The sequence below is a fragment of the Phacochoerus africanus genome, chromosome 10, assembly GCF_016906955.1.
Source record: "Phacochoerus africanus isolate WHEZ1 chromosome 10, ROS_Pafr_v1, whole genome shotgun sequence".
Lineage (NCBI taxonomy): Eukaryota > Metazoa > Chordata > Mammalia > Artiodactyla > Suidae > Phacochoerus > Phacochoerus africanus.
Genome location: NC_062553.1, coordinates 131,965,517 through 132,805,703, shown reverse-complemented (window position 1 = coordinate 132,805,703; position 840,187 = coordinate 131,965,517). Strand labels below are relative to the sequence as shown.

Here is an 840,187-nt window from a genome sequence, read left to right as displayed (position 1 = left end):
TCGTGGCCAGGGATCGAACCCGCAACCTCATGGTTCCTAGTCGGATTCATTAACCACTGCGACACGACGGGAACTCCTCACCCCATCTCTCGATGAAAGCGTTGCACCCAGGCCCTTATGTTCTGGTGTCTCTCCTCCGCCTTCCTTTGCAGACTGCCCTCTCTAGGTCAGCCTCTGACCCTATCGCTTTGCGTGTAAGATGTACGTGCCCTTCACGCAGCACATTCAACTCTAACCTGCAGTTTCATTCTCATCCCCCACCTCTCCCTCCCCCACACAGCTGCTTTGCCATTTCATGCCTCTGGAAGCTTCCGCCTTCTATTGCTGTGACCACCTGGCACACACGCCAGCACTTTTTTTTTTTTTTTGCTAAATCAAATGTCAGCTCCCCGATGACGCTTCCTAGGATCTCAATGCCAGTGAGTTCCCTTTCGTGCTCTCGGTTGTGCGCATCTCTTTTAACCTTCCCCAGATTTGATTATTTCCTTCGCCAAATAAGAGGCACTTTAGGAAGTAGCCCGGGGGAATAGTAATTGCAGGAAACTGAGAGCCGGACAGACTGAGATATGCATGTAACATGCCTTAGGCAAGACACAAGGCCAGGACAAGTCACTGAACCTCCCGGGAGCCTCAGTTTTCCATCTGTAAAGGGGAGATAATAACTCCTACAGAGTAAGGGGGTTGTATACTTAAAGGTGGTAGGTAATGTGTTCATGCCAGTGCCTGCCCCTTAGCTCCATGGAGAGCTCTGTTGGTAAACGGAGCTTCTTATGACACCAGAATATTATCTTTTTGATCTTAACTCCCTCCCTCTCCACCATCATTAGGCCACAAAGCACCAGTCCTAAGAGTGAGCAATAAATGTGGCCTTTGATTTATGAGGGATCATGTGATTGATTTTGATTCTAACTCTCCGTGATGACGACCTCCCATCAGTGCTCCACGAATAGCTTATCCGTCTGGGTTTCTGTTGCTTCGTATATTCATGCAGCTGGAAGCCTAGGAAACAGTCAACTGCAAGTTGGCATAAGAATAAATTGGAACTAAGTAGGTAGTATCAGGAGTTCATTTGCCATGTCTTGCATACACTTTAAAACTCTTTAGGCAACTGCAAAGAGTTTAAATGATGAGCGCAGGAGAAAAGATTCGCCTCCAAGTGCTGAGTTTATAATATTGGCTTCCCTCGTCCAACTATATGGCTGGGTCTTCTTTAGAGAACATTTAAAATAGAAATGCCCATGACATCAGGCCAATGAAAGTGCAGATTTTACGTGTAACTTCATTATGAAATGACTAAAAACTCCAGGTGGAATTGAAACAATGTCGTTCCTATTTACTTAGTTTTTTGGCTGTGCCGGCATGTGGCAGAACCCACGCCACAGCAGCCACCCACGCCGCTGCGGTGACAATGCAGGATCCTTAACGTGCTACATCCCAAGAGAACTCCCCTATTTATTTTTATTGATTGACAAGCTGAGGCTTCCTTTAAAAAAAAAAAAAGTAGATCATTCCCAGGTAGGATGGTTTAAATGACTGATATAAATGTCTCCCCTTGGAAATTCAGGAGTACTCAAGAGTTGGGAGCAGGCCACAAGCCCCCGTGTTCTTACATTGCAGGTCTGTGGCCTGCTTAGAGTAGCACCAGAGAAAAGAATGTGCATGAACTTTTGGATTCAGAGACCTGGATCCAAACCCTAGCTCTGCCACTCAGTGGTTACACCAACTGAAGAAAAGCTACAGGATGTTCGCAAGCCTAAATTTGCTTTTCTGTAAAATAGGGATGGTCATAGCGTCCCTTCCTCATTAGGTTTGAGAAATGAGTAAGGGATAACACAGGACCTGAAATATAGTAAATGTTCAATAAATGGTAGCTGTCAGGCCTCAAATTACTGCTATTGAAAGGGTGCTTCAGCTTCTGGAGAACATAACGAGAGTCTGGCCTTAGGAAACTGACCAGCAATGAAATGCTAGCAGGTGCAGCACAAGCTGGTCTAATTGTGTTCCTGTCCCAGACACAAATTTTACCTTTTCCTAGATAAGGTGCCAGAGACAGATGGCAAGGAAGAGGCAACCCAAAGCAACCTTTCTGGTCCGAGATAATATAATTACACCCACGGTCTGGGAATAATGCCTAAGGGACAACCTGTAACTCTCTTGCAGCCACTCAATGTGGACCCTGAAGACACCGTTGGGCATTAAAGATTTGGGATAAAAATACAATGAACGTGCTAAGGATGTGGGCCAGTGAGCATGCCTACGTTCACCTCAGCCTCAGTGAATACTGATCCAAGGCCTCGACTTGCCAGGCCAGTACCTGGCCAGGTGCTCTGGGACACCAAGCTCAAAATAATTCTCACGTGTGATGATGCGTTGGGAACGTAGATCACAGACGTGAGGCTGGACAAGGCGTTTCAGAGCGGGGACTGTGACGTGAGCCCTGAAGGATGAGCAGGAAGTTAGCAGACCCGGGGACAGTGGGGGGCAGAGACCTCTGTGGAGCAGCACGTACAACACTGCCTGTAATACAGATGCTAGGGAGCCTTTTCAGTGACACAAAATGACACATGAGACCTGCGCCATTGAGGTGGCATTGTGCACGGAAAACCCCCACACCCACGAGACCTGAAAACATACTTAGGACTCAAGTGGCTTGTACTCTTCTCTTTTTTTCCTTTTTCTTTTAACATCTGCACCTGCCGCATATGAAAGTTCCCAGGCTAGGGGTCGAACTGGAGCTGCTACCACCGGCCTACAACCACAGTCACAGCAATGCTGGATCCAAGCCGCATCTGGGACCTATGCCACAGCTCACGGCAGCGCTGGATCCTTAACCCGCTGAGCCACAGCAGGCATTCCACGTCTACTCTTTTATTCAAAGAAAGCAGGCAGAGCTGGACACATTTTGCCTGGTTTGAATTCACAAACCTCAGGGAAAGTGCTGCATCTGTGGCTCCCGAAGGTCTAGTTCATTACTTTCTTAATGGCACAACTGGGGGATGAGCTGAGTGTTCAAACTGCCCAGCTGAAGGGCCTCTTGTTGCAAAGTGACTTGGAAAACTAACAGCTCCCCAGGCAGCCGAAATTTACGGAAGCTACTGTAGTGCTTCAAGGAGAAGGTTGAGCTGATGAAAAGTGTGTTTCTTAACGCACCATTTGGGGCTCGGGTCCAGGGTTAAATGACACTATTTATGAACAATGCGTAGCTGCTCCCATCGTGGCCCCTCAAGGCCAAGCCCAATGAGACCAGCCTGTAAAGGTAGCCGTGGCCTTTTTTTTTTGCCTTTTCTTGAGCCACTCCTGCGGCATATGGAGGGTCCCAGGCTAGGGGTCCAATCGGAGCTGTAGCCGCCGGCCTACACCACAGCCACAGCAAGGCAGGATCCAAGCCACGTCTGCAACCTACACCACAGCTCAGGGATCGAACCCGCAACTTCGTGGTTCCTACTCAGATTCGTTAACCACTGCGCCATGACGGGAACTCCAGCGGTGGCTTTCTTCACTAGACAGGACAGGGATGATACTCAATTGTTTGAGTAAGTCAAATTGGCACGACTCGCCTTGAGCAAATGTAACTCTGAGAGAAGCCCTTGCACACTTGCCCGTTCTTGTGAAAACACCACGTCCATCCCAGTCCTCTCCTCTCAACACACTTCACTGGAATTGATTATGTACCACACACCAAAGTAACCCCCGGGGCTGGGCCATTGCACGGCCCCTCTGTCACCATCCTGCTGCTGCGACCACTCCATCACTGAGTAGCTCACCCCCTGTGTCCTTGCCTTCCCTCCGTGCTCGTGCCCACATTGCCCAGCACGGTCTTTGATTTCCTTCGCATTCTCATCCCTCGTCCTCTCCTCCAACCTTTCCATTCCACCTTCGAGATGGAAAAGCTGCCAGCTTCCTCCCATCTTCTCTGAAGCATCGTTCCCTCCTGAAGACACCGCTCTCCGGCAGCCTTCTCAGAAATGGCTTTTTTCCTTCCCGCAACCTGCGTATCACTCGCCTGAAGGGATGTAGGTCTCGCTTTGAGCTTCGCTGCTACATTCAGACCTTCAATGCTCTCTCCTCCCTAAGAGCCCCTTTGGAAGCACATGACACATGAAAGAATATTTTAGCACCTAATCGGCTGGGTTTTTTTCCTCCCACCCCTATTCATACGCCATCCACCAACCTGGCCACGCAGCTCCTGGACCTGCTCGCTTCTGAAATCCTGTTCTCCCCCGTCCAGACACCCGCCACCTGTGCCCACGGTTGACCTTACGCTGTGTCATTACCAATAACTGCACGGTCACCAACATACTATCCGAAGCATCCTCCCTCTGGGCATCCCTCTTCTCCTTCCAGGCCACTCCCTCTGGCACCATCACTCCGACAATGGTGGGTTACTCCCGAGTATCTCTAATCCATGGACTTGATACATTTGCATGGATTATTATCCCCGCACGTCATTTCTTCCTTCCTTGACCAAGCGAGCCTCTGTGCTTCCCCATCGTATTTATTCTCTTGTCTCCATCCTCAAATCCCTTCATCTTCTCAGGCTTAGGTTTCAGCCCAACGTTTCCCCTTAACTGCAGCCTCAGAGATACTCTGGCTGCCTCACCTGAATATCTAATAAACATCCTCAACTGACATGCCAACAATAATTATGATTTTCTTCCCAAATACGCTCCTAACCCATCATACTCGGTCAACGGCAACATTATTTACATTGTGGTTAAATTTCGTAATACATATAGATCTATCTATCTGCCTACGCACATACTGTCTGCTCCTGTAGCATGTGGAAGGTCCCCGGCCAGGGTCTGAACCCACACCACAGTAGTGACAACACCAGGTCCTTAACTGCTAGGCCACCAGGGAACTCCAGTATATCCTTAGTCAGATCCTGAATCCAACCCCTCCTCAGCATCAGCACTTTCTAGTCCAAGCCCCATCATGGCTCCAGATGACCGCTACAGCCTACCATGGACCCTTTGTTTCCATTTTTATCTGTCCTCTTAACCTCCTCTCTCTACTCAGCAGCCAGAGGGATCCTTTTAAAGAGAGAAATCAGATTATACCATTTCCAAGCTCAGATCTTTCACCATTTTCCCATATTTAAAATAAAACCCTGGGAGTTCCCGTTGTGGCTCAGCAGTAATCCAACTAGTATCCATGAGGACACGGGTTCGATCCCTGGCCTGGGTTAAGGATCCGGTGTTGTGGTGAGCTGTGGTGTAGGTCACAGGTGCAGCTGGGATCTGGCATGGCTGTGGCTGTGGTGTAGGCCGGCAGCTACAGCTCTGATATGACCCCTAGCCTGGGAACCTCCGTATGCCCCAGGTGCAGTCCTACAAAAAATAAAAATAAAATAAAATACATAAATAAAACCCCAGGACCTTGCCATGCTCTGACCCTGCCTACCTTTCTAATTCCATTTACTATCACACCCCTCTGGTCCATTCCGCTTTAGCCACAGGACGCTGCCGGCTCTTAGACACACGTGCAAGCTCTTCCTCCAGGGCCTTTGCACTGGCTTTGCCCACATGGCTCATTCTCTCACTTTATTCAGGTCTCTGTTCAAATATCATCTCTCCTGAGAGGCCTGCCCTGACCACCTCTTCTGAATGGCGCCTCTAATGATGCTTTCTTCTTTTAACCTGCTTTGTCCGTCTTCTTGGTGCTTCTCACCGCCGTACTCCCCCATTAAAATAAAAACGACATGAAGGCAGGAAGTCTGCCTGAATCGATCACAACTCCGTGTGCCCAGAAAGTCCTCCAGAAAATGAAAGTATCAATCGATGTTTGTGACATGAGTCAAGGAGTGAACGTTCAGAGTTCAATGTCAAATTTCTGGTTCACATATTCTGGGATGTCCTGAGTTGGAGTTTCCAGTAGCAAATAATAAGCAATTAAATGCTACACAAGTTATTTTAGGGCTCCAATCGTCAGTCACAGACGGAACAAATTCGATGCCAGAAATATGAGCCTCAAGCTCAGCATCCAGGCCCAATAGCTCTCAGAGGAAACATGTATTAAAATAAACTTTATCTAATGTAGAAAAAAGCATCCATGCTATTTTTTGTTACTGCTATTTTTTTATCTATTTTTTTTTTCTGGAATACAAATGTCACAAGTCATTCGCAAGGTCACAATATGTCCTCACACTTCCCCCTTTACCTGGACACTGACATTTGTTTAAAAGCAGTAAACTTTTTAATTATAAAAAAAAAGAGAGTAAAGATACACATCTCCTCATTGAGTTAATGCAGGTCTACTGGCATTTTTCATCTCTGTGCTCCCCTTTTAAAAATAAATTGTAAAAATGTTTTCATTTCTTACAGTGTCATTGAAAATATCCAAAATTTGCTTATGTGAATTCATTAAGTGTGCTTACATACAATGAGACAAAATGATAACATTGAAAGAAGCAGATTTCTTGTTTCATTGCTTGAAGGGAATAATAAAAATGGAATCATTCAAGTCACGCCACAAATTTGAACACATTATTTTAAAAGGAAGTAAATGAGATAAAGATGTTTTGCTTTAACCACTTATTTTTAAACCAAAATATGTATTTACTCTGAAGTTTTGAACATAAGGTCCATGCTGTATTTGCCTCCTATGGAGGATACATAGATTGATGTTTGATAAATGTTTTTGGAGTGAATGAATGTACTAGCTAATAATATAGCTCAGAAATGAAACTAGAAATTAAGAGCCATCTTCTTAGGGAGTTCCCTTCATGGCTCAGTGGTTAATGAACCCGACTAGGAACCATGAGGATGTTGGTTCGATCCTTGGCCTTGCTCAGTGGGTTAAGGATCTGACGTTGCTGTGGCTGTGGTGTAGACCGGCAGCTGTAGGTCTGATTGGACCCTAACCTGGGAACTTCCACATGCCGTGGGTGTGGCCCTAAAAAGCAAAAAAACAAAACAAAACAAAAAACCAAACACAATCTTCTTAGAGCTGGATTTACACAAAGTCCAAGTTTGGAATATATTAATATTAAAGAAGCAGCAATGCTTTTTGAAAGTGTTCCTTTTATAAAAGAAGTGCTTTAATATTATGAGTTCCCTTAGTTCATGTAAAACATTTATTGGGGCTCTAAAAATTGATTTTGTGTACAATCGTTCATAGACAATATTCTCAGCAATGTGAATATTAAAGTGTTGGTGGAAGGCAAACTATGAGTGACATACTTTGCTAAGCAGAGTGTGGACAGTTTTTAACTTGAATATTTTGCACCTGCTTTTGAATTGCAAACAACATGAACTGTTGGGTAAACAGAAGGATTCCAGACAAGATTGGGGAAGGACAGTGCCAAAAGGTCAGTGACAAGGAAGTGAAGCCAACTACTCCAGGAAGTGAAACTTGAATCCTCTAAATTGCATTTCAGTTTCATTCTAGGATAACCATTTTTTTTTATTTCTTTCTCTCTCTTTTTTTTTTTTTTTGTCTTTTTTGCCATTTCTTGGGCTGCTCTTGTAGCATATGGATGTTCTCAGGCTAGGGGTCTAATTGGAGCCATACCGGCCAGCCTACGCCAGAGCCACAGCCACTCGGGATCTGAGCCACGTCTGCAAACTACACCACAGCTCGCAGCAATGCGGGATCCTTAACCCGCTGAGCAAGGCCAGGGATCGAACCCGCAACCTCATGGTTCCTGGTCAGATTCGTTAACCACTGGGCCACAACGGGAACTCCCCCTTTTCATTTCTTTTTTGGCTGCATTTGTGGCATGTGGAAGGTCCTGGGCCAGGGATCAAACCCACGCCACAGGTGAAACCTGCGCCACAGCTGCAGCAACGCTAGATCCCTAACCCTCTGTGCTCCATGGGAATGTCCGTCTTTTAAAGGAAGAAAGAGATGGCCTAGAGAGGATGGGAAATTCCAATGGGGTGTTTGACTCTTATTTGTGTAGGTGTCATCACTCTCCATGTGCTTAAGAACTGTGCATTTCTATAGCGCGTTTTAGTAACTAAAATTGAACACGCTGATCTGAAAGGCTGAGTGGATGGAATTCAGTCTGGAGCTGATGGGGATGACTTGCCACGTTCGGTGGTCCCTGATATAAACTGTTCTGAGGCAGGGGGATTTTGAGTGTGTTTTACGGCTTGCAAATGTCTGCCAGGTATGCCTTTTGAAATGCTTGGGGTGGGGCACGAGACAAGTACAAAACATGGTTCTGATAAGTCAGCAAGGTTGCAAACCTCTACCTTGGGTACAAACCGGTGCAACTACTGAGCAAACAGCATCCTTCCAGGTTGGTAGTTTCCAAGACACCTTTTCCCTGCAAACTGGGTCAAATATTTGGTAACCTTTCGAGGTACCTAGTACACAACAGCAACTCCTGACCGTTTCTCTCCATCAGCAATCCTGTGGAATGCAACTTCCCTTCTTAATGCTGTGGGTGTTTTCAGGGACCTATACTTGGCCACTTTTCAACTTGTTAAGAGAGCAAAGATCTGTGGTTTAAATTACAATTAGAAGCTATGCCAGAGGAAACAAAAGGCTTTCTGTTTCTATTTTGTTTATAAATAAAAAGAAACTGTGTTAACTACAGAGAATAGGTATGTTTATCTTCCAGATTTTCTAACAGTTAACTGGTTCAATTAAATGTTTTCTTTACAGAAATATACCGGCCATTCCTTGCCTTTGTCAAACACTTCCAGATTAATTAGCATGGGTTCAGTGACCTGATCAAGCCACAAAATCATATATATATATATATATGATATATAAAATATATATATATATATATATATTTTATTTACAAAATCATATTTTTAAAAACTCACCAAGGAGTTTGAGATATTAAGGTTGAATACCATGTAGACAAAAACAACCAAAACCAAAACCAAACAAAAAACTCTTTACTTTCTCTCTCAAGTAATAATTCAACTGATTGGGAATTCTGATAAATTAACCGAAGTAAAATATTTAACCCTGTCTTATTCACCTAGTGCTCCCAGAAAATAATTTTTTTCCTTTTCACAGTTTTTTTTTTTTTTGTCTTTTTGCTATTTCTTGGGCCGCTCCCGCGGCATATGGAGGTTCCCAGGCTAGGGGTCGAATCGGAGCTGTAGCCACCGGCCCAGGCCAGAGCCACAGCAACGCTGGATCGTTAACCCACTGAGCAAGGGCAGGGACCGAACCAGCAACCTCAGGGTTCCTATTCGGATTCGTTAACCACTGCGCCACGACGGGAACTCCCTTTTCACAGATTTTATACCTTAAGGGAAACTTACCAAATTGCTGATGTACAATAAGTATCCTCAGACAGAACTAGAGGTCATTTTTTTTTTGTCTTTTTGCCTTTTCTAGGGCTGCACCCACGGCATGTGGAGGTTCCCAGGCTAGGGGTCGAATCGGTGCTGTAGCCACCGGCCTACACCAGAGCCACAGCAATGCCAGATCCAAGCCGTGTCTGAGACCTACACCACAGCTCACGGCAACGCCAGATCCTTAACCCACTGAGCAAGGCCAGGGATCGAACCCGCAACCTCATGGTTCCTAGTCGGATTCGTTAACCACTGAGCCACAACGGGAACTCCTGAAGGTCATTTTTAGAAGAAACCAACCTCAAAGGAAAGCACAGCCTTCCGCACAGTCACGTACATGTAACACACTCATTACCCACAGGGAGAAAGCAGGTGGTTCCTCATTTCTTATTTATTCCCTCTCACAGTCAGACCACACAGTGAAATCACGTGAGGTGCTTCAGAGCTACCGTCAGGACATGAAACCCAAGGCAACAAGCAGCACGACAACCACTGGCAACAGGCAAACTCCAACAAAGTCTGGGTTTGGATTTGGTTTTATGTCACGGGAAGCAGATTTGCTCTGGTTTTAATAATTCATAAGAAACAGAAATCACAACGTATCGATTCAGTATCCACCCACAAAGAGATCAGAAAAGCCAAAGTTCTCCCCCATTTGCCTTCTTGTTCCATCAACATTTTCAAAACAAAGGGGGGAAAAGAAATGCGAAAGAGAGCGAGAGAGAGAACACAGAAATGATTTAAATAATTTCAAATCCTCATTAAACATCACTGAAGTGCATTCGATCCATCAGGCTGACTTTGAGTTCTCACCACTAAGGCCCTTGCAAAGCCACTGGACGTGCATTGTTGTGCCTTCCAGGGTTGATCTCGAACCGCAAGGGTGAGGTGTGAATGAATGTGTGTGCGTCTTAAGTCCATTTGGTAAACACGGACACAGGACAATGCTCATCATTTGTAATAGTCTTTGGAATCCAATCATGCAGAATAACAGGCAGGTGCAAGTTAGGTCCTGTTGCAAGACAGACATGGCAAGGTGAACAGTTTAATGCTAGCTAGGGGAGGGAGATTTGTGTCCACTGGAATATACTGGCCATTGGTCCCACATAATCAAAAGTTAGATGCACAGGAGTCCATATACAGGCAAAGGCCTTCCATTTCAGCTTGCTGACCAAAGAAATGGGTCAAAGCGAGCCATTTCAGACAGTGAAAGAACTGTCCAAGTGCTAAAAGAAATAACAAAATCTTATAATCTCATGGAAAATAATCATTATAACTATTTACACTGTAACTTGGTTGCTGTTCTTACAGAAAGGAGTTTCTATATTTGGTTCAGTGACATCTGTGGAAAGTGACCTCAAAATGCATGTGAGGTATTCTGAGTGGGCTGGGGATTCCTCTTCAGACCCAAAGTGGTTGGGATTCAAGATTCCTAGGGTAATTTAATTCCTTACTCTGAGCTATAGAAGATACATTTTTCTGCAAAGCTGGCTGAGAGCATTGTTTACAGAGCATAATGCTTTTAAGATTTAGATTATAATATGTTAAGAGAATGAAATAGAAATAGATATTGCATAATTTAGAGTTTGCAATGACTATTTAAAATTTTAAGAGTTTTGCTAATCCCCCCCACTCAGCAGGTCATAAAAGGATGTATGTAATTTCACCTATTCTACTATTGCATTTGTTAAGACTTATTTCTGATTTACCAGTCAGCTGCCATCAGCATCCTTAGGAAATATTTTTCTGACAAAGGTGATAGATTAACAGATATCCAGCTCCTCGGCTCTCAATTAAATAGTTTAATTGGAGGGAAGTGACCAGGCCCTGGTCTATCTGAGAGTACGTTCCCCCAAAGCTCGGTCATCGGATTCTTGAAGATGCAAGATTATTATCAGCTTTTATTCCTTAAGAAGAAATTGCATTATAAGGCCAATGCTTCTCTTTTTAACACATTGGCCCACAAATACATATAAAAATATCACAGTGGGAGCAGGGCTTTTGTGAAGCTCTCCCAGCAATCTGCTTCCTCCTGCACGTGGGCACATATTCATCCTTCCTACAAAATACTACAAAACGTCTCTTTAAGGATCACTGTGAAACTACGTGCCACATAGGCAGTGACAGGGGGTTAGGCTTCTCGGACTGTCAACTTCCCATTCTGAAAGGAACCCCAACCACAGGCAGGACCTTCACTTTTTTCCAAGAATATATAGTCCAGGGGACTTGGCAATTCCCTTGGAAGTAACAGGTGACTATAGAGAAAACCATTTGTTGTTGCTGTTGCTTTTTAAGAAAAAAAGACTCAGTGCAAAACACACTATACTCTGCAAACCTGGTAAATCACAGACACTATGGTAAAAGGCCCCAGGATAGTGAGGCTCTTGGTGGGCTTTTGAAATGACGATTCTCCTTGTTGGCCCATCACCTAGCTTGCTTTGATAACCTCGCAAAATCAATCCTATAAGCAGTCAAGAAGCGAACCCTTAGTTCAATTTGTACATAATAGTTCAATCCGTGGAGGATTTGCTCAATCTTTTTTCTTGCCCATCGGGGAGGTCTGACTCCAGAGAGCCATGCGACAGGAGAGATCAGGCTGGTAGAGTTTCGGGGAGGTAGCCATAGCAGGGGAGGGGCACTGGCTAGTTCCTGCCTGGTCTCATCTGAGTGGGGAAAAAAAAAAATCCCTTCCGCACATGTGAGAGAGTCTACCTGTCAAGCACGTCTAAGAGGCTGGCTGGAGATGTTCTTCTATCTTCTGATGTCATTTTATGGCGGATGAAATTCCCTTGCGACTCACTCTCTTTCAATAGCTGCCTGCTCTCTGCACTTGATCCCATGTGGCTAAAGAGCTGGGAGTGGAGGGGCCACAGGAAGAGCAAGAGAAGAGCACAGAGAAAGGAGTGAAGATGCAGGAATACAGAGGAGAGCTGCTTTAAAAAAAAAAAAACAGGAAGGGAGGAACACTGGGGGGAGTAAAAGTGGGCGTGTGTGAATGGGGAAGCATCTTAAAACTCAGGCTGTTGGCAATAATAGCCAAAAACAATGGCAGCGAGATGGAAACACGGGGCCACTTCTATTCCAGAGACAGGCTGCACCGTCTAATGATTTTTCCCTCCACTTGAAACAAGGGACCTCTGGCCAGGACTCCTACTGTGTGAGGCACTCCCACGGCGAGGGTGGGGACCGGCTATCGCTGGGCGAGACACAGCTTCCCCACGGCTGGGTTTCAGGCAGTGTTCAGCGCCCTGGCGTTCCCACCGGCTGGGTTTTCAAGGGGGTTCCATTTGCCAGTCATCTCACACGCCTCGGCCGCCCCTCCACGGGGTCCCCCCCTTCTTCTTCAGGGGGCACATCAGCCCTCTGATGAGCCCCAGAACCGCCAGAGGGCAGAGAGCTGTGCTGGATGCTTCACCAGACTGAGGAAGAGGAGAAGCCCTGACCCGGCCCCGATGTTTGCTGAGCAGTCACCCTGGTGTCCCCTGGCATACACCTCAGGATGCATCACAGTGTCTCCTTAAGTGCTCAGCAAAGCTAAACTGGGGAGATGTCGCACACCTCTGACGGAAATGCTTCCTGGCTTTTAAGACACTCGTATTGCTAAAGCAGTGTATTGAGCATCAGTAACTCCGGGGCAGAGTTGTTGCTGTCACATCAGTTGTGGTACAAAACTCGGAGGATCAGCCCTCCTTGGATGGTTGAAATTTATGGACATGAATAAACAAACATGAACCGCCAGCCACACTACGGAGTTGGGGGAACCCCTGAGCAATGTCTGGGGCAAATGTTTTCAGATGCTGACCTGAGGCTCGCCCTGGGCTTCGGGTATTTTTAAAATGAATTGTTATTGTTTTTAAACACCAGCAGAGGGAAGTAATAGTTCCTCCCAAAAGAAAACCCTGGCAAGGTATACACCTGGAAAGTGGCACACTCATGGAAAATACGCCCCACAATCTGAAAATAGCCCAGGGAGGCTCCTTTTCTGTTCAGGATACCAGAGGAAGGCAAGCCCACTCTGTTTCAGGGAGGGACCCTTACCCCCAGATATGTACACAACCCTGCCTCACCGCCTGTCACTCTCTGTCCGGTTGTGACACGTAATTGGTCAATGACAGATGGGGTCTCCTTTCCAGAGTACCAGTGTCACTGTCCCCTAGTCTCTGAGTAATAATCTCCTGTAGGTTTTCCTCCACACGGCAACTCTACCCTCCAGCCTCGTCTACCCACTCGCTATCAGAGAAAAGACCCTCAGCTTTTATCCCTACCTTCCTCCTAAAGGTCAAGCCATTTAGTGCCTGGAAACTGTAACCCCCTCCCACCCCACACTGTACATAAGCATCACATATGTTCTTTCTCCGAATTGGTATACAGGTGCCATTTAATCAGTTCAAATTTGGAAGCTACATCTTCAAGGGTCCAAGAGAGCTCACTCCCCCCATAATCCCCCCTTTACAGGATTTCTTATAAGACATACAGCTTAATCAATTAACAAACTAAATAGCTTATATACTGGCAATATATTACAGATGGGCTTATGTCAGAGTAATAGATCACATGAAATGGACCATGTGGTACCCCAGTGCCTGACGTCTTGGTAGAGCCCTGAGGACGCTGACAGCAGCATCTCTAAGTGAGTGGTGCCGTGTGAATACAGACACATGCGGATCTGTATCTACATCCATCTGACTAGGCCAAGAGGAGCAGGTAGATGCAAGATAGAGACACACACATGCTGGAGGAGGCCACTGCAAACCTTGTCATGCCATTTGAAAGGGCAGTTACGGGCCGCTGGTTCTGCAGCCATCAAAATTACACTTTATGGAAAAGGCTTCTCTAATTGTGTTGGATTTGCCTTCTGTAGTAAAAGCATCATTGGAAGAAGACCAAAGCAAAGAGCAACTAGAAGTTAAATAGACGTTTGGCTTAGCTGCAACACAGAACTCTGGAGAAGAAGCAGGCTGAAAGATTCGTTTCAATTTTTAGGCTTGGATTCTCTCCCTGGCCATTTTCTTGTCGTGGCGTGTCTGTGTGTGTGTGTGTGTGTGTGTGTGTGTGTGTGTGTGTGTGTGTGTTTGTGTGTGTGTTCCACCACATCATCTCCTGAAGAACGCTGGGTTTCGCAGGCAGGCGGCTAGTCACCTGCAACAACCCAGGGGTCCCGCCGAGGCTTCCAGGCTGCTGTCAGTGTCGGATGCCAGGGTCTGGTCGGTGGACATGGAGGAGATGTCGTTGACAGAAGAGGAAGGAGGGAGGCTCTCACTGCTGTTCACTGCTGCACCTGCGCTAAGAAAATGAAGACCAACATGACTCAATCTGGAACTAGACTCAGCTGGATGTCACTCAGGAGGCAGGCTGGGCAAGGGCGGCAGGGGACGTCTGCTCCCTCCCTCATCTGACCAGCCTTCATGGAACAACGAATACAGAGCGCTATACTAGGTGGTGAAAATCAAGATAACAAGGCAGCATTTCAGGGCACAAGTTATTCACAGGCTAAATGGGAAGTGTCCAATCTCACTTCACTCGTAATGCTCTGGAAAGAAAATAAAAAATAACTCCCCCCCAAACACACTAAAGCCCCCAGTCACCACTTGCATTTGCATTGCTGTAATGCAATTGGCCTTGGGTGGAGCCAAGGCACATGCATTTTTTAAGAACTCGGCAGAGACTGCGGAGTCAAAGACGGAAGGCCACTCTTCAATGGAGAAGGCAAAGGAGCAGGACCCTTTAAAGTACTTGTCTGAACCTGGATGCTTTTAACTCAGGGAGCTTTTGAAACAAACACATGTAAGGCTCCTATCCCAGAAATATGGGCTGAGGCGAAGGCAGAAATCGGAATTATTTGGAGGCCACAGCTCTAGAGACAGGAAGGTATATTAAGTAAATATTATTACATACTCATTATTTGACATTGAACTTAAAATCCATATCAAAAAGCCAAGTTGGACTGTGGCTGAAAGTTACCACAGACCAAAAAAGGAATGAGAGCCAGAGCACAACTGTGTCTACTTTCCAGCAGGCTTGCTTACCTGGGACTGTCCAAATAAGAACTCTGAATTATTCATTTAGATTAACATGAAAAATTAAAAAAAAAAAAGCGTATCTGCTATGTGGAGACATAAAGATTTTGAAACTCTGAGAAGAAACTTGCTCATGGTAAATCACTCAGTAAAGACGTGCAGAACTGCAGCAGCTTTGAGGACCACAAAGGAAAGATGAGTCAGCAGCACCATAAAACAGAACTGCCAGAGCATCCTGGAAAGGGTCCATGCGATTCTTTTCTTTGTCGATGGTTTAGACTCAAGCAATATGAGTGGTGAAATGCATGTTTTGTGAAATAGCTTGCTATGAAAATATCTAGTAAAATAGGAGATAAAGAATTCTCACTAAATCATAACTTGAGTAGCTACGGTGTGCAAAATATACTTGGTGAAAATTATAAGTTAGAGCAGTATTATCACGTAGATCTAACTAATCAGAAAAAACCTAATGAAGTGGAGAAGTTTACACAATCTCCTTCTTCCTGGGCGAGACATTTCTTGCCTGTGGGGAAAAATGTGATTAAAATGTGACAGTATCTGGAGAGGATCCACGCACCTCAACTAAGACAGATCATACATACCATATACACTTGCAAAGTTTTTGTTTGTTGATTATAACTATTTTTGTATAAATTATGTGAAAAATATAAAATAATATTGATTTAAGATAATATTGATAAGAGATAACAATATGCCCTGATCCTTATATCAATGATAAGAACTATTAAACCCTTGGAATATTTCGTTCTTGCCTTTTTGCTGGGAAGTTTCTCTGTGATTATTTAATGTTTACCATGATATTTTCACGTTCCAGAGCCTTAGGCATTTTTCATGTTACTTAAACATATCAGTACCTCCTACTCTTAAATGTCTCTAGATTTTTTAAATCTGTCTTGTTAACATCTTCCTGTAAATAATTTTGCTCTCATTCTTTGAACAAGATATAAAGTTATCTGGCTTCAGTTTATTCCAACTTGAATTATATCCTTTACAGAGACGCCACAGACCTAGTTCACTTCCTCTCATGACGTATGCAAACAGATTTCACGCGCTGCCAGACAACCCTTGGTTACACAGCCCGAATGCCCAGCTCTCTTTTACCCCTCGATTCTGGATTAAATTCTGCCAACATCCTCATGTTCTCCCATCAGCTTTGATCTCTAGCAATGGGGCATCACTGTGATTCTCAGAATCATCTTTAATTTTCTAAATCATTATTCAAGGGCAGAGAAGAAAGCTATAACAGGATTCTAACGAAGGCTCGACTAATGGTTTTGCCAACAGAATGAAACTACTATCCATTTATCTGCTGGACAATGTACGCCTATTCTACAGATGGCTTTCAAATCATGCTACTAGGGTTTAGACTTTGGTTTGACTTGAAATATAAAATGTTGCTCATATGCCTTTGAGCAATGGCTTCACTGGGATATAATTCATAAATGTAATTTGCACAAGTCACTGTTTTTTGGTTTTTTGGTTTTTTTGTCTTTTTATTTTTTTGTCTTTTTGCTATTTCTTTGGGCCGCTCCCGCGGCACATGGAGGTTCCCAGGCTAGGGGTCTAATTGGAGCCGTAGCCACCGGCCTGCACCAGAGTCACAGCCACGCGGGATCCGAGCCGCATCTGCAACCTACACCATAGCTCACGGCAGCACCGGCTCGTTAACCCACTGAGCAAGGCCAGGGACCGAACCTGCAACCTCATGGTTCCTAGTCGGATTCGTCAACCACTGTGCCACGACCAGAACTCCCCACAAGTCACTGTTTTTTAGGATAGTCACAAAGTTGTACAAGCATCACGACAACCAATTTTGTAATGTTTTCATCACCCCAAAAGGAAATGCTATGCTCCATCTTTTCCCACCCAACCCTAGGCAATGACTAACCTGCTTTCTGTGTCCACACAATAGCCTCTGGCGGACACATTAGACAAATGGAATCATAGCATATGTCATCTTCCTTTCACATGGCATCATGTGGTCAAGGGTCGTGTACGCAATACTTCATTCCTTTTATGCCTGAATGATACTCCCCTGTATGAATACATCACTTTCGTTTCTTTATTTATTAGTTTCTGGTCTTCTGACGGGCGTTTAGGTTGTTTCTACTTTTTGGCTATCGTGAATAATGGTGTCATGAACATTCATGTACACGTTTTAATTTCTCTTGGGTAAATAGCTCAGAGTAGAACTGCTGGGTCGTAGAATAACTACGTTTAATACTCGAGGAGCTGCCAAACTGTGTTTCAGAGTGGCTGCACCAGTTACATTCCTACCAGCAGTGTATGCATGCTCCAATTCCCCGCTCTCCTCTCCATCACTTCTTATTATCTGTCTTTTTGAGGACAGACATCCTAATGTATGGGCAATGGTATCTCACTGTGGTTTCTTTGCATCTGCTTTAATGAATAGGACACTTAATAGATCAAACGGTGACATACACATCTCGAGTATTATAATTAAACATCTGTGTCAGCAGGGAAGTTTTGCTCTTGTGCTTTATCTAAATTACGACAAAATAACCAGATTGAAAGTTTTAAAATAAAGTTTTGGCATAATGCAGACAAAAAACTATCTTAAAATAGTCCTGGTATTCTCCTGAAATAGGCTTTTTCTCCTTTCCTGGTTGGAACTGATTATTGGAACATGTTCTAATTGTTGTATTAAAGCTGAGTACGGATTCAAACAAGGGGAGATAAGACGTAGCTGAACAATACAGACGTGCTACTGTATAAAACAGATGATTAACAAGAACCTACTGTGTAGCACAAGAAAATCTACTCAACAGTGCGTAATAACCTATATGGGAAAAAAAGCATGGTTGTATTTACATGTACGATTGATTCACTTTGCTGTACCCCTGAAACCAATACAACATTGTATTGGAAATTAGGCTCCCTCATAAAAACTATGTTTATAAATAAACCCTCAACAATGGCAGCTAGAGAAATGACAGAAAAACTATTAAGGAAATTTCTCCAGTAAAATGCCAACCGTATCACATCTATAAATAATTCTGGATGAAGGCAGCAAAAGCCAGAGAAGCCTTTTTTTTTTGTCTTTTTTTGTCTTTTTAGGTCTGCACCTAGGGCATACAGAAGTTCCCAGGCCATGGGTCAAATTGGAGCTGTAGCTGCCTGCCTATGCAACAGTCACAGCAACACCAGAGCCGAGCTAAGTCTGCGACCTACACTTACAGCTCACGGCAACACCAGATCCTTAACCCACTGAGCAAGGCCAAGGATTGAACCCAAGTCAGGCTCATTATCGCTGAGCCACGATGGGAATTCCTTTTTTTAAAACATTTTTAAAAATTTTTTTCAGAGAAGCTTTTAATAAACTCTTCAAATACAGGAGATCGCACTGGAGGTTATGCTTATGAAATACACTGCATTCCTCCTGCCCCAATTTATTTATTTATTTCCTTCCTTTTTTATTTAATGGCCACCCCTGCAGCCTATGGACATTCCCAGGCCAGGGATCGAACCTGAGCTGCAGCTTTGGCAACACGGAATCCTTTAACTCACTGGGCTCAGCCGGGAATGGAACATGTGTCTCAGCAGTGACTCAAGCCCCTGCAGTAGGGTTCTTAACCCACTGTGCCACAGTGAGAACTCAAGCACCTATTTTATAATCAGCATATTTTCAACACATTTTGGAATCATTCTCAGTGTCAGGGCATACGCAGAGTTTTGTCAGATAATTATTTCATGTCTGTGTTTCCCTTGCTTTTTCTACTTCTTTCATTATCTTTCTCTGTTTCTCCTCTCTCCTTCAATTTCAATTCTTGAGGGCAGAAAAGTACTCAGTTTAACAAAGTTTGGAGTCACTTTTGTGTGTACTCTCCCAAAGTGGTTGGGTGAAAGGAAAGCAAATCTCTCCCTGCTATGAAACTGCTGAAACTGGGAAAAGCCTTTGGGCTCTAAGGGAAATCACTTTATTGTAGTTGTCTTTCTTCTCCTTTCATTCACCTGCTGCCCTTCTTTCTATGAGGCCCATCTCCCATGTCAGAATGACCCTGCCATTTGTTTTGTCAATGCTCAATGCAAATTATGGTGGGTATTCACCTATTCCAAGTTCAGAATCTAAACTGTGCTTCCAGGGTTCCATAGATTATTGTTTCTGACTTTTTTTTTTTTTTGCAAACAACACACATTTATTGAAAAGAGGTCCCCTCTTCTAATGCTTCCCCTATAAAGTCCCTGCTTCAGTCCCTTGTTGTACAGGAAGGCTTCTCTACATAGAGCTATGGTGGGAGCGAAATGCGTACTGTCTGGCAGTGTGGTCAAGTGGCTTTTCGTGGCTTCTGAGTTAACTACTAGCATTTCATCCCAACTCTGCCTTCATTGATGTCAGGTCAGTAGCTTGAAATTGGTCACAGTGAGAATATTTACACCATAGAAATTATTAAATGCTATAATCAGTCCTTTAAAAAAAAAAAAGAGAGAGAGAGATGCTAAACATTAAGAAATCCCCCACTATAACATAAAAAAAAAAAAAAACCTTTGCTTCTGTATGACTTTTTCTATTGCACTGTAACATATGCTTCCTTTCTTTGGCCACACCCATGGCATGTAGAAGTTCCTGGGCCAGGGATGAAATCTGCACCGCAGCTATTACCAGAGTCACAGCAGTGACGACACTGGATCCTTAACCGGCTTAGCCACGGGGGAACCCCAACATATGCCTCCTTGACTGCAGAATATGGAGAGGGAGGGGCTCTATATTAAAATCACCCAAAGAGCCTTATCTTCCATTTAGACATTCCTAAACTCTCCACCCGTTCTGATGCTAAGCATCCTTATCTCAAGTGAGTCCCTGTTATTTCTGGGAGGTTTCCTTGTAGAAAGAATGGGGGTGGGTGCATGGGAGAGTTTTTGTATTAGATGATCTCCTAGTTTGTTCTAGCTCTAACATTCTATAATAAATGCTTTTAGAAGAACATTAATTTCTATTCATGGACTGCTTTTCCCTCAGCCGTCTTTACAAATCACTTCAGAAAGCAAGCAGCCATGCTATTCTTGAAAATAAATCACTATGCAAGTGAAATCATACAGCTGAGGGGAGTACAATTATTTATTTAGAAATGTATCTGAAGCTCAGAATTATTTCTTATTGATATACAACAATTCCATCAATAAATTTCAAACCTATGTATTATTCTGCAAATGCACATTTAACTTCCTATTTACATTTTTAAAGCATCACTAAAACATGAGAATTTTGTCACTGAGAAACTGCTTTAACTTATTCCCTTGCTGCTGGGCTCCCAGTATTGCCATGACTGAATATTAAGGGAGTCTATGTTGTAATATTACTTCATTCTGGCTATTTACAAGATAAAATGTGATATGCAACATTCATGAGAAAAAGTAAACATAATAAAGAATGCAAAAAAAGTTGACTTTTCAAAAGTTTTCTTAATAATTGCTTTTATGGTTTACTGCATATATACATACCATGCACGCACACGCACACACACACACACACACAGAGGTGTGCTAATAAAAATTTAGCAACTGGGAAGACTGGCTTGATTTATAGTCAGCCAATTTCTATGTCTTAAATCCTTAAATCCTGCATGGTGGGTTTCAAGCTACCAACATGAGGTCAACAAACTCATAGCTGGGTGCACACAAGTGACTCTCATGAGTTGGTAGAGTCACCCAGCACGTGGCTGTCCCATGTCTCTATATGATGCATACAAATGTATCATACATAAATATGTCACATGATATATATTATACATGTGACTTCTCAAACTTAAGCCGGAATATTTTCCTTTAAAATCATGTAGTAAAAGATTGAATCCACAATCATTTCACCTATACATTGTGTAAGCCAGATAACTATAGTTTAGAGCATGTGTAGAAGATACATAATTTAGTATTGTTACCGGTAGTTGGAATGGGTAAAAAATAATCTGGCCTTCTCACACACATGTAGAGCTTAAGCAGCATATTTTAGAATTAATCCTTAACATATTAAGCTGAATAGGTCTGCAAAAAATATTCAGGAATATACATTTCTCCAAAATGAATACATCAAACAATCACCTGAAAGCAGCGAACCTTTATCTGAAGCATCAGCAAATGCCAAACACAACTTTCCGTGCACTTGGCTCATTTATTTCCATGATGATTAGTAGGGCAAATAAACATTCACTGGCATAAAAATGCACTAAATTGCCTACTGTCTTGAAGCTATAATCCTGTCTTGAATTCTGTCTTTGGAATAGCACCAAGAAACATGTTGAGAGAGGGCCTGAGCAGCAATTTTCAGATTCATCAACGTTTATTGAGCCACTATTATGTGTAAGGCATAGCACTCAGGCACTGCTTGGTGCCCAAGGATGAACGCGTACAAGCTTTCTTCTCGGGGATTCACAATCAGCAAGGGCAACAAAACAAAGGCTGTATTCTCTGGGAAGATACGAAAAATCGTTGGGAACAGACATTGTAGGGAAAAAACGGGGCACTGGAGGATGGTTATGTGCCAGCTCGCCCCTGAGTCCCTGGGATGGGCTTCTCAGGGGAAAGAATTCAAGAGCGAGCCATAGTAAAGTGAGCAGGAAGACTGAGAGATACACACGCCATAGGCAGAGTGGGGCCATCTCAGAAGGCAGGAGCAGCCTGAGGCATGTGGCTGGTTAGTTTTTATGAGCTGGGTAATTTCATAGGCCAAGTGGGAGGAATATTCTAACTACTTAGGAGAAGGGGCGGGGATTGTCAGGAATTGAGGCATCGGCCAGTTTTTGACCTTTTATAGTTGGACTCTGAACTGCCATGGTACTCGGGGTCATTTAGCTGCTTACGATGTGTAATGAGGCTCCAGATCCACCGGAAGTCAAATCTTCCACCATCTTGGGTCTAATGGGTTCTACACGGTTTTTGTAGTGTCCTGTCCTTAACAGTTGCGTCACTCTTTTGTTCCTAATGGTCATGTCACCCTTTTTTTCTTTTTCTTTCTTTTTTTTTTGCTTTTCGGGATATGGAAGTTCCCAGGCTGGGGGATGAATCAGAGCTACAGTTGCCACCCACAGCTACAGCCGCAGCAACTTGGGATCCAAGCCGCATCCGCGACCTACACCACAGCTCACAGCAACTCCAGATCCCTAACCACTAAGTGAGGCCAGGGATTGAACCCGCATCCTTATGGATTCTAGTCGGGGTCATTAACTGCTGAGCCATGAAGGAAACTCCGGGTTGTGTCATTTCTTTTAATAGCTGTGCCCTGCCCCCTTCCTTCCTGTTTCAATATGAAAAATATTGGGGGACAAGGCGGTATTCGATGAGAGAACATTGCTGAATGGGCAGTCTTCCAAAAGGTAGGGATCCAGTCAAGCAAGATAGTGGTAATTAAGAAGGGCCCTTGACTGGGTGTAGTGTGAGGGTGGAAAAGTGTGGCATATATTACGGGCAGCCATCATGCCAGGGAGAGCTTGCTAGGCTTAAAGTATAAATGATGCAAAGCCATTGGAGGCATTGATCAGTAAAATTCTTTTTTTCTTTTTTTTTCTTTTTAATGGCCATACCCATGGTTTATGGAAGTTCCCAGGCTAGGAACTAAATCCAAGTCACAGCTGCAACCTATGCCAGATCCTTCAACCCACTGCACCAGGCTAGGGATGGAACCCACACCTCCACAGTGAGCCGCTGCAGTCAGGTTCTTAACCCACTGTGCCACAGCAGGAACTCCCATGGAATTCTTGATCCATCTACAGTTTTAAAAGATCAACTTAGGTGGAGACGGAAGCTTGGAAAATGATTTCAGGAAAGCTTTAATCATAGTGGTGGTAACACAAAGGGACAGTAGTGATCAGATGTAAGATATTTTGCAAGAAAAACTTTTAGGATGCAGAGAGTGATTCTTAGGCACGAGGTGAGTATGGAGTAAAACATCAGCCAGGGGTTTCAGGCTGGAAGGCTGAGAAAACAGAGCTGCCATTAATAGAAATGGGAAGGATTTCCCTGGTGGCAAATGGGTTAAGGATCTGGTGTTGTCACAGCTGTGGCACAGATTCAATTTCTGGCCTGCGAACTTTTGCATGCTACAGGTGGAGCCAAAAAAAAGAAAAAAGAAAAAAGAAAAAAATTTTATGCTGAGTGAGTAAATCCAAAGAGGGAGGATGTGTTTGATTTTCAACAAATTCAACCTGAATTGGCAGCAGTCTCATGCATCTTGGCCCAGTATTCCAACTTCTCTATGACTAAGTTATATTCACCATTAAGTCATTTAGGGGAATTCATTTATTTTCCAGTCCCTCCAGAAATAGAAAACTGCTATATGAACTAGTCTTTGGCTTTTTTCACTTGAAATATATTTCTTGCAAAGCTAGAAGGGTTTACTTGATCAAGACTTGAGTCCATCTATTCAAAGCATATAGAAAATAAACGTCAATAATCTTGGATACTATTCAGGAAAATTATCCAACACCTGGGACTAGTGCAAAAAAAAAAAAATGACCATGTAAACCTTTCATATCATGCTTGAGCTTTTTTTTTTTCTTTCTAAGGCTGCATCTGCCACACATAGAAGTTCCCAGGCTAGGGGTTGAATTGGGCTTGGCCCACGCCACAGCCACAACCACACCAGATGCAAACCCTATCTGGGACCTATGCCACAGCTTGTGGCAACACTGGATCCTTCAACCACTGAGTGAGGCCAGGGATCAAACCCGCATTCTCACAGCCACTATGCCGGGTCCTTAACCTGCTGAGCCACAAGGGGAACTCCTTAAGCATTTTTTAATAATCCTTCCTAAGGGACATCTGACTATTCTGTGGAATATTACTTGACTTAATATTCTCAGTTAGCATCCAGATAGTTTGCAACACTGCAAACCTGTAGAAAATTGATCAAATAAAACTCTTTTTTTTTTTTTTTTCTGTCTGGTAGGAAAGATAACCACAAAGATAGGTTTGGTTGTCCTATAAGACATTTACAGGTTTTAGTTTAATTTAGTAATCTTATTTCAGTATTCTTTTTTCCACGGACTACATAAATCCTGATTTTTCATATCTTCATGGAACTAATTTTGTCATTTTGCCATTGACCTTATTAATGAGTTGAAAGAAACTTGTGCAGTCAATCATTTTCTTTTTGCATACGAAATACAGTTTTAATCATGAAAGTACTAAGCTTTGATAATACACAAACTTTGTTCCCTTACCAAATATTGAAACCTTTCTTTACCTGGAAGACCACGCCTCCCATCCTTTTAAAGATCATTTGATCTCACTTTGCCCTCCTTGAGCTGCACAGTTTGCATTAAATGTATCACGGGAATAAGGAGATTTTTATAGAAGTGTTGTGGAAGGATTGATAGAGAATTACAGATTTTCATGTCATCACAGCTTAACTACTGTGGAGACCTGACTGGAACAGAGGGGAAAGTGGCCGGGGTGGGGTGTCCTGGAGCGGGTGGCATGATTCTGAGCTCTCTGAAAGAAGGAAAGGAGATGAACTGATGATAATTTAACCTGAAGCTGAATAGAAAAAACTCTACTAAAACTGCCCAGTCCCAGGCGGAGATGTGAGGTCACCCTTCCCTGCATCCTGGTATTTCACCTTCTTAATGATTATAGGAAAACACGTTCGGGTCATTACGGGAATTCTTAAGACAAGGAGTCTTTCTGCCTTAGCAGGTGGCATCTTGAGGCTGTTGGATTCAGTCTTTGGGTTCTTTAATCAGGAGCAGATAGGACACGCAGGTAAGTTAGAAACAGCTTCTACAGACTTGTGTCAATACGGATGCTAAGCTGAATAGACTGGGTGGGCGGACAACCAGCCCCAACAATTCCTTCACCCTTCGTGCGGAAAGGAAAGACCGGACATAGAATTGGACATTTTACCAAGTCTGAGGAAAGCATGTCATATCTAAATTGCATCCGTTTGGGTGTCAGAGTGGTTGCGGTGCAAACTAGTTAAAGAGGGATATCAATATGAGGAATTGATTAATTCTTCCGATTTTGTTTCCTGAAACAACTGATGTGCATAGGAAAAAATAGGTACATCAAAGGTAGAACACCAAATCAATTTTCCTCTAAACTAGTAATTTGCAGTCTACGTTTTTGCCAGCATAATCTGAGTGTTGTTTAAAGCTGAAGACAAGCCACGTTTTCTGAAACTATTTCTATACTCTGCTTATATTCAGGAAACAGGTCTTAGGAAAAACAAAGTTATGTAAATTATCTCAAGTAATCCTGCAGGACCTTAGTAGGATCTGAAAAATAAGTCTATGGACAAATGTGCATTATGTTCTGCAGAATGCAAACTGAAAGACTTTCCCTGCTGACTTGAACTGGATCCCGTCTTGGTTAAGGCTTCAACTACCGTCACGCCACCATTAGCAAGAATGCCACCAGTAGAGTGAAATGAAGGAAAAGGCTTTGGCTGGAGGGATTCCTGACTTCTACCATGACTTGGTGGTCAAGAGGGCAGGGTGGCTCTGAATTTCGCTGAGAAGCAGTTACCCTTTAACCAGCCCATGCTAACATTTCTCCAAGATCCCGTATTGTCTCACCATACTTCCTGGAAGAACCCTTGTGCTGGGTAATTATCCAGAATAACTGGCACGAATGCCACACTTAAATATCAAAAGGAATAAAATTAAAACCACTCGAGAGAAACGGACACGTGCTATTTGCTCACATGCTCCGTAAGCAATGCTACTGACTGCAGTTCCTCCTTAGGGCCGAGTTAAATACGTACAGGTCCCTGGGTTAGTCCCTGGGAGTGAGTACCTGAGGGAGAGGGCTGGCCTTTCACGACACCGTTCTTCGTCTTCTCTTCCGAAAGCATCACCTCCTTGTAGATGAGTTCTGTAAGAAACAGCCATCAGGGTGGTAACAATCATTTTCTCCTGATCCCGAGGGGAAACTCAGGAGCGAATGACAGGTAATAAGAATACTGTGATGGGGGTGAGCAAGTTACACAGCAAATGGGATTCCTCTACTCTCTATTTCCACACGTTACTGTTTTCTGCATTATTCGGGGATGTCTGGGAGAGTTCATGTTATCTTTTAAGAATTTTAATGGCTCAGGTTTAATGCTGTCTTTTAAGAATTTCAATGGCTCAGGTTTTTTGTTTGTTTGTTTTTGTCTTTTGTCTTTTTAGGGCCGGAACCTGTGGCATAGGGAGGTTCCCAGGCTAGGGGTCTGATTGGAGCTGCAGCTGCCGGCCTGCGCCAGAGCCACAGCAACGTGGGATCCCAGCCACGTCTGCGACCTGCACCACAGCTCAGGGCCAGGCCGGATCCTTCACCCACTGAGCGAGGTTAAGAGCTCAGTGTTGAACACTGGTTTTCCTTTTTATTCACTCCTTGAGAGATGCACAGTCTCACAGCTCGAAGCTGTTACTTTTTACCAATTTTCCAACTCTCTATCTTTTTTCCAGACTCAAATCTTGGATTCGTAAAGCTAAATGTGCCCCAAATCTGACATTAAAAAATTATTATATTTACTCCCAAACTGGCATCTATTTCAGGCTTTTTGATTGCTAGAGTTAAAATTCTGTATATCTTCACTTCTTTTCACTTTCTCCCATTCGGCTAAAAGTTATTCTGCATCATTCATTCTTGCTTTTCAGTGGCTTACACTTTATATAATCATCATCCTTTACAGGTATTTATTTCGCCGGTTTTTGACGATTTAGTCTATGTCCATTCTCCTCAAGTCATATCCTATCGCTTATCTAATCATGACCCCCTGAGTACCTGGTCTTTATTTAGACCAAATGAAGTCTTTTTCAATCATTATCAACTTTTTTTTTTTTACTTGATCTACTGTTGGTGTGGGCTTATTTTTCCAAACTCTGCAACGTGACTCTTGAGCAGTGGAGTCTTTTTACCACCTTTACAACACACTTTGCTCATTCCTACCCTTTGGTTCCCTTTTATATCTTCATTCTGGTATTTTCTTCTCTTTCTTCTTTTCCCAGCTTAAATTTACTAATGCCTTTACTGGCAGTGCAAACGTTCCTTCCCTTCAGACCTCCCTTTTACGGTTCTCTTCATTTTGTCCTAGTTATCAGTTGTAATCTGCATTTGCTTTTCTCGTATTTATTCTACTTTATAGTTATTTATACTAGTTTTAACAAGTCTTCTCTGCTTTGCTTCACACTGAGTGTGATCTTGTTCATGTAGCATGTGTTTGGAAAAGTTTTGCTGAAAAAAATTAATTGATGTATTCATTCATTCTGTTCTTACTTTGATGGAGATACAAGCTACTCAGATACATATATTTTCTACTTAAGTTCTCCAAGTCCTAAAACTCAAGTGAATGAATTCATATATTCACTGTCTTTTATTTTCTAATCCCTAAAACCATCTTAGGCATAATTTTATCCACTCTATGTGATAATTTTATGTACAAACACAAAATGCTGATTTCTAAAAATCTGAACTGAAGCTTGCCCTCCCACAGACTTGGACAATCAGTATTATTTTTTAAGTATCAGTAATTAATGCCTTTCATTCTTGAGTAAGTGCAATACTGCTATTAGTACAAAGATATAGATGAAGTTTTAAAAGCTTTGAAAATGGTCTAAGAAGATAGTGCTTGGAAAATCATCTGTTAACAAACTGTTTTAAAAGGAAAATCCTTAAAGATACTTTCTGAGTTTCAATAAAGCAAAAAGTATATGTTTGTAGGTCGTGGAGTCACCTTTCCATTCTTCGATGGTGTGTTCTCTCTCATCCAGCTGTTTGTCATATATCTGAGGCGGAGGCTGCAGATAAAAACAAACAAAAAACCTTCTATAATTAACTAAAAATAACTGAAGTCTTACAATGCAGGAGAATGTCTTGCTATTCATTGATTTTAGTGGTGATCAGAATCTCATATAAATTGTGGAGAAATGGCAATGGTGCCAAAGTTAAAACCCTGCCACAAACTTATAAAGGAATCAAGTATATGTCAATGTTTGCTGCTACTCAATAAGGCAGCAGACTCCAAACCCTGAGAGCTCACTTCCCAAAGCCTTGTGATTCAGAACTCGTGTCGGCGATTAATATCCAGTCTTTAAAAAGGAAACAGGAGGAGTTCCTGTTGTGGCTCAGTGGTTAACGAACCCGACTAGTATCCATAAGGACATGAGTTCGACCCCTGGCCTCGCTCAGTGGGTTAAGGACCTGGGGCTGCCGTGAGCTGTGATGTAGGTGGCAGACGCGGCTGGGATCTGGCGTTGCTGTGGCTGTGATGCAGTCTGGCGGCTACAGCTCCGATTTGACCCCTAGCCTGGAGACCTCCACATGCTGCTGGTTGGGCCCTAAACTGACAAAAGCCAAAAAAAAAAAAAAAAAAAAAAAAAAAAAGGGAAACAAGACACTTGATTCTAAGGACCCAGAAGCTGCTGTTTTCTCCATTCGTTTGCTGCATAACAGAACCCTACAAAGATGATCCCAGATTGCTAAGATTTTGTTGCATTTTTCTACCCTCACGAAGAAGACTGTTGGAAGTTCCCTTGTGGCGCAGCAGGTTAAGGCCCTGGCGTTGCTGCAGCTGTGGCAAAGGTCGCAACGGCGGTGCAGGTTTCATCCCTGGCCCAGGAACTTCCACATACCGCTCAATCGACCACAGTGCTAGTCCCCAGTATAAATATTATAACATAAACATACTGTAAAGAAATATTCAGATCTAATCAACTTTTTATTTTTCGTGACGTATCATAAGACATCTTATATGTAGCCGTGCGCCCTGTATTTAAATGACTTAAGATATTCTCCCCCACCTCAGGCAGAAGCATCTGCCAGTTGTCCAGAGAGGCAGGTCACCGTGGACCCCTGAGTGACCCCTCTCTGGGAGAAATGATGCGACAGGGCCTTTAGTCTGGCTTATGGAGTCAGCATTCCACCTGCCGTGAGGAATTAGGAGATGGACATGGAGGAATCTTCATAAATCCAGGTGCCTTCCAGGAAGGTGGGGCTCAGGTAGATGCCCTGACCTCTTTTCTCCACGTTTGGACCTGAGGAATCTATCTTGGTGACCCAGGCTGGCTCCAGCTCAGGCAAGGGACATGGAAAGAAAAAAAAATCTCAGAGTTCCCATTGTGGCTCAGTGGGATAGGAATCCAACATTGTGTCCATGAGGATTTGGGTTTGATCCCTGGCCTCGCTCAGAGGGTTAAGGATCTGGCATTGCCACAAGCTGCAGTGTAAGCCGGAGTTGCTGCTCCGATTCGACCCCTAGCCCAGGAACTTCCATCTGCTGCCGGTGTGGCCGTGAAAAGAAAACCAAAAATCTCTTGGAAAAATAAAGAGATAGAGAGAGAGATAGAGAAGGAGCTGGGAAGCTATACGGGTCAACAGTGGCTTCAGTGGAAAGAAGAGCTGCAAAATGTCTGGTGCCATAACACCGAGGCCCCAGAATTCATCCTGTCCAATGCTCCAAAAGCGGCAGTTTTTGTAAAAAACAAACAGTTACTCAGTAAAGGGACTCAGGTCGATGAGGGCGTCATCTCCCCGAAATGGCTGTTTCCGGAAGACTTTGGACGAGATCTTCAGAGACAGCTTCTGGCTTCTGTAGGAGGTTCTCTGGTCCACGGACAGCACCGCAGTACCACAGCGGCCCTTCTGTACTGCATGCAGGCTCTCTGCAGCCTGAATCATGGCAGACCTGAATGTGCATCCTCACCCCACACCCACGACAGATGTACTTGGACATGAAAATGGAAGACTTGCATCAGCTGTGGCGGGACCCCTTTACATAGCACTGAATTGTGGAGAAACACCTACGGGTGAGGCCAGATACTCCTTTAAAACCTGTGATTACTTCCGAGGCAGAAGGTTTTAAACCAGCTTCTGTGATTCAGACATGGTCGGCCGAGCACCCTTTACTGAAAGAACTAAACAGAACAAGACCCGATCCTATCCCGTGACCCTGGTGAGGACACAGACACTGACTGGAGAAAGTTAAGAGGATGGGATGATCAGACACCGCCTTTGGGATCTGACTGAGGGAGGACTTTCCCACCCAAATTCTAAAGAACCCCCTCATTATGACAATATGACAATTTAATGAGTGAATGAGTAAAAAGAAGTTGTTTCTGAAATTCTGGAAAACTCTCATCTAAGAAAGCTAATGCAAAGCCAAACTCTGGTTAGGTGAAGACACTTTGCCAGATGGCAGGTTTTCTTCTTTGGCTCTTCTTGAGCAAGTGCAAAGCTGTGGCGAGGTCCTGGTCTAAGCGAGCCTGTAGAAGAAGGTACGTATCTTTGGCATTCTCTTGAGTTCTTACTGCCAGGCACGACTGCCTGCTGAGGAGATCTTTTGAATCAGTACCTATTCAAATTCCTAACTGATTCTCCCCAAGGTACAAGCTGCTCTCTTTTGTGACTTCATTCTAAATCATAGATGTAAGTGATACTTTTCCATTGAGGAAAATGTATGAATTTACCATTTCCTCCATCTTCAAGACAATCTTGTTTTCAACAGCATCACAAAACGTTAGCGATGGAGGAGAATGGAGAGGTTACCTAGAGCTACCCTTGCTCAACCTGCAAGTGAGAATATGAAAACTCAAGGATCATGAGAGATGTGTCCCCGGCCACAGAGTTAATCAGCGGCACTCGGGGATAAAATGTATCATCTCTTGTGAGAAGAAAAGTGGAATGAAGGCATTCTTAGGGCTGAAGAAATGTTAAGCTGAATAATTCAACACTTGCAAAGGATTTGCATTAATGACAAAAGTTGAGCCTGCCACTCTGAGTTCTGTCCCAATTTTCTGTCAGGCTACAGATGTGGCTAGATCTGGCAAGGATCGCTCAAGTCGTCAACTCTTCTATTCCAAAATGCCTTTTGTTAAAAATATCTTGGACAACATCAGGACCCCTACACACATGAGTCTTCAAAGAGATGAGAACCAGATATGAGAAATCTAAACGGTACCACGTTGTTCCTTTTATTCATCTTTGAGCCTTGAATTAACATTTTTTTCCCTATCAGTCATGTTCTGACCGTATGACAATCATCCAGATGTTGGTGTTTGTGGTCTGCTTCTTTGATCCTAATTAAGCACACAGTATGGTTTTGTTCTATTTTTTTCTCTCTGGGTTTGCTGTCTTGTTGAAAATGCCCGTGGAACCTTTAATAGCATTGTCTTTCCGCATATGCATTCTCTATTAAAATGCAGTGGCTGTTTCAAAGAAACTGATATTATGTTGTAGTGAAATATGCTTTGTTTTCTCTTATTAACGTTTGAAATCTGTAGACTGCCAAAAGATTTATGATAAGGCTTCAACCAAGAAGAGCAAATTTTAGTAAAAACTAAATAGGAAAATCCATTTAAAGAAATGTGCAAACTTTGATGATGATGATTATTATTTTTTGGCTGTACCCACAGCATGTGGGAATTCCTGGGCCAGGGACTGAACCCCTGCCACAGCAGCAGCTCAAGCCGCAGCAGTGACAATGTCAGATCCTTAACCCCCTGAGCCACAAAGGGACTCCAAAATTTGCTTTTAAGTTTCCTTGACTCTATATGTATTGAATAAATTTTCCAGATATACTTAAAATTTTTGATAAAGAGGACTTAAAATTTTAACACCCTCGTTGGAAGAAAACATTTACATAGAACTTTAATATAGCACTCAATAATATGTACTTTTATTTATTTATTCACTTGGCTAATGATGCCATTGGGTATGTTCTATTTTTCTTCTAAAACTTTACAGTCCTTGCGGCATCAAGAGCAGTTTATTATCCACGATGAGACTCCTTGTTTGTCTAACAGTCTTACCGACAATCTGCCAAATTAATGAAACTGTAACAGCGGTAGGCACAATTATCAAAATAGTTGACTAAATGCAATTATTTCTGGAGTTCTATTTCTCGAGTTTGTGACCCGACGGTGCAGTAAACACCGACTTGGTTTCCAACTGCCAAAACTTTGCTGCCTCTAAAAACAGACAAGTGGCAACTTGTAATACGTATCAGTTGAGTTTTTAAAAGTTGCTTAAATGAGACTCTTGCACATCAATGAAACAATCTAACTCTAGAGATGAGATACATGCCCTTTCAAAGTGTGATGCTTGGGAAGTGCCCCACATGGAGGATAAGAGTTTAATAAGTTTGAGGGGTGGGGGGATGTGCTTGGGTTGCGGGATGGAAATCCTATAAAATTGGATTGTGATGATCATTGTACAACCACAAATGTAATATATTCATTGATAAAAAAAAGAGTTTAATAAAATCTGTCCCTAGAAACGAATCTGATTAATTCTTCTTTCCTGAGTTTTCTTGCACTGGGTCCCCCAGGACAGCAGGTGACCACGTGAAGAAGGGCCCTTGCGGCATCCCTAAGGGAGGGAAGGAGGACGGGGAGGGAAGCACAAAGGGCAGAGCGGAGGGAGTGACCTCACCACGCCCTGTTCTGGCGCAGCAGTCAGACTGGCCTGTGTGGAAGAGGAGGTGTGAGGTAAGAAACCAAGACTTGAGACTGAGTGACACCCCGGGGAGTCTTTGGAGGGGGTGGTGAAGAACTGAGAAGCTTCGAGCATCTCGATTTGAGGGCAGCTGGGGGAGGCGTGCAGAATGACTCCTGGGGATGTGGCTCAATCACCCGGGCGGAAAGTAGTGCCACAGATTGAAAGCTGAGGTGTCAGGATGGAGGAGGGGTCCGTTTGGGGGGACGGGAGATACGTCCTCAAAATTCAATGTGTTACGTTTGAGATGCCAATCTAAATGCCAGTGAATGTTAGATGTAAAGCTCTGGAACTCGGGACGGCCATGTCGCAATGCACAGCTTGAAAGTCACTTGTGGTACTGAAAGTTAAGGCTGTAGTCAAAACTACCAAAGATTCCCAGGGAGGAAAGAAATTAGGGCAATAGGAGAAGACTCTGAGGAGCCCCAATTTTTTTCTTTTCTTTCTTTCTTTTTTTTTTTGTCTTTTTATGGCCACACCTGTGGCATATGGAGGTTCCCAGGCTAGGGGTCCAATCGGACCTGTAGCTGCCAGCCTACACCACAGCCAGATCCAAGCCATGTCTGTGACCTACATCTCAGCTCACAGCAACACCAGTTCCTTAACCCACTGAGGGAGGCCAGGGATCGAACCTACATCCTCATGGATACTAGTCAGATTCGTTTCTGCTGAGCCATGATGGGAACTCCGGATCCCCAATTTTAAGGGAAGAGAAAACATGCAGACAGCAATGGAGGCTGGAGAAAAGAATGATGTCACCACCGTAATCAGGGGTTGGGGGGATGCGTCAGGAAGGAGGGTGCTGTCTGCCTATCAAATGGCAATGACACACGAGATGCCCATTCTTTCGGACTTGGCATTTAGGAAGCCAGCGGTGATCTCAGCGAAAGCAATCTCAAGATTTGAAAAGCTGAACAGTCGTTGTGAGTGAGCAGTCGCATTTTTTTATAGAAAGTTGGCTATAAAGGTGAAGGCACTTCCACTGACAATGGTGTAGTAAAAAGCCAATAGCACTGAGATTTCCCTGGTGGCCTAATGGTTAAGGACCCAGTGTTGTCACTGCTCTGGCGTGGGTTTGAGCCCTGGCCCGGGAATTTTTGAATGCCGTGCCCGCAGCGGAAAATATAAATGAATAAAATAATGGCTTTGGTTTTTTTTGTACTCTGAAATGAAGGCAGCTAAAGAATGTTTATTTGATAATCACTGGTGGAAACCGAGAGTCAGGACACACACAGGAAAGAAGAGCCCTACATGAATAAAAGACCATATATGGAAAAGTACTGGACTCTGGGACTTTCTGCACTGTGTGTAACTGACTCTATCACAGCCTCATCACTCCCATCCTCAACATCGTGACCGTCCTAGCACCGTTCATACAAAGTTGATTTTCATTTGTTGTCTCACTTAGTCCTATAACAACCCTCCTCTTCCAAGGCATACAACTGAAGCATGAGGCGATTCGATAACCGACTGGTAAATGGAACAGGCAGTATTTAAACCCAAATCTATCTGAATGCAAAATCCAAGTTCTTTGCATTTTTCCATCCAACTGTAGCTTATAATATAGTTCCTGCTAATTTAACCTGTTGAAATACATGTTTAAAAGTTTCCTTAACCAACCAAAGGAACACAGAACAACAGGAAAAGAGTCAATGCTGTCTCTAGTTGGAAGAACCCTCAAAACACTATTAATGAGCAATATGGATACAAATTTCTATGTCAACTCAATAAAGGCGCTGGTATGTGCACTGTATTGTGATGCCGCCACCTTGTGGTTGGAAAAAAAAAGCAAACATAAAAGTTAAGTAAAAATGTTTGCGTGTGAGCTCATCATTTTAATCAAATTGCTTTCGCCCAGGGGCTCTCAACTTTGGCCGCACACTGAAATCATCTGGGAGCTTTAAAAATGCTGATGCCTGAAACTCACCCCCAGAGAGTTTTATTTAATTGGTCTGGAATGAGATCTGGGCATCAGGATATTTTCAAGTTCCCTGGGTAATTCTAATGGGCAGCCAAGATTGAGACTTCTGTTCGAAGTACTTACATAGCAATCAAAGCAGGTTTTGTCATCCACCTAAATATGCTTAATTTGTATAGATGCAAGAAAAAATATTCACCAGAAAGTGATTTTCTCTCAGTCTTCAATGATATCTATTTCTTGGGGGAAAAAAAATGCTTTATGAACAGAAATCATCACGGGCTATAGTTCTGAAGAAGAGAAACAGAGAGACTTGTGTGTCATAATCAAAGCAGACATGCGCTTTGTATCTCCCAATCAGATTCAGTCTTTGCCAAAAGAGGGCAAGGAGAATCTCTGAGCTTCTTGAATGAGTTACCAAACTCCTCACAGGGGTAGTGGAAAGAGGACTGCAGTCAGAGCGCCCTCGACTTTGACTCTAAGAAGACAAGTGACTGTGGGTGAGCCTTAATTATCAGCAAAGAGTTTCGTATATGGTTTTATTGAAAAAGAAACAAATTTCAGATGTACAATACATCTCTCTTAAGAACCTGCAATAGGCAAAGCACTGTATTATCATTTGTTACATAGGGAAAGCACTGCAGTTTGGAGACATGACGGCACTAAGTGATCAAAGGAAACTTTAAAAGCTAGGAATGCCAATTATAATTTAATGTGAACTGAGTGTAATTTAAAAACCTAATTAAATAATGTTGTAGTAGCTTGACAAAGAATTTAAATTGGTTTCTCTATTTTTCATTCTGTTCTATAGCTTTCTGAAATGTTGGGTCACAAACTTATTAGCTTTATACCACCAAAAAGTTTAATCATGTCGTGAAAAATGGAAATTCTCTTCACTTTTCCTTGGACATTGACTTTTTCCATGATTCTTTAGTTGAAAAAGCTGAGTAATTGCACCATCAATCACCCAATATCCAAGTCCTTGCAAGACCTTCCAAAGGCAAAAGATCATATTAGCCTCAATCACATGTTAGGGACAAAAATAAGCTATAAAGGAGCTAGAAAAATGTTCTAGGTGAAAAGCCAATGCACAGAACACAAATATTGCTGAGTCGGCCCATTAAGGCCACATGTCATTGGCGCCTCTGCCCTCCAGCCACAAAGCAGAAGCAAAAGGAATGAGGGAAAAAAGATCACCAGCACTCCTATGTCAGTAACGCGACTCAATGACAATTCATGCTGGACGTACTAACCAGAGAGAGCCATCCTCCTCTAGAGTAACTGAGCAGAGTAGCCCCAGGACAGAGTCCACAATGACCAGAGGGACACAGTTACAGAATTACAAACTCTATTAAGGAAAACTGATTTGCCTATTATATTGTATTATATTATTTCACTGCCTTTATAGAAATACTATTGTAAATTCCAAAACACTTTCATTCATTTTAAAGTATACATGGTTTTCATAAGTTTTTACTTTTTTCTCTCCCAGCACTCATCTCTCTGAAAAATTTTAGAGCATGATATAAAGATTTTGGATTAATCAATCAGATGTAAAGAGTTCTGCTAATCTAGTAATTACTGCCCCTTCTACCTACATAGATTCAATACTCTTGGAACATTATGTAAGTGAACGTTCATGGACCGCTTTGAGATGTACATCCAGAGAAGTAGCAAATATGATTGTAAATTCATTACATTATAAATTTCGGCAATGCGTAAATTATTAAAGGACGTCCTTTGTGAAGGACACTGTGATAATGCAACGTGCCCTGGCTCAGAGCCAGGGCTTTTAGCTGTGGGTTGTTGTGTAAAAATCACTTTTAAATTTTGTAAAATGGGAACAATGGCACTCCGAAGTAGTGGCAGGGGTTCTCTGTGCTGGGATAATGCAAAATAAGAACATGGATGGGAAGGTTACATAAAGTAGTTAATTACGAATGATTAAACCAGTTCCTTAGTTCAATTAATTCCGAGAACCTGCAGTGCGCTCGGAACAAGTAATTACAGAGATGATGCAAATGACTGAAATAAAACCCTGTCCTCAAGTTGTTCCTAGAGCAATAATTTCTAAGGTATATGCGCTGAGAACAGGGTACGGGGGCCGGGGGTGGGGGTGGGTGGTCAGAATCACCTGACAATGAAGGATTATTTCTGATTAAGAATTTGCCTGCAAGATTCTACTCCCCCTACACAGCCCATCACCTAATGAGTGCTGACGCACAGATGACCACAGGGAGCTGGGGACGGCGCTTCTCAGGTACACTGTGGATGATAAAGGTTGGGAATCACGGGTTTCCTCGTCACAAGTACAGTCACGGAGAACTACCTACTGATGATGTGAGGCATTATGAGCGTCCCAATTTTTCCACTTAATACATTTCATGGAGTGGATTTTCTTTCTTTCTTTTTTTTTTCTTAAAGCATGCCTTTTCATTCAGTAATGAAATAGTCCAAAGACTAAATTTTAAAAGAAAATGGTCCAATTGAGCTTTTTGTTAAAAAAATAGAAATAAATGGCACTTTGATTTCCCTTATGTCATATAGGTTCAAACCATCAGGTTGAAACCATTTCAACCACACTCACAAACTCAAAAGTCCCTCTTTCGTAGTATCTAGTGTTTTCAAAGTTTATTGACCATTTTCCCATATACTATCTTATCTCTTAAAACACGGGTGGGTAGGACACTTCATAAATGAAGATGAGTTGTGACAATTAAACCACCAAACCCATCTCAGAATGTTTTCATGCCCAGGGCCACTAAAGTTCATTTTATCATCATCTATCTCAACTACTTCATCAGCTTCCTAACCGGTCCTTCTGCCGAGGTCATCACCCCATCGGTCAGAAAGAACGGTCTACCTAATACGGCCGTTTCTATAAATATTCCTGCAGGCACACGCCTCCTGCCCGCCGTGTGGGCGCTCCCTGACCTGGTCTCTTCCTTGGCCACAGTGCATCTCCTTTCACACAGTCCCTCAGATGAACTGCAAGACGATCTCCTGGCCTTTGCACCCGTGGCTTCCGCTGAGTGGAAGACCCTCTGCTTCAATCTCCATTTCATTGCACGAACTCTTGCAGATCCTTCGTGTCCCACCTAAGACTCTTCTTCCTCCTGAAAGCCTCATGTGTCCACGAAAAGATGGGTAATACATTATTATTTGGCTTCTGAGCACCTTGTTCTTCCTTTTCACAAAATTTAGTGGAGTGGTCAAAATGCCTCATTTACTTGTCTGTCAACCCTACTATAAGCAACCAGATAATAGGAACTAGGCAGTTTGTTATTACAATGAATAAATCTTCAATGGGCACGTGTAATTGAAACTTAATAAACATTTAGGGAATGAAAGACGTGGACCCACCCAGGGCAGGATGAGGTCTTGAGTTCAGGTCCAAGTGTGGATGCTGAATGGTTTCCACTGCACTCTGGTATCCCCTATATCATGACTTTGGTCTCCACACTTTAGCTCTGTGTCTTCTCCCATTGCCTAGAACCCCTGGTTTTGAAGAAGCTAAGTTATACGCCACAATTATAAATTAACCCACTGCAAGTCAAATATTTTGCGTAGATAGTGACTAAGCCTTCTATTTGTGAGGGAGCTACTCGTTACTCAAGAACTTCTCCGTTGAGTGTATGTGGAAGAATTCCGGCCGGGAATAAATTTTTCTTTGTGACTAAACAGGAGTCACAAGGCAGTGGAACAGGGAACGTGAGCAGGCCTGCTTCAGAAAAAGAAGTGGTGACAGATTGCTGTACCGTGATAACAGCATTCTGGTGCGTATGTCATGAAGCAGAGTCACCCAAAATGCTTTCTGCTGGACTTAGGCCAAAATAATAAACATCTTAGAGAAGACGTTTTCAGGAAAAATGCCTGAGGCATAGGTATTTTATCCCTCACTTCTTTCGGAGGGACATGAAAAGACCTCAGTCTGCAAAAAGCACATAGAGATGGAAATCAGATCCTCCCCAGAATTAGAAACTTTGGGGAATTTCTTTGGCTTATCAATTAAAACCATTTTCATAAACAGTGATTTTCATTCTTTTATCAGATACAATATTCCAAAAAGGAGCCTGTGAGTCCCAAATGAAACCTGCAGCAAGTTACAGGAGTGGTTTTTATCAGTCTTACGACTGTCTTGCCATTAGAAAGGCACATAATGATTTTATTATAGCACATACTCTGTGAAAGACCATCAACTTTTAATAGACTTATAAAAAGGGAGTGTAACCCTTTCAATATTCTGTCTCATCGCTGGATAAATCTGCTCTACTGTCCCCTCACATAACAGATGCCCGAGGGCCTAGGCAATGCGTCCGTTCTTGGGAAGATGTCCAAATCCTGCCTCTTCCCTGAATCTGAAGATTACTATGGCTTAGCACTCAAGAACGCTTCCTCGCCACCCTTTTCCTGATTCTGAAATTCCTCGGACGTCCATAGACTTCTGGTCCTAGCATAGTTCTGATGACATGCTGCCTTCATCTCTAGGGTTTTCAGTCGAGGTCAAAAAAAAAAAAAAAAAACAAAATGTCAAAATAAACATAACTTTTCACATCATCACACATTCATTTTCAGCATCACTAAGGATTATACTTTCTAATTATTTTCCCTCTATCCTAGAATGTGAAACTCTTCAGTTTACCTCTGAATCTCAATAGCATAACCCACTCTAAGCATGACCTCAGACGGCGATTAACGTGACCCGATGGTCCTCCCCACACAGTGGAGAAATTGGGCCTTTTTATGTGTTTTTGACATTCATTTGTTTCACTTCTATGTTGCAATAAGCAACATCTCCACTTCCTTAGAACATGGGCCAAGAAACAAAGATCTTTGGAGACAAACACGGCAGAGAAAGATGGACAGTGCATAATTATTAGGAGGAACAAAACGGAAGCAAGACACGGCAGAGAAAGATGGGCGGTGCATAATCAGGAGGAACAAAATGGAAGCAAGATATGAGAAAGGCTGGACCAGTCATTGTCATGAAATCTGTTCCTCGGGCAGAACAATGCCGTCATAAAACTATAAGCCAACCTGTCAACCAAACCCTTGAAAATTTCACAGCACAAGAAAAGAGCTAGCTACTTGACAAGTAGACACTGGCTATTAATTTCTGCTTCTTAAAGGAGTGCCATTTTTAGCATGCCTGGGATCACAGGAATTTTTTTCATAGTTTCATTGTTTAAAATTTTTATTATAGTTGATTTACAATGTTCTGTCAATTTCTGCTATTCAGCGGAGTGACCCAGTTATATATAAATACACATTCTTTTTCTCATATTATCTTCCATCATGTTCCACCACAAATGATTGGATATAGTTCCCTGTGCTATACAGCAGGACCTCATTGCTAACCCACTTCAAATGCAGAAGTTTTCATCTACTAACCCCAAACTCCTAGTCCATTCCACTCCCTCCACCTCCCCCTTGGCAACCACAAGTCTGTTCTCCATGTGCATGAATTTGTGGATTTTTTTTCATATTTTCAATAAATTAAAAAAGTCATAATGAGGTGTTCCCGCTGTGGCACAATGGCATTGGCGGCGTCTTGAGAGCACTGGGACACAGGTTCTATCCCTAGTCCAGGAACTCCACATGCTGCAGGGTGGTCAAAAAAGAAAAAAAAAAATTACAAATTAAATAATAAATAATAGTAATGAAAATTGAAATCATAGTGCTTTAAATTTACCTGTCCCTCCCCACTCTACCCCATACCTAAAAAAAGTAGAATCTTTACAGATGAAAGGTACATACAAACACAAAATGATCTGAGATTTTCTAAGAAGTACATTAACTCTTTTCGTTATGTCAGAGTCAAGAGCCAACTCTAACAGTAAATTACACATTTTTTTTGTAGTCCCCTCATCCTGAACTTTCTGTATCAGACTAGAGCTTTTTTTAAAATATCGAGAATCAAATTTGGAAGTAAACGCTCTGAAAATCTCATAGAGCCCACAAACTGTATCCCTAGGAAGATATACGCACATTACTATAGGTGTGTAATTTCAGTATGTTTTTCATAAGCTCTGAGGCCCATCTAAGGAATCTCCAGGGGTAAATGAATGACAAGATAGGTCAGTGCTAGATCAAGAGTTATGCAGGGCAGGGAAGTGTTTTCCTTGTTTGTGCATCTTTAGCTCTGGAACAGTGCTCAACAGAGTACACAGAAGAAATAAGAATTTGTTACACTGAATTGTGCAGGTTAGGCATGTGTATGTTTGTTTTTGTTTTTTAAAGAGAATATACTTTTTAAAAGTTCATCATACAATTAAATCTCATTGAATCTGGTTGAGATAGGACAAAGGAAAACATTTTTATTTTATGGGGGGTTTTTTGGGCCACACCCACGGCATGCAGAAGTTCCCGTCAGGGATCAAAGCCGTACCACAACAGTGACAATGCTGGATCCTAAACTACTAGGTCACCAGGGAACTCCCAAGAGAAACATTTTAAGGAGCAAACCAGAATAGATTTAGAAACTTGAACAGGTCTACCCACCAAATAAGCATTACTGCTGGGAAGAGAACAGAGGCGTCCTTTAAATCACAAGGTTTGCATGTAAGAATTAATGTGTGGGACTTGTAGAAAATTGTCATTGCCTCTGTAAAGCAGTAGCTGTTTCCTTATCAATAAAGGTCCTATATTGAAACACTCAGTGACACGAGGGTGGACAGGAATGCCTCCGGGCTGTCCTTGAGCTTATACATACAGTAGTTTAGAGAGATTCTTGCATGACAGGCGAAAAGTGTGGAGAGGGAACAGTCTAGTTCGATGATTTTAGCAACACTGCAGGTAGGCAGACAAGGCAGGAATGCAGATCACCAAGTAAGTTCTGTTTCCTACAGATTAGCCATGTTCATGACCTACTTATCTCAAGGCAAAGCTGTCTAACGGATTCTCTCTTCTGACCAACCTCTCTTCTCCTCTTCACTACAAAATTTGGTAAGGTTTTATTGACAGAAAACCTTACCAGTTCCGATATTGACTTCTTTGCTTATCTCTTAGAAGCAGCTCTAAAAGGGGAAAGCATCACTTGGGGGTTTTTTCTCGCACAGTTTATGGATTACACTACTTTGGGGCATCCTAGACAGAAGCCACAATTGAATAATCTCTTTCTTTCCAGGATGAAAATACTAAGAAAATAAAATGCACTCTCAAAAACGTCTACTCCCTTGAGTTAAATGGGTGGATCTCACAATACCTGAGAAGTCATCTAGGTGAGAAGAAAAAAAATCATGGGTTTGGGAGAACCTGACAGGATATCATAGCTCAGGCTTTCAGAGAGCACCAGCTGTGGAATGTTCTAGAAAAATAATTTCTGATCCCTTCCCATGTTTTAAAAAGAAATCTCCTTCATAGGTCTATTTAAGAGATTAACAATAGTCACTGCCTAAAGGGCTCAAGGCAATACATGAAAAGAAAAGCCTGATCACAAACTCCGCTAGTCATCAACACAGGTGTCTTCAGAGAATGAACTATTCAGCTACCCCAGTTTTGACACTTGAGAACCATATATGTTTAGTGGATTCTGAATATCCCAAGGATTTGAAATCAAGAATGTTTTTCTTCAGTAGAACAACTGGCTAAAATTAGAGACACATGAATTGATGTTTGAGCAAAGTATATGTTCTTCTTGTAAGTCTCATAGGGAGAGGGGCCACCAAAAGCAGGTGGCTAAATCTATCAACAACAAACATTTTGACAAGCTCCCACCAACAGAATATATGGCATCAAAACAATCTCAATGTGATTCAAAAGATATCTTCACTTCAACAGCTGAGGCACTGGGCATACGAACTGGAATGTAAGTTATATTTTCTCTAGAAGGCAATTAGTAAATTGCTCACATTGTGCTGTTGAAAAGAATACATCGGCATGAACAGATGGAAATTTAGAATTCCACAAACGGCAGATATTAGGAATTAGAGATGTTGATTTAACTTTCAGCAAGCAAATGAGAATCCAAAAAATATGAATTGTTCATTCTATAAACACATAATTGCATTACATCAAATTCACGTGCATCGTAGCTCATGTTTCTTCCTACTTCCTTCTAAATTTATATACATTGTGAGCATAAAAAACCTACTTAGAGTTCAGCTCCACACTAAAAGGGTCTTCTGTGACAGAGAGATGCCACTAAACGATTTCTCAAATTAAGCCTGCCAGGGTGTCGCACGAGCTTTTTCACAGCATGATGCATGCTGCAATAATAAGAAATCACAAGACTCAAAGAGGTGGTCCTTGCGTCGGGACAGATGGAGAGAACAGCTGAGGGAGGGATTCAGCCAATTTATTAACTCCGTGTGAGTAGAATAAATCATATTGGAAAGAACTCACAGGAATATTTAGTCCGAAAAAAGAATTTCAATGATGGCAATTTTAGAATGGAGAGAATATAATAATAGTATTTCACCTTACAGCATCATTTAGTAACCTTTCAGTCTTTCCAGCTCCTAACAGCAAAAGGTCATTGGTGACCTGCACCCTGATTATAGAGCAGACTAATGATGAACATTTGGGAAACATTTAGACTGACTGTCAAATTTAAAATACATAATGAATGCTATAACCTGTGGAATCACTGACATTAAATATTTAAGGTACCATTGTTAACTGTTCTTTTTCTTAGTCTGAATTGGGTCAGTTTGTCCTACTTGTGAAAATATTTAGAGAATTTATTATAATTCTTGATATTCCTAAAATGCTAGAAATAATCTGACAAATCTTTTTGAGAATAATTTCCTTTATACAAGTTCCATATAGGGACTTCCTCAGAAAACTCAATTTATTGGCTTTATGACATATAGTGATATGTCAAGTTGCAAATATGAAAAGAAAAAAATCCTTTGTAAGTTTTCCAAATTTTAACCCAAGGGAAAAAGCCATGATTGAAAGGATCCAAAGAAAAGTAGACAGATTTTTTTTTCTTACTAAAATGACCATACCTAACTAACATCAAGCAGCAACTTAGTAATAAGATCGCTAGTAAAATCCCAGGTCATTCTCAGAGTCATAGCACCATATAGTCTTTCTTGTTTTAAAGAAAAGCAAGAGAGGCTTTTCACCCATTAAATCACAAGAGAAACTAGTTTTCTTATGAATTGGTTGAAATAGACTTTTTATTCTCCAATAAAAATTTCAGGTTACTCCCTCAGAATTCTTAAATAACTTAAATGCTGGAGGTTATGTTTATTTAAATATTTAAAAGTTCTTCTTTACAGTAGAGAGTTTCAATTAAATTTTATATAATAAACTTTATCTCCAAACTGGCTTCCTTCTCAGGCACACTGAGGGCAAGCAAAAATAACATCTATTAATCCTTTAAGTCTATGTCTATATCCCCTAGGGGAAATCAGGAAACAAACAGTCGTTTCTAAATTTCAGAATGATGACTTATTCAGAAGCTGTCTTGAGGACATGGCCTAACCTTTTGATATTACTCACCAAAGAGAAATGTCAATTACAGAAATTTTAATCCCTTTTCCCCTCAATGGGAGAGATACAGCCTATACAGAGAGCGTTTTCATTTATAACTCACTTAAATCATCTCTCCTAGATACTTTATCTTTAATGGTGTTTGACTCACCAATTTAATAAAGAGATTATAAAACGTGTGAAGTCAGCACATGCACATTTTATTCGGTGGTTTATCACCACAACGTGAACTCGTGAGGGACTGTTTGAACCTTAGATGCATCAAATTCATATTCATGGCAGCTCATATTTTCCTCCTTCGTAAAGGTACATACATTCTGAGTCTAGCAAAGTGTATTTAATATATTTATAGTTGAATATATTTATTAGCCTATTCTTTACCACATTGTTTTAAGAACTTATTAAGGACTCAAGAGAATTCAGTGGAAGAGAACTGCTAAACCACTGTTCGTGAAGATAAAGGTAATACCAACAGTAACTCATTCATGGAGTAGGGAATAAAGCAACATATAATATTCATAATCAAGTGATATGAGCTTGTACTATAAAAATACATTCAAGAGAATCAGAAGTAGAGAATGAGAATAACTTCCCACCATCACCCTCAATCACTGAATTTTGTTTGAAGGCCCCATATAGTCAATATATTTATTGAAAAATGTTTAAACTACACATGAAGTCTGTCCTTTACTCAGTATGCCAGCTTCAGGATTCTTTGATTATTCAATAATAATCTATGCATTTAAGTTGCTAAAACAAGGTCAGGATATTGATTTATATTCAAAGCCAAATAGTTTAATGGCATAGCTAGAGGTAAATTATCATAATTTGATAAATACATTTCAAAGCAATCAATGCACATTTGGTTAGGGATAAGAAGATAATCACTGAAATTTAGTTATAACTGATTAATACCAGGAGAAACAATTATTACATATCCTTCTTACATTCAGAATATTATATACTAAATGAGTTAAGTAGTCCAGTAGGATACATAATCCATGTTTGGAGGAATTAGTGTCCAGAGATGGTAAGTTATAAGATTCCCAATCAAGAAAAATTTCCACTAGCTATTAACTAAATAAATATATTCAAGAGAATTAGAAGGTCAGTAAGAGCAGGGACCTTGTTTTTCATTTTAAATTCATTGCTGAATCACCAGCACCTAGGTCAGGGTGAAGCACACAGTTTGGCTTCAATAAATATTTACAGAGTGGATGAATAATGACTAAAATGTTAATAAATAATCAAAATCTATGTAAACAGCTCTGTAGGAGCTAAATAAAGAGCTAACTTACTTCAAGTAAGTCAGAAAGAGAAAGACAAATACCATATGATATCGCTTATATCTGGAATCTAATATACAAAGAGCTAACTTTGTAAGTCAGAAAAGAGAAAGACAAATACCATATGATATCGCTTATTCTGGAATCTAATATACGGCACAAATGAACCCTTCCACAGAAAAGAAAATCATGGACTTGGAGAACAGACTTGTGGTTGCCAAGGGGGAGGGGAAGGGAATGGGGTGGACTGGGAGTCTGGGGTTAATAGATGCAAACTATTGCCTTTGGAATGGATGAGCAATGGGATCCTGCTGTGTAGCACTGGGAACTCTGTCTAGTCACTTATGATGGAGCCTGCTAATGGGAGAAAATAGAATGTGTACATGTATGTGTAACTGGGTCACCATGCTGCACAGTTGAAAAAAAAATTGTATTAGGGAAATAACAATTAAAAATAAATAAATAATCAATCTAAAAAAAAAAAGAGCTAAGAAGAAAAGGAAAGACAAAGAAGGAAGAAATAACAAAGAGGTGAGTTAGAAGAAAGAATGACAGGTCTTTTTTCGTGCGTTTTACCTGCTTGGCAGCAGCAGAGTAGAGTGAAAGCAATCTCAAGGAAAACAGATGGCTGCATCCTTCCCCCCTTCTCCCCCCTGCACATGTTGTCCAACTCTGGCTCAACAAGCTGTAGGCTCCTCATCAACCATCTAACAAACAACTGAAAAAGCGACACCAACATGAGAAAGGAAGGAAGTACACATATTCAACTGAAACCCACTGAGAAGCACTCTTGTCCCAGGATTATCAGGTTGCATAGTACTTGGGATTTATTGAAATCACAAGATACTAGAGGAAATGAAATCACTCTTAAGAGTTTCCAGAGGTAATATTTACTTTACTTCTACCCAGTAAGACCCCTGAGTACCCATCTGTCCCAGCCCCCAAAGTCTCGTCTCCAGATCAAGTGTGCCTAACTACTGGTTACTTTAACTTTACTTGAGGGTTTCAGAGCTGAAGTAAGGAAAGAATGAACAGCTCCCTGGGCCCACTGGCCCGCAGACACAGTCCTCATTTTTCCTTTATTTGCTCTGTGTCTCAGGAGCCCGGTCCCTGCAGGCTGCATTTCCTAGGCTGCTGGTGTAGGCTGGTCTCAGCCAAGAGGAGGGAGTGGGGAGAAGCCAGGCATTTCTCCCCATTCTCTTGCCAGAAGCATCTTTATCTCCTCTGTGCCTGTAGCCCTGCTCCCCCTGGACAGGCCGTCATTACCCATCCCTGGGCTCCAGTAAACGGTCACCGTGCTCTAGGTTTCCTGTGGTTGCTAATATCTGAATTGTTCCCAGAGTACCTGCTCTTGGCTTTTGCACTGCAATCAGAAAACATCCTTAGCTGTGCCATTTAAATGCCCTTTAGGTGCTCAGACCTCTGACTTTAGACTACACGTCTCTCCTGAACCGATCTTATCTGCCTGCCCCATGTAATCTGTCCGCATCTCAGGAGCAGCCCTCACTCTGGTTGCTCAGACCAAGCTCTGGAACCTCAGCTACTTGGACCACAGCCTTCTGATTCTCTTCTCAATGCCTTCTGACTCCAAGCCTAGCACTACTCTCCTCTCCTCATCATGTTTTCTGAACCTGTGTCCCTGCTGCGGTTCACAATTGTTAAGCTGATATTCAGAATGTTGATATTGGCTGAATTGCAGAACGAAACCATTCCCCAAGGATCTTTCAGCTCCCATTTGAGGTTTACTTTGAACAGATTTCCAGGCACACACAGCATTAAAATGCACATATCGGTGTCACAAGAAGATTGAAAACAGTGCATGTTTCCTGCATGGCTGGTCCCTGCTTCCATGTGCTTGCTTTGGTGATGACCAGCAAGATACAAAGGCAGACGAGAAGATGGCTCAAATAATGGCAGAGAGTAACTCCGCCCCGAGGGCATGAAATCTATGATAGTCTTGCAATAAAAGAGCTTAATACAGTCAGGTTAGCTTGTTCCTATAAATTCTCTCACTGTCAGCAAAAAAGAACATAATCTCTAAAGGAATGAAGTAGTAAATGTTAATAACATAAAACATGGAAGGCTCTATGAATTAATTTTTGTTATAAACAGACAGCAAATGTGTGACATTATCGACGATTCCGGGCTTCCGTTTTCTGAGTGTTTATTTTAACCGAACTTCGGCGCAAATACACGCAAGTGTTACTCTATTTCCTAGGTTATTCTCTCGCTGGGGAGCTGAAGCCCAGGTTGTTTAACTCAAGATCTGTACCAGTCGATTAAATTCCCACCCAGCTTTGTTCTGATTCCCAAATTAGTCTTGAATTTAGGTAAGAAGTAATAAACAAGCTCAGCACTGGCCTTGCTTCCCTAAACATTCCCTCCAAACTGACTGGGTTAGTCACAGTTTTCCCGTGGTCTCTACAGAGATGGCACGTGTACTTGTATTCCCAAGCTCTCTCTCCAGTCTGTCCTCTGTTGTAGCCTGTGTTCCAAGCCTGTCTTCTAGCATTCTCTCCTGTAACTCTGACTCAGTCACCATTCAGAAGGCCCTGTGTGGCCTGCCACCCCTCCTCTGTGCTCTCAGGACCGGGGGATTGTCTGGGGAACAGAATTTTCAGATACCAGCTGCCTGACCAGTTCACCTGCCCCTCTGCCCAGACCCCCGGAGTAATGTGTTGACCACTTAGGACTCAATCAGGGCATCTCTGAGACGGGGCTTTCCAGCAGGGGCCCTGCTCACTGCTGGTTGTGAGCCTGGCTCCCAGCACGGGTCCCACCTTAGACAATGGTTCTAGTGTCAAGTCTGGATCCTTTTTCTCATGAATTGAGACATAAAGAAATGTCCCTCTCTAACTCCTTAAGTTTTTAACTGACTTCTTTATGATGACTACTTCGAGTTCTGATGTCTTGGATTTGGCGACTGAGCCCATGTCCCCACCTCTCTCCTCCCTCCCCAACTTCCTCCCCCACCCCTAGAAATGCAGAACAACCTCCAAAGCTATCAGCAAGACCCCTGCACTCAGCAGCTTTCACAGGGTGCTCGGGAATTTCTGAAAGAAATAAAGCTGTGTTTTTAAAAAATGGTCACATGTCATGTTCTTAAGTGCCCTTTTTACATGCCCCGAGATAGTTAATCAACTCTTCCTTAGCTTGTAGTTCACAAAAATACTCCTAAAGTCCATCCATATCCCTGCTCCCAGGGGTTGCAGGGTGAGAGCCACTCTTTATCCCAGCAGAGCCTCTAAATTCAAAAACCTGCTAAGAAACAAGGCAACTTGTCCTCGCTGTTTATGGATTTCCATCCATGGAGCACAGAGAAAACGTTCAATTGGATTCCCTCAAAGAGTCTTGGTTTCTTAAAGACAGTTACAATGAGGATTTGTAATCCATATAATGTGTCTTTACTTTGGTTTAAATAATGGCACTGGGTTCTCTTCTACTTGGCCAGGTAGAGATGGGTGTACATGGGCAAAAAAAAGGAAGAAAGAGAAAAGCCAACGTCTTACAATCTTGTAAGAACTAGATAACCATCAGTGGCTTTTTCTTTTAATGTAGAGCATTTCTGCAGTTTCTTGCCCCACTGGTCTTTTTCACCAAATATATCTATTCTTCCTAACATCAAAAGGTAGGAAAAGTCTGCAGGTAAAAAGCGTAAGAGTCATGATGATGAGCATAGTAATTTGTGTGATCTCTACGGCTGCCAAGTGCTGTATGTACATTAACTCCTTAAATTCTCAGAACGCTACGCGGTATGTATGATTCTTGCCGATTCTTAGTTAAGAACACAGAGCTAAGGAAAGGTTGAGAAATGCGACCAAGGCCAGCTAGTAAGTGGCAGAGCTTAAACTGAAACCTAACCCATCTTTCCACACCTGTGACAATGCGTACAACCCAGTAAACTGCATTTTTGTAGGATGCTTTTGTCCTGCTGATAAATACTGAAACAGGGTTAGAATGCCTTCCAATTGTGTCATGAGAAAGCACTGACGTGAAATGCGGCCCTTGTGTTGCAGTCACATACTTCCATTGCTCTAAAAAGAACTGCTAATAATTCAGGCAGTTGTAACTTCAGAATCTTGATGTACTACTGTGCAAAGAGATCAGCATGAATCCTGACATTTTTTACATTTTCAATTTCACTGATGCGTGAATCATTTCTTCTCTTTGAGTTCAGACAGCATTTACATGTTCTTCTCTATTCATTCTGGTACTTCGGCACCTCTGGAAACACAGTAGCTTCTAGGATGATTAACAGGTTAGAACACATTTCATTTCTCTACTTTCTTTTTTTTCCTGAAGACACTGCATGCTCTTGCAGTTTCTCCTTGTATCTCTCTCCACTTGCCTCTAGTTTCTTCCAAAGAAACTTATTTTGACAATATTGAAATGGTTGAGTAAAAGGTTCCAACCGTATCAGTAACCTAAATTTTATCTTTCTATCCTTCGAAAGAATTTTTCATAAAATGTTCGATACTATTTATTAATATGGTGTTACAAATCCTAAGCAACTGTCTCTTTTATAGGCAACATAATTACAAGTGAATTACAAGTGCAGGCTTTATGACTTCAATTAAACTCTAGGCCACAATCCATTAAAAATAGATTATACACATTACATTAGATTTAAGGAAAAATAAGTACACCGCATGATTTGAACTATCAAAATAAATGAGGAGGAATAATTTCAGATCGTTTGTTTGTCTAAAATTTTTATCAACATAACCTAAAACGTTTTCTCGGAAATCATCAGAGAAAAAATTCTTATACTTAATTTTCACACGTGTAAACCTCATACTTTCTCTCATTTATTTCATTATTTCATTCTACCCCAAGAACATCTTTGAAGTATTTCCCAAGAGTGAGATACTGGGAGTTCCCATCGTGGCTCAGCAGAAAGGAATCTGACTAGCATCCATGAGGATGTAAGTTCATTCCCTAGCCTCGCTCAGTTGGTTAAGGATCTGGCATTGCTGTGACTCTGGCGCAGGCCAGCAGCTATAGCACTGATTCGACCCCTAGCCTGGGAGCCTCCATATGCCATGGGTGCAGCCCTAAAAAGCCAAAAAATAAAAATTAAAAAAAAAAGAGTGAGACACTGGAAGAAACTCTAGTTTCTAGTTGTAAGAATATTAGTTTTTTAGTGTTAAGATCATTAGAAAATAATTAATTTTAGGGATTTTATAAGAATCAAATCAAGTGACTAAAAATTAATCTGATTAATTTCAGCATCATTGTAAAACCACTTAGAAGAACAGATCTTAAAAAAATGTTATGAAGGATTGTCACTCCTCAATTTTCACACTGAGATTTTGGAATGCTTAAGGATGGGGTTACCATGAAAATATGCTTTTTTAATATTCTGCCTAAAAGTTTGATTCTGCCTGATTCTCACTCCCAGACTCTAGTGAAAAATGAAGGGATGAGAATTAATGTCAGCTTGAATCCAGCAAGGATGCAGAGGAAAAGGAGCCAAAACAAAGCAAAAATATGCTGGGCCAAGAATGCCTTGGGGTGCAGAGAAGTTCACAAGAAAACAAACAGAGTATTTCAAATAGAAGATTAAGGACCAAGGCAAACAACATAATTTGCAGGCATTATGTAAAAGAAAATGAGATCACTCAGCACAGGCTTTCGAAGAATTTGAGGGCATTTTGATGTTTCTGCAAGAAGTTAACACTGGCGACAGCAGCATTTAAAAGAGGGACAAAGGACATTCCTATTAGAGGACTGGGCAATGACAATACCCTGTGCCCCAAGCAGCCCTGACTCCACACGGAGAAAAGGAAGAAGGCGGAGATATAAGAAAGTGACTGGAGAGAAGATATCAAGTGGTTAAAAATAATTTAAAAATAAAAAGAGTATGCTTTGCAAAGATTCTTAGCCTATGTCTGAGGTATATCTTACTGTGGTAGTCAGCTTAGAACCAACTTGAAATAGTGTCCTTACTGGAAGGTCCGATCTTTCTCATCTAATTTATGCAAGACTTCACAAAGGCACCAATGGCCTGGTAGGAGTTTTATATAATCTAAATCTTCATAGTACCACACTTTATTAACGGCAGGCATCTTACCAAGGGAATGGAGACAAAGCGACTTAGCCTCTATTGCATCGTTACATTACTAATATCTTCTGTTGCTTAGTTTGTATCAGGGGAGGCTGATAATTAAACATAAAGGATCAACCGATAATGGTGACAATTTAACAAAAACAAGTGGAAGTGTTTCGTGGACAGCCAAGGTTTGATGGACTAAACCACTGCCTTTCACAGGAAATCTTGAAAAAGAAAGGCAACTTAAAATGCAGGGAGAAGAAAACAATTTACAACTTAGAAATTTTATGAAGGCCCTTGAAGTGTTTAATGGATTCTAATTCTCATTCAGTTTCCATCATGGAGTGCCCAGTTACCATAATGCGTTTGCGGAAGGAAAATAAAATGAGCCTAAAGCTTACCGCCTCCACTTCAGCAGGGTCGTACCAGACATTGATATACGGATGCTGTAAGGCGTCATCCACTGATATCCTTTTTGCTGGGTCAATCACTAGCATCTTTGACAACAGGTCCCTGGCTTGGCTGGCTGAAAGAAGGAATGAGAAAAAAAATTAGCAAAATTTTGACTTTGGCAAGGAAGATTTTTGGAGGGAGAAAAAAAAAAACCCAAACAAAGATCAACTATTACCTTCCTTCCAAACATCAGGTAACTTCACCAAGTGATTAGGGAAACAATGAAACAATGACATAATCTTTTATCCATCAAAATTGCCAAAAATAAAAGGTGGCATCGTATCCACTGACACAAGGTAATTTCATTCATGTACCTTGATAGAGTTTTCTTAGATTTTTACAGATTCTTCCAAATTTGGCTGTATCTATTAAACTTTTAAATGTGAACACCTTAGAGCCCAACGGTGCCACTTTTAGGTTCATAGACTAGAGAAACAATCACACATGTTCATGAAAAGCCTACAGAAAGGATGTTCACTGTGGCATTGGTCAAGGGTAAGAACATTTTAAACGTCTGAATTTCCACCTGTGGAGCGTCCAAATGGCTATGGTACAAGCTACCACTGACTTGCATTTGGCAGTTTAAAGGAAAGAGATAGATGTGTAAGTACTCACTTGGACATGGTGTTAAGTGCAAAAGAAATTTACAGACTGATCTCCAGGTCTTGGTGCCAACTGTATAAATGTGTTCCTTGCCAATAAAAGAACAAACATTTCCCACTCTCCCCATTTATGTGCATAAAAAAGGTCTGCAAGAATAATCAACAAACTGAAAATCACAGTTACCTCTGAGGAGAAGAGAATAGGTACGTACACCGCCTGCACAACTAACAATAAATTGAAAAGAATCAAGTTTTTAAAAAGGAAACAAAATGAGTGTATACCACTCATTTAAAATGTTTCTGTTGTGACGCAGTGGAAATGAACCCGACTAGTATCCATGAGGATGCAGGTTCGATCCCTGGCCTTGCTCAGTGGGTTAAGGGTACTGCATTGCCATGAGTTATGGTGTAGGTCGCAGAAGCGGCTCGGATCTGGCATTGCTGTGGCTGTGGCATAGCCTGGGAACTTCCATGTGCCGAAGGTACAGTCCTAAAAAAAAAAAAAATCAAAAAATTAATTAATTAATAAGACTCTTCTGAGCTGGGAAATGCGATAAAGGAGTGTTTTGAGAGAGACAAGGAGGCTGGGGTGATCTGTGAGGATGGGAGACATGACGAGCCTTTAACGGGAGCAGAAGCTTTGAGGACCGAGAGGAGGGGACAGATGTGGGGGAAAAGACTTCACAAGGCCTAGGAACCAAGCTGATGTGGGGGATGTAGTTTGGTTTCCAAAATACACATTGTGTGCCAGGTACAGTGAGAGATGCTAGGGATACAGAAAAATCACCAGGGGATAATCAGCAGGTGCTTTTCCTTAACACTGCCAAAAGAACCTCAGCTTTTAATGTCTAGAAAGACATAAAATTTTACAGAAAATACAGACTCAAACTGACTTGGAAGTTCTCGTGGTGAAAATACTCAATTTATTCTAAACATATGGTAAAACTTCAAATTAAGGAAAGCAAAATCTAAACTGGTTTGCTCAATGAGCAAAAAAGGAAATGTGTTTGAATCCATGGATATGGACCAATTTTAATGATCAATTTTTCTGATTATTACAGAAATATGTGTTAATTAGTTTAAAAATTTGGAAATTGCACAACACATAAAATCCAGAAAAACCAACCTTCCCTCCATCTAGAGGCAATCACTCTCATTATTGATGTATTCTCTTCTGGCCTTATGTATTTTTTTCAGAATTTTGATTACACTGTAGTTAAAATGTAGCAATCTATTTTTTCACATGTGTATGACATAGTATTTCTTGCACTGTTACATGTTAATAAAAATGCTTTTACGTTTCTATATAATATACCTATTTGAAAATCACTAGTTAAATTAGAGTGAAAGTTTCTTTATTTCTATTAGTCCTTCTTCTGGGAATCTCAATTCAGAGATTTAAATTCTGCTACTTCCAAACAGACATGCTGAAGCCCACAAGAGTCACAAAAGTACAGAAATGTACATTAATTGTCAGTATTTAATCTTTTGTTAACTATTCTGTTGTAACCTAGCTTGGCTGTTTTTGTTTAGTTCATTAATTCAAAGATCTCTTTGATTTGTAGCTAATTTTGGACCCAGACTTACACACTCCTGCAGGTTCTCCCATCAAACTCACCCACATTTCTGCTCTTAGAAAGGATGGGGTTGGGATGTGTTCTTCCTCAACAGGGGCATGCAGGATGCAGGTTCGATCCCTGCATGTCTGCAGTAACACCACATCATCTCACTAAGAAACAATGACCTGCTTGTAGGGAACAAAGTGAGGACGAGGAAAAGTTTTCAGTTCCTAATCTTATGGTCTATCATTTACAAGTCACATGTCTCACACTCTTTAACAAGAGAAGTCTTCCCTTTGATTATCTGTATAATTATTTATATTTTGCTACTTTATATTAAAATTATAATTTAAAAATTGAACATACGTAAACTAGTATTTTAATTTTGTATTTTAAAACATGACATAATTTTAAAAGGTGACTTTCCATTTACGGTTATTACAAATTATTGACCATAGTCCCCATGTTCTGCAATACATCCTTGAGCCTATCTCACACCCAAATAGTTTGCACCTTCTACCCCCTCACTGCCATGTTGCCCCCTCCTACTGGTAACCACTAGTTGGTGCTCTATACCTGTGAGTCCATTTCTTTTTGTTATATTCAAAGTTTGTTGTACTTTTTAGAGTCTACCTATAGAATCATACAGTATTTATGAAATCATACAGTATTTATCTTTCTCTGTCTGACTTATTTCACTTAGTATAATGCTCTTCAAGTCCATCCATGTTGCTGCAAATGGCAAAATGTCCTTCTTTATGGCTGAATAGTAATCCATTGTATAAGTTTATTGTTTGCAAAAATAACATAATTGTTCTAGTCAATTATTTGCAAAAATCTAGTTTATTATTTGAAAAAATTATATAAGAAAATGTTATGAGGGACTGTTATACCTCAGTTTTCACATCTTCTAGTTTATTATTTGCAGAAATAATACAATTGTAGAGGAATTAATTAAAAAGCAAAAAAATAAACTCAGAAAAGTTGGAATTACATCATGAAGCATAGTATTTTACTTAATAGTTTCTCTACAAGTGCTGTCATTACCTCAAGTAATTTAATCAAGGCTTTGTGGTCTCCATTTTGTTACACTACAGGTGTCTTAATAAGAAGGGGTTACCTTTGCCTGACATATCAGTTAGCATCATAAAAACATAAACTCCTCAAAATCTCCACTTGGGGCATCAGGGCTTCTTCAATCCGTGTATAGGCAATGTTGATGTTAAAAGCAGTAAATTGAGTAATAATTCAGTCTGTTGTCACCCTGGAGCCCACAGAGGTAACTGAAGGAGGAAACCCAACTGTGCAACAGAAGTGTCGTGGACACAGAAACAATGCCGTACATTTGAAACCCACCAGAGGAACGATTGGAGCAGATGATAAAAGACCCTGAAAAGTTGGAGCCCACATTTCCATTTCTCTGTCTCCTTTAAGTCTATATTAGCTATAAATTATGTCTGTAAGTTAAATCTGTAGCTAATTAATTGTCCATTGAATATTTGGGGTAAAACTTCAAAAGCAGGTATCCTTTGTTTTTTTGGATAATGTCTAGATAAATCTAAAATAATAATTACTTTATTATTAATAAAGGTGTATATACGCACCTGTCTTTTGTATCTAATAGTTACTGAGAATTTACTGTGAGTCAGGCACTGTTCTAAGTGCTTGACAAACTACTTAGTCAACTAATTCTCCCAATGACTCTATAAGGAAGACGCTTTCTATCTTTTGTCAAAGGAGGTGCGGAAAGATGAGATAACTGGCCCAGTTCACACAGATTTTAAGAGATAGGATTTAAGTCCGGGCAGAGGGAAAAATCAATTTGCTTTGAAATCACATTCTCTGAAGGGTCCTAAATTAAAAGAAGAACATATATATTACATTTTTTACATCGTCAAATGTATTCCACGTCTTCAGTCCCGTAACAGAGGCATTGTGATCCCCATTTTGTGGGTTAAGAAATTAAGACCTGTTACAAAGTTCCCAACAGCAGACACAGTATTTTTATACTACTTATTAGTGAAAGTGTTTATACTGAACACAAAACATGTAGGTAAAAATCTCATTTGTCACCTAAAGTGAAAAAATGGTGGTTAAGCCTTCTATAAAATACAAATGAAAGAAAATGCAAACATATATATAGCTCCAAGATTTTATAACTAAAAACTTGTGTTGAAAATACCTTCCAGTTAATAAAAAGAGTTGGAATAATTATTTCAATGTATATTACATTGGTCTTTCAGAGTTAACACCGCAAAATAATTTTAAGATTCTAAATATGTCCAAGACACAGTTAACCCGCATCTCTGCCACACACTTTATTACTCTCCTTCTCTCTGAACAGCCAGACAATTTTAAAAACCCTGGCTACTCTCCATTGGTAGCAAAGACCTCTTAAAAATACCTCTCCTTAAATTGAGGGAGTTCAGGTTTTCTACGAGAAGTGTCTCTACGGTTTGGTTTGTTGAGCCCATGACACACACAGTCGTGAACTTGACCTGAAAGGCTTACCTTTGAGTTTATTGTGCTCGGAGTCCGCTGGGAAGAGGGAATCTGGGAAGAGCTTGGGGAAGGTGAGTCCTGCGTACTTGGGTCGATTCTCCACATAGTTTCTTACCGTGGGTTGTAATTTCTTCATGAATTCTGGACATGGCGTTCCCAGCTGCTCAATTACCTTGTTCCACTGGTCAATATCTGAGAATTGAATAGTTAAGGACAAAAGAAGTGCAGGCCACTAGCTCTTGCCTTTCCCTAGTTGGGAGACTAACTGCTTCTCAGAATCCTGGGCACACAGAGGGGGTTTAATAAACAGCAAAGGACAAAAATATAAAATTGGATCTTCAGGCAGTGAATCTTGGAATTTTAAATTCGCTTTTGGAACATACACACTTTTGGAGAACTAGCATTACTTAAAAAAATAGGATATCATGAAATAGCATTCAGGTTGTAAAGATGAAAAGGTATTTAAACAACACAAGAAGAACTTCTTACCTTGAGCTAAACCTCTACATAACTATGTGACTTAGAAGAAATATAATGGCACATAATAATGTTAGGGTGAAATTACCTCAATTGTTTATTTTCTAAAAAATGACAAATGAACAAATATTTTATGATTCGTTTACATTTTTCTTAAATTCCTTTTAGGATTTTATTTCTTCCTTTATCAAATAGGAAATTTCATCATCTGTTAATGGTCTTTACTCATAGGCATTACACATGGGATCTAAGCAATTTCTGATAATAAAATAATCCACTAATTTTTCACCAAGACTTAAAAAATTCTATTTATCAATGTAGTTGCAGTTTCATACCTATTTTCTTACTTCTGATAATAGGTAGCCTGCATTTCTGAATATTATATTCAATGACATGTGAGGGTAAACATAGGATCTTCAATTTAAGACAACATATTTCATCCAAGTGCATGTGCTTCAAAAGTATGTTAAGCATAGGGACTTCCACAAGAAAAATATTACCTTTCTATGAAAACTAATACTTTCCAAAACTGGGGACATCTTTGACAGACATACCCACTAATTGAGATTTTCTTTTTCATCTGTCATTGACATTTGATCTGTCAGAGCCTTGAGAATGATAAATACCCACCCATGAAAACACTGAAGAGCCAACTAAAAGAAGCTGATTTCAAACAGATTACCTGGCCATGTGTCAATGAATAACAAAGGCCTTAGAAATTCTTTTTTTTTTTTTTTTTGGTCTTTTTGCCATTTCTTGGACCACTCCTGCGGCATATGGAGGTTCCCAGGCTAGGGGTCCAATCAGAGCTGTAGCCACCAGCATACGCCAGAGCCACAGCATCGTGGGATCCGAGCCACGTCTGCAGCCTACACCACAGCTCACGGCAACGCCAGATCCTTTAACCCACTGAGAAAGGCCAGGGACCGAACCCGCAACCTCATGGTTCCTAGTCGGATTCGTTAACCACTGCGCCACGACGGGAACTCCAGAAATTCTTAAATCCAAATCCACAGGCAGTGTTTTCTCCTATGCTGCTATTCTTCCGCAACCCCATCTTCGGTGTAAAGCCAATTAATTCATTTCTGCTAATGTAATTTGTAAGTTCAGGGGAATTTACCATCATATTACGTAACTGAGATTTGCAAAATCTTTACCCCACCTATTCGATAGGGCTGGGCTAAAAAAGATGGGCTGTCCTGACAAAAGATAAAATTAACTGTATTTAGCAAAAATAAATACACAATGCAAACAATGCAGACTAGTGATTAAACAAAGATAAAATCAAGCTAATTTGCAAATTATCTTCCAGTTCCCTTATAATCTGGCTGAATAAAATTTAAAGTATTGCATGTCCTCTCAATTATTGGGATGAAAAAATATATGATGATGTAGTATCGGAAAATGAGGTGAGGTTGGGGAAAACCAAAGAACATTCCTTTACAAAATGATAGGAATAATTAAACAAGACATGTTTCAGTAAAAATTTATCTAAATTGCTATGTGCATAAGAATATAGCAGTAAGTGAAATTAGAAAGAAAGAAACTAAAAATGTTAGAAATAAAGAAACTAAAAAAATTACAAAAGATTAGAGTTAAAGGTTAACTTGTAGACAAAAACTTTTGTTAGTATTATGGCTACAAGTAAGCTAGAATTACCTAGAGACATTTAAATAGAAAATCATTAATACAGTCAAATAAATCTCAATGCTTACATTGTAAATTATGAAAAGAGATCTACTCTCTGATAAACTTATCATGCTCTAACGAGCCATCATTTAATCATTGGTCAAACTTCTCCAGACTTTTAGAGACTTGATGTCAAACTAAAAATAAGGGCAAAGAATATGTCCTATTTGTAAAGGAGTCTTTTAACAAAGTTGGCAAAATACTCTCAACATACTATTATATAGTAGTTAACATTTAGCTAGCATTTTACAGCTATTTAGTTAAAACATGAGTTGCTTTTAAAGTAACATTCCCAAAACAATTACATGGTACTTTTATAGCAAAGCTGAAGGAGAGTCAAATATTCAGGAATTAAACAAGAACTATTAAAATGTTCCTTATTATAAGTTATAATTATATTCTATAGAAGCACTCAGTACACCTTCAGGTAAAACACTACTGTGGTCCTTGATGGAATGGTTTACAAAAACAAGGGAGGAGAGAATCTTTATTATTGTCAGTGAAATAGTTGGATGCTCTTACTGAAAATACATGATACAGTCATCTTGAAAATTGTGTGCCTTTATTTTGACCAATGCATTTCAAGTTCTTTCTTCCTACAAACATGACTAGTATATTGAAGTGGTAAGTACTTGTTTTCCAGATGGTCACAGGATTGTATCATAAACAAGTACATCCAATATATTTACTTAACCACATGGTTTTTCTTTGTAATCACAATTAATCAAATATAAGCCAACACTGGAAGTAATATCTCCAGGGTCCAAATCCATTGCTTATTATGAGGATTCCAGGAAGAATAAGAGCAAGTTTGGAACTGATGTGGTAAAAATTGCTTTAATTTGGCCATAAAATTGATGGTATGTTTGTCACAGGCAATTTCTCCTTAAGAATGCCTCTGAAACTGCCTCCCTAGCCTATTAGGTCAACATACTCACATAAAACAATTAATTTTAGTAGTATTCTAAATGGAAAATAAGGTGATATTTTTAAAAGAAATTTGTAAATCATATTCCACAATAATTATATTTTTTAAAAATACATAAAATATTAACTATATTTTGTGATTATGTGTTGTCAACATAGTAAATATTTTTTAAAACAATGGCAAACATTATTTTTTGTAAAAGGATTTCTTTGCTTTAGAACATTAATAAGTCATCATTTTCTATTATGTGAATAAGAATGTAAGAATATTTACAGATTCCAGCCTGTGTAGTTATCAAAAGAGCAATAAATATATATTTTTAATATTTTTATTTACTATTTCAGAAATTATAGAATTATCAAAAATATTTAATGAGGAGCTCCCGTTGTGGCGCAGTGGTTAACGAATCCAACTAGGAACCATGAGGTTGTGGGTTGGGTCCGTGACCTTGCTCAGTGGGTTAATGATCCGGTGTTGCCGTGAGCTGTGGTGTAGGTTGCAGACGCGGCTCGGATCCTGCGTGGCTGTGACTCTGGCGCAGGCCGGTGGCTACGGCTCCAATTAGACCCCTAGCCTGGGAACCTCCATATGCCGAGGGAGCGGCCCAAAGAAATAGCAAAAAGACAAAAAAAAATTTAATGAGAATTGAAAAATATCATTTAATAGGAATTATTTGACAATTTCCTCATCTAATTCTAAATTCACTATATAAAAGACAGCCATATTACAAAATGTTTGACTTTACTTTTTAATTTTTTTCTTTTTGGCTATGCCCATGGAACGTGGAAGTTCCCAGGGCAGGGACTAAACTTGCACTGCAGGTGCGACCTGTGCCACAGAGGCGGCAACACTGGATCCTTAACCTGCTGTACCACATGGGAGTTTTCCAAAAGTTTGGTTTTATAAACAGAGGAGGACGATAAGACAAAGTGCAGATATTGGCTATTATTCATGTCTTCAAAATATTTTAAAAGATGAATAAAACAAAGGAAGCATGGATTACAAAAATGATTATCTGAAATCCTAAGATTGAAAATTATTCCAGCTAATTTTCGTCAATTAGCTAAGAACTTAATACTTAATGTTCTTCCTTTATGTTAACTTCCTTGGTTGAACAACTTTCTAAAATATATAACAAACTGCTTTGAGCCTAATATATGAAAAAATGCCTTATTATGTTCTGATTATTTGGGGTCATAATTTATACTATATATGTTTAAGCCTTCAGGAGCTACTGAATGGAAACACAAGGAGTTGTTCAATGACCTCCTTCTATTATGCCCTTTGAATTACTATATCTTCTTGTTATGTTTTTTCCATCATTGATTACTGTTTATGATAAATATGGTTTCCAGGATTGACAGCTTCATGAATTCAGCCTTGCTTTCTATTTTTGCTCTAAGCCTTATGTTCAATATTTTGAGTAAAAATTTTCTGGCATCTACTTGCAACTTAAAGAATATCACTGTTTTTCGCCAAATTCTTAACTATGTTTTTAGAGATAATATTATCTAAGAGCACTGACTGTATAGAAGAGTTCCAGAGAGGCTATTTTCTCTTTCCAAGACAGCCAGCTGCCTGGTCGGCACTGTGCTGAGTAGTCTTGTGTGGCTTAGTGTTGGCCCTCTAGGAAAGAATGCTTCAATCAGTTAGTTATGTCTGCAGCAAACGTGTAAAAAGGAAGGGGAGGTTCTCATGACACGTTAGGCATCATGATAAAAAAGCGTGGTTCCCAAATCGAATACTCACAACATAGGGAACTTACAAAAATACAGATCACCCCTCTCCACAGTGATCTGCACGATTCTGAGTCCACACACCGGGGGCAACTATCACGAAGAAACACCAATGGTAACTGCAACCCAGGAGACCCCTGGACTACATTTGAGAAACACTAACAGGGAGTTTCCGTTGTGGCTCAGTGGTTAACGAATCTGACGAGGAGCCATGAGGTTGCGGGTTCGATCCCTGGCCTCGCTCAGCGGGTTAAGGATCCGGTGTTGCTGTGAGCTGTGGTGTGGGTTGCAGATGCGGCTTGGATTCCACATTGCTGTGGCTGTGGTTTAGGCCGGCGGCTATGGCTCCGATTTGCCCCCTAGCCTGGGAATCTCCACATGCTGCTGGAGTGGCCCTAGAAAAGACAAAAAAAAAAAAAAGACGAAAAGCCAAAAAGCCAAAAAGACAAAAAAAAAAAAGAGAAACACTAACAATCACGTGAATTACTCAGTCCTGATTTAAGAATAAAGTAGTAACATGTTTCAGTTTCACCACACAAGTTAGAACAGGGTCCGCTTCCCCAAAAGATTATTCTACACCTCTTTGCTACGGAAAACTTCAGGGTAGCTTACTTGGAAATATTTCAGGGAAAGAAAAATCCTAATATTTGTGTCTTTGCCCCATGTCACTTTCCTGAAAAGACCATGGGAAATTATGACAAGTGGTCCATGCAGACTCCAGGAAGGGAAAGAGGGAGTGAGTGAAATTAAATGTTGCTATCATATATATGATATATATATCACATATTACATGGGGTGCTACTTATGGGAAGTACAAAAGCTGCTCAACAGAAAGTTCCAAATATTTGACATTTTCCAGTAATTACTCCATATATCTCTATGACAAAATTTGTTCTCAAAAGAACTGTCACTTCTGAGGACAGTGTAAGATTATGATAGAAATACACACACACACACACACACACACACACACACACGCACACACACACACACATGCACACAAGGGTCTGGATCTAGATTTTCATGGTTATGTACTGGGTTGTTTTGTTACTTTTTAATTTTTTTTTTTTTGTCTTTTTGCCATTTCTAAGGCCGCTTCCATGGCATATGGAGGTTCCCAAGCTAGGGGTCTAATTGGAGCTGTAGCCACCAGCCTATGCCAGAGCCACAGCCACGCGGGATCCGAGCCACGTCTGCAACCTACACCACAGCTCACAGCAATGCCGGATCCTTAACCCACTGAGCAAGGCCAGGGATCGAACCTGCAACCTCATGGTTCCTAGTCAGATTCGTTAACCACTGAGCCACGATAGGAACTCCGGTTGTTTTGTTACTTTAAAAATACTTCTACCCTTTTTCTTTCATTTGAAAATGTTCTTTTTGGAGTTCCCGTCATAGCGCAGTGGAAATGAATCTGACTAGGAACATGAGGTTGCAGGTTCGAACCCTGGCCCTGCTCAGTGGGTTATGGATCTGATGTTGCCGTGAGATATGGTGTAGGTCACAGTCGTGGCCCAGATCTGGCATTGCTGTGGCTGTGGCTGTGGTGTAGGCTGACGGCTATAGCTCCAATAAGACCCCTTGCCTGGGAACCTCTATATGCTGTGGGTGCAGCCCTCAAAAAACAAAAGACAAAGAAAAGAAAAGGACAAGAAAGGAAAGGAAAAGAAAATGTTCTTTTCCTCTCAAAATCCCCCTCAAATTCTAGTAACATGAAATATAAATAAATGACTTAGTGCACAATCGTAACTAACATCTGTTTTCATTACAAATGAGCACAGGAAGAGGAAATACTACAAGGCAAAACACATTAAAAAACTCAGACCTGACAATATGAGTAAAAGACTATTTGCTCACTGGCAGCAGATTGCAAATGGAATACTGTAAAACATGGAATGTCCAAAGGCTGATATTTGAAGCATGATGCATATGCATTTCAGTATAATCAGTTTATATAAGGTCAAGAAAACATGCTACATGAGGCATACTGGACAAAGTCTTTTGTTTCAATTCAAAAAGGAAGGAGCAATTCCTGCCCCTCGTCCTAGCACTTTGAGCCCTCTTATCCCCCTTCACTGTCCTAATACACCATGCCTTTTGTTTTAAATTTAAACAATGACACGGATTTTTATCAGTTTTGTAACTTATATATCCCTAGAGACAATAAGTGCCCACCACAGAGTAGGTGCTCAAAGATATTTGTTGGATAAGTGAATTTCTACTTCATGTCTAATTAGAGTTTGTTTTTTTTTTCATGGAGATAATGCAAAGAATAGGGGAGAAAAAATATTTAAAACAAAACGAAACAAAATGAAACAAAACAAAACAAAAAAACCTAAAGCTGAGAAATTCCAGGAATTGGAGATAGCTTGGAATTCAGGGAACACAGTGAATCCCAAGAGAAATAAAAAGAAATCCACACCTAGTCACATGGGAGAAAAATAGCAGAAAACCAAAGACCAAGGAAAAAGAATCCTACATGAAAGCAGAGAAAAGGGACGGACTATGGCCAAAGATGACTATGATACTGACAGCAAATTATTCACCAGCAATATTGGGAACAAAAAGCCAGTGGAATAACACTATTTTTCTTGTTTTCTTAGGGCCACACCTACTGTATATGGAGGTTCCCAGGCTAGGGGTCCAATCGGAGCTGTAGCCTCTGGCCTATGCAACAGCAACAGCAGTGTGAGATCTGAGCCACATCTGAGACCTACACACCAGCTCACAGCTACACTGGAGCCTTAACTCACCGAGCAAGGCCAGGGATCAAACCTGCATCCTCATGGATCCTAGTCAGATTTGTTTCCACTGAGCCACAATGGAAACTTCCCTAACACTTTGAAAATGCTGGAAAAAAAAACAGCTGTCAATCTAACACTATATATTCAACAAAGCTATCTTTCGAGTAAGGGAACTCCAATCAAAAAGCCGAGTTTTATCATCAAGGACACCCATTAAAGAACTTCTAAAGGACGTCCTTCAGAAGGAAAGAAAAAAATCGCAAAATAAAGAGCCAAACTGCCAAAAACAGTGGTAAGCCAAGAAAGTGATAATCGTGAGGGTGACAAACTGCCCCTGTGGGCAGTCAAATGATAACACTGTCCCCTTATCAGGCTAAAAGAAGAGAACGAACATACTGGAGATATATAGCATATTTAAATTGGTAGCATTGCTAAGGTCCTTGTATTGTCTGGAGAGAGATAAAAATTGTCTGAATTAAAATTCTCCACAAATTGAACTAGAGGTTCAATACAATTCCAATATAAATACCAATAGGGTTTATTTTATACAAGTCAGCAAGCCAATTCTAAAATATTGACTGAAGAGCAGTGGTTCACTAATAGCTAAGATACTTCTGAAGAAGACAAAAAAGGTGTACATTTGCCCTACCTGATCTAAGGGTACACCCATTAAGAAAGGGTGGTAATGGTATAGAGATAGACAAATTCGTGAAACAGGGTATAGAGCCCAGAATGTAATATCCCTGCCCCCAAATGTGAGAATTTATGGAAAAAAAACCCATCATTATAGATTAAAGAAGAAAGAATACGCTGCTCAGTAAATGGAACTGAAATCCTTCTTTCACACTATACACAAAAATCATTTCCAGGTGAACTAAAGGCTCACGTATAAAAGATTAAACTTTAAAACATTCACAGTAAGGGATTTCCCTTGTGGTGCAGTGGGTAAAGTATCTGATGGCGTCATTGCAGCAGCTAGGGTTGCTGCCGTGGCGCAAGTTTGATCCCTGGCCTGGGAACTTCCGTATGCTCCCCTCCCCCAAAGAAACGAAAACAAAACAAAACAAAAAAATTTTCGCAGTACAATTACAAAAGAATATAAAGGCATCAAAGGATCATTAAACAAGACATAAAAATACATGAACTATAAAAAATTAAATAAAAAGAGATTGCCAGGAGTTCCTGTTGAGGCTCAGCAGAAATGAATCTGACTAGTATCCATGAGGACACAGGTTTGATCCCTGGCCTCCCTCAGTAGGTTAATGATCACTTGTTGCTGTGGCTGTGGTGTAGGCCAGCAGCTATAGCTCTGATTCAAGCCCTAGCCTGGGAACCTCCATATGCTGCGGGTGCAGCCCTAAAAAAAAAAAGACACACACACACACACAAACACACACACACACACATGCACACGCACACACACAGATTGCCAAATTCCAAAATCACTACAAAAGAAAATGGGAAAAGAATCTAAATATAGGGAGCAGATATTTGTAACACATAAACTAACTAAGATTAGGTACTAGAATAAATAAATAACTCCTACTAATTTGTTTTTAAAAAAATAATAAAAAATGTTTAAAAAAAACCAAAAGACATATTACCAAGGGGAAAATACTAATGGCTAATAGATAGGAAAAGATGCTTAATTTCCATTGTAAAGAAAATTTAAATAAAAGCTACAGTGAAATAGGATTTTATATTCAAGAAATTAGTGACAAATTTAAAAACTAATCTGACGATACCAAGAGTTGGTAAGGATGTGGCGTAGACAGTTACATTTATGTACTGTCACTCTGGAAATCAATCTGATGTCACACAGTCAAGTTTAAAATATGCACACCTATGAGCCAACACATTTATTATAAAGCACTTTGTCCATGTGTGTCATATATTCATAGCATCATTTTTATAACAGCAAAAGAAAACACCTCAATGTATTCCAAAGTTTATTTATAGGAGAAGGGATTTATTGTAGAATATTCATAGACTATAATGCCATAAGCTGTGAAAAATGAATGAACTATTTCTGGAGCATCAACACGGATAAATCTTAAAAATATAATGTTAACTTAAACAAAGCAAGTCACAAAATAATGATAGTTCGACATGTAAACCACATAAAACTAAACCATATGCTGTGTAGGAATAAGTATGCACGTGGTGAAAATAGAAGCAAAGTCAAGGAGATTCTAACACACGCCCTCAGGACCACGAGGACCTCTGCGGAAGAGAAATGGCGTGGCTGAGGAGGAGCACTAAAACCTCAAAGGTATTGTAACGTTCTATTTTTTAACCTGAGTGGTGTATGTGTGTTCACTTTATTGATCTTCAAAAGCTACATATTGAATATTATTTCATGTGTATACCATAAAATATTTTGTAATTTTTACAGTAAAAGTGGGAGTTCCCATCATGGGTTAGTGGATTAAGAGCCCAGCTAGCATCCATGAGGACACGGGTTTGAGCCTTGGTCTTGCTCAGTGGGTTAAGGATCCGGTGCTGTCACCAGCTGTGGTGTAGGTCGCAGACCTGACTCAAATCTGGTGTTGCTGTGGCTGTGGTGTAGGCCAGCAGCTGCAGCTCTGATTCGACCCCTACCTAGCCTGGGAACTTCCATATGCCGTGAGTGAGGCCCTAAAAAGGCAAAAATATTAAATAAAGTAAAAGTGTCTGCCAGGATGAAATTAGGAGATCTCCCCAAAGTATATCAATAGTTGAATCCTGATTCTTCTGTAGAAGTTAAAAACATTTGACTTGAATAAAATTTAACTGATATGTATTTAAAAATACATCTACTAATAAAGAAGCATATAAATATATAAAATTTTAAGAAATGCTCTTGGCTATCTAAATTTCTCAGTGCTAAAAATAATGTGTTGAATTTGTTTAGGCATAAAAGATAAAGAGTAATAACCTTATTAATATTTCAAGTTTTCCTGTTGAGTTATTGCATATATTAAGAAGATATGCGTAGCTCGCATTACAAGAACTTCTATGAATTATTTATTTTGAGAATGTCTTCATATAAATGAGGATAGGTTGAATAAAAATAATTAGTCCCTATGACGTATGTATAGATGTAGACGATACATATTGTATATCTAATAGATTTAGATATAATTTTATTGCTGCTTTCAGACGTCCTTCTTAATAACAGGGAATTCTTTTTAAAAATAACTAATCTGTCTCGCATTTTAAGAGTTTAACATTATAATATTCGATGTTCATAATTTTTTTGCTTGAAAAATACTGATTTAAACTTACCAACATGTTTGAAATCATGAGAAGACCATATCCTACACTCAAGGACACCCTTCAGAAAACAGTTCCCATTTGCCCTTCAAAAAATTGACAAAGGTATCCCTACACGAGAGCTTCAGAAATAACCCCATATAAAAACATCAAGCTCAGGTACTGAGAGGACATTTAATATGAGACTTTTTAACAGCAGCAGCAATCCAAAGTCTTACTTACAAGGCATTTTGATACCCGAGTTAAGAAATGATAACCAAGCAACTTCTCCCAAAACATGGATTCTAAGGAATGTTATCTGTATTTAACAACTCAGCTGAGGAAATCTGATGTGATTTTCTTTAATAGGATGTGTAAGAAAAGTAATGAAAGTCAAACATTTTAATTTACAGGTAACAAATAATCACTTTAGTGATCAATTTCAAACACAGTGAACTTCTGAAAAAATCATAGTATAGAATGGACAGAGTCTACTTTCACCAAATGTCTAAAATTAGCCAAAGCTAAACTGTTTCATGTTCACGTCCAAAACCAAACTCAAGTTTATAAAACATTGGGATCAAGGAAATCCATTTTTCAAAAACCTGAAGGAATTTAGTTTTTATCAAGTCAACATACTCTTTAAAGAGCATTAACGTAAACACGAATGTAGTATATTTATAGACGTTATTTAATAAAATGTATATGTATATATAGGAGACAAAACTGCACTGCAGACATAACATTTTTAGAAATAAATGTGTATCATATATAAGACTAGAAAAAAAGTTTCTGGTAAGAATAGAATCAAAAGTAGTATAGCATTATTTAACTAAATAAAACATTTCCAGCTTAATTTTTCTTTTAGTATAACAAAAACTGAGTGCCTAACTCAGTTGTTTCATAAACTGGTCCTTTAATACATACAGAGAGTATATGTATGAAACTATATATATGTAATGTATTAATCTCCAAAGCAAATGGATAACTATAATATAGTTAGGCTACAATATTAGCAATTAAATTTAATTATACATTAAAACCTCACTATTTTAGGCTAGATTTTGGTTTTGAATTATGATCACTTAAGCAAGAGCTTTTAGTTTTAGGATGATGAGCATATAATACTTTCATAAGTGACTAAAAGTAGGATATTTAGCTAAAGAAAATAAGCCATCATATACCCATATAGAAAATCACACACTATCTATATCTTTTTATTACTACAGAGCCTCTAGAATCCTTACTTGCTATTAGCTACTTAAGAGAGGTTCACTTTTACTTATCCAAGTGATATTTCACATAATCATTATTAATTAATGAAGTTTTAATTATGCACTTGTTAATAATGTGGACAAAATAAGAAGTGGAGCTATTATTCCTAGAAATTAAGTAAATGAGAAAAAGAATTTTAGAAGATCAATTTTAAAATGAAATTCACATGCATGCTCTCTGAATATGTGTTAATAATAAGCCTATTGTATATGTGAGTGCACATAAATCTGACAAAAGAGTTCCATGCCAAGTGAACATTTCTTAGGATGTAAAAGCATATGTCTTCAACCTTGAACTGAAAGACTTTGTCATTTATTATATAGTTATGAATATAACTTAATTTTAAAACTTCTTTCACAAAAAAAGTAAAAAAGTCTATTGCTGTGACTAGCTGCAGAGGACTGATTTAAGGCAGACCTTTTGATATCATGTTGAATGTTTCATATTTGATTCTGTATTATCCACATAAGATCTTGCTAGGAGGCAAGGTTACCCTACCATAATGCCAGCTGGTAAATATCTGACATTGCAGTCTCACTGCAAAGCCCCTTGAAGGACAGTGAATATATACCATCAGCAATATTGTATTGGAGACCAAAAGGAATGGATAGAGAAGGACACCCATAGATTCCACTGGCTGCGAAGGATACGATCAGTGCCAGGAAACAGCACTGCACCTTTTATCATTTCTCCCATGATGCACCCTACTGACCACATGTCAACTGAAAACAAAAATGAAATGAAGATAAACAAGAAGACAGGAATAGACCAGCAAATAAATGAAAACACTTAGCTAGCTATGCCATAGAGCAATGGTCCAACCTTTTACTGACTGGCTAAGAGGCCAGTATGAAACAGTGCTTTAAAACTGGGATGGTGAGAACACTAGACCATCAGGGCCCTTTCTGCTATGCAACTGAACAAACAATGCCTCTCAATGCTACCTAATGTATGATAATATTACTTTGCAATTATAATTCAATGATTAATTTAGTTTCTGATTTAAAAGGTCTAATTTGCATTCATCTACTAGAATCCTACTGATTTGTATTGTAAATTATTCTAGATTGTGTTAATATGGGAAACATGCAAATCGGTTTCTCTTTCATTCTTTTGTATACCATACTTGGAGGGAAAAAGGAAAAGAAAAGCTGAGCTGCCAGCAACCTCGGAAGAAAGGGTTTCTTTTATAAAATACACCTACTCTTATTTATAAATATGAATAAATTTCCGGAAGTGAAATGCCAATTCAAGAACGCGTGTTCTGGAATATGCTGGTTCAATCTCATTGACTCCCACCGAAGGGAGCATGTTTCAAAACAGGAAGCCCTGTCTCATTCTCATAAACATGGTTGCTTTGTAAAAATTAAGAAGTGCTGGCTTACAAAACAGAATGGTTCAACATGAAATAAACAGCATAACTTAAAGAGGTGACATTTCTTCTGAGACTGTGAATCAAAAGAAACCTGGAATTCAAGGTGAAATTACAGCGGTCTCTCTGTTATGGCCAGTTATCATCCAGAACTTAAACCAGGAAGCTAGGGCAGCAGGTACCCAGGAAGGGGCAAGATGGGGAAAGTCAAAGTGACATCTCTCTCTTTAACTATACTTGGTGACTCACGCGTTCCTAGTAAGAACTCAGAAAAAAAGATAGGTCATTCTTATGGGGAAAATAACCTAGAAGAATAAGGGAAGTTGAGAGAGGAATAAACAGGGAAAGGCATTCAGGCAGCAGCATCCTACAATTTTGTTCCACTTACTCTTCAAATTACATCTTGTAATTTGGCAGTGACCTTAAAGAACTCCTTGTGAGATTCCTTCCAATGTGAAAATCTCACTCAAGTTAAACCCAAAGTTTCCAAAGTTTGACTTAACACCTAAACAGAGTGATCACTGCAAAGAAATGGTTACAGCTTTGGAGGTGATAAGCATACCCAGAGAAGCAAATCTGTTTTGCTTCCACTTTAGGAAAGCAAGTGACATGCAAAAATATCAGGGAAAGATAGAGCAAACAGTTGTGCATCCCTTTATTATTAATGCATTTATAATTCCAGATAATATCTGTCTCACAAGAGGTTGCTTTGTGAGTACTTTGATCAAAGGGGGAAAAAAAGATCTCCAAAAATGGATTTGTTTTTGAATTGCAAATTTTCTTATCATACTGTACCAAGTGACCAGTCTAAGTTGTTATTTATTATATATTTATTTTTATAGCTATCAGGGGAGAGATAGATAATTATAGAGCTAATAACTCAATCAACAAGGTTTTCTCTTGCCTGTATTCATTCAAGCATTTGGGAAAACTATCTATCTAGAAGTCAGGGAACTATCTATCTATAGAAGTCTGTTTCTATATTAAAAAAAAAAACCTCTTCTATGTTATCTCTGGCAGATAATCACCTTTTTCCTGCTACAGAAGCAACTTCATTGCCTTCTAACTGTATAACCTTGGCCAAGTTACTTCATCTCTCTTTCCATCCTCTAAAATGTGGATGATAGTATTTATTTTTTAAAAAAAGTTAAGCTTAAAAGGATTATGCCTGATAAAGATCCTTCCACACTGCCAGGTACATAGTAAGTTCTCCATAAATGTTAGCTGTGTATCATCATGTATTATATACACTATATCTTATATACTGGAATTAAATAGATATAGGAAAGGTTTATTTTGTTTGTATTTAATATTATATTATATCCTATATTTATATACATAATTAAGAAATATTTCCAATAAGAGAAGCTCACTACTACCTAAGCAATCCTTTGAACTGTTGAAACCACTTGGAAAGTAATTCTACACCCAGCATCTCAGTTAACTCTATGGAACTTCTCTCCATTATCTAAACAGGAATTATCCTGTTCCCTAATCCAAATAATAATCTTAAAATGTGTGAATGTAATCTATGATCCCAACCATTCTTCTCCGTAAACTGACAAATTTTCACCTTTCAGATTAAAATGCCTTGATTTTCACTCTCCCTTTCATATGCCTTTAAACAACAGCAACAACAATAACAACAGATGACCTGAGTGGAATCTTAGTCCCTGTGTTGCTTCAATCTCAATTGGCTCTAGACAGTTGTTGGTTTAATAACTGGTATATCTCCTAGTTCTTATTTGTGTGACTGCTGGATACAGATATTCCAAAGTAAAAGGAGAACATTTTTGGAAATGTATCTTCTTCACATCAGAACCTCCAATAGCCTTTATAGATCAAAGGCTTTTGCATTGACATAATGTAGAGAGATATAAACTCAAAATCTGAACTACTGATGAATATATTCAATTCCATTTTCTTTATTCAATGTATATTTTCTGGGCAATAATACCCTGAAAACATCTCCAACTTCTTTCTCCTTTTTTTTCTTTTTAGGGCTTCACCCACGGCATATGGAGTTTCCCAGGCTAAGGGTCAAAGAGGAGCCACAGTTGCTGGCCTACACCACAGCCATAGCAATGCTGAATCCAAGCCTCGTCTGCGACCTACACCGCAGCTCATGGCAATGCCGGATCCTTAGCCCACTAAGCGAGGCCGGGGATAGAACCTGTGTCCTCACGGATGCTAGTCAGGGTCGTTTCTGCTGAGCCACGAGGGGAACTCCCCAATGTCCAGTTTCCATATAACTTTCATCATGATTCACTATTCCTACAGACTATCCATGCTTATGCCGCCTAAGTGCTAAGCCTAGTGCCTGAAAATGATAAGCTCTATCATTATGAATTACAACAGTGGAGTATATGTACATGGATTCATACAGATTTTTAGTACTCAAGACAGGATTAAGAAAACCACTGCATCAAATTTTATGAATTAGTCATCACAATTAAAAACAGTTAATAGGTAATAAAAGAATTTGATACTAAATCTTGTTGGGACAAAGGGTAGTAGTAAGCCTTCTCTCAACTAATACGTATAGCTACACGTAAAGGTGAAACTGGATTATTTTGTGAAATTTTCAAGATATTCTAACAAATACAGACTGTGCAGAGAACTTAGAAGAAACCAGGCAAAGTCAATCAGAGTTGGAAACTGGATTTTGACGCTTTCTGAGATGGTCTGAAATGGTAGTTGGGTTTCTCGTTAAGAGTTGTGTACACGCATGCTAACCAGGTAGAATTCTGGCTGCTTTTATGATTCTGATTCTTTACATTTCCTTCCCATCATCAGTATCCCCACAGGCAGAAAATAGATTCATTTGCAACTGTGACGCTCAGAAACTGAGTCACTTTCCTCAGAAAGAATGTTAAGTAAGTTTTGGTGTTACTAAAATATGGTTATCAATGTTCTAAGTGAGAAAATCTCAAATGTCATATAATTTGTCAGGCATTAAATTATACTAAATTATCTTTTTTCTACTCTAGCCAAGAGACAGAAATGATATGATATAGGCCCTGGCAGATTAAATCTAAATACTTTACTGCTACTTCCACACTCTAATGGCCTGGAGTGCAATCTATGATGAAATGCTTTTTAGGTGATGTGAGCTTTTATCCAGCAACCAGGCAAATGTTTCCTGTCTAGGAGATTATGTGGCTCTGGTAACATAATTGTGAGACAACACTGCTTTTCTCCTTAACCTAATTATATCTTCATTAATAGGATTAATGAATCGCATAGGATTCAGACAATGGGCTTTGATAAATTTTCTTTCAACAAATACCTCAAAGTACAATAGCGAGAAGATTTAATATAGGTTTCTAAAATCAGTACACCATTTCTTTGAAAAAGTTGTTTTAAAAGTTATAAATTGAATTAGATACTTAACAAAAGCACATGGTTTTAAACTTCAGTGCAATGATGGAATTATAAAATATATGCATAAATAAACTGCCAATGTTCCTATTTTGCCCTTGTTAATCGAAGTAAGAAAAATGAAAAACATTCATGGAGGAGTTCCCGTTGCAGCTCAGCAAAAATGAATCCAACTAGAATCCATGAGGATGTGGGTTTGATCCCTGGCCTGATGAAGTGGGTCGGGGATCCGGGGTTGTCAGTGTAGGTCACAGATGAGGCTCGGATCCCACCTTGCTGTGGCTGTGGTGTAGGCTGGCAGCTACAGTTCCAATTGCACCCCTACCCTGAGAACTTCCATTTTGTCATGGGTGTGACCCTTAAAAAAAAAAAACAACAAATATTCATGGAACACAATGCTAAATATTCTAATTCCAGGAAACAGAGGAAGATTTTCTTCTTGAGTCTTGATTTTCTTTCTTTATAACTCCTACGGCATCCTACTACTTTTAACTTGTATTTTATAGATCTTATATCATTGATTTGCTTTTTTAACCAAATAGAAAAAAACCCGCTGAAAGTTACAGAAAGGAGAAAATCTTTAACTATATGTTGTTATCAGTAAAACTCTAAACTAATGGATTTGCAAAATATTCTCCATAAAAAGACAAATAATTTTTTTTTATTGCAGCCAAAATATTTTATTTTTAAAATCTATGAAATTCTGCAGTGTATATAAAGAATTTAAAGAAATCCTGGAGTTCCCGTCGTGGCGCAGTGGTTAACGAATCCGACTAGGAACCATGAGGTTGCGGGTTCGGTCCCTGCCCTTGCTCAGTGGGTTAATGATCCGGCGTTGCCGTGAGCTGTGGTGTCGGTTGCAGACGCGGCTTGGATTCCGCGTTGCTGTGGCTCTGGCGTAGGCCGGTGGCTACAGCACCGATTCGACCCCTAGCCTGGGAACCTCCATATGCCGCGGGATCGGCCCAAGAAATAGCAACAACAACAACAACAACAACAAAAGGCAAAAAAAAAAAAGAAATCCTGATGTTGGAAAAATGGTTTTTTTCTTTAAACTTTTCATGTTCTGATAAACAAATAGTCAATTCTGGCTTTGAATCTCTCACATTATCACCAAATTAAATACAAGCTCCCTGAAGATTCAGGTAATTATCCTCACTTCATTCTGGACATCAACTTGCAGAAGTGCTTTAGTAAGTGAAAACTATTCATTATCTTTCCTTCTACTGTCTAATTCACATATAATTTTGGTTTCTCATCATTTGAGAATTTTTTTTATTCTGGGTGATTTTTTTTTTTTTTGTCTTTTCTAGAGCCGCACCGGCGGCATATGGAAACTCCCAGGCTAGGGGTCGAATAGGAGCTACAGCCGCAGGCCTACACCACAGCCACAGCAACGCTGGATCCTTGACCCAATGACCGAGGCCATGGATCGAACCTGCAACCTCATGGTTCCTAGTCGGATTCGTTAACCACTGAGCCACGACTCCTAAACTCTAATGTCGTTTTTTGTTTTTGTCTTTTTAAGGCCACACCCATGGCATATGGAGATTCCCAGGCTAGGGGTCCAATCGGAGCTGCAGCTGCCAGCCTTCACCACAGCCACAGCAACGTGGGATCCGAGCTGTGTCTATGACCTACACCACAGCTCATGGCAATGACAGATCCTTAACCCACTAAGTGAGGCCAGGGATTGAACCCGAATCCTCATGGATACTAGTCGGGTTTGTTAACTACTGAGCCACGATGGGAACCCCCAGGTGATCTTTTAGTTACTTTTTTATTTTCTGCACCCCTGGCATATGGAAGTTCCCCACCAGGGATTAAATCTGAGCCACAGCTGCAACCTATGCCATAGCTGCAGCAATGTCGGGTTCTCAACCCATCATGCCTCAGTGGGAACTCCTAGTTATTTCTATTTTTATAGGTTATCTAATTCAATTTGAAGGTTATTTGAGCTGGAGTGCCCCCTGGCTAACTTCATACCACAAAAACTGGAGTTCCTTACCTTTAGGTATTTACAGACATGTGTGTGTTTGTAAACATCTAATGTTTACGTGCATCAGACAACGATCAGAGCAGCCCTGTAAGGTGGTGTTTTACAAAGTCAACGAAAGCTGGTGGGCAATGTCACATGACTAAGTGAAGAGGACCAGAAGCCAGCTCTTGAGCCCCGTGGACTGGAGACTCATGGACCGCTGGAGGTCCCACGATAGGTATCACTGCTGATGAACTTTGTTCCAAGAGTCCATCAGGCCAAGAGCAGTTGAATGGAATATCACAGAAACGTGTTTTGTGATTTGTTCTTCTCCCCCCTCAAACAGTTCACTTTATTTTTAAAGATCGTTCAGTACTCTGTGTACAGAACTGTAGAGGGATAAGGAAAAATAGTAAGAAACCTTTCTTACCCATTTCGGGGAGACAGGGTAGCCCTGGGGGACCCAGCAGTCCAGGTGGAGCTTTTTGCCTGGTCCTCTCCAAAGCATCAAGGAGTCAAGGTCCAGCCACTGCATTTCCTGCCTTCTGCTCCACCCCTCTGTGTCTTCCTCACTTTCTGTCCTCTTGCTGTTTCTCCCTATGAACTCTCCATACCACCTCTCTGCCTGATCCTGTCCTCCAGTATACTCTGGCCTCCTCGAAATGTCTTGGGAGAGGGATTTTCCTCTTATAACTCTGCTGTCCTTCCATCTTTTCAGATCGCCTCAGAATCTCTAGCTCCCTCTCTAATGATTCCTGTCTCACTCATATTTTCTCAATGTAATAATAAGAGAGAAGAGTATTAGCAAATGCATGGTGAAAATATAGTCTCTTAAGCAAAGGAAAATAAACTGTCTTTTTATTTCCAGTGTTTGTGATTATTGGCAATTTGCTTATGGGTGTGAAAGAATGACTACTGATTTTGTACATCCCGATTTTATTTAAATTCATAATTGCATAGTGTTTGAAATAATGCTGTATTGCCCTAATATTAGACATTAAGACTATCAGACTATAGCAATGTATTAGCTGCAAAAGTTTATTAGGAAGTAAGCACAGTTATTCCAAAGAGAGAAGGATTAAGAATATCTATTTGTACTAGATATATATAATAATCCACAACATCCAATTTTTGCTCACCTTACTTTGATTATTCCTAACTTTCACTTGCTCAAGCATAGATGAGCTATGACGTTCAGTTAATCGGAGGATGCTTGCTTTATTTATTCAAATATATTTTTGGCAAATCATTTACTTCTTCCTTAATATCTTGGCTTCTCAGAAAGATTACATGGATATCCTTTTCTTTCTAACTGAAATTTTTCATGTCCTCAGAGGGAAAGGCAGGAGGCAGTGTTTTAGCAGTCTGTCAGCTTTAATTGGAGATGATATGCTTCAGGTCCAGAAGTTCCAAATGAATGTGGTATGCCTATTTTTAACATTCCCCAGATCCAGCAAACTCTGGCCATAACTCAAAGGAACATCACAGGCCTTGCTCAAAAGAGATGCTACCATTTGAAGTAGAATAGAAAAAATAAGGTAGAAAGAATATAGCTAAAAGAAGCACTGGTATTATATGAAAACTATATTGGTATTGCATGAGACTTTGTGATCAAGAATACAGCATGCCCTGGTCGCATTGCAGGGTGGGTGGAAGGAGTTGGTGACTAGACAGTCCTTAAAAAAAGATTTCTAAGAGTATTATAAAACAGCTTTACTATAAGTTATTATTAAAGAAATAAAATATTAATAAAATGCAAAGTCACTGATGCCTTTTATATGATTCACAGATTAGGTTAAGGACGATAAATGGACCTGGCATATTTATTGTTTTCTGACTTGAAGTTCATCATGAGCCTCAGAATTATCAGTGATATTATATATTATGTCAACATATATGCTATGAAATAGATTTTAATCATAAAACCATAATGAAAATTGAGTGTATAATAGTCTATGCTGGTATAATTAAGAAACTCTTTACATGATTAAAACGCTTTATAACTGCTCCTTTGGATATTAAAAAAGTTAGTGAACTAATGAATGGAAAGTAAATATGTATGTATGTATTTTGCCAGCACCTTAATTTAGTAGTCAAGAAACTAACTTGTGATATCATCTGGATCATATCAATAGTCACGAAACCCACCCGGAGTTTCTCAAAAGGCAAAGACAATTTTAACAGGGGAAAATAGCTAAAACTTCAGTCATCAATGAAAATTTCATAGGACTTCCCAGTTTGTCAAGGTGTTTTACTACTTTTGCTTAGGGTCCAGATTTGAAAAGGGAACATTGAAAAGTGCTGTCCAGACAGAGGAATAATGTTGATTAGGATGATAGAGTATTACATCATTTTTCAGCCTCAGGGAAGTTCAACAGAGATTATTCTGAATAATCCTGAGTGAAGTATTCACCTAGATTCTTTTTAAAGTCCTGAAGAATCTAAGTAGTCAAGGTATAAATTAGCATATACTAAACTTTGATATTATTCCCAGTAAATGCTGGAATCACTTCAATACGCTAAAATATTGGTACGATTCTTCTCCCCATAAATAACTTCCATCAGCCCCAAAACTTGCGTCTGATCATCATAGTTACTTCAATGCCCTGATCCCTTTAATACTGGTAGTAAGTTCTAATCACAAAATGATAATAACCTCAGATAAAAATTAATGAAGCAATTCTACTCAAAAACACAGAGTGCATGTCGTCCACTATTTAATAGGGATGTCTATGGCTTAGTTTAATTTTTAAATACGGTCATGACTAAGACATTAAAATGTAAGTTTAATTACAGGCAAAAATTTAAATCCAGTGGAGACATTTTCAATGAGACGGCACTTCTTCCAATGCATTTCATCTGGATATTTAAGTAAAATTTAATTTAAGCGCGACATTTTCCTCTGAATGTCTTTAGGTAACTTCTCTACTGATTTTTAGGTCTGCAGGTAGGTTCATTACCATAAATGGCACTAGGCTATCAAACACCTATATTTTACATAATCATCACAGGAGACAAAAGACTCTGCGAATCCTTATCACAATCTATATTCTGTGTATTGGGGTTTATTCAATTTCCAGGATCATATTTACCAAGGATAGATATATTTAATGTATTGATTTTTGCACAATTTACTTTTAGTGCCAAATATTTTTCTAAAACAGAAACTAGGATATAAGAGAAGAAAAAGACCTCCATGAGAACAATTTCTGGAAGAATGTAGAATTATCAATATGGTGTTATTATCTTTGCTTATCTGAAGGGTATTTTGGGTTGAAAAAGTTTTGATTTTTTTAATTGTATTGCCTTTTAAATTTAATACTGCTAAAATAAAAGAAAAGAAACCCCAATAAGTACCTGAATAGCTAAATTAGATCTCAGAGGAACAATGCTACATGGGAATCAGATGACCTGTAACAACAATGTCACATGGAAATGAGATATTTTGTGACTTTTGTCTTCCATTAATTAGTGCATATAAAGATGTAGCTGTGCAACTTTGAGAATTGATTGAGAAGCTCCAGGATTTTTTTTTTTTACCTGAAATATACTATATCCCAAAGACAAAAATACAGACACACAAATTCCTACCACTATTGTATGAAATCAATACAATTAAATTTAAATGTGAATTATAATATCGCTCAAACCAACTACATTGATTTGTATGTAATTGATCCTCAAAATACAAATAGCAATTTAAAAAACTGAAATGAAAGTAAAATGAAATATCATTTCAATACATAATCAATATAAAATTACGGAGATATTTTATGTTTTCTTTATATCTTCAAAATCTAGCATGCATTTGGCACAAATAGCCCCTCTCAATTCAGACTACTTATAATTCAAGAGCTACATGTGGCTAGTGGCTACCTATTGTATAGTATAGTTCTAGACGATGTCATTATTCTTACATTACTATTGAAATTTAGAGAATATCTTACGAATACCCAGCAGAATAAATAAATGCCAAACATAAATGCATTATCATTGCTAAAGCTGTCAACGGTTAGACTTAGGTTTGTACAACTGTGTATAAGCAGGGTATTTCCATATTTATAAACATATATTTTCTATTCATATGCAGAGTTTATTACTGATAAACAAACACAAATATGTGCCTTTGTTACAGCGTGAACTTTTGGTCCTTTCAGAAATATCCCAGCTCATTTAATAATTCCAAATCAGAGATAACCTGTCCAAGAAATTTCTGATGGAATCTGGTAGAATATAGTGGTAGAATACAAATCAACACTGCTTTTTTTTAATTGACTATATTTCCCATATTGTACATTTCATTTTTTAAGCTCTAAATTTCACTGGAAATGCAATTATCTATGTCTAAGTCACTTTTCCAAGTCAAATGAGGAAAACTTATTTTAAATCTGCCTGATCTCCAACCGTCTGAATAGCAGGGATGATTTTTAAATGTGGAAGTGCATGTTTTAAGGAAGATGTGCAATAGTAGCCTATTTAAGACAGAATATAGTATCAAGAGTAATTCAAGTCAATAAAGGTATGGACAGAAGCTTAGGATGTCAGCAAAAAGAGAAATTATTATGCCTCAATTTGAAGAAGCATAACATGGTTTTAGAAAGGAGAGGAATCATACTTGCAAATAGTGACTTCTTTTGCTAATTATAAATATATTTTAATCATTTGAGATTTGTTGGCCTCCCCTACTTGTGAAAAATAACACTGCTATTTTTGAGTTACAGATAAGAAAATAATTTAAGAAGAAAAATAAACCCATTGAAAATGTAATTAAAACAAACCATTGTGGTAGGTAATCTTCAGCACTGGTCAGATTATAGAAATAGTCATTTTTTTAAAAAAATCACAATTACTCCACTTACCCAACTTTTTGCTTCTATCTTTACTCTCCTGGTAAAATCATTATGTATTTAAAGGGAGAGAACAAAACGGGTAAAGCTGCAGCAAAAGGTACAAGGATACAGTCCCTTCCTGGAAAGAGGATTTTGTGACGAACCATTTCTCCCATAATGCATCCCACAGACCATATATCCACTAGAACAGGAGAGAGGGAAGTGAAGAAAAGGGAGGAAAGTAAAGTTAACTAAGATAATTGATCTCTGAAGGAGGAGGAAAAAGAACAGTTTGATTAGAAGGTACAATTTTTGTCTTCCACCAAAAGTTGGCCAAAAAAATGAATTAAAACCAGCACTATAATATTACATAAACAATGTCCAGTATAAGAACTCAAAAGAATCATTAAAAATTACTTTATGAGTGCCTTAGATTTTCCCTTTCAGTGCCATAAGTGGTTAACATGGAAAAGCAGCAGCTTAACCAAAAGTATCTCCATGGCAGGTGATGGCTAAAAGCCACCAAAGGGTTTTTGATGTCATTTGCTGGATGCAGAGAAAATAATCTCAATAGCCTTTAGGGATAGCTGTTTCCATTTGTGATTCTATTTAGTTACAAGGAATGGGGCATCTAAAGGCCCCCTTTTCTATGGTCCAAAACAAGGTACATGCAACCAGGTCCCGGAAACTAGGAAATGGCTGGAACCATGGTTTAAAGGCAGAAGTACTGGAATCCCTGGTATTCAGGGCTTAGTTTTTCCTTCAGAAGTTATTCTTGTAAGTGAATATCAGTTTCAGTTTCTATATGAAATACTTCAGGAAAAAAGATATGTAATTAATTAGTACATGGATAAAGGAGTCATGAAGTAAATAAAGTATTAACGGTGTTGAGAAGTTGTGATACACATATATTTGTTTCTCAATCATCATACGTGTTAGCCAAACATGCTTCACCTTCTCTTACCAATCTTTACCCTCTTCCAACTCGCTTTTTAGTAAGGACACAGGGAACTTAGGGGCAAAAACATTAGGCTAAAATGCTTCTTGGGGAAGAAGGCAGGGTTAGGTGCACAGGATAGCTGGGCATGCCTGATGTGGCAGCAAGCAGGTTTTCTGCAGGATACACTTCATCCCATATGGATGTGAGAGCAGCACGAGGGTGCTAGGTATGCTTTCTCCACGGATCTAGAGAAGCCAAAACACTGAGGCAGCAACTTGCAATCTTTCTAGTAAGGGAAGGACTAGGAATGAGATTCACATATGCCATCTTTGCAGCAAAGATCTGAAAATCCAAATTCAGACACTGCCCTGCCACCCCAGATTCCTGTATTTCTTGAAGTTTTTTAATTGGTTCCCCTTTTGATATTTTAAAGATAACTTATGAAGAACATACACACATATTTTCTTTTCCAGATAAGTTAGATGTGGTATTGCCTTGGGAAGAGGACTAGATCATCCTCTTCCAAGTCAAAAGGGGACAGAATTCTGCCACTGTCCCCAAAGAAAACCTGCCCTTCCTAGAAACATTTCCCTCCCTCTGCACAATGGACAAAGGTATTGGCTCTCTTCTAATCTGGAAGAACACAAAGAAAAATTTTAAAACCTTGGTAGCCAGAGAACTGTCATAAAAGTACTCTGTAGCACCTTCACATAAAAATACAACAATTATTTCTATAGAACTTATAGATTGCTAGGAATCAAACAGAATAGAATATAAAAAAAGTGTAGAAGGTACCCTGAGTGTGTATATGTCATTCTAATTTAAAATGATTTTAATTCCCAAGTATATTGTATATGTTTTTAATATACACATTACTTTTAAGGGTATTCTTTTCAAAATAATATATTGCAATGTTTTCTAATAAGTATTTTATAAATCCTTCATTTCAGTAAAATCAAATTGGAATACATTTTGAAAATCCTTTCTTCCTTTGCTTTTAAAGTGTTCATGAATGCTATATTTCCCTTATGAAATCAATAGTACAAAATTTAATATTTTTCTCTCTCTATGGTTTTGGAATTTATAAAAACGTACTAGGTTATTGCTGCCTTAACTATTACTTACGGAACAGTTTAAAGTATTAAAGAAACTCTTATCCAACTTGAACAGTTTGGATTACTCTAAATTGATTATGCATTGAGCATCTGTAAAGATTCTTGCTCCAAAGATTTGTGATATCTTTTTGTCTTTTCCTAGGACTAGGGCCATTAATCTAAGATGTGACATAAAGCCAAATGGTTAAATGCAGTAGACAGATGTCTTCCTGTTGATACTCACTTTGAGCTGAGCTGCCACCTAAACAGCAATTTTTCTCAATACCTATATAGCATGTATGCCAATCAGTATCCACTTGACTCTTTAATCAGACTTCACTTACAATTCTTTTGAGCTATAACATTTCAGTGTTCTTCTAGCATAGCTTATTTCTCAGAAACATCCTTCATATTTTTAATAAGTGATTCTTCCTAGCAGTATTTTTTAAAAACCTCTGAACATGAAAGCTGGCAGCCCCATTTAACGCTTCACATACATGAGAATGGTACCCTTGGCCATCTAACACATCTTCACAGTTTCTGTGGCTGCTACTCAGAAGCATCCTTACCATTTTCCTTGTAGCCCATTCCTAGAATGACCTCGGGGGCCCTGTAATAACGTGTCACCACATAAGGAGTCATCATGAAGCTTGTGCCTGCTGTCCTGGCCAGGCCAAAGTCCAGGATTTTCAGTGTACAATCAGACTTGACTACAATGTTACTTGGTTTTAAATCCTGATAATAGGAACAAGAGAAGAAATTAAGAGCCAGAATAAAAGTGGAACACATGATTCCCAGCTACTCAATCAACATGACCATCTTGCAGCAGCACTGATGCTCACCCCTTGACCGTAGAGCCCTATAAAAGAGCACTGCCCCCGAGAAGTTTACAATTAGTTTTTGGACTTTTTGTTTTAATATCCTCAGAAACTTTTTAAAAACCAGAATAGAATTGTAACATTTTTGCAATTTAGCCTCATCTAGGGAAGAGGTTTTAGAAAGAAAAAAAAAAACCATCATTTACTGTCATCTGTTAGGTTTCTCTATATGGCAACATAAATCTCTCAGCTTGTATTTCATTTCTAGGCCTTACAGGAGAGCAGATCAGGGCAGCTGTCTTTATGGGACCAGAAACAGAGAGTAGAGATGAACTGTCTTGTTTCAGCTGCACAGAGAAAAAGAATGTGTATATATTCTTGACCTCTGCCAATCATGGGGCTAGAAAACAAGAGGCTTCTCAGAAGCTGACTCTCCTTCAGCTGAAGCCAACTGTTAAACAAAATCAACTAGAGTGTGCTGAAGTTTCCTCCTACGCGTTAGTGGCCTATGTGCTAACTCTACAGTAAGATAAATGAGGAAGCACCTGACATTTAACCAGGATCCCCTACACACAGAAAATAATCAACAGGTGCTCTCTCTCTTCTTCACAATCATCTTAAGTATAATTCTGTAGTACGCAGTCTTACCCTGTGAATAATTCCAGCAGAGTGAAGGTGCTTGATGCCACATAACATTTGGTATAGCAGGTAAGACATTCGCTCATGGTCTAACTCCATCTGAATCACCTGACACAAGTTAGCATCCATCAGCTCCATCACTAAGTAACTGCAAGGTAGATCCACGTTGTTTTAGTTCCAAATCACAAGACCTGCGAAGTCCCTCGAACAAACCAGAAACCTCTCCCAAATCTGTGAGTCTTCCTAACTTCCTAGCGCAAACTCTGACTGGACTAAGAACACGAAAAACTTCCAAGGACTGCAGGCGTGTTAGCCGTAGTAACTCGACTACAAGGACGCTAATAGAAGTACCAATTATGGGTAGTTCCCACTGTGGCTCAATGGAAACAAATCGGACTAGTAACCGTGAGGTTGTGGGATCAATTCCTGACCTCGCTCAGCAAGTTAAGATCTGGATTTGCCATGAGCTGTAATGTAGGTCACAGATGCAGCTTGGATCCTGCCTGGCTGTGGCTGTGGCGTAGGCCAGCAGCTGTATGTAGCTCGATTCGACCCCTAGCCTGGGAACCTCCGTACATTTATTAGTGTGTAGTTCCTGTTTGTATGTTTTCTACCTTCGTCTTGTTCTCACTTTACCCTGAATTCTCTGAACTCTTTCCCAGATACTATGATTGCAAATAAGAAAAAAATTCAGACTAGCATCTTCCATTAAATGCAGTGTGTCTGTGTTAAACAAGACAGTGTGTGAGGACCCATTTCTTCACCTCTGCTTATTGTCACTACGTTTCGAGTAGGGCTTTTTGCTGCTGTTGTTGTTGTTTTTTTTTTTTTTTTGCCCAAAATCAAAAGCACCAAAAATAAAGAAATGAAGATTACAGGTAATTTTTTTTTTTTTTACCATGTCCATCATTAACATTTCTCCAAGTGAACTAACTCATTCTAGAAAGCTCATCAACAAATTAAAAATAATTTGAAAATACAGACTAGGTAATAAACCTTCCCTGATTCTGTCTGAACCAAGAACATAGTACAAAAAATACAAGGAGCCAGAAGGCCAGAAAGTAGCAGAAGTATCTTTCCGGAAGTAACACCAGAAACAGAACCCTCCGTCCTACCACTGGGGCCCTTTCAGTTGTTGCCAGTTCTTACCTCCCTCTGATCTTTAAAGGGATTTCATTCATTTTATTTTTGTCAATATCACGAGTTATTTGGAAGCTATGCTCCCCTCTTCCTGCATGAGTTTTATTACTTACACATCTTGAAACTCCTCCAGCGTCTTCTGGGGTGTGAAGACATTTAATAAACTAATAATCTGGGGAAGGGACAGTGGAAGGGACAGAAGAAGGTAAGAAAGAAAATTAATTATTTTAAAAGTATAAAATTAAACAAGTATTTATCCCAACTCAAAGTCACTTGCCAGTGCTATGATGGAAATACAAAAGTCAGAAAACGTTTCTAGAACTGTCTCACAGAACATTAAAAAAAGGCACTCAGAAAGGACATGCGATCTGTCTTCAGGTTAAAATGCAATTACAAAGCTCAAATTCTGAGGCAGGAAAAAAAAAGAGTCAGAGAAGATATATAATTGTTATACTGCTTTAGTGTGTGGTTCTCCTTGGTAAAGATAGGATTGAAATGTAAATAAAGAAAAAAGACAAAAAGCCTTGTAAGAAAAGTAAGGCAGTAGTGAAATGCCCAGCAAGACTTAGCAAGGCTACGTCTTCCTCCAAGGGAAAAAGGCAGTGGTCTAAGTCAGGGAGGTATTCTAAGCAAAGGGTTTTTTGTGCTGTTACTTTAATTTCTTTTGCTGCTATTTCACACTTGAATTATGTAAACTAATACTCCAATTGTATGTGTTGGGAAAGGTATATCTTGAATGATATCAATGAAGAATTTAATGGAAAATATATTTGAAAAGTTATCAAAATGCTTCTCATACCAAGTGAAGTAAGCCAGAAAGAGAAAGACAAATATCATATCCTATCACTTATATATGGAATCTAAAATGTGGCACAAATGAACCTATCTATAGAAAAGAAACAAACTCATGGACATGGAAGACAGACTTGTGGTTGCCAACGGGCAGGGGGAGGGAGTGACGTGGACTGGGAATTTGGGGTTAGTTGATGCAAACTATTACATCTGGAGTAGAGAAGCAATGAGAGCCCTGCTGTGTATAGCATGGGGAACCATATCCACTCATTTGTGATGGAACATGATGGAAGATAATTAGAGAAAAAGAATGTGTATATATCTATGACTGGGTCACTTTGCTGTACAGCAGAAATTGACAGAACACTGCAAATCAACTATAATAAAAATGTAAAAAATGCAAAAAAATAAAATAAAATTTTAAAAAAGTTACCAAAATTTGTTTCTTAAACTTTTCTGTGTCCTGCTTTAGTTGTTTTATATATTAGGTAGTAAAGAAGTTTACCTTCTAGCATAAGTAAATTTTAAAAAGAAAAAACCTTTTTTATGCAAATAGATTGCACACATAAATAATTCAAAATTTTCTTTCAGCTCAATATTCTATACTAAAGTGCCTGTGGGAAACAAAAATAAAAAATATAGATAACAATCCTCTATTCATAGGATAGATGCAACCATTTCTCAAAAACAAATTTAAGATTTACAGATCTTTAAAACATGAACTAATAAATTTCAGTAAAGTTCATAAATGGTATAGAAACAGGAACTAGTAAAAAAAAAGACCAATTTTCAGCATCTGAGAAGTGCAATCAATTCTAGGGAATGCTTTATGCCTTTAGCAGTTTGAAATTACTGAGAAAAAAATCACGATACCATCTAATACTTATGTGTGTTTGTGAATGTGTGTGTGTATACATGGCAATTATTATAACATGTCAAAAAACCCAAGATTAAACTCAAAAGTTTCTGCACAGCAAAGGAAACCATAAACAAAACAAAAAGACAATCCACAGAATGGGAGAGAATATTTGCAAATGAAGCAATTGACATGGGATTAATCTCCAAAATTTATAAGCACCTCCTGCAGCTCAATACCAAAAAAATAACCCTGTCTGAAAATGTGCAGAGGATTTGAACAATTTTCCAAATAAGACATATAGATGGCCAAAAAACATATGAAAAGATGTTCACCATCACTAATTATTAGAGAAATGCAAATCAAAACCACTGTGAGGTATCACCTCATAATGGCCAGAACTGCCATCATCAAAAAGTCAACAAACAATAAATACTTGAGAGGGTGTGGATAAAAGAGAACCCTATTACAATGTTGGTGGGAATGTAAATTGGTGCAATCACTGTGGGAAACAGCATGGAGATTCCTCAGAAAACTAAAAATAGATTACCATTTGATCCAGCAATTCCACTTCTAGGCATCTATCCAGAGAAAACCATGACTCAAAAAGATACATGCACTCTAATGTTCATTGCAGCACTATATACAATAGACAAGACATGGAAGCAACCTAAATGTCCATTGACAGAGGAGTAGATAAAAGAAGATGTGGTACATATACACAATGGAATATTACTCAGCCATTAAAAGGAAAGAAATAATAGCATTTGCAGCAACATGGATGGACCTAAAAATTATCATGCTAAGTGAAGTCAGTGAGACAGTGAGATACCCATCATATACCATCACTTACATGTGGAATCTCAAAAAAGGACACAATGAACCTCTTTGCAGAACAGATACTGACTCACAAACTTTGAAAAACTTATGGTTTCCAAAGGAGACAGATTGGGGGGTAAGAAGAATGGGCTGGGGGGTTTGGGATGGAAATGCTATAAAATTGGATTGTGATGATTGTTGTACAACTATAAATGTAATAAAATTCATTGAGTAATTAAAAAAAAACAAGATTATCTCTTCTGAAGTAACCTTGCAATATGGAACATATGCATAGAAATAAAATTGCTTCAAAATATTTTAAAATATGTGATTAAACTATTTTGTTATTCTGTATACTTAGTTATGGTATGAGTTGAAAATGTCTACAGCTCTCAATGGACCACACATGGCGAACCTGTTTGTATAGTACTTCCTCAATCTTGGAAAGTAATTCATTTTGATATTTGTTCAAACAAAAACATCAGAGACTGTGTGTAGGACACACACACACACACACACGCAAACACACACACCACGAACAACCCTTAAAAATGGAACAATGCTAATCCAGATTACCTGGTAAGTAATCTAGGTAATCAAAATTAATCTGGAAAATAGAACTACAATTTTAAATAAGTCAGGGTTTATTCTTTTAAAAGGTAAATTTCCCACTATATAGTCTAATATTTCCTTTTATTATGCCCTTGTTTTATCACCTTCATCATCTTTGATTTTCCCTTTGAGGATTTCTATTCTTTTTTTGGTCCTTATAAATCCTAGTTCCTACTAATAACCAATTTAAAATCTTATTTTTGTTTTTTTTAATTATTATTATTTTTTATTTTTTTCCCACTGTACAGCATGGGGATCAAGTTATTCTTACATGTATACATTTTTCCCCCACCCTTTGTTCTGTTGCAACATGAGTATCTAGACATAGTTCTCAATGCTACTCAGCAAGATCTCCTTGTAAATCTATTCTAAGTTGCATCTGATAACCCCATACTCCCGATCCGTCCCACTCCCTCCCTCTCCTGTCAGGCAGCCACAAGTCTATTCTCCAAGTCCATGATTTTCTTTTCTGTAGAGATATTCATTTGTGCTGGATATTAGATTCCAGTTATAAGTGATATCATATGGTATTTGTCTTTGTCTTTCTGGCTCATTTCACTCAGTATGAGAGTCTCTAGTTTCATCCATGTTGCAGCAAATGGCATTATGTCATTCTTTTTTCTGGCTGAGGAGTATTCCATTGTGTATATACACTACATCTTCCTAATCCAATCCTCTGCTGATGGGCATTTGGGTTGTTTCCATGTTGTGGCTATTGTGAATAGTGCTGCAATAAACATGTGGGTGCATGTGTCTCTTTTAAAAAATCTTATTCTTAGAAGCATATCATCATAGGTATTTGCATTTCAGTTCAACAGTTTCCAGGCAGGAATCTTATTCAGTTCCTTTTCATCCCAGCATCTTAAAATGCACAGCTGTGAATCAATGTGTCTCATGGCCCAACAATCATACCAGCTATCACTTCCTAGAACTGTGTTCATTTCCTAAATGGATTGTCTTCTCTATTATTAAAAATTTAATAGGGGGATTGCTTCACTCTTTTACTCTGCTTTCCATAGCATTAGCATAGTTTTGAATTCTGACTGTTTTTACTTAGTCTTACAAGAACGAATGTGAAACTTACATTTGGTTGTAAGTGAACTTCTCTGTTAACAAATTCCATAAATTTATTTCCATAGACTTATATACATGCATGCATACAAACATGTGTATGTACACACGGAAAAGGGTAGCAGGAAGGGTGCCATTTACAAATTATCATTTCAATTTGGAAATCCTTTTTAGGTATAAATGTGAACCCCCATATTCCAGTCAAGGATGGGGAGTATTACTCCCTCAAACTGGCCAAGTAAGTGGGGATTTCTTCACAAATGTATTTAGTGCATTATAGGGGATACAAGGGGGATTAGGGAAATATAAATATATGAAAACAAGAACTGTCAAAACGTCCCAACAGTTGCTTCAATGCTTGTAACCATCCATCTTCCATTTTTTGCCTGTGGTCTTTATCGTCCTCTTTGTTACCATAAAAACCGATTGCAGTGGCCATGGGGTTTATCTCTCTCCTGCCCTTACTGAACATACTGAAAGAATACACTGCTTTAGCAGAAAGATTCTGCTTAGGAATCATCCTGCTTATCCTTTCTCCATTCCTTTCTAGAAGTATCATGTTCCTTACATGGCCAAATTAGAGATGAGCGCACACTTCATAAAATTTCTCTTTCTGGGTAAGGCCTTTCCTGTTCAGCCTGTTTAAAAGACTAACCAGAATTTTTTATCTTCCTTCTTTGCTTTGTTTTAGTTGACAGCGTGTATTGCTGTCTGGCATCCCAGACACTGACCTGCCTGTCCTGTGGACCGCCTTTCTCTCCCCAGTAGAACATGAGCATCACATGAACAGGGATTTGTCTCCCTTACTTTCACTGCTGCATCTTAGCAGCTGAAGCAGCTAAGTCTACACCTGGCACATGTTATACATTTAACAAGTATCTGTCAAATGAACTGAACCAAAAGCACTGGAGTGGAGTAATGGAGGAAAAAAGGAACGCTGTCACTGGGCCCAAATCCACGTATTTGTATTTCAAATATCTTTCAACTAAACACTCCAACATTTGCTTCTACTTAGAGCCACTGATAGATGGTTAGCCTTATGACAAATCCACTTGTTTATAAAACTGATAATTTCATATATTCTGTGATTTCCAGACTCAAGAAAAACTAGAGGGAGTTATTACTATGGTTTTATAATAATAACACACCGTTAAATGTATATGTGTAGTAAATTTTATGGACTAGACTTATGATAATTTCCTTTGTCTTTTTAAAATGAGAATTACCTCCCATTTATTCTTGCGGAAAAGAATGGAAGTGCACAGAGAACCCCAGAGGTCTTCGCCAGTGGTTGGGGAGGATCATCCTCTGAGGGGAGGAAAGCTCGGTGACGGTGTCCCTGCTGAGTCCCAGTGAGAAATGTACGTGACAAGACTGTTCTGAAGTGTTTTGCAAATATGTCCCTGCGCACTTGCCCAACCCCACAAAAAGCAAGATGCCAAAGCACAGTGTGTACCCAGAACAGTCAGAGGCCACTGCCAGACCACAGCTAAAAGAAAGAGGAGCTAAAAATCTTCACTCGTTAATAATTAAATTTAAATTATAACGAAATAAAGCACCTTTTTCTGAGATGTTTTTGAGTTTTGTTTTTGTTTGTTTTATTTTGGAAAAGCACGAAGCTCTCTGGTTAATTTAAAGTAGACAACCAAATACAGTCAATTTCTTAACAGGGAAAATATCTATCAGATTCGTCACCTCCACACCATGTGGTCTTCAGAGGATTTTGAGCAGAGAGCTACCGTGAGGACAACGAAAGCAGACGTAGCATATGCACAGGATAAACAATCTTGAGGGGCAGCAATTGCAAAGTCAAGAAAGCCTTTCTTACTCAAGCTGGCACACGGATTTTCCTGCCCCAATCTCACCTCCTCCCACTGCCAGAGTTAAAGTAAAAACTCACGTTTTTATGGTTCACACATTTCATGAGGACCAGCTCCCGGTAAGCTCTCTTGGCATGAGTTTGGTTCTGAAAGGGTCTGCTGAGCTTCTTAATGGCCACATTTCTGTCAAGAACAGCGTCATAGGCAGCACTGCAGAGACCCAAGAGCAATGCAACATTAAGAACAAGGAACCCTAAGAACTCCTGCCTGCAGAACTGTAAACGTGGATGAGGAAAACACAAGTTTAGACTCTGACTCAAATACCTGTTCCTCAAGTCATGTAGCAATCAAGCCGTTAATAAGGACAGAATGTTGACTAGCACGGCAACAATCTACTTGCTAGGAAGAGAAAAAGCATCTTGCCCAGAAAATGGCATATGACTGCATCAGTGAGTAGGGGACCCAAGTAGAAAGAAAAAAGCTCAACCTTCTCACGAACCATGTGACTGCGGAAAGTCATTTAATCTCTCTGGGCTTACATTTCTCATCTATTCATACCTGATAGTTGCCTGTAAAACTATCATTCTTTGCTTATTTTAGGTGGACATTCATTCTTTCCCCAGTCACAGGAACCAGTTTTTAAGGAGTGACGTTAACTGCCATGAATGCTCAGGTGGGCTGATGCTCAAAGTACACCTGTTAACAATAACCAAGCTTGACATGAGGACTGTGATCAGAGAGGATTTCAGAAGCATAGACAACTACATTTAAACACAAAGACGGAAATGAATGCTACTAAGAAGCTTCCAAACTATTTGAGAATGATAATGTACCATGCTTGGAAAAGCAATCAATACAGGGTATTGTTTCTCCCACATTCAGAATACAGGGGTCTGGGGAGCAAATGAGGAAGTGAGTCTCTTCTTGCTATTATACCGAATGAACCATTAACAATTTTTCCCATCCCTGAAAATTCGGTTGTGCTGGCTTTTGTCTTAGGTGCCATGAAGGAAGGTAGCAAACCGGTATCCTATTGATCTACTGAATTGGAAATGACATTTACCATTTACGGCTCTGGCCACTAAACTAAAAGATAAAGAAAGGGATTGCCATATTGCAAGATAATGATACTCATAGGATGAGACTGGACAAAGTCTTAGATTTCGTCTTGTCCATGCCTCCAATTAATACTTATTCCTCTCCCAAATATCTCCATCAAATTTTGATCAGTCTCTGCTTGAACATTTTCAAAAACCTGGGCCCCTTTATATCATAATCTGCTGTTGGACAGCTCGAGAGTTAGAAATGTCATCATTCGAATAAACAGAGTTGTTTCTTTGTTATTTCTATCGACTACTGTCAGCCCTGTCTCCCAGAGCAACTCAAAATAAAGTATTCCCTTTCCATTATGATAGACCCACAATGTGTGAAATCCATTCAAGAACCTTATACAATGTCTGGTTTACTCCATAAGCTCTCAGTAAATACTAAATAACTCCTAGCTTCTCTTATTTTGCACCTAAGTCTTTTCTTTCTTAAGCTAAATATCACCAGCATCCTACCACCATTTGTCAGAGTATGATTTCAAGTCCTATTACCATCTGGTCAGTGTCCTCTGAATGTATTCCCGGCTGTCGATATCCTCTGAGAATGATGTGGTTACTCCCAGCATGGAGTATCAGTGAAGACTACGGAAAGGCTATCAGCGCCTTCACTCACTCACCTGCTCATCCATTCTGTTGACACAGGTAATACAGCTAAGTCTGTCCCAGTTTCTTTGATAAATACATCACACACGACTAACTCACAGGGAGCCTACTTTAATTAAAAATACTATCTTTTTAAAAAAGAGTGCTGCTGTTCAACTCTGTATGTCAGCACTGGTACTTCTGCTCTTGTGTTTGTTCTTATTAACCTGCCAATGGCAGCACGAGAAAAAGAAAGAGTCAAATGGCCTACATTTAATAGATAGTGTACAGGAACAACAGTGAATTTGGAAATACAGGAATTAAACTCGCTTTCTGAAGTCAGGAAACTGTATCAGAAGGAAATTGATCAGAACGGTCACCTTAAAGAGAAAGACTAAATTTAAGCAAAACCACTTTAGGTAAGTCCTTACAATATATAAGGAAGGAATAGCATGTTTGTCGCAGCACTATTCACCATAGCCAAGACACGGAGACCACCTAATGTCCATCGACAGACGACTGGATTAGCAAGACGTGGTATATATGCTCAATGGACCATTACTCAGCCACAAAGGAGAACAAGATAATGCCATTTGCAGCAACATGGATGGAACTAGAGACTCTTATACGAAGTGAAGTAAGTCAGAAAGAGAAAGACAAATACCATATGGTACCACTTATATCTCTAATCTAATATACAGCACAAATGAACCTACCTACAGAAAAGAAACAAACTAGCTCTGCTGCTGACCCAAAGTGGAGCTCTGACCATTACACTTTCCGGCATCAGTTTCCTTGTACTTAAAAGCAGCGATGGCAACAATCTGACAAGACTGTCGTAGGAGCCAGTGGGAAGGAATGTACCTACAGTACCTCACCTAGAGGGAGCACTCCATAAACCGGGACTATTACTATTTTTAAAGTCCATGCCCTTACTGGAATCATTGTGAAATGCAGGGCAGGGTTTAAAAAAATACATTTTTTATATTTTTATGCACTACAATTGGACATGTATCTACTAATCAGCAATTTTTAACCTTTCTACTAATTACGAACCCATTCAACTATACACGCTATCTTGACTACACTTCACAAGTTTGTTCCACGATATAAAATTCTGGGGCAAAAGGTTTGTTAAAATTCAGATACGTTACAGCCATACTGTCCCAACTCTACTGCTTAAATAAGCTACCCGGTGTGATTTGGGTTTTTTTGTTTGTTTTCTTGTTTGTTTGTTTCCATTTTTTTAATTGCTAAATGAATTTATCACATCTGCAGTTGTATAATGATCATCACAATCCATTTTCGGTGTGATTTGTTTTTAATGAACCCTGTATTTCCGGTGATCACATCTTTCCTTGATGACACACAGGGTATCTTTTCTAACCAACACTGCAACCAATCAGTGTCAAGTGCAGCAGGTATTCCGTATAACCTCTCTCTTCCTCTAAAGAAATAAGAACATTTTCCTATCTACAGTTGTATGGGATGCTGTGGTTTGGTTCACTGAACTTCCGTTTACTCCCTTGTATCACGCGTTCCTTCACTGAAGACTTGAAAGACACACATGCAATTCCAAGATGCCTCTGCAGCTAGGACTTAGGGCCCTGGATTCCACTTCGGTCCTGCCGTGCAGATGCAGCCAGGAGAGATCTGTGAGGGCGCTCATCTTTAGCATTTCTTGGCTGGCAGGCAAGGTCTCATGAGAATGTTAGAGTGTCTTCTGAAGCAGTGCCCCATGTCATTCTCCAGATTCCTAGGTGAGAAGAGGGTGTGAAGCAGAGGCAGCAGGGGTCTCAGATTCCAGGACCCAGTCCCCAGCACGATGGGGGAGTGATGATGGCCATAATGAGTGAACAGTTCCAGCTCTGTGATTCCCAAAGCTTGATTTCAGCCGTGCATTCTGAAAGTTTGGTTTTTCTAGGATGCTCTCAGAGGCTGGAGCTCCCCTGGTGATCGAGCTCTCTCATGTCTGGGCATCATTCCAGGAGGCCCAGACTAGAGCCCACTTCTCCAGGGCTTCCAGCGACCCTGCAAGTACTTAGCACTTTCCCGTATTAAGTCTTTGCCTACGTACGATGCTTCTGTCTCCTGTGATGAACCCTGGCTGACACTGCGATCTTCCTTGTTTTCTGTAATTCCTCAGTGATTACTGGCAGCAGCTTAGCAAATTCATCTGCAAATTGGAATCCATCACTGGTGCTGCATAGTCACATATTAATGTCTGAAAATTTTCCAATACCCTTAAGTCATTTTTTTTTTGAATCTGGGTCTATGGAATCTTACTTTTTTTTTTTTTTCCAATAGTTTTTCTTTTTTCTTCAGGTTAAAAAAAAAAGATAAATCTTTACAATGATTTTCCAGCAATTTCTAGCAACTTTTCAGCAATTCTGCTGCAAATTTTCTAGAAATTTCTTGACATACAATACTAATTCACCTCCACTTCTACCAGGGTTTTTTCATAAAAGAAAAATATAGTCTTCCATTGTTATATTCCTGTCATTTAATCCAGTTTTATGATGCAACAAAGCTATGTTTACTTCCTTGAATATATCTATACAAACACACACATCCCTGTAGGCAAGTTTCATTCTCAACACAAAATCATTTTTTTTTCCTCTGGCAATTGCAGACAACCTCTTGTTTCTTCTTCCTAGGTCACAATTATTTACTTGATAATTTCTCTTGTTCCCCTTCCCTATCACATTTAAAATGTTCTTGATCAAAATTAACATGTTTCAGGGCAAAAACAAAGACAAACCCCTAGGCTTTATAAGTCGAACTCTATGTATTAAAAATAAAAATTAAAAAACCTTATCCTATGTCATTGGAGCACCTTCAACATCTTAAGCCATAGCTGGGCAGCCAAATTCCATCCCAGAATGTACACTCATCCTTCACTGCCCTTTTCCCGTGTCCCCATGTTCTCACTTTTCCAGAGGCATAGACTTTCATTGAAAACTGCTGGAGTTCCCGTCGTGGCTCAGTGGAAACAAATCTGACTAGCATCCAAGAGGACACAGGTTCAATTCCTGGCCTTGCTCCGTGGGTTGAGGATCCAGCATTGCTGTGAGCTGTGGTGTAGGTGGTAAACTCAGCTCACATCCGGTGTTGCTGTGGCTGTGCCGTAGGTCAGTGGCTATAGCTCTGATTCGACCCCTAGCCTGGGAACCTTCATATGCCGTGGGTGCAGCCCTAAAATAAAAAGATGAAAACAAAAAAGAGAAAACTATCAAAAAAAAAAAAAAAAAAAAAACCTCTACCCTGGGCCCTCAGATATCTCATTTTCATGCTCAAACATGACAGTCCTTAGACATACTCTCAGAACATTGATTCTCCCATGGAGAAGTATGTTGGCCAACCTGCAAAATCACTTCTGCCTCAGGGCTTCTGCGTTGGTCCTTCTGCCAGGAATGCTCTTCCCCACAGCCCTCCGTCCTGTAATTCAGGTTTCAGCTTCTCTCACCTCCTCAGAAGAGGCCTGCCCTAGTCCTCTCATCATAACTCTCCTCATATGTCAACAGTTAGTTTTTTGATTTGCTAGTTTGTCATTGAATTACCTGCCCATGTCAATTTGCTTGTATGTTCTTAGAGATGATTTTTTTGTTTAAGGGTCGCACATGCGGCATATGGAAGATCCCCAGGCTAGGGGTCAAATCAGAGCTGCAGCTACCACACTGAAACGGGGGATCCCAGCCACGTCTGCAACCTACACCACAGCTCATGGAAATGCTGGATCCTAAACCCACTGAGTGAGGGCAGGGATTGAATCCGCACCCTCTTAGATACTAGTCAGGTTCGTTACTTCTGAGCCACAACAGGAACTCCCGAGACACTTTAATTACAAGTCATACAATTATGATGAATCGTAACGTCACTAATAAATACATGCATTATATTTTGTAACAGAAAGTCCAGAAGTAGGCATATCCGAGTTTCAGGGATACATTATAAATCTCACAGGCCCTACACATGTTTGGCTTCGGATTTTCTGAGAATTGTTCGGGAAAAAAAAGGCAATATCAGAAATGCATTAGAGCATCAAAGGAAAGTGTGGGTGCTCAGTGCTGCACAGCCACAATTCCCCTTCAGGAACAAAGGGCTTTTTCTCCCAGCTGCTGGGAATCCTGCTGGCAAACAACCGCTCACCTTTCGGTCCCCTTTGCTTATAAGCTCTGCTGATTAATACATTTCAGACTATGAAAACCTGGCCACCTTTCCCCAACTTAGAGCAGCAAATCTACAAACAAGTTAGATGAGGATCAGAGACTGGGTGACGTCAGAGTGCGCTAAGGAATGGAAGTTTATTGAGCACCTCGTCTTGACTTGCGCAAGTAACTCTACTCTGAACAGACAACTTGCAAATTGGCCTTGCAGTAAAAGGTGCTATGTCTAAAGACCCTAGGATGTTCCTTTGGCCCAGAGGTTGGTACCAGCCGAGGACTGAACCTCTGTCCTGACTCTCCAGAGACACTGCTAATCCCACTGTGCCACCCTGGGAACTTCACTTTTAAATATTTTTGAAGTCATATGCTTTATCTTTAAAATTCATGTAAAATGTGTATTTTAATCCCATATACATCCATATTTATTTTAACATAAAATTTCACTTCCTCTTGAGTCTTCACATGACATCTGAGTTCCAGAAAGACCTGCAATCTTCATCATGGGGCTCTGAGTGTTCCGGACACACTGCAACCAGCACCCTGCCCTGCCTGAAGCACAAAGACTGAGAAACGGGAGAGGAGCAGATAGGTTGTTTTCTTCTCACCAAAATTGTATCAGCATTTCTAGACAACAATAATGTGACTTCTACCAGTAAATGTCTTCCTGGTATCAAATAACTTACCATATCTGCTTTAGGAAAGATCAGCTGGGTTCATCCTCACACCCATAGCTACTGACGTGCAGTCAAAACGTGAAGATGATAGAATTGCTAACCCGAGGTGACAAAAAGACTGAGCATACAGGCAATTTTGATTTTAGTGTGGTGTTATTATAGCAACTGAGATTGGGTTTCTTCCAACAAAAAGTTTTATTAGTCACATAGCACAGGCTGTCATTAACTTAGGCAGGAAAAACCCTGGGTTCCTAAGTTTTATGACTGTAATAATTTTATAAGATAGGCACTCGTTATCCCCATTGTTCAGGTGACAACACTGAAACGTAATAATAATGACCAGTACTTACTTGTTCCAAGAAGTTTTTCTTCTAATTCACTTGCTTCAAAAGTTTTTAACATTTTCTACGCACTAACTCATTTGATCCTCGCCAAAATCATATCAGCATTATTATGATCTTGTTATAGCTATTTTTACTATTTTTGTATTTCTTCCATGAGTTTAAAATTATTTCAAAAGTTTGACATTTCATTATAAATATATAGAAGGAGAGCACACATTTGAAAAATTAAAATGTAACATATCATATAGCTCCGACATTGTGAGATCTCTTAATCTTCCCCTAGTTTTATTATTAGAATTTTCTATGTGTTCTTTACTATCCCCATTATTCAAGCCCAAAGGACAAATATTTGCAAGTCATCCCACTAACATGGCAGCCTTTCTGCTTCTTATTTCACAGTTAATTCATTCTTCATTCATTTCTACATTTGGTCAACAAGTAGTTCAATAATATTTATTTAGATAATTGAAAGAGTTGATACTAGAAAAATCACTTCATGATAATAGCTAAAATTTTCATTTATTGTCTGGACAGATACCAGTGAACCTGTATTTTTACAGAAAATTGGCAAACTGGAGAGCTAAGGAAACTGAGGCATGGAGGGGTTTTAAAGAGCTTGCTCGTGGGAGTTCCCACCCCAACTCAGCGGTAATGAAGCCGACTAGTGGTCCATAAGGATGTGGGTTCGATCCCTGGCCTTGCTCAGTGAGTTAAGAATCTGGTGTTGCCGTGAGCTGTGGTATAGGTCACAGACACAGCTCAGATCCTGCATTGCTCTGGCTGTGGTGTAGGCCAGCAGCTGCAGCTCTGATTCGACCCCTAGCCTGGGAACTTCCAATCCACTCGCCACATGTGCGGCTCTAAAAAAGCCAAAAAAAAAAAAAAAAGTTAAATAACTTGCTCATGAAACAATTAGTATATGAGTGATCTGGGAATAGAATCCTCTCTTGTTTGAAGCTTTACTCCTTGTATTTATAAAAGAAACAAAAATTGAGCTTCCAGGAAGTACCAAATACCAGCATTTTTTTTATTACAAAATATTAGATTAATTTCTTTGAGAAACATGGTGAAACCAGATAAATGTCTGGCAAATCCTGCAGATGTTAGTTTTTTGTTTGTTTTAAACAATACAAAGATTGTTCAGCAAAGATTTGGTCTATATAGTATTTTTCTTCAAAACCTATCTCCCTAAGAACTTTAAGCCGTGATGGAAAATGGGCACTTGAAACGATACATCGGGATTTCTTTGCACAACTGTCAAAAGCATCATACCCATCAAATACGAGTACTGATTTTCCTCTTCAACGCCTGCCCCCTCTGGTGCTCTGCACCTTCTTCCGGCTGGCTAGTGTCATTAACAGCCCCTTTACTGGCCCCAAATGCATTTCCTGACTAGCTGGTATTAATGGCCCTCCCACTGCATCCTGCTTTTTGTGGCTTTCTGTGTGCTCAGTTTAGGAACCCAAGGCATCCAACACTCATAAGCACCAAAATGGAAAGGAGATTTATTTATGTACTCTTTTGTGATGCAGACTGAATTTAGAGAGAGGTCAGAATGCATAATACTCACTTTAAGAAGGACAGAAATTCTCTTATCACAAAGGTTCTTCCTGTGTCACTGGTAAAAATTAAAGCAGTGTGTATGTATGCACGCAAGCGCGTGTGTGTACACATGTACAAACATTTTGTATTTTTATTAATCATTTATTCTAGGACACCATAATTAACATATAGAAGAAACTCTGAGCTCAAATTCTTTGTCCACTAGGATTATAAAAATAATACCTCTCTCTGTCTTTTGGTTAAGCTCTATTAGGAAACGGAATTTCATTGTAACATTTCTTTTCAATTTGAACCAATACTCAGTTTTGAAAATCAAGTTAAGACTGCTGCGTGGCACTCTATTTACTCAATGAAAATTTACTGATCTTCCACCATGTCTCATTTTTACTCATAGGATATTTTTATTTGGATAAAATTAAAAACTTCATATAAGTGGTTAAATGTTATTAGATCGTGTCATAAGCTTCAAAATTAAGCAAAAACTTGCTACTCTTTATTGTGACAGATATGAAAAAATACAAGTTCAGTTTCTAGTACTCAAAGAACTATAATATATTGGGGAATACCTAAATAACATATTGGAGAATACCTAACACAGGAATAAAATACAAACTGAAGACATCAGGTTAAAAAAGAGAGAAGAAAATACCAGATGCTAATGGAAAAGTCTAGTTTTAAGGAAATCTGCAGGATGGCAAAGAGGATAATTGCTGGAGGTGGTAAAATGGACAGGGACCTCGCTGCAAGTGCAGAGATTAGCTTCTACAGGATAAAACACTGCACAGCATCAGTGCAGTGTTTCGATGCTGGTACGGAGAGAGATGCTGGTGCTGGAGAACTTGCGGATCTAAGTTTCTGTTGGCTTTTAGTTTTGCAGTGAAACAGAAAGCAAGGTCAGCAGCTGAGAGAAAGGGTGCAGGAAAGGTGTTCAGAGTTTTGAGGGTAGAATGAAGGGACGCAATTGTCACCTATGATAGTAGACATGTAATGTACTAGAGATTCTGGGCAGTAATGGCAGTCCACTTAATCTTTCGGTCTTGAATTTAGAGAAAGCAGTCAACATGACCAAGCTTTTTTCTCCAGCCATATGTACCTTAGTGAGGAGGATTACGTTTACACATTACTTGAGTTTTGCCAGGAAGGAAGAGAGAAGAAGATAGGTGAGAATTTACATATGGAATAGATTATGAGGCACAACAGCTAAGCTGTGTATGGAGGAAAATGAGTACAGGAGGGGGGTCTGGAATAGAGAAATGATGGCAGGTCTTTGCAGGACTGGAAATAGGGTGCTAATATCAAGTCAAAGGCACCACTCCTTCTAGAAACAAAATTTCAACTGAGATAGTTAATTTAGCTTCCCTTTGATAATTAAAAACATAAATAAACAATATCCTGAGAGTATTTTTGCTTATTTTGTTTTTGTTACCTAGCTAACAGGGATACAAAAAGTTTAAGAGTCAAGAAGAAATACGGAAAATAATAAACATGGAGAATTATCACTGTAGAATGTGGCATTGAATTTGAGGATTTAATAAAAACCCAAACTGTATGTCAAAATTATCATATCAATTTGGAAAAGCACAGTTAGGGAAATATCTACTGAGCTAGGGATTTATCTTAGCATCTGTACTAGCTGTATTTTTTAAAATAGGAACTATAATTTTCCCCTAGTTTATATCATAAATTATAGCTGTATTGCAATTTCAAGATAGAAAATGAGAAGGAAAAAAAAGAGATCTCATGAGTTTATGATCAATTACTGACAGTATGTTGTGCCAAAAATGCAATTAGTCAATTGTTTCCGCGTAAATCCTATTTGTAACAGATGTAAAATGTTAATGTTAAAAAATGTTCTGCTAGTCTCTAAATACTTTACAGTCACGTTATTTATGACACAATGCGAATATCATCTCACAGGAATGCTGACACTGATTATCAAAATGCCACAGTTAAACTACAAAAGACGAGTGTGAAACACCAACTTGGAAAACACAGCCAATGATATTCGATAAGAGTAATGAAATAAATTGATGGGTACCAGATTAGAAAGGGTTTATCAAATATGAATTCAATGGAATACCAACCTAGAACTTAATTCCAATGGTCACCTCATTTTCCTTTTGTCTTTTTGTCTTTTTAGGGCCTCACCTGCGGCATATGGAGGTTCCCAGGTTGGGGGTCGAATCGGCGCTACAGCTGCTGGCCTATGCCACAGCTACAGCAATGCAGAATCCATGTCTGCAACCTACACCACAGCTCACGGCAATGCCGGATTCTTAACCCACTGAGCAAGGCCAGGGATTGAACCCACAACCTCATGGTTCCTAGTCAGATTCGTTTCTGCTGTGCCACGATGGGAACTCCTGGTCACCTCATTTTTATTCTGCCTTTTTCAGAAGATAAGATACTAGTCTAGTCCATAAAGGTCTCAAATAATGAATTAAAAAGCAACTCAAGTGATCCTTTTTACTTAAAGATAAAACTTGGCTATAATTCTTTAATTTTATTGTTGATGCATGTTGAGTTAAAATATTGAAAAGTACAGGCAGTTATTTTTGTAGTGATTTTATACTGCCTTCAGTTGACTGCTGAAAACTCAAACAGCACACATTTTGTATTGGGAAATGCGTCTAGCCAAATACATTTATATTACCGAAGACTCATAACTAGTATGACTTTTCAAACTACTGATTGACTATGACAGTCATAAAAAATACCTATTCAAGACTATGAAGTCAAACTGATTTAATTCTGACATGGACTTCAACAAAAATTTGCCTCGAATATTTCTGATTTCAATCTTAACTCCAATTCCTTTAAACTTACAAATAATATGTTCTAAAAGAGCAATTCACATGCTGTTTATACTTAAATTTTCTCAGGTTAAAACCACTGCCTCTTTTTACTCCAGTTTCTCTTTCATCAACTTTTCCTTCTATCGGGTAGAAGTGGAGTGGCTGCAGGCATTTTGGGGACCTGGCTAAGGGGAAATTAAGTTAGGAATATATTTATATTTTGGTTCAGTGCGTTATTATGTGCTTCACAGTAATTATATTTCAATTACTGAAGCTTAAAAGGGGGGTAGGCTTTCATGCTAAGAATACTTCAGCCCTGGGTACACTCACCTGGTGTTGTGATAGAAAGTGACCGGGCCAGAAATTATCTCACACTGTGAAATGCCTGACACTGGAAGTATGCAGGTATGTAGGCAATGGTGGAGAAACAAGGTTTGAAATATATGAAGCCAGAAGATAGTCTGTGAACAACTTTTTCAGCAGTAACAGTCCATACATAAAAGAAACTAAGGTTTACCTAATCTTGACAACAATTCTAAACATGTGTATGACATTATTAGTAATGAATTGTGAAGCTGAAAAGTATTTTCTAAACTTTCAATAATAAAACATAAGTTTTGAAGATATTTGAAAATGACATATCTGATGAAAGGTTAATATTCAAAATAGGAAAGAACCCATACAACTTAACATCCAAAAAAAAAAAAACAACGAAAAAGTGGTCAGAGAACTTGAATAGACATTTTTCCAAATAGGACATACAGATGGCTGCTAGACACATGAAAAGATGTTTAATAATACTAATCATCAGCGAAATGCAAGTCAAGACCACAATATCACCTCACACCTGTCAGAACAACTATTATGAAAAAGACAACAAATAACACCCATGCACTGTTGGTGCTAAGTAAATTATAAATTGGTGTCACCACTATGGAAAACAGTATGGAGGTTCCACGAAAAATTAAAAGTAGACCTGCCGTAGGATCCAGCATTTCTCTTTATGGGTATTATTTCTAAAGCAAACAAAAAATTATATGCACCCCTATGTGCATTGCAGCATTACTCCTAGAAATGAGATATAGAAGCAACCTAAATGTCCATCAATAGATGAATGGATAAAGAATCTTGACATTTAAACCTAGAAATAAACCTAGAGAGTATTATGCTAAGTGAAATAAGTCAGAGAAAGACAAATATTGTATGATATCTCCTTTTATGTGGAATCTAAAAAATACAACAAAGTAGTGATAATAGCAAAAAAGAAGCAGAACAAACCACTGTTTACCAGTGAGGAGGGAGAAGGGAGGTGGTAGGTATACAGGTGAGAGAGCGGTATGGGATCAAGAGACCAAAACTGTGCATAAAATAAATAAGCAACAAGGATATACTATACAGCACTGAGAAATACAGCCATTATTTTATAATATCTTTAAATGGAGTATAATCTATAAAAATGTTGAATCATTATGTGGTACACCTGAAATTAATATAATATTGTAAATCAACTATATTTCAATAAAAAGAGAGAGATTCATCCCGTCAGCTTTGCTTAAAAACCAATTGCTTACACTTTCACTAGGAAAAGAAAGCACTGCTGAATGGTTCTGACTCTGATAAAGTTCTTTCTTAAATCCAACCAAATCCATCTCCTAAAAATCCTATGTGTGTCCTCTGGAGCCAAATGGAGCACACTTACTCATTTACTGACAGGTGTCTTCAACTATTTGAAGACATCTTCCATCTCCCTGAAGAGTCAACCTCTCTCCAAACTAAGTATCCCCAGCTCTAAATCCAACAACCATACCCTTCCCATGTCTATGATCAAGTGTAACCATGCATTCACAGACCACTAATTTCCCCAGCCACAGAGCCATATATTTACACCACTGCATGGAAAAGGACCTTTGTCAGATAAATTTTAAAGTTCAAAGTGACTAGTAATCAAATCTTGCAAAACAACATCAGTCTCCACCCCATTCCCTCTATCCCACTGCTATCTCACACACACACACACACACACTCTCTCTCTCTCTCTCTCTCTTCAGTCTATTACTTCTATTTGATCTGTGAGCTGATAATAACATTCAGATGTTTCAGATTTTTCAAAGAAACAGAAGCCAATAAAACGGAAAAAAATATTACCCTTGGCAGTAAAAATTATATATTCCCCACATCACTCAAATGAAAGGAAATTTATGTACACATTCAGATTCCAACTGGCTGCAGTTTATACACACATGTGGGCATGAGTGTGTGCAGACAGGTATACACGCACACACACACAGACACACTTCCCTGGCTCCCAAGCCATACTTCCTACCAGATGCACAGTAAATACTTTGCTAAGTGCTGAAAATACTGTTGCTTGACAGCAGCAATTTTCAAAAAGGAAGAAAAATCATATTGTGCATTTCCATAAATAGAAAATGGGCTACATATCAAGACTTTGAATTTTTAGCTAGAAATACTTCTAATCACTGAACCAAGACACTCATTTATACAAGAAGAAATTGAGGCCTAAGGCTGGCAACTGACTTACCCAAGGCCACACAGCTTATTTGTAACCCAGATTCTACAAGACTCTGTCCTGTGTTCTAAAGAGTACAGCTACACTACAATGTACAAGTCACATAAGCTCAGCATGGTGACTGACCAAGATTTACTGGAAAGAATCATGAAACCATCTTACAAAAAGGATATTATTTACTAAAAATGATGCCAAAAAATATAAAAAAATATAAAGCTATATTTCCATGGTGAACATGAGGTACCTGACCATTGAACAAGATACTGAGAGGGACGGTACACACCTCAGATGTAGTGACACAAGATAATCAATCCCTGATCTGGAGAAAATTGCATCATAAGGCCCATATGTTTGTTGGGGGTAACTGAAAGGGGGCAATCCTGTGTTCAATATTAAAAAAAAAACAAAGTTCTGTAGAATTTACTGATACAGATTAGACTTTTTAAAATGCCCCTGAGCAATCTACAAGGATAATTCTAAAGAAAATAATCTTTTGATAAATTGATATAATAAAAAATATAAGTATTATTCACATTTAGTAAGACAAAAAGAAATACTGAGACAAGACCAGAATAGAAAATAATGCAGATCAAAGAATTTTCACCAACTCTTTTACATGTCTGTGGGTATGGCTATGCATACATGTTTGTGATTGTGTATGTGTTGTTTTGAAATCTACATATGTTTAATGTTAAAGCCTATGAGCATTCAGTTGAGGAGAAAGAGGATGTTTGAATAAAATTTCATTGCGTATTCTTTATGATTTGTACTTCACTGGATACTATAGTATCTACCTTTTTATTTTTTCATAGTGTAGATTCATTCTCATTTAATTGTATACAACCTTTAGAGTACCCCACTTCAAAATGTCTAGATACTGTTACATCTAAATATCTTCACTGAGCAGAACCCCCTAGTAGTTATAGGAAGAGCAAAACCAGGCATATGACAATCTTTGGAAAATTCTGTCTGACCAGGCTTATTTCTGTTTCAGTATGCTCTACGTTAAGAAGGGACCCTCCCTTAATCCATAAGGTGTATATTTATGTAAAACAGGTGTTGAATTTCCTGATTGCAGCAAAGTTCAACAACGTGAAACATACCTCCAGTGCTAACAAGTTAGTGATTCAGTAGCCATTAGACATAACTTGTCTAAAATCCTCCAGACATGGGAATGTTAGTGCGTTTGACACATTTCCAAGATCCCGTTCTTAAAAAAAAAAAATCTCATCCACTTATCAGGATTAACTGAAGAAGCCTGAGGAGGGCAAATGAGGTGACCCTGCACTAGTTTTCCAGGCTACATAATAAATTACCCTGAATTTAGGTGTTTAAACTAATGAACACTATGACGTCAGGGGTTTTGTGGGTCAGGTGTCCATGCATGCACAGCCTAGCTGAATTCTTTGCCCAAGGTCTCACAAGGCTTCAGTCAAGGTGCTGGCAAGCTGAAGGAACTTTCTGGAGCTCAAGGTGCTCTTTTGAGTTTTCAGTTGTTAGAAGAATTCAGCCCCTGTGGTGCCAGGATCGATGTCCCTATTTTCTTGCAAGCTGTCAGCCAGGGGCTCCTATCAGCTGCTGGAGGCCACCTCCAGGTCAGAGATTTGTGGCCCACTTACACAGGGTAGCTTTATCCTGCAAAGCCAGCAAAGGATTCTCTCATTCAGTCTCCTAAGATGGAGTCATATAACCTAACCAAGGAAGTGATTATCCTAACACCTTTGTCATACGTTGTTGACTGAAAGTAAGACACCGGTTCCATCTGTACCCAAGGGGAGAGGGTTATGCAAGGGTTTGACTCCTGGGGGTTTACCTAAGGGTGTATCCCCCACAGACCTGCTATGAACTGAATGTCTGTATGCCTTGCAAAGCAATTATGTTGAAAGCCTACCCCCTAACGTGATGGTATTAAAAAGTGGGGTCTTTGGGATGTACCAGGATTAGATGAGATCATGAGGGTGGAGCCCTCGCAAATGAGACTAGTGTCCTCACAAGAGTTCTGGGACTTGCAGGAGGGCTTGCTTCCTCTCTCACCACGTAGGAACACAGCGAGGGGATCTCTGTGCACTTGGAAACAGGCTCTCATCGGACACGGAACCTGACCAATGCAGACAACCCGATCGTGGACTTCCGGCCTCCAGAACTTAAGAAATAAGTTTATGTTGTTTATAAGCCACCCAGTTTCTTTTCTTTCTTTTTTTTTTTTTTGTCTTTTTGCTATTTCTTTGAGCCGCTCCTGCGGCATATGGAGGTTCGATTCTAGGGGTCGAATCGGAGCTGTACCCCCGGCCTACACCACAGCCACAGCCACGCGGGATCCGAGCCCTGTCTGCAGCCTACACCCCGGCTCACGGCAACGCCGGATCGTTAACCCACTGAGCAAGGGCAGGGACCGAACCCGCAACCTCATGGTTCCTAGTCGGATTCATTAACCACTGCGCCACAATGGGAACTCCGCCACCCAGTTTCTGATACTTTGTTTTGGCAGCCTGAGCTGACCGAGACAGATTTCAGGTCAAAAAGTCTCCGCACTGAGTTTAGTCATCCCCGTCTCCTTGCTCATTAGCAAGTTTTCACTTCCTTCTCAATTAATTGCATTTCCTGACATGGAACAAGGACAAAGGGAAGCCATCCATCTGGATTTTAACTGTTTCACGGGAAAAACAAAACTCAATCAAGAAGGGATGACAAGCGAGCCACAAGGAAATAATACAAATTGCATCCCTTTGGACGACCCAGAAAATTTAGCTGCATCATCTGCTTTGCTCCTTTGTTTGAGGACTCACAATTAAGTCACTATGTTGCAGCATCAATTCATGGACCTAAATATCAATACAAACTGCCAGACTGGGCAATTCAGTTGCTTCCAGAGAGTCAGTATCCAATCTTGCCCTTTTAGAGCCCAAATATAGGTCAATCCTAAAATATACTACTAGAAGGTTGGGTTTTTTTCCTTCCATTTCAATTAACAAAAACATTAGAGTCCAACCAAAAAAATTCATGATAAATGGAATACCTGTTATTATTTTATCCTTATTTCATTGAGTAGCACTCTTTCCTCAAAATTATCTGTAGGATTTTAATTTTTCTGTGAGAAAACAAGGAAAAATATTGCTAGTTTCTTTAGTTTACTGGAAGAGGTCCATTTATTTCTCACAATTTCTGCCATAGATAAGGAGAGGATTTTTAGGAGTTAACCATACAGCCAAAGATTGTGCTGGGCACTCTCTATGCTCCTCTACTGACACCAAAAACAAGGGTCGGAGATTGTAAGCAACTAACCTACATCACTCAGCTAATAAATGTGGTGATGGTTATGCCGACCTCACAGATTTTAAAACCAGATTCCTCTGGTATTTACCAAAAACAAGGATCAGAGATTGTAAGCAACTAACCTACATCACTCAGCTAATAAATGTGGTGATGGTTATGCCGACCCGCACAGATTTTAAAACCAGATTCCTCTGGTATTTGCTGTTTAATCTACAAACTGCAATGCAAAAAGAAGGGAACTTCATGCGGGTGATAAACTTAATTCAGCAGTTCCCTTTGTGGCTCAGTGGTTAACAAACCCGACTAGTGTCCGTGAGGATGGCCTCGCTCAGTGGGTTAAGGATCCGGCGTTGCCGTGAGCTGTGGCGTAGGTCGCAGACGCGGCTCGGATCCCACATTGCTGTTGCTGTGGCTGTGGTGTAGGCCGGCAGCCGTAGCTCCAATTGGACCCCTAACCTGGGAATTTCCATATGCCATGGGTGTGGCCCTCAAAAAAACCCGCCAAAAATAACAATAAAATTAATTCAAATTGAGATGATAAAGAAATGCGTGATTTTGAAAAGAATAAGTTTTTTATCACCAAAACTTTACAGAAACTTACAAAAAGTAAACATGTAAGACTATAACCAGCCCCTAGATGTATATTTTTGCTTACACAATGTTAAAATAATTGAAGCAGTTACAAAATTTCAATATTAGATTTCAGACACACACACAAACATATATACGCACATGTATCAGATATACATATCCTGCTTCTCTAGAAAAATTCTGCTTCTAGAGTTCCTGTTGTGGCTCAGAGGTAATGAACCCGACTGGTATCCATGAGGACGCCGGTTCAATCTCTGGCTTTGCTAGTTGGTTAAGGGTCGGCACTGCCAGGAGCTGTGGTGACGGTTGCAGACTCACCTTGGATCTGGCTGTGGCTGTGGTGTAGGCTAGCAGCTGCAGCTCCAGTTCAACCCCTAGCCCAGGAACTTCCATATGCCACGGGTGATTCTCTAATAAAACAGTCTCCAGAGTTTCCTGTTAGCAATAAACAATCACCCTCTTCAGGCAAATTTTTAGGAGGCGATATTTATTCAGGATTCACTCTCTCCAAAAGTAAAAGCAAAAAGTGGCAAAAGGGAAAGTGTTTTAAAGTTTCACCATCTATACTCTACATACTCCGGTGTCTTTATGTATCAGTAACTGAGGAGAGACACATCAACTGGTCCCCTAGTCATCTGGGAATGAGGGACTACAGCATTCAGAGCATTTTTTTCAGAGTCAAGTCTCCCCTTATTTGAAGTGACTGGGAAATTTCTGGCTGTACAGACTCAAGGACATGCTCAGGATGAAGCCCATCAAAGAAAGGGTCACGCAGCAATTCTCAAACAGAACCCTCTACAAGAAACATCAGCTGTGAAGGTTACACACTGTCTCAACCAGACCACTCACCAAGTTCTGCAAATAGCAAAAGCAATGGAGACAGATTACTTAAAGAATGCTGACAATTTTTGGTGGCAAAACATTGTCTTGCATATATCAGCAATACGAAAAGAAGGCTGCTAAAACTCAGTGCAGCATCTTAAGGATCACATTACAAGTAGAGGAAATTTGAAACCAGTTCATGGTGCAAAAACCTCTGCCTTTCAAGTGTCAAATACTCTTATCTTCCAAACCTCTCAGTGAATATCGCACAGTGCGCTTTGTAAAAACAGCGCTTTAGAAAATACATGGTCATTGGAGTTAGACAATGTGCTAAAAATCTCATCCCTGCCAATGTCTGACTATGGGGGTGCGGGTGCTGGGCAAATTAACCTTGATAAGCCTTAGTTCCTCATGTACAAAATACAGATAATGATAACAATTTTGCTAGACTATCGTGATGATTGAGACTAGATACATATAGTATCCAGCGCAGAGAATGGCATATTGTAGGCATTCAATAATTGGTAGCTTTGGTGTTGGCTGGCTATACCAAATAATGGCTTAATATATGCTGTGTGCCGACCTGTCAAGACAGGATATGGCTCTGAAACTTGAGTGAGCAATGGAATCCCCGGGAGGCCTTGTTAAAACTCACACTGCTGGGCTGTAGCCTCAGAGTTTCTGGGTTCCTGGGTCTGGGGTGGAAGAAAAAAATTTGCATTTCAAATAAGTTCCCAGGAGAGTCCAGGTGCTGAGGCTGCAGCCGAAGAGTGACATTTGAGAAGTACTGAGGAAGGAGAAGGGGCACTGGGGTAGAGGCAGCTGATCTGCGTATAAGCCTCAGATCTATCAGCTGTCTACCAGCCCTTACGAGTTCAGAATCAATGGATAGATGTGATATTAAAACGAACAATGAGGATTTCCCTGGTGGCCTAGTGGGTTAAGGATCCAGTGTTGTAACTGCTATGGCACAAGTTCGATCCCTGGCCCAGGAACTTCCGTATGCCATAGGTGTGGCCAAATCAATAAATAGAAAATTAAAAAAAAAAAAAAACCCAATGAACTGAAACTCAAAGGATCTAATACGAATAATTTATATGACAACTGGTAAACACTTCTCTATCGAGGCCGCAGTTTTCTATCTGTAAAATAGGCAGTTAGATAGCATGTGTTCTTATCTATAACTGCACATATTTTAAGTGTATGATTGTCCTCAAATATCTTGAATAGTTATTAGAACAGAAGACAGAAGAACTGCAGGCAATAACTCTTATCCTAAACTTTCAGATCCAGGCTAAAAGCCCTCTGCCTGTTTCTTCCCCTGTCTTCGATAATGGGGTTTACAGACCCGAACAACAACAAGTTGGAGCCACCACTACAATACATGGCACTCATCTGTTCATTAGTCACTCAGTGAAGATTTTGTTCAGTGCCTCTTGTGTTCTAGACAGTGTGGAAGAATTTGGGAAAACAGAGTGAAGGAGACAGGGTGATTACAGCAGACCCGTGCCCACTTATTTATCCTATACCTTATGCTACATCATGGCTTCTTGAGAATCAGTTGGTCCTCACCCACATAATTCAGCTGGCTGGGACACATTTAGAGGGATTGCGAACTAAAATCCACGCTGATTTGAAGCAGGGCCCACGAGTCAAAGTCGGAGGAACGAGAGGAGGAACTGGCAAAATCCATTATCAGACCCAGAAACCGAAGACGTGCTGTTTCAGAGCCTGATGGTCCCCCAAGATCCATCCTCTTCCTCTCATGTTAGAAGAACCCCCCTCCCCGAGACAGGCCCCGGCACTCAGCTTCCCCCGCAGCCAGTCTAACCCTGTGATGAGGTGCGGGAGGACGGATGGGAACAGAGTGAAATTCTCAATTTCTGGGTCATAGCCATATAGACAGGCCGCCCACTTGCCACTCGATAGAAAGCACGTTCCCACAAACTGGAACATGATCCTAGTGGCTCTGGCCATGTGGGCAAGAAAGACATGGTCAGGATTAATGTGTTTCAGGATCACCTTGTAAAACGGAATTTCCCTATTCCCTGGAACCATTTAGCCGCTCTGACTTTTATGGGGGAGAGGTGTTTAAGCCACTGTGTGTTATTAGAGCATTCTGAGGTACATGCTATCTAATACCTAAATCTAGAACTGGATCCTATGTACTAGACAACCATTTGGAAATATCCACTTTTGCTCATGACAGTAGGTCCAGCATCCAGCATGGTGCCTGGAACACATTAGGTGTCATATAAAATTTTTCAAAAAGTGAAATAGAATAAAAGACATGTGGGCCCTGACCTTAAGTCAAATCATTACACTATGAAGAAATACACATGGAAACAAAAGCAAAGGACAGCTTTCTTTTCAGTCTTATTAATGCATATTCTTCCCATTCTCCAAAGACGTATTTCACATTTTAAAAGTTCACACATAGACAAAAGTTTAAGTGCCTCTGACGTGCTTTTTGATAGCCAAGAAAAATAGCTATCAGTTACTAATCTTGTAAAATTGGATGAAAATAGCTTTGACTCTCTACTGTATTGTTTGTGCTATTATTGTGTTCCAAAGTCAATTACTAATAAATATTTTTGAGTACATAGAACAGGAGTTAGCAATATAGCTATAAAGAAGTACCAAATCACAGGTCCCTTTTCTGCTGGGGTGTGTGTAAAGGAGGGAGTATTTTTATTTATGCATACAAAATAATAGCTACACCATGTGCACTTATAAATTAATTAAAGTAGAAAAAAAATCTTACATTCTAGGTAAACGAGCATTATAAAGAAGGCATGTTTTTGATGACCAAACAATTACTTTAAAATTATTTTTAAATAACAATTCTACCAAGTTACTTGATTCCAGAAATGTTATTTATTTACAAAACTGGAATTTCATATTATTGATGTAAATAACAGTAGTGTGTCGCTCACGGAGGAATGTTAATGTTTCTGCACTATTAGGGCTTTCGGAGCAAAGAAAAGTGCAACCTGGTTAAAATACAAATCTTGGAAATTAGAGAGTGAATAAATAGAGACTTCTAGAGAGAAACGTGTTGCTGTTTCAAAGCAAATGAAATTCAGAGCCATCCTTTTACTTTCCAAAGGACTGTAAAACAGGGACCTTTCCTCTCTCTTCGCAGAGATTTGTTCATATTGCAGATATTGAATTGATCTCTCTTCCCCTCTCCCTCTCTAGCTGTCCTTCTCCACCGCTCAGAAGGAGATGGCAGCTATGTAGCATTTCCGATATAAATTCTGGCGTTTGGCGTTCCCATTGTGGCACAGCGGAAATGAATCTGACTAGTATCCATGAGGATGTGGGTTCGATTCCTGGCCTCGATCAGGGGGTTAAGGAGCCTGCGTGGCCACGAGCTATGGTGTAGGTCGAAGACGAGGCTCGGATCCAGCATTGCTGTGGTGTAGGTGTAGGCTAGCAGCTGTAGTTCCCATTCAGTCCTTAGCCTGGGAACTTCCATATGCCACTGGTGCAGCCCCTAAAAAAACAAAAAAAACAAACAAACAAAACAAAAACAAACAAACAATTCTGGGATTCCTAATTTCTTCTTCCTGACAGTGCAAAAAACCCTTTGCATGTACAGGATAACACTTGGCTTTTGCAGCACAGCTCTGAAAGGGGAGAATGGGTAATGAATGCAGGTACTGCTGTACATAACAATACTCTGCCTCTGATCTAGAAACTTCATGTTTGCATTTAGGACAAAACAAATAAATACAGATATTAAAAACTTAGAATGAGCTATAAAAGAAACAGAGCTATGAACTCCTCTAAATATGTTGTATGCTATGGACATGGTAGCTGAGTCTACCTATCTATTCCACACCTGTTACCATACTTATCAAAAGAAAAGCTATCAATGCTAAGACACTTAAACCAATAAGATTCATCCTCCTCAAAGCGCAAAGAAACAGAGGAGGGGCAATGTTTTAAAACTGCTCTGTGACTAATGCTATTCTCTTTTGTCCTACTTTTCCTTTCAATTGCCTTTTCAGATGTAGCTGCACGGTCAAAAGACTTCTTTGTCCATTCAAATCTCTACCTCTATTTGAGAGTAAAGCAACGTTATGAAGAAATGTTACACAATATATCAAACATGGCTCACTGTAAACAAAAGAAAGAAAAAGAATTTTTCTCAATTTTGCTCTTTCATGAAGAATTATTGCCTCTGTTCAAAGCTAATCCCATTAGCATCTTCCTGCTTCCTCAGAAATTGTTCTCTAACAAATACGCCTTCACTTTCTGGCACTTCAGTCTCTCTCTCCCTCTGTCTCTCTCTGTTATCTGGGTGTCTCTCAGCCACCTGCTTTGGTGTCTGTCCCTCCACCGCCTCTCTTCCTCTCCCTTTTGTGCATCTGTCATCTATTCCTCTTTCCCATGTCTATCTGCTTCTACATCTTTGTCTCCATCCTCTTCTTTTACTTTCTAGACCTCTCTCTCTTTAGCTCACTTTTCCTCTCCACACACCCGACCTCTAGCACCCAGCATTTCTTCTCTGATGGGGTACACAGACGTTTTCTGTTTTTAAAGGTATATTCCTTCCTTTATCTGTAAGGTTGCAAGCTCTTAAAACCCAAGAGCTCTCCTTCGCAAGCCAATTTTACAGAAAAGAAGTCCACCTGAGAACAGGGAAGGTAAAGCTGAAAAACTCAGAGGTAAGCCTTAAACAAGAGAGTACCAACATGAAGTGGCAACTGCCCAACCAAAGAAGAGAGAGACCCAAGTTGCCTGCCATCTTTGGCATTTGGTTACTGGTAACTTAGCCACAGCAGTTCCCACAGAGTGGTGTGCACAGAAGTGGACTCTGGTAAGCTGGGCGGTGAGAGGAGATGAAGAAGAGAAACAGGGGGGTTTAACAGCAATAAATATTTATTAGGTGCCTACTTGGATCCAGGAGCTCTTCTAAGATTTAGAAACACCATTGGAAGCAAGCCTGAAAGTCTCTGCCGGTGTCCTACTGGGAAATGGGACACCACAGAGAATCTATACAACAACAGTCTGGTGATGATCTGACCCCTAGCCTGAGACCTTCCGTATGCTACAGGTGCAGCCCTAAAAAGAAAAAGAAAAGGGTGACATGGAAGCATGCCAGAGAGGCAGTGACGCCTGATTCAGGGGGCAACAGACATTAAATAGGGCAAAAACTGTAAATCCTAGTTTTCCTCCTCTTCTTGGCTCATGGCTAGATGACATTTCCAGCCTCCTAAACAGTGGGGGGGGGCGGGGGGGGGGCGATGTAACAGCACCATAGCCAGTAGATTGCAAACAGAGGAAAGCCCACCACTTCTGGGCCCGTTCAATAAAAGTTCCTCCATGTTTTACCCCCTTCTGCTGTCTGGAGACCTTAGATGCCACAAGATAAATACGGCAAAGCCTTCATCAGCCTGGCTCCTCAGATCACCGAATAGCTGACCTACATTTTTCACTAGAGTTATCATATGGGTCTGCATATTCGAAAGTTGCTAAGAGAGTAGATCCTAAAAGTTCTCATTACAAGAAAAAAAATTTTATAACTACGTATGGTGACAGATGTTAACTAGACTTATTGTGATGATCATTTTGCAATATGTATAAATATAGAATTATTATGCTGTATACCTGAAACTAGTATGCTGCTGTATGGCAATTATACCTCCATAAAAATGTATATTTGAAAAAAGACCATTGAAGTATATCTGACATTAATAAAAAAGAGATAAGGTGCAGCCAGACTGATAAAATGTGGAAGACGCTAGGCAATGAACTGAGAAGGGAAGTGAGAAGCTAAAGGAGGAAGAAGATTTAAAACATACAAATATTTGAAGAGTAGAGAAAGATGACCGATAAAAGAGACAGATGTTCTTGGCTAGGGAAGTAGGAAGGAAGCAGGAAACGGCTGGTTCCAACCCACTTTAACGTCAGTCCCACTCACCCGCAGCCAATATCAGTCATGACACTTATCTTAGATTCATCCCGTTGTTCCTCAGTTTCTCCCACTTTGATCCCGTTCTCTATTGGTTCTTGGCATTTGCCTCCATCGCTCATTTAGAATCTCCCTCTTGCTAGGATTTAGAATGGGGACTCGCCTTTCCCACCCATTTCGCTCTGGCTCCTGATTCCAATCTTGGCTTCAGGAGCACTGGATGGGACTCTTTTACTGTCTTTCTGGGTATTAGAACTATATGAAACAGTCCTCCAGCTAGCTAGTGCCTTGGAAACTGGCCATGACCCAGGCCAACTATCACTAATGAAAACCAACATGTACTGACTACTTACAAAGGCCCTGTATTAGCTGATTTAGTTTCTTTAACAACAAGTCTGCACATATTTCTACTCGCCCATCTTCAGATGAAGTAACTGAGGTCACACACAGGTTAGGGTGAGCCTGGATCCCCACCAGGCAGTCTGGCTCCAGAGTCTGCATTCTTAATCACTGCGTTACACTGCCCTTCTCGCGCTGGTCAGTTCATCCAGCTCCAATCAAAAGGCAGACTTTGAAAATTCCCAGCTTGAACATCAAAGGAAGGTGACCTTCAAGAAGAACTCAATGAATATTAGTCTTTCCAAACATTACAGAGAAGTAAAACATGGGAGCTGAAAAAGAAGTCAGTGGCTTACAGACTATTTAGGGGTCAGTGGAAGCCTTCTCCACAGCCTCCTACTTCATCAGAGGGGTGACGGTAATAGAACTGGGACTGTCTGTGAAATGAGAATTTAAATAACACGTGGAGGCACTAAATTCAGATTACTTTAGCCAGAAATCTGATGATGAAGGAAAGAGAGGCAAAGATAGGCAAACTTGAGGGGCAAGCACATTCCAAATGAGCTTTTTGGTGCATGAGAACTGGGGAGGAGGTCTCCTACAATCGGGGCGAAAGAAGCCACTGGAGGTGAGACAGTTGGTGCAAGACAGAGGACGACTGACAGACCCAGGGGCAGGGGATGGAATTAAGAACACCCGTGGGCGCCAGCCTCCAGGAGCTCCTCTTGGAGGAACGAAGTGGGGAAGGCGGACTGCAGAGTTAGGAGACAGAGGCGAAAGTAGGAGCTCACATGCCTGAGGCCATCTGTTTCTCCAGGAAGTAGGAGGCCTGCCTTCTGCAAAGAACAGGGTGGGTGAGGTAGAACAGGAGCTCGAAATGAAAGTTGTAAAAGGATTGTAACAGCCACCACGGGAAATGCCATGGGGGCTGACGAGACACTAAGTAAAAGGATTGCTAAGTGGCAAGGAGGGCCCAGCTGAGGATGAAGCTCATAAACTTATAATGGAGGAAATCAGCCTGTTGATGGGATTTCTCCAGCTGAGCTCAGGCTTCGGCAGGAGCAGGGAAAACAGCCAGTTGGGCTGATCTGGATGGGGGGTTGGAAAACAGAGCTGCGGAAGACGGAGAGGTCAGAAAATAGCATCTGAGACTGTCTTGGAGGTCATTTTCATGATTCCAGGCTACACAGAAAATGTTAATCCAGCAGGGGAATGACAGGCTCAGAGAACAGGGAAGGCTTGAAAGACTCAAGTCTGTAAGGAGCAAAAAGGAGAGAAAGGAGGTGAGAGAAGAGAGCGTCAACGTGTGACAATTTGGCTTATAATTTTCTCCTGCTCCCTGTTCCTCTCCATTTTCTTCAATCCCTGTGCCAGTGAATTATTGGACATCCTAAATTCACTAGATTCTCACTATATACTAGTTATTGTCTAATTTATATTGTCACTAGGTACATTGAGTTCCGCTCATGGGTCTAAAGTTCACTCATTCAATATCAGCTTAGGTGTGGTGTTGTGACTTAGGAAAAGGCAGCTCCTCTGGGTAAAGGGGACCCCAGGGCACACTGCTGGACAGGGGAGGGGCAGCCTGGGTTTCAGCCCCTAGACGCTCCCTCATCCATGTGCCTTTGGGCAGGTCACATCTTCCCCAGCCATGTTTTCCAGTTCCAGATGAGCCCAAAGGGAAAAAAAAAAATTAAATATACTTGACATTGTACCCCCCTAGATTGGGAGTTAAAATCTTGGTTTTATAAATGAATACATTAAAATCCTCTGTGGGAAGCATTTTTCATAAAAACAAATAAAGGTGAATATAGACAAAGAAGAGCATAGCTAAGGAGACTCTGAAGTATGTGTCTTTAAATAAAAGAAACCTCATGTCAAATGAAGCGGCTAAATTCCCTTTCTGATGGTGATTGACTCGCCCATCACACAGAAACACTTAAATGCAAGGGTTCGATGCTGCATTCATAACGCTGGATGTGTAAAGTGAAATTCACTTGACAAGGTCAAATATTTTAAATGAATGTAACGAATCCGGGAACAGGGAGCCGGAACCGGGGAATGACAGGGCTGTCACTCGAACTTCTAAAAGATGTCTTCCTTTGTCCTCAGCTTCCACATTCAAACCCATGATGAGCAAGACAGCTCAGACTCCATAAACAGGATGTGATGTGTAACGGGCCAGGAGCATGACTCTGTAGAGAGAGGGGCCAAGTACCCTCTCTGAGCTTTATGAAAAGCTCCTCCAAGCCTTGGTATTTTTAGTTAAAATATTTATAACACCTACCTGCTTTTTTTTTTTTTTTAAGTCACTTTAATCTACAGATAGAATGGACAGGTCTCGATGAGCAGTGAATGAGAATGATTTCTGGAATCTGAGGAACAGCAATTGCCATCTGTTATTTGGCATAATGTACTCTAACTGAAGACATGGACTCCTTTCTGTGAGGGGTTTATCTTTTCCAAGACCCAAGTAGTGTAGGATTAATTTATATTGTCAGGTATTTATATTTGGGTTATAAGTTTGTTTTTTTTTCTAATATAACCACGAATGCACTTTAATCCTCGCAATCAGAACTTGTGCACCTGACAGAAGGGTACATAAACCATAAACTAATTTTATTTTTGCAATGAAAATACCTATTGATGCCCAGAAGACAGATCCTAAAAGAAATAAGAATCAGTGTCACTTAATCATTAAATCTTTGGGATTGAAGGAGAAATTGAAAAGATTAAAAAAAAATAAGTATCTTAAAAAAAAGAGAACACAAATTAAAATCAGGAAAAAATTTAAAAAAAGAAATTGAAAAGATCATTTGTTTACTAATGATTTTTCCTGATAAGGCTACTGGCATTTATATGAGCAACTGATTTACAGAGCGGATTCAGTCAACTACAAGTGAATAGTTACCTATGGAATTTAAATGACTATTTTTCCCTTCTACCAAGGAAAATGCTTCCAGGCTACAAACTCCTGCTATCAATTTTAAGTACAGGAAGCTACATTAATTACACACTTACTGAAGAAAGATAGAATTCAGAATAAATGTCCATAATTCACTGTAAAATCAAATATAGGTGTTAAGATTATACACTACCAACTCCTTCAGCATCAGTTACTGCCCTGGCAATTCCGTATTTACATGTATGAATGCAAACATACTTTATGGTTATCACCCAGAAGTATGGACTTTATATGATATTTCTCCTGTAAGCATACTGCTACTAAACTCCTATCCATGGATTTTCAAAGTCTACATTTTCTCCATGAAGGAAAAAGGTAATATTTACACATCTTAATCATCAATCCGGAAATAACGGCAAGTAAATATCTGGGGCTTGTGCTATGCAGCAGGGCACAAATAACAGGTGTGGAAGAAGAATACAGTGGAGTATATTCTGCATTATTGCACTGGACCCTTACAACCTCAACTGTCTGAACAATACAAAAGGCAACATTTGAAGCTCAAGGCTCCATGTGTCAAGAAGCTTGCAATGAAGGGTTTAAATTGTAAAATTAATGGAAAATAACAGGGATACAAAATGAGCTGACATTCCAGATGAGGATCAGAAGGAAATCATGTCCACTGGTCAGGAGCCAAATGGAAATGTGTGGCTACAGCTGCATCATTTAGTGTAATGGCTCACTAAGAATCCTAAGAAGAGAAATGTGCCCCAGGACCATGAGGGATGCTTCCAGAAACAAAACAAAATCATCACTCAAGAAGCGATGATCAGGTCTCTCTGTGTTATTCAGGAAGTATGAGCACCCTCTGGATGATTTTACCCACCTCTCTTCATACCACTAACCTCATTATCATAAATACTTCCACCCAAATTCTGTGCTTAAAGATAATAAGCTGGGTCAGTGTGTTGAAAATTGAAGAACTAATAATTAAAACTTGTATAAACATTGTAAATATCCTTGGTTAACTGAAACTCAGATTGAAAAATAGGAATGGAAAGGTTCAGGTGCTTCTCTTCTAGACTCACTTATGGAGCATGAGTTAAGTCATGTTCTCAACTGCAATATGCAAACAATATGCACTGTCTGGAGATTAAGCAACTTTTACAATCAGCCATCTTCTTGCATTAGATATGCTGACCTTTTGCAATTTTCCATTGATAGAAAAGAGTAACGGGAAGTCTACCTTTCTTGAATCTATTAAAATTCATGACAATATCAGATTTATAAGGCAATTTCCTATATCTAGTTTGTTTTATACTTTTTGAGCCCTGTGAGATATGGATATTATATCTATTTTACAGATGAATAAACCAAGGTTCTGAGAGACTGAACATTAAATATTATCATTAATAAGGCATTAAATATTATCATTAATGAGGCATAAGGGGAAAGTCAATTATTATGAGGTACAAATGTATTTATAACTGTAATGACTGAACATAAGGTATCTTAAAATATATATAATTGAATCAATATTATCTAAATGTGCAAATATTTTACAAAAATCATGTAATTTACTTCATTTCCCTCTTAATCTTAACCAGCAATAAGCAGACATTGAATATCTTTCTCTCATGTACCCCAACACTGCTAAGGTTCAATCTCTTCTGTTTTGATGTATGTCTACAGATATCCCCAACCTTTGCCAGTCATTTTGTAAATGTGCACCATTTGTTCAAGAGTGATTAAACCAGAGTCTAGATGGAATAGCTCCAATTCATTATCAAGACGAGAAAAGATGCTAAAAGCATCAGTGAGTCAATAATATCTTTTTTTTAAATAAAAATGAGCACATTAGAAGGGAGAACTTTCCATAAACCATTTTTTTACAGTACACAGAAGCCATTCTTATTTGAAGAAGACTCCGGGATGATGACTGCTCTACTTAGGTGACTTGATGTGGCCCTATTACCAGCAATTATTTTGAGCATTTGAGTAAGTTCTGAGATTTGAAAGGGTTGGTTCTTGGTTCTGTTGGTTTTTTTTTTGGGGGGGGGGGGGGCGGGGGTGTTGGCCATGCCAAAGCAGTAACCCAAGCTGCTGCAGTGACAACACTGGATCCTTAACCCGCTGTGCCACAAGAAAACTCTGGTTTGGTTTTTGTTGAGTTCTGGCCTACCCACAATTCTACTTACTAGTACCATATGGAAATAGGAAAGTGAAATTCAAACTATGTTCCCACAATTTAAAAAACAAAAGCAAAACAAACCACAAAGAAAACCTCTTTTCCCTCTACCCCTACTAAGGCACGGGCTAGGGTTGAGGAGGGGGAGGTGTCTTGACAAAGAGAACAAGCCCAAGAAAGAACGAATATGGTTTTACTTCCTGCCATTTAAAACTCCACAATCAGCTCTTTGCAGTGAAGGAGGAGACCAAACTTGGCAAGTCGTCTCTCCTAAACTTGGTTGGTGAATTTTGCCACCACTTCACTGTCAGCTCGAGTCATCTTTGGAGGAAGGATTTGAGGAAATAGAACTGTGTCTTGCCTTGGCGAGAGAAGACAATAAACTCCCTGCTGTTGATTTTGTCCTACATTCCCTTTCTGTTCTGGAGCTGGTAATAGAAACAAAGCTAATGAGATCTTCTTCTGGTGATTGGGAAATATTCTGAAATGATGTGTTCATCTAGCTCCTGGCTACTATTGCTAAAAACGCATTTTACAGATTACTTTACAATTCCCCACCTAGGAAGCTACAGAAGACTTCCTTGCTCACATGGAGAAGGGCAATGAATAATCATTGTTTCTTTCTGTTTCAGTGGATAATCTTTTTCTCCCCTCAGTGGTAGAAGGAAATTCTTCATTTATTCAGAAACATTTCATACTAAATTGTGTCTAATGACTCTCAATAATGACATATTTGGTGTCATTCATGGTGAATAAAAAAATAGCATGCTCATGGTGAATTCCTTTTAATGATATTTTAGTATTGCCCATCTGTTTTCCTGATAGGAAGTGAGCAATGAAGAAATCCAAAGACAGGAAAGAAAGTATAACAGACCCATAACAAGTTTAAAGCAACTGGAGGGCGGAGCAAGACGGCAGAGGAGTAAGAGGTCGCCTCACCTTCTCCCACAAACACATCAAAAACCACATCTACACGTAAAAAGACTCACATGGAACATCAACGGAACACTGGCAGGAGAAAAAGGGCAAGAAGCTCCTGACATAACTGGGCAGGACAAGAGGAGATCAATCAGGATGGGACTAGCATTCCTGAGAGGGAGCTGTGAAGGAGAAAAGGAACCCATGTCCTGGGAAGCCACCTAACTGACAGAAAGGTCAGCCAAGTAGGAGGGACCTCAAAGTCACCGAGAAAAGTGCAACAGCTGTACTGAGAACGGCAAAGCAGAGTGAGAGCCACACACATCACCTGAACCACCAACCTGGACACCAGAGCCTGAGATGTCCAGGGGTGGGGGGGCGGCCACTGGGTGCTGAGACTTGGGCTCCAGAGGTCAGTCCCATGGAGAGGACTGGGGCTGGTGGTTTGAGGACAGTCTGAGGGGCTAAGGAGCTTTGCTCCACAGGCAGGGGAGCAGTACGCCACAGGCTCAGGAGGGGAATGCCAAGGCAGAGGGAACTAGGAGGAGGTCTGGACCAGCAGGAGAGGCAAGGCACCATTGTTGGGGAGGGCGAGAGGAGGGGGACAGACTGCCATAGGAAACTCCCTGCCCAGAGCATGTGTGCACGCCCATAGGCTCTCAAAGGGTGGGGCAGCGAGGCAGCGAGGAGCCTCTTGCTCATTTAGGGGAGACTGGGCACTTCTTGTGCAGGCTACTGGTGGCCAGGCACCTCTTGTGGGGGTCAAGGGCATCAGGGGGCTAAGTGAGATGTGGTGCCTCTTGCACAATCTACAGGGGGCAGGGAGAGACCATGGCGGTCGTCTCAGAGGCCAGAGCGAGGCATGGCTCGCCACCACTGGGGGTCTGTGAGTGGGCTCCACCTGCGACCCCAGTCACCTCAGGGGTTGGCAAAAAGAAAAAAAGAGGGCACTGCAACCGAGCACCATATGCTGTTGCTTTCACTCCCCTGGGAACACACCCACCCTGCAGCTTCCACTGCCAAATGCTCTGGGCAGTGCCCAGACACTAGGTCACTGTCCCTTCCCAAAACCTACAACTAGGAACAGCTGGTGCAGCACCTCCTTCATGGCTAAGTGGGACAGGGTGCTTCTTGAATGGTCTGCAGGTGGCAGGGGCAAACCACCACAGTTACCTCTGATTCCAGAGGTGGGCGTGGCCCACTGCCACTGGGGATACCTGAACAAAAATCACCTGCAGCCCCAACCATCTCAGAGGGCACTGCAGAGGACATTGCTACAGACCACCTGTTGTAGCTCTCACCCCCTTGGGAGTACACCCGCCCTGCTGATGCCACTGTCAAATGCTCTGGGCAGTGCCCAGATGCTTGATCACTACTATCACTTCCCAGGAACCTGCAACTAGGAGCAGCTTGTGCAGCACCTCTTGTGGGAGCTAAGCAGGACAAGGTGCTTCTTGCATGGTCTACAGGAGGTACAGGAGCTAATCACCACAGTTATCTCTGGCTCCAGAAGTGGGAGTGACTCACCACCACTTGCAGCCACACTAACCTCAAGGGCACCACGGAGGAGGGCATTGTGACCGAAAACCACCTGTTGGTGCTCTCGCACCCCTGGGAACACACCCTCCCTGCTGCTGCCGCTGCCAAATACCTCAGGCAATACCCACATACCTGATCTCTGTCACTTCCCAGGATGCTGCAACTAGGAGCAGCCTGTACAGCACCTTGTATGTGTGATAAGTGAGACAGGTTGCTTCATGCAAGGTCTACAGGTGGCTGGGGCAAACCAGGGCAGTTACCTCTGACTCCAGAGGCAGTCATGGCCCGCTACCATTAGGGGTCCCTAAACAGGTCTCTGTTCACCTCAGAGGAGGGCATTGCAATCGAACACTAGCTGTTGTTGCTCTCACTCCCCTGGGAACTCACACATGTGCTGCTGCTACTTCCAAATTCTTTGGTCACCTTGTAGATCTGCCTGGAGCTCATTACCACTTCCCAGGGCTCTGCAACTAGGAGTAGCCTCTACCACCTTCCTGCAGGTCCTTGCTGCTGTTGAGAGCCCGACGACCAGGCACTGACTGCTGGCCCTGTCCATTGCCTCCTTCGCCCTGAAAGCACACTGAGCATCCTGGGAACAACAGCCTGCTCACACTGAAGAAAGAGACAGCAAATTTTCAAACTCTCACACCAAAAATAAATAGTAACCCCCCCCAAAAATACAAAGGGTTATTCTTGCATAGAAGTAGCCTTACAAGGCTACGGTTTGGCTTTCCCAAACTCACAGAAAAAGAAAAACACAAGCAAGATGAAGAACAGAAACCATTCCCAGTTAAAGGAACAGGAGAATTCAACTAAAACAGTCAACAATGAAACAGACCTCTGCAGTCTGACAGACATTGAGTTCAAAAGGGAGGTAATGAAAATACTGAAGGAATTAAGAGAGGTTATGAAGAGTAATGCAGATTCCTTTAGAAAGGAACTAGAAAATATAAGGAGGAGCCAAAAAAGAAAAAACTAGAAAATTCATTTGCAGAGATACAAACTGAGCTAAAGGCAATAAAGAGCAGAATGAATAATTCAGAGGAACAAATTAGTGACATGGAAGATAAAATAATGGAAATCACCCAATCAGGACAGCAGACACAAAACCAAGTGAAAAAAACATGAAAGCAATATAAGAGACCTATGGGATAATATAAAGCGGGCCAATCTTCACAAAATAGGAATTCCAGAAGGAGAAAAAAAAGAAACAGGGATTGAAAATATATTTGAAGAAATTATGGCTGAAAACTGTCCAAACCTAAAGGAAACTGATATCAAGATACCGGAAGTACAGAGGGCCTCAAACAAGTTCAACCCAAACAGGCCAACTCTAAGACATATTTTAATAAAAATGGAAAAAGTTAAAGATAAAGAGAGGATTCTAAAGGCAGCAAGAGAAAAGCAAAGCATTAATTATAAGGGAACCCCCATAAGGCTAGCAGCTGATTTCTCTACAGAAACACTACAGGCTAGAAGGGAGTGGCAAGATATATTTAAAGCGCTGAAAGGAAAAAATTTGCAACCCAGAATACTCTATCCAGCAAGAATATCATTTAAAATAAAAGGGGAAATAAAGAATTTCTTCAACAAACAAAAGCTAAAAGATTACAGCAATACTAAACCCATTCTAAAAGAAATACTGAAAGGGCTTCTCTAAATTAAAAAGAAGTAAGAAGAATTAGGATGGATAAAACCACAATTGGAAAGCAAACACTTAAATAAGCCAGCATACAGATCTAAACATGAAGATGTTCAAAAAAAAAAAAAAAGACATCAAAATCAAACAATGTGGGAAAGGAAAATAAGAAAATATGGATTCTTTTTTTATTTTAATGATGTGTTTGAGCCTGTAGACTATCAGGCTAAAGCAAGCAGATACAGGAAGGGGTTAACATACTTAAAAAACAGGGCAACCACAAATCAAAACCAAACATTACATTCACAAAAACTGAAAAGTATGCAAGCATAAAATAAATGGAAACCATCCAACCAAAAAAAAAAGAAAAGAAAAAAGAAAGAAAGGAAGAAAAGAAAAACATAGAATCAACTGGAAAACAAGGTTTAAAATGGCAATAAATACATATCTATCAATAACCACCTTAAATGTCAATGGACTGAGTGCTCCAATCAAAAGACACAGAATGGCAGATTGGATAAAAAAGCAAAAACCTTCAATTTGCTGTCTATAAGAGATTCACTTTAGGGCAAAGGATACATATGGATTGAAAGTGAGGGGATGGGAAAAGATATTTCATGCCAATGGACAAGACAGGAAAGTAGGAGTTGCAATACTCATATCAGATAACATAGACTTTAAAGTGGAGGCCATAAAAAAAGACAAAGAAGGACACTATTTAATGGTTAAAGGATCCATTCAAGAGGATATTACAATCATCAATATATATGTCCCTAATATAGAAGCACCCAGAGACGTACAACAAATACTAACAGACGCAAAAGGAGAAATTGATAGGAATACAATCATAGTAGGAGACTTTAACACCCCACTTACATCAATGGACAGCTCCTCTAGACAGAAAATCAATAAGGCAACAGAGATCCTAAAGGACACAATAGAAAAGTTAGACTTAATCAACATTTTCGGTACATTACATCCAAAAAAAATCAGAATACACATTCTTCTCAAGTGCACATGGAACATTCTCAAGAATTGATCACATACTAGGGTACAAAGCTAACCTCAACAAATTTAAGAGTATAGAAATTATTTCAAGTATCTTCTCTGACCACTATGGCATGAAACTGGAAATCAACCACAGGAAAAGAAATGAGAAAAAACTTACTACATGGAGACTAAACAACATACTACTGAAAAACCCATGGGTCAATGAGGAAATAAAGAAGGAAATTAAAAAATACCTCAAGACAAATGATAATGAAGACACAACCACTCAATATCTATGGGATGCTGCAAAAGCAGTGCTCAGAGGGAAATTCATGGCAATACAGGCTTTCCTCAAAAAAGAGATAAAATCTCAAGTCAACAACTTCATCCATCACCTAAATGAATTGTAAAAGAAGAACAAACAAAACCTAAAGTTAGCAGAAGGAAGGAAATCATAAAGATGAGAGAGGAAATCAATAAAATAGAGATTTTAAAAAAAGAAAAAAATCAATAAACCCAAGAGCTGGTTCTTTGCAAAGGTAAACAAAATTGAAAAACCTCTGGCTAGACTCACCAAGAAGAGGAGAGAAAAAACCCACATAAAATGAGAAATGAAAAAGGAGAAGTCACAATGGATACTACAGAAATGCAAAAAACAATGAGAGAATACTATGAACAATTGTATGCTAACAAATTTGACAACCTAGAAGAAATGGACAACTTTCTAGAGACTTACAACCTGCCAAAACTCAATCAAGAAGAAAGAGATCAACTGAACAGACCAATCACTAGAAATGAAATTGAATATGTCATAAAAACACTCCCTACAAATAAAAGTACAGGACCAGATGGCTTCACAGGTGAATTCTACCAAACATACAAAGAAGAACTTATACTCCTCCTCCTTAAACTTTTTCAAAAGGTTGAAGAAGAAGGAACACTCCCAAAGACATTCTATGATGCCACCATCACCCTAATTCCAAAATCAAAGATACCACCAAAAAAGAAAACTACAGGCCAGTATCTCTGATGAATATAGACACAAAAATTCTCAACAAAATTTTGGCCAACCGAATCCAACAACATATAAAAAAGATCATACAGCACAACCTGGTGGGATTCATCCCAAGTTCACAAGGATGTTTCAATATATGCAAATCAATCAACATCATACACATCATTAACAAAAAAAAAGTCAAAAACCACATGATCATCTTAATAGACACAGAAAAAGCATTTGACAAGTCCACCATCCATTCATGATAAAAACTCTTACCAAAGTGGGTATAGAGGGAACATACCTTAACATAATCAAAGCCATTTACAACAAAGCCACAGCAAACATAATACTCAATGGAGAAAAGCTGAAAGCCTTCCCACTAAAATCTGGAACAAGACAAGGATGTCCACTCTCACCACTGTTATTCAACATAGTATTGGAAGTCCTAACTACAGCAATCAGACAAACAAAAGAAATAAAAGGCATCCATATAGGAAGAGAAGAGGTAAAACTGTCACTGTATGCACGTGACACGATACTTTATATAGAAAACCCCAAGGACTCAACCCAAAAATTACATGAACTGATCAACAAATTCAGCAAAGGAGCAAGATATAAGATTAACATTCAGAAATCAGTCACATTTCTGTATACTAACAATGAAATATTAGAAAAGGAAGACAAAAATACTTTTAAAATTGCACCCCCAAAAATCAAATACCTGGGAATACACCTGACCAAGGAGGTAAAGGACTTATATGCTGAGAACTATAAAACATTAATCAAGGAAAATAAAGATGTAAAGAAATGGAAAGATATTCCATGCTGCTGGGTTGGAAAAATTAATATTGTAAAAATGGCCATACTACCCAAAGCAATCTACAGATTAAATGCAATCCCTATCAAATTCCCCATGACATTTTTCACAGAACTAGAACGAACAATCCAAAAATGTATGTGGAACCACAAAAGACCCAGAATTGCCAAAGCAATTCCAAGGAAGAAAAACCAAGCAGGAGGCATAACTCTTCCAGTCTTCAGGCAATATTACAAAGCTGCAGTAATCAAGACAGTGTGGGACTGGTACCAAAACAGACATGCAGACCAATGAAACAGAATAGAGAACCCAGAAGTAAACCCAGACACCTGTGGTCAATAAATCTTTGACAAAGGAGGCAAGAACATAAAATGGGAAAAAGACAGTCTTTTCAGCAAGAATTGCTGGGAAACCTGGGCGGCTGCATGCAAAGCAATGAAACTAGAACACACCCTCACACCATGCACAAAAATAAACTCAAAATGGCTTAAAGTCTTAAACCTAAGAAAGGACACCATCAAACTCCTGAAAGAGAACATAGGCAAAACATTCTCTGACATCAACCTCATGAATATTTTCTCAGGTCAGTCTCCCAAAGTGACAAAAATAAAAAAAAATAAACCAGTGGGACCTAACCAAACTGACGAGCTTTTGCGTGGCAAAGAAAGCCAAAAAGAAACCAAAAAGACAACTTACAGAATGGGAGAAAATAGTTTCAAATGATGCAACCGACAAGGCTTAATCTCTAGAATATATAAGCAACATACACAACTCAACAGCAAAAAAGCCAACAACCCAATGGAAAAATGGGCAAAAGACCTGAATAGACATTTCTCCAAAGACGATATACAGATGGCCAACAAGCACATGAAACAATGCTCAACATCACTGATTATTGGAGGAATGCAAATCAAAACTACCATGAGATACCACCTCACACCAGTCAGAATGGCCATCATTAAGAAGTCCACAAATAACAAATGCTGGAGGGGGTGTGGAGAAAAGGGAACCCTCCTGCACTGTTGGTGGGAACGTAATCTGGTACAACCACTATGGAAAACAGTATGGCTGTACCTTAGAAAACTATACATAGAACTACCATATGACCCAGCAATCCCACTCTTGGGCATATATCCAAACAAAGCTTTCCTTGAAAAAGACACATGCACCCTCATGTTCACTGCAGCACTATTCACAATAGCCAAAGACCTGGAAACAACCCAAAGATGTCCATCGACAGATGATTGGATTAGGAAGATGTGGTATATATACACAATGGAATACTACTCAGCCAGAAAAAAGAACAAAATAATGCCATTTGCAGCAACATGGATGGAACTAGAGACTCTCATCCTGAGTGAAGTAAGTCAGAAAGAGAAAGACAAATACCATATGATATCACTTATATCTGGAATCTAATATATAGCACAAATGAACCCTTCCACAGAAAAGAAAATTATGGCGTTGGAGAATAGACTTGTGGTTGCCAAGGGGGAGGGTGGGGAGAGTGGGGTGGATGGAGTGCTTGGGGTTAACAGATGCAGACTATTGCCTTTGGACTGGATTAGCAATGAGATCCTGCTGTGTAGCACTGGGAACTATGTCTGGTGACTTAGGATGGAGCATGATAATGGGAGAAAAAAGAATGTATACATGTCAGTGTAACTGGGTCATCATGCTGTGCAGTACAAAACTGACAGAACACTGTAAACCAGCTATAATGGAAAAAAATAAAAATCATCATAAAAAATAAATTAAAAAATAAAAATAATTAAGTAACGAACAGGAGAAATGAAAATCTGTTTTAAACAAGTTAGGAGAAGGGTAATTTTGTGAATAAGTACCAGTACATTAACGATTACACTTGAAAAGCAAAATCCTTCTTACACAGGCACAGAGAATTTTATAGTGGTGCATATACCAAAATTTTTAAAAAATGATGATGAACATCCCTTTTGGAATTGGTTCTTCCATGTCTCATTCCTGCTCTGAAGAAACTAAAGCAAAATAAATGAATCATCTGTTTCAGACTGTCTGCCCTCAACCTCCTTCTGGGGACTCCAGGTACTCCCAGTTTCCAGTTTCTCCCAGTTCCTATACTCAGGATTAGTACATTCAAATACCAATACATTCCAAAATATGCAAATCTGAGTGTTCATGAAGAGAGTAAAGGTGTGGAGTTTAGAAGCATGTTGAGGAATGGACGTGTGTTCGCTGGAGAGAAGTAGATGAACTCCCCACTGCCAATAGAAAGGAAATTAAGTTAAAGACAGGTGAATAAAGAGGACAACTTCGTCCACAAATAGAGCTTCGAGAAAAACAGCCCATTACCAACCCGAGTTAGGTTAAGGAAACAAGGACAACTCGAAGCGAGGTTATGGAGGAGGGACAGGAAGAGAAAACTGTGTGCATGTCCAGAAAGGAATATGCTAAAATTGTGCTCCTGTGCAGGAGGAGGAGTGGCAGCCTGAAGACGAGGGAGAGGAACGGGCCATCCCACCTCTGCCTTTGCTAGTTCTGTTTTCCTCAGCTGCAGACCACACGACCAGTAATAGTCCCAGGAGACTGCGAGACTGACATTTCGGAATTCGGGTGCCTTTTACTGACAAATTTGCTGATAAATCTGCAGTAAGACTGGAATAAAAGTTTTACTCAAGCACATTTTATTTACTGAAATTGATGTCAGCTACTATACGTAAGATATTGGATGATTTCCACCCTGCACAAGGAGAAACAGAGGCCCAATGTGCCCTATACAAATACTTCAAAATTATTAGTCCTGGCAGATCTTCAAATCTTTCTGGAACAATCTGTTAACATCCTGAGCAAAATGCTGCTTTGGGTCTATTTTTCAGTCATTAAAAGTCTATCGACTTCCTTTTACTAGCAATCCTCATTTTCTGTGGCAGTTTTATTTGAAAGGAAATGAAGCAATTCTAATGAGTATCGATGAGTATTGACGCATCCAAACTGAGGAGCTTAGGGAATCACTTTGTCATTTCTACAATTTTCCCTTTTAAAAAGGCAGCCAGGAGTCACTCTGCTTTCTCCATCTGCTATCCTTCCTCCTTCATGAGAGCTTTCAGTTCGGTTTTATTTTCTATTTCGCTTTGAAAGTTCTTCAAGAATGGGACTCCCACTCTCCGAGGAGCATACAAGCCATCCAGTTGAATGCAGAAGAAAATAAAACATACATTGCAATCCAGAAGAGAAGTTAAACCTTACTAATAATTAATGCTGGTCCCTCCCAAACGCATCCTCTCTTCCTAGCACTGGTCACATATTACCTAGGGTAAAAGATGCGACTTGAATGGAAAAAGGGAATTTCAGTTCGGGGAGAGTTGACAGAGGCACCCTGAATGCTTTCTTTTGACGATATCATAGGTCAGTGTGCCTGCTTTTAATAGATGTATAGCAATTATCTCAAGAGGAGAATCTTTCCTACCCTGTGTGTATTAGTATTACTGCCACAAAACAAGATCACAGACTTGGCTGCTGAAACAACATAAATTTATTCTCTTACGGTTCTTTAGGTCAGAGGTCCTACATGAGGCTCACTGGGCTAAAGGCAAGATGTCGGCAGGCTGAGTTCCTTTCTGAAGGTGCTAGAGGAAAACCTGTTGCCTTGTTCCTTCGGGGTTTTTGGCAAATTTTAGTTCCCCGCGGCTGTATGACTACCGTCTCCATTTTCCTGCTGGTGGTCAACTGAGCACCATTCTCAGCTTCCAGAAGCCTCTCCTTTCTTTGGCTCAGACTTTCTCTGTCTCCAAAGCCAGCAACACGTAGGCAAGTCCCTCTCATGTTTTGAATCTCTTATCTTATCTCTCTAATTGCATCTCTCTGTCCCACTCTTCTGCCCTCCCTTTCTCTTTTAAGAATTCATGTGATTAGGATGGAACTAGAGACTCTCATCCTGAGTGGAGTAAGTCAGACAGAGAAAGACAAGTACCATATGATATCACTTATATCTGGAATCTAATATACGGCACAAATGAACCTTTCCACAGAAAAGAAAATCATGCACATGGAGAGCAGACTTGGCGGTTGCCAAGGGGGAGGGGAAGGGAGTGGGGTGGACGGGGAGCTTGGGGTTGACAGAGGCAGACTATTGCCTTTGGATGGATGAGCAATGAGATCCTGCTGTGCAGCACTGGGAACTTTGGTCACTTAGGAGGGAGCCTGCTCATGTGAGAAAATAGAGTGTGTGCATGTGTATGTAGCTGGGTCACCATGCTGTACAGTAGAAAAAAAAAATTGTATTGGGGAAATAACAATTAAAAATAAATTAATTTTTAAAAGTAAATTAAAAAGGAATTCATGTGATTAGATTGATCCCATCTGGATAGTCACGGGTAGTCTCCCCCATTTTGAGGGCCTTCATGTTAATCACATCTGCTGAGTTCCTTTTCCATATGAAATAACACATCAAGGATTCTCGGGATTATGGTCTGGGCATCTCTGAGGGACGATTGTTTGGTCCGCCACACCTTGAAATTGTTCTGTGTCACAAAGAGGTTCACCTGCATCCTCGCGCCATAATAAATAAATGAATAAGCACTGAAAAAAAATGTTGCTTAGCTGTTTAAATATCTACAAAAGGAAAGAGTTGGCTTCTTATTTTAAAATTTTAAAATGTTCCATCTTTCAAATTGCAAAAACAACTACTGATTGACATCAGGAAAGACTGAAATTTACTAGATGAAATTCAATAAAAGCTTTGGTATATTTGATAAATGAGTTTTAGGTGCTAGTAAATGATTTAGCAGTGCACCAGCCATGCATTTCTGTCATTTGCGTTGACTAAAGCATTGAAAAAGAACTTAAAATGTCAACATGAAGTGAACCTTTAAAACTTACGTCCACACAAAACCTACACACAGATGCTTAAAGCAGCTTTACTAAAATTGCCAAAACTAAGACGTAACCAAGATGTCCTATAGTAGGTGAGTGGGTAAATACACTGTAGTGCATCCAGACAATGGGACATTATTCAGCGCTAAAAAGAAATGACCGTTCAATCCATGGAAAGGCATGGTAGCCAGTGGGTAATCAATTTCTAACAATGCTCACAATTTAATTTTTTTGCGATAGAATGGATTCTTCCCCCTCAAGTCGTGCTACTTACTTGTGTTTGTGTATTTGTGGCTAGTCAACACACACAGCAGGTTCCCTTTAAAAGTAGAACTTAAATCCATTCGACTTACCAAACTATTCCCTGAGCCCCAGAGCCAATCGGCTTTAGATTCTGGTAGCGCTTGAGAACTGTGAAGGTTGAGTCTCCCACTTCCACACTGTAGAACTGGTTGTCAACTTTGCTTTTGCTCATGTTGTAATGTTTGGCAATATATGACACATCCACTTGTTTATCGAATCCCTGTGAAAAAGAACAACAAAAACATGAGACAAGCGAAACACCAGAATGACAATGAGACACAGCGAAGCCTGTTCTTTTGATTATTCCTGATACTTTCTCATCTGTGATCATTATATTTCACACTCAGAAAAAAATCTATCAGTGCATGTAAGACAGCATGGACTAAAAGACCTTAGAAAAATGCAAAGAAAATTGTGTTTTCAATATTAAAACTATTTATGATAAAATGTTATTAGATTAGAGCTGCATCATCTTTTATGAAATGCTTCATTAAAACCATTTATTTATGCAGCGAACATCTACAGAACATGTACTGGCCCCAGAGACTTTGTTAGATACTTCAGAAGTGATCCCTGATCATCTATTACAAGAGCGACATGGGAAAGAATAAAAGGATGTAGCTACATCCTTTTCTCAAAAAGAACTGAGATAGAAAATAACCATTTTAATTTTTTAACTAGGCGAATTTGAATTAATAGTGTTGACTTTATGTGTTCTCAATAACACCAAAAATGTTACTATCCTGCATTAAAGATAGAAAAACTTTAGTGACTAACACTATTCTAAAATGCCACGACTGCTTTTTTATTCATTGAAAGCTTAGATTTTAAATGTCTCAATCATCATATATTTCGTTATCATTAAGAGTTCTTCTATCTCTTGATTATACTTAGCAATTGAAGAAATTTCTATTTTGAATCATGATTTGTGAATATACATAATGTAAATAGCCATTATCCATGATTATTGCTTACCCATAAATGATCACATGCTGCTTCTGACATTAAGTAGTCTGAACTCTAGGGAGAAGGAACCCCACAGAACATCATCTAGCCCTTTCCTGGTGGCACACGCTGCTGGATGGCAACCCAATAGGCTCTCCTTTCCTTCTTGCTGATTCTGCTCAGGTTTTGAACACTCATATGTCCTATGGGTTCCTTCTCAGTCCCAGCACCTGAAGATGGAATAGTCTAAACCAGTGGTTCTCTCTAGAGGTGGTGCTAACTCTCAGGGGGAATGTAGGTGTGCCACAATGACAGGAGAAGTGCCTTATTGACCAGTGCTGGCTGTCCTGCAGGGAGTGGGTCATGCCCACACAAGGCATCATTTCCTACATACCTCACAATGCTGAGTATGCCATAGCTTTAATTACTCACAATACGAAACTGGCTTTAATGTTCTGAGCCTAGAATCGAAACTAAAGGACTTTGCATGGTTTTAACATACACTGGCTTTCGAAAATCTAATTCTCACATACTTTGAAAGAAGATTTAAACTTCCTTAGGCTCGGAACCTCTAGTTGGTCATAAAGCCATTTCCTTAGACATTTTTGGCATTTCATTTCTAATTAAAAATCGAAATGGAAGTACAAACTAATGTGTCCCTGAATGCTCTCTGACAGGAAAGCAGGCAGCTTCTCTAATGTAATGAGGAAAACACAGTGCTGTATGGACGTGAGTGGCAAAAGCTGCACATCTGGTGCAAGAACCTTACGACCCCAGACAGGTTTGAGAGCAGAATCCTCATGACAGGCACCAGCCTATGGTTGGGAGAGATATGCTGGCAGCGAGACAGGACAAATGCACAGAGACCTCAAAGAACAGAGTGGACTAGAGGTTAGGAATCTAGCTAGTTTGGACAGAGACGGAAAATTCAGATGATTTACAAATGCTATCATGAAATCCAGGAGGCAGTCTATGCAGCATAGAACAGGAAATTAAACAAGACTGTTAAGAATCAGCGCATTGTAAGCGCATCTACGGACTGGCCAAACACCGTCTAGAATTTAGATGATGGGTGTGGACAATAGCAGAAACAAGAACATCAGTGTTTAAACAATCCTTTACTTCGACTATGTTTTGGGAGTTGTTCTCCATACCACAGTCCATTTCTTCTCCAGATCTTTTTGGTATATCAGTAAACTCACCCTACTAAAGTCATTTCTTCTTGGCTAGGAAAGAGGAAAAGGCAATGGGAGCTAGTCCAATAAATGAATTCATCTGTCAAGATTAAATTGGGACGAAATGCCTGACGTGCTATTTGTCATATTCTGACCCTTCTCTACATCCTTTACCATTCTGGTTTCCGACTACCCACAGAAGTCTGAGAACAAACCAGTCTCAAAAAACCTAGGTAATTACTTCCCTTTCCCCCGAGTATTCTCTTCACTATTGAAATGTTGCTTATTCCAACTGCACTGCATGTATGTAGTAATCATATGTAATGACCTTTTTGTTTGAGACCTCTGGCACTGGAGACACAACAAAAAGATAAGATCCCCACCTAGAGGGAGGCAGTCGAGTAAGCAAGTAATTAAAACATGGATGACTTATTTTATAGCAGAACAAAGAAAAGATACTGGGTACAAACAAGTAATAACAACTAATTGTCTGCATTCATTCATTAAGTCATTCAACTACTATGTATAAAACAACTATAGACGCCAAGCCACGGTATGAAATTGGTAACACTGGAAAGGAGATTTGATTTGTGTTTTCTATGGCTAACTATATTCCCAGTCTTCTCCTCTAACTTGGTCTCAGATGTAAATGTGCCTCTGGACCACTTTGGGGGCTTGATAAAACACAAATCACTGACATACACCTTGGAGACTTGAATTCAAGCCGTCAGCCTAGGTCCTGGGAATCTGGAGATTACTAGGCAGTCCAGGTGGTTGCGATATGAGGACTGAGGATCTGACTTTGAGAAAGACAGCATTAGAAAATCATTGTCACAGTGTGCTCCTGGAGCATCAATCTCAGCATCACCTGGAGACTTGACAGAAAAGTGACCGCTCACTCCCACAGCACACCTATTGAATCAGGACCTCATGGTGGGGGAAGGGGGAGACAATCTATTTTAATAAGCTCTCTAAGTATTCCGATGCACATTGAGAATCACACACTGGAGTGGAAGGACTGCCTAAAGCCTGTGAAACAGGTCACAAAAGTCTTCCTAAGATATTTGGAAAGTGAAACACCTATTATACACAGAAGTAGCATTTCTGCATCTGCATCAGGGACCACACTTTGGGATTTTATGAATTGCCAAACTCCACTGTGCATGACAAACACAAACTGGAAACCAGAGTCCAAGTTAGGACAAGGATTACCCTATATCTCAGATTCAAGTATATGAAAGACACTGCCCCAGATTCAAGGGCTAACAAGGTCTTGGTACTCAGAGAAGTCACCAGCTAGCCAAGTGCTATAATGGAGTGCATCATTTCATCCTAGCAATTGTTCACAGACCTGAGAGATACCCTGTAATTTTTCCCAGTGCATACCTAGAGCAGAAATTTCATAAGATGGGGAAGTTACATATGGACTTGGTGGGATTATGGCAAAATGGTTAAAACAAGAATAGAGCTTAGACTAAGAGCAAAATTTTAGCAACCAAAGTATTCTCAGTCAAAAAGAAACAGACAAAAGATATTCAAATGAAATACCTAATGCCCTGACACATGTTCTAAAATAAAAATTACTCAGTATTTTTTATCAATTTCAGAGCATGTAATTTCTCATAAGACTGACAATCATCAAGTTTGTGAATTTACACACACACACACACACACTATTTCCTTCCTCAATTTCCATGCAGTCTTTCTTGTCATGACTATAAAGTTCAGATATAAACTTTTCTCTAAAAATGTGCCTGTGAAAATATGCCATTGAGCACACTATGGAAAAAGATTATTGGTGCTGAAAAGATTTTTCACCAGTGATGTTTTAGTGTATCCTTAGTTCTGATCACAGAACTGATGACTGGAACCCAAGAAGAGAAGAACCAAAAATTCCTATGGGGAAGGCATGACTGGTCAAGCCTCTGAGGCAGACGTTCTGAAGTTTTAGTATAGATCAGCTCCCTCAGGAGCTTGTAAAACACATTGCTGAAACCACTGAAAAGTTTCTGATTCAGTGAGACTATGATAAGGCCAAGAGTTTGTATTTCTAACAAGCTCCACACTTGAAGAACCATTATTAGAGAAGAGTAGATGTGAGAGATGGAACCACTCAAAAAGCACTGGTTGAAGTGACAAAAACCAAACACATGTCAAACCAAGTAAACAAAGGATGTAGGAGTTAAAAATAACGCTACGTTGGCTTTCCTTGGTATCAGCATCTCTTTGGCAAGCCTAGATGTCATATTCCCAGGGATGTGTTTTCTTATCTCACAGGTACAATATATTGCCCAGTCAATTTTCTCTCAATTAGATACTGAAAATAAAACATTCTATCATCTATTTGTATTAAATGTATCCTAAAACACTTAGAAGGAATTATGAAACTCGGAGGTATTCATAAATGCTCATCAAAATGGAAAATCTCTCTACAGAACAAATTATGTTAAGTTCCTTACAAATAAGAAATATATCAAAAAATTATAAATATCACAGTGGTAACTTTTTGGAGATTGATTTGGCTCAAAATAACTACAAGTTTAAAACAGTCTATTCTTTTTCTTCCTTTTCTTTTTATGGCCGCACTGAGCAGCATGTGGAAGTTCCCAGGCTAGGGGCTGAATCAGAGCTATAGCTGAAGCCTACACCACAGCAACAGCAAAGCCAGATCCGAGCCACATCTGCCATCTATGCTGCAATTTACAGCAACGCCTGATCCTTAACCCACTGAGTGAGACCAGGGATCAAACCCGCATCCTCAGGGATTCTATGTCAGGTTCTTAACATGTTGAGCCACAATGGGAACTCCTTATTCTGTTATTGATTCAATTTTTTTTTTGTCTTTTTGCTATTTCTTGAGCCGCTCCCGCAGCATATGGAGGTTCCCAGGCTAACGATCTAGTCGAAGCTGTAGCTGTTGGCCTACGCCAGAGCCACAGCAATGGGGGATCCGAGCCATGTCTGCAACCTACACCATAGCTCACAGCAACGCCGGATCATTAACCCACTGAGCAGGGGCAGGGATCGAACCCACAACCTCATGGTTCCTAGTTGGATTCGTTAACCACTGTGCCACAACGACGAGAACTCCTGATTCAAATTATTTTTAAAAGTAACCCATTCCTCCTCTGAATATTTGTATTTAAATGACTCAACAATTTATACAGACATAATGAAATATTCTTTGCAAAAATTCAAACCAGATCATTTCTTCCCTGTCCTACATCTGCCAAAAAAACTTTAAGCTAAGTTAAAAGAAGACTTTATTGCTGCTGGCAGTTAGGTAGGCAGAGAGGAAATCTGAATATAATGTGTTCTGTGAAAAGACTGCATTTTATGCAGACCTACAGGAAAGAGCCTTGTGTGATGATTCCCTAGCATCAGTTCTGTTGCTAGCCCATAGTTATGGAGTTTTCAAAGAAAAATGTCCAACGTTACTGATCTTATCCTGCAGGTGTCCAAAGCTTTGATGACATTTTTCTTAAATTTAATAACCCCTATTGCACAAGCACTTCCTCCCCATTTCCGTCTGTGTCTGACTGGCCTGTGTTACTGCTAGTCAGTTCCCAGGAAGGAAACATTACAGTTTAAGAATTTTGAGATGTTAAGTTTCTCTTGAATGACACAGCTGAAAAGAGGACCAAGCCTGGATTAGTTTTGTACTTAATACCTATGAAACCAAGTCATTTTATTCTTTCATTCATTTATTATTTATATTCTGTGTTGTTTCAAAAAGGATTTGTGCAGCTCACCATAAAAGATACAGAAACAATAAAGCCATTAAATCCAGTTTTAAAAACAAATGTAAAATAAAGAAGGCTGGGAGATGACAGTTTTTCCAGAAGCCTTAAGTTATGCACATCTGTTGCCTTGAGCACAAAAGTTAGTGTCATGCTTCCAGCAAGCCAAAGGGAAAATATGACAACAACAAAACCACAGGAAGTGGCAAGTTTTGATTTGTTAATCTCATAAAGTATGGCACACCATACTTCATAGGAAAGGTAAGTTTTCTCCAACACTTAATCCCAGGAAAGAAACACCTGATAGTTCTTCACATAATAACTCTGGAATCAAAGAGGCAGTAGATACAATATTTTAACATCAAAGACAGAAATATGTTCCAAATGACTTATATCAACTCCCAATAAGACAATGGGGAGAAACAAAGGTGAACCAGCATTAACTGCTTACCTACTAAAGGTGAACGTTGTTATTCTGTTAAATACTATATTTAACACTAATAACAGGTGAGCTGCGAACTGACTCAAAGTCTTGGAACTATTAACTACTGGTACTAATTAATATGAATTCAAGTTTGTCCAACTCTCAAATATGTGCTCTTCTTTTATTAAACCACTCACTAGTTCAGTTAAAATACTTAGAATCGTGATGTGGTTTTCCTCTAATAAGGTGAGATGTTAAGAAAAGAGCTTAAGAGAAATGAATGAATAAACACATCCTTCCCCTTCATTTCACTTGTTTTGGCCTGGAGTTTGAACTTAACATTAAACAATTCAGAGTTGAAGTAGACCATCTTGTGTTGGTGATGGAAAGCCAGATTTTCAGAGCTGCCCAGAAATTTATTTTTTATATGTTTACTGAGCACCTACTGTGTGTGAGGCACTACTGAAGATACTATGGATGAAACCTGTCAATCTCAACAGGAGAGTCAAGATGAATTTGCAACAAAATGCATCTCAGATAACTGGTTAATCTGTTGGATATTATTGTAGTATTGTCATTTGGATAGTGAAAAGTATCGGCCAAAAAGTGGTGATTCCGCTTTTGACACAAATGATAATGAGCACTTCAGTCTCACAGTGAGGACCAGCACATTGAGTTGCTCATGATGCGCCAAGGCTGTTACGTAAAATCAGCAGAAACAATGCCTGCTATTCTGTCTGTGACGGCAGAGAGGCACGTGTTGAACCCACTTTAAATGAGAATCAAATTATCTACATATGGATTTTGAAGGGGTAGACTTGAGACAATCCTTAATGACATTAAGGACTGGATTTTGTTCTGCCCAGAGCATATTTTCGCCATGCAACTTCTTGAAGCGTTACTCTCTAAGGAGCATCACAGTCTGGATCCTATATCACTTTTATACTGTTTGGCCCAGAGGTGGTTACTCAGTGGAATCAATGGCTTATTACAAATCAGTAATTCAATAAAAACTCTTAGGACATAAAGTGTGCTTAATACTATTTTTAATTATGTGAAAAAGAATAGTATAGTAACCAATAAGAGAGTAGGCACGTTCTTTATATAGAAAGAGAGGCAACTAGCACTGCTTGAGTGCTTCCTATGCACCAAGCTGGTAGCAGGACCAGACACTGGGCTAGGTGTCTAATAAATCATTTCATGAGAGACTTGGTATTCTCATTTTTCACTTGAAAGATCCAGCAAAGCATAAAAATCCACTTTCATCGAAGAATCCTTACTGTGAAGCCTTGGGCAAGCTTTTTGCAATTAGTCCTAGGGTCTTTATTTATGGTTTGAGGGCAATATATGCATATATTGGATATACTGTGAGTTCTGTTCCAGAGCACCACAATAAAGAGAGCACACAAATTTTTTGGTTTTTCAGTACACATAAAAATTATGTTTAGGAGTTTCCTTGTGACGCAGCAGGTTAAGGATCCAGTGTTATTGCTGTGGTGGCATGGATTGCTGCTGTAGCACAGGGTTGGTCCCTGGCCTAGGAACTTTCACGTGACACAGACATGGCCAATAAAAAAAAAAGTTATATTTACATTTTACTAGGTGTGCAATAATTATTGTCTAAAAAATACAAACCCTAAGTTTAAAATATTTTATTGCTTAAAAATGCTAACCACCATGGGCCATCCGAGAGTCATGATCTCTGCTTGAAGAAACCTGTGTCGACGTTGACGGCTGCTGACTGATCAGAGTGGCTATTGCTGCAGGGTGACGTGGCTGTGGAAACGCCTCAAAATAAGACAACAACGAAGTATGTCACATCGATTGACTTCCTTTCACGAACTACTTTTCTGTAGGATGCAAAACAGTTTAACAGCACTTTACCCACAGTGGAACGTCTTTCAAAATGGGAGTCAATCCTCTCAAATCCTGCTGCTCCTCTATCAACTAAGTTTATGTAATATTCTAAAGACTTTGTTGTCATTTCAACAAACTTCACAGCATCTTTACCAGGAGTAGATTCCATCTCACTTTCTTTGCTCATCCGTAAGAAGTAACTCCTCATCTGCTCAAGTTTCATCATGAGATGGCAGCAATTCAGTTACATCTTCAGTCTCCACTTCTAATTCCAGTTCTCTTATTATTTCCACCACATCTGCTGTTACTTCCTCTGCTGAAGCCTTGAACCCTTTGAAATTATCCATAACGGCTAGAGTCAACTTCTTCCAAACTCCTGTTACATTAATATTTGACCTCTTCCCACGAATCACCAATGTTCTTAATGACATATAGAACAGTGGATCCATTCCAAGAGGTTTTCAATTTGCTTTGCCCAGATCCATCAGAGGACTCATTATGAAATGTCTTAAATAATAAGACTTGAAAGTCAAAATTGCTCCTTGATCCATGGGCTGCAGAATGAATGCTGTTTTAGCAGGCATGAAAACAACATTAATCTCACTATACATGTCCATCGGAGTTCTTGGTGACCATATGCATTGTCGATGAGCAGTAATATTCCAGAAGGAGTCTTTTTTCTGGGCTGTAGGTCTCAACAGCGCGCTTAAATTATTCAGTATATTTTAAATGTACGTGCTGTCATCCAGATTTTGTTGTTCCATTTCTAGAGCACAGGCAGAGTAGATTTAGCATCATTCTTAAGGGACCTGGATTTTCAGAATGGTAAATAAGCACTGACATCAACTCAAAGTCAATTAGCCCCCAACAAGAGAGTTGCCCTGTCCTTCGAAGCTTTGAAGCCAGGCATTGACTTCTCCTTTCTAGCTATGAGAATCCTAAATGGCATCCCCTTCCCAAAGAAGGCTGTCTCATCTACGTTGAAAATGTGTTGTTCAGTGTCACCGCCTCATTAACTACTAGCTGAGGCTGGAGCTTCTGGATAACTTGCTGCAGCTTCTGCATCAGCACTTGCCACTTCACCTTCCACTTTCATGTTACGGAGATGACTTCCTTCATGAGACCTCATGAATCAACCTCTGCTGGCTTAAAACCTTTCTTCTGCAGCTTTCTCCCCTCTCTCAGCTTTCACGGAATTGAGAGGCGTTGGGGCCTTGCTCTGGATTAGACTCTGACTTAAGGGAAGGTTGCGGCTGGTGTGATCTTCTATCCAGACCACCAAAACTTTCTCCACATCAGCAACAGGATGTTTCCTTTTCTCATCATCCATGCGTTTACTGGAGTGGCACTTTTAATTTCCTTCAAGAACCTTGGCTAACTGTTTGGCACAGGAAGCCTGGCTTTTGGCTTATCTCCGCTTCTGACATCACTTCCTCAGTAGGCTTATTTCTAGAAGTGACAAATGAGGGACTCTTCCTTTCACTGCAATACTTAGAGGCCACTGTAAGATTATTAACTGGCCTAACTTCAATACTTTTGTGTTTCAGGGAGTAAGGAGGCACAAGGAGAGGGAGAAAGACAGGGGAACAGCTGATCAGTGGCGCAGTCAGAACACACATTTTATCAATTAAGTTCCCACCTTATAAGGGTGCCGTTCATCATGCCCCCAAACAACTACAACAGCGACACCAAATATCACTGATCACAGGATGCCACAACAAATATAACAGCAATGGAAATGTTTAAACAAGTTTATCATAACAAGTATAAAAGTAATGAAATACTGTGAGAATTACCAAAATGTGACATGGGGACACAAGGTGAGCAAATGCTATTGGAAAAATGGCGCTAATAAAGTTGCTCAAGGAAGGGCTGCCACAAACCTTCAATTTGTAGAAAACACAGTATCCACAAAGTACAAGAAAGTGAGGTATGCCTGTAATCTACTTCTTTAGATTAGTGGGAAGCTTAAATGTGATGACTTATGTAAAGCTTTTAGCATGGTATAGGCTTACAGGAAACTCTCAACGAAATTGATATTATTATTATTACTATAGTTATCATTACTATTGAGAAGTTAGACAATATTTAAAGACATAAATAATCCATACTTTTAGAATGTTTTTAACCAAAAGTTGGCCTGACCCCTGGTGCCATCCCAAGACCCTATGATACTGCTATAGAATCAATACATAACCAACGGAGTTGAGAATGGCTAGGTAATAAAATATTTTTCCGTGTTCTCATTTGGGGTGGAGACAGCTGTTCCATGGATATCCATGTGATCCACTGCATTTCCCAGCCTCCTGTGCAGTTCTGTTGGGGCCAAGTGACTAATCTGGCCAACGGACTATAAGCAGGAGGGGCAGGTGTCGCTGAAGTGCAGGGGCCCATAGGGGGCGTGCCTCCCAGTCCATCTCTTTCCACACTCTGATGTCTGAAGCGGACTTCACGAGACGCCTGTCCTGAGGCACCAGAGAGAGGAGAGTCCTTACTACGGGCCCTTGACTTGGTATAACAGGAAATAGTCCTAGATTTGGTATAATAGGAAATAAATTTGTTCTGATATGTTACTGAGATTTGAAGTCTATCCTCCACTGAAGTGTGTCTTTCATTCAATGAATATTTATTCTGGTCTTAAAACATGGCAAGCAATATTCTAAGAACTGTGAATACAAAGCTCCTGCCATTATGGAGTTTAATATTAAATTGTGGAGTTCCCGTCGTGGCGCAGTGGTTAACGAATCTGACTAGGAACCCTGAGGTTGCGGGTTCGGTCCCTGCCCTTGCTCAGTGGGTTAACGATCCGGCGTTGCCGTGAGCTGTGGTGTAGGTTGCAGATGCGGCTCAGATCCTGCGTTGCTGTGGCTCTGGCGGGTGGCTACAGCTCCGATTGGACCCCTAGCCTGGGAACCTCCATATGCCGCGGGAGCAGCCCAAGAAATAGCAAAAAGACAAAAAAAAAATTAAATTGTCCCTTACAGGATCAAACTTGGAATGCCAGCTTCATTACCACAATGATCTAACCACTGAACTGACTACCCTGAATTCTACACATTTGATAATTCTGGGATATTTTACAGCACAATTATTTTGACAGATATAAGCAATAACTTCATTTAATTTGATTAAAATCTCAACCATAATTAAACTCATAATATAAGCTAGATTTACATTCAGGTTAAGATCATTCAACAAGAAGTCAAATCCAAACATTTTGCGCTTTGAGCAAACCAAACATATTCTCACATAAACCAATACAGAGAAGTTCATCATTATAGACCAAATCTTGGGTAGGACCTTTACATTTTTTGTTAGATAATCTTCAGTATAATAACTGAATCTATTTATTAACTAGGATAATTACTTAATAACTCTTTAGAAAAAAAACTGCCCAAGGTATAAGACATAAATATAACACTAAATTTACTCCCTTGAAATTCGCTTAAGAGACAAATTTTCATTTATTTAGAACAGCCATCATCTGTGGCTAGGAAAATTATTGCATATATACACAAAGAGCTTTTGTTATCCAGATAATTAAATTATTAACTAGTTATCTAGTAACATTTTACATCTATTAAGAAAAAGGCTGCTTTAACTAGAAAAAATTCAACATGCTCAGTCTTGGCTAGCACATCTCACAAGGTGCTATACGAAAAAAACAGAACTCAAAAGATATGGAAGAACAATTTTGACCATAAGAACTCCACAAAAAGACTGCTATTTCTGTCATATCCCCGGTAATATTTTAGACCTTATGTATCACAATTATTCTCAGAATTTATGTAAATGTTTTTTTATCTACTGGTGACTAATAGACTCTTAGGCTTCTTTGCATTTAGTCATAGTATTTTGGTTTTTATTTATGTTTTGTTGCTACTCACTTGAGTCAAAACACTGCACAACCGATAGATGATTTCAAGTTCATAATGGGACCAGAGAAAGACCTTCAAGTACAGTGGCTGAGATCTCCAACTCCAGGATAAAACATAATTGGATTCTGTCTTGATAACTAATGGTGTTATAAAGATTAAATGAGCTAAAATCTTAATGAAGTCTTCATGCATGGTAAGAATTTGGTAGGTACTGGGGTGTTCTTTTTTCTGACTCTTTATTGTGTAGCCCACAGTTATCACTGAGTGATTTCAACTCAGAGGGAAATAGGTTTTCTTTCTGTTTATAAGCCTGGACACTCTCTACTGTGCTTTCGACCAGACAGTGTGTTCTTCAAGGAGAGTAACCACTGTATTCACCCTGTATGCCTAGTTTCTGCGAGTTTCAGACACATATACAGGTGTCCAGTAAAGATGTGCTGAATAAAAGAATGATGGAACCAATCAACCATCAGGCGATTGTGGATATCTCTTTATATAGAAAATGTAAGATGGGATGAAGTATTTCTGTGTCATAGAGAAAAAGAAGAGCACTGAGCTCAGTCCCTTTATTTCTAGCATTACTTAAACTCATAATTGTTGATTCATGAACTTGAACCCTCTGTGTCTCAGGCTTTCTGCGAGTAAAGAAATCATTTAAAATAATTCATAACCAACTCAATCATCAGTAAAAATTTAGAGAAGACAATGCTACTGACTTTTCAGATAAATGCTAGGTTAACATTAATTTGTGACAGCAAATTAACCAAAATGTAATTAAATAAATTTATAAACACAAGTCGTTAAGATGCTGAGAAATCGATTTGATTGTGAAAGGTGAGCAAATTTCTATTCAAGTCCTAGTGTTTTTCTGAGTTTGTACTTACCCTTTTTTATTCAAAAGGCATTTATTGAACACTTACTGAATTAAGATAGGATTCTGGGCTTGGAAGAAAAGGATAAGGAGGCCCTGGACCTGCCACAGAGGCAGTCACCATTGAGCAGGGAAAACACAAACCCACACAACCAATGATGACCCACATATTAGGATCTGGTAAAGACTGTAGATACCAGTGAGTGTGCATGTGGCTTCCAACACACTATCTCTCTGTGTATATATTCCTTGGTTAAAACCCTGACTCATCTACTGAGCACTGTAGAGTTCCAAAAATAGGACTTTTTGCAGACTTTTTTTTCAATTCATAGAGTGAAATTGAACAGCTCTGCACTTCTTCAATTGAGGAAAGAAGGCTTACCTCTTTCTCAGGAGGATCAAGAATTTTTGCACTTTCAATTCTCTGTTAGTCCATATTTTTGTAAAGGATTCATGCAAGTGCAAACTAAAGATTTTTTTTATTCTCTAAGAAAAATTTCTCCCCAGAATATAACAAGAGACATTTTGCCTGCAAAAGTTGCTTGATGCCTTTTTTTGAAAGAAAAAGACAACAACAAAATAGGAGTAACTAAAAAATTCAATGAATCCCATGTTCTTCAAATAATGCAACTAAGAAATAAAGTTAATACCACTACAGATAATGTTCATATTTACTACTGATAAATAGCTACCTGGGCAGTTATATTTTATATATGTATTTTGATATTCATTATAAGCCCTTTTCTTTTTTTAACTTATTTGTTTTTATTTTTATTTATTTATCCATGCTCATGGTATATGGAAGTTCCTGGGCCATGGATCAAACCTGAGCCACAGCCGTGACAACAAATCACAGCAGTGATAATCCTGAACTCTTAACTGCTAGGCCACCAGGGAACACCTTATTTTATATATTTCCTGTGATTTCTTACTGACACCAGTGAAAAAAATAGAAATATGACATGATTTTTAAGCCACAGATTAAGACTTAAGAGACCTGGATTCTGGATACACTTGATCACTGATTGTTAGCAAGTAACTTACAGGTCTTAGTGTATTGTCCGTGTGGCAAGAAGCTGGAAGCCACCCAACCCTGCTGGAGATGGTGTTAAACTGCATAGCATCTCAAGGAAACATCAGATGTCTCATGAAATGAGGAGCTTCTAAAGCACATAGTTTGAAAGCAAAGCCAAGTAGAAAATTCTGCCTCTAAAAATAAATACACTATTTGCTTTAAATTGCTAGAACAGTAAATGGGGCATGAAGCTACAGGAAGAAAAATAAAACACTGTTACCCAATAAATATTCTACAGGGAAAGTAAATAAAATGGTCTGAGCCACAGCTAGACATATTCTGCTTGCTATGATATTTTTAATTTTTTTAAGTTAGAGAACATACAGGTATATTTTCTAGGTATTGAAAGTTCATAGTAAGAAGAAAAACAAATCAGAGTCATTAAGAAAGTTCATGCTTCATTTATTCTCTTTATTCCTTTGCTTTAAAAGGACTCTTCCTAGAAACAGACAGTGTACATCTGTACCCAAATTTTGGGAGCTGATTTTAAAATAGCTTCAACCTACATAAAAACTCCCTGGAATAAAAAGAACTGGCTAAAGTTTTAAAATTTTTTGGAAAAAAACCAAAAATCATTATTTGAAAAAAAAAAGATTTTTTGGATAGTTTTGAAGTTCAGATTTAATCTGGAAGTACATAAACTTTATCTTTTTGTTTGTCTGTAGTTTGTTTCTTAAGTGTTGGCACTCACGGTAAATGGCTAGGATTGTGGACACTAAGGAAATGGCTCATAGTCATACAGCTTACAAATGGTAGACCCAGATATTCTAACCGGAAATCCAGACCTGCTTCATTTTCACCAGAGATGATCACAGCTGCAACTGCCTCCATTAACCAAACTTACGCTATTCATTCCTTCATTCGGCAAGCATCTGGTGAGAGCCCATCCAATGCTAACTATCGTCAGCACTACAGCACTGCTGGTACACAAAGGACAAAGTCCCAACCATGTACTGGTAATTGTTCAACAGCTAGCTGGGGGCGACGGAGGCAGGAGAATTTATCCGTAGCAACTGTTTATTTATATCATGCACATATTCCTATCCTAACAGAGTTCAATGTACCGACCTGACGTCGCTGAACTTAGAGCTGGGAAGAGGTGTACACAGTCAGCACTCATGAACTTGGTGAGCCTGTGAGAGGTGGCTCCAGCACAGCTCTGCAAAAATCCCTGCCCAAGTGAAAAATGCATTCCAGCGGCGAGAGAGAGAGAAAGGGGAGGACAACATACTAAGTTACATACCTAGTGGGTCACATACCCCAAAGTGCCTGGAGGGAAAAGTAAAGAAAGGCGAGGAAGCTGGGAGGCAGTGGCCCTTAGGAAGGGGCAGCTTTAAATGCGGTAGTCAGGAAGGACTCCCTGAAAAATGACATTTGCGCCAAGTCTTGAAAATGCTGAAGGAGTGGGCAAAGTGGATAATGAGGGAAGAACATTTCAGAGAGGGGTGTCCAAGTGGCTACATGGCAAAGGCTGAGGTATTTACGAATTTTTACCATAAGGGTGATGGGAAAATATTTCACTTGGATAAACATTTTTTCTGTTTTGTTTTGTTTTGTTTTAACCAAGCAGTCATGATGTCACTTTATATTTTTCAAATATCTCTCTTGATGATGTTCTGAGAGTAAACCATGTGGGGGTGAGCAAAGGTGTGGTGTAAGCCCTTGCAGGAAAGCAGGCAAGAGGTGACGGTAGTTTGGATCAGGATGGTAGCGAGGGAAATGGTGAGAAGTGCGAACCAGATATATTTTTAATGTAGAGCCAACAGAATTTTCTGACAGATTGGGTGCAAAGTGTTTCCTAAAAGATGATTCTGATGATTTTATTCTAAGCAGCCAGAAAGATGAATTTAGCATTTACTGAATTAGAGCACAACAATTTTGGAGGAAAGATCAAGGGTTTTGTTTGGTATATGCATCCTTAGCCATGTAGAGTTATTTTCTAAACTTTATTTCAAGGGATGCACGTCATTCTCTGTTTACAGCCCATCTCAATGAGAAGATACAATGAAAATCATTACAGGAAAATGGAAGTACTGTCTGCTTGGGGTGTGTATAGAGTTACCATATAATTTACTGGCCAAATAACAATTCCTGAGAGTAAATTAAGCACTATAATTATGCCATGACAACAGGCTTAAGTTAGAACTACTTAAACATACTTATAGTAAGTACAGGTGTCCCAGGGAGCCCCTTTAAGAATAAAAGTTGTATGGGAGTTCCCATTGTGCTTCAGCAGTTATGAATCTGACTAATATCCAGGAGGATTCAGGTTTAATCCCTGACTGTGCTCAGTGGGTTAAGGATCTGGTGTTGCCAGGAGCTGTGGTGTAGGTTGCAGATGCGGCTTGGATCCCATGTTGCTGTAACTGTGGTGTAAGCCAGCAGTTGCAGCTCTGATTTGACCCCTAGCCTAGGCACTTTCATATGCTTCAGGTGTGGCCCTAAAAAGCAAAATAAAAATAAAAACATAATAAAATAGAGTTCGTAGGAACACAAGGGTACAGACTCTCATCTGGTCTATTACGCACACACTGTCTTCTTACTAGAGTTCGGTGAGGTTAAAGATACCTTTATTTGTCATTATGGTTATTCAGCCTTTTGACCAACAACTGGTTAGAACTGAGCATCAAAAAATAGACTGAGCACCACCTGCTTATTATCATATTTGGGTGCTGAAAATACTCATCAGTCCTTGGGTGAAAAATAACATCATAGACTTCAGCTATTTTGATGATTAAAATCACATCTTAAGATCTGAAAAAGACATGTTAATGATGTTAAATCTAGTTAGAAATCACTTTATACAGTGATTAAATACTATATTTATAGTTATCAAAAATTCCTCAACATCACTGATTATTAGAGGAATGCAAATCAAAACTACCAGGAGATACCACCTCACACCAGTCAGAATGGCCATCATTAAGAAGTCCACAAATAACAAATGCTGGAGGGGGTGTGGAGAAAAGCGAACCCTCCTGCACTGTTGGTGGGAACGTAATCTGGTACAACCACTATGGAAAACAGTATGGCTGTACCTTAGAAAACTATACATAGAACTACCATATGACCCAGCAATCCCACTCTTGGGCATATATCCAAACAAAGCTTTCCTTGAAAAAGACACATGCACCCTCATGTTCACTGCAGCACTATTCACAATAGCCAAAGACCTGGAAACAACCCAAAGATGTCCATCGACAGATGAATGGATTAGGAAGATGTGGTATATATACACAATGGAATACTACTCAGCCATAAAAAAGAACAAAATAATGCCATTTGCAGCAACATGGATGGAACTAGAGACTCTCATCCTGAGTGAAGTAAGTCAGAAAGAGAAAGACAAATACCATATGATATCACTTATATCTGGAATCTAATATACAGCACAAATGAACCCTTCCACAGAAAAGAAAATTATAGCATTGGAGAATAGACTTGTGGTTGCCAAGGGGGAGGGTGGGGAGAGTGGGGTGGATAGAGTGCTTGGGGTTAACAGATGTAGACTATTGCCTTTGGACTGGATTAGCAATGAGATCCTGCTGTGTAGCACTGGGAACTATGTCTGGTGACTTAGGATGGAGCATGATAATGGGAGAAAAAAGAATGTATACATGTAAGTGTAACTGGGTCACCATGCTGTGCAGTAGAAAATTGACAGAACACTGTAAACCAGCTATAATGGAAAAAAATAAAAATCATTATATTAAAAAAAATTCTCTTTATTTCCACTCTAATGTAAATAAACTGAACAAGAAAAACCACCTAGGTACCCATTTCTACTTCCTAAGCTACTTTTAATATTACATAAACACTAACTTTAGTGTGGAACAAGTACAAGATGAGATGGTAAAATGGAAATACAAGGGAATATACTGTACCTTGTTTTACCTGTAAGGAACACACACCTGACAAAAGGCAATTTTCACATCCAAGGTTGGTTCACTGCAGTAGTACAATAAATGGAGGCTCATAAATACCTACAGAAAAAAAAGGGAGGACGATGAATTTCCAAATTATCTAATTATTCCTTATTTAATAGTGTAACATTTAGTATAATTTTAATTATACACAAGGTATCATGCACAATATATATTCAACATAATCCAGACCAGCAAGAGATACTCTTCACAAACTATAAGTACTAAACAATAAGGTATAAAAGTCCTATCTTCAATAATGATCAATGTCATCACAACTATAAAGACTAGATATAAAAAACTGGATATATCTAATGCATTAAAGTTAAGTATATCCTATTATAGAACAGTTTCAGTTCTCAACTATATGCTCAAAAGGCTATACAGATATATATGAATGTTTATTGTAGAATAAAGGGGCTACTAAATAAGATTTAATTTATAATCAAATTATAGACGAGACGGAATAATTGAATTAGAGTTTAAGGTATCAGCATAGATAAATATTTCAAACATGATTTTTAGTGGGGGAAAAAAAGCAGCTTTCAAAAAGTATGAATAGCACTGTATTATTAATGCAAAAATGTAAAGTGCACAAAATAATATACATTGCTTCATTATCTAACAGTATTAACCATTGACTAAAGAAAATAAGAAACTCTATTAACATGTGTTTAATCTTGGTGATAAGTACAAAGATTTCAACTACATTATCTTCTGTATGTTTGAAGTATGTTTTAACTTTGTAAAGTTTTAAGGAGAGGGTAAAATCATTTAATGGTGTAAGTATCAAATTACACACTGGGTTATCTGGCAATGATGAAGGAGAATCAGAAAAACCCAACCAAAATTCTATTCAGTTCAAGTAAGTATTTTTTGTTGAATGTTCACTGTATAAAAGACAGAATTCCGTGAGATTAAATAATTTTAAAACCACTACTGGCACAAGATTCTTTTTTTTTCTGGCAATATGAACCATTAGATATTCTAAAAATCGCTTTTGGTACAAAACTCATAAAAAGGTTCGATGAAATATACAAAATGTCTTTTAAAACTGCATAGCTGAGCTGCACCCCACAAAAGGCAACAAAAATTCCGAGAGGCTGAAAACAACGTGAAAGGATCCATGCAGAGAAGAAAATGAACTGAACCTGTCACTTGTCCCCAGACCATCTGCTGATGTCTGAAGACCAGGACATTTGCTTTTAAAGGACAGCATGCAGAGCATAGGAACCAAAGCTTGGAGCCCTTCTCTGGTATGGCAGGAAGTCACACTGGGGACACCTACCTAAAGTTTACTGCAGGAAGTTTTAAGCAAAATCCTGGAGCAAGCAAAACAATCCCAAGAAGGAAGGTCTGAGTGGCAACAAAAAAACATTTCACATTGGAACTTGTGTAGGTTTTTAAATATACAGAAGAATGAAACGCCAAGAGTACATGATGTTTCTGAAGAACAAGGTATTTGTGAGGTTTAGGGAGAGAATTACTCTACCAGAGAGCCAGATTTATTATAAAGCTGTAGTAAGTTAAGGTCTGTGGAGATGATGCAGAGATAAGCTACGAATTAACAGAACAGAGAGCCTAGAAACAGACGCATACATGTATGAAAACCTGATGTTATATTATATTAATATAGACATTTAAACCCGATTATATTAAAGATATCTGGGGAAAGAAGAAACTACGCATTAAACCATGCAGAGACAACTGGTCCTAAATACTGAAGCCAGGGGAGGCAGGAATCACATCCCTGTTAAGAGACAATTCTCTACAGACCTCTCATATTTCTCACACCTTACCAGCAGAAGCACCGGCTACTTTTTATTCCTGACCATCTTCTCAAGGATGGTTATAGAGCAAACAGCCTTGGAGGAGAAAGACATACCTCCCCCCAGAGCAAGGGGCAGGTTTGATTACTCTCCAGTATAATATGGATAAGGAGTCCTTCTGGGGCAAAGGTCAGCCAGGCTAACCACCCACTCAAAAAGATTTGGGTTCCATAAGCTTGGGGTTCCTCGTCTATAACACAGTTCACTCCATGTGCAGTAGTCACCTGACCTTCTTTGAGTCACTATATGGAAAAGGGGGCCTGAGGAACTAGAATGAATTCTGACTCTCCAGCTCCTCCTGTTAATGTAATAAAGAACTTTGATCTGACCCAGATATCGTGTGTCTTGCACCAGCATCCATGAAACTGTGGCAAGCTACTTTGTTAGCCTGCAAGCAGAGTAGTATCTCATATTCTTCAAATTTCTTGACAATGCCTACCTCACATTGTATACAAAACACAATTCCAGATGGAGTAAAAAATTTAGGAGAGGCCAAACTTTAAATAATATACTAAGTGAAGTAAGTCAGAAGGAGAAAGACAAATACCATATGACTTCACTTATATCTGGAATCTAATATAGGGGACAAATGAACCTTTCCACAGAAAATACAATCATGGACTTGGAGAAGAGACTTGTGGTTGCCAAGAGGGAGGGGGAGGGAATAGGAGGGACTGGGAATTTGGGGTTAATAGATGTAAACTATAGCCTTTGGAATGGATTAGCAATGGGATCCTGCTGTACAGCACTGGGAACTATGTCTGGTCACTTGTGATGGAGCAGGATAATGTGAGAAAAAAGAACGCATACATGTATATGTGACTGGGTCACCTTGTTGTGCAGCAGAAAACTGACAGAACACTGTAAATCAGCTATAATGGAAAAAATAAAAATCACTATAAAATAAATAAATAATATAGAAGGAAATGTAATTGAATGTCAGAAATATATCATAAACAACATAAATAAGTCATAGAAGAAATTATTGATAGACTATTTAAAATGAATCATTTCTGTTTAGGAAAAAATGTGATTGAATAAGTAGGCCACAAATTTAGAAAAGACATTTGAAATACATATAATCAGAGGAAGATTTATCCAGAATCTATAAAGAGCTCCTAAAATATAAGAAGAAAAAGACAAAGAACCCAATAAAGGAATGAGCAAAAAAATATGGGATACATTTCATAGAAAAAGAAATATAGGGAGTTTCCATTGTGGCTCAGCGGTAATGAACCCAACTAGTATCCATGAGGATGCCGGTTCAACCCCTGGCCCCACTCAGTGGGTTAAGGATCTGGCATCACAGTGAGCTGTAGTGTAGGTCACAGATGCAGCTCGGATCCAGCATTTCTATGGCTGTGGCGTGGGCTCCAATTCAATCCCTTGTCCAGAAACTTCCATATGCTACAGGCGTGGCCATAAAAAGAAAAAAAAGAGAGAGAGAGAAAGAAACAAGAAAAAAAAAGAAAAAGAAATAAATATAAAAGGGACCATAAATATATGTGTAATTTAAAATAACACAGATACTTCTTTATACCTATCAAATTGATTTTTTAAAACTGACAAATATAATACTCAGTTTTTGCAAAGAGGCTGATCAGATGGAAATATTTATATTCCACTAATAGTTTTGGGAACTGGAACAACCACATTTAAGAGGAAAACAATATTATACAGTAAACCTGTGCATAGCCTAAAATGCAACAATTCTACTTCTACACATATTTCCAGAGAAATCCTCATGTTTTGCTACCAGGATACATATGAAAGGCAGTTCATTAGAATACTTTTCTAAGAGTAAAACAAATTAGTACTAAAAATTAATACTGGAAAAAGCAAATAGCCACAGAGAGAATATGAATGAATAAACACACTACAGTACATTCAGTGGAATACTATATAGCAATGAAATGGCTTCATAAAGAAACAAAAATCAATGTGACAAAATATCATAAACATGTTAATAAGCAAATGAAAAGAAGTCATGGTTAACCACATTTATGAAAGTTACAAAATGTGCACAATTAAACAATATATTATTTAAGAGCACTTTTTTACTATGTTAAAACTATAAGGAAAAGAAAAAGAATAAAAAATGCAAAATTTAAGAGCTTGGTTAGCTCTCCTGGGGAAGGGAAGAATCCCCCTGGGAAGGGGAAAACAGGGGTTTTCCATGTTGTTCATTGTGCTTACTTTGAGCTGAGCGGTGATGTCATGTAAAATTGTTTCATTATTATTCTTTAAACCCTACATGTATAAAATATGTTATTTGATATGTCTGTGATATTTCATAATAGAAAAAAGTTCAAGCGACACAAGGAACTTTATGGTCCTTCATTCTTTCCCTGGGCACTGTATCTATGCGTGGATGCCAGAGCCAAAATACGCATTACAGCCACTAGCAGGAAATCTTGAGAAGAGATGCTGAGCAGTGTCAAGCAGGACAACAGAAAGAACTGTGTTCTTGATGACACCATTAAACTACTGAATTAAGCAATCCCGGGCCTTTTTTACTTCTAGACTTTCTGTTACACGAGAAACTAAATCCTCTACAGGCAAAAAATTACTAAATTACAGTCACAAAATAAATAAAAGTAAAGCAAAACAACTAAGGAAACGATTTCATCCTCACTCTTCAGGCTGTGACATTATTTTACTGCATTTCCATGAGATTTGTGTATAATTTTTGCCAGATAGTTACCTCTACTTCTCATTTTTAATTTTTTTAAATTGAGTTTTGGGAGTTCCCATTGTGCCTCAGTGGTTAACGAATCCAACTAGGAACCATGAGGTTGTGGGTTTGATCCCTGGCCTTGCTCAGTGGGTTAAGGATCCGGCATTGCCATGAGCTGTGGTGTAGGTCACAGACGAGGCTCAGATCCCGTGTTGCTGTGGCTCTGGTGTAGGCTGCAGGCTACAGCTCTGATTCAACCTCTAGCTTGGGAACCTCCATATGCCGTGGGTGTGGCCCTAAAAAGACTAAAAGACAAAAAATAAAATTAAGAAATTAAATTTAGTTTTGATCAGGTATAATTTACACACAGTAAAATGAACGGCTCTTAAGTATACCGGCTGGCAGATTTTGACAAATGCATATATGTCCATGTAACTCCCATTCCAATGAAGATAGAGAAGAGGCTGAAAGCCCTGTACCCTGTTCTTGACAATAGGCCCCATCCCCCAACAATGTTCTAACTTCTTTCACTATAGATTAGTTTTTCTTATCCTAGAACTCATCTAAATGAAATTATATAGTAAGTACTCTTCTTTGTTGGGTTTCTTTTGCTCAGAATAATGCTTTTAGAAGGTATCTATATTGGCATAAGAATCAATAGTTCTTTTTGTGGCTGAGTAAAATGTAGCAGTTTATCTACTGATTTTAAACATTTGAAGTGTTTCCATTTTTCGATTATCAGTAATGCTGCATGAACACTTATGCACATGTACTTTTGTACAAATATGTCTTCATTTCTTTTGGGGAAAATACCTAAAGAAGGAATATGTTTAATTTATGAAAAACTTCCAGACACATTGTCTACCCTGCAGCAAAGGCGTAAAAATGCGGTTGCTTCACATCCTTGGTGTTAGCAGTTTTCTAAATTTTAATAACTCCATTGAGTGCTCAGTAGCATTTCATTCTGGTTTTATTTTTTATTTTCCTGATGAAATCATCGACAACTTTTTCCGTGTGTTTATTGGCCATTTATTTATCTTATTTGGTGAAGTGCCTTTTCAAGTACTTTGCCCGTCTGGCGGTGGACTTTGGTGGGAGACGGGAGTTGTGTGTCTCTCTATACAAACTGTGTATGTTCTCAAGTTCAGATAATGGCCTTCTGTCAGTTACGTGTATGATGAATATCTTATTTCAGTTTGTAGCTTGCATACTCGGATTATTAATGAAGTCTTTTACTGATGAACATTTAATTTTATGAAATTTATTTTCTGATTTATTTTCCTTTTATTACTAGTGCTTTCTTGCTTTTGTCAAGGGATGTTTGCCCACCTCGAATTCTTGCACATTTTCTTCATGAAGCTCTACACTGTTAATTTTACTTTTAGGCCTAGGATACCTCTCCAACTAATTTTAGTTCATGGTGTAACGCAGATGTTGAAGTTCATTTTTTTCTCTTAAGGATACCCAGTTGTTCAAGCATTCTTGGTGAAAAGACTTTTCATATTGAGCTGCCTTGCTGCCTTAGCTAAAAAATCAAGAGTGTACAAGTGTCTATTTTAGGGCTCTGTTCTACTCTGTTGTCTATCTTTAACCCACTAGCAGCCTATCTTGATTACTGGAGCTTTACAATAGTCTTGAAATTAGGTACGTCCTCCAAGTTTTTATTCGTCTTTTTTTTTTTTTTTAATATTTGGGGCACGCTTCTAGGTCTCCGAATTTCCAGAGAAATTTAAAAATCAGCCAGATGTTTCAAAGTGAAATGAAAACCTTCTGGATTTTCATTGGGATTGCATAAGAACTAGAGATCACATTGGTAAGAACAGATAACTTATTATTGGGTGTTCTATCCAATAATATGTGTTATATACAATCGTAGCATATTTGTTTATTTTTAGGAGTGCAGATGCAGCATATGGAAGTTCCCATGCTAGGAGTCAAACTGGAGCTAGAGCTGCTGGCTGACACCACAGCCACAGCAAGGCCAGATGCAAGCAATGTCTACAACCTACACCGCACCCTGAGGCAATGCCGAATCCTTAACCCACTGAGTGGGGCCAGGAATCAAACCAGGAACCTCAAGGATACTAGTTGGGTTCATTTCCACCGAGCCACAACGGGAACTCCTATTTATCCGTTTATTTAAGGAATGTTTTGTAGTTTACAGTATATAGACAGATCTTATATGTTATTTAATTTTGTTCTTTTGCATTTCTACTTTGATGCAACTATTCCACTTCACACATACAGTCTGAGAAACTTAACAACAGCACATATACTCTAACTTCACCTCTAGTCCTTGTTGTCATATATTTTACTACTACCTATTTTATAAACCCCATAACCCACTGCTATTATTTTTGCTTTGAATAAGCCCCTTTAAAGAAATTAAGAATTTACAAAGAAAAGTATTTTATCTTTACTCACATATTTTATGTGTATAGTTCCTTCATGCCATTAAGTTTATTCTTTAGCCCTTATTTTGATATTACTGTGACATTTTATTTTAATCCCATTTTCCAAATGCTAATTTCCAGCATTTAAACTACGTTGTTCCATCACTGTTCCATTACCGTGTGGCATGCATCAACGGGAGGTGTTCTCCCAGCCACCCTTCAGTCCTTCCTTGCTCTTCTCGCTGCACTTTGTTCATACTTTTAGTATGAGCATCTTATAATATTGCAACCGTTTGTTCGTATGGCTATTCCACACTACATTATCACCTTCCTGGGGAAAGGGATTATGTTTTATTCATGTTCACAACCCCAGGGCCCAGCACTGTTCTTAGTATATAGCTAATTTGAGTAAATGTTTATTGAATAAAGAGAATCAAAGGAAAAAAACTTTCCTTCTCTACCACAAATCTAAGCATTTTCATTATCTTCTCATATTGAGACCTATGAATTTTCAATAAATTTGATGCAAACAAATTAGAAATGAGGAGTTTGCAGTGAAAGTGTGAAAGAATCCAGCAAAGATGACCTCAGAAATGCTACAAAGCAGGGCTGTTATAGTTCTCTGCTGCTGAAATGGGCATGTGGGAAATCATAACATCCAGCTCACCACCTGAAATGAATAATCTATTTTAATTTTTAATGAATGAATAATCTTGCTATGAAAAGCGAGCATCCTGACCTTTCCTGGTTTGCATTATACAGTCACTAAGTCACTGCAGAACCTTCTTGTTCCACAAGGGATATTAAAGGAAAAAGAATGTGCAGTAGGATAATCCCAGTGAATTATAGAAAACTAGTTTGGTAATTATATTTCCTGATAGCATGGCAGAGAGCACTTGGCACCACTGCATAGAAGCAACATAAATGGCCAGGGCACAATCTTGGTATTACTCTAAAGTGAAATTGGTACAATATAGGACTCAAGAGTAGCTTGAAAAGGGAGGGCATGATAATTTGGGGAGTTTAGTGCTTTCAATTACCAGTTGTTCTTTTGAGAAACCCCAATATGTTCACTCCTTGCTATTTACTCTACTGAGTTTCTCCTTATTACATACCTACAGGAGTTAATGGCTATTCTGAGCAAAGCAGTAGGCCAAGTTGTATGAATGAGACACACTGGAGAATTTATTAGATTGAACTAGTTCACAGCAATTGCTATAAAAGAATGTAAGTATGATGTGCTTTCATAGCTTAGATCAATACTTAAATTCTTTTGTGAGATGTGCCAACTAAATCACAGGAAGTTTGAGAAAACCTCACAGATGCAAAAAATCAGATTGTTCTGAGCAGCTCCAGGCTCCCACGATTATCTCTGAAATGCAACATGTGTAAGAGAAAACCAAATGAACTATTGATTCCCAAAATAGTTTAAGGTCTAGCAGTTTCCAAGTTGAACTGGTATACAACAAACTCATTATCAATAAAAAAAATGTATTTATTACTGTCAGATTTATTATAAATGACTCTTTAACAACCTGCAAGCATATGTACAATATTAAAATACAAACTCATTGTTAATTACAAAAAACCCTGCTCTGTCTCTTCTATACCCAAAAGGATTCTTTCAACTATGGGCAAGAAAAAAAAAAGTAATTATATCTTAAAAGCAGTAATTATCTTTTCAAGTGCTGATAGAGAAAATTAAATTTAATTTTCTATTAACAACCATACATATGCTCACTTTAAAATATTATTAAATCTTTAGGCCCATGAACTATCTTTTAGAGCAGGGTTCAGCAAGCGGTAGCCCACAGATCAAATTCAATTCACTACCTCCTTGTAAATAAAGTTTTATTGGAACAGAGCCATCTATTAGTTTCTGTATTTATCTATGGCTGTTTTCACACTATAATGGCAGAACCGAGTAACTGGGAGAGAGGCTGTATGGCCTACAAAGTCAAACATTTTACTCTCTGCCCGTTTATAGACAAAGGTTGCCAACCTCTGAGTTATTTAAAGCATTCTCCCCATAAACATCCAAGAATACCTCAATAGTTTTCAGGAGACATGCTCTCCTCTTCCAAGGAATCTGCTCTTGTCTACCTCTAAAAGCTCAGTATCTCTTAAAGTACTGTTTATGTAACAAGATGATTGCTTCCACAGAAATCCTTTGATAAGCTTATTTAGCAGGAATAAAGCGAGAGAGAGAGAGAGAGATCAGAATGGGGAGGGTATGAAGCAAATGCATAAGAAATAGGATGCAGTATTAAGAGAAAGGACATATGAAATAAGAGAGGTGGAAATGGAGAAATTCACCAATTCAAGAATTACAATGCATACAAATATTTTTAAGCTTTCTTTTTTTTGTCTTTTTTTGCTATTTCTTGGGCTGCTCCTGCAGCATATGGAGGTTCCCAGGCTAGGGGTCGAATCGGAGCTGTAGCCACCGGCCTACGCCAGAGCCACAGCAACGCGGGATCCGAGCCGCGTCTGCAACCTACACCACAGCTCACGGCAACGCCAGATCCTTAACCCACTGAGCAAGGGCAGGGACCGAACCCGCAACCTCATGGTTCCTAGTCGGATTCGTTAACCACTGCGCCACGACGGGAACTCCTTTAAGCTTTCTTAATTTTGAGCGTATAGCATTGCTCCTGGTCCTGGAAGCCCGGTAGAGTTAGTTAATGGGAACTCTTACGCTGCAAAACTGTACGTGCACTGGTAAACTATAACAAAAATTAATGGACAGTAGAATTTACATTAAGAAAGGAAAATTGCCATTGGTGGTTTTTTTTGTTTGTTTGTTTTTGCTTTTTAGAGTTGCACCAGTGGCATATGGAGGTTCCCAGGTTAGGGGTCGAATTGGAGCTGTTGCTGCCGGCCTACACCACAGCCACGGCAACGCCAGATCCGAGCCGCGTCTGTGACCTACACCACAGCTCATAGCAATGCTGGATCCTTAACCCACTGAGCAAGGCTAGGGATCGAACCCACAACCTCATGGTTCCTAGTCGGATTCGTTAACCACTGTGCCACGACGGGAACTCCGTCACTGGCGTTCTGAAGTTGGCTCCTACAATCAGCTTACAAAGCCTGCGTGTGCACACCTCTTCCAGCTCCATGCTTAATGGCATCACTTAAGTAGTTTAAAATTGGCTGTGGTGGGAATACGCTACAAACCTAAGCAATTTTTCTCGGAGAACTGGTAATTAAACATTTACTAGGACACCACTGGAAGTTACCAGCTACCAGAAATGAAAAAAAAAAAAAAAAAAACCTGAAAGATGAATCACAAATTTCTATAAATATCACAAAGAAAAGTAAACACCACAAGTGAGAATCATCAGATACTATAAAAGAAGTATTACAACCACAAGAACGTTAGATATGAAGAAAAAGAATTGGAAAGACCATATGTAGCACTGAGTGAAATAACTGGTCAGGATAAAGAATAAATGCCACGAGAAATAAGCCATCACTACAATAAGAGGGAAAATGGATAGGAAAAAGTTGTGGGGAAAGCAGGTTTTAAATGAAAAGCCTAATAGGTTAAACGGGTTAAATAGAAACAGTTGAGCGAATGAACTGGAAGGAAATTTAAAAATTTTGTGACAGAATAATAGAGATGAAAAATATGAAAGACTGCGAAACATACACATTACAATAACAAAGTCCAAAATAAATACATTGGGAGGTTCCAGAAGGAACAAAGCAGATAAATGGAAAGATCAAGGGGCAATACAAGTAATAATGACGGCTGATTCTCCTAAAAAGCTGACAAGCACAATGAAGTCCTTAGCAGGATAGATAAGAATAAATCCATGCCCAGAAATGTTATGCATAACTACAAGACAGCCAACATAGTGATGAAATACTAGAGCAACTAGAGATAAAATCAGAATCCCCATAAAACAAAGTTGGACTGATGAGTATAAAATAAGGAAGTAAAGTAGGGAAAAAGTGCTTTAGAAAGAGAGATGTTTAACCATAATGCTTTAGAACCAATATAAGGAGAGCAATAAAACAGAGAATCAAAAAACATCAGGAGTACCCGTCGTGGCGCAGTGGTTAACGAATCCGACTAGGAACCACAAGGTTGTGGGTTCGGTCCCTGGCCTTGCTCAGTGGGTTAGGGATCCGGTGTGGCCATGAACTGTGGTGTAGGTTGCAAATGTGGCTCGGATCCCATGTTGCTGTGGCTCTGGCGCAGGCCGGTGGCTACAGTTCCGATTCGACTCCAAGCCTGGGAACCTCCATATGCCACAGGAAGCGGCCCTAGAAAAGGCAAAAAGACAAAAAAAAAGACAAAAAAAAATCAATATATCACCAACATATAATGGAAAGTAAAGTTCTCCAATTTTGATAAGAAAAATTATAGTTTTGATGACAAAAACACAGCATGATTTGCAGCCAGTTGGAAGAGAACTAATTAACATCAGAATTCTCCTACACCAAAGACACAGGCAAGGTAGTCAGCCCAAAGAATGTCCCAATAGAAAATGGCTATCCAAGTAATTTATAAAAGGATTTTGATCCTAATAGAAAGAAATCAAAATAATATTTTATTTATCAAATTGTGGAAGGTTTCGATGATTAACATTCAATGCAAAGAAACAGTCCTACCCTGCTCGCCTCCTCTCAGATGTCTCATTCTCTCTATACTTCATTCATGTTTTCCTAGTATAAAGTAAGCACTAAATAAATATTTTGTTGAATGAATCAATAGATATTGCAAATAAATATTCATTCAGCATTGGAAGTAGCTTGACAACAAGGTATTCAGTTGCTAAAAATGCATTTAAGATTTAAATAAGTCTATACCTCGGAATTTATGCTAAAAATATAATGAAATATCTGTACAACAATTAAGCTATAAAATTGTTCACCACAGCATTATTCATAGTAAAACAATTGGAAAACTAAATGTTCAATTAAAATGGATTAATAAATTCATTATTATAAAAGCACATAATTCCATTTAATAATTTTTAAATTATAACATGGATAAATGTTCATAATATATTGTAAAGTAGAAAAACAACTAAAATATATTACAATATGCCCCCAATCTTTTAAAAACTAAATAGATATGAGTACAGTTTTACAAGTAGAAATGTGCCCTTATTTATCTCTTTGTGCTTTATGTATTTTCCATTTTCCAAAGAAGACTACATCTTTTTAAAAAGGAAAAACATAACAGATGCAAAGTTTTTGAACTGAAAGAAAATACAGCAAACATCTAGGCAACTTCTTTTCACAGATGAGAAACTTGAGGCTTAATGGTAAATGGTTAGGAAACTTTCCAAATTCATGTATCTCATCAGCAAGGTAATAAGGACTCTAATGCAAATGTCCCAAATGCAATGCAGTAAACACAGATTAGATTTCTCAAGATGTTGGCAGCAAACATTTTAGATATATTAGCAAAGGCCTGTCAGGAACTGATTTTTTTTCTCTTCTAATTGCTCCTAAAATTTACCTACATGGCTCCTGCACCTAGACACAAACGTTTTACTTATTTTTTTCAAATATCCTGTACACAATTACACAGAGAAACGGAATTTTTTCATCACACTTATAACTTTCAAAACTAATAAAATATTTCTGGAATAGGTTCTGATGTGTTTAACAGACACTGTTGCTTCAGATCTCATTCTCCATCACAAAAGGTATTTTGTGCAAATGAGGTGTATAAACCACCATTCTTTCCTAGTTATGATCTTTTTCTTCAGCATTTCTCGTGACATTTTTCCATCTAAATACCCAGAGGTACAAAACTCAGCTCCTTGGTTACCGCAAGAAACCCTATGTACCTTCCACCACCACACCAGCATCCTACACCCAGAACACTCAGTATCTAACAGCTGCATGCGCCACACACCCACTGAATGTCTAGGTTTGTGTGTGTGTACACGTGTGAGTCACATATGGTCTTTTTTTTCTAAATAGTTTACCTGACGGAAAAGATGGTACTTTTTCCTAAATGACTTCATAGTAATAAGATAGTATTTGTAAAGCACGGAGTATAGTGCCTTTTAATAGCAAATGCTAACTATGTTTCTCCATATATACAATTCGATAGCTAAGTAAACATTTCACACCATGGGGATAAAAACATACAAGTTCCAAAGAGTAAAAGCAGAAATAGTGTCTGTATTTTTGTTTTGATTTTTAGTCAGAATTACCTATGATATGCACAACCATTTTAAAGTTAACTGTATTTTAAAAAGAAAATTCATATTCTCATCACATGAAGTCAATGAAAAATATATGGATATATCCAGTATCCAGTATACGTCAGGTGCTATAGCGGGGACTCCAGTATAAAAGTGAACAATTCAATGATAAAAGGTCAAAATTAGTACCGTTAAGGAATTACCATTAAATTAAAATACTGTACATACATACGGGTTTATTTTTAAATCCTCAAGGTCCAAATTTTTCTATTAGAGTAACTTTTCAGTGTTTCAAAGGATGGACTTATAAAAATATGTTTATTTTAACATAGACGAGCATAATAATAAGCCAGAAAAAGCAATAAACCTCTGGGAAATGACTTTAAGAGGCAAAATGAAATCTTAATTCCACTGAACACGTAGCATTATTGCTTTAATTATGCGTCCCCAGAATAACTAGGCCAATAGGGGCTATTAATTAGGTGAGATGTCAACTTGAATCCTTGAGAGGTGTTGAACTTACAAGGAACAAATCCATCCCTTAAGTGATGCAGAAAAATCTAACAATATAATGAGAAGAATACATTCAGAGGTCACTTTATCTTCCAGTCACTTAGCAACGAAATTGGAGTGAAGAGGGCAAGAGGGAAATGATTTGTAAAAATAATTAGCCATAAACTCTGAAGAAGAGATAAGTACAGAGGAGGCTGTACATGGAAGCAGCTTTTTCCAGGGCTTCAAGCCAACGCTTCTTGTAGGGACCTGTTGTTCACTAGACAAGCTCCAGATACGAGGTTTACCACCCTGTCTTCTTCATCCATCTTTCAGTCCCCTCCACGTTCCTCTTGCTACTCTTGTACTTGACAAGCACACATGTAAAACTACAGCCATTCTCAGTGTCTCCTTCACCAGCTTCTTCCCACCTCCTGGTTTGCAGGACAGATTTCTCTGACGAGCCCCTCACTTCATATGCATAATTAGCACACATCCTTTTTAAACGCTAAAGTAAAGCAGAAACTGAAGGAATCACAAATGTAAACAGGTACTCACTTCATTTAGCAGCATAAAGGTTTCTTTATATTAGTCAACACTTGACAGACCGAAGGAAAAAAAGGATATCTGGAATACTGCCAACCCAAACTCCTATCATGACTCAGTGCTTCTAGAAGAAAAAGCCATAAATTCATATAAAGGCAAATGTTCCCTCAATGTATTCTTTTACCCTAGTTGCAGTGGATATTTTAAACGAATATTTCCTATAAGAATAATGTGTCCAATATATTTCCAATTATGTTAGGAAATATAGAGTTACTATGGTTTTGTGGTTATTAAAAAAGCTTGCAGCATGTTTAACCAAGTAATCCTTAGCCTTTTAGAAGAAGGTCATTTCTTTAATGATAACTAAATCAATAGACAATTTGAAGATGTTTTTCTTCAGGTAATTATTTTATAGAAAAAATACTACCTATTCATCAAGTAGAATATTAATATTCTTGCATTCAAATTATTTTAATTTCCTGCTAGTGTAAACTAAAGCAAACTGTGGATTATGAAATGAAGTGAGGAGAAAGCAATAAACATCTATGGAAAATTATCTACAGGCAAAGCTCTCTGATAAGTGCTTTTCATAATTAATATTTTTTTAGAAAAATGTATATGAACAACAATGTATCACCTAATTCTACAACATAAAACTGCACACACTTTTGCAAAGCTTATGTTTAGAAATTTTATCCACATTCAATCTAAGTAAATTATGACATCCTAAATTGCACTTAGAAACCTATTTTAAAACATGTGCTACAGAAATGTCAATAAAACTGCTGTTAAAAAAGTGTGTATGTGGAGTTCCCATCGTGGCGCAGTGGTTAACGAATCCGACTAGGAACCATGAGGTTGCGGGTTCGGTCCCTGCCCTTGCTCAGTGGGTTAACGATCCGGCGTTGCCGTGAGCTGTGGTGTAGGTTGCAGACGTGGCTCGGATCCCACATTGCTGTGGCTCTGGCGTAGGCTGGCAGCTACAGCTCCGATTCGACCCCTAGCCTGGGAAACTCCATATGCTGCGGGAGCAGCCCAAGAAATAGCAAAGACAAAAAAAAAAAAAAAAAAAAGTGTGTATGTGTGACTGGGTCATCTTGCGGTACAGTAGAAAACTGACAGAACACTGTAAACCAGCTATAATGGAAAAAAATAAAAATCATTTAAAATTTAAAATAATGTGCAAACAAATCAAAAGGCATTTCAATATGACGCTTGACAAAATAAAATGTTATGCCATATAAATTTAGCTTGGTTTAATTTCATCTATGATATTTCATGATCAGGTGAATATTAAAACAACAACAAAAAATCAAGTTCAACAAAAGCCATTAGAAAGCTGACCTGTATTTCGGCATCACTTATAAGAGCTACTTATACCAAATGATTCATCCACAGTAAATAAAACAAAAACAAAAAAGCAAAGTGGAACTTCTTTGTTTTTTTTTTATTTTATTACTCAAATGAATTTCTCACATCTGTAGTTATATAATGATCATAACAATCCAATTTTACAGGATTTCCATCCCATAACCCAAGCATATCACCCCCCACAAATGGTCTCCTCTGGAGACCATAAGTTTTTCAATGTCTGTGAGTCAGCATCTGTTCTGCAAAGAAGTTCAGTCTGTCCTTTTTTCAGATTCCACACATCAGTGAAAGCATTGGATGTTGGTGTCTCATTGTATGGCTGACTTCACTTAGTATGATAATTTCTAGGTCCATCCATGTTGCTAAAAATGCTGGTATTTCGTTCCTTTTAATGGCTGAGTAATATTCCATTGTGTATATGTACCACATCTTCTGGATCCACTCCTCTGTCAATGGACATTTAGGTTGTTTCCACGTTTTGGCCATTGCAAATAGTGCTGCAATGAACATCGGAACTTCTATGTTTTTTAATTAAATAATGGGTAACGTGGAAACATATAAGACCATTACAGGCGTAATATGATTTCAAAGGAAAGTAAGAATAATGAATCATATTCAACTCTTTTTGAAAATAATAACAGCTCTTACTTTTGATAAGTGGACTGGCAGAGGCAGCAGAGAAGGGGCAGTGATGTCAGGCATCTTCTTTACACTCTATTTGGTATTAACATACGAAAGGTGGCAGAGGAATAGTTTCTTTTCTTCCTTTACATACACTGTTCACATAATTTAGAAAGTAATATGTATGTATATATTGAACTCTATTTGTGTTTAGAGTTAGAAAAGCAAGTTCAAAATGTTACAGTCATTTCTTAAGGTTTTTTCAAGTGACATTTTCAACCTAATATACTGTGTTGGTTATGATATTTCTATCTAGCATTTTAATATTTGGATTAGGGCAAACATCTCGCTTCTTGTTTATTTTACCCAATTTATGTCCGTCTCAATCTCCAGGCTCTCTATAACCTTTCGATATGCTCAGTAGATTCGGTTGGGTCTTAATTGTCTCACAACATGAGGGACTTCAGAAGGCAAGGCTTGAGAACGCCTGAGGATTAGCACTGTTATTTTTCGTATCACTTTCCTCTCTGATGAACATGTTTGGGGAACTTCTCCCTTTCCTCCACTGGAAAGCGGACTTCAGCTAGCTCGGCCGGGAGCTACCAATGAGAGAAAGGGACTGGGAAATGTCAACTGGCTGCAACAGTCAGAGTTCAAACTCCAGGACAAGTCTCTAAATGTAGAAAATCCAGTTTGAAGCAGTGAGGCAAAATCAAGATGTGGTAACAAGTTGGGATTAAACTAAACGGGAGTGTGCAGATATAAATCCTGAGAAATTACTTCAAGAAAATGCCATCCAACATGTCACTGGATTTTACAGGTCAGTGGCTTGATAGGAATAGTTCGAAATGAAGAGAAAAGCCACTCTGCTAATTTATCTTATGGTGCAAACAAGGCAGTAAAAAGTTGCAGTCACCGACCATATGCATAGATAATAAAATAGGCACATTTCTCATTTACAGTGGATGCCGTGTTGCAGTGCCCAGCTTCCACCTTCAGGACGGAGCCACTCATTCTCCAGCTACTGGGAGTTTTGCCTGCTGAGAGCACAACAGCTGAGCTCCTGGCCAAGAAGGACCACTGTGAAAGGAAGCTGTTTGCCCAATGTTACACCCTTTCCCAATGAATCGGCTTGCACCCCCCCCCACCCCCCGCCACCTGCCAACACACACCCCCTTTGTCCTAACTTGAGACATCTCTGTATGGCATCCCAACTTCACAGCCATCCATAGAATCAGCTGAAGCCTCTGCTGCCACCACACTGGAGTTGGGCTTCAGCTCTGCCCAAGCTGTTTTCCCCACTTCCTTCCACCTGTCTTCCTAAAAGCATCTCCCCAACAAATCAACCTCTGGCTCAGAATATGTTTCCCAGGAATTCAACCTAGAAAAGTTGATACCAGGAATGGTTCAGGAAGCCAATCTTAAAATGGGAATTTAGACCTGGATAACCTGTCCAAAAAGGATGATCCCATCACTAGTAATAAGCTAGTGCAGAACAAGCAGTATAACTTTCACAGGTGGCGACCATGGATGGAAAGCACTAGCAGGTGCAGAATCTCAGACACTGGCGAGGTTGATGGGACATCATAATTAAAAGTCCTAGGAGTAAGGGAATGCCAAAAGGGTGCAAGAGCCAAGCTGAAAAAGCTCCCAATGGCCAGATGTGAAACAAGCAATAAAATAAATAATCTAATATTGGATTATAACACAAAATATAAAAACTATTTGAGTCCATACGGATATAAATACATTATTAAATAAATAAATAGGAAAGAAGAATCTCTCTATGTAAATGTTCCAAATAACTTATGTTTATATTCCCCCATCTAGGAAATTAAACTTAACTTCCACTCCACCATCTCACTCCCTATTTTCCTCCCAACAGGACAAGCGCCCTTAGTGAATTATACCCAGAAAGTACAGAGGAAGAGGGAGGAAAAAAGATAACTTTACAGTGGAGAGAACTGGCCAACACTACCTCAAAGAAGTGATGGAGATTAAATCATTCGTGAGAAGTCATGTGGACTGCATACGCCTTTTATACAGTGTGACAGGAATCGCACTTCAACTTTGTGATCTTCTCCCAAAAGCCTCTGACTCCTGTCTAACCGTGAGAGAAGCACTGGACAAACCCAAATTGAAGACATTCTGGGGGAAAAAAAAAAAAAAACTTGACCAGCATACCTCAAAAATATCAAGGACTGAGGATAAGGCAAGTCTAAGAAACTAGTCATAAACCGGTGACGCCTAGGAAGACATAGTGACTACACATGACGAACACATCATGGGGATGTACACTGCTGACAAGCAGAGTGAACCGAGTCCGAGGGCGGCAGGGACTCTCTGAGCTATCTCTGCGGCCATTCTGTAAATCTAAAGCGCTTCTAAAATAAAACGTTGGCGGAATTTTTTTTAAAGTACTATGGAATCATAAGACTAACACTAGGGAGCATCAGTGCACCTGAGAAAAACAATGAAAAGCTGAGAGTGATCACTCATCGGGCAACAAAAGTCAGAGGACCACCTTCCCAGCATATAAAAGGATTCTCATTTCCTACAGCTAGAGGACAAAAAAGGGAAGGATCAGACTTAGGAATTAATCAGAAGCGTAATCCAATGCCTGGTACAGAGTAAATGATCAGTCACTGTTATGCTCAACTCTTATGTTTCTTTTTGAGATATAGAGTTATGTTAGAGAGCAAAGGTAATTTTCACTAAAAATACAGATAATAGTAGGTATTATTATTTAGAAAAAGCTGCAAAAGAATCTGACCTACATATTTAGTGACAGTGATGATACAGAACATCAATGACAGTCCATTGCTACACGTGGATAACGAGACACTATTATTTCTCCCAAAGGACTTGCATTCATTTCAGATAAATTTAAAGAATTTGTAGACAGTTCACTTTATCTGAACTATCCCATGAGCCAAGTTTAAAAGACAGGGTAGAAAAGATAGAGGAATTTAGCCAAAATGACTTGCCAATACATCACTCCAAATTCAACTACATGAGCCCATCCTTGTTAGTAACTCAATGGGAGATACTTTGAAGCTTGCCTTAACTACACTCATTCAGAAAAAAAAAATGGGTATTAAATGTATAAACCTGATATGCATGTTGCTCTGTTCACTCATTCTTATCTACTAATTTTAGCACAAGATTTACACTTTTTAGAACTGTGATGCCTCCCTAATACCACCCATTAGGACCAGGAGTCTTAATATCCAAAGTAGCCAATAAGAATGAAGCTCACATAATATCACCCTGTTAATAAGTTACCAGGAAACTCCTTCAAGAGTGACTTGACAAGAGATGAACCATTAGGAAAATCTCCCCTATCATTTAAGTTTTTGCCCCGGCTCTTCCCTCTTCCTGGAACTCTCTTCCTATGATTTCATACAATTCTCTCTTTCTCCTTATTCAGATCTTTCCTTCAAGAAGTGCAACTCCACTCTCCCCAATACACTTCCCACCTTACCCTTATATACTTTCCTCTCTTGTGTAAATATAAAGCTAAATGAAATTACATTTTAATTTGTTTAATTATTCATTGTCTCACCACCAGGAAGTATCCCCAACATCTAGAAGGAAAATTAGCACATCATATATAATTATTTTTGAATGAATGAATTTGATCAATTTCCTGAGAACACATTGGAAGAATAAGGGGCAATAATCACTGCTCTCTGGTCTCATCCTCTAAGATTAAGTTACTTTCAGTTAAACAGAGAGCCACAAAAGTGAGAACCCTCTTTAGGTTTAAAAATAATGGAAGACAGGAGTTCCCGTCATGGCTCAGTGATTAACGAATCCGACTAGGAACCATGAGGTTAAGGGTTCGATCCCTGGCCTTGCTCAGTGGGTTAAGGATCCAGAATTGCCGTAAGCTATGATGTAGGTCGCAGACGCGGCTTAGAAGCCGCGTTGCTGTGGCTGTGATGTAAGCCAGTGGCTACAGCTCCGATTCGACCCCTAGCCTGGGAACCTACATATGCCGCAGGTGTGGCCCTAGAAAAAGACAAAAAAATTAAAAAAAAAAATAATGGAAGACAGAAGAATGAGAGTTGTTACCTAAATTCTGGGAATATCTTAATATACTTGCTTCTCTGGGTTCTCTTGGTTATTTTAAGAAAATGAAGAACGAGAAATTATCGGTTCAGTAATTTTTACCTCATTGAAAGCTTTTATTAAAGTGGGATAATTTTTCTTCTTGCTTTACTGACATCTTAGCAGAATTCAAGGGTATGCTAAAGAATTTCTTTCATTAGGAAGAAATTTTCAAATGGAAACTTTTATCTGTACTTTTGATTTACTAGAAGAGAATATTTCAGATACACACACACACACATATACATATATATGGTTTTTTTTTTTTCAGACTTCTAGATATTCAGAGTGCCAAGTTTGAGAAATACCATTCAATTTACATTCTGAAAAACACAACTTAGGGTCCTTTTTCTAATGCCTTGGATACAAATGGAATGAGGACAGCTGCATTCCATTTCATCGGGAAGCATGAGGCCTCCAGTTTTATTGTTCTTTTTCTCAAGATTTCTTTGGTTATCCAGAATCTTTGTTGTTCCATATGAGTGCCAGGATTGTCTTTTTTGGACAGCTGTTATTTTAACAGATTAATTCAATATTCAAATGGCAATTTGTATGTTAAAATTTTTCATTCATTATGCAATGAACAAATATTTATTGGGTTGTATCTCTGTGCCAATCCTTGTGCTGAGCACTGAGGATGAGCAGTTAAGTCTAACCTAGTTGTGTACTTTGCAGAGCTCTAGGTTAACATAAGCCAATCTATAAGAATCTACATGGTAATAAAACTACTTTTAAGTAAAAATATATCATGATTCTATGGTTGCAATACCCTTTGAAAAGTACTTTAACTCAACTTATTAGTTTTTAGTTGCTGGGTTCCATAAGTTGAAGAGAAGCTATCCTTCAATAAGATTCAAATTTCCACCGATTCCTCATACCAAGAAATGCAAAGACATATAGTATATAAATGCATGAGTTTATTTTTATTCTATTTAAAATTAGTTCCCATGATTTTTATGTGCATTCCAAGGAGAAAGAATGTCTTTCCCACTGAAATGTTCCTTCTCACTCTTCTTAGAAGACCAAATACAGCTTCCAGGTTTAGTAGGTTTAACTACAGCATTAAAAAGCCATTTAGGACGAATTAATAAGGAAAATTCAGCACTCAAAAATCATGCCCTAATCAAGCAAAGTATGTGCCATTGCCTGTTGCCTAAGCAAAGACTAAGGCTTCATAAGGTGGTACAGCTCACATTTGTAGCTTTGGCAGACCAGTAAGAAAAACCCTTCACTTTGTGAGGAATCCCAGCATAGGCGGGAATCAGGGTCCAGCCTTCTCCTACTAAAGTGGAAAGAGGAAGAATATTCCCTTTCTCTGCCTTCTGTACAACAGAATGTGGTCAATGACCTAAGCACAGTCAGCCAGATGTGACTGCCCAAGACTTCTCCATCTTGAGGAAGTAATTTAAAACTACGGGTCAGGTGGAGATGACTGCTTGGCAGCAATGGGTAATGGGAGTGGGCAGCAGTAGCAAGTAACCAGAGGCATCAGAGTCCAAAGTCATTTCTTTCTTTGGGCTCTTGCCTATGCTTATCACCCTTGGTTCTTGACTGGTCCTCCGATCGGTCATCCAGAAGATCTATGAACTACCTAATGCCCTCTAAATTCCTTTCTGCTTAACCTAACAAGAGCAAGAAAGATCTTCGCAGAGCAGAGATTGTGCAGAACAAAAGCTATGTGGTACCCAGGAAAGGTACAACCAGATCCAACACAAAGACTTTACCAGGTCAATGGTTAAAAATTATCAATGGCTCCTTAATAGGGCAGAACTGGAGATTACTAGCGGAACCCGTTACTTCCTTGTTATTCAATTATATGTTGATCTCATTAGGAAAATTGGTTTGATATTCTCAACAAATTTTCTCATTATTTTCATAACATCCTGAGTTAAAGACGACTGTTAGGTGTTTTTTCACACACATGTATCTGGACTGGATAATTAAAATCAGCAATATAGTATCCAGATGAATAAAACTAGTAAAGCATACAAAAAGATATTCTTTACTTGCTCTGAGAAAATTTTAATCCAAAATAAAGTAGATAGGCCTAATACTAAGGACTGTTAGACTAAGCTACACATATAAGGAAATATGCAGCTACAAAGTGCAAACAATAAAATTGCCCTCGAAATGCATTTCATCACGAACCCATCAGTTAAAGACAAAAACGTTAGCCTGACCTGGCAAAGCAAATCTGATATATCTATACCCCGTTTATCTTAAGCCACATTTAATCCTTTTCTATTTTGCTTTTTATTTGTTAAAATCTGTATGTCAGTGAATTCGTTTTATAAAATAAAAGTATTTCCAATTAAGTTTCAAATAACCACTACTAGTATACATACTATGTCAATTTTGAAATACTTTAAAAAATCAAATGGATTAAGTATTCCCAAATGTGGGGAAAACACATAAGCAAACACAATTTTTTAAAGTAAACCAACTGTACAAATAGATTTTACATCATTGACTTATTATAATTTCCATTAAAAAAAAGGTTTAACCGATATGACATAGTATTTGCTTGTAGATCCAGACAATTATTTAAAAGCGAGCAGTGCACATGCATGTGTATTTGTACTAGGTCCAATTGTGTATGTGCTCCTGAATGACAGACATTGGTCCTTGGGCCCATAGCCCCAACCGTCTAAGCAGCCAAACTGTGTGCCTTCTGAGCCACCCTCCACCACCACGGCTGATTGGACTGGGCTGACCCAGGACAGAGAGCTACATAAAATCTCCTGTGTTCTGGCTCACAGCTGTGATCTGAGTCAACTCCAGATTTTTTCTTGAAAATTTGGAATTGGGAAATTAAGAGATGATATAGGTTACGTGAAGGAATAAATTGTGTTTTAAAATGAGGCTACAGAAGAAGAAAGCACGTGCTACTATAACAATATATTTCAGTTATCACCAAAATTGAGTAACTGCTAAATTTTACTGAATGCTTATCCTATGTGCCCCAAACTTTGCTAACTATAATGCATTATCTCCTTCACTTCTCACAATAACCCTGAGATAGATACTCCTTTTAGTCACAATATACAGATCAGAAGTCAGAGAAGGTAAGTAACTGTCCAAAGGCACATATTTGTGTCAAACTAGAATTCAACCTCGACAATCTGAATCCATATTCTTTATTCTTAGCTGCTGCACAATACTTCAAATTATATGAGAAAATGGAAACTAAGAAACCATTAAGAATCAACTATAATAAAAAAAATTTTTTTAAAGAAACCATTAAGAAGAGCATGCCATTCCCTGAAAAGAGAATCTAACGTAAGAATCTTACATATTTAGTTCCCTTGAAGACTGACTATATATAACACACATCCCGGCTTCGGGCTCATATGAGATTTCTATATCCTTAAAAACATGCGCAATAAACATAATTAACAAATGTGCTTCTAGAAGCTCAACAAATTGCTTTACCTATGATTCCTTCTGACCTGTCTTAATGTATTTAAATTTGAACAAGCACCCCCCAAAAGTACTTTCCATGAATTATCTTCTGAAAAATCACCACAGTACTCCGTGTTTGAGGGATACCATGATTCTCAAATTGAAATCAAGCTTATAATTACCAAAATTACAGTTAACTATTTTTATTTATCATAGAGGCAAAAAGTACTTTGTATCAAGGAACTCAGTTACAAGTATTTATTCAGTAGCTATTATTGCATTGTTCTAGGTACTGGGGATACAGCAATATACTAAACAACAACAAGAACTCCTGCCTTCATCGAATTTACATCCTATGTGTACAAGATAATTTAAAATAATAAATTCAATGTGATATAATACAAGATCCATGCCAGTAGACAACTTCTGGGAGAATGATGCCAAACCACACCTTGAAATAGAAGGCCAGAGCTGGCCCGGTTCATCCCCGTAATTGAAAAAGAGAACACTCATGAGAATCCTCACTAAATGGCCCCCTGGCTGAGTTTTACATTTGACCTTTTAATAACTATTTACATATTGTGGTCATAGATAAGCCATAAATTATAATGACTGTCCCAAATGAGAAGCTCATTTGCTCATGCCCATTCTGGTTAACTAACTTCCTAGATGAATTCTGTATGAGAACACAATAAGATTCAGATGGGATTCATGAGTCTGAACTGGACTTATTTTATACAGTAGTAATTAAAGTCTGCAAGGCTAATAATAGACCTAGTAAATCAGTATTATTCAATTTCTATATCAGATAACATAAAACGAGGATTAAAAAAAGAGAGCAAGATAGGTTTTTAATGCAAATGAAAGCATTTACATAAAAATGAGACACCCAACATTTCCTTATAAACAAGCATAGCTCAAATACTGAAACAGATCACTCAAATACACATGCAGCTCTTTCCTATGCTCTTGTGATACAGAGTCTGATTCCATTTTTGATGTGTTTTGTTGTTGTTTTCTTTTTTGGCCACCCCGTGGCAAATGGAGTTCCCTGGTCAGGGATCAGATCCCAGCTGCAGTTGTGACCTGCAGTGGATCTTTGATCGAACCTGCATCCCAGCACACCCAAGACACCGCTGATCCTGTTGCGCCATAGCATGAACTCACATTTTTGATGCTCTGATGTTGATGACAGTTTTTCAGCAACCCCCTCAACCCCCACCCCCCACGCCCCCGCCCGGCCTCCTGCCCCACATCTGGGAAAGCTGGTAAGAAAGCTCAGATGCTCCCCCTCTTGGTGATATCAAAACACTCAAGCTCTGACCCATGCACACAGAGACTCTCATCCAAGCCCCACTCCGAACCATAACAAAATCCCAGCTCATTCTCCTTTCCCTGCTCTCTCAACCCATCTTTGAGCTGCTTAGAAATCTGTCTGCTGCCCCAAGATGGCCACGTTACATGAGTGATAAGCCTTTTCATACCTTTTTGGATCAAGTGATGTATATGCCATGGCAACCAAAACAACAAACAAACCAAAAACTTCATACCTGAAGCAAAAATTGGCTGGGGGCTCTCATCTCTCCTCTTCGGGGTGACCATAACAACTGGCACAGCAAACACGTCTAGATGACAACCACCACCCCGGGGGGTCTCTTCTCTCTTGCTTCGGCTTGCTAACTAGCCCCGCTGCCTGCTGGCTAAACGGTGCTTTGGGCTGTGCTACTCCGTGCTGCAATTGCCAAGTCCTCTCTCGAGCTTCTGTTATGGATTTAACTAACCTACATCAGAAGTTGCACTATTTGACATTTAGGACAGGGGTATGGACTTGGAGCCCTCCCTCAAAGGGCCATAAGTCACGTGTCTTGACCTGGACCCATCTGCAAGTCACATGTCTTCATTCCTCCATATACTGCTGCTGACACTGGGCCCCGGGTGCGGGGCTCAGTGAGGCCCTGGCCCTTTCTGAGCAGTGCTTAGGAGAAAGACTGATATCCTTTGCAACATGAAGAGCTGGGTGACCTCTTGGGTGGAGGAAAGCCGTTACTATGCGGCATGCCTAGGCCACACTCTTGAAAGGAGACGGCTAAAACCTGGATACTATAAACTGCCTTTGCTAATGCTCCTGCCTATTTCTCTGTCAACAACAAAGCTCTTTACCCTTAGGATTACAGAAAAAATACCTATGCCCCGCCCCCTCCATGACACAGCCAAGGAGTTAACTCAAACCCAGCATCAACCTGGTTTCCTTAAACCATATAAAGCAATCACTGACTTGGAAGAGAACCTAATCTTTAAGGTACTCACTTGAGGCGTCTGAAAGAAGGAATATGAGTGGCATGGAGCGGACCTTCTTCCCACTGAGGTATACCCAATGGCAACACCAACAACAAACAAATAAAAAACTGATAGAGGAGATGGAAACAAAACCTGAAACAGAGGTCCACGCTTTGACTAACTGGAAACCCAAGTTTTACTAAAAGAATTTACACAGCAAAAAGATAAAAGGAAACTGATTGACTTTCATGGCTCTATGATGTAGGTTTTGAATTAATTTTAAAATATATTGAAATGCACTGATTGCCAAACTTTCATGAGCTCAATCAATTCTGGACTCAGATTACAGTTAAACTAGGGGATCCTAGTAAATTTAAACAAAGCACTTTCTTCAGTCATAAAAGAGTTGCAAAATATGAAACAGAAGTATCTGTGCTTCACCTTAAACACCAGAACTACTACTGCCTTGCCTAAATTTCCCATTGCCACAGTGTCCGCTGCCGTAAAATATCCTATAGTGCCATGGATACACTGACCCAAAGAGTAATAAAGTAAAATTAAATTAAGTCTTCCGTACATGCAATTAACTTGGAAAAAAGGGACTCCATGGACTTTCCCCTTTAAGGATTGTTAAAAACCTATTTAGAAAAAGGGTGATAATGGCCACTGTACCTCTATTAACAGCCAAATTTGACCTTTTCCTAGAAGAATGAATGGCATCTCACAGTAGATTACTGTAACCTGAACACTGTGGTTAGGTGAGGTCTCTGAACTCAATATTATTAAAATGATTGACTCCATCCAACTGGCCCTTTGGTATACATTTTGCTGTTACAGATTTGGTTAATGAGTTCTCTTCAGTGCCTATTTCAACAGCCTCTCAGGCACAGTTTTCCGTTTGCCTTCACCTTTGAAGGACACAATACATCCTCACCTGGCTACCCATGGTTGAGTCCTTCAAAGCCTTGCCATCACACACGATTTTCGCAGCAAGGTCTAAACTTCATCCAGCTTCCTCCAGGAGCAAGCATTACATCGCACTGTGACATCTTCCTCCAAGGAGAGTCAGCTGACACACTTAGTCAAGTGCAAACATTCACAAACAAGCTCACAGCAGAGGGATGGGCATTGCCCCAGACATAGTACGAGAACCCGCCCCCTCAGGTAAATTCCAGAAAATGACTCGGTAAGACAAGGATCACTCCATCCCTGACACTATCAAGAAGTAGTTGCTAACCCTCAGCATTCACAGTGTTAAAACAAACCCAGCATCTTTCAGGCCTTTCTGGATTCAGAAGGCAACGTATTCCTTGCTGACAAATTTTACTGAAGCCTATTTATGTTGCTACTTACAAATCAGCCCACCTTGAATGGGACCTTCTATAACAAAAGGCTCTAGAGTCTGTCCAAATTGCAAAACAAAAGGCTCTCCCACTACTGCCCCCTGCCTCCTTGAGCCTTCTTCACTGTAAAGGCTTTAGAAACTTTCTTCATGTTTCCTGGAATCTCTGGACCTTGCATAATGGACATCAATTGCCCATTTATGAACTGTGATGCAAGAAAATTCCCTCCTCAGTCCCACACAATCAGAAGGGCATTTGCTGGATGCATTCTGCACTCTCCTGAAAAGAGAAGCTTTCACAGAGCTCGAAACAAAGATCCTGTCTTGGGTCATGGAAACACACTTTGCAAGGTCAGCATGGCCGCTGCAGCCTCCTTGCTACAGGACAGAGTCAAACCCGCACCCCTGGCAAATCCCACCTGCAGGAGGAAGTGGCCTCCCCTAGTCCAACCTCTCCCCTCCCCCCTTTCCACTTCTGCCCCACTTCTTGGAAAACTGATAGGAAAGCCTCGGATGCTCCCTGCGTTCCACCAGCAGGACCTGCCAATCACACAAGCCCTGCACCCTTCATAAACAAACTCTCGCCCTGGTCCCACCCCTTAACCATAATAAAATCCTAAGCCAGTCTCTTTTCCCTGCTTTCTCAGGCCGTCTTGGACCTGCTTAGGAACATGCCCTGCTCTCCCCAAAAGCTCCACTATATTAGCAATAATAAGCCTTTTCATACCTTCTTGGTGCACACATGGCACCATTAGTTTCAAGATCCAAACCAAATGTGGGGCGGGTATTCACCCTCCCTCTGCAGGGGGAGCACGACACCCCTCTACATTAAAGAGTTAAACACACCACAGTGTTTGTTTTAAATCTTTTTTGAGCTATGCCTTAGTTACCATTCTTTAATACCCAAAATTCCGTATGTGGGAGTTAGATCCATATCTCAGTTCTGATGATCTGAGGACATTCACAAAGGAAACTTCTCCAAGGTTTTCATGTAACAAACATTTACTGAACACATACTACAGGCCTGGAATTCTTCTACACACTAAGGACACAACGGAGCTTCCAAAGTAATGAGAAAAACAGGTATTAACCAAGACCATCTCAAGAAATGGCAATTTTCAGCCACGAAAAGTTCCAGGGAAGAAAAGTATATTTTGCTATGTGGGCCTATCTATTCCAATGGGATCCATCCTAGACAGACTGGAAGATGACAGAACTGATAGAGGGGCCAAAAGCTGAAGAGTGAGTAGAAGTGAACACGATAGAAAGGGAATTGAGAATTCCCGGCAGGACAAGCCTAAGACAGAGGGAGCACGGAGCGAGGTGAGGGACTGGAAGCCGGAGCAATCGCTGCCACTGAATGGCTTCAGGGTAAGCGTGACATGGTTGGACTTGTTTTTTCAAACGACTGCCCTGGGTGAGTACGAAGAACGAATTGAAGAAGGCTGAATAGTTGAGTATCGAGGGTCAATAACCCAGTATCGGGACTATCGATTTAAATTACGAACATATGTACGTCTTTCCTTTTTTCACTCCCCAAACTTCAAAGAACACAGTCACCACATAGGACTGTATTTACCTCGGTTTGGATTTTCCCCCCAGGTTAGGAAATAAGCTCAAAGAACCTCGTCTTCTGAAATGAAAGTTTTAGAAAATTACCCCAAATTCATCAGATTCACCATTTATAGAAATAATATCTCAAATACAATTATCTACTGCAATGAAAATTAAACCTCATTTAGTTTGCAGTCATATAAAGCTTACAGACAGCAGACGTTTCGCTGGCCTGAGGACACCTTGTCTACCTGTTCCCAATTAGTGTGGAAATTCAACTGCTAAAGAACTGAACACCATAGAGGGGAGAAGAGTTTCAATGCCCATGTAAGAATCTAAATAGTTTAATATATTTGGTTTTCTGTGCAGAAAGTCAATAGCAGGACTGAGACTCCTGTCCTTCAAAAGGCCTGCTTGAAAGTCTGCCCACTGGCTGGACTTTGGAAACTTGGATTTGAGGCGTGTTCCCACCACTGCCAGAACTGATAAGAATGTAAAACTGTGCCAAAAAAATGTACTTTATGCTGAACACCTGCTTTCCTTCTGAGACTCTCAAATCTTGGCATATACCAGGCAAAAGGGCCTATGCGACTAGACTCCACTAAAAGTCCTGGGCAGTGAGTCTCTAGCCAGCTTCCCTGGAGCCACGTTGTCACAGTTTGTTTCTGGAGGAGTGAGGCGTGTCCTCTGAGACCTTGCTGGGAGAGGACTCTGGGAAGCTTGTATCTGTTTTCCTTCAGACTTGACCCCATGCGCCTGTTCCTTTTGCTGACTGTGCTTTGTATCCTCTCACTGTAATAAATCCGAGCTGTGAGCATGACGATATTCTGAGTCCTGGGAGTCTCCCAGCCGGTCTCCCAACCTGGCAGCAGTCTTGGTCACCCTGACACAGCTTCCATATTTTATCAGTAAAATAACAGGAAAGGGTGAAGAGCGTACCATTTAGTCCAATTTTTAAATTCCTACATCTAATTATTATTAATAAAACATAAACATATGTGATTTTCCTCATCATATTTAAAATCAATAGGGAATGTTTCCAAAAGGCACTGTATTCTTGATGCCAAAGGATTCAGGCTTCATTGCCAAGTTTCCCTCCTATATATTCTCTATAAATTTTTCACAGATATTTACCCTGCTAGATATATAGACACAAATATAGATGAGACATAGGCATATATATCAAGATACATTTCAAAAGAGAAAAAATAGAGATGGAGTCTTCCCTTTTTATTTTATTTTTTCTTTCGTTACAGCTGCACTTGCAGCATATGGAAGTTCCCAGGCCAGGGGTTGAATCAGAGCCTCAGTTGCTGGCCTATACCACAGCCCCAGCAACGTGGATCCAAACCGCATCTGTGACCTATGACACAGCTTGCGGCAATGCTGGACCCTTGACCCACTGAGCAAGGCCAGGGATCAAACCCAAACCCTCACAGAGACAGCACTGTGTCCTTCACCTGCTGGGCCGCAGCAGGAACTCCCAACAGAGACCTGATGGCAGATTTCTCTGAGAGAAGATCGAGAAAAACCTTTTGATTACGACGGCATCATGCAAGCGGTCCTTGTTATCCCAGGAATTAAATATGGAATTTCATTTTTTAACAGTTAAATATTGTTTTCATTACATAGGGCTTTCTGGCTTTCGGCGTGTGCTCACAGACTTGATTGTCATTGAGGTGAACTTGCTGGCATGGTTTTAGGACAAAGAATTGAAGTCTGTAGGGGTTCACGGGACACCAAACAGGCAAGCTTCTCAACTGTCACTTGGGTGTCAGAATATCCAGTGTTTACTTGCCATTTACAGCCCAACTTTACCAGACTTTCAGTGAGAAGTTATGTTTCAAGATCACAGTGCATTTTAGGATCCTGAGATGGTGCCAAATATAATGGGGGGTAATTAACCTTAAAATAGAAGAAAAACAGTGTATTATTATTAGCGACAAAAAAGATTGTTTCGGTGTCCGTGATTATAAGGTATTATGCCAGAATTTTACAATATTTTGAAATTTTCTTTATAGGACACAAGTTAATATTGCAAAGAACATCAAACCTTGAATATATTTCCGTCTAACATTTTAATCCAACACTGTGAGTTGCACATGATTTCAACCGGTTTCTGAATGAGCTACCCTACAATGTAAGAATTCAGGAGGCAGCTATCACTTTAGTTTCTCCTCAAGAGTCTCAAAGGTAGCTCCAGAAAATAAGAAATGATAGATGTGCCAGGAGTTTAATTTTCTATTCCATGTTAGGACAATATACTGAAACATTCTGCAGTCCACACTACAAGTTTAACTGAAGACTATTTCCATAGTGAGAATGAATTCCTTAAGAGTCTGACACGGCTGTCCCTGAATATTTACCAATCCCACATCAAACGATTGTAGGTCCTGCACGTGAGGAATGTACACTCCCAAGGTTCCGTGAATCCAATTTACCTGGCTTTACTTGGTAGCGTGTTTTCCATGGACTTGATGGATCACTTTATCCGATTTCTTAAAAAACCATTTTATGTCCAATGATAACACTTTGTGAATGCCACCATGTGTCTTGTCATTCGTGGTGACGTGAAGCCTGGGATAACCAGCGATGAGAAGGGGGCTTTCTCACACTGTTCTTCACACACGTGTTCTCCGGGGGGCGGGGGCAGAATGTAAATATCTTTTTTGCAGAAGATTAAAAACTATTTGAAAAAAAGACATATAGGTAATACTATTCTCAGGCCTTTAAGATTATTTTTTCATCTGTCAGCAAAATCGATTGCAAAATAGGGTTTGTCCTACAAGATGTTTAGATCAGCCTTGGGGATTGTGTATGGCCGAACTAAAAATCTTCAGAGATTCTCAATGAATGTTATTCTCCCACAGGAGGGAAAAAAGGAAACGTGGAACAATATTGATATGGCTCTTGCTGCCTTGGGCAAGTGTCTCTGGCCATCACGAGCGGTTGGCTACCTGCCTCCCTCTACAACCCCACTTCCTTCCAGTCCTTGCCTCACGTTCTGTTTTCACAGCTTTAAAGTGCTCCTTATCCCACAGTGTCGTGTTCGGGCTCCTTCCCCTCTCCTCATGCAATTTCTTCTACCGAAAATCTTTCTCCCACATACTTCTACTTTTGAACCTATTTTTACACTTTAAGTTTCACTGAAGATATAAATTCATCTTCGAAGCTCATCAGACCACTCCTGCCAGGTCCAGACCTGGGAAACGGCTGCTCCAGACTGTTTCCAGACTTCTGTCCCTCTCTCTGCCTCACAATTGCAGACGCCTGTCACCCTCTGTGCAACGGAGCTCTTGAGGAAGGGAACCCTCTTCCTCCCGTTCGCATCCCCAGCAGCTTGCACAGCACCCGGCGCAAGGGGCGGCATCTAGTACATAGACGCTGAGTGAAGGGATGCCAAGCGCCAGGTAAGGTGTGGTTTCAGGCAACCTAACTTTATGTCTTAATCTGAGTCCTTCATGAATTACAATGACTACAAAATACAGGTTAAGTCCACGTTTCAACTATACGTATTCAGAAACAAGAATATGCTTAGTTCTAAACATACCAACACTCAAGTATAGTTCCCTAAGACCTCTAAATTTGCTCTTTGAGAGAAACATCAAAAATTTGAATAAACCTTCCACGTATTGATTTTGCAACCTCCATTATGAGTTTATAAGGTAACTAAAAGTTCCTCCTAACACCCCACTGAACTTCTGTAAAATTTAAACATAAAGATCCCAGTTCAATCCCAACAGGAAAAGCAAAATCACATTCCAAGACCCATGTGAAGTTTAATTTCTTCGCATCGACTGCCTACACTCCCAGTTACATCAATGACACACCATCAAAATACTTTCAATGAAATAAAATTTGGTTATCATAAAATAATAAAGTAACCATTATAAAAATACCATGTGGCAGCAATATGCATGCAGCGCCATTAAGCTGAATCTACACTGTGCCCCCACCTGAACTGAGAAGCTCTATTACATTAGTCAGCGTTAATCAAGCTTTAATCACAGAAATTATTTACAAAACTCTGTAAGAATCTGGGCTCTCTTTTCTCTAGCATCTGTCTTTGTGTGTAAATACTATCCACTTTATAGTAGGAGAAACTGTTATTTTGTTATGAAGGAAATTATTCACATTTTGATGTTCACTAAAAATGCAGGGAAACAACTAGCTTTTCATTGTGGGCCAGACTAAAACATGAAGCATAGAAGAACACTCTTACTTTGTGCCTTCTAAGAGGATAAATACAACTCTTCGGGATTCTATTTTACGAAAAACCACATGCGTAATTTTCAGATGAAAATTAGAATGACATGTTCACAGAATAATTCTGAATTGTCAGAACTGAAAATAATTAGTCATGGTTTGGGAAAGAGTGTGTCTCAGTTCTTATCTTTAAATGACTATAGAAAAACTAAATGAATATAGTTTAATTGATCACAAGACATACTTCCTATTAAGAATTGTATTTCTTTTTGACAGGTTATTTGAAATTGATAATCGTTAATTTATTTTTTCTTTTTTTCTTTCTTTGTCTTTTGTCTTTTCAGGGCCACACCCGAGGCATATGGAGGTTCCCAGGCTAGGAGTCTAATCAGAGCTATAGCTGCCGGCCTCCACCACAACCACAGCAACACCAGATCTGAGCCGCATCTGCGACCTACACCACAGCTCATGGCCATGCCGGATCCTTAACCCACGCTGGATCGAACCTGCAACCTCATGGTTCCTAGTTGGATTCGTTTCTGCTGCACCACAACGGGAACTCCCCATTAATTTCTTTTTTAAATGGGAGATTAAGCATGTGAACTGTCAATGTATGGAATTACCATACAATTTTAAACTGTACCACTTCAAAGAAAATAGCACATAAAGAGAGTTTGGCTTGTTCATCTCTAAGAAAATATTCAAGAAGAGTGCAAAGTACCTGTGCCTATAGCCTGATAACCTACTGCCACTCATTTTTAAAACAGACTAGCTCAGATAACCGATAAGGACCTACAGTACAGCCCGGGGAACTATACTCAATATTCTATAATGACCTATAAGGGACAATAATCTGAAACAGAATAGATGCATATGTATAACTGAATCACTTTGCTGTACACCTGAAACTAACGCAACACCGTAAATCAACTATACTTCAATTTAAAAAAATAAATATAAAGAAAGAAATAAAAATAGATTATCTCTACTAATTTTATCTCAGGATTATTTTTGTAAAAAATCATTCTGCTTACTATGTAAGTGAGGAAACATGAAGACTTTTGAAATTGTTGTTTTATATCACTCTCAGTCGAATACTTAAATATATTGAAATTAGTACATTACTTCTGTACTAAGGAAACGGTACTCACACAAGTTCACCTTACTAATTTCCTTACTATAGAAGTAATTTATAAATTATTTCTTTGAAACCACCTTTATTTTTGCGATTTATTCACCTTTATTTTTGTGCAATTTAAATTTCAATAAAATATGACTACTTCAATGATTTTAATCCTAAAATACTGTATAGCATCTAGCCAACATTTTTATCACCTCTAGTTTTACTGGCAATTCTAAAGTCTCTGCACTTTTAAATACTTGCTCAACCTACTTTCTGTTTTATTAATGACCTTTTTTATCTACTCAGATAGGAATGGCAATTTAACAGCCCAGGGAAAAGTGGTTTAAAAGTCTAGAGCAGAGATAACTAGAAAAGGCATGTTGAAGGAGTATCACAATTTTAGTTCCATATGAACATTTTATCAGAAAAGATGAATTGATAAGCTTTAGAATCTTCGACTAAGACCAATGCTAGCAAAATGGAAAAAAAATTCAAAAGTCAAAATGCAAAGAGGGGATTTTTTAATACCCTAATGAATTACCCTAGTTATTAAAATGATTTCTATAGTATGTCTTATAATTGCACTGTAGATATTTAAGATACATATACATTATCACCCCTAAAGAGCTTGTTACCAGCTGTGTAGAAGCAGAGCTGCCAGATAAAATATATGCAATCTTCGAGATGCAGTTACCCTAAAAAGTTACTTGTTGCTTATTTAAAATTCTCATTTAACTGGGCATCCGTATTTTCATTTTCTAAATCTTGAAACTTCTGTAGAAGCATAATTAGAGCGATACTAATCATCTTCCCTCACATTTAAAGTGAACACGCTCTTGATCTTAATGTTACAGGAAGACATATTCTTAGACAGGACGAGCTACGTAACATGCAAGGCCCCGCGTAAAACGCAAACACAAGGCCCTTTTTGAACAATTATTATTTCAGGATGGTAGTGGGAGAGGATTAAGCCAGGTGCCCACGAGAAGTTTAGAATACAGGACATTAGGTTAGGTGGGAATCAAATGCCCTTAACATTAGGAACATAAATGGATTCACTTTTAACTAACACAACACCGTCTACACCAGGAGTCACGACACTTTGTCTGTAAAGGCCCACATGGTAAATATTTTAGGCTTTGAGGGCTATATAGTCTCTGTTGCGATCATTAACTCTGCTATACCTACACAAAAGAGCATAGGCTGGGTTCCAGCAAAATGTTTTTTTCCATGCAGCTGGTGGACCATATTCGACCCAGGGCCTAGAGTTTGCTGACTCTTGGACTATGCTATAAACAGGAGCAATGCCAGTTAGATTTGTGTAGATTCTTCACTAATGCAGCCACCAAGACAGAAATTTGAATTATACTCATTTCCCAGAAGATTAAAACACTTTTGCAAAAATATACAACAGAATTATGTATTTATATCTTTACACTAAATTCAACCATTTAGCTTAATCATACACTGCCCCAATCTTCTAGACCCTTTCAAAGTATATAGCAGGGAATGTATAATGAGAAATGTAATAAATACTCCTTTTATCTTCCTCTATTTAATTTTTATTTACTTTCACATTCTGTTTTGCCGGTGAAAAAAAAAACCAAAACTTCAGGTAGTTCCCTGGTGGCCTGGAAGTTAAGGACTCGGCCATGTTACTGCTGTGGCTCAAATCACTGCTATGGTGCAGGTTCGATCACCGGCACGGGAACTTCTGCATGCCTCGTGCGCAGCGTTAATCATGAAACAGGCAGTGTCCCTGTGTAGCAGTGAGTCGAAAGTCATGCCACTGTGGCACTGATGACCTTCCAGTGGGTCCAGGAGGAGGCTGGGGACGTAGGAGAGAACAGACGGTAAACAAGCACATAAATGGTGAGTTGACAGAGAACAGAGCTAGGAACGCCCCAGATCCTCCCAGCAGTCTATCGGGCGAGGCACTCGGCACCCGCTGAAGGTGTTGTCACTCTTCCTTGCCTCACCTGCTCCCGTCCAGGCACATGGGCCCGGCAGCTCTTCAGAAACCGCAGGAGCACCCCCCCCTCAGCGCCTCTGGACATACCCCCCCTCCACCTGGAAACGCTCTTCTCCCGGATCCCCACCTACCCACCCCTGCCCCGGCTGCCTCAGGTCCTGAACGGCACACCCCCAGGGACACACTCCCTGAGCACCTAGTTAAAACCGCTACCAGCCCCAGAACTCCGAGTCCATTTCTCGCTTGACTCCGTCCATAGCTCTGTTCTCTGCCAACTCACCATTTATGTGCTTGTTTACCGTCTGTTCCTCCTGGACCCACTGGAAGGTCATCAGTGCCACAATGGCATGACTTTCGACTCACTGCTACACAGGGACACTGCCTGTCGGAGAGCAGCCAATCAATAAGTATTTGTTTCATGATTAGCGCTGGAGCTCATGGAAGAAGACCGAGTGGAAGCACTGATTTAAGAGCCACATAAGCACATCCACAGTGCCACACAGGTACACACTTTTCTACATGTTTTTATAACTCTTAGGTTACAACTAATGAAGCATAAAGCTAAGGGAGAAAGTCTGTGTGTAAAATATTTAAGTACTTAAAACACTTAGAAAGACAACGCCAACCATTTTGTGCTTCTTAATAATTTGTGAAATTATAACACATCCACACAAAACCATTTTTAATGAATAATAACATGAAATCAGAGAATACACTAAATGGTGCATAACCTATGCAACAAAGATTACAGGAAAAGTAAAATTTCTTGCCACTGAAATACCTACAATTTCCAAAATAGATTTTTAAATACAACACTTCTCATCAACACTTACTTGATCTTAGGTCTCTGTTTAACTATGCATCAAACAAAAAGCCAGTTCTAGGGGTCCAATTCGCAACAGTTCTTAATAGCATCTTTCAGCAAGAATCAGTGAAGTGCCAGCTGAGAAACAACCCTAATAAAAACAGTGTCCTGTAGAAACTGTAAAGTGGCCTGTGATGCTTCCAGTGAACACTGGGGAGGGACCACGAGGGACACGGAGTGTGTGTGTGCATTTCGTGATTCCTGGGAGACATGGTGGTAAGGCAATAAAAGGTCAGCACCCAATGTAAAGGCAGCTCTGAGAGGGACACTCAAAGGGCTGAGCTCCTTAGTGTCCCAGCCTTTTCCATTTTGAATCATATACTGGGACCTCCAGCCTGAGAAATCTTCTTTTTAAACTTAACACCGGGAGATTTGGAAAGCTCTAGATTGCTTCCTGATGCCTGAATACTGACACAGTATTTTCTACATAACATTTTCTAATATCTAATATTTAGGAATTTTATCCACTAGGTGCCTAGATGTGCATTTTTCCTCCTTACAATCATTACCACCGCTTTCTCCAGGAAATCTACCTGACATCCTATATGTCATTATATACATCTAAAGTTTCAAGTTAGTATTTTCAAACAATTTCCTGAAAAATACGACTTAAATAATTTATACCCAGTAGCCTGCATAGCCTATGTCTTCTTTGTGATAACTTTTCCTTTTTTATTTTATTTTTTAAGATTTTTATTTTTTCCACGATGGTTGATTTACAGTGTTCTGGCAATTTCTACTGTACAGCAAAGTGACCCAGTATACACATATATATTCTTTTTCTCACATTATCCTCCATCATGTTCCATTGCAAACGACTAGATATAGTTCCCTGTGCTATATAGCAGGATCTCATTGCTTATCCATTCCAAAGGCAATAGTTTGCATCTATTTACCCCAAACTCCCAATCCATCCCACTCCCTCCCCCTCAGCAAACCCAAGTCTGTTCTCCAGGTCCATTTGTTTCTTCTCTGTAGAAAGCTTCATTTATGCTGCATTTTAGATTCCAGATATAAGTGATATCATATGGCATTTGTCTTTCTCTAAAAAATTAAATATCTAAGAATAAACCTGACCAAGGACGTGATAGATTTATAAGCTGAGAACTATAAAACATTAATCAAGGAAATTAAAGAGGATTCAAAGAAATGGAAAAATATTCCATGCTCTGGGGTTGGAAAAATTAATATCATAAAAATGACCACACTACCCAAAGCAATCTGCAGATTCAGTGCAATCCCTATCAAATTACCCATGACATTTTTCACAAAACTAGAACAAACAATCCAAAAATGTATATGGAACTCTAAAAGACCCAGAATTGCCAAAGCACTCCTGAGGGGAAAAAAAACAAGCAGAAGGCATAACTCTTCCAGACTTCAGGCAATATTACAAAGCTACGGTAATCAAGACAGTGTGGAACTGGTGCCAAAACAGACATACAGACCAATGGAACAAAATAGAGAACCTAGAAATAAACTCAGACACGTACAGTCAATTAATCTTCAACAAAGGAGGTAAGAACATAAAATGGGAAAAAGACAGTCTTTTCAGCAAGAATTGCTGGGAAACCTGGATGGCTGCATGCAAAACATCGAAACTAGAACACACCCTCACACCATGCACAAAAATAAACTCAAAATGGCTTAAAGACTTAAACCTAAGACAAGACACCACCAAAGAGAACATAGGCAAAACTTTCTCTGATATCAACCTTACAAACGTTTTCTTAGGTCAGTCTCCCCAGGCAACAGAAATAAAAGCAAAAATAAACCAATGGGACCTAATTAAACTGACAAGCTTTTGCACAACAAAGGAAGACATTTAAAAAAAAAAAAAAAAGACAACCTACAGAATGGGAGAAAATAGTTTCAAACAATGCAACTGACACGGGCTTAATCTCTAAAATATACAAGCAATTTACATAATTCAACAGCAAAAAAATCATCAACCCAGTTAAAAAAATGGGCAAAAGACCTGAATAGACATTTCTTCAAGGAAGATATACAGATGGCCCACAAGCACATGAAAAAAAATGCTCAATATCACTAATTATTAGAGAATTGTTAAGCAAAACTACTATGAGGTACCATCTCACACCAGGCAGAATGGCCATCATTAATAAATCCGCAAATAACAAATGCTGGAGGGAGTGTGGAGAAAAGGGAACCTTCCTGCATCATTGGTGGGAATATAAGCTGGTACAGCCACTATGGAGAACAGTATGGAGGTACCTCAGAAAACTAAATATAGAACTACCATATGACCCAGCAATCCCACTTTTGGGCATCTATCTGGACAAAACTTTCCTTGAAAAAGACACATGCACCCGTATGTTCATTGCAGCTCTATTCACAATAGTAAAGACCTGGAAACAACTTAAATGTCCATTGACAAATGAATGGATTTAGAAGATGTGGTATGTATACACAATGGAATACTTCTCAGCCATAAAAAGAACAAAATAATGCCGTTTGCAGCAACATGGATGGAACTAGAGACTCTCATACTAAATGAATGACGTCAGAAAAAGACAAATACCAAAGCCTATGTCTTTTAATACTGTGTATGCGTAATACTAACTTAAGAGCTCTTTATACAGTTTATATGCAAGTTGCTTTGAAGACACTGATTTGCTGAGTCAAAATGTATACATGGCTCTATACTACAAATTACAAAACACACACTGGCACAAGTGCAATTCTTAAATAAGAGGACCATATCTCTAGGTTTAATTACTTAGGACTGTGGGTCTAGCATTCAAGAGGACGTTATATGGACCAATAAAACAATACATGAGTCCCGTCTAAATCACTTCTGCAACAAACTGTATAATCTTGGGCAAATTCACTTAATTCCTTGTAGTCTAAATTTCATTTGAAGAATGAAAGGGTAAAGTAGGTGATGTCTAAGAATGTGACTAAGCCCTAAGAATACATTTGTCTAAATCATTTTTAGGTATTTTGCCTATAGTTCACTTATATGCTCATGAGATTGGCAGAATATATACTTTTAGAATAAACAGGCAGATATTCTGTCTTACTTTCCAGACATGGTTAATAGACAGTTAAGCATATACTTTTCTGTGTGATTATCCTTCTATTTAAATTTTTTAACTTTTTATTATAGTTGATTTACAGTGTTCTATCTCCCTTCATTTAAATTTGAAACTCATCATTACATAGTGATAAATATTCAAAAATAAACTTGATAATCCTAAAGTCAAATTCTTAAAGCAAACAAAAATTTCTGTAATGAACATGGTTGCCTGCCTACATAAAATCAATTTTCTGCTTTTGCCTTTTTAATACAGCACCAATTTTTGTTAAATAATCAAAAAATGAGATCTAACACTCTAATAGTGCCTCCCCTGTTGCTTAATAATTTACATCTAATAATTCACTAAATGTCACAGTAACTTTAGAAAGCACTGTTACCATTCCTAGTAACAAGGAAGAAACTGAGTTAGAATTAGCTTGCTCTAATTCACAGAGCAGGTCAACAGAAGAGGTATGATTTGAGTGCAGGCAGTGGGGCTGTCTGTGCTCTTAACCATAACACCCTTCCCACACTCAGCCTGCTTGGTTGGGGAAGTTAATTCCCTACAACTTCAGGCCGGGCCTCCTGACTAGTAAGCCAGTTCCAATCGTCCCAACTATCTTACCAATCACTAACTGGCATTCCTTGACAGCCATGATAGCTCCGACCAGTGCACAGCCTAAGTTGGGACAACTGGACAGCAGGGGAGAATGTTTATTCCATGGTGGAAAGTGAAGACTACCCTAGAGCAAGGATGTGTGTCATTGCCAATGCTTCTGGCAGCCACTGGCCAATCATAAAGGAAGCCAGCCTGAGGTCAAAGCCCAGATAAAGGAAGACGGAGGAGCCAAAAGAATCATGAAGCCAGGAAGCTGGAGCCCCCGTTTTAAGGTACTCTCAGCCTCATCTGCCTCTGTACTTTCTTTTGTTTGGACAATAAATTCCCTTATCATTTAAGCCAACTTGAATCAAGGTGTCTCTTTCTTATACCTGAAGGCATCTGACAAATACTGGCATAATTAAGCACCTGATATACAAATTCCAACTGTCTGCATTCACCGATTAATATAACCTGTGTTTTCCCTCTGCCTTGATCCGGAGACCTGTTGCAACACAGCATTTATGTTAACGCCACTGAATCTTACTGCTGAGTCATTCCCTTTCCAGGACACTCATTTACTCGACAGAGATTTATTGAGTACTTACTCTGTCTCAGGCATTGTGAGGTCCTGGTTTAGGGAGATAAATGAGTCACAGCCCATACCCTCACAGAATGAATGTCTAGGAAGAGGGAAAGACATATAAATCAACAAATTACCATAATACATGATGGTATTAGAATACATAAACTCTGCGTGTGTGTGTGTGAGAGTGTGTGTGTGTGTGTGTGTGTGCTCTGAGAGCACGGAGAATAGAATCTCTAAGACATTTGGAAGCACTTTATGAAGACTTCACAGAAGAGTTAACATTTTTAATTCCTTTTTCTTCCTTGACTAGGAATCTTACAGTAAAGAAAAGGACAAGCCGCATGGAACTACAAAAGTGTTGGGAATGTTTGAGAAGGGCAAAAAGTTCCAAGTGATGATGTGCTCCAAAAAAGTAAGAAGAGGGACAAGTTCGAGGACTCCAGGCCCCGCTCGTCTCAAAAGTCTTTCTAGTTTTTTATTTCCACACTTCAAGCAGCTTTACTCTTTTCTTCACTCAGCCACTACTGCCCTCTCTTGAGTTAACAGAGCTGAATAAAGGGTCAAGGCTGTGTGTGTCTGGCTTTTCTAGATCTCCTTCTAAACCCAGAGACAAAAAGCTCAAGAGATGAATTTAATTATGATGATGGGATTTGTGGACCCTGATATTGGTAAAACCCTCTCATGACTTTCTTGACAATCATGATTTGTCAGGGATCCACTGAGGCTTTAGGAGTTGTTCTAAGCTTTTCTTCCACAATTAGTTTTTAAGCGTTCTTTGCAATTTTCTGGTTATTTTAATTACAGTGTTAAATTAATTTACTAAATTTTTCCTATAAAGCCAATTCACAACCTTATATTAGATACAAACTGTATTCTAACCTGGTCAAGAGAACAGAACAAGAGAACTCTTTTCTCAAACTGTCATCTCCAATTGTCACTTAACATTAAACGATATATCTTTACTGAGCACCTACTATATACATGATAAACACTGGGCATTTTATGCAAATGTGGCCTAGAACTAAGTCCATATGGAATGACTAAATAATAAAATCTCACATGGCTGCACCACAGTAGAAATTTCATAGAGCTCATGACTGTATCACGTGACTCTCCTTTCCTACCTAAACTGAGGACCGGGACACAAGATCTCCCTTCATTGTAATGCAGGGCCAACCATAAAGATTCACTCTCCCAGAGACAGGCAAGAGTGGAGCAGACTGGAGACCTCCCCCGCCAAAAGCAGTGATGCCATTATTTCTAGACTAAAGAGCAGCTGAATTGGTAACATTAAATATTTCAAAGAACAAGCCATGCATTTCAGTATTGTGATGGTGAAAAGATTTAAAATGCTGTCAACAAATAAAGATACTATTGGAAATCTATATTTTGAACGAATTGAGAAAGACTCAGAAGGCTCAGAAATTGTTTTTAAAAGTAGAATTTAGAAGTTCCCGTCGTGGCTCAGTAGTTAAGGAATCCAACTAGGAACCATGAGATTGCGGGTTTGATCCCTGGCCTTGCTCAGTGGGTTAAGGATCTGGCATTGCCGTGACCTGTGGCGTAGGTCACAGATGCGGCTCGGATCTGGCATTGCTGTGGCTCTGGCATAGGCCAGCAGCTACGGCTCTGATTAGACCCCTAGCCTGGGAACCTCCATATGCTGCGGGAGTGGCCCTAGAAAAGGCAAAAAAAAGACATAAAATAAAATAAAATAAAATAATTTAGTACAGGCAATTGTGAAACTACCTTGAATCAGCAAACCAAAATAACAAAAGAGAAGGACTCTAACTAGGTCTAAGAAAATTATCTTGGCCATTTCAACCCCCTGCTTCTTAACAAATCCCTAGTGAGGATAAACTGGTAGCTAAAACCAGAATTTTATTTATCTATACATTACATATATACCTATACCTTATGCTTTCAGATACATGTAATGAAACAGTGGGTAAATTAGATAGAAATGCATTTTTGTCACTTAAAAAGACATCTGGACGTGGGTGGCGGCTGGTATTGATTTGGTGGCTCAGTTACGTAAGGCCAGTTTCTGTGATTTCCTTGTGAACGCCCTTCAGCATCACAAGGTGGTGATGCTATAACTCTGGGCTCATCCTTGTTAGCTGCTCAAAGAACTAGGGATGGACCAGTGCCTACCAAATAAATCTTTATTAATAGAAAGTGAAATTTTCTGAGTCACTGTCTCAGCAGACTTCCAACTGGCAGAACCATGTCCCATGGTCACCTCTTTTAGCAAAAGAGCCTGGAAAGAAAATTTTCAAAAACGGTTCCCAGCCTTTATAGTGAAAGAAGAAAGCCGGCGAGGAGAGAGGTTGAAAACAACTTGAGGTCAGGCAGAACCAGGTTAGCCTGCAAATGCAGGCTGCAGGAACTGTTCTGTATAACCAGATACAGGTTTTTTTGTCCACACAGTGGGTTTGATAAATGCCAACAAGTTTTTGCTGTCTTGTATCTCATATTAAACAGCCTTTTCAAATATTTACAAGACAGACTTAACCAGGTGGGCACCCTAATGACAATTTCAGCCCAAAGGCTCAGACCTAAGGGAGCAAACTGGAAAAACTTCATGATTATACAACGAAGCCTTAACAAACTCATCCCTGACTGTAGAGCCTACACATGATTGAACCATAATGCGAATGTTAAATAAAGATGTTAAGTGACTGTACTACAAAAAGCCTCCTGTCTACAAGGGGGGAAATCACATGAAGTGAAGGTAGAACAAGTACACAAAAATAGGGCAGCTAAAAATAACATCTGTGACTATTTCTCGTAACCCGTGTTTGTCCAAAAGCAGGAAGATTGACTAAATGACCTTGTAAGGTCTTTGCATAGTAAATTGCCTGGCTAGACTCGCAGGAATGATGATCTTTACAGACTTTTGCAAGTTTAACAAAGCCACGAAGCTGTGATCATTGATTAACTGCATTTTTGGGGCTAGCCTACAGAGCTTTGAAACAAACATTTCTCTCCAGCAATTACAGAGGCAAGCGGCTGATTTCACGGTGATCCTTGTGCTATAACTTGTGGTCAACTCAAGTACCCACATCAGAGGTTTTAAAACATCGCAGACAGACAGGATGTTTCTATTTTAAACAACATTAACAGCAGCAGATCATACAGCCTCAAGATAAGTGTTTCATAAAGAGAGCTGTTACTCCTGTCGACCTATGTTTCTGCTATTAAAACTGACTAAAAGCTGAGAGACTTTTAGAGTGAAAAGAATTACAAAGAGGTAACATTTACCCAATTCTGAAGTAAGGAATCAATCTATTCCTGAAATTTCTCATTAAATGTAGCCTAAGTTTTATACAGGAGTCATTTGATATTCCCTGTCTTTAACTTTCTGGATTACAGAATAGAGAAAGTATCAAAGAAAGAAGACAAAAGTAAATTATGCACTTTTTGGAAACATAGCCATTGCTATAAACAAGTCAGAGACAAGCTTCCTGGGGCTTTAACAATGTACTCGTGTCCAGGAAACACATTTTCAAAGAGCCAAGCTGATTAATTTCACCAGTGGTCATGAGCCACAACACAGCCAGAGGACATGGCAGATTGACTGTTGGAGAAAACTATTATTTTTCCTCTGTGACCAACACTATAACTGTTGAAATCATAGCTTGGAAGAAGCAAACTCAATCATGCAGTTAAAGCGTTGTTTTGAACAAACTGACCAATAATTTTCTCACTGAAATAAAACTTCAGGGAGCAACCCTCATAAGTGAAGGAATCACCCATCACAACAGATAACTGCGCCCCCATTAAAAGTCTTAAAAAAATTCTGGTTCTCCAAATCATTAAGCAAAGATAGCAGTCCACAGTTCTCGATGCTGAATTAAACACCTTTTTCAAATGCCTTAAAACAAAGTGTGCTCTTGTAAATATTCTCCAAAAGTATCAAAACACTTAGGATATTTTTGTGTATGGTGTTAGGGAGTGTTCTAATGTCATTCTTTTCCATGTGGCTGTCCAGTTCTCCTAGCACCACTTATTGAACAAGCTGTCCTTTCTCCATTGTATATTCTTGCCTCTTTTGTCATAGAGTAGTTGGCTGTAGGTGTGTGGGTTTAATTCTGGGCTTTCTATCCTGTTCCACTGATCTATATTTCTCTTTGTGCCAGTACCATGCAGTTTTGATGACTGCTGCTTTGTAGTATAGTCTGAAGTCTGGGAACCTGATTCCTCCAGCCCCATTTTTCTTTTTCAGGATGGCTTTGGCTATTCTGGGTCTTTGTGCTTCCAAACAAACTTTAAAATATTTTGTTTGAGTTCTGTGAAAAATGTCCTTGGTAATTTGATAAAGATTGCATTGAATCTGTAAATTGCCTTAGGTAGTATAGTCATTTTGATAATATTAACTCTTCCAATCCACGAGCATGGTATATCTTTCCATCTATTTGTGTCATCTTTGATTTCTTTCATCAGTGGGTTGTAGTTTTCAGAGTCTTTTTGTTTCTTTAGGTAGGTTTACTCCTAGGTATTTGATTCTTTTGGATGCGATGGTAAACGGGATTGCTTCCCTAATTTCCTTTTCTGCTTTTTCATTGTTAGTACATAAAAACGCTGTTGATTTCTGTGTATTGATTTTGTATCCTGCGACTTTGCCAAATTCGTGGATGAGCTCTAACAGTTTTCTGGTAGAGTCTTTAGAATTCTCTAGGTATAGTATCATGTCATCTGCAAACAGTGATAGTTTTACTTCTTCCTTTGCAGTTTGGACTCCTTTTATTTCTTTTACTTCTTTGATTGCCGTGGCTAGGACTTCCAAAACTATGTTGAAGAGTAGTGGCGAGAGGGGACATCCATGTCTTGTTCCTGATCTCAGTGGGAATTCTTTCAGCTTTTCACCATTGAGAATGATGTTCGCTATGGGTTTGTCATATATGGCCTTTACCATGTTGCGGTAGGTTCCCTCTATGGCACTTGCTGAAGGGTTTTTATCAGAAATCGGTGTTGGATTTTGTCAAAGGCTTTTTCTGCGTCTATTAAGAGGATCATATGGTTTTTATTCTTCAGTTTGTTAATGTGGTGTATCACACTGATGGATTTGCAGATATTGAAGAACCCTTGCATTCCTGGGATAAATCCCACTTGATCATGATGTACAATCCTTTTAATGTATTGTTGGATGCAGTTTGCTAGTATTTTGTTGAGGATTTTTGCATCGATGTTCATCAGTGAAATTGGCCTATAGTTTTTTTTTGCTTTTTTTTTGGGGGGGGGGAGTCTTTGTCTGGTTTTGGTACCAGGGTGATGGTGGCCTCATAGAATGAGTTTGGGAGTATCCCTTCCTCTGCAATTTTTGGAAATAGTTTCAGGAGGAGCGGTGTTAGCTCTTCTCTAAATGGTTGATAGAATTCACCTGTGAAGCCATCTGGCCCTGGACTTTTGTTTGTTGGAAGTTTTTTAATCACAGTTTCAATTTCAGTTCTTGTGATGGGTCCATTCATCTTTTATGTTTCATCTTGGTTTAGTCTTGGGAGATTGTACTTTTCTAAGAATTTGTCCATTTCTTCTAGGTTTTCCATTTTATTGGTGTATAGTTGCATATAGTAGTCTCTTACGATCCTTCGTATTTCTGTGATGTCCATTGTTACTTCTCCTTTTTCATTTCTAATTTTATTGATTTCAGTCCTCTCTCTTTTTTTCTTGAGAAGTCTGGCTAGGGGTTTATCAATTTTGTTGATCTTTTCAAAGAACCAGCTTTTCGTTTCATTGATCTTTTCTATGGTTTTCTTTGTTTCTATTTCATTGATTTCTGCTCTGATCTTTATGATTTCTTTCCTTCTACTAACTTTAGGTCTTGTCTGTTCTCTCTCTAGCTGCTTTAGATGTAAAGTTAGCTTGTTATTTGGGCTTTTTCTTGTTTCCTGAGGTGGGCTTGTATTGCTATAAACTTTCCTCTTAGAACGGCTTTTGCTGCATCTCATAGGTTTTGGAGTGTTGTATCTTCGTTGTCATCTGCTTCTAGATATTTTTAAATTTCCTCTTTGATTTCTTCAGTGATCCATTGGTTGTTTAGTAGCATGTTGTTGAGTCTCCACGTGTTTGTGTTTTTTGCAGTTTTTTTCTTGTTGTTGATTTCCAGTCGTATAGCATTGTGGTCGGAAAAGATACTTGATATGATTTCAATTTTTTAAAGTTACCATGGTTTGACTTGTAGGCCAGGACGTGATCAATCTTAGAGAATGTTCCATGTGCACTTGAGAAGAATGTGTATTCTGCTGCTTTTGGATGAAATGTCCTATAAATATCTATTAAGTCCATCTGGTTTAATGCTTCATTCAGGGCCTATGTTTCCTTATTGATTTTCTGTCTGGTTGATCTGTCCATTGCTGTAAGTGGGGTGTTAAAGTCCCCCACTATGATTGTATTATTGTCAATTTCTCCTTTTAAGGTTGTTAGCAGTTGCCTTATATATTGTGGTGAACCTGTGTTGGGTGTGTAGATATTTAAAATTGTTATATCATCTTCTTGGATTGATCCTTTGATCATTATGTAATGTCCTTCTTTGTCCCTTAAAATATTCTTCATTTTAAAGTCTATTTTGTCTGATATGAGTATTGCTACTCCAGCTTTCTTTTGATCCCCCTTTGCATGAAATATTTAAATACCTAGATATAAGGCCAGACACTATCAAACTCCTAGAGGAAAACATTGGCCAAACACTCTCTGACATAAATGACAGCAACATCTTCTCAGATCCACCTATCAGAGTATTGACAATAAAAATAAAAATAAACAAATGGGACCTACTCAAACTTCAAAGTTTCTGCACAGCAAAGGAAACCCTAAACAACACAAAAAGACAACCCACAGAATGGGAGAAAATCTTTGCAAGTGAATCGACTGACAAAGGATTAATCTCCAAAATTTATAAACAACTTCTGCAGCTCCATACCAAGAAAACAAACAACCCCATCAATATAATGGGCAGAAGATCTAAACAGACAGTTCTCCAAAGAAGACATACAGATGGCCAAGAAACACATGAAAAGATGTTCAACATCACTCATTAGTAGAGACATGCAAATCAAAACCACGATGAGGCATCACCTTACACCAGCCAGAATGGCCATCCTCCAAAAGTCTACAAGCAATAAGTGCTGGAGAGGGGGTGGAGAAAAAGGAACACTAGTACACTGTGGGTGGGATTGTCAATTGGTGCAACCACTGTGGAAAGCAGTATGGAGATTCCTCAGAAAACTAAACAGAGAACTACCATTTCATCCAGCAATCCCACTCCTGGGCATCTATCCAGAGAAAACCACGACTCGCAAAGACACATGTACTCCGATGTTCATTGCAGCACTATTTACAATAGCCAAGACATGGAAACAACCTAAATGTCCATCGACAGAGGACAATGGAATATTACTCAGCCATTAAAAAGAACAAAATACCAGCATTTTTTACAACATGGATGGACCTAGAAACTATCATGCTAAGTGAAGTCAGCCATACAATGAGACACCAACATCCAATGTTTTCACTGACGTGTGAAATCTGAAAAAAGGACAGACTGAACTTCTTTGCAGAACAGATGCTGATTCACAGATATTGAATAATTTATGGTCTCTGGAGGAGACAGTTTGGGGGGTGGGAGGATGTGCCTGGGCTGTGGGATGGAAATCCTGTGAAATCAGATTGTTATGATCATTATACAACTACAGATGTGATAAATTCATTTGAGTAATAAAAAAAAATGAAAAAAATAAACCTTTTATATGAAAAAAAAACACTTAGGATAATGCTTATTTTTCAAAAGAAGATAAACTAAAATCCAAATGCAGTTCCTTTGCAAAGACAAAACATATGAGTAACATCCCCGAGGTGACCAGTCTGCTTAAGCAGAGTTAACATATTCTCAGAACCCTATTTTCTGAAGAAAAACAATGACAAAGAGATGCTCATTTTTCAATAAAGAAAAGAGTAAAAAGGAGGCCTGGGTAGGATAGAGGCTGTGCTGGGGGTGGAGTTAGGAGAGAGGGAAGCCTTTCTTATTTAGTTTTGCCTGTGATTATTGCTATGCTCCAGTTTTCAGCTGGGTAGCAATGCACTGTGGGTTCCAAAAAGAAATGACCTGCTTTTTTTAATGTATAGAAATTTTCTGCAATGCATTTCCTGTTGTCAGTGAATGAAGAACATGAATGGCATTTGTTGTGGAGGTTTTTAGTCAACAACATCTCCCACCTTTGCTGATTTCTTCCTCAATGCATGTGACATTTTTAGATAGGATGCTGTGGCAGAGGGGGACATTTTCAGGCGGAAGAGCTTCAATCCTTTCTCAACACATATATGTCATCCTGATAATACACTTTCCCTTCCATCTGCTCTGATGAGAACCAGATAGGGGACTTTGGAGATGCCCCTACGGATCTAATTCAAACTACAATTGTGTCCTTAATGACAGCTTTGACATCGATATTGGATATTTTAGAAATCATGATTCTCGCTAATTTTTTTTCTGATTGAAAAATGTTTAGAAAAGTTTATCACAACTGAATTTCCTTCCTCTGGGGGAAGAGAGGTGAGGGTTGTCTCTGCTTTGCTAAATCCCTAAACATAAAGTCTGCTTCCTGAGTAGCCCAGCATGACCTTGGGATTTAGAAACTCTGTGTGTGTCATCTTAGATATTTCCTTTTCTTAATTTTCTCTCCCGTGAAGCTTAAGGTTAAGGATGGACAGGACACTTCCCTATGTATCCATGGCACCAACAGCACCGGGCATGTACTTAGCACTTAATGTATAATTATTCAATGAAAAAGTTGTCAGAGTATGCGAAGAAAGAGAATAGGGGAGACAAATGGAAAGGAAGGAGGGCAGGCATCAGACAGGTGCAATACAGCTGAATTATACCTTCATAGGCTCTGGACAAAGGGGTCTACATTTAGGAACCTCACGTAGAGCAAGCACACCAGAACCAAGATATTTTCCCCATTCTTTCATACAAGTCATTTTTATTGCATTTTGCTTAACAACATTATCCATGGCTTTCATCTCTATGATAAACTAATCTCCCCATGTTTAGAGATAAACTGAACCAGTGCCTTAACCATATCATGAATGTCAATAGCTCACACATCCTCTACAAAGAATGGAAATGTACCTTTAACTAAAATCCGCCTATTTATTTTAATTGCGCACAGTAAAAAACTTACGGAGTTGGTTACAAGCAGCTAATCATAGCCCTGAAGTCGTGTTATAAAAGCTTCCATTCCTTAAATGTTCCTGTTTTGAAATTGGCCAAAATTAAATTATGTTTCCGTTTTGCTTACTCTGAGAACTGAGATTTCCACTAAAATTACAGAAAATTTTCCTTTTTAGACTTTCATAGAAATCAGATGTATACTGCAAAATGAACAAATATTTCAATTGATTTAATAAGTACCTATATTTTTTCTGAGCAAACAACCACATCACAGTAAACAAAAAATCACATTCTTTTCATTGGGTATCTGAAATATTATGTACCATAATACCTTTTTAATGATTGCCCTCGGTCTTTATAACAGGTGATAGCTTTTCTCTCATTTCCTCTGCCTTTATTCCAAATGTTATTTCTCACTGTAGTACTTTAAAGGATTATAGGAAATATAGGACACTGGCAGTAATATATTCTTGACTAGGAGTTACCATCATGGCGCAGTGGAAACAAATCTGACTAGGAACCATGAGTTTGCAAGTTCGATTCCTGGCCTTGCTCAGTGGCTTAAGGATCCCGCGTTGCTGTGGCTGTGGCATAGGCCGGTGGCTACAGCTCCGATTGGACCCCCTAGCCTGGGAACCTCCATGTGCCACGGGTGCAGCCCTAAAAAGACAAAAATATATATATTTATATATATATATAAAGACTATATATATATATAAATATATATATTATAAAATTTTTAAACATATATTACATATATATAAAAGACAAAATATATATATTCTTGACTATACATGACCAATACATTGGTATTTTTATTAATCCCTAAGAATAATTTATTTCCTTGTGATTTGCTCTTACCCAAAAAGGTGAAAGAAGCAAAGCCCAATTAATTGAGGAATCATTTTAGGTTGGCTTTGGTTATGATAAATTGAAGCTTAATTGCTATTAAAAAGGGCAGATACTGAATCTGTATACCTATCCAAGGAGAGTGAATTTCCTGGGCCGTCTTCCTCAGTCTCGCAGAATGCCTTAAGACATCATGAACGTTTCCTGTGGGACTCAGGTGAGCCACGCAGTGCCTTCCTCTTTCTTCCTCATTACAGTCTCCCCTGATTCAGCAGGAGCTTCATAAGGGTTCACAGCCTGCCTCTTAATCCCTGCCATTATCCTGGGTGAATGCAATCCCCACTTTGCTGACCAGTCCAATAGTCTTGCCTCACAGTTCTTTGTCCGCCTCAGTTGCATTTAGTACCTACCCCCACTTCACTTAAGGCATCTTCATCTTAGGATTTAAATCAGCCAGAATTGCCCCATTTCTGAAATGTTCAACTCCAATGTCAAATTCATTGAACACAGCATCTTAGAGCTACAGTTCCTCTTCTCCTCTGCCCTTTAATCTCTCCATTTGGTCCTAATTCATCAGCCCACTCCTATTTAATCTCTCCCCTTTTCTATGAGTAACCTAAGTATCATTTTAAATACACTTTCACCAAACCTCTTAACTCCCATTCTCCCTGTCAATTCATCACGCGTACAAGGCAAAACCTCAGTCCTGGATCAATTCAGCTGTCTATTCGTTCCTCTTCTATGCCTAGCCTGATAAGGCTTCCTAGAGAAAAGACAGAATGCACAATCAGGAAGATGAATGGCATGAAAAATTCATAGATTCCAGCTTCAGCTGTACCCTCAAAATTATTCTGCAGTCCTAGTCACTTTCTTATTCCTTGTCCCACAGTAGCTATGTGAAATCATCCCGGCCTTCTACCCTCATTACCTACTTTATCATTTTTAACAAATAGCAGCAATTCCTTACTTCATAAAAAAAAATCATCATTTGCCGCTTCTCAACACTCTGTCATATAAGCAACTCGACGTTTCCTTATTCGTTTTTGTCCCAGTGGAGCAGCTCTTCCTCCTGTGCATCCATTCTCTCGCTCTCATTTCCCACGTCCTCAGGTACCTTTTCCTATAAATTCACATCCTCCTGCCCAGCTGGATTGTTAACCCCTTCTATACTGGCTTCACCCCCTCTTTGTCTATAATTATGTTCATGTCTTACTTTACCTAGGAATAAAAGGGAACAAAAATCTTTATTAAACAAAATCTTTATTAATCTAGACTTCCCCTTCATAATCATACTGGAAGGAAGAGAGGTCCATGTGTGCTGTCTTTTCTTCTTCACCTCATATTTATTCTGCTAGTGCAATCTGCTGTCTACCCTCTCCCCCGGCTTCCAAATTTCCTTTTGTCCAGGGTTAATATTGACTTCAAATCTCAAAAATCAAATGGAAACTTTTTGACTAACGTCTTACCTAACCCTTCTGAAACATATAGACTACTACATCCTTTATGAAAGTATTTCTCTCTCCCTTAACCTCCTTCAAGACTTTACTCAAATGCCACCTTTCTTGTCTAGCTACCCAGGCTGTCTGATTTTAAACTGCCACACCCACCCTTGCACTCTCATTCAACCCTACATTGCTTTATTATATTTTATTGAATGTTCATCTTTTAACAAAATATAGAATTTACCCATTTATTATACTTTCATCTCTCTCTCCCCAGCAGCAAATACGTTTACCTGCTGTGCCCATTGATTTATTTCAACATCTCACACAAAGTGTTAGCTCAAAAAATATTTGTCAAAAGAATAGGTCTCTTGGTTTCCAGGACAAAAGTCTCTCTCAGCTTTTCTATGGAGTCTTGAATTTTTCTTTCTTTGTCTCCTCGGCAACCTCCTCTACACATCCCTTAACTTCTAGACTTCCCCAGGTTTCCCTCCCTGGACTCTCTTCATATTCTCCCTGAGAGATCTCAGCCACTATCATGGTTTGAACTGCCTCCTTTACGTTAGATATCAAACATCTCGAGTTCAACTCTTTCTCCTGAATTGCAGACTCATATAGCTACACTTAGAGGCCCCACAGGGAACTCAAATTCAATATAAATCCAAACTCCTGACTAGCATCCATGAGGAGGCGAGTTCAATCCCTGACCTCGCTCAGTGGGTTAAGGATCTGCCATGAGCTGTGGTGTAGATTGTAGACACAGCTCAGATCCCGAGCTGCTGTGGCTGTGACATAGGCTGGAAGCTATAGCTCCGACTCAACCCCTAGCCTGGGAACTTCCATATGTCATGGGTGCAGCCCTGAAAAGACCAAAAAAAAAAAAAAATCCAAACTCCAACCTACTACAGCCACCGTTCACTATGTATGTATTTATATGTCTCCCTGAAAGTACCATTTCTAAGTACAGTATTCTACCGAGCGCCTCAGGGTGGAGGTGACCAACACTGTGGATGTGAAACTGAATCTATGTTTTATGCAACCAGGAAGCATCCAAACCACATCAAGAGATTTACAGTCCTAATAGTGTGAAAATGAAATGTTTATGGGTAAATCAAGAAAGCCTTTGCACTCGGCCCTCGGTTAACTTTTTTCCTATAACTTTGATACTCATTAGGCAATTAATGAGTTCGCATACTGAATTTTCTGTTGTAAATATACAGAGATAAAAATCTTAAAACATTGCCCTCCAAGCTATTTGCATCTACAAATGAAAGCCATCAACCAGGAACCATTAACTAATAAATTTAACCAAGATGATCACATTTCAGGGGCAAAACACCTGATTATAACAAGCAGAACAATCTCCTAACAACAGAGAAAGTGCGACATGGGCAAAATAAACACCATTCTAAATAAATTTTCAATAAATAATACACATACACTATGGACTAGTGGAAAGAACACTGAGGCTGAAAAACAACAACCTACTTCCACTTACTGTCTGGCTTCAAGCCAGTTAATAAGCATGAACACACATGGAGCATATCTACCATCTGCCATTTACTTTCCTAATAGTTCCACATTGTGCAATTTTCATGGCAACCCTGTGAAACAGGCACCATCATATTCCTCAGTCTGTAGGTGAAGAAACCATGGATTGTACAAGTAATTTATTCAAAATTACAGTTTGTAGCTGGCTGTCATGTTTCAAACCCAGAGCCTGCATTGTGTTTTAAGGATTTGCCGTTTATAAAACCGGGGCTTCATATCTAAAATAGAGGCTTAATTAAGTTAGCAGGTGAAAATATCTTTTTATAGATTTTAAAGCTCTATCACATGTAAGATATAAAATTATTAGTCTAGAAAATCCATAAACTCCAAGAAGTGGCTTCTTTAGTGAGGATTTGTACTGTGAAACTCCCTAAATGGATTTAAGAGGCTGTTTCCTTGTTCTAGTGGATTCTCTGAATTGAATTTCCTTGTTGGGTCTTAAGAATTACTCTGCAGGGACGTTGAAGATAACATTAAAAGTCCATTGAAATGCTTAGGCATCTTGGCAAATGTTTTTACAGTAGTCTGCTGTAGGAAAATATACCACAACTCAAAACCTGTCTGTATTCTACACCATGTAATAGATCAATCTTCATCTGCCATCCTTAAAAGGAAGCACAGGTGACTGGCTCTCTGTGGAAAAAAATGCAATTCTAGGAAAGTCAAGTTTTAATGTCATTTAACAAAGTTACTTACTCCTAAGAAAAATTCTGTCCAAAGTTCGAATCCACTATAGCACGCCTTGCAGCCACATTCTTTCATTTATTCATTCATCCATTCAACAAATTTTACTGTGTACTTACTATGCGGGCCACTGCATTAGATGCTGCAGATGCAATGTTGAGACAGACGTGGTTACTGTCCTCACAGAGTTTACTGTCCAGTGGGGAGAATTTTTTCCACACACACACAAAAAAATACAGCATGATAAAAGAAGTATAGTGGGCTACAGGAGGACATGCGAGAGGCAATGAGATACGTTTCATATGATATATATGAAAGGCCATACTAACACTTTTTTGTGACACAGAAAAACAGGCCATCTTTATAATATTCTTCTGCCTTGCAAACTAAGTATTAAGATATCAGCTAATTCCAGGGGCTGCCTGAATGTAGAACTAGTCGTAGCTCATTGTTCTTCATATAGTTTAAAGAACTATTCATCATGTTATTATGAACCATCTTTTTGGAAGATCCTGCTGGCTCACCGACTATTTAAAATCATGTGCTGTTCTTAAAAAAAAAAATGTGGGCTTTATTTTTTGGAACAGGAGCTGAATTTGTCTTTTGATGGTTCAAACCCTAGCTCAGTAAGGAACTTTATCCCCTGCCCTTTTCATGTCTTTCTCTGGTTCTATTTGATCCAGCAAACACTAATTAGGAGCATACTAGGTGTGGGCAAAGGGTTAACAAATTCTTTTCCCTTTCTCCCTTAGAATTTGACATTCAATTCACGTTCTAGATCTGTTCCCTTGGCAACCTGATAGAGGAGGTACACCGACTAAGTTACTAGGTAGCACTGCTTATGGCAAAAAAGACTCTGCCTGGTGACTTGCACCTGGAGTGGGAAAAACTATAAAGGAACGATAAATACCTGACAGGGATATCATCCTTTTAGATTCTCGTAACTAGGCATGTCTTTTGTAAAGCCCACAGACGCCCTGCCTAGGGAGTTATCACAAGAGATAGTGTCTCCTGTGGAATAGAGGGCTTTAAAGCCAGGTCGACCTTCATACCTGCTCCACCTGAGAATCACTCTTTCAAACCCGCCATGTCACCTGGGAGACAAAAGAGTATAGCTCTTGGACCGCTGTACAGACTTCATGGACTGCTGCGAGGGCTAATCTCACGGAAGAGCAATACCTGGCATTGCCCTGCTGGCCAACAGGGGTTCCTGTCCCATGTCCTAAGTGCGTTTGATGCCATGTGCAACTTATGGTCATCTTGTGAATCTGATTCTTTAATAGAACCTAAGAAGACCCCCTGGCCTTGCCCTTAGAGTTTAGGTATCAGTAAATAATAGAACAACGCATAAATTTAATAAACACATCAGGGAGATGTTTCGGATTGCCTTTTTAACACTCCCCATGACGGGACTGCACCTAATATGATAACCACATGCCTGGCATATAAAAGACAGTGAAGAGCGTTTTGTTGAATAAACGAATGAATGAGTGGGGGAATTAACAATTCACACCAATGCGGTGAAGGAAAGAACTGGGAGCCTCAGCCCTCGGGTCCCCTGTGATCCTAAGCCAGCTTGCCAGTCGCCCCAGTTCTGCTCTCTCTTGGATTTTGAATCAGGTGATTGATCTTCTCCTGACGTCCTGTGCTGGGTAACTTCTACCTGCACCGGTATTTCTCCCCTCAGCCCTGCATCCAGGAGGCAGACTGGCATGCAGCTGGTTATCTGCCTTGCCCTGCAGCTTCCTGCTGAGCTCCCGAGGAGCACCACAGATTAGACAGAGGGTAACCCAAGAGGCTGGGGGATTTGTTCCTCCGGCTCCCTCCATAAGGAAGCCGTCGTCATGGCCATCGTCATCGGGTGGCTGTAAAGGTCACAGCTACTCGGAAGCGACTACTGTAAAGGCACATCTCCAGGTTTCGGGAACATCCCTTTAGGCTTGTGGATGGTAAAAGCACCCTGTTGTTACTTTCCTAGGAGATCACACTATTCCCTGTTATTTCCCTACATGCTGTCTGCATCTTAAATTAGTCCCTTTATTAAATATCCCTCAAATTACAGAGTATGCTGTTTCTCGCAGGATTCTGACTGAATCACCAGTGCTTCTGCTACTTTTCAGATCTCTCCTAATATATTTTCCTGCTTTTAACGTGTCCACCTGCCATAACCTACGTTGAGTCCTCCGATTCTTCCAGACTTGGTCTAATCTAGCTGGAATCACCTCTAATCCTTAATGTTTACTCACCCAATACTCCCAAACCTAATATATTTTTCCTGATCCAAACTAACTGCCCAGGCCATTACAGCCACTGCCACTTATGTACTGGCATGACGAACAGTCAGGGATTAATTTTCCTTTGACGACGTAGCTGAATGTAACTGAAAGAGCAAAGGCTTTAGGTCTGGATCAATGAAGGTTTTCATTTTAATTTTTTTGGAAAATAGAACAAGACCTGTCAGGTTTTAATAAACACTAAAGATGATGTACATTGATGTGTGAATACAATCACACTAAAAAAAGTGGTAGATTATGTTATTATGACAATACAGTTATAACTCAGGAACTCTTTTTTTGTTTTTTTTTGTGGGGTTTTTTTTGTTTGTTTTTTCGTTTTTGCTTTTTTTAAGGGCCGAACCTGCAGCCAGCCTACGCCACAGACACAGCAACAAGGGATCCGAGCCTCATCTGTTACCTACACCACAGTTCACAGCAATGCCAGATCCTTAACCCACTGGACAAGGCCAGGGATCGAACCCATATCCTCATGGATCCTAGTTGGCTGAGCCACAAAGGGAACTCCAACCCAGGAACTCTTTCAAAGCACAATCCAACAAAGGGATCATCCCCAAAGGTCCATTCGGAGAGAGTTTAAGATTCTGTTTAGCTGCAGAAATCTTTCACTGCTTATTTCTCCCACATAAATTCACAATATCGAATGATCACAATTATTGATTATGATTACCGGTTAAAGGTAAATCCGCTATTGTTTCTAGTTGCTCTAAACATAAACAGCAGAAAAGTTAATGTGTTCAAGACTTCCACTTCTTGATGTGATAAGATGTGTTTTAATTTCAAAATTTGAAGTTAACAGGAAATGCCATGTTAATTCCATTTCTCCCCTACCATGGCAACATATTATGACAGCCTTCATAGTGTATGATTTTCCTTTAACACTAAAGCTATTTTTTTGTGAAGTTGCCAAGATCTTTGGCATAGTTGCCAGTCCAAATTAAGAATATGGTCTTTCAAAGTGCAAACATTCAAAGAGTAAAAAGCTTTCTAGGCCAAACGAGTTTCACACAACATAAGAACACGTGGAGACAAGATACCTCTGTCCGGCTTCTTGGTGTGCATTAGAGAAATCTTTAAATAGCCGCCCCCCTCCCCCCCAATCAATCTTAAAGTCAGAAGAGCTGGTAGGTTGTAAATTGCAATTTTTAGGCTGCCGCAAGGATTTTTTAAATCCTCTGCCCTTCATTCTAATCCCCTTCAATGACGTCTGAAACTCCTTTGGTAATAAAGAAGTCAGCCTGTCCTCTCAGAGTAAGAAATACATTTAAAATGCAAAAAGTTAATAAGCTTAAATCTATAGCTGTATTGGCTTTTATTTATTTATTTTTCTGGACTCAGGTAAAGAGCTACAGAAAGGAAGGAATGGAGGCTGGGAGCACTGAAGAGCATCATCTAATTCGCATTTGTGCCCAAGGGTGGCCCTGCGCCCAGTTCTTCAAAATTTGAGTAGGATTCCTTAAAATGCTTCTTTCTTCTAAAATATGTTCCCTTCTCTTAGTTTTTGATGGATGCAGTATTTATACAGATTTTGAACCTCTTCAGAAGAATTCCTCTGCCCAACAGCCTAAAAACAATGTGTTACAAAGTCTGCAAATTCAAACTCCTCACTTAGCCCAAAGGTGTCTTACCAGGCTATGGAAGGAACTCGGGGGGGTACCGCCTTGAGTGGCCGCTGATACAACCTGAAAAATGCACTGGCTCTGGCGACGAAGAAAGGAACATGTACGGGTGATTATTTCGTTTGTTTTGTTTCTGGTGCAGGAGCGACGAAAGAGAACAGATGTAAATAGATGGAGAGGATGCTTGAGTTCTCATTCAACCCCTTAGGATGTCTGGAACGCAAACTGAGAGACGCATTAGAAGCAGAAGCTGCAGAAACTATTTCTAAGAGGCTTTTGTTTGTTTGTTTGTTTAAAATGCTGTCCACAAGCAGTGCTGTCAGTGTCAAGGTGACAGCATGCCACCCACAGTTGGGTTAAGGTTCATTACCCCTTCTGCATGAATGCCAGGCTTGCTCTGACCTTAGGACTGATGACTTCAGGAGCAGCAAAGGACAGCACCTTTATTTTATTTTTTATTTATTTATTTATTTATTTTTGTCTTTTTGTCTTTTTGTCTTTTTGCCATTTCTTGGGCCGCTCCCATGGCATATGGAGGTTCCCAGGCTAGGGGTCCAATCGGAGCTGTAGCCACTGGCCTACACCAGAGCCACAGCAACAGGATCTGAGCCACATCTGCAACCTACACCACAGCTCACAGCAATGCAAAACCCGCCGGATTCCTAACCCACTGAGCAAGGCCAGGGATCAAACCCACAACCTCATCGTTCCTAGTCGGATTCATTAACCACTGAGCCACGACGGGAACTCCAGGACAGCACCTTTAACTCACCATTTTCATGTCTGACAACAGGGCTGCTTCATAGGTAGAAAGATGGGTAAAGGAAGGTAGGTGTAAATTAAAATAAAAAAAAAAGAACAATTGGCAGAAATGCTACCAGAAGGTTGGCAGATTAGTTCAAGAGAACTAATCTGGAGGAACGTTTCAGAATTTCCCTTTAACCCTGGCGAGGCATATAAAACCCTTAAGGAAAAGAGGGGGGTGTCTGGGAAATGGAAGATGGTTCTAGGCTGAGAACTGCCATGACGTGTGAAATAACACAGCACTCTAATAAGACTGCAGGCTCTGGAGTCATGCCTGGGTTCCCATGCTGGCCTGCCACTTCGCTGTACGACCTCGGGCAAGATATTTCATAGTCAGTGCTTCAGTTTCCTCATCTGTGAAATGGATGTAATCATAATCCCTACCTCACAGCACTGCTGTGAGATTTCAAGGGTTCCTACACCCAGATGGGTAGAATAGTTACACCATTAATGACAAATATTTGAGTGTTTGAACTTGGTCCCATTTGTACTCACAGGCTAATGATTTCAGAGACAACTGAAAACAGAGCTTCAGTAGCATCCTCTAAGCCAGACAGACACTGTCCTGCTTTCTTCACCACCCTAAATCAATTAAGGTAGCAATTGGTACATATCACATAAATATCCATTCAAATCATGTAAAAAAAATAACAAATGAGGCTTATGTATTTGATTCGTGATTAGCATATATAAATAATATACAGTAAATCCTAACTGAACCAGGATTTTGAGAAACTTCATTCTGTTTGCACCTCTGAAATTTCACTTAATTATCTTGAGGGGTTTTTTTATTCTTTGTCTTTTTAGGGACACACCCACAGCATATGGAGGTTCCCAGGTTAGGGGTCGAATCAGAGTTGTAGCTGCTGACTACGCCACAGCCACAGCAATGCAGGATCCAAGCCGAGTCTGCAACCTACACCATAGCTCATGGCAACGCCAGATCCCTAACCCACTAAGCAATGCCAGGGATCGAACCTACGTCTTCATGGATGCTAGTCAGATTCATTTCCACTGAGCCACTATGGGAACTCTGATCCTCTTGAGTTTTCAACTGATTACTATGTCTGCATCTATACAATCAAACCTACATAATGCAAAATAGTAAAAAGACAATAATGTAAAACGCAGTATGTCCCCCCCAAATTATAACATTTTTGATTTCAACCTCAGTCAAAGCCATCTTTGGAGGTGTGGGTATGTATTTACGTACGTCCTTGTCTTCACATCGGAGGGTGGGTTTATCTGAGGAACCAAGTCGTTTGGACCATTTTGGCCTCATGCCCAAGCTCCTGTGCTGAGTATTAGATGAAACAGATTAGCAGGTGTGTAATTCAAATGTAAATGGATGCGATCATTTAGAAATGAATTTCTAGCTACAAAATAAATGCTGTCCTGAATGAAAAACTCACAGGAGTTACTATTTTAATACAAATTTTTCCCTCAAACATGGTAATTTGCTTCTGCAAAAATAAAATTGTCCCCCTTTGATTTTTAGATAGGAAGACAAAAGAAAAATTAACAAAGCCTCTGAATCAAAAGCTATACAAATCTAATTATTCCCATTGTATCCTCTTCCTGCTTCCTGATGTCTCCACTGTCCTAAGACCTTCCTTCTCTGAGTATTCCTATGAGCTACTTCTTCCCCTCGACATATGATGTGCTCAGGAAATATTTACTGAAATTAATTCAGTGAAATAACAACCTAGCCAAAATAGAACCATTCACACACACACACACACACACACACACACACACACATACACACACACACACACACCCCACACACACCCCCCACACGCACACACACTACTCCCTTCATCAACTTTTTGCCCTTCTCTACATAGCTCCACTGTCCCACCCAACTGTGCAAGTGGAAAACCTATGTTGTCTTCCTTGGCCCTGTCTTCCCCTCCTACCCCACATACAATTCTTCAAAAAATCCAGCCACTTAACTATAAAATCGGTCCCATGTCAGGCCACTTTCTCACCATCTTTTCTGCCACAATTCTACCCCACGCCTTTCGGAACTTCCATCTGAGCTACTACAGCAGCTTCCTGCCCCAGTCTTGATGGTCACGCAGCAGCCAAAGCAATCGTTCTAAAGCATAAATCAGAGCACATCACTTCCTCTCCAGCTTCCCACGGTGACTGGGGTAAGCTCTCAAGTCCCTGCCACAGCCCACTGGCCCTGCATGAATGGCCTGGGCTGCCTCTCAGGCCTCGAGCCTCTCCACCCTCTACTTCACACTGCGCTCCAGTCATGCTGTCCTTCCTTCTCTCCCTTGAGCAAGCAAGGCTCAGGCCCACCTTTGCTTATTTACTTTTGATGTTCCTTTTCTTTTTTCTTTTCTTTTCTTTTTTTTTTGTCTTTTTGCCTTTTTCTAGGGCCGCTCCTGCAGCATATGGGGGTTCCTGGGCTAGGGGTCGAATCAGAGCTGTAGCCACTGGCCTACACCAGGGCCATAGCCACGCGGGATCCGAGCCACATCTGTGGCCTACACCACAGCTCATGGCAACACCGGATCCTTAACCCACTGAGCAAGGGCAGGGATGGAACCCTCAACCTCATGGTTCCTAGTCAGATTCATTAACCACTGCACCACGACGGGAACTCCTTGATGTTCCTTCTTGAAATACTCTTTCCTTAGGTCTGCATTGTGGCTGCCTCCATCTCACCACTCAGGTCTTGTCTAAAATATCACATCCTCCCACAGGCCTTTCCTGCCAACTCCAGCCAGAGTTACCGACTCATCCATTCCATTTGCTAGAATTACCCAATTTTTTAATGCTTTACAGAATTTACCAGCATGTGAATGAATGGATTACATATCATGGTCTCCTCTACTCTCTGAGCCCCAGTGGAATGTAAACTCTTTGAGAGATGTGACTACTTTTACGTTGTTCTCTATCATATTTGCAGGATCTTTTTTTTTTTTTTTGTCTTTTTAGGGCCGCTCCCATGGCATATGGAGGTTCCCAGGCTAGAGGTCGAATCAGAACTATAGCCGCTGGCCTACACCCCAGCCACAACAAGGTGGGATCCGAGCTGCATCTGTGACTTACACCACAGCTCACAGCAATGCTGGATTCTTAACCCACTGAGCGAGACCAGGGATCGAACCTGCGTCCTCATGGATACTAGCCAGATTCGTTTCCACTGAGCCATGAGAGGAACTCCATAGTTGCAGTGTCTTGACTAGCACACGGTATGTGGTATTACACACACAATAATGATTTAATTACTCACTTTGTAATGTCTACCAACATTTATGAAATGACTAAAATGCACCTTTCTCTGTTCAAAATATGGAGCCTATACAAAAGCGAAAGTAATAAAATGCCTATACTCTGAGACAAAAAGATAAGCAAACAAATTTCTGCAATGTAATGTGACATCCTCTACATTTCTCACCACACTCCCTAAACAAAAACTCCATCAATGACTGGAACCCACTAGTCTACCCGAGTGAGCTATTACTGGGTGGTGAGTGCATGGCCCTGTCATTATGACGTATGCCTGAACTCCTTAAGGCTCTTGGTTCCTGTCATTCTGACAAATTCAAATTTCTCTTTGCTAGTCTCAATGCTCAAATCTCGTCTTCCAGTTAATTCAAATTCCATCTTCTAAAATCTTCCCTTTTTATCACCATGACTACCTCCCTGCAATCCTTAAGCTCTTCCTCTGACTTCCTAGGTCTTAATAATTCCATTCAGAAAGTGCCTGAGTGCCTACGAGCACACCGAGTCTGTATACTTTTTCTCAGCACTCAAGGCCCTGTATCTCTGCACCTGTCCTTACTCTACGCAGCCCATGTATTCATTCACATTCGTCTTCCTCCGCATGTCCACCTCATTCAGCGAGGACTCTTCCACTGCAAGTGCCACAGACTTAGCTACCACTTGCTTAGCCTAACCCAGCCTCAGTTTGATTAATAATAAAACTCTAAATAACAAAATACGGATTAAAAGAAAGCAATTAAACCTCATTTTAATACAAGTTGTTATGACACAAAGGAAATTTAATATCTTGCATCCTTAAGGTCATATCATAACCAGGTTCCTGTATAGTAGTAGGAAAGATATTTAATAGGAAAACTCTAATTAGGGAGTTCCCTCTGTGGCGCAGCAGGTTGACGTTCTGGGATTGTCTCTGAGGCGGCACAGATTTGTTTTCTGGCGTAGTACAGTGGGCATGTGTCATAGCTGCGGCTTGGCTTCAAGGTCCATTCCCTGTCCCAGGAATTTCTATATGTAATGAGTGTGGCCAAAATACAAAGAACTCTCCAGTTAAAAGCTATTTCTACAGGAGTTCCCACTGTCACACAGTGGGTTAAGGACCTGACTGCAACATCTTGTGTTGCTGCAGAGGTGGAGGCTTGATCCCCAGCCCTGCGTAGTGGGTCAGGGATCCAGCATTGGTTGTAGCTGTGGCTCAAACTCAATCCCTGGCCCACGAACTTCCAAATGCCACAGGTGTGGCTATAAAAAAGAGAGAAAAGGAAAAGAAAAAAAGCTGTATCTGTAGTAAGCTAACCTAAATTTTCAATTTATAAAGTAAAACATGTTTCTCAAAGAATTGCATATTATAATTGCATAATATGCATAATTGCATATTTCTCAAATATGTTTCTCTGAAGAATTGCATATCATAATTCAAAAATCATAAAAATATTATGACAATATTATATCAACTTATATGAGAAAGTTTATAATTTTAAATAAGAAAAATGAAGATATGACAAAATATCATTCATCTGTTGATGGACATTTAGGTTTTTGTTTTGAGAAAATCAAAATATTTTAAAAAGCATTACATGGACCAATTTTCATAGTATCCATGTAGGCACAGAAATGGAATACGAACTTTTAATATGTTCTAATTCCAACTGGAATTATCTATTCAGCTGTTCTTCCTGTTCAAAAGTTGCTCAGTATTCTTCAGCATAAAACAAAGTGATGATTTTGACTTTGGATAGTCAACAATATTTTAGTATATTTCTTAGGAGGTAATTTTTATTTACTTTTGGCCTAAAACAAGAAAGAATGAAGGAAAGCCGGAGATGAACAAACATGAGAGAGCACTGCCGCGAGAGGCAGAAAATGCCACTGTAAACTACGTAGTTTTAATTAAAATGTAGGTAAGCAGAATGTTGTGTGCAGAAGAATATGGAAACATTAATTTAAAACTTCTAGACTTCAGATAGTTGTAAAATACATGAAATTGAGGGGGGAAAGCTAGGTCCTAAAAAGTCCCAAAGGCTTATGGTCCTTGATTCAATAGAAGATAAACAATAGAAGATAAATCAAATGCCTTTTATGTACCTTTGACCTAAGACCACGATGTTATTCATGCTCACTCCTTTTACTCATTTTCCTGCACCATTTAGGAAGTACTATAATAAAGAGCTGTAATCTTAATTAAGATGAAAATGATAGTGAAGTGCATAAACCTTAAGCGCATAATTTGGTGATTTCTGACACACAGTTACACCCTACAACCACCATTCCAATAAAAATGCAGAGCATCTCTGCCATTCCGTAAAGTTCCTCTCGTCACGTCCAGACCATCCCGCACCTGATCAGCAAGCACTGTTTTGAATTCTATCACAATGGATTCATTTTGCCTGTTTTTACACTTCACCAAACGGAAACACGTACCGTATAATCTTTCGTGCCTGGCTGATATGTCTCAGAATTATGTTTTAGGATGCATGCATGTTGGGATATGCCTCCACAGTCGGTCCTTCTTTTATTAATGATAACAGTCGTCTGGATGAACACACCACAGTTTGTTTCTCTATTCAGCTGCTGTTGACATTCCTGGGCCACTTCCAGTTTGGAGCAATTATAAATAAAGCTGCTTTGAACATCCCAGTACAAGTCTTTCGGTGGAAAAATTCTTTCATGTTTCTTGGGTAAATAAATATCCAGGAGTGGAACTGCTGGTTAAAGGTCGATGTGTGTTAACTTTTTAAGAAACTTCCAAGCTGCTTTCCAAAGTAGCTCTACCATTTTGTCCTCCCATCGGCAGCAGCTGAGCATTCCAGCTGCTCCCCGTATCCTGCATATTCAGTGTAGTCAGCTTGCCAAAGGGAGGCAGTCCAGTGGGCATAATATGGCATTTCATTGTCATCCTAATTTGCACATCCCCAATAACTAACAATGTTGACACCTTTATTTCAAGCACTTTTTTTTTCTGGTCTCTTTTTAGGGCTGCACCCATCGGCATATGGAAGTTCCCAGTCGAACTGGACCTACAACTGCCAGCCTACACCAGAGCCACAGCAATGCAGAATCTGAGCTGCATCTGTGACGTACACCGCAGCTCACGGCAACGGCAATGTCGGATCTTTAACCCACTGAGCGAGGCCAGGGATCAAACCTGCATTCTCATGGATATTAGTCAGGTTCTTTACTGATGAATCTCAGTGGGAACTCTTCGAGTGCTTTTTGGCCCTTCCGATAGCTTCTTTTGGGAAGTGTCTATTCAAATCTTTGCCCATTTTCTTCAACTGGCTTACCATTTTCTTATTGATTCACAGGAATTTTTAAAATATATATTCTGGGAACAAGCCTTTTGTCAGATTTCATATTGCCAATAGTTCCTCCCAGCATATGGCTTACTCACCTTTTCATTTTCCTAGCAATTGTCTTTGGACAAGCAGAATTTCCTGCCTTATTTTTATCACACTTTTATTTTATAATTAACGCTTTCTGGTAGCTGTCTAAGACGTTTATCCCAAAGTGTAAAATATATTTAAAAATTTTTTTCCTAAAGTTTCATGGCTTCAGGTTACAGGTTTAAGTCTATAATTCATCTCAAAATAATTTCTGTATGATGTGAAATCCCAGAGCTTGAGATTTATTTTTGCCATATATTTATATTCGTTAATAATTTTAAGTTAAAGGTTTTGGGTGAAAAACATAAAAACACAATATAGCTAACATCAGCACTTAATTTTTTTTTCTTTTACATTTTGCTGGCCTTCGTTTTATTGTTGTTGTTGTTGCTTTTCATGTAGCTTATGTCTGTAGAAGAACAGTCCCAAAGAGAAGTGAGCTAAACCGGCTCATGGGTCTAGGGAGGACACACTGCTTCTGCCATTTGCTTCTGGCCAAAGTTTACCCTTTCTGAGGATGTCTGCTGGATAGCTCAAGCTTAGGAGATGTCTTAGGAGGTCTCACACATCCTGGGGTCGACATGCACATCGAGCAAACTGCATCATCTGCTGCTCCTAAAAAATGCGCTAACATTGACAAACGATTTGGTCTTCTACCCAGAAATCCATTTTAGCAGCCCTCGGCACAACTTGCAGTTGCCTCCTGAATAGTGAGTCCACAACAGCTGCCAGCCCTCTTTTTAAAAAATATAACACAATGTGGAGTTCCCGTTGTGGCTCAGCAGAAACGAACCTGACTAGCATCGATGAGGATGCTGGTTCAATCCCTGGACTTGCTCAGTGGGTTGAGGATCCAGGGTTGCCATGAGCTGGAGTGTAGGTCACAGATGCAGCTTAGATCTGGCGTGGATGTGGCTGTGGTGTAGGCCAGAAGCTACAGCTCCATTTAGACCCCTAACCTGGGAACCTCCATATGCTGCAGGTGCAGCCCTAAAAAGAAAAAGAAAAAAAAAAAAAAGGTAACACAATGCTATTTTGCAGGGGCAAGTAAAAACCAAGTAAATAAATAAAGTAACCAAGTAAAATAACCAGGTGAAAACTAATACTTTGACATATATAATTACGGAATCTCCTTAATTTACTAACATATTTTTAAATCTACCATTTCTATATACTATAAGGTACATAGCAGCATTCTCACCTTAGGAAAAACCCCATCTCTACTGTAATATAAAGAAAATAAATACTATGAGTGCAGAATTTTATCTTGCCCAAGGCCCAACAAAAGAAAGACAATTGCTCTGAGGAGTTAACAAAGCCAAAATACAAGCTGCACCTATTAGCAAAGTCCAAAAAGTTCTCAGAATAATAGCTTACATTTTACCCATTTCTAAAATTCCTTTAATAAAGTCAACCAACACAAAATAGTTAACACATTTCACCTGTACTTTTACGGCACAGCTATGAACTGGTTCATGGTCATGAAGTTGATAAAATATTTTAGAAGAAACTAATGCAATTTTGCAGTGGTGTCCATGACATCCAGAGAATTTAAACTCAGACCCAAGAGTCACCAAGTCTGACTCTCTGAGCAATCAGATAATAACATTGTATACAAGATTTTTCCAGGGAGTTCCCATTGTGACGCATCAAAAATGAATCCAACTAGTATCATGATGATACGGAGTTGATCCCTGGCCTCACTCAGTGGATCAGAGATCTAGCATTGCTGTGAGCCATGCGTGGTACAGGTCACAGACAAGCTAAGATCCCACGTTGCTGTGGCTGTGGTGTAGACCGGCAGCTGCAGCTCCGATTCAACCCTTAGCCAAGGAACTTCCATGTGCTGAGAATGAGGCCCTAAAAAGAAAAAAAAAAAAGTTTCTTCCAGAGTTTTCATTGTGGTTCAGTGGGTTAAGGACCCAACGCTGCTTCTGCGGGGATCTGGGTTCAATCCGTGGCCTCGCTCAAAGGCTCATGTGGCATAGGTAGAAGCATCTGGGATCCAGTGGTGCCGTGGCTGTGGTGTAGGCTGGCAGCTGTAGCTCCAATTTGACCCCTTCCCCGGGAATTTCCATTTGCTGCCAGTATGGCCTTAAAAAAAAAATTAAAAAAAATTTCTTTCATCATATTTGATTTGGATATGGCACTAAACTAAAGTATTTCAAAAGAGGCAGCTAATTTATAATTTCTGTGGTTTTTAACGTAGATTCCAAATACCTGGTACAAAGTGTCATAGTCAAAGAAAGAAACGGTAGCAACCACGAGTAATTAAAAGGAATTTCAATTCTTAGTTGGACTTCTTGAAAACTGTTAAAGGAGATCCAATTTATAATCCATTGCTTTAAAATCTTCTTTTTTCCTTATTCCTGCTGAGTTCCAATTTTCCCCTCCTTAGCTCTCCTGCGCTCACAGTCTGCTGTCCTCCCTACAGCACCTTCCCCACCTTCGTCTCTGGATAGGACTGGCCTTTCCCTTCCCTTTTCCTTGGTATCCCCTGCTCTTCTCTGATTCTCATGAGACAGTATCTTCATGCAAGTACCCACCCCCAGCTCCACTGTTCAGCCTCTGAAGATTATGCAGAGCTGCTTAGTAAACTGGTTGGGCAGGGGACAGAGAAGAGCGTGTTTTCTCCTATATCGACATGCTCCGTCCCTGTCACAAACACATCTCCTCTCTTCAGGAAGTCTCAAGGTATTTTCAGGTACTCAGCATTCCAGTGCACCTCCAGCTAGGAGTTATCTGTCAATCAAACTTGACAGAAAGACAGAGGTTAAGCAATTTTCTCAATTAGATTGAGGATAATAAGGAATGTGGCTTAGGGCTCTGGCTCCCAAATTAAAACATTTTCCCAGGGTAGACCAAGTCTCTCTCAGGCTTTACATGTACAAACACATCTTAATCACCTTCCAAACTGCTTTTACTGGCATTATAAATTTTCTCCCCTTTTCCAAAACAAAGGATCTTGATTGAAACAAAGAAAATTAAACCTATGGAAATCATTTTGTGTAGTGACGAGATGAACATGCACCAATTTTTTTCACAAAATAAATGTAAAATCCTGATCATGATGGATTCTTAAAGAAATCACTTCCAATTAAATGAACAAAAATATGAAAATCCTTATCTCCATATTTATTTAGGGAATAAGATTCTAGCAAATTTTGTGTAAAACATAGAGCTGCTGGGTGTTCCCTTACTAGAATATAAAGAAGCTCCCAGCTTAAAGTATTCTATATAATTTTTCAGATAAGATAAAAGTGAGGCCTATTATAAGGAAATGATACAGTCTACTTTTTTGTTTGTTTGTTTATTGTTTTTTAGAGCCCCACCTACAGCATATGGAAGTTCCCAGGCTAGGGGTTAAATTGGAGTTGCAGCTGCTAGCCTATGCCACAGGCACAGCAATGTGGGATCCAAGCCACAACTGATCGACACCATAGCTCACAGCAACTCCAGATCCTTAACCCACTGAGCAAGGTCAGGGATCGAACCCACGTCTTCATGGCTACTAGCAGGATTCCCACTGAGCCACAACGGGAACTCCAAGAGAGTCTACTTCTAAAGAGCATACTTAATTCTACAAATTCCACACTGGGAACATCACACTTAAAATCACATTTTATCAGATATGGAAGACAGAAAGGACAGTAAATACCAGAGAAAGTTTCAACATCTTATGAAAGACTACTACAGGGCTACATCTGCCCAGGGCTGAAAGATCCAAAAGTCATTTACGATTTTGCTATCTCTAGAAAAGATGTATGAGAGTAGAAGGGTAGAATTAGTAATATGTGCTCTAGTTTTCAAGATGTAATGATATACGAATTTTGAGTTTTAACTAAAAAGCCATCTCCTTCAGGAAACGTCCATGACAAGGCTAAAGCATTTTCCACTTTTACTTAATTTCAACTCTCCTAATACTGTATTGATATTTGGTTTGGTATTTAAATATAGCTGGTACTTTCTTCAATATCAAGTAAGCCTACCAGCTATAGGTGTATAGGTTGTTCACTGAGTATTGTAACACTGAAAATACACTTTTGATCTTTATTTTCATGAAATATTTTTAAGTGTAAGTCTGAGGAGTAAATCTTTTAAGGGCAAATCTGGTAGAAATTTTGTGATCTATATTAAAATTCTTTCTAAGAGCTTTTCCCTATTTTGTTGAGCTTAGTTATTTCATATTTTTCCATTCTCAGTAGTCTTCCAATTACTCATGATTTCATGTAATGCTTCTATATTTTCTTAGTACCTGTCTCTATTATTCCATCCCTGACTCATTAGCTATTTCAAACTGCTTTTGTTCTTTTCAAACCTCATGCCTTCTTCTACCATACTTAATTCGTAGAAAATAATGTCATCACCTCATTCACAGAGAGTATAGAATATGTCTGTACAACAGTACAAGCTGCTGTAACAAGGGAGCCCCCTAAATCCATTACTTCGATAAAGTAAATGCTTGTTTGCTTCTGACGTGACATGCAAAGGTAGACGGGGAAGCGGTCTAGGTTTTGCTCAGGAGACAGCCAGGATCCTAAATCTTGGCTCACGCTCTCACGTGATGAAAACATGTTTTCATCTGTGTCCATGACTGACTTGCATTTTAGTTATTCCCAGTCAAGGGAGTGGAAGGGGCAACCAGGGCAAACCCCCTTCTCTCTCCCAGAAGATACACCCATTGTTCCATGCACAGCCCATTGGCCCAAACATGATCACAGAGCCACACTTAGCTGCAAGGGAGACCTTGTGCCTAGCCAAAATCAGGGGTTCTGCTACTAATAAGAATAAAAAGAAAATTAATACCAGAGGAAATCTAGTATACATCAAACCAATAGATAGTAATCATTTAAATTATCTCCAAAAACCTAACTCTAATCCTAACCATAAATCACAAGAAAATGTACCTGGATCCACACCCATTCCTTCAGATTCCCTTTGGTTAGTGGAGGATCTCATCATCCTCCCTTCATCTTGAATCTATCTTATTTCATTTTCCAGGAGCCTTCCTCTATCATTTATCCTCTTCTGCAACTTCCAATATGCTGTGTCTGCTGGCTCTTTCCCATCAGAATTACACGTTTAGATCCCTTCTGTTTTCATTCTTCAATTTCCTTGAGCTATTTTCTTCTATAACCCCTTTCATAAACTTAAATTCTTGAAAGATTCTTCTAAAGTGGAGCGACATGCTGTTTTGTGAACTGACTTCACAGAATCACCTTGGGAACAGTCTGAAAATTCAGCTACCTACGTCTTATCTTGGGGGAGGTCAATTCAGTAAACCTAGCATGACAGAATCTATATTTTTAAAGCCCCCAGATAAGCACAAGTGCGCCCCATTTGGAAACTCCTAGCATTCTCTTTATCTGCACTTCCTTACCTCCTGTTCACACCCCATTTCTGTTTCCATCTTTACTAGTCCACTCAGGAGATTAAGAAAATCACATCTATATCTACCTGTGTGGACAGGCTAGAAAACCGCAAGTCAGTCTTAAGCAGTCTTTATCCTTTTGCCATCTACCATCATACAAATCATTACCAGTATTTCCTCTCTTGTTAAAGATAGCATTGAAGACAGTATTTATCAGGTGAAGTACCTCATGTGTATTGACTCTGCTATTCCTTTTAATATCCCTAAGTGTCTGGTACTATCATTATCACCAATTTCTTTTTGAGACACAAACCCAGAGAGACGAGGACAGCCCAGCATCACAGTGATCATTAAGGGGAAAGCACCAGCATTTGGACTGTAAGTCTGGTTCTTCATCTATGTCTTAACCATACCCCTTAATTATCTCTCCAAATTGCTCAAATCTCACGCATACAGTCTGGACCCATGATCTCTTCCCTGGTTTAATAGCAAACTAGTCTTTAAGCCTCAACTCTGTCTTCTGCAACCAGAGATGCGCTTGCATCACATCACTGGAGAACTTGCTTGTATCATCTCCTTAGAGCAAACTATGTCCATGCCTTCTCGTCTTCACATTCAGTGACATCATACTGGAAGCTTTCAAATAAGCACAGTGGAAACATGCACCACAGAAATGGATAAACATCACAAATCGGGGGTTTTGCTCACTTAAAGAGATGGTTTTTAAACATTTGTTAGCATACCACTGTCTGCAGTCTACGTTCACGTACCAAAGACACCGCAATCACTGGGCTAATTATGATCATGTGATCAACTTCTTGAGCTTCATAAATCTGGGCTAGTTGGTTCTTGTATGTGCTCGTAGACAGCCTTGAACTTCATCAAACTGTACTTATCACACTGTATTGCAAGGGTGTGTTTATGTTATTCCCCAACTAGAGTGTTTCTTTCACTGTGTTCCTAGGACCCAAGACAATGCCAGACACATAATGAGTTCTTAAAAACTATTTGTGGGATACCAAGTCCATGAGTTTCTTTTCTGTGGAAAGGTTCATTTGTGCCTGTATTAGGCCTGTGCAGCAGAAATTGACAGAACACTGTAAACCAACTCTAATGGAAAAAATAAAAATCATTTAAAAAACTATTTGTGGCATGAATGAATGAAATAACAAATGAAAGATCTTTCCCCAAATATTTGCAATGCTCACACTATTCCTCTTAAGCAACAGCCTTGTTACCCTTTACTCTCAGTTTCTGAACTGGACATTCTAGGGCTTTATGGGTTACAGACAGCCTACCCATCTTCAGATCACAGATTTTAAAAGTCAGCAATAAACCTGACTAGACTCTTAAATATTAGAACTAGCTACCATCACCAAAGTCACTGAAAAATGCTCTTTTGCATTTTATTTGCTCGTATTATACAAAGTTTGGCTTGTAATAGAACTGCAGCCTCAGCTTCCACCTTACAAAAGTCTTCCGGGAAAGAAAATAGTTCTTGACAGCTAGCTTCTGTAGCTGGAGAAATGCCACAAAAAATTTGAATATGTTGCTGTTCCTTAAAATAAAACCCTCTCTCATTCATGTAATTAGTGTTGCTCTGGAAGCATTATTTCCATGGATAAGTACAGCATAATTAATGCAATGTACAAATCTCATCTCTAACTAGAATTTTAATATAATCTACTCCCTAGTTCTATCCCCAAAGAAACTTAACCAAAGTTAAATATTTTTAATTTATATAAATAATACTCAAAAACAACTGTGTTTTGTTTAGGATAGCTTATCTCATCATTTTAGGGCCTCTTTTTTTCAAGTGACAAAGCTTTGACTAACTTCATTTTTTTTTTTTTTTCCCGGTCATGCCCATGGCATGCGGAAGTTCCTAGGCCACGGATTGAACTTGAGCCACGGGAGTGACAATGCTGAATCCTTAACCACAAGGCCACGGGGAATTCTCCGACTTGCTTCATTTTATCTCGTATTCAAATATTACTTTAACTATCTCCCAACCTCTATCTTAAGTTAGATGCCTTTTACTGCTATAGTCTGTTCAAATCTTAAAAAGCTTTTCAAAAACAAAAACGTACTGGTCATCTACGGTGTGCTCAGCCCTGTTTTAGACATTGAAAAATCAGAAATAAAAAGATCACAGGTGATTCCTCCCCTCAGGTAGGGTAGCTAATAGTGCAGTAAGGGGGAAAGACAGTACACAAACATACTCCATACTTTCAGAGGGCAGTGTGACGACGAAAAGAGAGCCAGGGTGATGGAACGGCAAACGTGCCAAGCCAAGGAGTGGGCAGGACAGGGTGAGTGCTTTTAGGACAATCAGACAACGTCTTCCTAAAGGGATGATGTATTAATTGAGGTGAGAAAAGAGTTGTCCAAGAGTACGTTGGAGGAAAAAGGACTCCAGGCAGAAGGAACACAACAGCAAATTCAAACACCCTGCGAAAGATAAGAGTGCAGCATGCTTGATTGGTGGGGGAAAAAATCAATAATAATAGGAGAATAGTGATTTTAAATCACATGCTTTCCAACATATTTAATTTTAAGAAAGTCACAATTCCTGTTACGGGTCTGCAGGTTAAGACCCCGATATAGTATCCATGAGGATGCGGGTTCAATCCCTGGCCTCGCTCAGTGGGTTAAGGATCTGGCGTTGCCGCAAGCTACAGGCTAGGTCACAGATGCAGCCTGGATCTGGTGTTGCTGTGGCTGTGGCGTAGGCCGGCAGCTGCAGCTCTGATTCAACCTCTAGCCTGGGAACTTCCATATGCTACAGGTGCAGCCAAAAAAAAAAAATAATAAGAAGAAAGAAAGAAAAAGAGAAAGAAAATACATACTCATAATGTTAATCATAAGTGTATCAAGCTACCAGTCTGAACTCCCTGTACACAGAGCTGTGTGCAGCTGGGCAGTGACACACCTTCACAGAGTATTTCAACAGCCAAATAACCTTAAGAACACAGATAACATAGCAACAGTAAAGTGAAATGTTAAAAACTAGGAAATGATGTCTTGAGTTTTTACTTTGTTTTTAATAGTACTTATTTGTGGGTTATACAATTTAAATTTTAATGTGGATAGTGTTTAATAACTGGGTGATGAAACTCCTTAGAATTTAATGACTGGTTCTTGGAAGCTGGTACAAGTCAGCTCAGCACCACTGCTGCATGCTCTCTCTGAGTGAGAGCTCATTAATCTATCCAGGAACCAGAAATGATCTACAGGGATATTTAACTTTGTGTCCAGCTCCCTGCTGCCAAATGTCTTTTCCCACTTCCCAATCACCCATCTTAAAAATAAATAAAAAAGAATATATATAGATATATCATTTGTGGCATATCCTGGGAAATAAATTGAGAGTTGCTTTATTTTTAGGATTTCTCACATATTAATGTTAAGATTGAAAGTCAAATTTCCAGGATTCTATACTAACTGTTGGCAGTAATAAACTCATACAATTATTTAAAAGGAATCATATAACTTAAATTTAATACTAAGATGACTAACATGCTTTTCAAAGTACCTAAGCATTCAGATAAAGCTAATGATTATGTGACTAGATAGCTAAGTAGTGTGCTATATTTTAATGTGCTAATTTTGGAGTTTCTGTCATGGCTCAGGGGAATCGAATCTGGCTAGCATCCAGGAGCACATAGGTTTGATCCCTGGCCTCATTCAGTGGGTTAAGGATCCGGCGTTGCAGACACAGCTCAGATCCTGAGGTGCTGTGGCTGTGGCATAGGCCGGCAGCTGTAGCTCCAACTGGACCCCTGGCCTGGGAACCTCCATGTGCCAGGAGTGTGGCTCTAAAAAAAAGAAAAAAGAAAAAGTGCTTTTTTTTTTTTTTTCCAAGAGCAAAGTACACCAGAATGGAATGCTGAATAACCAATATTACCATGTTCTGAGTTGATAAATAGATGAGCAATGCTAGAGCCATAGCATACTAAATACTGCTTTATAAAGAGTATATAACTTTTGCAACTTTTTTTTTACCTTTGGCCACATTTACACACTTTTTTTGTAACATTTGGTTTACCAAACATTAAAAATGTTCACTGTCTGTTGGAAACCTGGAGCAGATGTTACCATTATTTTGAAGACGAAACAAACACACACAAACAACATGTAATAATACTACTCGAAGTTCGCAAAAAATTAGAGGTTACAGACTGGTTCTTTAACATAAGAAAAATTTATATATATAAAATACAAAAATATAAAATTATGATGGTTTTTAAATAGGTATTTCAATTATGAGCAAAACACACATTTCAAAAAATCATGGGCTGACAACAGGGATGACAAAAAAATGAGTTTTGTAAGGAATAATTTGTCTGCATCACTATTTTGGCACATGTTTTATTCATAACAAAGGACAAATTAAAATTTTATGTATGGAGTATTATTTTAAATGAGCTGTACATAGTATCATAAAACCTAGGCTAATAGCCCAATTGGCCTGAAGGCCTAACTAACAAACGTAGCTTTCAAGTACAGCAAAAGAAATGGCCTGGACACTCATTAAATGGACAGAATTGACTACAATTCACTAACTCCCTAGTATGGTACTATATTTTGTCTCAGAATAAAGACTGCCTTTGGCTACGGTGTCGACTCCAAAATACGGACACAGTGGACTGCTCATCTTTCACTTAGCTTATTACACATCAGATGGAGCGTTTAGTTATGTATGGTTTCAGGAACAGATTATGTTCTAAATCACAGAAATGGACACTGAAAGGCAAGAATGAGTTATATATGACCCAGGAATCCACATGTGTTAGAGGTCTTGCAATATAACAAACTTGATGATAAAAAATAAATAAAATTTACCAGATGTTGAAAATGTTAATCCAACCAAAAATTTCAAGCAAAAACAAGTTAATTTAGCAATTTATTGAAAGAGAAGAAAAATTGTAATTAAAACATCAAACGTGTCCCCTTTAGTGATTGATGTTAACGTCACTAGTAATGTAACATACTAACGTCACATACCTCCTGACAGAATGCGCTACAAGTGGCGTTCTTCTTCCAAATTCATAATCTGAAATTACTCACAAGAAAATACAGAAGCGCCAACTAAAGAATGTTCTATGAAATACCTGACCCTTATTCACCTAAAGTACCAAAGTCACAAGAGACAAAGAACGAAAAGAAAAGGAAGGAGAGAAAGAGAAAGAAAGAAAGAAAGAAAGAAAGAAAGAAAGAAAGAAAAGGAAAGAAAGAAAGAAAGAACAGGAAAGAAAGAAAGAGAGAGAGAGGGAGAAAGAAGGAAGAAAGGAAGGAAGGAAGGAAGGAAGGAAGGAAAGAAAGAAAGAAAGAAAGAGAGAGAGAGAAAGAAAGAAAGAAAGAAAGAAAGAAAGAGAGAGAGAGAGGGAGAAAGAAGGAAGAAAGGAAGGAAGGAAGGAAGGAAAGAAAGAAAGAAAGAAAGAAAGAGAGAGAGAGAGAGAGAGGGAGAAAGAAGGAAGAAAGGAAGGAAGGAAGGAAGGAAGGAAGGAAGGAAGGAAGGAAGGAAGGAAGGAAGGAAGGAAGGAGGAAAGAAAGAAAGAAAGAAAGAAAGAGGGAGGGAGGGAAGAAGAAAAACAGAAAAAGGAACTGGTGCAGCTTGGAGGTGATGAAAGAGACATGGTAAGTAAATGCTATGAAGGGTCCTGGAGTGGATCTTGGAACAAAGAAGCATTAGTGAAAAAACAGGGAATAGAATTAAGGTCTATATTTGGGGTTTTTTTAACCATTTTTTAAATTTAAGTACAGTAAATTTACAATGTTGTGTTTGTTTCAGGTGCACGGCAAAGTGGTATATACACATATATGCTTTACCAGATTCTTTTCCCATATAGGTTATTACAAGATAATGAATATAGTTCCCTGTGCTAGACAGTAGGTCCTTGCTGTTTGACCATTTTATATACAGCAGTGTGTATCTGTCAATCCCAAACTCCTAATTTATCTCTCTCCCCAACAAGTCTGAAGTTTGTTAATAGCGATGCATCACTGTTAATTCTTTTGCTTTGCTCATTGTACCATGGTTATATGAAGTGTTAACTTCAAGAAAGTGGAGTAAAGACTGTATTTGGGAACTGGCTGTACCATCTTTACGAATCTCCTGTAAATCTAACACTACATCAAAATTACAAGTTTAAAGAGATACTTGAATTTACAATATATAAAATAGAGCTACAGAAATCACATATTTTATCAAACAAAAGAAACGTCTGATTGTTGTGGGGGTTTTTTTGATTGCTGATTTATCACTTTCTCTTTTTCTGTGTCTTTTTATTTTTTTAATACTAAGTCTCTGAACACTCGTCTTAGGCCAGGCTGAGCAACAAGGAGAAGGACATACATCTGAAGCCTGAGTGCCCAGCTTCAGACTGTATCTCTACCACTCATCTGGGTTAGGGCAAATCAGTTAAGTGCCTGTGCCCAGCTTCTTGGCTATATAGACGGGAAGCATAATATCTGCCAAATAAAGTTGTTGTAAGAATAAATGAATTAATATACACAAAACACTTGGAACAGTGTGTGCAAAAGTGAGCACCATTTGTCAGAAAAATCCAAACAATCTGGGGGCAGTGATGCTTCCTGCTCTAGAAAGTGAAGGGGTTCAGAAGGAGCCTCCCCAAAATGTACCACCTGGGCATGTAGACTATTTTGAGCTAAAGGCGGTCCAAAACCTGCAGGCTCAAGAGAAACTTACGTCGCTTCCTTCACTACCTAGAAGAATTGAAATTGGAGGTCTTTCCCAGAGTGAAAATTATCAGAGATAAATTTTATCTGAGCAGCCCATCTACATGGCAGAGCAACACCCAATTACCAAACATCTGCTCTTTTCCTTAATGTCCTGTGCCCTCCCCTCCTTCCAGCTGAAGCCCCGATCCCATTCTCATTCCTAGCTCAAGACAACATATGTACTTCACTTTACCCTGCCCTTGAATCCCTCAGGTAAGTGGCATTCCGGTACATACAAAATTTACTTTGTTTTTCTCTGTTAATCTGTCTCACGTCAATTTGATTACGAAACCAGCCAAGAGAACCCTTGAAGAGTAGAAGGAAAGTCTTTCTCCGAAACAAAAGCAAAATGGAGTAACTCCATCCCTCCCTTACTCCTTTGCTGCAACAGAGCTGACATTACTAAAAGTTGGCTCATCCAATCAAATACTTCTGACAGGAATTTTGACCCCAAAAAGGATAACATGTCAAGGGGCAGAAAGTTACAAGCCCTGAGCATTCTAACCAAACTCTCCCCAGGTGGAAGTCAGGCTACGCTCTCCACTGCCTGGCTTTTTGGTTTCCTGGCCATCTTCCCACCCTGGATCTCTGATGCTCCTGCTGCTCTGGGAACCACCACATGCCCTTCCAACAATGTCCCCTGCTGCTCAAGGTGATAAAAGTTGATTTCTTTTTTTTTTCCCCATTTTTTTAATTACTCAAATGAATTTATCACATCTATAGTTGTATAATGATCATAACAATCTGATTTCACAGGATTTCCATCCCACAGCCCAGGCACATCCCCCACCCCCCAAACTGTCTCCTCCGGAGACCATAAGTTTTTCAATGTCTGTGAGTCAGCATCTGTTCTGCAAAGAAGTTCCGTCTGTCCTTTTTTCAGATTCCACACGTCAGTGAAAGCATTGGATGTTGGTGTCTCATTGTATGGCTGACTTCACTTAGCATGATAGTTTCTAGGTCCACCCATGTTGTCAAAAATGCTGGTATTTCGTTCTTTTTAATGGCTGAGTAATATTCCATTGTGTATAGGTACCACATCTTCTGGATCCACTCCTCTGTCAATGGACATTTAGGTTGTTTCCATGTCTTGGCTATTGCAAATAGTGCTGCAATGAACATCGGAGTACATGTGTCTTTGCGAGTCGTGGTTTTCTCTGGATAGATGCCCAGGAGTGGGATTGCTGGATGAAATGGTAGTTCTCTGTTTAGTTTTCTGAGGAATCTCCATACTGCTTTCCACAGTGGTTGCACCAATTGACAATCCCACCCACAGTGTCATAGGGTTCCTTTTTCTCCACACCCTCTCCAGCACTTATTGCTTGTAGACTTTTGGATGATGGCCATTCTGGCTGGTGTAAGGTGGTACCTCATCGTGGTTTTGATGTGCATTTCTCTAATAATGAGTGATGTTGAACATCTTTTCATGTGTTTCTTGGCCATCTGTATGTCTTCTTTGGAGAACTGTCTGTTTAGATCTTCTGCCCATTATATTGACGGGGTTGTTTGTTTTTCTTGGTATGGAGCTGCAGAAGTTGTTTATAAATTTTGGAGATTAATCCTTTGTCAGTCGATTCACTTGCAAAGATTTTCTCCCATTCTGTGGGTTGTCGATTTCTATTATTTGCAGTCAACCCACAAACATGCTGTCTGTGTGCCCTCATACTCATATCCAATGACCCAACTCCTAAAGTCCTAGAGGAAAGATGCTCCTAAGCCCTGCTTCTGAAAATACCCTCAAATCATCAAATTTTTGTAATGGCCGAATCTGAAGCATATGGAAACTCCCAGGACAGGGACTGAATCTGAGCTGCAGCTGTGACCTACACCGCAACTTCAGCAGCACTGGGATTCTTTAACCCCCTGCACTGGGCTGGAGATCAAACTCATGCCTCTGCAGCAACCTGAGCCACTGCAGCCGGATTCCTAACCCACTGTGCCATAGCAGGAACTCCTCAAATCACACTTTGACTGAAAAGAAATGAAGTGTGTTGAGTCAGTGTTTGAGACAAGTTAAAAGGAAAGGAAATTCTATTACACATCGGCTCCCTGATGAAAGGCACAGTCTCTCATTCAGGCCCCAGTGGCCTATCGTGCAAACTAGGTGCAGTACATGTATCAGTACAGACAGTAAACTAATCCCTATTAGCCAAGGGGATTTAACTGACTGTTACAACACCACAACTATTGATTGGACTAATACCAAAAAGTGGCCCATAGTTTGGGTTTGTTTTCAAGACAATTCGCTGTACACTAAACACAAAAAGTTCAATCTGTACCCTTCGATGGGTGCCTCATAAGAAGACTTTGATACTAGAAAATGGCCATGGGTATCTCTGTATTTTCCGAGTGGGAAAAATTATTTGAAAAGATGGAATAATTGCTGAAGGGTAGTTCAGTGTTACTTTTGGACTGATAAGAACTCAAAATAAATGTATTGGCCTTACAAGAAAAAAAAAAAAATGGGAGTCCCCTTGTGTCACAGCCGGTTAAGGATCTGGCACTGTCCCTGGATTAATTAAAAATTTAGACTATCAAATTAGAGTTAAATTACTCCTTAGGTTCAGAGCAGTTAAGATTTCACAAGAAACTACAAGATAACAGTTAGTTAATCCTTTGAAAGGACAAAGTCTCCACAACAGTTTGTGGATTTAATGTATAATAAGAATGTTATACATTACTAATCAAGAATCAGGAAGTCTAATCAAGAATCATAGCATTAGTATGATATATTTAAAGACATTTTCTCAAGATGAATACTGTATTCATTTTTTAATTCATCTTATTGTAATTCTGATCATTGTTGGTTTGGTATTTTACCGTACCCTTGCTGAATTTTAAACAACTGCAAACCACTCAGAAAAAAAGTAAAGACAGTAATGCAGATCATCTGAAAGCTGGAGTGAAATTATAAAATAGTAACAAAAATGGAAAACTGCAATGGTAAATACAGATCCAAAATTTCCCCACCGCCAAAAAGGAAAAGCACTCTTCCCCCTCCTTTAGCATTTCCTTTAGAAAACTTGAAATTGGACCTGCTTTCTCTGTCTTCTTGAGATGTATATAAATCTCTTTAAAAGCTTAATAAGCATCATGTCAGTTCTGCATCCCAGGAATGTATTTCTTAGAGGCCTTAGAGTCACTCACATCTTCGAAATGTGAACTTCGAGGCGGATGAATGGCTCTTGTCTCCCTGTCTCCACGGGAATTTAAGCTTAGGTGTTGCCTTCATGTTCTTATTTCCTGCTTGTAAAGGTAAAGATTCAAGAAGTTTGGGCTGTGCTTTTGATAAAGACAATTAACATGTATGTAATGGATTGCACCTGCCTAGCTATGCAACAGGGTGAGAGTTCTTTCTCCCTCTGCAGCCTCCTTAGCAAATTGCCTGTGATGTGCATCTCAGCCTGATTTAACGTTTATTCAGTAATAATGCTTTTTCCTTCTTTTCTACATAGAGAAGATTCACTGGAAAGATAGAAGATTTCAGTTCTAATTATAATTTCCCTACCCAGATTAGTAGTAATGGGGTACAGTGGGAATAATTCCTATAGAATCTAATCAACTCCTTTCCTGAATAAACTCATGCCCAGTTGTGGAAAGCCATGGAGGATATCGCCATCAGCTACAGAAACATTAAATCAAACACAAATTGATCAGTATAAGCTGCTAGCAGTTCTGGAGGGAGAAAATAAAATCTAACTTCCGAATAATTTTTATGTTAATACCAAAGACGAGTACACTAGGGAAACATAATTCCAGTACCCAAGAGAATAGTGTCCTTATGACATGTTAGCACACAATGAACCACAACACTTTGAGGGAATATAATACGGTAAAATAAGTCTCCAGATTGGAGATGGCTGGAGCCATGCTCACTTTTAACTCACGTTTTACAACGTTCTGTAAATGCGCTGAGAAGACTTTTGACGTTAAAGGCGATGACACCGAGGAGAGTGAATGCGGCGAAGGTTCGAGCGCCTAGACATGCCGTTTGTACAGTGAAGAAAGAGGGTGTTCCTGGTGCTGCGTGAAGCCAAGAAGGCTTTGATGGCTTGTTGTTTGCGATGCAGGTGATCAATGACAGACACTTCCACGTCTGTTGTTCTATTCTTCTGTACGATGTGCGAAATAAAGGAAATTTTCTAGTCTGTGGTCTGTTTAACACGAACATCCCACAAGACATTATTTATACTCCATGAGAAAAAAACGGGAGGAGGAAGAATTTCTGCGGTCAAATTTGACTCCCCCCTTTAATTTTTACAGGATGGGTCTAAGCACATTAAAGGCGATGAGGAGACATGAAGTAAACACCCAGCTGATGAGGACTCTCAAAACTATTCGGCCCTGATTCTCCTTCCTTTCATTTTCACCCATTCAATGCTGACGATGGTGATTACATGAGCTTTCACTTCCTGGGGACCCACTGTGTGTCACGAGTTTTATGTCCCATACACGGAAGACTCACCTCGTCCTCACGAGAAGCCTGTGAGGAACACGCTACATCACTGTCACCTCCAGTTTACACGGGAGGAAACAAGCTGAGAAGGGTTAGGTAACAGGCGCAAGGCCACCCCGCTGCGGTCGAGGAAGAACTGAATCTAGAAAGCCCGCCTCCAACCACGCTGCTCAGCTGCCGCTCCTTCATCAGCAGGCCCGGTGCATTTACTACCCGAGAAAGGTTACTGTTTTCATTTTGGCTCTTCTCACTAACTCCTCCGAGTGACTTCTACTCTACGGTTGGTTGGAGTTTCGCTGCCTGGTTTCCACGTCTCTCCGTTGTGCTGTCGTCATTTCGCTGTCCCTTTCCTCTGCATTTTGGAAATGCAGCATTCTGTGCCTCTGTTTCCTCATCTAGGTGATAGGAACAGGGCCACCTGCCTCACAGGTTATTGTAAGGAGTAAACAGAGACCTGGAGTGAAAAATCTCTTGAACAGCCGTCTGCACGTAGCAAGAGCTCGGTGAATACGAATGGTCACCACCATCACCTGCGGTGTCCCTGCTGCTGTCCTCCTCACTGACTTAGACACAGAGTCAGCTTCTGTGCCCATGGAGCACAATAATGGGTAACAGATGGGTGACAGCATTCAGCTGCCTAGGGCAGGACGTGCCAAAGAAACAAAGGGTCTTCATACCTACTTTCAGAAGAGCAAGCTTTTTTTTTTCTTGTAATGGAAACAATCCATTCCTTTTTTTTCCGTCTAGTTTCTACAGCCTTGCCAAGAGTGGAGAGCCCCTTGAATTCTAGAAAAACTCAACATCTTTTTTTTTTTTCCTGTTGTGACTTTTCAGGTTATCCTCTTTTTATAGACATTTAAGTTAAAAGATGGGAATGAATGTATTATAGAAAGCAAGGGAGATACATTTTTAACCAAAATCATGGAGTTTTGCTTTTAAAAGATATACTTCAACAAAATTTGCATCTTCTAAAAACACTGAGATTTCTTTCCAGTTTTTTTACTTGAAACTCAAGGAAATTTTCCTGTTTGAAGAGAGCAGTTATGTAAGTTCAGTGTCATTTCATTCATGAATTTTAGGAACGCCTAACATCTGCATAGTTACATGGACTTTTAAAGAACTGTATGAGCCCACAAGTCAAATCACTGCCAGCTGTCAGTGGGCATCCATGGATCTACACAGCAGTAGATCCTAACTGGACTGCTTCCTACTCTTTGGAGCTGAAGCTGACTTGCCCAGTGCCAGGCAGAATTGGCCTTCCAGCCTAGAGCAGTGTCTCTCAACAGGGCTTTGGTAGTGTGGTTTTACCACCTCATCCCGTAGAGCTTCTGTTATGGCTCTCTCCCATCACTACCTGGAGAGGCAGTATTACTGACAAGTGGTTAAGTAACAATTATAGCTAACACTTGTAGTGCTTACTTTGTACCAGGCACTGTTCTAAGCTCTTCATATATACATATATAAACTCACTTAATATCATTCTCATAGCAATCATCTGCATAGGTCTATTACTACCCCATTTTACAGACAGGAAACTGAGGCCAAGGGAAGTGAAGAAATTTGACCAAAGTTACACAGCTATGAGGCAGGGCTCATAAATGGTACAACAGAGATTCAAATCCAGGCAGCCTGGCTCCAGAACTCTTGCTCTTAATCTCAAGGCTGTGCTGAAGGAGGGTGGTGTGGAAGTCCTTGGGTACATGAGAGATGGGGTAGGGAGGAAGGCTGTCATCTCTAAGCTTCCTCCCATTTCCAGCTACCCACCTAAGAGTAGCCTTAGGCAGAGTAACTCGGTTGGTTTGTTGATGATACTTTTCGGTGTAAGACGAATGGAAAGAAATTTAAAGGCTGAACCAATAGAATTTGGAAACTGACAGATGGGGAACGAGTTAGAGCCTGTTTGGTAGAATGGTTAACGGAGACAGAGAATTAGACCTGCCTTCAGGGACCTTCGCTGCATTCAGGAAAGACCAGAGTATAATCACACCATTCCGATTCAATGAGGAAAAGCAGTATGATTTGCTCCAGGTGTTGGAGGAGAGAAAGGAAGAGCACTCACCCATCTGGGTGAGGGAAGAGGATCCTATAGGAAAGCTTAAAATAGCAAAATCCATTTTCTATCATTATAGACTATTAAATCCAGTATTTCCCCTTTATAATCAATCAGCAAAAAACATTTTTAAAATGTCTTCGCTTATCATAGTTAAACAGAAACACTGCTAATTGTATTAGAGCGATTCCAGTTTTCAGCTTTCTAAGCATCTATTAATTATGAACTATTTCTATCAAAATGCCTTATCCACAAACTTTTTGGTTTTTGCTTTGTGTTGTTTTGTGGGTTTGGGTTTGAGGTTTCTTTTTTAGCAAAAATGGGCCATGTGAAATATACATGCTATCTAAATATATTTCTTGCCCTTTTCCATATGGTAATCTTAAGACTATTCATCACCAGAGAGGAAACACAGCTGCCATCCTTTTAGAAAAGAATCATGAGTAATGGTTTATTCTACATTTCTAAACATCAGGTGTTCCAAAAATCAAGCAAGTTATTTTTATTATCCCTAAATGTTCTAGGCATAATGCAACTTTCATTGTTTAAATGCTTACATTAAAACTACCCCCCAGATTGTCAAACTTGTTGCCGTATAGTTGTTCATAGTATTCTCTTATGGTTTTTTGTATTTCTGCTGTATCCGTTGTGATTTCTCCTTTTTCATTTATAATTTTGGTTATTTGGGTTCTTTCTCTCCTCTTTTTAATGAGTCTGGCCAGGGATTTGTCAATTTTGTTTACCTTTTCAAAGAACCAGCTCTTGGTTTTATTAATTTTCTCTATTGTTTTTTGAGTCTCTATTTTATTGATTTCTTCTTTGATCTTTATAATTTCCTTCCTTCTGCTGACTTTAGGTCTTTTTTGTTCTTCTTTATCTAATTCATTTAGGCGGAGGGTTAAGTTGTCCATTTGGGATCTTTCTTCTTTTTTGAGAAAGGCCTGTATTGCTATAAATTTCCCTCTGAGCACTGCTTTCGCAGCATCCCATAGATTTTGAGAGGTTGTGCCTTCATTATCATTTGTTTCAAGGTAGTTTTTAATTTCCTTCTTGATTTCCTCATCGACCTATTGGTTTTTTGGTAGCATGTTGTTTAGTCTCCATGTAGTAGGTTTTTTCTCTTTCCTTTTCCCATGGTTGATTTCTAATTTCATGGCATTGTGGTCAGAGAAGATACTTGAGATAATTTCTATGCTCCTAAATTTATTGAGGTTAGCTTTGTGTCCCAATATGTGGTCGATTCTTGAGAATGTTCCATGAGCATTTGAGAAGAATGTGTATTCTGATTTTTTTGGATGTAGTGTCCTGAAGATATCAATTAAGTCTAACTTTTCTATTGTTTCCTTTAGATACCACCTCACACCAGTCAGAATGGCCATCATTAATAAATCCACAAATAACAAGGGCTGGAGGGGCTGTGGAGAAAAGGGAACCCTCCTACACTGTTGGTGGGAATGTAAACTGGTACAGCCACTAGGGAGAACAGTTTGGAGATACCTTAGAAATCTATACATAGAACTTCCATATGACCCCGCAATCCCACTCTTGGGCATCTATCCGGACAAAACTCTACTTAAAAGAGACACGTGCACCCGCATGTTCATGGCAGCACTATTCACAATAGCCAGGACATGGAAACAACCCAAATGTCCATCGACAGATGATTGGATTTGGAAGATGTGGTATTTATACACAGTGGAATACTACTCAGCCATAAAAAAGAATGACATAATGCCATTTGCAGCAACATGGATGGAACTAGAGAATCTCATCCTGAGTGAAATGAGCCAGAAAGACAAAGACAAATACCATATGATATCACTTATAACTGGAATCTAATATCCAGCACAAATGAACATCTCCTCAGAAAAGAAAATCATGGACTTGGAGAAAAGACTTGTGGCTGCCTGATGGGAGGGGGAGGGAGTGGGAGGGATCGGGAGCTTGGGCTTCTCAGACACAACTTAGAATAGATTTACAAGGAGATCCTGCTGAGTAGCATTGAGAACTTTGTCTAGATACTCATGTTGCAACAGAAGAAAGGGTGGGGAAAAAATGTAATTGTAATGTATACATGTAAGGATAACTTGATCCCCTTGCTGTACAGTGGGAAAATTAAAAAAAAAACTACCCCCATTAATTCATAAATTGCACACTGCCATATAAATCCACCTAACCCCTTTTTCAAAGAAACAAATTACTAACAGAAACAATTCAAGTTAAGAATGGTCTTCAATAACGCTGATGATATCTAGAATCAAGTTATAACTTGGAATTTATCTAAAAAATCAGACCTATGTATCTGCACTGTTGATACTCTTGTGATTAAAAACAAAAGTATAACTCACTGAGGTTTCTATATATAAGGAAAAGAAAATCTAATATGATAGAACACAATAGAATGGAGAGGTTGGACATATACAGGCCTCTGAGGTCCCCACTGGAGATACGGGCACCCGAATGAAGGACACCGAGGATGGCAGAATGGCACAGTGAGAAAAGAACTGGACTGCGATGCTTTAGTTTTGTCGCCTCCTGAGTTCTGGCCCTTGGCTTCATCATGCATAAAAGAAGGCACTGGACTAGATGGTCACCAATGTCAAATTCTACAAAATCTAAGATTTTGAACTCAACATTTGCTATCTTAATGTTGTCAAACTCTGCCGTTTTTGTCCTGTAGGAAATTGCATGCTTTTACAAATTATGATGTAAAATTTCATATGGTTCCAGAATATCATTCAACCATTTTCTAAACCAGAAATGGACTGCACTTTTCTCAGTGCAAAACGTTTGATCATAACAATGCCATTAGCCTAATGTTTTGCCGAAACCCCAAAGAGTCTCTGAATTGCTTCTTTAGGAAACAATGAGACCAAGTAATCATTAATTCATTAATTCATTCAATTCACTTTTATGAAGCACCCCCTTCGCTCCCAGGCCTTTCCTGAACATTGTTAAATCAGAGATGAATGTTAATGGTCTCTTCCTTCCAGGGGCTTACAGTCCAATGAATGAGAAAAATTAGTTCCAATTAAGATACAGTTTGTTAAGTGCTATGATAGGGCTGTATACAGGGGCTATGGAAGCCCAAATGAGAGATTTGCACTCATTCATTCTACAAATATTTAATGAGGACCATTCTAAGTGCCAGGCCCCATTCTAAGTACTATGTTACACAGCATTGAAAAATAAAAGAAAAAACACCCTGCCCTAGTGACACAACAGAAAAGAAAGCCCCAAATTCAAATAAATACATACTATATTGCCATGTGGTGATGAAGGCTATAATGAAAAATAAAGACGGACATGGGAATATAGACTGGTGGAGCATTACCTTTTAGTCTGGGATGGCCTCTGTGCTGACAAAACATTTAGGCAGATGTGAATGAAGCGAAGGAGCACTGAAGCCATTCAAGTGACTGTTCCAGGCAAAGATAGCATCCACAGAAAGAGCCCCAACGTAGGGCCCCGCTTGGTGTGAGAGTGGAAAGAGACAGGGAAGGCTAGAGAGGTGGAAGGCAGCTAAGGACGAGATTACGTAGGGCCTGTCGGATGTAATAAGGAGGCTGGACATGTTTCTGGGAGGATGGAAAGACAATGAAGGTTTTTGAGCCTAAGAATGACGCAACCACATTTTTAGTTTCAAAGGATGATCCTAAAAACTGAATGAAGAATCAACTATGAAGAGGCAGAGGCAGAGAACAAGAGGTAAAGCAGAGAGAAAAAAATTAGAAGATAATTTTTACATTTATATTATATATATGTATGCTTATATAATTATATGATCAGTTACATCAATATATAATATATAATTAATATATTTCCATATTTATAAGTTATGTAAATCACATATATACCATAATATATTAATAGAAATAAAGCATTTTATTAATTAACTAAAATATAATAATACAAATAAAACATTTCTATATTCCAAGAGAATCATTAATATAAATGTATTTTATTTGAATTATATATATAATACATGTTATTTAGTTATACTGTTCTATTTTTTTTATTTTCCTAGAAAAAGATGATGACTTGGAGTAGGAAAGTAGCTGTAAAGGCAGAGAGAAGTATTCATTTGTGGGAAATAGTTTGAGCTAGATCCCACTGGACTTGCCAATAGATTTTCTGTGAGACGTGAGAAAAAGGGCTTGTGGAAGATGCCTGTGTTTTAGCTTGAGCAACTAGAGGAGTAATGATGCCATTTACTGAGATGGCAAAGAAAAGGTGAAGAAGGCTTTAGAAGTGGGGCTGAGAATCAAGTTTGATTTGGGATGGATTACATTTGGGATGAATATAGATGAGATGTCAAGTAAGTAATTAGAGGTACAGACCTGGATAGAGTGGTGAGAGAAGTCGGGGTCAGAAAAACAATTTTAGGTGTTATGTGTATGTGGTAAGCCACAGTAGTGGATGAGTTGATATAGGAAGTGGAGAGAAAAGAAAAGAATTATGATGATTAAGCTACAGAGTATTCCAACATTTCAAAATCATGAGAAGGAGAGAAGCTGCTAAGGTAAAGTCACATGAGAACTAAACCACTGGCTGGATTTAACATGCTCTTCCTTCTTTCCGGAATGCTATTCCAGATGTCCACATTGCTTGCAATCTCTTTCTTCAGATCTTTACCCAAAAGTTGGCTTCTTGATGATGCTGGCAATGGCCCCCCTATCAAAAATGCCAACACACTCTCCCAGTTGCCTGTATCCCCTTTCCCAGCTTTATTTCTTTTTTAGCACTTTATCACTATGTAATAAACTGAATGTTTTATTTGCTGTCTATTTCCTTCATTAGAATTTTAAAAACAGACCCAAAATGGAGTCACTTATGCCAAGTCCCACACCACTAAACTGAGACTGGATTTAATTATAGTTCCAGCATTTCCCAGAAATAAAATCTCAAACCAGTCAATCAGAAAGTGCCTAATTAGCACTAGTGAGATAATCTTCCTGACAGGTCCCCACCATCCCCTAAAGGAAAGTAACCTTGCAAAAACCAAACACCATCCCCTAAAGGAAAGTAACCTTGCAAAAACCAAACACCATCCCCTAAAGGAAAGTAACCTTGCCATAACCAACCACTTTTTTGCCCAGTATAACTTCTCTGTTCCCATTCCCTTCTGCTGATAAAATCTTTCATCACGCACAGCTCCCTGGAGCTCCTTTCTACCTGCGATATTGGATGCGGCCCAATTAGAATTGATTTTTGCTCAAATAAACTCTTGAAATTTTTAATATGTTTTTGTTTATCTTTTAATAAGAATAAGTCCATAAAGACAGGGATTGGGGTCTGTTTTATTCATTGCTGTTTTCTCAACACATAGAACAGTATCTGGCACCCCACTGGCACTCAGCACTCAATAAATACTGACTGAATGAATGAACAAATCCATCAGTCACCACATCACATCTAGGAGCTCTACAAAGGTGGCCTTTTTTCTTTCTTTTTTAATCAAAGCTTATCTTTGGGCATAGACTCATCTTCCTCTAGTGAAAAGCAAATGTGTAGATGGAAGAGATATTTACATATTTCTTGAAAGTACTGAAAGACTCTCTTGCTAAATGTTTACCAGATATTATGTAAAACATTGGGTATACTTTGACGATGGAAAGATATATAAAGCAGGGTGGCCACTCTCAAGGGACATTCAGTCCAGTGGTGAATGAAGACTTGTAAATAGGAAAAGTATGAGCAATAATAACACAGTAAGTGAGAACATAGGTAAAACCACTGGAGCCCTAATCAAAGCAAAGTGGACCCAGGCAGCTAGAGAACGGGAGTCAGACTTCACCTGCGCATGATGGGGACCACACATCAGAAAAAGTCTGGGACTGAAGTCATTTGATCACAGAACATTTATTGACATCTCAGCACTCTTAAGTACTGGGGATAAAATAAGCAAAAGAAACACAACCACTTCCACTTCCCTTATAGAATTCAATCTAGTAGGGCTTATGATCTATCTGTGTGAAAGCAGGACTTCAAAAAAGCAGCTATTGAAATACTTTAAAGGTCCTTAGTCAGCCAGTTCTAGGTAGCTGCATGCCTTATCTCACCAGCCTGCACTAGAGCAGAATGCGATGTGCTAATGAATGGTTCTCACTGAAAACATCCGAGTACACCTCACCACTGGCCCCGTAGTTACAGAAAAAGTACACAGTTTTATCTGAGCAAAGTCAGTCAACTGTGCTATTCACACTTTTTTTTAAGAAATGCATTTAGCTTTGGCATTTTGAAGTGAGACATGGCAATGAAAGGCTAGATACTGGGATGAAAAATTGTAAATTATAACATTTCAGCATAAAATTTTAGTTTTTCAGATAATTTATTTCTAAGTACTGGCTATCTTCTTTATGATATTCCATTGCACCAATACTTGCCAACTTCCAAACTGCAAGGATTCCAAGGAGCCAAATGCCTTTGAGGCAAAGGAGAAGAAGGAAAAACAAATTAATTTTCAAGGGTTAATGCTACAAATTAATATAACATAAAATTGTTAGAAGGAAAAAGCAAATAAGTGTATGGATATTCATATAACTTTTTCCATAGTAATTTATATAAATGTTTATATTTTCAGTGAAGAAAACTTCAGGTAATCATGCCTCCCTCAGGGAAGACCACCGTTACATCAGACTGTTTCTCGAATCTTTCTAAGCCATTGTGTCATTTCACTAATACTTCTCAGATTTTATAGTGTAGCTGATTCTGCAGAATATTTATAGGGAAGTTGACTAATTAAACAGGAACTTTGCAAGGTTTTCAATATTTTCTAATGATTAAAGTTAGAATTCTTTCTTTTTAATGGTGTCTGGTATTCTATTTCTTTTGTTTTGTCTTGTTTTTTGTTTTTCTTTTAGTCACATCTGCAGCATGTGGAAGTTCCCAGGCCAGGGCTCAACAGTATTCTATTTCTAATAAAAAAAAGTTTAGAAGAATACACATAAATATGTGCAGCTGAGTAGTATCCAAAAAAGTTTAATATGATTCCACGATCATTAAGAAAAATATAATCCTTCCTTCCACATCTGTACCATAATTCCTAAAATGTCAAAGCATATTTCTCATTCAATTTTGTCAACAACATATTAGAAGAAAAAGCATTTGGGTAAATAAATGAAGAGATCATTAAATCTCTTCAACTGTTTGTGGTATAGCGATGATAACGTGTGTTTGGAACAGTGCTGACAGGTGGGGGCCACTTCAGCAAAGGTGATGATTGCAGGGTGGGAACAGCAATGAAACCACTTCAGAGAAGGCTGTGGTGTCTGTAATCTCATAACTATTTTTGCGTAACTCACTAGTATCGTGCCCCTGCCCAGGCTGTCATAAGGCATTCCCTCTCTAATGAGAAAGGTACAAATGCATAAAAATAAGTTGCATGAGATGTCTCGTCAAGAAAGCCACTACCAAGGTAACTGTCTGTCCTAAATTTCCTTCTCTCCACATCTACAAAGGCAACTGTGTCCATGATTTTAGTGCAAAGCATTAAATAAAATTACCGATTCTCCAACAAAACCTAAAATCTATTTCATGTCTGCTATTTAAGAAGGCAATGAAACGTATGGACATACGTCTATAAAAAATTAATGTGTCAAGGAGGTCCCACCACAGCACACAGAAACGAGTTTGACTAGTATCCATGAGGATGCAGATTCAATACCCAGCCTCACTCACTGGGTGAAGGATCTGGCATTGCCGTGAGCTGTGGTGTAGGTCGCAGCCATGGCTCTGATCCCATGTTGGTGTGGCTGTGGTATAGGCTGGAGACTAAAGCTCCAATTCAACCCCTAGCCTGGGAACCTCCAAATGCCATGTATGTGGCCCTAAAATAAATAAATAAATAGTCAAAATGTCATTATCTAAAGGGTCAAAGTTTCCAGGAAGTATCAAATATATAGAATTATTCATTCTTTGTGAGTTAGATGTTCACTGTACTTTTGAGAAGTAAGTTTGGTACTTGGTGCACTTTTGAGAAATAAAATCTTAGAGAACATTCTCTAATTACTATAAAAAGAAGAGAAGATTGACAGAAGCCTATATCTGTTAGGTCACCTCTATTCAGTTTGCCGGGTTGAAAGAAGAGCACTTCTGCCTTCGAATGAGTTTGGCTTGCAACTTTTTCTGGTGCCAGCAACATTACTGGTACCCCGCTGACATTCCCTTGGCTTCCCCTCCACTGCACGCAGGCTGCTCCCTGTGCACACCTGAAGCTCTCTGCCTGACGGCGCTCTCTGGCTAAAGGAATGAGCTCAGCCTGCATGGAGAACAGTCCAGATGTGCAGAGTCAACACCCACAGAAGCAGCCCGCAACAAATGATGGATGAGGAGTGAAGAGATACCTACCCAGCTTCCTTCCTCCCCAGTTGCGATGGCTCTGCATTGTACTAAATCTATCCCACCTCCCCGAGGTCCCCTGCAGGACTGAGCCTCTGCTACCAGCAGTGAGTGAGTTGTCCTCTTTCCCCTCCCGCACTCCTCCATTGTGTTTCTTGGGATCACATCCCAAATGAGCTACTCTGCACATAAATCACTGTCTCCAGGATTACTCTGAGATAAGCCAGTCCCGAACACCTGGACAGAATTTATGCTTCCCCTGTATATAGGTTTTTAAGTGTGGGCCAGCGTGCACATATAAATCTTAACAGGTTAGGCTCTGAGACATTTTTAATTAGCTCATGTGTTTGGCAATCAGAAGTTACACTAGGACTTCTGCTTCTCCCCATGGGGGATTAACAGCCAAGAGTATTGCTCTCCTACTTGAAAAAAATACATTTATATGTGAAAGTAAGTATTTTCTGACAATGGACCACAGCCAGTGCAAGACTGTGACCCATGAGGGAAGAAAAAGAAAGAAAGTGATCTTTACAAGGCAGCTTTAAAGCCACAGGAAGGAGAAGCCCAAGGAAGCTCAGGGTCTCGGTCTTCCGCAGGTGAGAGGATGAGAGTTCAGGGAGGCTGAGGCGGCTAGAGCCCTGGGGGCAGAGTACCAGGAAGGGCTGCTGCCCAGACAGCTCCTGGAATCTGAAGACAAAGCCCTTCGAGGCTTTGCCGGGTGCTGATCAGCACACATGTGGGTTAACACCCCACACAACCGAGAAAGGGCCCTCACTTCTCATGAGGCGGGACAGGAAGGAAAGCTTCACTCTTCCGATAAAATGGAACCAAAAAGAACCAGGTAGGAATTCCCCTATGAGGTGAGGGTTTTTGTTTTGTTTGTTTTGTTTTTTGTTTTGTTCTGTTTTTAATGAGAAAAGCTAAAGAGCAGCACTGACTGGTGAACACAGAACTGGAATGCAAGTGTAATTTTCTTTGCCTACAATCTGTTAAATGGCACTAGAAACCTCTTGCCAGAGACTTGGATGAGATAAAGCACCTAATCCACTCTAAGAAGAAAAGCACAATCAAACTCTCATTAAAGTTAGAATTTTTAACAGTTTCTACCATCATTTTTTCTTCAATAATGAAAATTTCCTGTATTTTAGTCCTTTGATGACCTTCAATGTGCATTTCTGATTATTCCTTAAAACATTTTTGGTAAAGTCTATTTCTAAGACCTCTGCCTTTGGAAAAAATTGACTTCTTGCAGCCTTGGTCTTGGAAGAAACGCATCTCAACCTGCCAAGGCAGGGGTTCTCAGTCTTCAGTATGCCTGGGAATCCCCTAGAGAGCTTGTGAAACAGACTGAAGGTGGTTCTCAGAGGTTCTGATTCATAGGCCTGAGATCAGGCCTCAGCATTGCATTTCTAACAAACTCCTAGGTGATACTGATGCTACCTAGTTCAGGTACCACTGACTACAGTATGGTATTTAACTTTTAAAGGGTTATAACCATTTCTGGTTTCCATTACCTGCTCTGCCTCTCTTGTACAATTTGCATCCCTAGTTGCTGGCTCAGGGCAAGCACTCAATAAATATTTATTGAAAGAATGAGTTAAGTTTGTTTCTAAAGTCACATGAAAGCAATCAGATACCATAGTAGCCATACTGAATTTTTACCACCTATAAAGACAAAACTTCCACATTATGAACATATTTTGTAAATAAAAAAGATGTTTGTAGAATAAGGCTTAGTTTTTTGTATTAAGTAGTAAGATGAGAATTTTATTTTATACCATAAAAAACATAGATGTTAAAATGCCTTCTTTAATGATCCTTAGCTAATGGAAAAGTTGAACTGATATATAAATCATTAACTCAAGTCAACGAAAGGTTAAATGAGTTTGTGGTACCAAGCCAAATTCACAATAGCTCAAAAACAAAAAAAAAGGAAGGAGATGCAAAGACTTGAGGCATCACATCACATACACAATATAATAAATATTCAAAGTAGAAAAACCTGGGCTAGATCATCACCATACATTTGTTCTAAGCTAATGTTTTTACACAGATGCCATATTTGTATGCCATGGTTGGTTAACAGTAAGAATATGCAGTGAAGAATAACATTTAATATGGTTAACTTTTCAGTACTACACTTTTGATGCACTCGTACATTTTTGGGTGATCAAAATAAGAAACTGTCATTTAAAACTAATTTGTTTCTAAAAGAGGAAAAAGAAACCAATAACTACAATGACGACTCAAATGATGGTGTGCCATGTGCAAAGAATTCAGCAAATGAGTGAAATATAAATTTAAAAAATCTTTTTGTCTTAAAACTTAATACAAGGGATTTATTTTCAGCAAAACCACATGATCTAGCATGTTAATGTAATGCTAGTCATTTGTGCTTTATTATTTTTTAACTTTTTGGTATTTAACTTGTAAATCTGTTGGCTTTATACTTACATAAAAACTCTAGGTACAAAGATGTGACACAATGTTTTATGTGTACACACTTAAATAATTTTATTCCTAAAAAGTTTACTGATGAGAATTTTGTCCCTGTAATTGGTTCCATAGACATTACCCAATGTCATCATTGCCTTCAACGTCTTTCCTATTTCTAATCTTGCCTCCACTCCTTTCCCGACATTGCAGCCAGAGTGATAGATGTAAAATGTAAATCCTGTAATAACCTTCCTTCTGGACACTTTTCAATGGCCCTCTCTTTTTGTTTGGATAAACTCTAAGTTTGCTCAGATGACACAGAGGGTCCTTCATGGTCCAGTCCCCTCTTTTCTCTCCAGACTCACGGCTGGCATCTCCTCCCCTCCACTCCTGTCACTTGGACCGCTAGTGATTCTCTATGTTTGTTCTCATTTGTGTCAAAGCCTTTGTCTGACCTGTTCTATCTGCCCCAAATGCTATCCCCATAATCTCACTGGACTTGCTTAACTCCATGTTTTTTGCAAGACTCAGTCTGAATGTTAATTCCTCCGTAAGTCTGGGCTAACCCCTTCCTTCCAGAGCACTCCAGATTACTCATAACAATATTTGTCACACTCGAGTATCATTTTCTGTTTTCTTATTTGTGTTCCCCAAGAGTTTGTGGATGTTTCTAGAGCAGGGGATGTATTAATATTATTGAATTCCTCCCCAAATCTTGGCAAACAAAATGCACTCAGCAAATTTTTAAAAATAGAAGAATGAAACTCCATGGTAGAATAAATGGATCTGAATTTCCTACCGTTTCGTTTAAGTAAACCAGGCCACTGTCACATCAACCACCACTGAGACTCTCCTCTAACCATCAGGAGGACTGGACTCTGAGGTGTAGTAAATACCCAGAGCCCTTCCCCAGTGATGGGAAGGGCTTCAGGTATTTACTCTTTGCAGTCCAGTCCTCCTGGTGGTTAGAGGAGACACTAAATATCCAGGTGCTTGAACTAAGAACTGCTCCTGTGTCCCACTGCGTCCCCGAGCCAAGCTTATGGTTACTGACAAGCCTTATCTCTGGCCATCAGTGCCTGATCAAACTTAATGCTTAGCCAACTGAATATTTGTTCCAGAACTCTCAATGGCTCACCCAAATATACTTTTACTTCCCAGTATCTTCCCCTTTTTGTTTTCTTCTTCCTTGTTCTCAACTTCCAAAAACTTACAGCAGAGATGGGCAGAGTGGGTTCTGATTTAGTTCTCTGTTTTTCTTTACGGAGAGAAGAGGTGGGAAAGATGAGAAAAGGATTTGGGGAGATGGGCACAGGAAAAGTTGAAAGACATTATTCTGCCCTGCCCCCATGAAGCCAATATTAATCGTCAGTGCTAACGTAACCTCTAAATTTCTATTTATAAAAGAAGAAACCTGAACGGTCTACCAATTATGTGAATGCTTGTGAGATTTGACCTCTTTGTTATGTGTCTATAATTTGAGTCAATTTAGTAGTGCAATAAATAGGAATCAGCCTAAAATAAGAAAACTAACTTTTCAGATAAAAGTAGTAATAATAATGGTACCTCACTCATTTTGCAACTTTAAATATACAGAATACCCATGAAAGGAAACTTTTAAAGTACTTTAAATAAAAGCTAAAGGGAAAGGAGATTACAGACTTAATTTTGGCAACAGAGAGACATGATTTACTGTAACATTAATAGTAATTGATCTCAGTGCTTTGTAATTTATTATCCAGATTTCCTTTCTCTTACACTCTCAAGACCAGTTGGTTAAAGTCAAAGACTAAAAATTACTATGTAATGCTATTTACAAAGAAAGCATCTGAGAAGGGGATGTAATTACAGTATTTGAGAGCAGAAACACTACCCTTAATCACTGTTTATGAATTTTCTAAACTGGAATATTACATGGTAAACAGTGTTCAAATCTTTCAAAAGACATGGCATACATTTCTTATTATAAGAGGGTTATGAACATTAATTAGTTAATGTTTGTAAAGAATTTAAGATTAAACGCTTCTCTCCCTTCAGTTGTCACTGAAATCAGTTAACACGTGACAATCAAGACTCCCTTCTTAAAGTTTTGGAAAGGTCTATTTGGTGCTGTGCAATTATCTAACTTTTCCATGTTAGAACCAAAATTTAAGCCCCATAGCCATAAATAACAATGTTCAGTTCCTTTTTTTTAAAATACCTGTAATATCATTCAGATCAATTTAGAGTTTTCAAAGGCAAAAAAAAAAAAAAGCCCATCCTAAAAATGACATTATTAGGATTATTGATCTACATTTGCATTCCAAAATTTGATATAATACTCTAAGACCCAATTTAAAATTTCTCTATGAGAAAAACTTTAGAACAATACAAAATATTTCTTATTTATAGAGTAGCTTTGAAACCCCATGTGGTGTATTTGTAGAGGTTTTTTTTTTTTTATGTCTCTCTTAAAAGCAATGGGCTATTCAGAATTGATTACTCCTAGTGCTGAATTTTCGTATTTGCCTTTCTACTGTCTGGAATTTGGGGCAAAACAACCATGTCTTCAAGTTCAGACTCTGGTCCCAACGAGTGAGAATCTTTCTCTCTGTGGCAACATCTTGAGGTAAAGAAAGCAGATTTTTGAAGCATAGGAAACAAGCCAAATCTCAGGGGAAAGGGGGTGGGGTGGAGATGGGAAGGCAGAGGGTCATGCTGAAGGGTCCGAACGAGTTCCACGAAAGAACCTGAAGCACAAGAGCAGGGTTTCTCAACCTTGGCTCTGCTGGTATTTTGTGCCAAAAAGGTCTTTGCTGGGAGGGCTGTCTTGTGCATTCTGCGGCCCCCACTTAGCAGATGCTGATAGCCCCTCCATCTCACCCTACCTCTTGCAAGGCTGTAACAGCCAAAAAATGACTCCAGATATTGCCAGATGTCCCCAGGTCAGTGGGGCAGCGGCAGCTGGGAGAAAGGAAGCAGACAAAGCCGTCTCCAGTTGAGAACTAAGGACGGCATTTGGCACAGGGAGAGGGACAGCACTGGAAGTGCCTGCACAAAACCACCACAAGAGCTTTGGGACCAGGTAGACAGGGTGGCCAGTCAAAGAGACAGAAATGGCAAATGCTGCCACCAAAAGCTATGATTAATTGGATCCACTAGCTGGGAAAAAATGCTGATGCTAAGAGCCGCCCCTGCGTGGTGCCTGCTGGGAACAGACACTTTGGCCACACTGCCTGCGGAAGCTCCAAGTCACAGAGCAGTAAGGGCCACGGCAGTTGATATGCTCTTTAAGGAAAGGAAGAATCTAACAGCTTCTTCCAGGAAACGGGATGGGCTTAAATACCAGAAACTTCTTGCAGGGGATTCACTGAGTTTCATTTAACTCATTAAATATTTATCGAGCTCTCCGTGTGTGTCAGGCCTTGCGCTGGCTGTCAGGATTGCAGAAACAGTCTACCTTCAAGGAACTTACACGCTGGCGAGAAATATAATTACAACAAATCTGGTCTTCAGACTCCTGGTATAGGGTGTGACCCAGTCAAAGAGGATCCCAATTCTCTACACTGATAACCACCACACAACTAAAACTTTACCATCATAAGACGCTTCGTTTTTAAAGAGCAAAAACTGCTTAGCTTGTTTCTCTATTCAAACGCTCTTATTTTTCCCCCCTCTCATTTTAAATTTCTCAGCCATTTCACTGGCATTTCAGGCAGCTGCTTTTTCTCCATTTCAGGGCAATCAATGTATGAACACTTTAAACAGCAAAAAAGCACTTCAGCTGCAAATGCATTTTTCTGCTGGCAACCACGTGCACAACCGTTTGGATTTACATGACGATGCTGCCCAGCCCAAGTCAGCAAGCCTCCTGAAAATGCACTTGACTCCACGATGACCGATGCACTGCCATTTCTCATTTAGGCCCAGCTGCCTAATAATAGCAAGGTACATTATTAATAAATTACTAGCATAGCTAGTTAGGGAATGCATAATCCAATTATGTATGGTTTTTAATGTACTACAGGCAAAAAAAAGCTCACTACTTTTCCAGGCCCATCTTCAGGGAAATTGAACCACACGGCCTTTGTAAGCCAGTCATTAGTATTCAGAATAAGAAACAATTGCTTGGAACAGGAAACACAGAAACCAGACATGTGGCAGCATCACACAGAGTTCACTGCTGAAGTCAACCTTCAAAGAGACTCTAGGCTGACAGTAACTCCACGCTGACGGTAACTAGCCTCTGTTGCCATGGAAACAGCAGAGAGCCTTGTTAGTAAACAGTTTGGCTTTTCTCACCTGCCAGCACATAAATTCAGAATTTACTGCTGATTTTTAACTCTACTATTTGTAAGTGACTTAGTATTTATGGAGTAAATACTGGAAATCACTCTGCACCAGAAGAAATAGGCAAACATTAGTGAAAAAAAATCTGAATCTTAAAGTTTCCAAACATAATTCAATTTAATTGTGCAAAATATCTGACAAAAAAAAGTCTATCTCTTCATTCTAATGATTGCTTCTTTTGCCAAAGACTAGTGCCTAAAAATACATAAATAAAAATAAAAACGGTAAGGATGTGAGGATAACCCCAAAAACTTGCCCAAATTCCAAATTCAGAGTAAGCAGTCTAATTGCCTTTTAATTTTATTCAAGCCATAGTTGTATATTTCAAATTGTAAAAAGGACATGTTTATTTTAAATTTCTCTCATTCTCACCCATAGCCAAATGAGCGACGTAAGGCTGCCTCCCGCCCACTTTTGACTCAAACATCCCCTTACAGGAATTACTCTGTCTGATAATTACAATAATTATTATCCCTAGTTCACAGATACATAAACTATGATAGAAGAAAAATGTCTCAACTACAGCAATTCAGGGAAAAAAAAGCCATAATGCAAGACTCTAAATCTCAGCTCTCTTAATCCATATCTCTTCTAGGTCTGATATTCATTCTGGCTTCATTAAGTGTCTTCTTTCAACTTTTTTCAATTTCATACTAAATTAGATTTTCCCAGAAAGTCTACAAGTAAAAAAGTGATTCTGGGTTCTGCCTGAGAAACCTACTTCTCCTTATCAACAAGCGTGAAAACATGCTCATCTCCCTCTTCTGTAATTTCTACTTTCATTCATCAATAAGCATTTACCAAGCAAATATCTATACGTCATGTGCTATATATGCTTGGCAAAGGAACACATGATAAAAAGATGAATAAAACATATTTTCTGCTTTTGAAGAGCTACTCTAGTGGGAAAAACAGAAATATAGACAGATTTCTATAATTTCCCAAAGACCTGCAATAGAAGCAGATGAAAAGTACAGTGGGAACATTATACATCAAAAACCTCATTTTTGCTAATGGAAATAGAAAACAGTCCCACTGAGCAGGTGGTATTTTCACCATAAATTAAAGAATAAATAAATCTTTTTTTTTCTTTTTTTCAGCCACACCCATGGCATATGGACGTTCCCAGGCCAGGGATAGAATCCGAGCTGCAGCTGTGACCTGCCCCACAGCTGTGGCAACACTAGATCCTAAACCCACTGCACCAGGGCGGGGATCAAACCTGCGCCACCGCAGAGACAATGCCAGATCCCTAACCCACTGAGCCACAGTGGGAACTCCCAAATAGGAGTTTACACATGGTAGTTGTAGAGGCAAGTACTAAAATATGACTTTCAAAATGTTAAAAACATTACCCTTACTCACATATAAAATGAGCACGTGTCACATATTTTATTTGACTCACAGAGATGTATATCCTCTACTGGACAAAATTCCTTTGCACTGCCATGAACAGGAATTGTTTGTATTGCAATGGATGAGAATCCTTTGAATTGCTATCAGTTTTCTACACCTTAACTTCTACCACTGAAGCTGTGAAACAGTCAAGTCAGAAGACACACCAAACAACCCTGCACACCCTGGGGAGTCAGCAATCCCCAGGGGATCCTCTAGATAATACCCACTCCTAAGCCTACGTCTTGAACAAGTTTTCCAGACGAAGGAAAGAGGAATTCCGCACTTGGGGGGAAATCTGTTAAAAACAAAGAGACAGGGAAAAGTGAAGTACTTGGCTATGACTGAAGATGAGGCGATGCGGAGAGAGAGGCATCAGTGCAGTCATGGAAAGAGGCTGAGATTGTGCTGGAATCCGGGGCTTGGCATCCATGGCTGTGCTCAAGAGTTTGGACTTTGCCCCAGAGCAGCGGGAAGCTGCTGAAGGATTCTGAACTTTAAAGGGTCAAAAGCTAAAAGATGTTTTCTGTTTCCTCACTCCTGATTCTGAATTTGTTCAAACCTGCAATTTCTACCTATATGTTTGTTTTGGAGTATTTATTAATCCAGTATTGAATTTCTTCCTGTTTTATAACTTTCAAAAATGTCTCTATTTCTGGAGTTCTTTGGTGGCTCTGTGGGTTAAGGATCTGGCATAGCTGCTGCTGTGACGTCGGACTGACCCCCGGCCCAGGAATCATGCCACAGGCACGGCCAAAAAAAGGTCTCTATTTCTATCCATATTTCCATCCATAAATGCAACCCTAGGGAAAAGGCCAGGTGGTCTCTGGAACTCAAGCAATTATCACTGGATTGTTTTAAGACTATTCCCTTGAGAAAGCTTATGTTTCCATTATGTAAGAATATAAAAATCATTTTCAGTAACTAAATGATAGTTACTCATATAGTAAAATTAAAACAATTAAAAATAAAAGAAAATGTAATTCTGAAATATAATGATAGAGCAGGAGAATAGATACATCACTTTATTGTTTAAGTTTCAATAAAAATTAAAACAAAATCCAAACTGACATTGTCATTTTCGTTTTAAGACAGGTAGGAGTCTCCACTGATACCCATTAATATTTTTTTTCTTTTTCTTTTTTTTAGGGCCACACCTGCAGCATATGGCATAGGCTAAAGGTGGAATCGGAGCCACAGCCACAGCAACTGGAATCAAAACTGCATCTGCGACCCAAATCGCAGCTTGTGGCAATGTCAGATCCTTAACCCACTGAACGAGGCCAGAGACTGAACCTGCATCTTCGTGGATACTAGTCAGGTTCTTAACCCACTGAGCTACACTGGGAACTCTGATACTCATTATTTTTAAAAACTCAAGGAAATGAAGTCAATTTTCATACCTAATATCATCACAACGTAAAATACATTTGCCCCTTTAACAACATGGGGTTAGGGTCGCCCACCTTCAGTGTAGTGGAAAATCCACATATCACTTCACAGTCAGCCCTCCATATCCACAGTTCTGCATCTGTGGATTCAGATCTCACATTATCGTATTGAAGAAAACCCACATGGAAGTGAACCCACGCAGTTCAAACCCATTTTGTTCAAAAGTCAACTGTAATACAGTTATCGCACACAAAAATCCAGGTAATCTGTTCGATAATGTTGGACTTTATTTTATATACATGAATGCAATAATTATCAAACTTTTTTCTCCGGTCCTCTTAAAAATAATTGAGAACTCCAAAGAGCTTCTGCTTACAATCATTAGATCTATCAGATTCACCATTTTAGGAACTTAAGCTAATAAACATTTTAAATGTCTATTCAAATAACTATAATGAACCCATTAAATATTAACATAAATAATCCATTCTCATAAGATAACTGTATTTTCCCCCCAAATGCATGAAGAGAATGGCCATGTTTTATATTTTTGCAAAGCTATTTAATAGCTGGCTTAATAGGCAATAGCTAGATTCTCATATTTGTTTTTGCATTCAATCTGTTATGGTATCACATATCATGTAGCCTCTGGAAAACTTTACTGTAAATTACTGAAAGACTGAGTGCGGGAAAAGGCAATGGTATTTTGACAGTGTTATGAAATGATTTTTAGCCCTGCAGATTTCCTGCAAGGATCTCGGGAATTCCCAGGGATCCACAGATCATTCCTTGAGAACTACCGAATTAACGTATCCACTCAGAACTCCTTTCTAGTCTTGCCGTAAGCAAACTGGTCACATCAGCTTTAGAATCTCAAAGATACTGCTACAATTCATCTTATCACTGTAAATATGATGCTGTGTGCTCAGAATCTTTATAGAAGACAAAATATTCACTATGATAGATTGGAATGTTCTCCTCAGACATTTCAAGATAAAAAAATAAATGTTCTTGAGGGAGAACCAAGGAGAAGTTGTGGCATGTATTTGCTGTTTACTCTTGGAAAATTTCAGCAATTAAAAAAAAAAAACATTTAACATTTTCTCCAACAGTCTTTACCCACTGAATGAAAATCTTGCCATGAAGCCAAGAGCTGTTGTGATAACTATTCACTATGTGTGCCCACAGGTATATGGAGGTTTTATGGGGGGAAATTTTTACTTTGAATTCTAGATATTTCTAAATTGCTAAGTAAACTTATAGAGTCTATAATTCAAGCATGGATCTAATAATCTTCTGAATCTGTGCAGTCATTCCACTTGTAAACCATGTACCATAAGGAGGGCCAGAAGAGAAAATGAAGCATAACTAGTGTCATTTACCAGAGTAAAAAAAAAAAGCTTTAGCTGACTTACAATGGTATAAATCAAGCCAAATTTCCAGAAAAAAGCCCAACAGGTCCATTAATTGGAAAATAAATAAATCCTTACATTGCCTACCTTGTGATAGAGGGAGTCCCTGGGTTCACACTGCACAAAGTTTCAGACTGTGTGTTTAACAGGCTAAGTGCAGAGCTTCGAGACTTTTCAATGTGCGACAGAATTGCCCAGGGTGATGGAACCCCAGTTCCATTCAACTGGCCTAACGTTTTTTACAAGGAACTCTTCCATGTGCGTGTGTGTGTGGACCCAGGGAGCTGTAAGAGTGTTGGAAGATGTTACACTGATTATAATATAAGGAACCTTCAAAGAAGTACAGAGGGCTTTGGAGATTCATAGAGAGAAGGGGGCACACTAGGTTGGGATAAGGAGAGTCAGAAGCGAGAGACACAGAGATGCACAAGCAAATATGATTTTGAAAGGTAGAGACGGAAAGCAAGGTTAACCCAGGAAAAGGAAATGGCTTTAAAAGAGTATAAAGACAGGAACGCGAAACACGAGCCATGTAGCCATGTTCGGGAAACGGTGCAGAGTCTGGTTTGGCTGGAGCACAGCGGGTTGGGCAAATAGGGAACATTAAATAGGAATAATGAACAAAGCAGCATTGCTATAAAGATCCTTGAATTCCTGGGTGAAAATCTGTACTTCATTCTGAGGCAAGAGGGAATAATTAAAGATTTCTGAGTAGTAATCTGAGAGTCTTGCATCAGGCAAATTAGAGAAGAGAGGTAGGATACCAGGAAGCAGCTATTATCCTAGTCGCGGTGAGAAGCAATGGACAACCGAGTCCTGAACTGGAGCTCTAGCCCCGGATTACAGACGCAAGGGTCATTTTCCAGGTAGACTCTCTGAAATGCACCAGTAGGTGAATATGATGATTAATAGAGAGATACCTCTCAAAAATGACCCAGATGCTAAGCATAGCCCATTACGGAAATGGTGACATCATTAATATTAATAGGAAAGTATAAAAGAAGAAATAAATTGATTTGAAAGAAAAATAGTTGTTGAACAAGGTGAATTTCAGATTGGAGGTCAAGTAGGCATTAGAATAGGGTTTAAGTCTCATCTATTTGTGATCTTTAGCCACCTCTTTATTTTATTTTATTTTTTGGCTGAGCCTGCAGCATGTGGAAGTTCCTAGGCCAAGGATCAAACCCACACCACAGCAGAGACCCGAGCCACCTCAGTGATGATGCCAGGTCCTTAACCTGCTGCACCACAAGAGAACTCCTAGATATCTCTTTAATACCTAAAACCTCAAGGGGAAAAAATAAGCATGAGTTTCTTATAGAAAAAAAAAAGATTGATTATATCATGACATTTTATTCCAAAAAGATGAAACATCTGATATTATTATCCTGTATTTCTGCATAGAGCTTAAAATGAGTAGTCTTCTTTTTGCTGAATTGCTATCTTGACTTGAAGATTATACAGAGACAAGGAAAAAGGGGGGGGGGGAGAAAGTAAACTTGTCAGAGGGCATGGTAATGTAATGCCTCTGTGCTTCTATTCTTAAATGAATTCCTACAGCTCATCCTCCTTTTTGCAAGTGAGGGTGTCTCATGGCATGATTTAGTTAAACTACAAATAGCCTATTTAGGTGCCTTTATCCAAGAATAATGCCCACAAGCTACTCACCTGATGAGTCATCAAGCTTTTAGCTTAGTTTAGAACAGACTGGGGGACAATGAACCTGCTCTACTGACCAAGGAAAAAGGAGATTTTTCAAAGCTGTCTGGGATTTTCATTTAAGAAATGAAAAAGTAGCTGCTTTTCCTGCTAATTTTGCCAACAGAACTGCCTTGTTAAAGTGGAAAGAAAAGGAATCCCTTTAAATTCAAAGTCTTCTAGGTGCTCTTTGCCGGCACTGGAATCTGGCCCCGATTTTAGTGCTGTTGTTGTTATTTATTTTGTAACTTGCTTCCTTATTTGAAAACTCTGTAACTCAAATGAGAACGAATTAAGGCGCGAATGCAGTCTCACATTTTGCACGGATGCTGTTCAATACCCACACGTCCACTGTTGCCACGGCTAAGTCATGATCAGGTACACAAAGAACGGATGAGCCCTGACTCGCAGAGCCTTTGACGCCTCTATGCACACACTGCATCCCTGTAATAAGTGAAGTGACTTATGCTCAGGAAGCAAAGACCAAGGGCCACGCTGCCTTCAGACGCCTGCCACCTGCATTCAACAATCTGCTGGATGGGAGTTCCTTGATGGTTCAGCAGGTTCAGGATCCACCATTATCACTGCTATGTCATGAGTTCGATCCCTGGCCCAGGAACTTCCACATGCCATGGGTGCGGCCAAAAAAAAAAAAAAAAAAATCTGCTGGACGACTTTGTAAAGATGCTTCTAGCGATACTAATACAAATACAACCTCGACCACTGGGACTTTCCCTTTCCTGGCCATAAGCTGGGAATCCTGGGCCCAGAAACAGTCGGTCTTGATTCAAATCCCAGTACTTTCCAAGTGTGTGGCCTTGGGCAAGTTACTCACCTCTCTCTTCCCCAGTGACCATGTCCTAATATAGGGACAGTGACAGGATTTTCTTCACTGAACTGATAAGACGTGAAGAGAGGACAGCGGTGCTTGGCACACACTGAGTGCCTACTAAATGCAACCTACGCTAGCGCGGATGTGTGCCAGGCCGTGCGCAGGCCTGAGGGTCTGGTGCTGCACACTCCCCTGGGAACTGCTGGACTGTGTTAGCAACGGCCTCACAGCAAAGGCCTAATACCCTCTGCTTGGGTCTCTATTCAAAAGCACAGAGAGTGTACTCATCAAACAAGGGCCTCCATTTAGGTACCAGGTAATACCTGCCTAAGGGATTCGATGCAGGAGAAGGTTTCTGATACACACGCCTAGTGCATCAGCTCCTCCGTTGTCACTTCCTCCACGAGCAACATGAATATGATACCAAGGGAGAAGTTGATTCTAACATTGCTGGCAACCTGAAAATCCACTGAAATGCTTTCGCCTCCCTAAGCTTGAGTGCTGTTTCTAAAATAATACTGTTCACTTCCTTGAGGCACTATTTATGATGGCTTGCTCTCTGTCGGTATTTTTTCCCTAATTTCTCACTGTGTGATTTAGTGGTTTTTCTTCTCAAGGATGATTGGTTATTCCTTTCCTGCTGTGGAATGCTTTTCACCAAGGCAGCTTTAATTATTCACTCCATGCCTCCTCCTGGGGCACAGGTCACATCACTTTTAAGATGGGCTGTTGTGCAGGTTTCTAGTGAGAGTCAGAGTCAGAAACAGACACAATGTATGAGGAAGCCACATTCCCAAGCACTACATGATACACTGTTTTAAGTTGCACGCGTACACACGTACAATCATGAGCACGGCACATATCTTTTTTTTTTTTGCTTTTTAGGACCACACCTCAGCATGTGGAAGTTCCCAGGCTAGGGGTTCTAATAGCAGCTACAGCTGCCGGCCTACACCACAGCCACAGCAATGCAGGATCCGAGCCGTGTCTGCAACCTAAACCTCAGCTCATGGCAACACCGGATCCTTAACCCACTGAGCGAGGCCAGGGATCGAACTGCAACCTCATGGTTCCTAATCGAATTTGTTTCTACTGTGCCACAATGGGAACTCCAACACTGCACATATGCGTCCTCAAAAACAAATATCTCGGCTAACATGATAACAAGCGTAACACATTTATATTTTTTGAATAGTGTAAATGTGTTAAAAACAACCAAAATGGCAACATTGACAAAGAAGCTTAAGGATAAAATAGTATTAAGCAGACAAAAGTTATAAAATGGAAACCCTAGGCTCTTATTATCATTCATTAGTTTTATGGATAATCCCACAGGTGCATCTCTGGCTCTTCTATGATCACATACATTCTTTCAATGACTGACCTTATTACGGGGAACCTTCGGGATAATTCCTGCCTAAAGTTTGCCAACCTCCATCCCCAAAATTGCTGCTAAGAAGAATTTGCTTTTTATCTTGCAGAGAACAAATGAGACTTTAAAAGACTGACTACATTTCCTCACCAAATAATGCCAACTTCTCCCTCCCCCTTTGAGAAAGACCGGGTGGTTCAGAGTTCCTGCCGCACATACCACAGCTGACACGGTGAGGCTCTTGACTTCCTCAGAATTGTTGTTATTATAAATTACACTGAATAAATATCCTTGTGTAGTCTTTGATTATGCACACACATTCTAGCAGTGGAATGACTAAACCCAACAGTGGAAACATTTTGCCATTCACTTGCTAAATACTGCATTGTCAAATTACCATCCAAGAATGTGGTACCAGAATAGTTTTGCCTGTTAACTCTACTTAGGTGTATATATAAAGTTGCTCTTTAAGGTACATAAGAAGACTTGTCTAACTTTGGTAGAGGTGTAAATTTTTGATACTGAGACAGCTATATCTAAAAGCTAGATTAAGCGTACAGAAATCACTCAGAGGGCTGCACCTGCGGCATACGGAAGTTCCCAGGCCAGGGGTTGAATCGGAGCTGCAGCTGCCAGCATATGCCACAGCCACAGCAACGCCAGCTCCAAGCTGTATCTGTGACCCACACCACAATTTGTGGCAACGCCGGATCCTTGACCCACTGAACAAGGCCAGGGATCGAACCCATGTCCTTGTGGATACTAGTCAGGTTCTTAACCTGCTAAGCCACAACGGAACCTCGTCTAGAGTGTCTTCTGGATGTACCACTAAGACGATGGGAGCTGGACACCGAATGAACAAAAGGCTCCATTATTTCTGGGAGAGGAATTAACAGCCAATAGGCTGGTGGGGATTTCAGCCTAAGAAATGGCCTAAGCTCAGTAAAGGGAAAAATAAAGCCAGGTGTCCATGTGTAAAAAAAGAAAGAAGAAAAAAAAAGAAATCACTCAATATTAAGCGAGGATTTGCATTAAAATTTCTTCACCTAAACTTATTGAAAAAAATTAATAACTTTAGTAGTAAGTTAACTTCCATATTTTTCCATACAGAAAAACAAAATAAAGTGTCTCTTTCCCAAAGCAATAAAAGTTGCATAAATAAGACTTTGTGTAAGTAAATCTCTACACCTATTCTTAAATGATACTTGTTTTATAAATTTGCCTTAAAAAGACCCCATTGCTAGAGTGATCTCTTCTTCAGAAGTGCTTCTGTATCTCAATAAAACTAGAAAAAGAAAAGAAATACTTCTGTAGCCAAAGACTGGTGCTTCTCCTTATCTAAAGTTGCCTTTACACTAAGGCTTTCAGGAGCAACCCAAGTCGCATAAAACCAACACCACACTACACAACAACAACAACAAAAAACAGAGTGATAACAAGAAGCAGCATATTGGCACAGCTGATCCTTAGCAACACACATATAAATAGATGACCTGACTACCACATGCACCAAAACATTTAAATCTGAAAAAAAATTTGCAGTCAGGTGAAACCTGGTATTTATATAGTTTTCTCTATTTCTAACCAAACAACTTAAAACCAACTTTTTATCAAGGACAGATAGAAAGAAAATTGACATGCAAATATAAATCTGAATTGTTCATATGACTAATATCTACATAAGAATTATCTTTTCCAGTGAAATCTCATAATAAATCCCATAAGATAAAATCTGTGTGTGTGCGTGTCTCACTCTGTTCGTCTCTGTCTCCCTCTCTCTCACGCATGCACAAAAGAATCATAAGATGATGTGATTCCATCACAACTAAGAAAACAGTCATGGACTTAAAAAGCAGGAGCAGCAGGCGGAGATCATACAGTCCAGGGCTTGTAAGTTCAAATGCGGCCAGGGGCCGTGAAGTACCACAGACTTGGCTTACAGAAACAGAAATGTGTTCTCTCGGAGTACTGGAGGGCCCAGATCAGAAATCAAGTTGGGGCAAGACCATGCTGCCTCTGAAGAGTCTCAGGAAGGATCCTGCCTTTTGCCTCCTCTAGCTTCTAAGGGTTCCAGAGGCTTAGCTTTCCTCAACTCACAGAGGCATCGCTCGGATTTCCATCTCTGTGGTCCCCCGGCCTCCACCCTGGGTGACTACATCTCTGTGTCCAAATTTCCCTCTTATTAACAGGACACCAGTGATAATGGATTTAAGGCCCATCCAAACCCAGGGACAGCTCACCTTAACTCAATTACACCTGCAAAGACTCTAATGGTGTTACATCCACAGGTTCCAGGATGACACTGCTCAACCCAATATAGCGTCTCACCGACTCAGGGTTGACTTTATGAAGCATCTGAACTATCACTAGAGAATAAATAAGATTCTAAAACAGATCAAATGAGCGTTCCTTTTTCTTACATTTTCTTCTAGGATTATATTTAACGTGGGGTACACAGAGAAAACCACTACCAACACAACTACAAAAATCAGAGAAAATGAATAATTATAAAAATGCGTGCTGACTTTAAGCTGTCTTGCCCTATGAATCCCAAATTACCCATAGATTTTAATGCTTCAGTAATCCATAAGATACTCCATAATCAGGCAGTATAAATAGGGAGGAAGAATAAATGATACAATGGCCTTCTCTCTCATGTCCTTGCATCACCTGAAGGGCTTCATCTGATCTCCAACTGTAGGTAATGAGTTATCTATTCCTGTGCCCATTAAAAAAAAAAAAAAAAAGATCTATTCCCAGCCATGAGAAGCTGGCAGTTTGCAATAATCACATTAATTAATCCTTTATTCTAGGCTGGCAGTACGACAGACAGAAAAAAAAATCCCTGAATGTCGGGATCCCACAGCTTTGTCATTATTAGTTGTAGGACATGAGCAGGTTGCTCTATGCATCACTTCTTCACCTGACAAGTGAATGGGACAGCACAGATTGTCTCTAAAGTTCCTTCCAACTCTAAGTGAAAAGAGGAAATGTCTACACTTATTAAGCCTGTGCGTTCGAGTGTTCCAGATGGTATTTGTCTCTTTCTGACTTACTTAACTTGGCATGATAATCTCTAGGTCTATCCATATTGCTGCAAATGGCATTATTTCATTTTTAATGGCTGCATAGTATTCCATTGTGTGTACATACACCACATTTCCTCTGTCATTGGTCATTTACATTGTTTTCAGAAGCTGAATAGCAGAAGGGACAATCAACAGTACAGAGTTTCAAAAGACTAGAATTCTAGCTGTATTCCAATACATCACTTCAACTGATGTACAGAAGGCAAGTAAAACTTGGGTCAGAAAACAGAAAATGTATTGTGAGAGGAAGATGGGTGAGGTAGATCCGGCAGATGAGAACAAGGCAGGGGTAAGGAAGTTTAAGCTAAGGGGTGTAGCCAGTGGAGATAAGTGGGAAGTAGCCAGGGAAAGTTAGCTGAAAATGATAAAAGGAGGAAGCAGGGCAAGGACCAGAAGTGAACAAGAACGGAATGTGAATTACACAGAGAATATCCTGAAAAATAATTCCAAGGTTTCAGAGACTAAGCACTCCTTGCACAGAGATGATTCCTCCATTTTAGGAAATTCATGTAAAAATAACAGGATAAATACTCTTTACTGAAGCAAGGAAGGTCCTGAATCACCCCACAGGGAAATGGGAAGCCATGCCATCACACAGTACCGTGGGAAACTGGGACGCAGAGGCAGCAGCCCCGCCGGGGCCTCTCTGTCCACTCATCTCTGACTTTCCGGCCGCAGTTGCAGTGGACAGTCCCAAATATGCTCAGACTTACTTTGACAGCATCCTAACTCAAGCAGGCACCATACCTCTTTCTACTTTACTGCCCAAGCCTCTTCCAACTCCAAGAAAGGCTGCTCAGCCCCCCAAGGGAGCTCTTCCTGAAAGTGCTGAAGGGGTTAATGCCCCCGAGGGCAATCCGCAGCCAATAAGGAGCTGCAGCCACTGCTCCCATGTGCTTCTGACTCAGTCCTTAAGGAGACAACCCTGGGACACCTAACGTCTGCCTCTCAGCAAGCCTTGACCAAATCAAGCCCTTACTGCCCAGGGCAGAGATCTCTCCCTCCCTTCCCCTCGCTCCCTCTCTCCTGCCTCTGCAACGACCTCTGAAATATACCACTTACACCCAGGTCCCACTCAGTCTCTGCTGCAGAGTTTGGGGAAATTATTGGTCTCTTTAAAGGAAATCCTTGAAAATAATTTTTCAGTAGTCAAATCTAAAAAACAGCAGTGGTTAGGAGAGAGATGTGTCTAGCTTGTTACCAAGCAGCTATATGACCCTGGACAAGTCTTTAATTTGTCTAATGTGTGGTTCTCATGCAAGCGTCAAACTAGACATCTTACGCTATTCCAGTGAACATGGTCTTTGATTCAAAAATCTATCTACCAATCCATAGTTTAGAAGTAAGGAGACCAAATAGATGAGACTCCTCTATACCTCGTTTGTTGAAATGTGATTTCTCTATGGTCTATTATATAGAGAGCCTGCAGTGATTTAATCGATTCACATTTCAAGACTGACGCTTACTCCTATTTCAAGTTCCCAAATAGTCTAATAACAAATGAATATCTACATTTATTGCCAGGAAGAATAGTATCAGTGTCACAGAGTTTTGGATAATAAAGAATCTACATAGCATTGAGAACTATGTCTAGATACTCATGTTGCAACAGAACAAAGGGTGGGGAAAAAAGAAATGTAATGTATACATGTAAGGATAACTTGATCCCCTTGCTGTACAATGGGAAAAAAAAAAGAATCTATATGGGTTGATTTACTAAACATCCTAATTATGAACCTGTCTGTAACTCTAAGACAGGTATGTACTAGCTCATTTGTAATATATCTCCTTTGCAAATGGAGCTCTGTAAAGAATTACGGATAAATTTTAAATCTTACTGTAAGTCAAGTGTTCATAATTCCATAAAATCACGTCTTTCTCTATAATAACCAAAATATAGCCCCAAATTAATGCACGTGTTTCAATAACACTATAGCATGTTTTGAGTCAAGAGAAACTATTTAAAGAATAGTTTCTGATCATTTTGTTTACAGATCAGAAAAGCAGCAGAAAAATTTGCATTTGTTTGTCCTTGAAATTTCTTTTCTGCGTCAGCTTCACACTTCTCAGGAGAATGCATCCCTTATATGGGAAATATTTTAGAACATGATCTAGTCAGCTACCGCACATTCTGCAGAGCTTCTATTTATGGAACTCAGAGAACAAGGCAGCTCCAGAAAAGGAGATGTGAAGTTATGAATTCTAACATAAATTGGTTGGCAGGGAGGAAGTAAACCAACCTGAATAACCAAGCCGCCTAAACAAGAACCCCAAGAGCTTCCTACTCAAGGCTGACCTCCCTGCAGAGCTTAAAAGGGAAGACAAGGCAGTGGGAGGCACTTCAACGGCAGAACGCAAGCCCACACTGGTTCATGTGACTAACTGCCCTATTCTGATGTCAGAAGCTATAGCAGAGGTTTGCTGCTTGTTCCAGAAGGTTCGTATCAGATAAGAATTATTCCCTATGCTATCGCAGCACCTTTTTAAGGACCCACCCTTGGGCCCAGAGAAACCCCATTCTCTTTACTGTGGAATTTAAAGTCACTAATTACAGCTTAGATGCTCACCAAGGTCATTCAAAATTTGAAATATTCAGGTAAGGAAGGGGGGAGATCTTACTTCTCAGATTTCAGAGGGAAAAAAAGGACTTCATTTTGGAAACAGCATTTATTACAGCAGGAGATAGAGCAGCGATCCACCGCACATGCTGGGACTGAAAGGCAAAGCTTCTCTCTGCTCTCCTCCTCATGGTCCCTCGGGAGGAAATCTGCGTAATCTCCGAATCTCTCCATGTGGTCTCACATTTCATTTTTTTATTATAAATTCATGGCAGGCCAGGCAAGGCACGAAGCCGAAATAAATTAGAAACAGTGTTTGCTAACTCTGTGCCAGAGATTAAACTAAGTGTTTTACGTATGAAGTCACATTTAAACCTCACCAAATCATCCCAAGTGCCCTAGAAATTAACTTGTCCGAGATTATACAACAAGCAAGTGTCCGAATCAAAGTCTAAACCAGATCTACCAGATTTTACAATGATAATCTCTCCTACAACCATTTAAACAAAAGCTGAAAATTCTAGAGAGAAGATAAGCACAACAGGAAAGAATTACACTAATGACATAACAGTTCCCTGTCAGAGTCTCTGTGGCATCAGTGCCTGGTCAGAAGATTTTATACAATAGGATTATCAAAAATTAATTTACCTCTACATTCAATAGCATATTATTTATTATGCATAGGATGCATACGTTGATTTGGGGATAATCAAGAGAGTCAAACCACCAAAGACCACACACACTGAAAAAAATCGGTGTAAAAATAATGCCTACCCTAATCTAAAGACAAATAATCCCCCTTCCAAGAGAGTCAAGTCTTGTTACAGGAATATTTCTCTGCCATAACTAGATTGCAGGCTTGAACTATCACTTAATCTGGTATAAGATTAATCTGACCAATTCTAGGTGGTAAAACTGAAAATATTATACAGCGGCTTTTTTTGAGGTGAAAAGTTTCCAGCAAAGGATCTGGAGAAGTAATATCAACATTTGAGCCGTGTTATGCATTAGAGGACCTAGTTTATTGGCAGAACTGATAAGACACAGAGACAACAACCAATTTTTATTGATCACTTATTGTGTGCCAGACATTAGACCCACATACTCATTATCTCGGTCCAGACAACAACGCTCTCTCTTATGTACTATTATTATCTCCATTTCATAGAGGAAATGGAAGTTTCATGTAATCAAGCAATACCCAAATCACAAAATGGGAGAACCATGGTTTGAGCACAAGTAGCAGCTCATTTTCAGGCCCTTACATGTTATCACCTTCATAATATTTAGTATTTGGACTTGACTTTGACAATTACTAAAAAAGAGGCATTCAGTAAAGAAGATGACCTTCAGGCAGGGGTATGATTAAGGCTGGGAAAACACTGTGGCATCTATTTGGGTTCCCCTATCCTTCCTGTGAGGAACTCTCTTCTATTCATTTTATCCATGTAATAACTAAATAAGCTGTTATGGACAGAAGACTATATCCCACCTCCAGAAAAATAAGAAACACTATCCACAAAAACCTATTGCAAAAATTCTATTATAAAGAGTATCATTAATAAGCCTGTTTTCCCCATATTTCTTAATCACTTCCCTTTTTAAGGAATTCTTATCTATGAATTTGTTCCACCTTCTTATAAATGTGAACACCCTCTAAAACATGTATCTTTATTTACACACACATACACAGAGAGTCTTTACAAAATTTGCTTTGCATAGCAAAAACTAGGCATTTTAAAATTATCGTTTTTAGCTCATAATCTGTATAACTATGCAGACTCATATTTTAGCCATTGCAATCTATGTATACTGTCTTCTGAATTGCATATTGTTTTGGATAAGGACTTTTACACAAAGGAGAGGGGGAGTTCAATTTAGTTTCTAATTTCCAACTCTCCCTTCATTGTAACTTTAATTCAACCTTCTGTACCTGTGAGCTTCCAACTAAAGCTGTCATTTGAACTGGAAAATACTTCTAAATACACCCTCCACCAATAATTTAATAAGTGGGATTTCACAGAGTACAGAAGAAGAGCAGGTGATGAAGCGATTTAGTTTGTTTAATCACTATACTATGCTGCCTTTCATAATTCATTTATTGAATTCACATTAAAGACAAATAATACTACTAAACAATCTTAGAAAGTTCCCTTTTGGTGCAGGAGGTTAAGGATCTGGCATTGTCACTGCAGTGGCCCAGGTCACTGTGGTGTGAATTTGATTTCTGCCCCAAGAAGTTCCACATGCCACAGGAGCGGCAAAAATATATATATAAATGTGTGTGTGTGTGTGTGTGTGTGTGTGTGTGTGTGTGTGTGTGTGTTAGGTATGAGTGCAGTGTTAAAGAGCTGCCATATGATCCAGCAATTTCACTTCTGGATTTCTGGATATTAATCTGAAGAAAATGGAAACACTAATTTGAAAAGAAACATGCACCCATATGTTCATTGTGGCATTGGTTACAATAGGCAAGATATGAACCTAAGGACCCACTGATTGATAAATAATAAAGACACACACACACACACACAAAATGGAATATTACTCAGCCATAAAAGGAAGTCTTACCATTTGTAACAACATGGATAGAACTTGAAGTATTATGCCAAGTGAAATAAGTCAGACATAGAAAAACAAATACCATATGAGCTCAGCTACATACGGAATGTAAAAAAAATTCATAGATATGGAGAACAGAATGGCGGCTGGGGTACAATGGGTTATGGGAATGTAACATACAGCAATGGCGACTATAAGCAAGAATATTATAGCTCATGTGAAAGTTGAAAAAATTATCTTAGAACATTATTTTTATTTTAGTTGCAATATAAATGAGTTTTTGTCTGTTTTTTGTTTTTTGCTTTTTAGGGCCACACCCAAAACATATGGGAGTTCCCAGCCTAGGGGTCAAATCAGAGCTATAGCTGCCGTCCCATGCCACAACCACAGCAATGCCGAATCCCCAACCAACTGAGCGAGGACAGGGATCGAACCCACATCCTCACGTATACAAGTTGGATTCTTTTCCGCTGTGCCACAACAGGCACTCCTGTAAAAGAGTTTTTTTTGTTTTTTTTTTTATATTTGGTCCGATTTTTTTTTTTTTTCCCCACTGTACAGCAAGGGGGTCAGGTTATCCTTACATGTATACATTACAATTACATTTTTCCCCCAGCCTTTCTTCTGTTGCAACATGAGTATCTAGACAAAGTTCTCAATGCTATTCAGCAGGATATCCTTGTCTGTAAAAGAGTTTTTAAGTAAAAAATAATCTAGTGTAGAAAGTTGCACCTTAATTGTTTCCTTAGTTTAAACAATGATATGATATAGATTACTAATACATACTTAGCCAGTATCAAATGGGTAAATTATCACTAAGGAAAGAACACATAAAGAATTTATAAAGCAGAATTTATTCATTTGCCAACCAATATTAACTGAACACCCAGCATGTTCATACGATATTCCGGAGGACTAGTAGGAAGAAAATAACCCTTATCTTTGAAGATTTCTCAGTCAAAAAAGCTATGGGGAACAAGAAAAACAGCAGAAAAAATTGCTGGGTGTGAAAATACCTAGAAAGGCCTTCACAGAGTCAGCCACGGCCAAAGAACTGTGACTGAGTCAGAGACCACACTCCACAGGCCTGGACCCTCCTCTCAGCGGGAAGTGTAGAAAGCACGTGGTTTGCTCGGGTTCCCGAGGGCCAGGACACGAGGCTGGCGGGGATGGAAACTGTGGTGGGAAATCTGGAGTTCATGAGAACCACTGGAGGCCTCTCCGCAGGGAGGGGACAGGTCCAAAATCTGTTTTTTAAAGTTCACTCTGGCATCATGACGCCACGCAAGGCGGGGAGACCTGAGGCAGAGACCAGGAGGAAGCACCCGTGGAGGTTTGGCCGAGAAGTGGTAGAGGGCTGAGCTGGCACGGCAGGGGTTGAGAGATTTAATGCAAGGATGGTTTGCCATAGCTCCTCCCTTCCTCTTGCAGTCCCCCTAAACGTTGAAAAAGGAGGCCCGCTGGCTAACAGCCTAAATTTCTTTCTTTCCTTCTTTCTTTCCTCCTTCCTTCCTCCCTTCCTTTTTTTGCTTTTTAGGGCCGCACTGGAGGCATATGGAGGTTCCCAGGTTAGGGGTCTAATCAGAGCTGCAGCTGCTGGCCTACACCACAGCCACAGCAACGCCAGATCTGGGCCACGTCTGCAAACTACACCACAGCTCACAGCAACGTCAGATCCTTAACCCACTGAGCAAGGCCAGGGATCAAACCCGCAACCTCATGGCTCCTAGTCGGATTCGTTTCTGCTGTGACATGACGGGAACTCCATAACAGCCTACATTTCTTTGAGTAATACGCCTCAGGAGTCATCCATGGTCAGGTTACAGTAGCTTTTTAAGATGAAACAGCTAAAAACCTACCAGGTACAAGTCTACAGCTCTTTTCAGCATTGGCAAAGAAATGAAGCAACAACAAATAACAGAACCAAAAGTCCCCCACATCCAGTAGGGATATAAAATTGCTAATGAAACACAGAGTAAACTGTTTATGCTAACAATTATACAAATATGCCTAGCAGCGCAGGAAATATACTCACTGACTTGATTTTAAATCTACACCGTGTAAGTATTCAACCACCTCGTTCCTTGCGATATTACTTTCAGCATTCCTAAAGCTACTGTAAGAACCTTTGTTATAACTGTGCAGTGGGAACAGATGTAAAGGACAAGGAAGGACTCATGTCTTTTTAGTCCGCATGGTATGGGATCCATTTGGTTTAAAGTCAAATACTTTATGAAATTTTACAAATCCTGGAAACCTTGGGTATTCCAAGAGAAGTGTAACAAATACACAATATTTTGATTTTTGTTTCTGATTTTTACCACAGATCATCATACCCCAGGGTTAAAAAACTATCCCACCCTGAGGTTTAAAAAATATGAATTTTTTTCTTCAGTGCCAACATGCTTCTTTAATCAGTAAAACCTTATGGAATTCCACCCTGCAGGGTTTGACATTTTTCCTTGAATTACTTACAGCACTACTTTCTTTTGCAAATGTTTAAACATTTACAAGTTTCGCTCTTGCACTGAATATAGTTCTTAAGGACAACGTGATCTCAACAGCTACATGATGCTGAAGTAGCGTTAATACTGTACATTTTAAATACTATTTTTCTGGAGGTCCCATTGCAGCACAGAGGAAACGAACCCGACTAGGAACCATGAGGTTGCGGGTTCGATCCCCGGCCTCGCTCAGTGGGTTAAGGATCTGGCGTTACCATGAGCTGTGGTGTAGGTCACAGACTCGGCTCAGATCCTGCGTTGCTGTAGCTGTGGTGTAGGCCGGCGGCTACAGCTCCGATTGGACCCCTAACCTGGGAACTTCCATGTGACACAGGTGTGGCCCTATAAAGACAAAAGACAAAAAAACAAAAAAAAAACTATTTTCCTAAAATCTCAACATTTAAAGTTTATTAAATGTTATCCTATTTGTAATCAAACACACTCTACAAATATAAACATATCTGAATCAGCTGGATAAATGCATATATGTTTTTAATTCACTGATCTTTTAGTTCAACTCTTTTTCATATTATCACTACAATACAATCTAGACACTAAATTGCATTGTTATGTTACAATTTTACTTAAGTAGGAAACCAGCACTGCGTAATGAAGAGGAAGGAGGTTTTGTATTAACCACAGCTTGTGACCATGGCAAAGGACAAGGTCCTGAGCTTGGTCCAGACCAGCAGCAAAAGAGATGCCCATTTGGGGCTTACAACAGTGCGACTTCTCTCCTCCACGCCTGTTCTTATCACTTGGTTCTCCCCTGAGCCTCCTACCACACCATTAGGCAAAGATCCCAAATTTGTCTTTTTTTCCCCCTGGTTTTGCGGAATAAACTCATTCTCTAGTCTGTACAGATCACCTAATATTTCTATCTTCCCAAAACGAATGAATGAAGAAAGAAAAAGAAAGAAAGAAAGAAAGAAAGAAAGAAAGAAAGAAAGAAAGAAAGAAAGAAAGAAAGAAAGAGCTCTCCTTATGGCTCAGCAGGTTAAGAACCCAACTAGTATCCATGAGGATGTGGGTTTGATCCCTGGCCTCACTCAGTAGGTTAAGGATCAGCGTTTTCATGAGCTGTGGGGTAGGTTGCGGATGCGGCTCGGATCCTGCGTTGCCATGGCTGTGGTATAGGCCAGAAGCTGTAGCTCTGATTTGACCCCTAGCCTGGGAACTTGCAAATGCTGTGGGTGTGGCCCTAAAATGCAAAATAGGAAGGAAGGAAGGAAGGAAGAAAAAGAAAGAAAGAAAGAGAGCGAGAGAGAGAAACTGTTCAGTTCCCAAAGAACCGGGTTTGTGTTCTTACTTCTCCGAATATTCATCACAGAGAGGAGGGAACGGCCTCACACACCTGCCCCATGAAGGCCGCTCTCTGCACCCGCAGTCTAGTGTGTGCCTTTGGTGCAGCTGACTCGAATTCTCCTATATAATTATATCCTGCTGCATCTTCGGACATGATGTTCCTGTTCTCGGGACACTTTTAAACCTGCTGCCTATACTTCCAATTTGTGAAAAAAAGTCTTTTAATGTCTACATTGACTGACAGAAGTCTGATGCTTTACTGTGGAAATAAAATCTGCTGGTGGAAAAAAACAGGCTTCCAAGAGAAATTTCATCCCTGACATTACCTTTCCTCGTCTGCTCTCCCACCCCACAGGGAAGCTCGGGTGGAGACCAAGAGGAATTACAGGGGTCGAGGATAAGGGGTTTGCTTCCATTTCTAAATGTGAACCTGACGTAGTCAGAATGACGGGTTAGGACCCTGAGCTTTTTGTCAAAATATTAAGCTAATTAAATATGTTGAATATACTTGTTGGTGTTCCTTCTGAGGACCGAGAGATCATGTGCAGAAACTGTATAGTGTTCCTTTTCAGCCTAGTATATGGCACAATGTCTGGATGCTCAATAAATATTAGTCGAATAAAAAATGATTTGAAAAAATTACCAAAGCGAAAACACAAAGATGGGCAAGCAGTTTAATGCTGTGAATGACCCACACGAAATCCATACACGCAGAGAGAGAGGGCGAGTCCCTCGGTAGGGCCACAGCCCTGAGCTCTAACCACTCCTCTTCCCCGGGGAGCTGGAGAGGGACAAGGGGCAGGACACTGCTTCCTCTTCAAGGCTGACTTAACCCCCCAGGGAAGTTCTTAAATCAAAGACACTACTCTATAGCCTTTCCCTAGCTCTCACCAAAGCAGGAGCCGGAAAAACAGGCTTTTACCAAAGGTGCAGAAAATTCGGTACGAGGCAGAGCAGCGGAGCAGGGAAGGAAGACCCCCTCTCCCGCACACAGGCGGGGACACATGGCACAGGGCCCGCCTGCCTGGCGATTTCCGGCGGCTGCAGGAAGTTTCTCCAACAGGATATACAGACATGTTCAAGTCTGAATGTGATGGCAGAGGCCCCTCTGCACCCTTCTATCAGCCTGAAAACTCAAAAGCAGTCTCATCAGCCAAGCTGAACAGGAAAAAAAAAAAAAGGCACCTGTGTTTGACTCTCCGAAAAGGACGCTAAGAGGCACGCTGAGGGCACAGGTGTTCCTTCACCCTCAGGAGCTTATCAAACTGAAAAGAAAAATGTTCTCAATTGGCTTCATTGCCCTCTTTTTTTTTTCAACATGGACTGTGCATGGCGAATTCCCTCGAGCAAAGAGTCCCCGAAGCCTTTTAACAGGGGAAGGCTCAAGCACTTTCGTTAAGAGCAACAAATCCATCATGAAATGAATCTCATGAAATATGGTTATAGCTAATGTGAAGACATGTGCAATCTGACAAATGCTTCAGGACGTATAATTATCTACAGGGCTTGTTTAGAAAGGAAAAAAGCTGCTAACCTGAGTCTTTAACTGGCTTTGCCTGTGCTTTTACTAGGTTTGTAACTGAAAGTCAATCACTGTGTCTCTCTGTCGTTTATCTGACCTTTTTTTCCCCTTTTCTTTTATTGAAGCTGAAATGGAGACTCTAGGATGACTAACTGATAACCTTACATTTTTTTCCCAAAAAGATCTGGTTAGTCCCTTATAGCAAAGGCCGACTTAGGCCACACCGTTCTTTCTTCAAACAAATAATTTGCAAATGTACTATGGGTGCTTAAAAAACACAAACTAATTCAACAATATTAAAGTGTTAAGATAATAAAACTTCACAGTTAAAGGCATTTTACATTTAAATACATTTGACAAAATCATTTAAATAAACTTTATTTTAAATAAAACTTGACATTAATTACAACTTTATACTTAAATGCATCATTTTCTAACACATTCTCCCTCCTCGGGAAGATTTTTTTCCTTAATTATTCCACAGTTTTACAAACTTATTGAACACATGCTGTGGGTTTAAGACAGGGAAGGGAAAAACCTGTGGAACTAATATATCTGAGATACTCAGTTAAATAAAAATGTTTTCAATGATTCAGCTCCCTGTCATGGAAAAAGGAATGAATGCCACCCACCAAATGACGTAGAATATTAAAGAATGTGGTCTGGCCCACCTTTGTGATGAAGGCGCTTCTGTGGTTTGACACAGCGCTCTAGGCTGCGGCATTTGTGACACTTGCCCGTGTCCTACCTTCCCACAGAGAAATAGGCCACCATCACGCAATCGCCCACAAAATCTTTCACAAGAGCTTCTGAATAATCTGGAGGGTACAGCAGGGGTGATGGTCCAACTGGCCTTCTAAGTCAACAGCCTAGGGTCAGAATTAAACCCGATTTGAAGATATAAGGAAAAGCAACTTTTAGGGAGACTTCCCCAAGGCAATTCTTGCCATCTGTAATAAACAGAAGGAAAGGAGAAAATGGAGTGAAATGCACTAAAATCTGATTGTCATTTGTCCTAGGGGAGAGCACTCTATTTAAGTCTGGTTACAATTTATGATTTATTCCCAAGTTTCTTGAGACGGAAGTCACACAGCAGTATGTTCCTGGCCATAGGTTTTGCACCCAAATTTAATGCTGCTGACTGATGGGTAGTGGCAGTCAACCAATTACAATATGGCCAGAGAGGTTTTTGAAAAGCAAACTCTGTCATTTACAATCAAGGATTGTTTTATGATTATTTGAGGCCATCCCTGCCTTCTTCTAGAAAAAGCAATGTTTCTCAAATTTATTCCTGTCATAAAGAAGCCCTCTCTGCTCGACACCCACAGCAAGCCGTGTCCATGACTGTTTTCTAGCCCAAGTCTGTCATCTAGAGCTTCCCAATTCCTCTCTCCTCACCTTCCCTGTCAAACTGCTGGATGACACCACCTACGCTGGCTGTCTTTGTTTGCTCGCCTCCGGGAGATCCTCAGCCTATGGTGATCTGTCTTCTTGGGCCCCCGCGACAGTAAACAGTTCTTATTAGCGCCAAATGTCATCATCGCCGTTTAGCCCTGAGCTTTCTTGGGCTCTAGGCAGTAACACGGCTCTAGATGCCCCCTCTTTCCAGAGTTTCTGTACAGCACAAGCTGTCTTTCAGAAGAACATAGAGAAAGAGCCCACAAACCCTGAACCCAGATGCCTACATTTAAGTCAGCTCTGCATTTACTGGATGTGTGACCAGTCTGTAAGTCATTTAACCTTTTTCGGACTTAAGTATTTTTCATCTGTAAAATCAGGGATAATAGGAGCACTAAACTGTCAAGATGATTAAATGAATTTAATACATGTAAAAGCACATAAAACAGTGCCTGGCACACAGTAACTGTCATATACATTTTAGCTTTTATTGTTTTTTATCATAATTTTCCTCCTACTTCCCTGGTCTCTCCTTCTTTGTTAGTGTTTATCAAAGTTTGTTCCTAGAGTCTTTCTTTCCCCAAACTACAATGTCCTTCTACTTGCTGATGAAACCCAAATGTAATTTCCAGCCCACACCTATTTCTTAAACTTTAATCGTACCTGTGCAACTGCCTACTGGATATCTCACATTCAACATGTCCGCAGCCAAATTCATCTTTCCTCCAAGCCTGTCCCTCCTCCAGTGTTCTCTTTCGCTAAAATTGCACATCCCACCCCCACAGTCATTCAAGCCAGAAAGCAGGAATCATGTCTAACTCTGTCATGCCCCTCATCTTCCAAATGCAAACAAGCCCTGCAGATTCTACCTCCTAAATCCCTTGAATACAACCATCTTCTACCTCGGCAGGAGCTAATCCAGGCCGCCGCCATGTCTCTCCCGGACAATCGCAACGGCCTCCGTACTGGTCTCTTCACCATTAGTCTTACCCTTCTCTAAACATTTCTCAGACAGCAGTGGGGGAGGGCAGTCTTCCGACACTCAAATCTGATCATACCCCCAACCTTTGCTTAAAATTCTTCTACATCAAAATGAATATGGCACACAAAGCTCTCTCTCCATAATGGAATCTGGAATTTGCATATTTCTTAAGCCTCCTTTCTCCTTCTCTCTCGGACAACATACAGCTCTTCAAATCTTTGCCACCTCTGGCCCTTACAGATGCTGTTTTCTCAGCCCCAAACCTTCTCCCGCTCCACCAATCTCCTTCCTTTATCTGGATAACTCCTACCCAACTAATTTAACTCTAGGAGACTTTCTCTGACACCTAAACTATATTCAGTTCTCTTAGAATTTGCTGGAGCCTTCTCCCCAGGAATATGTCTCATGTTCATTTAAATATTTAAACATACAAATGAATTATGTAATTACAAACTGTGGTACATGCCATGAAGGGAACTGTCTGTGTCCCTCAACAGACTATGAACTTACAAGGACAAGTTCTTCTCTGAGTTTAATGCCCGAAATAATAGGCATTCAAAATATGTACCTATATAGAAAAAGACTGATGTCATCAATATTAACAGGAAGTGGTAGGAGGGGAGAGAAAGAAAGCCTAATTTTCTACCTGCACTCACCTGTTAGATTCTCTAAGGGCCTTTACTGTCAATGCCCTTCTCCATACATCAACCATGCATGTCCAGCGTCATCTCAATAGGTCTGATGCTATGAAAGGTAACCTGTAAAATTCCTGGGATAAACCCTGATATATGCTTTGATTTGATCAACAAATATTACTAACTTGTTATATGTGTTAGACTGTGCTAGGCATTGAAGTCTATTCAAATTAAAAATTCACAGTGTTCCCACTGAGATTCAGTAGGTTAAGATTCCAACTGCAGTGGCTCAGGTTGGTGCAGAGGCACAGGTTTGAACCCCAGCCAGGCACAGCAGGTTAAAGGATCCAACATTGCCATAGCTGCAGCATAGGTTGTAGTTGTGGCTCGGATTCAATCTCTGGCAGGGGAATTTCCATATGCCATGGGCACAGCCATAAAAAATAAAATAAAAAATGAAAAATGAAAAGTCACAGAATGCTTAGAAGCTGGAGTTAAATGTCATTTATATCAAACGTCTTAAAAACATTGGCATATAAACACTATGTGAAAAAATGACTTTAAAAATTTAAAATCTGCCAGAATGATCCTGTCTTAGACTATAAGGTAACAAACAATAACCAGATAATGTTCTTACAGATAGAAATGACAGGCTAAAATAAGTTGATTTAAAAAAAAAAGTTTTCTTTTTATCTTTTTACTCTCGCTTTCTCAGTCTTCTTTTTCTCCTCTATCTGTATCTCTCTGCAATGGATAATACATCACACAACACATATAATGTCAGAAATGCCCACTGAGTTGAAAATTAGTCAAAAGAAATCAAACTAGAATCAAAGGATTGTCTAACATAAGAAGACAAGCATAATTCGTGTTGAAATCCGTATAAGATCAAATAAGAAATGCCATACAATAACCTTTAGAAAACAACTAGAACGTGAAACTACTTATATAAAGTAATGCCAGATAATTTCTAAGTAAGGGCAGAATCAACTTCATGGACGAGAGATTAATTTTTAAAGTTTTAAATTATTTCCTTTTTGGAGTTCCCGTCGTGGCTCGGTGGTTAGCGAATCTGACCAGGAACCATGAGGTTATGGGTTCGATCCCTAGCCTCACTCAGTGGGTTAAGGATCCGGTGTTGCCGTGAGCGGTGGTGTAGATAGCAGACACAGCTCGGATCCCACACTGCTGTGGCTGTGGTGTAGGCCGGCAGCTACAGCTCCGATTCAACCCCTAGCCTGGGAACCTCCATATGCCATGGGAACGGCCCAAGAAATGGCCAAAAAAAAAAAAAAAAGTTTTAAATTATTTCCTTTTAAAAAATGGTATGAGTATTTTGGGCAAGCTGAGCCACTGTGACTAACTCTAGATCTTGGTCTTAACTGCTTGGGACCTGGTCTTAAGCTAAATTAATGTTTTAACTTAAACTTGACAACCCTGCTTTCTCCTATAAGTGATTCTTGAGAACTTGCTTGGAGGGTCTTATCAAGCAATTAGGACTTTCCACAGACCCCTGAAGAGAGGATCTGATCCAGGAGGAGAAGACTTAGAGAACTCACCCAGGAGGTGCTTCCACTTTTATCAAGGATATGGCTTTGGCAGGGACAAACACAGAATCACGCAGATTCAAGAAGACATAGCAGAGGACGCCTTTGCTCAACAACACTCCAGGGAGCCCTTCCCTGGTCACTCTATCTAAAATTGTAACCCACCGCTATACTCTCCAGTCAATTTTCCTGCTTTAATCTTCTCCTTGACCATTTCCAGCATCTAATATACAACATATTTTACTTATTCTTCTGTATAACGGTCTGCTCTCTGCAACCAGAACACAAGCTTACGAAGTCAGCGAGGATTTTTTAGACATTGCATTCATGACTGTATCCCCACAGCTAGACCAGGAAATGGCATGTAGTCATGCTCAATAAATATTTGTTGAATGAATACATGCAATCAAATCTATCCTCAAAATCCATATGGTAGCTTAAGGTACATGCAGAGCATCTTTATCTCCACACGGTAAGTTTAATGTGGCAAGAAGCCTTGCCACAGATTAATTTAGAAACAGTTTCCTACACCAGTGAGAGAGGTTGAAAACAACTTTGTTCACTCAAGAAAAGCAAATCACGCCTGAATCACTTCAAGTGGATAACCTCAGACACTGCTCAGAGTCTCTGCCGACACTTGCATGAGTAGATGTCCAGAACGAAGAGGGTAATAACTCCTTTGTGTTTGGGAGTCACAAAAAAGAACCTGCCTCACACCAGCAAGAGAATGGGGAAGAGGAAGCAGTAAGAATTCGGGGTCCGTGAGACGGTGGCCGCCTGCACCAAACACGACTGTGTCCTCCAACAAGCTCGCAGCCCCAGGAGAGGGACTGCTGCAAACAGTCAGCATATCGGCGCCTCGGTCAAGAGCTGGAACACAGAACCCAATCTACCCGCAAGGGCCACTCCGCAGACAGGAGAGAAAATGTGGCTTTCTACTTCCCCGGATCACCATGTGAATCGGTATGTGGGACAGGCACTGATGCTGAGAATGCGCTAAGGCGGACAGAATATCACCCAGAATCCTCTGCCTGGCTCTCAAGCCTTGTTATTATGCCCAAATATTCAAATACTATCAGACTGGTTATTTCATCTTTATCATACATGCTTTCCTAGTGTCTATCTATTTGCCTTTTTCTATTAGTCCAACTGCTCAAATCCCAACTTCCTCCAACCCAACTATACCTTTCCTTAATATAATGCAAGCTCTCCTCTTTTCTCTGCTTTCCTTGAGTAAACTAGCTCCTTACTTCACTTCTTGTCAGAATTCCTACAGAAATTATTTTTTAATCTTATATTTGCAAAGAATTTGAGCATCTGCAAAGCACATCCACATACCTTATTTCACTTATAAAAATACACAGCAGAGTACTCTTTTATAGACCCATTTTTTTTTCTTGCACTTACTAACCTTTATACCCTTTCCATAGCTTGCTTTTCCAAGTCCTGGTAGGGGTTACCCTAGACTACACATGCTAATGAGAATGAAAATAACATTGATTTTATTTTATTGAAAGTATCCCAGAGCATTTGCCATGATAAAGACTGAGTCTCTTTAGTTACTTCAACATGAAACTGCTTGGTAACGATCCACAGCAAAACTAATCTTTTTCAAAGTTTTAGTGTTATAATAACAATAGCAAAATGTAATTCCCTGCTCCAGTCAGACAGCATATTATAATGCTTTACATTCAATTCTCTTAAAAACTATGGAAAATATAAAACACAACCATTTCATCGGTAAGTAAAGTAAGTCTTAAAAGTGTTAACTCTTTGGGAGTTTGGATCTGATCTGCATGACTTGAAAGCCAAAGCCCTTTGGCACCACACTCTGCCCTCAGACGCTGCTCCGTGACACAGAGTGTGAGGGCAAGGCTGCAGTGCAGGACAGAGTCATCTCAGCTGTTACCAGGGACACGTAGAGCATCGAGTACCATAAAATAGCATTTATTTTCATTATAGATGAATACATAGTACATGATGCAATTGCCTGGGGTCTCAGACAGAGTCCTGCAGAGACTAAGGCAAGCAGCGGGAAAACGGGAAAAGGCAGAGCTAAACAAGAGGAGAAGTCTTCGTGTAAACCTGACCTCTCACCTCATCTCAGGACAGTAAGAGCTTCTCTGGGGCAAAAAAAGGTGGCAGGCTTCCCTTCCTTGCTCAACCACAGAGACTGCAGGTCCCTCTACTACAAACAGCCTCACCTTCTTTTCTGCGTAGGGTTACTAATTAATCTTCATTTTAACCAAGTTTGTCTGACTCTGTGAATACATTCAGGGTGTGAAAGAGGGCAGGATTCAGTGAGAGCCTCATTCATTATCCTGTCTAATTTCACTCTCCAGACATTGCAGTCAACTTTTTCCTTTATTGCTGTAAGTGAAGAAGCCATGACGTGTAATGCACGGTGTTCGGATTCTGCTCCACCACTCTCACTAACTCTGGGACCTTGAACAGGTTGCTTAACCTCTCTGTGCCACAATTGACTCATAATGATAGTACATACCTCACTGTAAGGTATTGTGAAGAGTGAATGCGATAATATGTGTGATGCACTTGGGAGACTGCCTGGCCCTATGAGCGTTTACTACTATAATTATAATGCATGTGTCAAAAGGATTGCAAAAATCCTAGCTAATATCCAATGAAAGCTATGCTATATGATTTCCATTTATTCCTCACCTAAGCCCTGTGAAGCAGATACTACCACTGTCCCAATTATAAACAAAACAAAAGCTCATAAAGATTATGGAGGAGTTCAAAATGACCCAGGCAGTAAGTGACAGAGTTAGGACTCAAGCCCCGCAGTGCGATATTCCAGAATCAAGCTCTAAACCACCACGCTATTTCCATTGGGTAACACTACGTGCTTACAGGTACTGAAGTTTTGCTCTGTGCCAGGGATTGTTCTGATAACTTTAAACCCCTTAAATCTCTTGTGAAAATTAAGTGAAATTCTCAAAACTGCCTTCTGCGGCAGGTACATGTATTGTTCTTATTTTACAAATGAGAAAGTCAAGAAACCAGGCATTAGGTAACATGGCCCAGATCACACAATTAGCAGATGGCCAATAGAAGTACACCTCTTCCTGAAAGGAGGGTAAAGCTGAGGTGCTAAATTTAAATCTCGGTGACCTAATATCAGAATGCACTTCACAATTTTCACAAAGGAAACTCCTACCTGGTATGGCCAGCTAAACAATGTCTAAGCCAGAATGATTAACAGATAGTCAACCTGGGAATCATAAAAGAAGGAACTGATTAAATGCGAATTTATTCTGATTTGCCTTACTACTCAATCATCTTCCCACCTCTAACAGCAGCTATTTGCAGTAGCCATTTTCATGCTGTCCTCTACAATTTGAACTGAATCACTACCAGCAACTGAGTATCAGCTTTTCAGAGAAAGCAAGACTTTAGGTGGTTCCTGCCCCCAAAGAATTAGAGGCAATGAAGAGAGAGATGGCAGTCCACGCAGCTATGACAAGGAGAGACTCTGCCAATGAAGCGTTTGGCCAAAACTCACAGGAATCTGTGATGGATAACAACGGACTGGGGGCAGAGCCAGGACCACAGGAGTCCAACAGCCCTTGAAGTATTTATGAAATTATTAAAAAAAAAGAGCTCTGGTTTGGTGAGCAGAACGCAGGTTTGGTTGTAGTCCCAGCCCCTCACTCAGCCTCAACACCATGCGCCGAGGGCTTGGTGTATGTTTCACACAGATCTCAGGGGATCTGAGTTCATCCTGGAAGGTGCCCTTAGAGGTCCAGAGAGACACGATCGATAGCAAGGACAAGAACACACTGTTACGGATCTTGGGAACAGATTGAATAAAATTCAAAGAGTCAGGAAGGAAGATGGCCAGCACATTTTCTTTATGGGAAGATTGTGTGGGAGGATAACAATGTGCCGTGGGAGACAATACCCGTCAAACAATCCAACACAACAGAACAAGCTATCAGATCCTATATTCAGAGGGCAATTAAATACCAATTTCCTAGACAAGAGAAAGCTCAGTTTATATTTTGTATATGTGTGTGTGTGTATGTATGACAATGAAAAACCTTAAGATCTGGGGGTTCTTCAGAATGTTATTCTGGGTAAAGAAAAGGTTGGTGATCAATTTTGTGGTCACAAATTAACTATCGGTAGACAAATAATGGATTAACAGGGTAGGGAACAGGAACCTGATTAGGAAAGAAGACAAGTCAATGATAATGGTAATAAATCTGACTGAAACCAAAACAAAACCTGGAAATTCTGAGCACTGATCGCCATGTGTTTCGCGTGCATCACCCTCACGATCACCTTACGAGATCAGTACCATCGTTAGGACCAACTCACAGCTAAGGACCCTGAGGCTTAAGAGACGCATGACTTAAGCTGGATCTCATATGAGGTAACAGAATTTGGATGGAAACCCACACGGTCTAACTTTGGAGTTTCCATGCTGGACCGCCATGCTATACACTTGTGTGTCAAATCAGTGGAAGTAGCCACAATTAATGAGGACACAGATGCAAGCACTGGACACACCAAATGCTGTACCACCTCAATCTGCATAGAGAAAGGTCAGTAAAGTCAGGCACCTGATAGCCCTGAGAAGCCTGGCCAGAATAGAGTGACAGGAATAACGAGCTACAGTGAAACTCACAGACAGACTTAAAATGATGTCTCCTAACCGGGAAAATAGTTTACAATAAGCAATATTCATGATAAACAAAAGAGAATGGGCTTCCGCATCTGGCTTCATCTTTCTGTTTTGGAACGGACAGAGAAGAGTTTGCTACTCAGGCATTTCATGGTAATGACATTACTGTCATTAGCAACGACAGCAGTTCCGGGCAGCATTCATGTTTGCATAGCAGCCGTCCACATAGGAGCAAAAGCATGAAGCAAACATTCTCATTTTCATTATTGATGGCTTAGAGTAACAGAGCACCTTTCTGTCAAAAAGCTCATTAATCCTTCAGACTTTTGTGACACAAATAGGCAGGCTACTCATTCCTACATTTCACGGATGGAGAAACCGAGCTGCAAGGACCTCTGTACAATTGCTAAGTGATGTGGTGGCTGGGTCTACAGTGAAATCTTAAAGAACCTAGCATTCTCCTTCCTTGCTGACTCAAGTCCTATCTCTTCTCCAACTTCTTCTTCCAAATTACCTGAACAGGGGGGCCTTCTCTAGATACTGGACCCTCTGCAGCGATGCTGCCTACCTCTTCTTCAAGCCGGATTCTCATGCCCTCCCTCCTCTAATAGCTCAGGCCGTCTCCATCCTTTCTCTTCCCCAAACCACTCCAAGTACTGCTGACAGATCCACTTTCTTAAACCTGCTCAGAAACCAGCAGCAGCTCTTCATGGTCTATAAGAACAGATCCAAATGCCTTCAGAGACCACTGACGACCTGCCTTAACCTGGCCCCCACCTATTTTTCCACCCCCACCTCTGACTGCCACCTCCTCTGTGCCTCGGTCACACAAGCCTAACCCTTCTGAACCCCAGGCTCACTAGTCTCTTTGCTCGCTCTGGTCTCGCTTCTAGAATTAACCTTACCAACTCTGGCACTGCTAAACTCATCTTCACAATTCCACTCTGATGTTGTCTGCTCTGTGAACCCCTTCCAATTCCTCAGTTAAAAACGGCGGCTCCCTCCACCTCCACAACACCCATTTAGCCTTTACTGGTAGCACTTACCACAGTCTACCTGAGGCACTCGTGACTTACAGAAAAAAGTCCATCTGTCTTATCAGGATGTCCTATCACCGAGATTCACAGAGTCGACAATGTATCAGGCCCTGTGACAGCTAATAGGTGAAAAAGAGAAATCCGCCTCAGTCTTACGGGCTTTCTCATCTCGACGTCCTCCTCTGACCAAACACACTCTTCTCTTTGATTTTCCAAGGATGGTACCATATTCTAGATGCATGAACGAGAGGTCAATTCATTCTATACGAGAGGTGCTTTTTAGAAGTGGTCCCTAAAGTACAGCACACAGAGACTGTGAAGGTCCCCAAGACTCTTTCAGAGGGGTCCCTGAGGTCAAAACTAACTCCAAATAATATTAAGACAGAGTTTGCCACTTCACTCTCATTTTCTCTCAAATGCACAGGAGAGGGCTGCGCAGGCTGCACGACGTGCGATACAGCAGCAGACCGAAGGCTTAAGTAGGTAAGAGAATTTCGCTGTCTTCTATTAAACCAGTCATTAAACAGATCTGCAAGAACCTAATACCATGCTTGTCACTAAATTATTTTTGGCTTGTAAAAAAGTAGTTTTCATTAAAAGATACATTACTTTACCATCTATGATGGTTTACTATTGTTAATTCTTGCCTAAGTATTTCAAACTAATAGTGTCATTTCTGATATGGCAAATACCAAAGGGTATAATCCATATAAACAGAAGCGCTCAGGTTTCTCAATCATTTTCAAGTGTGTAAAAGAATCATGAGACCACGAAGTCTGAGAATGCTGCCTTGGAGCCCTGGGACCCATGTCTTCCTGTGGAACCCTAACCCAGACCATCTGGGTGGTAGGTAAGTCTTTGTAATTGCACTGTTCCCTGATCTCAACCTCTGTTAAAGTAACGATGTAGCCTGTGTGTGAGAGGAATTGATCCTTGATGCTGCAGCCCCAAGTACGAGGGAGGCGGCCTCTAACTATTTGAGGGGAAAAGGAAAGAAAGAAGGAAGGATGCAAAGGAGAGAAGGTGGGAGGGAGGGGAGAAGGGAAAAAGGAAGCACTGCGTCTTTTTCGTTCTTCCTTCTTCAAGATTTTACCACAGTAATCTGCCATTTAAAATATCTATTAACAAGAGTTCCCGGGGTGGTTCAGAGGTAACAAACCCAACCAGTACCCATGAGGACACAGGTTTGATCCCTGGCCTCGTTCAGTGGGTGAAGGATCCAGTGTTGCCATGAGCTGTGCTGTAGGTCACAGACGCGGCTCAGATCTTGCGTTGCTGTGGCTGTGCTGAACCTGGGAACTTCCATATACCGCAGATGCAGTCCTGAAAGAAAAAAAAAAAAAAAAAAAAGAAAGAATAAAAAGAAAAAGAAAATGTCTAGTAATGTAAATGTGTTGTACTGATATGATATCTAGGGTGATGAAGATGCTAACTGTGGAGCTCCCACTGCAGTGCAGCAGAAATGAGTCCAACTAGGGACCGTGAGATTACAGGTTGGAACCCTGGCCTTGTTCAGTGGGTTCAGGGTCCGGCGTTGCTGTGAGCTGCGCTGCAGGTCACAGATGCGGCTTAGATCTGGCGTTGCTGTGGCTGTGGTGTAGGCTGGCAGCTGTAGCTCTGATTCGACCCCTAGCCTGGGAACCTCCATGTGCCATGGGTGTGGCCCTGAAAACACAAAAAAAAATACAAAAAAAAAAGACGCTGATCGTTTCATCTAGTCTGTTGTTAAATCCCAATACAGCGTAGAAACCGTGTTTTTAAAGACAAATGTTCAAAGAATCCTCTCAGAAATAAATCAATAACAAACATTTGTGCGCTCGTCCTTCAACAGCAGAGGATAATTTTAAGATAAAAATACAAATTCAGGAAATAGATGCAGTCAATTTGGTTTCATATGCATTAATTATCTTAATTATGGATAATAAAGTCTCAATAATTACAAGTGACTCCCTATAACTAAAATATAATATCTCTAGATTTAGAGTATGAATGAGTAGAATGAGGCCAAAGATAATAAAAGGGAGAGGGTCAGAGCAAAATTAGGCATAGACAAGTCTGTTTTGAAGACCCTTCTAGGAGCAGTGTGAAGAAGAGGTGAGAGCGACCCTGGACCAACCAAAGCTCGCATCACTGCATCCCTGTGTCCAATGCCTACATCCTACCGCTGCTGCCACCAGGCCCAAGAGAAAGGGGGAAGGGGATGGCTAAAGGAGATAAAGCCAAGGGGCAGAACAAGCCACAGAGGAGACCAGCAAGGTCATCTGCTAAACCCGCTCCTCCAGAGCCAGAGCCCAAGCCCAACAAGGTGACCGCACAGAAGGGAACGAAGGTCCCCAAAGGGAAAAGGGCAAAGCTGATGCTGGTAAGGATGGGACCAACCCTGCAAAAAAAGGAGATGCCAAGACAGACCAGGCAGAGAAAGCTGAAGGTGCTGGAGATGCCAAGACAGACCAGGCAGAGAAAGCTGAAGGTGCTGGAGATGCCAAGCGAAGTGTGTGCATTTTTGATAACTGTGTACTTCCGGTGACTGTACAGTTTGAAATACTATTTTTTATCAAGTTTTATGAGAAAAAAAAAAAAAGACCTCTCTATGCCTCCATCCGGCCTATTCTTCCCTCTCAGCCGTCCAGGAAGCTGCTCTTCATCCCCATGAAGTCCCTTCACGGGCCAAGGCTACTCTCACCACTTGACCTGGCCTTCTGGCTATTAGTCAATGCTTTAATTCAAGTACAATCAATCCATATAATTCCTACAGTTAAGAAGAAATTTAAACAGCATCTATCATAACTCCCTTATACACAGGTGAACCTCAACTAGGTGAAGGCTTCCCCAAAGAAATATTAATTCATGATGAAGCTGCAATGAACATCAAGTCCTCTTCCTTTTCCAGAGACGATATAATGAAAATTCTTAAATAATCTGCTGAACCCCTAACAAAGCACTCCCTTTCAGACCAACCTTGACTTCCTCCCCAGATAAAAACCCTTCCTTTATATTCCATTTCTTTAGTCTCCTATGTTAATGCATTAAGATATTTATCCAAGTGTGAATGTTACCTAGTTCGAAATCCATTATCACCAATTCACATCTTAAGCTCTTTATCAGATAGCTCGCCAACCAATTTACCTCATAACATGTGTTTTAATAGGAATAGTCCCAACCAAGAGAGTAAGTGGGAATTTTACATGATATCAGGTTCAGAAACAGAGAGAGTCAAGAACCAGAGGATGTTTCAGCTCCTGCATTTTTAACACAGAGTCAGACATCTATACTTAGGACCAAGACTAGAAAGGGAGGTCACCTTATGAGATCTGATGGCCCGTGACGTTCCCGTTGCCAACCTGAACCCTGACTGGCAAGAGCATAGTCGACAGACCCATGACCTGCTATATTTGGTTAAAACTCACTAAAAAATGAAAAGCAGCTCAAATTGGTTCCTACCCACTACTTCACATAGTTTTTGCCTAATACATTTTGCGGGAAGGGTGCACAAAATCTTTAAATCTTATAAAACTAAATTCCAAAGCAGAATTATGTTGATTCTTAAGATTTATAAATGACTTTCTAAAGACAATACTGCCAAAGTTATCCATTCTCAAATTTAAAGGCATCTGAAAGTGGGCCTTAAGAATTTAAAGCATCAAAACCAAACAGACCTTCCAAAAATACAACTAGTAAGAAAACTTCAGAACACCTGACATATATAATTGCTGGCATCAACACAATAAATAATACATTTATCACATGTAACAAGTAATGTTAAGCTGTAGACTGAATTTCCCAATAAGCCCTAATCTGAGAAGACCTCTTATTTTAATGAAATCTTCATTAAGATCTCATCTTTTTAATTTAATGGTAGTTCTTCCTCTGATACTATTTATCAGAAGAATATAGAGGATTCTTTATGAAGAATCTGAAATAGCCTAAAATTTATGCTGACTCATTCTTCAAATAAGCTCCATTTATTACTGAAAAACATTCTTATTTTCCTGATCTAATATCAAACTATGTGGGCCCTGTCAAACAGTGTAAGTCACAAATCTATCTTCCTAAGAAATATAAATTGAGGTACAACCAATCAGTGAAAAGCCTTTAAAATTTTATACAACATAAGGACTGACCAATCAGTTGAAAAGCCTCTAAAATTTTATACAACATAAGGACCACTTTATATGTCTTACTAAGGTCAAACTGCCCTAAGGATTTACTTTCTCACCTTGGTAACTTGCAGCCATTGAGAAGCAAGACACAGCAGGACTGTAATGACACATTTCTGAATATTCTCTTATTCTTCCCATTTGTAAGATATTTGGTTCCACAAACCATTATGTTCATTTCTATCACTTTTTACTTTATGTTACCATTTCTCAGAATCCCCGTTCTTACCCTTACCTGGAGTTCAAACCATATCAATTTTTAAGGCTCCATTCAGGTCCAAGCTTACCTTTAATTCTGAGAAGGATACAATATAGTAATAAAAAGGAAGTGCTGCAGAGCTGGACTCCCTGGTCTACCACCACTCAGCGTGTGACCTAGGGCAACTGACTAAACCTCCTATGCTTCAGTTTGATGGTTTATGAAACAGAAATATTCAGCAGGGTTTCTGTGACGATTAAATGAATCAGTGGGTACAAAGTGCTTTGAACAGTGCATGGCATAAAACAATCAATAATAACTCAATAAATACTATCCAACATTATAATATTTATTATAACTCTCATTCTTCCTGCACCTCTCTGGACAAGTATAAACACATAATTCATAAGGACCTTAGGCCTCAGCGGTCACTCAGGTCAGTCTCCCGCGTAAAGCAGTACCATCTGTCAAACGTTCTTAACATTTGGTCAACCACGAAGAGAGTTCAATACGTGCAGTGCTGAAAAGTTTGCTACTTTTCAAAAAGCACCGACTGAAAAACAGTTCTAATGATCAGCAAGTTCCTTTATGCAGGGTGCCTACTTTCTGCTCCCAGGTCTCTTGCTTCTTCTCCTACACAACCTCCAAACAAACCTGCACCTTCCATCTTTCACACCGTATCCCCGTCTCTGCCTGGTTAAAAGGACAGTAAGACACCTTGTTTAGAAAAGTAAAACAAATTTTGGCCACATGCATTCAACAACAATAACAAAACCATACTGTTAGATGAGAAATTAAGTTAATCCTTGCTTCTTAGGGAATTAGCAAACAATATTCACATTTATCACCTGATATACTAAAATAAGACTGTAGACTCTGCCAGGCTGCTTTCCAGATTGTATCCAGACTTACAATTTTTGGTACATTTTTTATAGTCTAGTTATTTCTGTACAAAATCTATGGTTTTTTTCGGGGTTTTTTTTTTTCCTGCCTCTGTTTTTACATACATATAAAACTTTTCTTTAAAAAATTCAAAAAAATTTTCTTTTATCAACCATTCAACAAATATCCACTGAGGACTACCAAGTATCAGGTACTGTGCTAGGCCTGGAAAAGTCAAAGACAATTAGATCTGGCTCAAATTGCTCACGGGCTAAGACAGATACACCGTTCATAAAACACTGTGGTGATGCAGTGAGATAGACATGCAGAGGCTGCCATGAGAATACCAGGAAGGAATGCCTAATGGAAGCAGTCAGGAGAGGGTTCTGACAGAGATAAGATCTAATGAAGTCTAAAGTGAGTCTAAGCAGTGCCTCGAAAACTTTAAATCACCCAAGAGACTTGTTTGAAAGATTCTGAGTCAGTAGATCTGGGTGGGACTTGAGACGCTGCAGTTCTAACCAAGCTCCCAGATGATGTCCTTGCTGCCGGTCCCCAGAATAGTCTTGGAATCGCAAAGCTCTTAAAAGATGACGAAGGTCTAAGGAAGGGATGGGTGGGCTCAGCCCAGACAGAACGACGGTGTGAGGTACATCACGGAGGTGAGAAAGAGTGAGTGCGTGAAGAGGCTGAGGGACATTTATTTGTGCCCCCAGGTAACTGGAGGGATCATCAGTTCCTAAATCAGAGGTGGATGGGAGTGTGATACATTTTAAGGCGAAGGGAATTTATTACACAGGCAATGGAGCATATCAAAGTAAGCAAGGCTGCTACATGGTTACAACTACAAATCAGATCTGGTGGTTTCATGGGTAGACTCATGAACAAGAAGATAATACACTATCTTGGAGTGACCGTCGCGGCTCAGTGGAAACGAATCTGACATTCATGAGGACGCAGGTTTGATCCCTGGCCTCGATTAGCAGGTTGAGGATCCGGGGTTGCTGTGAACTGTGGTGCAGGTCACAGACGTGGCTCTGATCGCAATCCCCCATCACCGTGGCTGTGGTGTAGGCTGGCAGCTGCAGCTCTGATTCGACCCCTAGCCTGGGAATCTCCACATGCCGCAGGTGCAGCCCTAAAAAAAAAAGAAGAGATGAAGAAGAAGAAGAAGAAAATACGCTATCTTTAAATAAACCTACGGACAATGACAATGATGAGGGCCTAATTTTGGCGATAGCAATAGCTGTATTTCAAAGGGAACTGACATGAAAAGTGTTTAGGAAATAAAACAGGTTGATTTCGTATTACCCTATTATTTTAAAAAATCAGGCAAGTTGCTATTTTTTTGCATTCTTTGCCAGCTTGGTGTCTATTCTTAATCTGACAGTAGCATGTGATGTTGAACAAGCCGCTTAATCTCTTTTCACACCAGGTTCCACATTTTAAAAGAGTAAGAAGTTGACCCAAATAAACCTTGTGGTCTCTTTAAACTTTAAACTTTATGATTCTATGAATTAAATTCATTTTTTATTGAATTATGGAATCATAAAGTGTATTCTTAAAACCCTACCATAATAGCTGGAATGTTAATATAAATTGTATGACTAATATCGAATCTACCTGGCCAACAGGTCCTAACACTTGAGACTTTTATAATCCTCCCTCTTCTTCACCCATGAAATTCACTACTGAGTTTGGCTGCTGTGTACTTAATGTCCTACTGAAGATTCTTGGGTTTATGCCCTTATTATTCTTTAGCTGGATTCCTGCAGTAGCACCTTCAAAGTTCTCTCTGGCTCTAATTTAATCCCCTTCCAAACACTATCCAAGAAACCAAAGAACTCTGGTGTCAGAAAGGCGTAGATTTAGATGCTAAATCCGCTGTTTCTTAGTTATGTGACTGTCAGCAAATTATTTAACCTCTCTGAACCAGAGTTTCCTTATCTATAAATCACAAGCATGATATGAAGATTAAATGTTTATAAAGGGCTTAGCACAGTACCTATTACACAGTAGGAACTCAATAAATGCTAGTTATTACTGTGAAAGACAAATCTCACAAAGACTTGAGCCAACACTTCACAAAAGAGCAAGATCAAATGCCCAATAAAAAGTGAAAAGATATTCTTCTTCATTGGTAATCAGCAAAACGCAAATTAATGCTTCCATGAGTACAATAAGGTGCCCACCTGATTAGCAAATTTTAAGAACTTAAAACCTAAGTATTGGTAAGGACACAGAGCTTCTTATATATTGAATGTAAACTTTAAGCACTTAAAAACTAAGTATTGGTAAGGACACAGAGCTTCTTATATATTGAATGTAAATTTTAAGCACTTAAAAACTAAGGATTGATAAGGACATAGAGCTTCTTATATGTTGAATATAAACTGATGCAACCAATTGGGGAAAGTATTTGGCAATATTTAGAAGAACAATGTGCACCTACCCCAAAACTCAGTAGTTCCTTTCCTTTGTATGTATCCTAGAAGCTCTTATACATGCATACTAGAATCTATGAGCAAGAATACATATACGTATAAAAGCATCATATATACTTAGTAGTGATATTTATATATAAATATGTTTAATATTTATCTACTGCACTTACGTAGAAATAACTCAGGTTATATATATGTACACACACATACGCTCCTAAGTAATACAGAAACAATCCACATATCTATTAATAGCAGAATGGGTAAGTACATTTTGGTATATTCATAGAGTAAACAATGTAAGTTACACGAATAAACTAAATGCATCAACCTGAAGAGTCTTACAGTGTTTAGCAAAATCAGGTGATTAAGAATACACATGCTACTATGGTTACAACGTTGAAAACCTACAAAGAAAAGCAAGGGAGTAAGTGCGGCAAAACTCAGGGTAGTGGTCACCTCTGGTGGGAAAGGAAGAGAATCAAAGCTACCTCTGATCCTCAAGGGCACAGAGGGCTCACAGGGAGTCTCCACTCTTTAACACGGATGGTGGTCACATGAGGTCCACCTTATAGTTATTCTTTTTTTGAGCAGTTTTAGGAATTATTTCCTTTATTTTATGGAGAAGCTCTATAGCTGGGTGATTAGGAATGCCTGCCTAGGAACCAAACATTCCGGTATTTGGATTCCATATCTTCTACCCTTTTAGCTGTATAACTCTTGAAAACTCACTGAAACTTTTAGCCTCAGGATTCCTCAGCTTTAGAAGATTAAAAAAAAAGATTCCAGGTCTATATAGTTAGAGTAAAGATTAAATCAGATAATGACTGCCAGGCATTTAAGGTAGTACTAATAAATGCTGGTTATTATCATCAGAACACTGACGTTCCTGCATTGTTTTTAATGCTCTGTGACTTTTTCTTAAAGAATATTCACTTGTGTCTTATAAATTACTTTTGGATGATTTAAGGGATAAGCACACTCAGCATTTCCTAGTTTTGGAGTTATACTGCTATATATTAACACTGGAGATAACAGAAATTTTTGAAAAATTTAAGTTAATAGAAATGCCCTAACATTTATTACCAGCTTTGTATGTTGTCCAGATTGATAGTTATATGCATATACACATACATTATACAAATAAGTGCTATTTCTGTCATCTCTATAATTACTCTTTAAACCACATTTGTTTTCCAGGTGCATGATATTTACTAAAAGATGGATCTCATCATGTCATTCTACTTAAAATCTTTGGAAAGTCTTCATTTTGGAATAAAATACAAACTTCTTCACTTTGTGTAAAAAACCCTACATAGAGAACTGCTGGACCCTTCTTCAGCTTTCTCTCTATCACCCCCATTTATGCCCCAAGATAGTAAATGACATCGAATGCCCCGAACAATCACGCTCTCTCAAGACTCTGGGCCCCTGGACAATGTTCTCACCGGTCCCCTTCTTGTAGTTATCCTCTCCCTGTCTTTAACATTCGGCTAAAACATCGCTCCCTCTGGGAAGCCTTCCTTGACGAATCCCCCTCCCATCTGTCTTAGACTCTCCTTTGCTGGACTTCTTTAGCACCCAATGCCACCCACTTAATAGCAGTGGATAAGTACCACACTCTTTAGAAATAACGCCCATTTTAATGGCATGCTCGATCAGAAGTGCCACGTTCCTTACACAAAGCTCCTTTAAGCAGGTGCTGTCTTTTTCATCTGTTCCAAGAGCTAAGGATGATATGTGCGCCACAGATTCCCAATAAATGTTCGCTTAATGAATACATGGTTAACATGGGGCAATAGAGGTTTTCTACATCACTGAGAGTGACCCATGACTCCAAATACTTAAGTTCAGCTCTATAAAACCCCCTCATTGTAAATCAAATGGCTGATTATTGGCAATTACATATGATTCTCCTTTCTAACACTCACTGAATACATATTGACCTAGCACAGTATAGTGGTGGCCATTACATCTGCCTTCTCAATATAACTGAAAGCATACTTTAATGAGAATCATGGTGTGAAATATGCGTAGGGTACTTTCAGCAGTCTTCTGCACGTACAGGTTATGCTTTAATTCACGGGGCAGCTTACATACCCAGAGTTATATAAGCCACTAAACAAGTGAGAGAGAGAGATTGATTAATAGTTCGAAACAGCTTCTTTTGGAGTCTTAGAAGCGCTGCTGTCATACTCTATTGTCAGATGTTGCCTGACAGATTATAACTAGTTCATCTCTGCAGAAGCCTATTGATTATGGACACTGGTGACTATGAAGCATCCAGTATTTGATTTAAAAATATAGTCTGCCTGTGTGTGCAAATATTTTTTATAAAATACTAAAACTTTTAAATTATTCCAACTGGGAAAGAAACTGGATCTATTTGTAATGCTGTTTTTATTAAGCAAAGATTTTATGGGCAAAAATGTCCATAAATTGAGCTTTATAAAACTGTGATGTGATTTCTCTTATTTCTAAAGTTCTAAATGCTATGCTATATACATTATATATATTCCTATAAATATCCCCCTATATTTTATATAGAAATGGATATATATATATACACACATATTCCCCAAAGGAATAAAGCATTATTATTTAGCTCAGAACCAATTCTTCTACTAGAGAAGATGAATCAGTAAAAAAAAAGAATTATGCTGCAAATAAGAAAAGCCACTGAAAACCACTGTTAGCCAGCTGCTACACAGCCACATGAAACTGTTCACTGCAGCCGTCTTACTTAGGCTGGCAGCATCCGAGGTGGTAGCATCGCGGTGCTGTGTGATGCACTCAGGCACCTAAAGACCTCCAGCTCCCACCTGCGGCATTAATAGCACCAAACCATCAGTTTACCATTCTGTCCTAGTGATTTTCACTTCTGTAGCTGGCATTACCTGGAGTGGTATTTCTTCAGATCCATACACTAAATCATATGCAATGTTTAAATGGGTTACACAGATCACATGTTTCCTACTAAGGAACATTTTAAAATTTGCAACTCACCACTGCTTGTATGGTTTCTCATCTACAGGAAATGGGTCTAATTCAACAGTTTCTTGCCTGAGTTGCCATAACAAAGGTCTGAGATGGTCCTGCTGGTGGCGTTTCTCACACTAGCCTAAAATCAAAGCAAAAACACAGCCACGTTGGATTTTAACATGTCAATAGGAATTTCACCTGCATTTAGAAAATCGAAAGACTGACCAAGACAAGGGATGCTGGGTGGTGGGACACAGGGGGAGGGAATAAAACATCTCTGAGGTAGTTTACTCTGTTCAGATGTATCACAAGCACAGGGCCGTTGGTGTTACCAATACCAGAACAGCTCGATATTTTAAAATCTGAACGGAAGCCCAGTTGGTAATTGGGTAGACGCGGATTTGGTTTTGCGGGAGGAGGCACCCGGCTGAGCTCCACTGTTACATGTTGACACAGTGCGTGTCTCGTTCACATGAGAGCAATGAGTTCATACAGAACATCGGGTCACAGGGTTGTGGATAAAAAGAGAAGTTTGAAAAAGTACGTGAAATAAAATTAAATTGAAGTTGGTCCAAAGTTAGAAAAAGACCTGTATGCATGTTTTTTACATAATCAGATCTAGTTACAAAAGTAGGTTTGTAGCTTCAATCGGTTACGTTACTTTTTGACATCACATTGGACCAAATTCTCCAGGACGGTGCCCTTTCCAGTGTCCTACCCATTCTACCCATTTTGATTTCTCGTTCGGAAAGTACAGTCACCATACCCCAAGTAAGCATTCTCTCCTCCCCAACTTCGAGTTCCTTTCTTAGTCAAGTGCTTACAACTGCTGCTGGGATTCTTCCGCCACCTCCTCCCCACACTCCGCCCACCTGCTCTCACAAAGTGGCCTATCACCATTTCAGAGGAGGTGAGTTTCTTTCTCCTCTTCATTCCTATTACCTGTGTTGAATATAGACTCTGGATTGCACACCATGTTTGTTACTTCACCTCATCTTCCTAAATAAGTATAAGCTCCCAAATGGCAGAAACTTTGTGTTATAATTTCCCAAACTCTTTTACCCATAGCACCAGGAGAACCCTGCACATGGGAGACATTTATTCAAGAACTATTGACTGCGTCCCTACTACACGCCAGGCAGACACAGTCAGTCCCTGACAGAGACTGTAATTGAGCGGAGAATACAGGAACCCAGGAATAGGCACCGACTGCATTAAATGATAAGTACTATGACACTGAATAAACAGACCTAAGAGCCTGACTTCACTGTCAAAGCTTTCAGTTTCTTCTTCCAATGTATGAAAAGAGGATGATTACTTTAAGAAACTCATTTTCACAGAACACATGGAGCACCCAGGCAGATTAACATCCAAAACCACGGAAGCAGTTTTACTTCTATGAAGACAAGTCAGGGACGAAGATGAATTTCTGCTGCATTTAAATCACTGCTGGATTGTGTGTGTGTGTGTGTGTGTGTGTGTTCTTGCTTTCACACACACAATGTAGCAAAAATCCTGTTTTGTTACAGTGCAGGCTACTCGGCAAATGCCTGACTGCCCTGGAGAACTTCATTTCACACCTGCATACCACGTAGGGCTTTAGAGCAGCCATGGATTTAGAAGCCTTCTAAAGAACCTTCGGTCCTTTCTTTTTCCATTCAAACCATCATTCCCATTCCTAGGAGCATTCGTTCTATAACCTACGGGTTTTACATGTCATAGCCACCAGGGACAAGATCAATGAGAAAGACCATGGTGGCTTGTTATGAATCTAAAATGTCAATTCAACTAGAAAATCCTTAATCAAAAATAATTATAAACTCACAGCCCACTTTTTAAATTGAAAATGTTTCTTTTGATTCAAAGATTTTCCAAGGTCATCTGAAGTCTCCATTTAGAGTTTCTACCAAGATTCACAATTAGAAACAGAGTTCTCCTCCGTTAAATGGGGGCGGGGGCACAGAACCTGAAATGTACAGCACAGATGATCCACTTTCCCCCTTTGCCTGGATTTTCTTGGAAGGATAAAATGTACTCAAACTGAAAAATCTTTAGTCAAAACCTTACAACTTGGCTATGAAAATATATACAGATAAGTCAATTTCTAAAAATGCAAGCTCCAATTCTAAACTGCATTTTCTCTTTCAAATAATCAATATGCAGCAGGATCTTTTATCTGCACCAGCAGCAGTGCCTCATCTCAGACTCAGGCAATGCAATAAATATCTCTAATATGCTAGAGAAACAAATGGATTCTGCTCTTTATCAAGAAGTATCTCCCCCAGGAGTCCAGAGGCCCAACTTTTTCTACAAGTCCTTGGTCCTCAGAAGACGGTGTAAGAGATGCACGCAGCCTGCAGCAAATAAATACAGCACTCCGGTTGGTGTCACTCCTGGGACACTTTGTGTCTCTTTTTTTGTGTAAGTGTTGCAATGTCCAACCAACAGCTTGAAAGAAACTGCAAGAGGAAACAGTAGGGGCAATAGAGAAAGTATTTAAAATGTCGCTTTATCATTTCTTATTCTAATTGAAGGAAGTCTCTCTTGCTTTGAGTCCATTATTCTCATTAGCAACTGAGCAATCAGTTGATTTGAACACACCAATTCCATGTGAAGTCTCAGAGCTGCAAATGCGACCTGCATCCGGAACCAGAGCAGGAAGGGAGGGCATCTGCCCTCATGTTTAACAAACAAGATAAAACCCAATTTGTCTTTATCCTTTATCATCAGTATTCAAAGACGTTTCCACGGATTCATTTACCTAAAGCCATAAAAATTTTTTTAAAACCCTCCCTTTAAATATGGGAGGCTTTTTCACATTATTTAAATTAGGCAGATTCCTTTTGCTTATGAATTCCTATGGGATATACTGACAATTTTATGAATTTTCCTATAATTAAAAAAATGTATATGTGTGTGTATATGTATAAAATGTATATGTGTGTGTGTGTGTGTATATATACATATATATATGTATATATAATGGCATCCACAATCCTTAGTTCACTTTAACCTTGAAAAATACTGACCATGAACTATGAAACCATTAAACACTAATAGCTGCAGATGTACCAGACAATGACAGCAACAACACACTTGGTCCCCGTGGGATCTGTTCATAAACATCCCTCCCCACGGCAGATGCTGTTCTGGGGCAAGCAAGCAGGAGGCTGGAGGCAGCTGATTTTTCCCACTCTGCATATCACTTCTTACGGCCTCATCATCAAGAATCTTTTTTACCAAAACTGCGAAGATTTCCTAACACGAGGAGAATGTCAGATTAAAGATACTTTATGGCAACGGGAGGCAGTGACGTGCACACGAGGAAGCACGAAGACTCTTTAAGGTCACACCACCTTTGTCACCAGATTTCTAGCTCTGCTGTGAGGGAGAGAAACCCCAGTTTGCTTCATGTGATGAAATCAGCTCATCTGATACTTCGTCAGTTTTAAGAGTGAGAAGATGGTAGAGGAGGGCTAACTGTCGGGCCCTACAATCCAATGGCTCCAAAGTGGAGTCAGAAGCTTGCAGGCTCATTCTTGTCTATATTTACAACACAAACACTCGCCTAAGATAGAAAATACACAGAAGCCTCTGAGAGAAATGCCTATTTTTGACACATGGATCAGCATTCTGTGAGATCTTCCAGGGTCCGACAACTAGCAGACTAGGAATAGAGAGAGAAATTGGACCTTGGGCTGGCAATGCCTGGTACACTTAGACCCATTTTCCTTCGGTCTGAACTGTGGCCTGCCCTATAGGACTTAGCCTGCCTCTACCCAGTTTGTTCATAAAAGTTACTGCCAACACACCAAAGCAGGCAAGGCTGCTGTTACAGACGCTCTCAGGCTCTGCAGCAAAGGCAGCCCATGTAAACAACCTTACCATTGCTTCAGAGCCAATTGCCATGGGATAAGCCATTCTTTTGCTGTGGTTCCATTGCAGTACCCTGGGAAGTTACATCTTTAAGAGGGTAAAAGCAGAGACTCAGTCTCTAGATTTAAATGAAGGGGGAGAAGGAAATAAATATATAGAGATGTGATTTTCTTGAAACATCTCTAGCCTTGATTTACTTGAAAATTATCCAGGAAGCCACATTTATTTTGCCACAGGCACAAATACATAAATTCTGATAAATATATTGCCATGCTCATTTCTGATGATACATCTTTTTTTTTTCCAAATGAGCTCTGATATTTCTAGGGGACACAGTATCCCAGTACAGGATACCTGGGAACCATGCCATAACGGAAAAAAAAAAAAAAAAAAAAGCTTCCCTGTGACTAGGAGATCACTTTCTTAAAGGGACCCCTTACATATGTGACTGCAGTGCCAGTGTTCCCTCTGTGTCTAACCTGACCCCCATTCTGTGTTCTCTCCCCAGCCCAAATGCAGCTAGCATGTCTCTGCAAGAGTAATGAATGCCGTTAGTTTTGCAACTAAAATATAAAAAATACCATTCCCTACTAAAATACGTAAGTATGCCCCCAAATATTTATTTAAGCTACATCTCTCAGGAAGTAAATATAAATGCATAACTTAAAGAGTGGTTTTTTTGTTTTATGGAACCATGGCATTTCTTAGACAGGGAACTGAGGTCGGCACTTCTAACAAGCACAGCTGCTTCCTCTCTCCCTCTCTGATTTTCTCTTCCCTTCTGTAGCTCTGCATTGGTCTAAAAACCCCTGGTCACAATAAAAATGCTCCCTCCCACCCCCTGCCAACCCTCACTCCAAACAGAAAGGTTTCAACACGCCCAAGTCTGCAGAGATGCTCCGCGCAGAAGGAAAGGCTGGTGGTTTCTTGCCTCGGAGGTAGTTCACTTCATCAATCTGCTTTCCACCCCATCTCTGCCCCCCTCTCCCAAGCTCACTCTCCCGCCCCACCAGGAGCAATCAATAGACATCACCCCACCCTCCAAAAACCAGGTTAGAACCCAGAATGAGCAAAGAGCCACCTACCATTCCGTGCTTGAGAACTACGATCCTGATCCAGCAGTGTTTGCCCCAGAAATCCTCCCTACTTGTTTTTCATTAACCACATTCCAAAGTGTAATAAGGAATAGATCCCTTGGAGGTGGGGAAATTGTTTAAAATTAATGATGGACAGGTGATTTCCAAGAAAACCCAATCTTAAAGTCACTCAAGCCCCTAAGAATGGAGGGGTGAGGAGAAAAAAGGAAAATTGTAAAAATGAAAAAGGAAAGGAAAAAGGTAAGCATATAACAAGCACCAACCACCCCCATAAAAATAAAAAGAGAAGGGGAGGTTTAAAAAAAAAAAAAAGAAGAAGAAGAGTGGCTTGCTGAATCACCCTCTTTCACTGCCTGGAAACCATTGTGCAGCGTGATGCTGCCTGTACCATTGTGGAACCTACCAGAGGAGACGGACAGAGGGCTTGGGGAATGGGGTTGCTATGGCAACCGAAAGGAGCACACGTGACGTCAAAGCCCAGAGAGGTCTAGGGAGGGGTGAGAGGGGGAAAGGAAAAGAGGAAAAAGTCTATGTGCGGCTGGAGTTAACTGTGTTTTCCGATGAAATGAGGACCAGGCAAACTGCAAAGGAACAGGGTTCGTTGGCAGCCACTACCAGCGGCTACGACATCCCGCAACCAGTCTGCACAACCCGGAGAAACAACCCGCTCTATGCAGCCCGGCCAGACACACAGCAGCGCTGGGGAACAAATGCCTGCAGACCAAACACCATCAGAAATATAGTCAGTCTCTGCTGTTCAGCCAGCTCAGTTTTTTGCAAACAGCACAAAGAGAGACGTGCAGCATCTCTGAATGTCAAAGCAAACAAGGATGGTAATAAGCTCCGAGGCAAAGTGAGCATCTGGGTCCTCCCCTGGACCCCGGAGGTCATCTGTGCAGCACAATTCCTCTTCTCTGTTTCCTTGTCTTTCATAAAAATCCTGAATACATACCACTAAACCAGACTCAGTACACGGATTCTCAGATTGACATTTGAATGTGAAAAGAAGACACTGATAATTTGAGTAAACACATCAGGGTTCCTTTTTTTTTTTTTTTTTTAATTGGGATAATTCTCTAGAAAGCAGGTGCAAATCACATTATTATTATTTGGGGCAGATAGCTCAACTTTACTTAAGTAATTTTCCCTGCCTTTGACTGTGAGAGTATATTCTTAAGTCTCCATACTGGTTGTTAAAAAGTTATAGTTGCTAACCTATAAATATTAGTTTTTTAGTGAGAGCTGACAAATGCTGGACTACTTCCACTATTTTTTTAGTTACCAAAATTTTTTAACCTTCTAAAAATATTTTTTTATGTAAGTAAAATTTTCAATATATATTTGGCCTAGCTAGCCTAAGCCTTTGGAATTCTCAAGTTACATAATCAAATTGAATTCCTTTTTTGTTTAAACAACTTTGAGATGAGTTTCTGTCTGTTGCAACCAAGTAGGACTGAGTTTTGCACCATTCTACACTATGTTTGGAACTAGAATACATACACAAATAAGAAGCTTTTTCCATATGTTAGCAGAAAGAATACAACATGCAACAGATATAAATCAAGACACGAAATACATCTTAAAACAGTGTGGGACCACAACAGGTTTTGTGCTGTGGGTATTGTTACTTTTTCAGGTGGGAATCTAGGGAAAAAAAGCTTTATATGCCTTTTCTGTCCTTTTCATCAATTGGACAAGTTTTTGGATGTTGTTTTGTTCTAATTTCAAGTTCAACGAGAATCAGTTGATAATTAACTTTCAGGCTTGACAGTGGGCCTACCTACAAGACAGCTCTGTCTGAAACAAAAATATGCACTGATTAGCCAAACAACTTTATAGCACAAGGTAACTGGCATTCAAGCTTTTAAGTTACTTTATTCTAAGTTTTGCTATCAAAAGTCAATTCCCAATAACTAGATACCAATGAGGAAAAAAGGAATTTCAACTCTTACCTCACATTTGCAAACACAAAAATTAATTCAAGATAAATTTTATATTGAAATATAAAAGCTAAAATCCATGAAGCTATTAGAATAAAATATATCTTTAGAAGAAAAAAATAGCCTTCTATTTTTGGAGTAAGCAAAGATTTCTTAGGACACTGAAAGCACTCACCACTATAGGAAAAAAAACAAAAAACAAAAAACAGAGATTTGATCAAAATTTTAAAAGCTTCCAAAGTCATCATTAAGAAAATGAATAGACAGACACAGACTAGAAGAAAATACTTTTGATAAACATATCTGAAAATATTCTTAATATATACAAAGTCTGTGTTATATAAAAATATCCTATAATTCAATGATAAAAACAACTTTGTTTAATGAGCAAAAGCAGGCACTTGACAAAGGAAGATATATATATATAAATGGTCAATAAGTACATTAAAAAGTATTCAACATCATTGGTCCTCAGGGAAATACAAATTAAAACTGCAATAAATCTCATTTTACATGCACAAAAATGGCTAAAATTAGGAAGACTAACAACATTAAATATTGAGTAGGATATAGAGAAATTAGAACTCTCTTGCATTACTAGGAGGCAATAGTATAACATGGTAAAACTACTTTGGGAAATGGTTTGGTGGTTTTTAATTGATAAACATACACCTTCAGTATGACTCAGCAATTCTATTCACAGTCACCTAAGAGAATAGAAACATATGTCCACCAAAAAAAAAAAAAAAAAGTTATACATAAATGTTTATGCCAGCTTTATTTATAATTGGTCAATGCTGGAAACAACTCAAAGCCTATCAACAGAGGTATGAATATGCAGAGTGTGGTATATTCATATACTAGGATACTATTTGGCAATAAAAAAAAAGAATGACAGCTAAAAATATGTCAAAACTAATCATTTTTATTCCATTAAATGTTAATTCCTAATGTCACAGGTGACAGAATGATAGGTGCCAACATTCACTGGGTTATATTCTACTATTTAGGGCTTTAGTTCTCAACCTATTCATTTCAGTAATATTTAGATGTTTAAATTTTCTTTTAAGTCTATTCAACACATCAGAGAAACAAATAATTTCCTGAAATTAAATCATTTAATACTAGTTAAAAAAAAAAAACAACACACCAAAATAGGTCCCATTCCTTATTGGATAAAACCAAAATTCTTTATTTCTTTATTGCTGCTTCTCAACCCAACAAAATATGTTTCAGAGCCTCCCCTCCCCACAAAAATACATGTTTTAATCAAGAAAGAAAGAAAAGAACAGAGACTAAGCAGCAACACTGGTTTTGCTCGGCACCGTGCTTTGGCATAGTTGCCCCTACCCTGTAAGCGCATACAAAACTACATCCTTCTTTCATCTAGTATTGACCATACTGCATTTGGTATTACTCTAATTTTATTAATATATAATATCTCACTTTAAACATAACTGTGACTTAATTTTCTCCATTTCTCATTGTCCTCCCTGAAAGTTCCCTTTTCCAGGAACCCAGCATATCTTCTTACACATGGTAGGTGACCAGTAAACACAGTTATTAATTATAATTATCTGTGGTTATATAATTCTTTTTACTATCTATCAACTCTTTTTAATCTCAAATATTATGATCAAGTGTTAAGTTTTGAGATACCCGCTATTAAAGCAGGTAACCTCTGTTATATTACATACTGGAACTTTAACTCTTTCAAACTTTTCAAAATGCTCTCAATTCAAACTAAATTTAATCTAGAAGTCTGACCTGAATTCAATCAGTACTCTCTCCATTAACCACTGAGCCACGACGGGAGCTCCAAGAAAGAAAGGTTTTAAATGAACGAATGAATGTAAGTTCTTATTTTCAAAAGCAAAGAGTTGTACTTAGTGTCTCTTACACACGAGTTTATTTATTTAATGGCATGTTTGTAGTCTGTGGTGGCACTAAACATCTTCAGGACTATTTCTTACCCTCCAAGCAAGGAAATCTCCCTTCTGTTATAAATGAAAACTTTGGGGCACTAAATTTTCAGAATGACCTATGGACACACACAACAACATACATGAATCTTGAAAACATTATTTTATGTGAAAAAAATGAGATAGGGAGTTCCTGTCATGGTGCAGCAGAAACAAATCCAGCTAGGATCCACAAGGACACAGGTTCGATCCCTGGCCTTGCTCAATGGGTTAAGGATCCAGTGTTGCCATGAGTTGTGGTGTAGGTCGCAGTTATGGCTCAGATCCTACATTGCTGTGGCTGTGGTGCAGGCCAGGAGCTACAGCTCTGATTGGACCCCCAGCCTCGCAGGTACAGCCCTAAACACACACACACACACAAAGAGAGATAGTGACTAAAGAAAGTATTTACTATACAAATCCATTAATATGGGATTCTAGAACAGACAGGATGATTCTATGGTGATGGAAATCAGAACTATGATTGTACAGGAGAGTGACACAGTTGAGGGAAATTTCTGTACTGATAAAATTGTTCTATATCTTGATAAAGGTGTGAGTTATTACATAAATGTGAAAATTTGTCAAAACCTTTCAAAGTCTAACTCTTAAGATCAGTGTATTTCACTCTGTAAATTAAGCTAATGTTGGTTATTTTTTGGTTTGGGTTTTGGTTTTTGGCCATACCAGCAGCATGCATAAGTTCCCAGGCCAGGGAGGATGGAACCCAAGCCACAGCAGTGACAACACCAAATCCTTAACCACAAGTCCACCAGGGAACTCAGTTAAAGAACTGTTTTTTAAAAATTAAGTCAATTCCCAAGAAGAAAACTGCTGAGTGAATAAAAGTTAGAATTCCTAAACCTGCAAATCCGGTCCCGAGCAGACCTAGCAATAGGAAAGGCTATATTCAGGGCCACTGAGATCTTGAGTGACATAGCAACTTCTCTGAAGTGACGCCGACAATGGATGGAGATTTACCTAACAAACAAGAAATAAGAACTCAGACGCTAAAAAAGAGATTTTTCAGAGAAGTCTGGCCAGAACTAGATTCCCAGGGTCCTCTGAAGGGGGTGTCATTCAACTTAAGGTCTCAAGACTAAAGGAATCAAAGGTGCTGAAGACCTAGCTTTCCAAATAGTAAGTGGCCAGGGACTCAGGAATAGGGGAGCGTAAAGGCATCAACTCAGTGAGACTGGGCTGCCAACTAAGACTTCAGTTTCTGAATCTAAGTCTCAAGAACACTCATGGGCGGGGGTGGCTAGCAATAAAACCAACTATTATACTAAGGTCTCTTATCAAAATGGATCCCAGAATAGAGTGACCAACTAATTCTCATTTGCCAGGGGCCTCCCAGGTTTTAGCAAGTCCCACATCCCAGGAAACCCTGGACAAACTGGGAAGGCTGACTACCCTATACCAGAGTTTAGAATGGACTTGAACCCTCAGGTGAGAATTAAAGGTCCCAGGTGCAAAGCAAGAGGGATACAAAAGAAGTCGAGGGTTCATTAGAACAGTGATGTCGCTGAAGAGAAGTGTCACCTGGCTACACTCTCAACAATCAGATTCCTACAGTTTAGGAAGTGGTAAGAGGATGCAAATGGTTTTCATAAGTGCACGAGAAATTATAAATGAACGCTGTGAGTCAATGAATATGAGGGGAATCCAGAGTCGGTGTTGACCCAGGTTCACTATCATTTCAAGATATATCAGGTTTTCTCTCAGGAAGTCAGTCATGTGTCTTTCAGGATGCTTCCACTTGGGGAACGCTTGTCCTTTGCAAAACAATTCCATAATTTAAAACTTTCAGAAATTCTGCATGCAACTGTCTTCCTTTTGGAAAGTCTTATTGCATAAAACTAAATTAAAAGCACTGAGGAGCCTTGAGGCTTTAAAAAAAAAAAAAGATTTCAATCTCTCAAAGTTAAATAAAAAATTATATCTCAAAATAACTTTTCAAAAGCAACTTTAATATCCTTATCATTCTATCTGGATGGGAAACACATGACCAACAGTTTAACAAGGCCATAGTAATCTTCAGTGGAGTGAACTTAAAATATTAATGATTCCTCATGTAATCCAATGCCATTTCTGGGTCTTTATCTGAAGAAAACAAAAACACTAACTTGAAAAGATATACGCACTCCCATGTTCATTACAGCAGAATTTACATAACCAAGCTATGGAAGCAACCTAAGTATCCACTGAAAGGTAAATCAATAAAGAAGATGTTTTATACACACACACACACACACACACACACAAAGATTATTCGGCCATAAAAAGAATGAAATCTTGCCATTTGTGACAACATGGACGGACCCTGAAGGCATTGTGCTAAGTTAAATGAGTTAGTGAAAGACAAATACGTATGATCTCACTTATACATGGAATCTAAAACAAACGAACAATGAGAAAAAGAATACACACACATATATATATGACTGGGTCACTTTGCTTTCTGTAGAAATCAACAGAACACTGTAAACCAACTATAATAAAAATATCTTCTAAAAAAGACTGTTTCCAACCCCCAAAATAAAAATAAAACCAAAAAAAAAGGTCATTGATACAGGGACTAGGTTGGTGGTTGCCAAAGGCAAGGGCGGCGGGTGAAGTGGGCAGAGGAGAGCAAAACATACAAACGTCTCGTTATAAAATAAATAAGTCACGAGGGCTGTGGTGTCCTGCCTGGCAACTCTAGTTAATATGCTGTACTGCACATTTGAGAGTCGCCAAAAGAGTCCATCTGAAAAGTTCTCATCACAAGAAGGAAAAAATTCTGTGACTGTGTATGGTGACGGATGCTGGCCAGACTTACTGGAGTGATTATCTAACAACGTGCACAGGTGTCGAATCATGTCTACACCCAAAACGCATGTCCTGTTGTAAGTGAATAATACTCAATTAACAGAACACTAACGGTTCCTACTAAGAGCACATTGTGTGATTGTCAATGTCACAAAAAAGAAGGAATCTACCTCCGCGCTCACTTTTCTTTTTAATTAACAGACTATTTTTTAAAGTTTTAGGTTTATGAGAAGATTGAGCAAAAAAAATACAAAGAATTCCCACATTCTCTATGCCCCTCCCTACACAAAGCTTCCCCTATTATTAACATCTTGCATTATTGTGGTAATTTTTTTACAGCTGATGAACCAATATTAATCCATGATCATTAACTAAAATCCATAATTTATATTAGGGTTCACTACTTGTACAGTTTCGAGGGTTTTGACAAATGCATAATGTCACGTTGTATTCATTTTAATTTTCTTCTTGCTTAGGAGTCAATTTTACTTTCAGGAAACAACTGTGTTCACATCAAAAGAAAGTAGATAAAGTTAGTCTCCCGAAAGTTTTTCCTGGTGGACAAAGCACTTCTGTTAGAATTCAATGGCAGAAAATGTATTTTAAACCAACATTTCATTTAGCTTATAAAAGCATTGATTTTTTTCCACTGGGAACACCCATAACTGGCCAAATTATGTCTGTCTGTATTTAAACATACTTTGATTATAAATGCAGAATATCTATTGCTTGGAAAACAGTAGTTATACACAGCCTTTCAGGATCCTAGCAGACTTTTTTGAAAGTCTGGATTTAGTTTACAATTATTATGGGGGGAGGAGGGAATTCTACTTAAAAATAACATCAAAGTAGCTTAAACTTCCTCACGTAGTAACAGCTTAAAAATCTAATTAGAGTATTTGTCTTCTGAATAAAGATGCTAATAGAAAACTGCCTTTTCTTAGATGCCCACAGAAGCTGGCATGTGAGATAAAGAAGCAGTTACTCCTGCCAGACATCCTCCGGTTTAGCCACACTTCAGTCCAGGCGCATCTGCAGCAGTTTCAATTTGCCTTATCCTTGCTTTCCTGCAGCGCCCCGGAAGCACGACAAAAGCATGGAGATACCATGGATTATATTTGAGTTTGGCCTAGAAATTCAACTCCTTATAACTCTGCAGCAATTTGTATCTTCATTAAGAGGACTCTTCTCTTTTGTTTACAACTTTATTGAGGCATAACTGACAAAATTATAAGATCTTTAAGATGCACAATGTGATGATTTGCTATATGTATACACGTGAAAGGAGTCTCCCTATTGAGTTAAACATCACATCCATCATCTCAATATCGTATTTACTTTTTCTTAGTGAAAACATTTAAGATCTACTCTCTTAGCAAATTTCAACTGTCCCACACAGTGTTATCAATGACAGTCTGCATGTTACACATTAGAGCCTCAGAACTTATTTCCCTTATAACTGAAAGTACATACCCTTTACCAAACGTCCCCAACTTCTCCCACCCCCAGCCTCTGGCGACCAGTCTTCTACTCTGCTTCAAGAATTCCATTTTTTTTCAGGTTCCACATATAAGTGATATCATGCAGTCCTTGTCGTCCTCTGACTGCTTACTTCACTTAGCACAATGCCTTCAAGGTCCATCCGTGTGGTTGCAAATGGCGGGACTTCTAAACTGGCTATTCTCACCCCTGACTCTGATTTGCCATCAAAAGGTGATCACTGAGGCAAACCAAGAGATAAAAGGAGTTCCTGCTGTGCCTCAGGAGGTTAAGAATCCGACTAATATCCATGAGGATGTGGGTTCAATCCCTGGCCTCCCCCAGTGGGTTAAGGATCTGGCACTGCCACAAGGTATAGCACAGGTAGAAGATGCAGCTCGGATCATACGTTGCTGTGGCTGTGGCGTAGGCTGGCAGCTGCAGCTCCAACTCAACCCCTAGGCTGGGAACCCCACATGGCACAGATGGGGCCCTAAAAAGAAAAAGAAAACATACAAGCCCAGACTTTTGTAATTAAATTTAAAATAAAAGATTAATAATATTCTCCTTTATAAATATAGATCCTCTATCATCACTAAATTAAATTTCCTAATATTAGCCCATTTTTAAACATTAATACAAGATTTTTTTCAATCACCAAATTAGGTAGTGTATTCTGGTCTATACAACAGAACAACAGGATATGTACTAGTAATGAATGGTGATAGCATCCTATCAATGAAAAGAGTAATATGTCAGAGTTGATAATATAATACAGGATTTGCTATAGTCAGTCTTATGTGTTTAAACCAAATAATCGGCAGTATTAACTTGTATATACAGCTTATGCCTGCTGAATTTTCAAATTATTAACCAAAAATTTCTGAATATCCTAAGCATGCCATGTAACTTTTATTGAAATGTTACATTCAAGAGGGAGACAGAGAAATAGGAATCCAATTTTGAAATTGTCTAAATTCACAAAGATATAGCAAAGATAACAGTATAAATTCAATGCCTTGTGTATGTGTAGGACACTTTTAAAATTATAAAACAATGTAGAAATACTTTTAAAGCTTATTTGGAATACTGGATGGTGGAAAGAATACTAGACTCATCAACAGATTTTGTTTTAATCTGTTGTTAAAATGGCTATGCTATTTTCTGTCTGTGTGATTTGTCCAGACCACACAGCCTCTCTACTTCTCAATTCATAGCAGGTGTAATAACATTCCCTTCACAAAATTTTGGTCAGAATCAAATTAAGGAACGTACTGTTCCAGTGCCTGACGTAACCCTTGGCACTTGACAGTCAATAAATACTGAATGTTCAAATGAATCTATTTAATAAGAAAGACGTAACCCACACTTAAATTTAAATTTCCTGGAGTTCCCACTGTAGTGAAACAGGATTAGAGGTATCTTGGCAGCACTGGGATTCAGGTTCAATCCCCAGTCCGCACAGTGGGTTAAGGATCCGGTGCTGCTGCTGCTACAGTGTACGTGGCTTGGATCTGATCCCTGGCCAGGGAATGTTATATGCCACAGGGCAGCAAAAAAAAGCAAAAAAATAAATTAATTAAAAATAAGCAAATAAATAAATTTAAATTTCCTGGTAAAACTTTGTAAGCTATGAACATGGCCCAGTGCCCTGGAAGTGTTCACCTTCTGTTGCTTGAAAATGTTCTTAAAGCACATGCACAAGAGGACGCACAGCTGATCATATGCTACCTGCAGCGTTGAAGCAGCACAATGGAACTAATAACAAACGTGAAGGCATCTGAGCCCACTTGCCAGTCTCTACTTGAGAGACTATTCAGGACATCAGCAATTTTCACTGGAAATTTCCCAGAGAAAGTTCTGCTACTTGGTCAGCAGATATTCAGAGATATACTCTTTCACGAGAAACAGAGAACAAGAACGTGAAAACTAAGCAAAAAAAAAAAAAAAAAGTACAGCTGTTGGAACTGCATGACATTCTTATAATTTAATTAAAATCAATTCAATTAGCAAGTCACTGAGTAGCATGTAAGTACAAAACACTGTGTTGGAGATTTGGAAAAGAAGCCCGAGATATAGTACCCATTTAAAAAAAAAAAAAAAAAAAAAGCTCATCATCTTTGATTAGTCAAGACTGGCTCACTAGAGGAAAAAACAATCTGTAATAAGTCCTTAACTATAGGCTAAAACCATAAGGTGTCTAGTTCAGAGAAGAAAACTCTCAGCATGGGGATCCATGTTGAAAACATGAACCTCGAATCCTGGGTATGCTGAGAAGCAGCATGTCCAGCCGAAACGGAGATCCAAGATCTGATTCCACCAGGACTAACCACCCAGGAGATGCCGCGCAGGCAGGTGGTTGCGCTCTAGTTTTGTTTCTTCATCTATAAAACATTGAGTCTGGATTACATGATGATTAATTCTGTGCAACAAAATGAAGACAGAGCCTTAAGACGATTCTCGAGCAATGAATAGAATTGGGACAGTTTGGGCTTTAAGGAGAATGAACTTTAAAGTGAGGGAAAACATCACTGTTTGGATGAAAGCAAAGAGATAATCCTTCCCTAGCTGAAAGGAGTAGGACAGTAGCAAGAAAAACGGAAAATCTTCAACCAGATGGGCTTCTGGGGCCAAAGATGCCAGCCAATCATTTACATCCTAAGTGGAAATGTAAGGCAGAGAGAAGAAGCTCCACTGCCGAAGTCAGTTCTGGCTTTTGAGTCACTTAACAAATATTACTTGACAACCATAAAGTCGTAGCTGCTATCATTTTTACCACTGTTACCACCAATATCATCACAAGCATCTTTATTATTATTTTAACTACGATCTTTGAGAACATACTCTGTCCCAGGCACGAGGCTAGATTTACAGACAAGAGCTCCAACCTCACAGAATTTCTTCCTCGCCATCTCACGAGCGTTGAGCGATCGATCATCCACTTTGGGCCCGGGCCACGTGACCGCAGTCCTCCTTCCTATCCCGTCAGATAGGGGGGATTACCACCCCTACTCGATACACCAGGAAACTAAGACTTAAGAGTTTAAGCCATTTTTTCCAGGATCACAAAGCTGATAACTAGATGCATCGGGATTTAAATCTGTGCACATCTGACTGAAGTTCCTACACTGAGAGGTTACGGGGAGAAAATGCCAATGAGCTTAACTATGACAGCAGCATCCTCCAAGGCGAAGGTCCTTGTACATCCTCAGGATGAGAGCACCAATCGTGTCCTACTGTTATTGTTGCCTTGCGTGGTGCATGCGAAAAACTGGCAGTCAGGGCAACATAACCCTGTGAGCAGAAACACGGAAACCCCCAAATAGGAAGGCAGAAGAAGCCCTTCAAGGCTGTAGTGTAACACAGCTTGTTAGAAATATGATATGGCTGTGAACTGCTGAGAAACAGCAGCAGCTAATGGAACCCCTGGGGCTCCCCTGTGAGGAAGTTGACGGCTCTTTTTTCCCACAAAGGTCTTAGACCAAGTGTGAATCTACAGGACAAAATTTCAATCTCTTCAAACAGTTCTTAAACCGAAAACCTACTGCCCATATGCAATGCAGTAAAGATACTGGTCACGGTCTTTCAGACAGAGCTGTTTACTCTGAAACATCATTTCTAGAAATGCAATGCAATGGTGTAATGAATGCGTGTGTACACACATACACATACAGACACAAACATGTATTCGTCCAATCAATAAACACTCACTGAATATCTACTCGACATGGGAAAGACAAAACTTGTTCAGATACTCTTTTGGTCTTTCGAGGAGCTCAGTGTTCTACTAGACATGGAGTTAAATAATCATTGAGCAAGGTTTTTAAATTGCTAACTCGTTACAGCAATGAGAACAAAGCAATGAAAGTTTGGGGGAAAGAGATTATGTTTAGCTAGGGTGATGAGAGAAGCCTTAGAAATAAACACTGTGAAATAACAGAAAATATATATATTGTTCTCTGCCTCTCTCCCTGCCCCCCATGCTGCCTGGCACAGAGCTCCCAAAAATTCTTGTTATTTCCTAAGTAATGAGAGCACTAGGAGCATCTTTTTTTTCTAATCTTTGGTCTTTGACCCCCATTCCTGACACAGAGCTCCTAAATCCCTTGGAGTTCCTGGCTGTTCAAAAGAGCACCTTTTGTTCTAATACGGAAATTCTTAGTGGGCTCCTGCATAGCTTGGGGATGTGGGCTAGTCACCAGAAAGATCAAGCCATAGTGAGAAGCTTGCAACTTCCAGCCCCACCCCCCACCCCCTGGGAGGGGGAGAGGGGCTTGAGAGGTAGCCAGGGATCAATTAGAGCTGTGTTGAAGCCTCCATAAAAATCCCCAAAGCATGGAGTTCAGAGAGCTTCCACTTACCGGTGAACAAGAGTGTTTCCCTGAGTTCTGGTCCTAGCAACAACGGAATCCAAAGAGGAGGGTGTGGAAACCTCTGATTTGCAGCCAAGCTGGACAGAAGCTGTGGATAACCTGGAGATGCACTGCCTGTGACTGGAGCTGAAGTGGGGGCTGACTGAGCCCTAATGAGCAGGCTCTGCGCTAATTCCAGTTACTGTCAGAATCAAACTGAATTGCAGGCTAGTGTCAGGGAATTGCTTGTGCGAAGGAAAAATCCACATATTATCAGAAGTGACACCAGTGCCACAGTGGTCACAGTCACGGAATTACACCAGTGACTCATGAAAGAGCTGTGGGTGTGAGCAGAGGAAAACAGAGCGAGTTTTCCTTTACACCAACACACACACACTGTAGGCAGCGATGTAGTTTGTGGTAATTTTCTAGGAATGTAGAGAAGCAACTAGCCTAGAGAAATGAAGAGACTACTAACTAAAGATATGCAGAACAGTAGTTCCCGTCGTGGCTCAGCAGTTAACGAATCTGACTAGCATTCATGAGGACGCAGGTTCAATCCCTGGCCTTGCTCAGTGGGTTAAGGATCCAGCACTGCTGTGAGATGTAGGATAGGTCGCAGATGCGGCTTGGATACTGTGCTGCTGTGGTTGTGGGGTAGGCCAGCAGCCGCAGCTACAATTCAGCCCTTAGCCTGGGAACCTTCATATGTCACAGGTGTGGCCCTAAAAAGCAAAAACAAACAAACAAAAAAAAATTAAAACTAAAAAAATAAAGCTATATATATAACACAAATAGGAATACTTTAAACACAGAAATGGGCCAAGCTACTCTCTGTCACAAATGATACCAAGATGTTGCAATAGCCTCTAGCAATGAACTTGGGAGAGACAAATCAGAAAGGAGCTTCAACTTACAAATCACGTAAAAATTCAGTAGAAACTGGATTTAATTTGCAAGAAATATAACAGTCCAGTAGAAAACACTCTCAATCCATAATGTTAAGTATCCCCTCACCTCCTTATGTGGACCTCACACAATTTTCTGTAATGAAATCTGTGAACTTATTATCATTCTACTACAGTGGAGGTAAGTAAAAATCCCTCAGTTCTACAACAGTTTAACACAAACAGGTGTCTTCGCTGTGCCAAGCACTGTGCCCCGACCTTTTATCTGGGGCCTTATCCTGTCCTACTGGTCAAACATAACTCGCACTCAGGTGGTAGGAAGAACTGAGTTCTGTCGTGGATTGAATTGCGTCCCCCCAAAAAGATGTGTTTTTGTCCTAATATCCCAGTACCTTAGAATGTGACCTTATTTGGAAATACAGCCAGATGGTTTGCAGATGTAAGCAGTTAAGATGAGGCCACACAGGGAGTTTCTGTCATGGCTCAGTGGAAATGAATCTGACTAGTATCCACGAGGACGCAGGTTCAATCCCTGGCCTCGCTCAGTGGGTTAAGGATCTGGCGTTGCTGTGAGCTGTGGTGTAGGTCACAGATTCGGTTTGGATCTGGCGTTGCTGTGGCTGTGGTGTAGCTGGCAGCTACAGCTCCGATCGGCCCTCTAGCCTGGGAATTTGCACGTGCCATGGGTGTGGCCCTAAAAACCAGGAGGGGAAAAAAAAAAAAAAAAAAAGATGAGATCATATAGGAGTAAAATGAGTCCTGAATCCAATAAAACTCGGGCTTCTAATCCATTAAGCAGTAGGTGTCCTTACAAAAAGGGGGCATTTGTACACAGGCAGACGTGCATTGAAGGAAGATGCTACAAGCAAGGAGAGAGGCCTGGAACAGCCTCAGAAGGAACCCATCCTGTCACACCTTGATTCTGGACTTCTAGCCTCCAGAACTGTGAGGTGATAAACTTCTCTTGTTTCAGCCACCAGTTTGCGGTGCGTTGCTCCAGGAGCCCCAGCAAAACAAAACGGTCCTCCCGTTTCTCTTCCTGCTCCCGTGCAGTCTGCTCTCCTCAGGACAACCCCAGGGGCCAGTTATGTCCTGTCTCTTCCCACCACGCTGAGAACAGAGTGCGGATTCCTCATCGTGAGCCCCGGGCTCTGACTCCGGGCTCCCTCCCTGACCCGATTCTCTGCCCTCCTCTCCCGCACGCCTCTGCCCCTCCAGCCAGCACTGGTGTCCTTGCTGCTTTTCAGAAAAGTCAGGATGCTCCCGTCTCACAGCCTTTGCACTTGCCGCTCCTCCCCTCTAACCCTGTCCCTTCATATGTGCGCCATCTGTGCCTCGGCCCGTGCGGACCTCACCGAGAGGTCGCCTATAAAGGGACTTCTGGACGAGCCTGTCTCAACAGCACCTCACATCGCCTCTACCCTCCCCCCAGGGCGGTGCTTTTCTTTACACCAGTCGCCTCTTCCTGACACGCTAAATCTTCTGTCTTTCCCTCTAACATGTACGAGGATGGGGACAATGTTTTGCTACTGGCGTATCCTCAGAACTCAGAACAATGCCTGACACCCAGGAGGTAGACCAGCTGACTACTTGGTCAATGACTAAGTGCAACAATCTTCCACATTTGATCTGACAGCCTTGGAAATTTTATAAAAAGAAGATATTCGTCAGGCACTAAACATCTCTTGGCACGCCTTTGCACCTGGGACGGGAACGGGCGCAGGAGGGCTCCATATAAATCCGTCATGGATCCAGCCCTCAAGAAGCCTGGGAAGAAATAAGTAAGTTCCACGAATTACAAAGGAGAAAACAGTCACTTCTACTGGACTCCCAGGAATAAGCAGCAGGGGAGGGTAGGCTTAAAAGAACTTTCCATAAAAAAGAGCCAACATAAACATGCCCAGGGTAGCATGGCACAGGCTGGCGGGTTCGGACAACGAAAAGGACCGAAGTACAGTTGGAGCACAAGAACTCGGGGGCACAAGAGTGCTACACTTGTGTGGTGAGAGTTGGGGTTCAGTGGGAACCAGGAGACAGATGGCTTATTTCCCATTTTATGGAACGGGGAGTTCATCCTAAAGCCCAAAGAACGTGCCTAAGACACAGCCTGCTTCTGTAAAGTCTGAAAGGAATGAAATTCAAATCTCTAACAACATGGCTCACAATTCTACCACCAGCAGCAGCACACTGTAAACATCATTTTGCAACACCTCAAAAGGAGCACAAAAACATGAAAACAACTGGACGTGCTGGGGTGGGAGCTTTGGGGTCGTTGTTGGATTATTTTCCATGAGAATGTGGCTTGATCAAGGTCCATTGCATGTTGGCTTACAGTCTCCCACTTTGCCACTGCCACGCCTCTGTGTCGTGCGATGACCCTGACATCCACACACCTCTGGAGACAGTATATCACAGGTGTCTGCTGACTTTGTCTGGAGTAATTTAGCCCCAAACTGTGTGTTAGCTCCAGTTTTAACAAAGAGAACAGGCCAATCCTAGGCAAGGACCACCAAGGACAAATTGGCTCTTGTACCCACTTTAGTCCGAGCCGCAGGCCTTCCCGGTTATCAGGTTTCCGAGCACGAACCCTTAGTACATTTATCTAGTCTACTTGCTCTCAATTTCCTTAATGAAACCCTTTTTTCTTTTCCTCGACAAAATCTCACATAAAGCCCAGTGTATAAAATCTGTAAAGCGATGTTTCATTCATTATAAATACATTATGCAGATGTAAAGTTGCACCATTTGTTTACAGTAAAAGTGATCAAGGAACACAATGTGGCTTTTTTGATGAAGCAGACATTTTCAGTCCTGACTTACAGATGACAGTTGCACAACTGTTATTACCAGCATGAAATTCGGTTCTCTATATTTTGTGTGTATGCATCTTTTTAGGGCCGTACCCACGGCCCATGGCAGTTCCCAGGCTAGGCGTCGAATCAGAGCTACAGCTGCCAGCCTGCGCCAGAGCCACAGCAACACCAGATCTGAGCCATGTCTGTGAGCTACACCACAGCTCACGGCAACACCGGATCGTTAACCTACTGAGCGAGGCCAGGGATTGAACCTGCGTCCCCATGGATACTAGTCAGATTCGTTTCTGCTGAGCCATGACAGAAACTCACATTTTTTTGTTGCTGTTGGAAAATATATTTCTTTAATGGAACTGACTCATAAATCCCTGAGTTTTTAAAAAAAGAGAGATACGGTGTTCCCCTGTGGTGCAGTGGGTTAAGGACCCAGCATCGTCGCTACAGTGGCTCAGCTTGCTGCTCCAGCACAGGTTCAATCAATGGCCCAGAATTTTCACATGCTGCGCATATGCCCTGGGGATCAACATCACTGCCTTGTGAGAACCACTGAAGTTCAACTACCTGTCGGAGTCCATTCAGCTCAGCTCAAAGAGACAGGCAGAGAAAGGGGGAGAGGGGATCTCGAGGGGCAGACAACAGAGTTGCAGCACAACTCTGTTCCACATTGACCTGAGCTGGCACTGCCCCCCACACACACTCATTCTTCACTCCAGGTTTACATGGCACCTACTCAGAAAGCCCCTGCCTGGCCAGCCCCACCCCTTGCTAAATAAAGCTCTCACTCCTTATTCTAACCATTCCCTATCCTTCACCCTCAGATCTTACCACAGTCTGCAGTGAGGGATTTTATATGTCTGTTTAGTTTTCATAGCTGTCGTACCTGTGGACCTAAAACCGTCTGTGGATATGCACCATGACTACTAATTCACCTACGACCTGGCACAGAGGCTGACCTAGTTGGAGCTCCAGAAACATATGATGAATAACTGAATTATGAATGAGTGTGCTAACGTGACAGCATATGTTAATGTGTCTGTGATTTTTGTTATGATAAGTTTGTTTTGGATCACATTTGAATGTTCTTACTGTTAAACAAACAAAAAATATTTAAAAGAGAGTCAAGAAATAAAATCTGACTCAAATATTCACACAATTTTTACCTCGTATTCGTGAAAAACATGAAAATCTCTTGTTCTGTTAGCACTTCTTTATTTTATATATGAAACTAAGTTAAATTGATGAAACAGGCTAAAAATAGGGAAACTAATAATAATAAAAGCATTTGCCAAAAAGAATGTAAAAGTTTCCATAACAAATGTAATTTGAACTACAGAAAAAATTTAAATAAGAAAAGTTAAAAAGAAATAAAAAGTAGCTATTGAGCATATTAATCTAATTAATAAAATGAATAATATTTAAAATAAATAAGCTCATTTATATACCCACACTCACAGCAGCATTATTCACGACAGCCAAAAAAGATAGAACGAACACACATGTCCATCAAGGAATTAATGGATAAACAAAATGTGGCAGATCGATAGATAGCAGGTAGACAGATGTATCATGAATATTATTCAGCCTCTCAAGGGAAAGAAATTCTGACACATGCCCTACAACACAGATGAAACTTGAGGACATTAAGCTGAGTGAAACAAGCCAGTCACAAAAGGGCAAATATTTACGACCCCATTTATAGGAGGTGCCTAGGGTCACTCACATTCATGGAGTCAGAAAGTACAGTGGGGGTTGCCAGGGTCTAAAGGAAGGGGATGATGAGTTGTTGTTTAAGGGGTACAGTTTCACTTCTGCAAGATGAAAAGTTCTGAAGATTGGTTGCACAACAATGTGAATACACACTTAACACAACTACGAACTGCATACTTAAAATGATTAATGGTAAATTTTATGTTATGTGTATTTTACCACAAAAACAAATGTTTAAAAAGGCGGAAAATAAGTGAATACATAAATAAGATCACTCAAAATACTAAAATAAAAATAAGCAGCAACTACAGCAGGACAAAATCGTTGGATTATTATTACCAAAAGAAAGCCCTAAATTTCATCTGAGAGTGTGACTTACTACTTTCTGTCATGGTGATTCTGCTGCTCGCTAACGTCAGAGAACCTCAGTTTTAGGTTAATGTGGGAAGCAGCAGAGTCAAGGGCATGAATCCAGACAGATTTCCTGGGTTCAAATCTCTGCTTCTTCTATTTCTTACTTGCTGCGTGACCTTGAGTAAACTGCTTAACCTTGCTTTGCTTAAGTTTTCTCATCAGTAAAATAAGGATAATGATACTACATACTTCATAAAATTGTTATAAGAATTTAATTAAGAATTTTTAAGTGCTTAGAAGATACTCGTATATTGTGAATTAAATAAAATAAATGCAGTCTCAGAGATACATTAGGCTTCCTTTCCATGAAGCCTTATTCTTTTATTTTCCTTCCCTTTGGGTACAAAACTGGAAGAGTCCAAGCTTCTTCCAATAAACTGCTCTCTTAGGAGGTATTGAGCATTTACTTCAGGCCACACAGCCAGCAAGCAGCAGATCCAGATCCATTAGCTTCTTGATGGTTCTCTGTGCTGTGACCTGGACAACAACGGCTGTCAGGATCTCCCTGCCTTCCCAGTAAGGTTCCCCAGGCAAGGGTAGAACTCATTACCTATTCTCTTATTAACCCTTCAAGCCTTCCTTTTCCACTCAGCATATGATAGCAGACAGATAAATAATTTATAAACTCAACTCGCTTCCTGGTTTTTATTTTTCCATTTTTCCATGGAGCCTCTTAATTTTGGAAAGAAAACACTTATTAATTTCATGAAGAATATGACCCGAGCATGACCCAATAAAACAAAATAAACATTATCTTTTTTTTTTTTTGATCATACCTGCAGTGTGTGAAAGTTCCCATGCCAAGGGTTGAACCCATGTCACAGCAGTGCCCTGAATCTTGCCTGTTTTCAACAGAGAATAAAATAATAAATATTTCCTTCTTCAATTGTATTTTATTCTTCAAATAGATTTAATATAGGAAGAAGATACAGGAAATTTACCTTCAAAAATTTTAAATATCATTACAAAGAGTTGGGTTAAGTACCGAGAATATAAATAATTAAAAAAAGAAAATAGACAATCATAAATAGAGATGACAGAATGTACCTTCCATATAATTGAAAGGCAAAAAAGCAAATATGTACGACTAAAGTGCGTAATAATTGTAAAGATTTAAATGGCCTGGTTTATCTTCTTTGATTAATTTTTAATCTTCACATCTCTTTGCTCTCATTTCTCAACAATCTAAAAGACATCATTTCTCTCATCCTTATGTCCCAGAGCCTCGTGGACTATTGAGCACTTGCTGGTTTCTACAGGACACCTAAACATTATAAGCATTGGAGGAACACAAAAGCTCTCCTTACACAGCGCCATCACTGTCTCTTATCTGGGCCATCTCTACAATAGAGAATGTTAGCTTTGATTTTGTCATCAGCCTGTTCAGTCCTTTAGCAATTTGTATTCAATGTCTCCTATGTGCCAGGTGCTACATACCAGGAGCTGAAAAATAGCAAGAAGTTCCTGCTACATTAAAAGGCTACATTACAACTACAGGGGAAGAATAAATACATTAAAAGGCTACATTAAAAGGCTACATTACAACTGCAGGGGAAGAATAAATAGGCCTTGAAACAAAGGACTTTGAATATTCAAGGCAGAGAGAAGTACCCGAAGACAGGACAGAGCTTGGTGTACTTAAAAAAAATAAAAAATAAAATAAAAAATAAAATAAAACCAGCAAGGAGGCCAGGAAGGAAGGGAAAGCAGTAGGAAATCAGACCAGAGCAGCAGCCAAAAGGAAGGGGAGCCAGGGGGCGTGTAAGGACTCTGACACTGTATTCTGTGTAATCGGAAACAGGTCCTGTTCACACCTAAGAACCACTCTGGGAGCAGGAAGAGTGCGGAGACCGCAGTCGAGATGGAAAGAGCAGAGACAGAGAAACAAATAAGGATATTATTAGTGGAGGCAAGAGCTGATCATGAGTTAGATGAGGTCAGTAGGGCAGATAAGAAAAATGGCTGGCTCTCTTCTCTTCTCCGCCATCCTCTGTGCGACTGAATTAATTCCTCGCCATGTCTTCCGACAAGATTTTCAGGATCAAGCGATTCCTGGCCAAGAAGCAAAAGCAGAATCGTCCCATCCCCCAAAGGATTCAAATGAAAACTGGTAATAAAATCAGGTACAACTCCACGAGAAGACATTGGAGAAGAACCCATCTGGGTCTGAAAGGAGCCTCCGCACGTGAGGTGGCACACGTATTTGTGCCATGTGGCGGTCACTTGCTTGCATCACACTGAAAACAGCACAGCCCCAGTTGGATAGATCAGGAGATGGGTCCTCTTTATGTTGTTTCTTTATAGTGCTTTGCCTCAGAATAAATATGGGAAGGCCAAAAAAAAAAAAAAAAAAAGAAAGAAAAAAGAAAAATGGTTGGATTCAGAATATTTTGAATGTGGAAACGACAGATCTGCTGACTGAAGGACTGGATGCAAAAGATAACAATAAATGCTTACTTTATATTTATGAATGTTTCAGACAGATTCTGACAACTCATCTGCAACGTTTGAGCAGGACAAGAAATTAAGTCATACACAACTGCACTAAAAGAAAACACTAAAGTGTTAACTTCCAGAGTTCCCTGGTGGTTCAGTAGGTTAAGAATCTGGTGCTGTCAATGCTGTGGCTCTAGTTCCTGCTGGACATGGGTTCAATTCCTGGCCCTGGAAATTCCACATGCTGCAGGGGGATGCCAAAAAATAAAAAATAAAAGACACACACCCTGAACATTCATTGTGATTTTTTTTTTTAAGGAGTTCCCTCCATGGCTCATCATTGTGATTTTTTAAAAAACAGGGAGTTCCTTAGTGGCCTAGTGGAGGACCTGGTGCTCTCACCTCTGTGGCCCGGGGTTCAATCCCTGGTCTGGGAACTAAAATCCCACATCAAGCCACTGCACACTATGGCCAAAAAAAAAAAAAGAAAGAAAGAAAAACAGATTTCTAAATAATTACACCTAAAATGTTTTCTTATACATGTACTGCTCTTGGGTATAGCACCGGCATGGTAGAATTTATTTGGAATTTTAAAGCACATAAACTCAAAATTGCTCACACTTTGATCTTCATTCGCTTTTTCTTTACTACTTATCTTTCTCAATTTTAGATTTAGAAAGTTCCAATGGAACATAAACATTTCCATAATTAATAAATAGAAACAGTGCCAAGCTACTGATTAGCTACTATGGAAACAACCTGCAAATTCCAGCTTGTTATTCAACCATTTTAACTTTGATCTACCAATCACTGTCGATTTTTTTTTTTTCCCCCATTCTAGCAACCACTGTTCTAGGGCCTGTGGCATGTGGAAGTACCTGGGCCACAGCCCCAGTTCCGAGCCACTGCAGAGAAACTGCTGGCTACTTAAAATGCTGCATCATCATGGAATTCTTCTAGCAACATCGCTAATCCACCATTTTAAAATCTAAAGAAGCAAGACTCTGCAGCAGAAACAGTGCAAACTCTCCGAAGGATTTCCTCACACTTAGTGAAATTTCAAAAAAAAAAAAAAAAAATCTTGTGTTTGACCTCAGCAGTGTTTTATCTTTGAATTCACTGCTTTGATAACATTTCCTATATGCCGTGCCATTTCTTTATAATATGAACTATTCAACCATTGGTCCTGTACAAATTAATCATATATCTTTACTATGAACTGATAGAGAGTAGTTATTTCTGAAAATCTATTTGCTGTCTATGAATTTCTATAAAACACCCACAAATTTTTAAATAAGGAAAACAAATCTGAGATATAAACTTATAAAAATCCACACACAACAAATATGATTAGCTCCTGAAGGGGCTAAATTAAGAGACTATAAATATGAACCTAAAAAGTCTGGAACACCGAACGCTCCATAAACATGACCTGGGTATAATCCCATGATGTCAGACTGCAAAGTGATTACAACTTAGGAAAATGAGACAATTAGTTGTATTGTGTCTAACAGCAGGAAAGACTATGAACAGCGGCAGGATATTTCAACTAAAGCACACAACAAGAAGGCCTTAGGGTCAGAGTAGTTACCCAGCTTTAACTAGGTGAAGAGAGACCAAATGACTGGTAAAGGAAAAAATATGTTTAAAACAGGCAATTTATCACTCGAGTTCTGCTCCGAGTACAATGCGCAAAAGGAATTGCATCCCACTTCATCATTTGTACCTGCATGTCTAATAGCTGCCTCCCCCCATTGGATTATAAACCCCACAAGGGGGAGGACCATGTCTGTGCACCACGTATCCACAGTGCATTCAGTCAGAAGGGAATTCCATTACCCCACTCCTGCTGGACATGAAGGTATATTTCCCTAAGCTTACTTATCGCATCTTTCTGTCCCTTTACGTACTCTTCTTGTAAGAGAAGTGAAAATGGGGAAGAACTACTGGGCACCACTCTCTTTGTTGGCCGCTGCCTGCCTACAAGAAGGTGTTTTTCACTGCGCCTCTAGAACTTAATTCCCTGGGCAGAAAGGTCTATCCTGGTCTAGCCCTGCAGGGCCGTGTGGACAGGTATCTCTAATTCTGAGATTTCGCTGAGCGGTCCACTTGGCTCTCTCACAAATCCATGTCCTCACGCTTATTCTATGCGCAACGGGCTGGTCTTTTACTTCCATCTGCCTTGCTCTTTTTTTTCTTAAATTATTCAGAATCTAGGAAGGGAGGGAGAAGGTCTTATTTATTTGATGCTCTTGAATCCCTACCAATAGCACAATATCTGACTTACTGTAGTTGCTTAGCAAATATTTGTTGGCTGACTGTAGAGATTACCATAAAAGGTTGGTTCTGCTATTTAAGTCCTCTGCCAACAGGTAGAATTAGCATACCACAGGTTGAAACTTGAAGGCTTACGTCTGCACTATTGAGAGCCTGCTTTTCAGATAAAATAACAGATCCCTGTGGCTCTGATATCTAGGCTGGGCTAGCATATCCTACTGGGATATAGGAGCAATGTGTTAAGGAGATCCTAGCAGGTAGGAGACTGGGGTGGATATGGGACATCACTTGACCAAAGACTTTGATAGAGAGAAGTGAGCTCTCGGGAAAGACTATTCAATTAAAAGGAAGTACAGGAGTACCCGTTGTGGCGCAGTGGTTAACGAATCCGACTAGGAACCATGAGGTTGCGGGTTCGATCCCTGCCCTTGCTCAGTGGGTTAAGGATCAGGTGTTGCCGTGAGCTGTGGTGTAGGTTGCAGACACGGCTCGGATCCCGCGTTGCTGTGGCTCTGGCGTAGGCTAGTGGCTACAGCTCCGATTAGACCCCTAGCCTGGGAACCTCCATATGCCATGGGAGCAGCCCAAGAAATGGCAAAAAGACAAAGAAAAAGGAAGTACAGAAAGGAAAAACCTAGGCATGAAGCCAAAGGGATAAAAAAACAGGGATATAGAAGAGAATGAGCAAGAACTTGTCCTCCAGAGAGGACAAGCTCTGGAGAAACAGTTGGATCAGACTTGCATTCAGCTACAGTGAGTTTTACACAAATTCTCTGACTGGAGCTGGGGTGGGAATGGGCAAGGAGGGAGCTGGTCAAGTCGTATTTGTTTGGCTGGCTTTTGGGCGGTAGCAGTAATGGCCCGAGATGGGGAGAAAGTCCTTCAAGCTTAAACAAAGAACTAAATTGGTTTACCTGAACAAGAAAAGATCGTTTCTGGCCTGATTCCACTTAATTTTGCCAATGATTTTCTGTTCTTGGGTATTATTACCAAAATATACTCATGAAAACAGCTATGTATTAAATTCAAAATGATAAATTAGGGCTTCCTTTCACAATGACTAACTATTTAGGTGCAGGCCTTTACCAAATTATACAATATTTAATTTTATCAATTTACCCAGCATCCTGACTTCTAAAAAGCAGTTCCTGCTGATTGTTCTCGAGGCTCAGGCTGGACGAGTGTGCATCCCTGAGCACTTACCTCCCAGCTGCGGGCACTGCCTCGGCCGGCGTTCTCTCCCGTCCCCGCACTCTAGGCAACGGAAATGAAGGGGAAGCCTGGGCGCCTTGTTTGGAGCATTGTTGTCATTCACCTCATATGGCGAAAGACAAGTAAAAAGAAAAAAAGGCAGCTACATAGTTCATGTTGACATGAAAAGAGTGAACTGAACTTTCTTCTCCAAGGAGCGTTTTTCTAAGTTATTTTTTATAGTCTCCTAATATTAGTCATTTATATTGTTTAACTGGGCCTAGTTGATTTTTTTTTTGTATGAAATACAATGTACTACTTGAGTATAACTAATTCTAAGCCATTACTAACCTAGTGAGAAGTCTTTTCTTTAAACATTATTTTAGGAGTTCCCTTCATGGCTCAGTAGTTAACCCGGCTAGGATCCATGAGGATGAGGGGACGATCCTGGCCTCGCTCAGTGGGTTAATGATCTGGTATTGCCATGAGCCGTGGTGTTGGTCAGACACAGCTTGTGTCTGGTGTGGCTGTGTCTGTGGGGTAGGCTGGCAGCTGTAGCTCTGATTCAACTCCTAGCCTGGGAACTTCCATATATCCGCAGGTGCGGCCCTAAAATGCAAATATACATATATGTGTGTGTGTATTTAAATATACACACATAAGTATGCAGAAAAAGTTTAAAATTTAAAAAATCACAAAACTATTAAACAAATGGTAGATTATCAATGTAAAGAATAACAGTACTATAATCATGTTAGAAAATTCACACTATTTAGAGTCATGATGTATAATGTAACTCATAATTTACCTCAAATAGTTCTGAAAAAATATGTTTGTTTTTCGGGGGGTTTTTTGTCTTTTGAGGGCCACACCCATAGTATAAGGAGGTCCCAGGCGAATCAGAGCTATAGCCGCCCGCCTACACCACAGCCACGCCATATCCAAGCCATGTCTGCGACCCACACCACAGCTCATGGCAAGGCTGGATCCTTAACCCACTGAGCGAGGCCAGGGATTGAACCTGCAACCCCATGGTTCCTAGTCACTGCACTATGACGGGAACTCCAGAAAAAATATATGTTTGTAGAAGACACACATGGTTTATATAAAACATGCCACAGTTACCATATGGCATTGTACACTACTTATTTTTTGTCAGTTAATGTGTATACACATTGTAGCTATGACTAAGGACATAAAAATGTATGTGATTATTAACGTTTACGAACAACTCTAAAATTAACAACTAACAAATATTAACACCAAACATTACAAGTTCAAGAGTGAACACAAGAAGAATCAAGCAGATTCTCACAGTCAATTCAGTTATTTGCCAAATGATTTGTGAGGTGACGTTTATTACTAATCTTTATGAGAACTTGAATTAAAAGAGCAAGAAACAAAGTGTCAGTGACTTCCTGCCTCTGGAAATCCTGACTACTGACTTGATGGCACAAAACTTGCCTAACACTCTGCCTTTCCAATGTTATTGTATAAAAGTGAAACCAACGATAGCAACAGAATCCATCTAAGTAAATACCATTCAAATCATTGTTCATTATGTAACTGTAATATAAGTACAAACATAAACACGTATAAAGAGAAATAGTCATAAGTAACACAAGTTATACCCATGACCTTTCTGTTTTCAAAAGGAAACATAGATGAGTGAAATGTATTCAATACAATAGCTCGCTATTTTACTTCTAGTCCCCCAAACACCACCTGGCACAAAGTAGACAAATAATAAATTTTTGTTAAGTGAATTAATGAATGGATAAAAGATATAATACCTGTAATAGCTTAGAGCAAAAGATAAAGTATAAAAAACTCAATATGCTAGACTTTAGCAACAAACATCCAACTATTTAATAATGGGATCTTGTTGTTAGGACACACTATATGCAATAGATATTTGTTCCCCTATGAATGTAGCCTAAAGATGAGCTACTCTTCAAACAATGGGAATAACTTCAAAATTGACGGATATATATATGGCTGTATGTACATATATTGCATGCACATTCACACACAGGCACAACTTGTCCATGTTTCAAAAGTATTAAGGTTACACTTTAAAGATATTAATGTTGAAGTTCTTGTCGTGGCTCAACGGGTTAAGAACCCAGCTAGTATCCATGAGGATGAGGGTTCGATTCCTGGGTTAAGGACGTGACATTGCTGTGAGCTGTGGTGTAGGTCCAGACGCAGCTTGGATCCGGCATTGCAGTGGCTGTGGCATAAGCTTGCAGCTGCAGCTCCAATTCACCCCCTAGCCTGGGAACTTCCATATGCCACAGATGTAGCCCTAAAAAGCAAAAAAAGAAAAGAAAAGAAAAAAATTAATGTTAAAAAGTGAAAGCTGGAGTTCCCATCATGGAGCAGTGGAAACGAATCCGACTAGGAACCATGACATTGCAGGTTCAATCCCTGGCCTTGCTCAGTGGGTTAAGGATCCGGTGTTGCCATGAGCTGCAGTGTCAGTTGCAAATGCGGCTCGGATCCCGCGTTGCTATGGCTGTGGCGTAGGCCGGCAGCTACAACTCTGATTAGACCCCTAGCCTGGGAGCCTCCATAGGCCACAGGTGCGGCCCTAAAAGAACCAAAGACCCCCCCCAAAAAAAAAAAAGAGCAAACAAAGCCTTGAATTGTAAAGGAATAATGAAAACTTTTCCTCCTTTTAACTTTGAACTTACGCAAAGTACTTTATAAAAGAAAGAAATAATAATAGCTAATACTTAGAAAGCACTCAAAGTGATACACATATTTAATTTAACCCTGTCAGATTGATGCTATTAATTCTCCTGATTTTCCAAATGAAAAAACCGAGACAGATTTCTTTTTTCTTTTTTCTTTTTTTTTTTTTTTATTTTCCCACTGTACAGCAAGGGGGTCAAGTTATCCTTACATGTATACATTACAATTACATTTTTCCCCCAGCCTTTCTTCTGTTGCAACATGAGTCTCTAGACAAAGTTCTCAATGCTATTCAGCAGGATCTCCTTGTAAATCTATTCTAAGTTGTGTCTGATAAGCCCAAGCTCCCGATCCCTCCCACTCCCTCCCCCTCCCATCAGGCAGCCACAAGTCTCTTCTCCAAGTCCATGATTTTCTTTTCTGAGGAGATGTTCATTTGTGCTGGATATTAGATTCCAGTTCTAAGTGATATCATATGGTATTTGTCTTTGTCTTTCTGGCTCATTTCACTCAGGATGAGATTCTCTAGCTCCATCCATGTTGCTGCAAATGGCATGATGTCATTCTTTTTTATGGCCGAGTAGTATTCCATTGTGTATATATACCACCTCTTCCAAATCCAATCATCTGAGACAGATTTCTTGAAAGCACACAGCCAGAATGCAGCTGCAGCAGCAGCTTGGAGTCCAGGTTCATAACTGCTGTGCGACTCTGCATCTCAGTGGCCGACGAGACTTAGGTGACATGATAGTGTGAGACGAAGGACGATACCACAATACAGAATCTGCAACAAAGCCTCAGAGCTAAATTTATTACTTAGGAAAAGCTATGCTGCCTACACACGAGCTCCCCAAGCAGACAGACTGCTGACACTGCACGGACTTTTAGGAAGCATGGTGTCCAGAGACAGCAGCAGAGGGGGGCTGACATTAACCGCAGGAGCTTGGGACTGGAGTCACAGAGTCACACTGCTGCTAATAGTTAGATCTTCAAAAGCACCTTCATTGGAGTGAGTCTGGCTGCATTTCAGAAGGAAGGAGCTGTCACTGATTGGTTTGCCCACAGAAGTATATTCACTCAGGTGAGTTGTCACTGATTTATTAAATAGGTTTAAAACCAGTTCTGGTGGTTACTTGCTACCACAGCTAAGAAACAATCAGTCTTTTACTAGTGGGAACTATCATTCTTAAACCTCACTGTTGGTCCTCCCTCAGGCAAAGCTGCAGAAGAAACCATCAAGAATGGACTGACATTGGATTAATCTCCAAAATATAAAACTTCTCCTACAGCTCAATACAAAAAAAAAAAAAAATCAAAAAACGGCCAGAAGGTCTAAACAGACATTTCTTCAGAGAAGACATACAGATGGTCAAAAAACACATGAGAAGATGTTCAGCATCACTAATTATTAGAGAAGTGCAAATCAAAACTATTATGAGATACCACCATACACCCACCAGAATGGCCATCACACAAAAGTCTACAAATAATAAATGCTGGAGAGGGTGCAAAGAAAAGAGAATGTTCCTGCAGTGTTGGTAGGAATGTAAACTGGTACAACCACTGCAGAAAACTGTATGGAGGTTCCTCAAAAAAAACTAAAAAATACGACTACCATATGATCTAGCTAGCATCCCACTCCTGGGCGTCTATCCAGAGAAAACCATAATTCAAAATGATACATGGGATGGAAATCCTATAAAATTGGATTGTGATGATCATTGCACAACTATAAATATAATAAATTCATTGAGTAATTTAAAAAAAACCAAAATGATACATGCACCCCAATATTCACTGCAGCACTGTATACAATAGTTAAGTCATGGAAGCAACCTAAGTGTTCATCAACAGAAGAATGGATAAAGAAGATGTGATACATATACATACGCTGGAACATTCACCATTAAAAAAAAAAAAAGAATGAATTAATGCCATTTGTGGCAACATGAATGGACCTTGAAATTAACATACCAAGTGAATTGAAAGACACACATTGAAAGACAAACATCATATGATATCACTTATATGTGGAATCTTAAAAGGGATACGAACTTATTTGCAGAACATAAACAGAATCACAGACTTTGAAAAACTTATGGTTGCCAAAGGGGGCAGTTGGGGAGGGAGGGTGGGATGAATTGGGGGTTTGGGATTGGCATATGTGCACACCAAGGTATATGGAATAATTAGCCAACAGGGACCTGCTCTATAGTGCAGAAAACTCTACACAATATTCTGGGATAATCTATATGGGAAAAGAATCCGAAAGAGAATGGATGTGTGTCTATGTACAACTGAATCACCTTTTTGTACAGTAGAAATTATCACAACCTTGTAAATAAACTATACTTCAATAAACCTTTAAAAAAAAGAATTTTCCAGATCATCACTTTGATAGGCAGATCTGTTGTAATGGTTTTCAATCCTATCCATTCCAGTATATACTTTTGATAATAAATTATTTTATCTCCCTCTTTTACCACCACGGGATAAAATTTATGAATAACACAACCTACCTATGTATACAATTTTGAAGCATCAGTATAATGCATCAACTGTGAAATAAAAAAGAAATAATATTTTATGTATACATATAGTATTTAAATGTTTGGGAATGGTTCCACTAGAAAAGAAAAAGAATTCAGATGTTTGCCCTCTTTTAATGAATAAACTCAAATTTAAGAAAAGGCAATATTCAACTGAATATTGTCAAACTTTCTTCTCTGTATTTGTCATTTTAAAATAGGTGATAAATAAATATATTCAGAATTGGATACATGAGGGAGAAAGGTTCTTTTAACATGGATTCAACACCTATAAATGCAGAATGATTCATTTTAACAATTCAAATTCCACAAGTGACACTGCCTTCAGTAACATATTTTGAATTCCTTACCAACTCCTAGTAACTGAAAACATAAAAAGATTATATAAAATCCTTCCTCTACTTACACAGTAATTGCATTCCTAGAAAATTCAGTGTATATGAAAATCTTGACAAAATATAAAGGTTTGTCTCTCATGAGCTACTCATAAGTCACGCAGAATATGGGACAATTCTTCATTGTATATGGAGAATGTGTCCCCAACATTGCAAAATATACAGCCCTCTTCTTCCTAGACAATTAAAGGCCAATTGGAGGGGCTCTCGTGTGTCATAGACAGTTAACGATCCAGCTTGACTCTGCTGAGGTGTCAGTTCAATTCCTGGCACTGGCCTGGGAACTTCCATATGCTGCGGGTATGGCTGAACTAGAAAAGAGGGAAAAAAGGCCAATTGGACTCACAATCTTTTTTTTTTTTTTTTTTAGGGCTGCAGGTGCGGCATATGGAAGTTCTCAAGTCAAGTTAGGGGTCAAATCGGAGCTGTAGATGCAGGCCGGCACCACAGCCACTGCAATGCCATATCTGATCAATGTCTGTGACCTACACCATGGCTCAAGGCAACACCGGATCCTTAACCCACTGAGCAAAGCCAGGTGTCAAACCCACATCCTCTTGGATACCAGTTGGATTTGCTTCCACTGAGCCACAATGGGAACTCCTGGACTCCTGATCATTTTAACACCCAACAAAGACAAAAAAAGCCCAAACCTCCTAAACTTCTCCCAGAGAGGTGTGGCATATCTTCTCCCATTGAGAATCACTACTCTATTGCCACATGGTGCCTGGAACAAACCTTAAATGCTGCATCTGTTACATCCGGATGGGAGAAAAGGAAGTATAAAATCTTTTGAGAAGAATAAAGGAAAAAAAAGGTCTTGACCCAGAGAACAATTTTGTGTAGTTCACTGGGACTAAATGCTAGACAGGTACTTAAAACTTTTTATAGCAGCTTCATTTGCGGCAGCATGGACGGATCTAGAGATGATCATACTAAATTAAGTAAGCCAGACAGAGAAAGACAAATATCACACGACATCATTTCTACGTGGAACCTAGAACATGATAACGAACGGACTTACAGAAACAGACTCACAGACATAGAGGAGAGACTTGTGGTTGCCAAGGCAGTGAGGAGTGAAGGACTGAGAGTTTGGGGTTAACAGATGCAAACTATTCTATATGGAATGGATAAGCAACAAGATCCTACTGTGTAGCACATGGAACTGTCTCCAACATCCTGTGATAAATCATAATAGAAAAGAATATGTATATACTGTGTGTGTATATATATATACACACACACACATATCTCATATAGCTAACTGAATCACTTTACTATACACCAGAAATTAACACAACATTGTAAATGAACTATACTTCAATAAAATAATTTTTTTAAGCTGAAGGCATCTTTGTAAACAGTGGTACTTATTGTTAGGAGAGAAAAAAAACATACCCCTTGCGTACCTGTTTTATGCAAACGGTTGTTATTCAGAAAAGCAAAGTACAAGTGATGAATGGTTTAACTGACATTCCACAAATCGAAATAGAGGCAGAAATAGAAATATTTCTCAGTCTAACCTTAGCAGTACATTATGAGGCAAGCAGGTATATGTCTCTCACAGGCTTTCTCTCTCCGATGACAATCAGCTACTATGAGCTATTTATAAAGAAGCTGCATTAAGGGTGAATAGATAAAACCTCATTTCTGCCCTTACATAAATTTCCTCCAGGGTGAAGGCGAGGATTAAAACAGTGCTTCCTACAGAGTTACCCCTGGGTCTGGGCCTCTAATTCTACTTCTGACTGCAGTATAACCCTAGAGAAATCATTTACTCTCTTGGTTCCCTCTGGAACTAATGACCCCACTACTTTAGCTTTGTTATCTAAAAGTCCTAGCAACTCAGCGTTGTTGGATGTACATGAATAGCAGGTGTTGCATGTGTATTAGAGCACTTCCCAAGCAGTCCAACAGTTAGCACCTTCCAAAACACGCAGAGCCAGAAAATCAAGTTCCCAGTCTCTGTCCATGCAGAGATTATCCTTGGTATCTCCCTATGCTTGACTCTTTGAGAGACTGGTTCTCAGAGCATGTGCCACACAATTGCTATCTGAGCGGTTTCATTATTTTATCTTCTTGCATTACCAGTGCAACCTTTTTGAAAACATTAGAACATTATTTAGGAAAGACCTTTGTTTCCTCTACACTTGGCCTCATTCTCAGACATGAAAGCCTATGTACAAATCAGTTATGAAATTGCGGAAGATGAAAGCAGAGATGCGTAATTTACATTCAAACTTATCTGCACATTCAATACTTCTTAAGCATGGTTTTAGTACCTAAAAAGATATTTGAATTCTTAAAACTTGCATGTCATCAGAATGCAAGGCTCTATAATATTATCATAGGTCACCACTCTAATTGTAGTAAAAAGCTATGCTTGAATATTTATCCTCTAACATAAGAGCAAACGGAAACAATTTAGATTCTTATCTTCTGGTCATATTAGCCAAAGTAGTTCAATCTTTAGGAATACAATGTCCATGCCTACATGCAAGTTTTTCAAATACATTATGACTGAAGAACAACAGAAGCATCCACTCTAAGCATTCTCAACTTTTTTTGTAACTCCACATCAAGCCAAATACGAAATGGAAAATGAACAGAGGGCCAATTCTACAGCTTAGAGAGTCAGGCTGGCTCTCTAGACAATGAACTCTCTCTGGTGATCCTCAGATGAAGGTCTGAACTTCTTGGGGCTCTAGGAGAAAAAAACAATGCATTGGAAGTGAAATTGGACCTCATGAAGCTTTAAATCCTAGTGCAACAAGATAGATGACAGTGTTTATTAACATGGGGAGAGGAGATTGGGTCCTCTAGGAGAGAGCAATAAAAGCAGTGGCATGGATGTTGTCTTTTGACCATCCTGAATGTATTCATGTCTTTCCAGGGCAACCATCCCTTTCACACTCTCATCCCAACTGCTTCAAGTAAAACTAACTCTACCTCTGGGATCCAGGAACAAAGAGCTGCAGGCTGAGCCAAGCAGCACATTCCATCCCTTCGCCACACTGGTGATTTCTAAAGTGGGTACCAGACACAAAGTAGGGAAATCAAGACCAACAAGCTCATTTCTAAACTTTTCTTTGGAGTCCCCTGGTAGCCTAGCAGTTAAGGATCAAAGAATATCACTGCTGTGGCTCAGGTCACTACTGTGGGGCAGGTTCAATACCTGGCCTGGAAACTTCCGCATGCTGAAGGCACAGCCTAAATTAATTAATTAAAACTTTTCTTTGCAGCATCAGGGAAGTGGCATATCTCTTATGCTGGAATGGGTATCATCACTGCTGTGAGACTGAAGCTCTGCAAGGCCCCAGCTCACAGAGCCTGAAAACAGAGCCAATTGAGAAACAGCAGAGTAGAAAAGTGGATTCTGAGGATATCTTTCGGGTTCTGAACCAAGTCATGCCTGGGCAGTTATATACATCACTAGTCTTTCGTCTATTTGATAAGGCAGTTTGAGTTAGATCTTTTGCAATCTGGAAAAAGAAAAAAAAATGGATAAAATGGGGATTACCATTTTCTACTCCATCCCAAAACTAAGGATGGCATCAGACACACAGGAGCTGCTCAAGAAATACCTGCTGAATGAATGAACAAATTTCCTGAACAAATTTCCTTCAAACAGCAGGAAGGACCATTGTGGCTTAGACAGAGGAGAGGGGAAGAAGAAGGAGACAGTGACAACTTGTTGGTGAGGAGATTGCGTAGAAGGAGAGGAGAGGTTTCTGGCAGTTATTCTTGCAGGCACAGAGAATAGGGGGTTCCTGGAGGAAGAGAACCAGACACAGCTTTCTCAACAAAAGAGAAGCCATTTTTGGCCTAAGTCATTTTGTGATCTAAGCCTAGCAACAGTGCTTGTCCTTGCAGAAGAACAGGTCTCGGCAGTTAATGATTTTAAAAGAACAAGAGAATTTAAGAACAATCAACTATTACCAGGCCAGGGCAATAATTATATCAAAGACAAAAAATTAGTTAAGACTCGTCTAAACTGTTTTCAAAGGGAAAGATGAGCCTAATGCACATACTTGAGCTGGTTTGCAGGATTCAACTCTCCTTGAGCACTCAAGCACCAAATTAAATGGAGCCAGAGAATTGAGAATGCTGACCCTTGCTGGCCTTTGTGACCCGGGCTTTGTCAACCTATGATGACTTTTGCCCCAACTCTATGTTGAATTCTCTTTTGCACAAGCCCCTTCATGAATATGCATGCAGCCTTAGCTTAAACCTTCCCCGATTTTGCTTTCCAGAGAGATACTGCTCTGAGAAATATCCCTCATGTTCTTATTTGTTGCAAGTAATAAAATCCTTCCTTCTCTTGCTCTTTAATTTATTTATATCTTTTTGCTCTACACCCACCAACAGGCAAACCCAGTTTTCAGGCAACATAAGGGTGAACCCTGGGGAGATAGAGAGCAGTATAAAGAGAACTTTTAGAAAATTTTTCTCTGTAATAAACTGCATATAAGATTCTCATAAAAAGAAAATGTAGGAGTCCCATCATGGCTCAGCGGAAACGAATCCAACTAGGAACCATGTGGTTGCAGATTCGATCCCTGGCCTCATTCAGGCCAAGGGTTAAGGATCCAGGGTTGCCATGAACTGTGGTATAGGTTGCAGATGTGGTTTGGATCCCACATTGCTGTGGCTGTGGTGTAGGCCGGCTGCTGTAGCTCCAATTAGACCCCTAGCCTGGGAACCTCATGTGCTGCAGGTACGGCCCTTAAAAAAGCCAAAAAAAAAAAAAAAAGACTTAAAAATAAAATAAAATAAAATGTCTAAGTTTCTGTGGTCCATTGTTCAAGGCCTTTGGAGTTATACTTATGTCTTTGATCATGAGTTCTTATGGAGAAGGACTTCAAGAGAGAGCACACTTGCTAGCTTTAATGAGGATTAGCCACAAGTATTTAAATTCTTTAAGTTAGAAATCGAATTCAAATGTGTTGATAAAAAGAAGCATATTTTGACATTTTATCAAGAAGAAAAAATAAAAGGAACTTTTTTTCTTCAGTTAAGACCATTTAACAAGATAATTTAAAATCCTTACCCAATAAGCCTATGGTTATTTACTTCAATAAATTCAACTCAAATTTTTTGACATATAAGCTCATTCCTTATAGGTTCCTCTTTTATATCAAATTTGCTTCTTTTCCTAAATGAACAAATTACTAACCTTTGCAAATAAGAAAATGAGGTATATGAGAGAATCGATAATTTTTTATTACATAAATTGACTTAGTCCTATAATTTTCATAAATTGAGAAAAATACACATGATTATCTATAACTCAATAAAGTTTATGATTAAAAATAATGTTTATAACAGAACTACTATCAGGCAAACATTAACAAGCTGAATATTTTAAATACTGCCATTACAGCTTTTGTTCCATCAAGTTACAACTTTTTTCTAAAGGAATCAAGGAATATATTTAGATTCTTTAAAAAGAACCAATCTATGTCACGATGCTAATATGAGCATCCTTTACTTAATCTCTGTAAAACACTGTCATTAAAGCTGTGAGTCTGGTCACGCTTATGGATTTTAAGCAGAATAATAGAAAATGAAAACAAATTTGAAGACTCTGCATGACACCAGGGACAAGAGAACATGACCGTAAGTTCCACAGTAACTTTCCATGTGACCTTAAATCCCTTTCTTACCTTCTTTATGTCTCGAGGACTTCTTTAAAGGTATTAAAGATTCATTCTACCATAGCAATCTTAAGAGCATAACACTTAAAATATGTTAGTGAAAAATGAGAACATCATAGAACTAATAAGAAATAGGAACTTGTGACATTTGAAATTATTTCTCCTTGAGCAAATAATAATATGCTGCTTGTTCATACTTGCTTTACCAATATTTCAAAGCTAAAGCATTTTTAGTGCTTTTTTAAGAGAGGATATATCCCAAATTGGAAAATATGTATACTTGGAACATAAAATAACTACTATTTGTTTTGACTGATTTTTTTCATTTTTCCCTTTTTTAAAAGTTTTATAAAAGTAAGGTTGACTTACAATTATGTGATAACTTCTGCTGTGCAACAAAGTGATTCAGTTATCCATATATACACATCCATTCTTTTTCAGATTCTCTTCCAATATGGATTATCACAGAATATTGGGTAGAATTCCCCATGCTATACAGCAGTTTACCATTAGCTATCATTCCATATTAAGTATTTTTTTACTTTTAAAATGCATGCTTTTATCTCAAATAATATTAAAAATAATTTTAAATTATTAACAGTGGTGTATGGTTTGTACAAGTTGGGAAACCAAACTTAGTAGGTTTAAGAAGAACTGAAAGATAAAGCAAACTTCACCTGAAACCTGAAAACTCAGGAACCACAATTACCTGTAGAAAGGGATATTGGAGGAAAATAATATACTTTTTGAAATTCTACCACATTTCCTATCTTGAGAAGAATCTCATGTATTTTTAAAAGTGAAGTAAAATTTGGATCTACTATGACAGAGCTTCCCAATCTTTACTAAATCTCAGCTCACATAGGAAACAATATTTACACAATGCTCTGGGATTATGGGTGAGGTCGCTCTAAACTGAGATGACAGCCAAAGGCTCTAGCTACCCCCAGGCACAGCCTAGCTGTTCTCGTGGCTGACGGGATCAATATTCCCACACATCTGCATCCACTCATATAATCTGTGGCAAAACTTTGCTCTCCAAAATGAAAGGGCATATAAGTCTTCCACCACTGCTGGAAAACACCTCAAAGTGCTCCCATTCACAATAAGGAGTCAGTAAAATCCACAACATTATTGCAATATTAAGTATTCTATACAAGCTGTTTGGGGACCAAAGCGAAACTCAGACTTGGATACAAAAATAAGAGCTGGTTCCCTCAAATTATAATCATACCAAAAAAGAAGCACACACACACACACACATACACACACAGCCAAAGTTTAAATCCATATTTTTGGTTAGTATCTAATGTATTTTAAAAATTCAAGGGGATTAAAATGGTGAAAAGAAGGACTGGAGCTCAACTTCTCTCCTAAAAGCAATAAAATTTACAACCAAATGCTGAGCAATCTTCAACCAAATGCACCAGAAACTTTCAAAAAGATATCCTACTACAGAAGACAAAGAGGAGGCCACATCAAGAGGTAGGAGGGATGATTACATGGTATAAGCAACCCCACACATCCCGGGTGGGAAGCCCCACATACTGGAAAGTAACTGGTTCACAGAGACTCACATACAGGAGTGAGAATTCTGAGCCCCACATCAAACTCCCACACATGGGGATCTGGCATGGAGAAAGAGCCCCCATAGCACCTGGCATTGAAGACCAGTGGGACTTGTGTGCAGGAGCTCCACAGGACTGGGGGAAGTGGAGACCCCACTCTTGGAAGGTGCACACACACTTTCGTATGCACTGGGTCCCAGGGCAAAGCAGGGTCTCTGTGGGAATGTGGGTCAGACCTGGCTGTGGTTCTTGGAGGACCTCCTGGAAAAGCAGGGGTGAATGTGTCTTGTTGTGGGGAAGGACATTGGAAGCAAAGCTCTCAGGAATCTTCATCAACATGCATTTCTTTGGAGGTGGCCATTTTGAGAAAATCTGGCCCCACCCATCAGCCCTGAGAAGCCCCAGGCCAAACAACAATCCAGGTGGGATCACAGCCCTGACTCTCAGTAAACAGGCTGCCTAAAGACCCCCCAGACACACAGCTGCCTCTACTCTCACCCAGAGACAAAGCCCCACCTACCAGAGGGATAGGAATTAGCTCCACCTACCAGTGGGCAGGCATCAGCCCCCCCCATCAGGAAGCCTACAGCAAGCCTCTGTATCAATGTCAGCCACAAGGGGGGCAGACACCGGAAGTAAGAGAGGCTACAACTCTATTATCTGTAAAAAGGTCACTGCACCAAAAACCTATAAAAATGAAAAGACAGAGAACTATAACTCAGATGAGGGAGAAAGAAAAAAACGCAGAAAAACAGCTAAGTGATCAGGAGATTCTCAGCCTCCAGGAAAAAGACTTTAGACTGTTGATGCTGAAGATGATGCAAGACAATGAAGATAAACTGGAGGCAAAGATGGACACTGAGCAAATACTGAGCAAAGAAATACAAGATATAAAACTTAAACAAGAGGAGATTCAAAATACAATAACTGAAATAAAAAATTCATTAGAAGCAGCTAACAGCAGAATACAGGAGGTAGAAGAATGAATAAGCAAGGTGAAGGACAGATTAGTGGAAATCACGGGTGAGGAACAAAAAAGAGAAAAAAGATTGAAAACAAATGAAGAGAGTCTCAGAGAACTCTGGGACAATGTTAAATGCACCAAGATCCGTATAATAGGGCTGCCAGAAGGAGAAGAGAGAGAGAAAGGGACAGAAAAAATATTTGAAGACATAACAGCTGAAAACTTCCCTGGCATGAGAAAGGAACCACTCACTCAAATCCAGGAAGCACAAGGAGTACCATACAAAGTAAATCCAATAAGGAACACCCCAAGACACATATTGATCAAATTGACCAAAATTAAAGACAAAGAGAAAATATGGAAAGCAGCTAAGGAAAAGAAACAAATAACACACAAGGGAACCCCAATAAGGTTACTGGCAGATTTTTAAGCAGAAACTCTGCAGACCAGAAAGGAGTGGCATGATATACTTAACATGATGAAAGGAAAACACCTCCAACCAAGATTACTCTATCCAGCAAGGCTCTCATTCAGATTTGAAGGAGAAATCAAAAGCTTCACAGATATGCAAAAGCTAAGAGAATTCAATACCACTAAACCAGCTTTACAACAAATACTAAAGGAACTTCTCTAGGCAGAAAAGAAAAGGCTGCAACCAGAAACAAAAATACCACAAATGACAAGGCTCACCAGTAAAGGCATATATACAGTAAGGATACGAAATCATCCATGCACAATTATAGCACCAAAATCAGAAATCATGAGAGGAGGAGGGTACAGATGCAGGACACTGGATATGCACTTGCAGTTAAAAGACCAAAAACCTAAACAATCTTGTGTGAATATAGACAGATAGATAGATAGATAGATAGATAGATAGATAGATAGATAGATAGATGGATGATAGATAGATAGAGATAGATCGATCTTACATCAAAACTTCAGAATAACTGCAAACCAAAAATCTACAATTGATACAAAAACAAATAAGAAAAATCAACTCAAATACAACACTAAAGATAGTCATCAAATCACAAGAGGGGAGAACAAGAGAAGAAGGGAAGAAAAAAGAGCAACAAAAACAAATCCAAAGCAATTCATAAAATGGCAATAAAAACATACATATCAATAACTACCTTCAATGTTAATGGACTACACCAAAAGACATAGACTGGCTGAATGGATACAAAAACAAGACCCATATATATGCTGTCTTCAAGAGACCCATTTTGCTTCCAGGGACACATACAAATTGAAAGTGAGAGGATGGAAGAAAATATTCCATGCAAAAGGGAGTTGAAAGAAAGCTAGAGTAGCAATACTCATATCAGACAAAACAGACTTTAAAATGAAGAATATTTTAAGGGACAAGGGAAGTCACTACATAATGATCAAAGGACCAATCCAAGAAGATACAACAATTTTAAACATCTATGCACCCAACATAGGTTCACCACAATATATAAGGCAACTTCTAACAACCTTAAAAAGACAAATCAACAATAACACAATAATAGTGGGGGACTTTAACACCCCATTTACAGCAATGGACATATCATCCAGACAGAAAATCAATAATGAAACACAGGTCCTGAATGAAGCATTAGACAAGATGGACTTCATAGATATTTATAGGACATTCCATCCAAAAGCAGGAAAATACATATTCTTTTCAAATGCACGTGGAACATTCTCAAAGATTGATCACATCCTGGCCTACAAGTCAAACCATGGTAACAGACAAGACCTAAAGTTAGTAGAAGGAAAGAAATCATAAAGATCAGAGCAGAAATCAATGAAGTAGAAATGAAGAAAACCACAGAAAAAGATCAACGAAATGAAAAGCTGGTTCTTTGAAAAGATCAACAAAATTGATAAACCCTTAGCCAGACTTATCAAGAAAAAAAAGAGGGAGGACTCAAATCGATAAAATTAGAAATGAAAAAGGAGAAGTAACAATGGACATTACAGAAATACAAAGGATCATAAGAGACTACTATATGCAACTATACACCAATAAAATGGAAAACCTAGAAGAAATGGACAAATTCTTAGAAAAGTACAATCTCCCAAGACTAAACCAAGATGAAACATAAAAGATGAATGGACCCATCACAAGAACTGAAATTGAAACTGTGATTAAAAAGCTTCCAACAAACAAAAGTCCAGGGCCAGATGGCTTCACAGGTGAATTCTATCAACCATTTAGAGAAGAGCTAACACCTATCCTGAAACTATTCCAAAAAATTGCAGAGGAAGGGATACTCCCAAACTCATTCTATGAGGCCACCCTCACCCTCATACCAAAATCAGACAACGATACCACAAAAAAAAAAAAAAAACTACAGGTCAATTTCACTAATGAACATAGATGCAAAAATCCTCAACAAAATACTAGCATACTGCATCCAACAATACACTACAAGGATTGTACATCATGATCAAGTGGGATTTATCCCAGGGATGCAAGGCTTCTTCAATATCCACAAATCCATCAGTGTGATACACCACATCAACAAACTGAAGATTAAAAACCACATGATCCTCTCAATAGATGCAGAAAAAGCCTTTGACAAAAATCCAACACCCATTTCTGATAAAAAAAAAAAAAACCTACAGAAAATGGGCATAGAGGGAACCTACCTCAACATAATAAAGGCCATATATGACAAACCCACAGCAAACATCATTCTCAATGGAGAAAAGCTGAAAGAATTCCCACTGAGATCAGGAACAAGACAAAGATATCCACTCTCGCCACTACTCTTCAACATAGTTTTGGAAGTCCTAGCCACGGCAATCAGAGAAGTAAAAGAAATAAAAGGAGTCCAAATTGCAAAGGAAGAAGTAAAACTATCACTGTTTGCAGATGACATGATCCTACACCTAGAGAATCCTAAGACTCTACCAGAAAACTGTCAGAGCTCATCCATGAATTCGGCAAAGTCACAGGATACAAAATTAACACACAGAAATTGATGGCATTTCTATACACTAACAATGAAAGATCAGAAAGAGAAATTAGGGAAGCAATCCTGTTTACCACTGCACCCAAAAGAATCAAATACCTAGGAGTAAACCTACCTAAAGAAACAAAAGACCTGTACTCTGAAAACTACAAGACACTGATGAAAGAAATCAAAGATGACACAAATAGATGGAAAGACATCGCATGCTCTTGGATTGGAAGAGGCAATATTATCAAAATGACTATACCACCCAAAGCTATCTACAGAGTCAATGCAATCCCTATCAAATTACCAAGGACATTTTTCACAGAACTCAAACAAAATATTTTAAAGTTTGTTTGGAAGCACAAAAGACCCAGAATAGCCAAAGCCATACTGAAAAAGAAAAATGGAGCTGGAGAAATCAGGCTCCTGGACTTCAGACTAGACTACAAAGCAACAATCATCAAAACTGTATGGTACTGGCACAAAGACAGACATATAGATCAGTGGAACAGGATAGAAAGCCCAGAATTAAACCCACGCACCTACAGCCAACTCATCTAAGACAAAGGAGGCAAGGATATACAATGGAGAAAAGACAGCATGTTCAATAAGTGCTGCTGGGAAAACTGGAAAGTCACATGGAAAAGAATGAAATTAGAACACTCCCTAACCCCATACACAAAAATAAACTCAAAATGGATTAAAGACCTAGATATAAGACCAGATACTATAAAACTCTTAGAGGAAAACATAGGCCAAACACTCTCTGACATAAATGACAGCAACATCTTCTCAGATCCACCTCTTAGAGTAAAAACAAAAATAAACAAATGGGACTTAATTAAACTTAAAAGTTTCTGCACAGCAAAGGAAACCCTAAACAAAACAAAAAGACAACCCACAGAATGGGAGAAAATCTTTGCAAATGAGTCCACTGACAAGGGATTAATCTCCAAAATTTATAAACACCTTCTGCAGCTCAATACCAGAAAAACAAACAACCCCATCAAAAAATGGGCAGAAGATCTAAACAGACAATTCTCCAAAGAAGACACACAGACGGCCAAAAAACACATGAAAAGATGTTCAACATCACTCATCATTAGAGAAATGCACATCAAAACCACTCTGAGGTACCACCTTACACCAGCCAGAATGGCCATCATCCAAAAGTCTACAAGCAATAAGTGCTGGAGAGGGTGTGGAAAAAAAGGAACCCTATGACACTGTGGGTGGGATTGTAAATTGGTGCAACCACTGTGGAAAATAGTATGGAGATGCCTCAGAAAACTAAACTTAGAACTACCATTTGATCCAGCAATCCCACTCCGGGGCATCCATCCAGAGAAAACCACAACTCGAAAAGACACATGTACTCCGATGTTCATTGCAGCACTATTTGCAATAGCCAAGACATGGAAACAACCTAAATATCCATTGACAGAGAAGTGGATCCAGAAGATGTGGTACATATACACAATGGAATATTACTCAGGCATTAAGGAACGAAATAACGGCATTTGTAGCAATACGGATGACCTAGAAATTATCATACTAACTGAAGTCAGCCTTACAATGAGATACCAACATCCAATGCTTTCACTGACGTGTGGAATCTGAAAAAAGGACAGACTGAACTTCTTTGCAGAACAGATACGGACTCACAGACTTTGCAAAACTTACGTCTTCCAAAGAAGACAATTTGGGGGGTGATGGGATGTGCTGGGGGTGTGGGATGGAAATCCTATAAAATTGGATTATGATGATCATTGTATAACTATAAATGTAATAAATTCACTGGGTAATGAAAAAATAAAATAAAATAAAAATTCAAGTGTCTTATATTGGATAATTAACCAAAATTAATGTCTAGCCATAAGGCATATACTTTCTCCTTGTTACATCTATTTTTTTCTACTAGCCATTTTGATTAACATAATTATTAGGCAACATGTGTCAGCATTTTCTAAAAACACACTCTCATGTAACAACCAAGAATTAAGAAGTGTTAACATCAAAAATGCCAAGAGGAAGAGCAAAGAAATACAAGGTGAAATCAAATCATTATGAAGAAGATGGTTAGATTAAATCACCAGACAACGGTAGTTGTCAAGATTGGGGGAGAGATGAAGTTGTCAGAGAGTGGGGTTAATATTTTTCTTCTTTATTTCTGTGAATTGTGAGCATTTTTAGAGCAAAACTAAGTAAGCAATCCTTCCAACATGAAGGCCTGGAGCTGCTCAGTCCAGTATGGTAGCAACTATCCACACGTGACTATTTAGGACATAAAATGTTGTCGGACCAAATTGCAATGAACTATATAAGCATAAAATACACATTTTATTTAAAAGATCTAGTACCAAAAAATATAAAGTATCTCATTGGTAATGTTTATTTTTGATGCCTACTGAAATTAAAATATTTTGGATATACTGGGTTAAATAAAACATACTATAAAAATGCACTTCATTTTATTTTTAACACGGCTTCAAGAAATTTTAAAATTACAAACCTATGCGGGAGAGAATCTGAAAAAGAATGGATATACGTGTATATGTAGTTATATCATACACTTTGCTGTACACCTGAAACTAACACAAAATTCTAAGTCAATTATACTCCAATCAAATTTTTTAAATACACACTTACATAAAATTACAAACGTGGCTCACCTTATAACTGCATTGGACAGTACTGGTCTCAGGCATAAACTATGTAAGAGAGAAGAAAAAGATGAAATGAGCACACAACGAGAAAAAGAAGATGCTCTTGATCAGGAAAGAGACTTTTCCAACAAACGCACCTAAAAAGTTTTTGCTAATTCCCCAGTGATAGAGAATTGTAAATTAGGATGCCCACTGAGACTGGCCTAACAACTGTGTATGGTTCTCAGTCTGCAATGTGAATTCAGTCATTCTAATGAAATCTCGTGTTACCACTTTATCAATTCTTCTTTCAAGTATTGCTATAGGTATTTAGATGATAGATGATAGATAGATAGATAGATAGATAGATAGATAGATAGATAGATAGATAGATGATAGATAAGCAAACCAATAAAAACTTTGCTCTTCAGGTAGTGAAGAAATACTGAAATTCAAATGGGAAGAAAAACGCCCCACAGCATATCACTTCTGAAGCCTTTAAAAAAGCCCAGAGATCTTGTGGCTAACTATGACTATTTATTACATGCCAGAAGCTGTTTTCACCTCTCTAAGAGGACTAACTCATTAAAATTCATGATAACCCAGCGTGGTAGACAGTATTATCATGATCATCATCATCCTTTAAGATGAGAAGACTGAAGCTCAGAAAGTTACTTCGTTTGCCAACAGTCAGGCTGTGAGCAAACAGCAGAGCTGAAACCAAACCCAAACGACACCTGTGGAGTCCACGCTCCCAGTCATTGCACAGTTCTGCCTCTTTCAAGGACGAATTCGAATGTCAGCCAAGATTCTTACCTGGCACATAGTTTTTCTTCCCATGCTAATGTCCCTTATTATGAATAGGGGATAGGCGATCTCCACTTTTACATCCTGAGGAGTGTTAGGGCAGGAATCACTTGCAGCTGCAACCTTCACCCAACATGGCTTTATCAATCCATTCATTCAGCAAATCCAGTACTGACACCTAACATGTATTAGGTGTGCAAACAGATGCTAGGAGTGCAAGATGAGCAAGACAGTCTCTGCCTTTAACGGGACAGTTTGAGGGAGTTCCTTAGCCGCGATATATTTTGACAAATGCTATCCTAGTGGTATGAACCTAGTGCAATGAGGGCACAGAAAAGGAAATAGTTAATCCTGCTCAGCAATATAGAAAAGAATGAAAACTTGATAATAAAAAGATACTTATTTAAAACTTTCCGTAACACATATAAAATTATATAGTTTCAGAGTTCCCGTCGTGGCGCAGTGGTTAACGAATCCGACTAGGAACCATGAGGTTGAGGGTTCGGTCCCTGCCCTTGCTCAGTGGGTTAACGATCCGGCGTTGCCATGAGCTGTGGTGTAGGTTGCAGACGCGGCTCGGATCCCGCGTTGCTGTGGCTCTGGCGTAGGCCGGTGGCTACAGCTCCGATTCAACCCCTAGCCTGGGAACCTCCATATGCCGCGGGAGGGGCCCAAGAAATAGCAACAACAACAACAACAACAAAAGGCAAAAGACAAAAAAATAATAATAAAAAAATAAAATAAAATTATATAGTTTCTACCAAAAAAAATCACTTAGATGAGATGAAAGTGAGTATGGGAAGCTGTAACACTGAAAAACGTGATGCAGCTCAAGAATTCTTTTGTGGCGTAGATTGTGAATACAGAAATATATAAATAATACACTTTCGCACAGACACAAAATACATTTCTCACATCAAAGTGAGAAAATAGTTCCTGCTAAACTATCATTATTTTGTCACTGTGTTAGATACTTTAATGAGCTGTCTTGGGGTTAGGTACGTTTCTGACAAGAGCTTACTTCTTCTCTGACACTATTTACTGCTTTTTCTCTTACTTATCGAGTACTATTTATATGCCCTTCTGCTAATGCATTTCCTTCCCCCATCCATGTTGAGTATGGTTTCTCATGACAAAATGTCATATTAGGAGGGAGCCCTGAGAACCTTCCTCTAGTGGTGCGTAGGGACATAAGCAGGGGAGGGAAGGATCGCCTCCCTCCTCCTGCACGCCCTCCCCTCCTTCCTTTCTTGCTTGCTTGCTTGCTTTCTTTTCAAGTAGTACAGAGATTCAACTTACTGGAAATATAAGTTGCCGCAGAGCTATGACAGTACAACAGAAAATACCTTTTAGTCCCCAAATCCATATTAACATATATGGATATTGTTAACAGTTGACTTAATTTCTATAATACATTTGATTGAGTCAATTCACATTTTTCATCAAAAAAATTACAATAGGCTTTCTAATTATATGTTACTCAACGTGTTATAGACGCTACTCCCTGAAAGATTTTAATGCGGCACTTGATCCTTTGCAGTTTCTTTGGAAGCCACTTCGAATTCAATGACAGTTTAGTGTCAAAAGTTCAGAGGCCTATAAAATAATTCCTCCATAAGTTATAATTAACCATTTTAATTTTTTTAATTTTTTTGTCTTTGTAGGGCCGCACTCGCGACATATGGAAATTCCCAGGCTAGGGGTCGAATCAGAGCTACAGCTGCTGGCCTACACCACAGCCACAGCAACACCAGATCCTAGCTGCGTCTGTAACCAACACCACAGCTCACGGCAATGATGGATCATCAACTCACTGAGCGAGGCCAGGAATCAAACCGCAACCTCGTTGTTCCTAGTCGGATTCATTAACCACTGAGCCACGACGGGAACTCCAACAAGGCCCTACTTGGAACACAGGGAAATCGACTCAACGTTCTGTGATCAGCTATATAGGGGAAGAATCTGAAGGGAAATGTGCACTCATATGCATGACTGATTCACTTTGCTGGACACCTGAAACCAACACAACGTTGTAAATCAATTATACTACAATAAAAATTTTTAAAGGCAATGTAAGACATAGCATTAAATTAGCTAGAGGGATGCTGCTGAGATTGTTACCCGCTAGAGCATCCTATACACAGGGGCACATGATAAGTGTCTTTTATATCTTATAGCCAGGAAAGCTTTACTCCCGTTAGCAGTTGATAGGTTTTATTCTTATTAATCATGTTCCTCATTCCACTTTGGTTACCTGGAAGCTAGCACCTAAATGTGTCACCCAAATTCACTACAGAGAGCAGGATACCCTCCATGTTGTATTCTACACCTCTCAGTCTAACTTATTTTTTGTCTCGCTTTTTAATTTTACTCATTTACATTTTAAAAATTTTATTGTGTGTCTTGAAAATATAGTATAAATAAATACATAAACAAGTATGACCCTAAACAAATACTTTAATATATAAATTTCTATTTTTCCATTTATAAATTAAAGGTAATACAGGATGTTGTAAAATTCAAAATCGATTATTTTTGACAATTGTATTTATGGGTCATTTTGCAAGTACTCTGGCTTGTTATATGCCCAAAGAAATCAACACCGAAACTTGTATTAGATCTCTAACGTTGGTATTGGATATGTGCTATGGTTTTGAAGTCTTCTGGAAATCTATTCCTCCTTATTTCTCACTGCTCAGCTCCAAAGCGGGGACACACACTACTCAGATCCGGCTAAAAAGCATCCTGTGTCCCTCGCCATAGTCACTAGGTCCAGATGGGCATCAGACCCGAGCTCGAACAAGGAAAGTCACATCCGACATTTGCCAGAACAAAGGGCAACTGGTATTCCCATGGCACTGAAATTGTCCACCGTGAGGTGGTCTAAGTCTAGAGCTGCTAGGAAGACTTTTTTTTTTTTTCACTTCATAGGGAGAGTATGCCTTAGAATAAAACCCAAACCAGTGCAAAGGAAGGCAGAATTGAGAGAGACAGAAATGGTGTTCTGACCACAAAGTTCGAGTCCCTTGATCCACCCATGTCTGAAGCCATCTCATCCCTAAACCTAGCATCTTATAAGTTATCGTTATTGTCTAATTTACTATTTTAATTCAATTAAATTCTCAGCAACAGAAACCTATTTGATCACCCCATCTTGAAATATATCAAATCAGTTACAGAAAATATAAACAAACTCATTGGCCAGGATATTTTCAAATCAACTGCCAAATCTATGAGCTTTGACATATATATATATATAAAGCTGGGGATTGTTGGGGGGGGGCAATCCTCTATAACCGCAGCATGGTAACCCAGATTTTCTGAATAGATGATGCTAAGATGGGATTAAAAAGTTGAAGGATTTCATTAAGAGAAACTCCTGTGAGGGAGAAAATCGGAAGGCAGCTGAAACAACCAGTCTTTTGCTATGCTGAAAGTCTGACCCTGAGTTGGATGAAAGCACTGCACACTGCAGTGCAGTCTAGAAGGTCTGGAAAAGCCACTGAGGAATTTTCTCAGAACAATGGAGAACTGGATACTACTTTCAAGCAAAGCTTTTTAACACCTCCCCATTGAGAGAGAACCAGACTCCTTATTATGGATCTTATTGCCATAAGCAGTCATTCGATACCGGAAAAATCTGCAGTGTCACTCCCCACAGCAGCACTCACTTAAAAAAGATAGAAAATCAGAATCCATAGGTAGCCTGAATATAGGGTTTGCCAATTCTCCCAAAAGCTAGAGCCTGCTTCTGAACTTCAACACTTAACTAAAAACCTATCTTCCCGAAGGCCCACCCACATTTCTACATTTTTCTCACACCTTACTGACTTTAGGATCCACTGAATATTGTATCATCCATCTATACACTACTTCATATCAAACTTTTTTTTTTATTGCCCCACTCATAATACATGGAAATTCTAGGGCCAGGGGTTGAATCCCAGCCACAGCTGTGGTGTAGATCGTACCAGGCTGGGGATTTAATCTGCATCACTCCAGTTACATGAGCCCTGCCATTAGATGCTTACCTCACTGCACCATAACAAGAACTCCCCGTTACGAATTTTCACATGTTTATTCTGAAGCCAAACTACCTGGAGTCAATCACCAGTGTCACTAATTATTGGATGGCCATAAATAAATTATTCAACATTTTCAATATTCAGTTTCTTCATTTGTGCAATGGGGGTAACAACGAAGTAATCTGTATGACAATTAAATGGCTTAATATTTTAAGTGCTTAGAAGTTTAAAAAGCACCTGGCACATGATGAGCACACAGTAAATGTCAGCACTAATAGCAGCTACGTTCAGTCTCTTATTGCCGGCTACCATGGTGTCCAGACACTGAGAGTCCATTCTGATTGGATTGTTCTCCTCTGAGTCAGTTCAGCTGGTGAACCAATCTGCATCAGTCTGGCTGGTGTTCCTGGTTTCTGTGTCTGGCTTAAACAATCATGAGTTTCATAATCATGATAGGTAAGACCATCTCTCAAATTTCATATAATTTGTATAGAGCCATGGACTATTTTATGATATTAAAAGAATTGTTTAATTTTCAAAATATGCAAGCAACTTTTAGAACCACAGACTATGTGGGCATCTGATTTTTTATAGATATAACTATTCTCATTTACTTAGTCCTACTAATATGGTCCTTAGTTGGCAGGCTTCTGGGTTATCAGCTGAATGACTTTAGGCAAATGTCAATTTCCTCATCTGTAACAAGCCAGTAATAGAATGTCTGCTCATACCTGTGCAGTGAGGATTGAATGAGTTAATGCTCCTTCGCCCAGTGCCTGGAAGGACAAATGTTAGTGTTCATCGTAATCACCTTCTTCCAAACACCTCAGTAGCTCAGATCGACATAATACCTTTTACCTGACACAACAGAAGAAATGGTGAAATGAAAAAGCAAACCTGCAACCACTGAAGCATACTAATCAATGCTATGACTAGTAAGAATTTTGGTATATGAAGAAACCAAAAGATACTCAAAAGTTTGTCTTGTCTTTTTAAGCGAAAGAGTATTTTAGGAAATGGGTTTTCTTTCTGGCAGCACTACCTTATATAAATGCATAAAGGTGCAAATGATTAATATAAGACTATCCTTTAAGAGGAGCAAGAGAGAACATGAGTACTAAACCTTTCAGGAGAATAAAAGCAAAGGGGAGAACTATATATGAAACATAATTTTGCTGCCAACAAAGAAGCAACTAGAGCCCCTTGGTCTTCCAATGTGCTAAGTCTGATTGGATAGGCCCTCCAGCATCTTATAGCAGCAATTTTCACAGAGTAGTCTGCAGACCAGCAGCCTCAGCTTCACCTGGAATTTGTAAGAAATACAAGCTCTCAGGCCCTATCAAAGACCTACTGGGAGTTCCCACTGTGGTGCAATAGGATTGGTAGTATCTTGGGAGCAGTGGGAGGCAGGTTCAATCCCCAGCCCAGAACAGTGGGTTAGGGAACCAGCACTGCCACAGCTGTGGCTTAGCTCGCAATTGCAGTTCAGTTCTGATCCCCAGGCCAGGAATTCCATATGCTGCAGAACAGCCGAAAAAAAAAAAAAAAAAAAAAAAACCTACCGAATCAGAAACTCTGAGACTGAATCCAGCCATTCTGCTGTAAGCTCAAGTCTGAGAACCACTAGCTTACGAAATACTCGGAAAAGCAAAGAAGTAAACAAGAAGACACAACCCTCTGTGATAAGTACTCTATACAATGGTGCTATTCCCAGGGAACTACTGGGGTGCACTGAATCTGACCCCAATTCAGCCTGGCAGGTAAGTCTGAGATAAACCTTCAAAATATTTGTGTGAATCAATCAGGTGAAGGAGGAAGAAAGGACTGGATTAGATTCCAGATCTCTGCACTCACACAGGACGCTGAACGCAACTTCACCGTAAATAAATACAGCAGATATTTGTGTAGAATGTCTTATTCGCCTGGATTTATAGTAAACCCTTTACATGCATTGTTGTGTTCAATATTTAGGACATCCTTTATAAAAAAAGTACAGCTATTCTCCCTACCTTGCCGAAAGGAAACGGAGGTTTGGAAAGTGAACATTCTTGCAAAGACGGGCAGGCAAATGCGATCAAGAGTACGTGTGGGAGGTCTGGCTGTTTTTTATGGGAGGAGGCGAACCTCCCCATAGTCACAGAAGGGGAAAAGATGAACCTAGCAGAGTGGATACGCTCATAGATTTGTCTATAAATGTCATCCAATAAGTAAAAAGCAGCGCTGGGACTTGAGCCCAGTCAGTCTGCCAGTAGAGTTCACGACTTCAGTTTACCATTTAGTTGTACTGACTGTACTGAGTTATAACTGCCTTTTTATTTGTCGGCCCTCCCCTCACTAGATGAGGGAGCTCTTTAACCGCTGAATTCTAGCCAAGGTGCAAGTATATAATATGCACTCCATTTTTATTAAAATGTGAATAAATGATGACACTAAACTCAACTGTGTGGCTCATTTTAAGAATGGGCTAAAGGACAGCTGCAATTAATTTATATTTTTATTCTAACTTTAGGAAAATCTGGCCATGATTTTCAGCTAGGTGAACATAATTTATCCTTAAGGAATCCCTTTTGTTTTTACATTCTGCTTCAGGTCCACGAAAGAGTGTTTGTGAAGATAACAGATATTTTGGTTATCATTCTAACAAACATTCTACTCCTCATCCAAGATGTTACACCCATTTACATCTAGAAAAGTTGGTTGACCTGCTCCCCCCCACCGCCCCAGTCCCAGTGGAGTACAAAACCTAGTATAAACTAATCATTGCTTTCCATGCTCTGAGCATTGTTAGTAGTTCATTCACGGGCATCAGGCATGTGGTCTAGGCTAATAAAATCAGAGAAAAATCTCAGACATTATGCTGGAAATTCTGGTATACAGATAATCTCTATTTCTCAGACGTATGCAATGCACAAGTTTAATAACTGGAATTGTTGCCACTTTACTATCATGAGAAAAGCAACCTGAGGAGGAAGCACATACACAGTGGAGGGTAGAATCAAAGTAACTGCATACACCTGTCCTGATTTTCGCTCGAAGTCCATTATTACTGCAGGATTTCTCATTTTTTAGTAAATTTCCTATCATTTTGGCCAGTCTGTGCTGATTTTTTCTTTTGATGCAAGCTGCTATTTCCCAACTGATTTCACAGAACTTGTAATCGATCCCAGTTTCTGCATCCTTTCTTTTTCAACAATTAGAACCACATATACATTAACTAATGCCTTAGCCCTTCTATGAAACCTAGACAATTAGATATTAAGCAGCAGAGGAGTTTCCATCGTGGTGCAGCGGAAACGAATCCGACTGGGAACCATGAGGTTGCAGGTTCAATCCCTGGCCTTGCTCAGTGGGTTAAGAATCAGCATTGCCATGAGCTATGGTGTAGGTAGCAGATGCGGCTTGGATCTGGCGTTGCTGTGGCTCTGGCGTAGGCCGGCGGCTACAGCTCTGATTAGACCTCCATATGCCATGGGTGCGGCCCTAAAAAGGACAAAAAAATAAATAAATAAAAGACAAAACAATAAAATAAAATAAAATAAACAGCAGAAATTTCAATGCCTTAACCCCAAACTCTTAAGACCCAGGACCAGTCACTCTTACTTGTCCATCACTGACCTAACGTCCAAATCTGAAATCTTCTGCCCTTTCGGACAACTGAATCTTTATTTAATTTCTCATGTATAAGAGCCTCATGGTCATCTTCGTACTCTTTCTGTGTTCTAATTCTATACCTCTCTCTTACCAGCCATCTTCCAGGGTCCAGGGTCCTGCCTCTTCACCCCAGCCTGTGGCAGGTGGCTGCTACTAATAGAGAAACATTACTCAGTTTAGTATCATCCTAGCAGTTGCTAAGTTATATTGAAAGCCAGTTACTTAACCTCTTCCAAACCTTTACCAAGGAAGTGCCTCAAAATACCCTTGTAGCAATAAAGAAAGGGAACTTTGGCACTTCTGCTTTTTTTGCCTTTTCTGCTTCAGATGAACTAAGAATGTGAAAACATAAGTTGCAAGCAGCTGGGGCACTAAAAACAGCAATGCAGCTACCATCCCAGAAGTAAATGCACTGGTTTCTTTAATAAAACCCATTCATCATGAGCAATAGAGATTCTATGTGTTAAAAATTTTTTCTACACTGTTTCATATTTTGAAATATCTAATGTTTCACGTGTATACATCCTGTCTCCTCCCACAAATTTATGAGGACCTAGACCATAAGTATGTTATTGTCTGTGTGTTAAGTAGAATTTATTAAATGATGGTTGACTTGGAGATTAAAGGGCAGGTAGGCAGCAATTTTCCTAGAAAAAAAAATTGTGGAAAATTCTTCCCAGCTTGTGAAGACACTTTTCAATGACGATGAGATACTCCTTACAGTGGACTTCTTGACCAGTATATCTGGTTGCATTTATTAGCAACATTGAATCTCAGTACACATTCAGTGAATACTTACTACATGGTGAGCATTGCTAGGTATCAGGCACAAAAGGTGGAAAAGAGAGCCATGATAATACTTTATCACTGTGTCATGAGTCTCCCTCAGCCTACACGATTGCTATGCTTCCTTTCGGTGTTCCCAAAGCAGCGAGACTCCAACTGAAAATGACACCAGATGCCAATGAAGAAAGGCAACGGAACCTTGCTAGCAGCTTCAGTTTATATGAAATCGTTCTTGGGGCAGAGAGCTTAACATTTAGATCGTACATGAAGGTATTCGTATCCAGCAGGTACCCGGTATACTTACCACAGGCTGGGTGAGGCAATCCTCCGGTCTATGATCATGTCAATTCAGGGGTGAAAACTTTGTTATCAACAGCCCACGACACAAGAAAACTAAGCTAAAAAAAAAATTTTAAAAAAAAAAAATGGAGTTCCCGTCGTGGCGCAGTGGTTAACACATCCAACTAGGAACCATGAGGTTGCGGGTTTGATCCCTGGCCTTGCTCAGTGGGTTAACGATCCGGTGTTGCCGTGAGCTGTGGTGTAGGTCACAGACGTGGCTCAGATCCTGCGTTGCTGTGGCTGTGGCGTAGGCTGGCAGCTACAGCTCCACTTCGACCCCTAACCTGGGAACCTACATATGCCGCAGGAGAGGCCCAAGAAATGGCAAAAAGACAAGAAAAAAGAAAACTAAGCTAAACATAGAGGAGTCAGCTTAACCTCCCAATGTCTTTTTTGTCTTGTGATTTCAGAATTTTAATTCTGTTGAGAGCAAACGGAGTCCTCCTATGGGAAATTGTAACACAGCATTATTACACAATATAGGTTTTAACAACTATAAGAAAAAGATAGGTGTTGTGAATCTCCGATGATTTGTTTTCTTAATCTTTGTGTCTATAATCAGCAGGAAATAGTTATTAATAAGTAGGCATTTTATACGGGGTAGGACATACCTACTAAAATCTGGTAAGAAAAGCTAATGATTTGATACCACTCCAGAGTCAGTTACTTCTAACCATACCAAGTGCAGTTGAGATGAAGAGTTAGCTAGTCCTAATGACTCAAAATCACTTACTATTCACTGATGGAACTTCTCTCATCTTCTCACAGAAATGCTCATGAGATAGAAAAGAGTGATCAAAATTTAAAATAACCTTGAAAACTAAAACTGAAAGACAGCCTAATGCCAGAATCTGAGAGTCAATTAAGTAGTTAAGAGTGTGGAATGGAAACAGACAGAGGAAAATGTCCCTAAATTGTATCTCATGACAGTATGGCATAGTGATCAACAGTATGTACCCCAGGGAGTTCCCACTGTGCCTCAGTGGGAAGGAACCCGACTAGTAACCTTGAGGATGCAGTTTTAATCCCTGGTCTTGCTCAGTGGGTTAAGGATCTGGCATTGCCTGCGAGCTGTGGTGTAGACTGCAGATGCAGCTTGGATCCCGCATCACTGTGGCTGTGGTGTAGGCTGGCAGCTGCAGCTCCAATTAGACCCATAGCCTGGGAACTTCCATGTGCTGCAGGTGGGGCCCTAAAAAAATAAAATAAAAATAAGATGGTCTCTTCAATAAGTGGTGCTGGGAAAAATGGATATGTAAAAGAATGAAATTGGAGCATTCCCTCACATATATATAAAAATATACTCAAAATGGATTAAAGACCTAAATGTAAGTTCTAAAACCATAAAATTCCTAATAGAGAACATGTGTTTATGTTAATGCTCTTTGGGATAAATTGTAGCGATATGTTTTTAGATATGTTTCCTAAGGCAAAAGAGAAAAAAGCAAAAGTAAGTAAATGGAACTTATTTAAACTTACTTTGCACAGCAAAGGAAACTATCAACAAAACAAAAAGATAACCCACTGAATGGGAGAAAATACTTGCAAAGGATATGACTAATAAAGGGTTAATAACCAAAACATATATTTGGCTCATACAACTAAACATCAAAAAAAAAACCACAAAAACCCAAACAGCCCAATTTATAAATGGGCAGATAACTTGAATAGACATTCTTCCAAAGAAGATATATGGCCAATAGGCACATGAAAAATGTTTAACATTGCTAATCATTAGAGAAATGCAAAGTAAAACCAGAATGAGATATCACCTCACACCTGTCAAAATGGCTATCATCAAAAAGCCCACAAATAACATGTTGTCAAGGACATGAAGAAAAGGGAACCCTAGTACACTGTTGGTGCAATCATAAATTGGTACAACTCCTATGGAAAACAGTAAGGAGTTTCCTCAAAAAACTAAAAACAGAACTACCAAATGTGGCAGCAATCTCACCACTGCATGCATATCCCCCTCAAAATGAAAACACTAATTCAAAAAGATACATGCACCCTAATGTTCACAGAAGCATTATGTACAATAGCCAAGATATGGAAGCAACTTAGGTGTCCATCAACAGATAAAGGGATAAAGAAGATATAGCATATGTAAATATATACAATGGAATATTACTTGGCCATAAAAAAGAATGAAATTCTGCCATTTGCAACAACATGGATGGACCTTGAGGGTACTATGCTTAGTGAAATAAGTCAGACAGAGAAAGACAAATATTCTCATTAGCACTTATAGGTGGAATCTAAAAAATAAAACAAATGAATTGTATAGCAAAACAGAAACAGACTCACAGGTACAGAGATCAAACTAGTGGTAAAGACAGGATTAAGAGATACAAACAGCTATGTATAAAATAGGTAAGTAACAGGGAAATGTATCGTTATTTTGTAATAACTTTAAATGAAGTATGATCGATAAAAAACATTGAATCACTATCTTGTACACCTGAAACTAATATAACATTAATTTTAAAAGAAGAAGAAGAGATCCCAGGAGTTCCCATTTAGAGAAAACGTCACATGAGCACACAGTGAGAAGTCAGCTATCTCCAAGTCAAGGAGAGTGGTCTCAGGAGAAACCAACGCTGCTGATACCTTGATCTTGGTTCCGGAACTAGGAGAAATAAATTTCCGCTAAGTCGTTTAGTCTGTGGAATTTTATTAAGGCAGTCCTAGCAAACACATACAACCACCCTCATGCACTGTCATGAGTACCAAATGAGTTAATGGGTATAGAGCCTAGAACATGGTAAATGCTCATCAATGTTTGTTCCTGTTACTTTTATTAATTTATAAACAGAGAATAGGTGGAAAAGGATGGAAGGATATTTCCTATATCCCTCATCATCAAAATTCCTTTGGAAAAACAGCCAGAGCAGATTAAGCTCCTGCTTTTGATGCTAAGGGCTGGGTTGGGCACATTCTAAGAGAGGTAAAATGTAGTCCGTGGCAATAAGCTACCTCCGCGCACACCTTCTGTTTTCAGATGACACTGGGATCCAAACTGCATTCCTCGTTTCCTAAGACACATAACAAACATGAGGCTCCAGCAGCAGCTAAACCATGGTCCACAGAGCACTCCCTATGTTAATCCAACATCAGCCTCGTTTTTCTCAAGAAATGAATTTTTGACAGCTAGAAAGATCCAGCCCTGGAACCGCAGGAAGAAGGGAAGGTTGCAAGCAAAGGCGAATCACTGCTTTTCTCTCCCACTGTATTAAGGGTGTTTCTCTTAAGAACATTCTAGAGGAACTGCTCTTATAGGTGGGTTGTACGTGGGATAAATGAACTGCCTCTACTCTGCCCAGCCACTTGCCTCCTTTTCATTTCTCTGACTCAGTGAAACATGTATCATCTACTTGTGTCTACATGCACACACAGAAATAAGTACATAAATACGCTAAAATATTAACAGCGGCTTCCTAGCACTTACAGAATTATTCAACATTCTTCATTTTTTCTTCTTTTTCATACATTTATATCTGTTTTTTGTACCAGAATATGTGCTATTTGCATGATTTTTAAAGTTATTTTAAAAGTAGAATTTTCAAATCCTACAGCTTGTACAAAAAAATTAATATTCTCCTGAAAAAAAATTAAACCCTTCACTATCAATTATTGGAATAACTAAAGATTTGCAGTGGAGGGCTTTTTTAAATATTGTTGTTTATTTAACATTTATCCAAAAAAGTTGTTTTGATTCTCCATGGCAGTTGGTGTATATAGGTTCAATTTGTAAAACTTAGATTCTTAAATTCTTAAACCATTTCCCAAATGTAGTCTCTTCATCAATTTTTCTGCTTGTAAGTCAAAATAATCCTTGAACAACGTGTTTAAAGCTGTAGCCCCAGGTCTAGTTATTTCAGGGTGAGTCACTTAACTACAGAAACTGAATTTTGATGGAGTTGAATGAGGATGGCTTGAGGTATTATGTTTAATATTCACTTACAGATGGTTTCAGAGATTGTTGTAATTAAACTGGAGAGCCGCCTTGAGAGCCTGCTTATTCCCTGTGAGGTCCCAATGGATTTCCAACACGCCTCACCCAGACAAGCTCTCTACTCCTCATCGTTCCCAAATCCTCTTCTTTCCTTTCAAGACTTTCCTTGTTTGGGGTCTTATCCTACAACGGTCTTGCTTCCCTGAAGAAATGGTAAAACCATTCATACTGTAGGAATAAGGACCCCAATGGAAGATGAGTAATAAATGCATTTTGCACATGGATGCTGTGTTTTGTTCATCTTTTTACTCACATAATATATTGCACATGTATGTGTGCTACACAGTAGACATACGGGAGGTAGAGAGAAGAATTTTAGAGAAAAATACGTAAGACATCTTTCCCAAAATCTGGTCTAAAATGCAGAAAGTTTTCTTCATTCCAAAACTATTCCCTTGCTTCAGATGACCTTGAACCAATCTTTTTCTCTGAATATACTACAGCTTACCTCAGTGAGCCATCAAGCCCCAAACAACACACAGCAGAGCCTGGCTCTACTGCAAATAAACAAACTATTAATCATTTCAAACTACTAGCTCCCTTTAGTGCAGTAATCCACATATAGTACACACTCAATACATGTTATTGGAGATTGTGATAAATGGTATGAACATTAAAGGCACACGGGAGGCAATAAACACTTGTTGAATAACTTGATTTAACAGCAAATTGAGAGTGTTTAAGAAAAAATTAGGTCTTTGTTTTTAATCTGGAGTTATTTTCTCAATGTGTGGTGTATGCCATTTCTAAATCACCGTCTAAAATGTATTTTCTCTCCAAACTCTACATTTAAAAAAAAACTTGTACACTTTAATCTAGCGTAATCGAAAAGGTTCTACTTTCACACATCAATTAGAGATTATACTTAAAATAATAGATTATTAAAGACTTACAGGAGTTCTCCTGTGGCACAACAGGTTAAGGATCCATCATTGTCACTGCAGCAGCTTGGGTGGCTGCTGTAGTGCAGGTTCAATCCCTGCCCGAGGTACTTCCACATGCTATGGGCATGGCCAAAAAATGCAAATAAGTAAATAAAGACCTTTGGCAAAATCATTTGCTGTGAAATGTAGAAATGCAGTAATTCAAAATTCATCAAGAAGACCTAAGAAGTTATAAGCTAAAATCAGCAGCTGCAGTCTACTCAAAACATTTAGTATAAAATAATCCCCCTTTTGTTTTTAACAACCTTTTCTAAAGGCTAGATCAATTAATCCTATTTACCACAAAACACCAATGGCAGAATATTTTTAAGGACCAACATTTAAGTTTTCACAAGTTTGAAAATATACCTCTTTTACTTGCTTTGAAGAATAGCCCTGACTATTAAAAAACCACCATTTTCTAAGTTAAAAATTATTTCTTTATCATAATTCCTATGTGTTTTTATCAGTTTTACTGGTTTTGCTTTCCTTCTGCCTTTGGCAGTGCTAAAATAACTGATTCTGCAAAAAATATAATAAGAAAAATACTGCTACGCATACGTACTGAACAAGCGATCTCTACAGCGCACACGCTTAGGAACACACATGATCTATGCAGCAGGTGATCATACCACATCACCTTATCGCCTTCCTCCACAGGATTCGAATCAAATAGCCTATACCCTCAGATTGGAGGTCACATTTTAAATCAGTTGACTTCCATGAAATTTAATGTATTCACAAGTAGTAAAACTGAACGGCTTTAATAATCAGTTCTTTTTGTTGTTTTTTGTTTTGTTTTGTTTTGTCTTTTCTAGGGCCGCACCCGCGGCATATAGAGATTCCCAGGTGGGATCCGAGCCGCATCTGCTACCTACACCACAGCTCAAGGCAACGCCAGATCCTTAACCCACTGAGCGAAGCCAGGGATCAAACCCACAACCTCATGGTTCCTAGTCAGATCCGTTAACCACTGAGCCATAACGGGAACTCCAATCACTTAGTATTTTCTTAATATACCTGACTTGAATTTCAAAGTCATCAATTGTAACAAGTGATTTTTTAATGAAAATGAAATGTTTCATAAGGGAAAATTCACGGAGATTAGAGAAAAAGCCATGAAGCTTAAAATCACCTGTGTTCCATTTTCTGGTTTATTTCCTCTTAAACCCCTTCTTAGAATCTGTCTTGCTCAGTGGCATCAGCTAATATCCACGCTAATAAATTATCGCTGAATGTTTGCAGGAAGTCTTGAGAACAAAAAGTGAGGACTCTAGAAAGAACTTCTCCGGTGTCTCAGTCCTCACTGTGGCTCCGACATCTCCTAATATGATGCTCTCGGTGGAACGGTACCCATGCACTCATCCCATCACAGGTATCCTGAGTGTCTGCACCAACCACTTGGGGGAACAAAGAATAAGACTCGGTTCCTTCTCCTAATGAGGTTAGAGGCTACCAAGGGATGTGGCGCATAGGAGGGATTACACGCAATATGCGACAACTGTTTGAGAAGGGCCTGCAGTTCACTTGAGAGGGAATGAGTCAGGTAGAGCAACGAATACCTATGCAGTTCTGTCACCTGTTTCACTTACTTCTAAGGCCCATGCTTAATCCATTTTTCTACGTAGTGGAACCCACTCTCAAATAACAGCTTACTCAGAAATAAACCATGTGTAAAACTCAACATTAGTTTTGGATAATTGAGCAACTAGTTCTCCTGTTGTTAACACTTTCATATTAATCATAAGTAGTTCTGTCAATGGTCTCATCACTAATCCACAAACCCAGGGAATGACGGTACCATAAAAGACCCAAGAAAAATTAAATTAAGATAACTGTCTGAAAAAAAACCCCCAGTTTTTAAGTATACAAAGTCTACTTTTGGATGAAGTAATCAAGTGTGCACATGTGCGGGTGCCTGCATGTGTGTCTGATTAAATGTGCAATAGGAGTGCCCATCTTCTGGGTAATTTCACCAAGTTCCAACACCCTTTTCTGCTTCTTGATACATTGACTAATAATTGTGTTGGGCCATTGATTCATATTATTCTGGATTAGGTAGAATAATGACTCTACATTTATTTTCTTGTGTTTAATAGCAATAAATTATTATTTCGTCTTAAAATATCTTAAATTGCTCAAGTTTAAAGAAAAATGTGTAACAAGATAATCCTTTCTGACGTTTTTTATCTTGGCCTATCCTAATCATATTTTGTACAATTCTTGAGATAGTTTTAATTTTGAGCTCTGTATATGATTGAAATTATAAATTTATAAGTGAAACAGCACTAAGCAAAAAAAAAAAAAAAAGTTTCTGTTTATCTAAAAATATCAGAGATCCTGTAACCAAGCGGGACCCTGTGAGGCCTTCGCAGACGGGACCCGCGCTCCCCCGCCCCCCTCCTCACTCATGTTTTCCGCCTGCCTTTTTATCCATAGAAAAACTTTAGCCAAAGAACCAATTTAATCTGGGAAGTGAAAAAAATAGAGAAAAAAGAAAACAGTAATAATAATTCGGCCATTCAACAAAGTCAAGGACATCCGGTTCTTCAAAGACTATAGCGAATATTCCTGAGCCATGTCCTTGCAGCAGTTTCGCAGGGGTCAAAGCCCCGACCAGTGGAAGAAGTCAACTGACTTCTGCCCACAAGCACACAGACCCCAAAGCAGCTGGGGCCAGAAGGTTGATGACGCTGACTCCCAATGACCTCACCACCCACCAACCAGGAAAATGTCCATGAGCTGATCACGTCCCACTCCTCAAACACTATAAGACTCCTCACTACACCCTCTCCAGGGGCGGGGGGCGGCGGCGGGGGGGGGCACAGTCCTTGAGGCACTAGCTTGCTGTGTTCCCCTCTTTGCCTGGCAATCAAAGCAACTTTTTCTGTTTCCTCCAGCTCTGGGTCTGCGTTTCTATTTGGCATCTGTGTACAGAGGCAGCCGATATTTCAGCAACACTCCTAAAAGAGGTGTGATTGCCAAAGGGGGGCGGGGGAGGAAGTGGGATGGAAAGGAGTCTGGCATTGGTAGATGCAACCTCTGACATTTAGAATGGATGAGCAGGAGTTCTCGTTGTGGCTCAGTGGGTTGAGAACCCGACTAGTAACCATGAGGACGCAGGTTCGATCCCTGGCCTTGCTCAGTGGGTTAAGGATCCGGTGTTGCCGTGAGCTGTGCCATAGGTTACAGACAAAGCTCAGATCCTACATTGCTGTGGTTGTGGCTCAGGCCAGCAGCTGCAGCTCTGATTCCACCCCTAGCCATATGCCCTAAAAAAGACATACATACATACGTACATAAGAATGGAGAAGCAATGAGATCCTATTGTATAGTACAGGGAACTATATACAATCTTTTAGGATAGAACTTGATGGAAGAGAGTACGAGAAAAAGAATGTGTGCATGTATGACTGGGTCATTATGCTGTACAGCAGAAATGGACACAACAGTGTAAGTCAACTACACTTTAATAAAATAAATATTAACGATAAAATTTTAAATAATAAAAATATTCATGTTTCTAATAGTAACTGAATAAACATTTGCACTTGTTTCAGATTTCAAGCAACAAACCCTTCTAATGACTTTCGTATTTACCTGACAGTATACAGACACCTATTTCTTCTCACCATGATCAAACTGGACACCTTTTCATCATAGCCAGGCAATTGAGAGAACGAGAGTCTGATTCTTACCTTCCGTGATTCAAGAAATACACTTAACCTTCTTCTTTCACAAGTAAAAAGTGGGGAAATTTTTTAAAAATCTCAATGTCACCTTTCTGCATTTTTAGCCCTTTTTTAAAAAATTCTTTGTACATGAGGCACTGAGCTGTACGCTATGAACACAAAAGTAAATAAATAATACATGGTCTCTGCCCTAAGGCATTCAGAGTCTATTAGGGAAAGGAGAACTACCATCATAATTGTAGTCCCATTTGAAAAAGACAATAATAGTTAATATTTAATGAATCTTAAGTTATGTGCCAGGTTCTGTGCTAAGTATTCTGCATGTATTATTTAACTTTTTTCTCCGCAATCAAGTAATCATTAAGGAAATACCATCATTACCTGCATTAAACAAACGAGGACACTGAAGCCTGGAGCGTTTGCGTAACTTGACCAAAGTCCCACAGCTCAACATGAGGAGGGGACAGAGCTGAGATGTGAAGCTAGTGGCCTGACTTCAGGGCCCATGGCCTTCCTCTTGGTGTATGCTGCATTCAAGAGGAGGGCTAATAGTCCCCGAGGCTGTGAGGACGTAAGTAAAACCAACCAGGGGGGCAGAGGTAGTCAGACATTCCTGTTTGGTTGGGACAGTCTATTTTGCTTGTGTTTTCCTAGAAGCACTTTCAATGGTGACCCTCAAAATGTCTCATGAGGATGAGAATTATATACGGTCAGCCTATTTATAGAGGAGGCGGCATTTGAGCTTATACTTAAAAAGCAAATGGGAATTTGCCAGCTGGAGAATGGGTGGTCCAGGGAAGAAGGAGGTTGCTCTAGGCAAAAGGAATACAAAACATCCCCAAGGCAAGGAAATGGAATACAGTTCAGGAAGGAGGGGCCTGGGCACCGAGCAGAAGGCCTGCGGGCAGATCTCAGCCCACCACCCACTAGCTGCAAATAGCCCCTGCCCCACAGCCAGAGTGAGCTTCTGAAAACAAATGATATTGTGCCAATCCTCTGACAAAATCCTGTCAGTGGCCTCCCATTGCTCTTAGAATAAAGTCTGAATTCCTTGCCACGACTTACAAGGCCCCGTGGAATCAGCACTGCCCCACGCTCACTCTGCTCCCCCCTCACTCTCTCTTCTATGGCCAACTTCAAGCTTTTCACCTGATTTCCCACTTCCTCACAGAGGGATCTTCCTACCTAAAGTAGTCCTCCTCGCCCCCTAGCTCCACTGAATCCCTATCCCCACATCCTGTTTGGGTCCCTCATTGCTTCATCCCACCAGTTAACTATTTTGAGTATTTCTGATGTGTGTTTATTGATCATCTGGCTCTGACGTTAGAATGTAGAGCCTTCACATTCCCTTCACATATCCCTGCGCACATGGCCGTATCCCTGTCCTGTGCACAGGGATACTGCTCGTACACCAAGCGACCTGCACCAAACAGGTGTTTTATGAATTTTAACGGAATGGACAAAGTGTTAGGTGTTAGCTAAGAGAGCTCTCTAAAACAGAGCAGGGGGCCACCGAGGAAGTGTGACTTGGGCACACCTAGACTGGATGGAATCTGACCTTTGACCCCACCTATTGTCCTAACGAAGGCATCCAGAACATCTGCCAGAAACTCAAGGCAGTTATCCGACCCTAAAACAACTCAGGATGGTCTGTCAATCCTAACCTAACAGACCCTAACCTAAAATGACTCATGATTCCTTCAGGACAAATACTCTCTTACATCAGAGTCAATTACAGTTCTTGCCAGGTGGCTTTGAACAACCTTATGGCTTTTTGTCTTTATAAACCCGATTCTCTTTCTTCCCCTGAAACCTCTTCCCTGGTTACGCGGATCTGTGCCTCTCGAACCGCAATTCTCAAGATCCCGAATCAAGTCTTTTCTTCTTTGCAGCCTCCTGCATTATTTTTTGGTTGACAAGGCACCATACTGAATGGACTACACTCAAAAACACTTGCGTTTCTAAAGAAGATAAAAACAAAGGGCACTGGGTAACACATGGAATAACCCTCTGATGTGAAATCTGAAGGTGCGGGGGGGAAAGAGACTCTTCTAAATACTTCAACATTTTACTGACAATATATTCAATTTTGCCAAGCGCTAGCGCCACAGCCATTAGACAGGACAGTCACGACAGCTACACCAATCACCGTCACCATCTGCTGAGTTATATTATATGCCAAGTTCCTGACACACACTCTTAGCTTACTTTTCACTTGCTTTAGGGTACTGATATCTTTCTTGTTTCTTCACTCCAGTACACCCACCAAGGACCTCTACGCTCAAATTTTTTTAAATGGCTACCTCTCTGGGTCCTAGTACCTGTGAGAATAGTAGAGAAAATCAGAACAGCTTACTTCTCTTTTGCAAAGTAAATGCTAAAATCTTTAAACATGACATATATTAACATCGCTGGAACACTTGGTAAGCCAATAAAGATAAAATTATATTTAAGGTAGGATGTTTTTAACACTCACCAAAGTAAATTTCAAGACAGATCGGCAAGCATATAAACAAAAAGGTGAAAAGTTTTAAGGATATATGATACATAGGAGGTTGTATGAAACTCAACCGGGAGTGCTATAAAATGAGAACAGCCTATTAAGATAATGAAAATTGGAAAATCTTAGCAAACAGGAATTATATTAGGAAGAGAAACACATTAAGGAAAGCATGAGAGACTTTTTGTAATGAATCTTAATTCTTTCCCCAGCCTTTGTTGTTATTTGCTAATGTGCTTTGTGAAGGCTGGAAACTAAAGTTTCTTTTCTCATTAGCTTCATTCTTTTCCATTGGCAGGTATCAACTCCTTTCCTGGACCCTCACTTCAGAAATACGTAGACAAAATGAATATGGCATATAGTTCCCCTTTTCGTACTTACATGTGGATTTGTATCACGACGAAATCAAAATGGCTTAAGGGAAAATGCGTATCACCTACAGAAGCAATTGTAAACAGAAAAGCATTCTGGGAGAGTGACGTTCTAAGAACTGTCCTCGTTATTATCACATTTCTACCTTAAAAAATTCAGATGAAACAAAATAATTCCAGTAGCCAACCTTCAGTTGCCTCTTCATGCTGGAAATACTGGAGCATCAATTTAAACAGCAGTGAACAATGGTGGAGCATCTGTTACTCATAGGACACTGGCTTCCGGCTCTAAGGGTACAAAAACTTTTAGGCAGGGGCCTTTTTATATGATGAGCGAAACATCTAGATAGGCGCACCGAATGTATACGTCGCTACAATCATAACAAATCACCCCCAGGATTTAGACAATAAAGGAATTAAGGTATAAAAGTAAAGAGTGAGGGCAGACAGACCTTGGTTTTACGAGTAGGATGAGCTGGGGTAGGTTACTTACCCACTATTAACAAAATGTCAGTAAAGGTTAGTCAGCCATAATAAATAAGGATTAAATAAGAATTAAGCCAGTTGGTGTACGTAGAGTACTTAGCACATAACAGAAATCAACAAGTGCAGGCAGCAGCTCTCACAGGGGCAGGGGTGGCCTCGGTGAAGGCTGTGACAGCTGAGTGGTGGGTTACGGATGGTGGAGAGAGTTTTTCATGCGGCCTGGAAAACCTGGAGTCTTCGCACCCGTCACATCTGATGTGGCACCAGCAACCCAGACCTGTCACACGAGGTTCCCAGGGCGTATGTGAGGTGTCCCCGGGCTGTGCTGAAATGTGTCAGTGTCACACACTCACACAGGCTTCCCCAGGTCTGCGAGTGCCCGTCTCAGGTTGTGCAGGCATGTCGTCGTCAGGCCCCCTGAAGTGTGTTTCTGGGCTGTGTGCTATGAACACACAGTCACGCTGTGTGTGCTTCCAGGTGACTCAAATACAAATTTTTTAAAAAGAGGCTCATTCTCTGTGTTGAAAATGGAGAAAGAGACCTCTCCTCCTCTGTTTTCTCAGAGCATTTGCCTTGGAAAACGTCTAAGTGCTTTCTCACCTCTTTAAAATGCACCCCACTGAAGACTAGACAGGGGGCTTTGGTCAGCCAGCCTTTTCTCTGTTTCTTTTTTCAAGTTATATATATGACTCAGGAATGTCTTTCTCAAGAACCTGGGAGCCATCTTTTTGAAATGTACACATCGGTTCCCACGGGACGTTAGGAGCCTAACCTCACCGGGCACCTTGTTCCAATTTGCAAAACTCCCGTCCCTCAGAAAGATCTGAGAAGTTTGTTTTCCCTCTGGAGGAAGCCCGTAGCCAACAGACAGTCACCCCAATTATCAGGCAAAGTCAGGATGAACTGGGTGTGACAAATGCTACTATCAAGTCCTCTTGATGACTAGTTATTGTTTATTTTAAAAAGCGTGTATATAGCAGGTCACATCTGCCCAGCTACATGGCGGCGGGGGGCTTCTTTCTGATTTGCACTGTCTTAATGTACTGTATGAGATGCACATGGCATTTTGATTTAACGCTTAGGGAATAATACAAGTGTTTCTGTCTTTTTTTTTTTTTTTTTTTTTTTTAGGGCTGCACACACAGCACGTGGAAGTTCCCAAGCTAGGGGCCGAATCAGAGCTGCAGCTGCCAACCTAAGACACAGCCACAGCAACGCCAGATCCGAGCTGCATCTGTGGCCTACACCACAGATCACAGCAATGTCGGATCCTTAACCCACTGAGCGAGGCCAGGGATCGAAAATGCATCTCATGGATACTAGTCGGGTTTGTTATCGTTGAGCCACAAGGGGAACTCCCTGTCTCTACTTTTAAGAAGAAAGGAAGATAGAGAGAGAGGAAGGAAGGAAGGAAGGAAGGAGGGAGGGAAGGAAGGAAGGAAGGAGGGAGGGAGGGAGGGAGGGAGGAAAGAAAATCTAGAGGCTTACATTCATTGAAAAAAACTGTGGATGCTGTGCTTTGTGAAGCGAGTAATGCCGGGAGAGTGTGAGGACGGTGTGGGGCTTCACCTGCTGTGGAGTCTAAGTATTAGGCGGCCTGGTTTTCCCAGAATGCAGAACCCATGTAAGAAGGGGGTAAAGGTCTAGGAGGCTTCCATTGCCAGGCAAAGCATTTTATCCAATGGGAAAAAGAGAGTCAATGAAATTTGGGGCAGGGAAGAAGCACGGGTAAAGAGGCATTTTAAGGCAAGCAACCTAAAACCGTATACAAGACACACTGCAACGCTGAAGCCTTAAGAGAGCCACACACCAACTGGGAGACTGATGTAACAGTCACATAAAGGAAGCGCCTAGAATCAGCTTCCCTTTTTTTTTTTTTTCCTGTCTTTTTAGAGCCGTACCCATGGCATATGGAGGTTCCCAGGCTAGGGGTCAAATCAGAACTGTAGCCACTGGCCTACACCACAGCCACAGCCACGCCAGATCCGAGCCCTGTCTGCAACCTACACCACAGCTCACGGCAATGCTGGATCCTTAACCCACTGAGCGAGGCCAGGGATCGAACCTGTGTCCTCATGGTTACCAGTCAGCTTCGTTTCCACTGAGCCACAAGAACTCCCGGCTCCCCTTTAGAAAGCTGAAGGTGCTTTAAAAAACATCCACGGTGATGTTCTGAGAGACCTCACCTCCTGCCCTCCACTTCAGGCCCGTTTCTTCAGCTCTTCCAGCCCATTTCCACTGCTTTGCCGCAACACAGATTCTCACACTCTATGGAGCATGTTTGAGGAGGCGTCCTGGGCAGGCTGGCTGCCTGCTCTCACGGGGAGCCTCACCGCAGGAGGCTGTCTGCTGAATCTCCTGCTGGTCACCTGCACCATCGTGCCCTACCCTTAGGTTAAAAAACCAGCCTGAGTCCAGACTCCTGCTTATCGGAGAAGATGAATCACAGAAGAGAAACTGTGACTAATTTGATTTGGAGACAATGGAGGGAGCAAAGCTAAAGCTGCCTTCAGTGACTCAAGTGTAACTGACCATAAGAAATATGTCCAGTGGGCAGACAGGTGGAGAAATAAATCTCAGGAAAAGTGTCACTGCCAGGGTAGAAGATCGAAGCGCATCTCCGTCAGCCTCCTAAGTAAAGACTTCAGAGGCGACAGCAGAATGTCAAGGACCATGCTCACACTCAGGGCCGAGAGCAAGAAGCACTGGCAGCAAGGAGACAGAGGAGCGCCAGGCAGAGGCGTTCAGCGAAAGCCGCGAAAAGAAAGAGTCCACGCTTAGAGGCACTGAAAACAGCAAGGAGGTCAACGAGACTAAGGGCTGATGAAATCCCCCTTTTTCTGAACAGAGATTAATTTCACAAAATACTGCTTGTTAGTTTAATGGAAGATAAACAGTGATGATCTTAAGACAAAATGACTCTATTCCAACATTATTTCTAATCTTGGGATGTGTCTGTACTGGAAGCTGAATGTGCTAGTGTAGCTCATTTTTAAAAGCTTAAATATACATATATATTTTTATATATAAAATATATATGTAAAATGGCTCCAGTATTTTTCTATTTTCCAAATAAAAAGAAATCTAGACTCCAGCATTTGCACTAAACTCCTAAAAACAGATCGCTTTTGGAGATTTTTTTTTTTTTCTTTTTAGGGCCACACCCACAGCACAAGGCTAGGGGTTGAACTGGAGCTATGGCTGCTGGCCACAGCCACAGCAACTCGGGATCCAAGCAGCATCTGCAACCTACACCACAGCTCACAGCAATTCCAAATCCTTAACCCACTGAGCGAGGCCAGGGATTGAACCTGCATCCTATGGATACTAGCTGGATTCGTTTCTGCTGTGCCACAAGGGGAACTCCAGATTTCAGGTTTTCTGAGATCTTTCTTTAAATCACCCAGTTTTATGACTTAATCACTCTGCTTAATTTATGGCTTCCCTTCTTTTGTTTTTTTTTTTAATGACTGCACCCATGACATATGAAAGTTCCCAGGCCAGGGACCGAATCCGAGCCATAGCTGTGACCCACGCCACAGCTGCAGCAATGCTAGGTCCTTAACTCACTGTGCCGCAGCAAGAACTCCCTTCCCTTCTCGAATGCATCCCTTCCACAGCCATGTCACAACTATATTTTAAATATGTCACAAATATTTTTTCTAGACTCAGTCTAAACTAAACCTTGCTAAAAATTCCTGAATTTTAAATGTTTGTTAAAATATCTCTGTATCTTTTTCCCTTTCAGTATTTCAGCCTCTTGTTTAATCTAAAGAAATACATTAATTTTGTTTATTTTATATGTTTTCATTATTCCTACTTATATCACATCACTGTCAAATGTGTCATCAACATCATTTATCAGCTATAATTCTAAAGCTGCCTTTTTCTTATGCAGTGGATTTACATTCCTTTGTCTTTAAGTGTAATTTTCTATTATAATTAAAGCACGTGTATTCAGAATAATTGGTCAGTCACTATGGACTAGATTTTTAATTGTTTTTCAGGAAAAAAGTGCAGACAGAATATGAACTTTGCCCAACACCCAAAATCCCAGTTTCTCTTTGAATGCTCTTAAAATGTCAGACAGACATGAAGCCAGAATAGTACATCAAATTCTACAGTGCCTCCTGATAAATAACAAGAATAACTCCCATTTATTGGGGGCCACTATGTGCCAGGCAACAGGCAAGAGCTTTACATGCACTATTTTATTTAGCACCATTTTTATTTTACAGAAAAGGGAGCTGAGGCTGAAAGAGGTTAATATGAGCTCAATTATACTAGCAGTAATGAAGGGGACCTGTATCCAGCCTAGCTTTGCCTGACTTCAGAGTATATGCTTTCAATTATACACATGCCCTCCCCTGCAAATTACCCTAAAATGTAAAAAACAGACATAAATACCCAATGTAAATATGTTTGAAACTTGTAGTTTTAAAGTACCAAATTATATTGGTGGATGAAACTAAAGTGGCAACAATTATTAACCTGAATTCGCCTAAGTAAATGTTTTAAATAAAACATTGTACACTTCAGAGATCCTCTAAGATGTAATTTAAATATTTGAACTCATTTTTTCAAATTGTTTATTTAAAATAAGAAATTTGCTCTACCATCCAGTTGAGCAGATGTTTTCATTATATTTGCTCTAACTTCCCCTCTCTATGAAATGACATTACGAAGTCACCTGAAGACTCTCTGTACCCTCCTGCAGTCTGCATGATGTCCGGCTCAGTGGCGGCATCCTGTTCATATTTAATAATAGAGGGACTGAAGCCACAGAGACAAGTTGAGAGAACTAACCGGCATGCAACAGGACATTCCCCAAAAGCATTCGGCAGAAAACTGGCGGGTGAGAATGGTTCAAAACAAAAGGTGGAGAAGGTGGGAGGAGGATAGCCTAAATTGGTGGCTTCAACTGAAGTGCCCAAGATAAATAGATAGAAAATTCCAGAGCAATATTGTAGACCAAGATGCAGCTGTAATGAAAATGATAAGGAATCAATGCTATGATTTCAAAATATCCTTACCCATAAGGGAAATTTCCCTGCGTGTCATCAATTCTGTGAACATATCTGATATTAGATATGTCTTACACTTGATTTCATAACCTAATCCTTGATATTTTTTTCTTTCTTAGTGGTGCATAAAATAAAAGTGCAATTACAATATACAGTGTGGTAGCCAGCATCCAAGACAGCTCCCAGTGACCCCTACCTGCTGGCACTCACAGCCTCAGGTAGACACCTCCAACATGCAGCAGGGGGTCTATGAAACCAACAGACTGAGGAGAAGGGATGCTACGTCATCTCCAAGATTAGGTTAGAAAGGACTACCTTGTGTCTTGGTCTCTCTCTCTCTCTCATCATTTACTTTGGCCTTGAGGAAGTCAGCTGCTATGCCATAAACCACTCTAGGGAGACCTCACCTGGCAAGGGACTGAGGCCTTTTGTCAACAGCCCAGCAAGGGACTGCAGCCTCTTGACCACAACCTCCTGAAGAAGCTGTCTTGGAGGCAGCTCCTCCAGCCTCCAGTGTCAGGTGACACCTTGGCCAGCACCTCATGACAGACCCTGAACCAAAACCACCTTATGTTGCTCCGGGTTTCCTGACCCCTAGACACTGTGTGTGTTAATAAACGTATGTTGTTTTTAACTGCCAATTTGGGGCCCACTTTGTTATGCAGCCACAGATAACCAACAGAGATGGTCTCTTAGATTCGATGAAATAGAATAAAGTGGATTCGTGAGAGGGATTTGTTTGGAAAGACCCCTGGAGTCCTGTGAGTCCACCTGCATGATCACCAAAGAGAAGTGGGAAGGATGGAAGGGGTGCTTGTCCTGCCTCTCCCATCTACGCAAGGGATTTTAACAGCACTAGTCAGGGGATGGAACCATCGTACTTGGACACACAAAGTGAACCAGAGGGTGAGTCCCACTTTAAAAAGCCAAGAAGCACAAAAACATGCTTGGTTGCTATGGCAGGGAAAAGGGGGAAGTAGCTACCTTGGGTTGGTGTGTCAGGCCAAAAGGTATGTTGATACATTCCAAGGTGTACATGAATTCCCTGCCGCTTGAAAAAAATGGCCTGCAGCCAATTAAATCAGACAAGAGGACCACCTGGAAGAGTGACAGGGCTCAAAGAGAGAGTCTACATAAAGTAGATCAGGAGTTCCCGTCGTGGCGCAGTGGAAACGAATCCGACTAGGAACCATGAGGTTGCGGGTTCCATCCCTGGCCTCGCTCAGTGGGTTAAGGATCTGGCATTGCCGTGAGCTGTGGTGTAGGTCACAGATGCGGCTCGGATCTGGTGTTGCTGTGGCTGTGGTGTAGGCTGGCAGCTATAGCTCCAATTAGACCCCTAGCCTAGGAACCTCCATATGCTTCGGGTGTGACCCTAAAAAGACAAAAATAAACAAATAAAATAGATCAGCAGAAAACCAAGGCTGAGACGGAAGCTGCAGCAGGAAAAATAGAGCATAAGTGCCTGTGTTAGAAAAGATGCAGGGAAGCTTCCAAAGCACCCAGGAGAGAAAGATCTAGCCTCAGACATCTGCCAAACCCAGAAAGCATAAAGCCAAGCTATGGGAAGGTAAATTAAGAGTTTTCTCCCCCTTTCCCTCTCTCTCGCCTCCTCCTCCGGCTCCTACTGAAGAAAGATCTTGTAAAAGCAGCTAGAGAAAGAGAGAGATGCTGCCTCACAGCTAGCCCCAGCTGGGGGAGGGAAGGTGATTTTGATAACTGAACTAAGACACTGTTTCCAACTTCAAGTAAACCAAAGATTTTATTACTGAATGACGAGAAAATCTAGCCTTGTCAATTTTCATCCAGGAGTTAGGGAAGCATATCTCCCCTGAAAAAAACTGTAGAGAGATGAGGGGAGAAAAAATAATTTGCATTTGGATTGCATCCCACAGGCTGTGCTGGTCAAACTTACCAGTCCTGAAAGTTTAGGAAATGCTGCACACTGCAGCTCCTCTTTAGAGACATAAAAAGTAACCGGGAAAACACATCAGAAAAGCCGCCTGCTTAGCTTCTTTAATCTTGTATATCCCAGACTTACTTGCGCATGGATTCCTTCCTGTTCATTTACAGTCTATGTTCTGGAATCAGTTCTTGGGCAAGTCACTTTGCCCAGTTCAGCTTGGGTTTTCCCGTTTTTGAAGCAGAGACAGTAATAGTACCGACATCATATGTCATTTGAGAGCATGAAGTTGTTCAGTGTATATAAAGTCCTTAGCACAAAGTAAGTCTTCTGTAGATGCTAAGGAGGGAAAAAACACATCTTCAGAAAGTTGGCACCAAGTTTTGTCCTTTGTTCAACTTGATCACTTTTTTCAAGGAAAATATTAAAGCTGCATTAAATAATCAAATGTGGCCTGCAAGTCAACAAAAACTGTCTATGTCACACTCATAGCTCTGCAACTCGGAGCTGTGTTGGCAGCTCAGGGTCTCAGGACCCCCTAATCTTCTCTTGTTTCTCATCGGTGCCCTCTTTATTTTTTTATTTTTATTTATTTATTTATTTATTTAATTTATTTTTTATTTTTTTTGTCTTTTTTTGCTATTTCTTGGGCCGCTCCCACGGCATATGGAGGTTCCCAGGCTAGGGGTCTAATCGGAGCTGTAGCCACAGGCCTACGCCAGAGCCACAGCAACGCGGGATCCGAGCCACGTCTGCAACCTACACCACAGCTCACGGCAACGCCGGATCGTCAACCCACTGAGCAAGGGCAGGGACCGAACCCACAACCTCATGGTTCCTAGTCGGATTCGTTAACCACTGAGCCACGACGGGAACTCCGGTGCCCTCTCTAAAGCACCACTCGTGTTCCCATGGATCAAAATTATTTCTTCTTTATTTTATCAGAATATTCCTTCCCTCAAACAGTAGATGGACTCTGAACTACTGAATCCAAAGAACCTACAAAGTCCTATTACATATCAGGAAAAAGAAAGAAAGGAGAGAGGAAAAGACAGCAGGAAGAGGGTTAAAATGTTTGGCCTTAATACACGAAAAACAGATTGCACGAAGCTCTCTAGCCTGAAAAGAGTTGAACTAATTTACATAAATATATTTCTCACTTGATCTTTCTACCTTGAGTATGTTGGAAATTTTAAACTCTAATTCTGTTTTTTTAGTAATCACTAAAATGTAAAAAACAGATATTTATCTTATCATCAGATGATACAAATTTTTCCTTCTCTCCATTTTTATAAGGACTATGGAGACAGGCTACACCTTCACATCTTGAAAACTACTGTCTTCCAGAATTTTAACGCACCTTCATCTCTCCCAACGCCATAAATTAGATATTGCTATTGATGTTTAACATGCTCAACGTTTAGATTTATATACATGTTCACGATTTTCTGTGTTCACCCTTCTTCTTAGTTCTTTCTTCTGAGATTATTTTGCTTCTTCTTGAAGTGAATCTAGGATTTCCTCTAATGAGCATCTATTATACAATTGTTCTTGAGAGTTTCACATGGCATAGAATTCTAGAGTAGCAATAATTTTATCTTAGCTGTTTAAAAGTTTTATTACAGTGTCTTCTGGCTCTGATGGTTGCTCTGTAGAAATTAACTGTAAGTACCAGGCAGAGATTTCCACTTGTCTTTTCAGCTCTGCAGTTGCACTAAGATAGATCTCAGTGTGGACTGATTGATTCATTCATCTTTCTTTTTAGGCCCGCACCGTGGCATACGGAGGTTCCCAGGCTAGGAGTCCAATCGGAGCTGTAGCCACCAGCCTCCACCACACCCACAGCAATGCAGGATCTGAGCCACATCTATAACCTACACCACAGCTCACTGCAACGCCAGATCCTTAATCCACTGAGCGAGGCCAGGGATGGATCCCGCATCCTCATGGATGCCAGTCAGGTTCATTAACTGCTGAGCCACGACGGGAACTCCATTGTGGATTTATTTTTAAAGATTCTTCTAGAGATTCAGTGGGCCTCTAGAATTTGAGTTTCACACCCTTCATAATTTTTGTATAATCCTCACTGTTATTTCTTGAAAATACTTTCTCTCCCCCCGCTCTCTGGTCTCCGTCTGGTACACCAATCGGACCTATATTATGCCCTCTTACTCTGTCTTATCTATCATGTACCTCTCTTTCATATTTTCCACATTTACGCCTCTCTTCTTCGGGGCCTGTTACAGTTCATTATTCCTTGCCTTAGCAGGTCGAATCGGCTATGTAAACAGTCCCTGAGGTTTCTCACAAATTTGACATACATACTTCTTTTCCAGAAGCCCTTCTTGCTCTTTTTTAAAAATCTAATTGGTTATTTTTGGTAAACTATTGTCTTCTATAGTATTTACAATAGTATCCTGCATATTCTTTGTGTGTGTGTGTGTGTGTGTGTGTGTGTGTGTGTGTCTTTTTAGGGCCGCACCTGTGGCATATGGAAGTTCCCGGCTAGCGGTCCATCCAGAGCTGTAGCCACCAGCCCTTGCCAGAGCCACAGCAACGTGGGATCTGAGCCATGTCTGTGACCTACACCACAGCTCACAGCAACACTGAGTGAGGCCAGGGATCGAACCCACAGCCTCATGGTTCCTAGTCAGATTTGTTAACCACTGAGCCACAATAGGAACTCCATATTCTTTAAAAATATTAAATACTCATACTGATACCTGGCATCTGATAAATTCCAATATCGAGTCTTTGCTGACCTGATTCTGTAGTTTGATATTTTTTACTGGCCATTGCTAATGGTTCTCCATTTATTTTATGATTTTCGTTGTCTGCTCAAATGCATAGGAATTTTATCTAAAGGACTGCCTGGAGGCCTGAGTTTATAATGAATCCCTCCAGAAAGATTTGCCTTTAATTTTGCTTAGAGCATAGGAATTCCCAAAACCTGAGACCACTTTAGTTTTCAGCTAAAGGTTTTTCAATCTATAATAGCATGGATTTGGGTAAAAAAACAAAAACCCATCATGTTAGGGCAGGCCTCATGGAGACTGCTCAAGAGACATATTTTCCCAGAGGTTTGGCAGAGATAGGCAAGAATCCCCTACATCACCCTCCAGGATGGCGGATCTTTCTGGCCTACTCACTGGAGATGTGGAGGTTCCAGCTTTATGGCCCAATCGTCTACCTTGCACAAGTCCCAATAGTGGTCTCACATAGCCCTTTCAAAGCACACTGAAGTGACTCTCAGGAGTTCCCGTTGTGGCGCAGTGGAAACGAATCCGACTAGGAACCACGAGGTTGCGGGTTTGATCCCTGGCCTTGCTCAGCGGGTTAAGGATCAGGCATTACCGTGAGCTGTGGTGTGGGTCGCAGACGCAGCTGGGATCTGCTGTTGCTGTGGCTGTGGTGTAGGCCGGTGGCTACAGCTCCGATTGGACCCCTAGCCTGGGAATCTCCAAATGCCACTGGTGCAGCCCTAAAAAGACAAAAATAAATAAATAAAAAATAAAATGACTCTGACTGCTCCTTGTCCTCTGATTCATACCTTCTTGTCTTTTCTCCAATAACAATCCTTATTTTCTTAACAGCCCATCTAAGCATTAATTTTTAAAAACTGTATCTATCTAGGACTTACAGATGTTCTTTATAAGAAGTTACTCCAGGCATCTGGTATACCATATTATCAGAAATAGAAGTCCCTAAATCTATAAATAGAGCTATTTCTGGCACTTTTGCACAGTATCAGGCAGTGTTGAAGGAACCGTTCTCACTGAACTAAAATACCATTTCTATTTTTTCTACTTTTGAATGGGGATGGCCTTTCTTCTCAACACAGAGGAACACAGTACTAAGGAGACGACAGAGAGATTGATAGATAAACTTTTCTCATTTTTTTCACTAACAATTATGACTTGTCCCTCTGCCATGAGAAAAAAAAAAAAAGGCGGAAAAGTGTTATGTTTTTTTCGAAAAGAGAACTGGCGTATCTATCAGAGTCCTTTCACGATGCAAGGCTGAGGAATTACTTCTTAACAATATTTTACAATTTATTTTTTAACATAAATCCTCCTCACACAAATTTCCTTCATGCAGAAGGTATATTAGTAGTAACCAGAATGCGGCCCGATACCACCGCGTATGAACTGAACGCTAAGGAAGGGGCTGTGCAACACCGTTACCTCTGAATAGACCGGGGCTGCGTTTTCATGTGTCAAGATACAAATGCAGCCATTACATTGCATTGACTCTGTACATTAAACAGCATTTTCCAAGGTTTTTGTGTCTTGGGGGTTTTGGTTTTGTTTTCGCTTTAGAGGACCTCTGAGGAGGGAACCACTATATGTAAATAAGCATATCATTCTTCAACAAGAATAAAAAACTGCTTTCCTCTGTTTTGTATATTGCCAGCAAGTTTTTTAGAAGATTATCTGGGCCTGCCACTTGCTTCCTCAGCACAACTGAACACATATTTACTATGGAAATTCGGATTTCCACATGCTTCCGGAGGAACACAGACCTTTTGGTATTGGAGATTTTTTTTGTTTGTTTGTTTTGTCTTTTTGCTATTTCTTTGGGCCGCTCCCACGGCATATGGAGGTTCCCAGGCTAGGGGTCGAATCGGAGCTGTAGCCACTGGCCTACGCCAGAGCCACAGCAACGTGGGATCCGAGCCGCGTCTGAACCCACACCACAGCTCACGGCAACGCCGGATCGTTAACCCACTGAGCAGGGGCAGGGACCGAACCTGCAACCTCATGGTTCCTAGTCGGATTCGTTAACCACTGCGCCATGAGCGGAACTCCGGAGATTTTAAAACATTAATCACTTGGAATAAGCTACATCTGACTTAATCTGTAAAATGAAGATAATTCTTATCTGCCTTGCATAGTCCAATATTAGGATTAATTACTTAATTTTGGATAAGTACTTTGAACATGAAAAGCATTACATAAATGAAAGTAAGCACTAATATTAAAACAGAACTACTGAGCCCTTCTGCAAAGAAGCAGAGATAATTTTTCTTATTATTATTATTCTGTTACTATTGTTGTTCTATCATGTTTATTATTAGATCATTACCTAATAATTTCTAAATTTAAAAGTGAAAAACAATAAAAAGATCTTTTTTCTTCAAGACCTAATATTCACATAGGTGTTCGCCTTCCTTCCCAAAACTAGCACTGAGGATGTCATTACCATTAAAATCTGCAATAGCCTAATAAAGTGACATTGACCTATTTAATAAAACATTGTTATATGGCTCAGATGACTGAAAGATGGGGGGAGCTGGGAGAATACTGAGAATAGTCTCTTTTAAGAATTACTTGCTTAGGAGTTCCGTCATGGTGCAGCAGAAACGAATCCGACTGGGAACCATGAGGTTGCAGGTTCGATCTCTGGCCTCACTCAGTGGGTTAAGGATCTGGCATTGCCACAAGCTGTGGTGTAGGACGCCAATGTGGCTCAGGTCCCGCGTTGCTGTGGCGGTGGTGTAGGCTGGCAGCTACAGCTCCAATTTGACCCCCAGACTGGGAACCCCCATGTGCCGCAGGTGTGACCTTAGAAAAGGACAAAAGGCGAAAATTAAAAAAAAAAGAACTACTTGCTTAAAATTAAAAAGTCAGATACATATAAATATTGATATAACTTTAAAATCAATTCCCTAAAGCAGCAGAGAAAAAAAATCCCATTTTAATTAAGGAGGTACAGATGCCATACTAAGTACCCTTGCAGAATCCTGATCATATAAAAAATTCCCAAGAAATAACTATTGATTGAAAAATCTAACATTAAGAAAAGAGGAAGACTAAAGATAAACATAAAACTGATATCTGTTATTAAATATTTCAATGACTCTTCAATTGCCACAGCATAAAGTATAAATTTATCAGCATAGTATTAAAATCTTCATCATTTTACTGCTGCCTAACTCTCAAACCTCAGTCATTCTTTCCTTCAACCAAAGGGGTTTTTTTTACAATTATTTATTGAGCATCTATTCTGCGCCAGACTCTTTGTTAACTGCTGGGAATATAAAAAGAGGGTGGGGGGAGAGAGAAAGAATTCCCGACAACACAGAGATTAGACTCTAGCAGGAGATACAAAATGTTAACTAAACAAACGGGCAATTATGTCCACTGTGTAGTTGCATCAGGGACTACAAAGGTTATTACAGGATGCAACAAAGGCATATAACAGAGTCCCAATCTGAGGGGCCAAAAAATTGAAGAAGTGACACTGAAGCTAAGATCTGAAGAACAAGAAATTATCCAGGTGAAGTTGCAGGGACTCCAAGAGGGACAGGTGACAGTATGTGCGAAAGCATGTCACACCGGAGGAAAAGAAAGGAAGTGCATAGAGAGGGAGCTACAGGAGTGGGTGAGGGCCCAGCTTAGAGAAGACCTGTGCCTAATTTAGGACCTTTTCTCAAGAGCAACAAGAAAGAAACGATTGACATATTTGAAGGAGTAACTGTAAAATATTCACAGGTGTGCTTTTTAAAAACCATTCTGACTGAGGTATGAAAAAAAATATGGACAGCCATATTTCATTCCATGGAATGAAAGCCAGCCTATTATTGTTAGAAGGTTATTACAGTGGCTTAGGATAGAAAAGATGATAGGAAATACAGACTTCCTGTTGTGGTTCAGTGGGTTAAGAACCCAACATAGTGTCCATGAGGATGTGGGTTCAATCCCTGGCCTCAGTGGGTTAAGGATCCAGCACTGCTGCAAGCTGCAGTGTAGACCACAGATGCAGCTTGGTTGCAGCAGTGTTGCTGTGGCTATGGTGTAGGCCAGCAGCTACAGCTCCAATTTGACCCCTAGCCCAGGAACTTCCATATGCTGCAGGTGTGGCCATGAAAAAAAAAAAAAAAAGAAAAAAGGAAGAGGACAGGAAGTAGAGAAAGACTGGAGGAATATAAGGAGGGAGTATGAGAGGAAAGGAGGAAGGAAAGAGAGAGAAAGAAAAGATAAAAGTAAACTCAACTTCGAACGTCAAATAACAAAAAGGAAAAAGTATTTTCTGTCATATCAGGCAAAGAACTAACTCCTACCATATACACAGAACTTCTAAAGACCAAAAATAGACTAATGACAATTTTTAAAATGAGTAAAAAATGAACAGTCTATAGAAAGGAAAATACAAATATTACAAAAAAGATATAAAGCATCTTCATAATTAGAGAATTAAAAATTTTTAAATAACATTCTGAGACATTTCACCTCTAATATTAGTAACATTGAGGGCCCAAGTGAATGCTACTTTGGGAGTTTAGAAAGTGTCATATGACAAAGTAGTTAAACAGGGTTTTTACTCAAAATGTTATATACTGCTCATGGAAATTCACATTCCGCTTTTACATAAAAGAGATCTGCAAACCCTTCAGTAAAGACATCGTATTTAATTTGGCTTCGCCCAGCGCTGCAGGCTGAGTCTTCAGAGAGCAAACTCTCCGTGGAGATCTGTGGGTTTAGGAAGTCTGCTGGGGACTGGCCGTCTTCGGAGTCTTGTAGCTCTAGAGCTGACACCAGGAGGGGCTGCCACAGACCCGCACTCACTATTAAACTGGGGCTGATCCCAGGAGGGTGAAAGCCTGAGGGCGGCACTTAATCCTCAGACACAAGGAGGCATAATCGGCATGCTGGGCAGCAGGGACAGAATGGCCTGACGCGCGGGGATCAATGGAGATGGCAGACAAAACATAGGGCTCCTAGGGGTGGCGAATGGCAGCCAGTACGGATAATCCCCGGTTTATACAACCGAAGGAGACCAGGGTAGATGAGCGGAAGGCTGAAGTCAGCCCTCCAACAGGAAAGAGTCGTGATGCTTTGCCCAACTTCCAGACCTGAGCCAATTCTCAGAGCCTGAACTCACTCACTCAAGCAGAGGCTGGGGCAACATTAGGAAGGACTGTAAAGAGTGTGGACAACGTATGCAGCGGTGATTCCCCAATCCTGCCCCCAAGGGCCTAGAGCAATTCACTCAGTTAATGATACACTGGAAAAAGAAACTCCCCAGACCTTTTTTATACACATAATTTTTTTTTCTGCTTTTTAGAGCTACACCCACAGCATATGGAATTCCCAGGCTAAGGGTCAGATCAAAGCTGTAGCCCCCAGCCTACGCCAGAGCCACAACAGCGCAGGATCCAAGCCTCACCTGCAACCTACACTACAGCTCATGGCAACTCTGGATCTTTAACCCACTGAGCTAGCCTGGGGATTGAACCCACATCCTCATGGATACTAGTCAGGTTCGTTAGCACTGAGCCGCAGCGGGAACGTCCAACACAGATCCTTCGAGTGCTGCTGTACACAGAGTCTGATGCTGATACCTGGTGTCATTATGGAAATGACACAGTAAATGGAGTCCTGGCCAAGTCTGTCTCAGACAAAAATATTAATTTATTGTTTTGACCGGGGGCTATAAACCTCCTGCTCCCTGTTATAACGAAAACACCTGGACCATCTGGACCTTCTATAGAGCATCACATTAATTCACTATATTGATGATATCATATAAATCAGACCTGATTAGCAAGAAGTAGCAAGTATTTTGAGTGCCACAGTGAAACCAATGTGCTCCAGAAGGTAGGAGATAAATCTGGCAGAGATTCAAGGGCCCATCTCATCAGCACAATGTTTAAGGGTCCAGGGATGTGGGTCGTGCGCAATCATCCTCTTCAAATGACAGAGCAAGTCAGCATCTGTTTGAAAAACGTATGGTTTCTAGAGGAGACAGTTCAGGGGGTGGGGGGATGCGCTGGGGGTGTGGGATGAAAGTCCTATAAAATTGGATTGTGATGATCATTGTACAACCGTAACGGTAATAAATTCATTGAGTGATAAAAAAAAATTACAGAGCAAGTTATTTACTTTGCACGTCTTACTACTAGAAAAAGAAGTCCAAGACCAACTCAATTTGGGATTTCAATGTAGCATATTCTGATTGGAGCCCCTCAAAGGAAGACTTGCCAACCAACAGTGGCAAGTGATGACTTCCACCTACGTGCTCCTTCAGGGTCTGCCTCAGCGGCAGAGAGCCACTGAGCCCAAAGCTATTCCATTCCCAGTGCCCACACCCAGGGACGGAGGAAGACAAGGGAGCCAAGGCCTGGCTCTTTTTTCTTTTAAACCATGTGAGTTATTTTAATTTCTCCCACTTCCTTTCACAAGTGCCAATTCTAAAAACATTTTGCACCCCCAGTTTTTCCTAAAGTCTGCTTCCAGAGAACGAACTCTGAAAGTACTTATAAAATGGAAGTGATGATCTGTCAGGTTGGGAAGGCACAAGAAAGCTGCACAAACATGTGGCCCAGATGCCCCACAACTTTCACCACTGTGGTACCAAGGCCCATCCCTCAGCTCACACCTGGGACCTAACTGGGGCTCGAGCTGGGGGTGAAGAACAAAAACTAAACTTAGCTCACAGGTAGGTCAGCTCAGCACGCTGGCACAAGCTGGCAAAGGGCAGTTCCTGGTTTCCAGTGCCACTCAAGTTGACTCTAAAAAAAAGATGTGACCGGAACTCCCTGCCCAGTGCTGCCCCCCTCCACTGCCCCTGCCAATGAGAAGAGCATCTGACCATCTACTTGCTTGGAGAGAGACGTGGCCAAGGTAAGAATAAACATATACTCTGTGAAGAGGCCTGGAAGCGGCCATACTGGTAAATTACGGCTCAGAACGCCTGGGGAAGGGGCATGTAGAAGAACTTATGGGCACGGGCACCGACATCTTGGCACCCCAGAGTATATCCACAGCAGAAGGGTTCAAAAATCAAGCGGCCAGGACGACTCTGCTGCTAGGATGTGAGCCAGCCTCTGCAGTTGAATACCCCAATGCTGGCACAATGGGTACATGAACAGAGAGACCCTGGTAGCAAAAAATAAGGCTAGTCATTCATGACTCCAACAGCACAGGCTCCCTCTAAGCAAGGCTGATCTAGCTACTGTCACTGTGGGCTGTCAACAGCACAGGCTCCCTCTAAGCAAGGCTGATCTAGCTACTGTCACTGTGGGCTGTCAACAGCACAGGCTCCCTCTAAGCAAGGCTGATCTAGCTACTGTCACTGTGGGCTGTCAACAGCACAGGCTCCCTCTAAGCAAGGCTGATCTAGCTACTGTCACTGTGGGCTGTCCAGTGTGTTTGCAACAGAGAAATGCTAAGTCTCCGATACAGAACATCCCTCGTACACACCAATCAGCTTACTGATGTGAAATTGATTATACCATGTCCCTTCCTCCTATGAAAAACAATGATTTATTTTGATCAGGATTGACAGGTATTCCTGTTACTCATTGAGCGCCCTTATAAGATTGCCTCACATCAAGGAACACAATTTACAGTAAAGGAAGTTTAGCAGTGAGTCCGTGACAATAAAACCCACTATCTAACACATACCTCACCATCCAAAGCTTCTGGACTGATGGAACCGTGGAATGGCTTCTTGAAGATACAGTTAAGGGCCAGTTTGGAGATGATACCCTGTAAGGACAGAACAGTATCCTTCAGGATATAGTATGCTTATTACACCAATACCCTTCATTCGGTGTTGAATCTCCAAAATGTAGAATATATGGGAACAAGGGAGTAAAATAGGAATTTTCCTGCTCCAGTAACCCACTGGAGAAATTTTTGTTTCCTACCCCTGAATTTTTTGGCTCTGTGGGTCTAGCTATCCTGACCGTCAGGAGGTACTCGCTGCCGCCAGGGTATACATTGAGTCCTACTCAACTTAGAGCTGCGGTAGCTGCCTGGTCACTATGTGTTTCAAAGAGAAGTTAATCCACTGGCAGAGATAATAACCCTGGTCACCATGAGGATAAAGACCTATTGCTACAGAGTGGGGCAAGTAGAATTATAATTGATACTCAGATAATCCACACGACACCTCAGTATTCCCATGCAGATTTCAACTCTAAATGGGTAAATTCAGGAAATTTGGTCCAATGAAGACAAGGTAAGTAGGGGCTTAGACTTTCCAAGATTGACAGCCTTGTTCACTCCAGCAAGCAGCCCATCTAGAAGTAAAGAAGTGCTAACCAGTGGGGAGAAAAAAATAGAATGGAAGGTAAAAGCAGAAGACAGCGAGTATCGGTTATGATCTCAGGATCCACTATAGCAACAGGGTTGTGGTTTTTCCTACTAATCCTCCTCTCAGATTTCTTAGAAATTGCGACCAACCAGAATCCTGGGAAAGCAACACTGGGACAGAGTGAGCTTAATGTGAGAAGCACGTGGATTTTACCAGTGCAAGGGGAGGACTGTATCAGACACTGTTGATGCCCCACGCAGACCCATTTACTCCATGGGTGCCCCCATCCCCCAGCTGCTGTAATTGCTATTATTGGCTCACATGTGCCCCTTTTCCTTGAGAATTGTCCTTTGGCAACAGGAGCTTCCTCTCCCCCAGGTTACTAGGTACCCCAGAAACCCCAGCTGCAGGCAATCTACAGCTAATACCGCCTAATACATGAATACAAAAGGCTGGACTCCTTTCCTCAAGATAGAACTAAACTTTTGGTGCAATTAATACTTCAGAACTCCCCACAGGATCAGATTGAAGCCAGACTTCAGATGAGAGCACTTTCTGGCTTAACTCTTTCCCCTGCGCCTATCTTGATTCTGCCATCCCCTTTCCCCTAAGAGCACTCTCACAATAAATCACTTGCATAAGGATCCCCTTCTTTGTTCTGCTTCTAGGAATCCCAAACCAAGTCACTGTGCCTCATCTTCCTCATCCTTACCTATTATTGCCTTTTTGTTACAGAGAAGAAAATTGAGGTGTAATTATAAAATCCTTTTTAGGATGCTTAAAACATGCCCGACATATTAAATGCTCAATAAGTGTTAGCTATCATTCATTTTATACTCCGCAAACTTTGAAAAAAAATAATCTTGGCTTGCAAAATCTAATTTGATCCATTATGACAAATTAGTCATAATACCCTATCAGCCTCAATGAAAGAAATTATATCTTCTTGTTTTCTCATAGAGAGATTTTAAAAATGCTCATCCACAGGTTTTTTACACTATGCAATACAGATCTCTTTTCAAGCACAAGCTATGATGTGTGTGTCCCATTTATTGAACTTTTATTTCTATGCCCAACTGATCAAGAGCAAAGATTTATCCTGATTTACAAACTTTTGGCATACTCAATTTTGTCTTAAAACTGTTTTGGTTTACATATATATGTACAGGAATCCTGAAATGAGGTAAGCAGAGAGTGGGAAGAAAAATTGGCCAAATAACTGTCTAAATGTCATCCACCTAATCCCAAGAAATAAATCTCAGTACTTAAAAAGGATTCCCCTTGAAATTGTACTTCAAAATTAATTTATCCTTCCCTCAAGAGGCAAGGAGTTAACATGTCTAACTGAATCACTTCGTTGTACAGCAGAAATTATCACTTTATAAATCAACTATACTTCAATAAAACTTTAAAAAATGAAAAAAGGAGGTAAGTGTTTATGCCCATTTATTGAACACTCATGACAAATTTATCATCTGTCTAACCTGTGTTACAAACTACTCCAAATCAGAGTAGCTTAAAATAACACCCAATTTTGGTTCATTTATGATTCTGTGAATGCACAGTTTGTGCTGGGTTCATCTGGGTGGTTCTCCTGCTGATCTCACATGGAATCACTCCATGACTTTAGGAACAGGTGGGCTTGACCAGTGTCTGCTATAACAAATATCATTGTCTCGACTTGAACAACATATATTTCTCAGACATCTGGAGACTGGAAGTCTAAGATACAAGACACCTGCAGATATGGTGTCTGGTGAGAGTTTGCTTCCTGATTCATGGATGGTCTATCTTCTCACGTGTCCTCGCACAGCAGAAGAGGCAGGTGATCTCTCTGGAGCCTCTTTTATAAGGGCATTGACCCTATTAGGAAGGAGCTAAACGCCCACCTCCAAATACCATTATATTGGGTATTTAGATTTGACATATGGATTGGGGGTGGGGAACAAAATTTGATCTATAGCAACTGGGCTGGGTGGGCTAACAAGGCCTCCCTCCCATGTCTGGTGATTTGCATAGGCTGTTGGGCCTCTCTACCTGGTCTCTCATTCTCAAGAAGCCTTCTTCAAATGGAAGTCAAGGAGTGTCAAGACGATAAGAACAAAAGCACATGGCCTCTTGTTGCCTAAGCAAGAAGCACCAGAACATCTCAACTGCATTTTATTAGTCAAAGTTCAAAAGCCAGCCCAGACTCTGGGAGCAGGTTAGGTGAATGGGAAGAAAGACTTCATTTCTTGGAAGAAATGGCAAGTCAGGCTAAAAAGGAGCAAGAAGACAGGGATGGGAGGAATTTGTTCAACTATCTTTGCAAACAACCATCCACCCCAGGCTCTATGCAGCTATTTTACACATAATCACTATGTTACTTCTCCTCATAATATTAGAATAGGGAAAAGACTTTCAATACCGTCTCACAAATGCACAAATTCTGGATCAGGTTTGGGCTCTCATTTTTGTTCATGGATTATTTTACTATAATTGCCTCTGGCCTGCCCATATGTTTCAATAACATTTGCCACTTTTTACATTAATCACTTTAAAAGTAGAAAGTAGAATTTGTGAACAAAGAAAGATGTAGCATTAGGAGTTCCCATTGTGGAGCAGCGGAAACAAATCCAGCTAGTAACCATGAGGTTGTAGGTTCGATCCCTGGCCTCACTCAGTGGGTTAAGGATCTGGTGTTGCCATGAGCTGTGGTATAGGTCACAGACAAAGCTCAGATCCTATGTTGCTGTGGCTGTGGCATAGGCCACTGGTGGCTATAGCTCCAATTCAACCCGTAACCTGGGAACCTCCATGTACCAAGGGTGCAGCCCTAAAAAACAAAAAGCAAAGAAAGATGTAGCACTAATTACACATCATTTCATTTTTTCCCATCTGTGGTCCAAGGTGAAAATATTCTCAAAGTCTGAGCCTTCTATTATCAGGATGTATGTCTGATGGACTCAAGGACTGATAACTCCTAGACCATGACTTGGGCTGGGCTGGGCCCAGTGCCAAAGCTCCAGTTCAAGGGAACATGGAAGGAATAAGATTGATCCTTTGTGGAATCTAAATTAGTGTTTTTCGGAGTTCCCATGATGGCACAGTGGTAACAAACCCGACTGGTATCCATGAGGACACAGGTGTAATCCCTGGCCTCGCTCAGGATTAAGGATTAAGGATTAAGGATCCAGCTTTGCCAGTGAGCTGTGGTGTAGGTCACAGACGGGGCTCGGATCTGGCATTGCTGTGGATGTGGTGTAGAGCTAGAGCTCTGTTTTGGCCCCTAGCCTGGGAACTTCCATATGCTGCGGGTATGGCCCTAAAAAAAAAGACAATAAATAAACAAATTCGTGTTTTTCAAATTGATGTTCGTGATACATTAATGAGCACTGAAATCAACTCAGGGAGCTACTGCTAGTATTTCTTAAATGAAATGAATAAATTACAATTGAAGAGAAACTATCTGCAACGTCATCACTGCCCCCACAGGTTATGACTAGAGCTCGAATTGTTAAGGATATAGTCCTTCCAGCTCCTGTCAACCAGAAAAGCCAAGCTCTACCAGTCCCTTTTGCTCCATCTGTTAGATTAGCTACAGAGATTCAATGCTTATTGGATTATATCCTTCTAACACCCAATTTTGGAGTGGGATCCTGATGATATATTGGCTTATTTTGTTAACAGTATTTATTTGGCCATAATCTTACTTACTAAGCTGTACTAAATTCAACTAATATTAGAAACAAAGCCTTAAAGCCAGTGCAACATTATCTGAGTCATCATGCATTGTCTTCATGCATTTTAAATCACATCAGAGTCAATAACTAATCTCAAACTTAGTAATAAAATTTATACTAAATTTTTGTCCTAAGGGAGATAATCAAAATATTTTGTTTAAAATTCCTGTACAGAAGCTGAAACCAACTTTCCTTTTTCTTTACTTTCCTAGATGAAATAACTTTATAGAACACTTTAAGGAATGTCCCTTTCAAGTAAGGAACAGTCCCTCCTACCATCTAAAGAGATACACAGACAGAATAACACCCTCTTCCTTGGAGGTTGTCTTCTGGCAATCTCAGTCACTTTGAGCAAAGCCAGACACTGGATATAAGTCTAAAAGGCTCTGAGTAAATCCTAGATGGCCAAAATAAAAGCCACGGAGTCTAGGTGCTAAAATCCTTTCAGTTTATTATGATAATTTTAACCCACTTTATATTGTTATTGATTTTCCAATCATAGCACACCTAAGGCAGAAAATTACTTTTAAAAAGTTGCAGTTAGAGATAAGCATAGTGATAGCAACAGGAATGGTAGCTATCAGCCCACTAAGTTGAGAGACAGGAAAAACCATCAAAACTCTGAAAAGAGAACATCAAAAGCATAGCAGTAGACAGTCATTCGGTATAAGCACCCACGTAGCCTTTTTTGATGCTGTTAAGTTCTATTTTTCTTAAAATTTCATCTTCCAACAGTTTTGTTCCGACTTGTTCCACAAGTAAAATCTGCTTGTGAATAATGACTCTATCTAACGACCTAGCTAAATCCACTTAGTAATTCAAAAATGTGTCTGTAGTCTTCTGGATTTCATATGTATCCAATATTCACATCTGCGCATAACGACTAGTTTATTTTTTCCTTCCCAATACTCATACCATTTTTTCTTACCTTATTCTCTGGCTAGAACCTTACATTAAAAATAATAATAATAAGTAGAAGTAGTGATAGAGACTGTTTCCCTGTCTCTATATCGGAGGGAAAGCTTTCAATGTTTCACCACGACAAACGGTGTTGGCCACAGGCTTTATACATACATGTGTATGTATGTTTGTGTTTGCGTGTGTGTGCACAAGCGTGCGTGTGTGCATTCTTATTAACGTTCTTTTCTCTTCAGTTTGCTGAGAGGTTTTTTGGATTTTTTTCACCACGGTTGGGTGTTAAATTTTATCAAATGCTGGAGTTCCCATCGTGGTGCAGTGGAAACGAATGTGACTAGGAACCATAAGGTTGTGGGTTCGATTCCTGGCCTCACTCAGTGGGTTAAGGATCCGGCGTTGCCGTGAGCTGTAATGTAGGTCACAGACACAGATCGAATCTGATGTTGCTGTGGATGTGGTGTAGGCCGGCAGCTCCAGCTCCAATTAGACCCCTAGCCTGAGAACCTTCATACGCCACCTGGGTGTGGCCCTAAAAAGCAAAAAATTAAAAAAAAAGAAAGAAAAAGAAATTATCAAATGCTTTTTTCCTTCTATTTAAATAATTATTATCACTTTTTTATTGTGTTATTTTGGAGAGCTACATCAATTGATATTTCAAATACAAAACTTCCCCTTGTATTCCAAGAATAAACCAAATTAGATTGTCATACGTGATCTTTTTTTGGGTTGCAGATTGATTCTGTTTGCTGATTTATTCGAGATTTTTTTGCATCTTTGGCTATGAGAGAGATTGACTTCTTATTTGAGGTTCAGAAGAAGTGAAATGCTTACACAGAGCTGATACAAGTATAACCAATTGAAAAACTGTTTGATAATATCTTCTTATTCTGACTACATACATATCCTGTGGCTCGGCAATTCTACTCCTAGTAATATACCAAATAGGAAGGCACACATGGGAGTTCCCTGGTGGCTTAGTGGGTTAGAGATCTAGCTTCACTGCTGTGGTGCAGGTTTGATCCCTGGCCCTGAAACAAACTTCCTTATGTTTCAGGCATAGCCAAAAAAAAGAGGGGAAGGGGAATGAACACATATATGCACCAGAAGACATGTTTAAATATGTTCATGAAAGGAGTTCCCATCGTGGCACAGTAGTTAACAAATCTGACTAGGAACCATGAGGTTGCGGGTTCAATCCCTGGCCTCGCTCAGTGGGTTAAGGACCTGGCATTGCCATGAGCTGTGGTTAAGGTCGCAGATGAGGCTCAGATCCCATGTTGCTGTGGCTGTGGCATAGGCCGGCGGCTACAGCTGTGATTAGTCCCCTAGCCTGGGAACTTCCATATGCTGGGGTGTCACCCTAAAAAGACAAAAAAAAAGACAAAAAAAATTTTATAAAAAATAAATAAATAAATATGTTCATAATGACATTCTCTGTAAGAGCACAAAAGTGAAAAAAAAATACTGGTGTTCATCATGACCAGAATGGACTGTTCTACTGGTACAATAAATTAATTGTGGTGTACTCATTTAGTGAAATATTCCGTAATAATGAAAAGGCGTGAACTGTTGCTATGCCTGACATGATGAACGATCCTCACAAACATAATAATAATTAAAAGGAGTCACACGAAAATAAAAGAATATGCTGAGTGATGCCACTTATTTAAAACTCAGAAATAGGCAAAACAGGAGTTCCCACTGTAGAGCAGTAGGTTAAAGGATCTGGCAAAGATCTCAGCTGTGGCTTGGATGCAAGTTCAAGCCCAGGCACTTCCACATGCCATGGGCGCAGCCATTTAAAAAAAAAAAAAAAAAGCAGATCTATGGTGTTAGGAATTCAGGCCATGGATTATTTTTGAGATGGAAAATCTGGGAGAGGACATAAATTGGTAGAGAGAAAGTTTGCTACAATACCAGTAATGTTTTGTTTTTTATTTGGGGGGATTTTTTTGCTTTTTAGGGCCACACCTGCAGCGTATGGAGGTTCCCAGGCCAAAGGTCAAATCAGAACTATAGCTACTGGCCTACACCACAGCCACAGCAATGCAAGATCCGAGCCACGTCTGCAACCTACACCACAGCTCACAGCAACGCTGGATCCTTAACCCACTGAGCAAGGCCAGGGATCGAACCTGTGTCCTCATGGATGCTAGTCAGATTCATTAACTGCTGAGCCACAACAGGAACTCCAGTAATGCTTTTATTCTTGATCCGGGTGACATTTTCAGTTTGGGAACATTCATGGAGCTCCACATTTACGTTTTGTTTTTGTTATTTTTCTATGGAAGTTCTTGGCGCTGGGGGTGAATCGGAGCCACAGCTGCCGGCCTACACCACAGCCATAGCAACACCAGATCCTTAACCCCCTGGGTGAGGCCAGGGATGGGACCCACATCCTCACAGACACTGTGTTGTGTTCCTAACCCTCTGAGCCACAATGGGAGCGCCACGTTTACATTTGGTATGTTTCTCTTTATGTACACCGTACTTAATAAATTTTTTACAAAAGAGATGATTAGGTAAAAGTAATAAAAAGATGTGATTAGGCATTTTATCTCTGGGGTGATCCGTAGAGCATAAAATTGGAGGTTGCGTTAGTTCAAGTCTTACAGGAAGCAGCTGCCATGACAAGGTTAAACATGCAGGGATTGTGTGGAAGAAACTGAGAGCACAGACAGCAAGGCTGGCGGAGCCACAGCCACCCTGCAGGTCCGACCTGAGTGAGGAAGGAAAGGAGGCTGGTGAGCATCCTGCACACGAGCACTGTGGTGTCGCATAAAGAAGGTTCCACGAAGCCACCGGGGAGACCCGTGACTCTCAGGAATGGGCCTGCCTTAGTCCCTAACATGTTTAGTCCCTAGCAACGCAGCAAAGAATTTCAAGTACAGAAGTCAATCGAGCTCTTGGTGTTGAAAGCAGGCAATGCATATTCTTTTTTTTCCTCTTTAGGGCTGCGCCCACGGCATATGGAAGTTCCTGGAGCTAGGGATCAAATCGGAGCTGCAGCTGCCAGCCTACGCCACAGCCACAGCAACACCAGATCCGAGCCCTGTCTGCAACCTACAACACAGCTTGAGGCAACTGCAAGGCCAGAGATCGAACCCACATCCTCATAGACACTAGTTAGGTTCTAACCCAATGACCCACAACAGGAATTCCCAGCAATGCATATTCTTACGGCCACTGCAGACACTGTGGCATGGCATTTGCTTTTTCTTATTAAAATAGAGGTGGTGGTGGTGGTGTTTTGTCTTTTTGTCTTTTCTAGGGCCGCACCTGTGGCACATGTATGCAAGTTCCCAGGATAGGGGTCTAATTGGAGCTGTACTCGCCGGCCTATACCACAGGCACAGAAACGCAGGATCCGAACCGCGTCTGCAACCTACACCACAGCTCACAGCAATGCTGGATCCTTAACCCACTGAGCGAGGCCAGGGATCAAACCTGCAACCTCATGCTTCCTAGTCGGATTCGTTAACCACTGAGCCACGACAGGAACTCCTAGAGGTTTTTTAATTTCTAAATTTTTGTTCACTTTTTAAACTTACATACAGTAAAATTAACTCATTTTTAGGGACAGTTCAACCAGCTTTGATAAATGCATGAAGTCATATAGCCACAACCATTATAAGACATTTATCAGTTCCCAGAGTTCCCACTGTGGCACAACAGGATCAGTGGTGGTGTCTCTGCAGCGCCAAAACACAGGTTCAATCCCCAGCCCAGCACAGTGGGTTAAAGGATCCAGCGCTCCTGCAGCTATGGCACAGGTCATAATTGTGGCTCGGATCTGGTTCCCAGCCCTGGCCCAGGAACTCCGTATGCTGCAGGGAGGCCAAAAAAACACAAAAAATTTATCAGTTCCACAAAAACTCCCTCATGGTACAACTTTAAAGTCACCCTCTCACCCCATCTCCAGGCCCTGGCAACAAGGGATCTGTTTTCTGTCTATATCATTTTTCCCTTTCTAGACTATAAGTGAAATCATATATTATGGAGCCTGTTGAGTCTTAATGTATTTGAAACTAATTCATACTCCCTCCTACCTGCATCAATATTCTTTTTTTTTCATTTCTTTTTTTCATCTTTTTTACTTCTGAGTAGTATTCCACTACACAGACCTGCAGCATTTTTTTATCCATTCATCATTTGAGAATATTTAGACTGTTTTCCATTTGGGCAATTCTGCATAAAGCCATTGTGAGAATTTGCATATAAGTTCTGGGGTAGAGAGAAGTTTTTTTCACTCTTGGCTAAATGCCTAGAAGTAGAATCACATGGTCATGTGAGAAGTGTATGTTTAATGTTAATAAAGGAACTGGCAGTTTTCCAGGTGGCTATATCATTTTTGCTTTCCCATCTGCGAAGGTGTTCCACATTCTTATCATCACTTGGTATTGGTTGGGCTTTCTTGTTTCTTACTTCTTGTTTTAGCAGTTCTAACAGGTGTACAGTACCATCTCATTTCGAGTGTATTTGTATTTCCCCGGTGACTAATGACGTGGACCACTTGCCCATGTCTTCAGTTGCTAGTCACACACCTTTGGCAAATGTCTGCATAAATCTTCTCAAGCATTACAATTTCAATCCCTGGGGAAAAAATTTACCTTCCAGCCCCCAAATTTCTATGTCCAAACATTTTCTAAGGTGCAGGTGCTTACTTTTATGTGAGAATGAAAACAAAACCTTTAAGGGAGATTCCCTCATCTCGCTTTAAAATATAAATTGTTGACCCGAAACAAGCAGACTGCCAGCTACTTCCCCAACAAAGATGAGTCTATTTGGGATCAACAGAGAATTGCAATTTGGGGTCCGCAAGCCACACGCAAGTCCCTGCACTGCAAGGAAAGAAGAACGTTTTCTTAGAAGGAGAAGGCAGCTGGGAGGGCTGAGGCAGACAAGCATCCCTGGCTTTTCTCTGGCTGCGTTCTTGCCAGGAACGAAGAGGAGACCTTTTTCTTGCTGGGCTCTGCTGTCACCACAGAGCGGGAGTGCCTCCTCTTCTGGTCTCCCAGCTTATTTAATTGAGGCTTCAGTTTTGTTTTGTTTTGGTTTGCTTTGGTTGCTTGGCTTTGCTTTGCTTTTCAGGGCAGCACCCTTGGCATACGGAAGTTCCCGGGCTAGGGGTCAAATTGGAGCTACAGCTGCCAGCCTACGCCACAGCCACAGCAGCACGGGATCCGAGCCCTGCCTGCGACCTACACCACAACTCACGGCAATGCCAGATCCTTATCCCACTGAGTGAGGCCAGGGATTGAACCTGCAACCTCATGGTTCCCAGTGGGATTCGTTTCCGCTGCACCACAATGGGACTTCTGAGGCTCCAGTTTATTAATTTTTACATTCCCCCTTTCGGCCAATATCTTTCTCTGAAGGCATTGCTACTCAAGAGTCGGGCTGTCTAGTTTCCGCAGCTTTTCCCTCAAGGGTAGAAAAGACCTTGCCTGGGTGTCAGGTGTCCCGTTGGCGGGAACGTGCACCCCCTGGAAACCCATTAACGTCACATTCTGGTAAGAGTCAGGGTGAGAGAGAGAACTCTCAGGCACTCTGTGTCTAAAGTACATGTGGTCATAGACTTTGGAGATCATCTGAAGCATTGTGTCATCATCACAGGTTTGGTGACAAATTTGCAACAGTCCCGGTCGGGATGTCTCCGGAATGCTGTCTCATTAAGCACTGCCGACTTTCATTTCAAGAAATCTTTATTTCCAGGTTACCAGGTGCCGTACGGCTTCAGTCAGGATGTGACACTTTCTGAGGTGTGTCCCATGGATCCAAGAGTCTACTGCTCGGAATTTACAGCACAGGGGTTGGTGAGCAGTACTTGACAGGGCCTTTCCAATGAGCCTCCAGAGAGTTCTTCTGGAGGTGGCTTTTCCAATAGATGAACTCTTCAAGTTGCAAGGTGTAATGCTCAAGGCCTTTGACTCCCAAGAGCACACCGTGAAAAGAACGCTCTCCCAAAGCATGGCTGTTTTTCATAGAAGCAATTAGGCCTTGTCATATTGGAGATTCTCTTCTTTTATAAGTTGTGAGTCAAAAGAAGGAGTCAAGTGCTCTGGGTATCCAGAGACTCTCTCTGAGGATGAGAGGTTTCGAGTTTCAAAAGGAGTGGATCTGAGAGTTAGAGGGACCAAGGACAATGGCCGTATTATTCGCAAGGCCTCTACAAATTTTGCCATGAGTCTTAATAATGCCGTTAGCACATCTGACTAAAGCAGAGGCTTGAAGGCGGTAAGCACAGTGAAAAGCATTGTAGAACAAGCCCGACGGCACAGACGCATGGAAGCGCTGAGCCAGCAAAACGGGGTCCTCGGGTACGACGCAGTTAGAGAGGAGAGCACCAGGCAGGGGTAGCGTTTCCCAAAAGGACTTTAGTCACAGAAGAAGCAGTAGCAGCCTGTCGGCAAGGAAACGCTTCAGCCCAATGCAAAAACGTTTATAAATACGTTATATTTATAAAACTAAAACATATTTATATCCATTAGATGGAGGAAGTTTATGAAGTCCATTTGCCAGAACTTGAAGAGTCCATTTAGCCAGAAATGAACACAGGGAAGCACTGTGGTTTTTGAACCTAAAATCAGCCAGATTCCTCCAGAGGTGGGAGCACTCTCAAAATACCTAGATAACTGCTACTCCATTTCCTAGAGGTTTTTTCCCTAAAGAACAGTTTTCCAATGTTCAAACAATGCATAGCACAACAATTCAATTCAAACAGCTTGAAAGCCACTCCCAGCCAGCCTTTTTTTTTTCAGGGCCACACCCGCGGCATATGGAGGCTCCCAGGCTAGGGGTCTAATCAGAGCTGTAGCTACCAGCCTACACCACAGCCACAGCAACAGCAGGTCCGAGCCACATCTGTGACCTACACCACAGCTCACGGCAATGCCGGATCCTTAACCCACTGAGCAAGGCCAGGGATCGAACCCACAATCTCATGGTTCCTAGTCGGATTCATTTCCACTGCACCACGACAGGAACTCCCCAGCCAGTCTTAAGGAGGCGGCTTGTTTCTGGAGGAGCTAGGCCAAAGGGTTCTTTTTTAGCCAGTCTCCAGAAGACAGAAGTCTTCCAAAAGAATAGGCTAAAGGCTGAAAAACCTAACACCATTTTTAAAGAAACAACCCCTATTCCTGAAGAAATGCATGTGTTCTTTGAACCATAAATTTCTTATCCAATAATATATCATAAAATAATTAAGGATATACATAAAGATATATATTTGTACATATATATATACCAACACACACATGTACATTCAATACAATGCTGTCTATAACATAATGACGTAATACAATAATGTTGAATATAATCTGTTTGACAATGTGGAATTGTCAAGATAAAATACACTATGTCCATGTAATGGAGTATCATGTGGTCATTTAAAATGATGTTTCAGGTATGGCTATATAGCTATTAAAAAAAGTATTCATGATAAATCACCATGAGAAAAACGCAGATCACAAAAGATGTTATTGTATGTTCCTATTTGTTTTCGTGTGTGTGTGCTTATGAGTGTGCACTTGAAAATACTTACACAAAGAGTAAGCACTGGTTATCTCTGGCTTAAGTGTGATAATTGATGTTTTCCTCTATGTATTTTTGATTTTCTGTAATGAGTATTGCTTTAGTAACGGGGAATGAGGAGGGAATAAAAGCGAAGCATTACAGAGAAATAAAAACATATTTAATTATTAATAGTGATGGATGAATCATCAAGAAAAAGTTTAAATGTGTTTCGTATGCTTATTAAAGACGGCAGATTCATATTAAATATTAAACTATTCTATTTAGTTGAGTAAGTTTCTTTTGCATGAAGAAAACCTCATTCCTATGAACCAAAAAGAGATGGGGTGTATTTGTGTGTATCAATTTGTATGCACATGGCATGAAAGTGTGCAGACCCATCTGAGTATTCTACAAAGTAAACCTGGGTCTCCCTGGCCTTTTTCACTTAGTCATAGAGAATATTTGACCTAGAAGGCAATGTTCTGTCTGATTCATCCCAAACCCTACACCAAGATTGCTAAAACATCTTACTCTTATTTTGCTACAAGCATTGAGTTCACAGTTCGTGCTAAAACAGTTTCCTCCCGTTTGGGTCCAGGAGACCTACTTTTGCTTTAGACAGTTACAAAAACCATACGAACCTCTTAACCACAAAGCACATGTCCCAAAGACATGGCATTGCACAGAGAAATTTCAGGCTTCGAACCATGGTTTTCATAGTTCATATGGTTGTGCAGATTTCTTTTCACTTAAAGCTAGAAAGAAGATTCCCAGAGGACTTGATCTTCCTTATCTTTTTAAAATAATCATAGCCTTACTGACACCCAGAGCACAACATTTCCCTAAACAGAAGGTAGTTTCTAAGTCATGTAAAAACACTGTACTTTTCAAAGCAACCTCAATCAAGATCACAGCAATCTGTTAATGCCATGAAGCTGCAGTGATTTAGAAAATATGGACCAAGGTGTCAATCAGATCAGAGGCACCACCCACACGGAGGACAAAGAAGACTTAAAGAGCAGGTTCAAGGAGGATTCTGACTCCCTCTATTGCTCCCGTTTAAAGCTCTCCTGCTGCTTTCTGGTGTTTTGTTAATGAAGGGAAGAGTAGTAAATTCCACTAGGAGCTTGAAAATATCTTTATTTCATCCCAGGGACACAAAAGGAGGTTTCCTTGTGAATTATTAAAGTTTGGAGATGAATCAAACAAGCTCAGCAAAAACTGACACATTCCCGAGAAATGATGGAAACCAAATCAGTCTCTGATCAGTGGCATTTTTCAAATAAAACAACAGCCAGAGTGAGGAGTGCAAACAGATACATTTGTTCTAATTTAATGTGAATTTGTTAGAACTTATTACAATAATAACCCACATAATGTCATTTTTTGGCCACGCCCTCAGCATACAGAAGTTCCTGAGCCAGGGATCAAACATGTGCCACAGAAGTGACCTGAGTCACAGCAGTGACAATGCTGGATCCTTAATCACTAGGCCACCAGGGAACTCCGTCATTTTTTTTAAGATCATCCAAATTTTTTAAAATAGTTCAATCTTCTTTCATAGTAACTTTTCTTTAAATTTTATTATGACAATTTTAATATATTAGAAAAAAATATATATATAATCATTTAAGCCTCACAAGTGCCCTATGTCAATGAAAGAAAATTAAAGTATTTGGAGGTTAATCAGCTTCCCTAAGGTTGCATACAATTAGCAGGTGTTAATACTTTGTTCTATTTGCTTCAAATCTCTTGTTCTTTTTATTTATTTTTAATTTTCTATTTCCTTTTTGGCTGCCCCGTGGCATATGGAGTTCCCAGGCCAGGGATCGGATCCAAAGCCACGGTTACCACCTATGGCCTGTGCTGATGCTGCAGGCACCAATGCTGGACCCTTTTTTCATTTTTTTGTTTTTTGCTTTTTAGGGCTGCACCCATGGCATGTGGAAGTTCCCAGCCTAGAGGCTGAATCAGAGCTATAGCTGCCAGCCTACGCCACAGCCACAGCAACGAGGGACCCAAGCTGAGTCTGTGACTTGCACCACAGCTCAGGGCAACACCAGATCCTTATACCACTGAGAAGGGCCAGGGATCGAATCCATATCCTCATGGACACTAGTCGGATGCGTTTCTGCTGCACCACAAAGGGAACTCCCCTGGATCCCTTAACCCACTGTACTGACCAGGATCGAACCTTCGTCCTAGTGCCACAGAGACGCCACCAATCCATTGTACCACAGTCTTTTGTTCTTTTTTAGAAATAAAATGTTACGCACATAGCTGAAGTCTCTGTTTTATTCCTCAGGGATTCTATTCCTCCTTACACCCCTGACAAAATCGCTATCCTGAAGATATGTGCCTTTCTGTTACATTATTGTATTTTCATTACACACATATGTCTTCATAAACAATATATAGGATTGTTTTCTATGTATCATTCTGTGTTTGCTTTCTTTCCTGTTTTTGTGATATAAATCATATAAATCTAATGTGCTCATTTAACTGCATTATAGTACCCCATTATACAAATGTACCACAACCTAATAATTCCTTCGCCTGATGACAGATGTTTAGGATGTTTCAAATATTTCACTACTAAAAACGGTGCCATTGAGCAGATGTCTCATGTTAGGTCAGTCCTTCCAAGGAGCTTGGATACTGGCCATCCACCTTAACCATAAGTAAAAAGTTGAAAATCAACAACTCTTCTGAGATCCATCAAGAGGTAAAGGCACAGGACAAACGGCTGTCCCCAAAATTGGAGAAATGCACACAGAGATTTACAATTTACCACAGCAGAAATCCATGAACAGAAAACTCCATGAGAACCAGAGCTGGGATAGGAAAACCTGACTTGTAATTGACAAGTTGCTGGAGACTTAGTGAGGACAAGTCCAAGGGCTAACATTTTCGGGGGGGGGGGGTCATCTTAGCAGGACCCCACACTTTTGTGAGTTTTACCACTAGGACTCCTACCAAGTTCTCACAGTGAAGACTGGAAGAAAAATCCCTTTATGCTTCTCACAGAGGGAGAAAAAAAGTAACCATTTTTAAATCACTGAAGCATTCTGTTCTTTACAAACCTTACCCTCCAAAAACTTTTACGATACTCTAAACCACTGGGGTTTTATCAGAGCCTAGTCTACTGGGAAAAGGGAACACCAGCCATTCAACCCCAACTCCAGCCCCAACTAACCACCCTGTCCCACCTTAAGGCAGGGGAAAAAAACTGAGAAGCACTTGTGAAGTTTACAGAACAGGGGTTCAGACTCACTAAATGCCTGAGACCAAGTCATAGGCTATAATACACTTGCCCTCCTCCAACCCCTACCACCACACCACTAAAGGCCTATTTACAGAATTGCCTTTCACCCAGTACATCATGTCTGGTAACTAAAATTTTAAAAGGCCAAAAACACAGTTTGAAGAGCATGAACAAGCATCAGAACCATATTTGGATATGGCAGGTAAGTATTAAAAAAACGATGATTAATATGCTAAGACTTCTAATGGGAAAAGCAGACAAGACGTAAGAACAAATGGGCAATGTAAGCAGAGAGATAGAAATTCTAAGAAAGTATCAAAGAGAAGTGCTGGAGATCAAAAACACGATGATAAAAAGGAAGAATGTCTTTGATGGGCTCATGAGTAGACCAGACACAGCTCAGGAAAGAATCTCTGAGCTTGAGGATATGCCAACAGAAACTGAAAAGTAAAAATAAAGAGACTAAAAAAAATAGAATATCCAAGAACTGGGACACAACTACAAGAATGTCACATATGCATAATGGAATAGCCGAAGGAAAACAAAGAGAAAGAGGAACTAAAGCAATATTTGAAGCAATAATGCCTGAGAATTTCTCCAAATTAATGCCTGACACCAAAGCACAGATCCAAGCAGCTCAGAAAACACTAAGCAAAATAAATGCCCACAGAAAAGAATCTGAAAAAAAATGGATGTGTGTTCGTGTATAACTGCGCCAGTTATACACAGAAATTATCACAACCTTGAAATCAACTTACTTCAATAAAACTTTAAAAAAATGAAAAAAATAAACGCCTACAAAAAGAACTCCACTATACCTAGACATATACTCAAGTGGCAGGAAATCAAAGGTAAAGGGAAAAAATCTTATTATACATCAATTATATTTCAATTTCTTAAAAAAGAAAAAGAGAAATCCCACCTATAGAAGAGCAGAGATAAGAATTACATCTGACTTCTCTTTAGAAACCATTTAACGAATCCGACTAGGAACCATGAGGTTAAGGGTTCAATCCCTGGCCTCTACCAGTGGGCTAAGGATCCAGCGTTGCCGTGAGCTGTGGTGCAGGTTGCAGGCGAGGCTGGGATCTGGCGTAGGCTGGCCTCAACAGCTCCGATTAGACCCCTAGCCTGGGAACCTCCAGGGTGCAGCCCTAAAAAGACAAAAAACGAAAAAAAGAAACCATTTAAGCGAGAGTGGGGTGAAATATTTCAAGTATTGAGAGAGGAAAAAAAGAATATATTGTATCCTCTGAAATTATCCTTCAAAGGTGAAGGAGAAATAGACTTTCTCAGACAAAAAAAAATTAAGCGAATTTGTTGCTTGTCGATCTGCTTTGAAAGAAATGTTAAAAGAAGTTCTTTAGGAGGTCCCACTGTGGTACAACGGGATCGGCAGTGTCTTAAGAACACTGGGATGGGGGTTCGATCCCCAGCCTGGCACAGTAGGTTAAGGATCCAGCATTGGCACAGCTGCCATTTGGCTCACGACTGTGGGTCGGATCTGATCCTTGACTTGGGAACTCCATATGCTGTGGAGTGGCCAAAAAATGAAAACAAAAGAAGTTCTTCAGAAAGAAGGAAAATGGCGTAAGGTCAGAAACTCAGATCTACATAAAGCAGTGAAGATTAGGGAGAAGGAATAAGTAAAGATAAATAAAAACTTATTTTTCTTAGTTGATCTAACAGATAACACTTTTTTCAAAATAGCAATAGCACCAATATATTTGCTGACGTATAAGTGAAATGAATGACAGCAATGATACAGGGGATGGGATGGAGGAGTTGGGGATACTTCCAGAATTTCTGGGGAATACTCTCCAGAAAAACAGAACCGAGAGAGAGAGTAATGAGTGTAAGTATGGAGGCTGAGAACTCCCAAGCTCTGCCATCTGTGAGCCCGAGACCTCGGAGAACCAGTGGTGCGATTCAGTCTGAATCCTCAAGGCCTGAGAATTAGGGAAGCTGCTTGTGAAATCCCAAAGGCAGAAGAAAATATGATGAGCTGACCTAGCTCAAACAGTGAAACAGGAGAGAAGGAGATGATGAATTCCTCCTTCCTCTGCCTTTTGCTCAGTTCAACTGCTCAGCAGACTGGATGATACCCAGTCAGAGTGAGCCCCAGTTCAAATGTTAATCTCATCCAGAAACACCCTCACAAAAAATGTTTAATCTAGCCACACTTTTTTTCTTCCTTTTTTTTTGGGGGGGGGTCTTTTTACCTTTCAAGGGCCGCTCCCTCGGCATATGGAGGTTCCCAGGCTGGGGGTCCAATCGGAGCCGTAGCCACCGGCCTATGCCACAGCCACTGCAACTCGGGATCCGAACCACATCTGCGACCTACACCACAGCTCACGTCAACGCTGGATCCTCAACCCACTGAGCAACACCAGGGATCAAACCCGCAACCTCATGGTTCCCAGTCGGATTCGTTAACCACTGTGCCACAACGGGAACTCCTCTTCCTTTTTTTTAGAGTCACACCCAAGGCATCTGGATGTCCCCAGGCAGGGCCAGGATCTAGCAGGATCCTTTATAAACTACTATTGAACCCAAGCCTCCACAGCAACCCAAGCCACTAGTCAGATTCTTAACTCACTCTGCCATAGCAGGAACTCCCTAGCCATCTCTTGACCAATCAAGCTGACACAAAATTAGCCATCATCCTTGGCACTGTCAGTACCCATAAAGTGGTACAGTGTTACTTGAAAATGTACTTGGATTAGTTTAAATGTATACTGCAAACTCTAGGGCAACCACTAAAAAAAAGTAAAAACATGGTAGCAATGCCAATTTCATAGATGCTGTGGGTATCAATTTACAAGTGTTTGAGAAATTCTAAGATAAAATAGTTCAGAAATATATTACCTAACATATCCAAAAAAATTGTTCTTTCTTTTCTTTTCTTTTCTTTTTTTTTTTTCTTCTTAGGGCCGCATCTGTGGCATATGGAGGTTCCCAGGCTAGGGGGTCGAATTAGAGCTGCAGCTGCTGGCCTTTGCACAGCGACAGCAATGCCAGATCCGGGCCATGTCTGTGACCTAGACTGCAGCTCACAAAACACTGGATCCTTAAGCCACTGAGCAGAGCCAGGGATAGAACCTGGATCCTCATGGATCCTAGTCAGGTTCATTATTGCTGAGCCACAACAGCAACTCCACATTTGGGGATTTTAACTCAAGTAAATATGTGCTGGGATGACAAATACATGAAGAGACGACTTAAAACAACTGAGACCGTGGAAAAATGTGCTGAGATCCCCAGCATTGTCAAACATCACCATGTGAGTTCATACAACGGAGAAAAAGTGGGTATTCGCCAGGCTTCTGAAACTTGGTTAAAACATCCTCTAAGAATATCCAGTGCCTTTAGTTCTAATTCTATCATCAACTGCCTTATTACTGATTTTGTTGCCCAGAAACAAAGGAGGTATACTGGCCAGTGGATAATTCCAATTATGTATGTGGTACTTAATACTTTAGCCATAAATAAATTGATATCTGACTTATCAGTCTCTAGTGAGTTTACTTTGCATGTCTCAAGCGCTTGAATGTGTGTGAATCAAAAGTGTCCAGTTTCTGAACTACTGTGTGGGCGTCAGAGGGACCTTGGTGTGACCTCTTATTCCCTTCAGTCTCAATTTCCGCATCTGTAAATAAATACCTACACCTGCTGCCTGGAAGATGGTAAGCACTCAAAAAGTGATAGCTTTATTATATTTAAGCCAAATTTGGAAATGCATAATTGAAAGGAAATATGTAATTGAGGCAAAAGCATGTCATTTAAAAAGTAGCAGTATGGGGAGTTTCCACCGTGGCTCAGTGGTTAACAAATCCAACTGGGAACCATGAGGTTTCAGGTTCGATCCCTGGCCTTGCTCCGTGGGTTAAGGATCTGGCGTTGCCTTGAGCTGTGGTGTAGGTCGCAGATGTGGCTCGGATCCCGCGTTGGGGTGGCTCTGGCATAGGCCGGCAGCTACAGCTCCGATTCGACCCCTAGCCTGGGAACCTCCCTGTGCTGCAGGTGCGGCCACAAAGAGCACCAATAATAAGAATAACAATTCTACCGTGAGCCTCCGTGCACCTGTCTCCCTGCGCACAGGTGTCTGGAACTGCTGAGTCACAGATCTTTGGGAGCATCGTGCACTCTGCTGATACTTGTTACAGTTACAGTTCTTGTTACAGTTCTTCATCCCTGCTGATACTTCTCACCATCTAACTTCCAAATGTGGGGGTGTGAAATGGCATACCTCATTTTAATTTGCCTTCTCATAGCTATTAATGTGGCTGATTGCCTCTTCATGTGTTTGTTAGCCTAAACCGCCTCTTCATATGAATTATCTGCTCACGTCTTGGCTCTTTTTTTCCTATTAGTTTGTTTGTCTTTTTCTTACTGATATGTGAGTCCTTTATAGGCCCTAGATAATTATCCTTTGTTAGTTCTATGTATTTTAAATCAATATCTCTTCTCAGTTTTTAGAACTCATCTTTTCACTTATTTATGGTGCACGTTAAATTTTTATAACAAAAACTATCCTCAAACGTGGAAATAAGATACTTGCAAAAACATGCTACATAAACCAGGACTCTGAAATACTCTTCTCTATTTCTATTGCTTTTGTTATTATTATTTATTTTTCTTTAATAAGTACTACATATGCGTAGCATAAAACTAAAAATACACAAAATGACCAACATAAATAATAAATCTTCTTCCTCTCTCTGTTCCCCAAGACACCTGTTCCTCTTCTCTGTTATAAACACTAGTGCTAAATTTCTTCCGTATCTGTGAAGATAGACCATACGCAAAAACTTTTCAATATAGTCTTTTTCCCACAAAATAATAATATGCTGTACCACTGTATTCCTTGCAGTCTTCCTAGAAATACACAGGTGTGCGTGTCTAGACAGCCTAGGCTATCAGTCCAGTCCAGAGAGTGGCTTCCTTCTTTTTTTTTATACCTTCCTGAAACTAGAATTCCACATGTATGAGAGAAGCCGAAGCCCAGTGAGAATATATCAACTCGAGAGCCTACGTTTGAGCCCCGGTTCCTCTGTTCATCAGGAGCAAGTCAACTGTCCCCTCTGTGTCTGTTCCACTTTGTAAAAGGGGGCAATAACGACCCCACCTCGTGTATCTGTTCGGAGAGTTAAACTAGATTACACATGTAAAGTGCATACTATGGTACTTGGAACACACTAAATATTCAAAAAAGCTTTCATTATCCTCGCGAACCGTATTTTATTTGAACAATACCCTTGAAGGGCACTTAGGCTGCTCCCAAGTATTTCTATCGTAAACTGTGCTATCATGAATATCTTTGTACACACTCATCTTGCTCGTATGTGAATACACGTTAGGATCAATACACAGAAAATATATAGTAAAATCAAAGGCTACATGAATTTCTCAGTGGAGATACTGCCAAGCCACCCCCCAAGGAGTTTGTATCAGATTACATTCTCACCAGTGATACAGGAGAGTTAAGTCTCTCTCTGTCTTGCTAACCATGCATTATCAAACTTTTCTGGAGTTTTTACTGTGGCTCAGCAGGTTAAAAACCCAACATAGTGTGTGAAGGTCGAGGGTTTGATCCCTGGCCTCACTCAGAGAGTAAAGGATCCCAAGTTGCCACAAGATGCGGTGTCTAAGCCTCAGATGTGGCTCGGATCTGGTGTTGCTGTGGCTGTGGCATAGGCCCCAGCTTCATCTCTGATTCAACCCCTGGCCCAGGAACTTCCATATGTTGCCAAAAAAAACCCTTTTCTTTGCCAGCTTAACATAGTGAAAATAAGTGGTATATTATTATGGTTTTATATTTGTCCTTATCATGACTGAAGTGCTTTCATCTGTTTGAGTCATTTTTACTTACTTTTTTGGTATAATTTCATCACTTTTCTGTTAGCCCATCATCTTTTTCTTTATCGACTTATAGAATATTTTATATATTAAAAACAGCACTTTTATATATTTCAAATATTTTTCCAGTTTTATAATTTTCCATGTTTACAATATTTTTAAGCTTTTTAAAAATTTTTATTAAATTAAATCATTTTAATGGATTTCAGAGGAGTTATGTCATTTGTAAAAAGGCCTTCCGAACACCAAGGTTATAAAACCATCTGGCATGATTCTTCTGCTACATAATAGTTTTAATATTTTAATACTTATGTCTTTGGCCCATCTGGATTTATTTGGGGGTGGGGAGGAAGATAGGGTGGTACCTTATGCTTTCTTTCAAAAAGTTATCTAATTGTCCCTTAAGAATTTACTGATTAAATCATCTTTTCTGCATTGATTTGATTTTTTCTTTTTTTTTGGAAGTTCCCAGGCTAGGGGTTGAATTGGAGCTACAACTGCCAGCTTATACCACAGTCACAACCTCACAAGATCTGAGCCACTTCTGCAACCTACACTGCAGCTTGAGGCAACGCTGCATCCTTTAACCCACTAAGTGAAGCCAGGGATCAAACCTGTAACCTCATGGATATATTAGTCAGGTTCTTAAACTGCTGAGCCACAATGGGAACTCCTCTCCATTGATTTGAGATACTGCTTTTACATCAAAATCCCACACATATTTGCTTTTACTTCAAAACTTTCTATTCTTTCTATTCGTATGCCAGCACTACATCTAATTAATTTAGGTTTATTACAGCACATAACATTAATATGTGATCACCAAACCCTGCCTAAATCATCCCTTTCTCTTTTATTGTAGTTAGAATTGTCCAGGCTGTATTTTCTTGATCCTTTTCCTATATAAATTGCACAGTAAACTTGTCTAGTTAAAACGAAACAAAAAAAATTGTCAGAATTTTAGCTAAGACATATAGATTAACCTCAGGAGAAATATCAGCTTTATTTCTGATATAATATAATATTAAGCTTCCTTTCCATGAACACAGTATGCCTCTATATTTGTCCAAGTGTTCTTTGTGTGTTCTTTAGTACTATCTTTTCCATGTAGATCTTACATATTTTTGCTAATTTCTAGGTATTTTATATTTTATCACTATTATAAATGAGCATTTTTCTATTACATCTTCTGACTGATGTTTACCTATTGGTCTTGGAATCTCATTTTCTTATCTCCAGATCTAATCCTCTATGAAATTTTTCTACCCTTATAATCCATCGAAATCATCTGAAGCTCTGAGCTGACAAACAAGTACTAACCAAAAGACAGTCCAGGACTTCCTGCTGTGGTGCAATGGGACTGGTGGTGTCTCTGGAGCACTGAGTTGCAGGTTCAAACCCCAGCCTGGCACTTCAGGTTAAGGATCTAGTGTTGCGGCAGCTGCAGCATATGTGATCCCTGACCCAGGAACTTCCACATGCTGCAGAGCAGCAAAAAAAAAAAAGAGAGAGAGAGAGAGGGAGAGTACAAATGTCATCATGGTCATGAAGGTAACACAGACATTTATTTTATGAACTTAGACTACAAATTCAAACTAAAGAACGCTTTATTCAAGACCATCAATGGGGAGTTCTCGTCCTGGCTCAGTGGAAATGAATCTGACTGGCATCCATGAGGATGCAGGTTCTATCCCTGGCCTCGCTCAGTGGGTTAAGGATCTGGTGTTGCTGTGGCTGTGGTGTAGGTGGCAGCTGTAGCTCCAACTGGACCTGTAGCCTGGGAACCTCCATATGCCGCAGGTGCGGCCCTAAAAAAAAAAAAAAAAATCAATGGCTTCAGCGACCTGTATGTTTCCAAAATATACTAACTTTTAATTATATACCAATTTACCACACTACGACATAAAATGGAAAAACTACCTGACCGCAGTTCAGCAATACTGTGACTTTGACCGTTACACATAGTTTTCGCTGTGCCAGGAGCAGTCGGCTCTCCCCAGCATGACCTCCAGTGAGTACAGGATGTGCCTTGACGTGATCCTCTTCAGTATGGAAGGAACTGCGATCTGCTTCTTAACAGGACTCAGCAAGGACGGCAGGGCGATCACCCCCTTGGTCAGGTTACCTCTTAGAGCAGAAGTCACGGCAGAGACACTCCTGTGATCATGTTACGTTGCATAAGAGTGTCCTTCAGACGAGAAGGAGAGGTTCTACTCCTGGCCTTGAAGAAGTACGCTGTAAGAGGGCCACCCGAGCACTACCTGAGACCCTTCTAGGATTGAGGGTTCCCCGGGCTAATTGCCAGCAAGAAAATGAGGCCCTCAGTTCTATAAGCTCAGGGACCTGAATTCTGCCAACAATCACAGCAGCTTGAAACAGGGCTCTGAGTTCCCAAAGGAAGTGCACTTTGACTGCAATCTGCGAGCCTCTGAGAAAAGGACCTAGAACCTAACCTGAACTCCTAATCCATGGAAACTCTGAAATAATAAATGTGTGCTGGATGACCAACAAGCACATGAAACAAAGCTCAACATCCCTGGTTATTAGAGAAATGCAAGTCAAAACTACTGCAAGGTACCACCTCACACCTGTCAGAATGGCCATCATTAACAAGTCCACAAACAACAATTGCTGGAGGGGGTGTGGAGAAAAGGGAACCCTTCTACACTGTTGGTGGCAATGTAAATTGGTACAACCACTATGGAAAACAGAATGGAGGTACCTCAGAAAACTAAATATAGAACTATCATATGACCCAGCAATCCTACTCTTGGGCATATATTCAGACAAAACTTTCCTTGGAAAAGAAACATGCACCCATATATTCATTGCAGCACTACTCACAAGAGCCAAGACATGGAAACAACCTAAATGTCCATCAACAGATGAATGGATTAAGAAGATGTGGTATATATACACAATGGAATATTACTCAGCCATAAAAAAGAACAAAATAATGCCATTTGCAGCAACATGCATGGAACTAGAAACTCTCATACTAAGGGAAGTAAGTCAGAAAGAGAAAGATAAATACCATATGATATCACTTATATCTGGAATCTAATATGTGGCACAAATGAATCTTTCCACAGAAAAGAAAATCATGGACATGGAGAACAGACTTGTGGTTGCCAAGGGGGAGAGGGAGGGAGTGGGGTGGACTGGGAACTTGGGCTTAACAGATGCAGACTATTGCCTTTGGAATGGATTAGCAATGAGATCCTGCTGTGTAGCCCTGGAAACTACGTCTGGTCACTTATGATGAAGCATGATAATGAGAGAAAAAAGAATGTATATATGTATGTGTGACTGGGTCACTTTGCTGTACAGTAGAAAATTGACAAAGCACTGTAAACCAACTATAATGGAAAAAATAAAAATCATTTAAAAAGTATGCTTTGTTTTAAGTCTCTGGTTTGTGGTAATTTGTTACAGCAAGAGTAGAAAACTAATACATTCTGTCAAATCCTGTTCTCGAACATTACAACTACAAACAGTAAATATTTCTTATAGTTGTAAATTTATGGATGGTGAAGGGTAGGTCTGAGTGAAAAAAATCAGTATAATAAGAGCTTCATTCTCTCTCTAAACTTATGGTGCTGTGAGTAGGGAATTCCAAAATATCCTCAGATACTCCAAAGCTCAAAATTTTGACATAACTCTTTCATACCACATACTTCAAGACCTAAGCTAAATATTATTCACTAGCACTTGGAACTTGTCTAAATTTAAATATTTATAAGTGCAAGAGTCTATTTGAAAAAAATGAAAGTATTATATTAATTTACAACTGAAAATGGGGAGGGGACAGAGTCTTAGTTTAGAATAATTGAAATGCTTTATTCACTTGTACTCCACGCTTGCAAGGGAACGAAATTATTGCAGTCAGGAAAGTAGCCGTGGGGAGAGAAAAGGAACAAAAGAAAAATTTCCCTTCCTCTTTCCTTTCTCTCTCTAATTCCCATTTTCTCCTCCCCTTCTGCACACATTCTCATGCACATGAACTTGTACACACGCACAATCACAGACACTGAAATCTGAAAGCTTCTTTCAGTTTGTTTCTAATATTTACTGAGAATAAATAGAGAAAATTGGCAAAGGCATTAAATTCAACACATCATATCAAGGAACAAAGAGAATTTCCTATAAGCTAAGCTTGCCTATCAAAATAGCTTGGGCGACAGATAGCTTTTTAATTAATTTTAAAAGCTAGTTTCTTCAACACATAGTTTGAGACTCCCTGGGAAGTTTTGTGATCCATAAAATGTATCTTTTGTCAATCAAGTTATTATTAAATCTACCATTAGATCTTCCCTCATTTGAATATCATAGATTTTCAAATTTTAAAGAGTCTCCAGGACAGACAAATTTTTTTTTTTTTTTTTTTTTTTTGCTTTTCAGGGCTGTACTGGTGGCATATGAAAGTTCCCAGGCTAGGGGTTGCATTGGAGCTGCAGCTGCCAGCCCACACCACAGCCACAGCAATGTGGGATCCAAGCTGCATCTGCAACCTACACCACAGCTCACAGCAATGCCAGATCCCTGACCCCCTGAGCAAGGCCAGGGATCGAACCTGCATCCTCATGGATACTAGTCAGATTCATTTCCACTGCACCACAGTGGAAATCCCAGGACAGACTGAATTTTATAGACACCCTCAAGTTATCAAAATAAAAAAAGGTGGAGAAAATACAACCCCCAAATTAGTTTACATAGCTGGATAATAATAAAAAATTAGAAAGGTAAATCTCAAGTGACAGAATGTGAAGCAGGAACTCAAAGCCCAGAGAGGTGACAAAAGAAGGCAACGTCATGGGCCTGGAGAGCAGGGCCCAGAGAGAAGACCAGAAAACCAAGTCCTGGAAGAGACTGCCCCCAAGACGGGAAACCTAAGGAGTGAAAAAAACTCCACCGTCATGGAGAAAAGTCTTCCTTGAGTAATTAAAGCCCCAAGGCTGAACCATGCCTGGATATATTTCTACATTTAAAAAAATAGATAGACAGATCTATATAGATATCGATATAGACCTATAAAGAGAGACAGAGGAGAGGCAGAGGAGAGGCAGGCAGAGATAGAGTAAATGGCATAGACATACACAGGCAAACAGAACCTAATGGAAACAGCAGAAAGAGACTCTGTACATATGGAAACTGGATTATGGCACAGGTCACATCACAAATATCAGAGGAAAAGGGACAGACTGGCCAGTGAATGGAAGGCATATTCGATTATCCATAAGAAAAAAATAAACTTGACATCTACCTCACACCATATCCCAAATACATTCCAGATAGATCAAAAACACAAATATAAAAATCGAGACTTCCAAAGAACATATAGGAGAATGCTTTTATGACATTTAGTTCAGGCATTATTTCAACAGGGCATAGAAAGCACAAACCCCAGCGAAGGGGAGTGGGGAGCCTGGCGCGGCAGACTGCATCACCACCTGCTGCCCCGCCCTCGCAGGTTCACCTGTGGGAGATGACACCCCTCACCCAGTATGGCATCTGCCCTGGCCAGTAAAATGCAGGCGGAAAGTGACACGGACCACTTGCGAACAGAGGCTTCAAGAGCCTTCCTGTGAGTCAGAAATCTCTCTCTTCTCTCTGCTTCAAGACCAGCATGTCCAAGATAAGAGCTGCATCTTCAGCCAAGATCCCTAGAGCCAAAAAGCTGTGGAGCAGGGCCTGTCAACCCGTGTGAATGTGAATAAAAACCAAACTTCTGCTGCAGTAAACTCTCAATTTGGGTCTTCTGTTACCAAGACACGATTAACCTTAAGCTGACTGAACCACTTAGCTACTTTCAAATGCAAAAACTACAAAAGCAAATAGACCAGGTACCTATCTTTTCAATGGATATGATCAACAAAGAAACTGGTCTACAGAAAACATGAAGAATATCAATAAATCAATAAGAAAAGAAAAACCACTTGAGGAAAATGGGCAAAGAATATGAATAGTTATAATGCAAAAACAAAAAGCTAAATGGTCTATAAACATAATAAAATAAACCCAACCTCATCAGTAACCAGGAACTAAAAATTAACTAAAAAGATGCAACAGATCATGCCTAACAACAGGACAAAAACTTTATTCTGACACCATAAAATATAAGACTATGGAGCACACAAGAAATTGTCGTAGACTGCTAGAGAGGTGGAGATAAATTTATACAACTGCTTTAGAGAAAAATTTGAAAGTATCTAGTAAATTGGCACAGCCACTTTGAGAAAAATTTGACAGTACCTAGTAAAGTTTCAGAAACTCCACTTATGGTATACACCCTAGAGAAACTTTTTTACGTGTACGCAAGTTCAAAGACACATACAAAATGTATTGTTTGCAATAGGAAAAAAGATTAAAACAGAAAAGTGTCTGTCTACAGAAGAACAGATTTTTAAAAATTTAGTATTCCAATAGGGCACTGCCATACAGTAAATAGTTAAATAAATGAACCAGAATGACATGTATTATAATATGTAGCTCTCAAATACACACCACTGAGTGAAAAAAAGTAAGATATATAGATAGAAATACAGAGACAGAGGAAAGGTTAGAGAGAGATGTCTGAATATACGTACCTGTATATGTATGATACCATATGATATGATACTGTATGATACCACTTAGTAAATTGAAAACAATAAAATAATACTCTGTGTGTGTGTGTGTGTGTGTGTGTGTGAGAGAGAGAGAGAGACAGAGACAGAGACAGAGACAGAGAGATGGGTCATACATAACCTGCAAAGTCTAAAGACACAGCAGAGAGAGATGTATATCTCCGTATAGCAGTTAACTTTGGGGAGAAAAATAAGGAAGTGAAACAGGTTGCATGGGTTCACTTATCTGTAGTATATATTTCTTTTAAAAATGTTTTTGGGAGTTCCTGTCGTGGCGCAGTGGTTAATGAATCTGACTAGGAACCATGAGGTTGCGGGTTCGGTCCCTGCCCTTGCTCAGTGGGTTAACGATCCGGCGTTGCCAGTGAGCTGTGGTGTAGGTTGCAGATGCGGCTCGGATCCCGCGTTGCTGTGGCTCTGGCGTAGGCCGGTGGCTACAGCTCCGATTCAACCCCTAGCCTGGGAACCTCCATATGCCACGGGAGCGGCCCAAGAAATAGCAACAACAACAACAACAACAAAATAAAAAATAATAATAAAAAAAAAGTTTTTGAACCAAATATGGCCCCAAATATTGACATTTATGAAATCAAGTGGTGAATAGATGATTTACTCAAAACAGTGTTGAATTGTGGAGTTCCCGTTGTGGCTCAGTGATTAACAAATCTGACCAGGAACCAAGAGGTTGCAGGTTCGGTCCCTGGCCTTGCTCAGTGTGTTAAGGATCCGGCGTTGCCGTGAGCTGTGGCGTAGGTTGCAGACGCAGCTTGGATTTGGATCCCGCGTTGCTGTGGCTGTGGTGTAGGCCGGCGGCTACAGCTCTGATTCAACCCCTAGCCTGGGAACCTCCAAATGCCATGGGTGCAGCCCTAGAAAAGAAAAAAAAAATGTTGAATTTTAATATAGCCCCATGATCCTGTAACAGACCAACATTTAAAGAAGTCCTCCACTCGCTTTGTTTGTGTTCTGGAAAATGGCTTTTACTGCAAAGAACCACTGGTCCCCACATAAATCAGACACGGCCAGATACAGACCCTCCCAACTCCCAGTCTTTACCTCATAAAGGACCCGCTGCACTGCTATTCCCAGCGACCCCTCAGAACAAAGCCGTGGTAAAACGATGGTTACCTTCTCTCCCACCCCCAGGTCTCTGACTCTGGGCGGCAGACAGCTCCTCCTTCACAGGCCCTCTGAGGAGCAGACCGGCCTTAGGGTAGAAAGTCGCCCATCTACTCGCCCATCTTGCTGCCCTTCCATCCCACTCCCCTACGCCATTCTCTCCAGCCTTTTCATGCTTCCCATTAAAGAAAATCCCTTTGTGCCTAATGCTTGAAATGCTTGCAGAGCCTACTGTCAAAGTGTTCTACCTAATTGTAACAGTCCCTCTCCCCACTGTGCAACAGTCCCCTCAAAGTCTTTCTTTACTAAATCTGGATTTTTTAATCTGACAACCCGGGTACATTTACTTTTTTGCATTTTGAATATTTCATAAAATAAAATAGACCTTAAAGAGGCCTTATTAAATAGAAAAGTAAATAGTTGTATAAAAACTTAGAATGGTTTCCAAAATGTCTTTGATAAAAACAGTAGCAGAACTCAAGTTACATCAACTTTCTAGCAGAGGTAGGATGAGAATTCCTGATGGACCAGACAGGTCAGGGGACTCCTATGATATGCAAGGAAAAGAACTGAGAATGTTAAATCTGGGAAAGACTAAAATGGGCAAAACAGCTACCTTCAGATATGTGCAGGGTTGTTACACGGGAAAGGGAAGGAAGTTGCCATATGTTGCCATTGGGTAGACCTGTGATCAATAAAACGAGTAGAAGCTCCGGGAACACTTGAGCACAGTCTCACCAAGCAGGGTCTGACAGAGCTGTCCACTGTCCACGGGTAGAATGTGCTACCTTTCAGGTTGAGAGCTTCTCTCCAGCGCCAGGGTCCAGACATGAGGTATAATAACCCCTAGACCAAGAGCATTCGGTTGCTGGACCAGGTAACCCATTGGCTTCTAAGTTCTACGATTTTGTCCACTGGAAAATGCAGAGAGCACCCAAGTAAACTTTATTTTGCTAACCAGGCAATCACTTGTTGCTAAGGTTTCCCAGTTGCCAATAATTTCCAATTTCACTGAGCATAAGCAGCAAAATAAAGACAGTAAATACCACACATTGAGAGATATATGCTTTAAGAATTTTTTTTTTGTCTTTTTGCCTTTTCTAGGGCTGCTCGCAGCATATGGAGGTTCCCAGGATAGGGGTCCAATCGGAGCTACAGCTCAAGCCTACACCACAGCCACAGCAACACCGGATCCTCAACCCACTGAGCAAGGCCAGGGATCGATCCCATAACCTCATGGTTCCCAGTCGGATTCGTTTCCGCTGTATCACGACAGGAACTCCAAGAATTTTTTTTCTTTTTTTTAAAGAGGAGAAAGAGTAAAATCAGAATACATAAGCAAAAGAAGTCATTCTTTCACTAGATTGTGCCATTAGAAAGAAACAAAGAATTCTAACTCCCAACACCAGATATAGCTTATGCTTCTGACTTTAATGGTACTGCATCCATTTTAAAGCATTTATGAGATTAAGAAAATTGTAAAAAAAAATGTAAATTCTCCACCACAGAAGTATTTGACGGCTGAATGTTGGATAGGGCAATGAAAGCCTTTTTTCTAAAGCCATAACAGGACACTCTGAATGGATATACCAATCAAGCCAACATAATCTAGACAATACAAGGTTCTGGAATAGTCAAAGAAAATGACAGCCGATTGGATTTAAGCAACTTCCTGGGGGGTGGACTGCTTTGCAGATTTGTTTGTCAATTACTTTCATATTCCAGCCTCCACGACCATGAAAGCCACACAAGGGCTATAATTATATTTCACAGAAGCTGTTCTTGTTTTAAATCTGCCCCAAGTAAGCAGCCAAGAGAGGAAATTATATTTAATAAGACATCTGGCTTCTAAATGAAGATGCATCCCATTTTTATTCCAAAATAATTTTAATTTGGTTTGTAATTGAAACATGAAGCTGATGTCATTTGGAGTTTCCTGCCCCAGAAAACTGTTTATAGAAGAAATATTTCAGACTATTTTCATAGTGTAAGATTATGCTTTGATCTAAAGTGTGACAAACCTGAACATATATTTCAACATTAACATCTTCTAGGAGAATTTAACTTTTTATTCATGAGATTTCATTTCCTTCTTTCTTCTTTTTTTTTTTGTCTTTTTTTTGGGGGGGGGTGCTGAACCCATGGCATATGGATGTTCCCAGACCTGGGGTGGAGTTGGAGCTGCAGCTGCCGGCCTACACCACAGCCACAGCAATGTGGGATCCGAGCCACATCTGAGACCTACACCACAGCCCAAGGCAACGCCAGATCCTCAACCCACTGGTTGAGGCCGGGATGGAACCCACGTCCTCATGGATGCTAGTCAGTTTCGTTTCCACTGAGCCACAATGGAAACTCCGAAATTCTGTTTCCTTTAACTAAAATGAATAATATAGGATATTTGCTTTATCCTATGCTATCTTATTATTTTAATACTCATTTATAAGTCTATTTTCTCCAAAATTAATGTTTTTACTTATACTTCCTTCAGTTAAATAAAATCCTTCACCTGCTCCCATTTTACCTCCTTTATTTTTCCACTCTTGTTCTCTCATCCCATATCTTGTTCCTTCTTTATTCTATCTTGCAATAAAAAGGATTCATAATTGTTCAGTACCCAGAGAAAGAACTGGGTATTAGTGGAAGGAATTCCTGTGCATATAGAAGACCCTCCTATAGAAAGAGGCTGCTAAAAAAATGTTATCATAGAAGATAGTAAAATGTGAAATGAAAAAATAATAAAGGCCAAAATAAACCAACTGCTCAAAATCAGACTACTCAAAATCTAGAAATTAAGATTACTGGCTATTATAATTAACAAAACAAAGCCAGTTATAAGTTTTATTCTCACTAAAATATTTATTGACATTTTATGACTAATCGAGTTAAAATATTTTATTCTTATAGGACAATTGCAGTAAAAAAAATTTTATTTCAAATATTCTACTGATCTATTCTTGCAAAATAAAAAATAAATCCACAAAAACAGAAGCTAGTGAAAGCATGAGCCCAAATCTATCTCTTCAAAATAACTGGCTTCTTGTGTCTTTATTCATAGTTATTCTTGAGTAGAAATTCACAATTTAAAATAAAGTTGACTATATGAAAAAGGCTGTTTCCTCAAAATGTAAAGCACTTTACCACATTATTTCTGTGATTGTGTATGCTATAATATGGATTTTGTGAGTATCAAGTGGAGTATATTTGTTAGCATGCTGAAACACCACTGGCTTAATTAAAATGCCTGAAAGATGTGTTTTGCCTGCAGCAGAAATTGTTATATAATTACTATAATGCATCTGCTAGTTCCACTTTTTGTTTTTTGGTTTTTGGTTTTGTTTTTTTTTTTTTTTTTTGCTATTTCCCTGGGCCGCTTCTGTGGCATGTGGAGGTTCCCAGGCTAGGGGTCTAATCGGAGCTGTAGCCACCGGCCTACACCAGAGCCACAGCAACGCAGGATCCGAGCCGCGTCTGCAACCTACACCACAGCTCACGGCAACACCGGATCGTCAACCCACTGAGCAAGGCCAGGGACCGAACCCGCAACCTCATGGTTCCTAGTCGGATTCGTTAACCACTGCGCCACGACGGGAACTCCAGTTTTTTGTTTTTTTAACAAAGATGAACCCAGGTGATTTCTGGGTAATTCTCTATTATGAATCAAGAAGGATAACTGTAGAAAATGAAAGGGTAAATAGAATATGTGGAACTCGAAGTAATTCAAAAATTTCGCCTTTGAATAAAATTACAGTCACTTGCTTTTTAAGTGTTGGGGGGGTGGTTTTTGAGATACTTTCATAACACCATTCATCAGAAATAAACCAAATGTCAAACTTGTATTACCAAACTGAGTTACAGTACAGGAGGCTGAAGTGCATCATAGATCAAATTCTAATTTCAGCTGTTTTTAATCTTTAAATTGATGACTATTCCACAAGCTTATCTTGTTAACAGGCATTTACCTTAGTTCATTTAAATACATGTTTTTCGGTAGATTAACCAATTATGTCTTCGACAGTTTTATTTTCTCACAGTGTTTAGCTGGTAAAAACAATTCTAAACAACACTTATGGATCTTGTTAAAGAATCTCCACGTCTTTAAGGCTTCGCAGGATGCATTCAATTATCCTTGTGCAAACGGCTGAGACGAGTGGTTTGGCATTTTACTTACAGAGGTAAAAAAATATATTATGGACTAGAGAGAAAATATAAAGTTGAAAACTGGGAACAGAGTAAGTTTCAGAAATATGTAAAAGCATTACACAGACAACCACATAGAAAGAAAATATCCCCTGGCATTTTTCATGGGAAAAAAAAAAAAAACATCATTTCTGATTCACTTATATTAGGCGATGAAAATGCTGTTTGTTTAGAAGTTCTGCCCAGGACCTGTGAAAACACTGAAGTCTTTCTAAGATTTTTTGCTTAGAAATAATGGTCTTAAAATATGTTGAAACCACAAATGTTGTGCTTCTATTTCCGAGGAGTCAAAACCAGCCGTTTTTGAAGAGATACCAACTTTAGTAGATGCTACATTAGAGCAGCAAGATGGAGTTTTCCAAAAAGAGGAAATGAGTAAACTCTGTAAAGATCTGCCAATTATTCCACTCAAACTTGACAAGTACAGAGAGGTTTTTTATTTAAAAAGAAAAACATATATCAGAAGTATCTCAGGGGACTCAAGGCAGAAAGTACACTCGGCATCACAGAGCTGAATCTCAGAACTGGAAAGCATGAGGAAATCATCTCTCTTCCTCCACTCCCTGCTCCCTCACACCCGTGACCCAAACACAGCCACACCTTCCAGCTCCAGCAAATTTATCAACTCATTTGCATCTCTGTGTCCCAATTATACATCCTCGTTAGACTAAACTGGTTCAGTCCAGGCACAGCTTTGGCTCTCCTTGGCTCAAGGTCCACCTCTTTGCCCATTATATAACTGCAAGAACGCATCCTCGGTTTGGGAAGGGAAAGTTCCAGAAAAGTGACGTGACTTGAGGTGATTTGTTATTCTGCAAAGATAAGAACAATTAACTTGTCCCTACATAGGTTTAACCTTACAGTGTATCTTGTATGTATTTCCATCAGGAATTCAATTTCATTCATCTTTGAATACGGCATGTCATAGACATCCAGTTACTATTTGTTAGAGATGAATGAAGTAGCTATAAACTGCTAAGAGATAAACTGAGGCACATTTAAAATGTCGAGTTTGAGCAAAAAATTGATTCAAATGAGGCAGCACCAAACAGAAGGTGGTTAAGAATACTCACAGAGAGAAGCCAAGGGAAAGACTTTGGGTTTTTTTGGTTTTTGTCTTTTTAGTGCTGCACCTGCAGCACATGGAGCTTCCCAGGCTAGGGGTATAGCTGGAGCTGTAGCTGCCGGCCTACATACACCACAGCCACAGCAATGTGGGATCCTTACCCCACTGAGCAAGGCCGGAGATCAAACCCGCTCCCAGATTTTGTTTCGATTGCCAAAGGCATTGCTTATCTAAGGCTACTACAGCATTAGAACTACTGCAGCGTAATGGTCTGTTGTCTAATTTTATACTGCATTTGGCTATGTTTCTGGTTAACAGGGAAAGTTCTACGGACTGCTGGAGGGCAATCTCTGGCAGAGAGTAATCAGTGTTAAAATGGTTTGTATATACAATAACTGAGACATCCCAAGACTGAATCCACAACGTTGAGACCAATAAACTCCTTTTAGGAGTCCCCACTGTAGTGCAGTGGAATGAGTCCGACTAGTATCCATGAGGCTGTGGGTTCAATCCTTTGCCTCGCTCAGTGGCTTGGCAATCTGGTGTTGCCATGAGCTGTGGTGTAGGTCACAGACGTGTCTTGGATCCCCTGTTGCTGTGGCTGTGGTGCAGGCCAGAAGCTGTAACTCCTATTTAACTCCTAGCCTGGGAACTTCCATACGCTAGGAGTGTGGCCCTAAAAAAACAAACAAACAAACAAACAAAGCCACTGCTTTTAAAGACAAGATAAATTAATTTACGTATTACTACACAATGAAATGAAACCCAAACAAAATATTTTTTTTATTTTTTTCCAAACAAAATATTTAAATTGGAGTTATTTTTAACAGTTATCTTTCAAAAGTGTAAGTACGTGTAAGTGTTATTCAGCAATTTCTATGACCTATTGTCTCTGGCAGAATATACTGAGAATATGTTCTTGCACCAAATGTCATGTTTCTGGAACTATTCCTTTCCTTCCTTCATCATCCACTTTAGCCACCTCACCCCACTGTACCACAGTTTAGTTTCCCAGGCTGAAAAGTGTGCTGAAGGCAAGGTATTGACTAATTCAGTACCTGACACAAGTGCACATTCCGAAGCTTGACTGGCCATGTCAGTGGAGGAATAAATCAGTGAGCGAACACGTTCTGACAATCATTCAGGGATCTCTGTAAAGACTCCCTTCTACTCTGGCCCAGGACGAAAAAACCAAACCTTTGGAAATAAAAGTGATAAAATTTGCAGCCACGGGCATTAACACCCAATTGCCATAACCCCTGCCTGAGTTCAATTTGTCAGAGGCGGCTTCGGAGCCAGAGAATTTTAATATGAAAGTTATGGAAGCAGAGGAATAAAAACCATGGTTCCCAGCTCTAAAAGTCTATTTCTACAACGTGCAGCCATAGTTCCCTTTGCTTATCCCCTACTTAGTCTCCTTTAAAAATATTAGGCAGTGTTCTCGCCCGGTATTTGAGTGTCGTCCCTAGCTGTGACACACAATGAACGTTTCCGGAAGTTTCTCCCCAGGAGGGAGTTCCCTGCTTAAGGAGGCTTCTTTGTTCTCCAGACTCAGCATCTGGCTTGGCCCATTTCAGTGGAAACAATGACTTCAAGACCAGTAAGTACAGCCAGAAACAGGTGCCTAAGAATGTGGCTGACTTACAACTTTAAGAAGGCAAGAAATTCCAATTGACCCCATGAAGCTATCCGTTGAAAACCACCAATCTGACAAGCAGAGCAATAAGCACTTTTTGCTCAACTCTCGCCTGATTCTCTAGATTCATGGCACTCTGTTATTTCCTTTTGCTACTGCAGCGTCAGGAGGACGACGTAGATCGTGGAGCTTTAGTAATTCTAAGTGAAAAGCCACAGCAGAGAAGGAAAAAAGTAATGACAGAGAAGAGGTAAATACTGCAGTTTATCAGAATCGAACTTTTCCCAAAAGTTATTTCACAATAAAATGAGTACAATATTTCAGTCTGAGAGGATTCCTTTTAAATGTTTTAATGCTGGTCTCATTTATTCACGAAAACTTATTAGCTTAATAAATAATAAAAGGGACGCTGCGTTGGCTGGACATCCCTGCCTGGTTCTCTTACAGGGATGGAGGCAGGCGGACATTGCTTTATTGCCCTTAAATCCTCGCAGGTGCCTAGCACAGTGGTAGATAATTGTGAATTGTGAGTTGCAATTTATTAATGCTACCCAAAGCCTGGTGCTACTGGATTTCATTTCAAACAATAGTCAGTCCAACAACATAAAGCCTGCCTATAAAACGAAATGCTACATGAGTTAATGTCCCAAATACCACATTCCTCTTTCCCTACTCCTCTTGTCCCATTTCTAGTTACGTGCCACGACGAAAGAGAGACAGAGAAATGGAAAAAGAGAGAGACGGAAACTTCCTGCTACCCCAAACACCACGCTTTCTCCCAACAAAGAGAAACTTGCTGTGGACTGACTTGCCTCTTCCAATAAGCAATGTTTTGACAAGAGCAACAACCTGAAGCGTCTATGAATCACAAAGGAGTTAATTAACTCCTAACTTGACTTTGGAACTAAATCATGGTGGGCTTTTTAATTCCTACCATTAAATCTGCCCATCCTGCCAGAATGTGTTGTTGAAGTTCACACATGGAGCCCAAGAAAATCAGGCACAGTGCTCCAGCTCTCTGGGTTGTATCTGGGATAACACTCTAATGCAAAATGAAAGAAAATTAAAACAAAACGAATTACTGCCACCTAACAGAGACTTGAGTGTATTCAATTTCCAGCTCACCTGATAGTTTTTCACATTTTTTTCTTGTGGCAGGCATAAGCCGATCAGTTTTCCAAAGAGCTGATTCTCAGATTTAGATGGAGCAAGAAAGAATCCCAGCTGTTACAGCAGGGGTTAAAACGGGCGAATGCCTGCGGCAGTTCACTCTCTAGGACTAAACTGTCAAAACTTTTGAATTGTGTCCCTGACCTTCTCCCTCCCTCCCTCTCCGCCTTCTCCCCAGCAGGGGGTCCCAGCACTGAATCTGGGTCAAAAGAGAAGACACAGTCTGATTACCAAACTGTACCTTTCTAAAAGGATCTCCAACCTTCTTTGTGTTGCTTGTCATGTTCATTTCTTTTTGTCATTTTTGCACTAATCCTTGATGATTCTTTTCAGTTTGATTTAATGGAAATGCCCTATTTTAGGTCAGTTAACAACTTAAAAGATATTACATTTGGTTAATGAGTGTGCTTTAAAAAAAAATTATTAATAATTGGAGACTTTCCCTGTGCCCGGACAATGAGAAAAACAAGCCCTCTGCAGAATCACTTATAATTACCTCAACTGATAATAGAATAAACTGCAGCAGAGAGACTGCACTCAACATGTTGCTTAAATTCTGAAATGTGTACAAAGGACAAAGGCTGATGCAAAGGATGCTGAGCCACAAACAGTACCCTCATAAATAATTAAATAAATGTTATTAAAATAGATGAGATTGTGTACTAAATATACAAAGTTATGAAAATATTGGAAAATACTTATGAGCAAATACTTGCCAAAAACCAGGCTCTACACCTCCGATTATTGCATTTAATCCTCCCACATCAGGCATTCACTGAGCACCTGCACGACGTCTTGGCACACCGGCCAGAAAGACACAATCTTTGCCCCTCTCACAGCTCACAGTCTAGTGAGGAAAAACTGAAATGAGATTCGAGGGATGTATGCCCATTTCTAAAGGCATCTGAGAAAGGCCATTCAGCTATGACAGGGAGAATCGGGGATGTTTACCGAATACGGCTTTGTAAAAAAGCGAGGGGGGGTGGTAATCCAAGGATAAAAGAATGAGCCGCAGCGGAAATGTCAGGGTGGGAACAACAGAAGAAGGGGCAGTTTTCCAGGTCTGACCAAGAAAGCAGCCTTTAAGGCACAGAGTTCTGAAAAAGCACGTATTTGGGAGAACTGCAAATGATCATTATAAAACCTGGGGGTGGGAGTTCCCGTCGTGGCTCCGTGGAAAAGAATCCGACGAGTATCCATGAGGATATGGGTTTGATCCTGGCCTCACTGAGTGGCCTAAGAAAAGTCACCTTCCCTATGCTTCTTTTAGAAATGAATACTTGAATATTAAACAGCTTGGAGCCCCTCCTCGTGCTCCCTCATTTGATTGTACCCTAAAACACAATCACCTGCAAGCTAAAGATCAGGCACCCTGAGCACAGAGTGGGTTAAAGGTTATTTGCACAGGATTTTTTTCAGAAATCTTCCTAGTTTGTTCCAATCTCCCATCAATATGCCCTTTTCACAAGTACTGTTATTCTAGGCAATAACCCAGAGGACCGCCATCAGGATCACACAGAGATGACGGACGGCTTCGATGCTAAAGATTCCCCCAGAGAAAGAAGAATACATGTCTGCCCCAACCCTACGCCTATCTGAAACCTTGTTTTTCTCCTTTTAAACTATCAAACTCCCTGCAATTCTTCCCCAAAGGAGGGCACAGTCTTTAAGGCATTTACTGCTGTGACCTCCTTTGCCTGGCAAAGCCATAAAAACTATTTTTTTCTCCTTCACCCAAAACTCTATCTCCACAGCTCTGTTCAGCACCAGTGGACAGAGGCTAGTTTTCAGCAACAGCTTTTGAGCAGCAGTAATACAAAGAGAACTGGGAGTTCCCTTGTGGCACAGTGAGTTAAGGATCCAACTTTGTCACTGCAGTGTCTCAGGTTACTGCAGTGGTGTGGATTTGATCCCTGGCCCAGGAACTTCCACATGCCATGGGTGAAGCTGGAAGGAAGGAAGGAAAGAAGGAAGGAAACTGCCCATCAGCAAACAGGCTACTCTTACTGGAGGTAATGGATCTGCATTGAGCTAATCCACATAGAGGTGTGACGTACAGCAAAGTTATCCTATAGGTGGTCTCATTAATATCCTGCAATAGTGCCTAACACTGGTATCTCTTCCCTCCTTCAGTTCACTCCCTCCAATTAACTCTTGGCCTTCTAGTCTCCTCCTTGACTATACCAAATAGGTCGATTCCCTTTCATATTCATCTTCTTTGGAGCATAACTGCATTATAATCGTACATGTCTAAGAAATTAAAGGTACAATTGTTATTTGGATGACTCTAGCCAGTGTTATACTCCCCCGTTGACTATAAACTCTTGGAACTTTTCTTTTTTTCTGTTTTCCTCTTCACCATTATTTGCATATATCTAGCAAAGTGCCTTACGCCTAGTAGGTGTTCAATAAGTAGTTTTTGAATAAGTAACTTATTCAAAGATAAAAGATTAGATGAATTTGTGAAAAAAATAAATAAGGAAACAAACAGGTAAACAAGAAAAGAACTAAATCAAAAGGAGTCAGCGGCCTCAATGAATTTCAAAAGCAGTATCAGGAGTTTCATGGGAGAGATTAAGGACAGCGGGTAATATAGACTCAATTGTGTACCCCCCAAAATTCATATGTTGAAGCCCTAACCCTCAGCATCAATTGGAGGAAGGGCCTTTTAGGATGTAACTAAGTTTAAATGAGGACAAAGGATGAGGCCCTAATCCAACAGAATCGGTGTTCTTACAAGAAGAGGAAGAGACGCTGGGTGCGTAAGTTCAGAGGAAAGGCCACGCAAGGACACAGTGAAAAGGCTGCCATCTGTAAGACAGGAGGAGAAACCAACCCTACCAACACCTTGGTCTTGGACTCCCAGCCTCCAGAACTGTGTGAAGATTAATTTCGACTGCTCAATCCACCCTCTACAGTGTGTGCCATTATCCATCCCTAAGAGACTGAAACAGTAGGCCTTAGAATCTAGGTTTCAGAGGATGGAACAGAGGAGGGGGAAAAACTTAATAGACACAGAAACAAATTGACACACTGTAGGTTAAATGAATACTCCTGTTGGGTGGAAGTGTGGTCACGGAAGAGTAAATAGCATATAAAAAGAAAGAAAAATGTGAGCCAATCCAGATAACTGTTGAGCACAGCATTTTAACATTATATTCACAATCTAAGGAATAAAAAGAACCACCAAAAAAAAAAAAACCCTTGGGAGTTCCCGTCATGGCGCAGTGGTTAACGAATCCGACTAGGAACCATGAGGTTGCGGGTTCGGTCCCTGGCCTTGCTCAGTGGGTTAAGGATCCGGCATTGCCGTGAGCTGTGGTGTATGTAGGTTGCAGACGCGGCTCGGACAAAGGACAAAGGATGAGGCCCTAATCCAACAGAATCGGTGTTCTTACAAGAAGAGGAAGAGACGCTGGGTGCATAAGTTCAGAGGAAAGGCCACGCAAGGACACAGTGAAAAGGCTGCCATCTGTAAGACAGGAGGAGAAACCAACCCTACCAACACCTTGGTCTTGGACTCCCAGAGACGTGGCTCGGACAAAGCCGCGTTGCTGTGGCTCTGGTGTAGGCCGGTGGCTACAGCTCTGATTCAACCCCTAGCCTGGGAACCTCCATATGCCACGGGAGCGGCCCAAGAAATAGCAAAAAGACAAAAAAAACAAAAAATAAACAAAAAAAAACCCTTGAACTCATTCTGGTGGGTTTGTTTTTCATCATGATATCTGTGTAGCTATTCTGAAACTACTTTGTAGGTATTATAAGGTTGAGAAAAATAAATAATTCAATGATGATGTTGGGAGCCAAGTTTCAACTGCAGAAAAAGAAAGATAAAATTATGGAATAGGCAGAAAAAGAGAACTCTGCCACTATCATAATAAAGACTCTTTCAAAAAAGAACTGTTGACGCATCCCAAGGGGAAAAGCTTCCTGAGGAGCAGGTTATGCACACAGAGTCCCGAGTGTCTCCCCACAGATTCCTTAGCCTGGAAAGAGAAAAGCAGTAACAGCACAGTGGAGAAATAAGACTTCACTTTGATTAGGTGACTGAATTAACATCATCAGTAAGAACAGAGGTACACTGTGGGTCACCCAGTATGGTACTCTGAGAGGGGCAAACACTGACACTGGACAAGGAGGAACACATGACCGAAGTCGAAATCACCCAGGAACACCAGACAAACCCAAAGTGATGAACATTCCATAAAACAGCTATCTTGTGTTCTTTGAAAATATCAACCCTGGAGTTCCTATCGTGGCTCAGTGGTTAACGAATCCGACTAGGAACCGTGAGGCTGCAGGTTTGATCCCTGGCCTCGCTCAGTGGGTTAAGGATCCGGTATTGCCGTGAGCTGTGGTGTAGGTTGCAGATGAGGCTCAGATCTGGCATTGCTGTGGCTGTGGTGTAGACTGGTGGCTACAGCTCCAATTAGACCCCTAGCCTGGGAACCTCCATATGCCACCAGTGAGGCCCTAGAAAGAAAAAAAGAAAAAAGAAAAGAAAAGAAAATATCAATCCTTCATTAAGATATTAAAAAAAAAAGAAAACCTGAGGAAATTGATCTGGACACTACAGATAGGACAATCAACTGCAATACATCTTGAACTGGATCCTACACTGGAGAGGACAAAGAATTTACTAGGATAATTGACAAGTTGGATTATGTACTGTCTAGTGGAAAAAGTATTGCTTCAATGCTAAATTTCCTGAACTTGACAATCATGCTATGATAATGTTAAGAGAATATCATTTATAGGAAAGACGTAATAAAGTATTAAGAAGGCAGAGCGAATAATACTGCAACCTGCTCTCTAATGATTATATATATGATAAATGATTAGAGAGGGAGGGAAAAAGGAAGAGGGAGAATACAAAAAAGTAAATATGGCAAAACATTAAAAATTGTTAAATCTGTATAAAGGGCATATGGGAGCCCTCTATTATTCTTTCCACCTTTCTATAAATTTGAAATTATTTCAAAATAAAGATTTTTTTTTTTAACAATCAAACAAATGTACCCTCTGGTGGAGGACAGTAATAATGGTAGCTGGGGAGACTATGCATGTGTGAAGCCAAGGGTTATATGGGAAATCTCAGTACTTCCCCTCAATTCTGCTGTGAACTTAAAAACTTCTTTTAGAAAAATCAATTTACAAAAAAAAAAAAATCAGATGAACAAACACACAGACAAGAGAGGCAGAGGAGTTTAGGCTGATGCAAAGTCCAAGCATCAATTTTAAGGTAGATTCTTGAACACTCTAAGGCACAAATAATAACATCTTCAACCTAGTGAGAGGAAGTTGGGACTTACAGGCCTCAAGACAGAGGCCATCTAAAGGAGACGAGGCCCAGAGGTGGAGAAAATGAGCCAATTCTTCCCCTGGCTCCTCTTGCTGTCTTAATTTAGCCTCTGGATGGATGAGCTCACTGAAGGGAACGCATCTCCGTCACATCCCCCCACCCTGCCTCCCGTTTCTGCAATGATGTTCTGCTCAGCTCATTAATCGTCTCATTAAGGCTCCAGCATGCACAATTCAGTAATACCGGCCACATGCATTATCCGTTTATTCTCTTGACACAGCTGATGGGGGAAAAAACCATTATGAGTTGTCTACTCTTACCAGTTTTCCACAATAAGGAAAATGATCCTTTTTCATCAATGTCTAGTTTTGGTTTAAATAAGTATAATTCCTGGTCTTCTCAGGCTCCTTGCACACAATTCTACCAGTTGAGTAACATCCCCTAACTCAGTTTTTCCATCCAGAGAAAGGGAGTGTAGAACCAGACCCAGCTTACTAGACTGAGTTGAAACATTACCCAAGGCTGAAATAATATCTACGGCTACGTTGTGCGCAACACTTGAAAATATTTTTGCAATATGCATACTCTGATCATTCGCACTCCTTCCCTCTATTAGTTTTCCCGTTCCCAGTACTGTCTGGTACCATCTTTAGTTTCTGAGTCTGCCAGATTTTTTTTAGTACCCAACGATAACTTTACCCAAGTTAGGGCCAGTCCCAGGAAAAGCTTTGAAGCAGACAAGGATCGTCTTTACACTTTCCCCTCCCCTTTCTCTCCAACCTGCAGCCTTTGCAGCAACCTCGAGTCTTGTAACAGATGGTAAAAGCAACACCAAATCTCTCCGATCCCTGCGGCAATGGAGATCCTCCCATCGGGACAGTCTGCTTCTCTACTCTTTGACTGGTTGGCCACATGACCTGCCAAGTGGGATAACAGCAAACATGACGTACAGCAAAGGCTTAAAGGTGCTTGTGCTTGCTCCTTTGCTGCACCTGGAAACCCCAAACCAACACTTGACAGGTCTGTTGTAACCTGCTAAAGGATAAGAGGCCACTGCAGGAGAACAGAGATACCCTAACAGCCAGCCAACTACCACACCCATAAAGGAGGCTGCTGAGACCAGCCAGTTCTCCGGCTGACCCACAGACTTATCTAGAAGCAGCAGGTGACCACAGACTCATGAGTAAGCCCAGCTAAGAAGCTGATCCCATACCTTAACCAGGAGTGAAATAATGACCACTGTTTTAAGACCCTAAATCTTGGGGTTGCTGTTTATGTGGCAACAGATTACTAATTTAGGCTCAAACAGCTCTAAGATATACTGCTCTCACCCTGCCTCCTGGTTACCCATCTTCTCTCCACTGCTACCCACGACTAACCCAACTGCTGATCTTTTCCTCCACCATCCCAATTCACGTTTCACGTGTTTTAGCACATCAAAATTCTTGACTAAGTTGCTAAACTAATATGAATTAATTTATAAATATGAATTAACCCTAATTGATGGAATTAAAGTGTAATAAATAACACACACACGGAATATCCAAAAAAAGGCCCAAGATAAGCCTTCTCATGATAACATTCTCATGATACAGAAAGGAAAGGCAATCTTCTGAAGTAGTGACTTGAGAACTCATGGATGTCTCTCTTTTTTTCCCTTCCAAGGAATAAACGTTAACTCTCATTACATCCACTAGAGATAAAGTCTGTTCAAATGTACCCAAGTTAAGAAATCGTTGCTCTAACTCCTTATCTCATCTCCCTCTAGTCAAATTTGAATGGTTTCCAAATGAGTTGATTAATCTTTGCCCTCCAAAATGAACATATCTTGAGTATTTTCCAACTTGCTCTCTGAACAATTAAGCCTTTCAAAAGGACCTTTTTCTGTTCTTTTATCAGCAATCAATCACCCTACCTCCAATGCAGAAGTTTAACAAAACCCTCCAGATAAGAAGCCAAGTATGTTTTACATATTCCCAATATGTTAGCAAGTCACAAAACATTCTCTGAAGCCACAGAACTTACCCTCTAACTATTTCACCATTGTTCTTTCCTAACTACATTTATACAATAAATTGCACATCTGCCTCTTCTTAAAATGTATTCATTCATTCAGGAACCTTTAACTAAGTACTGTGTTATGGAGAACCTCCTTTCTCCTGGTCTCCTGATTCTGGGAATAAGAACTTCAGCAACAATAATTCCTAGGACCTTCTTCCCATCTCCTCAATCATTCCACTCAAGGAAAAGAAAGGAAGTACACTTCTGTAGACTTTGGGAGAAAGTGCTGCTGAACCAAACGTGGGTCTGCTCACCTGATGCACAGCAAAGCTAATCTACTGACACCAGGGTGTGGTGAAGGAAAGTACAGCATTTATTGCAAGGCCAAGCAAGGAGAATGGGCAGCTCATGTTCAGGGCCTTGGTTAAGGATAGCACAGGGCAGTGAAAGAATCTGAACCTGTAATTTATGGGTTCAAAATCTACACCTTGAACCACACCACTTTACCACAGAACTAACAAGGGTAGAAGAATGTTTTTATTTGGCCAGGGGAGGAGGGAAGAGTATTCTGCCCACAAAGGATGATTGGGAGTCAGGTATTTACTTAGGGAAAGAGGTGGCCATGGCTCTTGATGTTAAATACTTCCTTATAACTCTGTTCTCCCTACTCTGCACTGCCTGCTGGTGTTACAGGATCCCAATCCACATCAACCCTTCTTGGGACGTACCTTCAGGGAAATTTGCATGCCCAGCATCTGCTGAAGTATTTTAACTCCTCTTAGCCTCAGAAGTAAACTTGCATACAATGACTTCATGAATCAATTTCATCAATTTTATATCTGACAGTCTAAATCAAATTTCTCTATTTGCTTTTCTTTTTTTGTGGCCACACCTGAGGCATGTGTAAGTTCCCAGGCTAGGGTTCAGATCAGAGCTACAGCCCCTGGTCTATGCCACAGCCACAGCAACATGGGATCCACGCCACGTCTGTGACCTACACCAGTTCTCACTGCAACAATGGATCACCAACCCACTGAGCAAGGCCAGGGATCGAACCTGCGTCCCCATGGATACTAGTTGGGTTCGTTTCTACGGTGCCACAAGGGGAACTCCTCAAACTTCTCTTTTATTAGGAAAAAACAGAGGTACCTGCCAGTAACAGACCACTGCGTGCAAAAAATAAAACAATATATTCATTGGGACTATATTGTCTTCTTTTTGTTGTTAAAAATCCTTGCTGGGAAGGAAGCAGAGAGAGACCCAAATTAGAAGCTGGGGAGGACAATCACACCTAGTCACATCCCCTAGCCACATTCTGTGTGTAAGGCAAAAAATAGACCACTTCTCACCTTTAAGAAAAAATAAAAATACTTGCACATGCTTGAAAAATACAGAATAAAATTATAAGGAATCAGCATAAACAACAACCTACAAAAAGCTTTTTAAAATCTAGGCATTAAAGTGATGTAAGTTCCTACTGAGAAATAAAAATAGATTATTAACTGAGCCCTTACATGCAGCTACATGCTTCAATTTAAGGTGATTACTATTACATAATAAGGCCTACAGGGCAAGAATCCCATATTAACAGCTCCTCTCACCCTTCATTCCAACGCTGCCCAGAAGGAAACCCCCACTTCTCATGACTTTCTCTTTGGTACTAAGTATCTACCTAAGATAGGGGCTATGGATAATGAAGTAGTTTTATCGGCCACCCTGCTGGACTGGGGATTTTGAAATTGTTAAAAGGGAACATGTGTATATGTTTATAGTCCCTTCCTTTTTTTTTTTCCTTTTTTTTTTTGCTTTTTAGGGCCGCGCCAGTGGCATATGGAGGTTACCAGGCTAGAGGTCGAATTGGAGCTACAGCTGCCGGCCTACGCCACAGCCACAGCAATGCAGGATCCCAGCTACATCTGGGACCTACACCACAGCTTGCCAGATCCTTAACCCCACTGAGTGAGGCCAGGGATTGAACCCACACCCTCATGGTTCCTAGCTGGATTCGTTTCCACTGTGTCACCATAGGCACTCCTGTGGTCCCTTCCACCTCTCTTCCTCAATACTCAAGAGGAGTGAAGGTCTGCTCTCAGGCCCGTGCTTCCTGAGGCAGCCCAGCACCTCGCCCTCCACGTGCTTTCTGCTGCCAGGCTCACGCTGTCCACTTCTCTCTGGGTTCTCTCCCCTTGTGGCTTGGTGATAGACATGGAGCCTATACCAGCTCCCCACTAGATTTTGAGACAAATGCTCTCCAGTTCCTTCCCCTCTGTTTCGTGCTCGCTTAAGCCTCTTGTCAGCAGATGTGCAGTAAGAGGAATAAGATTCAGATCCATGCTGTGGAGTAGAAGTAAGCAGAGCAGGCATTTAACTCCTTTCATCCTAAGCTGCTTGGGCTTAGGTAAACAGTTCCTGGTGGATGCTTTCCAGCTCCCTGGAATTCTTCATTAGGGATACATACACATCAGAGGGGCCATGGGCTATTTTCTTACTATGTTTTATTCTCTTTGATTATCATTTATTACAGGATATTGACTATAGTTCCCTGTGCTGCACAGTAGAACCTTGTTATTTATTTATACATAGCAGTTTGTATTTGCAAATCCCAAACTCCTAATTTCTCTTCCCCACCCCCTTTCCCTTTTAGTAACCATAGATTTGTTTTCTATGTCTGTGAGCCTTTTTCTGTTCTGTATTCTTACTATTTTCTTCATGCATATTTTTTTCCAGGATCTGGTGAAGAAGATTGCTAGTAAGAGGCTGGATCCACTGATTCCCAGATCACAGATCTAATATGATCAAAATGCCACCTTAATCACAACCCAGCAGCCCAACACTCTATTTCAAAAAGAAATTTTTAAGAGCCAGTAAATAATTTTCATCCCCTCTTTTTCCTTTCCCTCAACCATGGTAACTGGTAAAGTTTCAGATGGTGGCTATTCCATCAGCATGGATTCCAGAGAAGGAGACCTGAGCATAGTAGGCATGTAACGTAAGGGGAGAAGCAAATTTTGTTGCCATCAGCAACTAGGATTTCACAGTTGTTTGTTACCCACATTATACTAACACGTGGCTGATGGCGGTGGTGGTGGTTGTGTTTCAGGTGGTTGTGTTTCAGATCTAAGTGGTACCTCACATTTGGTGCATCAAACACTGTAAGTGGCAACATAACCAGTATCAGCTCCTTGAGAATGGCCTAAGAGATGACTCAAACTAGCATCTTCCGACCTCCCAGCAGATACCGACTCTGCAATCTACAGTAAAAACTGCTCTCAGTGAAAAATCTCCTCAAGTCCCTTCTGAGAATGTAAGACCTGTGGCAGATGGGTTCACTGCTGCTCCCACCATCTAGGGCCAGCGTCCCACCTACTGACGCATATGATAATCCAGATGCCTAAACTTTTGTCTACACCCATTTTACATATAAGCTGTAAACAGAAAACATCTCTGCCCTAATACCCCTCTCCCTTTCAGACAGTACAGTGCCGTTAATAATCCCACTTTCATTGTTCAAAAATCAAGTGTTGGCAGTTAAATAGGCATTTTCACAGCCTCTACAAACAGTCATCCTGCCTATTCACATTTTCAAGGACAACTTCACAAGGTGACTTCCTTCATTTGAACATCAAAAAATGTTAAAAATTCTTCCTTATAAAAGGTTGAAAGTTGCCTCTACATTCTTTTATTTTATTCTAACTTGTTTTGTTGTGTGTTGTTTTAGGGCTGCACCCACAGCATATGGAGGTTCCCAGGCTAGGGGTCAAATTGGAGCTGCAGCTGCCGGCCTAAGCCACAGCCACAGCAACGCAGGATCCAAGCTGCGTCTTCAACCCACACCACAGCTCACGGCAACACCGGATCCTTAACCCACTGAGCAAGGCCAGGAATCGAATCTGCATCTTCAAGGATACCAGTTGGGTTTGTTAACCACTGAACCACAACGGGAACACCTATTCTAACTTTTAAAGTTATGATCATTCTACCTGTCTGGAAATTCTATCCTTTCTAAGTTTCCTGGGAAGACATTAATCCTGGCAAGAAACGAGGATTTAAAGAAGTAGACTTACCAACATCCATTCATGATCAAGACCCTCGCCAAAGTGGGTATAGAGGGAACATTCCTGAACATAATCAAAGCCATTTATGATAAACCCACAGCAAATATAATACTCAATGGGGAAAAACTGAAAGCCTTCTCACTCCAATCTGGAACAAGACAGGGATGCCCACTCTCACCACTGCTCTTCAACATTTGGAAGTCCTAGCCACAGCAATTAGACAAACAAAAGAAATCAAAGGCATCCATATAGGAAGAGAAGAGATAAAACTGTCACTTTATGCAGATGACATGATACTATACATAGAAAACCCTAAGGACTCAACCCAAAACTACTTGAACTGATTAATAAATTCAGCAAAGTAGCAGGATATAAGATTAACATTCAGAAGTCAGTTGCATTTCTGTACACCAGCAATGAAATATTAGAAAAGGAATACAAAAATACGATACCTTTTAAAGTTGCACCTCACAAAATCAAATACCTCGGAATACACCTGACCAAGGAGGTAAAGGACCTATATGCCGAGAACTATAAAACTTTAATCAAAGAAATCAAAGAAGATGTAAAGAAATGGAAAGATATTCCATGTTCCTGGATTGGGAAAATCAATATTGTAAAAATGGCCATACTACCCAAAGCAATCTACACATTCAATGCAATCCCTATCAAATTACCCAGGACATTTTTCACAGAACTAGAACAAACAATCCAAACATTTATATGGAACCACAAAAGACCCAGAATCGCCAAAGCAATCCTGAGAAACAAAAACCAAGCAGGAGGCATCACTCTCCCAGACTTCAAGAAATACTACAAAGCCACAGTCATCAAAACAGTGTGGTACTGGTACCAAAACAGACATGCAGACCAATGGAACAGAATAGAGAACCCGGAAATAAACCCTGACACCTATGGTCAATTAATCTTTGACAAGGGAGGCAAGAACATCAAATGGGAAAAAGAAAGTCTATTCAGCAAGCATTGCTGGGAAACCTGGACAGCTGCATGCAAAGCAATGAAACTAGAACACACCCTCACACCATGCACAAAAATACACTCCAAATGGCTGAAAGACTTAAATATATGACAGGACACCATCAAACTCCTAGAAGAAAACATAGGCAAAACACTCTCTGACATCAACATCATGAATGTTTTCTCAGGTCAGTCTCCCAAAGCAATAGAAATGAGAGCAAAAATAAACCCATGGGACCTCATCAAACTGAAAAGCTTTTGCACAGCAAAGGAAACCAAAAAGAAAACAAAAAGACAACTTTCAGAATGGGAGAAAATAGTTTCAAATGATGCAACCGACAAGGGCTTCATCTCTAGAATATATAAACAACTTATACAACCCAGCAGCAAAAAAGCCAATCAATCAATGGAAAAATGGGCAAAAGACCTGAATAAACATTTCTCCAAAGAAGATATACAGATGGCCAACAAACACATGAAAAAATGCTCAACATCGCTGATTATAAGAGAAATGCAAGTCAAAACTACCAGGAGATACCACCTCACACTAGTCAGAATGGCCATCATTAATAAATCCACAAATAACAAGTGCTGGAGGGGCTGTGGAGAAAAGGGAACCCTCCTACACTGTTGGTGGGAATGGAAACTGGTACAGCCATTATGGAGAACAGTTTGGAGATACTTTAGAAATCTATACATAGAACTTCCATATGACCCCGCAATCCCACTCTTGGGCATCTATCCGGACAAAACTCTACTTAAAAGAGACACAGGCACCCGCATGTTCATTGCAGCACTATTCACAATAGCCAGGACATGGAAACAACCCAAATGTCCATCGACAGAGGATTGGATTCGGAAGAGGTGGTATATATACACAATGGAATACTACTCAGCCATAAAAAAGAATGACATCATGCCATTTGCAGCAACATGGATGGAACTAGAGAACCTCATACTGAGTGACATGAGCCAGAAAGACAAAGACAAATACCATATGATATCACTTATAACTGGAATCTAATATCCAGCACAAATGAACATCTCCTCAGAAAAGAAAATCATGGACTTGGAGAAGAGACTTGTGGCTGCCTGATGGGAGGGGGAGGCGGAGGGAGTGGGAGGGATTGGGAGTTTGGGCTTATCAGACACAACTTAGAATAGATTTACAAGGAGATCCTGCTGAGTAGCATTGAGAACTTTGTCTAGATACTCAAGTTGCAACAGAACAAAGGGTGGGGGAAAAATGTAATTGTAATGTATACATGTAAGGATGACTTGACCCCCTTGCTGTACAGTGGGAAAAAAATAATAATAAATAATTTAAAGAAGTAGACTTAAAAAAGAGTTTATAAAAAAAAAAATTCTCTCTCTGGGGTCTTGGAGTTTGCCCTGGATTCTGAGTCTTGTAATGATATAATTCCAGTTCAGAATAATCCCAGTGGTAGGAAAAAAAGCTGCCCCTACACAAATGGAATTAGATTTAGAGAGACCGAGGCGGGAAGCCAGCCTGGGCTTTCCTTGTTCTGCTCTCTTTCCTGTAGGTTTCTATCTTCAGTAAAGACTTGTTCCAAATAACGTCTTATCTCGGATCATTAAAACCCATTCGTCTGCAAAAGAGGCAAGGACCCGGGTCTTTTTTTTGCTTACCTTTCTATCAGCATGCCCTGGCCCTGGCCCTAGGAAATATTAGGCACTCAACAGCTACTTGTTGAATGAATGATGAAATGGTTATGTTGGAGATTAGAAAATGGTTTAGGCTTATTTTAGGGCTTCCAAAAGGAAATATTTAAGTAACTTAAAATTTGCAAAGGGTAATGTCTCATTTCAGAATGACATCAGGATGCAGGGAGACCCAAATCTATGTTTTCCTGGGTAGGGAGAAGGAACATTCCATCAGAGGACGGCAGTGAGGGAAGACTGGTAGGACAGCAGCATCCTGGCTCCACATGGACATTGTGTTCAGAACAAGAATCCAGGGAAACACGAGGCTGGAAAGCAGTACACGCCTCCTTGGAACAGGCAGGGGCGTGGTTTTCCATGTGTGCTGAGGCTGGGGTCCGGTGGGTGCAGGGGACAACTACCAGACGGTGAACAGACAGTGGAATGTGAACAGCAGGTTCAGTCAACGGCTCCTCGTTCTCTGTCACTCCTCCAACCTGCACTGCTCCACCTTCAAAACGTCCGACACACTTCAGGCACCAGTAACTGCTTGCGAAATGCTCGCTCACTTATCCTTAACTGATCTTGAACTATCTCAGGGAACTGGGTAATTTGAGCTTATCATACTGTCTCTTCCCAAAGAAGTCCTGACTCCCGACCTTCAGGCTAAGATCCCCTTTGACTTCACTTGAAATTAAGGTCAAGGTAAAACTAACCCAATTTCTTAGCGGTCCCAGAAATCAAGGCTCACTTTGGTCTGAGCCAGGCTTCTCAGGGCTGCTCTAAGCACTTCAGGTTCTACCTCTAATACAAAGGGAAGTCCAAAGTGAATTTACCTTGGGTTGAGGCGAGTGAGGGAATTGTTTTCGTCTTCAGCAGCCTGTATTCATTTACGTGGTTGTTCTAAAGGTGCTGTAACCAATTTATCAATATTATTGTTTTACGATGGAGAATTCTAAATACACTCAAAAGCAGATAAAATGATACAAGATATTCCCAGGTATCCACCTGGTGCCAATAACCATAAGCCCACGACCAGTCTTGCCACATCCTGCCCTCCATGCACCCCTTCCCCAGCACTACGTTGAAGCAGATCCCAAGTATCATATGGCGTCATCTATAAATATTTCAGTGAGAATCTCTAAAAGACAATAACTTGCGTCTTTTAATGGCCACACCCACAGCACATAGCTGTTCCCAGGCCAGGGACTGAATCGGAGCCAAAGCTGAGAATCACACTGCAGCTGCAGCAACGCCACATCCTTTAACCCGCTGTGCTGGGCTGAGGATCGAACTCACAGGGACCCAAGCCACTACAGTCAGATTCTTAACCCACGGTGCCACAGCAGGAACTCCCAATAACTTGTCTCCAAACACAACTAAAATACCATTATCATACCTAATAACAATTCCTCAATGACAAACATGTACTGTTGACTATTTGTCTCTTAAATTTTACAAACAGGTTTTCTTCACCATGTTTATTTTAATCAAGATCCAAATGAGAGCCAGATATAGTAAATGACTATGGTCTTTTGAGTCTCTTTTAATTGTGAGGTTCCACTCTGACCTCTTTTTTCTTCCTAGTGCAATTTCTTTGTTGAAGCATTGTGCTTTTACGTACTTTCCAATTTCTCACAGTCTGAGTTTGAGTAACCTCCTCAGTATGTTCTAACATGTTCTCCTGTCCTCTGTATTCCCTGCGAATTGGAGTCAGATCTAGAAGTTTGATCAAACCCAAGTATATGGGTTTTTTGCAATATATTAATCTCTACCAAAAAAAAAAAAATCCTACCAGAGTAATCTCAGTTTTGGGCAAAAACTTGACAAATTCTTCTAGAATATGAACTATAAGATGTTGTATAAAGCATCAAAAATTTAGAATTTATATCTAGACATAGGACTCTGGTTTCCATGGATACAACACACAGACGCACACACCACTACCACCAAAAATAAACAGAAAAAAGTTCAAATAATAACAAAGATAACAACAAAAACAAAACCTGAAACTATGGGAACAATAAATTCAAATTAACATCAGTACCTACCTAAGAAATGTCAAAATATGAATATTTGCATGCCGGAAAGCTCTTTCTAGAAGGCTTGGATGCTCAAAACCCTATTTTTGATTCGGCTGAGCCCAGGTTTTGGTTCAGTTTGCCTCAACTACCACTAGAGGGAGAGCAAGATACATCTGAAAAACCTCTTTAAAAAACAGGCCTCAAAACTTGAAAGGTTTAATTTTTTTTTTTAGTTTATTTTACATATCAAAATTCAATATTATTATTTATTTTGTTTTACAAGTAAATGTTATACTAAAGTGTTTTATATCTGAGATATACCTATAATGTAGAGAAAAAAAAACACACCCTTTGTATGTTCTGTACAAAGTATATTACATAAAATATACCTCTCAAGTTTTCCTTAACTTCAGTCTTTTTTTAAAACAGGAGAGGTATAAGAACCTAAGTAAAAATTATTTTATGGTGTCTCAATTAAGGTGGTTTTTTTTGGAGATTATAAGCACTTTTAAAGAATACAATACTCTACCTTCCAAATTATAGTTTTAAAACATTAAACTGTAAAATAAACATAAAGAAATCTAACAAATTTCTAATTTTCCAATAATGATTACTTATTTCAGAGGGGTTGGGGAGCTATATCAAATACTTTCCCTCCAAAAAGTAAGTAAATACTCCACTGCCAAGCTAAGCACCTGCTTCATCAGCCTTGGAGTGATCAGCTTCACCTCCTATCCTGCAAATAAGTAGCTAAAAATGTCAGAACTAACTGCTCCTTCCACCACAAAATAGACACTCTCCTTATAATGCTTTTACATTAACATACCTTTTTAAGACTTATAACCCATTTTCACGTGCTATTTCATTTATCCTCAAAACTTTGTAATTGGAGATTATTAATCCCACTTTAGATGAAGTCAACACTTCAAGCAGTGAGGGTTCCACATTGCAATCGGCACAAACAGGACTCAAATCCAGAGCTTCTAACACAAAACTCAGGTACTTTGTGACTCCACAGACAATGCCACTGCTAACAATTTCAGTCCCCCCATGAGCCCAGCATATTTCTTGTTGTCGATGCCTATGAGACTGCAAAAGCATCAAAGTGAGGCCTATGTCCTCTACCTGAGTAAACCTGGCCGGGGAGTTCCCAGCATGGCTCAGCGGAAACAAATCTGACTAGGATCCATGAGGACACAGGTTTGATCCCCGGCCTTGCTCTGTGGGTTAAGGATCTGGCCTTGCTGTGAACTGTGGTGTAGGTCACAGATGCGGCTCAGATCTGGCGTCGCTATGGCTATGGTGTAGGCCAGCAGCTGTAGCTCTGATTCAGTCTCTAGCCTGGGAACCTTCATTTGCCATGGGTGCAGCCCTAAAAAGGCAAAATAAATAAATAAATGAATAAATTTTTAAAAATTAAAAAATAATAATAAAACAAAAACAAACCTGGCAGGGTGCTGTGGAGGCCTATGCTGAATGGCCAGTCTTTGTGCCAGTGAAAGACATACCTGAGGTTCCTCGGCTCTTTCAGGACAGAGGACTCAGAGCACAGGTTACGCTGCAACTGTGGAAGCCCCACAGGCAAGCCCAGTGGAGTACATCTCTGGACGGCGTGCAGACAGTGCAAAGGCTGGAGTTTTCTCTTGGCAATCATAAATGTGCCTTTAATCACCAACCGTGAACTTCTCCCACCAGATGACAGGAGCAGAGAGAAGGAGCAAGCATGAGCCCATGGGAATTAAAACTCCAGTCCAGGGCCAAGTGGGGTGCTGATGGATTTTTAACAACCAGCTCTACCAGAGGAGAGGCAAGAAAGGCCATGATTTGTAGTTTGCTGTTTCCCATGGTGTAAGTACTCCCATCACCGCCAATTTCAATCTACTGAGAATCACTGAGTGTGGAGGTGAGAAGCAGTGCTAACAGTTAGCTCTGCACACCACCCTCCCACCTCTCTGCTTCAGCACCCCCTCTGGCCCTGTGCCAGCTGTGTAAATATTAGAGGCGGGCCTGATGGGAAAACCTCTTTTCATCCTATGGATTCTATGACGATGGCTTTTCCAGGATGGCTTCCCGGCCATCCCTCCCTTCTCCTGGGCGGTGAAGAGTTGATTTATCTAAGTGGTGTGCTGGAGAGAAGAAACTCCGTGTTTGGGGCTTCCTCCCCTTTCTCCAGGATCTGCCTTCCTGAAGAAATGTGCTTCCTGCTTTGACGTCATCATGGGATAAAAGTCAGGGACCTTATGACAACAATTTGCCCACAACGGTCCTGGCATTTCATCCTACCAGGGCCTCCTTTAACTCTCAGAAGTGTCTTGCTTTGGCCTATACATGATGTCACCCTACGTAAAAGGCTCTGTCCCCGCAGAGCAAGGTCAGGCAGCCAGGAGCAAAGCTGCTCATTTCTGGGTGCAGCCCTAGGAAACCGCATAACTGAGCTGCATTTTATTTCCATCTCCTTGACTCCATTACCTAGCTCTGATTATACGCGAAACCAGGAAAGTAACCACAGAGGCATTATTTTGGGAGAACTTTAAAACATTAAAAATGGACTGTGGCTCCTGGGCAAGAAAAATGAAGACCACACATGTAGATACAAAGGAGACCAAGTTCCCTCAACAAAGGCCTGCGAGCTTTCAAAGCTACATTTAGTAAATAAAAGTAAGTCTCAGTGAGAACTTACCCATCAAAAACACTGTCACATTAAAAACCTGCAAAAAAATAGGGATGACTTTCTAAGGTACAAGTCACCCCCACAATGAGTGGTCTCTCTCATACCCCATCACTGACTAAGTGTATTTGTGCTAGCTACCATTAGAGGGACCTTCGGACCTCCAAATGTCATTCTTTCCCAACCTTAGCAACCCTTTTGCCCTTTGAATAAACGTCACTTCTTCAGCCCCTTATCTGTCTATCTATATAGATAAGGCTGTGGGACATTCAAGTGACACGTACAATAAAATTACAAAGCTCTTGGAGTTCCCGTCGTGGCGCAGTGGTTAACGAATCCGACTAGGAACCATGAGGTTGCGGGTTCGGTCCCTGCACTTGCTCAGTGGGTTAACGATCCGGCGTTGCCGTGAGCTCTGGTGTAGGTTGCAGACGCGGCTCGGATCCCGAGTTGCTGTGGCTCTGGCGTAGGCCAATGGCTACAGCTCCGATTCGACCCCTAGCCTGGGAACCTCCATATGCCGCGGGAGCAGCCCAAGAAATAGCAACAACAACAACAAAAAAAAGACAAAAGACAAAAGACAAAAAAATAAATAAATAAATAAATAAATAAATAAATAAATAAATAAATAAAAATAAAATTACAAAGCTCTTAATATTTGTGAAACACTTAAATATGTATTATTTCAGATCAGATCTCTAAAATACCTTCTCATCTTAAATCTACCTGACCATATGTTTAGATCACATATGAAATTGACCATTTACTTTTTAAAGGTCATATCCGATTACAAAGAATCACAACTGGCTCGTACAGCTCAACATCAAAAAACAAACAAAAACAAATGGCCAATTAAAAATGAACAAATGAGTTCCGGTCGTGGCGCAGTGGAAACGAATCCAACTAGGAACCATAAGGTTGTGGGTTCGATCCCTGGTCTCGCTCAGTGGGTTAAGGATCTGGCGTTGCCATGAGCTATGGTGTAGGTCACAGACGCGGCTCGGATCTGGCGTTGCTGTGGCTGTCGTGTAGGCTGGCGGCTACAGCTCCGATTAGACCCCTGGCCTGGGAATCTCCATATGCCACAGGCACAGCCCTAAAAAGCCAAAAATAAAAAAGAACAAATGATTTGAATAAATATTTTTCCAAAGAAGACATATGAGTGGCCAACAGGACCCGAAAAGGTGCTCAACCTCACTCATCATCAGGGAAACACAAATCAAAAGCGCAGTCAGATATCACCTCACATCTGTTAGGATGACTATCTACTCTCTCGTCAGAACTAATAACTTTAGTGCAGTCGCAGCATACAAAAATCAGTTACACTAACAATGAACTACCAGAAATCGAAATTAAGAAAACAATCACATTTACAACTGCATCAAAAAGAATAAAGTATTCAGGAATAAACTTAACCAAGAGGCAAAAAGATCTGTATACCGAAATCTATAAGATATTGATAAAAGAAGTCAAAGAAAGCACCAACAAATGGAAAGCTACCCCATGCTCGTGGATTGAAAGAATTAATATTTTTAATGTCCCTACGACCCAAAGTGCTCTATAATTCAGCAATCTCTATCAAAATTCCAATGTGATTTTTCATAGAAAGGAAAAATAACCCTAAAATTTGTATGAAACTACAAAAGGCCCCAAAGCAGTAGCCGAAGCAATCTTGAGACAGGAGAAGAAAGCTAAAGGCATCACATCTACTGATTTGTGCATAAAAATACACACATATATCAGTGGAACAGAATAGAGAGCCCAGAAGTAAACTCATGCATATACTGTCAATTAACTTACGATAAAGGACACGAGGATATACAAAAGGCAGAAGACAACCTCTTCAATAATACTGTTGGGAAAACTGGACACAGCCATACACAAAAGAATGAAACCAGACCACTACCTCAGACCACATGCAAAAATAAACTCAAAATGGACTAAAGAAATAAATTTTTAAGACCTGAAACTATAAAACTCCTACAAGAAAACACAGGAAGGGTAAACTCCTCAACATGGATCTTGGTAATGATTTTTCTGGACTTGACACCAAAAGCAAATGCTACAAAACCAAAAATGAACAAGTGGGACTATATCAAACTAAGCTTCTGCACAACAAAGCAAATCATCAACAAAATGAACAGACAATCTATAGAATGGGAGGAAACAGTCACAAATCATTTATCTTATAAGGAGTTAATATCCAAAATGTATAAAGATCGCACACAACTCCACAGCAAATACACACAGACCATTCCATTTTAAGATGGGCAGAGAAACTGAATAGACATTTTTCCAAAGAAGATACACAAACGGTCAACAGATACATAGAAAGATGCTCAACGTCACAAATTATCAGGGAAATGCAAATGAAAACCACAAGATGTCACGTCGCCCCTGTCAGATGGGTGTTTTCAAACAGACCACAAATAACAAGCGTTGGTGAGGATACAGAGAAAAGGGGCCCGGGTGCACTCTTGGTGGGAATGTAAATTGGTGCTGCCAGTACGGAAAACAGTACGGAGGCACTTCAAAAAGTTAAAAATAGATCTACCCTAGGCGTTCCCATCATGGCTCAGTGGTAACAACCCAACTAGTATCTATGAGGATGCAGGTTTGATCCCTGGCCTCGCTCAGTGGGTTAAGGATCCAGCGTTGCCGTGAGCTGTGGTGCAGGTCTCAGATGCAGCTCGGATCCCACACTGCTGTTGGATGTGGCATAGGCCAGCGCCTGCAGCTCCTATTAAACCCCTAGCCTGGGAACTTCCACATGCTGAGGGAGTGGCCCAAAAATAAATTAATTAATTAAATAAAAATAAAAATAGATCTACCATTTGATCCAGCAATACTTCTGAGTGTATACAAAAGAAATGAGGACAGAATACTGAAGAGACATCTGTACTCTCGTGCTCATTTCCGTGTCATTTACAATACTCAAGATGTGGAAACAACTTAAGTATCCATCAATGAACGAATGGATAAATCAGATGTGAGATACACACACACACACACACACACACACACACACACACACACACACACACAATGGAATACTATCTGCCATTAAAAAGGAACAAAGGAAATCCTGCCACTTGCAACATGGATGGACCTGCAGGGCATCATGCTGAGTAAATTAAGTCAAACAGAGGAGGACAAAATGAAATGAGCCAGACAGCATGGGATCATTTCAATGTGGGGGGTTTCTTTGGGCCAAATTCATAGAAACAAAGAGAACATTGGTTGCCAGGAGCTGGAGGAAGTGGGGAAAGTGGGGAGAAACTGGCAAAAGAGAACAAACTTTCAGTCATAAGATGACTAAGTTCTAAGTAAAGCATGGTGACTCAAGTCGATAATATTCTATTGTACAATCAAAACTCCTCTGATAGGAGCTCTGAGGCATTCTCAGAATGCTAGGCAGGAAGGGAGGAAAAAAAGGAAAGAGGTAGGGGAGGAAGGAAGGGAGAAAGAACGAAGAAAAGAAAAAGGAAATGACTCCTGGATGTCCACATCCTTTTGCAATTATAATTTTAAGTGAAATACTATTTTCAAGCAAATTAGCTGCAACCTATGCTTTCATATTTCTCCCAGTGTCTGGAGAGTACAGAGAAGCTGGACCTCAAACACACAGAGACAGACACTCTCACAGAAGGCTCAGTGTAGGAATGTGCACAAAAGAAAAGTGGTTCTGCCATGAGATTGCGGGTTTGATCCCTGGCCTCACTCAGTGGGTTAAGGATCCAGCGTTGCGGTGAGCTGTGGTGGAGGTCGCAGACGCGGATCGGATCCCGAGTTGCTGTGGCTGTGGTGTAGGCCAGCAGCTACAGCTCTGATTAGACCCCTAGCCTGGGAACCTCCACATGCCGCAAGTGCAGCCCTAGAAAAGACAGAAAGACACAAAAAGAAAAAAGAAAAGAAAGTTCCAGATTATTGTAAGCAAACATTTAAAGAGGAGGTTTCCTCTGTCCTGGCTCTGCCTTGATCAGCAGCAGCAGGGCTGCAAGCACACCAGGAACCTAGACTTCAGTTCACAACCAAGGGCAGGGTGGGGAGGAATGTAGCAAGAACGCTTCCAAACATTTCTGCTGATGCACTTGTTGGTTTGGTTATTTCCTTGCCAGGCCACACATACACACCCACAGGTGGTGTCTCCAGATCACGAAATGCAGGGGAAATGTGTCAGTTCAATCAATATCAGCAAGACAAAAAAGCAACCATATAATTCACTATTCAAAGAGGATTTTTTTTTTTTGCTTTAATAATCGATTTTGGTTTCTTGCTATAAACCAGTAGTCACTGATCCAACATATAGTCTCTTCTTTTTCCTTAAAAATAGAACTTTGCTTTTATTCCAAGCAGTGGTGTGTTCAGCTAAATGACTGCAGTTGGAGATAGTTGATGAACAATGCGTGAGCCTTTAGAGAAAGCCCCTTAGGACAGACCTCTAGAGTGTGTCTCTTCTGCTTTCTGCCTGGAACAAGTACGTGATGTCTCAAACCCCAGCATAAGACAGCTTTGGGGATGAAAACCATATGCTATGGACGGTAGAGAAAGAAAAGAAAGAGCCTGGGTCCTTGATGCCACTTTAGATGCCCCACCTAGAGCCTGGAGTATCTCTCTTCAGCTTTCCTACATGAAAGAAAAAAAAAAAAAGTCCATCTTGCTAAATTCCTATCTGTGTTACCAGCAATTGAATGAAATTTACAACTAATATGCTCACTCTATGAACCATTCAAAGTTGCTCAATATACATTTCATTTTGGGATACAGAAACAAAGCTTCTGAAACTAACCATGACAGGTATGGTGATTCGATTCTCAAGTCAAAAAATTAGGTCACACAATAAGGACAGTTTGAATCTACTTAGGGAGAAGCAGATTTGAAATCAGCTCATTTGAAATCAAGGCTGTGCTAGAACACCCAGGTCAGATGATTCTCTTTGAGTTAATTAAGTTCAAGCATGTTGCAGTAATCCGGACCTGATTTTCCACATCATCAGGAAAAAGATAAGTTTGGGTACCAGGTGATACACACAGTTCTAGCCAAGAGATTCAGTTTAATACAAAATCTCCAAGAGTAATTTCACAAAGGGTTCTGGGCCTCATGAAACTCACAGACCCCCATAAACTTTGGTCATTTTATAGGAATTACACCTATGCTTTCCTCCCTGTATCCAGGAAGCGTTATTGGCACTTTATCCTATAGAACTCAGTTCTATGTATTTAGTATTCGCGTTACCTAAGCCCTCCTTATCTGTTTCTCCAGAGGTGAAGAATAATACTTACCTTTCCCCCAAGGTGTGTTGTGATGTTTAATTAGTGTTTATGAAGTATACAGTAAGCTGCAGATGAAAGGTGCTAAGGAAGTATAAAGTAGTGCCATTAGTCTGACTCATCAGTCACCCTTATTAGGTATGCAGAAGGAAAGTCATGTTGCTACAACTAAAATAGGTATAAATACACATTAGGTGAAATACAAATCCCACAGCAACTTAAATCTATAGACCACATCTACAAAGCAAACTCCTGAAGCTCCTTATTATTAGAGTCATGTGCTTTTTTTTTTTTTTCCTCTAACAAGTACCTAAAACACCTTAACTTTTAAGAATAGAAACTGATTAGGTTAGGGGAATAATGAAAATATGATGGCTAAACATCTGGAGTTCTTTACACCTTAATATGAAGATAAGGATTTGATGTGCAGTGGTAAGAAACTCTATACAACTTAGCAAAAAACTGTATTTGATTCTTCTGCAACTGAAACTAGCAACAATATCCTGAACTTCATAGAAAATTTAAACAGGAGTTCCCATCGTGGCTCAGCAGTAACAACCCCAACCAGTATCCATGAGGACGCGGGTTCAATCCCTGACCTCACTTAGTGGGTTAAGGATCCACTGTTGCTGAGAGCTATGGCGTAGGGTACAGACACAGGTCAGATCTGGCATTGCTATGGCTGTGGTGTAGGCCAGCAACTGCAGCTCTGATGTGGCACCAAGCCTGGGAACCTCCATATGCCACAGGTGGGCCCTAATAATACAAAAATAAAATAAAATTTAAACCATAAATTGATAACCTTAAAAATTTAGTATAACTGATGTTTCTTGAATTCAAGTGTGCATTACGTTGACATGCATGTTGTTTTACATACACTCTTCAACAATTTTCAACTAAATATACAACTATATATAATAAGTACATATTAAAATTTTATACATTTCTGAACCAACAAATCATTTACACCATACACCGTGATTTGGAATATAAAACTAAAACATCATTTTCTCGTGTGACATCAGGCTCGTTTTCTAGATTGAACAGCACTACATCCTAACGCCCCCTTGCTGTGCAGCAGAAAGAGACCTAGGAAATAGAGCAGCCCTGCTCACAAGAAGGGTTCATTCTCCTCCAGTCAGTTGGATAAATGCATACTATCCATCCACAGCCTTACCCTGGGTGTACAGTTTCAGAGAGAACTAACAGTCTTAAGAAAAAAAATACAGCACACACGTATATGCACATATATATTTCTGTGCAAAGGATGAATTCCATGCAGTTCTGAAAGACATCACAGCAGGATTTACCACTACATTGTGTCAGAGAATGAGATGACAACTGCCCTTCACTAAGAAAGTACATAACTGAGCTTCTCTTTCAACTTCCACACACATGGGGTCGATTTGGAAACTTGTGATCTAGTCAGGTTTACAAGGAAAGTAAAATGACTCATATCCATGTCACCCGAAAAAAAGCACAAAGGTAACATTCTCCTGAGTTGAAAGTAAAGACTTTTTGGAGTGATTAACTCCTTATAAAAAAAAAATTTAAGAGAGAGAAAGGAAGTAATTGCATCAGAGGACTGAAGCAACTTTTAAAGGTCATCGGATTTGATGCATCTTGGGCAGTCCAGGTGTAAAGTCACCCAAATGTTTGAAAGAATCTGAAATTATTTTCTTCTGCCTTTGGTGACTACTTCTCTCATCTTCTTTTCTTCCTTAAATATGTCGTGACCCATACGTTTAGAAGCAGGATGGCCCCTTCCTATTGGCACATTTTAAACTAGATTATGTGAATTAAAATGTAAAGACCCTTCTATCCTGCTTATGACAGAAAACGAGTATTTCCCACCTCATCCCTAATATCCCCATGAACTCTAAAGGAACTTACTCTGAGTCACTTCCTCAGATGTCTCGCTTCTATGGAATTCTCAAGTGTCACCTTTGTATGTCCTTAGCTTTACCCCATATTGACTCAACATGGAATACATCCCAAAACACTAACTTCGCCAAAACACTAATTCCATAAGATCTAATCGAACTACAGCTGTGATCACACATCTTTAGTGAAGTTTCAATGACAACATGAGGTAAGAGGGTGTGCTGTGTCACAGCACAACCGAGCAAAAGATTTAAAAATGCAAATTCAGTATTTCTGCTACTCAAAGACACATTTCCCCCATTTTAATGTGCTTGGAATTTTGATATATCTTATAATCAATCTGTGCAATTGAAGTATTGTCATATTGTCTCCTGAAAAGATTTTATTAAATCAACAGTCTATCATATTATCCATGGTATCATAAAACAAAGAGATGTGATTTAAAAAAAAAAAAAAAGCACCTGTGTCCTGCCAAGTCCCAGGCCACACCCACAATCAGGAACTTCCCACCGATCATCTCTGGGGTCCTCACTCCCACCCCACTCCCACGCCAACATTCAGTCCATCTCCTTCCATTTTTCCCAGGTCTTGGGCTTCACACTGTCCCTCCAGATTGCTCCTGCAACCTTCACGAACCCTCGTTTGTCTTTATATCTCCCCTAGACCACGCTCATGCTCTGAAATTTATTTTCCACAGTATGGTCCATCGAGGTGACTGACTTAAGAAAAAATTCCCTTTTTGAGGAATTTTCTTTTTTTTTCTTTTTTTTTTTTTTTTGGCTTTGTTTCTTCTCTTTTTAGAGCCACACCTGCGGCATATGGAGGTTCTGAGGCTAGCGGTCCAATCGGAGCTATAGCTGCCGCCCTGCACCACAGCCACAGCAACATGGGATTTGAGCCGCATCTGTAACCTACACCGCAGCTCACAGCAACACTGGATCCTTAACCCACTGAGTGAGGCCAGAGATCAAACCTGCGTCCTCATGGATGCTGGTCAGATTCATTTCCACTGCCCCACTACAGGAACTTGGAGGAATTTGCTTGATAGCTTCTTTTTGTCCTCCTTATATTTTCCCTTTCTTCAATTGTTTTAAATGTTTCAAATTGAGATATAATTGATATATAACAGTGTTGAAGTTTAAAATATATATATAACATGTTGATTTGATAACTATACATTGCAAGGTGATGGCCACCCGTAGCATTAGCTAATACCTCCATCACATCAAGTAATTATCATTTCTTTCTTGTGAGGATATTTAAGATCTCAATAGCTTTAAATGCACATCTCCTTCCACCAGCCATCAATTTTTCTTTTTTCTTTTTTTTAATTACTAATTCTTTTTTTTTTTTCTTTTTTCTTTTTCAGCTGCACCCATTGCATATGGAAATTCCCAAGCCAGGGATCAAATCCCAGCCTCAGCCACAGCAGCGGCAACGCTGGATCCCTTAATCCACTGCACCAGGCTGGGATCAAACTGGCGCCACCACAGAGACAAGCCAGATCATTAACCCACCGTGCCACAGTGGGAGCTCCCCCTTTTTTTTTTTCCAATTTTTCAAAATTAATCTTACCACATAGATTTCTTCTAGCACCTGTAATTAATATTCTTCTTTTTACATTCTTTCCCCTGGAATTCATATGCAGTTTGACAGCAAATGGCTCCCCTCTTTCAATCTTTAACTTCTATCTCTCTTTTATATTCTGGACCTACAGTTCCATTCTGCAGGATATCTCCAGCAAAACTTACCACACAAAATTCAAAGTTGGCACATAATCAAAGGAAAATAAGGAATTTTTTCTCTTATTCCACGTGGCTCATCAATTTGGACTACAGAGTAAAGAAACAGAGGTTTACTCTCAGAAGAAGAGTGGGATCCAGTAGCCAAGGCGCCCAGTCAGAAGGTCACTGTTTCCAGATGCCTCTGAAGCCTCGAAGCAGGCACTGCTGACAGCGGACTGTAGGTTGAGCACTGAAATCAACCTCGATGTCCAGAACTTCAAAGTCATGATATACAAAATTAAAGGCATCATCTTCTTTTCCTGATTTGCCCATCTCTGTTAACAGAACTCTGATTTTTTCTAGCCACACAATTTCAAAACATTTATCTTTGACTCTTCTCAGTCTTACCCTGTATTCCTTCAATTGTCCAGTTCTTTCACTTTAGACTCTAAAATGTCCTTTCCAGGAGTTCCTGTTGTGGCTCAGCAGTAAGGAACCTGACTAGCATTCATAAGGATGTGGGTTCAATCCCTGGCCCCACTCAGTGAATTAAAGGATCCAGCATAGCCATGAGCTGTGGTGTAGGTCACAGACACTGCTCAGATCCTGTGTTGCTGTGGCTGTAGCATAAGCCAGCAGCTGCAGCTCTGATTCAACTCTTAGCCAGGGAACTTTCATATGCCGAAGGTTCAGCCCTAAAAAGTTTTAAAAAAAATAGTCCTTTCCCTTTGTGACCCTATAATCCTTCAGCAAAATGAACACCTAAAATGTCTCTCCTCATTTTTTTTTTTTTTTGGTTTAACCTAATCTTTTCCAACTACTGTTACCAATAAATAGGTTTTAATGAAGTACAATGTTGATGATATCACTTCCCTATAAAATCTTCAAAGGCTCTTTATTACCTATAAAATTGAGTACACACTCCATAGTAAATTACTCATTGCCAAATTCAAGGACCAGTTCTCAGCCTTTTATTTTATTCAACCAATCAAAAGCACTGGCAATTAATCTCTAACTCAGACTTCTACAACTGGCCTCCTGTTTCAATACCTACCTGATAATTTCTTTCAAAAACAGCCATGGTGCTAAGTCAGATTATGTCACGCTTCTAATTACAGTCCTCTAATGGCCTCTTTCTGTCTTACGTAGGGTGAAATTCAACACCATTTGTGATGGCTGACCCTATATCTTGTGGTTGGCCACCCACCACCTCTCTGACCTCATCCTCTGCCACAATCCTCCATCTTTTTAACCTACTCTGGCCACACCTGTCCTCTTGCTAAGGGACAGCAAACATGCTCCCACCCCTGGGGCTTTGACATAGCAGCTCCTCTGACCTGAGCACTGCATGGCTCGTTCCAACTCTTTCAAATGTCTTTTCAGTTCTCACTACACTAGAGAGCTCTCCTCTCTCCGCTCTATTTAACTAACATTCCCCCTGCCTACTGATTTATTTCCTATCAGGAGACAGGAGGAACATCAGGAACCCTACTGTGCCAGCCAAATGAAACCACTGCCTTTTCTCCAAGTCATCCATCAACCTTCGCGCCAACTCCTTTGCTCACTTTTGTATCTTAACTAGAAAAACCTTTTCCTCTCTTTCTTCTCTTCCCACCTCATTCTTTAATTGCTTGCTATTCCAAATCTTAAATCTTCATCATCTACACCTGAATGAGTGTATTCCTAAGTGAGAGCTGGCAATGAGACACAGGGTGACTGCCTAGGCTGACGGATGTGTAGGAAGGAAGTGCCAGTTTGTCTAGAGTCCTCCGTGATTAAATGTCCCCAATAGGAGCTCCCGCTGTAGCACAGAGGGTTAAGGGTCCAGCGTTGTCTCTGCAGTGGCTCAGTCACTGCTGAGGTGCAAGTTGGACCCCCAGCCCGGCACAGTGGATTAAGGATGTGGCATTGCTGCAAATGTGGTGTAGGTTGAAGCTTGGATTTGATCCCTGGCCTGGAGATTTCCATATGCCATGAGCATGGGAAAATAAATAAATACAATGTTCCCTTCAGAGCCTTCCCACCAGCAAAACCCATCTGCAACCCCTCTGCAGCCCCCATGACACACACCATGCTAATTCTTGACCCTGCACTATTTTTTCATACCAACCAAAGTTCTCCGCCCACTGCTTTATGCCAGTATCATCGCATCCTCCTTTTGATGTAACCTTCACCTATTTCTGGAAGTTTACCTGTTTAACCAATACCACATTCCTATCATGCCTCTATGGCCTTCAATAATAAGTATATATATCATACGTGTACGTCATAAGGCCCACGGGGACATGGTTGAGGGCTTGACCACACTTGCTACAATATACGTGAAAACATGACAATATGTATGCATGAGAATATATAATGAATATATATGGGAAAAATAAGTCAGGTTGATTAAAAAAAACTTACCTATTATAAATAATACCACTGACAATGTTTTTTAAAGGAGCACAATGAATTATTACTCGGCCATAAAAAAGAATGAAATCTTGTCATCTGCAACGTATGGATGGAAACAGAGGTCACTGTGCAAAGTGAAATAAGTCAGAGAAAGACAAAAACCACATCAGTTAGCCTGTATGCGGGGGAGTTCCCGTTGTTCCCAGGCTCAACAGTAACGAACCCAAATAGTACCCATGAGGAGGAGGGTTGGATCCCTGGCCTCAATCAGTGGGTTCAAGGTCTGGCGTTGCCATGAGCTGTGGCGTAGGCCGGCAACTGTAGTTCTGATTGGACCCCTAACCTGGGAACCTCCATGTGCCATGGGTGCGGCCCTAAAAAAGCAAAAAAGATAAATATAAATAAAAAAATAAAAACAAAACAAATGAACAAACAAAAGGAGACAGAAACAGACACATACAGAAAACAAACAGGTGGCTGTCAGAGGGAGAGGGGGCGGGGGATGGATGAAACGGGTGAAGAGGATTAAGAGGCAGAAACTTCCGGTCGTGAAGGAGGTAAGCATGGGGATGTAATACACAGTATAAAGAATGTGTACTGTGCTGCACACCTGGAGCATATTGTACATGAACGATAATAAAAAATGAAGTAAAAGCAGCAAAAATTCAGAAAAAAATATTTTCCACGTTATATAACTACTATCCTTAATATACCAAAATTTCTACAGATCCAACAAAAATAAAACAACCCAATAAAAATGGGTAAAGGATATAAGCACGGAAACAATAGGAGGCAATTTCCAGAAGATGAAATGATCAATAAATATAGAAGGATGAACAAGCAGGAAATAAAAGTAAAAACAATAAAATATCATTTCTTAGATATCAGATGGACCAAAAAAAGTAAAAGTTTGGTTATATCAAGTGTTGGCAGATGTGTGGACAAAGAAATGTGGGCAAACAGCCCTTTCATTACAATTGCCACTTCAGAGGGCAATAATCAGTGTCCATCAAACCAAAAATACACATACCCCGTGGCCCGATAACCTCATTTCTCAGTATCTCTTCTAGACAAATACCCATGTGAGCAAGGACGTTTGGAAACATTGCTTATAGTTCAGCACGCAAGCCTAAAGAGGAGACAGGCTAAATTAAAAAGAATAAGCTAGATAAATACATAATATTATGAGTAAACCTCACAAGATGTGTTGCATCTTAGGGTAAAAAGCAATTGCATACAGTGTGTACAGTACTTTAGCATTTGTGCAAAACACACTCATACATACATACACTCCTACTCAAGTTCACAAAAGCACTAAAGAATTTCTGTGCATGCATTTACACATGTATCACAACTTAAATAACATCCACAAATCTACAACTGTGGTTACTGCTGGGAGGAAAAGTGGGGCGCCAGTCAAAAGAAAATTTAGCCATTTCTGTCAAGCTTTAATTTGGGAAGACAAGCATATTCACGTACTTTTGGTATGGTTACACTAAATGTAAAATAACCAATTTGATATTTTATGACATGCAAATCAAAGAGGCTTCCTTAACCACGTCCAAGACTGAGGGCTTTGCACTTCCCAAGAGCTCAGCCAGAAATGTTTACATGGTAGGCTCAAGTATGTGCTTGTTTTGTTTTTGGTTTTTGTCTTTTTAGGGCCACACCTGCAGCATTTGGAGGATCCCAGGGGTCAAACTGGAGCTGTAGCCGCTGGCTTACGCCACAGCCACAGTAATGCAGGATCCAAGCCATGCCTGCGACCTACACCACAGCTCACGGCAATGCCGGATCCTTAACCCACTGAGTGAGGCCAAGGATTGAACTTGCATCCTAATGGATAGTAGTTAGATTTGTTTCTGCTGAATCACGAGGGGAACTCCTCAAATACATGCTTGTTAAAAAGGATGAATGAGTGGGGATGGAACCAGATGCGTGGCTGGAGCCAGATCATGAAGAGCCTAAATCTCTGAGTTCAAGAGCTTGTAATTTGTTTGACATAACAGATACATTAAATGAGATAATACATTTAACATAGTTCCTGTCGATACATTTTAGCTTTTATGATTAACATCTCATATCATCACTAAGACACTGTAAATCAACTATATGTCAGTAACATTTTTAAAACTGAAAAAAATTTCAATTCTATCCTGTTTTTTGACCAGAAGAGGGAGCTCCAAACATTTAAACCTTTTTTCTTTCCTTTTTGTTCTTTTTTCTTGTTTTGTTGGAGTCTTCATAAAGGTTGTGGTTTTGTTTCTTTAAAACTTTTTTTTTTTTTTTTTTAGGGCCCCACCACACCCACAGGATATGGAGGTTCCCAGGCTAGGAGTCGAATCAGAGCTGCAGCTTCCGACCTACGCCAGAGCCACAGCAACACCAGATCGAAGCTACATGACAGCTCACAACAACGCTGGATCGCGGACCTACTGAGCGAGGTCATGGATCAAACCCGCATCTTCCTGGATACTAGTTGGATTTTGCCACAGCGGGAACTCCCTGTTTAATTCTGGTTCCCATTTAAACCGTTCCATTTGTACTTAGTTCTGAGATTATTAAAACCCAATTGCTGACAGAGCGCAGAAGGGAGGAATCACCTCTGCGGGAATCTAGACATTTAGCCTGACTTTTCTACCTCTTGGGGACTTGTTTCACACACTAGTTCAAACATTCTTATCCAGCTCTTCCCATTCTGGTCCTCCCGCCTCAAAATGCAGAAGCCCCTGTAAACAGGCTGACAGCCACGCTGTCCCATGGGAGGGTTAGGGTTAGGGTTTAGGGTTAGGGTTAGGGTTAGGGTTAGGGTTAGAGACTAACCCTGTGCAAAGTCTGCACAGAGACTGTCCCTCTGTTTAGCCAGGAACCTGCGCACTGAGGGCAGAGAACCTGGCGGGGCTGGAGCAGATTGTTTTGAACTGTTCTGTAGTTTCTATCCTTTTCTAACATAATTCCACAGAATTCTCCCTTGAGACTTCTAAAGATTCATGGGAAATAAAGAATTTTTGAAACTTCCATGATATCTGCTCTACTACCACTGTGCTGACATGATTAATACAGCTGTATCTCTAGCTACTTATTAAAGTTTCATTCACTGATTCGTTGGGGTTTTTTTCTCTTTTTTTTTCTTTTTTCGTGCCGCACCTACATGTGAAGTTCCTAGGCTAGGAGTGGAATCAGAGCTGCAGCTGCTGGCCTCCACCACAGCTACAGCAACGCAGGATCCAAGCCGCATCTGTGACCTACCCCACAGCTCACGGCAATGCCGGATCCTTAACCCACGGAGTGAGGCCAGGAATCAAACCCGCATCCTCATGGATACTTGTCGTGTTTCTTACTGCTGAGGCACGATGGGAACTCCTCAATAAATATTTATTGATCACCACTGCAAAACTGCACAAGGGTTATGGCAGGACACATACACACACGCACACACACAGACACCTCTTGACTCTAGGTCCTCAACACATTTACCCAAGAATATAAACACAACCTAAGAAAGTCAGGAGAGATTCTAGCAGGAGCAGCACCACCTACTTCTTTGTCCTTTGTTCCCTACACTGAGGACAAAACGGTCAGGGACTCTGGTAAGGTTTTCTAAGAGAAATGTCTTGCTTCACCAACTGCCCTGTAATACACAGGCTTACATCACTGTTTTGAAGGAGCGAGAAAAAAAAAAACTAACAATATACCCTTATTTTTTTTTTTTTAGCCACACCGACAGAATGCAGGAGTTCTCAGGCCAGGGGTGGAACTCAAGCCACAGCAGTGACCACACTGAATCTTTAACCACCAGGCCACCAGGGAACTCCTACCCCATTGTTTAATGGAATGTTTATACACATTTGGCTCCTCTGTCTCTCGGTCTTTTTGTCGTTTTAGGGCCACACCCACAGTATATGGAGGTTCCCAGGCTAGGGGTCGAATCGGAGCTGTAGCCGCCAGCCTATGCTACAGCCACAGCAACGTGGGATCTGAGCTGCGTCTGCGACCTACACCACAGCTCACAGCAACACCAGATCCTTAACCCACTGAGCGAGGCCCGGGATGGAACCCACATCCTCATGGATGCTAGTCGGGATCATTAACCACTGAGCCAAGACTGGAACTCCGGTCCTTTGTTTCTTGATCCAAACTCAGCACCAGGAGACCCGTGTTGTCACCGTGGTCAACAACCACATGTATTCCGGGAAAATCGTTCTACCCACTGCTTCCCAGAATCCTTTTTGAAAGGCTCTTGTATCTGCACCTATCAAACTTCTCCCCGGCTCTAAATCTGTATTTTCAAATATCTTCTGGTCATGTCCACTTCTAAATTCAAAAGGGTTTGAAGTGACCTTATTTTCTGGTCTCCTCTCAGCTTTCTGGAGAGTACTTTTCTGCAGTCATTGACTCAGTAAACTAAACTTAAAACTTTGCAGGAGTTCCCTTGTGGCTTAGCAGTTAAGGATCCAGCACTATCACTGCTCTGGCACAGAAGTTCAATTCCTACCCTGGGAATTTCCACATGCCACAGGCTCGGCCTAAATGAATGAATGAATGAATACATAAATAGATACATAAATGAAGAGTTCTTCTCATGGCTCAGCAGAAACAAATTTGACTAGCATTCATGAGGACACAGGTCTGATCCCTGGCCTTGCTCAGTGGGTTAAGGATCTGGCATTGTCATGAGCTGTGGTGTAGGTCGCAGACATGGCTCGGATTTGGCGTTGCTGTAGCTGTGGTGCAGGCCAGTGACTACAGCTCCAATTCATCCCCTAATCTGGGAACCTCCATGCCGTGGGTGCGGCCCTAAAGAATAAAAAATTAAAAATATAAAAATAAGTAAATAATAAATCAAACCTTGCAGAAATCCCTTTGGATTTCACGTCTCCCCCACCTCCTCATGTAGTCAGGATGTCCCGCCCATTCGCCTTGCACGGAGTGTCTCCAGTCCACTCCCTGCATCTCCCTGGTTGGCAAGCTCCCCTCCCCCAGTGATTTCAGCAGTCCCCTAGTAGCTCTGTTCTCTTCCCACTCAATCCGTACAGGCTCTAGGAACACCATACCAGGGGTGCCAGATGAAACACAGGACATCTTGTGTCTTTATTTGCTAAATCCGATGGCCTTGTACCACACTCACATTTCTTTCTTTCTTTCTTTTTTTTTCTTTTTAGGGCCGCACCCGCAGCATATGGAGGTTCCCAGGCTAGAGGTCAAATCAGAGCTAAAGCTGCCAGCCTACACCACAGCCACAGCAATGCCAGATCCGAGCCGTGTCTGCTCATGGCAACACCGGATCCTTAACCCACTGAGCAAGGCCAGGGATCGAACCCACATCCTCATGGATGCTAGTCAGGATCGTTCACCACTGAGCCACGAAGGGAACTCCCGTACTCATTTCTAAACACATTTCCGGTCATGTATTGCTCCTATTTAAACTCTCTCCCCTTTCTATTGCTGAATTTGTGTCTTTTGGTTTGGGGGTTTGGTGGTTGTTTTAGTTCCCTATCTATTACTGAATTAAAGCTAAACTCCTCAGTATATCCCTCTACCAATATTTTATCTATCACCTGCTATGCACAAAACACTCTGATTTGTGTTGTCAAGTATGCAAAATACATAATTTATGGTCTCCATCCTTAAGGAGCTTGCACACCAAAGAATGATGCTGACGTGAAGAAACAAGCAAACACAGGGGAGTTAAAACCCAATTTAGTCTGAAGAATGAGACTGAGGAGGTTCCCAGATTTATAATCTTGTTGCCTAGATTTTAACTTGGCCTTAGGCCAATGAAAGCTTTTTTCAACCCCACCCACACCCTAGTCCCCAAACCAGTTACTAAAACAAGGCAACTTCCCAACATTCACCCTTGTCTGGTGACAAAGCCAGTCCTGGCTAACGAAGCTTTACCCGCACCTCATAAAGCAGGAGAAAGCAAGCTGTCCTTGCTGGGATCCACAGCGGAGACGACCAAGTACAGAGGTTTCATGACTTACACAGATCCTCCTCCTCAAGGATGAGAGGAGGCAGAAAGGGAGTCCAGCACTTAGAATTCCTTCTGAAGCTAAACTCATCTCTGAATAGGACTTAAAACTTTCAATGCATAAAGCGATTTTATTTGAATAAGCAAAATAGAGAGAGTGATCTAGGAATAAACAAATCCTAAGACACAATTGTGACAGGAAGAGCTGTTTCAAAGATTCAAAATTAAAAAGCAAAAACCTGAGGCTATTCTGAACATGCTTCTGGGAAATTTCAAACACTGAGATTTGCTGCACCATGAAGAAATGATGAGGACAAGACAGACGATGCTGTCTGCAGCAGCTTCCAAAAAATAACCTAACGTGTGGAAATGCGTCTCGCCCATGTATTTCTTGAATATGTTCATCAGTGCTATGGAATCGATAGAGCATTATACGACTGTTTTTGGAAACTAATATAAGGCCATTCTGCGATATTTTAAGAAAAAAATAAGAACTTCATGGTTGGGGAGAGGAAAGGGGAAAGAAAACTTATCTTCTCCTTTTACCTTTTTATATTTTTGAATTCCATAACACGTACGTATATAATCATTCCAAAAATTTTAAACAAAAACTTCGTTTATTAAAGAAGATCAGCTGATTACAGATATATAATGGCTTTATTTTTTCCAATAAGTTTCCCAAACACACACCATTTTCCTGCTGAAGAGCAGCTCCCCAAATACATCTTGCCGATTTATGTACTTTTCAAATAAATACGGTTATTACGACTGACTCAGCTACTTCAGACTCAGTCCTGCTCACTGAAGCACTTCAATTGTATTTTCCATCAAAACTCAACTGTCCCATGACCCGGAAGAAGCCAGACTCTGAGTTGTGGACGGAAAGCTAAGGGTGTTTGGTGGGGCCGGGGGGTGGGGCGGGAGAGGGAGAATGAGCTCTGCTTTGTCACCTCCACCCCTTCCTTCTAGGTGTAGGCGTCTCTGGAACCGGGGCAGGGAGGAAGCAGGAAAAAGCAAGAGCAGCGCCTCCCGTGCCTGAGCAACTGTCCTCTCCCCGCTTGACTGTAACTCCTAGTCTGGACTGCTGTTTATGGGCGCCGTGAGGACCAGGGGTGGCTGAAGAGTCCCCTCGGGAGAGAGATTGGGTTACATCCTTTAGCAGATGCTGCCCTGGTGGCCTCCCCCCCATCCTCTTTGTGCCCACACTGCTTGGATCTTGGGACAGCTGCGACTCCCGGGCCTCCCGTATTTCGCAGAGGCATCTCAGGTCTGCAGGCCTGTGAGGACGTCCTCATCTCCCTTGCGACGGAGGCGCCTCCCCCTCCACCTGGATTCGGTTCCGCTCATGCCATTTCCGCCCGGGTCTCTCTCCCCACATTCCCACAGCACACATGGCGCATCGGCAGGTCTGCTGCTTAAGACGGGAATACAGCCAGGGAACAAAATGTCTGTTTACTTTTCTTTTCAAGTGATTCATTTGCACTCCCCTCCCTCACACACTTGACCTGAGAGAAGGAATGACTCTGTACATTCACTCCCAAAGGCTGTCTGCCTCTCTCCCAAAGTCCCCTGGGAGTCATGGGTGGTTGGGTCTGTTCCCTAACTATGGGCTTCTCAGTGAGCCCTGCAGGAGGGTGGCTGACCCCACTGCTGGTGACCCTATAAATTTAGGATATGGAACACCTTGTGCCTTTTGTCTGGTTTAGGTGTGAACAGCAGTTACACAGCAAAAAGAAAATTCCTGGGAGTTCCTGTCATGGCTCAGTGGTTAACGAACCCGACTAGTATCCATGAGGATGCAGGTTCGATCCCTGGCCTCGTTCAGTGGGTTAAGGATCCGGAGTTGCCACGAGCTGTGGAGTAGGTTGCAGACACAGCTAGGATCTGGCATCGCGTGGCTATGGTGTAAGCCGGCAGCTACAGCTCTGATTTGACCCCTAGCCTGGAAACCTCTATATGCCATGGGTGCAGGCCCTAAAAAGACAAAAAAAAAAATAAAAGAAAAGTCCCACTGAATATCTTGTAATGTTTGTCAATGGTTTCCATCATCCAAATATAATTCAGGTATCACCATAATTTCAGTTCTAAATGATTAGAATGTTTTTGGTAACAATGGTTATCAAACTAGCTCACATCAAACCATTTGGAAGGTGTTGTTTTTTTTTTTTAAATACAGATATCCATCCCAGATCCACTTGATCAGAATGTCCAGGGCTAGGGGCAGGGAATCTGCAACTGATTCAAATACAAGTAGCCTGATGTTTAGAAACTTCTGGGTGAGAACTCAAAAAAAAAAAAAAAAGAGAGAGAGAGACAGAGAGAGAGAGGGCGAGATTTAGACAGAAAGTCAAGAAATGATTCGGGTTAATATATGAGTCCCATGGACAGAGACTGTGTCTACCTGATTCACTTTTGCAGCCCCACCACTGAGAACAGTGTCACGCACACAGCAGACTTCCGGTAAATACTCTTGCAGGGGTGAACTGATGCGTGGCGCATTTCCATCTCACGGGGGACTCAACTATGCATCTCACCAGCGTGCACCACAGCACAAAGTGGGAAGACAAGAATCTACCGAAAGTAATTGTCTTTGTTCTGCAGTCATCATGACATAAACAAAGACGACTTTTTTGAACTCAGATGTAGCTAAGAGATGTAGGTGAGACCAAGCGTGTTACTTAGGCCGACTGGCCAATGGGGTGAGACTTCTCAGGTCCGTCTCACCCCCATGACGAGATCGTGACCACGCAGGATCCGGATCTGACCAGGAGGGAAGAGACAGGAACAAAGGTGTGGGGTTGGAAGAGCTCCACGACGGCCAGGCTAACAATGACTTGGTGCATCTCCACCATAACAAAATGGGTCTGGAATGTAAACCGCTAACACAATTGAACCACTTCAACAAAGGATGCTGAAAAAATTCCCCCTCGCTGGCTACCTTTTCTCCAGACTCCCTTCTGTTCATCAAACTTGGGAGTTAACCAGTGTTTGCCTCAGCAAGTTATAAAGTAATTGATTCCATTCGAGCCCAGCACATTACAGACATGTTTAAAACCCCTTCCTCTGAAAAGACACTCAGATCCCCTTCATTATCGTGTGTGGTAAGCAATCAGATGAGTCAATAAGGCAAAGAAAAAACTAACGGATATCTTGGGATTGTTTTGAGATGGTGATGGCTGTTGTTAGGGGTTATTGTACTATAGCTGTTGATACTATTGCTATAGACTCACCAAGGAAAGATGACAGTTCTTTTCCCCACTCTGCTAAAGCAAAGAGGAAGCACTGGTTTCTAAAAGTTGAGGTCACTGCTCTCCCCTCACCAGGAAGGAAGTCAACAGCTTTTGTGTCTGAGGTAGACGGATGGAGATTCAGCATAATTCCCGGGTGGAAGTGGTGTGGAGGAGACATGGTAGAAGCCGCCGCCAGGGAGGGGAGCATCTCTAACGTGGAATGGGGACAGGACTTGGGGTGGTCAAAAAATGCCAAGTCGTGGTCTCTCCTGGCACAAAACGCCCAGGGTTGGCAGGAGGCTGGGGCTGCATGGCCCAAGAGGGAGGCTCAAAACCAGGCCAGGAAGCCTTCGCAAAAGATCCCACCAACCAGGGAGAAAGAGTGAGAGAAGAACGGCTTCACGACATGGATGAAACTTGAAAGACATTACACCAACCGGAATAAGCCACACACCGAAAGACAGATATTACATTATTCTATCCAGGTGGGGTACCTGAAGTAATCACTTACCTAGGGACAGAAGGTACAATAGTGGTTACCAAGGGCTGGAGGGAGAGGGGTATGGGAGGTCAGTTTACGGGGTACAGAGCTGTAGTAAGGAATGAAGAATACATTCTGGATATGAAGAGTGGTGATGGTGGCACAACACTGCGAATGGACTCAGTGCCACTCAACTGTGCACTTAAAAATAATAAAAACGGTAAATTCTGTTATGTATATTTTACCATGGTCAAATAAATAACCTTTTAAAATGACTTATTTGCAACATGAAAAGAAAAAGTAAAGCACTGAGAGTTTGGTGGGAAATTAGAGATCTCCCAAATTAACTATACTTCAATAAAACTTAATAAAATAAAATAAGAGCTCTCCATCAGCACGCATTCTTTTGAGATTCCTAACTAGCTGGCAAAAGAGCTCCCCTACTAAGATTTCATAAGCCTAAATATTTGCCGAGGATGTACGTTTGTTCTTTCTAGTTCTTGGCTCTTGTTTCTTCTAAGCCACTTGGTGGCCTGACTCTGAATAATATACTTTAAAATAAAGTTTGTAAGTGGTTTAGAGCCAAGGAGTTCTGAACAAATACAGTTCACCAAAGTATTGCTTCCTGCTCACGGTCCTGCTGTTTGATTTTCCCATCCCCTTCAGACTTCACGTCCCATAGACGCAACCTCATTTGCTCCCTGACTAGTGAGTACATTTCTCCCATGAGAAAGACAGGAACCAACCTCCCTCATGATCTCAGCCGCCCTCCTCCTCTCACAGACACACCACCACTCCCCGCTGAGCATCATGGATTTGGGGCGCCTCTATATAGCCCTCTATACCTCTTGAGGGATCCTGTTGCCATAGCCACTGAATTCACTTACCTTACAGCTCCCAAGGCTCTTCACTAATACATATCTTTCCCACCACATGTTTTCTTGTATTATTTACTCCCTGGAAGGCAGAGGTACTTTCTCGAACATCTTTATTCTCTTTGTAGTGCCTTTGACTATGCATGCCACTTTTTTTTTTTTTTTGGTCTTTTTATCTTTTTAGGGCCACACCCGTGGCATATGGAGGTCCCCAGGCTAGGGGTCTAATCGGAGCTGTAGCTGCCAGCCTACACCAGAGACACAGCAACGCCAGATCTGAGCCGCATCTTCGACCTATACCACAGCTCACAGCAACGCCAGATCCTCAATCCACTGAGCAAGGCCAGGGATTGAAACCGCAACCTCATGGTTCCTCGTCAGATTTGTTTCTGCTGAGCCACAACAGCAACTCCCCTATGTTTTTTTTTTTGAAATATAGCTAGAATATCACTTAGTTTTAGGAATCATGTCATAATTATTAAACCAGAAAAATTCAATTAACCATAGAATGTCTTTTAAGTATGAATGCATGTATTACTTTTTAGATTTTGCTCCTGTTTACCTAAGTTCCAACAAAGTTCATGCAACGCCTCTCAGGTATGAATCACAGAGATTTAATACACTGTCAGTTTGATAAATCCTGCTCACTCTAATGAAAATTTCCAAGACAATATAATATGAGTACTGTTCTTCAATCCTATAATTCACTTAAATGCCTTCGGTGGAATTTTCATAAAATTCCTCAGTAGGGTGGTTTCCGGTAAAATTCCTAGACTTTGGATCATGCCTTTGATCACTATTGTGAAAGCTGTCTGAGCTCTAAGTATAACTGGACTCTAACCCACTATAACATTTCATCCAAATATCATTCTCCAAAAAAGGAACAAACACTTCTTAGAGAAATGCTGATTCTAGGGCTAAAGTCAGACAAACGTATGATGGGCCCAGAGCATCTTGTTGCAGAAAGCTCAAAACACAAAAAGATAGAAGCATGTCAAAGGTACGGAGAAGCCAAGCTGAAAGAGCTCCCAATGGCCAAAGCCAGAAAAATTTAAGCAACAAACCTGTGATCTTAATCTAATGATGAGACAAACATTGGACAAACCAAAGTTAAAGAATATTCTACAAAATACCTGATCGCTACCCCACAAAACTGTCCAAGTCATGAAAAACATGGCAAGATTAAGAAATTGTCCGGAAGAGATTAACAGGATGTGACGACTGAATGTAAAGTGATATCCTAGACTGGAAACTGGGGCAGAAAAAGGACATTAGTGGAAAAACTAATGAGATCCAAATAAAGTATGAATTTCAGTTAATAACAATGCACCGAGTTCCTGTCATGGCTCATCGGTTAACGAGACTGACTAGCATCCATGAGGATGCGGGTTCCATCCCTGGCTTCGCTCAGTGGGTTAAGGATCCAGCGTTGCCGTGCGCTGTGGTGTCGGTTGCAGACATGGCTCCGATCCCGTGTTGCTGTGGCCGTGGCATAGGCCAGCTGCTTCAGCTCTGATTTGACCCCTAGCCTGGGGACCTCCATATGCCGAGGGTGTGGCCCTAAAAAGACAAAAAATAAAATGTACCAATACTGGCCTCTAGGTTATGACAAATGTACAATATAAGGACATCATTAAGGGAGACTAATGAGGAGTATACAGAAACTTGGTGCTAGCTTTGCAACTTTCTGTGAATCTTAACATGATTCCAAAATAAAGAGCTAATTTAAAAAAATCCATTAATACTTTGTCCATTCATCTTTATTATTATTTTTTTGCCTCACCCACAGATATAAGTTCCTGGGCTAGGAATCAAACCCATGCCACAGCACCAACCAAGCCACTGCAATGACAATGCCAGCTCCTTAACTTGCTGCACCACAGGGGAACTCCTCTCCAGCCATCTTTAGAAACAAATGGAAAAGTATCCTCTTGCTCATTTAAGAGGCCCTTTTTCTATTCTTGGACTTAAAACATCAATCCTATAAACTCATGGCCATCCGTACATATGGTTTAATACTTTTTCTCAACCTGAACATAACTGGATTTTGGGGTCTTATTTCCATTTTGAGTTTCATTGGTAACAAAAAAGGAACGGCCTCTTGAACTTCGTCTGAGAAGTGAGCACCTGAGGAGTTCCTGCTGTGGCTCAGCAGGTTAAGAATCCAACTAGTATCCATGGGGATTCAGGTTCAATCCCTGGCCTCATTCAGTGGGTTACGGATCTGGTGTTGCCCTGAGCTGTGGTGTAGGTTGCAGACATGGCTCGGATCCGGCTTCGCTGTGGACGTGGTGTAGGCCGACAGCTGCAGCTCCAATTTGACCTCTAGCCTGCAACCTCCACGTGACGCAAGCACAGCCCTGAAAAGCAAAAGAAGAAGAAGAAGAAGAAGAAGAAGAAGAAGAAGAAGGAGCGAGCACCTGAGATGTTGCAGCCAAAGCCAACAAATTCCAGAATAAGCTTTCAAAAGTCTAAAACTTATACTCTGTGATAATCTATGCGGGAGAAGAATCTGAAAAAGAGTGGATGCACGTCTGTGTATATATACATAACTGAATCACTGCTGTACAGCAGAAATTATCACAACATTTTAAGTCAACTAAATGTCAACAAAACTTTAAAAAATAAAATTTACTAGAAAATAATTCGTCAATCACTAAACAGATTTAAACAGCCCAAGAATCACATGAAGACACAGCCTAAGTTAGCTATTTTTTTCTATCAGCGATTTACGTAAAATAAGAAAAATATGTATATATTAATTTTTTTGCTTTTTAGAGCATACGGAGGTCCCCAGGCTAGGGGTCAAATCAGAGCTACAACTGCCAGCCTGAGCCACAGCCACAGCAATGCAGGATGCAAGCCTCTCCTTCCAACTTCCACCACAGCTCATGGCAACACCGGATCCTTAACCCACTGAGCAAGGCCAGGGATCAAACCCGAAACCTCAAGGCTCCTAGTCAGATTCGTTTCCGCTGCACCACGATGGGAACTCCAAGAATATATTTAAATTATGTATTCTTTGGGAGTTCCTGTTGTGGTGCAGTGGAAATGAATCGGACTAAGAACCATGAGGATGCAGGTTCGATCGCTGGCCTCACTCAGCGGGTTAAGGATCTGGTGTTGCCGTGAGCTGTGGTGTAGGTCATAGACGTGGCTTGGATCCTGCGTTGCTGTGGCTGTGGTGTAGGCCGGCAGCTACAGCTCTAATTAGACGCCAGCCTGGGAACCTCCAAATGCCACAGGTGCGGCCTTAAAAAGCAAAACACCAAGCAAACAAACAAACCAAAAACACCCAAAAAAACAAAAAAAAAACCCAAAACATGTTACCAACTATGATGCAAACAACCCCACAAAATTTCAGTCAAGTCTGTGACAGCTGCGCTCTCGGGGATCAAGCAGACCAAGGGAATTCTGGGATGAATCCCAGGGGAAGTTCCCAGAGAGTCTAGGGTAACGCAATGCGGGGAGGGGCATTTTATTTCCCCGGGTCCCCAGAGACTGACTACGACGAACTGCAAATTGATGCAGGAAGACAGAGGAGACAGCGCGGCTCGAGGCAAAGCTGAGGCAACCGCAGTGCCTACTAGAGACTCAGTGATGCACGAAGAAGAGCGCAGCGCGGTCTGCACGAAACCCTCAGCGGCGGCCTTTGCGGCAATACCTGCAACAGTAAATACGCCGATAGCAGTCCCTGCCTTCTTTGGACAGTTTTGGTTTTCAATGTTTAATTTTACTTGACATGATTCAAAGAAGTGGAGCCAAGGGTACAAAAGGACTTTTTTGTTTGTTTTTTTCTAGATGGAAACAGATGTGTATTAGAAACAACCCCTCATGAGTAACTAATGTGCTGTCATCATAGAGCCCAGACATTTACATCTATTCACCTGAGGTTTCATGTTTTAGGGAATGGCTTTCTCAATGTAATTTTTTCTTTTTCTTTTTTTTTTTTTTAAGGGCTGAACCCGAGGCATGTGGAAGTTGCAGGCTACAGGTGGAATCAGAGCTACAACTGCCAGCCTACACCACAGCCCCCAGCACCGCCAGATCCGAGTCGAGTCTACAACCTACAGTACCACCGCTCATGGCAACATGGGATCCCTGCCCCACTGAGTGAGGCCAGGGATCGAACCCGCATCCTCATAGATACTAGTCGGGTTCGTTTCCTCTGCACCACAACAGGAACTCCCTCAATTTAATTTTAATTTTAATTTTTTTTTTGTCTTTTGTCTTTTGTCTTTGTTGTTGTTGTTGTTGTTGCCATTTCTTGGGCCGCTCCCGCGGCATATGGAGGTTCCCAGGCTAGGGGTCCAATCGGAGCTGTAGCTACCGGCCTACGCCAGAGCCACAGCAACGCGGGATCCGAGCCCTGTCTGCAGCCTACACCACAGCTCATGGCAACGCTGGATCGTTAACCCACTGAGCAAGGGCAGGGACCGAACCCGCAACCTCATGGTTCCTAGTTGGATTCGTTAACCACTGAGCCACGACGGGAACTCCTAATTTTAATTTTAAAACTTTGAGTTGCATTTTACCTACTGTCTTTTTGGAAGAAAAATTCAACCTTTTTAAAATTCAGCTTTAATTTTCTTCTTTCAGTTATAGATGAAATTTCAAATTCACTTTCTTGCCCCCAGGGTTGTCTTTTTACTTTTTACTTTTTTTTTTTTTTTTTTGCCACAAGTGCAGCACGCAGAAGGTCAAATCCAAGCTGTAGCAGTGTGACAATGCCAGATCCTCAACTGCTAGGCCATCAGGGAACTCCTCTACCACTTTCTTCAAAAGTAAATATTGTCAGAAGTTCCCTTGTATTATAGCAGGTTAAGGATCCGGCACGTTGCTGCAGCTAGTGCAGGTTGCAATGGTAGGGCAGGTTTGATCCCTTGCCTGGGAACTTCCACATGCCACAGATGAGGCCATTTTACAAATTTAAAAAATATAATAAAATAAAATGAAAGTTGTCGTTTATTTGAATACTATATATTATACGAATAAAAAATATTTATATGGGAATATAAATAATTATTTGGTAAATAATGGCTTGATATAAGTAAAATTATCTTTAAGTCATACCATATTCCATGAACTACAGAGATAATTGTAAACAATGCAACCGTGGAGATCTAGAGGGATCTGGCTGTTCCTTTCCTCTTTCTCCTCCCTTCTTTTCCAGAACATCTAAGTCAAAAAAGCCACTTGGTGGAGAGCAGCAGGACAGGCTTTTGCAGCAGGGTAGGAATATGAGCAGCTATAGTAAGAGGAAGGCCTGGCAGGGGTGCTGGAGACCGAGCAGGGTGAGGAAAATGCCCACGCGTGGGGATGCCTGGCTCAGGGTATCGGAGACTGGGTAGGGTGAAAAAGGAGCCCCCTTGGGGGTGTCCAGCAGCAGCAGCAGCGCTGCAGACCCAGAGAGGACTGTCCACCACCCTGGGTTTAAACACAAGATGGATACTTGTGCTCCAAATAGGTTTCAAGATCTGAGAAAAGTACTTTTGTTCCCCTTCCTCCATGAAACCAGAAGGAGCCACTTTCAGAGTACCCACTGGCAACACAGGGTGGCTGCAGAGGGGCAGGAATGGCAGCTGGTCAGGACTAGAGATGGGGGGTGGTGCTTGAGAGCGCCACCGGCCCCCACAGTCCCCATGGTTCCTGGAATGGGAAACAGACGGGTGCTGGGAATAATGACACGGACGGCTTGTGGCTGGTGGGGGGATGACCACAGCAGAGGATAAGGAGGCCCCACACTAAAGCCAGGGGCAGTTGGCTCTCAGCAGCAGCAGGGGCAGATGCCCAAACTCCTGGCAGCAATCACTCTGTGCTGCACTCCCCGTGCCCAGAACATAAAGGACATGCTACATCAGCAGCAGATCAGTGGGGCCAGGGACCCACAGGCAAAATTCACCCGAGGCGAGACAAAGCCAAAAAGCACTGGACCAGATACCGTCCCCTGCCAGCAGGACAGTAGCCTGAGCCTCCTCTGTTCCCAGAGGCCATTGCAGGGACAGAGGAGGGTGGGATGGAAAGGGAGTTGGAAGTTTGAATGCAATATGATCTGGAAGAGAGAATTACTCGGAACTGGCAACAAACTGACTTCAGTTTCAAAGAAATTTAGTCATTTATTCATCCAAGATGTGACTATAAATTTCAAAATTAGGACATCTATATCCAAGGCTATTTTGGCCTATCCAGGATTTATTCTCTCTTCTGATAAAAGCAGCTGAGTTTCCTGGGTACTATTTTTCCAAGGTCTGGGTGTTTCTTTGACTTTGTTGCTTGCCAAGAAATTCCATTCTTCCTTATATTTGAAACTAGGTCAGTTTCTGTTATTTGCAACTAAAGGATACCAGCTGATACCAAATATATAACCCTAATTTTGTAAATGCATAAGAGCACGGGCACACACGTGTACACACACACACACACACACACACACACACACACACATCTACATGTGGAAAAGATCAGGAAAAAAAATCAACAAAATGTAAATAGTAGTCATTTCTAGGTAACAAGATTACAAAATATTATTTTTTTCCTCCTTTGTTTCTAAGTTTTCTCCACAATGAACACACATTATATATTTTTATTCAGAATATGGAGAGACAGAAGAAGTATTATCCATAATGTCCAGGAAAACATTAGGAAGCACAATGTATTAAAAAGACATGTCAAAGGTCTTTTTGTCTCCTGGCATCATGGGCCAGCCAGCAGCTGCAAGCTTAAGAACTGCAGGGCAGGAGTTCTTATTGTGGCTCAGTGGGTTACAAACCCAACCAGCATCAGTGAGGATGCAGGTTCGACCCCTGGCCCCACTCAGTGGGTTAGGGATCCGGTGTTGCCGTGAGCTTTGATGTAGGCTGCAGACGTGGCTTGGATCTGGCATGGCTGTGGCTGTGGTGTAGGCTAGCAGCTGTAGCTCTGATTTGACCTCTAGCCTGGGAACTTCCATATATCGCAGGTGTGGCCCTAAAAAATAAAGAAGAAGAAGAACTGTAGGGCAACCCTAGATGGAGAATAGAGAGCCGACAGCCCTGGGTTGCAGCTCTCGCTCTGTCACTAACAAGCTGTGGACCTTGGATAGATCTTTCAATCTCCCTGAGGCTTAAGTATGTTCATCTATGAGATGAAGGGTTAAACGCCCTCTAAGATCACAGAGGTCACAGACCTGTCAAGCAGACCTCAGCTCGGGTTCCAACTCCTAACGCTTCTCAGACACCTATGTGATAGGACAAAATGTCCCCATTATGCCAGCCAAAATTTTAACTTTCAGAATACTGACAAGAGAATTCTACAGACACCACCTGTTTTGCTTCTGAGACCAAAGCCTAACGATATCACTGGGATGTTTCCCATCTTGTTTTCACGCGGAAGGCATGCCACCAGAATGAGTGCAGCTAGTGCTTGGCCTGGTGTCAGCCCCACGTCAGCCTAACAACCTGGACAGGGCCGTCCCTCTCCCCAACCTACCCATCACGCACTCAGTTACCAGAGGCACAGACGGAGGGAGGGCTTATGCAGGGATCTAGAAAAAGGCAGCTTTGCTACTGTTGCTTCACTCAGGAAATCACAGTGCGGCGGGAGGCCACAGGGATGCGGCGCAGGATCTCACACCACATCCTCGGGTATGGAGGGGTGGTCGGACCGGGCTGGGCACCAAAGGAAGCCTAGAGGAAGGAGATGCTCACGGAAGAGTGAAGCAGGGATGAAGCTGTAGGAATGACAAAGACCAAACTAGCAACTTTTGGGAGTTCCTGTCGTGGTGCAGTGGTTAAGGAACCTGACTAGTATCCATTATCCATGAGCATTCAGGTTCGATCCCTGGCCTCGCTCAATGGCTCAAGGTCCGGTGTTGCTGTGAGCTGTGGTGTAGGTTGAAGACATGGCTCGGATCCTGCATTGCTGTGGCTGTGGCCTAGGCCAGCAGCTGCAGCTCCAATTCAAGCTCCAATTCAAGGTGTGGCCCCAAAAAGACAAAAAAAAAAAAAATAGGTATCAACTTCTACATCTGTTCTAAATGAACATCACTTTGGCTGTGCCTGTGCCAGGGAGCAAACCCACTCGACAGCAGCAACCTGAGCCACAGCCGTGACAATGTCGGATCTGCAACCCACTGAGCCACCCGGGAACCCCTCTTCTCCCATTCTTTTCTCTTTTTTTCTCCTGGGTCAGGGATGGACTCCAAGCCACAGCTGTAACCTACACCACAGCTGCAGCAATGCCGGATCCTTAATCCACTGCACCAAGCTAGGGAGCGATCCCACACTGCCACAAAGACAACACAAGATCCTAACCCACTGTGCCACAGCAGGGACTCTTCTTATATCCATGTCTTGCAACTTCCTCTGGGAATCTGCTTCCTCTTTTTACACACGTCTGAGTCCCTTGTGAGGACAAGTCCCCATACACCAGAGTGAAGGACAGCCCGAGACTCCCCACCATGTCTCAGGAGACTTCGAATTCTCAAAGCTCTAAAGAAAACAGAAGCCTTGGAGCCCTTAATTCTGAACAGTAAAAATCTACCACCCTTTTTTCTGTTCATCTTCATTTCTAATCTAAGGATGGAAAATAGAGTGGAAATGAACAGGGTAACCTTTTCTAAGAAAAACGTGGTATTTTTAAAGGCGAAAAAGAGAAGAAGTAAAATTTGAATGCAGAAAGGATACAAATAAGCACACTTGCAACCTTGGCAAGTACATTAAGGGGAGTGTAAAGGGAATTAGACTGCGTGGGAGTCAGGCTCAGTCCAAAGAAAACAGGCCCGGGAATGTTTCAAGACCGGATCTAAAGAGAACGAGTGAGTCACTAAGCAGAGAAAGGAAAAAACAGAAAACACCAGAAGATACCGTCATTCCAGTGAAAGAAACCCTATAGCCAGCAGTGAGGAAGTTTAAGGGGTAGAAACGTTATTTAAAGACAAGCAAAGAGGGAGAAACAGCGATTTGTCTTTTTGCCAAATTCAGTGCTGCCAGTGGGGAGGAAAAAGAATGCGGAATGTGGGAGGGATTGAGGAATTCTAATAAGAAAGTTATCTCCCCCAAAGAATGCCGGAGAAGAGGTGGGTTTTTTGTTTGGGGGGTTTTTTTCCATGAGAGATTAAGTCATTATTCTTAAATAGCCCAAGAGGTCATGCATTGCCTTTTTGGAGCTTATAACTGCTGAGTAGAAGAATTTTTTTCTAATATGAAGTAGGGAGCAAGAGGTTATACAGAAAGGATAAAGATCCCTAAATTAAAAATAAGAAGGCACTTAAACAGTTTATAGTTTAAAAAAAATTTTATGTATGTGAAAAACTCCTGACTCTGCAGACAAGGCTGAGACTATGGACTGCATCACAGTTAGCTAACCGTACCAATTATTCGTACTGAAAATGAAGGATGGGAAGCCGCAAATGTCTTCTAAATAGTCCTTTATCGCTCTCTCCTAAGTTACTTCAAGTCACAAAGACAGTTTTAATTCAGTGAATCGACGCATCACCTACTTAACGTTCTCCACGTTCAATTCTATCATCAAAATTAGGGAGCAATGCAAGCTAATTTAATAAACAAAGAAAATACAAATAAAATAAAATGTAGCCACTGTGAGAGAACTATATTTCCCTATTTTAAAAAAGCAAACAAACAAACAAACAAAACTTCTATTTTGTTGCCAATGGGGATTTCTGGTAGTGGGTTTATCTGATAAGCTTCAGAAACAACAGTTCTATTGAACTGCTGGAAAGGAAGTTGTTCTGACCAGATTGCTTCCTGTGGTGAACAAAAGGCTTTTGCTGACATGGCAACTTCATGGTTATAGAGACTAGCCTGCAAATTTCGTCCTTCCAAAGTGAAAGTTGTTGATGTTGTTGTTTAATTTCACTCTCTCAAGAGGTAACAAAATCTTTAGACTTGCTTCCTAAATAACAAATGTTACAAAGCCCAGGGGTATTTCATGTGAAGAATAAGAACACAGGGCAAAGCCGGCACAGCCAAGCATGCAGAGTTTTTGAAAAGTACCAGAATTTGTTTACCTGAAGACTTTTTAAGGTGCAGAACCGATGTTTCAGGTTAAAAGGCTGAGTCTTGGAAATGCAGGCATGAAAAAGCAGGATGCTGCTCTGTCCTGGCCTTCATCTCTCTCCCCTCGTGCTTGGCATAGAAGGCATCACTGGTAAGAGAGAAGAAAAGGAGCTGCTTTTGTGAGGCTCAAGGAAGTCCTGAAGCAGGTGTGCTCTCCTTTGGGCACTTTCTCCCCAAAGGAGACCCCTCTCTCAGAGTGGTTGAGGCCAGGATGAGAAGACCTCCGAGGAATTACTACAATATCGTCGAGGTTGCTGTCCAGTGGCGCAGGGCAGGTGTGTGTGGTAGAGGAAGAGAAAGCAAGTACCCCTTGGGAGGAGGTCTCTGGATGAAAAGCTACAGGCTTGCTGCATTTCCCATGGCGGGACATCGGGGAGAAGACATGAAGGTCAGGAAGGAGCATAACGGCCCTGATGGACCCTAAGGAGAAGAGAGGTGGTTATGGGAAGAAGGAAAGCAGCTTAGCACTTCAAACCTTTGTTCCACTTCAACTCTGACGAGGGACGTTTTGCCTTGGTGCCTAAATATACCCAAATAGTAGAAGCACCAACTTCAGATTAAAAAAAAAGTCATACATTAGAGAATACCTATATCGCTCTTCCTTTGAAAATAAAAGCAAACCGCTACAACAGAACTGGTTACATAATTTCCAGTGCAAAATGAAAATCCAGAGCTCAAAACTTATTAAGGATTTCAAAAAGTTCTCATTGTGGCTCAGCAGGTTCAGAACCTGACACAGTGTCCTGTGGGTTTAATCCGGGCCTCTCTTGGTGGGGTGAGATTGCCATAAATTGCAGCTCAGATCTGGTGTTGCTGTGGCTGTGGTGTAGACTGGCAGCCAAAGCTCCAACTGGACCCCTAGCCAAATTTCAAGAAGGCAACAGCAGACCAGTAAGCCAGGCAAGGGACCCTTCTGAGTCCTGGTCCTGTGTGACTGCCCAGGATACTCAGTCATCCACGAAGCTCTTGCTGGCTCGCAGTTAAGATCAGATTTGGGCGGGTTCAATAAAGCACTCAGTGGGGAGGAATCCCAGATGTAACTCTTACTGTAAAAATTCAAGAGGGAGCTTGATTACTGAAATCTGACCGGTTACCCTCCGCTTTTCTCTGAGCTATGACGGGGTCTAGATGCTACTTCCAATTCTAGTATTTTACTATTCCACCAGGACACAACCTGTACACTGTGAATAATGAGAGCTCAGAGAGACATGATGTACACCTCTCAGAAATGGAAAAGACTAGAGTTCCTGGCGTGGCTCAGAGGTAACAAACCCGCCAAGGATCCATGAGGACACGGGTTTGATCCCCGGCCTTGCATAGTGAGTTAAAGGATCCGGAATTGCCATGAGCTGTGGTGTAGGTGGCAGACACGGCTTGGATCCTGTGTTGCTGTGGCTCTGGCTGTGGCTGTAACCGGCAGCAGCAGCTCCAATTTGATCCCTAGCCTGGGAACTTGCATATGCCACACAAGTGGCCCTAAAAAGCAAAAAAAGAAAAAGAGAGAGAGAGAGAGAGGGAGAGAGAGAGAGAGAGAGAGAGAGAGAGAGAGAGAGAGAGAAAGAAAGAAAGAAAGAAAGAAAGAAAGAAAGAAAGAAAGAAAGAAAGAAAGAAAGAAAGAAAGAAAGAAAGAAATGGGAAAGGCTGAAAATATGTTCTGCACAGTTTTAGTTCTTTTTAAATACCTGTATATTCTTGTAATACGGTGAGGCCCAATGAAACTTATGCTTCCACTGTTATGGGTTAGTGATTTCGGTTCTAGAGCAAAGTGATAATACCACTGGTAATTCACTATGTCTTATTTCATGTAAAACTAAAATACAAGTATAAATGCTAACGTTGTATTTTAAAATTTAAAAATCAGTGAAACTATATTTAATACATTTAAAATACAAGTTTATAAATATAAAAGATCAGATAAAAATAAAATTTATAATACAAATGTTAAACATTTATTATCATTGTGATAAAAACTTTCCATAGATAAAATTATTCAAAATATTTTAAGTGTACTAAACACTATGTTCAAATAAGATAATTGATATAACCATGAAAAATCAGAAATGAAGCACACATTTTCAATAAAAGGCAGTATAAAACCAAAAGCATCAATTACATCATGATTAATCCTTGAGCAAAATTTTTTTCATTTTTTAAAAAAGTTTTATTGAAGTAGAGTTGATTACAATGCTGTGATAATTTCTGCTGTACGACAAAGTGATTCAGTTAATATATATAGACACATTCATTCTTTTTCAGATTCTTTTCCCACATAGATTATCACAGAACACCGGGGAGAGGTCCCTGTGCTACAGAGCAGGTCCCTGTTGGTCAGTCATTCCACCCACCTCAGGGCGCATATGTGCTGATCCCAAACCCCCGTCCATCCCTCCCCCCCTCTATTCCCTTTGGTAATCATAAGCTTGTTTTCAAAGTCCATGAGTCTTTCTGTTCTGCAAATAAGTTCTTTTGTATCCTTTTTCAGATTCTACATACAAGTGGTATCATAGGACGTTTGTCTTTCACTGTCTAACTTCATCAGGATGATAACCTCTAGGTCCATCCATGTTGCTGCAAATGGCACTCTTTCATTTTTCTTAATGGCTGAGTACTATTTCATAGGGTTTATGTACCACTTCTTCTAATCCATCCTCTGTTGATGGATATTTAGGTTGCTTCCATGTCTTGGCTATTGTAAATAATGCTGCAGCGAACACTGCAGTGTATGTATCTTTTCAAATTACGGTTTTCTACAGATAGATGCCCAGTTGTGGGACTGCTGGATCATATGGTGGTTCTAGTTTTAGTTGTTTTGAGGAAACTCCATACTGTTTTCCACAGTGGTTGCACCAATTTATATTCCCACCAACAGCATAAGCGGGTTCCCTTATCTCCATACCCTCTCTAGCATTTATTATTTATAGACTTTTTGATGATGGCCAGTCTGGCTGGTGTAAGGTGGTACTCAGAGTAGTTTTGATTTGTATTTCTCTAATAACTAATGATGTTGAGCATCTTTTCATGTGTTTTTTGGCCATCTGTATGTCTTCTTTGGTGAAATGTCTATTTAGATCTTCTGCCTGTTTTTTGATTGGGTTGTTTGTTTGTTTGACATTGAGCTGCATGAGTCTTTGGTGTATTTGGGAGATGAATCCCTTGTCAATCACTTCATTTGCAAATATTTTCTCCCATTCTGCGGCTTCCTTTTCATTTTTTGTTTGTTTGTTTTTATGGTTTCCTTTACCGTGCAAAAACTTTTAAGTTTAATTAAGTCATATTTGCTTATTTTTTTTTATTTTCAGTATTCTAGGAGGTGGATCTGAAAAGACATTGCTGCAGTTTATGTCTGAGAGTACTCTGCCTATGTTTTCCTCTAAGAGTTTTATAGTATCTGGTCTTATATTTAGGTCTTTAATCCATTGAGAGTTTGTTTTTGTGTATGGTTCCAATTTCACTCTTTTACATGAGGCTGTCCAGTTTTCCTAGCACCACTTGTTGAAGAGACTTTTCTCCATTGTATACTCTTGCCTCCTTTGTTGGAGATTAGTTGACCATAGGTGCTTGGGTTTATTTCTGGGCTTTCTATCCTGTTCCACTGACTGAGCTATATTTCTGTTTTTGTGCCAATAGCATGCTATTTTGATGACTGTAGTTTTGTAGTATAGTCTGATGTCAGAGAGCCTGATTCCTCCAGATCCATTTTTCTTTCTCAGAGTTGCTTTTGCTATATGATGAGGTCTTTTGTGTTTCCATAAAAATTTTCAAATATTTTGTTCTAGTTCTGTGAAAAATATCCTTGGTAATTTGATAGGGATTGCACTGAATCTATAGACTGCCTTGGCAGTATAGTCATTTTGACAATATTGATTCTTACAATCCAAAAACATGGTATATATCTACAATTTTTTCCAGCTGTTGCAAAAGTGTTCAAACTATATACTAGTTGGAAGAATGGTGAAGAACAATTACATGTGCCAACTCCAAATAATTTCTTCTGGTCCTTCATTTTCAATTAATTATTATTTGATAACTTTAAAATAAACTTTGGGAGCAATTTTTTAAAGGGACTACAGTGTTTTGGTTGACAATGATTGTTTTTTTTACTGATATTTTTAAAGGACATATTAAGTTCATTTCAATTTTCTTTAACTTTATTATGTATAAATGAAGACTCTCAAATAAAATTAACTGTATCATTTTCAAAGCTATTATTTTTATATTCCACCGTACATAAAATCTTTGCACCGCAGTAAAAGTTAATTTTGCAACAGAAGCTTTCTAATACTGCAGTGTGGTAGTTTATGAGACTCCCATAAATATCAACCTGTTTGGACTAGAGTTAACCTTCTGTATCAATTGAGTTTTGAGGTCACTGTTCTTGATCTCAAATCGTAAATGATACGAACATCAAAATTTTCAAACAATAAAGTAATGGTATTACATAAGCGAAAATATCAATACATAGAGGGTAACAACTGTCACTGCATAGAAAAGCAGCAGTTACCAAATACCAGTTTTGCTAGCATTATTACGGTTCACCTGCTTTTTTATTCCAATCCCTTGCATATGATACAAAAGTTAATTTTATCTTGAGAATTTCAAGGTTATCCTTGAGAAAGTGGAAATATGCTGTAGCATCAAAAACCTGAGGTTAGAACTATCATAATGAAATTTGAGAACAATGAACAATTAATAAATATTTTCATTTAAAGACAGGCAGTATGACAAAGAAAAAAGCATAAACAACTCTCCATCATCAACACATTTTTCATTCTTTGATAGCAGCCAGATTGGGCTATGAGTTAACCTTGGGAATGGTGGTTCATCCACAATAAAACAAGACAAAAGGACCCTGGTAATGGTCCTTGACACAAAGGAGTGCCAAACCAGCCTTGTATTAACTATTTCAAGACATTTGCAAGAGAGAAAAAACTTCTCCTCTTCTAGGCCATTATTATTTGAGATTTTCTGCCACTCAGAGTCAAACTAATACTAATACAAAATTCTGTCCACGAAGTGCCCTGCTTCAAATACAGAACCTGAAACATGTAGCATCTGCTCAATGAGAGTAGTTGGAGTACATTCCTATAGGCTGGAAAAGTAGCAACTCTTTTTGTCTTAGAAAATATTTAATAAGTTACCTATAACTCAGAAGGCAGATTGCTTGCTAATTAAGTGTGTAGAAAATGGCTCAAAAATGGCTGGAAAAAAATCAGAATACTTGTTGGCTGTGTTAAATTCTTGTAAGCTTGACAGACTAGCCAGCTTTCAAACAAAAGTGAAAAGAAATTCAGCTTAGCTGAGATCTACTCTATCACCTGCAGTCAAAGGAAACTGAAAATCCAATCAATTAGAGCCTCCCAAAATTTAAGAAGTCAAGCCTTCTATCCCCCAACTGAAATAGTTTTAAGCAGTTTCTTTGAAACTACAACCTTAACATTTCATATGCCCTATCTTACCAAAGCAGCTCAGATATGGATTTAAGATTTTGCCTTCTCCAACCAGCCCACTGCTTTAGTTGCCTTCATGAAATCCACCATTAACTAAGTGATAGGAATGAGCAGAACTCAAAGGCTACCAAGAGAAACCACAGTTTTCATGCAAAAAAAAATCATGTCTAGACAAGTATTTTGGCTGTGACTACTTACATATGAAACTGACCAGCAGAAAATAGACTGGAAGTCTACTAAATTATTGGGAATTTTATTGCCAAAGAATTCCCCAAAGTAGGAGTTCCCATTATGGCTCAGTAGTAACGAACCCAATTAGAACCCATGAGGATATAGGTTCGATCCCTGCCCTTGCTCAGTGAGTGGGTTAAGTATCTGGCATTGCTGTGAGCTGTGGTGTATGCTGGCAGCTGCAGCTCCGATTCAACCCCTAGCCTGAGAATTTTCATTCACTGCACATGAGGCCCTTAAAAGGGCAAAAAAAAAAAAAAAAAAAAGTAGTTTCCATCGTGGCACAGCGGAAACAATCCAAATAGGAACCATGAGGTTGTGGGTTCGATCCCTGGCCTCCCTCAGTGGGTTAAGGATTGCTGTGAGCTGTGGTGTAGGTCGCAGACTCGGCTTGGATCTGGTATTGTTGTGGCTCTGGCATAGACTAGCAGCAACAGCTCTGATTAGATTCCCTAGCCTGGGAACCTCCATATGCCATAAAAAGACCAAAAAAAAAAAAAAAAAGGGGGGGCAAAAAAAAAATTTCCCAAAAGTATAGACTGCAAAAGGCTGCAATTGTTCAACTCCTATAACACACTGGGCATCTAAATCTGAACCAGCAAAAAGTAATGGATACTCTCCAATGCCTACCTCATCGGGGCCATGGAAGACAATGAACAAGGAAGAGTCTCCCAGAGGGCAGTGACAGGGTACAGCACGATGGGGCAAGGGGACTTCCTCTAGTCCAGCAAAACTGGGGTTCCAAAGGGGGTGGGGAGAGAAAGGGTTAGCCCAGAACTTAACTCTCCTCCCAGAGAAGACCATCTTTCCTATTTCTGCATATTGGAATTTGGATGTTATCCACTCTTCACTTTCCCAAATGGTGTTTCTGTTTTAGCTACCCTGCTCCCTCACCACCATAGAGTATAGGAAAAAGCATATCTTTTCATTTATGGATCCCTGAACCAAGAGGAGCTAAATTTGGACCTGGTGGAAAAGACTGTTCATCATTCAGATCCTAGACTTTGTGACTTTGATATGAGACTTTGGAATTGTCTCTCTTAGATAGCAGCAAATGTACTGTTTATGTGGGAAGAGGAGTGTACAGTGCAGACACGGGCTGTACTCCAATAAATTCTATAACAACACAGCTCTTGATTTGTATCTAGTTATATGGCTACTTGAAATAAAAGCTACAGTTTTTATTTTTGTTTTTGTCTTTTGAGGGCCACACCTGCGGCATAAGGAGCTTCCCAGGCTAGGGGTCTAATCAGGGCTGTTGCTGCCGGCTATACCACAGCCACGGCAATGCCAGATCAGAGCCGAGTCTGCCATCTACACCACAGCTCAAGGCAACGCCGAACTCTTAACCCACTGAGCGAGGCCAGGGATCGAACCCACAACCTCATGGTTGCTAGTCAGATCTGTTTCCCCTGCACCATGATGGGAACTCCTAAAAGCTACATTTTTCAACCTCCCCTGTAATTAAGTACATGGTCTTCAAGTCACATGACTAAATTCTGACCAAAAGGATGTCGATAAAAGTGGTATACACGTTTCCAAGAAGTAACCTTAAAGGGAAAAGATGTACCTTCTCTTTCCTTGTCTTCCTCCCTGCCAGGGGGAAAGCAGACTTGATGAACGGAGCTGCATCAGCTATTCTGGACTAAGAAGTGACCTTGTAAATGGCAGTCATGCAGAAGCAGCGTGGTCTCTGACACTGTAAAGTATTATATCATTCCTGGACCTCCTAACGCTAGACCTGTACTCTTCCATACGGTACTCCTTAGCCATATGTGACTACCGAGCATTTGAAGTATAGATAGTCCTAACAGAGCTGTAAGTAGAAAATGCATATCAGGGAGTTCCCGTCGTGACGCAGTGGTTAACGAATCTGACTGGGGACCATGAGGTTGCAGGTTCAACCCCTAGCCTTGTTCAGTCGGTTAAGGATCCGGCATTGCCGTGAGCTGTGGTGTAGGTGGCAGACGAGGCTCGGATTTGGCATTGCTGTGGCTGTGGTGTAGGCCGGTGGCTACAGCTCCGATTCAACCCCTAGTCTGGGAACCTCCATATGCCGCGGGAGCGGCCCAAGAAATAGCAAAAAGACAAAAAAAAAAAAAGAAAATTCATATCAGACTTTGAAGACAGAATGCAAAAAAGAGTGTAATAAATTTATATTAATTACATGCATGTCCAATTATAACATTTTGGATATGTTGGGTGAATAAAATATATTAAAATTAATTACAACTGGAGTTCCTGTCATGGCTCAGTGGTTAACGAACCCAACTAGCATCCATGAGGACGCAGGTTCAATCCCTGACCTTACTCAGTGGGTTAAGGATCCAGCATTACCGTGAGCTGTGGTGTAGACCGCAGACGAGGCTCAAATCCCGCATTGCTGTGGCTCTGGCGTAGGCCAGTGGCTACAGCTCAGATTGGATCCCTAGCCTGGGAACCTCCATATGCCACAGGTAGACAAAAAGACCAAAAAAAAAAAAAATTAATTACATCTGATTCTTTTTACCTTTTTAAAATGGCTATGAGAAAATTTCAATTACCTACATGACTTGCATTGTATTTCTACTGGAGAGCCCAGTACTAAAATTTTACATAGGCAAAAAAGAAAAAAAAAAGGAGTTCCCGTCATGGCTCAGTGGTTAACAAATCCAACTAGGTGCCATGAGGTTTCAGGTTCGATCCCTGGCCTCGCTCAGTGGGTTAAGGATCTGGCGTTGCCGTGAGCTGTGGTGTAGGTCACAGACGTGGCTCGGATCCTGCATTGCTGTGGCTGTGGTGCAGGCCGGCGGCTACAGCTCCGATTAGACCCCTGGCCTGGGAACTTCCATATGCCATGGGTGCAGCCCTGGAAAAAGACAAAAAAAAATTTTTTTTTACATAGGAAAAATCTTCTTTCTTAAGCCCTTGCTATTTTGGATTTTCTATCACTCATGGCTGAACTTAATCTTAACAAATTATCTAAAAACACATTTTTAAAAATCCTATCTCAAGTCTCAGACCTCTCATCTGAATTCCAGCTATATATCCTCAAGTGTCTACTTAAAATTTCCCCTTAGCTATTTCAAAGGCATTTCGAACCTACAGGTCTCAGACTGAATTCATGATCTTTTCCTACATACACCCACAGTCAAGCAAGTTTCTCTTCCACCGTAATCTCAGTGAAGTCACTACCATCCATTAGGTCACGCCAGGGAACAGCCATCTTTCCCTCAGCCAGCCAACCCAGGCCACCGTGAAGTCCTTGAAACTGAATCCAAAGCATCTTTCTAGCAGCCTGCGTTACTCCACTACCAGGGCCACCACTCCAGTCTTCGCTATCTTCCTTTCTCCTCTGGTCTGCCAAGCTGGTCTCATCCAGCCTGGCCTCCTTCCAACTTATCTTTCATGCTGCCACCAGAACGTTCTTTTCAAAAGCTTCATCTGGTCACATAAGCCTCAGGACTTAATTCTTTCGTCGGCGTCTTATTGGTCTTAAGACCAAGCTCCATGAAAAGGACTAGAAAACTCTACGTCGTCTGGACCACGCATCCCTTACTGTCTGCGTTCCTGCCGTGGGGAATGTGCCATGTCCCCTCACGTCAGGGGGCCTCTGCCTGTGCTGCTCTCCCCATCTCGAATCCCGTCTATCGGTGACTCCCAGTCATACTCCGGAAATCAGGAGAAATTTTTCTGACCTGCAGTACAGGATAGTTTTCATTACATGGTCTCACAAAAATTATATTACTCTTAGACTACAATTGCAGTTTATAACTATATAGTCACCTTAATTTATTCATGTCTGACTATGAAAATTGCAATTGTGCCTGTTCTGGTTCTCCACTGCATCGTCAGTGCTTAGCACAACTTTTGGCCAAAAATAGATAATAAACATTGATGAAAAGAATTAATGAGTTTGTATTTATTATTTATTCATTCATTTATTTGTTTTTGGTCTTTTTAGGGCCACAACCATGGCATGTGGAAGTTCCCAGGCTAGGAGCAAATTGGAGCTGCAGCTGCCAGCCTACACCACAGCCACAGCAACGTGGGATCCGAGCAGCGTCCACGACCTACACCACAGCTCATGGCAACACTGGATCCTTAACCTACTGAGCAACGCCAGGGATTTGAACCTACATCCTCATGGATACAAGTCAGTCATTTCCAATGAGCCACAGCAGGAACTCTGAGTTCATATTTATTATTTTCATTTGTAAGTATTCTATTTGAAATATATGGGATATAATATGAATCGGAAGCAGTATATCATGGCACTTTAAGTTCATTTAAATAAAATACTTTCCTCGAAACCCATATCCTATCAAAGAAGAGCACATTAAAAGGAAAGAAATATATATATATATATATATTAGACATATTACACCCTAAAAGTCAGGCTTCTCAGAACTTCTCAGAGCAGAAAAGAAATAAACCCCACAAGTGATCCATGAGCTCTCATGTGTCATTCCCAGTACCTTTCGATGCCAGCTTTCCAGTCACAACTTTACCACCATCTTCACGGACAAAAATTCCTTTCCATGTAATTAAGAGACATACTCCTCACAAACATTCTGAGCTTGGGCCGAAAGTGAACTGGCTCATTTGGGCCTCAAAGACACACATGTACCACTGAGTCAACCTCACGGTGAGATCAGTGGCATTGAAGAATGACGGCGCACGGTCTGCGGGCAGGCTGGGAGAAGGGCTGCGGATGTGCTAGAGCCACAAGACTTTTTTTTTTTTTTTAGCCCACCCCCCACCCCCACCCAAGGCATATAGAGGTTCCCCAGCAAGGGGTCAAATTAGAGTTATAGCTGCCGGCCTACACCACAGTCACAGCAACACAGGATTCCTGACCCGCTGAGCAAGGCCAGGGATGGAACCCCCATCCTCCTGGATACTAGTCAGATTTCTTTCTGCTGTGCCACAGTGGGAACTCCTAGATCTACAGGAGTCTTTTTTTTTTTTTTTTGTCGTTTTTTAGGGCCACACTCACAGCATATGGAGGTTCCTAGGCTAGGGGTCAAATCCGAGCTGTAGCTACTGGCCTACACACAGCCACAGCAACACCAGATCCAAGCCACATCTGCGACCTATACCACAGCTCACAGCAATGCCAACTCCTTAACCCACTGAGCGAGACCAGAGATCAAACCTGCGTCCTCATGGACACTAATCGGGTTCGTTAACCACTGAGCCACAAGGGGAACTCCAGAGCTACAAGATTCTTACACCTATTTCACACTCATTTTTAAAGTTCATTTATTAATTTAATAAGTTGATTCATTTTTATTGAATTATAGTTGATGTACAATATTATATTAGTCTCAAAAGTACAATATAGTGATCCAATAGCTTTATAAATTATACTCTATTTAAAGTTATTATAAAATACTGGTTATATTCCCTGTGCTATAAGATATATCCCTGTAGTTTACTCACTTCATACGTGGTAGTTTGTATCTCTAAGTCCCTTACCTGTCTTGCACTTAGCCCCCTTCCTTCTCCCTAAAAACACTATTCTCTTTATGAATTTGTTTTTGTTTTGTTATATTCCTTCATTTTATTGTTTTGAGTCCAGATTTAGATTTAAATATAGGTGAAAACTTATATTTGTTTTTCTCAGCCAATTTTACTTATTTTACTAAGCATAATATGTTGTGATTTTAGAAACTGCCTGTATTCAATGCATAATTGTAATTAAGCTTATATCATAAACAGTAAGTGAAATTTTGTTTAAAAAATTATTCCTGATTTTGAATTAGTATTCAAGTTGGCAAAATATCTACTTCAAAAATAGCATTCACAGGGAGTTCCCGTCATGGCACAGCAGAAACAAATCTGACTAGTATCCATGAGGGTGCAGGTTCCATCCCTGGCCTCACTCAGTGGGTTAAGGATCCAACATTGCCATGAGCTGTGGTGTAGGTCGCAGATGCGGCTTGGATCTGGTGTTGCTGTGGCTGTGGCGTAGGCCTTCAGCAGTAGCTCCAGTTTGACCTCTAGCCTGGGAACCTCCATATGCCGTGGGTGCGGCCCTAAAAAGAAAAAAAAAAAATAGCATTCAAAAAATATTTCCCAAATATTCTCTTGCAACTCTTTGCTACAGTAACACTTTGGGCCTGAATTTTATTTTCAGAGGTTTAAGGACATATTTTTATTTCTGCTGAATTTTGTCCCTAGAGGAGACCTATTATTAAAAAATAATTTTAGGGGATTCAATTGTATCTTAAAAGCAAATAAACAGAAGAAAATAAAAAACACCAAAAGGGAGGGTTTAAGAGAGGGAGGAAGGAAAAAAATACTTAGAACCTGCTCATTGGGAAACAGTTCTCCATGGATGTCTCACATTTCAAGCAAGCAAAGGAAGTGACTTCTCACCCCCTCCTCCACCCCCCCTCCACCCCCCCACATTATCTTTTCAAGGATATTTGTATAGAGAACAACCCTGAAAGACAGAAGGCGTATTACCTCTTTAGAGCAGAGGGCAGGTTTGTTTGCTGCTCAGCACAATTAAGATAATGTTTCCCTCCAGGGCAAAGGTTGGGCAGTTTGCTTGAGCCCCCTTATATGATTGGGGGTCCCTTGGCTGTGATGCAAACCTACTGTTTGTGTAGCACTCACTCGGGCCACTGTACATTACCTCCCTAAGATTTGTGGGGGGCACAAATGACATCAACATGAAGCTCATGCTCCCTAACGTGCTACGAGCAATAAAGTCCCTTTCCCCTGACCTAGGAGTCTCGTGTCTTTTGCCAGCACTCACAAATGTGGCAGCTAACTTGACAGACCTGGTGCAAGAACAGGATACGGACAGATACAGCTTTCTGGAAGAGAAAGGACAAGGGAGCCTAAGGACTGGACATGGTTTAAGAGAAGACTCCCCAGGACCCGGTCACCAGTGAAGCTCTTGCCCAAGCAGCAGACAAGGGCCGATGGGAGTCGGGGGGAGAAGTCTCCCACTGTCCTACTTGTTTGTGTTTACAGGCTGGGCGGCAAGAGGCCAAATTGAAATAAATCACCTAAATGTCACTCACCCTCCTCTGCGAGGGAAGAGAAAGGGTCAGAATCCCCAGAGGAACTCCCACTGTGGCTGACTAGGATCCATGAGGATGCGGGTTCAATCCCTGGCCTCGCTCAGTAGGTTAAGGATCCGGTGTTGCCGTGAGCTGTGGTGTAGGTCACAGACTCGGTCCAGGTCCCTCATGGCTGTGGCTGTGGCAGAGGCCGGGAGCTGCAGCTCCAATTCAACCCTGTGGACTCAAGTTTGGCCCTTGCCATGGGCCTCTACATGGAGTAAAACATGAGCCGCTGCAGCGGCCGACCTGCAGCACCCCCTGAGTGGGGCTCAGGGTGGAGACCAGGAGTGAGGCCCTCTGTGCTCTGGGAAAACTGGAAGTACAGGCCTTCAGATAGTCAGATATTTTCAGGAGACTTTATGAGCCCAATTCTTGCATCTCCACATATCTAGAAAAACACTAAAATACGTCAGTGATGACTAATGTCTGTGACCCAGCCTGAGAGCCTCCATACGCCAAGGGTGCAGTCCGAAAGAAAGAGAGAGAGAAAGGAAGAGAGAAAAAGAAAGAAAGAAAGAGAGAGATAGAGAACGAAAGGATGGAGTTATGTGATGACTCAAGAAAGATAGTCAAGATACCCTAAACTCTCCTCTAGAAAGCACGAAAAGTAGAGATATAGAGAATACAGACACATTTGTAGAGCGATCATCTCCATCCCGAATCCAAAACCATTTCACTCCTGCTCTCCCTCACCGACCTCCCACCTCCAATCCCCTTCTCTCTCACATCCCTCCTTACTTCTTTCTTCTCCTCATCCCTCTTCGCTCCCTCCTCCCTCTCGGCTACCCTCCCTCCCTCCCCCGCCCTCCTCCCTCCCTCCCTCTCCCTCACCTCCCTCTCTCACTCCCTTTTTTCTCTCTCCAGCCCTTCCTCCCCTCCCTCCCTTCCTTCCCCTCCTCCCTCCTTCTTTCTTGCTTCCTTCCCCTCTTGCTCCCCTCTGACTCCCTCCTTCCTGCTTTTTCTCTCTCCCCCTCCCTCCCCCCCTTCCCCTCTTTTCTTTCTCTCTCCCCCTCCCTCTCTCCTCCTCCCCCTCCCTCCCTCCCTCGCTCTCTCTCCCTCCCTCCCTCCCTCCCTCCTTCTTTCTTTCTTCCTCCCTCTCTCTCTCTCTCTCTCCCTCTCTCCTCCCTCCCCCCTTTCTTTCTTTCCTCCCCCCCTCTCTCTCTCTCCCTCCCTCCCTCCCCTCCCTCTCTCTCCCTCCTCTCCCTCTCCCTCCCCTCCCTCTTCTCCTCTCTCCCTCCCCCCCTCACCTTCTCTTCTTTCTTTCTTCCCTCCTCCTCTCTCTCTCCTCTCTCCCTCCCTTTTTTCTCTCTCCCTCCCCTTCCTCCCTCCCTCCCTTCCTTCCTTCCTTCCCTTCCTCTCTTTCTTTGTTTCTTCCTTCCCTTCCTTTCTCCTCCTCTCCCTCCCCCCTTCCCTCTTTTTCTTCTCCCCCTCCCTCCCCCCTCCCTCTCTCCCGCTCCCTCTCCCTTTTTCTTTCTCTCCCCCCCCTCCTCTCTCTCCTCCCCCTCCCTCACCCCTCTCCCTCCCTCCTCCCTCCCTCCCTCCCTCCCTCCCTCCCTCCCTCCCTCCCTCCCTCCGCCCTCCCTCCTCCCTCCCTCCTCCCCCCTCCTCTCCCTCCCTCCCTCCCTCCCCCTCCCTTCAAGAAAGGAGGAAGGGGTTGCCCCTGAATGATTGACACAAGTCTTAATGCCCTGATGTTTCCACAGTTTCATTTTTGGTGACTTTTCCTTCTACACTTTCAGGTATATGAGTTCATTCACATTCTAGAAGCTATTTTATATGTTCATGGTTCCCAAGTCATATTTCCAGTTCCATTCTATCTTCAAGTTCTAGACCAGCTGTTTCAAACATTTGTTCCCTGGTGGCCTCCGAAGGATTCAGCACTGTTACTGCTGTGCTGTAAGTTTGGTCCTTGGCCCAGGAACGTCCACATCCTGTGGGCGTGGCCAACCGTTCCCCCAAACTGAAATATTTGCATCTCTTTCAATATTCCCTCCTTTCCCATCATGCTTAATAGAATCAACATCGTCAATCTCTCAAGTTAAAAAACTGCATCTGGCGTTCCTCTTCTTAACCATCTCTACCCAAATCCCATCTACTTCCTCTCAGAAAAATATTCAAAGTATGGCCATTACTCCCCACTTCCACTGCCACTAATTAAGTCGAGCTTTTCTGATTTCTACCCTAGGCTAGGGACACAGTGCCTGATCTGCGCTCTTCCTCATCAATCTCTCCTATAACCATTTTACGCTCGTGCCGTAATTATCTTCTTAACAAACAAATATGATTATACCTTTCCCTTTGTTTAACCATTTCCCCAGAATTTCCACTAGTTGCTCTATAACAGCCAAGTTCCTTTGGGTATGGTGCCCTTTATGATGTAACCCCAATATACTGTTCCAATTTTATTTCCTTCCATGCTCGACCACAACCCCAAGCTCCAAACCACAGTGAACTTCTCACATGTCTTTTCAAAACTCTATGCCTTTGTACATTTTGTTCTCTTTGCCTGAAATGCCCTTTCTTCCTCTTCTTTACCATAAACATACATGGCAACGTCCCATTCTGTCTTCAAGAGCATCAAGAGCTCCCCAACTCTACTGAGCCACCCCTGACAGTCCCCATACGTGCCACGGCACTTATGTCTGTGTATTCAATGTGTTTCCTCGTACGTTCGTCGCTTTCACTAGACTGAATTCTTTAAGAGCAAGGATCATAGGTTTTTCATTTTTGAGTCCTGAATACCTAAGAAGAATGTCTTCAAAAGGGCTGAATAAATGCTTATTTATTGGCTTAATAATAATTTCTTATGCCACGCAAGCATCCAATGAATGCCTCAGCCTAGAATCAATTCTTGAGCAACCAAATGCTGGTATTTTCCATACTTTCCATACTCTCTGTAACATGCATTGTACTCTCTGAACTCTTCATTCCTTGACTACTTTCATTTAGGTTATTTACATAAACATAATAAACTATCACGTGGGGGAAGACACATTTAAACTGTAATTCCTTCTTAAAAGTTTAAGTATGACGAGGGAAAATACAGAAGCTATAAGTTAAATTCAAGAAGAGAAACATGTATGAATTATCCTTGTACCCCTTGGGGTCATGAAAAATCAAGACTATGATAATTTGACTAGATACAAATGTATTACTAATCACATCATGCCTTATAAAATCCAGACCTTCATTAATAAAAACAAAAGAGTTTAGGGAGTTCCCTTTATGGCTCAGTGGTTGACAAACCCAACTAGCATCCATGAGGATTTGGGTTCAATCCCTGGCCTCGTTCAGTGGGTAAAGGATCTGGCGTTATCGTGAGCTGGGTATAGGTTGCAGACGCGGCTTGAATCTGGCCTTGCTGTGGCTGTGGTGTAGGCCGGTGGCTACAGCTCCGATTTGACGATTCGACTCCTAGCCTGGGAACTTCCATATGCCGTGGGTGCGGCCCTAAAAAGCAAAATAAATAAATAAATAAATAAATAAATAAATAAATAAATAAAAATTACATTCTGTTCAGAGTGTGGATTGCATTTGTTGCATTTGTTTGGGCCATAGCATTTTATAGTCTACTGTATTACACCTGGTCATTTTATCAAACTGATGAAACACATCCTGTGCTGCCTCTTGAGGACAGAGAGCTTTTGCTTATCCACCCTTCTCCTCAGGTGAAACACTCTGAGTAAACTGTCCATTTAAACTGTCTTAAATGGAATGCTTAGTTTTTCCTTACAAAGTCCTGGATGATATTCTAATAAACATTGTCCGATTGTCTAATGAAATATAACAAGCAGACATCGAAAAGAATAACAAAGACTTGCTTTTACTCTTGCATAATATGTAGCAAAAATAAACAGAGAAACATTTTTAGATACTCTTTGGGCAGAGGAATCTGCAAAGTAATTGCTGACTCAGTCATTGGAGATGAAAACAGCTTATTTCTGTCAACTAAAAGAGATAGTACGTAACAGGCCCAGGGAAAGGAGGAGTATTTTTAATTTCACAGAATACAGAACTGTGATTGCAAAAAGAATCAGATGCTGAGCCAAACAAAAATATGGTATTTCTTTATTACGGAGCCTTTTAAGTATCAAGACACACAAAAAAATAATAATAATAACTAAACCGAAAGATAACTTGGACAATACCTCCTCATGTCTGAAAATCCTTGAAATTTTAAATTTAACAATGTGAAAAATGAAAACCATTTTTGTTACACTAGCGAGGAAATCTAGTTATAAGCTGTCCTTACCATTTCATGCTCAGTCAGTACTCAGCTATAACCTCCATGACTTCTATTTTTTTCTAGTGGGCTGGGTAGTGAAACCCATAAGATTCGCCCTCTGGGACAGAGCCATTTTAAACACAGCACTTTGCCCACTTATCAGACACAAGACAGCACTGAATCATACATCTTCCAGCCAAAATTAAGCTGGTTAACTGCATAGCTATCAACCTTGACAGATAATATTCACCTTCAAAATTTGGAATAAAGGATAAGTGCATATTAACAACAAAAAATTATATGAAGTGGACCATTAATGAAATTGTAACTGGAGAGAAACTAAATCTTTTTTTCCTTTTAATGGCAACAGTAAATGTTTTAAAGATATACAACTTGTTTTCCAGTCTGTCTTTTTCCTGACCACAACCAGCATAGGATATAATAATTCTAAAATAACAACCTCCTAAGTTATGTTATTGTAGAGTAGTTTTACAGCCCAACCCAAAGCAAAATAAACATCAGTAATGAATTGTTCCCATGAGCTGGCCTAAGGAAAGACTGTCACTAAAAACTCATACTACATTTTTAAATGCCTAAGAAAGAGAGAACTCTGAGGTATAGCAGTTTCATTGCTAATTTATGCCATCCAAGATTCATCCAATTGAGAATTATTTAATTAGGAAATAATACCTCAAGAATCTATTGACTCTGGTTGTTATCATTTACAAACTACTGATAAACTTAGTGGTATTTCAAAGGGCAAAACTGTTCATTTACTTAGCACTACCTATTAGTTTACCAATTAGGTATGAGACACTATTTTGTTTCATCTAAAAGTAGGCAACAATTTTTTTCTCCTGTTACAGAACATAGAGGTAACTGATTCATCACAGGGTTTTGTTTTCATGTTACTCATGTGGCATCTAAGAAACTCAACATGTGATGGGGAAGGGGGTACATAGGAGTCATATTTCTGAAAATAAAAATGCTATTTTCAAATTCTCTTTCTGTGGGTTCCTAAACTTGGGTATTTAGAGAAGACTATTTCCTTTAAAGACTCTTCCTATTTCTGATTAAATGTCAGAATTTAATATTATTTTTATTCAAAGCTGAATCATTGTTACCTTGATGCTAAATGGTGGTTAACATTCAATGTTTCGTTCCTTCATGTATCCCCAAGAAGCTCTTCCAGATTTGGTCATTCTTTGGAAATAAACACCTGATTAGCTTATTGATGACATACAGAGGTAAAACAAAAAGCAAATGAAATATTTTTTAAAATTCTAACTGGCTAGGAGTTCCCGTTGTGGCTCAGTGGTTAATCAATCCAATTAGGAACCATGAGGTTTCGGGTTCCATCCCTGGCCTTGCTCAGTGGGTTAAGGATCCAATGCTGCCGTGAGCTGTGGTGTAGGTCGAAGACGAGGCTCGGATCCCGCGTTGCTGTGGCTCTGGTGTAGGCCAGTGGCTACAACTCCGATTAGACCCCTAGCTTGGGAACCTCCATATGCTGCGGGTGCAGCCCAAGAAGTGGCAAAAAGACAAAAAATTAATTAATTAATTAATTAAAAATAAAAAAATAAAAATTCTAACTGGCTATAACAATTTTTTCCAAACTAGTATTCTCTTCAATTCTTTGCTTAGCCTAGGTTGAAAAATTAAATGTAGAACACCTAAATAAAACATACTTACGGGTCTACTCATAAATTCAAGTTACATAAATCTAGGAAAGTATATTCTTGTTTCAGAATTCTTATTTCAAAGTTCAGATACTTCAGAATTTTGTCAACAATAAATGCCTCTTGGAGTTCCCATTGTGGCACAGTGGAAACGAATCCGACTAGGAACCATGAGGTTTCGGGTTCCATCCCTGGCCTTGCACAGTGGGTTAAGGATCCAGCATTGAGGTGAGTTGTGGGGTAGATCACAGACGCAGCTGGGATCCCCCATTGCTGTGGCTGTGGTGTAGGCCGGCGGCTACAGCTCCGATTTGACCCCTAGCCTGCGAACCTCCATATGCCTCGGGTGTGGCCCCCAAAAAACAAAAAAGACAAACAAAACAAAAAACAATAAATGCCTTTTAATTTCCATCAACTGCAAAACACTTAGTATATAGTGTCTTTCATCTTTGGCTTTTGAAACTCTTTATGGGCCTTAATTAATTCTCACCACACCCCTCTGAGACAGGTTGGTATTTTTACCCCCTTTTTATAGTTGAGGAAATGAAGACAAAAAAAGAGATTAGGATGAGATTTGCCCAGTGACACAGAATAAATCAGGGACTCAATTTAGTGCAACTACTATAAAACTCCTTACAGATAACCACGCTGTTGGCCTCTTCTTTTCTCCTCTAGCAGAACCAGTATCCAGGAGGTCCTCTTGTGGCTCAGTGGTTAATGAACCCAACTAGTATCCAGGAGGACTTGGGTTCAATCCCTGGCCTCCTGGATACTAGTCCAGTGGGTTAAGGTTCTGGCATTGCTGTGAACTGTGGTGAAGGTTGCAGACATGGCTTGGATCCCTCATGGCTGTAGCTGTGGTGTAGGCCAACAGCTACAGCTCCGATTCAACTCCTAGCCTGAGAATTTCTATATGCCTCAGGTGCAGCCCTAAAAAGACAAAAGGCAAAAAAACAAAAAAAGAACCAATGTCCACAGAAAAAGTTTCTCATTCTGTAACAGATTTACGTTGAATTACTTTCTCATTCTGAAAAATTTACATTGCATTTTTGAAGGTTTTATTTTATTGCTTTCTTTTTGCTATAAAATGTACTTTTGACATTTTACAACTAAATGCACAATGTACTCTGAGAAAATTATAGAGTATGCCTTACTTACAATGACTTAACAAAACTTTCAGGAAATGTCTAGCATACAGTTTGGATCACTTATAGGGATATTTTAGAGTCCACAGAGGCCATTCACCTAGAAATCTTTACGGTAATATTATTATGATACAACCTCATGAAGTGACTCACATTGGCGTGTTCAGGCTTGTGCTCTTTGTGAACTGAAGACCTGCCATAAACCCAGTCATGACTGGTTTTTCTGACTACTGCACGATGCCTCACACTGACCGTGAAGGGAAGGCTGGGTATCATTTCTCTAGTAGGGGTCAATGAAAAACGGGTGCTACTGAAGTGAAATGAAAAAAAAAAAATCGAAACTTTTTTCCTTCCTTTTTTGTTGAGACATTCCAAAAATTTATTTTCAGGCTTAACCAAATCCAATAGCTTTTCTTTCTTTCTTTCTTTCTTTCTTTCTTTCTTCTTTTTTGCTTTTTTTAGGGCTGCACCAGCGGCATATGGAAGTTCCTAGGCTAGGGGTGGAATCGGAGCTACAGCTGCCCTCCTACACCACAGCCACAGCAACGCCAGATCTGAGTCTTGTCTGCGACTTACACCACAGCTCATGGCAACGCCAGATCCTTAACCTACTGAGCAAGGCTGGGGTTTGAACCCACATCCTCATGGATACTAGTCAGATTTGTTTCCGCTGCACCACAACAGGAACTCCCAGCTTTGCTTTTCTATTGCTTACATGACTATAATCTCTTATTAAAGAGATAATGACCATCTTTAAAAAAAATGTTTTGTCTAGATGGAAATGCTTATTGGGAGATATCTCTATTATTAGATTTATTCCAAGTTTGGTTTGCCTATGCTGTGTGGTTTTCTTGCAATGTCCTCCTACTCCATTAAATCAGATCAGATCATGCTACCAACAAATGGTTTCTCTCTCTTCACATTCTTTCTGCTTTCCCCTGCTCTACATTGGATAATTTGTATAAAATACAATGTAATGATTTACTGTTGAGGAAAAAGTAAAGAAAGGAATAGCAAAAGCATACCATTTAAATTAGAAACTTTTGAAACTACACTATTCAAACATTTTATGCTTCACTTTTCATGCCTATTCACTTTCTTTAGATTAAACCACCAATGTTTAAGTTCAGGATATTCTTAGTCATATTATTGACTTTTTTTTTTTTGTCTTTTTGCTTTTTCTAGGGCCGCTCCCGTGGCGTATGGAGGTTCCCAGGCTAGGGGTCAAATCGGAGCTGTAGCCACCGGCCTACGCCACAGCCACAGCAATGCAGGATCTGAGTCGTGTCTCCAACCTACACCACAGCTCATGGCAATGACAGATCCTCAACCCACTGAGCAAGGCCAGGGATTGAACCCGCAACCTCGTGGTTCCTAGTCAGATTCATTAACCACTGTGCCACAACGAGAACTCCTGCAGCAGTAAACTTTTCATTTTAAAATTCTGCTATACTAAATTGAGTCACAGAAGTTACAGTTCACTATATTGGGAAAAGAAAAATAGCAAGAGTTTTCGATATGAATGAATAATTTACACCAAGGCTCAGGTTTGATAGAGCTCTACTGTTAGCAAATCTCAATTGCTGTATATTCGAAATGTTTTTTCAAATTCCACAGTGTGTGCCCATACAGTTTGGACATGTTATAAAATAAGAGTTTCCTCTTAAAATAGAAATATTTTCTATTTTCCTCAAATGGGATCTTTCAAAAGAAGGACACATCTTCTTTCAATATTTATTGCAACTTATAATGGAATTCTTATTCTGAGGTTTGGATAGAATCAGTTATACTTACTTGTCATATACTCCCAAATATTTATTTTAGAGAAGAGTTGATAAATCTGCCTGCTCTATCTGGTAGTTTAACTAGGTCAATTTTACCATTTGGAGCTAAGCACCATTCATCACCCTTATCTCTTTAACAGCTAATCTGAAGGAGTTAAGTAGTAATACATTGGCATTCCTCTTTTTAACTGATGCAACAAGTATTACAAAACAGAAAAAAAACCAAAAAAACTGTGCAATAATCCTTACTGGTTTGCTGGTCGAAAGCTTGGTAAACTATTTTCAGAACAAAACAAAGAGACTTAAAAAACATTTTCATACAGTTAGTGGATTCTTTCCTGTGCAGGACTGAGACATCTCAGAGTACATGTAATGAGCTATACAAGGAATGAGGCCTTTTGCTGTTACAGAGTTCAGGTCAGAAACAGAGCAAAGCACCTTAAATTCTTCTCACACTTAGTAAAAGCTCTGCTCGATTGCCTAGGCGACTGTCTGTTGCTGCCTATCATGAATTTTTATGATATAATATGAATAATACAATGCCCATCAGGAGTAGTAGTCATATTGCTAATAACCATTCTATCATGCCTTTATAAACCAGACTCACATGTGCTCCAGGCATATGAGTTCAGTTTCAAAAGCTCTTTCATTTTTTGCTGAGAGCAATTCACCGAAACCTCCTCCCTCTTTTCAAGAATCAACTCTTCATTGTTGCTTCTCTTTTGATTTACAGTGGATGAAAAACTGTTCGACTATTACTGAGGTCTGTTTTTTATTAGAAAACTAACTGTGCTGAAAAAACGTAGATAGATTAATTAGTAGCTTATGCAAAATAAAATTTCTTGAGAGTTGACAATATGACAGTGGATGAAGAAGACAATAAAGGAAGACGTTTATTCATCATAAAACATTTCTCTGTGTCAAACAATGCACTGGGCACTGGGGAGACGAGACACAGACACAATCCTTGCTCTCAGAAACGGACCATCTGGTGAGATCAAATAGAAACGGTTTCTGCCTTTGCAGTTCATGATGAGCCATTCATTTTTCCCTTATTCTTACATTTATCACCCTAGTTTGGACACTTTTCACTTCCTGCTTATATCACTCTAATTGTCTTCTCTAAAAAGACGTTAAAATGACTCAGCCTCTGCTAAATCTCCCCATTTGATCCTTCCTGGATTGACTATTCATTCGACCTTCTATTTTGATTATATTCCTACAGGATTATGTAATCTTGCTCAGAAACCTTAAGAATTAATGCCTTTTGAATAGTTTTAATTTTTTAGTCTAGCCTCAATGCTTCTAAAATCAGATGCCAATCTACTCATCAGTTTTAACTACTGCAATATCCCCATGCATACTGTAAGTTAAACTATATATCAAATCCCATTCCCTATATATGACATACTTTCTCATATACCTTGGATAACACTGTTCCTTTGTTTAAATTCCCTCTGTTGAAATTCCAGCCATCTAAGGTCAAGTTCATGTGCCACTTCTTCCATAAAGCCTACCCAGAATTCCTCCAGCTGAACTACTCACACGCCCTTCCTCTCTCTCTCTCTCTCATTTAAATGTTTTCACTTCTTTAATTGCACCAGTCAAATATTTATGGCACCAGTCAAATACTATCTTGTATTGTTATGTTTACTTCTGTTTTCCTTACAAGCACATAAACCCCCCAACACATAACTCTCAGCATGTGTCATTCAGAGCGAGTGCTTAGTACATATGTGTGCGATGCTGAATGAACACAGTGGGAGGAACAAGTGTGCAGAGACGAGAGCAAATACACTGATGGAGATGAACGTCACAGAAAGCTCCGTAAAAATAAAAGAAGTGGAGCTTGGATTTAATGCTGAAAGTAATTTTACACGCAATTGTATGTTGATTTATAGTTACAAGAAACTTCCAATTTCGTTTTTGGTTTTGTTTGTTTGCTTGTTTTTTAGGGCCGCACCTTCGGCATATGGAAGTTCCCAGGCTAGGGGTTGAATCGGAGCTACAGCTGCCGACCACAGCATCAGGCACAGCAATGCAGGATGCAAACCACATCTACGACCTACACCACAGCTCACAGCAACGCTGGATCCTTAATCCACTGAGTGAGGCCAGGGATCACACTGGCATCCTCATGGCTACTAGTCGGGTTCACCACCACTGAGCTACAATGAGAACTCCTTTTTTTTTTTGAAACTTCCAATTTCTCACATGAACACTTTATTCATTTATAAAATATGGGGAGAGGTGAAAAAAAAAGTTGAAGTCAATAGATAAAATCATTGTAAAAACTTCAGGAAAAAGAGGAAACTCAGAAAAATCTAAAAGAGAACTTGTTTAGGTAGTGGCATTATTGGTACCCAGGCAATTAAAAGACCAGATTTTATGTGCTAAAATAGCGATTTACTTTTTGTCCTCTATGTTTATGGTGTCCCTGTGGTAAGCAGGCCCATCTGGGTTGCGAGTATCTCTTCTGATTATTTGATACATACAACCGCTTCCTCTGGCTCACACAGCTTTAATGTGCACAGTCTCCTGATCACTGAAAGGTCCTGGATGAACAATGTTTTGAAAAAGACACACGAGGAGGGAACAAGGAAAGGGACTGTGACTGTTGGAAGCAGGACGGGAGTCGCCTCCCCCTAGAGCAGCGTGTTTGCTTCTCCTTGGCAGCCTTTCTCCTCTTCTCCCTTAAAATGTAATACTGGATTCACAGGAACGCTAGCTGACCGCAGAAAGAAGAGTTCCCGTTGTGGCTTAGTGGGTTAGAGCACGACTGGCATCCATGAGGCTGTGGGTTCCATCCCCGGCCTCGCTCAGTGGAAGTGCTGAGATGCCACCAACTGCGTCGCACTCCCCCGGCCCCCTCTGCAGTGAAGAGACCTCTGCAGGCAGGAGCTGTGGGGCGGGACGCTGCCTCTCTCCCGCCACTTGGAACGGAAACAGGCAAATGTTCTTCAGGCTGGATTTGGGCCACCAAGCTCTGAACAGGGAGAATTTCCGGTAGGGCAAGATAGGCTTGGGGAGGAATTCTTCATGCACACAAGGTCAAACGACTCCGGAGGATAACAATGGAGCATTCGCCTAGGCTTGCGGAACAATCTGCGCTTATTCAAGCCAGAGATAGTGGGCGAGGTTCAAGGGCCTCCCACACTGGAAAGTGTGCTTAATGATCTGGCACCCTGAGAACTGAGCCAGACTGGCGGGAGGAAGTCTACACCTACAAATGTGCTTCTGTGAGAACTCCTCTTACACTTCCCGCTCCTGTTAAGAATGCAACTGGCCTTACATGTGGCAACCACAAGGCTCCCAGTTCACTCAGAAGATGAGGTGGTGGCCAGAAGGGAAGATGGGTCAGCCTCCTACTGCACACCAACACCACACCGGTCAGATCAAACGCCTCTACGCACAGCTTTGTCTTTTAATAACTCAGTGCAAATGTGTAGTGCAAAGTGTATTTTCAAATTATCACATATAACTCATTTCCCACTTTGCTCAGAAGACCAAACCTATGTTAAAATACACTAAAAGGTTTAATTCCCAGCATTTCTATCACTCTGCAATGATATTAAAAGAGTGGACCAGATACAAAAATCTTAAATGTATACTAGAGAAATATTTCCTGGAGTTCCCATCACAGCTCAGCTGAAATGAATATGACTAGTATCCATGAAGGTCTGGGTTCAATCCCTGGCCTCGCTCAGTGGGTTAAGGATCCAGCATGGCCATGAGCAGTGGTGGAGGTTGCAGATGAGGCTCAGATCTGGCATTGCTGTGACTGTTAGGTTCCCAGGCTTAGGTTCCATATGCCTCGGGTGTGGACCTAAAAAGACAAAAAAAGAAAAAAAAATTCCCTAACACTATGATATACTATAAAGATGCTCTCAGACATGCAGATTTTCTCTAAAAGCCAGCTTCCTTCAGCTCATCCACAATATCATAATTGATCCCCAAATGGGGGCATCGTTGAAGCACTGAAAGATTTTCAAGTTCCTTTTGAAACACTGGAGATAAAACTGCGTTCAGCATTTTGAAAACCAACTCTAAATAAAGCACAATGAAACACAAATACACGGATGTAGCATTTTGATGCAGTGCACACTGTGTAGCACACGTGATCCCGTTTTCCAGGCTCGGGCCCGGGAGTAGATAGGATTCAGCTTGCTGACTTGTTACCTCTGCCACCCTCGTCTTCCTGTTCAAATCTCTCGGACATTAAACATGCAAGCTCCTTCATTTGGTCTTTCTCCTCACATTCCTCCCTACCGTTTCAAATGCGTTCCGGCGACTTCCTTACTCAAAACTCCTGCTCCAGATACACTGGTCCATTTATTGTTTCCTGAGCACGTCGCTCTCTGCCTTGGTGGATCTGCTCAAGCCCTTCCCCGCGTGTGTTACCGCTTCTCCAGGGCCTTCCCTGAGCGTGCAGTTTAGGGCCACCTCATCCAGAAGCCCTTCCCGGCTCCTCTCCACCCTCAGACCCGCACAGACCCCCGCCCTGCGGAAGACCCCCTTCCAGGCCTTCCTCCGACAAGGGCCATCCCGACCACCTTTCCGTCCGTACTTCATGCCCAGGCATCGCTGTAACGCCTGTATTCACCCCTCTTCTCAAGGTCAAGGATCAGGTCTTCCTGTCTTCCTTCCTTCCTTCCTTCCCTCCCTCCCTCCCTTCTTTTTAGGCCCCGCCCTGAGGCATATGCAAGTTCCCAGGCTAGGGGTCGAATCGGAGCCACAGCCACACAGGACCCCAGCCCAAGCCATGAATGCGACCGGCGCCACAGCTCACGGCAACACCAGATCCTTAACCCACTCAGCGAGGCCAGGAACCAAACCCGCAACCTCATGGATACCAGTTACGTTCTTAACCCACTGAGCCACAGAGGGAACCCTTTACCGTCTACTTTTATCCCTAGAAACGAAAGCTAAAAAGTACTCAGTAATGCTGTTGCTGATAATAATGTGGATGTGATGGTAACAGATCTGTGGAAAACAGGGACTAGGGTAGAACCTCCTAGGAAACTGTTGGCCACGACAACATGAAAACATCCTGTTCCTTCGCCAGATTCACCAGGTATAACAGCGACTCATACCATGTTTTTTCCAATAATCACCTATTTCCTCATTTCTTCACGGTAATTACATTCACTTTGGCATCCACCTTATGCTTTTATTTTTTATCTTTTATTTTTTTATTTTTATGTTTTGTCTTTTGTCTTTCGAGAGCCGCACCCGCGGCATATGGAGGTTCCCAGGCTAGGGGTCCAATCAGAGCTACAGCTGCCGGCCTGCACCACAGCCACAGCAATGCAGGATCTAGGGATTTTATTTAAATTGCAGTCAGATTTGTAATGTTTTTCCCCCTAAATAATTTCCTTAACTATACCAGCCCATGCAGGTTTATTTCACCTCTGAGTTTTCTGAAAATTGATCATTCTTAGAGTAGACAAGAGACATATATACCTGAGAATGTACTGTACTCCTTTGAAAACCTGCTATAGTTGAGAATTAGAATTCCTTAAGTCTAGTCGTGGCTCTACCGCCATGTCACTTTCCTATCAGTAAAACGGGAATAACAACAGCAATCCTCTACTTATTGTATATTAGATAATAAATATGAGATCGCATACATGGAATCTAAAAGAAAAGATACAAAAGGAACTCATTTACCGAACAGAAAGACTTACAGGCTTTGAAAACAAATTTATGGTTACAAAAGGGGACAGGTGGTGGGGAGGGATGGACTGAGGGTTTGGAACTGAAATATGCACACTCAGGTCTAGGGAATGACTGGCCTACGGGAGACCTGCTCTGTAGCGCAGGGGTCTCTACCCAGTATTCTGTGATAACCTATGTGGGGAAAGAATCTGAAAGAGAATGGACGTGTGTATACGGAATCACTCTGTTGTATAGCAGAAATTATCACAACACTGTAAATCATATACTGTACTTCAATAAAACTTAAAGAAATAAAAAAAATAATAAATTAAATGCATCCCATGTATGTAGACAGTAGGGGCTGTATACTTTCCATGTTACAGTGAAAATGATTTGAGCATGACTTTCCTATCCTTGATTAAATATATTTGATGATGGTTTAAAAAAAAGTTTGTGTGTTGAAAAAAATTGTACTCAATTATTATTATCTTATTTTGTCAATAAAAATCATTACAATTTGTTTTCTCTCTTATTATTTAAGTACCCATGTAATATCTTTGCATTTGCATTTGGCCTGAAAACTTAAAATATTTACCAAGTGTAAATTTTAGAGAAAAAGTATGCAACTTGAATCAGAGCTGTAGTCACCAGCCTCCACCACAGCCACAGCAAATCGGGATCCCAGCCACATCTGTGACCAACACCACAGCTCACGGCAATGCTGTATCCTTAACCCACTGAACGAGGCCAGGGATTGAACCCGCCTCTTCATGGATATCAGTCAGATTCGTTAACACCTGAACACGACGGGAACATTTTTTAAAGTTGCATTATTTTATACAAAATGTGTAAATAATTTTTTTTAGTGGTAGAAGTTTGTAGAAAATAAAAGGAATTTTAAAAATATGTAAGTCTTTGCAGTGACATCCACATTTTAAACATTTATTTTCAGTAACAGACAGTGAATAGAACACATGTATATATTTATCCCTTCTCTCTCACAAAACACCACAAAAATAATGGCAGGGAAGGAATGTTTAAAGATATAAAACCTCAGGCGTTCCCGTTGCGGCTCAGCAGAAACGAACCCGATTTGTATCCACGACGACGCAGGTTTGATCCCTGGCCTCACTCAGTCGGTTAGGGATCCAGTGTTGCGGTGAGCTGTGGTGTAGGTCACAGATGCAGCTCAGATCTGGCATTGCGGTGGCTGTGGTGTAGGCCAGCGGCTACAGCTCCAATTGACCCCTAGCCTGGGAACCTCCATATGCTGCAGGTGTGGCCCTAAAAAGACAAATACATATAAAACATCAAAGCAAAGAAAAGCTGAAGAGAAAACGGCAGAGCGAACTGTCAAAAATACATTGGACTATGGAAAGCATAGACACAAGTAAGCAGTAAATGATTTCTTAGCTGACCAAGAGCAGCTGAAAGGTAAGCACCTGTAGCGGGGAACATGAAGAAGCAAACTCATTTCGCAAAACCTTGGAAGGTCTCAAAAATTGGTGGTGCCATCGGAGTCACAAATAGGACGTTTGGTTAAAAGCCTCAATAAGAAACAGGCCCCTCCCCTCTATCCCCCAGCTCTTAAGAACCTCATGAAGCAAGGGGACCACCTTCCCCCACTCAACTGAAGATGAAAGGTTTTTTTTCTTTGAAGCTTTTGAACCAGAGGGACTCCGGACCTGCGGTTACGAGGCACCGATAATGGCTAGCGTGCCATGCCAAAAACAGGGGACTTAAATTAAAAACCTGTATTCTGAATATGAGAACTAACTTGTTCTCCCACTTAGCTCTGAGATCAATGTCTATAGCACTCTGAGATATCTGGATGCATATCTCCTGACAACCCTTCACTGAAACCCAACAAATGCTTTTTTGGTCATATAGCAAATGTATAATTTAAGTGTATACTTTTTTTTTTTTTTTTGGCTGCACCTGAGGCATGTGAAGATTCCTGGGCCAGGGATCCAATCCATGCCACAGCAACAACCCAAGCCACAGCAATGACAATGCCAGATTCTCAACCCACTCAGCCACCAGGGAACTCTTCTTCCATTCTTTCCTGGTTCAGGGTTGCTATGTCCTAAGGAATCCTCTGCTAAACAAAGGTCACAAGGATTTTCTATGAAGTTTTTTCTAGGAATTTTGAAAGGTTTCACATTTTGGCCTATGACCCATTGCAAGGTAGTCTTTTTTTTTTTTTTTTTTTTTTTTTGCTTTTTAGGGCCTACCTGAGGCCTATGGAAGTTCCCAAGCTGGGGGTCAAATTGGAGCTGCAGCTGCCGGTCTATACCACAGCCGTAGCAATGCCAGACCTGAGTCACGTCTGTGACCTATACCACAGCTCACAGCAACAATGGATGCTTAAACCCACTGAGCAAGGCCAGGAATCAAACCTGCATCCTCAGAGATACTAGCTGGGTTTGTTAACCGCTGAGCCACAATAGGAACTCCCAAGGTAATTTTTTTATATAGTGGAGGTTAAGTTTTAGGTTCTGTTTTTTGCATGCAATGTTCAATTGTTCCAGCACCATTTTTTTTTGTGAATGATTTTTATTTTTTCCATTATAGTTCGTTTATAGTGTTCTGTCAATTTTCTACTGTACAGCAAAGTGACCCAGTCACACACACATATATATATACATTCTCTTCTCACATTATCCTCCATCATGTTCCATCACAAATGACTAGACATAGTTCTCAGTGCTATATAGCAGGATCTCATTGTTTATCCATTCCAAAGGCAATAGTTTGCATCTATTAACCCCAAATTCCCAGTCCATCCTACTCCCTCTCCCTCCCCCTTGGCAACCACAAATCTATTCTCCAAGTCCATGAGTTTCTTTTCTGTGGAAAGGTTCATTTGTGCCATATATTAGATCCTGGATATAAGCGACGTCATATGGTATCTGTCTTTCTCTTTCTACTTACTTCACTTAGTGTGAAAGTCTCTAGTTCCATCCAGGTTGCTGCAAATGGCATTATTTTGTTCCTTTTTATGGCTGAGTAGTATTCCATTGTGTATATATATCACATCTTCTTAATCCATTCATCTGTTGATGGACATTTAGGTTGTTTCCATGTCTCGGCTATTGTGAATACTGTTGCAATGAACATATGGGTGCATGTGTCTTTTTCAAGAAAAGTTCTGTCCATATATACACCCAAGAGTGGTCATATGGTAGTTCTATATTTAGTTTTCCGAGGTACCTTCATACTGATTTCCATAGTGGTTGTACCAATTGACATTCCCACCAACAGTGTAGGAGGGTCCCCTTTTCTCCACACTCTCTCCAGCATTTGTAATTTGTGGACTTAATGATGGCCATTCTGACAGGTGTGAGGTGGTACCTCATAGTGGTTTTGATTTGCATTTGTCTAATAATCAGTGATGTTGAGGAATTTTTCATGTACTTGTTGGCCATTCAGCACCATTTGTAGAAGTGTTTCTGCACCATGAAATTACCCTGCCATCTTTATTGAAAACTATTTGACCATGGATATGTGGGCATCTTAATGTGCTTGCTTTATTTGTATGTCTATCCTTAAACCACACTGCTTGAACACTGTAGTTTTAAGTCTTGAAATCAGGTAGTATGAAACCTTCCACTTTGCTTTTCTGTTTCAAAATAATTTTGCTTTGCATTTCCAAATAAATTTTGGATTATGCCTGACAATTACTACCCAAAAAGTTGCCTCCATTTTGATTTGAATTGGATCAAGTCTACAGACAAACCTGAGATGAATTTACATCTTAAAAAGACCAAGTCTTTAAATCCATGAACATGGTTTACCTCTCCATGTATTAGGTCTTCTTTCAGTTTTCTCACCAATGTTTTATACTTTTCAGTGTATATGTCTTCCACAATTTTCTTAGATTTATCTATAATATCCATATTTTGATGCTGTCGTGATATTTTTTAATGATCTGATTTCTAATCAGTCGTGCAAATATACAGAAATATAATTGATTTTGTATCCTGTGACTCAGCTAAACACATTCATTAATTTTATTTATTTATTTTTTTTATTTTTGTCTTTTTGTCCTTTTCAGGGCCACACCTGTGCCATATGGAGGTTCCCAGGCTAGGGGGTGAATCGGAACTACAGCTGCTGGCCTACACCAAAGCCACAGCAACGCCAGATCCAAGCTATGTCTGTGACCTACACCACAGCTCACGGCAACGCCAGATCCTTAACCCACTGAGCAAGGGCAGGGATCGAACCCGAAACCTCATGGATTTCCTAACTGGATTCTTTAACTACTGCGCCATGACAGGAACTCCAATAACGATAGTTTTATTTCTTCCTTTCTATTCTGTATGCCTTTTATCTATTTTCTTGCCTTACTGCTCTGACCAGCATACAATACTTAACAAAAATAACTGAGCATACACTTTCTCTTAGTTCCTGATCTTAGGAGGAAGTAAACATCTTTCCCCATTAAGTATGATGCTAGCTCTATTTTTTCCTAGTTTATTAAGTTGAGAACATTATCTTCATAACTTGTTAAGTGTTTTTATTTTTAAATCATGAATGGATGTTACATTTTCTCAAGCTCTATTTCATATAATAAGATGATCATATGGTTTTTCTTTGAGTCTGTTAACAAGATGAATTACATTGATTGCTTTTCAAACTGCAAGCCAACTATGCATTTTTGGAATAATCCCCACTTGATTATGATGTAGTAATTCACTCTTAAACATAAAAGGATAGATGAGGAACACAAAACTTTTTTCTTTTTTTTTTTTCTTTTTTTAGGGCTGCACCAGTGGCATACCGAAGTTCCAAGGCTAGAAGTCGAACTGGAGCTACAGCTGCCAACCTACACTGCAGCCACTGCAACTCAGGATCCAAGTTATGTCTGCAACCTACACCAAAGCTCACAGCAACACTGGATTCCCAAACTACTGAGTGACGCCAGGGATTGAACCTGTATCCTCATGGATACTAGTTAGATTCATTTCCACTGAGCCATGTCAGGAACTCCAGGCTCATAAGACACATGAGGGGACTCTTAACGTGAAAAACAAGAGCAAAATAAATGGGGAAAAGGGCACTTGGAAGAAAGAGTGTAAAAACGAACAGAGAAAATATTCAAAAGTATCACTAGGACCTTCTGAGAGATGAGAAAATACCCTAGGAAAAATAACATTACACTGTATTTTTTTAAAGAAGTTTTCAAAGAACTAAGGGATCCTATAGTTAAAAATGAAAAACAAAAGGGAGTTCTCTCGTGGTGCAGCAGCTTAAGGATCAGCATTGTCGCTGCACTGGTTTGGGTCAGTGCTGTGAGACAGGTTCGATCCCTGACCTGGGAACTTCCACATGCCATGGGTGCAGCCAAAAATTTTTTTTTAATTTTTTAATTAAAAACCTTTTATAAAAGGAATTAAATGCAGGAGTTCCTTGGTGGCTCAGTGGGTTAAGGATCTGGTATTGTCATTGCTGCGGCTCAGGTCACTGCTGTGGCTCGAGTTTGATCCCTGCTCTGGGAACTTCTGCATGCCATAGGCATATTCCCCACCCCCACCCCTATTTTTTTAAAGTAAATAAATTAAAAAAAAAAAAGAAAATAAGAAATGGTACTGAAATTTTTTCCAGAAAGTAGAAGAAAAAAGACAAAGAGAAAAATATTAAGGGCAAGGAGGCCAGGGGAGAACATTAGAAAATTAGAGGTCCAGGAGTTCCCGCCGTGGCGCAGGGGTTAACGAATCTGACTAGGAACCATGAGGTTGTGGGTTCCATCTCTGGCCTCAATCAGTGGGTTAAGGATCTGGTGCTGCCATGAGCTGTGGTGTAGGCTGTAGACGTGGCTTGGATCCCGCACTGCTGTGGCTCTGGTGTAGGCCGGCAGCTACAGCTCCGACTCGACGCCTGGGCTGGGAACCTCCATATGCCGCAGGTGTGGCCCTGGAAAAATAAAACAAAACAAAACCGTAGGAGAAAACTAGAGGTCCAGTAGGTGACTGATGACAACTCCACAAAGAGAGAGCAGAGATATTGAGGGGTCGGGGAAAGAGGCAAAGATATTAATGGAGTTACATTACAAGAAAATTTCCCAAACTAAAAAGCCTGAATTTCCAGTATCATCATTCCAATAATAATGAGGTTAAAAGACCTATATTATGTGGTCACTGTGAAATTTCAGAGCACTATGGACAAAATTGACAAAAAATCCCAAATGGTCTGCTGAGGAGAAACAACGCACGTGCAAAGACTCCGAGACTGGAACAACCTCAAACTTTACAACTACACCCCCGAGAGTTCAGAGACAATAGAACAACGCCTTTAACATTCCGGGAGGAAATAATTTCCAACATTACATATAGGATGAATACATTTTTAGGCATTCACAGGGTCTACTGGAGAATATATTCCATTAAATCAAAACAGTAAACTAGAAAGGAAAAGGCGAAAGATCCAGAAAGAGGGCATCGAATCCACCATAAAGATAAGAGGTATCCGAAGACAACGCGGCCAAGAAACCGTGCTGCTGTCTACACAGCAGGTCCAGAGAGCAGAACATCCATACCGGAGCTGGAGAACAGAAAGCTCCGGAAGAATGTTTTCGAGGGGCGGAATTTTTCTTTTTTTTTTTTTTAATTTGAAGGTAACCTGAGTTTTATTGTAGAAAATGAACAACAATTCGTAGATAATGTAAAATTACTTTAAGAGTAGTTTTAAAATAATGAACGATTTGTCATTCCTGGAGTTTCCGTCGTGCCTTCGTGGGTTACAAACTGACTGGTGTACATGAGGGCCGTGAGCTGTGGTGTAGGTCTCACACTCGGCTCGGATCTCATGTGGCTGTGGCTGTGGTGTTGACCGGCAGCTGCAGCTCCGATTCGACCCCTAGCTTGTGAATTTCCATGGGTGTGGCCCTAAAAAGCAAAACACCGAAAAAACCAATTTGTCATCCATTGAGGCCAGACATACTAAATAACTTATGTTTTAAATTATGACCATCTTTAAAAAAACAAAATGTCTTGAAATAGTTGTCACAAGGCATTAATTAGCACATGCAGGGATTATAAGATAAAATGTGAAATTAACCAAGCAACTTTTAAAATTGTTCTATCAATTAGAAATTAAAATCTTTAGAGTGTTTCATTTTCACCTCTCACCGTCATTGTTAGATAGTCCTTGTAATGAACCGAATTCGATGCTGGATCAATGGCAGCAGAATTCTTCCACTTCCTTCTGAGAAAAAGACTCACCTTTCAGTCATATACTTGGATCAGTTCTTCCCTAGAAATAAACCCACATTTAACCAGATCCAATATCTCAAAAGCTTGAAGAAGACTATCTTCTGGAATCGGCCTGTGTCCCCTTTCCCATAACAGAACTTCAGTTACCACTGGCCCAATTTTTCAAATCAAATGAATCCAGTGGGTCGCCCTTAACCTCTGCCTTCTTTTACCTCTGAGTCAGATCACGTCACTCTCCATAAAATTTGTCAATTTGCCAAATGTGTCCAACTTTATTAACAGCAAATTTAATAGACAGTTTAGGGAAATTCAGCTACACAGAATACTGAGCAGAAAAACAAACAACAAAAAAGAAGTTCCTGTTGCGGCGCAGCGGAAACGAATCCTACTAGGATCCATGAGGTTGTGGGTTCGATCCCTGGCTTTGCTCAGTGGGTTAAGGATCCGGTGTTGCCTTGAGCTGTGGTGTAGGTCACAGACACGGCTTGGATTCTGCGTTGCTGTGGCTGTGGTGTAGGCCGGCAGCTCAGTTCCAATTCACCCCCTAGCCTGGGAACCTCCATATGCTGCAAGTGCAGCCCTAAAAAGCAAAAAAAAAAAAAAAAAAAAAAAAAAGAGGCATTTATTCTAGGAGGAAAAGAAAATAGTACAAGAAAATGAATATACTGAATTTAAATTAATATACTAATACACTTTGTGGCTCAGTTTTCAGCAATCACATGGTCATAATCATTATAAAGGTTGAATATTGCCATAAACAGAAATTATAATAATTACAGGGAAAATGGGAGGAATGGAAGTCCAATGGAAAGATGAAAAATTTTAATGTAATTACATTTATTTAGCAAATGTTTAGAGAATACTTCCTATATGCTAGGTAGTAAATGCATCACAAATGCTAGTCATTCAATCCTCAAATTGGCTCTAGAAGTTGGTACTGTTATTAATTCCAATTTGCTGGTGAAGGAATGAAGTCACAGAAAACTTAGTTAACTTCCCCAAGATCAGCGGCTCTCAACTGGAGATGATTTTGTCCCTTCAGGGGAAAATGCCTGAAGACATTTTTAGTTGTTACAGGTAGGGTAGAGGTGCTACTAGCATCTTATGGGTGGAGACAGGGATACTGCTATACATCCTACAATGCACAGAAGCGCTCCCCACAACAAAAAATTATCTGGCACAAAATGTCAATTATACCTTTAAAAATACCACCCCAGGTGAACAGAAATGGTGAGTGGTGGAGCTGGAATTTGAATCCTAGCAGCTCTTGCCACCTTACTACACTGCCTGTCAGTAGTAGCCCAAGGATGTTATTTAGAAACACGAAGGTTAATATCAGAAGAAAGAGCTGGAAAAGTTGAAAGTAGCTGCCTCTATGGAGAGATAACCTGGGGTAGGGAATAAAGGCCAGTAGAATATTTTTAGTGTGGAGTTTGTTGTTGGTTTTGGTTCTTGCTGGGTTTTTTTTTGTTTTTTTTTTTGCCATTTCTTGGGCCGCTCCCGCAGCACATGGAAGTTCCCAAGCTAGGGGGTCTAATTGGAGCTGTAGCCACCAGCCTATGCCAGAGCCACAGCAACGCAGGATCCGAGCCTCGTCTGTGACCTACACCACAACTCACGGCAACACCAGATCCTTAACCCACTGAGCGAGGCCAGGGACCGAACCCTCAACCACATGGTTCTTAGTCAGATTCGTTAACCACTGCACCACGACGGGAATTCCGGTTCTTGTTGTTCTTTTAAAAGACCTAAACTACTTTGGTTATATTTATTTTTAAATGTTAAACACATTATGAACATTCAAATCATAGACTAACTTTAGCTTAATAATTGTTTCTTATGTTTCAGAAGTGTTTAGTAATAAGCAGTTTATGAGTTGTCTCTCAATAAATTTTTGTTGAATGAATGAAAAGGAGGAAAAATATATTCATGAAGGACAGAATATATACAGAAAGAGAATTTTCATCTTAACTGACATCTTACATATCAAGTTCCAGCTTGCAACATAATGAAACATTTCAAACAGAAAATCCTGAAGGTCCAGATTCCTAATGGAAAAGCTATTTCAAACCTTATTATAAGCAAACAATAAAAAATAGCTTTACTAGATAATGATAGATTATCGACTCTATCATTACATATACAAAAGCATCCACAATAGAGGAATAATGAAGTTATTAAAGACAAAACAAAACAAAACAAAACACTGAAAGCAAGTGAAATAAGGATGACACTGCTATTCTTTGCCTTTTGTCTTTTTAGGGCCACACCCTCGGCACATGGAGGTTCCCAGGCTAGGGGTCTAATCGGAACTGTAGCCACCAGCCTACGCCACAGCCATGCCAGGTCGGAACCATGTCTGCGACCTACACCACAGCTCATGGCAACGTCGGATCCTTAACCCACTGGGCGAGGCCAGGGATCGAACCTTCGTCCTCATGGATGCTACTCAGGTTCGTTAACCACTGAGCCACAACGGGAACTCCAACGAAAATATTTTTAAAGTCGAATATACACTTTCTATGTTTTTAGGATTTTTTTTTTTTGGCCATGAGCACAGCATGTGGAAAGTTCCTAGGCCAGGGATCAAGCCCATGCCACAGCTGCGACCCAAACCACAGCAGTGACAACACCAGATGCCTAACCCACTGCGCCACCAGGGATTTCCTAGAATGGTTTTAAAAGTTACTAGTTAAGACAATTCAATGACAATATGTACTTTAACAAATGGTATGTTTGGAAACAAAGTCATAATGAGATCTAACAATATTCCTTCTATAAAAATAAAAACAAATCAGTGGTTTTAAATTGGCTAAATTTTATATATCACTTTCTTTATAGCTAAGTAGTCATTACGTAAAATTTCAATAATACTATGCTTTATCAAAGATTTTAATTTCTAACATTAAAAAATTATTCTAGGTATAGTCAAAGATCAAAAAACAAATGCTAAAAAAAAAAACCAATTGCTAAAAGCTTAAGTTAAGCACACAGAAAGCAAATTTTTTTCAATAGGATTTTAATGGGAAGCTAAAGAGCTTAGAATTGTGTAAATAAATCCTTCCACCACTCTTTCCACCATCTATCTCCCACCCCCAACCTCATGCGACCCGAACAGCCCAGCTGGAAATGTAGTTCTTGGAGCGGCACTCCGAATGAGGACTCGGTGAAGGACAGAAAGGAAAACACGGTATGTGACAACCACCCAGCACGAAACGCAGAAATATCCTCCGTTCACACTGCTTTTCACAGGCTCATCCGGCCTGGAACTGGGAAATCCAAGGAGAGAGTTTCTCTGTGGCTCTTCTAAGTCTTCCCAAGAGCAAAGACTATTCTGTATTCACAGGAAAACCACTATTCTCTGGTCAATGGTATGTGAATGAATGGTTTTCTATTCCAATTCAAATTAATTATGTTTGTATACCACATATGCTAAATTCATTGGCCCCTTTTATTTCAAGTGAGAAAAGAAACTTTTGAACATAGAGAGATGACCTAGCAGACAGTGAGATGTCGCTGCACTAGGTCTGAATTTCTTAAGGCACATGGATATACTCTTGTCTCAAAAGAGTACAGAAAGAGGGGAAGATGAGCTACACGACTCAAAAAGGGGAAAGAAAAGACTTCAACACATGTAAAATAATTAGAAGAAATAAGTACGTATTGAATAAATATTATAAACAAAGAATTTGCCCCTTCCCACTTTCCAGAGGTTAAAAAATAATAATGGGTTATCAAAAACATGAAAAAAATGTCAAATATAGATTATATCAGCTCTCTAGTTAAGGAGTTCCTGTTGTGGCTCAGGGGTAAGGAACTCGACCAGCATCCATGAGGACCTGGATACAATCCCTGGCCTCGGTCAGTGGGTTAAGCATCAGGTGTTGAGGTTGACATGAGCTGTGGTGTAGGTCACAGAGGTGGCTAGGATCCAGTATTGCTGCAGCATAGGCCACAGCTGCAGCTCCAATTCGACCCCTAGCCTGGGAACTTCCAAATGCTGTATGTGCGGCCCTAAAAAAAAGGAAAAAAAAGAAAAGTAAATTAAGATTCTTCCATGAAAATTATGTATATTTATGAACAGGAAATTTGAAAAAAGCAAAGAGAAAAAGTACTTTATCAAAACTCCATCAATCATATCCAGTTCTCCAAGTAGGTGTTCTTTCTGAACAAATGTGTACGTTCATTCTTGCTCAGTTTTGCACAGCCAATTTATCTTTCTTTGGGTTGTCATTTGTGTATGTGTGCTTTTAGGTGAAGATGAGATGTAAGAATTCGAAATTCTTTATACAATCTAAATCCACGTATCTTTGAAAAGTCTATCAACTTTTATTTATTTTTATTTACTTTTTTCACAGCCACACCCGTCGCATATGGAAGTTCCCAGGCTAGGAGCTGAACTGAAGTTGCAACTGCTGGCCTACCCCACAGCCACAGCCACAGCCACACCTGACCCAGGCCCATGTGCAACCTATGCTGCAGTTTGTGGCAATGCTCGATCCTTAACCCACTGAGCAAGGCCAGGGATACAACCCACATCCTCACAGACACTATGTCAGGTCCTTAACTTGCTGAGACACCACAGGAACCTCTCAATTTTTAAAAACATTATTAATAGGAATAAAAGCACAGCATAACAGTTGAACTGAATGTTCTTGTATGTTATTAGTTGGCACTGATAGGCTTCTAGAAATTATGAAATATGGTAAGTCACTCACTGAAGTAGCATGTGAACCAAATGACTGGCAGAACTGATGCCCAAATAAGAATTTATTTTCTGGAGTTCCCGTTGTAACGCAGTGGAAACGAATCCGACTAGGAACCATGGAGTTGCGGGTTTGATCCCTGGCCTCGCTCAGTGGGTTAAGGATCCAATGTTGCCATGAGCTGTGGTGTAGGTCAAAGATGTGGCTTGAATCTGGTGTTGCTGTGGCTCTGCCATAGGCCGGCAGCGACAGCTCCGATTAGGTCCCTGGCCTGGGAACCTCCATATGCTTCGGGCACGGCCCCAAGAAGACAAAAAAGACAAATTAAAAAATAGAATGTATTTTCTGTTAAAATATGATTAATCAGGAGTCTAGTATAATAGGAATCCTCAGGAGCATCATCTTAAATCAACAGATTTTTCTCCTTTCTCTTCAAAAATACAAGAAACACTTATCATCTGTGAAAATTAAATAGTAAACATCAAATCCATTTATGAAAAAAACAGAAAAGATAAGCCAAAAGTAATCTCTAGGTCTTTTTTTTTTTTCTTTTTAGGGCCACACCATTGGCATATGGAAGTTATCAGACTAGGCACCAAATCAGAGCTGCAACTGCTGGCCTACACCGCAGCCAGAGCAATGAGGGATCCAAGCCACATCTGCAACCTACACCACAGCTCACAGCAACACCAGATCCTTAACCCACTGAGTGGGGCCAGGGATCTAACCTGAATCCTCATGGATACTAGTCGGATTCTTTTCAACAGAGCCACAACGGGCACTCCCTAGCTCTTTTAAAAGCCAAAAACAATCTCTTTTAGGAAGAAGAAACTTAAATGTCCACAGCAAAATAGCTCATACCTATTTGTTTATGTTATTGGAATTGTAAAATTGTCTTTTCTTTCTTCCTTTCTTTCCTTTCTTCCTTCCTTTCTTTTTTTCTTTCTTTCTTTGCTTTTTAGGGCCACATCCACTGCATATAGGAGGTCCCCAGGCTAGGGGTTGAATTGAAGCTACAGCTGCCAGCCTACACCACAGCCACAGCAACGTGGGATCTGAGCCACGTCTGCAATGGACACCACAGCTCATACATGAGGATCCAGCAACACTGGATCCTTAACCCACTGAGGGAAGCCAGGGATGGAACCTGACACCTCATGGTTCCTAGTCAGATTGGTTTCTGCTGCACCACAACAAGAACGCCAAAATTATGTTATTTTCAAGGGCTGGATGCCATATTACTAATAGAAATATATGATTTTCAGAGAATGATTATAATAGTAGAATGAAACATACAAAATTAAGCAACACCTTCTGCACATACAATGTAAATATCATTAAGACTTCGGTTTTACCAAAACTATAAAAACCTTAACTTCATTCATGATCAGATCAAATTAATTACCCTGGCTCTTTGTTTTCCACTCCCAAATGGGCCTTTTGTGCCTTAAAGCTGTTATGTTTTACTTGGCTTAATCTATAACTAGAGCCAAACTGAAATAATCATCTGTGTCATCTAAAAAAAAAAAAATTCTACAACATTGTGGGGGAAGAGAGAGGCAGTGGCCTGGCACCGATAACCACCAACCAGAAATTGGAAACTAAACCAGTGGACCCTGAAAGGCAGTCATTTGATAGACATTTTCTATAGAAACTGAGAAACCAAGAATACTATACATAAAATTTAATCTCTTTCATAGAATTTTTGCATTTTAGTTGATAACTTACATTTATATTTTGATTCTACTACTGGGGTTGTAATCGGCATGTTATTAATACAATTGTTGAGCTGGTATAAAAGTTATTATATTATTTTATGAAAATATTACTATAATACAAATAATTCATTTAAAATTTGCTTTAAATTGAAGTAGCTCAGAAAGTTTTTGCTTATTCACTTTAAGATTCATGGAAAAACTCATTGTTACTACATTTGCACAACTTGTTCGCCCTACTCTCACCACCCACTGAGCACTAACTCTGCCTGTGGTACCTCCATGCTGGGGATGCTAAAGCAGCAGACACTGACGGCTGCCTTCATAAACCAATATCCATTTCCAAACCCTGTTTCCCACACTTGTCGTCTCTAGAGGCTAGAAAAGCTTGGTTCTCGCTTCCCTGTTTTCTTTGTGTAAGGAGGACACAATATCTTGCCCGTAATACATAGATGAAAGAGTACTAGAGCAAAGTCTTTTGGGAAAAGATTTTAATATTCTGTGTGTGTGTGTGTGTGTGTGTGCAAAAGGAAAAAGCAAAGGCTGGCCCCACACTTTTCCATCCTTCTTTTGGTCTTTAAAGAGGATCATATGTCTGGAGTTGCGGCAGTCCTCTTAGGATCAGAAGAGGAAAGCCAAGAGAATGGCAGTGACGCTGGCGTAGACAGCAGAAGCAGTTGCTTACCACCTGGTTTCTCATGTGAGAAAAAGAACCCGTTTTGTTGTTGCTGCTGTTGCTGTTTTGCGTTGTTTTGTTTTGTTTTGTCTTTTTAGGGCTGCACCCACAGCATATGGAGGTTCCCAGGCTCGGGGTCTAATTGGAGCTATAGCCTCCAGCCTACACCACTGCCACAGCAACACGGGATCCGAGCTACGAGTGGAACCTACACCACAGCTCACAGCAACATTGGATCCTTTACCCACTGAGCGAGGCCAGGGATCAAACCTACATCCTCATGGATACTAGTTGGGCTTGTTACTGCTGAGCCATGTCAGGAACTCCAAAAATAACCCATTTTGTTGAAGTCACTTCTTATCAGATAGTCTATTACTTGGAGATGATAGCCTTTTTGATGCGTTGCCTCAAAGAGTTCACATTTTACTAAGAAAAAGCATGGTCAGATGCCCAAAATAAGTAAGTGTGCTTTAACAATAAGATATCTCCCCCTTATCTTAATTCAAGAGAATGATGCTGATCCTCACTGCATTGTCCTGTGAAATTCTGACTTTCAGAGTCTGGATGTTTGCTGGTGGCCTCTCCGAGCATCTATCTGAAGGAGTTTAAGCGCACACGTGCCTCTCCTTTTGGCTGAAGGGAAGGAGCAGTGTTGTATGAGTGCATGGATGCGCAGGGTGATGACAGCTCAGAGAAAGGCACGGCGTGATGACTACACCCCTTCACTTCCATCCCCATAACATAGTTAATTTCATCACAGACACTGTGATATAAAGAATACCAACAGTGCTGCTTCAAGAACCAGGTGACAAAATCTAGCACAGAGGTGGCCTTGCTTCTGCAGTTGAGCCAGCCCAGTTCTTGCTTATTGGTGGGCAGCTTCAGGAGCACTGAGAGACAGTCCCTTTGACACCAGCACCGATTCCCTTACCAAGAATTTCTGCAAGAGTGGAGGGACAAGCTCCCTGCTGCAAGGGATGTAAGAGTTCGACTTGCAGGAGGTTTGGGGACAAGAACAAAGACAAACCTTACGGAGCACTTATGAACTACCCCGCAGAGAATCCTACAAATATGGGAAGTAGATGAGACGTTTTCAGGAGTCTGGGGGCCCAGCGAGAGCAGAAGGGGCTAAATTTGTACCACTAACATCATAGGAATCCAATCCACAGCCCAAGCTGGTGAGAGGTTTTTTTTCCGCCGGCCTGGGCCACAGCCACAGCAACGCCAGATCCGAGCTGCGTCTGCTACCTATACCACAGCTCATGGCAATGCTGGCTCCTCAACCCACTGAGTGAGGCCAGGAGTCGAACCCTCATTCTCATGGTTTCTAGTCGGGTTTGTTAACCACTGAGCCACTGTGGGAACTCCTGGTAAGAGTTTTAAAGACTGATTTTTGGCGAACAGGTTTCAGCTAACAGACAACTTTTCGAAAGCTTTGTGATTTGGAGTATATTCTCTGATCGAAGGCAAAAAAGTTCGTTCTTCTTTGAGTTCATATTAATGGCAGAGTTTTGTACTTGTCTTGAGAGAGTAAAAAAGCTTATTTTCCTCTCCATACTCCAAGATTACATGAGCAATATGAACACATATCTATTCTATTTGCTGTCCCCCTTTCGCTTTCTTTCCCTCAGTAGCGGAGAATAAAGACATCAACCAACACTCAAAAAAGACTAATATTTTCTGAACGCTGTTGCAAGAGAATACTGTGCTAAGCACTATGTGGGGATTTTTGAAAATAAAACGCAAGTACTATTAAGTGACCTTCACTTGGTCAAACCACGAGATTAACTAATGCTGCTCCACTTCGTCTATAAAACACATAGACTGATGCTCGGACCTTTTAATGCTTACTCATGGGCTATATCATAGCACAGCTCTGTACATTTATCCTTCCTGCTGCTGAGTTCTCATTACCAAGAGCCATTCATCCCCTCCATTAGGAGTGTCTGAATGCCTTCAATGGGATAAGCACCATTCAAAGAGCCAGGGGCACAGCAGTGAATAAAGCAGACAGAAATCCTGCCCTTATGAGGCTTACATAAAAATCAATTGTTCTCATTTTCTAAACTCTTAATACGAGTTATTCTTGCTAGTGTACTTAGGTAATTTTTGTTTGTTTGTTTGTTCTGAGGTAGACCAACAGCTTTATTGAAAGGTCAGAGCAAAGGTCCCACCCCCACACCCTACCCCAGTCCTGGCAGCGTCGGCGTCAGGCTCTGAGCATCCAGGCGTCCTGTAGGCCCTAATTTAATTTTTATATACTTTATTAAGTATAAGTGTAAAAAATATTTCCCCATTGAAGATAAAGTTGAAATTTTTATAACATTAATATTTATCACTTTACATGAATACTGTACGGAAAGCCCAATGAAGCTGAAATTTTGAAATGGTCAAAGTGGTAAATTTTATGTGATGTATATTTTATCACAATTTTTTAAAAAAATGAGTTGAATGGGGAGCTCCCATCGTGGCGCAGTGGTTAACGAATCTGACTAGGAACCATGAGGTTGCAGGTTCGATCCCTGGCCTTGCTTCGTGGGTTAAGGATCTGGCGTTGCCGTGAGCTGTGGTGTAGGTCGCAGACGTGGTTCAGATCCCGAGTTGCTGCGGCTCTGGTGCAAGCCGGTGGCTATAGCTCCAATTTGACCCCTAGCCTGGGAACTTCCATATGCTGAGGGAGCGGCCCTAGAAGAGGCAAAAAGAAGAGTTGAATGCTACAGAAAGACAAATTACTGCCATAAATTACCAGAAGCAAGAAAACTGGATTATACAAATATAGAAAGACTCCAAAGTCACATTATTTCACAAGAGTCCTCAGGTTCTATGTTTCTTTTAATAAAAAAGAAAGCAGAAAATTATAGATTTTGCATATGGGAAGGATTTACATTAAAAAAAAAAAAAAGATAACCTAGAACTCTAATATTCATGGCCAGAAAGGCCTTGGCCCAGCATCAAAAGATTTGCTAATTAAAGTGTAATCAAAAGTCTTTAGTAAAAGCTAGATGCTTGGAGTTCCCGTCGTGGCTCAGTGGTTAACGAATCCAACTAGGAACCCATGAGGTTGCAGGTTCGATGCCTGCCCTTGCTCAATGGGTTAAGGATCCGGCGTTGCCGTGAGCTGTGGTGTAGGTTGCAGACGCGGCTCAGATCCCGCGTTGCTGTGGCCCTGGCATAGGCCGGTGGCTACAGCTCTGATTAGACCCCTGGCCTGGGAACCTCCATACGCCGCAGGAGCGGCCCAAGAAATTGCAAAAAGAAAAAAAAAAAAAGCTAGATGCTTAAGTTATGTATATATAATTTTTTAGAGTTCCCTACTTTAACTTTTTAGATGAACTAAAGGATCTCTCAGCTTCAACTCTCAAAGACAAATTTCCTCTTTTCACGTGGTTGTGAAGCGGGGCAGGCTCAAGGCTTCCCCATTTTTATAAGTCTGGATTTGGCCCTAAACTGATAATCCATTAATAGGACTATTTTCCTCCTAAGTTTGCTATGAGACTTTACAGGGGAAAATGCAAAAATCAACACCATCAACTTTTCTAAGAAATGTTTTACAAAGTGGTGCTTTGCTTTATTAAACATTCCAATTCCACCTAACAAAGCCTGTAATGATCAACCTTCTTGCACAGCAGTTCACGCTCATCAGTGTGAAATCGCCCTCTTTAGAACAGAACATAAACAAGAAAACTTAACTTCTTATTTGGTTTCCATTTCTGGGAACACTTAAAAAAAAAAAATCGAGATTAACAGTCATGAACCCTTAAGGCACGTCTTTAGGGGTCAGATTTAGATGACAGCATATTCACATTAAATTACCTTGTGTATGTTCAGACATGGCCAAGTTTCAAAAAAGCAGAAGGATTGTGGTTATTTGCCATACTCCCTTCAACCAAAGGGAAGCGGCAGTTACATAACTTGCCAGGACAGGTAGCAGAAATGAGTCAGAGACAGGACCAGCCCCAGTAAAAATTGTAAATTAGGCGGTTTGACTGCAGGGCCACACCCCTTCAGTACCACTTACGCTTCTCTGGTCCCCTCCCTTGGTATCAGCAGCCCGGAGGGTCAGCCTCATGCCACATACCTCTTCCCCACCAAATTCCAGTCTCTGTCTCCGTCTCTTCCACTCACACCGAAACTAGCTTCCCTTCATTCCTCCGCCTCCTTCGTTAATTAAAATTTACCTCTCCAGTATCTCTCAGCCTCAGGGTTTACAGTGACAGCTACCTAATCTGATAAATCAATCACGCTAATGGGCAAAGAGGGAAAGCTGGAAGGGAAAACGAATTTAACTTCAGCCTTCTAAAGTTACCACCCTGCAGTTTAACTCATTAGTGACCGAAAGGGAGAATGACCAGATGCGGCATTCGGGGGAGAGAAATATCAGGGGTCAGGGAGAGCCATAAAAGCTCCTGGCAAATCAAGCAGGCGTCCACGAAGGCTTTGAGCCTAGCATGGTGCCAGCCCTAATCAGAGCAACGAATGAGCCCTGGTCGGCTTGGAGGCAGAAGTGGAAAACAGCTGGCAGAATCTGGTTGGCAAAGGAACATAGAAGTTACAGGAGCACCACAATTAAATTTTTCTGACTTAATCTTTTGCAGGATTAGCTAGCCCCTGGTACCAAATAAAGATTTCCTGAAGTTTCTCTTCAGAATGAAAGAGATTATTTAAAATTTCTTTCTCATTAAGTCTAAAACACGAATTCCAAAAATCCATACAGTTCTTGTTGTTGCTGTTGTTTGACTTTTTAAAATAGTGCTTTAAAGTTTACAAATAGTTTCCATTTGCATATTTCATTTAATCCTATTGAACAGTGAACAGATATTACAGGTTATTATGTGTGGAACATATTAGCTCTTATTTCTTTTTTGTTTTTTGTCTTTTCTAGAGCCACACCCTCGGCATATGGAGGTTCCCAGACTAGGGGTCCAATTGGAGCTACAGCTGCTGGCCTCCACCACAGCCACAGCAACTCGGGATCCAAGCCACGTCTTCGACCTACACCACAGCTCACGGCAACGCCAGATCTTTAACCCACTGAGCGAGGCCAAGGATCGAACCCGCAACCTCACGGTTCTTAGTCAGATTTGTTAACCACTGAGCCACAACGGGAACTCCTCTTGTTATTTCTTTCACAAGACGGAAAATGAGGCTCACAGAAATTAGGAGACTTGCCAGATTTGTACTTAGGTCTTCTCACTGTACTGAGCTACCAGGATGCCTCTCAACGTTTAGAGTTATCTTTGCCACTGCTGCCATGTAACTCTCCATTCCAAGGGAACTCTCTCATTTTAAAGAGAATTCAGCTACTGCCAAAAGAAAATAACCTGCTTATTTAACGGACCTGAGGTTAACTGTGGTCCTGTCTGGTTTCTCTCGCCACATTTTTCCCTAGCTAATTCTTGATTCACTTGGAAGTGTTAGTACTACCTCACAAAGTCTTCCTTAAGCACCGTCAGGAATTTGTGCTCCAATTACCTGCTCATGTTTTGGTAGATTACTCATTTTGCTTCTGCTTCTCAACTGGGCAACGTTCCCATCACAGTCCTTACTCTGTAAGCAAGAAAGGATAATATGTTTCTGGCTTAAAGGGAGGAAAAACACGAACATAGTTGATACAAGCCAAAACACACATATTTCAAATTGAGATGAACACAAGAAGCCAGCTGGGAAAACACTGTTATTTACAGGTTTAGATTAGCCTAGAATTCATTTCAACCTTTGAGGTAAAAGGTGGTATTTCAAAATCGCTGGCATTTAAAGGACACAAGGTCAATATTTTGGAGGAATATAAACCCCTTTCTGAATTTATTGAAACATATAGATGCTTTCTGCAGAAAAATGCACAAAACACACATACTTGGAATATAGTCTCAAGGAGACTGTGATGGGGTGATCCAAAGTTTCTACAGAAAAAACTCCTTAGAGTGGGACACAAGGATGTTCCCAACGTGATGAACATTTTGAAGCGCAAGGGCCGTGTGGAAACCCAGGTAAATTTCTATACGGTCAGCTGTCTGGTCTCTCTGCTGTCAGCAGTGATAATCTATGCTGAACTTTCTGTTTTGTTTTTGTTTTTGTTTTATAGAAGCTAGCAAAAGAGAACTAATTTTTACTTAGTCTTTAAGAGAAAAACCACCTATGCTAGTCTCTGAATTAGCACTGTCCAATAGGACTTCCTACCAGATGTAAATGTTCCATATCTGCGCAGCTCCAATGGGGAGCCACCAGCCACGTGGGGGAAGTGAGCCTTGAAATGTGGCTAGTGGGGCTGAGGAAATGAATTTAAAATTTAATGAGCACACAAATTTTTTTTCTTGGGATGAAAACTTTTAGGATCTACTCTCTAAGCAACTTGCAAATACACAATGGAGTATTATTAACCATAGTCCCTATGCTGTATGTTACATTTACTTTATAGTTGGAACGCTTGTCTTTTTTAACCCCCTTGGCCTTTTATGCAAAAGCAATGATGTGCTTGTTGTAAAGATTTTAAATAAAAACATTTCAGAAATGCAATGTTTTATTTCTAATCCTCAGAGAAACCACTGTTAACACCATAAATATTAACATATCATTATACATAGATATATATGTACTTTTGAACAGAAATTAGATCAATATGTGCGGCTACCTGATTTTATTGCTAGGTAATATATATGGATGACCATACTTAATTTAATCATCCTACCATTACGGACATTTATTTTGTTTTTATTTTTATGACTACCAACAATACTGCAAAGAATATTCTTTTTTTTTTTTTTTTGGTCTTTTTGCCACATCTGCAGCATATGGAAGTTTCCAGGCTAGGGGTTGAATCAGAGCTGTAGCTGCCGGCCACAGCCACAGCCACGCCAGATTGCAGCCACATCTGTGAACCGCACCTCAGCTCAGAGCAATGCCGGATCCTTAACACACTGAAGAAGGCCAGGCATCAAACCCGAGTCTTCATGGATACTAGTTGGGTTCGTTACCTCTGAGCCACCACAGGAACTACAAGAATATTCTTAATCATGTCTCAAACCATGTGTGTAAAATGCCATAAATTTTACAAAGTGGATAAATGTCCAAAATGGAATAACTGCAAGGGTATAAACATTAATAAATTATGAAAGACACTGCAACTGTATTCCCAAATGGAATAAGCCAACCAATAATCCTGCCAACAATGATGAAACCATATCTATTTCACATATTTTCACCAATATCAGATGTCTTTAAAAATATTTTTCCAATAGCTATAAGTAACTCATTTTTATTTTTTTTCTTTATATAGTACTTTCACTTCAAATATTCATTGCTTGAAATCATCACATTGCAAATCAACTATACTTCAATAAAACTTTAAAAAATGAAAACAATTCATTGCTTTTCTGCACTTCTTTTATAAATTTATTTCACTGATATTTTTATTCTCTATAGATGATCTGCATTTTGTGTAGTAAAAATTTACAAAAATTCTTGGAGTTCCCATCATGACTCAGCAGTTAATGAACCTGACTAGTATCCATGAGGACATGGGTTTGATCTCTGGCCTTGCTCAGGCCTTGCTCAGTGTGTTCAGGATCCAGCGTTGTGGTGGTTGCAGTGAGCCGTGATATAGGTTGAAGATTCGGCTTGGATCCCAGGTTGCTGTGGCTGTGGTGTAAGCCGGCAGCTACAGCTCCGATTCAACCCCTATCCTGAGATCCTCCATATGCCAAGGGTGTGGATCTAAAAAAAGAAAAAAAAAAATTTACAAATTCTTTTAAGGTTTTTAGGAGACAAATGGGTAGCTGCTGCTACTACCGAAATAAGTCCCATATGGATCAAAGAATGAAATGTGAAAGCCATAAAAGTTCCAGAGGAAAACATGGGATAATATTTTTGCTAACAGAAAATAGAATGGCTTGGAAGCACACACAAAAAGCTGCTCGTAAGAGAATGTAAACTATACCTGTAATGTGATAGCATTTCATATCTATTAGATCAAAAAAGTTTGATGTTGTGTTGGTGAGGGTGTAAAGAAACAATGCATTATCGGAGTTTCCATCCTGGTGCAGCGGAAATGAATCTGACTAGGAACCATGAGGTTGTGGGTTCGATCCCTGGCCTTGCTCAGTGGGTTAAGGATCCCGCATTGCTGTGCCTGTGGCGTAGGCCAGCGGCTACAGCTTTGATTAGATCCCTAGCCTGGGAACCTCCATACCCTGCAGGTCCAGCCCTGAAAAGACAAAAAGAAAGAAGAAACAATGCATTATTAAACTTTCCATCTGTATTAGGATAACTGTAACTTGTATTACTTTGCAGTTTTGTGTATCAAAATGTAAAATGCTACTCTAACTCATCTTTTATTGCTTCTAAATTGCTTTTTTGATTGATCTTTGGAGTTTTTATATAATTGCAAACAAATGACAATTCTGACACTTTCAGCATTTAATTTCTTATCTCTACTCCATACCTAATTCCACTGGCTATCATTTCCTTACATGGTATAATGGTGGGCAATCATGGCTTTGTTCCCCACTCAGTGAGAATAATTATAGTGTTTCATTATACAGCAAGTTTCTGGCTTTGATATAAAATACGCGTTTTAAAAAGTTTTTTATTAAGGAATTAAGGTTTATTAAAATGGTGGATTTTACAAAACCCTTTTCAGTATCAACAGAGACACTGACACAGTTTTTCTCCAACTATATGAATAAATTTTCCATTATTAAGTCATTCTAATATGCCTGGCATAATTCCTCTTAACTTTGGCATATCATTTGTAGTGCAGTACTAAGTTCTATTTGTTCACATTGTATTTTAATTTTATATTATATCCTAAAGGAGATTAACCTGTAGATTTCTCTTCTGTGCACTTTTTATCAGGTTTTGTTATCGAAGCCGTTTATTTAAAAACCAGCCTTTCAACTCATACAAAACAGAAAGATTTCTGGGGAAAAAGCCTTGAGGGCAACCACCTAAAATAACCTTAATGCAAAACAAAACAAAACAGCTCACCACTCTGTGGTTTGTCTACTGTGGTGAAAACTTCCAACATTATACTCTGTATCATCTGTCTGACATGAATTCACAAGTTATTCCAAATATCCTATGTGTTGCTTTACTTTCTGATAAATACAGGGAAATTTCTTTCAGTGGCAAACAGAGGCAGATGTTTCATGAAGGTTTTTATTCTCATAAAACTACCTCTCCCTCTCTACCTCACTACTCTGATACTTAAACCAGAAGATTTAAAAACTGCTATTTCAGAAAATGGGGGGAGAACTGGGGAAAATGCCCCAATCCTTCACGTCCATCTCTAGTTCAGTCGGACTGGTCTTCTCACTGTTATGTCCATTCACCACTCTATTCCTGCTGCTGCACTTCGGTTTTCTGTCCTTTCCTTCAGATGCCTTTCCTCATCTTTGTTTCATGCATCCCACTCCCTACCCCTCAAAGCCCACTTGAAATTGCTTTCCTCCTTAATCTGCCGAATCCAGCCCATTTTACATACCCCAGACTTGCTCTCATGGACTATTACATGCCGTGTTTGGCTGTACATTCTAGCTATAATCTCAAATGGTTTCAAGAACTTTCTTTCTTAGGCTCTGTGGTTATCGCCTGGAGGTCAGGGCCCTTAAAATTCTGCTGAGCATTTTCTACTGTGTTTAGCGCTGTAAGGAATCACATTTGTGCATGTTTGCAGGTCATATTTGACTGAACACATCCACCACAGTCATTCATTTAGTAATTGAGATGATGAAAATTCAAGTGCTGGCCAAAGGTAAATCATTACTATCAATTCCCTCATTCATCACATACGTACAGCAGCTTCAGGGGCTAGGGGACCTAGAATTGCAGTTCTAACGTTGCCTCAGATCGCTACATTTTGGAACCTGCCATGAAGTTTAGAATCACCTAGGGCTCAAAACCAGGGGTCCAAGACTAAATTAACCCCCAGGCCTTTGTACCAGGTTTATCTTACACTTTTGAGGAAAAAACCTCAAACTTTGGAGACTCACATGAGTTTCCATTTGGTAATTTCCAAGATACCATTTGCTCATGGATTCAGTAAGACCTCCTTGTAAACTGTGGAAACCCCAATCTTTTAGCTTGCAGGAGGGTCATCGCTGCTAGGACACACCTTTGCCAAGCTGTCACTGCAGTCCTATATAGAAAAATGGAGGTTCTTCGTTTTTGTCCACTATGTCAAACCTTTCGCTTAAATCTTTAACTTTAGGATTACCCTAACTTGAGAAGTAAAACCACCAGAATTTACACACTTTTTTCAAAAATATGAGCATGTGAGTTTTTCCGAGGGCATGTGGGGCTGACCCAGTGCTGCCACCCCATCTTGGAAGATCGCTTTACAACGGTGGGAAAACTTACCGAGCTGTTTTCGTTGACCCCGCCATTTCCAAGCTACTACACTGCTGCGGGGAGCTGGCACGGCCCTGCTCTTTCCCTCCCATTCTTCTCCTCACCCTTTCAGAGCCCAAATCCGCCCGGTGAGAACATGGAAACAAGGCTGGAGGCAAGGCAGGGCACGGGGGGAGGGCCATGCAGACTGACCGAGGAAGGGCGAGAAGGAGTTTTTCTCTCTGCCTCGCACGCCCCAGGGCCCTCAACTTCTGTTTCTACAGTTGCAAGTGCGGCGGCGGTCGGGGGGGCGTTTTCCCCTCCGCCTAAAATTAGGAGTCCACCCCGCCGGGGCCAGGAACGTTGCTGCGTGGCGATCAACCTGAGCGCCTGGCAAGCCTGAAGAACGCGAAAAGCCAGGCCCCCGGCACCCGTTGTCATGGGAACCCGGGCGCCGGTCTCCCGGGCGACCTCGTTCCTCGTGAGGGGGCGGGGCTGCAGGGCCGTCGGGCCAATGAGGCGGAGCGGCCGGAGATCCTCGGTCTCCCCAGGCGTCCCGGGAGGGTTGATGGACAGGAATTGGGGCGGGGCCTGCGCGGCGGCCTGAGGTGGAGCCCGAGAGGGGCGAGGAGCTGCGGCCGCCGCGGCGCGGCGAGGATGACACACCATGGTTGCGGCCCCGAGAGACGGTCGTGCCGGTGAGCAGTCCCTGGCTCCCCGGTCTGCCTCAGCCGCCTTGGCAGCGCACGGGGCCGGCGGCAGGAGTTGAGCCGCCCCGCACCGGCGGGCTTTGGCGAAGCCTTTGGAGACGCGCAGAGCCGCGGAGGGCGGAGAGGTTGCGCGAGCGCACGCGGGTCAGGCGGTCCGCCGGGGTCGCGGCTGGAGGGGCGTTTCGGAGGCGTGGACGAGGAGGAGATGCTGCTCCTCTTCTCCCCCTCCCCAGGCTCCTTCTCCAGCTCCTTCGGCCCACGCCCGCAGCCGCTTGGGGAAGAAGAGGTGGTGGCTCCCCGCGCCCGCGGCCCGCCCCGACGCCGCGTCCCCGCAGCCCTCGCCCCGCGCTCCCGTAGCAGGACCGGCTCTCCGGACGAGCGGGTAAGGACGGGAGCTGCCCTGGGCTCCGGGCTGGATGTGCAGAAAAGTGCAAAACAAAGTACACCGCGCCCGACCTCTTCCTCCCCTCTTTGCTTTTGCTCGAGCCCCTAACATCAACTCCGCTCTTGCTCTTGTGGAAGGAACTTTTCTTGGGTTTGAGTGTTTTGCTGGGGTGGGGTGGGGCGACCGGGGCGGGGAGGGATGCGATGAAGTTGGATTGTGAATTCCGCGGAGGAAAGCCGGATTCTTGGGAATTAAACCCCAGAGGAGGACTGAGAGATTGCGGGGTAATAGAGAGTGACATTGCCCCATCGTGCTACTGCAGATCTGCTCGGTGCGTGCTTAGGGAAGGGCTCCCGGAGTCTGTTTCTAATTTCTGTAAATGATTGTGGACATGGTGTGGTTAGAGGCCGCCCAGAAGAATGTGTATATGTAAGGGCTCGGAGAAGAGGGGGTGGGGTGGTGGGGAAGAGGGGGCAGAGGCAGAGACACTGCCTGATGCAAGCTCTTTTATTGCTTTTTTCTGCGTGCTGGAGTTAACCACCCCTCACCCCCTCGCCTTCGCTCATTACACAATACTGTAGCACTGAAAGCTGAAGTTTGGTAAAGGCAAAAAGGTTTTCACAAAAGTTTCATTTCTCCCCGTCGTCTCTGTATTGGAGAAAGGGAGCGGGAACAGATATTACCACTAAAATATTACGTTTTCATTGGCCGTACACGTTTGATCGACACTTCCACACACTTCCAGCTAATCTCTTCCACAGCCTTGTGTCGTTTTCGTTTAATTGCATCTTAGAAATAAACGCGGTGACTTCATTGGGAACTGCCTGGAGCCGAGTTTACCTCTCAGAAAATGGGGCAATCGGGTTTGTTTTCAAGGCGGGGACCTAAACAAAATGTAGGACACCTGATCTGTGGGTCGAAGGGCGCAGGTAACTAATTAGACATTTTAAAATTGAGCTTTCCAGAGTTTACTAAAGGATGGGAGGGGGATAGAATTAGAAGTCCTTGTTTTATGAAACAGGCTTTGGTATTTTCCCAACATCTTGGTTACTGGGTTGGCAGGGTCAACGTGAAAACATGCTTCATGCTCATTGGCTGCTTGCATTGGTACTAGGCTACAAATTATTTCTTCTGTTAATATCATTAGGAGTATTATTTATTAAGTTCATGCATGTGTTGATTCAGTAAATTCCTACAGAGGCAAATCAACTGCTTTGTGGCCCAATCCTAATTTCATTATACTTTTTTCAGAATAACTTTGTGTTCTAACTTTGATGTTCTAGAGGCTTTGTGGGAGTATGTGGGGGAGAGATGGTAGGATGGAAACTAGAATTAAAAATGGAAAAATAACTAGGATTAGTTATTAAGAAAAGGAACTAATCTGTAGTGTCTTTCACTTTTGTGTTTTTTTTACAGTATTATGTAAATTTGTCTTTGAATTTACATTTTTCCCACCAAAACTTTTACTTTCTTGTAAAACCTGCTTACTTTTTGGGGAGTGATTACCAACGTCTAAAAATATTTGTAAACACCTTCAACTTTTCATGCCACAAGTAACATATGTACACAAACCCTTAAAACCATGGCAGTCTAAAGCATGGATTTTGATACTCTGATGAGGTCAAAAGTTGTAAAACTTACTTTGTGTTTTTCTGGAGGCATGCCTCATATGCAGGAAGTAAACAGGAGACTTGGTTAATCAGTTGTTTTTGGTAGATAATAGGTATCAATCTTGAAATGAGTAAAATATATGTATTTTTTAATTATTAAAAAAAGTCTAATCTTTGCCTTATTGTACTTTTAATAGGTTAAGGAATGGATGAGAGACCTTGCAGCTTCTCCTCTATCAGTTGAGGGTTTTGGTTTTGGTTTTGGTTTTTTTTTTTTTTTTGGCTGCACCCACCTGAGGCATATGGGAGTTCCTGGGCCAGGGAGCTCATCTGAGCCAGCAGCTGTGACCTGCACCACAGCTGTGGCAATGATGGATGCTTCTTAACCCGCTGTGCCAGGTCGGGATCGCATCCGTGCTGCTAAAGAGACCATGCCGGATTCTTAACATGCTGTGCCACAGCAGGAACTCCAAGCATGTCTTTTTCTAGCTCATCTTATTGTCCAGCCCAAACGTATAGAGAAGGGGACTCCTGGGGACAAGCCCTGCTTCTGCTTCCTCTTTTTTCTTTTTTTTTTTTTGATAGGAGTTGGTAATTTTTAAATAATCTACAAGACTTCTCTGTGGTATAATTAAATTGTGATTAATACCAGTTGAAATAGAAAGGAAATGCTACCAAGCTCCAAGCCAGTGCATTTAAGAGATATTCCTGTTGAAGTTCCCATTGTGGCTCAGTGGAAACAAATCTAACTGGCATCCATGAGGACGCAGGTTCAATCCCTGGCCTCGTTCAGTGAGTTGGGGATCCAGCGTTGGTGCCGTGAGCTGTGACAAAGGTCACAGATGTGGCTTGGATCTGGCGTTGCTGTGGCTGTGGTGTAGGCCAGTGGCTACAGCTCCGATTCAACCCCTAGCCTGGGAACCTCCACATGCCACAGGTGTGGCCCCAAAAAGACACACACACGCAGAGTTATTCCTGTCAACATTGTCCTGTTTTGGAATATGCTTTGGGAGAAGTCTGTGCCATGAATTAGTATGGTGAGTTTTCTGCTGTCAGGCCTCTGATGTAACCAGGTGTGACTCATTTGAGTTTATGTCCCTTTAAAATGTCAGGCACCTGAAAAAGGAGAAAGGCTCCTGGGTCTCAGGATAGAAGGATTAGCACTGATGGGAAGGGTCAGGGTCTGTTGCTCTGAATTTCCCATTTTTTCCTCCGAGAACTTTCCTTAATTTGAAAATTAAGATGGGTTGAACGGAGGCAATGGATTGAAAAAGCTTTGAATGAGTAAATTCATAGAGAGCATTCCATGGTCTACGTTAAAGTTACATGGTCACTGTAAATAGGTCACATCAAAACCGTGGTCCATAAACTCTTCCGGGAAGAGGAATTCCAGTGATCTTGTGAGTCTAGGGGCAAAATAAAAACATCTTTAAGACCCCTGTCTTATTCCTCTTTAGTGTCAGGCTCTGTGAATAAGCATCCTGTTCTGTCCTGTCCAAAGAATGTATGACTATAGCTAACAGATTGTAAGGCGGTAAGAGACCAATTGTTTAACTTGGGATAGAAAGGCAGCAACTCTTAAATGGTCTAGTGTAGAGGCTGGTATGGATTTTGAACCACAGACATGTTTTTCTCAGGGTTTGCTCTCAGGTGCTCAGGAAATACAGGAACAGGAACTGGTTTAAGCACCTGTTGGAGCGTGTTTGCCATGTCCTGTGCTCCACCACCGAATCTTGCTTTTTCTTTCTTTTTCTTTCTTTGATTCCAGTGTGAAAATTGCCTGAAACAAACTTCCTCAGAAAGAATTCTGTTGGATTATAAAGAATGTGGACTTCACTGTCTGAGAAACATGTGTCCAAATTCTAGAGAATGTCTTTAAATTTACTTTCCACATCCGTAAATAATTTAATAGTATTCAACTCCCGAGGTATTTTGAGGATGAAATTAAATAATAGACACAATAGTGGCAAGGGCAAGCTGATACGCAGTATTTGGGGTATTTCCTTCCTTTCTAATCTCTTTGACATAATTCAGTGACATTCAATAAGAGCAAAAAACTAATGGTTGGACCCCCAAATCATTCCTGAATGTTCAGAGCATGTAACTCACAATAGCCCTCAGGAGTTTGGGCTTGAATCTGGGTTGTTGCAAGGCCCTCTTTGCCTAACAGCAAAGGAGTGTCCTTGGTGGCGTACTGCATCTATCCTTAATACAGTTTCTTATTTTCTTTCTAGTTTAGTGATACTCTGGCTGCGTGTTAGAATCACCTGGGTAGCTTTTAAAAATCTTTATGCAGGGAGTCGATTCAGACCAGTTAAACCAGAATCTTGGGCAGTGAGACCCAGACACCCATGTTTTTAGAAGCTCCCTAAGAAATTACAACATAGAGCCAACTTGTCTGCCGATATTCTAGTCCTCTCTAGAAGGCGAGTATGGAAAATTTGATCCCACAATTGGTGCAACATTTTTTTTGCTTTTTGGGGCCACAACCATGGCATATGAACGTTCCCAAGCCAGGGGTTGAATTGGAGCTTCTGCTGCTGGCCTACGCCACAGCCACAGCAATGCCAGATCCTTAACCCACTGAGCAAGGCCAGAGATCAAACCCAGGTCCTCATGGGATGCAGTTTCTGCTGCACCGCAACGGGAATTTCCTGCAGAAATACTTTTACATTGTACTATGTATGGTCCTTTCCTCTACATAAATCATAAGACTTTTTAAAAAATAAACTTAGGTCTCTGAAGCATCTAAGTATGTGCCCATCTAAGGGTTTTCACTATTCGAATCAGAATTTCAGGTATAAATATTTCCCTCCAGTTCTTGAGAGCCCCACACATGGTTAAATTTAAATTAATTGCATGAGCTACAGCTTAAAATTCAGATCCTTATTCTCACCACCCACATTTTAAGTGCTCACTAACCGCTTGTGGCTAGTAGCTACTGTATCAAACAGCTGGGATATAGAACATTTTTCTCATCATGGAGAGTTCTGTTTTACCTAGAGTTTTGAATTTTCTATTCCAATTTCTCATCCTCTAAAATGATAAATACATGATATATCATTTCCTTCAGATTTATTATTTAAAATATATAATAGTTATTTTGATAGGTTTTTGTTTTGTTGGCCCCGCCCATGGCATCGAACCTGTGCCAACAGCAGTTTAAGTGAAGAGAAATACCACATTTTTTATGCCTGTGTTACCACTTTCCACAAAGTCTTATACCTTGTTGTGAAATGTTCCTTTTCAGAGCTAACTGAGAGTGGCCTAATGTATATTATTTATATCAGTATGCTCTGAATCTAATCACCAGCTCAGTTGCCCTTGTGTGGTACCACAGTTTCAGGAAATAGGGCAAGTTGTCATTTCAGTTTAAGTATTGGAATTTGATTCAAGGTTTTTCTATCTGGGGAAGGTTCTCTTTTTTTTTTTTTGTCCTTCCTTTCTTTTACAAATGGAGACTTTGTTGTCATGTGATATGATTGAATTTTCCAACCAAAAACCATCTTGCTAATTTTAACGTGAACATAGAGATGCATGAGCGAATTCATTTTTTCCCCAAAAGAAAGCATCTCTTTCAACAAAAATGAGGTTCTTAAACAGTTTGAGATAGTTGAAAGCTACCACTATGTCATGAATTTTTCTGATGTTTGTCTTATTAACTATTTGTCAACTAGTGATGCACAGCTTTGAAGAAACCATGCATGCAGTTAGCCATGCACCTTAGCCTGTACCATTCAGCATGTCTAAAAAAAAAAAAAAAAATCAGAGTTTTCTTTCTTTTTTTTTTTTTTCTGGCTGCCCCATGGCATATGGGACTCCTGGGCCAGGGATCAGACCCAAGCTGCAGGCTCGACCTAAGTGACAGCTGCAGCAACGCTGGATCCTTAACTCACTGCGCTGGACCTGGGATTGATCCTGCATCCCAGAGACCCCAAGACACTGACGATCCCATTGCACCGCAGCAGGAATTCCAAATCAGGGTTTTTTGGTATTGGTTTAATGTGTTCTGAGTAGAAAAACACTAAAATAGGTAGAAACAGAAACAGTATTTTTTATTTATTTGTTTTTTATGACCGTACCTGCGGCATGTGGAATTTCCCAGACGAGGGGTTGAACTGGAACTGCAGCTGCCAGCCTACACCACAGCCACAGCAACATGGGATCTGAGCTGCGTCTGTGACCTACAGCAACACTGGATCCTTAACCCACTGAGCAAGGCCAGGGATCAAACCCGCATCCTAACGGATCCTAGTCTGGTTCACTACCCCTGAGCCATGACGGAATTCCCTCTACAAATTATTTTTATTTTTATTTTTTTATTATTATTTTTTTTTCACAAATTATTTTTAATTAAAAGTATTCCAGGAGTTCCCGTCGAGGTACAGCAGAAACGAATCCGACTAGGAACCATGAGGTTGCAGGTTCGATCCCTGGCCTCGCTCAGTGGGTTAAGGATCCAGCGTTGCTGTGGTGTAGGCCGACAGCTGTAGCTCCAATTAGACCCCTAACCTGGGAACCTCCATGTGCTGCGGGTGCAGCCCTAAAAGGACAAAAGATAAAAAAAAAAAAAAAGTATTCCTTCTTTATTTTTTCCTTGTTGGTAGATGGTGCATTTCTTTTTGTATAAGCACATGCTTTTCTACCTACAGTTCAGACACATGTGCATCCAGAATGTTGAGAGTTATTTTATTGAAAGGGTATCTGATAGAATGTTTTGTATATAGTATCATTTTCATCTTTTAATTTATTTCTTCTCATGTACATATGGAACAAAATTGAAACATTCTTGTCAAATAATTTTTTTGTATGTGAAAGTACAGTTGATTTACAATGTTGTGCCAATTTCTTCTGTACAACAAAGTGACTCAGTCATATGTATATATGAGTATATATATAAATATATATATATACATATATATATATTTTTTTTAGCTTTTTAGGGCTGTACGCACAGCATATGGAAGTTCCCAGGCTAGGGGTTAAATCAGAGCTGTAGCCGCTGGCCTACACCACAGCCACAGCAATGCCAGATCCAAGCTGTGTCTGCGACCTTCACCACAGCTCATGGCAACACCAGATCCTTAACCCACTGAGCGAGGCCAGGGATTGAACCCGCAACCTCATGGTTCCTAGTCGGATTCATTTCTGCTGCGCCACAACAGGAACTCCCATTCTTTTTCTCATATTATCTTCCCTCATGTTCTATCCCAGAGATTATTCAGGTTAGAGTGATTGTTTAATCTGAACATGTGTTTAAAATATTCAATTTTATTTTATTTTTTGGAAGAAAGACAAAGCCTGGGAATTTTTTAAAAAAAGAGAACCCTTTTAAGAAACTTAGCTTTATTTAAGTATTACTTAAGCACTTTTTCCAGAAAGGTGTAATTTTTAAAATAGACATTTGAACTACTAAGGGATTATTTATTTTAGGTCTTAGTGTAGTCAAGTATCTCTTCTGAAAACTATATGTTGAAGTGAAAAGAAATAATCAGTATTTTGACACAGAAGTTCCCCTTATTGTAAGGGTTTGATTGATAAGTTCATTCCCTCAGTGTCTTTGATATTCTTGGGTTGTGCTGAGATGTAATATGATGGGGTTATTTTGAGCATAATGTTGATTAAATTCATTCTTCATACAGTCTGTTTTGATTTTACTCTGATGCGAGTTTCTGCTCTGCTGGTTTCTACACATAAAGGGATGAGCCTTAGGCAGTGATTCACCTGTAATATACGTCAGTGTTCTAAGTACCGTATGAAAATTTACAAAGGGTAAAATGTATTTTCATAGCTGGACCTCATGAAAGCTGAAATAGATGTTTTATTTAAAAAAAAACTGATCAACGATATATCAATTCAAAATAAGAACCTCTTAGATAAAAAAGCAACTGAAAGTTTTAAAAACATATAATACATATAATTTAGTTTAGAAATATTGCATTATCAAATCTAAACTAGCTAATACTGTGATGTGGTTATATGCCATTCAGTTTAGTTGAGTCAGAACTTTGAAGTTCTGGCACTACTTGTGTATAGAAGTAGGTATATAGAAATGAATAGTAAGTAGGACGTGCTGTTATATAGTACCTGACAGTATTGCTATTCCAGTTATAATTCAAGTCAACATACCCTTCACTGTTCATGGTTATGTAATTCTTATTGTTACAATGAAAAAAATCTACACTATATTATTTTCCATTATTAAAATTTAATGGGAATTTCCTTCAGTTTTTATTAATATTTCCTTCAGTTTTTAAATGAAAGGAAATGTCTTACTGTGATCACAGACTATATCACAGTTATCGTGTAGCTGAAAACCAGAGCTTTATTTTTAAAATAAGATTTCATCTGAATCTTTCTCTATGTTTGTTAGTATATCAAGATCTCATGTAACTTCAAAGTGCAATGAGATAGTATTGAGACACTGGAATTTAATTGAAAATGGATGATAACTATTCTTCCACCTATAGGGATATTAAAGAATCACTATTGGTGAACCAAGCCAGTTGAGTGTTTTTCTTGTAGCTGTGATGATGAATCTGGGCTGACCTAACCACATTCTGATGCCAGCCCCCTTTTTAATTGCTCTTTATTCAGTCATTGTACTTTGAATTCCTGTCCTCTGCCAGGCACTCTACTAGGCACCGGTGATACACAGGGCATATTTCCAAGAGGGCAGATAAATGGAATAGTCTGTGGCTGCATATCTTTAATCATCTGAGCTCATGTCAAGTAAATTAATCTATTGACAGGATATATAGACACAGAACAGTTGTGTAGGTAAAAAATAATCTGTAGAAAATTTACAAACACTTGGATAATGATCTGAATATGTATGAATTGTTTTTGAAATGAAAAAATGACTATAAAGGGAGTGATTTTTAAAATATAATTGTAAATGTAATTAGAAAGGAGAGTCTGGAGTTCCCATCGTGGCGCAGTGGTTAACGAATCCGACTAGGAACCATGAGGTTGCGGGTTCGGTCCCTGCCCTTGCTCAGTGGGTTGACGATCCGGCGTTGCCCTGAGCTGTGGTGTAGGTTGCAGACGCGGCTCGGATCCTGCGTTGCTGTGGCTCTGGAGTAGGCTGGCAGCTACAGCTCCACTTCGACCCCTAACCTGGGAACCTCCATATGCCGCGGGAGGGGCCCTAGAAAAGGCAAAAAGGAGCAGCCCTAAAAATACAAAAGACAAAAAAAAAAAAAGAAAGAAAGAAAGCACTCTCAGATACACAAATTCTAGTACATTTAAATGTACATGTTCAGGAGTTCCTGTCGTGGCGCAGTGGTTAATGAATCCGACTAGGAACCATGAGGTTTCGGGTTCGATCCCTGCCCTTGCTCAGTGGGTTAACGATCCGGCATTGCCGTGAGCTCTGGTGTAGGTTGCAGATGCGGCTCAGATCCCGAGTTGCCGTGGCTCTGGCATAGGCCGGTGGCTACAACTCTGATTAGACCCCTAGCCTGGGAACCTCCATATGCCGCAGAAGCGGCCCAAGAAATAGCCAAAAAAAAAAAAAAAAAAAGAAGTACATGTTCACAGTATCACAGAGATATTACTTAATATTTGTGAGTCTTATGTTGCCATGCCTCTAGGAGTGTTTTGTAACATAACCTAAAATCTTTAGTAAGTACTTGTCCACATTTATTCTTATATTGTACACACTTGTAGAACCTTTAAATATACTAATAGACCTTGTGAATCTCCAAGATGATAATGTATACACTTATCCCTCAGTATTCTCCAGAGGATTGGTTCCAGGACCTCTGTGGATGTAAAATTCATGCATACTCAAGTCCCTTATATAAAATGATGCTGTATTTGCCTGTTACCTACCCACATCCTCCCACATACTTTAAATCATCTCTAGGTTACTTATAATATCTAATACAATGTAAATACTATGTAAATAGTTATAGATGCAATGTAACTACTATGTAAATAGTTGCCAGCATGCAGCAAATTCAACTCTTGCTTTTTACGTACTTTCTGGAATTTTTTTTTCCCCAATATTTTCCATCCAAGCTTGGTTACAGAGGGGCAGCTAACTATCATTTCCATTTATTTGACAATTTAACTTCAGAATTTATAGTATATCTCTTAGCATCTCTCGTAACGAGGCACTGATCTGGGAAATAAACTTGGTGCTTGTCCTCTCCACGAGCACTGCAATGAATTATTTGCTTTGCTTCCTCCAATTAGAAATTGCACTGGGCTGTTAGGAAAAGAGACCTAGCGTAATTATGACCTAAAGAAGATAAGGACTTACTTTTCTCTAACATAAAGTCCAGGCATACTACTCCAGAGGTTGTATGGCTGTTTCCAGACATGGCAATGAGCCCAGACATCTTTTTTTCTTCTTCACCTCTTTGCTTCATGGCTTTCATCCTGAGATGGTCTCATTGGTGCGAAGTGGCTGCTAGCATTCTATTGAAAATTGTCCTTCAAGTCAGACAGAACATGGGAGAGGTGGGGGTGATGGCAAAAAAGGAAGTGCCTTCCCACTGAGTCAGATCCTTTTAAAGAATTTTCTTGAAAGCCTTATCTGGTGAGTTTATATTGGTAAACTATATGTTAAGGAATGCTGGGAATTGTAATTTTTTGCTGGGCACTTGGCTGTCCCAAAACTAGCTGAACACTGTAGATACTGAGGCTCCAGTTATTGTTTTTGTAGACCTCCTAACATCTGGTCTCTGTTTCCAGTTTAATGGAAATTTTTTTCCCTTTCATCTTGTACTTTATTTTTTCAGTTAATTTTTTTTAATTTTTTTTTACATTTTTAATTTTATTTTTGTCTTTTTAGGGCCACACCCACAGCATATGGAGGTTCCAGGCTAGGGGTTGAAACATTTTTGAAATTAAAGTACAGTTGTGCCAATTTCTGCTGTATAGCAAAATGACCCAGTCATACACACACACACACACACACACACACACACACACACATTTCTTTTTCTTATATCATCTTCCATCATGGTCTGTTCCAAGAGACTGGATATAGTTCCCTGTGCTATACAGTGGGACCTCATTGCTTATCCATTGTAAAAGTAATAACTTATATTTACTAACCCCAAACGCCCAGTCCATCCCACTCTCTCCCTCAGTTGAATAGAATTTGGGTGCAGTACATATGGATAAATTATAGAACCTATGCTAGGCTTTGGAGGGCGAAGGGGAGCTTGGTTTTATTGACTTACCACTTGATAGCTAAACACATAAGTTATACTAATTAAAGTGCCTTGACCTAGAAGATAATTAAGAAACTGGACTTAAGGAATTCCTGTCGTGGCTCAGCAGAAACAAATCCGACTGGTATCCATAAGGATGCAAGTTTGCTCCCTGGCCTTGCTCAGTGGGTTAAAGATCTGGCGCTGCTGTGAGCTGTGGTGTAGGTTGCAGACTCAGCTCAGATCTGGTGTTGCTGTGGCTGTGACATAGGCTGGCAGCTATAGCTCCAATTTGACCCCTAGTCTGGGAACCTCGATATGCTGCGGGTATGGCCCTAAAAAAAGAAAAGAAAGAAAGAAAAAAGAAACTGGACTTTCTCTCTGTGGAGTCTGGTTCACAGCCATTAAGATTATTTAGTACTGTGACAGTCAACTGATCTATGACAAAGGAGGTAGGAATATATAATGGACAAAAGACAGCCCCTTCAATGAGTGGTGCTGGAAAAACTGGACAGCTACATGTAAAAGAATGAAATTAGAACACTTCCTAACACCATGCACAAAAATAAACTCAAAATGGAGTAAAGACCTTAATATAAAACCGGATGCTATAAAACTCTTAGAGGAAAACATAGGCCAATCACTCTCTGACATAGACCACAGCAGCATCTTCTCAGATCCGCCTCCTAGAGTAATGACAGTAAAACCAAAAATAAACAAATGGGACTTAATTAAACTTAAAAGTTTCTGCACAGCAAAGGAAACCCTAAACAAAACAAAAAGACAACCCACAGAGTGGGAGAAAATATTTGCAAATGAAGTGACTGACAAGGGATTAATCTCCAACATTTATGAACACCTTCTGCAGCTCAATAACAACAACAAAAAAACCATCAAAAAATGGGCAGAAGATCTAAGCAGACATTTCTCCAAACAAGACATACAGATGGCCAAAAAACGTATGAAAAGATGTTCAACGTCACTCATTATTAGAGAAATGCACATCAAAACCACTCTGAGGTACCACCTTACACCAGCCAGAATGGCCATCATCCTAAAGTCTACAAACGATCAGTGCTGGAGAGGGTGTGGAGAAAAAGGAACCCTATTACACTGTTGGTGGGATTGTAAATGGGTGCAACCATTTGGAAAGCAGTATGGCGATTCCTCAGAAAACTAAACATAGAACTACCATTTGATCCAGCAATCCCACTCCTGGGCATCTATCCAGAGAAAACCATGACTAGCAAAGATGCCTGTACTCCGGTGTTCATTGCAGCACTATTTTCAATAGCCAAGACATGGAAACGACCTAAACGTCCATCGACAGAGGAGTGGATCAAGAAGATGTGGTACATATACGCAATGGAATATTACTCAGCCATTAAAAGGAACGAAATAACGGCATTTTTAGCAACACGGAGGGACCTAGAAATTATGCTAAGTGAAGTCAGATGGTGAGACACCAACATCAAATGCTATCACTTACATGTAGAATCTTAAAAAAGGGCACAATGAACTTCTTTGCAGAGCAGATACTGACTCACACACTTTGAAAAACTTACAGTTTCCAAATGAGACAGGTTGTGGGGGTGGGGGGATGCTCTGGGGGTTTGGGATGGAAATGCTATAAAATTTGGTTGTGATGATCATTGTACAACTATAAATGTAATAAAATTCATCGAGTAATAAATAATACCATTAAAAAGATTATTTAGTACTTTGCATTGTTTGATACTTAAGTCCTTGTAATAAATGTGTATCATTCATAAAATTTAAAGAATTTGACCTACCATTGAAATATTGAGTTATTGTCACTCTTTGAAAAGACAAGAAAAAGTGGTATACTTATGTCCTTGCTTAAGTGTTTTGCTTTTATGAAAACTAAATCTAGGTCGTGTCATGGTTTGTTATTCACATTGAAATAAATCTGTACTCGGGAGTTCCTGTCGCGGCTCAGTGGTTAACGAATCTGACTAGGAACCATAAGGTTGCAGGTTGGATCCCTGGCCTCGCTCAGTGAGTTAAGGATATGGCCCGTTGCCATGAGCTGTGGTGTAGGTCGCAGATGCGGCTCTGATCCCAAGTTGCTGGGGCTCTGGCGTAGGCCAGCGGCTACAGCTCTGATTCTACCCCTAGCCTGGGAACCTTCATATGCTGCAGGTGCCCTGGAAAAAGACAAAAAAAAAAGAAAGAAAGAAATCTGGACTCAATACAGTAAGTCGAAAGAGCACAGATTTTAAATTGAGATAGTCTTTAGTTTGCATTTTAGCTCTTTTGTTAATTAGAGTCTTACTGGATAAGTAATTGAATCTCTGTGTCTGATATGTAAGTGGAAATAATAATATCTAATTCGTGAGGTTCCATGAGCTTTATTCCTGTGTCATTACACATATAAAATGCTTGGGCACAGTCCATGGGTTCAGTTTGTAAGAATTCTGTCCCTTTCACTTTCCTTTTCATCTATGTAAATTGGGCAACATAGCAACCTAAGAAATATTAATTATACTGAGAAAAAAAGCTTGGCTTATCTTTTTATTCACCCAGATTTTAGCCTATCTAGTGTATTATTTATTTATTTATTTATGTCAGGGTTTGAACCCGCAACCTCATGGTTCCTAGTCAGTTTTGTTCCCATTGTGCCACCACGGGAACTCCCAAGCCTATCGAGTATATTGTTTTGATTATTCACTGATGATGCTTTGGTTATCAGATATTTTATGTGTAAGATCTTTTTAGACATAGTAGCTATAAGTAGATTACTTTAGAACTAACATGGTTGACATCTTACAGGAAATAAAGTGGACAGCTCTGCCATGCCCCCTTGAATATGTGAAAAATATGGAAATTTGTAGAAAGAAACCCTACATATTTAATTGACTATAGTTAAACTGCAACAATTAAAAATATTTTACAAGTAATATAAGTTAATTTTTGTTGTGATGTCTTTTATTTCTCATCTAAACAAAGTTACAGTATAAAAGTGCTTGACTGCTCTATGTTGAGAATTCTTTTGTGTATATTGAGAAATACTAAAAAATAAAAGGAAAATGGTTCCTACCCAAAAACCTTAAAATCTGGAGTTCCCATTGTAGCTCAGCAGGTTAAGAACTTGACGTAGTGTCCGTGAGGATCTAGGTTCAACCCCTGGGCTTGCTCAGTGGGTTGAGGACCTGGCATTACAGCAAGCTGCAGCATAAGTCGTAAATGTGGCTTGGTTCTGGCTTTGCTGTGGCTGTGGTGTAGGTCTGTGGCTCCACTTCAACCCCTAGCCTGAGAACTTCCATATGCTGCAGGTGTGACCTTAAAAGGGGGGTGGGGTGGGTAGAGGAGAAAACACCTTAAAATCTAGGTTTAAAAAAAAATGCAAATAAGAAAGTTAGGAAACCATTATATGTTACAAAACAATGAATAAGGAGTTCCCTTGTGGTTCAGTGGGTTAAGGATTTAGCATTGTCACTGCTATGGCACAGTTTCAGTCCCTGTCGCAGGAACTCCTGCATGCTTCAGGCATGGCCAAGAAAATAAAATATTAGGAGTTCCTATTGTTGCTCAGCAGGTTAAGAACCTGACTAGTATCTGTGAGGATGTGGGTTCAATCCCTGGCCTCTCTCAGTGGGTTAAAGGATCTGGTGTTGCCTCAAGCTGCAGTGTAGGCCACAGACGTGACTCAGATCCTGAGTTGCTGTGGGCTGTGGCTTATTTTCTAAAACTTTAGAAAAGAAACAGTAAATGCAGTAAAAGTTTTAAGGAAGAAAATGTGGCTTAATCAAAGGATTCAGTTGGGGAGAGCTTGAACTATCTTGAAGACATTATGAGATGTCCAGAAACAAGCATGGTGTATCACAGAGCAGAGTAAAAGTTCGAGTGAGTCAGTCAATTCAGGAGAAAGGAGGTGGTAAAAGAAGTGCTGGAGATGCCTGTGAGAGTGAGAAGAATGGGGGGACAGAGAAGGAAGTGTCAAAAGAACGAAAGAGCTACGAAAGTGTGATGTCAAAGACAGCGCGTCAGGAGAGTTTGTCAAGGAGTGTGTCGCCAATATTAGCTGCAGATGCCTCGGGAGCCCCAGCAAGATGCTGAAAGAGCAGAAGAAAAAGGACCGTGGGATCACTAGGATGTTAATGTCTTCAAAACAACCATCTTACTATACTGATGAGAAAACTGGGAAATTGAAGTGGTGGGTGGTATTTGGTGTCCAAATTGGTGAAATTTCCAGAGATTTGGATGATCTGGGAGATTTTATCGGTCAGAAAAAAATGTCTTTGTAAGATTGAAAATGGCAAAAGAAGAGATTCTATGAGATTAAGAGGCTTAAAATTCCAGAAAGAGTGAAAGAGAGTCATCTTTTATGAGGCTCTGGCTGGATGGGAAGGAATGAGCCCTAGGTAGAGTGTTAGCTTTAGTCAGGAAGAGAAGAGCTGTTTCTGTAAAACTGAAGGGAATGTTACAAAGGTAGATGTAAACCTGTTGATGAATAGAAGTGAAAATAGGGTTCTGTAAGAGAATTTATACTTAACGCAGTTATCTTCAGAAAGTGTTGTCAGAAGAGGCAAGCTTATCTGCTTTTCAGTATGATTTGGTAGTGCTGAGAAGTGGAAGTATGAAGAGAAATGTAAAGGCTAGAAATAAATCATTGTTGGGAATGTGATGGGAGATGGATGGAGGATGTATAGGCCTTATCACCTTGAAGTTGAAAATGAAGCGTAGGGTATAGGGGCCGTTAGAATCTTCAGTGGTCAAATAAAACATGGGGCATAGAGTAATGAAGAACTCAGAGCAAGTCTGGGAAGATTGGTTGAACTAGGAAGTGATTTTACTCAGCATATTCTGAATTTGCTCAAGAAGCCAACTTTTGACGGAATCAAAGATATTTATCATCTGCCGCTGTCTGCCGCTTGTTAGAACAAGCTGACTCTGAGCAAAGTGTGTGTGGTGTTTGTTCTGTTCAAAGTGCTATGTGAATTAGTTACTGCTTGGTCTACAGATTAGTCACTGAATCTGGAATTGGGGATTGTATTTAAAGGAGCCATCTAAACTATAAATACAGAAGAAGCGTTTAAAAAATCTCATCCTGTTGTTCAATATTGTGTCATAATAGTTGGGTTTTTTGTTACTTAGTGTGACTTTACTGTCAACCTTTATACTTATTTTATTGTCATGCTATCACTAGGATTCAAAATTACAAAGTAAGTGGGAATCTCTTTTGTAAATTGCCCTGGCATTATACTTGGCAGATATCAACCCCTAAAATTTTTTTGGAACTCTAATTTCCATCTTTAACGCAAATGTTTTATCTACTTTACCAAGTGTGATGTAACAAGTAGAATTCAAAAATATGTTTAATATTTTACCAATTCCGGCCTTTATTTATTTAGTGAAATTTTTTTTTGGCTGTGCCTGAGGCATGTGGAAGTTTCCAGGCCAGAGATCGAACCCAGGCCACAGCAGCAACCTGACAGTCATGGATTCTTAACCCACTGTGCCACAAGGGAGCTCCTTGATTTATTTTTTAATTCTCAAAATAGCATATTACAAAACTTCTCATCTATCTGCACATACTTGGTTGATGGCCTAAAGTCACCTGATTGTTAGGTAATAGCAAAATTCAGTGTAGGCCTCTAAAACTAGTGTCTTAGCTGGCCAGATCATCTAAAGGATTAATTACCATTGCCTTAATTAGTAAACTATACGTAATGGTGGCTGGTATGTTTTCCTTTTCTGCTTTTTATATTACCAAATAGTTCTAAGAAAAAGAAGTCTAGTGGAAATAATGTTACTATAGCTTATAAACTATTCCTGGTTTGCTTGGATAGCACCTTTTAAATATATTTGACCTTCTAATCATGTGAAGAACACTTAAGAATTTCTTAGCAAAAAAAAAAAAAAGAATTTCTTAACTGTCTCAGAAAGCGTCAATGGTATATGCTGTAAATAGCAAAATTCATGTTTATGATACCTTTAAAACTATTAATATATATTTTTTCTCTTTTTTGGCCGCCCCATGGTATATTCCGGGCCAGGAATCAGATCTGAGCTGTGTTCATGACCTAAGCTGCAGCTGCGGCAATGCCGGATCCTTAACCCACTGTGTGGGGATCGAACTTGCGACCCTGTGCTCCTATTGCACCATAGCAGAAACTCCAATTAATATTTTAGAAAGCTATTTAAATCCTCTTTTACTGTCCTAATGAGGGACATCAAAAGGGTTTTCATATCTCCATGTTGTGACAGCTCATTAGACTGAACAGTATTTTAAAAGCTAGTTACATGATGCAACAGTTTGTAAATATGTACCTGTGCCCTCGTAAGCTATAGATAAAGGCAGTAATTTAAACACAAACCACGCATGTGTGTTTACAGTCTCTTTCAAATACCTAAAGGAATAGTGAAAATGGTTGTAATAACAAGGTACTGTTTGTATATTTACTGTGTGCTAGGTACTGTTTTAAGAATGTAAAATAGAAAATTATTTCTCTTTCCAATCTGTGAGATAGACGTTATTTTACAGATGAGAAAACTGAGGCTCAGAGAGGCTTAATGAGTTGCCATAGGTCACACCACTGGTTGGCGATGAAGCAGGGATTTTGAATCCAGGTCTGACTCCAAAGTCAATTATCTTAACCATAACTTCTCACATGAGTAGTATCTTTTAAAACAAGCACTTTCGAGGAGAAGCAGGAAATCGCTTCAGCTTGCATAGAAAATACGAAAGAAAACTCGGGAGTCTGCACTGGCTTCTGAGTTGACGAAGTTGGATCTGAGCTTTGACCCCATTCTCCTAATGCAGTGCATCTGCTCTGCAGCCGCCCGCCCCGCCCCAGGTCTCCTCCCACTCTCCTGTGGTTTTCCAGCATCCAATTCCTACAAACTGTTGAGTAAAGACAAAAAAGTATCCTTTTGGAAATCTTTTAAGAATGTTTAAATGCGCATCACCGCCTGGTTTGTAACGGTATAAAATTGGAAACAACAGTTTACAGAGGAGGAATGCTTTAAAGTTTTCTTAAATCCTTATGATGGAATTTTGTGACCATCAAAAATTAGGTTGACAAGAGGTTGTTTTATAACATGAAAATAGAATGTTTAATAGGAAAAAGATAAAGCTTGGTAAACAAAGCATGATAATAGCCATAGTTTTTGTTTTGCCTTGCTTTTTATAAAAACTTTTAATGTTAAAAAGCCCAGAAAAAAAACCTAAAAATGCCTCAAGTGATATATGAGGAAAAACAACGTGTTTTAGGAGTAGAAGTATTAGATTGTGGAGAATTCATGAATTCTTCTCACGTGTAGAATTTATTCTGTTGAGAAATAGATTATGATGTTTTGCCTGAAGTTTTTTTTTTTTTTTTTTTTAACTAAGGAAGGGGCTTACTGATTGTAATACACTAAATTATTTTTTCCAATGCTTTTTTTCTTATTCTTCTTTTTAGGGCTGCACCCATGGCATCTGGAAGTTCCCAGGCTAGGGGTTGAATCGGAGCTACAGCTGCCAGCCTATGCCACAGCCCCAGCAATGCAGGATCCAAGCCGTGTCTGTGACCTACACCACAGATCACGGCAACGCCAGATCTTCATGGCCAGGGACTGAACCTGCATCCTCGTGATTATTAGTCGGGTTTGTGACCACTGAGCCGCAAGGGGAACTCCTTTTAGCCGGTGCTTTAGAAAACCTAGAGCATGTAGTTGAGGTTGGGTTACTTTTCATAGGGATGTTTGATAACAATGCACACTTACAAAACGTTCTGTTTAGTAAAAAATTCATTCCTCAAAACTGCTTTAAGGTAGATACTACTAATATCTCCATTTTTTTCAAATAAGGAAACAGATTAATTTGCCCAAAGTAATTATAGATAATTAATTGGAAGAGCCAGCATTTTGAATCTAAGTAATCTGATCCCAGTGCCTATGTACTTAATTGTTACACACTAGATAATTTTTTTTTCACGCTAGATAATTTTAATGGTGAAAATCATTTGTAGCTTTAGTTCAAGGTTAGAAGAAATGATCTTATTAAGGTATGGTCATTAAGAATAGTTTATGATCAACTCTCCATTCTATTCGTAGTGCATTTAAAAATTGTCCTTTGGTTTGGTTGGCAGCTGTATTTACAGAGCCCTGACTTGTTGGTAACTGCCAACAAAGTTTCTCTTATTCTCCTTTGAATCCACTCTTTCAGTGGGCTGCATGCTTTGTATGTGGTGGTATAAAAGTCAGAGAAGAGTACCCCCGAAAGTTTCTAAATTTTAGTTGATCGTACGGTTTTAAAATTTTTAAATTCACTCACAATATAAATTGGTTGGCATTTGTTCTTAGTTGGGAAAGTGGAATTTATGTCCTTGAATATTTTGAAACAAAAACTCTGTTACCCTTTTCCCTTAACCATCCTCACATTCTTTTTTTTTTTTCCCACTTAAGACTTGTATACCATTCTCATGCAAATGGTTAGGTGATCATGAAGCTCTTTCATCAAGTAAACAGTTTCATTGCCCATTGGCTTAAATTATGATAGCAGGTAAAGGTTGTTTTATTATTTTTAAGTATCTTAATTTTTAGAATAGGTAAAACATCTCTGTTGCACAGGATTGAAAAGTCCAAAAATTGAAAGGCAAGTCCTTCCTCTCTTCCTATCTCTGGGTCCCCTCCTGGGGTGCTCTTCTGTAGCCTTCATTTTCAGTAATGTCACCAGAGGCAGGTCAAAATATTAATAAATGATGTGCCAAACTGATGTTTTAGTATTCCCTAATGGGAAGCTTGACATGTTAGTCTCTTAGTATGCTCAAAAGTTCTTTGCTTTCGGAAATAATTTACACAAAGTCTTCTTGTTCTCTATATTAAATAATACATCTTTATTTTTCTGGCTTTCTCCCCCCTACCCCAGTTCAAATCACCTCATTGGTCAAACATTTCTCACACTTATTGACCTGTTAAACTCCATTATTTTGTTACTGTTAGAAATCTGTCAGTAGTAAAAGGAAACTTGAACATCTTACCATTAATATAGGGTTTTGTTTGTTGAGAATTTTCTTTTAACTGAGGTTGATAAATATTCAGTACAGCTGAAGCTGGATCATTTGACACTTGGAAGGGGAGCTTAGATCTATTTCTCTTCTCCTGTTGAGCGCTGAGTTAGAAAGAAACCCCAATATATAGAAATTTTTGGTATATAGAAACTTCGTGCATAGCAATTTTTTTAGGTTATTTTTTTCTATTATAGTTGATTTACATTGTTCTGTCAGTTTCTGTTGTACAGCAAAGTGACCCAGTCATACACACACACACATTATTTTTCTCACATTATCCTCCATCACATTCCATCACAAGTAACTAGATATAGTTCGCAATAATTTTTTTTTAACAGGCTTGCTCTTCTGGTGTTCTTGGTTTAAGCGTGAAAACTAAAGACTAAATATGGAATTACTCTTACTGTATACCAAAAGTTCATATTTTTTTTTAACTGCTTAAATGAGTGCATTGGGAGGAAAAGTGTGTCAGAGCATAATTTTCTAATAGCACCGTTTTAGCTCTCTGTAATTATGTCTCCTTTTATGTGAACCTTTTGAAACATAGGTAGAGAGGTAGGGTAGATTGTAGTTTCCAAATGTGAGCTGTCTTTGGATTATCTATGAATTGGTTAAAAAGAAACATTTTGAGATACTTTCTAGACCCCCAGGAATCTATAGTTTTATTTTTTATTTGTCTTTTTAGGGACGCAGCCACGGCATATGGAGGTGCCCAAGCTAGGGGTCGAATCAGATCTGTAGCCGCCAGCTTATGCCGGAGCCATAGCAGCACGGGATCTGAGCCACCTCTGCCACCCACACAGCTCAGGGCAATGCCAGATCCTTAACCCCCTGAGCGAGGCCAGGGATCAGACCCACATCCTCATGGATGCTAGTCAGGTTCGTTAACCACTGAGCCATGATGGGAACTCCAGGAATCTATAGTTTTAAAATGTGGCCCCACATACAGCTTTCCTACAACTGGTAGAAAATAATACACTTTTCATTGTATCTTTCTAGCAATCAGCTACCCACCTTCAGTGCTGCTATAGCTCCTGTTTTCATAAGATTTTCGTATGAAATCTCTCCAATTTGTGAATCTTTCAAATTTCTAAATACTGGCCACAAATTCACACTTTTGTGGGGGGGAAAAAAAAAAGGCACGTGGGCCATTCCTCTGTGGGCCAAACACAACATGTCTGCAGGACATGTAAAGCCCCTGGGCCACCAGTATGCAGCCTGTTTATCTTAACTACCTTGATTATCTTAACTACCTCACCTTGACTAATGTGCCATATTCTGTTTATTAAGGAACAAAATGAAGGAGTTCCCGTTGTGGCACAGTGGTTAAAGAATCCGATTAGGAACCATGAGGTTGCAGGTTTGATCCCTGGCCTGTCTCAGTGGGTTAAGGATCCGGTGTGGCTGTGAGCTATGCAGACTCAGCTCGGATCTGGCATTGCTGTGGCTCTGGTGTAGGCCAGCAGCTGTATGTAGCTCGATTCAACCCCTAGCCTGGGAACCTCCATATGCCATGGGTGCAGCCCTAAAAAGACAAAAAAAAAAAAAGGGATAATAATGATGAAAATGTTTCCAGCTGTCTGCCTTGATTAGTATTTCACTTTAGCATATCAATTGGATGATAAGGATTTTTGTGTAGGAATAAAGGAAAGAACACTATTCCTAAAATACCTGGAGGACAATGTCTGCTGTGAAAATGTATCAGAGACATGGTTTCCATGATTTTTCTTAGCAAAATTTTACTCTTATTGCATTTATTTCTTTCTCAAAGTCTATCATTCTTTCTATTTCCTGTCTCCACATTCAGTATCTCCACACTACCCCCATGAATGTTCTTTTCATTTGCAAAAGTTATCAGAGAAAAATCCTTCATATAAAAACTGTATAGAATGAAAATCACGTGACTTACTTAGCTGCACAAACTTCTAGACATTCTTCCCCATAGCCTTAAACTTCCTTAGCCTCAGTACTATTTCATTCAAATGCGCTTTTTATACAGAAGAATGACTGCCTTTAAGGCAGTTAGTGAAAAGACTCACACAGAAATAATCAAAAGGACAGCCTCATAACCATGTAAGATTTGACCCCAGTGCATCAGAGGGATGAGAGAACTGAGATGCCATTTACAGTGGCTCATTGCAGAGAAATAAACATAATAAACTAGTGAAACTTCCTCTTCTGGCCAAATGGATAACAGAGACGAGATTTATCCCTCAGTCCGCAATAACGAAAAAACAGACAAGATATTGGAAACACCAATTAAGACAGCGGACAGCAGGCCCTGAAAAACAGTGATGTCCCTGAGAGACAGAAACAAGGTGAACCTCATGGCTCTCAGCTGACTAACTTGCGAGATTTCTGGGCTGTGAGGCAAGGTATGGGAAACCAGGTGGCAAGTGGCGGACACCCTGAATTCAGGACGTGTTGCCGAAAATCTAGGGAGACTAAGTAAGGCAGCTGGAGGTAATAGGCAGAGCGGCGGGGACGTGAGAATTGCGGAGAGAGAGAACCTGGAGATTCTCAGGGGTCCACTCTGAGTATTCAGCTGGGTTCTCAATGTGTGTGAGGAAACCTCCTGAGCTGGAGAGGAACCATCCCAAAGGATTAGAGGGAACAGTACTTGTGTACTTCAGGAGAGCTGGGAAGAGTGCCTGTTCCCACAGACTGGGGTGGAAAACCTCAAGATTCACAGGCTATTAGGTAGAGTACACAGAAGACTCTTCCCCCCAGTGAGCTCTGGACTGAGCATGGGTCTGGGCCAGGCTACCAAAAGCTACACCTGAGGGATCAGACTTAAAAGTTCTCAAAAAATTTAATTTGACCCCTAAACAAAACTCAGTGTTTATAAACATATTCAGCATCCAACAAGATAAAATGTAGAATACATGGCATCCAGTCAAAAATTTCCAGGCACGCAAGGAAGCAGGGAAATTTGACCTATAACGAGAAGATAAATCAACCCGACTGACTCAGAACTGACCCAGAGGTTAGAATTAGCAGAGAAGTACATTAAATAGTTTGTATAACTATATTCCGTATGCACAAAAAGTTAGTAGGAATACATTGAATTTTAAATATGAAAACTGTAACTCTGAAATGAATACATGGGATGGGATTAATGACAGATTAATCATTAAGGAAGAAAATATTAGTAAGCTTGAAGATGTACCAATATAAATATTCAAAATGAAACACTAAGAAAAATCATTTTAAAAAGTGAACAGAGCAGTGAAATGGGAGATAACTTCAGGTAGCCTAATATACATGAAATTTGAATTCCTAAAGGAGAGGAAAAAGAAGGCAATGATGAAAAAAGATTTGAATAAATAATGGCTGAAGCTTTCCCAACTTTGATGGAAACTATAAACACATACTTCAGAATCTTAATGAGCCCCAAGTGTAAGGACCACAAAGAAAATTACACCAAGGCACATCATATTCAAACGGTTCAAAACCTGTGATGAAGAGAAGACCTTTTTTCTTTTTTGGCCGTCCCGCAGCATATTGAGTTCCCAGGCCAGGGATCAGATCCCAGCCGCAGATGCAACCTTTAACCCACTGTGCCAGGCTGGGGATGCAACCTGCATCCTGGCACTGCAAAGATGCCACCCATCTCATTGTGCCCCACAGTGGGAACTCCTAAAGACGACGATCTTAAAGGCAACCAAAGAAATAAAAAGGAATAAAAATAAGGATGACAGTGTTTTTGTCTTGAAACAATGCGAACAAGAAGATGGTCAGCAGCGTCTTTAAATCACTGAAAGAAACTGTCAGCCGAGAATTCTGCACCCAATAAAAACCTTCTAAAAAATGAAACGAAATGAAGACTTTTTCAGAGAGAACAATAGCAGAAAGAGTTCAGCAGCAGCGGACCAAGAAATGATGAAGTCCTTCAGGCAGAAGGGAAATGATACCAAATGGAAGGCTAACGACGGTGCTAAATATATATGGTATTTCTCCTTCCTCCCTCCCTCCTTTCCTTCCTCCCTCTCTCTCTCCCTCTCCCCTCTTTACCACAGCATATGCCACAGCTTAATGTGAGATCTCAGTTCCCAGACCAGGGTTTGAACCCGGCCACAGCGGTGAAAGTGCCACATCCCAACCACTACATCACCAGGGAACTCCTTATATATTTTGGTTAATACTTAAATGTCTTTTAAAAAGTAATACAGAAAAGGCTGAGAGAAGTAGTTTGGTAGGCCCACTCTATAAGAATCCCCAAATGCAGTTATGAAATAATATCTAACGTTTTGACCACTTACCCTGGGTAAGGAGTTTTACCTACATCATTTCATTTAATCCATCCAACCTTTTAATTACCATTCTTTTCCTATTACAGATGAGGAGGGGAAGCTATAGGAGGGTAAAATAACTTGTCCAAGATGATTGAGCTGTTAAAGGGAGGAGCAGTGACTTACGCTCATTCCGATTCTGAAGCTCAGGTGCTTGACCATTCTTCTATGCTGCCTTCCCAGGGGAGGCGCAGGTGGTATAGAACGGGGATCACAGGACAGAGGGTCAAGTAAAGAGTCAAGGAGGAAAGAACAAAGAGGAGCTGGCAGACTGCTTGGCAGATGGCATTAATGCCTTATGTCTTTTTTTTTTTTTTTTTGGCTTTGCCATTTCTTGGGCCGCTCCCAGAGGTTCCCAGGCTAGGGGTCGAATCGGAGCTGTAGCCACTGGCCTACGCCACAGCAACGCGGGATCCGAGCCGCGTCTGCGACCTACACCACAGCTCACGGCAACGCCGGATCATTAACCCACTGAGCAAGGGCAGGGATCAAACCCGCAAGGTCATGGTTCCTAGTCGGATTCGTTAACCACTGCGCCACGACGGACGGGAACTCCCCTTATGTCTTTATCACAGATTATTCCTAGTTGGATGGTCAAGGTCACTTAAGGTGACCTATTAACTCTTAATTTTTTTTTTTTAAATGTAAAGTTTACACAGATACAGGAGCCAGTGAGTTCAGATGTCTGTTTTTAGCTTCCCACAGTTCAGGATATGCCCTCTGGAGTTAGGGAAGAGAAAACACATGCTTGTCTGTCCAGAGGCAGTGAAACGCTCAGTTCAGAGAGCCCCTCTTATGTCACCTCAGCTCGGTCTCTAACCAGCCAGTTGGAATACAGCCTTAAGTTATTTAATGATTTTTCTCGCCCATTTTAAAATAATAGTCATAATATTTTACTTACAAGATCAGGCAACCGGAGGAAAAAGTTATTCGACTTGTACTAATATCAGTAATGTTGACATCCCGTGAGAATGGTTTAAAAAGACCTGTGGGTAGAGATTGGTACTCTGGGAGTTCGTATTGTGGTTCAGCAGGTTAGGAACCCAACATAGTCTCCCATGAGGATGAGGGTTCGATCACTGGCCTCAGTCATTGGGTTAAGGATTTGGCATTGCCATGAGCTGCAGCAGAGGTCACGGATGTGGCTCACATCCAGTGTGGCTCTGGCTGTGGCCTCAGCTGCAGCTCCATGTCAGTCTCTACTCAGGATCTTCCATATGCTGTAGGTGCAGCCATAGAAAGAGAAAAAAAAAGATGGTTACTTTTTAATGTGCTTATATTTTCTTATGTGTTGTGTATTAGATTCTAGATATAAGTGGTATTGTATGGTATTTGTCTTTCTCTTTCTGACTTACTTAGTATGAGCTCTCTAGTTCCATACATGTTGCTCCAAATGGTATTATTTTGCTCTTGTTTATGGCTGAGTAATATCCCGTTGTGTATATGTACCACGTCTTCTTAATCCATTCATCTGTTGATGGACATTAGATTGTTTCCAAGTCTTGACTATTGTGAATAGTGCTGCATTGAACATGCGGGTGCATGTGTCTTTTTCAAGGAAACCTTTGTCCTGATATATTCCCAAGAGTGGGATTGCTGGGTCATATGGTAGTTATGTGTATAGTTTTCTAAGGCACCTCCATACTGTTTTCCATAGTGGTTGTACCAATTTACATTCCCACCAACAGAGCAGGAGGGTTCCCTTTTCTCCACACCTTCTCCAGCATTTGTTATTGTGGACTTATTAATGATGGCCATTCTGACTGGTGTGAGGTGCTACCTTGCAGTAGTTTTCATTTGCATTTCTCTAATAATCAGTGATGTTGGGCAATTTTTCCTGTGTTCGTTGGCAACTGTGTATCTTCTTTGGAGAAATGACTGTTCAGTCTTTTGCCCATTTTTCAATTGGGTTGTTGGCTTTTTTGCTGTTGAGTTGTATAAGTTGCTTGTATGTTTTAGAGATTAAGCCCTTGCATCGTTTGAAATATTTTAGAAATTAAGCCCTTGCATCTTTTGAAACTACTTTCGCCCACTCTGTAAGTTGTCTTTGTTTTGTTTGTTTGTTTGTTGATGGTTTCCTTGGCTGTGCAAAAGCTTGTCAGTTTGATTAGGTCGTATTGGTTTATTTTTGCTTTTATTTCTGTTGCTTTGGGAGAATGACCTGAGAAAATGTTTGTAAGGTTGATGTCAGAGAATGTTTTGCCCATGTTCTCTTCCAAGAGTTTGATGATGTCTTGTCTTATATTTAAGTCTTTCGGCCATTTTAAGTTTATTTTCATGCATGGTGTGAGGGTGTGTTCTAGTTTCATTGATTTACATGTGGCTGTCCAGTTTTCCCAACACCACTTGCTAAAAAGACTGTCTTTTTCTCATTTTATATTCTTGCCTCCTTTGTCGAAGATGAATTGACCGTAGGTGTCTGGGTTTATTTCTGGATTCTCTATTCTGTTCCATTGGTCTCTGTCTGTTTTGGTACCAGTACCACACTGTCTTCATTACTGTGGCTTTGTAACGTTGCCTGAAGTCTGGGAGAGTTATGGCTCCTGCTTGGGTTTTGTTCCTCTGGATTGCTTTGGCAATTCTGGGTGTTTTATGGTGCCGTATAAATGTTTGGATTGTTTGTTCTAGTTCTGTGACTTTTTCTTTTTTAAAAAATAATTTTAAACAAAACTAACAATATAGTATGAAAATTATAACACATAAAAATAAAGTGCATGCCATTGGCACAGAGATTAGGAGGGGAGAAATGAAAGTACAGATGACCCTTGAACAACTCGGATTTAAACTGCATAGCTCTACTTATATGCAGATTTTTTCAACAGCAAGTGCTATAGCACTGTATGATCTGTGGTTGATTGAATTCATGGATATAGGAGAACCACAAATATGGAGGGCTAACTCTGAATTATACACAGATTTTCAACTGCACAGAAGGTCAGTGCCCCTAAATTCTGTGTTGATCAAGGGGCAACTGTATACAATTGTGGGTTTTTTTGGGGTTTTTTTAGGACGGGCTCTCAGCATATGGACCCCAAGCTAGGGGTCAAATCAGACTACGGCTGCTGGCCTACATCACAGCCACAGTAACAGGATCCGAGGTACATCTGCGACCTACACCACAGCTCATGGCAATGCCAGATCCTTAGCCCACTGAGCAAGGCCAGGGATCGAACCTACAACCTCACGGTTCTTAGTTGGATTCGTTTCCTCTGTACTGTGATGGAAACCCCTACAATTGTGGGTTCTTATATGAAATGATGTAATATTATGTGAAGATAGACTGTGATAAGTTAAAAAGATATGTTCTATAAATTTTATAGCAATGTTTAACGAAAAGAGTTATAATTGAAAGTTAACAAAAGAAATAAGCGGAATCATAAAGTATTGTTAATCCAAAGACAGGAAAAGAAAAAAAAAAGGTAAGAGGATAAACAGATGAGACAAATAAAAAAAAATAGCAAAACAATAAATTGAACTTTACCAGTAACCACATTTAATGTAAATGGCTTTAGTTCCCCCAGTTAAAAGCCAGAGCTTGTCAGATTGGATTAAAAACTCAAGACCAGGAGTTCCCTGGTGGCCTAGTGGGTTATAGATACAGCGTTTCGTACTATATCTCGGCTTACTGCTATGGCGTGGGTTTGATCCATGGCCCAGGAACTTCCACATGCCGTAGACTTCCCCCCGCCCCACAAACAAACCAAACAATATGCAGTCTCGGTTAAAAGTGAAAGGGTAGAAAAGACAAGCCACATTAACACTGATTGGAAGAAAACTGACGAGGGAGTTCCCCACTGTGGCACATCAGAAACGAATCTGACTAGGAGCCATGAGGATGCAGGTTTGATCCCTGGCCTCACTCAGTGGGTTAAGGATCCGGTGTGGCTGTGAGCTGTGGTGTAGGTCACAGACACAGCTTGGATCCCATGCTGCTGTGGCTGTGATGTAGGCTGGCGGCTATAGCTCTGATTCGACCACTAGCCTGGGAACCTTCATATGCTGTGGGTGCAGCCCTAAAAAGCAAAAAACAAAAAATAGTTTAGACAAAACTCTTGTGTGAAAATAAAATTGCAATATTACAATAAAGAGCAATTTCTTTTTTTTAATATAATGATTTTTATTTTTTTCCATTTTAGCTGGTTTACAGTGTTCCGTCAATTTTCTACTGTACAGCAAGGTGACCCTGTTACACATACATGTATACATTCTTTTTTCTCACATTATCAGGCTCCATCATAAGTGACTAGACATTTTGTGTGTGTGTGTCTTTTTTTAGTGCTGCACCTGTGGCGTATGCTATTGAGTTGATTTTGTTTTCCTTAACTGAATACTTTAAAGTTATGACTTTACTGACTTCCTAATAGTACAGATACAGAAATTAAATAGTAACTAGGCTAAGAAAGTCTGGCAAGTCTTTTTTTTTTTTTTTTGTCTTTTTGCTATTTCTTGGGCCGCTCCCGCAGCACATGGAGGTTCCCAGGCTAGGGGTCTAATCAGAGCTGTAGCCACTGGCCTACACCAGAGCCAGAGCAATGTGGGATCCGAGCCGCGTCTGCAACCTACACCGCAGCTCACGGCAACGCCGGATCCTTAACTCACTGAGTGGTGCCAGGGATCGAACCTGCAATCTCATGGTTCCTAGTCGGATTTGTTAACCACTGTGCCACCACGGGAACTCCTGAAGTGTTTTTAATTATTCAGTAGAATCTTTGTGTAGCTCTCCTTTGATTGTCATTTTCATTCTTTGCTATCAACCTTGAGACTTACTACTTGTAACAAGCAGGAACCAACTTGTCAGAAAATGACACATGTATTAACTTGTCTTCATTATCGCACTTTATAGACAATATAATGTTAGATTTGGACAACATGTTAGAGATCACCTAAGGCCATCCTGTGCACCTGACACCGGAAAATCCGACAAACCCGCATGTAGTTACTTCCTTCTGCTTGACCACCTTAGGACATTACCGCAAGAGTTTTTCTATACTGTTAGAAAGTCTGGATTCTGAGCTGAAGACTACCTGATTTTAACCCATTGGTCTCAATTCTGCATTCTGGTAGGTATACTATAAAAAGACTGCTCCTTCCAGATGGCAGATGTCCTTACATCAGAAGACAAGCATGCTCTATACTCCTACTCAGATCCCTAAGAGAAGTATTCCTGGCTATTTCAGTTAAAGGCATAGACTCAAAATTTTAAGATTTAAGGAACTCTGAGGATTATTCTTGTGCTGATCTGATTTATGACGTCTAGGCTGCTGTCTGTTTGAATTCTCCAGGTTGTCTCATAGTGCCTTTGAAATAATGAGCACTAAATATTATATAAATATGAGATGGTAAATAGAATTTGTTTATTCAGTTATTTAATAAATATTAATAAGGCCCTACTTTGAGGAGTTCCTGCTGTGGCGCAGTGTGTTAAGAATCAGACGGTAGTGGCTTTGGTCACTGCAGAGGTGTGGGTTCGAATGCCAGCCCTGCACAGTGGGTTAAAGGATCTGGCATTGTCACAGCTGCAGCTTGGATTCAGTCCCTGGCCTCAGAACTTCCACATCTCCCGAGTGCGGCCGTAAAAAAAAACCTGCTTCAAGCCAGGCACCATTCTAGACATTTGGGAATACACCAGTTAACAAAAGAGACCAGAATTTCTGTCCTCATGAAAGAGGCTGTGAGAGACGTTCAATAAAAATTAAGTGTATAATATATTTTCAATTACTGTACATGCTGTGAAGTCTTATAAAACTGGGTAAGGATGTGAGAGAAAGGGACTGGGTGGTCAAGAGAGCCTTTCTGTGAGGTAAAAAATTGGCCGAGAGCTGAATAAAGAGAGGAGGCTTAGCCGTGTGGATATTTGAGGCAGGAATGGTGTAGACGTACATGCGAGGGCTTGAGTCGCTGTGGCTGGAGTTGAGCGGGTCGGGGCTGAAAGGAAGCGTGCACAGTTGAGGTGTCCAGGTAGCCTGGGGAAAACTATAGGGACCTGTAAGCCTGAGTAGGGGTCTGAGATTTCATTGCAGGTGATGATGCAAACCATGCAGCAGAGGAGTGGCAGGATGAGGTCTGCATGTTAGAAGGATCTCGACAGCGACTGTATTGGGAATAGACTACAAAGGGGGCAAGAGAGGAAGCCAAAGACCCGTTACAAACCTAGCCTGGATTTCCAGACTTCCACTGTCCACCGTTACATGTGACCATTTAGATTAATTAAAATAAAATTTTAAAATTCTGGTTCCTCTCTTGCACTAGCCACATTTCAAGGACCCAGTGGCTATTGACTTTACTGTACTGGACGCACACATCACGACAGAAAGTTCTGTTGGAGAGCGCTGTTCTAGACAATATAGAGTGGCCAGGAGAGGTCTCAAAACTTAAAAGTCCGGTGTATTGAAAAAGACTTTAAAACAGAGTAACTTGTTTATTATGAAATTCAACTTTAGCTGCAGAAATGAGCTCTCACCACCAGCATTCCTCTTTGAAAAGCTCCACCTTAAGCTGAATGTAATAATCAGAGATGTTAGAAAAGGCATTTAGAAATACGGAAACGTGATACAGTGATAAGATTTGAATTTTGGGTCTCTTCCCGCTGCTCCTTTTCCACTCGCAAGAAATGAAAGGGCCTCGGGATATGGATGGCTTCCAGAATTGTCTCTCTTCCCTATTTGGATTTTAATGCAGTTTCAGCATGTTTGCTTTTAAAAACAGCATGTGATGCCTTTTCCTCTTTTAAGTTAAAATTTTCCTTTGTATTAGGTATTTAAAAGGTCAAAGAGCTTGAATTTTCTTTCCTCCTCTCTGGAGAAATGCAGCCTATATTCTCCTTTTTTCTTTATTGAATTCCCATCTCTAAGCTGCCAGAAAGACTGAAAAATACAGTTCATTTTTGTATTTCTTCTTTGAAATCTCTCACTGATCTAATTTTAAGTAGTTTTCGTTTATTAAGCAGTTATTATGTACCAGGCACACATTCAAAGCCTATTGCATGTATTATCTCTGCACTCCTCACTGTTCAGATGAGTAAATTCATAGTTCTTGGGTTCACATCCCAACTCCACAATTTACTCGCTGTATTATCTCAGGCAGTCTATCTCATCTGTGCGCCTCAGCTCCTCATTTGTAACATGGAATAATCATGAATTGGGGAGCTAATATAGTATTTCTTAGGCTACTCAATAGAATTCTCCAAGAGCTAAGTGCAGTATATCACAGTCTGCAAAGTCCTTACAACAAGTCTGAAAGCAAGAGATCGTTCTATCCTGTTTTTGAAGATACTGAAAAAGTTTCTTTACCGGTCATTTTGACAAGTTCCTTATTTTGTAAAGCAATGACTAGAAAGAACCAAAATCTGGTGATGGTTTTCTTATGAGTTTGTAATATTTGAGATTTGAGTTGATGTCAGTAATTTAGTGTGTGTTTTTAGAGAAACCGTTACTCACAATTCTGTTTATCCAAAGCCCAGTTTCAAATGAAGTGTTCGGAAATTAAGAACTTTAAAAAGAAGAGAACGGTACCTCTTGAGCCCTATAGTGGAACGATCTCCTGTGGTATTTATGTGGTACCCCTAATTTAAAAGTTTACTTTTTTTTTTCCTCTCTTTTTGTCTTTTCTAAGGCTGCACCCGTGCCACATGGAGGTTCCCAGGCTAGGGGTCTAATCGGAGCCACAGCTGCCAGCCTACACCAGAGCCACAGCAACGCTGCATCCTTAATCCACTGAGCAAGGCCAGGGATCAAACCCGCAACCTCATGGTTCCTAGTTGGATTCGTTAACCACTGAGCCACAACAGGAACTGCAAAGGTTAACTTTTTAAAAAATGAAAATGGAGCTGTTCCAGGAGGGTACTGAAAGCTGAGGACATAACCAGACATTTCATCCATTTAGATATGCGAAATCTTTTTTTTCTCCTTCTTTTTAGGGCCGCACCCACGGCATATGGAGGTTCCTAGGCTAGGGGTCAAATCGGAGCTACAGCTGCTGGCCTACACCACAGCCACAGCAACACGGGATCCGAGCCACATCTGTGACCTACACCACAGCTCACAGTAGCACTGGATCTTTAACCTACTGAGCAAGGCCAGAGATTGAACCGCTTCCTCATGGATCCTCGACGGGTTCACTACCACAGAGCCACAACAGGAACTCTTTCGTTTACACAATTCCTGCATGGTGTTTTTGAGAATGTTCTATCCATATAGGCTATAATGTCACAAACATTACATATGATGTAATATAATGTCAAATAACAGAAAACAGAAGATGCTATGTATGATATTCTTTGTTTCATAGCGTTCATATCTACTGGGTCCCATTCTTAAATAATGAGCACCTAACATAATTAACTCACCGCCGTGCGCATCCGTCAGATGCCAGGACTCGAGTCTTGTTAGTGCAAAACCCAGATCACTGGAGCGCTAGGCATCTGCACTTACTTGTGGATGTTTCTCAAATAGATAACCTCTGCTCTGGAGGTCATTGTAGAAATCAATGTCAAAAAAAAAGAAAAGAAAAGAAAAAAAGAGGGAAGGAAATGCCAAATAACTATTAACTACCTTGCAGTTCCAGCTCTGTTTTCTCTCCTGTTACCTGAGTGTTACGGCGAATTGCTTACTGCAGAAGATGACCCACTTTGTGTTTAGATGTCGGTTGTCCCTGCCTCTCCTGTATTTCTCTGGAATCCTTTCCTGTTTCCCCCTAAAACACAGATTTACAATGTAACTCTGTCGCAGAGGCTGCGCTCTCTCTGCCTGGATCTTGTGTTTCCAGTTTCTTGCTGGCTTATTGAATTCCTCACACAAGGTGTGGGCTGGAGAACGCATGTGAGGTTCATGTTACAAGCCACGAACATACTCAAAAAGTGCTTTCGGGTGTGGCTACTTTAATAATTCATGGGTCGAAACCTTTTATGTTCACAGTAGAATATAATATTCGTGACTATAAGAAGGGGATATTTTAAATAATTTTATTTATTTATTTATTTTTGTCTTTTTTCAGGGCTGCTCCCATGGCATATGGGTTCCCAGGGGTCTAATTGGTGCTGTAGCCACCGGCCTACACCACAGCCACAGCAACGCGGGATCCGAGCCGCGTCTGTGACCTACACCACAGCTCACGGCACCACCAGATCCTTAACCCACTGAGCCAGGGATCGAACCCGCAAGGTCAGGGTTCCTAGTCGGGTTCGTTAACCACTGAGCCACAACAGGAACTCCTACTTAAAAAAATTTTAATCTCTATTTTCATAAAGTAGCCCTTAAAGATAATCTTGACTTTATCATATAAATTTTAATTGGTGACACCTATGGTCAGTTAATCTTTGACAAGGGAGGTAAGAACATCAAATGGGAAAAAGAAAGTCTATTCAGCAAGCATTGCTGGGAAACCTGGACAGCTGCATGCAAAGCAATGAAACTAGAACACACCCTCACACCATGCACAAAAATAAACTCCAAATGGCTGAAAGACTTAAATATACTACAGGACACCATCAAACTCCTAGAAGAGAACATAGGCAAAACACTCTCTGACATCAACATCATGAATGTTTTCTCAGGTCAGTCTCCCAAAGCAATAGAAATGAGAGCAAAAATAAACCCATGGGACCTCATCAAACTGAAAAGCTTTTGCACAGCAAAGGAAACCCAAAAGAAAACAAAAAGACAACTTTCAGAATGGGAGAAAATAGTTTCAAATGATGCAACCGACAAGGGCTTAATCTCTAGAATATATAAACAACTTACACAACCCAACAGCAAAAAAACCAATCAATCAATGGAAAAATGGGCAAAAGACCTGAAGAGACATTTCTCCAAAGAAGATATACAGATGGCCAACAAACACATGAGAAAATGCTCAACATCGCTGATTATAAGAGAAATGCAAATCAAAACTACCAGGAGATACCACCTCACACCAGTCAGAATGGCCATCATTAATAAATCCACAAATAACAAGTGCTGGAGGGGCTGTGGAGAAAAGGGAACCCTCCTGCACTGTTGGTGGGAATATAAACTGGTACAGCCACTATGGAGAACAGTTTGGAGATACCTTAGAAATCTATACATAGAACTTCCATATGACCCCGCAATCCCACTCTTGGGCATCTATCCGGACAAAACTCTACTTAAAAGAGACACAGGCACCCGCATGTTCATTGCAGCACTATTCACAATAGCCAGGACATGGAAACAACCCAAATGTCCATCAACAGAGGATTGGATTCGGAAGAGGTGGTATATATACACAATGGAATACTACTCAGCCATAAAAAAGAATGACATCATGCCATTTGCAGCAACATGGATGGAACTAGAGAACCTCATACTGAGTGAAATGAGCCAGAAAGACAAAGACAAATACCATATGATATCACTCATAACTGGAATCTAATATCCAGCACAAATGAACATCTCCTTAGAAAAGAAAATCATGGACTTGGAGAAGAGACTTGTGGCTGCCTGATGGGAGGGGGAGGGAGTGGGAGGGATCGGGAGCTTGGGCTTATCAGACACAACTTAGAATAGATTTACAAGGAGATCCTGCTGAATAGCATTGAGAACTTTGTCTAGATACTCAAGTTGCAACAGAACAAAGGGTGGGGAAAAAAATGTAATTGTAATGTATACATGTAAGGATAACTTGATCCCCTTGCTGTACAGTGGGAAAATAAAAAATAAATAAAAATAAATAAATTTTAATTGGGTTCAGTGCCACCCTCATGTCCCTCGATTATGCCAAAGTGCTCCCAAAGATATAGAATTTCTTATAAAGCTAGTGGGCCCCTTTAATGAAACATATGTTCACGGTGCCTTAACTGCAATTCTGGAATCCAGAAAGATCTGAAAAAGAGAAAGGTGTTCTGTAACTCATTTGAGGGCACACCTGACCTGAGCTTTTTTGGTGACAAAACCTGACCTGAAGTGACCAGAGACTAAAGTTTTTGCTTATCCCACTGAGTGTGAATGTTAGTAAGTTTGTTGCAGAAATGTTATTGTGTTGGCTTGCTGGATGCTCATCCAGACCTTTACTGCAAGTGTTTTATAATATACAGTATAAGTGCTGCGTTGCTTTTCCAAAATCTGAGAAACTCCCTGTTGAAACACAGCTGGTCCAGAGTTTCTTACGATTGCTTGGGAACCTACATATAAATAGAAGTATATATAAGAGATAAAGCGAAGCTAGATTTTTCTTTCTTTTCCTCATTCTCTTGCTGCTGCTCCTTTGCAGTTCATCTCTCCCCTGCACTTCTCCGTCCCCTCTTCCTCCTCCTCTCTAACTATCAGTAGCTATAACCCAACTAGCAGTATCAGATGGGCGCGGAGCTTTGTCCTTCAGACATTGTAATTGACCTAAATAGGTTCTGTAGTTCATTACTTAGAATAGAATCCATAACAGACAGAACCTTAAATAGACCCTGTTCTTTCTTAAAATCCCTTCTGCTTTGTGTCCAAAAGATCATTTGTGTTAATATTGCAACCTTGTCGTTTGCTCATTTTATTTTCTCTCTTCACATCGCACAGTGGGTAGTTGCCACGCAGCTCAGTAAAATTCAACTGAATTTATCTTCCTACTGGTACAGTATGGAATATAGGGCTATTATCTTATTCCATGCCCTATGGACCAGTCTGAACATAAATGCTGAGTTTTACTTTTTATCAGTATTTCAGCTTTCATTTGTCTCCTGGTGCTAATAAAGGCTAATTTTTCAAAAATATATTGTAGTTTCGAAAGTGATAATTATAGAATGCAAGAGGTACACTTATAGAGAGAGTTTGTTAGTAACTAAATACCTAAAATCTTTTTGAAAGCAAATGAAGGCTAGGAAAACCTTACCTATTTGCTGTGCATTTAACTCACCTGTTTCTAATGATGGGCATCTAAGGTTTAAAATGAGAGAACGCAGTGGACTCCTCCATCCAGCTGTCTCCCTGACATCTCTACCGCTTTGTCTCAGCAGCTCTGTAAACTTAACGTGTACCAGTGACCTCTGAAACTTCCTCCAAGCCGACTCCTCGCACAGTCCTCTCCATCTTAGTTATAACAACTCCATCCTGCCCCTTTTTTGTTTTGTTTTGTCTTTTGTCTTTTTTAGGGCTGCACCCAGGGCATATGGAGGTTCCCAGGCTAGGGGTCTAATCGGAGCTACAGCTGCTGGCCCCAGCAAAACAGGATCTGAGCTGTGTCTGTGACCTACACCACAGCTCACGGCAACACCGGATCCTTAACCCACTGAGCGAGGCCAGGGACCGAACCCACAACTTCATGGTTCCTAGTCGGATTCAGTTCCGCTGCACCAGGATAGGAACTCCTACCTGCTCTGAATTTTAAATGGAGGTGCCTTCTAGGACTCTGTACTTGACTCTTTTTCTTCATGTGCTCTTCCTGAGTGACTTTATCCAAACCCATGACTTTGTCCATCCTTTATATACAAATCATTTCCACGTCTGTAGTTCAAGGCCTCTGTCGGTTCTACTCTGTAATCGAAGTGATCCTTTCATAACTCAAATTTGATCTTTTTACACCTTGCCCTGAAATGTGTCAATGCCTTGTCCTAGGTTTCAGTATAAAAATCAAACCGCTTAACAAATCCCACAAAAACACCGCACAGGATCTGGCTCCTCTTACTTTCTGCTCTAGCCTCAGCTCTCGTCTCCTCCTCTAGATAATCTGCACAATTTGAACACCTTCCGCGGTTTTATATCTCTGTCATCAGGTTTATGGGATACTTCCTTTGCCTGGAAGACCTTAACTCTAACTCTTTTGTATTCTCTTCATCTGCCTTCCTCTCATTTATTCCTCCACATTGACCCAGAAGTCACCCTCCCCATCCCGGCACCGGAATTGTTTCTAGTATGTGTCACAATCATTGGTTTGTTCTCTTACCTATAGTTGTTGAGGGGTTTTTTTTGGTTTTGGGTTTTTGGTTTTTTGGCTTGTGTTTTTTTAATGCCAGGCACCATGCTTTACTCAATTTTTTTATTCCAAAAAAAAAATTACTCAATTTTTATTTTTTATTTAATTATGCCACATGTTGGCATATAATCACTTTGTCTGTGTTGGTATAATCGCTTTGAAAGGCTACTTGGCTTTATACAAATGAAAAAGGTGTGCATAATATATGGCCCAGAATTTCTGCACAACTGTCATATATACAGGTACACAAATTTGCAGCATTATTAGCAAAAAACTATAAACACTCCAAATTACAACAATAGGCTCTTAAGCAGTAGTGAAAGTAAATAGGCAACACAGATGAGCGTGGATGAATTTAATGAAATAATTTGGCGTGAAAAAAGTCAGCCACAGATTAGTATTTCAGAATAATTACTTTTTTAAAAAGCCTCAAAAATATGTATGTATACAAAACGAGGGGAAAGACTAGATGGTAGAGAAAATGAGACTCAAGAGTAATTTGAGAGAGATTAAGAACAAATAAGCAACGGTTCTCAGTGATAAGACTACGCTGAAAGGGAGGGAAAAAAAAGACGAAGAGGACTTTGAGCTGGTAGCTTGAGGAAGAGTGGTTCCATTGATCTTTTTGGAGTAGTGAGAGCGGCTGATTTGGAGGAAAAGATTGTTTTGGGTTTAAGATGGGTTGAATTTGATACACAAGGACAGTATCTATCCAGGTGAAAATGTACAATACTTAGTTAAATCTAAACACCTAGAATTTGGGAGTTCCCATCGTGGCTTAGTGGTTAACGAACCCCACTAGCATCCACGAGGACACTGGTGTGATCCCTGGCCTCGCTCAGTGGGGTAAGGACCCGGTGTCACCATGAGGTGTGGTGTAGGTCACAGATGTGGCTTGGATTCTGCATTGCTGTGGATGTAGCCCAGACCAGCTGCTGCAGCTCCGATTGGACCCCTCGCCTGGGAATCTCCATATGCCATGGGTGCAGCCCTACAAAGACAAACAAAATAAAAAATAAAAAGACAAGAATAAGCTGCAGTTTGGAACAAGGCTGTCTGTAGGCTGGAGACAGATTTAGAAGGAATCTGGCCTAAGATGATTAGGTAAAGTCTTGGCAGCAGATATATTCTCCTGTAAGACTAGATATAGAGAACACTACTAGCTTTATGAGACTAGGTAGAGATTACAGGAGTAAAAATTAATTTTAATACTGAGTGGCTTTGATTAGAGTTAAAAGACAGATGATAATGATGTAATCAGAAATTAAAGTGAGAATTTTGACAGGTGATTTGTAGAGAGGAGTACATTATGCCAGTTGTTCTAATCTGTCATACGCTAATACTCAATTTGAATTATTTATCCAAAGTGATTACCATTATTTGTCTATAAGTCATAATTCCTTTATCTTCTCATGTGAAAAGGGCTTCTTTGCTTTTGCATATTAGTCATTCTTACTTAGGACAATTTCACAAGAGTACTGTATAGTTACCCAAAATAAAAATTAGATATGAAAAATAGGTCCTGAGAAACACATCTGTAAAGAGTTAGTTGGATTGCTGCAAAAAAAGGGAGTAGCCCAAACCACATGTTTACGATTGGGTTCATGAGTTACTGCAAATCATGTCAGAATTTATATTACAAGCAATAATCTGATTTAGTTGTCACAATCAGATAAAAAAAAATGTTTTATACAACATTTCAATTTTTAAAATATTTCACCAAGGAAATTAGTAATGTCAAAACCATGTTTAGAATGGAGCAGTCTGAGTAGACGTTTGACTGTCTCCAGATATCGAGTTGAAATTACTGGAGTATGCTTAGGTTGATTATGTGTCGTCTGTGACTCGTGAAGTTATTTGGGTTAGACTCTTTACATCGAGTTTATCTTGAATCAGAGTTAACTGATCCACGTTAATACAAAATGACACCTACTACCTTATTTTACTACAGTATAAATTTACTCCAACCTTTTTTAACTTAGTAGCTTTGTCAGAAAGGACGAGAAGAGAAGGCATTTTCACCTTCAGTATTTGCCAAGTAGGTGGTGTGTCTTGCTGTCCGCCTTCGAACGCCTCTCATGGCTGGCTTCTGGCTTCTCGGGGAGATGGGAACTGTGGAAGTATCGCTTGATCTTGAGAATGTGCTAAATGGTGGAAAATCAGGAAAGCAGCAGGAGCCGCTTTAATAGACCGTCACTGTTAGTCTCGCTTATGTTGGTTACTTCACGTTTCAGGCGAGGGAGCTTCGGTCAACCTTTCTGGACCATCTGACGTTACATCTCAAACAGTATATGTTAAAGACACCTCAGTGCAAACTGCTTTGTCAGTTGAAACATGAAGTAATTGATGTGTAAAAAAAAAAAAACCTCTAGAAAGACAAGATTAATTTACTTAATAGCAGGTTCCCTGTCTGGTGAGAGCAGTTTTAATGGTCTGAAAACATTATCCAAAAAGCCTCGGAAGTAGAAGACGACGACTGACTTTGTTATGTTTTCTTCAACATCTGCAGACCTGGTTGCATTGGTTTTCTATTGTATAACAGATTCCCGCAGGGCCAGTCACTTCAGACAACACATTTATGATCTGACAGTTCCCGTGGTTCGGACGTCCAGGTAGAGGTTAACTGTGTCCTCTGCTCATGGCCGCACGGGCTGAAATCTCATCTGAGGCTGGGGGTCGTCTTCTAAGCTCACTAGCTGTTGGGATGCAATTCCTTGCGCTAAAGGTCTCAATCCATCATTTTCTTGCTGGCTGCCCGCTGGGACCTGCTCTCACCTCAGCAACGTTACCATCAGGTCCTTGCCGTGTGACTCCCTCCATAGGCAGGTCACAGCCTTGCTGCTGGCTCCATTAAGGCCAGCAAGGGCAATCTCCCTGTTTTTCAGTCTCTTTCTAGTCTGTTCCAAAAGTCTTCTACAACATAACCGAACCGACTGAGCTGCTATCCCTTGACATGCTAGGGAAGACAATTGTACACATCTGCTATGCGGGGGTGAGGGGAGGGCAGGAATTTGGGGAGTCATCTCAGAATTCTACCTACCATAGTCTTTTCTCTGGCTCTGTTATTTATGCCCTCTGGCCCCATACACACACACATAAGCAAAATATATCCCCTCCCACAATTCCCATCCTATTAAAGCATCAGCTCAGAGTCCAAAAGCATACCTTAAGTCACATAAGTTAGGTATAGATGAGGCTCCTATGTGTCATGTATGTGAACCTGTAAATTAAAGAGACTGTCCCAGCATTCCCAACATGCAATAGTGGGACAAGCCTGGGATGACTGCCAGGGCCATGCTGGTTCAGAGGGGAAGGGCAGGATGGAAAAGCCCAAAGGAGTCACTAGGTCCACCGCAGTCCCGAGATTCAGGTTGGCAGACTCTCACTGGAGGTTTTTGGTTAGGATTCAAAGTCTGGGAATAATCCTTAACAGCTCTCAACTCTGCCCTCTGAGTCCTGGTTCTGCCTTCTGAATCATTCCTCCTTTTTCTAGGATGGCAGCATGCATTTGCAGCTGGGTCGTTCTACCAGCCTTATTGAGGATGGGTCCAACAGCCTTTTTCCGTTTTAGATTCTTTCTCTTTTAGTCCAGCCTGGCAGTGTTTAGGCTGAAACAGTTTTCTCAGAAACTCTGGTTTTCGTGTGGATTTCACAGGGATTCACCACCCGAGACAAAACTACACCTGCAAATTTTTTTTTCAAAATAATCCTTTTCCTGTCTTTGCCTCCTGCCAAGAAGGCTAAGGGACAACTTTCAAGCTTACCGGAGGCCCTTAAAGTCTTGAAAAGGCCCTTTATGTGACCAAATCCTCTCATCTTTTGATCTTTCTGAAATTTTAGCAGAAGGTCATTATTTTGTCTATTTTTGGCAACCATTTCTGATTTTTAGCATCTTTTACTCTCTGGAGAGGCTAGGAATTTTCAGTCATCTAATCCCATGTCCTTTCTCTTTCAGAGCACCTTCCTCAGCTTACCTCTTTTGCATTTTACTGTAAGGAGCAAGAGGAAACGAGAGCCAGTACCTAGAACACTTCACTTGGAAATCTCCTTATAGTTTTACCACTTGTAAGCTCTGCTTTCTGTGTCACTGCAGGACACAATGTGACCAAACCTTCTGCCACTGCATAATAAGCATCTTCCTCCTCCAGCCTTGAGTCACACGTTGCTTGTTTCCTCCTGAGCCCTCACCAACACTATTTAGATTCAAGTCCAGATATGTAGTAAATTTGTTCAAAGCAAGTTAGGCTTTCTCAAAATTCTTCCCGTTTCTGCTCACTACCCAACTTCAAAGCTGCGCCCACATTTTTAATTACTGTTATGGCAGAATCCCACTTTCAGTTACCACAAATTTAGTGCCTTAAAGCAAAACACATTTATTATCTTGCCTTTCTTGTTTGTCAGGATTCTGGGCACCCATGATCTGGTTCCCCTTGTCAGGATTTCACCAGACTGAAATCTAGGTGTCAGCTGGGAACATGATATCATCTTAGTCCCGTGCCAAGTTCCCAAGATCACCGGCTGTTGGTGGCATTCAGTGCCGGGTTGTTGTAGGACCACTTTCTTGTTGATTGTTGGCTGGGATGCACCCTCAGCTTCTTGAGGCCACCCTCCACAGGCCGTTCACCACGTGAAGGGAACGGTAAGGGCAAGCGCAGATTTCTGCCTGCCACATTCATGTGGTTATTACAATACAAAGGACAAGTAGGATTTTTTTTTCTTGGACTTTGGTGTTTCACACATGTTTGTTTCCTTTGGTGCCTGCTTACCGTGAGGCATTTTAAGGCTGCAATTCTTGGAGAAAACCTACCAGCAGGTATTCTAAAACGATGACCTTAAAAGTCAGTGGATGGGGAAGAGGGCGATGTAGAAAGGCAACACTTGAGACCAGGGCTCTGCCATGACATTGCTGTCTGTTTGTACCTCCCCGTGGGTGAGGAAAGTATAACACATGTGAAAGTAAGGGTTTTCCCGCTTCATTTTACTTTTCTGCATAGTTTAAATGATACAGAAAGAGATTAAAGATGTCCAGATTTTTTCCCCTGGTTTTTTGAAGCAGTCCTTTGAAAAGCGGGGAAGCATATCTGATTTCTTTTTAGATAAGTAGTTGACACGAGCCAGAGACCCAGAAAGGCAATTGCGACTTGTGTTTGTTTTAAGTTTCTTTTCTCACTGGGATAGTATAATGGAAAAGTTGACAAATACTAAGCATTGCTCCAACTTCAATAAAAAATATTTGGACACATACTGTTTTCTACCTTGGGGCAACGTCCAATTAAAACTTCACTGACTTATCTCCTTTTCTTCTTAAAAATCCCATTTGGTTCTTAAGCTTTTCTAACTTCATTAGGCAATAATATTTTTTCTCTACTACATGATCTATACCTACCCCTGAATGAAAAGAAATATTAATTTTTTTTGGGGGGGGAAGATTAGCTTTTAGTTTGAAGAGTTCTAACAGTGCTTCTCTTGTTTCCACCTTATATACGTCTGTCTTAGTGTTGACCATGTTTGGATCAACAGGTAAAAGATAGAAATAATTTCATATTATTTAAAATGTCCTGTAATTATTATAATGATCTTTTCAGGTTTAAATGTTTTAGGAAGTTAGAAGTTGAGAGAAAAATGAGATTGGTATCTTGAATAATTTTTTTTACAAAAATGTATTATTACTTCACACGTTCTAACTTTATTTTTTTACTTATTTTTTGCTTTTTAGGGCCTCACCCACAGCATATGGAGGGTTCCCAGGCTACAGGTCTAATCGGAGCTACACCTGCCAGCCTACACCACAGCTCACAGCAACGCCAGATCCTTAGCCCACCGAGTGAGGCCAGGGATCAAACCTGAACCCACAACCTCCTGGTTCCTAGTTGGATTCATTTCCACTGTACCATGACGGGAACTTCACATTCTAACTTTAAAGATATGTGGCCTCCTAGATATGCTTCAGCTGTTTAAAGAGGGAAGATATCAGATCTTAGCCATGGAGTTTGATTTCTTTAGTCTTAATAGATTTTATTTTAATGGGAGAAAACTTTTAAATTTTTGCTTTTTAGGGCCGCCCCCGTGGCACATGGAGGTTCCCAGGCTAGGAATTGAATCGGAGCTGTAGCTGCAGGCCTACACCACAGCCACAGCAACTCGGAATCTGAGCCTCATCTGCAAACTACACCACAGCTCATGGCAACACCAGTTCCTTAACCCACTGAACGAGGCCAGGGATGGAACCTGCAAACCTCATGGTTCCTAGTTGGATTCATTTCCGCTGCACCACGATGGGAACTCCGACTTTTGACAATTCTTTATGTATCCCAGATATAAATCCTTTGTCAGTTATGTGATCTATAAATATTTTCCTTCTATTTATGGCTTTTCTGATGAATGAAGACTTACAAGTATGCTAAGACTTAAGTTCTGTTATATGTTTGAGTGGAATTTTACACAAGCCTAAACTCAGTTTCTCAATTCATTATTTAAGTTGGAATCACAAGGCAAATCTGTTATTCTGGCATATTTATCTTAGACATTATGGATAGCTAAAATACCAAATAGGTACAGAAATGCTAACATGTGGGCTTGCTTCTCAAACTTTTATAAATTTCATTATAACTCTTACTAGGTTTAAAGATGCTTGTAATTTTGAGGATTGCTTTCTCAACCCACTATGATTTCTTAATGACCAGAGAAATCCTTAAGGAATTCCCGTTGTGGCTCAACAGTAGCAAACCTGACTAGTATCCATGAGGATGCAGGTTCGATCCTTGGCCTTGCTCAGTGAGTTAAGGATCTGGTGTGGCCATGACCTGTGGTGTAGGTCACAGATGCTGCTCAGATCTGGCCGTTGCTGTGACTATGGAGTAGGTTGTCGGCTACAGCTCCAGTTTGACCCCTAGCCTAGGAACTTCCATATGCCAAGTTGTGGCCCTAAAGAGACAAGAAAGAAAGAAAGAAAGAGAGAAGAAAGGAAAAGAAAAGAAAAGAAATCCTTAGGATAATGGATATGTCTTTGCCCCAAACTAGGGGCACACACAGAGCTCTCTCTACCTTATAGTTGCTTTATTCTTAAAATAGGGTATTCTTATCATCCTGTTTCTTTAGAATCTAAACACATTCCTAATTCATGAGTCTATTCCCAGGCAGGTTATCAAATCACTTGATTGGATTCAGTTAATCTGTTTACTATAGCATTCTTTTTGGAGTCTTTTTTACGTGCTTCCTATTTGTGAGTGCCACAAATCCTTCAGGATTAGAATGACATCTGTTAGAATCCCTTTGGTTGCTTGATCTGACTCTGTGGGCACAGTTTTAAGGTCATGATGATAATACCTGCGTTAACCAAAACATAATGGTTCTGGTTATGCAGTATAATTATTCTTATTTGAAAGTCTTTCCGAAAACACAGTTATCATGTAGCCGACTACTTTCAAGGAAATAAAATTGAATAATATGGTTGTTTACTATAAAGCGGGATCTTTTTGGTGGTAAAATAATACCAGTCATACATCCGCACTCCGGTGGCTAAAGGAAACAATGGAAGTAATAAACTCTTAAGAATTTTCCTGGAGTTTCTTGGTGATTCAGTGGGTTAAGGATCTGGCATTGTCACTGCTGTGGCTCTGGCCGCTGCTGTGGCTCCAGTTCAGTCCCTGGCCTGGGAATCTCTGCCTGCTGCATGAGTAGCCAAAAAAAAAAAAAAGAATTTTTCTCTTTTTCTCATCTGTTCGTTGACTTCAGTTTATGTGTGTGTTCATTTTCTCTACTTTTGTTTCTTTTTGTTGCATCCCCGTCCACATCTGCATTTCTTCCATTCTCTCTCTCAGGGCCAAGGCTATGGAGAGCTATAGTAAAGGCGAATAAAATATCACAGAGAGAGATGACCATGATAGGCAGCTGCCACACTTGTTGATGGCAGGCAGTTTATAAGCTCTAGGTATGTTTGATTTTTAGAAAGCTGCTTTAACATCACATTATCTTGAGATTTAGAGGGTTGAGGCAATTTTTAAAAATCTTAAACCTCTTTTCTAGCCAAGTTATACATTTAAAATATATGATCTCTGTTAGCTTTTAAAAAACAAGTGTTCCGTCTGTGTTTTGGTGATCTAACAGATTCCAACCAGAGATTCATAAAGATCCTACACTAAATAGGCAAGAATTTTTAAAAGAAAAATTAAGAGTATCAGTAAAATATAATTCAGACCTGACCGAATTAAGCAATAGAGGTGTGATTAGTAATCTTTTGCAGACAGAAGAATCAAGTGCTGAGAAAATTCCGGTGTATCAAGAAGTTACTTTTTCACTTTATTATTTATAGGAAAAATTATTTTTAAAGCCACTTTCTGTAAAAATAAGTAAAACCCGTTTCATACGCGTAAACCGCGTGCAAATGTCCTTTGCTTCACAGTAGATCATGTTTGCCCATCACTTTCTCCTTCTGCCCTCCTTTCTTCCTTCTTTCTCCTTCATGAGGGGAAGTTGTTTTCTCGAGCCCATGATTCTCTTCTTATCCTTTGATAATAATAACCAGCCACTTACATTGAAAATACAGTGTCAGTTCTGAAATTAAGTGCCTCTTTTCAGGCTTCATTCAAAGCCGAAACGATTCCATCCCCCAGCTAGGATTAGCTGTGAGGAGGCAGAGGGGCTGGCTTCTCCTTTCTGTTGCTTATTTGCGCATCTGTTTGCAGGTTGCAGTATCTGACCCTATCAGGATTTAAACTGGGGGCAGGTAGAAAGGTAGCGAGGCAAACAGTTTTTTACCTGACTCTTGTAAAATGGCTTCCCTCTCTTTGAACTTGTCAGGTGCTTGAGGCGGACCCTTTTCTGTGTGGGTTCTTCAGAGTCCCTCACTGGAACTGTGCTTCTTGTGACATACACAAAACTTTTCCTCCTACTGGCCAAAACCTACTTCTTCTTCCTCTTCCCTCTCTCTCCCCTCATACATCCTCTTCCTCCCCCTCCACCTCTCCTCACTTCATCCTTCTGGTCAAGAGTAACTCTGGCAACCTCAGGTGGTATTCTAGGCAGAAATATTTTAACAGCTCTATTGAGATATAATTGACCTACCGCAAAATATGGTAGGACACCCTTTTAAAATATACCCCCAGTGGTTTTTAATATAGGCACAGAGTTCTGCAACCATTACCACGGTCTAAACTTGGGGGACATTTTCATCACCTGGGTGGGACTTCGTTAGCTCCAGGCTGGGGGGCCCTGCTGTTTGCCTACCTTCCCCTCTACCCCTGCCCAGCAAAGGGGAGACTAGCTAGGTCCTGAGAGCAGGCTTCCTCACTCCAGCTCTCTGTGTGCCCTGCAGAGGGACTGCCAAAGCCTTTAGATTCCTAAAATATCAAGCACCAGTCTGTGGCCTCCTCCCTAACTCCAGGGAACACATACCAAGCACGGCTAAGGGCACCCGCTCACACCCCTTCCACTTTAGAGGAGGCATGAAAACCAGAATAACTCTCTTCAAAGAAATTCTCCATATTTAATTTTCTCTCTACTCTTTATACCATGTGCGTGTGTGTGTCTTTGTGTGGGCTTTCGAGCCATCTAACTGGTGCTCATTCATAGTCCTTTGGAAGTTTGCTATAGAGTAGTTCTCACAAATCACATTGGTATCTGGTTGCTAATAGTATCATCTGTTGAAACTTCCGATTTAATATAGTGTTTTACTTAGAAGATTACTCAGATATCTTTTACAAGGGACTGAAGCTTCTATTTTTTCCCTTTAATAACTGTGCTATTACTAAATAAAGTACATGAGAAACCTAGAGAGCTGGAGTGGGGAAGGGACTAAATAAATAATCCCTTGCAACAAGCGAAACAAAAACTTTTTTGGTTTTTTCAAGACAATGTGTTAATCTTCCCTTTTAACTACCGCATTGTGCATTTAAGTAGACACCCCACAAGGCAGACTCCGAGAATAAAGTGCTGTAGTAAACATTTGAAAAGGAAAGTAATTGGACAAAGCTGGCCTCATTTGTAAAGCTATAGGGTTTTTTTTTTTTTTTTCCCCAGTCTGGGTTAAAGTGTCATAAACATAAATCAAAATAAAATATTAGCTGTTCTTGTTAGCTGAGTAAGCAGATGTTTTGATAGGTTAATTTTTAAAATTAATCAAGTATATTACAGAAAATGAGTATTTAACTTACTAGCTTATTCCCTCTAGTTTCTTTTCCAAACCTGTCTGCTTTTTCCTATCAATAGATACACAGTTTGCTTAAATTGGTTTGGTTAGAGTAGAAATCTTAAGGATCACTACAAAAAGCAATTTTCTTTTCAAGGAGCATCAGTTTAGGAAAATTTGTGTAGGAGGATTTTGACTAGCTGCATTTCCTTCTTCCAGAATTAAAATAGGATTATTGCTTATTATTATTTAAGAAAATCTTAAATGTTGTCAGTGGATCACCTCCTTAATTCAAAATGCCTTTGAAAAAATTGACCCTACAAAAATGGTAATTTTCTTATTAATTCAACTTCTCTATAGAGTCTTAGATTACAAAGCATGTTTATAGGCATAACTTCTCTCCTTGTCATAGCCACTTGAAAATGACAGTAGTAGTAGTATCATTACTCCCATGTCACAGAGAGGAAACTGAAGTTTAGAGGTGGCATGACTTTCCCAGGGGCAAATGGTAAGTTGGCAGCAAAGCTGGGTCTAGAAATTTAAGTTCATTCAGTGCAGGATTTATGGTTATAGCATATATATTAGAAATGCAGTAATCAGTTCGTAAATGGAAAACTGTGTTCCATCTCATTCCCAGCTTCTGCCACCGTGGCTGTAGGGGCTCCTCTCCATCTGCTGTTTTTACCTGGGACCAATGGAGTGAAACCTGGACCCTCAGAATTAAATCTGGGCTTTGATTTAATTACCGGAGCCGTGGTGCCTCTGGTACCCTGAGGCCTGTCTTCTCCCGTGAAGTAGTCACCACCTCTGCTCTCTGGTTCTGTCTCTGAGCTTGACCCTGCTGGACCAGGGCAGGTGGTGGTTTTGAGACTCTTCCTCCAGCTCCTTTACACGCTGACTTTAAGCTGTAGGACTGCTTATATCTACATCGAAGGTCGTATTGAGAACTTAGTGGACAGGGACCTCATGGTCTTACCCCTGATGTGGAACTTTCACTGCTGCAAGTGTAGTAAAGTGACTGGAGACCATCTGTTACCTTTGTTTCTTAGGTAATATGCACGTGTCACTAGCCGAGGCCCTGGAAGTTCGGGGTGGGCCACTGCAGGAGGAGGAAATATGGGCTGTATTAAATCAAAGTGCCGAAAGTCTCCAAGAATTATTCAGAAAAGGTAAGTCTTTTTTTTTTTTTTTTTTTTTGTAGAGGGTAGGTGGAAAGCAGATAGGGTGGCAGATGATAGGAAAGAATGCTTTCTTTTCTCTCTTTAGGGCTGAAAAAGCAGCTCTTGCATTGGAGCATCTATATGCCTGATACTGTGCTAAGCACTAAAAGTTTAATGGTGACCGAAAGCAAAAATATTCCTGTCTTTCTGAAACTTTCCGTCCAGTGTGGAAAATAGCTATTTATAAAATATTTATATCAACAAATGTAAAAATGCAATCACAGGAGTTCCCATTGTGGCTCAGCAGGTTAAGAACCCTACTCATATCCATGAGGATGTGGGTTCGATCCCTGGCCTTGCTCAGTGGGTTAAGGATCTGGCGTTGAGTAGGCCAGCAGCTGCAATTTGACCCCTGGCCTGGGAACTTCTATATGCTCCACATGCAGCCCCTTAAAAAAAAAATCATGACAAGGACTATCAGGGAGGGGAACCAGCTGACTCTGTGAGAACCCAGAGTAGGAGGATGTAACCTGGTCAAGAGGAAGAAGCGGAAGGCTTTCTTCTATGTCAGCCCTGAGCCATGACCTGACAGAAGAGGAGATGTTAACCAGGTGAAAGGGCGGGAAAGGTTCCTGGCAGAGAGAAGAGTATGTGCCTCCCGGGGTAAGGTAGACCGAGTAACAAGTTCGATGCCTCTCTGTGGAGGCAAATGGTTGTTTGGCATTTTGGAGCTGGAAAAGTTAGGAAGTTTTAAAATCGATAGCTCTCCTAAAGAGCATACCAACAGAATGTTTAAAAAACCTATATTCTAAATGTCAAAAGTGACATCCCTTTCGATTTTACAGATGATAAAGGAAAATAATAAGGGAAAATTATGAACAAAGTTCTTGGAAAAAATTCAACAATTTACATAAAATGGACACTTTAGAAGACTCAAACTACCAAAGCTCATTCGAGAAAAAGTGGACAATTTAAATTGCCCTATTATATTCATTAGGATAATTGAACATGTGTTTTAAAATATCCCACAAAGACCATTTCAGTCCCATATTGCTTCACTAGAGAATTCTAAAAATTTAGGGAAGGTATAATAGCAATACTATTATTAAACACTTAAAGAAAATTAAAGAGGAGGAAAGACTTCCCAACTCATTCTATGAAGCCAAAATTACTATAATATCAAAACCAGACAAAGACACTAGAGAAAGTGAAACCATAAACCAGTATACCTTATGAACATAGATGCAAAAGTGTTCATTTGGAGTTTTTTTAAGATGTAAAAATTCCTAACAAAATTTTAACAAATTTGTGTCCAACAGTATATAAAAATGTTAATACATCATGATCAAGTAAATCCCCCAAATACAAGATTGGTTTAAAATTCAGAAATCCATCAGTGTAGTTCACCACATTTATACACTAGAGAAAAAAACCACACGTTCATTTCAGGAGGCAGAAAATACGTTTGATTCCTTAAAAGTCTAAAAGTTCTGGAAGAGGGCACAGGAGACAATAATTGTGACCCTGAGTTAGGCAAGGATTTCTTAGATATGATATCCAGTGCATAATTCATAAAAGAAACAACAATGAAGTGGTCTTGATCACAATTTACAACACCTACTACTCTTAATACATTATTAAGCGAATGAAAGGAGAAGTCACAGCTGGGAGAAGGTATTTGCAAATCATGTAACTGATAAAAGTCTTGTATCCAAAATATGTAAAGAATTCTCAAAACTCAGTAGTAAGAAACAGTCCCCCAAAATGGGCAAAAGATGTGAACAGGTATTTTACCAAAGAAGATACACAGATCTTGGGTTTCAAATAAGGCCATGAAATTAGTAGTCTTCAGGGAAATACAAAAGTCTCAACATCATTAGTTATCAGAAAGATGCAAATTAAAACCACAAAGAGATACTACTGCACATCAATTACAAAGTTTAAAATTTAAAAGATGGACTATACCAAGAGTTGGCAAGGGACTGGGGGCAACTGGAGCTTTCATACACTTCATTCTAGTGGGAAAGTAGAATGATACAGTTTTGCATTTTGGAAACTGCTCAGTAGTTCCTTAAGAAATTAAATACAGGAGTTCCCATTGTGGTGCAGCAGAAACAAATCCGACTAGGAACCATGAGGTTGCGGGTTTGATCCCTGGCCTTGCTTAATGGGTTAAGGATCTGGCGTTGCCATGAGCTGTGGTGTAGGTCACAGATGTGGCTCAGATCCTGCATTGCTGTGCCTGTGGCATAGGCTGGCAGCTGTAGCTCTGATTTGACCCCTAGCCTCGGAACCTCCACATGCTGCGGGTGAGGCCCTAAAAAAAATATATATATATATATATATATATATAAAATGAAAGGACCTTTTCAAAAAAAAAAAAAAAGAAATTAAATACATACCTTCCTTATACACTGCTGGATACTTAGCCTAAGTAAATGAAAGCATATATCCATACAAAGACTTGTACCTAAATGTTCATAGCAGATTTGCATTGCCAAAAGCTGGAAATAAATATCTATCAATAGGTGAATGGATAAATAAACTATAGTACATCCATACAATAAAACACTCCATAGCAGTAAAAGGAAGTGAAGTGTTGATACCTGCAGCAACATGGAATAATTCCAGAATAATTATGCTCAGTGAAGGGAATTGACCAAGAAAGAGCACATTCTGTATGACACTAATCTAAAATGAAAGAAATACAAATGATCTTAATAAAACAGATCAGTGGTTTCTTGGGGATGGGAGGTACAAGAAAGGATAGAAAGCAAGGATTACAGAAGTACATGAGCAAACCTTGAAGTGGAGCTGAAGATACTGGCCTACACCACAGCCACAGCAACATGGGATCTGAGCCACATCTGCTACCTACACCACAGCTCATAGCAGTTCTGGATCCCTGACCCACTGAGCCCACTGAGGGAGGTCAGGGATCAAACCCATATCCTCATGGATACTAGTTGGATTTGTTTCCACTGCGCCACAACAGGAACTCCCGGAAATGTTTCTATGTCAAATGCTAAATCTGAGTTTCTTGGGCCAGAGGTTCGTTTTTTTCTTTATTTATCAAACAGCAGAATTAGATTCCCCACCTTTAAAAATATCATCTAATCCTACTAATTGAATCATCTAGTAAGTATATTTAAATTAGTATATTGATCTTAACATATTAAAATGACTAGAGATACAGAAAAAGAGAAAAGATCAAAACACTGGAAAATCCATTCTCCTTCAGATTCTTTTCCCACATCACAGAATATCGGGTGGAGTTCTCTGTGCTATACCACGGGCCCCGTTGGCCAATCATTAAAAGTTTTTTTGTAAAAAGGCAGTGTTATGGGCTGTATTCTGTTCTCCCAAAAGTCATATGCTTAAGTCCTAACTCCCAGTACCCTGGAATATGATTGGATTTGATCGGGTCTTTCAAGAGGTAATTAAGTTAAAATGAGGCTATTATTAGAGTTGGCCCTGATTCAGGCCCTGTCCTTACATGAAGAGGAAATAAGAACACACACGGGGGGGCGCGGGGGGACCTTGTCAAGACACAGGGAGAAGATGGCCCTCTCTCTACAAGGCAAGGAGAAAGGCCCTAGAATAAACCAACCCTGCTGGCATCTTGCTCTTGGACTGCTGACTCCAGAATTGTGAGAAAATTAATTTCTGTTGTTCAAGTGCCTAGTCTGTGATATTTGTAATGGCAGCCTTAGCAAATTAATACAGAAAGCGTGAAAAAAATTAATCAAAACATCTAGAAATAAAATACAGAGTAACTATGTTTATATCCACAATGGTGGTTTTTTGGTTTGTTTTTTGCTTTTTAGAGTCTCAGGTGCAGCATATGGTAGTTCCCAGGCTAGGGATCAAATTAGAGCTACAGCTGCCAGCCTACACCGCAGCCACATTAAGGCGGGATCTGACCCGTCTGTGACCTACACCACAGCTCACGGCAACGCCAGATCCATGACCCGCTGAGTGAGGACAGGGATTGAACCTGCATCCTCAGTTAGATTTGTTTCCACTGCATCAAAACAGGAACTCCGCACAGTGGTGATTTTAAACAACAGATTGTATAGATTTTCAAAGAGAAAATTAATGAACTGGACACTAGTGCTGAGATCACCTGAGTAATAAAAATGTAAGGGAGGCGTTCCCTCTGGTGGCTCAGCAGGTTAAGAACCCAGTTAGTGTCCATGAGGATGCAGGTTTGATCCCCAGCTTCCCTCAGCAGGTTAAGGATCCAGAATTGCTGTGAGCTGTGGTGTAGGTCGAAGACATGCAGCTCAGATCTGGCATGGCTGTGGCTGTGGCATGGGCTGGTAGCTGCAGCTCTGATAAAATAAAAAATATAAGGGAGTTCAGATTCATGGAGAATTGAATGAGAGGGTCCAAAATACCTCTGATAGGAGTTCCTGAAGGAAAACTAGAGAGAAAAGGGAAGCAGAACAATTAATGAGAATATAGAGAGTTTTTGAGAATTGAGGAAATACCCAGATCCTCGTATTCTAAAAGCTTAAGTCACAATCAAAATTAAAAATACAGGAGTTCCTGTCGTGGCTCAGTCGTAATGAACCCAACTAGTAGCCATGAGGACTCGGGTTCAATCCCTGGCCCCGCTCAGTGGGCTAAGGATCTGGTGTTGCCATGAACTGTGGCATGGGCTGGCAACTGCCGCTCTGATTCGACCCCCTAGCCTGGAAACCTCCTTATGCTGCAGGTGCAGTCCTAAAAAAAGCCAAGTAAAATAAATTAAAAAAAAAATATATATATATATATATATATTCACACTTAGACTCATGAACTTAGAAGTACATGATAGATGGAAGATTTTTAAAGCAATCAGAAAAAGAAAAATGGATTACTTACAAAGAGAAAACAATTAAGCTAATAGCAGACCTCTTTTTGCTTTTTAGGGCCATACCTGAGGCATGCGGAAGTTCCCAGGCTAGGGGTCAAATTGGAGCTGCAGCTGCTGGCCTACACCACAGCCACAGCAACTCAGGATCTGAGCTGTGTCTGTGACCTACACCACGGCAACCCCAGATCCTTAACCTCCTGAGGGAGACCAGGGATCAAACCCACATCCTCATGGACACTAGTCAGGTTCATCACCCACTGAACCACAACAAGAACTCCTAATAGCAGACTTCTTAACAGCAACAGTGGAATCAGAATTTGATAGAATATCAACTTAAAACTGTTAGGAGAATATTTCATAATTATTTTTAAAATAAAATAATTACTAAAGGCTATAGTTCCACCTAGAACAATACTATCTAATGGAAATACAATTTACATAATATATATAGTTTGAAAGAGTAATCACAAAGCAAAAAAGAAAATATAAAACTTCTAATGTAGAACTAAGAGCAAGTAGCTCAGTGCATGAAAAAGGGAGACAGAGCACTCAGCTTCAAATTGACTTCCTGGTTGGTTGGGTTTTTTAAGCCTTTATAAGAAATGTAGAAAATTTTTGTGGATTAAAAGCTTTTGAGTAAATCTTTGTATAGTCTATAGCTTTTAAAAGATCAAATCCTAACTAGTTTCTTTGTTAACATTCCTAATTATTTACAATCATAATTTTCTAGAAGAACAGGGTGTATTAGTACGTCTTTGACATGCTCCATCTTGCCATGCCTTCCTAAGGCCAGAATTAACAGGTCCTTCAAGTTAAATGTGTTTGAACCAGATAAAATTACCCCATATGTTCCCTGGAAACAAACCATAAAATGAAACTAATGTAATAGGTAAAAATGAATTCTTGGAGTTCCCGTCGTGGTACAGCAGTTATGAACCAACTAGTATCCATGAGGATGCGGGTTGGATCCCTGGCCCCACTCAGTGGGTTAAGGATCTGGTGTTGCCATGAGCTGTGGTGTAGATACAGATTGGATCCGCCGTGGCTGTGGCTGTGGCGTAAGCTGGCAGCTGCAGCTCTGATTAGACCCCTACCCTGGGAACTTACATATGCCTTGGGTGAGGCCCTCAAAAGACAAAAAAAAAAAAAGCTTAAAACAAATAAAGTGGGTGGTTTAACATGTATATGGAGCATTTGTTAAACCACCCCTCCCCCACAACTATTGTCAATATAATTCATTTTGATTTGAAGTTGTTTTGTCTCTAGATGTGACAAACAAGCCATTTGATTAAAGAGTTACATTTAGAAGGGTAAGTTGCCACAGGTCATGCTCTCTAGCCCCATTTTTGCTGACAGATGTTATTTCACTATATTTGTTTTAATTTAGTACTGGGATTTTAAAAAGGCATAATGTATATAGTAAAGAGCATTATTCTTAACTGTGCTGCCTGATAAATTTTATAAATGTGCGCACTCATATAACCACTGCCCCATCATTTCTAGCACCCAGGAACGCTCCCCTCCTGCTTCCTCCTAATCAGGAGTAATCATTATATGACATAGCACATGGAAAAGTTTTTAAACAACCTGATTTTAAACATCATATAAATAGAATCATACAATGTGAACGCTTTTTGTGTCTGACTTGTTTTACTAAACATCGTGAGAGTTTTCCACATTAAGTAACTAAGCTTTTTAAAGAAAACATTTTGTAATTACTTGTCAAATTTCTTTTCTCAAATACAGAAATTAGAAGAGGGCTTTATGCTTTATGTTATTTTGTAACAGTTTAGGTTTTCTTTCTTGGAATAATGTGTATCAGTCATGGTTGACATTTTTACAAGAAATGTTTCTTAATATTTCTTTTTGAAAAGTAGAATAGTTTACAGTTCAAGTAAGCCTCTCCACCTCCCCCCATGCTGCCCTTCACCCCGTTTTCCATTTGAGAGTGAAAATTTCTTTAAAGTGTAAATAGGAGGGTGATAATGTGAAAAGCAGCAGAGAATAATAGCATTAGTGAGCACAAAAATACTTTTTTACAAGCAGGTACAGATCATGGTTATATGTGGAATCAAGTCACTGTAGATAAAGTCAGTTCCCCTCTGGAACGATATGAACTTCCTTTCTCTTCATTAACCTTTCCATCAAAAATGAGAGAAATGACAGCTGGCTTTGATATTACTTGATTTTTCAGTCTTCATATAAATTTTGGATCCTTCACAGTAAAGAGAACTTGCTGAGTTTGTTTGTTTGTTCTTGGACTGCCCCGGGGCTTAGGGCGTTCCTGGACCAGGGATCAGATCTGAGCCACACTTGGGACCCACCCACAGCCAGGGCAATGCCCGATCCTTAACCTGTTGTGCTGGGCCAGGGATGGAACTTGCTTCCTGGAGTTGCAGAGACACCGCTGTTCCCATTGTGCCACAGTGGGAACTCCATTGCTTATTTTTCAAACATTTTCTTTTCTCCTGGCTTTATGCAGATAGCAAGGGTGGAGGGTGGTCTCCTTTAACCTGAAACTTTGGGGGTTTTTGAGGGGAACCCCCACTTTATAAAGAGCCTTTACCATAAAACTTATTTCTGTTGCTAATTACCTCAGTTATAGTTTGTGTGGCAGTTGTGTGACCTGAAGTTGTTAGGTGACAACAGAAATGCCAGTGGTTTAAGAAGCTTAGCATTTTGTTCCAGGATTGCTTAGACAAAATTGTTAAACTGGCAATAAAATAAAGTTTTTAAGTTTTTATCATTCAAGATTAACATTTTTATTTACAGCTGCCTGAATAGAATAGTCAAGCAAAAGAATGGTTTGTATATTTTGAGAAAGAAACCAGCTTCGGAGAAATTTGTCTATTAGATAATCAGCAGCCAAAAATATTATAGACCTAAGAAATAGCTTTGCTCTCAAAGTTCAGACCCTCTTTAGGGAAATGCAAATTGGTCTTAATCCCAGGATCTTTTCTGCCTCCCAGTTGTATGCTTTGTGTCCCATTCACCTATCAGGTGGGGTAGATGAGATCACAGGTGCTCACCCCCAGGCTCAAAGAAGAGGTACGCTGTAGATATTCACTGGATTTGAGGAAGTGGCGCAAAAGAATTGACATGCATCACAAGTTCATAGTTTGCTTTAGTTTGGAAACAAGATTTAAAAAAGCCAAATAAAGATGGTTTTATTAGTTTGATAAGACCATTTATTTCTCAGGGCACAGTGGCATCCTCAGTTTGGTGCCATTTATTCTTCCTTATAAATAGAGAAGAGCTATTTAGGTCTCACTTCTAGTCTAAACTTATTTCTGATTGTTATTTTGCGTTTAATACAAATGGACTTTGTTATAATTTGGATAAAATAGTTACTGTAACACTTTCTGGCTTGTCATATCTCTTATAAAATGTTTCATTTGTGGCTTTTTACAATGAAGAAATTTTTTTTCTTTTACAGCTGCACCCACAGCATATGGAAAGTTTCCAGACCGGGGATTGAATCCAAGCTTCAGCTGCAACCTGCGCTGCAGCTGTAGCAACACTGGAGCCTTTAACTCACTGAGCCGGGGCCAGGGGTCAAACCCTGGCCTCAGCAGTGGAGTTGCTGCAGTCAGTGGCTTCACCTACGGTGCCACGGCAGCAAATGCCATTTAAAATTTTTTTTAAGCATTAGGGAAGGCTATGAAGTCATACACACTTCATCTCATAACACCCTTCGATTCAGTTAATTGCCATAGAAATGAGCATGTGTAAGGTCAAGATCCAGCTTACCTGAGCTGTGATACCGTTGAGCCGCTAATAAGGGCATTGTTCTTATTTATGTGTCCAGTAGATTGGTTCCCATCTGAATCCCCTGGAAGCTTTTAGAAAGTACTGTGTAGAATCCTGTGCCCTGTCTCCAGAATTTACACGAAGCCCCTCTGAGTTAGGGGACAGGAGGGCTCTGGGCTTTCCTCATTACCCCTAAGCCCTCAAAGTCAGATACTTTGAAATAACTTTGCTTCAGTATTCAGATTAACAAAGCCGACATTTCCTTTGAATCATACCTGAAAATGTAAATACAAATAATAGGAAGTTGGGAGAGAAAATGAAGACCCAGAGCATCGGCTCAATGAATAATTCTTTGTGTTTGTGGGAGTTCCCATCGTGGCTTAGTGGTTAATGAATCCAACTGGGAACCCTGAGGTTATGGGTTCGATCCCTGGCCTCGCTCAGTGGCTGTCGTGTAGGTCACGGACAAGGCTCAGATCCCGCGTTGCTGTGGCTGTGGTGGAGGCTGGCAGTTGTAGCTCCAATTAGACCCCTAGCCTGGGAACCTCCATGTGCCAAGGGTGCGGCTCCAGAAAAGAGAAAAAAAAAAAAAAAAAAAAAACCTTGGGTTTGAAAGTTGAAAGAAAAAACTTGTTCTTCATAACAGAGATTCAATATAACCAGCAAAATATAAATTGATAAATTATTGTCATAAAGCAGGACAGAAGGACACCCTTTACAAGATGTGGACCAATGGTTGAGAGAATTGTAAAAAAAAAAAAAAAAAACTGCATTTTTTTCAAGTATTACAATTACGTTATTGTAGTGGTGTTGTACCTGATCTTTTGGAAATTCGTAGTTGCTAATCTTAAACAAACCACTTAAATCCTTTAAGAAATGTGTGGAAACAGAGTTGCGAGGGCATTTTGTTTGGTATTTTGGCATGTAACTTTTGGAGGTGCAGTTTTTATTGATGACGATAAAGAAGGTTGATATTGGGAAAGGTGAACACCAAAGAAAAGTCAGGAGGAACTTAATATTTAAAGGAACAAGTGGATAGTTTCTTCAGAATATGGTAAGAATTCAAGGAGGTTTGCTGAAAAGGAGGGCACATTCTTAGACACCTGTTGCCCTCTGTCAATACAGCCCTTTTAACCCTTTTGCTTTTAATAGTCATAACCAATTTAATTTTACTAATATAGATTACGTATGTAAATCACATTTCTTAAACTCAGATCTCATAAGCATTTTGTTACCAAGATGCATGGTTTGGAATTACCTCAAAAGTCTTGCAAGTACATAACAAAACAAAATCACTAAAAACCTAATTGATAAGTAGCCATACATGATTCCAGTGGTCGTGGTTTGGGTAGGCAGCTTGCATGTGTTTATGTTTTTAAAAAAAGAAAAAGAATGTGTGTGTGTGTTTGCGTCAGTAAATGTCATCAGTAAGAGATAAAAATATCTTTTCTCTCCTGTTCTAGTGAAGAGAAGCTCATATATATCAATTTGGAGTGGCAAGTTTGCATAATTTTGTGTTATCAGAATGCTATAAACTCCATGACATAAAAATTTCTAAAATTCTATCCTGATACTGAGGTTGATATGTGTACATTCAAATATATTTCTTCTTCCTCTAATAATTCATGGTATACCTAAAGATAATGATTAAAGTAAAGCCAATTTCACATGTTAGTTACTCAATAAATATAGACTCCCTTGATTGTAAAATTTTCTTTTTTTTTTTTTTTGGTTGTAAAATTTTCAACTAATTTTTCTAAATTTGGGGTCTATGCTAACTAGAAATTCCATGCAATAAATAGAACACTTACAGAAGGTATATTCCCCAATTATTTAAAGAAAAAATTTGTGTTTTAGGATATTCTGTACTTTGAGTCATCTATATTTCTGATATAACTTTTTGGTTAAGAACTGCCCCCCCAATTCCAAAAGATCTAAAATAGAGCAATTTGAGAAGTTGATCTATTATTCTGAAACAGTTCTTGTTATATGTGTTATGTTCCTTGTCTTCCATTGGGAGGAAAAAAAAAAAAAAAACTAAATAGGTGATGAAGATGAACTTAAGTAGAGACTTTTCCTAGATGTGTTTTTTACGTGTATTTTCCGAGAAAAAGTTTTATTAGATAATAGTAGCTACTACTTTTGTATTGTACTTACTGTGTGCCAGAAGCAGTTCTAAGTGCTTTTTTTCCCATTAATCCTCAGAACAACCTTATGTATTCAGATGAGAAGACTGAGGCACAGAGATGCTAAGAAACATAAGATTGCAATATACTCTCTAAATGTCAAACCTAGGGTCTGAGCCCAGGGGTTCTGGCTTCATATACCTTGCTGCTCTCTTAATTAGATGAAATTACATACGACATTAATGAAGACAGATAGTAAAAGGAATGAAATGAGGCTGACACCTTGTCTGGTATCATTGCAAATCTCCTGGGTGAGTTTAGAGATTTGGATGCTTAGCCAAGTCTGAGATCTACCACATCAGAATATAGGTTCTTGGGGACCAGAGACTTGCAGGAGTTTATTAAACACTGTTGAATGATTGGCTGCATCGAGAAAATTTATATGATGTAAAATGTCTTTAAAGAGACTATATCACTCTCAGTTTATATTATACAGATGTCTTAATTCCAGTTATACACAAGTTTATCTTTAAAAAGGGATTGCTATTTCCTCATACTGAAAAAACTGACGTTTTAGAAATTAGTAACAAAATTTATGAGGAAATAATAAATATTTAATTGGGAATCAATTTGGAGCATAGACTATAATTTCCAGAGGATCTTAGAGTTTATCACAAAGCTTTACTCTCAAGAAAATGTTAAAATATAGGGGAAATAGTCTAAACCATATTTTTTTTTCTGTTTGTGCATTGTTATACCAGGTGATTGATTTAACATTGTGTGTGTGTGTGTGTGTGTGTGTTGGCCACAGCGTGCAGCAGCTTAGTGTGGGATCTCAGTTCCCAGACCAGGGATTGAACCCAGGTTGCTGTGGTGAAAGCAGTGAGTCCTAACTACTAGACCAAGATGGAACTCTTTTTTTTTTTTTTTTTAGATGCACATAGGGACTAAATTTTTGAGAGAATCTTGTATCATAGAATGACTTCATCAGATCCTTCTCAGAAATTGAAACAGTGGCCTCGGCGTAGATTTTTGCCAGGCACTGTGATAGCACATCTGTGTGAGTAAGTAGGCAAAGGGGCTTTTCGGGTCACAATGGTTTCACTGTTGTTCTAAGTCTTTGGATGATTTCCTGATACTTTATTTAGATAGTTTTGCCTTATACATGTTACCCAGTTAAGATCATTTCTTTAATGTTTATACCATAACTGGAAGGCCAAAAGATGAAACGAAGACAATCTAAAGGCAATGATGAAATCCCTCGGGGTGCAGGGGAATGTGTAGGTGTGGGTCTTAGTCTAAGGATACACTGGAAAGAAGCTCTAAGATGTTTCTTTACAGATCAAGTTTCTGCTTATTTCTGACTTTGCCTGTAACGGCTGGAAATTTTGATGAAGCTGCTTTTTTCTGTGTAATGTTGGTAAAAGGCTATAAATAGAATCATTTGATTACTGGAATCAGTTCAGTTCACATCAGATTTATTCTTTCACAATAAGAGCATTCTTTTTTTTTCACCTTGATGAATTTTATTACATTTACGGTTGTATAACGATCATCAGAACCCAATATTAGCATTCCTAAGCACAGTCATCACACAACTAGAACGTTAAGGGACACCAAATTACAAGCTTCTGGAATTCCATTTTTAAACAGTAATGTTAGCATTCTTTGGAGGATTTTGAATACGTTTGCTTTGAATTCCTTCCATTTAGTTAGGCAAGGAGGATGAATTAGACTGATTCTAGCCATGACTCTAAATTTCCTCACTTGAAGGTTTGCATAACCCTTTACAGTTAGTGAAAAGTATATTTTGTGGTTTGTTTTCTAAATAATGTAGTGCTTAAATGTCATTGTGTGTGTTTCAGGAATTTGACAGCAGTGTAGTTTGTTGTCACAGCTGCTTTAGTTTTATTCAAGACATTTAAAAATCAAATTTGAAAACAACAAAAATATATATGTATGTGTATGGTTTTTCGTTTTTGTCTTTTTAGGGCAGCACCCATGGCATATGGAGGTTCCCAGGCTAGGGGTCGAATGGGAGCTGTAGCTGCTGGCCTACACCACAGCCACAGCAATGCGAGATCTGAGCCACATTTTCAACCTACACAACAGCTCATGGCAATGCCAGATCCTTAACCCACTGAGCGAGGCCAGGAATCGAACCTGCATCCTCATGGATACTAGTCGGGTTCATTAACCCCTGAGCCACAACGGGAACTACTGTATGTGTGTTTTTTAACAAGCAAAAATATGACCCATCCTGGTAACTCAGTTTCTCACTGCTCTCTCCCATTCCTCTGCTCAAATTCTTGCTGTTCCTTGTACAAACTCAGTCATTTCCTGATCGCATACCTTTGCGTTGGCTGTTTCTTGTCTTTGGAATCTCCCCCTTGACCATGGTTAAATCTTACCCATCTTAAAGGGCCACATATTGACAGAAGAAATTAATTTTCTCTTCATTGTAACTGAAATAGTTTTGCTTTCCTCTAAATTCTGTTTACAGTCTCCTTTTTCTCTCTTAGATAATCTTATTTATTTATTTATTGGCTGTGCCAACAGTATGTGGAAGTTCCTGGACCAAGGATCAAACCCTAGCTACATCAGTAACGCCAGCCACAGCAGTGACAATGTTGAATCCTTAACTGCTAGGCCACCAGGGAACTCCTCTCTTAGATACCTTCTACTTTCTGTCTTGTATCCATCTGTGAATATAGTTTATCTCCCCAGTAGTACTATGGACTCTGAGCAAATGGCATAACTTTGAGATTATGTTTAAATATATATAGTGATAAAAATAATGGTATATTTTAGATGTTCAGTAAAAAACAAACAAAATCCTTTTTTTTCCTTTTTTTGTCTTTTTGCCATTTCCTGGACCACTCCCGCGGCACATGGAGGTTCCCAGGCTAGGGGTCCAATCAGAGCAGCAGCCACCAGCCTACACCAGAGCCACAGCAACTCGGGATCTGAGCCGCGTCTGCAACCCACACCACAGCTCATGGCAACGCCGGATCGTCAACCCACTGAGCGAGGCCAGGGATGGAACCCGCAACCTCATGGTTCCTAGTCAGACTTGTCAACCACTGCGCCACGACGGGAACTCCAAAACAAACAAAATCCTATTGTGTAAAATTAAAGTTGAAAGTACAGTTCTTGCTGACCTTGGTTGTGGTGACAAGTGAACAGGCCTCTTAATTTCAAAGTGAGAAGCAGTTATGGAGTACTCTTGCCTCCAGCAGTTTCTGTTCTGTTCTGCCCTGTCAAGGGAGGGGTAGGGTCACTCTGGCATAGGGTGGGGAGGAGGAGGAGTGTGCAGCAAGGTCTTCTCAGGTCTGAGTGGATAGCAGCACTGAAAATGGCAGGACGGGACATACCATTGAGACTTTTGGGTGGCACTCATGCTTCTGGGTTAGCTGTGATCCCTGATAATCTGTAAAGGCAAATGGTAACAGGCATACCAGAAATCATAGTTTCGTCCCCAGGGATTAGGCATGGAGTTAGAATCCCAGCCTCAGACACTTGAGAACTAGATATGGAAAGCCTAATTTAAAAAATAGCTAAAATAGTGAGGTGGCAGTTGGCAGTGGCCCGGGAAAGAAGTGGGAGAGGGAGCCTGCAGCACCATACTTGTGTGGATGACCCAGAAAAGACTGGCGACCTGGAGTAAACCTCTGAGAAGGAGTGGTTGGTCTTGATGTTGGAGTACCCAGGGCTCAGTCCTTGTCCTTGAGTTTTCTTTCTATCTAGTCTCACATTTTGGTCATCTCTCAGACTAGGGGTTGAATCGGAGCTGCATCCCAGTCTATACCACAGCCACAGCCACCACCAGAACCAAGCCATGTCTGCAGCCTACATGGCAACGCCAGATCCTTAACCCATTGAGCGAGGCCAGGGATTGAACTCACCACATCTTCATGGGTATTGGTCATGTTTGCCACAATGGGGACTCCCAGGTTTCTCAGCCATAGTTTTCACCAAATCCTCAAAGGATTCCATGATCCCCAACCCTAAAAAAATGTAAGAACTGTTGATCCTTATTAGTATCTCTATATCACGTGGTGAAGTATTGGAACCAAGTTTAATTCTTATGACTGACAAGGAAAGCCCTCTACTTCTAGATCTACCATCTAAGTTATGAAAGATAAGCCAAATCAAGACATTGTTAATAATGCTAGCAGTAGCAGGTGTATGAAACCCACTCTTTTTGTTGCGTGCTTTTTTGGTGTAACTGCATATTACCATATATTTGAATATGCTAGAGTATTCATTTAAGCGATCTCTAATTCCTCTGATTAGAATTTTAAGTAGCTGTCTTTCTTTTTTCCTTTTATTCTCTTTGGTTACAAACCAGTAAGCATAGCTGATCCTGCTGCCCTTGGCTTCATCATTTCTCCGTGGTCCCTGCTGCTGCTGCCATCTGGTAGCGTGTCATTTACAGATGAAAATATTTCCAACCAGGATCTTCGCGCATTCACGGCACCAGAGGTTCTTCAAAATCAGTCACTCACGTCTCTCTCTGACGTCGAAAAGGTAACATTAAGTCTTTTGGGGCTTGATTTTGTGTTTCATGTTGGTGGGGTTAAGAATAGTAGGCTACCCTACCTCAACCTTCTGGAAAAAAAAAAAAAAAAACCACCATGGAACCTAAAATGATCAGGTAATCATTTGTATGTGGAATCTAAAAAAACACAACAAACAAGTGAATTAACAAAAAAGCAGACTTAGAGCAAACTAGTGGTTATCAGCGTGGAGAGGAAAGTGGGGAGGGGCATGCCAAGGGTAGAGGATTAAGAGGTACAAGATATTAGGTATCAGCTACAAGTATATTCTGCAACATGGGGAATAAAGCCAAACACTTACTTTATAATAACTGCATGCAGAATATAACCTGTAACAATTGTGAATCACTGTATTGTACAACTGTAACTTTACTATGATGAGCATCTATACCTCACTTTAAAAATTACGGACTTCCTGTTGTGGCGCATCAGATCAGACTAGTATCCATGAGGGTGAGGGTTTGATCCCTGGCCTCGCTCCGTGGGTCAGGCATCTGGCGTTGCCGTGAGCGGCGGTGTAGGCCACAGATGCAGCTCAGATCCCTGAGTGGCTGTGGCTGTGGCTGTGGCCAGCAGCTGCAACCTCGATTCGACCCCTAGCCTGGGAACTTCCATATGCCCCAGGTGCAGCCCTAAAAAGCAAAAAAAAAAAAAAAAAAATTTAATGAAAAAAGTTAAATAGATAAAATGATCGTATATTCCAAGTTCATATTTGTTTTAAGTATTCAAAGTAATTTTAGAACCTTTTTGGATCTAAGAAAAAAGTGAACCATTATTCATATTTTAAATGTTTATTAAATGCCCACTGTGTATAGAACCCTGTGCCTATGAGGAAGATACAAAAGTCACTAAAAAACTGAACTTGATCAATCTATATAGAACAATCTATAACATGAGGCAGATGGAAATAAATGCTACATAGAGGGATAAAATATTTGGGAAGTTTGGAGAAGAGCAGTTTTTAGTTTAGAGAATATCTCAGAGAAGGTCACATTTGCGTTGGGTTGTGAAGAGTGAGTAAAATTTAGAAAATTGAGAATAATGACATTTAGAATGGATACGCAGTGAGGTCCCCAGGGAACTATATCCAGTCTCTTGGGATAGCCTGTGATGGAAGATAATGTAAGGAAGGGAAGGTCTGCATATGTATGACTGGGTCACTTTGCTATACAGCCAAAATTGGCATAACATTGTAAACTGTAATAAAAATTTCAAAAGAGAAAGAAAATTGAAAATAGGTAATGGGCCTTCCACCTAGAGCTGTTACGTCGTGCAGTGCTAAGAGGCAGAAAACTGTCCGCTCTCATCGGGGAATGTTTGGTCAGATGGTTAGGCTGATACATTGGTTATCAGGCCTAACTAATGGTGAGGCCATGGTAAAGTGAGCTGAGAGGATGAAGAAGATTTTGAGGCCAAAACTTGAGACTTTGTTTTCAGGCGTATTTTTAGGAGACTGATATGATGTGGTTTGTTAATTCAGAGGGCAAGTTTGATAAAAGTGGATAATGAGGTGAGATGAAAGATTGCATAGGAATCTAATTGGGGCATTTTAATAATCTGGAGGAAAGAATAAAAATTGTGTCAAAGCTGACAAAGCCTGACAATTAATTTGATGGAACAGTCTGAGGACAAGAGAAGGTCTAATTTCATTGTCTAGGCTAGGAAAGCCATTTTTGTAACAAATATGTACAATGTCGCAAGCTGTGACAATTTAGATATGGAACTTTGGAGGATTCAGAATTGGCTATGACTAATATTTCCCAGAGTGTGAAAATTAACCTAATAATTTACTAACAGTAAAATTGTAAAAGTATAATAGTAAAAATGCTGAAAGTATGTTACAACTACAGATGTGATAAATTCATTTGAGTAATAAAATAAAAATAAAAAAATACTAAAAGTATGTGCATTTAAAATTCTGACATATAGTTGGCCCTTGAACAACACCAGTTTGAACTGCAGAGCCAACGTATCTGCATATGACGACACGATCCTTGGTTAGTGAATCTGCAGATACGGAGAACAAACGTCACTTTTCTGCAGGTTTTCTAATGTGAGGCAGGTCAGTGCTTCTAACCCCTGCTTTGTTCTTGGTCAGCTGTACTTGGCCTAATTGCCATCTAAAGATATTGGACTAATGTAGCCTTCTACTGACAGTGAATAAGAATGCTTGGAGTTCTCGTCTTGGCTCCTCAGAAACATATCTAACTAGTATCTGTGAGGATGCAGGTTCAACCCCTGGTCTTACTCAGTGGGTTAAAGATCCATGGTGCCATGAGCTGTGGTGTAGGTTGAAGATGCATCTCGGATCTTGGGTTGCTGTGGCTGTGGCATAGGCCTGCAGCTATAGCTCGGATTCGACCCCTAGCCTGGGAACCTCCATATGCCTTGGGTGTGGTCCTAAAAAGTAAAAAAAAAAAAAAAAAAATGCTTCTCTTTTCAGAAAGGGGAGAGTGAGGAAGAGAAGTGTGTGTGTGTGTGTGTGTGTGTGTGTGTGTGTGTTTGATTAAGCCAAAAGAAGGCAGCTTGATTTGAGCTGCTAATTGTGTATGTGAAAGAAGACCGACAAGCATCCTAGAGAATCCAGGTTTATCTGCCTTTTCTTAAATTCCATGAGCAGCTTAAGAATTTTGAAAGGTATAAGCAAAGCAGCCTCTGGAGAGAGACAATAGCCATAAGGTAGAGATAACTCTTAAGGCATTCGCCCTAAGAAATTTCCCATTGCCTGAGATGAAGTATTTTAAAAGGACTTTGTGTGATGTAGAGTATATACCATGTTGGTAGCTGTTACATATTTTGAAGGAATTTATACTGGCAGTGTTTATTAAGTGGATAGCATATATATGGCTATTCATTTTTATTATTTAAACAGTATACATTCATTCTGTATACTCCATATGATTCATTTAATAAGCTTTTAAAGGATAGAAGGTAATTGGAAATGGGCATGGTGGTGTGCAAATTATTTAACCGTTGAGATTTCTGGATCTTAATTGAGCTCCAGGATGTCTACAAACCAATGAAACAATGTACTAACCTGTGTGTGTCCGAGCATTTGGGGAGCAGGATGTCCCTAACTTTATCAGTCTCTCAAGTGAGTCTGGTGACCTAGGAAAAACTAAAAATAGATAAAGCCACAGATGTCTTAGTTTTGAGAACTACAGAATTATAAATGAGTTTTCTCTAGTTAAGAAAAATTTTGCACAAATATTTATGAATTCTTTCTGCAAGGCATTTAAAATCCAGAATACAAAAAAAAAAAAAAAGAGGGAGTTCCCCTTGTGGGTGAGCAGAAACAAATCTGACTAATATTTATGAGGATGCAGGTTCAATCCCTGGCTTTGCTCGGTGGGTTAAGGATCCAGCATTGCAGTAAGCTGTGGTGTGGATTGCAGATGTGCTTCGGATCTAGCGTTGCTGTGAATGTGGTACCAGTAGGCCAGCAGCTACAGCTCTGATTCAACCCCTAGCCTAGGAACTTCCATATGCTGTAGGTGTGGCCCTAAAAAAACAAAAGAAAAAATGCTTAGTAGAAATTTCGGGTGCATAGTGCCTTTCTGATTTGCTGAGGGCTTTCCTAATTTCCGCAATGTCAGGATACCCAAACAAGTAAACAAACGTCCCTGTATTTAGGTACAGCTCTTAGATCACATATTTGGGAAAGTGATTGAAGCCTCCTTATTATTAGGCTAAGTGTTTAGAAACAAATGTTGTGGGGTACCGTGGGCATTGTTGCTATTACTATGTTCAAGTTGATTTCTTTGTGCGTCTAATTGGAACTTCTAGATTACCTCTTGCCTTTGCAATTCTAAATACAAAGAAAATCAAAAACAAGTTTTTGATCCCATTACAGAAAGCAAGGTCAGAGGAATAGCCGTATATCTTAGTACTCTTACATTTTGCAAAAAAATAATAACTGCACTTCATGATTTTCATGAGTTAAGATACACCATTAAAAGAGATCCTAAAGGACACAATAGAAAAGTTAGACTTAATCGATACTTTCAGGACATTACATCCAAAAAAAATTCAAAATATTCATTCTTCTCAAGTGCACATGGGACATTCTCAAGAATGTTGAGGCACAAAGCTAGCCTCAACAAATTTAAGAATATAGGAATTATTTCAGGTATCTTTGACCACAATGGCATGAAACTAGAAATCAACCACAGGAAAAGAAATGAGAAAAAACTGACTACATGGAGACTAAACAAGATGGTACTAAAAAACCAATGGGTCAATGAGGAAATCAAGACGGAAATTAAAAAATACCTTGAGACAAATGATAATGAAGACAAAACCACTGAAAATCTATGGGATGTCACAAAAGCAGTGCTCAGAGGGTAATTCATAGCAATACAGGCCTTCCTCAAAAAAAGAAGAAAAATCTCAAATCGACAACTTAACCCACCACCTAAATGAATTAGAAGAACAAACAAAACCTAAAGTCAGCAGAAGGAAGATAATCATAAAGATCAAAGAGGAAATCAATAAAATAGAGATTTAAAAAAAGCAATAGAAGAAATCAATAAAACCAAGAGGTGGTTCTTTGAAAAGGTAAACAAAATTGACAAAACTCTGGCTAGACTCAGCAAGAAGAGGAGAGAAAAAACCCAAATAAACAAAATCAGAAATGAAAAAGGAGAAGTCACAACAGATACTACAGAAATACAAAAAACCTGGGGAGTTCCCGTCGTGGTGCAGTGGTTAACGAATCTGACTAGGAACCATGAGGTTGCGGGTTCGGTCCCTGCCCTTGCTCAGTGGGTTAACGATCCGGCGTTGCCGTGAGCTGTGGTGTAGGTCGCAGACGCGGCTCGGATCCCGCGTTGCTGTGGCTCTGGCGTAGGCCGGTGGCTACAGCTCCGATTCAACCCCTAGCCTGGGAACCTCCATATGCCGCGGGAGCGGCCCAAGAAATAGCAACAACAACAACAACAACAACAACAAAAATACAAAAAACCATGAGAGAATACTATGAACAATTGTATGCCAACAAATTTGACAACCTAGAAGAAATGGACAACTTTCTAGAGACTTACAGCCTGCAAAAACTGAATCAAGAAGAAACAGATAGATTGATCACTAGAAATGAAATTGAATATGTCATAAAAACACTCCCTACGAATAGAAGTCCAGGACCAGATGGCTTCACAGGTGAATTCTACCAAACATACAAAGAGGAACTTATACCCATCCTCAAAGTTTTTCAAAAGGTTGAAGAAGAAGGAACACTCCCAAAGACATTCTGTGACGCCACTATCACCCTAATTCCAAAACCAGACAACGATACCACCAAAAAAGAAAACTGTAGGCCAATATTTTTGATAAATATAAGCACAAAAATTCTCAACAAAATTTTAGCTATCCAAATCCAACAACATATCAAAAAGATCATATACCATGACCAGGTGGGATTCATTCCAGGTGCACAAGGATGGTTCAAGATATGCAAATCAATCAAAGTCATGCACCACATTAACAAAAAAAAAGTCAAAAACCACATGATCATCTCAATAGATGCAGAAAAAGCATTTGACAAAGTCCACCATCCATTCATGATAAAAACTCTTACCAAAGTGGGTATAGAGGGAACATACCTTAACATAATCAAAGTCATTTATGACAAACCCACAGCAAATATAATACTCAATGGAGAAAAGCTGAAAGCCTTCTTACTAAAATCTGGCACAAGACAAGGATATCCACTCTCACCATTGTTATTCAACATAGTACTGGAAGTCCTAGCCACAGCAATCAGACAAATGAAAGAAATAAAAGGCATCCAAATAGGAAGAGAAAAGGTAAAATTGTCACTGACATGATACTTTATATAGAAAACCCCAAGGACTCAATCCAAAAACTACATGAACTGATCAACAAATTTGGCAAAGTAGCGGAATATAAGCTTTAGCATTCAGAAATCAGTCACATTTCTGTATACTAACAATGAAATATTAGAAAAGGAATACAAAAATACAATACCTTTTAAAATTGTACCCCAAAAAATCAGATACCTGGGAATACACCTGACCAAGGAGGTAAGAAACTTATATGCTGAGAACTCTAAACCATGAATCAAGGAAATTAAAGAAGATGTAAAGAAATGGAAAGATATTCCATGCTCCTGGGTTGGAAAAGTTAATATTGTAAAAATGGCCATACTACCCAAAGCAATCTACAGATTCAATGCAATCCCTATCAAATTCCCCATGACATTTTTCACAGAACTAGAACAAACAATCCAAAAATGTATATGGAACCACAAAAGACCCAGGATTGCCAAAGCAATTCTGAGGAACAAAAACCAAGCAGGAGGCATAACTCTCCCAGACTTCAGGCAATATTGCAAAGTCATTGAGACAGTGTGGGACTGGTACCAAAACAGACATGCAGACCAATGAAACAGAATAGAGCACCCAGAAATAAACCCAGACCCACCTATGGTCAGTTAATCTTTGACAAAGGAGGCAAGAATATAAAATGGGAAAACGACAGTCTTTTCAGCAAGTATTGCTGGGAAACCTGGACAGCTGCATGCAAATCAGTGAAATTAGAACACACCCTCACACCATGCACAAAAATAAACTCCAAATGGCTGAAAGACTTAAACGTAAGACAAGATACCATCAAACTCCTGGAAGAGAACGTAGGCAAAACATTCTCTGACATCAACCTTACCAATGTTTTCTCAGATCAGTCTCCCAAAGCCACAGAAATAAAAGCAAAAATAGACCAATGGGACCTAATCAAATGGACAAGCTTTTGCACAGCAAAGGAAACCAAAAAGACAACTTACAGAATGGGAAAAAATCGTTTCAAATGATGCAACTGACAAGAGCTTAATCTCTAAAATATATAAGCAATTTATATAACTTAACAGCAAAAAAGCCCACAACCCAATGGAAAAATGGGCAAAAGACCTGAAGAGACATTTCTCCAAGGAAGATGTGCAGATGGCCAACAAGCACATGAAAAAATGCTCAACATCCTTGATTATGAGAGAAATACAAATCAAAACTATCACGAGATACCACCTCACACCAGTCAGAATGGACATGTTTAATAAGTCCACAAATAACCAATGCTGGAGGGGCTGTGGAGAAAAGGGAATCTTCCTGCACTGTTGGTGGGAATATAAGCTGGTACAACCACTATGGAGATCAGTATGGAGATACCTTAGAAATCTATACATAGAACTACCATATGACCCAGCAATCCCACTCTTGGGCATATATCCAGACAAAACTTTCCTTAAAAAAGACACATGCACCCACATGTTCATTGCAGCTCTATTCACAATACCCAAGACATGGAAACAACCCCAATGACCATCGACAGACAATTGGATTAGGAAGATGTGGTATATATACACAATGGAATACTACTCAGCCCTAAAAAGGAATGACATAATACCATTTGCAGCAACATGGATGGGACTAGAGACTCTCATACTGAGTGAAGTAAGTCAGAAAGAGAAAGACAAATACCATGTGATATCGCTTATATCTGGAATCTAATATATGGCACAAATGAACCTTTCCACAGCAAAGAAAATCATGAACTTGGAGAATAGACTTGTGGTTGCCAAGGGGGAGGGAGTGGGGTGGATTGGGAGCTTGGGGTTTATAGACACAGACTATTGCCTTTGGAATGGATAAGCAATGAGATCCTGCTGTGTAGCACTGGGAACTATGTCTAGTCACTTATGACGGAGCCTGATAATGTGAGAAAAAAAAGTGTATACATATATGTGTAACTGGGTCACCATGCTGTAGAAAAAAAAATTGTATTGGGGAAATAACAATTTTTTAAAAATAAAACTTTTACTTAATAAATGATTGCTTTTGATATATAAAACCATATATATAATATTTATTTTGTTTTTTATTAATATATAGGATATATTATTATATCATATATATAACTACTCAATGCCTAGCATAGAATTGTGAATAATAGTATTCTGTAAGATCTTGACATGTTTGGTGAACTGTACATATATAGTTGTATGGAAAAAAAATTTACCTTACTACCAGCTGTATAAGTAGACACTTTCATTTATTTGTCTTAAAATTGCACTTTTCAAGATAGTGTTCCCCTTTAAATAACTAGACAAGTTTATACAGGTCACCACAGGCTCTTTTATGCTCCAGCTTCTCTCTTTACTGAGTAATTGTTTACTTCCTGCTTACTTGGCACATGACTCATTTGGCACTTCCTTTGAAATCGGTTAATGGATTGGAACTTGAATCAGATTCTCATTGTTTTCTATTTGAGAATATTGGTGTGTACCAGGGATCTGTACTATTCCAGATAAACTAAGGGAACCTTATTTTAAGGGTTCAGTGCCTCAAATTTGTAGTATAATATCAGGAATTGTGGTTCCTACCATATCTAGGCTTCTTAAAATCAATGTTCATCTTAGAAGCACAGTATTAGTATATCTACTTCACCAACCTTAGCAGAAGCTTTAGCTTGAACGTGTTTTTAAAAAAGACCAAGAGTTCCCATCATGACGCAGTGGAATGAATCTGACTAGGGACCTTGAGGTTGTGGGTTTGATCCCTGGTCTCACTCAGTGGGTTAAGAATCCCGTGTTGCTGTGAGCTGTGGTGTAGGTCACAGGCGTGGCTCAGATCCCACTTTGCTGTGGCTGTGGTGTAGGCTAGCAGCTGTAGCTCCGATTAGACCCCAAGCCTGGGAACCTCCATGTGCCATGGGTGCAGCCCCCCACCCCCCAAAAAAGACCAAATGGTTTTAACCACACTATACTGTACTTACTCTGTGTAAAATCTTACTATCCATCTTTTCTCCCTCCTTCCCATTTGTTTCTTTCTTTATCCATAAATTTGGCATGTATACACCAGGCGCTTGTTATAGGCTAGGCACACTGTGAGTTACTAAAGACGAAACTCCAGGACTCTGTATTCTAAAACAGAGTCCAACATGTAATAATGAAATTAAATTGAAAAATTTAAATGCTGGGGTGGTAGACCACCTCACACCCATTTGCTGTATCCAGATAATCAGAAGTCATCTTGCCTTAGCACAGATTTAGCACTTCTACTTTGTTTACTGGATGGATACATATATATTCATATATCTTTCCTCTTAGACTTTTAACTCTAGGAAAGATAACACAGGTTAAAGCAGTGGGTTTTAAGCAGAGGCAGTTCTACCTCAAAGGGGACATTTGGCAATGTCTGGATGCATTTTTAGTTGTCATAACTGTCAGGAGAGTGGAAGGCGGGGGCAAGGTAGGTGGTTCTCCTGGCATCTAGTGAGTAGAGGCCAGGGATGCTGCTGTTATCCTACGCAGAATAAATACCTTCAGGATGTCTCTCCACAGCACAGATCCCAAATGTCAATGGGACTGAGGGTTATAAACCCTGGGCTGGGGGCGAGCGTGTGGCTCTGGAGCCTGAATTTGGATCCTGCTTCCAGGACTTAGCTAGTTATGTGACCTTGGACGAGTTATTTTCCATCGCTATGGCACTGAATGAGCGAAAGCGTATAGTGTGAGCCTGGCACACAGTTAACACTGTGTACTGCTTGCTATTCATATTCTTACACATTCGTGTGTGATAGTGTTGTCACTGATACCAAGATGAGCTCTTTGCGTCTTAGCATAGTCCCGAGCGTAGTGACTTTCAGAAAAATGTTGAACGACTGAAATAGTTAGTGAACTTGTGTCAATACTGTCTCCTGGATCCAGTTCCCTTGTCTGTTCTTCTAACTCTGTGTGGGAATCACCGTCAAAAGCAGCCCCTTTGACAGGAAACCATCCTGATCGGCTCTGCTGCTCTACGGAGAGCGGAGAGTAGATTTCCTCTCTGCTACCCGTCAGGAACGAACAGGTCCCAAGATCTTTGATACAAATGGGACCTGGGCAAAGACCACAAAACCAGAAATTCCCTTAGAAGGTAACTACATATGCGGGAGAAGTGAAAGGAAATCAAAAACCTTTAAAAAAAAATTCTAAGCCTGATTTCTTTTACTCCCTGGGCTTGCTGATCTTACCAGGAGGGATTTGCTGTTAGACAGTGTATGCCATTGTATTCTCCTCCTTTTTCTAATTAAATAAAAAGTGAAGAAAATTATGAAGGCCAAATACTTGCTTATTTTTGAATAATCATTCCTTGTATGACCTTCTTTCTGTGCAGTGTCTGTAACTGAACTACAACCCATTCGTTGCTTTTTATCAACCAGATCAACTAAGCACTCTTGGTGATACGGCAGTGTTACTGTATTAACTTATACTTTGGTACCACTAATCTTTCTGCCTGTGGGTTTTTTTGTTTGTTTGTTTTTTGGGGTTTTTCTTCTCTTTCTTTTTTTTTAGGGCTGCACCTGCAGCATACGGAGGTCCCCAGGTTAGTGGTCGAATCAGAGCTATAGCTGCCATCCTACACCACAGCCACAGCAACGCGGGATCCGAGCCATGTCTGCAACCTGCACCACAGCTCACGGCAACGCCAGATCGTTAACCCACTGAGCAAGGCCAGGGATCGAACCCTCAACTTCATGGTTCCTAGTGGAATTGTTTCCAGTACGCCACTACAGGAACTCCATGCCCGTGTCTTTTTAAACTGCACCAAAGAAGAAACTCTTAGCTTATGAATAATGTGTGTAGAAGTATTATCCACATTTACTTTTTATTATTTTGGAATAAATATGAAAGTAAAACATTTTTCTTTGTATTCTGTGAGAACTTTTTCTCAAATGTCAATAATATTTCTCTAGGATTAGGTATCAGATATTACTAGACATTATTTTAATAAAAATCTTATATACCTAGAATTATTGCTTTAAAATTTTTTAAATAATTCTGAAAGTGTTAAAAGCTTCAATCCCACTGAGCACTGTCCTTAGAAAAGAGCAGTTGTCATTTTTGCGTAGTCTTTTACCTGTAGATATTTCATGTCTCTATGTATTTAAACAGGGGTCTCCAGAGAAAGGATCAAGAGGACATGTGCGGGGGGGGGGGGGGGGGGGGTGTATAAGGAGAAATGTATTAGCTTGCGTCATGATGGAGGCTGCTAAGTCCCAAGATGTGAAAGGTGCGTGGGCAGGCTGGAGACCCAGCAGAGACGGCGGTGTAGGTCTCATCACCAGGAGACCTGACGGTGTTGTTCCACTCTGAAGGCCAGCAGGCTCAGGATCCAGGAAGAGCTGCTATTTGGGACCCAGTCCAAAGGAAACAGAGAACTGATGTCCTAGTTCGAAGGCAGTCAGGCAGAAAGAATTCTTTCCTACTCAGGGCTGGTAAGCCGTGTTGCTCTGTTCAGGCCTCACATGATTGGATCAGGACCCTCTGCCCTAGGGAGAGCACTCCGCCTTGCTGAGTTTACCGATTTAAATGATTTAAATGTCCCTGTCGGCCACAGTCCCTCTCACAGAAACACCCAGGTGAATGTTTGACCGAATACCTAGGCATGCCATGTTCCAGCCAGGTGGATGCCTAGAAGTAGTCATTATAGTTTATGCATAGATGATCAGCAAATGTGTAATTTTATAACCTATTTTGAAGAGTGATGTTATTAATTTTCTATAGTCCTGAATAGAAGTTATTAGAATATAGTAACTCACTTAGCATACTGAAAAGTAAATGTAGCAAAAAATCCTAAGATGCTGCCACAAATCAAATCAAAGTTAATATATTAAGAGAAGTATATTTGAGTGTGCATTTCGTCATTTTTGCTAAAGGTATGGGAAATGTTTTTCATATATGACGCTCTTTGAAAAGGTGTTCCCATTGAGGATCTTCGAATTTTAAGCGGAAATATACAAATAGCCTGCACCATGCTGCCTTGAACCTCATGCACATTTAATTGAATTCAGCAGGCATGTATTGAATACTCTATACAAGTTCTGTATTAGTGCTAAGAGGGATATTAAGATATATAAAATAGGCTCTCTTAAGGAAGACAAACAAGGACATAACTATATTACAGGTAGTTTTAATTGTTTCATCAGAGACACAAATGAAATAATAACCACCATACAAGAGAGAACGCTTTATCCTGTTTGAGAAGATCTATACAGCATACATAATAGATAACACCGTTTCTGGGCTGCCAAGAATGGGTAGAAATTTTGTTGAGAGATGGAGAAAGAAATTCGTGGTAGGAAGCACTGCTCAAGAAAAGCCGGGAAAGAGAAAAACTTATTTTGCCAACAGAGAATTGTCTCGTAGTTCTGAAGTGTTTAGATATGACAGGGGAGGGAGTGATAATTGAAGGAAAACATAAAAATCTGTCTGGAAAATGGAGCAAGTGGCAGGTCAGAGTGAGCCTTGATCCCATAAAGAATTTGGATTTTTGGAAATTGGGAGCCTCGAAAATATTTGAAAAGTACAGCTTTTTCTAATCTGTAATTTAGGAATAATTTCGGAGGCAGCGTTAGGAATAAAATGCTGTGAGATCGTAAGGACACTCCATTCTCTTTGTGTCCCTTCCCCTCTAGCTAAAGAGGGTTTGAGACAGTTTATAGGTTTCAAAAACACAGGTGAGAAAATAGAAGCAAAGCGCAAAGAAGTACAAGAAAATAAGATGACACTGGAATAAGACTGGTTCGAAAAATGCACATGGTTAATTAAGATGATGCCGTGTTGACAGAGATGGGCTCAAAGTCTACCTCCCAATCTCTTAACAGAACTAGAAAATGATTACTCATCGGAACTGTCCTGACTTTCGGCGTATGTTCTTGCAGCCTTTGTCACAGGAAAAAAAAATTGGGAGCCATCAGCAAGGACGTTTCCCAGGTCCCATGCCCCATGACCCACGTAAATTTTCACATAGCTTCCTTACTTCAGAAGAACTGCCCATGCTGCTCTGCAAAGCCAACTCCTTCATTGGTGCCTTAGCTTCCCCTTCCTCCCACTTACTCAGCAGCGTTCTCCTGACTGTCTCCTCTGGCTCCTGCAGTTCCAGTTTTCCTTCTTGAATCATTCCTACCAGCGTAAAAATAGGTTGTCATTTCCCCAGTCTTGAAGCAGCACGCACATGCGGCTTGGATCCACGTTGCTGTGGCTGTGGCGTAGGCCGGCAGCTGTAGCTCCCCAATTTGACCCCTAGCCTGGGAACCTCTATATGCTGTGGGTGTGGCCCTAAAAAAGACCCCCCCCCAAAAAAAAATAAGAAAACAAACAATGAAAAAGGAATCTTTTCTGATCCTACTGCACCATCCTTTTTTTTTTCTTTCTTTTTTTTTCTTTTTAGGGTACATTAAGGAAGTTCCCTAGGCTAAGGGTTGAATCAGAGCTGCAGCTGCTGGCCTATGCCACAGACAGCAGCCCCGGATCTGAGCTGCAGCTCTCGGCAGTGCCAGATCCTTTAACCCACTGAGCAAGGCCAGGGATCAAACCTGCATACTCATGGATATTATTCAGATTCTTAACCCATTGAGCCACAACGGTAACTCCTACTCCATCCATTCTTAGTAAGAAAAATACCAATCAAAAAACTGAAATAAGATTTTTTTTTCTTTTCATTTGGCAAAAATCCAAATCTTCATAACACATTCTATGGATAAGGCTTGTGAGAAGACGTCTCATGTGTAGCTGGTAGAAATGTAAGGTGATACAGCTTTTTGGAAGGGAAGCTGACAAAATGTACCAAAGCTACAGATGGTGTATTCTTTTATTCATAGTCTCAGAAAGTCAATTCAAGAGGAATAGCCGCATGTACAAAATGATACATCACAAGGCGGTCTGCTTTATTTACATTATTTATAGTAGCAAAACTTCAGAAAAAATCTAATTCATAACACATCAGTCAAGTCAGCAGTACTACAGCCACAAAATGGAGTTCTCTGCAACAGTGAAAAGAATGAATAGAATTCTAAGCATTACTATGGAAGTACCTATCTTATTAAATTAAAATGGCAAGATGCTGAGTAGTTTTTTAAATTTCTGCCCTTTTGTAAAAGAAGGAGGACTGAAACTTCATATTTGGTTGAGTTTGCATGAAGAAATTTTAAATAAGAACCAGTAGAAATGATTACTCATAGTAGACAGGCTGGGGAATTGGAAAAACAGGGTTTTTTTAAGTGTGTTCTGGAACAGATTTCAAAACCAGTCTTTTGGGGTTTTTTTAAGTCTGTTCTGAAACAGATTTCAAAGGCAGTCTTTTGGTTACCGCAGGTCAAAGTGTTGAGGGGAAGGAAGGATGGGGAGGGTAGGAAGAACACATACCCACTACTGTGGAAAACAGATGCTTGAGGAGAACCTGCTCTGCAGCACAGGAAAACCTCGTCCATCGTTTGAAACAAGCTGCATGGGAAAGAGAACGGGCATACTTATCTGTATGACTGATTCACTTGGCTGCACCCCTGAAACTAATATAACATTGTTCATCAACTATACTCCAATAAAATAAAATAAAAAATATTAAAAAATCAGACACCAAAGAGGATCTGTTATCTGATTCTAGTTATATAGTGTTCTGGAAAGGCAAAGCCGTGGGAATGGAAATCAGATCAGTGGCGTTGGGAGAAGGTTGACTCCAAATGGAAAAACTTTGGGGGGGTGAAGAAAATATCCTCTAGATAATAATGGTGCTGAAACGATTGTATACCTTTGTCACACTCAAAAACGGACGTCTCAAAGCTGAATTTTACTCTATTTAAAACATGCCTCAATAAACATAACATAGTTACCCAAAAAAATCTGTTCTGATAATTTCCAGTATGTTCTGTTTTATACTTTTATGCAAAATATGAAATGATGATTTTCTCAAATCATGTGTTATACCTATTTTGGAGCAAAATGTCATGAATATATAGTATTTGCTAAATTAAATTTTACCATAAGTAATTTTTAAAAATTTTATTCCTAGATCCATATTTATTCTCTTGGAATGACATTGTATTGGGGGGCTGATCATGAAGTACCTCAGAGCCAAGTAAGTCAAATGGTCACATTCGGAAACTTTACACTTTCTAAGAAGCTCTTTCTTGTGTTTACATGTGTTCTATAGCATGTTGTCAGGCACACCAGCATTTCTATACAGTTAAAATAATATGAGATAATAAAGCACTAATGAAATTTGTCTTAGAGTGTTCTTAGAATTATGGTGGTCACTACCTGTGTTTCAACAATTCAGTCTGTGAAATGTAGTAGCCTTTTCAAAATTACAGCAAGAGACAGAGTTCCCTGGTGGCTCAGTGGGTTGAGGATTCAGCATTGTCACTGCTCTGGCTGAGGTTACTTCTGTGCTGGCCCAGGAACTTCCATATGCTGTGGGTGCAGCCAAAAGCAAAAACAAAACCCAACAAAATCATAGCAAGAGAAATGAGAATCTACTTTATTTCTTTTGATTTACTGACTGATAGGAAAGGGTCGTAAATGTCTTTGTTGATTCTTTCTTGAGCAGAATATGATAACCTTTTTTGATGCAAAAACTGTAGGAAGAGTAGCTCTATGTCGCAGTAGAGTTTAAACTTGTCACTTGAAAATCATACTTTATTACCCCCTGCATTAAAGTAACACTTTGTGGTGTCTTAGGCTCTGTTGACCACTGGACTGCCTGTAGTCTTTATTTTTCTAAAATAACTGATTCCTGAAGACGCAATATACACGTAGTAGTAAAGGTAATAGAAAAATTTTAAATAACTATATTTCATCAAAGGTATAACTAAAGAATTGTTTTATTTTACGCATTTAGAACTTAAAAGTAATTAGGTGTGTATGTTTTTAATCAAATTAAAAAGCAACAAGCATTTTAGGCTTTTATTTTAAAATCCAGACGTCTCAAGATCCATGAAATATGAGTAATAGTCTTCCCCTTAGTTTGGTTTTATTTTTCATCATGAAAAATACTGTGTATTTTCTTTCTCTCTTAAGTTTCAATTTTATAAATGTAAATGAGAAAGGTAAACTATTACTAGAGATAACGGTGTCATATTTTATACAACCTAACTTGCATGCAAAATGTGGTAATATCCTATAGTTAACACTTTCCCTTTTCTGGTAACTGAAAATAGAGTCTAGAATGAATAAATTGGAAGGGAAGTATAGACTTTTACTTCTGTTTTAATATTGGAAGTCATAATTGGGGAATATGTAATATTAATTCAAAAGTATTTATTAAGCCACCTACCTTATGTCAGACATTAGGAATAAAATGTCTAAAGCCTATGAAGTCCGTTCATGGCTACAGACAACCAAATAACCAATTACAGCACAATATGATGAATGCTGTGTTAGGGAAAATGCAGGATGCTATGGAAAACATAACGTAGTTAGAATTGGCGCCTCCTACAAGACTTGGAGGGGTAGGATAGGTTTATTGAAGGACATTGCATCTAAGCTGACCTCCAAAGGATGATGTATAATACCCAAATGGATGAGAAGTGGAGGGGAAGGTTCAGGGGGAAAGCATATGATTAAACCAAAGCGTAGATATACCAGTTCAAATTCTCATCAGCAGTGTTCTTCTTACCACTACTTCATATCATCAATCTTTATTCTATTGAGTGTATAGTGGCTTCTTTTTGTGTTTTTTTTTTTTTTTTTTGTCTTTTTGCTATTTCTTGGGCCGCTCCCGCGGCGTATGGAGGTTCCCAGGCTAGGGGTCTAATCGGAGCTATAGCCACAGGGCTACGCCACAGCCACAGCAACGCGGGATCCGAGCCGCGTCTGCAACCTACACCACAGCTCACGGCAACGCCGGATCGTTAACCCACTGAGCAAGGGCAGGGACCGAACCCTCAACCTCATGGTTCCTAGTCGGATTCGTTAACCACTGCACCACGACGGGAACTCCATCTTTTTGTGGTTTTAATTTGCATTTCTTGGTATGCTTTTTGGACATTTGGACATAATATTCAACAAATTTGTGTCAACCAATTAAAAGAAAAATATCTCATATTTTGTCCTCTTTCAGCAGCATAATGAGAACTTATACCTAAATGACCTTGAGCCATTGCAATATTTGGAATCTCTTCTAAGTTATCGTGAGGACATCAAAGTATATTTAATATATATCAAGTATATTCTTTTTTATGGAATGTTAGGAAGTTGTTTATTCCCCCCAAATAGTGTGTAAGTATAGACTGCTTAGCAAAATACTCACATAACCAAAACATTCCGTTTCTTTATCATAGCAAAAAACCCCAGAGTTTTTCTATAATACTTCGTATCTTAGGAGATACATGTTAACCATCTAATGCTAAAAATTTTTTTGGCTTATGAAAAGGTAAAATGCAGTCACATATGCTACTAGACAAGGAGTTCATTTCCTCCGAGTATTTGAAGGCTGGGGTGGTTCCTGTGACTCTCAGAATGGTTTGTCTCATTTTAGTAAGATTTACTCGCACTTATCAGCCTGCCCTTTTCTTCCTTTGTGTTCAGCCTATCAGGCTCGGAGATCATCTCAACAGTATCCTGCTTGGAATGTGCGAGGACGTCATTTACGCTCGGGTTTCTGTGCGGACTGTCCTGGACGCTTGCAGTGCCCACATTAGGAACAGCAACTGTGCACCTTCGTTTTCCTACGTGAAGCAGTTGGTAAAACTGGTTCTGGGAAATCTTTCTGGGGTAAGCCACAGTGCCAGTTGGTACACGTAGTCATATTTTAAAATTTAGCAGCACTTCACAAAATTGTCTTTAGAGCTCTATGGATTTACTCCTTTACTACTCTTTTCTCGTGAAGTCTAGGAACAGGAGGTGAAATTTTTTGTTCTGATGTTGTTTATTGGAAACATTTAGAAGCCCAGCAGTTCCCGTCGTGGCTCACCAGAAAGGAATCTGACTAGTACACATGAGGACGCAGGCTCAATCCCTCGCCTTGCTTAGTGGGTTAAGGATCTGGCGTTGCCTTGAGCTGTTGTGTAGGCTGAAGCTGTAGCTCTGATTTGACCCCTAGCTTCAGAGCCTCCATGTGCCACAGGGACGGCCCTAAAATGACAAGAAAAAAAATTTTTGTAGAAGCCCAGGGCAATAATTTAGTCTCCTAGATTTTATAAGAATTAGTTGTTTGGTTTGTTTAGAACTTTATTCTAGCAAGTATCATAGAATCACAGCATGTCAGAGCTAAAAATATCTTCTTATCTCATTTCTTAACATCCCTTCCTGTGGAGCGTTCAGTAAGTGGGTCTGCTGTGAAAGTTGTGTGGACATGCAAAATGGGTTTTAGAATTATTTAAATTTCTTTTGCTTTATACTCTTTCTTGCCCACTTACTGGTCTGGACCTCTTGGGTATTCCCCAGACCCTCCCTGCCTTCTTCGGACATTGGCACCTACTGTGTAAGTTGCATGCATGCTTGTGTCCCTGCTCGGTTGTCCTAAGACTGGGACTCCGTCATTTTCTCTTTTGTGTTAGACGTGAAGAATCCCAAGACTGAAAGCTCTATATCCAACAGTCCCTCACCTGCATTTCTCAAGCCGTCTTCTATCCTGTTTGCCCTAGTTTGAACGCTCCTTGGATTTTGATATCTGATCGAGGTCTAAACTTTATCTGCTCTTACCCTTTAGGTTATGGTGCCCAAGTCCTTCTCCTTGTGTAGACTTTGGGTAGATTTGCTACTGTCACACAGTGTCCTTGTTGGCTTCCTCTTAATGCGTCACCCTTAGGGATTTAGGTCTGCCGTTTTAACCAGGATATCCTATGGTCGGCAGGAATATATCCAAATTTCACATGTTTTGCCACTATATAAGAAACAGGCTCATAAAGTCTTCTAGGTTAAGTGGTTTGTAAACTCTATCCCATGGAGCCTTTGCGATTCTATAGTAAGAATAGTGCAGGTAGTAGAGGCCAAGTGAAGAGGACTCGTGCTTATTTCCCCTCCTTACCTAGAGCTGCTCCACTTTTATTTGGTTTGTTTATATTCCTGTATGATTTTTATTTTGAACAAAGGTAAAGATACTAAAAACTTATGAAAGCCCTCTATTCAGACCAAAAGTTTCCTACATATTCTCAAATATATCTTTGGATATTTTCACTGCAGCACTTCTCAGAGCCTTTAATATACTAGATTGTATGAATAACCTTCCAGAGGGACAGACATATGCGTGAAACATTTCCCAAACTTTTCAGATATGCTCATAATACCAGTGTTTTGTAAAAACTCTCTCCGAGGAATGTTGTTCTCTACTGACTCCTTCACTTTATAATATATATACAATTTCTTAAAGAAATTGATATTCACAAAGCTTATAGGACTTATGTTTTCTGTTAGTCAGGGATTTACAAGCTGTAAAGGTTGAGAGGAGAGAATGCAAGGAATGAATACATTGAAAAATAGCACATTAAAATAGATCTTATAGACTAGACAGAAGGGAAGGGTAATCCAGGCAGAGTGAAGTAAACTTGGATAAATGCTGTGAAATGGGAAAGAGCAAGATGCTTGAGGAAGTGATAGGTCTGATACGGGATGTGTTGTGGGCTCTTTAGTGTGGAGAGAGGAATAGAAGGTCCGTTGGAATCAACATGTAGAGAGCCCACCTTTCCATAGGCCAATTTCTAAGTAGAATTAATAGCCTTCTCCTCATCTTTCCTTTGCTCTTGCTAGTCTCCCGGACATCACCCGATGTCTTTCTTTAGGTATTTGCTTTGTGCCCAGCACTGTGCTGAATGGCTTACGTGCTTGTTCACATTTATTCATCGTAACAGTCCCAAGTTATAAGGGATAATTTCATCCTCATTTAGAGATAATGAAACTGAGGCTTAAAAGGATTAAATAACTTGCCCCTGGCCACACATATGGTAAATGACAGAGGTAGAATTAGAACTGGATTTCTGACCCTAAGGCCATGCTGTTGGCCGTTATGCTCCCTCTGAAGCTGCTGTTGCCTCCAGTAGCTGATAGAATAAATTAGTCTTTCACTCAGTGTGAAATTCATTTTAAGGGACCGTAATCCTGATTTACTTAAAATTAATTTGCATACAGCAAAAGTCAGTAGGCCAGTTTTCTTGTCCTGGTTCTTCCACTGATTTAATCTTATAACACTTTTGACCTTAATTTTACTTATCTGTAAAGCAGGAATAATAGTACATATCATGCACCCATGTTACTGAATAGCTATGAAGATAATTATTCCAATGTTGATGAGCTGCTTCAAGGTCCTTAGAATTTTGCTTGCTATTTCTCCCTTTATTGTAATATGAGTATAATATATACCACATGAGGTTTTCTGAGATTAAATAACAAAGTACATAAAGTAGTTAACATAGCGCCTGCCTTATAGTAATTGCTCAGTAAGTGACAGGGTTTTTTATTTTTATTTTTTTGTCTTCTTAGGACTGCTCCCATGGCATATGGAGGTTCCCAGGCTCAGAGTCATATCAGAGCTGTAGCCTCTGGCCTACACCACAGCCACATCAACACCGCATCCTTAACCCACTGAGCGAGGCCAGGGATCCAACCCTCATCCTCATGGATACTAGTCAGATTCGTTTCCACTTAGCCACGATGGGAACTCTGGCAGCTGTTATTAATCGTGTCTTCTTATAGATAGGAAGCATATATATACTCAAATACACTACCCTAAATGGATTTTAAATTCATGCTTAACCAAGTTTTACTAAAGGGGGAATATTAAAGAGTATGTGTCTGTGTGTTTATATAAACAGATATGTCTGCATGCACTCAGTGCCAGATTTAAGTAACTTCTCCATTCTCTCTCCTTACATTTATTTCCTTACAATTATTCTGACTAATCATCTGAATAAACTCAGTGTTCTAATAGTTCACCTCTTGTAATATTGATTTTGATCTAATTTGACATGATTTATTTATTTGTTTGCCTGTCTTTTTAGGGCCACTCTCATGGCATATGAAAATTCCCAGGCTAGGGGTCCAATCAGCTACAGCTGCTGGCCTACCCCACAGCCACAGCCACGCCAGATCTGAACCACATCTGTGACCTACCCCACAGCTCACAGCAACGCCACTTGACCCACAGAACAGGGCCAGGGATCAAACCTGCATCCTCATAGATACTAGTTGGGTTCGTACTACTGAGCCATGACAGGAACTCGTGACATGCTTTATTTTAAATAAGTATCCTTGGTTGAAGTTATTAAAATTTAAGATTACTTAAACATTTTGTTCCAAAGAAGTCCCAAAAGAACACATTGATTTAAATTTATCATCCCTCCATATGTCCATTTAGTTCAAAGCATTTCTCAAATACAATTTCTGACAGGCAAAATCTAGAAAATTATTTTTAAAAATAATGTAAGTCAGTACCCTCAATGAATAGTTACTATCAGGAGAAAGCTTTATCATGCCAGAACCAATATAGTTTTAAAATTATACTCATACTTGAGAGATGAAAGTAGTTGTCAGTTTGGAAAAAATACCACTTCAAGTTTATTGTTTTGAAATGGAACTCATTTTAACTACTTGAATTTGCTAATTTTTCTCCCTAGTTAGCAGATTACTCTTTGACAACTGTTTCTTGCATTGCATTTCCAAAAGATGAAGTGGCCAGAACTAAGCTATATAAGTCTTATCCAAGGAATCTATATTAACAATAGCAAACATGGAGTGTTTTCTCTTGAAGATTATACTTCCCAAAAATTACCTACCTAGTGTCATTCTGTAGATAATTTCCATGAAAACAAAAGGGAGATTCTCTTGCCAACTTGACTTTTGATTACCTGTGTACAGACGGATCAGCTTTCCCATAACAATGAACAGAAGCCTGATCGAAGCCAGGCTCTCCGAGACCGGCTGAGAGGAAAAGGATTACCCACAGGTAAGAAACATGAATAAGAAATGTTTAGGCTTTAACCTGTTGTTTCCTTTACAAAATCTTACTTACCTCGCTTGGAGATCTGGTAATTGTAACGACAGTCATAACATGAGTGCGGAAACGGGAGGTGCTGAACAGCCGGGAACACTGGGCGTATTTATATATAAATTCACAACAGTGATGCAGAACAGTGTTAATAATACAGTCAGAACTTCCTCAGCAAATCATTTCTTTTGATGCTTAGTAAATCAAAACGGGTGAAGAGTGGTTTTTCTACTTGCCAAGAGCATTACATAGGTTTTATATAGTTACTGAGTTTTCAAGAAACAGAATAGAAGTTCCAAACACATGAAATGAGAGAAAAAATAAATTTTTACATGAAAACTTGTATTTGGCGTTCCCATCATGGCTCAGCAGAAGCGAATCTGACTAGCATCCGTGAGGATGCAGGTTTAATCCTGACCTTCCTCAGTGGGTTAAGGATCCAGCATTGCCATGAGCTGTGGTGTAGATCACAGACACAGCTCAGATCTGGCGCGCCCAGTGGCTAGAGCTCCGATTCAGCCCTTAGCCTAGGAACCTCCATATGCCACAGGTACAGCCCTAAAAAGACTGAAAAAAAAAAGTGGTATTTCAGTGTTAATTTTCAAGCCTGGCTTATTTACTTGTTTTGTTTATTTTTCTTTCATTTTTTTAATTTTTAAAAAATGTTATTGGGGTATAGTTGACTTATGGGATTGTATTAGTTGCAGGTGTACAGCAAAGTGAATTGGTTATACATGTAGATATATCCATTCTTTTTCCCCTTATAGGTTATTACAGATTATCGAGTAGATTTCCCTGAGCTATACAGTAGGTTCTTATTAATAATCTGTTTTACACAGTAGTGTGTACGGGTTATTTCTCTTCTCCCAGTTCTTCTCTTCCCCTCCACGGTTTCCCCCAAGGTAACCTAAAGATTGCTTTTGAAATGTGTGAGTTTCTTCTCTGTTCCTTAATAAGTTCTTTTGTATCATTTTTTATTGGCTTCTACCTATAAGTGATGTCATATGGTATTTGTCTTTGACTTCAGTCAGTATGATAAATGCTAGGTCCATCCATATGGCTGCAAATGGCATTATTTCATTCTTGTCATGGCTGAATAATATTTCATTGTATGTGTATACCACAACTTTAACAGTTCCTCTGTTGATGGACATTTAGGTTGTTACCGTGTCTTGGCTGTTGTAAATAGTGCGGCAGTAAACATTGGGGTGCATGTATCTTTTCGAGTTAAGGTTTTCTCTGGATGTATGCTCAGGAATGGGATTGCTGGATCATATAGCAGTTATATATTTTTTTTTAAGGAACCTCCATACTGTTCTCTGTAGCGAATGTGCCAATGTACATTCCCACCAATAGTGGAGGAGGGCTCTCTTTTCTCCACGCCCTCTCCAGCATTTATTGTTTTTAGTCTCCTTGAGGATGGCCATTCTGACTGGTGCCCAGTGTGAGGTGACCCCTCGTCGTTTGAGAATTGTTCCTCACATCGTTGGGAATCCCTCGTTATTATTTCTCTAATAATGATGAGTGAGTTGAGCATCATTTTATGTGTTTTATGGCTATCTGTCTGTCGTCTTTGGAGAAATATCTATGTAGATCTCCTGCCCATTTTTTGATTGGGTTGTATGATTTTTTGGTTATAAAGCTTCATGAAATGTTTGTATGCTTTGGAGATTAATACTTTGTCAGTTGCTTCATTTGCAAGTGTTTTCTCCCATTCTGTGTGTTGTCTTTTCATTTTGTTTATGGATTCCTTTGCTCTGCAAAAGCTTTTAAGCTTAATTAGGTCCCATTGGTTAATTTTTTTTTTTACATTATTCTAGGAGATGGATCAAACAAGATATTGCTAGAATTTATGTCAAAGAATGTTTCTGCCTTTGTTTTCCTCTAGGAGTTTTATAGTGTCTGGCCTTACATTTCCTGAAGCCATTTTGAGTTTATTTTTGTGTATGGTGTTAGAGAATGCTCTGATTTCATTCTTTTTCAAGTAGCTTTTTCAAGTAGCTGTCCAGCTGTCCCAGCACCACTTATTCAAGAGACTCCCTCCTGCGTTGCATATTCTCACCTCTCTTGTCATAGATTAGTTCACCATAGGCGCTTGGGTTTCAAGCCTGGCTTATTTATAAAATGAACTTTCATTTTTGCTTATTTCTATTCTCTTTAGTTCTTATCAATTAATATTGATAATTATGTTATCTAAACATTAACAAAAATACTTTTGGGGTGAAATATTTTATTGTCTTTAATTTTACAGCTGGGGATAAGTAAATGTAAATATTGCTTAAACTTTCTAATAGAGCATTCTAATTGATATAGTCAGGTTAAAAAATTAAAATGCTTAACTATTTAGACAATCAGAGCACAGCTATGTTCTTTAAAAACCTTTGAAAAATTCTCATGGTGAAAACGCAATACAGACATTTGATTCTCTGGACCAAGCATTTTGCAGAATTCAGAACTCTCTTGTCTGAGAGGGAAAAATGTGCTCTAAGCACGTGTACTGCTTAACTTGAGAAGTCAAAGAAAAGCAATAAAGATTCTGCTGTGTAGCACAGGGAACTCTATCTGACCACTTGTGATGGAACACGTTGGAGGATAATGTGAGATAGAGTGTCTGTGGATGTGTGGCTGGTCGCTTTGCTGTGCAGCAGAAATGGACAGAACATTGTAAATCAACTATAATAAAAAAATTTTTAAAAAGAGAAGCAATAAAGTTGTTTCTAATGGAGTGATTCTGTACCAGTGCAGTTAAATGTCTGTTTTTGGTACTTTGATTTTACTTACTGTGAATGAGGATTATTTTTCTAAAAAGGAAACTTAGTTTTCATATCACCAGTGTAATCAGTATGGACAGTCTCAAATTCAGTATCAATTTTCTGTACACTTCATATGGTGGGACTGAGAGGGAAGGGGAAGAAGGGGAAGAGGCCATAGAGCCCATACCAGAACTAATATATTTATTATTAGTTGATACGCGGATCCAAAAAAAAGGAAGAAGGCAGACTTTGTTTAACTTAGTTTTTTTCAGTGCCTCAATGGCAATTTTAAAAAATGTCTTTAACCCTTTCTTGTATTTCCTTGCTGTACTTATATCCTCATACATGTAGATACACCTTCCTCTCACAAGTAAGACTCTGTCTCATCTTAAAATGACACTAAGATATGATATGGTGTGAATCTTGGTGCCAAGCGTAGGTAACACTTTGTTAATCCATCACATTTTTAGTCAATCCCTTGCTTTAGAACTGAATGAGTCTTTTTTAAGGAAACACAATGAATACTTGAGTAAGTAAACATTAGATTTAAAGGAAGTGATTTCTGCTTCTCTTATTTATCATCTTTCTGTTTCTGCCTCCCTCCTTCTCTCTCCTTTTATCTTCCTCTTCCTTATTTCTCTTTCCTGTTCTGTTTCCATAGTTCCCTTCTGTCATCTCCTGCTGTCATTAGGTGGCCGTATGATGAAATTACTTGTTTGTTACTTGTTAACTTAGTAAATATAAGGGTATATTATTGAATTTTTTTGTCTTTTTTGACTTTTTTTTAGGGCCACACCCGCAGCATGTGGAAGTTCCCAGGCTAGGAGTCTAACTGGAGCTGTAGCTGCCAGCCTACACCACAGTCACAGCAACACCAGATCCGAGCTGCCTCTGCAACCTACACCACAGCTCATGGCAGAGCCAGATCCTTAACCTACTGAGCGAGGCCAGGAATCCAACCCACAACCTCATGGTTCCTAGTTGGATTCATTTCCACTGTGACACGACAGGAACTCCTGGTTATTAATTTTTAAAGATAGTTTTCTTCTAAAAATAAAAAATGTTCCTCTGTATATGAGACCCCCACTCTATCCCTATTCATCCTGAATCTATAGAATCTAAAGAAAAAGATCACCCTGCTATATTTAGTTTTATCAATTTTTTTTTTTTTTTGGTCTTTCTAGGGCCATACCTACAGCACATGAAGGTTCCCAGGCTAGGGGTCGAATCAGAGCTATAGCCACCAGCCTACACCACAGCCACAGCCACAGCCACAGCAATGCCAGATCTGAGCCGTGTTGGTGACCTACACTGCAACTCATAGCAAAGCCGGATCCTTAACCCACTGATCAAGGCCAGGGATCGGACCTGCATCCTCGTGGATACTAGTCAGGTTCGTTAACCACTGAGCCAGATGGAAACTCCAGTTTATCAAATTTTAAAGACTAGTAAGTGTTAACTTGGTTTAGATTGTATTTCTTTCTTACTGTAACAGACATGAATTGTTACATAACATTTTAGAGGTAGCAACAGAGATGGAATGTATACCAACTCTATAACATACTTTAAATAGCAGGTTATTTACTTATAATTTACATACATTTTTTGTTTTGCTTTATTTTTATTTATATATATTTTTAAGCCATATATAAATTAAGCTTTCTGGACACATAGGGGACATACAGAGTTTTCCCCATCCTAGAATAGGGAAAACCTATTGTATTGAATAATCACATTAGTTTTTGTAGGTTTTTTTTTTTGTCTTTTTTTTGCTATTTCTTTGGGCCGCTCCCTCGGCATATGGAGGTTCCCAGGCTAGGGGTCAAATCGGAGCTGTAGCCCCTGGCCTACGCCAGAGCCACAGCAACGCAGGATCCGAGTCTGCAACCTACACCTCAGCTCACGGCAACGCCAGATCATCAACCCACTGAGCAAGGGCAGGGACCGAACCCTAGTCGGATTCGTTAACCACTGCGCCACGACGGGAACTCCCAGTTTTTGTAGGTTTTAATGGGTGTTTGTTGATTGAATGGGTATGAAAAAAGTTATATAAAAGTACTACATTTAATAATGTTTGTAATACAATTTTAATTTTTCGAAAAAGAAATATGTGAGACTCCATGATTTTTTTTTGATAACCTATTTTAATTGTAAGTTTTGTGCAAAGTAAAACAAAATAAACTGTAGTTCATCATCTTGGCTCATATTATTAGACTGTTTTCTTATTACAGCGACAAATAGAAGTTTTAAACCAAATTATTAATGACTTTTATTTGTGACTTTGTTTTTATAGCATTAAGACTTAGTATTGTTGTCTGATAGTGCTGCAGAATTCTTGACTAATAGACTGTCCAAATGCAGATAATCTAGAGTTGACTTTAGTAGCTTAAGAAAATTAACAGGAGTTTTTAAATAGACTGTCCCTTGGTTTTCTTCTCTAGTCACCCTTTCTTTATTGGAGAATCAGGTTTACCCAGTATCTAAACTCAACAGAATTTGTAAGGTATTAGAATTTATCACTCGAGTAAACCTAAATTAGTTTCTCTAATTTGAGGTCGAATGAGAGGTCCTTAACTTGGGGATCAAACATAATGGAAGAGGATTCCTGTCTCACCCCAGTTGTACTAAAAGGCTGTTTTCACTTGTCTTTAGCAAGTTTAAAAAAACCCCGCTCACGGCCAGAATTAAGATGCAGACTATTTACAGACATGACCAGACAGAAGCAATTAGGAGCATACGTTAATATATGTCAGTGGCATACATTAATATAAATCTTAAAGATTAAAACAATTACCTTCTGAGAAGAAATATTCTTCTAGGACACTGGTGTCACTTTGGAGCAGGGCCAGTTCTTAACTGTCAGTGGTCACTTGCAGCAAAGCAACATTGTCATATTACCTTAGTAATAAAGCATTTCTTTGATACAGACCAACCTAAAACCTTTATGTAGTGATAGCTTTAGTTCATTTAGGCTCCTGAGCAGTTTTCAATAAGTAAAATATCTAGATGAGCAGTGAGGTAAAGAATTAGATTGAAAGAAGTAAGCAGCTTTAGGAATCATGCCTTTATCTAAGTGATTTGATTCTGCACCTAAAACTTAACAACAAAATTTTTTTCTATGAATAAATGACCTTAAAATGTCTCTTCTTGTGTCTTACCTCTGAGATCTGTTGTAGAAACTAAGGCCTAAACAAGTGGGCTGCGTGCCCCAACTCTGTCATTTAATGCTGCAGATGCTGATAAAATGGCTTGGCTAAGCAGAGAGGAATCAAACATTTCCTGCCAGGCTTAAGGTGGAAACCTACACCGTGACCAGATCAGTATGATAGTGCTTTAGAACTTGGGCGTGTTGATAATATCCTGTTTCTTTTGTTACATGCTTGAACACATGTGTGAAGACAGATGGGGAATTGAGGAGCCTGTAATACTGAAATGTCTGTTTTTGAAGTCAGCTTCTGTGGTGCATTTTTGTGTCTGAGGGGAAAGATGAAGATACACCATGAAGGATAATGTTAATCACAAACAACAAAAATAGTTAAAACAATGTACTTTACAAGGAAGGTTTTTTCAGTTTAATTTAATAAATGGAATGTGTTCTATTGCAAAGACGCTTTATGGTCTTAAAATCTTTTATTTATGGCTCTTCACAGTTTGTTTATTGCTCACCATTTGCTTTTTTCTTCTTCTTCTTTTTAGGGCTGCACCCAAGGCATATGAAAATTCCCAGGCTAGAGGTTGATTTGGAGCTGCAGCTGCTGGTCTATGCCACAGCCACAGCAGCAGCAATACCAGATCCTAGCTAGCCACATCTGCAACCTATACTGCAGCTCACAGCAACCCCAGATCCTTAACCCACTGAGCGGGGCCAGGGATTGAACCTGCATCCTCATGGATACTAGTTGGGTTTGCAACCGCTGTGCCACAATGAGAACTCTGCCATTTACTTTTTAGAAAACTATGCTCTCTCCAAAAGGAAAGCGTTTATAGTTTCATTTTAAATTTGAATACTTTTTGTGTGTAATCTAATGTTTTGTATTAACTGTCTCTGAACTCAAAACATCCTCAAAAGGTGGAAAATCTACCAATAGTCACTGCTTATTCTCTTTGGAATAATTTGATTTTTTAAATTATAGAATCTAAAACTTTTGTAGGTGATGTTTTGATTTCTGGTTTTGTTATTTTTCTCTCAAAAGAACTTAATTTCTCCCTCACTAGATAATCCTATGCTGAGGAAAATAAAGCAGAAAAAAAAAAGAACTACAATTTCCCACTTTTCGTTGCCCTTATTCAGAAGAACTCATAATAGTCCATATAGGTTAGTTCATCTCTAAGAAGAGGGCGTAACCAATTATAGTCACACTTTTGTAGATAAAGGAAGTGAGAAACAGAAATTAACTGGCTTGCCCAAGCTCTTGGATTGAATGATAAAGCTAGACTTAAAACCTGGTTTTTGACAGTAATCTTTCTAGTAGATTTGCTGCCTAAATTGACTTTAAAAAGTTTCAAAAGTTATGTAAAAGTTCCCATCATGGCTCAGTGGTTAATGAACTCTACTAGTGTCCATGAGGACGTGGGTTTGATCCCTGGCCTCGATCAGTGGGTTAAGAATAATGCGTTGCCGTGAGCTGTGGTGTAGGTTGCAGACACGGCTCGGATCTGGTGTGGCTGTGGCTATGGCATAGGCTGGCAGCTGTAGCTCCAATTCAACCCCTAGCCTGGAAACCTCCATATGCTACAGGTGTGGGCCTAAAAAGACAAAAGACCAAAAAGGTTATGTGACCAATTGATTCTATAAGCATTTGCATTCTTTTGGAATCTCTTTAATTAGGAACTGGAAATATAAAAACAAGTAAGACATGGTCCCTCTGTCATTGTTCCAGTTGGAAGTAGGGCTAGGAATGAGGAGATGAGTAGGAGTGATGACAGATACATAACATAATGGATAATTTTAATTTAGGGAGATGTCTTCACAGAGGTCCAGCAGGCTCTCTGAGTTTAAGTGAAGGAGCCTGACTCTTTCAGGATGGGGAAATATTCGTGAAAGGCTCCACCTGAAATCTCTTAAAGAGTAGCTCCAGTGGCATTGCTTTCAGAAATACTAGTAGTTTATTTTCTTGTGATCAAAATGAGGAGTGAGCATAGCTATTAGGTATACTTAATTAAAGAGTTCAGTGCTGTTTATTGCCTGTTTGATAAAGTAATTATAATAACCTGGGCATACATTTAGAAAGATTTGGAGAGCAGTTGAAGAAACTATATTTTGTCTAGTCTCAAATATGGTTATTAGCTGGGTGGCACTGGCATGAACAGTCCATGGTTTTCACTGGTCTATAAGACTTTACACATGTAATAAATGGGCCTGGAATTCCATGTTTCTCCTCATCATATAGCCACATTCTCTATTTGAATTCTCATTTCGAGTTCCCAGATGAGTAAAAAAATTGTTCCTAGTGCTTTACCAACATAAAGCAACCCTGATACTATGTTGCTATGTATGAGGCCATCTGTATTTTATCAGCCTGTGAAGTGTTAGGCAATTATTTATTTCGTTGCATAGTTGGCATCAGAGAACATCACTGACGTGACAAAATACATTGCGACTCTTGCCAGGTAGGAATATGTGATTTAGGAATAGTATGTTTGTAATGAACTGAAATCCACCTCTCTGTGTCCCTGCCTAAAGATGTGTCTCCTTTTTCCTCCAAAACGCAAACAAATGCAGGCCAGAAGATCCACTGGAGAAGGCACGTAGCCCAAAGCATCTCTTTCCCTCCATTTCCTTTGTCTTCCTTCAAAAAGTCATCCACACTCAGTTTCCCCTTGTAAAGATTTTGTGTTTTGTGGCTCTTTCGATTTTACCTTAGCTCAGCTTTGACAAGTATATACTTATCACGCTAAATCTTGTTTCGCACCTCAGCAACTTTTTATTCCTTCCCATTGTCCTGAAGAGTATTTCTGCCACCTCTCCCAGCTCCCCATTTTTTACTCCTCTTCCTACGTCACCATTCCTTTCTTTATCCTGTTTGCTACTAGAAGAGACCTTATTGTGGTTCAAAATGATCCTTTATAAGTAATAGTCAGGAAATTTTGTTAGCTATCATAATGTGCTTTTCAAACATATAGAGCAAGCTGAGCCATAGGTAAATGTGGCATATCTTGTAGAAACAAGGAAGTGAGTGCAATTTTTTTTTTTTTTTTTTTTGCTTTTTAGGGCCACACCTGCAGCATATGGAAGTTCCCAGGCTAGGGGTCAAATCAGAGCTGCAGCTGCTGGCCTGTGCCACAGCCACAGCAACGCAGGACACAAACTGCGAGTTCATGGCAACACCGGATGGCAACCCACTGAGCCAGGCCAAGGATTGAACCTGCATCTTCATGGATACTGATTGGATTCATTTCCACTGTGCCACAGCAGGAACTCCAGTGCAAACTTTTAAATTAATTATTTTTATTACAATTTTGTACTATCCTACAGAATTTAAAGTATGATAACTTTCTGTACTTTTAATAAACATGAACTGAAATATTTTTACATTACTAATTTGCATAAAGATCACAAAAACCTAGCATTTATAACCAGTAGTTATCTAAGAGCTATCTTATTAGCAGCTAGTTTTAAGCTTCATATGGCTAGTGAGAAGATACGGCTCTTTTAGGATACGAGGGCTCATTAACATATTGCTAGTATGTACTAATGAGCTAAAAGAGAATAATAATTTACCTGTTACAAATGGAATAGAATCATGAGACTTTTGGAAATTGATCTGTTTCAATAGTGATTTCAGGGTAGACTTCACTGCAGAAGCCATATTTAAAATAAAACTGTAAGGAGCTGTTTCTCAGGGCTGAGATGCTGTCTCCTGGGCTGAAGTTCTAATTTCACCCCAAATAAAACTTAACTCTCAAAAAATAAAAATACCGTGAGCTGTGGTGTAGGTTGCAGACGCGGCTCGGATACTGCGTTGCTGTTGCTCTGGCGTAGGCTGGCGGCCACAGCTCCGATTAGACCCCTAGCCTGGGAACCTCCATATGCCGCAGGAGCGGCCCAAGAAATAGCAAAAAAGACCAAAAAAAAAATAAATAAATAAAAATAAATAAAAATAAATAAAATAAAACTATAGAATAAGAAACAACGAATCATGAGAAAGGTCTAGAATAGACCATTTAGGGCAGAGAAAATAGCATGTTCGTGGGCTCTAACATATGAGAGACCTTAACAAAGAAACGTATGTGGCCATCCCAAGGGGAGTAGAGATGAGACCAGAAAGGACTCAAGGGGAACACCCCCAAGGGGTCTCGCTTTGACTCCGAGTGCAACAGTGTGCCTCTGAGGCTCATTAAGCAGGGTGGTGACATCCTCGAATGTGTTTTTAGAAGACAGTTCTGGCTGCCGAGTGGAGGATGGTCGGGTAAGGCAAGAGACGGAGGGAGGCCGTTGCAGTTGTCGAGTCAGGTGAGGATGCTGATCAGGAGTAGAGCGCTGCCGGGGGACTGGACCCAATCGTGTGGACCAACGTATCTGTGAGCATTCAGATAGCCAGCACTCCCTGATGCAGTAGGTCTAAGGAATAAGGAAGACGAAGGATTTTAGGCAGGTGCCCACATTTCTGTTTTAAGCAGTCGGTTAGCTCATGCGCCACTTACTCAAGTTAGAAAGACTGGGGTAAAACAGACATCTCTGGGTGTGGGCGGCAAAAGATAGGTTTTAAGCAGTTTGAGGTGCTTCTGAGATGTATTAGTAGAAGTTCCAATTGCTTCAGACTGGAACTCCCAGAAGAGGTCAGTGCCAAGAATATAAACTTTGGAGTTGTCAGTATGTAGATAAGATTTAAAGCCTTGTGGGTGTTTTTGTTTGTTTGTTTGTTTTTGTCTTTTTGTTGTTCTGTTGTTTTAGGGTCGCACCAGCGGCATATGGAGTTTCCCAGACTTGGGATCCAGTCGGAGCTGTAGCCACTGGCCTAGCCACAGCTGCAGCAACGTGGGATCCAAGCCCTTCTGCGACCCACACCACAGCTCACAGCAACACTGGATCCTTAACCCACTGAGCAGGGCCAGCGATCGAACCCTCGTCCTCATGGATGCTCGTCTGGTTCGTTGACCACTGAGCCACAGGGGAACTCCTTAAAGCCTTGTTAGTAGATGAAATTATATAAGGAAAGGGTGAAAGCATAGGGTTCTAAAACTGATAGCTGAGTTTCAGAGAAGGAGGAGGAAAAAGAAAAAACTTAGAATGAGCAGTCTGAGAAATAGGAGGAAACCAGGCTTGTAAAGAGAGGAAAGTGGTTCATGAGGGGATTGTCGTCGCTGTTTGTTGCTGAGAGGTGAGTAAGATCTGGATACAGAAGTGTCCATTGGATTTGGGAACGTGGATATCATAAGTGATACGTGATGAGAGTTGCCAATGTGTAGAGGAGAGTTGCAAGTTGACTAAAGTGAGTGGGACATTGAATGGGAAGTGAGACGTTGGAGATAACTGTAGTTGGAGGGAAATGTGAAAACAGGGGAGAGATTTTGTTTAGTTTGGCTTTATTTTGGAGCTGTTAGAGCACATTTGTACACTAATGGGAATGACTCAGTAGACATGGGGAATACTGAAGATGGAAGCAGAGGGCGGAAGTTAACCAAAGAAGGAAAATCTTTGATAAAGTACAAAGAGGGAAGAACTGAACACATTGAGAATTGGCCTTCAACTGGTAGGAAATTTCATTTTTTGAGACAATAAAGATTGCAGACACAGGTAGATGTGTAGATTAGTCATGGGAAAATGAGAAACTCTCTTTGGACCGTGCTGTTTTCTTGGTGGACTGTGAGACAAGATTGTCAGATAAAGAGACGAGAGAGTTAAGGTAGGAAATTTGAAGAATGAGGAAAAGTGAAGCAGTCATTGTGGACAGTGAATGAACTTATTAACCCAGGATGTTGAGTGTCCTAAGTGGTTGACTCTGAATTTATGGTGTTGCCACGCTACCCACTTGTTTGACTTGTTAGTAGTCAGGGTAGTAAAAGAGGTGGATTGTTGAGTTTATCTATGGTTATATGATCCTTAAATCCTTTTGATTATTGCTTTTTATCTATTCTATCAATTTTCTTTTTTTTCTTTTTTCCTTGTCTCTTTGCCTTTTTCTAGGGCCGCTCCCGTGGCATATGGAGGTTCCCAGGCTAGGGGTCTAATCGGAGCTGTAGCCGCCGGCCTACACCAGAGCCACAGCAACATGGGATCCGAGCTGCGTCTGCGACCACAGCTCACAGCAATGCCAGATCCTTAACCGACTGAGCAAGGCCAGGGATCAGAACCTGCAACCTCATGGTTCCTAGTCGGATTCGTAAACCACTGTGCCATGACGGGAACTCCCTCTATTCTATCAATTTTCAAGACTGTCTTTGCTCTCTGCATTTTAATATAATTAATGCCTCAATATGTGGTTTAAGAATGTAATTCACCACTAAAATACTGTAACATAGGAATATATTTATCAGTTTTAAATTATTTTAGATTAAATCTAACATCTGTGGCAATCTATGTCTAGATGTCGTGTGATATATTTCTCAATATTCTATAGATGATGTGCCCCAAAGATTGGTTATCCTTATTTGCACTCAGGTTCAGGGGAAGATCAGTTACAAGAAAAGCAGAACATTTGAGTCTAATTATCAAGCCTTTCAATTCATTTTTCTATGATTTTTAAAGTAAAATTTGTGGTCAGGGAATTAAAGCTTATAGTTGTTACCCCGAAGAGGCAGTTGACTTCTTCAAATGAGGTAATAAGCTATTTATTTTTATGAGGAAGGCTTTAGTCATCGTTTCGTATTCATAGCAAATAAGATATCAAGGAGGGGTCACAGAAGGTCACCCAGGATGTCTTCAGCGTTTATGAGCTATTGGGGTAGTAACTCTATAAAGTATTTTCCTACATTTCTCTTTTTAATAGTGGCACCATATGCATGTGTGTTTTATTGTTGAATCTGTGGACTCCAAAAATTAATTTCTGGTTAGGCATTTTTGCTCCATCTCAATGCATTTATAGACTGCTACCTTTGAAAAAATTAGAATGGCTTACTGGTTTTAACTACATCAAGGACCAAAGCATAAATAAGGATGGGTACTTTTATTCTAGCTGACTAATATTGATACATTATGTTCAAGAGGAAAAACTATTTCAGTACATGATGGTCTGCCATGGAAAAATTAATTTTCTTACATAATTTAAACACAATCAAAGTGTCTGGATTTCAAACACTATCAAATTTTCTGAAAACATATCTAATCATAATAAGACTTAGATACTTAAGAATTCCAAATACTGCAATCTTTTTCCCAACCAGTATATAGCAAGAATTCTTTGTTTCTTCTTTGAATATATTTATGTAAATGACCAGAAAATGGCAGGGCAGAAAATTGATGTAATGTATATTTGAATTATATCTTTAGAAGTTAAAGGAGTATCCTGTATATTCTATTATTTCCCCAAATCATTTTATGAATAATGAATATTCTACCAAGCTGGATAGTATGAGAAATTTATATTTTTCTTTTTTTTTTTTGTCTTTTGAGGGCCACACCCACAGCATATGGAGGTTTAATCAGAGCTGAAGCTGCCGGCCTATGCCACAGCCACAGCAATGCCAGATTCGAGCCGCATCTGCAACCTACACTACAAGCTCTTGGCAATGCCGGATCCTCAACCCACTGAGTAAGGCCAGGGATTGAACCCAAAACCTCATGGTTCCTAGTCGGATTTGTTTCCACTGCACCACGGTGGGAACTCCAAATTTATCTATTTTTAAAAAACAAATAATTCATCTTTGAATATAAATAATGCTACTTTCAGAAGTAAATTCAATATATTATTGATATCATTAGAGAAGAAATATTGGACTATGAAAAGTTATACAATCATGGCATGTCTTCCCACTGCCACTGTCATCACCACCGCCACCTCATTTCATCTCTGCTCTTCCGTTTGGAGAATTGGGAAATTGCCACCGCTTTCATGGTCAGTAGTAAGGTTACATTCCAGTTCATTTTCTAAAAGTTCTTTGCATACATGATAGATTCTTATCATTCCAGGAAGAAGCTCTCCTTCTGATGTACTAGACACATACAAGTCTCCATTCCCTCATCAGACCTTTCTTAACAAAGGGCTTAGTAAATCTATGGGATTTCTGTCCATCAGAGACACACATGATGAGGACGATTATTTCAAGGACATGCCATCAGATAATAATTCTGGACTTGAAGATTCCGAAAAGTCCTGCTCCCCTTACCAGTTCAAAGCTAGTGGCCCCGAAAAGAAAGCTCTCCCCAGCCTGGATGTGGTCCCCAAGAAGAAGATTTGGGCTTCATCCATGGACTTGCTTTGCACAGCTGACAGGGACGTCCCCAGCGAGGCTGCCAGATACCGGCACTGTCTCCCCGAGGCAGTGACAGTGCGGACTTCAACTGCTCCTAGGAGAAAGGAGGCAAGATACTCAGATGGAAGCATAGCCTTGGATATCTTTGGCCCTCAGAAAACGGACCCAGTGTTTCACACACGAGAAGTGCCCACCTCCACGGCGATATCATGTGCTTTGGACCGAATCCGAGAAAGACAAAAGAAACTTCAGGTTCTGAGAGAAGCCATGAATGTAGAAGGTTAGTAATTTTGGGTATATTTGAGAGAGAATTGAACTGAAATATTTACAATTGTGTTTTGAAATAAAGAAGGGTTCTTAAACTATTCCACACGTCTTATTTCCACTGCCAAACCTTTGTACCCAGGTTAGGCTCTTATTTCTTTGTGAATTTCTGTTCTTCCTTCCACAGAAGTCCTAAGCAAAGTGTACTGCTTCCACAAGGTCATCCCTGCCAAACACCCCCAGTCCAGCCACCTTATAGTCTCTCCGTATTTTAGGTAGCATATTTTTAGATTGTAAGCTTCTCCAGGGCAGGAGCTGGGTTTTCTCCTTGTTTTTAATCCTTCATAGCATCATTTGTCATGCACTGTCTTGTGGGAGGCTTCTGTAAAGGACTGGTTCATGGAAATAAGATGCAGTTAATCAAAACTCAGGGAGGCAGAATGGTTTGGTGATAGTGCAGTGGTTCCCAAAAATCTAAGATAGATGTAGATAGATAGATAGGTAGATAGATAGATAGATTTAATCTGTATTTTTAAAATCATAGCATTTAGGTTTATAGATTAGAGTTAGACAGTCTAGGTTTGAATTATTTACTCCACTCAGTAGCTATATGAGCCTTACTTCAGCAGTTGGGCTTAATCACTCCAAGTCTTTGACTCTGTGTGTAAAATGGGCTTAATAAAAATAAATTAATTGAGAGTCCCCTCGTGGCTCAGCAGGCTAAGGATCTGCATTTTCACTGCTATGGCTTGTGTCACTGCTGTGGCGTGGGTCAGTTCCCATGCCAGGAACCGCCACGTGCTATGGGAATGGCCAAACAACAAAAATAAATTGAGTAATGAACGTAAAGTGCTTAATGAGTCAAAAGCATTCCATTATTAGTATGGGAGCGTAAAGTAACTTTGTAAATGATCAATTTTTAATATTTTCAGGGGAAAGCCGTGTTTCAAAAACACACGATTCATACACAAAGCACAGTATGTTGAATAGAATAAAATTATGTTCTAGACGTGGATATAGGCTATTTTTAGTAGAGATGGATGGAAGAGAAAGCAGAATACTGAGTTTTCAATCTAATCCTCTACCTTTTTGAAGGTTAAAGTTTTGTAACTGCCCCTTGACTGCTAGAGGACATAGCTGATTAAAGGGAGCTTTAAGGTCTTTCTGTTTCAGTGAGAGTAGTAACATATTCAAGGTCAAGTTCATTTTTAAGGTGGTTGTCCCAGTTGAACATCTTTGATTCATAGATTGCCTTTAAAGTACTCTGCTGAGATTTGTTTCGTTACTTAAGTTTTAAGCATAGTTCTGGAACTGAAAATACACTCCACATTGTGCTTCTTATGAATTGAATTTAGCATTTTTTTTTTCATTTCATGAATTGCACCTTAGTAAGGAATTTGAAATTATGGAGGAAATTATTGAACACTTACTTGATATGGATTTATATCTATATGCTTTTTGTTTGCTTGCTTGCTTTTTAGGGCCATACCCGCGGCATATGGAGGTTCCCAGGCTAGGGATCGAATGGAGCTGTAGCCGCCGGCCTACACCACAGCCACAGCCACAGCAATGCCAGATCCGAGCCTGTCTATGACCCACATCCAGCAATGCCAGATCCTTAACCCACTGAGCAAGGTTTGGTTTTGTTTTAGATAGTGTTTCGATGGAATTTACTACGATAGGCCCTGTAAGATGGGTATCCTATACCTGATGAGATAAGGGAGTAAACTATCAAAAAGCAGTGGTTGGTATTGAGTGCTCTGATTTCTTTGGGAACAGAGTAAGAAAGGAACAAAAAAGACCCCAAGAAAGAAATGGTACTTGACGTTTAAAAATTATGAAAATTAAATTATTACTGTGATTATTAATACTTTATCTATCAAGTAGTTATCTACATTCATAAAGCAGTAGGGGCGGGGAAGGAGGAAACAGTTTCTCTCATGGAAACTAGTTTTAATTTTTTTTGCTTTTTAGGGCTGCCCCCGCGGCACATGGAGGTTCCCAGGCTAGGAATTGAACCAGAACGGTAGCGGCCGGCCTACACCACAGCTCACAGCAACACCAGATCCTTAACCCACTGAGCGAGGCCAGGGATTGAACCTGTGTCCTCATAGATGCTAGTCACATTGGTTAACTGCTGAACCATGACAGGAACTCCTTAGTTTTAAAATTTGATGTCATTTCCTTCTTTTGCTTTATTCTTTTCATTTTACTCTTTTCCCCTCAGCCTAGGACTGTCCTGTTCTACTCTTGTCCTTTCTTCCTTGTTCCCAGTATTTTCCTTTCCATCTCGAGACCTGAGAAATAGTCTTCTAATGAGAGTATCTGTCGCCGTGTCATTTGTGGTGTAATTACTGCACACTCCCTGTCCATTCTCAGTGGATTGGCAGCACATTCCTGATTATGAGAGACTGACTTGGAACCAGTACTGTGAGTATAGTATGAACAGCACCCCACACCCTGGGTGGGGACCGTGAATAGCTTTTTGCTTCCCACAGTCAAAACTCCTCTGCATTCTGTGTAATTCTGGGAGGGACAGTGTGAAGAATAGATATAATTAAATTCTACAAAAGTGACCATGGCTAAATACTACTTATTTGAGGAATTTAAGGTCAATCTATTTTATGTCTAAATTAAGTATTGTTTCCTTTCTTTCACTGCAGTGGCCTCTGGTCTAGCCTAGTTTGGCTGTTCTGTGACTGCTCTGTGACTACAGCTTAAGCCCTCTGTTGTGCAACTTAGAGTATGCAAACACTCAAGTATGTGAACCTGTTCTCACCATTGAGGCACCTTAATGTTTCATTTCCGTTCACATTCATTCCATCGAATTTGAAAGTACATGTATTTTTATAGTTACATTGCAGAAAAGTAGGAGAGTGGAGTCATAAATGTTGCCTTCCCTCCCATGGGATGCTCCTAGTGACATTTTATGGAGGAAGGAATTAAAAAAAAAACTTTTTTGTAAAATCCAAAACTGGTGAAGATGAACTAATCAGTTTTTATTTCTTCACCTAATTTCCCTTTGAATAGCAGCCCCCCCAAAAAAAGAAAAAATCTTTTGTGGTTTGGATTACTCCGTGAACTAAAATAAGTCCCTTTGAGTTCTACAGAAGTGAATGTGGCTAAGCAGGGATTTTTACGTGATATTGGTCAAATATCACATGTATTTAAGTATTGATGATTTGATGTACTACTAAGCTGCATATGTTTTGTATCTCTGAGAAGCACACTCTTGAGGGGGTTTCAGCGTCTTATCCAGCAAGAATCAGGTGCCTGTCATTTCTAGGACTGAAATTAACGAGGCTGATATTTTAGGTTTGCATCGTCCAATAGAACTTCTTCAATGGAGGAAATGCCCTGTCGCTACCAAGTCCACTCAGTAGTTACAAGACATGTGATTATTGATTACCTGCATTGTAGCTAGTGCAGCCAAGGAACTGAATATTTTATTTAAATTTACATAGCCACGGGGAGTTCCCTCGTGGCTCAGCTGGTTAAGGATCTGGAGTCAAAACTGTGGTTCTGATTACAGCTGTGACATGTTCAATCCCTGGCCCGGGATTTTCTGCATGCCATAGGGTAGCCAAAATTTATAGCCATATAGTACAGTTTTAGACCATTCTTATATAGACTTAGTCCAATATAAAATACCAGCGTTCAATGGAGGAAAGATTTAAGAAGCATTTGAGAAGAGGTACGCAGTAAGTCATTTTTTAGTTTAAAAACAGCTGAGAATAGCAGTTCCTGTCACTGCTCAGTAGTTGATGAATCCGACTAGGAACCCTGAGGTTGTGGGTTCGATCCCTGACCTCACTCAGTGGGTTAAGGATCTGGCGTTGCCATGAGCTGTGGTGTAGGTCGCAGATGTGGCTCAGATCCCGAGTTGCTGTGGCTGTGGTGTAGGCTGGCAGGTGTAGCTCCGATTAGACCCCTAGCCTGGGAACCTCTGTATGCCATGGGTGCGGCCCTAGAAAGACAAAAAGACAAAAAAAATAAATAAATAAAATAAAAACAGCTGAGGATAGATATTACTTTCCAATTTATCCAAGTGAAAAAAATGAAGTTGTATTTTTACACAGGAGAGTTAAAGGTGAAACCAAAACTAACTTTCCACTGGAATTCCCTGGTGGCACAGTGGGTTAGGGATCCAGCATTATCACTGCTGTGGCTCAGGTCCCTGCTGTGGCATGTATTTGATCCCTGGCCCAGAAACTTCTGCATGCTGCAAGGCAGGGCCAAAAAGGAAAAAAAAAATGTAATTTTCCAGTGTCCATAGTCATAGTAACGTAATACTGATTTTGGAATCCACAGAAATCATAGGCTACTTTATCAGAAATTAGGGACCTAATTAAAGTCTAACTCTTACATAGTTAACATAGACCCAGTATGACTTTGACATAGAAGCCTTCTGAAAAGCAAAGATTGGTATGTTCTAAGAAAGATTTAAAATGGATCTTACTGGTAACGCATATCATAAGTTTTATTTTTTTATTATTTTTAAAAAATTTTTTATGATTATTTGATTATGATAATTTTTATGATTATTTTTATTTCCACATTTTTTTTTCTGCTATACAGCATGAAGACCCAGTTACACATACATTTATACATTCTTTTTTTTCACATTATCAGGCTCCATCATAAGTGACCATAGTTCCCAGTGCTACATAGCAGGATCTCATTGCTTATCCATTCCAAAGGCAATAGTCTGCATCTGTTAATCCCAGGCTCCCACTCTCTCCCCCTCCCCCTTGGCAACCACAAGTCTATTCTCCAATTCCATAATTTTCTTTTCTGTGGGAAGGTTCATTTGTGCCACATGTTAGATTCCAGATATAAGTGATATCATATGGTATTTGTCTTTCTCTTTCTGACTTACTTCACTCAAGATGAGAGTCTGTATTTCCATGCTTGTTGCTGCAAATGGCATTATTTCATTCTTTTTTATGGCTGAGTAGTATTCCATTGTGTATATGTACCACATCTTCCTAATCCAATTGTCGATGGTCATTTGGGTTGTTTCCATGTCTTGGCTATTGTGAACAGTGCTGTAATGAACATGCAGGTGCATGTGTCTTCTTTAAGGAAAGTTTTGTCCGGATAGATGCCCAAGAGTGGGATTGCTCTATGTATAGATTTCTAAGGTACCTCCATACTGTTTTCCTTAGTGATTGTACCAGCTTATATTCCCACCAACAGTGCAGGAGGATTCCCTTTTCTCCACACTCCCTCCAGCACTTGTTATCTGACTGGTGTGAGGTGGTATCTCGTGATAGTTTTGATTTGCATTTCTCTCATAATCAAGGATGTTGAGCATTTTTTCATGTGCTTGTTGGCCATCTGTATTTCTTCCTTGGAGAAATGTCTCTTCAGGTCTTTTGCCCATTTTTCCATTGGGTTGTGGGCTTTTTTGCTGTTGAATTGTATAAGTTGTTTGTAAATTTTAGAGATTAAGCCCTTGTCAGTTGCATCATTTGAAACAATTTTTTCCCATTCTGTAAGTTGTCTTTTTGGTTTCCTTTGCTGTGCAAAAGCTTGTCCGTTTGATTAGGTCCCATGGGTCTATTTTTGCTTTTATTTCTGTGGCTTTGGGAGACTGATCTGAGAAAACATTGGTAAGGTTGATGTCAGAGAATGTTTTGCCTATGTCCCTTCCAGGAGTTTGATGGTGTCTTGTCTTAGGTTTAAATCTTTCAGCCATTTAGAGTTCATTTTTGTGCATGGTGTGAGGCTGTGTTCTAGTTTCATGGATTTGCATGCAGCTGTCCAGGTTTCCCAGCAATACTTGCTGAAAAGACTGTCTTTTTCCCATTTTATGTTCTTGCCTCCTTTGTCAAAGATTAACTGACCATAGGTGGGTCTGGGTTTATTTCTGGGTGCTCTATTCTGTTTCATTGGTCTGCATGTCTGTTTTAGTACCAGTCCCACACTGTCTTGATGACTGTGGCTTTGTAGTATTTCTTGAAGTCTGGGAGAGTTATGCCTCCTGCTTGGTTTTTGTTCCTCAGAATTGCTTTGGCAATCCTGGGTCTTTTGTGGTTCCATATACATTTTTGGATTGTTTGTTCTAGTTCTGTGAAAAATGTCATGGGGAATTTGATAGGGATTGCATTGAATCTGTAGATTGCTTTACCAAAGTGGGTATAGAGGGGACATACCTTAACATAATCAAAGCCATTTATGACAAACCCACAGCAAATATAATACTCAATGGAGAAAAGCTGAAAGCCTTCCCACTAAAATCTGGAACAAGACAAGGATGCCCACTCTCACCACTGTTATTCAACATAGTACTTGACGTCTTAGCCACAGCAATCAGAAAAACAAAAGAAATAAAAGGCATCCAAATAGGAAGAGAAGAGGTAAAATTGTCACTGTATGCAGACGACATGATACTATATATAGAAAACCCTAAGGACTCAACCCAAAAACTACTTGAACAGATCACCAAATTCAGCAAAGTAGCAGAATATAAGATTAACATTCAGAAATCAGTCACATTTCTGTATACTAATAATGAAATATTAGAAAAGGAATACGAAAATACAATACCTTTTAAAATTGCGCCCCGAAAAATCAGATACCTGGGAATACACCTGACCAAGGAGGTAAGAGACTTATATGCTGAGAACTCTAAACCATGAATCAAGGAGATTAAAGAAGATGTGAAGAAATGGAAAGATATTCCATGCTCCTGGGTTGGAAAAGTTAATATTGTAAAAATGGCCGTACTACCCAAAGCATATCATAAGTTTTAAGATCTAGCAGTTTTAATCTCCAGAATATTTTTTCTTTCCATCCTCGTCTCTCAGTTCCTTCTGTTGCCCGTGGACTGTGGAAATAGCTTCCTAAGTTGATCTCTCAGCTACAGTTTGTCCTCCTTTTCCCTGCCATGCAAATTTGAATATATTTCCTCTGCCTTCAGCTGTTTAATACCTTTTTATCAGCTGAGCAGGATAAAATTCAGGCCCCTCGGATTATGGTGTTTAAGCCTTTCGGTTATTGTTTCTCCCATCCTTTGGCACTTCCCATCTGACCTGTCACGCCAACACCGTGTGCGTTCATGCTCCCCCACGCCCTTCCTCTCCCCTTCCCTTTCCCTTCCACGCTCCTTTTCTCCGTACAGGCCATTCCTTATTTCCACGCTTTTATTTATGCAGCTTTCTGCCTTAGACCATCCAAGCTTTGCCTCATCCCCCCATGTCCGCATGATGGTCTGTATTTTTCATTGGGATTTTTTGAGACGCTGGCTTCTCTTCTTGTAGATAGTCAGATAGTGGCCTGGTCTAATTCATAGCTATATCCTTAGCACCTACCACTATGACTGACATATAATAGCTACTCAATAAGTGTTTATGAATCTAAACTGAATATTACAACATGGCTATTAATATTAACTGCTTAGTATAGTTGTGCTGTGTCTCTGATGAAGTATACTATACAGTGAGGAGAAATCCCACCTCCTCCTTCCTCTGTTTTTATCCAACTCTAAGAGAAAATTACGTATTTATCAGTCACAGCCTGACCAACCAAGAGCAAATGTCATCAGTTTCCTTTTGAACGCTGTACTGTTTGAAAGTTTTAGAAGGGGCAGTTGACGTCATAACAACAAAGGGTTCTGAAGGATGCTAGAAGAGTGGTGCCCCAGGGCCAGATTTGTGACTGCTTCATTACACAAGACCCTTACAGAGGGACGTTTCACTCTTGCTGCAGTTCCTACTCTGTACAAATTTTACTCCTACAAAGTGAGTCATAGTTCACAGAGTATTTCTCCCTGTAGCCTCCCTCATCGATACAGATTTATACCTGCATGAGTTCTTTTCCTCCGGGTTAAAAATGTTTTTGATCATGTCTGACTCTCAAAGAATTTTAGTATAATGTTCCATTCATGTATCAGGCAGCGTGTGCATACAGTGGAAGAATATGCAATCTCTAATCTCTAGAAATTAACACCCCCCAAAAAAGAAAGCCTAGGGAAAAACACTTCATACACGAATATGTAATGTTAGTACTTTGTTTCTCTGCTTTATTTGAAGATTGAAATATTTTGTTAGGGCCCGTAATTATAAAAATGCAGAGTTAAAAAAAAAAAACTTGTGATTCTGAGCTACAAACCCAGTCATTTTCGTGCACTTCTTTTTGAAAGTTTTATCTGTAATTTGGGTCATGAATTAAAAGTCAAGAAATGCCAAGCTGAAAGTGGTTATTTAATTCCTGATGTTGTAACTGCCTAAGTTTCAGTTTCTTCATGTTACTTGTCTGAGCTTGAATATGTGTCATTTGTAAATGATGTGGTTAGATTACAGTTTGTTCTGGCTTAAATTCATTTTAATGTGAAGATGGTAGATTCAAACATTTCATCTAAATTAGCTTTATGTAAACTCAGAATGTCATGCAAGTCTCCATAATCCCTGTACCTTAAAAGTATAGTGTTCATGGAAATTCTCTTGTGGCACAGAGGGCTCCAGCATTGCCACAGCTGTAGCACAGGCCACAGCTGCAGTGCAGGTTCAGTGCCTGGCCTGGAAACATCCACGTGCCACGCCTGCAGGCCGAAAAAATATATATATATATTTTTTTTTTCAAAGCCACAAATTAGATACTGAGTCTAATTTTTTCCCACAAGAAGCAAATAAATTCATATATATATATATATATATATATATATATATATATATATATATGGTGTGTGTGTGTGTGTGTATATATATATATAGTGTTCATGACCACATATCACAGCTTTGTGTGTTAAAAGTATTCAGTGGTTAAGTCTTGGTGGACATTGTACTTCTGAGTTTTCAAGAATTTATGACAAACACTAGCCTGTTGAAAAGCTGCTTTTTAGTGTTGCTATAAAAGTGGAGTCAGTACCCTGTTAGAGTTGGATTGAATTTTGTTTAGAAGATCAGATTACAGTTAAGGATAATAAATATACCTTGTGTTCTGACCAAAAAAATAGTACACTCTTAATCATGGTAAAATAATACTAGAAATTAAAAGATATCTTTAATTGTCAGCATATGTATGAGTACAGAATCTCTATAATTAGACTTCTATCCAGATGTCAGTTCTTGAAACATTAGTCATTATTCTTCTAGCCATTCTGGCCATCTTCTCATTCTCTCACCACTGTTCTGCAAAATGTTTTGGGGAGACTGTATTCCTGTGTGCTTTATGTGTTTAGATACATAGACTCATGTGCTCAATTTGGTTCTGCTTTTTTTGGTGACACGTATTCAGGCTAATTTTACTCTCCCATTTTTTCTTTTGCACTCATTACTGTTTCTACGCTAAAATTGTTAACTACAACTTCATTTTCCATGAAATGGAAACTGCTTATAGGAAACTACTTTCTGAAAACTACTTGTTGGAAGTCGAAGCGAAGGAAACCATCTAGTGAAATGACGAATAATCACGATCCTAAATGAACTCTCATACATTGATTTATACAATGTAGGTTGAATTTCAATATTTACTAGCTGAGAAAAGAAAATTTCAAAGCCACAAATTAGATACTGAGTCTAATTTTTTCCCACAAGAAGCAAATAAATTCAGTTTTCTAGTTGTAATGGGGACACTTTAAAATATTACTATTGCAGTTTTAACACTGCAGTGGAAGTGGTCTCATGTGTTTTATAAAATGTGTTATGACTATTCTTAATAGGTACAAGAATTCTGGCACTCAGAAAACTTTGTCATATTCTATAAATACTTAGAAGCATCTCTGGGTTTTTTGTTTTGTAAATCTGACCCTTTTTTTTTTTTTTTTCCCTGGTCTTTTTAGAGCCACACCATTGGCATATGAATGTTCTCAGCCTAGGGGTCGAATCAGAGCTATAGACGCTGTCCTGCACCAAAGCCACAGAAATGCTGGATTTGAGCCGCATCTGCGACCTACACCACAGCTCATAGCAACACCGGAGCCTTAACCCACTGAGCGAGGCCAGGGATCAAACCTGCGTCCTCATGGATGCCAGTCAGATTCATTTCCTCTGAGCCCCTACTTGAACACATAAAGTCTGACACTTTCTATTTAAAATAATAGTCATTAGGGTTTGTCGATGCTGGGAGATGAGTATATATAAGGACTTAGTGTACTTGCATTTTCATGTCTATTTAGAAGTTTTCATAGTAAAAAGTTGTGTATTTTTTTTAATCATCAAATTAATACCGCATTCCTGAATTCTGGACCAAATCTAAAGTGGTAATATTGTACATTTAAATATAGATAGAAAATGTATCTTCCCCCCAAAAAAAGTTGTTAATAATGGTAGAATACCTTGTAGAAAATTAGAGATTTCCTTCCTTTTGTAGACCAGGACAGAAAAAGAAAGACACTATCTAGTTGGTGTCTGCTGAGTGCCTTTCATGTAGGTCCTCTCAGAAGGCCAAGAAGTGTTTCTACCCAGATGACCTGTCAGCATGAAGAATATGCCTCTCCGTATACTCCAGCACAGATGCTCCTGATAAAGGACATGTAATTTTATAATAATTTCTGAAAATGTTACATTATTATTTAATTCAGAAATAGAAAGCTTACAAGGGCTAACCATCCTTTCTTATAAGCACCACTGAGTAGTACATTTTGGCTGAGAACTTTCATCTGATTAAAACCGTCTTATATGCATGACTGAGTAGTAAATATCACCTGGGAACTTTAACCTGGTATTATCTGCCATGGCGTTACATGAAAGGACCATAGCTAACAACATTTTATTTTATTTTATTTTATTTTTTTTGTCTTTTTGCCTTTTCTAGGGCCCCTCCCACAGCATATGGAGGTTCCCAGGGTAGGGGTCGAATCGGAGCTGTAACCACTGGCCAGAGCCAGAGCCACAGCAACACGGGATCCGAGCCACGTCTGCAACCTACACCACAGCTCACGGCAACACCGGATCCTTAACCCACTGAGCAAGGCCAGGGACCAAATCCGCAACCTCATGATTCCTAGTCAGATTCGTTAACCACTGAGCCGCAGTGGGAACTCCTTATGGTTATATTTTTAAAAGGGGTTTGTCAAGGTGACATTAATTTGTTTTACAGAGGAACCCACAGATTGAAAAACGTTTACTAGGGTTGTCAGAGTAAAGGAAACAAGGGAAAAAAGGATACAAGGACAAGCAGACGACGGAGAATATGGACCTGTGAAATAATATAAGAATTATAAAGCACCATAACGGACTGGAAATTTTAAAGTTATTTACACTCTTAAAGCCACTTTGCGGAACTAGTTATGAAACGGTTCGTTTCATCTGGAGCATGAAACTGTTACTGCCTGGCACAACATCCAAGTAACCAAAGTTCTCTGTCTAATGAGTATGTTTATTGCCACGTCCCAATTTTCTTTGTGAGATAACACCATATCACCTCTGTACATTTGAGTCTTCTCCTTGGCCTTGTTGCTTTTACTGCCTTGTAGGTTACAAAGCCAGGTTTGACGTTTGATCAAGTTACCTTGGGAAAATCCCTCAAAACTGCAGCATGGAGGGTGTATGAATAAAACAAAAAGTTCTTCGGGATCACTTGAAAATATCAGTTCTTACATAGCCGTTTATCTATGTTCATTAAATATAAGTAATATTAAGTAAAACTGCTGGACAAAAATAGGAATCTCCTGTATTATGCCTCCTTCTCCAAGTAAACCTTTCCTCTCCATTGAGTTCACGGCCAGTCCTTTATCTTTCTACACTTCCTGCCATGATGCCTGTCTTTTGCCTTAGCCCATCATGTCCATCCAGGTTCTCCAAGCCTGGTTTCTGTGGTGCTATTTCACTATTTCTTTCATTCATCTCTCTCTCTCTTTTTTTTTTTTTTTTTAGGGCCACACCTGTGGCATATGGAAGTTCACAGACTAAAGGTCAAAGGGGAGCTGCAGCTGCTGGCCTACCAGCCCATCAACATAGGATCCGAGTCACATCTGTGAACTCGTGGCAACACTGGATCTTAACCCACTGAGCAAGGCCAGGGATCAAACCCACGTCCTCATGGTTACTGGTGGGGTTTATCATTACCACTTGAGCCACAATGGGAATTTCTCCATTCATCTCTTTTCTCTCAACAATCTCTATTAAACACCTTCTAGCACAAGGGAATAATTCATTTAGTGAAGTACCTGTCCTCAAGTCGGCAAATCAGTAAAAAGAAACCCTCACATACCCTGGTTATCTGCTAACCATACATCCCATGCCAGTCCTCGGTTCTAAGAATTTTCCATAGTCTGCTTTCTCTAATGCCAAGAAAAAAGCCACAAAACCATTATAGAAGTTTCCAATAAAATTCATGCATTCTAGCCTAATCAAAACTCTTAAAGGCTACATAAAAGCCTGCATGGGCTTTTTTTGCTGACTCTTACCACATTCTTCACAAGAAGAGTAAAGAGAATTTCTTTACTCTTCTTGGGAGGTGATACACTTTTTATTACCAGAAGTAAGGCAACTTTCTGATACCAGTATCTTGGGACTCCCTCTGTATTTTCACACTTTGCTTTGTTCATTCCTTTCTTGTAAGGAAAAAGAAAAAGGATTCAAAGGTAAAGAGGAACAGCAATGCTACCGGGGAGAATATCATTCAGGAAAGAATCTCTTTATATACTCTTGGTTATCTGTAGAGTCAATATAACACGAGTACAGAATTGGGGGAAGTGGTTGGTGATGCTGCTATGGAACGAAGGTCTTACCAGGAGTGGGTTTTTGGAAATTCTGTTTCAGTGTTTATGTATCCATGTGTTTTGAAGGGTGGGAGGAGAGAGAGCCGTCCTTCTCATTTGATTCTAACAAGCAAGAACATATGACTCCACAACATGAAGAGCCACTGCTATAAATGTATTCAGGGACCAGCTTATGAAAGTCTTTGAATACTAAGCTAAGGAGTGTCTAAACTGTATCTTGAAAACTCAAGTTTGCAGAAGTTTAAGAAATACAGCAATATGCTCAGATTTCCATTTCCTGAAAAATTCTCACTCTGTAATGTGAATTATGACGCTAGCAAGCCTGCATGAAGGGGAATCTAGGACACATGCAGTAGTCCAGACATGAGATGAAGAGTCCTCTATGATAGCGATCATGAGTTTGAAGAAGAGGGGGTGAGTCAGAAACGCTCAAGGTAGACTTCAGATTTTAGTGGGGTTCTGCCCCCATCGCACAGAGCACCCACAGGGCAACCCTCCGCCCCCACTCCCAGTGTTTACTCATCTCATTCAGGTGGGACTACATGTCCACCTTAGGTGTTTTGTGCTTCTGCATTTTAAATTGAGTTTGGGCTTGCGTCTTTGAATTTCCTGTCCCTCACACAGAGAATGATGTTTATATAGCATCCACTCTGTTCTAAGAGCTTTGCTTAGATAATTTCATTTAATGCTCACAACAGCCCTGTGAGATGCACACAGTTAGCGTACCCTCTCTTCAGCTGAAGAAGCTGAGTCACAGCAAGGCTGCAGTCCTGCACCCAGCAGGTAGCGGAGCTGAGATTCAAACCCAAGCAATCTGGCTCCAGAGTCCTGGCTCTTAACCAATACGCCAAACCACCTGAAAGTTGAAGTCGCATCTTTGAACACCAGCTGGCAATTAGTGAATGTAAAGCAGTATATAAAATGTTCTAGTCTCGCAAGAATAAATGTAGTACTTTGTTTGATTTTTTTAAACTGTCATTACGAATATAAAATAACTTGTTAACAGTCAGGATGTTCTGAAGCCCTGGCACTGAACTTCTATGACCAGATAGTAACTTTTGATTTCCGGGAGCATAATGTTCTAGTCTCACAAGAATAAATGTAGTACTTTATTTGGTTTGTGTGGCTTGTGAGTTTGCTTTCTCATGTTTTTATTTTAATCCTTTTAGAACCGGTCCGAAGATACAAAACTGCCCACAGTGATATCTTTAGTACCTCCAGTGAAAGTCCATCTCTTGTTTCCTCTGAATCAGACTTCAGACAAGGTGAGAGGCATCTGAACAAAATCTTAAGAAACCGTGATTGTTCTTCTCTTTCAGTAGTGTTGCAAATAAGGTGTCGAAAGAATCGTTCCTTACAGAATTTTAAAATTATAAAAAGCTGCCAGTTACTCATTTTAGTAGTATTCTGAGAGCTTGATAGCAGTTTCATCAAATAGCAGTGTAGTCATTTTCATGGTAGAGGCAACAATTCATTGTTTTCAAAAATAACATGATTCACCTCTAAAGACTTTAATGATTTATGTCAATAATTTGGTTACATGAATATGATTTGCAAAAATTATCTTATGTGTCTGCTAAATGCTTGAGTTTTAAACAAGATTACTCACATTTTAATCCCTTGCACTGTCCCTTTTTCATTCACAATCAGTGAGAAAAAGTGAAGCTTCCAAGAGATTCGAGTCCAACAGCGGTCTCCCAGGGGTGGAGGAAACCTCAGGTCAGGGCCAGTCACAGAGACCAAGGTATGGAACGTGGAAAATGGTATCATATTTCCAGTGGTGGGTGTTCTTCCTCTTTGTTGGAGTCACGAAAAAAACTTTATTCTCTTTCCTCTATCATCTCCATTTTCCTCTTCCTTTCCCTTTTAAAGCTCTTGCAAATTCATTCAATTATGCAAAAGATGTTATAGTTTGAGCTATTGGAATCTTTTAAAATTAGAAATGGCCCTGATTCTTGATAGTTTGTGCTTGATTTTTTTTTTTTTGGTCTTTTTTGTCTTTGTTGTTGTTGTTGTTGTTGTTGTTGTTGTTGTTGCTATTTCTTGGGCCGCTTCCACGGCATATGGAGGTTCCCAGGCTAGGGGTTGAATCGGAGCTGTAGCCACCAGCCTACGCCAGAGCCACAGCAACGCAGGATCCGAGCCGCTTCTGCAACCTACACCACAGCTCATGGCAACGCCGGATCGTTAACCCACTGAGCAAGGGCAGGGACCGAACCCGCAACCTCATGGTTCCTAGTCGGATTCGTTAACTACTGCGCCACGACGGGAACTCCTTGATTTTTTATTTTATTTTATTTTATTTTATTTTATTTTTGCTTTTTAGGGCCACACCCATGGCATATGAAAGTTCCCAGCCTAGGAGTCAAATTGGAGCCACAGTTGCTGGCCTACACCACAGCCACAGCAAAGTGGGATCCAAGCCAAGTCTGCGACCTACACCATAGCTCGAAGCAACACCAGATCCCTGACCCACTGAGCGAAGCCAGGGATCAAACCTGCATCCTCATGGATCCTAGTCTGATTCATTTCCGCTGAGCCAGGAAGGGAACTCCTGTGCTTGATTTTTTTAAACTGTCAATATAAATATAAAATAACTTGTTAACAGGATGTTCTGAAGCCCTGACATTAAACATCTATGACCAGATAGTAACTTTTGATTTCCAGGAGCATAATGTTTCTTTCAAAAGGTTGAATGGGTTCAACAAGCAAGCTTTCAGTGAGTATTGTTTGTGGAAGGAATAACTGGTAGATTACTCCTAAGTCACCTATTATATAAAAAGTTAATTTTTCACTACATCTTTCCTGGCTTAAGAGAAGTTACCTTGATTTTTTTTTTTTTTTAAGCCCAATGTGGGCTGTTTAGAGTTTATTTTCTAATCGAAATACTCAGCCTTCCTATGAGGTGCTGGGGGTTATTCTTGTGCTAGGGTTAGGAGGGTGGTATTATAGCTGTGGATTGACTTTGAACTGAAAAGTGTCAAATCAGTAGTGAATATATCTGTGTATCTTTTTCATGTTTGTACAGGTACCTTCCGTGAACAAAAGCATGCTGTTAATGTTAAACATTAATTTGAAAATGCAATGTGATGTTAGAGAACCAGAGGCTGCTTCAGAATTTACTCGCGAACTGCAGGAATCCTCCCCCCCCCCCCCCCCCGTTTTTTAAACAGCCTCACCTGGAGCACATGGACGTTCCCCCGCCAGGGACTGACTCCAAGCTACAGCTGTGGCACCACAGGCTCCTTTAACCCACTGCACCAGGCTGGGGACAGAACCGACAGACACCTCTTCAACTACCTGGGCCACTGCATTCGGATTCTTAACCCACCTGCCACAGCAGGAACTCCCTACAGGAATCCTTTTAAATTTGATTATCTCAGTTCACTTAATTCAAGTGCCACTATGTACACAAGAATCATTTGGAGATTAACAAAAACTTGCCTCACAGCTGATTAACTCTGGCAGCCGCTTTTGAACACCCATAAACTGTTAATAGATCAGGAAACCCTGGCCATGTGGTCACGACAGATGGTTTATCCAGGGTTTAGACTCCAAGTAGTTAAATACATTGCACTGAAATTATTTCGTAATGTTCCAGTTTTTAATTAAATTTATGTCTTTTTCTTCTCTCTTGTTCCTTTTAAAATAGTCCATGGTACTTTCTTTGAGGAAAGCTCCAGTAAATAGTCATTTATCTAAAATAAATGTTTTCTTTGCATAATAGTATTTTATATTATCTGACCCTATTATGTAATAGTAATGACCCTGTTTTGCTAATTTTGACCATAGAAGTAAGAGACAAAGACAGGGCTATACTTGACTTTACATAGGTCTGTTAAAGAAACTAAACTGTTCGGGGCTGACCAGCAGTAAGAAGCAAATGTTGAACGGTGTTAGGCTCTGTGTTGAATTGCAGACGTTATTCTTCTCCGAATATGTAATTTGGAGAAAACCTGTAAATAGTTCATATGGATGTCCTTTTAGCTTAGTCCAAAGCAGGAGTAGAGCTAACAGATGGAAGAATTATTGGGACTGGTCGTTAAAACTGATTGATTTTATAGTGAGTTTGCTAGTTATTTTAAAAACCGTTCTCCAAACCAAATTAAATCATTTGTCTTATTTCAATTTTATTGATAAAGTACTTTAAAAGTGTCAGCATTATAATAGAACCTTAGTTTTGATTATATCCAAGTTTATTTTAGGAAACTTGGCTCAACACATTGTGATTTAGTAATAAACTACCTTTTGTTTCACACCTTAAGAGGTAAAAAAAATACAGCATGGTGTTCATAACATCTTCACTAGATAGAAGTATAGGGAAAGAACATATTTCAAGGAGAAGTAGATTGCTGGGTCTGTGTATTTATTACATTTAACGTAAGACGCTAAACTCTACTTCTTTTAAACTATCACCTCTTCTTTCTGCCCAAGGAAAAGCACATTAACTAAAGTGTTGTCTAAATTCCTTATTCAAGGAGTTCCAACCCAGCTAGTAGTATCCATGGGAACTCGAGTTTGATCCCTGGCCTTGCTCAGTGGGTTAAAGATCTGGCATTGCCGTGGGCTGTGGTGTGGGTCTCAAATGCAGCTGGGATCCAGTGTGGCTGCAGCGTAGGATCCATTTGACCCCTACCGTGGGGACTTCCATGTGCTACCGGTGCAGCCCTGAAAAGACAATAAATTAGTTATTAATTAACTAATTCCTTATTCAAGTGCGGAGTTTTCTGAATGTGTGCACAGGCTTCTGATAGCATCCTTAACATGCCGGTACACAAGCAAGAGGGTCTGTTTGTTCTTTAAGTAAGGTACTTGTGAGGTCTATAAATAGTTCTGCATTTAGACATGTCGCATGCTTTATAAAAATTTCCGTCCCCTTTAGCTAAAATGAAATGGAAAAACAGATCCAGACAGTGCTATTGACTTGTATCATAGTGGGTGGGGGGAGATTAACAGGAAATTATGAGTCAGATCCAGCAGAATGAGTAATTTTTGGATTTTGAGCTATCAAAAGTGTCTTTCAGTGACCAAAAAAGATATTCAAAGCTGTTTTCCAAAGAGCATCTCTAAGGTTTTTTTGTGTTAACTTTTGAAGTACAATTTATACGCAATTTTAATTCCCACTGTTTCTGTGCCTGCTTGATGAGGCAACCTTTTTTTTCTCACTTAAAAGAACCTATTTATTCATTACTAAATCATCTAGATTTTTATAAGTTTTGTTCATTAGTTTGTTTTCCTGTTTTTTTGTCTCACAAACTTTTCAGTTTTAATAGGAACTTCTACCAGATATAGTATTGGGACAGATAAAATGATGATAAGTCATTTTTGCTACCTGTTTGTAGCTCCAGCATAAAATACTTTGAGGAGTTCCCTGGTGGCACAGGGGGTAAAGGATCCAGTGTTGTCACTGCTATGGCTCAGATCGCTGCTGTGGCATGGCCTTGATCCCTGGCCTGGGAACTTCTGCATGCCATAGGTATGGCCAAAATAAATAAATAATAAACATAATTTAAGGAGGAAAGCTAATATATTTGATGAAAATGACAGATGTGAGTTAAAATGTATAGTTTCAAATTCTTATCACTATCCTTGACCCCGGTTAAATGTGAGTGATCCATAAAATTATGTTCAGTCATTTGCTCAACAAATGGTTACTGAAAACCTACCATGTACTGGGTGCTTCTAGGTACTAGAGATACAGTCATTAGCAAGACCCTCAAGGGAATTTCTAGGGCTGAGGAACAGTGAATAAAATGCTAAAAAAATAAAAGTAAATCATGCACCATCAGATAGTGATGGGGCTTTTGAAAGAATGGGAAGCCATCGGATGGTTGAAAGCATAGAGAGCCATGATCTAGTTTACACTTTAATGGGATTACTCTGATCTGTTCTGAGAAGAACAGATTGCAGGAGTGAAATACCAGTTAGGAGACAGTCATGGTACTCCACTGGAGACACATGCAGCACAGACTAGATTGCTCGTGATAGACAAGCGTTAGATATAAATATCTCCAAGGTTGTGCCTTCAGGACTTGCTTCTCATTCATATGTGGGATTTATTTTATTTTACTATTTTTTTAATAGTTATTTCTCCAATATAATTTTTTTTTCTACTGTATAGCATGGTGACCCAGTTACACATACGTGTACACATTCTATTTTCACACATTATCAGGCTCCATTATAAGTGACTAGACATAGTTCCCAGTGCTACACAGCAGGATCTCGTTGCTAATCCATTCCAAAGGCAATAGTTTGTATCTATGAACCCCAAGCTCCCCAACTACCCCACCTCCCCTCCCCCTCCCCTTTGGCAAACACAAGTCTGTTCTCTATGTCCATGAGTTTCTTTTCTGTGGGAAGGTTCATTTGTGCCTTATATTAGATTCCAGATATAAGTGATATCATATGGTATTTGTCTTCCTCTTTCTGACTTACTTCACTTAGTATGAGAGTCTCTAGTTCCATGCATATTGCTGCAAATGGCATTATTTTGTTCTTTTTTATGGCTGAGTAGTATTCCAATGTGTATATATACCACATCTTCCTAATCCATTCGTCTATCAATGGACATTTGGGTTGTTTCCATATCTTGGCTATTGTGAATAGAGCTGCAGTGAATATGTGGGTGCATGTGTCTTTTTTAAGGAAAGTTTTGTCTGGATATATGCCCAAGAGTGGGATTGCTGGGTCATATGGTAGTTCTATGTATAGATTTCTAAGGTACCTCCATACTGTTCTCCATACAGCTTACATTCCCACCAACAGTGCAGGAGGGTTCCTTTTTCTCCACACCCTCTCCAGCATTTGTTATTTGTGGACTTATTAATGATGGCCATTCTGACTGGTGTGAGGTGGTATCTCGTGGTAGTTTTGATCATATGTGGGGTTTTAAGAAAGAGGAATGAAGAATGACTCCAAGTTATATCCTAAGCAACTCGTGAATGATTGAGGAAGGGTTGCGCTTAAGGAACACATATCAAGAATTTGGTTTTGACAAGTTAGGCTAAAGATGGATCTTAACATCCAAATAGAATACTCACCTCATCAGGTGAGTAGAATTAGAATTCAGGGGAAAGCCTGGAGTTATGGGAATATATATATAATTAAGGCCATGTGACTACATGAGTTCGGGTAGGTATGGAGTGTATATGGAGACAAGAAAAACCTGGAGGTCTGGGCACTGTTGTGGTCCAACATTAAGAGACAGAAATGAAGGAGGATCCAGCAAGCACCTAAGAAGCAGGAGCCAGTAAAGTAGAAGGAAAATAGAAAGAGCATGGTTTCCAGATGTTTAAGAAGAGAAAGGATTGAGCAACTATGTTACATGATGCTCTGAGGTCAAGTAAAATGAAAATTGAGAATTATCCTTTGACTTTGGTAACACAGAGGGCAGTCATTTTCGTGACCTGTTTTGGTGGAATAGTAGGGACTCAAACTATTGGTTTGAGTCTGAGAGAGTGGGAGATGGAGTGGAAGGAAAATTAAAGACAGTTTAGAAGTGACTTACTCTAAAAGACAGCAGAAAAATGGTATAGAATGTAAAAGGATTTTTTTGTTGTTGTTTTAAGTAGAAAATAGTACAGCTCGTTTGTATGCTAATGAGAATAAGCAGATGCACGGAATAATGGATTAATTGCAGGTAATTAAGAGGAGGTAATTGCAGGAACCGGGTCTTCGGGAAGAGAGGGGAGGGGAGGAATCCCATGCACAGGAGAGGTTTGGGACCTGTACGAGTGTGCAGGAGATCCATCCGTTGTAACAGAAAAGACAGCAGAGCACTTGGATGTAGATTTGGAAAATCTGGCGATAGAGGTTAAGGAAGTTATTTCCTGATCGCTGCTTATTTCACCAAGAAAATTGAGAAAAAGTCATCAGTTGGGAGAGGATGAGGTGGAAAGTATTGGAGCTTTGAAAAGAAAAGAGAAGGAAGAAAATATGAAATAATTCTCTCAGCTTGATTCTGAAGTTTCATGAGAGTTGAGGTCATATGCAGAGGAGTAGTTTTTTAATGATGGCCATAGAATTAAAGCAATGCAAGGACAGAAGATTAATAGTGTAGAGTCAAAGAGTTTTTTGACGGAGAGTGTTAGAGGAAGTGAGCTAGGGAAAATAAGATTAGATAGGGTATTGGAAGATAGAAATGGGAAATTTTGGCGGTGGCGCATTTACTGTTAGCAGCCTGTCTGACCATGGGAATAAATTGCTGGCTGACGTGGGGCAGGCCAGGGTGCTGGAGGACTCCTCAGTCTCTGTAACACCACGGTGAGTGATGACAGCAGTGGTGATGCAGAAGAAGACTGAGTCAGGCACTTGTATTTTTAAAGCACACAGGAGACTTGACCAGGAGGACAATGTCTAGAGCAAAGCAGAGCAGTGAATGGTAGATTTCATAACATGCACTTCAGGGAAGCTGAGGGCGACTGGAGGAGGGGTCAGTAATGATCCGGAAGCTGAAATAAAAATTAAGAGGGGAGTTCCCGTGGTGGCGCAGTGGTTAACGAATCCGACTAGGAACCATGAGGTTGCGGGTTCGGTCCCTGCCCTTGCTCAGTGGGTTAACAATCCGGCGTTGCCGTGAGCTGTGGTGTAGGTTGCAGACGCGGCTTAGGTCCCGCGTTGCTGTGGCTCTGGCGTAGGCTGGTGGCTGCAGCTCCGATTGGACCCCTAGCCTAGGAACCTCCATATGCCGTGGGAGCAGCCCAAGAAATAGCAAAAAAAAAAAAAAATTAAGAGGAAGGTGCAGGATTATGAGGATAAAAGAGCCCCTGTCAGAGGACTGTAGGGGAAGAGTTTTCAGAAGATGCTGGGATGTTCAAAGCAGAGCTGGAGGATATAGATCCTACCCCCTGAAAATAGGAGGCCATACTATATTAATACATTAAAAATGGGACCGAAATGTTACTACAAGGCTTCTGCTGAGATGAAAAGTTAAAATTTGTTTTAATTCTTGATATCTTACTTAACATGTTTTTTTTCTTGATTAGACTTAAAATAATCGTTTTCTTCCCAACCCTTTTTTTTTCTTTTCTATACGGCAGACAGTATGAAATACCCCTTGAAGGCAGCTTAATTAATCAAGAGGTCATGCTAAAGCGGCAAGAAGAAGAAATGATACAGCTGCAAGCCAGAATGGCCCTTAGACAGTCTCGGTTGAGTCTGTATCCTGGAGACACAATCAAAGCTTCCATGCTTGATATCACCAGAGATCCCTTAAGAGAAATAGCCCTAGAAACAGCGATGACCCAAAGAAAACTGAGAGTAAGTTGATTCTCAGGTTATATCATCTAAACTTGGTTTCACATTGAAATGTTATATAAAGTACTTTTTAAAAAATTCTTTAGGTATCCTGAAGTTTCCTATAGTTGAAACTGAAATCTCATATTAATTTCTACTGGTGTTGAATGTCTTTTTTTAAAATGATACTCTAGGAGTTCCCCGTCATGGCTCAGTGGTTAACGAATCCTACTAGGAACCATGAGGTTGCAGGTTTGATCCCTGGTGTTGCTCAGTGGGTTAACGATCCGGCGTTGCTGTGAGCTGTGGTGTAGGTTGCAGACGTGGCTCGGATCCTGCGTTGCTGTGGCTCTGGCGTAGGCCAGCAGCTATGGCTCCGATTCGACCCCTAGCCTGGGAACCTCCATGTGCCGCAGGAGCGGCCCAAGAAATGGCAAAAAGACAAAAAAATAAAATAAAATAAAATGATACTCTATAATTTTTGAAGGAATTTTACATTTTTGAAGAAAGTTAAAAATTAAAATAGGATTTAAGTTTATCAAGAAATGTGTGTTACATGGTGTTAAAATATCTTGGTTGATATTAAAATAAATATTTAGCTGTTCTCATGATTTCATTTTTAAAATAATGTTAGATAGATTTAGACTATATTAACTGTATATTCTTAAAGTATATTCATGATCCTTAAAGTAAACTGGCTTTATTTAATATTATGGGGGATTATTTTTTAATATTCAGAAATTTATTAGCCTACAAACCAAGATCAGAGATAGAGTTCAAGATTGGTTCAGAAGCTCAAGAATGCTGTCAAGTGCGTTCCATCTTTCTGCTCTGCCATTCTCGGGATTTTGACAGTGGTTCTTTTTATGTTAAAAGATGACTGCCTTAACTCCAGACGTCATATCTGCATTACAGAATATCCAAAAACAGGGAGCAAATCTACACCCTGTGTCTGTGGGGCATTTTTCTTTCATGCGTTTTGTTGGTTAATTTTTCTTTCAGCATATATCCTCTATGTTTTTGTAAACATGAGCTCAAAATGAATGTAGTCTTTTCTCATGTAAAATATCCTGAATATTCCACCACTTTTATGATATCGTCGTCAAGGTCTGTTAAGTACTCCGTTATGTGAACTTGCCCTGTACCGTGATTTCCTTTATCAGTTTCCAATCACTGGACACTTGAAAAGTTTCTAATTTGTTGTGGCTATTGCAAGCAGTGCTCTGATGAACCTCCTTCTAGCTAAATCTTCACAGGTAACTTCCTCCAGGAGAGAATAGTCAAGGCGGATACCTTTTAAGACATTTGATATGTATTGTCAAATTCTCTTTAAAAATTTGTTCCAGGAGTTCCCATTATGGCGCAGTGAAAATGATCCAACTGGTATCCATGAGGATGCAGATTCAGCCACTGTCCTTGATCAGTGGATTAAGGATTCAGTGTTGCCATGAGCTGCGGTGTAGGTCGTAGACGTGGCGCAGATCCCGCGTTGCTGTTGCTGTGGTATAGGCCAGGGCCTATGCCAATTCAACCCCCAGCCTGGGAACTTCTATATGTCATACCTGCGGGCCTAAAAAGCAAAAAAAAAAAGAAAGAAAAAGAAAACGTTCCAATTTATTTTTCCTGTTTCACCATATTCTTACCAACGCTAACATTACCATTGCTTTTTTTCATCATCACCAATTTGATACATGAGGCAGTATTTATTTGTATTTTTTATTTGTATTGTTCCTTTACAGATAATTCTTCAAAAGCAAAATAAATATAAAAATGATAAAATCTAGAGTGAATTTTTCCTTTTTAGTTCCACACTAAGAAAGTATATTATCCTATTCTGTTTTGGGGTTTATTGCTTATTTCAAAGACTTATCTTAAAAGCATTTCTCTCATAGTTTTATAAGAAGAAACAGTATTGCATGGTGAAAAATTAGCCCTGAACTACAAATTAGAAGACTTGGATTCAATTTCTAATAATTTCTAACAACATGACTTTCATGTACATATCATGTACACATCTCATGCTTTTTTTTTTTTTTTTGCTCTTTTTAGGGCTGCACCCATGGCATATGGAAGTTTCCAGGCTAGAGATAGAATCAGAGCTGAAGCTGCCAGCCTATACCACAGAGCCACAGCAACTCGGGATCCAAGCCTTGTCTGCAACCTACACCACAGCTTACGGCAACGCTGGGTCCTTAACCCACTGAGCAAGGGCAGGGATTGAACCTGCATCTTCATGGATACTAGTTGGGTTCATATTACTGCTGAGCCACGATGGGAACTATTCATGCTAATTTTTAAAATGTGGAATTGGGTAGTGATTTATAAGACAGTGTTCAATTTTAAAGTTATTAGATTCCAATAAAATATAACTTATTTTAAGCTGAAAAGAAGGAATTCAGTAAAGCTTCATTAGTTTATCATTTAACCAATTTTATCAAAATTAAATAATAGGATATACAAAAAAGCATGGGCCTCCAACAATAAAAGGTACATATAAAGCATAAAGGGCACACACACATATCTTTTTCCTAAACTATAGTTTCAGTGAACTAACGCAGAACTTTGGCTCGTTAGAGAATCATAAGTGGTAGTCTTTACCTTTATAGTTTGCCAGTGTTATAGTTTGTCACTTAAAAACCTGTGTTTTCTTTCAGTTAGCAGTTTCTGGCTGTTTTTAAAACATTCTTTTTTCACCAGAGGCATGCCGTATATATATATATATACACACACACACATTCTCTCTCTCTCTCTCTCTCTCTCTCTCTCTCTATATATATATATATATATATATATACATTCTGTACACACACATGCACATTCTCTATATAACTAGAGCGTTTAACTATTAGTCATTTTGACCACATGGTATTTTTTCCTAAAAAGAACAACACGGATATATATATGTGTGTGTGTGCATGTATGTATATATATATTTTTTTTTCTTTTGTCTTTTAAGGGCCACACCCACGGCGTATGGAGGTTCCCAGGCTAGGGGTCTAATTGGAGCTACAGCTGCCAGCCTACACCAGAGCCACAACACCACCAGGTCTGAGCCACATTTGCGAACTGCACCACAGCTGACGGCAACGCCAGATCCTTAACCCACTGAGTGAGGCCAGGGATCAAACCCACAACCTCATGGTTCCTAGTCAGATTCGTTTCCACTGCACCACGATGGGAACTCCAAGATGGATATATTTTTTTTTATTATTACTCAATGAATTTATTACATTGATAGTTGTACAGTGATCATCACAATCCAGTTTTATAGGATTTCCAACCCACAACCCCAACGCATCCCCCCATCCCCCAAACTGTCTCCTTTGGAGACCATTAAGTTTCTCAAAGTCTGTGAGTCAGCCTCTCTTCTGCAAAGAAGTTCATTGTGTCCTTTTTTCAGATTCCACGTGTCAGAGATAGCATTTGATGTCGGTGTCTCATTGCTTGACTGACTTCGCTTAGCGTGATAATTTCTAGGTCCATCCATGTTGCTAAAAATGCTGGTATTTCGTTCCTTTTAATGGCCGAGTAATATTCCATCATGTATATGTACCACATCTTCTTGATCCACTCCTCTGTTGATGTACATTTAGATTGTTTCCATGTCTTGGCTATTGCAAATAATGCTGGCAATGGACATTGGGACACATGTGTCTTTGCGAGTCATGCTTTTGCTCTGGATAGATGCCCAGGAGTGGGATTGCTGGGTCAAATGGTAGTTCTATTTTTAGTTTTCTGAAGCATCTCCATACTGGTTTCCACAGTGGTTGCACCCATTTACAATCCCACCAACAGTGTACTAGGGTTCCTTTTTCTCCACCCCCTCTCCGCACTTATTGTTTGTAGACTTTTGGATGATGGCCATTCTGGCTGGTGTAAGGTGGTACCTCATCGTGGTTTTGATGTGCATTTCTCTAATGATGAGTGATGTTGAACATCTTTTTATGTGTTTTTTGGCCATCTGTATGTCTTCTTTGGAGAACTGTCTGTTTAGATCTTCTGCCCATTTTTTGACGGGGATGTTTGTTTTTTTGGTGTGGAGCTGCAGAAGGTGTTTATAAATTTTGGAGAGTAATCTCTGTCAGTTGCCTCATTTGCAAATATTTTCTCTTATTCTGTGTGTTAAGATGATATATTTTTGAGCCTGAAAAAGAGTATTACTATTTGGAGGAACAGCTTCACAGTTGAATTCTTTCTCCAAACATAAATTTTTAGTTAATTTCTTTGCTGTATTATTTATGGTACAGACCCATTTTAATGTTCACACTCTGTTGCCTTAGTTGATCTGTATCAGATTCTATCTTTCCCATAGCTTCTATTCTGTTTCTCTTCTCATTTAAAACATGTCCTGTTGGCTTGTTGAATATTAACAAATGCTTGATGTTAAACTTTTACTTAAATGGTATCTGTCACATGTTTCACACCTGGTTGATTGGATAGAATTCCCACATCAAGCGACCAAATGAAATGAAATGAAAAGAAAATTCATTTCAACAAAAATAAACTCCATTAACCCCCCCCATTAGTTTAAACATGTGCATGCACGAGAGTACACCCCTGTCACAGACACCACCCACCTTTGGCCCCAAGATTAGCCCTGTGTTCGTTCTACTTTTTGCCCATTGGGACATATCCTTTCCATCTGTTCTGAATGCTGCCCCTTCCCCTGGAGTCTGACGTGTTTTAAGTTACCTCACCAGTTCTTCCATCTGGGCCGAAAGCCCTGGCTATAGAAGAGGTAAAGGCGAAGAGTAGACAGAGAAGCAGTAAATGCAGAGTGTTCCCCAGCTCCTGAGATACTCTTTTCTTGCTAGAGGCAACAATGGGGAGATAACCTGTGCTATCCCTGGTTGTCACTAGTTAGAACAAAAAACTATAGCATTCCAAGAACTTGATTACAGGTGGATGTGTCTTTTGTAATCACAAAGTAGATGTTGTCCATCAGCTGACTTGTTTTAGGGCAAATTGAATTTCCCTCTCCAAAATAATGAGATTCTGTTCGGTCACTTTACACATTAGCAGTGTTAAACCAACCCTTCTATGAGTTTGATAAGTCTGTATTGCTTCAGTAATTGAGACTGCGTTTTTTAACACTTGAGAATCTGAGTCACCCTGGAGTCCCCAAAATGAAAACTTTGTAAAATGATCTAAAGCACCGCTTTATATTTCACATCAATGGTAAAAACAGAGCTAAGGTAAAACTTAGCCTTAAGATATGTTCCATTCCTGTTCTTGATCAATTCTACCTTTTTTTTTTTTTTTTTTTTTTTTTTTTGCTGTGCCCTAGGCATACAGAAGTTCCTGGGCCAGGGATGGAACCTGAACCTCAACAGTGACAATGCCAGATTCTTAACCAACTGAGCCACCAGGGAACTCCATCTACCATACTTCTTCTTTATTGAGAGTTTTTACATTTGTTTCAGATCACCTAGTTCTAGTATGGTGGCTTTACATGTGGTTTATTGTTGTTGTTATTACATTATTTTTCTTTCAAGGAATGAGCTTGAATAAATGGTAAAGACTATTGATTCTGCTTATGTGATTCACAGAATTTCTTTGGCCCTGAGTTTGTGAAAATGACAATTGAGCCATTTATATCTTTGGATTTGCCACGGTCTATTCTTGTAAGTAATAAAACCACTGTGTGCCACATTGAGAAAGTAAAATTCAGTAGTGATTTTTCTAAACAGTTAAAATGTAATGTTTCCATTAAGAGCGGCTATTCATTTTTCAATTGTAGACCAAAAGAGGGAAGAATGAGGATAACCGAAGAAAAGTCAACATAATGCTTCTGAGTGGACAGAGGCTGGAACTGACTTGTGACACCAAAACTCTCTGTAAAGATGTGTTTGATATGGTCGTGGCCCACATCGGCTTAGTGGAGCATCATCTGTTTGCTTTAGCTACCCTCAAAGGTACCGAGACATTGCAGATTCAGGGTACAGGGTGGGACCTTGACAGCAAAACAACTTCGTGTGCCTGTTGTGCCTGACCTCGTTTTGGGAAATACTAACCACACGGGTGTGTCAGCCCTGAGAAGTGGGAGTTAGCAGCTCCCTTCCTTTTCCTAACTGGGTCCATTGTTTTAATAGCCGTGTCTTTTTCATTTCTTCTGCACCTGACCATGAAGATTTTTCTTTGACATTGGCTGCACAAAAATAGATTTTAATCATTCTCTTTGGGGGACTATTATTTTGCCTACACGTGTACTCTAGAAATTAGTATTCTGCTCATAGGAATTTGAATACATAGCAGGACTCTCTCTCTGACTCTCTAGATCAATTTCTTCAGCGGACGATCCTAGAAACATACAGTATCTTTTTAAAATGTCGGGATGACTGAAAATAAGTCCTTTCGCATGTTTTTGAAGCATTACGTCGACCAGCCTGTGTGACATTCACACCCACAGTGGTCTCCGGGCACAGCTTCAGCAGAAGCTGCTACTGTTTATCAATTAGAATTGCCATAGCCACAGGGAACCCTTTGGATTTGGGTTTTAATAACTATTTCTTTAATAAATGAGTATGTTTCTAAGTTACTCTTCACTGTTTCAGATACCTATAACAAATAATAGCTAATACTCATTGAAGGGTTACCAGGTGCCATGTGCTCGTAACTACTGCGTGTTTTACATCCATCTGATCTCCTAAAACAACCCTAAAAAAACACAAATTAACATGATCCTCATTTTCCTTTTTTTTTCTTTTCTTTTTTCTTTTTGGCTTTTGGCTTTTGTCTTTTCTAGGGCCGCACCCGCAGCATATGGAGGTTCTCAGGCTAGGGGTCCAATCAGAGCTGTAGCCACCAGCTTACTCCAGAGCCACAGCAACTCGGGATCCAAGCCGAGTCTGCAACCTACACCGCAGCTCACGTCAACGCCGGATCCTTAACCCCCCTCACTCATTCCTTGAGTGAGTCAAGGAATCAGACCCGCAACCTCATGGTTACTAGTTGGGTTCGATAACCACTGAGCCATGACAGGAACTCCCTATTCTGGTTTTACAAACAAGAAAAGTGATGTCTAGAAAGGTTAGATAATTTATTCATTATCACTCAGATGGTAGATGATGTGGCCAGGAGTTTAGTCCAGGTCTGTCTGTCCCCTGAGCGCTCATTTTAAAAAGACTGAGCCATATTGCCTCCCATCCATATACAGTGCCTCAGAATTCCCTGCCATGGTTCTTAACAATCCTGTTTTATTCTGGTGTGAAAATATTTTGTGCAAGTCTGACTTTAAAAAAATGAAGAAATTAAAACATGAAAGTATTTTTATTTCATCTCAGTGTTTCTCATTCTCTTTTAGACAATGAATATTTCTTTGTTGATCCTGATCTAAAATTAACCAAAGTGGCCCCAGAGGGATGGAAAGAAGAACCAAAGAAAAAGAGCAAAGCCTCCATTAATTTTACTTTGTTTTTCCGAATTAAATTTTTCATGGATGACGTTAGTCTGATACAGTGAGTACACAAGAGTTTCTGTGTTTCTTTTTTTGGCTCCTGGTCTTTTGACCCTTTTGTTTACTGATACTGAAATGTTTGATTATCAGTGGTAGTGTCTTCTTTATTATAAAAGAAATATTTCTTTCAACCTAGTTATACGTCTTGGCAACTAAATTTATGTGCCAATAATAAAAATCACCCCAAGATTCAAGGTCAATAGCCAAGATGTTTTGGGTGTGTTTTATTTATTTTCCCAGACATACTCTGACCTGTCACCAGTATTATCTTCAGCTACGAAAAGATATCTTGGAGGAGAGGATGCACTGTGATGATGAGACTTCTTTATTGCTGGCATCCTTGGCTCTCCAGGCTGAGTATGGAGATTATCAGCCAGAGGTAGGATTTATTTTGTTTTCTCTAGGACCAGTTTTTCATTGGCATTCTTACCCTCAGCATAGTTGAAGACTGAACCTGGAGTTCCTGTCATACCGCAGTGGAAATGGATCCAACTAGGAACCGTGAGTTTGGGGGTTCGATCCCTGGCCTCGCTCAGTGGGTTAATGATTCGGCATTGCTGTGCGCTGTGGTGTAGGTCGCAGATGCAGCTCAGATCCGGTGTTGTTGTGGCTGTGGCTGTGGTGTAGGCCGGCAGCTGTAGCTCTGATTAGACCCCTAGCCTGGGAACCTCCAAATGCTGTGGGTGCGGCCCTAAAAAGCAAAAAAAAAAAAATTCTTTTTTTTTTTTTTTAAATTTAAAAAAGACTGAACCTGGTTGAGGTGTTTGCTGCTTAGATCTAGAGATTTCTGAAACTAGTTTGGTGTCTCAAAATGACTAAGTTCCCCATGTATGTTGGTTATTTAAAATCATACAGTGTGGGATTTCTTTTTTCATTCTTTTTTTCTGTTTAAAAACTATACTGTTCCAGAGTTTGGGGATACCTAGCCCTTGCCCTTCCTTCTCCTCATTTCTAACTAATAGCTATTAGACATGAGCGTTATCAGCCAAATCTGAATGAAAGGGGTCTTCCATCTTCCACATCGACCCATGCAGTGATGGGCGGTGAATCTAGCAGAGCTCACTGCATCAAGAACAGATGTTCGAGGCCAGATGTCCCTGAATATCGGTGAACCTAAGAGAAATCAAGAAGCAAGAAGAGACTGTGCACCTGAAGCAGCACCCTTCACAACATGAAGCTTTCACCGTGCTGACATTTGCCCTTTGATGCCGGTCTTTCCTCAGATTTGCCCGTCAGTTCAGTCATTCTGCCTTCCTGAAAGAGAAAGACCGATGCATTTCCTCTAACACTCATTCCTCAGAGAGAAGCAGAAGTACCTTGTCTCTTGGCAGAGGCAAGAACTTTAAGACAGGACAGAGAGGGGTAAACAGGGTCCTGCTGGGTAGCACGGGGAAGTACATTCGGTATCCTCTGATGAACCGTAATGTAAAACCATATGGGAACGAATACATGTGTGTATAACTGAATCACTTTGCTGTGGAGCAGAAATTAACACAACATTGTAAATCAACTATATTTGAATAAAATAATTTCTTTAAAAAAGGAGGATGAGGAGAAATAGAATTGCTTACAAAAACTCTCCTTTCTAGGTTCATGGTGTGTCTTATTTTAGACTGGAGCATTATTTGCCTCCCAGAGTAATGGAGAAACTTGATTTATCCTATATCAAAGAAGAGCTACCCAAATTGCATAATACCTACGCAGGAGCTTCTGAAAAGGAGACAGAGTTGGAATTTTTAAAGGTAAGCCTGCAAGATTGCAAATGATAAATCGTGTCTTTTTTCAAAGTAAGCAAGAAGTGGAGTTCCCGTTGTGGCTCAGCGGTTAACGAATCCTACTAGGAACCATGAGGTTGTGGGTTTGATCCCTGGCACCTTGCTCAGTCCGTTAAAGATCTGGCGTTGCCGTGAGCTGTGGTGTGGGTCGCAGACGCGGCTCAGATCCCGCATTGCTGTGGCTGTGGTATATAGGCTGGTGGCTACAGCTCCGATTCGACCCCTAGCCTGAGAACCTCCACATACCACGGGTGCAGCCCTAGAAAAAGGCAAAAAGACAAAAAAACAAAAAACAAAGCAAGAGGTGTTGGGAGGACATGCATCCAAAAGCTTAGGTGCCAATAACTGATGCTATATGCATTATCTCATCTCATTTATTCCTGACTAAAACTGTGGTGTTTATTCTCATTTTGTAAAAGAGGGACCTGAAGCTCAGAGAGGAAATGTAATATTCCCAAATCAATGGCTGGTATGTGCAACAAAATTGTGATTTTGGAGTTCCCGTCGTGGCGCAGTGGTTAACGAATCCGACTAGGAACCATGAGGTTGCGGGTTCGGTCCCTGCCCTTGCTCAGTGGGTTAAGGATCCGGCCTTGCCGTGAGCTGTGGTGTAGGTTGCAGACTCGGCTCGGATCCCGAGTTGCTGTGGCTCTGGCGTAGGCCGGTGGCTACAGCTCTGATTGGACCCCTAGCCTGGGAACCTCCATATGCTGTGGGAGCGGCCCAAGAAATAGCAAAAAGACAAAAAAAAAATTGTGATTTGAACCTATATCTATTTAGCAATGGAATATATGCTTTTATCCTATTTCATAGTCTCAAAATTAAGATACATTATAAAGAAAAATTGGATTTTGTGACTGGATAACATAGGCAAATTCAGACTGATTCTAGAATTGTTTTTCTTAAAAAGTTTAAAATTCAAATATATATATATATACATATATACATGTATATATATATATATATTTTTTTTTTTCCCATTTTAGGGCCGTACCTGCAGCGGCGTATGGAAGTTTCCAGGCTAGGGGCTGAATCAGCTGTAGCTGCCAGCCATAGTCACAGCCACAGCCACAGCAATGCAGATCTCAAGCCATGTCTGTGACCTACACCACAGCTCATGACAACCCTGGATCCTTAACCCACTGAGTGAGGCCACAGGTTGAACCCACGTCCTCATGGATACTAGTTGGGTTCTTTACCACTGAGCCACAAGGGAACTCCCTCTATAACCTCTTCTAAAATAGTCTTTTCGCTAACACTAACTCACATAGTGGGACGGGGGGTCAGGAAAATTGGTTTATATTTCTAGTTCTGCCACCAGCTTCCCATGAGATCTCAGATACATAAAAGTGCATTTATGATCAGAAAAGATAGTACCATGTAAACTTCCAATGTGTATAGCAAATATAGCGTTCTATTGAGAAAACCTTGAAATTGAGAACATTCTCCTCGTTCAGCTCCCCAGGATGTCTGCTTTAAATTTGCTCATAGAAAGGGAGCCAAGTTTCCCAGCCCTCTGAGTATCCATGAAGGGGTTTCATTCACAGACTTAAACCACCTTGAATTTAGGATTCATGGTAAGAAAGACAAGGTACTTTGTTTAAGTTTAATATCTTTAAATATATGTTTAAAGATATTAAATTAGGCATTCCCATTTGGTGCCGCAGAAACAAATCTGACTAGTATTCATGAGGATGCAGGTTCAGTCCCTGGCCTTGCTTAGTGGGTTAAGGATCTGGCATTGCCATGAGCTGTGGTATAGGTCAGAGATGCAGCTCAGGGAGTTCCCGTCATGGCGCAGTGGTTAACGAATCTGACTAGGAACGATGAGGTTGCAGGTTTGATCCCTGGCCTTGCTCAGTGGGTTAAGGATCCGGAGTTGCCATGAGCTGTGGTGTAGGTCGCAGATGCGGCTGGGATCCCGCATTGCTGTGGCTCTGGTGTAGGCCAGTGGCTACAGCTCCGACTCGACCCCTAGCCTGGGAAGCTCCATATGCTGCGGGAGCGGCCCAAGAAATAGTAAAAAAGACAATAGGAAAAAAAAAAAAAAAAGATGCAGCTCGGATCTGGTGTTGCTGTGGCTGTGGTGTAGGCCGGCAGCTGCAACTCCAATTCAACCCCTAGCCTGGGAACCTCCATTTGCCGTGGGTGCAGCCCTAAAAAAAAGTCAAAAATAAAGACATTTGGAGTTCCCATCATGGCGCGGCGGAAACAAACCCAGCTAGGAACCATTAGGTTGCAGGTTCAATCCCTGGCCTCGCTCAGTGGGTTAAGGATCCGGCATTACCATGAGCTGTGGTATAGCTGCAGATGCGGCTCAGATCTGGCGTGGCTGTGGCTGTGGCATAGGCTAGTGGCAACAGCTCCGATTGGACCCCTAGCCTAGGAACCTCCATATGCTGCAGGTGTGGCCCTAAAGACAAAAGACATGAAAAAAAAAAAAGACATTACATTATGTATTTTTTTTCTGTTGTTCCATTTTTATACTTGTAGGAAGTAAATATCAAGTTATATTTTTTTTCTTAATAAAGGCAGAAGGCAGATTAGCACAGTGCAAAGAATTTGCATAGGGATTTTTCAGTCTTGCATTTGAATTCTTTTTTTTTTTGAGGGCCACACCTGCAGCATATGGAAGTTCCTAGGCTAGGGGTTGAATCCAAGCTGTAGCTGACGACCCACACCACGGCCACAGCAACTCGGGATCTGAGCTGCATCTGTGACCTACACCACAGCTCACAGCAACACCAGATCCTTAACCCACTGAGCAAGGCCAGGGATCGAACCCTCAACCTCATGGTTCCTAGTCAGATTTGTTTCCGCCGCACCACGACGGGAACTCCAACAACACTTTATGTTTAGGTTTTTTCACTTTACCTATTGAAATGTTAGTACTTCATTGTGGTTTTAATTTGTAGTTCCCTAATTACTGTTATTTTGAACATCTTTTCATGTATTTGTCTTTCATATATCTTCTTTGTTGAAGTGCAACTTTTTTCCTTTTTTATTTTCGCCATGCCAATGGCACATGGAAGTTCCTGGGCCAGGGCTTGAATCTGAGCTACAGCAGTGGCCTGAGCCACTGCAATGACAACACTAGATCCTTAACCGACTGTGCCACAGTGGGAACTCCTTTTGCCCATTTTTGAATTAGGTTACGGGCTCCTTTTTGTTAAAAAGTATTTGTTCTTTATATATTCTAGACACAGTTCTTTTATCAGATATATAGATGTAGATGTAGATATATATAAATATTTATCTCCCACTCTCTGGTTTGCCTTTATGTTTTCCTGTCATTGACTTTTGAAGAACAAACATTACTAATGTTAGTGAGGTTTCATTTTACCAATTTTTTCTTTTGTGGATCATGCTTTTTATATCCCATCAAAGAAAAAAATTTGGTGGGTTTTTGTTTTTGCTTGGCTATTTTTTAGGGCCACACCTGTGGCACATGGAAGTTCTCAGGCTAAGGGTTGAATCACAGATGCAGCTGCTGGCCTACACCACAGCCAAATCCACAGCAACACAGCAGGATCCAAGCCGTGTCTGCGACCTACCACCACAGCTCAAGGCAATGCCAGATCCTTAATCCACTGAGCTAGGCCAGGGATCGAACCTGCAACCTGATGGTTCCTAGTCAGATTCATTTCCGATGCACCGAGACAGGAACTCCATGTAGCACAGTTTCAACCCCTGACCTGGGAAGGTCCACATGCCATGGACGCAGCCGTAAATAAATAGACTGTCTTTTCCATATTAAACAATGTTGACACAACTTCTGTATCTTTATTTTTTTTTTTTGTCTTTTGTTGTTGTTGCTATTTCTTGGGCCGCTCCCGCGGCATATGGAGGTTCCCAGGCTAGGGATCGAATCGGAGCTGTAGCCACCGGCCTACGCCGGAACCACAGCAACTCGGGATCCGAGCCGCGTCTGCAACCTACACCACAGCTCACGGCAACGCCGGATCGTTAACCCACTGAGCAAGGCCAGGGACCGAACCCGCAACCTCATGGTTCTTAGTCGGATTCGTTAACCACTGCGCCACGACGGGAACTCCCAACTTCTGTATCTCTAAATCCCTTTATGCCAAGATGCATTGCTATGTAACGATAATATTCCAACAGGTCTGCCAAAGGCTGACGGAATATGGAGTTCATTTTCATCGGGTGCACCCTGAGAAAAAGTCCCAGACAGGAATACTGCTCGGAATCTGTTCTAAAGGTGTCCTTGTGTTTGAGGCTCACAATGGAGTTCGTACCTTGGTCCTTCGCTTTCCCTGGAGGGAAACCAAGAAGATTTCTTTCTCCGTATGTCCGTTTTAACTTCTCTCGGTCCTATGTTTAAGTAGGCATTGTCACTTTCAAAGGTAACCTACGCATTGACTTTCCTCAAGTGAACTTGAGACCCTAGCATTTAGTAAGGCTTCTGCGTCTTAGTACTGTTTAACTCTTCTTTCTTAGTTGTAAGAAGTAGTATTGAGATTCTGTTTGTTTCAGGTTTTCTCAGGAAGTGATTTTTAAAAAGAATTCTTCGCTAGTTATATGCTCAATTAACTTTAGTTAAATTACAATCACGTTGACTTCTCTGTTAATTCTGAACTTACTCTCGGGTGCCGATACTTCTCTCGTAGAAAAACCCGCTAATGCATTTAAGATTGATAACTATCTTAACCACAGTGAGCTCCGTCTAGCCCAGAAATAGGTCCCTCACAGCAATTGTATTTGAAGCTCAGTGGTCAAGAGATGTATTGGATTTTATGAATTAGCCCCAGGACTTTCTACGGTTTTCAGTTTTAGTGTATACTCTCTGGAGATAAAGTTAGGAAAGTAATTTTTAGAAAATCATGTTTATGAAAGACAGCGAGCTATTTAAAGGCATATTTTGATTCTGGATGTGGTTGGAAAATCTGAACATTGACGTGCAGTTAGCAAACCATAGAGGTAAAAATCTGTTCAGGTATTTGTTTTTCTAATGGTATTCAGGCATTACTGCCACCTTTACTTGTATTTAGGCTGAAATATGGTCTCACCAGGCCAGTGTTTATAGGGATGTACTATCAAGGCCCCAACTAACTCTGAATAGTCTTTAATCTAGAGACCTTTGAAGTCAGTTCTAGACTTGATGGTTAGTTGGTTGTTTCCTTTGAAACCCAGCGGTACCGCAAAGGTTATCGGACAATTATGTTTTCTCTCTGGAAAGCCCAGACCCTCATCTTCCCGAGATTGTCATGACCAGGAAATAGCCTAGGTTTAACTTACTTCACCAGTGGAAATGCTGGCAGAGCCCCTGCCTAGAGGAAGCTTTAATTAAGTACAAACCTAATTTGGACCAGCTTTGAAAAGGCAACAAATCAAATAATCTTCCAACATTCAGCTCTCTGTCATTTGCCAGCTATCACATCAGCTCTGTAATAAAAAATAGAACTAGGTATGATTAGTTCATTTTTAAATATCTCCAGTAATGAAGAATAGACATTTCCCTGCAAACTTCCTGTGCTTAATAGTGCCTGTTTATCCTGACTTCTTTCTCTAACACAGACCTCTTTTTTTTAACTCTCCTTTTTTCATTCCACTAGCCTCGGGGAGATGAAGAAGTCTCCCTGCACCCTTCTCATCTCTTACAACTTCATTCCCTTAGGCACATTTCTTGCCCAGTCCACATCCTTGGGAATTACTTGATAGTGGTTAAGTGCAGTGTTTATTAGGGGAAAAATAAATTCCTCAACAATATGAAGATTTTTTTTCTTTTTAGGCCTACACCCGTGGCATACAGAGGTTCCCAGGATAGGGGTCAAATCAGAGCTGTAGCCACCCGCCTCATCACAGCAACACTGGATCCAAGCCATGTCTGCAACTTACACCATAGCTCACAGCAACACCGGATCCTTAACCCACCAAGCAGGGCCAGGGATCGAACCTGTATCCTCATTGATATTGGTCAGATTCATTTCTGCTGTGCCACAGTGGGAACTCCCAACAATTTGAAGAATTAACAGGTATACTACTGGTAGTCAAAATACTACTATGGTGGAGTTCCCGCCTCGGCTCAGTGGTTAATGAATCCAACTAGGAACCATGAGGTTGCAGGTTCGATCCCTGCCCTTGCTCAGTGGGTTAAAGATCCAGCGTTGCCGTGAGCTGTAGGGTAGGTTGCAGACGTGGCTTGGATCCCGTGTTCCTGTGGCTTTGGCGTAGGCCAGCGGCTACAGCTCCAATTCAGCCTCTAGCCTGGGAACCTCCGTATGCTGCAGGAGCGGCCCTAGAAAAGGCAAAAAGACAAAAAACAAAAACAAAAACAAAAAACTACTATGGTGCTACTATATCTTTAATTCCTCTCTAATACTTGCTGATTTCCTTTTTTTTTTTTTTTAGCAAAGAGAGAACAGAGTCCCTGAGATTTCATTGGTAGCAACATCTAGCTAGAATTTAATAGTCTTATTTTGTTTTTAAGATCAGGAATTATGAAGACGGCAGTGGCGTGAATGAAGTTTGAGTAGTACTTGGTAATTATATCTTCTGTGAGCCTACCAAATTTCACTTATCTGTGCCAATGTCTGCCTCTGACGTAAAGACCAGGGACATGAAAGAGAGGGCATGGTAGGCGTAGTAGACAAGCCAAGAGCTAACTGAGCTGAAGCAGTTCTCCAGGCGCATGAGTCTTAGATCCCTGACAATTGAATGCGGTCTTTTAAGGCATGTGGATCACTACAAGCCTTACCAAATAGGCTGCAATATTTCAGGATGTCCTCTTACATAAGAAATGTCTGTCTTTTAAGAAACGGGGAGATAAAGTTGATTTATGGTTCCCCTCCTTTCCTGAATTTGGCAGGAATTGCTGTCGCTAAACACCGGTGTGTTTCATCTCACAGCCCCGCCCTCCCGTTGTTCAGCGCTCCCACATCCCAGGGTTTTCCTGCACGTTGCACATCTTCCATCCCAGGCTCCATGCCACCAAGACTTTTCTTGGCTGAATCACAGCTCTTCTTAGTCCATGTTAATATCAGATTTCGGTGAACTTCATTTTCTTTATCCGAAGGAAGAGAACATGTATTTCTTGTAACTTCTTTCCAACCGTTTTGGTGATTGTTACCCTTGCAGCAACTCAAATTATCAGTGATCTCATTAAAGGAAACTGTTTTCCTTGCTGGCGGCTGGTATATAGTCCGCACAGTCTGATTTAGGCTACAGTTTCTTAAAGTGGCAAATAATACTAATTTCATATATTTTCTGAATTTTTAATCATACAGGGTTATGTTTTTTATACTTATATGATATAGATCAAGGAATATTCACACCTAATAATGTGAATTAAAAATAGCACCTCTTGGGGTTCCTTTCGAGGCTCAGCAGTAACAAACCGGACTGGTATCCATGCGGACGAGGGTTCGAGCCCTGGCCTCACTCAGTGGGTTAAGGATGGGGCGTTGCCGTGAGCTGTGGTGTAGGTCGCAGACTCAGCTCGGATCTTGGGTTGCTGTGGCTGCGTCATAGGTCGGTGGCTATGGCTTCAATCTGACCCCTAGCCTGGGAACTTCCATGTGCTGTGGGTGCAGTCCTAAACAGCAAAAAAAAAAAAAATATATATATATATATATATAGTATCTCTACTTTCTGGAGTTCCTACCATAGTGCAGTCTATTAAGAATTCCAGCTGCAATGGCTTAGGTCACTGTGGTGGTGTGGGTTCAATCCCCAGCCCGGCACAATGGGTTAAAGGATCCGGCATTGCCACAGGTGCTGCTTGGGTTGCAGTTGCAGCTCGGATTCAGTCTCTGGGCCGGGATCTTCCGTATGCCACAAATGGAGCCATAAAAAAAAGTATCCTAGATATTAATTATCGTTTCTAGAATTTGGCAATAAAGTGATAAGGAAAATATCCTAATTTTAATATGCTTGGTTAATATTTTAGAAGAAGAAAATCACACTGCAGAATACGTCAGATGGAATAAAACACGCCTTCCAGACAGACAACAGTAAGATATGCCAGTACCTGCTGCACCTCTGCTCTTCCCAGCACAAGTTCCAGCTGCAGATGAGGGCAAGGCAGAGCAACCAAGATGCCCAGGATATTGGTAAGGAAAAACAGACTGTCAGATGCCTCCAGGGTAAATGCATGATTTTTGTGGCAAACTTTAAAAGAACGTTCATGTTTTTAGGATGAAAACGACAGGGTAGGTCGATATTAAATGACTCAGTCAAGCAGTCACATTCATAAAGGGGTCATAAATGAAGCCGAGGTGGCGGACTTCACGCTCAGTCTGAAAGCAACACCCTGGGTCCGTCAGGGAGTACCCTTTGAACTATTGCGTGCTCATTGCTAGGCTAGATGAAGTAAATGTTATAAAAGTTTTAGTCATACTCTGTACCCGTGGTAAACATACACACTGGAGAGACCAGACCAACATACATGACGCAATAACCCGCAGTAGAGGGTCTGGGTTTAGTACCATCTCTGTGATGGACACTCAAGGAAGGGGCGCTCAGAGGACGGAGTAGGTGAGTGGCGGCACTTGGATTGGAATCTGAAGGACAAAAATAATGAAGTAGGTTGGAGAGACATGGAGGGGCTTTCTGGATGGAGGAGAGAAAACAGGAAACAAGACAGGGTGGAGAAGTATGCACCTGGGACGCAGAAGTTACCTGCCACAACGTGGGGTGACGGATTTCAGTTTTACTCAGGTACATCCCTGTACCGAGACTGACAGGCGTAACCACAGGGCCCCATATAAGCCCTCAGGAGAGCGGTTTCAGCTCCTTTTGAAAAGGAGCCAACACAGGAAATTTAGCTCCGAAAATGTCTCAGTCAGAACTGAGGTATTTAAAGCTTATTCTGCAAGACCACAGGTACAGATTACAGTTAGAGAATCTATTCTGCTTAGTAAATTCTTAGGGACTTCAGTCAACCACTCCTACGTGTTTTCAAAAATTAAATGGAATCGCACTGATGGCCTTTGCAGTAGCGTCCTACGAATTCTTTATCTGAGCTCTCTCATGTCCTAAAATCTTATGCAAAATACGTTCCCTGTAGGTTCAGACTGGGGTGATGGCAGCCTATGAGTAGATGTTTCTCAGCCTTTCAGAATCAAGATGGCCGGGGCTGTATGCTTATTAAAAATGAAGATTCCAGAGCCCTACCAAAGACGGCGTGAGTCACAGTCTTTGGGCATTAGGTCCCTGGAAACTGCATTTTTAACAGACTTTCCTCAGTAATGATTTTTATGCACACTAAAATAGGATAACAGTTGTAAAATGGTCTCATTATTTCTTTTCTTTCCTTGCTTTGCTCTGCTAAAAGATGTGTATGCTCTTAGGTATTTTCAAAGTGGAGTGAAACATCAAACTTACTCAAGCTCTCTATTCCTCCTTGGACTAATATTCTACTCAGTACCAACCGGCATTGACCAAGGGAAGTTTACGTCCTCATGGACGGGGTAATGGTATAAGAGTTTTCGTCCTCATAGAGGTGCTGCAGTGTAGGAGTCCCAGGGCGAAACCCTGAGGCCAGCCTTCCACCCTCAACATTTCGAATCATACCTTGTGGTAGTCAACAGCATGAACTGTGGGGCAAGACTGCCCGTGTTCAGACCTCGCTGCATTCCTTGCAAGCTCTGGAACCATGGACAGGCTGCTCAAACTCTCTACCTTAGTTCTCCATCTGTAAAGTGATTATAATAATGATAATACTGGCATGGTTATTGTGAAGGTGGAATGAATTCGTACATGCTCAAGTGCCTGGCGTGGAATTACTGTAGAATCAGTATTCATTACCCCATCATCGTCGCCATCATCAACCTTGTTTTACCACTGCTACCGTGGTCGTAGTCGCAGGAGCAGTAGAATAACCTGAAAAAAGTCATTGATTTTTGGAGTCTCACTTTCTTCATCTGGGCAGCAGGAATGTTCTACCCTCTCACTTTTGCCCCTAGGAGCATAGCAACTGTGTATCATTAAACTCATACGTGGGAGGACCTTCTGATGGTATTTTCTGCATCTGTCCCCTGATTTTGTTAATAAGCCTTCTAAGGAATTATTTTCTACTTGGAATCAGCTTAGAAGTAATTACCTGCCTACTTAACTTTCTGTAGTAGACAAGTGAAAATAACTCTTGTTATCTGTTGGAGGTTGATGGATTAACAAGTGTGTGTTGCTTCTTTAGAGTCATAGAACGTGAGGGCTAGAAAGAACCTTAGAGGCTGTTAAGTCCAAAATTTGACTGATGAGGAAATAGGTTCAGAGGAAAGAGTATCTTACTTAACTTCATACTTAGAGATTAAAGGAGGCTGGAACCCTGACCTCTTAATTTCCAATCTAGAACTTTCTCTTGCTCAGTTTCCAAAAAACTAATTTGCAAGGAGTTAAGATTAATAATCATTTACTGAGCACTTATTACTTATAAGACACTATATACTAGGTGCTATGGATTAACAAAAATAAATGAAGCCCCTGTCCTCAAAAGAGCATCCAATTAAGTTGATATAAGGAAATCCAGAGCAAGTACAAGGACCGAACAGTAGCACCGTGTGGATTACAGACTTGAGTGTTGAACTAGCAAGCCTCTGAGTTCAAATTTGAAACACTAGTCATAGGATGTAATTTCATTCCAATGTCCTTTCCCATCCAGGCGTCCATGTTGGCATCCACTCCAGGTGAAAGGTGGTAGGATTTAAGTTCTATCCGGGAATGAGCTATGTATGGATTTGAAAAGCATAACCCTTTGTGTTTACAAAACAGATACAACTTAAACTGAACCAGCTGTCCCTATTCCTGCCAAAGTTTGGTCTACATTTTCCTTCAGGGTGAAGAAATCTATTAGGTGTGAAGGCATTTCCTGGTAACTCAATCTGTGTTAGACTCAGTTTTGTGTCTTTGAATAAAGTCTGCTCTCGGAGTTCCCGTCGTGGCTCAGTGGTTAACAAATCTGACTAGGAACCATGAGGTTGACGGTTCAATCCCTGGCCTCCCTCAGTGGGTTAAGGATCCAGCGTTGCCGTGAGCTGTGATGTTGGTCACAGACGAGGCTCAGATTTGGCTGTGGCTGTGGGCGTAGGCCGGTGGCTGCAGCTCCGATTCGACCCCTAGCCTGGGAACCTCCATATGCCACAGGTGCAGCCCTAGAAAAAGGCAAAAAGACAAAAAAAAGAGAGAATAAAGTCTGCTCTCAAAGTGAAAGAAAGTAGAATGACTGTTGTCTGCTCTATTAAAAACTCTAATTTTAAGCTAGGAATATTCTAGGAATTTTAAAACCAGAGCCTATTATTATTATTATTATCCTGTTTTAACCTAGTGTCTACTTCTCCCTCAGAGACAGAATGTTGAATTTTCCTGGTGGCAGTGAGACATGTTTATTCTTCATTCGGATGCATAAACACTAAGGAGCTTCAGTGTTTTCCTATCTGTTTATGCCTGAGATGAAATTTGATCATTAATCTTCCTAGGAATTAGAAGATAAATGAAACAGAATCTGTAAAGATCTAAATCAGCAGCATTTGCCATTCTCTTTTTAAAAACAAGGTTTTGCGGCTGTTTTCCTAGTGGTCAGGCTGTATTCCCTGCTCCCTGCAGAGTGCGACGCAGCTGCTACTTTCTGTGGGGAGACGGAGCTGGGGGCCTTGTGAGGTGGATTGCTAATGCGTGAACAGCTAGCCCATTTGAAAGTCTGTGCTTTTGGTCCTTTATGTACATGAAGGGATTTTTTAGTGCCCAAATTCTGGGATGTGGTGCTTTCCTTTAAAGCCTCCGTTGTTCAGATACTGACATGACATTGTTTCTCACAAGCCAGTCACTTGTTATAAAGTATCTCTAAATTTAGCCCCCCCCCCAAAAAAAAGACTTCAGATGTGTATTTAGGGGAACCCCCGCTCTTTAGTCATATTAATTAACAAAAGAGATAAGGCAAGTGGTGTGTGATTCTCCCAGGGCTCCTGTGCCTCAGTTCGATCATGAGAAGTCAGCAAGATGGGAAGGCGGTTGTGGCATAGCAATGAAATGACAAAATTTGCCGTGAAAGGTTTGGGTTTGGTTTGGGGGGATGCGAATAGTTTCACTGAGACATAATTCACATACCATTCAATTTATCCACTTAACGTACACCGTTGAGTGACTTTTAGCACATCCACCTTGTTAACAGAGTTATACAAACATCAGCACAATCTGCCATAAGCTTTTAGAAATATAATAACTTTTTCTTTGGGCAAAGCTCTCCTCTGCTGAGCTTTTTTCAGGCATGATCTCACCTGTCCAGGTTTCATCTCTCCCTCTCCCCATCCTTGGTTTGCTGGTATGTTAGCAGAGACACTACTGAGGTTGAAATTTTCTCTGTGAAATGTCTTCCTCCTTTCTAACTGAAAACTGTAATTGGGAACTTGGGGTCAGCAAGCCCAAATGAAGTCTGAACATTATTAGATCCAGGAAAAACAACAGATGAGGTGGAGATGCTGACCAGCCCTGGCTGAGAGGAAGCCGCAAGGATGGAGAGATGGTAGGAAAACCAGAATCTTCCAACCTCCTTGATTGCCACCCTCTGAAAGCTTCCTACTTATGCTGGCAATCAAAATGGTTAAAAACTGCATGCTGTTTTTTACTTATTAAAATAGCTCTTCTCATAAAGGTTCTACGGTGTTTCCATCGTGTAAAGCAATCCTATTTCCTTGTAGAGAGAGCTTCGTTTAGGAGCCTGAATCTCCAAGCAGAGTCCGTTAGAGGATTTAATATGGGACGAGCAATCAGCACTGGTAGTCTGGCCAGCAGCACCCTGAACAAACTTGCCGTTCGACCTCTATCAGTGCAAGCTGAGATTCTGAAGAGGCTCTCCTGCTCAGAGCTGTCGCTTTACCAGCCATTGCAAAACAGTGCAAAAGAGAAGAGTGACAAAGCTTCATGGGAGGAAAAGCCTAGAGGGATGAGTAAATCATACCACGATCTCAGTCAGGCCTCTCTCTATCCGCATCGGAAAAATGTCAATGTTAACTCGGAATCCCCACCACACACCCTTGCGGAGTTGGTAGGAAAACCATTTCACCAGATGGCGAGATCTGATACAGAATCTTTGGCAGGATTCGCAAAGCTTAATAAGTAAGACTATCATTAATCCAAACTACGTATTTGTAAATTCTACATTTCGTCCTTGTGTTTTTGTTGTGACGTTTTATTATTTTCACCGTGTTTTTTTACATTGACGCTTCCCCCTCCTACCTTCCTTTTCCCTCTTCAGTTCAAAGTCTGTTGCAAGTGTAAATAGAAGTCCTGAGAGGAGGAAGCCTGAATCAGAATCCTCATCCTTTGAAGACCCTGGTCACGCATATGCTCTAGGTCAGCATAAACATGCTTACCTTCTTTCCCCCACACCTCGTGCTCGTGATGAAGTGAAGGCGGTAACGTCCATCACCAGGAAATTATTTTTGGTTCTGTGCTCTAACTGCCCAAACTCTTTGTGAGTGTAAATGTTTAGGCCACTTCACGTGTCCCGGGTCACATCCAAAATTGATTTAACAAGTGATTGCCTCAGGACTCCAATTATTACTTAGCTTTCTCTTGGTCACAGTTAAAAGCCACAACAGCTCTACCAGAGAACCCAGACAGTCTGGTGCTGTGTTTTGTAAGGAAAAGTTTATTTAGTGTTCTTTCAGAATGGCGCCGTCTCTAGAAAGATAGTTTTATGAAACATGTGCCCTGGTTGTCAGGTAGGAATTGTTAGTTGACTTAAGCTGTCTCAACTTCTCCCACCTAGCCGGGGCCTGTGAACTCTTTTTTTAAGTAGAGCTAGACATTGTGTGTGTGTGGAAACACACACTACCATATAATTAAACAGTTGATTCCTGTTTTTTTCTGCATCACGGGAATCTTTTGGAAGAGTAGCTACTTAAGCCTTAAGCGCCATGGTTTGAAGGACTACTGAAAATGGGGATCAGCTGAGACAAGAAGTTAACGAGGATACCCTCTCCTGTGGCGGTTTTACTAAATAATACTAATCAGCTCGCCCTTAGAACTATGTTTGATCATTTAACCCCAATTACACAAAATTAAAAACTTAGATTTTGCTATCAATCATTGATTAAATTCAGATGGCTAAAAACTTGAAGCAGATGAAAGACTTTATCCCTGTGTGTTGAAAATAGTCTGAAAAGACTAATTCAATCTTTTAGAAAATAATTTGCAAAATGTATTCATATATAATGGGATCTCTTATAGAGTCTAAGCTATTTTTATTAGGAAGACTTTGTTCTACATAAAAATTCATCAAAGGAGTTCCCGTCGTGGCGCAGTGGTTAACGGATCCGACTAGGAACCATGAGGTTGCGGGTTCAATCCCTCGCCTGGCTCAGTGGGTTAAGGATCCGGCGTTGCCGTGAGCTGTGGTGTAGATCACAGGTGTGGCTCGGATCCCGAGTTGCTGTGGCTCTGGCGTAGGCCGGTGGCTACAGCTCTGATTGGACCCCTAGCCTGGGAACCTCCATATGCTGAGGGAGCGGCCCTAGAAAAAGGCAAAAAAAAAATTATCACATATCGGATGTAGAATAGTAAATATCCCATAGAAAAATACAAATAAAAACTCAACCACGAGGGAAATTTTATTTTCTGTGTTTTTGATAGGTTATTCATTCTTCCTAAATATTGAACTTCTTTTAACATTTAAACAAAAATGCTTTTAAAACTTTTTTTTTTTTTTTTTGATCTTTTTAGGTCCATACCTGCAGCATATGGAGGTTCCTAGGCTAGGGATCCAATCAGAGCTGTAGCCACTGACCTACACCAGAGCATAGTAACACAGGATCCAAGCCAAGTCTGCAACCTACACCACAGCTCACGGCAACGCCAGATCCTTAACCCACTGAGCAAGGCCAGGGATCGAACCCGCAACCTCATGGATACTAATCGGGTTCATTAACCACTGAGCCACGACAGGAACTCCAAAACGCATTTTAATTTCATCATTTCCTTTAGGACATATATATCAAAATATCTTTGTCAGAAACGGTACATTAGTGTTTAAATTTATTCTGCAAAACAAGTTGGTATGCTTAACTTGCACATTAAAAGTAGTTTAAAAAAAAAAAAAAAGTCCATTGTGGGAAGACATGTTTTTCTGATTTTAAATAAAAGAAAATGTTACTGCCTTAATGTTTTATTGATTTTTATGAATTTAGCAGAAGAAATTTCTTCTATATCCAGTATCTGACCATTCTTTAAACTGTCTAACAATTTAATTTATACCACAGGAGTGACTTTGCATAGTTCTGGAAACTCTTCAGCCCAAGTACCCTTAAAAGAAAATGGTAGGTTTGCAAAATGTTTTTCGCCTCATTTCCATTATGTTTTTTCTCTTGTACCTCATACGACAGTCTTGGGCCTACTAATGAAGAGCTTTTAATTCCAGGCCAAGGATTTTAGGCCTTGCGGTGGAGTCAAAGGAGAGGTGTGTTTTTCACCATCCTGGTGATGTGATGGGACCTGCACTTTAGACTAATGTTGATGAGCTGGAGAAACGACACATTTGAGATAAGCACGCTCGTTGGAGAGCTGAGGTAGTTGAGGTGGGAGACAGTATTGACCAGAGGGAGTTCTAACTGAGGAAGTTATGTTAAAGGGGTGCCTGAGCTGAATCCTGAGATACGAGGAGTGTTTATTCGGAGAGAGTGGTGTGGATGAGTATTCCAGACCAAGGGCATCGTGCGATCAGAGACGTGCAGACACGTGAGAGGATAACAGACTCAGCATCTCAGTATATGGAGACGTCAGGGTCAAGCTCAAGCCCTAAGTGGGGACCAGCTCTGAGTCCTATCAGAAGTCTTTCAGGAAGAACTTGAAGACTTTAAATGTCGAGATTAAGAGTTTGGAAAGAATCTAAGAGGAAAGGAAAATTGTAGGAAAAACTAAATTCAGTGATTTGCAAGTGGGTGGATTCAAACTAGAATTTCACACACGTCATCATCTTTGACTTTTCTAACAACTTTCACGAGTAGAAAGAGTGTTACTGTCACTGTGTATATGCTGCTTTCCTCCGAAAATGTTTTACATTTTACCCTCAAATTCTTAAAATTTGAAGTCATCAGAAACCTGATGAGAAAGAAGTAAATCTGCTAATAAAAAAGTGCTGGTATGTAGTTAAATTTGACGAAGCTTTAAGTTTAGTTTTCATTTTCCTGAGAGCCAAGGCAACGGTGAAGGCATGAAATTTGGTTGAACCATATCAAACTGTTGTTTCTGTAGGTCGCAACTGTCAGACACCAGAGTGCTATTTTGTATAGTTCTTATTCTCTCATAGCAATTTACACACCAATTTTTCAAAAGAGGAAAATTTGTCTTGGAAGCAAAATTGTGTAAAAAAGTACATTTTTGGACTTTTACAATATACTCGTAGCAAATGATTTTTTTTCGTCTCATTTTTTTCTTAATGTGTCAACCCTCAAAAAATCTGAGGGCCTAGCATTAAAGACAAAGCCGGTCATCTTGGATCTAAGTTACCTAAGACTCTGGTGTGCAGCTTTATGATGACCAAAGGTCTGCTGTGGAATAGGAATACCTCTGTACTAAAAATAGCTCAGTTATTAACCTGTCCCTAATGGTAGTACTTGCTGGCTAACAGTTATTGAGCACTTACTATGTGCCAAACACTGTGTCTTTATGTCTCACTTAATCCCCACCACAGTCCTGCAAGGCGGAGCACATGTCGTTTCCTTTTCACAAATGAGAAGCCAAAGCATGGAGAGGTTGAGTTGTGCGGTCGGTTCTGAAGCTGGCCAATGCTGGCACCGTGGTTTGAGTGCAGGCTGTCTGTTTCCAGGGCCCATGCTCTCATTCACCCTTTCGACTGTCTCCTGGCATAAAAAAGCCTAATTATTCAGAGGTGTTATTTCTTCCTGCTAAACTTTTGAAATAAACTGGTTAATAATCCCTTCCAGGATGCGAGCCTGAGATGTGTCTAGGTTCTAACGGAACACAGTGCAAATTTACTTTGGGTGCCAGATGAGCAGCATGTGCAGAGGAGTGTCTGTGTTTAAACCTGCTCTCTGCACGGGCCACCCCCCCCCCCCACCCCCGTGGTGGTATCATTGCTTAGTTGTCTTGCAGACAAGTTTATGGTTTTTTTGAAATTCTCTCTGGATATGTCCAAGTAGCTGTGAGTTAGGGCTCTGTGGATCATTAGTTTTTGACATCCTAGAGGAAGGATGGCAAACACAATTTTCCAAAAAATGTAGCTAAGGATCAAAAAGGTAAGATACTCGCCCATTGGTCAAACATAGGACTTTTTACTCTAATTTCACTGTTTCCCCTTGCTGGTCAAGATCGTAAATTAGAAATGAACATTAAGGAGTTCCTGTCGTGGCGCAGTGGTTAATGAATCCGACTAGGAACCATGAGGTTGCGGGTCCGATCCCTGCCCTTGCTCAGTGGGTTAACGATTCGGCTTTGCCGTGAGCTGTGGTGTAGATTGCAGACGAGGCTCGGATCCCGAGTTGCTGTGGCTCTGGTGTAGGCCGGCAGCTATAGCTCCAATTAGACCCCTAGCCTGAGAACCTCCATGTGCCATGGGAGTGGCCCTAGAAAAGACACACACACAAAAAAAAAAAGGACAAATGAGTAAAATCCAATCTTATCCTTTTAACAACTTTCAGAGACCCGTAAAGAGTGTGAAACTTAAAAGATCAAAGAAAAAAAGCAGGAGTCTTCCAATCTCATGAAACAGAGAACTGAAAAGGATTCTAGTCCATGATTAGTTGTAATTTCAAAAAAAAGCTTTTTTTTTAACCTTTGGGGGAATGGGGCACATTTTATAATAGTCTTCCTTTTTTTTCTTTCTTTTTTTTTTGGTTTTTTGTTTTTTGAAAGCCAAACCATGGCATATGGAGGTTCCCAGGCTAGGGGTCAAATTGGCCTACACCACAGAAACTCGTGATCCGAACCACACCTGTGACCTACACCACAGCTCATGGCAACACTAGTTCCTTAACCCACTGAGTGAGGCCGGGAATCCAACCTGCATCCTCATGGATACTAGTCAGATTTGTTTCTGCTGAACCACGATGGGAGCTCCATTTTTTTTTCTTAATTTTAAAGTATAGATGATTTATAATATTATTTCCAGTATACAACATAGTGAATCAGTATTTTATACTCCATTAAAAGTTATTACAAAACAATGGCTATAATTCCTTGTACTATACGATGTATCCTTGTTGCTTATCTGTTTCATACATGGCAGTTTGTATCTTTTAATCCCATATTTGGCTCTCCCCACAGGTGACCCCTAGTTTGTTCTCTGTATCCGTGAGTCTTTCTGTTTTGCTGTATACATTCGTTTTATGTTTTAGATTCCACGTATAACTTATACGTAGTATTTCTATTTTCAGACTATTTCATAAGCATAATTTCTAGGTCCATCCACACTGCTGCAAGTGGCAGAATTTCATTCTTTTCTATGGCTGAACAGTATTTTAGTGTGTGTGTGTGTGTCGATAGATACACACATACGTAGCACTTTTATGTATACACCACGTCTTCTTTATCCTTTTTGTCTTGTTGCCAAACCCTTCAACATGGACTGCTTCCATATCTTGATATTGTAAATGGTATTGCTATGAACTTTGGGGTGAACTTTGAATTAGTATTTTTGTTTTTTTCTGGATGCATATCCAGGAATGGAATTGCTCAGTCATATGGTAACTCTGTTTTTAGTTTTTTGAGAAACATCCGTATTGTTTTCCATAATGGCTACACTATTTTACATTCCCACAACAGTGTACAAGAATTCTCTTTTCTCCATACCCTTGATAACACTTGTTATTTGTAGACTTTTTGATGGTAGCCATTCTGACAGGTGTGAGGTAATAGCTCATTGTGGTTTTAATTTGCTATTACTGATGATTACTGATTTTGAACATCTTTTCGAGGGCCTGTTGGTCATCTGTATGTATGGAAAAATGTCTATTCAGGACTTCTGCCCATTTTTTAATTTGGTTGATTTTTTTTTAATATATGGAGTTTTTGTGAGTTACTTATATATTTTGGATATTACCCCTTGTCAGTCATAACATATGCAAATATTTTCCCCCTTTCAGTGGGTTGGTTGTCTTTTCATTTTGTCAGAAGTTTCCTTTGGAAAAAAGAAGTTTCATTAGATCCTAATTCTTTTTTCCTTTTTTTTTTCTTTTTTTTTTTTTTTTTTTTTTGTCTTTTGCCATTTTAGGGCCACACCCTCGACATATGGAGGTTCCCATGCCAGGGGTCTAATCAGAGTTGTAGCTGCCAGCCTATGCCAGAGCCACAGCAATACCAGATCCGAGCCACATCTGCGACTTACACCACCAGCTCACAGCAACGCCAGATCCTTAACCCACTGAGCAAGGCCAGGGATCGAACGAACCCGCAGCCTCATTTGTTTCTGCTGGGCCATAACGGGAACTCCAGATCCTAATTCTTTATTTTTGCTTTTATTTCTTTTTCTGTGAAAAATGTTATTAGTACTTTGATAGAGGTTGCATTAAATCTATAAATTGCTTTGGAAGTGTGACTATTTTAATAATATTCTTCTAATCCAAGAGCAGGGAATATCTTTCTATTTCTTCGTATTATCTTCAGTTTCCTTTATCAGTGTTTTATAGCTTTCAGACTATAGGTCTTTCACCTCCTTGGTTAAATTTGTTCCTAGGTATTTTATTCTTTTTTGGTGCAATTTTAAACAGGATTTTTTGTTTTTACTTCCTCTTTCTAATGGTTCATTGTCAGTGTATAGAGAAAATATCAGATTTCTATATATTGGTCTTATGTCCTGCAACTTTACTGAATTCATTTATTGATGCTAATAGTTTCTCGGTGGAGATTTCAGGGTTTTCTATATAAAGTATTGTGTCATCTGCAAATAGTGATAGTTTTAGTTCTTCCAAATTAGATGCCTTTCGTTTCTTTTTCTTATCTAAATGTTGTGGGTAGGACTTCCAGTACTGTGTTGAATAGAAGTGGTAAAAGTGGACATCCTTGTCTTGTTTCTGAATTTAGAGAAAAGGCTTTCAGTTTTTCACTGTTGACTACAGTGTTAGCTGTGGGTGTGTCATAAATGGCCTTTGTTATGTTGAGATATGTTCACTCTATGCCAGCTTTAATGAGAGTTTTATCATGAATGGATGTTGAATTTTGTCAAATGCTTTTCCTGTATCTGTTGAGATGATCATGTGATTTTCGTTAATGTGGTGTATCGCATTGATTGATTTGCAGAAGTTGCACCATCCCTCCATCCCTGTGTCCCTGGAATAAATCCAACTTGATAATGATATATAATCCTTTTTATACATTCTTACATTGGTTTTGCTGATGTTTTGTTGTGAAATTTTTACATCTATATGCACCGAAGATAATGGCCTGAAATTTTCTTTTTTTACAGTGTCTTTGTCTGGTTTTCATACCAGGGTAATGGATGGTGGCCTCTTAGGAATTTGGGAGTGTTCTCTTCCCTTCAGTTTTGAGAAATAGTTTGAAAAGGATAGGTGTAAGATCTTCTTTATATGTTTAGTAGAATTCCCCTGTGAACTAACTGATCCTGGACTTGCTTGCTGGGAGTTTTTCTGTTATAAATTCAGTTTTACTGCTAATGATCTGTTTAAGTTGTCCATTTCCTCTTGACTCAGTTTTAGCAGGCTGTATGTTTCTAGCAATTTGTCCTTTTCTTCTAGATTGACCAGTTTGTCCAATCATACGAAACTGTAATAGCCTCATATAATTTTTTGTATCTCTGTGGTATTGGTTCTTATTTCTTCTCTTTCATGTCTTAGTTTTGTTTATTGGGTCTTCTCTTCTCTTCTTGGTGAGCCTGGTGAAAGGTTTATTGATTTTGTTTGTTTCTCAGAAAAGTAGCTCTTGGTTTCATTGATTGTTCTTTCTTTTCTTTTTTCTTTTTTTTCTTTTTTTTTTTTTTGGACTCTCTTTTATTTATTTCCTCCCTGACCTTTATTATTTCCTTCCTTCACCTAACTTTTGAGCTTCGTTCTTGTTCTTTTTTTTTTCCCCTTAGTAGGTAGGTTAGGTTGTTTATTTGAGATTTTTCTTGTACTTGAGGAAGGCCTGTATCACTACAAACTTCCCTCTTAGAACTGCTTTTGTTATATCTCATAATTTAGGAGGATTGTATTTCCATTTTCACCTGTCTCCAGTAATTTCTGAGTTCCTCTTTGATTTCTTTGTTGATCCATTGGTTCTTTTAGGAGCATGTTATTTAGTCTCCACATGTTTGTTCCTTTCCCATTTTTCTTTCTGTTGTTTCTAGTTTCATACCATTGTGGTAGGAAAAAAAATGCTTGATATAATTTCTAGCCTCTGAAATTTGCTGAGACTTGTTTTATGACACAGCATATGACCTACCCTGGAGAATGTCCCATGCATACTTGAAAAAGAAAGTATTTTGCTGTTTGGGGAACGTTAGGTCCTTTAGATATCTATTAAATCCAACTAGTCTGCTGTATCATTTCAGACTGTGGTGGCTTCATTGATTTCCTCTCTGGATGATCTGTCCATTCATGTCCCTGTGTGTTGAAGTCTTCAATAACCCAAGGGGCTTGTCTCCCCTTTGTCAGACCCCAGGACTGGAGCACCCCGTCTGTGGGTCTCACCACTTATTCCCCAAGGCTAGTCTCTGCCTATGTCACCTTCCTTCCTGTTCAAACCAAAAAATGAGGTCAAATACCAGACTCTTATCAAAATGCCAAAACACATGTGAAAAAGCTTCTTCTGGTGCAGAGTAACTTGGAACAGACAGTTAAACAAACCTTTTCCCCAGTATTAAAACTGATTATTATCTTTATGAGCATTCTGAATTCCTAGTAATAAAATGTTGTGCAGAAGCTTTTAAAAAGTGCCTTGTTTAGTCAGATGTCAGGGACCAAAGTAATTTTAAATGCTAGTTTTTTTCTTCACCTAAGATTTCATTAGAATACATACAAGATTGTAGGAGTTCCCGTCGTGGCGCAGTGGTTAACGAATCCGACTAGGAACCATGAGGTTGCGGGTTCAGTCCCTGCCCTTGCTCAGTGGGTTAACGATCCGGCGTTGCCGTGAGCTGTGGTGTAGGTTGCAGACATGGCTCAGATCCCGTGTTGCTGTGGCTCTGGCGTAGGCTGGCGGCCACAGCTCCGATTCAGCCCCTAGCCTGGGAACCTCCATATGCCGAGGGAGCGGCCCAAGAAATAGCAACAACAACAACAACAAAAGAAAAAAAGACAAAAGACAAAAAGACAAAAAAAAAGATTGTAATGAAAATTATAATATTTGAAAATTATAATAAAAAATAAAGTCCAAAGTGCTCACAAGCAATTCCACAGATATGGGCATTAACCAGTAACGAAAGATAGAATCAACTAGAGAACTAAATCAAGCCTTTGCATTCTATGAATGTGTTAAATGAGTCCCAGAAACATTATATGGCCCCAGTGTACTGAGCTCCTTCACGGTGGCACAGAAACCAAACACCAGAGTTTCCATCGTTATCCTCCTCGTCTAAACTGGAGCAGTTGGTATATTGGGTCATAGAACAGGGGAAAATACCTCTCTCTGTTTTTATACCAGGGCGGTGTCGCTGACCTGTCATCCCCAGCATTTGAAATGGGTCTTTTCCCCTACAGTGAGTGAGGAACTAATCCCGAGCATCTTTTACCTGTAGCCCAGTTCTCAGAATCAGCAGCTTGGAGCTGCCTGATGGCTGACAAGGGTTTATATCTGTAACCAAGAAAATTAGTTGCTCTTACAAAAAGAATTGTTGACTCACTTAAATTGAGTATATGGCTTTGATCTTATGAGAAATATGCTTTTACTAGGAAATTCAAATAGTTTACTCATCGATACAGCTATCATTAGTATCCACAGTTATTCTAGTTGGGAGCTAAATAGGTCCATATGAACCTTAAGCAAGATGAGAAAGGCAGCATTAGAACAGATGTCTCTAATGCAGAGAGGGTATACTTTAATTTCTAAAGTATACGTTTAGCAATTATTCTTAAGCTATTTCGCAGGTAAGCATTATTGGGAATGACACCAGTGTGTATTGCTTAAATGCTGGAAAGTGTAGAAAGTTCAGTTTAAGCCTCTTTTTCATGTTAAAATATTTGAAAAATCACCTGTGGTCATAAAGAAGTAATGAGAAAAGAAAATTAAAGATGTAAAAATATGTATTCCTTGAATATTAATGCTTGTTTCCAAATAGTAATTAAAATAACTCAGAAATGTCTTGGTGCTTGAAATATCTAACTCCTCACTTTCACGGATTCATAAATTTTATTTAATCCTCATTGAATTCTCTGTCTTTAAGTTTACTTGGGTTCTTGTGTGCTGCATACCCTCAGATTCTTCCTCCCCACCCCCTTTTTTAACTAATGGAAAATAATTTGAACGTCTGTGTAAAAAGAAGACAAGAAAAATAGAAACTCAGCATTTGCCCATTGCTCTACACCAGCCTTCCTTCCTCTGTCCCCACCTTTATAATTCATTTTATATTGGGGGGGAGGGGTGCCCTGTTGAAAAGAGTAGGTTAGCAAAGCTCCGCTTTCCAAAATAGTAATCAACTCCACCCTACTCAGATCTGGTCCTCTAGCCAGGCTGATCGAGGACATTTTCCTAGAACCTTTCCTGCCTTGTTTTCTGCCTCAGCTTTTGTTAATGCCTTACTTGTTGTGTATAACCATCTCCATAATCCACTTTTTAAAACTCTGCCTTGTGCCCTTGAAGTCTTCTTTATTTGGGGGCAGAAAGAAGACCTCTCCTCTCTTACAGGTCCAATTCATGCCTCCATAATACAGCCGTTTCTTTGAAGTCTTAACATTCTATTTAGTGGTCAGACTGTCTTTGCTCTTTTAGCCTGATCTGATTCAGCTCACATTTATTGTGCTAGCAGCTTTCATATACATTATCTCTTTATTTTCCCCAGTTGCCTAGGGAGGGACTTTCAAAGGAGCATTTTTCAGAAAACATTTGAAACATGAAATTTTAATTGAATTAATGTTTAACCCTCAGCCTTTCAAACATTTGAAAGATGAAATTTTAATTGAATTAATGTTCAAACCTCACTGACGAATCCTTGGATAAAGAGCTTTATCTATTGTGTCTAGTTAGGGAAATTACACAAAAATACTGCACATTTAGAGTGTGTGTGTGTGTGTGTCTGTACATACATATATTCCAATATTGTTTACCTGGGAAATGTTTTAATACGTACACGCACATACCATTTTTTAGCCAAATAGGTAACATGAATAGTCAATCTTGTTAGTATGCATGTTGGAGATGAAAGTAAAGAAATAGCATTTTTACTGTTTAAATCAGTACCTTTGACTTCTAGCAAATACCACCTAGGAACATTCAGAATATTGATCGCTTTTATAATTGAAGGCGGAACACTCTGTATAAAGCAAATGGACTCTGTCCTCACATTAGTGATAAAAGTTTACATTTAATATCTAACGTGAGCTCATTCCTATTTGTTTTATGGGGGTTTTTTTTGGTGTTTTGTGTGTGTGTGTCTTTTTGCCATTTTTTGGGCTGCTCCTGCAGCATATGGAGGTTCCCAGGCTAGGGGTCCAATCTGAGTTGTAGCTGCCGGCCTACACCACAGCCACAGCAACGCGGGATCCGAGCCGCGTCTGCAACCTACACCACAGCTCACAGCAACGCCAGATCCTTAACCCACTAAGCAAGGCCAGGGATCGAACCCGCAACCTCATGGTTCCTAGTCGGATTCATTAACCACTGCGCCACGACAGGAACTCCTATTTTATGGGTTTTATTCTGCTGTATTTTTTGTATTCAGTTCTAGCTGAAAACTAAAGTTAATTGTCTATTTTTGCTAAAAGTATCTTGGATTCGTAGCTCATATTAAGTTAGGCATTAACTAATGCATGAACTTTGTCCTAATTTGTATGTGCCAGATATATAAAGCTCGTCACACCATCGTCCAGGGTGGAATATCACTAATTAGGAATACTGAAGTACTGCTCCTCTTATTGATTATAATGAAGTTTGTCAGTAAGTTTCAGTCAAAAAGAAACAACAACGTAGGGACCCGTCCACTGCAGGGAGCCAGTTAGCAAACTTGCGCGAGGCCTTGGTGTGTAAAGGGCAGGTTCGTTCCTCTGAGGAGCAGGTGGTTGTCGTTACTGTTTTGTGAAATCGAAGCCGTCTGTTTGTAAAGTATGAAGTATCATATCCGCATCACGTGAGCGTTAATACATGTTGTGTGACAGAGTCACTGTTCGTAGCATTGATGCAGTTTTAAATCCAAGGGTAGTCATGTGTTGGCAGATAACCTCTAATTTTCAGAAAGCTTCAGTATGCTTAGGAACTGTGTAGAGATGAATTCGCAGGTTTAGTTTACACGTCTCTCTCTGAGCGTGTTGAACGCACGTGCCGTGCCTTCTACCACCTCACACACAGACCAGTTTGAACTATTAAGTTATAGTTGATGTTCAGAAGCATTTGTCGCCAGAGCTGCCGTCACAGGTCCCACATATTGGGCAGCTTAAACAACCCAAATGTCTGTTCTCAGAGCTCTGAAGGCTGGAAGTTTGAGATCAGGGTGTTGGCAGCATGGATTTTTTTGGGGGGCCCTCTCTCCTTGGCTTCGTGGGTGCTGGTCTTTCCCTCTGTGCACATGGCCTTCCCTCGGAGCACACACAGACTCACACAGGTCTGTGTCCAAATTGCCGCCCCTTTTCTGAACACCAGTCATGTTGGATTAGGCCCTCCCTAAAGACCTCATTTTAATTTAATTATCTTTTTTAAAACCTGTCTCCAAATATGGTTAAATTCTGAAACATATGTATTTGGGGGAAAGGGAGGAAAGGCCCAGTTGAGCCCATAACAAGAAGGGTGTGGTCACATGCTGTGATTGTTAAATAAATGAAATAATTTTAATAACCCGACAATTAAGTGCCGTATTTACTGGTTTGATGTAGGAGATATTCATGAATGATCAGCCTGCTTAAAAAAAAAAAAAAAAAAAAACAGACTAAGTGGAAATTAGAAAAAGTAAATTCTATTTGTGCTGCCAGCGTTCACTCAGTGTATTTGAGTCACGTTTATCAAGTCCCTCAGGCATTCTGCTAGGCAGTGCTACTTGCTGTAAGGTTGAGTAAGTCAGGAACTATTTATTACTCCTCACTGGCAAAACAGTGATTAGAAGTCTCTTTACCTACCTCATGAGATTGTCCCACAAATAAAATAAGAAAGAGAAAGTCTTTTGGAATGGAAGTGTGCCAGCCGAGTCATTATTAGTGGGATTTAAAAGAATAATCCCCTTTCTTGTTGCTGTTTTACCCAAAAATTTACCGTGAATGTTTTAGTCATTATAAGTGCAAATGCCAACCACTTATAGTGGGAAATTCTTAACATACTGAGCATTGTCAAATTCAGGAAGCCAACTGTGATGTAACAGAGAGACGTGGAGTCTGACAACTTAAGTTTAAGGTTCAGCTCTTGATTGCACTAGCAGAGTAAACCTGCTCAAATTATTTAACCTCTTAAGATTGATTTACTCATTTGTGACTGAAATATCCTTATTTCCCAGAGAACCACTTATAAGGAATACATGTGATAACAGTCATTTGGTAAACTGTAAATCACTATCAAAATATAAGATGATGACATTATATTATTTAAAATGTATTTTTCAAGCGACCAAGCAATCTATTAATGAGCTTTGTTAGCATTTAAATTGGAAGACACAGACAGCGCCTAAGCATGTTTATGTTATCTTCAACTTGTGCGTTTCCAATAGATGTGCTGCACAAAAGATGGAGCATAGTGTCTTCACCAGAAAGAGAGATCACCCTGGTTAACCTGAAAAAAGATGCAAAGTATGGCTTAGGTGAGTCACTGAGATTCTTCAAGGCCTGTGAGAATTCAGAGTAAAAGTCAGTTGCAGAGCAGTGGTGCTGGGGCACCAGCCCACCTGCATCGCCTTCACCCAGCATGGCACCTGCATCGCCTTCACCCAGCATGGCACCTGCATCGCCTTCACCCAGCATGGCAGAAATGAGAAAGATGAAGTGCTTACAATCAGTACTTCCACCAAATTTAAGTCCCATCCCACATGGGTAACCTATCAGATCATATTTGCTCTGCATCTCTACATGTCTGTGTGTCACACAGACTAATCATTAGTCCTTGAAAGCACCAGTGTTTATTTTCTTATTGAGGTGTCGTTGATATACAGTATTATATAAATTGCAGATGTACAATGTAGGGATTCACAGTTTTTAAAGGTTATATTCTATTTATCATTATAAAATATTGGCTATAGTCCTGTGCTATGTAGTTTGTTTTTTTTGTTGTTGTTGTTTTGTTTTGTTTTTGGTCTTTTGAGGGCCCCACCCTCAGCATATGGAGGTTCCCAGGCTAGGAGTCTAATTGGAGCTGTAGCCTCTGGCCTACACCACAGCTCACAGCAACACCAAATCATTAACCCACTGAATCATTAACCCACTGAGCGAGGCCAGGGATTGAACCCGTAACCTCATGGTTCCTAGTTGGATTCGTTTCCACTGCGCCACTACAGGAACTCCTGTAGTATGTTCTTATAGCTTCTATATCTTATACATAGTAATTTATAACCTCTTAGTCCTCTACCCCAACTTGCCGCTCCCTAAGATCTTTTTAAAATGTGCCGTTTCCCAGGATTTCAAATTATTGGTGGAGAAAAGATGGGAAGACTGGACCTAGGTGTTTTTATTAGCTCAGTTACTCCTGGAGGACCAGCTGACTTGGATGGATGCCTAAAGCCAGGTGTGTTACATTTACATTTAGTTACATTTAGGTCTTTTTTTTTTTTTTTTTTTTTTTTTTTTTGCTCTTTAGGGCCGCATTCACGGCACATGGAAGTTCCCAGGCTAGGGGCTAAATCGGAGCTACAGCTGCCGTCCTACACCGCAGCTACAGCAGCTCAGGATCCAAGCCACATCTACAGCTTACACCACAGTTCACGGCAACTCCAGATCCTTAACCCACTGAGCGAGGCCAGGGATCAAACCTGTATCCTCATGGATACTAGTCGGATGCATTTCTGCTGTGCCACCATGGGAACTTCCTAGGTAATTTCTTAAGTACTTACTTACAGGCATGGATTTGCACAGATGACAAAAGTAAAAATTGGGCAAAACAAAAAAAAATTAGGGGAAGGTGACATTTCTAAGATATAGCATGAATTTCTGTTTGTTGTTTGTCTATTTTTGCAGGAGATCGTCTGATATCTGTGAATAGTGTGAGTCTGGAGGGGGTCAGCCACCATGTTGCAATTGAAATTTTGCAAAATGCACCTGAAGACGTGACACTTGTTATCTCTCAGCCAAAAGAAAAGATATCCAAAGGTAACGTCGTGAATGTCTCTTAAGCCGTCTGTTCTGTTTTACTTTCCGCAAGGACTTCAACGCCTTGAACAGTAAATTGGGTTTAAGCTTCTTAGTTCCTTTCTGGACATCTGATATGTGTAGTTCCAACTGCTTTACTTTTATGCATCAGTATAACTTTCATTCATCACTTCTAAGATTTTCTATCTCATTCCTCTTTAGAAATATATGCATAAAAATGGATTTGTTCTGCAAACTCAGTGTCACTTAAGTAAATTCTGAGTACTTGCTGTTTTATCACTTCCTAAGCCAATGAGAAATAAAATTCTTAATAATTGCTTAATTAATGTAGTTATGTAACAGTTAGCTATGAAGTCCTGATTGAACCCAATTATGAAAGGAAAAGGATACCAATATACCAGAAGCGTAATATAATAGGACAAGGCATTTTGTCCTATACTCCCTGCCATTTGCATGTTGTGGCATAAAAGCACAAGAGATCAAATGACTTCAGTTGGAGCCGTGACTGGGCCACTTATTAGCTGTGTGACTTAGGCCCTCTTGAGCTATGGTTGTTTTTCTTTCTCTAACGAGGGTGCGACGCCCTGGGCCCTGCCTTGCCTGTCTTGCATGGAGTTGTTGGGAGGACCAAGTAGAGGAGAGTGTTCGAAGGATGCACACCCGGGTACATGCCCTGCAGTGGGCGGTGAGCAGGACAGAGTCCAGGATCAGAGTCCATCTTGCTGCTAAACACAGTATACGTCCCTGTTGACTTTTAGGAACACTTCGTATATTATTTAAGTTTCTCTTGGTTTCACTTGCCATATGAAACTTTTCATGTCTAATAAATTTGCATCCGTAATTCTTTTACATATGTCACCTGTTCTTTGTCTCTTAGGAAAGCTTTCGTAACAGCCTTTTTCTTTTTCTTCTTTATAGGGCTGCACCCGTCACTTATGGAAGTTCCCAGGATAGGGGTCGAATCAGAGTTGCAGCTGCCGGCCTACACCACAGCCACAGCAGTGCCAGTTCCTTAACCCACTGAGCGGGGCCAGGGATCAAACCCGCATCCTCATGGATACTAATCGAGTTTGTTCCCACCACTGAGCCACAACAGGAACTCTCCTAAATGGCTTTTTTTTAAGAACTGTGTGTGTAAGGAAGTTAGAGTTGCCTTCCTTGGTAATTACCTGAGGTCTGAAAAATGCAGTCGGATAGGACAATATAAAACAAGTATATAAGTAACCATTAAAAAGGATCAAGGATTTTTGGAGACTCAAATTATCTCTAGTTAGGGAATTAAAGTCTTCAGAGGGGAGACTCACTTGAATTAAGTCTCAGAGAGCAGAAGTGGGAGTTAAGATAAAAGGGGATTGCATTTCAATAGACGTTGCAGAAAGAATGACCCAAAGAGGAAGCAAAGGAAGCAGAAAAGCACCTGTTCCATTTGTGAGGTCCTTGTGATGGTTCGAGGCCCCAGGTCTGGTGTTGTGCATGTGTTCGCCGGTATAAAATCCTCCCAACAATCGCCAGGGAGCATTGTTTGTTCGTGTGTGGAAGCACAGGTGTGTGTCACTGCCTGTTATTCTCACTGATGCATTTTGACTTTCTAGTGCCTTCCACTCCTGTGCACATTGCCAATGGCATGAAAAACTACATGAAGAAATCTTCGTACGTGCAAGACAGTGCTATAAATCCTTCTGAGGATCACTGCTGGCCACGTGGCACCCCAAGACACATCTCAGAGAGCTCGTTTGGGCTGTCTGGGGGCCTGCGGGAAGGAAGCCTGAGTTCTCAAGATTCCAGGACTGAGAGCGCCAGCTTGTCCCAGAGTCAGGTCAATGGTTTCTTTGCCAGCCATGTAGGTGACCGAAGCTGGCAGGAATCTCGGCATGGCAGCCCATCCCCATCTGTGATATCCAAAGCCACTGAGAAAAAGCGGACTTCGACTGACAGTAACCGAAGCAAAGCTAAAAAAACAGGCGTTTCTGATACAACAGATTACTCTGACCAAGGAGATTCGGACATGGATGAAGCCACTTACTCCAGCAGTCAGGATCATCAAACGCCAAAAAAGGCATCATTTCATTTGAATCTTTGTTTTTTTCACTTAAAAAAGCCAAAAATAGCCAATATATTACAGAGCAAAATAATCTGCTCTGAACTGAGCACATTATTCTGGAAAGGAAGAATAATTTATATATTATGCTACTAACTGCTGCTGCATTTGATGCTAGCTTTCAGAGAAATTAGCAGCTTCAAATACTAACTCCAAAATGGCTATTGTTCTGGGAACTTGCTACGTGATGACACAAAGGAATGAATAGTCAGATTGTACTTGTTTTCCACAAGTTGTTAATCTCTTGCCTGCTTTATATTAATAAGAGAATTTAATATCCGAAAAAAAAATTGTTCCCATGTAATTCATATAATGGGCAGTTGACTCTTTTGACAGCCTAAATTATTCTGAAGTTCTGAATGTATGATAATAAGAACAACAACATAGAGTATGGCTCATTTCCTGGAAATTTTAGAAATGATATGAATTTAAGCTCACATTCACAAGCGGACCCAGAAAATAACCTTAAGCCCTTGGTTCACTGAAAAGCCAATATCCCTCATAAGAGAGCTGTGCTCTTATAAACTGGGCTTGGCTCTTGTGCCTATGTTTATGTTGAACTTGTAAACATTAGCAAAGTAAATGTGAAGCCCGCTCATCTTAAAGGCCCAAGTTAAAAGCCACTGCTTGATGTATATTGATTTTTAAAGGAAATGGAAATACTTTCTAAATTGGGGTGTATAAAAAGCATTGGATGAGGATTGTGTAAAAGCCAGATTTGAATTGGGTTCTGGGCTTCCCCAACCCGTGTCTGTTTGACCTGAAGCAGGCCCTTAAATCTCTAGCCCTCAATTTCCTCAACCGTAAACTATGAAAGCATTGGATCAGATGATCCCTAAGCCCTCTTCCAACCCTCATGATCTTTGACTCCCCTCTGACCCTTAATATCTTGCTTTTTCTTAAATTTTCCCAAAAAGACATTTATTGATTGTCCTTTAATAATTCAGTGTGACTCTAACAAGAAATCCTTTTGTTTGTTTTTCCTTCTTAAGGAATCTTCCTCCTCAATGAATACATCCAACAAAATGAATTTTAAAACTTTTCCTTCATCGCCTCCTAAACCTGGAGATATCTTTGAGGTTGAACTGGCTAAAAATGATAACAGCTTGGGAATAAGTGTCACGGTACTGTTTGACAAGGTTTTCAAATATTTTCTCTTCTCCATTTCCAGCAGCCTGTTGTATGCCAGTTTATCAATTGAATTCTTCTGCTTCAAAAGGGAAACTTGTGAAATACTTCCCAAATTAAACATTTAATTATATCTTAAAACTTTTTTAAAAACTTGAGTGTACTAGTCACTTTTTCCTGTGGTATAAAAGAAATCAGACGAATGCAGTTTTTCCCCCGTAGATTTCATACTTGCTTAATCTGAATTATAAGATTTCAAAAATATAAAATTAATAAATATGCTTTATATACATTTGACAGCTTCTGCATCAGCATAGAATAATACATCTTAACCTACATCATAAAGTCTATTATGTATTTATATGCCTTTCTCTTCATAATACATCTTAACATGTAAATATGATTAAAATCTTAATATTAGAAGTTCCCAAGAGTATATATGTACCTTTAAAGCAGTTAAAATATGAAATTACTTTAGAATTCTGCTAATGAATATACTGTACCCTAAAGCATAACATTATCATTTTTGACATTTGAAGGATATTGTTAGTTGTGAAAAGTCATTTAGAAGTAAAATTAAAATAGCACTTTTTGCATATAGAGATCAAAAAGAAAACATAATTTTCTAGCAGTCTTAAAAATACTATAACCCTTTTTCTCTTGTCTGTAACTTCTTTAGAATTTTATTATCTTCCTATTATGAAGGGGTATAAAAGCTAAATAACCACAAGAGATGGAGAATCTACTCCGTAGATCTCATTTACACTGTAATAAAACTTCTATCCCAGAACCTTTTAAAATGTAAAGAAAATTTTTCCTTGACTCCTGAGATTTCAGATTAGCAAATATGATCTCAAGTACGATTCCATATGCTGTTCTAGCAGTTACATTCTCACACTCATTTTGCAAAGTCGGATTTTCCTTTCTGCTTGTGCATAATGCATGGCATAGACCTTTAAAAGGAGGAGCGGCTCCTCATACAGTCAAGAACTAGCATGCTGTTATTTTCTCAATAAAATTTTTTTCTGAAAAGTAACTGCTTTCATATTCAGGAAACTTAGCTAAAAAGATTCTTGGGTATTGAAATAATTGCATGTGCTCATGAGATGCTGCTTCTTTGGCTGATGAGTTGAATGCTTTCTAGGTCTCAGATTTGTAAGACGGAGTGTGAAATTTTTCATATTACAGAATGTTATTTTCTCTGTTTCCACTTAGGGAGGTGTGAATACCAGCGTCAGACATGGTGGCATTTATGTGAAAGGCGTTATTCCCAAGGGAGCGGCAGAGTCTGATGGCAGAATTCACAAAGGTACGGTGTGTGTGCTGGGAATACATAGAGGGTTATCGCTTTAACACATGCGGGCGAAACTAGGACATTAATACAGACCTTCAAATTATTCATTGTATAAAATAAGAACATACCAATTCTTTTAAGACATTCCAAAAACCTTATTTCCAACTTATCCTCTAGTATCAGAAAATTATCTTAGGGTTCCCATTGTGGCGCAGTGGTAACGAAACCCACTAGTCTCCAGGAGGATGTGGGTTTGATCCCTGGCCTCGCTCAGTGGGTCAGGGATCCAGTGTTGCCGTGAGCTGTGGTGTAGGTCACAGATGCGGCTCAGATCCCCAGTGGCTGTGGCTGTGGTGTAGGCTGGCAGCAGTAGGTCCAATTCGACCCCTAGCCTGGGAACTTCCACATGCCACGGGTGCGGCCCTAAAAAAGCAAAGAAAAAAAAGAAAAGCAAATATCTCAACAGTGTTTTAGTTCATGTTTTGTGCTTCCTAAAAAGCAAGATGCCCGAGAATGGGAAAGGGATAATGCCCTTGCAAAAACACTGACATCTGCATTTCTAGTAAGAACTAACTAGATTAGTTCCCTCCAATCTCTCTGTATTTGTAGTTCAGTTTATCTTTTCCCATAATTTAAATTGACTTGCTAATAGATACAGTATCTTGTTCTAAAATGAAACCAAGATTAGCCATCGAATTGGGAAAGGGATTAAATACATGTTAAAGGAACTCTGTGACAGTTTTGTCCAGAGGTTTGTCTGTGTCTCTTCTCAAGCAAATTAGTGCAAAACAAGACCCCAGAATCTTAAAGAACATGTAGAATGTTTGTGATTTGCATCTTTCACTGTTACTGCCTGATGTGTAGGTGATCGAGTCCTAGCTGTCAATGGACTTAGTCTGGAAGGAGCTACCCATAAGGAAGCTGTGGAGACACTGAGAAATACAGGACAGGTAACAGATGCTTCTGTCAACGCTTTTTAGATACTTTAAAAGAACATAGATGTATGTGAATAATACCAGTTCCACTGGGATTGCCAGATGTGTTACTCAAGAAACAAAGCCTGATTCATGTGAACACTCTCAGATATTTTTTTCTTCCAATTTGGGCAGCAAGTGTTATGATGAGAATTTTTCTTGAGCAAGCTGGCTTTCTATAGCATATGTAGACCTAATATTGCCGGAGATCTGCCAGGAGGAAGGGGAGTGATTGCATGTAAAATGTCTTCATAAATATCTAGTGTTTTTCACTTGTAGTCATCCTTCAGCCCAAAGGCTGAATTCAACATTGCTCTAATACATTTTGAGTCTGGGAGTTTACCAAATTATTTATAATGATCATTAGATTATTAGGATGGTGGTGATTTTATTCTAAGAATTCCTGAATTGTCCATGACATATTTGTCATTTTTATAATAGAATGTTTTTCTACAGAAAATAAAAAACTTGGTTTTGAAAGTTTCAACCCCTAGCTTTTGTTCCTCTATTTTTTTCTGCCTCTACCTGTATTTTGGTGGACCAGGTAGTTTTAAATGACTTTCTACAGTTAACTATACAAAGTTCTGAAATCTTATCTAGTTTCTTTCAATTCTTAGTTAAAGTGCCCTTCTGTTTGTCCAGGTGGTACATCTATTGTTAGAAAAGGGACAGTCTCCAGCATCCAGAGAACATGTCCCTGTAACCCCACAGTGTACCCTTTCAGATCCAGATGCCCAAGGTCAAGCCCCAGAAAAAGTCATGAAGAAAGTGACTCTTGTCAAGGACTACAGCTTCGTTACTGAAGGTCAGGCCTTGGGAGACTGTCATCTCACCTTAAACTTAAACCTGGATTATTCAGTATTTGATTTTTTTTGTCTTTTTGCTATTTCTTGGGCCACTCCCGCAGCATATGGAGGTTCCCAGGCTAGGGGTCCAATCGGAGCTGCAGCCCCCGGCCTACGCCAGAGCCACAGCAATGCAGGATCCGAGCCGCGTCTGCAACCTACACCACAGCTCACGGCAAGGCCGGATCCTTAACCCACTGAGCAAGGGCAGGGACAGAACCCGCAACCTCATGGTTCCTAGTCGGATTCGTTAACCACTGCGCCACGACAGGAACCCCCAGTATTTGATTTTTGCATGTTGGATCACAATTCATTCCCGGGTCACTGGAACTGCTCTTGTCAAATGTAAATTATAATCTCATGCAGTACTGTATTGAATTAAAAAAAAAAAAAAGACACGTATTTGTAGTAAAGTCTAAAAGGCTTTGGGTAATGAAATCATGCATGAAACAGATTATGGTCATTTCATAGTGCCATCAATAGTTGTGCAATTCAAAATAAAGTTTGTAAGGACAAAAATATAAATAATTGCTGAGAATGGCTTCAAACCCTTATGAAACCTTGACTCTTACATCTTTCTGTATTTCTGTTTAATTTTGTGGAGTTGTGACACTAACCCTGGGCAGAAATCCACCTAATAGTTCACAGACACCGGTCTTAGAAATTTTGCTGGTCTTCGGACATACCGCTAATTGGTAGTAAAATAAGGAAATAAAGATTGATGGAGTAGTGAGTTTTTCATGAGGCTAAATGTCTTCGTCATGCAGAATGCCCTCTATTTTGAGGGTCCGTCTTTCTTCCCTTTGAGGGTACAGATGTCCTTTACTTTATAAATGGTGGTGCTGGTATGTAGTCATTGTTTTGTCTTTATTTTACATTTTTCTTTGATTATACAAATGCTAGCAACTCTGAATTAGTACCCCAAAGAAGGAGGAAATATAGCTCAGCCTATATGATTTTTTCCTGATTATGAAAATAAAATCAGCATATCTACCTTATCTTCGTTTCTTCCACCACTTTTTTTGCTTTTTAGGGCCACATCTGAGGCATGTGGGAGTTCCCAGGCTAGGGGTCGAATCGTGGCTGCAGCTGCCGGCCTATACCACAGCCACGGCAACACCAGATCCTTAAACCACTGAACGAGGCCAAGGATTGAACCCACGTCCTCTTGGATCTTAGTTGGGTTTGCTGCTGCTGAGCCACAATGGAAACTCCCCCACCACTCTTTCTTTAAATATGTTCTCTCATGCTTTCCTGGTTATTGTTCTTTTAATTTCTTTTGTTGATGAGAACATTATCTTAATGCCTTGCCGTTTACTGAATTAAATTGTACCTCACCTGAACGTTAGACGGTCACTTCACTTCTGCGTAACCTTTCCCTGTTATTTGTTCATTCTTCTCTCCATCTCTCTCCCATTGTGTACCTGAATTTCTCTCCTCCATCCCTGGATTTTCCGCTCTTCTTCTCTGTCATTCTGCAGTCTTTTAAAATATTCGGAGTTAAAGCATAGTTTCATTTTCAGAGCCCTTTTCTAAGAACCCACTTTTCTGATCAGGCAGCTTAGTAAATTTTCAGTAAATTGAATTTTCTTAATTATAATGTGAAATAGGATTAAAATATAGAATATAGTACAGTAAGTGCATATAAAACTGTAAAAATGGTTGAAATGAGCCTTTTAAAATATATCTTAGGGCGTTCCTGTCCTGGCTCAGCAGTTACCAACCTGACTAGTATCCATGAGGATGCAGGTTTGATCCCCAGCCCTGCTCAATGAATGAAGGATCCCGTGTTACTGTGAGCTGTGGCATAGGTCACAGATGCGGCCCAGATCTGTGCTGCTATGGCTGTGGGGTAGGCTGGCAGGTGTGGCTCTAAAAAGCAAAAATAAAATAAATCTTAAAGTATGTATGTTTATAATGTTCGTATGTATACACAGCATGTTAAGGATACTGAAAATTTTTTTTTTTTTTGATATCTTTCTCTCTCCAGAGAATACATTTGAGGTGAAATTGCTTAAAAATAGCTCGGGCCTAGGATTCAGTTTTTCTCGAGAAGATAATCTCATAGCTGAGCAAATGAATACCAGCATAGTTAGGGTTAAAAAGCTCTTTCCTGGACAGCCAGCTGCAGAAAGTGGAAAAATTGACGTGGGTGATGTTATCTTGAAAGTGAATGGCGCTCCTCTGAAAGGACTGTCTCAGCAGGTGAGCCCCTGGCTTGTGGCAAATAGTTTTCAATGAGATGGGTTGGCCTTGCGGATTGATTTCATAATGCTGGTTTAACTGTGTCTTCTTTTGTCATTCTTGGTGCTCCCAGGAAGTCATATCCGCTCTCAGGGGAACATCTCCAGAAGTATCCCTGCTTCTCTGTAGACCTCCTCCTGGTGTGCTACCGGAAATCGACCCTGCTCTTTTGGTGAGCTTGACAGAGTAGTAGTTGAGTGATGTAGTAGCTGTACCGGTTTCATCATTGCTCGATCCTCTTGGGTTTCATCCCAGTTACTTTCTTTTTTTAATTGAAGCATAGTTGGTTTACAGTGTTGTGTTAATTTTTGCTGTATAGCAAAGTAATTCAGGGATACATATATACATTCTTTTTCACATTCTTTTCCATTATGGTTTATCACTGGAGATTGAATCCAGTTCCCTGTGCTCTACAGTAGGACCGTGTTGTTTATCCATTTGTCTATAATAACTTGCATCTTTTAATCTCAAACTCTCATTCTATCCCCTCACCCACCCTTGACCAAGTCTATTGTGCATTTCTGTGGGTCTATTTCTGTTTCATAGATAAGTGCATTTGTGTCATATTTTAGATTCCATGTATAAGTATTACCATATGGCATTTGTCTGATTGACTTAATATGTTCATCTCTAGGTCCATCCATGTTGCTGCAAACGGCATTATTCCATTCTTTTTTAGGCGGAGTAGTATTCCATTGTGTATATGTACCACATCTTCTTTATCCGTTCCTCTGTCAGTGGACATTTAGGTTGTTGTGAATAGTGCTCCTGTGAACATAGGGGTGCACGTGTCTTTCTTAATTATGCTTTTTTCCAGATATATGCCCAAGAGTGGGATTGCTGAATCATATAGCAACTCGGTTTTTAGTTTTTTGAGTCACTGCCGTACTGTTTTCCATGGTGGCTCTACCAGTTTACATTCCTACCACTCCCTGGTTACTTTTTTAGCAGGAGTGTTATCTTGCATGGGTCACATAACCTCTGAGTGAATTCTTTATTATTTGTAATATAAAGTAATTTAATTCTCTTTCTGATTTTCCCTTCCAATTCTAGAATTCTAGGATTTTAGGAATTTATTTTCCAAACACGAATAGAAGAAGACATAAAGCAATAGTTATTAAAACTTTCCATCCATTTCTTCATTAAACCAAACTTGGAAATGTAATCCTCACTCTGACTAGTTTAAATGAAAATGAGAATTATTTAAGGTTTTTTTGCTATAATTTTTAATGCTAGAAATCGCATCGTAAGCAATATGTTTGTCCATTTCTCTTTCTTATGTTAAGGAATAGCTAAAGGATCCAAAATCTATTTTGAATATTGTTGGTTATTTATAAGTGGTTTACTGATTTATAAGTTGTTTACTGAATCCATACAAAGAAGCGTAATAATCTAATTGAAAGACCGCCTTTGGCTTTTCTACTTAAAATAGTATTCCGTTACCAATGATGGTGATTGTGCAAGGCAGAAGTGTCTGGTCCAAGAAACTCCTACATGGGGGCAGGGGTGGAGGGAGAGGGCGAATATTGTAAGTGTTAAAAATATCGTTTAAAAACACTACATTGATTTGGGGCACTGGATAGGAAAAACTGAATGGAACCCTCTTGATGAGTATATAAATGGACACAGTCTTTCTGGAGCAATCTGGAAATATTTAACAAGGCCTTTAAAAATATCCTATGTGCTAATTAAAGAAAATTCTATTTCTGTTATAGAAAATTACAAGAAAATAATGAGACACTCAGGTGAAAATCTATATACAAAGAGTTCTAGATTTCTATTAATAGTGAAAGGGCCAAAACAACCCTGTTTAATAAAAGGATAATTCTGAAATAAGGATTAGCCATATGTAAGATTATTATACAGTTTAATGCAATTGTTTCCACAGTATTTCACAGAATACTCATGGTAGAAACTTAAAAGCTGGATATAGAATACAGTATATTCTGTGACTCTGCTTCTCAAAGTATAAGCTGTACAATCTTAGCAGTTGTTACTTTTATATACGATTCTTTTCTCTAATTTTTGGAGGGTCTTTTTAGGGCTGTACCTGCTGTATATGGAAGTTCCCAGGCTAGGGGTCAAATCAAAACTGCAGCTGCCGGCCTACACCACAGCCACAGCAACATGGGATCTTAGCCGCGTCTGCAACCTACACCACAGCTCACGACAACGCTGGGTCCTTAACCCACCGAGCGAGGCCAGGATGAACACTAGTACGGTTCGTTACCACTGAGCCACGATGGAAAGTCCTCTCTAACTTTTTTATTATCAAAAAATTGAGTATTTTAATGGGAAGTGCTGTTAACATGTGCATTTTCAATTCAGTGTTCTAAAGCTAAGTTGTCGCCCTCTGATCTCGTTAAATGTGTGCACTACAGACCCCACTGCACTCTCCAGCGCAAGTACCTCCAAACAACAGTAAAGACCCTCCTCAAGCGGCCTGCGTGGAGCAAGGCACAAGCTCAGATGAAAATGAGATACCCGACAAAAGCCAGAACCCATGCTCATCCCCATCCCGGAGAGACAGTTACAGTGACAGCAGTGGGAGTGGAGAAGACGACTCAGTGAAAGCTCCAGCGAAGATACCAAACATGAGCTGGAGTTCAGCTTTGCATCGGACTTTAAGCAGCATGGTGTCACAGGCACAAGGTCAACGCAACACGCTCAGGAGTCAAGAAGATACCATTTGTACCATGTTTTACTACCCTCAGAAAATACCTAGCAAACCAGAACTTGAGGACAGGTACTGTCAATATTACGGGGGAGAGCCCGCAAAGCAACTGGTTGCTCTTAGTAACAAGAGCAGCGGTCTGCATTTATCTAAGAATGAAATGTGTCTCTGTGTGAACTTCGCAGTCTTTAGGCAGAAGATGACTCTGTTGGATATCTAGCTGTTGTAGTGAGCAAACCCCGGTACATACTCTAGCTGTTTGACCTGAGCCTTGCTGCCCGCTTGAGCACATTACTAGTAATTAGGAAAGTGTTTTGTATTTCACCATTATTCATAATACTTACCAGAAAGAGGAGACCCGAGTTCCCTCGTGGCACGGGAGGTTAAGGATTTGGTCTTGTCACTGCAGCGGTTTGAGTTACTACTATGGCTTGGGTTCAAACCCTGGCCCAGGAACTTCTGTCATGGACGAACCCAAAGCAAATTAATTAATTTAAAAAAAGAGAGAGGAGACCTGTTTAGGTAGTGATGGGATGGAAGAGTAGGGAGTAGACATACAAAGGGAAGCCGTAGGAAGAAAGGAGGTAGAGCGTTTGCGGACGGTGGGGTACAAATGAGCACAGAAGAAGTGATTGAAAGCATACAGGAATGCAAAGGAGAAGACGCCATCTGCGCCTGTGACAGTTATCCAGACATTTATGATTTAGTTACAACTCTGTGTGTATTTAGGAGTTCCCGTCATGGTGCAGTGGTTAACGAATCCGACCAGGAACCATGAGGTTGCGGGTTCGATCCCTGCCCTTGCTTAGTGGGTTAAGGATCCGGTGTTGCCGTGAGCTGTGGTGTAGGTTGCAGACGCGGCTCGGATCCTGCATTGCTGTGGCTCTGGCGTGGACCGGTGGCTGCAGCTCTGATTGGACCCCTAGCCTGGGAACCTCCATATGCCACAGGTGCGGCCCAAGAAATGGCAAAAAGACAAAAAACAAACAAACAAAAAAAACCTCTGTGTTCAGATCCAACTATATTTGTCAAGGTTTTTTTGGGGTTTTTTTGGCGGGGGGGGGGGTCTTTTTAGGGCCACACTTGTGGCATATGGAGGTTCCCAGGCTAAGGGTCAAATCAGAGTTACCTGCCAGCCTACACCACAGCCACTGCAATGCCAGATCCCAGACGTGTCTGCAACCTCTGCCACAGCTCACGGCAGTGCTGGATCCTTAACCCACTGAGTGAGGCCAGGGATCGAACCTGTGTCCTTATGGATACTCGTCAAAGTCAAATTCATTTCCACTAATCCACAACAGGAACTCCTTTTTTTTTTTTCCTATTGTATCATCCAGAATAACTAGAGGAGCAAGACCTGCTCTTGGCTTATTTCTTCTTTTTTCTTATGTCGAAACACAGTTTAGCCTTCTGATAACATTAGCTTCAGCCTTGAATGAGCAAATAGGAGTCAAAAGTATGTCTGACTTTTACTGATTTATGTAGCTTGAAGAACTGGATAGAAAATAAAAATCAGTAATGTTAGCATATAAAGGGGTGAAATAAATTCATAGTCCAGAATCGGACAGAAAGTAGTTAGGATGTCAATCAAAAGCAGACATGAATATTTGGTAAGCATTTTCTGTTTGTGTCACAAACTTACTATATTGCACTGTAGCGTATTTGAACATTTTTTGTCTCTTTAGTAACCCACCTTCCCCTCGACCACCGGATGTAACTCCTGGGCGGAATTGTCAACCTCAGTCGGAGTCTGCGTCCACTGATGCAATGGATAAACATCACATAGGTCACCATTCTGGACCAACTAGACAAGAAAGCCTGACGTCTTTGAAAAATGACCTGGAAAACCACCTGGAAGACTTTGAGCTGGTGAGTTAGTATTGCCTTTGTACGAGTAAATCCCGTATTTTCTCAAGTAATCTGTAGTTGCCCACAGTTCCCCTTGAGGGAAACGGCTGTCTTTTGGATCAGCCTCATATCTGTCCAGGAAGTAGATAACATGTCTGGTATGTTTTTCTGCTAAGAATTAGTAGAAAAGGCAAAAAGACCCGGGAACAAATCCTCACTCTCCCACCGACTTGCTGCAATTTGGCAGATGGCTGTGGACAATCACTTAATTCTGAGTCTTGGTAGGTTTCTTTCTTTCTTTTTTTTTTTTTTTTTTTGCCATGCCTGCGGCATGCAGACGTTTCCAGACCAGGAATCCAACCTGAACCACAGCAGGGACAATGCTGGATTCTTAACCACTAGGCCACCAGGGAACTCCTGAGTCTTAGCAGTTTTAGCTATAAAATGGGGCTAGTAACTTCGTAGTATTGGGTGAGGATTGAGTGAAATAACATATGTAGAGCACCTACTGCAGGACCTGCCGTTTCCCAAGTTCTGACAAGTTCCCTTTTTCGTTTGTAATCACATTTGAATGTAATTTTGTTCTCTTCCACACTTTTTTGTGAATGTCTACATGGAATCTTTTTCATCATACTACTAGCCCTATAACTTCTAAACCTACAAGTTTGTTTTGGAAGTCTAGTTTCCAAGAATAATATTCTTACACTGACTGAAAGTCACCCTTTTTCAATACTATTTTATTGTCTAAGTAATTAGTATTTATTGTAGGAAAATTAGAAAACAAAAAGATTAAAAGCACCTATAGTCTCACCACCCAAAGACCATTCATACTTTGGAGTTAATCTTTCCACATAGTTCGTTTCCCTGTAATTGTGTGTGAGGGTGTGGGTGTGGGTGTGTGTGTGTGTGTGTGTGTGTGTGTGTGTTTCAGAGAGATCTGCATCTTCAGTTTTACTCTCAGCAGTAGAATGAAAATCGTCTTTGAATGATTCTCGTAGAAATCTGTCATCACTCCTGTAACTGTAAGCAACCTTAGGTCACAGTAGAAATCTTAAGAATTATATTTTTTTACAGAAATACATCGAGTTGTGGTGTTTAACCACCCAGACTTCATGTTTTTGCCACCCCAAAAAACTTTCTTTTGTTACTCTTGGCGTGGATGTTTGTCCTGGTTGGTTCTGAAAACACAGAAATGAAGCATGAGCAAGTTTTGTGTCAGCTGTCGCTAGATCCATGTAGCATTTATATGGGCGGGGGGCACCTTCTGTCCAGAGTTGGGTACACCTGGCTGCTTCACTTGGGCAAGTTAAGGAACCTTTTAAGGTCTAGTATCCTCCTCTGTTAATCAATACAACTGATGGTTATGTTTCTCTTTGCCTACCCAGCAAAGTAGACACCCCAGCAGAGTTAACTGTTTTCTTCCTTTAGGAGGTAGAGCTCCTGATTACCCTCATCAAATCTGAAAAAGGAAGCCTGGGTTTCACGGTAACCAAAGGCAGTCAGAGTGTCGGTTGTTACGTTCATGACGTCATTCAGGATCCAGCCAAAAGTGATGGACGGCTAAAGCCTGGGGACCGGCTCATAAAGGTGAGACATTCAGCAGAGCGTATTTGTGCAAATGTGTCCGGGGATCAAGCCAGGGCTGAAGAGGGAAACGCAAGAAGATTGAGTTAATAGACACTGTTTCTCTGTTTGGTTTACGTTTTCTTTCTCTACCTCTTAGAAGTAAAAGGCCTTTATGTAATTAATAGTTTGGAAGATGCTTAATCTCAGTTAAGGCATTAAACAAGCCATCTTGGGTCTCAGGCGCAGAAAGTTTTTTTTTAATTTTTATTGAAATATAGTTGATCTACAATGTTATGCACAAAGTTTCTGAAATTGGCGTTCCCATCATGGCTCAGTGGTTAACAAACCCAGCTAGTATCCATGAGGATGCGGGTTTGATCCCTGGCCTTACTCAGTGGGTCAAGGATCTGGGGTTGCCACGAGCTGTGGTGTAGGTCCAGACACAGCTCAGATCCCGCATGGCTGTGGCTGCGGTGTAGGCTGGAGGCTGCAGTTCCAGTTCAACCCCTAGCCTGGGAACCTCCATATGCCACGGGCACAGCCCTAAAAGGACAAAAAGGCCAAAGAAAAAAAAAGTTTCTGAAATTGCCGTAAGAATAAATCTTCTATATTAGCAAAATAATGCCATTTGTTAGGTGTTTTACATTATTATTTCACTTATAGCTACTTAGTAATCGTGCTCATGATTCCCACACAGTAAAGGGAATTACCAGCAAACTAGAGGCCCCTCTTTATTATGCATCTCCTATCGGCCAATATAAATTATCTAAAAAGCTAGGGAAATTACTCTCTTTTCTTGGCATCTTCTTGTGTTCCAGAAATTATCTTTGCCCCTTTCTCATTTCTGTAGGTTAATGATACAGATGTTACAAACATGACTCACACAGATGCAGTGAACCTACTCCGAGCTGCACCCAAGACAGTCAGATTGGTTCTTGGCCGAGTTCTAGAGCTACCCAGAATGCCAGTGCTGCCCCATTTGCTGCCTGACATCACATTAACCTGTGACAAAGAGGAGCTGGGTAATGCAGATGCAACCTTGTGCCGTGTGATTTTTCTCGGCTGGATTAAGAGAAAGTCCTCTTCAGACTAAGGAAATGTGTGTTCTGTTCCCTGAAGGTTTCTCCTTATCTGGAGGTCACGACAGCCTTCACCGGGTGGTATATGTTAGTGACATCAATCCGAAGTCAGTTGCCGCCACGGAAGGTCATCTCCAGCTCTTAGACATTATCCACTATGTGAACGGGGTCAGCACTCAAGGAATGACTCTGGAAGAAGTTGAGAGAGCATTGGACATGTCCGTTTCTTCAGTGGTGCTGAAGGCAACAAGGTACTGTGCAGGTGTTCGTGGCGGTTGTCTGCGTGGGCACAGACATTTTAGGGTGTTAAAAGATAGAAAGTTCTCTTGGAAGGATCTTCCTGAGTTGGCAATGCTCAGACTAAACGGGCAGGGGCTAGTAAAGTTTGTGTGTTTGCTGCAGGACAGTCAGATGGCTGTGTCAGTTTCACAGCCTCACCCCTGCCTCCCTTACCGTGCAGAGCAGTCTTCCAGCCAAAGTTTGGCACATCACCACGCTAAAGCATGGACCGTGGGCCGAGTGCCTTAGACTTCAGTTAAGGCCAGTTCTGACGAGGCGAAGGGGTAAGAATGTGTTGATTGGCCTAGGGCAGTCCTGGTCCATTGCCAGAGCTCGGACAAGGTCAGTGTCACCTGAACCTCAGGTACAGCCATTGAGGCACAGACTGTCACATCCACTACACTCACGACCATTTCACGTTACACGAAATGCTCGTGGCAAGTTCTCTTTCACTTACTAATGAAAAGAAATGTGTGTATTAGTTTCCTACTGCTATCCAATTACTATAAGTTTAGTGGCTTAAAACAACACAAGTTTGTTGTCTTACTGTTCTGGAAGTCAGAACTACGAAATGGTCTCTTTGGGCTAAAATCAAGGTGTTGGCGGGGCCTCATCCCTCCTGTAGGCGCCAGGAGAAAATCCGTTTCCTTGCCTTTTCCACCTCCTACCAACTGCCTGTGCACCTTGCCTCATAGCCCAACTCCATCTTCAAAGCCAGCAGTCACAGCACTCTTTGCCTTTGTCTTCATGTCTTTTTTTTTTTTTTTCTTTTCTTCACTTTGGTCTTTTTGGAGGCCACATTCACAGCACATGAAGGTTCCCAGGCTAGGGGTCCAATCGGAGCTGCAACTGCCAGCCTACACCACAGCCACAGCAACACGGGATCCAAGCAGCGTCTGCAACCTACACCACAGCTCATGGCAACACTGGATCCTTCAGCCACTGAGCGAGGCCAGGGATCAAACCCTGCACCTCATGGATGCTAGTTGGGTTCGCTGACCACTAAAGCACAGCGGGAACTCCTCCTCATGTCTTTCTGACTCTGACATTCATACCCCCTGTTTCACTTGCAAGGACCCCCGTGATGACATTGAGCCCAGCCAGATAATCGAGGGTAATCTCGTCATTTCTAGATCCTTAATCACTCACATCTGCAAAATACCTTTTGCCATGCAAGGTAATGATTTGAAGGTTCTAAGGATTAGAACGTAGACGTCTTTCAGGGTCATTGCTCTGCCTGCCACATGTGCATGAACACAGGCTTTCTAGAGTTCCTGAAAACTTCACATCTGTATCTGAAATACCTGGTGAGTTTTAGTATGTCTTCCAAAATATAGGAACTGTTAATTAAACCATTTGATCATAAACCTATTTTTCCTTATGAGCCTTGAAGTTAGATTGTCTATTTTTTCCCTTGAGTGTAGTCCATGACCTGTTTCTCTCAATATTTCTATAACTTGAGGAGTTCCTGTCGTGGCTCAGTGGTTAACGAATCCGATTAGGAGTCATGAGGTTGTGGGTTTGATCACTGGCCTTACTCAGTGGATTAAGGATCCGACACTGCTGTGAGCTGTGGCGTAGGTCGCAGATGCGGCTCGGATCCTGTGTTGCTGTGGCTGTGGTGTGGGCTGCTAGCTACAGCTCTGATTAGACCCCTAGTGTGGGAACCTCCATATGCTGCAGGTACGACCCTAGAAAAGACAAAAAAAAAAAGACAAAAAGACACAAAATATATATATATTTCTGTGACTTGGATTGGCATACAGTTATTTTCATAGGAGTAATTGAATGCTAATTAGTGGATGTGGAAAGTGTTCAGACAACCTGGAAAGTGTTTTTATGAAAATTACCATCTCTGCTAACGACAGATCTCATTGAATATTTTGCCTCCAAATCACTGGAGCACCCTTTACTCTCAGCCTCAAATCACTTTCTTTTGTCTTTCTGCCTTTATCTTTGCTGAAGTCGTCAAAGATACAGTAATAGTAGCCACCGTCATTTTCCCCTTCATTCTTCTTTCAGCTCGCTCTCCACTGTTGTTTATGTCTGCCGTCTTTAAGGTCCACGGGGTTAGAGCTCTCCTGTGGCGCAGCGGGTTAAGGACCCAGCGTTGTCACGGCAACAGCGTGAGTCTCTGCTGTGGCATGGATTCAATCCCCAACCCCAGAATTTTCACATGCTGCCAGCTCAGCCAAAAAAAAAAATAAGGTCCTTGGGGTATCAGTAAAGGAGTAGTGTATTTTTGTGAGAATTATCTACCAAGAACTGTAGTGTCTGTAATTGTATTCTGCAAGCTAATAAACGAGCCAGTTACTGTTTTATGAATGCTGGCAGAAGATATGACAACTCCTGGATCAGGGACAAAAGACTGTATTACTAAAGCCAGAGAAGCAGCGTGAGCGTGGTGTTGGTTTCAGTTCCCGTATCTCCTAAGTCCTGTGGAGATGACGTATGGGCCTAGTGGGTTTCTGAACATGCAGTGGGTTGGAGCACAGGAGAAGAGCAGGGTAAGAAAGCTTGCTTTTTGTTGGGAGGAAGAGGTTACAGAATCCAAGCTTATTCAGCACAAACATAACCTTGAGGATTAGCCCAGATAAAAAGTGAACAGGGCCTTGAATTTCCGGCGTACCTTGCAAGCACACACAGAGATGCTTAGTACCCACGGCTGACGGCCCCTCCCAGTCTTGTACACCTTAGACAACCTCCCTTTTCTTTCACGCATTAGCAACAGTAAAATCGCATACAGATCCTCTTCCAGTGTGCTGTCTTTTGACTGTTGTTCGTATTGGGTGGCACTGTTCTTCTTATAATCTTTTGAATATATACATTTTATATATTTTATCTAAGTTTTTTACTTTAGATAATTTAAAAGAAACATATCAAGGGCTTTAGTAATATAAAACTTAGTGATTTCTATGATTTTTTTCATTTTTTTAAAGTTTTATTGAAGTGGAGTTCCCATGTGGCTCAGTGGTTAACAAATCCGACTAGGAACCATGAGGTTGCGGGTTCGATTCCTGGCCTCGCTCAGTGGATTAAGGATGGGGTATTGCTGTGAGCTGTGGTATAGGTTGCAGATGCAACTCAGATCCCGAGTTGCTGTGGCTGTGGTGTAGGCCGGCAGCTACAGCTCCCATTCGACTCCTCACCTGGAAACCTCCATATGCCGCAGGTGCAGCCCTAGGGGGAAAAAAAAAGACAAAAGGAAAAATAAAATAAAATTCCCAAGGCTGAATAGTTAACAGATGGTTTGAAGGATATTTAAGCAAATATCTTAAATAATTTGCAGTTGCATTTTCTGGTTTTTTTGTTTTTGTTTTTGTTTTTGTTTTTTTTTCTTTACAACACAGAGATGGTCATCCAGTGGTTCCCAGCACTAAAAGGTCTGCTGTTTCAGCTCCACCGTCAGTTAAAGCCAATGGTAAGGAGACTCTCATTTTATGGCACAAGTACTTCCGGAGAGGTAACTATTTTTTTCCCAAAAGCAAGTTTGGATACTGTCACTAAAATGTGTTTATTGCCCTTTCAGACTGTTTTGTAGGATCTAAGTGAAAAAAATTGCACTTACATCGCTAAAATTCAGTGTATAGTAGAAAATACTAGATAACTCTTAGGTTATCAGGCAGTAGTATCTAAATACCAGAATAGCTGAAAGAAATCTGACAGTTGCAGTGGTGGTTTGGTCATCTTCTCAGAGCTAAAGCGTGTCCGTCTCCTCCTCTGTTCTCATCTTGAGTGCCTTAGGAGCCCTTCCTGCTGCCCTCGGAGTTCTGGTTCACATTAGAGGCAGACTATCTCACGGAACAATCAGGAGAGCATTTTTCTAGTGTCCTCTGGGAAGTCTCCTATTTGTAACTTTCAAGGCTGTGGAGAGTAGCTGTGCCCTGCCCCCGCCCACCCCCCCTTGTAGAAAATGCCCAGTAATCTGTCTTTATGGGATCCTCATTCTTTATAAGTTCTAAAAATCATACCGTTTTCAATAATAGGAACTCTTTCTCCCGTCGTGGCGCAGTGGTTAACAAATCCGACTAGGAACCATGAGGTTGTGGGTTCGATCCCTGGCCTTGCTCAGTGAGTTAAGGATCTGGCGTTGCCATGAGCTGTGGTGTAGGTTGCAGACGCGGCTTGGATCCCACGTTGCTGTGACTGTGGTTTAGGCCAGTGGCCACAGCTCCCATTCGACCCCTAGCCTGGGAACCTCCATATGCCACAGGAAGCGGCTCTAGAAAAGGCAAAAAGACCAAAAAATAAAAATAATAATAATAATAGGAACTCTTTCATAATGATGAAGATGTAAAATGGTACCACCATGTTAGAAATTTGACAGCTTCTCAAAAATATAAACCCATGCCTACCTTATGATCCAGCCATTCCACTCTTACTTGTTTACATAAGACAAAAAAAGTACATATATAATATACATATTTATAATATATATATACTATAATGTGGATCTTCTTTCGTGATATATATATCCATATACAGAAACTTGCAGGAATGAATTTTTTCTTTTTTGTCCTTTTAGGGTCTCACCCGCAGCATATGGAGGTTCCCAGGCTAGGGGTCAAATCAGAGCTACATCTGCCGGCCTACACCACAGCCAGAGCAACGCCAGATCCAGGCCGAGACTGTGACTACACCACAGCTCACGGCAACACTGGATCCTTTAAGCCACTGATCGAGGTCAGGGATCGAAACCGCATCCCAGGTTCTAGTCGGGCTCATTACCACTGAGCCACAACAGAACCTTCCTCATTTTTAATATACATGTTGAATTTTTGTGCTGATGGCTAGTAGTAAAAAATCATCATTTGGGTTTAGAAATATTCTGAAAGTCCTTTCCAGTTGTAGCCACACTTATTTTCCTGTATTAAATTGATAGTCTTTGTGAAACGAGATAAAGGGTTTCTTTCTTTCCTTAAAAAGTCCAGTGACTATAGTTTGGCACCTAAAGGTCTCTCCCATTTAGCTGGGAAAATCTGTATTCAGTATCTCACACCACAAGCATTCAGCCCAAACTGAGCTTTTATGCAGAGTGTTTTGTTTTAAGAAATTGGCTTTGTCCTTCGAGTAAACCCTTCTCGAACATTTCATGCTGTTTATTAGTCAGTTTTAAATCACTTCGTGATATGACGTCTTTTAATGTACTGATAAAAATAAGAACTTGCACCGAAATGTGGGTCTTCTTTCGTGATTTTGTTGTCCCTACTGTGGTTCTGAGTGGCTCAGCTTGTCTGTGTTCTTCCTGTCAGGTCATCACGTTGTGGAGCCTTGTGGCAAACCTGCATTCACACCTCAGAATTCCTTCTCCAAGGTAAGCGAAAAGCCACCTTCGTCCACCTCCTGCTGCTTCATCTAAATGACTAACTTGTTTGTATTTTGAACCAAACTGATTTCACAGTTAAGTATTTGCCTCTTTTAGATACACGTGTTGATTTTAGATACATGTGCTCAGCAAACTAATAGGACTTAGGAACACACACAACACAAAGCCCACACACAAGTAACCCTACATCGTCAGACACACATTCAGCTCTCAAAGAGGCCGATTACATACAGAGATAGCTGTAGTGCTGGGCATTGTTAATTGATGCACAGTTGTTTGGGTTGTCTCTCAGATACGCAGAAGAGAAGAATGTAATTAGGAATGGGAGAGCCTTGACCAGCAGTGACTCTCAGTGACAGATCTCTGCCCCTAGAGAGGCAAAACTGTGGCGGCCAAAGGAATAGGCTTATTTGCTTTTTCAAAGACATAGAAAATGCTTTCCCATATAATAGTATGAAAGAACCTAAGTGGTTTAAGATTAGCAAAGAGAAGTATGGAGGTGATTTAACAAAGCTTTTTGGTTTTGGTTTTGGTTTTTATGGCCGCACCTGCAGCACGTGGGAGTTCCCAGGCCAGGGATTGAATCCAGGCTTCAGCCACAGCTTTGGCACAGCTTTGGCAATGCCAGATCCTTTAACCCACTCCACCGGGCCAGGGATCAAACCTCTGCCTCCCCAGCAACCCGAGCCACAGCAGTCAGATCCTTGACCCACTGTGCCACAGCAGAAACTCCAAAACTGTTTTAATATGTACATAACTAAATCCATTTCAGGCTTTTTATTTAAGACTACACATGTGCTCAGTTGTTTGGCTAACATTTCGTTTTACTTTTTGTCATGTAAAGTATACACAGCTCACAGCTGGATCTGCATTTCATGGAATTGTTTTATCTCCCACTTACTCCATGCAGGCTATTCTGAACCTCACTATTTGAATATCTTTCCATGTCAAATCCAGAGCTGAGGCATTTCCCTCCTAGCAATCTTATCAGCTCAGCAAGATTTCTGGACATGAGCTGGGTTTAGTATAGGAGGAGAAAATGAGTTTAGTGACCAGAAGCCCCCAACTTCTGTTCCTTTCATCTCACTATGATATCTTAAACTCGTGACATGGTTTATTTATCATGTCTTGAAAAGATACTGCAACAGAATTATAAGCCAGAAATGATGGGACACAAAAATAAAAATTTGGCATCTATGTGTTCGTAGATAGAGATACAGCTACACTCACTGTTTTGTTCTGTTTATTCAGAAGATCTCCAATTTCACATAGCCGAAGCAACTGAATTTCTGTCTATTTCTAGTGTTAGTCATGCTACGTAGTGCTTATTTTCTTTGTAAGTATCGCCATGTTGTTGAAAGAAAGAACATGGTTTCTGTTTAAATTAACATGAAACCCTAGAAATTAGAACTTTGGTTATTCGTAGTTGCAGACATTTTTTTTTTTGGAATTAAAATCTTCCAGGAAGTCTTCTAAACATTCTGTCCTTGAGTACTAATGTCTGTGGTATGAATACCTCATGAAAAAGGGAGTTTTACAACCCATTGAAATTTTTTGACATTATGTAACCACTGTTTATGATGAAATAATTGCATTGCATCTGCTGTCTCTACTTTTTTTCTTAATAAAAAAGTAAAATCTTGGGAGTTCCCGTTGTGGCTCAGTGGGTTAACAAATCCGACTAGGAACCATGAGGTTGTGGGTTCGATCCCTGGCCTTGCTCAGTGGGTTAAGGATCCGGAATTGCCGTGAGCTGTGGTGTAGGCTGCAGACACGGCTCAGATCCTGCGTTGCTGTGGCTCTGGTGTAGGCCAGGGGCTACAGCTCCAATTCAACTCCCATCCTGGGAACCCCCATATGCCTCGGGAAGCAGCCCAAGAAATGGCAAAAAGACACACACACAAAAAAGTAAAATCTTTAGAGCAAAGTACCTTTTATTTGTGTAAAATAATTTATTCTAATCATTTAATTTTGCATTTTTGCCCAAATCATCTTTCTTTTAATAGGCTATATGCCATGAAGTGCTTCACAATCAGCCATCAGATTAAAAATTACATTCCAGAGTTCCTTCCATGGCTCAGGGGGTTAAGAATCCAACTGTAGCAGCTGGGATCGCTGCAGAGGCGCAAGTTTGATCTCTGGCTTGGCATAGTGGGTTAAAGGACCCAGCACTGTGCCGGCGTAGGTCACAGCTGCAGCTTGGATTCAATTCCTGACCCAGGAACTCCCATAGGCTACACATGCAGCCATTACAAAAAAATTGTTTAAAGTTGCATTCCATTCAGTAATTGCTTTATAGTTACGAATCCATTGTTATTTCTCTTAAATTGAGATTTAGACTAGATTTGAAAATCTTTATGGCTAACAGTGGATCAGGCTACTAAACTGAAGACTGTATAAGACTTCGCTAATAATCAAAGATTGATTTTTTTCCCCTCTCCCTCAACCTCTAAGTTTGGTAGTCCTATTTAACTTTTCTAAAAAGTTTTGTAGCACACACCTCCCATAAAATATGCCTTCAAAAGAAATTTTTAAGGAGTTCCCTTTGTGGCTCAGTGGTAGAGAACCTGACTAGTATCCATGAGGACGTGGGTTTGATCCCTGGCCTCGCTCTGTGGGTTGAGAATCTGGCATTGCCATGAGCTATGGTGTAGGTCGCAGATGCAGCTCAGATCCTGAGTGGCTGTGGCTGTGGCTCCCATTCGACCTCTAGCCTGGGAACCTTCATAGGCTGTGGGTGTGGTCCTAAAAAGACCCCCCCCCCCAAAAAAAGAAATTTTTAAGTAGGAAATACTACATAATACACTTCTCTTTTGACAATTCAAAATTTATGTTAGTAAGCATTGTGAGAATTCTTGGGATAAAAATATTGATTTCATGCTGTTTAATCTCGTGTTTCCAGACATATTTGATGATGGAAAGTCCCATCACCCTTTGCACATTTAACTGCACTGGTGTTTCCCAGAAACGCTGGTCCAGGGAGGGGAGATATAAAATGGATTTTGTACTGAGAAAGGAGAGGAGAAGGACATGGAGGGGCAACATGCAGTCCCTTCCTAATCCTGGAAGTTAGTAAAATACCAAACTAACGATTTGCTTCGGTTTTATACTCTAGGTTAATGGGGAAGAAATAATTGAAGTTTGTTACCCTGAAGGAAAATGCTCTGCCTGTCCGATGAAGGAATCCACAAAGCTGATTCTGTCCAAAGGTAGTTTTCCAAATCAGACATCCAGTTATTCTAAATGCCCTAATAATTCAGGTGATAAAGAAATATTGGTCGCCTTTCTTATTTGCCTTACAGCAATATTCCTGTAGCTTTAAAAGGAAAGCCCGTTGTTCAGAGAAATAAAAGAACAGCATAAATTTACTGTCCCTAGCTGTATTATAATACAGATATCCAGTATCCTTGCTCATGTCTAAGGCTGAAACTGTTTTTAGAAGATTGAAGAAACAGCTGTTTTATTTGATAATGTTTCTTGTGTTCTTTGAAGCAGCAATTCATAGGCTACCTCATAAATGAGAAATTTTTTCTTGGGGTTGTTTGGGCTGCCCTATTTTATCCTTAATTTTTGTAACAGCTTCTTTAGTTTCTTTGATAATAAGTAGTTTGGGATTAATCTAGGGAAATAAGCATCAAATTATTAATGTCTCATGGAAACATGTCTCACAGACATTGATTTGGGTTTATTCACTTGCATTCGCATGGTCTTCTGTTAGAGCAGCCACAGTCGTTCTAGGGCTCAAAGCACTTGGGTCCCGTTAGTTTCAGCTGCTTTTCCAGTCACAGCTGCCTTTTCAAGGAGATGCTCCGGATTTGGAAGACCTGGCGATTTATATTAGACACCTGGTCTCTTTCTCAAGTAAATATTTTTAAAAGTAAGTCCCCATGTAAATGACCGTTTTTCAAGAATCCGATGCGCAAGAAGATGATGCTTATGACGATCCGCAAGAAGCCGAAGTTATCCAGTCTCTGCTGGACGTTGTGGATGAGGAGGCTCAGAATCTGCTAAACCAAAATAATGCAGCAGGAGACGCCTCTGCTCCAGGTAGTGAACCAGAATGAGCGCATGGATGCTCTCAGGGAGGGTGAGAAAGCCACTGCAGAGCAGTTTCATTCCTCTTGGCCTGTGTCTTTCCCAGGCGCATTGAAAACCAACGAGAAGTCATCTGAAGAGAGAGCAGAAGATACAGACTGTGATGGTTCACCTTTGCCTGAAGATTTTATGGAGGTAAGGCTAATACCTACGTAAACACTCCAGGGTGCTGTATCTTGTTGGAATTAGATATCTCCCTATTTAAGCTTGCTTTCTCTGATGAGGCTTTACCTCTCCCTACTTCTCAGTTTACCCTCTAAATATTAAAGATCATATCCCAATGGCTGGTTAGTAACTTCAGTAAGGATTAGAACTGATTTCATTTGTTCATTTTGGAGAAAGAACTTGCCTTTAAATCACTTAACCTCTTTTGGTGAAGATTTCCGTTCAGGAAAAGAGTGCCCAAAAATGGGGGCGGGGGGTGTCTTCAGTATTATTACACCAAATGAAATTTGGGAATTCCAAGATTGCATTCCAGTTAATAGCTCCTAACCTGAGTAGATTTTTATCCTTGAATGCTTGCTCCCTCCTGCCCTTCATGGACCCTTGATTGGTCTTAATTACCATGGAAATGTCTCATTCTTTCAGTTATTCCAAGGCTTTTGCTGTGATAGCTCCGCAATTTCAGTTGAGACATGTTTTTTTTGTTTTGTTTTGTTTTTGGTCTTTTTGCCATTTCTTGGGCCGCTCCTACGGCATATGGAGGTTCCCAGGCTAGGGATCTAATTGGAGCTGTAGCCACTGGCCTACACCAGAGCCACAGCAACGCAGGATCCGAGCAGCGTCTGCAACCTGCACCACAGATCACGGCAATGCCGGATCCTTAACCCACTGAGTGAGACCAGGGATCAAACCCGCAACCTCATGGTTCCTAGTCAGATTTGTTAACCACTAAGCCATGACAGGAACTCCAGTTGAGACATGTTTTAAAAGATGTGGACAGCTGTACAGGAATTAGTCTCGATATATATTATATAAACTTGTTAAAATCTTAAAAAAAAAAAAAAACCAAAAGTTGGAACCATCTGAGTTTATTGCTTATTTTACTGAAACTGCCTATGCCAATAACATTCAGTATTTATTACCGTATCTTTGTAACATGCGCTAATATCTGATGGGCAAGACCTACTTTTTATTCTTTTTCCAAGTCGACTTAGCTATTTATGGACTTTACTCCTCTCTATGAGTTTATCATGTTTCTTAAAATTTTTCAATTAAAGTTTTGATTGGGTTTATATTGAACTTACAGCTTAATTTGGGAAATTAACATTTTTTGTAATATTGAGTTATCTCACCCCAAAGCATAGAATGTCTTCTCATTTGTTCAGTTCTTCCTCTATGCCCTCTATTGCAGTTTTACTTTTGGCGGGGGCGAGGAGGGGCACCCTGTGTCATATGGAGTTCCTGGGCCAGGGATCAGATCCAGGCTACAGTTGCCACTCAAGTCACAGCTGTGGCAATGCCAGATCCTTAACGTACTGTGTCAGGCCAGGGATTGAACCTGTGTCCCAGGGCTCCTAAGACACCACTGAGCTCGTTGTGATTACCTTTTTTTTTTTTTTTTTTATTTGCAATTTTAAGGGCCGCACCTGTGACATACGGAAGGTCCCAGGCTAGGAGGCGAATTGGAGCTGTAGCTGCGGGCCTACACCACAGCCACAGCAGCAAGGAATCCAAGCCATGTCTGCCAACTGTGCTGCAACTCACGGCAATACCAGATCCTTAACTCACTGAGCAAGGTCAGGGATCGAACCTGCATCCTCATGGATGCTAGTCAGGTTCTTAACCCACTGAGCTACAATGGGAACTCCACCAAATTTGTTGTTAACTCTACAACTTTGAAAGTTTTATCATGTGACACAAGTTAAGCTTCTAATAACCATTGGTATTATAAAGAGTATAGGAATGTCCTTCTTAAAAGAAAGACTGTCCCTCTGATAGCTACTGTGCAACTCATTGTATTTGTCCCCTTGTCCCCTCTACACTTGACTACAAGTCCCCAAACCCCCATCCCCCATCCGCAGTTTCATTTTCCAAAGTTTCAGTTGGAAAATTTTAAATGGAAAATTCCAGAAATAAACAATTCATAAGTTCTGAACTTGCCTGCCGTTCTCATTAATGAGATGAAAGCTTGTGTCTCTCTCTCGGTCCCTTCCATGACGTCCATCCATCCCTTCGTCCAGCGTATCTTCCCCGTTGGCCACTCTGTAGCCATCTTGGTTATCAGATCGACCGCTGCAGTACCGACGTGTTTGTGTTCAAGTAACCCTTATTTTTCTTAATAATGACCCCAAAGTGCACGAGTAGTGATGCTGGCAATTCAGTATGTGCCAAAGAGCAGCCCCAAGGGCTTCAAGTGAAAACGTGGAAGTTCATAAAGAGGGAAAAAAAATCATATGCTGAGGTTAGTTGCTAAGATCTACAGTAAGAACAAATCTTCTGTCTGTGAAACTGTGAAAAAGGAAAAGGAAATGTGTGTTCATTTTGCAATTGCACCTCTCACTGTGCAAGTCATGGCCACAGTGCGTGAGACGGGCCTAGTTAAGACAGAAAAGGCATTCCGTTTGCGAGTGGAAGACGTGACGAGAAGACACGGCTCAGCACTGACTGGGGCTTCGGGTTTCACTGGAGGTCTGGGAATATCCCCCCCTCAGATAAGGAGGGGCCACTACTGTGCCTCCTAGTGAATGTCTGTGTCTTATTTATGAAAGAATGGATGCCAGGCATACACATAATGGTACATTATTATCTAAAATTTCAAAACTCTTCACTTGAGGAGTTCCTGTCGTGGCTCAGTGGAGACAAATCTGACTAGGATCCATGAGGTTGCAGGTTCGATTCCTGGCCTTGCTCAGTGGGTCAGGGATCCAGTGTTGCCTTGAGCTGTGGTGTAGGTCGCAGATGCGGCTCAGATCTGGCATCACTGACTGTGTTATAGGCCAGCGCTACAGCTCTGATTAACCCCTAGCCTGGGAATTTCCACATGCTGCAGGTGTGGCCCTTAAAAAAAAAAAAAAAAACACTCTTCACTTACCTGTTGTCGAACCTGTTTGACTCCAATTATTTTGAGAATAACAGTAAGAAGGGATGTCAGGGCTTCTGTCCCAAATTGGCTTATACCATCTAGTGGTCAGTTTGGGAGACATGCAAATAAGTAAAGTTTCTTCCTCCCCAGAAGTTCCACTTTTGCGCAAATAAATTGAAATTGATATCAGAGTAACTTAATTATACCTTCAACTCTACAAAAAGTTACAGTAAAAACATTTCCTGCTAAATGTTTACTCGGAATTCGGAGAAGTTTATAAAGAATTAGGGAATGCTAGGGGCTGCACAGGGTGTGGTTATTAAAGCTTCCTAGAGATTAGCATTTTAACGATTTCGATAGGTGAGATAGACATTGCCTACTAAGGAGCTTCTCAGCAAAGGTACAGAGGTCTGGATCAGCCTGGAACATTCAGGGCACTGAGTCATTGCATATAGGGTATCTTATGATGTCTTGAAAGCTAAGGCTGAAGAGATGGACAGGAATGAGTTTGTGAAGTGACTCATAAGCCATGGCAAAGAAACAATCTGTACTTTCATTCGGCGCTGGGCACTATGAATTATGTAGCTGGTCTTGGGTCCAAGAGATAGCTCCTCTACTCTTCAAGTTGCAGGATCTAGATTCTTTGAGCAGTAGGAATATAAATTAACCTGCAGATGGGCTGGCCATGATAAAAATCTTAAATCCTCCCCTTGAGGCCATGCTACAGCTGTGTTCTCTTTCAAATAGCCTGCAATCTAGAAGAGAGACTGACCCAAGCCTAAAGCATACGCAGGTGAACTTTGCAAAAAAGACTGAGAAATTGGTTAATACAAGTATCACTATAGGAAGTTCCCATTGTGGCTCAGTGGGAATGAATCTGACTAGCATCCATGAAGATGCAGGTTTGATCCCTGGCCTCACTCAGTGGGTTAAGGATCTGGCATTGCCATGAGCTGTGGTATAGGTTGGAGAAGTGGCTCGGATATGGCATTGCTGTGGCTGTGGTGTAGGCTGGCAGCTACAGTTCTGATTCTACCCCAGCCTGGGAACTTCCATATGCCACAGGTATGGCCCTGAAAATCCCCCCCCCCCAAAAAAAATCACTATACTGCATTTCCAATTGAGCTTTATCTCACTATTTTAATGTGAATAATAGTGCTTTACTCTTAGAAAAGGCTTTATACTTTGCAGAATGATTGCGCGCGTGGTAGACCAGGATTATGATGGGGAATAAGACATCCAAGTGACTTTCCTTGGAAAAACATTGTAAACCGGCCTAAAATTATCAACCTCTGAAAACAGTAAGATCGAAGAAGCTTTGGCTTTTAGCTGTCAATGAATAAAAGCAATGTGCTTTTTTTCTTCCTCCATATAAGTTCTCCTCTTCCCTCAAATAAATTGAAATTGATACCAAGGTGACTTAGTTATAGATACTTTTTAACGCTATAAAGTCTGTAACTAAAAGATCAGATAAGCAGGCAAGTAAACATGTAATTACAAGTTGTGATAAGGTCTATGGAGTCTTGTTTTTGGTTTGTTTTTTGTTTTTTTTAAGGGCTACCAAAGAGCATAGCCGAGGAAGACCTGCTTCTAGACAGGGTGGTTAGGAAACATCCTCAGAAGGAAAAGATTCTCAGATCGAGGAAGGTAAACGAGAAAACAGCGAAGGCAGTTTTGAAAAGCTAAATGAAAGGCCTGTCCGTTCGAAGCCTAGTTGGCGAAGGGGAGAGTAAAACCAGATTGTAGAGGTAGACAGAGGCCAGATAATGCCGGGTCTTGAAAGGAATTTCCCGTTTAAGATAATTTGTCCTGGTGAAGATTGAAATGTAAGATTAACCGCATAAGAATGCAACTTGCTATCTCCTTCTGATTGCAGCAAACTGCTTCTGCAGGTCTGGGGTCTCTGGGACACCACACTGGTTAAAGTGCAGGCTAATTGATCTCAGGTTCCCAGGAAGACACCTCTCACTTGGGAAATAAAAGGGCAAATGCGATACTGCTTATATTTGGAATCTAAAATATAATACAAGTAAATTTATTTACAAAACAGTAACAGAGAGTTCCTGTTAGGGCACAGTCTGACCAGGAACCATGAGGATGCAGGTTTGATCCCTGGCCTCACTCAGTGGGTTAAGGATCCGGCATTGCTGTGACTGTGGTGTAGTAGGCCGGCGGCTACAGCTCCGGTTTGACCCCTAGCCTGGGAACCTCCATATGCTGCAGAGGTTAAAAAAAAAAAAAAGTGTTAAAAATTTAAATAAAAGGGCAAGATAATTTAACACATTGTAAATTTTAGATTTTAGAATTGAAGTAGTATTTTTTATTACTCCAATGAATTTTATTAGATTTATAGTTATATAATCATCATATCCCAATTTTTATAGGAAAATTTAAAAAAATAAAATAAAATTGAAGTAGTATAACAACATATGCCATGTATACACATCTAAATACTCATTGCTTTAGATTTTTGCTTTGCTTTTTCTTACCTCTATACATTCATATCCCTTATATAAGAAATGAAAAGCCAAGATGAGAGCGAGGGTGAATAAGTGAAACCAGCAAAAAATCTTGGGCCACTGAGATGCCTCAGCCACAGTTTAGCGTGTGTTAATCGAACGTCATGTGTGTCTTTCTAACCTAAGGATGAACAATAACAGTGAATATAGGAAATGACAGAAAAGAAGTGAACTTTATATATAGGATGGATTTTTTTATATATATAATGTGCTGATTTAATTTTGATTTCTCTTTACTGTAGTCCATCAAAATGAATGGCTGTGAAGAATGTTGTGAAGAAAAAGTAAAAAGTGAAAGGTAAGAAAATAGCTTTTCAAATATTTATAACGATTTCATTCTTTTTTTAGAGGTGCTCTCAAAGGTCCATTTAGATGCTGCTTTTTAAATTAATGTATCTTTTCCAATAAAATGAGACTTGTTGACTAAATTACCGAACCATGGTTGACTATTAAGAATGTTTTCACAATAGTTTTATGAGGAGGTTCTAAGTGACTTATGACAATGTGTTATAACATTGCTCAAAAAAAGCAGTGTTTCTCTTCACCATCAGAAAAAGTACAGGAAAAGTCTAGAAAGAAATGTGCCATCAAATGTGGTGATAGTATCTTCTCCTGGCACAATTATAGGTAACTTATTTTTCTGTTTTTCTATTTTTCTATATTCACAAATTTTATCCTTTAATAAGAAAATAAACCAAAGAAGGTAAGAAACATTTTAAACCACCACAAATGTTTTTCTTTTTGAAAAGTTTCTAATATAAAGTAAGACTTTGTAGCACTACACGACCTGTCAGGAAGAGGATATATTGTTGGGCAACAAAGGGGTTGTACACGAATTTTGCTTCATATGAAGTGGTAACCAAACATCTGAAGGGAGCTGCTTGCATTTTCCTGGAAAAGAAAATTGACAGTGTATTTTTTCACTAAGTTAGACAGGGGGTACATATTATTAATGTAGAAATGCATAGTTTTATACTTAAAAGATTGGCAAATATCTGGGCCAGATACCAATGATTATAAAACATAGGTGCTTTCTTGTTGGGTAGAGGAAGTGGAGGAAGGGTAAATTAATGTAATTTCTTCCAGGTGGCAGTTGAGACCACTGTTATCATAATAGATTTTATTAATATGCTACTGATTCTTAGATACACTTTTTAAAAAGGTTAACATCTCTGAAATCATGAAGGGTCATACAGTTACAGTCATCAATATTGTTTCTTTTGTTTGTTTGTTTTTGTTTTGTTTTTTTTAGGGCCGCTTCCCGCGGCATATGGAGGTTCCCAGGCTAGGGGTCTAATCGGAGCTGAGGCCGCTGGCCTACACCAGAGGCACAGCAGCGCTGGGTCACAGGCACGCTGGTCACCGTGTCTGTGACCTACACCACAGCTCATGGCAATGCCGGATCCTTAACCCACTGAGCAAGGCCAGGAATCGAACCCGAAACCTCATGGTTCCTAGTCGTTAACCACTGCGCCACGACAGAAACTCCCAATATTGTTTCTTTATTGGAATTCCCATTGTGGCTCAGCAGGATAAGAACCAGACACAGTCTCCAGGAGGATGCAGGTTCGATCCCTGCCCCTGCTCAGTAGGTTAAGGATTCTATGTTGCCAAAAGCTGTGGCATAAGGTCACAGATACAGCTTGGATCCAGCCTTGCTTTGGCCGTAGCTTAGGCCTCAGCTGCAGCTTTGATTCAACCCCTAGCCTGGGAATTTCCATATGCCACAGGCAGAGCCTTAAAAAAAAAAAAAGATAAAAGTATTTCTTTCTTAATGTAAAGAAAGTAAATAAGGGAGTTTCCTAGTGGCTCAGTGGGTAAAAGATCCAGCATTGCCACTCATGTGGTTTGGGTTACTGGTGTGGCACAGGTTTAGTCCCTGGCCTGGGAACTTCCGCAGGTGGAGGGCAAAGCCAAAAAAAAAAGTGTAAGTGTATCTTACAATGATGGGTGTCATAAGTTCAAAGAACTGTGTTGTGGTACATTCCCTGGCAATTTTATTTCTAAGAATTGGTCCCGCTACCATCTGTATACAAAGAAATTTCTATAGGAACAATCATTGCAATGTTGTTTATAGTAGTAAAAATCCATGATAGACACAAAATAAAGTAGGGTATACTCATACAATGAAATAGTAGGCAGCTATTGAAAAGAATGAGAGGAGTTCCTGTCATGGCACAGTGGTTAACAAACTCGACTAGGAACCACGAGGTTTCGGGTTCCATCCCTGCCCTTGCTCAGTGGGTTAAAGATCCGGCGTTGCCGTGAGCTGTGGTGTAGGTTGCAGACTCGGCTCGGATCCCACCTTCCTGTGGCCCTGGCGTGGGCTGGTGGCTACAGCTCTGCTTCGACCCCTAGCCTGGGAACCTCCATATGCAGAGGGAGCGGCCCAAGAAATTGCAAAAAAAAAAAGAAAGAAAGAAAAAAGAAAAGAATGAGAAAGAAGAGAATGAATGCCTGATAGAAGATCTCCAAAACATGTCTGTCCAGACAAAGTGTACTTACCAGAAGACCAAAAAGACCTTTTGGATGCAGAACTTGCAAATGACATGTTAATTGTGATGTACAGTGAGTTGGAGCAGAGGAAAATATTCACCATAAAAGCAGCATAATTGCTGCCTGTTATGTTTTGGGAGCATTAGTATATGTCTTGCTTTAATGGTATATGCTGATGTCATCACACAAATATACTCAGCTGTATTCCCCTGAATATAAGAAAGTGAAAAAATGTGTTCAGGCCTTGGTGTTATCCTTTTTCATCTCCTCTCATCACTAAACATAATTCTCCCACCAAGTGTCTCTTTTCTAGCGACCCGTTTTACCAGGGAAATGGCATCTGCTGTGCACCCCTAGAAAAATGAGAGCTTGTACTGCGTCTTTTTCATTAAATGAGTGCCCAGGTACTGGAGTGTCCGTCTAGCCCCAGTTGTAGCAAAAGACTGAAGTCCCTCAGAGGGACTTCTGGAACTAAGAGTCATCATACTGCCCCTCGTAGACAGAGCTGCGCAGTTGCAGTCATTCATCCTTACGAAGTGTGGAAACAAACCACCACCTTCTCCATCTCCAGAAGGACCCCGTCCCTGTAAGAGTCAGCGGACAAAATTGAACCTATATGAAACAATTCTGTACCTTGGTTTAGTCTACATCTACCAATAAATTTTAAGAATTGTGGATTTGGCTTTTTTAAATCAGATAATCTTTTTTTTTTTTTTTGGCTTTTGGTTTTTTTATGGCCACACCCACAGCATATGGAGGTTCCCAGGCTAGGGGTCTAGTCGGAGCTGCAGCTGCTGCCTTACGCCACAGCCACAGCAACATCAGATCTGAGAGCCATGTCTGCGACCTACACCACAGCTCACAGCAACGCCGGATCCTTAACCCACTGAGCGAGGCCAGGGATCAAACCCAGCAACCTTCTGGTTCCTAGTCCATGACGGGAACTCCAGATAATCTGTTTTTAAATGCTGTAATAATTACAGTGGAAATATGTGGTTAAAGGACATAATATTTAAATTTATTTTGGAGATCAAACTGAAGAAAATATTATAAATGTATTTTGTTGTCATAGATTAATTGAAAAGTCAGAAGAGAAGAAGACTGATGATGATGAAATAACGTGGGGAAGTGATGAACTGCCAATAGAAGCAGCAGACCACAGCGATTCCAATAAAGGCAAGAAACGTATTAGCAACTTTTAAAATCAAAAAAAAATGAGTGTTTGAAAATTCTAGTTTGCGGAATATATGGCTATGTTATTTCACCTTATGTTCTATTCATAAAGTTAAAGCACATAGCAAACATCAACATTCATTTATACAACCAGGTATTTGCATGGTTGAGCTAAAATTCTCAGAGACTTGGAGTAAAATGTGTAAATATGTAAACACTTTAAATGGAAACACAGTCATAATTTTTCTATCTTGGAATAAGAAATTGAGCACATTATTTATAGTAAAATTGGGAGAACAGTTCAAATATAGGAAATTATTTGCTTGAACCTCAGTCTCTCTCTTTTTTTTTTTTTTGGTCTTTTTAGGGCTGCACCTGCAGTATATGGAGGTTCCCAGGCTAAGGGTCTAGTCAGAGCTGTAGCCGCCAGCCTACACTGCAGCTCATGGCAACGCCAGATCCTTAACCCACTGAGCAAAGCCAGGGATCGAACCCACAACTTCATGGTTCCTAGTCTGATTTGTTTCCACAGCGCCACGACAGGAGCTCCAGTGAACCTCAGTCTCATTTTTAAGACGAAGAGTCACTTATCTGTCCTCACTCTTAACTGCCTCTCTTTTATACTGAGCCAGTAGAGAAATAGAATTCTATCCAGTGTTTCACTTCTCTTTTTTCTTATAAGGAAATATTATACTAATGCAATGAAAGAAAGTAGTGTTGTGATTTGAAGTCTTAGTCGATGAAAGAAAGTAAAGAAGTCAATCAAATGAACACCTTGTTTGACTGAGGTAGACTGTTGATGCCGGTGACAGTGCTCTTATCAAATTCTGTAGCCCAGGCTCAGCTCTCCAGCCTCTGAGCTCCTGTTGCATTCACACTCAGTTCTCTAAATTTTTCGCACAACTGAATTCTGTATACACAACTAGCCTTCGTCCCAGAAGGACCTTAAGCTTCTCAAGCGCCCCCCACAGTGCCCAGCATCGCTGCTGCCTGCATAGTAGCTCCATCATCAGAATGTGCTGATCAGCTGGTCGACGTAATTAAAGCTACACCAGTGCAGACTCTAGCAAGAAGTCTCTCCTACTTTTTTTCCAGGATAACAGTTGCCTTCTTTTATCAGCACTTTCTGTAGATAGAGCAGGTACTAAATTAAACACATATCTCTTCTTAGACACTGATATCCCTTGTTTGAAAAACTTCTGAAGACCCTAAGGATTTCGTTTGCATGGAGAAAACTGTCAAATGCCAGAGATAATGGCACTGGTACCAAGGGTGGGTGGAGGGGAGAAAATCTTTTCTCCATGTGCTTGGAAGCTAATTTAAATGCAGAGTGAAAACAGGACTTAAAACATTTTCATGAAGTCAACAGTGCCATTGGAGCAAAAAGAAACAATTTAAACACCTTCAGAAACCCCTTTAGTACATTGCAAAACAACTATAATATAAAAAGAAGAAAAGAAACTAAATGTAATTGAGAGTGAAGAGACTTAAGAACAGTCACTGTGGTGTTCAGTTGGGTAGGAGTTCCCAGAAGGTTAGGAGCCCAACACAGTGTCCATGAGGATGCGGGTTCAGTCCCTGGCCTTGCTCAATGGGTTTAAGGATCCAGTATTGCCATGGCTGTGGCATAAGCCGGCAGCTGCAGACCCCAAGCCCGAGTATTTGATATGCCGCAGATGCGGCTGTAAAAAGAAGAAAAAAAAAGGATTGTGAGGGCCTTGCTATAGCCAGGGTTTTCTTTGGGGGGGGGGGGTTGTTTTTTTGTTTGGTTTGGTTTGGTTTGGTCTTTTTGACATTTCTAGGGCTGCTCCCGCAGCATATGGAGGTTCCCAGGCTAGGGGTCCAATCGGAGCTGTAGCTGCCAGCCTGCACCACAGTCACAGCAACGCCAGATCCCAGCCACGTCTGCAACCTACACCACAGCTCACGGCAACACCGGATCCTTAACCCACTGAGCAAGGCCAGGGATCGAACCTGCAACCTCATGGTTTCTAGTCAGATTCGTTAACCACTGAGCCACGACGGGAACTCCTAGCCAGGGTTTTTCTATGCCGTTGTAGTTGTATGCTTACCTCTTAATTCTACTGTCTTGTTAATTCAAAGACTCACTTTTGTAATAAGAAAAAAAAGATGAAGTAAGAATAGGGTAAACGTAGTTCTCTCATTGGCTAAATCAGTTCTAGGGAGATTTTTCTCTTTTTAATCAATTGCCATCTTCTTGTTAGATCATCCCTTCCTGACAAACGAGGAGCTCACCGCGCTCCCCGTCATCAAAGTGCTTCCCTCCGGTAAATACACTGGTACTGAGTTGAAGTCAGTGATTCGAATGTTACGGGGTTTACTAGATCAAGGAATTCCATCTAAGGAGCTGGAGGTAAGAGGTTTCTGACAATGGTTTTTTTTCCTCAAAGCTTTGTGCAAGATTAGGAGAAATTTTGAAAATGCCTATTACAACTTTATTTCCAACTATAAAAGCACCGTCTCGTTATTTCTAGCAGTAAATTAATTTTTCTAATGAGAATGCTAGTAGTATGGATTTCAAGGGATCTCTTTAGCCACTTTGGAGCTTGCTAAATCTCCCTAAAGATTAACCTCATACGTAAGGATAAAGAGCTTTGTTTTTTTTTTTAAGTGAAGTAACAATTCCAGCTATCCACTAGACTTCATAATTAATACACTATAGATGTGATTCATCATTAGCAACAGCTTTTCATTTACTACAGCTCCATGGATGTGCACCCCCCCAGCCCCCATTCAAAGCAGCAGTGGTTCAGAGGCCTGGCTCCTCTGGTCTTTCTCCATCCGTTATTTACCGCGAGGCCAAAGAGTAACATGGCATCATGGTGGTTTGGGGGTCCACTCTGCCCATCTTCCTCAAACCATCTGCTAACCTCCTACTTCCTAGGCTTTCCATAGCCCCTGAAGTGAAAGGAGATGACTTCTAAAGAGAACTTCTCTAATGTGCTAGATGCTTTGTATTTAATGCACAGAGTATTGAAATCCCCACTCTACAGATTTGGAAACAAGCTCACAATAGTTAAGGTATACTCTTCCTCTCCATTTTGCATAAATGATTTCTTCTTCTTTGAGGTTTTAAGTTTAAATCTTTCCATCTTAGAGACCTTCCATCCCAACCCTTTATAAACCAGATGTTTATTTTTCTGTATCACAGCAGTTTGTTAATTTCTTCAAAGCATATATCACAATATTGATTGGTTTACTTCTTTACTGCCTCTTTCTCCTAGGAAGCTATAATCTCCACAAGAGCCCAAATCACCTCTAATATGTTCTCTAGTATATTCCCAGCACTTATTACGGTGCCTTGTATATAGTAGGCATTTTCAGTCCATAGTTGTTGATTTGGATGGATGGATGAATTAATGAGTGAATGAAAAGTGAGAAACTGTTAGAATTTAGGACTCCCTAACCACAACTCTACCACATGGAATATTCTGTGACTCCAGAAACAATATTATTAAGAAATTTTGCTGCAGTTCATTAAATCAGATTTGTTTTCATTAAGTTGTGTTTTTTTTCCTAAAATGAAATCATAGATATCTTTAATCTGAAATTTAAAATTAAGGTTACCAAGTGCTGCCTCACAAAGTTAGTTAACTTCAACACGTTAAAGACATTTGCAACAGTAGAATTCCCTGGTGGTGTAGTAGTTAAGGATCCAGCATTGTCACTGCTGCGGCTCGGGTTTGATCCCTGGCCCAGGAACTTCCACATGCCACAGGTCCAGCCAAAAATTTTTGCTTTGGGGTGGTTTTTTTGGTCTTTTTAGGCCCGCACCCACAGCATATGGAAGTTCCCAGGCTAGGGGTCCAATCGGAGCTGTAGCTGATGGCCTACTCCAGAGCCACAGCAACACGGGATCAGAGCCGCATCTGCAACCTACACCACAGCTCACAGCAACACCGGATCCTTAACCTACTAAGCAAGGGCAGGGATCGAACCCGCAACCTCATGGTTCCTAGTCGGATTCGTTAACCGCTGTGCCACGACGGGAACTCCGGGAACTCCTCAAAAATTTTTTAAAAAAATAAAACCAAAAAGATATCTGCAGCAAAGTACTTCAATAACTGGCATATTGAATTAATATTGGGATTTTAGGCTTCTTTATCTTGACAGGTCATGTCTATTTCTTAACTCACAGTTGGCCCTGATCAGTTTTGTATCCTGCACATTTAAAGCATTTGCAGTCTTTATTGAATTTGCAGTCTGAATTACTGCTTCTCTCAACAAATTTAATTTTATTTTCTTTTTTGCTTACAGAATCTTCAAGAATTGAAACCTCTGGATCAGTGTCTGATTGGACAGACTAAGGAAAATAGAAGGAAGAACCGATACAAAAACATACTTCCCTGTAAGTTCCTAATGTGGCTTCAAATCAGATGTATGTTTAATATAATTTAAACTGGTTTTTAAAAACTTAGGCACGAGTTTACCTTATCTGTCTCTCACATAAGTGTGCACCCACACACACACACACACACACACACACACACACCCATTCAGAGAATTACATTGGTAACAATTTCATATTTACAGTGCGAATTCTTTTAAAATTTTCTGTATATTCTGGAAGTTGAGTAGAGGAATCTTAAACATTTCTTCAGACATTCATGAATTTTTTTTTTTTTTGTCTTTTTGTCTTTTTAGGGCTGCACCTGCGGCATATGGAGGTTCCCAGGCTAGGGGTCCAGTCAGAGCTACAGCTGCCGGCCTACTCCAGAGCCACAGCAATGCGGGATCCGAGCCGTGTCTGTGACCTACACCACAGCTCACGGCAGTGCCAGATCCTTAACCCACTGAGAGTGGCCAGGGATCGAACCTACGTCCTCACGGATGCTAGTCAGGTTTGTTAACCACTGAGCCATGACGGGAACTCCAAAGACATTCATGAATTTTTTTTACGTCTTTTTAAAAATACGAATTGAGGGTGTTCTCTAGTGGCCTAGCAGTTAAGGATTCAGTGTTGTCACTGCTGTTACTAGTTTCAATCCCTGGCCCAGAAATTTTCACAGGCTAAAAGCATGGCCAAAAATAGCAGTTATTATTATATAAATTGTGTGTGGGGGGGGGGGTATATATCTATGTATGTATAGGTGTATGTATATATATATGAATTGGCTTCTAGATAAGCAGTGTCTTAGTTCCTATGTCACAGTCAAGTTTATTCCACCATTTTTAGCTTAGAGAAATGTCCTTGGTACCTAATAGCTATATATGTGCATGCGGCCACCATGGCAGTGCCAAGCTGCATTGTACTTTGAATTGTTCCAGATACCAGAAGGGAAAAAAAACAATTCTTTTTATTCATGTTTTACCCATTTCACCAATCAACATGTGATTTTTAAAAAATATATGTGAATATATGCATATAGCCAAAATATTAACATCTAGCAATTTCTTATAATAATCACAAACTACATTTATATGTACTAGCCTATTGAATTACACCATATGACACACTGACCTTGTCTTTGCCAGGAAGTCAAAATTCAAAGATAAATAACAAGGGAGTTCCAGTCGTGGCTTAGCAGTAATGAACTCAACTAGTATCCATGAGGACGCGGGTTTGATCCCTGGCCTCAGATCAGTGGGTTAAGGATCTGGAGTGGCAGTGGTGTAGGCCAGCAGCTGCAGCTCTGATTCAGCCCCTAGCCTAGCAACCTCCATATGCCACAGTTGCAGCCCTAAAAAGACCAAAAAACAAAAAAGATAAATAATAGAAGCACTAGTGAAAAATCATGTAATAAATATTAGTACAATTGAATTTTTTCATTCAAGGTAGAAGACCCAAAATTCATTTTGGAAAACTCCCTTTAAGAATTGAATCTTAGGGAGTTGCCTTGTGGGCAGTGAGTTAAGGATCCAGCATTGTCACTACAGCAGCTTGAGTTGCTGCTCTGGCTCAGGTTCGATCCCTAGCTCAGTAACTTCTACACGCCATGGGTGCAGCCAGAAAAAAAAAAAAAAAAAGATAGCATCTTAGGTAGGATTTCAAAAATAAAATAGATTATGGTTCAACATACAGTAGGTGGTAATTATTTCAGGCCAAAAAAATGGCCAGATAAGTGTCTCAGAGCAGAATGGGATAAGCCCTAAATCCGTAACTACTGAGTAGATTTGTTTCCATTGACCAAGAGATAGAAGTCAGTAGTAGAAGGGCAATTGACGGAGGATTTTTAAATCTGTTACTAAATGTCATAGTTTGGTAATCACAGAAATAAAAGTGACATCTAATGTGTAAGTACATACAAATTAATTTGCTTGGATAAGATGGCTTATATATACATCTATGTTTTGACCATGCGAAGTTACAGTGGCTAGAGAATAAGCTACTTTTTACTGTATTGTGTTGCTTTATTGTTTTGGCTGCTTATTTAAAAGAATATAATTTAATTAGATAAGCAAGAATTAATTGTGCCACATGTATTTTTAATAAGTAATAGTTTCACTATAATACTAATTTTTGTTTTATGAAATAATTTTTGGAATTTTTATTCATATTAAATTCACTAAGTGTTATTGTTAAAATAACCGTGAAGTAGCAAAAGTGTATTTCTCTAGGTAAGAAGTTCTAAATGCACTAATTAATTTTAATTTAACCATGTCTATGTGAATAATACCTAATCTTGTCACAAACTTACTGAGTTGACATCTTTTTTTCTTTAGATTCCACATGTAAGTGATAGCATTTTTTTTTAACCTTTTATTATTTTTTTTCCTACTGTACAGCATGGTGACCCTGTTACACATGCATGAATACATTCCTTTTCTCACATTACATGTTCCATCATAAGTGAGTCGACATCTTAAATGTACCTGTACAGTGAAGAAAGTGAGCAATATGATTTGACTGTACTACAGTTAGAAAATACCCCTTTATTAAAATGTGTTTGTGACTTCATCTGTGGTTATGAGGAAATTCTCATAACTTTTTTTTTTTTTTTTGTCTTTTTGCCATTTCTAGAGCCGCTCCCATGGCATATGGAGGTTCCCAGGCTAGGGGTCCAATAGGAGGTATAGCCGCCGGCCTACGCCACATCCACAGCAACGCGGGATCCGAGCCGCATCTTCAACCTACACCCCAGCTCATGGCAACGCCGGATCCTTAACCCACTGAGCAAGGCCAGGGATCCAACCCGCAACCTCATGGCTCCTAGTCCGATTCGTTAACCACTGAGTCACGACAGGAACTCCCGAAATTCTCTTAACTTTTGACTCACCTTGTTTCTAAGGCTCCTGTTTAAAGATGGGTGATATAGACGGCTCTGTTTTGTGGTGGGAAATTCACAGATGACGCAACAAGGGTGCCCCTGGGAGATGAAGGTGGGTACATCAACGCCAGCTTCATTAAGATGCCAGTGGGGAGAGAAGAGTTCGTCTACATTGCCTGCCAAGGACCTCTCCCGACAACCGTTGGAGATTTCTGGCAGATGATTTGGGAGCAGGAGTCGACAGTGATAGCCATGATGACCCAAGAAGTAGAAGGGGGAAAAATCAAATGCCAGCGCTACTGGCCCAACATTCTGGGCAAAACCACCATGGTCAGCGACCGGCTTCGACTGGCCCTTGTGAGAATGCAGCAGCTGAAGGGCTTTGTAGTAAGAGCAATGACCCTAGAAGATATTCAGGTATGTGGATTACCTCGTCCCATGGTAGACTCAACACGTGTCTGAATAAAAGCCCGTGGTTTCCAGTGGCTCTTGGCTCCCATTTCAGCGGAACTGATTCCGTCTATGATTTTTCATCTACTATAAGTTTAAATGGGGCCCTCTTCATGAATTCTTCCAGTTTCCTCCAGCAGGCACTATAGTAAAATGAAAACGAGAACCTAGGACGTGTGTAGGATCAGTCATCATCCTCTGCTTAGTGACAGCACAGAAAGGCTCAGAAGTTGTGTACTAGAAACTGATTGTTTGACGGTCAAACCTCTAGGTAGACTCAATCAAACTATTTTAACAATCTCTAGGAGTTCCCTAGTGGCCAAGCAGGTAAGGATCTAGTGTTATCACTGCTGTGGTGAGGCTTCAGTCCCTGGCCCAGGAACTTCATGCCAAGAGCATGGCCAAAAAAACAAAACAAAACAAAACAAAAAACTGTTTAAAAATATTCCCCTATAAAGACAGCATATTTGGTAATACCTGGACAATTGTAGCATGAGTGTTTGTTATTCAGGGAATTCCTGTTGCAGCCACCCAAGCCCTGAATAAAGGCAGCTTGAATTAGGTAAGTGGGTGTACCTTAAGCAAAGCTGCTGCTGTTCCCTCACCTCCACACCCCCTCCCTTAATCTCCTTCCTCTACCCATCTCAGCGTGAGTAACGTGTTTCCTGTTGGGGTTTAAATTTTGTTAAAGAAACAGGGTAATTTTACTTTCATAGAAATAAACTACATTGACTCTGTTTTATTGGTGGCATGTCAACATAGCATGAGAATTTCCTTCAAGATTTTTTTTTTTTTTGCCACACCTGCAGCATATGGAAGTTCCCAGGCCAGGGGCTGAATTGGAGCTGCACCCTACACCACAGCCACAGCAATGCCAGTTCTGAGCCTCATATCTGACCTACACTGCAGCTTGCAGCAACACCAGATCCTTAACCCACTGAGAGAGACCAGGGATTGAACCTGCATCCTTACAGACACCCTCAGGTTCTTAACCCACTGAGCCACAGCGGAACTCCTTAGATTATTTATCTATTTATTTAATCAACATGTTTACAGAGCTTGGGCCCTGTTATGGAATCTAGGGGTTCAGCAGTTAATGATACAAAAGGAAACCCCTGATCTCATGGAGCTTACTTTCTAATGAAAAGACAGTGGCGTTATTGATGCTATGGAAACAATCGTGAAGGAATTGAGGGAGCCGTAGGGATATCTGAGGGTAGAGAAGCATTTCAGTCAGAAAAAGCAAGTGCAAAGGCCCTGAGACCACACTACACCTAGTGTTTCTAAAGAACCACAGAGAGGTCCTTACGGCTGGAGTGATGTGGCCAGAGGAGGAGGTTAGGGCCTGATCACATAGGGCTTTTAAGCCAATGAAGTGACTGTGGCTTTTATTAGAGGCGCATTTGAAATGGGATCATTAAAACAAGGTTGTTATTCACACATTAAAATGTCATTTTCTATTAGGGTTTCCCAAAAGTAGTTTGCTACCAATAGCGAAGTGTCGATCTAATGCCCCCCCTCGTAAAGGCCCTCCGTGTATTGCTTGATGGCGTCTGTTTGTCTCTTCCACTTTTCCTTAGATCTAATCCAATGGGCAAGTAAAATTTTAAAGGACAAAAGAGTATCAATTATTTGTGAGCAGCATAGTACGCCTTTACCTACTTATTCTACTGTATGATTTCAGACGGGAGAGGTGCGACGTATTTCTCATCTGAATTTCACGGCCTGGCCAGACCACGACACACCTTCTCAGCCGGACGACTTGCTCACTTTCATCTCCTACATGAGACACGTTCACAGATCAGGCCCGATCATCACGCACTGCAGTGCTGGCATTGGCCGCTCGGGCACCCTGATATGCATCGATGTGGTTCTAGGATTAATCAGTCAGGATCTCGAAGTGAGTGCAAGATGTAGGCTGAACGAGCATTTGACCAGAAATAACGATGGAGTTCAATCATGTGTGGTCATCTCCAGATTTTTTTATTTATCAGTGTGTAGGAATGGCCTAATTTTCTTACTACGTAAAATTGTATTTTAGGAAACATTCAAATATTCGTAGGCCATTACCAAGCGGAAAAAATACTTCAAACATGCATTTGTTTTACTGGGTTTTTTAACCGTGAGTTCAAAGCCCCCTATGCAGTATTACATTTTACTCTCTGCAGTCTTAGACTCGTGTGAGATAGTCATTTTGTTATTATACTTTTAGGCGTAGAAATATCGAGGCACAAAATATAGCCTATTTTTGAAATGAAAAAACTTAAATTCTTTTTTTGTTATTGTTACCATAGGTGGGAAATACACTTTGTTATTTTTAACAAAATATAAACAATCTATCTCTAAATAATCCCAATTTTAAAATTTTATTACTAAATAAACTGCTAATAAAAGTAAAATCTCACTTAAAATGTTAAACTATCTTACTATACATAATATATAATTAAAATCACTGACTCTTGAAGAATTTGTTGAAAAACAATTCTGTCTTGCTTTTCACACTGTATTAATTATATCTTCCATGATAATTTAAATAGGACCCAAAAAAAGTCTGTTTCGCTCTTGTGAAAATAAAAAGATCAGAAATTTTATTCTGGGAGTTTCCATCGTGACTCAGCAGTAACGAACCTGACTAACAACCATGAGGATAAAGTTTCAATCCTTGGCCTTGATCAGTGGGTTAGGGAACTGGCGTTGCTGTGGCTGTGGTGTAAGGCCGTCAGCTACGGCTCCAATTAGGCCCTTAGCCTGGGAACTTCCATATGCGATGGGTGTGGCCCTAAAAAGCAAAAAGAAAAAAAACAAAAAAACAAAAAAATGAAAGAAAGAAAGAAACTTTATTCTGAACAGCAAAATGTAGAAAAATATTTTGCATTTTCTAATGGAAATATTAGAAATTCGTCAGATTTCAGAGGGAAGAGAATTTCTGTTGGGAATTTTCAAATAGAATAACCTTGCTAATTCTTAGAAAGATCATAAATAAATTTATCAAATGACGGCAAAGTCAGTTCACCAATTTCATTTTGTCTGGAACAGTTTCTCAAGACTGTTAGAAGGGGAGGATTGGGGTGCAGACATCTGTATAAGCCACTCCTGGGTGAATCTCTGGCGTTAGCGTTTGTATGTGACATGCAGATTCTCTTTCCTCTGGCAGTTTGGCATCTCTGATGTAGTGCGCTGCATGAGACTGCAGAGACACGGAATGGTTCAGACGGAGGTGAGTTTTGGCGGGTGCCTTCTAATGAGGATTTTTGTGAAAATACTCCCAGGCTCTCTCTTTATCTTTCTCTTTTTTTTTTTTTTTTTTTTTTTCTTTCCATGGCTGCACCCTCAGCATGCAGAAGTCTCCAGGCCTGGGGTCAAATCGGAGCTGTAGCCGCTGGCCTATGCCACAGCCACAGCAACGCCAGATCTGAGCCGCATCTGCAACGTATAACCACAGCTCATGGCAATGCTGGATTCTTAACCCACTGAGCAAGGGATCGAACCTGCATCCTCATGGATGCCAGTCAGATTTGCTTCTGCTGAGCCATGACGGGAACTCCCAGGCTCTCTTTTTTAAATGTTGCCTTTTAGTTTAAAAGGCGAGGAAATGCAATATCTAAAATGAATACATTAGAGGGAATAGAGTAGCATATCTCGTGCAAAAAATGGGTGTTGCAGAAAATAGCATGTATTTAGTGGCATTCCTTTCCCGTTTCTAACCTAAAAACGAAATAGAAGGTTATGGTCTTACTATAGAAATTTCCAAAGAGGGAATGGATTCAACAGCATTGACCAGAAGGCAGGAAGGGAGAATAAAGTTGCCTCGCTTGAATAGGAGAAGAGTTCATTTATCCTCTTTTGATCATTTTCATTTCTCTCCCCTGAAGTCAGAACTTGAGTTTTCTTACCCCCTGACCTGCAGACTCAGGTCCTTCACAGGGACTGCGTTGCTTAGAGTAAAAGTAGGCGTAGTTCCACCATCCTTTTTGTTTGTACGGAGGGAGCAGTGTGGAAGCTATTTTCATATATCTGTGAATTCATATTTCTCTCTCTCTTGAAGAATATGTACGTTTACTGTCTTTAAAATTAGAATTTGCCCACTTTCCCCTTATAGCCATTTTAATTCAAATTAAGTCTTCTAATTAATCTAATTCAGAGTCATATTTTTAGGTAAAGAAAATATTGATCTGTACAAGCAGTTCCTTAGACCTAAGAAGTTAACTGGTTCAACAGTTAATTATTAAGTGCCTGTTGGAGTCCCCGTCATGGCTCAGTAGTTAGCAAATCCGACTAGGAACCATGAGGTTGTGGGTTTGATCCCTGGCCTTGCTCAGTGGGTTGATGATCCGGCGTTGCCATGAGCTGTGGTGTAGGTCACAGATGTGGCTCGGATCCCGAGTTGCTGTGACCCTGGTGTGGGCCGGCGGCTACAGCTCTGATTCGACCCTTAGCCTGGGAACCTCCATATGCCACAGGAGCGGCCCAAGAAATGGCAAAAAGACAAACAAACAAAAAAAAATTAAGTGCCTATTGTGTGCCAGGTACCCTTCTAGGTACTTGGAGCACATCAGTGAATAAATAAATCAGATGAAGATCCCTGCTAAAATAAAAATTCTAGTGGATGGTGATGAGGAAGACAGATAAGAAAGCCATTGACTAGGTAATGCTATAGGATCTTTGAAAGTGATGTTAAATTCTTTGTTTTTATTTTTTACTTTTTATCTTTTGTTTTTTGTCTTTTTAATTTTTTTAATGATACAAATGAACTTATTTACAAAACAGAAATAGACTCGCAGTCTTGGAAAACAAACTTAGGGGTACGAAAGGGGACAGACTGGGGGAAGGATGGCTTGGGGGCTTGGGATCAGCATGTCCACACTATTGTACATGAAATGGATGGTCAACGGGGACCTGTCGTGTGGCACAGGGAACACTGCTCAACAGTCTGTGATAACCAAATGGTAAACGAATATGAAACGAATGGCTACGTGTATATGTATAACTGACTCACTTTGCTCTACTGCAGAAATTAACACAACAGTGTACGTAAATCAACTCTCCTTCAATGAAATTTTTAAAAATGAAATAAAATATTTAAAAAAATTTTTAAAGAAAGCGGTAAATGCTTTCCGGGGGAAAGAGTAGGGTAAAGATTGGGGTGCTATCTTAAGTAGAGTGGCACCACTAAGAAAGGAACCCTTGCGCAGACATTGGAAGAACGTGGAGGGGGCGTCATGCAGGCGGCTGCGAACAAGAGCCGTCCAGGCAGACGCTCCATCCCAGGTGGGCGTGGGCCGTGTGGGTTCAAGGAGAGCCGCGGCCAGCGTCGCCGCGGGAGAGGGGCGAGAGGGGGTGACGAGGCCAGGACTTGGGCTGTGCTCTGAGTGCAGTGGAGCCGCCACGGGGCTGTCCGTGGGAACGACCACCTCAAACTCCTCCCACTTTAAAGGAGCGCTGTGGCTGCTGTGTCAAAACACGACCTGATTTGGGAACGAGGGTGCGGGGTTAGACCCAGAGAGCTTGGAGTTCCCGTCATGATTCAGCGAAAACGAATCTGACTCTCATCCTTGAGAAGACAGGTTCCATCCCTGGCCTTGCTCAGTGGGTTAAGGATCCTGCGTGGCTGTGGTTGGGGTGCCCGCCGGCAGCTGCAGTTCCTATTCCACTCCTGGCCTGGGAACCTCCACGTGCCGCGGGGGTGGCCCTAAAAAGACAAACGGAAAACCTCAGCCAGCTTGGTCAGGTGGCAGGCATTGGTGACCCAGAGTAGAGTGGGTTTGGTTGTAGGAAGATGTGCTGTGAGGAGTTTGTGGCATGAGAGAAAGTCAGGGATAAATGTGGGCACGTTAACGTCAGTTATGCACCCAAGGGAAATAAACAAAGGGTCATCCCTCTAGGGCCCTGTCCTTCGCAGCTGTGAACATCTCAGGCGACATCCCTAACATTCTTTAGGGGTCTGTGTGTGTGTGTGTGTGTGTGTGTGTGTGTGTGTGTTCACAGGCACACAACTTTCTTTTCAGTTTTATTGAAGGATAGTTTATTTACGAGGCTGTGGTAATTTCTGCTGTACAGCAAAGTGACCCAGTCATACATACACACATACCCACTCTGTCTCAGAGTCTTTTCCCCCCATAGGGATTATCCCAGAATACTGTGCGGAGTTCTCTGTGCTACACAGCGTCCCCATGGGCCAGTCATTCCACATACCTCAGTGCGCACACAACTGTTTTAAATGAGGTTCAACTATAGTTGTTGTTTTGTTACTTCCCACTTAGTATGTTGTGAATTTTTCTTTTTTTGTAAGCCTCATAATTCCTTTCCAAATAACAAGAAAACTCAGATCTCTGCACTATTAACTTAATAGTTAATTTCACAAAAAAGCAAATTTTTAAAAAACATTTCATTTTTCAAATCAAAAATATTATTTTCTTCCAAAATATTTAAAGACTTTTTTTTCCCCCTTTGTGGAATATGGAGTTCCTGGGCCAGGGGTCGGATCTGAGCTGCAATTTCGACCTATGCCAGATTGTCAACCTACTGTGCCGGTCCAGGAATCAAACCTGTGTCCCAGTGCTCCAGAGACACCACCAGTCCTGTTGCGCCACAGTGGGAACTCCAAAAGACAATTATTCTTTGTAGCTTCTTGGGTATTAATTTCTTGACATTTCAGGAAATCAAAATGCATTAAGTCTAGAAGAACTTTTGTAGCAAGTTTATTTTTCCATTATAAAAGCAAATCATAAATATCACCAAGGCACAAAAAATAGAAGTGACCCACACTAATCAGAGAGCAATTCAGTTGGCACTCACCCCCACAGCCCCCAGGCTTTTTCCCTCCACATTTCACTTCCAGTAGTGGCGAAGCTAAATGTGTGTGTGTGTGTGTGTGTGTGTGTGTGTGTGTATAATATTCACATTACACATCTAAAATCTTCTCTTTTTCCTTTTTTTTTTCTTTTTGGCTATAGGATCAATATATTTTCTGCTATCAAGTCATCCTTTATGTCCTGACACGTCTTCAAGCTGAGGAAGAGCAAAAAGAGCAGCCCCAGCCTGTGCAGTGACGTGAAAAGAACAGGCTTCCAGATGTCTGTCCGTTTCACTCCTCACTCCCAGCAGACGTGCCTGTTCTCTGTTTAAAATAAAGATCCCAGGGCAGCAAGTTCACACAATATCCTTAGGCTTATTCTCCTCTACCTTAGAGGGGCCATTCGCAATAGCAATAAATAATGGTGAAATGCTGTATTTTTACAGCTACTTTAACCTGTGATAACAAAGATTTTTTTAACACTAACTGAATAACACAGATCTTAGGGATGATCGAGGCAGCATTTGATTATAGTCGACGCTGTTACAGGGACACATCGAGTCTATTTTTAATGCACCAATCTTGTTTATAGCAAAATTATTTTCCAGTATTTTAATAAACTAGAGTTATTTTATAGGGGATACTTGAAACCAGTATTTAAGCTTTAAACGACAGTAATACTGGCATAGAAGAAAGTAGCAAACGTTTACTGTATCAATTTCTAATGTTTACTGTCTAGAACTTCCTGTAACATATTTATATACTTTTTCATGAAAATGGAGATATCAAATGTTTGTAACTGCATTGTCTGTTATACATCATCTCACTTTGTAAATAAAAATACACCTTAAAACATAAACAAGCCGAAAGTGTGTGCAGACAAGTCAGACATCTTCAGTTTGCTTTTTCTGTTTTGTTTTGTTTTTGGCTTCTTAGGGCCATACCCTCAGCATATGGAAATTCCCAGGCTAGGGGCCCGATCGGAGCTGCAACTGCCAGCCTGCACCACAGCCACAGCAACACAGGATTGGCGCCTCATCTGTGACCTACACCACAGCTCACGGCAACACTGGATCCTTAACCCACTGAGCGAGGCCAGAGATCGAACCCATGTCCTCACGATTACTGGTTGGGTTCGTTGTGAGCCACAGGGGGAACTCCTCAGTGTGCTATTTTTTAACAACATCCAGGGCCCTGGGAAGAAGGCAGGAACTTCTGGAGCCCGGCGTCCCATCTCCCCCCTTGGTCCCAGGCGTGTGAGCCCCAGGACGTGGGACTGTTGTTAGAAGCCCTGGAAAGTCTTCTCCAGCGATGGGGAGGGTCCGTACGAACCGGGGGAAGGAATTCGGCCTCCCTTCCTCGGGCCTCCCTGTGAGCCTTACCCCTGCACAAGTCAGATTCTCAAATCCCAGCTGTTGGGAAACTCAGACTGTCTTGCTACCTGCGAGGTGTGCATTAGGTTCCGCCTGTAGGGAAGGAGACCAGCTTCAAAGAACCTGCTTCTGATCCTCGGGACTGGACACGCTTCACCAGCTCGTCATTCTGACGGCATCTCCACGCAGCTGTGAGTGTCCCCATTCCGAGACCCGGGAAACCACTTGGTTTATCCTTGGGGAACTGACTGCTGTTGAGCCACTTGACTGGCATTTCTGCTCTTACCCAAGTGCAGTGGTTTGCTGGGCCCTCCTGCTGACTGGCCGGGGCTACTGAAGGGCAGAAGACAGCAGCAGGAAGGAGAACCACAGTGACGTGTGTGGCTCCTCCCCCAGTAGCGGGTTTGGATCCCACCTCAGGAATCCTATCTCATGATCCCCACTCACTCAGGAGAGGCTCTGCATCTGGAAAGAGAAGTTGCACCACCATCGTTCCCACGATGATCGGAACAGTTTTTTTAGGTTGGGTTGTAGCTAAAGATTTCATTTGAAAAAAGGTTTCAATTGCTTTAAAAAGGTGTTCCCGTCGTGGCGCAGTGGTTAACGAATCCGACTAGGAACCATGAGGTTGCGGGTTCGGTCCCTGCCCTTGTTCGGTGGGTTAAGGATCCGGTGTTGCCGTGAGCTGTGGTGTAGGTTGCAGACGCGGCTCGGATCCTGCGTTGCTGTGGCTCTGGCGTAGGCAGGTGGCTACAGCTCCGATTCGACCCCTAGCCTGGGAACCTCCATATGCCGTGGGAGCGGCCCAAAGAAATAGCAAAAAGACAAAAAAAAAAAAATTCCTTTAAAAGTTACTTAGAAACTCCCAAGTGAGTGGGGATCATGAGCCCTTGTTTTCCTGTCATAAGCACAGGACACTGGGCCAGCAGGGCTCCAGGAGCCAGTACAGCTGGAGGAGATTAGCTCCTGTCTGAAGTCAGCAGAGATGGAGGGGAAGCTGGAGAAGGATGCTTTTTCTGGAAAGAATGTAGCTAGGAAATGGAAACGGGAGAAAGTGCAGGTTTCAGTTTACCAACTCTGAATGGAAGAGTCATTACAGTAAACACGCTCCCGCCCCTGTTCCAGTCATCTGGAACATGACTCCACTACCACGGAATGGGGTGAGCCACTGGCGAGGTCAAAGTGCCCGTGTGGCACATGGGGGCACTCAGGTAGCCAATGAATCAGTGCAGACAGCTTGGCTCCTAACACATGAGAGAGCTAATGAAATACTGTCAAACACACCCAAACACACCGTGGCTCAAGCGCGATAGAGGTGGACCTCCAGTTCATCTAACAGTTCTGGGCAGGAGGACAGCTCAGCAGGGCAGCTCTGGAGCCCAGACTGATGACAGTTCTGTAATCACCTCCCTTCCAAGATCATTCTAGGAATTGGCTCTATTCCCCCTGCCAGAAATGGGGTAAATGCATGGAGGGACACCTGTGGGGGATTTTTGAGCTGGCAGGCCTGGAAGCAAAGCACATCACTGCCATTCATTCTGTCAGCAAGAACGGGTCAAACGGTGCCCCTGAGCAGAAGGAAGCTGGGAAATGGGGTGGCTGAGCAGCTGTTTCCCAGTGACAGACCACTCTACGCTGTGGGAGGGGAAGCACGAGTTGTGATGGAATCTATTCATAAAACTGCACTAAAATTGTTACTGTTTGGGGTTTTTTGTTTGTTTTGGCCACACCCATGGCATGTGGGAATCCCTGGGCCAGGGAGCAAACCCAGGCCACAGCAGTGACAACACCAGATCCCTTAACTGCTGGGCCACCAGGGAATTCCAAAAGTTGTGTATTCTAAAAAGCTGTATCTTAGCACAGGCCTGAGCACAGCAGGATTGGATACATCATTTTGTGCCCTACCAAACCTTGGGTGCTGTCACTAGTACAAACATTTCTAAGTTATGATTAAAAGGAGAGAAATGGCTGTTAAGAAAAGATTAGGTGTTCACATCTGTGGATCCAGATAGCCTGCTATAGCTCTTGGTTTTAAAATGACTAGTTATCTAAATGCAAAATGATACATCCAAGAAATTACAACTCACCGACACTATCCTACAGTCAGATATCTTGACAGTGAGAGAATGGATTCCCATTTTACACAATGCAAGGTACCTTGTTACGGTGGAAATAAATTTAGTAAATCATTCATTGACCTGCATATTTTAAAACCAATCTAAATTTTAATTTATCAATTTGGAATTACATTTGACTACAAGTAACCAAAAACTAACCTAATAGGTTACACAAATTAGAGATTTCTTTCCTTAAGAAAATGAGTTCAGAAGTAGACAGTTGCTGGGATGATTCTACAGTTCAAGAATATTGGATATAGTCCCATTACTTTTTTTTTTTTGTCTTTTTAGGAGGTTCCCATATGGAGGTTCCCAGGCTAGGGGTCCAGTAGGAGCTGTATCCACCAGCCTACACCACAGCCACAGCAACATGGGATCCGAGCCCCATCTGCAACCTACTCCACAGCTCACAGCGCTGGATCCTTAACCCACTGAGCAAGGCCAGGGATGGAACCTCCATCCTCATGGATGCTAGTCAGGTTCATTAACCAGTGAGCCACGATGGGAACTCCCACTTGTTTATTTTTGCTTTAGTTTTCCTTTCCTAAAGAGACATATCCAAAATAATACTATAAGACCCATGTTCAAGAGCATACCACCTATGGTATCTTTTTAGAATTTTCCTTGTTTTCAGTCTTATATTTAAGTCTTTAATCCATCTTGAATTTATTTTTGTATATAGTGATTCTTTTGCATGTAGCTGTCTGGTTTTCCCAACACCATTTATTGAAGAGGCTGTCTTTCCCCTTTGTGTATTCTTGACTCCTTTGTCATAGATTTATGGCATTTATAAGTCTGGGTTCATTTCGGGGAGCTCTCTATTCTATTTTATTGCTCTATGTCTGTTTTGTGAAAATACCATACTGTTTTGATTACCGTAGATTTGTAGTATAGTTTAAAATCAAGGAGTGTGATACCATCACCTTTGTTGTACTTAAAACTTTTGGCTATTTGGGGTTTTTTGAGTTTCAATACAAATTTTAGAATTATTTGTTCTAGTTCAGTAAAAAATGGCATGGGTATTTTGATAGGAATTGCCTTGGGTAGTACAGTCATTTTAACAATATTTATTCTTCCAATGTATGAGTATAGTATATCTTTCCATTTGCTTTTGTCATCATGACTTTCCTTCATCACTGTCTTCTGGAGTTCAGAGTTACAGGCTTTTACCTCCTTGGATGTATTCCCACGTGTCTTATTCTTTTTGATGTGATTGTAAATAGGATTGTTTTCTTAACTTCTCTGATAGTTTGTTGTTGGTGTGTACAAACAACAGATTTCTATATAGTAATTTTGTATCCTGCAACTTTACCAAATTCATTGATGAGTTCTAGTAGTTTTTTCGTGATATTTTTAGGATTTTCTATGTACAGTTTCATATCATCTGTAAATAGTTAGTTTTACTTCTTCCTTTCCAAGTTGGATTTGTTTTATCTCTTGTCTGATTGCTATGGCTAGGACTTCCAATATTGAATAACATCATTCCAGTGTCGAATAAAAGTGACAAGAGTGGGCTGCTCTTGTCTTGGTCCTGATCTTAGAGGAAATACTTTCACCTTTTTACCATTGAGGATTATGTTAGCCATGCGTTTGTTATATTTGACCTTTATTATGTTGAGATATGTCCCCTCTATACCCATTTTCTGGAGAGCTTTTTTTTTTTTTTTTTGTCTTTTTGCTATTTCTTCAGCCGCTCCTGCGGCATATGGAGGTTCCCAGGCTAGGGGTCGAATAGGAGCTATAGCCACTGGCCTACACCAGAGCCACAGCAACGCAGGATCCGAGCCGCATCTGCAACCTACACCACAGTTCACGGCAACACTGGATCATTAACCCACTGAGCAAGGGCAGGGACCGAACCTGCAACCTCATGGTTCCTAGTCGGATTCGTTAACCACTGCACCACGACGGGAACTCCCTGGAGAGCTTTTATTACAAACATATGTTAAATTTTGTCAAGATCTTTTCCTGCATCTACTGAAATGATCATATGATTTTTATTTCAGTGTGGTTTATCACATTGGTTGATTTGTAGATATTGAACCATCCTTGCGTCCGTGGAATGAATCCCACTTAATCATGGTGTATGACCTTTTAATGTATTGTTGAATTTGGTTGAGGATTTTTGCATCTATGGTCATCAGTGATAATGGCCTGTAATTTTCGTATGTGTGTGTGTGTGAGAGAGAGAGATACCTTTGGTTTTAGTACAAGGTGATGCTGGCCTCATAGAATTAGTTCAGAAGTATTCTTTCCCCTGTAACTTTTAGACTGGTTTGAGGAGGATATGTATTAACTCTTCTTTAAATGTTTAGTAGAACTCACCTGTGAAGCTATCTGGTTCTGAACTTTGAGATTTTTAAAATACTGATTCATTTTCATTATTGATAATTGGTATGCTTATATTTTCTATTTCTTCCTGGGACATTGTGCATTTCCAGCCTTTGTCTATTTCTACTACTTCTTCATTTTTTTGTTGTTGTTGTTGCTGCATGCAGAAGTTCCTGGGCCAAAGATGAAACCATGCCACAGCAGTAATCAGAGGAAACACTGGATCCCTAACCCATTGAGCCACCAGGGACCTCCCTAGGTTGTCCATTTTATTGGTGGGTAATTATTCTTAGTAATCTCTTATTCTCTGTATGTAGTGTTGATTGTAACTTTTTTCTTTTCTTTTTTTTTTTTTTTTCCCTTTTGGGCCACAGGTGTGGCATATGGAAATTCCCAGGCTAGGGGTCAAATTAGAGCTACAGGTGCCAGCCTACACCACAGCCACAGCAAGGACAGATCCAAGATGCATCTGCAAGCTACACCACAGCTCATGGCAATGCTGGATCCTTAACCCACTGAGCAAGGCTAGGGATCAAACCTGCATCCTTACGGATACTGGTCAGGTTTGTTTCTGCTGAGCCACAACAGACACTCCAGATGTAACTTCTTTTTTTCATCTCTGATTTTATTTGGGGCTTTTTTTCTTGATGAATATGGCTAAAGTTTGTTTTGGTTTTTTTGGTATTTGTTTGTTTGCTTTTTAGGGGCGCACCAAAGCATATGGAGGTTCCCAGGCTAGGGGTCAAATCAGAGCTACAGCTGCCATCCACAGCCACAACCATAGCAACACAGGATCCGAGCCACATCTGCAACCTACACCACAGCTCATGGCAACACCAGATCCTTAACCCACTGAGTGAGGCCAGGGATCAAACCCGCAACCTCATGGTTCCTAGTTGGAGTCATTTCTGCTGTGCCACAATGGGAACTCCAAATATGGCTAAAGTTTTATCAATTTTATCTTTTCAAAGAACCAGCTCTTAGTTTCATTGATCTTTTTCTTTTTTGCCTCTATTTCACTTACTTCTGCTCTAATCTTTATTATTTCCTTCCTTCTACTAACTTTGAGTTTGGTCTTCCTTTTTTGTTCCTTTGGTGTAAAATTAGGCTATTTGATATTTTTCTTCTTTCCTGAAGTAGGCTTGTATCACCATAAATTTCCCTCTTAGAACTGCTTTTGCTGCATCCCATAGATTTTGAATCACTGCGTAATGTTTGTCTCCAGGTTTATTCAGTGACCCATTGGTTATTTAGCAGCATGTTATTTAATCTCCACATTTGCGGGGTTTGCAGTTATTTTACTTATATTTGATTTCTAGTCTCATAGCATCATGATCAGAAAAGATGCTTTATATGATTTCAGTCTTCTTAAATTTACTGAGACTCGTTGTGTGGCCTAATATTTGACTATCATAGAGAATGCTCCATATGCCCTTGAAAAGAATCTATATCCTCCTATCTTTGGATGAGATGTTCTATTTATACAGTAAGTTCATCTTACCTAATGTGTGTGTGTGGTATATATTCTATGTAAGATACTAAGCCCAGGAGTTCCTGTTATGGCACAGCAGAAAGGAATCCAACTAGTATCCATAAGGATTTGGGTTCGATTCCTGGCCTCACTCATTGGGTCAGGGATCCAGCGTTACTGTGAGCTGCGGTGTAGGTCACAGATGCAGCTTGGATCCCGAGTTGCTGTGGCTATGGCTGTGGCATGGGCCAGCAGCTGCAGCTCCTATTCGACCCCTAGCCTGGGAACTTCCATATGCCACGGATGTAGCCCTAGAAAGCAAAAAAAAAAAAAAGATACTAAGTCCATCTTATCTAATACATCATTTAAAACCAGTGTTTCCTTACTGATTTTCCATCTGCATGATCTATCCCTTGATGTTGGGTGTTGAAGCCCACTACTATCATGTAACTGTCAATTCCTCCCTTAATGTATATTAATATTTGTTGTAGGAGTTCCCTGGTGGCCTAGTGGGTTAAGATCTAGCATTGTCACTGCTGTGGCCTGGGTCACTGCTATGGTGCAGGTTCAATCCCTGGCCCAGGAATTTCTGCCTGCCAAAAATATATTTGTTGCCTAAAAAAATATTTGTTGTAAGTATTTAGGTGCTTCTACGTTGGGTGCAAATATATATTTACAGTTGTTACATCTTCTTATCAGATTGATCCCTTTGTCATTGGGTAATTTCCTTCTTCTCTCTAGTTACAATTTTAAAGTATTGGTACCCTGCCTTTCTTTTGTTTTCCATTTGCATGGAATACCTTTTTTTGGTCCCCTCACTTTCAGCCTATGTGTGTCTTTAGATCTGAAGTGAGTCTTTTGTAGATAGCCTATCGGTGTGTATGTGTGTTTTTTAATCCATCCAGTCCCACTTTGTCTTTTAATTGGGGCAGTCTATTTACAAAGTAATTATTAATAGGCATATACTTATTGCCATTTTGTTCATTTTTTTCCAGGTTGTTTCTGAAGCTCTTTTTCCTTCCTTCTTCTGTTGCTCTCTTCCCTTGTGATGTGATGATTATCTTTAGTGCTATATTTGAACTCCTTTCTCTTTTGTGTGTGCGTATGTATTACGGATTTTTGATTTGTTGTTACCTTGAGGTTTATATATGACAAACCATACACACACGCACCCATATAAAATTTTAAGTCAATCTCTTAAGTTCGAATGGATTGTAACAACCCTGTTACTCCCCCACCCCACATTTAATGTTATACATCATATTTTACATCATTTTGTTTTGCATATACCTTAACCGATTACTGTGCATATAGATGATTTTACTACTTTTGGGAACTACTTTTGTCTTTTAATCTTTCTACTACTTTCCTACTTTTGGAGACTTTATCCTTTTTACATTTAAAGAAATTACTGATAAATATGAATTTATTGCCATTTTAATTGTTTTGGTGTAGGTTTGTGGGGTTTTTTTTTTTTGTGATTGTTCCCTTTTTTTCTCTTCCCTTGTGATTTAATGACTATCTTTAGTGTTATATATGGATTCCCTTCTCTTTTTTGTGGGTTATCTAGTATAGATTTTTGGTTTGTGGTTATTACAGGTTTATATATAGAAGTCTCTATTTATCTATATATGTGATTATTTTGCTTATCTCTTAAGCTGACTACATTTTAACATCCCTTCATTTTCACTCCCCACGACCATGTTTACTGTTTGTGACATATTTTATATCCTTTTGTTTTGTGTATCCCTTATTGTGGATATAGATGATTTTAAGTACTTTTGTCTTTAACCTTCTCACTAGCTTTATAAGTGTTTGATCAGTAGAAAGGCAGTAACCTTTACTGTATGTTTGTGTTTACCAAGGAGATTTTTCCCTTTGTAATTTTTATGTTTCTAATGTGCCCTTTTCTTTTCCACTTAAATGCACCTCTTTAACATTTCTCATATAGCTGGTTTAGTGGTGCTGAACTCTCCTAGTTATTTCTTCTCTATAAAACTCTTTCCTTTAAATCTGAATGCTGGCCTTGCTGGGTAGAGTAGTGGTTGTAGATTTTTTTTAATCGCTTTGAATATATTGTGCCACTTCCTTCTGGCCTGCAGTGTCTACTAATAAAGTCAGGTGATAGTCTTATGGAAATTTCCTTGGATATAACCAGGTGCTTTTGCCTTGCTGCTGGGTTTTGTTTGTTGTTGTTGTTTTCACAACACTCATACCATGCAGAAGTTCTGGGGCCAGGAATCAAACCCACACCACAGCAGTGACAATGCCAGGTCCTTAACCCACTGCACCACCAGAGAACTCTACCTTGCTGCTTTTAAGCTTCTCTATCTTTAATTTTTGCCATTTTAATTACAGTGTGTCTTAATGTGGACTTCTTTAGGTTGATATTATTTGGGAGTCTGTGATTGACAGGCCTGGATGTCTTTTTTCCTCCCCCCACGTTAGAGAAGTTTTCAGTTATTATGTCTTCAAATATATTCTCTGCCCCTTTCTCTCCTCCCCTCCTGCAGCCCCTATAAAGTGAGTATTATGCTTGGTGTTGTCCTGGAGGTCTTGTTTTCCTGCTCAGCTTGAGTGATTTCCACTGCTGTCTCCCGGTTCACTGAACCATTCTTCCATATCATCTAAACTACTGATTGCTGCTTATATATACTTTTTGTTTCTATTATTGCACTCTTCAGCTCTGTTTCAGTTCTCTTTATATTTTCTAACTCTTGGTTAAGCTTCTCCCTGTGTTCATCTATTTTTCTCCTGAGTTGGTTGAGCATCTTTATGATCATGACATTAAACTCTATTTGGTAAATTGCTTATTGCCACTTAGTTCTTCTGGGATCTTGTCTTGTTCCTCGTTTGGAACATATTCCTCTGTCTCTTCATTTTGCCTAATTCTCTGTGTTTATTTCTATGTGTTAGGTAGGTTGGTTATGTTTCCCAATCTCAGAGAAGTGCCCTTATGTAGGAGACATACTATGGAGCTGAACAGCACACTGCCCTCTAGTCACCAGAACTACATGTGCTTTGGGTTCCTCCTGTTGGCTACAGGGCCCTTTTATGGCAGAACTGAATACAGTGGGCATGTTGGTGTTGGGGGCTGGCTCTCACCTTCTTGCCTGCCAGGCCCCGCCTAGCGTGGTGGCTGCTGGCCCACTGGTGGGCAATGTTGAGTCTCATTGTGGTTCGCTTCACAGTCTAGGGGGTCCCAAAGCCAGTGTCAACCCACTGGTAGACTGGACCAGGTCCCAGGGCAGCTGGCTACAGAGCCCAGTGAGTCCCTGGACTGGTGCCAACTCGCCAATGGGTGGCATATTATCCTTCCTTAAGAAAGGAAACTGAAGTCCAAAGGGACTGCCACTTGTTCAAGTTTGTCCAAGTATCAACACTGGGATTCAGTTCTAGGACTGCCCAACTTCAACCCAAAAGTCCTGAAGCATCCTAGCTCTTTACGTGGACTACAGCAAGTCGACCTGGCAAAGCCCATGTTCTCTCGAGTACACTCTGCCGCCTCAGCTGTCCAACTGGCTCGTTTCTAGGCACAGAGCTGGGCTCATTCTGCTTAATTTTATTTCTCTGGCCCGCTTCTGAGCCGCGTATAGGCCTCTGCTTTTATGAACACGTGATTATTTAGACCGGTTAGAATACCATTTATTCAGCCAGAGCTTTTGTTTAGTTACATTCTCTTTAAAGATAAGGTGCGGCCTCCTGGACAGCGTGATTATTTCCGGCTCTTCTCAGCAGCGTGTTTACAGACTCCCTCTGGAGACGCAGTCCTCTGACGTGATCCCTTTCAAGCCCTCACACTGATTTTCGTGGTTTCTGTCCTAAAGGATAGTTTTTGGTAGTCCTGTCTCCGGACCTGTCCTGACGGTGCTAAATACTGACCATGCAGTTACTGCTTTCAGAACAGACCACTGAAGTTACCATGTTGTGACAGCTGCCTATGCCAAGGAACAATTTAGAAATTCTTGTTTGTGGATCCTTGGAAATTCACGGTAATGCTCACTGTAGAACAGAGGCTCTCTGAACACACATGCAGCGCTACCATGTTCACTGCTGCAGAGAATTAACAATCTTGTCGCGTGTCTCTATACTTCTCTTCCATATAAATACACTTGTGACAACTATGTCAGTTCAACCACAGAGTATCCTTAACTGTGAAAATACAATAATGACCACTGTCATTATATTGTATACATAACCAACACTTCCTTACACATTTCAAAACTTACAAATAATAGAAAAAGCAAAACCAAATAGAGTCCAACAAAAACACAGTATAGGAGGAGGCTGAGCCTGATGACATGGACTGATCCCCGAGCCTTGATACCACGCTGTCCCCTCCTGCATCTATCATGGTCCTACCTCCCAACTCTGTACAGATGATTTATGGAGGAGGTAGGCCCAGAAATGCTGTAATAAACATTCCTTTAATCTCCAAAAGAAAACACATTATAAAGGAAGTTCTGTGATAAAGGTAGCACTTTGTATCCGTAGAGAAAAGATGAAGGATTCAATATACGATGTCAGACGATTAATTAGATTCTTAACACACCCTAGAGAAAAATAACTTCAGAGTGGAATAAACATGTACCTATTTAGTCCAGAAAAGTAACAGAAAAACAGATGGGGAATATTTTTAATAATGTATGAACAGAGGAGGATGGGGTTTAGCTACAGCCAGACAGTATCCACTGCAGCTAGTAAGTATGTGTACAGACCCCGAGAGAGCTCCCTGAGAAAGGGCCAAATACGTTGTCAAAAAGAGATCCCTTTACACTTGACCATCTACACACAAAGATAAACAGTCTAACATTTGACAGATATTAAGGTCAAAAACATTTCTAAAAAGACTAATACAGCAGAACATGTAAAAAATATAAAACTTCTCTACAGCAAAAGACATACAAAAACAGAAGACAAAAGAGAGGGTCACTGTCTGTACACTGTTAAAATGTATCAATCAAAAAAGGAAAAATGGGAGTTCCCGTCGTGGCACAGTGGTTAACAAATCCGACTAGGAACCATGAGGTTGAGGGTTCGATCCATGGCCTGGCTCAGTGGGTTAAGGATCCGGCGTTGCTGGGAGCTATGGTGTAGGTCGCAGACGCGGCTCAGATCCCGAGTTGCTGTGGTTGTGGTATAGGCTGGTGGCTACAGCTCCAATTGGACCCCCTAGCCTGGGAACCTCCATATGCCGCGGGAACAGCCCTAGAAAAGGCAAAAAGACAAAAAAAAAGGAAAAAAGACAATACAGAAGCTGGCAAAAGACATAAAAAAGCAAGCGGTCATGAAAAAATACTCATAATTTTAACAATGCAGTTTTAAATGAGCTACCTTCACAAAGCAGAATGCTCCTTCTTAAGACGGGTGGGACTGGGAAACCAGACGCGGGCAGGCACCGCGAGGCATCGCTGCCAGAGGGCTCTGTCCCCAACATTCTAATGTGCGGTCAGCCTGGCGGTTCAAGTCCAGAAAGTGATCCGACAAAAAGACCTGCATGAAGACACCGGGGTTGGTGGCAGCGCTGTGATTCCAACAAGTCGAAAGCGAGCTCGGGGTCCCTGAAGAAGGGACAGGTTTAAACCGCCGTCCTTCCACGCACCGGAATCCTTCCATGAAGCCGCTGTTGCACGGAATGAGGTAGGTCAACACGGACTGACTTGTAAAGATGCTCCGTCGTAGGTCACTAAGTGATTTACGAAACAGTACATGTGGAACCAGCTCAGTGTTTTTAAAGTGACATAACAGAAGAACAGACACACGCCTGTCTCCAGGGCCAGGAAGCTCAAGTGTTCTTTAAATTCCCTCTAGGCTTACGTTACATCTACAATCCAAACATTTTTTCAAGCCGTTAAAAAGTTAACCATCATCTGAGAAAAGACCCTGTTTTTTATGAGCTGTATGCTTCCTCCCCGATGCCCCAAAGGACTTGCCCCAAGTCCAGAAGTCAAGTGGTCCCGACTCTGTCCCTGCCCTGCAGGATGAGGTGACATCTGTACAGAGTGGCAAGTCAGGTGAGATGAAAAGTCACAATCTGAGGATAACCTCGCACACCAGCGGGGATGGCTCCTCACTGTGGGAGGAAACAAGCACACAGAGCAGCCAGACAATACACCCGTGAACCCCGAAAGGAACCTGAAAGAGGCAGCACACATCCTCAGAACAGGATCCTGTACCAACTCACACCCACACGAAACATAAATATGTTAACGTTTGACACGCAAACATTCCCGTGAGCCCTGCCAGCGAGCTTTGCCCATCGGCTCTGCGCTGTCTTTACTGGCCGCTGAGGAAGACAGGGGCCCCTCAAGCCAGCAGGTCCCCACTTGGCACGTGTGATGTGGCCAGTTGGTTCTAGAGCCTAGTGGAGATCCATGGGACTGCTGGCCCAGGAGTCAGAGCAGCCTCTTCATTCACCTCTAAGAAAGCACCAGTCTCGGCAGGGCAAGTGGACCGCTTCTGGTGGCAGGTGTCTGCACAACCTGGGCTCCTGCTGCTGTGTTTGTTCTTCAGTCTCCTCTTGTACATTTTATACGCTGGGTGTTAAAACATACCAGTATGAAACATCACTTTGGCAAAGACTATCATTTGGGGGTTTGCGATGGAAATCCCTATTTTTATTTTTTAAACTTTAAACTTTTTTTTTTTTTTTGTCTTTTTGCCATTTCTTGGGCCGCTCCCGTGGCATATGGAGGTTCCCAGGCCAGGGGTCGAATCCGAGCTGTAGCTGCCAGCCTACGCCAGAGCCACAGCAATGCGGGATCCGAGCCACGTCTGCAACCTACACCACAGCTCACGGCAACGCCAGATCGTTAACCCACTGAGCAAGGGCAGGGATCGAACCTGCAACCTCATGGTTCCTAGTGGGATTCGTTAACCACTGCGCCACGACGGGAACTCCCCTATTTTTATTTTAAATGATGTTTATTTCTTCCATGATAGCTGGTGTACAGTGCTCTGTCAATTTTTTGCTGTACAGCAAGGTGATCCAGTCACACACACATATATTGTTTTTCTCACATTATCCTCCATCCTGCTTCACCACAACTGACTAGATATAGCTGCCAGCGCTATACAGCAGGATCTCATTTGAAATCTATATATTTTAAATCTACCGTCTGTGAACCTACATGACACTGACTCCAAAATGATGTATTTTTGGCTGCCAGGATAAACAAGCATATAGTCGACAATTTTAACATCTGTGTGTGTATTATATATCATACTACATATCATAGTTTAAAAATATTTAACAGCCATTCAGCATAATTCTTAGTCCCAGAAGTACTGTGAAATAACACTTGGAAGACTTCAAGCAAGGCTTTTAAAAAATATATGTAACAGTTCCCTGTGGCATCGCAGGTTAAGGACCCGGTGTTGTCACTGCTATGGCTCAGGTTGCTGCCGTGGTGTAGGTTCAACTCCTAGCCTGGGACCTTCCATATGCTGAAAAAATAAGTAACAAGGAATTATCAGCCACATGATATCCATGAGGATGTGGGTTCCATCGCTGGCCTCGTTCACAGCGATGGAAGGATCCAGCATTGCCGCAGGTGTGGCGTAGGTCACAGATGCGGTTTGGATCCTGAGTTGCTGTTGCTGTGGCATAGGCAGGCAGCTGCAGCTCCAATTCGACTCCTAGCCTGAGATCTTCCATATGCTGCAGGTGCAGCTGTAAAAAGTCAATACATAAAATGTCTTTTTTGAGATAAATGATTGTTTACAGAAAGTTCTGATAGTGCGTTGTTTTTGTGACGCATATTTGTTTATAATTATAAGCGCACTTTCACATAGTTTTTTATATTTTCCTGTAAAACTTCCACTGTGGCAAAGGCTCTTGTCTGTGGACTTTTATTTTCCCCAGAAATGTCCGGTTAAAAATGTATCATACGGGCAGCACATATAAACTCAGATTGAAAAAGTGGTAAGTTGGGTCAACAATTTTCAGTCAGGTCTACACAGTGGAGGCTTCACCTACCGGCAACAATGAGAAATCCATCCAGCAGCTGGAAGAGTCCATAGGCCAAAGGGAAGCTAAGCACCTGGACCAACTGCTCGGCAGTGAAAGATAACTGAAGCATGGTGATGCACATCTGAATATTCTGAGCCCCAGTTTCTAAGGAAATCGTCCTGCACCTACCAACGGGAAACATTTACATATCAGCAATAAGCACTATTCTGAAACCTTCTCTTCCACACACTGATAAGAGTGAGCCATGAGCTGAAGCCTGTAAAAATGTGTACTTGTTCAATAATCACTGACGGGCTACTCCGTAGGAGGTCACCGGAGCGATACCTCCAACTAGGGCTCCACGAACACGTCCCCGGGAATCTGGCTGAAAAGACAAGCTCTGCACATAGAAACCATGCAAGACAAGGCACGACCAATGGCAGGGAGAGGCTGTAGAAGTTCAGAAAAGTGGTTCGCGAAGGCTTCCCTGAGGAAGAGTGGAATTAAAGGACGAAAGAGGGGAAGAGGCATTAATGGGGGGGAATGCTTGACATCAAAGCTCCAGGGACAGGTTCGAACTTGGCCTATTCTGTAAACCCGTGAGGAGGGGAGGGGGGAGGGTCACGCAACAGTGTGAACCCCACACCGCAACGCAAACACGAAGCCCCACGTGAAAACAAAACGTCGACAAGGGTTTCTTCGGTGAAAGGGTTAGTAATAAGTTTTTATACTTTCCTCTTTGCTGTGTTTTATCTGTTTTATAAGTTCCAGAGAGAGGAAGGGAAACCTTACTTGAAAAAGAAAGGCAAGGAGGAGAAACGGGAAAACACAGGCCCTCAGAGGAGACTGGGTCAGGCAGCTTCCTCTTCTCTAATTTACAAAGGGCGTCTTCAGGTTTTCACAGACGTCGGCAGAGAGGAGGAAAGGGGGTCTGATACACCGGCTTTTCTATGCAAACTGGATTGGGATGTGGAGGTCACGAGAGTGGGAAACGTGGTTACGGGTACGGGGCAAATTCCGGGATCTTCCTTTACTTCTAATTACCCGGATGCTTGGACTCCTTCTCCAGCCCACCCTCACCTCCCTCAGAGCCCGTCAATAACCTGACACGCTTAATTAAGCTGCACGGCTGGACCTCACGCCTGGACCATCCCCAAGGCAAATGCAGTATCTCAGTCCTGATCTTTCTCAAGCCATCAGGTGTGAAATAAACACGATGGCTGACTACACTTTGCTACAGAAAAACCTTTTCAGATCCAATTATATTTCAACTCCTCAACAGTCTGTATTCCTAATAACAGTGGGCCCTCTATCCACAGGCTCTGCATCCACAGGTTCAACCAACCTTGGAGCAAAATTCTTTGGGGGGAGAGTTCCCTTAGTGGCTCAATGGGCTACGAACCCAACTAGGATCCATGAGAATGTGGGTTCGATCCCTGGCCTTGCTCAGTGGGTTAAAGATGCAGTGCTGCCGTGAGCTGTGGTGTAGGTCGCAGGCACAGCTGAGATCTGGAGTGGCTGTGGCTGTGGTATAGGCCAGTGGCTACAGCTCTGATTCAACCCCAGCCTGGAAACCTCCATATGCTGCAGGTACAGCCCTAAAAATCAAAAAAAAAAAAAATTATTTGGGAAAAGAAAAATTCCACAGGATTCCAAACAGCAGGCAATTCTTCGCATAACATTTGCATTGTGTTAGGTCTTCTGAGTAATCCAGAGATGATTAAAGTATATGGGGCATGTGCACAGGTTACGGGCAAATACTGCGCCATTGTATATACCAACCGTACCCTGGATGTTGGTATCTGGGGGACGCCCTGGAACCATTCCCTGCGGATGGAGCTGTACTGACCTCATACAGCCAGGACCAACTCTTGACTCTACCACATCCTGGCTCTATGAACCTGGTCAGGTTACCCAGCTCCTCTGAAGGGTGGGCTCATCTGCAGAACGAGGTACCAAGAGTACCTACCCCTCAGACTTGTAGTAAGAAGTAAACGAGGTACATACACTTGACAGAGCCTCACCAAGTGCTTGGCACCATCCCAAATGCTCCCCAAGTGGACAACAGTGTAAAGCCAATGGAAAATTTCCCAAACAACCCCTTTGCAGAGTGTATTTTTCCTCAATAATTCTTTTCTGATTTTAAAAGTAGCACATACTTGGGAGTTCCCATCGTGGCCAGCAGAAACGAATCCGACTAGGAACCATGAGGTTGTGGGTTCAATCCCTGGCCTCGCTCAGTGTGTTAAGGATCTGGCATTGCCATGAGCTGTGGTGTAGACCGGCAGCTGTAGCTCTGATTCAACCCCAAGCCTGGGCACCTCCACATGCTGCGAGGGGAGCCCTAAAAAGCAAAAGAAAAAAAGAGAAAAAAACAAAAAAGCAAAAAAAAAACCATAGTACATTCTCATTGAAAAATTTAGAAAATCCAAGGAAATAATAAACTAAAATTACTCTGAACCCACTACTTAAAATTAAACACTATTAGCCTGTGGTAGGTTTTCCAGTATCTTCCTAAGCATAAAATTATTTTATTTTCTTCTACAAAATGGGAATCAAAATACATACGGTTTTCTTTTGTTTTTCAACTAAATTTCAGGTAGTTTCCAAAAGCACTGAAACTGACAGATCACATTCCATCACGTACACACGGCCGTGAGTCAAACTTCTGCCTTTTGTTAGACATCTGACTTGTTCCTATTTTTTATGTTCATAAATAACACTGCAACTAAATTCCTTGCACATCCATATTTGTGTGCTTATCTGACACTGCTAGCTTCAGGACAGATATCTAGAAGTAAACTCACGGAGTTAATAGTATAAATACTGATAAAGCTGCTGACGTAACTAAATCGCTCTCCACAAAGTTTGTGCCCCTTACGTCCCTCCAGCGTGGTATGTTTACTTCCTCCGCAGGCACAGCACTATCAAGTGCTACATTTTTAACATTGCGCAATATTTATGTATCATGCGCCCCACCTTGTAAGGATAACATTTAAGATAAAATCTTACCTTATTCCTCAAGTTTGTCCTCTCTTCTCCTGCCCTTTCTAATGAGCACTTTTTTTCTTAATGGTTTTGCACCTGCAGCCTATGGACGATCCCAAGCCGGGGACTGAATCCGAGCCACAGTTGCAACCTGCACCACAGCTGCGTAGAGCTTTTAACCACAGATCCTTTAACGCATTGCACTGGGCTGGCCTCTAAAGCAACCAGAGCTGCCGCAGCTGGATTCTTAACCCGCTGTGCCACGGCAGGAATTCCCACAATTAGCACTTTTTAAAAATGGGCACAAACAATCGGCAAGTGCTTAAGTGTTAGGCCTTGCTTGTGCCCTATGGCGCGAGCTCTCTATTTACTGAAACCATCTCGCCCATCCTTTGCGACCCTCAGAATAAGGAGAGCTGTGTCCAGATCACAAGCAGTGCTCACACCCTGACCCTGAGTTCACAGATTACGACCTGCCGCCCACTTGGCCTTGGTTTTCATTTACCTGCAGAATTACCAGGATCTTTTCAGGCTCTTTATGGTGAGGTGTCCTGTCCCACCCACGTCACAAGCCGAAACTCTGCTTCCGGACACGGCCGGGCAGCAAAGCCTACCGATGGCAGTAGGTTTAATTTGTCCTCCTTATAAAAGCTGGTGGATCGTTAACTGTACCTCTGCCAAGACTGGTGGGCAAGAAGAGCCAGCAGAAAGCCCGTGACGTGGCCGAGCAAAGGGAAGATGAAGCCGATGGTCAGAAGAACGCCGTCTGAACTCCAAGATCCTTTGGCCAGCACCGCACCAGCAACCGCGACCAGCAAGAGGAGGACCCCGCCAACGATGGCCCCAGCCTCAGGCAAATGAACAAAAGAGATACATGTCAACACCAGGGGCTTGTCTTCTTTTCTTCTTTTCTTCTTTTCTTCTTTTCTTCTTAGGGCCGCACTTGCGGCATATGGAGGTTCCCAGACTAGGGGTCCAACTGGAGCCACACAGCAACGCGGGATCCGAGCTGCGTCTGCGACCTACACCACAGCTCCCAGCAACACCGGATCCTTAACCCACTGAGCAAGGCCAGGCATCGAACCTGCAACCTCATGGTTCCTAGTCGGATTCATTTCTGCTGCACCATGATGGGAACTCCCACATCATGGTCTTTTTGCAAAATCCATCACTGCTCTAAAAGCCTTGGAAACAAGGAGTTTTAGAACAAAGAGGGGACTGAGTGACCCCTGAATCCGATCTCGTTTTGGAGTGAAGAAAACTGAGACCCAAAGTGGTCAGGTGACTCGGCTGAGCGAGAATGGGAGGAAGCGCAACAAGGCCAAGTCTTCTCATTTTAAGAGAAGTGTCTTCCCTTTCAAGCCAAGGGGTTTGCAGGAAGGAGTGGGTAGTGGAGCCTTTCATGAATAGGACAAATCTGTGAAATAAGTGAAGCGCCTGATGATTAGCATCCAGTGTTATAACACAAACCTCTCACACCCCACACAGGGGGCCTCTTCTCTAAGATCTGCCTGACCAGCCGCCACCCTCCTCCCAACACCCTTTATTCTTTTGGCTGTGCCTGAGGCATGCCAAAACTCCCAGGTCAAGGACAGAACCCACGACCCATGCCACAGCAGTGACAAAGATGAACCCCTACGCCGCTGAGCCACCAGGGAACTCCCCACCACCCGAACAACTTCTTCTCCAAATGAAGTTTACCTGTGCTTCATGAGACAACCTGAGCCAAGATTAATACAACATGAGACGTAACAATAGATACTCCTATCCTCTCCCAAATGACGCTCTCTCTCTCACTTTTTGTTATTTAACAGAAATGAAAAGGCAACAAAAATTCTTTCCAGTGGTCTGCCTTTTAAACCAGATAGAAAAGAAGCAAGATGCAGAGTGATCTGGGGAAAATCGGGATTGTGGCAAGCCCCCATTCGCACCATGCAGACGGCAAACGAAGCGCCCAGTTACAGCACCGACTTTGACTTAAGATGATCCAGGGCAAGGAGGAAGACGGCCTGAGGGAACCAAACCAAAATACAAACAACCCGATGGGCCGCAGATGCGTGCTGGGGGTCGCTTCCACTGCTTCAATACGGGGAGAGACTGGGTGTCTGCCTAACAGGAAGACGCTGGGTGCACAAAGGCCTTGGACTGTAGACAGCCTCCTGCTGCTTTCTACCAAGAAGGGAACTTCAAAGTTTAAAAGCTACCAAGAGCAACTTGTTCAGAACATGAATCAGATCTAAAATGAATAGAGCATGAAGACAGCCCAAAATAATGATTAAATCACGACCTACTTTGAACGAAGGTGCTCTAGAACACTTGTGCAAGTTATTAAATATTTTGTGCCGGTGGAGTTCTCCTGTGGCCCAGTGAGTTAAGGATCCAGCGTTGTCTCTGCAGTGGCTCGGGTAGCTGCTGTGGCAAGGGTTCGATCCCTGGCCTGGGAACTTCCACGTGCCATGGGCCTGGACCAAAGAAACAGCGAATCCAAGACAGAGTACTTGAAAAGTGAGAGGTTCCCATGGTCATGCTCTCTCCTCTCGTTTTACAGACAAAATTCTAACCGCCCACCCGCCTGCCACACTGGAACCTTCCTCCCACGGAAACAGCCACGGCGCCACGTGCAACCCAAAGGCACAGCACGAACCCTTCCTGCCGCGCTCGGCGCCCCTCGGCCAGCGGCTTCTCAGCCCCTCTTCCCTGGCGCTTCGTGTCGCTGGCACTGAGGGTCCTGTCCCGCCGCGGGGAAGCCGCGGCCACTTGCGGAGGCAAACGGAGGGGCCCGACCCGTCGGGGTGCCAAACATCCGCCGCTTAAACCGAACCAAACCATAAACCCCAAAGGAAAAGGAACCGCGATCGGTTCGCGGCAGGAACAATCAGCTCCAAATGTTTCTTTCTTCAGAGATGCAAAAAGGAACGGCAGCTTTTTAAAAAGTCTTCATGAAAGCAGGACACAATGAGGCGTCATTTCTAAAGCAACACACAACGGGGAAAGGGGCCAGGACCGGAGGAAGGGGACACCACCGCCGAGAAGGCCTCCAGGCAAGCGAGACGATTTAAAAAGCCATTTAACAAGGGCACTTGCTGGTTTCTGCAGCAGACAAAAGACAGCCCTGGAAAGTGCAGGGGAGGTGGGGGCTCCAGGTCCCACCCCTCGCAGGCCAGGCGCCGTCCCCTGCGCTGGGGGGCGTCATCGCCACACTTCCTCGCACGCGGGCCGCAGCCCCTGCCCGCGGGTACAAAGGGCCCAGGGGTGTTTCCGGAAGAGCCCTTCATCCCGCTGTCCCCCAAACCCCGGCTCCGCCGCAGGTGCCCCTCTCAGCCCTCACCTGAGAGCACCTGCGTGACCCTCGGAACGATGGGCCTTCGCAGGCCACACGCGGAACTGAGCTTTCCTGTCACTGAAGCTCCAGTTCCACACCCTGCGGGCTGTCACAAGCCTCCGTGCACGGGCGTGACACAGCAGGGCTCAGCACTGGAGGACACGGGGAGGTGGATCCAAACACGCAGGACAGGTAAGGAAAACGGCTGGCAGGGCTGTATCTGTGCGCCCGCGTGCTCTGGGCAGCATCCTGCGTCTGCCAAGTGTCTGGGCCTGAAACGCGCTCGCTGCCCCAGGGACCAGCTTACCTTGAGAATAATTTTGGACTGTTTGGGCCACTTGTAATTCACACAGATGCCGAAGGCCACCGGAATGGCCAGGCACATGAGGGTGATTCCTGAGGAGAAGAAAGATCTGTCAGACAGTGTCCCCTCGGACCCCGACGGCCCGCCTCTCCACCATTAATGTCTATTCCAATTAGATAAAAGCTGTCATTAAAGCCGCATTTTATTTCTGCCTGCACCTCCGAATTTTTGTTTCAGATCTTTGGAAGACGGTCTTTGGAGGGTACAGATACTGAATGCCACCACACAGGGTCTGTCATTGCTCTCAGAATCCCTCTGACAACAGCAGGGAATTTTAGAGACAAATAAAAACAAAGATTAGAAACAGGAGGAGCCTTGGATGTCTGCGACGTGCTTTGGTGGCTGTGTGGGGTCAGCACTCTACGACTCTAGCTCTGATTTCTCTGTTTGAAGCCAGCGGGTGATTTGCTTATTACAAGACCAAAACAGCATGTGTGACAGAAGCCAAAGCAAGGGCTCGTCTCTGCTGATGGAGCCAGGTAACCCAAAGGCAGGTAGAAAAACGCCTTTTCATTCACACAAGTGAATAAAGACCCTGAGGGCAGGCTCGACAGAGCAGAGGTCTACTTGCCAACGAGATCCGCACACGGGCATTTCTCCAGTTCCGCTTCCCCGGTCTGGCCGTTTGCAACACGGCTCCGAAGTCATGAATTGTTTGTAACGTTTTGGGCTTTAATTCTTTACAAGAGTCTTTTAGAATACATTATCAAAACAGAAGGTAGTAGGAGTTCCTTTGTGGCTCAGTGGGTTAAGGATCCAGCATTGTCACTGCAGCAGTTCTGGTCACTGCTATAGTGAGGGTTCAATTCCTGGCCCTGGAACTTCCACATGCCACAGAATGAACAAAAAGAGAGAAGGAAGGGAAAAACAGGTAAATGAGTGATCCGAAAAAGTTACCTGTAAAGTCATGATTTCTAAATTAAGATTTCCCTCAAATTTTACAAGTTCAGTGGGCTTCGGCTATTCCCAGCAGGAGGCTCTATTCATGGTTTTGAAGTACGGGCCAGGGGTTGTGATCCCGCTAAGAGATTACTTGCGACTCCAGATGGACACTTTAGACTTTAAGAATCGCAGTTCCTACCAATCCTCCAAAGACTCTGATCAAACCAGAACACGCATGTCATCTCGCCAGGTTTTTCTTACAATCCTAGTGAGTCCACGAGCTCTCTAGAAAAAGGGCAGAGTTTAAGGAGATAATGAAAGAGAGACAGTGTGGTGTGACAAGTGACTATGCTTCAATGATTAGTTATCAGGATGATTAGTTATCAGGATGATTAGTTTACCCGGCTCAGTGAAGAAGTCAAGGCTCACGGTGAGGTGAAAGGTAGAGCTGGGGAGCTAAAGCCACTGTGACTCAGCTAACCTGCGGCTCACGTGAGTCTAACGTCTTCTACTGAATGATGTAAAGGTGGTTTGGTTTGCGGGTTGTTTTTTTGGGGGGGGCGGGGGGGCAGTGTGCAGTGGCTTGATGTAGGATCTTGGTTCCACCTAGGGACTGAACCCAGGCTGCAGCAGTGAAAGTGCTGAGTCCTAACGACTAGACCACCAGGGAACTCCTGAGGGTTGCTTGCTTTTTAATGAGTAGGTTTTCTGACTTTCTTTTTAAAAGTGAACTCTTGTAAGGGTTCAGAGCTTGGACTTTTCCATCAGATTCCTGAGTTAGAACTCCAGTTCTGCATTTACCAGCTGCATAACCTTGGTGGGTCAAGCCATTGAACTTCCCTAATCCTGAAAATACAGGAAATGAAACTGGTAAGAGAGTCCATACTGCAGGATTTGGTTGTCAGGATCACTGCCCAACTATAAATGTAACTGAGTAATAAAAAATGCCATAATAATGGGAAAAACGAATCTATCCTGTAGGGTTTCTTGGAGAACTGGTGTAGAGGAGACCCATGACAAACAGCAGCCATCACCGTCAACCTTACTATTACTGCGTTCACGTCACGAGCCCCATACAGACCCATGTTCTGGTACGGGATGGTGAGCCTCTGCTCAAGACTCCGGGGCAAGGTGTAGAGGTAGAGGCAGAGCGGCATCATTCCCAGGGCGGCCACCGTGGAGCAGGTGGTCATACTGATGCTGAAAGCAAAAGCAAAGTGATGCATGAGAGGGAAAGGTGAAATGAGGAATTGAGTCCGCACCAAAAACAACTCCTCGGGCACTTCTCAGCGATTACCAAGGAGAAGTTGCTTGAAACTCCCACCTGTCTTACTAATCGGAAGATGACGGCTGCATCTGTGGCCCAGAAATTGGCTACCAGTTAACTCACATCTTACAAGCACTTATTGTCCTAAACAGTCTGCATGTCATTGTATGTTTTAATTTTTTTTCCACATACAGTTCTTTATTGAGATATAATTCATAGGCCACAAATTTCATTCATTTTAAGCGTCTTTTGTACATGAACATATTATTCTATGCTATTCTATTTCCAGAATATTTTTTTTTTCTTTTCTTTTTAGGGCTGCACCTGTAGCAATATGGAGGTCCCCAGGCGAGAGGTCGAATCAGAGCTACAGCTGCTGGCCTACACCACAGCCGCAGCACTGCCGAATCCGAGCCACATCTGCGACTACACCACAGCCTGCCGCAACACTGGATCCTTAACCCACTGAGCAAAGCCAGGGACCGAGCCCCAATCCTCATAGATATGTGTTGGGTTCTTAACCTGCTGAGCCACAGTGGGAACTCCTTGCAGAATATTTTCATCACCCCGAAAAGAAACTCCACTCTTAACAGGCCCTCCCCATTCCCTTCTTCCCCCAGCCCCTGACAACCAGTAGCCTACTTTCCGTCTTCACAGGATTTTGTCCTTATCTCAGCAATACAACGAGTGACAGCCTCAAACAGTAAAATCGGGGGAAATAAGCTAAATGGAAATGACACAGCTGTCTTTCAGGCCAACAAAATGTTTCACCGTAAAGTTGCTGGCTGACAAAACTGCCCCGACTGTTTACAGACCTGATAAATGCTGCCCGACCACGGAGGCGAGGCACACAGACCCTCATACGACCCGACCCCAGGGGTCAAGTGAGGGTTCGTTCCCTTCGACACCAGGCGCCGAGCATCTGGACACACGCTAACACTCATCGTTTGAGTCCTCAGAGCAGACGGCCTCACGTGCAGCGTGTGCCAATCTGTGTCCGCAGCACAAGTGGCCGAGAGACTGAGGCTCACCAGCTCCCAGCCCGCTGAGCAGAGGAAGGAGCCCCTGCGTGGGGCTAAGATCCGCTGTAGAGAGAGCAAGTGTCCTCCAGCACTTTCTCAGGCCCCAAAGTCACCCATCAGTCTTTTATTTTTGTGTGTGTGTGTGTTTTTGCCATGTCTTGGGCCGCTCCCGCGGCATATGGAGGTTCCCAGGCTAGGGGGTCAAATCAGAGCTGCAGCTTCCGGCCTACACCACGGCCACAGCAACGCGGGATCCGAGCCGCGTCTGCGAACTACACCACAGCTCACGGCAACGCTGGATCCTTAACCCACTGAGCAAGACTAGGGATCAAACCCGCAACCTCATGGTTCCTAGTCGGATTCATTAACCACTGCACAACGACGGGAACTCCCCCCATCATTCTTCCTCATGGTGTGAATCTCCATTTCCATCAAAGTGCCCTGCCTATAAAATAACCTGTGATTACCCTGACATTGCCTATCAGCAGAACGTGTGCATTCTCGGCAAAGCAGGAACCATTATACTTCAACGATATTAAAAACGCTCCTGGGAGTTCCTGTTGTGGGGCAGTGGAAATGAATCCAACTACTATCCATGAGGATGTGGGTTTGATCCCTGGCCTCGCTCACTGGGTTAAGGATCCGGCACCACCTCGAGCTGTGGCAGAGGTTGCAGACGCAGCTCTGGTCCAGTGCTGCTGTGGCTGTGGGGTAGGCCGGCAGCTGCAGTTTTGATTTGATCCCTTGCCTGGGAACATCCATACTGCAGGTGCAGCCTAAAAAGAAAAAAAAAAAAGTAAAACTTTGGAGCTCCCTGGTGGTTCAGTGGGTTAAGAATCCAGCGTTGTCACTGCTGTGGCTCAGGTTTAATCCCTGGCCCAGGAACTTCCATATGCACTGACACGGGGGGGGGGGGGGGGGGGGGGAGGAGAGCTTCTAAAAAAAAGTTCTTTTTTCCTTACCAAATACCAGATTTTTCTTGTTTCTTAAATAGTTTCTTGTTTATTTTTGGCCATACCCATGGCATTTGGAAGTTCCTGGACCAGGATCAAATCCAAGCCACAGCTGTGACCTATGCCACAGCTGCAGCAACCACGGATCCTTAACCCACTGCACTAGCCTAGGATCAAACCCACACCTCAGCAGTGGTCCGAGCCACTGCAGAGAACACCAAATCCTTAAGCTGCTGTGCCACAGCAGGAACTCTAGATTGTCTTAACTAATGTTTTCATAGTGTTTTGTACACGACAGAGCAGATTATTTCCACATAGGTTTTTCTTTTCCAACTTTTCCGAGAGGTTCTTGCATATATCTTATTCTACATGAGATTTAAAATTATTTTATCCTATTAAGAATGCTTGCTTTGGCCAAAGTCTTCCTCACTAGGGAACAGATAAAGGAAGAAAAGCAGTTTGCCACACACAGCTCTCAGACCCCTGCATCCACCAGGACTGTGTCTGGGACACCTTTCCAAACGCCTAGTCTGTGGCAGTGCTACCTTCCTGGCTCTTCATACCACCACATCCTGAAAAGAATTCCCTATTGCATCATTTTAATGTTGAACTTCTGAAGAACAAGCACGGCTTTGGCTCAAACAGCAGAACAGTACGATTCCCGGCTCTGCGAGGCAAAGTGTGAGATTATAGCAGATTCTGTATCCTCGACTACAAAGGAAGTAGCCATTCTTTCTTTTTTTTTTTTCCTCTCTTGAGGGCCACACCCTCGGCATGTGGAGGTCCCCAGGCTAGGGGTCGAATCAGAGCTGCAGCTGCTGGCCTACACCACAGCCACAGCCACACGGAATCCTAGCCTCATCCACAGCTCACAGCCATGCCAGATCCTTAACCCAGGGAGCAAGGCCAGGGATCAAACCCGCGTCCTCATGGAAACTACTCAGGTTCGTTGACCACGGAGCCACGGCAGGAACTCCTCCTTCCATTCTTTGTACACCTGTTCAAGCCCACGATGTCCACAGGGACGGCAAGGACGGTGACAGACGACCCTGGCGCCCTGCCAACAGCTACAAACGCCAACGAAGCTGGAAGAGCCCACAGCGAACCCATGTGAGTGCAGCGGAAAGCCACACCTGTGTGGCATAGCCGTGAAATCCCAGCGTGGCATAAAGACAGGATGTGGTCAGCTGGGTCTCTTGCCGGTTCACATGCGGGGAAACTCGTGCCAGAATCTGACTTCAGTAGAACAAGATTCCACTTGCACAAAGAAGAATGGCATCGCCGTCCCCGAGTTACTGAGAATAACAAGTCAGATTCTGCAAGTCTGGACAAACAGGTAAATCCTGAAACTCCTTTAAAACATGGAAATTAGACACAGAGGCAGTAGAGTGTAGTATCGGGAAGTACACCATTTTGCAGTTGGAGTTTAAATTATTCGAGTGTTGTTTTAGTTTGAAAGCAATAAACTCAGGAGCTCTGACACTCGAAACTATGAAAGTATACTCTTGCTTCCCCACTGGGAAAAAATTTTTTTTTTCCTTTTTTGGCCACCCTGAGGTCCATAGCGTTCCTGGGCCAGGGATCAGATCCAAGCCACACTTGCAATCTACACTGCAGCTGCAGCAACGTTGGATCCTTAACCCACTGTGCCAGGCCAGGGATCGAACTGGCGCTGCCACAGAGACAAGCTGGATCATTAACCCTCCTCGCCACAACAGGAACGCCAAGAAAAGAAGTGTTTTAATTATCTAGCCAGCCAGATGGACACGGAGCATGCTGTAAGGGCAGATCAACAGACTCGGCCCCAGAGAAGAGGCCAAGGCCGGGTCTTCCCTCCGCAGATGGAAATGCCGCTCCGTCTGCTTCTCAAGAGCAATAACCAGCACTTATTGAGCACCACCTGCTAAGGATCAAACCTCATCACACACATTTTCTCTTTTCGTCTAGACAACAACCCTCCGTGTGGGTATTATTTCCACTTTCTAGAAAAGGAAACTCAGGCACACAGTGTTATAGAAACTCACACTAAGCCATACGGATTCAATCTAAGTTCTGTCTCTCCAGACGAGCTTCGGTTCCCCGCCAGGCCCTCTGGACAGACCTCAAGACTCTGAAGGCCTATGTCCAGGGTCTCTGCCGAAGGACCAGGAGTTTCTTTACAGCTCAAAAGTGCAAACTGGCCACTGAACCCCCAGGCTCCACACCACCACCAAGAGTCAGAATTCTTCCTTTGCTCAGGGAAAAATAAAGCCTGTATATCAAAAGTTATCAAGCTAAAAACAGTGGTGGGAGCTGCCCTGGGTTATACCAATAAACCACATTTCAAGAGAAGTTTTTGTAACACACAGGGACAATTAGAAACATCCTTTCAGGGAGTTCCTGTTGTAGCTCAGCAGAAACAAATCTGACTAGGATCCACGAGAATGTGGGTTCAATCCCAGGCGTTGCTGTGGCTGTGGTGCAGGCCAGCAGTTGTAACTCCGATTGGACTCCTAGCCTGGGAACTTCCATATGCCACAGGGGCCGCCCTAAAAAGCAAAAGAAAAATTCCTTCAGTCCTCCGTCACTCACGCACATCTATCGAGCACCTGCCACCACCAGGCTGACACTGAGCACTTACGATGAACACGCCCTGGGGAAGCTCAGGGCCCTAGCACGGAGGCCAGTCAGCAGCCCGGCCACTGCAGTGGCCGCCGACAGTTTTTGTGCTGGGGGACAAAGAGGAGAGGCATCTCTGTCGCTCAGGAGAAACACTAAAAACTGAGGTGGGAGGGGGGATACTTTGATTTTATAATTTGCTTTTGTTTATTGTCACAAAATACTTAAAAGAACGTCAGGGGGAAAAAAAAAAAGAAAAAAGAACTTCAGATCCACTTCTGGTTTATGCCCCAAAGAATTGAAAGCAGGGACTCCAACAGACACCTGCTCCCCCATATTCCCAGCGGCCTGACTCACAGCAGCCAAAAGGTGGAGACAACCCCAGGGTCCACTGCCGGATGAAGGAATAAACAAAATGCTTATGTACATACGACTGATTATTACTGAGCCATAAAAAGAAATGAATTCTGACACCCGCTACAACACAGATACACCTGGAGACATGATGCTGAGTGAAATGAGCCAGACACAAAAGGACAACTGTTCTATGGTTTCACTAACATGAGGTACCTGGAGTAGCTGGATTCACAGGAACGGAAAGTAGAAGAGAGGCTGCTGCCGGGGCCTGGAGGGAAGGAGGGTTCGCTGTTGGAGGGACACAGATTCGCTCTGGGAAGGAGAAGACGTTCTGCAGATGCGGGCGGTGATGCGGCCACGCCGGTGTGAATGAACTCAGCGCCGCGGGACTGAACACCTACCAGTGCTAGAGGCTACTGATGCATATTCCACCACAGCAGGAAAAGGAATTCAGAGAGTCTAACCCACGATTTTACAAACGAGACCTAGAGAGGAAGACTGCTCAAAGGCACACGGCTCCTTTCACAGAAACGAAAACACAGACCCCTGACGGACACAGGGCTCTTTGGCCTGCCCCATATAACAATCATGACGCATAGAGCATTTTGTGCCAGCTAGGACTCGAGGCACTTTTTTTTGGGGGGGGTGGTTGTTAGGCCTGCACCCACGGCATATGGAGGTTCCCAGGCTAGGGGTCGAATTGGAGCTGCAGCTGCAAACCCGCCATCTCATGGTTACTAGTCGGATTCGTTTTCACTGTGCCACATCGGGAACTCCTCTAGCACTTTATTAACCCATTCAATGCTTGCAACAACCTCTGAGATAGCTTCTGTTTCTGCTCATTTTAGAAGTGAGGACACTAACGCATAGAGAATTGAGATACTCTGATGAAATGACCCAGTTAGTAAGTGAGGGTTGGACTTAGCGGCCCAGATGCGTGCACTAGACGACAGCACCGTCCTGCCAGGTCTCGGGGTTCACGTCCACCGCCCGAAGCAAGACTCCTGCTCATCCTTAGCACAGTAGGTTGCAAAAGGTGCCAGTTCTTTACCCCGCTCTTTTCTTTGCTCTCTGCACCGTGACTTGGCAGCTCATTCCATCAAGAGGCAGCAGCTGCCTCTCCAGGTCTTGCTTCTGAGCTGGCTGTGCCGTGTGCACTGGCCAGTGGGATGCCGTGGAAGGGATGATGAACGGGCTTCAAGCTCAGGCCTCAAGGGACCTTGGTGAGCTGCTTCTTTTTCAGAACCCAGCTGCGGTCACATGGCTACGTCTAGGCACCCCTGCCCGAGAAGGAGGGACCACATGGACAAGAGCCTAGGTGTCCCAGCTGAGGCCATCCAAGACCCATCTGCATCTAGCCGGTCCCCAGACATGTGCGAGGGCCCTGCCCATATCAGCGGAGCCCACGCCTAGGACAGGATAATTTCCAGGCTCTTCATACATACAGGCCAATGTCTTTCCAGAACCATTATAACTGAGGATGACTGGAGAAATGGACAAGGCCACTTGTCACTGCAGACTCTGAGGACAACGGGCCAAAGAAAGTTGGAAAAGTGTGGGGTATATTTAAAGAACGGTTGGTCCATTTTGACTACAGACCAGTCGTGCTTAAAGGGTTAACAGGAAGTAAACCTACAGAGGTTGGTTAGACCTGGTTTAGGTTCTACCCATTTTATTAGCAGGGGTTCAGAAGCCTTTATTTGTATAACACGTTCATTTTCTCCCCACAATACCATAAAGGAAGTACTGTGACCTCCAGTTACAGAAAAGAGGTCCCAAGTCAGAATACAAAGATGGGCAGCCAGACCTCAGAGCCTGCCTTATCCGCTTACTACAAAAACATGATGAGGAGTTCCCTGGTGGCTCAGTGGGTTAAGGATCTGGCATTGTCACCGCTGTGGCACAGGTTCGATCCCTGGCCCAGGAACTTCCACATGCCACGGGCATGGCCAAAAAAAAAACAAAAGCAAAACAAAACCATGACGGAAAGACTGAAGGTAGAGAAAACATTGTGAAGAATTGTGGCCGAGAAAGAAATTGTGGGGGTGGTTCCTGCTGTGATCCCCGGCCCAGAGCAGCGGATTAAGCATCCAGCATTGCCACAGCTGTGGTGTAGCTGGACTGGGAACTTCCATGTGCTGCCAGCGTGGCTGAAAAAGAAAATGTGGGGGACTGACCTGAGGCGACAGGAAGCCACAGCTATGGGCGACATCAAGAGGGTGAGCTGCGGCAGGAGCCACAGACTGAGAGAAGGACGTGAGGACGAAGGGCGTCATGGGGCTGCTGCGATGAGGAAGGAGCCCAGGTGACTGCAAAGGACAACTGGCCTCTGCATCCGAGACTCCGAGTGCACAAACCAGTCCAAAGACTTGTGGTTGCCAAGGGGGCGAGGGGAGAGAGAGGGATGGGCTGCGAGCCTGGGCTCAACAGATGAAAATTACTAGAATGGATAGACAATAAATTCCTACTGCAGAGCACAGGGAACTATGCCCAGTCTCCTGGGACAGAACGTGATGGAGAATATTTTTAAGAAGAATGTATATGTATGTATGACTGGGTCACTTTGCTGTACAGCAGAAATTGGCACAACACTCTAAGTCAACTATACTCTTTTCTTTTTTCTTTTTTTTTTCTTTTTTTCTTTTTTTTTTTTTTTTTTTTTGCTTCTTAGGGACACACCTACGGCATATGGGAAGTTCCCAGGCTAGGGGTCAAATCAGAGCTACAGCTGCTGGCCTACACCACAGCCACAGCAACACAGGATCCAAGCCATGTCTGCAACCTACACCACAGCTCACAGCATCACCGGATCCTTAACCCACTGAGCAAGGCCAGGAATCAAACCCGCATCCTCTTGGATATTAGTGGGATTTGTTTCCGCAGCGCCACAACAGCAACTCCATAAACCAACTATACTATAAGAAAATCTGTTTTAAAAAACTAGTTCAGGAGTTCCCCATCATGGCTCAGAGGAAACGAATCTGACTAGGAACCATGAGCTTGCGGGTTTGATCCCTGGCCATGCTCAGTGGCTTAAGGATCTGGCATTGCTGTGAGCTGTGGTGTTGGTCACAGACACGGCTCAGATCTGATGTTGCTGTGGCTGTGGCACAGGCCGGCAGTTACAGCTCCAATTTGACCCCTAGTCTGAGAACATCCATATGCTGCGGGTGTTGCCCTAAAAAAAAAAAAAATACTGTATTTCCTATTTGCAAATTTTACTGAGAATTAAGTTTTATTACTCTTATATCTGTAAGCTTTTGAAAATCTAATATGTAATCCCCATTTTAAATTTTCATTTTTTAGAATTTAAAAATTTTTGCTTGTTTTTGGTTTTGCTTTTTGTTTGTGAAGCTCATAATCAAAATTTTATAAGAAAAAAGGGAACCTGACCAAGGAGGTGAAAAACTTATATGCTAAGAACTATAAAACACTAATCAAGGAAATTAAAGAGGATTCAAAGAAATATAAAGATATTCCATGCTCCTTGGTTGGAAAAATTAATATTGTAAAAATGGCCATACTGCCCAAAGCAATCTACAGATTCAATGCAATCCCTATCAAATTCCCCATGACATTTTTCACAGAACTAGAACAAACAACCCCAAAATTTATATGGAACCATGAAAGACCCAGAATTGCCAAAGCAATCCAGAGGAACAAAAACCAAGCAGGAGGCATAACTCTCCCAGACTTCAGGCAATATTACAAAGCCACAGTCATCCAGACAGTGTGGTACTGGTACAAAAACAGACATACATACAGACCAATGAAAGAGAACAGAGAACCCAGAAATAAACCCAGATACCTATGGTCAATTCATCTTTGAAAAGGAAGCAAAAACATAAAATGATAAAAAGACAGTCTTTTCAGTAGGTGGTGCTGGGAAACCTGGACAGCTGCATGCAAATCAATGAAACCGGAACACAGCCTCACACCATGCACAGAAATAAACTCAAAACGGCTGAAAGACTTAAACCTAAGACAAGACACCAGCAAACTCTTGGAAGAGAACATAGGCAAAACATTCTCTGACATCAACCTTACAAATGTTTTCTTAGGTCTGTCTCTCAAGACAACAGAAATAAAAGCAAAAATAAACCAATGGCGGGAGTTCCCTGAGCCATGAAGGGTTGGGAACCTAACGAACCCAACTAGGAGCCATGAGGATGTGGGTTCTCCCTGGCCTCGCTCAATGGGTTAAGGATCTGGCGTTACCATGAGCTGTGGTATAGATCGCAGATGCGGCTTGGATCACGAGTTGCTGTGGCTGTGGTGTAGGCCAGCAGCTGCGGCTCCTATTCAACCCCTAGCCTTGGAATCTCCATATGCCATGGGTGCGGCCCTAGAAAGCAAAAATAAAAATAAAAAAATAAAAATAAACTAATGGAACCTAATCAAACTGAAAAGCTTTTGCATGGAAAAGGAAACCATTAAAAAAAAAAAAAGACAAGCTACAGAATGGGAGAAAATAATATCAAATGATGCAACTGACAAGGGCTTAATCTGTAAAAGATACAATCAATTTATACAACTCGACAGCAAAAAAAAATCAACAACCCAAAACCAACAGCAAAAATGGACAAAAGACCTGACTAGACATTTCTCCAAAAAAGATACACAGATGGCCAACAAGCACAGGAAAAATGCTCAACATCACAAATTATTAGAGAAATGCAAATCAAAACCACTATGAGGTACCACCTTACACCTGTCAGAATGGCCATCATTGACAAGTCAACAAATAACAAATGCTGGAGAGAGTGTGGAGAAAAGGGAACCCTCCTGCACTGTTGGTGGGAATGTAAATTGGTACAACCACTATGGAAAACAGTATGGAAGTACCTCAGGAAACTAAATATAGAACTACCATATGACTCAGCAATCCCACTCTTGTGCATATATCCAGATAAAACTTTCATTGAAAAATATACATGAACCCAGATATATTCCAGCACTATTCACAATAGCCAAGACATGGAAACAACCTAAATGTCCATCAACAGATGAATGGATTAAGAAAAATGGTATATATACACAATGGAATACTACTCAGCCATAAAAAAGAACAAAATAATGCCATTTGCAGCAACATGGATGGAACTAGAGATTCTCATACTAAGTGAAGTAAGTAGAAAGAGAAAGACAAATACCTTACATCACTTTTATCTAGAATCTAATATATGGCACAAATGAACCTTTCCATAGAAAAGAAACTCATGGACTTGGAGAAAAGACTTGTGGTTGCCAAGGGGGAGGGAGAGGGAGTGGGAGTGGGATGGACTAGGAGTCTGGGGTTAGTAGATGCAAACTATTGCATTTGAAATGGATAAGCAATGAGATCCTGCTGTATAGCCCATTACAGCCCTGCTGTAATGTGAGAAAAAGAATATTATATATATTATACATATATTATTATATGTGTAGGACTGGGTCACTTTGCTGTACAGTAGAAATGGATAGAACCCGGTAAATGAACTATCATGGAAAAAATTAAAATCATAAAATAAAAAAAGGGAAAAGTAGCTAATATTTATTGCATACCTACTCTGTGTCTGGCATTCTGCATATATATTTCCTCCTTAAAATACAGTGTTGTGGAGAATGGGTAATTTTAACCCTGTTTTACAAATGAAGAGATAAGGCTCGTAGGTGAAATAATCTGACCAAAGTTAAAAGCTAATTAAAAGGAAGTAAAATGGGCTTTATCTTTTATAGGCTTCCTATTAATTGGTGTTTCTACTGTAAAGTTGGTTAATAAGAGATGAAGGTAACGAATGTTCTCCTTCCCGAAGCAGAAGCGTTGGAGAAGAACGTTTAAAGATTTATGCTCCCACTCAGAACAGAAGATAGAGCTTTGTTATTTAATAATTGGCACACCAAAGAAAGTGCCTCAGTTTCAGACTGACGAGAAACAGATGTGACTTTCACGCTGCACTCTGCCACACTCATTTGCAGCATTTGGCAACCCACTTAACCAATCTGAGTCACCATTTTCTCAGCTGTAAAATTCATACTAATAAAAGGTCATTTACAAGGTTATTATGAAAGCCAAGAAAGAAGGGAAAAAGAACACATGAAAGCATCAACCCCTGTGCCTGTCGGGGGACTTAATAAATAGGTTTCCTTTCTCTTTCCCAAAACTTTCCGGTCCTGGAATTTATCGCTGTTATAGGGACTTCGTGTAAAGAATACTTGCCATTTCCCAATTATTACGTTAATGGTCAACTTTATTGAATGTAAATTAGCAATGCACATTAGCAGGGTTTTTTGAATTAGCAATGCAGGTGATTCATTTCAAAACTTTGATAAGTGGGTAACTAAAACCACAGCCAGATGAAAATTAATTACGGGTCTGCTTGGCATGAGCCCATTAAAATGTATAGGTGAAATGAGTTCCATATGCTAAACATTCAGCACATGCAGGAAACTGGAAACCCACCAGCAGCGGACTCACCCATGTCAACTCCCAGCACAGTCAGCACCTCTGATTCATTCATTCATTGTACAATAAATCTCAACGAAATGACACACGTCGAACAAAGCCTTAAATTCATAAGGACTTCTTTCCCTGGGCAAAAGGTGAAACAGTTTGTTCCTAAGTAAGCAAAGATTCTAGAAAGACCCCAGCTTTTAGCCCTTTCATTTTCCCAATTGTGACGCCTCTATTCTTTCCTCTAATGCTCTTTTTCCGGCATGGAAACAAGTATTCCAAAATATATAAGATCAGTTTATTCTCATTAAAATGTAAACGAATGGTGAAGCCGAATGTCTCCCAGGGGTATTTATCTCCCCTGTAATTGGGAATAAGGACACCGGCTTCCATGAAAGGAGGGAGATGCTAGTACTGAACCTAAGAATCTGAAAAGCAACAAGAAGAAATCATTTTAGTCTTGAAAGTCTTTATGTTGTTCCCAAATCCACTTGACAGGCCACTTAAAACGGTATGTCAGAGCTCCCTGGTGGCTCAGTGGGTTAAGGATTTGGTGTTCTCACTGCTTTGGCGTGGGTTCAATTCCTGGCCGGAGAAGTTCCTCATGCCACAGACAGCACCCCCCCAAAAAAAGGATATGTCTACCACATAACACCTGTTGCTCCTTTATCCAGTCCCCCAAAATACTTTTTTTTTGCTTTTAGTAGCCTGAAGCCTTTATTTTTTAAAAAATATAGTTGATTTACAATGTTGTGCCGCTATACAGCAAAGTGACCCAGTCATACATACACACAGACATTCTTTTTCCCCTATTATCGTCCATCGTGGTCTATCCCAAGAGCCTGGATGTGCTTCCCCGTGCTGTACAGCAGGACCTCATTGCTTACCCATGTTCCAACATAAAAGTTCGCATCTACCAACCCCAAGCTCCCCGTCCATCCCACTCCTCGCCCTCCCCCTTGGCCACCACAAGCAGTCCCCCAACATACTTATTCCATCAAGTAGATGCCCAGGCATCACTTGCCGATTAGAGCTATGAGGGCCTCGCTCTGGTTATGGTTACGCCGCCGCCGCCGCCACCACTGCAGTAGCTACCAGCCACTGCTTCACTTCCTGCGATTCTGAATCTACGTCCTGGGAGACTGTGAAACCAGGACGGTCATGATGGTTAAAGCCATCCGTGTGGCCGCTGGGTGAGGAGACCTACCTTCACTACTGCCTATGAACCCACCCTCTGCTCAGAAAGGCAGCTGCCAGTACCACAGGGACCAATCACGGCAAAGTAAAATTCAAGCTCCGAAAGGAAAGTCCTTCCAGGACCGAACGAGTCTCTGTAAAAAGTTTCCCACTGGACCCTGTACCCAGATTGGCAGAGCTTTTAACATCGACGCATCAGTTACCACCCCCCACCTCCCACCCGGAGCGCTACCAGGCGAAGACAGGTCCCCTGGTGTAACTTACCTGAGGTCCATATCTCCATCCACCCAGAAGGTGAAAATGTTGGAGACGGTTCCCCCTGGGCAGCACCCCATGATGAGGAGAGCAATTGCTTGGACTGGCTTCAGAGAGAAGCTCTTGACCAGGAGATAGGCTAGAAGAGGCATGAGTCCAAACTGGCAGAGCAGTCCCACGGCGATGCCCCAGGGTCTCCTGATGTGCAGCCATAGCTTCCGGATCTCCACCGAGCAGCCCAAGGAGAACATGAGCAGGCCCAGCATCACGGCAGACACCACTGTGAAAACAAGTTCCAGGTTCCCATGTGCCTCCAGACCCACCGGCACCTCCTCCTCCGAACGGTTGGCAAGGCAGGCTGAGCTGCTGGAACAATTTGCTCTCATCTCCTTATCTCCTCTTAAGGCAGCATCCCAAATGCACGTCTGCCGTGATGGCTGGGCGGGTCTATCCCACTGCGTTTTGTAATAAAGCAACCAAGTCACACGTGGAGAATCATTCCAATAGCTATTGGCCGGCCACGGGATTCATCCTAATAGGATCGATTTATTCATGAGTGGCATTATAAAAGTAATTATCATGGGCATGAAACATAGAATAAGCTGTGGTAACTAAGGCTTTCCACTTCTGTTCTTACTCACCACTGAATACTGAAGTGCAATGAGACAGGCAGACTTATTATCAAGCGGAGCGGCTGGTACGTTGTCAGCAAATTCCATTGTGTTCCAGAAAGTCGGGTAGATGCCAAGACATGATTTCTCCAAACTCAGTGGGGATTTCAAAGAGCCAGGATGCACTGTTTGGCGGAGAGAAAGGCTGCCTGGGAAAAACAAAGACAGCTAAGCCAAAGCCACGCCTCCCAGCATCAGCAAAACACCTTTTGTTAAGATATGAAAACAAAAGGCCAATTAAGGAAACATCAGGTGGGACTAAAGATAATTTCAAGAGAGCTTCAGAATTAGCCTCACTCTTTCTATTTCTACTAGAATTTGTGTCTGAAGCCGATAATTAAACATCTGTAGAATAACCATGGTATTAAGCACCTGACCTGTCTTGTCAAACATGTGGAAACTCATTTCCGAGCCCCAAATGATTCAAGGGAGCTGTCACTTTCTTTCAGAGAATAGGGATGGCTTTGAGATGTCACACCCCTGGGCCTCCCGGGGAGGGTTGGGAACTCGGCGCTGAAATACGGTCAAGACCCTGCCTGGAAGGCTGGAGACAGAGTCGGAGGTGGCCCCTGACGGCAACGGCCTGAGGCCCCTCTGTGCGCCTCAGCCACACAGATACCTATTTTGTTGGCAAAACCAGACAAGGACAAGATGGTCCTGTGAAACGAAAGCTCCAAAAAAGCAGATGCCACACCCTTTCCCACAGAGAGCAGCAAGTGCATGTGCGGGACAGAGGTGGAAGACAAGGCTCATTTTATAAATGCCTCTGCTGGCTTCAGAAGGATACTAGCTGTGCACTGTTTCTCTGGGTTAGCAAAGCGTGTTCTGTGACAAAGTGCTCTGAGCATGTTTGCTGTATAAAGGCCAAGTTGAATACAGTGTCAAATGAAATCTAACTATTTGCGGAATGTATAAACTGCCCTCGGCCAGCTCCCTCCAAAAGCAGCTCTGAAGGTAGAGCCTTGCTGGAGGCCATCGGAGCATCAGGAGGACCTGCTGCCACCAACTCTTGTTTTACAGCTGAGAACAAGCCGACGTTTACACCAAGCGTGGGGAGCCTGTCAGGAGACAACCCGGAACCATGTGGACTGGGCTTCCCCAGAGCCAAGCAGAGACGGGGACCTTAGGAGGGGCTTAGGCCTCTGGAAAGCGCTGGATGCGGCCGCGGCTGAGCTGAGCAGGATGAAGTAGGCTGAGCACCTCCTGAGCGACAGGGGCGCGCGAGGGACTTTACACACACGTGGTTGTCAGCGGCGAGGCAGACCTTTTTTTCTAACCTTATAGTTAGTAAGAAAGTATCAGATTATTTCTTTTTTTTAATCCTGATAGGTTTATTTTATTCACTTAAGCTCACAGGCAGAATTTCATTGAGGAAATAGCAGAGCACAAATAATCATTTGAACTTCTTTTCTAGAAAACATCATGAAAACAAAGCAGGAAAGAGCTGAAGTGACAGAACAGGTCTCTCATGGTCCCTGCTCTGAGGAGGGGTGGGCAAGCCTTTGCTCACGGCTGACTTCCATCCATAAAGCCCTTTAAGGAAGTAACAGGTTATTTCTAGAGGAGCATCAAAAAGTCCCAGGTAGACCTTCTTTGTTCCTGAAAGAATCACTTGAAGGGCCCTTCTTACTTGGGCAAATTTAAGTTTAGCAGGTCATTCCTGAGGGAGGAAGAAGTGATAGGAACTCCGGTGATTTGTTTGATATTCAGCTCTGATAGCGGGACATGGGGCTAAATTTGCATAGCGGACTTAGGGGTCTTCCAAGGGGAAGGTGACCTTGGCCGTCTGCCTTTGGAGATTCAGTGTTCTCAGAATTTCTCAGATAAATTAGGACGACCCCCAACTGAGGTCCACTGGTAGGCAAAGACACTGAAGTCTAATGACACAGCATGAAAAGCAGGGGTGTCTGGACTGGTGCCGAGTTCCTCTGGATGCAGTTGTCTTGGCACAGACGTCACGGAGTGATGAGGACACGACGACTGAGTATGTGGGTAACCAGATGAGAAGGAACCTTGAGGAGTTCCCGTTGTGGCTCAGCGGTAACGAATCTGACTAGTATCCATGAGGACACGGGTTCAATCCCTGGCCTCACTCAGCAGGTTAAGGATCCGAGCTGTGAGCTGTGGTGTAGATTGCAGACATTGCTGAGATCGGGCCTTGCACTGGTTATGGTGTAGGCCGGCAGCTGCAGCTCCAATTCAACCCCTAAACTGGAAACTTTCATATGCCATGGGTGCAGCCATAAATATAGAAGAAAAAAAAAGAAGTAACCTCGAGAAGCCAAGCATGGGCAACCACCACACTGCAAAAATCTGGACCAGAAGGAGCCTGGCGGCAAAAGGCAAAGACCCACCGGCCTGGGTCGAACCAAAAGTTCCAGCAAAATAACAGCAGCTGAAACCAGGAGACTGAAACTAGTGGATGGGCCAGCTTCTCCAAGTTTCTCTCCAACTGAGGTTGAGAAGGAGGCTCTTCGGGAAAGTAAGGCCCTGGAGTTCTTAGTCAATCTGTAAAGGAGATTTTAAATAGGGAATCCTAAACTTATTACATGGATGGATTCAACTAATTAACTAGAAAATTCTGAAAGGCAAAGTTATACCCCAAGCTAGCGAGGTGGATCATGAGATCCCATTTAATCTTCACATCCAGACTAAGCGAAAAGTACTATAATTCCCCACTTTACAGATAAAGAAACAAAGGCCAAGAGGGGCCTATGTAATCTGTCCAAGGTTACTAAGTGACTGAATTATAAAATGCAAACCCCAGTCGAATTCTCACCGGGGCCCCAGTGCCCTGGAGCAAACTGAAGTGGGAACAATGAAAGCAGTTGAAAGCATGATCCAGCGGAAAAGACCGGTAACCCTGAGACACAGCTCAGGAATCTGCCACTACTTGGCATATACAGATGGAGAAATAAACCAACGAATCCTGAATCTCTACATGTGTCTCATCGGCTCACAAGCTTACAGTGCACCTGAGCACCGGCAACATGTGTCCCTAAGTTTTGAGATCGAGTTCTACAAATCACAGGAAATATTCCGTGGATTTCTACTCTCTGCAGACAGAATTCGAGGCTAAAATATTCTTCAGGAAAACCAACTGAAGAGCCTGGCTACTTCAAGCTGGACATGTAAAGGCAGAAGGGAAAGCAACAAAAGGAAAGGTATTAAACATAGATAAAGAATTGTTTGCCAAACTCTGAAAATTAGCACAACAGGAACCTTCTAGAAGCTTGAGGAACTCAGAAAAATCCTACAGGTTCCAAGAGAGTTTAGGCAAACTCATGAACGTAAGATGCAAAACAAAGGGAAATTATTTATTTGATCCAAAATTAAAGGAATTTTAATTTTGGTGATAAGGAAATCAGACTCTTCCATGACACAAGATAAGAAGCTTAACTCCATCTTTTTAAAAAATCAAAATGGAAAACTAAAAATACGATCACCTCATGTCATGTGTGTGAGCCCTTTAGGGGCAAGGAGGCACCAGGTGCCACACGAGGAGGAGGCTGAGGCCGAAGCTGGAGGGAGGCCCGGCCCCTCTGAGCCTGGGTCTGGCAGAGCTGGTGTGAGGCGAGGGACCACCCTCCCGGCCTCCCGGATTATCAAGAGTTTGGGCCAAACCTCTGAGCACACACAAAGAAAGGCGCCACACAAAAAGCACAGGCTATGGGAGTTCCCTTCATGGCTTAGCGGTTAACAAACCCAGCTAGGATCCATGAGGATGCAGGTTCGATCGCTGGCCTTGCTCAGTGGGTTAAGGATCCAGCGTTGCCATGAGCTATGGTGTAGGTCGAAGATGCAGCTCAGATCCCTCGTTGCTGTGGCTGGGGTGAAGACTGGCAGCTGTAGCTCTGATTGGACACCTAGCCTGGGAACCTCCATATGCCATGGGTGCAGCCCTAAAAAACGAAAACAAAAAAAAAGAAAAGAAAAGAAAAAAGGACAGACTATGGATGTGCTTAGAAATAGATTAATAAGGAACTCAGTGATTTGGCCAGTGACCCTCAAGAGCAGAGCTCTGCAGGTTCAGCTGGGGATGACATGTTTCATTGGCAAGCCACAACTACAGCACCAAGCAACAGCCCATATCGAGACGGTGTATTCTTTTTGAGAGTTCACTTTCCTGCCAACGACCCCCTCAAACCACCTAAGCCTGCATATGCCACCTGAACTTATCATCCAAATATTAACAGTAATGGCAGCATATGCCGCTACATTCTGAGATCACAGTGTCTCCGGCTTTAACGATTTCTAAAGTTCTTTTATCCATTTGTTCACTATGTGATCCAAACCCAGATAACCCCCTAGTGCCAGAGACTGCACAGATCTATAAAACAGAGATAAGTACAACAGGATATCTCAGGAACGGACTCAGAAGTATGCCTTGTGATGCCACCTTAGAATAACCTGCATCATAGCTAGAATAAACTTTAAAGGGAATTCCTGTCGTGGCGCAGTAGAAATGAATCCAACTAGGAACCATGAGGTTGTGGGTTCCATCCCTGGCCTCGCTCAGTGGGTTAAGGATCCAGTGTTGCCGTGAGCTGTGGTGTAGTTCGCAGACACGGCTCGGATCTCAAGCTGCTGTGGCTGTGGTGTAGCCCAACAACTACAGCTCCTGTTCAACCTCTATAGCCTGGGAACCTCCATATGCTGCAGGTGTGGCCCCAAAAACCAAAAAAATAAAAAACAAACTTTAAATTACTATTTCTTTTTTTATTTTCTTATCTGGCTGCTCCCCTATTAGACCCCTACTTTGTTTTTGTTTTTTTGTTTTTTAGGGCCGCACCCTCGACAAATGGAGGTTCCCAAGCTAGGGGTCGAATAGGAGCTGCAGCCGCTGGCCTACACCAGAGCCACAGCAACACAAGATCCGAGCTGCATCTGTAACTTACACCACAGCTCATGGCAACACCGGTTCCTTAACCCACTGAGTGAGGCCAGGGATTGAACCTGTGTCTTCATGGATGCTAGTCAGATTCGTTTCCACTGAGGCACGACGAGAACTCCTGTTTGTTTGTTTACCTCCCCAATTCAGTCACATCTCAGAAGACTTACGTTCTTCCAGCTTTGGACAACTGCTTTTGGAAACTATAAAAAAGTTACATGACAACAACTGCCCAAGATTCAGAATTTTTTTTTAAATAGAGGATGTGGCGGTTCCCATTGTGGCTCAGCAAGGTTAAGAACCTGACATAGTGTCTGTGAGGACGCAGGTTTGATTCCTGGCCTCACTCAGTGGGTTAAGGATCCAGGGTTGCTGCAAGTTGTGGCTCAGGTTGCATATGCAGCTCAGGTCTGCTATTGTTCTCATTGTGGCATAGGCCAGGGACTTCCATCTGCCCCAAGTGCAGCCATAAAAAAAGAAAAGAAAAGAAATATAGAGCATGTATATTATGTTCCCATGTCTTCATTTTAACTTGGTTACAAGACTCAAACCATCCCTCCCAGCTCTAACAGGCTAAAGGATCCTCTAAGAGGGAGAGAGATGGGTGGATGCTTGGTGGTCACATCAAAGGAAGCAGCGTTATTCTAGCAGCATCCATTCTTGTTTACGCTTCTCACTGTTAGAGATCGGAGGTCACGTGATATACTCTATGCTCATAACTGATGTGGCTGGAAAACTCTTAGTGAATTTGTAGCATCAGCAGAACAGAAAATGTGACGTGTTTTATGCAAGTCAATAAAGGAATGACCTGTTCTTATTCTAGAGAGAAGGGAAATTGGAAGTCCAACACCCTTTGCCCCCCAAAACAGGCTCTCAAACATTTTGTAATTTTCTTTTTCCCTTTCTTTTCTTTTTAGACCACAGCATATGGAAGTTCCCAGGCTAGGGATTGTAATTTTCATTTAAAATGTCAGAAGGCTTGCATCTATTAGTTAATCTATTTTCCAATTCACTGTTTAATATAGCACTGAATAAATGATGCAGGTTGTCAATGGCTAAGGGACCAACCAACAGCTCTGCCAGTAACTGGTTTATTTTTCTTCAATCAAGTTGTATAAACCCATGGGGGAAAAAAATACTAGCACCTCACAGGGAGAAAAAAAAAGAATCCAATACTTGAACAGAAAATTCTAAAGAAAGTTAACAAGCATAGTAATCAACATCACTTGATTTTTTAAGCACATTAAGATAACGTGTTTCCCATAAATGAGAATGAAATAAATTTTTATTATTATTATTATTATTGTTTCTTTGTCTTTTTAGGGCTGCACCCATGGCATATGGAGGTTCCCAGGCTAGGGGTCTAATCGGAGCTGCAGCCGCTGGCTTACACCACAGCCACAGCAAAGCCAGATCCAAGCCACATCTGCGACCTACACCACAGCTCACGGCAACGCCAGATCCTTAACCCACTGAGCGAGGCCAGGGATCGAACCCTCAGCCTCACAGTTCCTAGTTGGATTCATTAACCACTGAGCCACGACGGGAACTCCAGAACAAAATAATTTTAAGGTGACTACCCTTTGTTAGTAATAAGAGCAGAGTGAAAGAGATATTCTCATATGCTACAGGTAAGAAGTGAAAATTCATACCACCTTTCTGGGAAAAGTGGCAATATGCACTGATAGCCTTCTCACTGTAAATCTAAGAAGCTGTCTTAATGAATAAGGTGCAATACCAAAAAAGTATTTTTTATTATTATTATTACAAATGTTCCTGTGTGTAATAGCATTGTTACTTATAAGTACATCCATATTTATAATGGCACTATTATTTATAAGAGTAGAAATAATAGTGTTATCATTACTTATAAAAGTAGAAAATGGGAAAGCACTTAATGCCCAAAGCAAGCCTAATTTAATTATAGTACAGTGGGATATTCTGGAGTTGTAAACATCTTAACAGTGAGAAATGTTTATATTAGAAGGCTAAGCAAAAGAAATCAAGACCAGATGGCACACACAGAATACTCGCAGCCACGTTAAAATACTCAGCACAGGCAGAGACCACATGGAAAGACTCCAAAATCTTCGCGGTGATTGCTTCTGTATATGGCACTACGGATGATTTTGTTTGTTTTACATTTTTTGTACTATCTAACATCTTTGAAATAGCTATAAATTACTATTTTTTTACAATCAAGAAAAAAGGAACGGAAGAAAAAGCAGTAAGGAGAGAGTAAGTTGTGGTTATTTCAGGCAGCTCCCTAAAAGTCTGCGACAACCTGATGACTCCAGAAGCCAGAATGTTGAGATGACTCAACCACTGTCTTTGTTCATAGTTTTTATAAGGAAGCCTGACAAATACCAAAACTTCCAGGTAAGAGATACCTGCAGAAAATGGAATGCATGGACGTGGGAACCACCCATGAGCCGAGTCAGGACCTGGAGAGGCGTGGGGATGGGCTCACAAGGGATTAGCCTGAAACAGCACCTGCTCCATCTTCAGGATGAAATAACTGGAAGGAAAACTGAGGCAGCTCATCAACAAAACCAACTGGAAAGACCCGTTTACCCTGTGCTGGTGCCTTGCTATATATAAGAGCCCTCCCGGTCCTTTTCCCAGGACCTTTTCTAGCCTCAGCTCGGCAGATCAGATGAAATCAAGACTAAAACCATAAATTCTCATTGGCTGTTTAAATGCTAGAATTACGAAAAGCAGCAGCAGATACAAGAGCAGCTCCTCATCCTTCCGCTATTTGCCTAAAAGTAGGACATAAATTTGTAAAGGTGTCTCCTCTCCCCTCTCCACTGGGAAGGAGAGAAGTTAATCACCAGAGCCAACTCTAGACACTTCCCAGCCCAGAGGAACCTGCATAAGAAACCTTAGCCACCACTGGTTTTCCCACACATTTCCCCTCCTACCACTAGGCTTTTATTAGTAAAATGGACTCATCTATCTGATCTACTAGAGCCGTGAAAGTCCGTGATGAAAGACCACCACTAAGAAACAATCCTGGAGTGCTCGTCGTGGCGCAGTGCAAACGAATCCAACTAGGAACCATGAGGTGGCGCGTTCCATCCCCGGCCTCGCTCAGTGGGTTAAGGATCCGGCATTGCCGTGAGCTGTGGTGTAGGTCGCAGACACGGCTCGGATCTGGCGTTGCTGTGGCTGCGGTGTAGGCCAGCAGCTGTGGCTGCAATGAGACCCCTAGCCCGGGAATCTCCTTACGCTGCGGGTGGGGCCCTAAAAAGCCAAAAGAAAAAAGAAAAAGAAAAGAAAAAAGAAGCAATCCTCCCCTTCAGTTGAAGGAAATGAAAGCAGCTACTTCCTCTACGTATGCAAAGTCATTTGGGTACTTTCAATGCCTGACAGTCGCTCTTGTGGGAACACCCGAGCTCTGATGCAGCAGAGCTCCTGGGGGAGGCGGTGGTGCAGGTAACCCAGCCCAGGAAATGTTTGGTCATTTGTTCAGTTCAGGTTATTCTTTTCTCACCTGCTCTACTGCATGTGAGAACGAGAGACTAAGCTCCAACAGGAAATATCCATGTGGCAAGCAATCTTTAAAGCAATGAGAGAGGGCGTTTGTTTCCGGCACTTGGAAGAAGCTGCTTTGATGAGAGCTGATGTGATGTAGGGGGGAAAAAAATGGGACCTAGGACTGCAGTGCATGGAGGCGATTACACCTGCATTCCAGTGCTGTCGGTCTCAGAGAGAAAAGCACGTCTTTAGAGTGGAGGTAGGTGACGTGAAGGGAGGTATGAAACTGAAAAGAACACCTGAATAGAGGGCAGGAGCCTCGCAGTAGAAAATTCCCAAATAGAGACTCCTGGATACACTGGCAAACTTCTCCTTCCATAGGGGTCCATTAAGAGTAATAGATTATGCCCGTCATTATAAATGAAGTAAGCCCAGGTTGCCAGATGCTTTTCAGAGGTTATAGCTACTCTGAGGGACAAGGAAAACATCTCTAAGCCTCCCTGTCAATGCCTCTTTTGTCTTGTTTCCTACCCTTTTGACTCTCAAAGGAAGCAAAAGAAAACTGTAAGTGGATTTCACCTTGGGCTCCACAATGGTGGCCAGTGAAGTCTAAATAGATTCGGGGGAACGCCTCTGCTATCTGCCCCCAAATTCCAAGGGAGGAATGGCAGCTCTGACCTAAGACGACAGACAGGGCGTCCCCTCCCGCCCTCTGTCACGCCGCAACAACCATGTTAGCTCAACGGCATGTCATTTAGCCACTGGATGCGCGATCCAGGCTAAAGACAAGGACTGCGTATTGCCCTAAGTCCAGGACTGGGAGCTGACAGCTGGATGTGATTTTGAGGAATAAGGGAGTGGATTTATGTATAGAAAGAAGGGTGAGTGAGTGGGAGTAGTCCAAAAGGTACTGGAGACATCTATTCACTGCTGCCCAGCATTCATTCTCCTCCCACAAGGTAAAAACAGTCTGCATTTCTTTGGGGAAATACCCCACCCCATGCAGTTGGACCCGAACTTCTGTTTCACCAATGTATCCTGAGTAGCCTAACCCCATCAGCTACATCGGGGTCTCGGCCTTGGAACTACTGAGATTTGAGGCTCTATGTCGTAGGGGCTGTCCTGGGTACTGCAGGGGGTTTTTTTTGTTTTGTTTTGTTTTTTTGGTCTTTTTAGGGCTACACCCACAGCATATGGAATTTCTCAGGCTAGGGGTCTAATCAGAGCTGCAGCTGCTGGTCTACACCACAGCCACAGCAACACGGGATCTGAGCCTCGTCTGCAACCTGCACCACAGCTCATGGCAACGCCTGAACCTTAACCCACTGAGCGGGGCCAGGGATCGAACCTGTGTCCTCAAGGACAGCAGTCAGATTTGTTACCACTGAGCCACAATGGGAAGTCTGGTACTGTAGAATACTGAGCAGCATCCGTGGTCTCTACCCACTAGACGCCTCTATGATACCTTTACAGTTAAGAAACTGAAAATGTTTCTAGGCATTGCCCCCCAAGGGGAAAGGAGAGGAGAAAATATTACCCTCATAGAGAACCACTGATCTCAGCTCACCCATTTACCAATAAGGGTCCTTGATTGTTAAAAAATTAGTAACAGGTATACCTTATTTAGTACTTATTTATACACCAGGACTTGCTCAATAACCCTCAGCTCCATGAGACAGGGTTCTAGTTAGGGTAAAGAGGAGATTTATATAACAAAAGAGACCCCAAAATGCAACTGCTTAGAGAACAAAGACATTTCTCTCAGATTCGATAGTCTTTTTTTTTTTTTTTGCAATTTCTTTTCTTTTTGGGGCGACACCCAGTCTATGGAGGTTCCCAGGCTCGGGTCAAATCGGAGCTGCAGCTGCTGGCCTACACCACAGCCACAGCAACACCAGATCCTTGACCCACTGAGCAAGGCCAGGGATCCAACCTGCGTCCTCATGGATACGAGTCAGACTCATTTGCACTGAGCCACAATGGGAACGCCATACTCAATAGTCTTGAGGTGAGTACCCAGGTGGGTAGAATTCCACGCAGTCCTTCAAGGACCCAGGCCACTCGCGTTTTGTTGTCTACATGGTCCATATTATCACCGTCCACATGGTCAAAACCGGATGACCACCCCTCAGGATTCCACCCCCCAAGAGAGGGAGAAGGTCACGGAGGAGGTATATACAAAATGCCTGTCAGGGCTCGGATCTGAAAGCAGTTACATCACTGCCACATGGTCCCTTGGCCAGGACTCAGCCGCATCTCCACACTTAATTCCAAGTCAAGCAGCAAAGGTGGCCTAGCTGCAGTCACGTGCTCAGCTACAACACTGCTGTGGACCACGTGTCTGTCCCCCCGGAGTCATGCTGAAGCCCCATCCCCAGAGTGGTATTATTTGGAGGCAGGGCCTTCGGGAGGTGGAGCCTCATGAGTGGAATTGCTGTCCTTCCTATGAGACCAGAGGAAAAGTGATCTTTTTCTCTGTCACACGTGAGGACAGAACAAGAGGCCACCATGAGCCAACCGGTGGGCGCCAAGACACTGACCGTGCTGGCACCCTGATCCTGGACTTCCGACCTCCAGAACTGTGAGAAATAAATGCTTGTTGTTTAAGCCACCCGCCCATCGTACATGGTTATAGTGGCCTGAACTGATTTTAAAAAAGTACCAAAGCTATGAAAGAAAGGAAAAATAATTTTGGTAGAAACTAGCAGTTTCTACATATTGCCATGTTACAAATGAGGAAAGCAAGACATGGAGCTAAAGGAATGTAGCCAGTATGGCTGGTAAGCAGGACTGGAACACAAGCAGGTAATTCCAGAGCCCTTAATTCTTTTTTTTCTTTTTACGACTGCACCTGTGGCACAGGGAAGTTCCCGACCTAGAGGCTGAATTAGAGCTGCAGCTTCAGGCTGACAACACAGCCACAGCAACAAGGGATTCAAGCTGCATCTGCAACCTACACTGCAGCTTGCAGCAACACTGGACCCTTAACCCACTGTTTGAGGCCAGGGATCGAATCCGCATCCTCATGGAGACTATGCTGGGTTCTTAACCTGATGAGCCAAAATGGGAACTCGCAGAGCCCATAATCTTAAACACTTTGTCACTCCTTTCCAAATGTTTGAAACAACCTAAAGAAAAGCATTTTACTGGAGTTCCCATCATGGCGCAGTGGTTAACGAATCCGACTAGGAAACATGAGATTGTGGGTTTGATCCCTGGCCTTGCTCAGTGGGTTAGGGATCCTGCATTGCTGTGAGCTGTGGTGTAAGTCACAGATGTGGCTCAGATCCTGAGTTGCTGTGGCTGTGGTGTAGGCCGGCGGCTACAGCTCCAATTTGACCCCTAGTCTGGGAACCTCCATATGCCAAGGGAGCGGCCCTAGAGAAGGCAAAAAGACAAAAAAAGAAAAGCATTTTACTTAGCAACTTAGCACATACACATGCATATCTGTACATATTTGTATGTGTGTAGGTTTCATGAAATAATCCCTACCCTTACCAACAGTCAATTAACTCCAGTATTTCTATCCCACACGTCTTCATTTTTTACATGTTGGTCATACCTGCTAAACTGACTGGACAACCCTCTAATGTATTGTCATCTACAGCATGAACAGTACACCACACTCAACTCTAGGAGGAGAAATGGAATTTCTTGGAAGGCGACTGGGAGCTCAGAGTACGAACTACATGAATAAGAAGGCTGGAGAATAAGATGAAGAAAACAGGTAAGCCCAGGGACTTCAGGAAACCACAAATCCCACCTAAAATCTTATCATGGGAAGGGTCTCTTAAGATGCACCTGACACCACCGTTGTTACTTCAGCCATGGCACCACCGCTGAAATGAATGTCAAACCAGCTTGGCTTGTGTGTCTCTCTCACTGCAGATTGTGTCCGGGAGGAAGTAGCTTGCTGGCATATTCTGTGCCCAGGCTTAGGGATCAGGTAGAACGAGCATCTTCATTCATCTTTCGCTCCAGTGTGAAATAGTCTAGTTTTCTACGTGCGCCACGGCACGTTTGGAAGCGCTAGCCCATGGCAGCCCCTGGCACACAGAAGACACTCAGTGAACACTGGTTCCTGCTACTTACAGGTGGAATGTGAAGCTCCCTCAGGATTTCTTATCTACCAGGGTCAAAGGAGATCCAAAAGGAGGTGGGCCTAGCCAGAGCGCCTCTAATTCGCCCTCCGAAAAGTCACAAAGGATTTTAAAACGGCCTCAATAGGCTCTTCATACAGAAGACCGTCCAGAACAGGAACTGTCCCAACACATGGAACGCAAGTCAGAGGGTCTGGCGTGAAAGCCCGAGGAGGGAAGGAAAGTGATGGCTGTCGATCTTTCCTCCTAACCTTCCCCTTGACTCAGACGATCCCTTTCACTCGTCTGTCTCAAGAAGATCTCACCTGTCTCGTGTGTCATTACACACAAAGGCAGTGAGAAGGAACACTCTCTACTCTGGGTGTCTCCTTCCACGTAAGCAGGGTTCCCACAGCATCGTACCCGCGGCCTCTTTCCGCCCCTTAGTCCCACCGTCCCAAGGGAAGGGGAGCTGATGGATAAGCTTAGAAGGAGCGAGCGGGCACAGGTGGCCCGAGCCTTCCTTCTTTTCCATCTTGGGAGCTAACATCCTAGAGAACTCCTGGGTTCCTTTCTCAGCGGAGAGTACACCTACCTGAAATCACCATGCTGCCCAGAAGACCTGCTTTGGCCCAGGGCTGCCAGCAATGAGACAGGAAAATCTATCCCAGTCCAAATTTCTGTAGAGCCCCACACGAGCCACGGTCTCTGATCTCAGCTTTCTCAATAAACCAAACAGGCAGCCAGGCCACACTGGGCCAAGCAGGTGGCTTAACAACAAAGACTTCTGGGAATGGCTCAACTTTAAATTCACACCGATCTAGAATTGCATTTCAGTTTCACTCCTTTAAAAGGGGTATCACCTTGGGGAAGTCACAAATCCTTCATCCAGCCCCCCCACCATTCCTTCAGAACTAAAATACAGATTTGAAAATGGGCCAGGTTAAACATACACCTATTATCCAACCCAGCCATTCCTCTTCTTGAAGTATCCACCCAAGAGAAATGAAAATATATGCCCACACAAAGCTCACAGCAGCTGTATTTGTAAGCTGTATTTGTAAGAACTAGAAACAACTCACAGGCCTATCAATGAGTTCATGAATAAACAAAGTGGTATATTCACACGGCAGAACACCACTCGACAATTACAAGGAACATTTACACAACAACATGTTTGAATCTCAAAATAATTACATTGAGCAAAAGAAGCTATATCAAAAAAAAAAAAAAAGTTTCAGGTGATGTAGGGCCTCATAGGCCATGGGAAAGGATGTTACTCAGGGGAGGGACATGGGGACATGATCTTTTTGGCAATGACACAGTTGTCATTTTCAAAAAAATCACCATGGCAGCTAAGGATAGACTACAGAAGGCAGGCACGAACGGAAGCAACAAGGTCGCGAAGTGGCTTTCTCCATATTCCAAACGAGAAAGAGTGGAGGCTCAGACAAGAGTGACAGAGGTAGGGAAGCAAGCAGGCCATTTGGAACACATTCTGAAGGCAGAGCCGACAGGAGTTGCTGATGGGTTGGACTGGGAGGGAAGACGAGAGGCGGGGCACAGAGGAATCACGACGCCGCCTACGTTTCTAGACCACACAACAGGATGCAAGTGGTATCATTTAGTGGAACAGAAAAGAAGTAACTGTTCTTAAGACCCTGAGGAGAAGAGCTTGGAGAAACTGAGGGAAAGCAAGACCCTAAGGCACATGGACATGGTGGAGCCAAAGGAGAAGACTGTTTGCCTCCTCTGGGCTTTTGCTTCCCGGTCACCTACTGGCCATGCGTTCTGCCTCATCAAGGCAATGACCCAGTCCTGTCCCTAGACTTTCTTCTCAGGTTACACCTCTGCTCTGCCTTTCGTCCTTGCAGGGCTGTGGTGAGGACTGCAGGAGATGCATAGAGGACCTAGAAGAATTTTTGAATCCAAGTTCTCATTACATGACGTTTTTTCTCTATCCTTTTGTCCCACTATTACTTAGAGGGAGATGGAAATATTACGTATGTTTGGTGAAGATGGAGAAAAGATAAGAAACAAAATGCTATCATCAACACTGGGAAGTCAATACATTGTGCCTAAAAAGGAAAAACCAAGAAGTATCAAAACAAGTGTTATTTAAAGATATGGAGGTGAATAACAAAATAGGTGAAAGAGGTAAAAAGAGTTCTTTCTGTAGAAGTGGAAATGAGTCGTGGGGGTACACAGAACTCTTGTTTTTAAAAATAAATCTTTATTTTACCCTTTAAAATACATTTGTGGCATCCCCGTCGTGGCTCAGTGGTTAACGAATCCGACTAGGAACCATGAGGTTGCGGGTTCGATCCCTGGCCTTGCTCAGTGGGTTAAGGATCTGGCGTTGCCATGAGCTGTGGTGTAAGTCACAGACGCGGCTCAGATCCTGCGTTGCTGTGGCTCTGGTGTAGACCGGTGGCTACAGCTCCGATTCCATTCCTAGCCTGGGAACCTCCATGTGCCGCGGAAGCGGCCCAAGAAATCACAAAAGAATAAATAAATACATCTGTAACTGAAAATTTTTTAAAAAGAGAAATGAACTGAGTTCCATTGAAATTAAGAGGTTTTCTCAAGGATATATTAAAAAAAAAAAATAGGGGAAGTGGGGAGGGACTAGCACTCAGACCTACTGCCTAAAACCTAGAGTGTTCTACCACTGTCTTACGTGTCTGATTTTTAAGAAATTAAAACTTACTAGTAGCAACAATGCCAGATATATTGTGCGGTAGATTTTTGGACTTTAAATTAGAAGATGTTTCTAGGAAAAAAACTAGTTAAATACAAGAAAGAACACCTGGAGAGGATAGATGTGGAGAAAAGAGGCAGAACTGGGTAACACTGTGAAAGCCCCAACTCCCAGACTTTCAGCTGAGAAACTTTGGGCATGGTTCTTTTTTTTGGCTTTACATGATTTTTATTTTTTCCATGATAGTTGGTTTATTTGGGCATGGTTCTGACTGGCAGACAAGGATCTTACACAAAGCACGTCTGAATTGGGTACCCAGTGTTCTTTTCAGGGGCTCCTCCAGGGGCTGGTTTCGACCTCGCCTGACTCGGAACACGGACGGGAACAACAGTCTCTACCAGGTTGGGGGCCGCAGAGAATAATCACAAGCACCACAGCTTGTTCCAGCCCTGCACTAGCACAGACAACAGCACGAGCAAAAGATGACAGGCTCTAGGGAAGCAGCGGGCAAACCTCTCTAACTGGGAAACGACACACGCAAACCCAGAGCAGACACATCTCCAGAAACGTGTGAGAGATCCACTCCAGGCTAGTCAGGCTGATTGTTCAAGTTCTTCCCCAGTACAAAGTCAATCCCAAAAGACCGGCTTTTCAAATGCCCAAGTCTCACCAATGATCAAACAGCCTAAAAAAACAAACATGGCCCATTCAAAGGAACAAGATAAGTCTCCAGAAACTGACCCTAAAATAAAAAAAGCAGATCTATGAATTACCTAACAAAGAATTCAAGGACACAGATAGATAACAAAGTTAGAAAAGTGATACGTGAACAAAATGAGAATATCAACAAAGAAAAACTATTCAAAAGAAAAAAAAAACAAATTCTGGAGCTGAAGAATAACTGAGCTGAAGAATTCACTAGAGAGGTTCAACAGCAGAGTTGATCAAGCCTAAGAGAGAGTCAGTGAATCTGAAAACAGATCATTTGAACTTTTGAGTCAGAAGAGTAAAAAGAAAAAAAGAATGAAGAAAAGGTGATAGAGTCTAAGAGACGCTGTGCGGTACCAGCAAGGAGACCAAATGGATATACATCATGGGAGTCTCAGAAGAAGAAAGGTGCAGAAGGCCTATCTGAAGAAATGATGACTGGAGTTCCCTTGTGGCACAGTGGGTTAAGGACCTGGCATTGTCGTCGCAGCAGCTTGGGTCGCTGCTATAGTGCAGGTTCAATCCCTGGCCGGGAACTTCCACATACCTTGGGCGAGGCAAAAAAATTTGAAAAAAAAAGAAAAAAAAAAGAAGAAGAAGAAATAATGACCAAAAATTTCCCAATTTGAGGAAGAAAATGGATCGTCAACTTCCAGAAGCTCAACAAACTCCATCTAGGATAAACTAAAGAGATTTCACACTGAGATACATCATAATAAAACCGTTAAAAGTCTCAAAGAGAGAGTCTTGAAAGCAGTGAGAGAAAGGCAACTCCTCATGTAAAAAGGAGCTCCTACTAGATTATCAGCAGATTTCCCCGCAAAAACCTTGCAGGCCTGCAGAGGAGTGGGGGAGGGATAATATACTCAGAGGACATGAAGAAAAAACACTGCCAACTAGGAATCCGCTATCTGGCAACATGACCTTCAAAAATTAAGGAGAAATTAAGATTTTTCTCAGATAGACCAACCCGAGAGAGTCATCCACTAGACCTGCCCCACACGAAAGGCTGAAAGGAGTCCTTCAAGCTGAAACAAAATGACACTAGACAGTAACATGAACGCACCTGAAAGTGTAAGTGTCGCTGGTAAAAATAAATATATAAACCAGCAGAAGATACCGTGATACTGTAATGGTGGTGCTTTTAACACCAGTATAGAACTTAGAAGACAAAGCATAAAAAGTTAACTATAAATCCATATCAGTGGGTACACAATATAAAAATACATTGTCTGGAGTTCCTCGGGTGGCTCAGCAAGTTAAGAATCTGACAAAGTGTCCCTGAGGATGTAGGTTCAATCCCCGGCCTCGCTCAGTGGGTTAAGGATCTGGCATTGCCACAAGCTGTGGTGTAGGCCGCAGATGCGGCTCAGACCCAGTGTTGCTGTGGCTGTGTCATAGGCTGGCAGCTGCAGCTCCAATTTGATCCCAGCCAGGGAACGTCCATAAGCCACAGGTGTGGCCCTAAAAAAAGCAAAAAAAAAAAAAAAGGATTGAACCCACATCCTCATGGATCCTAGTCAGGTTCATCAACTGCTGAGCCATGAAGGAAACTCCACTCGTTCATTTTTATTTTTGTTTTAAACTGAGACCATATTCAATCACATAATGGCTGAAAGTAGGGACAGCAAAGCGACTCATCACATAAAAAGGAGCTCCTACTAAATTGCCGGCAGATGTCTCAGCAAAAATCTTAACAGGCTTGAAGGGGATGGAACAGTATATTCAAAGTGTGGGAAGGGAAAATTACCCTACCACAAAAAAGAAGGCCACACTATGAAATACTTTCTACTACGAACCTCTGACCATGCGGAATTTTCAATCAATAATCAATAAATGTATATTAAGGGGCTACATAAGTTAGCTATCAAGGTCAGGCACTAAATTACTATGGTCAGGCACTACAGTACTAACGTAAGTAAAAAACTTCTTATATTATTTCAGGAGAGATAAGCACACATAAATTACATTTATTTTTGTGATGTAATTTTACTTCAATATGTGCAAGTTATTTTTTTTTTCTTTTTAGGGTCACACCTGCAGCATATGGAAGTTCCCAGGCTAGGGGTCCAATCAGCACTGGAGCTGTCGGTGTACACCACAGCCACGGCAACGCTGGATCCTTAACCCACTAAGTGAAGCCAGGATCAAACCCGCCACCTCATGGATACCAATCAGGTTCTTAACCTGCTGAGCCACAACAGGAACTCCCAACACGAGCAATTTAAACCAGGCTCAGAAATATCTGCCTAAAAACATTATTAGAAGAATCTTAAAGCTGCAAACAACCATTTTTTTTCCCAAAAGAATGATGGGAAACTAAAGTTTTTTCAAATCCCACCTTTTCCCAAGGAATATTTAAATGTTTAATTCTGGAAAGCTTTTTGATCACATATGTATTTCATTCATTTTTCACAGCAGCCCTGAAGAAGGATGGAAACACAGAACTCAAATGCCCAATTAATGCCACTAACTCAGGGTGTGGAGACTCTGGGGTGGGAGGAAGATGCTTAAGGTTCCCTGGTGGCTCCTGAGAGCAGATATAAAAGCAATAGGTCTGTGCCTGAGTTTCATAGTGGCATTTTTCACACACGAGCTTTCCACGCTTCTTTTAAAAGGACATAAGCGACAAGCTGATTATCAGAGATTATTGTTTATAAACAGAAATGACCAGGATATGCCATAGGTGCAGTGGTCAGATTTTTCTTTCTTCCCCCCGCCCCCCACTTTTTAGGGCCTGCGCCATAGTCACGGCCACTCAGGGCCGGAGCTGCATCCGCAACCTACGCCACAGCTCACAGCAACACCGGATCCTTAACCCACTGAGTGAGGCCAGGGATTGACCCTGCATCCTCACGGATACTAGTCGGGTTCATTACCACTGAGCCACAGCGGGAACTCCCAGTAGCCAGATGTGTAACTAAAACAATCGGGTCATACGGTCTGGCAAGTTCACAGACGTTGCCAAGAATAAAACAAACATCTCTGAAAATGCAAGACTTCTGGTCTCTACAAAGGTCAGCGGGTCAGCGCAACATCATATACAATCCTGAGGTACCCGGCCACAAAGGGGGTGACGCCCACAGCGACAGCTAGCACTGGAGTACTTCTCAGCGCGTGCCACGCGGCTTTCATCCGGGCCTCGTCACGCCGCCGTGCGGCAGGTACCGGGACTCTGCCCGTCTTACATGTAAGAAACCCAAAGCTCGGACCATCAACTAACCTGCCCCAGGTCACACTACTGGGACTTGAAGAAAGCACACAGGGTTAAAGCATGCACACTCTCAAGTACCACGCCTTGCACAATAAGGCTAAAATACGGGACCATGATGTGCTACTGGATCATCTAACGAACGCTAAATTGTGCTTAAATATAACGTTCACATCCAGGTGCGCTTTGCTGGATTCAAATTCTAGGAAAATTGGTTCATGCAAATCCAATTCTTTCCAGCTCATCAATTCCCCATTCTGCAACCACTCTATACAATTAAAGAGTTTCGCTCACAAACGAGATCTCCGTTCCTATCATTTTCCCACGTGCATGTGTGTCCCTCCTGCTCCAGCAGGCCTCCCAGAGAGACAACGAGAAACGAGGCAAAAGGAAAAAGATGATTTCTTAGGAGAACGAAAACAAAGGCAGTTGTACTCGCCACTTTAAAGTACCCCATGAGGTTAGTAAATGATGTTTCACTGGGACTAGAGAGTTACTAATGAAACCTACCATTTTCTTAAACAAAATGTTTCACAGTTGATCCTTTTAAAAAGATTTCCCTCTCTCTCCCTGTTGGTACCTCCTTGGGGGCCTCAAAGATGAACATTCAGAATATCCGTAGGAGTTCCCGTCATGGCTCAGCAGAAACGAATCCAACGGAGATCCATGAGGATGCAGGTTCGATCCCTGGCCTCGCTCAGTGGGTTAAGGATCTGGCGTTGCCATGAGATGTGCAGTAGGTCGAAGACATGGCTAGGCCCTGGCATTGTGGCTGTGGTGTAGGCCGGTGGCTACAGTTCCAATTCAACCCCTCGCCTGGGAACGTCCATATGCCATGGGCGCAGCCCTACAAAACCAAAAAAAATTTTTTAATTAAAAAAAATATTCTTCAAAATAATGTCTTTTGGCGGGGGAGGGGAAAAAGTCTTCGTACAATTTTGCAAAAATCAAAATGAATGGCACAAATGACTCAATGCCAGCTACACTGTCATCTACGTACCGTGCTGTCCCTTCTGCTACGAAGGTACCAGTACGTGGCAGGGATCTAGAAGGTCTGTCCGAGCTGTCCGCTACCCCACGGGAGCCGGCGCACCCGCCGGGGGTCGAGCGACGTCTGCGCCCGACTTCACACAGTGCGAGGTCGGGGCCCTTGGTGCTCTTTGGAAGCGGAAGGCACAGAGCGCAGACTCAGCTACGAGACGCCCAGCACTTGGGCGGAAGCGGTCTTCTCAAGCCACCCGGCCTTGCCCTCAGGGAAAACTGAACCTCCTCGGCTGTATTCTCCTGATGGTTCAGGTTATTCAAGCGCCTCATTTCACACTCCCTTTCAAGTCGGATGGCTGAAAAATAAAACACAGGAAGCAAGGCAACCGACATTTTCCACCAGGCATGATTTAGTCAAAACTGAATATCCATCACCCGGGAAATTTCACATTCTTGGATACCAAACGCGAAGACAGGCCTACCTAGATAGGGAGCACGGGTGCGAATGAGCTGATGGAAACATTTCTCTAATAACCAAAATAACACACAAAACTGGCAATAAAGTAGTTCGTATAGAACTTACATTCTGCTGAAGGAAGCACACCATCCTCGTTGGTTTGACATCTTTTGAGGCGCATCAAACTACCAAATGCAATTTCTTCCAAGAAAGGCAACTTGATGCTGGTTAGTTTGGTGTGCCAGGTCTCTGTAAGCAGTGCAAGTTCCCAGGGGTCCTGGCTGGGGCAAAAATTCATGAATTCATTCAATAGACACTCATTGACATCTACTGCAGGACATGGAAAAGGCATCTGAATTCTTCGTTCCGTTTCCCACTAGACATTTTGGTTTATAGGCGAGTATCCAGGATTTTCCAAAGTTGCAAATCTAGCCAGGAGAAGGAGCCTTATATTAACTAATGTAGAGCTATATTGAAAAATGGCCACTAATTATAATGACAGGAACATCTGCTCAAAAAACAACCTCCATGGAGTCAATCCAATCTTCCCATGTCTTTAAAGAGGATGTGGTTAAGAACTGTAAGCTCTGGAGTTCCTGCTGGCACAGTGGCTTAAGAATCCAATTTCAGTGGCTAGAGTTCGATTCCTGGCCTGCTGCAGTGGTTTAAGGATCCGACATGGCCCCAGCTGCAGCTTGGATTCAATCCCTGGCCCAGAACCTCCATACACCAAGGGTGCAGCCATATTAAAAAAAAAAAAAAAAAACGAAAGAAAGAAAAAAACAAACAACAGCAACAAAAAACTGCAAGCTCTAAGTCTTTCTTGGCTGATTAAAAGTATGTTCACATTTGGAGTTCTCATCATGGCTCACTGGAAATGAATCTGACTAGCATGCATGAGGACACAGGTTCCATCCCTGGCCTCGCTCACTGGGTTAAGGATCCTGTGAGCTGTGGTGTAGGTCGCAGATACAGCGTGGATTCCCTCATTGCTGTGGCTGTGATGTAGGCTGGCATCTACAGCTCTGATTCCACCCCTAGCCTGGGAACCTCCATACGCTTCGGGTGTGGCCCTAAAAAGCAAAATAGATAAATAAAAAAAAGCAGCACTAGTGTCAAGAGAAGTCTTAGAAAACTGGAGAAGGGAATGAAATCCCAGAAGACAATATTTAAAAGTAATCACAGAGTTCTCGCTGTAGCCCAACACGATCAGCAGCATCTTGGGAGTGCTGGGACGCAGGTTTGATCCCCGGCCTGGCAGAGTGGGTTAAGGATCTGGCATTGCCACAGCTGTGGCTCAGGTCTGGACTCTGGTTTGGATCTGATCCCTGTCCTGGGAACTCCATATGCCATGGAGCGGCCAAAATAAAATTTTTAAAAAAAAAAGTATCACAATGAACTCTCAATGGATTGTTCTGTGTATCCTAATGTGGAAATGTATTTGCTACATTTCTCATCTATAGTCAACACGCATTCATATGCACGAGGAAAGATGAAAGACCTGCTTCGGTACCGGTAGGGGAGGTGAGGACATTCTACCCACGCCATCTGTTTTCCTCCTCAGTGTCCTTGTTTTTTGGTGGCTTATTTTATTTTATTTTGGCCTCCCAGAGGCATATGGAGTTCCTAGGATCAGAGCCGAGCCACAGATTCAACCTACGCTGCCGTGACCTACACCATAGCTGTGGCAATACTGGATCCCTAACCCACTGTGCAGGACAGAGGATTGAACCTGCATCCCAATGCTGCAGAGATGCTCCGACCCCTTTGCACCACAGCAGACACTCTGACTTCCTTGCTACTTTGTATTAACTTTAAAGAGTGACTTGAAATCTACAGTTATTATAAATGCCCTTGAGCTAATGCACAAAGGCATGGTCATCAGGACTCAGTGAAGCATCGTTTGTCACAACAGAACGCCCCCAAAATAGCTTTACTATCTATCAAGAAGAGCCTGGTTAAACAAACTGCAGTACACACATATAACGAAAGAATGAGGTTTATCCTTATGTGTTGACTTGGAAAGATTGGCAATAAGTAATATTTACCTAGCACCTACTACATGCTAGACACTGTCTTAATCAGTTTACACATATAAACACATGTAATTGCCATAGTAACCCTCTGAAGTAGACAGATGCTATTGTTATGTTCATTCTCTAGATTAGGAAACAAGGCTAGAGAACTTGCTCAAGGTTACAAGGCTTGAGTTTGAAATTTGAACCCAGAAAGGCAGACTCTAGAATCTATGCTCTTATCTACGAGGCTGCACAAGACACAGTAGGAGAGAGAGCAAAGCTCAATACAATCCCAAGTGTAAAAACGTGTGTATACACATGTGTGTGTGTATCTTGTGTAACAGAAATGCTAGAAAAATATAAGCACTTGACCTGGGTGGGGCTGGGTGGCCGGGGGGGGGGGGGGGGGGGGGGGATGGGAATGGGATTATGAGAAATAACATTTCATTTTTCCTTTCAAATGCTTCTGTGCTGTTTGAATGTTTTTAGTATATGTTTTTAAATTAAAATTTTCCAAAAACACTTAACCAAAAAAAGCCCAAAGCGAGGAGCTGCCTCAGCAAATGAACTCCAAAGAGTTCTCTTCCTCTCAATTTAGCTGCTCTTACAAAAAGAATATCAAATATTTTCTTGTGAGAATGATAGAGTTGACACTGGTTGTACGGATATTATTTATAAGATTCCATACAGCCAAAACCACAGGATCAGCAACTTTTTTTTTTTTTTGTCTTTTTAGGGCTGCACCCACAGCACATGGAGATACCCAGGCTGGGGGGCAAATCAGAGCTAGAGCTACCAGCCTGTGCCACAGCCGCAGCAACACCAGATCCGAGCTGAGTCTGCCACCTACACCACAGTTCACGCCGGATCCTCAATCCCCTGAGCAAGGATGTGTCCTCATGGATGCTAGTCAGATTCATTTCCGCTGAGCCACAACAGGAACTCTAGAATCAGTGCTTTAAATCATGCTTTAGACACAAGAATAACTTCATCATAAAAATTATAATAATGACTACAGCAGTATTTGCTTATAGTTCAAGGTCTAAACACAGACTGAACTGATAAATCTAAATAGAACGCAGTAGTTCCCATCATGGCTCAGTGGTTAATGAATCCGACTAGGAACCATGAGGTTGCAGGTTCAATCCCTGGCCTTGCTCAGTGGGTTAAGGATCCGGCGTTGCCGTGAGCTGTGGTATAGGTCGCAGACGAGGCTCGGATCCCACATTGCTGTGGCTGTGATGTAGGACGGCAGCTACAGCTCCAATTCGACCCCTCGCCTGGGAACCTCCATATGCTGCAGAAGTGGCTCTAGAAAAGGCAAAAAGACAGGGGGAAAAAAAATTACATAGAATGCAATGGTGAGTTTTCTCTGCCTTTCCCCTGCTCTTGTTTTTGCAACCTGTGGGTTATCTCCATTTATTTCTTAGAAAATTGTCAGAGTAAAATTCAGAATTCTCATTGTGGCTCAGCAGTGACAAACCTGACTAGTACCCATGAGGATGTGGGTTTAATCCACGGCCCCACTCAGTGGGTTAAGTATCTGGCATTGTCATGAGCTGTGGTTAGGCCGCAGATGCAGCTTGGATCTGGCGTTGCCGTGGCTGTGGTGTAGGCCAGCAGCTCTGATTCAACCTCTAGCCTGAGAACTTCCATATGCCGCAGATTCAGCCCTCAAAAGCAAAAAAAAAAAAAAAAAAAAAAAAGTAAAATTCAATTGACTTACAGCAGAAAATGTGTCATAGATTATGGCAGAGAGATTAAAAAAACACGTCCAGGAGTTCCTGCTGTGGCTCAGCAGGTTAAGGACCCGACATTCTATGAGGATGCAGGTCCCCTCCTTGGCCTGGCTCAGTGGGTTAAGAATCTGGTGTTGCTTCGGCATAGGCCCCAGCTGCAGCTCCAATTCAACCCCTGGCCTGGGAACTTCCATATGCCACAGGCGTAGCAAGCAAGCAAACAAGAAGAAAGATGTCCAAAAATTAAAAAACAAGGCAGCACTATTTCGTTCTTTTTAATGGCTGAATTGTAGTCCATTGTGTATATGTACCACATCTTCTTAATCCATTTATCTGTCCTTGGCCATTTAGGTTGTTTCCGTGTCTTGGCTATCGTGAATAGTGCTGCAGCAACACAGGGGTGATGTACCTTTTTCAAGAAAGCTCTGTCTGGATATACGCCCAGGAGTGGAAATGCTGGACCATATGGTAGTTCTCTGCTGTTGTGCAGCAACAGGGATGGAACTAGAGATCCTCATACTACGTGCAGTCAGCCAGAATGAGAAAGACAAATACCATACGATATCACTTATATCTGGAATCTAATATGCGGCACACATGAGCCTTTCCACAGAAAAGAAACAAACTCGTGGACATGGAGAACAGACCTGTGGTTGCCAAGAGGGAGGGGGAGGGAGGGAGAGGGACTGGGCGTTTGGGGCTAGGAGAGCCAAACTATTGCATTTAAAAAGGATAAGCAATGAGATTCTGCTGTATAGCCCAGGGAACTGTATCTGATCACTTGTGATGGAACATGATGGAGGATAATGTGAAAAAAAAAAGAACGTATAAATATGTATGAGTGGGTCCCTTTGCTGTATAGCAGAAACTGATAGAACATTGTAAATCAAATATAATAAAAAAAATTTTTTTAAAAGGCAGCACAACGACACCACAGAGGGGAACTCCCATGTGGTAGCAACCCATGTTTATTATGGGTTCACTATTATGTCAGGCAAGATGCAAGTACTTTTTTTTTTTGGCCGTACCTGTGGCACGTGGAAGGTCCTGGGCCAGAGAAGAAACCCACACCGCAGTTGCAACCTGCACCACGGCTGCAGCGATGCCAGATCCTTAACTTGCTGAGCCACACTGGAACTTTCAACATGCAAGTACCTTACATACATTATTTCGTTTGTATTCTTCACCATATAGGTGGATGTTGATGCGTCCGTTTCAGAGGTGTGGAGGCCAAGGCACAGAAGTTCAGTAATTTAAGGCCACATGGGGAGCCAGGGATAGGGCCAGGCTTTGAGCCCCGTTCTTCTTGATCCATGCATCACCCACTAAAGTGTACAGGATGCAAAACTGACTTGTACCAGCTACTTCAGTGTTCTGTTAAGATATATCTGACACCAAGGTATTTTTAGGTAGACTTACACTATCTAAGGTATTTTAAGGTAGCTGTCAGTAGTAGAAACTGCTGCTTTGGAGTAAGAGGACTCAGACTTCGAGCCCTAGTTACTCCCTTACTACATGACTGTGGGACTTTGATCATACCACGTCTCCAAACCTCAGTTTCCTCATTTGAAAGTGTTTTGTTGTAAAGATCAAGCAAAAAAAAAAAAAAATATATATATATATATATAAATATATATATAAACCCTTGTAAAAGCATTTTCCTTTAAAACAAAAACAAACAAAACTGTCCACACACCTGGAAATGCCATACAGCACATTATCTCATGGAGAACGTACAGGTGCCCAGTACTTTCATTTTAACAAGGACACTCCCCATCCCAGTCAATGCTTAACCATGATAAAAATACTTACACTTCATAACAATTGCACCGCAAGATGGTTTCCATTGTGTTCTTTCTTGGCAAGCCATAAGCCATGGTGAATTTTTATGGTCCAGTTTCCTTACACAGGTGCCTGGTGTAATGACTCAGATTTTCGGTTGACTTTGCTTGAAATGATTGCCATGCACCTAATTAATGTTAAAATATTCATTTGGATACTTTTACTAGTCAAATAATCAAAATATTCAGAAAAAAAATTCTGAACGTCCCTAATTAATGTTTATGAACTGAACTCCTACTGCAGCACCGTCTTTCATGTTCCATGATGCCATTTTACCGTTTCTCGCCATGTAAGGAGAAAACGCCAGGTGAACAGCATCGGCATTCCGGCCCGGATTTTGTCATTGCCTACACTTGCCAAACTGGCTCAAACACCTCATCACCAAATAGTGTCTGGCGATGTGGCAACAAACAGCTCTGGGGGCACAGGAACTTTCCGTCTTCCACTGGAGCCCTTTAACGAATGCAAACCTTTCCACGTTTTCCCTTTTTCAAACTTCTGAACTTAAAAAGTGGCCCACTTTAAGCACCACACCCACTATGCACAAAGATTCCGGGAGCAACTGGCTCTGGAGGTCAAGATCGAGATGGGGGGTGCAGGGAGGGAGAGGGGGGAGGAGAGGGGGCGAGAGGGGGGAGGGGAAGGAAAGGGGGAGGGGAGAAGAAGGGAGGGGGAGGGGGAAAGGGGGAAGGGGGGGAGGGGGAAGGGGAGGGGGGGAAAGGGGGAACCCTCCCAGCGCGCCGTCCCCGCCAGAGCCCCGCTCCTCCTCCCATCGGCCCCACACGCGGGGCGAAGACGCCCGTTCGGCGCAGGCTTTGCGAGACGGGGCCGGGAGAGGACGCCGGCGCCCCATTACCGGCGCTCGGGGGTCGGGGAGGGACGCGGTCGCCCGCGGGTCGAGGGCCGCGCGCGCGCCCATCCAGGGGCACATGCCCGCGCACGCGCCGCGAGCCCCCGCCTCCTCCCCGCTCGCGCGCGCGCGGAGCTGCGGGCGCCCCTGCGTCACGCCCCGGCCTCAATAAAGGCCTTTGTGGGGCCGGCCCCGCCCGCGAGGGCCCCGGGGTGCGGAGCCGGGGGCGCGCGCCCGCGGGGTCCCACAGCCGAGGGTCGGCTTGTGGTTTGACGGAACAAACCCGCCGCGAGGCCTTTCCCTGAAAACGCTTCCGAAGCCCAGGGGGGTTGTGTGAAGCGACCTGGGGACGGGGTTTGGGGCGCCACTTACAGACACGCGCGGGCTCCGCCGTGGGGCGTCTCCGCGCGCCGCGGGGCGGGAGGGGACGCGGTGCCTGTGCCCCCGCGCCCGGGTGCGTCAAGGCCCTTTTAAACGCCAGGCCTCGGAACACGTGGTACGTGTTAAGAGCATCATAGGCTCAGAAAGCGTGGCCTGCTGCGCTCGCTTCTGAAGTCGTTGTGCGGTGGGGATTCAGGATGAGTCAATATTTTCATGCGTCAGATGGTCACCAGGTAACGTCAAATGAAAACAGTCCACTTCCATCTTGCGTGAGGGTTTTGGAGCCACGACGGGTTTGGCATTCTAGTTCTGCCGCTTGCTAACTTGCAGGTCTTGCCTACGTAAGTTCTCTAAGCCTCAATTTCCTCACCTGGAAAACAAGTATCATATCCTGTATATTACAGGATTGTTGTGAGGAGCGAAGATTGGGGCTCTAAGGTCTCTGCGGCAGAGGAAGAGCCTAATCACAACATCATTGAACAGGGGAGGGATTACTTATTATTCCAAAATTACTTACTATTCCACCTGTAGAGAGGAGGGATGGACTAAGCTTTTAAGTTCATAAGCTTTTAGTTCATTTTAAGGTCCTTGACGACCGCCCAAGGTCAAACAGCTTGTGAGCTGCAGGGCCAACTTTTGAATCTAAACACAGTACCCCTTCCACCCTGACAAGCTCCCTCTGATATTGGCTCCCAACTTATTAGAACAGGCTCCCAGAGTTAAGCCACCTGTAGCCAGTACGTTTGTGCTTCCCAGAAATTACAAGGTTGCTCTTTCACTGGGTTCCAGTACCAATGGAAAAGGAGCAGCCGGAAGTGAAAGGGGGTGTTCGTATTTTAACACATTGGTGGATTAACACATTCATGGATTTTGATATCTCCATAGTAGATTTTGACTTGAATTTTTAAAATAAATTAGTATCCTGGTGGGGAAGGGGAGATGAGTCTACCACATGCCCATAAGTGTTGTCAGTATTGTCCTGTGGAACCCACTCATGCCCGTGTGTATGCGCGGTTTCAAGATAAAATATAGTTCTCAGAGGGGACCTAAACGTTTGCAAGCCACTGTCTAGGATCATTTCATTTTAGTGACAAGGAAGCCAAGACTAAGCTGTTAGCTGAGGTCACACGTGATGGGACAGAGATGGGCCACCTTGGAGTTGAAGTGGCTGTGGTTTCCTGGCCTGTTTTCTTTCTATAGGCAGAGAAATTAAGGCACAGGGAGGGGATGTGGTGGGTCCAGGGTCTCTCTGAGAGAAAGGAGTCTGTGAGGTCTCCACGTGGGAACTTATTTTCTACGCATCTCCCTTTGAACAAATATGGTGGAAGGCAGAGCATAACGTCTGAAACGAGGTCATAAAAAGCATTGTGGCTTCCTCCTGGAGGTCTCTCTTGGATCACGAACCCTGGAAGAGGTCAGCTGCCATGTTGGGAGGACACCCAAGCCAGCTTATGGAGAAAATCCCATGCAGAGGAATCGAGGCCTCTAACGGGTGGAGCTGAGGCCTCTTGCTACCAACTGTGTGCGTGCCATCAAGGCACATCCCCCAAGGTTCAAGCTTTCAGATAACTGCAGCCCCACTGATGTCTTCACTGAAACTTCATGGGAGACCCTGAGCCAGAACCACCTCAGCCACCTAAGGATTTCTGGCGTTCAGAAAATATGAGATGATAAATGTTCATCATTTTAAGCCATCAATCTTAGGGATATTTGTTACAGAGCAATGGATAACTAATATACCATTATACCATTAGTGTCTTTTTTTTTTGTCTTTGCAGGGCTGCCTCTGCAGCATATGGAGGTTCCCAGGCTAGGGGTCAAATCAGAGCTGCAGCTGCAGCTGCAGGCCTACCCCACAGCCATAGCAACTCCGGATCCAAGCTGTGTCTGTGAACTACAAACACCATAGCTCAGGCAACGCCAGATCCTAACCCACTGAGCGAGGCCAGGGATCAAACCTGCGTCCTCATGGATTCGAGTCAGATTCGTTTCCACTGCACTACAACGCGAACTCCCCATTCGAGTCTTATTGTAGGAGGAATTTTGTTTTCCTTCTTTTTTTGGGGGGGAGGGTGAGGGGCGCGCACCTGAGGCATGTGGAAGTTCCCAGGCCAGGGATTGAACCGGAGCCACAGCAGTGATCCCAGCTGCTGCAGTGACGATGCCAGATCCTTAAACTTGCTGAGCCACAAGAGAATTCCAAGAAGGAATATTTTATATAGAAGAAAATAGCCGTGTGTTTATCACTGAGATTAATGGCTTGATTAAAATAAGCAGTAAAACATGCTTTACTGACCTTTACTGGGCAGCTGCTTCTGCTAAATCTCATCTAGGACCAGTATAGATCCTTAAAAACCATCAGCACAGAAAACACGCTTTGACACTGGAACAACACGGGTTTGACTTTTGTAGGTCCACTTAAATGTGGGTTTTTTAATACTACCGGGCGACAAGATCTGAAGATGGTTCAAGTCCACGGTTACAGAGAAACCATGGATATGGAAGGCTGACTGTAAGTTATACTCAGATTTTTGATTGGGGGGGGTGGTCAGTGACCAGAACCCCCCCATTGTTTAAGGGTCAATGGTATATGGTAAGCGCCACTCCCCCACTTATTATGAACTAAATAACAGAAAATCCTATGGAATATGCAAAGATATCCAATATAGATCTGGTTCCCACCCCCGTAATTACTATTTTAGGTTTTTTTTGAAATATCAAATTGTTTCTAAACATAACTCTCCCTTGCTCTTGCCTCCTTCCTCCCTCTCTCTCCTCTCCCTTCCTCCCCCCTTCCTCCTTCCCCTGCTTTCCTCTCTCCGTCTCCATCTCTATCAATAGCCCCCCTCTGTTCTTCTACTGCCCCGCGTATCATCTTCACTGATCTCCACTAGTTCAGAAAGTTGCCCCTTGGCATTTAAATTGATTAAGAGCATTGCTGCCACCTAGTGAGAAAACTGAGGTACCGGGAGGACTGCAAAGGAGACATAATCACAAGGCGGAAGCAATGCCAGGGTGATGACACTTGCTATGCTTTGGTATTTCACGTACATTGTCTCATTTAATTATCACAACAATTGGTGGTACTATTAATTTAGTGATATGATTTTCAGGTTATTAGAGAAGAAAAAACAGCCACCTCCAGCAGGTCACAAGATTTGACCCAAGACTATCTGATTCTGCTTTTTTTTGTTAGGTTGTTTTTTTGGGGTTTTATTGGTTTTTTAGGGCTGCACCCATAGCATATGGAAATCCCAAGGCTAGGGGTCAAATCAGAGCTGTAGCTGTTGGCCTACGCCACAGCCACGTATTGCAGGATCTGAGCCACATCTTGGACCGGAACCCTGGCTCACGGCAAGACCAGGTCAAACCTGCATGCTCATGGACACTGGGCAGGTTTGTTACCACTGAGCCATAATAGGAACTCTAAGACAAGCTGATTCTTGATTTTTTAATCTCTCTAGTGCACTGTACATTCTCCCAGGGCTGTAATTTGGGCATGGTTCTAGTGTGTGTGTGTGTGTGTGTGTGTGTGTGTGTGTGTGTGTGTACATATTTTTTTTTTTTTCTTTTTAGGGCCACACCTGCAGCACGTGGAGATTCCCAGGCTAGGGGTCTAATCGGAGCTGTAGCTGCCAGCCTACATCACAGCCACAGCAACACAGGATCCAAGCCAAGTCTGTGACCTACACCACAGCTCACGGCAATGCTGGATCCTTAATCCGCTGAGCAAGGCCAGGGATTGAACCTGTAACCTCATGGTTCCTAGTCAGATTCATTTCTGCTGCGCCAAGATGTGAACTCCTATATTTTTAAGTATTTTTGCAACCGCCCTTTTCAAGCATTCTGTTAATTTCTCATCATATATATATATATATGCATTCTACTTTCAAAGAGTGATTTTTTAAAGATATTTGAATTCAGGAGTTCCCATCATGGCGCAGTGATTAACGAATCTGACTAGGAACCATGAGGTTGCGGGTTCATTCCCTGACCTTGCTCAGTGGGTTAAGGATCTGGCGTTGCCGTGAGCTGTGGTGTAGCTCACAGGCGCGGCTCAGATCCTGAGTTGCTGTGGCTGTGGTGTAGGCTGGCGGCTACAGCTCCGATTAGACCCCTAGCCTGGGAACCTCCATATGCCTCCAGAGAGGCCCTAGAAATGGCAAAAAGATATTTTTAATTCAAAGAGCAATTTTTTTTCTTTTGACTAAATATGTAAATTGCAGATTCAGCCTACACTTTTTTCATGGCTACACCCAAAATGTCTCTGGGAATGATACCAACTATAAGACAATGATAAAGCCATTTGTCTGCGGACCTCTGGCGCAGTGGATTAAGGATCAGGCATTGTCACTGCAGTGGTTTGGGTCACTGCTGCAGTACAGGTCCGATCCCTGGCCTGGGGAACTTCCACATGCCCTGGGTGCAGGCAGGAAGGAAAGAAGGAAGGGGAGAAAGAAAAAGGAAAGAAAGAAAAGCAGAGAGGAAAGACATTTATCTGCAAAAACTTTAAAATCACCGAAGAACTTAACAGCACTGAAAACCCTTCCCTAGCTTCCCTCTCTTGTCCTTCCCTCAAAGCTGTGTACACCCTCTGCCCCTCTTCCTTCCACCCCAGGGCTCTCAGTGGCTCCACTATCACTCATGTGACATCACTTCCTTTCAGATGGGCTCCAGACCTAATTCTCTGGCCGGTCCTGCCTTCTTCCCTGAATTCACAGCCTCTGTTCCCATTAGTTTATGGGACCCGCCCACCTGAATAGCCTGTTCAGCTGAAAATTTCGACACATGCAAAACGTAATTCATCACCTACTCCCTAAACCATCTCTTCTGTTTCTATTTCTGGGGATGCCCCAGGAGTCTCCCGTGAGCCATGTCTAGAGCACTGAGCCATAATAAAGCAAGTTGCTGGGCACCTACTCCATGCCAGCCATCATTCTTGGCCTTCTTATACGACATCTGATCTTCACAGCTCAGGAGGGAAGAAGACAATGGCACAGGAAAGCGGGAAAGAATTTGTTTTCGCTTTGTTCTTTAAAGGCTCTCATGCAGCATGTGGAAGCTCCTGGGCCAGGGTTCGAATAAAAGCTGCAGCTGCCAGCCTACACTACAGCCACAGCAACACCAGATCCGAGCTGCATCTGTGACCTATGCTGCAGCTCATGGCGACGTTGGGTCCTTAACCCACTGAGAGAGGCCAGGGATTGAACCTGCATCAGCTGGATACTAGTTGGTTTCTTAACCTGCTGAGCCACAATGGGAACTCCAGGGAAAGAATTTGTAGAGTTACAAAATGACTTGCTTACAATTACACAACTAATGAGTTGCAGAGCCAAATCTAACCCAGGGCTATTTCACCCCTGACCTGCCTCCTTCAAGTTTTCTGGATCTTCTGGCTGGACTGTATGTCCCTCTGTCCATGAGATTCCCATTCCTACAACACTCACTACCCACCCGTTTTATTTGAGGGGAATGGAGTAGGTTTCTGTGCCTCAAACGTAATTTTCTGACCAGAACAAAAACAATAGCTTCAGTTAGTGTTCAGGAGTCTCTCTGCTCCACTTCAAGGCAAAAGTCACAATTTCCTAGGTACCCAATTTTCCTGTTCCAAAGAACAGGAGGCAAAGCAGATCAGAATCCATTATCCCCATCCAAGATTATGATACATGACTTACAGCCTAGAATTCTCCCCAGGACAAAGTCTGGAGCAGTGGGGATTCCTGGCTGGCTCTCAGAAGGCACCGCAAACTGCACCTGCCGTGGAATTGTTTACACGGCCCCTGACAGCAACCCTTGAATTCCTCCATTGCACAAACATAAAACCTTTGTTGTAAGGATAGGTTAAAAAGTCTTTCTTTACTGAGCTTAATGGATGAAACCTTTGGGGTGTCATGGTGTCACCCTATACAGTACTAATGAAAGGATTTATCTGTCCAAGTGACATTTCAATTTCATGCTGATTTATCATGTAACTTTAAGAGTAAGTAGGAATGTAGAAGCAATCAGAAAACCATAGATGAGGGAGTTCCTGTCGCGGCTCAGTGGAAACGAATCTGACTAGTATCCGTGAGGATGCAGGTTCGATCCCTGGCCTCGATCAGTGGGTTAAGGATCTGGCGTTGCCATGAGGTGTGCAGTAGGTCAAAGACATGGCTAGGACCTGGCATCTTTGTGGCTGTGGTGTAGGCCGGTGGCTACAGCTCCCATTCGACCCCTAGCCTGGGAACCTCCATATGCTGAGGGTGTGGCCCTAAAAAGACAAAAAAAAAAGAAAGAAACCCCCCAAAAAGATGATTCTCTAGCTATTCATTAAATATTTTGTTTGTTTTTTGGCCGCACCCATGGCGTGTGGAAGTTCCTGGGCCAGGGATGGAACCTGAGCCACAGCAGCGACCCAAGCCGCTGCAGTCACAATGCTGGATCCTCAACCTGCTGTGCCACAGGAGACCTCCCAATATTTCTTACAGTGAGTCACAGTGTATGGACTTTTCAAATATTATAAATCACATCAACTGAACTTCTCCTGAGGCAGCAGAGACCATCTGAAGAGGTAACATGCTCTGATGGAAAGGGTCCGACTAGGAACCCCGAACCCCTGGACTGTCGACTCTGTTCATAAATACGGTCTCTAAGCCTTTGTATAATTTTTGAAACCTAATATATACCTCTCAGAAAAAAAAAAAAAAGGCCCCATCCACAGCATGTGGAAGTTCCCAGGCCAGGGATCAAACCCCAGCCACAGCAGTGACAATGCTGGATCCTTAACTGCTAGTCACCAGGAGCTCCCTCAGAAATATGATTGACTCAATGAATTTGTTTAAATCTTCCCGAGAAATATTACAGTGCTAAATATTCAACAAGTTAGTAAGTGGCAGTAGTCTTACTTATTTTATATCTTGGTATATTTATATAAAGAATTTGGAGTTCCCATTGTGGTGAAGTGGAAACAAATCTGACTGGGAACCATGAGGTTGTGGGTTCGATCCCTGGCCTCGCTCAGTGGGTTAAGGATCCGGCCTTGCCATGAGCTCTGGTGTAGGTTGCAGATGTGGCTCGGATCTGGTGTTGCTGTGGCTGTGGTGTAGGCCGGCAGCAACAGCTCCAATTGGACCCCTAGCCTGGGAACCTCCATATGCCACGGGTGTGGCCCTAAAAAGACCACAACAACAACAACAAAAAGAATTCATTAAAGTTAGTGTATAAAAGGATATGTTTTATTTGTCCTAAAACTTTTATGCCTGAGGTTTATCCTATCTATCTATTCTTCTTAAATTTTATTTATGTCAGTGATTCATATTTCATCTTAAGCTTTAATTCAACTAAATTTAAGCCAATTTAACACGTATCTATTGAGCACTTTCTGTATGCAGGGTTCTGTGACTGGCTCCTGTGGTCTAAACTTCGTCCCCTCCCTTTCCTCCCCCATATGTAAGAAAGCTCTCTTTTCCCATGAAGAGTTAAATCAATTATGAAAAGTATGCATTCTCAGCTTGGAGAAATATGGGAAAAGAAATTATTGCCTCTCTGTCAGTTGTGAAAGTTGTCCTGAAACAATTAAAATTCTTCTTCAGGCTAGAATCTAAAATTAGAATGCAGATAAGTCCCCAAGGACAAAAAATATCAATCTACTTAAATTCTGGATTTCAAAAAAAGAGAATTATTTCAAAACATAGATTTTATTTTACTTGCTCAAACATTGACCTCCTAATGTTAACTGTGAATTTTACTCCTTAATTTTTTGTTGTCTACTTGAACAAATTTTCTTTAAAACAATTATTTTTTAAAACATAAGGGATAATTGGCAAATATAATTTATGTACCTAATGTCTACAAAGTGATGATTTTTTTTTCTTTTTTTTTACATCCACACCTGCGGCATATGGACATTCCCTGGCTAGGGGTCGAATCGGAGCTGTAGCCACCGGCCTACGCCAGAGCCACAGCAACTCGGGATCCGAGCCGCGTTTGCAACCTATACCACACCTCATGGCAACGCCGGATCGTTAACCCACTGAGCAAGGGCAGGGATTGAACCCGCAACCTCATGGTTCCTAGTCGGATTCGTTAACCACTGCGCCACGACGGGAACTCCCAGGTCAGATTCTTAACCCGCTGAGCCACAATGGGAACTCCCAAGGTGACATCTTATTGGGTTAGTGTGGGCCCTAAGTCCACTCACTGTATCCTTACAAAAAAGACAGAAGGGCACAGAGGGAGAAATCCACGGGGCAACAGAGGCACAGATTGGAGTGATGTGTCTCCAAGCCAAGGAAAGCCCAGGCTCTCCAGCAAGGATCAGAAGTTAAAGAGGCAAGGAACAGATCCTGCCTCAGAGCCTCCAAAAAGGAGCTGGCCCGGCCAACACCTTGATTTCAGACTCCTGGCCCCCCAAAGAATGAGGGAATAAATGTTTGTTGTTTTTAAGCCACCCCGATTGTGATACTTTGTTGGAGCAGACCGATGAAACAAATATACCACCTTAGGCCTTCACCAGCTGTTCCTTCCGCCTGGAACAGACTTCCTCCAGGCCTGAAAGCTCTCACCTCCATCAAGGCTTTGTTCACTGGGGCTTTCCCTAACTCTCTAGTCAAAACCACTACCCCTCAGTCCTGTACTACCAATCCCCTTACCCTGATCTGCTTTTTTTTTTTTTTTAAGAAAACTGCCTTATTAATAGTTGTCGATTTCTACAAAGTCCAGGCATATTGCAGAGCCTCTGCTCAGCCCTGTTATGGGCTCTAAAACATCCATCTCAAAAACAACCGCTTATATCTTGTAAAGGATTAGGGATTGTTTCATGCAAGCTAAGTTTTCGCTTACATAAAGTAAATTCATATTAAGCAAAAAGAAGCAATGGGGAATACAGGAAATTGCCCTCTCAGATTAGGAATCTAGTACCCCTTTGCACCCAAATGGAAATAAGATTGTTCCAGGAGTTCTGGCCATGGTGAAGCAGGTTAAGAGTATGACTGCAGGGAGTTCTCGTTGTGGCTCAGCGGGTTAAGAACCCAATTAGTATCCATGAGGATGTAGGTTCAATCCCTGGCCTCGCTCAGTGGGTTAAGGATCTGGCATTGCCATGAGCTATGGTGTAGGTCACAGACTTGGCTTGGATCCCGTGTTGCTGTGGCTGTGACATAGGCCAGCAAATACAGCTCTGATTCAGCTTCTGGCCTGGAAATCTCCATATGCCATGGGTACAGCCCTAAAAAAACCAACAACAACAAAATGCTCTATGCAGTTCATTTATTATATTTACTGTTTATTATGTGACCATTGTTTTCTTTAAAATATGAACTCCATTAAAGTGGGGAATTTCTGTTTCTTTCACTACTGTATCCCTAGGGTCTTGAACACTCAATAGGGATGCATATTCAGGTAGTTAAAAAATAAAGAACGGTGGAGTTCCCGCTGTGGTGCAATGGGATCCGCAGCATCCCTGCAACACCAGGATCGATCCCAGCCTAGCACAGTGAGTTAAAGGATCCAGCCTGCTGCAACTGCAGCTGCAATCTGATCCCTGGTCGGGGAGCTCCATGTGCTGCGGTGCAGCCAAAAAAGAAAAAACAAAGAATGGAAACAAAATGAATTTTGTGCAAGATAGGACAGTGGTTACTTTCTGAGGGCGAAGGGAGGTCATGATTTCGAAGTACATGCAGGGGGACTTGCAGGCAGAGTTTTACTTCTTAACCTGGTTAGCAGTTAAAGGGATGATTGCTTTCTCATAACTCATTAACTTGTACATTTATTTTTTATGCTTTTTTCTGCATGAGCCATTTTTATCATAAAAAGCTTTAAGAATTACTTTCATTTTTTTTCCTGTAGGAAAAGATTCTTGCTTTAAGATATTGTTCACAAAAATGTAACTTTCGGATAATATTAAACAGTGCAATATACTCGTAATGCCCAAAAAAGCCACAAAGCCATTTTCTTTAAAATATGATCTTAATAAAAAGAATGGGCAAAGCAGCAACATGCCACACAGAGCTTAGCTACGTGTCCCCCAAAATTCATATGTTGAAGCTCTAACCCCCTCCACCACCACAAAATGTGACTTTTTCTGGAGAAAGGACCTGAGGGAGAGAATTCGGTGAAATGAGATCAAAGGGTGGGGCCCTGATCCAATGGGCCTGGTGTCCTTCCAAGAGGGGAGGCGCTAGGAATGTGCACCCAATGGAAAGCCAGGTAAGGACACAGCAAGAAGGTGGCCATCTGTAAGCGAGGCAGAGAGGCCTCACCGGAAAGCAACCTTGCCAGCACCTTGATCTTGAACTTCTAGCCTCCGGAACTGTCCGAAAATACATTTCTGTTGTTTAAGCCACCCAGTCTGTGGTGTTCTGTTATGCAGGCCTAGGAGACTAATTCAGCTACCAACCCATGGCTCCCTTTCGTTCCCATTGCTTTGTACTTTCTTCCCTTTTGCCTCTCCCCCTTTAAAAAAAAAAAAAGAAAAAAAAATGTCCACAAATCCTTTGATATACCTCCCTTTAAAAAGAAGAGCATAACAGTTCCCGCTGTGGCTCAGTAGGCTGTGAACCCAACTAGTATCCATGAAGATGCAGGTTCCATCCCTGGCCTGGCTCAGTGGGTTGAGGATCCCATGTTGCCATGAGCTGTGGTGTAAGTGACAGACACGGCTTGGATCTGGCATGGCTGCAGCTGTGATCTAGGCCGGCAGCTGCAGCTCTGAGTTGACCCCTGGGAGCTTCCATATGCTGCAAGAGCAGCCCTAAAAAGCAAAAATAATAATAATAATGAATTTTTTTAAGGAAGTCAATAAAAAGAAGAGTATAATGTCCCTACCCTAAGTGTGGGCCAGCCTTAGTGATGCTCTTCTAACAAATAGAATAGAGTGGAAGTGACTGCGTGTCACCCAGAGGCTCCACCATAAAAGGTCCCGTGGCTACCTGCATTTTCTTCCTCTTGGGTCACTTGCTTTAGGGGAAGCCAGCCACCGTATCGAGCAGCCCTTTGGAGAGGCCATGGGGATGAACGGAAGCCCCAAGTCCGTCAACAGCCATCGTGGACATGGATCCTCCCGCCCCAGTCAAGCTCTCAGATGACGGCAGCCCTTGGCTGCAACCTCAGGAGAGACCCTGGACCACAAACATCCAACGAAGCTGCTCCCAAATTCCTGACCCACAGCAACGATAAGATCATGTGTCTATTTGAAGCCACTAAACTTGGAGTCATTTGTTACTCCAGTAGATAACTAACACAATAGACGAGATTAATCACAGGAGAAAGAGGTAGAAACGCAGAAAAAAAGATCCAGAAACGAGGCAGAGTTAGAAGGAGAGAAAGGTGGAAAGCGGGTATAATGAGGAGAAGGTCAACGGTGTTCACTCTTTTGGAAGAACAGACTTGGATTAAGGCAACCGATGTAAGACATGGGACTTTGGGGACAGAGAGATATGTAACGGTACATGTGCTGTGCCATGTGGCATGAGTCTCTCCCCTGTGCTCCTGAAAAAAACTCTTAAGGACTGTATTATATATATATAATGTTTAAATAATAAATACTAATTTAACACCATCCAGTGACTTAATGTGCCCCCGGGCTCACGAACCACGTACTTAAGTCAGCCCTAGTAATATTATTCTACACACTCAACCTCCCCATTTTTCTTATAGTTCAGGTGGGCAGAGACAAAGCCCTGACCAATGAGACATAAGAGGAAATCCGCTGGGACCTGCTGAGAAGGAAAAACACACTGAAGGATTCGTGAGCACCGCCCCTGACTTTGCTTCCCATCTAAGTCTCTTGAAAAGTTGTGTGAGGCCCCCTTCTTGTACCAGTGAGAAGACAAATCTCAAGAAGGCAAGTGATCAAGCAGAGGGTGGCTGGGCATCAGGACAGAAGTGCCTGGAACCCGGCGCCATGACGCAGTGGCTGTGTTAAACCTGGATTGCCTCCATCCAGTCTCCTCCTTAGGAAAGAATGGTAACATTCTTGTTGTGTGGGTGTCTTTTTGCCTTTTCTAAGCCCACTCCCAAGGCGCATGGAGGTTCCCAGGCTTTGGGTCGAATCAGAGCTGTAGCTGCCAACCTACGCCACAGCCACAGCAACGCAGGATCCCTAACCCACTGAGCAAGGCCAGGGATCGAACCCACAGCCTCATGGTTCCTAGTCGGATTTGTTAACCACTGCGCCACGACGGGAACTCCATAACATTCTTTTATTTATTCATTTATTTGTGTTTTAGGGCCACACTCGCCGCATATGGAAGTTCCCAGGCTAGGGGTCCAATTGGAGCTAAAAACTGCCAGCCTACACCACAGACACAGCGACGCAGGATCCGAGCTGCATCTTTGACCTACACCACAGCTCACAGCAATGCTGGATCCTTAGCCCACTTAGCGAGGCCAGGGATGGGACCTGCAACCTCACGGATCACTGTCGGGTTCATTACTGCTGAGTCAAACATTCTTGATTGCTTCGCCCACACAAGCTATGATTAGTATGGTTGTCTGCTAGTTCTGGTAAAACCATTCTTCAGTGATGCTTAAGATGAATATACGCTTAAAGATGGTGCCCTCAGGCAGGTGCAGACAGGAGACAACCTGAATTCAAAATCTCCTTCCTCGGCAGCAAACAGACCTCCAGGTAGGAAGGTACCTGGATGCCCTGGATTTCCACCTGTGAGATGGAGATAATTATACTCCCATCCCACGCCTCTCATGGCCAGTAGCTGAAACACATATGCGTAAAAGAGTAAGTAATTAAAAGAGTAAGCCTTGCCCATGTTATATAACAAACAAATTCTCACTATTTGGAGAGTTTAAAAAGTAAAAACTTACTGTTTGTAATCTTTGAAAACAAGGCGTCCCCGCTGTGGCATGGTGGGTTACTGCTCAGCTTGTCTCTCTGAAGGCCCTGGGTGGATCCCTGGCCCCACACGGTGGGTTAAAGGATCAAACGTTGCCACAGCTGCGGCAGAGGTTGCTGCTGTGGCTTAGATTCAGTCCCTGGCTCAGGAACGGCCATATGCTGTAGGTGTGGTCATGAAAAAACAAAAACAAACTACTGATTGAGGACCTCCGGATAATCTGCTACTAAAATCTCTTAGGTCCTGGACAGACATAGAATGGATTTAGTTCTTAACCCTTCAGTGAAAAAAATTTCAAACAGACATAAAAGCAAAGAGATTCACGTACTGAATCTCCATCAACCCATCACCCAATGTCAGTGGCTATCAATTTTATTTAATCCGTCACTTTCCCCATAAATACTGGGTAATTTTAAGTCACTGATAAATCATTTTAATTTCACCAAAAAAAAATAAATATGTGTATATATCTCCAGAACTAGCAGATTTTTTTTTAAAGCATCCCTATATTTATTCTGAATGTAAGTCTTCAGGCTGACACCTTAAATAATCGCAATGGAAAAAGTATGGATTTTGGAGCCATCTCCAGACTTGGTTAAAATTCCAGCGCCAGCACTTCCTAGCTATGGGATCAGAAGCAAGTTGCTATCTCTGAGCCCCCAAGTTTTTTTGCTTCAAAAGAGCAGAGCAGCAGGCAGGACCCACTGGCCAGGGCCACTGTGAGAATTAAATAGCAAACAATGGTGAGTAATAGCTATAATTACTAAACCAGCCAAGCACTGCCCTAAGCACTTTTTCTGCAGTACCTTCAGTCCTTGGCACTTGGAAGCCAGGTGCTCAGCAAATGCTCCCTTCCAGGCCTAGAGGCAGGTTTTACAGCGGAAAGATGACAGAGCGGAGCGGGGGCCCTGCTTATGAGAAGCTGGTGAGAAAAGCAGTGCCTTCCAGTGCAGGGTCCCCCACAAATCGGGCGGCGGGGGGTGATGAGGAAGGCTTCTCAAGCTTGTAACTGACTCCAGGAGCAGGGAGAGTGAGGGCTGGAGTGAAGGGATAGGAATGATTTTGAAGGGAAATGGGGAGTCAGGAGGAGAGGAAGTACCCAGAAGCCCCTTCAGTGTTTTCCTGATTCGCTCACCCCTCCCTGCCGTTATTGCTCTGCCCTGACCCTTGGGGTTCAGTACCTGGTCCAACCTCAGGCTAGTATAGGATGAGGACAAGATTCAAACCCACAGGAGTTCCCATTGTGGCTCAGCGGAAACAAATCTGACTAGCATCCATAGGATGCAGGTTCGATTCCTGGCCTCTCTCAGTGGGTTAAGGATCTGGCATTGCCATGAGCTGTGGTGTGGGTTGCAGATGCAGCTTGGATCTGGCATTGCTGTGGCTGTGGTGTAGGCCGGCGGCTACAGCTCCCATTGAACCCCTGCTTGGGAACCTCCATATGCCGCAGGTAGGGCCCTAAAAATAGAAAAGACAAAAAAAAAAGAAAAAGAAAAAGTTTATATTTTTACAATGTGCTAATTATCATAATTGTGTATAAAAACTAAAACATAGAGCTTTCTGATACAGAATTCTTTTTTTTTTTTTTTTGGTCTTTTTAGGGCTGCATCATGGCATGTAGAGGTTACCAGGCTAGGGGTTGAATTGGAGCTATAGCCTCTGGCCTATACCACAGCAACAGCAATGTAGGATCTGAGCTGTGTCTTTGACTCTATAGCACAGCTCACGGCAATGCCAGATCCTTAACCCACTGAGCAAGGCCAGGGATCGAACCTGCATCCTCACGGATGCTAGTCGGATTCCTTAACCACTGAGCCACAACGGGAACACCACAAAATTCTTAATCATCTGAGTTGTAGTCATTACTTGCTAAGGATTTATATGCAACATCTGCTAGAACTGACATTGATTTTTATTCCCCAAGAAAGTGTGAGTAGATAATATTTAAGAGCAGATATTGAAATACTTGTGGACAGAAAAAGCTAAAACTATACTCAAGATTAGTACTGGTCACAAGCCTCTTCCCTAAAGAAGTGATAAAAATAATAAGATAAAAAAAAAAAGTCCAAAAAGGAGATGCATAGGCACAGCTCAAAAAATCTTGGGACCAATTAAACACACTCTTTTCTTTCTCCTCCAATGATGAAAGACCTATTTTGCCATCAAATAATGATGACTGTAGCAAGGAAGGGGCACCAGGTGTATAACCAATTAAATCTTGCAAAATACGAAGATGGGCCGGGGTGGCCTCAAGAAGGAGCAATTTTTTTTTTTTTTTGTATTTTTAGGGCCGTACCCATAGCATATGGAAGTTCCCAGGCTAGAAGTCTAATGAGAGCTGCAGCTGTGGGTCTACACCACAGCCACAGCAACAGGGGATCCGAGACAAGTCTGGGACCTACACCACAGCTCATGGCAACACCAGATCCTTAACCCACTGAGCGAGGCCAGGAATCAAACTTGCATCCTCATGCATACTAGTAGGTTCGTTACCACTGAGCCACAATGAGAACTCCTGGGAGCAATTTATATATAATTCAAACTACATACAGCGTAACTAGAACTCAGCCCAACCCAAATTGGCTTGGTGAAACAATTGGACCTTTATGATGTAATAGTTAAAATTATAACATGTCATAATACAATAGATTTGCATGGTAAGCAATATCCGGGGGCACTTTAAACTCTTTACTGTGTTGTTTCAACTTAAAAACAATTTTGTTAAGGAGTTCCCATCGTGGCGCAGCGGAAACGAATCCAACTAGGAACAATGAGGTTGTGGGTTTGATCCTTGGCCTTGCTCAGTAGGGTAAGGATCTGACAATGTCCTGAGCTGTGGTGTAGGTCGAAGATGCGGCTCAGATCTGGCATTGCTGTGGCTGTGGTGTAGGCTGGCAGCAACAGCTCTGATTAGACCCCTAGCCTGGGAATCTCCATACGCTGTGGGTGTGGCCCTAAAAAGACCAAAAAAAAATTTTTTTTGTTGTTAAGTATACATCTCCACTGAGTTCTATGTATAAAATGTCATAATAGATACAGGTATTTACCTTTGGTGAGTTAAAGGCCTTTTTGTGACTTCTGTCTGAATTGCAGGCAGAAAGCCAGATGTACACACACATATGCGGTGGGAAAAACGCCACCTGAACTAGGATAAAAGATGTGTGTGTGAGAGACTGGCGGTACTTTGAAAGCCAAAGCACACCAGAGAAGATGGCAACAAGGCCCTAAAAAGCAAAAAAAAAATCGGCCTGTAAATGAGGGCTAGCTGGGATGGGTCCCGTCAGCCATCCTGAGCAGGCCAGAGGGTGTGAGGGCCACCTGACCTTGGGAACACAGCCATTCCCCAGGAAATGCTCAGATCAGCAATAAACTGGGAACAGATTCTAACAGTTAAGAAAGGATGAATCTAAAATCAATGTTTATTAGAGGAGTTCCCGTCGTGGCGCAGAGGTTAACGAATCCAACTAGAAACCATGAGGTTGCAGGTTCAATCCCTGGCCTTGCTCAGTGGGTTAAGGATCCGGCTTTGCCATGAGCTGTGGTGTAGGTCACAGATGAGGCTCTGGTCCTGCATCGCTATGGCTGTGGTGTAGGCTGGCGGCTACGGCTCCGATTAGACCCCGAGCCTGGGAACCTCCGTATGCCATGGGAGCGGCCCAAGAAAATGGCAAAAAGACAAAAAAAATAAAAAAATTAAAAAAATAAAATCAATGTTTATTAGAGAGAAAGGCCTTCTCTTTTTTCTGTTTTTCTCCCCAGTGGGCTTTGGGTCTAAACTGGGTCTTCAATGTACAGCAAGAGATCCAAAAATACTTCTCAAAGAAGAATCTGTGGACCCATAAGAACAAAGTGTGGAATTAATTTAAAATCCATGTTCCTAGAGCTTATCATCAAAATTCTAATTCAGATGGTGGGGGAGGGGGATAGGGATCAAGAATCAGCTTTTTGGGGGCGGGGGCTGCACCTGCAGCATATGGAAAGCCTATACCACAGCCACAGCAATGCTGGATCCGAGCTACATCTGTGACCTACACAGCAGCTTGCTGCAATATGGGATCCTTAACCCACTGAGCGAGGCCAGGGATTGAACTTGCATCCTCATGGATACTAGTCAGGTTCTTAAGGTACTGAGCCACAATGGGAACTCTAAGAATCAGCTTTTTAAACATAAGTTTCCAGGTGATTCTCTTTCAGGTGTTTTTGGACATTTCTCCAAAAGTGGCCTAAATACCCTTATATCAGATGAGCACCTGGAGCACTGAGAAAAATACAAATTTCATGGATATCCTGCATTTTTAATCTGCAGCGGCAGAGTTGGGGGTGTAAAATAGAGATCCAGCCATCCGCATTTTTAAAGAGGCTTCCCAGGTGAAGATTTACTGGTAGATTTTAAGAACCACCTGCCTAGGGAATAACAAAAATGTTCTCTTAAGTGGGCCATGAGCTGGAGGTCCTATTTCTGCTGTTTTTGTTCGGTTGGTTTTTGGCTGCCCTGCGGCATATGGAGTTCCCAGCCCAGGGATCAGATCTGAGCTGCAGTTGTCACCAGAGCCGCAGCTGCGACAACACAGGATTCTTAACTACGGGGCCAGGCCAAGGATCAAACCTGCATCCCAGAGCTTCCAAGATGCCACTGATCCTGCTGCGCCACAGTGGAAACACCCTGCGGGGCCTATTTCTGCTGAATCGTATTAAGCTACTTTGGGAGTGTGTTCACTAGGAAACCACAACCTCAAGATTCAAATGATGAAGGAGAAAAAGACACAATATGGAGAGTAGGAATTAAGTAATAACCAACAGTGGTTCCACATCGAAGATTTTCGTGTCAGCAGAAATTGACAGAACATTGTAAAACAACTATAATTTTAAAAAATGAAGAAGAAAAAAAGATTTTTGTGTCAAGTTTCTCCAGCAGGAACTCCGCCCTGCATTTGCCTTCTACTCATCGTTGCTTTTCTGGCAGCACAAGTTTTCTTATATCAAGATGCTCAATAAATACCCATTTTATTGACGCGAATGTCTCACCCTTTGGAGAGCCACACTTGCAACCAGCTCTTTCATATTTTCATAATTTTTAGTGCTGGTGTTTGCACATGGTGGTGGTGGGGGGGCTCGGGGCAGAAGAGGTGGTGGTGAACAAAAGTGGGTTTTGGGGGTTTTTTTGCCTTTTGTCTTTTTATGGCCGCACCTGCGGCACATGGAGGTTCCCGGGCTAGGGGTCCAATCGGAGCTGTAGTTGCCAGCCTAGGCTGGAGCCACAGCAATGCCAGATCTGAGCCATGTCTGCGACCTACACTACACCTCATGGCAATGCCGGATCCTTAACCCACTGAGCAAGGCTAAGGTTCAAACCGACAACCTCATGGTTCCTAGTGGGATTTTTTTCCACTGCACCACAGCAGGAACTCCCCGAAAGTGGGTTTAATAAAGGAAGGCAGATACAACTCCCTGGGTTGCTAAGCAGACATAAGTTGTAGTTAGGAAAAACTCAAGTACAAGTTCTAACTTTGGTTTACTTCCTCTCCTGCCCCAGGATCTTAAACAAGCTACTTTCATTCTCTATTTCAACCATGCTTTTTCTTTCTTTCATTTTTTTAAAGGAATATGCCTTGTGGAATTAATTTAAGAAGTAAGTAAGAAGAGATTGGAAAGCTCCTTTTCCTCTTACCGCCAAAATTGTACAGAAAAAATTAGACCAGTTCAATGAGAAGTTTCTTTTTCTTTCTTGCTTGCTTGCTTCCTTCCTTCCTTCTTTTTTTCCTTTCTTTCCTTCTTTCTGTGAACTAAGGATCATTTAGTAAATGTCTCCTGAGCATTTTACGCCAGAAGGTATGATGATTTTCTGGGAGAGCAAGCAAGACAGAGCTACTATCCACTAGTGCTGAGGAAGCTGGGAAATTAAGGGTCTGAAAGCAGAAGGTGAAGGATCCTTCAGTGCTGGCACCTGTGGGCAAGATGGAGCTTGCAAAGCTGTCTGGAAAGCCAGGCTCTTCAGCTGTCAGAGTGGAACCGCCCAGCCTGGAGTCCCTGGTGATCAACAGGGCCCGCGCTCGTGAGAAGAGCTGGGTGTGGGGCAGGAGAGAACAATGACCTAGGGACCTGCCGCTAATACGGTGGAGAGTGGGGAGCCGCTGGGATGCACCAGCCTCTGTGCGTGCTTCTCCAGAGCATAGCTGCTGTTGCACACTTCTACCTACCATATCTCGTAGCAGCTTCTTTTTTTTCCACCTCTGATGCACATCATACAAGGAAAGAGATTCTGGGAACCATTGTTCCCACGTGTCCAAAACAGCGCCATGGATATGAAGAGCTGGGTACTAAGGAGCTGGGACATGAGGAAGTGATGTACGTTGGCTAGGAGGCAAACACAGGATCAAAGGAGGTGACAAAATCAGTGCCAAGATTCTGAGCAAAAGGGCTTGTTCAGGTGGGTCCCAAGCCGTGGTAACTCCCCCAGACTTCTCTCAGGGGTCTCCTCTGTCAGCCCCAGGATGGTCCCACCCACAGCCAACTGGCTGCATAACATGCAGGTAGAAGTCAGCCTATAAATGCAAGGCCAATACCCCAACACAGCGACCGCAGGTACCCCAATTAAGGATGGCTGCAGAGTTTGTAATATGGTGTGACACCACAGCCGTTAACAATCACTTTAAAATGGACTGGTCTATCAGATTCAGATTTATGAGGCATCAAATAGTCATCTATTCACATATTTATTAATGTGTCCTGCAGGCCATGTGAAAGAAAAGTGAAACACCCGCAAAACATACGCCCTCTCTACCAGGTCTTGGTAACCACACCTCAATCCCCTTCCCAACCCTACTGGATTCCCCACAAGGCACACCAATAAATGAAACCTGGTGACCAGGCAGAGAGAAAGAAGCCTCAGCCACATGATAAAGTCACAAGCTCTGAGGTTTTAAAACCTTAGTCTAGCTATTCCCCTTAGTTGTAATTTGGTTAAAAATAGCAGAACTTCCATGGAACAAGTTTAAATTGAAAGGGAGATTTATACTGAGAATACTTGCTTATCTCATGAGACCCAAGGGTAGGAATGCAGCCAGCTCTCAGGCAGGGATGAAAGCAAGAAATGGAGAGCCAGGAGCACTCCACTCCATAAAAAAAAAAAAAAAGAAAGAAAGAAAGAAAAGAAAACAAAAAAAAGAAAGAAAGAAATGGAGAGCCAGGAGCACTCCACTCCATCTCATTTCTGCTTCACTCTGTTGCTTCCCTGCAAGCTGACTTTTCTATTCCAACAAGCACAGGATGGAATACACCTGCCTCTCTTGAGTTTGAAGTTAGAGTTTGAAGAAAATGCAGACTGAGCTTTCAGTTCTAATACGAAATATGGAGAGAACCTGATTGGTTATACTTGGGTTCATTGTCCCCTCCTTGAAACAATTAGCCTTGATGTGACCGGAGTCGAGGGGGAGCTTGGTGCAAACCTGTAGCCAGGGCCCCGTCTCAGGGAAGAGGGCAGTGCCCAGTATCAGTTATGCTCTAATTTTACTTACGAGGCACACGAGGTCAAGTGCCCAGAGATAAATGACTTCCCAGAAAGACTGCAAATGTCAAGCCGACGCTTCCGCTTTCTACAGACGGTGACAGGAACAGCAGGAGCCAATACAAAGTCAGAGCCTAAAAATGGGAGCATTGGAAGGACAGTAGCAAAGTCAGGATCAATTAAACAAAGTATGTCTGCAGTTGTTTTTGATTGCTTTCCAAAACCCATTTCTCCTTCCTTGCTGTCAAGGCTCTCTGTTTTTTGTTTTGGCTTTCTAGCACCCAACCTGCGGTATATTGAAGTTCCCAGGCTAGGGGTCGAATTGGAGCTACAGCTGTCGGCTTACACCACAGTCACAGCAACTAGGAATCCGAGCTGTGTCTGTGACCTACACTACAGCTCACGGCAAGGCGGGATCCTTAACCCACTGAGCAAGGCCAGGGATCGAACACGCATCCTCATGGATCCTATTCGGATTCGTTCCGCTGTTCCACAGTGGGAACTCCGAAGCTCTGGTTTTGTTCAAGCATCTACCCTCCTCCACTTGGTCATGTGCTGTGTGGATGCTGGCTACTCCCTAAACTCCTGAGTGTAAATGCTGATTAAACCAGTCAAGGTAAATCCCATTCGCCCTTATCAGAGAGCTTTGGGCAGGTGATACATTCTCATCAATGAAACATGAAGTAAAATTGACTAGGAGTTCCTGGAAAATGTGTCCTCAGCTCTTAGAAAACATGCAGTAATGAAGAGAACGTTATGAAGAGATTATCTTTTTCTCCCTCACACTCTCTCCTGTCTGTCCGAATGTACAATACACCTAGAACTGCCCCAGCCATCCTAGGACCTAAAGCAAGCAGACGCAGGGAACAAAGACAGGAGGGAAAAGCCACACAGTGAAAAGATCAGGGCTAACCACCTGTGCCATGTGTCACTGAGTCAACTACCTTTGGAGCCATCCCACTTCAGACTTCTTCTGTAAGACAAATTTTCTCATTTTTTAAGCCACCTTGAATTGATTTCCTCTCTTGCTGCTGAAGCCACCGTAACTAAAACACAGAAGATATGGCGGGGGTTAGGGCTTTTTTTCTTTTTTTCTTTTTTTAGTTTTATTGAAGTAGAGTCGATTGACAATGTTGTGATACTTTCTTTTTAAAATTCTCTGCATTATTTGTTTTACTTATTCTTTTTAAAATTGTTAGCTGCGCCCAGGGCATGTGGAAGTTCCAGGGTTAGAACCCGTGCTGTATCCTTAACCCACTGTGCTACACGGGAACTACCTGTGTCCTTAACCCACTGTGCTACACGGGAACTACCTGTGATAATTTGACGGTGATCATTTCTGCTGTATAACATAGTGATTCAGGTATACACGTACACACATCAATTCGCTTTCAATTGATTGATTGATTGATTGATTTTGTCTTTTGTTCTTTTAAGGCCACACCCGAGGCATATGGAGGTTCCCAGGCTAGGGGTTTAATTGGAGCTGTTGCTACCGGCCTACACCAGAGCCACAGCAACACGGGAGCCGAGCCACATCTGAGACCTACACCATAGCTCCCGGCAATGCTGGATCCTTAACCCACTGAATGCAGCCAGGGATAGAACCTGCGTCCTCATGGACACCAGCAGGGTTCATTTCTGCTGCACCACAACAGGAATTACCCCCCCCCCCAAAAAAATGTTTAAGGTTTAAAATTAACTAGCAACATAGCATTTATTTCTAGATCTGGAGGAAGATATGGAAAGAGTCAACAAGAGAGGAAGCTGTAACCTCTGGGGAGAGGGAAACTGTGATGCCCAGGGCAGGGGATGGATGCGTACAATACAATCCCTTAAACTTCTTGTTTTTCTGGGCATTTTAAACTGTGATGTAAAATATATTAACTGCAGGACATAAAATGAAGCGATCGCTGCGAAAAGGAAAAAGAAGGAAGATGTAGGTAAAAAGTTTAGGTAGAAAGGTGAGGAGTTCCCTGGTAGCTCAGTGGGTTAAGGATCCGGTGTTGATACCATTGCGGCTCTTGTTATTGTTGTCGTGTGGGTTGGATCCCTGGCCCAGGAACTTCCACATGCCACCATAGTGCCAAGAAAGAAGGAAAGAAAAGAAGAAGAAAGAAATGTAGTTCTGTTGTAGCTCAGGGGAAACGAGCCCGACCAGTATCCACGAGGAAGCAGGTTCACTCCCTGGCGTCCCATTCAGTGGGTTAAGGATCTGGTGTTGCCTTGGCATAGACCGGCAGCTGAAGCTCCAATTTGACCCCTATCGTGGGAACTTCCATATGCCGTAGGTACGGCCCTAAAAAGAGGGAAAAAGAAAAGAAAGGTAAAAACATCATCCCAAAGGACATGGCGTATATTGGTTTTAGCTGAATGTATGGCAGACGGTCCTTGGAGGACATCTAAGCAGTGCGGCATTTAGCCGGGTCAGATTAATCCTTGGAAAAAAAGGAAATCATTACTTGGCATGACGGAGAAGGGTTCTGAGAACATCGAAACCAAGGGCAGGAAGACCAGTTAGAAAGTTTTGCACAAAAGAACCAAGTCAGAACTGCGGGCTGGCATCCAGAGTGGAGGTGAAGAGAAACAGATCAGCTCTGGGGAGCTGGGAAGGAAGTCTCTGGTGACTCGCTGGATGTAAACCCTGTCGGACGGGAGGACACTTAGAAGACTCTGGGTGGAGCAGGAGTGAGGTCCCAGTGGCAGCCCCTTTTCATGGGAATTTCCCCAGCTCATTTGTTTTGTGGCATCAAATCAAATTGGCAGAAATCCTCTCATCCCACCCCATCCTCACCCCTCTCTTGGGACCATCCAACCCACAGGTCAGATCTCTTACCACAGATTTTATGAAGAGGCCTAATTAACATGAAAGCATTAATATTAATTATACATATTAAGTTCAAGGCTAGTATACGGGCTGGAAAGCCCCTGGAACACCACCGAGTTCCTGGCATCCTAGCTTAGATGAAGATTTTGGAAAGTTTTCAGAGTTGTTTCTGTGTATTTCCTTGACCGATTTTTTGCTGCTGCAACACGCCTTCCTCGTGTTCCCTGTGAGAACCCTGAGGGCTCACAACACACCAGGCATTTGACTTCTGTTGCCTCTGCACTAGGCTGCTCCCACTCGTAGATGCCATCCGCCCAAAGGCACTTCAAGGAAACTCCCAGAGATGAGCTTGTATGTAAATACCAGGTTTAGAAGCAGCATGGGTAGCATTTAAAAAAATCAAGCAATGGAATTCCCATCGTGGCTCAGTGGTAACAAACCCAGTTAGTATCCATGAGGATGTGGGTTCGATCCCTGGCCTTGCTCAGTGGGTTAAGGATTCAGCATTGCCATGAGCTGTGGTGTAGGTCACAGACACAGCTCGGATCCTGCACTGATGTGGTTATGTGGTAGGCCAGCAGCTACAGCTCCAATTTGACTCCTAGCCTGGGAACTTCCATATGCTGCAGGTGCGGCCCTAAGCAAGACCAAAATAAAAAATAAAAAATCAAGCAATGAAAGAAAAGAGTGGGTAAATTGAACTTCAGCAAAATTTTCAAATTTCTGATTTAAAGGACACTCTCAAGAAAATTAAAAGACAACCCAGAGAGTGGGGAAAAATTACAAATCATATGTAGCTGAAAAAAAAATCTTCTTCCAGTGAAGATATATGAATGGCCAAAAAGTACATGGAAAGATGCTCAACATCATTAACCATCAGGGAAACATAAATCAAAACCACAAGACACTGCCTAACATTTACTAGGATGGCTATAATTTTAAAAATACCGATGATGAAAAGATCTGGCTAGGATGTGGAAAAATTGGAACCTTCATACATCCCTTATTATGAGTGTCAAGTGGTACAACCACTTTGGAAAACAGTCTGGCAGTTCCTCAAAAAGTTAAAAATAATGTTATCATTTGACCCAGAAATTCCACCCTTAGGTATATATCCAAAAAGAATGAAAACATGTTATCACCCACCAAAAATACCCAAGTGTTGGAGCATAAAGGTTGGCATAGCTGCCTTCCAAAAACAATACCCAAAGATGGAAACAACTCCTATGTTCATAAACCAATGAATAGGAATTTTTGAAAATCTGGTATATCTATGCAATGGAATATTATTCAGCGATAAAAAGGAATGAAGTACTGATAGAAGTTACAACACAGATGAACCTTGAAAATATTACATTAAGTGAAAGATCCAGTCACAAAAGGTCACACATTACATTATTCCATTTATGTTAAATATCCAGAATAGGAAAATCTGCAGAGACAAAAAGTAGATTAGTGGTTACCTAAGGCTGGTGGGGGTGGGGGAATCAAGGGTAGGAGAAATGATAGCTAAAGCGTACATGGATGATGAAGTGTTCTAAAATTGGTTGTGATGATGGTTGTACAACTCCATGAATTACAAAATCTATTGAGTTGTGCATATGTAAATGGGTGAATTATTTGGTGTGAACTGTATCTCAATAAAGTTATTTTTTACAAAAGTTTTCTGTGTGATAAAAATGCAAGGAAGTGGCTTTACTAATTTCCAACTTACTTTTCCTACAACCCATGATCTTATGTACCTCAGCATCCTTGAATTCAAGTCAAGGTCCTACCTAAGGGCTAAACACCAAGACTCTGGTTCCAATGATGGTTCCACACATGTGTTTTTTGGTCAAAATGAATGATAAAGACAAAGGATATCATAATATCTCATTTTTATCTGCCAAGCACCTCCCCCTTTCCTTTTTTATTTTATTACAGAACCCCGTCTTTCTTTGGAAACTACTGGTAACTCACTTCTACTACTCATAGTTTGAGTGCACCTGAACCCACCCAAATCCTAAGAATGATTATGTGACATTGGCTGGTTTAAGCTAATCAAAACAAGTGTCCCTTGGCTGGCTACAGTGATTGGCTCAAGGATGAAAAAAAGGAACCACGGTTACTCAACCACTGGGATATGTATATCCCAGAACTTCTCTGAGAATTTAAAACAAAATAAGCTCTTACATTTTTTTTTTTTTTTGAGGGGGTGGGTGGGTGCTATCATGCTGAATTTCCCAGGCCAGGGATCAAACCCAAGCCACAGCAGTGACAACACCAAGTCCTTAACCACTAGGCCACCGGGGAACTCCAAAAGAAACTCTTCTTGAGACTGTGAAGATAGAAGCATGAAACCAATGGAACGCCACATAGGGCACACCTGACCTGTGATATACAGAGCTAGGAGATGGAGTGAGATAGCTTGCTTGCCTTTGGTTTTTTTTTTTTTTTTTTTTTTTTTGTATTTTTAGGGCCACACCTATGGTGTATGGAAGTTCCCAAGATAGGGGTTGAATTGGACCTGTAGCCTCCAGCCTAACGCCACAACCACAACAATGCCAGATCCTTAATGCACTGAGAGAGGCCAGGGATCAAACCCGTGTCCTCGTGAATGCATATTAGCCAGGTTCATTACCACTGAGCCACGCGGGAACTCTGAGAGACAGCTTTCTGAAACATGTTTTGAGTACTCAAATTCAGCCATGCTAGAAGTTAGACCTTACATCTTTAAGAGCTGGTAATTCCCTCCCCTCTTTTTGTTTTGTTATTTGGTTTAATTCTGGTTGAATTGGCCTCTCTATAACATGAATGAAAGAATATTCCCAATTACAGACATAGACCAAAGACCAACTATAACAGGAAGGAGGCTGTGCAAGTGGGGGAAAGGGAGTCCATAGGGTTAAGCTCTGTATTTAGTACTGCGCTGCAGGTTTTAGCTTTTTTGACCATGCGCTGCATGGAGACAAGAATTACGGCTCACGGGCATACTTAGTAAGTGAAAGAATCATGACTTAAATTCAGGTTTTCTGACTCCAAATTTTATCCTCTTTATAACCATACCAAAAACTATCCTAAGTAACTGTGTAATATAAAACAATGTATATGCATTTTTTTACCCACTTCACCTATCTCCTCTAAACTTTGAGAGAGCAATATAAGCAGAAGTTAAGGAATTTGTCAATGGTAACGAATTGGTAACTAATGGTAGCCTGCTAATAGCTTCCATCTGACCCTTCCAGTCTCACTGTCACTGTCCACGTATAGCTTTCACCCTCCAAGTTCCTTGTGAAAAAGAAAAAAATATGTATTTTTCTACATTTTCTTCTATTTGTACATAGTTTTTAGTTTTGTCTTTTTTTTCTTCTTCTTCTCAGGGCAGCATATAGAGAGGTTCCCAGGCTAGGGATCGAATTGGAGCAATACCTGCAGGCCTACACCACAGCCACAACAATGCAGGATCTGAGCTGCATCTGCAAACCACACCACAGCTCATGGCAACGTTGGATCCTTAACCCACTGAGAAGGGCCAAGGATCGAACCCAGCATCCTCATGGATACTAGTGGGATTCGTTTCTGCTGAGCCACGATGGTAACTCCCCCCATTTATTCTCTTAAATCATCTGTAGTTTCCCTTTGTACATAACGTTAGGGATCCAGTTTTACTGTCTCCAATTAAGATCTGGTTTCCCATTTATCCATCTATTCCTACGCCAGCGGCATTCAGTATTTATTACTACATCTTTGGGATACGCCCTAATATTTGATGGGCAAGATATACTTTTTAAGGTTGAAGGAGAAGGAATACTCCCAAAGACATTCTATGATGCCACCATCACCCTCATTCCAAAACCAGACAGAGATACCACCAAAAAAGAAAACTATCGGCCAATATCATTGATGAATATAGATGCAAAAATTCTCAACATAATCTTAGCCAACAGAATCCAACAACATATCAAAAAAATTATACAACATGACCAGGTTGGGTTCATCACAGGTTCACAAGGACGGTTCAACATACGCAAATCAATCAGCATCATACACCACATTAACAAAAAAAAGTCAAAAATCATACGATCATCTCCATAGACGCAGAAAAAGCATTTGACAAAGTCCAACATCCATTCATGATCAAGACCCTTGCCAAAGTGGGTATAAAAGGAACATTCCTGAATATAATCAAAGCCATTTATGATAAACCCACAGCAAATATAATACTCAATGGGGAAAAACTGAAAGCCTTCTCACTCAAATCTGGAACAAGACAGGGATACCCACTCTCACCACTGCTCTTCAACATAGTTTTGGAAGTCCTAGCCACAGCAATCAGACAAACAAAAGAAATCAAAGGCATCCATATAGGAAGAGAAGAGATAAAACTGTCACTGTATGCAGAAGACATGATACTATACATAGAAAACCCTAAGGACTCAACCCCAAAACTACTTGAACTGATTAATAAATTCAGCAAAGTAGCAGGATATAAGATTAACATTCAGAAGTCAGTTGCATTTCTGTATACCAGCAATGAAATATTAGAAAAGGAATACAAAAATACGATACCTTTTAAAATTGCACCTCACAAAATCAAATACCTCAGAATACACCTGACCAAGGAGGTAAAGGACCTATATGCCGAGAACTATAAAACTTTAATCAAAGAAGATGTAAAGAAATGGAAAGATATTCCATGTTCCTGGATTGGAAAAATCAATATTGTAAAAATGGCCACACTACCCAAAGCAATCTACAGATTTAATGCAATCCCTATCAAATTACCCATGACATTTTTCACAGAACTAGAACAAACAATCCAAACATTTATATGGAAAAACAAAAGACCCAGAATCGCCAAAGCAATCCTGAGAAACAAGAACCAAGCAGGAGGCATAACTCTCCCAGACTTCAAGAAATACTACAAAGCCACAGTCATCAAAACAGTGTGGGAGTTCCCGTCGTGGCGCAGTGGTTAACGAATCCGACTAGGAACCATGAGGTTGCAGGTTCAGTCCCTGCCCTTGCTCAGTGGGTTAACGATCCGGCGTTGCCGTGAGCTGTGGTGTAGATTGCAGATGCGGCTCGGATCCCGAGTTGCTGTGGCTCTGGTGTAGGCCGGTGGCTACAGCTCCGATTCCACCCCTAGCCTAGGAACCTCCATATGCCGCAGGAGCGGCCCAAAGAAATAGCAAAAAGACAAAACAAAAAACAAAAAAAACAGTGTGGTACTGGTATCAAAACAGACAGACAGACCAATGGAACAGAATAGAGAACTGGGAAATAAACCCTGACACCTATGGTCAATTAATCTTTGACAAGGGAGACAAGAACATAAAATGGGAAAAAGAAAGTCTATTCAGCAAGCATTGCTGGGAAACCTGGACAGCTGCATGCAAATCCATGAAACTAGAACACAGCCTCACACCATGCACAAAAATACACTCCAAATGGCTGAAAGACTTAAATATACGACAGGACACCATCAAACTCCTAGAAGAAAACATAGGCAAAACACTCTCGGACATCAACATCATGAATATTTTCTCAGGTCAGTCTCCCAAAGCAATCGAAATTAGAGCAAAAATAAACCCATGGGACCTCATCAAACTGAAAAGCTTTTGCACAGCAAAGGAAACCAAAAAGAAAACAAAAAGACAACTTTCAGAATGGGAGAAAATAGCTTCAAATGATGCAACCGACAAGGGCTTAATCTCTAGAATATATAAACAACTTACACAACCCAACAGCAAAAAAGCCAATCAATCAATGGAAAAATGGGCGAAAGACCTCAATAGACATTTCTCCAAAGAAGATATACAGATGGCCAACAAACACATGAGAAAATGCTCAACATCGCTGGTTATAAGAGAAATGCAAATCAAAACTACCAGGAGATACCAGTCAGAATGGCCATCATTAATATATCCACAAATAACAAGTGCTAGAGGGGCTGTGGAGAAAAGGGAACCCTCCTGCACTGCTGGTGGGAATATAAACTGGTACAGCCACTATGGAGAACAGTTTGGAGATACCTTAGAAATCTATACATAGAACTTCCATATGACCCTGCAATCCCACTCTTGGGCATCTATCCGGACGGAACTCTACTTAAAAGAGACACGTGCACCCGCATGTTCATGGCAGCACTATTCACAATAGCCAGGACATGGAAACAACCCAAATGTCCATCGACAGAGGATTGGATTCGGAAGAGGTAGTATATATACACAATGGAATACTACTCAGCCATAAAAAAGAATGACATAATGCCATTTGCAGTAACATGGATGGAACTAGAGAATCTCATCCTGAGTGAAATGAACCAGAAAGACAAAGACAAATACCATATGATATCACTTATAAATGGAATCTAATATCCAGCACAAATGAGCATCTCCTCAGAAAAGAAAATCATGGACTTGGAGAAGAGACTTGTGGCTGCCTGATGGGAGGGGGAGGGAGTGGGAGGGATCGGGAGCTTGGGCTTATCAGACACAACTTAGAATAGATTTACAAGGAGATCCTGCTGAATAGCATTGAGAACTTTGTCTAGATACTCATGTTGCAACAGAAGAAAGGCTGGGGGAAAAATGTAATTGTAATGTATACATGTAAGGATAACCTGACCCCCTTGCTGTACAGTGGGAAAATAAAAAAATTATAAAAAAATAAATAAATAAATAAAATTATATAATTTTGTGAGTATCTTTAAAAAAAGAAGATATACTTTTTATTCTACTTTTCCAAGGTTGACTTAGCTATTTATGGACTTTTACTCCTCTCTATGGGTTTATTGATTTCCTTAAATTTTTTCAATTAAAATTTTGATTTGGTTTATATTGAACCTATAGATTAACTTGAGAAAATTAGTATTTGTTGTCATATTAATTTTCTCACCCCAAACATAGAATGTCTTCTCATTTGTTCAGCTCAATCGCTATACCCTCTATTGCAGTTTTACTTCTTTATTTTAATTACTCGATGAATTTTATTACGTTTATAGTTGTACAATGATCATCACAACCTGATTTTATAGCATTTCCATCCCAATACATTTTTCTTCTTATATTGATAATTTAAAATGGTGTCTTTTGAAGTTCCCATCATGGCTCAGCAGAAATGAATCCGACTGGGAACCATGAGGTTGCGGGTTCGGTCCCTGGCCTTGCTCAGTGGATTAAGGATCCAGGATTGCTGTGAGCTGTGCTGTAGGTCACAGACTTGGCTTGGATCCTGTGTTGCTGTGGCTGTGGTGTAGACCGGCAGCTACAGCTCCGATTGGACCCCTAGCCTGGGAACCTCCATATGCCGCGGGAGCAGCCCAAGAAAATGGCAAAAACACCAAAAAAAAAAAAAAAAAGAAAAAGACCTGGATAAAAACTGTATAACCATCTAGCCCTTGAGGTTTTATTTTGTTCTGTTTAATCTTTATTGATTTATTCAAGGTCTTTCTCTTTGCAACATTTTTTGGAGCTTTGTGTTTTTTCTTGGGTTTTATCCATTTCGTTTAGGTTTTAATATTTATTTACCTACAGTTATTCATAATACTATATTGCCAAGTTTTGATTTCTGTAGAGACTGTGGTTAATTCCCCTTTAGTCATACTGCTCTCTATTTGCATTTTCTCTCTGCCTCATTTTTCATCAATCTTGCTGTGAATTTACCTTTCTTATCTATTTCATTACTATTGTCTATCTTTTAAAATATATTGTTGTTTTTATTTCTTCCCTTTATTTTTATTGCTTATTTTTATTTTTTTCCTTCTTTTTTCTTTGGATATTAATTTTATTCAAATACCATAGTTAAATACTTAGTTGCTTGGTTTTAAAACTAAACTGTTTCTTAATAAATACATATATTTACATGTGTTTTTTTATTTATTTATTTTTTTTAACTTTTTAGGGTCACACCTGCAGCATATGGAAGCCAGGCTAGGGGTCAGTCAGCGCTGCATCTGCTGGCCTGCACCACAGCCACAGCAACACTGGATTGGAGCTGTGTCTACAACCTACACTGCAGCTCACAGCAGGGCCGGATCCTTTTTTTTTTTTTTTGTCTTTTCTAGGGCCACACCGGTGGCATATGAAGGTTCCCAGGCTAGGGGTCTAATCCGAGCTGTAGCCACCGGCCTACGCCACAGCCACAGGAACGCAGGATCCAAGCCACGTCTGCAAACTACACCACAGCTCACGGCAATGCCGGATCCTTAACCTACTGAGAAAGGCCAGGGATAGAACCTGCATCCTCATAGATACTAGTCAGGTTCTTAAGCCTCTGAGCCACAACAGGAACTCCTGTTTTCATTGTTGTTTATTTCTAAGTGTTAATTTACTTTGTACTTTCCTTTTTTTTAACATAAAGTTCATTAATACGTAACAATTTCCAAATATCTGAAATTTATCTATCCTAGTGTAATTAAATTTTTACTTCATTGCAATATGCTTAGGACCAGAAATGACCCTAATGGATGGTGGTGAAGGGAAATCCTCCTGGGAGAATTATCTGCTGTACTGGGCTGAATAATGTTCTCCCCCAAAAAGCATGCCTACCCAGCACCTGCGAATGTGGTCTAATTTGGAAATAGCATATTTGCAGGTGTAATCATGTTAAGGTGAGGTCATACTGGATCAAGGTGGACCCTAACCCCATGACCGGTGTCCTTAAAAGAGGGAAATGTGGACACGATACACAGGGAAACCCCTGTGATGACAGCAGCAGGGAAGCGGCTGAGGTGTCTCTGAGTCAGGGAGCACCGAGGTTTGCCAGCAGCCCCCAGAAGCCAGGAAGGGGTAAGAAATCACCCTCCCTTGGAGCCTTTCGGAGGGAGCATGGGCTTTCTGACAGTTTGATTTCGGACTCCTTGCCTCCAGAACTGTGAGATGATATTAACTTCCATTGTTCTAAGCCACCTGATTGTGGCCATTTGTTGCGGCAACCCAGGCAGCTTGTCTGACGTGAGAAGACAGATGCATGTACGCCCCTGCGTGGTGGTTGTTGAGCAGATTGAAATGTTGGGGACAAAGAGCCGAGGAGAAGAGGAATGTCCATTGTCTTCTTGAAAAGGACAGGGGCTGAAGAGAGATTGTGTCCACCTATATAAATGCCCACTTCCCAAAGGGGGCTCACTGCGGAGGAGGCTCTCAATCATCCCGCGGACAGACAACGCGCTCAGTGGACGTCAAACCACCTGTTTCCCCAGACCCCCGTTGCTTCCTCGGGGGCCCCATGAACACAACTGTCACGGCAGGGATGGAGGCTAGCCATGGACGCCACCGCATGCACTTCTCATTACCAAGGCTGCCCCGGCGAATGCTATGGCTGAGGGCCTTAGCTGCCAACAGCAGAGACCAGCGCTGGCTCCCTGATGGGACACCATTGCTCAGGGTTGTCGGAACCCACCTGGGAGAAGGCTGATTACACTGTAACTTTTCCATTGTTGATTGGGCAGAAAATCCGCCTCGTTAGAATAGACACATGTTCAGGGTATAGATGCCTTCTCCCCCGTAATTCTGCCAGGTTCAGACTGCCGTATCCCTCCATCCAGAGACTCAGAATGCCTTATCGGCGAGCATGGTAGTCACACACCATTGCTTCTTTTCGTTCGTTTGTTTGGGGGCGGGGTGTTGGTGTCATTCATGGTGTCTGGAAGTTCTTGGGCCAGGGATCAAACCCACACCATGCCAAGCCCCTGCAGTGATGGATCCCTTAACCCACTGCACAAAACAAGAGAACTCCAACCGACAGCATTGTTTCTGATCAAGATATTTGTAAGGAGTTCCTGTCGTGGCTCAGTGGTTAACGAATCCGACTAGGAACCATGAGGTTGCAGGTTTGATCCCTGGCCTCGCTCAGTGGGTTAAGGATCCAGTGTTGCCATGAGCTGTGGTGTAGCTTGCAGACTCGGCTCAGATCTGGTGTTGCTGTGGCTCTGGTATAGGCTGGTGGCTACAGCTCCAATTAGATCCCTAACCTGGGAACCTCCATATGCTGCAGGTGTGGCCCTAAAGAGACAAAAAGACAAAAAAAATAATAAAAATGTTTAAAAATTTTAAAAAGATATTTGTAAATATTAAATATTGTCCTCTTTTCCCCATTATTCCATGTCCAAGTTGTTGGAGGCTAACTTTACAGTATAGTCTTCTTTTATTTTTAATTTTTTTCTGCTTTTTTAGGGCTGTACCTGAGGCATATGGAAATTCCCAGGCTAGGGGACAAATCAGAGCTGCAGCTGCCAGCCTACGCCACAGCCACAGCAACGCCAGATCTGAACCACATCTGACCTACACCATAGCTCATGGCAATGCCGGATCCCCAACCCACTGAGCGAGGCCAGGGATCAAACCCACATCCTCAAGGAGACTAGTCAGATTTGTTTCTGCTGTGCCACAGTGGGAACTCCTGCAATATAGTCTGTATTCTCTAGGTAATAGAATATGTAGGAGAACTATGACTGAATTTGAGAAGCAATGAATGTAGCTGGTGTACAACTTTTAATTTTTGTTTTTTATATTGTGGTCACATATGTGTAACACGAACTCTACCATTTTATCCTCTTGGGTTTTTTACCATTTTATCCCTTTTTTTTTTTTTTGTCTTTTTGCTATTTCTTGGGCAGCTCCTGCGGCATATGGAGGTTCCCAGGCTAGGGGTCCAATCGGAGCTGTAGCCACCAGCCTACACCAGAGCCACAGCAACGCGGGATCTGAACTGCGTCTGCAACCTACACCACAGCTCACGGCAACGCCAGATCCTTAACCCACTGAGCAAGGACAGGGACCGAACCCGCAACCTCATGGTTCCTAGTCGGATTCGTTAACCACTGCGCCACGACGGGAACTCCTATCCCTTTTTTTAAACCTTCAATTTAGTGGCATTAAGGACATTCTCATTTTTTTTGTGCAACCATCACCACCATCTATCTCTAGAACTTTCTGACCTTCTCAAACTGACGCTCGGTACCCATTAAATAATAACTCTCCATGCCCTTCCTCCCCCAGGCTTGGACAACCACATTTAAAAAAAAAAATTTTTTTTTGACCATGGCATACAGCAGCTTGATGTGGGATCTTAGTTCCCAGACCAGAGATTAACCCCAGGACACAGCAATTAACTACTAGGTGACCAGGGAACTCCTTACCACGTTCTACTTTTCATCTCTATGAACTTGACGGCTCTAGGACTGGCTGATTTAAGATGTAATTTTTTTTTGAAAGATAAGATCATGACGCTCATACAAATATAAAATTAATACATGTCAAATATTTTACTCACCTCATCAATTAATGAGGAAACCAGTACCATGTCACGACTAGATCGAAGGAGAGCTCCAACGATCACACATATGGGCAACTGGGAACGCTAGAGTGAATTTACAGATACAAAATGGTCTAACCACAGGAAAAGAGTCAACTTTTTGTGTTTCACTGGAAACAATTCACTGCCATGTCTACGGACTAAAATTATTTGCGTTATTATTCACTTTCTAAACCTCACAGAGCTGAAAAACAGTCCAAAAATGAAGCAATGCAGGGGAACGATAACCAGGACATGTGCTCAAGACAGACCTTTCGATAACACAGAACATGAATGAGGAATGTTGACGATACAGCCCTGACGGGGGAAAAACGGGGGAGGACTATGCCAGGCATCAGTTTAGCGCTTGTCAGCCCCAGTGCCACCTGGAAGTGGCCCCTGGGAGCATTCTCACTTGCCAGCTGGTACAATGTCGGGCCTTATCAGCAGAGGGCACTGGCGGGACACGGCAAGGCTGAGCAGAGGCGGTGGCTTCCCTTGCCTGGATCTTCCGTTTCTGAGATGTCTCCTTTGGAGACCCAGTACCACTCACTCTCCAGCAAACTGCATCTTCACCCTGGGGACGGCTTCCAGCTAACCAGCGCTGGCCTGCCGGCTGCACCCCAGCTCTGAGTTGTGGCTCTCCAGTGCAATTCTGTCACCCAGTGAGCTACAGCCTCCCCCTCCCCAAGGAAAGGACACACGAATCTCAGCCTTGGGGAGGGGGCCTGTTCCAAGCTTGTTCCTCCCTTGCGTATCCTCCCTCAACCTTAAAGGTAGTAGGACTACCTACATTTGCTATTCTGTGGAGTTCCCTGGTGGCTCAGTGGGTTAAGGATCCAGCATCATCACTGCTGTGGCACAGGTTCAGTCCTTGGCCTGGGAACTTCCAGACTCCGCTCGCTAGTCTACACTTATCTTTTACCTCTCTCAATAGTTTTGTTAACTTTGTTAAAAGTTGAACCATCTTTTGTTAGTCCATAACTGTTACATTAAATGTTCCTTGATAAATTATTGATATGCTTTCTGTGTCATGACCTATACAACCATTATTTTCTTCCAATTTGTATCTCATCCACATTATTAGCCTAACGAAAGAAGTAGATGTTCGCATACGTTCTCCTGTTCTTTTTATTTTTTCCCAAAGCACCCGCGTCATATTGACAATATCTATTTTAGTTTTGTATTGTCGTAGGTAAACTTTCTCTTTGTTTGGTCCTAGTTGCTTTTTCTTTCTTAAGGCTACAATAAACTTTACATAAATGTATAATACTCTTACTTGTTGAGATCTCTTAAAGCATTTGGGGGTTTTTTAATTTGTCTTCTCATTTCTGTACTTCCTCAAAAATGTTTTCAATGTGCGTCTCCATGTGGCATATTTTCTGAGAACTTGTATGCCTGAGGCTGAATATCACTTTTACTATGCTTTTATTTATGAATGACTCTTTAGTCGAACACAGGATTCTAGGCTCAAGTTTTTTTCAGCTCAGTATATATCATGCCTTTGTCTTCTTGCAGCCCATGTCCTGTGGAGAGGTCTAATATCAACACGATTCTTGTTCCTTTGGAGCTCACATGTCCCCTCTTTCTAGAAAGAGTTTTCTCTTTATATCTAGTTCTGTTTTTTTTTTCTTACCTCTTTGGCCTTTTATGATTTGAAAACATTCATCTTTCATTACTTATGAGAAATTTATTTATTTATTTATTGTCTTTTCTAGGGCCGCTCCCTCGGCATATGGAGGTTCCCAGGCTAGGGGTCGAATCGGAGCTGTAGCCACCGGCCTATACCAGAGCCACAGCAACACGGGATCCGAGCCACATCTGCAACCTACACCACAGCTCACAGCAACGCCGGATCCTTAACCCACTGAGCAAGGCCAGGGATCAAAACTGCAACCTCATGGTTCCTAGTCGGATTTGTTAAGCACTGAGCCACGACGGGAACTCCAGTTATGAGAAATTTAATTTTAACTTTATTTTCTCTTCAATATGTCCTCCTCCTTTTTTTTTTTTTTTTTTTTTGCTTTTGGTTGAATTGGAGCTAGAGGTGCCCCCTACACCACAACACCACAGCCACAGCAACACTAGATCCAAGCCACATCTGTGACCTATACCGCAGCTCACGGCGACATCGGATCCTTAACTCACTGAGCAAATCCAGGGATTGAACCCAGATCCTCATGGACATTAGTTGGATTCGTTACCGCTGAGCCATGACGGGAATTCCCCATGTGTTTTTTTTTTTTCTATGTTTTATTCACTATTATTTCCTGCTACCTCTTCCATTTGTTTAGATGTGAGTTTCTAGAGGTGAGGTCAGCAAACTACATACAGTCCCTGGGCCAAATCCAGCTTGCCACTTGGTTTTGTAAACGAAGTTTTATTGGAAGAGTCATACACCTTCATTTATGTACTACCTCTGGCTGCTTTTGTGCTCCACAGGCAGAGCTGAGCAGTGGCAACAGAGACCATGTGACCCACAAAGCTTAAAATATTTATAATCTGGTCCCTTACAGAAAAAACATGCCAACACCTACTCTAGAGGTTGGGGACCATCTTGTCCTTCCTTCTGTCCCGAAGACCAGAATGTACTTTGCCCAAGTTTATTAAGCGAATGAATAAATCAGTAACTTTTGGAGGACAGATATTATTTTAAAAGGCAGAAATAGAGCGTTCCAGCTAAAGGGAAGAGACAGAGTATAAGCAAAGACACAGATGTGAACATGAAGGGTAGATTTTCAGTAGAACCACATAAACACTTAACAAAAGCGAAGCCAAAAAGACTGATTTAAGAGCTCGTCTGAGGAGTCTCGCGTCTAGAAAGGGGAAGTGGTGCTTAATGCACTTTGCAAGGGCCAGATAAGTCACATGATCAGAGACAGGTTTAAGGAGGGCTCACGTGGCAGCCCTGTGGAGAACAGATTAGAGAGACAGCAGGGAAGAGATGCTGAATGGCTGCAGGCTACTGTAACAGAGAAAGGAAAAGGAGCCAGCAAGTTCAGGGAAACCGGGCAGCTTGTTAGAGAGCAAAACCCTTGAGAGGCACAGCCTCGGCCTCCATGGAGCCCACGATATCCGAACTGCGAGTTAATGGTCAGGTTGATCTGTCTCTGAGTTCCTTCCCCTGGCGGACATAATGATCCAGTAAGGATGCAATTAGGAAAAGAAGCCTCATGTCCGGTGGTAGTTCCATACAGAGAATTTAATAAGGGAACTAGTTAAAAGGCACAGGCTGAAGAGCTCTTAGGCCAAATTGGGGAAGGTGAGGCTCCTCGGGGATTAAGCAACAGTAGGAAGCAACGAATAGCTGCACCCAAGGCTGGGCTGAGGGACGGCCTAGTGCTACCGGAGCCCAGGAGGCAGATCCACCCCTTAGGATCCATGGGAGCTGGGGCTGCGGAGGAGGTGCAGGAACCGGGTGGGAGCCCCAGCCGGGAGCAGAAGGAGAGAAGAAGAATCATGGCATCTCCCCTCTTCCTGCCTCCACTCTCCTCCCGGTGCCAGCCATTGGTTAAACCCAGCCGGAAGCCTGTTTTCCTGGCAAGAAGCCTGGAAAAGGTGGTTCCAAGAAACAACCCCTTGTGATTCACAGCCTGCTGGAGGAAGAGCCAGGACTGGATTTGAGGCAAATGAGCACACATAGGGTTCCTGGGAACCCCGCAATTGAGATCACACACTGGGCCACCATAGAGCATGTAAGTCTTATGTGTTTATTACCTTTTTTTTTTTGGCCCCAGGGTGGTACCTGGGGCCTATGGAGGTTCTCAGGCTAGGGGTCAAATCAGAGCTGAAGCCTCCGGCCTACACCACAGCCACAGCCACGCCGGATCCTTAACCCACTGAGTGAGGCCAGGAATGGAACCCGCATCCTCATGGATCCTAGTCGGGTTGGTTAACCACGGAGCCATAATGGGAACTCCATCCTCTTCCCCTTTCCTACATCTCTTTTGAAACCTTTTACTCTTCTCCCTTTACTTTCAGGCCTCTGGAAGTATTTCTAGTTTCTAAAACTTACCGTGAACTCTGTCACTCTGGGACGTGTGCATTTTAGCGCCCTGGGCCCCCTGCAGTCACGCCACTCCCCACCGTCCTCTTTCCCTTTATGGTTCCTCTTGGGTTCTACTTCAGGCAGGACGCCTTCCCAGAGTCCTTCAGGGGGGACTTTTTTCGTTGCTGTTTTTCTTTTGACTGGGCCTATTGTATGTGGAAGTTTCCAGCCTGGGGATTGAACCGGAACCTCAGTCGTAAGAACACTAGGCACCCTGGGAACTCTAGAATCCGCCGTGTTTATTAAATGCCCCTGTCTAGGCTCTGATAGCATCCTTACATATGCCTCTACCACGGCACTGAGCATGACACTCATTGATTATTCTTTATCTCTCCATATTACTTTTCTTTTTTTAGGGCCGCTCCCTCGGCATATGGAGGTTCCCAGGCTAGGGGTCCAATCGGAGCTGTAACTGCCGGCCTACGCCATAGCCACAGCAACGCCAGATCTGCGACCTACACCACAGCTCGTGGCAATACCGGATCCTCAACCCATTGAGCGAGGCCAGGGATCGAACCCGCATCCTCATGGACACTAGTCATTCATTTCCGCTGAGGCATGACGGGCACTCCCGTATTACTTTTCTATTGATGCATTAAAAGTTACCACCAACCTCACAGTCTAAAACAACTCCCATTTATCACCTCAGAGTTTCTGTAACTCAGAAGGCCAGCGTATTTACCTGGGTCCACTGCTCTGGATCTCAGCCAGGCTGCAGTCAAGGTGGTATCTGCCTATATCTTCGTTTGGAGCCTTACAGGGAAAGATCCACTTCCAAGTTCCCTCGGCAGAATTCATTGCCTTGCAGTTGTATGGCTGAGGTTCCTACTTTTTTGCCAATCAGAGGCCAAAGATCACTCTCAGGTCCGTGTTTCATGGCCCTCTCTTTCCAGAAACATAGCAAATCATTCCTTCAAGGCCAAAGGAGAGCATCTGCTGTAGCTCTGAACCTCTCCAACTTCCTCCTTCTTTGGCCCTTGGATCTTCCTTTTAAAAAGAGCTCACTGGAGCTGTGGTGTAGGTTGCAGACGCGGCTCGGATCCCGCGTTGCTGTGGCTCTGGCCTAGGCCGGTGGCTACAGCTCCGATTGGACCCCTAGCCTGGGAACCTCCATATGCCGCGGGAGCGGCCCAAAGAAATAGCAAAAAGACAAAAAAAAAAAAAAATAACTCACTGGAATTCCTGTTGTGGCTCAGCGGGTTCAGAACCCAACATGGTGTTCCTGAGGATTGGTTCCAACCCGGGTTTCGCTCAGCGGGTGAAGGGTCCCACACTGACGCAGGCTGCGGTGCAAGTCTTGGATGGGGCTCAGATCCAGCATTGATGTGGTGGTGGCTAGGCCTGCAGCTGCATCTCTGATTTAACCCCTAGCCTGGGAACTTCCACATGCTGCAGGTGTGGCCCTAAAAAGAAAGAAAGAAAAAACCTCACCTGGTTAGGTCCGACTCACCTGCACTCAGAGGGAGGCAGTTAAATAGCAAATACACACCAGGAGGGGGAAACGTCAGGACCATGTTCAACTTCTGCCTTCAACACTTTCCTTGGAGATGTGAACTCTCCAAGGACAAAGGCAGCCTCTTGTTTGTCTTTATATCCTGTAATTGAACCGAAGTAGTAGCTATTTGGTGAAAGAATGAGAAATGAAACAAAAACAGGAAGGGAACTTGTGGGGAAGGAAGATATTTAAAAGGAAAGTTAAACATGACGTGGTAGATAATGGACTTTTTTATAATTAGTAAACTTAATTTCATTAATGTCATAAAGTTGGTTTTCTACATTCTGTATTTTATTCTTTGTGTGTGTGCATTCAGTATTTATTTTTAAAAAATTTTTATTGGGATTTCCCTGGTGGCTCAGGGGGTTAAAGATCTGGCATTGTCATTGCTGTGGCTCTCATTCCTGCTCTGGTGTGGTTTGATCCCTGGCCTGGGATTAAAAAAAAAAAAAAAGTTAAAGAAAAATTTTTTTCTTTTCTAGGGCCGCACCAGCCACATACAGAGGTACCCAGGCTAGGGGTCTAATCGGAGCTGTAGCCACCAGCCTATGCCACAGCCACAGCAACGCCAGATCCGAGCTGCATCTGCAACCTACACTGCAGCTCACGGCAATGCCGGATCCTTAACCTGCTGAGCAAGGCCAGGGATCAAACCTGCAACCTCTTGGTTCCTAGTCAGATTCATTAGCCCCTGAGTTACAACGGGAACTCCAAAAATTTTTTTAAATTTAAGTATAGTTGATTTACAATGTTATTTTCAGGCACATGGTAAAGTGATTCAGATATACGCATATTCTTTATTAGTTTCTTTTCCATTATAGGTTATTATAAGATATGGAATATTATAAGATATTGAATATTATAAAGATATTGAATATACTTCCCTGTACTATACTGTAGGTCCTGTTGTTTATCTGTTTTATATTCAGTAGTATGTATCTGTTACTTCCAAACTCCTGATTTATCCCTCTCCCACTCCTTTCCCCTTTCATAGCCGTAAGTTTGTTTTCTGTGTCTGTGAGTTTATTTCTATTTTGTAAATAAGTTATTTTGCATCATTTTCCAGATTTAACATATAAGTGATATTATATGGTATTTGCCTTTCTCTAACTTCACTTAGTATGATAATCTCTAGGTCCACCCATGTTGCTGTTAGTGGCATTATTTCATTCTTTTTTATGGCTGAGTAATATTCCATCATATATACGTATGTGTGAATATATTTGTGTGTGTGTGTACACACCACATCTTTATCCATTCATATGTCAATGGACTTTTAGGTTGCCTCCATGTCTTGGCTGTTATAAATAGTGCTGCTAGGAACATTGGGGTACATGTATCTTTTCAAATTAAAGTTTTCAGTTTTTCTGGGCATATACCCAGGAGTGGGATTGCTGGGTCATATGGTAACTCTAATTTTAGTTTTTTTGCTTGTTTTTTGGATGCATCCACAGCCCACAAAAGTTTCCGGGCTAAGGTTTGAACCCGTGCCATGGCAGGGGCCCAAGCCACAGCTGTATCAACGTCAGATTCATGACCTACAGAGCCACCAGGGAACTCCTATTTTTAGTTTTTTGAGGAACTTCCATACTGTTCTCCATAGTGGCTGAGCCAATCTACATTCCCACCAACAGTGTAAGAGGGACTTTTGAAACTGGATCCTGGGTTTTTAATGTTACCAGTAACAAAAGCTGGAAAGAAAATAGGAGAAATTGGGTTCAGTGGGTTGTGGAAGGATAGACGGACAGAGTGAAATACTCTGAGTTTCTTCATACTAGATATGTCAAGTTTGTTTTATCTATGGAACAACCCTGCAGAAATCTGCAAACACATGAGGCAGATAGTCTGGAATTTAGGAGAGAGATATGGATTGAGGTGACCAGGGTATTGAGAATTGAGTTCTTAAAGTTGTGCCATAGTCTTTTTTTTTTTTTTCCCCTTTTTCAGCTGCACCTGAGGCATAGAGAAGTTCCTGGGCCAGGGATCAAACCCTCACTGCCCCAAAGACAACACCAGATCCTTAACCCATTTTACCGCAGTGGGAACCCCCGTGCCAAAATCTTTAGGGTGTTTTTACCTCCAGCCCAGCTCCTACTGGGTCACTATAACTAGCTCTTGTATTCTGACTCCGCCTATTGTTTCTTTCCTTTTTCATTTTCCAACTATTTGGTTTTCCCATAATCTCTCAGCTTACTTCTCCTCTTCCTATTTAACCCTCCAGATGTAACTATCAGAATGAAAAACTATTGCCAACTCCCTCGGGCTCAAAGATGTAGATTTAACTATCATAGACATTAGTTGGGATATTTATACTAATCTAATTCTGATAGTGGTAAGAACATGACCTTGAACCAAGGAAGAGTTGTGTTTGAATACTGTCTCTGAAAAAAAATAATAAATAAAAACTTTAAAAAAGGGAGTTCCCATCGTGGCTTAGCAGTTAACAAACCCGACTAGTATCCATGAGGACATGGGTTCCATCCCTGACCTCACTCAGTGGGTTAAGGATTGGCGTTGCTGTGAGCTGTGGTGTAGATGGATAGCTACAGCTCCATTTCAACCCCGTTTCAACCCCTGGGAACCTCCATATGCTGCGGGTGGGGCCCTAAAAAAACAAACAAAAATCAAATATTGTCTCTGCTATTCTTTTGTAGTATAAACATGATAGAGCTGAATAATCTCTCTGAATGAATTGCTTCTTTATACTTAATACTAGAGCTACATACATGTTTTCGAGGGGGTTAAAAAAAACAATGTGGGGGTTCCCATTGTGCCTCACTGGGTTAAGAGCCCAACAGTGTCTATGAAGATGCAGGTTTGACCCCTCGCCTTGCTCAATGGGTTAAGGCTCTGGCTTTGCTGTAAGCTGTGGTGTAGGTCTCAGAGGTAGCTCACATCTGGGGTTGCTGTGGCCGTGGTATAGACCTGCAAGCTCCCATTTGACCCATAGCTGGGGAACTTCCATATGCTGCAAGTGTGGCCATAAAAACAAACAACAACAAAAATGCGTGAGATGTTTGGTAAATTGTAGAAATTCAGTTAAATCCCTACATTTATTTCTTTAGAGAAAAATATGGATCTGCGCTCATATTCTTTTGCGCCAGATTCACTGGGTTTCCCAAATTACTATTTTAAATATGAAATTAATTTAACGATACCATCGCATGACTGAAAAATACTCACGATCCTACTGAAATTGGGAAGTAGCGTGTAGTAGCAATAAGTAAACATTCACACAATGCAAAACTCATGTTGTGTTTGTTAGGAAAAGTGGCGTCAGAAAAAAAATGAGGTCAGTTCATTAGGAACCATGTTTTCTGCAAAGTGTTCATGATAAAATAAGGACAGTGGTTTTATTTACTTATTTTTATTTTTGGCTGCACTGGCAGCATATGGAAGTTCCCAGGCCAGGGATCAACTCTGAGTCACACCTGCGATCTACACCACAGCCAAAGCAACGCCAGATGCTTTACCCACTGCGCAACAGTGGGGACTCCCTCTTTTTTTTTTTTTTTTTCCATTTTTGGCCACCTTGTGGCATATGGAGTTCCCCGAACCAGGGATCAAATCCAAGCTGCAGTTGTGATCTATGGGGCAGCTGTGGCAACGCAGGATCCTTTAACTCAGTGTGCCAGGCCAGGGATTGAACCTGCTTGCGGGTGCTGCATAGATGTTGCTTATCCCACAGGAACTCTTTCTTTCTTTTTTTTTTTTTTTTGTCTTTTGTTGTTGTTGTTGTTGCTATTTCTTGGGCCGCTCCCGCAGCATATGGAGGTTCCCAGGCTAGGGGTCGATTTGGAGCTGTAGCCACCTGCCTACACCAGAGCCACAGCAACTCGGGATCCGAGCCGCGTCTGCAACCTACACCACAGCTCACGGCAACGCCGGATCCTTAACCCACTGAGCAAGGGCAGGGACCGAACCCACAACCTCATGGTTTCTAGTCAGATTCGTTAACCACTGCACCACGACGGGAACTCCAGGAACTCTTTCTTATTTACTTTTTAAAAGCTTCCTTCTTTCTTTCTTTTTTTTTGCTTTCTTTTTTCTTTTTTTTTTTTTTTTTTTGCTTTTTTAGGGCCGCACCTGAAGCATATGGAAGTTCCCAGGCTAGGGGTCAAATGGGAGCTACAGCTGCTGGCCCATGCCCCAGCCACAGCAACCCAGCATCCGAGCCACATCTGAAACCTACACCACAGCTCACAGCAATGCCAGATCCTTAACCCACTGAGCAAGGCCAGAGATTGAACCTGCCACCTCATGGTTCCTAGTCGGATTCGTTTCTGTTGTGCCATGACGGGAACTCCAAAGCTTCCTTTAAAAAAAAAAAAAAATTCATTTATTTAGGCTGCACCCCCAGCATACAGAAGTTCTAGGGCAAGGGATCAAACCCATGTCACAGCAGTGTCACAAGCCACAGCTGGATCCTTAACCTGCTGAGCCACCAGGGAACTCCAACAGTTATTTTAATTACAGTAGTGGTGCATTTAGTTCTTCTCAGAGCAAAAGAGAGCAGGTTTATATCTATATACCTGCCTCCCAGGTAGAGATATAAAGCTAAGAATTTCTCTATCTGGGAGTTCCCGTCGTGGAGCAGTGGTTAACGAATCCGACTAGGAACCATGAGGTTGCGGGTTCGATCCCTGCCCTTGCTCAGTGGGTTAACGATCCGGCGTTGCCATGAGCTGTGGTGTAGGTCGCAGATGCGGCTCGGATCCCGCGTTGCTGTGGCTCTGGCGTAGGCTGGAGACTACAGCTCCGATTGGACCCCTAGCCTGGGAACCTCCATATGCCGCGGGAGCGGCCCAAGAAATAGCAGCAGCAGCAACAACAACAACAAACAACAACAACAACAACAACAAGAATTTCTCTATCTGCCTACGATCTATGCCCAGCTCTTGCATGGCCTCGGGGATTGAGACTACAGCCCTACTGTCTCCTATTCATTTTCATTCTTGCATGGCAGCCACAGCAGTCTTTCTAAAATGCAACCTGATCAAATCAATCTCCTACCTACCGCACTTAGGATGAAAGGAAACTCCCTAGGTCGGCATGTAGGGCTCTTCACCCTCAGTTTCCCATCGAACCCTCCT

The 840,187-nt window shown here is 41.0% G+C and overlaps 6 protein-coding genes and 1 pseudogene across 13 annotated transcripts; 4 read left to right on the top strand and 3 right to left on the bottom strand.

Moving 5' to 3' along the window:
• Positions 1-13,623: 13,623 nt before the first annotated feature.
• MAPK10 (mitogen-activated protein kinase 10) lies at positions 13,624-521,270 on the bottom strand. Of its 6 annotated transcripts, none has more exons than XM_047798560.1 (16): positions 520,863-521,270; positions 515,982-516,056; positions 468,917-469,053; positions 293,052-293,166; positions 150,490-150,588; positions 132,691-132,860; positions 90,863-90,992; positions 84,926-84,984; positions 83,682-83,820; positions 82,785-82,950; positions 80,312-80,383; positions 56,548-56,730; positions 51,824-51,948; positions 27,969-28,032; positions 26,048-26,125; positions 13,624-14,541 (listed from the first exon to the last, which is right to left on the bottom strand). In XM_047798560.1, the coding sequence occupies exons 6-16, from the start codon at positions 132,810-132,812 to the stop codon at positions 14,399-14,401; spliced, it is 1,281 nt and encodes a 426-aa protein (XP_047654516.1). In that variant the 5' UTR covers positions 132,813-132,860; positions 150,490-150,588; positions 293,052-293,166; positions 468,917-469,053; positions 515,982-516,056; positions 520,863-521,270; the 3' UTR covers positions 13,624-14,398. The 6 variants fall into 6 exon arrangements, with proteins under 6 accessions (XP_047654516.1, XP_047654517.1, XP_047654513.1 ...); XM_047798561.1 differs by having other exon boundaries at positions 13,624-14,546; positions 150,517-150,588; XM_047798557.1 differs by having other exon boundaries at positions 150,517-150,588.
• LOC125137491 (uncharacterized) lies at positions 280,955-318,387 on the top strand. The gene is given in 5 exon segments (XM_047798150.1): positions 280,955-280,998; positions 281,867-281,982; positions 284,466-284,705; positions 284,708-285,093; positions 318,187-318,387. Coding segments are annotated over 5 exon segments (987 nt in total).
• LOC125137652 (60S ribosomal protein L39-like) lies at positions 318,096-318,675 on the top strand. The gene has a single exon (XM_047798563.1). The coding sequence runs from the start codon at positions 318,402-318,404 to the stop codon at positions 318,624-318,626; it is 225 nt and encodes a 74-aa protein (XP_047654519.1). The 5' UTR covers positions 318,096-318,401; the 3' UTR covers positions 318,627-318,675.
• Positions 521,271-521,793: 523 nt separating the features above from the next.
• Positions 521,794-731,083, top strand: PTPN13 (protein tyrosine phosphatase non-receptor type 13). 2 transcript variants are annotated; one of them, XM_047798555.1, is made up of 48 exons: positions 521,794-521,924; positions 570,098-570,217; positions 585,297-585,475; positions 600,345-600,410; positions 602,861-603,046; positions 607,124-607,211; positions 621,075-621,638; positions 635,459-635,554; positions 635,940-636,033; positions 643,331-643,550; positions 649,076-649,150; positions 649,267-649,441; positions 650,830-650,983; positions 651,223-651,361; positions 652,572-652,724; positions 656,880-657,062; positions 660,664-660,826; positions 665,408-665,825; positions 665,965-666,062; positions 667,970-668,026; positions 679,501-679,590; positions 680,400-680,507; positions 680,957-681,088; positions 682,681-683,144; positions 684,179-684,325; positions 685,530-685,623; positions 686,473-686,558; positions 687,225-687,387; positions 689,418-689,632; positions 689,745-689,843; positions 692,053-692,417; positions 694,031-694,214; positions 695,622-695,780; positions 696,610-696,781; positions 696,879-697,089; positions 700,468-700,538; positions 702,370-702,431; positions 705,559-705,652; positions 706,353-706,490; positions 706,585-706,673; positions 712,325-712,380; positions 715,651-715,754; positions 717,977-718,125; positions 720,030-720,120; positions 723,060-723,397; positions 725,115-725,330; positions 726,585-726,647; positions 730,384-731,083. In XM_047798555.1, exons 2-48 carry the CDS (start codon positions 570,103-570,105, stop codon positions 730,477-730,479), a joined length of 7,479 nt encoding a protein of 2,492 aa, XP_047654511.1. In that variant the 5' UTR covers positions 521,794-521,924; positions 570,098-570,102; the 3' UTR covers positions 730,480-731,083. The 2 variants fall into 2 exon arrangements, with proteins under 2 accessions (XP_047654511.1, XP_047654510.1); XM_047798554.1 differs by lacking the exon at positions 521,794-521,924 and adding an exon at positions 522,641-522,856 and having other exon boundaries at positions 684,179-684,310.
• Positions 731,084-742,767: 11,684 nt separating this feature from the next.
• Positions 742,768-767,812, bottom strand: SLC10A6 (solute carrier family 10 member 6). Of its 2 annotated transcripts, XM_047799003.1 has the most exons (7): positions 767,746-767,812; positions 767,114-767,384; positions 754,104-754,222; positions 752,084-752,172; positions 749,127-749,302; positions 745,494-745,651; positions 742,768-744,051 (listed from the first exon to the last, which is right to left on the bottom strand). In XM_047799003.1, exons 2-7 carry the CDS (start codon positions 767,368-767,370, stop codon positions 743,870-743,872), a joined length of 981 nt encoding a protein of 326 aa, XP_047654959.1. In that variant the 5' UTR covers positions 767,371-767,384; positions 767,746-767,812; the 3' UTR covers positions 742,768-743,869. The 2 variants fall into 2 exon arrangements, with proteins under 2 accessions (XP_047654959.1, XP_047654958.1); XM_047799002.1 differs by lacking the exon at positions 767,746-767,812 and having other exon boundaries at positions 767,114-767,490.
• A 3,992-nt stretch (positions 767,813-771,804) lies between these two features.
• LOC125137878 (ubiquitin-conjugating enzyme E2 D3-like) lies at positions 771,805-772,203 on the top strand (annotated as a pseudogene).
• A 15,763-nt stretch (positions 772,204-787,966) lies between these two features.
• C10H4orf36 (chromosome 10 C4orf36 homolog) lies at positions 787,967-795,257 on the bottom strand. Its single transcript, XM_047799004.1, has 4 exons — positions 795,108-795,257; positions 793,856-794,012; positions 788,413-788,567; positions 787,967-788,185 (listed from the first exon to the last, which is right to left on the bottom strand). Exons 2-4 carry the CDS (start codon positions 793,918-793,920, stop codon positions 788,034-788,036), a joined length of 372 nt encoding a protein of 123 aa, XP_047654960.1. The 5' UTR covers positions 793,921-794,012; positions 795,108-795,257; the 3' UTR covers positions 787,967-788,033.
• Between the last annotated feature and the right edge of the window lie 44,930 nt (positions 795,258-840,187).

Excerpts from the sequence above, each read along its gene's own strand:
- SLC10A6 (XM_047799002.1), bottom strand. The coding sequence starts at position 767,490 with ATGAGAGCAAATTGTTCCAGCAGCTCAGCCTGCCTTGCCAACCGTTCG. Across the intron at positions 754,223-767,113 it reads GATGGAGATATGGACCTCAG|CATCAGTATGACCACCTGCT; the intron begins GTAAGTTACACC and ends TTTTGCTTTCAG. Across the intron at positions 745,652-749,126 it reads GCCCACCAGTCTTGGCAGAG|GTGCAGGACGATTTCCTTAG; the intron begins GTACAGTTAACG and ends TCCCGTTGGTAG.
- LOC125137652 (XM_047798563.1), top strand. The coding sequence starts at position 318,402 with ATGTCTTCCGACAAGATTTTCAGGATCAAGCGATTCCTGGCCAAGAAG.
- PTPN13 (XM_047798554.1), top strand. The coding sequence starts at position 522,778 with ATGGGGCAATCGGGTTTGTTTTCAAGGCGGGGACCTAAACAAAATGTA. Across the intron at positions 603,047-607,123 it reads TTCTGGGAAATCTTTCTGGG|ACGGATCAGCTTTCCCATAA; the intron begins GTAAGCCACAGT and ends ACCTGTGTACAG. Across the intron at positions 668,027-679,500 it reads AGTACCCTTAAAAGAAAATG|ATGTGCTGCACAAAAGATGG; the intron begins GTAGGTTTGCAA and ends CGTTTCCAATAG.
- MAPK10 (XM_047798557.1), bottom strand. The coding sequence starts at position 150,582 with ATGAGCCTCCATTTATTGTACTACTGCAGTGAACCAACCTTGGATGTG. Across the intron at positions 132,861-150,516 it reads TGAAAATTGCCTTTTGTCAG|GGATTCGATAAACAAGTGGA; the intron begins GTGTGTGTTCCT and ends TCTTTTTCACAG. Across the intron at positions 26,126-27,968 it reads CACCATCGAAGAATGGAAAG|AACTCATCTACAAGGAGGTG; the intron begins GTGACTCCACGA and ends TGTTTCTTACAG.
- C10H4orf36 (XM_047799004.1), bottom strand. The coding sequence starts at position 793,920 with ATGGCTTATGGCTTGCCAAGAAAGAACACAATGGAAACCATCTTGCGG. Across the intron at positions 788,568-793,855 it reads CGGTGCAATTGTTATGAAGT|CCAGGACCCCTGGGAACTTG; the intron begins GTAAGTATTTTT and ends TTTTTGCCCCAG. Across the intron at positions 788,186-788,412 it reads TGTGCTTCCTTCAGCAGAAT|CCATCCGACTTGAAAGGGAG; the intron begins GTAAGTTCTATA and ends TTTATTTTTCAG.